The sequence below is a fragment of the Peromyscus californicus genome, unplaced genomic scaffold, assembly GCF_007827085.1.
Source record: "Peromyscus californicus insignis strain IS unplaced genomic scaffold, ASM782708v3 Scaffold_7__1_contigs__length_154581171, whole genome shotgun sequence".
NCBI lineage: Eukaryota > Metazoa > Chordata > Mammalia > Rodentia > Cricetidae > Peromyscus > Peromyscus californicus.
The window spans coordinates 98,154,298-99,307,730 of record NW_026294595.1 but is presented as its reverse complement, the minus strand read 5'-3'; the positions used below and the strand labels follow the sequence as shown (position 1 = coordinate 99,307,730).

Sequence of the window (1,153,433 nt, the reverse complement as noted above, 5' to 3'; positions counted from 1 at the left end):
CATCTTCACTTGACTAGGGTAATGCATTTAGCACACAGTCAGAAACTCTGATGATGTGGATGTTTGGGAAGCATGGTGTAGATGAATTTCTAAATGGTTTTATTAAATAAAAAAACACAAAGTCAAATATAGGGGTGAAAGCCTTAGATATCAGAGAAAAAGGGAAAGCCACCAGCCAACCTTACCTCACCAACTCTGCAGCTTCCAAATGCGAGTTACTTCCTGTCTACCCATGCACATATGCCTTGCTGTTCTGCCATCTGATTTGCTCTCTGTCCAACTACATCACTTCCTCTTCCTACACAGCTGTCACTTTCTGTCTGTCTGTACAAACCTCTAGACCTCCATAGTTAACTAGTGTTGGAATTAAGGCACGTGCCACCACACTTGGCTCTGTTTCCAGTGTGGCCTTGAACACACAGAGATCCTGCCTGCCAAGTGATAGGATTAAGGGTGTGTGCTACCGTTGCCTGACTTCTTTGTTTACTTGTAATGGCTGGCCTTTTTCTTCCGATCTCAAGGCAAGCTTTATTTATCAAAGCACAAATAAAATATCACCACATTTCAGCACAAATAAAATATCACCACACTATGTACATTAATTTTCTCTAAAATATCCAAGTAGCTAGTCCAAGAGAGCAGTGACTACCATGAGGACCTGGTTGGGTGGGTTAATGGGTGTTCAGACTAGAGAGACATGGGAGACCAAGATGGTAAGTACAGCTGTTTTCCAGAGTGGTCCTATCAACGTACATCCCTGCTAGCATGCCCGGGAGTTTGGATTGTTCTGCATTGGTCTACATTGGTTATTGCCAGAGTTCTACACTTAAGCCGATAAAGTAAGAACAAAACAGTTGAGATTTTAATTTGCATCCTACTTTTGATGATGTTGAACATTTTTTTTATTTATTGACTATAAGTATTTCTTCTTCCATGCAATGCCTGTGTACATATCTCCAATTTTAATGGGAATAATGCTTAATTTTAGATACTATTTATATGTATAATATATCAATCCTTTGCCAGTTATAATGAATGACAAATGTCTTCTATTAGCTGTGAGTCAAGTTTTAGTTTCTTCATAAGATTGTTACTATGACTATTTACTACATACATATACACGGAAAAAACAAATTCTGAGCTGTTTTATATCCTGGTACCTGGCACACAGCAGTGTTTATCCTCAGAGAGTTACAGTAGAATTAAACAGCTAAGGCCTTGTCCTCATTATTTACACCCTACACACTTAGTTGGTGCTGAGTGGTTGTTCAGAAAGAAGAAAATGGAGGCAAGCTGTGGCCATTTTCCATTTGCTATTAAAAGACCATTAGATCTCAACCCACTCTTTCTGCTTCCACTTTGAATGGGAACAGAAGTGCCCCTACAGACAGAGAAAGTAGAAGATGAGGGCCAACAGCTTCAAGGTTTGAAAAAATTGGGGTGACCACAGTTCCTGCACCCGCCCTCTCCACTGGCTTACCAGCTCCATCTTTTCATGTCGTCACTTCCAGTACATTCCTCACCATCTCGCTCTAACCTCTTCATTGCTTATTTACTAGGTTTCCCTGGCTCTTAGTACAGATTATAAATCTCCATGAGGCGTTAGTCTTTGGCTGATCATGGTGTCCTGGTGGTTCTCAGAATAAAACATCAGCAAACAAACAAAAAAAACCCACTCATTACATAAATGAGCCAGGCTGCATGTTTATTCATCCTACCCTTTCCTGCTCCCCATGACTGTTATCCCAGTTTGCTGTTTCAAGAGTGATATCTCTCTGTGTTCTTTCAGACAATCACCTCCACTTCTTCAACATAAAAGAAGATTTATCATCATTTATGGTTGAGATAAATATACTTTGATTTTCTGTCCTGCTCAACTTGTCTAAAAAAAAATCAATAGTTTGAACAATGCCATTGATATCAACTTGATCGAATACGCACCTGTGCGAGTCAGGGAGGGATGGAGTGAGTGGCTGAATCCATAGGTATAGAATCAAATAAACACTAACATATACCTTCTCAGTGGGGGACAAAAGAAGCAGCGATGCAGACTATAGAGGAAATGTCCATGTCAGTAGTGGACTGAACTATTTGGACACTCGGGGTTCATTGACTCTTCTTTGGTGAGAGCATCACAACTTTCCTTACCTTTGGGCTAACTTACAATTATGTAAATTGTAAATTAACCCATCACAGAGCAAAATAACTTTTTCTATCCTGTGGAAACTCAAGTGACACTGTTGATTGATGAGTTTTGAATCTATTTAAAGACTTCTTTGAATGAGTAGAAATATCTGCCTGGTTCTTTCACTAAATAATGAATTGAATAAAATCCTCACTACGTCTTCATGGCATGTTTAAATGACAATCATGGGTTTATCTCACTTGGAAAATTATTTTTTGACAAAATAGAGAGCAGGAAAACCTAAATAATGGCTCCTGTGGAAAACATTTATGGTCTTAGCGCTGTGTGAGCTACCAGTGGCTGTGAATGAGCACAGCTCTTCGGTTATTAAATACATCACTTGGAATGACTATTCTAAACCACTGGTCAACTGTTTTCAGTTGTGACCGAACAACTGGTTATTTCAATAGCTGTTGTTATAAATCATTTCAAAATCTGGTGGAGAAAACCATTATAATTTTCTTCCCTAACAGGATACTTCAATACTCCTGATGGCTTTTTATTCTGGAAAATGTGGGTTAGTTAGAGTCTATAAGATATTCATCTGGGATCTTAGTTCTGTAGAAAGTCTGCAAATATTTCCTCAGGAATTATTTTCCAAGTATACCTGGTCTTTCCAATAAGAAGCTTTTTCTCTGTCTCTCTGTCTGTCTGTCTGTCTGTCTGTCTGTCTCTCTCTGTGTGTGTGTGTGTGTGTGTGTGTATGTGTGTGTGTGTGTCTGTGTCTGTGTGATATGTTAAATACCATGACCAAAAGCAATTTGAGGAGAAAGGGCTTATTTCTGCTTACAGTTATAGTCCATTGTGAAGGGAAGTCAGGGTTTGAACTCAAGGTAAGGTCCTGGAGGCAGGAACTGAAGCAAAGGCCATAGAGGGATGCTGCTTACTGGCTCATTCAGCTTGCTTTTTTGTACAGCAAGGATGACCTGCCAAAAGGTGGCACCTTTCACATCAGACTAGGTCCTTCCACATCAATCCTCAAGCAGGAAAATATCCCCACAGACATTCCCACAGACCAGTTTGATGGAGGTATTTTCTCAATTGAGAATCCTTCTTCCCAGATGAACTTAGCTTATGTCAAGTTGACCAAAATCAAACCAAACCAATCAACCAAACAAACAAAAAACAGCACAATGTGTATGTGTGTGTGTGTGTGTGTGTGTGTGTGTGTGTGTGTGTGTGTATGTATATGTATGTGTGTGGCTGTAGCTGAATGTGTATGTATGTATGTATGTATGTATGCATAGCTGTAATTATTCCTGTCTCATATTTCTTCCATCAGAAATTTTAAATTTTATTTTAATAATTAGATCATTATGTCTTGAATTAAATAGTGCTGCATTTAATGACTTTAGTTTTAATAGGAACTTTTATTTTGGTACTTAGCTATTTATTATAAGTGTAAAAGAATAAAGTTGTTACATCTATTTTTCTCAAAATCAATATTTGGGTAAATTTATAATATTTTTAAATACACCATCTCTCTGTCATTTCAAAAGGGGAGAAAAGGACTAGGCATTCCTGCTTTGAAAATAGCCTCCACACATCTGAAAAATAAAAAAGACAAAGAAAAATTTAGATTCACCTTTTCTATCTTAAAATATAGCCTGAGTAAAGGATGCTTTTAGGCACGGTTATTTTGAGACAAGGCAGTTACAAATGCTGACTGAAATTATACATTTCTCTCAACCATACTTGACCAAAAGATAATTTAAGGTATTGCTTCAGTTCTGTCTCTGCCAGCATCTGGAGGCCAGGACCAGGAGTGACCGACCCAGGGTGCTTCCTGTGGAGGGAACAGAATGCAAAGGAGTAAAAATTTAAAAATAATGCTCAAAGATGAGGCACAATAGCCCCTTTCCTAGGCATGAGCATATTTTCTATTTTTTTTTTCAAAATTGTTCTTTCTTCTTCTTTTTGGGAGCTGTCATCTGTCTTTAATGATTCCATTCATTTGGTCATCCTTAGTAACATCTAGACTTGACCAATTTGACTTTAGAAATTAGGACACCTTCCAATCCCTCATCATCTCATTTGTAAAATAGTGTTACAAAGGGATTTGCTTGTCTCTTTGTATGGTTGCTTGATTTAGAGAAAATTCAAGCATGGTTAGTCAAAAGGACTTTTTCAATTAAATCCAATAAAATATGTCCTATCTCCTTTGTGGTTGTTGTGGTCCCATGTAGTTACAAAAGGATGTGTAGTTGAGCAGGTAAAGGTGCTTGTCTGATGACTTGAGTTCATTACCTGGGACCAATATGGTGGAAGGACAAAGCAGACTCTCCAAGCTGTCCTCTGACCTCCACATGAGTACCACAGTAAGCACACTCTCACACACTCACTCTAAATAAAAATGTGTAATTGAGAAATCCAAAGGATGTGAACACCAGTGGTGCAAATACAATCTCGATAAAAACAGGGCTCAAATGCTCATGTGCACATAATGCATCCAATGTCATGCTACTTTACAGATGCTGGTTCAAGAAGTCTAAGAGAATCAAACGTCATCAGGGTGCATTATGTGAAATTCCTAAATAATCAATAAAAACACTAAGTTGAAAAAAAAAGTCTAGGATAGAGCCCGTGGCTCTGCATTTCAACAGTTCTCAGTTGATACCCAGATCGGTGGCTGGGTCCCAAACTCTTGGTGGGTCAACAAGAGACAGAGTCTAGGAAAAACTAGATACCATTATATACTCAAACATATGGAACTATGTAAAGGTCAGTGTTAGCCAGAGCATAGGAAAAGGTTCATGGTCATAAGTGATGGGGGAGATTCACTTCTGATATCTGAACTCCAGATGAAGCTCGAGATTGTTTCCATTGTTGCTAAGGAGACAAAGCCCAGCACCACCCATGCCAGCCATATGTTGGAATAAGGATGTTCACCTGTGTAGGATTCCAAGTCAAGATGGTTGACATTGCTTCTGAACTAGTGTATGAAGCTGTTTAGGCAAAAAGAATGATGCTGATTTGCCACTTGGAGTCTATTTCACATGTGCACATACATGTTGGAAGCTCTATTTGCTAATGTGTCCTTGTATGCACATGCCTTCTTAGATGTGAATTCATCGACATAGCATTTTCTATTTTTCTCTGTAGACAAACCACATGCTTTATGTTTAAATAACATTAAAGCCAGTGTTTGGTTTTCATTAAGCATCAGTTAGGCTCCCAAGATAGTGAAAGCAATCTCTTCTTCCTACATGCTGACCAGCGTGTGCTAGAACGGCCATGTTGCTGGCTTCTCATCTTGTAAATTATCTGCAGCAAAGGCACAAAATTGGATAAGGCCATCTTTATAGTCCACTGGCTCGTTAGGTGTCCCCTCTCTTGGCAATCCAGACACCGCTCTTGTTCCTAGTGTCATGATAACCTTGTACCAGTTCCCATGTTCAAGCCCCATCCTACTCTCAAAAATGCCCCTTCCTTGTCTGGTCGATTTGAAGCCTACTGTAACCAGCTCCTCTCTAGAAGACTTCACTGTAACCCTGACGTCAGCTGCAGAATTTGTTCCTTGTTGCCTGGAAGGAGCTGCTGGCTCCTCTCTGAGTCTCACACTAAGTCTGTCCTAGTCTTACCCCGCCAGCTGCTTTCTTTCCTTCTGCCCCCTCTCCCTTTCCCAGTCTTCCCAGGAGTCAGCTGGATCCTGCCTATCTCGAGCCCAGCTCCATTTCTGTCTACTCTTTGCAAGCCTCCCCCAGTGCGAGCCCCTCTATAAACTGTTGTTTAAATACCCAAGGACAGGTCATGCTTTGCTGCCTTTTCTGTCGCTTGCTTTCAACCAATATGTCCCCCTTGCCACTCAGAGCTTATGTCCAGCTCTTTGAACATTGATATCTTGGCTCTCTGTGCAGAAGTTTTGGATCATGTATGTTTTTGATAACTAGAGTCTTAGACAAGAAGATGTTTATTAAAACAATGATGATAAACTAATCTCAGAACTTCCAGGATGAATGCAAGGGGCCATTCAGCTCAAATGTTAATTGGGGCTTCTACTAGTATCTCTGAGGAGAAAGATAATTTTAGAAATCTGGATGAAGCTAACAGAGTTCTTTCCAAACACATTCCAGAGCTGACCACTGTCTGGAGCCTGCCTATTTTCCTGGGTCATCCTGATGCCATGGTAACTGCGCCCTCACTTGCAGTTCAGCCTATGAGCTGACAAATAAGGCAGGATGGAGGGGAGGATGTTTCTCAGGACTCTTTATCTGGCCTCATTCCATCCCTGCTTCCCTCTGAGAGGGAAGAATGGTACCTTCTGAAGGAGCATGCAGACTGAAGCTGAGAAATGAAGTTCAGCTTAGGGAGGGCATGAGGAAATTACGTGTGTAATGCAGTCACTGGCCACCCCCACCCTATCCCCAGGGCTCTCAGTCTTGTGCAGGACATGATGTCTAGCTTCATCTTCCCCAATTCTTTGGCCACCCTCTAACGCTAGGCTAGAGGACAGCCCCAGCCAGCCTGCCTGGTTCTCTGACCCCTGGCCCCTGAGAAAGTAAGTCCATGCTACTCCTGTAGATAGACAGCACAGGCTTCCAGCCCTGGGAGCTAACCGAGCCTCTGTATCCTACCTCACGAATGTTCCCCAGCCAATAGCTTAGGACTTCACTTCACGGGGCCAGCACTGATTTCACAGCATTCTATTCCTTCCTTCTATCGAAACCCATCGAGGAACTCTAAACCTAGTTACATCACTAAGAAAGGCCATGCTTTAAATAGTCTCCTAATCATTAATATCTGACATACTTTAGCTTTGAGAAGTCCTAACTATAACCCAGGAAAGACGGTGGGCAGAATCCAGCCTTCCTTACCTGCTTTGTTCTCTGCTGGGAGCAGTAAGATCAGCAGCAGCCATGTTGCCCTAAGGAGGCAGAGCTGCCTGGGCTTCTGCCCCAGCAGCCCTGCTCTGCTGAGGCTTGTCATGTTTTTCTTCTGTCCAGTCCATCCTCTGAGGCCCAGAGGCTGTCCCTAGAGAGCTAACCACTCACAAATGGCACTCTGTTTTCTAGGTGATGGAAGAATGTGGTGGAAAAAAGTTAGAGGAACAAAGAAAACCTAAGAGGGTGAGGGGAGAAAATAAGCCAAGCCAAAAAGCAGTGGGCAGTCTTGACCCCCAGCACTCTGAACTGGCAGCTGGACACATCCGATTCTTAGCTTACTATGTAAGTGAATCTGTATTTTTTTTTCCTTTTCTATGGAGTTTTCTGATATGGAATCAGCTAAATATTTACCTATAGTCTTCCTTGCATTTTAAGCACTTTTTCTTTTAATATTAAAGTTTTACAATGGCCTGAATTTATTTTGGTTATGATGTTGGTCTAGGGCATCCCCGGGGGATCAGGGAAGACCATATTGGGGGAGCTGGAGGTACAAACAGAAGCGTATCTGCTTCTGGTGCTCATGGGCACTCTGCAGAATCACAGGTGTGACCCAGATCTTTGTCCCTCTGCAGGGTCCTGCTTTTGGATAACTCTCCCTGTGTTGCAAGAATAATATTGACAGAACTTAGTTTGAGTATTCTTGAAAAGAGGTGAGAGACGCTGGGAAATCCTTTCTCACCCCAACCCCTCCCAAAGGAAAAAACAAGACAAGAAAAGAGAGAGACTAATTCACTCGCTGCTTATCACAGAGCCTGAAACTTGTATATTAGAGTCTTTGGAGGTGGAAGGCATTTTGTGTAGTTTTAAAAAGGGAGAAATTACTCAGAAATTTTTGAAATTTGGAGAATAAAGAAAATGGAACCCTCCTTTTTCCAAAATAAATTAAGACCATTACAATACTTGAAAATCAAAAGAAAAAATACTTAAAACACAAGGAAGAATACGGGTAAATATTTAGTTAATTCCATTCCAGAAAAACTCTCTCCACAGCAATGGAGGAGAATATGGGGGAAAATATAGATTTGCTTATGTAGTAAGATAAGAATCCGACATGTTGAGCTGGATTAGAAATAGCATTAGACACTGTATATCAGATTGGGAGAACTTGCATTAAATAATGCAAATGTCTGAGGAGCTTTTCTCAAGCATTGTGGGAAACACTAAGACTTTCATTGACAAATCAGTTTTTTAAAAAAGGATGAAGAATCCATGTGTGAATAAATTTTCTGTCTCATGAGCAGTCAAAGAATTGCAAAATGAAATGATAAGAGACTACTCTTCATGGAAGTAAGTTCATGGAAACTTAGCCGAGTGGAACTCAGGTGATATAGTGTGATGAGATAGAAACTTCTACACTCTGGACAAACAGTTGGTCTGGTAGTTAATAGTTTAGAGTTAAGCGTCAAACCTTGAAATGTAAACACAACACAACACAACACACACACACACACACACACACACACACACACACACACATACACACACACACACCCCACATGCTGCACACCACATTCTAACTGCACATACAGATATCATATTTGAGACATAGCCAAGGTGAACACTGAACTCACTACATTGCCAAGGATGGTCTTGAACTTCTGATCCTCCTACCTCTATCTACCTCCTGAGTATTTGGGTTTCAGGAATGACCCATCATGCCTGATTTTGTGGGTTTATGTGGTACAGGGAATGAAACCTAGGGCTGCCAATATGTTAGGCAAGTACTCTACAAATCAAGCCCTATCTTTACCACCACCACCACCACCACCACCACCACCCTGCCCCTGTGTATGAGAGGGGGAAGGAAAAATGCAGTCAAATTATAAAAGTTGGAAATAGCTGAATAAATCATAAAAATCTGTGTACTGCACTAATAGAGAGCAATATAAAAATAAAACATATGAAATGAGAAAATACCACTGATATGTTTGTATTAAAAAATCAGAAAAATAGGTCAATTCTAACAGCATCTATGTATTAGCTTTCTACTGCTGCTGTAGTGATAAATCACCACAGACTTAATGGCTTAATACCATACAGTTGACTATTTTAATGTCCTGGCGTGCATCTCAAGACCTTGAACCAGCATCTGTGGAGCTGTATTTGCTTCCAAAGACTCCGTGGTAGAATCCTTTTTCCTGTTCACTCAGATTTGGTAGAGTGCATTGCCTGAGGTTGCTGGATTGAGAGCCTGGGTTGTTGCTCTCATCTTTAACTCAGAGCTCCACAGCTTTGAGAGGCCACGTCCTTTGGTCTATGGCCCTTCCTTCATTTTCAAAACTAGCAGTCTGTCAAGTTTCTTACCTACTTCAAGCATCGCCTCTTAAAAATCTTTCCTTGCTCTACTGGGCATGGTGGCGCACACCTTTAATGCCAGCACTCAGGAGACAGAAGCAGGTGAGTCTCTGCGTTCAAGGCTGGTGTGGTCTACATAGTGAGTTCCAGAACAGCTAGAGCTACTTACTGAGATCCCATTAAAAACAAACAAAAACTTACCTTGCTGAATAAGCAGGGGAAAGTCCCCTTTAAAGACTCATGCTGTTAAATTGGAAACTTAGAATGAAACCCCTTCTCCCATCTTAGGGTTCATAACCTTAACCATATCTACAAAAATCATAACCAGTCTCTTTTTGTCATGTGGGATCACATGTTAAAGATAAGGCATGGATCTTTTTGAAGAATGTTATCTTGTTACCACTTTATATTAAAGATGTTACAAAGATATGGGCATAAATCTAGCTGAAGGACCCAATGTACATCAGGAAAATGTTACGATTATTTAAGAGCTATAAAATTAAGACTGAATTTTATTTTTAAAAACTGCCAGGGAAGGAAAGATTCGAACATGAAACAGATGGTTTGGGGGAAATGAGGGGGTTCCAAAAGGCTTAATGAAAATCTTAGATCTCCCAACACAAGAAGGAGCTAATAAGAGGGACTAGTAGAACCTAAGTGACGTAAAATGAGGGAAGGATTATTATAGGAGTTAAAAGTTTAAGTGGGGATAGGAGGAGAGAAGAGGGTAAGGTGTAGGTTAGTCAAAGTCAAGGATATGCAAAGAAGGTTTCTGGAAACTCACTAGTTTGTAAGATAATAAAATATGTAATACATTTCAAAAGGGAGTTGAATATAAGTAGCTTGCATGAATGGACAATGCTGTCTCAAGAAGATATGTTATTAAATAAAATCTCATCGCCAGACATGGAATATCTCTTTATGAGTTATTCACTGGTCAAGGAGAACTCAGAGGAAGCTGAAACAACATCCACTATTGCCACTGTTCTTGTTGCCTACAATAACTAGAGAGGAAGATGCTACTGGTGAAGACCTCACTTGCTTTGGGAAAAGTGTGGCAAGATGTGGCCACTAGTGTAATGTGGCATGACAGTTATAGGAGCAACAAATCACTTTCTCATTGTACATGAGATCTGCTTCACAGGAGGGAATTTATGGCTATATCATAAACCTGATCAAAAGCCCGTGACAGACAAGATCAAGGGCCCTTAGGAGGGAAGCTACTATGATGGTTGTCATGTTAAATGATCATGCTTTCAAACTGCCTTCTACGTATTTATGTTTATACTCTGGTTTGTGTTGCTCTCAGCTTTGTTTAGAGAAGCTTCCTTTAGCAGTGAGTAGTGGTTAATGCAGAGACTCATCATTGGTCAAACTGTTGAGCACAAGGAAGTGTGACTGCTCAGCTATGGACGAAACATCTCTACCTCTACCATTCAAGGCTGAGGGAACATCATGGAGGAGAGGGCAGAACTAATGTAAGAGCTGGCTAATAGAGAGGAGAGCTGTGACGTGCTGACTCCCGGACATGACATGGCTGTGGCCCACATCGACTCATACAAATTGTAGTTATCCACACAAGATCAAGTCAGTCAAAATCCTCGTGGATGGGGGGAGGAGCCCCGAGGCCCATTCTTGGTAAAGGAGTTATTGTCAGTTTACAGCTACTGAGCGAAAAAGAGTCACTTCTTTGGGGGCTATGGCTTCTAGTAGGTTGCTCACACTACAGAAGATAGCCCCACACCCATTGCATAGGGACAAAACTAGTTGGACTCAGGGAGATTTTAATAACAACAATAGCAAGAAAAGGACATGAAATCAGGAGGGAGATAGGATGGTGGGCAATAGATGGTATTAGAAGGAGGTAGTGGTGGATAGATACAATTAAAATCATTGCATAAACGTATGAGATTCTCAGAAAATAAGTAAAATATTAAAAATTCAATACCATTCTTTTAATTTTCCTAAAGTCAGGAAAAATATTAACATGGTAATTCGGGCTGGGCTTAACAGTCTAATGGGGGAACAATTGACATATTGTTAGGGACTAGTCTGTGAGTTTCCTCTTCAAAGGGGACTTCCAATGGAGGAGAATCCCCCAAAGATAGTAGTAGCCTATGAAATTTGAATGCCTCTTTTACTTTCCAATGGATACTCAGGAACATTGTTCTTTTACCTTTCCCATAGCCTTAGACCTCTCTTGGAAGATACTGGTTCAGTGCATGGACTTTGTTCTGAAGGACAGTCAGTCATCAAATACTTGGAGATCTTTTACGTCTCACAGTTATGGATATTGATGGCACACAGTGGCCAAGTCAGAAGGCTGTGTATTGCTATGTGCAGGTAGGAGAGAAGGGGCATGATGGAAGGAGACTAAATTTTGCTGAGACCAGTGGATTATATAAATAAAGGAAGGATGAGATTCTCTGATCAACACTAATGAGATTCTGCTTGGTACCGAATTTATTGTTTATTTTCTGTTCCTTTGACTCTAGGTCCTTATTGGACCATGATGCTACCATGCCTTTTCTTTCTCTATATTTGAAGTGTATTATTAATACAACCCTCTTCTAATCATGGAAGGTCTTTTTCCACCTACCTAGCTCCCATAGACAGCACTGCCTATTCTACTCCTCCGGTTTGTCTATCAACACAGAACTCCCCATGCTCACCCCCTTTACTTCAGAAGCCTGCACTCCCAGCATGAGTGACTTACTGCAAAGCAGAATATGGATGGCTCCCTTTCCCAACAGAGCTTTCCCGACTGATGGATGGATGCTTTCTCCACCCCTTTGGTACCTCTGGTTCCTCCACTCTCTTGGATGGTTTTGTGTTGTTTTGGGGCTTTTGGTGACTTGAGTGGTGGAGAGAAAGAGGGCAAACCAGAGAGAAATCTAGAATGACAGCATTTTCCATCTCAGAGCTGTTCTTTGCTGAGAAGTCTCTCACACTTATTCCAGGCCAAGCAACTTGGTTCTCTCTGCCAACTTTAATAGACACTTCCAGGAGAGAGTGACTGCTCTTAGCTTAAGGGCCATTAACTCTAGCTTCAATAAATGCATGGGCATTGCTCCCTGGGCCCATAATCAGTCCATTAGCCCACACTTGGGTTCCTTGACTCCTTGCCTGGTGACTTCATTGTCCTCAGTACTACTGTAGAATCATGTCCCTTAGCTCTGTGTTCTCTCTATACCGTTCGTCTCAAGATCCCAGGGCAGAATTCTCACTTTCTCTGTCCTTTGCTTGCTGAGAAAAGACACAGGCCAAGATGGCTGTGCCACTGTGCATTCCTGTATTGTACAATATACATTTTTGATTTCCAGTTTGCTTCCCATCATGAGCAGTTCAAATATGTCAGGCTATCCACACGGGCCCGCCAATAACAATAATAGCAGCATTGTGATTGCTATGAGTTTATAGTTATTATATCGTGATTGCTAATTGTACAACATTATTGTTGCATGATAATACTATCAGCAAAATTTTCTATAGTATTTAAGTATGTTCCAAACTGTCCTAAGTGTTTAACAACAATTAAACTACTGACTCCTCCCACTAACCTTGGAAGATAGTGAGGTATTGTTAATCCTTCCATTTATGAAGTCACAAAGTGTTTAAGCAGTCCTTGGTGGTTGAGTGCTGGGACTTGATCCTGGGGGACAGTTCTATGCTCTGGACAGCTCTTCTCTATCACTTGAGTGTATGTATTCCCATTCTCTCAGCGGACAGTTTCTCTTCTGATGTCACTGAGAAAACCAAGGCCATATGAGCACGGGCTTTCTAACTTAGCTTCTTCTCCTGTATTGTATCTTTTGGTCTCTAAGACCATTCTCACTGCCTTTAGTCTCAGAAAACGGTATTTTGCTGCCCCATTAGGCAGCCCTGATGAGTTCTTGGACCACTCTCTCTAAGGAGCCACATTTGCACCAAACTGTTCATATTCATTCCTAGGATCTTCAGCTCTTCCTCCCCTGAGTCTTGCCTTGGCTCTATGTTGGTTCCCCTCATCCTAAAAATGTCTGCACCTTGCATATTGGGCCTGGAAGCCTTGAATATTGAGCCTGGAAGGATGTGGCTGTTCCTTTCTCCTTCCCAGGCCGTGTCCTTATCCAGGTGCCTGCTTTGAGTTCCAGGTCTTGCCTTGCCTTTCACAACTTTGGGCTCCTAATTGTGTTCAGGGAACGATTGTCCCAGTGGGTTGATTAGCTTGTCCCTGCCTTGTCTCCGAGAGGTGATTACATCCCCTTAGAAACAGAAATTGTGCGTGTCTCCATCAATTAATTAGCTAGCTAATGGTTTCATTAAAGCATTTTGTCAAATGCCTACTGTACATTAGAGACCCTGATAAGAATTAAAAACCCAAAATGAATGTGGCTGCCCTTGAATTTGGTTCTGGTAAAGGGTGGGTAGCTAGCTAGCTACTAGCTGAAGTAACACAATGATAAAAGTATTGGTGGAAAATCTGGACATGATAGACATCACGCAAAAGACATCCTTACATCATTTAAACTTTAGTAAAAGAGGCATCTCCACAGTTTAATGATAAGGCAACTAGCACATGCAAAATGCTTATGTGCAGCTCAATATAAGATCATGTACATGTGATATGTACAGGATGGATGACCTGAGAGCCTAGAGGACAGACATCTGGGGATGAGAGCCACTCCACAGAGTGTTCTCCAGCATCTAATTTGCATCTTGGAGGAGGAATAGGTTTTTGGTAGACTGGAGCATAATCCAGACAAAAGAGTCTCCCTGGCAGAAATACCAGGATATAGTGCTGTGAAGAAAATAGAATGGGAGTAAGGCACTCGAAGAACACTTCTGAATATGAAATTCAGGATATGAATAAGCCTAATTAGACTCCTTAGACAGTGGCTGTGTAAGAAAAAGTCTTACAGCATAAAAAAGTTAGGAATTTTTGTTGTTTTAATGTCTAGCAAAGGGATGCTACACATGGCTTGTTTAAACAATCTGTCCACACTGAAATGACAACTAAATGCTTCTCACAGGGTCGGAACCAGATCCTGTGGCATTCCAATGAGTCGGAACAGTTCAGTAATTTTTTTGACCCATTATTATGTAGCTTTCTATACCTCCCATCTTCTCTTGTAGTTTGTACCTTTTTCTCCTTGGCCATGGGGAAGATGAAGTGATTTAAGTCACTTCTTGGTCTGTTACGACAGAATCCAGAGACATCACAGTCTGAAAGCACTCTTTATTCTTGTCCATTCAGATGAGTGGTGGGCTGTGATTTATTTGGAATATTCAGTCCAAGCAGCTATGGTCCTGGTTGAGGAAAGGGCAACATCTAGGCAAGGGGCCTAATGCTTACATCTCTGCAGTGTAAGCCTGTATGAGGCCCATTACTATGAGGATATTACCCATGATCCTCACTAAAAGTGGGCTGACAGTTTTGGCAGGCCTAGGCTCAGGCTACAGAACCATTTCTGACTCCCTAGTCCAGGGATTTTGCTTGTCCTTTCCTAAAGTACTAACCAACACAATTCAGATCTCTGTCTGGCTTATGGCAGAAATAACTTGCTTTTCTGCTCCTTGACTTGGTCATGAGCCTGAGAATCAGGTAGATCTTCCCAACCTGTGTCCCTGGTGCCATCGATCCCATGGGAGAGTAATTAACCCAGGCTTAATATGGCAGGCCATATTGGACTGTTAAAAGTCATTAACTTACTAAGATAAATTCTTAAGCCTCCAAAAAATGTGGGATTTTTAAAACTGTGTTGATCTTAGAAGCATTCTCTTGCTGGGACAGTATTAGAGTACTAAGTGTTCTGTACAGTGGGTTTGGGGACATGCTGCGCAATGTCCTTATAGGCATGTACTAACACTCTTCTTATTGACTTAAGATGAATGACAATAATGCACATGGCATATCTAGGCCTTTTCCAGGTAACTAGAAAATTACATATGAACTGTGCAACTAGTCATTCTCAAATTGCTCTTTTTTGAATATCTTATGCTGTTCCTAGAATCTGTTGTATGTGTGGTGGGATAACAGTTTGAGATCCTTCTCTCTGTCTCTGTCTCTCTCCTCCGAGCAGTATTAGCTTTCATGAGCCCACTGTCTCAAAGAAAGGTAATAAAATAGAAAATAAAAGTAGCCTATGTGTGTCTATGGCATGGGTTCCGAAGGCCTAAGTCCTTGGAGAAAATCAGAGGATTTCGAGTTCCTTAAAAAAGAGGATCGCTGGTACAGAGACATGAAAGGGAAGGTCAGTTCTGTAGACCAGGAGCAAATGATCAAGGAAAATAGTGAAGAAGGGTCATAGGTGGAGGGAGTGGGGAGTGCACAAAGCTAAAGCCTGAGGTCGATGAACACAGTGAGGCTGGGAAGAAGACCACTGGGTGGTACATGAAGGACTGGAGCTAAGCATGGAAGTGAGAAAGCTCTTCATCTTCCGAGGTTAGGTGAGAAGCAGTAGCAAGCTTGGCTGGAGTTCAGCTCACCTGTAACCTGTGTGTGGGTGAGTGATCGAGGACTCAAGAAGCAGCATGCTCCTTGGCCCAGGGTTTAGATGCTCTCAAAGCATCCCGAGAGCCTTTGAGGGAACTGTGGAATGGACTGACGGCTGCTGTGAAGACTTGAATTTGAACTTTTAATCAACTGGATGGAGTATACTATTATAAAGGACTAGAAGAGTTTAAATTCTCACAACCTTTGCCTTTTCTACATTTGGGGCTGCCCGAGTCCAGGCCCCAAGTTGAGCCTCTACCTCCGTATCAATATTTCCAGCTCTGGAGATGTCTCCATTTTCATGCCTGCCTTTTATATAATTTGCCCATCATCAGCCCAACTTTCACCCCCTGATATTTATCGTAGTTAACACACAGCATTTCTCTACAAATCTGTTTCTCTAATGGCCAGGACATCAGTTAACTAAGCTCTATAGACTTAAGTATACAGGGAAAGGACACTGGTTCTAAGAACCAGTTTGTTTTCCTCATCTGCAAAATGAACCCGCTGTAAGAGAGCATCCCTGAGGTTGGTTTGGTGCTGGCATATCATGACCCCTCTGAATGGTGCAGGCAAGCTTTCCTGCACTGTTTTTGGAACACTTATTTTTCCCGTTCTCTTAATCAAGGCCTTATTCTCATGAGATGAAATAACGGCTTAGTTCGTGCCTTCTTGAAAAGTGACATTATCTAACTATTTGTTACTCAACTTATAATCCAACCATTCATTTACATATTATTGAGCATTTACCATATCACTGGGTTGCAAAAACTAATACATGATCACTCTCTAAGAAAGTTTAAGGGTAAAGGCATTGATTCTCAATCTTTCCTGCAGCCAGGAACCCCTGGTGGACACTGATAAAATCCTATTATATTAGAAGTCAATATTTATTGAGCACTTACTGCATGCCAGGTTCTATGCTTGTTTCAGATGGAATTTTTATTCCACATTTCTTTGTTGTACTTATCTCCAACCTACAAATGAAGGGATGGAAACTTCAGCCCAAGTCCACGTGGGTAATGAACTTTCTGAAGCACAGCTGGCTCTGAAGCAGCTCACTGGAGCCTACATTCTCTAGCCCTGAACAATGCACAGTGCTCCTGAAGCCCACAGCTGCAAGAGCCACACTGTGCAGTGGCAGGTTCTGAGATTCAGTGTCACGTGCTAGTCATCTGCTACAGTCATTGTCTCATTTAATACTAATGACAGCTCATAAATGGGTAGTTTCATGATCTACAGACTGCCGAGAAATTCTTTACTTAAAAGGCTTAAGTAACTCGCCCCAGGGTGCTCATCTAATATCAAAGGAAGGTGAGGTTCAAAGTGCATGATTGGATACAGCTTTAGGTCTCCAGACTCCTTGTCTTCTAACCAGGGGAACCAGACTCAAAAGAACTGTATTTATTTGCAGCAAGTGCAACGTAAAGTCTAAGAGAACAGTAGGAATTGGTCTGTGGACTGGGGGAAAGCTCACCTCTGAGCTGTGGTTTGAAAAGGAAGGAGGGACATAATTGAGAACCCAAGGGAGAAGGGCATCATGGGTAGAGAGAGCAAAACATGAAAAGTCAGGAGCAAGACAAGAATGTCAGGCCAAAAAGGTGAGAATTAGAACACCCAAGGCCTTGGAATTAAGCGAAGGATTTTGAATGTCCTTTGGAGTCAGCCTCAGGGAGAGCCAGTGGATTTCAGATATGGGGTGGCTTGCTAGGGTGTTCTGGTAGAGGGATGCTCTGGCAGAGAGTTCAGGAATGATCAGAGGTGTTTGGTGGAGGGGGTGGGAGGTCCTGCAGGATGGGGAGACCAGAAAGAAGACTTAGACTGTTGGAAGCAAGGCTCAGTGTGATGAGAAAAAGAAAGATATGGCTGCAGTCTAGGTAACCCCCAAACAAAGCCCGATAAGCAGGGCCAGTTGCCATCTGTCTGGGGACCCTCCTAAAGGCTGAGAAAGCATGAGTGATGCAGACAAAGTTGGATCCATACCTCAGAATCAAACATCCTTTTGAAACGAGATCATTGTAGATGTTCAGACAGAGTCATTCTGGATTAAGGTGACCTCTAACCTGTTAGGGCTGGTGTCCTTATGAGAGAAGCATTTCTTTCTCAGACACAGGCACAGGGACACCTTGTAGAGATGAAGGCAGAGATCTTGCTGATACAAAAAATGACAAAGATTTCCAGAAGCCACAAGAAAGACATAAAACAGAGCCCTTCTAAACCCCAGAAGGAGCCAACACTGAGAACATCTCACTGTGACACAGTGGATTTCTGTCACCCAAACACTAGTGGAACCCTGATCTGGCAGCCATGGCTAGCCAAAGCACCAAGTAACCACAGATGGCCCCTTCTCTGAGAAGATGTGTGAACCAACTGATTTTGGGATCAGGACTTTCCTGACATGGGATTTTTGGTGGCAAAAATCAGAGGAGTCATGGGGAAATTGATAGAGAAGGCTAGAAATGGAAAAAGTCTAGCAGGGAGATGGTATCTGCTGTGAGGTATGTTCAGCTTAATGTGGTAATGGTAAAACCAGGGCAGAACATTGGTCATAAGAGCCAGGTAGAAGCAGAAATATGACCCAAGGAAATATATCTGCAAAGCGGAAGAAGCTGAGAGAAGCTGCTGAGGTTTGAGAGGAAGAATGGATGGGACCTCCTACTCAGACCTGTTGTACACCATTGATTATGAAGGTAACTAGTGAGGGTGGAGGTAGGAGCTGAGGGCAGATGGCCACCTGGTCAGGCAGGAGGCAAGCAGGAGGCAGCCTGCTGTATCCAATAAGGTGGAAATGCTACACATATGGATTCATCTGTGTACATAAGGCAAACAGAAACGTTGTGTTGTCCTGCTGTGAATGACATTCATTCTCACTGCCTCCTTCAGCCGTGAAATTGCCCCCTGATCATAGTAAACGCCTACCTGGCTGTCCTCGAGTTTCAGGAAATGGTCTGTACCATGTGATGGCAGCATTGGGTTTGCAGACTCACCCTTTCCTTTATTTCATGGTCCAGGAGAGAGTTGGTTTGTTAACTGATTCAAGGAAGAATGAGTGACAAAAGCCGCTTTTCAGGATGGACTGAGTGTGAGGGGTAGTAGAGGCTTGTCTGTCACTTTTCCTGATCCTGTGTTTGCTCGCTTTTGATAGACATGAGCATGCATGCATCCTAACAGTGATAGCGTGACACCTTTCGTTCCTTGAGACCCTTGTTTTACCAAATGTGTTCACCTGAATTTACCGCATATGATCCTTGCAAACCACTGATGTGAATTTGGGCACGAATTTACACAATCCATCATGACTGTCGGCAAGAATTCATGTATTGACTTTGTAATAATTGTCATACATCCACTTTTCAGACCCAGTGGTGTAGCTAGAGTTTTCCTGCCTGGCCCACAGTCAGGACAAATCTCTCTCACCTGCCAGTCCCACAGCCACTCAGACCCGACCAAGTAAACACAGAGACTTATATTGCTTACAAACTGTATGGCCGTGGCAGGCTTCTTGCTAACTGTTCTTACAGCTTAAATTAATCCATTTCTATAAATCTATACCTTGCCACATGGCTCGTGGCTTACCGGCATCTTCATATGCTGTTTGTCATCCTGGCGGCTGGCAGTGTCTCTCTGACTCAGCCTTCCACTTCCAGGCTTTATTCTCCTCCTTGTCCCGCCTACACTTCCTGCCTAGCCAATGGCCAATCCGTGATTTATTTATTGACTAATCAGCAACACATTTGCCATACAGAACATCCCACAGCACAGTGGGGATTACATTCTCACACAGTAAGAAAATAAGATTTTCAATGAATTAAGAGATCTTTCCGTAGTTCATAAAATGATCAAAATGCTGGGCTGGGCACATTATGTAAAGGTTCAAGCAGATACCGGGCAGGGCCACTTAAAGAGCTTTGACTGAGGAGACAAAATGTACAAATGAGAAGTGATGACCCAGTAAGAGGCCTTTACCAGGCAAATGTGTGATGCGGACATGCTCTGAATGGCTTCGTGACTGCTTTGGAATGTTCCCAGAAGAGTTCATTGAGAAGGTGGGGCAGAAAGGAATTCACCCTGCTGGAGGGACCGGGAGGCTCCCAGCAGAGGGTGCTCTGCTCACCTCTCCACAGGACAACTTTGCTAAACTTTGATTTGCTTGTTGGAAAGTGCAGAAGGATGGCTGCTAGCAGGCCCAGGGTATCTGAGATTAGGAGTGGTGCTTTGGAGGCCCCCTACCCACCCCAGTTTAGACTTTAGACAGTACACGGGGGAGTGGCAAGGTAAAATATTGGGTAGAAAAGGTTTCCATACAGATGCCTAGAACTACCTTAAAAAATAACTTCACTTGGAAGGAAGAAGGGAAGACAGGAAGGAGGGAAGGAAGGAAGGAAGGAAGGAAGGAAGGAAGGAAGGAAGGAAGGAAGGAAGGAGGGAGGGAAGGAAAGAGGAGAAGTTACTCCAGCTTTTGTTCACTGGGTGATCTTGCTACTCAGAGTGATCCATGAACCAGCAGGATCAGAAATAACAGGAAATGTGGAAATGCACACTGCCTGACGTCACTGCAAGCCTACTGGACTTTGCTCTGTCCGAGGGCATCCCCAGTAGGCAAATTTAAGACATCAATCAGTAGGCACTCAGACCATATTTTTCCTTAAACACAGAAAGGTTATTTATTTAACCCATAATGGTCTGAGTCATCACAATGCAGGTCTAACCATCATTTTTTTTTTATTGTTAGGTCTGTACAATAATGTGCTGTAGGTGCAGGGGCAGCCTTGGGAATAACACTTCCACCCCCTCAGCACCTTCCATATGGAAGTAGGAGCATAGTTCTTTGCCTCAAGTTAGTTTGGGAGAAAGTATTCTCAATTCTGCTGAGCCAGTAGGGTGTTGGGTGCAGGGAGGAAAATCATGGACTTTGCTCTTGGATATGGCTTCAAATCTAATTTACCTCTCAGAGCCTGCATCCTTTATAAAATAAGGCCATAAAAAGTAGGATTTTATCTATCCTATAGGATTTTTTTTTTTAGCTTCTCTGTTACTGTATAGTTTCTAGAATCTAAGTACATCTAGACAACTACTGGCACACTGATGTTTTTTGTTTGTTTGTTTGTTTGTTTGTTTGTTTTCCAAAAATCAAAAGTCTCACTAATTCCTACCATCTCTTCTACAAGTAGCATGATGTCCAACTGAGTCAATCATCTATCCTCTTCAAGACCTGGCTTTCTCAAGTGCATCATAAGACTCAGCTGGTCCTTAAGATCCTTCCCTGGATGGGACTAGAGAATGCTTCTTGTGCATGTCAAGCACACACAGGGGTGTGTTCCTCACTCCATCTACCCCTGCTCCATTCTCACTTCTGGGGCCACCACTAAAAGTATAAGTCAGTGTCTCTGAAACTAAAGCTTGTCAGCTTAGGGTAATTCCCTCGGGGTACCAGTTCTTGTCCTGCAAATTGGCATTCTGGGTGAATTCCTCATGTTGAGAAGTACTAACCCAGCCCAGATGACTGATGTGTGGAGGTGGCTCCACTGAGCATCCTTGGCTGCAAATGTAGAGAGCATGGCTGGGCTGCACCCTGTTCCCGAGACATTATAATCCTATTTAGAGACAACGTAGAGATCCCAAGACTTAAAAGATGCCCAACAATGAGTCATTCTTCTTACCATGAACGTAAGGAAGCCTTGTAGTCATGGGCTCCGTCTTGGGGGGGGGGGGGGCGATGTCATAGTAACTTATCCATTATCAAATTAATTTCTGAAAAGCAGTTGTGAAATTTCAGCTCAACTTGGCAATGCTGGTTAGGCAATTTTGGCTTTGGTTGGGGGTTCTTGAGGCGAGAGGGTGTTTGCTTTGTGGTTGGGGCTGCTGAGGGGCACACAGCCAACATGGTTAATCTGGGTTTTCTCTTTTTTGCTGACATAAGGGTTTTACCTGAGTCACCGTATTTTTTTTCCTGGTTCTTCGTGAGGCACAAAGGCAAAACAAAAACAAAGCCCAAGCCCACTGCTTGTCTCTTGGAGGTTTAGTGGTGAGGAAGGGAAGAAGGCTTGCTAGTTCCTTTCCTGGGGCATGCTTGCTGCTTCTGAGACCTGTCTCTGATCTCTCTGATTCTTTTCTTTTCTACCCTAATTCACAACTGCACCCGTGCTGGCTGCAAGTCTTCACTTCTCTGGAGCCCTGCTCTCACCCACACTTCATGGCACCGTTGTGTCCGCCATCTTTGGGGGGCAGGCGAGTCCTTCTCTCAGAGGCAGCTGCTCCACAGCTAGGCGGGCCGCTCTTCCCACTCTCCCTTAAAGAAAATTTGATTTAAGTTTGTGGTTGCTCTATAATTTTGAAGAAATAAATGATCAATATGCCCATAAATATTTATCAAGTGCTTAGCTTCATCTGCCCTACCAGAGGTGTGGAAGAGCAAGGATCTCAACAAGACCGCGATCTTGGGTGGAGAAGTTCCCAGGCTCCAGGCTCCAGCAAGAGCCTGGATCAGTTCTAAGAGGAACAGCCAGGTGGGGATTGCAGCCTAAGAGGCTTGCTACAGAGTGCAAATTTCATCCAAGTTTTGACTTAGAAAATAGGGCGAGTTTGCCACCTCACTCTTTGAAACATTTACTTACTATCATGTGCAATTAACATGTCAATTATTCTCATGAAATAAAGCTGATGCTCCCCGTGGAAAATACTTCTTGGATGCTTTTCATCTCGCCAACAGTCAGTGTGGACTGCAGTAGTGTGCTGGTTCCAGTGTGAGGGTGGAGGCCACGAACTGAGAGAAGCTTGCACCCCTGCTTGCCAGACACGCACTTGTCCTTGTAGACATGTGTGACTCATATTTTCATTCAATAAGAACTCCATTGGATCTCAAAGAAATATTTGTGCTCTGCCTTCAACAAGTTCCTAATGCATAGAAACAAGACTACAATGTGTCAGATAACTAGTACTCTGATTCATTCACAGGAGGGGTCCCTGGTGACCAGTTTGGACGTTCGGAGCTGTTTCTGAGTGGGTGGTAGAATACAGGTGCTAGAGGAGGTTTGGGGAAAAGAAAGATCAATGCAGAGGGGAATGGGGGAGCGGGGACTAGAGTTGAACAGGTGGGAAGCTTCCTGTCAGTGCCAGGCCAAGTGCAGTTGTGGCGCCATCAGCAAAGACATCAATGGTGTGGTCAGCAAAGTCACCAAAGGTGTAAGGACAGGAGCTTCTTAGCCTTTCTGAGAGGCCTTGGCCCAGAGGAGAAAAGGCCTGCACCTCAAACAGGGATGCTGTGGGTAATGAGCTCCAGTTCTCCCTCATGGTTCACTCCACAGCAGAGGAAGGTTTTGCAGACAGTGTGGCTTTCATGCCATGTCACACCACCTCATCCTCATGTCACAAGAGCTCCTTTTCACACTGTAGCTTCTCTGTCTCCTCTCTTGGCCAACACCCCCTCAGGACTGAGTCCTGCTCAGTCAGCCTTCATTTGCTTTATGAGTCAGTTCTCTGAGGTACCTGTGACGCTTGGTACCAGTCATTCCCTCTAGAAGAAATAATAGACCCATCATTTTTGCTCCCAACTACAAAAGATTGGTGGTTGGACTCTCCCTTCTCTCTCATCTACTCCAGGAATGAAGTAAGAGCTGGCTGTTGTGGATTATCATAATCCAAGAATAAACAGGAAGACACAAAGACTGGCCTGGCCTGGCACAAAAAAATATGTCTGGAGTAATTTGGAAGAAAATACTGAGATTGTTGACTTCTGGTCTTCAGGTAGACCTGTGTCTAAGGAAAGTAATGAAACAGGTGACAATAGATAGTAGGGTCTTGTTCCATAACTTCTACCCACAGAATGTTTAAGAATGCCCTTTAACAGACGTGAAAGTCCCATGGGAAGAAGAGAAGGATAGCTCTTGTTCTCATATGTTCAGCCTGGCCATGAGTAGGAGGGAAAGAGTCCACTAGCTTCTTCCAGCCCTTCCCAGACTCCTTAATCATGTTTACTTGGACAGCACTGCAAAGGGATTGTTATTCTCCTTGTTCATGCCCTCTTTATAGCTACACACTCATACCATGTTTCAGGGACCAAGTAACAGGATGAGTCCAAGTTGGGTGGAGGTGGGAAAGGCATTTCACAGAATACAGAAGACTGGATGCTCAGGCACCTGATCCCTGCTCACTGCCCATAGCCCATTAGTGACGCTTTGTCCTATGCTGTGTAGTTGTGAGCCTTGAAGAAAAGCCCAAGTTAAGCATGTCTGGAGACTCAACTATTCTCTTCGATAAAATCTAGATTGCTGTGGTCACCTGCCGACCCCGAGAACCCGAGTACTTAAAAGACGGGGTTCAGGGATTCCTTCCAAACTCTCACTTGCACCAAGCAGCAAGGCTGTGGGCTGTAGTTTTGCTCTGTGTATTAATTTCCTCTTCCAGTGGTGTGGTTGCTTAGGGCAGGGACAATATGCTCCCTGTGTTACCCATAATGCTGAATGCTTTGTCTTGTACATAGAAAGAATCATGAATAATACCCATGAGCTGGATGGACAAATACATAGAGAACATTATTTAAGAGCCATTTTACAGTTGGGTCTAGTGGCACACCCACTTAATTCCAGCACTCATCTCTAGGAATTCCAGGCCAGCCTGGTCTATGTAGAGAGTTGCATGACAGCCAGAGCTGCATAGAACTACATGGTGAGACTTTGTCTCAAAAAAAGAAAAGAAAAGAAAAAGACACCAAAAGTTAAAGAAGAAGAAATAAAGAAAGAATCATTATACTTTTATGGAGAAAGATTTATAAAATATGCAAAGAGGCCCTAAGTGTTGCTCAGTGTTAAAGCATATATTTAACATGTGCAAGGATTTGAGTTTCTTACCCAGCATGAGAAAACAAAATTATCGGTGCAATTTACTAAGAAATAATAGGACTCCTGCATGAACCGGGAGCATACACCACTGAAGTTTGTGGGTGGGAAGTCTGCCTAGACTTGTGTGAAGTTTGTTCTGCTTTATGAGACACCGAGGATTTTCTGGAGAGAAGAAAAATACTCCCCAGGACTTTAGATCTTGTCAGTATGGAAAGCATTGACTCTGTAATGACATTGCCAGTGAGAGCATCACCATAGGTTAGTGTCCTAAGTGTTACTAACAATAAGCCAGGCCCCGTTCTGAAAAAGTGCTATGGACCAGAGGGAGGGAGAGCAGAGGGATGGAAAGAGCCCTCAACCACTCACAAGTCCAGAGTGCCTATGAAGTTAGGGACCACAATTCCTGACACATTCTCATGGGTCTAGTTAGCCCCTTGGCCTGGCTTGCTGCTTATTAAGGCTTGTAGGAAAGACACACACAGTGATAGAAACAGGGAACAGGGAAGGATTGGGATACGGAGAACACACGGGTACAAATGCAGTGGGCCCTTAATGAAACCTTGCTGAAGGGAATATGAGTTAGAACATGAAGTGGGAGCAGGCAGGACCTTGTCAGATAAGGCAGAATGTGAGGACACAGATGAGGGGGTCATGGAGGAGAAGTTTCAGGGGCAAAAGTGGGAAGCAGGAGGAGTTGGCAAGGAGCAGAGAATACACAGGAAGATTATGTGGGGCAAAGCCAGAGGCCCAGAAGAAAGGGCTGCTGCCTGCCGGGAGGTAGGGACCACTAAAATGTATAATAAAACCCTTGTTCTCAATAATGATGGTGTGGGTTTAACCAGTTCTGAGCAAAGTGAGGACACCAAGCTAAAGGCAAATTCTACTAAGAATTTCTGTGGTGTGTCCTCACCGTCAGAGACCATAGATAATGCAAACCAAAGACTTATCCAAAGGACACCTAAAAATAGCGCTTCAAATTTTTATCCCATAAATAAGTTTTCCCTATTCATTTTGGAAAAAGTCTTCACTTTTTATACAATTTATAACAATTTTTAATTAATTTATAAAATACATAATAATTTGTAATATTCTCAATTTACTCTTGTGAATAGTAAATGTATCTTTAAGCCTTAGAAAGCAAGTTACAATTTTAGTTTCTCACTCTGTCACTTTTTAGCGGGATAGCTTCAGGTAAATTGCTTAATATCTCCAAACTCCAGATTCCTTATCTGTAATGGGGGAACCATAAGATTCCCTTCTTTGGACTGGGGGCTGTCTGCTGAGCTGCTGCGAGAGTCTGGGACCGTGGCTGTAGAAGCATCAGGCTTAGTCCGCACCACTTTCCTTCCCCAGTCAGTGTCACTGCCGGGGGGGGGGGGGGGGAGTGTTGGTCCAGGCTGATAAACTAACTTTTTTATGAGACAATAGGAAGGAAAATACAAAATGATGTAGCTTCCAATTGACTTGGTTGCTGATTGTTGGCTAACTCTGGGCCCAACACTGCTCTTTAATGAATGGGAGTGTGAAATTTATTAAGATTAATGACTGTCACAGCTGGTAGCCAGATGTTTACATGATTCCCCCTGTTTCATTGCAAATATATCAGTGGAAAGAGTTGAAAGACAGAATTAGGCAAATAAAGTGCAATATTTTGAGAATAAATAAATGTTGTTTTGGAGGGTAGGAGTTTAAGAGCCTAATGTACCTTGATTAGACTAATATTAAAAATTAACCTTCATAAATCAGTAATCTAAATGAGGCAGTTTTCAACACAAGTGGCTTATGGAGGGGACTGCTACGGGCATGCAAGCTTACGGCGAGATGGCCAGAAATCAAATAGTCTTCACTTTGCGGAGCAGAGAGAGTTAAAAGTGACGTCACTGACCTCAAGTATCAAAGGGCAAATCATCGTGTTTAATCGAGGAAGGAGAAAATGACTTTGCTTTGCACATATACTTATGTTCTATTTTAGCATCATAATTATTTTTGCAGCTGTCAGAATTTTACAAAACGTAATAGATTTGACTCTAGAATAGCTCAAGACTTTGCAGAGAAGTTCAGTAAATAAAAACTCGGTGACTGACTGACCTTATTCATGTCGCTGCTCCTAAGTTCTAACCCTTGAGTGAATGGGGAAAAGGTTAATTAGTTGGAATAAATTCATGGGTTTTTTTTTAGAAGCAGTCTGAATGTAATTGAGGACAGCAACACAAATGGACACAGGGTAGAGCTGTGAGAAGACAGGTTTGGCAAGGAAGACCATCTTGACCGTGTGAGGAAGATGGGAAAGAGACTGCCCGTTCTGGTCTTGAATAGTCAAGGGGCAGAGTCACTGAGTCAGAAGTGACCCAGTTGTCCATGGGAGAGCGTGCAGGTGGCAGGGAGTAGAATTCAGAAGCTCTAGTAATTACATTTATTTTCCCAACTTAGGAAGTCAAATCACAAAAGTGCACGTTAACTCCTCACTTCCTCCCGCACTAACACGAAACAAGGAATTAGCCACAGGACATCTACAAACAGCATTTAAGACTCTGAACCCATAAACGCCCACTTAAAAAGTCCATTTTAGAAACATTCTGGTACTGTGCATGCCCCCAATGAACTGCTAACCCCAAACTGCAAAGAGGAGTTTGGACACAGGAACTGTGATGGGCAGAGTCCCTGTCCTCCCCAGAGGTATCTAAGCCAGAATCCTAGGGGCTTTGCATACACTTTTGCTCCCCAGCAAGGAAAGACTAGGAAGCAGAATCGTGGTCTCTTATCAGTCGACCTTAAAACAGGAAGATTTCCTTAAGTTTCCTAGGCGGGCTCAATCTAATAGATCACAATGCTATTTAAATGATGGAAGAGGAGGCAATGTTATAATGAAATGATGTGACATTCTGAGACAGGGTCTTGCACTAGGGAGCCACATTTCTGACTGAGCCATCTTCCAAGCCCCGATATTGATGTCTAAAAGGAAAGTTCATTGGCAACCTTCATTTGAGTTTCTTAAGATCCATGTATTCTGGGCTGGTGAGATGAATCCGTGAGTAAAGGTACTGGCCACCACGCCTGAGGCGACCTGAGGTCCAGGCCCCCCATGGTGGAAGAAGAGAATCAACTCCTCCAAGTTGTCCTTTGACCTCCACAACTTACAACCCCTCCACCGACCGGATACTACTCTAAGTACAAAGTCTTTTCTCTGGAATAGTCTAGCAAGCTTTGAGGGAAGCTGGGGTCACTTTCTGGACACTCCCACCTGGAAGCTTGATAGGGAGGCAACAGTGTCAATATGGGAAGTGACTTTTGCTAATGGAATCCCCCTGCGTTGAAATTTGTTCCTCCACCGCTCTCTCCAAACCTGAGCTCCAGAGCTTTCACGCCCACAGACATCCTAGAGGTGTGACGAGGGCATGATCTTCTGTTCTCATTTGTACCCTGCTGAACCCTCCCACTTGGCTTGCCCACAGGACCACCCACAGGTAGATAACAGCCCATTGGGAAATTCCTAGTACCCATCATGGCGGTGAAGGACTGCCAACACTGGTTGCTGATGGAATGCCATTCTTCTGTGCCCTTTCCATACACTTGCAGTGCTATTCCTGTGATCACTGCCAATCTGTAGAAAAATTACAAGATGGATTTTTGTGAAAGACCAAATTTGCATAGCTTTGTCTTCTGTTGTTTGTTGGGAATGGGGACGATGCTGCCTTTTACACACAATTTGTGTGGCTTTATTGGAGATTGCTGGGTTAGATTCACACTGCTCACTCACTGCCCTGGAACTGTTATGTGTGTGCTGTCTGCTGAGGCTTAGCATTGAAGCATCTTCTTTTAGACGGCCTTTTAAGATTTGCATTGCTGTTTCTGCCTGCAAATTATTTTACATAATACCTGCCCCCAATACACACTGAAGTCTGGGATTAGATGTATTTTATATCTGTTTTTCTATTGCTAAGTTCAGGACCCACTAATGACATCTGTCTTGAACTCAGGGCTGGGATAAATCCTCCTCACGTTGGTCGATCATTTTCACACAGTCTTTGTGTTCAGTTAAAGAAACAAATAGCTCAAGGAAGACATGGAGCCATGAGACCAACTGACTCCGTTTGTGCCTTTGGTCAAGTGGGTGCTGTGAGAGGCTTTTTCAAGTAAGTTTTTCAGCAGCATCCTCTGCCTCTATCCTCAAATCTGTAGCACCAGCACCTTCTCTAAGTTTCAACATTAAAAAAAATAGGTCTCCAGATACCGTCAAAAGTTCCCAAAGGGCAAAAAAAGTTCTGCAGCTGAGAACCAATGCATTAGACCAATGCTTCTCAACCCTCCTAATGCTGCCCCCTTTAATACAGTTCCTCATGTTGTGGGGACCCCCAGCCATAAAATTATTTCATTTATACTTCATACCTGTAATTTTGCTAATGTTATGAATTGTAATGTAAATATCTGAAATGCAGGGTATCTGATATAGGACCCCAAAAGGTTTGCGACCCACAGGTTGAGAACCACTGCATTGGAGGCCTCATAAATGCCCAGCTTCAATCAACTTGTTAAGGTAGCTTTGGGAATGATGAGCAGGCTCAGCTGTCACTCAGCCGTGTGAATCACCTGTGGTCAAGTACTTGACAAGAGTTACAAGGCTCGCATGTGTGGTCTTCGCTACAGGCAAAGTGTATGCGCTCAATAGGTGGCTGGGCTGGGGAGCTGGGTCTGCACACTCTGCTTAGCTCTGCTCTGCAGCAGCTGGAAGATGGCTTCTTTTGCTTTCTGGCCGAGAGTGATGACGGCTCAGACCAACAGTGTGACCCCAGTGTATCTGAATGTGTTAAATAGAAATGGCTATAACCACAATTTTTCTAAAATTATTCTTGCTCTTGTGTAAAAAGAGAAGGGTCTTGAAGTTGGGAAATGACATAATATTTTATTGACTTTCTCTTTAACAAGATATGGATCTGTCCTGACACAGGCAGTTATATGTCCTGATGGCATCCTAAATAGAACCTGAGTCCGAGTTCATTACCATTTGCCCCCAAATAGCATTTCAAAATGTCTCATATTCTGTTACCTAACCTTGAGACAAGAGATGCCTAATTATGTTTTCTTTCAGCCCTTCCAATATACAATAACCATATAATCTCTCAATGCACAATTAGTGCATTATCTTTCTTAAACCAAGTGTTGGGTTAGGCTCCATTAAAAATATAAAATAGGACCAGGTGGTGGTGGCGCATGCCTTTAATCCCAGCACTGGGGAGGCAGAGGCAGGCAGATCTCTGTGAGTTCAAGGCCAGCCTGGTCTACAAGGCGAGTTCCAGGAAAGGCACAAAGCTACACAGAGAAACCCTGTCTCGAAAAACCAATATATATAATAGTATAATAGTTCTCAATAACCCCAGGGTTCAAATTTTATATCTCAAAAATTAGGGGTCTGTATTCTATCCATTTAAAGTGTATTTTTCTCCTTCCTTCCTTCCTTCCTTCCTTCCTTCCTTCCTTCCTTCCTTCCTTCCTCCCTTCCTTCCTTATCTCCCTGATTTTCTCCTCTTTTTCTTTTTTCCTCTCACTGTTCCATTATCTTTTAATCCAGGGCTTCTCAAAGGGTGGCCCATGGTTCACCCACAGAAAAATCTACAAGGAAACTGGTTATAACCAGTTTTCTTCCTAACCTAAGAATTTCTGGGATTAAGATCTGATTATCTTTACAAATTAGCTGACCTAGGTGTGTTCAGCCTTTTTTGACATTGCAGCAGAACATTGCTGCTTGCAAAGTTCCTGCTTGAGAACTGAACAACACAGTTACATTATATTTTAACTAAACTAACAATTTTGTGCTAGACATGTGCACGGCTCTCCTATGGTACATGTGGCCTGTGGGTGGCAGGTTGGACTCACCCGTAAGCCCTGAGTTTTTTCCTCTGGGGTAAATACTGCATTCTAACTTAGGACAGCCAGAGGAGAGTGAAAGTGACCGATAGTGGGAAAGATGAGAGAAAGGTAGTGTCTACAATTCAAGTGCCAGAGAATGTGGCAGGCACTTTCCACTGGGCATTTCATGAAATATTTGTAACCCTGCCATGCACTTTATAGAAATGTAAACTGAGGCCTGGCAAGGCTCCTGTACTTGCCAGGGGACTTGCATTTTGTATGCAGGTGAAAATGTCATTGCAAATCCATGAAGTCAGTACTTAGCTATGACCTTGCACTTCACTGGTCTCTCAGTACAATTATATTACATATTTTATGGAGGAAACCCTTTGGGTATAAGATCTTGACAAAATGCCACAGTGGAATGAACATTGACCATAACATCAAACCAACATTTGCTTGAATTCTGGTTTGGGCATTTATTGGTACCTTCCAGAATGACCTAGGGCATGGCCCTGTGGCTAGAAAGAGACCAGGTGATGGGAAGGAGGAGGGTGAAGGTTAGACCTGCAAAGGACAAGCAGCCACTTTTCAGTAGGAAAGATACCTGGAAATTTCCACCTGACTGCTGTTTACATCCCGGAACGTAGTGCTACAGCTAACCAAGCTTGAAGGGAAGTCATATCATGTTTTCATTGCTGTTATTTGTTAATTTTGTGTGGCACTGAGTCCAACTAAAACTCAGGGGTGAATGCATATTGGGGGACTCTCTCTGATGTTCCAACATAGCGAACATCTGTTGTTTCTCCTTGCATATGCTACATCACTTTTGCCATAGAGACAAAATGCCTAAATAAACAGCTGGAGGGAGAAGGCTTTTGTCTCAGCTCTGTTTCAGAAGCCTCAATCCATGCCATGGTTGGCTTGTTCCATCACCAAGGGTCTGAAGAGTTGCAGAACATCTTGGCAGCAGGAAGGTGCATCAGAGAGGAGGTGCTTACCTCATACCTCACAGGAGACAGAAAGCAGAAAGATCAAGGGGAGACTAGGGATAAGATGTAGTTTTCAAAAGCAAGGCTTCATATCATGCAGGGTCTCAGACTGTGATTTTCCTCTGTGCATTAACCTTCTCCACCAAGCAGTGCTCTGGGTCCAGTGAGTCAGAGGCGGGTATACGATTTGTGCCAAGCCAAACACATTAAATAGAAACAAATCCCAAGACTTGCCTTTGTCCAGAGTATCCACCAAGAACTGCATAGACTGTGAAGAGCCAAACTGGAGGCCCTTGGAGATTAGAGCTGTCTCGGAAGGGCAGAGGCATGGCCAGGAAACAGGACAAGATGGGTTGTGGTGACACCACTGAGTTCCCAGACATTTTCCTGTTTGAAGCTAGGAACTATCCTAAGTTTTATCCTAGGAAGTTTTGTATATAAATGCCAATAATGTTCTTATTATTGGCATTTATACATTATTATCTCAAACTGATTTGAATAGGGTTTTAAGTTTCTTATGTTTTTTCTTAAAGAAATAGAATTCAATAAATGGTCAGAATTAAAATGCATATGGTAAGATAGTTTCAGTTCCCCCCATAACATATATCTTTGCATATTCTCCAGAACTGATGTCCAAAAGAGTGAAAGTAAGTAGGGAAAGGAAGGAAGGAAGGAAGACAGACTGACTCAGGCCAACCCTATCAGGCTCCAAGAATTTTGTTACTTTCTTTTGTTTTAAATGCCCTTTCTGGCCACATTCATATATAGAAGTCACAATTATGAAAACGATTCCAGAAGGCCTGAGATGTTTCTCAGAATTTGTCTAAAGACCTCTAGTTTCAGGAAGGCTGTGCCCACCTCTGAATGAGGAGCCACACCCAAATAGTTTAATAAGCATCTTTCATGACTTCCTGGTGACAGTATGCAGTGGGGACATTTCAATGATGCCAGTGGGCATCCTCATGTAGATGACTGTGCAGCCCTGTCGGAAGTGGGCAGAGAAAATAATTCTGCAACAACAGATCTTTTCAAGGGGCATGGGACATAGGAAGACAATTCAAGTCCTTATTATGTGATTCCACTTTGTTTTAGAACTGAGTGGACTTTCGATGAAAGGCATGTGTACCCAGAGAGAGAGGACCAAGCGCCACATAGTCACAGCCAATCACATTTATTAACTGCGAACCTTGGTTTTGTGGTGTGTTGTTTGGTTTTTTGACTTTTGCTTTAGAGACAGAGTATTCCCTTAGCCCTGACATCAGTTCTCCTGCCTCAGCGTCCCCAGTGCTAGGATTACAGGTGTGAATCACCACACCCGGGACAAGCTTTCCTAGTGACAGTGACACTTCCGGAACTTGGCCTTGCAGAGTTAAACAGCACTTAGCTATATCATTTCACCTAATTCTTGAAGCAGCTTCTTGAAGGTTGTTCCTATTATTAGAATTTATGATAAGGAAACTTAGAAAAGAGGGCAATTGATCAGCTCATGGAAGCCAGTAATGCATGCAACAGCTTATCTTTTATTTAAATCACCCAAGGGGTTACCAAATACTGGCCACATCACATATCCAATTCGCTTGATGGGTTCCAAGACCTTCGCAGCAACCTTATAGAGGGCCTCTGGGTTTAAGAGAGTCCCATTAAGTAGCTCTGGCAGGCCTGGAACTTTCTATACAGACCAAGCTGGTCTGTTCCATCTAGAGCAGAGTGTGGGGTGGGCAGAGATAAGGGCACTCACTTCAAACTGTTAGCTGGGGTTTCAACTGAATTCCGGCTCTTCCGCTGACTAACTGATGACCTTAGCTAATCGCTAGCATGTTCTAATAATTTGCTGGCAAATAGCTTAATGTCAGACAAACACTAGATTACTAACTGTTGATGTGTGAAGTCATTTCCCCCTCCCTTCCAATGTCCTTTGTGAACAGCATCATTTATCTTTCACTGTGATATTGCTGTTTTTGTAACTCAATAAGTAGGACAAAACTTTAAAACTTAACAGGACCATTTGGGGGCTTCAAACTGGATAGCAGACAAGCTGTGATAGGGTGTGAAGTAAAACCGTGGGACAGTGCCCATCAGTATACCTCACTGGCCTTGCCAATCTGCAGTGAGGCTCATCAGACACCAAAGTGGATTTGGAGGCAGGCTGGCTACTCTCTGTCCCCGAGCTTTGGAAATGAACTCTCTTGTTGTCATTGTTAAGTCCAGAAAGAACAAGCTCCCTATTTGAGTGTCCTCAGAGCAGAAAGAAAGAAAGAATGTGATTGTCATTCAGGAGGAGATGGGGAGCCAGCAAGTGACTGTGAAGGGACAGTATTGTCACAGAAATCATCCAGGGTACATCACCACTGACCTGAAAACACTATCACCTTAATTGTTCCATGTACAATGATGTACAGCATGATTAATTACTTAAGTTCAAGTAGTGTGTGTGTGTGTGTGTGTGTGTGTGTGTGTGTGTGTGTGTGCATGTGCACATATGAGTGTATACAGGTATACCTGTATATAGGTTAGATGATGCAACCCAGTAGGGATCAATCATATGCTTTTGGCTTACCCAGCTTCTGCAAACCATGGCTGTGAGCAGCCTGTGTTGTACCATTCTGAACTTTACTAACAAGGTCAAGGGCCAAGCAGGAGCAAGTGGCCTGAGACAGAGTTCCCTGCCCTGTCTAATTGGGATTTACATCTTAACCAGAGGTGATCCTACAGGTGGTCCCACACTCAAATTACTCCTTAACCTAAGTGTTTTCTCATGGGGAAAAGAACACAAAAACAATTAACGGAGAAAGCCACTGACCTGGCGCTTGTACTCAGGGGAGGAGGCAGTGCTCTGGTGCCCCCCTTTGTGGGAAGTGACTTAGTTGGGGTCAATGGGTCTTGGCTTCTGCTTTCTGCTTTCCTGCTTTCTCTTATCACTTTGCTCCCCTCCCCACTTTGTTCTTCAGCATTGTTTCATCTGTCTCTTTCTCTTGGTCTTCATTATCACATTCACTTTCTCTCCTTCTTGTAAACTATCCCGTGGTGGTACAGACTGTGCACCCAGGCCACGGTGGCCACTCCCCATCCTGCTCCAGCTGCTTCTATTACTTTCGCTTAACATATGTCATGCGGTGCCCCCTGAAGTGGGTCAGCATTCAATGTGATGAAACAAACCGTGGTGAGAGCAGTGTTATCATGTCTGATAATATACATGCAGGACTAGGAGAAAAACCAAAGAGGGCTTCTTTTTAGAAGCTTCATGGTTTCTAGACTCAACACATTACTACAGCCGATGGGCAGGACACTTGCTTCCCAGTCCCTCTAATTCAAATCATCTGAAGTTAAGTCTGTGTAGCAACAGAGGCATAGTAACTGTGAGGCAAAGGCAGACACGCCAAATCAAATAGTGCTTTTAAAAAAATTATTTATTTATTTATTTACTTATATTTTGCTTAATTGTAAAGGGTTGAAATGCAACTTGGCCTATAAGCATGTGGTCTTAATTCTAAAATTATAAAACAAGTAGAAAGAACGGGGTGACTGAACAGCTGAAATCACTCTCTGAAGACACTGAGGTCTCACCATCAGGTTGTGGAGAGTAACCAATAGCCTTGCCAATAGCCTGTGATGTTTGGCGGGTTCCTTGGGACCCCTTTGGCCAATGACCTCGGCACAGTGTAAACCATTGCCGGCAGTGGAGGTTTTACTTGGTAGCATGAGAGGTCTAGTTGGGGCATTCTCTCCCCTATTATTTGGTGATTCCGTTGAGAGCCCTTTCACGCATGTCTATATTTTAGGAAATTTCTATGGGAGAAGGTTTCCCGGAGCCCTTTAGTGTTAGTGGTCCCTCCCCCTATTCCCTCCTTTACCTTTCTATTCCATCTGCCTCCTATTTAATCCTCCCATTCCAGTTCCCCTTCATCCCTCCCGAACACTGCACTCTATGTCCCCTTCCTTGGGAAAACCCTCCCCTCCCTCTCGTCCCTTGCTCGGCACCTTACCTCTGTGGTTATTTGGATTATAGCACACATACCAAGGCTTAAATACTAACACGCACACACATAAGAGAAAACATACGGTATTTATCTTTTTGAATCTTGGTTACCTTACTTAGGACCATTCTTTTCTAGGTCCAGACTTTGGGACACTCAATTTTAAATGGTGTCTTCATCAAACTCCTCCCCTCAAGACTCAGGGATCTATCTGGGAGAGGAAGCAGCAAGACTGTAAGAGCCAGAGGTGGTGGATGATTCCAAGGAAATAGTGTCTTCTAGACATGATAGGAAAGATGCACACATGACCTCACAGAGACTATGGCAGTGTACATAAGACCTGCACAGGTTCGAGCCAGACGGGGTCCCAGCACTGAGAGAGGCAGACATGAGCTTTCACCCCTAATCAAGAAGCTATCTGCAACTGATATGCACTGGCAAGGGAAAAATAGTCTTTCTCAAGGGAGTTTAACTGAGTATATCTTTGGGTGGTGTGTGTGTGTGTGTGTGTTTCTTGTTTTTGTTTTGTTTTGTTTGTTTTCAAAAAGAAAGAACATAAGTTGGGTAGGTAGGGAGGTGGGGATGATCTGGGAGGAACTGGAGGAGAGAAGAAACATGATTGAAATGTATCATTTAAAAAAATTTAAAAAAAAGATACTCAGATCTCTTGGATTTCTATTCAGAAATGGAATGGTATAGTTTTATGAGTCAGAGGGAGTACTTTGCCTATGTCCCAGGGAGTGGTATGTTCCTCCCTCTAGTCACTCCATGGTGAAATACTGGGAAACCCTGAATAGCCTTCATGAAGGCTCAGGGAGGGCTTGGGGTGAAAGGCAAGGCCTCCACAGCATGGACTAGGCGACCCCTTTCAGTCCTCTCAGCTGCCAGATACAATTCCATTTCATTTTAAAAATAATATTTTGATCCCGGACTGTTTCTGGCTAAATGTTACCTTTGACAAGCTTTGCACACATTACCATTCACAGTCACACTCCCTTTGTGGCTGATTCTGTTTTTAGCAATGTCGAAGGGAAGGAGGGCTCTCAGAAGGATGTGTGTGCATTTGATATGCCTGTTCCTGCTCACTCTGAAGGTCAACTCGAGCATGCCTTCCTGGCAGGCTGACATTCCCCAGGCTCTTCAGACATCTCCCACTAGGCTCTGGAAGTTTCCTAGCCCTCCCCTCTTAGACCAAGAAGTAAATCTAGATGCTTCTCTTTAAGACTAGCTTTGAGCCTCACGGTGCCCCTCTGTGCTGAAGAAAGAGAAGGAAAGGCAAAATTCTGGTTGCCATCTCTCTGTATGTTTGAGGATCTGTGAGAGTGTGTGAGTGTGTTCCCAGGCACAGCTTTTTGGGAGATTATTTTGTTGAAAACAACAGATAGGGTGAATTCTAAGCTTGAGAAAGAAATGGGTTTGAACAACTGTCACAGCTTTTTTTACTTCATTTTTTTACCTTATTTTTAGTTTTGCATGTATCATGTAGATGAAAAATAATGAATGTAACATAAATACATACTTACACATACATCCTTGTGTCTATATGTATGCATATTTTATGATATATAGCATAAAGAAAAATAAAGTAGGCTCTCATGTACTAGAGCATGCTGCTTTAGAAAGATGAAAATATGCTCTAGGACCTGAGGCACAACCTGTGCCCTTCCCACCCCCACCCATCACTGCTCCAGTTGCCAGCAGAAGACTTCTGTGGGCAGGCTTCCCCACCAACACCCCCCATCAGACTCTGCAAACTGCAAGACCCACTCCCTGCCCCAAACCCATTCATCCCCCTGCAACCTCAGTGGGTCCCTGAGACACAGAATCCGCCAGCTCTGATTGGACCAAGATGTAGGTAGAGTTTTCCTGCCTGGCCCACAGTCAGGACAAATCTCTCTCACCTGCCAGTCCCACAGCCATTCAAACGACCAAGTAAACACAAAGACTTATTTTGCTTACAAACTGTATGGCCGTGGCAGGCTTCTTGCTAACTGTTCTTACAGCTTAAATTAACCCATTTCTATTAATCTATACCTTGCCACGTGGCTCGTGGCTTACTGGCATCTTCACATGCTGTTTCTCATCGTGGCAGCTGGCAGTGTCTCTCTGACTCAGCCTTCCACTTCCCAGCTTTATTCTCCTCCTTGTCCCGCCTATACTTCCTGCCTAGCCAATGGCCAATCAGTGTTTTATTTATTGACTAATTAGCAACACATTTGCCATACAGAACATCCCACAGTACTTCCCCCCGCTTTTTTTTTCAAAAAGGAAGGTTTTAACCTTAACAAAGTAAAATTACATATAATTTGGGAATTTGGGCGTAGCTTCTCTTACTACTTCCTGCTGGAGGGGGGCGCTGTATCTTATGGGGAAACAAAGAAAATTTTAGGATTATGGAATAGTCCATGAGGCTGTATCGTCTGAACCAGATGCCTTCAAACTGTTCTGGATGTTGGATCATCTGGGCCATGGTGTCATCAGAGACCTTTCAGGGGGTCTTGGCTGGTCAAACCTGATGTATCTTAATCTGGAACAAATCCATAGCCTCTGGCTTTCTGTGGAAACAAAAGAGACTCTTTTCCAAAGCAACATATCCTTATATCCAAATTTTGAAGTCAAGGTATCTTTAAAATATATATATTGGTTTAACTCAACAGCTTTTAAAATCAAATGTTTTTCTGCAATTAAAAATCCCAAAGACAACACAATCCAGATTCTCTGTGTAATATCCATTTTTACGTGGCTTATTTTTTATACTACCTTTACTGTCTCTTTAAAGACTTTATTTTTTAAAACTATGTATTTGTTTCTATAACTCTATATATCACCTTTTTTGTCTCTTTCAAGCCTACGTATCTTTTACACACATTGTAAACTATTACATCTGAATCTGTCTTATTGTGAATCTATTGCCTTAAACTGCAGCAGCTGTGGCTGCTGGCTCCGCCCACCTCAGCTTCCCAACATGGGGGTGGTTTACCGCCAGCTCTGGGAGCTATCGTGGGTCTATGCTTTTATCCAAGCAGCAAGTAGCCCAGAAACCCTTTTTTGTTTTGTACTAGCAAAGGCTAAATCCACCATGTAGCTTAATGTGCCACTTGCAGAGGCCTCATTCCTGCCATACTGCAGGTGAGCATGCACTCTAGGAACCCACCAGTAGCTCAAACTGGCAGCTGCCGCTCATTTGAGAGAGACAATTAGGAAGCTGTTTTTAGCTCCGTTTTAGAATCTTTTTTTCTCAGTTTTTAGGTGGAAACTCTTGCTCCACGTTGGGCGCCAAATGTAGATGTATCCAACCTTCTTATTAAATAAGAAACACAGAACCAATGCAAAGAAGAAAGCCAAGAGGTCAGAGCTAAGAGCTAAAACCTTACCCTTCCTCCTGCGGTGGTCCTACCTCTCCGAACCAGAGCTACCCCTGTGTTAAAGTCTTTATATAGAGTTCCTGTCCTGCCTTCTCATTGGTTGTAAACCCAACCACATGACCGCCTCCTCACGGCCTGTCTGTATAGGCCTCCAGGTTTTCCATGATTAGTATTAAGATTAAAGGCATGTGTATCCAATAATGGCTGTATCCCTGAACACACAGAGACTTACCCAGCTCTGCCTACTAAGTGCTGGAATTACAAGCATACGCTACCACTGCCCTGCTTTCCTATGGCTTGCTAATAGCTCTGACCCCCGGGCAACTTTATTTATTAACATACAAATAACATTTTAATACAAATAAAATATCACCATACCAAGAGGTGAGTGACTCTTTCCCTACCCAGAAAGCCCTGTCTCTAGGACCCAGGCCCTGAGGCACAATCTGTGCCCTCCTACCCTTACCCATTGCTGCTTCAGTTGTAGGCCAACAGTAAAGACTCCTGCAGGCAGACTTCCCTACCAATACTCCCATCACATCCTGCAATTTATAAGCCCTACTTCCTACCACAAATCCACCCATCCCCTTGCAATCTGAGTGGCTCCCTGAGACAAAGAATCCACCAGTGCTAATTGGACCAAGAGCAGCTCCCTAAGACACAGAATCCACATGCTCCAATGAGACTAAGAGCTACGATTGGACCAAGAGTGGCCCCCGAGACACAGACACATCAAGCACAGATTGGATCAAGAGTAGCTCCCTCAGACACAGACACATCTTGAACCTATTGGAGGAAGAGATGGGTAGACACTAGTGCAAAAATACACACAACAACATAAAGAGCAATGTGGAACCACCAGAACCTAGTGGTTCTATAACAGCAAGACCTGGACATCACAACATAGAAGAAAGCAACCTTAAAAATAACTTTATGAAGATGATAGAGACCTTTAAAGAAGAAATGAAGAATTCCCTTAAGGAAATTGAGGAAAAGACAAACAAAAAATTGGAAGAAGTCAATAAATCCCTTAAAGAAAGTCAAGAAAACCAAGAAAAAGCAATTAAACAGGTGAAGGAAACAGTTCAAGACCTGAAAATTGAAATAGAAACAATGAAGAAGACACAAACCAAGGGAATGCTGGCAAATGAAAATCTGAGTAAACAAACCGGAACTACAGATGCAAATATAACCAACAGAATACAAGAGATGAAAGAGAGGATCTCTGGTGTGGAGGATACAATAGAGGAAATAGAATCATCAGTCAAAGAAAACACTAAAACCAAAAAAGCCATAACACAAAATGTCCAGGAAATCTGGGACATCATGAAAAGGCAAAAATCTAAGAATAATAGGGATAGAAGAAGGAGAAGAATACCAATTTAAAGGCACAGAAAATATATTAAAAAAATCATAGAAGAAAACTTTGCCAACTTAAAAAAGGAAATATCTATGAAGATACAAGAAGTTTATGGAACACCAAATAGAACACTAGACCCCCATAAAACGTCCCCTTGCCATATAATAATCAAACTACTAAACATACAGAATAAAGAAAGAATATTAAGAGCAGCAAAGGAAAAAGGCCAAGTGACTTATTAAGGCTGACCCATCAGAATAACACCCGACTTCTCAACGGAGACTCTGAAAGCCAGAAGTTCCTGGACAGACGCAATGCAGACACTGAGAGACCACAGATGCCAGCAAAACTTTCAGTCTCCATAGATGGAATGCACAAGATATTCCAAGACAAAACCAGATTTAAACAATACCTATCCACAAATCCAGCACTACAGGAAACACTAGAAGGAAAATTCTAACCTAAGGAAGTTAGATGCACCCATGAAAACACAGGCAATAGACAACCACACAGCAGCCAGTCCCACAGAAGGGAAATACACACACCACCACCACCAAAAGATAACAAGAATTAACCATCATGGGTCATTAATGTCCCTTTCTACTTGTGGACTCAATTCGCCTATATAAAGACACAGGCTAACAGAATGGATATAAAAACAGGATCTATCCTTCTGCTGCAAACAAGAAACACACCTCAACTTCAAAGACAGACACTATCTCAGAGTAAAAGGCTGGGTAAAGTCTTTCCAATCAAATGGACTTAAGAAGCAAGCTCATGTGCCTAATATCTAACAAAATAGACTTCAAACTAAAATCAGTCAAAAGAGATCAGGAAGGACATTACATATTCATCACAGGAAAAATCCACCAAGATGAAATCTCAATTCTGAACATTTATGCCATAAATGCAAGGGCACCTACATATGTAAAAGAAACATTACTAAAGCTTAAATCTCACATCAAACCCCAGACACTAGCAGTGGGAGACTTTAACACCCCACTCTCACCAATGGACAGGTCTGCCAGACAGAAACTCAACAGAGAAATAAGGGATATAACAGATGTTATGACTCAAATGGACCTTATAGAGATCTACAGAACATTCCACCCAACACAAAAGAATATACCTTTTTCTCAGCACCCCATGGAACCTTCTCTAAAATCAAGCACATACTCGGTCACAAAGCAAATCTCAACAGATACAAGAAAATTGGAATAACCTCCTGTATTTTATGGAACCACCATGGCTTAAAGTTAGATTTCAACAACAACAAAAATTACAGAAAACCTACAATGTCATGGAAAATGAATAATGCTCAACTGAATCACCAATGGGTCAAGGAAGAAATAAAAAAGGAATTAAAGACTTACTAGAATTCAATGAAAATGAATGTACAACATACCCAAACTTATGGGACACTATGAAAGCAGTGCTAAGAGGAAAATTCATAGCACTAAATGCCCACATAAAGAAGATGGAGAAATCTCACACTAGAGACTTAAAAGCACAGCTGAAAGCTCTAGAACAAAAAGAAGCAAACTCACCGAAGAGGAATAGATACCAGGAAATAATCAAATTGAAGACAACAATCAATAAAATAGAAACAAAGAGAACAGTACAAAGAATTAATGATACAAAGAGTTGGTTCTTTGAGAAAATCAACAAGATAGACAAGCCCTTATCCAAACTAACCAAAAGGCAGAGAGAGAGCATGCAAATTAACAAAATCAGAAATGAAAAGGGAGACATAACAACAGACAACAAGGAAATCCATAGAGTCATCAGATTATGCTTCAAAAACCTGTACTTCACAAAATTGGAAAATATAAAAGAAATGGACAAATTTCTGAATAGGTACTACATATGAAAATTAAATCAAGACCAGATAAACAATTTAAATAGACCTATAACTCCTATGGAAATAGAAACAGTCATTAAAAGTCTTCCAACCGAAAAAAAAAAAAAAAAGAAACCAAGGACCAGATGGTTTTAGTGCAGAATTCTACCAGAGCTAGTATCAATACTCTTCAAATTGTTCCACATAATAGAAACAGAAGTAACATTACCAAACTCTGTTTATGATGCTACAGTTACCCTGATACCCAAACTACACAAAGATGCAATAAAGAAAGAATTACAGACTAATCTCCCTCATGAACATTGATGCAAAAATACTCAACAAAATACTGGCAAACCGAATCCAAGAAAACATCAAAAAAATTTTCCACCCTGACCAAGTAGGCTTCATCCCAGAGATGCAAGGATGGTTCAACACACAAAAATCTGTCAATGTAATACACTATATAAACAAACTGAAAGAAAAAAGCTACATGATCATCTCATTAGATGCCGAAAAAGCCTTTGACAAAACCCAACACCCCTTCATGATAAAGCTGTTGGAGAGATCAAGAATACAAGAAACATACCTAAACATAATAAAGGCAATTTACAGCAAGCCAATAGCCAACATCAAATTAAACAGAGAGAAACTCAAAGCGATACCACTAAAATCAGGAACAAGACAAATCTTTCTACTCTCCCCATATCTATTCAATATAGTACTTGGAGTCCTAGCTAGAGCAGTAAGACAGCGAAAGGAGATCAAGGGGATACAAATTGGAAAGGAAGAAGTCAAACTTTTGCTATTTGCAGACAATATGATAGTATACATAAGTGACTCCCAAAATTCTACCAGGGAACTCCTACAGCTGGTAAACTGCTTCAGTAATGTGGCGGGATACAAGATGAACTAAAAAAGTTAGTAGCCCTCCTATATACAAATGATAAACAGGACAAGAAAGATATCAGAGAAACATCACCCATTACAATAGCCACAGATAATATAAAATACCCTGGGGTAACTCTAACTAAGCAAGTGAAAGACATGTATGACAAGAACTTTAAGTCTCTGAAGAAAGAAACTGAAGAAGATATCAGAAAATGGAAAGATCTCCCATGCTCATAGGTAGGCAGGATTAACACAGTAAAAATGGCAATCTTACGAAAGCAATATACAGATTCAATGCAATCCCCATCAAAATCTCAACACAATTCTTTACAGACCTGGAAAGAACAATACTCAGCTTCATATGCAAAATGAAAAAACCCAGGACAACCAAAACAATCCAGTACAATAAAGCAACTTCTGGAGACATCACCATCCCTGACCTCAAGCTCTGTTATGCTGCGGGCCCACAGGAATATATCATAAGAACTCAACTGGTTATGGCAAAGTCACTACCTGGAGGGATCAAGGAATTCCTTCAGAGGAAGCCAAATTTAAAGGAGCTTTTGTTTTTATTTGGCTTGTTATATATCTTCTGTCTTCTGTTATGAAAATCATGTGTGCCTTCATAGTTTTCCCAATTAATTTTTCCCTAAGAAGGGCTAACAGTGTGGACTGATCACTCTCTGGACAAACAAATTCAAGGTATTTGGAGAACAGCCTCAGGAAAGGATTCCTCTGGAATCAGATATTTCCCTTAGCCACTTTCAAGGACTAACAGTAATAACAGTCCACATGCAAGTCTCCTGATTTAAGGTAAATTCCACAAGGAGACACTGCCTAGGTCAGGTGGACATTAAGTAGTAGCTTTACACAATTTAGCTTGGACCCTTCTTTCTTTTCTTCTTCTTCTTTTTTTTTTTTTTTGAGTAAAACCGAAATTTATTATAAGCCACAGTCGTCCTAGGGACCTCCATGCTATATATATAGCCTCCATGGTGCTGTGGGTTGTAGTCTGATTGATCTTTATTTTATATCTAGAATCCACTTATGAGTGAGTACATACCATGTTTGTCTTTCTGGGTTTGGGTTACCTCACTCAGGATGATTTTTTCTAGTTCCATCCATTTGCCTGCAAATTTCATGCTTTCATTGTTTTTCTCTGCTGAGTAGTACTCCATTGTGTATATGTACCACATTTTCTTCATCCATTCTTCAGTTGACGGGCATCTAGGTTGTTTCCAGGTTCTGGCTATTATAAATAGTGCTGCTATGAACATAGTTGAGCATGTATCTTTATGGTATGAATCAGTATTCCTTGGGTATATGCCCAAGAGTGGTATGGCTGGGTCTTGAGGTAGATTCCTAATTTTCTGAGAAACCGCCATACTGATTTCCACAGTGGTTGTACAAGCTTGCATTCCCACCAACAGTGGAGGAGTGTTCCCTTTGCTCCACATCCTCTCCAACATTGACTGTCATTGGTGTTTTTGATCGTAGCCATTCTGACAGGTGTAAGGTGGTATCTCAGAGTCGTTTTGATTTGCATTTCTCTGATGATTAAGGATGTTGGGCATTTCTTTAAATGTCTTTCAGCCATTTGTGATTCTTGTTTTGTGAATTCTCTGTTTAGCTCTTTAGCCCATTTTTTAATTGGATTGTTTAGTATTTTGATGTCTAGTTTCTTGAGTTCTTTATATACTGTGGAGATCAATCCTCTGTCAGATGTGGGGTTGGTGAAGATCTTTTCCCATTCTGTTGGCTGTCTTTTTGTCTTATTGACCATGTCTTTCACCCTGCAAAAGCTTCTCAATTTCGAGAGGTCCCATTTATTAATTGTTGTGCTCAGGGTCTGTGCTGTTGGTGTTATATTTAGGAAATGGTCTCCGGTTTCAATGCGTTCAAGAATACTTCCTACTTTCTTTTCTATTAAGTTTAGTGTAACTGGATTTATGTTGAGGTCCTTGATCCACTTGGACTTGAGTTTTGTGCATGGTGACAGATATGGATCTATTTGTAATCTTTTACATATTGACATCCAGTTATGCCAGCACCATTTGTTAAAGATACTTTCTTTTTTCCTTTGTATAGTTTTGGCTTCTTTGTCAAAAACCAGGTGTTTATATGTGCATGGATTAATGTCAGGGTCTTCAGTTCGATTCCATTGGTCTGTATGTTGGTTTTTATTCCAGTACCAAGCTGTTTTTATTACTATAGCTCTATAGTAGAGTTTGAGGTCAGGGATGGTGATGCCTCCAAAGGTTGCTTTATCGTATAGGATTCTTTTAGCTATCCTGGGTCTTTTGTTTTTCCATATGAAGTTGAGTATTTTTCTTTCCAAGTCTATGAATAATTTTGTTGGGATTTTGATGAGGATTGCGTTGAATCTGTAGATTGCTTTTGGTAAGATTGACATTTTTACTGTGTTAATCCTACCTATCCATGAGCTTGGGAGATCCTTCCATTTTCTGATATCTTCTTCAATTTCTTTCTTTAGAGATTTAAAGTTCTTATCAAAAAGGTCCTTCACTTGTTTAGTTAGTGTTATCCCAAGGTATTTTATATTATTTGTGGCTATTGTAAAGGGTGATATTTCTCTGACTTCTTTCTCAGCCCTTTTATCATTTGTGTATAGAAGGGCTACTGATTTTTTTGAGTTGATCTTGTATCTTGCCACTTTACTGAAGGAGTTTACCAGCTGTAGGAGTTCCCTGGTAGAGTTTTTGGGGTCACTTATATATACTATTATCATATCATCTGCAAATAGTGAAAGTTTGACTTCTTCCTTTCCAATTTGTATCCCTTTGATGTCCTTTTGTTGTCTTATTGCTCTAGCTAGAACTTCTAGTACTATATTGAATAAATATGGGGAGAATGGACAACCTTGTCTTGTTCCTGAATTTAGTGGTATCACTTTGAGTTTCTCTCCATTTAATTTGATGTTTGCTGTTGGCTTGCTTTAAATTGCCTTTATTATGTTTAGGAATGTTCCTTGTATTCCTGATCTTTCTAAGACCTTTATCATGAAGGGGTGTTGGATTTTGTCAAAGGCTTTTTCAGCATCTAATGAGATGATCATGTGGTTTTTTTCTTTCAGTTTGTTTATATGGTGTATTACATTGACAGATTTTCGTATGTTGAACCATCCTTGCATCCCTGGGATGAACCCTACTTGGTCGTGATGGATAATTTTTTTAATGTGTTCTTGGATTCGGTTTGCCAGTATTTTGTTGAGTATTTTTGCATCAATGTTCATGAGGGAGATTGGCCTGTGGTTATCTTTTTTTATTGCATCTTTGTGTAGTTTGGGTATCAGGGTAATTGTAGACTCATAAAAAGAGTATGGTAGTGTTCCTTCTGTTTCTATTGTGTGGAACAATTTGAAGAGTATCGGTATTAGTTCTTCTTTGAAAGTCAGGTAGAATTCTGTACTGAAACCATTTGGTCCTGGGCTTTTTTTGGTTGGGAGACTTTTGATAACTGTTTCTACTTCTTTAGGGGTTATTGGTCTATTTAGATGGTTTATCTGGTCTTGATTTAATTTTGGTATGTGGTATTTATCCAGAAAATTGTCCATTTCTACCAGATTTTCCATTTTTGTTGAGTACAGGTTTTTGAAGTATGACCTGATGATTCTCTGAATTTCCTCATTGTCTGTTGTTATGTCTACCTTTTCATTTCTGATTTTGTTAATTTGGGTGCTCTCTCTTTGCCTTTTGGTTAATTTGGCTGGGGGTTTGTCTATCTTGTTGATTTTTTCAAAGAACCAACTCTTTGTTTCATTGATTTTTTGTATTGTTCTCTTGTTTTCTATTTCATTGATTTCAGCCCTCAATTTGATCATTTCCTGGCATCTATTTCTCCTGGGTGAGTTTGTTTCTTTTTGTTCTAGAGCTTTCAGTTGTGCTGTTAATTCATTGGTATAGAACTGCTCCATCTTCTTTATGTGTGCATTTAGAGCTATGAATTTTCCTCTTAGCACTGCTTTCATAGTGTCCCATAAGTTTGGGTATGTTGTACTTTCATTTTCATTGAATTCTAGGAAATCTTTAATTTCTTTCTTTATTTCTTCCTTGACCCATTGATGTTTCAGGTGGGCATTATTCAGTTTTCATGAATTTGCAGGCTTTCTATAATTTTTGTTGTTGTTGAAGTCTAATTTTAAGGCATAGTTGGACCCTCCTTTCGTACAGCCTTACTAATTTATAGACCTCTAACTCCTTACCTAACCGCTTCTAGGAATATTTAGATAACCTTCTGCACTGACAGCTATGCTCAGCCCAAACCCCAGTTCAAGCCTCCCTGTAATTATCATCATTGGCAGCATCCAGTCAGGTCCATCCCCAGATGGAGGAAAGTTCCTTATCAGAGATACCTCTGTACTCTCTAAGAACAGAATTAAGCATCCAGGCTACCTGTTTGAGAAGGCCTGATGGATGTGCCAATTAAGCTTAACTTCCTCCTTTCCCAAATCTTACCTCCAGTTCCAGATCTCCCTTTAACTATCAGCAGAGGCATCTAGCTGTACACAGGTTGCCTAGTGACCAAGTACACTTTCTCCCACCCCGCAGAAAAACAGCAGATAGCTTGGACAGATAGGAGCCACAGGAAAAAAGAAGGCAGTTTTGTTTTCTCCCATTGACCTAGCAACTTATAGATTCTTAACATTTCCCACCAATCACGTTTAAGACTATAGTGGAGCACATAAGATCCCTCTTCTTAGATATTACCCGAATTTAGCCTTTAGTTAATTCATTTCCCCATTAGTCACTTCCCTTTTGAATTGCAAATGATAATTAACAGTTATTGCCCCTCTATGTGATTCTTATCACCCTTCCATTTGACCCTGGAAGCCTGGCTTTGCACTGCCAAGGGATTACTGCTTGCAAGTATATATATATATTTACTGGGACTTCCAGGGCACAAGGGGACGGAGAAGAGAAAAGAGAAAGGAAGAACTAGATGGGTAAGAAATTGAGAGGAACAAACTGAGATGGGGAAGAACTAGATTGAAGGGCTAAAAGAGAGTACTAGAGGAACGAGATGGAAGATGAGGAAGAGACAGATGGGGAAGAACAAGATGAGGAAGAACAGATGGGAGAGAAGGAGATGGGAGAGGAGCTGATATGAGAAAGAACCATATGGATGAGAACCTAGAAGGGGCAGAACTAGATGAAGGAATGAAGATAGAACCTAGAGGGGACAGCAGATAAATGTAAAGAGAAATTGGGCAAGAAAGGAGCTAGAAATGAGAGCAGAGTATAAGCTTGTAGAGAGAGAACCGACACAGAATAATAAAGTATATGGACTAAGGAGTTTTGTGTACACTATTATAGAGCTATCATAATAAAAACAGCTTTGTATTGGCATAAAAACTGACATGTGGACCAATGGAATCAAATTGAAGACCTTGACATTAATCTACACACCTATGAGCATCCAATTTTTGACAAAGAAGCCAAAACTGTACAAAGGAAAAAAGAAAGCATCTTCAACAAATGGTGCTGGCATAAGTGGATGTCAACATGTAGAAGACTACAAAAAGATTCATATCTATTGCCATGCACAAAACTCAAGTCCAAGTGATCAAAGACCTCAACATAAATCCAATTACACTGAACTTGATAGAAGAGAAAGTAGAAAGTAGCCTTGACCACATTGGCACAGGAGACTACTTCCTAAACATAACACCAGTAGCACAGACACTGAGAGCGACAATTAATAAATGGGACCTCCTGAAACTGAGAAGCTTTTGTAGGGCAAAGGACATGATAAATAAGATAAAACAACAGCCTACAGAATGGGAAAAGATCTTCACCAACCCCACATCTGACAGAGAGCTGATCTCCAAAATATATAAAGAACTCAAGAAACTAAACATCAAAATAACTAACAATCCAATTATAAATTGGGTTATAGAGCTATACAGAGAATCCTAAACAGAAGAAACTCAAATGACTGAAAGACATTTAAGGAATTGCTCAGCATCCTTAGTCATCAGGGAAACATAAATCAAAACGACTATGAGATACCATCTTACACTTCTCAGAATGACTATGATCAAAATTACTGATGACAGCTTACCTTGGAGAGGATGCAGAACAAAGGGAACACTCCCCCACTGTTGGTGGGAGTACAAACTTGTACAGCTACTTTGGAAATAAGTATGGCAGTTTCTGAGAAAACTGGGAATCAGTCTATCTCAAGACCCAATGATACCACTCTTGGGCATATACCCAAGGAATGCTCAATCATACCACAAGAATACTTGCTCAACTATGTTCATACCAGCATTATTCATAATAGTCAGAACCTGGAAACAACCTAGATGCCCCTCACCAGTAGAATGGATAAAGAATATGGTACATACACAATGGAGTACTGTTCAGCAGTAAAAAACAATGACATCATGAAATTTGCAGGCAAATGAATGGAACTAGAAAAAAATCATCCTAAGTGAGGTAACCCAGAATCAGAAGGACAAACATGGTATGTATTCACTCATAAGTGGATACTTGATGTAAAGCAAAGGATGACTAGACTACAACCTACAACTCCAGAGAAGCTAGCTAACAAGGAGGACCCTAAGAGGGACACATGGATTACTCTGGGAAAGGGAAATAGATGAGATCTCCGTGCGTAAACTAGGAGTGAGGGGGAAATAGAGGGTAGTGGGGGTGAGAACATAAGGGAACGGGATGGTCGAGCTGGAACAGGGACAGAGTGGGAGAGCAAGGAAAGAGATTCCATGATAGAGGGAGACATATGGGGATAGGTAGAAACTGGGTGTTAGGGAAGTTCCCAGGAATCCACCAGGATGACCCCAGCTAAGACTACTAGCAATAGTGGAGAGGGTGCCTGAGCTGGCTTACCCCAGTATTCAGATCAGTGAATACCCTAACTGTCATCATAGAGCCTTTATCTAGTAATTGATGGAAGCAGATGCAGAGATCCACGGCTGGGGACCAGGCCAGCTCCAGTAGTCCAGTTGAAGAGATGGAAGAGGGATTCTATAGGCAATGGGCATTAAGATTGTGATGGGGAAACCTACAGAGACAACCAAACCGAGCTAGTGGAAACTCATGAACTTTAGATCAACAGCTGTGGATCTTCCATGGGACTGGACTAGGCATGAGTGAGACAATTGTATAGCCCGATCTGCTTAAGGGCTCCCCTGGCAGTAGGATCAGGATCCACCCCTGGTGCATGAGCTGGCTTTTTGGGGCCCACTACCTATGGTGGGACACGTTACACAGCCTTGATGTAGGGGGAGAGGCTTGGACCTGCCTCAACTGAGTGTACCAGTCTCTGCTGACTCCCCATGGGAGGCCTCACCTTGTAACATGAGGGAATGGCGGGGGAGGGTTGGGAGGGAAGGCTGTGGGGAGGAGTGAAGGAAGCGAGGGAGATCTGTGATTGGTAGGTACAATGAATAAAAAATTTCTTAAGAAAAAGAGAAAGATGAAAACAGAGTACCAATAGCTTGTATCCACAGCTCCGTATCCATAACTGAAATCTCCTTCCTTCTCCTGCCTATTTCTTTTTACTATGTTATTTTTTTAATATGCAATCATCGGCGTATTTGCATGTTTTAAAATATTACACAACTAGACTAGTTTTTATGATCAAAGCTTACTTTTTCTTTCAATATGATTTGAGCTTTGTCTATACTAATATGCATATGTAGCCACAGTTCATTCATTTTCAGTGCTGCATAGCGTATACTATGAGTGCATCTCAAGTTACCATCTATTTTATTGGTTATGGACATTGGTAATATGGCCTGTGCTTCTGTGTGCACACTCTCACCTTATCTCTGGTGTCTATAAGCATTAGTGTCTCTAGGGCACAGATTATGTTTGAGAGAGCAGGGTCTCCAGAGAGATCCATCATCTATTTTACTGCCTTCGGCTAAATCACTTTCCAAAGTGGCTGTGGAGATGTACACTGCTAAGAGTCTTGTGTGAAGCCAGTGATATGTAAAACCCATGCCGGTGTTTCGTGTTGCCCAGAGTGTCTGCAGTGCGGGAGGGTACGTCTCTGAGCTGTTTGTATTTCTCTGCATACTGATAGGCCTTAACATCATCGCAGGCCTTTGTTTACCATTTGTCTTTGTTTGGGATTTGGATTTTTTTTTTTTGCTGTCTTCTGGAATTATTTTTTGTCCTTTACTTATCAATCGATAAAAATTTTAAAACTGTATTCAGATACTAACCCTTTCTAGCATTTCCTTGTGATTTTTTTAAACTTTGCTTATGATGCCTTAATATTTATTTTTTACAGTTCATTTACTTACTTATTTGTTTATTCATTTGAGACAGGGCTCACTAAGTTATTTGGGCTGGCCTGGAACTCAGTCAGTAACCCACACCAGCCTTGGACTTATGATCCTCCTGTCTCAGCCTTCTGAGTTCTGGAATTACAGGTGTACACTCCCACACTAAGTGTTTAATCTTAACACAGTTCAAATACCAATATTTTCTCTTGTGATTAAGTTTTCCATCATGTTTAAGGAATCATTTCTGACATCAAGATCTTTAAGCTATTTTTATGTTCTCCACTAAAAGTTTTCAACTTTTATTGGGGTGCTACTATCTGCAATGTTATAGCTGTTTTTATGTGAGGTGTGGGAAACCAAAGGTTTATTCATTTATTTATTTATTTATTTATTTATTTATTTATTTATTTATTTATTTGTCAAGTAGATAATCAAAAGAATGTGAATCTGCTGCAGCTGAGCAGAACACGATGCCACAGCCCAGACAGCTTAAACAACAGAAATGTTCGGAGGGCTGGGAAAGCAGCAGTGCTATTGAGCTGACTTCGAAGGGTGCCTCTCTTCCTGGATTGTAGTCAGCCCCTGGTGTTGGGAACTCTCTGATGTCACCTCCTCTTCTTACAAGGATTCAGGTTTTGTTCAGTCAACAGTCCTCCTTTGTGACCTCATTAACTTTTGTTACCTCCTTATAGGCTCGATTTCCAAATGAAGTCACAGGTGTGGATTGGAGCTGTGAGGTATGAATTTGGGGGAGGAGGTGAGCAAGACAATCTACAGCAAGTGTGTCACCAAATTACTGTTTCTTACATGAGCTGTGCCTCCACTCCGCTGTGCATCAGGCTTCTGCACATGTGGGTGCTCTCCTTCAACTCCATTCTGTGCTTTGTGTTCGAGTCAGTGGGTCTGTTTGCTACACCTCTATCAAGGCCAAGTGTGTCAGTGTTAAAATCTAGGATGAAATCATGACTTTTTCCAGTCTCTTCACCTTATTATTCCATCTTAGGAGCATGAGATTTAACATTCTGGTGATCTCTGTAAATTTTAGAAGCAACTTTGTCAATTTCTACTAACAATTTTCCAAGGCTTTATGTGAGAAATCATTGAATCTGTGAGTCATCTGGGGAAAATGGGTATGTTTATAGCACTGAATGTTTGAATCCTTGAACATATTCTCCTCTCTCTCCCTCTCCCTCCTTCCCACCCTTCCGCCCTCCTTCCATTTATTTTTTTTCTTCTCATAGGAAAATATTCTGATATGTTTGATGTAAGTTCTTTGTACATATCCTGGTTAGCTTTAACTGTCAACTTAATATTACAACCTAGAGCCATCTGAGCATCAACAAATGAACTGCCTGGATCAGATTGACCTGTGGGCATGTCTATAATGTGGAAAAAGCAGAGCGTGTAGGTGCGTGCAATTCTCGATTCTTAATTGATGTAGAAGAACACAGCCCACTGTCGGCAGTCCCATCCCTAAGCAAGAGTTCCTGAACTGTATGAGAAAGCTAGCTGAATCTAAACCTCCCTCAGAGCCAGCCAGCAAGAAGCATCCTCCATAGGTCCTGCTGTACTTCGGCTGTCCATTGAGTTCCTTGACCAGAGGTAACTTTGTGTGGAGTTGCAAGCTGGCCTGCCTTTAAAATCCTGCCCTAATTTCCTCTCAATAATGGACTGTACCCATAAACTGAAATAAACCTGTTCTTACCCGGCTGCTTTGGTCATGGTATTTTCATAGGAAACAATGAAACTAGAGCCATGTGTATCACTACAACATAAGCAGTAATTTTGAGTGTATGTGAATTTGCATGACTGGTGTAATATAATATACTCTTCTTCCTGGTGGTGTTTCTTAGCGGTATTTGCGTACTGTTCTGTGTATCTGGACTTACTGTGGCTACACCGAGACCAAAGCAGATACCCTTTGAAGTCTATCTACTTTCTCCTCAGTTACCATCGCAGAAATGGTCTCACTTCCCATTTCTTTCCAAGCTTGATAAGCTATGTATTTTTTAATCCAGAAATAGGTGTCTTTTATTTAAATTTCCGCTTCTTGGCATTACATGTTCTCAGTACTTTTTGACATAATCTGCTTTGCAACTGTAGGTATATCCCCTTTTACTCCCGATTTCTTGTGTGGTCATCCTTGAATATTTCCCTGGCTGATTTCCCCATAGGTCAGGTTTGTTGTTTATTGTTTTGGTTTCTGTCTTTTTTTTTTTTTTTCTCTTTTGAACCTTTTCCCCCAAACAGCCTTTTGGATCTGTTGATTCTCTGTTTCTGTTTTCCATTTTGTTTGCGATCCTCACTGTTATGGAAATTTAAAAATACCTCCAACATTATTGATTGGCACAGGCCAAGTACCCTCGCATGTATGACAGCACACCTTATATATGATCCTGTTTTCACCTCACGATAACTTTAAGAGGGAAATACTAGCATTCTGACTGTTGAACAAATTAGGGAATTCACCGGGCTATGAATACTATGATGAAAAGTGGAGATTCAAACCCAAGCCACACACACTCAGTTCCTCCTCTAGATTCACAAAGCAGAGCTGAAGGAGAGACAATGTGTAACTCCAGGGAATAAATTAGAGGTGCTAGGCATTCAGGTGTGTGGTGAAGTCACAGAAGTTCTGCTGAATTTGGACTTGAAGCTCCATCCAGTTCCTGGCTCCGCCTCTAGCAGCGCTTTGAAGCTAAGGGCGGTAGGCTGGGAGAACTCAATTACCGCATGAATCCCACATAGCCTTTTCATTTCCAGATATATCTGAGCCAAAAGATAATGGAATGCTTCCTGCAAATTATCAAATTGTCTTGCTATGAATTGCAATTTTTTTAAAAAAAAATTTCAATTTTTGAATTAGCTTGCAAACAGCTTTCAAGGCATTTTCAAAGCTGTTTCTAGTTCTTCCAGAGCCGACAACGTTAGCAGCTGTTAAGCAGACAGGCTGTTTATTATAAGCGGCCTGCAGATGAAAATATCAGAAGTTAAGTGATGCGCTCAAGGTCATAGATGTTGCAGGAAGCAGTATGGTCTAGAAAGCAGACTCTCTGACTCTCAGCCTGCTTACTGCTATTTTTTTATCCAGACTTTCACATCCACTGACTTTTAGGTCTCTTTGTAAGGCAGCGTTAGGTAAAACAGTGTATTAAAAAGTTGTATAAGTTGTAGACATAAGATAGTTGTGAAAATACTTAAATATTGTGAGACTTGGATACGGGATTAAGGGAAATTTTCTGTGTGTATCCCGTAAGTGTATGTAAGCCCAGGTGTGTTTGTAGGTGCATGTCTGTAAAATATTATGTGACATGTAGGTAGAGGATTATGGGAAGTGTGTGTGTGTGTGTAGGTGCATGTCTGTAAAATAGTATGTGAGCTGTAGGTAGAGAATTATGAGAAGTGCGTGTGTGTGTGTGTGTGTGTGTGTGTGTGTGTGTGTGTGTGTGTGTAGGTGCATGTCTGTAAAATAGTATGTGAGATTTAGGTAGAGGATTATGAGACGTGTGTGTGTGTGTGTGTGTGTGTAGGTATGAAGGTGGCTATATGTGTATGAATGGGTGTATGTGTGTGTTAGAATGCATGCAGATACCAAGGACAATCTTGGGTGTTATTCTTCAGGAGCCATCCACCTTGCTTCTAAGACAGGGTTTCTCGCTGAGCCTGAAGCTACCATTCAGTCTAGGCTGGCTGGCTGGCAAGCCCCAGGATCCACCTGTCTCTGCCTCCTGGGTGTGAGAGAATGATTGGCTTTTTATGTGTGGGGTTATTGAGATATCTCGCAAGTCCTGGATTATGGACAATTTAAAAGAGGTGTAAGATTAGCTTTTGAGTGGAAACATTAGGATTCTAACATTTTTCTACTACACTCAAAGTTAATCTTAAGAATTTAACAGCATTGAAAGCTTGGAGGATCACATATAAATTTCGCAACACAGTATGTTACATCTAATATACTAAACAAGTCAGAATACCAGAAATATTGTAGAAAAAATGAGTAAAGGACAGCTCAGCATACTGGAAGAACATTCTAAATTTCTATAGGATGTGATGAGCACTCTCGCTGTAGCACACTGCCTGTTGTCCTTCTAACCAACAAAAAAGCAGTAAATGGTCTCAGTCTTGTCCTTTGCTCTCTGTGGCTCCCCGCTTTGGGAAAATCTTCTTTATATGTAGTCACTTTTTAGAACATTGATCTCTTTATCTTACTCTACCCCGTGTCTCTTCTGCTCCCCTTGGTGCTCTCCTTATCACACATAGTGCCATACCATGGACTCAAGAAATGATGACTGATGCCCTTTTACTGTCCATCATGGCTCCTCCACCTCTTTTTTCTCAGATACCCTGAACATTGTGAAGCCTATAACTTAGAATAAGCTATTTTTTGCCCTTCTCTCTAGCAATCTTTTTCTGATCCTCCAATCATATGACTCACGGAAACTATATCACTATTGATCTATATCACTATTCTTAAAATCATTTTTGTTAACAGCAACTTGTATCTGGGCTACTGAATGACCTGTCCTTTCAAACGCTTGACTGACTTAGAACAATGTCTTCAATCCATCAGCTTCCAGCCACATACTCTCGTAGCTAAATTCTAGACTCCATCATTACCGTTGGCTTCATCATCTCCAAATTTCAAGTTCAAATATGGTAACAGGAGCTGGCTGTGAAGCTCAGTGGACACAATATTTGCCAAAGAATGTACTCCAAGACCGTGGGTTCAGTCTCTTGCACTACATAAAACTCAGTGTTGTGACACACGCCTATCGTCCTAGAATTCGGGAGATGGAGGTAAGAGAATCAGAAGCTGAATGTCATCCACAGCTACATACAGAGCTTGAGGCTAGCCTGGGCTACATGAGACCCTGTTTCAAAAAAACAAACAACAGCATGTTAGCATGTTTCTTCCAGTGTTTCCATAAGTTCCTAACCCATCAGGAACTCTAACTCACTTCTCATAGCTCATTTTACAGATAAGACACACATTTCATTTATGCCTTATTCACTAAATCCTACGGACTGGCCCTCCCTTGCATCAACCCAAATCTCCTCCCTTTTCTCTCTCTCCATTAAGCCTACTTGGCAAAACCACAGCCTTGGTTGCACGAGATCACCTACCTCCTCTACTCCTGCATCTGGGTAGGCTTTAGCCAGAAGGAAAAAAAAAAAAAGAAAAGAAAAAAGCAGTCACCTTGCTGCCCAGACTCACTTTAAATTTACAATCACAGACCTTACCTGGGCCTTCAACACTGCCTAGCCAATTTCTTCTTCTCTCTAGTCAATTTACTTTCTCACTCTTTGAGAAAATTATTTCACACCTTCTGTCCCTTCAGACCTATTTTTCTCTATTCACTCAAAGCTGATGATCTCATTTCCTACCTCACCTAGAAGCAGGAGCAATCAGAAGAGAGAAAGCACCTTCCCACACCGAATGGGTCACTCTGTCAGGGCCCCTATCTCCGGCCTCTGCTCCATGTAAATTCCTGCTGGCCACGGTGGCCTCCTGCTGACCACGGTGGTCTCCTGCTGACCACGGTGGCCTCCTCTCCACCAGCAACCACTCAGCATTGTTGGTTCCCTAGTCTCTGCTCAGGCAGACATGGAAGAGCACCCGTGCGGTGAGGGAGGACTTCCTCACCCTCTTCCAGGAGAGGGAGGAGCAGAGGAGTAATGTTGATTACATGACTTGAGCTTGGTTCTGCCTTCTGTTCCCATTCCTCTTTAGGCTCTACCCACCTGAAGAAAGGCCACTTCCACTTCCTTTCCTTCAAATCCTGAGGGGCAGACCCCTGGAGAAGAGTGTCTAACCGTCCAGCAGTATGGGAGATTCAGGAAGGAAGTGCCCCTACTACTCTGAAAAACATTATTAGTTGTATTTTAGTTGGTAGAAACAGACCCACCTATCAATAATTTAATAAGTAGCAAATCATATATTGATCTTTCACTGACTGTTTCCTATTTCTCGGAACTTAGCACTTGGGCATAGGCCAAAGGCTGTTTTTATTCAGTTTTTTCAAACTCTGACTTATCCTCTCTTTAAACATCTTCCCCCTTCTCTCAGTCTACCGTTAGAGATGGTCTGCCCGTTAAAGCCAAACAGAGAAATGCAATCTCACTCACTGTTGGCTTGCCCTCATCTTCCACCTGTTAGACTCAAACTGGCCTAAGGATGCCCCTGTACTTTCTCTCTATATAATAAACTGCAATATGATCTAGTAGTAGACTAATTAAAAAGGAAGCTAGGAGTACACTTTTGTAACAAGTAGTTGTGCCTCAGGCCTTCACAGCAGCAGGGCTCCAGTCACTTATGGGTGGCTGACTAATCAGGAGCACGTCCAAACCAGGCAAAGGCCTAGCCAACCAATCCAGCTGTTTCCATCCACCAATCCGACACAAAGCAGGGCTCTCCACACCTCTTTGGCTTCAGAAAGAAGCCCAATTTGAGAACCACTCTCTGCTCGATTAAATTCTGCTAAGTTTAATTTGTCTGAGGCTCTCAGTTGAAAGTGCCTCTTTCAGCTTTCAACATACCAGCGGAACTGTTCTGTCAGGACAAGGGGCATTTGCAGATGCCAAGTTCAATGGTCAGTTCTCCGCCCGTGAATCTCTCACTCTTTCCACTTCATTTGCCACTTCTGATTACCCCAGCTTCCTTAAGGTAAAACGCTTCCTACCCTCCCCCCACCCTCGCAGAATTCCAGGACTTTCTTGGACACTTGTGAGATTGATTCCCTTTTACTTCAGTGGTGAGCTCATGTCACGCCCTTCTCATTCTTTAGTTTCCTGTCCTGAGGTCCCCATTCAGTGCAGTGCGTTCTTAGCTTCCCTCCATCCCATTTCCTCACCAGAATGCAAGCTACCATAAGCACCCTTGTGTGGCCACGGCCTTTTAGTTTGTATTTTAAGGGACGCCTCTTCATTCTTACTGCTGTAAGGCAAGATGCCCTCCTTTGAAATTTGATTTTCTTCTTTTTTGAATTTAAATATTAAAAAAACCACAATTGCATTATTTTCTCCCTACGCTCTCCTCCCTCCAATCCTTTCCACTGTGTGTGTGTGTGTGTGTGTGTGTGTGTGTGTGTGTGTGTGTGTGTAATAGATAAGTATATAAATGTAACCTGCTCTGTCCATTTAGTATTATCTGGTTACTTGTACGTATATAATTTCAGGGCTGAGACTAATTTTTCCACTCAGCATCCCTTAGTTGCCTGTGGTTTTTTTTGTCTAGGGTTGGGGCCCAGTCAGATTCCCCCTTCCATGTCAGCATGTCCATTGGTGCTGTCCTTGTTCAGGTTTTGCTTCTCTGACGATGATGGTTCATCGCCTGCAGCTCTTTCCACACCCAGTGTACTTCAGGGTGGAGGAGGACCATTTAGCGCGATTTCACGCTGCCATGCCGTTTCCATCCTTACGGGTAATAACCTTTTCTTTTGAAACCCCTCCTTTTGACCCCGTTACTTTCATTATTTCCCATCATCCTCTAGGTCTGGCACCCCAGCTCACAGGTGCCAACCTCCATCCTTGGCTTCACTGCTGTTTTTTTCAGTGTGCCTACAGACATGCCTTTGCTCATCACACTGCCGCTTTTCCAGATGATTCTCCCCCAGAGTGTCCCGTGGTTCTCATGTCACTGTCATCCTCTCAGAGACACCTTCCTTGGTGGCTCCATTGTAAGTCACAAGAGCCTCTGGAATTAGCATCCCCTGTTGTTTTTCCCCAGGCTTTGTTCCCCGGAACTTTTCCAACACAGCACACATATTATCTTATTTACCTGCGTATTGTCTGTCTCCCCAGCTAGAATATAAAGAAGATCTGTAAGGACAGTGATTATGCCTGTTTGGTTTCTGAAAACAATGTCCAATCATGGTAAGCCTTCCTGTGTGTGTTGGACAACTCAATGGGAGCCTGACTGAATCTGAGCAGAAGTCACCTTTCCTGGAGTTGGCCCTGCTTTGCCGGATCTCTTGAACCTTGACTCTCAGCTTCCATCTTCTGCTGCCAGCGTGCTCCATCTCTGGTCCACGACCCGTATTCTCTCAGTTTTCTCTGCATCTTCAACTCCTTACCTCTCACCAAATGTAGCAACTTCTCACAGATCATTTCTACATGCATATATAACAATATTTTTAAAGTTTTAAATCCAAAGTCTTTGTATAGGAACATATTCTAAGGAATCATATATATAATATCTCATCTTTAATCAGAGTAGTAAAAAAGTTAGAAATCGTATAAATATTCATTACCTGGTGGGAACATGAACTGCACAGATAATCAACAAAGGATGATTAGATATGTATCTCAACATGGGGACATATTTATATGTGAAGAAAGGCAAAATATCAGGTTATAGCATAGTGTGGTGGTTTGAATAAGAATGGCCCCCATAGGCTCATATATTTGAATGTTTAGTTGCCAGGGATTAGCACTATTTAAGAAGGTTTAGGAGGTATGGCCTTGTTGCAGGAAGTGTATTACTGGGGGGGGGGGGGCGGTTGAGGTTTTAAAAGCCTGATCTGCCTAAGGATCAGAATGCAGCTCTCAGCTACTGCTCCAGCACTATGCCCACCTGCAGCCATGCTCCCCACCATGATGATAGTGGACTAAGTCTCTGAAACTGTCATCAAGCCCACAATGAAATGTTTTCTTTGGTAAGAGTTGCCTTGGTCATGGTGTCTTTTCACAACAATCGAACAGTGACAAAGACAGACAGGAAGTATCCCATTTTGTTGACTATGAAATGATTAATATATGTTACATTAGGCACAGAAGCAGAGTTTTATAACTATGTCTGTTCTTTAGACTAAAGGAAATAAGCAGGGATTCTGGATAAGACTTTGTAATTTAGAAATAAGAAAATGCACCAGAAAAGAAAAGGTTGATACAGGTTGACATAACTCCCCAAGTTCACATAGATAGAAAGTTCATATGTGTGTGAAGCTAGAGAATATTTTCAGTAAATATAACATGGTTATATCAATATATCATTCAAGTTGGTAAGCAAAGCAGCAAGCCTAAGGCATGCAATGGCCAGCAAATGGTGACGATTCAGAACTGGTGAAAGTCAGGAGTGAGCGTTCTTGATCACTGGGGCTCAAACATCAGCCAAAACCTCAGTGACTTCTTGTTTTTGTATTAAGAAAGGATGATACTGTGTAACTATTGATGCTCATGAGCATGCATGTGTGAGCAACAGAGTCTATGTGCATATGCATAGATATACCCTACCTCAATAGGCTGCAGCAGTCCCAACAGGGACAGAACCATTTCTGTGTGATAAATGTCTCTGTCGAGAACACCCAGCTCTGTGGCTGACAGAGTACTCCATGAGCCTCTGCTGTGTGCATACGCTGGCAAACTGTTGGGCAAACTGATGGGCATTCTAAAGGAACATTTTTCTACTATTACGTCTTTCCAGTTTACAAAGCCGTCTCACAATCATCCGCATTGTATGTGTTTGATTAAAGTTTTTAACACAAGGCAGTGCACATTATAGGTGTGATGGTACCCGTAATCCCAATACTAAGGGAAGCGAAGGCAGAAGAAAAATAATTTCTGGACAGTTTGAAGTTACACAGAGAGGAACTGTCTTTAAAAAAATAAAAACAGACATACTGACCCAGTCTTTTTTTTTAAAGTTTAATTATTCTGATGCTATTTCATTTGTAATACATTTCTGTCCTTTACCAATGTAATCTACTTACTTACATCATGTTTTAGTGCAACTTACAAGAAAAATAACATGCCAGAGAAAATTGCTTTGTAAATGTAAGAATGTAAATCAAATAAAATTCCATTGCAAGTCATTGGTGAGGCCATCTCTAACATTGATTACTGGGACAAAATACCATCAAAGCAGCCACTGCCTTATTATGCAGACTGTAAAATGAACTTTAAAAAAACTCCAAAAGGTCAATGTCTTTCTTTTTTTTTCTTTTTCCAATCAGGCTATGTAAAAACAGGGCATTAGAATGAAAAACTATTAAAATTATGCTCCTTACTCCAGAGCTGAAAACTGTTTACAACACATAATTCTAAAAGTGTGAGTCTGACTTCAGCTTTGACATTGGGATGATTTTATTGAATGTAGGATGGACATTCTGCAATTCGGTAATTAGGGGAGAGAGAAGCCGGAGGGTCTCAGAGCGAAAGGGTGGACTCCCAGGCACTATGGCCTAAGGAACCTACTGTTGCCAGGCCAACGAGCATCCACCTTTGAAATCTGAGGTGAAGTTCAGAGGTCAAGTGCTTCCCTAGTATGCCAGAGGTTCTGGGTTCAATCCCGAGAACTACAGGAAAAACAAACAAAACATATATGAAAAAGCAAACCCGAGGATGCACTCTCAAAGCCAACTGCCCATTGACCTCCCTCTTCTCCTAAGGAAAGCAGTACTTACCTGTCAACAGCATTCAGCAATACTGACTTTCCTGGCCGTGGGTTTGGAAAGCAGCTGACTAGTCCAAGGAAGGAAAACACTGGGGTCCACATTTCTTAACAGGGTCTTCAAAAGACCTCTCTATGCCTGTTTGGCTTCTTTCCAGCAACTCTCTGCCACACCACAGCCCAAAGTTCCAGTGTTTTTGCTTCCTTGGTTGGCTGTCTTCTTGGAGTGTCTTTATACCGTCCTTAGCCTGGTCCCTGGTTCTCATACACCCTTGACTGAAGTGGCGTCTCTTGAGAAGAATGACTTAGAGCCTTTATTCCTCAGACCAAGGCTCTGTGCTCTAATTTGCAAACCAGGCCCTCTGTCTAGACTTTCACCTTAGCGTTGACATCCTAGCACAGTTATTCACCTCCATGCAGCCCTCATTACAAGACTCTCAGATCCCAGATGGTATGGGCTGTAGCATTCAACTTCCTTTCTCTAGTGGCTGGATGAAATTTACATTACACCTCCCCTCAATTCATGTGCTGAAACTTAACATCCAGTATGATAGTAGTGGGTAGGCCTTGTAGGAACTGCCCAAGATGAGCCCTCAAGAATGAGACAGGCAACTGTTAAGACTGTTCTCCTCAAGACTGAAACAGTAGAGCCTGATTCCTCAGACAGAGACACCAGGCCCTCACTGGGCACTGAGTCTTCCAGCTCCTTGGTCTTGGGTTTTCTCGTTTCTCAACGAGAGAACTGTGAGCATTTCATTTCTGTTCTTCCTAAGTTATCTAGGTTTGAGTATTTTGTTATAGCAGCCTGAGCCCCTAAGATGGTGGTACACAACACCCCCTTGAGTGACAAGTGAAGGGGTAATTGTTAACTAGTTCCTGAGCAGGCAAGCCTATATGGGAGGCCTGGATGACACTAGCTTATGAGATCTAGGGACAGAAAGGAGAAATTGGAAGGTATCAATCATAAACTTGGTTTATTTAAAAACTTTGCTGTAGAATTTGTGGAAGAAACCAAATCTTCAGAAAAAAATAGCTGTAGAGAAACTTCAACCAGGCAGTCGCTCTTTCTGGACTCCAGGGGGGTTATCTCCACATCCTGTTTTCTTAGGAGGCCCCTCTTCTCGGTTGCCTTCTGATAGATAATACCAGGAAACCACAAATGGGATTCCTGGGGGCACTCTTTGTCTTTTCTCTGGGGTGAAGGCAGCGAACTTCTCCTGGGGTGAAACACCTATGGTTTCTCTTCACTCACGCTTGTCTTCTTCATTCTCAACACCTTATCCATTTGGCACCCTGTAGCTGCATGTCAGTAACAGATGCTGGGAATCACAGTCTTCAGTAAAAGCTTGGGCAACTTCTTCTCCACTCCCTGCAAAAGTAAATCTTTTTGCTTGGGTGGGAATTATTGAGAGACCTACTCAAAGCTCTAGATAGCCAGCTGGAGACACAGTGAAGGTAGACTCCTCTCTCCTTATGGCTCTGTTGGAGGAGAATCAGTAAGAGACTCTCAAACAGGACTCACTCAAGGCCTTAGAGAATTTTTTTTAAGCCTCTATCACAACCCAGAGAGTAACGTTTTGAGCTTTGTGTTTCCTTCAAAGATAGATTATTTTCAGATTATAGAGCAAGCCCTTTAAGTGGTCCAGGAAAGGCAGACTATTAAGCATGACAACATACCCAGCCTGCTCAAGGCTGTTCCCTGCCTGCTAACACACTGCAAGCTGCACGCAACCATTTAGGCAGCTTCTGGGCATCATCCTAGCTTCAGAGTGTTGGGTGTCAGAGTTCGAACAACTTTATAGCCATTTCTACCTTTCATCATGTGAAACTTACTGAACAAAGATGACCCACACTCAAGGAGACCCTAGGCACAATGACCACCAAAGGCTTCTGGGTAGTCACAAAGCTCTGCCTGTCCATTGACACTGTTGTTGATCAGAACCATCTAATGTAGGGCTGACCTAATAGGATACCCACCCCCATTTTTCCCCATCTTCTTTCCCTCATTATCTGTCTTTTCCTGCCTCTCCGCCCCCTCACAGGATCAGACAATTGAATTTTAGACTGGCCTTTTGGGGGATTATTTGTTCTTTTCTGTAGGGTTCCAAGACTAATTCTCAGCTCCAGGCCAAATCCTTGCTCTTAGCAACCACTGGGGGCCTGTTAACTGGCACCTCGGGCCTTGGATCACTTCCCAGGCTTCTGCACATGCCTTTCTCCCTAGACCCTGATCTCCCAAATCCCTTTCCAGTTCTTTCTATCCTCTTCTCTCTCTCTGGCCATGATTGAGCACCAGCTGCTAACTTCCCAGCCACCCACCAGAGCAGCTCATTTTCTAGGTTTATCTGTCCTTTTTTGATCCCCTTTCTTTCAATTGTTTCCCCAAGCCCCTCACATCCCTTCCAGGAACTTACTACCTTAGCGTGTGTGCTTGCTGTTTCTTCCTTCACTGTTTTGCTTCTCAGTCATTGATGACACCAGTGTGTATTAACACGTCAAACCTTTAATGTCAACGGTTTGCTCTACTAAAACAAAATCACTGATGTTTTTAATGGATACAGAACTAGAAAAAGTAGCAATTTTCATTGCAATCTTTTTTTCCCCCAAATACTTACCTTGGACTATTTTAACCGTTTCTGGGGTGACTTACCTTGGGTCAGTGGACTTAGAAGTTTAGGAATGGTAGTATTAAAAGTCTGTTTTCCATTATACAGAGAGAATTTGATTGATGATTAGGATCAGGGTTCCAGGTTTCCATATAATGTTTCCATTCTCGAGGAAACGGGAGAAAACCTACAGTGACGATTTTCATTTACATATACCCTTTTCCTGTATTTGATTTTCAGTCTACCTCCAGCTTTGAGTTTTTGGTTCACTGTCCTGCCCCCTCCTGGCCCTTTTGGCAGACATGAAGGTTGGGAGGCCATTGACTCACATATTTCCTATGGGGCAGAATGGACACCAGAAATGGAGGCGTATGTTTGAAACTTCACATTCTTTCAGTAGAAAAAGTGAAGTAGTGTCTGTAACATATAAAAAGGGAGACTGTTAGTAGTGCTATAATTCCTACTGAGAGTGCAGTTGGAAAAATAGTTGGGGCAGTTTTGCCCACATGAGCGGAAGAGAACAGGCAAGAAAAACATCCAACAAATTCTCAACAGGCTTTGCCATAGGCATCAACAAGATCGGTGATTTCTCTGTCACAGTTGTCTACCATAAGATGTACACCATGGAGAAGGCCATTTGTCTGGCTCAAGATTTCAAGGAGCCTTGCATCAGCTAATGTGAGTTCAGGAGTTGGGCACTGACTTTCTTCTACTATAAACTCAGGTCCCCATTAAGATACATGGTTCATGAGGAAAGTTCCTGGACATTAAGGTTAATGTAAGTTTTGTTTAATAAGGTAAGGCATAATTTTGTGTCTGGCTGGACTGTGTACTAGACACTTTTCACCAGAACCTTGTAGAGGCCTTTAAGTAGTGCCTTACCAACAAGAGATGCCTTCCCTGTGTACCAGCTGTTATGTCCAGTGGAAACAGACAGTACGGGCCAAACCTGAGTGAACCAAAAATGAAAATCTGTATTTTGAAGTCTCTCCTAGACATCAGCATCTGTAAAAATGACAGCAAGGTATCTGGCTGCCTCCTTTAATCAGGGAACATGATTGGTCAAGATACAGGATGTCCTATTACAGCTGTGAGAAATAGTCTTCTAGAAACAGTGTTGTCGGGAGGTACAAGAAGGGCTTGGATAGTGTGACCTTCAGGGAGGTTCTTTGGTGCTTTATACAGTCTGGCCCATTGTTTTATTGTGTGTGTAGGTCTCTGTCTCTTTCCATCTGTGGTGTGTGTGTGTGTGTGTGTGTGTGTGTGTGTGTGTGTGTGTGTGTACACATGTGTGTGCTTGGGAAGGCCAGAAGTCAATGTTGGATGCCTTCTCCAATTTCTTTCCACCTTATTTTCTGAGAGAGGATCTCACTGAACCCCCAGCTCACTAATTTGGCTAGACTGGCCAGCCAATGAGCCCTATGGAGCTGCGTTTCTACGCTTCCTCGGACCTGGGGTTACAGGTGTGCGCGTCACTCCACCTTACACCAGTGCTGGGATGCAAACCTAGTCCCTATTCTAACAGAGCAGGCCCTGCACCCACTGAGCCACCTCCCCAGGCTCACCTGTTTACAAGGAAGATCCTTTTAGAAGATGGTAAAGGTGGTGTTATAAAGATAAGGGGGGGGATTGAAAACCAAACATGCTTCAGTAGTGTCTGTCCTGGGGAAATTCAAGAGGTAAAGAGCTGGTACAAATATAAAGTGCATATTTTAATTAGGAAAGTAACACGTGTTGATTGCCAAAAATGATGACATCACACACACACACAGAGAGAGAGAGAGAGAGAGAGAGAGAGAGAGAGAGAGATGCACTTGCATCTGCATTACTCCAAAGAAAATAGAAATACCACTTTCATTTTATATTTTCCTATGTTTCCCTTCTAAATATTATTTTCCCAAGGACACATTTTTTTTGCCTAGTTCAAATAGTATTTCTAGACGGTATGTGCAACTTATTAATCTGTTTAAAAACACATATTATTAAATATTCCTTATATCTTTTTATAGCTATATAAAATTCTTCAATCAGATAACCATTTATTCATTTATTCCAGGATGGCAGTCTCTTGAACATGTAATTTATTTCCTGTGTTGGAAGATAAACTTCTTAATACATAAACCTTTATCCAAAATTCAAATGATTTTCCTTAGGCTGGATTCCTGAAAGCATACACACCGAGCCAAAGGATTGTGACACTTTTCAGCTCTTGATGCATTTTGACAAATTGCTTTTGCAAAGGGCGGTACCAATTTGCACTCCCGCCCGCAGAGGATTGACTAAGACAATTTTCAAAGTCTTTGCTAATTGGATAAGTTAGAAATAGCATTCAATTTTGGCTTTACTTTGTATTATTTTCTTTCCACTAAACTTGAAAGACTTCTCATCTTATCAGCTAGTTGGAAAACAAGATCTTTTAAGAAGAAAATCATGTGCAAATTGAGAATCTTGTTAGGGCATCCTACTATTTTGCAAAGGTTGATACTAGCGACAACATATGATGGAAGTTGTCGGAACAAAAATGCAAACTATTAAGTAAGCCCTACCAAGAGAACATATTAGCATATGTGTTCATAGTATCAAATGCCATCTGGAATAGAGCTGAGAGAATGTGCCCATGGATCCTACCAGCATGAGGCCTGGGGGAGGCATGAGAAAGCGATGTTTTGAGGAAGCATTTCTATGGGAAGATAGGAAGAGCTAGGGAAAGTGAGTCTGGAGATGCAGACAGGTGATGTAAGTGTGTGGCACCACATTTACTTTGGTCCTGCAGAATTGCTCTGGGGTCAGGCAGTGTGGTTCCCACCTCAGCAGAGGGTATTCACATGCTCAGTCATTGTTCAGGCCATGAGGAAGACAAAGTGGACATTTTCTCACTGTCCAGGCAAGCACATGGAAGGCTGGGTAGGAAGGGTGTGGGAAGGGAAAGAAATCTTTCACCCTGAGTCTGCTCAAAGCCTCTTACTAGCTGAGAAGCCAGGATTCCAGACAATTAACAGAATTCACTGTGAAGGTTGCCTACACACTAATTAGAGACACTAATCCTTTTAAAGTTTTTTAAAATTATTATTTTTAAATTTTGTATGTATGGGTATTTTGCTTGTGTGTGTGTGTGTGTGTGTGTGTGTGTGTGTGTGTGTGTGTGTGTGTGCACCACTTGTGTGCCTGGTGCTTGTAGAGGTCAGAAGAGAGTGTCAGGTCTCCTGGAACTGGAGTTACAGACAGGTGTGAGGTTGTCATGTGGGTGCTGGGAATCAAACCTGGGTCCTCTGGAAGAGCAGCCTGTGCTCAATAGCCCTTTGTTTCAAATGAGAACGTTAAAATAGCAATGAGCTGTGCTTAAGGCATAAGTTGCATGCCCTTGCTCCTTCCCAAGCTGTAAACCTGCACTTCTAGCAATCCCACCCCTCTCTTTCTAAAACCAAAACCAAAACACATCACACACACACACACACACACACACACACACACACACACACACACACCGCCAACTACACATTTCTTTGCTCCCTGTATAACCCTTGTGACCCATGTGACCTTATCAGACTGTAATTCTGTCTATGGTACCTTCAGAGCCACTCTATGATCTACTTACCAACAAGAGGGGAAAGGGGTGGGGGTGGGGCGTTCCCAAGAAACCGTCTGAAGGATGTAAATCGAAGTTCTATGTATGGATACAGTGGACGCACGTGAGAAGCCCAAATCCACACCTTCTGAGCGTCTGTCCTTCCCCAGAGCCTCTCTCTTAACTCTGTACTTAAATTTATGTTGAAATATCATCCTCACCCCAACTCTCCTTCACACTGGCTTTCCCTGAGGTTCTCTTCCGTGGAAAAGTCAAGAATCCCAGCTTCACTTGAACAGAGGTCTCAGAAGAGAATTCCTCTGACTGCTGCAGGCCACAGCACGACACTGGGTATCCAGCCTTCACACACTGCCACGAACACAAGCAATCTACCTACGGGTAGCCCTCTGTCAAAGCAGGTGATGCCTCCTGCGAGTGCACGCACCTCCTTGAGAGCAGCTGTGCAGATAAATAGCCGAGGCATCCTGGGTAGCAGGTGGAGCATCCATCTTTCCCTCGGAATCCTGTGATCCCCTTCACATCTGTGTGCACTAAACACAGCAGCTCGGTCTCTGGCTTTGACTTCCTGATGTACGAGTCACAGCTCAGGGTCTCTTTTCCTGGTTACAGGTATATCCAGAGGCTGCTACAGCTCTGCACAAAGCTTGACCAAAGCAGCAGCCTCGGCTTGCAACGTGCCAAGGCTTGGGGCATTCCCTTCCGTGGTTATACCAACCTCCCTTTGACTTAGGTGCATGCCTCCCTGACTAACATGCTTACAGCGTTGACTAGGCTTGGGATGTGCACGAAAATGTTATTATTTTACATAATCAAAAGAGCAGAGGCACTTCCTTCTTCTTTTATGTCCCACCCTTCCCTTTCCTCTCCTTCCTTCCTGGGATATCCCTATCCCTTCCTTTCCCGAACAATTCAGAAAGCCATGGGGGAGGGCAGCCTGCCCGAGGAGGAGGAGGAGGAGGAGGGAGGGAGGGTATGAGTCAGCAACAGGATGTGCGGTGCCTCCTGGGATCATGAGTAGACAAGGAAGCACTTTAAGATAATGGGAGTCAGGTTTCTCATTGTCAGAGAAGGGAAGTACGAATGTGAAAAGGGAGAAAATTAGGTGGGTAGATACATAGCTGGAGAGATAGCTGATAGATCTCATTAGACAGATCCCCCAGGGTGACAGGTGTGAGTCATGCATCCAGATCTTTTGGAAGAGACTCAGGTGGGCAGACACTCCCAGGATATTAGGGGATTTTGGAAAGACTCCTCCACTGGGAGGCAGAAGCACCAGGCGTGAGACCTTGAGTCTATCCCTGTTTCCCTCTGCCCCACACAGACTCCGGCTTGCATGGGGCCTCTCCACTCTGGGGCGTGGCTCCTTCTGTGTGAGAAGGACTGAGCTATAGGTCACACAGCCTCAAGGAAAAGAATAGAATGAACACAAAAGCCACCAAGGGTGAGACACTTCTGCCCCAAGAGCTATCCCCACATCAGGCCATGATGGGGCTCTGCCTCTCTGGCTTCAGTGTCCCCATACACTCCTGAAATGGATCTGTCTGTCTGTCTGTCATCTATCTACATACATACATATATCTGCTAGCTCTATACATAGACAGTTTGGGAACAGTAACACCCCAATAGCAAGACAGATATTCATATCTTGCTAACTATATGCTGCTATCATTCAAAACAAACCCCTAAGAAATCCCAGAGATGAGACAGAGAAAATATAGATAATTCTGAAAGAACTCCTCATGTCAGAAAGTAAAGATACATCCAGTAAACAAGGTACACAGTGGAGAACATAGCAAAAGACACAGAAATTAGCCCGAGGGGCTCCCACTGACTGACTCTTAGACAATAGAGAAAAAAAAAAAAAAAAAACCAGTTATGGTAACACATTAGAAGCCACTAACTAAAACAGGTGACCATAAGTCCATGGTGATATCAATACATAAATGAATAAATTAAAGGCTTGGAAGAAATGGAAAATTTATCAAATTTCAAAATACTTCCCTAAAACTACTTAAAAATTTCAAAAGAAATAAAGACAACCATGACAGAGAAGCTGGCAGTCACCAGGCTAATGAGCTGACGGATGTGAGCATCGGCACCAGTGGGGCAAAGTCGTGTGCTGCCTCGCAGAGTGCAAGGCGGAGCCTCAGCAGAACTTGAGTGGTCCTCCTGCCCATGGTGCACAGTCAGAGTACTATTGTGGCAAATTATCGGAGAACAGAGAAAGGACTCACTGTTCTTAACACGCCAAGTTAGGAACGGCTGGCAACAGTCTATAGCTAGATGGCATTTGTTTTTCAGATTGCGTTGTTTGGCTGAGTGACATCACTATGACAAAAGGTGAGTCCTAAATAAAAATGAGACGATGGTCATGTTTCAGTGATATTTTCCCCTTTGAAGGGCTGTGCTGGGCTGCCTGGAGGAAGGCTCTGGTATTCAGGAGTGACGGACAGAGTTTTTCCTTCACTCTTCAGTGGTTCAAAAAAACATTCCATTGTTCTTTTTAAAGTTTTTGTCAATATTTGTGACAGTTTCACATAAAACGTACACACTCCAAACAAATCCCAGTTTTGTGTTGCGCTACAATCTAAGCTCTTGAAACAAAGGTACTGAGCAGGGCATGGGGCAGGGGACCCATGAGGAGTTTCTTTGTCCCGTGGGTAGTAGCAGGGACATTGGCTAGAAGTCAATGGGTCTCTGGTCCTGTGGGGCTCCTGTGTGGCCACCAGGAAGGATATGCTGCATATAGGTGGACAATGGGGACAGGGTTGAGCTTGTGAGGGGTGGTGAGTCAGCCAGGATTCTGACTATGTGCTGTCATCACCCATCACGTTATCAGATGCAACTGAGAACACCTCCACCCTGACACCCTGGGCTGCCCTAGGAGCACCCAGGGTGATCCTAGAGTCCTGATGCATGCCAGATAATGCTGGGGCCTTACACTTGGTGAGCACAGCCCAGACCCCTTTCACTCTGCTTGTGACCTACCCTGTGGAGTGTCCACCTTGTTAAAGCCTTTTCCTTAGCCCCATTTTTCTCCACCCATGGCTGTAGGCCTCTAGAATAAGAAAAGGGGGACTTTAGTAATCCCGATTTGAGTTTTATACTACTTTTTTTGCTTCCAGAAATAGGCTGTGAGTTTCCATTTCTTTATGGATTTTTGTCCCAAGCAGTAAGTTTGTATCCCCCCCCCCCGTAATGTAAGACCCCTTCACCTCACTTAGAGTGTGTAGCTCTGTACTTACTATATTACAAAGAGCAGAGGAGGTTGAGGTGGCCCCTGGTACCTCAGACTACCAGCAATGCAGTCAGTTCCATGCAAGCAGACTGAGACAGAGACCCAATCCCTACCTGCTATAAAAAAAATGATGCTCAGACTCCATCAGACCAATAGAAAGGAAGAGAAGAAGGAAGAATTCCCTAGTGCAGCATCCTAAGCCCAAATAAGCTCCTTAGAGTCTCGTCTGCCAAGGGAGGGGGGCTTATCTACCTGAGAAGTCTGGAAACTTGCCAATACACCTCATTTTCATCTGGAGATGAACTGTTTTTCTGTCTTTAGTTCTTACCCACTAATCGGGTACCAAGTCCACTGCTTCCCGGTGGGAGTTGACTCTCGTCTCCGCCCTAATGTACTGCAGTCACAACTCAGATTCCCCACCAGTACTGAGCAAAGATCGGCCTTTCAGGGATTGTCTTTCTGGCCGCCGGGATGGCCTCTTCCTGCTGAGGGACAGGCAAGGTGATCCATGGCATCATACAGCCTGGTCCTGTCTTTTCCAAGTGGGGAGATGAGACAGAGGACTGTGGAGGCAGCCCTACAGGCTGGTGATGACAGAGCCAACTCAAACAGAGCCAAGACCCAAGCCCAAGCTTTCTTCTTCTCTTCCTGCAATGTGCCTGCTATGGGCAGTGTGAAAGTGGAGATGCTAGTGGTAGAATCCAAAAAAAAAAAAAAAAGTGGAAAATTTAGGAAGACGTAAGACAAGGAATTGGAGCCCCCAACTTACCCATTTTATCTGGAACAGAAAAAGCAGTTGCTAAAGAGAGGCCATGTATTTTAAGCAAATTATTTGGATATTGACCTAAAACAGTTTTTCTCAACAGCTGGGTTGAGTCAAATACTTTTTTTGTGATGGGGCCTGCCCTGTGCCTTGTAGTGCGCTCACCAGGTTCACGGGCTTCTAGCTACTGTGGGGTGCTGCACCTCCTGGTGTGGAGCAGTTTCCTCCTGAGAGAGTGAAGCATTCCACTCTGCAGGGAAGCTTCAGAGCAGGAAGGTGAACAAGTCAAAATAGCTTCAGGAAGTTCCTGAAACTAACCAGATTCACGAGGCCCCCTTCCTGCAAGAGTAAGCAATGACAGCTGAGAGTCCCTCTCAGATGGAAGGAAGCTGAACTGCAGAGAAGACTCCGTGACCAGACCAGATGCCTGGAAGGGACAGAAATCACCCAAGCTGCCTGGAAGGGATTTAGACCAAGTGAGGCACCCAAAGGACACTCTCCAGCCTATGGAGTTGCTTGCAGGCTATGCACTGTGCTCCAGGTTCCCATCTCTGTGAGCTGTCACCCATGCTGGGGTGGGCCTTGGTGACACAGCTGTCTTTGAGTCATTTCTGCTCCTGTAAGTAACCCCTCACCCATATTCCTGTAAGCAACCCCCATAGAACTCACTGGCTCACCAAGTTGGACTTGAGTGGCATCCGTGTTTTTGGTCTGTTGTGTCTTTCCTATCGGGGATGAGTAGATGTGTGTGTTGTCACACTGTACCTCCTGAGCCCAAAGTCACTCTTGGCTGAGAATATCTGTTCAATGACTTGACTGAGTCAAGCTGAATGCTTGGACATCTGGCAACAGGTTATGAGTGCTTGGATTGTGGCAGGCGGTGCAGCCTCAGTCTTTGTCTCAGGCTCTGGAGAGAGACTAGCTGTCTTAAGTGGTGACCTAGCCTCTGACGAGCTCCATGGCATTCCCTGGGCTGTTTAGTGCTGTACAATATTATCTGCAAAATGCTGCTAGGAGGGTTTGTCAAACCCACCTGTTTAATAGTAGAAGAGAGGGCAGGGGTGTAGCTCAGTGTCACAGTGCTTGCCTAGCACGCACGGGGTCTCGGGTTCGATGGTCAGGGAGATTGAGGAGGTTTCGATGAGTGTGTGCCAGAGGAGGTCACAGCATTCTAGATGGCTCATTACCTCTTGTGTTTGCTCAATTACAGTTTGGTAACTGATTGAGAAATTAGATTTGTCGTCACTTCAAGAGTTGATTCTGAAAAACAGAGCCGGATCAGTTTTGACTGAATGTCACCCTAAATGCAAGAGCCAAGGAAAGCAACTAAGTCAGGTGTCTCAGCTTTGCTTCCAATGTAAAAATAGACGAGGGATGTGTACGCGTTTATTTAAAGTGAGGAAAGAAATTACATCAAACGCTCAGCGCTCAGGAGCCTTTGTTCTATGCCGTCTTAAGGCAGTTTACCAGACACGCTTACACGGGAACGGTTTCCGAGTGCAGCCTGCCTTCACTTTAGCATCTAGAACAGTCTGTGCTGCCAGTATTATTTAGGGCCCATGCAGCCAGAAAGCAGAAACGCTTCAGTATCATTAAGCCATGCTAAATCCGCTATCAGTCGCAGGATGCAAATCCTGGGGGACACTGCACTAATGTTAGCAGAGCCCTCTGTGCCATTGTTCCTGGGCTTTCTGGAAACAGTTTGTGGGAATGAGAAATCCCCCTGTGTCAGCCACAGCATGGCTGAGCTCCCAGTGCCTGTAACCTCCACACGGTGTGCACGAAGACGCTCCAACCGTGGAGTTGGACTTGGCGGCTGTCTTCTGCTTTCCATGCTTGTGCTGTGTCTTCTGCCAGAGGTGTACATTTATTTTGTTTTTCCCAGCCTGGGAATGTGTGATCGCACTGACTTCTCTCCCTCTTGTGACCATCTTTCAAATAATGGTGCTGATAGCGTGCTGCATCCGGAACACTGCATTTTGCGGTGCAGCGTCACATGTGCTGATTTGCACGAACTATTGCTCCTGCCTCAGAAACGGCTCTCAGCTCAGTGGAGAATCTCCATTTCCCCCTCAAACCCATGTGATCATTTTGTAGTTTGCTGCTTCTTTTTTTTTTTTTCTAAACAAACAACAAAATAACCTTATACGCTTTTCAGTTCACAATGTTCAATCTTAATTAAGCCAAGTTCAAGATGCAAACGGAAATGACTAGCCGAGAGGGGCCGATTACTAACACTCATTGGCACATTCGTTCTAAATTTAGACGGTGCCCTTAGAGGCCTCCAGATTGAATCACAACCTTATAATTAATATTTCCTGTTCTTCCTCTCTGTGTGAAGTCGTCAGGCCCAGTGGCACTCGGTATATTTGCAGTTTTTATTCTTTACAGATTGTATGCCACGGTCTATGACCTGAAACCAGGAAACAAGATGACTGAAAAATACAATCTAAATGATAACCGCAGAATTTCAGCTGAATTGCTTGATCCAAAAAAACTGTCTCTTAAGAAAAAAAAATTATTTTGAGGTAGGGTATATACAATTCAATGGTTAGAGCATTTGCCCAGCATGGCTAAGGTTCAATCCCCAGTACAGCAGAAGGAATCTTATTTTCAAACTCAAATCTACCAATGTACACATATCAAATCAAATCCTATTATAGTGATGAGTATGTGAGCACTCATCGGTGCATAAATGAATAAAGATGGGTAAAGGATTTTTATAAGGTATTTATTGATTTATTTATTACCCTTTTCATTGAAAAAAAAACTTTTTAAGCAGTATATTCTGATCTTGGTTTCCCCCTCTCCCAATTTCCCCAGCCTCTACCCACCTCCCTACCAACTCAACTCCACACATTTTCTTTAAAAAACAAAAAAACTAATACACACACACACCGCACACATATACACACCACACACCACTCCCTCCACACCACAGACACATACCACATACACACACCACACACATACATACACACACACACACACCACACCACACACACACACCCACACACCACACACATACATACACATACACACACACACTACACACCACACACACACATACACACACACACATACACACCCTACTCCCTCCACACCACAGACACAGACACATACCACACACATACACACACACACATACCACATACACACACACACACACACACACACACACACACACACACACACACACCACATACCACACACACATACACACACCACAAGAATTCAATTTTGGAATTCTTTCACTTCATTGTGACATGCAGGAATTCCAAATTGTGTTGGGTGACAAGTATCTGAGGAACGTCGGGTCAGAGGGAGGCAAAGGGGTGGAGGAGAGGATCCAGAAAGTCAGTAACCACTTGTCTAACAACAGGCAATGCCATGTGACCATAGGAAAGGGATTTTAGAGCTGACTTCAGTGGGTTGCTGGAGGCCTCTGACACTCCACCTGAAATTGCAAGTTGAAATGTGTTGATTGGCTTTAATAATGATGTTGCAGAATAGTAACCAAGAGATTCAGAGTGCTGTGGGTTTTCTTTTCCTTCTTTTTTTTTTTCCTGTAAAAAAAAAAAATCACATCTTGTATGAAATAACAACAGCTGAACTAGGTCAAAAGCTGACTCAGTCCATTCACAGTTAAAGGAGTCTGTCTCAAAAGCGGTATGAGAAACCATAGCTAAATATCTGTTATACCTGTGCCTCACCCCTGGAGAAGTTTGTGGCCACTGGAGGGGAGAGAGGCAACTCTTTGCCTGGTATGTCTCCAACTAGCTGTGCACTGGACTCCAGACTACCCAGTGCTCTTACTCTCAGGGGATAGGGCTATATCTTAGAGAAACTTTTGAATATTTCTATCCCTTTTCCTAAGGGGTAAGCCCCTGCTGGTCAAGGTTCTTGATTGCCAGGGCTGGTGATGCTTGACTCCTGGGACCTTGGCTAGGGATGACAAGGGAATGAAGTAAGGACAGACATACAGACACATGGACAGAAGGTCTTGGGGTACACTCGCTCCGACGAAGTGACATCTACTACTGTCTGAAGCCCAGACCTCAGCGTGTTCATTTGGTCCAATGCAGGGAAAGGGCTTAGGTGGTGTCTGTAGTGGGTGTTTATGGGTCAGCCCCAGGCTGTAAACATCCAGGATGAGGAGGAGGAAGCTGCAGTGCTTGTTTTGTTCACACTCATCAATCAACCATAAACACTTGTACTTAGACCCCTGAGGAAAGCTTGGTCATTCCTCTGACCAGGCCTGTGTGGATAATGGCCAGTTTTCCAATTTCCCAACTTCCTATGGGTCTGAAGCCTTGGAGTGTGCACAACACACAGTCAGGCCTTCACTCATTCGGGGCCTCCTCCACTCTCTGCACTTGATGTCGCTAGGAACCAGTCAGAACGGGCATTTTAATGATATTCCAGGTTATTCAAAGGCTCCGTGATATTTGAATATCAAGTGCCTTGAGGCACTGCCTTGTGTGGTCTGTCACTTCTGAGTTCTATATTTTGTCTAAACGCGTCACGGCAAAGGCTCTGAAGTCCTTTCCCACCGCTCACCCACATCATTAACTTCCTCATGTAGCCGCCAAGTGCAGCTCCGCGGCATAATTTGGACGATACAGGGAGCACACTTGCAGGCTCCCAAAGGCTTCCTGTGACCTTCAGGGTTAAGTTTGGACTTGGCCCTCTCTGGCCTGAGCTCCAGCTGCATCCACAGTGCCACATGTGCTTATCATTTCCGTGCCGCAAGGAAGTGACTCAGTGATCATGGAAACTCTGAATTTGATGGTCTGGGAAGTTTCCGGAGGAGACTGCAGATGGCTGGGGTCCAGGGAGCCCAGAACTTGCCTTATTTTCTTTGCACATTTTGTTTCCTGCCCTGGGAAGAAAGGGGCCACCTTGCTCAGTTCTCTGCCTCGATGTTGTCACCGTTCTCCCAGGCTCCAGGACAATAGCGTCCCTTCTAGGACCATTTTCTCTTAGCAGTCTTGGTTGGCTCCAGGTTAGTTTCCCTGCACTGGATATGGGCTCCTGTGGGTCAGGCTGAAACGTTGTGTGTAGGGTTCCATCTTTGAAAGCAGGTAGGCTGAGATGAGGGGGCGAGATAGTCATTCGGGATCAACACCTTTGACCAGAAGACAGAGGAAGCAGGAGTGAGGAAAAGAACACCTCAGGCTTGTGACGAAGACCTGAAAAAGCTCCTGTGTTCGTCAGCTTCCTCTTGCTGTGACGAAATGCCTGGAAAAAAAATGAACTTGAAAAAGAGAAGGGTCCTTTGGGATCATGGCGTCAGTCTGTGGTTGCTTGGTTCTGAAGCAGGATGGAATAACATGGTTGGGAGCAAGTAGTCGTTTACCTCAAGTTTCCAGAAAGGAGAGAGAAGGAAGCAGGGAGGAGAGAGTGGGAGGTGGGAAAAGGAGGAGAAGGAGAGAGTGAGAAGGAGAGAGAGAGAGAGAGAGAGAGAGAGAGAGAGAGAGAGAGAGAGAGAGAGAGGAGAGCATGAGGGAGCATGAGGGAGCCTTGGGAACTCAGTATCCCCAGTGAGCTAAGTTCCTTCCACTAGGCAACACCTTACCAATGTTCCATCACCTTCCCACAGCATCAGCAGCTGGACCAAGCCTTCAAACATGGAGCTTTGCAGGACACCTAAGATCAAAACCATAATGAGCTATGTCAATACAGCAGGGTGTTCTGGAGAGAGTTCTGGCCACTTGGTATCTGGGACAAAGTGGCTGGGACTTTCTAGTTTTGCCTCACTTATCAGGTGCTGTACCCCAAGGAGGATGTTACCACTGTCCAGGCAGCTTTCTACAGCCGAGGCTAGCCACGGAAGGCCTGGTAGCAACAAACCTTTCCCTGATTCCCACATATTTGCCCCACATCACTGTTTTGTTTTACTCTGAGATTATGAACTTTGAACTCAAGGGGAGAAAACATATTTTCAAACATGAAACCCAAACTGTAGCATAGGTCACAGTATATAACAGGAATTCACTCTAGTGTTCCTAAATAGATAGCTTGCTTCCTGAGCTCTGTCTTTGTCCTTTCTCATTTGTACCATCTCACCCTTTAGTATGATGGCAGCATGGGGACTGTGCGTGTCTTTCCTAGACATCGGCACTATCCTCATCGTCTCCCATTTCCTTCCTCTTTGTCTTCGCTCCCTGGCAAAACTATTTGTTGATGATTGCCCGCTACTCAAACCAAGGGCAACCTGGCTATAGGAAGCAAGGTATGGCAGTTTCAATAAAAATGGCCCCCATAGGCCCACAGGGTGTAGCCTTGTTAGAGAAGGTGTGGTTTTGTTGAATGAAGTGTGTTGTTAGGAATAGGCTTTGAGGTTCCAGATGCTCAAGCCAGGCTAGTGTCTCACTCTCTTCCTGCTGCCTGCCGATTGGTCCAGATCTTATCTCTCAACTACCTCCCCAGTACCATGTCTGCCTGTGTGCCACCATGCTTCCCACCATGATGGTAATGGACTAAACCTCTGAACTGTAAGCCAGCTCCAATTAAATGTTTTCCTTTATAGGAGTTGCCATGGTCACGGTATCTCTTCACTGCAATAGAAACCCTGGCTAAGAAACATGGCTTGGCATTGGTGAACAGGCTGTTGATAACTTTATCTCACCATGTTAAATTAAGAAGAGTGAGTGTGGGAACTTCATAATGCAGATGAAGATGGTCCATGACGTTGACCTCTAAGCCCAGTCTAACCTCTTAAAAGCCCTGAGCCTTCCCCGCTTCATCGTAACTATTTGATGTCATACTGAACTCAGGTTCTAAATGAGTTAAACAGGTTCATGCCTGGGTATCTTGAATTAGGTCTTGGAGAAACTGAAGTAGAATAGTACTTTTCGCAGTATTTACAGGAGTGGCCACACCAGTGTTCTTCAACTTTCAAAGATCCTAATTTTCCAGACATAATAAAAACAAACCACAAATTCAAACTGAAAAAGTATGTACTAACTACAACACCTAAATTTATATTATTAACCACAATTGACATAACATCAGTTTGAATAAAAATAAGAACATAATTTAAAGAAAAAGGAAAACAATTTAATAAACATATGGACAGCATGCATTGAATACTCCAGCTAGAGACTCAGTTGACACTGAATATAGTTGTTCCACAGTCAAAGCTGAATCAAAAGTTAGCTTTAATAAACTCGCCACAGTCTACGCCTGTGTTGATAATACAATTGATACTTATTGATATTTAGAATTTTCAGTGTAATAAATGAGCTTCCATCTTGTTGACTGATAGATGGAAACTAGGTTGGCGTGATGAGAGCAGAATGCACATTTATGACACCGGCATGAACTTCTGTGCTTTGTCTGCAAACACAGTTACTGGAGAAAACAACTGTATAGACAAAGATGGATGGAAATGGAGGAAGCTCCTTCAGAGACATGCCCTGAGCTTCAGAATATCAACTTTTATCCAAAATAAAGGAATAATGTATTTTCCAAGCTCATCTTCAGCGTGATTCGGCAGCCAGTTTCAGAAACATAACCCCAAAGTTATAATTACATTTAAGCTTTCTTTTGGTGATCAAAATGAATCCTGAGTCTTATATGATTGGAGGTTACAGTAACAAATTAACCTTGAGCTGTCACCTGTCATCACACAGTCCTGTGACAAAGGATGCTCGTCATACTCAGCTCACCAACTGAGCTTAAGAGCCTCCACCTTTGTCTCTGTGCTACCGAACAAGGCAACACACACATGTGTGTTTTGGGGTGAGGTCAAATTGCTACGAATATCTCAATTCTTGGTTCTGTAGTAGGAAAAAGCTATAATGAGCTGAGAAGGGATATAGATTGAGAACCAAGCAAAATGCCAGCTGAAGATGTGGAGAAGCAAAGAAGATTCTCACTCTGCACAACTAAGGGCAGAGACAAAAATAACCCAATGGAATCTGTTAAGAGACACTGAATAGCCCCATGCCTTGCACCTTGTTAGTGTGTCTGTAGTTGAGGGTTTTGTCAGTGGAATTGCCTTCCTGCACCAACATCTTTGACTATATTTCAGTTCTGTGCAACAAAACGTTCTCTAGCCAAGATATTAGATGACATTAATGCACCGTGCTTAAGAAAACAAATTGGAGCAAATTCCTAATCCCCTTCTATCACAAACTGGTTATTCAGCTTCTGCTGCAAGTAATTCAGACAGATACTGCCTCCAGAACACAAGTCTAAATACTGTTTGCTCGGAAATTTGCTCACGATGTTATTTTATCTTTTCAATCAAAACTCTGCTGTTAAGATTGAGACATTCTGACCTCCATGTTTATTTGTGTATGGGACCATACTGACTCAGGCTACTTACAAAGAGAAGCCATAAACTGTAAGGAAGAAAAGAAGAAGAGAGGAACGGGCCAATTGTCATCTTCAAATGATGTTACAAGGCTCATTGTGCATGTTGTCTGTGGACTGTATGGGAAAGGGCTATCCCCGCCACCAGCTCAGGCTGAGCTTGATGCCACCGGTGACCAAGCACTATGAGTTGTTCCAGCAAAGATGATGATGGAGTTCCATGATGGAAGGACTTTTCTCAGGGAAGATTGGGATAATCCCACCAGCCTTTACTTTGAGCACAGAAGTTGGGCATTCCTCAGCGTTCTGGCCTACTTCTAAATCAATTCTGTAGACTTTTTGTTTTTGTCTTTTGTTCACTAGCAGAACTCTGTCTACTTTGCCTTGCTTGTGTGGGTGTTTGGTATACGCAATGAGGCTGGAGACGATGCTCATGTAGTCTGGATTTGCATAGATGTGCTTGGGGATTTAAAACAGAGATTTTATTTTTCCCTCCTAATGACTAGATACTTATTAACTATATTAACTAATACATCTGTATATTCCTAGTCACAAGTCTCTCCATTGTCAATGACTTAATCATTTTGTGGGAGACACTAGATTCCTTCGTTAGGATACCTCATTACTCTGCTGGAGAAGGACAACTCTAAACTACTCTCTTGGAAGCAGGCTAAATTAAAGCAAATACATAACAACAGTGTGGGGGACTTGTGAATCACAGGTTACACTTTGATATCCCTAATAAATCTCAGCACAGGTAAAGAAGATGCTCTGGAGAATTCAAAGCGCTCCTTTTTTTCAGTAATGGAACATGTCAATAAATCTATATTTTTTTTGGGGGGGGATGGTTGTGAAAAGAAAACAGAAACCATTAGCACCATAATTGTGGCCCCCAGCAAATGATAATCCAGCTGCCTTTAAATAACATATTTCACCTCATATTCTTGGTTTATTCCCATGGGAATTCATTATACAACAGACAAGGTAAAAACAAAATAAAACAAACAAACAAAAACTCGAATCTTTCACTAGGAGAGCAGAAGCCAGTATTGTTTCTGATCTTATGGACGGATGGTTGTCCACCTAGGCTGACAACGGTCTCTTAAAACCGTTGTGTGTTTCTTCCTGCCGTCACTTTTTTGAACCCCAAATGTTTACTCCTAGTTCTGCAGGTGGAGGGCAAATTGATCATACTGCAGAGTTTATCTAGCTCTTCTGAAAGTTATTCTCCACGCCCCCAGGTCCAGTTGTTGGAGGTGAGACTCAGGCACAGGCAGTTTGAGCACACACTACTTTTGAGAGGCAGCTTGCTGAAATGGGGGCTGCAAAGCACCTCACACTTGGCTGTTACAAGGAGGTAGATTTTGATGTGTCAGTTCCCGAAGCTCTCCGGAGGCTGCTGTCAATTTTCATTTCTTGTCACTGTGAAGCTGTTGGCTGTGCTTGGCATTGTCTTCCTTTTGTGGTGAGGGTGTCATCTTCACACAAGCCGTCACGATACATGTAGGCAAACTGTGTAAGCAATTTGGGGAATTAAACTTAAACATTTATGTTGTGTCTTGGATGCACCTCACGCAGGGCTCTGTTCCTCCTCCTCCCCACTTAGGCTTAGGCTGCAGCATTCCGATGATGATACAGGATTCAAGGAAAAGGCGATTTCTGCTCAAAGATGCTCAAAAATCCTCAAAGGCATTTTCCAGACTGCATTATGTAAATTATTACCTGAATACACCGATTGTTCTCTTGTTCAACAGAGCCTTGAGACATCAGACAGCCCTGCATAGATTCAGAATATTGACAAGACTTCTGTTATCCACCTACTCATTAACAAGTACTTGGGAGTTCTTACTATGCACCAGACACAGAAGGTCACTGCCCATAATCTCCTTATCAAGTTCCATAGCCTGGACCTGTGGATTGGGCTTATCTGAGGTACAATTTACCTCTTGTCTTGATCTGCCTTTTCAGGGTAGAATCCTGCTATTGCCAGGTCTCTGGGCACAGGGACTTATGCCTATTCCTTGATCTTGATTATAATTCTTCTTCTCTGGGATGAAGATTGTACCCCTGACCCAGTCAGTTGCTGGGATCTCACTTTAGAGTTGTTTGACGGTGTGTTTGCACAGGGCTCTGCTGCGTTTGGGTGGAGCATGGCGGAGAATGACAGTTCTTCCAACGTTTTCCAAAAGGGCTCAGCATTGTTCTTCACCAAGGTTTTGAAGGTTTTTTTTTTTTTTAACATTTCACATTTGTTTCCATCAAGTACACCCATTGTACATGCTACTGTGTTACATGGGGACCTTATACAAACATACAGTGTATTTCCAGCACATGCATTCCCTTATCCCTCCACCAACTGTGTCTTCCTCCTAGAGGGTTTTGCTCTTATTTTCGTCTCTCTCTCTCTTAAACACACACACACACACACACACACACACACACACACACACACACACACGAACTCAGTTTTACATATCTACATAAAATCTAAGAGCCACAGATGAGTGAAAAACATATGATATTTGTATTTCTGAGACGGGCTTAGTTCACTTAACATTATCTCCTGTTGCATCCATTTTCTTATAAACAACACAGCTTTACTCTTCACAACTGAAAAAAATCCAATGTGTATACGTACCACATTTCCTTATCCTCGCTCTGCTGTTGGACACCTAGATAGGGTCTATCGGTAGCCTCACTGCCAAAAACAAGGATGTGAAGTATCTCTGTGATAGCAGAGTCCTTTGGGCACATACTCAGGAGTTTCACTCAATCTTCATGGTCCATGGTCCAGGAAGAGGCTTCTATAAGGCCATCATTTTTTTGCCATTAATTCTGCTCTGGGTGGGTGATTGTCTTGTTTCTTGGAGAACTGTATCAGGAAATCCTATGTACAAATGGATCAGGCTAGTGAACAATTACCTGTGGTGTTAATACTTGATTTTGGGAGCAGAGGGTGTATCTTAGTGGTAGAACCTGTGCTTTTTATGCTCAGGACCAAAGGAAACTTCTTATTTTTTGTAAGTGATTAGTAGTGGAATTAATACTGCTATAATTCAGGACCTTACATACAGATACCTACTTGACTGCATAATATTCTAGGGGTTACTGCAGCTGTGATCTCCATTTAGAAAGATAATAAATAAGTCACAGAGTAATTGGCTTTCTCTAGATCAGAGCTAGCAGGCAGTATGGCTGAAATTCAAGTCCAACCTCTCTGACACACATGTATCACCTCATCCCACATTGCTGCTCTGAAGCTGGAGGATACTTTAGGTTCATATAATGAGCAGTAGAAAACTTTGGGCATAGTTTTAGGACTCTTTATATAAAATATCACTCTAAACATTGAAATACTGCTCATTGGCTAATTCATGTTTGCACTCCATCAACGCATACCCCCCCACACCCACACACCCACACCCACCCATACCCACACACCCCCACACACCCATACTCTCACACACCCAAACATGCCCACCCACACCAACCCATACCCACATTTATACCCTCCACACACATACTCACCCCCCCCACACCCACATATCCACACACACCCACATTTACATGTCATTATATAAATAATAAGTTTGGGCAAGAATATTGGGGTGAAATTCTATTACTATAAAATATTCAGAGGCCAGCATGCCCAATGATAAACATGTAACATTTTTACTCGTTTCTGATCTCACTGAGCACTCATCACATCAGCATTATGAGTTAGAAGCAGCTTTCCCACCCTGTTGTTGGATATACAGTGCCTCACTGTAGAAAGATCTGGGATACTGCACTTTGAATGTCACCTCCACCACCTTGGCCTTTGCTTTTGTAGTTCCCCTAAGATGTCTTTGTGCTGGCTAATTTTACATCAGTTTGCCACAGGCTGGAGTCATCTGCGAGGAAGAACGCCAACTGAGAAAATGCCTCCGTAAGACTGGGCTGTAGGCAAGGCTGTAGAGCAATATTCTTAGTGATTGATGGGGAGGGCCCAGCCCATCGTGGGTGGTGCTGCCCTGGGCTGGTGGGCCTAGATTCCATAAGAAAACAGACTGAGCAAGCCCGTAAGCAGCACCCCTCCATGGCCTCTGGCATCAACTCCTGCTTCTAGGTTCCTGCCCTGACTTTTGAGTTTGAGTTCCTGTCTTGAATCTCTTCAATGCTGAACAGTGAGGGGAAGAATAAGCCGAATCAATTCTTTCATACCCAAGTTGCTTTTGGTCGTGATGTTTCATCATAGTAACCCAAACGAAGATAGTCTTGCATGAAATTTTCCTCATCGATAAAATAGATGCTAAAATTTTGTCTCTTTCACAATTATGTTAGGAGGCAAAAAAATAATTCATAAATTAAAGTCCTGTGAAATGGACTATTTTAATGAAATGCTGGGAGAGCTCTTTAAAACCGGATTATATTTTAAACTATTACCTCCAGGCACTCCCTAGAAATAACACTATCTCCAAGTAGCTTTTATTAACAAGAAATAGCATATCTAATAAAGGTCATGAAATTCCTCTCAAGTACATGAGAAAGCTCGCTCTCTCTCTCTCTCTCTCTCTCTCTCTCTCTCTCTCTCTCTCTCCATCTTCTGTCTTTGTGTCCTATCTAACTGGGGCTGACTTTATGGCTGCCACTTGTGTGGTCGTACAGTGTCCCATTGTCAAAATGCCTTTTATTTCCTCTGCTGTCATTGGTTTGATGATTAATAACTTATGAACAAGGGGCCCCCATTTTCAATTTGCTCTGGAACCCACAGAGAGCACAAGGTCTCTATTTCCTAGCTCCCCTCCTCCCCCAGTCTAGTGGGATCTAGCTTGCCGTGCAGGGTTAGTTTACATGGGGAACAACTTCTCCAGGAGTCAGAGTAGAGGAAAATGAACACATTTCTGGTAAAGATGGTTTTTACTGTTGCCAGCTGAGTGATGAATCTGAGCAAAGTGACTTAATGAGCAACCAAGCAACCAGGGGATTCATCTAGGGACAGAACAACAGAAAACAAAGCTCTTGTCGGAAATTCCTTCCCCAGTCAAGGAAGAGGTGTTACCTAAGGAGTACCCACTTCTGGGATTTGACTGTTAAGAAGCATCTCAACATTCAGGGTCTGTGCTGGGTGATGGAAAGTGAGGGTCATAAGACAGCCCCCCCCCCCACCTGCCATACTGCTTGTTGGGGGCAGGAGCTGTGCATCCCCCTCCAGCAGACTCCCTTCTCAAACTCACACTGCTCTATTTCATTGCTAGCCACTTTCAAAAGCACATTTATTAGGACATAATTCACATACCACAAAATTACCTCTTTAAAACTATGCCACTGGGTGTCTTTTTAGTGTGTCTATGGAGTTGTACCATATCATGCGGCCATCACCACACTCCACTGTAGAGCACTTTCAGTGTCCTGAAAGAAGTGTCATGCACGTATGCAGTCCTTCTCCAATCCTCCTTCCCCATTCCATCCCAGTCCCCACCACTGGCAATCACGAACCCATGCTCTGTCCTTTAGTGTCTAGGTATCACACTCTCAGGCTCGTCCTTGTCATAGCCTGCATCAGTGCGTCACTCCTCATCATGGGCAAATAAATTCCATTCTGTGGACATACTATGCTGCTAATTGAGTGTGTCTCCCCAAAGTGATATGCTGGAAACTTTAGTCCTGATTCAACAGTGTTGGGAGATGAAGCCTTACGAGAGGCAATTCAGCCATGTGGCCTCTGCCTTCGTGAACAGATTTATGTCACTATCCTGAAGTGGGCTCAGTCAGGGATGTGTGTCTTGTGAAAGGATCTGCCCAGCTCCTTTCCATTCTCTTGCTCTTTTGGCTCTGATGCAGCTAGAAAACATCACTGATGCTGATATCTGGTCCTGAGCTTCCCATTTTCAGAACCATTTCTTTTCATTTTAAATCCTACAGCCTCACAGATCCTGAAGAGTAGCACACAGTGGGCTAAGACATAACATATTTTATTGATCTACTCATTTATTTTCAATGAATATTGAAATATTTTCATACGAAAGGCTGCATGCGGCCATGTGTGTTGTGGCTTGGATATGAAGTCTCCTATAAAATGTTCATGTGTTGAAGTCCTGTATCCCAGTGTGATAGTGTTCAGAGGTGTGGCCTTGGGGAAAGTGACTGCTGTGTGAGGGTTTTGATTTCATCAATGTCTTGCCTTTGATAAATTCATAGAAAGTAGAAGGCAGGGCCCAGCTGAAGGTTACTGAAGACATATCCTGGAGCTACAACACACCTTAGACTCTTCCTCCATGCTTCCTAGCTGCCTGGAGGTGAGAACTTTGAAAACACACGCTCCCACTACCAAGATCTCCTGCCTCTCCTGAGAACCAAAGCAATAGGTCAGCCCACCTTGGCTGAAATCTTTGAAACCATGAGCCAAAGTAACACTTCTTCTTTTAAACAATTTCTCTCAGATATATGTCACAGTGATGAAATCTGGTTAGCATAGTATATTAGTTCCTTTTCTGCTTCTGTGATAAAATACCATAACCCAAAGCAGCTTCAGGAAGAAAGTAATCATTTTGGCTTACTTCTAGATGTATTGAGTCCACTACAGCAGATGTCCTAGTTTGGTTTTCTATTACTGTAATAAAACACTGACCAAAAGCAACTTGCAAAGAAAGAATGTATTTCATCCTGAAAGGAAGTCAGGACAGGAACGCAAGGAAGAGACCATGGAGGAACACTGCTTACTGACCTGCTCCTCAGGGCTTGCTCAGCTTGCTTTCTTACACCATCCCAGGACTGCTTGCCTAGGGGTGGCGCTGCCCACAGAGGGCTGGACCCCATCAATCATCAGTTAAGAAAATACCCACAGTCGTGCCTAAAGGCCAATCTGATGGAGACATTTTTTTCAGTTGAGAGTTCCTCTTCCCAGATGACTCTAGCTTGTGTTAAGTTGATAAAAATCTAACCAGTGCAGCAGGCAGACATGGTAGCAGGAACAGGAAGCTGAGAGAGAGGGGGAAGAGGGAGAGAGAGAGAGAGAGAGAGAGAGAGAGAGAGAGAGAGAGAGAGAGAGAATTCATAGGACTGGGGCAAGACTATATACCCTCAAAGACTGCCCCCAGTAACATACATCCTCCAGCAAGCCTTTAACTCTGAATAGTTCCATAACCTCCCCGAAGAAAGCCACCAACTGGGGATCCAGTGTTCAAATACATGAGCCTCTGGGGGATGTTTCTCATGGAAACCACCACACATAGTATTCTTCTTCTCCCGGGCATATTCTAGGAGTGGAACTACCAGGTTAGATTGTAGGCTAAATACTTGTCTATACATCTGTGCAAAGAACCCTTCAGTGTCATTAGAAGGAAACTAGATAGGAGTATGATGCTTCCTACGGCTGCACATTAGTTAGGAGATCTTTCATATTTAGTTTCAGAACTTGGAATCAGACTCACTGGGATAGCCGTAGCATAAAATATTTTATAATTAAGTAAATAAAACTGAGAGTAAGTATCATCCTCTGCATCAGAGCCCTGCTAGAGAAGATAATCCAGGATTTCTTCTACTGCTGCCAAAAAATGCATTTGGCATCTGCTCAGAATTGTACTCTCTCCTGAGGCACTTTGGAAGGTTTGGCCTGAGTAATATTTGTAAGAAAACATGCTTGGAGTTACTGGGTCATTTTGTGTGCCTAGAAGCCAGGCTAGAGGGAGCAGCTGTGTGGGATGGGAGCAGCTGAAGCTGAGAGGACATCCGAAGAGTATGTGCAGTGCTAAGTGATGTTTTTAGACTTTAGAGTCCATGTATATGCTCAGTAGTGAGGAGCAGGCTGAGATCCTGATCTCCATCAAGGTCCTGGCTTCTATTACCATCAGTCCCAGGGCTGCAGACCCTCCAGACCTCACTGTAGCTCTTACTACTTTTTGAACCCTGAGCAGTTCAAGGACCCAAATTTGTCTCCTCTTAGCTTTTCTAGGTGAAATAATGCTTGTAAAAGCCAACAATCCCACACCCAGTGAACTGGGAAGAACAAGGAGAAGACACGCAGGCTCTGCGTCCCATTCTTCTCTTGCATAATCAGCAGATCTGGTCTTTCAATTCAATTAAGTTCCACAAGCTTAATTAACTGGCGCCTGTTTGAAAGTTGGGCCGCTTCATGGTAGAGTGGAAAGGCAGCTTCACCCCAGAAATCAAGAATAATTGAAAATAAAAAGTAAAGCCTACTGGATAGACTGTGTGCTTGACATGCACAAAGCCCTGGGTTCAATCCCCAGCACTGAACCACTCTCAAAACACATTAAAAGAGGAGCCAATTAGGAAGTTACGGGAAAGCGTCATAATGCTGCCTGGCCAGCCTTCCTCTAGGTCTCCTGCATACCACACAATGGCCTTCAAGACTGCCTTTGTTCTGGTGTTTCTCTCAGCTGTCTGGCCCATGGAGACTCCCCCACCCCTTTTCTTCCTCTGGGTAGGTTTTAATTGGGTAGACATTGCTTCTCAGACTTGAAAGTAGACAGGAGTCACCTGAGGTCTTGTTAAAACACAGATTCTGACTCAGCACATTGGGAGCAGCCAGAGAACCTGCCTGCTTTTGTAACAAGTGTGTAGGTGACACCAGTGTGTGCCATATGCTCTGGAGATGGGTGGATTATTTGATTATTTCAGTCTCTGCTTCTTAGTTCTTTCCATAGTAGACAGAGGCATCACCGGGTGCCTGCCCTGAAGCAAGCATGCCCAGGCTGAAGAAACTCCCTTTCCAAGGAAGGAGATAGACTGACTCCCCTTGTGCTTCCTCAAGGGAGAAGCCCACCAGGGCTCTGTGACACTGTCCCAATTCTCTAGTTTCTTCAGGGACACTGAGGAACAGTCTTCTTATATTACATAATAGAACACAAAAATCACGCGGGCATGGTCTAAACAGAGGAACTCTTAATAAGCTGGGCGCGCAGACATTACACATCCTACTCTGCCTAGCATTTTGTCATCTATCTTCTGGGAAAGAGGCTTAGAGAGCACGGTGTAAGTCACTCAGAACAACAGACAATTGTCACAGCCTGTTAATTCCATCTGCTTCTGACGGGAGGGGAAAATGGTTCCACAGTGAAGTCAGAGGGGCTGAGACACAGACAGGGATTTTCCTGAGGGTCCCACAGCGAGAGCTGATGTATAATTAGAGGAATGAAAGAAAGAAGAGAAGCAGTGCCAGGCAGCCTCTGGGTGATCGAGGCTTCTGTCTGCCAATCATGGTTTCTGACATTTGAGCCTTCTTCTCTTCAGTGTTAAAAGAAAAAAGAAAAGAAAAGAGATTGTCGCTGGGAGTCGCAGTGTAGATAAGTAGGAACGGAATGGAGTGGAAGCGGGGCATTTGCTCCAGTCACGGTGACATGTTGTGTCTACACGTAGACTAGAGCCTCTAACTGGGGTACCCACCAATTAATTATCAAGTGCTTTTGAAAACAGAAAGGTCACGGCCTAAATATCCCTCAGTTTCTTTTGCTTAGATTTTTTCTTTTTCTTTTTTTTAAATTGAAACTTTATTTTAAAAATAAAACAGTATGCACCCAAATTAATCAGACCCAAAGTCTATACATCTAAATGTATAGGCTTCCACACAGTTAGCACAGCCATTATGAAGCTGTAGAGAGTTACATTGGATTTATCAGGATCACTTAAAAATCACACTTACTGGACCATTTCCAGGAACACTGTTGTTGGGAGTCGGGATTTCCACCCTCTAACTTGGGGCTTTTGTCATCTTGGGTAAGCAGTTCAACCTTTTAGGTTTTCCTTATTGGTGAGCTGACAGAACAGTCTCTTGCTATTTTCCAGTGTATATCCTGTGGAATAAATTTTGGATAAAAATACTATATGCCAATCAAGTAGTTGTGGTTAATGCCGAGTTGGGATTCGTTTCTTTGTTTCAGGACTCCTCAGAGTATGCTAGGATTGGCTGTTAGAAACTGTCACATCACAGTTTGTCACAAAGGTCATCTCCTTTCCTTCATTGCCTGTCCTTCCACCCTCTGAGCAAAAGTCCTTCTCTCTCTCCCATTACCTGTCCTGTGCCCTTAGAGTCAGAAACCATCCCCTCTTTCTCATTCCTTGTCCCCTATGTCTGAGAGTCAGAGTCCTGCCCCTCTCTCCCATCCTTTTTTCCCTTTATCCTTTGAGTCAGAGACCATCCTCTCTCATCCCCTGTTTCCTACCCTCCAAGTTTTAGCAGCATGTCTTGTGACTTGAGGATTTGAATACAGCTGGGGAATGATCATTATATAATACCTGAATTCTAAATAATTTTACAGAGTGATTATTTTTATACAGTAGTAGCTCCTGTTTCTCACGTCCCCAACTTAGAGATTTTCCAGAGCCTTCCTGCAAGCCTTGAGAAGTCCCCTTCCGCTCCTCAGCCTTTTTGTTGACATATGAATTTGATGTCAATTATAAAAGCTTGAGTGAATTCAATACTTTCATACATTGCAAGGAAAAGTTGTGTGCATCTGAAACTAATTACTTAGGCTCTTGAGACTGCTCTTTAATTATTTGACCAGGGGAATGTTTATGTGATTTAAACATTAGCTTCAATATTCTTGATCAAATGTTTTAGGCTGTTATAAGAGCATATCAGACTGATTTTATGGCCAAACTAATGGTTGAAATCTTCTTTTGAAAGTGGTCCAGAAAAAGAAAATAGACTTCATAGAGGTTAATTCAAAGGAAGAGACATGTACAAGAAATGCTAAAGTTCATTATCAACTCCCATCTTGGTGGGATACAGAGTCCTCTAGGGGTAATTTTCAGGACAAGAAATTATGAGTTATCAATTTCCTTAGTACTTGAGAGTCTTCCTCAGGGGGTACCATTGTTGGTGCAGGAGACCCAGTAGCAAACAGGCTATTACAGTAACCCACGCGGTGATGACTAGCCATCTATTCATTTTAATTTCTTGGGTAATTGGTTTCATCTATTAGCAGTCAGCCACATATTTAAGCCACAAATGACTTTTCTCCATTAAAAAAAAAATCTTTCCTCTTGGGTGTGATGGTCAACTAAGCCAATAAGCCTGGTGGATTTTGCTAGCTTCTTATATCAGTGACTTCAGATACTCCTGGGATTGCTAAGTAAGATCTACCCAACGACTCCTACCAATTTTTTTTTCCCTTTCAACAAAAATGTCCCAGAAAGTTGCACATTCCACCATTAGTGTTCCTTCATTATAAAGCACAGACTTATAAAATTTACTTAGTGGAATTCGCGATATCCTCAGAGCACCGTAGATAGCAGTTTAATATGTCATTTTCGAAGGACTGGAGGAGCTGAATCGTTTTTTACAGTCTGCAGTAAAAGCGGTCCTTCCTAAGAGGCAGTACAGTGATTTTTATGTGTTTTTTGCATCTCAAACATGGATTTACTTGGACTACAAAATATTTACTCTTTTCACAACCAACAAGTTGTTGACTTTACAGAGGGAATGTAAAGAGACTCCCTGCTACATTCGCTGTCACACCTCCCAAATGCCTGCTTTTTTGGCTGCTATCACCACTGTCATTTAATAACTAAACCCGGGAAAAACAAGCCAGTGTGGCCTATTTGAAGCCGAAGCTGAAATGTACTGCCATGCTATTATGGGGAGAATGATGCCATTTGTATTATTTTTGAAAGGAAGACAGAAATCTGTTCCGAACAGACAAAAATCATCAGTTGTAGTTCTTCATTGCTGGAATTCTATGGCATTCATGGAGACGTGTGTGATTAATGCAAGGCTCACTTCCTGGGCACCAGCACTGATCTCCAGAGGCTTCCTCTCCAATTGTGAAACATAGTCAAAGGGAGGAAAGAGGAGGGGTTTATTACTCCTAAGGTTGAAGCAAGAAAAGACAATACTCTATCTTTGAAGATTCTTTCGGTTCAGTGAAGCTAGCTGGCTTACCAGAATTTTTCAGTGTTTAGCAATTTTATTATGAAAGCTTTCAAACTCAGAAGATAATGCTGTAATAGCTACATGAATGAAGAGTAAACAGATTTTGTGAGTGGTCTTCTAATCTCTCTCCTTGCTTCCTTCCTTCCTTCCTTCCTTCCTTCCTTCCTTCCTTCCTTCCTTCCTTCCTTCCTTTCTTCCTTCCTTTCTTACTTTGGTTTTTGAGACAGGGTCTTACTGTGTAATCCAGGATGGCCTGGAACTCTTTAGGTAGATTAGGATGGACTCAAACTCACACCTAACATTCTGCCTCTGCCTTCTGATATTAAGTCATGCCTAGCCTTTCCCTGATACAACTTTGTAAAATAAGTATTACGTCAAAGTTACACTCAAACATCTCTTGCTGTTCATACTCCATTTGCTTTATATGAATGCAATTTTCAAAGTAAGTTTCCAATGCATTGCTGCACGTGTACATGACGGTAGTACATGTATGTCTTGAGAAACATCTTAGATCCCACCCACATCATTTATAATCCATCTATTTACGGATCACTTAATGGTTTTCATTGTATGCAAAGATAATTGAAACCATTGCCATCTTTAATTCTATAGCTTCTTAATCACCTTAAAAGAAAATTGTGTGCCCTTTATTGATCCCCTTACATATTCTTTTATTATCCTTATCCTGGTCCTAAGCTACTGCTAATCTACTTTCTCTTCCTATGCATGAGTCTGGAAATTCCATACTCACAAAATTACAGTATGTGTGTGTGTTGTGCCTGGCTCCTTTCACTGAAAACAGTATTTTTTGGCTTTGCGTGTGTTATAACACTCCATCATCACGTGCCCATGCCGTAATCTGGTTGCCAGCTGATGACATACAGCTTTTTTCTGCCTTTTGACTCTTATGAATGATGTCACTGTCAACATTTACTTCTGTGTTGCTTCTTTTGGGTTGTACTAATGATCGAGTGCTGGGTTTTAACGCAGATAGTACAATTCACTGTAACTGCCACATGGGGCTTGGTTGTACTAGCAAGTCTAATGTGCCATCTTTTCCCTTGGTATTTGTTCGCTTTGTCTTTGGTCCTCAGTGATATCTTCATGTCTCTGTGTGCATGTTGGGTGTCTTCCTCCACAGAGATGACCACACAGCCAACCTCTCTAGTCTGCACATTTTCCATCAACATCTCCCTCTGCAAAGCAAACACATTTCACTCAAGACAGAAAGCATCTTCCTTCCCCACATTTCTCCAAACCCACGGTCTCTGTCAGTATTTTGGCCTACATGGCACTCATACTTGCTTTAATATCCCTCTCTCTGGACATAAGTGAAGTTGAGCACAGTCCCATAGGCTTATGGATCACACCCCCCTTCATCTACAGAATTTCATAGTTATTGAGTGCAGCTTCCTGTTGAATTATAGTATTTTTGTATCAATTTGTAATATTCTTTATAGATTATTTTATGTCTGTTAAAAGAGATTGCAAGTATCTTCTCCTGGCTTTATATATTTTCCTCAAATTTTCATTGTTATTTTGTGTGATATGTGTATGTGTACATGGAATGTGTGGATTGCGGGGGGGATGGTTCATGCATGCCATGGTGTGTGTGGAGGACAGAGGATAACCGTGTGGAGTCAGTTCTCTCCTTCTGCCTTCATGCGGGATCCAGAATCAAATCAAGGTCCATCAGGTTTATGCAGCAAGCATTTGGCCTGCTGAGCCATCTCACTGGCCCCTATTTTCCTCAACTTTTTTGTCTTGAGATAAAATCTCACTGAACAGCCCAGGTTGGCCTGAGCCTCCCAAGTGTTGGGATTGCAAGTGTGTACCACCATGCCTGGCTTCCATTTTTCTAAATTAAAAAAAAATACATCTTTTCTGGATAAGATAATATATATATATAATCTCCAAACTCTGGAGGCAGGAGGATAATGATTATGAGGCCAGCTTAGGTTACACAGTGAAGCTCTGTCAGATTAAATAATAAACAAGTAAATACATTGATTTTAATTTTTAATGCTAATTTGTCAATGTTTTCCTTTATGACACATACATTGTACATCCTACTTTAGAATTCCTTCCTGTGGGTTGAAGAGGTAGCTGAGTTGGTAAGGTGCTTGCTATAGAAGAATGAGAACCTCAGTTTGATCCCCAAAGTCTAAGTAACCCCCTGGGGATGATGGTGTGTGCTTCCAGTCCCGGTGCTGGGAAGGTGGAGGGAGAATTGGTGAGTCTTGAGTCCTAGCAAGAGACTGTCTAAAACACACCAAGGGTGAACTGTTCATGAACTATGCCCAAGGGTGTCATTGGCCCCCCTGTGCACAGACACACACATTAGCATATCTGCACACATATGTGCCCACACGTAGACATGTTCCCATACATTACACTCATACAGTCTTTCCAATGACAACGTTACTCTGTTTTGTTTCTCTGAAGTGCTTAGTTTGGGGATTTTTCATGCTAAACCATAAATTCATTTGGAATTCTATATGTGCGTTATTTTCATGGAGTTAATTAAAAATCTAATTTCACCTCTTAAAAATTAATTATCTATTTAGGCACCTAATTGTCCTAGCATTTGTATACGAACATCACTTCCCCCTTATCTTGAAGTGACACTTTTGTTATGCGTGTGTGTGTGTGTGTGTGTGTGTGTGTGTGTGTGTGTGTGTGTGTGTATTGGGGGGAGGGGGAAGAAAGAGGTGAGTACTTAAGTCTTGGCTCCGTCTTTTGTCTACCATAGTGTTGATGCCACATTATTATTTAACTTTATGGCTAATCTTGTACCTGAGAAGATAAATCCCTTTTCCCCTCCCTCCTCTTTTACTTTCATCTTCAAAATTATCTAAGCTATTTATTATTTTTTGCTACTCCATATATGTGTTAGACTGCATCAAAATTGTTACTATATATTTGTTAAGTTCCATGAAAAAGTCTTAGGCCTTTTTTATAGCAATGGCATAAAATTTATACCTTTAGTCTTTACTGAGATAAGTACACAATGTGAAGTAGCCTTTGTAATTTCCAAATGAGTTCATGGCCAGAAGGAAACAAGAAAACAATGTATTAAACTCTAGGGTCTTTACAACCATGACTGGACTTTTCACACAGTGTTATGTTTACTATTCTTTTAACACCTTCACTTTACAGAGCCTACAAATCATCTTTAGGATAATGATTTAGGAAAGAAATGTGGAATATTAGAAAGAAAATGGCCACAGAAGAAACAGAGTTAAATCTATTGGCAATTGTGATCCTTAGAAATGAAGTAAATTCATTAGTTTAAAGTTGGAGACTCTGGGCTTTGAATCCACCTGTTGCTTACAAATGATATATTCTACACAATAACAAAAAGTTGAAACTGAGGAAATGGTTTAAAAACCATGTTGGTTCAACACTATGCCTAACATGAATCCTGTGAGGGTTAATTTTAGCTGTCAAGCTGACTGGATGTGGCATCTAAGAGTTAAGCTGATAAGCACAGCTGTGAGAGACTTGACTGATCGCATGATGTGAACTATAAATGTGGGCAGTGGCAGCCTGATAAAGGAGGTCCAAAGGAAAAGCTTTGTTTCTCGCTTCATTGGCTTCTGCCTTAGGGTTTCTATTGCTGTGTAAAGACACCAAGACCAGAATCAACTTGGGGAGGAAGAGGTTTATTCCTACTTACACCTCTCAGGTCACAGCCATTAAATGAGGAAAGTCAAGGCAGGAACTTAAGCAGGGCGGTAACCTGGAGGCAGGAACTTATGCAGATATGTAGATAAATGTTGCTTACTAGCTTGTTCCCTATCTATGGCTTACTCAGCCTGCTACATAGGGATGGTGCCACCCACAGTGGGCAAGGCCTTCCACATTAATCATTAATCAAGACAATACTCACAGACTTGCCTACAGACCAATCCTATGGAGGCATTTTCTCAGTTAAGAGTCCCTCTTTCTGGATATGTCTAGGTTTGTGTCAAGCTGGCATCACCAACTAGTACACCTTCACATCTTGACTGTGAGTTCATGTGGCTGTTTTGTGTGTTTAACTGCCCCACTACTGCAGTCACTGCTATTGGATTCCTCTGCTGGTATCAGAACCCATGTTAGGCTTCCAACATGGACCAAAGACCCCAGTGGCTCTCCAGGAACCCTCCAGGTCTCCAGCACCAGGATGGATCTATTGAGGAATACAGTCTTGTGTACTGAGCAATTTCCGGAAGTCAGCCTTTCCAGTGTGAAGACAGCCATTGTTGGACTACGAAGATCATATCTGGTAAGCCAATCTAACAAACGCCCTTTTAAATGTATTCATTCCATTGCTTCTGTCCCTCCAGAGAACACTGACTAGTACAAGTGTGTATCTCTGGTATCTCTCACTGCAGAGAATAAGACCGAACAAGACCCTCAGCTGCAGTGCCCTGAATCTATATATTCTCCCATGGACTGCTCCTAGCAAGTGACCTCATGTGGCAGGGATCTTTCTGGATCCAGCAGTCTCTAACAGGTTCAGTATGGTGGTACATACTTGTACTCACGGTGTTCAAGAGGCAGAGGCAGGGGGACACACAGAATCCACATTTTCGTGTACCTTCCCCCTTGAAGGTATGGAATGCCCAGACTTGCGTACTGACTGTGTTTTTAAAGAAAAATTTAACTGAATGAAACTGCAGTGCATGAAGCATGTTTTAAAGAATAAATATTGGTAAAGGGAATATTTACCAGGCTTAAGTTTAGAAATTATTAATTTGTAATCTCAACATAGAATCAAAATTTACAAAAGTGGCTGGAAGAGATGACTTTGTGGTTAAAGGTGTCTGCTGCCACGTCTGACGAGCCCTGTTCCATTTTCATATCCCACATGGTCAAGAGAGAGAAGTTGACGTCCGGAAGCTCTCCCCTGATCTCCACATAAATACTATAGCAGGTGCGTGTCTGTGCCTCTGTCTAAGGAAGTAAATAAATAAACTTGAAATATTACAAATGAAAATGAATGATTATAAGAGAAAATAGCAAATACATAATCATGTTGGTGTCTTTTCAAAATTTCCTCACACTATTGTTTAATCCTCAGCTTCCCTCAGCATATATACACATGCACACCCTTTTAGTTTTCTCTTCTGGCTCCATGCTCTTCAGCCCATTTCTTCTCTTGTGGGCTCATCTTCAGCAGACACTCTGCCTACCCACCCTTTCCCCTATGGCTTGGGCTGCAAGACTAGGCTGGTTTGAATTAGCCTCTGCCAAGTATAAAGGGGCACCACCCACACCAAGCCCAAATCATGCAGCACGGGAGTCCCTGAGACAGGGTGGTGCTCACTGGGACTCCCAGACCACACCAGGTACAGACCACACCATGCAGCTTCTCTCTTTGACTAGAACCAAGCAGAGTCTCGGGATCTGACTTCTAGGCCTGGGCAACACATGCGTGGGCCTGCTTTTCATTTCACTTTCCTTCAGGGAAAAATCACATTGTCACCCAAATCTCAACTGGAAGCAGACAGACTTCTATATCATGCTGCTACCAAGTGATGTTTCCAAGTCCACCCTTCCACAGAGACACCATCATTTTCAGATGAGCCTGCCTCACCCCGAAGGCTGTTCCCAAAGCCTGGTGAAGTGGGTGTTCCCAGACCTGGCCCTCTCCCTCTGAGCACTGTGCCAGTCTCCCTCTGGCTTGGTGACCCTGCTTCATGCACTTCCAGTTCGTCTTACTGTTTGTTTTGTCATTGTTTTTCACATCTTGTTTTGATTCCGTTTTTCGTGTCCAGCTCCTGGGCTTTTCTTTCCCTTGTGAAAAGGCTGGGTGTCTAAGCAAGCTCTTGAGTTGGGACAGCGCTTTCTAACTCTGTAGCCAGAGGATCTTCATTCCCCTTTCTCTGCTGTCATCGTCGTCTTCAGAAAGACCCCCCTGCAGCTCAGAAAGACTCTCCCTGCAGCTAAGTTATTAGCAGCTTGCAGGCTCTGGAGCAAGAAGGCCTGGGAAATCCAGCAAGCCGCAAATTACTCAGGGTCACGAGGGCACAGGCTTGCCCAACAACAGACACCTTGATTTGCCATTTCTATCAATGACTTCTAAAACTGTGCTTGCTCGTCACTAGAAAAAATAACTAGTGTTTAGTGAAACACCTACAGGAAATTCTTTATGGCCTCTCTACTGAAGAGAAACCAAGGACACAGGTTGGCAGCAGATAGGTAAGCCCTGGCATGTGAGACCCGAGAGACTCAGTGGCCCCTTTTCCAAGAACAGGCTGAGGCTTGAGGTCCGGCTGGATCTGCACTTGTCTCCATCCCTGCAAGCTAGAGAACAACACACCATCTGTACCGTGCAGAGAAGAGAAACCCCTGCTAGTTTAGGATAACTGCCGGCTCCTAGCTGTTCTGGTCAACTAGTCAGCCAGCGAGGAAAAAGAGATCGTATTGCTAGGTTGATGTGCCAATATGACGTCTAAGAAACTGACAGTCTAAGGGTGAGGAAGGAGCAGCCTGCAGGAGCGTGTGGGGCTTCGGCTGGTGGTGGTGTTGGCTCTTCTCGCCATTCTGCTCTTGCACATCTTGGACTTGTGAAGAAGTAATCACGTTTTTGGAAAGAAAACCAAAGTCCTAGAGGATGTCATGGTATCTAGATTATTTGGCTTTTGAAGCTGGGGCATGTGTGTCCTCCACATCCCAGCTCTTTCCTCTGTCTCAGCAGCTTTCTACTTTCCTTCAGGTGGTCTAGTGGAGTCCTGACTCACCTGAGCCAATCCCGGCCATTCCGTTTTCCTTGTAGTATCCGAGCCAGATGGCAATCATGTGACCTACTGCATGAGGGTTCAGTGGGAGATCTGGTGGGAGTTTTCCGGAGGGCTCCTCCTTCTCAAAAGATATCAAAGAAGCTGGCTGTGACAGTCCAATAATCCAGTGCTCAGGAAATTGAGGCAAGACTATTGAGAGACAAACTTGGGCCACACAGTGAACCCCTGTTTCAAATGAACAAAAACCTACGAATAAATAACTGACCGTGAACAGTCCTCTTATCTGATTGGAAACTGTTGCTTGCCAGTGTTGTTTCTGGTTGTAGAGGTCCTCTGGTGAGTATGAGGGATACCCTCTCCAGATGAGGCCGGTGTGCGGACATTACACTGTGTGTTGGCATTTTCACATTGACTTGACATGAGCTAGACTCATTTGCTCCAGTTGAGGAAACCCCGTCAGATTGGCTTGTGGACAAGACTATGGTGCTTTTTCTTAGTGATTGATGTGAGAGGGCCCAGCCCACTGTGCTATCACTGGGCATTTGGTCCTGGGGTGTCTAAGAAAGCAGGCTGAGCAAGCCTTAAAGAATAAGTCAGGAAGCAGCACCCATTCGTGGCTTCTGCATCAGCTCCTGCCTCCAGGTTCCTGCCCAGAACTCCTGCCCTGACTCCCCTTCATGATGGACTGTGATCAGGACATGCAAGCTGAGTTGTTATTAATCACAGTAATAGAAACCCTAATTGAGACACAGTGGAAAGAGGGAACATCACCCCCTAACGTCCCTGGGGGTTTCTGTGGAGCTGCTTCGTAATATACAATCACACAAGTTTTTATGTTCAAGTCAGATGAGTGGAGACATTTTCTTACTCATAGTGCCAGGCTTCCTAACTGATGCGTAGAAAAATTTGAGGGTTTTGACTTAATCACCACCCCACTGGCCATTGTGAGAATTGACAGCACATCAGCTTCCCAGACTGCCTTATAGGGGGTGGGGTAGGAGAGATTGGGGGTGGGGGGCAGAGGTGAGGTGAGGAAGTTGCAGGGTCTGACACTAGGATTATTTCTAGGAGTTTATCTGAGGCACAGAACTCCACTACCAATTTCAACAGAACCTTCCAGACATGCTGGTGGTACCCTATGGCAAATGATCTGGTGTTCTAGCAATGGTGGTTTAACTAGTGATGGGACTCTTGCCTACATCAAAAGTACTGACCATGTTAGCTTTATTTTTTCTCTCTCTCAAGAAACAAACATCATCCAAGATACTTGTCTCTGTGGGGAGGAAGGAGAAATTTAGAAAATGTGTTCAGCACTTTAGCCCCGTAGCAATACGGAAGTCTACAAGCTTGAGCTGTTTGTTTACAGACTTAAAAGGGCAGCATATTCTACAACATTCCTAGGTGACCAGAACAGTTCTGAGCAGCAAACTGCCAAGTAAACAATCTAATCTTTCACCTTGGTGTATTTGTTGGTTCTTTTCTTGTTAAAACTGCTAGCTGGTGGTGGTCATACATCTCAGGCTTCCAACTGTGAACTGTCAGGGGCAGTATGATGCAGGTCTTTGGAGCTGTCCCAGTACAGCAGGGAAGATGTCTATGTGACCCTGAAGGATTTACTCTTTCCTAGGAATCCCGGGCTCTGACAGTTTGTGCCAAAGTGGAAAAACACCTCCAGGAAGAACAGACACCCAGCCTTGCTACCTACTCCTCTATCAACTAACCCAGTTACAAACACAGAGACAGAGGTCCACTGGGAGTTGGATTCTCCACCTTCATTCCCCATCCTCACCCTTATCCCAACTCTACGATATGGAGCTTTACAGACATGCTTTCATTTGGAGGTGAGAGAAGAATAAAACCAAGTGTGAAACTCTCAGGATTCCGGAAAGAATAAGGAGGCAACAGAGGACCCAATGTCTCATCGTCGATTATTTACCTCTTTTAGTAAATAGTGACTCAGTAGGTTATTTTTTGGCGGGGGGGGGGGGGGGGGGGGGGGGGGGGGGGGGAGTTACGGGGGCATTGAGGAGGTCTCAGTCAGTCTCTCCCCTTCCTGCTGCTTCTGTTTCCAGCATCACCTGCCTTGAGCTTCTGTCCCAGATAGCTGGAGTCTAACAACATACAGGGGATTTAGAGTTCAAACAAGAAAATAATCACCCAGAAATCAGATTCGAATCTGCAGTGACTAAAGTCACTTTGTTAGAGAAATAAAAGTGTTAAAAAGTCCTTTTCCTTCCCACAGACTTGCCCCTGGATCTGGGAAACCCACCTTGTGCATGGAAAGAGGCTGTTTTTACTTGGATTGAAAGCCCTTCCAAGTGCTTAGAAGATGGGGCAGCTCCTCACGGACGTGGAAGAATTGATGCTTATCTTGTTAATTGTCAAAGTTCAAAATGCTACAAACCCACCCTTGGTTAGATCCCAAATGCTGTCCCTACACCAGCGAAGTGAGAAGTCAGATATAAAGTGGCCCTAGTGCAGGCAAAAATTATGATGCTTGTCATGCTGTCATTGCACAAAGTGACTTTTTAAAATAAAATAAAGAAAGAAATAAACACAAAAGCCCACAGAGACACATCAATGCCTCAACCTGGAGCAATAAAGCTGTGTTAAAAACACTTGCCATTAGCGGCCATCTGCTGTCAGCAATTGGGGGTGATCTCTATGTCTTCTTGACAGTGCTGTCTCATGCCTTGGCCCCTTGGCTGACAATGAAACATTTGGGGATCCCCCCTTGGTGCTGTGCTTCTCTGAGCTCAGAGTCTGGTGACCGACATTTGTTTGCTGCTCAGTCTTTCTCACACTACATATTGAATCAGAGAAAATTTGCACCGTGTGTTTCCTTGCCACTTCTCACAATGGCCTGCCCCTGTCAGCATTTTTTGTGCAGATCACTGATAAGGAAGGCTGGCTGCCTTTGATAAATCTTGGCACTGAAGGGAATAGGAAACCAGCTTTCTAGCTCTGGTCCAAATGATGAGAAGAGCTAGTTGCCTGATCAGCCTTCCTCTACTGCTCTCAAGTTTTCTAACTTGTACTTTTAGACTATTAACAAATGCAGTCCTCATTCATACCAAAGGCAAAGTTGTTTTCTGCAGACTAAGGAATCTTAAAACACAGAAGCCAGACAAACGACAGATACGTTCACATATTTCCAGGCAACACAGTAAAGAACTCTTAATGCGGACAGAGGTGCAAAGCAAGGAAAAGACTTCTATTGATACTCGGAATACATAGAAAGCACTGGTTTTTATCCTTCAGATACAGTTTCTCACTGCATAGGAGGAATGTGGCCAGAGAAGGGAGTGTAGGTCGAGTCTGGATGACACCTGCTTGCTGTCCTTTATTCTTCTCTGATGGGTTTTGTTATAACTGAGCCAATGAAAAGCACTTAGAATTTTGTAGGACAGTCTTCCAGTGTTTAAACAATACAGTCTTCTTGGAGATCAAGTTTTCACCTGTCTTTCATGAAACTGCTTGAACCAGGAGGGAAAGTTCAGTAAGAAAGAATGGACCACTGTGAGTTACAATAACACCCAGTCTGGCAAGACATGTCCAGCAGTACAATAGTGGCAGAGATGTCTCAGGGGTAACCAACAGCTGTCTGGTTCACTTTAAGGCCCGTTCAATGGGAGGGAACTCATGCCAAGTACTGTAACTCTGGCCAACAGTCCAAGGCTTGAAAGACCATAGAGGCTAAGGGAGAACCTATCACTACCATTGTGTTGATAAATTGACTTTTATTCAAGTGCCTTCTAAATATGTGTTCTTATAACCATAGCTGAGTGTTATTCTCAACCTTGGTCAGAGAAGCTTCTTTTTGCATAGACTCACAACTGGTCAAAGTGCAGAGAATCAGTGACTGTGGAGTGCTCATTCCCAAATGGTCCATCTACGTTTCACCCTTGGTCCTTAAAGCTCAGGGAACATCACTGGAGAGGAGATAAAGAGATTGTAAGAGTCAGGAGACCAGGAGGACTACTGTGAATTATCTTCCAGATAGGACAGGGATATTGTTCCTGTGAACTCTCTAAAGCTGTGGCTGCCTTCACAATACCCGTAAAAGACCACCCTAGCCAACCTGAAAGCATGGATGAAGGGCAGGCTCCTGAGGCCCCTCTCTTAGTTGTGGAGTCACAGGTCGTTAATAGCTGCTTGGGAAAAGATAGCCAGTTTTCTTCAGGGACATAGTTCCTGGTCCAAAAGACAGGAGCTACTACATTCATGTGTATATGGGCAAAACTAATGCAAATCGGTGGGTTCTTTATGTTGTGAAGAAAAACTTCTGAAAGAAGCTGTGCTGCGGAGACTGACTGATTAGAGTTTCAGTGCTGTGGGGGGATTGGAATGTTGCATGCCCAAAGACTAATTACCCTATCTTGGGCTAATTCTAGCCCACTGGAACAGTCATTCCTTGCCCATCTCTGTGTTTGAACTAACATCTTATGACTAATGGAACCTTTTCAGAATCTATTCATGTAGCAGACCTTTAGATTCCATAAATCTGAGAGCTAAGAATGTCGTCAGGCAGCATCTTGGGCCTATAGAAAAGCTGCCCCATCTTCCTATAACTGTTTCTCTGGGGTACCCACCAGTGTATCTTAAACTTGCCATGATTTATGACTTTCTGTGTTCTGTAAAACTATAAAAGCTTCATGAAACTGCTTCCATGTTGGAACATAGACTTTTCAATAACCTAAATCTGGGTCATAGGGCCATGGCCATTCAAAATAGTTCCAGAATAAACTATTTCTTATTTCTTTTAAGATGAGAATTGTAAATTTTTGCATCAACAATACAAAATTATATGTAATATGTGCATATATATGTAATATTTTTAAAAATATAAAGAAAAGGACATGAAGTTGAGAGGGGGATGTGGGTGGGTGAATATGGTAAAAATGCACTATATTCATGTGTGAAATTCACAAAGGATTTTTCAAGAGTGGGCTAAGAGAGATCTCAGCAGTGCTCAATAGATCATGAGCATAATGTGACTGCATCCATAATCAACTTATGTAAAAAATACAAGCTACTGGGGACTCCTGTGAGGGGTTTTCTTCATCAGATTATTTGAAGCAGGAAGACCCACCCTAAATCTGGGAGGAGCCGTCTGGTGGCTACCCAGATAAAGGGACGTGGAAGAAGCTGCATTTTGACTGTGTGCCCTCCCTCTTTAAGGAGTTCATTTATCCCATCACTGCCGCTTCCCCCACTGAGATTAGAAGTGACTTCTCCAGGCTTCCAACAGAGACCAGCGGCTCTCCAGGAGTTCTTCAGGTCTTCAATGCCAGACTAGTACTGTTGAGACTTCCAGCCTCATGGACTGACAACTACCAGATTCCCAGCCTTTCCAGTGTGAGACAGCCACCATTGGACTTCCCAGACTGCAGCCTGTAACTCAGTGTGCTAAATCCCTGACTTCTATGCATGGCGCCTGCCTTCCCCAGCACATATACAGCCATGCACTACCCTTTACACAGCCATTGCTGGGCTCGGGGTTCAGGCCTCTCGGTCATTTGTGTCTTTCAAGTGTTAGTCTTGAAGTTTCTCTCTCACCCTACTCTGCAAAGCTTGTATTCCTTGGAATGCTGTGGGTCCAGGGACTACCTTATCTTCAGCTAGTTCTAGTCCTCTGGAGCCTCACAGGAAGGGTACTAAGAGTGACAGTGTCATTTTGAACCTGTCTGTAGCAATGCTCTTTTGGGAGAAACTGATGCTTTATATGTAGAAGACACAATTTCTTCCTTCCATTTTTTTCTCTGATTTCTTTGTTCTCCTTTTATTTTATCATTTTTCTTTTTATAGCTTAGAAGGGCCATGGACCTCACTCAAACCAAAATGCTGTGCTATGCTGGAAGGCAGGTGGTCTGTAGGACCCCCAGGATCAGTAGCCATTGTCCTAAAGTATGAGAACCACTGCCCTGGGGATTGTTATTTGGGTAGAAGTTTCTAGTAATAAGCATTTCGCTGTAGAGAGACATCTGTAGTCACAACTCTCCTCTGGTTCCTTTATGTTCATGTAGGCAGTGCAAAGGATACAAAAAACTTTGATAATGGTGTTCACTTCAACGCATGTAATGCATCCATTTCCATTTAAGGAGAATAAGAGATAGCTTGACATTGGTTTGAAAGCTTTCTTAGATTCAAAGACTATGTTATGTGTGCAAATCACTGCTCCTAATTGCCAAGGAGTCTTACTTAGACTTTACCATTCATTCATCATCAAATACCGCACCAGCTCAGACATCCTTCTTCTCATGAACCCATGACCAGAGTCCTGTTCTAAACATCCTATGCATGTAAATCCAACTTAATGGTATCAACAACTCCATGTGGGTCAATATTTTCAGTACTAGATAAGGAATTTGAGCAGAAAGTTTGGAATATTTACCCCAGATCATATATTGAATACTTGGGGGAGAGGACTACTGACTCCCCCTGCCCAGTGTCATTTATTGATAGCACACTTGCTTATTCGTGCTGGTCACAGCTTCGCTGAGATCCCTGTTCAGTCAGGCAGTTGCTTAAGATGGTAGAGTACAGAGAGGCCTAGAGACCCCTTACTGTACTACTTAAATACTTTTAATTACTGGATGGAGTGAAGGTTCTGGGATCTCCAGGGAAGGATGAAGACCATGAGACAAGACTTGGAGAATTTATTTTAATTCATAAGAAGAGAATATTTCAATATGTTAATGATGGGACATCCCCAGTGTAAGTGCATCCTTATGTGACTTGAATATTTACATGACTCAAGTACTATTTAATTTTCTTTAATTAAAAGCCCTCTTTCTCTTTAGCTGAGAATAAAAACACCAGTTACATAATTTCTCCAACACACACAATTTGGTGTTATTCATTTTTGGGAACAGTATCTACATGGACTACACCTTTGGACTTTTTATCTGAAATCAGTTTGGGTGTGATTAGTTCAAAAGCAATATTTACATGTCTAATTCATCTGGAAGGTAATCGTAGAATTAGTAAAGAAAGAATGCCCCAAGGATGAGAGAGCACCTCCGTTTGTATTTGTATCTTACAGGTCTGTCTGCCAGTGCGGTACAGTTTAGCTACCCTCTAAGGAGCCCAAATGGAATTATAAGAATCAGATCTAGAAATCATTCACAAAAACGTGTTCATTTAATGAGATTAGCTATCCTTGAAAGAATGAATAAGGAGTGTACAAATGTGAAGCTGAAATTACCAGCCAGCACTTTAAACACTTGCATTTATTTAAATATGTTACTGAATGCAAATAACCTACCCTAGGGGGAAAGTAAGAGCCTTAGCAGTAATATCTATTGAAAACAAAATGCATTCTCAAATCAAGTGCTGTAATCATTGTTTGCACACAGGTATGTATTATGAGTAGAGTGTTAAGAAAAACGGGGAAGAAGAGGCTCTTAGGTTAGGATGACTCCAGTGTTTTAAGATCTTCCACAAGCAAAACACAAATGGTGCAATGAAACCAGAGATGCAAGTTGGAAACTACCAGCTGACAGCTACCTAGAAGTCCTCACTCTTGCCCATCAAACATATTTCTGTTCTTGCACTCAGCCTGTAAATGCTGGCTGCCCATGCTGGGGGCAGTTCTGCAAATCTCCTCTGGGCCTGAGCACTGCTTGATTCATAAATGGCCCCTTGCACAATAAATTCTATCAAATTTATATTGTCTAAATGTTTTATTTTAAAAGATGAAATCGGCTTACTTCATCCAGGTGTAAGCTAGTAAGCATTCCGCCCCGCCAAATAACTAGTGGGCTATTGGAACTAGGATGCGGTAAATCAGTCGTCATGCACCTGGTAGCATTGTATTATCAGCTACCAGCAGGCCCTAAGGTGATGATCACATTTTAATAAAGAACAACAAGCCAGACCCTTAAAGCTACTAGGGAGCTTCCCCTCAGCCATCAGAAAGGATGCCTAGGTCCCAGGCCAGGCAGGAATCCTTCTGAGAAGCTCATCAGTGATTCTCCTGGAGACGGTTGCTAGTTCTGGGGAGGCAAATTCCATGAATGTGCTGTCACCCTCAAAACTGCTCACCTGAACGTTTTATTTTCTGTAATAAATGAGCTGATTGGGGAAACTTAAACTTGCCTTTGGGTTGGGGGAGGCTATGTCCAGTGTGATAAATGCAGCCTATCCTCTGGTGAGCATCTCTGAGTTCCATGGAATCTGGGAAGTTTAGATTTGTTTGTTGTTTGGCTGTTTTCCAGACCTCCCTGATCTGGTGACAAGCAGGAAAGAATTGAACCAGTTGACATCACAGCTTTTCTCTCATCCCAGGCCTGGACCTTTTTAATGCTGTGCTTGAATTATGTGTCCAGAAGGACTAACGTTCTTCCCTCTGATAGCCTGCTACCTTGCACCAGCTCTGAAGGGTAGAAGCATCGCAAAATTTACAGTGCTGGGAGCAGGCCCTCAGTATGGTTCAGTGCTGCACATACTCAGCCTGAGAGCATTTCCTTAGCCGGACTCTTGCCAGCCCTTCATAAACCGCTCCTCTAGAGGACAGGACTGTGGTCCGACCTGATACCATAATCCCAGTTACAAGCTGATGGGGCCACTCTATGATTACAGGGTTCCTGGGTTTCGGGTTAAGATTTACTTCCTTAGCTTTGAATGACAGAGGCCACTCTAGAGGGTCATTTTCTTTTCTCTTTTTATAACTCCTGTGTTTCAAGGGGGGTGAGGCAACACTGTGCAATGACCAACACTAGAGACAAAAATAAATCCACTCATAACTTACAAGCCTTTCACTACCATCCCACTGCAACTTGAAATCACTCTCATTGTAGGATGTGAGACACAACTGTTTGTCATAGCCTAGCCAATCACTAGGACTTCCTTTGACCACTCCCTCTTGTCCCCATCAAATATCCCAGTATGAGAAGAAGCCATGTTGGTGGGATATTTGTACTGTATTATATCTAATCATGTCAAACTTCCGTCTGTTGATTTGTGTTGATTCACGAATCTTCAAGGGGTTGTCCAGCTTTCACAGACTCAATCCACAGAAGGGATTTACCTAAGATCCAGTTCAATATGGTAGAAAATCACTGCCAGTGTTCATGTGAGGTCTGCATCCCCTGTGCACATGGTGAGGCTCATCACTTAACAAAAGCCAAGTTGTGGCAACTTCCAACCCACTGAATGGTTAAGTGATGTGACAGATGGATGTGAATGAAAGAGAAAGCTGAAGAACCGGGGTAAGGGATTCAATTTTAGACCGTCTTCCAAACGCCCATATATACTTTCAGTTTTATACACCAGGAACAATTTTACATTCGACAGGAGACAGACACAGACTGTACTTTCAAGTCAAAGCTAATTCAAGATAGATCATGATTAGAAATTTATTTGGAAGGGGATTGAAAACATATGCCCGAAGTTAGCAGGAAACCCATTATCTGCTTCAGGTGGCTGTGTCCCAGTCCTGTTCACAGTCCAGAATCCTCCAAGTTATGGTCAAAGAAATTGATCTGAATGAAATCAGAAGTCCAAGGTATTTTTCTGTGACAGTTCAGTAGATTATATTCCAATTTTCAAAATAATTAATTAGGTTTTATTTATCAGATTACCTACTAGAATAAAGAAATTGGATGTTTTAACTTTGAATTAAGATAGAAGATGCATAAAGATGAGTACATGTGTTTGGTGTGATGGATCATCACAAACTCAATATATTCATGTCAACAACACCCAGACAAAAATTGCACCTCACAACCTATGTGTGGCAGCTCCTAAAGTTGCTAATGCTACCTCAAAATCCAGACAACCACCTTCTCTCCTCGTAACTGTATGCATTAATATCTCTTGTTCTATACTTCTTAAAAATAAATAGGTGCTAAATATATTTGCTGGGGTGGAGGGGTTATAGGTTAATGATAATTTTTCATATTTTTGCATTAATTTGAAATCATTCATGCATTGTGTGACTAACTTATGATTTATTGAGCTATTCTATCATTGTTAAATATTTGAGCAATTAGCCTAAAGATTTTTCACTGTGTCGAGCCATTTGGAAAAACCGGCCTCTGGCTGGAGAGATGGCGCAGCTGGTAAAGGAGTTGCCATGCGAGCATGAAGACCTGCGTTCAAATCCATAGAGACCACCTTAAGCCAGCTGGGAGCTGGAATTGACACTCCTATGGCGGGGTATGGAAAGGGTAGGAGAATTCCTGAAAGTTCAGCAGCCAGTCAGCCTGACATATGCAAACGTCAACAGGAGACTGGGTCAAACAAGGTAGAAAGTGAACAACATGCACAGTTCTCCTCAGACCATCACACATGCTGAGGGGTGCATGTGCCAGCACTTACACATGAACCCATTCCCTCAAAAGGGAGTAAGACATTTTAGAGATGTGATATATTCTCCCAAGTGAACAATGCTAGCTCAGACTAGGGAATTTGGAAAGTCTTTGATGCCAAGGACTGACTATGTTTGTCTCTCTGTCTCCCCCTACTCCCATACCTCGTGTGTGTGTGTGTGTGTGTGTGTGTGTGTGTGTGTGTGTGTGTGTGTGTGTGTGAGAGAGAGAGAGAGAGAGAGAGAGAGAGAGAGAGAGAGAGAGAGAGAGAGAGTTTTTCCTCCCAGCAGTTTCCATCGAGCTCCTCAGTGGCTGCAACCTGAGCCTGGCAGTATGGAGCGCTAATGCTGCATGCTCCAGTCAGAATGAATGGCTGAATTATTGTGACATTAGTAAACCGATAATTCGTTTCCTGTGTCATTGTTCCTCACCTCAAGCTGGTTAGCCAAGCCTTTTCAAAAGCCTGACTTGCTCGACCTGCTACCAGTTACAGTCCATTTCCAGCTCTTCTGTATAAAATGCAGTCTTGTCAAAGGAAAGACACCTGCTCGCGGCAGGAGGGCTTCTCACCGGCTGCCAAATCCTGTGTTACAGTGTCTAGAAACAAAATGATCTTTCCATCTGGAATGTGTCCGCCATGACTGCCTGACTTGAGTTGACTGCCAACCTCTGGTGCCAGAACGAGGCAGAGAAACAAGGCAGGAAGGCTCTGGGAAATGAATTTTGATGAGTTCTTGACATTGTGGCTTTAAAGTTAGTTTTCTCTGAAGGAGGGCTGTTTGCTTCGTAGGTGACCTCAGCTAAATGTATGTAGCTTCTAATGGGTGGGGAGCTTTCTTCTACGGCCTAAATTCAAGTTTCTTTGTTACCTATTTTGAATTTTTACAAACCTTGTATTAATTTCCATTCTTCTTCATGAAGAATCCCTGCTCTTTGGGATCACAGCCTCCCTTTGAAGTAGGAGAGGCCAGAAGGTTTCTCTGTTTCCCCACTAGGAAAATAGTTGTTCTCATCTCTCCCTTTACATGCTAAGTTCATCATTCTGGCTCTAATTTTTAATAGTGTCAGTCAAGTCCATCTGATGGGGGTGGATGTATAGTATCCCTTTACCTTGTTGAGAAATTATCAGTCCCCATGGTTTCCAGCTGCCTGCTCTTTGGAGCCTTGGACAAGCAGAGGACATCCAAAACATTTTCATGACTATTCTCTATTAACAACTACTTAGCAGAACTTTGAGACTTCAGTGTATTTGCTATGGATGGGCCATACACAGGCACATCAGCTTGTAGGCCCACGTAGGTCAACATCTTGGTATTTTGAGATGGGGTAGTAGAAAGAAAAACTTAAACTGTCTCAAGGCACTCTGTAAATTATAAAACATAACACAACTGTTATTTTAGTTGAGTCCAGGAATTAAATGTTTGAAAAATGTCTAAATACTCTTTGCCTCCAAATTGAGTGTAATCCCCCCAAACACCTATCATCACACAGCAATGCAGAAACCTCTTCCCTCGTAGATGCCCCACACTAATCTCTTCCTCTAAATTCATTTTCTCCGCAGGTAGGTAACATCCCACGGGCTCCTTCCTTGCATCCTATTTAATTAAAACAACAGTAATCAGCAGCTCACCTAGCTCATTCTCAACCAATGATTGTATCCACACAAGTCGGTTTTATTTACGTGTTCCTTGTCCAGGAAGAGAAAAGGTAGGTATCGGCTTGGTGATGGATGTCAGGAAACTACAGTACCGAGGGAACAAACTCCATCCAGCCATAAAGCATTTCCTCCCCTGCAAGCCCAGAGAAGATTTCCAATTATTTGCAAACAGATAACATTGTGTGGTTTCCTACTTATTACAGACAAGACACCAGAAAACAACTGGTTTGACAAAACTGCCCAGCAGCCCATTAGCTGTGCAGCTCTGCTCGATATCCGTCATGTGTGGCCCCTGTGGAACCTGCTAAGGAAGCAGGAAGGAAGGAGTTTCCCATCAGGACTCGGAAAGTTAAGAAATCAGAATCAAGGTATGGCTCCTCCCACTGATGTATCAGCTGTGGAGTACTGAAGTGTATGTATGTGTGTAGGGGAGATGGGAGGAGGGAAAGAGAGAGGGAGAGGGGAGGAGGGAGGGAGAGAGAAACAGAGAGACAGACAGAAAGGGAGGGAGGGAGGGGGAGACAGACAGACAGACAGACAGAAAGGAAGAGAGAGAAAGAGAGACTGACAGAGGGACAGAGAGAGGGAGGGAGGGAGGGAGGGAGAGAGAGAGACAGAAAGACAGAGAGACAGAAAGAGAGAGACAGACAGACAGACAGACAGAGGGAGAGAGGGAGAGAACATGGATGGTACGTAACCGGCAAAAGTAAACAAATGTCCCAGGTCTTCTAACTGTGAACGGATGTTTTATTATGAGCTCTCCCTGGACAGCTTAATGATCACTAGCTCAGTTTTCAAGATTGAAAAGTTATTTTTTCCCCTCATCTCAATGTAGATAAATTCCTATTGTACTACGCTACATCCAGGAAGCAATTCAGCCACGCTAAGCCTGAGACGACGAGACAAGAAAAATGACTCTAGTTCAGTGGTGCGTATTTAAATCCTTCCAAGCAATGCTTTGAAAGTTGATCCTTTATTATTTTTGCCTTCCTAAGGTGTTCTCTTCTCAGATGCTGGGAGAATCCATATTGTGTCTGCGTGGGTACACTATAAACAGAAATAATAAATGCCAAGCTAAAAAAATTCCAAAAATTGATAGCGCTTAAGTATTTGCAATGATGATATTAGCACTTTGAATGTAGAAAATAACAATTTGCTACGATTGGCTATTCCAAGCGTTCTAGAATTAGAGGCACTGGTTTTAAAATGAAATTACTACTTATGAGTTTGACAATCTGGCAAAAGGGTGGAAGTTTAAAATGAGCCCCGAGAACCATCTTCTAATCCTGATGGCTCGTCTCTGTAATTGCATATATAAATAAAATAATAGAAGGCAAGGCCACAGTCTTCAGGGAGCCACTGCATGGGGACCCAGATCTCCGTCTGGTCATTCCGATGGGCCCTTAGCTTCTGCGTTTACACCAGCTCGCGATGTTGACCCAGCTCTGAGCATAGGAAGCGATTTGGGGAGACAGGTGGTTCTCATCAATGGTTCAAAGTCAAATCCATAGATTGGCACCTGATTCAGAATTATCTGGAATTGTTATTAAAAATCTGCATTTGTGGGGCCCATTTTACGTCTTCTGGATCAGTCATTTGGCTTGAGTCCCAGGGATTTGCATTTATTAATGGCCTATTCAAAATGTGATTGGTGTTGCTGGCCAGGAGTGCCACTGCCCTCACACAAATCACAGTGCCAGAGCTGTAGTCACATGGTTCACCTTTATCCCTAGAGTCACCCAAATCATTCTGGTGTTTGGGGGACCACCAGGGCCATTTTAAACTGTCAGTACTAAGGCCTTCTATATGTATGTATATATTTTTAAATTAGGCCTGGTCCTCTCTGTGACGATTCATAAGACACTCATGCTCTGAACTCAAGGTGCTGCCGCAGCTTCCTTCATGTGGGATCTTGGCACTCTCATGAAAAATAAGCATTTTTTTTCTTCTAAAAAATGTTCTTTGTACTATTCCTCATAAGACTCTGGCAAGTGTCTGCACATCGTCATTCCTGGCAGGAACTGACCCCAGGAAGAGGGTCACAGATGTGAAGTCCAAGGGACAACAGGGTAATAGGAAAGCAGAGTGACCCTGCTCAGCACTTTTGTACATTCTGCACAGTTTTTTGAGAAGTCACAGTTTGAAATTACCCTGAGGAGTGAGACAGAGTCTCAGAGATTCATAGCCAAAGGGAATATGATGCTGCCATCAGCCTGAACACACATCAACCTACCCCTTCCTCAACACACTAGTCAAGTACAGAAAGACCATCTTCATGATGGCTAAAATGCTTCATCCCTTCAAAGAAAGGGCCCAGACAGAGTCCAAAAGTAACAGAATTAGACTCGGTCTGGGCTATTTACAAGCAGATGAGCTCTTGAATGACAGTTGAGTCACATTATGCATACATCATGACCAGAAGGCAGAGTTCTCTAACCACAACCAGCTTTGACAACCTGAGTATGGAGATGCGCATCCTCACTTTGTAGACTTTTGTTTAAATAAGGGGGTAGAGTAAGAGGATCAATAAGAACAAGTATGAAAATGCCACAGTGACACCCATTGCATTTGTATGGTGTGCTGCTTAGCTTTTGTCAACTTTACTAGTGTCACCTAGAAAGAGAGAATCTCAGCTGAGGAACTGCTGCCATCACATCGGCCAAGTGGGCACATCTGTGGAGGCCTTTTCTTGGTTGCTGACTATGGGGATTTGAATGAGAATGGCTCCCATAGGCTTACATATCTGAATATTTGGTCTCCAGTTTGTGGAACTATTTGAGAAAGACTAGGAGAGTTGACCTTGGTTGGAAACGTGTCACTGGGAGCAGGTTTTGAGATTTCAAAAACTCATGCAGCTCCCAGTATTGCCTCTCTTTGCCTCCTGCTTGTAGATCAAGATGTAAGCTCTCAGCTATGTTTGCTGCCATGCCATCATGGGCTCTAACCCTCTGAAACCATGAGTACAATTCAACTTTATAATTTGTGTTGGTCATGGTGTTTTGTCACACCAACAGAAAAGAAGCTAACACGTTGGCTGATGTGGGGGAGTCCAGCCCACTGTGGGCAGTGCCTTTCCTTGGCAGGTGGACCTGGTTATGTAGGAAAGGCAATTGAGCAAGCCAAGATCTAGAAGCCAGTAATTGATGTTCTTCAATGGTGTCTGTTTCCGTTTCTGTTTTCAGCTCCTGCCCTGACTTTCATCAGGGATGAATTGTAACCTGAAAGATGAAATAAGCCCTTTTTTTTTCCCCAAGTACATTTTGTCAGTACTTTATCACAGCAACAGAAAACCAACTAGAACATAAATTGGTATCCAAAACATGGGATACTGCTTTGATGGACCTGACTAGGTTTTGTTGGTGTTGTTTGTTTGGTTGGTTGGTTTTGTAGTTAGTTTGTTTTGGTTAAGGATTGTGGAGGCATTTGGAACCTTGGGATGGAGTGCTCAAATCTTAATGAGCCTTTATTGTTGGAGCTTGGAAGATCAGAATACTGAGAGAACTCAGGATGATGAAGGCCTTGACTTACGGGATGTTTGAGGGAGACAGAAAGTCTATCTAGGCCATTTGTGTGATATATTCAGTTAAGAAGCTGTGGAAGTGGAACCTTTGCTTTTCTGGGACAATAGATCCTGGTTAGCTGGGCTGAAATACCAGCTGTGATGAATAAGAAACCAGCAGCATTGAGGTGAAATCTCTTGGGAAATATTTCCTCAGGGTGAACACACAGAAGCTGTGGTCCAGAGGGTGAGAAGGCTGTATCCCAAGCTGGCAGCTGAACTTGGCAATTCTGTGAGAGTCTCCTGCATGGTGGTGGTTTTAAATGCATGAGGTTGTCATGGAGAGCAGGTAAGTCTTGGCACTAAGTAATAGGATCATAATTTCCCTGAAGGGAGGCCGGGAGGCCATTTGTGAAGGCGCAACCTCAGTTATGGTGAGGACTCAAGAAGGTTGGAGATGCCAGGGCTGTGAGATGACCACCAAGGAAAGTGACAGCTGTGGGGTGGAGCTGGACTGAGCCCTCAAGACAGCCTATGTGTGCTGTGGACGGCACAAGTGGAGGTGCCTGAGCCCTCTGGAGACCAGAAGACAGTGAGTCACAGACGGCAGACACTGAGCTGTTTACACTGTTGGATTCTGGTTTTGCTTTGATCTTATTATAACTGTGACCTGGTTCTTACCTGTTGGGATGAGAAGCATTTAACTTGTTTCTGATTATACAGGATCACACAGTTAAGACAGTAGTATTTTAAAGAGACATTGAATTTTTAAGTGACAACATTTTTAAAAAGATTGTGGGCTTTTAAAATCTAGACCGTGTTTTACCCTGTGATGTTAACATGAAATCTTGGAGATAAATAAGAAAGGGAAGATTATCATTTCATAGTGATGTGTTTATCAAGTTGACAGGGAGTCATTGGTGCTGGTTTGTTTTTTTCTACTTGACACAAATTAGAGTCACTTAGGAAGAAGGAACCTCAACCGGGGAATTGCCTCTGCTAGACTGGTTGGTACACACATTTGTGGGGCATTTTTTTTATTAGTGGTTGATTGTGAGGACCCAGCCCATTGTTGGGGTATACTACCCCTGGGCAGGTGGCCCTAGGATGTATTAGAAAGGCAGCTGAGCAAGCCATGGAGAACAAGTCAGTAAGTAGCATTCCTCCATGGTCTCTGCTTCGGTTCCTTTCCCTAAGTACCTGCCTTGGGTTTGTGCTTTGGCTTCCCTTGAGGATGGATCAGAACCTGTAACCTAAATACCATGTGCCCCCCGCCCAACATGCACACACATTTCTTTCAGTTGGTGTTTTATCATAGCAACAGAAAGCAAACTAGGACATAAAGTATTTAAAAATAATAAAAATAAATCACATTCTTGAATGAGAAAAGCCGGTACTAAAGCATGGCACGCTTTAGCTATTACACTCTTGATTAGCAGCAATTGACATACCACTAGATGATGTTTTATATATATATATATATATATATATATATATATATATATATATATATATATATATGTATGTATGTATTGAAGGAAGAATTGTTTCTGTGTTGGTGCTCTTAGTGCATGAAAACAAAGCTTTCTTAACCTAGAAAAGTGAAACACTCTTGTGACACTTACAGATTCTTAGTTATGCCACACACTGTGAAGAAAGATTTGGGGAACTGATGAGATGTTCTTTATTCACCCGATTACTCACTTTCCCATTGAAACCCTTTAGCCCTGAGAGCTGCACCAACTCTACGTCTCAGAAGCCCATTGTGACTTGAGGGAAGCAAGAGTTCCTGAACATCCATCAAGTTCAAGTTTATAGCTGAAGAACAAATGTAAGCCAGTCATCTACAGACCAAGAGTATTTTTATGTTTCTGATATAATGGCGTAGCAGCATCTTTCACACTAAACCCTCCATCTTTGGAATCACCCAGGACTATAACCTGTTGGGACAGATTAGCAGTGGCCGCTTTAGAGGGGCCATGCTGCTTGTTTCCCACAGTTGCTTTTCATCCTTTATGCTATGGTCTTCTTGCCACCCTTCTCCTGGAAGCATTCTCTTACCTTCCCTGACATTAGCCCAGATGAAACACCTCCATGTGAAGATGTATGGTGTATCTATATTTACAGAGGTGGCCTAGAGCCAAAGACTCTACGTTCGTCTGACTTAACCAGTTGCTTGCCAGCTGCCAAGCAATTAGTTAGTGCTTGATGATCTGAGCTAGTTTCTAAGTTGACAAAAGCAGTCGGATCATATTTTGGTTTGGTATTTAAGGCTTGTTGGCTTTATGGAATACTAATAAAGCTTCAGTGTGAGATTAGTATAGATTTAACATTAACATTAACAACTCATTCTTCGTCTGAATTTCCTTGGGCTTGACACTTTTACAAAGCCTTTCTCCTTAATTATTTCTACAGATCCTCTCAGGGCTTAATAAATTGACACGGTTTGCTCTACCAGAGGCCTGTAGGGGCCTATCTCCTACTCTTTCCTTGACCTGCTTCAGGCTGGTCTCAGACCCTGCTGTGCTGGGACTCAGCTCTGGGAATGGCCTTCCGGCCTCCAGATGTGATGGGTAAGGATTTTTCAGGACTCTTTCATCTCTTGCCAGTCCCTCCTCTACTGACCAGCCCACTTTCTCCTTGAAGTTGAAACATTGCAGTCTTCTTAAATTCCTTCTAGCTATCTGGGTTCTCTGTGCAAATCATTTTCTTACATAATTACCTCTACCCAATCAGCATTAAAAATTTGCAAGACTGAGGCTTAATCTTTTTTTTTCTCACCCCATTCTATGTATTCCTGCAAACAAACAAACAAACAAACAAACAAACAAACACACCTTATTAATGTCTGCCCTCTACTTCAACTTTACTCCCACCAGAGTGATGTTGTCTGTCTGTCTATCAATAGCCCCTCTCTTCCTAGGGAGCTATGAACTCACCTGTGTCTTCTTTAGGATGGCTCAAGGACATTTCAACCTTAACTTATCCCCAGATACAGTCATACTCCCTCCCAAATTGATCCTCTTGTGAAGGTCTGAAGCTCAGTGAACAGCACAGCCACCCCCCTTCTCCTAGTTGCTTTTCCACTGATGGGACAGAATACATGGCCAGAGTCAGCTTAAGGGAGAGGAGGTCAGTTTCACAGTTTGAAACCATACAGTGCATTAGTGTGGGGAAGGCATGCTGGCAGGCGCCTCTGGGGCAGAGGGAGTTTGCTGCCACTGATGCTCACAGCTCAGTGAATAGGAGGTAAAGACTGCCCAAGATGCAAGGTGAGGCTATAAGACATCAAGAACTCCCCTGCTTCCCGCAGAGACCCACTTATTTTGTGGTCCATAGCCTTCCAAGACAGCACCACCAGCATGAGACCAAGTGCTCAAAGTCTTCAGCCTACAGAGAATATTTTACATTCATATAAAATATTCCACTCCAGCCTTATAGGCTCATGAGCAGCTCATAAGGCAAAACATATTGTGACTGACTTCAGAGGTTCCCGTAGACTTATAGTCCCAACCCCATTCAAAAGTACAAAGTTCAAAAGCCCACTTCTGAGGCTCCAGATAATCTCTTGTGTGGGGTCCTATTAAATTAAACATCAGTTATAAACCTTTAATGTACAATGGCACAGAGTAGCCATTCATATTCCAAAACAGAAAACTGGGAAGAGAGTAATGAAAACTTGAGCCAAAGGACCAAACCCCCGAGGCAAACACCAAGGCCTACCACTTGTGGTGGCTCCTATGGATCAGAGTATCCACTCCACCAACTCTGACCTGCAGCATGCATGATCTGCTGACTACTTATTGGTGCAAGCTAGGGTCAGGTGACAATAGGGAAACCCAACTGAGAGAATGCCCCCACCAGACTGGCCTGTAGTTAAGCCTACGTTGAATTGAATTTTCTTGTCTGATGATTGATGTGAGAGGGACCAACTCACAGTGGCAGTGCCACCCCTGGGCTGGTGGTTCTGGGTGCTGTAAGAAAACAAGCTGAGTAAACCAAGTAAGCCAGTAAGTAAGCAGCACTCCTCCGTGGCTTCTGCATCAGTTCCCGCGTCTGCCCTGTTTTGAGTTCCTGCCTTGAGTTCCCTCAGTGATGGACTGTGGTGTGTAATGGAAAGCTGAAACAAACCCTTTTCTTCCCCACTTGTCTTTGGCTATTGTCTTTATCACAGCAATATAAAACAACTAAGACAAGGTCTCTCTCTTACATTGTGTTTACTTGGTGCCTACAGCTTTCCTCTGCAAGCAGTCTTCGTTTCTGGTATCTCTGATATTCTGTAGCCTCTCTAATTCAGCTTAGACCTCTCTGTAGTTTCATGCACAGACTTCATAAGAACTCTGGGCAGAGAAGCCAATGCTGTCATATGTTTTCTAGTCTCAGTGGCTTTCTGGAACCTTAGCACAAGCCTCTGTGACTACCTCATTATTGCATCTTGCATGTCTTCAAAATAAGCACTCCAGGGATGATGCCAAGTTCTGCTGCCTTCTTGAGATACAGCCTAGTCCCCTTGGATTACAACTGCAATGGTCCCTGTGTGCCTTGGTGGCTAATCCTGGGAAAGGCATTTTCCTAAGCATTCATTTTCTCCAGGGTACCCTGAAGGCTCATCTTTTCAGACATTCTCCTTTAAAATTAATTTGCACTGTTATACCCTGGATCTCTAGCTGAGTGGAGTCATGCCCTCTGTGCATCCATCTTATTGTCTCCATGCAAAATTCATGGTTTCTCCTTAATGGAATTAGTCCCTAGCTGTGCATACCTGTCCTGTCTTCAACTTTAACTGCGCTCACACTCCTGTCCTTGCCAAACTGTTTGTTCATATTTTTCTGCTCTGCTTTCTAGTCTGTCTCACTGGAAATCTGGGTGAATGCAGTGAGCAGTAGCCATGCCACAACCTGGATGCTACATTGTCTTGACATTTCCTTCACCAAAGAGTTCAGACTATGACTTTAGAATTTAATCTCATTTAAATTTTCATAGTCAGGATGTGGGCATGTGCAGCCATATTATTTGCCTGAATATCATGCAAATGATCTGTAGCTTATTTCCTTGTAGAGTTCTTGTTCCCTTCTGAAGCTTCATGAGCTTGAGCACTATATTTAATGACTAGATACAGAACTCTACCATCGTGGCCCATCAAGTTCTTTTTCATGGCATTCTAAGGCTTCTCTTTCTTCATTACAGCTCCAACGATTTCAACATTCCTCCCATCAACCAGTTCTAAAGACCTATGAACCATACAAGTAAGTTTATCACAGCAGTGATTCCATTTCTTGGTACCAATATTCTCTGTTTTAGGTGTGTGTGTGTGTGTGTGTGTGTGTGTGTGTGTGTGTGTGTGAGAGAGAGAGAGAGAGAGAGAGAGAGAGAGAGAGAGAGAGAGAGAGTTTATTGGGGCTCACAGCTGAGGGGAGATTGTTCATCTTGGTGAGGAATGCATATCAGCAAAAGACAGTGAGAATGTGAGGAGGTGGTTTGATCACATTTCAGAAACAGGGAGCAGAAGTTGGACAGGAAGTAAGCCCTGATACAAACCCCAAGACTCATCGCCTCTGGGGAGACTCTATTTTAAGGGGACCACACTTTTCCTAAGCATCACCACCAGCTGGGAACCCCATATCTGAACACATGAACCCGGAGGGGACAATTTCACATTCAAACCTGAACATTGCTATGCAAATGAGAAAACAGGATAATTTACCTTGCATACCTCTCTACTTGATGATAATCCTTCGACAAGCCTAATATTCACATACCTTGAATCTGTCTACTTGCCTCCCTCTCTCTCATCCTATTCTGATCCAAGCTACCATTATCTATCACCTGGGTAACTTAGCTGGCTCAATAACTGGCCTCTTCCAGTTCATTTCTTGCATAAAGCCAGGGTAATCTAAATGCAAATGTGATCATGCTTAAAGAACCCCTTTAGTGGCCTTTCATTGCTCTTAGAATAAAGACCAGAATGCTTAAACAAGGTGTGTATGACTTGCCCTCTACCCGGTTTTTTTTCTGTAAGTCCCACTTACCAATCCTATCCCATTTTTCACCATGCACTGACTGCACTCGATGTCTCTGCATTTTCGAATGCTGTCTATTCTCCCGAACATACAGAGCCTTTGTTTACATGGTTTCTTACATCCACATTTGCACACTCTATTTATAAATCATGCCCCATTCAATTAAATACTTCCTTTTTTTCTTTAACTTTATTTTCAATAGCACTTTTCCAGAAAGCCCTTATTTTCTTTCTGTTTTAGTTAGCATCTTTGTTGCTGTGATAAAACACTGACGAGCAACAACATGGGAAGGAAAGGGTTTATTTCAGCTTACCGGGTGCAGTCCATTACCAAGGCAGTCAGCGCAAGAACTCAAGGCAGGAGCCTGGAGGCAGGAGCTGAGCAGAGACCATGGAGGAGTGTTGCTTCCTGGATTGCTTCATATGGCTTACTCATCTACCTTTTTTATACATCTTAGACTCACATGCCCAAGTACGGCACTGCCTGTAGTGGACTGGGACCCCCTACCTGATCATTAATCAGGAAAGTACCCCATAAATCTACCTACAGACCACCCTTATGGAGGCAGTTCCTCAACTGAGGTTTCCCTTTTCCTAGGCAAATTCAGTATGTGTATAGTTGAAAAAAAAAAAAAACTAACCAGCACAACTGACTCCTTATAAAGGACACATGAATGTCACTTATAAACCATAATCATCTTATTTATGATTTCTTTTCACAACAATAAAACCCCCTAACTAAGACACCCAGCAACTGATGGAAACAGATGCAGAGACCCACAGCCCAACATGAGGTGGAGCTTGGGGAATCCTGCAGAAGAGGGGGAGAGGAAGGATTGTAGGAGCCAGTGGGGTCAAGGGCATCGCAAGAAAACCCACAGAACCAACTAATGTGGGCTCATAGGAGCTCACCTAAGACAACCAGGGAGCCTGCATGGGACTGACCTAAGCCCTCTGCATCTATGTTACAGTTGTACAACTTTGTCTTCTTGTAAGACTCCTAACAGCGAGGGCAGGATGTTTCTGACTGTGTCTATTTAAATTGTTTATCTGATCTTGATTTAACTTTGGTAAGTGGTATCTATCAATAAAGTTGTTGGGACAGGCAATGGTGATGCACACCTTTAATCCCAGCGCTTGGGGGGGGAGATGAATCTTTGTGAGTTTGAGGTCAGCCTGGTCCACAAACTTCCAGGGCAGCCAGAGTTATTACACAGAGAAACTCTGTCAAAAAAAAAAAAAAGGAAAAGGAAAAGAAAGAAAAAAATTTTTTTTCATTTTCCAGTTCTGTGGAGTACATGTTTTTGAAGTATGAACTAATGATTCTTTGGATTTCCTCAGTGTCTGTTGTTACGTCCCCCTTTTTGTTTCTGACTTTGTTAATTTGGATATTCTCTCTCTGCCTTCTTGTTAGTTTGGATAAGGGTTTATCTATCTTGTTGATTCTCTCAAAGAACCAACTCTTTGTTTCATTGATTCTTTGTATTGTTCTCTGTGTTTCTATTGTACTGATTTCAGCCCCAGTTTGATTATTTTCTACCATTTACTCCTCCTGAGTATGTCTGCTTCTTTTTGTTCTAGAGCTTTCAGGTGTGCTGTTAAGTCTCTAGTTTGAGAATTCTTTAATTTCTTCATGCAGACACTTAGTGCTATGAACTTTCCTCTTAGCACTGCTTTCATTGTGTCCCATAAGTTTGGGTAGGTTGTGCATTCATTTTCATTGAATTCTAGGAAGTCTTTATTTTTTTCGTTATTTCTTCCTTCACCCAGTGCTAATTCAGTAGAGAGTTGCTCAGTTTCCATGAGTATGTAGGCTTTCTGTTGTTTCTGTTGTTGAAATCCAACTTTAATTCATGGTGGTCTGATAGGATACAGAGGATTATTTCAATTTTCTTGTATCTGTTGAGACTTGCTTTGTGGTCTAGTATATGGTCAGTTTGGGAGAAGGTTCCATGAGGTGCTGGAAAAAGGTATATTCTTTCGTGAACACTTGATTTTTGACAAAGAAGCCAAAATTTTACAATGGAAAAAGAAAGCATCTTCAACAAATGGTGCTGGTATAACTGGATGTCAACATGTAGAAGAATACAAATAGATCCTTGTAGTATGAATCTTAAAGGTACTTATTAATAAAATCAAACCTGAGGCCAATTATTGGGGTGAATGCTGGAAGATCAGAGAAGCAGAACAAGCCACAGCTTCCTTATCTCGGCAGTTCCTCAGCTGATCCTGTTTCCTCAGACTGGAAGCTTCTGAGTCCTCATCCAAATGGATCTCAGCTGAACTGCTGCTCAAAAGCCTAAAAGCTTAACCAGCTAAAAGCTTCTAGTTTCTGGTCTTCACGCCTTATATACTTTTCTGCTTTCTGCCATCACTCCCTGGGATTAAAGGCTCACTTCCTGGGATTAAAGGCCTGTGTCACCATGCCTGGCTGTTTCCAATGTGGCCTTGAACTCACAGAGATCCAGACAGATTTCTGCCTCTGGAATGCTAGAATTAAAGGTGTGAGTGCCACCACTTTCTAGCCTCTGTATCTAGTGGCTGTTCTGTTCTCTGACCCCAGATAAGTTTATTGGGGTGCACAATATTTTGGGGAACACAATACCACCACAGATCCTTATCTATCACCCTGCACAAAACTCAAGTCCAAGTGGATCAAAGACCTCAACATAAATCCAGATACACTGAACCTGATAAAAGAGAAAGTGGGGAACAGTCTTGAACACACTGGCACAGGAAACAACTTCCTGGACAGAACACCAATTGAGCAGGCACTAAGATAGACAATTAACAAATGGGACCTCATGAAACTGAAGCACTTCTGTAAGGCAAAGGACACCATCAATAGGATAAAAAGGAAGCCCATAGAATGGGAGAAGGTCTTCACCAACTCCACATTTGACAGAGGGCTGATCTCCAAAATACTTAAATAACTCAAACTAGACATCAACAAACCAAATAATCCAATTAAGAAGTGGGGTACAGATCTAAACAGAGAATTCTCAACAGAGGAATCTCAAATGGCCAAGAAACACTTATAGAAATGCTGATCATCTTTAACCATCAGGGAAATGCAACTCAAAATAACTCTGAGATTCCACCTTACACCTGTCAGAATTGCTAAGATCAAAACCACAAGTGACTGCTCATGCTGGAGAGGATGTGGACCAAGGTGAATACTCCTCCACTGCTGGTGGGAGTGCAAACTTGTACTGTCACTTTGGAAATCAATGTGGCGGTTTTTCAGAGAATCGGTAATCAATGTACCTCAAGACCCAGCTATACCACCCCTGGGCATATACCCAAAGGATATACCGCCATACCACAAGGACACTTGCACAACTATGTTCATAACAGCTTTATTTGTAATATCCAGAAGTAGGAAACAATCCTAGATGTTTCTCGACCAAAGAATGGAAAAGGAAAATGTGGTACATTTACAGAATGGAGTATTACTCACCTGTTAAAAACAATGACATCAGTAAATTTATTGGCAAATGGATGGAACTAGAAAAGATCATTCTGAATGAGGTAACCCAGACCCAGAAAGACAAGCATGGTATATACTCACTCATAAGTGGATGTTAGCCATAAAGTAAAAGATAACCATGCTACAATCCATGGACCCAGAGAAGCTAAGTAACAAGGAGGGCTCAAGGGAGGATGAATGAAGCTCACCGTGAAGGGGAAATAGAATGGACATTGCCAGTGGATGCAGAGTAAGACCTGGAATGGGGAATGGGAATGGGACAGGAGGGATCAGACGGGGGAGGGGGAGGATGGAGGGATGGAGTACCTGGAGAAACAACTGAGAACTGGGGGCATCTCTGGGATGAGATTGAAACCTTGAGCAATGGAAAATCCCAGGAATATATGAGGATGACCGTAACTAAGATTCTTAGCAATATGGGATATAGAGTTTGAACCAGCCATCTCCTGTAACCAGGCAAGATGTCCAGTGGAGGGTCTGGGACACCAAAGGAGCCACAAACCCTTCTACCTACTATTTGTCTTTCCTATAAGATGTCCTGGGGGTAAAGATGGCACAGAAATTGTAGGACTGACCAACTGATAACTGGCACAGCTGGAGCCCCGTACCCTGAGAGGAAGCTCACCCCTGAGGGCCAGGACCCAGAAGCAGGATACCCCAGAAACCCAGGGTAGAATGAAACATGAATGACAAAAAAAAAGAAAAAAAAAGAAAACAAAGTCAATGAAATGACTCCTAGTGATATTCTGCTCTTCTCACAGATTGGTGCCTAGCCCTGAGGCCAGTCAAGGCAGGAGCTCAAGGTGGGGGCCAGCAGACTGGCAGTGAACTAGAGATCCCAGGGAAGAGAGGGATACTGCTCCTTAGCATGCTTTCTCTGGCTTGTTCAGCTGCATCTTTTACATCTCAGGTCCACCTGTCCAGGTATGGATCACTGACAGTGGGCTAGGCCTTCCCAGCAATCAAGAGAATGCCCCACAGACTTGTCAACACACCAGTGTGATGGATGTAATCTCTCAATGGAGGTCCCTTCTTCCCCAGTGACTCTAGTTTGTGTCAAAACTAGCCAGTGCAATGTCTGGAGCATATGATCCTTCCAATGGCTTCAGCTACAAGTAGTAATTATAAACTCAGTTTTCAAGTCGATTCGTGTACCTCTCTCACACTGCTTTCTCTCCATTCCCTTAAATTTCTCCCCAGCACCTGTGTAATACAGAGCAGGAAACTTAAGTGTAGGGTAAAATTTCATTTGGTAATTCTGTTTATTAGAAACATCTGAGCCCAGCTTAGCCAAACACCCTGTTGGTTAAACTTCATCAAGCGCCTTCCCTCTTTACTATTACATCATATAAACCATCTATAGAGCAAAGTGCAGAGAAATTCTTTATGGAAAATGAAAATAGAGTTCTGTGTGCGAGGTTTGACATCATCTCTACCCACTCCCAAAATTTAAAATTCTTTTGTGGCTTCAGAAAACAAATGGTCAGATTTGGATAACTAATGGCAGAATATTTAAATTGCTTTAGTAAAGCCGTTACAGGGAAACTGGGAGAAATATTTTGATTGATTTGGCACAGCAAGCAAACTGCACAGATCAGTTTCTAAATGGCTATGATGATGATCTTCAGCAATTGCATAGTATAAATCATTCGTCAATCGAGCACTCAATACACCGTGGTGTGCTCCCACAAGGATGGGCTAGATATGATAATTAAGTGAGAAACTGATCATTATATATAAATGAAAAGAAGGCTTCTGTTGCGTGTGTGGTTATGTGTGACCATCCAGGTCTCTGTATGATATACTAATTATCACTCCATCTACAGCACAGAGACACTAATGAACTCCTGTTTAACTTCCTGTTATGACTTGAGTTTAGGTATTTTAAGAAGAATTCCATAGAACTATTCTTCAACTTCTAATCACTGTTTTGCTAATCGAGAAGTTCTTGCCTTAAAAGCCTGGGATGGGTAGAACTATTTTTTCAGGATTCTTTTTCAGGTAATAATGGGCAGACTTCAGGGGAAAACATTCATAGCTGAATAACAAGAGATTCATAGCAAATATTTAATAGCCAGAAGGAGTTGTGATCTCGGGGTTGTGGAATATTTCTATGGCAAACAAATGAAAATGCAAGTAGTGGAGTATCTTTTTCAGGGTTTTCTCTTTGGCCTCTGAAATGCCAGTTCTCAGTGGCGCAGACTCATCGGGATGCAGAGGGCAAAACTGTACGTGTAGCAACCTCAGCACTCTGCATCTGGATATTTCTCACATCTGAAATGGCCATTAGTGAACACAAAGGAGGACAGTCATTGCGTAAAGCAGGTTGGACATCAAGTCCTCCTCCCCACCAGGCACTCTGACCAGTTCATGTTTTGAGATCAACGCTGATCTGCTGAGGGACACTGAACAGGGCCTGTGCTGACCTGCAATTCTGAGTGCTGGGATCACCCAGGAATTGAATCCTCTCACACAATCGATGACACTCATTTATCTTCCTGAACCACATTTGACTAATCAGATTCTTTCCTTTTCCTCGTTGTGACTTTCATTCCTGCTTCCTTTTAGATAGAGGAGAAAACAGAGTTATCCTCCCAACTTTTCCATACAATTAACATCAAAGAGAAATAACGGACTCACAGTCACAGAGAAAAAAAAATTATCCAATTACATACTGAAACTGGGACAAATAATTATGTCAATAAAACTGATTGGCACAAAAAAGCCAGACCCATGGAACCAGGACATTTGGCAGAACAGAAGACTTTTACTGGCTGCAGAATCTCGTCTCCCATTCAGTCTGTCACCTGCTAACACAACTGGACACATAGACAGTGGCTAATGGAGCCAGAGATGTGACTATAAAAGTTGTGGCCAGAGCCAGAGAGGGCCAACTTAATCAGTAGGGCTGGATGCATCTGTGTTCTGGAGAGGACGGCACTTCCTTCCTCCCTGTGCAAACCTTCTCATAGCTGCCCTAACTTAGCAGCCTCTAGAGCTTTCCTAACATAACTCTTCCTTCTCACAAACAACTTGGAAAGGAAGTATTTTAGCTATTTGAATACACCAGTCTTAGAATACTGTTTTCTAGACATGAGGGAAGAAGGGTCTGATTCACAGCCATGCATCTTCGCAACAAAACAGAAAGCCTTCATCACACAGTCCTCTCTGACTGCTCAGCTGCTTGAGGCAGATCTGTCTGGATTGTGGAGACAGGCCATGTCGATCCAAAATTTTGTTGGCACTGGCTCCGCAGCCCTTGTTGAAACGATACATTTGTAATTTGGGTTATGAGTTTATAGATACGGAAGTATTCAATGCTCAAGTGTTCCTGAGTTGGTGCAATACTGTTAATGAACTAGAAATCCAGCTCCCATTGGTTACATGGAGCCTGGATAGGGTAGATAATAAGCTGTGTGAGTCTTGCTAGCATACATGTGTCTGCATTGTTACTCGGAGGAACTTAGGTGCTTGGGAGGTTAATTAACAAAGGCTACTTAGAATAACATTCATTATTGCTACAGTGAAGTAATTTTACCCTTGAAAAGGTACAGAGTAGTTCTCTCCGTGACAGCTAGAGAAATGCCATGTTGGCTTGGCCTCTGACATCATAACCATCTCCCTGTCATATCATTCTCCAATAGGAGTGACTCCTATATACTATGAATCTAGTTGTAGGACACGACAAGGGCCTAGGACTTAGCTAAGATGTGAAGGTAGACCCTTGCAGTTACAGTATTTTTTTTTTTGAAGTTCCAATATCTACAATAAATTTCTAATAGCCAGAAGCCAGTTTGGCTGTTGTATGTGAGAACATCACTGGGTCTTTTTCAAAGTGAGTTTGTCACTTCCCCTAAGGGACAGAATGGTATTGGCAATGAACGCCGGGATCTGTGTGACCAAGAGAAAAGTGGAAGCAGGATGGTCCCCTCGTGCCGTGCCCTTCCAGGCCAGATGAAATGTTTCTGCACACTGGCCAGAGAGCCAGCAGTGGAACAGGAGGATGGGGTGAGGAGCCAGGGTCAGCCAAGCTGCCAACTGGACATGAGGAAATGCGCCTGGCCATGCCCATGTGAAGGTCTAATGACTGGGGAGAGTGGCTGGTGCTGGGCTAGAATAGAAAGGGCTTTGAAATTATGATCTTCATGTTATGAAACAGATTCTTGGCTGCATTCATAAAGCAGCAAAGCAAAGACTCGCATTTTTCTCTTCTGAAAGACAAGGGGTCTCTATGCATGAATTGGAAAAGAAATTCTCAAGAACAACTAGAACTCCTCAGAGCTCTTTCTCAGCCTCCCTTGTGTCTCCCTGCCACTGACCTATGAGTGAAGCCATTCTGTAAGTGACCAAGTCTCCTGCCTCTGGGACATTTAGAGAACAAAGATGGTGTAAGAAAGGCGGGTCATCCTCTTCCCAAGGTGTATCCTGGGCTGACTTGCTGTACCACACGGAGCTCCAGTCAATCTTTTCTTCACTCCTGCTCTGACCTCTGATGGGATAAACGTGGTGACTAGTTGAAGCTCTCTACAGAACAACATTTAAGAAGTGTTGTCACAGGGAGCTGAGCCCAAGCTGTGTCCAGTGTGTATGGCCTGCAGAGAGGAAAGTTGGCCCCACAGGAGTGGCCAGGGCAAGGGTCCAAAGTGAAAATACCCACATCCGGAGCTTCTCAAGCATTTTCAGTGCCGGGGCACAGAGGGGTAGAGGGATGTGGAGAACAGTGTCTTCTACTCTTCTACATGAATGTTTAAAATAAGTCAGTAAGTATTATTTTTGAGTAGTTTGAAGTTTGCTGAAGAATGAGAAGGAAGTACAAAGTTCCCAAAGGGAGGTCTCACACTTCCCCTCCCCCTCCTCTTTACACCTTGCATGAGTGTGGTGTATTTCTTGCAAACTGACAAACCGATGGGTCATTAATTAGCATTCAGAGTTTGCATGAGGTCTCACTCCATGTTGCACATTCAATTGGTTTTGACAAATGCATTATGACAAGTATTCAGCACTCCACTGTCACACAGACCAGTGTCATTGTCCTAAAAGTACCCCTCGCTGGCTCCAGCTCTCCATCTCTTCTCTCCACTAGCTCCCACCTATGATTTGTCTTTTCCCTGTCTCTCCAGCATTACCATTTCCAGGATGTTATATAGTTAGAATCATATAGTATATAGCTTTTCAGATTGCACTACTTCATTTGGTAATATGTAATTATATTAGCTCATTTTTTTTTCAACACTAAATAATACTCCATCATGAGACCCTTCTGGTTCATTTATTCATTAACTACAAGGGGATATCTTGGCTGCTTCCAAGTCTGGGCAACTATGTTTAAAGATGCTGAAAACATTCACGAGCAGTTTTTGTACCAATTCGTGAACGCTCATAGGTCATGGGAAAAGATAAGTGTACAAAACACACATCCCAGACACAGTGCATTGCTCTGTGATGATAGTTGCCTCATCAGTATTGGCTAAGTGAGCAACTGAAGAAGCAACAAATCTTGTGCAGCGCAGAGTATCACGGACAGAATGTTGTTCTCTCAAATTCATATGCTGAAACTCCAGCTTTCAAAGTGGATGTATTGGGACTTACTGTATTTATAGTGTTTTTAAATGAGGTCATTGGGATGTGATTCTGATAGGTGTGTCCTTAAGGGAAAAGTCACCAGTGATCTCTCTCTTTCTCTATGCAAAGAAGTGAGGAGGTAACAATCCACAAGATGGGAAGATGCCTTGTACCTCAGTTTTAGATTTCTGGCCTTCGAAATTGTGAGAAAGTCCTTTCCGTCATTTTAAGCCCCCAAGCCTGTGGTACTTTTGTTATAGCAGCCTGAGCAGACAAATAACATGGAGTGTGTTTCCCACAGTGTTGCTGGTGATCGAAGGATCCAGGATGGAGGGGAGGCCATATATACTCTGTAATATCACTAGGGGTCTGCACAGCGAGTGTCCTGTCATCCCTGGCTCAGATGTAACCAGTGAACAGACAGTAGGTGTGCAAAAGGGCTCTAGTATGACATCCTAACCACTTCCTTGAAACACATTCTGGACAGGGAATTTCTCAGGTAGGCACCCAGGTCAAAGCAGATACTCAGCTTGTATGCAGCGCCATGCTGCTGGCTCTACCTGTCCATGTTTCCCCAGAAGTATTTAAGCACATTGACCTAGGCTGCTCCAATCACTATAGGACACAAATCTTGTCAACCTCATGAGCAGCACACATCTGACAGCCTTTTAAATTCCTATTTAGTTGGTGGTTATTGAGGGGGATGGTTTTTATTTCTTCTGTGACTTACCTGTTCAAATACTTCATTTCTCTTAACATATGCTCATATTTTTGATGCAAGTGTAAGGAACCTTTGTATACTAATGAGGCTAGTCCACCACCCACCCCCGTGGCACATTTCCACCGTAAACCTTAGGTAGGTTGGGTGTGGTGGTTGCTGGATTTTTATGTTACTACAATTAATTGATCTATTTGTTTGCATTTCTGCCTTGGATGCCATGTTCTGAAATTCTCACACTGAGGATTAACTCAACATTTCTCTTAGTTACATTCGTTGCTTTGTTTTGAATTTTGCAATTAAATCTTTAATTATCCTGGAAATTCCCTGTAAAAAGTAAACAGTGTGAATGTTCTGGCTGCGTTGAAAAAGCACAATAGCTGCTCTGAGAGCCATTTCTCCCATCCAAGTACTAACCAGGCCCAATCCTGCTCAGCTTCCAAGAACAGGATATCAGACGCCATCGGTGCAGTATGACATAGACTCTGAGCGCTATTTCTCCCTGTCATCTCGAAATATTTGTGCTGAATTTGAAGGTCTCTTGTTGACAACAGAGCTCAAGGGGAAAAAAAGGAGGTAGGAAGAGAGGGAGAAAATAAAATGGGACCTAAAAGGAAATTTCGTTTTATTTTAAAAGCCAAGTAGAAAACCCACTTGAGTTTTTTCCGTCTTCAAAATAAGCAGGCTGGACAGGACATTCTGTGGCACTTCAATCCAGCTCAGCCTTAGACATTTAAGAATGCTGAGGGCAAACAGCGCTTCTCATCTTCTCTCTCTGGAATAGCCCCGGTGCCCTGTCCCCAAACAGCTATGAGCCAAAATTATGTTTGAGCTCAGAGAACGCTGGAAGTGGCAAGGATCTTGGAGAACATTGGCCTTAGATCACTTTGTTGATAAGAACACTGAGTCCCAGAGTTTAATGGATCCACTGGGGTCCCCCCTCTGGCTAGCTGCAGAGTCAGCCTGGGACCAGGCCCTCAGGTCTCACTGTGGCTTCTCTTCCTTCCCAGCTCTTCAGCATCATCCCTTCATAGCCTTACCCCTTCCTTTCCCTGTGACTCCTTTCCTTCTGCTCAAAAGTCTTTTCATTGCAACCATGATTCCCTCCTGTCCCCCAAACACGATGCTGTGTGACAGTGAAGGCTGAGGAAGAAGGTGACTTGTAACCAGAAATGCATAATGGCTTGAATTTCTTCTTGGCAAATTTACCACTTAAGGCTGCCATGTGTTTTTAGCCCCCCTTGGGCACTTTAAAATATTGTTCCCCCAGGGGGACTAGAGATCTTTTCACTTTTCTTAGGAGAAAGTGATTACAGCCAAAGCAATAAAATCCTTCCTCTTTTGCCTAAAAGCAGTGAAATGATTACCTATATCCTTAATTTAAATTCCCACTGACAGCTCGGATACCACTGCAGCTGGAGGGGATGAGCCGACCTTCACATCTATTGTCAGCGCAGAGGCAGAAGGGAATTTTATTGACCAGGGAGGATAATGCGCATTAGGGAAGTCAAGCAGGTCTGCTCTGACCTATTGGAATATAGTGTGGGGTCAAAGGGCACGGGATCTGAGCTGGAAAGCATCGTTAGCTTAAATGCCAGTTGTGTCCCTTTGTGCAGGCTGCTGTGACACTTGCCTGGTCATCTGTACCTCTGGGGCTGGCAGGATTGTCGCTTTCAGCTGCTCTCTGCTTATCCATGGTTCTGAGAAGAGATTGCTGCCAACCCCCTTGGGGCTCCTGCTTGGAAAAAAGAACAACAGCTGATTGCTATATTGTCAATCCCAGAAATTCCATCTACATGTTTTCAGAGCCTTGGTACAGCAGGCCACTCCTTAGGGGGACGTTTTACAGTGTTTGCCTTTAAAAAGGAACCCTCAGAAACCACTCCAGGGAATGTCCAAGGAGCCATCCTTCTCTCATTACACCCCTCCCCCTCCCCGGCTAAGTGTCTCTCAAAAGTGCCTCTCTTGGGACATTTGTTCCCGGTAATATCAAGACCCAGTAATGCATGAGACTTCTTGTTTATTTTTTTCCCTCGTTTTCCACGCACAGGCGGACAGGGACTTGCTCTGAGGTCATTATAAGTTCATCGAATGTCCTGGGAACTGGCTTCAGGCTGCCTTCCCTATGCCTGCTGCAGCCTCTGTCTGCATACTTTATGTGCATTTCTCATTCGATAGGTATTGCTAGCGCCACTACTTGTCAAGGGAGGAAATGTGACCCAATGTCTTAGTTACTTCTCTTGCTATGCTAAGACACCATGACCAAGACAATTTATGAAGGAAAGCATTTAACTGGGGACTTACTTTCAGAAGGTTAGAATCCATGACCATCATGGTGGGAAACATGGCAGCAGCTATGGAATAAGAGCAGTAACAGAGAGCTTGCACCCTGAGACACAATCGCAAGGCAGACAGCGAGCTTACTCAAAATGGCACAAGGTTTTTTTTTTTTTTAAACCCCAAACCCACTATCAGTGACACACCTGTTCCAACAAGGCCACACCTCCTAATCCTTCCCAAAGAGTTCCACCAACTGTGCACCAGTATTCAGACATATGAGCTTATGGAGGCCATTCTCAGTCACAACCCCACCACTTAAAGTGGTAATAAGTACTGTCCCAGAAAAATACAGCCATTGAGAGAGGAGAAGTGATGTGAACCGTGGTTCATGCTCCTAACACTGCTATTTTCTCTGGGACTTTCTGACTCCCCCTGAAGAGGCTATCTTGATGTCCTGCCCAGAGTCACTGTTCACAGATAGCACTCCATTTCCTACAGAGTGACAGTGTTGAGTGGGGACAGTCTGTGGCGTTCTCATCTACCTGGGAAGTTACACGTCTCTTTATTCCAGGAGTTGTCCAAGCTACTAACTGATCAACTTGAAGTACAGTCTCTACTGTGGGGTTCTCTGTGGGGTCAGGCTAAAGCCGTGCCACCTGACACTCCGTGCTTGTTAAACTTAGTTCCTTGACCTGCTTTACTTTCCTAATCACCCAAGCACACTACTACTACCCCTACCCCTCTTTTAAAACCCTCTTCTTAAGGTTTCTAGGGGAATCAAACCCCAGGCACTTCCCAGAGTCTCCTCTATGTTTTTTTCCTGTTGGCTTCATATTAAGACTTGCTTTGTTTTCTATGTAGCATCAGCACGGGCTCACATGGCTCCTGCCATGCGACACAGAAACAGCTTCTTTTTCTCCTAGAACTTTAAGAGCTCTTTAAGATAGGTTGGGTCTCCTTGGTCAGTTTGAGCCACGTGGGGTTGATGAAATGGAGGCATGTGATTGACAAGACAAGAAGAAAATGGAAGCAGATGGGGGCTGAGGTGCCAGCGGGAGATGGTTCATGGTGCCGCGGAGACTGACAAAGTGATCTGAGATTGCTTACCCCTTGCCGACCTGTCATCACAGAATGAAAGAACCTGCAGTCGTACATCCTCCTGGGATGACTCCAGGAAAATGGCCATCATGGATTGATGGTGCAATTGTCTGTGAACATGAAGCCAGGGATCTCCGGGTGAGGAAGGAAGGGAAAATGGGACGGTTGGGGGAAGTAAGGGCAAGAAAGACTGCTGGAATCCACCCGCCTTTAACTCTGTCTAGGTAGAAGGACAAGTTGATGGAGATGGCGCCCAGCTTTGCATCCTTCTCGGCTCTGCAGGTGAGTTTGTGACCGGCTATGGCAGAGGGGCTTTCTTCCTGGTAAACAGGCGCTGCCCTAACTTTCCACCATAAGCATCAACTGTTCCAACAGTATTAGCTCCAAGTACAGATGAGAGGAGAGTGCTTCCCAAAATTGCACAGTGCTATGACTCTCGGCCAAGAGGATGACTTCCTGCCGCTGGCTCTCCATGAGTCAGCAGATGGTGCCTTTGTTTGTTGGGCAGAAGCAGAGGAGCTTATGGGCCAGAGGTGCCAGAGGAGACTTCAAGTCATAAGCAAAGAGTTTAGGGTCCAAGCTTCCTCCGTTTTCTTTCCCCGGGGAGCCAGTTTGGGATGTATCTGAGACTACAGATTGCAGATGGCTATTGAGTTGATTCATGGTTGTTGGCAATGTCATTACAATTTTAGCTAGGAGAGGTTTGACATGGAGCCAGAACGAGGGCTTAGCTGATTTCAGACAGAACAGATTGGGAGGCCAAGACCCTGAGCATACACACACTGGGGTACTCAGACAACTCAGGCAGGTGGGAAGGAGGTCTAGACAAGCAGGCTGTGCTCAGCAGGAGCAGGATGCAATCACACAGGTGTCCTGTGGAACTTGGGTGAGATAGGTTCTGATTGCTGCCACAGAGTGCGTGCAGCAAGTCCCTCCAGCCGAGAGGGGATATCAGAGGGAGCCACTAATCAGGTTACAACAAGTGGTCCAAGGTCTGGATCCAGAATTTTAATTCACCGGAGGTCAGGAAAAGACAACGCAGAGTTTTGCTTGCTGCACTGAAGCCTGGCCTTTTAACTTTGCTGCTGTGTGTCCTGACCAGTTCAGGGCACAGAGACACTTCGCTCCTGGGGTGGGGGTGTTGTTTCTAACTCCCTCAGTTAAGATTGCCCTAGTAAAATCTAAACATGTTATCACTTATGATTAAAACTTGGTGGCTCTGGCTCAGATATGGTGATACATGCCTGTTCCAGTGCTTCAAAGTTGGTATGTATGCATGTATGCACGTATGTGCACCACACATACACAGTGCCTGTGGAGGGCAGGAAAGGGCCTCAGATCCCCTGGAACTGGAGTTTCAGTCAGTTGCAAACTACCGTATGGGTTCTGGGAATCAAACCCAGGTCTTCCGGAAGGGCAGCCAGTGCTCACATCAGCTGAGCCAGCCCCAGCTTTCTGCTTTCCTAGATGACATCTTCTTGCTGTGTTTTCAGATGGTGAAAGAGCAAAGGAATGTTCCTAAAGCCTCTTCATAAGGGTGACAGTCCTACTGGTGATGGCTCTCCCCTCAGAACCTAATTATTTCCTAAAGGCCTGACCTCCCTGTGCTGATGGCAATTAGATTCCATCATGTGAATTTTGGAAGGACATGAGTCCTCAGCCAACAGAAGCTGCCTCCAACGGGTACGTGAGTGCGGGGTCAGGCTTACTCAGGCTAAGACTTGGATACTGACGAGATGAGTAGGTCTTATGTCTTCTGGGGGGAATTTTCCTTCCACTGTGTGGCTGTTAATTTTGGCTGTAAACAAAAGGATGAGGAAAACTCAGGATGATGGATCTAGTCTACCTGCCGAACATACAGACTAATGGAAGAATGATTCAAACGGATGCCATAGACCTCACTCATGGAGGGTACCAAGTAGGCATCAGAATGGTGGATGGGTGCCCAAATCCAGGCTTGAAAAGCCCTTAGCATGCTGCATTTGTGTGCCTGAATCTGCCTGAGAAACTTTATCATCATCTTTCCAAGACTTCTGCCCTTTCTCATGTCCACTTAGAGATGGCACCGTTCTGAGCAGGGCATAATTTGAATAGTTTTTGAAAGATAAGAACAGCAGATAGGAAAATCATAGGAAACAGGTCAAAGAATGCCACAGTGGAAGGCAGAAGACATTTAGGATCTAGGTCAATAATTTTTGACATTTGAAAAATGGTGTTGCCAGGTGGTGGTGGTGCATGCCTTTAATCCCAGCACTTGGGAGGCAAAGGCAGGCCTCTGTGAGTTCGAGGCCAGCCTAGTCTATAGAGTGAGATCCAAGACAGGCTCCAAAGCTACACATTGAAACCCTGTCTCGAAAAACAAAACAAAACAGAAGGTCTTATCATTTCTCAAAAAAACAAGATCAATGCCTAGTACTTAGATAAAAAGCACAAATGGTCTCATCAAAGCAGGAATGGGCGCCACATATCTCTCCACTCCACCACCTCCCTTGGTCAAGTATACACATCTCTATCATTTTTTAAATTATGACATTGGATTCTAAGAAATGAGTTGTCTTCCCCATGGCCATGCAGCTGGTATTAATGGAGCTCAAGATGGGAGTCCTGAGTCTGATTCTTGGACTAAAGATCCAGTTTTTCCATGTGTAAATGAACATTTTTCATTTGGATTTTATAAGTAGGATACTCTTGTGGACAGATTTTAATAAATAGGCATGGGTTAAAGTCTCCCATTATTAATGTGTGGGGTTTGTTGATATGTGATTTAAGCTTTAGTAATGTTTCTTTTACATATGTAGGTGCCCTTGTATTTGGGGCATAGATGTTTGGAATTGAGACATCATCTTGATGGATTTTTCCTGTGATGAATATGAAATTTCCTTCTCCATCTCTTTTGATTAATTTTTGAAGTCAATTTTGTTAGATATTAGGACAGCTAAACTGGCTTGCTTTTTATGTCCATTTGATTGGAAAATCTTTCCCAACCCTTTTCTCTGAGGTAATGTCTGTCTTTGGAGTTGAGGTGTGTTTCTTGTATGCAGGAGAAGGATGGATCCTGTTTTCATATCCATTCTGTTAGCCTGTGTCTTTTTATTGGCAAATTGAGTCCACTAATGTTAAGAGATGTTAATGACCAGTGATGTTAATTCCTGTTATTTTTTTGGTTTTGGTGGTGGTGGTGGTATTGTGTGTGTGTTTCCCTTCCTTGGGTTTTGCTGGTGTGAGATTATCTATTTCCTGCATTTTTGTGGATGTAGTTAGCTTCCTTGGATTGAAGTTTTCCTTCTAGTACTTTCTGTAGGGCTGGATTTGTGGATAGGTATTATTTAAATCTGGTTTCATCATGAAATATCTTGTTTTCTTTGTCTATAGTGATTGAAAGTTATGCTGGGTATAGTAGTCTGGGTTGGCATCCGTGGTCCATTAGTGTCTGTGTAACGTGTGTCAAGGGCCTTCTTTCTGGCTTTTAGAGTCTCCATTGAGAAGTTGGGTGTAATTTTGATATGTCTCTCTTTATATGTTACTTAGCCTTTTTCTTTTGCAGCTCTTAATATTCTTTCTTTATTCTGTATGTTTAGTGTTTTGATAATGTGATAATGGGACTTTTTTGTTGTTGTCCAGCCTATTTGGTGTTCTGTAAGCTTCTTGTACCTTTATAGGCATGTCCTTATTTAGGTTGGGAAAGTTTTCTTCTGTAATTTTGTTGAATATATTTTGTGCCTTTGAGCTGGGGAATCTTCTCCTTCTTCTATCCCTATTATTCTTAGGTTTTCATGGTGTCCCAGATTTTGTGTTAGGAATTTATTAGATTTAACATTTTCTTTGACTGATGAATCTATTTCCTCTATCATGCCTTCAATGCCTGAGATTCTGTCTTCCATCTCTTGTATTATGTTGGTGATGCTTGCATCTGTAGTTCTTGTTCCCTTACACAGATTTTCCATTTCCAGAATACTTCAGTTTGTGTTTTCTTTATTGTTTCTATTTCAATTTTTAAGACTTGAACTGTTTCCTTCACTTGTTTATTTTTTTCTTGGCTTTCCTTAAGGGATTTATTTTGTTTCAATTTTTTTGTTTGTTTATCTTTTCCTCGATTTCTTTAAGGGAATTTTTCATTTCCTCTTTAAGGGCTTCTATCATGTTCATGAAGTTATTTTTAAGGTTGTTTTGTTGTGTTTCAGCTGCATTGGAATGTTCAGGTCTTGCTGTTGTAGGATCACTAGGTTCTGGTGGTTCCATATCTCTCTTTTTGTTGTTGAATGTATTTTTACACTAGCATTTACTTATCAGTTTTTCCAAATGGTATGGGTCATGCCTGTGTCTATGTAGTCTGTTCTTCTCGCTGGTGTGGGTCATGCCTGTGTCTATGTAGTCTGTTCTTCCAGCTGGTGTCGGTTGTGCCTGTGCCTGTTCTTCCAGCTGGTATGGGTTGTGCCTGTGCCTGTTCTTCCAGCTGGTGTGGGTTGTTCCTGTGTCTATATGGTCTTCTGGGGTTGCTGGGGAGGGCTGGCCATGACAAGGATGTTTAGGTACGTGGAGTTGGGTGACAGAGTGAGTCTTGGAGGGAGAGAGTCCAGTGGGTGGTGGGGGTAGTGGTGCAATCTGGAGGCAGATCTCTCACTTGCTTAGGCAAGGGTTTAAAAACAAACAACCAAACCTACAAGTGACCACTAATCTGGCCAAGAAATAACCATTTTTTAAACATTGCAATGTATGCCATTCCAATAATTTACTTTTGTATATGTACATGTAGGAAGCTAACAAGCATTGTTTTATAACCCGATTCTTTCTCTTCATAATTTCATGTATTTCCCATGTCATTAATTTTTATGACATCATTCAATTATAAAAAGGTATCAAGGTATACTTGCTAGATCTCTTGTTAGATTTTTGTCTAGTTCTCATTTTCACAGCTATGAGCTGAATTGCAATCAACACCTTTGAAAAATGCATCTTTGTGCACATCTGGCTTAATCTGATTATAGTAAGTTCTCAGAAGTAAGTGAAAGTGAACACACAGTTATTAGGTTTTTAAAAATAATGTCTGCCAAATTGGCTGGAGTTCTTCCTCCATAGCACCAGGATACCTTTTCCTTCGAGGCCACTCTGCACTGTATGGTACAGAGGTTGACCCTTGGGAAGAACGATGTTCAAAGTTTTGAGTATTTTTCAGAAGATCAAACCATAGTAACATTGGGTTGGAGAGAACTTCAGAGGCTGGTGGCTCTATCCCTCTCTCTAGGCAAACCTGAAGGTGAGAAGTGGCAAGAAAGTCAACAGCAACAGAATGTCAAAATGCTGCCATTCCAGAGCCGTTCGTAAGCTTTGTCTGGGTGGCTGTGTCTCAAGACTGGTGGGGTATCCATGTCAGAACTGTCTTAACTAGGAGAAGGAACCAGATTTGGTGCAAGGATTTTGGAAGGGATGGAAGATTCTGGACACCACTGCTAAGTCCTAGGGTTGTGTGTTTCTTATTGCCACTGTAGCTAATTACCATAATTTTAGGAGCCCAAAGTGATAGACACTTATCTTCAGTTCCCAAACAAGTCTGTAGCGGGTCTAAGGTAAAAATCAAGATTGGGCAAGGCTGATTCTCCAGTGGGACGTCTACTCATTTTTTCCTGGCTTTGGAGCTGCTGGTGTGCTGGCTTCCATACCAATGTCTGCACCCCATGCTATTACATGACCTTCTCTTTTGTAGTCAAGCTGCTCTCTGTCTCCCTTTTATGAGGACACCAGTGATTCTATTGAGGCCAACCAAAGTAAGCTGTAACAGTCTCCCTTTGAATCCTTAATGTGACCCTACTGGGAGGTCTAGATACAGGCTTGGTTTGAAGGTCAAGGAAGCCATGACGAGAATGCCAAGGGAAATGCCCTGGTATACCACAACTGCTGTCCAGATGACAATAGGGAATTACAGCACCTTGGAGCAAAGCCAGAGAAGTACCACTCCTGGGACCCCCAATGCCATGAACAGTTCTGACTGAGGGCCACCACATAAGCATAAGGCTCAAATGCCAATGCTCGTGGCCTCAGAATCAACACTTTGTGAAACACTGGTAGAACTGTGTATGTTGACAGTGCTCACTTGGCTTAGTACCATCTACCTTAGTTGTTAAAGCAATCTGGAAGAGGAAAACGATGATTTCAGAAAGGAACCACAAGGAGTATTATTAAGAACCCATAGAGAATATGGACTTAGGAACCATCTGAGGATTTGAAGAGCTTACTCTGAATCAGCATGGTGAGGTCAAGACAGAATGCTGTTGGCTTTCCAGCCATTAGCCTTCTAGCTGCAAGCTGATGGACCTAGAACACTGTGGCTTGTACAAACATGCCTGGGCTGAGTGACAAGGAAAAGGCCATGTGGCATAAAAGAGTGTCCTTATCAGACGGCTGCAAGGATGACTGACAGGTGTGGCTACTCCTTTGTGGAAACTTGTGATCTTCCTTTCCTCAACCCCCATCTGATCAATCTACATTTTCTAAAAAGGGGTAAAATGACTTTTTTAAAAAATATGAAATGAAAGTATTCTGGTGTACCTTGCAGATCTCATCTCTAATTTCTCTTCTTCTTATTTATATTTATTTGTTTGTTTGTTTGTTTGTTTGTTTAATGTGCATTGGTGTTTGGCCTGCATGTATGTCTGTGTGAAGGTATTGGATCCCCTAGAACTGGAGTTTCAGACAGTTGTGATCTTTTTTTCTCTTCTCTAATCTGAAACACTAATGTGAACAGCATCACATAAGTCTATTTTAATGCAATTGACACAAAAGTCACTCCAAATATCTCTTGCAGAGAGAAACAGGCTCATGTCTCTGAATGATGGAGGAGAGTCTCTGCTTTGGGCTAGAAGCCAGCCTGGAGGCTTCATTTCTCCTTGCTTCTACAGCCCTGCCCCTCGGTTGGCTTTGTCCGTGTGTAGCTCTCCTCATTTGACCAGAAATGGTGGTCATGATCCCAAACTTCATATTTGGGAACAATTATCCAATGAAAATCTCCTAGTAGTTCTCTTTGAGGGTAAAAATCATTCTCAGTGGCTTCAACAAGTATCTATCAGTTTAGTCAATCATCGTGGATGACCTTCAGTTTCTGAATGAGCCTGTACTCCAGGAATGGACTATGGCTGGTTCTCCCAGAGAAGTGCATGTGGAACCTAACAGTTAAAGAAAGAGCCATCGAAGGAGCATAGTATCAGCACCAACCATGGCGAATCTCACGTATGCCTCGTGTCTACGCAATCGGAATCTCTTTTATACAGGACCCCAGATGATTCCTCAAGGTATAGAGGCACTAATTCACTTCTTTGAAAAAGGGGGAAGGAGTCAGGAAGAAGCAGCATGTACCTGCTGCACAAATCTTCCTGTGATGGTGTTAAATTGATTTTGACAGCATTTTTCATAGAGAGAACTGCAAAATGATTTGAACAGTTATCATCTATCAGTTTAAATGTTTTCAACGACAAATAAAGAACTCCCAACTCAACAAGTTTACAAGAATAAGGGAAAAATTATATTTTACAGTATAAAATATTACAAAGTAGCATAATTCCTGGGCTTGTTCACTCTTTTTAGACTCCCTTCCCTTTTGTCAAGACAAGGTTTTATTATATAGCTAGTGTGTTCAAGGCTGGCCTCAAACTCATAATCCTTCTGCCTTACCCTCCTGAATGCTGGGATTACAGGCATGGGACACTATGCCCAGATTAACTTTTCCTTAAAGATTCCCAATGGCCTCCCCTCATATTTCATTGACCAAGACTGGCATCTATATCCACCTCTAACCTGCTTCTACTAAGGCAAAGTATTATCACTACTTTGGCCATTCAGAATGTACCTGCAACCCTGAGAGGAAGAATGGGTATCAAAACCAAATGAGGTCCTCACCTTCAAGGAGGGAAAGCCATTGGCATTCAAGGGCCAGTCACAGCTGTATCTGTAGACCTTCCATTTTTTACTACTTACACTTCCTATTTGTCTCAGAATGGCTAAATTACTTTGAATCTGGTGGTTTATAGCTCGACCTGAAAATAGTTAATTTTCCTTGCTTATATGTTTGGTACTTTAAAATGAAGCTTGGAAATGTTTTAGGAGGAAGAAGAAAATAGACCAAGACCAGTAGGAGCGGATTTTCATAGTCAGAGTTCTGATTGAATGTGACAAAGGGCAGAATAAATAAAGAAGACACTTGACAGAATCCTCTAGATGAAAGGTCTTATTTGGTTTGTGTTTGGGCAGCAGAGCCTCCCTTTCCCAGGCCTGCAGCTGAGGACCAGGCTGTCTGTGTCTACCAGGATCAATACAGTTTTTGGCACCGTGCGCCGTTCGCCCCGGGGCACACATTTAAATTGTCATAGTTGGTCTCCCTCACAGTGACATTCTTCAGTGAGGAAAGCAAAAGAGTGTGTGGCTGGTGAGGACTATGGCCAAACACTAGCCTGCCACAAAGAAAGTCACAGGCCTTTTAGCACCTAGACTTGTTTTCCTCCATTAAGGCTAAATAATACCAAGTTCACTCTCGGTTTCCTTAGAACAAGGCCCAGCAGTGGGTGAATTCGAAGCCACTTAATTATGCCTCGTGCTGTGTCAATCCTCTGAGGACACTAGGGCTCGTTAGGGAAGGGTGGACAATCTGAGCCCCCTCTGGCTGCAGCCTGTGAATGGGATCTCCTTGGTCTCTGTCTAATAATAAAGCTGCTCTCCGGTGGCCCTTGGATGCCTGCCTTGTGACCCGCCAGGCTGTTGTGGTCAGGGCAGTGGGTGGCTTTGCAATGGCTTTATTTGGTTGTTGAATGGATGGTTTCCTCATGATTTCCCTTGTTCTCATTTTATTAGCAATCTCCCTGTGCAGAGGCATTTGTACAAGCATGGCCATTGCGAAGAGGAACAGTCCGGACTTCACAGAGCACAGAAGAGTCACTACAGCATTTCCTTCATCTCGGTAGGTTTCATTTCTTAAGCCCTTGGTGTTTTGAGCATTCTCGGATCTTTACAAGACTCAGATAATTTGTAATTTAGGGTCCTACAACTGCCAAATCCTTTATCAGGCCCCTGAAGTGGAGTAGTCAATTCAGTGTTTTTAACTACTATGCAATGGGCAGTATTATCTCTAGTCTGTGAGCAACTGGAACCTGAAGAGACTGTGACTTTCTCATGGCCACATAGCAAGTAGGTGGTATATGTGGAGGTAAAAACCAAGGTTTCATGTGCATCAAAGCGTGTGCTTTTTACTGCCCAGAGTGACAGAAAACTTGGCCCCACCCTCTTCTTTGATTTTATTCATGAAGGAAGGCAGGCGGTAAAGCATGGGCACAGCCCAAGTGCACATTACTCCTCAGAAAGCACAAATCACACCTTTTTATCCCTGGGGCAGCCCCCTCACTCTCCAAGATGAATACTTGTGTGTGTGTGTGTGTGTGTGTGTGTGTGTGTGTGTGTGTGTGTGTGTGTATGTGTAGGGGGATGTTCATGTCTGCATAATGAAGTTTAGTATGTAGTTTTGCCTCTTAGGTTTATGGAGGCTGAGAAGTCCTGTAATCTTCCTGCCATGTTGGGGCCTCAAGAGAACTGGTGGGACAGGTTCAGGCTAGATAGTTGGTGATAGAGCTGCCAGTTTGGTTCTAAAGCCCTAAGCATGAGGAGCAGCAGCAGCAGAAGATACATGTGCCGGCTAAGGCAGCCAGGCAGAGCAAGTCCAATGTGCCTTTGTTTCTGTACCATTCCGGCTCACCATGAATTGGATGATGACTATCCACTCAGGGAGGAGCATATGAGTTACTCACTCTAATTCCAAGGTTAATGTCAGTAACATCCTCAGATATACCCCACATAATATTTAACCAGATAGCTGGGCATCTCATAGTCCGATCAAGTTGACACACAAAATTTACTATGCCATGTACCTTTGACTGGATGAAGGTAGTGTCAGCAAAGGAATAGGTCCCACATCCTTCTTTTTAAAATATAACCCAAACGTATCATTTTTATCTTGTAACACACATTTTAAATGGTTGCTGTACATGTAACACTGGGCAAGTGACTCAATATCTCTGAGTGTTGAAGACAATGTCCACCATGCAGTATGCTGAGAGGGTTAAACAAAAGGCGACAGGCAATAGTGTAGAAACATGTTCATAAGTGGCAAACATGTCATCATTATCATAGTTGTTTGCCTCCATTGCAAAGAAGAGTACAGGTGGGTTTCTAATGTACTGAAGCTTTTAGGTACCCAGATTCTGTATGTCACAGCTCCCAAGAAAGGTCTTGGACTAGATCACTGCACTTTAGGGAATGGGCCCAGAATTCTGAGCACAGGGAGTGAGATGTGTATGGATTCCTACTTTCCACATCAGCTGCCTCTCTAACATCTCTGTTCCTTGGGCCACTGGCTTTCCCATTCCTGGCCTACTGTAGCCATCAACATCTCAAGAAACAAATAGAAGAATATTCCCCTTCCAGGTAGGTGAGCATAACTAGAATTTTCCCCAAATGAGTATTTTTAAACTAGAGATTTGTATGGCTCATTCAGAACCATTTTACCAGAAAAGGCAGCCTCAGGGAAAATGACTTAAAAGGACATGTGAAAGATGGACTCAGCCTGTCTTCGTGGTAACAGAAATATTGCTGTTATTAATATCATGCACTTAGAGAGCTCTGCCTTCCAAAGGAGCTCAAAGCATTGCTCATATATTATCTTATTGTCCCTTGCCATATGCAAGGAACGTAAAGAACAGGAATAGGAAATCTTCAGGAAAAAAAAGAAAAAGAAAAAGAAAAAAAGCACTGTTCATTGAAACTCTTTGGGTTGAACCGGATCCAGACCAAAGCATCACAGCCTGGTAGGGGGAGCTAATGAATCACTTTCCTAGAAATAACCAACTTCCCAGCACATGTCACTAAGTAGCAGATGTGTGAAAGTTGTCCTTGAAGGAAGACACCTGTATTCACACCTGGGGACAGAGATGATATGCTTTGCAACTCTAGATGTTGCAAGACCTTTTAGGACCCACAGCTGACCTTCCTGACTGATTCCAATGTCTCTTCCTTGGCATTTCAATGATGTCAGCATCTTGGTTGTTGACCTCATGTCTGAAGGGCATTGGCTCCATGTTGGGTCATGCAGTGGAGGATCCTATTGCCTAGTAATGGAGGATTCTACACGGTATTGCATACATAAGAAGCCATCTTCAAGTTATGACATTTATTTATGCTCCACATCTTCAGCCTTAGTCTAATCTAGACAATTCTAGTTCATATCCATATTCATTCTAACTGGTACTTGACCTAGTGTGAAGGTAGCAGCAAAGGGTGACAGGCCCACATGTGTATTAAAAACCTTGATCTCATGCAGACTGGCAGCACAGTGGAGCTCAACCCATCTTTGCACTAAGAGGAACACATGAGTTCCTGAGCTGGCTTCCCTTCATGATGGACTATAATCTATAAGATGAAACAGACCCTTCCTCCTCAAGTTGATTTTGGTCCCTGCTTTTCTCAAAGCAACAGGAAGCAAAACTAAATAAGTGGTTATTATAACAGACCCTTCCTCCTCAAGTTGATTTTGGTCCCTGCTTTTCTCAAAGCAACAGGAAGCAAAACTAAAATAATAACCACTTATTTTCACATTGACTATCAGAGAGAGAGGGGGGAGGAAGAAGGAGAGAGATCAAGGATTTTTATAAACTTCATGAGCTGAGATAAATGACTAAATAATGTAGACACTGTCAATGGAAAAGAACCCAATCTCTGCCCTCGAGGAGAGGTAGTTGCTGTATTTGTTCCACTTTTACACCTGAGTTGGTGATGTAAAAGCTCCAGGTAGGATTAGTAGTCTTGCTAAAAGCAGCAAGAGAAAACAACAAGCAAATCCTCCTGGGTTGAGGTAGCTCTGGGGCTCAACAATTTCAAACACAGCAATTACAGTTCTTTCTGTCAGGACTGACCTTTGAGGAGATTGGCTCACTTGTAGAAGGTCAACATCTCCTGGTCCTGGTACAAGAAAGTCCTGAGCATTGCAATAAAATGGAGCCAGATAACCCCATGGAGTCTTTTGCCTCTCCCATCCGGCAGTGATCTGAGGTTCTCAGATCCTTCCAGAACACACTGACTACACAGCTAGCTCTCGTATGTAAGGGGGTGGGGAGGGTGCTGGAAAAGCAGCCTTTACAAGGTAATCAAAGTTGGGTAGATTTCCTATTAGAGACTTAAAATGTGTTTTCATAGCAAGTCAGCCACTGTTCCCGAATGAGATGATTCCAAGGATCATGTACTTTCCCCAACTCCCAGTTAGGAGTGCTATGAGGGTCTCTCCTCCACTGCTGGTGGGAATGCAAGCTTGTACAACCACTTTGGAAATCAATATGGCGCTTTGTTAGAAAATTGGGAATCAATCTCCCCCAAGATCCAGCTATACCACTCTTGGGCATATACCCAAGAAATGCTCAACCACACCATAAGAGCACTTGTTCAGCTATGTTCATATCAGCATTGTTTCTAATAGCCAGAACATGGAAACAACCCAGATGCCCTTCAACTGAAGAATGGATAAACAAAATGTGGTACATATACACAATGGAATACTACTCAGCAGAAAAAAACAATGGCATCATGAGGTTTGCAGACAAATGGATGGATCTAGAAAAAATCATCCTGAGTGAGGTAACCCAGACTCAGAAAGACAAACATGGTATGTACTCACTCATAGCAGGATACTAGACATGAAACGAGGGTCTCGATTACAGAAGGACAGTGAGTTCATCCAGGGAGGGGAACAAGTGAGCAATCGTGTGTTCTCTCAAGTCTCCATTTTCCAACTTGTACTTTGAAATTTCTGTATCCAAACTCGAAGAAGAAAAATCAGTCTCCTTCAAGATCCTTGAACGAGAAGTGTTCTCTGCTGTGATACTCCATTTTGGTGGACAATTAGAACCCACATCTCCAACTCAAACAATAGAAGACATACTCATGGCTCTACTTTGGGCTTGGCTTCCTGCTTGTATGTTCTCTTCTACGACCCAAAACTGGCCTTGTGCCTATTCCTGTAGCTAGAGTTTTCCCCAGTCCTGCTTGGCCCACGGTCAGGACAAATCTCTCTCATCCGCCAGTCCTGCAGCTGCTCAAACCCAACCAAGTAAACACACAGAGACTTATATTTCTTATAAACTTTATGGCCATGGCAGGTTTCTTGCTAACTATTCTTATATCTTAAATCAACCCATTTCCATTAATCTATAAGTTGCCACGTGGCTTGTGGCTTACCGGTATCTTAACATCTTCTCATGGCGGTGGCTGGCAGTATCTCTCTGCCTCAGCCTTCCACTTCCCAGAATTCTCCTCTCTCCTTGTCCTGCCTATACTTCCTGCCTGGCTACTGGCCAATCAGTGTTTTAGTTATTAACCAATCAGAGCAACACATTTAACATTACAGAACATCCCACAGCATATTCCAGAGAGGTACTCCTGTGCTCCAAACCAGAAAAGTGTTATGTTCTCAGACCAGAGGCTTTAAATCAAGTTGGTAACCAACTGGAAATACCTTTTACACAGCTTAGAGTTCACTGTCAGGGAAGAGGGGAGGAGTTTCAACTCATTCTTTCCTTCTTTCCTTCTTTCCTTCCTTCCTTCCTTCCTTCCTTCCTTCCTTCCTTCCTTCCTTCCTTCCTCTCTCTCCTTCTTTCTTCTTTTTTTATTTTTAGAATGTTCAACTCTTACATTCTTAATGTTTGTTTTATGGTATGATGATAAATCTCAATGGTAGAGAAATTGCCTTGTATGTGCAGCCTTGGGTTTGATTCCCAGTACTTAAAAAGAAAGGAAGAAAAAAGGGAAGGAAGGAGGAAAGATGACAGATTTTGAGTTTAGTTCTGGTGTGTGTGTGTGTGTGTGTGTGTGTGTGTGTGTGTGTGTGTGTGTGTTGAAATATTACTAGTGGGTCTCTTTTTTTCTCAGAAAAAAAATGTTGGTGGCAGAACCCAAGATGGCATTCAGACGTTGCCTGTCACACTGTCTTCACATTTATACAGTGTGGCCCTCACAAAACTCAGGAAAGGCCTTCCCACTTCTTAGTCACAAGGCCTATGAATGGCTTGTACTCTCTAGAATTATGTGGACACATATTTAGATATATTATTTTTCTGGAAAGAAGATAAAGATATTCTTCCCAGTTGGCAAAGCAATCTGTGACCTAGATGATATTAAACCTCCATTTATCTCTGGTAGCCGGAAACTGAAGCAGAACAAAGGTCAGAGCAGGAGGGTCTGTCAGCAGCAAGGGGAGCTGATTCTCAGCCCAGTATGAGCAGTACACCACAGGACTGGAGCTGGCCTGGGGGAGTCCATCTGGGCTTCTGTGCCTGAGTTCTGCCTTCACAGTGGGAGTGATCCCATTTTCAGCAGTAGGTTTCTTATGACAAAGAAGTCCAGAGAAGCACCTCACCTTGATCACATGTTAACTGTAATTCTCATGCTTCTGATGACCAGCAGAAGAGGAGGCCTTCATGATTTGAAGTGTGCTGTATTCTGGGGAACTGAAGATTTACTTTCACAGTCTCAAGGGACCTAAACTCTTGTTACCCACTTACTTGTGTAAACAGTCTTGAACACAGAAAAGCAGAAACCAAAAGAGAACCAGAACCCAAATCACACAAGGAAAGGCCACAGAGAATAGTAAATGAGAGAAAAATATTTCAATCATCCCTAAATAATAAGCTCAGACAGATTAGAAAACCATATTTAGAAGACAGTGTTTCAGTGCTATACAACGAGACACTCAGCGAAAAGAACAAATAAAAGGGTTCTTCTGATTAAAACACAATCACCACACCAGATGCGGTAGCACACGCCTGTAATCCCACCAGTGAGAAACAGAAGAAATGGGGTTACCACCAGTTCAAGGGCAGCGTGGCCTACAAAATAAGACTCTGTTTGGGAAAGCAAAACCAAATAAAGCAACCACTATTGCCAAAAAAGTTAATCAGTATAAAAAGATTGAAGTCTGAACTATTTCTCAGAGAAAAGAAGAAAAAAGAAGATAGAAAAATGTAAGAAAAGATAATATATATAGGGAAAGGAAACAGCTGGGGAATGAGCATCAGATCAATAAGCTCTTTAGAAAGAAGAGAATTGGGGTGGGAGAGAAAGAAATAAGAAGAAAAGAAATTCTGGCAATTTCCAACGAAAAGGGTGTACAAGGACTGACTCCAAGGAACAGAGAGAGCCCTCCTCTGGACACAGTCTTGTGAGTCAGAGCACTAGGGATAAGGGATGACCTCCAAGCCTTCCAGATTTTTAAGCACTGGGGGTTGAACATGAGCCCTTGTGCATGTTGGGAAAATGCTCTAGCCCTGAGCTTCTCAACTCTGAAAAAAAAAAATGACCTTTTAAATACCCAAAAAGGACAATGAACAAATAGACACCAGTCTTCTCTAAAAGTAGCATTGGATGCCCTGAGATGGTGAAGCAAGAAACTTCCGAGTTCTAAGGGAGAATGAAGTTTCTGTCCATTCAAGGGGGAGGCAAGAAATCTTTTAGAAACACTTAAGAAATGCACGTCTTTACTAGCAATGTACAAGCATTAATCTATGAAACGGCCAAGTATTTGCAAAAAGTCAAGCTATGATGGGCTTCTGCCATACCCTGCTGGAAGTCTGTCCAGGCAGCTTGTCTCTCTGCAGCTGCTGGCACGGACACAGAACACCCTCATGCTGCTGTCTTGAAACCCATAGGCTCTCATTACACCAGCTGTTGCCACTGCCATCATCTAGAGAGAACTTTTTCTTCTCTTTTTTCTTTTTGGTTTTTCGAGACAGGGTTTCTCTGTATAGTTTTGGAGCCTGTCCTGGATCTCATTCTGAACTCATAGAGATCTGCCTGGCTCTGCCTCCTGAGTGCAAAACGAGTCGGAGCTTTGTGTTTCCTATCTAGAAGTTAATGGAGAAACTTCTAAAGCTGGCAAGATGTAGTGTTACAGACGGACTCTAGAGGTGCGGGAGTAACTCAGAACAAGTGAATTGACTGACCATGGTTGGGATAGCTGTGGGCAGTGAAAATGAAGAGGAGAAAAAGGAAGGAAGCCTATGTGTGTATATATGCACACCCTCTACTCCATCTGCGGTTTCTGCATCCATAGATTCAACCAACTACGGATCGGGAAATCAGTGAAAAAAAAAAAAAAAGTGTGTGTGGTGAGTAGATCTAGACTCGTTTTGTCACTAGTCCCAAACATTACAGCACAACTATGCATATAACATTTGCCTTGTATAACATATAAACACTCTGTAAAGACAAAAAGACGGTGTTTTCGTGGAAAAGAACCACAGTAATATTCTCTTTCCTTTGTTTCATAGAGAAAAGGAAAAACTAGATTTATGATCATTTGAAACAGATTAGAGGATTACTTTTAAAATAATTTATATATCTTATTCATAGTTTTGTTCTGCTCACAGTTAAAGAAAAATGACTTATCTTAGTTTTTACTGAAAATTACTCCTCAAACAGATTATTTTCAAACATTTAAATGTATAAAATACATGAACTCAGTATAAAAAAAGAAAAATGCTAAGTTTCCAGTCTCTTTTGGCAGGTCTAAATTGGTACAGAGTTGCCTTTTGTTGTTTTATTTTGTATTTTTGTGGTATTGCTGCCTGAATTTCAGTTTTTTTTCTTTTTTGTTTGTTTGTTTTGTTCTTAGTTTTTTTCGAGACACAGTTTCTCTGTGCAGCTTTGCGCCTTTCCTGGATCTTGCTTTGCAGACCAGGCTGGCCTCAAACTCACAAAGATCCACCTGCCTCTGCCTCCTGAGTGCTGGGATTAAAGGCGTGTGCTACCTCCGCCCTGCGAATTTCAGTTTTAAAAGGTGTTAGCAAAGACCTTACCAGAAAACTGTATTTTCCACTAGGCACCTTACTTTGACAGAAGCTGTTGAGTTCCACAATTAATTCTTCTCTCTAGATCACGGTGCTGCATAAAAGATGGATCCACACTGACAAGATGGAACAAATATCATCATTAGCAAAACTCTAACAATGTGGAATAACTTGCTGAATTTGGGTCAGTTTGTCTGCCTTATGACACTGTTCCTCTTTACTGCTTCATACTTGACTAATCTCCATTGTGTGCTTGACATGTTTTGTAACTGCTTGCAGGTAATTTTAAATCTTCGTTTTTGGAAAATTATATATTTATTTGAGAGATGTGGGCGTGCACAGGTACTGTCACTTACCCGAAGATTCAGCGCTGTGCAGGAAACAAAACAGCAGAGTTCATCTGAAATCTTTGGGTGACACCCATGGCTAGGAAGTGAGGGGTAGGTAGCAAAGTCTGCTAGAATAAGAGGCTGTTGAAAACCTGCCCCCAAGATCCACATCATGGATAAATTGAAGGAAGTGGAAAAGCAGAGAGAAACCAAAGCGGTACGCAAAGACTATGTCAGCTGTGATAGGCAGTGTAATGGGAGCTCAAGGGGATCTTCTTCCCAGCGTCTTTTTAAGTTGTGTGCAGTCTTCTGTGGGCTGCCATCTAGTTGGCTGCTCCTGTGTTTCTTTTACCCTATGGAGCATTTGTTGTCACTAAGAAAGGCAAAGCAGGTATAGATGCATTTGATTTCCGTGGGACTTGGTAGTCTTTCACTGAATCTCATTTACATCCAACAGTATTAGAGTTAGGAAGGGCTCCAGGTTGCTTGGGTGGGAATTTCCTTTGCTAGGAAGCACAAAATAACCCAGTTTACATAAGTTTCCTAGGAGATTCGCCTATGCTTCCTAGTGTTTAACTTTTACACAACGTGTACTGCTTAATATTGGGTTCACAATTCTTTCTCATCCTTGCAAACATTTGAGAAGAAGCATTAGACACAAAAAGAGGTGTTCTGGGTGGCGCCAGGTACCCTCAAGGTCAACTCTGTCTCACTTAGGTGAACACACACATCCTTAGTGTTTTGTTAGATAGTTCTACTGAAAACAAAATTCACCTACATAGTCTCTCCTGACCTCAGCTGTGGTCCTATGGACTCTCAGTGCTTTCTCTACTTCAACGTTTTACTGGGCAAACCTCCCTCTTTCCTACTGTTAATACAGTAGAGGGTTAGAAGTTTGCTCATTTTTCTCTGTGAGGAGGATCATGGCTAACACCGGCAACTTCCCACTAACCCTTGACTTTAACCTCATCCTGGTCCTAGTTTATCTTGCTAAGAAAAGAGTTCGTGAGCTTTCTACATGGGTTCTTGATCTTTCTCTCCACTGTTCCTCCATCTGTCTCCTAAGCAAGAAGAGCTCCATCTTCTTCGATGCTGAAGCCTGAATCCCCTGAGCAATGCTTGAGTTTTGTTGGTTAATCATTCAGTCTACGTGAGGTATTTCAAATTCTGTGCTTCACCGTCTAGCCCAGGTTCTATACATGTTAGGTCTATCCATTCTGCACATCTCTATTCCTATAGCATCAACCAGCTACATTCTTCACTTGAATGACACTTAGCCTCATTAGGTTTTCACTTCATTTATTGGATATTTACATCCCATTGTGCGTGTAGCTGCTCGACTAACCTTTAAAAACCGATGTCATTAGCTACCCATTTCAATGGACTGATAATATTCTTGAAGCCTAAATGCCATGGTGTGGTTTACAGGACTCTGATGTGGTTGTGGTCCATGACTGTGCCTCCAGTCTCATCATGGCCTATTTTTCTCCTAGTCCCAACATTTTTATACTGTGATGTCTGTCACTTAGTTGAACATGGCTAAGTTCTGTTTCAACTTGATGCGTTCATACACTTGAAGACTTCTTTCTCCCAGTCTTTTGTTGGAGGACCCCCTTCCTCCTTTCTAATCAGCCCCTCATTATCCTTACCTCCTTAAAGTTTTTCTCCGTGGCTTCTAGTATAAGCTAGAATCTCTGCTAATACAACTTGCATCATGGGATTCATCAGCACTTGAACTATGTTATGGTCTATGTTTATGAGCATGTGTTTGTCAGACACCTGCCTGCTACTCAAATATGAGTTCTATACTGGAGGGAAGTGCATCTCATTCATTTTTCTATTCTAGTACTTAGCACAGCACCTGATATGTAGCTGTATTCTGGTTCAAATTTGAAATATCCCTAGTAGACTCATAGTTTGGACACTCAGTCCTCACACCAGCCCTGGTGCCAGTTTGAAGGCCTGGGAGCCTTGTGGAGGTGGGCCTTGGCCAGCAGGAGCAGTTCATTAGCAGAGGACCTATGAAGGTTATATTTGATTCTATTTCTAGTTTGTTCTCTCATCTTCTTGGTCTCCACCTGGTCTCCATGGCAACAATCATCACCACAAAGTCCTATGTTCATGGAATGAGCCTTTTTGGCTACCATGCTTTTTCCACAATGATGGACAGAGAGTCGCCAAAACCATGAGTCAAAATAAATCCTTCTTCCTTTAAGCTGCTAATGAGAAAACAAAACAAATGTAGGTAGCTACAAAAAAAAGTCATTGACTATTTGAATGAATGGAGTATAGATAGCGAAGGCCAATTTATGTGTCATTAGAGTCTGTGAAAATGGGTTTCTGAGAATTATGACACAAAAAACTTAAAGTTTGTTGGCCGCTAGTGAGGACAGGCCAAACCATGTTGCAAGCGCACAGAATGGGAAGAATATGAGGCAATGAGATGAAAGAAAGTCGGGAATAGTCAGTCATAGCAGAAGAAAGACTACTCTTAGACATGTCGTGTCTGCACATAGCTTCTTGCCCAAGGGCACTGTGCCGTGAAAGTTTGTAAGTTGCATCGTTGTTTTATTGTTTTCTTTTTAAAAAGATTTATTTTTAATTTCTGAGTTTGCATGTGTATCTCTGTGTGTTGGGGGGCCGGAGCACATAAGTGCAGGTACCCCCAGAGACCAAGAGAGGACACTGGGAGCCCTGGAGCTGGAGTTACAGGCAGTATTGAGGAGGTGTTGGGGACCAAAGTCAAATCCTTTGCAAGAGCACAAGTGCTCCTAACCTCCAGCCACCACATGTATGTGATTTTAGATTGTCTACTAGCCACATTATAAAGCATAAAAGAAAATGTTGAAATTAATTTTGATACAGTATTTTTTATTTACCCAACATATCTAAAATATTACAACTTCAACATATAACCAATATAGAAAGTTAATGAGATGTTTTACACTATTTTTCAAAGAAATGTTCACAAGTTACTATGTTATACATGCACCAACTCTCAGTTCAGACCATTTACGTTTGAAGTATCCAGTAGTCACTAAGGCTGGCAAGGGACTGCTATTATTCGACAGCCTTACAGGTTTCTTGCTGTATTTGATTAATTGTTTATAACAATATGCCATGGACTAGGGTACCTAAACTACAGACAACTAGCACTCAAAACCAGAGGAGAAGTATGGCTGAACTTTTGGTAAGAGCTTTCTTCCTGGCTTGATGATAGCCACCTTCTAGCTTTGTCTTCAGAGGACAGAGAGGGAGAGAGAGGGAGGAAGAGAAGAAGAAAGGGACAGGAGGGGAGAAGAGCATTGGTCCCCCTTTCTTCACCTTATAAGGCCACTAATTTTATCCTTGAGTTCCTATCTTCATGATGTCATCTAAGCCTGATTGCTCTCTAGAGCTTGTCTTTAAATATCCAATGGAAGGGTAAGTTTCTTCTACATATGCATTTTTCAGACACTCAAGTCCTTTTCCGAAGCTTATCTGTGCCAACCATTAACTTGACCTGATTTTCTTATTCAAGGGTACTACGTCAGGTAGGATATAACTCCTTAGATGGCACACCCCTGGGGACTTGCTCACCTGGTATGTCGGGCTGACGCACAAGAGGGGAAGCATTTCTGTGCAGGACTCCAGAATACAGAACCAGAATGGAATTTCAAGGGGGCAGCTTGCTTTGAGAAGTTTAAACAATAAAGTGCCCTGTTCTGCAGATCTTTTTATGAAAAGAGCCAGGCAGAGGCTGATGCCCACTTGGGCCAGGATTCAATAATTCACTGGAAGCTGCTATCAGATGATCTTTCAAGTGGCTTTGAACCAGGAGATTCTATAATTGAATTAATCTTGCAACACTCTTCCAACAACCAGTATTTTGTCGCGGACTCTCATTTTGCATTGGAAAATGTTTTAGGTGGTGTTTTGTTTTCCCAGCAAAAAGGTTTTCGCTTTGTTTTGTTTTTGTTTTTAGTTTTTTTAACTGTAGCTACACATACTGAGAGAATGAAAACAAGTGGAGAGGGGGACTCTCTTTAACCCATTGTTGCCTGACTGATTTTACCCTCTACAGCGTATCAGGTACATCTATAATACTATTTGATTACACAGCACGTGTGACTGACAGTAGCTCATTTTTGTTTACATTTTTGTCAATGAAATGCTAGCAACAGGAAGCAATTGGTACTATTCCCCAGTAGAGAGACTTTTCTGGGTTATAAAACTCAGCAAGCCTAGCAAACGCCGACTTACCGTGGTGTCTACTCCCAGCTTCTTAGGTTCTTATAGGATGCATGATGCTTCTGCTCTCTGTTCGCCGTAGCCTTGGTGAAGGCCAGGCCTGATTGATGAACTCTTGTTTCCTGTGCAGAGAACATAGGTCAGCCCAGCCAGAAAGGAAAGGAAGCAAAATACGATCATTTTTTTTTAAGTTGAAGAACGCATAGAAATAAAGTTGATGATATGAACAGTACAATATTGTACTTTACAGCAACAGGCATCTCTTAGTTGCTTTGCTGAAGTAGTAAAATTAAAATTGTGTATTGGTTTATATGAAAAATGCCGCCTCCACCCCTCAGTCTCAGGCATTTGAACACTTGGTCCCCAGGTGATAGCACCGTTTGGGGATGTCTAGGTGGTGCAGCTTTGCTGGAGGAAGTCCGTCCCTGGGGATGGGCTTTGCAAACCACCTCCCATTCCCTCCCTCTGCATCATGCTTGTGTTAGAAGAGTGAGCTCTCAGCTTCCCGCCCCACCTCTTACACAGGCCACTTGCTGCCATGGCTCTCCACCAAGATGGGTACTCTCAACCCTCTAGAGCCATAATTCAAAATGCAAAATTCTTTCTTCTATGAGTTACCTTGGTCATGATATTTCGGCAACAGAAAAGTAACTAATGTAAGCTATTCCTAGAAATTCACAAGTTCACTCTTGGTATTTTAGATACGATTATTTTCAATGTTAAGTACTTTCTCCGTTTGTGGAGAGAGTATTCCTCTTTCAACTCAGAACCATTTTTCATGTGGTCTTCACGCTTCAGTCCTGGCCTGACTGACCCCCCTCTTTGTATACATTGTCTTCACAAACACCTGGCAATATAGGATCTTGTTGTATTACAGTAATGCCTTATTCTCCCTTTTCCCAGCCTAGGTAGCAGATACCATGGGTTCTCTTAGCTCTTCACAGGCTCTTCCTGTCCTAGCAGCTACCAGATAGGACACAGTCAAAGACTCAGCTCAGGCATTAGCTCTGTAGTGTAAGCCATAGGAAAAGCTGTAGGATGCTGAACAATATCCTACTAGAAGTAATTTTACTCAGGTGAACATACAGTCCCTTTTCTGTTTTAATCTTACTAATTCAGTCTTTTATTTGCTCAACTAATTCAGACTTTTGTTCATTTGTAAAATATTTCTGAACACCCACATTATGCCAGTCACAATACAGAGAGTAAAATTCATTTCATGTAAGCAGGGACACATTTAAAAAAAAAAAAAAAAAAAAAACAAAACACTACCCTCACTGTAAAATTGTAACTCACAGAGTGAACAATGTGTGGTGTCATGTGGTGGGCATGCTGGGGAGGGAAAGCTCACAGAGGAGGCGGGCTTTGAGCCAGGCTTTCAGGAATGCTGGGCACTTCTGTCAGTTGGCAGAGGGAGGGTGGGGGCAGCAATCCAGGCAGGCAGGATAACGCAGAAAGCACACGGTATGTAAGAGCAACAGGTGATAAGGTAACTGAGCTGTGGTGAGATAGCTCCAAAGCCACGTGCAGGCAGACTGGGAGAAAAATAAGGGCTGGGTATTTTTGCCCTAGGGACTTTTCTGTGTCTCCCTTAATCTCCAGAATTAAAAACAAAAGTCTGTCTAAAGATGGAGACTGTGAAACCTTCTGGAATATGAGAAAAAATTATGCCACATTTTGGTAGTGGTGGCAGCCATTGTGACCTCCTCCTTCCTCTCCTCCTCCCCTTTCTCCTCTGGTATAAAATATAAAGAATGCTTTTCGTTGTTATGATTTTGCAAACAACAGTGCATAGATTGTCTGAACATGGAGATATTGGGTGCCACTCTGTACTAGTTTCCTATTCAGAAACAAGACATAGTTATTTCATACATACCCAATGTTACTGAGTTGAGCTCTGTGTACTGTGAACCACACTGGGCAGGATCTGCTGTGAAGGGCTCTTGGCAGTGCTGGGTAGAATGTCTAAATTGAAGTAACCACCTCAAAGCCCTATTGTAATAAAATTGCTCTTAGCATGAATGCAGATGCTCACGTGCAGGCCTGTGGCCACGAAAAAGGAGAAACCCCGCCATCCGCAAAGGGCTATGCACTTTTCGGTAGCAGTATGGCTGTGGGCTTATCTCCTGAGTTGAATTTGTGGATCCAATGGGGGAAAAGGGAACTCCAAAGTGAGTACCTGTGCTCTGGACAACTTCAACATCCCAACGCCAACACGATGGAAAAATGGCTGATTGATTTCATTGACTCTAGAAAGGCAGTAACAGGAACTTAAGAGCTGGGACTGTGACAGCACTCCTGAAGGGTAGAATAATCGAGGGACCACACTGCATGGTACACACAGACACAACCTGGATCCTCACCACATACAGTTTCTTGGTCTGACTTTTGATAGTGTTGTTTGCTCATACACAGGATTAATTCTAAGTCTTTGCTATTGATCTAAATGCCATACTCTTCCATCCTCCAAAGAGTTTAATTCACAGGCTTCCAACTTTGCAAACTCACCACCATAAACACCTTTCTAAGCTCACATAAGCCATCCCAGAAACTCCAGCGTGCATTTCAGAAAGAGATGTAAGAGATCAGTGAACTGACTTTGGGCAAGTATAAGCTTCTTACACTTTAACCAGTTTCTCCAAACTTGGTCTCAACTTTTCTCAGTCACCTGTGACAATTCCTCATCCGTGAATGTAGCACCTGCTTCCTCCTCCTCAAGCTCTGTCACCCAAAAGTGTGTCACCTTCAGATTTGTCCATTCTGTCCTTTCCTACATCAGCCTCCTTTATCTAAATCCTTACCTCCCTAGCTCTTATTTCAAGACACAAGTATTTCCCCCCATTCCTTTGCATTTCAGTAGATACTTATCGGAAGACAAATACGCAAAGATGGCACTGAGAAATGCATGTCTAATCCACCCAAATTCCCTGTGTTTGGGAATCCTAAAAAACAGAGTGACACTGGAGAACTGGGAGAGACCACAAAATGGCTGCATTTGCACATAATATAAATGGCGTTTGATTTTCTACTGTTTTCCATACTTTCCGTACATTTCCATACTTGTATGAGGCATTTAATTACACATAGTGTAGCAGTCCATAAACCATATGATCCACTTTGTCAACTGTGGCAAGTCTGATGTTGTGAAGAGCGTAAGCTCCTCCAGCACAGGCCCCACCCTGACATGTCCTTACAGTCCTTGGCGGACAGCTCATGCTTGGTTCATCCACATACATCACATATATGTCATCGCAAATAGTATGAAGGGTTGATAGCTGCCCCAAGCAATCTGATGGTTAAGGCTGCCTGGCATCCTTAAAATAGGGTGTTTCAGGCTGGAAAGATGGCTCGGTGGGTAAGAGTGCTTGCTGTGGAAACAGGAGAGCCTGAGGTCAAATCCCTAGCATCCCATGAAAGCTGAGCATGGCAACATATGTCCATAACCTCAGTGCCGGGGGTGGAGACAGGTGGATGCCCAGAGCTCACTGACCAGCCAGTCTAGCTGAAACAGCAAGCTTCAGGTTCAGTGAGAGAGCTTTTCTCAAAAAAAAACTAATGTGTAGTGTGATAGAGGAGGCTATTCAGCATTTTCCCCAGGTCTCTGCATGTTCACGCACAGACACATGCACACAAACAGGCATGCACTCCCCACCACACACAAATAAAATAAAACAGGATGCTTTGTGCAAAATAATTACAGTCATTGTGATACATTTCAAAATATGACTATTCAGTCTCCCCACCATCTGCCTAGAGTCTCCAGAGATGCTCTGTGAAGACTTTAGAGATGCTGAGACATTGGGATCTAAATTTAAATCCAAAGTGATGTGTGGCCTCAGATCAACCTCTTCCAGAGTGTAGTTGTCTCATGGTCCAGGTAATGTGTAGTGGGTAGCCATTCCAGCTTTGATCTGGAAGTTCCAACCCCCATTGAGACTTCAGCAACTGTCACGCCTACAAGGCAGGGCCAAGGGAGGCGCCTGGAGACCCGAGATCTGGACGGGCCAGCGCTCTCTCTGTTCCGGGACCCTGGACGGTGGAGGTGGGCCAAGCAGAGCTCCAGAGAACACCGCTGGACTGTGATGCACCTTCCCCAGACCCCGCAACCTACCTATTCCTTCATTTGTAAATTACGCCATTAAATAAATCTCCTTTTAACTACATGGAGTGGCCTTAATAATTTCACCAATAGTAATCGTATCTTAACATCAAATGGACATGACCATTTTCTAGGAAAGGTGGGCATCTCATCTCATTTATACTGATTCCATGTTCTTTATGTTCAAATAATACTTGTTCTGTTGTGTCGGTGATGTTTGTGGCTTAAAGACATCTCAGAGCCTTAACTAATGGCCTTCCCTGGTAGTTGTTCTGGCCAATCTTCTTATTTGTTGGAGTCACTGAGCAGGTTGGGACTAACCACTCAGGAACCATTGCTGGCTGTGAATGCCTACTCAGAGGCTCTATGCTTGTGTCCCCTCCCCCAGCAAACCAGAACTTCCAGAAGCTCTGTGTATCAGACACCAATACATCCTGATTCTCCAGCTTCTCTCACACCCAAGGGGACAAGGTCTGACCACTCAAATTTCTCTGTGTCACATTGCAGTCAAGACTGCCGCTCTCATTGTCACCCAGTGGTGCCCTTTGGATCAGAAGAGTCCCAGTGTCTAAGGACGCAGTTTTCTGAACTGCTAGCTTGTGTCTAAGGACATTTCCCAAGCATGGCACTATATGGTTCTAGGAAATGCTGATACGACTGTAGCAATTTTCTCCAATTTGTTCCTGACAAAGAATTCTCTTCAAAATTGAGTTGGCTTCTTTTCTTTTGTTCAAAAATGCTGGTAAACACAATTAGCCTCATTAACCTCAGTTTCTATTTCATAACCGAAAATTAGCCTACAATCACTGGTTTGCTGGAAAGCACAGTTGTAATTAGTCTTTAACTGACTGATACAAAAAATCTGCCTCTTTAAAAATTTTCTTTGACATTTCAGTGCATATGAAAACAAGTCTGAACCTTCCTGCGTTAGCACTGGGGATGGAAGTAAAAATAAATCGAGGAGTTAAATCAAGGATCTCAAGCTGAGACATGAAAAGTGGTGTTCTTGGATGTGGAAACTGGAGAGGAGGCATTTGCTGGGGAGATGATGGTGTGAAGGTAGATGGTATGAAGCCAATTCTCTATGTGTCTCGTGCCCAAAGCAAGTTACTTATGACATTGATGAACATATCATCTCCAGGCAAAATTAAGTTATAATGAGAGAGGGAGGGAGGGAGGGAGGGAGGGAGAGAGAGAGAGAGAGAGAGAGAGAGAGAGAGAGAGAGAGAGAGGGATGGAGAAAGAGACAAGGGGAGGGAGAAAGAGAGACAGGCAGGCAGGCAGACAGACAGAGAGATTAGAGAAAAGGATTTGCTTCCTTGGCACAGTTGAAAATATCATTCTCAGCCCTTGAAATTCACACTGTTGACTAGCTTAGGTACCAACACCTTTTTGTGGGAGAGATTCGAAAGTCACATTGTGTGTGTGAGCAGTCTCCACATTTGGTCTTTTTCAGGCTACTACCTGAAGACAGGACTACCCATTGTCCTAACCCACAAGCTGAGTCAGGGATCCTATCAGAAAATTGTCTGGCCATTGTTGATAGAGTCCCCAAAGCAGAAGGATGAGATTGTTTCTTTTTTGTTCAATGGCTAATCTAGAAAAATAAAGAAAAAGAAGAGAGAAGAGGGATTAATTTGAGATAGTTCAGCTAGGACTTTGGAGGGTGTTAAATGCCTATGGCCAGAGGAATCAGACAACAGCAGGCATCCCTCAGATGGAACACATAAGTCTGATTACTCACTGGCTAACTTAGTCTGTTCTGGCTACACAGTAGACTGGATAACTTACAAATGGCAAGCATTTTTGAGAGTCACGTGGGTTAAGAAGTTTGTATCAAGGCAGATTCTGTGGTGGGAAACAGCTCAGTTCCTAATACATGGGCTGCCATCTTCTTGCCAAGCTTCCACATGGTAGAGAGGGCAAGGGACTCTGTGGGGGTCTCATTTATGAAGACACTAATATCACTTATGAGGGATGTTTCTTCATCACTTGATCACCCTCCAATCACCCTCTTGACCTCATCACACTGAGCAGAGATCTCAGTGTGGGTTTAGGTAGGGCATAAGCTCAGGTGAGGAACTAGGTACTGAGTGAGGCATGGGGTCCAGGGGTTGACCCTTTTTGGCTGTTAGATTTGTGGACAGCATTATAAAAAGAAATATTTCAGTGCTCAGAAACCTGAAACTAGTAGGAGTGTGTGTGTGTGTGTGTGTGTGTGTGTGTGTGTGTTTATAGGAAGCAAAGGAAAGTATACTGGTCAGTTATGGCCAAGTTGGTATGAACCACAGTCATTTTGAAAAAGGAAACTTTAACTGAGAAGACGTCTTCATTAGATTGCCTATCGGCAAGTTTCTGGGACATTTTCTTGATTAGAGATGGATGTGGGAGGCCCAGGTCATTGTGGGTGGTATAAAAAGCGAGCTGAGCAAGCCTGGGGGAGCAAGCCAGTGAACAGCATAACTCTCTGGCCTCTGCAGGCGTTCCTGCCCTCAGGTTCCTGCCTGAGTTCCAGCCCTGCATGAGCCTTGCCTTCCTTCAGTGACGGACTGTGATTGGGATAAATAAACCAAACACATCCTTCCCTCCCCAGAATGTTTTTGGTCATGGTCTTTTTCACAGCAATAAAAAGCAAACCAGACAAGCACCTTTGTGGCTCCTTAGGCTGAATCAGGGTAACTTCAGATAAGATCTTTGGGATAGCACCCTGCTGCGCTGGGGAGATGACAGATCTATGTGTGGAAAGCATCCCTTCTGCTGTTAACATCAGTTTAGGAGTCCCAAAACCTGCCTAGCTCCGAAACTCTCTGAGGAGATACTAAACAAGGCCCAAACAGACCACTGGTAAGTTCCTTAAAAGAGGCACGGTCCTGTCCGGACTCCTCCCTCACTCCCTGCTGCGCTACTCAGCAAATCCTTCATTTCCAAAGTCTAGACTTAGCTGATGCCCCTGGCACACACCTGTCCAGGACTCGGCACCATCTCTGTCTATGGAGACAGAGGCTGAAGGACGGCAAAAGGAGACCACAAGTCCTGTCTAGAGCCCAAATTGCAAATGAGGAGTCTTATCATTCAAAGGGAGGTTCCCTCGTGCAACCCCTGAACCTCTTCTCAAGCCCCGTAATAGTGAAAGGAAATAGTCACTGAGTCGGGAAACAATCCAGGACAGGAAAGGAGTTTTCATTAGGGGCCTGAGGCATCCGATGCAAATAAAGTAATGAGAAAGGAGATTAGTATTTTTTTCTCTGTGGCTGGTTGGAGAGAATGGGGTGTGACACTTGACTGTGTGGCAGTATTGCTGAAGCATCTTTCTTATTCATCTTCTTTTATGGAATAGCCAGCGGGAATGATTGCACTGCTGGAAAAGTGGATCTCATCATTAGAACTTCCTTGGTCAGAGTGTCTCACTTCGACTCGACTTAAGAATTCCCAGCAACGTACCCTACAAGGACTGCTGTCTTCCAAAGAACGACAGACAGCCTTTATTTTCTGAGACATGGTGTTGCCTGTTGTACACACACACACACACACACACACACACACACACACACACACACACACACACACACCGCCCCCAGCAGATTCTGCCTCCTCTGGCATCCTATATGGTTTTTTTTTTCCATTTTAATCTCCATTTGTTTCAAGCTAATATCACATATCCTCCAGAAAGAAGCAAGACCCTGGGGGTGGTTATTTTGACAAGCTATTCTGGATAGGAAGCTCTCGCTTTCCCTGACATTCATTTCTTGTTTCTTTTGGGTAATTAAACACAGAAAAGGTCACCTAGCATTCTGGCAATAACAGGAAGTGGGGAGGGGGGCGACGGCAAACAATACGAGGAAGGCAGCACTATTTTTATTTTTCTTCCCGTTTCTCTAGGAAGGATTAGTTATTTATCGATTATTCATAGGCCACCTCCTTCCTCTAAGACTCTCGAGGCTGTGCAATTTGAAAGCACCCCACAAACACCTGCGTGTTGCTAAGTTTAATTTCTTGGCAAAACACCATGGCCACACCAATACAAAAATTTGATTTGAGTGCTTCTAAGTTTCAGTGACATGGAAAATTTGTCTCAGCTACAGCATCTGTACTCTCTTATACCTGTTCTCTCTTCCACCATCCACGCCTGCTAGCTTCGGGGAAGCGTTTCCCATCTTGCCTTGCTAAGATGCCCAAGCTAAAACAGTGGTCTACATGATCCCACTCTCCTCTCAGCTCCACAAGGGGCGCAGACTGCATTTCCACATCCCAGAATTTCAAGGCCCTGGGTGATGATGAACTTCATTCCATGAAGCACCTTAGCTGTTTGATGACTGTCTCTCTAGGCCAGTTCAAAGCACATCAGCAGCTACAAATCTGGGCTGTTTTAGTCTTTGCCATGCTGGGAACATAGCTTATGCTTTCCCCGCTCCACAGCCATCACCATGCTACCCTTGAGGCCTAAAACTGTCCTTTTAAACTGGTCCCGTTCTTCATGGTGGTGCTGAAAGACTGCTGTCATAGGAAGCAGGGGTACTGGCTTCCGCTCTTCAGCATAGGCACTCAGTCAGCAACCAGCACCAACAGCACCCAGCAGCCCTGACTGACATACCTCCCCACACTGCTGTCCAGGGCGGCTGTGCGGCTCTGATGGCTTCACCTCCATTCACCCACCTATCAGCAGACAGCTATGTGCCCTTCTTGGCTGAGTTCTCTCACATGGAAGGGCCTTGGGGAGCTATGAGGTAGCCTAGGATGCCCTTCAATGAGAAACCTGGATTTCCTCCACGTGGTTTGTCATCTTCCAATGAGTGACTCAGGTTTGGTCTTAGAATCCCGTAAAGTTTGTGGAAGAGAGAAAGAAAAGGACCCTTCAACCTCAGCTCAGGGTTGGCACGTCAGTCCTTTGGCTACATCCTTTGGCTTGAGCAAGGCCACTACAGTTTCAAAGCTTGAGGAAATGGGTTGCACCCCTTGTTGGTAAACCGCTCAAAAATCACATCACCCTGGGAGAGGATGGGAGGAAAGAATAAGAAAACTGTGGGCTATCAATCTGCTACAAAGCTCTGGATTACCTGATTTGAAGAAGTTTTCAACGGTGGTTTATTTCTGCTGGTTTTGAAAGCTATTTTAAAATGGGTTTATTTACACATTTATTTTATCTCCATTTATGACTCCTTCACAGTCGGGAGCTCCATCTCATTTATTGTTTGGGCCTCGGGTTGCTCAGCATGCTAGACATATCTCAAAATAGAAGCATCCTAAAACGAAGGCAAGGCAGCAAAGAGACGCAGAAGACTTTCAGATGCAGACTGACCTCAAGAGATTATCTCTCTTGCCATTCAGGTTGGCAGGACCCTCTCTGAATGGAAGGACAGTGAGAACAGGCACCAGAGCACTGACAGCAGCCTCCTAGTCTAGACTCACTGCAGTTCTGAAAGGCTCAGGCTTTCAACTTCCCACTTCTCCTCAGAGGTCAGCCATCTTCCCAGTTCCTCTTTGCTTCCCTGCCTGCCTTTCCTCACTGAGTGGCAACTTCACACTTAGCTAGAAGCAGAGATGACTGTGTCTTTCCTAGTCATTGAGCCCAGGGGCACAGGAGACGGCTTCCACCTTAGAGTGAGCCTCTAATCAAGGGGTTTCTGGGAGAACTGACTCATAGTGTGGGGAATGCTGGCTCCCTGGTGCTCCCTGGAGCTCTTGCTGGTGCTCCGTTCATCAGTGCACCTAAGGCCTTTAGACACCTTGATCCCCTCCACTTTTCATGTCCCATTCCGTCTTTCTGATATAGCCTTGTTTGGGGACAACAAAGGCAGTCCAGTGAAGGGCAGACTGCACTCAGAAAGAGAAATGGGGAGACAGCCCTGCATGGATTTGCTGGTGGTGAGAGCTCTCCACTCTGCAGAGTGGAGTTCAGTTCACACTTCAGGTTTGGAATGAATCTTGCTCCCACCATGAATTTCCCCATTACTATTTGAGGCCTTGGTTTGCAGAACTCTGTAGTGAAGGCTTTTATTATTAGGACACATCCTTATGGTTCTCTTGATTTGGTTTAATTCTCTAGTCACAAAGCTGAGAAAGAACCTGGCTTTAGTTCCCTGGAAACCTCCTTTTAAAGAAAGTGCACATAGACCATTCTGGGCCCTCTGTAAATTTTGAATATTTTCTAGCTCAGTTAGCAGTATATTGCTTTTCAGATACACCCTGAGCCTCTGTCTATGAATCTGTCTCCCTTATCTTGATGTAGCCATGGCTTTGTGACTTTGGGATAATCTGATAGCTCATTCCTTCTGGCCATTCACTCTTCCCATCCATTGGGCTAACCTGACTGGGGTTCTGTGAAGCTGCCTACCCCTCATGGTGATTGTTTCCCCATAACCCTCAAGCATCCTTCTTCACTGAATTCCAGTCACCCTTGAAACTTGGCCTTCTCGTCAGAAAAGAGAAGGAGTTTTGTCTACCTTACTTCTAGAAGTAGGGAGATCCCTTACTCCAAAATCAGTTGTTTTATTTCTTCATAATCAAGATATATTTGAAAATTCATGAGTCCGTTCTCTCTTAAGACTGCCTAGAAATGGTTATTGGACCTGAGAATTTATAACATGCTTCAGGAAAAGAGAATGTGTTTCTCTAAATTCTTTTAGATCAAAGGGACAAAAACTCAACTGTACCTCGAGCAAAATGCAGAATGTATTGGTTCATATAAGCCGGGGAGAAATTGAATACAGGGACTTGGCTATATATTACACATAATTCACATATTATATATATACGTATACATATATAACATAGGTAGTGACGACAAGGAAGGAGGCTATTTTATTGTTTCCAATCACTCCCCTGCAAACCCACTCTTTTGTCTTTCCTCCCCAGAGATTTTGTAGTTATTTTCATATTTAAACACACACACGGGGCTGGAGAGATGGCTCAGAGGTTAAGAGCACTGACTGTTCTTCCAGAGGTCCTGAGTTCAATTCCCAGCAACCACATGGTGGCTCACAACCACCTGTAATGAGATCTGGTGCCCTCTTCTGGCCTGCAGTCATATATGCTGTATACATAATAAATAAATAAATCTTTAAAAAAAAAAACACACACACACACACACACACACACACACACACACACACACACACACACACACACACACAGACTTTGGGGAGAAGGTTTCATTGGCAAAGCATGAGGTCCCGAGTTTGGTCTCTATCATCCACATAGGAGCAGGGTGTAGCATCCCAGGTCTCTAATTCCAGTGCCCAGGAGCTGGAGACCATGATCCCTGAGTTGTAAGCTGATACGGTCTTGTGAAATCAGAGAGCTTCTGGTTCAACAAGAGACCCTGTCTCAAAAACTAAGCTGAGTAGTGATCGGCAAAGACAGCCAATGCAACCTCTGGCTTCCACACCCTGTGTGCATCAGAGAGAGAGAGAGAAAGAGAGAGAGAGAGAGAGAGAGAGAGAGAGAGAGAGAGAGAGAGAGAGAGAGAGAGAGAGAGAGAGAAAACAGCCAAAAACTTACACTTAAGAAAAATGCTAATTTCATCCTTCTAACAAAAGTGTCCGCCACAGGGGCAAGGACACAGAAGTTCTTTTCCCTTCTGGTCTTTCTGCCCCTTGATGGCCAGAACCTGAGAAGTTCCACTATAGCAGGGGAAAGTGTACGACTGACTTTGTGGGATCCCAAGGCAGGCATTTCCTAGGTGTGGCAAATGTGAATGGTCCGCTCCATGTGAGGGAGGAGTTTCCTTAGCTGTGTTTCCTAGAATGGGAAATCCTGTTTCCTCCTGAACATTCACAGCCCGCCGGCAACCCTCCATGTTTAGGAATCCATGTCTTACGCTCCGCTCTTGAACACAGGCAGTAGAGACTTAACTGCTCTCCTTCTTTGGGCAAGAAGATGGTGGAAATAGAACTGTGTGGCACATTGCCATACCTCTTTATGGCTGCTAAGTCATCCCCCTGGTACTTCCAGCCTCACGTTGCTACCCAAACACCACTGCTCACCTTCTGATGGCAGACTGATTCTGGAGTCCAGCCCCTACACCAAAAGGCAGCTATTCTTGGGTAAGGGATGCAGTTTGCGCACACACAGTTCAATTATCCGCAAGTATTCCTAAAACCTTTCTTACTGAAGGGTGGAGTCAGGGCAGCAGGGAAGGGAGTAACACCTATCTGAAGAGCTGGAGCCAGAAAGTTGGGTCTCCCCACACAGCACATTCAGGGGTAGCACTGAGGGGTGCCTGACAAATCTAAATTAGAACCTAGACATCGAAGTGTTTGTGAAAGCGTATTTGTGACGCTGAGGAGACAGAATGTAAGCCTCCTGAGTAAGTTAGTGCACTTCGACCCCGGCTAGTGGCACCATGCTTCAGGCAGCGGGTGTCGGTCAGTTGGGTTCCCTTACCTTTGCACAGGGTTATGGGGACAGCTCCAGTGAGACAGCCACTTCTGACTCCTCCGGTGCCCCGTTCTGCCTACAGGAGGAGCTCACTTTGCCCCCTCTGGAGAAGCAGGCTTTGACTACCCCCCCCCCCACTGCCACTGAGGCTGTCAGGGTCACTGCCTTTTGGTCCCCAATTTATCTAGGTGTGGACTGAGTGCCATCCTTCTCCCTCGAGCTCCAGAGCGCACAGGACAAACTTTCTGACTGATGATTTGACGCCCCTCACTTGGCTCAGGAGGAGAGGGATGTGCCTTCTAGCTTTACAGGGAGTTTAGGAGGGAGTACGCAGTTTGCTTACCCCACCCCCGCCCCATTCCAAAACCTATGCCATGAGCTGCAAGCATAAAATTTGATCCAATTGTCATCAACAAACACAGTCATCACTATAGTCATGATGATGCATGTCCATCATCCCCCAAATGTCCTCGTGCCCCTCTGTGACCAAGAGCCTCTGATCCGATTCCTTAGTTTGTATGTTCTAGATTTCTCCGTATATGGAGTAAGTCTGCTTTTTCAATTTTTGATGAGTTCTTTCAAAATAATTTTTAATTTTTAAATCAAAATATAATTGCATCATTTTCTGCTTTCCCTTTCCTCTCTCCCACCCCTCCTATGTACTTCTCTCCAACACACACACATACATTCATGGTCTCTGGCCTCTTTTATTTTTTGATTGTTGCTACACACACACACACACAAACATACATGCACACAATCTGCTCAGTCCCTATGTTACTTGAATGTATGTAATTTCAGGACTGGCCACTTGGTGTTAGACTAGGAGTCTCTTCCCTGGAGAAGACTGTTTCTCCAGCTCTGTCTGCATCCCTTAGTAACCTGTAGTTCCTTGTGCAGGGGGTGGGGCCTGTGAGATTTCCTCCTTCCACGTTAGCACATCTGTTAGTGTTGTCCTTGTTTAGATGTTGTTGAGGCAGCCATGTTGATAAGACTCCATGGATACAGCTTCCTGGCATTTCTAGGAGACACAGTCTCCCAGCAGACACCCCAGTCCTCTGGATCTTAGAATCCTTCCTGCTCCTCTCCTGCTGTGTTGTAGGAGCTTTAGGTAAAGAAGTGACATTGTAGATGGTTCCCCTGGGCCTGGTACCACATAATTACTTCTCTGCATTTTGATTGGCTGTGGTTTTCTGTAATGGTCTCTGTCTGTTGAATGGAGAAATTTCTTTGTTGAGGGTTGAGAGCTACACTTATCTGTGGGTATAAAGGTAAATATTTAGAGTGTAGTTAGGGATTATGGTGGTTTAGTAAAGTGGTGGTTGTAGGTTTTCCCTGAGATCTGTGACCTCACGAGGCCCAGAGAGTGGGCTAGATTTCCAGTACCAGGTGTGATTTCTCTCTTGTCGAACATGTCCTAAGTATTTTGAGATTCATCCAGGTTGTTTTTGAGGATTGAAAAGTTTGTCCTATTTAATTTCTTGGTCTCTCATTGTATGGCTATGTCATGGCCTACTCTCAAGTTAATGGAAAATTTAGTTGGTTTTGGTTCGCAGTTATTACATGCAAACGTATAATGCACATTTGAACAAGATTTTTTTGTGAGATTACATTTTCAGTTCTCTTAGTTAAATACCTAGAAATGGATGGTGGAGTGTATGATGGCATTACAAAACACTTTGTTCTGCAGTGTTTAAACTCCAGCAATGACACAGCCTGCCCTGTGCTTCGGTGTGTCATCCTCCTGAGGCACCGTCACTGTAAGAGCCTTCCATGTGTTAACCACCATCTCCCCTACGCAACTTAGCCGTGGATCACAAACTAGTATTCAACGTCAATACCATTAAATGAGGAAAGGATCCCTGGACACAGGTCTTTTTAGAATCTATGGGGGTTCTGTTTAAAGATGGAGAGGTAAAAGCCAGCATCCCCCACACCTCTAACATATCCTAGAAGGAACAGTTCAGTACACAGTTGTGGATGCGCAGGTCCATTGTCCCCGGCCAAGTCACAGCCAAACTGAAGCCCTGGTCTTCCCCAGAAATTGTTCCTATGTCTTTTCATTGTTGTTTTTGTTTTTTCTCTTGAGAATTTCATACAATATAATTTCAACCTCTCATCAGCAAGGGCTTTCACCCCCTCCATTCCTGGTCAAAAATTATTTAAAGTAGTACAGTAACTTCCCTCGTTGGGTCATAGGTCATATTCTTGCTAGTGGCTTCTGAGTTTCATTTCTCCCCAAAGAAGGTGCTGATGAAAGTTTGGATTCCCGAGTTTGCTCTGGAGTGTGGCCACAGGAAGCTCTGTGAGGGCGTGGGAGGTGTTGGGGGAGGGGCCATACACAAGGAATGGCTGTTGGCATCCTGGCTCAGTCACACTGTAGAGTGCAGTGCAAGCAGCACTTCAGTGTGGGAGGGGAGGGGTTGCTCCTCAGCTGTCACCTTCTGCCTTTCCTGGCTGAGAGTCCCTTCAGGGAGCTGGCTAAACACTTTCTGCAGCCCGCTGCTCCCTTTGGCCAGCAGCTCAAGGGGAGTGTCTTAGTTAGGTTTCCATTGCTGTGAAGAGACACCATGACTGCACCAACTCTTGTAAAGGAAACATTTAATTGTGGTGGCTCGCTTACAGTTTCACCATGGGGATGGGGGAAGCGTGGTGGCATGCAAGTGGACGTGGTGCTGGAGCTGAGAGTCCTACATCTTGACTCAGAGACAACAGGAAGTCCACTGACTGTCACACTGAGTGAAGCTTGAGAAAAAGACCTCAAAGCCCGCCCCCACAGTGACCTACTTCCAACAGAAGGTATGGCCTAAAGATGTGCCCTTCAGCTTCAAGGTCTGGATTAATGGTGTGTGCCATCCAGCCTCCTCCAACAAGACCACGCTTCCTCCACCAAAGCCACACCTCCCAATAGTGCCACTCCCTGTGAGCTTATGGGGGCCAAATACATTCCAACAGCCACAGGGAGCCAAAAGGGAAAACTTTCCTTAGGAGTCTGGGGATAGAGTTCGGTGTCATGGGAAGGCTAGAAGGAGAGTTGCAGCATTAGAACAATGGCATCATATGACATCTAACCTCCCCTAGGGCCACCTCTAGAGTAGGCCGAGGGGAAAGGGGTCAGGGGAATGCTTTTTTTTGTGGGTGACAGGGTAGAGATGGTGTTGATGGTGTTGGGTCTATCCCCTGGCACTTAGTGACAATTGCTGGTAGGACATTGCAAGCTTCAATCTATGTTTTCACCTCAAAAGACTTACAATGGAGTCCAAACTGTAGTCTCAATGTAACTTTTTACTCTAGCCCATAATTGCTCATTCCTGACACTTTCTCAAAGATGCCCAAGGAGTACCCACCTCTCCTTCTTTCTGTGTTCAATTTCATCCTTCGGGGCGAACTTTCAGTCTTCAATATTAAAAACCACATTTACTGAGAGCTGCATTATATACTGAGGATTCACAGACAACGCAGCAGGCTGTGAAAAGTGCAATTTGCACAGCTTCCTGCCTGTCAGGTCAAAAGCCTGCGTGTCCACATGGGAAAACAGGTTAGCTTCGGTTTCTCCTTTGCTCGCTTTGATTCTAGAACATACCTTGAGGGCTTAATCGTCATCTCCTGATATTAAATAGCTCCTCTCTTGGCCCACAGTGACAATTTTAGAAAGAGCTGCCTGTTTTGGCCCCAGCTCCTGATCCTCATCCAGACCTTACGTTTATCAGAGTCCAGGTGGGTCACCATCCTTAGGCCTCTCTCTCTGTACCCTCTTGGTTTTTGTTTGTTTTTTGTGGTGCTATGTCCAGTCCTGAGATCTGTATTTCCAATTCCCATCTGCCATACCTTCCCACAAATTCTCAGTTATAGAGAATTTATTTCAATTTTCCATAATTTCAATTTCTAAGGCCAATAACTCACCCACTCACATTCCTACTGGTCTTGGATTTCTTATCAACTTGACATGTTGGTTTACTTCTTGTCTTTGGGTTTGAAATCATGTTTTGCTTCATTTCTCTGACCTGGTCTCCTAGACGCAGTTTCTACCCTGAAAATGCTGGCTTCTCGGCCCCACAAAGCCTTTCTTTGTGGACAGGCCCCAACACAGTCTCCAGCCCTCTGCACATTGTCCTTCCTTCCTGCCTGTCTCCCCCACCAAGCCTGCTGGCTTCCACTGTAGAACTGTCCCCCTAATTAGTTGGTACATCATGCACCATGTGTAGAAGTGATGTGAACTTATATCCTCACCAGCTTCTACCCGCCAAGCGTAGCGCCATCCATAGTTCTTGCCTGGCTTTTGTGGTAATAGTTGAGAAAGGAGGATGTTTTCCAGCCATTCCTGCTAACCTGTGCGATTCATTTTCTGTAGGAAGGATTCCCTCCTGCCATGCAGACATCTGCTCAATCTATGATGCCTATGGAGACCGGCTCTGAGTTTCCTGTTTTATTCAATAGGTTGTAATCCATTTTTATATTGTTATTTAGAAGCTCAAGTTGCCAAATTTGGCCATTAGGAGATCCTACATTTGTGATTCCTGCTGTCCTCTTCGTCTTCAACTTGGTTTGTATCACGTGATAAGGTGCTCTGGATTTAGCTTTACTCAAGTCTTGTTTCTTCTGGACATTTGTGGATCTGTTATGTGTGTGGATATCTATATGTGCATATATATGTCTGTATATGCATGCATATGCGTGCAGTTATATGCATGGATACGTGTATATATGTGTATAAATATGTAGGCATGTTTGTGTGTATGTTTGTTTATATGCATATTTCTGTGTATATGTGTGCATCTGTGTGTATGTTTGTATGTGTGTATGTTTGTATGTGTGTATGTGTGTCTGTGTGTGTATGTGCTTGTGTGTCTGTGTCTGAATGTTTGTATGTGTATTTTTGTGCCCATGTGCATATGTGTATTTGTGTGCATGTGTATACATGTGTGTATATTTATGTGTGTGTATATGTATGTTTGTATGTGTATATGTGTATCTCTGTGTATATGTTAGTTTGTATGTGTCTCTGTGTATATGTTTGTTTGTATGTGTCTCTGTGTATATGTTTGTTTGTATGTGTATGTGTGTATAACTGTGCATGTGTGTATATGTGTGTATGTGTGTACAGCCTATATCTTGTCCACATTTGAAAACATTTACCAGCTGCCCTTGGAACTGTGACTTCTCCTTTCTTCTGGAAGCTGCGATGCAGTGTTGCAGGGTCTGTTTTGGCCATTGCCTCCTCACACTTTCGGTTCTCTTCTTTCAGATGGAGAAGCCCGGGTCCCAGTGATGCCTTCTCTGGACATAGCTGATTACCTGACTCTACCTGGACTTGTTGCTCAGACCACTTGCCTTAATGGCTTTATGATACAGACAGGAAGGGAGCCGGAAGGGAGCCGGCACACTTTTCATAGAAGTCAACAGTAACAAAAGAGCGGTGCTAAGACTTCCGCCAAACCACGTTTGTTATTTCCGCTGCTTTTGTACTTAGATAACTGCGTCTTCCCAACTTTTCAGTTATTCTGAGTGATGAAACTGACCCCGTCCTCTGCTCTCTGTGTCTGGGCTGTTTCTATGCAGCCAATGCTCTGTTGCTTTTGAGCATGGACAGAACAGCAGATTGCGCTGTGAAGAGAACAATTCCTGGTTTGGTCAAAACAGGTTCAGATTGGGCTTTACAAACAGGCACCCCCAGAACCCCAGAGCCCTGACCCAGGGCGCTGACTCCACTCCTGCTTTGTCTACACATCTCTGGGCAGCTTCTTGGCAACCCAGGCTGCGTTTCCGCCATCTCGGCGTTCTCATGAGGAGCATGGCCAAAGGAAGAGATTGCCACTGACTCTACCAGGAAGTAAATGGTGTCAGTCATGCTCACATTCCAATGAACAAATCCAGTCACATGACCACACCTCCGGGGAGGTGGAAAATGTATCCCTACTATGTGTCTTCAGGAAAACTGGAGAGGAGCCCGGAGGACTCCCAGGGATGACTGCCACAGCACTGTCCTGCAGCTCCCGCCCTCCTATTGGCTGATCTTGTGCTCTTCCTGTTGACCGACCCACAAATCAGGAAACCAAGCTCACGGCCTCATTCCAGAGGGAAGCAGCCGGAGTGTTTAAAATGTAAACTACTGCATAAAAGTGAGTGTGGTGTAACTCTCATTTCCAGTAACCACATCTGTCCTCATATGAACAAAATAAACTTCCTGGGACCCTGTGCACTGCCGCAGTGGATTCAACATCACCATTTCCCTATACAAAGCAATAAATGCCCAATTTGCTCGTGGGTGGTGTGTATGTGTGTGTGTGTGTGTGTGTGTGTGTGTGTGTGTGTGTGTGTGTGTGTGTGTGGTGTAGTATGTGTATGTGTGTGTGTGTGTGTGTGTGTGTGTGTGTGTGTGTGTAGTATGTGTATGTGTGTATGTGTGTGTGTGTGTGTGTGTGTGTGTGTGTGTGTGTGTGGTGTAGTATGTGTATGTGTACACACAAACCTATGACCTCCAAACAGCATAATTGAGTTGTCATATGCATACTGCCACTTGTCCTCTGCATAACAATTTTAGTTGCTGAAATTATGTGAAAGATTTTCTCTTTTTATTTACCTCAACTTTTCTCAAATAATTGATAACCCATTTAAACGTCATTTTGCAGCCTACATAGTATTTCCTAACTGATCATTGGCTGAATGTCTAGGTTGTTTTCGGTAAGTGACAGTTCTGACAAGGTCCTTTTCCATGTTGTGGCAGTACTTGGTCTCAGGGTCACTTGTCCAGCCTCTGCTCTGTTCCCTGTGACAAGTCATGGCGTCAATGGCTCTGCCTGAGTTCATCTGAGGAAGACACTCACAGAGTTGGCAGGGCAGGGTTGAAGAAGGACACCAGCTACATCCCACACCCACTCTTCCTTGAATGGTTTCTCTGGCAGAAGCTGAACACCATTCTTGGCGGCACCAGAAAAGCCTTAAGTGTGTCTAGATACCTCTACCGACTGCAACCTCTCCGTTTCCCCCTCCCTCTGTCTTGCCCAGATGTGAGCATGAGTTCCGTGTTTCCGATTCCTGGACTGCTCCTCTCCCCCTGCTTGTTCCTCAACTCTGCCATCGCTTGGCTTACTCATGCCCTGTACTGATTCCTCTCCATAGGAAAAGGCCTTTCTGGGTAGGTTTTCACTGTGCTCCATGGGGCCACTGTACTTACTTTGTATGGCTTCTTTATTGAGTATATATTGATAAAGAAACAAAATACTAGACCTACCTGGACTGAGTCTACCAGGTTGACCTCAGTCTGTGGGGAAGGCTTTGCCCTGGAGGAGATGGGAATGGGGGGGGGGGGGGCTTGGGGGGAAGGTGAGGGGGACGGGAGGGGGGAGAACAAGGGAATCCGTGGCTGATATGTAGAACTGAATTGTATTGCAAAATAAAAAAAAAAAAGAAACAAAATACTATCAGAGCCTGAAATGAAGAAAATTTCCCTCCACAAATAGAGAAAGTAGCATCATCCAGAAAGGGGCAGCAAGCACCACACTGGGGATGCTGATAATTAGATTTATTTTCCTTCAATATTCAAAATAAATTAAAAATGTGTATTTACACATATAATCTATTGAAGGAAAAGTAAAGTGACTTTATTATGTAGAGGCTAAATAATTTTAAATCTCAATGTATAACTGGTTAAAACAACTTTGATCAAGGCCAGCCTGGTCTACAGAGCGAGATCCAGGAAAAGGCGCAAAGCTACACAGAGAAACCCTGCTTCGAAAAACCAAAAAAAAAAAAAACCAGCTTTGAAAGGAAACAGGTTTTATCTTATTTATTTATTTTTTGTTTCTTTGTTTGTTTGCATGAGAGAGACACACACACAGACAGACAGAAACCACAAGGGCTGGGGACACTGGAATGCCATAGTATATATGTAGAGGTCAGAGGACCATCTTGCCTTCCACCCCACTGAGCAGGGTGTCCTGTTTCTGCTGCGATGCTTTGGACTCCCGGCTAGCTGTCCTGTGGGCTTCTTCTGTCTACACCCCCACCATGGAGTGCTGGGATTTCAGATGGGCTTCACCGTATCTGCCTTGTTGCTTGATTTCCAAGAGTTGAACTCTGGTGGTCAGGTTTGTGAGGCCAGCCATTTTTATCCACTGAACCAGGCCCCCAGAATGAAGATTTTCTCAACCAGTTCTCTGTGAACTGTTTTTTATCACTGTTCTCAGGGTTAGTCTACTCTGATTTGAGCACTCTCTGTAGACTGATCACTATGAAGTACCACTCTCCTTTCACAGGTATATATTGGAGATGAATATAAATGTTCTGCTTATTGATGAGAAGAAAGTAATCTATGAGACTCTTAAACCCTATATTCCACAGTGTCCTGTGTGTGTGTGTGTGTGTGTGTGTGTATACACAAAAGATTTCTATCACTGTGAAGAGACACCATGACCACAGCAACTCTTATAAAGGAAAATATTTAATTGAGGTAGCTTTACAGTTTCAGAGATTCAGTCCTTTATCATCATGGTGGGGAGCATGGTGGCCTGCAGGCAGACATGGTGTTGGAAAAGTAGTTGGGATTCCTACGTCTTGCAGGCAACAGGAAGTCAACTTAGACAATGGGCGGTATCTTTGAGGAAACCTCAAAGCCCTCCCCCACAGTGACACACTTCCTCTAACAAGGCCATACCCACTCCAACAAAGCCACATCTCCTAATAATGCCACTCCCTATGAGCTTATGGGGCCAATTACATTCAAACTACCACACAGGGTCTCTCACGAGGACCCAGAGCCCACAGAAATGCTTAGATTGGCTGGACAGAAAGCCCCAGGAATCCGTTTGTCTCTACCTCCCCTTTGCTGCGATTACAAGTGGGCACCACCACATTTGGCTCCTCATATGAGTTCTGGTGATGGGATTAAGGTCCCATATTTGTGTAGAAAGTCCTTTACAAACTGAGCCATTTCCCCAGCCCCTCCACAGTCCTTTCTTATTGTCATCACATTAACCACATAGCCAGGCCACAGTGGCTAAAAATGGCACATGTTCTCTTGTCTTTTCCTTGGGCTTTTGTGGTCTAATTCTTTCGTCAAATGAACTCACCAAGAGATGTGTGCGTGGGTCCTGGTACGTTCCAGGTGTCATTTCCTTAGTCTGCATTTGGCTCTGTTGGTCTATGATCTAACTACCCACCCTCCTACCTTACACTGTACTCCGACCTCCCACACTGTCTCCTTTTATGGTCTTCAACACATGTCCCCAGTGATTGGGTCAGTTCTCGGACTCTGTTTTTATACTAATTTACCAGGACAACGGGTGTCTCTTTTTAAGTGTTTACTATTCCAACACCAGCATTCTTTTTATCTAACCTTTTTGTCTATAATTCTGGGTATACTGACCACAGCTGGACATCAAACCAGGCTCTGGATTTGATTATGGCCACTGACACTCCATTTTTGGTGGCCAAATGTCTGTTATGACTTCTGGCCTGCATGGTGGCACAATCCCAGCTACCCAGGGAGTTTGAGGTGGAGAAGTGACAAGGTCAAGTTGGAAATTTAGCAAGATTCTGTCTCAAATTTTAAAGATCATTGTTTTAAGGAGTTTGAAGGTATATCTCAGGGGTGCAGCATGTGTCTCACATAGCTGAAGGCTTATTCAATTGCTGTGAATATCACTCTGTATAAATAAAATGCTGATTGGCCAGTAGCCAGGCAGGAAGTATAGGTGGGACAAGCAGAGAAGAGAAGTCTGGGAAGTGGAAGGCTGAGTCAGAGAGATGCTTCCAGCTGCCACCATGAGAAGATGTTAAGATACCGGTAAGCCACAAGCTACGTGGCAACTTATAGACTAATAGAAATGGGTTAATTTAAGATATAAGAACAGCTAGCTAGAAGCCTGAGCCATTAGGCCAAACAGTTTAAATAATATAAGCGTCTGTGTGTTTATTTTATAAGTGGGCTGCGGGACTGGGGGGGGGGGGTGGCGGACCCAGAGAGAAGCTCTCCAGCTACATTCAGTCTTTAGTACAGCACAAACGGTGTGGACTGGAAGGCTCACAATGCTAAAGAAAGCTGACTGTTCCAAGATTTAGAAGTTTTCTGAATTGGTGTTTAAACTACTGATAGCTTGAAATGCATTGTGCTTGTTTGAATAAAAATAGTCCCTGTAGGCCCATAGGGAGTTGCACTATTAGGTGTGGCCTTGCTGAAGTAGGTATTGCCTTGTTGGAGTAGCTGTGGCCTTGTTGGAGGAAGGTCTTACTGGGGGGTGGGCTTTGAGGATTTAAAAGCTCAAGCCAGGCCTAGTGGCTCACAGTCTCTTCCTGCTGCCTTCAGATCCAGTTGTAGAACTCTAAGCACTATGTCTGCCTGCACACTGCCATGCTTCCTGCCATGGCAGTAAAGGACTAAACCTCTGAAACTGTAAGCCAAACCCAATTAGATGTTTTCCTGTATAAGAGTTGCTGTAGTTATGGTGTTCCTTCATAGCAGTAGATATGGCAAGATATGTATCAAGAAAGTAGTTATCAGCATACCACTGTGTTTGGGTAATGAAAATAAGAATGTCAAAAAGAAAGAAAAGTTTTCCAACCATGACTAATCACACAAATTTTGTTGAGAATAGATTTTTAATTGAAAATCCTTTTTTAGGTGTTCTTTTGGAAATGATGTCAAAAAGCCATCTAAACAGGACGGCAAATTAAAGAAAAAAGTTGGTAAACTGGATTTCACTAAACTAAAAATTTCTTACCTGCTGTTTAAAAAAGAGTGAAAACATACACCATACACTAGAGAACACAGCCACAGAGTGACCAGGGAATTTATATGAAATATATAGACATGCCTTCAAGTCACCAACTAGTAAGACACTTCCATAATGAAGTGGGGAAAGGTTTACAAAGATACTCCTCAAAGGGAGATATGCAAGTGGCCAATAATCACATGGAAAATAGCTTGATAACATCGGGAAATGAAAATTCTACCCACAGTGAGGTAGGAGTCCACCACTCCCATAAAAGCTAAGTGGAAGACAGGGAGCGAGGGGCAGCCAGGGCTCTCACACACTGCTGGCAGAGTGTAAAATGTAGCTTCTTTGAAAAACCTTTGGCAGCTCCTGGTACGTTACACATACATCTCCCCTTTGATCTTGTAATTCTACTCCTACCCAAGAGAAATAAAACCTACCCACAAAAGATTTGCAAGACTTCATGAGAGCTTTGTTAGTTCCCAAAATTGCAGCAGCCTGCCTCTGCTGTAGAGACAATCACATGATCACCTGTAGGGACAATCACATGATCACCTGTAGAGCTAATCACATGGTCACCTGTTGCCCGGTGCCTTTCCACCGTCAGCTACAGGACACGTGCACCCCTTAATAGTGCCCACCAGGCACAGCTTGCTCTCTTGCCTCTTGGTCCTCTCTACCTCTCTTGCTTCTCTTGCCTCTCTTCTTCCTCTTGTCTCCTCCCTGTGCTCTCTGTCTGTATGTCTGTCTGCCTGCCTCTCTCATATCCCCACCCCAACATGGTCTTACACTCTTTCACTCTCCCCCTCCCCTCCCCCAGGAAACCTCTTGCACTAACACTGTGGTGTGTGTGCTTAGTGGCATACCTTGGCAGGCCCCAAAAGGTATCCACTTTGCCTTTCTTTTTTTTATCCTTTCAAGTTTTATTCACAATAACTTTAAATTGGAAGCAACCCAAAAGTCTGTCAGTAGCAGAGTGAATATAAACATTGTAGTACGTTTACATTAAGGAGTACAACTAAGCAATAAAAACCAACAAACCACTAATATGGATGTCAACATGAATATTAACATTTGTTTCACAAGAGAATCAGATACCAAAGTCTATATTGCTTCTATTTATACGGAATTCAGGAACAGACAGAACTACCTTTGACATCGAAGTAGTGGTTTCCTCACAGAGAGACAGACAAGGCATTTGGTACTAACTACAGAGATGCAGGGAAGTTTCTAGGGTGACAGGTGACTCTGCTTCCTGCTTGCTTAGGGTATAAACTCCAGTGCACATGTTCATCACAGCTCATGATCTATAGACAAACCCAAGTCTACGTAATAAACAAGAATAAAATTAAATCCTCCCCTCCAAAAAAAAACAACGTAAAGAACAATGCCAAAATGAAGCGATTTCTTGACATCTCAGGGCAAGGAGGAAGCAATGTTTTATCTGCTTTAGTGATAGAAAGTACAGACCATCAAATGAAACCACAGTGTCACACTGTAAAGCGAAAGAGGACACAGCAGAAAGCAACTTACCTTACAGTGTTGCCCATTTAGCACGGTGTTACCTTAACGCCCTCCACCAATCATTCCACTTCAGCTTAATGGTGCCCCAGGAAGAGTACTTTTATTCCTGGTTTGGCCTGTTTATTCATTGGTGGAAGCAATCGATTCAATAAATCCTTGCAAGCCTCTCCTGCTCTTTGTTGGTGAGGAGCTGATGACTGACAGGCTAGCCATGAGGCTCAGCAGGACCTGCATCCCCAGCTTTGCTGACTGCCATACAGCCAAGAAAATTTGAGATGATCAAAGGAGCAGTTAGCAAGCTGAAGTTCCCCCAGTCATTGTGGAAGATTGGAGACTCAGCTTGAGAGAGCAGTTCTCAAACTAGGTGTGCAGTCTCCTTGCAAACAGGCTACCGATGTGCTCCTAGGGCAAGATGGCTGTTGTGTTTTCCACTAACAGAGACCATTCATCACTCAACAGTGAGCCCCAAGTCGTGGACTTCTGTGTTAGTGCTGGCTGTAAAGCAAAAACGTTCCTTATTTACTGACTATGTCTCGGTTCTCTCCTGGATGTTCCTAAGAATTCCCGAACGGTCTCGCTGTGCCTTGGTATCACCCATCAGCACTCTCAGTCTCTTCTAGTCTGTGAGGTCCTAGGACCTGCAATGTGAGGTCAGCTCACCCAGAGTGGCTTTGCCACCAGGTGGATCTTAGATTTCATGGTTTGCCAAGCTCTGTTGAAGACACGGGGAGGCAGACATGGACTGTAACACTTTCTGGAACTGTACTAGAACCGGTTGCCTTAGTGTTAGCCACAGCAAGCATACCACAAGCTCGGTGCCGCTTCACATGGAAGCCACATCCTTTCTCATGACTGTCTGATTATGATCAATAACATGTTTTGTCTTAGTAACCATGTGCCTGGCCACAGCCTTGGTTCCCTAACCAAAACTCTTTTAAATAAAAGAATAGTACAGCCACTTCTCACATAGACACCCCTCCCCCATTTTGTTGAAAAGCTGAATTGAAAATAGAACATGTTCCATTTCTTTTAACAGATTTATTATCGTTTAGAATATGTGTCCCTGATACCTGTGACATTTAGACTAGATGTCTGTGGAAACATCTTAGCCTGGAACAGAGGGGTGGAAAGCAAAGGTCGCTGCTAACATTTGCTGTGTGCCATGCTTCTGACTGCCTCTTACTTCCTTGCATTGTGGGCACGGAGTGTCTGTTTCTGTTCCCTGAATGTCTTCCTCAAGGCCTGTGAGATCAGTGAGGTTCCTGAGTCTGAGCCAAATGGGAAGGCAGTTTGGTCACTAATGGGACTACGTTTGGAGCCAGCTCACAATGGACGCACACTTACGTTAAGTGCTTTACGGCCAGCCAGTTGTTTCACACCAGCTCTCCTCTCTGATCCTATGTGAGGGTGCCCGTGGCAGGATCTGACAAGTTCTCAGTCGGCTACGGTTAGCCTCATCTCATGTTTCCAGACCACAGTTTTCTGAACCCTAATCTCCCAGATTAACTTTAAAATAGGCATTGCCAACTTTTTCACGTCAAGCAAGGACACACCGAGACTTCTTGCTCTCCGCTGTAGCCTCCACTGTCCTTACTTTGCTGCTGAGGCCGCCTCCTTTTCCATGAGACTTCTGACCCATCGGTGATGCTAATTCACAGGAGCAGGGTCCCATATGGCTACGCTGGACTGGGAGCTCGCAGCCTGAGCCCAGGGGACAACAGACCCACATGAGTATTTTAAAGCACGTTTAATCAGAAGGATAGCCACTTGTCACAAGAAAACCCTGCTCTTCGGAGTTCTCTGGGGCTGTCTTTGGACAGTCTCTCTTGCCTTTGTCTTGCTGTCCTGTCTCCATATTACAGTATTTATGGAAAATTCCAGGAGTGATATAGAGCCTGGGAGGTTTTGAGTTTACTGCCTGGCTATGTTTCTTCCACTGTGAGGGATTAAGAAACTAGAGCTGAAAATGAAAATGTTCATCAGCAATTTCTCCATCAGTGCACCAGGGGAGACAGTCATGCTGCATCCTCCTCCTTCTTCTCCCCTTAAATAAATAGCACTGAGAAGTACAGAGGCACAGCTTGGGACAACTTTAAAAGCACACCCCTAGATCCCCACTAAGATTAGCAGCCTCCACATTAAGGGGCTCCACCGTCAGCTAAAAGGGATGTCTGGGGCCCACAGTAGGAAAGGAGGAGAGATGCTTTTACAAAAATAACATAATTTGGCTCCCGGAGGAAAGGGAGAGTAAAACACAGGCTGTGTTCCTCCCTGCCTCCCTTGCCTGCCTCCTCCGTGGAAACCCTAAGAAGCTTAGTGTTCATAGAGGAGAGGAAGAAAAACGCTGGACTGTGAGGGTGGGCTCCTCATGCCTTTCAGTGAAGATTTAGGGAAGAGTGGGGCCCCTTTCCATCTTCCTCCAGAAAAGCAGGAGAACTCAGCTAAGGCAGAAGGCAAGGCCAACAAAATGGAAAACATTCTGGTTTTCTTTGGGCAAATACTGAGTGCTTATTGTGTGCCCAGTACTGTGCCTGTTAGGAAAAAAACAATTTAAAGGCTCACCCACAGGGCTCATTTTGGTAAAAAAAAAAAAAAACAAAAAACAAAAAAAACAAGTCTTGGTGATTGAAATGACCTAAACGCTGGCCACAGTGGAAATTCCCCAGTTCTGGATGACTTCTGAGCCTCTATAAGCCAACCCACCGCTATCGTGCAAGACCTTTGCTGCTTTTCTACTTCCTACAACTCGATTGTGTGCAGCACATGACATCACTTATGTGAGTGAGACAGTAACCAGATTTCTTCCCCATGTTTGACCTCAGTTTCTCCATATGAGCTGCTGGAGAATCATCTGGCCCTGAGTCATTCAGAACCTTACAGCAGATGCTCTGCGCACTCAAAGCCATTATGTGCTTGTTTGCAGTCACGGTCCAGACATACCAGTCTGTCAGTCAGGACTCTGATTGGTATCCACAGATTGAATCTATAAAGTGCTTACTGAGAAATGATGGAACTGCTCACCAAGTGAGTTGTCTAGCTTTCAGTTGCCATGCGTCATTTTCTGTTTGGTGAATATGAAGATTGCCCAAATGTGCATCTTACGTTCAGGACAATGTACAGTCACAAAAGGAATCCTTCCATTTGAAAACGCAGCTGGCTAAGTGATGCTGCAAGGAGCTGAAGGTAGCTACATTAGTACTTTGTCTTTTTACAGCCCAGGAGGTGTGTGTGTGTGTGTGTGTGTGTGTGTGTGTGTGTGTGTGTGTGTGTGTGAATCTGTATGTGTGTATCTCTTTATGTGCATGTGATAGGACTGGAAAATTGGTGTGGAAATGAAACTAGGCATTTTTGCAGAAATTAAGCCATTGTAATTTATTGATAAGTGTCAATTATAAGTGACCCCTTAACAGCATCAAAAGAACATTACTTAGAAGCTGAAAAAAAAATCACCGCTGCAGTGAGCAAACAGGTACAGTAGTCTAGGTGACGCGTCTGAGAGTTCCCTCGTTTCTCCAGCTAGCCAAGATTGCAGAAGCCAAGACCTCATGTGCCCACCAGTCTGAGGAAAAACTCCGAGAGCTCCCTGGAGTGCCCATGTTTGGACAGCAAAGGAAATCACTTCCGGGGAAGACAATGGCTTGTTTACTTTTCATTGAATTGAAAACTGAAGGTATTTCATAATCAGCTGAAGATATCTTATCATAAGCTGAATATATTTCACAATAGGATCTGGAAATTCTTCCTGAATATTTCACTGAGTTATGCTCTTCTGGCAACTCTACAAGAAATAGTGCCGAGAAAGACTAATAAATCTAGGTGAGTATGAAGAGCTTGGGGACGATATTTATAAAAACTTGACCTGCCTTTCTCCCGGTGCTAGAATGAGAAAATCCTTAACTCTTTTGAAGCTTCTCAGAGAAGTTACTGTAAACTCTGGGTACCATTTCCTCTTTCTCTCCTTCTTTCTATTCGTCTTTGATAGTTTTTTAGACAGGGTCTCATGTAGCCCCAGCTAGCTTTGAACTCACTGTGAAGCTGAGGATCTCTTTGAACTTCTGATCCTCCTGCTTCTGCCTCCCAAGTGCTGGTATTGCAGGTGTGCACCCCCACACGCCTGGCAATTTGTCGTCCAGGTTTGCCTATACTTATTCTGAATCCCAGAAGAGAGAGGTAGACCTTCTAAATCACTTTGTAGTGGCGGTCAGACAAGTGCATCTTAATCACAGCTTCCTTCCTTCCTTCCTTCCTTCCTTCCTTCCTTCCTTCCTTCCTTCCTTCATTTACGATCTTTTGTTGTTTAGAGCAGGGATGGGTGTGGGGGCACAGTCCTGAGATGAGTTCAGATGGTAAGTCCGTTCCCAGCACCAAGCAGAATGGAGGACCTTTGGGTTCATTTTCCTTTTCCTCCCCTTCAGGTATTCTGAGAGTTTTGTAAAAGTACGTGGTAGTGAGCTGTGGCATTAGATGGAGATGCATTAGTGAGGACTTTAGTCTGGACTTGTGTACCACAGTGATGCTCTTCCTAGTTGTCTTAGTTATAAAATGTCGGCGACCAAATCATTACCTCAGAATTTCCGGCTCAAGATGTCAACTATATATAATAATTTCCATGGGTCAAGAATTGGAGTGCTTAGCTGAACAGCCTGGTTCTGGATCACTGACGTGATTGCCATCAAGATGTCTATAAGGGTGACGGACATGTGAAGGTCTGACTGTAAACAGAGGATTACATTCCAAGATGCACACTCATAGACGAGAACAGAAGGCCTCAGTTCTTTGTGGGGCATAGTCCTCTATATGTGTGGAAAGTCCTCAAGACGTGGCCGCTGGCTTCCCCAGAATGTGAGGACCTGAAGAGACTATGGGAGAAGCCACTGACTTCTATGACTTGGTATTGAAACTCGCAAACTGTTAAGCTTGCCTTATTCTGTTTATTAGAATCCAGTCACCAAGTCAGGCCCGTATTAAAGGGGTCAGAAATCAGCCCCCATCTCTTGAATGGGGAAATTATAGGTATATCTTCTAATCATCCCATTGGCCATAGAGAAGTTCTGGTTTGTGAAAAAAGAAAGGAAAGGGGAAACGCAATCTCTTAAGTCTGTTTAGGTCCCTCTTTATCATCGTGACTAACTTGCCTTCCAAGCCCCAGGCCCATCCCTGTTCTGTTTCAACACCACTCATAGCTTTAATTATCCTCTTCCTACACTGACTCACAGTTGTTGATCTTCCATTAATAAATCTCAGCACCACACTCAATCCATGAATAAAAAGAATTTAATACTGGTAGACTCAGATGCTCCTGAAACATGGAGTTGAAAGTTCCCGTCGCCCCCAAAACTCCATGAATTCAGAAGACAAAGGTGAAGTAGGCATGGAAAGAGGAGAAGAATTCCCTCTCCACTCATGCGATTCTCCTCTGATCTGCAGCATCCTTGAGTTCCAGGAACTGTTGCTAAGGCTTCCCAGAGGATTCCCCTGGCTCTTGGAGAGGGTGGGCAATTTATCAATGTGGGGCCAGCATGACACCTCACCCATCACACCTCTGCAGCTCCCCTGAGCTTAGTAGTAATCATGGCACCAAATCACTCCCAGCTCATTACTATCCAGACTCTGTCCACAGACAACACTCTAAGCCACCAGGAAGTCTGATGGGCCTTTCACTGACTCCCTTTCATGCTCACTAGCAGCTTCTGGGATTACCAGCTCACAGGGCACAGTCAGTCCTAATGGCCTTATCACTTGGCTACCTGCTTCTCCTTCCCAAAGGGAACACCCCTTAGTGTATCTGAGCCAGAAAGTCTGGCTGAACCATCCTATTACTGTTTTATATAAAGCACTTACAGAATTCCTAGAGGGGAGAGAAGTCTCCAAGGAGAACTTGTCTCATTAAGCTGCAGCCTGCTTTCCAAGCAGCCAGAGAGGCTCTGAGCAGAGAGCTAAGACCTTTTGGGGGCTTGGTGGTGCTAATGCACTGACCTCCGGGTCCAGGGGCACCGTAATGGGGGGATGCTCTCAAAGGAGTCTGAAGAAGCTGTGCTTTTGTCCTTTGCCCCACTTAATGGGGTTGACGAGACAGAGACATCTATAGAGTGGAAAAAATGTAGCCAACATCAAAGCTCCAGGGTTCCTACACCTAAAAACTCCCCAGGATACGTTCTTTCCTTCCTTCCTTTCTTTCTTTTAAAAAATTCTCCTCTCTCTGCTCTATAGGGCTCTCAACTTAGCCATAGATAGATAAAGAAAATGGCTTCTGAACATGTTGTCTTTTAAAAGCCTAGAGAAGAAAGACCAGACATTTCTTTAAAAGGCTTCTGGCCACGATGTCTTTCAACTCTGATTTATAGGAACTAGTCAAAGAAACTCCTGGGAAATTTTTTTCCCCCTTTGCTAAGAAAGCATCACAGAAAACAAGCCAACTCCCAGTTTGACAGGACGGTGTCTGCAGAGAACTTGGGGGTTGCGTTTTAGAAAGGTTTGCAGAGCAACCCAGTGAATCAGGATGCGATGCGCTCTGAATGCCGACTCATTGGGGAGCTCATTCCACTGCAGGTTCTGCAGAGAAACCAGCCTTCAGCACCTTGGCAGACAATGCCAGGGCTGCTGCTCTCTGAACATCACTTTAGTTGCCAGAATGGTCCTGGAAGGTTTCTCCCTCTTCCCCTCCAGGCTGCTCAGTGCAGAGAGGAGCATTTTAAGCAAGCATTTATGCCAGGTGCCTTGAGAAGGCAGCAAGAGCAAGGAAGGAAGCAAGAGAGAGGGAAGGATGGAGAGAGGGGGAGAGGGAAAGGGAGGGAGGGAGGGAGGGAGGGAGGGAGGGAGGGAGGGAGGGAGAAAGAGAGGTGGTGGTGGTGGTGGTGCTGTGACAGCACTACCAACCAATGTCCGAGGACCTCAGAGGAGTAATGTTGCATGTGGAAATGTCTTCTGCCAGGACTCAGTTTGATTCTTTGACAGTGAGGGCCATGATCATTGAAGCTAAAAGCAGGTCTCTTTCCTTAGCATCTTCAGCAGATAAACTTCCCATCACCTTTCAAATAAGTTGTTAAGGAATCTGAGTACCTGATTCTCAAGCTCAGTAAAAGTAGGTGGGGGGAAGTGGTATTTTTCTTCCTTGTGTGAGCGTTAAGAGCTACCATAAAATTCACACTTCTTACCAGCATGTGTGACTGGCGGTGGTCCAGATGATGTCTGCTTCCAGCTTAAGGGTGACTTAGAACAGTGTTTTGTTGCTCACCTTGGATGGGCATGCAGAGGAAGTGATGAGAAAGCTATTGCTGTTGTAAGATACTGGGGGAACCATCTACTTTGTTACTGCAGCAAAGTATATCCCGTTCAATGTGATGTACAGTCCTCCTCAGAAAAAGGGACTTACATTGTTATATCCTTTTCAGAAGCATGATTTATGCTTACATAAATGTATCTCTAGATGAGGGTTTGAAAATGCCTCATGACTGATCCAAGGGCCCATATATTATCTCTGCCACAAGAAAAAAAAAAGATTAAAAAAAATAGCTTTATATGAGTCTTCAGTGAAAGGATAAGGACTTAGCCAGTTTTTTCTTTCAATTTCACTATGAAAACTTACAATTAAATTAGTCTATCTTTCTACCAACGCTTATGTGTAATGTCTGTCTTCCACAAAATGTGTTTGTCATTTTCTCTCTTTGCCAGAATATAGATCCTCCTTTAAGCAAGATTTCAGAAGATGATCATGAACTACTCATGCCCTATAGGTGATGAAATCTAGCAATATTTTGTCTAGAGTATAATTATTTTTGTAATGAACTCCTCTTACACCTGCCGTCTATACAAAAGACTTAGAAACAGATCTGTTTCAGGAACCCTAGGAACAAGAGGTTATAAACAGCAAGATATTACCATTTTCCCATCATCCAGTGGGTCCAGCAGCTAGCTAAAATAGGAGGATCTCAAATTGCAGGCCAACCCAGACTACATAGCAAGACTCTGTTTAAAAGAAGAAAAACAAGAGATAAACCCAAATATTCAACTGGGCAATGAGAAGTGCTATATGAGAAATTGACAGACTAAGGCTCGTTGTTTATGAGTCATGATTTCCTCACTAATGAGTGAAACCCTTGAATATACATAGAATTATCAGCCAGATCCCAAGAACAGACCCAAAGTGGGGTTTAAATGCTAGTGTTTCACTGAGGTAGACCAGGGCATGTAAAGAGTGTCAAGAGATCTGGCAAATCAAGTGAAGGGCAGTGGCTTCTGAGCCAGCCACAGGTTCAAAAAACAAAAACAAAACAAAAACAAAAAACAGCTGGCTGCTTGCAGGGCTCTGTGGGTGCCAAGGGCACCTCCGCCCTGCAGAGCAACCTGTCAGGGAGAAGAGGGGCCAGTTTATCTGTTGATGTCTCTCTGTTTCCTTCTCTGCTCACTAGGTGTATCTCACTGGTGCTAATTCTCACATACCCTCATTGCCAGTCGTTGTAGCTCAGTCTTTATGGGTGTTTCATCTACTCCTTCGAATAAGGAGGACCATGGCCTTTGTGGATTCACAAAGATCTGAAGAGGGCACTTGAGCTGCTACCAGTAAAAACAGGCAATTTGATGTCCAAATTGGAGCAAAATCAAGTTCTAGGGCAGTGATCAGGCAAGGTGCATAGATTGATTCCAATATAAGCACTCAGTATTTAATGGTAAGAATTATAACATCTATGAGGAGATGATGGTTGGAGTTGGAATTTTGCTATATGTAGAGAACTACATGCATATCATTACAGATGGCTGGAGGGTTGTGGAGCTACTTAGGAGAAAGCAGAGTAATGTTTAAGACTGAGAACAGTCTGTGTCAAAAGCTGGTACCTTTAGTACCCAGACTGCTGGACATGACAAATCCCATTCAGCTTACGGGAAACTTTGCCAAGATAAGATTGGAGTGACTGCAAGTCCTTTGTGAATACATTTTTCAAAGCCAAAATGCCTAGAGATTACATGCACATGGCATTGCAGCCAAGCAGGGCTAACCAGTCCTCATGCGTGTCCACAGTCCAATCTGTAAACACAGCTATTAGAGCACCGATTTGCTGAAATAGTTGGACTAGTAGGCTCTGTCTATCTGGTACTAGAAATCATTCAATTAGCCAAACCATGATATCATAAATACCAATGAGCCTGACTATGGCAATACTTCTCAGGATGCAATGTGGTCTGGAAGTCATTGCTGTGGGGACAAGGATATTACATACACTGCCTTGACTAGAACACTTCAGGGACAAGGCTCCAAGGTACATTATTTTAAAAGAATTTTAAATTTATTTTTACTGGTGCATTTGTGTGTATATGTATAGGTATGTGTATATGTGTGCAGGTGCCCACAGAGACCAGAGATATCAGACTCCCTCGAACTGGAGTTACAGGTGTTTGGAGTTGCCTGACGAGGGTACTCAACTTGGGCCTTTTGCAAGACCACTAGGTCCTCTTCACTGCTGGGCCATTTTCTCTCCAGCTCCCAAGATGCCTTATTTTAAAGAACTCTACACAATCCAGTGTCTCCTGAAAGGTTTTCATCAGACACCATTCCTTTTTGTGTAACAATAATCCACCATCTGAGAAACTGGTAGCATAGAAAATATGCCACCTCTAGACTGTCTTGAAGTGACATGTAACAGTCTTGTATTCTGGCAGCTTAGAACTAAGTGAGCATTGTGCTCCAGGCCTGCTTGTGACATCAATTCTCTGTCACTTTAAAATCAAGTCACACACCCACACTCTGACTTAGTTTCTTCATTTTCCAAATAGAAAAAAAAAAATACTATCTTACAAGACCGTCAGGAAAAGCAGATCAAGGACTGGATGCAAAGACATTTTGAAGTTAAAAGGCAAGGCGAGTGAACTCCCCACTTCTCAAATGAACAATGTGGCTCACGATGGATTCAACAAGCGCTCTCCTTTTTACAAATGAGTTCTGCACTGATCTGAGCAGGTTTTGTCTTTCTCAGCAGACTCTCACATCATTTTATGAATGCAGAGAGCCAAGAAGAGCGGATGTTGAGTGGTTGCCAGAGTGAAATGAGCGAGCCCTGCTGCCAGCTTCCCACCAAAAAGTAGGTGCTTGGACCATTTTATTCAAAAGCGGTTCTTTGAATTCACTATGTGCTGAATAAATACCCCAAACGCGTGTGTGGCTTCTTTGCTGTGGAGACAGGGTGGGAGTCACTGAGTTTAAGTGCTCACATCTCTCCTGTGTGCTCCTCCTGAATCAAAAGGGAAAGAGCAGAAGAATAGGTCATAAAATCCTGGAATGATAAAATAGAAAAGGGGCTTTCAGGTTTTTCTGTCCCCTTTCCCTATTTTTCAGAGGTATAAACCGACTCTAGGTCTAAACTGACTTACTCCTGATAAAGTGACTTTTGGGAGAAGAGCTAACTCAGTCTCCTGTTAGTCAAAGCCCGTGCCCCGGTTTTAGCCACTACCTCACTTCCGCCTTTTGATCTGGAAGCTGTGGCAGGACAACCAGCCTTCAGCTATCACTCCACCACAGAAGAGCGTGCCAGGAGTGCACAAAACCCCTCCATAATTAGAATATGAAACTTCCCCCATATGTCTGAGTGCTTGGTCCTCTGCCTGGCAGTGGCATTTTGGAAGGCTCTAGAACTTTTAGGAGGTGGCACATGGCTGCAGAAAGTGGGTCACCTCATGGGGAGGGGGTGAGTTTGAGGTTTCACAGCCTGGTCCTACTTCCGATCTGCTCTCTGCTTCCTGACTGTAGGTGACCAGTGTGACCAGCTGTCTTACACCCCTGTTGTCCTGCCTTCTCCTCAGACGGTAAGCCACAAGAAATCCTCCTCCCTTACAAGGATTCTTGTCAGGAATCTGGGACCAGCAACCAGAAAATAAGTGATCTAATTCCCCAGGGAGGCTGTGCTGACTCTCAGCCTGCACTGTGGCTAAAATGGCTTTTCTACAAAGGTAATACAGAGAACGACAGAGAAGAGATGGGAGGAAGTAGGCTGTGTTTCTTGTTAGAGTCTGACTCGGGGTAGGCAGCGGAGGATGTGGCTGAGCTGTGTTTTGATTTATGGAAGGAATGTTCTAGAGCATGTGCCATACACAGTAGCTCTGCCTTCTAGGCAAGGAATTTGACTCTTATATCTCGTGTCTACCAGTCGCTGGCTACACATTCCCAGAGAGAATTATTTTTTTCCCATCAAGATGGTTCTTGTCCTCACAGGCAGTTGTCTGGAGAAAGGGGCAGCTGTGAGATGCTGTCAGACTCCCTTGCAGCATCCGGTGTGGTTAGGATCAGAGCTCGGTCAGGGGTCTGAGCCTGGCAGCCACAGAGTATAGCTCAGCAGCAGAGCACTGTTAGGGAGAAAGAAGAGGCAATGCCTAAGGTCACAGACTTGGAAATAGGTATTTCCCAGGATGCCCCAGGGCTGGGTAGGACAGGAGGTCTAGTGAACCACTTCCTGTGAGTCTTTGCCCTTCGTCACTTCACATTTCCTTTAGGGTCCCTCCTAGGTTTCAGCTGCAATAATTAACAAAGCATGGAATGAGGTGTGTGTGATGATGTCCCTAGGGCCTTGGTAATCAACCCTGAGCTCCAGGTTGTCCAGAAAATCCATCTGTAGCTGTCTCAGTCTGCAGAGGGAGTGGCCGGCTGGAATGGGTAATCCCAGAGTAAAAGTGGGGCATAGTGTTCCCACCTTGAAGCGCTGGGAAGCATTTCTTTCATCCCTTTCTCAGGTTGGTATGCAAACTCCTGTTCTTGGCCACATGAGTCAGAGAAGGGAACGTTCATTTATTTTGTACAAACATATGTCAACAGTGCTTGCAAAAACAACCCACTCTTCTTATCATACCATGAAGAAAATGTTAGCTCTTTTCTTGGGAGAGGTTAGGTCTTAACAATCTGCAGCATAGCTCACATAACAGTCTGTTGTTGGGAATGAACTTAGCACACTCCCATTGAAGGAAATAGAGGTTTGGAGAAGTTTGTGTGTCTTGACCAAGCCCCCCCCCCCCCACCTCATCATACTGGGGATTGAGCCTTATGCATACCAAGCAAGTATTTTACCATATAGCCATATCCCTAGACTTTTTCATGCAAAGTTTTAGCACAAAGTTTGACTGAAGTTCTCCAGGCTGTCCCTGAACTCACTGTAGCGTAGGTAGGCCTTGAAACTTGTGATCTTCCGGCCTCAGCCTCCCATTTAACTGGGTCCACAGTCCTGAGCCAATAGCCCCTGCTAAGTGTCACTACTGTGTGTATACACGCACATGTGTGCAGGTATGCACATGTGCCTAGAGGCCAGAGGCCAACATCTGGTGTTTTCTTCTATCTCTGTCTACTTCATTTCTTGAGACAGATGTTCAGTGAATCTAAAGCTCACTGGTTTTTCTAGATTGACTGGCCAGCAAGCTTTAGGGATACTCCTGCCTCTACCTCCCCAGCCTCTTGTTTATAGGTGTGTGGCTCTGTGCTTGAATATTTGCATAGGTGTTGAGTGTCCAAACTCAAGTTCTAATGATTTTGCAGCAAGTACTTTACCAATTGACCCATCTCCTTAGCCCAATGTGTGTCTCTTTTAAGGAAGTAAACAACTGAATGTCAAAATATCAAAGCTTTGTCTGAGAAACAAATATTCCCAGTTGCATCAAAGCCAGTGACTGCTCCTGGAGAAGGCACAGTGCACATGTGATCCATTTGAAGTCACACAGGGAATAGGGAAGGAGATACACAGTGAAAGGAACATGAGACTGGCCTGAGAGAATTTGGAGACTGTCTTCCCCAAACTTAGAGAATGGATCAGATTTTGAAATTCAGGGAAGTCAGAGAGGATGAGACAGGAAAGCACAGCTTGAAGGAACCAGAGCTGAGCACAAGAGGTGTGTTCAGGGGCATGGTAAGTCCGGCGGAAGTGCAGCGAACTGAGGTAGAGTCTGGAAAGGAAATGGGAGTGAGCTTTGATTTGGAAACCAGGCCAAGAGTGAGGAGGTCACAGAGAAGGGATGAAGGTAGAGCTCCCCAAGCCAGTTGGACTTGGGAGCAGTGATGTGGCAGGTCGTACCAGATGGGGTGACATGTATAAAATTCACTTTTAAAATGTATTCTTTTGGGGTGCTGAAGATGTGTCTGAAGTAGGCACTATTAAAATACAATGGCCCTACTGAGATCAGTGTGATCTGCTGGGTAATAATATGCCCAGGAAATGTGTTGAGAACTTAATGGCAGCTGGCTGAAAAGAAGAAAATGCCAGGAAGGAACACAGAGGAGGCTCCTAGGGCCACGAAGCTGGGTGCCAGGAGACAAAGGAGGATACTGAGAGAGGCAGTCTCACGATTTGAGTGAGGTTGATGTGCAGGGGCCAGATATGAGGGCAAAGGGAATTGTCTGGTGGGCGGTGGTGCAGGGAAGTCTTATATTTACTCTTTCCCTTCTGAAATTTCAATAAATGTAGTCTTTGAACTGAACTGACAGCACATAGACAAACAGGAAGAACTTACGGTGGTCAACATGCCTAAGTATGGGAGTCACAGAGGAAGTGTGAGACCCACAGGGAACAGGGAAGCTGGTCATTAGAGACAGATAAATGAAGGGACAGAGGTCAGGGCTGCTGGGGGTAGGGCATAGGCTAGGAGAGGAGGGGGGAAGGAGGTGGACAGTACAAGGGTTGTCTTGTGATGGAGTCAACTTCCCCAGGCGACAGCCAACTGTGGTCATCTCTAATAGGGCCAGGTGTCAGACCTCCACTCAGTCTCTTCTTCCTGTGGAAACAAAATCTTTGCTAAACTGAGAGGATGTGATCAGCAAAAACCCTGTCACTACTCTACAGATGTTTACATTTCCTCTTACAAAAGGACAGCTCTTCAGAGTTCTTGCGTCAGCTGAGATCTGAAGTTACAATAGCCAACTGGAAACATATCAAATAAATTTGTTTGAGGTAGCATATTCCAATCCCTCTTGGTGTCTAGACCCTCAGTCCTGAAAGGGAACACACAGTATCTCCGCTGGGAAGTATCACTTCACCTGGAGCCTTGGAGAGTAGAGGGTCCAGGTTCTACTCCTACCTTATCTGATTAGAAGGGGGAGGATGAGGAAACTGGCTTGCAGGAGACTTCCTTCTGCTTCTATGGGGGGAACAATGGATATTGACTTCAAACTGGAATAGGAGCCTGCTTTTACAGACAGCAGTTCCCATCCACTGGTGCAGATTTTACATTAAATCAGTTTGAATCATCTTGAAGATATGCTCTGTGTTTACCGACATACTTGGTTGATACTGCCTGCCTTTTCTTCTTTAAATTTTTAAAAATGTGTTTGTGTGAACGTATGCCACAAGGATGCAGGTACCCAAAGAGGCCAAAAGAGCTGAATCCCCTGGAGCTGGAGTTAAAGGTGGCAATGAGTCACCAGATCACCTTTTCTGATATTAAATCATGAGTATTATCTGCTACTAGTAGCCAGTGTTCTTTAAATTTAATTAATTTACTTTTTTATGTGTATGAGTATTTTGCTTGCATGTATGCCTATGTCTGTGTACCATGTGCATTCCTGGTGCCCAAGGAGGCCGAAAGTGGTCTTCAGAGCCCTGGAAATTATTGTTACAGACAGCTTTGACTGTCATGTCGGTGCTCAGAACTAAACTCAGGTCCTGTGCAAGGGTAACAAGCACTCTCAACCACTGAGCCATCTGTGTTGATGTTCTCTAGCTAGTTTTTAGGATGGCTGAATGAATGTTTGTGTCCTTGTTAGCATCCCAGCCTACTCGGAACAGAACTGGCAAGGGTCAAGAACACTGAACTGCAGAAATCATGGATTATGATTTCTGAACAGAGGGTTGTTTCCAGCTAGTGTTCTTAGCTCACTGGTTAGGGAAAGCCAGGTACCAGGTGATAGCCTATGAAAAAGCCATTGTGGTGAGGTCAAAGGCCTCCTGCCCTTTGGGAGAGACTTAACACATTGTCTTCAAATCTTTGTGAAATCAACAATTTTTTTTTATGTACCATTGTGACAGACCTTTAGGCCACTCCCAAATTCTTGAGTCAAGCCTCTGTGCTTGAGGGTCATGTGTTACACAGCAGCAGCCAGCCAATGCATGGTCTGATGTAGACATTCAGAATAGGGCATAAGGAAGCCCTGAAAGCAATGTGTGCTGTAGACCATGAGAAGGCATCTCTCTCTCTCTCTCTCTGAATGTGTCACAATCTCAGACTAGATGGGAACTGAGAATTGGGGGAGAATGCACCTATACAGAAGGATTGCTCTTAAGATAATAGGTACATGCAAAGGGAAAGTCGTTCAGATATGTTAAAATGGTTAGAGATACTCCTGGTGCACAGAGAGTCTGGAGACTTCAGTTGTTTCCCTGTGACTCACATTGACTTCTTGATTTCTCAGAAGGTGGCACTGTTGAAAACAGGGGTCGATTTACACCTTAAGAAGTACGGAGAATTTAGTGAGAGAGTAGACAGAAAATCTTAACGAAAACATGGACTTGGCCAGATCACTGCTCTTGACGCTCAGAGCAGTGATCTGGCCAGGCCTCGTTTAGGTGGCTTCATTCCGAGTTTGCTCTAAATTGTAAATAACCATTGTAGACATCATGCACTGGTTCTCAGGGAAGGAACATAAGCAAATACATATGGCCAACATCTTACATCACCTAGTAGGCAAGATCTTCTGAGGCAGCTGTCATGGTTTGAATGTGAAATGTCCCTGACAGGCTTGTGTGTTTGAGCTCATGGTCCCTAGCTTGAGTTGTTTTGGAAGGTTGTGGAACCTTTAGGGTAGGTGGCCTGGATGGTGGAGCTTGGTCACTGGAGGAGGGCCTCCTCTGCTGATCTCTCTGTTTCTTGGTGGCCACTGTGGTAGACTCAGCCATCTGACACAGCCATGAGCTACTTGCACCATGATGGACTAAGTAACAGGAAGTATGAACTAGAATAAAACTTCTTCTTCTAAGTTGTTCCCATCAGGTATTCTGTGACGACAAGAAAAGGAAGCAGTACAGCTTCAGTATTGGCTTTACTCTTTTTAAGGCCCTGGGAAAATAAGTTCATTTCATAAGTGAGAAAAAAGGGACATAAAGGAGTTTAGTAATTATCCAAGACCACTTAAAAATGACAGAGATGGGGTTTTAAACATGTTCTAGTGTTGATGTTCTAAATTGATATGCTTTGCAATTTCTCATATGCGATGTAAAACAAAGGGAGTCTTAGAATGTTCAACAAGACAACACAGGAAAAGCTTAATAAGGCCATGTTAGTAGTAACAATAAATCTGATGTGTGTGTATGTATGTATGTATGTATGTATGTATATATTGCATATTACTATAGCCAGAAAAAAATAAGTACAAAATTATCTTCATGACCAAAGCAATTCAGGATAAAAAAGAAGAGAGAGCCTTATGAGTTCTGAACAAATAATAAGGGTAAGAAAAAAGCAAGAGTAACTTCTGACTTCTTAGTGGCATTTGGTGGCAAACTACCATTGACCAGTCATGTAATAATCCATATGAAAAATAATTTTGATATGTTATCATTTTATCTACCTTAATTTAGATTTTTGATTTAAACATATTCATATATCATATAAGAAAACTATATCTTCAGGAATAGGGTCTTACCATCAGGTTATCTAGCAGACAAACAGATACAATGGAAAAATCCTGTATTGTTTGGGATCTCTGGGAAATCCCACAAAACTGAAGAGAAGATATCCTGCACCTGACACTGGATTGTTGTGTCTGACTTCTGGGAGGAGCATTATTCCCTTGTGTAGAATAACTCCAATTACTCTGTTTTTAAAAAAAATAAAATTTTTTAATGGGTATGGCTGTTTTGCCTACATGTAAGTCTTTGTACCACATGCATGTCTGGTGCCTACAGAGGCCAAAAGAGGATTTCACATGCCCTGAAGCTGGAGTTACAGTTGCAAGCTGCCACATGAGTACTTGGAATTGAATCCAGGTCCTCTGGAAGAGCAGCCAGGGCTGTAACTATTGAGCCATCTCTCCAGGCCCCAGTTAAACTATTTTATATGATGTATAATATACATATGAAGTTTACCAAGCAGGTTTCCATATGACTTTTAAAACACCCTTAGTGTTACTTCTCTTTCTTCCCCACCCCCTGCCGGCACTACCCTCTCACTCCTCTCCTCATTTAAAGCTCTTGCCCCATTATCCTCCCTTTCCCCTCCTTATTACTGTGCTCTACTACCCCTTAGGCTCTGTAAGATCTACCTTCCCCTTCCCATCAGCGGTCCCTTCCCAACTTCCTGCATCTGACAGATGCTTCAGGTTAAACATTCAAATCCAAAGATTCAATACAAGGCTCCACATACGAGTGAGAACATGGGGCCCTTGTCTTTGCTGGGTCTGGGTTCTTCACTCAGGATAATGTTGATGATTTTCATTCCATTTACCTGCAAATTTTATAATTTCATTTCTCTTTACAGCTGATAAAATTGAAGGCTCAGAGACTGTCATCACCAAAGCGAGGAGAGATGTAAGAGCTAGACCTTGGGGAGGACCAGAGCAAGACAGTGTCTTCTGGACCCAACGGAGCCATACCTGACAGTACTCATACCTCACAGCAGCTGTGGTTGCCTGCACAAGACCTGCGCATAATTAAGTCAGTCCATATGCTGGTATGGAGGTATGGAGTGGGGAGGCTCTGGTGAGCCCCAGCTGAGGAGCTGCTGGCAGTTGATGTCTTCTGAGGGGAGAGAACATCATTTTCTTTTAAGAATGTGATCATGGTTCAGAGGACCGCCTCAGACCCGTGTGTGTGTGTGTGTGTGTGTGTGTGTGTGTGTGTGTGTGTGTGTGTACACACACACATATGGGGTATTTCTAGATAAGGGGCTTTCACATCCTTTTTTTGACTTTCTTCTTTGTATTCCATAACACTTGCAAGTTTTCCATGGGTAGCTATTACTTTTACCAAAATAGAGAAGTGAATGTGTATATGGGTATTTATAGAAAACAGAAAAAAAAATATTAGTTTACCAGCAAATGATCATTGTTGGGCAATTTGCTTAATTGGGGTTCCTGACTCAGTGGCATCAGCCGGTGGCAGTCTGCTAGACTCCACCTGAGTTGATCTACCCCAGTCTGTGAATTGTATAGCACCATATGCTGCCCCGACTGAATTTTTTTACACAGTATGAAATAATTCCTGTTGACAGGCTAACCACAATTACAGCAGGTAGGCTAAACTAAGGGAAAACAATAATCAGATTAGGAAAACAGTAAGTAGACAATTACCTGTGCCCACCACCAAATGTTGCCACTAATCTGTTCAGAATGCTTGCAGAACATTTGGTTGGGAACAGCTTGAGGGCCACTTAGAATGATACTTGGGTGTGAGCATGGGCCCTCCTGAATACACTTGTTTTATGAGCTGCTTAGGACGTATTAGTGGCATTCAGTCTTAATTTTTAACCACAGTCTGAAACATGAAAATTTAGTCCATGCTTCAAACCCTGAAGGTAGAGACCTAGGACCAAGAATGTAGCTATAAACCGGCTTCTCTGCTTGGTGGGATGGCATGCACCTTAGATCCATAACTGATTTTTTTTTTAATTTGAGTTTCAAAAGTCAATGTCCTGATACTCTCTGCTCAGTGGCCCTCCTTTGCCATCAATGAACAAGACATCTCAGAGTGAAGTGTGAGTGTGGAGATACCCCCATAGAGCAGTGGTTCTCAACCTGTGGGACACGACCTGCTGGGGACTCAGTTGAGCCTTTCACAGGGGTTTTCTCCAAAAACCATCGGAAAACACAGACGTTTACATTATGATTCATAACAGTAGCAACACTACAGTTATGAAGTAGCAACGAAAATGGTTTTTGGGTTGGGGGTCACCACAACATGAGGAACTGTATTAAAGGGTCGCAGCACCAGGAAGGTTGAGCCCCACTGATACAGAGAGCCCTGCTGAAGCCAGCTGGCCACAGGCCCTCGTCAACTCTTCACTTTCAGTACCTCACCTTCTCTTCATCGGCATGAACCAACTGATGCCTCTGTGCCACCCCCACAAAAACGGCGGCTGCTGAGACTTCTCAACCTGTGCTCCTGGCCGGAGCTGGGCCCCCCAAACCTGTGGAGGTCAGTGTTTCATTGGACAGTGCCTCTGGGAGTGAGCAAAACTGCTTTTTTGGAAGGAGGTTGAAGGATGCCATAGACCTGAGAATGCTTTTACAAACATTGTTTTAGATTCATTTATTTTATTACTGTATGTGTATGCTGGTTATGCCTGCATGCATTTCTGTGCATCATGTGCCTGCCTGGTACCCTCAGAGGTCACAAGAGGGTGTCAGATTCTCTGGGTCTGGAGTTACAGATGGTTGTGAGCTGCCATGTGGGTGCTGGGAATGAACTCTAGTCCTAAACACAAGAGCAGTCATAGGAATGGACTCTAGTCCTAAACACAAGGGCAATCAGCGCTTTCACCACTGAGCTGACTCCCCAGCCCGGGAAGGCTTTTCAATGGCTCCTAAAGTTAGAAGAAAAATTCCTGAAGGGACACTAGCCCACTCTGGCAGGCCTCATCCATTCCCTCTACCTTGCTAAAAGCCATTAGATAACATTTCTAACGTGAGCCACCAAGATCCATTCCCTTATTTGGCCACTTCCTCCTCCTGAGGCTGACTACCAAGGTCCAGGAATCAAAAGTCCCCTTTGTCTGACCTAATTAACATGCCCAATTAAAATTAAACACCTCACCCTAACACAGGGTTTCCCCTTTATCTTTATAAACCGACATTTTCCCATGTGCCATGTCTGTCTCCTCTCTGTCCAGAGGCAGTCCTTTGTCCCTCTGGGGTAAACACCCCTGGCCCCTTTCCTGTCCCCTTCCCCTTCTCCCTCGTCCCCAATCTCCTTTACCACTGCAGCCTAGCCCCTCCTAACACAGACCTCCCCTTCTTCTCTGCTTAAAAATCACACCTGCAAGGTCACTTGCCACTGCTGTTTTCTGCCTGAGTCAGAAAGCAGCCACTTTAACTTTTCTTCCCCACTTAATAAAGGATCTCTCTGTGAAAACGGGTGTTTGGTTGTGGTTTGTGCCTAATTCGGGGTCTAGGAGGCAGCCCTGCTGTGTGTGTATGTGGAGGGGGGTTGTCTCCTTCAGTTCCTAGTGTAATTGTGTGGGACATTTTTCTGAGATCTAGATCTTTAAGAACAGTCCATTAAAATGTATCTGCTAGCGCCTTTTGCAAAACCAATTAGTATGTCACTTATTAAAAATGAAGAAGCCATAGTGTCTAACATGCATGTGGAAGAGCAGGGAAGTGTAGCAACGGAAGCTTAGGGGCAAGGTGGAAAAATCACACTGCACAGTTCTGATTTAAATGTACCACAAAGTTTGGGCGTCGGCACCTGCAGCGCATGACATTGGCCTAACCAAGTTTGCTTACTTTTAGTTTATGAGTTGCAGACGGCAGTTAGGCTTGATTTGGATTGTTTCATCTAAATTATGGGATGTAGCTTGGAAAGCAAAAAGTAGTTAAAGAAGATGCTTACAGCAGCTGGAGAGACTAAACGGTCCCCTGGTTTTCTTTGAAATAGACCACAAAAGAGAACCCTGCAGCATGGAGATATTTCTCACTAGGCTTCCCATTTAAAGTGGATTTCTCTATCTGAGACGCCTCCCCAGCTGGGTCCAAAAATGTATTTCTGTGCACCATGTACCTGCCTGGTGTGCTCAGAGGTCAGAAGAGAGTATCAGATTCCCCTGGGACTGGAGTTAACAGGTGGTTGTGAGCTGCCATGTGGGTCCTGGGAATTGAACCTAGGTCCTCTCTGCAAGAGCAACCAGTGCTTTTACCTGCTGAGCTAACTCTCCATCCCTGGGAAAGCTTTTAAATGACTGCTAACCACAACCCCACCTCCCCCGACACTGCTAATCACCGCCCGCCCCCCCCCCCCCCCCACACACACACCTATTCTTCTTCTGTCTTTGGCGCCAAAGTTTCTTGTCCCTAGAATGACATGAATTTCCTGAGACTACCTAATCATATTGTTTGAGTTGTGAGACTCTGGCTTAGAAACAAATAGCGTACCTTGCTCTGACATGACCAAGTGTCCTACAGTCGGGCTCACCTCAAAGGACAAGGGCAGTGTCACCAGGGAGAAATGCCGGCTCTGAACTCAGCTCATCTAATCAGAGGCCAGCCTTAACTAGCCCCCGGGGCTCTTCCATACATCTGTAGTTGCTAAGACTACATTAATTAATGGTATTAATACCATTACTGATGGTCTATAGACATACTTTGGTGCGATGTCTCCTCAACAGACACATACACAGAGAGACGGGGGAGGGGGAGAAGGGGAGCGAGAACCTTGTTGTTTGGGGATGTCTGCTTGTTTTTAAATGGCTTCTCTATTTTGATAACAAAGTATCTGTTTCTTTTTGGTACTTACAGACTCACTGCCTCTCCCTCTCCCTCTCCCTCTCCACCCTACCCATTTCCCAATGATCTGCCTGCCCTGGCACTGGCCATGTCACCTTTCCTATGCCAGCCACTCTGCTTTGCCTCCTGTTCCCACTCTTGACGTTTCCGTTGTGGACAGCTGAGCCCCCGTTGCCTAGATATCAATGCAGGCAGAAGAAAACCTGCTTTCTGATTGTTCCCTTGACCCCAGGTACAAAACGGAAAAGCAGCTAGAGGGACTGCAAGTCTTGTGTTCAAAGAGCGATTGAGCTCATCAACAGCCAAACTCTTAGTCACCCCATGTCCCCATCTATTCCTCTCCTGTGAAATTCCCACAGCTAGAAGTAAAGTTTCTCCACCCTGTGATTGTACAACCTGAAATTCCAGGTTGGAGTTACTGGGGTCTCTCTCCCTGTTCCTTGGGCCCCCAGGCAATCCATCAGTGAGAAGGCTCCTCCGGGAATCACTCTCTTGTCCTGTCTACTCCACTCACCTGCTCCATTATTCTAGGCTGCCATTTCCCAGACAGGTTTCCCTGCTACTAGCTTTAGCCCACACAGAGGTCAGATGTTCAAAATCATTTTCTGGAGTATAACTATAAACCTCCCCATTCAGACCATCAATTGGCCTTGAGAGAACATCGAAGCAGGATATTGTGGCCATTGACCTTTGCCTCCATCTCAGCCTCTCATCCTCTCTCCACCCTTCTAGGACATGGACTCACTTCCTCTGTATACATCCCTGCTGCCTCTTCTGGATGACTATCTGGAGCTCTGTGCTCCCACAGGAGCAGCATGATGACCTTTCTCTACTCAAGCCTAAACTCAAGGTTCTGTTTGCAGTGAGGTCAACCCCTGACACACTGTCTGAGGCCAGTTCTTATGCTAGCCCAATGCTCTCATACTTCTGTCCAGGCTTGTCACTCTAGAAAGCACCTTGCTGTCTTAGTGCCTTTCCTACTGCTATGATAAGACACCATGACCAAGGCAACTTATACAAGAGTTTCTTTGGGGATCATGGTTTCAGAGAGTTATAGTTCATGACCATCGGCATAGCAGCATGACAGCAGGCAGGCAGGCATGGTGCTGGAGCAGTAGCCGAGAGCTTACATCTGAGATGCAACCATGAGGTAGACAGAGCTAACTGGGAATGGCACCAGCTTTTGAAACCTCAAAGCCTACCCCAAGTAACACATTTCCTCCAATAAATCCACACCTCTGAACCTTCCAAGCAGTTCCACCAGGGGGGAATCAAGTATTTAAACATATGAGCCTATGGAGACCGTTCTCATTTAAACCAAACACTTACTGTGGTTTTGTTTTGTTTTCTGTTCCTGAGTGCATCACCATTGGACTATAAACTCTAGAGAGTAATTACTTTAAACTATTGATTCATTCTTTTCTTAAACTGTTACATGAGACCTGACAAACGCTAGCCTTATTTCTGTGTTCACACATCTCCAAGTTAATCACTCCTTGTGATAAAGAGAATGTCACAACTAGCTGTGTAGGTTGGGAATGCCAGATCAATGGACCCATACTTGAACCATGCTTGGAGCAAACGTAACTCGCTCTGTATGCCTGACACAAGTTGCTGTGAGGAAGACTGTACCCAGCACTGTGGTAGAATATTGTTTTAAGGTGTGTTACTTTTTTTATGCTCTGGGACATTTGTTTAATGATGCAAAGATGTGGTACATTTGATTGATTAAATAAAATTAACCTGCGGTCAGGAGACTGCGTCAGCAACTAGCTGACAGAAAGTGGTAGGGAGGAACCAGGTGGAGAAGGGCTTTTAAGTGGGGGCTGGGAGAAGGATGGGGGCTTTTTGGAGGGCGTGAGCAAAGGGAGGAGTTGAGCTACTTGCTGTTCAACCTCTCTGAGGAGCAGAATTCCACCTCAACCTTTGAATCTTGATTTCTTTAGAGGGACAGAGATTTAGATAAGTTCCCTTCATAGTTTTGAAAGGGTCAGTACCTGAGGGAACAGAATCTCCTCAGGCTGCGGGCATTGCAGCCGAATGGCTGCTGGTAGCCTGGGAGTTGCAGTTGCTGATTAGGACAGCCATGGCTTAAAAGGCAGCAACAGTTTTAAAGAAAGACAACATAGCCCTGCACAGTAGCCGGATGCACTCACCTCCTACTGAGCACAAGGCCACAGAGTCTTGTGAAAAAGAGGGAATGGGGTTGAATCAACAAATCTCTGACCCCCCCAAAGAGGGAAGCATTTTCTTCTTGGTTTCACCTTTCAGTGAAGTGTGTTTCAGCCATGACTAGACTAATGTCCTGATCTGGCAGATTGGTCTGTTCAGCATGGAGGCAGAGAGCACACAGGAAGTCTACACTCCTAACCTGGAGAACTTAATCCAAGACTGTAGCATGGGTTGTCTGAACACCGAAGCATGACAAAACAGAAAGACCGGCTGCTTCAAAATGCATAGACTTTGCCGCTTTGCGCAGTGTTTTCCTCTCATCTTCCCAAATCCCGTCTTTGCTTCTCTCTATCTGTCTTGCCACGGCATTCTTTCCCCCTCGCTTATCCTCATTACTATCTATGATTCTGAGGACATTTAAAATACTGGTCTCCCTGTCCTAGACAAAAATCTCTTTCCTGAGCTTCAGACATTTATGTCCATGTGCCACTCAGATATTAAAACTAATAGCTTTATTGAGGCAAAACAAGCATATGATGAGTTTCACATATTCGAAGAGTAAAATGTGTTACATGTGACAGATACATACAGCTGAAAAGCTGTCGCCAGAATCAAGGGACGTACTTCCCGGCAGAGGGTCCCCTGTGCTGTCCTTCTCATCCTTCATATTCCCAGGAGAACTGATCTGCTTCGACTGTACGAGATTTGTCATGTGCTGGAGTTCACCTAAAGGGAGCCATTCGGTATCTGTTCTCCAATGCCTGGCTTCTTTCGCTTAGCATCACTCTGGTAAGGCACATTCGAGTTGCGGATTCAGTGACTCATTTCATTTTATTGCCAAAGAACATTCTGTTGAATAGTTATACTACAGTTATTTATGCGGTCAATCACTGAAGTTCTTTATAGTTTATGGCTGTTATGAACAAAACTGCTAAGAAGTTGCTTCACTTCTTCTTATCCATAAATGCCAAGATGTGGAATTTCTATCTGAAAGAAAGAAAGAAAGAAAGAAAGAAAGAAAGAAAGAAAGAAAGAAAGAAAGAAAGAAAGAAAGGAAGGAAGGAAGGAAGGAAGGAAGGAAAGGAAGAAAGAAAAGAAGAGAAAACAGAATTGCTTCTAAAGTGTGTAGCTTTGCTTTGGGACCTTTTGGATAGGTCAAGTACAGAATGTGTGTGCCTATGTATGTGACTACCACTGTGAACAAGCTCCACCGTGCCTATATCTTTGCCAAACACAGTAAGGCCAGCTGTATTACCTTCAGCCATTACATTTAGGGAATTGTTACAGTTAACGTGAACAGTTCAGTCTCCTGCTCTCTGCTCTCCCCTTCAATATCTTGTCCCAGTGCCATTCTTTAAGACCCTAGTTGGGTCTCTGACATCTTCCCACATTTCTTTTTACCCAAAGAAACTAACGCCTCCTACAAACTTGGCCACTCCCTCCCTCCTTAGTACTGCATCCATGCCCTATACTGACGAACCTGGCAGGGACCTTGTCCTATTTCAAGAAAGGAAAATGGAAAGAATATAAAGAAACACCCACAGCATCACCGTGTACGCTGGAATTCACCACAAACATTAACAGCCCTTTCCCCGTCGTAAGGAACAGTTGAGTTACATCACAATCCAAGCTGAAGTTGAAAACAAGCTTCCCTTTCAAACAGCCTTCTCCTTCAGTGGGTCTCCCTTCAGACAGCACCAATCGCGGTGAAATACCGCATTCATATTTCTCAGAAATAAGCCAAAAGAGGGCACTCGCAAGAGACGGCTACAAATTTTCATTCCTTTCAAGTTTCATGCTTACAATTTAAAAACTTACAACCCAGGGGAGAGAGGAACTCTAAGGTTTCTCAGCCGTTTACAGTAAGAAGGGGGACTGTTTCGGAGATGCCCCTGGGACGGCTACAAATGCCTCCTAACTGGAGGACTGTGTGTTCCCACTCCCCTGTGGGGCTGAAAGGAGCCCAGGGAGGAGCGGAAGGAAGGAGACGGCTTACAGTGCTCCCCACTTGTGTTCGCCTTTCCCTTGCTAAACCACGCACCCGCAAAAGGCGATATTTTAACTCTTCTTCACCTCAGTAAATAAAATCGTAGCTGCTGAACATACTCGTTGCAGACTCCAGCCAGTGAGCGAGAATTTTAAATGGATTTATTGTACTTATTATTGTTACTATTATCACCATTGTGCGTGTGTGCATGTGTGTGTGTTAAGTGTGCACGGCACAGCATACATGCAAAAGTCAGAAGACAGCTTGAGGTAATCAGTTCTCTCTCTCGCTTTACCGTGTGGTTTCCAGGGACCCAACTGAAGTTGTCAGGCCTGGTGGCAAGAGCTTCTACCTGCCCAGCCATCTCATGAGCTCACAGAGAGACTTTTAATGCCCAATCTCCACGGCTTATATTTAGTTGAGCACCCCACTCCGCACCTCACAAGGTAATTGGCCTCACTCATATCTCTTTTGCCTTTCAGTCTTGTGCTCTATGTTTTATGGAGACCTTGCAAAGCCATCTGACGTTTCTAAGGAGAGGGGACTCTGATTTTAGGATGTGGACCTTCTCTGTGTGACTGGTGCCTGAATTCTGAATGAACTGAAAACCAGCTGTTCTCAGGGCCAATAAATCACGAAAGCTGTCTGGGCCTGTCTGCTAGAAGATCTAGCCTGTGACCACTCTTGCAAGTCGGAAGAGGAGGGTGGAGCCGGTGGTTGAGATGAAAGGCAGGATTTCCTGTGGAAACTCAGCTTGGGTCTGTGCAGTTAGTGATCCAGCTTTTCCTCCTCATATGCTAAGTGTGAGCCTGGGTCTGTAACCCGCTGGCTATCCACTTACCTCATTACAACACCAGGCAGGCACTGCCTTCACCTGAGCAAGAGCCAAAGCGCTGCTTCTGTCCTGCTTGTGGTAACATTGGAGAGGCAAGGAGGAAATGATTTCATTTCCAACTTCAAAAGGGGGATTCCCAAGTCCTGGTGCAGGGACAGTCCTTAAGATTTGAGAGGTCTTAACTCTGATGCATGCGCACTTACTCCCTTCTCCGTTGTTAGGGTACCTGGATGTGGGCAGACTGGAGATGGTGGTAAACTTGTCGGCAGGCTTGCCGTGAATATGGGCTGGCTGGTGAGTGAACCACTCGGTGTGGAAGTGGTCTCTGCCATGTTTGGGTCTGGCCTTCAGCAGAACTGGCTGTGTCATGTAAGAAGTCCAATACTCCCCAGCTAAGAGTGCAGGGAAGGGAAGTGGGCATTGCTGAGACCAGCCTTCTGGCCATCTCTGCTACTGTGGTTTAAAAGTGAAGTGTCATATGTTTTAACACTAGTCTCCAGGTAGTGATGCTAATTTGGAAGATCGTGGAGCCTTTTGAGCATGGGACTTACCTGGCAGAAATAGTGCCTACGTGGCAGAACTTCCGTGTTGGGGGCACTTCCCCTCTGGTTCAAGCTGTTTCCTGATTCACTGAGACAGTGGTTCTCAACCTCCCTAATGCTGTAACCCTTTAATACAGTTCCTCGTATGGTGACCCCCAACTATGACATTATTTTCATTGCCACTTCATAACTGTAACTTTGCTACTGTTATGAACCATAATATAAATATCTGTGTTTTCCAATGGTCTTAGATGACCTCTGTGAAAGGGTCATTCGACCCCCAAAGGGGTTGCGACCCACAGGGTTGAGAACCACTACACTAACATGTGAGCAAGCCACATCCCACTCCCATCATTGTGGGCATGTCTCTCCCGCTGCCCTGAGCAGCACCATGCTTTCCCATCATGACCCTGAGAGCCCAGATAAGTGCCTCCTTCATTAAGCTGCTGCTACTGGATACTTTGTCATGGGGAAATGAATGAATCTGCCAGGGCCCCAATTTTCTGTCACCTTCCGTCCAGCCCAGTCACCAGCTGAGTTACCACCAAGAGACCCCATTCAATCCACAGCCAGCTATTGACCCATAGAAAAGAAACCCAATTCTTGACCTATAGATAATGGTTGTTTCTGTTTGCCAAGTTTTAGGATGTTTCTTATAGAGGAGTCACCCCGGAACCCTGAAGAAGGACAATTCCTATAGGAGCCTCTGTATCTTACACTGCTTTTCAAAACCTCAGCCTATTCTTTTTTTATTTTTTCTATAAACTTTATTATTAAAAAAAAACTTGCAAATAAATAAAAACTAAAGCCATAATAACAACAATAAGTAATACATTAAAGATAAATAAAGCTAATTTTTTTTTAGTTTTAGCTCTGTCATGGGCCTTCTTGTTTGGGGTGGTGAATAAGTCCATAAAATATATTGGATGCTGAAAGCGTAAAAATTTAATGTGAACTTTCACAGCGTCTGTTCTGAATGCCAATTCTAATGTATAGAAGTTCACTACAATGTATAGACTTTGTGTCTGGTTAATTTGGGGGAGTGATTTGTTTTTTTACTTGTCAGTCCTGTTCTTTATCAGGACACTTCAGTTGGCATGTCCCTCAGATTCAGACATCAGGACCCTGGACCTGTGCTTCCCGTGGGAGCCGCTGGGCTGGCAGAGGAGTTTCAAGCTTCGCTCCAGCAGTCAGAACTATTTCATATGCAGCTGTCAACTCAAGATAATAGACCTGTCCTCTGCCCATCCAGGGTACACTGTTACACAAACTTTTCTGGTTGTCATGACTGTGATTTTTTTTTTTAATTTGTATTTTTATTTTGCAGATGACTGCGATTTTAAAGTTAAAACTGGGTAGGGAGATGAGGATTCTGCTGGAGAAAACAAGTAAATCTTTATGAAATTGTTCTTCCCAGACTTAGAAAGGAAGAGGAGCCCAAGGGCAGTAAGAATTCAAGTAACGATGCCACACTTTACCCACTTTAATCCTTCCCTGCTTTTTCTCTCAATCATTCTTCTTCTCTTCCCCAGGGCTCATGTCCTCAACACCATGCTGCCTTTCAGGATACAGATTCACAGTTCCCAATTATTAATCTCCCTTCGGGCCATTTTCTCCTTGTTTTCTCTTTCTTTTGCCCAGCTAAAATTAGCATCGCTAGGTGGGACCTGTAGTTAGACCCAGCACACAGCTCCAACTCTGAGTGGGATGCCAAGAACACCTTTTCAGCCTGGATCCCAGGGTGTGCATGGATGTTCTGTGCTGAGGGCATCAATATGGTGCTCAGCCATGCGTGGTTGTTTCTATTCTAAGGGATGCATTTGGCTGTTTATTAAGCAGCAAGAAACAGCATAATCTTTACCTGCTGACAAAATGAATGTGGGTAAGATGCTCCTAAATGCTTGGCATTGATGTTTGTGAGCAGTAATCAGCTAAGTTTCGGTGTGGGTTATGCAGGTGCTTGCTAGAGAAGCTGACATCCCCAAATGGCATTTTTATTTGATCCAGGCCCCCAAAGAACTTTACTTAGCTTGGCAAAAGCAAGATGCATTTACAAACGTGATGTGTCAAAGTTACCTCATCGCATCTATTAGGAGGTCTTATCTTTTCTGGTTCCTTCATTTCAAGTTGCAGGATATTTGCTAAAAGCTCAAGAAGAAATCGAGTTAGACCAAGGAAGAATTGAATGGGTTAGTCGGGATGTGTTTCAAGTTATAGGAAAATTAGGATGACTATATAATTGATTCTCATAAATGGGATAGTGAGTGGGAAATGAGGCACTTCCAATAATTATATCAAGATGACAGATGTTAACCTGGAGAGTCCTAGGAACAGGGGTGTTCAAAAACCTCCCAGGTCAAGGAGCTGGGGGACAGCTGTCAGCAATGTGCTTCCCCGTGCAAGTGTGATGGCCTGAGCTTGAACCCACCCCAGAGCCCCAGGGAAATGTAGTTGCAATGGTGCCTGCTTCCATTCCTGGTGCTTTGGAGGCAGAGGTAGGAGGATGCCAGAGGGTTGCTGGACAGCCAGCCTAGCCTAACTGGTGAGTACAAGAGTATATGCCAAGGTGAGTATGAGTGCATGCCTTGGCATATATGCCCCTGTACGTGTGTGTGTGTGTGTGTGTGTGTGTGCGCGCGCACGCACACACACACACACACACACACACACACACACACACACACACACACACACACACAAATGAATGGATAAACGATGTAATTTTAAGAAGGGGAAGGGTTGAATATGGAATGGGTGACCAGCAAAATGTCCACTCTATAGAAACAAACTTACATTCAATCAAGTGGCTCCTTAATGCTTTGACTGTAAATTGCAGCCTCTGGTGTCAGTTCCCAGAGTAAAACCAGATTTCATTCTCATGTGACCTTCGGCAAGGTCTTTAAACCAGACCTTATTTGTCCAATTCAGAAACAGGGAAATCACGGTAACTGCCTTGTACAGCTGTAGTGGGATTAAACAAAATACTGCCATACAGTGGGATTATAGCAGTGTCTGCTGAGTAAGGAGTGCTTAATGAAGGGCAGCGTCATTGAAATGGTCATTGGACGACTGTTTCAAAGGTATGTGACATCATATGTAGTGGAGGGGTAGGGTTCCTGGTGTAACCCCTATTCCCCGAGGCACACAATAGGACAGAGCTTCTCTTTCGCAAGGGAGGTCAACCAAATTCTAATCTTGCCTCCAGTCTGCCTCTGAACTGGCCACAAAGAAATTCTGTCACCTACCCTTGACAGATAGATCTTGTGACACTGGGCAGATCTTGTGACCCTAGGATTCCAGAAACTTTCTGTCCATACCCTGAGGGAAGGAATGCCGCTCAGAGAAGATAAGAAGACAGCTGGAGGCAAACAGGCTTTGCCCACTTTCCCAAGTCTCCTCGTCAGCAGCTGGTATGCGATAAAACCTCCATAAAATGCAGAAGGACAGGCTTTTCCAGCTCCGAGACAACTACTGAGTGTGTGGCTTTTACAGAAAGTCAGATGAGACTCCTCCACCACAGGGAGCTGGAGTTCCCTGAGGACATGGCTATAGTGCCTGTGCTCCGAACCCTATACTTCACCCCGGCTGCCTCATCATCTGCCAGTTTCATTGATACTCTTTACGGAAAGTTAAGAACCAGAAGCACAGTGTTTCCTTGAGTTCTGTGGGCCACTCCTGCAAATTCATCAAACTTGGGGCTACGGGTCCTTAATCTGTAGCTGATTGGCCAGCAGTTCCAGAGACCCAGACTTATGCCTAGGCCTGCGGTGTGGGCAGTTAGGGTCCTCAACCCCTCAGTCCAGACAGAATGCAGCAGAGGGACACCCCAGTTCTGCTGATGCAGAGTTGCTTGCTTTCTGGAAGGGAGGGATCCTCACACCTTTTGAGGCCACGGATGACTTTTGTGTTGATTGCGGTGTGTGAGTAAAAGAAAAAGGTCGTGGGTTTTTTTTTCCAGACAGAGATGCTATCAGCAGTACAGAAATTCATTTACTTGGTTGAGGGGAAATAAGAGAGGCAGAGGTAAGCTGAACGGGGATCCTGGTGAGAACCGAAGAGCAATTCAAAGGATAAGACCAACCCGCAGGCAAAGTCAGGGGTCCTGGGAGTTCGGATGTTTGCTGTTAAAGGTTGTATAATTACATCATTTCTCCCTCCCCTTTCCTCCTTCCAAACCCTCCCATACACCCCTGCCTACTCCCCTTCAAATTCATGACCCCATTTTTCACTAATTGTTACTGCATGGATACATGTACATGTATATACGGACATATTCCTAAATAGAACCCATTCAGTCCCTATAATATTACATGTATGTATGTTTTCAGGGCTGACCATTGGGCATTGTTGGTTTTTTGTTTGTTTGTTTGTTTGGTTTTCAAGACAGGGTTTCTCTGTGTAGTTTTGGTGCCTGCCCTGGATCTTGATCTGTAGACCAGGCTGGCCTCGAACTCACAGAGTTCTGCCTGGCTCTGCCTCCCCCGAGTGCTGGGCCATTTGGCATTCTTAAACTCACCACAGGGTAACTTAAAGGAGTTTCCCAGTGTTTTGTGGTCAAGAGATTCTCTCAGATTCTTGATAAATCCCCAGTTTATCACATCTGCCCATTGTATGTCTTCACATGGATAAAAGCATGGGGGAAGGATTTAGAGGCAGGAGCTGAGATGGCGTTTTAGAGATGCCACAGCAGAAAGGCGATGAAGCTTAGTGACATCCATTTCTCCCAGACAGGGGAAAGGGAGTGTCAGATGCAGGTCTGTGACAGCGAGGATGAAACTAGGGAGACAATGGTATCCCTGACAAAGAGAAGAAGGAGGAGGCTGGCCTCCTAGACACGGGGTTGGATTTGTAAGAACAAGACTGGCATGACCAGGGCTTTGAGAATAAAGTCAAAGTGATACCAGAATAGTGGGGAAGGCGTTTTCTCTTCCCCTCTGTCCTCCTCAGCACATGCAGGGAGCTAAAAAGCAAGCAGAGAGAAAAATGTCACATCAATAAAAACATTTACAAACTTGTACATATCCTGGCTAAGTTTACCACTAGTGATCTATCAAAGTTAGATGCTATTTAGTCCTGCTTTTGGATGTGAGCATGAAGGGAGGCAAAGTAGTGGTTTTCATCTTTGCTTCCTAGGGGCTTTTGTAACAAAAGCACTATTTTAATAGAAGGCAAGATACCTTATGAATTTGTGTTATAAATAGAGATTGAACCATTAGCAACAACCATGCACGTGCACAATTTAGCTTTTACTGTCCTGTGTTTCTCTGGGGATTTTTAGGGTTAGATGTGGATAGGTTCTTATAGTCAAAACACCACACACACACACACACACACACACACACACACACACACACACACACACACAAACACACGGCGTAGGAAAAATAAGCAAACTTCAATCTTCAATTGCTAGGCTTCATTTCACAAAACCCATCAAAAACATGGCAGACTGATAGACTCTGTTCTGTGCTTCTTTACAAGGGCCTGTCCTTATCATTACCTGGGAAAACTATCTTTTCCCATCATGCATCTGCCTCTATGGCACACTCAAAGGGTAGGTAAAAAGGAATGAACCTTACTGTGTGGAAGTCTGACCTATTCCTGGAATCTCTCACCCATTCTATCTATCTATCTCATGGATTATACTCTTCTCTGTCAAAGTTTGTCTATGAAGCCCAACACCCAACACTCCCTTGTGCTTTAAGAAGGACATTCACCCCTCACATCTATGCCTTTGCCCTGTAAAAAAAACTTCCTCCTGATTATTTGTTCTGCTTCCTTTATGTATTCTTTCTCTGATAGAGACGGAAAACCTGCATAAAATTTCACTTCTATCTGTGTTAGACTTACTCAGCCTTCACCCATTAGATAAGCAGTTACATAGAGAGACAGGCAGACAGATAGATGGATGGACGGACGGACGGACAGACAGACAGACAGATGCACAGACAGATGATAGATAGATAATAGATAGATAGATAGAGAGAGAGATAGATAGATAGATAGATAGATAAAATTTCTTCTTTTCTTACTATCAGTTTCTATAAAAGACAGATTGTCCAAATTCTCATTGTTTATTAATATAATGCCATTAAAGGAAATTTTTTAAAAAATATTTTCATTACAAAAGGTTACCTAAGATTTTTAAGCACTTAAAATTTTTCTTCCTGAACATGTAGAATCTGGCAGTCATTGAACTGAAGATATTAAAATATGCCACTGCCTCTGAAGTCTGTACTCTGATTTCAGAGATGCAGGTGTATAGTTGTACTACTGGTCTAAATTAGAATTCAAAAGAGGACTCTGTCCTGCCCAAGACTGAGTAAGGAATCTTATTTTTCTGTTTTTGCTCTGCAGGCATGCTTTAATTCTGAAACAAACTGTAGGGTTTTCTGGTATCACTAGCTCATCATCATCATCAAACTGTTGGTAAGCAGCATGTTTTGTCTGTGTGACTAGTAGTTGCTCAAGTGATGTTTACAAACAAATGAATCAATGAATCCATTGTCTTTGACAGAATCAATTCAGTGGCTCAAGCTCTTTCATGGGCAGTTTTGAATTATTCCTTGTAGCAATGTAAAGTTGTGGATAGAATGAAGTAATATTTCATATTTTAAATGTATCTTTCCCTAATTTATTAACTTGTTTAAGAATTTAATTTTTGCTTACCCACTTGACCTACTGCTGTCCACTCATCTCAATTATTTAAGAGCTTAAAGAGATACTTAATAAGTATGAAAATGGAAGCACCTTAACGAAAAGCAGGTTTCTTCTAAGTGTCAATTATATGCCTCAACATTCCCTTCAATTTGAATGTGTTAGTAAGACTCCAATTACACTGGTTTACAGCTGATGGAATTACGGAAGGAGAAGATCTCTCTCCTACATACTTATTAGACCTCGGTAAGTGTTCGTTTGCAATCTGTTGCTATTCAATTATCAAGTAATAACTGTCTTAATGAATCTAATTAAAATGCTTATTTCAGACTCCTATCACACCAAAAGAAGAGGCTTCACTTGGAGTCACTCTCCTGGATTGAGCCTGGTTTGTTACCCGGAAAGAAGTGGCTTCCTGGGGCAGACAGTCACACGCTGAAAGCTGACGAAGAATTTTAAGGGCATCTGTGTTTCTGTGATTTGTATGTCATGGAACTTAAGTCCTGACTTGACCTTGCTGCTCCAGGCTGCATGATCAAGAACACCACCACCCCACATACATTTTCCCATTCAATCTCTACAATGCCTCTCAAATGTTTATACATTATTTTCCAACTGAAAAGATTTAGAAACTAAGTATATATATTTTTTTGCAGGACAGAAAATTCAAATAGCTTATACATTAATAAATGGCAGGGATCATGATTCAACCATAGGGTGGTGTTTCTCTCCCTCTCTGAATCTACCACAGGATATAAGATCATCCACAAGGGCAAATGTAGTAGAATTTTATTTTAAGGTGTATTACTTTTGTTTATATTGCATTTGTTTAACTCGGTGAAACTGTGTTACTGTGCCTGTCTAAAACATCTAACTGGTCTAATAAAGAACTGAAGAGCCAATAGCAAAGCAGGAGAGAGAGATAGGTGGGGCTGGCAGGCAGAGAGAATAAATAGAAAGAGAAATCTGGGAAGGGGAATTGAAAAGGAGAAGGAGCCAGAGAAGGGAAGGACATCAGGGGCAAGCCACCCAGCTACACAACCAGCAAGCCACAGAGTAAGAGTATGATTTACGGAAAAGAGAACAGGAAAAGCCCAGAGGCAAAAGGTAGACGGATAATTTAAGAGAAGGAAAGCTGGCTAGAAACTAAGCCAAGCTAAGGGTGGGCATTAATAAGCAAGAATAAGCCTCCGTGAGTGAATTATTTGGGAGCTGGGTAGTGGGCCACCCAAAAGAGCAAAAAACCAACAACAGGCAAATATTTGAAATGAACATTAGTGTCTATCCGATGACATTTCTGGTTCCTCAGGAAGTCGAGGCTCAAACCTACACAACAAAGTGGGGCCTGATGCAAGTCTCTGAGGGCCAGGCCTGCAGTGCACTGTTGTGTTTTGTTTTGTCATGAGACAGCCTTGCTAGCCTCAAACTCATGTAGACCAGGTTAGCCTCAGACCCTGATCCTTCTACATCAGTCTCACCAAGAGACTGAGGCCAACTTGGTCTACATGAGGTTGGGATTAGGGAAATCAAGTGTACCTGTGGGTGTTGATCTAAGTGGGGCTACACTGTTTAAAAATAACAGTTATGAAACAAAACTGCTTAAGCTAAACATGCTGTACAGTGCTCACGAATTTGTAGCTGTTGTACAATCTCCTTGCCTTTTGTAACTTTGTCTGGATCTACAACTGCATCATCAAACTCCTTCACTGCCAAGTGTAGAGATCATTTAGTACATAAGAAGGTAGCTTCAAACATCTCACTGTGCCTATTTCCTCCCTCCTTTTATTAATAAGTTTGATCTCTTATAATTTCTTGCATGTGTGTAATGCATTCTGGTTATTTTCCCTGGTACCTTTTATTTCCTTCTCCCCTCTGCCAGCCCTGCTTCTCCCTCACAAACCTCTTTCCCATATCATTAGTTTTGTTTGGTTAGTGTCCCACACACTTTAAAAGGACGTACTGTATGATCCTGGATTTGGAACTAACCGTCAAAGCCTAGTGGTGCCGCAACCAAACGTGTGGACATACAACTAAATACTATGCCTTTCCTTCTCCCAGAATCTGTTATTTGTCAAAATATCAGCAGTGAAATATAGGGCCCAGGGAAGCCCTTCCTCATCCATAGCTGACAGTTAGTGAGCCTGGCTTACATGGGCCCACTGCCTGGAGACACAGCTGTTATGCATTACCCACCGCCATGACCTGTACTTAAAAGCTGGCATTTTGCAGCCTTCTCCCTACCTTTCAATTCTTATGTTCCTTCTGCCTCCTCTTCCAAATGTTCCTTGAGCTTTAAGGGGTTGGAGTCATCGTCTTTGTCAGGACGAACCCTCAGCTTTCCCTTATTCTCAGCAGCTTGTGCAGCCATGGGTCTCCGAATTCACCTCTGTTCAGGGATGCTTTTCTGATTAAAGCTGAAGGTATGGTTGTCTCTGGGTATAAACATAGGTACTTAGGAGCTGGAGAGACATTTCAGAAGTTTAGGAGCATTTACTGCTCTCCCAGGGGACCCAGGTTTGATTCCCAGTACCCACAGGGTAGCTCATAACTATCCGTAACTCCAGTTCCAGGAGCTCCAGAGCTTTCTTCTGTGCGCACAGGCATTCACATGCTATACTGACACACATGTAGGCCAAACATTCTTACACATACATTAAAAGGCAAACACATTTAGGAAGTGGTTTGTTGCTATGTCAATTCAGTTAAGCAGCAGTATTAGGTTCCCCTCTAGGGCCCAAGACCTTTCAGTTGTGGGGTTTGGGTGGGGTTATCCGTATTAAGCATGGATTACTTCTTACAGAGAAGGCCTCAAATCTAATCAATAAGAAGTTGTTGACTCCCACAGAGGTTATGCTGTTGTTGCACCAATGGACTCATCATATCTGGCAGGTTAGCATTGCAGTGCTAGAGTTCACAGCTGGGTAAGACCACACCACGGATGCTGCAGCCCCACCCCCACGGCAACCTGCATAGCACCCCTGATGCTTTGAATGGTAGCCAGCGGTGAGGAGCTTCCATCACAGTTCTAGCTAGATTCCACTGTAACATGCATCCAAGATGGGTGATGTCCTTGATAACAGGGTTTTACCATCCGGTCCTGGTGGATAACTAAGGGCAATGGCAGGAGGCTGAATTATTTTGGAGGCCCCTGATCCATACTTCCTGCGGAGGCATCTCTTCACTGGCACTGTAGTTTTGTTCAGTGACCTGTTACACCTGGTGCCAGCATTGTCTACCTTTGTGGGCTTTGTATGAGGTAATGACGTCTTTGTAAAATGAGTTTCACAGTATTAATTCCTGTTCTATTTTGTAGAATAATTTAAATACTATTGATGTGCTTTCTTCTTTGAAGACCTAGTAGAATTCTGCGGTGCATCTATCTACCTTGTCCTGGGTTGTTGTTTGTTGGTTTGTTTGTTGTTTTCTTTGGGGACTTTGTTTTGTTTTGGGTTAGGAGAGTTTTATTACTGCTTCAATCTCATTGATGGTTACAGGTCCGTTTAAATTATTTATGTCGTCTTGGTTCAATTTTAATAGGCCATATGCACCTATAAATCCAACTATTTCCTTACATTTTTCAACCTAATAGAATGTAGATTTTTACATTTCATCCATCAGCATCTGTTGTAATACCTTCCTTTTCACCTAATTGCATCAATGTGGGTGCTGGCTTACTTTCTTTTGGTTAAGTTATCCAAGTGTTTGCCCATCTTACTTACCTTTTCAAAGAACCACTCTTGGTTTGCACTGGTTCTATACATTTTTGCTGCTGTTGTTTCTTTCAATTCTGCCCTGATCTTGATGATCTCTCCTTGTCTATTACTTTTGAGTTTGGTTTGTTCTTGTTTTTCCAAGGAGTTAAGGTACACCCTTACATTGTCTGTTGGGGGTTTCTCATTTCTGTGTTTGTTTTGTTTTGTTTTTGATGTAGGTGTTTAGCATTACAAATTTCCTCTTATAACTGCCTTCATTGTGGTTGATAGATCTGAGTATTTTTATTTTCATTCAATTCTAGGAATTTTTTTTTTATTTCCTTCCTGCTGTCTTCAGTGACCTGTTTCCTATTCAGTAGTGTTTTGTTAGTCTGTGTACCTCTGTAGTTTCTATTGGGGCAGATATCCAACTTTACTCCATCTTGGTCAGATAGAATTCAGGATGTTACTTCAGTTTGCCTGCATTTGTTAAGGGTTTATTTGCATCCTAAAATATGGTCTAAAATAGAAGATTCCCTTTTTTTGTGTGTTTGGGTGAATGTTCTGTAGATATCTCTGCAGGATGAGATATAAGAATCCAGTTTTATTATTTCTACATGTTGATATACAGGTTATTGGATATCATTTGTTAAAGATGCTCTTTTTCTCCAGTGTATATATTATTTTTGCTTCTGTGTAAACAAACAGAAACAAAAACAAAAACAGATAGCTATCATTGTGCATACTTACATCTAGCTTCTCTATGCTATGTTAAATAATCCCTTTTGGTATCTTTTAGGATTCAGTTTTCAAGTGTTTTACTGAGAATCTATGCAACTAAATTTAATTGATTAATGAAGTCATATAATGTTTGCCTGTTCAATTTTTGTTTTGATGTTCTGGCTATTGGTGAAAGTGGAGTATGGAAGTCCCCCCAGTTACTGTGTTTGGGTTAATTTGTTGTATTATAGCTAGTAGTATTTGTTTTAAAAAATTGGATACACATGTGTTTGGTGTATATTTATTTAATATTATGATATTTTCTTGATGGGTTATTTCCTTAATGTATATGAAGTGGTGTTCTTTATCTCTTCTGACTAGTTATGGTTTGGAATCTATTTCATCAAATATTAGAATAACAATGCCCGCTGGTTTCCTGGTTCCATTTGCTTAGAATATCTTCTTCTGTCCTTGCGCTCTATGGCTGTGTCTGTCACTGATGATGAGGTGTGTTTCTTGGGGACAGCAAATGGAATCTGTTTTCTACTCCAATCTGTTAGTCTGTGTTTTCTAATTGGGGAACTGAGCTCATTCATATTCAGAGTTAATACTGAAAGTTGTGTATTAATTCTGGCTACTTTGATGAATGTGTGGTGTTCTCTTAGACTTCTTTTGATGAGCTATCCTGGTATTGCTTTTTTTCCCTGTTAACCTCTTTGGTATGTTTTCCTTCAGTCTGAAGTATTTCTCCAAGGGTCTTCTGTCTTTTGTAGAACTGGATTAAACGTCAGACATGCCTTTAATTTGTTTAAATGGTTTAAAAAAAGAAATTTCCCTTCATACATAAATGCATTTTATTCATATCAAATCCAGCCCTTACTCCACCTCCAATTCCTCTTGGGTTTCCCATGTCATGTCTTTCTCCCATCCTCATGTTCTCTCTCTGACCATACACATACACAAATATACACATATGAAAACATGTATGACATACTGAGTCCAGTTACAGTTACCCACACACACATGGGTAAAAGGCTGTTCACTGTAGCATGAACAACCCACCAAGTCCCCCAGCCTAGAAGAAAACTGACTTGCTCTCCCCTAGTTGCCACTAGCTGCCTTTAGCCTCTGAGGGAGAAATGGGGCTGTGTGAGCTCCACCATCCCTGCCAGAACACAGACTAGATGAATGCTCTGCAGGTCTTAGGCAGCATCCACAGCTGTGGAGAGTTCAGGAGTGCAACTGCCTGTGGTGTCCAGAACAAAGTATTGTGCAACTGTTCTTCCTGACCTCTGGCTCATAACAATCTTTCCACTTCCTCCTCCAGTGTTCCCTGAGCCCTGCCGGAAGAGGAAGTGATAAAAATGTTCTGTCAGGATGAGCACTCTGCAACTCATCCTCTGTGGTCTTCTGTATTGGTCTCTATTCACTGCCAAAGGAAGCTTCTTAATGAGGGGTGTGAGCTGGACTAATCTATGAGTCCAAGCATTTGAAAGACAGATATGATATCAATTTGGCAAAATGGTAATTGTAGGATCTCTTCTAAGGTCTATGGCCTCTCTAGCCACAGATTCTTGGCCTGGTTTATGAAACTGTTGAGCTAGTCTTAAATCCAACTGATCACTGTTGATTATGTCCCAAGACATTCATACCACTACTGTACAAATGGGCATGTCTTACCAGGCAGGTTGGTAATGTGGTTCACAGCTGAGAAACACTCATCTGTGCCTTATTTCTCCTGTCAGCATGCCTGACACCTCATGGAATGTGAACAATGACCATCAGGGAGGAGACTTCTAGTTCAGTACCAGCTTGATTTCTCCAAGTCCTGTGACCATACTGTGTGGTGTTTCAGTCAATAGAGTCTTACCATCAAGTACTTGTGGGCAACCGAGTAAAACGGCAATAGTTTTTATTATTTTCTAGGGTCTTTGGGGCCACCTAATCCTACCCACAGACAATAACTTAAAAGCAGATAGCCTGTGCCTGGGACTGGGCTTTTTGTTGACTGGTCTATGGTTCCTGAGATGAGCATTAAGCCCCCATACGGAGTAAATACAATTAAACACACACACACACACACACACACACACACACACACACACACATATACTAAATATATATTGTATATGAATATATGTAAGTGAACATATATATATATATATTCAGTATTCTCTGAGTGACTGGTTTAGTGGCTATGAATTCCTTTATTTTGTTTACAATATAGGACATTTTTCTTTCTATTTCTTTCTCCTTTAACTATAGCAGACAGTTATGCTGGATAAATAATTAGTCTGGGCTGGCATCTTTAGTCCTTTAAGACATAAGGCACATTACTCCAAGGTCTTCTGGCTTTTGAAGTTTTCATGGCCTATGTGTGACATTTGACTTCTCTCTTGAAGTTTGCAGCAGGCTTTGCTTTCTTTGTTCTGTATATTTAGTGGTTTAACTCTAACGTAATGTGGGGAATTTCTTTTTTGGTCCTAACTCTTTAGTGTTCTTTATAGTCCTTTTACCTGAATGGGCATCTCCTACCATAGTTTTGGAAAACTTTCTTCTTATATTCTACTGGAGATCTGGCCTATGCCTTTAACTAGGAATTCTTTTCCTTCTTCTCATTACTAATAGGTTTGGTCTTTTTATAGTGTCCCAAAGTTCCCTCCAATTCCATTCATGAGTTTTTAAAATTTTTCAGTTTCTTTGATTCAGTGATCCAATTGCTCAAGCCCTGATATTTTGTCTTATATGTGATCCACTCTATTGATAAAATTTCGACTGAGTTTTTGTTTATTTGGGGGGAGGGCGTTGAAATTTTCACTGCTGTCTTCTGTTCAGCTTGGATTTTCTTCAGTACTTCAAGTTCTTTGTTGAAATCATTTTTCATATCCTGAATTCTGTTCCTTGTTTCTTTCAGTCTTTTCTTTCTGTTTAATTAGACCTTCATCAGGAGTTTGTTAATGTCTCCATTAAATTCATTCAGGAGTTTATTCACTTCCTTGAACTCTTTGAATGTGTTTATAACTGCTCTTTTAGACTTTGTGTCTTGAGATTCATCTGGGCTGTTCTTGTTGAGGAACATTATTATAGGACTGATTATCTTGTGGAGGAACAGACTATCTTGATTTTTCATACTGCTTCTGTTTTTGTGTTGGGACCTGAACATCCAGATTTAGGCTGCTGGTTGTGTATTTTGCATGAGTTTCTAGTCCCATCTGGGTTTAGTGGAAGTTTGGTTCTATTTTTGTTGTTGTTTGTTTGTATTTCCTGCTATCCTATCTCAGTTGATTTTGTATCTGCTAGGAAATGCTTGAAGTTTAGTCTTTCAGACACTTGGTATGGACTTGTGAGTGGGGAGGTTGGGGTGATTCCAATCTGGTGGCTACCAGAGGATCACAACAGGGTCCATGATGTGTCATTTTTGTGTTGGTGGTGGTGGTGTTTTTGTTTTTATCATGGGATGGTTTATTTCCTCTTCACTTATGAAAGATAGCTTAGTGAGTAAAATACTCTTGTTGACAGCTGTACCTTTCAGAGTTTGGAATGCTTGGAAAATTTCTATCTAGTAGTCAGTCATTATTCTAATGGGCCTGCCTTCATCTCTCTTGCCGACTCCAGCATCCTTTCTCTGTTTTGTGGCTTTTGTCTTTTAACTCCATGCCATGAAGCATTTCTTTTCTGGTCCCGTCTATTTGATGTTCTAATGACCAAATCTCTTTCCTGAGATTTTGGGAGTTCTCTCTTATGATTTTATTGAAAACAACTTCTATGTCTTTGTCCTGGAATTCTTCTCCTGCTTTGTTTAAATTTGCATATTCCAGTTTCCCATGGAATCAAAAAGATCCTCTGTGTTCCACTTACGCATTTAAAAGTGATCACGTTCCTTGAGCATACAACCCAATTCCTCTGTCTCATCTTGTAGTCCTGATCCTCTGCCTTCCACATGGTCCATTCTGCTAGTGAAGCTACCCATTGAACGTCGCATTTGGCTAATTGAATTTTTCTTTTTCCAGCTTCAGTCAGTTTAGGCTTTCTTCAGTATTTCTTGTTCTTTATTGAATTCAATTTTCATGTGCTGAATTGACTTCCTTATTTCATTCAGCTGTTTGTTTTCTCTCAAGCTTCAATCAGTTTATTCCTGTTCTCTCTCAGCTCATTCAGGTATTTGTGAACTCTGAATACACTTGTCATTGCCCTTTGAAATCTGTGTCTTCTCTCTCATCTAAGGCATTCTGCTTGGGTTAGTGCCTCTTAGTGGGGATGGAGTAGCTTCGTTATTTTCCATGTTTCTTGCGTTCTTCCTATGGGATCTGGACACCTGGAGTTAGGTTCATGGCTGTGTCTTTTGCTGTGTGTTTTCAGCCCATCGAGCTGGTACTTTGAGGAGGGTGACAGACTGGACTGCCTGTGGAACAATGGTCAGGAGCAGGCTGGGCAGCATGTAGAGCTCAGCTGGAATGGTCTCTCATTTAGGGCAGGAATAGGGAGTAGGGAGAAAGGGACTGCCTCTCTCGATCTTCACTGGGCTAGGCTGGGCCACACATCTGGATTAATTCTCTTAAAGAAGAAATAGAAAACTTTATTGCCCCAACACAAAGGAAATTGATTCAAGGTCAGGTGAAATTTCTGTCATTTTAAGGTTTCTGAATATAGAGTTTACAAGGATTTTAGATACAAAGGAATGACCTAAGTGTAATAAAAAAAAACACTTGATACAGTTGATGGGTTGTGAAGAGTTACCTGGGGCTGGGCAGAGTTTGTTTCTGACCATTGTTTCATCTCAACACTGACTGTTTTGCTCTTCTGAATAGCCAAGGGTTGTCCCCAGGCCCGTTCTTGACTTTTGTGCTATCTGCGTCTCATTTCACTGTCATATCTGTGATCTTCCTATGTAAGTTCAAGGGCCTGAGAATTCTTGCTTATCCACCCAGTTCTTCAGGAGCAGTGAGACCTTGTTCTGCCCAATTAGCAGAGTGCAAAAAAAAAAAAAGAAAAGAAAAAGAAAGAAATGCAGAGCTAGTCCACAGCTGCCTTTCCGTTTAACAAAACCACATAATAGAGGCATTTACTCTTGTGAGGAAATCTCAAATTCACCCGACCTGTTCCTCCCAATAGTGTTTGGGATCCATGACTGTGCCAAGTGCCTTGCTAGGTTCTTTGCCTCAAGAAGTCATAGCTAAGGATGGGCAGCATGCCATTTTGTGGAGAACTCTCCGGAATGACCTCACCATGACGACCTCAGGAAGTGCAAATGGGGAAATAAAGAGCATACAGTGGAGAAACAGAGTTTAACTTCCCCCTGTCCTTTCTAAATATGAAATGCTCAGCATAAAGGTTCCTAGGATGATTTGGAAGGAAGGGTCCATCGGGGGCGGGGGAGCTGCTGAGTGCCACTGAGATGATTCAGCATGTAAAGGTGCTTGTTATGCAACAACTGGCTGAGTTCACAGCTACAGTAAAATGGAAAAAAACAGGCATGATCCTCGTGTGCAACTGTAAGCAGTGCCATGGGGTGGGGGGCAGAGACAAGAGGATCACTGAACTTCGCTAGCCACCAGCCTAGATCCTGGTTCAGTAAGAGACCCTATCTCCAGGCAAAAAAGGAGACAGTGGTAGAGCAGGACATCTGATGTCCTTCTCTGGCATATATACTACACACGCTCGCACGCGCGCACACACACACACACACACACACACACACACACACACACACACACGTACTTACTTGGATAAGATGATTACACAAATTTTTAAATTGAAATAATTTTGTATGTATATACCGCAGTCATAAGCAATAAGTTTAGACAAGTATATGGAATATTTTTTCTAAAAGGGAACAGTGCATTGTTTGGTTTTAAATGTTTACCAGGCACTTATTCATTGAATTATGACTATTTTTATTTTGTTGTTTCTCTAAAGCACGGTATGTGATTGATCTCTGAAGTGTTCACATTGCCTTGTGAGTTACCAAGAGACTCTAGTCTTAAACTCAAACCAGAGTTTACTCATTAGGCTTTGCCTGCTTATTTTTGGGCAGGCTCAGTTCCTTTACAGGGATTGCAAGTGGCTCTTCTTGCAGCTGTAATCCTGAGGAATCTCACTGTAATCACTCATCCATTCTGTTCCTCTTTCCCTTCATCTCTCCCTTCCTCTCTCTCCCTCCATCTCTTATCTGTCCTGGTCCTTCATTTTCTCCTTCTCCTTCTCAGAGGTCTCTCTACGGTCCCAGACTGTCCTCCGATTCACTGCTCTCCTCCTTTAACCCCCCAAGTGCTAAGAATGGCCAATGTTGACAACGCCTATGCTTGGCAAACAGCTGATCTAGGTTGAAATGAATCCACAGGCTAGGTTTAAGATCTTGACTTGGATGGAGAAGTAGCAAGTGGGCTATTGTGAAAGATGGCACAGTGTAAAGAAAGGCACGTGAGATGGAAGATAGAGGGCCTCTTGTTTATTCATCACATATTTCCTGATAATACAGAGTGCTCCAGAGGATAAAGCTGTAAACGGGACAGAGCCTTCCCACAAAGCACACACTGTGGTTACAGAAGGCAGGTGTATAATACACCAGCAGACAACAGTTAAGAGAATGTCTGTTGGAGATGAGTGTTAGGAAGTGACTGAGAGCACCGGAGTATAGCTCAATGGGAGAGAGCACTTGCCTAGCATGCAAGAGGTCCAAGGTTCAAACCTCAGCACTGAAAAAAAAAAGAAAAGAGGGAAGTGACTGAGATGGGACTGTAAGGTTTGGGTGTGAAATATCTTCTTTAGTGAGGACAGCCTCCTGTGAGGTGGTACCATTTGTACTGAAACTTTGCAATTTACACTTTAAATGAATCACTTTACTTTTAAAATTACCCAGATCTCAGGTTATTTTAAGGATAAAAGATAGGAAAACACAAAATACTGAAGATAGAGTTTTTATACCACCCCTGAGAATGTAACACGCAAAATCAAAATCACCATGATAAGTGAAATGAGCAAGTCTCAAAAAGACAGGATTGTATGTCTTCTATCATATATGGAATCTAGGGGCGAATAAAAGCACATGAATGTACAAAGGGGCTATTAAAGATGTGAAAGGTGAAAAGGGAAATGCTATATAAGAAAGAGTAATAGAGGGGTGTATATGATCAAAGCATATGTTCACAGGAACATGTCATAATGAAACCATTAGTTCGTACAGCTTATATATACTAATGCAATCTGTTTAGATATTACAGTTACTGACAAAACAATGTGTCAGTTGGGATAGGCACAAGAAACTGGGAGCACACTGTCATTGTGGAAGTCTAAGTCAATTATAACAGAGAATTTATAAATCCGTGTGCAAGGTGTAGAGAAACAAAGTGGGGCACTCCCCACTGCGGCCTGGCAAGAGCAGAGAGCAACGGCTACTTTAGACCCCCAAAGGAGAAGGACGTGGCTTCAGCATGGCACATGGTGGTGGAGGAAGCCAGGCAGAGGGAACAGCTCACTGAGCTGATGCCTCCAGCCTCAGACTCAGAATGGTGGGGGTCTACCAGCTTCAGGGCCAGCTTGGCACTGGAGGTGAAAACAGTGCTGGACCAGATGTGGGATCTGCCACCAACAGGCTTGCCATCTAGAATGGGAACTAGTAACTGCACCCAGGATTGGGTGAGCACACAGCAAACAGTAAGAATTCTAGGAAGCTATGAAGCATTCAGATAAAAACTAAAGAAATCTGCAGGGACTGTCAGATTGCTTCCAGTCAACTGTTGTGGGGAGTCAACTATCCTACCCAAAGGTATTTCTTTAGCATGTTTCAAATTCATTATACAGAGAGTGCTACTCTCTGGGCAGATATGGGTATAACTCTGAAAAGCTATCCTTTTTGCAAAAAAGTTTACTACTATCTGCATGAGGCAGATGAGTACCAGGGGCTGCAGAGACTCTCCCTGGAGTCACCACCTGCCTAGAGAAGCTCTACTCACAGGGAGGGAAGTTGGGGGTCTGCCATTTGGTCCAGCCAAAACGTGGTTTCTGCTCTTCCAGGTGATCTTGTGAGGGAGGCCTTTTGCATCCTAAGACTACCTTTGATCCTAAGCTGGTTCCCACCTGAACCTTCCTTGACTTTTGTCACCCTCCCTCGGCTCTGGAAGTCCCAAGCAACTATTGCTTTTGGTAACCAAGTTATTATATGAACCTGTCTCCTGTCTCTTTCTTTGAGTCTTATGATTTTTATGTGTCTGCCCATGTAGGTACAGATAACACATTCTGCTGTTAGTCTATAGCCAGTTCGTTTTATGGAATAAAATCATCAAAACAGAGGAAGAGAACATTGGAGTCTTCCCTTCATGATAGATGGAAGCAACTGCTACAGAAGGCTGCTGGCATTTGCCTCGGGCTTAAGAAGAAAGGGGCGGGGTGATGACTAGGGGAGAATATGCCAGTTGAGGGAACAAAAACGAGACAGACTGACAAGCAGACCTCTTGTGATGGGAAGGCCCTGCTGTATGTGCATGCCACAGCAAGTTCAGCCTGAAGCCTTGATGTCTGAAAGAGATCGAAACACTGTTCTTTCTGAGAATCTCCCCAGTATGCATCCATTGGCCAGCCTCCTACATCTATCCTATGCCTGTCTCTCCCTTTTTCTGTGACTCTCTCTTCCTTTCTTCATTGCTCACCTTGTGCTCTTTTAAGAGAACATTTGGGAGAAAGATCACATGACAAGGTTGGAGTACTGTAGAACACCGTGCTCAACCTACATTTCCCAGTCTCTCCCTCAGCCCTAGCCAGGGTTCATTTGACAGGTTGGGAAATAATTGGGGGAAAAATAATCTTGTAGCAAAACCCTTTATCCTATAACTCAGTTCTCCTGCTTCTTGTTCTCCTTTCCCAAAAACCAACAGCAGAAAGCATGACCTAGCAGAAGGCAGAGAGATTTGTTCTTTGTTATTTTTTTTTTTAATTTTTTTATTTTTGTTTGTTTTTTGAGACAGGGTTTCTCTGTGTAGCTTTGCGCCTTTCCTGGAACTCGCTTTGTAGTCCAGGCTGGCCTCGAACTCACAGAGATCCGCCTGCCTCTGCCTCCCGAGTGCTGAGATTAAAGGCGTGCGCCACCACCGCCCGGCTTTGTTCTTTGTTATTAACAGACCCGAGGATGAGTCTACCATTAACAGTGTGTGTGAAGAACCAACTCCTCTCCCAACTAGCGTGTACAGCTTGCTTGCACCTGAAGCAGGTGTCTTCTCATTGTCTATAGGATGCAGTACAGTCTAGATGCCGTGTAGTTAGTTACCCAGCCCAGAGGCCCTTCCTCTCTAAGAGGCAGAAATAGGCACTTAGAACCTGATTTTTCAAAAAAGCATGGACTCCTGACTTGGGCTCACAAGGTACCTAAAAGCAAACGGAAAACCCAACCTTTGCCACCTTCATTTCCTGTCTGTCTTCTTTTTTTCAGTTGAAGGCACAAAGATAAGCCATTGTCCTTGTCTTTTCTTCAGTCACCTTGGGACCCTGCAGAAGCAGGACCTTACAGGACAGACCTCCTCTGCTCCTACAAAAGCACTTATTATACATGATAACAAGACAGGTATGGAGACACCACACCTGGAGTAGAATCATTGTCTTCTGAGAACCAGGCTGATCCCCCTTAAGCTGTGACAATAATAAAGATTTCTTGAACCACCTCACAGAGCCAAAATGGACACAATGAGCAGGCAAAGAACACCCCTTGATTGGGATAGCTAAATTACAACCTCTTGCCCATACTCACCCCTAGTTTTTCCTATATTTAAACCTAAACCTCTTGATGTTTGGTTGTGAGTCTAACTGCTGTGAACTTGGTCTTACCGGACCCCTTATCTGTTTCTCTTCCCAACGTGGCCATGTTAAATAAGCCATCTTTCTATGTTCTTCACCATCGATGGTTTCCTTCATTGGTGCACTGGGGCAGAGTGGCTGAGCCTAGATTCTTAGAGGTTCCAGAGCCCATGCTTTTTTTTTTTTTTTTTTTTTTTTTTTTTTTTTTTTTTTGGTTTTTCGAGACAGGGTTTCTCTGTGTAGCTTTGCGCCTTTCCTGGAACTCGCTTTGGAGACCAGGCTGGCCTCGAACTCACAAAGATCCGCCTGGCTCTGCCTCCCGAGTGCTGGGATTAAAGGCGTGCGCCACCACCGCCCGGCTGAGAGCCCATGCTTTTGTCAAAAAGCTCCAATTATAGAATGACCCAGCTGAAGAAAAGCTACAAAATCTGACCTGGCTTTTGCTGCAAGTATTCATTGTTTGTTTGGTTTTTCTAGTTTGTTGGCTGGGATCCTGGCCTCACCCTTTAGGCAAGTGCTTTCCAGCGAGTTGCTCACCCAGCTGGGGGTTTGATTTTGGTTCTTTGCTCACCATGGAATCTCAGTTGAAGTGGATAACTTAAGCTCAGTGTGCTCTCACTGGCTTTGGTAGGTGTTCTCATAGGCTCAGCAGTAGATGCTCAACATAGGCCCATGTGATGAATGAATCACTTGGTTGGCAAGAGTGTCTGCATTAAATGGACTCCAGTTCCCAGGTATGTGTTTCTTCTCCCCCACAGGCCTAGCTCCACTACAAGGAGAAATAATACTTTGATCATTTTTCCCCAGGCCATGCTATATTTTTATTAATCATGTAAACAACCTTCATTAATATACTAGGACAAAGAGGAGGAGAACTTGGTTCTCAGATTGTAGCCCCTGAGAGAATGCTAGGCTGGTGCAGGGTACCCAGTTTACAGTGCCGCTGTGGATTATGTCCATGTGGTGAGAAGCTCTTTCTCTACGCCACAGCTAGGGGTACAGACATGACAATGTGTGATATGTGTGTCCTCTAGATGCTGAGGACACTTCCTGCCACTTTCTCTGATCATCTGTCTCTATGGTCAGATGGACACTCCTGCTTCTCCATTTCCTTCAACTAGGCCCTATCACATCTGGAGATTTTCTTCGTTTTCAACTTGCCTGCCATTTTCTTAAGATAATCTGTGCCATTGTGCTCTAAGCCCAGAGTCTAGATGCTCCCACTTGGACTCCTGGTGCTCCAACTTGGGCTCTTACTGTGAGAGACTTGTGTTAATCATCTTCGAATCCCCAGTTGCTAGTATACGATATATGGCCCATAAAAGGCCTCTGATATACCCTTGCTTGATGAAATGAAGGTTTTCATTAAATAAATGAGCCTGTCTTGTAAGCATGATTTAGACATATCTGAGATAAATTAGGTCTCTTTACTGAGGCCAGGGTGGGAAGGGCCTAGTCGCAGACCCAGTCTTTATGATTACTTAACTGGTTTTGCTGTGGAAAGAACTGAAAGTTTTGAAGCAATTGGGGGCGGGTGTGTGTGTGTGTGTGTGTGTGTGTGTGTGTGTGTGTGTGTGTGTGTGGTGATTTCGTGACCAAGGCTTTTTTAAGAAGACCATTTCGATGGTTGTATAGAAGGTAGATTGCTGCAGTAATATATTTGATGCATGTCTGAGCTTTTGTTGTTTCTTAAATTGACAATGGAAACTTTTACTGAATAAAAGGTTTTGGAACTCAAGTCCAGGCGCTGCTATCTTAATTCTACAGCTTACTAATGGGGATAAATATACTTTATCCACCCTCCATAGGCTAATGCAGGGTATAGTTTCAGAAGACAGCGTGTCCCCAGGAGACCAGTACACAGCAGCATGTTCTATTATTTATCATTTCAATAAAGAACAAAGTCACAAGAAACATCCAGATCCTTAATGGTAACCATGAAAGGGAGACACTCTGGTTTCTCTCTTTTAACATCTTTCTGGGAAACAGAATGCTCTTCAACGGTCTTCAAAGTGACATCAAAATTGTATGATTTTATAGCCGAGTAAGATTTGAAAAGTTCAACTTGAAGAAGATTGTGGGTTTGCATGCACTTTGTGAGTGGCTGGTAGTGATTTTCACACCTTCATGTACCCTTTGGCCAAAGCATTTAGAATTTTTTTTCCTTTAGAACTACTTGTTTCTCAGAATCTTGTGAAGAGCACTTGAAATTACTAATGTCTGGGTCCATAGTAGATATAATAATTTCTTTTATTTAATTGTTCTGGGATCTAGCCCAGACACTGAGATTTTTAAAAGCTCCCCAAGTGATTTTAATATCTAACCAGGTTTGAAAAATCACTAATATAATACAAATGACTATATAGGAAGATAGATAGCCACACAGCAGAGACGGGAGAGTTTCACCCTGTCTGTTCCCATTAGTTCATCCACTGTGAGCATTCTGTTACTTAGGGCACTCTGAGCTGGAAGAAAGGTTTTGATAAACGATGGAATAAGAGAGACATTATTCTTTTCATCCATAGAAACTCTATACGTGAGGGTCTTCCAAGTTAGTTTAGCAGTTGTATAAAGCTGACAAGGGCTAGAGGGCTTTGCATGGGATATACATAGATATATATATCTATATATAGATATATATATGGAGAAAGAGCACATGTGTATGTATGTATGCTAGGAAAAGATAACTTACTTGCAAAGATATTCATTAAAAGAGAACTTGTCTATTTTTTCCTTTTTGCTGCTAGTTTATATATATATATATATATATATATATATATATATATATATATATATATATATATAGAGAGAGAGAGAGAGAGAGAGAGAGAGAGAGAATGGCAGAGCTAGCCCCTAAAATTTTAATTCCTTGCTGGCTATATAAGTTAAGAATCTCAGAAATGTCTCTGAAGGAGGGAAAGAAGGGAGAGGAAGAGAAGGAGGAGGAGGAAGAAGAGGAAGAGGAGGAGGAAGAAGAAGATCTCTTCTTTCTAGGGAGGCCTTGCAAAGTGTAGGAAATTGCCTCTCTAAAAGTGGGGAGGGGGCGGGAAGCCTCAGGAAATTTGGCAAAGGGGCGTGGCTCTTCTGACATCCTCAACTGGCATGCTGAGAGGATTTAGCTGCTAATTACTTTGTATTTTCTCAAGTTCTCATTACCATAATCACCTCATTGTCTTCCAAGCTACCTGCTGTCTGTTCCTCAGCTGCCTTGAATCAGCGGAGAGAAGAAGACAAGGGGGAAGCCAGGCACTGCACTCGGTGCCCTTCCAGACAGGAAGATGGATAAAGCCTGCACAGCTTCTTCCTCCTTTGTGAAGACTTCTCAGCCCTCCTGGGGTCCCACAACACTTTATTTTTAGAGACAGTCTGGCTGGCCATCCTGGGACTTACTTTGTAGACAGGTGTTGAATTGCAGTCATCCTCCTGCCTCAGACTCCCCAGGGTTCGGATTACAGGTTACAGATGGGAGCCAGTGCCCAGCTCACAAAGGCCTTGTCTGCCTTTTGGCATCTTCACGTATTCAGAGTCCCTGCATCTTCAGGGGACAGAGATGCTCTGTTTAGACGCTTTAGCAATCAGATGGCATTGAACCTGAGCATCGCTCTGTCCTCTCCTTTGTTACCACATCCAATCTTTGGGCAGTTTGTTTCAGTGGACACAGAGTTCAACCTTTCTTGAGACCAATTAACTATGCAAAGTCAGATTTCTCCAGAATGTCTGTTTTCCTTTTATAAAGCAAACTTAGAATAAAAACTTACAGAAAATTAAAATTATATATATTTGAAGGAAGCCCTTTTTAAAAAGCATCTCCATTTTAATGATTATAACTAGTTTTAGTATTTTTGCATGTTTCTTTCTAGACAGATATAGACACACATACATATATATGACATATAAAATAAATTTGAATTCTATTGCATTCTTTGATTTTAGTATTTGCCCATTTTCATCCCTTTGTGATACATACTCATCTAAGTTCAGCAAACATTATGACCTCTTTGGAGGTGAGCTCTATAGGTAATCAGAAATAATCACTTACCAAATCTTGAAATCTGCTGGACTAATTCAAGAGTAGCCTTAAACTGTACAGCTGGAAGAAGCTGCTGTCAGTTCATTTGGCGTCTTAATTTTATGGCTCATCCCAGTAACGGACTGACCAACCGAAATCCAGGCTACTGGATCCAGTGAATGACAAGTCTTTCAACTTGGTATGTCATGGACCTCAGGACCTCGTTATATCCAAATGCTAAGTAATACTCAACAATTGTAAATTTACATGAATATTCCAGGAGCACCACATCCTCTTTCCAACTTCCTCAAGCCATCCTCAACATCTGTGGAAAGCTCCTTTGAGAGAGGCTGAAGAATACACTAATCCTCTTATTTGGGAAACTTTTTTGCAAATTCTAAGATGCTGTATGCTTTCGTCTTTCCTCTCCCACTCTGGGGCATATACTTCTACAATGTTTATTAGCATCAGAAGGTACAATTCTCTGACCAGGCCTTGCCACCTAAATGAGAGTGTGACTCTTGGACTGTCACCATATCTGGTTCCTGCCTCCCAGAAAGGCTAAGCAGTCCACATGATCAGAAAACAACCTTGTTCAACTACTAATATGCAACCTCAGCTCAGTATGGAAAACAAACAGACAAACACTTCCCAAATAAGAAATCAATGCCTCCCACCCTAGAGCCCCTCCATCAGTTCAAGGTGTAAATCTGGCAGGATGCCCAGAACCTTAGATGTGTGCAATTTCACATATTAAGTCAGCTTCTTGCAGCATCATGGTTTCCATTCTGTTTGGTTGTGTTCCACCTACTCGAAGTGAACTCGGTCCATGGATTTTCTTTTCTAGCAATTGATGTGAAATGTTTATTATGGTGGCTAAGCATGTAGCTGCGATCAGTGACTGTCTCATTTCTCAGTGGCAAGCTGGCATGTCATCCTGAACACAATGACCATTCTGCCTCTATGGCTTCTCCTCTCTGCAATGAGGTACTGGAGAAAGACCATCCTTCCAGACCCACAGCCCCTTTTCAACCTTAAACAGAAGAAGGTGTGAGTTTGTGGACTGGGCATGAGTATATGTGGATGGGACTTGATTTGTGAATTGACTATCCTTTATACCTCCATAGCTGTCAGAGCCCAACTGAATTTAATTCCTATACTTTGAAAATGAGAATGCTAAATCTTACTCCTAAAAAAAATGTTGAGGATTAACTGAATAGAGCCAGAAAGCCCCAGGAAATAGTGTATACATATGATGGCACTGTATTTTATGTTTCCCTTCACTATCCAAACCCAGAATAGAGAGTCTGAAAGTGTTCCAGAGATTAATCACTCCATAATCAATACCTAATTTCGAAAAGAATTATATCAAAAGACAGGGGCTAGAAATATGCCATTTTCCTTTGTATGTGAATTCTAGTTGACTCATGGCCTAAATGTCTAGGACATTACCTACCCCCTCCCTTCATCCCCTCCATGAATCCTCCACGAGTTAGATTTATATTACTATAGGTTCATTCCATGTTCTTTATGGCATTAAAACTATTTGATAAAGATTGAAACACTGACAGAGATTTAAGTGTTTATCGTATTCTATATGCGAAAGGAGTAAACTTCAAATAGAGATCCAAGTTAAATAGCATAAAGAGCATTGTTTATCATGCCTTACTTTATTGCTAATCTCACATATATTGCTCATCTAACAGGGAAAAGGCCTCACGAATCCATAAATGGCCTACAAACCAAGCTACTGAATGAGTAATATTTAAGCTCAGCATTCATAAAATAAGGAACAGAATTAGAGTTGACAGAGACCATAGAACTGTCAGAGAAATAAATGCCAAACCATCTCTGCTCAAAAATGAGATAGCTTAAGTTGAGAGAGGTGGAGTAGCCTAGTCACTCAAGCGGAAAGAGTCAGAGAGTCAGACCCATAGCTCTTCAGCCATGAAGGGAGGGCTGTCGGGAAATCGTGTTCTTTGCCACAGTCTGAGGAGAATTGGGGAGAGAATGCAGAAGGGGAGAATGGAAGGTCGGCCCCTCTCAGATGTCAGGAAGGCAAGTCCCTCAGGTGCAGAGCAGTATTTAGGCCACCATGTCACCGTCTGACTTGAGAGCTGCTCTCTCTCTCTCTCTCTCTCTCTCTCTCTCTCTCTCTCTCTCTCTCTCTCTCTCTCTTTCTCTCTCTCTCTCTCTCCTGAGCTGTGTCAGCATACAGTGTTCGGTCAGGGTCCAATGCTGCCACTCCTTAGAGCAATCCAAGTCAACGCACTGCTGGAACAGGAGCATGGGCGGTTTGTCATATTTGCACCTTTACTCTGTAGCTTAGCCATGCATTCTCTGAAAATCCCCAAATTCCCCTCCTGTCCTGCTCTCCAGTAGGAGCCGAGTATCCACCTCAAGGATTCATAGATGTGGTTTTTAGGGTACTACAAATCCCCTGAAGAGGGAAGCGAAGTTTACTTTTCAGTCCACAGCCTGTGCTAAACCACCAAGGATGCCCATGATGGACACAGCTAGGCATACCTATGAAAAGAGGAGAAAAAAGATGCACTTTCTGAAAGAAAGAAAACCGCAATGGACCTAGAAAAACGGCTGTCCATAACATAAGAAGTAGCAGTATCGTAGGAACGTGCAGTCAGAGGAAGTAATGCAATGCTAGGATTAGGCCAATGACACATTTCTCTCATGTCTCTCCATCAGTCTGCCCAAATGCAGCTACAAACTGACTCATGCTGGTCCTTTTTGGAAACACAGTGCCTTCCTGACTCACTCTCAGTGCTGGACAGGGGCTTTCAGAATGCCATGCGCAGCCACAGAGCTACCTACAAAAATGAATAAATATGCTTTTCACCAACTTATTTTAAAAGAATTCCTGAAAAAGAATAAACAAAACCACCCCCCCCCAAAAAAATGTTTTTTGTTCGTTTGTTTGTTTTTGTTTTTGGAGACTGTCTCACTTGCCTAGGCTAGACTTGACCTTAAGGATTGTCTTAAACCCTGATCATCCTGCTTAAACCTCCCAAGAACCAAAGTTGCTGGCGTGTAGCCAAACTTGGTTTATGCATTGCTGGGAATGGAAACTAAACCACCTGCATACTAAAAGCATTTGACTGACTGAGCTACAGCCTTAGCCACGATTTCCACGATTCCTCATCTCTCTGGACTGCTGCCTGTTATAAAGAGAGTGAAAAGGGGCTCAGACCACTGAACTGATGCTTGGATCCAGATGCCTCTAACCCCTGGTTAAAGGATACCATGAAAGGGGTGAGACCCTAGATGGGATATGACAGTGTCTGCTGCTCTAAGACGCTACTGAGGTCTTCTGACAAAGACCTCAGAAAAGCTGCAGGTAGGCTTTGGCTGGGAGAAAATGCTGAACCCAAATAGGCAGAGCGTGGGCACAATCTCACTGCATCAGAGATGGCTTTGGGCCCATCCATAAGGGCCAGTATCAGCTACTCCCAGCTAGTCACATGCTAAGGGAAATGCCACAGAATCCTACTTTTACTTCCCACTTTAGTATCTGGTCAATTCACCTATTGTACAATGTGTGGAGGACTTCCATGCACCCAAGTTATGATTCTGAACAAAAAGTATGTTTACATTTTCATGTGATAGTATAAATCATGAATTCTTTGTGTGATATTTCTCCATGTGTTGTATGTATGTATGTATGTATACATATTTGTGTGTAGATGCATGCATGCCATGGGTATAAGTGGTCTATCTTCCACCATGCCTGGGACAGGGTCTCTTGTTCACCCCAGCTTACACTAGACTAGCCGGCCTGTTTGGAGGGCTCTCCTGTCTCCGTCTCCCATCTGTTAGGAGCACTGGTCTTATGAAGTGCTGCTGTGCCAAGCTCAAAGGGCTGGGGGTTCAATCCCTGGTCCTCACGGTTACGCACCAAGCACTCTACCCATCTAGCCCACAGGGTATAAATTCTAAAATGCTCTTGGAGCTAGATCAAGGCACAAGATCAGCATTGGACTGTGGATGCAGGACCATCAGTCATGTGATTTTTCTGAACACTCGTCTAATTTCAGACTCTAGCCTTTAACGAGTCTTCCAAGGAGAAAGAAAATGGGAACATAATGTGACCAGGTAACAGATATTTCTGATAAGAAGAAGTTACTAGATTTTTGAAATAAATACAGCATGACTATCATAAAAAAAAAGATGCAGTATAAACCTCTTAAATGTCAAAAGGCAGGATGTAATGACTTGGATATTTTATTTTGACTTTACATGCGGTGTTAAAAACCCAAAGTACATATTATTTACACATCCACAATACAAGTTTACAAGATTTCTATACATGTTAAAGTACTCTATAAAACAGTATAGAGCCACTTCACTTTAGGGTTATTTTTTATGCCGTACCATTAAAAAAGATACAATCTGTGTTTACCTTTGCACAAATGGATAAAGCATTTAAAATTAAATTAACAGAATAGAGACTAGAATCCATGTTAGAAATTTCAACATAAATACTGATAGAACTCACAGTACACTCTAAGGCAGCACAATGTTACAAAATGTTATCAGGGTCACACAGAGTTACCACGCTGGGATTAATATCGGTAAGGTAAATGCAAACACGTTGTTGGTGGCAGACTGCGTAGTGCTTATTGTTGGTTGGTTTAATTGATTAAACTGTAATATTTTAGTTGCAAAGCTGAAGTAGTTTGAGGACAGGTGTTTCAGCTTTTGAGCTCCCAAGAAATCACAGGGAATCATTTTTCTCTAGAAAAGAATGTTCTTGAAGGAAAAGACCAACTCCATCAGTATTCGACATTCTGTATAAAAATGATCTGGTGTTCTGCACCCATTCCTCCCCCACAAGTAATGCATACCATCGTCACTGTCCCAAGATATTGGTTAACTTTACCTGGCTGGGTCAGGAGCCTTCCTCAGCTGCGGTCATTTCTAGATTAGGTTGGGTCAATGACTGGGCCATGTGCAATGAGTTAACCAAAGTCGTCAGTAGGGCTGCACATCGTCAGCCGTCAGTGGGCCCTGCCAAGCTACACAGAAATGACTTCAGACATGGTTTCCTCAGGTGCCACGTTCCCTGGGAACCCTCATCTGCCTTCACATTATCAGAAGAGCAGGGCTGGAATGTTTATCATGGCAAGGGGAGGGGGTGCTACTTCTGATTCTGGTGCGTGTGTGGGGGGGGGGGGGGTCAACGACAAATTGCTCTAGGTTGCCATATGACTTTGTACGAAGTCTTCAGGTGCTGGCTGACAAACATCTACAACCGGCACATGGGAAAGGATGCGCTATAGTGGAAACACTCAATATAGTGCAGAACTTCTACCACTCTCGTGAATAAGGCACAAAATGCACAGATCCAGGTAAACTCACATGTGGTATTTACAGTTGACTGTCATTGCCTGCATGACTCAGGAGAAGATCCTCAGAACGCAACACAGAGGACAGGATGGCACCACTGGTGGCTTTTCAGACCCTCCCTGGCAAGCCAACTGTCTGTCACTCCTTTTCTGTCTCTTTCTTTTGTCCTCTGTTTGGGTTCTCTCTTTTTGTCTCGGGGGAAGGGAAGAGTTAACAGAAGAAAATGTTTTGCTATACGGAAAATAAAACAACACAATCAAAATAAACACTTATGAGTGTGTCCGGGGTTAAGTAGCGTGCCTCAGGCTTTAATTCACAGTGGACAGGTAAATGTTACTACTGAATACTGGTAGATACATCAAGGATACCTCTTAATATCGCTAACTTCTTAAGCTGGCAAGGCTGGAATAGAAGTTTTGATGAATAGCAGCACAAAATTATTTAGAACTCTTAAATGTTCTGACATTGGGTACCACACAGGTTAAGTTAATCATCTGACAGTCAAAGGAGCCTCGACTTCCTTTCTCGGAGCTGAACACAATGGACTGGTGTGGGAGGAAGCTAGTTGTCTTCAATCATGCTCAGTGTAAACAACTCCATAGTACAAAAAGATGCCATGGGCACCTACATAAATCCTAATGGGTACAGAGCTGTCTCACTACACACACACACACACACACACACACACACACACACACACACACACACACACACCTCTCTAACACAATTTTGTTGGTGGCATCAAATGAAAAAACAGTGCCACACATGAAAAAAAAAATGTTACAGTTTGGGTCAAAGATTGAATTTTTTAGCAAACTGCTTGGTAAGCTACAAGCTCATTTTGTTTTTGAGACATTCCCATCTTTTCATTTTGACATTTGTGCAAGAGGCAAGGTGAATGCATACAATATTAAAATGTTCACATTTAATGGGAAGACCACACAGAATGGCAGTCTCAATTGAACCCATTTTCAAGTATTTGTTCAGTCTTCTGAGTACTGTATCAGCTCTTTATACTGGTGAAGGGAGCCCTTGCAGGCTACAAAGCCCCTGCAGCTCCAAACAAGAGAAATGGAATGACCAGTACCTCCCTTTGTTTCAGGCAAGTACACAGAAGCCTTGCTGCAGTAGCTACATGTGGCAAGTTCTGGTGTTACCAAAGTTACAGAGTTTCTTTGGCTACTTGTTTCTCTTAAAATACAAGCAGGTATCTTGTCTTAAGGTACCCTCACAGCGACCTCTCAACAACCGGGACAGGATAAAGCCACACAGGAATAGCACGTCGGAGGCCTAGTAAGTGTATTTGTTCAGTGGCCTGACAGACGTGGTTTGAGGAACAAAGGAAGGCTTTGGCGGCACATCAGGTTTTAAGGATGGTGTCCTCTTTAGTCCCGTCCTGGGGAGGGTGCCATTACTGGTGTAGCTGCTCTGTCTGGAGAGGGAAGGCTGCAGATGGACACTCACAGGTGTCCCCTGAATATAGTCCACCTTCGCCCCGGTGGGAGTGGGCATATATCCTCCACGGTTCATACTTGGCTGTCTGGATAACAAAACACCATTTGGTGAGTTTAAGTTTTTAGGCACAGCTGATATAGAGTGCCTCTGGGAGGAATTTTTATGATAACCCCTTTGTCTTTCCAGAGATGTCATTGGGACCCCAGGAGTGGTGGGGACATCTACTCTCTTGGTTGGGCTATTTCTGGGGAGTGTTGAGGGAGGGGAGTATAGAGATGCCTCCCGGTTAGGGACCTTGGGTGGGACCTCAGACATAGGTCCTACTGGGTCCAGCATGAGGGTTTGATGGGCCATATGGATTTCTCCCATGATGGCTTTGGGGTTACTGTTTGGGTCATTTAGATGCTTCAGGAGATCGTTAAGGGTGTTTCTGGAATCCACAGAACGCCGGTGCTCTCTCTTACTGGACGACTTTGTAAGAGGGTGGTCGATGTTCTGAAGTTTCTTTTCAGCTTTATGAGCATTAGAGTTTGAAAATGACGTATTGTAGTCGTGGGTGGCGTTTGGAAGAACAATGGCACTGGGGATATGCCCGTGACTTAATGGGGAGTGGGGTGGAGGACTAGAAGGAAAAAACTGGGGATGTTCTTTCCTTGAAGCACCATGGCCGTGGGCCTTGTCAGAGTGGCTCTTCATGGCCTGCAGGGTCTTCTGGTGGAGTACAGGTGTGGACTCTGGTGTGGGGAGAGCAGCCAGCTCTGGAGGCTGGCCTCGATGGTCCATAACCATGGATTTTGTATCCGTGTTCGGTGGCAGCTCCTTCCGACTGGTCAGCAGGTTGCTATAGAGTTTAGGAGAATCAATGTTCTGTTGGTATTCCTTGACGGGACTGTCAAAGAGACCGTTCAGCTTGGCAAAGCTCCCACTGGAGTCTGTGCACGACTGGGCTGATTCCGCATCTTTATGGATCTTTCTGTTCTTGCGAACAAACATGTCGCGGTAGCAGTATACAGCCACGCCTGCAATGAATGCGCCCAAGACGAAAGCCGCAAACACACAGGTGATGAGGACATTCATATGGACCATCTGGTTGGAGTCTCCAGATTGCACTTCCCACCGTACACCTGCAACAGACATGTGAAGACTTTGAAGGAGGTGCTTTAAAAAAAAAACCAAAACATTAAATACAAAAGAGCTTACGCTGAACCAATACCGCCTTCAAAGGCTCTGTATGCCTAGCTTATAGGATCAAGTAGATCACAACATTTCACATGTATTCCCACCCCCCTCCCCGAAATCACACTACAATCTCCAGAAACATACATGCTTGCTGCAAAAGTCAACATAACTCTCATCTTCCGTTAGCATGTTTCTCCTTCCTTTGCCCCAATCTCTTTTAAGCAGTTGTTAGGAATTTTAAAAGTTTCTATCTAAAGAGCGGAGTTAGAATATTTCAGGAAACATTTACCTTAGGATTCTCACCTAATTCCTAAATAAGGATTAAAGAGTTGCAGCTGGAGTTAAGGAAGTGTCTGAATTAGCAAACACACACATCACGCTAAAATAGCTATGCTAATACAGCTGTGTTAACTAGAACAAAAGCAGAACTGGTCACAAACTAAAAAGCAGCTACTTGGTCAGTGTTAAGTACAAATCTACACTTATGCATTTGTCTTCACATTCTGTTTCGAAATTTCATCTTGGGATGAAATATTCGTGAAGTACCTACTATGTAAGAAAACGGGACAGGGTAAGAAAATAATCTATATATTAGTTTAAGAATACCATTAAATTATCTGGAGGTATTTGAGGAATACTTAAATTAGACCTAGGGAGTGAAGAGTGAGTTAGTTTGTAATTATTGGAAGTTTTAATGCAGCCACAGACATCTAAGAAGCGATTAAGGAAACGTTAGATTGAGAGGTATTCAAGTCCATTATATGTTACTCATGCAGCTATCCCAGAGTGACTGAGTCAGAGCGACTGGGAGGGCTCTCCGGCATTAGGAGAGCAGTAAAGGCTGACTGTTAGTTGCTTTTAATCAGCTGTCAAAGTTATGGAATGTAATGGCACTGTGAAAGACCAGGAAAGAAAAGAACAAAGAAATGGTATTACTGAAGAAATCAAAACAGAAATAATGATTATAAAATTGTTTGCAATGAAAATACAGGAAACAAAAATCAAAAGAAGTAAATCATAAATGACAAGGCAATGCTGTAAGAACTGATTGGAAACCTGAGACCACAGCGTATACACAAAGGGACAGACTTTTTGGGTTTTCCTGAAGTATTAGATCTAATAAGCAAATTGATCAGGCAGCTTTTAAACTTCATCTATTATGTGCTGAAAGTAGTAATTACAGACGAGTACTATGTCATGCTTTACTGCTTGTGGCATCTGAGTGACTCGTCACCCCCACATATCCTTTCCACATTACGTTCGCAGTTGAAGCTAAGTAAGGGGTGGAGAGAGTCTCCTCGATAGAATTTTGGTAACAGGATATTTGTCGTCTGTGAGGTTGTTTTGTTTTTGTTTTTTGTTTTGATATTTTGAGGGTGACCCTCAAAGTTCTCTGATACACAGCAGGCTCTCAGTGTCTCCAGGCAGAAACCAACGCAGATTAGATTGTCTGAGTGGCTGTTTCAGGAGCGATGTCCTGGGCAGGAATGAACTCAGACTTAACCACAGGACAGCAAAGTCACTGTGGCCACAGGTGCCAGAGGAAGGCACCTGCCGTTAGGTCTACTGAGTTTTCCCTCTGAGAGCCATGCCAGGAGTCAGGTTTCCATGCAGTTGGAGATGAGGTGCCTGGCCAGGCCTTACCCTTTGGGATACCTGATAAAGTATCAGTAAAATCAGAAGTGTATGGGTCATCTTGAACTACAAATTTCCGGGAGCTCGTCAGTTTAGGTCTCCAGGTATCAACCACTTTAGATGTAATTTCTGGGCTACTTGCCACAGTGGCAACAGAAGATGAAGAGACCTCCATGTCTGTGGTGGCAAACAGATGTCCATTAACATGGCTAGAGTCAGAAGAGCTTTCTGATTGCTTTGTTGCATTTTAAAGTCAAGTAAATGTTCTGAGAAATCCTGTCCTAGAATTTTGTAAAAGCACACTAGACCAATTCCTTTCCTTGTAAGAGAAGCATGAAAACTAAAAGTTGACAATGAAGACATAGTATGCAGATTTTTAACAGTAAAAGATCCTCAAACATTCCTACTGAAGCCTCCTCGTGGAAATGTAACGTAAGTCCCAACTCAGGCTGCCTCTGCTTCTCTCTAGCTCTTGGGGGTCATTTAATTTATTTGTAATATGTATTGTACAGATAACTTTTGTGAATGGTTGGGGAGTCTTTATACCCTTCTCTTCACTGGTGAAGCTATAATGGAATTTCATTTAGAAAATACCTGGTCAAGTCCAAGTAAACAGTTGATTTTGGACCTGATAAACCAGTTCTGCCTAACAGGCCATTCTGCTTCTCCAGGGCCTCCTGTCCATTTGCAGATTTCTCACTGCACTGAGAACCTCCATCCACAGTGCAGCACAAACCTTGCTGTGTTCTCTGAAATGCCTGGGGAGTTTCTTCCAAAGAGTTAGCAGTAACTCATGCACAAGCAATGGCATTTACACACTGGATAAGGATGCTGGGATACATGAGATCAGCCATCCTTTTCTCCCCCCTGAGGGATGAAACTGATGTGAACCCTAGAAGCAGCATAGACCGAAGAGCAACTGAACCTTTCTGTATCTATTACCAGCGTTAACCTAGTAGATTCCCATGAATATATAAGCATATGCTTTTGGACACGGTATAGACTGATCCAACAGTTACAGGTAGAGACTTCTAAACAAACACAGGGAGATGTGCATGGAGACCCCACTGTACATCTTTGTACATCGAATTCCAGCTTCATTCAACTGAAGCTACTTTCACACCACTGAGAACACAACATTCAGAGATTCCTGGGATCACCACAAAACATTCAAAAAAGATCTTTAAAACTTAGAAATACACATTTTTAAAAAAATGTGTATTGTTCATTCCTTGGTCTTATGAAAGGTGGAGAGAGAAGGGGGAAATTATGCGATTCTGTCATCCATGGAGTACAGATGGCCAGAAGGAGCATTCACAATGCAAAGGGCTGAGAGAGAAGGAAGCTGGGCGGCCGGCGTGCAGTTGAAATGCGGTATATGTCAACCCATTGGACTGTTCTTACGGATGTGCCTCGGTCAATGATGAATCATTAACATGCTACACACGGGTGGAGGGTTGAATAAGAAAACATCTTTCAGGACCTTCAGAGGGTTATGAGTCAAAGCAGAAAAATGAAGGGGCTGCCAAACTGCGCAAAAGGAGGGGGAGAGGGGCTGAAAATGCCGAACTGAAGGAAAGAAAAGACTGTTAATTCAAAAAAATTAAAAAAAACTAACCAGATGTTGGACCGCCAAATATTTTGTAATCTGGTGTAGTTGAAGTAGGCAAACTTTCTAAAGGGATTAAAGGAACAAGTAATCAGTGGAAAGTAACTGAAAGAAAGCAAAAAGTTTATGAATTCCAAGTAATAGGAAAAAGTCAAAAGAAAAGACTACAAATTAAAAGTCTACTGGTTAGACTCCCTCTCTCGTTAGACTGTTTTCTTTTTTTTTTTTTTTTTTTTACAAAAGTTCCAATGGTGAAGGAAAAGAAAATTTCAGAATCTTTTCTAATGGACCCCCATGACCAAACAGCTCAGCTTTTGCGAAGTTTAAGTTAAATGCTAGGTGGTATGTGTCCCAAGTCGTTATAAAGACTGGTTGTAAAATCATGTGGGCGTGCAAACACAGTCAAAGGCAGCAGCCGGAGGGAAGGGAGGTGTCTGTCTTACCGTGGCAGTCCCCTAGGTGGGCCGTGTTGCCGTACTCTGTGTCTTGCTCAAATCCTCCAGCGCTGTGGTTATGGGAAGCAAACAAGTCTTCGGTTAACAGCCTTCATAGGGACACAAGGGACAACCAGGACAGAGCCGAGAACACAGACTGGTTAGTGACAGGAAGCAGAGAGAATACACTGACGACTCAACACACTTGCCAAAGGGACCACTTGTTAGTTCATCTAGGACGTCTGAGAGAGTGAAACAGTCTCTCTCCGGAATCTGTTGTCCTAAGGGCTGCTGTGTCTAAATCTCGTTTCCCTTTCAAATTTTAGATTTTCTTTTTTTTAAAACTTTCCCCACACCGGAAAAAGAAATGAAGGAAACGAAAGGCAGTGTATCTGGAAATTTAATTTTTTTTTTTTCAGGTGTTGTTGATGCTCTGAGAGAAGACAGTTAGGTGGCCCAGTGTACTTACAGCATCCCTAGGGTCACTCTCTCACAAACTCCCTGGCTTAACCAACCGCAGTACGGGTCACGCGACGCGATGCAAGACCTGTCGAAGACCAAACAAACTGTGATGTGGACTTTCTGATCAGCACGGGGTATGCCATCACAACAGCTGGAGCGGGGAAAGAAACCCAAGCTTACTTTTTACAGGATCCGTAGCGCTCACAGCGACTGAGGGGGATGCGGACGACGCAGCTAGAGAAGGCCACGTACAAAGCATGGTGATCTTTGTCCAACTGTAACGAGACGACCTTTCTGTCCTCCTCGCTCTCAGCGCTGCACCTATTTTGTGGGGACATTAAGAAGACATACATTGAAGCCAAACCGGCACCACCCATACCAGAGGTATGATCTGGCAGCCAAGCAAGCCAAGTGCCTAATTTGAGAAATAATCATCACAGGATACAGCTCTCTGCTTTTGTCTGTTACAAATCAAGCTGGATAAAGGGTCTTTAAAATTGCTGTCCTGGTTGAATGGAATTGCAGCTGTGCAGAGTGTGTAGGACGCTAGCAAATGAGAAGGATAATATTCTAAAGTGTTGGAATCCTCCCATGCTGGAGGCCTCTGGGTGTCTGTCTCCCGTGCTCTACTTCCCTCACTGATTTCTTACGTGTTTTAGTTGTCCGAACAATCTCAGTTCCCTGGTTAGAACAAAATGCTAAACTCTCTGTGCGCATGCTCACTACCAACTGTGCCACATGCAGCATCCCAAAATAGATCTGCAAGGTAAGATGGTGCTAAGATGTTCTCATTTTTCACAGGTGAGAAAGGAAGGCTGACGTATTTTTAAACTCTTCAGCTGTTCACCCTCCTTGCCCTAGTGGGCTTACGAAAACAAACAAGCCTAAAAGGCATCTCAGGGGGGAGATAAATAATAAAGGAAGACATAAAACCCAAACAGAACCGCTACAAAGCGCCACTAGTTCAGAAGTCTGAAAGATGGCCAGATGAGATACACACCAGACACTTCTGAGCAGAGCTGAAGAGGTTTCTCCTCAAACGTACTCACTTGGCTTGGTTGTAAGCTTCAATCTCCTCAAGCAATACACTGTCATTCAAAGAGAAAGGGCTGGTCTTTGCCAACACTTTCAGCACCACGCCAGCTTCAGAGCCGACAAAGATGACTGTGTAGTTTTGGTAGGGCCCCGCCGAACGGTCCACTTCGATGGCCGTCAACCTGTACCTGGCAGAGGAGAGAGGCAAGTCAGCCCAGGAGGCCAGTGGCGGGAGAACCGTGAGGTGGAAGCAGACTGCCTGGAGTCTCACCTGACCCGTGTCTTGGTGAACCAGGGCTCATCAGCAATGGGGGGAACAGCAGAGTCCATCAGGGGATGGGATTTGATGAAAGACAGGGTCTCATCTGGGAAGTCGATGGAGGTTTTGTAAGCTTCTGCAAGGCCATGCTTGGCACAGCAGCCAGGCCTGAAATGAAAACAGGGATCTTCAGTCAGTCTCGCTCACATAACTGAATTTAAGGAGTAAGCACATATTCTGTAGAAAAGAGGCCAAGAGAGGAAGAAGCGACAGAAAAGCCAGAGGAGTAGTATCATTTCCCAGAATTCCTCGGGCCCTTCACATCCACATGCACAGGGCGGTAACAGGACACCATTTATTGGCTTTGTGGGGGCTGCCACAGAGAGACACTCTGCTGGGGAGGGAGAACGGATTGAAAGATGGTGCCAATGTTCACAATGGTTTTCTTACCTTGGTTTTGGTACTTTGTCTTCGGGAACTGCCGTCCAAACAGAGTCTGGGGTTTTCTGTTCTTTGAATCGCCCTTTGAACACTTTCTCAATGTCGTCCATGCTAAAGGCACAGACTGCAGAACCAGGGATGCTGAAAGATGAGAAAACGGTGAGGAAGAGACTGACGCTGGGGGCTGTGCCAGGTCCCAACGAGGAGGAGCACAAAGCACCTCCGGGAGGACCAGGGTTCCGCTTGTTCCCACCTGTTGAGCTGCGTGGTGAAGACCCCAATCACGGTGGGGACGCCGTTGATTTGGATTATGTCTGTGATGGATTGCAGAACATCAAAGTAGAAAAAGGAATCTCCGGGGACAGAGCAGTTAAGCCGAGCCTTCAGGAAGGAAGTCCAGTGCTTCTCCAGAACCCGCTGTGAGCCACCCATGTCGTTTTTACAAATGCGAGCCACGCGGGAATACACAGCCTGCCGGGAGACAAAAGGCGAGGGATGGACGAGGTTATGAGCACGGAAGAGGAACACAGCAAAACGTTGCTGCTTAGGGGAGGGACAAAAAGAAAAACAAACAAAATAGATGTCTGGCTCAAAACAAGCTGCCCCTCACTGTGCTTCCGCAGTGAGAACGCAATGCAGAGTTTTTCCCACACTGCCAAACAGGCTCCCCGAGACACGAACCATCTATCTTCCTGGCTGAATGAACACCATGCCTGTACTTCTGCCTCTAACTTTTTCTATTGCTTCTCGTACTATTAATAAAACGTGCAGTCCTTAAACGCGCTCACAGAAGAAGTTGCAATACTTAAGGAACACAGGAATTTTTACAGTAACACTCTAAATTGAACAGGAGAGGTGCCTGTTCTCCATTCTGCCTTTGACATTGGAAACGATGAGATCATTGACGGCTTTCTAGAGAGTGAAAAAGAAGCCCCCACTTTCTATGGTGATAGAAATAAAAATATGAAAGCTTTTAAAAGCCCAAAGGAGGCAGCTGTTCCCACTCTGGGCATTGTGAGGTGTTTCCCAACCGTCAGCTGTACCATCAGCAACCCGGTTCCCTGACTTGGCCTCATAGGCACTGAAGGGAGTGCTCTGAAACAGGACAGGAGAGCACCCATCACTCTACCCAAGTGGGTGGGATTCGGTGCTGGTTATGTCCAGAGCACACATCAAGCATACACACTTGCCTTGCCTAAGTTATTATGTTCCACAGCGATTTCTCTGAAGAAGAAATAGACATAGTTTCCATATTCTATGGCATGAAGAAAGTGTGGTTCTGAAAGAAAATTGAAAACAAACCATTCTTAAAGGATAATTCAATTAGTGCAAGACCCCACCTGCCAGGCATGTTGCATAACTACCCTTGGAGCAATGATTTCAAGGAGTCCCAATATGGGTGTGTTCAAGCTTCAGGGAGCTTATGTCTTTAAAGTCAGCTAATGGACTGTGAAAAAGGGCCTACAGGGAACTGGTCTACAGCAAAGGTCTATGTTTCAACAGATTTATTCATTAACCTATTTAACTAGGGAAGAAAACCTCATATTGAGATTTTTAAAAAAAAAAAAAAAACCCGATTTTCAGAATCTAAAGAACAAAAGGTCTCTATAAATATTAACTCATCAGTTCTCATTATTAACGTTCCAAGATGGGTGGACAGGCATGGGAGGGTAGTATTGTGTGCATGTGGAGTTAGACAAATTGATCCGTGAAGACAAGGTCTCTCTTTAGTTGTTTGGTTTTGCTTTGGCTACTTGGCATAACTGCCTGGATAAACTTACTCCCTGACACGGCTACTTGTCTGATTATTCCCTGTCAATGCCCCGTTCATAAGCAAAACACCATGTGCTTATTCTAGACGAACAATTCAAAGTCATGCTCCGAACTTGGCTGCTGCTCCCGCTTAAGCCTTCTCACCGTCCCCAATAACCCAATGGTGTTGCTCCTCATAGGTACCTTTGATCCATTTGGAATCATATTTTATTGTTCTAAGGGCAGATCCGTCACCCATGCTTCTATAAATGACAGCATCACTGGCCAGGAAGTCGGCCACTGTGGCAGAATACAGTTTCCCATCTGAAACCAAAGTTATAATTTGGTAAAATAACCATAATTACCTACGGTATGTTAGCACGGCTACCTTCTGCAGGTTCCACCTGTCACCATAATCTATGCAATAAACTACACCTGTGCTCACCCTCAACCTCTGACTGGCTGTCATATGACATTACCTAATTTTACAGATGAGGGATCTCAGCACCAAAAATTAAGCAACGTATTCAGGGTCAGTGGCTTAGTTAATGGCAGAGCCACGTGTGAGAATACTTGTCCCAGTCACTGAGATCCTCATTTTTTTTTTCACGTATTATTCCTAACAATTTGTTCACTGGCTTTAGCCTTTGAAATGCTTATGTCAAAATCCGATCTTTTTTTCTCCCTTTAAATTCTTTTGTACCTTCAATGTCATTAATCATTGATATTCAATACACCACAGCTTCTTACCAGCGAAGAGGGCAACATTGGTTTGTCTGGCATCAAATGGGCATCGTGCCAGGCCGCTAATTTCTTCCCCATCATACTCTAAGGTATTCAACTGCAAGAGAGAAAAAAAAAAATAGCTGGTGTCACATCTGTTCAATGTACTTGTTTGAAGGCAATATTGCTTTATTTATATTGAAATTTTATTTGAGGGATTCTGTTTTGTATTCTCTTATAACATTAGAGATAAAACAAATCACTGGGTTATAGCAGAGAAGATTCATCTCTCACAGCAAACCAGTGAAGGAATACATAGTTGAAGGGGAAAAATATTCATCATATAAAACACACTTACCCTGTAGTATCTACACATCGGGTTGAAAGCATTGGTACCACAAACAAAAACCATCTCATCGTTTCTTGGAACAAATACTTTGATGAAGTTGTGGCACTCGTCCTAAAGGAAAAAGAATGACCTGACGATCAGACATCCCCTATGCTGACACTATGGCGGCGAGTCCACAAAGAGGGAAGGAGCAGGCACCCGTCCACTGTACTCACTTTATGCTTGCCTTTCATAGCACAGTTTTCTCGATCCTGTTGCCTGGACCTCCATGTCAGCTTCTGGATGGATCAAGTAAAATCAAAGTTCAGTCTTAAGAGGACGCACTTTTGGCGGGGGCATTACTGAAGCTCAGAGGGAGTGGGAACACATTTGCCCTCTGTAGCTGGTGGCTCACCTTGCTTGGTATGACCTCTGTTTTGGGAATTTCATTTAAGTTCACTGTATAGACTTGATCTCTGTTGGAAACAAGGCAGTAAGTCATATCACGTGAATGCATAAACGCTAAGCTGTCTCTTATTTCATCTTTACAGATCTGCCACTCTTGTTCTTTGAAGATCATCAGGCTTTTCCGTGACTTGCACAGAGTTAACAAGGAGTACTTTTTCATTAATGACATGGTTCCATGAATCACTGAAGTCAAGGAGCAAAGGAGGCACTTCCCTCCAGGCTTGGGGCACACTGACTGGGCACTAGCATGGGCATGTTTCTGATATCTGCTTGAATAATTCTAAGTTAGAAAAAAATGAAGAATGTTTTTTTTTTTCTCTCCTGTTCCTTTAAGACAAAAGTATGATGTGTGATTTCTGGATGTGTCACAGAGGTCTGTAGTTCTGTATTCTGTAACTGGTACCCAGCATGCTCTTCATGGAGAGTATTTTTGGCTACTTGCAATTCTTGATCACAATCACATATTAGTTTTTCATGAACTAGACACATTAATGCAAGCACCACAAGAGAAAAGAATTTTAATCTAATAAACCAACGAAAGGAAAATTACCTGCCAGCAATATAAAGTGTGTCTCGAATTTTCAGCATCAGCTGAAAGTCCAGTCTATGCTGCGATTCGTTGCCTGAAGGGCGTCCTCTAAAAACCGGATATTGCCTTGAATCTGCAAGTAAAAATGGGCTAAACCATCAGTCAGGATTACAGAGCTGAAGAATCAATAGCCAGCATTGATTAGCTGTATATAGTACTTGTAGGAAGGGTTTTAACTAAATTCCTCTTTTAAGGTCTTGAATATAAATTAGTAAAAGATGTAGAGTGTCAGCACACGGTCTTTTTCTTTTTTACTGAAAACCCATAATTTCTACGTATGGGCTGCTGCAGGGCAGCGCCCAACAGACCTGGCTCAGTCTCTGCACAGCCGAATAAAAGAACGCAGGTGATTTAATGGGCAAAACATCATACAGACATATTAAAATCTGTCTCTGGCGCTGAAAATGAATCTGCATAGAACGAGGCAAACATGAGGCTTCCTCTGAAAAGGACAACAGGGCTTTGGGTGACTTACAGTGATAATCAACAGTGTTAAGGGGCTCGTCGTCTTCTGGGAAGCTGACTGCCCGTAACCTGGAGACCAGAAGGAACAGCACGTGGAAGCAAAGCAGCAAGAACCTCATGGTTGGCCAAGAAGAAATCTGAGCGACCCCTCCTCAGAAGTCCCACCTAGCTACCTGGAAGACAAAAGCATTATGGGAAGACCTTTACGCTGTGGTGAAATTACCTTCTCACTCGTAGATGATCCTATTTTTTTTTTTGCCCACCTCTTTCCATAGCTTCCTATCAACCAAGACACCTGGCAGTGGCAGACAGGTATCTCCAAGAACAGACAGAAGGCAGCACCAAGCCAAGTCCTGCTGAAGCACCTGGTGAGCATATTGATGCTTTGGGTTCATTTGCCAGCATTTTGGAGGCAACTCTGTGTCATTGCAGCAAAATCACCAGAACCACAAACAGAAGTGTTGGCTGCTGACTTGGCAAGGAAGTAGGCAAAGTAGGAATCAGAATTTTAATTAAACTACAATCTGTATCCCTTCCCCCAGTCCTGAAACACATAGATACAACATGTCTCTTCCTCCCACGAAAAGCCCAAACTGCCTTGAAAAGCCAGAGCTGATGACCTTGCCCTCAGCCACGGGCTTTTTGCATAAGTGCTGCCGAGCATCCAGCATCTGGCATCGCAGGAGCCATGGTCCTACATTCTCAAACAGGTGTTTTGAAGACCAACTTGCAAAAAGGGATCAGTGACCTTGCATTAGGGTGAAAGGGACTGAAAAGAAATAAAGACGATTTCGTGAAAACTAATCGGTAAAGCAGAAGTGACAGAGTAGGCCAGCTGGTACCCTGCCTCTAGGGACACGGATGTTCTAACATAAAACCATTCAGACACAAACCACTGTCCTAAGTACACTGTCCTCTTCCCTTTACTGGGATTTGAGCTGTAGGGGGCCTTAGTCCTAACACCCTCCCTTTGTTAGATGGGAAAACTAAAGGCTGACAAAAAACCAAATTCACTCTGACTTTCATGGTGCCTCCAGGGCAAGGCTGGAGTCCAGAGCAGTCATCTGAGTCTCTGACCAGACTCTCCACTCCAAACTAGACTGAGGAAATAAATGGGTGTTTTTTCCTTCAAACAGATGGCATTACAAAGAGACTTTTGAGAGGAATGGCTATATTCATCATTTTTATTGAAGTTATGTTTCACAGATATTAAATCACACATTAAATATGTACAGTTACTGTTGATCAATACCCCAATAAAACCATGAAAACAGAACAGAATTAAAAGATCTGTAAATGTTAGCAAATCATTGATGAAATGAACTGGGTTTTCTGGGCCAATGGGAGAGGGACCTCTGTGAGATTCCAAGGGTGTTGCTTTTCAGTAATGCCATCTTTTCCCAACCAAAGCTGTCACTTTCAGTGACCAAAAAATGGCCTCCCTCTGTATAACTAATAACCATGGGACAAATTATAAGTAGCTATCTCAAATTCTGGAGTATACAACAATTCAGTAATTAAAAAATGTGAATATGTACAGCACAAACTATAATTTGAACAAAAGTGTAAGCCAAATACAAATGAGTAAAACTGTAATTTTTAAAACAGGCCTAGTTTTATATGGAGAGAGTGTTTTGATAAAATCTGTTAATAGACAATGCATCCAGCAGTGAGTTAATAAATAAAATGCTTCACAAAATATAAGGGCAAATGGAAATGATGACAACATCATTCTGTACTCAAGCCTGGGACTGGATGGAACTCTATCATTGCTGGCTAACTGACCCCGGAGAATGGACCCTCAATCTCTAGGAGAATTGGTCTCCTTATCTATAAAATATGGAAATAGCATCTCTTCATCATAAAAAGGAAGAAATGCCTATTGGACAGTAGAGTCTGAGCAGAGTTCGCACTGTGTATGGCCAGGTTCACCTCAAGAGTCTGAACAAGGTCTGATGAAAAGCTATGCTAAAAACTGATGATAATTCGTCCACTTTCTCTTACAAATAAAAGGCTACTTAATATAAAAGGCTATGTTTAGAATAAATTTTGCAGCTGATATCTACTTATGACGAAACCTTCTCTTGAGAATTTTACCAACCCAAACCCATGATGGTAGTAACTGTCCTCGTATTTCTGTCTCACATATTTTCAGTTGTAACAACATAACCTTATTCCCTTTGCCACATCTCCTGAAGCAGCCTGGCCTGGCTTGTTCTTAATGCTTTCTGTTTGTCAAGACTCCAGACGATTCCAGCAGCCTAAAAAGACTAATGATGCTCTGAGCACCAAGTTTGGCTGTGGCTCCAGTCCCAAACTGCATCTTCCGGATGGAAAGTCACTTGGCTCTTTCTGCCCAGAATCATGAAAAAGGATCTCAAACACTCACTGCTCCTAAAGAAATGTGGAAATACGTGTATGGAAACAGAAAGTTCTGGGAGGCTCTCTTCCATGCCTCACGTCAGCCAGGCAGCATCTGTGTTTCCCAGCACCGGAAGAGGCCCCCATCCACAAGAACTTAAGCCAGGTCATGCTGACTCATAGCTAGCCCCTAGTTATGGCTGAGCTGTTACATCCTTTAGTACCTCATCTGACACACAGAGCTCTTCTTCCCAAACCCTGCCCGCAGCCAACCTAATCCTTCAAAAAGCAAGTCCACCATCAATGGCTTTCTGCCCACGAAGAAAGCTTTATTTAAAAAAAAAAATACAATTTTACTGTTGATGCTATACATGGAAGTATCTGTTGTTATACATATAGCAAAGAATGGCGGTGGCAGCGGGGGGTGGCTGTGTGTGTGTGTGTGTGTGTGTGTGTGCGCGCGCGCGCGCGCGCATGCGCGCGCGCGGAAAGAATCTGGAAGTCCATTTGAGAAATGTACCAAATAGAGGACTGAGCTGCATAGAAATCCTCCAAGTTATTAAGGTTTTTGAGACACGGTGTCACTATGTATCCCAGGCTAGCTTTGAGCTCACTAGGTTGTCCAGGCTGGATAGCTTCACAGCTCAGCCTCCTAAGTGCTGGAATTAGAGATGTGCTCCACCACGTCTGGGATTCTAGGGCTCAAATCAAGACACTAGTTAGGTGATGCAGGCAAGTCCGGAGTCAGATAAACCACTGGAAAGGATGTAGACTGGAGGCTAGAAAAAGCTAAAATTTGCCTGTGACATTTACTCCGTGTGTCTGGATTTGACTCAGTTTATCAAATGTAACACAAGAGCAATTGTCTTTACCATTTCATTGGCCCTTCTGGGGATTAGATGAAATGATCCATAGAAGACATCTACCACTACCTGACTGACAGCAAAATTCTAGTAGCTTTTTAGTAAATATTATGATTTACTGTTTCATCTCATTAGGCAACAGAGATGTGAAGGAAATCCCCCTTCTTCCATCAGGTAGAACCACTTGCAAAAAACTTCCTGTGTTGCCATCACCACAAGGATGGGGTTTTTCCTGCAGGACAAGGTCCAGTCCACAAATGCAGACGCCTCCACTGAGGAGGAGGGACCACTTCCCCAGAGTAAGCTTATATAGAGAGCATCCTCGGTGGGGCTACTCTGTCAAGTCCAAGAGCGGTGACACAAGGATGAGCATATTTTGTCAAAAAACAAAGCAAGCTCTTAAAGGGAGCTCCAAGCTGCCAGGACACCCAGTGCCCAAGTGGCAGTATCCACATGAGGAGATAGGTTCCAGGACTGAGCTCCACAGTCACACCTCATTTTACCCTACAGGATAGCTAATTTTTAAGGTCTATACAAATGAGAACACAACTAGAAAGGAAAACAGTATTTTTGGCAGTCTGAAGGGTAATATATATCAAAGACTGCAACCAGTAACTATCAAAAAGCCATCATTTATAGCCCAGAAAAGCGGCATCATAAGAAAGGAGAGAAACGGGAGACCAACACTTCAGTCCATCCCACCCAGCCTTCAGCAACCTAACCTCCAGATTGACGGCTGTAGAGTTCTTCCATCCTACCTGTTTTCAAGAAAAGAGGTGATCCTGTGCTAGTCTCCTCCAAGATGAAACCATTCCACCCCGCCGCAGGGGAACTCCTTCAGCAGAGGGGTGAACAATAACAACTAAATAGCTTCCAGAAGTCCCTGAAACTGGCCAGATTCACTAGCCCGCTCCGGGCTGGCCAGAGGACGCAGAGTGCAAGCTGCAAGGAAGATTGAGAGGTGGGAAGTGGCACAGGAGGCGCTCTGACAGGAATGGCTGCCTGGACGAGATTTTGATCAACCCAGCTACCTGGGAAAGACCCTCTCCAACCAGTAAAGCTGCCTGCAGGCTGTGAGGTGTGCTCCAGGTTCCTGGCTTTCGGAGGCTGTTATCCACGCTGGGGTGGGCTCTGCTGATGCAGCCGTCTGAGTCATTTATGTTCCTGTAAGTAACCAACCCCCCATCCACATTCCTGGAGGTAAGCACAATACAATTCATTGGTTCACCAATTTGGACTTTGGCGGTAACCATACTCTGGTCTATTGGGGGTTCCCCATCTGGGGTGAGAAGAGAAATAAATATATTTCATCTCCCCAGGAAAAATTTTGTCACACAGCAGATAATATCACTCCTGAGAAAAGTAACATCACCCGGCCACCCAGAGATAACTTCTTACACAGTGTTCAGTATTAAACACCCATTACTGGACATTCCAATCCTTTATGGAGACAAAATAACAGAACTAGGTCTACAGATAAACTATACATTAGAGTTATCAAGCATATGTTCAAAAAACAATGGTGTATGTGGGTGTGGTGGTGCACCTCTTTAATCCCACCGCTTGAGAGGCAGAGACAGGTGGATCTCTATGATCTGAGGCTAGCCTGGTCTACTTAGAGAGTTACAAGCTAGCCAGAGAAACATGTGAGAGCCTGTCTCAAAAACAAACAAACAAATCAAACCTGCCCAGATTTTATCTAAAGGATAAAGATGACAAAGAGAATTTCACCAAAGAAACAGAATCCATAAGGCAGAATTAAGTGGAAATCTTACAGTAAAATCCACATGCACCTAAAACTTCTTAATAACTGTGGTCAGAAAAGGATTGGTTGTCACTAAAGAGAATATTAGTAAAGTGGAAGGTAAGTTTAAAAAGCTAACAGACAGAAACGTGGAGAGCGAAAACACTGGAAAAAACAAACCAGAAAAGTAAAGACAAAACCAAAAAACCCCATAAACCACACTATGTTTATTTAAAGAGAAAAATAACAGAAGGAATATTTAACAAAGTAATGTCAGTATTTTTTCCAAAATTGACAAAAGATTATAAATTACCCATTAATAGGAACTCTAAGAACTTCCAAATAGAAAAATCATACTTAGACATATTATACTGTAGATACTGAAAACAAAGAAAACTTAAAGAAACCATTAAAAGCTAAAAAAGATGTATTACCTTCAAAAGAACAAGAATGGTCGTGACAGAGGACTTATCAATAGAAATGATGGAAGGCAGTAGACCATAGAATGAGATTTTTAAAACTGTTGAAAGAAAATAAATTCCCAGCATAGAATTCTGTGAGAAGTAAGGGTAGTTTTTTTCTTTTTTTTTTTTTTGTTTTTCGAGACAGAGTTTCTCTGTGTAGCTTTGCGCCTTTTCCTGGGACTCACTTGGTAGCCCAGGCTGGCCTCGAACTCACAGAGATCCGCCTGGCTCTGCCTCCCGAGTGCTGGGATTAAAGGCGTGCGCCACCACCGCCCGGCTTTTTTTCCGTTTTTTAAAAAAACACACAAAAAAATGTTTTATACAAACAAAATCTTAAGAAATTTGCTGTTAGCAGACCCAAACTAAAAGGGAGGTTTTAGGCACAAGAGTTTACCCGGGAGTCAAAGCAATCCCTTTTTACATTTGTAGTGTGATGGTCAGATTTGAAATCTAAACTCTCAGATAAAGATGCTAGCACCTAGTCTCTGGCCTCTGAAAACCCTATGACATCCAAAACAGAAAGGAAGCAACAATCACCCAGGCCTTCCCCCCTGGTTTCCAGTACATTGCCTTCCTGTGTACCATAGCCGCCATGGCTCAGTGAGGTGCACTTCAGCACCTGGGAGTCTTCCCACCCAGGATCTAGAAGCTACACTGCTTTCTTCTGGCTTCCTAATGACTGTTCTGGCCCCTGAGCCTTGGCTTGCTTACCAAGGTTCACCTCCTCCTTCCATTTTGTCTGATAACACCTTAGTTTCTAGAGCTTTCCAAAGATTTTAGTGGTTCCCTCCCTCATGAGTCCACCCTGCGATTCCTCCTCAGAAACTATTAAGTCAAAAGTCAAGCTTGGTTCAGTGGGATCCTAATCCTCTGCCTTCCCAGCCTGCTTGCTCCCCTGATTTCATTCTCGCTGCTCATTCTTCTTATGGGAACCTTTAGCACACTAACTGCTCTTTCGTCTCCAATCTCAGCATTCCTCTCAGACACTATAATTAAAGGTCATGCATTTCTTGAATATGTCTATAGATGCTCCAGACTCCCCTGCCTGCAAGAACCTTCTTGCAAGGGCCCTATCCTGGACAAAATAGCCATTAATATCCATATCTACCCTACAGCATAGAACATTTGCTTTGATTCAGGCACAGTGAACAGAGTTCTTGACCACCAACTACAGATGGCAGTTTGAGACCCCAAGGAGATCCTGGTTTGTTTTCGAAACTTGACTATGCTCTAACAAATCCAAACTTTCTGATCTGCCTCAAGTAGGCGGCATGCTTTCTAGTAACAACTGACAGCCCACATGACCCTCCCTTCTACCTTCAGCAAAATAACCAAGCCTGACAAGGACGCATCTTCAGTACCTTGCCTTATACCAAGATACACTGACTCTTCCCTGTGTTCTTTAATCAGCTTCTGAAGTCTTTTCTTCACATGGTGTGTGTGTGTGTGTGTGTGTGTGTGTGTGTGTGTGTGTGTGTGTGTGTGTGCGCGTGCGCACGTGAGCGTGCACATGCACACATGGTATGTGTTCATCTGGGCATGTATGTATGAGTGGAGTGTGCCAATCTGCATGAGGCCAGAGGCTAGTATTATGTGTTTTCCTTGTTCTCCAGGGTCTCTTACTGAACCTGGAGCTCGTTTGCTGGTGATGATAAGCCTACAGTCCCCATCCCCACCCCACCCCCGGCCACCTTAGCACCACGGGGCTAGATATGTATGTTGTCACGCCCAGCTTTTACACAGGTGCTCGGGATCCTAACTCAAGTCTGTGCAGTAAGTAGTTCATTCACTGAGTTTTCTCCTCAGACCCTTCACCTACAGTCTTTTCCTAAACAGGAAGACCATAGTCTCCCACACCCTCACTCTCCCTGTTTCTCGTTAATGTGACTTTTCATCTGTAACTGACTGAATACGGTTGGGTGTTCATAGGTGTCTCAACCCTCATCTCATTAAAAGAACAGAAACTCCCATACTGCAGGTCCTGCACTGGCCTCCTCTTCTTCCCTTCACAGAGCTTCACGTTGTTGATTCTCACTGTCATCATTTCCACAGCTACTCCTCAGCAGTCCACATCCTGTGCTCCTACTCTTTCTAAATGAGGCCTCTCTGGGGAGACACTGAATACAACAGACATTTACAGCCCTGGCTCACACTCAGCCCAAGGTCCTTTAGTCACATCTGTCTGTTACAGAAGTCCCCACTCCAACCAAGACAAGGTCTAACACTCTGGCCCAGGTTGTTCTGGAAGTTCAAGTCCAGACTGGCCTTGGACTCTCCGTATCTTCTTGCGCGGCCTCCTCATGCTGTGACTCCAGACTTGAACCACCCCATTTGGCTCCCACGGCACATGAAAACCCTACCTCTCTGTGCGCTGTCTTCTGCCGCATTCTTCTGACATTTATCCACCCTCTCGTTTGTCTCCTTTTTAATCTTTTTCCTCTTCAGACAGAATCTCACAAGTTGCCTTCAAACTTGAGGGTCCCCCTGCTTCCTCCTCTGCAGCCCTAGGATTACAGGCATGTGCCACCATGCCTGGCTCTTCCATTCATTTTCTAGCTGCAACAAGAATCACCTTTCCAAGATATACACCTTGGCATGTGACTGCACAGGCCTCCAAAAACTTCCTATTAAAACCTCAGTGCTTTGAAAGTGGCCTTCTGGACTGTCCTCATCCTGAGTCCTCTCCTCTTCAGCTGCATGTTAAGAAGTCTCTATCCCTCCTAACTGGGGTTTCTGCCACCTTGGCATGGTGTTGGGCACTGGACTATGGTATAAGCCACTGGCACCAACAAGGAGAATTCTCCTACTTATCTTCTGTTGGGACCTTCTCCCTTCCTCTTTGTCCCATTCACCTTTTCCTCATCCTTTTTTTTTCTTTTTTAGAGAGAGTCTTGCTATGTATCCCAGGCTGGCCTCGAACCCACTATGTAGCCTATGCTAGGAACTTCCATCATCCCTCCTGCCTGTGCTTGCTGAGTGTTGGGATTACACACACACACACCACCATGACCAACTTGGATACAGGTTCTTTATTTCTGTTCTTGGCTTCCTCAATTGCAAGATTTTAGAGCTCCCCAAAAGCTTCTCCTGTCCTGGAGGGATTTCTGGCTAGGTTATCAGTGCTGGAGGCAAGTTCCAAGGAACTGTGGATAAAGGAGTAAACAAAGGGACTAATCAAGAGTCCTGAATTGCCACAGCCCTGCAGACTCTGGGCAATGGGAGCTTTTTGGACTCCGATTTAAGTTAGATTTATATCAAACTATTAAACAGTCATAGAAGGTAGCAGACTGCAAGAGGACAGGTATCTGGGGCTCCACTTTCAAGGAGCATTGACTTCACCGAGAATGCTGTGGATTAAAGTGGGGGAGGATGTGGAATTAAAGAATGCCATCCACTCTGGAGTGTGCAGTTGATAAGTGTGATGGCCCCCAGAGTTACAGAAATTATAGGTCTACTGCCTGACAGGCTTGCATGGCGGGACGGATAAGGAACAATGGGTTTGGGAAAACTGAAAGAAAGCAAAGAGAAGCAAGTTAATTGCTACTTCTTGGAGCCTAACACAATATGGGACAGAATCTGAAGGTCAGTTATGGGAGAGGGGTTTATTCCGCATTCACTTGTTTGGATTCTGTAGAGAAGTGTGTTCTACGGAGGACCTAGCACTTTCATCAGTAATTTACAATAGAATGTCATCAAAATGGTGGATGGCATGACTTTTGGTTCACAAGCAAGCAGTAAGCTCACCACTATGTGTGATGACATAGCAGGACCATAAGCCACCAATATATGTATGCAGATTCCAGAGAGACCCTTAAGTAGTGTTGGGGGAGGGTCATCTGGGTCCTACAGTGTGGATGTCTCTTCACATGCAGGCTCCCAAGGATTTTTGCCTACTGAAGTGTCTTGGGGAAGAGCTCCTCTTTCATTGAAGACATCTCTCTTATGAGCCTATTCAACACACAGGCTTTTTGACAGGTTCCAGGTAGGAATGAATGCATACTCTTATCTTATGACTAGAGAAGGAGAGAGCTGAAAGGCCTTGACTTTGAGACCCTTTATCCCTCTGGTGATGTAGACGGTTAGGAGGAAGAGGTGTCCAGCACGATTGTGCTATTGACAGCTATACTGAGGAAATGACAAGGCAGCTGTCTGATTCCACTTCCGTGCGGTGTAGCCCCGCAGATGCAGGAGAATCTGGGAGGAGATGCCTGCCCAGGACCATGAGGAAGACATCAGGAAGTCTCTTCCCAATGTCAGTGACATCAAGCGAAAACAGAGTCCGGGTCACTGCAGACCTGGGTCTACAAATTGCTGTGTGTCATATACAAGTTGTTCCACTCCTCTGGCCCAAGTTTCTTCATGTGTTATATCAAAATGATAGCACATGAACCTTTATTTCTTGGAGGATCCATGATCTTCTTCTGAGGGTCAGAGGTAAGGCTCTGAATTCCCTTTCAGCTACCATCTTGGATCAATATTAACCTGGTGCAACCTCAACACCCCCACTGGGCTCCTCTCCTTCATCATAAAAACATCCCAAGCAGGTCTGATCGTAAACAAGCTCTCCCTTACTCTGAGGCTGTTTGTAGCATCTCCCTCTTCCCAACCCCTTTCCCAGCCAGGCTTCTTTGATGAGCAACCTGAACCCATATCTGTCTCTACTTTATCACTTTTAACCTACTTCCGTCTAACTTAGCTCCTGCCCATCAATAATCAAGTCCAAGGCAATCCTCATTTTAAGGCCTGCTTTATCAGGGCACATAGTCACGCTGCACACAGTCTTGCTGGCCACTCCTGTGGTTCTCTGATGGGCTGATCCAGAACTCTCCGGCTGTTGCAGATCAGCATCCTCCCCCAGCTCATCTCAACACGCCAGTTCCTTTGATGGGGTTCTCCAGGTCTCAGCCAGCGTCTCTAGAGAGTCACTTATAGCTGCTGCTTCCTTCACTGTTGCTGGCTCCCCGAAACTTCAGATCTTCATGCTCAGCGCAGACCATGTTCCTACTCCAGATCCAGCTGCCCAGTTCTCTGCTACAAGCAACTCAGTTTTCTACAGGCCAAAACTGAACCCAAGATTGCTCAGTGGACTTCATCTTCTTCTGAACAACGCCTACAGGCACAGGCTCACTGCTCACGGTGCCTGGATTCAAATCCACTTAGCATTATTTTCTAGTCATGTGACTCCGGACATGACCCTTCATCATGACACCATGCAAACTCTTCTACAGAACTCATCACTGTACACGTCTCTATTAAATTTGGAAGATAACATTTCATTAGTAGATTATCTGCAACCAGTCTCTCCAAGAGAGATGGGATGGCTGAATGCCGTATCATTCTCTGTCACCCCAGCTTCAGACAGAGTCTAGCCTCAAGGGGGTTGCCTGTAAATACTTAATAGTTAAGGAAGAAATGAGTCCACAAGAAAGGTAGCACATGCCTGGCTTATGTGTTAGGATGAATGCTGACAGAGTGGATGCATGCTCTGTCATAGCTTGTGTATGCAATCTATGTGAGCCCTCAGGCCATGAGCCTCGGGCTGTGAAACCAAATGTCTACAAATGGCAACAGATGCTGATTTTCACACCTGCCCATCACAAGAAAACTAGTCCTTGGTACAAGAGGAACCCAGGACAAAGAACTAAGTGATTCCATTTCCCACTCATCCCCACCGTATATCCCATTTCTGCTCACTTTGTAGCTTTCCTGAAACAGAGGAGAGCAGAGTGGTTCTTGAGAGAGGCACTCTGGATGCACGAGTCTGTCAAAGAAGCCTGCTTGCTTTGATTCCATTACCCAGCAAATGTCATAGAAAATCATCCTGTCTCCCAGCTGGCTTAGGCCTGCGATTCAGCACTGGGAAGCTCTTTGCTATGGTAGGTGGCCATTTTCCTGTTCTTAAGTAAGTTGTGCTAAAGCACAATGTAGGTTAAATCAGCATGAACACACTCATATTTTCTTTTCTTAGGGCTAGATTCTGACAGAAGAGAAAAAGGAGGCAGTGGGTACCACACCAGGGAGAGAAGGCAGGGGCCGAGGCACACAGCCTGGTCCATTATTAATGGCTTGCTTTAAAAATCTATGTTTCCTAAAACTTGAGCCAATTCTGGTTATTTTCAGCTTATTTTATGTGCATGAGAAAAGCTGGCAAGCTCAAGAAGCTTTGTGAAGAGCAACAGGTTTTCATTATGTGTCCGGATGTCCTTAAATCAATGAACACGGCTATCGGAATCGGTAATGCTTCGGTAATTCTATTAATAATTCGAAGAGGAATTGAAGTGAAAACAAATTGAGCAAGAAGGGACAGAAAACAGGATCTAACCCGTCTTTGCCAAACTCTAAGTAAACCTGAATAGGGATTGCACAATGTGTCCTGTAATCAGAACCATTGCTCTGGGGCAGATAATTCCAGTCAAAACTTGCCTTCGAGTTTTGGCCTGTCAACCTCAACTCAGAGAGGATAACATTTTTTTTTTAAAGCTAAATTGTTCTAGCAACAATCGTCATTTAAGGTGAAAATAACACAAGCAACTGATGAGAAGATGAGGCCCGGATCTCAGCAGAGAGAATGTTCTATCAGGGCCAATGACAAATTATCTTAAGGGATCAAGATGAGGACCAGCTCTTTGAGAATATAAACAAGAAACTTTTGCAATCAAAAAAGAAAAATACATAGCAGGAGACTATACTGTGGCAGGAATGAACAACAGAGTCTTCCTTTTTTGTTGTGATTTTTTTTTACCCAGAGGATAGAATGGTTTCCAAGGCTAACTAGTTAGCAGAGACATTAACAACAAGGTCATCCATCATTATCTGTTCTCCACACCAGGTCCCAGACAGGCTGCTCCCTTTCTTTGGCCTCTAGAAAAACTGCTCTAGACAGAAGAAGGACCCAGGCTCCTGGGAAGACTCCATGCCAAAGGCCTCAGCTTGTCTTTGAAACACCAGCTTACTCCACCAGATGACCTGCTGTGGCTGCCATCTGGCCTGTGTGTGACATTCTGCTTGGGAGAATGGGGCCTGGGTGTGTGCCTGGTTCTGCCTACAGGGTTGGGATGATAGGAGTAACTGACATCTACTGACATGTCAGGTCAGACGCGACCACTCTGTAGCCTTAGCTTTTAATGTTATTCAAGGTGCCTTTTCAGAGAACATGCATAATACCCAGGCAAGGGGAGGCGAAGGAGGGCTACTGCTGTTATTTCTGTCTGGCAAGGGCAGAGAATAAGCCGAGAAATGAAGGGACTTAGGATCAAGACTGTAGGAGCTGGGGCACAGCAGCAGCGTTGCAACCAGAGTCCAGTGATCTCTGTTTATTACCGAGAGAGCAATGCCACTTCAGTGTGCTGTGAGGAGCTCCTGCCTTCAGGCACAGGGCTCAGCGAACCACTTACAGAGGTCTTCAGATGGTGTCCTGCTTTGAAACTGTTGACAGGTTTACAGAAGGGTTAAAATCCTAACCATCCAGAGAAAGAAAAGCAGTATTTAAGATCAAATGAAAGAGCATTTAAATCCAAGAACCATAACCTTCTCTCATCCAGTGTTCAGACACCTTGTATCTGCCTTCTGTATGTACACATGGAGACACGGATGTATGTGTAATAACAAGTTAATATGACAGAGAGGGACTTCTACCCTGACAGACCTAAATGGTCATTAGAATGCATCATCAGCTGTCCACAAGGTTCTGACTTGTTTGACAAGTAGAGGGATATGGGGCAGGACTCTACTACCGTTGCAACTTCCGGGGAGTTACAACTTGGCTTGTGTTTTTCCCCAAAGCAATTACTTTTTTGACAGATATATTTTTGTGGTGTGGATGGAAATTCCTAGAGAGTTAGGCCCAGCACACTAGTCTACTACCAAAAATGAAGCTGCCATCAAGGAAGAGGACCAGGTGGATTTCATGGCCAAGCAGAATTCCCAGGAGGGCCCACATAGGTATGGACCACAGTTCAACTGCAACATTCTGATGATGCACGTTGGAAAGCGTGGGAGCCACCGAGGTAGAACTGGAGTCTAGGTAAATCCGCACAAATGCTCAGGATCTCCGCCGCTAATTTTTACTAAGTAAACACAGGACAAAGGTGTCAGCGGAATTTGACTCTTGTACTGTCACCTACTTACCGCCCCCACGACTGAACAGTAGAACGTAGGCTAATGAATAGGGTTCTGGAGGGCTGAGGAGCAGTCTAGCTTTGCCAATTACCTAGCTATCTGACCTTGGACAAGCTAATTAACCCCTCTGTACTTCGGTTACCCTGTAAATGGGGAGTAGCTGCCTCACAGGATTACTACGAGGATGGGATCAGCCCTCTAAGGAGCTTATCCAGTTCCTGGCACAGGGGAGCACCCTAATTGTTATTATTCAGGGTGAGTATCAGGAAGCCTGTTCAAGGCTAAAGCTACAACCTTGAGGACGGGTATGGAGCTCCAAGACTGGAGATAATTGTGCTTCAAACACTTTACTGCACTTATCTACACTTATTCTTCCTCCTTTTTATGAACTACCCCCGCCCCGAGGGGGGGGGGTGTTAATCTTACCTTCATTGTCAAACACACCTGGAGGTAAGGGGAGGCTAGGGGAAAAAAAAATCTGGATTTCCTCTCAACTCCTTGAAGGCTTTTAAAAAGCACAGAGGCCACAGGAAAGCGAAGTCCCTCCTCCAGCTTCAGTTTCCTCGTCTATACAAGCAGTGCTGGAGCCAGAATACAGATGATACGGAGGAGGACTGCTTCTAACTCACCAGATTTTTATGTTTGTGAATTTGGTGCCTGGGTTGAAAAGGGCTCTTTAACCAAATGATTTCCAATTCATACTTCTAAATTTCTGCTGTAGCCTCAGCGTTGCCTAGGATACAAAGTGCATGGGCTTGCTCTCAACCCAGAGACAGCAGGGTTCTGCTCTGCAATCTCTGCCCATGATCTTCCAAGCCAAACCACAAATGGAATTTGCAGGGCAAATGAGTCTCCACTGGGACTCAAGAATGTAGACCAGACACTCTGATGGGGTCCCAGATGGACAGCAAAGGACACATTTGCTCCCCTACAACCAGGTGGCCATGGGACACACGGACTTTAGCTATATCCTGGCCCCAGGGGTGAGGAGCGGCAGGCCTCTCACAGGGCACTATTTTCTTTTGTAATTAAGGAAACTGCACGGTGGGAAACTCAGTTCACATACACTCAGGAGCTCCACGCAGGCTTTGATGCCCCCCACCCTGTACCCAACTTCACAACTGATAGAGCTGATAAACCATTTCTGGCCTGAAGGAGTAGGGCAGCAAGCCCAACTCTCCAGTGGTATCCAGCCCAGCCCAGAGAATAAGCAATGTGCTTTTTTTTTTTTTCACTTTCAGAGCGTCGTACACTTTTCAAAGGAAGTATTCCTTACCTAGTTCCCTCTTAGACTTGCTAGAGGTGTAGGCACACACAGCGTCTCTGGCGAACTTCGTGCCAGTGGCATGAGGAGAGAGGCCCTATCTGTGCTGTTCTCTGCTTTATCTTTAGAACCCACAATTGTGTCCGGTTCCTGGCATCTGTTTCCATGACTTCTTGCTGAACTAGGAATGAGTCTCCACAGTACAGCCAGGAGTTAAAGAATCACTTGAGGGTGTACAGCTTAGCTTCTAAGAGGCTTCTGGGCCATCATCTGTCCTCAGGCCCGCTGTTCTCCCTCTCACCTCAACAGCTAATCTCAGAGAGCTTCAGAATGGACTTGTGTAGACACAAATAAACAGTTTCCACAATGTCATCAACAAAGCCCTCACAATTATGGTGCCCAAGAAGGAACAGAGAGGAACAATGGAGGAGGCCTCTCTCAAAACCTTGTCTCTTGGAGAAGAGAAGACTCAATTCTGATAGCAAACATGACCTTCAACCTTTCTGCCCTTGTCTATGCCCTTCTCACCACCTGGAGCCCTGTCCTAAAAATGAAGACACCTACGCCATGCTTCTTTTCCTTTATCATGGTGCAGCATGGCTGTGAGTCATGCTGTGGGCTTTGTCCTTTGTGTCCATACACAAATTCCTGAAAGAACGCCTGGCACACGGGACTTAAGAGTTGGTTAAATGAACTGTGGCCAACCTCGCACCTTATCAAGAAAAGAAAAAGATGGAAAGCTTTCAAACAGCACTCTTCTCCTCATGACGGTGAGATAGTTAATCTTGGTTGTCAATTTGACTGGACCTGGACGCAAGTGAGAGAGAAGCTGTTCAGCATAGTTGTGAAGTGTTTTCTGGAGTGGGTGACGTGAAGTGGGAAAGCCCATGGAAAATGCCAGCACCACCTTCCACTGGTAGCTCAGACAAAAGGAGGTTCAAGGGAAATCTACCCTATTGTCTCTGCTGATACATCCCTTCATCAGGACTAGAATCCAGCTTTGTGGGCGCTTCTAGCAATGAACGAAGACCAGTGGCCTTCAGCAACTGCTCAGGTATCCGCTTCATAAATGGAAAAGCAACTGGGTTCCCAGTCTCTCCAGAATCAAGACAGCCATTAGTGGATTATCCAGATTGTGCCATGTATGCCAATCTATTACGTCCCCTTTCAATAGGTATTCACTCTAGCAGTTCTTTTCTCCTAGAGGTTAACATCACCGATAGTTACCAGCTCTGAACAGAAACACAACAACACATTAAATCATGTCCCATCACGTGAGAGCCATCCTTTCTTATGGTATGGGTCTGACCACAGTAAGGCTTGGGCTGCCCCTGCTTCTGCAATTCCTGGAAGAGACACAGATGCTTACTATGTTCCAGTGGCAGCCTCTGGCTAATTCCCTGTATACAGCTTAAAGCCTAAAGCTTCAAATTCTATCCCAGTCACTGGAAATGTCCCAGGGGGTGGGTGGGTGGTGGGGTGTGCTAGAATACAATGTGGCTATAGACGTGCAAAGAGCCCGAACAATAGTAAAATCATTGAGAGGAAATTAGCCTAATTACCTTAGTAGGGAAAAGTGGATTGCTTTCCTTTACACCTCCTACCCTCGCAGATTTACAGCTCTTTGATGAAAAGAAAGGATTACAAAGCCAGGGAGGCAAGAGTGTGGGACCCTTTATCTAAGAGTTCACAGGGACAAAGTGAAGTTGCATCAGGCACAAGCGTTCTAGCAGGACCTGGGATGGGGTGGGGAGACAAGAGGGCCTTAGGCTGGGGTGAGTGGCTTCCTGTGGCCTTGCCAAAATGGGTGAAAGGCAGGGCTGCTTTCTTTTATTGGTCATGCTGAAGGCCCCAGCCAGCCTCCAGGTGAGGGGGCACTAAAAGCACAGAGGCCATATGTAACACAGGTAGGGGTGCCCTCTGGGTATTCTAAGGGTAACTCTCACTCCCTCTGTGCCACCTCAGTGCATCTGTGACACCCTCTCAGTGTGTGGTGCCTTTCTACAGCATTCATGCTGCCCCAGAAAGAAACAGGGTGTCCCTGAACAGAGACAACCCCATGCAGTGAGGAACTTCCTGTCCAAGTTGGGCTTTGGGGGGGGGGGTACCCCAGCTCCCAGTCTTACCTTCTCTGAGGTGGCAAGAGGGTGTACCTCTACTGACTACCTCACTGAGACTTCAGAGGGACAAGTGAGAAAATAGGAGTAAAAATACTTTCTAAGTTGTGAAGGTGCTATCCAAATGGAGAAGAGGCTGTGGTATCACGGGGACTTTATTTCGCCACAGTCTGCACAGCCCGGGAAACTAGCATGGCTTCTGTCTGTGCTCAGGAAAAGCCCCTTTCCAAGGGAGCAAGTGCTTTGCAAGTCCCCAGCCCAGCTCCCAGCATTCTTCTCCATTCTTGGGAGCAGGTAAGTTCTTCTGCATCCCGGTCATCCCTTTAGACTCCCCCAAAAGCGTGGCAACATTTCCCTTTGATCTTCACAGAACTCTATGCATTTCTACAGTGCATCTGCTATGGCCAGGAGCATTCTCCGATAGCTACTTGCCTGACTTTCTCATTGGACTGTGAGTTTCCAGGATCTACCACATCGAAGAGAATCAAGTTCAGGGTGCAAGGCCTGGGGTGTTCCCTCTAGCTGCCCCGCTGAAAAAGGGGAGTTTCCCCAAGATGTTCTTGGTTCGCTCTATGTGGACACATCCTGGGATTCTGTATAACATGCAGATGCTGGCAATTGGGAAATAATGAATGATCACCGTAAGCCAGGGTTGACTTCGAACAAAGCTTTGGGCCCTGTGTTAAGCACTTACTTTTCAAATTTACCAATGAGGAACTGAAGAGGAAACTTGTCTTCAGTAACAATACAAGATAGCAGGCCTGAAGTCTGAGACTCCACTGTCTGAAGACTTGGTTCGTATACCAGAAAAAGTTAACACTGATTAAAGGAAAAAGACAGGGGAAAGGCATTTCAAGTTTTTAAAGAAATATTTTTCCTATTTTTAGCACGGTTTTATTATTTTAAGACAGGAACACTGCCCACACTTCTTCCTCTAGTCAGATGACTTGACAGGTAGCTACCAGAAAAGTAAATAAATCAAAGCTATGAAAAACTAAGGGAAGACTCCTGCTGGAATCCAGCCCCCACGCCACTGATGCCCCAGCTGTCAAAGCCTTGAGAGGGCCAGTCTCACCTGCTTCTCCTACCTCACCTTCGAAGCCAAGGGTCAGCCCTGGGCAGAGGACTCCACCTGGCCACCACCACCTGCCACCTATGCCTTTAGGTTGTTTCCAGGGTTAAGAAGGCTGGAGTCACCCGTCAGCTTGAGGGAGACAGTGTTCTGAACACTCCCTGCTCAGCTGCTCCAGCCTCCTTGGAGACAAATCGAGTGTCAAAAGATTAGCGCCCCCTCCTCCCTGGCCCTTCAAATGAAGAGGTTTCCTTAGCAACTTCTTTGAAACGCTTGGCTGATTTGGCAGAGGGGGCATCCTGGGAAGCACATAGTATGTCTTCGCTATTCTGCAAGGCCTGTCTAACTTCTGGGACTTTCTATTTCCCACAATAAAGCACAGTGAGACAGGCGTTCCCATCCCTATTCCTAGTCAGCAGAGTTTTACAAAGTGTCAACATGGAAGAACCTCCTGGATGATGGCCCAGCTTCTGCCACATCCAAGAAATAGCATTCTCATAAATCCCAGAGAAGAAACAGGCTTCACTTTTTAAATAATTTAGGGCTGACAATGTAGCTCAGTAGTAGTGTGTGTGTGTGTGTGTGTGTGTGTACAAGGCCGTGGGTTCTGTCCCCAGCACCACAAAAAAACAAAAACAACCAACTCACCAATAAATAAAATAAACCATTTTAGCTTTACCTCGTATTGTCTGTGACACCGAAAAACACCTTACATCTGACAGCGGTAACACCAGCTGGACCTACAATAAACAGTTGTTTCAAAGGGCACAGACTTTATACATGAACAACCTTTAAAGTAATGCAAATAAATGCCGGGAGTAGTGAGCAATGTCTGCAGCTGCTGCCGTCAGCAGCATGGCGCCTGATCTTTGTCCGTCTCCGGCCCTACACTACTCATGCGTTTCAGAAGGACATCCTGGTGACTTCACCACGGTCTTCCATGCTCCAGGCTCTCTCCCGGAGACGTTCTGTAAGATGGGAAACTGTAGCTCAAATAATTTCCTAACGGCAGTGTCTTTGTTAGGGTTTCTGTTACTGTGACAAAACATTATGACCACAAACAACTTGGGGAGGAAAGGGTTTATTTTGCTTATACTTCGTCACTGCTCCTCACGGAAGGAAGTCAGGACAGGGACTCAAGTAAGGCAGGAGCCTGGAGGCAGAGGCCATGGAGAAGCGCTGCTTACTGGCTTGCTCATCTTGCCGTCTTATAGAACCAAAGACCACCAGCCTGGGGTGACCCTACCGACAGTGGGCTGAGCCCTCCTCCATCCATCACTAAGTAAGAAAATGCTCCACAGGCTTGTCTCCAGCCCCATATTACGGAGGCATTTTCTCAATCGAGGTTCCCTCCTCTCAGACGACTCCAGCTTTTGTCAAGTGACATAAGACTAGCCAGTATAACTAGCAATAGAGACACTGAAATCGACCACTCAGCAGCTGGGTGAGGTTCTCTAAATGCAGCTGCTAGCACATTCAGAAGTTAAGAATCTTACCAGGTTAACAGCACCACATACACTGGAAGCCTTTATTCTTTTTGAGGTACATCACACACTTGGCCCCACCCCTTCAATATGACTTAACAGAGAAGGGCAATGGTATAGGTTACTAGAAGCCACACACCTGGTTTCTTATGGTGCGTTGCAGGTTGAATGGTAGAACTGGTAGAACCCTTCACAGGGCACCAAGCAGCTCAGGAGAGGCTGAGCTGGGTTCCTTGCAGTAGAGAAGGTCGTTTAGATGCACAGAAAACCTTCTCCTTGAGTCTCTAAGAAGCAGTGGTACAGAGGCGCGGACACAATCCCTCCTAGCCACAGGTGTTCCACTGCCCAGATTTGCAGCTTCTCAAAGGGCTAGAAACAATGTATGACAGTTCAGTCACATTATCCCCAAACGTATTCAAATTCTCCACCTTTGAAAGTGGGTGAGCCCGCTCTGTGAATCTGCTGACTGAGTAATAAAGTATGGCTGGAGGGATGCTAGTGCCAGCGCTGGTCCAAGACTTAATAACGGGGTAGCGTCCACTTCTTATGGTTGTTGTGGGAACCTAGCCACCGTAGTGAAAGGAAGCCCAAATTGCTGTGGAGCAGCCAGCATGGCCAGATTCACTGTAGAGAGAGACAGGCCGTGGCTCTCAGCTGTAAGGAAGCGCCTTGCTGATGGGCGCTACCCAGTCGTCATCATCTCAAAACTGGATTCTCCAGCCTCAGCTGTGCTACCTCAGAAACTAGTTGGAGCAAAACTGAGTCTCTCCTTAGCTCTGTCTAAACACGGAAAGTTGACAAGCATGAGAGTTCCAAACAGTAGGATTTGGAAAGGTCTCTCACGCAGTTAGGTCAGGGACACCCTCCACCCTGTGTTTGGTGTGTGTGTGTGTGTGTGTGTGTGTGTGTGTGTGTGTGTGTGTGTGTGTGTGTGTGTAAATCCTTTCCTAGACCGTCTCAGTATTATTCTGTCCTGAAATACCATTTCCTTTGTTCTCTTCTCCCAGTTCAGCAGAGTAGTGAAATTAGCTGTCAGAGCTGGGCACACTGCGAACGCAGTGACTTTGGTCAGAGCACAGATGATCTGACAATTGTCTGGCAGCAGCCTTCAGACTATTCTACATCTCACACACGATGGAGTTTGTCCTTAAAATGTCTTGTTTCGGTCTCTTTAAAAAAATCAGGCTCCTTGTTAGTGATCATAGAAGTAAATATTAGTTTAAGAAGTAGGATTTCACACAGGTCAAGCAGCTTTGTTTGGAGGAACAGCAGGTATGTGTGAACCTGTGTGTGCATGGGTGGATGCATTAGTACGTGCATATGTGGATGCCAGTTTTACACTGAGTGCTTTTACTACTCTCCACGTTATTTTTTGAGATGGGGTCTCTTATGGAAGTTGGAGTTCACTGACTTGCTGGACTGGATAGCTAGTGAACTCTCTGGATTCTCCCATTTCTGCCTCTCACTGCTGGAATTAGAGGTGCGTATTGGCCATGTCTGCATTTCTCTGGATGCTGGGGATACAAACTCAGGTCCTCAAGCTTGTGCATCAAGCATCTGACTCACTGAGACATGTACTCAAGACCCTACTAGTTATTATTTTTAAAGGATAATATGGACGAAATGAATACACTGCACATGGCAGGGTAATGCACAAACACTTTAGAAAATAATTTGTTGAGGTGTAACACAAACTGGAAAAAAACCCAGCATTTTCAACAAATGGTGCTGGTCAAACTGGATGACTGCATGTAGAAGAATGCAAATAGATCCATCCTTATCACCCTGCACAAAACTCAACTCCAAATGGATCAAAGACCTCAACGTGAACCAGATACACTTAACCTGAGAGAAGAGAAAGTGAGAAACAGTGTTGAACTAATTGGCACAGAAGATGGGTTTCTGTACAGAACTCCATTAGCATAGGCACTAAAAGCAACAATTAATAAACACACTCTCATGAAACTGAGAAGCTTTCTGCACGGCAAAGGACACGGTCACTCAGACAAAGCACAGCCTATGGAATCGGAAAAGATTTTTACCAACTACACATCTGATAGAGGGCTAATATCCAAAATATATAAAGAACTCAAGAAACCAGATATCAAGAAAACAAACAAACCAGCAAAAAGTGGGGTACAGATCTAAACAAAGAATTCTTAATAGAAGAAACTCAAATGGCTGAGAAACACTTAAAAAATGTTCAACAGCCACAGCCATCAGGAAAATGTTAATGGAAACTACTTTGAGATTTCACCTTACACCTGTCAGAATGACTAGGATCAATAAAATAAGTGACATGTTGGTGAGGATGTGGAGTAAGGGGAACATTCATCCATTGTTGGTGGGAGTGTAAACTTGTACATTTACTACAGAAATCAGTACAGTGATTCCTCAGGAAGATGGAAATCAATCTACCCCAAGATCTAGCTATACCACTCTTAGGCATATACCTGAAAGACATGTCATCCTACCACAGAAACATTTGCTCAACCATGTCCACTGCTGCTCTACTCATAATAGCCAGAAATGAAAAACAACTTATATGTAGATCAACAGAAAAATGGATAAAGAAAATGTGGTACCATTTCTACAACAGAGTATTACTCAGTTGATAAAAAAAAATCATAAAATTCACAGTTAAACGGATAGTTCAGAAAAAAAAAAAAACTCTGAGTGAGGTATCCCAGACCCAGAAAGACAAATATAGTATGTATTCACTTGTATGTGGATATTAGCTGTTAAGTCACTATTCAAGCTACAATCCATAGAACCACAAAGATTAGGAATAGAATAAAGGACCAGCAGTACAGATCTTGTTAGGAAAGGCAAATGGAATAGAGTTATGGATGGATGGATGGATGGATGGATGGATGGATGGATGGATGGATGAATGGGGGACTGGATGGATGGATGGATAGATGGGTGGATGGATTGATGAGGGGCTGGAACAGGAAGATCTAGTGGCGAGGGGACAAGGGGGGGAATATGGGTAGAGACAGTTAAAATTAAGGGCCATGTGAGGAACTGTATGGAAAGCTAATACAGTAGAAAATTCTTAAAACATATACATATATGAAGGTGATCTAAATGAAATTGCCAAAACCGGGGGAGACAGAGTCCCAACTGGCCATCTCGTCATCAGATGAAGCTTCCAGTCCTGAAACTGGGTTACATCTAATTTAGTTGCTGGCCAAAGGGGTCCCATGGGAACTCCCAAACAACTCAGGCTGTTGCCAAGACTACAGGTTGCTCTCCACAAACGGACCTCAAGGTCCCGTTGCTGTACAACTCACTGAACACAGATAGGTCAAGCTGGTGCCTACCTAGAACACCCCTATGCTCTAGTGTCTTTGGGACAGGAAGGTACTCTGTAGGCTACCAAAAGAGAAGCGTAAACACCAAACCAGCCACAAACCCTGTGATCTACAATAGTGTCCTACCTCTAAGATATGCTAGGGTAATGGTGGCACAATGAAAAGAAGAAGAAGAAGAGGAGGAGGAGGAGGAGGAGAAAAATCAAACAAAACAAAAAAGAAAAATAATTTGTTGAGGTGTAACATGCCCCCCCTATTCCCACATGCGTGCACATCAAAACTGCTAGTCTTTTGACTCAGTTGTACTTCTGACAATTTATCTCAGCAAATAATCTAAAGTGGAAAGTAAAAAAAAAAAATAAGAAGATACTCATTGACAACAAAAATAAAGAGATAATGGCCTATCTAAACATATAAAGTTTAGATAAAAGTCTATTTCATCAGACTCACAGAGTAAAAAATAATGACGATTAAAAATCCTCAATTTATGATGTAATGCTAAGTGAGAAAAAGATCAAAATATAAAATTATATGTTTACATATTCTGATCACAACTACGTAATAGAAGGAAATAGAAAACCATAAAACGTTATTTTTGAGTTATTTCCCCTTAAAATAATATTTTGTAATTTCTTAACATTAAAACGCAGAGAGAAGTCAGGTGTGGCGGTTCATGCTTGTAATCTTAGTATTCAAAGGCTGAGGCAGGAGGATTGCTGCAGGTGCAGACCAAATGTGGGCTACATAATAAGTTCCAGAAAAATCTGAGCTACAAAATGAGACCCTGTCTCCAAAGAACCAAAATAAATAAATATGAAAAATAAAAAAGGTGGAGAGGAAATGCACCACTAAGTAAATAAAGTTACTGTCCATTCACACAAGCTGAATATTTCTTCATGAAGACAGTTGTCAACTGCCTGTTGAATAACTCGAATCCTCTAGGATAGTTTTTCCTAGGATGTATAACTTATTTTAGACGGGACTGTGCTAGAGAACAATTCTTTCACTGTTTTCTGTGTCCTATTTACCCCAGAGGGGGTAGTAAGAAAATGGAGGTCCTTGGAGATTTCATCTGAGTTGGCATACTGTAATGTCATCTGTCGTCTCCCTACCTGCCTCTCCTTCTTACTGTCACTATTTTGTATTTCAAGACTCTACATATAAATATTTAAAGTAAAACTAGAAACAATACCACCCCTACACTTTTTTTGACAATGTTTCATGGCTCCTGCACCTTGACCTTTAGCTTTGGATGACCTAGAATCAATCTATCTATCTATCTATCTATCTATCTATCTATCTATCTATCTATCTATCTATCTATCTATCTATCTATTCATTTGTTTTTATGTGTATGAGTGTTTTGCCTGCATGCATATATGTACAAATATACATCCCGTGTCTTTGGGAGCCAGAAGAAGGTATCAGATTCCCTGGATCTGGAGTTACAGGCTGTTGTGAGCCCACATGGGTGCTGGAAAACAAACCTGGGTTCTCTTCATGGGCAGTAAGTGCTCTTCACTACTGAGGCATCTCTCCAGGCTGCAGTTCCCATTTTTAATATAAGCCTTAATCAGACTGTCATAAACATCCATGGCAATTTAAAAAATCATTGTTTTTCTGTTGGCATCAGGATTATAGGAACTTTTACATTAAAAATGAAGAATTATAGTCACATAGAAGAAAAGCTGTTATAGACACCTCAGTTGTCAGATCTATACCACTAAAATCAATTTAAAAACCCACTGCAACTAAGCACATGAATCGTGAAAACCAAAATCACTGGTAGAACAGTTGTTCAAATATTAAGATCTCCTTCCTGCCCTCTAAAATCACACAGGGAAAAGTAGCCAAGGAAAATCGGGCACTTCCAAATCCCAAGTCCTCTGGTGAAGTCCTGACTACGATGCCTGGACACAGGGATGTTCTGCCAGCTCCGTTCTCTTCACTGGAAGCTTCACCCCACATCACCCTACATTTTATTAGAATGTGTAGTAATCATTAACTGCCTGTTTTCAGAAACAAATTTATATGGCTGGATTGTTTCAGTTTGCTTTGAAGACGACGGCAGTTGGAACTCTGAGTCTACCGCAGAACCTGGTCACCTGAACCACTTTTCTCAGTCATAAGATAAATATTAGAGCAGAGGAGGCTGATCTGCGCTCCTGCCTTTATTTGTTAGCGCAACAAATCAGACTGCAGCCATCTCTGCAGGCCAGACGTATCCCTTAGACCACAACTCCTCAAAGTGTGGGTCCTGACCCCATTTGGGGTCATGTAAGTAGATGTAGTGGTGCCAATAAAAGGCTTCTGAATGTGCAATAATGAACTGAAAATCTAGCCTGCCATGAGTCTGAGGTATTTCTGGTAGCAGCTGCTATGTTGTGCCATGGGACCTCACCACAGCCTTTGTTCTTTACGCATCATACTGGCTCTTGCTGCTGTGCATGGCATCCGGACACCTAGCACTGCCTACAGCTGTCTGAAGTACACTGGTTCAGCTTTAGACTACTGTGTGCTATACATGTAGCTACAGTATGTTGTGACTGTACTTACATGGTTTCCTGCTCTTACAGAACTCTCAGAGTTTACAGGAAGTGGCAGCTTTTAGCATTTCCCTGCTATAATCCCTCAGCATTTAAATAACAAAGTAGCCTAACTTTAGACAGCATTGCTTGAGACTTTAAAAACATTTGACTTGAAAAACTGCTGTTCAAGTTGTTAACTTGAGTTTCATTTAAAGAAAATTAAATTCTTACATGAATTTTGGCTTGAGACGAGGAGAGAATTTGCAACAGTTTCTGAAATGGCCCTGAGCATAAGCCTCCCATTTTGGACTATATATTCATGCAAAGCGGTGTTCTCAGCATTAACTACTATAAAACCAAAGTATTAACTCTGAAAAATGTTGAGGCCATATACCCAAGGTGTAAACTCATACACCCAGGGGCCTGTGAAAGCTTCTCAGGAAAGAGAGGTTGTGAATGGAACCAAGTTTTTTAGAGCCCTGTCTCAGAAAAAACATTAATGGTTAAACTGAATGTGGTGGCTCACAGCTGTCATCCCAGAACTTGTAAGGCAGAGGCAAGAGGATCAGCGCAAGTTCGAGGCCAGCCTGATCTACAGAGTGAGTTTCCGGGCACCAGGGAAGGCTACACAGCGACAACACGTCTCAAAACACCAAACCAAGTAAAACAAAATGGTGCTGGGGAAATGGCTCATGGTTAAAACACTTGCCAGGCCAAGCATGAGGACTGGACTGAGGCCAGATATCAGATGCTTAGCACCCATGCAAGTGTCAGATGGGCATGAAAACTGGCCTGTAATTCTAGAACTTGGAAAGCAGCTGATAGGGACCCGACCTCCATGCCCCACAAGAGCAAGCTAGCCAGGTAGACTGGCCATATCAGTGAGCTTTGGGTTCAGTTGAAAAATCATGCTTTAATGAGTAAATAGAAAGTGATTGAAGAAGATTCTCAACTCAGCCTCAGGCCTGCATCTGCATTTGCTCACATGTGTAGGCATACTCACACACACACATTCAAACACGCAAACATATACACTCATACACCACACATACATACACAAGCAAAACGAAAAATAAAATAAACAGTAAATTAAAACCTCCCAAACCCAAAGTAAAAAGCAAACAAACAAAACCCAATCCGTGAAGGATTGATGAAATATCTTGGGAAAGGAGATGTAAATTTTCATTCTGTTCTAAGCCTTCCCAGCTAAGCACCTCCTTCCTGGACACCAAAATAGGCAGATGGCAAGACATTCCCTACTAATGTAAAATTAAATTAAGGATAGTTAAATTAAAAGCTAAACAAGCTGCACACCTGAGACTAAGGCAGGAAGACTGAGACCGCAGGTCAGCCTCAGCTATACATTGAAGACTGTCTAAAAAAATAAGGTTTACAAGGTCCAATGATATGGTGCAAAGTGGTCTGCTTCTGTCTCAATCTACATCTTTTAGTTGCTTAAAATAATCTACATTAAAACCTATGAATTGGTGTCAAAATAAAAACCACTTAACAAAAAAAACTAAGAGTCATTACTTTGCTATCAGGTTCCTGACACCATAACTTAAGTTGTCCCGGCTTCTACTATACACGGCAGAAGGCCGCCCATCCCTCTGTTGAAACAAGGCAGCCATCTGCTTGCTAAACAGAGAGGCAAGCTTTAGATGCCAGTGTTTATGTGGGTGACCAGAGATGCTCAGAATGTTGTATTCTTTTTCTGATCTAAAAATCCACTCAAGGGGCTGGAGACTCAGCTGTTAAGAGCACTGAAGGACCCAGGTTCGATTTCCAGCACCCATATCTGGCAGCTCACAACTGCCTATAACTCCAATGCTAGGGGATCTGATGTCCTCTTCTGGTGTCTGTAAGTTCCTGAACATTCTTGGAATACACTCACATACACACACCCATACAAATAAATAAAAATCTTAAAATAAAATAAAGTTTGCTCACGTTAAGGTGATTGTAGGTAGCACTGATGGTGTATTTAAAAGTGCTTTTGGAACCTCAGCTAAATTAGCAGGTTTTCTTTGGGCTTTTAGTCCTGAAGTTTTCTGGGAACCTCAACCTGATGAGAAGTCTGTGTCTATTAAACATCTATTGGTTTTTAACATGTAGAGGTACCCACAGAGCTCTTCCAGGATGAATGAGCCAGTCAGATCTAATATATCAGTGGTAGAACTTCTCTCTTGCATCTTAGACACAGATTCTGAAGAACTTGCTTGGCCCATGGGCTACACTCATACCTTTCCTGAAAATTAACATGAAGTTGTAAGACTACAGGGAACATACCCAGAACTGGCATTCCTGTGGTACTGCGTGATGAGCACAGTGCTGCTTCGATCTGTTAGCACTCATGGCAGAGTTCTGGCATGAAGCTAGACAATTCTGAAGGATGCCAATACTTATATGTGAGAGTTTTAAAGTCCTGGATATAGATTATTTTTTAAAGTATGGCCAAAGTAAAGTACAGGAGTGAGTTAAGTCTCCTTGGGGAAATTAGCATAAAATCTATAGAGAAGAAAGGACAGGTCCAAGGGAAATGTGTGGAGTGAGGCCAGTGCCCATCAATCTGACGGCATGTTTGTAAAGCCACCTGCAGCGTGGAGGCCTCTGCTAGAAATCAAAGGGGTCAGCTTACAGCTCAACTTTCTCAAGACAAGTCCTAATTTCAGTTATTCTTTTGGTCCCATAATGCCTATGCCCCAATTTCTAGTTCAGAAGGTATGGTATCGCTACAGACAAAACCCAAACTCTGGCCTGACAGCGTATCACTTACATCTTACTCTCCTAAGGTGTGAAGATTATGTCTTCGCTTACCAAATCCAAGGTCTGGGAGAATTAGGGGCCTTCCAGGATAGCTGACACAGTGGGACCTCAGACCCAGGGTTGGTGAGTCCTTCTAGCTTATGCCAACACTGAGCCTCATGGCCGGTCAGGCGATTGGCCGGGCCCAAGCACAATGGAAAAGGGGGTCTGTTAGAAATGTCAAGATGGTAACAACAGAGTATTCTTAGCCAGGAAGGACCAAGTGCCACGCACAGGTCACATGCCCACAGAGCTGACCCTGTTAGCGATTATTCCAGCAGAAGCTACACTTTGGTTCTTTTGAGGCAAAAGGAAGACAGGCTTTGAAGACAGAAAATGAATTTTTTTTTAAAAAAAATCACTGCATGGACAAATAAATAAATAAGCAAGAGTGCTAAGGGTCTTAGAAGCATCTAGAAAATCACTAAGACCCAAGGCTAGGTTGAGCTGATACTGTAACTCATTATAAGTACTTGGTCCAATAGTTGTGTCATAATCATAAAATATCGTACAGCATAGTAAATGTTTTGCATGGCCAGAACTGCATCCAACAGGTGAGTGACAATGTATGTGTGGTAGACTGGCCTTGAAGAGCTTCAGTGACGCCACGTTCTGATCAGACCTGGTCCTGTCCTTTCTCCTGCTCTATGAGTTTTTAAGCAGCCATCCAAATAAGGTTTGCTTGTAGCCAACCTATATACAAAGATCTAGAAGCCTTTGCTACATGAATATTCCATGTATTGCCCACCATTTCTGATTTGAAAACGACTAGTAGTTACTAGTAAAGCTACTACAACTTGTTGGATTCCATGCTAAGTGCTTTCCATCAGGTACACTGGGAACAGTTCATGGCATTCCCGTTAGGCAGAAATACTATTCTAATTTATCAGAGGCGAAGACGAGGCTTCCGAGAGGTTGAGCAGCAGTGTCCGACTCTGCACTTAAGAGCATTTGGGGTCAAGAGCTGGGAAAGGAACTGTGAAGGCTGTACAGACAAAGGAGCAGGGTCAGAGCCACAGTCTTCCTTTATGAAGCAGTACTTACTTGACAAAGTCTGAGTGATGCTTCACCTTGGTGGGCAAAAATGCAACTATAAAACACTGAAACTAGAAATCTCAGATATTGAAAATCTAGGCAGTTAATTTTTATAGCTCCATGCAAAGGCAGATCAGCTGTAGAAAGACAGGTAGAGGAGGGGCCTCCTCGCCCAGGTTTTATGGTGCCTTAGACCTGATTTATTGTTTAACTGAACCAGGAAAAAGGAGGCTAAAAATGAACAAAGGGTAAGCAAGCTCATTCAGGAGAACTGCATTCAGGATGGACTCCATTCTGCGACAAAGAAACTTAAGGGGCAGTAACTTTCCTGGTAGATACAGGACTTATCACAGGTACTAGAACACACAGTAAACTTGAACTCTGGGGCTTCAAGGGTTAATGGCTTTTTTTTTTCTTTAAATAGGAGCAAGAGAAAACTGTGAATTTATGATCATGAAATGCCTCAGCGTTTCAGAAAACCCAGTTAGCGTTTCCGACTCTCAACAGATGAAAGCGCCTTTATAATTATGACTATATTTACTGTGATGTTTCCAAGTTAATCTGGCAGGGGGTCCTTGTTTCTCATCTTAAACCAGCTTCAGGGAAAAGAGGGAAGGATGGAGAAAGCAAACGTATGCTTTATACTGAGCCCACATTTGGTAGCATTTTTCCTCCAATGTCAAATACCTTCTATATTTTTAACTAGCTAATCAAGTGTAATTTCTATTTCAGGTGTATAAAACTTTTAAATAATGGAGAAAAATATTCCTTGCCAACCATGAAACTTCTATAGTTTGGATGCAAATACACTGTTGTGACGTACACAGTAGAAACATGACATATAGATCTGACAAGGTAGAGCTATAAGTGCTCAGGAAACCAAATGCTGCTTTTATGTACACTGCCAGGAGTATGTCAACCTCTGCACCCTGGGACACTCACAACACTCCCATTCCCCTGTCTAAGACTGGTTTCCACTCCAGATTGGAGAGGCTGCACAATTCTATCCTATGAGACCCAGGAGAAGTCGGTGACTCGTTAAGGCATTCTAGCAAGCATTTGCTTAGCTAAAGAACAAACCTGCTCAAAGCCAGCACATCTTAGGACTCTCTATAACATGACATGAGGCCCTGATCATTTAAACATCTTTGAACTGGGATTTTTGTTTTCATCCCAAAGCATTCTCATCAGTCTGGAGCAGTCTGGAGCTCTCACAACGCAAAGGCTGGCTCCATGCTCATTGGTTTTACATCTCTTTAAGCACACTTTCTCCATTTTATAGAACGGGAAACCAAGATTCGGAGACACTAGTGATATATTCAATTTCTAATAGCCACTGCACACAGGCCAGGGTTTCAATCTCTGTCTCTCTTGACTTCCGAGGCTCCTATTCAGAAGCTCTGTGTGGAGTAGACTGTGAATGTGTGGTAGCACTGGATCACTTTATGACTCTAGATTGATGTACACTAGTGTAAAGGACGTCTCTATAATAGTGGAGTTACTTTTCATAATCTTGAGTTTGAAGAAATCATGAAGACAGTGAGAACAGGTGAGGGAAAAATGCAGCCAAGCCTCAAGTTCCAATGGTAGGAACTGAGCAGTGGTCATCGGAAAGCTTGTACCTGGGCTGGACTTCCTCAGCTTCCTTTCCGTGAGTGGGACAATTCAGGGGGCTGAAACTGCAGGCGACATCTGGATTAAATGCTAGCATGCTTTTTAAAGAGACACATATTTTTTAAGGAAATACAGCAAGCCTCTCTTATTTTGTGGTTTCAAGCACCTATGGCCAAGTGTGGTCTGAGAATATTAACCGGAAAATTCCAGGAACAAATGACCCACCAGTTTTATGTCAAGTACCCTTGAGTCATGTGAGGAAACCTCAGCTATCTCACTCAGTCTTGCCCTGTCTGTGATAACAATCTAGATGTGCTTGGGGAAGGAGCTTTATAAGGGACTGTCTGCATTAGGTTGGCCTTTGGGCACCTCTGTGGGAGATTATTTGATTGTGTTAATTGAGGCCGGAAATCCTGCCCATTGTTGGTGACATCATTTCCTGGAAATGGGATCCTGGATTGTGTAAGAGTGGAGAAATCAAGCTGAGCACTGGTACGCAAGCATCCCCTCACTGCTTTCAGCTCCTGACTCGGGAGAGAATGTGACTAGGTGCACTGAGTTCCTGCTGCCTTGACCTTCCCATAACCTGGAATTGGGACCCAAACAACCCCTTGTGTATCCCTTAACTTTCTTTTTTCAGGGTGTTTTATCACAGCAACAGGAAATGAAACCATCCCAGCTGGTACAGGAATCACTCCTCTATCCAGGGACACCGCACTCTATGTCTAAAGTCACCTGCTGATTGGCCACTGAGCAGCTGCCTTCATGATCAGCCGGAGGGCTGCTGGTATTAACAGTGCTGAGCCCAAGAAGCCCTATCTCTGACTCGGTAATGGCTTCAGAGTCTAGAAGCGATCTGGACAGCTGAGATGTGCCAGAGAGAAGCCACGAAGTTGCTACTTTTAAGGAAAAAGGAAACATACAGCAAGATGTTTTGAAAGATACCGCATCAACACAGCGTTTATTAGTGTGTGCTATGGCAATGCTTCCATTCTGTTGTTAGCAGCTGCTGTTAATCTCTTACTGTGCCTAATTTACACATTAGGCTTTATTACAGGTGTTTATTTCTATGGGGGGGAGGCATGGTATACACAGCGTTCAAGGCGCTGAGGTTTCAGGTACCCACTGGAGGAGGTTCTGGAATAAATTCCCCATGGATGATGGGGGCCACTGTACTCAATCAAAGACGACAAATTCGTTTTAGAGGGGCTACCACCCCTTTCTTTTTCATAAAAGGTTCTGCTAATCAATAAAGACATGCTCTCCCTGACTTTGGATGTCAGCCTACGATTTTCTGCAATACAATCTAAAATAGCCACCGCCCATAAGTCAGGTCCGGCTCTGTACTTTCTTCAAACTCTCTGCCTCTCCCTGCTACATGTTTAGGGGGGGGGATGGCTCTTCAGGGATGAGAGCGAAAATTACAGCCAGAGAAAGCGCGCTGCAGCATCGTATCAACTCCCGAGAGCTGAACGAGGTGCAGCTATTGCTAACTGAAAATATTATCTATGTATTTCTGAAAATGGAGTCTAAAAACTATATTAACAGCAATGAAGTATAAGTGATCCCCAAAGAAAAAGGCAGAGTGCTGTAAAATGTAAATGACAATAATAAATTTGAAAAGTCAAGCTATCTGTTGTCTGTCTCTGTACGCACACAACTGTATCGGACTCATATTGTGGACTCACAGTTTTTAAATCACCACTGCATTCGCTCTTACAACTGAGGAGGATACTATATGAAGACAAAGGCAGCATTTTAGGACCTTGAAGGTTCTAGGTGCCATTTTGCCCTCAAATTCACTTTGTTCTAAAAAGAAAATGATGGCCATTAGGCTGGGATCTGTCCCAGGTCTCAGGCTGGTGGCCAAGCAAGGATAGCTACCAGACTCCTAGCTCTGTGCTTTTAATCCATTTTCAAATATAGTTTTGACTTGAAAAATTATAACTGAATTCACACACAAGAGAGAAGAGAGGCTCTGACAACTTGTGACTGTTCAAAACACAGGCTCCTAATTGAATGGCTGGCCTTCGGGGACGTCAAGCTTCACAAGCCAGAGACAGTCGCGGTCATCAGGGATGGAGCGCAACAGTCTTGCTTGAGAAACTCCATCCAGTTGGCTAAGAGGCAGCGCCAAAACCAGCAAGGGACAAGACAGTTGCTCCGGTCACTTTCTCCATTTACCCTTGCTGAGTGGACAGTTCCTTTGAAATACTTTCCCACAGATTTCAAGGCTCAGAACGGTCCAGGTCCCCAAACTGCCCCTGCTTGATTCAGCCAGTGTCGTCAGAAAAGACAAGTGGACTCACGAACCCCTTCCATTCAGTTAGTAAATACCTACTCTCGGGAAAACAAACAAAAACACAAATGTGTCGCACACTTAGTACAGAGCAGGACATGAAGGTCAATATAGGTAACGTCTGGGTTGTTACCAACTGCCATGACTGTATTTAAAAGCTCCCAACTGATCATTCTAAGAGCAACATAGGTTTCTCGCCGCTCACGTCCCAGGGTTTTACTGTTTTCTCCACCAGTTACATTAAAGCGGCTTCTGGCAAGTGGTTGAGATCACGGGCTTCAAAGTCAGAACTGGGCAGAAGTTCCGAGTCTGCTCCTTCAAGGTCCTCACAGGGACTGAACTAGGCAGAATAATGTCCCCACCCTTGAGAAGTGGCGACACTTGAGTTCCCACAATCTGTAAATAACACTAACTTTCTTGGCAAGAGGGAGAGTAAGCTAAGGACCTTAAAACTGGGAACTAATCCTGAATCACCTACTGGGGCCAAAGAAATTGTGATGGTCCTTAAAAATGTGGGAGAGGGAGGCCGGCAGGTCAGAGCTGCAGTTCTGGGAGAAGACAGATGGTAAGTGTGAAACCGGAGGAACGGGCAACAAGCAAGGCCTAAACATGGCCTGGGAGGCCACAACACGCAAGGACAGAGGTTTGCTCCCGGCACCTACGTGCCTTGCTTTGAGCCCACTGACACACATCTCAGACTTCTGATTCCTCCTGACGATAAAGTTATAAATCCCAGCTGTCTTAGGTTACTGGTTTGTGGCCTTCTATGGCAGGGGACATTCCTGGAGATTTAGTATTGCTTTCTACAAAATGGGAATAAAACAAGTAGGTGTCCCAAAAGACTAACACAGACAGGTCCCCGAGAGAATGTACATAAAACCCTTCAGGGCTCCACATAGGTTAAGAACTCAATGTCAGAGCCGGGCGGTGGTGGCGCACGCCTTTAATCCCAGCACTCGGGAGGCAGAGCCAGGTGGATCTCTGTGAGTTCGAGGCCAGTCTAGTCTACAGAGTGAAATCTGGGATAGGCACCAAAACTACACAGAGATACCCTGTCTCGAAAAACCAAGAAAACCACCACCACAACAAAACAAACAACAACAAAAAAACCCCTCAATGTCAGTCATTATGCCCATGACAGCATTATTCCAGCATAAACATACAGACTGTTTTTTTAACAATGAACAGTGATGTCATTATGTGGGGATGGCACCTTCCATGTAAACAGCACCTTCATTTCCATGAATTATTTTATCTGACATTCACTAGAATTTCACGGGGCACTAGAGCACGATCAGATGAGGAAACTGGATTTGCTGAGCATGGATGGAGTGCAAGGCAACCTCTTCTAAGTGCAGGGTGCTCCTGACCTTGACTTGTGCCTTCTAGCCATCAATAGATGATGCACTGGGTACAGAGAATGAGGACAAGTGATAACGAGGAGGAAGCCAAACGGCGATTCGGCTGCGTGCTCCAGACACACTATTTCCCATGTAGGATCAGCCACAGGAGTTTTCAGTCAGGCCTCCCCCCCTTCCCCCCATGCTCCCAAGCGTGGCAGAAAAAAAAAACCCAAAAAAAACCCACACCAACAAACAAAAAACACACCTCTGTCTAATGTGTCTAGTCAATTGTGCAAAGCACTAGGGGGAAGAATTCCACCCTGACCACAGCAGGCAATCACCTGATGCCCTGAAGCATGAAGTTTGATTACCCTTATCTCAGTTTATCACTGAATCAAGAACTGTTGATAGCAATACTGGCCCAGAGCCCCTCTTATGAAATGATACAGGCCAGTTAGCAGAAATAAGGCAGGCCCTTTTTCTTTCCTGATTTCTGCTCACTGTGGAAATCTTTTACAAACTGGAGTTTGTTTTTTTTTTTTCTTTTTTTTAAATAAGCCTCTTTGAGCTTGGAGTGTATTTTATTGCTTTCTCTTCCCTTTCATGAGCTAACTGAGATGCCTTGGGCTGGCAGGAAGAAGTCACACCTACCTAGTGGCTTGTCCACACCAGCCTTGCTGTCCAGTAATAGGTTGACAAGGGAACCTTCATTTCCCGCCCCCATGCTAGGCAGGCACATGACTGTCAGGGATACTCTGGCTACACTGGAGGCTCTCTTCTCAAAGGGTGGTCAACAGACAGTAAGCATTAGTTACCTGGCCTGCCTGGAGGAGGGTAAGGATTCTGGGAATCTGCATCTTAACCTGTGTGATGCTGATCAATTTTAAAGTCTTAGGATTGCTGGTTACGGTCAGAGACCTGGATTCGCTCGGGAGTGTGCCAGAGTGTTTACGGCAAGTTTCACCAAGCCAGGAGCCACCAGCACAGACAACACACCAATCATCGGCATCTGTCCCTCCACAGCACCAGCCCTGGACTCCAGATTCTGACACCATGGCTGTCAAACAGTCGATACCTGGGTTGGAGATCGTCCACAGAGGTATGGAGGGGCTGAGGTCAGTCTCCACACTGCCTGCAGTGATCCTCTTCCTAGCCTAGCCTGGCTGAACGTGTGACTAGTGTATGGAGGGTGCTGTGGAGCTGAAGTCACAGACACTGGTCGAAGAGCAGTGACAGAGTCACACCTGTCAAGAAGCACAGGATGGAGGCTGAGAGCACCAGCTCTGGAGCCAGACTACATTTATTTTTACCTGACAGACAGTGGTATATTTAAAACGCTACTGCATGCCAAACACTATTATAAGTGCTCTTCAAATATTAATTCATTTGTGTCTCACAACACTCATCAGACACAGGTACTACCAGCAGAGTCTTCTTTTTAGAAGAGAGTAAGTAACGTGTTCAAGATCACATAGCTTATCAGTCCAATTACACCCCCTCTCACAGACCCTAACTCCCTACTTTCGCTATTGGGTTTAACTCTAGGACATACTTAATCTCCCATGCCTCAGTTTCTTCCCCTGTAACAATGAGTATTATTATTAATAGCAGCCATCTTAAAAAATGCTGACCAAGTGATTGAGCGTATTTACTTGGGCGTCAGGCACACGGTGAGGTCTCACATATGGCAGCCCCTTGCTCCCAGCCCTACGTTCTCGGGGGCGGCGGGAGGATTAAATGAGACAACATATTTAAAGCGCCAGGCACAATGCCATGGCACACGGCAAACACACAGCAAGTGCTGTTATTATTAGCCCAGCTGAGCCAGGCCAGCTTATTTTAGTCAGGTCTAGAGGCAACTGGGCTGGGCACAAGCGAGCAGCGTGCCCTTCACTTCAAGCTACTGTGCAGGCGGCAGATCAACCACTAGACTTAACAGGTTCTCTGTTTTAAATCACCGGAATATTCCTAAAAAGTTCCCCATGTTGGATTTGCTTGTGATTAGCCCTCTCCCTACTGATCTATCTTGTAGTTTCCGATCGATGGTTAATGGGCAGCAATTCTTCGCTGAGACTGTCATGTAAAGCATTAACTTGTGAGAGGCTTTAATATACCTTAAAAAACCAAACCCGGGGGTGGGCGCAAGGCTTGGCAAAGCGGCTGACTTGACCATTCCGAATGCACCTGATCCATCTCATCTCTCCTTCGTTGTGCATTCTAATAAGCATACTTACATTACAGAACTTCTGGTCTTTCCTCCCCCAAAGTATATTACATCCACCATTAAACTTAACTGTGTGTTGATACTAATTTATGTTAACCTATGGGTTAACAACGGCTGAGAAACACCCATGGTCCTACTTAGCTTGGAGGAAGGTTTGGGATGGGGTAGGGGGAGTGACAGTGTTGGGGAGGAAATAGCACAGGGAGCCACTGGTGGCAAAAGAGTTCGTTCGTCCTGGGAGCTCAGAACCACAAAAGAACGTTCACTTTCTATAGGATGTAGTCATAATTTCCCAGGTAATCTTCCTCTATAAGGAACAAGCTGACCCAGCCTCCAACCACTCCTTGCAATCCATCTGCCATGGAAGACTCTATCTGCTGTGTGATAAAACGCACTAATACATTTACTACAACATTTGCTGAGCATATGTGTCTCTTCCTCTGCTGACTTTAACCAGGCCACAGCCTCGGGGGGGGGGGGGGGGGGGGGGCTGCCATCTAAATGGGACTTACACTGCAGTCCATCTCATTATCAGGGGTTCAATGTTTTCATTCTCATTTCTACTTCTTCTCTCCCTCCAAAATGCTAATCTACACACGTGCAATTTTTTTTTAATGAAAGAGTCTATGTTTAAAGTCTTTTTGTGTTAAAAAGAAAAGATAAGGCAGACAAGTCAGCAACCTAGTTTGCATCTGCTCAATATCCCGTGAGGAGAGGTCTTGCTGGGTCCTCATGACTGAGTCTGTGTACACATGATCCACCTGCAGCTGACATGGGGTGTTTACTACTCATCATCGCAGAGCAATCTGAGTTGTCACAGATTGACCCCATGCATTCTGACGGCATACTCGGTGGGGCCAGCAGCCCAGAGACACTCACTACAGCTCTGTGAGTTGCATAGTTAACTGCCACTGTGTACCTAAAATACAGCTCTCCAGTAGGTAAGGACTCACATGTGGACAACTGACCTTGACCCCAATCCCACCTCACCCCAGGGCCTTTGCTTAAGCTGCACTCTATGCCTGGAATGCCTTCTCTTTCAACGTCTCCCCCACCGCCTCTCACTGTCCACCTGTCCAAATCCTACCTAGTTCAAGGACCAGCTCAAATGTCAGTGGCTCCACAAAACCCTCTCTGACCACCCTCGCCAGAAATAACCTCCCTCTTCTCAGCTTCCACAGGGCTGGGTGTATCTTCTCTGGCACTTGAAACACACCCCATTCTACTGTGGCTGTTTACCTAGAGTTCTGAAATCGTGCCATGCTCTTCTTTGAACGTATGTAGAGCAGACCCTTGGTCCAAGCTGAAGGAATGCGTCCTGGACAGCAATGACGAGAACAGAAAGTTCAGAACACGTCACTACTTCTGTGGCCGCTCTTTCTTTTGTCTGTTGCTTTCAAAACCATCTTTTCACGATCTGGCAATTTACCCAAGGGGTTTGGGATCTTCCGAACACTCCTGTGCTAACTAGTGAGGTGCTAGACAAGGTAGAGCGCCTAGCTTCCTGGTTGCTGATGGTCCACTGAGGAACAGAAGAAGTGTTTTCTGGGTGAGCTTCCTCGGCTCCAGTTCTTCTGTGCCAGGACAAACTCTTGTCTCTACTGCTAAATACAGACTCCAATAACAGGCTAAGTGTTGCAGATCCTCCTGAGGCCTTATTATACATGTACTGACACACTGAACTCTTACTCTTAAAGCCTGTATTTCCTTCCCTTAAATACATGCTGAAAACCTTAAATTTCAGCATCATGTGTAATGGCAATGCCTATCTGGTTTTATGTTTTTCCTCCCATAGGAATTCTGACCAAAAAAAAAAAAAAAAAAAGCACAACAACAAGGAAGTTACTGCATGGGAGACAACTTCTCAGCAGTGTGTTTGACCGCTCAGGTCAAAGAACTCCATGGAAGCACAATGAAGAACAGTGTGTGGTATGCTGGAATCTACAGTCAGACTTCAGATACCTTCAACCCTGAGATGTGGCCTATAAAGACCTCTTGGAAATGGGACAGTGGTACATAATAGATCGTCACCTGACAGGATCGGGAAACAGATGGCAAGTGTACCCAGACAGAATATCGCCATATGATCCTATTCAAGAAAACCCAACATGGAGAGCAGTGTTGGGTGAGGGGCTGTTCTGAGCCCACTGAAGACGTCCCGTTTATCTGACCACGTAATACATGTGGGAACAGAGTAATACATGTGGGGAAAGAGTAGGACCCTATGACTTAGGTTAGCAAGAAAGACATGACTCAAGAACATACCCACATGGGTAAGTCATTCAATAAAAATATTTTCCCCAAATGTAACTTCTTGATTAAGAAGAGTCAGAAATATCAAAGCAATCAAGTACTGGGACAAGAACATGTGGGCTGGGATGTTTAGAGGTTGGAATTCCCTACTGGGCACCTCAGTTTCCTTGATCATCAAATAGGGATAATGGAGCCTTACCTCCTGCAAGCGTTTGAGTCTTGCACACAATCAAGATAAAGATCTCATCAGAGTGTCTAGAATTTAATCACCACAATATGTTCATTGCTGGGCATTGTGATTTCTGTCCCCTCTTTTTCTCTCTTCCAACAACATCACCCCCCTTCTCCCTACTATTTTGTGGTAGAGCTCACTCACACCAAAGCACGAAATGACCTCACCCTTTCTGCACATCAAATTCCCAAAGAAGCATTCTCAATCAGAAAAATTCAAGTCAGCAAATGAAAAGCTTGACAACATCTCCTAAGAAATTCACCCACCTAACACATGTTATTCTTTCCCTAACAAGCAATAGCTACCCTTAGAGATACAAAGAGCGGGAAACAACAAAATGTGAACAAAAGTATGTGTACTATGTACCACAGGCCTGTGTTTAGGTCCATCGTATGTTTTGTGAAAAGGGATGAAGTCAGGGCGTGTGTAGGTCACTGAAGAGCTAGACGGGTCTTTTTCTGTCTCTAGTGGTTCTGGATCATAGGCTAAATGCTACTATAATTGCTTTCTTCACTTTTCAGATAGAGTAAGTTCTGAATGGGTAGGATGAGCAGGGTCTGAATGCAGCTTTCTCATTCTATATTTCTGTGGCTAAACTGTATCAGGCCTAAAGTGTCACTGCTTCCGCCACACGGCACTTAAGGCTGGAACAAGCTCCCTTGTACGTGAAGGACAAGCCAGCGAGCCTTAAGGCAGGTGGACTTCCAACACTGGATGAGGGGCCTGGCGCACGTTAGGAAACAATGGACACTTCCTGTTCTAGGTGTTAACTTTAGTTACCACAGCCAGACAATGCTGCCAGTGGTGTGGAAGAAAAAATGGCTGTAACCAGCTGTGCTATTCACAGTTGGATGGATTCTGTGTACCTCCAAATGGTGATAGAGCCAGCAGCCTGTTGTAGCCAAGGACAGGATGATGGATGGTCTACATACTGTGCCCAAGTGGAGAGAATGGCAGAAGTTCACTTCAGGGTTGTTAAAATGCTAATCTGGGTGAGTTAACAAAGCCTGATAGAGAAGAAAAGTTTGAGAAATACGAACACCTCATGTGGGTTCTGCACCCCACTGATCTAAAGGCCCTTAGTTGCACTCTGCTTGATGTTCTTTCTTTTAAGTAAGAAGTCTTAGTAGTTTTCCTGTTGGGGAGAAACGAAAACCACATCAGTGGTCAGCTACACTGCCCCTGTCATCAAGGTCTGGTAGGAAAACAGCCTGACAACAGCCACCGCAACCGAAAAGTGTCCTGGCATGCTTAATGGAGTCACAGGGGCTAGTGTTTCTATATGGCACAGGAATACATCAAAACACTTTTCCTCCCAACTGGAGTAGTCAGCTGTTCTCAACAGTATCCTAGGATGCTGGATTGGGTAGATTTTTGATGCTACATACATCTCTATTCATGTAAGTCTCAAAGAATGCCATCTCCCACTGCTGTGACAGACCCAGTACCCAAAGGACACTGACAGCCCATTCATTAATGCTCAGGACAGGAAAGACTGCATTTGGAACATTAGGTGCAGACTATCTTGTTTTAAAGTTTTGTGATAAAGCAATTTGCACAAAAAGGAGACATACTTCTATTTCTTGTCCACAGATCTGGTTTTCTAGTCAGCAGTGTTGCTTAAGGTGAATATAGAAAAAACGTATCTGGCCACAGGGTGTCGGCTCATGGTTATAGCTCCTTGCAAATGACAGATACTCAATGAACATAGATGGGTTGGCATACCTCAACTGCCTCTTGCTTCCTCTAGAAATAAATCAAGGCTATGCAGGCTTAAAGACCCTTAATAGAAATAAAAGAAAATAGTTTGTCCTGTAGTGTTAGAGTAGGAGTTTGCCTCTTATGGTTGCACTAATACTGGTCAGGCAATCAGCCAAGCTCTTAGCCCTGAATAAAACGCATCAGAAGAGTGAAAAATGACCCCATTTCAGATGCATTTTTCACTCTTTGTATCTTAGTGAAACTCACAGGCAAGAACAATGACTAAGCTAATTACCGTGGCTCATTACGATGGAGCAGCAAAGAGAGATCCCTCAGACTCAATAAATCCTCAACAATCATGGCTATCTTTCTGAATCAAAGTTCTGAATCCGAGCTACTTGCCTGTGGCCTTTCAAGGAACAGACACCACCAGACAGGATGCAAAGGCCCACTTACCCAAATCAGTTACTGGACAGTCTTCCTGTGCAGCAAGTCAGTGAACTGAAGTCCTCCAGATTTTTAAGTTGCCCTCACTCTAAGGACTAAGGCTGACGTCACAGCCGTCTTTCAAATCCATCAAACCAGGGGAGGCATGACCAGATGGTTCTGGTGCTATTAGAGGGCATCAAAATGGGGGAAGGGAGCGGCAAAATGCCCACAGATCTAAATCAAACTCAAGTTAACCAGATGTCTGGTGATGGAGACATCACAGTATTCCTGGCACATTCTCATGCATCACAGAAGGGCTCATCAGAAAGGGAACCTATGTAGCATCCTTAGGAGAAATGAGATGGGTACTTATTAAATTCTATAGGATTTAATAAGAAATGCTAGTGGGGTGTTGATCTTCCTAAGCGTGTCAGCAGAGAAAGCTTAGGATCTTGTGTTTAACTGTCTTCTGGGTGAACATCTCAGAGACCTAACAAAAGCACTGGCAGACTGAAAAGCAAGTCTCAGTTATGGGTGAGCTGTAGTTTATCTGTAGATGTTTAGGCTCCTGGCGATAAAGACCCAATCTCAGAGCTTATCTGTTATTTTTATGTGTCTAAGCCAGGGTAAACGTTTGTGTGTAATACGTGCGAGCTTGAGAGAATGAGCCTGTCACTCACTACATTAAATGCTACTAAAGACAAGTTAATTTCCTAGATACTTTAACATCATGAATAAACATAGCACCAGAATCTATTGTTTTATACCACCAAAAAGAGAGTAAAACACTTCCTCCAGCTGTCTAAGGTTTCACAATACAAGGAAGAAAAAAGCCTTGAAGATTTTCTCCAAACGGGAGTATTTCTCCTATTCAAGGAGCAGAGACTGAACCAATTGAATAAAAACGCGTTAACTCTTTCCCTGGGACCTCAGCATTGAAATAAACAAAAGAATCTACTTTATTGCATTAAGTATCAAGTAAAGGGAGAGGGAAAAGCACTCATCTTTTGGTACTGTAGACTTACAATTTGTATAGTAGCTAGAAGTTTTGAGAGGAAGAAGCCCTCGACATTTCCCTTAAGTAACCAGAAGCTGTTGATTTAAGGGAAAGAAGCCTGAGTGTCCGACGCGGGGTCCAGTTACTGTACACAAAGTCTGGGGGGGGGAGGGGGCTTGTATCTCTAATAACGATGTGCTGTCCCACTCGGAGGATACTGGAATTGGTTACTGACTGCTCCAATTCCTCTGGCGCTCTAACTCATACCATACTGCAATGCCACTCCACCTCCCACCACCACCACCACCCTGGCATTAAAAAAAAAAAACAACAACCAAGAACTAGATTTAAACAGTCCTCTGTCAATAATGGTCCTGCGAGCCGATTAATGAGAAAAATTCTAAACTCAGTTTGCATCCACACCTCCAAGTCCTTTCTGGCCTTTAATTTGGAACCTAAGAGTTAGACGTGCCACTGGGAGCTGAAAGCACTCCCAAATCTCCCAGGGCGGCTACTGCCTCAGTTTCTACAGATGGTCATTGCAGCCGGATCTGGAAGTTTCCCTACCTGGATGTTGAGCTCTCCTTCCCTGCCGCTGCTCCCGGCTACAGGACGCCTCTGGCCACGGAAGAAAGCGGCTCATACAAAATTGACTCTTCCTTATTTGTTTCCATCCATAATTGATGGGAAGCTGAGAGCATAACACGTCTCCGGGCCGAGCCCTAGCCGACTGGCTAAGACCCTGTCCAAGGCGCTTCGGCGAATCATTTCCAGCCAGTGAACAAAGCACGCAAAGTTGCGGGGGAGAGTGGCTGGGAGCCTGGCGGGTGGGTGCCCACGGTCCCCGCGTGGACAGCCAGTGGCTCCGCGCTCCCGGGCTGTCCCTGCGTCCTCGGGGCCGAGGCTGGCCGGGCGGCCTGGGTTGCGCTGCCGGTGGGCTGGAGGTTCCAAGCCCCGCAGTGAGGAAGGCAGGCTAACCCTGACGGTGTGCGGGGCAGCGATGAGCCGGCCCTGCCTGGAAGAAACTTTTCCTCGCGGCTGCGGGTGTCTTTCTTCCCTTAGGGGTGCGCCCGGGAGGAGGGGTGCGCCTAGGAGGAGGGCCGAGCCGCCCGCCCCGCCCCCTAGGCCGCCCACCGGCCAGCTGGGACCGGTCAACCAGACCCCCGCCCCAGGCGCCTCGTGCACCGCTGGAGACCGAGCGGCTTGGGAAAGCAATGAACTCCGGTGGAGATACGACACGACGCCCACGCAAACACACGCGCCCGCACACAGCTGCGCCGCGGGCTCGGGGTCCCACCCCCCCATCACGCACCCAGAGCGTCAGCCGAGCTTCGGAGACCGTCTTACCTCTCATGGGGAAGCCTGCTTTAAGAGACAGACAAATAAAGCTTGTCACGATCAAACGGAAAAGCCGATCGAGATAGTGTGCAGAAAGAGCAATCCCTCGGTCTCGGGTCTCGCCTTGCGATCTATCCCGAAACTCGCCAGCTCCAGCCCTGACGGCGGCCGCTGCGGCGGCGGCGGGACCCAGTGCGAGCAAAACAAACCGCTGCCCTGCAAATGGTGTAATTCGATCCATCTCCGAGTCGCTCCCCGAGAGCCCGGCTCCCTCGCCGCTCTGCAGCTCCCACCGCGGCCAGCGCCGCCCAGAGCCCCACGCGCGCCGCGGCCTCGACCCTGGTGGCCGCCGCGTCCCTGCTCGCGCTCGGCCGCGCGCCCAGGCTCTCCCACCTTAGCGGAGCCGCTCCTCCCGCGCCTCCTGGAGCCGGGTCGCCCAGCTGGCGCCGCCTCTGTAGCCTGCAAAGCCGCCTCTCCCTTCCCTCCCTCTCCCTTCCTCCAGGCGCCCTCACTACTCTCCCAGCCGCCCCCAGACGTCCCGAGGACAAATCGCTGCAGCCCAGTGTTGCCGTGGGCACAGTTGTACCCCGAACTTCAGTCTTAGTTTTCTAGTCTTAAGATTTATATTTGAGCTCATTCTTGCAAGCCCCCTCCCCCATTTATCTTTATAACCGCTAAGCAAAACAGCTGGGAAGAAGCAATCAAACATAGCTGTATCTTTAGAAAATACAGAAATTGCCTACTAAAAATCTTATTTCCACTTTGAATGAAAGCCATTCAGTACAGTATAATTTTGCAGGCTAATGAGCCGGTTTTACAGGCAAGTGTTTCGTTTAATACGTTGTAGGAGAAATGAAAATGTCCTTGAAGCGACACCATTTAAGATGGACTGTCATAAATGAAATAAAAGAATCATATATTCCCAAACAAGAGGATTTTAATTCAAAGTTTATTTCCAAGAACGGGCTATGTTTATTAGTTGGCAATCTAATCATGTATCACTTAAGAATTCTAACTGGCTGGAATCAACCGTGGTGCCCCCGCTTAAAGAGAGAGAGAGCATTTCCGCCAAACTTTTGGTTTTCGCTTGAGTGTAGTTAATTACCGTGGAAAGAGCGTCGGGCCACGCAGGAGGCATATTCTTGTCCGCAGTTCTCCCTGCTTCTCTCCTGCACACAGATATATGTTTACATTTAGGAAGAATGTGCCCTAGAGTTGAAAAGGAACTCCAAAAAGACACCCCGATTAACACTTGGTAGCCAAAAGCAAACCCAGAGAAAATGGGCAGCCTTTTAAAAATTCAAGCTTTCCCCGCTGTCCCTCCTATAACAAGAAAGGGGTAGGGGGCGAAAAGAGCAGCCTCTGAGACTCCTCGGTGGTGTTTCTGCTAAGTCTTTTGTTGCCTGGTTGGCTGGTGTTTTCTGGTTGTACTGGGCTCTGACATCACTGCGAGTTCCTTGGCAGTCAGGGCCCTCCCCTAGCCAACTTCTGACCCAGAAAACTGTGGCTGTTTCCTGGCCAGCGGTCATTTCTTTTTTTCTGCCCTGCAGGCAGAGGGTACTGGGCACTGCATGAAGATGAAAAGAGTGGGGGGCGGGGGGAGGTCTACTTGGTTGGTGAGCAAACCAGTCACCAGCCACCTCAAAACAGGTTTGTGAGTTGTCCCGTGTGTCCGCAGTAGCAGCAAAGGTTCATTGCTCCAGATTTCCTGATGAACTCTGCCCCCCCCAACCCCCACCCCCATCTCACTTTGTAGCTCAAGCTGGCCTGGAACTCACTTTCTGGACCAGGCTGGCCTCAAACTTGAGGCAATCGTCCTGCTTCCCCCTCTGGGAGTGTTGAGATTACTAAGGGTGAGTCACCTGGCTTAGATTGGGTTCCTAAACAGGTGAGCAGTTTTACAAGGACAAATACCAGAGTTGACAGTTTTACCCCAGACTGAGTCCTTAAATCCAGGAATAACAAGGAATAATGGTCTGCTGGGTGCTGGAGAATACTCTGATGGGCCCTTGGGAACCATGAATTACATGTTTTCACTCTAAATATCAGTCTGGATCTCGGGATCATCCTTATATTTGCTCTGCTGGAGGCAAAGAAGCCAGAGCATGGCATGGGAAGAAAGGTCAAGATCTACTCTTGGGTTTGTCTTGTTCCTGTTGGGGAACGAAGAGAGGAAAATGACACTCTTTATTTGGCCTTTAGTGGAAAGAGACCCAAGCAAACCACTCAGGCAATTGCGACTGCTGTGGTTCATCCCATTCCCGTCCTTACTGTTGACTTTAAACCATTCAACTCTTAACCCTGTTGACTTCTGCCGAGTCTCCATTCTCCCCACCCACCCTATGCCCCAGGCACTAACACTGGCTGGATGCACACAGAGCCCCACAGAGCACACTCTCCTGATGTTTCTGCTTTCTGTGGTACCCTATAACGTGGCTGCTAAGCCTCCTTCCTGGTTTCTTGATGGAGCAGCAATTGTTTAGGTGTCAGATTTCCCCAAACCTGCGAACACTTTGTATGTATCAGAGTGACTGTCTTCTGTGCTCCAAAATGTTCTTCCTGCTTGTTCTGTTTAGGATATCTCCCAACTGAACAAGCCTTAAGGGAGCAGGGTTCTTGCCTTCCTTACCTATACAGGCCTGGTGCCCCGCACAGGGAAACACACTCTGTAAATACTTGTTGAGCAGATATGACACTGGAACCTGCAACATTCTCATACTCTCTCTCTTCTGGGCCAGATAAGCGAGGATTGTCATTGCTGTATTATGGAACCCCCCGTAGTAACGGCTTCCTTACTCTGTGTCCCAAGATCTCACAGTGCCACTGAGAATATTTGTTAAATATTTGTCAATAAGAGAATACAGGCACTTGGCTCTTTTTACATCTGTGTCTCCCCCCCCACCAACTTTGAAGTCTAGATTCTACCTGGTTAGCAAATACACTTTAGTATTCTCTGCCTGGTTTTCCCCATCAGTGGTAAGTAATAACTCATTTCCAATTGAATTGTAAGTATGATAGCTATCTAGAATCTACAGAAAACTCCCTGTGTATGATCCTTAGTAAAATGTATCAATCACCAGAAAGTGCAGTTCCTTAACCATTACAGCTATTAAACAAATACCATGCTTAACATAGGCCAAGCTGTTCTAAGCACTTAAAAAATATTAGCGTGCAGCAATTCTATGAGGCAAGTACTGTTATTAACACCATTTTAAAGGTGAGGAAGCTGGAAAAGAGAAATTTCAGTGATTTGGTTAATGTGACACCTGTAACTAAGATCTGATGTTCCCTCATACTTAATGAGGTCTGAATAGCAAGTGTCAAGAATGAAGTTTTGGGAGTTTATACAGTTCACATTCAAATTCAAACACGGATCTGTGATTTGGATAACTTATTTAACCACAGCGGGCTTCACTCTCCTTATTTGCAAAACAAGGATGATAATGAAACTTTAAATGGCTTCTGTGGTAGATTGGACACTATGACATGCACGTGTGATGTGTTTAGCCTCTTGCCAGGAGTACAGCAGGCACAGAGTAGACACCAGGCAACGCTTTTCCAGATGCCATGAAGGCAGTGAAATCTTGGGAGGCCACAGGATTGGATGAAAAACTTCTTCCACACTTACAGCCAATGTGAGACTCAGGACTCAATGGGTATGTTATAAATTTTTGTTCACTTCTACTCCCACCCCTCTATCCATGTGATATGTCTTTTAATTCAGGTGTTCATACTATTATCCAATTGATAGGAACAACATTGTGCACGAATTTTCATGAATCACATAGTGTAGGATGTAGAATCCCAGGTTTCAAAATATAAAGAGGGAGGTACTGGAATTTCACAGAGAGAGACATTTTCTCTGAGGACTTCAGTTTGGAGTGCATATACCCTATTCCTTGCATTCACACATTATGGAATGTGCTTTTGTGGCAAGGAATTGCTTTCAGAACTAATCTAAGCTCGCCATGACATGATAAATCATTAATAATATAGACCCACATCTCTGCATCTGCATAGACACAGCTGGCCTCCTTGTGTCAAGAGTTTGCATATGAAAGTGACTCTGCCAAGATATTTCATTTTAATGAAAAATATTTATCATGCTAAATCTTAAGCTTCAAGATTTTACTGGCATAATTCATTTCTATTGCTGTGTTCTCCGCTAGCGGAGCACATAGCCATACCCATATTTGGAATAATAAAAATGTGCTTTTTAAACTTATTTTGATTCCTGCTCTACCTTAGCATGAATATTCTCTGCCATTCGCTCTGTGTAAAGAAAATGCACCATGTATTTTTGGAAATAATCATCAGTTATTTATCAGCTTCTATTAATGCCTTCTCAGGAGTCACTGTATGGACACTGGTGTGTTCAAGCCAAAGAAAAAGATGCAGGTTTTCCAAAAAACATTGTTTATCCGCCAGACACATGCACAGCCCTCAGCTTTTAATACTATTAGGTCCTCTGCGGACAGATGAAAGATGAGCATCATTATATCTGAACATTATGTGTATCCTATCATCCATACAACTGCTCTGAGCCATTTGTGAGCTATAAGGAAAAAGACTTATTTAAACCCATGCAAATCTATAATAAAATAAACCTCACCGTTTTTAAGATACAAGTGTCTGCATTAATGGTTAGGGTCACAGGATTGCGTTTCTCCAGAGCTCTTCAACATTGCCAAATTCTCTCTACATAGAAAAAAGTGGCTGGCCATTAGAGACACAAAAAGTGATTCGTTGCCAGAAGCCACGAGAGCCACCTACTGGCTAAAAGCACAAAACAAAACAAATAAACAAAACAGAATAGGATTCTGGGTAATTTATCTCTTTCCAAATAAAGGCTCTCCAAATGCATGCTTTGCTTTTTTTTGTTTTGCTTTTCAGTCAGGGCGTACAATAGATAGTTTACAAACATCAAATATATGGAGTTATTATAAATTACACTGCTAAAATGTGAGGGAGGCAAGGCATTCCATATGGGGGACAGGAAGAAATTGATACTCTGCTATAAAAATCAATAGTAAGCCTTATTAGTGTTCAGCGGTAATAATAGGCTTGTTCAAAATTCCCAAAGCCCAGTTAAATGCGGATGTAGAGGCACGGTCGATCAGCTCACTCGCTACCAGACATTTAAACCTGTGACTTGGATACTTGTGGCATTGAGCCCAAAGTGATGCAAATGAGGGCTGGCTGGCACTCTCTGCACTGGTCAGTTACAGGGATCTTCAGGCATGGCTGTAAAGAGTCTGTAGAAGAGACACAGTGTGCCTCTAATCTTGGATGCCATAAAGTAATTTGCCCACAGTTTCCTTGACCCTCCCTCCTCCCCACCCCCAGATACCTATGGCCTTTGAACCTACAGTTGGGTACTCGTCAACAAACAAAACCACAGCAGACCTGTAAATTTTTATGACACACTTTCTCACCAGGTTGATCCCAGCAGTCAATTTCCATTTAAACTTTGGTGATTCATTTCACTATTGTGTTGGCAAGGTCTGTGGCAGCTGTCTGAACTTCCATCTTTAAGAAAAAGCCTAAAAGGGGGACTTACAAAAAAATCCCCTTGGACATTCTGTTCTGTTACCAAACAAAACAAACAAGCTGGCTGAAAGGCTTTTGGAAAGTTCTTAACAGAATCCTACAAGCCCTGACTTTGACTGCTGACCTGTTATAACTACACCGGCAGTTCACTTTTCAAGTCTTATCTCATAAGGATGTGTCTCCAACAAGTGTGTGCACATTTGCGCATTTTCCTCTGTGTTCCCATTTAAAAGCTTTATGACTTCCTTTACTGTATTAAAATCTTTGGAATTATGCTTATAAACTACTCCAATATACTCTAAATTTCTGGGTCATAATTACAAAATAAACAGATTCATTTCTCATCACAAGTTTTAATTAAGGATTCTAGTTACATGATTATTTTCTAATGAATAATACCTACTTGGTACCTAGGCACACTAGTAAATAAGTTGACTCAAAAGCATATTTTCTAAAGACAGTTCCCATGGATCTATTTCTCATTTGTATGCCGTCAACCTTGGTGGCTGTCATATTAAAATAAAAGGCTAAGCCTTATTTTCTACATCAATATAGGTGGGAGAATCGAGAGGCAAGGGTAATTTATGATTGCTGGAAATAAATTAATTTGGCAGGAAGTGTTAATCAGCCATGATTTCAGCTTGTTGTGACTATCTGGCTGGTGAATTCTGTGTTTTAGCTTTGGCTAGACCATTTGCCTAGGCTATCCTTTCATTAAGTATCAGCTGGGCCTTTACTTATGCTTTACTTACTTACTCTGTGAAACTCTTTGAAAACATGGCTTCAGTCTGGGCTCCTGTTCCTTAAAGATATCTGCCTTCCAACCTAGTGAGGAAACAGTTTGGTTTTGATTTATTTGCCAGCTTTTATGCTGAAGAGTGAAAAATATAAATAAGAAAGTAATCTATTTTTGATAACAGGTAAATGTGCAGCCTGTGGAGGAAAGATGTGGTATCTTTAGAAACTACAGATAGACTTAACCCTTTCATATGAAACCACCAGGAACGCAAAAATGCCCAGAGTCAGAGAGTGCTAGGTAGTGTGTGACAAAACATTTCCTGGGGAGACACAACAGTCTTCTCACCCCAGATAGGGAGCCCACGATAGACCGAAGTGCTGATACAACCAAAGTCCAACTTGATGAACCAATGAGTTTTATTAGGGTTACGTACAGGAATGTGGGTGAGGAGTGACTTACAGGCGCAGAAATGACTCAAAGACAGCGGCACCACCAAGTCCACCCCAGCATGGGTAACAGTTCACAAAGCTGGGGGCCTGGGGTATACTGTATATCTTGCATGCAGCTCAACATGTTGGAGAGTGTCCTTTCCATGTGCCTCAGTTGGTCTAAATCTCTTCCAATCAGCTCAGTCCTGCTGGTTTCTGCTTCTTCCAGGCAGCTGGTCTGTTCTGAGAGTTTTTTTTTTTTTTTTTACAATTTTTATTGCTCACTCTGGAAGGGAGGGGCCTAGTGAATCTGGTCGGTTTCAGGGACCTCCGGAAGCTATTTTGAGTTGTTCACCTTTCTGTTTAAACTGTTACACAACACTAGGGGAACAGGGACCCTGGCAGAGGAAACCACAATCTTTGCAAAAATCTAAGGGCTCCAGAATGACTGGATAGAAAGAGAATCACTCATTCACTCCTGCATGCATTCATTTCACTGCTTGTTATTAATAGCAGCAGTCTGCTTTGTGTAAAGTGCTGTGCCGAGATAAATGAGAAATAGCTCACATTCAGACAGCAACTGAACATTTGAAAAGCAGTTTTATCATTCAGAATCCTGGCAGGGAACAGATGGCAGACTTGACTTGGGTAATTCGAGGAGCTGTTTGTGAAGGTGAGAGTGGGGTGCTGGGAGAACACAGGGGCCAGTTACCCTGGGGCTGTTCTATCCTCGGCGTCTAAGGAGCCAGAGAAGGAAGCAGTGAGCAGAACCTGCAGTCACAGAGACAAACAGGACCCCTACAAGAAGCACCGACCTTCAGCAAAAGGACTCTGCCAGCCTGAGGTAACCTGTGTTGTGGGGAAGAAAAGAAGTATCACAGGTCACCCTCTCTGGTCCCCCAGGGTGCTTTTCATTGGTTCAGCCTCACTGGAAGCCAGAAAGCAAGGAAGTCACTGATAGCTTCCTTAAACTCAATCTCCTTCTCCTGAGAAGCAAAGTCAAGGGAAAGAGATTGAGAGTGGATCTGGCGGAGCAAATGGAAAGCCGTTTTATTTTGGTCTTTGTAGAAAACTTTGCAAAGGAGAACACTTCAGCTGGGAGATTGCTTACTGTAAGCAGGTTACATAGCAGAGCCACATCTGGAAACTGGGACTGCTGAATGCAGTTCTGAGCTTATCAGGGTTCCTCGACTCTCTGCCCTTTGAACTTCCTTATTACACTTATATCACCACACAACCTTATTAACATATTTTATCACTGGCCTTTCGGGGAGAAGGAACAAGCCTTTTCGTTATTACTGTCTAGAATACTGGCTGGGACAGGGACTCTGGAACTTTTGATAGATGGGATAATAAGTGAGAGAGTAAGCACCCTAGCTGGGCAGGAAATGGACCACATGGGATGAGGCTATGAATAATCAACCCAATGGTAGAGGATAAATGCAGTGGATGTATACAAGGAGCAATGAATAATGGTGAAGGTTATAAAAGACTTCACCAGTGAAGTCTACTGGAGACAGACATCAGGGATGCAGTTCACAGCAAAGGAATCACTGTAGGGGACAATGCAGGCAGGGGAGAGTGAAAGGGCATGGCAGACTTGGGGCTTGGGCATGATCCTGGAGGTAAGTAGCGTGAGCTGGGATGGAGAAAACCAGAGCACACACGGAGTGCCTGAAGTGCCATGTGCTGGCCTTTGAACCTTTTCTTGGGTACTTAGAAGACAGACGTATTTTTGAGGGCACACATGGTCAGAATGTTCTTGGGATGTTAGAGCTTGAAGAAAGCATCACCCAAATGCTTCTCGCATAGAACTCAAGCCAAAGGGAAGCACTTTGAGAGGTCACAGTGCAGGAGGAAGGACGTGGGTTGTCCATTCGGGAATGGACAACACCTTCAGTGGAAGTGGAGTCTAAGAAACGTAGGAGTGTCAAATAGAAGCCACACCGAGTCATGGAATGCCGGGTTGAACATCAGGGAGGGAGGCACAGGAGCTTTCCCCAAGGTTCCTAGCTATGCCTGACCTAAGAAAAGTTGTATTATTATTATTATTATCAACATCATCATCATCATCATCATCATTATTTTGGTTTTTTGAGACAGAGTTTCTCTGTGTAGCTTTGGAGCCTGTCCTGGATCTCACTCTGTAGACCAGGCTGGCCTTGAACTCACAGAGATCCACCTGCCTCTGCCTCTCAAGTGCTGGGATCAAAGGTATGCGCTACCGCCGCCTGGCAAAAAGTTGTATTATTATGAGAGAAAGAGACACAGAAAGTGGAACATATTTGCAGAGGAGGGGAACCGAGTTTTGTCTGAAATAGCCCTTAAAGTGCTAGCATAACTGCTGTGAGCCAGCAAGACACTGGAAATAATGATGATGGTGATGACGACGATGATGTTGATAATAATACTGATAATAATAACAACTATATTATCATTATTATTACAACTAGTAGATCAGGGGAACGTCTACCTTCCAGGGGAATAATAAAATCTCAATAGGCCAAATACAGATAGAAAGTCCAGACATTGAGCTCTCATCTAATCATGAAGGTGAGACAATCTGAATTCTGTTTCTCAGTTGCTTAGGATGCTCAAAGGGCCTGGACAAACAGACAAACAGCTTGTCCTCTGCCACACACCTGGCCTCTGTCACCCACATGCAAGCCCTATGAGGAGAGCTATGGCCTCCTTCCCACTCTCACTCACAGCCTACACACAGGAAAAGCAGGCCGGCTGGCTCACTGCATTTTCTCTAATATTTTTTTTGAGCTGACAGTTCAGTGATGTGCTTTCAGCTTGACAGAGAGAATGCTGTTGGAAACTTCTAAAACTTTTTGTGAAACTGTCCAAATCCATTAGTCTAGAAAGGCTTCGGGGACTCTGGTCGCCTAATATGGTATAATTGAGGAAAATGTGGCTACAATTAATTTGCTTAACCATTATCACTCATGTAGAATTAAGAAACCTTAGGCCACAATCATTAGCACTTGCTTCAAAGACCTCAGGGAATTTGGAAAAAAATACAGCTCAGTGGCTTCTCTGACTTTTCGTGGGCAACATGCAGATCTCTGTTTTGCTTGATTGAAAGGTTAGGATGAAAGAGTAGAGAACGGCTCCCTTGAGGATGACAAATATCATGAGCACTGGGGTATTACTTACTGACCAGGGTGAGCTTGGAAGCAGTAGTCATTTAAGGCAACTTTTGATACAGTAGTTGAGAGAATCATAGGAATAGCCATGTAATTTATTTTTGCTTTTTGAGACAGGGTCATGTTATATAGTCTGGGCTTGTTCTTAGGTACTCTCCTGCCTCAGCGTTATGAGTGGCTGAGACTCCAGGTATGTCACCAGGCCTGACTTTCCTCTTCTTCTGTATCCTGTGGTCATTTCCAAATCGATTACATAGTGTTCCCCTTAGGTAGGGTGTGGGGGTAGAGAAGCAGAGTAGAAAGGATGGCAAATGAGAAAGGATGGCAAATTTCCTGGCAAGTTTCCAAGGGGCGGGGGAAGATAAGTCTTTAGCAACATCTGTAGTTTCAATTTCTGACTTGTAGATGCTGACATTGCCAGGAACCTATGTCCTCCCCTTCTTCCTTTACTATTTGGCATTAATGGGAGGAGAAATAAAATAGATATAAGTACTTGTTAATTTCGTAGAAACCACTTCAAATTACACAGAATGTCATAGAATGTATGCTTAATTATATAAGCAACCTTTGCGTTAGAAACCTCACTTTATTACCCTCCCATAAACATTTTATGAATCCGTTTAGTTTACGGTGGAATTAAGAGGAACTGAGAGGCAGGGATAAACTACGGAGATCTTCCCTTTTACTTTAAACTTATTCCATTAGAACTATAATTTAGTGCTATGTATAAGTGAGCGATTCAAAAGCAGAGACAGGACAAATCTATACTTTCATTATTTAGTCAAATGTTGGGAAAGCAGCGTTTGGCTTTTAATGAATATTTAATATGTCGGGGAGCTCTTAAGACTCACGATAGCAGTGAGATCTGGGTGATTGCAGCAGGGACTGAATTGGTATATGGCCTCCTGAGTACTTTCTCCACTTTTCTTCCTTTGATATTCCTTAAGCGGCAAAGAAACAGGCAGAACCCCACAGCAGCCTTAACTCAGAAAATCCCCCAGCCCCTACCCTTCGCCCCCTACCCCCTCACTCCACCCGCAGTACTCAGGAATTGAAGATTAGGGAGAGGACTCCCAGACCCCACTGATCCCCACTGTAGAGGAGCAGTGCCTTTGGTCTTCAACCTCAGAGTGTACGTGTTCTGCAATGGCTTCTGAGGCCCAGTGGCCCCCACAAGCTGCTGGGAGAACTGGGTAGAGAGCCATTTTTTGTAACAGCAGCATAGACTTTGCTCCTGACTCAAGTACCTCCTCACATCTCTCTTGGTCAGCTCAAGTCTTGTGGGAAGGAGTACTAGAACTTCCAGGCAGGCTGGTCCAAGGTCAGACTGCAGTGTAGAGGGAGACCAAACGGGAAGCTACTGTGATTAATAGGGCTGTCTGGTACATGGGGGGAATGGGAAGCATTAAGTAATACACTCAGGAAGATACGAATTTTAGACCCTGTCAAGTAAGTCATGATGTCTTAAAACAATCACCTGTATGTTATTTCATCGTTTTCTTATTAAGGTAAGTATCAAGAACATAGGATTTGAATATTCAGTTGTTGTGTCTTTGGGATCTAACAATGACATGTTTCAGTTTGTCAGGACTACTTCACTTGGTCATTGTGATTAGGAATGAGGTAAATAATGTTTGTGAAAACATCTAAGTTTCAAGAGAGAAAACTCTAGAACTCTATATAAAGCTGACAGATGAGTAAAGACCGATGTTCAATCTGTGGCCATGCCAGAGGTCTTGGGGTATTTTGTTAAACTGTATACACCCTGCTAGCTACCCTTCTTCCCCATATGCTAAGCACTCACAGCCCAGCCTTCTGTTGTGTTTCTGAACTACTACTTTGCTATCCTTTCTTATGTAGTTTCCCATAAGTTCCTCACAGTCTTCAGCAGTGAGTGCTGGTCAACACCGGCCTGGTTCTTACCACTGGGCCTCAGAACCTTGCCCACGTACCCTCCGACTGAGTTGTGGCTTGAGTGATAATGCAGATTACCAAGAATGTGAATGTACCTCTATTAACACGGTACCTTTAAATGCATCTTGGTTCTTTCTATGAAACAAAACTAGAGTAGGATACTTTGCCACATAGAACTTTTTCACCACAAAATTGAACAGAACAGCTCCTGTTAAATAGAAAACAAAACTATAGCTATTAGAAATCAGTTGCTACTATTATTTAATATGATTTTGAGGTGCTAGCTAATGTAATAAGAAAAGAAAGCAAAATATTATGAAAATTAGCAAACATTGTAATGATCTGAAAGGTGAAGTGGGTCTAGCATTGTTAGCAGTTCATAACATAATATGAAATCTGTTGTCTTTCCTTTAAATGTTTTATTTTTCATTACACGTATATGTTTGTGTCTCTCTCTGTGTGTACATGTGAGTGAGTACAGGTGCCCAAGGAAACCAGAAGAGGAGGTCAGATTCCCTGGAGTCAGAGTTATAGGGAGTGAGTTGCCTGATATGGGTACTGGGAACTGAACTCTGCAAGAGCAGTCCATGCTCTTAGTCACTGAGCCATCTCTCCAGCCCTGAAAACTGCTGTCTTTTCTACACATCTACTAAACCCACAAATATTGTAGTAACATATAATGGACAAAATAACCCCCTTTTAAGAGTAAATCAAATATAGGGTATGTGAGGATAAACTTGGAAAGAATTATGAGTATCTATATGACGACTATGGTGGTCTATATGAAGACTATGATGGTCTATATGAAGACTATGATGGTCTATATGATGACTATGACGATCTATAGGAAGACTATGACGATCTATATGAAGACTATGATGATCTATATGATGACTATGATGATGTCTATGAAGACTATGATGATCTACATGAAGACTATGATGGTCTATATGAAGACTATGATGGTCTTCAGAAGAACAAAAGGCAGAGTTGACTACATAGAGGCCCTGATTTTTTTGTATGTAAAGCATCAGTGCAATAAAACTTTTCATCACTTCCAGGTCTTTAAGTTCAGTGTCATTGTAATTACACTACAATGCACTTTTGTGAAGATATAAAAGGCTTCTTTGAAAAATTTCAGACTGCACTACAGCACTAGTTTGAAAAATTCTGGAGGAGAAAGTAATTCTTGGATCTTCATGTAATTATATACACTTTCAAGCTACCACAATTAACAGCACTACAGTGATGGTGGAGGTGCATTGAAAGCAGGCGACAGAATAGAATGCACAGATAGATACGTGTGTGCTATTAAATCACATAGGATATGAGTTAAAACTATGATAATGGTAGCATTTCAAGCAACAAAGAAAATTAATTATTGAATAGCCAGTTTGATAAATGGTTTATCAGCTTGGGTGTGTGTGTGGAAATGCTTATATCCTATTTCACACTTCATCATTCAAAAAAAAATTCTAACAACTCAACCAGCTAAAATTGAAAAAGATACTTTAAGAAAATGAAAGTGAATGTTTCCACAGGCCTAGAGTAGCAAAGTCTCTTCTAAATATGCCTTAAAACCAAATATCATAGTGAAAAAAGGTGAGCATTTTTTACTATAAAAAATATAAAAATTTAGTCAGGTATTGGTGGCACACAAATTTAGTCTTTAGGCTTTAGCACTTGAGAAGCAATTCAGGCAGATTTTTGAGTTCAGGGCCAGCCTGGTCTACAGAGGGAGTTTCAGGACAACCAGAACTACACAGACAAACCCTGTCTTGAACTGCTCCTCAATAATGTATGTACAGTACAAAACAAATGTTAACGTGGCAACTAGAAACCATTTGCAGTAAGAACTCAAGGTCCAATGCACTGTTTACAACAGTAGCTGTACTGAGCAACAATTCGCTTATCAAAAAGTTTGTGCTTTATTGTTTTCCAGTGCTGGGGATGAACTCAGGGCTTTACCCACTCAAGGCCAGTGTCCTGTCAAGGAACGCTACCTCCAGCCTCAAATTCACACTTTTAAACCGCACAAGTCAATGCTGTTTCGTATATTAAAGTTGGGTGTCTGTCATCACAACCTAACCTCAATAATGGTTTCATCGTCACAAATGGAAAGTCAGTGTGCATAGCCACCAGTTCTCGCTCGTCTTCCTCTTTGCTGCTTGAAACAACCAGTCTAATCTCTGTTTCATAGCTTTGTCTTGTTGGACTATTTCAAAGACATTAAACCATATAATATGTGGCCTCTCTATGACTGACTCTTTTCACTTAGCATAGTGTTTTCAAAGTATTGTAGCATGTGTCAGGACTTCATTTTCAATGTTTATTGAAATAAAATTGCTTTGAATGGACATACCATGTTTAATTCACATTACCATTCACAAAGTGTTGGGCATTTGGGTAATTTCTTTTTAATTTTTGTCCATTAGAATTAATGTTTCTATAAATGTTTGTATGCAAGTTTTTGCAAGGATAGATGTTTTTTACGTTTTCTTGGCTATATACTTATGAGTGGAGTGTGTGTGTGTGTGTGTGTGTGTGTGTGTGTGTGTGTGTGTGTGTGTAGGCCTGAGACTGTTGTAGGTCAGCTTCCTCTGTCTCTCTCCACCTTATTTTTTAAGACAAGGTTTCTCATGGAATTGGAACTTGATGTTTTGGTGAGGCTGGCTGAACAAACCCCCAGGATTGCCTGTCTCGCCCCGACCCCAGCACTGCAGTTACAGGTGTGTGCTTCCATGACTGGTTATTAATGTGCATGCTGGGATCCGAACTCAGGTCTTCATGCTTGGGAAGAAAGTACCTCTCCATCTCCCCAGGCCACATTAATGGAACCCTATGATAATATTTATGTTTAGGGTTTTTAAGAACTCTCAAATACATGAATACCCTAATTTTATCACAACCTCACCAACATTTTCTCTTGTGTGATTAGAACATCATATTGTGTGTAAAATGATATTGCAGTTTTCTTCTTTAAGTGCTTATTGATTTTTGGACATCTTTGAAAACATGCCTATTTTAGTACCTATTTTATGACTAGGGTATTTTGTTTTGTTGTTGAGTCTTTTGAGCTCTTTATATATTATGGATGCATGTTCCTCACCTTTGCAAGATTTGCAAAGGTCTTTTCCAATTATTTGGGTTTCTTTTCACCACTTCCCCCCTTTTCTTTCCTTCTCTGTTCCTTTACTCTATCTCTTTCTCCTTTTCTTCTTTCTTTCCTTTTCTTTTGAAGTATTTTCACTTTTCTTTATTCAGAAACCAAATATACAGAACATTTCATAACTCATGTTCATTGTTTTACATAATTAAGGGAGACAGAAAAATAAAAATATGTGTTTATATTTATTTGTAAAGGCATTAAGAGATGTTGGATGGACTAATTTGGGGGAGGCATGGCAGGAGATGGGAATCATATTTTTTAGTGTGTCTTTCTTTACAGTATCTTGAGTATTTGAACCATGTATCTATAATTATCTTTCAAAAATTATTAATAAATTAAAAGCTCTCTGTGTAATATGATTTTAAGTTTTAAATTTATATAAATGAAATGATTATTCTCTTATAAGTAAAACCAAACTGTTTACCTGCTCCATCTGTTCTGTCTGATTCTTCACAGCCATAGCAAGCCTTCACATCATTATTAGGAAAGGGCACAGACCTGCCCTGCAGCACAATGCCCGGGATGCGGGCAAGCCAGGATCTGAAGTCCATTCTCTATTTGATCTCCATCCAGATCTTTGTACAATGGAAGCAATTCTTTGTGTTTTCTTGATGATGCCTTTGAAGGTCCAAACCCTTGAACAACTCATTTGAAGTTGTTTATCTAGTTTGTAGGTTATTATCTACACTTTTTTTGTTACTGTACTTTTTAGACAGGATTTCATATACCCTAGGCTGGCTGCAGTCTTGCTATAATTCTGAGTTGCTTAAATTCCTGGCCCTCCTGCCTCCACCTCCCAAATGAGATTACAGGGTGCAGCCCCATCCCTGGCTCGATGGCAGTACTTCTGACGTCATATCTAAGAAGCCATCACCTGACACAATGTCATGAAACTTTTCTCCTATGTTTCCAATTAGAGCACATGGCTCTTACATGTTGGTCGGCAGTCCATTTCGAGTTAAGTGTTATATGAGGTAGTGGTTTGAGTTTATGTGAAAGGATTGATATTGTTAATATATTCAGAGCACTTCAATAAGAGAAGTACAGCATGCCAATAATAAAATGGACAAATGGTGTTGAAAAGGCAATTTCAACTAACTGACCTGTGAAGAGATATTAACTATAATAATAATCAAAATGCAAATTAAAATAATGAATTATCATTTACAGTCCATGAAGTTAGGAAAATTCACCACTTACAGTGATAACGCATATTTTTAGACTTTTAAAGTAGTGTTGTATGTTAATTTTGTGTGTATGGAAAAAATACACTCTATACTAAATAAAAATAAGCCATAGGGAGATGATATTGTTCTATACATAGTCATTTTTCAAAATCAATGTCAACTGAGAATGCATGTGTGTATATGTTGTGTTCATGTGTATGTGTGTATATGATGTGAGTGCATGTGTGCATGTATATGCATATGTGTGTATGATACATGCACCTGCATATGTATGTATATGATGTGTATGATGTGTGTGCATGTGTATGTATATCTGTGTATGGTGTGTGTGCATGTGTGTATGTGTATGCATATGTGTGTGTATGATGTGTGTACATGTGTATGCATGTGTGTATAATGTGTGTGTTTGTGCTTGTGTGTATATGATGTGTGTGTGTTAGATGTATATGTGTGCATGTGTATGCTTATGTGTGTGTGTGTGTGTATGATGTGTGTAAGGAGGTAAGTCTTTTCTCTGTGCTTCCTCATGAACTGTGATTTTTTTCTTTCATTGAGCAGCAATTAATTCTATTTTCAGGAAAATTTATGAAACTTTCTAAAGTTTCCTAAAATAATCCCCATATTTGATTCAAATGCACAGACACACATATATACTCACATGTATGTATATAATATGCATATGCACATACATAAAAACTTCCCATTTCTCCTTGCCTTGAAAAGATAAAGGAATAGATCATAATTTAGAATGTTATTTTAATCTCCACTACTGACTTGGGGTTGAGTGTGGTGTGCTTGTGTGTGCTTGTATGTGTCCCCATTCATCTGCGGGTTCTTCGGTAAGAATTATCTAGGTGATTCTATTGATTTGCTGATTTCCTCTATGTCAGAACAAATTCAAAGGGAAGAAACCATCTCTCACATGCACTATTTTTCTCTGCATGACTTTCTGGAAACTGTCACAAAATGGATTACTGTATAATGGTATCTTTTCTCATTTCCTACCAGAATACTGACATACACAGAAGTCCGTATATCTGACCAAAATGTGTTCTGTTACCAATATATGCTATACATAACAGTTATAGTCTGTCATAAAGTCAAATAAATAAATGTAATCTGTTGTATTTAAGTAGCAAAATTACATTTAGTGTCCTATAAATATTTTTATTGATTATACAGAGCACCTCCAAAGTATTATAAAATGAATGTATAGTCTATAAGGATTCAATTCTACCATGTCATAAATTGCAGTTATCTGGAAATAATGAGTTGACTACAGTAAACTTAAACACTGAATTAATAATTTGTCTTAGAATGTAGAAATGCCTGAGCTCAGGAGATGACTCAATTGGTAAGATCATTCTGCACGTGTGACAACCTGAGTTCAAATGCTCAGCATGCATGTAAACAGCCAGGCAAGGCCTCTTACACACTTGTTACCCAGAGCTATGGGGAGGCAGGAAAACAGGAGGATCAGTGGAGCTTGCTGGCCACTGATCTAGCTAGATTCAGGGGCAGTGAGAGATCCTGACTCAAAGGAATAAGGTGGAGAGTGATAGAACAGATAGTGGCCTCTGTGCACCCCTGGGTGCACACTCACACACAAGTTACAGCACACACACACCATCTACACACACTATGGCACACTCACACACACTCTACACTACACTAACACACACACACATACTACAGCACAGTCACATACTATGTCATATTCACACTATAGCACAAATACTACAACATACTCATACAGCCCATATTACACTCCACTACATATACAAATATTATAGCATAGCCACATATAACACATACACACATATATGTTCTACTCAGACATGCCACATACACACACATAGTACAGAACACTCACACACATTCACATTATAGCACACACACTATTATACACTCATATACACTAACACACAATCACACACACTCACACATGCATGCACATATAACTTCAAAATTCCCTTAGAGTACTTCAATAGGATGTATGTTTTTAAAACACATGAAAACTTGAAATAAGAATGTTTTTGCTTTCAATATTATTATTAATGATGACTTCATTGAAAATATAAGTTAAAATTGTTTAAATTTAAAAATGCCCTGTTCTTTGTAATAAATTAACTTGCACTGAAACCATGTTCAAACTCTCTCTGTTTATCCCATTCTTTAAACAGGCACATGATTGCATTCACACTGATGTGACAGAATATTATACAGAACAGTCTTAAAGCCCCAAATACCTCAATACTTCATGTAGTAATGTTACTCATTCTCCAACGGAGGCACTGAAAACCAGGGATTTTTCCCTCACTGTCTTCATAGTTTTTCCATTTACAAAATGATAATAGGTGGAATCATCAAGTGTGTGGCCTTTCAGGCTGGCTGTTTCGCTAATTTCATACATTAAGTTTCTTCCCATGTTTTTCCATTCACTTACTAGAGAACATTTTAGTTGGTTCCAAGTAATGGTAATTGGGGACAAAGTTGTAAAAAATTTCATGTCCAGTTTTTGTATATATGTGAGTTTTCACCTTTGGATGAATACCAAGGAGTTTAAGTGCCTGATGATATGGTAAGAACATGGTTAGTTTTCTAAAAACAGCACTAATGATTCATTTTTCTTGTTAACTTGATGACCTAGAGTCACCTGGGAAGAGGTCTAATAGGAAGAACACCAGACAGGCGTCCACAGGTGTGTCTATGTGACAAGACACAGGTATCCAGGCATCGGCAGGTGTGTCCATGTGACCAGACACAGGCGTCGGCGGGTGTATCCATGTGACCAGACACAGGCGTCAGCAGGTGTGTCCATGTGACATGCGTCTCTGTTTCATTTTGTGGACTTGCTACATCAACTAGAAAAGACTGCAGCAAAGCTAACAGTAATGGGCAATGTCCAGACAGAAATGGAGTCAACAAGGTAAATACTCAAACCCTGTCACAGATCCTGTCATAGCTGGTTGAGGAATTTCATTTGATGAGTTTTGATTTCTTCATGTATTGAACAGAGATGATACTAGGCTTTAAGATTGTTAAAGCCTTAAATGAGATGGCGTAAGCCAAACACTTGGCACAGTATTTGGCACATAGTAGAAATGCAATAACTATGAGTCTTTCCTCTAAATCCTATTATTTGAAGAGGGTTAGTTTCTGAGGTGAAATATTGGTGCTCGTTGAACAATGCTGAATGGAAGGAAAGGGTGAATAAAAATACTTTGAAAAGCCAATAAAGATATTTTCCTCTCATAGTCACTGGACCAGGCATACAGTGCTGAATAATTTGGACAGATAATTAGGACAACAAATGCAATTTAGTGATTGTTGTACTTCACGTTCTATCTCAACTATGCTAGGTCTCTTCTCTTATACCAGCTTTCCTCTCACAGCCATTTTGAATGAAAGTTTACTGACTGATACAGAAGACAATGTTACAGCTGCTACTTAGAGGGTGGTAATTAGTTTTGACATTGTCTAGAAAACCATATGTCTAGGGATCTGGTGTATCGCTAGTTCATGGGGGCCGAGTAAATATGTGTTGTGAAAACTCTGATAGTAGCTACGTGAGATGTTGCATTGACAGAATGGCCATGGCCACAGGAAGGCTTATGTGGGAAGAGCAGCATGCTTGGCTCTTTATGTCAGCCACAGGTACAGCAAGAGAGAGAGATACCTGTGTGCTCTGCCTTTCTATGTGAGTTAGCCATCCCAAAGGAAAATAAATGGAATAAAGGAAAAAGCAGCAGAGATTCAGACTGGAATGGGGTCCCAAGTTAACACAGGTTTATAATTTAGCAGACTCACATTTTTTTAAGACCCATTTATATAGGAAAACTTTTCGTTTCCCTCCCAAGAAGTTTCCCTGGTTGGGAGATTTTAGTAGCCATGCCTTGAAAAAGTCTTAAGGGAATTTTGTTTTTATTGCTAGAGGTTTTGCAGCAGTAGTAAAGAGCATCAATAAGATTTTGTTCCCATGTTGGAGAATTTGCTCACTTTGTCCCTTGCTAACGGCTAAGCTCACACCAGCTGCCTCTCATTTTCTGACCTCTTCCAGAGCAGAAGAATTTCTAAAACTGCTTACCTTCTGTGGTGATATATTGTATACCCCAATAAAACTTATCTGGGGAGCAGAGGACAGAGCCATCCACTAGATTAGACATAGAGGCCAGACAGTGATGGCACATACCCTTAGTCCTATCACTCAGGAGACAGAGATCCTTCTGGATCTCTGCGAGTTCAATGCCACACTGGGAACAGAGCCAGAAATGGTGGCATACACCTTTAATCCCAACATTTGAGATCTCATGCCTTTGCTTGGGAAGCACACACACCTTTAATTCCAGGAAGTAAGATGGCAGGCCAGAAAAGGGTATCTAAGGCGTGAGGAAACAGGAACTCACTCTCTTGAGGCTGAAGATTTTGTAGAAGTAAGAATGTGGCTGGCTTGTTCTATTTCTCTGATCTTTCAGCTTTCACCCCAATATCTGGCTCTGGGTTTTTTTATTATTATTAACAAGACCTCTTAAGATTCGTGTTACAACCTTCCACTATTTCTGACCATTCCCCCTTCATGAGGACAATTGCTCAAATAATAAGTTTTACAGAGAATAAAAATATAATCCTAACGGGATTTCAATACATCAAAATTTTATTAATGAAAAATAGTCATTTTGAGGAAAAAATGAAAACATGGATGGTTTCCAGTAAGCATGTGCCAAATACCCAATGATTTTTGAGAGAACAGACAATATTGAAGGAGTCTAAAGATCATCTACAAACAGATCTTCTGTTTTATTGATGTAACCACTGAGAGCCAGAGAGTTAATGATCCTCTGGGCTTAGTGAATTAGGTAAGCACTTGATGAGAATGGGATCTAAGACTTTGGGCATAAGAATATTCCCCAGAGAAAGCTGGTCCTCGGTTCAGAAGAATGGGAGAGCTGCCCCTGCCCCTCACCGGCTGCAGCACTCAAGGGAGTAGCCCTGCACCTTGCCTGGGTAGCACAATAGAGCCAACCTTGTTGATGGAGCACAGGTGATCTGGCCCTGTGAATGCGCCTGGGAGATCTGGCCCCAGCCCTCATCTGCCATATGGTGGAGTGGGTGAAGGAGAGATGCCCCACACCCCCTGCCCCTTTGCCGCCAGCGGTGGGTGGTAGGGGGTACAGGTGAGCCAGCCCTGAGGGAGCGAGGGCAGAAGAACTGACCCCCCTCTCATCTGCCATGTGGAGGCAATGGATGAGGGAAAGATGCCTCCCATACCCCTTGCCACCTGCAGCAGGCGGGAGAGTGGGGCCTCCACCTTGCCTGGACAGAACAATAGAGCTGGCCCTGGAGGTGTGAGTGCGGGTGAGCCAGCACGGAAGGCTTGAGAACAGGAGAACTGGCCCTGTTCCTTACTGCTTGCTGCAGTGGGTGAGCTAGCCAGGGCAATGCTGGAGAGCTTGCCCTGTTGGTGCCCATGAGGGAAAGCTGGCTATCACCCAAGCCCAGAACCAGGGCTATGAGTTGGCTCACCCCAACATCCACCTCATCAATGAACTACTGGAGCCAGTGAAGGGGCCAGACCTATAGATCCAAAGCTGCAGGATCTCCATGACACAAGGCAACAACAGGACATCTGAGAGGAGTCCTAGGGAGGGCCCACTATTAAGAGTGTAGCAGAAGCCAGAGATCTGGAACCAGACCAGTGACTCATTGCAACGAACACTTACAAGTAAAGATGTATGGACTGAAGGGTCTATACTGTGTGACTCACTTTGTCACATGGCACCTTCCAAAGTGAGACTTTTTTTTTTGTATGTTAGTTAGTTTGGTTGTCTTTGTCTTTTTTGTTTTTCTTTGGAATTTTGTTTGTTGCGGGGGGGGGGGGGGGGGGGGGGGGGCATTGCAAGGGCAGAGGGTAGAGATGAAGGGAATATTCCCCAGAAAATGTGACAGTATCTCAGCTAGGCCATAAATGGGATGATGTTTTATGCTTTGATGGGCAATCTCAATTGTCAACTTGATGAGGTAGGTCTGGTGTCACCTAGGTGACAAGCTTCTAGGCGTATTTCAAGGGGTTGCTCAGTGAAGCTAGCTTTTAGACAGACTTGTAAGGTGTAGTGATAGATTGTGTACCCTAATAAAATTTGCCTGAAGATCAGAGGACAGAGCCAGTCACTAGATTAAACATAGATGCCAGGCAGTGGTGACACACACACCTTTAATCCTAGCACTTGGGAGGCAGAGATCTGTCTTGATCTCTGTGAGTTCAAAGCCACCCTGAACTATATGAGCTTGATTCAGTCTAGGAGAGAAACAGAGCCAGGCAGTGATGGCACACACCTTTAATTCCGGTGCTTGGGAGTCACATGCCTTTAATCCCAGCACTAGGAAGGAAGTGATATGGCTGGGCGGAGAAAGGTATATAAGGCGTGAGGAGACAGGAACTAAAGCCTTTTGGCTGAGGAGCCTTTTCAGCTGGATCCCTTTTGGTTGAGTACTCAGAGGATTTCAGTCAGAGGATTCATGGAGTTCTAGAGGTGAGACTTGGTAGTGACTTGTTCCTTTGTCTCTCTGATCTTGCAACATTTACCCCAATATCTGGCTCCGGGACTTTTTATTGAAAGACCAATTAACAGTTTGTGTTAGTTTGGGATTATTATTATTATTATTATTATTATTATTATTATTATTATTATTATTATTTTGGTTTTTCAAGACAGGGTTTCTCTGTGTAGCTTTTTATCTTGATTAAATTAACTGAGGTAGGAAGACCTACCCATTGTGGATGGCACCATTCCCTGGGGGTGGGTGGGATCCTGGACCACATAAAAAGGAGGAAGCCAGAAGAGCAGTAGAATCCATTGCTTTCCTTTCCTGACTGTGGATGCTATGTGACCAGGTACTCCAAGCTCCCTGCCACTTAACTTCTCTGGAAGGATGGGCTGTGCGCGAAATTATATCTTTTTCTCTCTTAAATCGCTTTTGTTAGAGTATTTTATCACAGCAACAGAGAAGTAACTAAGACATGTGTTGAGCACACTGTAAGGTTCACCTAACTTAAAAAGGCGAGATTGAGATGAAACATTCCGAAGGTTTGATCAGTGAAGAATTTAGATTAATTAGACTTTACTTCAAATAACCAGAGTGTCTTTGTTATAGCAAGAGACAGTTTGAAAGAGATGAAAGGACAGCTGAAAAATCAAATAGTTGGGATTAAGGGGGTCCAGGGACATAAATTCTGTCAAATATAGCTCATTGGATTATTGCATGAAAATAAGAAGAGATAAACTAAAAGTAAGGTAAAGCATGGCATTCAATGAATAATGAATCAATGGGGAAAATATTTCCACAATCTTTCATAGTGGGAGAGTAAAATAAGTAGCAAGTGAGTAAAAGCCATGGCCACCGGTAGAGGGTTTCCAGGTGTCCCCAGAAGTTTCTGTGGGAGTTCAGAGAGAAATCAAGGCAAGGCTTGGGGGTTTTGGAAGAGTTGGATGATGACTGAGCACAGTGCATGTCAGAAACACTCTGGGAACAGAAGCGGCTCCCTTGTGGCTCTCTGCTCTCCTAAGAAGGAAAGAAACTCAGGTCCCTGTGTCCTGGTCCCTTGGTACTTGCAAGTTTAGAGATCTGTGTTGCTTTTGCACTTTCTGGACAAGAGAAATGCAGTTGACACATCTTATAATGGTCTTTAAAACCCGGCACCTGCCTAGAGGGACAGTAAGAGGGGCAGGAACTACATCATGTCCCTATTCAGTCATTCGATAAGAGCTTACTAAAAGGTGGCAAGGATCATGTGGGGAGGACATGCAAGATGATGGTGACACTTATGAAGATGAAAACAATGACTATGAATGTAGCCCCTTCCATGTATTATGCTCCCACTGATTCCAACCCTAAGTTCAGCACTTAATAATAAACCTCCGAGGCAGATGTTGTCACAAGCACTGCATCTGTGATATGCATCCAGTCCACAGAACAGAATCTCAAACACCAGCTCTGTCACTATCTATGTGACACAATGAGAGAAACCTGAACTCCAGCAGAGCAACCTCAGTTTCTTGTCTACAAAATGGGAATAATCCACAGGGCAGTGCTGTTGAAGAAGGGTCCCTCACAGTGCTTGGCTTCCAAGAAGCTCACACAGATTTTAGGTCCTCATCACCTCCTCAGTTTACCTGATACTTTTGCCAAGTAAAGATACCATGACAGAGAACTGTCCCCCTAATTGTCCTAATATTTATTTGCGAAAATGCTTGTGAGACCTGCAGCCATAGAGAGCAAATCCCACAGCATGATGCTCAGTTATATTATTCCCTGGGAAATCCCTGAGGTTTCACATCCTGGAAAGAGTGAGCAAGACATCCTGCTCAGGAGTCTTGCAGAGTTTTACCGAGGACAACTTTGGGATGCACAGAGGTTGCAGAACTTCATACCATTGCTTGCACTGAACAATGAGACTTTGTGTATTTGAAGCCTCAGATACTTAAAGAAAGGTAGGATTTAAAGCAAGTTTTGAAATCCCTAAATAAAATAAAACAAAACAAAATAATCAGGGAAAGAGGAGTTTGAAAACGTCCAGTCAAGGGCTACTAAGGTGAATAAGGAAACATCTTTTGTGCATATTCAGCAGTGTGAACAAACGGGCATGCTTGTAGATGTGTGTATGATCCCTTTGCAACAGCTGTTTGCAAACATCACCAGAACCTGTTCTTACTGGATACACTGATGGTATATTAGTTACAAATGTCAGCTTAGTTTATCATGGATCAATAACTCATTACATGTCCAGAATATACAAAAATCCAATATGAATCAGCTTGCTGTTACATCTAAGTATTCAAATCTCACACCAATATGGACTTTCAGTCATGTGACTCCTCATTTTTCTTTCCTAGACTAGCATTGGAGATTGAAATATATTTTGTATTTTTTTAAAATAGCTTTTTTGTTTTTATATCATTTGGAAATTTTGACAAAGGGAAAAGTATCAAATGATGATAGGTCTTGAGATTTTCACAAAACATACATATTTCTCTGTGTATGTACATGCGCATGCCTGTGTACAACACCCAACTCTTTTGTAGGTAAAAGTCATCAGAGGTTCTAGTAAAGTTGACACAGCATAGCTTAATCAAGAACAACAAACCTCTCCCAGCTGGTCACTCTTGGCACATTGTGAGGGATTTGAAGATGCCCAGACTCTTGCTACATTGTTCAGTCCTTAGCCTGTTAGAGCCTGAGACACAGCATGACTGAAAAGACTGTATATTTCTATTCTAGTAAGAATCATAAAGGCAAATAAAAACATACCACCCTTTCTTTTTCCCTGTGCATTTGAAAAATGCAAACTTCAGCCTGGGCATTGATATTCTACAGAACTTGGATCCACAGCGGACACAGCCAAGGAACGTCATTGAGGGTGCCCACCAAACAAACACTGACCTCCTAGTGCCTCGGCAGTCTGCCTGTCTGTGTTTCTTAGGTCTTAAGCCCAGGAGGCACATGCCAGATGTGAGGCTGTCAGTCAATGAATAAATCATCTTTATCAATATTCCCTTTAGTTTTGCTTAGAGCAATGTCTACCCAAAAGTCAGCTTGGTTTCGGGCTCAGGATTCTGACACTGGTATCAGCATACATCGCTTCTATCTCAATAAGGGCAAGAAGTATTCTGATTGACACAGATGTGTTTTAATTACAAATCTTCCCTGCCATGGCATCTCTCCTTTGTCACTTTCATATAAAGATGTTTCTGTTTTGAGAAAAGCTGTTGTGTTCTTCATGCACCCTACTGGAAGCAAAAAAAAAAAATCTTGCACTTACAGACACATGTTGATCTTTTCACAGCTGGTCTGTTTGTATTCATGTGAGTCTAGGAAAAATATTGCCATTTGTATCAGGTGGATGAGCACACAGTTCAGTCACAGGCCTGTAAACCGGATAGCTACAGGCAGGAGGTATGAGCCCCACCCAGGCTGTCTCGCAATGGCTAGACAGGCAGGCAGGAAGCATAGGGAAGTTTATTACATAGTTAAGGAGAGGTGAGAATTTTTTCTTTTCTTTCTTTCTTTCTTTCTTTCTTTCTTTTTTTTTTAAAAAAAATAAGGTTTGGGAATTTGAAGTTGGAATAGCAAAGGTTTCTTTTGTTTTTGCTTTGGGCTTTCTAGGTCTTGTTTCACTCTGCAGCCCTGGAGTCTGGAACTCACAATGTGTTCCAGGTTGGCCTCAGCCTCCCCAGTGTTAGGGTGACAGGAATGAGCCATCACACCTGGCTTTCAAGTTATTTTTAAAATTAAAAAAAGTATTTTTAGTGATGCATAAAACCCATGTTTATGGAGGTATTATATGATATTTGAATGTATACATATGTATATAAATATATACATATATGTACATACAGTATCATGTTCAGAAAAGTATAAACACATCTATATCTTTAAATATCTGCCATTTCTTTCTGGTGAAAACATTTACTATCCTTTCTTTCAGCATTGGAAACACACACGTCATTATCTGTTGCAGTCCAGAACTCTTACTCCTGTCTGCACGTAACTAGCAGTCTTTGATCAGCCTCTGCCCTCCCTCCCTCCACATGACTCTCCTAGCCTCTGAAAACCACCATTCTCTTCCATGAGACTGACTTTTCAATATTCTAGACAGGAGTGAGATCATGTGATACTTGTCTTTCAGTGCCTGACCTAGTTCACCAAGTGTAATGATCTCCTGGTCCAGCCACAATGCCATGGACGACAGGACTCCATCCCTTTTTATGCAGGTGGGGGCATTATTCTGTAGTGTATACGCTCCACATAGCCTTTATCTGTTCAGCTGGTGCACACGTTGGTGCTTCCATATCTTGGCCACTAGGAACAGTGCTGCAGTCATATGGCAGTGTAGATGTGTGTTCCACATACTGATTTCATCTCCTTTGGACACACACTCGGTAGAGAGATTGCCAGATCATATGGGAGCTTTATTTTTAACTTCCGTGGGATTTCCATGCTGCTTCCCACATTGTCTGGCATTCCTGCCAGCTGTGTGCTGGGCTCCTTTTTCTTCCCATCTCTGACAGCACCTCTTATCTTTTGTCTTTGAAATAGCCATTGCTAGGTACTTGAGTTTTCAGCTCCACTTCCCGGATGATTAGTGAAGCAGAGCATGTGTCTTTACTATTTGTGTTAGTCATTTGGACATCTTCTCTTGAGAAATGTCTACCCGAGTCTATCACCCATTTTATCTTGGTGGGGATTTTTTTGGTCTGTTTTTTGCTTCCGATTTATCTATTATTTTGCTATTGCGTGCCAAAGTTCTTTAGAACCATGGACCAGACAGACGTAGACTCTGAACTTTCTAGTGTTACATACACACTTTTGTAGAGGAATACTCTCTGGTGGAAAGGGATCAAAGCTTTCTTGCTTCTACTGAGGCCATCATGCATAAAACATCAGTGCCTTCCATGAACTTCTCTCAAATGTGGAACATATCACATACCTGTTTGGACATTAGTTCTTAGATTCCTGTTTAAGATTGTTTGATTAGGCAATTTTTTCATGGAGCCCAAGAATGTGACTTTCTAACAAGGTTCCAGGAGACTCCACCACAGCTAATCTTGGGGCCCTGAATCAAGGATCATGACAGTAAATGGTTGTAAGAGTTTCTAAACCCCTCTACACAGGAGAATTCTTTGGAAAGCTTTGGAAAATTCCATATCCCATGCCCATGTCTTTAATTATTTTTATTTTATTTTAATTCCAGGTGATTCTAAGGATGGATAAGCAGAATTGAGAACCATCACTTTAGAGGTTGCAGGGTTTTATGGTGAGGGTAAGGTAGGGAGGGGTTGAATTGGGGTAGGAGACTCCTTTCCCTTTTAACTGTTTGGATGGCAGATATTTCTGTCTATCTCAAGTCATACATGTTGTGTTTATTTGGTAGAATTGACATAGCAAAGAGTAGGTGTCTTATATATCAACAATTATGTCTCTCAATAACAGAGGCCAGCAGTCCAGGACCGAAATATCTGGAAGGTGGCTTCCTTCTGGTGCCTCTCAGGGAGGAGTCTACCTTCTTTCCCCTTGGCTTGTGGATGTTTCTCTCTCTCTCTTGCTCTCTCTCGCTCTCTTGCTCTCTCTCTCTCGCTCTCTCTCTCCCTCCCCTCCATTAGGTCTCCTCTGTATGGAGGTGTGGTCGTTTGAATATAATTGGACCTATAATCTCATAGGGAGTGGCACTATTAGGAGGTGTAGCTTTGTTGGAACAGGTGTGGCTTTGGAGGAATTGTGTCACTGTGGAGGTGGGCTTTGAGGTCTTTTGCTAAAGCTTCATTCAGTGTCATCTGCAAGATGTAGGACTCTCAGCCACTGCTCCAGCACCATGTCTGCCTGCATGCCACCATGCTTCCTGCCATGATGATAATGGACTGAAACTGTAAGCAAGCCACCCCAATTAAATGTTTCCTTATAATAGTTGCCATGGTCATGGTGTCTTTTTACAACAATAGAAACCCTAACTAAGATAGTTGGGGTGGAAGTTTCTGTGTTTAAATTTCTTTCTTTGGTACAACAACAGCCATATCAGATTGGAGCCTACTCTGATATTCTCAACTTAGCTTGATTATGTCATTTGTGTGTGTGTGTGTGTGTGTGTGTGTGTGTGTGTGTGTGTGTGTGTGTGCATGCGCGGGGACACAGGGGTGGGAGGGTGGACTTGGGAGGAATGTGAAGTGAGTGTGATGGGGTGCGTTGTACAAAATTCCCAAATAATTAATAAAAATATTATGTTGGGGAGAATTTTTATCTTCAAATAAAGTCATATTCCAAGGAATTGGAGACAAGACTTCAATAAGTGAATTTTGTTTTATTGTGGAAGGAGAGCAGAGGGATATCAATCTCCTACACAGATGTTCTTTATAAAATTGAGACTATCAAGGGTGGGGGAGGGGTAGGCCCTACTCTCTTCCCATTTCAAACCAAAGCTTATTCTAATCATAGACAATCAGTCCTTTGGAACAGTCCTTTTCAACCTATGGCACAGGCTCTCAACTTTCCACAGTGATTTTGAGGCAAAGGAGTGGCATGCCAGAATGAACGCTCATGTCATCACTGTCCAACCAGAAACGAGTCACGTGTTGCCAGGAGCCCATCATGGGACACCAGGAGTTACAGCTGCACACAGACCCCAAGAAAACCTGCACATCCTTTCCAGTCTAGATGACAAAGAACTTCCCAAGATGTTTACATGGATTCGTCATGCTCTGAGCACTGGAGAGCCAGGCCTAATGTGTTTTTGGTTTTTCTAAGTATAATGTATTTTAATGTAATGCGACAATATTTAAGCTGTGGGACACCAGGTTTTTAACAACTTAATTCTCTATGCTGAAGTAGCACTGTTAATCATATACTTGGGGATTGTTTTTAGGCAGAGAAAAAATTGTATAATCAGACCTTAGCATGATTTTTATTTCCTTGTCAGAACATAGCTGCTATAGTATCCTGACGTGTCCACAGTGGAGAAGGAAAACTGAAATAAATGTTTCCCTTTTATGAGGGGAATGAAGGTAAAGGCAGGTGTGTGTGTGTGTGTGTGTGTGTGTGTGTGTGTGTGTGTGTGTGTCTGTGTGTCTGTGTGTGTGTGTGTTTTCATTTGATATTGTTTGATTTCATTTGGTGTTTCATTTCGTATTGTTTCTTGGCTTTCCTTTCCTCTAGAACAGAGTTTCTATGAAAGAAGTAACTACATATTCAACACTTTGCACACGGTAAGCACTCAATTGAGACTTTTTAAATGAATGACTTATGAATACTAAAGAAGGGGGCACAAGAACACGCAGTTGACCAGTGTTACATTGAATAGACACATCTATTCCATCTCCTACCTGGGATGGTTGATATCCTTCCATTAAGCAAGTACTACCAGCTTAGTTCCACCTGAGAACCTTATATTTCCAATCTAAGATTGAAATCCATCTTCCAAGATAGACGCTATTAGCAGTGTTTGCTGAAGAGAAAGTTAATGACTTGTTCAAAACTAAAGACCTACAAGTCTTACCATTAGATTAATCACTTTTCTTCAAGTCACTGTATTTACGTGTGCCAATGACAGTGGCACAGAGGGCAGTGTTTGCACCGCCTATCCCTTTCTGTAAACATAGATCCAGGGGGGAAGGGGTACACTGTGGCCTCCCTTCTTTACAAGCAACCAGAAATGCACAGTGATCACTACACTGGAACTACCATGCTGGAATTGAGCCTCCACAAAGTCTGGTTCCAAAGGAAGGACCAGTAACAATAGACAGACCTGAATATAGCACTTAAGTGACCAAAGTTATCATAGTTAAGAACACGTACCAAGTATCTATCTCATGACTTGGTGCTCTGAGATGGCTCATATTGCATCTTTGGTACTTTGAACAAAAATACATAATGTCATTTAATTATGAGACAGAAGTGGCAAATTGAGGGATAGTCTAAAAAAAAATGAGACAGTAGTTTCCACGAGCATGATGGTCATGAGGAAGCGTCTGAGGTTAGAAGAAAGGATGGACCATGACAACCAAATGCAAGATGGATCTTCAATTAAGTCCTGAAACAATAAGACATGGGAGGCAACGAATACATTCAGATGAGGGGTGCAGACAAGTTTGTAGAGTGTATCACTGCTAGTTTTTAGGATTTTTATAATTGTTCTGTATTATTCCACAGTCACCTGAAACTTTAACGTGAGGGTGAAGCTGAATGGAATTTCATGAAGTTCTGTGTATCCTTTTATATCTTGATTTTTAAATTCTTACAAAATATAACAATAAAGAATAGCATGGTTTCTACAAAAATTATCCAATTTCTAAAAACTTAAACTCAAACAAAATCCTAGTTAGCTGAAGTCAGAGCAAAGTTTATGTGTAAGTTGATGACTGTAAATTTAGGTCCCCCACCGGGAGTCACTAGGTGATGCCTGAGGTTGTTAAGTAGATTCTGAATACACATGTGGAAATGTATTGCTATTATTAGTTGGTTCCTTAGAAGGAACCAAGGAAAAGCACTTCTGAGTTCTGTAGACTGTCTCTGCACACTGAAACAAGCTGTCGGGGTACCCTCACCCTCATTTCTAAATTCAGTCTTTGGAGAATGGAGAACTCTTTGTGGAGAAAGGTGAACAGACTCTGAATTCAAGACAGGAAGAGGTGCAGTAGGCTCTCTTTACCATTTTACGATCTGCTGGTTTTTTTTTTTTAGTGTTTCTTTTTATTTAAAAGTTTTTTTCTTTATTTTACATACCAACCAGAATTCCCCCTCCCTCCCCTCCTCCCGATTCTCCTCTCCCCCTACCCCACCCCTCAGAGAGGGTAAGGCTTCCCATGGGGAGTCAACAAGTCTGGCATATCAAGAATTTGAGGCAGGACCAAGCTCCTCCTGTATGGAGGCTGAGCAAGGTATTCCACCTTAGGGAAAGGGCTCCAAAAAGCCAGTTAATGCACCAGGGATAAATCCTGGCCCCACTGCCAGGGGCCCCACAAACTGCCCAAGGCACACAACTGTCACCCACATTCAGAGGCCCTAGTTCGGTCCTATGAAGGTTCCCCAGCTGTCAGTCCAGGGTCCATGAGCTCCCACTAGGTCGGGTCAGCTGTCTCTGTGGATTTCCCCATCCAGATCTTGACCTCCCTTTCTTATATAGTCCCTTCTCTCTCTCTTCGACTGGACTCCAGGAGCTCAGCCTAGTGCTTCGCTGTGAATTTCTGCATCACGATACCATGAAATTTGCAGACAAATGGATGGAACTAGAAAAAAATTATCCTGAGTGGGGTAACCCAGAAACACAGTATGTACTCACTAGTGAGTGGATATTAGATGCAAAGCGAAGGATAACCAGGCTGCAATCCATAACTCAGAGAAGCTAGGTAACAATGAGGAACCTAAGAGGGACATGCATGGATTGCCCTAGGAAGAGCAAAGAGGTAAGATCTCCTGGGTAAACTGGGGCAGGGGTGGGGGAGGGGGACACAGAGAGAGAACAAGGAAAGAGATATCTTGATAGAAGGAGTCATTATGGGGTTATGGAGAAACGTGATGCTAGGGAAATTCCCAGGAATCCACAACAATGACCCCAGCTAAGACTCTAAGCAATAGTGAAGAGGGTGCCTGAACTGGCCTTCCCCTGTAATCAGATTGATGACTACCCTAATTGTCATCATAGAACCTTCACCCAGTAACTGATGGAAGCAGAGGCAGAGATCCACAACTTTCTGCTGTGTTAGGTACTATGGTCAACAAGAATAGGGCTGAGTACAGTGCAGTCAAATCCAGAGAGAGAAAAAGGTCATAGTCATCTAATTTTTGCTGTGGTACTTTTAATTTTATTATTAATTATTGTCAATCTTTTATTGGACATAATTTATAAATTAAATTTTATCACAATATATATTGTGTTGGAGATAAAATGGCATATGTGAAGCTCAGCATTGCCCACAGTTTCACTGGTGGGAGCTCACTGGACCCCTGTGGAGAGAGGGAGCTGACTATACACTATACTGTCTGCCTGTTTCACTGTTTAGCTCTGAAGATTCATGGTTGCTTTTTCCTCTGTCCAAAAAAACTAATGTGTAGTATCCCTCCTTGTATTTATCATATTCCTGATATAGGCTATGAAAGTTTTTGAATAATTTGATTATGATCCAGCCTCTATCTAGATCAGTGGTTCTCAACCTTCCTAATGCTGTGACCCTTTAATAGTAATGTAATTTTGCTACAGTAATGAATTATAATGTACACATCTGATATGGAGCCCTCAAAGGGGTCGCAACCCACAGGTTGAGAATCATTGTACTAGATGTAAGGAAAATGGCCCCTTGGGGCACATGCTTGTAGTCCCAGACACTTGGGAGGTGGAGGCAGAAGACTCTCTTGAGTTCATGAGCTAAAGATCAACAACACAGTAGTGAAACCTGTCCAAAAAAAAGAGGAAGCTATAAGGGAGAAGCCCCCATATTTTGAGGCTCCTGAGCTTTCCTGTAGATATGTGAGATATGTTGTTTGATGTTTTCCTATTGCATCTGGCCTAGAACTTCATAAGTGGGTAGGGTGCCATGTCACTAGATGGGCAACATGAAGTGGGATGGACAGAGGGGCCAGAGCCTCAAACTGTGTTCATAAGGGAATGGAGGCATGTAGCCATGAAGGTGATTTGAAAAGAAGTCAGCCTGCCATAGAGTGTAGGGTGGGGAAGCATTCTGCTCTAAATCCCTGCTTCCCCAACCTCATAGTACATTTCCAGCTGCCCATGAAGCTTTTAAGGAGCAGAGACCAGGAAGATACAGTGATGATCACATTCATGCATACAGTGAAGACGCTGCCTTAGCAAAATCAGTGCCCAGAAAAGGCCTGAAAAGAAGGAGTAGTGATGGTGTAAGGGTACTGATCAGAAATAGACAGTTTATTACATTTATTAGTGAGCTGGCAGAGCAGCTGAGGGTGGGAGCAGGGCTAGAAGAAATTAATGTTTTATTTTTTAGTTATTGTATGTGTTAGGAATCTAACCTAGAGCTGTGTGCATGCTAAACATACCCTGTACTATTGAATTATTCTCTTATTTCCAAAAGTATACCCTAGACCCTTGCTTATACGTTAAGAACCTTCAGGTTGAGTTGGGCTCTTTATTAAAGCCTGGTGGAGGAGACTTTTCCCCCACTTACCTGGTGACCCAGGAAATCCCTTGCTCTGTGTAGCCTTAGGAGAAGTCGATAGAGAGAATGACCCAGGGGTCTGTTCATTTCCTGATGCTGACTACATTAGTGAGCTCTAGGCTCAGGCTCTTACCTAAAAAGACAGCCAACTGAACAAGTGTGGCCAAACTCCTCAGGACTCACCACCTGGTTGGCATAATTTTATCAGTACTCAATCACGAAAGGACCAAACCAATTAATGACAGAATTCAGTTACGTGATGGCCAAAAATACTTTTTTGCATCTAGGAGTTAAGCCTTCTCTGAACAAGTCACTAGAAAACAAGGTGACTCAAATTGTCCCTATGCAAATGAATTTCAAAGAAAGGAGCACAGCTAGAACCCATCTTAAAATTCCCAATACAAATGTATTGTTGAGCAAGATAGATGTGAGCAGATATCACTGACAAGTTCAGCCATGTCAAACCAACTTACTTTCTGTTTTGGGGCATGGGAAGGGCATTGTGTCCACGCCCCTTCTTCCTGGACTCTCCTTACCCCATGTGAGCATTTAAGGACTAGAAAGTCCATTATGCTCACAATGATTCAATATGGCTTATCCATGACTCAGAGTTGGATTGCCCTGTCTTTGCCAACATGCACAGCCAAGCAGGACTCATTTTCTTTGCTTTCCTTTGAAGCTCTCATGTCTTCTTTGAAAAGTCCTTTCAGCCCACCAAATATGCATGTGATACATTCACTGAGCTGGGGTATATGGGTAATTTGTGGTCAGAAATGCTACTCAAGAATACTTACTAAAGTGTATGGGCTATTAGCTTTAGGGACCTTAGCAAATACTGTGCCATTTCAATGAGGAAACTTGGTACAGTTGGGTGGGTTGCCAGCTACATCTTGAAAGGATACACTAAGAACTCAGAAGTGACATCTGCCAGGAAGTCCATGGAAGTAATTTTGCCTCCTTGATGTTTCTTACACGTGTCATCCTGAATCACAGGTCTAAGGTTGGAAAGTACCTTAAAGATTTGTGCCCTTTTCTGTCTGAACTTGTTGTTGTCTCTCCCAAATCTTCCCAAGTCTTCCTTAACCCCAATGAAACACCTGTGTGTGAGGAATGTACTGCTTCCGTGGCCTTAGAAATGCACGTTGACTATATAAGTACGTAGTAGTCGAAATTCAGTTTTATGTTAACGCTTTTCTAATATTTGAACACTTGTATTTGCTTCAACGTCTCTTAGATTCACCTTGGTCTTTGGGCTCTTCATTGCCTGGACTCCTTTGTGAAGCTGTTTCTGCAGTGTTGTCTAATAGATTGCATGATGTCATGCTTGGTCCTATCAGCTCTAAGGAGAGCAACTCAAGACATAACTGTTTTAGGACTAGGTATTTCACCTGGACACCATTGATACTACATTTTTTTCAATAGCAGCATTAAATTGTTGATTCTAATTAATTCACTATATTTTCAAACCTATTCTCCAGTCTCATTTACACTCATTGCGTGGACTACAACACTACACACACACACACACACACACACACACACACACATACACACACACACTTACATATCTATGCCACTCAGTGAGTTTAGATCTCACTCAAGTGCCCTCAAAATTCTCATGTCCAGTCTCATTTATTTGGTCACTTAAACTTGAACAAACCAGAGGAATATCAAATTCTGCACTGTTTAAATTTTCATCACTGTTTGCTTTCCTTAATCTTCTGTTCCCGAGTTTCTAGCTTTGCTCAGTGCCCGATTCCTCCTTTTTGGATGTTTTCATTCTCACTATCAGCACTATTTCAATTGGAAACCGCTCGCGTGCATATCACTTGTCTGGCTCACCAATGATTTTGGTAAGACTACCTTCTGGGTGTTCATGAAAGGAATGGACACAGATGTTGAGATGATGATAAGGTCATGTCCTGAAAGATATTTGAATGTGATTGGAGAACTGGAGACACTGGGAAAGTGGCGGATGGGAAGAGAGAAGTAAACCTGGGAACAGGCTCTGAGCCTCCTCAGATGCCTTAACAGTGAATTTGCATGATGTCTTTCGTTCACTCATGATGCTAGTGACTTAGGTAAATGCACTAACTTTGAATATGTCGTAAAGTGTGTGTGTGTGTGTGTGTGTGTGTGTGTGTGTGTGTGTGTGTGTGTACATGTAAGATAGCTTTTCCTGCAGGATTTCATACTGTGTAGTATGGCTTTTTCTTTTTCCTGAAGTATTTGAAGTTGGTCTAAGCACTATTAGATGCCTGGCGCTTCCCAACTAGGAAGGAAACTACCACTGAAGCGATTGCAAAACCTTTCAGAAGTTTTGAACATAATTAAGTGACCCTTCTAAAATATCTAAATACTTAATGTATTTTCTCTTTTTTGAATTCAATCACTGACATAATTTTACTTGTGAACTATTGCAAATAATTTTATAATATGACTCCTAGTGAGAGCAGGGTAGAATATAAATAATTGAATAAATGACCTAAAGTCCTCGTAATCACATATCTTACTACCCTGCAGGAATGCATATCCATTTTCCACGTGTATCATAGTTAAGAGTCAATGTCCATTATATTTTTATTTCTCATCTGTTCTGCAAATCCAGACCCATTGCCCTTCAATGGAACCACTTCAGTAGTCCAACTCACCCTCAGGGTATCCCAAATATGCTTCTCTGGTCTTGAGATCTCCCAGAGGTACTGAGTGGAGTCTATTTGAAGTGCAAAGCCTTTGGGGGATATGAAACATCTTACTGGGATTAGTTTTCCTGTTGGGTTTTATTAGATACTGTGGGTGGCTAGCCCCAGAGTGCTGTGGGATGTTCTGTACATTAAATGTGTTACTCTGATTGATTAATAAATAAAACACTGATTGGCCAGTAGCCAGGCAGAAAGTATAGGCGGGACAAGGAGAGAGGAGAATTCTGGGAAGTGGAAGGCTGAGGCAGAGAGACGCTGCCAGCCGCTGCCATGAAAAGCGAGATGTAAGGTGCCGGTAAGCCACGAGCCATGTGGCAACGTATAGACTAATAGATATGGGTTAATTTAAGATATAAGAACTCGATAACAAGAAGTCTGCTGTGGCCATACAGTTTGTGAGCAATATAAGTCTCTATGTGTTTTACTCGGTTGGGTCTGAGCAGCTGCGGGACTGGCAGGTGAGAGAGATTTGTCCTGACCGTGGGCCAGGCAGGACTAGAGAAAACTCTAGCTGCACCAGAACCTCTGAGAGGCACCTGTTTCCAAATCCCTTGATGGTGTTAAGGTCCTTCCACCACTGCAGACAGAAAGTCCTCCCCCTCCTTTTGGGTGATGTGGTTTGCTTTGTGGCTTCCACAATACCCACCTAGAATGTAGAAGAAGCATCTCTAGGTGGAGCAATCTTTGATAAGTGTGAAGGAAACCATCAGATAAATCCCCTCCCACCTCCCATTCACCCATTCAGTGGGCTATTCAGCAATGTAACCATCCCTATATGCCCTTTTAAAAGGCTTCCTGCTCAACTAGGCAATCAGTTCTGATGGCAAAGTCTAGCCTGACTCAGCAATACCTCTCATGTGTGCAGCCTTTCCTGACTGGCCCATTCTCCTTTGCTCTGCTCCATGCTCCTCTGGGTTTATACCACTCAATAATCTGTTAGCACGAGAGCATTTGCCTCAGATTCTGATTCCTACAAACTCTAGACAATTTCCACGAAGGTTACATAAAGCATCACTTCTCAAGAGTGCTGAATGCTTACAGTGGCCTCTTAGAGATGCACACGCTGAACCCATGAAGTAAAAAGCCAGTCTCCTCCATACTTAGGGACCCCTCAGTGGAAGTATAAAAATGGAAGCACGTGTTTCTCAGCACCACATTTATTCTTGAATGTCAGTCAGCATAGCAGGCTTTCTTTGTCCTCCTTCTCCTCTTTTGTGGAGGAGATGGATCTACAGTTTATCAGTAACATTCTTTGCTCAATTTTTGTCTTCCGACTCATGTCTCTGATATGTGGCATTGAGTCGAGACTGTAGAAGTCATATAGTGAATTAAATCAATTCATGAGTCAATAAATGAATGAATGGAGTACCTCTCATTTTTTCTATCAAAATTAATAGATTTTGAGTAATTAAAAGTGAGAATGGTTGTGATAAACCTGCCAAGTCACGCAAAGTTTTAAAGGGAATTTCCATTCTAAAATGTCTTACAATTTGCCAAATATTTAACTTTCAATTATTATTGTATAACTGCCAAAATAGAGAGCTTAGACAAGCAATGCTCGTTTATGCATCTAACAAACTATTGTTAAGCTCCTGGAATGTGACTGTAATCTTAGAGCCCTCACAGGAAATACTGCAGTGAACCGATTAGCCAAACCTTCCTGTGTTTGGGGGATTGCATTCTATGCCATGTCTCTCTGTTTCAATGCTAGCTGTTACCCAGGTTTTAGAACAAATGATTGCATATTATGATGGTTAAGCTCTACTGTCCACCAGATGAGATCTAAAATTACCTGGGAGAAGAACCTCTAGGCATGCCTGGGTGGGGGATTACCTTAATTTGGTGAAGTGAGGTGAGAAGATCTGCCCACTGTGGTTGACACCATTCCCTAGAGATTCTGAAGCTGAACACAAGTATTCATTGCGCTCTGTTCCTGCACTGTGGATGTATTGTGGCCAGCTGCTTCAGACTCAGGCATTGTGACTTCCTTGCCATGATGGATTGGAACCTCTTAACTATGAGCCAGAATAAATCTTTCCTCCTCTTAATTGCTTTTGTCAGGGTATTTTACCACAGAGACAGGACAAGTTACTAAGACAAATGTAATATCAAATAAACACCTACATGTAAAACTTCCATAGTTTTAAAGATAGTACCAAGTATGTAGTCTGTACTCAATAAATATTGGTAGTAATTACCATCATTATTGATTTTTAAATTATTGTTATCAATGGCAAAGCAGGCTGGGGAATACTACCTGAAAAAACATACTCCACATGAGGATAATGCAGGCCCGACCACATGACCACCCTTCCAATGCAGGCAGTACTTGCTGTGGTCTTAAGAGGCATCAGCATCATGTCATGGGTCATGCTGCTTTCCTTATTCCCAAACTGCTTAGGCATGAGGACCCTGGAGTCTGCTATCCTGATGTTGACTCTATATAAAAATGAAAACCAAACTCTACTTCCCTGTAGAGTACTGCCTCTTTGTTGCCTGTCCTTAGTAACTCTTGGGGTTTGCTATTACTAGGTATTGAACTTTGGAAGGTCAATAAGCACATGTTAATAGAAAGAAAAACGTTAGTTACAGATTACAAGGTCAGAACTGGGTAAAGACACAGTACATTTCCTTGGTACAGCCAATAGTTCACTCATCCATGGCCTCACCACCTGAACTCCCACAGAAGAAGGATCGTTAATGAGCCTATACAGCTACATAATTAAACAACTATTTCATGTCTATGATATAGGATGCCTGTTTATAAAAATAACCAATATCAATATATATTAAATAAACATGCAAAGCTGATTCTTTCTTTAAAGAATATCTATAAGATATAAAACTAAATTTTGATTTGCATTCATATAAAATAGTTGATTCAAAATATAAGCAATGCCATGTTTTCCATGTGTAGACATTATAATAGACACAAATCTAAAGATTATGATATTTTATGGACTATTATCTTTTCTGTCTCCATAGCCTGGAAATCACCACTTTTAGATGCCAATCTTGGGATAAAAATATGGACACAGACTAATCATCCCTCTTTTGGCCTGTTCTTTGCTTCTCAAGGCTGCCATGGAAATTAAGTCAGAGCATGCTCACTGCATTTAGGAGTCTGAGATCGGGTTGTACCCTGCCCTAAGTTACTTTCATATTACATAAAGTTTTTGTTTTTAGGCTATACTTTGTCTTCAGAGCCTCAATTTTCCAAATGGCATTTGACTCCACCCTGAGGACAGAGGATAACTCCCTCCCCTGAGCTGGATACATGAATAGCACCTTCTGTCCTGAAAGCTCATAGGAGACACAGACTGATAAGCAACTTATTCATAAGTACACAAGGTAAATTGGGACCATGTGAGTAAATGAGTGTATTATAATCACTAGATTAAAAAAAAGCAGGCCAGAGAGCTTGTCAATCAAGGAATGAGTATAATGCCTTCACCTGGACGCCATAGAAATGGACATCTAACAGTACCATGGCAAAGGCCCCGGGGAAATGCCATCCGACCACCCAGCTTCTGACTTCTGCCTCCCAGGAAGGCCTCTTTGGAACTCCTGGGACCTCTGAGTGTTAGTGTTAATAGGTAGGTTTGGAGTGAGAGAACCTGTATTTGCTTTGGTTGGCTCCCATAGGAAATTGGGACTACTTGGCACACCACTGCCCCAAAATCTGACATAGTTTATGAATTTGCAATTATTCAGTAAATTCTGACATTATGGAAAGACACACATGCATCTATTATGTTTCTGGCAGTGTGCTCATTACAGGGAAATTAGCAACATTCATCGAATTGCTCTTTACTAAAGAAAACCTATATTTCTCCTCATAAATAGTGTATGCATTGTGAAGGATTCATCGTTTTATCAGCAGTCTTGGGTGGGCAGAGTTCTATGTATTGCTCAGGTCAAATGAAAATTTGCTCAGGTCCCATAAAAAATGAGCAAGTATTTAGTTCAGCTAAGACATTCAACAGGGCCACATTGTTCTTGTAGCCTGATGGACTTATAGCCTGATTTCCGCCCTATTGTGCTACGGCAAAGCCATTGCGGGAAAGAACCATCCTGGACTTGCAATACTCAAGATGAGTAAACTACAGCTTGGAAACCTGGTCACTGAGGTGTTTAATTTTGTCTTTTGAAGTTGTGACTTAGACGGTTGGGTGCATGGCACATACAACTGACACAAAATGGTGCCAATGAGTCAGGATGTCTTTCTTGGCATGTCAAGTGGTTGAGAATGGACAAAACGGCCCGAGTTATGCTTTAGGGCTCTATATGTGTCCCACCCGTCATTCCTTCTTCAGTGGCATTCAGTAGGATAGATGCTTAGCTTTAGGAAAACGGACTATTATTTGAAATGGTGAGGCCTAGGAAGCTTTTATTTGAGAATATTTTTTGTTTTGTTTTGTTTTTTTAAGACAGGGTTTCTCTGTGTAGTTTTGGAACTGTCCTGGAACTCATTCTGTAGACCAGGCCTTGAATTCAAAGATCCACCTGCCTCTGCCTCCAGAGTGCTGGGATTAAAGGCGTGCACCACCACCGCCCAGCGAGAGTATTTTTTTATGATCAATTACTTTTGTTTCTGATTACATTTGAGAAAACTTATCATCAACTACATCATTATGATGCCATTGCCTTTAGATGGAGAAACATCAGCACAATTTATGGTAATAAGCTGCTTTTCATCTAATAATATTCACAATTAATTTTTAGCTTCTTTCCCTCAGACCTCATCACTGTACAGGATGGATTAGTATTTGAAGCCAGTGAGGACAATGTCACACAGTGCTGAGTGGTGTCTGTTGGTCTGAAGCAGATACCCACTTCTCCATTTATTTATTCAATTCATTCCTTTTCTTATTTTGTTTTAGCTACTTGTTCAGGAGATCTACCCTCTTCACACATTTAAAAAAGATTTTATTTGCCTTCATTTTATGCAGATGAGGGGTTTGCCTGCATATATGTCTGTCTACCACTTGTGTGTCTAGTGCCCATGGGGTCTAGAAGATGGCATTGAATTCCCTGGAACTGGAGTTGCAGACAGTTGTTAGTTGCCATGTAAGTGCTGGGAACCAAACCTGGGTCTTCTTCAAGAGGAGTAACTTAACTGATGAGCCGTATCTTCAACCTCTCAATACCTTTAAAATGTTTTTTTAATGTTCATAGATGTATATAATGTATTTGGATCAAATCCACCCCACTCACTCCGGTTCCTTCCTATATCACCCAATACTTTCCTCTCCTAATTCCATGTTCTTTCTCTCCCTCCCTCCCTCCTCCCTTCTTCGATATAATACTCACTGAGTCCATTTAGGGTTGCCTGTATGCATATGGATGTAGAAACATCTACTAGAGCATAGCTAGCCCCACAAGGCCTGCATCTCAGAAGAAAACTGACTCTTCTTCCCTCAGCAGCCATCAACTGCCTAGCTTCTTAGCCAGGAGTGGAACTTCATGCGCCCCTCCCCCTCCCCTGCTGGAGTTTTGGCTGACTTGATCTTGTTCAGGGCTTGAGCATGTGTGTAGCTATACTGTCAGGTCATGTCATATCCTGTCATGTCACTGCAGACATATACTCCCCCTTGGCTCTTACAATCTTTCTGCACCTTCTTCTCCGGTGATTCCTGACCTTGCTGTGGTATTGTGTTCCCTGAAATATTGTGCATGCTAATAGACTTATCTGGGGTCAGAGACAGAACAACCACAATATTAAACATAAAGGATAGGCAGTGGTAGCACACGCCTTTAATCCTAGCATTCCAGAGGCAGAAATTCATATGTTCAAGGATGGTGATTCATGCCTTTAATCCCAGAAAGTGAGCCTTTAATCCCAGGGAGTGATGGCAGAAAGCAGAAAGATGTATAAGGCGTGAGGACCAGAAACTAGAAGCATTTGACTGGTTAAGCTTTCAGGCTTCTAGCAGCAGTTCAGCTGAGACCCATTCTGGATGAGGACTCAGAGGCCTCCAGTCTGAGGAAACAAGACCAGCTGAGGATCTGGTGAAGTGAGGTGGTTCTGTCTCTCTGATCTTCCAGTGTTCACCCCAATAACTGGCTTCAGGTTTGATTTTATTAATAAGAACTTTTAAGATTCCTGCTACACCTTGCATCCCTGAGCTTGCAAATTTAATTTTTCTCTTTAATGCTTTTTTTTTTAAAGCATTTGCTTTTCCAGGACTCTTTCTTCTTGCATGACTGGAACTCTGTAGCCATTGATAGCAACTCCTCAATCATCCTCTCCCCAGCAACTGACATTCTACTTTCTGCTGCTATGAGTTTGATTTATTTGTTTGTTTACTCTTTCAAAACCAGTACCTTGCATACAGTGTGCAAGCACTCTACTACCATGCTACATTCCCAGCTCAGTTTGGCTACTTTAGATACCTTGTATAAGTGGGATCATAGTATTTATTCTGCTTTCATTTATCTTAGGGTTCATCCTCAGAGTTCCTCTCTGTAGTATATGACAGAATGACTTTTCTTAAGGCTGAAGAGTATTCCACTATATGCATATACATCCTCATCCATATACCTGTGGAAATGAGGACACTTCCGTCTCTTGGCTGTTGTGAGTCATGATATGATAAACGTGGGGATCAAGTATGTTTCTGGAATATTAACTTCAGTTCCTTGGGATGAAGGTCCATCCAACAGCAGCATTGCTCAGTTGCATGCCAATTCTGATTTTTGAGACACTGTTTACAGCAGTGGCTCCATTTCACATTCCCAATAGTGAAGGAGGGCCTCAGTTTGTCCAAGACATAAAAACACTTTCCATTTGCTGTTGTGATAATGGTAGTCCTCACAGGGGTGAGGTGAAGCCTCTGTGTATTTTACTTAGCATTTCTCTGAGGATTAGAAATGTCAATCATCTTTCATTTGTGTATGCTCTTTGAAGAAATGTCTATTCAAGTCCTTTGGCCCTTTCTAAATTAGGTAATTTCTATTTTTGCTTTTGAGTTGATATGAGTTCTTTTTAATGTTAATCCCTTTGTGAGTATTTTCAGTTTCTGTTATACCATGTGCTGTTTACATGTAGTCTTTCTGGGCAAGGCTCTGCCTTGCCAATAAATGTCAGACTCTCTGATACATTCAAGTCTCTGCATTTATGGCATGAGCCTCATGTCTTAGAGGACAATGCTATTTTAAGTATACATATTTTATCAGGAAAAGCCAAACATCAGCCACAAGGTACTCATGTTTTTGTTGATTCAATTCCTATCACTTTCTTTGGCTCAGAGCAAGAATTGAGTATGATGTGATACCAGACATGGGATCTAGTGGTCAGAGTGTTGCCAGGTGAGAGCATGAGGCATAGCTTCTGAGACAGGATTTATGTAGAAGTGCACCCCAGGGCCTCCCGAGTCATGCTAAATAGCGGGAAGAAGGAGATGAAGGAATGGGATGGAAAGTTTCCGTGTCTGGGGATGGAAAAGGCACCGGAGGTAAGATTCTGTCCATCTATTTAGGGAAAGCAGTTGAGCCCTGTAATCACGCCTGGGCAGCATAGATGCCTCTTTACAAGGTAGTGTGTGGAGATCAGATGCACATCCAGCTAATTCATGATGCAGCCACATCATCGGGGTCCAGGAGCAAGTGACTGCACTGTTTTGAGAAATGGAAATATATAGTGCTTCCCAAACTCTAGTCCTTGGCAAGAAAATACCAAGTTGGTTTCTGTGCTACTTTATGGCTCACTTTATCATTGAATGGCTTGGGGAAGGGGGAGGCAGTCTAGATAACCTTGCAAGCAAATCCTTTAAGCCTTGAACCCTGCCTTTTCCTTTATGAAAACCAAGATAACCACATGGACCAAAAGGCCAGGACTGGGACAATCATCCCCCGTCTGAGGAATGTTATGGACACGCTATCTGTAGTTATCCTAATTATTTTTCTTCTGCTATCTCAACATTGTGAAACTTCTCATGGGGAAACTTATTTCAAGTTTTACCATTTTAAAAGATACATGTTATGAAGTCCTTTGGACACAGACAAGGGAGTTGTGAAACTCAAACAGAGCGGCAGATGTTGCTTCTCTGCTGGGGCCAAGAATCAACAGGAGAAGAGGCCAAGGCTGCCAAGCAGCCCAAGGGGATCCTGGGAAACGAGGCCTTTTCTTCTTTTCTCCCAGGGACAATTGAGGGACTCCCATGAAGAAGAAAAGAAGCCAAGCCAAAGAAGATTTTTCCTAGCCAGACAATATGGATAGAAAATACTGTCGTATTTCTGCATTTCATAATTACGTTTATCCTTATTTAATTCAATCTCTATTCATATATACATAATGTATATAGGTACACACACACACACGCACGCACACACACACACACACACACACACACACACACACACACACACACACACGGAGTATTGCCCAGTTGCCCAAAGAAGACAATTATCCCAGTGCTGTGGGAGGTGGTGGGAACCAGAACTACAGGGCTTGCTGGCTGGCTGTGGGCTCAACAAGAGACCCCATCTCAGAGGAATAAGACAGGGTACTGGACATTATCCTCTGGCTTTCTATCAGCATACACACATGTGTGTATACCACACACACAAATACCACACTCATACCAAATAATGTAAATAAAGGGCCCAAACCCTGCAAAGAAAGGATGCGACGAATTTCAGTCCTTAGGAGACCAAGAATGAGGAAAGGTGGAGAGAAAAACACTTTGCCACTGATGTTTGTGACACTCCGTTGTTGACCCGTCATGCCATATTGGTCACACCTTTAACGCACAAGCCTTCTTTTTCCTCGGTGGTAGAATGTGAACAACCGGACTCAGGGAGCAGAGGGTCGGCGTGGAGAGTTCTCAGACACGTCGTAGTAAGAGAACAGTGAGAGAAGAGGAGGAAGGGAGAGAGGAGGAGCAGGGAGGAGAGGTGGAGAGAGGGAAAGAGGTAGCTAGGGACAGAAGAAGTAGAAGGAAGCAAGTACTGTTTACAGAGCCCTTTTGGAGAGTCAGGCCCTGGGAACCTCTGTGAGGCTGGGCTGAAAGTCGGGTCCTTCTTTCGCTAGCTGCCCCAGCTCACTCACTGGCTCATTGTTTGATATTGGGGAATCATTTAATCGGGGGATGACTGTCACTGTGGGTGTATACAGTCTGTACTCTTCTGTCCCTGGTCAGTGCTCTGGGTGAGACGACCTTGAGGTCCCCTTTGGCTCTAATTTTCTATGATAAAGTTATGTTCTCTGTGCTGGTGGTGCCTCTGGAATAAAAAGAAAAGAGCAAAGCCTTGGGCTCCAGAAGGCTTCACATGCTCGGAGATTTGCAATAGAAAGTTAATGTTCACGGGTTAGGCTTGCTAGGAAAGGCGACTCCCCGTTTTCATACTTCCTTTTCTGCAGAAGCTTTTAATTTAGTAGAATTACGTTGCTTTTTTGCTGCCCAACAGCTGTCAAACATGGGTGGACTTTTTGAAAATTCTTTAATCATCTATTTTCTTACATTCTCTGTCTAAAAGCGACCTTGTAAGAATTGCTAGAAATTTAAGCTTTTTCCTTTCATTTGATTTGGTTTTGGGGACCAATAGCTAGATAGATACAGATGTCGTTGTTCACAGTGAGCCAGACGCTGAGTACTTTCAGCAGGTGCGGGCTGTAAAAGCAATCTTGTTTAATTGTCTTGTGTAACAGTTGAAGATGCTTGGGCTCAGAGAGGGAATGTGTCTAAGGCAGGGTTACACAGGAATGGACAAAGACCCCTGTATTTTTCAAGCATATGTGTCTCTCACTTTCCATTTCTCTCTTGGGAGATGGAGCTAACTCCTCTACTCTTGAATCTGTCTGCCTCAGAGAGTAACACTGGAAAACACCAAGTCTAAGCTGTGAGGGACTGGAAGTTTCTGCTTGTGTGTCTTGAGGTGTTATCTTAGAGTTAGTCCCAATGCTGTATTGTATGCTGTGAGAAGCCCAAACTGCATGGGAAGGCTGCTGAGGAAGTAAGTCAAATGTCTCTAGCAAGCTTCTGTCTCCTAGCCAACACCTAGTCCTGGCCCACAGAGGGAGTTTCATGGCCATCCAGCTCAATTGCTCCTTCAGAAGACCCAAGCCCTGGTTATTACATAGGACCACACAACACCTCAGGAGAGAACTCACCTGGAGCCCAGTCACCCACAGAGCCATGAAAGGTACTGAATAGGTGTTTCAGGATACGCGTGCTGTGCTGGTTTAGCCTGCAGCAGTAGGTAGCTGGAACATCACCCTCCCCTTCTTGGGGTTTGAAGGGATAACTTAATTAGCATATGCATTTCAGTAATTGGGCAGATTTGAAAGTGACAACTATTCGTTTGAGTCTAACTGGAAGAAACAACTTAATGTCAGGATTTCTCAGATTGTAACTTTTCATTTTTCGCTTGTTCAGAAAATGTGTGTCTTTTGTTGATGGCTGCAATGTTTAAAAGTGGACCAATGAGTTATGCATAAGCAGAAATGTGTATGATTGTCCAAAAGATAGTCTGAAGTTGCAGAATTAGCCAAGATATAAAACCTTTGTACCCCACTTCATCTTCCAGAGTCGATCTGGATGTGATGGGGAGAGTCGCAGCCAGTAGCTTGGAAAATAAGGGGATATTGATGGCAGAAGTTGCAGCAAAGGGGATCTAACCAGGACAAAGGAAAACACGTTTTGTGCTTAGCAGTGATTGAACTTAAAGTGGGGAACTGGATACACAGACGCTGACATTGCTTGGGAAGTCAGACTCAATGACCGGAAAACTTAGAGGTCAGAACAGCTGGCAGCCATGACCAGTGCCAATGGAAAGAAGCAATGATGTCAATCCTTTCCCAAAGCCAGGTGGCTGTGCAGCTCTCAGGCTCCTTGTCTTGTACAGCTGCCAGCCTGTGAGAGCTGCTGAGACCTTCCACTAGCCAGGATTGCAGTCATCCACATGGATGATGGTGTCCAGCCTCTCTGTCACTCTCATCCCGCAGACCGAAGACTCCTTACTGCTATGGCGCTGGAGTAGCGGAGTGAGTATCCTGTTTAAGCCACTGTGCTGTTGCCCTAGGTACCTGGGTCTTACACGGTTTCAGTTTTCCTCTACCGGTTTCTCAACAAATAAACTCATGATGTAGTTCCACACTTGGTGCCTGGTTCTTTCGTCTTTGTGGAGGAGCAGGAGAATGCTGGATACTTCTGTCCAGCCATCTTGAAACCTCTGGTAACAATGTTTTTGACCTGGATCAAGTTTCTTGAAGACCATGCTTTATCCACACTGGGTTATGAGGGTTCGCATGACCCAAGAGACCTGTAATGATAAGGATGATGTATCCAAGGAAACTGATTCCCCCTCCCCCAAAGTCTATCCCATTCCTTCTGCCCTACCTTACCACCCATGCTTTGGTCACGAGTGAGAGCCTGGCTTTGCAATGGGGCAGAAATGTGAAAATCACCTCCAGGGCAATTTTTCCCCCAAAATAGAATCTTAGAAATGAACTTGCCATCAATAGCATCCTTTCTCATTTCACTTTATGTGAGTTCAGTCTGGTGGAGATCTGGGGCACTTGGCCCAGGATGGAGTTCCAGGGTCTGTTGCTGACTTTGTGTTGCAGTGGGGATGTCTCCTAGTTTGTATGGAATAAAGAGGGATCAAGAGTTTGTCCACAGATAACAGTAAATGAGGCGCCAAAAAACAAGATGCAAAGAACGAGCTAGACATGAAACATCGAGGTAAGAAGCAGAGGGGTGAAGACCGAAGCGCTGGCCTGAGGCAGCCACGGACCCAGCAGAGCAGTGCTGGACCAGAGGCTCTTTTGGGAATGGAAGTCCAACTTCACCCTTTTCATGGAGATCCTTATATGCACGCTTGCAAGGTTTCTGGTGAACAGAGGGTACTTCTGCAAGAATCCTGCCAATTGGGAAACACAACTCTGGCGTTTTTCATCTTTCTTCTAAATGACCTGCGGCTAATTCCTTCTCAACTCCCACCTCACATAACAGCTCTTTGCCTCTTTTTTCTCCCTCTTGATGCAGAACAGAGATGGTTTGCCTCCTAGTCTGGGCTGATTTTCAACTGATTTTGAGGTCAGTGTTCCCGGTACATCAAAACAAGCAAATGGCTTCCTGTGTCTCCCCTCCTCCTTAGAATGGGCCATCCTCCATGGAAAGCTTGCCAGGCCACTCCAGGTGTCCAGTGACAGGCATGTAGGCAGCATCCTCAACATGAAAGCTGGTAGACAGCCATTTGAAGGCAGGGGTTATGCTGGAGAGGGAAAGGGGAGGAGAAGCATGTTCTCAGCTCATGTTGATTTCTGTCAGACTTCAGCTGAGGTTTGTGAAGAGATAATTGTGTTATATTTTCTCATCCTTCACAGCCTGGTGGTTCCTGTATAATTATACACGCCCGAGCTTAATATTATTTCAGAAAGAGGAAAAGATACAGCAGATTTTTAGCCTCAGGGTTCTTATGATTGGGGACAGATTTTACTCTCACAAATTTCATTCTTTTTTCGCCCCCCTTGCAAAGAGTAATTGTAGGGATGTGGCTCACATGGGGAGCCAGCCATTGGGGCTATTTTTGGAGCATAGAGGAAGAGTTGCCAGGCTAAGGGAGCATATATCATTTAGGACCCGATGACACACAGAAGTGGCCCTCCTGTGTTTTAGATGGCAGCCTGGGAAATGATGAATCTCTCTGCCTCCTGCCTCTGGCACCAGAAGGTAACGGGGTTTAGCTTGTGATAAAAATCATATTTGAAAAAGTTCCCTGTCTTTCTGATAAGCAAGTTTTAAAAATTTAGGGGTATTTCTGAATGTCATTTAATTTTCTCCATTTACATTATTAATGTGTTTAAATATTATTCAGTTATATTTATTATGCTGTACTGAATTAGTATGTTCTTTATTGACACACTGCCTAGAGTGGAAAACAAAAAGCCAAACCTCAAACTAAGTGAAATTTTCATATTGATATTACATCATTATCCTTATTGAACCAGAAAAAAAGAAAACTGGAGCAATTAGGAAAAAAAACACAGTCAAAATGTTTTTATTAACATCCTTAGTACATGTATTCAGGAATGCCAATAAAAATTTCAATGCAACCTGGTGATAGAATAAATTACATGCATAATATAATTATTTCAAGTTAATTAAACTATTATTATGATATGCATTTCATGAGGCAGCACCCCATGCTCCTCACTGATTTCTCTACTTTCGGGCTTCAGACTCACTGTGAATGACTTCAGTAAACAGCATGGGTACGGCCTCCTTTTAGAAGTTTCTGTGGTCAGCTGTCGGTTAGAGCCTTAGATATCTCCACCAAAACGTCACTAAGAGTCAAAATCTGGTAGACGACAGTGAACTGCCCAGGAAGCCCACTATTCCATGGTGCTGGGCTCAACTGTGGCAAGACGGCCAGGCGTGTACCAAACTCACTAGTATAGGCGTGTACCAAACTCACTAGTATGGATGCTGGCTATGAGCTCACACTCTGAAGCCCGGCTCCCTGGTTTCAAACCATGGCTTCCTAGTAACTGTCAACAAGTTGTTTAACCTCTCTATGCACTGATTCCCGTGTGTGTGTGTGTGTGTGTGTGTGTGTGTGTGTGTGTGTGTGTGTGCAAGTGCCTGTGTGTGTGTGTGTGTGTGTGTGTGTGTGTGTGTGTGTGTGCATGTGTGTCCTGCAGGGTTGCTGGAAGACTTATATGTGATATCACAAGAGGGTGTTAGGCGTTGTCTCTGCATCCCCATTGGTACTGTTTTGAGCGATGTTTGGCATAGAGTCCTCATGATGCAGTTGCCTGCTAGTACCGCTATCTTCATGCTGTTTGGCACAGAGCACATTCTCAAGGAATAGTAGCAACTATGTTTACACTCCCTTGGGTGTCCACAAAGCAGAACGTCCTTACTTCCTAGTCTACTGAGGAGTGGGGATCTTATTCCTCTGCCATTTATGTTCACCCCGAGTCCTAGCCTTCTGTTCAGCCTGTTTGCAAGGCCAATAAATGCCTCTCTCACACCTCTTCTCTTCCAGGTTACTGCCTCCACAATTAGGTTTGGAAACTTAAAAACAGTGTGGCCTCGAAACTGCTATTCCCCTGCCTGGTGGTGGTGGGGCATACCACCCTGGAGGCAGAGACAGGAGGATCTCTGTGAGTTCCAGGCCAACACAGTCTACAAAGTGAGTTCCAAGTCAGCCAGGGCTACACAGTGAAACTCTGTCTTGAAAAACCAAAACCAACCAACCAACCAACCAACCAACCAACCAACCAAACCAAAACAACAGCAACAGCAACAAACCCGTTATTCCCCTGTGACCTCTCTCCTTGCTAACCCAATCGTGTGGTGTCCAAGGCCTGCTTATATTCTCTTGGACTCTACTTTCCTGGTTCCTTGCCTTGTCAACCCAAGCTTTCCACATGTGACCCCCAAGTATGTTGCATTTTCCAGTATTCCAGTCACTGCTTCATTCCCTGTGTTCCTTAAAAGCTGTGGCCATAGTCACTTTCATTTTTGCACCTCTCGCCCCCAGTTATTCAAATACTGCATGCCTTCCTTCCTGTTTCTGTTTATAGCTCTTGGACATTTCTAGTTATGCCTGTGGGTTCATGCACACTTTCTATATTTGGCACTGGGGACAAATACTGTAATGCATTATTGTATAATTTAATTTGTGTGTCTATGTTTTGTACACACCTTGGGGACCAAGGCCACTTTTGACAGTTCGGTTGAGTATGTCACACTGCCCTTTGTCATGGTGCATAGAGATATGTGAAGTAGATGGCACTTCAAAGATTCTTCCTATAACTCTCCTGTCTGGCTGGAATGACTGTTTCATTCTCAACTCGATCCAGCATCATTTTCTGGTTCTTATGCACTGTGTATAATGAGATTTGCTTTGAGTTATCAACACTGCAGGGGAATGTTTAAATTAGAAAGAGAAACCCCACCATCAGTTTCTTTGAAAATGGAATAAAAACACAAAGATATTTTCCCTATATTCTATTATCAAAATATAATCTAAATTCAAAGCTATCATACCAACAATGCCATTGTTTTCTCAAGATTGTGAACTTGGTTTGGAAAATGTATTTATCAAAAGTAATTAAATGGAAATAAAAATCTCTATACACTTCGGCATAATATTTCTTGCAACCATAAATAGCACTGGCTAATGCTGAGCAACTAACAGAATAGATGGAAAATGCAGATCTCTTTCACAGAATCTCTGGACTTGGGAATTGAACAGTAGCCCTTTAAAACTGGAGAGTGAGGTTCAATGGAGGAAGCAGGCTTTACTAATGAGAGTGTGCAAGAAGAAGGCCCAAGGTTCCCTTAGTTCTTCTATTCCTTAACCAGGAGTGGGAGGCCAACACATTATCATAGTCATTCAAAACTTGCTAAGCTTCATTTCAAGGAAGCCTAAGCTCGTAGGGAGAAAACAGGGAGCCATGTTTTCTTCCTTTCACATCTTCCCTTTTTCTGCTGTGCCCTGACTAGGAGTCCCAAGAGCCTTCACCTCAGTTCTGCCATTAGACACACCACTCACTAGGTAAGGATAGACACTCTACAACCATGAACTAGAACTCAAGATGTGTGTGTGTGTGTGTGTGTGTGTGTGTGTGTGTGTGTGTGTGTGTGTGGTTGTGTGTGTGTACCAAGGTGCATGCAGAGTCAGAAGATGAATATGACAGTTAGTTCTCTTCCTCTATCATACAGGCTCTGGGAATCACACTCGGGGTCATCAAGTTTGACAATAAGTACCCTCGTGCACCAAGTCATCTCACTGGCCCTCAAGACATGTTTTAAAGGGTAATTAATTATTTCTCAGAGCTTGTACCATGTTCTCAGTCATGAATCTACCCTGTGTGTGAGTAAGATTGAATGCAGAAAACATGGTTTTCAGGATGTGACGGATCCCATGTAGGAGTGCATAGTGTAATAGAACGGATATTTTAGAGTGTGACTTGTGGAAGGTTAAGGAGACATAAACAAGGGCCGAGTTTATTCTTTTCCTTCTCGAGGTGGTCAAAAGGGAAGGATTTCCAGGGGTGTTTCCCAGCCAGTGACCATGTGAGCAAGGTCTTGAAGGAGACACACAAATATCAGTAGCTGGGGAGTGACCTGGAGGTGACATGGCCAAAGGTAGAGAAAGACTGAAAGCATTTGAAATGCTCTGGGGACTGGACAAGAAAGGTGCTTAGGTAAACTGACTGGCTATCATACACCAGGAGCTGGTTCACAAAACTGATATAAAGCTTAGTTTCCTAAAACAATATATTCCCGGTCTTCTGCAAGGCATGGAGACTGGTAGCAGCTGGAAAGTCGTGTCCATCCAGGTCAGCCTCGAAGGAAGCTTGTTATAACAGACCAGTGTGCTGTGCAGCAGGGAACATGGGTATTTCCTTCTTGAGAAGAACTGAGAAGACAGGACAGATGCAGATGGGGATGAGAAGGAATCTGATGGAGGAATGTACCTATGTGTGTGAACAGACAGGTGTGATCATCCTGTGGAAGGAAAAGGGGGCGGGGCTGAGAGAGCAGGGTGCTTAGAGTCCTGAACAGAAGCCATGGAAGATGACCGTGGAGGTCTACTTATTGTCAAGGGAGACTTGGCAGCTGGCATGAGAAGTCTAGGTCAGGGATGAGAAACTAGGGAGGACTGTCCTCGCATTGTAACCACTCATCATGTGGATGAATGGCTTCCCAGCATGCGTCCTAGTGTGAACTACGCTAGGCACTGTGTCCAGCACTCCGGACCCAGAGAAAAACAGAAACAGTCTCCCTCCAGGAACTTGTGGCTGAATAAGATGGAAACTTGTGAACAGCTCCATGTGCGTAAGTGCTACAGCCAGGAAGACAAAGGAGTATGTGTGAGAAATGTTAGGGGCTCTGAAGAAGAGGTGAAGCTTTGCTGCGTGGAGGGTGAGAGTGCCAGGAAGATTTCCCAAAAGCGCTTCTGCAGAAGTGTCTGAGGTGAATGGCCAGGCACTGGGGGAGGGGCACAAAAGAGCAGCAAAACAGTAACAATTAGGGGAGCTCTGGAGGTACCCCAACACTTAGCAGCTTTTCTATGTTTGATTCTTTCTTTCTTTTTAAAGAAGAGTTACAGAGAAGGAAAGGAGAAGTGTAAGTGGAGAATCACACCACCATTTATTTCTGCTCCAGTGCGAGGTCTGAGCACGGTGTGTGGGTGGAAGAAAGGGAGGGGGACTGCTAGCCATGGTGGCGCAAAGAGCCACTAAAGTCAAAGCTCCACGAACAGGAACCAGAGCAGGGAGAGCCTGGGATGCGGTGGGGGTGCAGACAGACAAGGCCGGAACGAACGGGTAGGGAGAGGACCCATTCTGAAGATCAAAGAACTATGATAGTAAAGTGTGGGAAGAGACACTTTCCAACTGCCAGAGCATCTCCAGAGGGCTGAAGTGACCCCAGCCTCTTGGGCTGTAAGTAGAGCACAGAAAGAGCGGGGTGGCATGTGGCTTTTATCTCATTGATTTTGTAATTTCTGAGGTGTATGAAGCCAGAGCAGGCAGCACAGAACAGAAGAGAGCCCATATATTACCTAGCTCTTTATACTCTAGGTGTCGCAAGCCTGTGTACATTATAAACAGCCGAGTGGAAATTAGCTGGCAAGCGCAGGTTGGAATAGGTCAGACATTTGTGTGTCTTAACATTTTTCACTGGTTTATCTACTAGCTGTTCATAGTACAACAAAGTGCAAACTGACCAAAGTTATCTGAAAGCTGTTAGTGTCATGCAGTATTTTAGATTGTTGTTTTAACAGTTCACTCTAGCTACAAGATACACGAAAGGGGAACTAAAGTCAGTGGAGTTCAGTACTGAGCTAAAGAGATGCCCGGTGGCTGTACTACTGTAGTAATCATGTTTCAAAGCAATTGAAAAGACAATTTTACTGGTTTGAGAAAAACCTTACAGAATGGACTCTTTTTTTTTTTTTTTTAAAGTGGAAAAATCTCTGCACAGAGCAAGTGTCTGGGAAGAGAAGCAGCCTCCCTAGATGTTGCCTGGATGTAGCTCTGGGACCTTGGGAATTCCCTCCACGTACAACTTATAAAGCGCTCAGACTTTTACAGGAAGCTGCCCAAACACTACAGACTACATGATTTCATTCCTCCCATGTTGACTTGTTGAAGCCTAAAACACACAGGATGGAATTTGGAGGTGGGGACTTCAGAGGACATTGAGTCATGACAGTGGTACCTCCAGACAAAAGAGATTGGTGTTCCTATCGAAAGTCCCTAGAGATGCCCCTCAGACCTTTGGAGACACATCAGAACATGGCCATCTATGAGCCAGGAAGTGGTCCTTCACTAGTCACCCACAAGCCAACACCTGAACCCTGGACTTCCCACATTCCAGATCTGTGGGTATAACTTGACGTTGTTGTTAAGCCATCTTGTGTATGGGGTTTTGTTGTTGTAACCCAAGCAGGCTGAATGCTCTTTGTGCAGCGTTGTAGGGAATGTGAGGCCTGACATGCTGGATAATACAGCCCCACGCAGGTCTTCACCATCCTGTCCTTGAACACCATTTGCATGCTGCTCCATGTGACCGTTTACTGTCTCAGAAACTCAAGTCACAGGATTGTCACTGTTCCAACTGTCCTTGCTTTACAATCGACCAGCCTATAATTTGGTGGCTTTGTTTTTTTTTTTTGCTCACAGATTCTGTGAATTTGGAGTTTGAATAGGCCATGACAGGGGGAGTTTTTGTGGTCCATAATTTCAGTTGCTTCAGCTGGAAAGGCAGGAAGGCTGGAGGTGATAGGAATAATCTACCTGCCACTTTATGCCGACTCTAAGGCTAACTGGCCTCAGATAAGGCTGCTGACTGGATCTCCTGGAAACAACTCATTCATGTGGCTTAGGCTAGCTCCCAGGACAGCAGTGTAGACATCTCTCGGGGTAACTGAGCTTTTCTCTGCTGCCATCTGTTTAGGAATGTATAAAACCATAGAAGAGATATGAGGATGGTAACAAATTGAGAGGGTATTTTTCTCTTAAACACTTAAACTATATTAATATATAGGTGCTTCTCTTGCTGCTTATGTGATAGGCACAAACCCCGGATGTACAGAGTATGGAGGAAAAAGAAGAGGTGTAGGGAATCCTCACACTGGTCATGGAAGGAAGAAGCAGAATCTTAAGAGGAATTGAGCTTAATTCAGCACTATAGTCTGCAGACTTAGTGATGCACACATGTACTGTCATTGCTTATTCTTGCATCCCCTGCACAGTTCATTAGGGAGAGGGGCCAGGAGGCCAGGAAGTCTTGCCCTCATTCTGAAGTGTTCTGTGCTTTGCAACCCTCCCAGTTCTCCTAAATGGCAATGAAGGGAGAGGTGACTGAGCCAGGGTTATCCCTTCAAGGCCACAATGATTCTGTCCGTCAACCTGTTCCTAAATAGAATACCAGCGGATTCTTTCTCACAGGCTTTCACGGGATGCTGGCCTTGCCTCGGCACACAGACTTGTCTGGGCCCGACTTCCTGAGGCAGGAAGGTGGTTCTATTTTTTGTTTCCTCTCACAGCAGTGAGGAAGCAAACACTCTTAGGGCAGGAAGTCTGAGCAGGAATTTGTCGACAAAAGCTTTTTTGTAGGTTTGAGGAAAAGGTGTCTTACAAATTTCCTCTGACAGCTGGCTGACCATTTCCCTGGAAATACACAGGATGTCTGACTTCCAATGCCGTGGGAACATTCACTGTGGACAAGCACCCAATTTTAGAATAGCAATATTTGTGATCTAAGAATTGAGATGGGGGTGGGGTGTAAGGATAGAGAGAAATCTAGAACTCTGGGTTTGTTGTGAATATACTGGGCTGTACTGGTGAGCAACTGATCAGCTCTTCTACGCTAATGTGTTCAAGTTTCTTTTAAAAAGAAAAATTACCCTGGAGAGATGACTCAGTGGTTAAGAGTACTTGCTGCTCTTGCAGAGGACCTAAATTTGGTTTACCTATGTGGTGGTTTATAACCACCTATAACTCCAGCTTCAGGGAATCCAATGCCATCTTCTGACTTCCATGAACACCAGGCATGTATGTGGTACACATGCATACATATGCAAAGACACTTATACACATGAAATAAAAATGTCTTTAAGGAAAAAGAGACAAAACAAATTTCTCAGCCCAAGACTGCTCAATGGACTCTCTAGTTTTGTTCTTCTGTCTGACTGCAGTTTTGGCTTCCTAAAGAGTTCAAAGGAAATACAGAAAAGAAAACAAACACCCGACTAAGGAGAGGAAAGGGAAGAAATGAAAGGCTGGGAACACAAGGACTTTGAGCCCCTAAGAACTGAGGATATGCTCTAATGCTGCAAGAACAGACAACACTTCCCTTCCTGTTTTTTCTTGCGCCTACTCAAAGCAGCAATCTTGACTTTGAGGAAAAGAAAGTTATGTAATATGGCTCACCAAGTCAACAGGAGTATGCATGGCATTGCATCCGGTGTACAGGACAAAGAAAGACATTATTAGGAACTACAAAGCGTTTTGGAAAGATGTGATGGAAGGTCTTCCAAATAACACCAGCCTTTGAATGGCTGCTCTCCTCACCTCGGTCAAAGCCAAGAAGTAAATTCCTTTACGGCAATCATAGCAGGAGTTGTGTACACCCGTGCTTGCTGAGGTCACTTATGAAGTGTGCCCAGTCTTTCCATCTGTCCTTCCCATGAGTGGAACTATGGTGACCAACACATAGAATTGATAGACGGGTTCAACTTGAAAGATACTGCACAGAGAGAGCCTGGGAGCTCTGCAATAGGTTGCTTGGTTCAGTCCTGGGAAGTCATTAGTCACCTCAGACTGGTGTGGCTCAAGTGAGGAAGAGGGAAGCCTGTCTTAGGGAGTCAGGAAGCAGGACCAAGGGGCGTGGCAACCGTGGCAAATGGTTTAGTTCATCCACAGTACAGTTCTTTTTTTCACCTTTTTCAATTAAGAAATTCTACTGGGCTGGAGAGATGGCTCAGCAGTTAAGAGTACTTACTGCTCTTGTGGAAGACCCAAGTTCAGTTCCCAGGACCCCTGTCAGGCAGTTCACAGCCACCTGTAACTCCACCTTCAGGGGGATATGATGCCTCTGGTGTCTGTGGGTATCTGCTCTCAAATGCACATACCCACACACAGATACATGTACATACACATATTTAAAAATAACTTTAAAAGTCTTCAGAAAAAAAATCATCCTAGGAGAAAGAATTACTATCCTTACTGTTTCCTGACGCATGTAATTGGAGCCTACAAAATATCCTATAAACACAGGCATTACCCCTCCAGAGCCCAGTAGTTATTTAGTTAAGAGATCCTCTCAAATAACTCAGTACAACAGAATTTCCCTCTAGGTGTCATTGTGCATGCATGTGTTTCTGGGGGTGCAACCTGGGCCCCGAACAGGCTAGACAGGCACTCTACCACTGAACTACACACTTAGCCCCCACAAAATAGGTATAGTCCAGATTGGTCTTGAACTTGAGACCCTTCTGACTGAGCCTCTTTAGCATCTTCCTTTTGGAGGGCAGCAAAGCGGCTGGCTTGTCCCTGTGGATTTGAGCACATCATTGGTGCCTTACTACTTCAAAACAAGTTACCTCATTTTATGTGTGTGTGTATATCAACATGGAAAGTGAATAGGAATCACTGTAAGTACATGTTGCTTTGTATAATGACAAAATGTCAAGGGTAAGAACTGCTTCACTGTGAAGCTCTGTTAACATATCCAATGTCATTCATCTTTAGATTTTCTCTAACCCTCATTTCTGGATTTTTATTCATGAGAAAAATATAAGTAGTTAAGATAAAGAAATATGACTCAGTAAAACAAAAGCGGACTCATAGGTCAAAAGGCTTGGGTTCTGGTGCCTTGTGGTTTTCCTAACAGCCTGGGTGTCTATGGGCTACTCCCTTTTCATTTTACAACAAGAAAGATTGGTCAGATCAGTTTAAGGACTGTACCATTTGCCTGATTTTCTGAATGAGATAGGCATTTTCAAACTTTGTCTTCTCCCTTCCGGGCCCCTAGAATGTGCTGGCAATTCCCATGGTTGTTTTTCAACTGAATTCAACAACAAGCTGAAGTCTTTGGATTGATTTTGTTCCCAGAATGTTGGTGAAGAATTATAAGCACTATATTGTCCTATGCTCTGGGTCTTAATGATCCAGGAGCCTAAATTTCAGGGTTTTGTTTCTGGACACCATTAGGTCTGCTGTATGTTAATAAATAAACATCGTCAAATCTCCTAAGCATATTACCCTGCAAAAATGAAATATGGCAGAATCCTAAATCTGATACCTCGGAGATCTGTCTTAGACCTATACGGCATTGGTAAGTCAGTTCCAGTGACTCTGAATTGAGGCAGAATAAAGAGTTGCTGGCCAGGAGTCAGCCATCCCAAGCATCTCACTGTGCTCTAGTAAGTTTCTATTTCGGAACATGACCAACTGTTTGCACAGTGAGCCTCCCTTGTGAGAATTGGCTCTGTGTGACTTTTAGGGGCTCCTACTGCTCACTCAACTAAGGGAGCTGATGTTTGTTAGGTACCTACACTGTAGCAGACACTGTTGAATATCTTGTATGTGGTACCTCTTGGTTCACTAAAATTCCTTTAGAGTATTTGGATCTCCAGTGTCTTCTGGAGAATGTAGCCATGTGAATTTGAATCTACTTCTGATCATCACATAGCACAGGGTTGTCTCATCTCAATCATTCACTATGCCCGAATATATATCCTTGATTTCCCACTGGTAACTTTGATTGTTCCAAAGGATTCATTTATTCTGTAAGCAATAATTCTAATGCTGACCTTTCCTTAGTCTATTGCCTCAATCTGGGTGTAATGTAGCCAGCTTCATGGAGTCTTTTGAGATTTACTCCAAGTTTGTGTATCCTAGTACTCAAAACATACATATTGAATTTAACTCATGTCATTTGGTTAAAATATAGGGTTTAAAAGAAATTGGCATTTAAGAAGTGTGGTAAATATGTGTACTATGGAGAATTGTCTTATGTGAGGGTTGTTATAGCAATGCATTTGGACATATTTGGGACTCATTATAAAGAGAGAGGCAAGACATTCTAAGAAAGGTGCCCAAAGAGTGAACTAATAACAAAATATCCTGGCCTTTCTGATGTTACAACACTGTGATTGGTGGATGAAACAGATGAGTGCCATTCAATGAAGATCTGGCTAGTTTTAGGTTTTAGTGATGCATTAAAGATGGCTAATTTCAGAAACGGATGTGTTATTGGTAATCTTCTGTTACTAGTAATTCCTAAGGATGTCTGTACCAACATGACACCACTCTAAGTGTTGGGTGGCAGTGCCCCATCTCGCCTTTACATATACCAGGCTTACTGGAAAACTACGATCTGTTGCTCTTCACACGTGTTAGAAGCACGGTAGTCAAACATGGACACAGTCTAACATACATCCACGCTAGCTCTATTTCTGTTTCTAGTGAGGCACATCAGATATGTACCTGGGATTTACATGCCCTGTCTGAAGTTTGTAGTGATTGGCTCAGAAGGGCTCTCAATTCACTGCTGCTTTTAGGAATACCTGAAAACAACTGAGCAATTTGAACTGTGATCTGCATAAGATGTTCAGGTTAATTCTCCAAGTGGGACAAGAATAATAGAAAATTCTGTGTGAGTGCCTGTGAGAAGACATCACTACGTCTAAAGGGATATGGCTTCTAATTTGACTCTTGCCTGCCCTTTTGACATTTAGAGTGAAACCTCTCTGTGACCTGTCAGTGTGATTTGGCTTTGTATAAAGGGATCCAGCGTCACCTTCTGAGGACACAAACCAATCATTATTCTCCGTGGACCCCAAGCGTTATTACCTCCAGAGTGTCCATTTTCCCACAGCCAAAGCCCCTCTGCGTGCTTCCTGGAACGGGCTTTTCACTGGTACCGCCGGTTTCCATAGCTTCCCTCCTCACCCAGAAAATCCCCAGGACTGTAGAGTTAGCAGGGCAGTGCCCAAGTGTCAACGCCAAAAGAGATTTTCAAGAGTTTAGCTCAGCCTGCTAAGTACAGATTACATCATCAGGATTTTCATCATAATAAATTTTAATTTCCTTTTTCTTTCCAAGGAGAGAGAGAGAGAGAGAGAGAGAGAGAGAGAGAGAGAGAGAGAGAGAGACTTAAACATGTGAGAAGGAGACATTCACTCAGAAATAGAGTCAAGTCCAGTGTTTGTACATTGTGTATGAAGCAGTTTTCCCAAGGAAGGGCACATTAAAGATTTCTGAATGGAGAGGGAAGGAGGGCTGCCAGGCCCTTAAGGGATGTCCGAGGGTGAAAGCTGCATGTAAAGGTCATTGGGAAAGACCTGCATTCTCCTTAGTTTCTTGCAAACAAATTAGGTGTGGAAAGGGGCCTGTCCCTGTGCCTGAGTGCTCAGACCCAAACAGCTCCTTTGCTCAATGATAGTTCTTGGCGAGTGTGTTTCCTTATATTTCAAGATTAGCTTAAGTAATGAAAGCAGTTAACTTCATTTTTCAAATGACCTAAGTTTGTAATGAAGTTTAAAAAAATTGTCCAAATAAATATACAGAAATAGAGTGACACCCAATCTTCAGGATCCTTGGAGAGTTATGACTCTGGATATAGACAAACAGCACTTGCTGTGCCAAAACCAGCTTCCAAGTAAACTGAATGTTTTAACTGGTAAAGGAGATTCATATGGCAAGATTTTTATATACTATAAAAGACTGCCCACCAAAAAGAAAAATTTCCAAGACCTTCATAAAAGTCATCCAAACAGATCCTGTCATTAGTTTGCTGTCTGTCTGTCTAGAGAGAAGGAGAGGATCCTTCAGGTAAGAGGCTGTGTGTCAGCACACCCCACCCTTCTCTTTTCTAACCTTCAAATGACTTCTCTGCTTCTTTCTGCCTGTAACATTGCTTCGGTGCCAATAATTTATTTATTGGGCTTTCCCCTGTTTGTGCACATTTAAAGTTTTCCCAGGCATTTACTCTAACTTTCCAAGAAATATGTTCCTTTTAAGAATAACCATGGGCACATTATTTAACCTGTTTCTTTTCCCCTATTTGTTAACTGGAGACAGTAACCCTGTTTATCTGTGCCAAATGTTTTCTTTAAAAAAAAATGAGGTTTTTATTTATTCTTTGATAATTCCATGTAAATATATTTTGATTTTATTTTTCCTCTCCCCAAAGTCTTTCCAAACAATCCCTCACCTTCCTACCTACCCAAAAACATATTCCCTTTAAAAACAACAGTAACAAAAATATGAAAACGTGGAGTTCAGTTTATGTTGACCGACTACTCTCTGGCATGGCGCCTGCCCTGTGGCTGATGTACTCAGTGTCACTCGATTGGAGAAAACTGACTCTCCCTCACCCAGCAGTGGTCAAATGCCAATAGCTGTTTAGCTAAGAGTAGAACTTCCTTAGGGTGGGACTTTCTGCCTATCTCCCCAGCTCCAGTTTGGATTTTGTATGGCTTGAGCTTCTGCAGCTCTTGTGCTGTCTGTCAGAGTGTGCTGGCTTGTTTTATGTCAACCTGACACAGGCTAGAGTCATTTGAGAGAAGCAAATTTCAACTGAGAAAATGTCTCCATAAGATCAGGCTGTGGGCAGGTCCATAGGGCATTTCCTTAACCAGTGATTGATGGGGGAAAGCCCACTGTATTGTGGGTGGTACCACTCCTGGGTTGGTGTCTTGGTTTCTATAAGAACGTAGGCTGAGCAAGCCGTGAGGAACAGGCCAGGAAGCAGCACCCCCCCCCCCCACATGGCCTCTGCATCAGCTCCTGCCTCCATGTACATTCCTGCCCTGTTTGAGTTCCTGCCTTGGCTTCTCTCAATGAGCTGTGACATGCAAGCCAAATAAACTTTTTTCTCCACGAGTTGTTTTGGTCACAGTGTTTTATCATAGCAATAGAAACCCTAAGACACATAGTCTCTGTGAGTTTCTATGCACATCTGTCCCGTTGTATCTGGAAAATGCTGTCATTGAAGTTATCTACAACCTCTGGCTCTTCCATTCTTTCTGTTCCATCTTTTACCCAGATCTCTGAGCCTTGAGGGGAAAGGCACTATATAGACATTCCATTGAGGGATGAGCATTCTCAAGTATCTTATTCTCTGTTCGTTGACTAGTTGCAGTTTTCTTTTTCAATTGCCATCTAGGGCAAGAAGGAGCTTCTACGTTGAGAGTTTAGCAATGCACGAATCTATGGATATAGCAATGTGCCATTAGGAGTTACTTTTATTACTGTGTTCATTAAGCAGAATAATTGTAGTGGCTTTTCCATAGGGCCCATTATTTATCAAACCTCAGGTTCTAGACTTCATTGGAGTCAGGTATGGGTTCCACTTCATGGAGTGGGCCTTAAATCCAACCAAAAGGTTGTTGGCTACTCCCATAACATTCATGTCTCTATTGCACCAGTGGGCAGATATTTTGCCAGGCAGGTTGCTGTTCACACAGGATTCATATCTGGGTGAAATTGATGATTTTCTCTTCTGTTACTGAATTTAGCATTTTCTAGCACATTTTCTAGCTAGTAAGGATGAAGGTGAGTACCAGCTGAGTACCAGATTTCTCCATGTTCTATGGAGTCTATGGCATATGTATGTGGAGTCTTACCATCAAGTTGTGGAGGGTAACCAATGACATTGGCAATAGCCTGTAATGTTAGGGGCCTCATTGGCCCAAATCTCAAAACGTTGCCACCCATTCCTGGTACCAGGGTTTTATCTGCTATCATATGGTGTGTAGTTGGGATATTATTCCTCCATTATAGGGTAACTCCATATAAATTCCTTTTATCTATGGCAAACACTTTTAATTGACTGGCTAGTAACTCTGCACTTCTTTTAAGTTTTAGAGATTTATCTTTGACTTTGTGAACATATAACATGTTCAAATGGATTGAACCCCTGCCCTAATTGTTTAAGATTTTTAAAAAAGTTTGTGTTTTTGGTTTCTCACCAGTACTAAGTGTTAGGACACTATTGCTGATGATACCACATGCTTTGCTTTTTGGGCAGAGAAAAGACAAGCTGGAACTGCACTGGAAGCTTCCTTCAAGATATGTCCATTGATGCAATAGTAACAAGAATGTTACATGGGTAACCAACCCCTTTCCATGGGAGAGAATTCACGCCCTGGTACTGTAAACCTGGTCAAAATCCTGTGGCTGAGGAAGGCATTGGCTCTAGTACAGAAGATACTACTGTTGTTTTGGTAAATAGACATGCGTGCCTGTCAAGTTGCCTTCTAAGTGTTTCTGTTTTATTCCTGTGGATGAATCCTCCTGCCATCTTCTATGATCAGAGAAGCTTCTTTTTGCGGTGGGAGGCAGCGAATACAGACTCTTAAGTGGTCAAAGTGCTGAGAATAATTGACTGTTGAGTGCACAGCCATAAAGAGGACATGCACATCAACTAACTTCTCGAAGGTCCAGGAAACACGGTAACTTTTGATTTTTGTGATCATTTAAAAAAATCAGTAGGTTCTTGTAAGACCTCGTCTGCTCCATTTGTAAACAATAAAAATAAAACGGACACCATAAATACTTTGATTGTGTGTATTCTTCTCAACCTTTCAGGTTCTTAGAATATTTGATTCCCAGAGCGATCTGTAACATCCATAGCTTTAATATTTTGTAGATGACTGGCCCATCTTCCAGATATAACTTAACTGAACAATTTCTGTTTCTTCACTGATTTTAGCATAACATTTTCATGCACTAACTTTTCTAAATAGATTTGGCTGTTTTAGATTCTTTATCATATTTTATTAATTCATTTGTATAAAATATGATAATACTAAACTGTTTATTGTAAAAATACATTTTTATGATGATTGAGTCATCTGTTACTTTTTTTAGAACTTTCTTACTGTTCCATTGTGTTTATCTTCCCATTGCACCATTAGATTTTTTTTTCTCTAATTTAAAATATTCAATTGGCATTTAAAAAACAAAATGAGCCGGGCGGTGGTGGCGCACGCCTTTAATCCCAGCACTTGGGAGGCAGAGGCAGGCGGATCTTTGTGAGTTCGAGGCCAGCCTGGTCTAGATGAGCGAGATCCAGGAAAGGCGCAAAGCTGCACAGAGAAACCCTGTCTCGAAAAACCTAAAAAAAAAAACAAAAACAAAAACAAAATGATAAAATTATAAAATGAAAATAAAACTTGTTGGTAGGGACTGGGGGGATGGCTCAGCAGGTAAAACATCCCCTATGCAATCCTAGCAACCTAAACACCTAAATTAAATTTGATACCCAGAATCCACATTAACACGCACGCACGCATGTGCACATACACAGACACAGTAACAACAGCAATGCAGTGGTTTGCATCTGTAATGACAGAGTTCCAAAGGTGATTTGGGAAAAAGATACAGGAGAATTGGCTGGACGCTTGCAGACCAGCTACCTAGCCTGGACTATATGAGCACCTTGTTAGGGAGACAGAAAGAGGGGAGAGGGAGAGGGAGAGGGAGAGGGAGAGGGAGAGGGAGAGGGAGAGGGAGAGGGAGAGGGAGAGGGAGAGGGAGAGGGAGAGGGAGAGGGAGAGGGAGAGGGAGAGGGAGGGAGGGAGAGAGAGAGAGAGAGAGAGAGAGAGAGAGAGAGAGAGAGAGAGAGAGAGATCGATCTTGCCTTAAGAACAAGAAGCAAATCAGCTCCTGAAAGTTGTTCTCAGCTTCCACATGAGAACAGTTTGGTCACTCTCCACAGCCACCACTGCCCCAAATTTAAGAAAAGCATTGTTGGGAGATGGTCACAATCAATTTATTGGTAACCTCTTAATAATAATATTTTTTTGCTCTAGAATCAAAGGATTTCCCTTTTACCATATTCTTTAAGAGAACTTTATAGTTTTCTCTTTTAAAATTATGTGGATTAGGACCAGTGAGCTGACTCCCTGGGTAAAGGTGTTAAGACCTGAGTTTGATTCCTGGAACTCATGTAAAGATAGAAAGAAGGAATCTACTCCACAGAGCTGTCCTATGACTTCCATATGAATGCTGTGGCATGTGTGGCCACACATCATGTAACACACAGACAAATAATAATAGTAATAATGATAATAATAATAATAATAATAATAATAATAATTACATTTAGTGGATATATTACTGAACTTATACCTATGTTTTATCAATTAAAAGGGTGTCTTTTCTTCCACTGTATTTTCTAAACTTTTGTGTGTGTTTGTATCAAGAGATGTTGGATGTTTTCCTTCTTAAACAGAATTTGCTTAACTTGACAGATTGCTACTGCTTTATAGACTGAATCTAACCAATGCTGTAAACTGTGGTGGGAGACATCGTAACAGATGCTGGAAAAGGCTAGCACACACCTTCAGACATGTGTGTTGGGCATGGGGGACAGTGGCTATAATCCAACATGGAGGTGAGCAAAATGGCTTCCTTCAGAGTCATTCATGAAGACCATTGCTAAAATTAAAAACAAATGCTTGAAGTTGGGTGGTGGTGGAGCACGCCTCTAATCCCAGCACTCAGAGATAAAGGCAGGAGAATCTCTGTGAGTTCAAGGCCAGTCTGGTCTACAAAGTGACTTCTAGGACAGCCAGAGCTGTTGCACAGAGAAACCCTGTCTCAACAACCCCCCTGCACCGCAAAAAGCTTGAAGTTTAAGTTCTAGAGTGTTTTCTCTTATTCCTTTATTTCTAAGCTATGTACATTTTTTATGTTTTGAAGTTGAAAAGCATCTTATAGTTCATATATACATATTTTGTAGAAAGTTTTCTTTCTTGCTGAAATGTTATTTACCATTAAAAATTTACTGCATCTAAGAATAAAAATATATATGATGTAGATTCCCATGTTCTATCTGAGAAAGCAAGTGTACTTTAATATATTTATTAATAGTATCTAAAATTCATTGCTCAAAATACAATGCAGATGATGGGGTGATTAAAAAAGAGTGACATTTAACATCTTTGAATTTTCAAAAGCGTTTAATATATTAGGTAAAGAGTAGCATTCCATTTAAGTCATGTAAGTTTCTAAACTCAGCTACCAATGCCATTCTTACAATATGGCTTCAGATGGTACATTATAATGAAGAAACAAAGTTCTCTGCCACTACATAATTTCCTTTAAAATTTTAGTCTGAGTATGCTGGCTAGTTTTATATCAACTCGACACACACCAGAGTCATTTGCAAAGAGGGAACTTCAATTGAGAAAATGCAGTCAATTTATTGACTATTGATGTGGGAATACTTAGATAATTACTGTGGCTAGTGCCACCCCTGCCACCCTGGGCAAGTGGTTCTGTGAGCTATAAGAAAGCAGGCTGAGCAAGTCATGGTGAGCAAGTCAATAAGCAGCACCCCTCCATGGCCTCTGCATTAGCTCCTTCCTCCAGGTTCCTGTCCTGTTTGAGTTCCTGTCCTGACTTCCTTTGATGATGAACAGTAATGTGGAAGTGGAAGACAAATAAACCCTTTCCTCTCCAACTTGCTTTTGGTCATGTTGTTTCATCATAGCAACAGAAAGCCTAGCTCAGACACTAAGTTAACTTGGGTCAAATTACGGCGTCAGTGTTGAAAAGGAGCAGAACCGTCACTCATATTTTATACGTGTTCTCTTTGAGTTGAATTCTAAATGAACATAATAGGAAAATTAGAAGATGCAGAAATTAACTCACTCATATACTTGTAATCCCTAGTTCAAAATTAAAATGGGAAGAATTCTGTTCATGACAACACTAATAATATTTAACACCCTTGGAAAAAACTAAGAAAGGATGGAAATGAATTTAAGAAAATCATAAAAGTCTGCTAAAGTACATACAATTACAGACACATGGGGGATCTTATTGCTTCTTTCTACAGAAATCCTAATTACTAAGGCACTTAGAACAGAGAGAGATTTAACAGCTTCCCTTTTAAAATCTTCATATTAGGGTTTAAAAATCTGCTGCTCAGTTGGCTTGATGCTATTGTTTGTGCTCAGTTTTCTCTAGGAACGTTAGCATCATGTTTTAATTCTACTTTTGGCCTTTTACAACAGGAAGGAAAACGAAATTCTGCACTTTTCCCCTCTTTTGGACCATTGCAGAGATTTCCCGCATCTAACTGTGCATGGGAGCATATTTAGAATAGTACTGCCACTTCAGCATGGCAACTGTGGTGGTGTGAGTGAGAAATGTCCCCCATAGACTCAGGAATCGGAACACTTGGTTCCAAGTTGCTGGTGCTGATTTGGGGTTGAGGTTAGGAGGTCCAGGTAGCTTTGCTGGAGGAACAGTGTCACTGGAGGTGGGCTTTGAGATTCCAGTTTGCTCTCTCTGCCTTAGCTTATGGTAAAGTGTGTGAGCTATTGCTTCCTGCTCTGAAGTCATGCCTGCTGCCTACTGCCATATTTCTCTACCATGATGAACACTCTTATTCCTCTGCAACCATAATCCAAAATAAACTTGTTCTTCTAGAAGTTGCATTGGCCATGGCACATGATCACAGAAACTGAAGAGTAACTAATGGGTGTCACATGCAATGATTTGTAATCACATGGTTGTTGGTGCCAGACTGCCCCTTTACTGCTAAAGAGGTGCTAGCTATTTTTCTGCTATATAGAGAACTTCACAGGCTTTATGGAAACCTGGTCATTCCAGAGGGCTCAATTCTCAAGGAACTGTGCCCACAGATAAAGGAATAGTGAAAACTTTTATACAAATAGAATTGATGTTTCCAATGGTGTCTGAGCTTATTTCCAAAACAATGTGTAGTGGTTTAAATGAGAATGGCCCCCATGGCTTGTATATTTTCGTGCTTAGTCAGCAGTTGGTGAACTGCTTGGAAAGATTAGGAGGTGTGGCCTTGTTGAAGTGGGTGTGGCTTTGCTGGAGGAGGTGTGTCACTGGGGGTGGGCTTTGAGATTTCAAAAGCCCAAGGTAGGCCCAGTCTCTCTCTCTCTCTCTCTCTCTCTCTCTCTCTCTCTCTCTCTCTCTCTCTCTCTCTCTTTCTCTCTCTCTCTCTCGGATCAGAATGTAGCTCTGAGCTACTGCTCCAGCACCATGTGTACCACAATGCTCCCCACTGTGATGATAATGGACTAACCCTCTGAAATTGTAAACAAGTCCCCAATTAAAAGCATTCTTTTGTATAATTTGCCTTGGTCATGATGCCTCTTCATAACAACAGAACAGTGACTAAGACACAACGTTAAGGTGAAAATCCTAATGATGTACAAGGAGTATATCTTTTAGTAAGAATTGGGTGCCAGATAAGTAGGTTGCTCTATGTAGCTGACTCTCACTGCTCATGGTAGTTATGTTATATAAAGTCACCACAAAACCTGAGCTGGCAAACACTGAGCTACTACTTGTAGCGGAAACACAAGGCTGAGTTCTTGTGAGCCATTGGCCACATTTTGGTCAACATATCAATACTTAATCTTGTTTTATGTATGTTTTTCATTAAATACTTTTTACTTAATATGTATTTTTAATTATTTAAAATAATTGAGCTTACAAGGATCAACACTTCAAGTTATACCTAAATGAGTGAAGCTTATTGTAATCCTGTATTTTCTCCATAAGACATACCATATGCCTTGAGCTATTCAAAACAGTAAAACCACCAATAAAACGTGTGTTCACCATACAAGAGGAGAACATTGGTTTGCTTGTAATGAGGGCATGAGACAACTCCAACACTCTACCATTCTACAGATCCACAAATGACTGCTTGAATGTCAGGAGTATTGACTTTGATGTCACAAATTTTGCCAGGTAAGTAAATTTACAAATAAAGTGTGTGAATAATGAGGATCCACCGGCTTGAATTTTCAATTTAACATCCCATGTTGCACAGGAAAAGCTAAGGCATAGTGGAGTTTTAAATTGTAAGCTTCAAGAACACATGAATAATTTGCAGTTTGAGTCTAACCTTTGCCCTTCCCACAAGTGTCCTAAATATTAATAATGAATGTATAAGTTGTCTTCTTTAAAGGAACTGAATACAGATGCAATATTTAAAAGATGAGGCATGTTCATATTAAAGCAGTGTATTGATCCATGGAATCAATTTTCTTGGACTTTTTTCAGTCTTATTTAAGACATTTGTTAAGTATTTATGGCAACAACATGCATTCACATTTTATTTTCTCTCAGGTTCATGACTTTCTGTTAAAAAAGAATAATGCAATTACAGAGAGGTAAATTCCCTGTAGAGAGGGAATTCTTAACTCTGCCTCTCACATCAGAATAACCTCGCCAGTTAAAACAGAAAACAGAATGTCCAAACTCTCACTTAGGCTAACAAATCAGAAACTATGTGGTTAAGGCCAAGGCTTCTGTAATATACTTTGTCTAATCTCAGGTTATCTGATTGTACAGCAAGGTTGAAATCCATTGAGCTGCATATTGAGGAAGCCATCTATGACACATCATTCTGTTTTCTATAAAAAAATCAAGAAAACTATGATGAACATGGTAAAGACGATCAGGCATGTGCAAGCCTGGTTTGTGGGTCATGTAAATAATTGTCTAGAGCCCTGTAATTTAACTGAAATAGAAAAAAAGAGCCTTGCATTTTGGCATGGAAACTCATGACCACATTCTCTTTCTTCTTTCATCTTAAACCTGCAGATGTTAGAAGATTCGTAGTCACGTCAACATACTAGAGGAGAGTCCATATTATCTCAAATTCCCAAGGGCAAAGGTTGCTCTTATTTTGCCTTTATTTAAAAAAATATTATTTATCTTCACCCATCAATACCCAAGGCTTGTGGGAGAACTGGCCCTGAGGTCTTAAGAGCAGGAGAGCTGCCCCTGCCCCCTACCAGCTGCAACACTGTGGAAAACGGGCCCTGCACCTCACCTGGTGAGCACAACAGAGCTGCCTCTGTTAGCAGAGGTATAGGTGAGCCAGTCCCAAATTCGTGAGTGCAGGAGAGCTCTCCTCACTACTGTCTGTCATGCAGCAGCATAGGAGGGCAAGAGATGACTTGCTTATCCCCTCCCCTCATTGCCTGTGACAGACAAAGGAGCTGACCCTTCCCCATACCAGCTGCAGCACTCAGCAAAGTGAGCCTTCTTCCTCACCTGGGCATCACAGTAGACTGACCCTGATGGCACAGGCATGAGTGGGATAGCCATGAGGGTGTGAGAGTGGGATAGCAGGTCACACTCCCCTCATTGTCCATGTGGTGGTGAGAGTGAGGGAAAGGTGCCCTCCGCCCCTTGCCCCTTCCACCTGTAGTGGGCAATGGAGCTGATCCCCTTACCAGCTGCAGCACTCAGCAAAGTGGACCCTGCACCTCTCCTGGGCAGCACAGTAGAGCTGATCCTATTGGTTGAGGAGTAGGTGAGCCAGCCCCAAAATTGTGAGCAAGGGAGAGCTCTCCCCATTACTTGTCTGTCATGTGGTGGCATGGGCGGGGGAGAGATCGCCCCATACTTCAGGTGGGAGACCTGGCCTTGAGGTCATAAAAGTGGGAGAGCTGTTCCTGTCCCTCAGCAGCAGCAGCACTTGGGAGAGTGGCCCCTAAACCTTGCCCGGGCAACACAGTACAGCTGACTCTGAAGGAGTAGGTGTGGGAGAACCACCCCTGAGGATGTGAAAGCTGGAGAACTGCCCCCACCCCTTGCTCATCACTACAGGGGATGACCTAGCTTTCAGCACTGGTGGTGAGCACTGGAGAGCTGGTGGGCTAGCCAACTCAGCACCTACCCAGGCCCACAATCAGGGGTAAGTGTTGGTCCACCCCAACATCTACTCCATCTGTGATCTGCTGGAGCACAGGTGGGGGATGGTGGCGATTCTGCAGACCCAGGGCTACAGGATCTCCACAATACAGGACAACAACAGGATGTCCAGAAAGAGTCCAAGTGAGGGCCCAGTGTTGATAGTGTAGCAGAGGCCAGAGGCCTCGACCCAGACCAATGATTCTTTAAGATGAAAACTTGCATGTAAAGATATATGGATAAAGGGGTTTACGGCATGACTCACTGTGTCACACTGCAGCTTCTATGACAAGATTTTTCTCTTTCTTCCATTATTTTCTTTTTTATCTTAAATTTTATTTTGTTTTAGTTGGGAAGGGGTTACAGGGGCAGAAGGCAGATGCAAGGGGACAGGAGATAGGTAGGATCCAGATGCATGATGTGAAAGACACAAAGAATAAATAAAAAAAAGTTAAAAATTACTTATTTCTTGAGACTATAGTATTACATCATTTCCCCTTTTCTTTTCTCCCTCCAAATCTACCCATATAAATCTCCTTGCTCTAAAATTTATGGCCAATTGTTTCATTATTGTTACAGGCATGTAAATATACTCACAGATAAATATAGTCCTCATCCTTCGTCAAGGAGACTTCTCTTTGCAGTAGTTGGAGACCATTACAGAAAGGCACAACCAATCAAAGAGCAGGGTTCTAGAGCCCATCCCGATGGCTGCCTCTGCAAAACAACTCCTGAGCCTAAGGCTTGATGGTCATTGCAGAAGAGGAGGAGGAAAGACTGTAGAGCCAGAGGATCAGGGAGTTTACTGTGAGACTGAGCTTCCTAGTTTGCTTTGGAATGAATTGACAGAGCCCAGTTCAATGCCTGGAAGGGGCAGTTCATTAAATTGATGCTGGACATATTCAGGAGACATTGAAGTCATTCTGGAGTAGAGGATGATAGGGGCCATTTATCCTTCATTAATCCTGTATTGTTTGTGGATATGATAACATAATTTCTGCACATGTATGTCTTCTGGACAGGTGCTTACTATGTAGCATATGAGAGGAGCAGAAGACAGGAAGAGTCACAGATTCACAGTATTGTTGCATACACTGCATAAGAAATATTAGCAATGTGTACTAAATAATTACTGTAAAAGTGCCTCACTGAGTCACAAAGATAATAAAGGTTGCTTTTCGTTAAGTGTTTAGGCAAAGCTTTCAAAGGTGCTAAGTCCGTAAGTGGCTCCTGGAGAACCATTATGCTGTATCTAGGGAGAAAGGAGCATGTCAATCAAAGAAACATTCAACAGATGAAGGAAACTCTAGCAGCATAGGCTCTGTTCTCTACAGACCTGTCTATGCAAGCAAGGATGGGTATTTTCTCTAGGTTTGGGAAGAATGCATGGACACTAAGGAATGAACACCAGCAGTCAATTTTCTCTCCTGTTTTGTGATTTTTTTTTTAAATTTTTATCTAGTATTTGAAGAGTCTCCATTATTAAGAGACTCCCGTGGAGTCAAGTTTCTTTTAATGTGCAGATTTCATCGCCCATTAAGCATGCTTACATGGGAATAGCTTCAGGTTACAGTTCTATTTGAAGTTTTTCTATGTAAAGAGTGATTCTGCCTTGATTTAAGAAAATTTCTCATTATCAGGCATTTTCCCTGTAAACTGATCCTCCTCAATTATACTTTGCCAGGTGTGCAGGCATGTTTATCCGCTAAGAAGACAGAAGTATTTTTATCATGCCTTTTCCTAACTAAGGAGAACTGGATAATAACTATGCATAGAAAATATGTCTGTCAATGTTCTGAAGTTCATGGTACCACGGATGCTATGAAGGAGTATTTGGCTCTTGCATTCCTTAATATTTAAATTATCATGAATTATGTCATTAAACAATGATTTAATTTAAACCAAGCTTAATAGCAGTTAGACCAAGAACCTCTCAAAAATACTTCTACTCACTTATGGGGAGCAGCTTGGTCAACATATATCCGGCTATGATCCAAAGTAGATATGAAAAAGATGACTTACTTCAATAACTGATGTCTGGGGAGACAACTGCCGCACCAAGTCAACCTATGGCTCCCTGTTTGGTCCATGCTTTGCTTTTAGATGTGCTGTCCATAGGGATACAGGAAGTCTTTTGGGCTGATGAAACAGCAAGACTCACTAGTGAATGGTCTACACTTGAGGTAGAGCACAGAACGCTCAGTAAGGACCTCTGGTCATACACTATTCAAAAGTGCCCACCATCATCTACCTACATCATTCCACAGCTATATATTTAATTCTGGAGAGTAAGGAGTGGGTGCTACAGAAGAGGAGGAGGGGCACTGGGGAAATTCCCAGACTAGCACAGACTTCAAAGACCTCCTCGGCTAATCTTACAATGTCCTTGAACTCCTCCACAAACAGCTGCAGTGGCTGGTGCAGTCTAGCTTAACCCTTTGTGTGCTAGTTCCCAGCCAGCTCAGAAACTACATTAAAAACCAAACCACAAAACGACAAAACAGGTGGGACTGTCTCTTGAAAACAGCGAATTTCCCCCCGTTTGCCTTCTTATCTTTTTATGCCCTAGAAGCCCTCACTGAGTCTTAATCTCGAGTGAACCCTCTACATGAAAAGCACTGTGCAAAAAAAACAAGGACTTCAAATACTATGAGAAATACTCCCTAACCGTGTAGGAGTTGTAATTTCTCAGCGAGGCCATCACAGTGTGTTATGTGTAGCAAAAGTGGTTCAGAAAATGAAGTCCTGGATATTAATGATAGGGTTAGGTCAGCATCAACTTAGGAAATTGGAGGAGAGTATTCTTTGTCTGGGACGCCCATTTTTGAAGGGCACACATTTTTGAACTTTCCAAGGTACCCGCAGGAAGGGCAGAAGTAGGCAAAGCACAAGGGAGTGGCTAGTACAGCCAGGCTGGAGAGAGGTCCATGTGGGATGCAATAGTTTTTTTTTTTTTTTTTTTTTGGTTTTTCGAGACAGGGTTTCTCTGTGTAGCTTTGCGCCTTTCCTGGAACTCACTTGGTAGTCCAGGCTGGCCTCGAACTCACAGAGATCCGCCTGGCTCTGCCTCCCGAGTGCTGGGATTAAAGGCGTGCACCACCACCGCCCGGCCTTTTTTTTGTTTTTTTTGTTTTTTTTTTTTTTTTTTTGGTGTGGGATGCAATAGTTTCCAGTGCTGGAGCAGGGAGGTTGGGGGCCCGACAGCAGCAGGATGGAGAGATCCTCAGGAGGGAGTATCCGAAGGAGTTTGCAGGGATTGGCTGTCTTGTTGCTCTGGAGTGTTGTGTATAGACGGAAGCCTGGGTATGGAGTGCAGTTTAGGGACTAACAGTAATGGACCTTACATGATGTCAGAGTTTCGTTCTTTTGCAAAGCACCTTCGTGTTTGTCTCATTTAATACAGCAAGCAGGGAAACTGGGCCTCAAAGAACACCATGCTTTCTTGGTTAAACAGGAACCCAACCAGTATTCTTGCAACTCAACACCAATCTTCAGGGATTTGCCCCACTTCATTACAATCCCAAATGTTTTCTTAGAGGCTTGAGTGTGTACATGGAGATGGCGACCATGGGCAAAGGAAGGATGGAGTGGCCAGAAAGACACTGGACAGAAAGGCCTCTGGATCTTGGGGAGCGATCTGCAGGACATGGTGTGGGATAGAAGAATCTACACTAAGCATGTCTTGACTCTGGAGCTTTTGTTGAGCCTTCCCTTTACATCCTGGGACAGGCTGCTCAAAGAGCACCATCAGCCAGTATATTACTTACCAACATGTGTGCTATGTAATTCTGGAGTGATAGTCTTGTAATTTTAAGTCTGTGAGTGCTTGAAGATGAAGAACTGCTTGGCTTTTTCTCGTTACTTTGTTTACTGGGAATGTATAAATCAGGTTTTTAGATAATGCTGTGTCACGTGCCTAAGATACAACTTCTGTGGACATTAGTTCAGTATTACATGCACATCGTGAGCAAGGGGGAGCGCACAGAGTCACAATACTGATTAACATAGGTGGGTTGGGATACTGCAATTTTCAGGGTCTAAATGGATTGATGTTCGTTCTTTCCTAGAGGAAATGAGAGTGAAAATTATCGTTTTCTGTTGTAGAAGGCGTGTGTTGCAATCTACATTGGATTATAGTGATTTATTCATTCCATAATCTTTAATGGGTGATTTCTGAGAGACAGATACTGTCCTGTGTGCTAGCATGGAGACCTTTAAATGGTAATGAGCCAGCACTCTGGAACTCTAAAGCTTCATGGGGCAGAGTGCTGGGTTTCCAAGACCGGGTAGCAGAATGGGTGGTTCTGAGGTAGAACATCCTGGGAATGATACTCTCCACAGTGCATCAGTAAAAATAGACCAGATTCTGTGAAAATCAGTGTGAAGGGGCCAAGAAAACTAAAAGTTTAACTACCACATGATCCAGCCATCCCAGAAGGACTCTAAATCAGTGTGTCACAGAGATAACTATACAGCCATGTTTTACTACTAAACTATTCCCAATAGTCAAAACACAGATCCAGCCTAGACACCCATCAACAAAAGAATTGATTGGGAAAATGCAGTACATATACACAGTGGCAATTTAGTTAGTCATAAAGAAATAAAAAGGTTATGCTGTCCACAAGGAAATGAATGAAGTAAGAGACTGCTGTGTTGAACCAAATAAATTGGCCTTAGAAAGACAAACGCTACATATTTGCTCTTATATGTGAAATCTAGATAAAGAAAGAAAATTTGTGGAAGGAGAAGGAATTTATTTTAGAAGAAGGAGAAAATCAGGAGCAGGGAAGGGAACAAGGGAGTTAAGGAGAAGGCAAGAGTGACCAAAATATGTGCTGTTTATATACAGGAATGTCACAAACGTATTATGTACGAGGACTATGTGCTAACAATGGTTACTTTTTATAAGAAGATGCGTAAGACACAGAGGCCACTCAGTTCCTAGAATGATCAGCAGAACTGGCACCAAATCCAGCCAGGAGACAGAGTCAGGTGGGAAATCAGGAGAACTGGCTTGGATTAGGATTGGAAACTGATGAGGGAGATGGGCAAAAGAAGATCCTGGTGGTTTCCTTGCTTCAGAAGATGGCTTTTGTGTCGAGCTAGATTGATAAGGCAGGCAAGGGTCCCCTTTTTGGGGGGAGGGGGATTACTTAAGGTCTTCAACCAGATCAGACAAGAGTAGATTTGAATTAGATACATCACCAATACAGCCCCCACAGGATTTCTGTTGATTTTTTTGTGTCCCCACCATTTGGAGTGTAGTTACTTTTGAGAGGTTGTAGCTTACAGTGAAAGGAAGGGAAAAGGGATCTTTGTACCCTCATGTCATCCGGGTGAGCTGCCTGAAAATATGAACAAGACCAGACATAGGGACAGAGCATGAAGATAGTCACCAACGCACTGGTAGTCAAGAACCAGCACGGGCTGGAGTGATGGCTCAGAGGTTAAGAGCACTGACTGCTCTTCCAGAGGTCCTAAGTTCAATTCCCAGCAACCACATGGTAGCTCACAACCATCTGTAATGAGATCTGGCGCCCTCTTCTGGCCTGCAGACATACATGCAGGCAGAACATTGTACACATAATAAATAAATAAATCTTAAAAAAAAAAAAGAACCAGCAGATGCCAACATGGACCATCCTAGGGGACAGATGACACGTATGTGATCAGGATTTGTTTCCACATAATTATAATGTTCCTTCTTATGTCAGAAAATTTGAGTAATTTTCCTATCACCAGGAACAAACTCCAGATGCCTTAGAGTTAGAATTCCAAGTTAGGATTTTCACATCAGGTCCCTGTGGTACCATTGTGTTTCTGGAGGATCAAACAATCCTTTGTGCCTGGCTTTCCTAATTGGTGTAGGTACTAGGATATGCCTGCACAGGTGAGTCAGCCAAACACTAGAACTTTCTTTTGAGGATTTGGAAAGAGAAAATGGTCAGTGCATTGTTGGCATATCCAGGAGCTCTGTGAATGTTATGGGTGCTGGTGGTAGAAACACATACACACACACACACACACACACACACACACACACACACACACACACACTAAAAAAACAACCGCAAAACAAAACAAAACAAAATAAAAACCCATGTAGGACCAATAATTCTGTTCCCAAACTCTTTTTTGTCTCTGCCTACTAGGCAGATATATCCTCAAGAAATACCTTCTGAGTGGCCCGTGTTTCTCCCCACAATATTTCTTCTACCAAGACTGAGCTGGTCAGGGAAGTTTTAAAGCATAATATCAACTGTCGCTCTTTCCTCAAGGAAACTGCCTCCAAGAGCTGTTATGCAGCCATATCTTTGAAAGGCTGGAGGCATTTGGCTGTCCTATGAAAGGGAGATGCCATCTGTTGGCTCTGAGTGCCTTTGCGCAAGGAAGCCTTGGAGTCCTTTCTTTTGATGACTTGGGGCTGGTGATTTTTCTCGCTTCAATTTTGTGAGCTAGGAAAGCCCCTTTCCGCCCAGGCTGCAGAGTGGTGCTGTTCTGTCAGCTTAGGATGTTCCAATGGCTTTGCAGTTCAGTATTGAATGACTCACTGGCATCTGTGTCAGGCATTTATTTTTAGAACATTTTGCCCCACACATATGTCTCTGGGATGTGCTTCTCTTTTCTCTCTGGACCAATGTTTCTGTTTAAGTGACACGCAGAGTTGGTCCTGAACACTCTGTAGCTTTTGTCTTCCTCCCAATACTAGAACGGCCACAGGAAGCGACGGAAAAGATGGTTTCTCTCATTATTAGATGGATTCCTATAGTTCTGGCTTCAGTGTTATATATTAAGATGGGCCCATTGGACGCACACACACATACATTCAGATATACATACATGATTATACAGAAATATGTATGTGGGTGGTTACATATATGTTTTATGTTATCAATATTACATTAATATGTTCAAGTAGGCATCTGAAAGATATAGATTTATTTATAAACAAACATATAAGTGATCACATTAGAGGTAAAATTTCCAGATTTTATTTTTAATAGAATTATACAAGTTTCTATTTTCTTTTACTTTATAGTTCTATTTATCCTAGGTGTCCCGAATGTGAGTATATCTCCCAAAATGTTCATGTTACATGTGTAGAAAAGAATACTCTAGCCACCATCTTTCTGTACTCATCTGGTGAATGCTTCTGTTCTCGGCTGGGGGAGAGCTTGTTCTGTGTTGCTCTGTGTCACAGCAGTTGACTTCTTACAGTCTGTACAATAATTCAGCCTGTTTGGATCAGCCTCCCTAAAGGCTGGCAGTGAACTTCCATGCTTACTGTGAACTCTGAGCATGCTCACTGTGAGCTCAGATCAACTTCATTCGATAGAACTCTTACAATCCAAAAAACATTGGCATTTGGCTTCAGACTGATAAAGAGATAGCATCTCTCTCTCTCTCTCTCTCTCTCTCTCTCTCTCTCTCTCTCTCTCTCTCATCATGCATGCTTTGTCACTAAACTATCAATATGTCTTGTAAAGTGTGGGAATATATTTGACTCTACACATTTGCACATGCATACAAATATTCACCCACTTCCAAGTGTACCCCCAATGCTTACCAGGTCCTCCATCTGCCTGAAGAATGAGCAACTGCCATTCTGGAATGGTGTTAGTTCACAGTGAACTTCAGTAACACCTGGTCAGCCACAGGAAGCCTAGCCCACCACACCAAAAAACAAACAAACAACAAACAACAAACAACAAAAAAACCCACAGGGCTCTGTTTTCATGCACACACTGGTGCCTGTTGGCACGCTATTAAAATGTTTGGATAGGGACTCCTTGCAAGGGCATCTATATCCTGACAGTTAAAGCCAACTATGTGGTGAAGTACACTTTATAGTCAAACAGTGTTCTCCTGGGAGACTTGTAACCACAAGAGTTATGCATGCTGCTGCGTCTTATCTTTGGAAAACCCATGTCAAGGTAAAATTGTACCTGCTTTTGAGTCAGTGGTGATGACAGAGAAGAAAATCACCTGGGGATTTAGCCAGCTGTGGAGGGTGGAGGCTGCCTAACAACTAACCATGGCTTAGTTGATTATTGCTAGTCATAGCTGAAGACTGTAGGAAACCCTTACCAACTGCTTTGAATCTCTCGAAACTCCATTCTTATTTGGTAAAGTTGGTTTAATATAGTTTCTTATCAAAGAAGATGCTGGGTGGGTACACACTTTTCAGCTAGAGCCAAATGTGACCAAAGGGGACAAAGTGGCCGAGTGACTATGAATACACAGTCCCTACTCATGTAAGCATTTCTGCTCTTCTCTCTTCTGAAGTTTGAACTCAGGTTGCTTCTGTCATCCTGTCCTTAGAACATAAACATATGGTAACGTGAATTTGGCTCTGTGTAGACTCAGGCCTTGGACTATGAAAGAAACTGCGAATCCCTCCATAGCTGCATCCTCCATTTCCAAATACAATAATGTCAGAAAACGTTCTCTGTCTTCAAATGATTCTCCTAACTTGTCCTTCTCTAGAAGTGCCCTTCTCTTAGTTTAAAATGTAGATCTTCCTCAATGTGCTCAGTTGATACTCACATCTAGTAGGTCCTATGACTTCAAAGGATTCAGACGGGCTGACAGAGCGCGGATGTGGAACACTCACATTTGTCTGCATCTATTGCCTGCCTTATGAGTCCTAGCACTCTCAGCTCTTTGCAGTGAGGCTGTGCTTTTGTATGTGAATGAGATGACTGAGTGAGGAGTCCGTAGGTAGATACAGGGTGGAGCTGCCTATCAGAAAGATCAAGGCAGAATTAGAGTTTTAGACTCATCCCTACCTCCTGCGGTCTGAAGGTAAAGATGGGCACCCAGAACCAATGATGTAATTGATCATGCTTATATAATCAACCCTCTCTGAGTGGCCTGCTGGGTGTACACAGGGAGCTCCCTGCTGGGTGGTATGTTCAGAGGGGTGGGAGTCCCTTCTCCTTTGCCATGTACCATGTCCCGTGTATCACTTGCACCTGGCTTTTCACTGCTACCATTTATAAAATGCCTTATCATAAATAAGCAAACATATATAAGATGTTTCCCTGAGCTATTTGATCTGCCTTGGCGATTTTATTGAGCCTCAAAAGTAGGCTGTGGGGTCTTTACATTTATAGGCAACTGATCAGAGGCACTGAAGCAGCTAGAGGCTGAAATCAGCATCTGCAATGAGCGACGACAGTCTTGTGGGACTGAGTGATTTGCTTGTGGGATCTGACATTGTCAGAAGGTAGACCGTGGAATGGAATAGAGGCCACTGGGCTGATGTCCACTCGGGAATTGATTGGGTGTGGGATAAACTCCCATGCATACGCTGTCAGAAGTATTGTGCCCATAATTGTGAATTAAAATGTGTCTAAAAGAGCAGTAAAGTAGTCTATATAAGCAAAGAGGAGCCTAGGAGCAGAGGCTGGGGAATGTTAGACAAGCAGCCCCTGTAGAAGTGGCTACTGCTTCCTGGGTGCTTTGCAAAGCACACACTTTAATCTGTGCTTACGCTGGTACCTTCAGAGAGGAGAGGTGATCCTCTCAGTTGGGGAAGTTATGACAGCAGTTGACAGTTGATACAGTTATGGCAGCATCAGGAGGGTGATAAATGGGAGGAGGAAGAGAAAGGAACAGGGTTCTCCTTCTGCGCTGTACTGTTTTCTCAAGGACGTTTCCAGTACAGGGGTTGGAGCATCGCAGGATTTGGTCCCATTCTCTGTCCCTCTTCCTTGGATTCTCAAAGTTGCCTTCAGAGAACCAGGGCTTGGAACCCAACCAGTTTAGAGTGAATTTCATCCCCCTCATGCTTGCGACCCTGTAAACAGGCTCCTGACAACATCTCCAGAGGGAGATGCTCCTTTGTTGTCTTGGAAACAGTTGTGTTTGCCTTTTAGAGACAAGCAGATCAGCTGTGTGCCTGGGGAAAAAACAACTCCATTTCTCTAATTTTAGTCCCTGTACTAGAGGTCCTAAGCTTCATTTGGTCTTGTGAGACCCAGTTCTCCAAAGAAAATACCTATAGTTTGAATGGGAGCAGTCTTAAATCTCCTGCAGTTGTCCTTATGACCTGTTAGCACAAACTACTTGCTGTGGGAAAGCCCTTCCTGCTAATCAATTTTGTGATGCTATAACAGAACACCCAAGATGGGTAATTTACGAAGAACAGGACTTTGTTTTCCTGCAGTCCTGGAGGCTGAGGCTTTCAAGAACAAGATGCTGGCATTGGTGTGGGATGAGGGCCTTCTCCCTGCATCCTCACATGCAGGAGGAAAGCAGAAGGTGAGAGAGCGAGCTCCCATTTCTAGCAAGCTGCTTGATATTGACACCAAGTTCCACTAACACAGGAGAGTTCCTTCTGCCACCCTCACCCCTTAAAGACCTTGACTTTTGGTCCTGTCCCATTGGCAGAGCCTGGATTGCAGAGGGAACGTGGTCAAACCATCGCAGCATCTTCATGGCGAATGAGCAGAAAAGTAGAATTAATTCTGTCAGAATGTGCAGGTCAGGCAACCTGCTTTCATCATATTTCAATAGATTTACCTAATGAATAGGACATTATCTCTGACACATGCAGTGTGTGTACACTTAACATTCCCATGCTCCTTTCCCTCCTTTAACAACCACACATTTTGGGGCCCGTAAATTATTTTAAAAGTCTAGGAGATTTGAAGGAGTAAATATTAAGTATGAGAATAAGAATCCTGATCTTTGAATCTTTTTTTGTCTTATGATTTCACAGCATATAAAGCAGGAATACTGGGGGAAGACTTGACATAGAAGCTTTTTCAAAGCTCCCCAGGTGTAAGGGGATGCACGCCCTCGTCTAGACAAAAGAGGATTAATTGGCTGCCCTCAAAGCCAAGCTTCACGATCTTGCTTAGGGCTGTGTCAACATCCCTTCAAAGTATGTGATGATGCAGAACCTCAGGCTCCATGATAAACCAACTCAACCAGAGTCTGCATTTTAATAAGCTACTGGGATCTTTCTGAAGGGCATACACGGGAAGACCTGCTCTATCATGTAGCACTCTCCAGCTCGGTTCTGCATTTGAAGCCCAAAGCTAAGCCTCACCTGTCCTCTTTCAAACATGAGTCAGAAGCTTTGCCAGAGACACTGGGAGCCTGCTCAGTGGACACACACATTTCCCTCCATATGTCAGATATCTTCCAGAGCAGTGGAAACACGGGCCCTTGATGAGTTACATGACTGGAAGAACCAACTTCATAATAATTAGTTCAAAATATGTTCTCCATCAGAGAAGAGTAGTCAGATCTGCAAAGCAATGGGTGTGAGACTTTTCACACAATGTGTGTGGTTGGGCCACTTGTCAATGCAAGTGAGGTAACCACAGAAAGCAATCCTCCCACAGTTAGAGTCTGCTGTGACTCCAGTCTCCTTTCCTGGGGTGCATGGTGAATCCTTCCTGGCATTTGGATTAGGGAATAAACCTTGTCCCTGTCCTTATTTCTGCCTCTAGTTCTCCCTGAGTCCATTTCCTTTGTTTTTCTTCCAGTTGTTGCCCTGGCCTGTTCCATCATCCCCTTTTCCACTCCATCTCTCATTCTGTCTCTCTTGATACATCTAGAGACCTCCCCATTTTCCAAAATGGAAGTGCTTTACAACAAAAGGACAGGGTAACACCACATGCAGTCCCTGCGCCTCCTGCCTTTCCGCCCTGCTTTTTCTTTATCTGGAATGCAGTTTCTTCTAGGCCATCTTTTCATGCTCAGTCTCCCCACCCCGCCCCCGCCCCCGCTCCTGCACCCCTCCTCCCATGCCTTTTGCTCCATGGCGGCATTTCCTTTGAGGTGTTTTCTTTGGCCCTTGATTGGATCACTCCCTCCTAACCCTCCTTGGATTGTTGCATTACTTCCATGGAAGGGGTTTTACTTCTTTAGTAACCAGACAGAGAGGCCCTCGAGAGCGCGGCCTGCACCTAGCTACACACACAGCATGTATTCAGCAGTGATATGAGCGCACACATGCTTGTCTCTATTCCTTTTACATGGCAACAGAGTGAAGAAAGAGTACTGGACTCTGAATGACCATCAATACTGTACTTAAACTCTATGCCTCACGTTAGTCATCTGTTAAGAAAGGGTTAGTGGTAGGGATCCCTGTTTCTTTCTAGCCCAGAGGCTCTATTTCTGTTGAGTCTAGTGGTTAGTGCTTTTGGCAGCACCGAATGCTTCAGAATCCACTTTAATCAGGACATAGCATATCTTATACACAAACAATGATGGTCATCAGATTGTTTCTAAGTTACAGAATGAGCTGAGTGACATTATCAGTTAGATAGGTTAGCTCCACTAAGAAGATTGGGTAAAGAGATCACGACACATTCACAAAACATTTGCTAAGTAGCCACCTTGCTCCAGCCATGGTGCTGAACGTTGGTGATCAAGACAAGCAGGAGAAACTGATGAGAAACCAACCACTTCAGCACAGAATGTTTTGTTCTGTCACATAGCACACCCACAAGACTATCCAGCACAGGGGGTTGTCTAATCTAGTTTAGGGATTAATGGGGGGAGGGCGGGGTGAAGCTTCAGGCCGGTGGTCCACAGCAGAGAAAACAGCAGAGAGAAAGGGATGCAAACGAATACAGACAGGTGGTGGGCAGAGTGAGGGAAGGAGTCCTAAGACCTCACGTAGCAGCAACCAACTGCTATCCGGGCTTCACAGTTAGGTCCTCTGCCAACAAATCTCTTTCCACTCTCTCTCAGCCTTGCATCTTGAAGATTTTCTGGGAATTCTCAATGTCTGCCTAAGCCATGGTATTTCTGGAAGTGTTTTTTTCTCCCACTACCCCTGATGCTTTTCATGACCATTCATTATTTCTCCCAATTCCCTGCCAGCTGGTCCCGTGGGAAGGGTAAAGGGCGAGGAGTGGCTCCTGTGTTAATCCAGAGGGCCCCTCTTCCAACTCTGCTCCATGTAACTTGGCTTTGAAAGGTCGACTGCTGAGAACTGTCTTTTTTTTTTTTTTTTTATCACCAGTGGCTTCCTTTACCAAGAAATGTGAGCCCTGTAGATATGAAGAATAATTGGTGAATGGCTCTGAGGTTTCTTGATTATAAAGGAATGTGGAGGTGTATAATAAGGTTATTGCTTTCTGTTGCAGAAATAATCTCTGTAAAATGAAAGGTAAGTAATTTCCAGTCGTCTTCCCAGACTGCTTGTGGCCATATTTACCATGAATGTCACATTCCTTTGAATGCACATAGTTAGGATGTTTTGCGACTTGTTAGCTCTCACTTCAGTTTACTACGGAACCTCACTTTGCTCCAACACGAAGCAGTGACCAGTCAGAAAGCTCACTGATGTCCCTCAGTTCATAAGACAGGGAGAAAACCTCCAAAACACCAACTAAACCACATACGAGTAGAACTTTCATCTTGTTAATAAGCCCCGTCATGCTAGGAAACCTCTGAAATGCATCAGAAGCTCCATCAGGGCTGTTGGGCTTTACTGGTTTCACTAGCACACAGGACAACTTTTTGAGCTCTAGACAGACACTTTCACAGGTCTACTCCAAAGGAAGACAGACATGGTCTCAAGGGTATCCATAAGATACCAAGATGTTGAAGGTAACAGGACACTGTACTTACACATCTCCATCTATTGTCCCTTTAAGCTACCTGTGCCCAGCCTAAGTGTAGGGCTTTCCTTGCCAGGGGTGTGAGGAATCATACAAAGAGTCTTACCCCAGCTCCAGCTAGCTGACAGGCAATTACCTCTGGTGTCAAATATTTCTTAAAAGAAAAAAAAATGGGTATCAACAAAGCATGGCATATCAAGTTGCAGTAGAACTAAGCCCCTTTCTGATCAGAAACAGAGGAGGATTGGGGTCGGGGAGGGGGAACAATGGGAGGAGGGAATGGGAGGAGAGAAGGGAGGGGAAACTCTGGTCGGGATATAAAATAAATGAATAAATTAAAAAAATTAACACATTTTTCAGATATACACACACTAAAAAGAAAACTAATTGTGAGTTCTTTTACAAATACAGACTTTTGGGGAGCAATGTTCTACATGCAGGGCATTTTAGAAGACCATTACAAACACTTCCTACATACCCTGCACCTTCCCTTCCTATCAGTAACAACTTACAGCAGTACAGTGCATTCCCTACTGGTAATGCATGATTCTAAGATGTGGCTACCCGTCAATATCTGTAAAGGTCCACACCTTTTACCTCATCTTTCTCTGCTCTAAGATCTTGTCCTGGACACAAGGTCACATGCAGTGGTTTTATGTTCGAGTTCTAGCCTTTGCTATTCTCCTTTTCCTTATTTTGATGACCTTGCCAGTTTTTGAAGAATACTTATTCCAGAATTTTTTCATTTAAATGTATCTCTTGGGCTGATGAGATGACTCATTGGGTCAAGTTGCTTTCCCCCAAGCCTCAGGACGAGGGTTTGATCTCTAGGACTCATGGGGTGGAAAGAATGAACTGACTCCCACCAGTTGTCCTCTGGCCCCCACATAAGAACCATATGCAAGTGCATGCACAAGCATCACACACACACACACACGCACGCACACGCACACGCACACGCACACGCACACGCACACGCACACACACACACACACACACACACACACACACACACACACACGCACGCACACGCACACGCACACGCACACACACACACACACACACACTGAATAAATCCAGTAACTTTCTTAAAGGAAAAAGTCCCTCCTTTAAAATTTATATACTTTTATCATTATAAGACTAGGACTAAAAAAATAAAAAGTCAAGTTCATCAATATTTAATTTTGTTATTAGAATCTCTGTTCCTTTTTCTATTAAGGTCAGGAAAAAAAAAAGATGGCGACCATGAGCTTCTGGGAGAAAGACCAACCCCACATTCAAGGTACATTTGCATCATATCATGTCAGTTACTCAGCACTAACATGATGCACTACTGCTAACATTGGCCTTGATTGTCTGGCTGAGGAAGAGCTCAGCTGGTTTCTCCACCATTGTGTTACCTTTTTTCCCCACTTCCATACTGTGTTCTCTGAAAGGAAGCTACTGTGCTTGGCCATGGGAAGGAGTGGGGAGTTTCTGCCCACTCCCCAGGAGTGGTGAACATGCTCAAATCATTTCAAATATTCTGCATGGTTGTTTGGCTCTTATTTCCCATGTATTAGTGTCATCAATCATTTGTCTCTAGCATTGGATTACTTATTCCTCTATTTTCTTTCTTAAGTTGATCCAGTTTTGGCCATTGGGGTCTTCTCCAGTCATGTCTGGTGTTCCTTTGGCACACACAGCACTGTGCTTCTTTTGACTGTTCCCTCACTTTCTGGCTTTGGAAAGCACACCAAACTAATGCTGCAGATGGGTTTTCCGTGTGTGGAAAATGGTCACCAGTAGTTGTCTATTCAAAAGGATCTGCCCTCCACCCCTCAGTGAGCCTCGTCGTCTATACAGGTTAAAACTGAACACAAGATCACACTTCTTGTGAGCAGGGCCCATGGCTTCCCTGCTGGAACAGTGGCCGTGGTCCCAGGTGGCACTGTACATGACTATGAAGGAGCTGTCGAGGACAGACAGATGGCTGGACAGAAGAACAGCCAGAAGGGGTTGCAACCATGAGCCAGACGTCTTCTGCGACCAAATGCTGCGGCTTCAGTCTCAAGCACTGATCATTCACAGCTGATAGCAGCAGCCAGCTAGCCGGGTCCATCTGCTGATAGGACATCTGAGGCATCTGATTTTAGACACATTTAGGGGGCTTTTGGGTTAGAACAGAGTGAGAAGTCAGGTGGTGAGCAGAGAGGAATCATCTCTGTGGTGTCATGTGCCAACTGAAATTAACAACTAATGACAACAGATTGTATTTAGCAGATTTTTAATATAAATTAGGTTAATGGTGACACATTTGAAATAGTACACTGAAAAAAATCAGTGTGTAATAACAAGCTAACAGATGTTGGCATTTTTATTATTAATTATACATTTCATTATCATCTGATTATTGTCAAACATCGTTTGACAGAAAAAAAATTGTATAAATGATTCATACACATTTGTTGTGATGTTAAAAGGGACCTGTTTTATTAATGGAATGACTTTGAGTCTTCTGATACCATTCTAAAAACCTTAGGTTTAATCAGTGTACAAAACACTGTACAACAATCCTCAATCTACTCTCCATCAGGAGGCCTCGGTTTCATGTTGTGACTCATCTTACCCACTTTAGTACACAGCCTACAGAGGCTTCACAGGGACGCTGCTGTACAAATCAGAGCAGCCCAGCAGACACCACAAAGACATTTCTCTGAAGGGTCCCAGAGATACTGGGATGAACGTGTTACTTCAAAGTTTGGGAAACTGATTTTTTTTGTCTTATTCCAGCAAAAAGAAACTAGGAAATGGGCAGCATGGAGAGCCATCAAATGAAATTTAAGGTAAGATTTCCACCCCTATTCACATTCTGTCAAATCTGCTTTTCCAATGCATACTCAGTGGATAATCTGCTTGTGCTGGCAACATAGCCTTTCTGCTCAGACAGCATCCCAGTTAGTATTTGCTGAACACTGCACACTTCCTAGGTATTGTAAGAGAGCCCTGTGATTTGTGTACTCTCTGGGACTTTTGTTAGGCACTGGCTGGATTACTGGGCTGAAGTGTGTGTCACTGATGGAGACTGCCAAAAGTGATACTCCAGGCTAAGGGACCACGGAGGAAAAGGCAACAGAAGGCTCATGAGTAAGAGGACCAGGGAGGCTGCTGTGGGTTAGGCCTTCTAGCTATGACAGGGAAGCTATACCCATGAAAATCTCAACAACATGGCTGCCTCAGTAAAACCTGAGTAACTCTAGTAATAGCTGACATCCCAACATAGATGTGGAAATCTCATGGGGCCCCACCCCCCGATGAAGAGATATAGGAAATTAACAAGTGCAGGGAGGGAGAATTAATTAGCATTACCCATGGATGAGCTCCCTGATTGGCTATCCAATATTTAGTGCTTAGCCTTAGAAACATGCACAACACTGAGCAGACTCAACAGGTTGAATTTATATGTTGATTCATTTATATGGAGGAGCAGGGGATAAACAAGAAAAGGAGGTCAGACAAGGGAGAAGTAGTACAATTATATTTCACTAATATACTAAGTAATATATTACTTAGGGGAGAAATGGTATAATCATATTTTAATTAAATAAAATAAATCTCTCCTAAAAAAAAGTGATGCAGAGGCACCAGATGACCTTGAGAGAGTGGCAATGGAGTCAGAGACAGAAATTAGGCCACTCTTGCTTTTATTCACTTGCTTTGAAAGAGCCTAAGAGAAAAACTCTCTCGAAGTATCTACTCCCAAAGGCTTATTACAGCATTACCCCGGCTCACTGCCTGGCCTACAATTCCCAGGGTGAAAACTATTCCCATTGGAGAGCTGTAAGATGCTGGTGACTGACGAGATCGGGATGAAATCCTCCTGTTTCCCTGAACACCAAGGAGGGCTCCTACCATGCAATGCTCCAGGGGAAATGCTGTGTTCTGGATCAGCTAGGTGACTCATGGAAACATTAACCTGGCTTTGAGCCCATCGTCAGGTCAGTGGTTGGCCCAGCCATACACCTGTCCATGATTCTCAACCAAACGGGGTGGTGAGCAGGAGCAGAAAGCTGGAAGAGTCAGAGTCCTATACCTGCCAGACTGCTCTTGGGGCAGACACTGTTTGGAGTGGAAGGAATATTACAATATTCAACAAGAGTATGTGAGAAGCCCTGGGGGCACACTCTAGCAAGGTGACTGCAAGCCACTTGCCTTGGAAAGAATGTGTCAAACCAAGTCTCTGTGCCACAAGCTAAGTTGTTCAGAACTACAAATGAACTCTGAAGCCTGTATGCCCATCACTTACCTCCATCACCACTCATGGTTTTTCCAGTGCTCAATCACCATTTAATCACAGTCTGTCTACATAGCTCACAGCCCATCCTGGATATGGATGAGGTGAAAAAAAAAAAAACAATTGGTGACTTTGTTAACAAGGAAAGACCAGCTAGAAATGTTCATAGGAGATTTGTGCCTGTAATGCCTGGTGTGAAGGGGGTTGTGGGCCTTTCTATACTATAGGCTGCTGTGGGATGGTCTGTATGTCAAATCTGTTGCTCTGATTGGTCAAGAAATAAAATACTGATTGGCCAGTGGCCAGGCAGGAAGTATAGGCGGGACTAACAGAGAGGAGAATTGAGAGAACAGGAAGGCGGAAGGAGACACTGCCAGCCACCGCCGCCGTGACAAGCAGCATGTGAAGATGCCGGTAAGCCATGAGCCACGTGGCAAGGTATTGATTTATGGAAATGGATTAATTTAAGACATAAGAACTAGATAACAAGAAGCCTGCCACGGCCATACAGTTTGTAAGCAATATAAGTCTCTGTGTTTACTTTGTTGGGTCTGAGAGGCTGTGGGACTGGCAGGTGGTAGAGATTTGTCCTGACTGTGGGCCAGGCAGGAAAACTCAAGCTACAATAGGCACCATCAGCTGGCAGTGCCACAGTGGACAGAACCAAGTACACCAGGTTCTCCTCTGCGTCCCTGGTACAGAGTCGCTAGGTGAAATCACAAACCACAGTGGGGTAAAAGAATATCTCCTTTGACCATCAAGGTCAAAGAGAGATTCAGCTTTGACCGTGTGAAGTTCTTTAGGTTTTTTGTTTGTTTGTTTTCTTTTGTTTGTTTGTTTTTTTGAGACAGGATTTCTCTGTGTAGCCCTGGCTGTCCTGGAACCCACCCTGCAGACCAGGTTGGGCTCAAACTCAGAGATCCACCTGCCTTTGCCTCCCAAGTGCTGGGGTTAAAGGCATGTGCCTCCACACCCAGTCTTCATGAGATGTTCTTGATGTCCATACATGTGAAATCACAACAGAAAGTTTCAGTGAGGACTGCCATGTGGCTATGCCCAGGATGTTGGGTAATTGCAGGGGTGGGAGCCCGGACAGTGCTCTAGCCAAGGGAGACAGGGCCAACTTGCTGAGAAATTTGAGGTAAGAAAATTTAGGAAATGACCACAATCCCTGCTGGAAGGAGAAAATTTCACCAGGGACAGAGAGGCGCATTCCCAAACCCTTATGGTTTTATTTAGATCCGGATGTGATCAAAGTAATATTTTCAGGGTAGAATTAAAGTTTCCAAATCCCTCAGTCCACAGTGGAGCAGACTACCTGTGGTGCTTTGCCACTCAATTGTATTGAGATTCTTCACTTTTACTTCTTTAATTTTATTTTTACTCTTACAGTTTATGATGTTTTAGTAAAATTTAAAACTGTGCAACCATCATCACAGCCCAGTTTAAGAACACCCCTGTGTCTCAGTTCGGTGGCTGTTCAGTCAAACCTGTTTCTCATCTGCATTTGTCTCGGGAGCAAAGCAATATCCGCAGGAACCTGGGGTCTGCTATGCAAAAGCTCTCACACTGAGCTTCATCCAAGCCTTTTACAATACTCTTTGAAATAGGGTCTCACTAAGTTGCTTGTGCAGGCCTTAAATTTGTGATTCTTTTTTTTAATCTCGGCCCACTGAGTAGCTGGGATGACAGACAGGCCTGTATCACTATGGCTAGGCAAAAGTTTTAACCTTTGGTCAGATGCAATTCTTATTCACACTGGCAACCTGGACGGAATTTCCAACTCTTACTCAGCCTGTGGTTTAGTTAAAACATGCCTAACACTGCCACTGTACCTACTGACGTGGTTGACCTGAGTCTAAGGATAGGTACTTGACTTCGACCATGCCTTTTGATGTCCTGTTGTTGAGGGTTATCCAGTCCTAGCACAGATTCCCCGAGTTACAGGTTCAGTCCCCTTGCTGCCAACTTCAGATATCAGCCACAAGCTCTGCTCACGAGGTGCTTCTAACCAGCCAAGTATTATATATATTCATATGTCATGTGTCTTTTATGGCAATTGAGTACCTAATAAACCCTTTCTGGCTTGGGAGAGGTTACTCCTCCTAGGTCCAGTCAAGTCTTAGAGACTTTATAAGGCCCAGTCAGGAGCATGTCTTTGAGAGGCCAACTGTGATATCTTAAGACACATCCCCCACACATTGGTCCTCATGTTTAGGAGACACGACATTCTTCTGACTTAGCCATTTCAGGAGCAGGGACCAGGCGACTGGAAACCAACACTAAGGCCAATACCAAGCTGTTGATGCACCTTCTCTTTTCTTGGGGATCTGAAAAAAGCTGTGACCTCAGCATTGCCCCATTCATGCCCTTAGTTGCTCCATCCTCCTGGTGTTTTTCTAGAGTGGCCCGGACAGGGACTACAAAGAAGGCAGACAGCACAGGGACCTCAGGACTCAGGACGCACTAGGTGGCAAGTTCCCTATTTTTTCCTGTTTTCTACCACATTCTTCATAGTGAACTGCAGGAATCTCCAGCTGGGAACCGTTAGGTTTTCTAGAGATAATGAGGGATTAGTCACCAGGAAGATACAACGGTAAGTGTGGCCCCAGCAAGCAACCTGAACTCGGAACTGATAGAGCTGAACAGAAAAACAAATGCGTGGTTACAGCTGAAGACGTCAACGCCTCTTCTTGGTGACTGACAGGACACTGAGTGTCAGCCAAGTTCTGTAAAATCTGATGGACAGAGTCAACCTGCAGGATCCAAGAGGTGTAGAGTGAGCGCCCTGCTCCAGAATCCCAGGCTGCACTTTTGAAGTAGTACTGCTGGGACCCACCTCAACATAGACCTTTTCACTATAACCTAAGTTTCTACAAAAATGGAGGATGGTTTCTTTGACTACAGTGGGATGAAACCAGAAGGCAAATAAATGAAAGATGAGGGAAAAACCTCCAAATAATTGAAACTTAAACAACAGACCTCCAAATAATCCATGCTCAAATAGTAAGACTCAAAGGAAAAAGAACTGAAGACACAGAACTGAATAAAAACAAATAAATCATATCAAACTGTGTGGGATGTGGTGGGAGCCAGCAAGAAAAGGGGATGTTACAGAAACAAACATTCACAATATAAATGAAGAAATGCCTGAAACCAATTCTCTCTTTTACTATTTCAAGAACTAGGAAAACAGAAGCAAAATAAATCCCAAAACAAGCATAAAACACTCAAAAGAGAAATAAAAATCAATGAAATCGAAGGTAGAAAAGTGATATATAAAATTAAATAAGTAGCCGGGTGGTGGTGGCGCACGCCTTTAATTCCAGCACTCAGGAGGCAGAGCCAGGCGGATCTCTGTGAGTTCAAGGCCAGCCTGGTCTACAGAGTGAGATCCAGGACAGGCACCAAATCTACACAGGGAAACCCTGTCTCAAAAAACCAACCAACCAACCAACCAACCAACCAACCAACCAACTAAACAAATAAATAAATTTAAATAAGTAATAAACCACTTTCTACAAACATCAATGAGCTTAACAAGATGCTAGCAAGACTGACAAACACCCAGGAGGTAAGACACCGGTCATCAACACCACAAACACATCACTAAAATCCCACTGTCATTGCAGTGGATCCACACCAAACACATTCCAGTGAGGGTGTATTCATTTCCAAAGGCCACTGCTGCCAACTTACCATGAGTTCTGAGCACATATTAAAGCAGGACACAATTACTCTCTTACAGTTCTGGAGGCCAGACCTTAGATGGGTTCTCCACACTTCTCACTGGAGGGAAGGATACAGTCCCTTGCCATCTTCTGGTTTCTCTGCCTTCATTCCCTCCATTCCTTGTCTCACGGCCCTTTCTTCCATCGTGAAAGCTGAATATCTTACTTAAGTTATCACATTGTCTTCTTCTTGCCAAATTGTCTACATATTCCCTACTTTAAGGACTCCTGTGATTGCATGTACTACCCTCCAGGGTAACCTTTCCATTTCAAACACTTTAAATTCCCCACATCTGTAAGGCAGCTCATTGCATATAAGGTATTACCATTTACTGTTTCCTGAAATTAGGACATGGGTTACTCTGGGGCTCGTTACCTAGTCTACCATAGAAGAATCCAAAGCTTTGTATTCATAAATACTACAATTTAGAATGAATAGAGTTCAAAATTATAGGCTGCTGAACTTCATCAAAATGAAACACACAAACAAAATAGTCTCTCAAGCTTTAATGTAATAGAATGTTTAATCAAATGGCCTCTGATGGAGCCAGGAGCGAACTCTAAGGACTTCTACTGACCTTTAGAGAAGAGTTAACACCAGTTGTACAAAATCTCTCACAGACAGAGGTACAGAAGGACACATCACCACCAATTCATGAGACTGGCATTGTTATATTGTCACAAACAAAGATAGTACACAGCACAACAAAACAAAACTACAGACCAATATTTCTCATAAAGTGAAGATGCAAAAATCCACAAAAGTTTAGTAAATCAAAGCCTGAAATATACAAGCAAATTATGCACCATGACCATGTGGAATTTATTCTAAGTATGCAAATCTGGTTACATATTCAAAAATAAATCAGTATAATATACTATACCATAAGGCTAAAGAAAAAAAATCACACAATCCTATCAATAAATATAGAAAAAGCATTTGACAAAGTCTAGCACCAATTTATAGTCTCAAAAATCTTCAGTATAGTAGGAACAAAGGGAAACTTCCTTAGTTTGGTATGTATGTCTATAAAACTCCAACAGTGAACATACGTAACATAGAAAACTACTCCGGGGGTGGGATAATGCGCTGCTCTGAGCAGTCATAATCACGTAGAATGGGAGTTCCAGTCACTTCCACAAGGCAAGAAAAGGAAATGAAATGCATGCCAAGTGGTCAGGAAGAAATGAAATTGCCCCTGCTGGCAGAGGAGATGTCTGTCTACACAGACAATCTCCAAGGAGCTACAAAATTTCTAGAATAGTTAGTTAAGTCATATGATCATAATCAATACACAAAAGGCAATCTAATTTCTACATAATTAAAATCAAATATGTGAATACTACAAATAAAAAACTGTTACTTATAACTGAGAACTGAAATGGGTGAATTTAACAAAATCTACATAAAATCTATATGTCAAAAGTAAAAATAGAATATGAAGGAAACAGACAAAAACCTGAAGAAATCAAGAGATAACGCTATGTTCAGGAACTGAAAGATGGTGAAACGAGACTTTCAGCTAGGCTGGCCCACTGACTTAATATCGTCCCTTCCTGGTTTATACAGGAATTTTCTAGTATTCCTTACAGGTGTGTGGGAAGCCCAAACTAGCACAAAATAGAAAGTTGAACTACTTCAATGGAGATGAGAGGAGAGCTAGCACTTATTGAACACTTACTATATATTCAGCATTTGGCTAGATGTCAGAGCATATATTCTCAGATCATCTTGATGAGACTTGTAGTTATACATTGATTAATGATAGAAATATCTTAAGAAGTGTATCTGTATTAGCTACTTTTTTTTTTTTTTTTTTTTTTTTTTTTTTTTTTTTTTTTTTTTTTTGCTGCTGTGACAAAACACTATGACAAGGTAACATAGAAGAGGAAGGTTTTATTTGGGCTTCTGTTCCAGACAGGTAGAAATCCATCATGGCAGCACAGGAGATATGGTGACAGGAACAGAAGCTGAGAGCTCACATCTTGAACCATAAGCACAAAGCAGAGAGTGAACTAGATTTTAGCTCTGAAAGCCCACCCTAAGTGACGTACTTCCTCCAGCAAGGCCACACATCCTAAACATGCCCAAACAGCACCACCCATGGGAGACAAAGTATTCAGATGTGGGCAGCACCTTTAGGGGACATTCAGAATCAAACCTACTTCTCCCAAGGCTTTGATGAACCAAACAACGTATGATTAAAACAAGCAAAGGGAAAAGGATGCAATCAAGAAATGTTGTAAGCTGCTGTGGGTAGAACATGACATACTGTTTTACAGTAAAAGTAGAAGACACATGCATTGAAGGAGAATAATATAAAATAACTAGAAATACTATCATAAGTGCACAGACTAACATAGTAATGTAGCTACTATATTGACAGTTATATAAGTGGCAGCAAGTGGGTTTGGTTATACTGCAAACACTAAAAGCATTGCATTAAGATATTCCCTTGTCTAAGATATCCCTCAGCAACAGAATTTTTCAGCTTCATTATAATTCCACAGGTCCACTTATGTAATATATTATCAACCAAAATGTTATGAGCACATGACTGTCATGGGAAATAGCAACTGCTGAAATGAAAAATAAGTTGACTTAGAAAATTTACTGGATAGAAGCAGAGCTGGGCTTTTATCACCGATCAGACTAAAAAAATGCTGGAACACAGGTCAATGTGGTCAACTGGTTGACTAATTACTTCATGACACCAAAATGGTGTTAATTTACTGAGCAAACTTAAATACTCTAAGTGGCGTGCCTTTAAAACTAGACACTTTCTATGGCAGCATTTGTTAAAAGTGGATCTGAGAACGATCACGTCTAAGAGATGAACTGATTTTCATTTGATTATTCTTCCCCCTCCCCTAAACCCAATAACCATCACCAGAGTGACAGATGTCAACACTGACAAGTGAGTGTGTCAGTGCCACACCCTGTGGAATCTGTGCTGTTGGTTACTGACTTGTCTCCAACAAGGAAACCTATGAATGAAAAGCTATCAGCTTCTCAAAGACTTGGAGAAAAAAAAAACACTCGAGGCTATTCCCTAAACAAAGAATACACACACACACACACACACACACACACACACACACACACACACACACGCCTTCAGGCAAATATTCTGGCAGTCACTTTTAGTTAAAGGGCACTTTTTTTTTTTTTTTTTTTTGGTTTTTCGAGACAGGGTTTCTCTTGTGTAGCTTTGCGCCTTTCCTGGAACTCGCTTTGGAGACCAGGCTGGCCTTGAACTCATAGAGATCCGCCTGCCTCTGCCTCCCAAGTGCTGGGATTAAAGGCGTGCGCCACCACCGCCCGGCTAAAGGGCACTTCTGAGTCGGAGTATCAGTGGCATGTGCATTGAAGAGCAAGTGTACACTAGAGAAATTGCGTTCATTTATGTCACATGTCATGCAGCAACGGTCCGAGGAAGCTCCATGTCGTGTCTTTTCTTCTGCTCCCAGACCTCATTAGGGAATTTGCTTCACATAGAATCTTGACTTCGGATGAGCCATCTGGGTTACAAGATGCCCCCTCACACTCTTGATATGAGTCTCGATTTTATCTGCCTGAGTGGAGAGTTCACTGAGCCTCTGAACTCCATCTGCCCGGAAAGAGGATGAGTTGGGCATACGTTATAAACCTTAAAACATCCCAATGCCCAGATCTTTCTCTCAGTCCTTCCCATCACTTTATACTCTCTTACTTCTTCAAGCTCCAAGGAATCCTAGGAGATGTCTTATCTTAATTGGTGGTCTTCAATGGAAGGTATGGTCACTTTGACACCATGAAAACCTTTCTATTGGGATAGAGGGGAAAAAATCCTGAAATCATATTTGTCTAGACTTTGTGTATATTTTCAAATTACTTTTTGTAAATGTTGGATAACGTTTAACTGTATATAACATACATGCAATTTTAAATAAAGAAATGTTCCTATTTTGTGTATATTATCAATAGATATTTTACTGACAAGCATTTAAACATCAAAACTGCAGAGCTGATTCTTTTGTCTCTGCCCGGCAGAAGATTAACCATTTTCTTCTTAGGGAGAGATGTTTTACAACCTTAGCAATAACTCATCGAAACACTTTATCGCTGTCTGCATTTATATATCCATTCACCTCAGTCACTTCACTGTTATGGCGCATGACAATTAGGCCATACGCTTGGTCCTAGGCTTAGACCAGAATTATTTTTCTTCTCTATGAGTAAGAATTTCCCTAAAACAATCTTTGGGAGAAAAGCGATTTGTTAACTAGAATTTTAAGCTCTCTTTGGCCTTTTCCTAACATAAAAGAACAATTCTACCTTCTTGTTTTAAAAAAATCATATGAGAGCGATAATAATATTTAACCCGTAAGTTATAAAATCTGAATGAGACAGTGCTCATTAACACAGCAGTTGTTAATTGGAACACAGGTTAAAGTGTAATGTGACTGCCTAGTTTGGTCCCCACAGCCCTTTCCTATAGCCTGTGCTAGATTGTCTCATTTGCTCCAGTATTTTCCCTCAAACACATTTCATTAGCCCGTGACTGGGTGACAGAAAGTAGATGCTAAGGCCACAGCGAAGGTAAAATTCCCTTCCCGGCTGAGTACATCAGAGCTCATTTAATGCGTCTGGGAAACATGAATTTCCCTGTGATTTCTTTATGTAATGGTGCTTCATTGCTGACTCACATTTGTCTCCTGGTTAGTTCTGCATCTTAAGCATTTCCGCACCGCATTTCTGCTCAGCGTCCTGTTTTGGTACTAGACTGATGTTTTTTGGAGGATGACCTGGCATTTGCCATAATACATTTCAGCTTTAGGATGAAATCATTCCCAAATCTCTGAAAAGTGGACTCTATTTTCCTTCCACAGCTAGCGTTCTGGTAACCCCAGATGATTAACTATTACATACAAATTGGATGACTATATGCCTGTTTTTCTTCATAGTGTTGATAACAAATGACACGGTCTCTGCTGTAAAGAGTTTGCTACAGCTCCCCAGGCCAGTGTCATTAATAACTCCTTCTGTCTTGTTCCTTTAGGCTAAAACTATGCAAGGCAGCGAAATAAATGCAACAGCATGGGTAAATGCAGTCAGTCTTTCAGTTCCACAGATTCTGTATCTATGTGTTTAACCAACCATACACTGAAATATACTCTTTTAAAAAGACAGTGTCTGGTTTGAATATCTACAAACTTTTCTGCTGTTATTCCTAAGAAATATAGACTAACAACTATTTGCATAGCATTTATGTAATTTTAGATGCTGTAACTAATTTAGAGATGATTTAAAGTATAGGGAAGAAGGTACATAGATTGCATGCAAATATTTTACAGAGAAGGCTTGAAAGTCTGCAGATTTTGGTGTCTGTAGGGGAGTCCTGGAATCAAGCCCCTATGGAGACCAAGGAGTGACTGTACCTGGAGTTAGGGGAACATGCGTGTGTGACTCTTGACACGGTGTGAAGGATCACTACATTTTCCATAATACAGGGTATATGAAGTGAGGCATGAGGAGTAGGTGTGGTGAACTCATGTTCAGGTGACATAAAGGTGAGACAGAGCACATGAACATTCCAGAAGACAGGTAGAGATGGGTTGAAGGTATAGAGGCAGGGAACATTCCTTCCAGGCGCTTAAGCAGGTCTGCATGACAGGACAGGGACCAGGATCCTGATGACAGATGAGCTGGGAGAAAATGCAGGGGCAATTCCTCAGGGTCTCGGCATCCTCATCCACTTTGAGACCATTTTTGAGAAACTAAAAAATTTTCAGTGCAAGATACTGACATCCTCATGTTGTTCTGTAGAAAAGTTAAAAAGCATTCTCCCTTCCATGCAAAGAATGGGTTATAGAGGGAGCAAGATTTGAAGCGATGTATATCTATGTTATTTTGTCTGTCATCTATGTTTTTCCATTTTCTAGCATGAGCCCTTAAAAGTATTTTATTGCTATCTAGAGGAAGACTCATCACAACTGTGTCTATCCCTTTGTTGAAGACGGCTACTGTGGGGGTGAAATCAGACTGATCTGACTTTCTTCCTCCTTCCACACGACTGCTGGAACCATCACGCAGCTTCTGTTTCCTATGCTAATTACTTGTCTGATGACAGTTCATACTATATGCCAAGGAATGATGAGTCTGGCTGGCATAGCAGGGTATACTTGATTGGCAGAGGAAGACCAACCATTGTGTTGTATCTGTTGTCCTCTCTGTAAGATGCGAATGATAATTTTGACTGAATGATGAGCTTGTTGTGAGCACTAAATGAGCTAAACCAGGTAAAGTGCATAAACTAGTGCACAGATGGGCACTCAGGAGATTTTGGTTATTGTGTTGTGATAATGTGGACAACTAGCAAGAAGAGAAAAGACTCAGCGAGCTCACGGGGTTGAGACTGGGCTGCAAGGTCATGGATGGGCTCATGCGCATGATGTGGATCATGATGCATACGAGACAGAGAGTGGGTAAAACTACAGGTGAAGTTGCTGGTGAGCCTAGGCAGAAGGGAACATACAGCTCTCTATTTCACTCTGATATGTGGCTGTTCAATGAGGAAAGAGGAAAGATAGGATAGTTAAAAGCATGAATGTTGGCCTTGAAATGGCAGGAGACTTTTTGGAGCTTTGTCCAAATGCCATCTGACCCTGTATAATGACCACAGGTGCCTTTCCTCAATGTCTGCATTCTTTTACTTCTAAGGGCTATGCCCGAGCTTTCTCTGGAGGACTCTCTGAGGATGCCAGCTGCAGAATGCCCAGAGTCTTCCCAGAGCTTACAGAACGTCAGGAGGGCTCACCACTGCGAGTTCTGTCATACAGAATGCCCAGCGTCTGCATCCACAAGGGAACAGACTGGGAGGGATGATCCAGGCTCCAGAGTTCTCATGTGGGGTCAAGCTGGGGCCAGGCCTTTGTCTGAAGGTCAACCACAGGTTGCGTTTTCCTTTCCTTCCCCAAAGACCAACTCCACTGCTGTCTCCTAGGACTTCCTTAGGAAGTCGTGGACACCCAAATTCTTGTTTTGAGTCTGGTTCTAAACAGTTCCTAAGACAGGTGCTTGAGTTAAGAGATGGAGAGTGGGAGAATGCCATCAACAGGCCAATGGTACTAATGACAAATTGAACTCCAACAGTTTGAGGCCGACTTCCATGACTTCCATGCTGACTGATTTGGATGGGCTGCTCTACTCCTGCTTCATGTTCGGGACAGAGGCAGTTCCAGGGAGCTTCATGGAAATCAAACAGAACTTCAGCTTCCCTGGGAGACATAGAAGCTGATCTGTGGTTGCTCTCATTCCTTTCAGAGTCCCTGGGAATGAAGGTAGCTGTCAGCAATCTCACCAGATTTTCAATGCGTGAGGAGATTTTAGATCTTCGCTTACCAGCAACCTGCCCACACCATTGCTGGGTATTTGGTTCTACTGAATCAGGCTTCTCAGTGATGCCATTAAAAGCTTCCTCACTTCCCGAACCTTCTGGGTTACTACTCCTCCACCCAGGGGAGAGCAGCCTCCAGCTTTCACAGTCTGGAAATTAGGGGTAGAGATTGAAAATGACTAATGTCTTTGCTGTCCTGGGATTCTCCATAGATGTAAAGATATTGGTAAGTATCGCTGTAGAGGCTCTGGACTGTGAAGACTGTGTAGACTGAATCGAATCTACTCAACAGGTAAAAAAACGACACCAGAGAAGACAGAGCTGAGATCCCAGTGAGGATCTGCTGACTGTGCTTTGCATAGAATGGCAGGGCTTCTCAATTCTCTAGGGCACAGGGACATCCAGGAGCTTCGAAAACAGTGGGAGTGAGATGAGCTGTGGCTGGGAAATGTCACACTCCATGACTCCCAGAAATTGCCCATCATCCCAAAGTGTCTCCAGGAGGCAGAGGCGCTCTCTGCAGAGGTTCAGAGTTCCTTGCCAAGGCCGACTGCAAGTGAGTCATCTTTGCTGATTCACTGGGCTTAAGGATTTAGCTACTTCAGCTAAAACGTGAAAAAACATGTCCTGCAGGAAGAGTTTGGACAAGTAGAGCTTGTAGCGCCCACGTTTCCATTTCTGATCCTGATTGCGGTTTACGTTTTGGTAATCCTTTTGTTCTATTTGGCAAAAGTTGGAGCCACTATCTCAGATGCAGAGGAGCATGGTGGATTTAACTGGTGAGGTTCTCTCCTGCTGTTTTAGTTGGTAAATGAGCATACATGTTTGTGTGCTCCCCCAGTGGAAGTCTGAGACAAGCTAGGTTAGTTCTAGGATTTTTTTTTTAACGTTGGCTACAAAGTAACAAGGGTACAAAGACCATATCACCAGGAATTTTATCTGCCAGTTGTGTGAACCACATGGATGTTCCATCATATCATACATGAATATTCTTTCCTAGTCATACATGACCCAGGACTTCTCATGCTGTGGTTTGGATATGGTTTGAGTGTCTTCCCAAAGAGTTCATTAGTTAGAAGCTTGGCCTGTAGTGAGCTTATCTGAGAGAAGGTGGAAATACTAAGAGGCTGGCTTAATTGGAGTTCATCTGGTCCCTGGGTGGTGGGCAAGACCCTTAGAACAGATTAATGTCATTCTCACAGCACCCTGGTTAGTTCCCTTGAGAGTGGGTTATTATAAAGAATGGCCTGACCACTGAGTTTCATTGTTTTTCTGTCCTACCATGGTATCCCTTTTAAGTCTGTCTCACAGGTGTGTTGTGATCTCAAAGGAGCTTGTCATCAATGGCCAAACAGATGGGGCTACCTGACTTTGGACCATCACCCTCCAAAACTGTAGACTAAACAAACCTGTTGTCTTTATTTAGCACCCAGAACTAGATATTTTGTAATAGAAACAGGAAACGAACTAAGACATCAAACTGGGCAACTAATCATTTAGCCTGAAGTCATATAAGAATTTGACCTGCCTCAGTTTTCCCTTGCCATGCCACGGGTAGACAAAGCACATTCTTCAGAATTACCCGACTCCCAAGGTTAAACCAACAGACAAACATGCTTACTATGAATTAATTTTCAAAGAAATAAAAGATAACTAGAGGGGAAGGACATATCCACTCAAGTCACCTCTGATTTATTGCCTGGAGTGCCCATCGGACTACGGTGCACTGATAGGATGATAAAGTGTCAACACAACTGCCTGCTTTGCTTTTGAAAAATAACCCAGGACCAGATCAATAAGTAACTAGAGGCTGCGTGTTCATCTTCATTTTTAAACCTTAAATATTAGTTATTCTTTCCCCTCTACCCCACATCTACAAGAAGTCTCCATTGCCTTAATACTGAGAATAGAGCAAGCTGAGTGCAGAGGAGCTGATGAGAACATACCCATCCCTCTGCCCCCAGAGGTGTGAACACCCTGGTGCAGCCCCTTTACCAGGGGGTGTTTCTTACCAAGTATACTTGGGGGCTAGAAACAAAAGTATGCATTTACTAAAGCAATTCCAACAGATGTGCAGCACCTGTGCCAGGTGGATAGACACATGGCCTTGACCTTATGAGGTTGTTCTTCAGGGAGTTAGTACATGCAATGATGACGTTAGCGGAGACTTAGCATCTGGGTACAAGATGAGTGTCTTCACTCTTACTTGCTGGGACTGTGTCTCAAGTGCTGAGGTTGGTTGAGTGTTGTTTGGTGATTGGGTTATCACAGCAGCCCTGTGCTAAGATGCACACACACTCACAGCCTGTGCAGGTTAGCTGAGCTAACAGGAACAGAATTGGGAGACACAACATATGCAAATAATAAAACCTAAGCTTGGGAATATCTGCAAAGGAAAAATGTCCATGACCTTTGGATCCTCCAGGCCAATAATAAAGGACAGGTTCCTAAACTTTGTCATTTTTATTTTCAAATGAGAATGTTATAAATACTGTAGAGCCATTTAATTTCATCTTTTTTTTTTCTTTTCATTTTAAAGATCTACATTTAGACTAAAGAGCAGGTAAGCCTGTGTGTCTCAGACTTTGCAAGCAGTTAAATCACCAGAACAGTGGTGCTAGTAACAATGGACTCCTGTTCTTTACCCCAAGATACTGATTCACAGAGGGTAGAGGCCCTGAATCCTACCTCTAACACAGTGGTTCTCAACCTTCCTAATGCTGTGACCCTTTAATATAGTTCCTCATGTGTGGTGATCCCTAACTATAAAGTCATTTTGTTGCTACTTCACAACTATAATTTTGCTACTGTTATGAATCGTAATGTAAATATCTGATGCACAGGGTATTTGATATGGGACTCCTGTGAAGGGGGTTGAGACCCATAGGTTGAGAACCACCACTCTAACAACTTTCCCGGTGGTTCTAGAACCAGTCAGCAGACCATATTGAAAACACACTGTTGAAGAGAGGGAAAGCAAGTTAGTTAACACTCACTGTCTTGCCCAAGTTACACTCACTTTATTTTGGACCAGGCAACTCTTCCTCACATCTGGTCTCTGGTCGTTAAACCACTGGTCATCTGGTATACCATGATCCCTTTCACCGATTCCAATGCACATGTCATCTACGGACTGCACAATGCCACCCTGCAGCAGAGCTTCAAGCAAAGTTTGGAGGATGGATATAGCACTCTTCTACTGTCTCACAAATGGGGCAAGTTAACAGCCTATTTGCCCAGAAAGAGCAGAGAACTAACCAGTAGAGAAGGACCAGGACAAGAATAGAGTTGTCTAGCCTAACTGGTAACTAACATGTCTTTCCTTGGTGGCTTGGCTCTTCTGCCATGGTATCACTGTCTTGGAAACCACCTGGCCTGGGGAACTGCCTACCGCATCTCCCAAGTGTCAAGTGTCCATCATTATCACAAGGGCACACTCATGAAATGCAGCCTTTATCTCCCCCCAGGAAGGGGGTTCAGGCAGACAGCAGTTGGTTACTTACTTTATATCAGACTCTATTATGTCTTTTTGGTCTTCAAAGCAACCCTAAAATGAAGTACTTATTAGTTGCACTTTGTAGAGGAAGAAATTGATATTCATGTGCCACCAGCCTGCTCAGTGCTTTCCCAGAAGCAAGCCTGAACAGCAGCAATAGACCAGACACTTAGAGGTTATTCTCACTTTGCTAGGTTCCTCTTCTTGCCCTTTCTAACAGAGAGGTGGCGGAGGTCAAACGTGAAGCTAAATACAGACTGGAGATTAACTCGACTATTTCTATAATAGGAAAAACACACAAAATCCCTACAGCCACATCACAGAAGAGTGACCCAATTAATTCAGTGAGGAGATCAGCCACATTGATCGGCTCAAGTGTTGAGAGGACAATGCAGCTCATTGATTGAATGTTTTACTTTTCAGAGGCTTGTATAGACATAGCCACAGGCAAGTCTCTTCTGAAAGGGTTGCCATGACACCAGCCAATGGGTCTACTCCCCTTGGTTCCCCCAGCTTGCTAGGGCAGGCCTGGCAGAGCCCCCTTGGTCAGAGGTCTGCTTGCCTAGGTCACTATCTGAGCTTCCATTCTTGGATTTGATGGGTTTTCAAACAAATGGTTTGTCTTTCAGGACAGCCTTATTTCAATTACTAAGTACCTCTTGACTCTTTACATTTACAAATTACTATCTGTGCCCATTTTGTTAACAATCCAAGCACAGAAAGAGGCCCCATGGTAATATCCCCATTATAGAGAGGAGGGATAAAAGTCCAGGGAGGCTTAGGTCACCCAACGGGCTACACTGGGGCCAGAATTGTCTCCATGAGAATACATCAATGAAGATGCATTAACCTTAAGACTCAACTCAATTAAGGAAGAATAGACAGAAATTAGAAAAAAAACATGCTTCACAGGTACCAAACAGATGTGCAGTGAAATCTTGTGTGGCAGAAAAGAACTGAAGCAGAGGGGAGAGGTTGAGAACACCTAGCCACTCTTCAACATCCCTCACGCAGGGCAGTGTTCCAGCTGTTTACTAGATGAACTAGGTCAGTCTTGAGCTCAGCCTTCAGAGGAAAATATCATCCCATTTCACAGATGAAAAATCAAATCTTCCTAAGTTATAACAGATGGGTTAACCGACCTGGAATGTAACCCAAGGAAATGATCTCTGCAGGGTGCATTTAGGCAGTGTGTTAAATGATCCTCAGCTGAGGAAACACTTTACTTCTTTCTGCTCTTAAGTGGAAATACATACATACGCACAGACACACACACACACACATACACACACACACATGTGTGTATATACACATGCATACATATATATGTATATATACACATACATATATATGTATACACACACACACACACACACACACACACACACACACACACACACACACACATATATATATATATATATATATATATATATATATATATAGAGAGAGAGAGAGAGAGAGAGAGAGAGAGAGAGAGAAACCAGAGCAGAGCAAAAGGGAAAAATCTCCATTTCCCTCTGTCCTTCAAACTATCTGTATTACAGTGCTGCATTTAAAACACATAATAATTTGTCAAAGGCAGCTTTGTAAAGCACTAGAAGTTTCTACGGACTTCTAAAGAAGCAGTAAGTGTTTGAATTTCGCACAATACAGAACCAAACTTGGTCCCATTAGCACTGGCTTTCAGGAGCTATTGCATCTTACCATTTGTCACTGGCCCTTTACTAACTCAGCCAGTTGTGTCCAAGCAACAGACTGAAGCCTGAAAGATGGCAAGTTCTCCCTGATCCTTTGCCACCGACTCTAGAACTCTGGGAGGAGACCTGGAGAAAGAGTGTGCTCTGCATCTGAGGCTAAAGTCAGCTCACCTAGCCAAGAGATCAAGGTGGGTTATGGATGACATTGCCATGTGGTCACAGCAGGCAGCTGCTTACTCCTGCTGGCCCAGGAGCTCAGTTCCCTGCTGCTAGTCTCCTTTGCCTAGACTAACCTGGGACTAGAAATTCAGGTGCAGAAGCCAGCACATGCAGGCTGCTTCTCAGCAGTTCAACTGATGCAGCTGAGGGGATTGGAAATACTTCTTAGCACGCATACCACACACACCCAAAACTGTGTTGGGAGGGGAGTGTTGTGGACTTTGGCTACTGTGTATGGTGAAGGGGTCAGTTGGCTGATGCTGAGTGTGCAGTCTTATTTTTGATGGCTACTTTCCTACTGTAGAAGCTTCCAGAATGTAGAAAGCACACACAAACCCTCTCCTTGCAAAATCTTGCTTACATATCATCTAGCTACATAAATATATCCTCATAATTAAGTCCTTAACCATGCTTTCTTCCTTTTTGGAGGACAATGACATACAGTCAATACTTCTCAAACTTTTTTTTTGATGTTGTTTTAAAGCATCTACTATTGAAACACAGCCAAACAGAACAATGGAAATAGATTTTTCAGTCAAGGGCTAGATACTTGAGCAAATCACCATTGAAAGGAAGTGAGATTAAGTAAATAATTAACTTATAATAACTTAATTCCCTAATAGGTTGTGATTGGGATATCTTAGGATGTGGAGAAAAAGTACCTGTCTAATGTCTTGAACCAATACCAGTAAAATAATGGCCAAGTATTGACAAACACTGACCAGATCATAGGTGAAGTATTACATCACTCAATCATGAGATCAAGCCTATGAGATAGGTATTGCTAAGGTTCCAAGAGAGAATTGTGAAGCTCTCATGCCAAATGACAGATTGTATACAAGGACCTGGTTTCCTAGGCTGTGTATTTCAATGGACAGGCATTTAGACTGCGAGAGGCCAGGGATCTATAGGGAGTGCAGGGCACTTGTGTCGTATGGGGGTGATGTGTGAGTAACAATATCTAGGAAGACCAGAAGGGCCCAGGACAGGTGTTTAGAAAAGAGTGGGGAGGGAGGAGGCACCATCTGGATGACTGCTTCGATGTTGTGGGTTAAGTCAGAATCCGGGTCACTTAAGACAGGAAGCTCTATTCTCTTGGAGGGGAAAGGACACAGTGGTTAAGAATTAAATTCTGATTCTTGACTTAAGGAAGGAGCCTAACGTTTGGGACCATCAGCAGTGGCAGTGCTGACCTGACTGAGCTGTAGACAGAGTTCCTGTCCATCATGACTCAGCTGCTGCAAATGTGTGCACTGATTCTTGGTAGGCCAGGGAAGTAGGATCGGGCACACTTTGCCCCTATGTTATGAGGTTGGTGTGTGTCCGTTTCCCCTGAAGCCAGTCTACACTGACTTTAGATATTGTTTTATTTTGTTAGGATTTCTCTAAAGCCATCATTCAGATCTCTACAGCAATGAACTAGCCAGCATTGAAAAAAGAAATTAAAACTAGGTATGAAAAGGCTTAACTGGCACTTAGTGATGGTGCTAATTAGTACTAATTGCACTACTTAAATAGTCCCCGAATAATAATTTTCATTTTAAAGTCAGAGTTTTGGCTGGGTATGGTGGCACATCTCTTTAATCTCAATACTCAGGAGGTAGAAACAGGCAGGTCTCTGTTAGTTGGAAGCTAGCTTGGTCTACATAGTGAGTTCAAAGACAAACAAGGCTACATAGCAAGGCCCTGTTTCAAACCAAACCAAACCAAACCAAACCAAACCAAACCAAACACAGAGGTTGGGAGACTCCCAACATAAACGTCTTTATTTACAGCTTGACTTGTAAACTTCATGATGATAAGACCAAGTGTTGCTTATCTCTTTCCCAGCCCCAAATAGAGCACTGTTGGTGTTTCTGTGTAGTGAGGGTGGCTTTTGCTAACTTCCTTGAGGAGAATTACAAGCTCTCCAAACAAGGAGACCTTGACCATCTTGTCCCTGGTTGTATCCCAGGCGTCTAGGAAGAGCATCTGATGCATGAAACAGTGTAAGTCATATCTGATGGTAAATAAATCAAATATTAAGTAAAATGGTACTAGAAATGCAGCCAAAACTTCATTGATTTCCTGAAGAGCTAATAAGGGCTAAGCCTGCCCCTTCCCCATGAATTGAAGGAACGGAATAGATGACTTGAGGTGAAATCTGCTTAAACTGAAACAGTATATGGGGGAAGGGTGACCAGCGATTAATTGTATTTTGTTCAATCACATTTGTGTGTGTGTGTGTGTGTACTTGTGTGCACATATGCTATGTATAAATATATTCCTTGATCACCCGCCATCTTATCTCTTGAGACAAGGTTTTCTTCCTGACCCTGGAGCTCCTTGATTCTGTTCCAACAACTTGGCAGTTCTCAAATACCCAGCAACCACTTCCCAAATAATTGATTTGGAAGCTTAATATTATTTATAAATGCTTGGCAGGTAGCTGAGGCTTATTACTAACTAGCTCTTATGCTTAAATTAACCCATAATTCTTATCTATGTTTAGCCATGTGGCTTGGTACCTCTTCTCAGTACAGCATTCTCTCTTTGCTTCCTCTGCATCTTGCTCCTGACTCTTGACTCCGCCCTTCCTCTTCCCAGCATTCTCAGTTTGGCTTTCCCATCTGATTTCCTGCCCAGCTGCTGGCCTGTCAGGCTTTTATTAACCAATGAGGGTAATATACATTCATAATGTGGAAAAGGATTGTTCCACCAGCAGGCAGGCTGGCCTGCTAGTGATCTCTAGATATATCTCCACCCTCCCTCCCCTAGTACTAGAGTAACAGATTAATGTCTATGAACCCAGTTGGATCCTTGGGATCAGAACTCAAGTCCTCATGCTTGTGTGGCAGACATTTTAGTGACCGAGCCATTCCCAAACCTTCCACGTGTATTATTTTTTTTAAATAAAAATGTTAAAGGTGCCGGGCGGTGGTGGCGCACGCCTTTAATCCCAGCACTCGGGAGGCAGAGCCAGGCGGATCTCTGTGAGTTCGAGGCCAGCCTGGGCTACCAAGTGAGTTCCAGGAAAGGCGCAAAGCTACACAGAGAAACCCTGTCTCGAAAAACCAAAAAAAAAAAAAAAAAAAAAAAAAAAGACAAAACATTAAAAAAAAAAAAATGTTAAAGGTTAAACTTCTGAGACCTTAAAGTTCCCAGACGTTAGAATAATTAATGGTGTTCATTCTCTTAGAAATACTGGGAAAGTATTTGTAGTTCTAGGCTTCATATGATTTAATATTCACTTCCATGAAACTTATCTATGTGTTTTTTCATAAACACATTTACAATCACTCTAAAACATGTTTAATATTTTGAATTCTGTTGATCTAGATAGGCAGCTGTAAAAGCTGTGCTTGCACACTCTGTGCTTTTACACCCTGTGCTCACACACTCTGCTTTTACACCCTGTGCTTACACACCCAGTGCTTACACAATCTGTGCTTACACACCAAGTTGCCAAGAGAATAATGGTTTGCTATCAGTGCATTTATAAGAAGTAACTTATTTGTCAATCTTAGTAATACAAAATAAAACAAGGAGAAAAAGAAGAACAAGGTGGGTATCTTAGTCACAGTTCTATTGCTGTGAAGAGACACCATGGCAAAGGCACCTCTCATAAGAGAAATCATTTAATTAGGGGCTTGCTTACAGTTTCAGAGGTTTAGTCCATTATCATTATGATGGGAAGCATGGCAGCATGCAGGCAGGCACTGAGCAGTAGCTGAGAATTCTATGTCCTGATCCCCATAGGGAGAGGGAGAGAGAGAGAGAGAGAGAGAGAGAGAGAGAGAGAGAGAGAGAGAGAGAGAGAGAGAGAGAGAGTGCCTGGGCCTGGTGTGGGCTTTTAAAACCTCAAAGCCACTCCCCTATCCCACAGTGATATACTTCCTCCAACAAGGTCACACCTCCTAATCTTTCTAATCCTTTCAAACAGTTCCACTTCCTCGCGACTTATATTCAAATATATGTGCCTTTGAGGGTCGGGAGTGGGGGGGGGGGGGGATGGGGTGGGGGATGGGCATGAAGGTTGGGAGCATTCTTATTCAAATTACCACAGAGGCCATTCAGTTGTCTGCACAGTTTTATTAAGAGTTTGGGTTAAAAACCAATACCCTTCACTTACAAGAAAGTTCCTTGGACCATTGCTCTCTGACACAAGAATAACAAACACTTCCAAAGGCAGACACAATGCAAGCCATAGACAGAAGGCCTTGGAGTCAGCTGGACACGCCAGCAGAGATCCAGTGACTTAGAGAAAAGAAGTAATGTATATATACATACATACATTTGAAAAGGAACACAAGGCTGCCACAAGCTTGGTTCTCCCAGAACCATTTTGGATAAGGGCTGTCTACATCATGCCAGTTTTTAAGGGAACTATTATTCCTCAGTGCAAGAATTTATTGTGTTACCTTTGCCTTCAAAGGAGAAACTAGCAGATTTCTTCTGCTCAGTCAGGCAGGGGACCGGTGATCACAACACATACACACGGCATTATCAGAATTGCTTACTTTCTAACTGGAATATTCGGTCTTAATCTCATGGGCCCTGAGGTTTGGCCCCTATAACTTCAGGCTCATTTCTTTAGAGGAACCAATGTTGAATATGTATTCAAACGTACAAAGGGATGATCATGTGACCCCGGGAACAACATAAAGGGTAGCACTTCACTCTTAAGTTTGGAACACAGAATACTAGTCTCTCAAAAACACCCCAGTTTGAAGTCTGAGACTCGGCCTCAAGGCTCAGCTGAGGAACAAAGGAACCCCACTTCTGCTCTACGGAACTCAGGAAGGGCTCAGGCCTGGAGCTCTCCCCAAGTTCCTCTCACTTCTTGGCTCTCTCACTTTGCTTTAATCTTACATTTGATGTTCTCCAGGTTGCAGGGACCCCTCTCAAATGTCACCACTGTGCCCTAGCTTAATCAAACCTACAGTTTTTTTTTAAGACATTACTTCAAGGTATTGTTTTGTTAGTTTTCGCCCTAGAGACTCTTGGGATGAGTTTCCCTTTCCAGAAACCTCATTGCTTTTCTAGTTCTCCACCACAGCCCTGCAAACAATTAACGTGTCTTAATTACCTTAGTCATTATGAATCCCTTTCCTATATGACATCTCATTTTTCTTCATCAAATTAATATGCTGTTAGAGGAAATATGGACATTGTAGGACAATATTTTAAAATCTCTGTAATTACAACATTTTACATATGTAAACACACATTTTTTCCTATGTTGTGTATAGTCTTAGAATCTGGTTTTACCTTGCTGTTTTAAGCTGGAATGTTTTCTTTATTCCTAAAAATTTATGGAAGGACTGTTAATACATGATTATTTTTCATAAAAATATTCTTTTATCATCAAATGATTCCTTGATCATTAGAGATTTGTGGTGTAAAAGTTATCATGCAGCTAAAAGACTGATAATGACTTGTTATCTTATTAGTTCTGGAGCAAAGTTCTAGATCTCCTGTGTGTGTGTGTGTGTGAGTGTGTGTGTGTGTGTGTGTGTGTGTGTGTGTGTGTGTGTGTGTGAATATGAGTGTACAGTGTACATAAATATGTATGGTCATATGAGTATGTGAGTTTTGTATGTGTATGGGCATAGGTGTATATAGTGTATGAATGTATGTGGGTGTATGAGTGTGGATATATGAGTGTATATGTGTGTATGAGTATGTGTATGAATGTGTGTGTGTGTGTGTGTGTGTGTGTGTGTGTGTGTGTGTGTGTGTGTGAAGGTGAGGGTAAGGGAGAACAAGCTGATAATTATATATAATACTAACAACTGGACTCTTTACTGTTGCTCCCATTATGATGGGATTACAGATACTTTCATTAATGGCTACTGCACACTTTCAGAAAGCTGACAGGTCTTCCATCATCCATGTGTTATTTTCCATATTAAAAACTTATACTCTGAACAAATCTGTCTTGAACTTTTTGAATCGTCATTTGATATATAATCATTCACTAACTGACTCATTGGCCAAATTGAAACAACTTAAGAAGCAAAGATTTACTTCAGTTTATAATTCAGTTTATAATTTCGGAGGGCTTAGTTTGCTGCCACTTGGCCCTAAGAGTGTGTGTGTGTGTGTGTGTGTGTGTGTGTGTGTGTGTGTGTTTCGAGTGTGTGTGTGACATGGGAGGAAGACTATGCATATGGGTGTATGGAGCCCTTCCTGGCTTCACAGGAGAGGTTTTCCATTGCCAGGATATGCCATGTTTACATCAATGACAAGGGGACCCTGCAGCCACTGTGAGACCCCAACTACACTCAGACCAAGGCCAGGGAATACCTCTATTTACTACATATCAAACATTTTAGAAGAAAATGGTAACAAAAAAAATAAGATAAGGCATTTAGGGATGAAGTAGGATTTCTTCAGAAGAGTAAACAATTCTATGTGTATACATTTGTGGTCAGGGTTTTACATAAAACCTTGGTTTGTAACTCATTACCACCAAGGTTCGTACAGCTCTGTACATTTTTAGCACAGTCACAATAGAGATATAAAGAAACATTTATTCCTGTGAAACCTCATTTTTTTAGGAGTGGGTGTGGTTAAAAGTAAATTGACTGTGGGAATTCAAATAAAGTTGGACATAAGTGTGGAAATTGCACGGTGATAGCATGGGATATTATAACTGTGGTGGAGGGTAGGTAAATACTAAACACTCTCCCAGGAAGAATTTGTCCTAACAGGAAGATATTCCAGTGAGGTCATCTAGCTCATGTGGGCTGTTTAGTTGTTGTGAGGCATAGAGGATCAGCTTCCTGTAGGTTGGCTAGAACTAGGCGTTATGAGGACTAGGGGATTAATTAGACTATGAAGTGGTGACTAGGGCTTTACTCAGGTTAGGCCTTAGGTGCCCTGGAAACATGGCTAGGTCCCAGGGGAAGAAAACATTGGAAGAATAAATGTAAAAGAACCTTTATATCAAACTATGGAGCAAGAAACAAAGAAAGGTGCACAAAAATAGAGAAAGATAAAATCCCAGAGGCAAGACAGACAGGTTAATTTAAAGTTCAGAAAAGCAGGCAAGCAACAAGCCAAGTCAAAGCTGGACATTTATAATTAAGAATAAGCCTCCATGTGTGTTTTATTTGGGAGCTGGGTGGTGGGCCCCTCAAAGAGACAAAGAGTAAAAGAATAAAAATAGTACCAACAACAGGCATGTACCACCACCCCCAACCTCCACACCTCCTTTTGTTTAGTGTTGGGGCAGAACCCAGGCTTCATACATGCTAGGCAAGCATTCTGCCAACTAAACCTCATTCCCAGGCAAGATGTATTTCTTTATGATTCTTCTTCAGATCTCCATTATCTTTTTTCTATTACAGGCTACCAAAACTTCAATTTCTTCAAAGTAGCTGCTATGAGATAACATATGGATGATGTAAAATATGGACCCTACCTGGACTTAGTAGAATAGTTTATACAGTGTCTGGTAGGTGTGGCAAGGGGCTGTGAGGTTGGTACAGCAGTAGGGCATTGGGAAAGATTGCCACTCTTGAGAGCCTTGAGAAAAATTATGCTAGTGTTAGGAAAGTTGATCCTGAGCATATGACATCACCTGGGAATTTCCAGGAGGCACTGGAAGGGAGAAGCACTGGAAAACTGGGGTCCCTGCAGGAGCAGGGAGCAGGAAGCTGTTTGTCTTGTCTGCTACCTGCCTTAAAGAAAATGTCTGAGCCTGAGTAGTTTATAAAGAGCATGAACTTATTTTCTTAAGATCAAGGTACTAGCATTTGGCCCTTTAGCTACAAAAGTAGAAAGGAAAGCTCCCACTCGCTCTCACACCCCTGTCCTATAGACCTCTTCCAAGCACAAGGGAGCAGCCTGTGTCCTGGTCACCACTCACATTCCTACCTCCTAAGAGGGTGGTATAGCAATTGCTCTTCCTCAGGACTAGTCATGTTTCCAAGATAAGGAAGAAGCAGGGGGTGACTCTGGGTTAATTGGGTTACAGGTATTTACATTTCGAAAGCCCTAGAATTTGCATATCACATATATTTGCTGCTTTAGTGCAGAAAGACTTAAATTTTAAATAAATTTTAGAGGCAAGCAGTAAAGTTCAAAGAACTCCTTTGGTGTCAATTAAGACCTGCAGAACTTCTTTCAAATGTCTAAGAGGGATGCTCCATGGAGAGACAGCTTAAGCCAACAAAGTTGGAAGGAGCTGGGGAAATTCCTCTAAAGAGGTTCCGTTTTCTCTCTTTTAACTGATGAATTTGTGAATCAAATTTTTATTCCATGCTTAGTTTTGAATGCACAGGAACATGATGGCCACAGTCACTGGTGAACTCTGTCTTTTGCTTGTTTGTTTTGTGTTTTAAATGTGTGTGTGTGTGTGTGTGTGTGTGTGTGTGTGTGTGTGTGTGTGTGTGTGTGTGTACAGGGAGGTACTCATACCCATTTGTATGCCTCCAGATGCTGGAGGAGTGCTTGGGTTGCTTCCTCTGCTGCCTTTTGCCTTTGCTCCTTGAGGCAGGGTTTTTCACTGAATCTGAAGCCCACTGTTCCAGTTAGAATTACTGACCAATGAGAGAGATCTTCCCGCCTCTTCTCTGCCCCATTGCTGGGGTTACAAGTGCACTTGGCCAAACTTGGCTGTTGTGTGGACACAGGAGATTGGAGTTCAGCACAGATCCTCTTGCTTTCTCAGCAAGAGCTCTTACCCACAGAGTCATCTCTCCAGCCCCAAGGTATTTGTTTTTGTAGTGTTGAAGCATGGAGTATACTCATGGTGTAGGCCTATGGTGTAGGCTCATGGTGTAGGCCTATGGTATAGGCTTATGATGTAGGTTCATAGTATAGGCTCTTTGCATATGCTGGCTTCTCTCGTTATCAACCTTCTTGTTTTATTTTTCAAAACATTTCACTTTTTTTTTTAAGCTATAGGGGATGGACTATGAAGGTATGTGTAGACATACAGGTGTGATTACAAATCTTGTGGCTATTCCAATTTATGTGTTACATGATTCCATCTAGCATGATTTAAGCAACCATTTGGATATCCTATGCTTGACAGTCAACGAAAACTCACAGTATTATTTTAAAATACTGCATTGAGGGTTGATGTGAGCTTGAAGAATATATGAAGAACAGATGAAATCCTGAACTATCTGCCCTTTTTAAAAAAATAAAAGTATAAATCCAAATAAAATGTAAGTATGCAGACAAGCAAAATTATAGTGTCCCTTAGTGAGAGGAAGACCAAATGTGTTCTATAATGATTTTCATATGACACACAGTGTTCTCTTAGAGGAGATTCTTAGAGTATAGTGGATCTCCAGGGGAAAGGCTCAGACTCAGGGTGCACAGTTCATTCAGTAGTACCAGAAACACAAGGGTGCTGAGATGCCAGAAGGCAGGACATGGGCACTAAGTCTTCTTGAACATAGACACAGAGAGACTTTGTATTAAGGGACTTCTACTATTTGTGGGTAATATCCACTCACTGGAAATAATAACACGAGTTCATACCCAACAAGAGAGGTTTGTTTGATACTTGTGAATTCTTGAAAACCTGTTATTTTGAAATAAATGATGAAAGAAATAAAAGGGAAAGTAAAACATATCACACCATCCTCTTTCCTGGTAATAGTCAGTGGCATTGCAATCTGAATGGAAATCTCCTAAATCTGGTATTTGAGAACTCTTCCATGTTTGTCAGAGGAGATGCAGAGGAAATTCATTTTCTCACATTCATCTACAGATGGACATTCCTCTCTGCAGGGAAAACAAGCCCCAGCACAGGAAGGAGTCGAGTTCTTGTCTAAAGGGTCACCTATTATCTGGAAAGACAATGGCTAGTGGCCAAGCACGAGGAAGCCAGTTCATGGATCAGTAACTTGTGGACTACAGACTAAGTCATCTGAGTAAGATTACTGTAATGGTCCTTTAAGGAAATGGCAGAGAATCCAAGTCTTCTCCCACTTGGCACACAGACAGCCTTTCCAGGCTTTGTTTACATGTAAACTGGAGAAATTCTAAATAGTCTTGTGGGTAGAATATACTACATTCTCTGAGGCCAAATTGTAACATTGCAAGGAGCCCTGAAAAGAACTAAAACAGAGAAATCCCCCAGAAAAACAGCAGTCAGAGAAATGTTTGGCGGAAGCTCTGCATGTGCTTGGCATCTTCCTACTCTTCTGCCCGACTGTAGAATGATCACGTATTTTCCAGTTTCTCTCTTCAAACACCAGTGCCTTCCTTCCAGATCTTCATCAACCCTCAGCAGGTCAAAGAGTGTGATGTCAACGCACCCCTCTCCCTACATCCTGCATCTGCAAGAAAGCTGCTTGTAAGTACAGCGTTGTCTGCAAGACACACTGAATGGGAATGGCTTCCTATTAAGCATGTCTTCCTCAGTGAAAATATTTTCCTGAGAATCTTAGCGTCTTTCCTCTGAATCAGCAGGACTCTACTCCAAACAAACTACATGTTTGTTTGTTTTAAATAAAAGATAAGTAGATGTTTACTTATAACGACAAAGGAATATTGTGCCATCCTCACCATGGGGTGAGCAGGTAGAAAGGGACCATGATTTAAGTGTTTCACAATTCCAGTTGTTGCTGCCCCTAGCTGTACTTATAACCTTGGTACAGTCACTTGCCTTAAGAGGCCTTAGTTTATCTAAAATAAAGAGAGTAGAAATGTCTAAGATTGCTCATTCTCATTTGTTGCATGACCTTTGGTCTGCCCATATGGTCAGTTCTAAGGCACTGTGCACCAGAAACCATTATAGGTATCCATTAGAGTATGTGGTGATTAAGTGGGGGGATCAGGTATCATTTAACATCCAGTAGGATCCACTTGTCCTCAGAGGAAACATTCCAGGATCTCAGAGGCATGTGACATTAAAAATAGTACCAAACACTCTGTGCTATGTTCTTTGTCTATACATATAAACCTTTGACAAAGTTCAACTGATAAATTAGACACCATAAGAGATCAACAACAATATTTTAGATCTTAGATAATTCATCATACAATTGCTTTGGTTTCCTTATAAAATTGAGACTATTTCCCCTTCCTTTTTTTCCTTAAAAGAAGCATTTTCCAGGTTCTTCTGTTACCCGTGAATTCTCAGAAGCCCTTGCTCTTATGCTTTGGGGATATTATTAAGTAAATAAGAATTGCTTGAAGATAAGCACTGTAGTGAATTGACAGTTGATCTAAAAGCTGAGGGCTGCTGACTAATTGACGTGAGGGTAATACATATAAGGTGGATACACTGGACTGGACATACACTGGACAAAGAAGCAATTCATGTCCTGGTTGAATCTGAGCAAGATAGCAGAAGGGGTCATCACGCTACTTAAAACAGGGCAGTTTAATAATATGACCGACTCATTCCTGGAATTTTCAATTCAGTAATTTTAGACCTTGTCTGACTTTTGATATATGGAATTATGGGAAAATAGGATATGGCAGGGATCTATATGCCTTTTATCTCCATAAATAAACTTTTCTCAGTCTCTTGACCTCAATGGTAGCACAAGATATTTAGTGAGGTCTTCCATCTGTCTTCCTACCCCTCTCCCCGTCCCACCCCTCTCTTATATGTTGTGCACATTTTTGCCCATGTAGTTAATAAAACAAACAAACAAAACAAAACAAAACAGAGGATGACACTGGGGACAATCAGAGACACTGAGATGTCTTTCCTCAATCCTTTACTACTCCCTTTTTTTGAATCAGGACCTCTTACTGAAACTGAAACTTACTACTTGACTAGATTGGATGGCCAATGAGCCCCCAGTGTCTACCTGTCTCTGTTTCTCAGTACAGTACATAACAATGTACATGGCATTACAAGGAGGCTGGGGATATGAACTCAGGTCCTCATGCTTACATAGCATTTTACCATTTGAGGCATCTCCCCTTTGAAAGTATCAAGAACAAGACCTTTTAAAAGTATCACACAACTTTGTGCTTTCTTAGAATCATGTGTATCCCAGTGCCAGAAGGCATGGTACACATCATCTCTTTGTCTTGGATATTATGTGATGGGTGATATCGCTCTTTATGCTGTGAATGTGTTGCTCTGATTGGTTGATAAATAAAATGCTGATTGGCAGTAGACAGGCAGGAAGTATAGGCGGGATAAGAGACAAGGAGAATTCTGGGAAGAGGAAGGCTGAGTCAGGAGTTGCCAGCCAGACACAGAGGAAGCAGGCTGTGAAGGCAGAATTGGAAAAAGGTACCAAGTCACGTGGCTAAACACAAATAAGAACTATGGGTTATTTTAAGTGCAAGAGCTAGTCAGTAATAAGCTTAAGCTAATGGCTATGCAGTTTGTAAATAATATAAGCCTCTGTGTGTTTACTTGGGTCTGAGTGGCTGTGGGACCGGCAGGTGAAAAAGATTTGTCCTGACTGCAGACCAGGTGGGACACAGGAAAATTTCAGCTACAATTAGGTCCTGGCACAACTTGGCAAAAGCATACCAGAGGCCATGCCCACAGCTTGTGCTTAGTGATTTTCTCATCATTAGGGATGCCTTGAGAAGTTTGAGTGGGGCACAGTTAAGCCAGAGAATTCCAATGAAGGACCCTGAGTAAGCTTTTCTTTTCACAACTCACACACTCAAGGGGCACTTCAAGAGTACAGTAATGTAATTGGGTAGCATCTTATCATCTAACCAAAAATTCACATTTTTTTAAATTGTTTTTAAAGCTTCCTCAGGAGGATGCCAGATTTCCTTGGAACATCTGAAAACACAAGAAGAAAATTCCTGGTAGATGTACAGCCAGCTTTCAAGACTTCTATCCCTCCTATGTCATGCCAGACTTAGGTTTTGTGACCAATACAATATAGCAGAAATGATGTTGCATATGCCATAAAAGGTACTATGGCACTATAGAGTAAGAAGGGAGACTGGATTTTGTTCCAGGACCTAACAAAGATTCTTGGAAGCTCTTGGAAGCCTAGCTTCTCAGGGCAGCCAACTCTGGAAAAACCTCCTCTTCAATTCTCCTTTCCTTCACTTGGGTCATTATCTTCTCAGCCCATAGAGGGCATCTTGTCCTTGTCTCCCAGGTACCCTCTGCGGCTATAGTTAATTGCTTCCCTAAACAGACTGGGTCCTGAGGATTTACTCCATAAATGATATTTCCTCCAGAATAATGAGATGAGTTTTAGCCAGCCCCAGATAACCTCATGACAAGGATTGGCTGTCCACAAACAGACATTTGTCAAGAGCTTGGGACTTTTAGCCCCATTTTCACCCTTCAGGGAGAGTGAGCAGCTGGAGATTGAATTACTAACTGTTGATTGGTGACCTATTAAATTATACTGATGTACTAAAATGTCTAGTAAACCAAACCTGGGCAATAGGGCTCATGGGATTGCAGGTAGATGCACAATGGAGGCACTGGGGGCTAGCACACCTAGAAAGCACAGTCATGCTTCTTCCTTAGTCTTCAGTCCACCTCCCATCTCCTCCACTTGTTCCTAACAGTAAATAAAGCATGCCCTCTCTCTGTAATTTTAACAAATTGCTGAAGAGACAAGCTGGACTGAGGAGAGGGGTATGAGATTCTCAGAAGGCCAGTGCCTCATGTGTGGGTGGCTTCCGAAGCAGGACTAGTCATATAGGTGTGATTGCTCATCTGGGGTTTATGTTGACTTGGTGAGTTGGTACCAGAGTTGAAGTGATCTGTTAGATAGCTGGTTGGTGTCAGAGAACTGGGTGGTGGAACATAAAACTTTCTTAGTTGCTCATTTTCTCTTTTGTCTTCTCTTCCATGCAGATTGCCTACTGTGGGGAAGGTGGATGCCATGTTCTGAAGACACTTGAGTGGCCTATGTGCAGACTCATGCATTAGGAATTTGAGCTGTTGTCAACAGCCTTCATATGAGCAACTGACTGTGGCATGTCTTCCATCCAGTTCCATTGGGTACCAGGTTCCCAAGGACACATGGTTTGCCTCCTGAGGTTGCAGAGCACTGCAACTCTACTGCACTTCAGAAGCAGTGCATTTCTCTCCTGTTTACTTACTTACTCAACATTAGGGTAACTGTTATACAGTAGTAAAATATCTATCCATTGATGAGGACCAGCCATCACAGGGCCTTTTGCCAATGCTAGGCAAATAGTCAAACTATTCTTATAGCCAACATTGTCTTACAGCATGTTAAAGGCCCTATCGTCAAATCTGTCTAGTTCTTTCTAAAATTTAGATTTTTAGAAAAGAAGTAAAGACCACACCCTCTGAACTGGAGATAAACCAAACACATTTCAAGTGTATGTTGCATATTAACAGAATTCCAAATATTCAATAGTGCATTCAGTCTCATCCTGTTCCAAGTGCCAGTGTCTCCTGGGCAACTGTCTTCCTTTCTTTTTACTGGAGATATTACCATATCTCTGCTGAGTTCTCTTTAAGGAATAGAAGACAGGTCCCACTTCTGCTCTAAGAAGTAGCTGCAGACTTTCCAGGCTCTGTTTTGCATAGGGTCATCTTCCAGACTTCTTTTAGGAATTACATTCTGCAGCAGCAACTGCAGCAAAACTTCTGCATGTGAAGTCATAAATACAGAGGTATAGGAGATGCCCCCTCCCTCATTAAAGGAAGTTAACTTGCTCTCTGATCTTTATCCTATTAGACAGATAAGAAAGTTGATCTCCGTTTTCATTGAGGGTTGTCTCTGCCCCCTTTAACGTAGCTTTCACTGAGTTCTTTTCCTCCCCTCACTTCTAGGGTCAGGGCCATAGTCCCAGAAACTACCGAAGTATCAGGACACAGATTGTCTTTGGGAAAGCAGAGCTAGAGATTAGCTAATTGGTAGAGTACATGCATAGTCAGGAAAGGGCTGGAAAGATGGTTCCATGGATAACAGTGACCACTGCTCTTGAGGGGCTAGGAGATGGATTACTAGCACCCTCATCAGGTGACTAACAACCACCTGTAACTCCGTCTCCAGGTGATTCAACACCCTCTTCTGGCCTACTTGGGCATCCACAGTCACATGCACACACACACACACACACACACACACACACACACACACACGGATAAAAAATAAGTCTTTTGTAAAAAGTTAGAAGAAACAGAAAGCGTAAAAGCAACATGGCTATGATGGTTAACTTCAGCTGTCAACTTGATGAGACTGAGACACAGCGAGGAGATCCTTGAAAGCACAATTCAGTGCAAAAACGACAGGGCTTTCCTGGAGGACTGACTAAGGGGACATCATCCCATAGGCTGAGAGCCCAGGTGGAATGTGGGAAAAGGAGACAGTGGCTGTCTCCACCCCCACATCTCTCTCTCCTCATCCCCTCTCTCTCTTGGGCACCTGAATGTGAGCTGTCATGCTCTGATGATCTAAAAGCCCAGACTGAAATGACCCTTTCTTCTCTTAAGTTGTCTCTCTTGGGTATTTGCCACAGCACCAGAGGCTCTAACAACACAGTGGAGTAGCCTTCAGGAGTCCTAGGCACTCTGCAGAAGCACGCAGAGAAACAGGGATTATAATGCAGAGAATAAAAGGCACTTGAAGAAACACCACTGAAGCTGCATGGGAAATCAGCAGAAGGGAGACCAGAGCGAGGGTGCTCAACAGCAGACACGCTCACTGTTTAAAAAACGAGAGGTTGACTATCAGATGCAAAACGTAAAAGTCTGCAGTTATTTGCAATTATCTCTTCCCACTCGCTTACTTTCTCAATATTATCTATTTTCATGAGCAACAGTATTTCAAAACATGAAAATTCTTAAAATCCACACTCATACCCTTATCTCAAATCCTGGATTTAGTCAGAAAGCTAAGGCTGCTTCTGGCTCCCTAGAGCTGGTTACCCTGTTTAATTGGATTGATGGTGAAGGCTGTAATTACCTTCAGTGAGATTGTGTGTCATGTGATGGTGTTTCCTGCATCAGTGTGAGCTGGACTTGTGGGATACATACAGAAGCAGCCTCCAGTTACTGAGGGGCACCATAGCTTCCCAAGTTGTGTTTGCTGCTGAGGAAGATTTTAAAATGTCTGTAGGAAGCAAAGGTCATGTGACCACCAAGCAGCCCTGGTTAGATCTCAGGACAGGGAAGTGGTTGCATTCTAGGCCTCCATTATTATTTAAATGAAAATATTTTTTTTTTTTTATAGGAAGCCTACCATTTTCTTCCTGTTTTATTGCTATAGACTCTGACTACTTCTAAAAGACTTTTTACTATTTATCTGTATCTTTGGTTAGGCCTTGCTGTGTAGCCCAGGCTGTCCTTGAATCTCCCATGACCTCCTGAGTGCAGTGGATAAAAAGGTCTAGCTTCCAGGTTCTGGGATCTATGCAAAAGATGGGGTAGAAACAGCCAGAGATGATAGAAGATTTTAAAGACACAATATTTTCTAGACAGAATAGGGCTGATACACGTGAACTCAGAGAGACTGTGACAGCATGCACATGACCTGTACAAGTTCAAGCCAGGCAAAATCCCAGCATGGAGGAGGGGATGTGGGAACAAAGTCCCACCCTTACCTGAGAAGCTATTCACAAACAATAGCTGCTGGGAAAAGAAAACCAGTTTTCTTCAGTGGAGTGACTCTGGATATACCCACCCCACTCTAAGGCAGGCCTCCCGTTCAAGAGCAGTTGGCCAGCTCAGATTTGGCCAGCTCAAATTTGACATTTCAATTGTTTTCTTGTTGTTGTTGTTTTGGGATGTGTGTGTGTGTGTGTGTGTGTGTGTGTGTGTGTGTGTGTGTGTGTGCACACGTGTGTGTGTGTGTGTGTGTGTGTGTGTGTGTGTTTGTGTGTGTGTGTTGTGGCTTTTTTCATTCTTCCTTTTTTAAATCTTGTTTTTAAAGGGAGAGAAAAAACATGAAGTTGAGTGGGTAGGGAGAGTTTGAGAGGAGTTGGGGGACAAGAAAGGATAAAATGAAACATATTGTATGAAAATTTCAAAGGATACAAGAGTAGTTAAAATAAAAAGAAAAAAGAATTGTGAGTACAAGCAGGTGCTACCACACCTAACACAAAAGATATTTTTAAAAAGCACCCAATACCTAGTAGAGTTTAGCTTCCTTTGTTCCCCTGTGATCTGTAAACTTAATACTTTCTAAAAGTAACTTGGTGAATACGAGAAGACATTAAAAATAGTAGTTTCTATGTGTAGACGGAGCCATAATTAATACCTAGGAAGCCAGATGCTCTACAGCAAAGATGCCTCTATTTTCCAATTAACACATGGAGAGCTTTAAATTTTTCAATTGGAAGCCCAGCCTCCACCTAAGACAAGGCAGCCAAATGTACTGCAAATACACGGAGCTTCAGAGAAACGTTGAGCACTGGAAACACACCCCATCTTATTAGCTTCAGCTCCGATCTCATTATAAACAGAGTTGCTTATGCTTCCTCCTTCTGACGAGCATTAAACAGAACTTGGATGTGTGCCCTTTTGAAAAACCAACTCCTGCCTTCGCAAACCAGATGGTACACATCCTCTCCACCCAATTCTATAACGGAATCAAAAGGGGTTCCTATTGTCTTCCATAATATGATTAGTACATCCGCAATAGCATGTTCTTAGGAAGACTTTTGGAAGTTAAACAACTTGGCTAATGTGGTCCTGCAGAGTTGGACAGGAGACCTCATGCAGCTAAGGAGTCAGGGCTATGTGGAGGGGCTTCTGCTTTTTCATTTTTCCAAAATAGGCTTCAGTGGAGGTGTGGGGCCCTGCCTCTTTGGCTCACAAAGAAGCTGTCTTCTGTCTTTGAATATCAGAGACAAAAAGTCTGCTATCTAATAAAAGAGCTAATCAAGCAAGAAAGCCTCCCTCCCTCCCTTCCTCTGCCCCTTCTCCCTTCTGGTCTGATCCAGCCATCTTAAATTTGTAGGATGGTCTAATCACCATCACCAACAACAGAAGCCAGACCCTCTTCTGGCTACCATCTGAGTATCACACTCACCACAAACAGAAAAAATGCCTCCAAAGGCAACTCTACCATTCCAAATTTAGCCAACAAATTGGGGAATGGTATATACTGTCTCATACCTTGGAGATGATTCTGTCTCGGCAAAACCTAAAAAGAAAAAAGACAAATGCGTTAGTGTTTTAGTACTTCTGGCCTTTGAAACCATGAAACTGATCAAACAAATATAGTTTTTCTAATAACTAGCAAAACAGCTAATTTTTCTACTTAATCCAACTATTAGTTAGGGATACATTTGGGGTGAGAGAGAATCATTGGGGGTGAGAGGGAACCATTCACCAAGAGACTGAGTAAATCCTATGCCAGTCTAGGCTTTGGAGTTGTGAAACAGCATTTTGAGGCAAAACAACAACAACAACAACAACAAAGGAAAAACAAAAAACAAAAACCAAAACAAACCCAAAACCTTTGACAACTTGAAGATTGCCTGTCAACTGTATCTTATGTATCCTATCACTCTTCACAGGTCTGAGAACAAAAATTCCTTTGTGCTAAGACCTTGCTCATGAGATGTAACACCACATCTCATTTTCTCTAAAGCTGTCTAGGTTAGCAGTTAGGCTAGGTGGGTCACGTGGTAGCAGAATGGACCCAGACAGGTCATATCCTGTGACCTGCACCATTCTGTAGGCCTAAGTCTGAAAACACACACACACACACACACACACACACACCCCAAAACAAAACAAAACAAACCCCCAAACCCAAAAAAACAAAAACCACCACCAACAAAAACCAAAACCAAAATCAAAAGGAGATTTGGAATAGTTCAGGGCCAAGGCTTCTGCCCAGTTCGATGTTCAACTCAGCCAAACATCATCTCTTCTCCCAAGTTTGCTTTTTGGAAGCATTTCTTTTACATCCTAAATATGTGTGTGTTTCAATGTGGGCTAGAAAGATTTAATTAAACATAATTCCATCACCACCAAAGGAGGCTGTGCTTGATCAATAGTTCCAGATCAATTTTCCCCGAATGCTGCACAGTTCTTCCCCGAATGCTGCACAGTTCTCAGGGGCCTGACCACTTTCCCTTTCCTAAAATGTAAGATTGTTTCTCTCTTTTGGTATTGTGCCAATTAGAAAAAAAAATGTGTTGAGCAAACAGCTAAGAAATCCATCAGAAGGTTAGAGTTCTTTTCATTTGAGCGCTCTCTCCTAATGGGTGGAAATTGATTGATTAGCTCACCTAGAACAGGGTTAGCCTCGGGCGGAAACAGCTTTGTAGAACTTAGTGGACTGGATTTTAAAAACAAAAAAGTAGAAAATCAACATTAAGAATTCAATGGACTTCAAAAGCAGAGGAAAATAGGGAAAATACAGTCTGAAAGTACATTAAAATCCTTTCATTTATTTCCAATCAAATGGCCTCGTAATAAATTTAGTGTTATCCCGTCTACTGACTCTGTCTTAGCTGGAAATGTGCTCAGGCTATGATCTCTAAATTCAGTTTACACTGAACTTTTCCAAACTTCATACACTAGTTAATTTAAAAGTCTTTATGGCAAATGTATCCCCTTATAGACAGCTCCCCTCCCTGTGTCCCCAATGCTCTGCCAACATTACACACACTGGCTTTGAAACAACTTTCAGAAAGAAATTTGTCTAAGTAGAAAGTCTGCCTTTCAGAAAAGACAAGGAGTAAAAGAAAGCATCAGCTAATCCCCTGCCTCTGGCTGGAATCAAGGGAAAAAAATTTCTTGAAGGTCAACTGCTACACTGATCTTGTCTCTCACCCTCTTTACCACTCAGTGTTTGGTATCTATAAGTACTTTGTGCTCCTAGCACAAAGAGGAAGGTTCTAGAGAAAGTAACATGTAAATTTCAATGTGTGTGAACATCTGCTGGAGTGCTTGTGAAAATATAGATCCCTGGGCCTAGCCCAGCTGCACTAAACCAGGCATGGGCATTTTCAGTGTGTTCTAGGGAACTGGAGTCTGGGGAACACAATTTGAGAAGCCCGAACTGCTGGGTATGAATTGTTCTATCAGGCCACATCAGCTGAGGGTCAAGCTCTGAGTAGGAAGGGCTTCAAGTAGATGTTCTGGGAGGGTGCAGTGATGCATGCCTATGACTCCAGTGCATAGGAGGCTGAGGAAGCAGGATTGCTAATCTGAAGCCGGTCTGACTACATAGCAAGTTGTAGGTCATCTTGGGCTACATAATGAGATCCTGTCTCAGTAAGTGCACCTGCTATCCCAGGGAAGAGCATGTACTCAGTAAATATACTTGAAGGAAGCGGTAATCAGTAAATACAGTCTCTTTACTACTTACAGATCCCTGGACCCCACATTTGTGATTTCCAAACAGATAGCTGACCTATGTAAGCATTATCTTGCTTAATCTACAAATATATAAGTCACTGAGAAAGGGAGAGAGTTTAGGTGATGCAGCCTAATTAACATGGTACCCATTTATAGTTTAAGTCTATGTAAGTTATAGAATTCTTGAAATTTATGGCTGGAAGGACTTAGAAAAAAAAGTAGTCTACTCTTTTTGAAGATACTTTTGAATAAAGAAGTGAAAAACAGGGGAGGTGGATCTGAAGGATTAATGAAAAATTTTAGCCACAAGCTTGAATAATTCCCAGGTGTCTGCTTACACCTTTTCCCTTCTGGTTTAGATGGAAATATCTACAGAGAGCTATTAAGTAAATATAATTAATCATAATCAATCATGCACTGTCTGAATTTGCCTAGAACCAAAATTCTGAAGTGGACACATGCTACCCTTCTGCTGGCTCTAATTCTCCACCAGTTCACAAAATATTGTGTTGCTTGGTTCACACAAGCCTTCCAACCTCCAATTATAAGTGATATTGTAAAAACAAAAAAAATCGCTAAAATGTCCAAATACCTGCCACCAATCCTTGCATATGAAACATTCTTTTCTAACACACATACAGTTTGCACAAATGATAATGAACACATCATTATTTTCTATATACCAGCCTCAGGGGCTCCCTTTCCTTATTTGTAAATGCTAACTTTGGACTTACCATCTAAGTATTTACTAGAAGATCATGATTAAGCTAAAATAAGGGGGCTGTACACTGATGCCAACTTTTAATGGAACTCATACATAAAAATACATGAAAAATTACCATGTTCTTGCCACCATTATTTTACTGAAATGGGAAGATTTAATGATAAGACATAGGAAGGAACTAATTCAGATGAGGCACTGTCCCCCAGTTTTCTGTATTGTTGTGGGGTCCAAGTTATTCGGTCCCTGTGTTAACTACTTCTCTGTTGCTGCGACTAAGTGTGGTAAGCCACCTAAGGAAGCAAAGGTTTGTTTGGCTGTTTCAGAGGTCTCATTGCACTGTGGTGAGTTAAGTCCCTTAGGCAGTGAGGGCAAGAGCCTTGGTGGATCATCAGGTAGTCATGGAGCACACATCGCCTTTCCCCTGAACGGATGAGTAGCTCTCCAATTGGGCCAAGGGAGCGTGTGGAATGGCTGGACTGCTCACTAGCTCCACCTGAGAGGAGCTCAAACAGGCCCATCCACTTTCCCCCCTGAGATAAATGAGAACCCATCGGCAGGGTGTGGCAGAGGTTTGCCTGCCTTAGAGCCTCTCCTTCACTTGGCAGTCCCTTTCCACGTTTCCCTGATAAATGCATTTGCTCCGGCACTCATTGTCTGCATTCTCTTATTCATCCTCTGTTTCCCTTCCCACCTGTCCTGTCCGGTCCCACTCCTCTTGTACATGCATGTGCACATGGGGCAGTGAATTGGGAAGTCACTGACTGGCAGGGGTGGACTGCTTTGGTGGCTGTTGTTTGTCCGAGCCCTAGTCAGCAAAGGAGGGAACATTCTCGAACGACCAAGCATCTGTGGTGGCTAGGGTATGGCAGCCTGGCTCACACACATCCTGATGGGCAGTGAACAGAGCGGGGCAGCTAATGAAGGTGGACCAGGGCAAGTTAAAGCACTGCCCCCCAGCATGTACTTCAGCCACTCACTTCTTCCATCAGGGCCTATCTTGCCATTCTAGAACCTCTCTATAGTCTGTCTATTCAGGATGAGGTCAGAGGTCTCCAGATCTTACTGTCTTTAGACACGTCCTTACAGCTCACTGAGAGATCTGCTTTCCTAATCTAGCCCTTTCCCAGTCCAATCAAACTGACAGATTACCCGTCTCAGGCCCTGAGTACCATTCTTGTCTACACTAATCTTTGGGACACTGCTGTAGCTTTCTTCTGAGTTCTCTTTTCTCAGGAGACATTTTCCAGGGTGGACTTGGTCTTCAGCAGGGAGCCCTTGCCACCCAGCTGCTCCAGAGCAAACGATACCATCTATTTCCTCTCTCTACCTTATCTGCTAGCACCTAGCAACTGCTGTTCTCAGGTGTTTCTCAGGTGCTTTCAACCGGACATCCTCTGGATCCCAGCCACAGTGCACAGTTCCCAGAACCACTGGTCTCCAGGCCGTTGCCCAGGCCTTCACCTTGCTTGTGATGCTTGTATCCCTTACATGCAAGCTGACACACGACCTCGGGTATATTTCTTTCTGTCCATTTTTCAGTTCATAAACACCCCTTCATTCTTTAAAACCTCATGCCACACCATTTCTGTAGGTCTTTTCTCAATTTCCTCCTACACGGTGATTTCCTTATGTGTTCGTCAATGTTGGCTCTTCCTACCCTTCCCAGAACACTCATCAACTGTATTAGCATGAGCCGTGTTTAAACCTGCCTCCCCATCTAGACAAGGGGCTTCTTGGAAGCAAGCCTTCTTACTTATGTAATGAATATCAAATGTCTACCTTGTGCTGTGGAATTTTATATCCTGAAATGCTGGATGGTGAATAAGGTGGCAAATAAGGGGAATATTTGTTGGGTACCCATAAATTCCATGTCAGGGCAACAGTGAATGAGTACCTTCTGTGATTCTCTAAAGGATGTCCCAGTTGTCATTAACTACCTACTTACTGTTCAACTGCGGGGAATATCAGGTATTTAGTTGCTAGCATGTTGGGTCTGTTAATTTCAGGAAAGGGGAATAATTTCCAGAACAAGTACAGGCCTTTATGGACAGTGGAGAACACTGGAGGGGGATCCTGGGGACCAAAGCAAAAGATGTAAGCTCATGTTCTCAAAGCTGGAACATATTTCTATCTAGTAAAGCCAGGCAAAACAAGTCCTACAATAGCGTGTGGCTTTAAAGACAAATGAATGACATCCTCCAGAGTTTGTAAGCCTCAGTGACACCCTTGCTGCTAAATGGGCTGTGGGAATTATGTTGTCTCTGCTGATGAATGAAGTTCCCTCAGGCATAGTCAACCGTGGTGCTGTTTCACCCTGAGCTTTTCGCCTTTGATTTTTTTTCTTTTCTTCAAGAAGAGCGATCTTGAGGTTTAGAGCTTTTCTTCTGGTTATTTAAAAAAAAAATTAAAGTCTTTCTAGGCAATTGTCCAAATCTAAGAACTTAAGCTAAAAATCCTCATTTTAGAAAATTTCATGCAATTCTCTATTTGGATTGAGGGGACAGCTCTTCTCTTGACTAATCGTTGAATGAAGAATAATGAATACTTTCGACAATTCAGACAGAATTAGAAGTCAGGACACTTCTCAGAGGCTAGAGGAAGTTCTGGGGCTCGAGGAGAAGCAGAGAGGCAAGGCCGTCGTTATAGTCCATGCTTCACCAGTAGCAGCTCTGCCCATCCCCTCAGTAAACACATTCTGGGGCTTTGTGATCACTTCCCACTAATCAGAAGAAAAACAATGATTGCCAATGTTGTTTTTCATAATGAGACACACACACACACACACACACACACACACACACACACACACACACACGTGCAGTTATGAGAAAAATATTTTGGAAAGAATGCATTATGGACATAGTTTCAATTGGTTTGACAATTGTAGAGCTACTGTGTAATGCAAACAAAAAATTATACAATCTTTATGATTTTTGAGAAGGGCCCTTCTAGATGCAAATTTTTATTTATGTAATTTTCACAGGCTATAATTTGACATAGACTCTGTCTCCTAACCAAGGGGTTTGTTGTAAACACTATTTAGTTTGTAATTACCATATAGTTAAATGTCTAATCACAGAGATTCACTCCATGATCATTGACAAAAATGGGCACACTTAACACAGATGAAATTAACACTAAGGAAAATGGGGCTGCCTCCAACCCATGCCCAGCCAATCAACCAGAGCAAAACGACCAGGCCACAGCTACAATGAGGGGTGACAGACAACTAATCTGTGCTGTCTGAATCAGAGAAAATGTGAGCCTTAGACCTGTTTTCTTGCTCCAAGTTGAGTTGGATGCCATGAACGGGAATGTGGGAGGACCAACAGAGAAAAAGAGAGGCATTCCTAAGAATGTTTGGAAGAACCAGGTGAATGTATCTTCCACATTTTCCTTTCTATCAAGCTCCTCTCTGTGGAATATCCATTTTGCAGGTATTCATTGTTAATGTATGCTTAGAAAACATAGGTTATTCCTTCCACCCTACAGAGTCTATTCCCTTAATTGATGCCTAGTTTGGTGACTGCTGGAGACTAGAGCCTGACTGTGAAGCAGAAAATGTCAGCCAGAATGCCTCTGACAGCAAGAAGCAATGGCTTGTCCTGAATTCCACTCCCATCCTTCCCTGAGGCCAACATTTAGTACCTACAGATGCTGGAGTCTTGAACGTATGTTGCTATAATCAGCTCCTTTTGCCACTCTCCATTATTATCCCCCACAAGCCTCACCTGGCACATTCCTTACCAGTGTGATCAGATAAACTGTAGACACAGAGACATGATCCCTGTAACATCATCAAACTTCTGTATCCATCTGTGCATGCCATACTCTAGCCACACATTTGTGGCATCTCTACCCCATCTTTATTTTTTTCTCTCTTGACTTTTTTTCTCTGCCTATACTCTTCGTCCCATCTTGGTAGCTTTCAATTGCTTTTTTTTTTTTTTTTTTTTGGTTTTTCGAGACAGGGTTTCTCTGTGTAGCTTTGCGCCTTTCCTGGGACTCACGTGGTAGCCCAGGCTGGCCTCGAACTCACAGAGATCCGCCTGGCTCTGCCTCCCGAGTGCTGGGATTAAAGGCGTGGGCCACCACCGCCCGGCGCTTTTTTTTTTTTTTTAATATAACTTCAGGAAACAAAAAAAAATCTGTTTCTACTTGGTTTTCATAGCCACCATAAGCCAGTCCAACACACTGACCTAAATGCTTAGTCAGGCCCAGATGTCCTTGCCATCCTAGAGCAGGTACCTGCTTCTTGAAGACACTCTTCTGCACCCACAGTCCCATGGAGTCTCTTGTAGTTATACATTGTGAAGCTGGACTTTTGCGTCCCTTTGACACGCACACTGAGACTCAATCCCCAGTGTGCTGGTGTAGTGGTATTGAGATGAGGCTCTAGGAGGTGACTGTGTCCTGAGGTCTTGAAGCATGTGAACGGGGTTTGTGCCTTTGTAACAGGATTTGAGGGCATCTGTCAATTCTTTTGACCCTTCTTTCCCTTCTACCGAGTGGGGCTGTGGCAAGAAGATGCCACCTCCGAAGCAAAACCAAAGCTCTAAGTCAGTGCTTTTCAACTTTCCTAATGCTGCACCCCTTTAATACAGTTCCTCGTGTTGTGGTGACCCCAACCATAAAATTACCTCATTGCTACTTTCTAACTGCTATTTTGCTGCTGTCATGAATCATAGTGCAAATATCTTATTTGTGGGCTATCTGATATGCGACCCCTGTGGAAAGGGTCATCTGACCCCCCCACAGGGGTCATGACCCACAGGTTAAGAGCGGCTGCTCTAACCAGACATCTTCATCTTAGAATCAAGCGCTGTGGGAGAGATATTTCTATCATTTATGGTTTACTTAGTTATTTGTTACAACACCAGGAACAGACTAAGACAGACTCTAGCCTCCAGCCCCAGATCTGACTGCAGATGCCCAAGAGATCTTGCATGTACTTCTTAGGGCTGCTGTACAAAATACTACAAATGGGTTGGCTTGTAAAAGCAGAAATTTATTCTCTCACAATTCCAGAAGCAAAACTCCAGGTGCCTTCAAGGCTGTGCTCCTGTTGGGACTGTGGGTTGGGCCTTCATTGTCCTATTCAGTGGCCGTCCTCAGTCTTGGCATTCTCAGGCTGTTACAGTACCCCTGTTTCCACACCTGTGTTTTCCCCATGTGCTGTCTTCTTCACACAATCAGATTGGATTAACATCCACCCTGTACCAGTATGACTTCATGTTAGCTCTCAACATCTGCAGAGATTCTCCATCTGAATACAGCTGAATTCTGAGGTAGTTGGAGTTTGGACTTGGTAGTTTTAGTGCTGAGGGTTGAACACAGTGCCCTGTATCAAGCAAGTTCCGTAGCATAATTCAGCCCCCAAGAGACCCCAACCTAGAACCACCCAGGTGAACTAAATTAAGTCACAAATCTACACCACCTAATAATTAGTAGTGTTTTCTAAAGTCACCGTGTGGAAGTTGGTTGCCCCATAGCAACAGATAAGCAAAATGCTTGTCTTTGCTCAGGTCTTCACAGCTCCTGTATTCTGGCTTCTGCCAGCATAGTCTAGACATTTTCTTCTTGCAAGATTACTTGGGCCTTCTTGGTATTTTCCTTTTTTTTTTTTTTTAAGACAAAGTCTTGTTATGTAGTCCTGTCTTATCAGAAACCCAGAAGATAGACCAGGGTGGCCTCAGACTTGGATCCATCATTCCGCCTGTGTCTCACAAGTGTTAGGATTATAGGCTGATGCCGTCATACTCAGACATGCTTGGTATTTAGTCCAGTGGACACAGTCTCTGTTTGGGAAGGTGCCTTAGGCCAGATGTCCACTTCTGTCCCCCCGGTCTACATTGAAATGACCAAAGAAGAAATTCATCAAATGTATGCAATATAAAGAAAAGGGTGCCGAGCGGCGGTGGCGCACGCCTTTAATTCCAGCACTTGGGGAGGCAGAGCCAGGTGAATCTGTGTGAGTTCGAGGCCAGCCTGGGCTACCAAGTGAGTTCCAGGAAAGGTGCAAAGCTACATAGAGAAACCCTGTCTCGAAAAACCAAAAAAAAAAAAAAAGAAAAGAAAAGAAAAGAAAAGGGCAAGGGGTACGAGCAGACCAGAAACCGAAGAATGTATTAAAGGTGCAAAGGAGGTAGAATTTATTATATTATATAAGTTTTATTAGAAGACAAAGTCAAAACTCAATGAAGGAACTGCTAAGAAGCCAACAGGGAAACAGTGCTTGGCCTGCCCTCTGAACAGAGCCCGGGCAGGGCCCACATCAGGGTGTCAGCAGCAGCTCCTGCCCTTCCCAATGCCCTTGACAGCACCTCATGGAGAGGTGCACTCTCACCTGCCTTTGTGAGGAAAATGCTACAGTATGAGGGCAGAAGCCACAGAGCACTTGCCACACTCTTGCACTTTCCTGTCACCACAACCCAGGTCCACTTCGTGGAGAGTGGTCTTCACTGCTGTTCAACAACACACTCCATTGGAGGGAGCCAGCCCACTAAGCACTCTAGTGTGACTTGCCCGGCCTGTCCATCCATGACTTAACTACTCATAGTGAGAGAAACTGCTGAACAAGGGCACCATTAATTAGCGTCTTGGCCTCAGCACTGTTGACAGTTAAAGTCAAGAGCTTCTTTGTTGAGGGGACATAACCTGTGCACTGGGTGGTGTTTAACAAGATCCTTAGCCTCTCTCTACCTGTTAGATGTTTCCTTAGTTATGACACCCAAAAGTGCCTCTGAACATTGTTAGATGTCCCCTAGGGAAGAAGCTGCCCCTAGGTAAGGTGTGTGTGTGTGTATGTGTGTATACATGTGTGTGGGAATATCTACACATGTGGTGGCCAGAGGACAACCTCGGGTGGTAGTCCTCCTCAGGAGCCATCTATCTTGCTATTTCAGGCAGTTGTTTCACCGATTAGGCTAGCCTGGTTGGTCAGCAAGTCCCAGGGATCTGTCTTCATCTCCTAGCCACTGTGCCTGGCTTTTTATATGGGCACTGAGAATGGAACTCAGTCTGATCTTATGGAGGCATTCTTTCAATTGAGGGTCCCTCCTCCCAGGTGACTATAGTTTATGTAAATTGACATAAAACTAGCCATCACAATCCCCTACCTGTGAGATGGAAAGAGACCCTGGGAATTGAAAAGTGGACTCCAGGCACACCTGCTGGCAAACGTAGGAAAGAGGACTTCACAGACAATGTGGACAAACTTCGTGGGGTAGATTGGGAAGTGAGATGTCAAGGCTGGAGACCTGTGAGGGGTCCTCCCGGCAGACTAACTCCCACGATAGGGATCCAGAATGAATGAGATGGAGTCAGCTGGTCTTCACCAGGGCCAGGCTTTCTTACAGTTTAGGATGCATACAAGCAACCTCCATCTGCTCTTTTCAGAGGATTTACCACGGCAAACCAATATCACCAACCTAATTGGAGTCCAGCCACATTGGCAAGATCACCTGTCAAGTAACAGGAGATTCCAGTGTTTTTTAAGTTACAAAGATAGAACCTTGTTTTTGTTGCTTCTGAGACAAGCTCTCACTATAGCCCTGGCTGGTCTGGAACTAATTATGTAGACCAGGTTGGCCTAGAACTCAAAGAGATCTATCTGCCTCTGCTCCCGAGTGCTGGAATTAAAATTGGGCACCACTAAGTATGGCAGTACCTCACTTTTTCCAAAGCAATATTTATTGCTCCAGCAGTAGTCTGTAAAATTTGCCCCATTTGATTTTGATTTTGTAAATAAAGTTTTATTGAAACACAGCCATACTCACATTGTGAAGGGTACTTTATAAGGACCAGAGTAGAATAGTCCTGACAGACTAGATGACCACAACAGCTGAAAAATTATTTGACCTTCATAAAAGGTTTTCAACTCCATATCCCAGAGCACAGAAGACAGCCTTCTTTCACACAGTTGTTTTCTTCTTTGAGATATAGCCTTGCATACCTAGACAGAATGCAAACCTTTCAGTCGAAGACTGACAGCTTCTATGCAATGTGTGTTTAGGTCTGGATTCCTTCCTTCCTTTGTTTCTTTGTTTGTTTGTTTCTTTTTTTTCTTTTTCTTTGGTTTTCTCTGTGTAGTTTTGGAGCCTGTCCTGGATCTCACTCTGTAGACCAGGCTGGCCTTTAACTCACCGAGATCTGCCTGGTTCTGCATCCCGAGTGCTGGGATTAAAGGTGTGCACCACCACCACCCAGCAAGGTTTGGGTTTCTTTGAGTTTTTAACAAATGACACTGTTTAGAGAGATTGGAACTTTTGTCAGCAAGGACTCACTTGGTGCTTCCGTCAGGCAGGGACTAAAGACAGAGAGCAGTGGAGGTGGGATATTTGGTTGAGAAAAGTGGAGGTACATTTTCTCCAGGCTATGTACTCATAGCTGAAGATTTGGAGCTGGGGGCCTCCAAGAAGGGAGCACGTGTGACATTTGCCTTTCTGGGTCTAGGTTTCCTTAGTCAATATGATATAAACGGAACCACTGTCAGGATAGGGCATTTGGGAGGCAACAGGGAGGGGACAGCATCTGGTCTAGTGATCTGATCAGGGAAGTGGTAAAGGGGGGTGGGACTCGATAGAGAAGGGTGAAAGGGTAAATACAGAAGGAGGAGGGAGAAGTGTAAAATAGGAATGAGGGTGTCTAAAAAAGCCACGAGGAATCATACTATTAATCATTTACCTAAAAAAAGAGAGAAAACTATAACACATGTAATTCTGTGTATAAATATACATATATAGGTTTATTGAACTTTTCTCGTCTGTACTAACAAGGCTCCCTTTAAGAGCCAAAGACCACCTTAAACAACAACAACAACTAATACCAGGCATGAGAAACCTTCTTTGACTTGTTGTCCAGGGCTCTCCAAGAGACTCCCGAGACACACAGCCTGTTGCTACTGCCCTCGGTTGCCTCCGGAGGTAAAAGGTAAGCCTCTGTTGCTGAAGACACCATACACTTCAGAAGCAGAGCCCAGAGTCCCTGAGCTAGGACTGACCGAACGCCCTTCCCCAAGGACTAGCTATCATGGTACCAAAAGGTGCTATTCAAACTTCCAAAGGAGGAAGGCAATCAACAGTCCTACCCAGCTGAGATGCCTATAAACCCCAATGATGCCCAGCACAGCAGGATAACTCTAAGGATACTGTAGTGGCACAAATACTTTGGTGGTAATCAACAATGCTCTAATTGGACTCAAGACCTGATCCACAAGAGGGAAATCATGCTTGGTACTGGAAACCTAGCCAGCTGCTCAGTGCTGGTGAAGTCATGGATCTTGGCAGAAAACCTACAATCACTTTACTAAACCAGCATAATTCCTAACTACACTCTAAATATTTCTCCTTATACTCACAGGTAAATGTAGTCCTCACCTTCATCAAGGAAACTTCTCTTGGCGACAGACAGAGACCACTACAGAAAACTACAACCAGTCAAAACGCAGAGTTGTGGAGTCCAGTTTCAAAGGGTACAAGTACAAAATACTCCCATACCTAAGGCTCAGGAAATATTCCAAAGAGGGGATGGGAAGATTGAAAAGTCAAGGGAACAGGGAACTTTCTGTGAGACTGTGTCTCCTAGAAATGTCAGAAGTTACATCCATAAAGTCTCACCGACATGACTGCCCAATGGAAGTTGAACAAAGACCACAGCAATAGAAATGTCAAAGTGGATGGGGAAAGCTCAAGAGGCCTCAACCCTGCACAAAGAACGACAGGCAACTAAGAAATGCTGAGAGTGGGAGAAACGGTCTTCCCCAGGGAAGAGCACAGCAACTGGTTATCCAGTACCAATGGTCAGCCCTGAAAACCTGCATACAGGTAACACTACACAGACCCAACAGGTTATATTTAGGAATATATATGTATATACATATATGCATCATGTAAACAATTAACAAAAAAAGAGACCATGGATTTGAAAGAGGGATGTATGGGAAGGTCTGGAGTCAGGAAAGAGAAGGGTACATAGCATTGTAATTATATTATATTATCTAATAAAGTAAAATATATAAAAGAAGTGGGGGTGAGGTGAAGGAGCTGCATTGAAATTCCAATGAGACAGGACAGAGCACAGAGAATCTGCCTCCTGGCCTTCCCCACTGGCAACCTTCTTTCCTATCTTCTTTCAGCTCCTTTCTGTTCCCTGAGTCTCCTCCAGCCTCAGAAAGCCCCTTCCTCCTTAGAGGTGCACACACCACCCAGAAATGCCCAAGCCTCCCTTCCCTTTCTACTTGAACCAAGATCCCCCGCCCCCCATGTTCCACAGCTTCTAGGCTGCCCCACTGCCAGCTCTCTGGCCACTGGAAACACCCTGGGGAGAAGGGAATGAATACAAACACACAGGTATTTGGGCAAGGGGGAGAAGAAGAAAGAAACAAAAACTGTCAATTTTCATTTGAAAAGTCTCTTCCAGCATAGAAATACATCTCTAGCTTAAAACACACAGCAAAACAGAGTTTTCCCTAGGGCTCCACAGCCCCAGGGCTGGGGGCTTGCAAAACTGGCATCTGTTCTGCAGGAATAGTGTTTTGTTTTTGAAGTAAGTTCATTGAATTATTTGGAGTACTGTTACTCTGTGCCAGCGGCTGGCACTCTGAAGCTAGGTTCCCATAACTCAGTTTTTGAAATAGCGTTGACTTGAAAGTGGTTCCACCATCCCAAAGTAAAATCTTGTGGACACATTTGGGTAATACGGCCACTTTTATATATGCTTTCACATCAGACAAAGCAGTTTGCCAGGGATGACCATATTTCATCTTCCCAGTCAATCTGTGAGGTAGGTCAAAGGTCACTTCTTCCGGGGGAAAAAATCAGTAAATTAAGGCTCAAGCAGATTAACCTCCTTGTCTGACTGTAGCAGGAACTTAAAAAGTTCTTATTAATAAGATCAAACCTGAGCCAGGTATTGGGGTGAACCCTGGAAGCCTCTGTGTCTTCATCCCAATGGATCTCAGCTGAACTGTGCTGCTCGAAAGCCTGAAAGCTTAACCAGTCAAATGCTTAACCAGCCAAATGCCTCTAGTTTCTGGTCCTCACGCCTTATATACCTTTCTGCTTTCTACCATCACTCGCTGGGGTTAAAGGTTCACTCCCTGGGATTAAAGGCGTGTGTCACCATGCCTGGCTCTTTCCAATGTGGCCTTGAACTCACAGAGATCCCAGATGGATTTCTGCCTCTGGAATGCTAGGATTAAAGGCATGTGCTACCACTGCCTATCCTCATGTTTAATATTATGGCTGTTCTGTCTCTGACCCCAGATAAGTTTATTAGGGTGCACAATATTTTGGGGAATATAATACCACCACATCTGACCACAGCCACCCCAGGGTATGAATAAGCTAGGAGCCTAGGCTCTGTTCTCTAAAGCTCTATGATTCCTCTAGTATCCTTGCTGTGTCTGGTAAATTAATGAGAAGATTCTTGTCCCATAACAAGCAATCCCCTGAGTTCCTATGCCTTCTAAGCCTGCCTCTCTGATAAATAAGGGATGTGTCACAAAATATTTAAATATGACAAATGGCATAGAACCTTTTAAAAAGGCACTTATGCCATTTTTGTAATTAAGGAATATTAATAGCTACTGTCTGCTGTTAGTATGTTTATTTTAGGAAGGGCTACTCATGGTAAACCATGAAAAAGAGAATACTGATGAGATTGGTGAAGGGGAGATTACAGGACTTGGGGAAGCCATTAGCGGTTTTGGTTTGGGGTAGATAGAATCCTGACCCAAATCATCCTGCCTCTCCTTTAAAAGCCCAGCCAAGCTCCATTCAGAGCCCCTAAGTGCCCAGCAGTCAGAGCAACAGTCAGGCAGAGCCCCAGTGAATGTCTCTTTATTTTCCAAGTTGAAATTCTGCTTTTATAAAGTCCTTTGCCTCATGCAGTTGCTTCTGAGATTAAATATATCAAAACACATATTTTTAAAAAATAGCTTGTTTACTTATTATATAATATGTATAATATGTAATTTTATACACTTATATATGTTGTGTGTGTGTGTGTGTGTGTGTGTGTGTGTGTGTGTGTGTGTGTGTGTAGGTCTCTTGTCTGCACATATGTCTGTGTACCACATGTGTTACCACAGAGGCCAGAAAAGGGTGTTGGATTCCCTGGAATTGAAGTTACAGGCAGTTTGTGAGGGGCTATGTGGGTGCTTGGAATCAAAACTTCCTGATGAGCAAAGAATGTTCTTAGCAACTGAGCCATCTCTCCAGTCTGGATAAAAAAATACTTAGGCCAGGGCATAGCACATAGTTATTGGTGGATTTTTCTCGTCACAGTTATCAATAGTATTATTGGCATATTATGTATTTTTGACTTCTTCCTGACCTCAGATTGTGCTCTCTCTGGTGCTGGGTGTGTGAAGAAGCCTGGTACAGGGGAGGTGGCCTTCCATTTATTTCTTGCAGGGTAGTATTTTTACCCCTATGAAGCCCTCCCAAGCCTCAGGTAATGCTATCTTTTCCAGAAGAAGACAGGCTCCCACATAGGGGCTGTCAGAGAGAATTTGGGGTGTGTGAACAAATTACATGAATCAGCCCTGACAAATCCGATTTACAGATTAAAATACTGTTGTGATATTTACCGAAAGTATATACAGCAAGTTAAGACACCTCCGACAGGCAGACACTCAATGCCTGTGTTAATCAACTGGTGCAATTTAGCTACCACCAGAAGCAGAATGCTTAGGAAAAGATAAACCCGGTCATAAAGAATTCCAATTCGGATGCACTTTGAAATCAACGGAGACTGTTGTTCAGGTTTGCTGCAAGGTGACACCTCTGCTGTGTTCCGTGAGGTCACATCGGGTCTCATCTGAGTGTTGGGAGAAGATCTAACTTGACATAAACAGATGACAAAAGATTAAGGCAATTGCATCAGGTGCTGGTACATGAGGAGAGACAGGGAGAGAGGGAGATCAACGTCTGCATCTTATATTTCCTTAATTTCTGATGCTTTCAGGGCAATGTCAATAGTCCTTCATCAATATCCCTGAAATCTGTGGGCAGAATCCAGAATGTGTTGCCTTCAGAGACCTGGAGAAGGGCTCTGTCTAGAAACCCTGAAGCAAGGTGACTGCTTAAGGAAAACATGTTCTGCCTTTCAAACCTTATTTGTTGAATGAATAAATGAATGAAAAATCCTCTTTCCCTCCCATTCCCAGAAGGCTGCTTTGCCCTCGGGGTATGAAAGGGGCTGCAGAGTCTGGAAAGGCCCCGGGGGTTTAAAGCCTTATCCAGTCACTCATTTATTATTTATACGCTGCCTACTTCTAAAAAAGATTTGAGACAGCTTACAACAAAAGATACCAACACTAAAGGGCCTTCTCCTCAGCCGTTCCTTGCAGGGTTTCATTATCTGTTCCATGACCATCAAACATGAGTATTAAATGGCTATTTGCATGGGATGCTTTGCCAGGGGCTGAATAAATCAGGCAGAGCCAGGCTCTGACCTCCATAAATTTCCATCTGTTCAGTTTGCGTTCATTCATTCTTTTGACAAATATTTATTTGCACATTCCATGCAAGGCTCTTAGGAAGTGCGTGGAGGTAGCAAAAATGAGTTGTATGCAAACCTTGCCTTATCCTCAAGAGGTTTACAGATTATTGTGGGGGAGGCATGGGGCAGGGGAAGGACAGCACACACAATATAGTGCTGTGATGTGGATTAGGAATACATATTAATCCTCTGATGCCAGGTGGAAAGGATCCGTGTAGTGAGTCTGTCACATAGGATAAGCAATAGGGGACAAAGGCAATTGCATTTGCTCATTATGTGGCCTTAAGAGAAGCCAGCTAAAGCAGATGTTGTATAACAAAACTTCTCCTGGGGAGACGCAACACACATGTCTACTCACCCCAGATAGGGAACCCACAGCAGAACAAAGTATGGATGCCACTGAAGTCCAACTTGGTGAACCAATGAGTTTTATTGGGTTTACTTATAGGATTATGGGTGAGGGGTTACTTACAAGGGCAGAAATGATGCAGACAGCTGCATCACCAAAGCCCACCTCAGCATGGATGGGAAAGCTGGTAACCTGGAGCACACTGTACAGCCTGCAGGCCCCTTAACAGGCTGGAGAGTGTCCTTTCCAGGTGCCTCAGTTAGTCTAAACCTCTTCCAGGCAGTTCAGCTGATTCTGCTTTTTCCAGGCAGCTGGTCTAAGAGTGTTCTTTGCAGGTTGGCTCAGCTCTTCTGAGAGAAATGATCAGCTTTTATGGCTTTTTTTTTTTTTTCTGGCGGGGAGGGACCTAGTGAATCTGGTCAGTTTCAGGGACTTCCTGAAGCTCTGAGTTGTCCACCTTCCTGCTTAAGGAGCTTTCCTGCAGGAGGGAATGTTCCGATGTGGGAGACGACGTACAGAACAGCAAATCAGGCTGCAGGCAAGGCTGTAAGGAGAAGCCCTCCTCCTTGCTCTCCTGCTTCTCTATTTTTCCTCATCCTTCCATTTGCTACTGGATACCCTGGGCACTAATGCTGGTAGAGCTGCCTAGCTTCGTGTTACCCTGAAGACCAGGACGCCATCTAAGCCATGTGTCCTGGGGTGTGCACACTCTCTTCTGTTGGGAACTCTTCTTGATTGTTACCTTTTCCACTGAGGTAGAAATGAAGGTTAACCTTGCCAAACCATGACTAGGAGCAAGTTATTTCAAGAGGACTCTGCCTCTGAACAACTGTGGTATAATTTGTTGCTCCAATCCCAGAACTAAATAGCCCCCAGCCCTGTCTACCCACAGGGCAGATTTCCCAAGAATGCCCTTCAAGGCCTCAGCCACAGGGCAAGGGCAGCTTCTAGTTCTTTCCATGAGCTGTAGCTCCTCATTGGCTGGAACAGCAACACTCTTAATTATTTGTTTTGTTTGGTTGAGACATAGTTTCCCTATGTAGTTTAGTCTAAGTGACTCTTACCTCTTATCCTGCCTCAGCTCCCTGAGTGCTGGGATTACAATTGTGTGCTACCATATATATCATTAAATTTTAGCTTTTTATAAAGGTCACCTGGAAACCCTGGAAAAATGAAAGATTCCGGGATCTATGCTAGAAATTGTCTTTAGAAGTCTGGAGTTCATTTTCTCGATGGGCATTCCAGCTGTTTCAAGTGTATCTTAGTGACACTCCCAGGTATGCCAAGGGATGTATATCCTGGAGGGTGTGCAGAAGAGTGGAACATGTCTGTCTTGATCATGGATGACTCCTAGTGCTTTGAACAGCACACAGCTCCAATTAGTGATTCAGCAAACATGTGCTGATTTCATGGGATGAACAGCATTTTGCCAATCTTTTAAATCCACATAAGCCTTGAGGGTCGGGCAATATTTTCTGACAAATGACAGAGATTTTTTAAAGGCAGAAAGGTACATTAGTGTCCACATAGGCATGGGGAGGGATGATAGAGAACCAGTATGTAGTTGAGGAAGGACATACAAGTTTGCTTTTGTGCTGATGTTGAAGGGATGAGTGGGAGAGCTGGGGGATGGGGGTGGTGGGAGAGCTGGAAAGAAACACTTTCACCTTGGTCTCAACTGCATCATTACTCAACACTACCCCAGGACCCGCCCCTCTTCTTCCCAGACTTCAGAGAAGCTACTGAAAAGGAGAAGTTCAGCTGAAGGCATAAGGATCCAGCACTGAGGAATAGGCAGTAAGGGAACCATGGCTGCAGGGTAGGACACATAGCAGCTACCTGCTCTAGAGTCACACAGCACTGAGCACTCCCCACATCACCCGAGAGGCGGCTGCCTCTTCTGCTTAGTGGAGAGCAGGACTCCAAACAGGCTGTTTGTTGCCAGGCATTTACCCAGTGGCATTTAGCCCATTGTCAGTTTAAATTTATTCTTTCGTCTTCTGACTGGCTTTGATAAAAAACAAGTGTCAGTCTATCTAAAAAGAGAAATCCCACTACAGTTTTCAGTGGTTCTTTGCTAGGCCTTGTAATCCACTGTCAAAAAATCTCTCATGCCTTGTGTCTCATGTCAGTTAGCATGGAAGCACAGAGGAATGTCGACATTCATTGACTCCATCATTAGACTTCTACAGAGCCCTACTCAGGGGCCGGCAGTTGCTCTAAGCATGACTGGCTGCTTATAAACTTGCCAGCATCTTTGATGGCTTACTCGGCACTTGGTCCGCTCTCCTTTGCTTTTGCCTGTGGGATGCAGCAGTACAGTAGACACAGGCCAATTAAACCAGACGGGCCCACCACCATCATGCTTGAGGAAGCAATGGATGGATCTAACATTTGCTTGGTGCCAATCAAGGGAACAATATTCCTAACAATATCCTCTTCCCCAGAGTTAGACGAAAGGTCCCTCAAGGGACTGCTGCCTTCTATACATACTCCCATATATGGAGACCAGCTGAATTTCCACATAAGAAAGGTGAACTCCTCAAGATGTGACCAGTACTGAAAAAAATTCTTCTGACAGCTTCTGTTCACACTTAATACAAAATTCTAACTACTTTCATTGTCTGTTTCTGTCTCCATGTACATCTGTTATTGGTGTCTAGCTACTGTGCCCACTTCTCTATTCCCTGTTCATACCAAACTTACTTCCACTTTGACCCTCCCTCTCCTTCAGGATGCTCTGTTAAAGATTTCTACATGTTGTACTCCAGAGTCAATTTAGTTCATATGGACTTTCTCAGAGATATTTCAGTGGCCACTCAACACAAAGGAGAAATGTTCTATTTCATGTAAGCTTTCTCAACCGCATTCCATGATTCAGCTTTTCAAAATATTTATCATTACCCAAAATTATATATATATAATGTATATGTATATATACACACATGTATGTATATACATATGTGTGTATGTTTTGCTAGAATATGACATATGTATTTCTCCCTCTCTTAACTTCAGACATATGTATTCCTAAACATCACTGTGTTGCATGAAATTGTACAGTGTAAATGGCAGGACAAGACTAAAGAAGATTTTATACCCACCCAGGTCCCTCCCTTTGCTTGTCTTGGGAAATATAAGCTGCAGATGTGGGCAGGACCTAGGAACCCCAGAACCCCACAGAGGCCAGCATTTTAAGAACTCATCCCATTAGATGGGAGCAGGCTGGTCTGTATGGGCATCTAGCTCCTGTCCCTCCTCTCCACATAATTATGTCTCAGACCTAAAATGTAATCACTCTACGAAGTCAGATAACAGAATTAGAAATGGCTTTGAAAGGTCATCCTGGACAGGTGGATTATGCCACATTCCTAAAGGGTTTGAAAACTGTTTAAATTTGGGGGAAATTTCCTAGCAGTGCTAAGTAAAAGGTCAAATCTGAAAGCCCCCAAAGAGCTAAGGATCACTTTTCCCCTTAAAATTCCTCGGATTTAAATTTTCATCCTAAGAAAGTGTCTGCAACTACAAATATTGTCGTTGAACTGCTCCAGCTTATGAGTGAGATAGAGAATATTTTGTTAGGATTCTTTATGTCCTCAGTAACTGCTTGTCTTATGGAGAGTTGAGTGGAGTGGCAAAGTAATTACATGGTGAGTACCATATATTTACGACTATTTATGTTTTCTAGATTGGAGTACAGGGTAATTATTTTTGGTCTTATTAAGTGCAAATTACCAAGTCATCTTCAGGAACATGCAATTACCATGTGGTGTAGTCACATGCCACTTCCCAAGCAAAATGAAAATTTTACTGAACACAAATGATAAGATGCCTTTGGTTTTTATGAACACAGCACAGGGCCTATCTTCTACACTTTGGATATGCAACAGAGGCCATTTTTTCTCATCACCCCTCATTTCCTTATTTGACTACATCAACTATTCTCAAAGGCTGGTGCTACTCAAGAATGAGTATTTATGGATTCCCCCAACCTAACCCAAACTTGTCCATGTGAAGTCTTGTTCTCAATGTTTGAATGAGTGTACTCATATCATACCCTGGTGACCATGTCCTCCTCAGTATCATAAAACATTCTTTGCAGAGGGCTTTCCTCAAAGCCTAAGAGATACATTATTTTTGAAAGAAAAGCTTGAGTTCCTAGACAGGATAACATGTTTTTGTTTGTAACTGGAGAGTCTGTTATTTTTTCCAGACTGCACTTTGAGAAGTAGCCTTACCCCCACCACCCCTGCTTCTGAAAACAGAAGTATTGTAAAGACATTGAAGTGTAATTATCTGTTGACTGTTTCCTATGAGCTTTCAGTGACACTCATGCCGTCGACACTCAACTTTTCTACATGCTACAAATTATAGCAGATATATGCATGCACTCAGAAACACATAGACTCATACCTGAAGGGATGGCAATAGGGGGTGAATCAGTGGTTAAATAGTTATGTAACCCTTGGTGAGAACAAAGGTGAACCTTTTAAGTAGTTATTCCCCAAGTGTGCACACAGGCAGCACAGTTTGACTTGTCCATATCCACTCTTTAGAAAGTCTAGTTGATGTCAGACTCAGTCCCTTAATTGGCATAGCTGGTTGAGATGGCCAGTGTCTCAGGATCCGAAGCCAGAGGACCTTTGTGTCTCACTATTCATTAGTTAGGAAATCAGGGTAGTGTTCTGTGGCCCATTTCCTTCATCTGTAAGTCAGGAATACCAGTAAATCCTCTCTCTGAGGGCTATTTGGAGGAGGAAATAATATCACAGGTGCAAACTGCTGGTAGCACTACTGTTGTGTATAAAAGTCTCCACAAATGCAGCTATTACTGATGTATTAAATACCAGATACCACGTATATATTTTTGGCTCTTGCATTTTCTTCTCTACACTCATGCTGAAAAACAAAAATTAATGGGACAAGTTTTGTAGATTTCTTCCCTTTCCCATTAAAAAAAATTCTGACTAGGCAAGAGTAGAACATGCTTGTCCTTGCTGAGGCAGAGAAAAGGTTAACTTCCGACTTAAAGCAGAGCCAGCTGGAGCTGCAGGCTGTCGGCTTGTGGCAAGGGAGGGGAAGAAAAGCTAATTTTAGCTGTCACTCCTCTGTCGCTGTCCAGTTCCTATACACTCCTCCATGTTCATCCCCTTCCTCCCCAGACTGTGAGGCCTAAGACTCTTTCCCCAGGAAACCTTCAATCCCAGGATGGAGTGAAATAATTCTGAACCAACCCTCGAATTAAAGATGCTGATGTCTTAGCTTCAACATATCCTACCCCTGCCCCCAGAAAATACCAGCCTTCCATCCCTTGCAAATTGTCTCGTCCTTTTCTCTTGAAAACACTCAAAAGCCCTGTGACTCCTGCCATCTTTTTCCGAAAGAGACTTTTTAGAACTGGGAAACGTGGCTGTAGAAAATGGTGAGAAAGTCCAGACACACGTCAACGTCAACTTGGTCTTTTAGTAAACGGGAACAAGGAACGCCAAGATTAATGATGATTGCTAGGATGAACCCATAAGCTTGCATAACTTTTTTCACCCTTACTGCTGAAGCCAGACTAGGGGAAAAGGAAGGAAAATTATGCAAGCAAATATTATATTTTATGAGCATGAGTTTTCTGCTATAAAAATTGTGAAACAGAACATGCATTTGAAAAATGCAAATATTTTTGCTTACTAATATTTATAATTATGGCACAGATTCTTACTCAAACAAAAACTCTAGCTTGGGGAATAGAAGCATAAGCAGAAACACAATTAATACTTTTGCTGACAGCAGGTTTCTTCTGTAGGTGAGAGCAAGCCTCCGTGTGTGCACAAATACCAAGATATATATGTGTAGGTACAGCAACCCACATGCATAGAAAACACACAGGTAGTGAGAACTCCGGAACAAAAGGGAACAGTTAACTGCTCAGGCCTGAGAACCCCACGGGGCTTATTTTGTTCTGGATTGATATGCGATGGAGAAAAGACTTAGGTGACGTGGTCTGGATGTGAAGTGTTAAAGAGGATTAGCCAAGCCAGAGAAAACTCTGCCTGAAAGTATTCCATAGTGCCTAGTCCAGGTCCAAGGAGTATTGGAATCAAAGCAATCTTAGAATTACAGGGCTGTACGAGGCCTTAATAATCTCCCAACTCAATCCTAGATTCACCAGCAGAATAAACACAGCAGTGACTGACTGCTTGCCAGGGACTCTGGTGACTCTTAACTGATGAGCTGCTTCTCCTGGGCTAGGCTCTGAGGAGAGAAGTGCTTGCCTGGGCATGGGCTGGATGTCAAAGAGCCGAATTTGAGGAATGAATTTGTCACTGGTGGGGAACTAGTGGGACTAATCATCCTACTTTCTCCCTGGTCATAGACATGATCGCCAAGACTCTGAAGTGACTCCTGGGGCCAGGCAGGCACCTGGTCCTGCATTAGCCTCAGCTCAGGAATGTGTCTCACCACTGCCCTGGCATGTGACAGGCAGATGTGCTGAGGCCAGATGTCCATTTTTCCTTATTTCAACTTAAGGCTGATAGCTGTATTTGTAAGAGGTAAATTCCAGATTGTATACATTATCAGAGTGGATTTTGGTAAGACAATCAGTATGCGCAAGGAAACATTCCTGAAAAGAAAGTTTAGTAGATCCATTATGGTTACATGATAAAGCTATCAGGAGCTTATCATTTAAAGACTACCACCATGAAGCATTTGGTCACAGGGGGAAAATGTCATGTAAATATTTCACACAAATATACATAGAATCCTCTCTATCACAGCTCCTTATCGAACCAGGCTGGGAAGAACCGGGAATGCCTGGTATGCTCTCTGTTGTCAACTCTGACAGCTGTGTGTCCCTCCTCCAGCTTCTACAGTCATACAGGTGAGATACTACGACGCTTCACTGATTTCTTTACAAGAAGTTCTGGATGCTACCCCAAAGTCCATCCCGATAGAGCATCGCTTCTCCTAGACTGCCTCCACTTAGGCTGCCCGCTTCGCTATCTTCTGCCTCTGGGCCCCAGCAAGCCCCCGACTTAGAGCTTCATTGTTAAATTCCCTGAGATAGCATTGGATATCGTGTTGACCTGGCTTCCACCTTCGCCCTGCCCAGCAGCTTTGTATTATTCTTTGTTTTCGACAGGCTACATGGTGAAAGGGATCCACGCACACCCTGATCCTCTTTCAGCGTCCTCCAAAGCCTCCAGAGTGGACAGATTACTACATAATTGATGTGATTAATTTGTTTCAATGAGTGAAATGACAATTGTTTCCAGCAACTCACTGATCAGAACACCAGGCCTGGTTTCACTCCCTAGGTAACTATAGCCTTGCAAACACCAGTCCAAAGTCTTCTCATTCTGTAAATATTGCAGCATCTTATTCTTCATGTCAGATTTTGAAAAAAAAAAAAAAAAAGCTGAGCATTCTTATGACTTTACAACTTCAACCAAAATCAATACTGTTCTTTATTCTTTAGCAGCACCTTCCAGTGGTCATGTAAAGAAGCTGGGACTGACCTGAACAGGGTACCTCTCTGTCCAAAGGAACTGAGGTCTAGTCAACAGCCAGTTCATTTAAATTTGCCATGATTTTGAGATGGGAAGGAACATAGCATCCATCTGGGTGGGAGAAAAGTTACGATAAATAATTTCAATTGATATGTATTGGGATTTTGTTTCAGGGTTCCAAATTGTTTTCAGTCACATGAGAGAAATGATTGCTAGCCTGATATCAATGGGATGGATGCACTGGAGCTGTCATCTGAGGGTCCTTTTCAGTTTTGGAAGAGCTAGGTCCTAAGTGAATGGGGAGTCTCAACCTGCAGTCTCAATCTTTCCACAAGAGTCACAGGTTCAACCTGCTGTGTGTCAACAGCTACATAGAGCTTGCTGATTCCTAGCCAGCCAGCTGCATAGGTACTATTACTCTTCTCATGTTTATGTATAACAACTTTTTGGGGTCACAAAATAAATCATTAAAGACACAGAACCCAAAACCAGTTTGCAAGCACCCAGAACTCAAGTCCTAGGCTTCTAGAACTCCGAGAGCCACGAAAGGACAACAGTACACACTGTGGAAAAATTAAAACTGAGCGAAAAGGAGAACCCAGTGCAGCCAGGCTTTATCAGGTAAGACTTCAGGGGCGTGTGCTGGGCCAGCGCAGTGAGAGCAGCTGGCAGTAGCGATGGTGATGGGGGCAGGGAAATCAGAAGCACGAGGAAAGGAGACAGAATAGAGTGACCTGGAAGCCACTCACATGCGAAACTTCGAGGTTGAGAGTTCTAGCTGGGGGACTGCAAAACAAACACACAACAACACCACAATCCCAACAGTTTGTCAGGGAGAGACCATTCCTGAAGAAACCTGAAGTCTGACTATATCCATAGTTGATGGTTACCTAGGGAGCAGCTGACGACCAGCAGACATGTTTCCACTGTCACAGTTTAACAAGTGTCAGGGCTGTGCTGGCTGTGAGGGGCAGAAAGAGCAGCGGTGACACACCACAGGCACCTCAGTGACCCTCAGATGGGTGGCAGCAGGGACGGGGAACAAGACAGAGTGAGTGGGTAAGATCCTGAAGGGAGAGACGACAGAGCTTAACTGAGCGGTGTGAGGGCCGTTTATAGAAACAGCTAGTATTTGGTTCAACAAAGACTGTCACGTTAAGTAATTCCCCTCTTCTGGAGCTCCGGAGTAATGCTGCATTTCTTGAGAAACTTTTGTCTGTCTGATAAAGCTTCCTTTTGCTGTCTTAGCTTGTTTTCAAATTGTATAATAAATATGTGGTGAAATGTCTTCAAAAAAAGGTTTATTTTCTTTTTAATGGCTACTATTTCATTTTCTATTAAGTATTTGTTCAGATTCCCCTGTTGACATGTTTTTTTATATTAAAACCTTTTCAGGGGCTATTTTCCAGTCCTCGCTATTTTGCTCTGGTTGCTTCTTTCTGGGTTTTTGTACCCTATACCTTGAGCTTAGAAATTCTTTGATCACTCACAATTGATGCCTCCCAAGCTGTTGAGCAAGTGGAATACTGCTTACTTGATGCTTTTGGGGATTTTAAAAAGCGTAAGGTTTTATGTTTTTTGGAGTCAAGCAAGGCTGGTTTGTTTTTAGGATGTAATTCCATAAGGACAGAGTCTGCCATATGGGATATGGCTTCTCTCATAAAACTGAGCAGTGTCTGGTAAAGGTTCAGAAGACATGAACTAAGCCATGATTTGATTTACTTGGATCAATATTGTGTTTTTAAAATTAGTGTCACTACTGTTTTTGTGTGTTCGGATTTCCTAGAAAAGCCACAGCACATTTTTTTGTTTGTATTTTTTTTTAATGTTGGAAAGCCCATGTAATCTCTCTCTCTCTCTCTCTCTCTCTCTCTCTCTCTCTCTCTCTCTCTCTCTCTCCTCTCTCTCCCTCTCCCGTGTGTGGTGTGTGTGTGTGTGTGTGTGTGTGTGTGTGTGTGTGTGTGGTGTGAAGTTGGGTTCTTAGGGCTACATTAGACACAGGCCTGTTCCTGAAAGCTGATCTCACCTAGCCAGCAAAACAGACAAAAAAGCAGCAGGTGCTCTTCTGTATGTGTATTATGTCACAAACTTTAAAAATAATACAGTAGTGCACACATTATTTTTAAAAATAGCTCATAGAATTAAAAATTATCTGTAAGTCTTATTGAAGACACTTTTGGTCATAAGGAACCAGTCACTCTAAAAATAATTGTGTAGTCACTCCCCAGAGGTGGCACCCAGTGCTACCATGGCTGAACTAATCCAATGTGCCTTGTATTCAAAAATAGACAGCACCTCATGACAATTTCACCCCCTTACAGAGCCAACAGTAATGCTGGCCTGACTGACAACAGTGTGTGATTTGGCTTCTGATTAATTCTGCTTCTGTTATTTAGCTAAGTGTCAGAAAGATGACCCAATCCAATAAGGAAAGAGATAGGGTTTGTTTATCAAGGTCTCTTTGCCAAAACAAAACATTGTTTGCTTTGTTAGTTTCAGGTAAAGATCAGGGAATGGATATGTCGAACACATGCACACATACTAACATACACACACAGGTACACACATTTGTTTAACATCTGACACCCAATTATGAGACTTGATACTTCATAATTTAACCAACATTACAATTTCCTATTCCTTACCAAACAATGCTGTTATAAAACTTCAGTATTTGTGGTTGTTACAATCATTACCAGTGAGGCTCATGGAAGTCTCAGTATGCCTAAACCTCAGCGGCTAAGACAAACTGGGCTTCGATGGTTTTTCAAGAATCCTTCTCAGCCACAAAATAGTTTCAAGCATCTGATGCTCAGCTCTCTTACATCCACACTAGACTGGCAATGACTCTGGGCTGTTTTGAAGTCACTCCGTAATTGTAAATGGTTAATCAAATTCACTGTGGAATTCGGAGTCCTGTCCTTTGACTTAATGTACTGTTCAGAACTCAAGAATTCTCTAATCAGTGAGCAGAGAATCAGAAATTGGCACTCTTGAGGTCAATGGCCGTGGTGGCCACTTGAATATATTCCAGGAACATTTGCCTCTGAAAATATTCTTTGTCTTGTTTTCAAATGCTTTCTTCTAAAGTGGCCCCCAGGACTTTCCCACCCAGTTAGAGCGAACACAGCTTTGCTGAGCTTAGATGTGGCCTCAAATGTACTTCCAGTCAGTAGGGTGAAGCGAGATTTCCCACCAGAAATGCTCTCATGACCCTTGTCAATTTGAAACAGTCAGAGCGAGCGTGCAAGATCAGATGGAGCCAAGGCTTGCAGGCGAGCGGGCAGGAGCGCGAGGGAGGGGCCTCAGATCAAGTTTGCTGTTTTGTGCCATTCCAGACTTTACACACACTAACATTTATGTCAGCGATGGATCTGCTTCTAAGAGTCCAACACTTTCTAACTCGACAATGAATATTTGGCCAAGCATAAAACTGTCTGCACCTTAATGACTCTCTTTAGATTGGGTAGACCCTTTCTCACAGTGTTGGACCACGCTATCACAACTTCCCTGCCTCTTCCAATTGGCTGCATCATTAGTTTGGGCCATGCTGTGTGTTTTGGCTACAACTTAATCACTTGGGACAGCACATTCTGGGAACTGCTGTAAAGCACCTATTCTGTCTTTCATCAAGGGTCACTGTCTTGGGCACCGAAGCGGTTGTGACTTTGGAGTGGAGGGACTGGAGGAAGCTGGGCCTGCAGGCTGATCAGCAGAGCTGAGAGCAGAAGCAGAGTTAGAACAGGAGCTCCAGTTTCATCTGGTGCAGACTGGGTGACCAAAAAGTCGAGCAGCATCGCCTCCTGTCAGTCGAAGATACAGTCAAAACGGTGAAAAGCCCAAAGGGAGTTTCACCAAGCATGGCATTGTTAAATATTTACATTTAAACAAAACAAAACACAGGCAACATACCCCAAATCTGTATAATTGTTCTGTTCACAAGGTAATTACAGGATTTGCTGCAAGCAGAGTACCGTGTGGCTCAGTCTAAGCAGCATGAGCTGGTAACAGGTTACAATTAACGTTGAAGCCTGAACTACTTTTTCAAATGTCACTGGTGTACCCCCACATTGTGTGTATCCCTTCACTTGAAGATGACATCAAAGGCCTGATCCAGGTGAGTCATGGCTCAGTGGGTCCACCTGCTTAGGGTCAAGGCACATAGAGTGAGCATGAGGGAGACATAAATGCTTGTGTTTCTCGTTTCTCTAAGCAGTAACGCAACGGGGGTCCGACAGGGGCATAAGATTAGGATGAGACCACCCAGGACACTGGAGGTTTGATGCTTAACAGAAATAGCTTCAGAAAGAACCAAGGAGGTTTCTTTAGTCAGCATTTTTAATGTCTGTGCTGAGAGATCTACAGAAAGAAAATTTATTAAACTATTAAAGCATGTGTGGGTGTGGCCAGTTTCTGTGCTCCTTTAAGGACAGATGCAGGCAATCCCGAGGGAGTGACTCTCCGGCACTAGAATGGGAATGTGTTTAGGATCCCTGAGAATTAGGTCCCTGTGTTCAGCATCTAGCAGGTGTCCTGGACTGGTGTCTAGTTTCTTATGAGTTCCTTCTATGTAGTCCCTTGTGATAGCTAGACACGAGCATCCTGTGTCAAGTGGCTCCCAACCCACAGAACCAATGCCGAACTCAAATCTACTCCAGTGAAAAGTACATCAGCAATGACAGGGCTCTATAGGCTGGAGGGCTCTTCAGCAGTCTTCTAGTCTGCAGAGCTCCCTCGGAGAGGCATGTGATATGAGCAGAAGGCTACAGATCACTAAAGGACAGTCAGGGATGTTAGCTGCTGGCTTTCTCACCAGCAAGGTGGGACACAGAAGCAAAACCAGCATTCAACTTTACCTGGTTTTAGAAACAGTCACATGGATTTCTCACATTTTTTAAAATAAACCCTATTGGAAAGACCAACGTGAAACAGATACAGTCTGTAGCCTTTCATACAGAAAAAGGCTCTGAGCTTGGAAATCGTTCCTATCTTTTAGTTTTCCCAAAGAGTGCCCCAGAGGCCTCACATAGGCCTTAGAGCCCATGAAGGTCCCTTAAATTCCACAGAGCAACGTTTTCAGACTGTTGGTCTACTTAGCACTCATTAGTGCAGAAATGATGATGGCCATAAAAATAGCATTAATAATGAGACCAGTATATCACCTTATAGCATAAGAAAAGTTTTCATGTGTGCTCTTTCATTTGGAATCTAGTCACTGAATTGGGTGAAGCCAATACCCCATTTCCTTACAAGAAGCCTCTTGTCTGAGCACAGTTCCAGAAGCCAGGAGCATGGTGCCTATGACTTCTATTTTATTTTACTTTAGTTTAGTTTGAGGAAATGGAATATCAAACAGTATGGAGGATGCACAAGCACTTATGTTCTTATCATCTGAAATGGATATATATGTATATGCTTGAAATAATATATATATATATATATATATATATATATATATATATATATATATATGCTTGAAATGTAACTATTAAGGAAATGTAAATTCTTGGATAAACATTTCCCCTATGGTTTCCTCCCAGGTCTATCACAGTTTTCTCCTCCAGCCATGTCCTGCCTTTTGATATTGTGACACAAACCATACACTCACGTTTCAAAAAAAAAATCACATATACAAAAAATTTCATAGCATTTTAAATAAGTTTATGATTTGATGTGGGGCTCATCACAGCTATCCTTGGCCTCATGCAGCCTGGTAAGCATGGGTTTGACATACTTGCCAGAGTAACCTACGTAATTAATGCAATGTGGCATGGATATTTATTTATTCACATATGACACAAAAATTGCTCTGTAAGTTTTATTTTTGAGTGATATATTTCATGGCAAACTTGCAGCTCAGCATTAAGTTGGTTATGACATAGGAGTACTGCAGCAGGTAAAACGAATCTTGCTTTTTCTACCAGTGGGCATTTGGGTATTTCTGACCACCCACAGTTTAAACACCGTTACAGAGGTGAGTGTGGATGTAGGTTGTTACAGAGGTGAGTGTGGACATAGGTTGTTACAGTGGTGAGTGAGGATGTAGGTTGTTATAGAGGTGAGTGTGGACATAGGTTGTTACAGAGGTGAGTGTGGACACAGGTTGTTACAGAGGTGAGTGTGGATGTAGGTTGTTACAGAGGTGAGTGTGGACGTAGGTTGTTACAGAGGTGAGTGTGGATGTAGGTTGTTACAGAGGTAAGTGTGGACATAGGTTGTTACAGAGGTGAGTATGGATGTAGGTTGTTACAGAGGTGAGTGTGGACGTAGGTTGTTACAGAGGTGAGTGTGGACATAGGTTGTTACAGAGGTGAGTGTGGACATAGGTTGTTACAGAGGTGAGTGTGCACATAGGTTGTTACAGAGGTGAGTGTGGACATAGGTTGTTACAGAGGTGAGTGTGGATGTAGGTTGTTACAGAGGTAAGTGTGGACATAGGTTGTTACAGAGGTGAGTGTGGATGTAGGTTGTTACAGAGGTGAGTGTGGACGTAGGTTGTTACAGAGGTGAGTGTGGACATAGGTTGTTACAGAGGTGAGTATGGATGTAGGTTGTTACAGAGGTGAGTGTGGACATAGGTGAAATGCCTCCAAGGGACACCGAGTCTACATCAAGGTTAGTCTCTTTAGCTGGCAATATTCATATTCGAGTCACCAACTTTCACTTTACTGACAGTGTATGAGTATTTTGATATGTCTATGTTTATCTAAAAATTCCAATCAAACAACTTTTAATTTTAAAATTTATTGGGAATTAAGTTATATTACCTTGTTCCAACAGATTTTTCTGTTACTACTGAAATTGATTATTTTTCATGTTTCTTAGTCATATGGATTTCCTCATCTATGGACCAAGTAAGTCCATTTCTTTCAGATTTCTTGGGTTTGATTGTTGGTGTGTGTGTGTGTGTGTGTGTGTGTGTGTGTGTGTGTGTGTGTGTGTGTGTATACATGTTTACATGTGTCTGGGCACATATGCATGTGTGTGCCTGTTCATGTGGAGACCTGAAGTTGACACTGAGTGCCTTCTTTGATCATTCTTTATTTTGTTTACTGAGAGATTCCCTCCCTGAACCCAGACTCACTATTTCTCATTAGTCTAGGTAGCCAGCTAACCCAAGAATCCGTGACTCTGCCTGCCAAGCACAGAGACCACAGGTGGCTGCCACCCCGCTCAGCCTTTACATGCATCCTAGGGACCAGAACTTCAACTAGGACTGTACAGCAAGTCTCTTATCCATGGAGCCATCTCCCCAGCCCTCGTTCATTTGTTATTTAACTCATCAATTTGTTCATTTATCTGTTCATAATATCTTACTGAGGACATACTCCTGCCAGGCCCAGTTCAAGGAGCCTGGTGAATCCCAGACTTTATGGACTTGCGTTCTAAGGAGGACCAACCAAAGTAAGCCTATGGAGTAATGCCAGATAGCAAGGCCAGCTAGGAAGAAAGACGAGTAAAATGAAAAATCAGAATAAGGAGAAAGTGTGTGCCTAGCATAGGGGAGTGGCAGTCAGAATTTCGCTCTCAAAGAGGACACATTTTAGCAAAAGCCTATGTGAAGAGAGGCAGATGTTTGCATTTTAGAGGAAGAGAATTTTAGGATCATGAACTCAGAGTAGCAATCAGAAAGGGCTGAGGTCAGAGGACCTTTAACTGGTACAACTTTTTTTAAAAAATTGTTTACAGCACCCTTTACCACTACTACTTTAAAGTTTATTTTTATTTATTTAGTTTTAATTCAGGGAACTAGTGAATTTTTTTATATTGCTGCATTAATCACTTGTCTTGCTGCTGTGAAAACGTATGTTGACCAAAGGCAACTTAAGAGGCTAAGTAAGGGTTGATTTTGGCTCACAGTTCAAGGTATGGTCCACCACAAGGACGTCATGGCATCCGGAGCTTGAAGTGGCTGTTACATTGCATCCGTAGTCATGGAGCAGAAAATGATTGGTGCTCAGCTGCTTGCTTCTTTGATATGCACTCAGGTCCCAGGCCCATGGAATGGTACCCACGTTCAGCCAGTCTTCCCACCTCAGCTAAGCAAATCCAGACTGTCCACCACAAGCATGCTTAGAGGCTAACCTAGGCTCTAGATCATCCCTTGTAGGAGAGTCCAGAGGCTTGTCTTCTCTATGATTTTAAATCTTATGAAGTTGCCAATGGAGATTAACCATCACAATTGCTTACCCTATAACACCTAATGTAGGGGCCTGAGTTTGAAGTGGGAGTTTCTAGTGCAAGTCCTTACATGCTTTTTTTGTTTAATCATGCTCCTTTACTCAAAAAACAATACAAGATTCAGAAAATAAAATTATGTAGAAAATTATAACTAAAGTAGACACTTATGCAGGGACTATACTGTAGTGGGATTTCTCTGAACAACTTCTGTGCCCTTCCTGTCAGCCGTATATTCTGCCAAGCCACTCCATGTACTGGTGGGAGAATCACTCCAAACATTTCTTTCAGCTTCCAACCATGACCTCATCATTAAGAGCACAGAAGCTGTTTCTCTTCACTTGTCTAAAAGAGAAAAAAGGGGAGGGGGTGTGAACCCTCTTTTCTCAGCCACACCTTGCTTCCTTCCTTTAGAACTCTTCAGAGTTGTGTCTCGACTAAATAGCTGGTCTCTACTGAGGATAGTCACATGACAGACATTTGACACAGTTCTCTCCAGGCAGAGCAGCTTGTAATTTTCACAGCAATCTCAGGGAACCACTGGTCTTGGCCACCTTTTGCCCATCTGGGAACCCAGAATAGCACACCTCTGGGACACATTCACTCACAGTTCTGTTTGTAATCGGTTTCTCATCTCAAAGGGACCACCCCCTTCACAAAGCAAAATTCATTACAAAAATAGTGCCCAAGAAATCCTCTGCATTGTCTTTCATGTTGGGAAACCCAGGGCCACCCTTTTTGTTCTGACTCATGTGGGAGCTTGGCTTGCACTCTTAATCTTTAATACATATATATTTTATATTTCAATGACATATAGTTGGTTCATGTTTCAATTCATGTGAACACGTTTTGGACTTCCTGCCTCTTTGCCGCTCTGCCCCAGACCCTTTCAGTTCTCAGGGAGGTGAACTTCCCTGTACTTAACCAAAGTGGGCCTCTTGTGCAGAGCAGAGTGGGTCACGGCCCAAGCACTGTGATCCAGACTTTGAGAATGTCCTCAGACCTTTGAAGACTCAGAAACATACAGATTATAAAGCTGGAAGTGACCTCAAGAGATGACCTCACCCAGCCATCTGCCTTTGTCAGCTGTCAGACATTATCTCAATTTTGAGGATGAGGTAACTGGGGCTTTGCGAGGTGATGTGACCAACCCAAGGTCATGTGCGAGGGAAGTGACCATGGTGGCCTATAGCCAGGAAAATAAACTGCTTCTTTCATTAATAATTAGTCTTCTTTTTGTGATATTAAAAAAGTCCATAATTTTTAGATTCAGTTATAAACAAAGGGTAAGTGGTACGATGTTAGGGCTGAGAGCTAAGAGGGCACCCTGAGCTAAGGGGGGCTCTCAAGAGAAAGTGTTAGGGCTGAGAGCCAAGAGGGCACCCTAAGCTAAGGGGGACTCTCAAGAGGAAGCAGAAGGACAAAGATGGAAAATTCTGCAGACTTTGCACAGAACAAGCTGTAAAAGACAATATTGTACATTTTGAGTGCTACTTTTCTGGCATTTTATAATGATGAATATGAGGAAAAAGAAGAAAGTAATGCATTATATGTTTACTATTTCACTTAATTCCCTTTCTAAGAAACCTAACAAGTAGGATCAGTTTCACAACTGCTTCCCCCAAGTTTTGTGTGGTTTAGATATCAGAAAACCAGTAAAGTCTGTATCATAAATTAGAAAATACCCCATAGCTTCCTGCAGTCAAATACATCTGTGGTTTTTTTTAATCCCAAAATATGCATTTTTCTCATTAAAGGAATTAGATAAAGACTCTAAGAAGTGTACATCAGTTCAAGCAAGGGCCTTGCAGACATCCAAGTTCAGAGCAGGTCAGGTTTTGACATCAAATGAGTTATTTAAAAGGATTCTGTTTTTGAGAGATTTCTGGAATTTGAAATTGCTGATAAGGGATTGGGGATCCAAATTAATATCCTGGATTCTTATCATATCAAGAATGAAGAAACAGGCTTAGAGTATAACTAATTATCTAAGTTCCCACAGTCTAGGGACAGCAAGGGAACCCACAGCGAAAGCCTCGGCCCCATCCACTGCCCTTGTGGTTACCTCTGGGGACAGCTTTTTCCTCCCAAAGAGACCAGAGTACACTGTGGGCAGTGTGACTGTCACTCTTTGATGTATATACATGCAAACAGACTAAAGCCCCAAGAGTGGATACATTATAAGTGAACATGAAGGGGATTGTTTGTGGATGCCATGGAGGTAGTGTAAGATTGAACTGAACTGATAATAAAATAGTGTCCAGAAACCTCTGAAAGGAGGTACATCAAATGAGATGTTGACCACAGATTTAGACTTGCCAAAAGGAAATGATTCTGCCTGTTAGCTCCAGCCTGCATGAGAGGGTGAAGGACAGTGTAAGGTGTTTCATTACTTTCTGCCACAGGACATCAGGCAGAGTTTTTTGGAGGAACCTGCTGGTTGTATGGACTGTTGCTATAAGGAATAACTTATGTAATGTTGTAAGTGTTAGTTAGCACCTACATGGCAGCTATGGTACTTGAAGACACTGTGAACACAAAAGTGAGTGAGGCTGATTGCCTGCTCTAGTGATGCCCTCAGGAGGAACAGACCGAAGGAGAGCAAAAAGACCCAAAGACACACAGTAGATAAAGGCAGAAGAAATCTATAAATTAAATGTAGAGGGAAGCTAAAGTATGACCATTTAGCCAGAAAGTTCTGGAATGGCTTTGGAGATGATTTGTGAAGACAGGGTGTGGATAGACGTGAGTGAAAGCAGGCATTCCTTATAGCAGAGACATAACAAATGAGGGCTAATTGGCATTTGGCATCTAAAAATATCCTGATTACAGGGCTGCAGAGATGGCTCAGTATTAACAGGAAAAGCTGTTCTTCTAAAGAACCAGGTTTGATTTCCAGAACATATATGGTGGCTTACAACTGTCTGTAACTCCAGTTCCAGAGGATCTGACAAACAGGTAAACAAGACATCCATACACACAACTTAACTAACTAACTAACTAACTAACTAACTAACTAACTATCTTGTTTAGAAGAGTGACATACCATGCCACAGATTATTTCCTAAGTCCAAATAATTTTCTTTTTTAAACATTTATCATGGATTTCAAGACCTCTTCTGCTCTGCAATTCAATGATTTTAGTATACTTCTGAAGCTGGACAGCTCACATCAGCTGACGAGATTTTGATCTAACCTCTGAGCTTCTAATCTTTGGCTACTGTGAATAAAGCTATAATATTCTCAATCCTGTCATTGTTTGGGCATATGTTTTAATTTCTCTTATAGGTTAGAAAGTTTGTATAGTTTTATGAAACCTTCAAGTTGTAGAGAAATTAAATTATTGTTTGCAAAACAGCTGTACACACCCTATGATCTCCAGGTTCAAACACTTGGCATTGTCGGTGATTTCTACCAGAACCACTGTTTTGTGTGTGTGTGTGTGTCTTAGTGACTTCACTTTCTGTTTCCCTGATTACTAATGATACAAAGCACATTCTCATTTGCTTACTGGTCATATGCACATCTCTTTTTTTCACTTAACTGTTTATTCAATACATAGCAGATGTATCAATTAGGGTGTCTATTTCTGTGATAAAACACCATGACTAGCCAGGCAGTGGTGGGGTGCACCTTTAATCCCAGCACTTGGGAAGACAAGGTAGGCAGATCTCTGTGAGTGGGGGCCAGCCTGGTCCACAAAGTGAGTTGCAGGACAACCAGGACTGTTTAACAGAAAAATCCTGTCTTGAAAAACCAACCAACCAACCAACCAACCACCCACCCACCCACCCACCCACCCACCCAAACAAACAAACAAACAAACAAACAGAAAAACCCAGAAAACCATTATGATGAAAAGCAACTTGGGGAGGAAAGGGTTTGTTTTGCTTACACTTCCAGGTAATAGTACAACATGGAGAAAAATGAGAGCAGAACTCAAAAAGTGCAGACACCCGAGGAAGGAGCTCATGCAGAGGCCATGGAGGAGTACTGATTACTGGCTTGTTCCTCACGGCTTTATCAGACTATTATAGCTCCCAGGACCACCAGCCCAGGGGTGAAAACAGTGGATGGGGCTCTTTCATATCAATCATCAATCAAGAAAACACACCACGGACTTACCCATAGGGCAATATGGTAGGGCTATTTTCTCTGTTGAAGTTCTGTCTTCCTAAACAACCCTGGCTTGCATCAAGTTGACATAAAACTAGCCAGCATAACAGATATGAGATTTTAATATCTTTCTGTAGTCCCTAGCTGAGCTTTTCACTCTCCTTTAAAGGTATTTTGAAAATACAGTTATTTAAATGCATCTTTGTGTGTGTGTGTGTGTGTGTGTGTGTGTGTGTGTGTGTGTGTGTGTGTGTGTGCTGTGTTGTAGTATGTAATGTATGTATGTGAGTGTGCTGTTGTGTGTGCCCGTGTGCAATCATGGGGAGACCAGAGCAGTATGTTGGATGTCTTTTCTTAATTGCTCTCTGCTTTTTTGCCTTGTGACAGGCTATCTCACTGAGCTGGAAGCTCACTGTTTTGTCTAGCTTGGATGGCTAGGGATCTTTTTTTATCTACCCATCTCTGTCCACTAGTACTGGAGTTATAGGCAATTGCTAGCATACCTAGATATTTAAAAAAACAAAACAAAAACAAAAACATGGGTGTGGGGATTCAAACTCAGGCCTTTGAGCTTGAAGAAGTGTTCTTACCCAATGAGCTACATTCCCAGTCATAAATGCACATCAATTTTAATAAATCTCATTTGTCACTTTTTTCTTTTATGGCTTTTGTTTGCAGTGTGGATTGCAGAATTCATTGATTGACCACAGCTTATGAAAACTTTCTTCTAGGTGTTTTATTGTTCTTATATTTCAGATCTATTGTGCCTTTCATTTGGTTCGTATCTTTACAAAAGTGTATCTAGTTGTTCCAGGCTATGGAACAGACTGCTGAACTTTCTTCTCAGTCTTGCTGCGAGCCAGTTTTCAGGTGTATGTCAGTTTCTGGACTCTCCACTCTTGCTCACTGTTTGTCTATCTCTGTGTCAATTCCAACTTAATTACTGTGGTTTTTGACATCCTCACACTAGGAAGAGTCAATTATCCAATTCTGTTCTTTGTTTTGTTAAGTATTCTATTACATTTGGGGTAAGTTTTTCAATTTCTATTTTTCAAATTATTCTAATGACATCTGACAAGTTGCACTGAATGTATAGATCAATTTGGTGATAAATGGCATCATAAAAGTATTGATTCTTCAGATCTATAAAATGTCGAATTCTGTTGTGAGTCTCTGCATTAACCATCATCCACCGCACAATCCTCTGATGAGGTCGGAGAGCTGCACTAATCTATTGGTAGAGAGACAGGAATTTAGAGAGCAGTTTGATGCTATGTACTCCAGCTGAATAATACCAGTAGGTTTATTCCTGGGACCTGTGAGCTCCCCAACCATTGGTTCCTGGCAAGATTTATAGTATTTGTCATATATTTGCTACTGTGGAGTAGGCCTTGGATCCAAGCAGAAAGCAGTTGGTTACCCCATAACATCCACACCACTGTGGCACCCATGAGTAAATCTTGCCACACCAGTTATTATTGTAGTTTGCACACCGAAGTAAAGACTATCAATGACTTCTGTTCACTAGCAGCCTGCATAGCACCTCAAAGTGTTATGATAGCTAGCCAGCAGGCAAGGAAGCCTCCAAGTTAGTCTAGCTTGATTTCTCTAAGCCTTCTGACTACACTATGTGGTCTCTTCAGCAATAGGCTCTGACCATCAAGTTCTGGCATACAATCAAGAGCAATGGCTATTGCCTGGATTGTTTTGAGGGTCTCTGCCACACCCCAACCAAAAACTGGAGGGAAGGTGTCCTGCACCTGGCACTGGACTTCTTATTTGGCAACCTAAGGTTTCTGGGAGGAGCATCATCGCCTGTGTAGGATAACCCCTATTAAACCCCTGTATAAATACACACATGCACACACACATATACATATAAATACTTAAGTATTTCTGGGTCTGTATTACCTCACTCAGAACAATATTTTCTAGTTTCAGCCATTTACTTGCAAATTTTAGTTTTCCTTATAGCTGACTAAAATTCCATTGTCCATAGGTAACATAGGATAACATCTTAGTTATCCATTCATCAGTTGATAGATATCTAGACTGAATTCATGTACTAGCTATTGAGAATGCAGCAGTTATGAACATGAATGAGCATGTGCTCATTCTGTAGTAGAAAATAGAGTCCTTTGAGTCCATATGAGTGGGCGATATGATAAATCTATTTCTAGTTTTTTGAGTAACTGCCACACTGATTTCCATAGTGTCTGCACCAGTTTGCATTCCCACTAATAGTGTATGAGGGTTCCTGTTCCCCACATCCTCACCAGCATTTGCTACCTTTTGTTTTCTTAATCTTAACCAGTCTGACTGGGGTAAAATGAAATCTCAAAGCAGATTTAATTTGTATTTTCCCAATGGCTAAGCATCCTGAACACCTTTTAAGTATTTCTTATCCATTTGTACTTTTTTCTGAGAACTCTTTGTTCGAAGTACAGAGAATAAGTATCAGTAGAATGCTCAGGCACAAATGGGACACTATGTCACCCCCAACCCTAAGCCCAAGGGACCACTGAGTGTGAGGGAGCATAAACATTTTAAGAGTCGGAAGTCATGGGGGACTAGAGCAAAAGAATATCCTCTGGGCATGACAGGATCACGGTGCTCCAACTTAGAGCATCTGTGCTTGCCTGTAGAAGACCTGGCCAAGATCAAGCCATTCAACACTCCAAACATGAAGTGGGGAGGAGAACAAGAGCCCCCAATGCTAAGTGAGAAGTGGTTCATAGTTCCTGGAAGAGGGAGAATCCATTTCCTCTAAGGGTGTGTCCCCTGGTAGGTCAACCATGTTCCCGTGGATGGCTCCATACCCATGAGTATATGGGGCAGCAAACATTGGATTTTGGTGAGTTATTACAGAGAGGAGGGGGGAGAACCAAAATGAAGTTGGGAGGGAGTGGGATGGGATGGATCTGGGTGAAGTTAGAAGAGAGTAGGAGGTGAACATGATCAAAATACATTGTATGAAACTCTCAAAAAAATCAATAAAATAAAATTTTAATGAAAAAATTCTCTTTTTGACCATAGCTTTCAAATGTTTGCTAACAAGTTTGTAGTTTTTATTTAATAAATCTTGTACTTATTTTTATTTAATTTGGTTTTTAAAGCAGATTTAATTATGAAACCCATACTTGACTCAAAATTATCACCATCCCACCTTAATTTTTGAGTCCTGGCATTACAGGCATGCATGACCAAGGGTTTGATCCTCAGTACTGTATAAACGGCTGTGAGGTGGGAAGCAGGAGGATCAGGAGTTCAAGGCCATCTTGGGCTACATCGAAGTCTGAGGCTATCATGGGTTAAATGATAGTCTATGTTAAAAAAAAAGTTATTTCTTTAATTTTTCTTTTTCTTCTCCCCTATATTCGTTTCCTGGTTCACTGTAACAGCATGGCATACACTGAGTAGCATCAACAACATAAACCTGTATCTCACAGTGCTAAAGCATAGATTAGTGAAACTGAGTTCCTGACAGTGTTAACACATTCTAAGGGATGTGAGGAGAATCTGCTCAGGCTTTCCCTCTCCTTCACCTTGCCTAGGTGTCCCCTGTCCTCTGGATCCTATTGCCTTTGCTCTCCACATGCTTTTCCCTGTGTCCCAAGTCCCCCCCAAGAAAAGCACCAGTCACACGGACATGGGCTAACAGTCCCCTCTTAACTTGCCACCGAAGATGCTGGTTTTGAATGAAATCCCATTCACAGGTGCAGAGGATTTTTAACATACTGTTGATGTTCGTGGTCCAGTCCATGTCCCTTTCATTTTCTCCCCTCCTACAGAACTCCTGTGGCTCTATGCTTGATGTTGTTCCATGGTGCTTTGGGACTGTTCAGTTTTCCTCAATCTTTTACTCCATCTTCTCCAGACTGGGGGCCTCTGTGGGTTTGTCTAGCCATCATCATTTCCCTTCTGCCTCAAATCTGCTCTTTGTCTCTTTTTTAAACGCTTTAACTTCAGATATTGTGTTTTAAACTCTAGATTTCCTCATTCTTTTCTAGTAATTTCTACTTCTTAGGATTATTTGTTGAATAATTGTCACCAAGATTTCTTTTTTTTATTTAATTTTTTTTCATTTTACATATCAACCACAGTTCCCCCTCCCTCCCCTCCTCCAGCTCACCCCGTCCTTCCCCCCCACCCCATCCACTCCTCAGAGAGGGTAAAGCCTCCCTTGGGGAGTCAACAAAGTCTGGCATACCAAATTAAGGCAGGACAAGCCCTGCCCCTTGCATCAAGGCTGAGCAAGGTGTCCTACCATAGGGATTGGGCTCGAAAAAGCCAGTTCATGTACCAGGGATAAATTCTGGTTCCAAGGCCAGGGGCCTCACAAACAGATCAAGCCACATAACTGTCAGCCACATTCAGAGGGCCGAGTTCATTCCCATGCATGTTCCCTAGCTGTCAGTCCAGAGTCCATGAGCTCCCACTATATTTAAAGAAAATTTAAAGAACTTTATTTCCTTCATCAGATTTATTTTTATTTTTAATTTAATTTAATTGTGTATATGGGTGTTTCGCCTGAATGTATGTGTATGTACCATGTGAATACAGTGCCTGTGGAGTCCACAAGAGGGTGTTTGATATCCTAGCCCAGGAGTTACAAACAGTTGTAAACCTACGTGTGAGGTATGGGACTTGAACCCAGGTCCTCTGGGAGAGCAGCCAATGCGCATAGTCATTGAGCAGTGCCCATAGCGCCATCAAATTTATCTTTAAAAGTAGTATTTGCTGTGGGATGTTCTGTATGGCAAATGTGTTGCTAATTAGTCAATAAATAAAACACTGATTGGCCATTGGCTAGGCAGGAAGTGTAGGCAGGACAAGGAGGAGAATAAAGCTGGGAAGTGGAAGGCTGAGTCAGAGAGACATTGCCAGCCGCCATGATGACAAACAGCATGTGAAGATGCCGGTAAGCCACGAGCCATGTGGCAAGGTATAGATTAATGGAAATGGATTAATTTAAGCTGTAAGAACAGTTAGCAAGAAGCCTGCCATGGCCATACAGTTTGTAAGCAATATAAGTCTCTGTGTTTACTTGTTCGGGTCTGAGAGGCTGTGGGACTGGCAGGTGAGAGAGATTTGTCCTGACTGTGGGCCAGGCAGGAAAACTCTAGCTACAAGTATTGACTTCCTTTTCTGCTGAATCCAAAAATCTAGTGACAATCAGAAACCCTCTTTCTGAACGATGTTTTCTCCTCTGACTATGGACACAGTCTCCTACAGTTAAATTTTGAGGTGTTTGGGCAAATGCACCTTGGGGAAGGCACTGGGGAAACTTGGGGTTCTGATTCATGCTTAAAAATTGATATGTTGTTCTTGTTTTGTTTGCCTAGTAATTTAAATAAATTGTATATCTAAAGTATCTGTTCTTTGTAGGCTAAAGCTACCAGTGTCCCTACTCAGTGTTACCGACATTTGGTGCTTTCCCGGTAACTCCCTTGCTCCCTAGGAATCATCCCTGTATTTGTTTATGTTAGAGTTCAGGAAAAGGTTAGTCAAAAGTTATTCTGAAATCCCTGGAGCCTACAAGGCTTACTTCCACTTTGCTAGTGGACCTGGGTACAGACTTGGAAACATGTTCAAATTTTAGTCTATTTTTAAGTTGATTCTAGCTTTTGCTTTTCTTCTGGGCTGTCTTCTGTTTCTTATGAGAATGTGGGAGTGTGAGAGTGTTCAGTTGACTAGGCATTTCCGAGTGAGTTGATTTCCTCCTGTAGGTCCTTCCTGTACATTGGAACTACTTTCCTGTTAATTTTGTGCATATGTAGAACACACAATGATCTCCCTGTGCTTACTTCACCTCCCACATATCTATTTATATTTATTTTTAATCTCTCTGTAGTGTAATTCATGGCTTCTTTCAATCAGAACTTTAGCATTAGGACAACATGGCCTCAGAGCTGCTCAGGTTGCTAAGCTGATTATATTAGCTGTCAATGTTCTAATAGGTATCCTTCTCCAGCACGGACGGAAAGCTGCTGTGCCTGAACCACTGCGTCTGAGGATTTTTCAGTTTTATTGTTGTTTGGTGGAGGGAGACTGCGTATGTCTCTATTCCGTTACCCTGGAAGAGAATGCTTTCGTTTCAACTCTTCCTAAATCTTATCTTTGATTTCCTCAGCACTGTGTATTGGTTGTATGGTGTCCTTAAGACAATGCTTATTTTTTTCTTTTTTCCAGAAACTCTTGACTCCAGCAACTTGGCAGAGAGGCTAGATTAATTCTGGAGATGCCTTAGCCAAACGAAATGGATAGAAACTTTCAGTATCAAACTATTAACGTAGTCACAGAAAGCAATACTTTTTCTGGATGTCACAACTTCCCCTCTGCAAATCATTTGCTACTTTAGACTTTTCAAGATCATTTTTTTGTTTTTGTTTTTCTGTGTTGTTTAGGTGCCTGTCCTGGATCTCACTCTGTAGACCAGGCTATCCTCAAACTCACAGAGATCCCCCTGGCTCTGCCTCCCGAATGCTGGGATTAAAGTCATGTACCACCACTGCCTGGCGATCATTGTTTTTTTTTTTTTTTTTTTATAAAGTCTTCCTAATTACTCACACCACTCTGGTTTCCTCTCTTTCGTTCTTGGGTTCTAACATATGCCATTACTTTTGAGGATTATGTTGATTATATTATGTTCATCTCATAACTATTCTTTTGTACATTATTCTGTCTTATGCCCACAGGGAGATGATGCTTATTGAAGGCAGAAACGAAAGTGATATTTGCCATGTCCCACAGATTTTATTGAAATATATATGTATATTTAATAACACACACACACACACACACACACACACACACACACACACACACAGAGCCAGTGCACTATTTAGATTTAGTAGGTTGAATTGAAGAGTTTCAAGTGAATATTTGTCTGACAGGTAATAGTGTCCTATGCTTTTAGAACAGCTGGTAACATAAAAAGGTATTTTTTTACTTTTCTCTTCACCTCATACACTTTTGTCTAGTTCACCTTACTTTTCAAGTCTGTGTTAACAAATTTCTTCAAGGATCCTTTCCTCAATTCCTCCTTGAACATGAGCAAATGATACCCACCGCCTATGTTATTTGCATTTTCTGTCCTGCATTACAAGTTCTTATGTATATTGCTTTTCTTATTTGATATGATTATCAACATTGGGAAGGGATTTATCTCTGAAACCCCATTCTCAGGGGCTGGATGTAATGGTATAGCAGATTTGGTACTCATAGAATGAATTAATGAATGCTTGAGCTCATTCTTGGCATCATACATTTGACTTAGTTTATAAAATGCAGTGGTTGGAATGGAGAAAACGCCATATACATTCGGAGTCAGTGCTGGAAGGAAGCTCATACTTGTCCTTTTTCACACCAGTTTCCTGAGGTCTGTGGGTGAGGAGAGGGGTTTCTGGATGTCAAGCCAGGGAGGCATCCTGGTCTTGCCACCCCTCCCTTCAAGGATGCACAGTGAAACTGACTTCAAACAGTTTCAGCAACTCTGAGGTTCCTTAGAATTCCAAGTTTCCTTGAGGACTTTTCTTCAGATGGGGGATTTTGCATTGGCACCCTTTCCAGACCAACAGAACAGCTGACCTTGCATCCACTGGTGAGTGACAAATGAACGGGGCTGCTCTCATGCAGAGTTACCAGGTCTAACAAACCAAGCTCTTTCTTTGATGAAAAGATGTTACCAGACTCCAATGTATTGACTGGCCTTAACAAGGGAGTAAATTTAAAACCAACAATAAAATGCAAACCTGATGTGATTTCCCTGACACAAACAGGGAACAAATGAACCCCATTCTCTGTGAAGTGTGTAGCTACTAAACTTTAATGATAGTATCAGTTCTGCTTGATGAGGGCAGTAGTGAGTCCTCGGTTCATCTATTATAGAGATTGCAATTCAAGCTGACTTCACTGCACTTGGCAGGTGGCCGAGCATTAACCAGTTAATGCAGGCCATATTCAAGCCGTACTTAATGAAGGCAGTGCCCAAGACATCAACTTCAAGCAAAGGCTTATCTACATTTTTGCCTTTGGACTTAATGGCAGGGCTCTGTGTTTGCAAGGGTTGTTGATGTTTCAAAGCATGTTAGCCTCAAATTAAAAAAAAAAGGAAAGTAAAATCAGAATTATAGGGTGTCCAAATTAAGTAGCAGACTATCAAATCTGAATTTTTATCTTAAGGGGGGGAGGGTCTTTTGCAAAATAAAGCTAACAAAGTACCTGCTGCCAGGAGGACGTTGACAGAGATGGACACAACTCATCTTTATAGTGCATAGAAAACACTATAGAATTCCTCGTGGGCATCTTGCCCTTCACCCATTCTCCCCTCTGAGCTCTGCTGACTCCTCAAGTGTTAGGAATACTGCAACTTTCAGTTGTTGAGAGAGCATTACGTGGTTGCCTCTTCCAAATGCTCCTCATGTCTCCTGTAATCATGATAGTCCTTTATAAGCTAAGCATAGCTGTATGCATTTTAGTGATGAGGTCCTCAAGACTGAACGACTAAATGACACACAAGTCACATAGCTGGTAGTAGGTCAAGGTAGGTTTTTGGCACTTGATAGCCTCTGCACTTAACCTCCTGAGCTAATGCTTTCAATCTTGATTTTGACTTTGGATGCACTGAAGACAGTCCTCTCACTAGCATTTTCTACCTTCTCTCTTCAGATCATAAGGAGAGTAAACATGAAGCCCTCACTCTGTAACAGTCCCTCTGCTGAAAAGGAAAGCTACATAGCACAGCTTAGCAGTCTGAGAAGGGATTGTCTTAATTAGGATTACTATTACTGTGATGAAGCATCATGACCAAAAACAACGTCAGGAGGAAAGGGTTTATTTATCATACATATCCTGAATCACACTCCCCTGAGGGAAGTCAAGGCACGAACTCAAATTGGGCAAGAACCTGGAGGCAGGAGCTGATGCAGAGGCCATAGAGGAGTGATGCTCACTGGCTTGCTCTTCATGACTTGCTCAGCCTGTTTTCTTATAGAACCCAGGACCACCAGCTCAGGGTGGGCCCTCCAACATTAATCACTGATTAAGAAAATGCCCTGTGGGCCTGCCTACAGTCACATCTTAAGAAGCATTTTCTCACTGAGGTTCCCTCCTCTCAGATGACTATAGCTGTGTCAAGTTGACATAAAAACTAGATAGCACAGGGACTTTGCCTAACTCTTCTCATTTAGTTCTGGGTGGTCATATTATCTTTAGGAACTTATCCATGATGAACACGTCTCTAACACGGCCTACAGACAATGACCAAAACAGTAGGAAAGACAAGAAAGATCTTTAATCCACATTACATAAGTAGTGCACACTGGGTATCTCACATGCAAATAAGCAACACAAACAAATGTGCATTTGGATATGAAATTCTCACAAAATTCATTTCCTAGACTAGCTCATGTGATTATCTTTGCTATTCATTATACACTGTTATAACGCTAAGGAGAAAAAACAGAGAATACAATTTTATCCATGCTATGATTACAAGCAGGAAGAATTATGTCCACATATGGAGAATATTTCGAAGAGAGTGCAAATGTAGAAATGGAAATTTGTTGGTGTGGTGGGATTCTGCGATAATTTTCCTTTCCCCTTTGGATTCCTATGAAAGATATTATTGTGTTGTTTGTGCAATAAATAAATTTTAAAAGAATAGCAGTGAATACCAATTAAAAATAAAACATGGGAGGTATGTGCCAACACCAACGGAAATCATAAGCGTAGCATTTCCCTTTCTGCAGGAAGTCTGTCTCCTAATGAGGTCCTCATTCTCCCTGACACAATACACAGTCAGTCTGTATTGTAGGAAGGATGTGTTGATGAGGGTCATCCTGACATGGGAGAGATAAGAGGCCAGAGGCTACCATCAGCTATTGAACTGGAATTTTTCCTGTTATTTTTGGGTTTGGGGAGCTGATTGAAGTAAATAACTGGTAATGTCTACGATGAAAGAATCTGTACAGCTCCCAAAGAAGAACTTCACCCGAATTATAGCCTTCACCCACCATGATCAATAGTGCTCCAAGATCTAAACTGGCGGCTTGCTATGTGGGAACCCGCAAGTAAAAAATCTTGGGATTTTTTTAGAAATACACAGACTCTGGCCCCTCAGATTTTCTGAATCAGAAACTCAGCAACCTGAGTCTTAGTAACTTTTCCACATAACTCTAATGTTTAGTGGATTTTGAGAGCCACCCCAGATAGTCATTTTTCACTGTTAAGGTGATGGACTAGGAAACACCTATTGTATTAACAGCATCGCATTTGGCTATGCCTGTAGGGGTGCTTCCAGAGAGGTTTAACTAATTGGGGAGGACCAATCTGAGTGGGTATAACATCTTGGGGCCAGCCATCCCAGGCTGAATGAATAGGGGGAGGCGCAATGCATCTTGCATTAGAATGTACCTTTCTCTGCCTCCTGGCTGCAGATCCAGTGTGACCAGCCACCACCATGCCTTCCTGTCACTATGTACCCTCAAACCAAGGGCTGAAATAAGGCCTTCCTTCATTTGGTTGTTTTGATCTGGTATTTTGACACAGCAATAAGAAAGTAACTCATACTGTCCCTACTATAAAATTCTTGTATTTTCAAGAAGTGGTTGTGTAGTTCATATAACTCATTTTACTATTTCAGGTTAAAACAATGAGAGGTATCAAAATATAATGTGTTACTCAGAAGCAGTCATCTAAAGAGATTGTTATTAGCATATTAGCTGAAGAAAATGCCCTGGTTTGTCCTGGACAATTGGTGTCACTGAGGTTTGGAAGTGGGAATTCAGCAGAGACTGAGAGCAGATTTGGGGGGATGAAGCAGGGTTCTGGGAGGCAGAGGCTGTTACTCAGCTGTGAGCTTCAGACGAGTCTTCATAACAGTCTTGAGGCAGGTAAGGTAGGGTCCAGCAAACCTTACAGTTCATAGACTACATAATCAGGCTCTCACTCATCAACACCTGCTCAGCATCCTGCTGGGGAAGTGGCTCACAGCTACCTCCACCTGCTGTATGTAAACATTGGTGCATCCATTCTCTACACATAGATTAGGGGTTGGTGTTTAAAATAGGCCTGTCAGGGCACCAGATTTCATATGCCAAGAAAAAAAAAAGAAATGCTGCTGTTTTCAATCAGAGCAAACGTAATGTGCCATTCTAATCTTCATTAGCAATTACGAATCATTTGTCCTGGATGGAGCCCCACTGGGCATGGTTTCACCCTAGACTCACCATAACCTCTCTGAGTACAAGAGACCTGTGCTGTAGCTCCTTCTCACTGATGGCTTATGAGAGAAAACACACAGAAGTGCCACAACCCAAATAGAACTTCCCTGTGATCTGTCATCGATGCCACCCACAGCAGTATACAGTGGAGGACGTAAAGGTCTGGTGCTTCTCCTGAGTCATGTCACTGTTCATTATCTGAGTGTCACTTTAGGTTTGGCTATGCAGCCTCAAGTCCTAGTCAAGATTAGTTGGAGTTGACAAGACGATGAAAACTAAGCTTTCTTGGGAAAGGAAAACCGAATGTTGAAACCATTGGTTCGTAATTTTGCTCTACATAGGCAGGATCAACACTAGACCAATCTATGCTGCCTGGACTTGGTTCTGTCTGCCCTATCCCTATCCCCTCACACACAGAACACCCTTCTGAGAGTGCCAGCCATCCTGTCTCCCGCCTACAGTAGTTAATTGCCCCCCTTGTCTAACCTGCATCCACATCCTCCCCCTTTCCTCCCACCAAGGAAGCACACACACACACTTCCTGCCTCTGGTCTGGTAAGTAGGCAGATGAGTTCAGAAGATGGACTCAAGTTGGAGGAGTATCGGAGTTCAGACACCACCTCCACCATACCCTTGTTGGTCAGCTTTTCCAGTCACAGGAGCACATGAGATGAAAAGGAGAAGGAGCCAGACAGCAAGCACTCAGGGCTGCTGTTGTGTGGATGAACTTAGGTAGGATTTGACTCCCTTTCCTACACGGCTCTGTACTTGGCCTCATTCCATCTTTCTCTTCTGCTCACTCTCTATGCTACCTCTGTTTTTCTAAAGTAGGCTGCTAAAATGCACAGTGCACTTGTAGTGCCCTATCCTGAGGCAGTTTCCTCTGTTGGGGCTTGTATGTCTCCACTAACTACATGCTTAAAGGTAACCCATTTTTTTATAACAGGGTTCAGAAAAGACCCCCAGGACAATCTGTTTGTTCACAAATATTTTGCCATTTTCCTTGTTCTTAAGAAACAAGATGGAATTCACAAACATTTTATTTTTTTTTCATTTTCATCAAACAAGATGGAAATAAAATAGGAAAAGAAATGCTTTGACCTTGCACTAAATGAAGCCAGACCTCTACACCAACCACAATTTCAGCTTCATTTCTAATCATGATGTTAATGCCCTTTTACCTGCCTTGGTGTTTCAAGTTCAATATTCACTGGTCCAATACATCAGTGGTTTTAAAGGGCTCTTCCAGGAGGAAATGTGAGCTGTTTGCAGGGCTATCCCATACCAGCAGGAAGGAAAAGGGTGATAGGCTGATGGGCGTGGGTGTGGACGGAAGGTGTTTTATGCAGCCCATTGGGAAATCATCACTTGAGAAAACCATTTTACAGCTGTATAGTTAAATTAACTGGGTAGTTAGAGGCAATTATGTGATAAAGTAAAAATATTTATGCTCTTTAGAGCTCCAAAACTGTCATTTGAAGTGTGATAAATTTTTAAGCAATTTCACCTGCAACTTTTGAAAGCATCTGTGACTCAGGGCATAAAATTGAAACAGGTTGCCAGTGTGAAAGAAAACCAAGTCAGTCTCCATGTTGTGATTCTGCTCGAATTTTGTGCACATAAAATGTCTTCTAGTTATATTTCCTAAGCTCAGAAGGTTTGTTTTCTAAACAACCTAATTTTGAAAATTCAAGCATGTTATCACCTCTGATAAATGTGTGTGTGTATATACGTTCAGTCCAACCCTATAGCCTACTAACACACAACCAGCCATGGCACCTTGTATGGGTCAAGACACTGGAATGAAGATACGCAAGGGAGATAAGTGCCATCCCAATGGCCAGACAATAAGCTCCCACCAATACAGTTCAAGAGCTGTGGCTATATAATCATGAGCGAATGGGTCAGAACCAGAAACTCATTTCACACAGGTCATTCAGGAGCTCAAGAGAGAAATAAGTTTAAATCAATGCAATCAAAAGGTGAAAACCTCCTTATCGCTGGAGGTGCCAGGTCTGAGGCTTTTCAAGGTCCCACTTGGGCTAGCTCTCACAAACACCTCCAGATTTTAGCATGTTATATATGACGGCTCTACTCGAATCTTCCTTGTGATCTTACAGAGAATTTATGATTATTTCATAGGGAACGTAGACTTTTAGAAGGGATAATGACATATTTTTCTATTTTCTTCCATGTAGAATTTGGTGTTTACTTTGGTTGTTTCTACTTGTGGTGAGTGTCAGTTCCTTTTGGGTTATAACATAGTGGTTTCAAAAAAGGCTTGAGAAAACAATACAGGCACAGTGTACCTATGAAAACTTCTTGGAAACGAGCTGGGAGGCTTCCATGAAACAGCCTCCTGACTCAGGGAGGTATGATGGTCCATTGCATTAGAATTGAGCCCAGGAGAGCAAATGAATGGGGCTTCCACAGCACAGCTGACGGGCCATGAGAATGGACATGGTCCTGCAGGTCCTCTCGAGCACAGGATCAGATTTATTGGCAACAGTTGTGTTCTGACATTAAGGAACACATTTCACACCCTAGAGAAAAGGTGCTGCTTCCTGTCAAGGCTGTGTCCTGAAACTAACCACAGGCAGCAGCGGTAGCACCATGTTATTTGCTGTTTGCTGGATGGTCCTGGGAGAACAGCTATCAAGACAGCTCCCATCCCCCTCTTCTTCTTTAGTTCTTCTTCCCTCTCACCTCCCTCCGTTAGAAAAGGATGATGTTTGCTTGATTCCACATCATTTACACTAAAACAAAAGGACCCAGAGAAGATACGTTTATTCTCACTTGGTATAAATTATGTGAACATCAGTACACGAAAGGAGCCAGGCACAGGAGTGCACACCTGTTATCCCTGGCACTTGGAAGGCAGAGGCAGGAGACTGGAGAGTTTGAAGCTGGTCTAGGCTACATAGTGAGACCTTGTCTCCAAAATCAAAACCCAACCACCACAAAGCAAAACACAAAGCGCCTTGGGAAAAAAAAAAAGAGAACCTAGCTCTGGATTTTATTTTGCTCTGTTACTTCTGCTCATTCTCCTTCAATTTTAGCTTCTCATACTATAATCAAAGTGAAATGTCTTAAATGTTATGAAGCACCATAAAACCTCCCATATTCTACCAAGCGAGTCAGCAGTCAGTGTTGGGCAAAGAGACTGCTCCTCCCTGTCTATAACGAGAACTTAAAACATCTACAGATCACCTTTAGGATGAAAGGAGCTGGGAGAGGGATTTTCTATGACATTATCACTATGTTCTGTGCAACTGTCCTGGGTTCACAGTGAAAGAAACCGAGTCTCCCCACTTCTAGAGCTTCATTTATTTTCAAAAAAGTTAAAGAATTTGGACAAGAGGAGAAAGGGTTAGTAAAATCAATACCCAAAGGTTTACAAGTCTAAAAGCCAGTTTACTACTTGCACGTGGTTAGGCCATCTTGATGGGCTGTGTTCTTTGGTAGCACACAAATGAGTTCAGTTAGCTATGCACAAATAAACCCCACAATGAGAAATCTGCTGGCATCCTCGCTTTTCTCCTCCCAGGTCCTACTGAAAACATTGATTTCATCTAAGATGGAGTTGAGAGGACCCTTTCCCCAAACCTCCATGCTGTGAAATGGATTGTAGAAGGTGTGCAATGCTTTCGTGCCCTGATACAGTTTTCAGGCAGGGAAGCAGGAAGCACTGGAGAAAAATAAGGACCCTGGAGGTAGCGAGAGCAACCACAGTCCTCTCTGTAACCACTCTGTGAAAACAGGTGCTTTTAGGACCCTCGGGAGTCACGCCTTCACTTCTGGCTTCTGTCAGAAGGCGGGAAAGTCACTCATGCACACAGCTGACAAATGTCTCAGGTTTCTTCAAGCCAGAAAACTCAGAGCCCCTGAGACCCACGCCACCTGTAGGGTTCCTTGCTATGTTTTCTCCATCATGTGTTGTGGGGGAAAGTACATGGCTAGCTCTACAGGGGCTGCATGATCCTTTGGAAAGCACATGGCTGAGTGTGTTTTCAGCCCACAGATCTGGGTGAATGGATTCAGACAAAAGCAGAGAAGCCTTCAGCAGCATGTTCGTATGACTCCATGGCCACCCTTGTTAATTCTGATGGTAATGCAGACATTAGAATAAATAACAATAGTTATAGACGGTACAGCCTTCTAGGAAAGTCCATTATAATATCATGAGCTTATACAGTATACATATTTTTAGATTCAAAATTGTGCACATATGCATACATGAGTGTGTGTGCACGTGTGTGTGTGGTGTGTGTGTGTGTGTGTGTGTGTGTGTGTGTGTGTGTGTGTGTGTGTGAATGTCCCATAATCCAAATTGTTAGTTTCTTGGGGCATACTGAGAATGCTTTCAGTCTGTCAACCACATTTTGGGAGGACTATGTGCTGTCCTCAGAGCATTCAGGCTGTTCTGAAGAATGTCCAAATGGCAACTGGGGTGACTCAGGAGACTCCTGTGAAAGCCGCACTGAAAGGGACTGAGGCTCGCTCCATATTTTCAAACATGTGTGAATTCCCTTGCCTACACTTTGTGTACTTTCCCATTTCTGTTTGCTTCTAGAGAAGAGAGGGCCAAGAAAGAACTGAACTTGGTCCAAAGGGAGGTGTTTCTGGCAGGTGTGCGGGTTTTAAGACAATAAAAGCATGTAGCAACCAGCAGTCCCCTCAGCCGAGTACCAGCTGCCTGTCAAGGCTGCCTGCTAAAGCCTGCTTGGGAAGCATTCTTGGCTTCGGGAACTATAGGGACCCACGTCTGTGTTTCCAGCCATTTGATCTTGTTACCACTTACCCATCACTGGGGATTCCCAACTACTAAATCGGGAAAGTTAGAAAGCTCTTCATTTCACACTGGTCCCTTTCTAGGGTGGCAGGCAGCACACGCTGCCTCAACTGAAGCACATCGTTTTCCTCAAATAGCCAAGGTGAATAAATGGCACATAGATAAAGTGGAATCCGGGGCTAAATGGATCTGCAGTTATATATCTGGGGAGGAAAAAACCTTCTACTTCAGAGGTGGGGAATTCTGGATCCTTCCATCTAAACTCAGAACAAATGTAGGTGAGAAAGTCGAGTCATTTCATCTTCTTCATCTGGGTTATGCCTCGGGAGCTGTAGTGAGCCGAAACTTGGCTTCATTTTCATTGAGTCTTTGTAGGCAGGCTGTGGACATTAATAAATGTTTCCGATGCACATTTTACAAGGGTTTTTGAGGCCTTAGGCTACTGTAGTTGGATTTCTGAGATTTCCTTTATGCTGCACGCACATTTTTGAGTTTTAGAGTTAGATTCTATGAGCTTGGTATGTTCAAGTGTAAGTAACTACATGATTGAAGCAAATCTCTATTAAAGAAGAATAAAGATGGATGAGTGCATTTCCTTCCACTTTATTGGAACTCAGCAAGTACTGATTTTTTTTTTAAAGTAGCCAGAAGCCAATATAACTCCAGGAACAGGGGCAATGCTAGAATAACTGTTTCAAACGAAAACATAAGCAAAATCATACTCAAGATACATAAAAAAGTTACTAGCAGAATTGGAGAGCCAGAGATTTTTGTCTGTACTAGTTTTTTCCCCAGCTTTGAACATCATCACAGTAGGCAGCAACCCCACAGTGGTTATTCTATGGTTAGTGCTGCTTATGTTGCCAATGGTCTTGGAATGACCTTGGGGTATAGCAGATTCAGAATTGGGAAGTGCAATTCATCACTTTCCTCTTGAATTTTAGAATTGGGTTAATGTTCCAAGCATATGAGCAAAGTTGCCTTGAAAGTAATAACATTGCTAATAAGTATGTACATTTCCACAACTTAATTTAATATAGTTGTCTTTATAAAAATAAGTTCATGTAAAGTAAGAAGTACCAGTGTAGGTATATTTCTACAGTTGTGATTCTATCATTGGTTCCTCTGGAGCAGGCTGAGCTGGAAAGAGAATATTTCCATCAGCTTGCATCTTCCTCTTGATGTGCAAATTCTAGACAGGACTACGTTGAAGTTATGTGATAGAGCCAAGGTTATTGCCTGGACATATGTGAGTCACAGAGGGCACAGAGCGCCCCTTCTGCTGACTGGACGCTACATATGCTGTTCTCTAGGGAAATACGAATGTCCATGGCTCACTATGACCAGTTATCTTCACAGAGATACACAAGAGGACATCCTCCTTCACAATGCACTTTACCTTCATAGCCCAAAGTGATGACTTTATATGTCCTAAAAATAAATGGCTGAAAGAAGAAATGCAAGGAGGGTATCTTTTGATCCCATGGTTTTATTTTCTAGACTATTCTTATTAGAATTCATTCGTTTGTTTATTTATGTATTTATTTATTTATTATTTGTGTGTGGATGTGGATGAGGGCATGTGCTTGCTGCAGGATGTATGTGGCAGACAACTTTGGGTGTTAGTTCTTGACTTCCATTTTGTCTGGGACAGAGTTTCTTAACTGTTTAACACTTTTTTTTATTTTATGCCAGGATACAAGGCCCATGCACTTCAGGGGATGGTCTTGACTTTACCTCACATCTTGTCATAGGAACACTGGGATCACAGACCCTTTCTATTTTTCCCAGCTTTTTATGCCTTCAACATGGTCCTCATGTTTAAACAGCAAGTGCTTTGCCCACTGAGCAATCTCGAGCCCACACTGGGATTTAAAAAAGGAGATTAGATTATAATCTGCAAACTTGTTCTGTACCAAGGGAGAATTTTCTTTCAAAAAAATTACTTTGAGGTGTGATCAACTAGTCACCTCTATCTGTCTAGTGTAGGCTAACTGGATAGATTTTAGTCAAGTAGACAAAATAGTTCAATAAAAAAGAAACTAAAGTTGGACTCATGCATACTTATACTACATTTCAATGCCTTGCTGGCTTCCACTTGTGTTGCCTTGCAGAAGGTAAATGATTTATCAAGCCTTTTTTAAAAAAAATATAAAATGAGATGTGCTTGATAGTGTTTTTCAATGTGGCTTCAGCAGAAATGCGAATTTCTCTTTTTTCTCATCCTTATTAGGCTCTTTTCATTCTTACCATTTTTTACTTTTATGTTTCATCAAATGAAAATGGCCCAGGACCACTAATAGCTTTGTAGAATTCCTCCCACTCTGAGAAGACCCATCTCCAACCTCCCATCCTGACTTTTATGTAAACGGTACTGCAGCAGTTAGGGATGATGTGGTCGATATATTGTGCACCCCAATAAACTTATCTGGGGTCAGAGAACAGAACAGCTGCTAGATAGACACAGAGGCCAGAAAATGGTGGCACACACACCTTTAATCCTAACATTCCAAAGGCAGAGATCCATCTGGATCTCTGAGTTCAAAGCCACACTGGAAACAGCCAGGCATGGTGACACACACACCTTTAATCCCAGGAAGTGATGGCAGGAAGCAGAAAGGTATATAAAGCATGAGGACCAAGAACTAGAGCCTGGTTAAGCTTTTAGGCTTCTTAGCAGCAGTTCAGCTGAGACCCATTCAGATGAGGACACAGGTTTCCAGTCTGAGGAAAGAGGATCAGCTGAGGAATTGGCAAGGTGAGGTAGCTGTGGCTTGTTCTGCTTCTCTGATCTTCCAGCATTCATCCCAATGACTGGCACTGGGTTTGTTTTTATTAATTAGACCTTCTAACAATTCGTGCTACAGGATGAGGGCATTAGTAGTGTTTCACTCAAGTCTTACACTTTTTGACCTCGAGTTTTGTGAAGCCCTTTGCTTTCTATCCAGAGCAAGGCTTTCATGTGATCTGGACCTGTTTCCTCACGGGGGACAGGGAAGCTTGGAAAGGAGAGAGAGGCACGAGGGAAACTTGCTGTTACAAACCACTGACAAGACACAGCCTGAACTGTCAAAAGACAGGCTGTCTTCTGAAGCTCACTCCAGGGCTCCTCCCATTCATTCTGCCCTTTGAATAGCAAGGGCCATTATTTTTCATCTCTTAGCTCTTTCATAAAGTACATGACAGATACCATGAGCCCAAATTAAAAACTGATCGTGTTTACTGAAGCCTCAGAAGCTGGATGTGCAGTCATCCATTCATGGGAATGCAAAGTAAAAGAAAACTATACAGCTTTGTTCAGAAGCGGGCAAATTGGAAATGCACCTTGACATTCTGAGTTAACAGCTATTTATATAAAAAAGTATGATATTCTAACTATTGTTCTCTGGTAAGGGTGATAAAGCATATGGCAAATCTACCGTGATTAAGTATGATAGCTTAAGGAATATGCCTTTCAGGACAAACCACTAACAGCCTTAGTTACTATTGATCATCTGATCCAGAATAGGTATTGATAGAATGTAAGTCAATATGTGTCCACTATTTCTCAGTGATGGATAACTTAGAAGCCTATTTTAATTTACCTTAATTTGCAATTCAATTGGTCATATAGTTTTCCCCAAAGTGTTAATCAATTTTCAATCAAAGAAGGTTGAAGTGCTACCCGGAGTCCCTTCAGAATCTTAAAGCATTATTTATTCTCAAAATAAAACTGAACTCACCATATGTCTGCATTTTCTTGGCAAGTTCCACACTATGGATTTGTTAGTTACTGACCCACTTGTGTCGTTGAAAGTCTACCTCCTCTCCCCTCACCTGTGTCATCTTGCGAAGACACCAATGAGTGCACAATGACTTGTTAAGGCAACTACAAACAAATCTTGTATTTTAATGTCAACTTGCCCTTCTCTGTTTTGTATACGTGTATATAAGAAAGACCAGTCCACTTACTGATCATCACAGCCATCCAGGATACTTAATAGAATGCAGATCTAAGTTCTTCGAAAGATTTGCTTTAGACTATTTCTATATTGAAGGCTATCAAGAGGAATATAGGTTGTCCTTCCTGCATGTACTCCTTATCTTTGATCCTTTTGATTCCTATAGAGCTATGGTTGCCATTTCCAGTGACAGAGATGGGGACAAATGACTCTGTTTTGTATTCTAAAGCCCTCCATGTTATAGAAGGCTTTCTTGCTCCGCCATGGTGTATCTACCATGGATTCCACTTCACTGGAACCCTTTAGGACAAGCACTAATCTGAATTGTTTGGTCTTAGAATTCAATAAGCTATAGTGACCTGAGGTTAATAAAGCTTAACACACTAGCTCTATGAGAGAATGAATCATGGTATTTTTCAAAACTTTCTTTTGAGATCTGAGTTCCCAGCATAGTGTCTGACAAACAGTAAATATTTAATTTTGAATCAGTCATACCTACTCAATAGTTAGATGTGCATGATAACAGAGTGTGAGTGTTCACCCAAAGGCTTTCATGATAATATTAAACTTCATAGCATGTAATAATGGAACACTGGAGGTCTGGGATACTTCCAAGGCCTGATTAATGCTTTGTATTATTGGCTGTTTGATCCATCACAGGTAAGGCTAACAAATTAATTTCACAGAAATGAAATTTAAATAATGCTGGCATTTATCCACTCATTCATCTAATAAGATATTAGAATATTTAAACTTGAGTTTACTACCTTTGGCTTGTTCTGGTGATCAACAAAATATCCTTACCTCCCATTTCTAGCTGAGAAAGGCGGTTGCTTTAGTCAGAGACTTTCACACCTTCTCAGGTGAACTACTCCATAGACTAGGAATTGATCTGAGAATATCACATCTTTTGTCTTTCCCTTTTTGATCTCTCACATCCGTCTGTGTAGTTTTATTCTCACTTGTTTGGGAGGCAGTGTGTGCTCTCCTTTGGCACTGTTGAAGGCACTCACACACACACTTGATCTTACCCAAAGGACAAGAAGTGACACATGAAGGTTCCAGGGCCAGTTTCCATTGGATGCCATCTTTTTGTTGTATAATCGTAGGACTGAAACAGCCATTGGCTAGTCACAAAGTCATAGAGATAGAAGGAAACACCGTGTGCAGACTACCTACCTAGTCCATACCTTTTAAGGGGAAACACTATATTTTTTAAAATAATGACCTCTGCTTTGCTCTGCTCAGCGCTTATTTCACAGAGATAAGCATTTAACTTGGAGCGCATGCCTCCACCATGTCCTACCAGTGCTCTTGTGACATCACAGTCATAGACACTATTCAGCTTAAAGGATGACTATAAATGAAAAATAATCATCTTAGGAAAAAAAGAAATATAACACTTCTTTAAGTAAATAATTTTCATTTTTTGACAAGTGATGGGAAAAATAAAATATCAATATCTCTAGCTTAGGAAGACATAAAAGCAAAATAAATATAGCTTTCACAATGGTGTCTCTACCTGTGACTTGCACACAAGTTTGATCAGCCACCACAATATGCAGATATAGCCAGCCTTTCACAGGGCAACTTCAGGACTAGGGTGCAGTTTTATGCCCTGCCCAAGTGGAGGGGTAGCTGACCACAAAGGGGAGCCCAAGCGTTGGAACATATTGCCATACTTAGAAAGTCATGCAAGTTCTCCAGGGCTTATATTTCAGAATACCACAAGCTCGGCTTTTGTTCTAATCAGTTCTCCATACAAGATATTCTTTCAGGCCGCTGGGTTATTTTGCTTTGGAGAGAAACATTTCTTGAATATTATATGGGAAGTCAAGGGAAATAGACTATAATATCATAGGAATTTATTATTGGCTGATCATTATATCAAACCCATCAGTCTAGGAGCACCTGCAGCTCAGGTCTATGATTAGTCTTCCCAAGGATTTCACTGACTGTCAATGTCTTTATTTTTGTGTAACGGCAGCCTCACTCTGTATCTATGCATATATAACAGTTCTTTGAGGGAATGAGAAAGTGTTTCGAAGGGTCTTTTCACAAATCAAATAAGCAGCTGCAAATGGAGAAATAACCATTCTGACTCTGTTTGGGAAACAGCTCTGATCACTCAGGGTATTGAGAAAGTGCACAGGGAGCTTATTTAGAATAGCTCTGAGTATACCATGAACACCAGCCCTGAGCTAATTCAGCTCATTGTACTCCTGGCAGCTCTTTTTGGATTGCTAACACTTTGCAGCTGTAAAAATAAAACAAAAACACCCTTGAAATAAGTTAGGTCCATATATGTAAAGCACAGCTGCAGTGTTCCCTTAAGTCAGCCGTCGATGCGGGGTGGTATTTTTCAACGGTATTTTGTAAAGGGAAAAGACCTTGTCTATCTGTGGCGATAAGACAGAATTGGAAAGAGGACTCCTACACACACACACACACACACACACACACACACACACACACACACACACATACACAAAGAGAAAGAGAAAGAGAGAGAGAGAGAGAGAGAGAGAGAGAGAGAGAGAGAGAGAGAGAGAGAGAGAGAGCGCTCTGCCTCCATACTTTGGCGTCATTTCACCAAGTTCCATAGAAACTGCTGTTAGAAACTCTAGTTTTGTTCAAGTCCGCATAAGACCACATGGAAAGCAAACAGCCTTTTTGGAGGCTCAAAATATCAGGGAATCTAGATGCTTCTGAGCATGAAAGAATTTTCATTTTTTTAAATATTTTACTACAGAGTATGTTTTGCCATTATTTTCTATCCTCACATGGGTTTTGTAGCAACACTTAATTGTTACAGGAATCAAATTATAAGACTGACTTTTTTGTGTATTCCTGAAAATATTTCAGCCCATCTCCAGCTCACCCAAAATACTCTCAGAACCAAACACTGGGTTGTTTTTATTCATGATTTTTCTTTACTAGGTTGCATGAAAATGCTTGTCATGTCAGAAAACTCTAGAAACTTCTGAAAGGTTGGTGTCTACTTCTTATACACACAACATCCTTTCACAGTGCTTACAAAAAATTTGATCACGGCATTAAAATTCTTCCATGGTTCCTCTTTTGATCACCGTAATTGACCTTAGTTAAGACTGCTCTGTACTTCCTATTCCATCTTTCATGCTGCTTTTATTCCAGCTACCTTCTACACTGACAATAAATGTTTTGTTCTTAGGGCATTTGGACTGTGTTCACACTTCTCCACTGTGATTCTGGAGGATGCTCTACGCACTGCCTCCAGGATGCATGGGATGCTCTGTCTGTGTCTATTTTTCCTTCCTGATGATTGTGATCTTCCTTTTGAAGCATTATTCAGCTTTGTCAAGGTAGCCTCAGCAGTACATTTTCCAGATCTTCCCAAAGATGGTGTGAATCACTCTAGTGTAAGATGGATCATACCGTCTTCCAAGGAGATAGAGTTTTCCCAGGGTCTGGAGTCTTGTCTTTTCCTTCTTTTTTTCAGAAGTGATAAATAGACAATGACTACTTATATTAGCAACTACATATATGTCTAGTTCTTCTGTCTTGTTTATAGTGACTGAGTACAGTCTACTTACACCACTCTCCATACCCTTACTCACCCTTTGCTAAACACATGAGAGGGCCAGTTGACAGAAGAAGGAACAAGGAAGTTCACAGCAGGTTCTCAGTCTGAGTTCATAGATTAACAAGGTTTCTTCTCTTGATGGCAAGGGATGCCTCTCTAGCTTTGATAGAATTATCTCACACTGAGAGGTTACTCACCATAAAAACTTGGAAATAAAGCCTTGACATTTTGTTCAGATCCTGTTAAACTTGATCTTCCTAAGCTACAGGGGAGGCTCATTGCTATGTGGGTGGATTCTCTGAATTATGATTTATTCACAAAACCATGTTTTAAAGTTCTTATTAAGAATTAGCACCTACTCTAAATTAATTAAGTGTTCACAGTATGGCTTTCATTACAGGGTTTGAAGTGTTTTGAATTCCCAGAACAGCAGACACATCCATATTCAAATGTGGAAGTGCAAAAATAAGAGAAACTACACACATTACAGAGCTAAATATAAAGGCCTTTCAGATCATGGCCTTAGTCACCCTGAATGAGTAGAGACCTTTACAGCATCCAACATGGCTTCACATGTATAAGTGAGAATGGGGAGACTGGGGCAGACCCATATCACAGAGAAGACAAACATTGGAAGAGCAGAGATTTCTCTACAACTCTGCTAGGACAGAGGGTCAAACCCACACCTCCTGAACCAGATGGGGACCCAGACTCTCTGTCCTTTGTCCCTTTGTCTCCTTGTTTCAACCACATCTGCTTCCAAGAGCACTAAAGCATCCACCACCGAGAGATGTATTTCCTTCCTTTACTACTTGTCGTGAATCTCTTTGCACCTATGAGATTGAGTGGTAATATGTCTATATGGCAAGTTTCTATCTTACATCAGAGACACTTCAAATGGCATGATTTTAACATTATAAATCTTTGTTATGAGCCCATTTCTCTTGAGAATAAATTTACAATGTTTTAATTGTCACTAGGGTATGTGGTAGCTGGTGACAAAGTTGTAAGTAGATGCGAGAGGGATTTCAGTGACAGCACCAGGTGATGACAAACACGTCACAATATACCTTAGGACAAAAATGTTTGTGCTTAAATTGCCTGGGTCCATCATAGAACCTGGCAAAGCAGAATCCTTCTTGCAACAGACTTTCTAACACTTTGTCCAGGAAATGTGTGGTGATCAATTTCCCCGAAGCATAAGCCACAGCCTGATAACTGTGAGTAAGAGGATATCTTAAGGTTCTTAGCTTAATGTCCCTTGTCTTATCCTGTGGGCTCTAGGTGGACATTCTGGATAACAGGAGGGAATTATTTCTTTCCTTTCTCTTCTTTGGGTTTATAACCTCTGCATGGTTTTGCTGAACGTCTGCATTTTCCTTCTTATATAATTATTTTTTTCTGAACTTCATTTTTTCTCTTCCCCCTGATCAATGTGCTGACACACAAAATAATAATTTTATGAAGATCGTGTGACAATTAGGAAACTGTGCTATTCAGCTCAATTAAGGAAAATACACACATTGGGTTGTTAGCATTGAGGTGACATTGCTGTTTCCAGTGGCACTCTTCTTCTGGGTATGTCATGAGTGAACACAGACAGCCACTGTGTTTTCCCTCATACCACCCCATGGACGACCAGTGTGTTCTGGCATTCAAAAGACATCTGACTTTATAAAATCCCTTTTGTCATCATGGTTTGGGTCTTAAATGCTCCCCAGAGGCTAAGCACTAAAGGGTCTTCCAGTATGGTGCTGGTGGCAGGTGGCTTTAGAAGGTAGGTAGGGTCTAGTTGGAGGAAATGGGTTGGAGGTGGACTCTGCTCTCTTTGCTTTCTAGCTGTCATGGACTGTTTTGTTGCAATGGACTGCCTCACTCCAGGCCTACAGGCAATGGAGGCCGATAACCACAGAAGGGAACTGCGGACTGGAACCAGGATCAAGCACAAACCCTTCTCCATTTTGGTTGCTGTTCTTAGGTATTTCATCATTGGCAGAAAATGGACAAGCCATAGTTGCTAAGATTTTGCCTTTCTTTTCTGAAGTTGGTATTTTCCAATTTTTCTATTGGGCTTGATTTGAATTTTAACCCAAATATCTTTAAATTATGTGAGGCTCTTCTAGGCCTCAGTCTGCTGTATGTGGTGCTTGAGAAATGGATGAGGGCCAGGCAAGGCCTATAACTTCTCCAAGTTCTTCAAACTGGTTTTTGAAGCTTATTTGTTTATTTATTTATTGGTCAAACTTAGTGACATGCACAGACTCAATGTCAGCCCTGTCACAGAGTAAACCCTTTATTGAAAGTCTGGTTTAGATACAGATATATTTGTCAAATTTATTTCATATTATTTGTATGATGGAAGTAATGTTTTTTTTCTCTCTCTCTCTTTCTGAATATAAAAGCATTTCATTGTGGTTTTCTAAATTATGCTTGGCCTCCAGACAGTGTGGCAGTCTTGTTACCTGGTTCTACCTGCTCTGCCCTTCTGAATACTCTATATCATCATGGTCCTGTCTGATCTACACATCTCAATCCTACATGCATTCTACTGCTATTTCCTTAATTACATGCTGCCTTATGTTGCTCTAAATGTGTCATGAAGTCTCCCCAAAGCAAGTAGCATGCAGTAATCTATGTAAAGAAGTCCCTCACTCTGTAAAAACCCTACAGTGGCTTAGTTGGACTTGAAAGTATTTTGTTTTCTCCATCTCTCCAGGTTTGTCTATGACTTCTCTTTCTTAGACCATCATTATCATCGAAAATCTTGAATTCCTGTGTTAATTGACTTAAATATGTCCTGACTGGTCATATCTTAGTGGGCATGAAATAGCTGATTTCACATTTTGATCTTGGCTACATTTGTTTTCTCCATATTCATAATCAACACTTACCTTGGAAAAGGCACCTTAGAACCACCAATGAAATATGCTCTCTGTGTGGAAACATGGACAGCCTTATTTATTTATAGGCATTTCATCTTTTGGTAATGAAATTCATTTGGTCTAAGTCTGGAAACCAATTTGTAATCTAAGGACTAAGGTTGAACTTTCTTTGGCTAAGAAAGAAGGTGAGCTCCTTAACAAGCCATCATAGAACAGACAACCCTTCTCTCTAGTCCTTTATACAACTTTCTACCCCCACCCAACACTTACAGCACCTGGATGGACCTCATAGAAGTCAAGGGTAATAATTAATTTATATATTCCCCTAACTACCACAAGAACATGTTTCTGGGAAGTTCTAGATTGTTGTATTGAATCTAGATTGCTATATTGAACTGGAATGAACAGCTATATCCACTTTGTAGAAGAGAACTTAAAGAAACCATGCTATTTTGAATCATGGCTCAATCTTTCAAAAGTCCAGTTCAGAATATTTTCATAATTGCCAACCAAATTAAATCCAGATATTCAGATATGGCCTTCAAAGCACCTGATGACCTCAAACCTAACAGTTTTCCCTGCCTCATGGCCAGCTGCTCCTCAGGAAGCCAATATAAGCTCACAAACTATTTGTTGTCCATGCCCAAAATGAATGGACCTCATAGCATGTTGTTTTCCTTCTCTGAATATTCATTTCACATTTTACGTGTCAATATAACTCACCTTTCTGCTGTGGGATGGTCTGTATGTCAAATGTGTTGCTGATTGGTCAATGAATAAATCACTGATTGGTCAGTGGCCAGGCAGGAAGTATAGGCGGGACTAACAGAGAGGAGAATTGAGAGAACAGGAAGCTGGGTGAGAGAGACACTGCCAGCCGCCATCAGGACAAGGAAGATGTAAAGTACCAGTAAGCCACAAGCCACGTGGCAAGGTATAGATTAATAGAAATGGATTAATTTAAGCTGTAAGAACAGTTAGCAAGAAGCCTGCCACGGCCATACAGTTTGTAACCAATATAAGTCTCTGTGTTTATTTGGTTGGGTCTGAATGGCTGTGGGACTGGCGGGTGTCAGAGATTTGTCCTGACTGTGGGCCAGGCAGGAAAACTCTAGCTACACCTTTCAGTGCTTCCTTCATGAGGCTTTCCTTTACACTCTCTCTTGCTACCACCTTCTTGATTCTCTGTTCACTGGAGATGAACTGGTCTCTTCTCCCCATTTACATCACAGTCTGTGGAGTATGCTGGTGTTGGCCGTTGTCTGGGATCTTTTTAGGGCTTGCTTCACTCTTCTCAGCAATCAAGCCATCATGAACAGTAAGTGTATCAAAACTATGCAACAAACTGCCAGGAGAACTGTTTGCCAGGATCAATATCTAGAGATACTGTATTATCTTACGGATAAGGTCTATACTCCTAGCAAGGACTTTGTATCAAACAGATGCCATTCACATTCTGTCTTTGCCTCTTATGCATTGGCTTTGTAAGTTACTTCGCATCTGTTTACCTCCACCTTCCTACCTGTGGAATGTAATAATCTACCTGGAAAAGTTTAGAGTTTAAAGAGCACCACATATAAAGCAGTAGTACTTAGCATATAGAAAGCATGATAAAAACAGTTTCCTCCTTTCTTTTGGTGCTTTCTAGAAGGTCTTTTCCTGTCATCTTACTGGTCTTTGTCACATTCTCTCTCCTCATCCTTGATCCTGAATTATCTGATATTGAATGGCTTTCTCCCAAAGCTGCTCTACCTCCTGCAAAGTCTTTTTCTACTTTTACTGAGATTAAAATTATAAATAACTGCACTTGCATTTCCCATGGACTGGGTGGGTGAAGCTGTCATACATAGAACAAAGTTTCAGAAATGTAGTAAGCAAACGATGAATGGGTGTTCTATTAGTGAGGCAGAGGGATGAGAAAGATGTACTAATATGTTAGAAATAGGAAAGGGATTTACATGTGCAGGGAAACTAGAACAAGAAAATGCAAAATTTTGTGTTGGGAAAAAACTGGATCGTTTCATATGGGAAACTTCTTCCATAATCACAAACATCCTGAAAGCGTAAAATGGCCTTTTGACAGTGGAGTAGTGGGAGCTAGATGTAGCTCACTAGCAGAACACTTGCTCAGCACTTGTAAGAGCCTAGGTTCAATATCTACCATGGCAAAAACGAGGCTGTTCCCAGCTGAAATAACCTACTCATAGAAGAATTGGTTTGTGAAAGTCAACACATTAGCCCAATGCTTAATATTGTATCAACACCACCAGAAACTCTCGTACTTATTTTTAGTAAAAATTGTGTTGCTAAGGACTTTAACATCTACCTTTAGGGAATAGTTACTTTTAGCTGAAACACACTTTTGTATCTATGGATAAAAATAAATATTTCCAAATTTTCCTAGTTGGTTTTTCCATTCCAAATAATTGGCACTTCAGCAACATGACAAGTAGGGCCTGATTTTCTATATGGCAGTATTAAATACAGGCCTGTGTGTCTTTTTACTTTATTTAACGTAAAAGTGAATTTTTTTCTGCTAAAATTTTTTGAAGAGCTTACTTTAATTGCAAATGGGACAAAGTCCTGCCATTTTGGATTTTGAGACTTTCATTCAATTGGAGCAGTGATGCATACTCAGTCTGAATAGCAGAGGCTTGTGTGAACCAGTCTTAGGTTCTCTAAGTCTAAGCTTAGTGAAGGAACCTGTTCATCCCATACCCGTCTAAGGAGTCAAAAATCTTCTCTCTGTTTATTCCTTCCCCAATTATCCTTTACCTTCCCACAAATAGAAGATAATGGCCCAGTGTTGGCTAAAGTCAAGAGGTGAAGCATGCCAGGTGTAATCCCTGTCAGTCCCCAGCAGCCATCCACTCCTGAGAGCCCATCCCAACTCAGCAACTACGAGTCTGCTTCCTTTACTCTCTCTCCATCCTGAGACGAAGTCAATGTACAGCATCATCTTTTTTTTTTTTTAATTTTTAAAAGCAGTCTCATGTAGCACAGGCTAGCTTCACGTTTTACATTCTCTACTTAGCTAAGGATGACCTTGAATTCTTGATCCTCTTGTCTGTGCTTCTTAAGTGATGGAATTACAGGCATGCACTACCATCCCAGGCTTTACATCTAGATTTAAGTTCTGCTTTTGAATATTTCTAGGCAACTCATCACTTCAATTTCTTATTACCTACAGACTCACAAGCAGGTAAGAAAGGAAACATATTATTTCAAGAATAAAAATTTTATAGACCAAGAACATCTCACTTTATTATAGTCATTATATGGGTTACCTTCAGTAGCACTTAAAATATTAATAGCATATGAAGACAGTTTTTTTTCTATTTTACTTACAAATGTGACCTCTAAGCCCAGTTGATCTGTAGATGAACTGTTCTCATCAATATCCTCATTGTTCATATCATTATCGTTGAAGATTGTTAGCACATGATGAAATCTGGATGCAATTGCATAAGCAATGTACCATTCTCACAGCATCTATGCTGACCCAATGGACAATGACAACATCGAAGTGTATATATGGTGACTTTAATGGTGTCTGTCAGTATACAAAGACTAACAAAATACAGCCTAACAAAAGATTTCAGTGACACTGATGTAGTCAATTTATCAACTTTTCTTCTCACTTCATCTATCATTGACAGTAGCCTTGAAGCACACGGCTATGCAGGGTTACTACCAGGTACTGTGGATTGATTCAGGAGGAGAGATAAGAGACCCAGCAAGAATCAATCCACATACTCATCAGCCAATTAAATAGACTCTTAATATTTGAACTGAGAGACCTGTTAAGACAAAGCAAGGCTTGACTCTGACATTTGATTATGGTTTAAGGCCAATATAAGGACCATAATATTGTTAGAGATCCATATAAGTAAAGGCGATGATGACCTGGGACCAACTTGAATGAAAACTCAGGGTGTAGCAAGAATAGAGCACATTATAACAGAGATGAACGATGGTAAAAACCTAGAAGAAAAGGGAGGGGAGACAGAGAATTTCCAGGAACATCAGTGATACTTCAGAAAATTGGATTTCTTAGATTTTAATTAACATTCATTGAGGGTGGATTTTTTCTTGTTTTTATAGTGATTATGGTTGGGGAAAATTCTTCAAAACTAAACTATCATTTAAAGAGACAATAGTCAATTACAACGAACTAATCTTTGGAAGATTAAAGATCTGCCTGTATAGACAGCATACTTCCTGTGCTGTGATTTGCTCTCACACTGGTGGTTAAGAATGTCCCTTAGATGCTTTGAGTCCTTTCCATGGCTAAAAGTGTTGAATATTATAAAGAGAGAGATAGAGGAGATTAAGTTCTGATACTTATAGTATGGAGAGAAGAGCATGGTATCTTAATACCACAAGGACTGTAAAACCACTGGTTACTCTAGGATACAGTCCCTTCCACACATAGATCAATGTGCAGCAACTTGACTTCCAGTTGGTGGTTTGTGAGGAAGTAAATAAAAAAATGACTGTGAGAAAGTTCTGAAGGCAGGGAGGGCAGGGTGAAACTAGGGCATTTTTCTCTTTTTTATCCAGCACATAACCATGTGCTGACATTGACCGGATATTGGGGGTGATTCTGGGTAGAGGGTAGGGTGTACCCCATTCCTCACTGTTCACCATTTTTATGAACAACTACAGAGGAAGCAGTGGCTGTGTAGTCAGGTTCATTTATCAGTGAGGCACTAACTACAAATGCATTTGCATTTGCCTGAAAATATCTGCAAGAATCCAAAGTTCTACTTAAAATAGCATCTGCCAAATGTGCAGTTCCTTTCTAATACCTGGCAATTTTGGTTAAAATTATGTTACAGAATCCAGTGTGTGTGGCCGTGTAATGAAAAACCAAACATGATTTATCTGTGCATCTTGAGGCCAAAGGGCAGAAGTGAGGTTTATGGTGAAGATTTCCTGTTTGGATCTTAGTTTTCTCACAGTTTTAATGCCAGGCTGATATCCTGCACATGTAATTTTGAAGTATCTATTTTTTTTTTTTACATGTTCATTTATAGCAAAGTGACAATATAGTTTCTTTTCCAGGAGTCTAATTTGATAGGCAATTTTCTCGCATATATGATAATACACATCTTTGGCATCTTTTTTTTAAAATTTTCACTTAGGCATTGCTATGGTTGTATAAAGGCAAGTTGGATAGCCTGCCACAATTTATGATTCCTTATTTTTCCTTTTTGTGCAAATATGTTATTCTTTATAAAACCAAAGGGTAAAGTAATTAGTTCATTAGCAACGAACAACTGTTGAATTCTTAATGCTGGTGAGATAGTATGGGTCAGTATAGTGAATGCATTTTCCAGCATCCCTTGCAACTTAATATGGCCTAGTTCTAGCCAATAAGACATGAGAGGAAGTGATATGCCAAATGCCTGGGTAGCAACCAAAAAGCAAGGCTCTTTCCTTCCTCCATGCCATGGCATGGTAATCTATGTTTTGGGACCATGTATATAAGGACAACATCAAGTAAATTTTTTTCTTTTAATCTCACATTTACAGATGAAGATTAAAATCTAGTCTTTCCTGAGTGTTAGCCAACTGAGATACAGAGAAATGAAACAATAAAAGTCAGCAGTAGATTTAGTGGCTCAAATATCAACTTGCCAATTGTCTTAGCTTGGGTTTTGATTGCTGTGAAGAGACACCATGACTCTTATAAAAGAAAACATTTAATTGGGTGGCTTACAGTTCAGAGGTTCAGTGCATTATCATTGTGGTGGAACATGGTGGTGTGCAGACAGACAAGGTAGTGGAGAAGGAGCTGAGAATTCTACATCTTTGATTCATAGGCAACAGGAAGTGGTCTGAGACACTGGGTGTGACTTGAGCATATATGAGAACTCAAAGTTTGCCCCCACGATGACACACTTCCTCTAACAAGGCCATATCTGCTCCAACAAAGCCACACTTCTCAATAGTGCTATTCTCTACGAGCTTATGGGAGTCAATTACATTCAAACTACCACACTAATTTTTCAACTTCTTCATACTGAATCTCGTTCACTAAAATCATCTTCCCAGAATTATTAGACAATGCACCCTGAAAAGACATGGAAATTGAAAACAATCTAGACAGAGGAGGCTGCCTCCTGGGAATTCTCTCCTTATGCACAAGCCGTTGGCATGTCCCTGAACATAGGTTCAGGTGAAAATGAATGTAGTATACACCTTAGCTTAAAGTAGACGGATCCTCAGGCACATACTGTGCAGGTGCCTTATGCTTGAGGTTTTTCTGGTACAGTCTGGTATGAGGACCTGAGGTGGCAATCATAGACCCCACGTCTGGCAGGCAATAAAATAATGCTGTCTTCTGCCAGCCATGAAATGGTTACTAATACAGTACAGAAACTTTTATCGTTGAAGTAATACTGGGAACCTGGCTTTAAAATAATAATAACAAAGAATTCTGCTCTACTTCTCTGACATGCAATATCTCGCAGTCTGCAGGGGATTTCCCTACCTGCTGGGGGTTATAGACTGTGGAAAAACAGCTGTTAGCAGTTTCAATAGTGGATTATTTTACAAAATTTTCATGAAAAAAAAAATCACATGGCTTTCCAGTATTTATTTGTTTTTCTTTTCTTCAGGAGACATCTAAGAAGGAATATAAATTTAGTTTTCCTTCCCCCCGCCACATCCTACTGCTCAAAATGGCCCAAAGGGAACAGATGCAGTGGGAAAATAAAGTAAAAGGCTATGAGTTTTCTAAGATTGGCATACACAATCGCTTTCCATATTCTGGGCTGCGAATCCCATCAAACACCTTTTTTTTTTTCCTTCAAGAAAAGAAACCTAAACACAGTAGCCTACATCTCAACAAGAGTATCTTTCATCAATTGTTTTCATAGAAAACTCTCTGGGATGCTGGCGTTTTGTTCTCCTTTGGAATTAGATCTGTAGCAAGCTCCTACAGTCTATCAACCTGTGGTAACACAAGAGTTTGCTCTTTGGTTTTTGGTATTTATATACAAATTTCGATCAGAGCATCAGTTTTCCAAAACAAAACATCCAAGCTATCCACACACTTGAAAAACACTTGTGTGACACAAGCAAGACATTGTTCCCAAGTGACTTCTTAGCAAACGTGCAGGTTCATTGTGTACACGGAGTCAGAGGGAAGATTTTTTGGGGGGAGAGGATATTCCATCTGGATTTTCATTCTTATGAGAAAAGCACAGTCATTATGGGCTCAGGCCCACTTCACACCCACTCAGCCAAAAATGTTTGTCAAACATTCTTTCCTTGGGGCAATTCCTGTCAGGGGCCAGTGGGTGAATAAAGCCTGAGACAATGAAAAAATAAAGGACAACCCACTTAGGAATTACTGGTTCCATTTGCTGCCTACTACCACCACTACCACCACCAGAAACCAAAACTAGCAAGGGGAAAGAAATCATTCCCCATTCCCGGCAGGGCAGGGCAGTGGGCTGCCCACCACCACAATGACTGCACTTATCTGCCAGTCTGGTTACAGATCAAAAGTACGGATCTACCACATTCTCAGAGGCATGAGTGACCCTTGTTCACGCCCTGACCTCTGACTAGACAAACAGGCCTGCTAAGCCATCTCCCTTTGGGAGAACTGGCGATAACATTCAGGCCCCAGTAAGGCATCTCAAGTCACTGCTTACATCACAAGCAGCTTTTCCAGTAGATAGTTACTCTTAGGAATGTCTCTAGAGACTACTTGTGTTGGTTAGAGGAGTGTTCCTGGAAAAAAACACCAGATAAGTTATTTGGTCTAAAGATGCATTTGGCCTTAGTTCACAGTTGGCTGGCCCTGTTGCTTTGGGACCTGTAGCAACCCATGATGGCCAGAAACATGTGAAGGAGTGCCTCGTCTCACCTCACGCCTAGAAAGGAAAAAAGAGAAAGACAGAAAGTCCAGAGTCCCACAATGCCCTTTGTAGATACTCTCCCCTTAATGTACAACTTTCTACTAGGCCTCACCCTTCCAGGTGTCTGCCACTTCTCCATGTCAACACCTAGGGACAAAGTCTTTAACACAGAGACCCTTAGAGGACATTTCAAGTCCAAACTATAGCACTCTGCTGGACCTCCAGCCCTCACAAAGCCCCCTCCCCCCTCTCTTTACAGCTTTAACTCTTTGGGTCCTTTCCTTTGTAAAGTTCTAAACAGCACAACTATGACTTTAGTAAGAGGGAAGGAAACACACATGACAGGTGAGGAAACACCTTCCTGGAACAGGCACTAGGAAGTAACCAGAACGGGGATGAAAAATGGGAAGACATGTGTTAGACATGCAAAAGCAAAGACTTGGTTCAGCAGGACCCAGCTTCCAGTTTAGGAGCTAAGAGTATCTTCTTCTGCCCCGCCCACTGGCATCCCATACCACCGAAAGAGACCTGTCATCTAAAATGGCTTATCCCCCAGCAGATGCAGACTGCATCCATCCCCACCAAATTTCTTCTTTTCATTTAGTTGTGTTTTTCCCCCTGCCCTCTGAGCCTCATCATGGGGGAGCTGCCAGTATGTGACTTCCCATCCCCCAAGGGCTCCCAGACTCCTGCTACCCTCAGTGGGAACTGACACTGCATGATTAGTTTCTGGAACTTACAGTGGAGTCAGACTCCCAAGGGAACTTCATACCACGTTCCCACTAATTTGGAAGAATTTCCTTAACCTTCTCTAGCAGCAATTATTTAAGACAGGTTGCCTGTCAAAATGATCAGCTTGGATTTCAACCTGCAACCCTTCATTGTGGGTGGGTTCAAAAAATCCAACCCCCAAAGCAGGATTAGGTGAAAAGTCCGAGACAGTGAGAAAGTCGGGCAAAAGAGGCTGCCTGTCCTGGATGGAAGAACACCTGAGGTGCACAGAGGAAGTTCCCAAGGCTTGCTTTATCCAACCAAATGTGCAGTGTGGCTCCTCTTCCCACCTGACCAGGCAACTCTGGTGCACCCTCTAAGTTTGCCAAAAAGGAAGGGCCACAGTGAGGTGTGCAGAAGAGTCCATGATCTTAACTCATAAAGGATTAGGAATCTCTGACTTGTGCTATTCTGGGGCAATCATTTTTCATCTTCCCCGCTTGTTTAAATCAAACAGAAAGAAGAGAGTAAAGAGGAGGAAAGGGGGACAGGGAGGGGGAGGGGGAGGGAGAGAAGGAGAGGGAGGGAGAGGGGGAGGGGGAAGGAGAGGGAGAAGGTATGCATTGTCAGAAGGATGGCAACTGAGGCCCTCAAGTGGACTGGAAGAAGAGACACTGAATGACCAAAGAGAACAGAAGCAGAGAGGGAGCCCATTCTTACCCACACAGCCCTTCTTTAGGGAAAGAGCAGCCAGTGGGAACACTCAGAAAGCCAAGGATCTTCTGAAATTTCATCAATTAACAATGTATTTGGGAACAAATCCTTTGTCGCCTCATTAATATGCCTTCCCTGCTTCACTGGGTAACAAGACAGTAAGACCTCTTGTGACTGCTGGTCTCAGGAAAGGCCCTAATATTTAGCGCCTTGGAGTAGTCCTAGAAAGCAATTATTAAGCAATATATTTCAAAAGCCTGAGCCCAATTCATCTACCAGGGGAGGTAAATTTCCTTATTTGCTGCAAGACACTATGAGTCGGAAGAGCAAAGACTTCTCTGCATTAATGAAAATCTTGAGACTACAGAACTTCCTCCTTCTGACTAATGAGGTTTCAGAATGATCACACCCCTGAATCTTTGGGGGTCTGACTTGGTATTAAGTCTTTCATAATTAGGCATAAACTACAGCAAGCTTTCTATTTGTCTATGATTTATCCGTGGTATCAGGCATCTTTAGGAAAGTAAGCTCTTTATAGTCCTTTTATCAGCAGAAACCTCATTAATTTGTTGCAATTTTTTTTCCCCGATAAGGCTCAAATTATTGCCGAGGTAATCTCAGCATAAGTTGCAATCAGCAGCCTCACACGGGCATGGTAGGCAGGCAAGTGGAAACACAGGCCCAGACACCTGCTTGAAAATCCCCTGCTCATCCTTCTGCACAATTTGCTGTCCCCTGGGAGAGAGGAACATTAGGTGGGGCCTGTTAATTCAGGACGGAACAAAATGGCTTAAATCCTGAGGCACTTCCACCCGTACCCAGATGCAGCAGCTTTCTCACTGCTGTGTCAGAGACGTAACACACAAAACTGTCACTAAATTACACACTAAAGCCAGTTTCTATCAACGGCAATAGATCCTGCTCTGAAGCAGGGGCCATGATTTATATCTATCCCACGTCCCTCGCCTCTCCTTGACAAACATCAGGAGGAAGGCCTGTTTATACTCAGCTGTCCTCTGCCCAGGGTGGTTAACATGCTTATAGGCCAAAGGAGGCTGCTTTGCTTGTTGTCTCATGGCTTCCAGAAACCCGAAGCTCTGACAATGTGCCACTGGCATTCTGAGTTACCCTGTAATGATGTCATGGTTTGGGGAGTACAGAGAAGCCACAGACGTCCAAACGAATTGACACAATTTCCTGCAGAGGAGGCAATCTGAAAATAATAGGCAGAGATCCTGGCTCCTTTTACACTTAGGAGAGATGACAGTCATCATGGAGGGGTGTCTGAGAGTGTGCTCTGTTCCACCCGTGAGGGATGATGCTCACAAAACTCAGCTTTGCTGGATGTATGGGGGACTCGCCATGCTTGCTTGCTTTATCTACCGTCTAAGAGTAAAGTGGGGGGCAGGCTTTGTGGAGTAAAAACCAGACACATCAGGCCTTCCTGTTGAAGTCTGAGCATCACTTCAAGAGTCTCACAAAATGAGGAGACTGAGACAGAAGAAGGTCACCTTGGGCTACATAGAAATTTCCAGGTTATCTGGAGCTACATGTCAAGTTGCAAGTTACCCTGGGTTACAAGACGAGACTCCTACAAACAGAATAAAACAAAACAATAACAAAAATCCAAAGAAAATGAGTTCTTTTTTACTAGATTAATTTGTTTTTTAAATTTTCATATATATGTACTATATTTACACTCTCTTCCTCCCTTCAGCCTCTCTCTTATGTCTCCTGCTCCCTTTCAACCTCATGGCCTCTTTCTTTAATTGTACAGTTAAACACACACACGCACATACACACAGACACACACACACACTGACACAGACACAGACAGACAGACAGACAGACAGACACACACACACGCACACACACACACACACACGGTATGCAATCATCTTGGGAGGGATACTTATTTATTCAATCAACTCTTATTAGATGCTGGCTATGTGTGAGCTTAGGCACAGTCATAGAGAGGCAGGGGTGGGTCCAGGCAGAGTGGGCTTTGTGGAGTGTACACTGCAGTTGATGAGGCTGCCCTGAACTTCAAAGCAGGAGAAGAGGCAGTCCTCTTCTCGGAAAAGCAATTCCCTGATAGTTGAGTAATGTTAGATGGGGAGAGGGTTATGGAAGCTCGAAGCGGTCCTAGCACCGACAGTCCTCTCCAGACTGCCACTCTCTTCCTAAGGATGCCGTTGAAGACGATGACTATGAAGGAAGGTACAGGAGAAGGGGCCCAAGTGGAGCCATGAATCTGGAAGACTGAATCATGAGTAGTGGTGCAAAATTGACCTTGCATCTGGGCACTTTGAACCTAAGTCACTAGAAGAAGTGGTTCCACTCTTGCTATAGTAACACACACACACACACACACACACACACACACACACACACACACACACACACTTATCCCAACCCATTTTTACCTTATTTTTTCCTGTTTGAAGCACAATAATTGCATAACACAAAATCCAACCTTTCTCTTGAGTGCTTAGATCCTTTGCCTCTAAAGCATGGGTAACACAGGCATCTAGCAGGCACCCTGCACTCCCACAATACCCTTTGGTTCCCTGATGATGCATGTGTCTGGTGCCATCTGCCACTGTTTGACCTTAAACCCCTCAACTCTAACTTACATTGTATACTATTCCAGCAAGATTTGCCGTCTGTGGCTGGAATACAGATGTTCATGGGATATCTCTTGGAAATAACTAGCTTCCCAAGTGGCAGTACCTCCAAACCTGGTTTACCCTGTCCCATGCCCACATAGATACTGTATTCCAATAAGTAGAATTACAGTGGAAAGTTTAGATTCAGCTTTCTGGTGGCTCAGTTACCTCACTGCAGGTCATGCCCTAACTGTGAAGTAAAGATGTTAAAGCATCCGCTGTCTATAGTACGTCTGCTAAGTGAGAATGTGCTATGGTGAGAAGAAAATGGACACAATTTTGTGTCACAAGAGGCACATTCTTCCTCCTCACCCCAGAGCTGAGGATCCAGGAGCTCAGCTTCCTTAGGTCTTGATTTCCTCACAGTCCTCTTTTTTCCTTATGACTTATTAAGTGTGAAATCAACCCCCAGGATAGAGTTCTTTACAGCAAGTTTTAAGCTGTATTTTAAAACCAAAGAGAGATTGACTGTGTATCACTCACTGGTCCCTGCCACACTGACAGGTGAAAATAGCACTTGTATCTTGGGGACAGAGTCACACATGAACAGGCCTATGAAGACACAGGTTCAGCAAAGGTCTTGCTTAAAGGAGAAACTTTCCCCCCCTTTCTCCCAAGTTCATGTCCAGAAGAACTTGGAAGGTCAGCAAACATGAGGAAGGATTAATACAGATGGAAACAACAGAGGGTCTGTCTCAGCAGGAAGCCCGGCATGTGGGGGTGTGTGAGCACTCTACGATGGTGATGGAGGTGGTACCATGAAGCTCAAAGAATTGCCTGGGACCCATCAATCATCCTTGCCAATTGCTCACTAAGAAGTGAGTGGGCATTAATATCTAAATGGTGCTAGCAGAATGAGACCTCACATTCTACTGGAGCCTTATAATTGTGGGTTGCCCCTTGGAAGCAAACATCCGCTACAGTGCCACTCAGGGAGGGGACAAGACTCAGTTTCAGGCCAGAAGCTGCATCTCCTTGGAGACGTTAGGAGTCACACAGGTTTTTGTTAGTTTGTTTGTTCTTGTTTTATATATATATAAAGGGTGCTTTGGAAAACCCTCTCTCACTGATTAAAGCCTATCTGGTCTCATATTTTACAAATGATTATTGCTGTCTTCGTGTTTATTGGAGAAAACCTGGTTTCCACAAACTAGTGATTTTTGGGTTTCCTCTCACCCCTATGCTTGTCCTCTGCATAGATAATTGCTTGCATCACTGTCCCAGTTTTTGTGCTTTCATTCTTCTTATCTGAAAGGGAACCAACCGAAGAGCTTCTTCTCCTGCTTGTGTGTTACAGTGTAAATAATGTGCAGGACAAAGCCCTCCCCTTCCTTTGGTTCTCAGATTCCTTTCAGTTTTTCTTTTTGCCAAAAAAGCCCTTCTCACATTCTTCCTCCCTTCTCCTTCTGCCTCCTCACATTCTTCTACCCCTTCCCCTTGTCACTTTATCACTAAAACTTAAACTCCTGTCCCATGCCCTCCATCACACCCTGCCAACTGAATTCTGCGATTCAAGTTCAAAAATCAAAAACAGAATGGCCTTATCCCTGGCAGCTGGGATCATCTTCATCTCAATTCTGTCACTGGCATTCGATGGGTTCTGGAGACATTCTGAACATCGGAACTGGTCATAGAGAGATAAAGTACCATAATCCTGTGCTGCTTGACATGAGCTCTTGTGGCCCATCTGAGAAGAAAGGAACAACAGTGAGTGGCAGGGCGTGGCTAAGAGAGTCATGTGGGGACAAATACTTTCCTGCGGAGTATGTGGCCTCAGGCATTTCTGAAATACTGAGGATGCCCTCACATGCCAATGCTGTATAACGTAGCTTTGTTAGTTGCTGAGGGGAAGAGGTCACTATATATAGGGCTCGGAAAGTTACAGGTGAAGACCCAGAAGCATGAGGTGTATGTGTAGGTTGCTGTTCTTTAAAAATGAAAGCAGTGTGAAGGAAACATGCCAGCTAAGGGTCATTCCAAGGTCAAAGAAAGAGACTCCTCCCAAGCGATAATCCCCTGCATGGGGAAGAAGGAAAGGGAAAAGAATAAACAAGAGCAAGAGGAACAAACCCCCAAAGCTTCCGTCTTACGTGGATTTGGGGGGTGGAGTGAGATATATTTTGCTCCAGTCTGGGTTACTTGAGGTATGACCAAAAAAGAAAAAGGAAAATTTGAAATAGAAGTCCTTGGACCACAACATAGGTGTGTAATGAATGTCTGGAAGAGCACAAATAGGCTTTTCCTATAAAAAGCCACACTCAGCTGTCACGCCAGGGTCCTTGGAGTAGGTGGATTTCAGAGTCGGGGCTGTCTGACCGACAGACATCTGCCTTCCAGTCTCAGAGTCCATGATCCAATTTCCAACACACCCACTTCTGGCTGTGTGGTAGCAATGAGAAAACCAGGAAGCTGCAGGTTCAGGGACAGCCATGGACAGGACTGCACGGGGAGTCTCTTTTTTTCTGGACAGTAAGGATAGCAGGTGGTGGTTCATCCCTCTTGGGTTGCCCAGCTGCACACCTGCAAACTCTACCATGCATGGCATTGCTCTTCCAAGAAGTGCAGCCAGAAGTTGGAGAGGCAGAGTGCAGTCTTGGATTCTCAGGGAGGCAGAAATCTGCATGGAGCCCAACATAGCCCTCAACAGCCTTCATCCTTCTTAACACGGAGATAAGAAAAATGCATTATTCAAACAGTGGCCTCTGAGTGTGGGTTCCTTGACACGGCAGACATTACTTTTGACCAAGTGGGAGACTATTTTGGCGCTTGGTAATTATTTTGCATGAGCAAGTCTGAGGCCATATAATCCATCAATACTCATCACTTTAATGATGTCTTCTCTGAACTAACTGCTGTTTTCATGTGAAACAGCCTTCCTTATTATCTGGTGGCCAAGGGCAGAGTTCTACAGCACATGCTGACTCACGATTTCCCCACCAGCTCTATGGACTTTACTTCTCCTAGCTGTATATCCATAAGCACAAGTGTGGAGCAGGGCTCCAAGCAACTGGTATTCTAGGATTCTTCCTGTGTTCTCAGAAATTATACCAAGGTTGAGATGATGGAAAATGAGGCTTTTGTTAAGTCTACTCAGCTTGACTGTAAAGGTTAAGTTCATGATCTAGATCGGAGGATGTGGGCACTCTGATGTGTCAGTGATGCTGTGGGGCAGTTGGGCAGAACTGCAAGGTGCATACTGTTTAATTGTAGAACAGTCTTTCATTGCTGCATTTGTGTGACTTGTAAGGCCCAGGTACTCAGGTCGTAGAACTGAACTGAAGTACCCGATGGCTCTGTATGCTAATGAGCTAAGTAAAGGTGGAGTAACTAGTCATTTCCTAAGAAAGGATTCTAGAAATCAGGGTCTATAGAGTTCCTGTAAACCACAGTGTTGTTCCTACTGAGAAACTCATCCATTCACACAGGATTTTGTGGGGGTGACTGTGTGGGTGGAATCAAACGGCTTACTTGCCTAGGGCTCAGTTCTTTAGCCAATAGTGTTTTAGTGTGTGGTTCTGTTTTCCAAAAACGGCTTTCTATCTCTATCTTCCCTTTCAGATCCACCCAAATTACAGTTCTGGCTGTGAAAAAGATTCAGAAGAATGACTGCATAGTGGAAAAAGGTATTTTTTGGAAAGGTAATTGCCTTGTTTGCTGGTTCTGCTCCAAGTTTGGCCCACAAAGTCAAAACATATAAAAATGACACAAGGCAGTCTTATTGTAAAGTTGTAGTATGCATGCTCAAGTCTTTCACAAGCTGGAGACACATGACCCCAGATGCGCGGTCAGGATCCTCATTCAGGGAGATGCCAGCTGGTTTGAACTCCTTGGGGGAGGGGAAGGGAAGGTTTCTCAGACAGCCAACTCAGCTGAGGGTTGATGAGAACCATCTAGTTCCTTGGACTCTGTACTATAGTCTCTCATGATTGGAGCAGAGTAAGGAAACTGGACCATGAGGCACATAACCCTTTATGGGATATTTATAAAGCACTGGCCCCTCCCACATTTGTATGTAGTGCTTTCAGGCATGTTCTCTTCATTAAATTAAGCCCAAGTAGGCAAAGGCTTGCTGTCTTTCTCAGACAGCTGTCTTATGTCTTGTGTTAATATTGATACTCTAATTTCAAATCCTTTCCCAGAATCAGAGAATTGACAGTGTCTGTCCAAGCCACTCATCTTTAGGTCTCTAGGCCTCCAATCCTACATTTCTGTGCTGAACCCTCCCATCAGGACCACACTGATATTTGGCATTTGACCCCCAGGCTTCATCACCTAAAAGATCTACTTGCTCTTGCTGGCTTAGCTGTGTGGATACTGTGAGTGATTCTTAGATGGTATCATTAGCTTATTGCTCTGCAGGTCATACACCCTCAATGGAATAAGCTGACATACACTCTAGAGGGAAGGCACAGCATATCACAGCATGAATTGCAGCCCATGGACTCATGTGGGTAACAACCCTGGTATCCTGACCACGCCACGAAAAGACTGCATGAAGATACGTAAGTGACTAGCAGGCTACGCAACAGCATCAGTGGTTCACTCTACCAGTGTCCAGATGTGATCTGAAGCTTAGTGATCTCCACAGTGTAAAACTAAGCTCAGATTCAAAGGGGGGTGTGTCAGGCTCTGGATCTGAAGCTTAGTGATCTCCACAGTGTAAAACTAAGCTCAGATTCAAAGGGGGGTGTGTCAGGCTCTGTGCCTACATTGGTAATGCTAAAGAACTTTAATAATTTAACAGACAAAAATCTTGCTTCACTATAGTTAAAAACAATTTATTGTATATTCTAAAATAGCTACAAAAACTTTGAATCTTAGAACAAGTAAATGATAAATGTTTGAGATGAAAGATATGCTAATTTCCCTGATTTCATTACCACCTATTGTATACATGTATCAAAATATCATATTGTACCCATAAATATGTATGATTATGTCAGCTAGAGAAAAAAATGTTTTTTTTTTCAACAGAAACAAACACAAGGCCAGGCAGAATGCTTCTCCAGGACAGGCAGCATAGTAGTCAATAATACAGGAAACTGTACCAAATGGTACTCATAGCACACGGGTGTGGCATGAAATTGGCCAAAGTCATTCTTGTCTTCAGTGGAGACTGAAGACAGATTTCTCCCCATTAAAACCAAGCTTTAAGGTTAGTATTCAACTTTCTTATTTTCTTTTCTCCATCTGTCCCCACTGTGTATGCCTCTTTGGTAAATTGATATTACTGAAGGGCTATTGCAGGCCAGGCCAGATGTGTGGCGAGAAGAAAGCAGAGTGATAGAAGGTTATCAGACTCAGGGCTCTAATACACTTGACAGGTGGTGGTAGAAACCAGTATGAGAGCCTGGCAGTGTAGGATCCAGGAGAGGCAACCACTGCCCACTGGTAGTCCTGGCTGAAATGCTGCAGCTTGCAATGTCTGCCTTTCAACATTCTGAAGGAATTTTGAAGACATTTCCTACTTCCACAACTGCAAACTGTACCTGGAAAGCATTTTCTGGATGGAGTGCTACCACGGCGATCTTAGGTCACCCTGAAAGCTAGTGACCTCTACACCAAAGGATTCCGCAGTAAGGGTGAAGAAGTATGCCCAACTGCCCCTGCTGCCTCCATGGTTCTTCCCAGGGCAGCTCTGAAGGCAGGAGAGGGCTAAGTTGCAAATCAGTAGCTCAAAAAACAGCAAGCATGATTTAAAAACCAGTTTCATGGGCATCAATTAAAACATAAGGAAATTGGAAGCTTTACATATTAACATTCATTTAGAAGGTGGTGCCTATGGATATCTATTATATACTCAGATTTTCTTCTCATAAATTAGATTATAATGTACTTGGTTAATTCTAACAAGGTATTAATGCCAAATTAATCTGAGTCATAAAATAAAGTATATTATGGGTTTTATTCAGTCCTCCAAGAGTTGAGTGCCATATGGCTGGTGATACTGGAGAAGGAGTGAGGTCTGTTGAATGAGTCTCTCTGCTCCCATTCAAGGAGGCACATCTTCATTCTTCTGGTCCATGGGAGCCTCTGCTTTCCAGCCTTAGTTCAAGTCCATCTCTCTAAGAGCAGTCTAGAAACCTGCCTGTAGTCCTGGCTCCTCTTGATGTCTCAGGACAGTCACTGTGCCTCCTGCTGTCCTTCTCTGCTTTTGCTGATCATTTCCTACTCACGTGACTTGGCATTTCATCTGGATGGGAAACCCCATCAGACTAGGTGTCAACAAGCATTTCTTGTTCATATATGCAAGGCCCTGTACTCAAGGCTGGTGCTTATTTATAACTCAACAAAGGTGTGAACAGACTCATGTGCCTCCCCCACAGGCAAGGTTGAAAGTTACAAAACATACATCTTATAGAATCTCTGTCTTCAAAGCCAAAAGGGAAAGAGAAGAGGACAAGGATCACCACATGATGAAGGCACAAATAAATAACAAAGCATTTTGTAGTCAAAGAAAAGAATAATACATTTTAAACGACAGTCAAAGGTTTTGATCCTCAAACCAGCTTGCATTAGAATCACTAGGAGGACCCTTTTCATAGGGCCCCACCTCTATAATTTCTTATTTAATTTGTAGATGGCTTAGATCTTTTTATTTCTCACTCATTTGCAGGTAATGCTGATGCCACAAGTTTAGGGACAGTTTTTGGGAATCTGTAGATGAACAGACAAATAAGTCTAAGATAATGAACAGCATCTTAAATGCTACTTTTACCTTCTTATCTTTGAAAAGTAGGGGGACATTGCTGGGCAAAGAGACTGATCAAAGGTATAAAGACAGGGGGCATCCACAAGCTTGGGCATAGAGAGATGAGGCTGCCAGAATTCAGGGCCATTATTCTGGAGGCCTTCAGCACTGTGCCAGGGAACCTAGGTTACTTATTAGGCAACAGAGAACATGGTGGAATGTTGTGCACATATTCCAAGAAGAGGCTGACAACAGAAAGCAAGGGCACAATGGATAAGGGCTGGATAATGAAGCCCCTCATCCAAGTCCAAGCTGCTCTATTAAGGGAAACCAAAATAGAGCTGAGACATGTTCTTCCAACAGCCTCTCCATGCTCCTGGGCAGGCAGGACAAAGGCAGCTGTACTGGACCTGGGAGTCTCCTTTTATTCTCTCTCTCTCTCTCTCTCTCTCTCTCTCTCTCTCTCTCTCTCTCTCTCTCTCATAGAGACATAGGTACACAGCAGAATTTAGCACTTGCCTCCACATACACCCACTTGAAAGAATGTGTAGCACTGAAGATTATATTTAGTCCAGTGCTAAGTGCCTGAGGGTGGAGGTGTAACCACATGCAGAATGGAAACTCCATCTACCACATAGAACCAAAGAGATCAAAAATGGAATCATATCCAGCAATGGAGGCTGCTTGAAGGAAGAAAATCATTACATTTTGGCTCTGGCTCCCCAAATAAAAATCACAACAGATATACAGTGACAGGCACTACTGTCCACATGACAAATTATGTAATCCTGTAAAGGCATGGTTGAGCCAGGACACAGAGAAGTCAAGAAATAACACAAAACCACACAGCTAGTAACAGCAGAGTGGGATACAAACTTAGAAAAGCCGAGGATCAGCCTTTATGTGTTTGACCACTAGATAAGGTTTGCACTCTCAGGAAGACATATGAGAGTTATACACATATTTGAAAAATAAAGTCTTGATTTGTGCATGCTGCATTCCCTCATTATCTTCATCTTCTCTCTCCCATCTTTTCAAAATTATTGAATTTCTCTTATGTGTCAAGCACTAGGCACATAGGTAGGAGTTGCCTTAAAAAAACCTTTAAGGAAAGAGGCTGTTCTAAGCAGGGAAGTAATGCTAGCTATGGAATTATATATGTGAGCAGTCCATAAAGTCTACAGAGGGATCAAACCACTCCATGAGCTATTTCCTTGAAGGGCAGTTTTGGCAGTCCTTGCAACTTAATAAAGTTCCAGAATCTATGCCCAACTTCATTCAGCTGCCTATCACACACTACACTGAACCTGTTCCTGATGCCAAGTGGAATCCAAAGTTCCCAGAAGAAGAGTAGAAAGTGGTCTTAACACGGCTGTAGGGAAGGCCTGAAAGCAACTCATCTGAGGTCCTCCCATGGAATGCTAACCTTTATTGGCAGTTTGTGACATTCATGTCAAAAGCTTGCCTGAATCCTGAGGTTCAAGCCAGAGAGACTCTGACCTGGTCCTCTGGCAGGTTCCTTTGTAGCGTCTAATCTCTGATTGTAAAGTCCCAGGCATTTAGGAGAGGCGTCTCACATTCCTCACAGACAACCTTCTGTCATTTCATGGGCAGGAGTACAAGGTTGTGATATTAACCACTGATGCTGAAGTCTCTACACATGGCTTCAATGCCACCACCAACCTATTTGAAGGTACAGGGCTCCAAGAGCAGGCAAGACCACTTGCCATCTGTAGCCGGAAGGTACTAGAATCAACTCAAATCTATTCAAGATACAAAAGACACTTTAGCATATGCAGATGCCCCAAATGGCTTTATAGACTCAAATCCTTCTAATAAGCTTGAGACAGGCCTGAATTTATTTAAATGTTTAATTCTGAATGTATGTACGCCTGATAGTAATGTTCACCATCTGTCTGACACTGCCTGTTGAGGTAATTGTCAAGCTACAGTATGACATATGGTGCACATATTTGGACCTTAAATATAACCGCCTTGGCATGAAACAATTGGAAATGAAGATTTAATCTTTGGTATCATTCAAGTTGGAGTTGAACAAACAGACAGTTCTGGGCTATTACTGTTTTCTTATTTTGTGATAAATACGCCTCCACAGGCAGGCCTTCAAGCAGCACTGGAATAGCAAGCCTGGCTTCAGTGTACCACATCTTTCCCTCCCTGCTGCATCCCTGAAGAACTCAGTCAGGAGGGTAGTGCTGCAGTGGATACCAGCAGCCAGTCTCGGGCCTGGGCAGCATCTGGCCTTAGCTGAAGAGTATCAAAGGATCCCACGTAAGGGCACAGCTGGGCTGTTGCCTTGAAGCGCTTCTCAGATGATCAGTAACCAGCAACTGCTCCTGTCTCAACTCATCCTTCTGTTTTCCTAGCTTTTCTTTTCATCCTTGTCTTGTTTTATTTCCCTAATGAATTCTTCATCACAACAAATACGGTGGTATTGGTGTAAAGAAGGAAGACAGGGCAGAACAAGACAGTTCCCCAGCCCCACTAGTGCCCCAGGATATGCACATGGCTCCAAGAGAGAACAACACTCTTTTCAAGTTATTTTGGTTAAATGATTGTGACCTTGGAGTGACAAATATCCCAGGCATTGCTCTCTTCTTGCTTTAAATACTAGCAGCTCTGTAGCATTGGGCACAGCTGTGAAGATGCCTCAAGTCTGACTTGAAAGACCTACTTTCTGTTGGATTAGAGGATGAGCGTAGCTATTGTGGTTGCAGCCGCTCATTGGATCTACGACAATGTAAATATGGTAACAGGGGTAATGTGACTCCTGCAGAGATGGGGCTGAGAATGTGGTCCTTGCCTCATGTCAATGGGCACAGCCTGTCCTTCATTACACACAGCACTTCATACAATAACGGCTTCCTGTGTAGAGTCAACATAGATTCTTTCTCAACCCTGCTCTTCCCTTACTCATGCTCACTGCCTTTTCATTTAGCAAGGGAGACAGCAGGTGATTCTGGAAGGAAAGTAGGCTTGTCAACAATGTGCATGCATGTACACACATTAGGAGACCTGGTAGGTCAGTCACCAGGGTAATAATCTAGCCTTGGTTTTTCTTCCAGTTTAAATGACGACTTGATTCCACATCTTGGAATCCTGCCAAGGCATGTGCTTAAGCCTCAAGCTTTACATGTCCTCTGTTCCTAATTAGCAACAAGGCTAAATTTAGCCAAGGTCTCTCTGGTGCCACTACAGTCACAGAAGGGTTCTAAAATCTAACAAGAAGGCATGTGATTTGGTGTATCTAGGAAAAGGCAAAACAAACCTGATTGTCTGAGATGCTGAGCGATTTTGAGGCAGAATGATAATGCTAGCCATTGCAGATACTTAAATTCTGATGTGGGTCTCCCTTGAGATCCAGAGTGCACAGTGTAGTGGTCTAGGGTCACGTTCTCAGAGATGCCTGGCCCAGGGGATAAAATGAAGAAAGCAAGATTCTTTCTCATGCTTCCTGCTCACTTCTATTCCCACTGTTTTGTGGTTCTGCCTCTTTTTCTCTGGTACAGGGTCCAAAGGTCCACATCCGCAGGGCATCTCCATCCTGCCTCCCGAGTCCCGAGGGAAGCAAAGTTGGCCTGTGATGATTTCCCACTTATCAACTGTGCCTGTTGGTCAGTCCCACTGCCTGTCTATTGTTTTTTCCCTTCTCCACAGGTTTTATTTATTAGACTTTCTAAACCACAAAAGTGCTTCAAGAAAATAGAATGAATAATGTGAAGATGTAGAACTTTGACCTCCAGCCATAGATGATTAGCAACTTGCTATGTGTACTTATTTTCTTCTTATATGTGCATGCATGTATATGCATGATCTCTGTCATGATTTTGGGCTGGTTGCTAAGATTCCTGAGACTAAGTTAGATACCCTGAATCCTCCTTTGATCGTTTGTATGCTTGTGCTGGGAACACTAATGTTGCTTAGATAACAAATGGACCATTATCATAGATGCGGGCGTGGATGCCAAAGGACTGGGTACAGTACTGTGGGACTGGCTGTCCTGCAGTGCCTTTTGTTGGTTTTGTATGCAGGACGCCGATGTGTATGGAAGATCCCATCAACTATTTTGTAGGGTGGGCTCATTGCTTCAGACCTTGGCTTGGCTCCGGGGCTAGTTTGCGCTGACTCCTGTCTCACACGCTGTGGTGTGGTGTGGTGTGGTGTGGTGTGGTGTGGTGTGGTGTGGTGTGGTGTGGCTGTGGTGCAGGCTTGAGAACCTGTCCCCACGTCACACCCAGTGAAGATGCCGAGCACCTGTAGTCAGGACACACAGCTCATTGCCTGCAATGCATCCATCCTGACACTGGGTCCGGGACCCCTAGAGGTCCTCTCCTTCCCTGTGTCGTAGGCCTCTCACACCCGCAAGTACAACTGCCCAGCCAGGCTCTCTTTCTCTCTCCTGGCTTATTGGTCATTTTCCTTGCCTCCAGCACCTGGGCCACTGTAGTTGTGCCTTCCGTCTGTGCTTCTGCCTGGTGACCTAGGTGTGTCCAGGCCGAGGCAACAGTAATGAAATACATTCTCCCACTAAGGACAAAGCTTCCCCCTCCGTGCCTACCCTGGCTCACAGAATGAAGGGAATTTCCAGTCCTCTCCTCAAAGGAAAAACAAAACAGAGCGAATGAACCAACAAATGACAACAATAACAACAAGGACAGAAGGGCAGCTCCTGCAAACACTCCCTGGTAAAGCAGCTGGTAAAATTGAGGATGGATCTGAGCATGCCCAAGTTAGCCTTGCCTCTTTTCTTTCATACTGCGGAGGCTTGACTGGGGAGATGGTGACATAGACATCATCCCTCATGTTGTAGGAACTGGCAGGGGCTGTGTTAAGGTAACTATTTGGACTATTTGGTGGTACATCAAGGCTACATGACATTCTCTAATTAGCTTCATCAAAATAAACAGCCATTTGAACGCTCGTCTGTCTGCTGTCTACAGGGGCCTGCTGCTTCTCTCTCAGGAGGACGAGACTTCTACTTACTGGATTTCTGAAGACCTCCCCCTCCCCTCGAATTTTCCAGCAGAGTCTCAACCAAAATAGAGAAATTCAGGCTTCCTTCCACCCTCTTTGCTGGCTCTGCCATTCTCCCACTGGAGGAGGGGGACAGAGAGGAGGAGTCAGTTGCCTAGGCTGTGAGACAATGGGGACAACTCAGAGTTATTCAGGCAGGGTGGGGACAGCGAGGATAGAGGCAGCCCTCCAGCTTCTGCCCTGCGCTGTCCTGACCAGTCAGCCTGCCTGGAGACTCCATGAGGAATTCAGAAGGCGGGAAGGCCCATGACTCTTGAATTCAGGTGCAAAGACGGTGGCTGAAGGCCCCTTTGGAGCTCTTTAGAGAAAGGGAAAACCTGCCTTTCTTTTTCTGCTGGGTCGCACACTAGCGGTGTCTCTGATCTCCCAGTGAGTCTTCCTGCACTGCTGCTGGAGAGAGGGAGGGCTTCTGCTTGCCAAGGGCTCCTGCATTTGCCATGGAAACTGGGCCCTACAGGGCCTCTGGAGATGCTCACCAGCAGGCACCAGAGATCTGTTTTCTACAACAAAGCCCCTTCCTCAGATATGAAGAAAAATTGGCCTGTGTTTAGGAGGGACTGAGTAGCGGGCTAAAGGTCAAGCAGTAGTGAACAGGAGGACTGGAATCTCCTGGCCTTTTGCTTACAACATAAAGGTTTTAAATGATCTCAAGTGATGTTTGGTTTCTTTCCAAATGAAGAGTAAAATGAAAAGAAGTTTATCTGAGAGAAAAAGTGAGGCCTGGATCTCTCAAGTGTGATGTAATGTGATATGTGCACTGTGTGTGTGTGTGTGTGTGTGTGTGTGTGTGTGTGTGTGTGTGTGTGCAAGCATGTATGCAGACATGAGCAGAGACACTGATGCTATCTCCCAAGGAGAGCAGGCAGGTAGCATTCATGGCATCTTTCCAGGTCCTTGGACAGCCTGGAAACGGCAGCTTTACCTCCACACATAGACAGTCTGAACAAAATGGCCTTGCTCCACTCCCTCAACACCACTGCAGTCACCACCAGCTTTGGCGTCTGGGCAGGACTGAATGTATGGCTTGACCTCTTGTTTCATCCTGAGAGCTGTAACCATGGGATTTATCACAGTCCATGGTACAATGGAAGTGTTTAATAAGAGGGTCAGCCATGTATGTCCTTTGCTCTGAGTGTGAAGCAGCAGCAGGTGGGGGTTAACAGCCTGAGGGTAAGACACAGTTCTGTCGCTTATTAATTTGATGACTGGCTAGGTTACTGGACTTCCCCGAGTCTTTTTCTTCTTGCCTATAAAGCAGAGATAACAACAAGGGCCATTTTGTGCTGTTGGTGGAGAATAACACAGTATGACCAAAGCATAAAGTGGCAGACTCAGTTTGGGTCAGTGCTGAAGTTAGTGTTTATCAACAGACTGGGTGTTCAAATCCTCTGTGTAATTAGCAGGGACAGAACAGGTTCTCGGTGGACCAGTGGACATCATTTCAGATGTGTATACATAGTCATGCTGAGAACAGGAGTGACTTTCACAGTCTTCAGAGGAGGCTCCTGAAGCTCTGACAGCTCGGCAAGTTTTTCAGAAATCATTTCTCATTTTATGCAGTGTCTACATTAGTTCAGAGTTAGAAATCTTCCTGCGCTGAACCTATAAAAATCTCAGTGCTAGAAAGAACATAATTTGATGCACGAACATTTGACAGATATCCTTGTAAAGCCTCATATTACCAATAAAACCTAAACATTATCCTCTTACACTGTACATGGAATATTCTGCATTATACAGATGGTCCAAACCCTTGCATTTCTCCATGGTCCTGAGAATAGCAGGACAAAGCCTTGGAGAGGCCAAAACACTGAGATTCAGGAGAGTGGGGCTCTGGGTGGGGCTCCTTAGAAGCTAATCCCTGACTGTGGGCAGATCATCCCATCTCTCTTGGTCCATTATTGCCCCCCTATGATGCTGGTTCAAGACATTTATAAAATGTGGGAAGAGTAACAGAATTCCTAGGGTGCTCATGCATCTTCAGGAGCATGGCTCATGCCAAAGGCCTGAGTCACACTATCAAGTGCTAGTCTAGCTCAGGTGACTGCTACAGAAGTTCCTTCTTCAAGACAGCTGCTCTGCAGAAGGGCTGTCTTTCCAATCCTATTCTGTGCATGCTTCTTTTCTCTTCTTTTTAATGAAGAATTATTTTGTTCATTGTACATACCAATCACAGATCTCCCTCTCTTCCCTCCTTCTGCCCCCCAGCCTTTCCCCCACCTACTCCCCATTCCCTCCTCCAAAAAGGTAAGGCCTCCCATGGGGAGTCAGCAAAGTCTGGTACATTTAGTAGAGGCAGGTCCAAGCCCCTTCCCCTGCATCAAGGCTGTGCAAGGTGTCCCACCATAGGTAGTGGGCTCCAAACAGCCAGTTCCTGCACCAGGGGTGGATCCTGATCCTACTGCCAGGGGAGCCCTTAAGCAGAGCAAGCTACATAACTGTCTCACTTATGCAGAGGGTCTAGTCCAGTCCCATGGGGGTTCCACAACTGTTGGTTTTCTGTGCACACTTTAAAAAGAGGTGTTTCTAATGTGAACATTAGGACCTAAAAAGGCACAGCTTCCCATATGTGGGCACATGTCACCGGTTTCTAACTTCCAGAACTTGGTCTGAGTACATGATCAGACTGTCAGGTTCTGCATTCTTTGAGCCTTGCTTGGTACCCTGGCTTTGGCATACGGTACCATATGGACAGTAAGCAAGTCTTATACTCTAGCCTTCATCCATAAACTATTAGCTATGCTCACTAAGCATTTTCTAAGGGGCAAACTTTGAATAAGGCAAGTTTATCTTCATGGAAATTCCTTATTGGTTATAATAATTCCCATATTAAAGATCTAGAGACCGCAACTTGGCCATTCACGGTGCTCTAGCTAGTGAACCATGGAGCTGCTGGCTAAAATGAGCCCCTTCTCCCCTGAGCTTACCACGTAGGTGACCTTGGCCTCTCTCCATGAGCAGCAGATGTTCATGAAGTGGATTTCAAACCACTTTCTTTCTTTTTTTTTGGTTTTTTAGAGACAGGGTTTCTCTGTGTAGTTTTGCGCCTTTCCTGGGACTCACTTGGTAGCCCAGGCTGGCCTCGAACTCACAGAGATCTGCCTGGGTCTCCCACTTTCTTTTTTCTTCCTGACAAAGCACAACTTATATTTGGAATTAAAAGTCAGCATGATAGTGACCAATGAGCTTGTTTACTTCAAGGGAGAATCAACATAGAGAAAAGCATTTCCCTCATAATAGATGTAATAGCACAGAATATTAGAATTCCATTTTCATTTGTTATAAAAGACATGTTTCCTGAAGACATCCAAAATATAATTCGAGTTTTTAAAACTCTGGCTGATGCAGATTTTTGTACTATATTACACTAAGTATATAGTCGAGTCCATTAAAATGGATACTACTCAAGGGAGGGAAATGTATTGACATTTTATGTCTATCAAACACAAATAAATATAATTACTGATGCTTTGCTTTGAGTGTCATATTAAAGTGTGAAGTGCTCTAGGCTTTTTTAAAAAAAGATGAAACTGAGTGGATGAAGGAGACCACAGCATCTCAGTCTTTCCCATTCTTGTAAGTTCGTATGAGGAAATCACAGTGAGATTGATTTCAGTCTGAGGAAATATTTCTTATGCTCAGGCAGGATATTTCTTGGATCTAATAGTTTGGGTCAGAAGACGCAAGGATGGGAGCAGGCAGAACAATGTTGATACATGATGTCAGCGTCAAGATACATTTCACGTCCCAATGGACATTTGTATGACAAGAAATAGTCTGAGAATTTGTTTTCATTTATTAAAGTAGAAGAGAACAGCCTTTCAAAGATGTGACATGCTCCTGTCACGGTCACATGGTTTGGGTCACAGGTCTTACCAATTACTGCATGGCTTTTCCTATTTTTTTTGTTCCATGCCATTCTTTTCATTCCTACTTCAGGCCAGAGGTGAGAGGGCAGCATCTTTCTCGGTAGCCTTACCTCTGGAAGCTCCTTTCCTGGTGGTCAGACTGAAACAAAGTCCCAGAGAACCTGCATCTGAATTCTAGATTTCCAGAGAGGCCCTCTTGTCACAGAGTACTTTGAAAGTGCTAAGTTTATTTCTATGCTCACTCTCTCTCCTGCCTGTGGTCAATGACATAGATCAAAGGTGTTTAATCAAACACTGCAGAGAGATGGGTCCCATCACTATACAATGTGATTATCTAATTTGTCTCTTGTCAAAAAATGTATTTTGGGGATGGTGCAGAATATGGTATAAGTGTGATTCTTTTTATAGTCACTGCTAAAATATGTGCATGGGACAGACATGCTAGGCTCATTATTTCATCTGTCTTTGGCTAAATATTGAAATTGTTTTTAGTGTGGATGTAAACACTGAAGAAACCCAGGGAGATGTTTTCTTAATTTTTACTCTGGGTTTAGCTAGCTAAAGCCAAAATTACCTTCTGGTTTCTGAACGAACCAGAATAACTTAGAATCAAGAAGGCAATGAAATAATGAGCAGGTCTACAGGCCAAAGGCCTAATTGCTGTTGGAGAAATAAGGATGTAGATGACACTTGTGGCAAGGCAATGGTAAGAGGCTCCAACCAGTAGGTGGTCCCAACATTTTTGATGTTTGGCAATCTGGGCTTTAGGGACAGCTTGCTGATTGCTCTGTCAACTAACGTAAGTGATTGTTTCTTAACAAACTCAGGTTGGGCTCCTTGACCCTGGATGACCAGCACATCTGTTAATATCGATAATTTCCCAGCATCCTCTTCTGACTTGCCCATCTTCCATACAGGTGAAGGGAGGTGTTTGATGGCATGTATTAGCCAAGTGCTGGCACATATCTGGCTTCTGAACTAGACTCTATGTGTCCTACTTAAACACGGAGATGTCTCTTCCCCAGCAGACCAAATGGGAAGGGAAAAATCCCTCTTCACAAACAAGTCTCATAGGTGAGAAGTCTCTCAGTGGCTGCTGCTCAGTCCCAAGTCCAGAATCCTACATCAAGGACTGTTGAGATTGTCTGACTGGAGGAAGAGAATCCCCTCCTGCCACTGGGACTCTGTTTTCCCAGGTGCAAACCTTACTTGAATGGTCTGCGTTGCCTTGTCTACTAATCCTTAGAGCAGGGTGATTCATACTGCTGTGGGGAATTCTACATCCCGAGTGAATCACAGTTATTCATATAAAGTGGTTTCATGAGAGAAGGAGCTGAGACATCAGAGCTGCTTTAAAGTGATGAGGGACATTTAGCAATGGTCCAGACTCTCAGCTCTGTAGGTAGGATATGTCAGCATTCACCTTTCTAAGTGTAAACCCGAACTCCCTGACTCCAGGAAAGAATTATCTTTGTGTTAGACTTGGCAAAAGGAAACTTTCGAAGTGGGTCTAGGGGAAGAGCAGAAGTGACAAGTGACCAGGGTTTGTGGGTTCATGTCACAATGATCAGGTGTAGTGATATTGTGTTCCCCAAAATATTGTGCACCCTAATAAACTTATCTGGGGGTCAGAGAACAGAACAGCCACTAGATACAGAGGCCAGAAAATGGTGGCACACATGCTTTTAATCCTAGCATTCCTAAGGCAGAGATCCATCTGGATCTCTGTGAGTTTAAAGCCACACTGCAAACAGCCAGGCATGGTGACTCACGCCTTTAATCCCCGGAAGTAAGCCTTTAATCCCAGGAAGTGATGGCAGAAAGCAGAAAGGTATATACGGCGTGAAAACCAGGAACTAGAGTCTGGTTAAGCTTTTAGGCTTTTGAGCAGCACAGTTCAGCTGAGAGGCATCCAGTCTGAGGAAATAGGATCACCTGAGGAACTGGCGAGGTGAGGTGGCTGTGGCTTGTTCTGCTTCTCTGATCTTCCAGCATTCACCCCAATACCAGGCCCTGGGTTTGATTTTATTAATCAGACCTGTTAAGATTCATGCTACAATCAGGTTAGAACTCTGCTCACTAAAGCCTGGATGCCAGCATGGACCACACTTCAGTAGTTTTTTTATTCACAGAATATTAAGAGCATCTGAAAGAAGTGGAAAAGCGACTAGGATGCTGTCAATTTTAATAAATGTGCATAAAATAGTTCCAATTTCATTACTGATATAAATATGGAATAAACTCATACACATTTATTACATTGTGGTCTAAATTATTTTAAATTATATAAATACATGCAATAAAGTCTCAATTACTGGACACAGAAACATGCAATTTTGGAATTGCTGGCAGATGTTGGTATCTTTATATTTCCCCGTTTATTATTTAGCTGCCTAGTTACATTTGGTGGTAGTTGCTGAATAGCTACCGACAGAATGTCACTGCCATGCATGTAATCAGTCTTTGTTTGATCCACCTAGTACCAAGTATGTGCTAAGCAAAGAGAACTCTTGCAAGAGCAGAGTGGCTTCTAAACAGACAAAGCTTCCATGTTCATCAGAAGGTCATTCTGCAAAGGCCTCCTCTGACTTCCTTTGAATCTGGCTATGAAAATGATTTCCCAACAACCTGGAAGTTCAGCACTGTTGTACGTGGAAGGGATTTCACAGGGGAAGGGAGATCTGTGATTATCATTGATTGGTTACTATCTTCAAATTGTCCTGCTGACCTGAGGAACTTCTGCGGGCAGGACTGTTCATACTGCCTGGATTCACTGGAGATTGGAACAAAATACAGATATAATCACTTGCATATTGGCATCTGTGGGCCTGATGCTATAAAACAGGATTTATCAAAACAAAAAAACCCAAATAAACAAAACCAAAAACAAACAAACAAAAAACAGCTCTAACACATTAGAACTATAACATGTATCTTCTGGACATGGCTCCAACTTTTATTTAAACAGGTATGTCCATCCATCAAAGGTGCTGTAAGCAATTTATAGATTTAGATGAACACCAAATTCCACAGGTGTGCAATCCTGAGAAATATATTACTTAATACAGTGCAAATGAAAATATTAAAATAATTTTAATCCAGGACTGATATTGTCCTCTCACCTCCACTCACAAGCCATGGTACATAAACATACACACACACACACACACACACACACACACAGAGTGAATAAATGCAAAATTATCTTAATCCATTTTTATGAGGTTAGTAATTAAAATAAAACTTATTATAATATCAATAAACCTTTTCAATGTTTTTGCTATGAATTATAGTTTGGTATAATAATCGGCTAGTTAATTTTTAAAAGAAAACATTTCTTTTTATTTAAATTTAATGCTAAGAGCTAATGTATCAATTTTATGTCCATTCCAATATATACATTAACCCTTATTTATATAGATCAGAGAAAAATAAGAATCAGCTTAGAGACTGACATCTTTAGAAAGCCAAAGGCAGAAGGTCAGAGGGAGAAAGCCATGTGTGGGTTTAACTACTATAAATAGCACACTGAGAATTTTTGATGTAAATGATATTGATGTTTCATTTTATAACTGATTTCGGCCTGCCTTTGCAGAGATGTGGAGAAAACCATGAATCTGGAAGAGGGAGCCAGTGGCTGGGCAGATGGGCCTACTTTCATCATCTGCTAGTTGTTCAATCTTGATGAAGTCTCACAATCTTCATAACCTCACATCTTATTTGAAAGTACCAATCACACATAAAATCTCTTGAAATTATTTTAGTGCCTAAATTTAAAATCACATGAGGAGAGCGATAAACAAAATGCACTGTGTATGCAGAAAGTAACCACAATGATAATTCACCTAATTATTCATATCCTCAGTGGCAGAGTGACTACAAATTTACCTGGAGTTTCCGGCTCGGTCTCGAGGCCACTTTCTTCTCTGTCCTTATCTTGCCTCTCCTGATTTAGTCACGAAAGCCTCTTGCATTTCAGGAAACTCTCAAAGAGCATAATATCTACCTTTTCGTAGTAAACTCTGGAGTCCCTGAAGTAAATATTTTCCACAATTTATAACATACACTTTGAGTTAACCTTTGATAAATACATCTTTCAAAATTTGTGAAAATTGCTTTGTTTTCACAATTTGTGGTAACGGAGGTCGAGACAGTCTTATTGGCATTAACTGACAGAATTATCTTCTAAATAATTCTGGGTAACCATGAAGTCAGTGGGAGTTGGACTCCTGAAATATTTTCTTCCAATATTTTCCTGGGAGATTCTTCCCTTCTCACTGCCAGATACCCTTCCATGCAGTGATTTTGTGATCTGATGTACTTATAAATATTGGCAAGAGATGGAAAGGGCATGTGAAGTGTAAATGTCTGCCTGTCTATTTTGCAGCTTGACTCTAGACTGGCCCCTTATATTTCCACAGTAGATAGGACAGATACATTTCTTATTTCAGGAGGCATAGGCTACATGTCCTATCTTTTCCATGGCTAAGTATTAAGATCCTGGAGAAAACTTTAAATGATCAATAGATCATTCATTTTGTTTCTTATAACACGCTCTTACTATGGAATTGTTGGAAGTTAGGTTGTTAAAACATGATGGACCAATAGACCAAAGCACAGAGACAATATTTGCCATGATTTTGCATTGGAGTTGAGTTTGAATCACTGATGGTTTGAATTGTATTGAAGCTGTGCTCTAGAACACAAACTGATATATACAGCATGACAGAAAGTCAGGGGGAGATTTATTCTAAGGTAGTTACTATGAGATACCTTGCAGTCTTGATGTATCATTTGCATTACAAGGGTGAAGACAAAATCTGTAGGAAAAAGACCTAATGGGAATTAACTGGAAGATAAAGAGGACCAAAGCATGAACTATGAGAAGAGTGATAATAGATTAGGAAGATTCCAAGACCTCAGTAACAGTTACCTGAGAGTATGGTATTTCAGTTAACAGAATTAAAAAAGCACAGCTAGAATGGAAGATGGGTTTGCCTTTAGACTCATTGGCGGGCTTGCAGGAAAGACCAAGCAGGTGGGATTACAGAGTGACAGTAAGAAATTGTTGTCTTGATTAGGATGTTGAATGCTCTTGACAGGGGTCCAGAATGAGAGTGGGACACAACAGAGTAGAAAGGTGAAATGGGTGAAGAGTAGAAGGTGCTATTGGAGTGAATTAGGAGAAAGTGGTGGGTCTTCAGGATGATAAAGAAGACATTAGTGGCATAAGAAGGGCATACGTGTCAAAAATATAATTTCCATCTGTCAGATCAGTGGTTGGATGCCCCCACTTCCATAGAACCAGTACTATACAGCACCAAAGACGGCACAAGACTAATCATGGGAATCAGAAAAACCACTGGACTGCTTAGTTTTTGCCCAGCTAGAGAACACATTGAATCTGCAAGCATAATAAATCACTCCCAGTGTTCCATTAGGCTGCATTAGCATCAGTAATCAGAAATTTGAAAACGAAGCTTAATGGAGAAATGGAGGTGAGTCCCTTGTGCTTTTATTATGCTCCATTTCCTAGTAAGTACTGTTTCTCTCTCCCTCAGAGAATTTCCTTTTGCAGCCCAAGTGAAAAATGGGTCTATAAAAGAAATATTGATTAGTTTAACTATCTCATTAAATTTGATTAACCTTTTAAGAGTATTAGGTGGAGCTTTAAGCTATACAAAACTGAATACCTGTATGCCCTGTGGAGGCCACTTTTTAAATAGTTGAGAAATTGATGAGAATTGGGCACTTAGGAAAGTGAAAGTTACAATCTGGAATTTTCAGTTGCTTATCATTTTTTTTTCTGTACCTTTTTTTCTTCATTTGCTCAGAGTTTAAAAATAACTTGATAATTGTTTCATTTATAACATTTATGAAGAGAATTATAAACCAAACTAGGTTTTGAGAGAGGCCAATAGAATATAGGGAGATTTAAAAGTGTTCTACCCCACACACATGTACCCACCTGCCTACACCTTCAAAAGGAAGGCCCTTAGAACGAACCTTTGTTCTTGACTTGACTTTCCAAAACTCTGCAGCAGTCACTTAGGATTTATGGACTTATGGACAAGCCCTGAGACCCAAGAAGAAGAGTCCTGATGGGTGGGAATTGAGCTACTGGAATAGAGAACTGAATGTTATCTCTGAAATGTAAGAGCTGCCCAGCCCCTCATCAAGGGAAGTGGGCTGTTCTTTAGCAGCAGGGGCAAAGCCGCCGCCGACCTCAGAAACCCTCATCCACCCAGGGTACATCATGAGCTTCAAGGCAAGATAGAACATAATCAATAGTAGAAAATTGGTGGCTTAAAAATACCAAAGAAAGTATAGTGAGGAAATCTCTATTTTCCTGAACGGATACACTGCAAAAATAGCTATTATTTGTAAAAATTCCTTTAATCATGCTCAGCCATGAGAATGGTTTCAGCATTCCCTTTTCCCACTTGGAACAGATTTTTAAAATAAAATGGTAAGACATCAGAAATAGTCCCTTACGTAGTTGACCTTTTTAAAATTCAGTTTTTTTATTGATTGTCCACAGTATTTTCTTTCCTTGAGATATTGGTATGGTAATCAAAGTTTGGGAATAGTCAAACATGATTACAAAACCCCAACACCAAGTGCTTTTTCCACAAGCGAGTTCATCACCCTCCCAACAACTATGTTTATGATTAAATATAAATGTAAGTGCTAGCAGTGGGAACAATGGTCTGTGACTTTTGTACTGAATGAATCATGAATGAGTGTGTGAATCCATTTGAATATAAATAAATATATATGTACACACACATCTATACACATAAAATCTACCAAGTGAGTTCCAGGAAAAGGCGCAAAGCTACAAAGAGAAACCCTGTCTTGAAAAACAAAAAAAAAAAAAAAAAAAAATCTCCATATACTTTATGTGCAAGACAGTGATAAAACATACAAGAATTCATGTATTTTGAATTACAGTATATACTGCCTGATCCTTTAACAGCTGTCATGTTAGGTAAATTATAGTAGCTAAGTCTTCACTAGTTTTACATGTATTGCTAATTTTTTAAATTATATATTGACAAATGATGCTTAAATTACCTAAAAAAATAACAAAACCTTTGAAGATTGATTTGCAGCAGCTAAGTGTTTTTTTTGACACATTCCTCATTGAGGCTTCAACGCTACTTAGAAACATTTTTAGAGCATTTGCAGCTCCTTCCGAGAGTCTTCTTCAGCTGGTTTATAGACAGTAGTGATCTCTATAATGCATAGTCTCACTTTCTGCATGGTTGGAGGAGTTCATGCTCCATATCCAATTTCAAGGTAGAGTGTAAGATTGCATTTGAAGAATATAGACAGTGAGCCATCAAAACTGCACCACTGTTGTTTATATAATTCCTGCTATTTACTCTTTGATGGACATCTGTGAATAATGGGATGGTCCTGAACAGACAGTGAAGCTACTGTGACAACGGGTAGTATATGCTCTGATAAATGTGGGGAAGCCTAGCCCCAGCAAGCACGTGGGCACTTGACGCACTTTGAAGTGAGTAACATCCTTGGTTTGACTTTGAAATTTATGCTATGGAAATAGATGAGCGATCACCCCAGCTGACTTCCTTAGTCTTGATACTGATGTTTTATTGTAATAGGAATATTTTTTTTTTCAAGACAGGGTTTCTCTGTGTAGCTTTGCGCCTTTCCTGGAACTCACTTTGTAGACCAGTCTGGCCTCGAACTCACAGAGATCCGCCTGCCTCTGCCTCCTGAGTGCTGGGATTAAAGGTGTGTGCCACCACCGTCCGGCTGTAACAGGAATCTTACATGGTCTTATTAATAAATAAATCTGGAGCCAGATATTCAGCCAGGGTGATAGCTGAAAGATCAGAGAAGCGGAACAAGCTACAGCCAACCTCACCTCACCAACTCCTCAGCTGATCCCGTTTCCTCAGACTGGAAGCCTCTGAGTCCTCACCCAAAAGTGTCTCCATTGAACTGCTGCTGAAAAAAACTCTAGTCCCTGGTCCTCACGCCTTATATACCTTTCTGCTTCCTGCCATCATTTCCTGGAATTAAAGGAATGTGTCCTTCCCAAGCAAAGACACAAGATCTCAAGTGCTGGGATTTAAGGCATGTGCCACCATGCCTGGCTTTGTTCCCAGTGTGGCCTTGAACTCACAGAGATCCAGATGGATCTCTGCCTCCTGAATGCTAGGATTAAAGGTGTGTGCTATCATTGCCTGACTTCTATGTTTACTATAGTGGCTGGCTTTTTCCTCTGATCCTCAAATAAACTTTATTGGGATGCACACATAAAATATCACTGCACTTTATGTTGCATGAGTTGAAGACTTGAAATTTTCACTGTAGGCTTTTATTCAACTGGAGATTTACAAAGGACCCTTCATTTCTGATATTGTATCTATGGATGTTACAGATTTCCCCATGAAAGTACACTCTGTTACCCACAGATTTCCTTTGTCTACCACTGAAGTGTATGGCATTCCTGTTGAGAGTGGCAGGTGTGTGTGTGTGTGTGTGTGTGTGTGTGTGTGTGTGTGTGTGTGTGTGTGTGAGAGAGAGAGAGAGAGAGAGAGAGAGAGAGAGAGAGAGAGAGAGAAAGAGAGAGGATTGACTCTTCAATGTGAAGTGGGGCTTGTAGGTTTTAGTGAGAATGTACTTATTAATTTTTTAAATTTGTGATTACCTTTAAATTCTTAATTTTTTTTTTACAATTTCACAAATGTATATACCAAATTTTGGGCACTTCTTTTTCCATCACCCTTCCTCCTAAACTCCTCTCTCTCCTGCTGAAACCATTCTTCCTAATAAGTGCCCTCCTACTCTGCTGCATCCTCCCCCCCCACACACTGGATTTATTTAGGATTGTTAGCATGGACAAGAATAGCGGGTTATTACTAGAATATAGACAACATACCAGGGCTACACCACTGAAGAATGGCATTCCTTCCCCAGCACTCCTGAGCTGCCCACAGTCCCTCAGTGAGAGATGAGGCTCAGGAGCCCCTGCCTGTGCTTCCTGTGACACTGATTCCAATAGCTTCACTCTTGTTCTGCAGCCAACTTTATTGATCTGAAATTCAAATGTGTTTGGTTCCAGCTCAGAGTTGGCAATATCTAAACCAAGGTTAAGGCTAAAACAAATGTCAAAAAAATATATACAAAATGCTGGCCCTTTCTCTTTTGTGCTGTTTTGCCGTGTTTGTTGAAATATGAATTTACGTGCTGTGAAATTATAACTGTGAGGAATGATCCTTCCAAATACAGTGATGTAGCCACCATTGCAAACAAGATATCACCTGCAGCCCCTCATGCCCCTTTGCTATCAATGGTCAGCTTTCTGTCTCCAGGGATACATCTAATCATTAAATGATCTGTCTTGGGAAAGTGTGGACGTATAGAAAGTAACCCCAAATCCAGTTCTAAAAGTGAAATACTTTCTCAGTAGTAAGCACATGATACAAAACATGTAATCCAAAGCATGAAACTTTATAGAACATTTGTCAATTGGGGCCACATAGTTACAACATTGTCTTTAGATAAAAAATAGTTTGTAAGAGTCCTTTGCTCTAAAATGGACCTTTAACTAAATTTTGGTCACCTTTTTTGGGCATATGAGACAAGATTAAAGATATTTTATGTTTTGGGACTGGAGAGTTGGCTCAGTAGTTAAGAGCACTGACTACTCTTCCAGAGGACCCGGGTTCAATTCCCAGCATCCATATGATAGTTCACAACAATCTGTAACTCCAGTTTTAGCAAATCCAGTGCCCTCTTCTGGCCCCCACAGACACTGTACACACGTGGTACACAGACATACATGCAGACATGTAAAATAAAAATAATACATTTTTAATGAAAAAGATTTTTTTTGTGTTAATACTGTGGCATGTTACAGGCTAGGCTTGGCTCATAGAAATTTAGATAATGAAACTGAATTCCTCAGGCACAAAACAGCATCAAGACTTTGGGCTTCTTTATCTGTTTCATGGTGAGAGCAGGGGTAAACTCTGAGGCAGTCCCAGTTGTATCTATAGGACCCTTTCTTTTAAATGGTTCTTTGTGTGCTTATTGTGTAGCAGGCTGCTAATGCCATTTCAGGACCAATCCTTAAATTACAACAGCGCTTCTGCAACAGCGCCCCTAGTGGGCAGGCTTTGTAATACCTCAAAACAGACCTGTGGACATGGAGTGTGGCACTCAAATTTGGTCTTCTGAGGACGGGTTTGAAAGATGGTGAAAATGTTTCTAGAGTTTGAAAGTGCTTAAAAGAAACATACACACACACACACACACACACACACACACACACACACTCACACACACACACATCTTTTCATATTGGTTTGATAGGTATAAAAACTCAGGCAGGGGTGTGTAATACAATTGTACATTTTAAGCTCTTGGCTAAAGATCAAATGCTCAGAGACCTGGGACATACCATTTGTATGTTTGCCTCAGAATGTGTATTTCCTTCCCTCACTGTACTGGAAGCTGGAGAGAACTCTTGAAGTGTTAATTGAGTTTTAAATTTTTATCCCCTTAGCCAGTAATTGGAGAGAAAATTCTGTTCAATAATGTGGCTTCTGTGGTAACTTACGGAAAACATCTGGGTTTCCCTCCATCTTAATTTCAGTCTAATTTAGACTAGTCTGATTTTCTTTTCAGTGTCATTTGGAGGCATCTCCACTATGACTAGCATCCTTTAAAAAGATTTATATTTATTGTATGCATATGTTTGTTTTGCCTACATGTATGTCTGTGTACCATATATATGCCTAGTGCCAGTGGAGGCCAGAAGAGGACATTGGATTTCCTGGGACTGGAGTTACAGATGACTATGAGCCACAATGAGGGTACTGGGGATTGAATCTAGGTCCTCTGCAAGATCAGACTCTGCTCCTAATGGCTGAACCATGTCTCTGGCCCTGTTTTTTAATGAGGACCCTGCCACTCTTCTCAAGCTTTTCCTTCCTGAAGATGCTATGCTTTCTGCAACCATACATGCTAAAGGGGATGTCAACATGTTCTTGGCTTTCTATATCTCACAATTTCTACAATTCTGCAGTCTCATCCCAGTTCTTATGGTTGAGACTCATCATTATACAAAGCTCACAAAGAGCACAAAGAAGTGAAAAATCCAAGTGCACCAGGCTGTGATTAACCAGGGCTCTTTCTTCAACTGCTCTTAGGCTTAAGGGAAGACAAACCACAGTTATACAAACAGAGCAATTCCAGCCTTCGCCAAAGATAAGAATCACATACCATGGCATCACTTCTTCAGAATTTAGTCTAAGTGCACATATATCTATAAGTACAAATTTATATCCATATAAATAAAACTGAAACAGACTGAATTTGATCAACCCCAGCCTTCACAATCAGCTATCATTCATTATCTATGTGTGGCCCTCCTTTATCTTATTCTAGTTCAAAAATAACAAACCACCAGGAACCCACTACTTGGTTTTCCTTATTAGCGAAATATGTGAAGGGTTCATTCTCAGTCTCTCAGCACTGGTTTCATTCCACACTGTATTTATAAGGGCATCTGTGCTGTAACACAAGTGTATTTGTAGCCATGCTCTATTAGACTCTAGCATAGAATAAGTCAAGAGAGGTTTATCCAGTTTCCCATCAATCAACACCTTTGCTATTTCTCAGCGTAGGGTTATTTGGGGGAATCAGCAGGATAATAGAAAGATTAAAATATTTTGTTACTGTACTGCTAAAAATATTGTCCATGCATCCTGATGGTATATAAGTGTAACTGTTTCTCCCTCTATATTAGCAGGCATCATTGGTAGGGCAGGGAGACTGTGATGCTCAAGACTATGAGATAACGTCAAATCATTCCAAAGAATTGCTTCAGAATGCATCTCCATTTGCAATTTCAGAGAGACCTCACTGAACTGCATTTTCTCTAGAACTTGATTTTATTAGATTTCTCAGATTTTTTTTTCCTAGCTGAAAGGTTATAAAATGGCACTACAAATATAGGTGGATAAAACACCATTTTATGTGCCATTTGAGCAAATACATTTAATTTTCCTCCACTGTCTACTGAGCAATCAATGTTTATTGTGACATTTGCATTTTTTATTTGCTTGAATATTTGATATATTCAGAATTTTAATCCTTTGTTAGACGGGTGTTCTACAAATCACACTTCACCAGCTTATCGATAGCCCTTTTATTCTCCAAGGGTGTCTTATAGAAAATGAAAGTTTTTTTTAAGACACATAAACGTGTACATACATACCACAAAATTCTATGAAGTTGTTTAAAGGAATGAGTGACAAGATTCTATGCATTGACTTGAAAAGATCTCTAGGGGTGTTACAAAACAAATCAAGTTGAAAATCACATGTGTATTACCACTCCATCTATATTAATAAAAGACCCGAACCACACATGTTATAAAGCCTCATGTATATATGGAAACACATGAAAGTGAAACTAGAATAACATCTTCCAATTGCTGACAGTTGGGAGAAAGGCAGGGGAAGTAATGAGGGGAAGAAAGGGTCTTTCATGTTTCCTCTGGATATTTCTCTACTTGTTCAACCATGTGCAAAGAAAACATTGTCTGTTGCTTGTGCAACAGAAATAGTGATGATAGAAATAAAAGGGAAGCAAAGGCAGTTATGACTGACACAGGGATGTACAAACAGACCCAGCAGAATGGAAAGCAAGGCTAGACACAAGTATACGTATATCAGAAATTCAGCATTTGATAGAAACAACCTTTTTCAAAAGCCAGGAAAGGGAGACTCGTCAATAGATGGCATTGAAGCAAGTGACTGGCGGTTTTGTGGTAGGAGCTGAGAGAAAGCAAAGACACAGCCTTGCATCAAACCACACACCATGTCCAGCTGAAGAAATGAGCTCAATATCAGAAGGAAAATTAGGAAAGATATTAGGAGACCATGGAAGGTAATCTTATAACACAGGATTGAAGTGATCTTCATCAGCAACATGGATAGATCACTATTGTTAGACAACACCAGAGAAATAATTACTGGGCACACAAGAGGTCTGTGTAAGGGTACTCACTGAAGAATTGTAAGCTAACATCCAAACCAAATTAAGATCCCTATGATCTCCCTGCAGTTGATGGCTACTGAGGGAGGCAGAATCACCTTTCTTTGGGGAAGTGGCTTTTGGAAGGTTGCCCAGGCCCCAATGGGTGGTGACCCTTAGTGTACTCCATTAGACTGCATGCATTTGTGTTTTCACAACCACAGGAAGGCAGTTCCTGCACAAATGCCACACTTCGATGATGTTCCTTAGTGTTGTTTTGTTACACTAGACTTGAAGGACGAAAGCTATGTTAAAAAGAGAGCATGAGAACATCCACAAATACGAGAAAACATGTGATATTTGTCTTTCTAGGTCTGGGTTATCTCACTCATCATGATGGTTTCCATCTCTACCCATTTACCTGTGAAATTCATAATTTCATTTTTCTTAACATCCAAATAATATTCTTTGGTATAAATGTACCACATTTTCATTATGTATTCATCAGTTGATGGACATCTAAGCTGTTTTCATTTCCTGGTTACTGTGACTGGACCAACAATGAACATGGATGATCAGGTATCTCTGTAGTAGAATACAGAGTCCTTTGGGTATATGCCCAGAGTGCAGAGTGATACTGCTGGGTCATGAGGTAGATCTTCATCTTCAGCTACCTGTGCTCCATTTGGAATACCACAGAGGTTAGCAAATCAATGAGGAACTACAGGGGTATTTTCAAGGGAGGAGAGAAAGAATGCAGTGCTATAAAAGGGTAAAGGAATGATGGAACATGAAGAGTTAAATGGGGTGGAGGGTGAGAGGGCAGGGCAGAGGTGAGAATAGGGGAGGATGATTAATACTTAACCAAGGCAAAGACATTTCCAAAAATGTATAGGGAGACATACTACTATTGAAGATCTCTAAAACATGCACACACACATATATACAAAGTTTAAATAGGATTCCTTAGAAATGGGCAGCAATGCAATAAGAGCCACCACAGGCCAACAAATAAAAGCTCCAGTACAAGGAATGGGTTGCCTCTATGGGAGCTATTGCTTACTGGGGTTTCATGTAGTCGCAAACATTACAGGTTACTGACAATAATCTCGGTTACTCTCCAGAACCTCTATTGCTGAGGACAACCACATGCTTGAGTCAAAGAACATGTAGACACCAAGCCTGTGTTGACCTGGAAGCTTCATCCTTACTGGTTAGCTTTCATGTGCAAGGCACATGACCGGAGGAGACAAGCAATCAATTGTACCCAGCTGTGGACATTGCTAGTTACAACAGCATCTAACTCTAGTCAGCAACAAGAATTTGTAGCTTGACAGGTCATCACCAGGGGAGGATGGACTACTCTTATTCTGCTAGCTGGATGTAATATTAAACCAATTCCCAGTGACTCCTGATGCTATTTTCATTGCTTAATGGGTCTCTCAACCCTCGTCAGAGAAACTTCCTTTTAGTAGATAGCAATTAACACAGAGACCCACAAGCAGTCAAGATGTAGAGAAAAATATACTATGGACTATGGACTGCTCAGCCTGAAGTGGGACATTTATATCACACCCCCTTCTCTCAAGACTCAGGGACTTTTTCAGATGAGGGGGTAGAAAGATTTTAAGAGTTAGAGGGAGTGGATGGCTACAAGGAAACAATGTTTTCTGCACACAACAGCGAAGCTTCGACAGCTTATGTGAGACCTGTGGAGACTGAAACCAGATCAAATCCAAGCCTGGAGAGGGGGTCTGAGCACCAAGTCCCACTCCTAGCTGAGGAGCTACTGTTGAGGGATAACTGCCTAGAGAGGGACAGTCGGTTCTATTTAAGGCTATGGCTCCTGGTAGGGGGAGCATGAGGCAGCAGATGGCCACATAAATTGGCCTTGATGTGTCAAAAGAAAATGAAAAGGAACATACAAAAGTTGTGTAGGAAAGAAGAGCAGTGTTGTTCCCTGAGGAGTTGGGGGAGGGGCTGATTTTGATCAAAACACATGCTTTGAAATTCTCAGAGAACTAATAAAAAAAGTATTTAAAAAATAAGGTCTGTGCTTGATGCAAAGTGCTTGCTCCATAAATGCTTACTTAGAAGCAGTAGGGTGTTAAATTCTCTACGTGCCTTCTTTGTGGGGCTCTTAGGGAACTACAGGGCATGTGGGGAAACCATGAAGGACTTTTTAAAACCATGCCAAAGATTTGCTGTCAACTGTAGGATAGATGTAGCATCCATACCATGAGCTAATTTGCTAGGCCACACTTTCCTGCCCTGTAAAAGTATACATGCTCAGTTGTGGAGCCTTTGCAAAGGTCAAAGTTTCACTCAAATATAGCTGCCCTCTTTCCTTTCTCTGTCCAGATGAAGAATCTAGTTTGGTCAGGGAGCATATGAGGCTGAGATGACAGATGAGATTCTCTGAGAGGCCCCTTTCCTTTATTTTCATGCGTATTTGTCTGGCAATCTTGCACTTGAGCTCATGATGAGGAGAGGATGTATAGAGTTGTCCTAGAGCCACCAGACAGTGCTCAAAGAATGCTGTAAGGGGACTATCAGAGAGACAACAAAGACAGGCCTACAGTATCCCCTCCTACCAACAGAACCAACATCAAAAGTTCCATCGTCATCGAGTCTGTTAAGCCCTCTCACTGTCCCCTCCTGCCTGTGGGACACATCTGTTTATTATCTTGACATTAGTTACACATTACAAATTCACTCGGTACATGGATAGAAAGAATTAGAGGGAACACTGAGTGCAGCTGCGAAACTCTGCCTTGTGTACTTTTTCATGCGTTAACTAAAAGCAAGTCCTTATGCCTGGTCACAAAGTATAAACAATTTCATTTTCTGAGTAGCCTTGACATTGGACATCTGCAGACTTAGGCTTTATTAACTACTTTGGGTGTTTCTTCTAGCCATACCCTCTTACCCAGTCAGGTTTCCCTCATTAACTTCACTCCGAAGAAGCTTTCTGGTTTTCTTATCCTTTCGTTATCTATAAAACACAACCCAGTAACATGGACTTGCAATAAGCAATGGTTTGGGCCCTGTGAACAGAATCTCCCTAGTGCCTTTGGGGAAGTAATGTTGCCCTCTACTATTACGTTAACTATAGATGATGAAATGGCCCCCATAGCTGCTGTTCTGTGAGGAGCTGAACCACATGCCTTGGCTTTATGAAATGTGGCATCTTCCAGGGTGGCACTGTTCATCTGTGTCTGTCTCTTCCTCCCATGGAGGAGATACAGGCTCAGTTACTTAGGACTTTCTGATTTTACTATTCAGAATGTGTCATCAATTCTGAATGAACTAATACAATTTATTGACATCATTCTGGAAAACTGGATATGTATCATAGTTGAGCCTGAAATTATTCTGTTTGGGTTATATTTTCTCTGACTCTTTCTGGTATAGATTTCAATGCTATTAAGTCACATTATTTTACTTTCTACAAAATATTTGATTATATACCTACTTTTGTTACCTTTATTTTGTGTGTCAGGAAGAAACTTGGAGCTCTACTTAATTATCACCAAATTGTTTTTATTCATTATTCCAAAAAAATAGCTACTTAAAAAAAAAAAAAAAACCAACAGACCATGTTTAGAATCCTAAAAGCATGGAAGTGGTCAAAAATATATCAGATAGTTTCATTCAGTGTGACATACTAGTTCAACATGGACATGGACTTATTGCTCTCACTTATGGTGGTACAAATATGTCATACATAGCATTAAAAAATTGAAAAATCTATGTTTTCTGTAGCATGATATCTACAGCCACTGTGGGGTGGCAGTGGTACATACTTTTAATCCCTGCATTCTGGAGGCAGAGGTGGGTGAATCTCTGTGAGTTTGAGGGCAGCCTGGTCTACAGAGCTATTTCCATCATAGTGAAATACATTGAAATATTATACAGTGAAACTCTGTCTCAAAAAACCAAAATAAATAAATAGGAAAGACAAATATATTGACAAGAATATACTGAACTTGGAACACTTACATTAAAAAAAAACAAAACAAAACAGCCACATAAATTTCAATAGGAGTGTTTTCTAAAATGAATATTCATAAGCATTTGAAAATTATTGTCTTTTCCTAAGATGCATTTATCACGCATGATATATATGCTATAGCCACCCAACTTTTAATGAATAAATGAAGAAAGCTTAACAAATAACCTTGTAAGTTAGTCAACTACAAATGGAATCTATTGCACCAGATATCACATGACATTCAGTCTCTTCTCCCTTCCTCACAATTCTGCAATTTTATTATTTTTTTTTTGCATTTTTCACTTATTGAAAGTAGATTTTTTAATACAATGTATTCTGATTGCAGTTTCCTCCCCATCAACTCCTCCCAGATCCTCCCCATCCTCTCCGATCTGAATTCCTACCCTTTCTCTTGTTAGCAAACAAGCAGTCACCTAAGGAATAATAACAAAGTAAAAGATAAAACAAGTGCAAACAAACTGGCATAGGGTGAAGCAAATAAACAAACAAGAAAAGGAGGCAAAGAAAAAGCACAAGAAACACCAGCACACACACACACACACACACACACACACACACACACACACACACACACACACACAGCCCTGACAAAGCTTTACTTCCTCTACTTTCCTCACAGTTCTACATTTTTTTTTTTTTTGGTTTTTCGAGACAGGGTTTCTCTGTGTAGCTTTGCGCCTTTCCTGGAACTCACTTGGTAGCCCAGGCTGGCCTCGAACTCACAGAGATCCGCCTGGCTCTGCCTCCCGAGTGCTGGGATTAAAGGCGTGCGCCACCACCGCCCGGCCCAGTTCTACATTTTTAAGTTGCCCTTTGGATTCAACATCTTCCTGACACTGAGAGAGTCTAGGCTGTGATTTTATTGTTTTAAAACCTGTTGAAGAATGAAAACACAGAAGATACAATAAATATTTTGCTTCCTTTATAAATTATTGTTGTTGTGTGTGTGCATATTTGTACATGATGTATGTGGGGTATGCATGCTATAGGAAGCATGCGAAAGTCAGAAGACAGCTTTGGGAAGTTGGTTCTCTCACGTTTCCTTGGGTTGTCAGCCTTGCGCAGCAAGCGTTGACCCACTGAGCTTTCTGACAGGCCCTGGCTTTCTTTCTGGATAGAATTAAGTTTAGAGATTATTGGAGGTTTTAAACAAGAATGGATTCTGTCATTTTCATGCCTAGGTCTTTATGGTTCAAGTGAATCAAATAAGGGAATGGAATATTAAATTCATCAGCTAATTGGAGGTAATGTTTTAGATGCTTTTGAAGACTCCCCACAGTACCGGAAATAAAATACCTAAGATCCAAAGTTGCTTTGTGGTCTTTTCAATTAAATATTTCATCAAAGCATTCCCGTATTCCTCCTGATAAAGGATCTCCGATGATGTGGCAAGGGAAGCATTCCCAAAGAAGACAGAATTACTCTCCTGTTGTCACTGTTGGTGCAGGAATTTTAATAGTGCTACACAGGAAGTATCCTTGAATGCCTGTTGGAGGAGCAGGGATGTTTTATAGCGCTACACAGGAAGTATCTCTGTGCTATTACAGCTGAGATAATGCCAAAGAACTGCACAATGGGGAATGTTTTCAGGTTGGTGCCAGGCAGAAGATAACTCTACTGCCAAGAAGGGACTGAAAAAGCTCCTTCTGTTGCCAGAGTGTGCTTAGGATGCTTTGAAATGCAGACAAAGTGCGGATGGCACCAAAAGAGTGGACATAGAGGGCTCCTGTGTGAAAAGAGGGGTGGGGCCAACCCATTTCTGAGGCTAACTAGGAAAGCAGGAAGCCGGAAGACTGGCGAACTAAATAAAACTTGCTGCATGGGTCCAATGTGAAATGGACTTTAAGCTTTTGCACACAGGGAGCCCAAGAAAGTATGAGTAATGGCCCTGACATCAGGAACAGAAAGCTCGATGGGAAGGGCATTTTCATCAGCCCAAACAAGTCCCCAAACACAATGACAAACAGCTGAGCAGCCAGTGCCCATTCTTCTGCACGAGTACAAAGACAATCTCCCAAACTCTTACCGAGAAGGGCAGTACAATGGGAAGGTGAACACTCAGGGATATTTGTGGACCTTCTGCGGTGAATGTAGTCCACTTGCCACTAATAACAAACACGTACTGTCATTCTCTGTCCTCTGAAAGACAAACTCTGAACTCAGAGTAAGTGCACTGCCTCAAAAACCTCTTCTATTGTCTTCAAAAAGTTCTGAGTCAAAATATCTCATTTAAGTATTGGCAGAAATTTGACTACACTGAATACTTAATTATTACAGTTAACACTCCTGATGGTTACACTTCACACTTGATTTTAAGTGGACAAATCCAAGTGTACTGCCTTCTCCATGTTATGGAAAAGACACAGAAAACAATGGTTCAGATGTTCCATCCTATGCAAATCCTGGAGGGTGACTGGACTTTTCTTCCCTTTCCTGAAGGTGACAAAATCAGTTAAGTGTCAAGATGATCCATCATTGGTCTCGTAGTACATCTCTGCATACACCTCATCAGCCGGAGGGGCTTATCTCCAGCAGTCAATACTGACCAAGTGCAAGAATTTTCCTTCCAAGAATTCTGACAATTGGCCCAATGGTGAGGATTCATAAATGAATGAATTCAAATGTTCTTCAAGCCCCGATTCTGTAACATTTCTCCTTTTACTACAGATTTTCTTTTCCTTTTCTGTACTTTTCACCTAATAAACTATGTGATGAGCATATCTACTGTTGGTTTTCTCTCATGTAGAGAATTTATACTTACACTAAGGTGAATAACTACATTTACTTTATTGATTGATATATCCCGAACACCCAATAAAAATGCACTATAAAAATAACTTCTCTATATATACTTATAGAAGATTTTGAATAGTCGTGAATCACAACATTTTACACCATCTCTAAGTCATGTTTATCAATTAACTGCATTCTTATTGACTAAATACTAGCTTTAATTTTCCATTCTTTATTTCTTTATTACATTCTTGTAAACACTCTACAAACTTAGCTTTCTATGTTTTCAGTCATTTTCTATTACCACTCTTTTTCAATCCCCCGCATTATGTAATCCTATTAGCCTATCCCATGTATAACCCTACATAATAGCTTCTTTTTTTTTTTTTTCAGAGCTGAGGACCGAACCCAGGGCCTCGCGCTTGCTAGGTAAGCGCTCTACCACTGAGCTAAATCCCCAACCCCAACATAATAGCTTCTTTGTTATCTATGCATACTACAATGTACTCTACACCAGAGATAGCATTTAGGCATCATCTATCTTGTGAGTTTAAGTTATTAGTGGAGGTTTCCAAATACTCTGCTTATAAGGGTTCTGGTGCCATTCTGAAGTCATTTATTTGATAGAAATGGCTGTCGTGGACAGCTAGTGATGTCATGCTGTTCCTGGTATATCCCTTAACCTTCAGAAGCTCATACAGTTAATATATGGCACTTCTTTAATATCTTTGTTATAAAAGCTTTCTACTAATCCCCCTTAAAATTTTTTTGTCATGCTTTTCTCTGTCCACTCAGTAACTCAAGGCTACTTCTTATTATATTATAATTATACAAACTTACTCTAAATTCTATACCAATCACTTACTAGAACTCATAGTTTCAGCAACTTAAACATTAATGCATCCATTACCCAGAACCCAAACTCTAGTTCATGGATCTGCTTGTTTTTCTTTCATGCCTTGCTCTGCTCTGTCCAAGACGCCTTACATGTGTTGCAGTCTCTATTGGAAAGGTCTTTTCTCCTTTTCCTTGCCAAATGTTTCTCTAATCTTTCTGAAAATAGAAAAAGCTTTCAACAATGAAGTAGACTGGAGAGATCACACTTCTACTCTTTCCTTTCCTAGGCTCATGAGTTCAGTCTTTTATTACATGTTCACAAGTCTATATCACAAATACAGAGCTGGATCATACTAGTTTGGCACTGGTTAACACATAACATGTATCTAATATTCTTTTCTTCCCACCAGCAGAATCTGGGTTTAGTATATAAAATAACAACAGTCCACACCAAAGACAGACTGAGAAAGGATGTTTTGAGCAGTGTCAATAAACTCCATAACGGAGCTCAGTACCTCAGTGAGTTGTATGTGACAGGGCTGGCAATGGTCCAACTTCAGGGTAGATGCCTGGAAGCTGGGATGATTATGAGGTAAAACAAGCTTGTATCTATCAATGTGCTGTTTTTGGAAACTCAGTGAAGACCGATTTGGGAAGAATCATGGAAAATATCCCACTGCAAATAATTGGAGCTCAGGTGTCTAAAAAGCTTAAGCGTTTGAAACATTTGCCACTTTCTCAGATCCCACCCAAACTCTTTTCAAATCTGCCAATGGTACTTATACTCCCCATGCACTTAAGCACTGTGCTGCCTTGTAGCTGTGAATGGGGGCAGCTGTGGAGTTCAAAGAGACAAAGACCAGGCTGACCATAATTTCAGAATCTGAGAACTGGAAGTGTTTTGTGACTGCTCCCTTTAAATGGGGCTCTCTAAATCTTTTCTGAACTGTCTTCATCTACTGTAGACACTCTTCCCAAACCTATCAAAATAGTCGTTACAGATCTGAGTCCTTCAGGAGTCATTCAAGATGTTCAGATCACCTGAAATAGTGCAGCTATGATTCAGGGTCAGGGGATTGATAGTAGAGAGTTTTCCCAAGAGATGCTGGATTTAACAATGGACAAAGCCCCATTCTTAGATAATTTCATATCATTGATATAGATACAACAGGATAGTATGAATGAAGCATGATGTAAAGAGCACAAAGGTGCAGCCTGGAGGACTTAAGAGGGACTTTCTGGTAATGTTGATATTGAAACTGAATCTTCACATTTAAGTAGGAGTTGACTGGATGAAGGACAATGGCAGGATGAAGGCAAATGTATGTATGAAATTATTTTTCCTTGGAAAGAGACAGGGAGACCCAAGGCAAAGCATTTCTTTCTGAATCTTAGCATTACTGTCGAGATGAGGTCTACCTAGGAATAAGTAAATTGGGTGAAAATGATTCTGATTAAACCTTAGTTGTTCAGAGGAAGAAGCAGGCAGTAGAAATTAGACAAGGATGTCACTATTGTTATGACAAGAAAATCTTGAAACAAAGGAAGAAACTAGTTGTGGAAAAAATGTGCAGGATAATATGAAACCAGGAATGGAATTGAGAAAACTCAAAGCACTGTTGAAACTGAACTGTGGGGGACTGGAAGGGGAACTCAGTCTTTGTCAAGAGCTTGCTTTGTGAGCAGGACAACTGGAATTCAAACCTTAGTACCATCATGTAAAGAGCCAAATATGGTGGTTCATATTTGTAATCCCAGTGCTGAGGTGACAGAGACAGTTATATCCTGGGGATTCATTGGCCACTTGGCCTAGCCTAATAAGCCAGCTCTAAGCCAATGGGAAACCTTGTCTCAAAGTCAAGGCAGATGACTTCTAAGGAAAGTCATTAGAGGTTGACCTGTGGCATCTATACACACACATAACCACTCCCCAGATACAAATAAAATAAATTTAAATAAAGAGATTGAAACATTAGATATTCATAGAATCACAGAAAATATATTCATTGGGTGACTGGTCAGTAAGTATGAATGTCTGAAAAGGGGGATTGGACTTTCTCATGCAAACATTCATCCATTTGTTTTTGAATGGGATGGCACTGGGGACATTGCTGGGAATTATTTCTTGCATTTGGTAAGAATAACAAAGAGCATACATAGTTGCATAGGAAAATCCTGAATATAAGGCATGTCCTAATGTATTCATATCTGGATTGCAGAGAGCTCATATTTGTCTTTAGAGACATGTTAATTTGAGGGGAAGGCCTTGTCTTATTACTTTAGCTGGCCCTTCATCTACCATACTGTGAAGATTCAGTTACCAATAAGAGAAGGTTCAATGTGCTCTTGTATGCCTGAGTCATACACACTCATATACTCATTAGTGCTATTCTTTGGATATGGCTGAAGCATGGTCTGCTTCTGAAAGCCCACGTGCTTGGAGCATGGTCTCCAGTGGAACCGATAGGAGATGATGCCTCATGGAAACTGACCAGGCCATGGAAGTGCCGTGATGCAAGAACAGATTAATACTGGTTTCTTGAGCTGTTCTCACAGAATACTTGTAATACATTGAGGCCACTTCATATATTCAGCCCCCTTTCTGCTTGTCTACCATGTTGTAACACAGATATATGGTATGTGTCTGTGTGTGCACATTGTGGGGCGGGGGTCTCCTATAAGGTTACCAGCTCTATTAGCCTGAACATCTAGAGCACTGGTTCTCAACCTGTGGGTTGTGACCTCCATGGGGAGTCACATATCAGATATCTTACATATTAAATACTTACAATTCATAACAGTAGCAAAATTATAGTTATGAAGTGGCAATGAAATAATTTTATGACTGGGGTCACCACAACATGAGGAACTGTATTAAAGGGTCACAGTGTCAGGTGGGGAAAGGAACATAAGCCATCAGGTTGTGGGGGACATAGAAGAACAAAGTGCCGAAGGGGACTGCAGGAGCATTTGGGGGTCAGGTGGAAGCCTGGCACAGGGGAATCTTCCAGGAGTCTATGGAGAGGACCCCAGCATAGACTCCTAGCAATAGCTGGTAAGCAGCCTGAACTGGCCGTCTCCTGTGACCAGATTGGTGCCTGGCCCAACTGTCACCAGAGAGGTGCCATCCAGCACCTGATGGAGGCAGATGCAGAGACCCAGAGCCAAACATTAAGTGGAGTTCGGGAATCCTGAGGAGGAGGAGAAAGGAGTGTAGGAGCCAGAGGGGTCAAGGACACCACGGGAAGGCTCACACAGTCAACTACCCCGGAATCATAGGGGATCACAGAGACTGAACTGACAACCGGGGACCCTGCATGGGACTGACCTAGGCCCTCTGCATATATGTTACAGCTGTGTAGCTTGGTCCTCTTGTGGGACTCCTAACAGCTGTCGCCAATTTTTTTTCTAGCTCTTGGGACCCTACTCCTCAAACTGGATCACCTTGCCCAGCTTTACTATAAGGTGAGGTGCTTAGTCTTACTGCAACTTGATATGCCATGTTTTGCTGATACTCATAGGAGAGCTGTCCTTTGCTGGATGGAGATGGAAGAGGAGGAGACGGGGAGGAGAGGGGAGTGGATGGAGGGGGGATGGGTGGTGGAAGGCTGTGCCTGGGATAAAAAGTAAATAGATGAATTAAAAAAGTGTGTGTGTATGGGGGGGTGTGTGTCACAGTGTTAGCAAGATTGGGAATCACTGCTCTAGAGTCTAGAGTCTATAAGCTTAATAACTCTATAACCCTCGATTTTTATATAACACCTAGTCTCAGGTATTTTGTTATGGTAAATGAAACCTAATACTATCATTTATGGAACACTTGCGTGTTACTCCATAGAGCACTTAATGTTGGTAACTGAAGTAATTATCAGTACAAAGCAGTCTACCTGCCTGTCAGACTGGGGACCAAGGGTCTAACTGGCTTGGCAAACCTGTGAAAGATACTAATAACTTTTGAGCAATTCCAACCAGGACTAATTCATGCTTTGAAATATGCAGAATGGGTGAAGAAAAGTGGATATATCCACCATCCTCTTTATCATTTGTTATTCTATTCTTTGCTACATTGTTTGAATGCTGGTTATGGTCTCACCCCCTTTCTGTTCCCCCATGCTACCAACAAGGTGCTCATGGCTCTTGGCTTTTGCCTTGTACATTCCACAGTTGCTTCACAAAAGCCTAACACCAACTCCCATTCTGGAAGCATCACCTTTCTTAATATTTCTGGGACATAAAAATGAACTGCATGTCTAAGAACTTTAAACTCTGTTCGTGCCCTTTTCTTGACACTTCCAAGAAGTTAATTGTCTGTTTGCCTTCCTGTAATTACTTTAATTACATGCCATTAGTGGCTACTAATAAATGCAAGTGTGTTTGATTATCATAAGCCTTGTGTTCCTAACCCATCTGCAGGGCCCTGTCAAGGCCTTCACATGTGGTCAGAATGGAAAGTGAGGCAAACAAGCATCTTCCCATTTAACCTTTAGGGCTAAAGGGAGAAGGGAAGATAATTCATGAATGGGGTAATGTTTCCCTGCCTCTGCTGCTGACGGTTTTCCCTCTTCAGCAGCTACATGTATATGCTATGCGCTCATTTATACGACAGCAAGAGTTAAAAGGGGTTGAGGACTAAAAGCTGCCTAATTGCTGTTATTATCGCAGCTCAAAGAGAGAATTGCTGGGTGATATGATGAGGATCGAAAAACCATTGAAAATTTTATTGATGGAACACTTTTGCTCTAACTTCGAGCCACAGAAAATGAAGGTCATAATTTCAGTTTTTATGGGCACATGACTGGGCATTTACCTGGAAAGAGCTGAAGTATGAGGAGGAGAAGCCATATCCCCCTGTCATAGTTTCTTAGATCATATTGAAATATCTGGTATAGGACAGTTTATCCACTATTGTCTTTTGATAAGCTTTACTACCAATGAAATCACCTGTAAGCTGGAGAAAATGAAATATATGATAATGGTTTGTCACTATGTCATTCAAACAAAGCCACAACAGAAAAAAAAAAAAACAAACTTTAAAGAAGCAGTGGCAAACCACAAGTTCTATCTGCTGAACCTTTGGGTCCCTTGAATGTAATATTCTTATTTATTAAAATATTATTAAATAAAGAGATTCAGCCCCTGGTATGCTATCAATGCTCAGTGGATGGCCTTACACCCATACACATATGAACAGTACAAATTTAACTCATTGGATAAACAATACTGAAGATATAAATCTGGGAAGGGGATGTGATGGTAGGGTGTCTGAGAGGGGATGTGGGGAATATAATCAAAATACATTGTATACAGGTATGGAGTTCTTAAAGAGTAAATAAAAATGTATTTCCAAATCATCAAATATATGTTAAGTTTGTTTCTAACTAGAGAAAATGCTTTCCTCTAAATAAGCAATGATGACTTAATGCCTAATACCTGGAATCTTCCCCTTGAGATGAACCTGGGTTATTCTAGTTCATTCTAAACCTCCCTTTACTGTACATTTATTGCACCACTCAACAGGCAGTTGGCCAGGCTTAGGCATGCAGATTCTGTGTCATTATGGAAGAGTGTTTGTTTTAAGGTCTCTAGAATGAATGGCCCATCCAGGGGCCACAGCTGAGAACCTGGCATCAGCAGTGCTGGGTTCTTCCATGCATGTTCTATGCATGTTATCACTGTGGAACTAATATCATAATTTACATGCAGCTTCTGGTGTGAATTCAGGGGGCATTTGAAAACATAATTTCCAGAGGAAAAACAAAACCAAATCCTATCTAATTTTACCTAAGAAGGATGTAATTTTCTGAAAATTTGGAGTTTGTGAATTTAGCCAGAAGTTTTTGGCTAAATAAATAAATGTTTATGCCACAATATGAGGTATCACCGTTCCTCAGCGCTGTTCCCGTACAGTTAACTTTTAACCATACTATGTGGTCCATTTTCAAGACTAAGTCTTAGTCACCCTTTCTTTTCAAGTATCAACATATTCTTGGATGAAAGATAAATGTGTAGTTACAGATAGGAACTGCACCAAGCCCTTCAAGAATAGGAAGGTTAAGAAAGTGATGGATCTGAGTCAGGAAACGCTAAGAACCAGAACAGGAGTCTAAGGCCAGGGCATGTGGGAGGAGGAAAATGTCTGAAGCAGCCCTCACAGCATGTTTTGGGTCTAAGAGCTCCCTTTTAAACCAGGCTTCCTTCACCCCATTACTAGTGTTTGTTTCTAAAACAATGTCAGGGTTTTATTAGTGGAGACAGAAACTCGAGGAAGGTTGTAAACTGGGGCACACTGAGGTGAAAGAATCCTCAACTCCCAGCTGTTGCTAAGTTCCAATGCTGACTGTGTCTGTCTGAACCTGGAAACAACAAATATTAAATTCAAACACAGTAAGGACATCTATCTCTTTCACTCAAGTCAAGGCTTGCGTTCCAAGACTCTGAAGCCATTTGGATTTATCCTTAAGTGAGACCTAGAAATTAATAAGACAAAGCCATCCCTGACCAGATATTAACTTTTGCTGTTTATTTCTCTGCTAACCTTTCCCATAAAACCTATGCTTCAACTAATCACCAGCACTAGGAGTAGGGCTAATAAACAAAGGGATGCATTCACAAACCAAGTGCCAGCATGTCCAGCATGGTCACCTGCTGACCCCCTGCCTCTCTTCAGAGTGTCCCACTCCCTTCTCAGAGGGACCCAAGTTTCCTCCAAGGTCTGGGAGAGGTCACCTTGTGTGAGACCCATCTTTCCCCAACATGCCATTCTGTTCTCAGTGCATTCTGTTCAAACCCTCAACAATAGCAATTGTGTGGCCACAAACAACTTGCGGGGAGTGTTCCTAAGAAGGGCTCCGTCTTAAATCCTGGCAAGAATATTTCATAAATAAGCAATGAATCAAAGAATGGGGGGCATAGTGCTATGGTGAAGTTACAATGAATTAGGGGTATCAGTATCACGTGTAGAAGGGAGGAAACGAAGGATAAGCAACCTGATACGTAATCCCAAACTCCAATGGTAGAAATACTTTTCTAATTCATTGATAAAAACTGATTTAATAACATGATCCGACAGCGTAACCTCAGATGCTTTCAACATCACTGTTTTCCAGCCCCCGACCCCTGACCCCGGCACTGAACCCTATCTACCCTGCATTCCTTCTTACCAGGAATCATAAGCTTTCCTACAGTAATTTAATTCATGAGAACTTGCTGAATTCAGGAATAAGGACTAAGCTCTGGGGACTCTGGCTGGCGTTGAGGTTGCCTACCTAAACATACAACCTGCCAGCAAAGGAAGTGGTTAGGGGATCCAGGACAGACAGACACAGGTCAGGTAAGCTAATAGGGCTGTGTTCAGAACACTGGTATTTGAATAGTCTTCAGGGTGCTCTATGCCAGGCTTAGATGCTCGAGGCTTTATCTTACTTTACTCAAAGTGGGAGAAGAATACTTCCTAGGGCTGTTATATAATGTACCTATCGTTATTGGGTTAGTTACTTACTTAGCCCTGCACACAAACAGAGCTCAAATATGTTGGGTATGATTAAAATTATGAATTTAGCACATTGAAGTTAAGATAAAAGAATTTTCTTATTTATTCAGCAAACATTAATTGCATGTACACTACCTGCTTGATGCTTGCATTAATACGCTCTGTTAACCAAGTCACAAATTGACCCCCAAACCCCAGTAACTGAATATCACAGAAGATGATTTCTTGCTTTTGCTTCACATCCAACAAAAAAGATTCTGATCCACACAGATCCATATCGATGGGGATTGCCCCATCCTGGAGCTGTGTCACCCAGAACATATGCCTGCTAGACACATGCCAGGAAACTGTAATAGAAAGGAAGGGACCCATGCATCACTTCCATTCAAAGATCATTGCCCATAATTCATCACTGTGCCCTGTGTAATTACAAAGGGGCCCAGCAACAGAGAGGACAGATGGACCACTTGTGAGTATCATTTTCTTGGCCTCTGCATTTTATTAAGCACTAAGAAAACAAAAATGATTAAGATTTATTATCTCTTCACATGTAGCAATATGCACATGTATTAAATATTTTTATAAAGCCAGGATCTACTACAGAGAACCCGTGTAAGTGAGATTCATTTGGGGTGTGTGTGTGTGTGTGTGTGTGTGTGTGTGTGTGTGTGTGTGTGTGTGGTGATGAATGTATATAGAATTTGAACTAAGTGCCCATGTGTGCACAGATGGATGCTAGGGAAGGACACCAGATGTCTTTTTCTATTGCTCTGTGCCTTAATGCTTTGAGACAGGGTCTCTCACTGAACCGGAAGCTAGCCATGTTTGGCTAGGCTGCCTGATCAGCAAGCTTCCAGGATCTGCTTGTTTCTACTCTCAAATACTGGGGTTACAGCCTGGAAAGCCATGCCGAGCTGGTTATATGGGTGCTGGGTGTTCAAAATGAGGTCTTTAGGCTTGTTCAACATGTGATCTTACATACTGAGTTCCTTCCCAGATTTATATTTTGAGATGACTTTTGGAGTCATGTAACATTTGCTATATGTATGTACATGTGAATGGATGTATTTATGTATGTATGAATAAATGTTTGTATATGCTAAGTTTAGGACTTAACGGCACCTGGCTTTTGTTCAATAAAGTTTGCATTGTTCAGAAATGAATGTGTTTATAATAATTACATAGGAAAACTCCAAAAGATTTCAACAGCACTGGGAAAGCACTCTAATTAATCGGTCATTTGCTGACTTTTCTGAATTGAAAGAGGAGAGGTTCTGGCTAAGAGGTTCTAAGTGCAGTAGTAACCTGGAAGCTCTGTCTATCTCATGTCAGCCTAAGCTTGTCCCAGGCAGCCACAGCCTCTTCTGGATACTGGATACTGTGCACTCCATAAGTACATCAGCAAAATGACAAGCTAACAAGAACTAACTAAGAACTAACAGAATGCTTGGCTTTTAAATTCTGCTCCATGAGGCAAAGAGAAAGGAGGCCACCAACTTCCTGGGTCCAGCCATCCAGGAGTTAAGCTTCTCCATCCCCTTTGTCCTTGCCAGACAGTCTGTGGCTGGCCTTTCAGGCTTCTGGCTTTCTTGGGCAGCTGGGAAAAGCCTGCTTCTCAGACCCTGTGGGCTTTCCAGCAAGTCGGTTTCCCCTAGAGACATGGCAGGATTGGGAGGTTGAGAAGCCACTCTCATAACCTGGCATTAATAGATGTTTAAGAGACTAAGAGGCAGGGAGTTTCTGGGTCAAAGAGAAGGAAAACCATGGTAAATTATTAACAGCATAGGCATTTTTTTCTTTCATAATTTACTGATGATCAGACAAACCTTTTCCTTTCAGGGGACTCCAGGAAGCCTGGAAGACATGGTTATGAAATCCATTCAGAGGCATATTTCAATAGTTTTATTTCATAAGATGCTTTTTTAGAGCATTAATCCCAATTCTCTAATGCATGAAATATTCAAGTTGATGCTTAATAAAGAGGCATGGTTTTACATATAGATCACCCAGGGAACTATGAGAAGGCAGTTAGAGATGCCCTTCCCCTCAGACTGCTTATGGACACCAGGGATGAAGATCCTTTCATGTTTGGGGTGGCTTTGGTGATTCTTGGCCCACAGACTTCCCTGGTCAAACTTCAGACTCAAGTGATATTGACTTCAGTTTCGCCTGGTACTACCGAAGGTCCCCTGGAAAATGCCCCCTTTATCCAGCACTGTTTTGGACTGAAACCAAAGCCTTGTCTAAACAGCTAAGAAGAGAGAACCAGTGAGAACAGGTCTTGTGAGTTGTGAGACGGGGGGGGGGGGGGGGGGGGGGGCACTGCTCTTTCTTAGGACTGTCTACCCCTTCTTCCACTTTGTCTTCATTCTTTTTTTTTTTTTTTTTGGTTTTTCAAGACAGGGTTTCTCTGTGTAGCTTTGCACCTTTCCTGGAACTCACTTGGTAGCCCAGGCTGGCCTCGAACTCACAGAGATCAGACTGGCTCTGCCTCCCGAGTGCTGGGATTAAAGGCATGCGCCACCACCACCCAGCTTTGTCTTCATTCTTAAGGATAAACGAAGTATTTAATTTTCTCTTGGGCTGGGGCTGACTCCAGTCTGTCTGAGGCTGTCACTTTCTGTGAGCTCCCATGACTCTGAGGACCAGAGGACCCCTTACCTTCATCCACACTCACCTTCAAATGCCAGACATCTGCCAGACAAAACAAAGATGCACTTGGAAACTCTTTCTCCAGAAAAAAATAGGCTTGTGTTTTCTTTATATCTACAGATGCATATGCATCCAGGCAAGTTAATCTTGAGGGATGAAAGCAACACGAAGCTGTCACTTCGGTCATCCCTCCAACTTCTCTCACTTCTTAACAATGTTAATATTCAGTTTTCCACCCAGCTCCTTTCTCTCCAGATGTCCCATTTAATGCTCAACTCCCTTTATTACATTCTGCTATTGATATTCTTTTAGGTGAAAAATCTGAAAGTAATAAGACATCAAGACACAGACAACAAGATCGGTGTCACACAGATTCTCAAGGACGGGTAAAAGTTGACCACACATCTCTGGCTACAAAGTACTGGTTCCTGCCACTGTGTCATGGCATACCACTCCTTCAGGGCTATCCCAGGACATGAAGCTAATCAAAGACAATAGCACAGGTAGGCAGCAAGGGAGGGTCTATTGTGCTCATTCCTCCAGGTTCACTTTACCTTTTTTGCATAATTGATTTTCATAAAAGCATTTCTTTAAGAAAAGAGAAGTTAAGATACAGCACACATCTGGCCTCCCAGTGCAGATGCCCTACTTTGGAAGTAATAAGAGCTGAGAGCACAATGCACAACTGCCGAGGTGCCTTCTTGGGATAAAGTTACTCAGTGCTCCTGTGATACTTGTCATGGTTATCATATTAACTTAGAGCTAGTCAGAGATGATACACCATGCTCTCCTGTGGCACAGATTTTGTCTCAATGTCCAAAATATTAATTGGGAAATATGAGAATAAATGGATTTCAGATTGTTAAAATATGTTTTCCATTTTGGAAAGAATATCAAATTTCCTCCACTCTTCTGATTTATTGGAAAGGAGGGTCTGACTGATAATATGGCACATGAACTTGTTTCTATTCCTAATAATGCCAACAATTAGCTAAAGGATCATTGGAAATGTATGCCTTGTTGCATTGGCTTCACTTAAACACATCCTGATCTCTCCACGTAATGTGGCTTGTAGTGGGTAGCCATTCCAGCTTTGATCTGTAAGTTCCAACCCCCATTGAGACTTCGGCAACTGTCACGTCTACAAGGCGGGGCGAAAGGAGGCGCCTGGGGACCCGAGATCTGGATCGGCTGGCGCTCTCTCTGTTGCGGGACCCTGGACTAGAGAGGTGTACCAAGCAGAGCTCCAGAGAACACCGCTGGACTGCGATACACCTTCCCCAGACTCCGCGACCTACCTATCCCTTAATTTGTAAGTTACGCCATTAAATAAATCTCCTTTTATCTACGTGGAGTGGCCTTAATAATTTCACCAATATCTGGCGCTCACGTGGGGCAAATTCCAAAGGCCTGGGTGGCTCCCACCCTCAGCCTCTTCCCCGGCTAGCGGGTACCTGAACCCGCCTGCAAAGTTCCATATAACCAGGGAACGCCTACAGGGTTCCATTCCCTAAAGAGGGAGCAGCTAGTCCGGTCTCAGTTCCCTAGCTTAGCCCCGAGACCAGCGAAAGAGGCACTCCCCGGCTTCCCGAGTGCCGGCGCCGGCTCCGGCTCCCGCCATCTTGACTCCAGCGAGCTGCAGTCAGCCACGATCACCAGCAGGCCCTGCTTTGGAGCTGTACCAACGCCACCTGCTGGCTGAAAAGTGCTACTACACCCCCCAAAAACCACGAAAGGTAAGCAAAGGCACCTGATAATTTTACACCTTAAAATTGACTAACAAATTTTGAGTAATTCTTGTAATATGGCTGACAACATTACCTCACAAGAATTCGAAAACCTTTTTGCTTGTATGATGAATGACATCTTACTGGAAATATACGACCTTCCTAAGGCATATCTGGCCTGTACCATTTTGGCATTCATTGTAATAATCCACACAGTGTTCAAACACTGGTTTAATAACAAGAACAAAGATGAGTCATTATTGGGACTGATACAGGCTTTAAGCGAGAGCAATGAAGGCTTACAGAAAAAGATTCTATCTCTGGAATCTGCTTTAAGGGATAGCAATGAGACCTTAGAGAGAAAGATTCTTTCTCTGGAATCTGCTGATCAGGATTTACAAAACAGGCTTGTACCAAAAATTGATCTTATTGATAATAAATGTGAATATTTAATGGACAGAACACTAACTCTCCAGACACTATATAAGGAAGAAAGATTATCATTAATTGATAAGATAAGGTCCATGGAATCATGTGTTTCTGAGGAACATAAAAACTTCTATGATTCCATGAGGAATCTGGAGTCCCTTGCCAGAGAGGAGGCTCACTCCATAGAACAGACCCTAGGTGCTCGTTTGCAGGCCTTAGAAGAAACTCTCAGTAAACATGACAAGGGACCTAATAAGCAGAAGGGCAAGACCATAGAGGTTGTAACATCTCCAAATGGCTCTCACACAATGGCTTATCCTGTTATCATCCATGAGAAGCCAGCGGATGACACACACCCCGAGCCATATACTACATATACATTACAACCAATTTCCACAAGGGACTTTAAAAATATAAAGGAAGCAGTAGTTACATATGGGATACACTCCACGTACGTAAAACAGATGTTAAATTCGTGGTCTACCTCACATAGAATCATCCCAGATGACTGGCATCAGTTAATTTCAGCTGTTCTAGAATATAGCCAGCAGCTACAGTGGAAAAGCTGGTTGAGAGAAGAGGCAAAAATTTTAGAACAACAAGGTAAACTCAGAGGTTTCGTGATCTCCCAAGATCAAATACTTGGTGAGGGATGTTTTGCTGACAGGAATGTACAAGCCATTTATGATGAGCATACAATATCCCTATGCCGTACAGCAGCTCTAAATGCTTGGGAAAAAATTCCAGAACCTGGAAAACCAACTGAGGTATACACAAAGATATTTCAGGGACCACACGAACCCTTCACTGATTTTTTACAAAGACTGAACACAGCTATAACAAGAGCTGTATCAGATAAAGAATTAAGAAAAGTATTAACTGAGTCCTTGGCATTCGACAATGCTAATGCAGAATGCAGAAGAATACTTACACCATTAAAGATCAGATCAGCTCCTTTGGAAGAATGGATTCAGTATACTAATGGTGTTGAGTCTCGTAACTACAGTAATGAGGCTTGGATAGGAGAGACAAATCCCAGAGGTGAAAGAAGGCCCCGTGTTACCAAATGTTTTACATGTGGTACACCAGGTCATATAAGTAAAAACTGTACGTGGGGTACTCCTAGGAGTAATATTCCTTTTAGGAATAGCCTAAACAGGAGACCCCAACCACCTCCCGGATTATGTAGAAGGTGTGGCAAAGGCCGACATTGGACCAGTGAGTGCAGATCAAAAATAGATATACGAGGTAACCCTTTACTGGCGGGAAACGCCTCAGGGGGCCTCTTGCAGGCCCCCAAATCCAATGTAGTACGAACATTCCCAGCCACTGTGGAAGAAATTCCTCTCCAAGACAACTGAATAAACCAATGCTTAATGTAAAAACCGATACTGCAATGGATGATAAAACAGCTCTGATGGATGGATCACAGTTTACAAAGAACACTATAAAACAAATATTTTGGCAGACTTCCATAAATGATCAAAGACCAAAGCTTAGAATTCGAATTAATGGCCTGGTTATGGAGGGACTGGTAGACACAGGTGCAGATGTGACTATAATTACACCAAAATCATGGCATCCAAATTGGCCTCTTCAAGAGGTAGATGTCCAACTTTTAGGGATTGGCACCCTATCTCAGATAAAACAGAGTTCGAGATGGGTTGAATGCATAGGGCCAGAAGGACAGAGAGGAAGGCTGAAGCCATATGTAGCAAATGTAGCAGTAAATCTTTGGGGCCGAGATCTGTTACAACAGTGGAATACCCAGATTAAAATTCCTACACTTTCAGAAAAAGAATACAGACAAATGCATGTTTCTAGGAATAATATCATCACATGCTATAAAAATCAGGCACCAACCGTTCAGGCTGTTCACAAACAGAGCACAACTGCTATTGAACCCTCAGAAGTACCAACTGCCTTACCTTTAAAATGGCTAACTAATAAACCTGTCTGGGTTGGACAATGGCCTTTGACAAAAGACAAGCTACAAGCTTTAGAACAGCTGGTTCAAGAGCAGTTAAATGCTCAACACATTGAAGAATCTACCAGCCCTTGGAATTCTCCTGTATTTGTTATTAAAAAAAAGTCTGGTAATTGGAGAATGCTGACAGATCTGAGAGCTATTAATAAAGTAATTCAGCCAATGGGCTCCCTACAGACTGGGATGCCCTTGCCCTCTCTGCTACCTAAAGAATGGCCTATAATAGTCATTGACTTAAAAGACTGTTTCTTTACCATACCCTTACAAGAAAATGATAGAGAAAAATTTGCCTTCACAGTACCTAATTATAACAATTCTCAGCCAGTCAAGAGATATCAATGGAAGGTCCTCCCACAGGGAATGTTAAACAGCCCTACCTTGTGCCAATACTTTGTGCAGAAACCATTGGAGATAATTCGTGTAAAGTTTCCACAATCCATAATTTATCACTATATGGATGATATCCTATTAGCTGATCCAAAGTTAGATACATTAGAAAGCATGTTTGAAGAAGTAAAAAAAGTTTTGCCTCGCTGGGGACTGCAAATTGCTCCTGAAAAAATACAAAGAGGAGATTCTATTAACTACTTAGGATATAAGATAGAGCTACAAAAAATTAGACCCCAAAAGGTACAGCTAAGGAGAGATCGGTTGAAGACTCTTAATGATTTTCAAAAGTTATTAGGAAGCATTTCCAACTTACTGGGCATCATGGGAATACCCAAAGATGGACTACAAAATTTGGCTAATACCCTAGAAGGGGACAAAGAATTAAATAGTCCAAGAGAATTATCAGCCGAAGCTGAGAAGGAATTGGCTCTAGTAGAAAAGACAATTCGAGAAGCACATGTGGATCGTGTGGATCCAGAACTTAAATGCATTCTTGTCATATTCCCCTCCAGACATTCCCCAACAGGTATTTTGATGCAGAGGGAAGATATTATATTGGAATGGATATTCCTACCACGTAAACCAAATAAGAAATTAAAGACTTATATAGAAAAGATCTCTGATTTGATTCAAAAAGGTAAACTAAGACTTCGCCAGTTGACAGGAATGGACCCAGCAGAAATTGTAGTACCTTTAACTAATGAAGAAATTTCATCACTATGGAAAGATAATGAATACTGGCAGAGAGCCTGCAGTAACTTTTTGGGAGAGATTAACAACCACTATCCCAAAAGCAAGAGAATAGAATTCATAAAGAAGACTGAATGGGTCCTTCCTCACATTGTACGACAAAAGCCAATTTCTGGAGTCCTCACATTCTATACTGATGCAAATAAATCAGGGAAAGCAGGATATAAATCAGGAGACTTAAGTAAAGTGGAACAAAGTCCATACAGCTCTGTACAAAAGGCAGAACTGTATGCCATTCTTATGGTACTGATGGACTTCACAGAACCCCTCAATATAGTCACTGACTCTCAATATGCAGAGAGAGTTGTTTTACATATTGAAACTGCTGAATTTATTCCTGATAATACAGAATTAACTTCATTATTCATACAATTGCAGGAAATCATCAGAAAAAGGGAACATCCTATATATATAACACATATCAGATCCCATACAGGTCTGCCAGGACCTCTAGCACAAGGTAATGATGAGATTGATCAGTTACTAATAGGTAATGTGCTAGAAGCTTCAGAATTTCATAAGAAATGCCATGTAAATAGCAAAGGTTTGAAGAAGGATTTCTCCATCACTTGGCAACAGGCTAAGGATATTGTGAAAAAATGTCCTACTTGTTCCATCTATAACCAACTTCCATTACCTGCAGGGAGCAATCCAAAAGGTATACAAAGAAATGAAATTTGGCAGATGGATGTGTTTCATTTTGCAGAATTTGGAAGATTAAAGTATGTACATCATACCATTGACACCTATTCAGGATTTCAGTGGGCAACTCCTATGAGTTCTGAAAAGGCTGATTCTGTGATTACACACCTATTAGAAGTTATGGCCATCATGGGAATACCTGTACAAATTAAGACAGACAATGCCCCAGCATATGTCTCCAATAAAATGAGACAATTCTTTGCCTATTACAATATAAAGCATGTTACAGGTATACCACACAATCCCACAGGCCAAGCAGTCATAGAAAGATCCAATCGAACTTTAAAAGATATGCTAAATAAACAGCAACGGGTAACAATGACTCCTAGAAATAGATTGCATAGTGCTTTATTAACCTTGAATTTTCTCAATGCTGATGAGAAAGGAACAACAGCTGTGGAGCGACATTGGATGACAGACCAAACTCCTGAGCTAAACCAACCAGTTTATTTCAAGGATGTGCTGACCTCAGAATGGAAACCTGGATATGTTCTACGTTGGGGAAGGGGTTTTGCCTTTGTTTCTGCAGGAGAAGAAAAGCTATGGATACCAACAAAATTAATAAAAATTCGATTCGAACAGGAAAAACCCCTTGATGTGGAGAAGTAAAAGATCATCCACCAATGTGACATCTCTACAAGTTGTAAGAAAAATTTAACAATCAAAGGTTGGGGTAGGGTTCTGTTTTTGTCTTTCCAGGATGATGGAAATACCCATCTTACAGAAGTCATAAGGCCTTGGATATCCGGATGTTTACAGCAGAAAGAAAGAATCTATTGGTACCAATCTACACACGGTAAAATCTCACTGTCTAATATCTATCTCTCTATCAATCTAGAAAAGTTGTGGTTCCAATTCAATTATAAGCCAAGCTGGCTTTGGAGATGGAATTGGCTCACTCCTTCTCTAAACCCAAGCATATTGCTAAAAGGAAGTTTGAGAGATTCTTCAGTCCCATATCTGAAGAGCCCTCTGGTGTGGGACAGAAGGAAACCAATAAAAAAGGACCATTGTCTTCTAGAGTCTAACTCTCTCCATGCTTACTCTTGATTTCTCAGAATCCTTTCTTACATGCTATGTCCTCTTTAAATCCAAACCTTCCATTTTGATAACAAATAAGTTTTTCTAATAGCAATCTCAGAAGTCTCCAGAAGGAAGACGGGGCCCCAACAACAACTCTACCCAATCCAGAATGATGCCATGGTAATCATCATCATACGACACTTCTTACCAGAATTTCAGACAATCTTACCCATTACTCTAAGACTTGCTGCAGAACCTACAGTTAGTCTAACTGAGATTTAACTATCTGAGCTTTCTCACAGTACCCAACAGAGATAACATCACCCCCTAAACAGCAGGAACTAATTCTAAGAAAACGACGCCCCTTCTCCCTTAGGTTTCATAATTCTCAGGGTTATGGATGATGGTTATAGGGTTGGGGGTGGAAGGAAATATTAAACTCAGTATTCTAAAAAAAAAAAAAAAAAAAAAATGAAAAGAAGAAATGGAATGGATAGGTATAAGGTATTATGGTAGATTATTATGTATACTAGTAAACAAATTTAGTAAAATAGCAGCCTTAAATAATTTGCACTGTAATTTGCACTGTTATGGATTCTTATATGTTGATACAAATGTAAACTATTTTTATATTCCTGTCTAAGATAATTTGTATATTGATACAAATACAGAACTATATTTGTTATAATGTACATATATTTCTACTCTTATTTGAAATACTTGTATATTGATACAAATGTAAATTTATATCTGTCATACTTTATGTAGGTTCTACTTCTGTTTAGGATATTCGGTATATTGATATGTATTTAAGATTATTGTCATATTGCATATCACACTACATACTCCTACCTCTGTTATAAATATCGATATATATTTAAGATTATTGTCATATTGCATATTGCACTGTATACTCCTACCTCTGTTATAACATCTTGTGTATTGTCACAATTTTGAAGTCATCGTTCTTTACCATACACTTGCTTATAGACTGTTTACCTTGTTTACGTGAAGCCTTAGTCCTTAGGTTATTTCGGTAGATAAGACTTATAGATTTATAGTCACCTATGCTTGTCATCTCTATAGTTACGTTAGTTAGGTTATCCAGATTTACAGATACATAGGTCAGATGGACAGGTAATCTTCAAACACTTCATAGACCTAGAGAATATGGCATTTAAATAACTTAGAATTCTGTTGATGTGAGACATAATTGCTCCTGGCTGCACCAATTTGATCCCGAGAGAATGTTGGGCTTCTAAGACATTTCCATTTGGAAGTTTGTCTTCTTGGCACAAAATGGCCTACTGGGCAAAGAACTGCCCTTGCCTCGACGGCTGACAGTACTAATGCAATGCTATCCTTTCTGGACAAGCGGGACACAAGGAAAGCGACCACTGTACTCTGCCAAGACAGGGTAAGATGGTCTTTCAGAATTCCTGCTTCTGAAAATGGTCTGTCAGATACTTTAGGCCTGTAGCCAATTTGAATGCACCAACAATGCTGAGAAACATTAGGTGACTGTCCAGGCTGCCAGCTGTCTCCGTCTACTCTCGCAAGATTCCCGAAAGTTGCTTGCATCCATCTACCATTTCTCAGGTACCATTATATTCCTTCTCAGGTCTTTGATGGGATTGAAGACTAGCAGTTATAGTTACAACCTAGTAGATAGAACACATTAAGTATTAGATTCAGGTTCTTTAGGATAGGACACCTTTTGGAATGATCTTTGTAACATGCCATTTACCTATGCTCTATACTTCTCTGGATAATAGTATGTGTTTCTTGCTTGATATTGTTTGCATTGGTTGTAGTTCCATCTTATCTAGGTCATTATCCCTCATTATTCCTGGACTATATTTGATAACCATTCCTTTGTATATAGTCTTGTATTAGGTTAGAACTTTCTTATTTAGACAAAAAGGGGGAGATGTAGTGGGTAGCCATTCCAGCTTTGATCTGTAAGTTCCAACCCCCATTGAGACTTCGGCAACTGTCACGCCTACAAGGCGGGGCGAAAGGAGGCGCCTGGGGACCCGAGATCTGGATCGGCTGGCGCTCTCTCTGTTGCGGGACCCTGGACTAGAGAGGTGTACCAAGCAGAGCTCCAGAGAACACCGCTGGACTGCGATACACCTTCCCCAGACTCCGCGACCTACCTATCCCTTAATTTGTAAGTTACGCCATTAAATAAATCTCCTTTTATCTACGTGGAGTGGCCTTAATAATTTCACCAATAGTGGCTGTGAGAGCCCACTCCTGTTCCAGTGGTATTTTGGTTTCTTTAAAGTTGGAGGAGGCACAGGCAAGGAACCGTGGTCTCAAAGCTCTGCTGTCTTGAAAAGTCCTCCCATCCTTCAAGTCACCTTCTGGTTGCCTGAAACCTTCCCCTTCCTGCTGCAGGCCAGGCTGCTCTCTGCTGCCCTCTCCTGCTAAGCCAGCTCTTCCTGAGGGCAGGAGTAGGTGCTAGAGCTGGGGACTTTTCAATAGGACATGAAAGCCAAGGAGAAATTGTCCAGTAAGCTGTAACTTCAAATAAGCTACCAGAGTTGACACCAAGGGATAACAGGAAAAATATGCAATGCAAAAATGAGTCCTGAATCAGAAAGCTCCATCTTTTGGAGAAGTAGCATTTTTAAATACTAGAACCTTGGAGACAAGTTTGTATGAACTAACATGCCCCCTAGGCGGTCAGCAAAGCACCCCAGACTGGTCCTAACCAGCATCACCAGGGTCAGGAGAGAACGCAGCACACTGTTTTCATCCAGCGGTCATGTGACTCACACCAGTTACTACAACTTTTCTTTCTTTGGCTTTCTTCTCTTGTAATTTAGTCAAAATCAGCATCATTTCCCTCTGTAGATGCCACAGAACTGTCCTGCTGTGAGGACAGCTGGCTGGACATAGCCATTATGCTAGATTTACGCAGCTATTGAAAGAATACATTTTATACACAACTAAACGTGGCATCACCCTATTAGAAACTCAGTACAAGGCACAAAACAAGCTTGCCTAGGTGGCGTGTAGTGTGCTTTAATCAGCGTTCTGATTATTCGTTTTTATTTCTCACTACTGTGCTTCTCCAAACTGACCAAGTGCTCAAAGCTTAAATAGTGATCTACGCTTAATGAAGAATCTAATTCAGCAGAGATATTTCTTTAAGGGATTCTCATGCCAGTCAGACACAAAAATCCAGATTAGATTAAGAAACTTCCAAAGGAAAGGAATCCATGTGCAAACACCAATGGAGTACTAGCATGGCTGTATGAGGAAGACACACACTAGCGGAACCCATGCCTTACTGTGAGGAGCCCAGGCTCCAGGGAGGAGTCCAGGCCCCAGTGAGGAACCCAGGCCTTACTGTGAAGAGCCCAGGCTCCAGGGAGGAACCCAGGCCTTACTGTGTGGTACCCAGGCCCCAGTGAGGAACCCAGGCCTTACTGTGGGAAATCCAGGCCCCAGTGAGGAGCCCATATCCCAGAGAGGAGCCCAGGCCCACTGAGGGAACCCAGGCCCACTGAGGAACCCAGACTTAGTGAGGAGCCCAGTCTGCAGTGAGGAGTCCATGCCCCAGTGAGGAGCCCAGGATCCAGCCTTTTAGGCTACTGATAGGTGACCACCAGGTCTGGGACTATACATTCTATAGCAAATGGTAAAAAATGAAATAAAAGATTCTGGATATCTACATATGCAATGAAAATATGCTGCCTGCAGATTACTAAAGAAAGAAAATACATTGGAATGAAGTTTCTAACTCCAGTTTATCAAAGCAATTTCAGGCCTTCAACCAAAAAATTTCTCCATGCAAAGCCAGTTTGCAAGCTGACAGCTCCAAGGAGGGCTTGACAGAGCATGGAGCATGCTTACACTAATTCATGAGGCTGTGGCAGGTAGAATGGAGACATACAGAAAAACTGTTTCTTTTCAGGGGTTCTGATTAGTTTATGAACAGCCCTATGATTGTCAGTGTGTCTCCATGTACAAATGTATCATCTGATAACAAGATTCACCTCAAATGCATTCATTCAGGCTGATTTCCATCCCAGTTACATGTATGTGGCTTACGACCCCATATCACAAGAGTTTTCATTTATCTACTCATCATAGAAAGTATTTTCCTATAAATAATTTTAAATATAATAATAAATTGAAAGAGAATTTTAAGTATACACCAAATCTTGGGATAATTGTTATATCAACATAGAGAAACTTATATAGCAATTATAAGTGATTGAGTTTGGGACATATAATTTATATAAACAAGAGGGACACAGATGGGAGACTGGAAGTCACACGAAGCTTAGCTTATCTCTAACATCTAGCACAGTGCACAGAGTATAGGAGTTCATAAGTATCTTTGGCATAATGAATATGAAGGATCTGCCTGTGGGGAAGCTAAATGCTTAGATATATGAACTGTGTTTGGGCATGGAACGGGATCTGTCACCGTGATCCTAATTTACAGCAGGATTTGTCAAATGTATACCTGAGCAAGCTTTTATGTCATGACTTAACAAAATTCCGCACAAAGAAACACCAAAACCTAAAGAACATTTTGCTGCCCCACCCCCTACCCCAACCTCCTCAAAATAGCTCAGAACAATTGTTCCAGAAGTCTGGGTTCAGACAGTGGCAATTTAAATTGCCTGATGTTTAACTAAGAGGGGGCACACCACTTGTGTGGACAATTCCAATAATAATAAGTCTAACTAAATGTTTTTAAGTCTGCTTCTTTTCCCCACTAAGCACAGAGTTCCCAGGCCTTTTTGGGCTGAGGTCCTCCTCTCTGCCAGCAGGTAGCTCCCACTGCATGCTATTTGGTAAGACACTTTGTTTTTAAAAGGTAGATGATTTCTCTAAGCTGGGTAAAAAATTATGTTCACAAGGAACTGGACACTTTCTGTGCCCAGCAATTACAAGAGTTTATGGCAAAGAAAATCTAGGACTTTCTACTTTGAAAGTTCCAAGGGGCTCTTATCAAGGAACAATAAGAGACTGCCATGTATATCACCCTGAATGTCCTTCCTGTTAGATGGTGAGGGCTAGTTGTAGTCTTAGGGGAACTGATTCCTCCAGCTATGGGCAGTTTTATCTGGACTGTTCAAGTGTAGATATTGGATATTGGGAATCTGCCCCTGCTTTCTTGCTATCTTTGCTGTAGAAGATAAGCGAAGAGAAATTCCCCTTTAATTATTGCAGGCCATCAACAACAGATGATACGGAAAAAGGGTCATGACTACAGGTGGTCCTCATCCTCCTCCCAGCTTTGAACATGCTTCCTCTGCTCACTTCATGTCTAATTTGCCATTTTCCAGGGTTTATATCTTGGCTACCTGGGGCTTGCTGACCTGTCTCCATTCTCAGATTCCAACACTCATCCATTTAAGGGGAGTCTATGAATCTGACCATTCTCAATTCTTACCTCTTGCTGCCTGCTAGACTGGGATCAAGGTGCAAGTGACCATGTATCTATAACCATCTTCTCTGTTTGATTTTAACAGTTGAAGCAAGTGATAGAGCACTCTTTGTTTTGTTTCTGATAACGTTGTTAACTCGAGGATAATTCTGCGATAGAAAAAATCTTAATGATGGAAATCACTTTTGGATGTACCCACTCTTTGTATAAGGAATCATAGATATTTATACTCACACAATTTTGCATATGACTTAAATCAAACAGAATTCTGAATTGAGGCTCTTGACTGTTCTGTATTTCTAGTGAGGCAAACAGGTCTAGAATAGCAAGTGAGGAATAGTGGAGCAAGCTTGTTATCCCAGTTTGCTTTCTGTTACTGTTATAAGCACAGTGGCCAAAACTAACTTGTGCAATGAAGGGATTATCTGGCTCACACATACCTATTATAGTCTATCATTGAGGCAAGTCAAGGCAGGAACTCAAGGCAGGAACCTGGAGGCAGAAAATGAAGCAGAGGCCATGGAAGAATGTTGGTTACTGGCTTGATCTCCATAGCTTGTTCAGCCTGCTTTCTTACAGTGTCTAGGACCACTTGCTCAGGTATGTTACCATTCAGAGTAGGCTGGGTCCTCCCACATCAATTATTAATCAAGAAAACCCCTCACAACAAACTTGCTCATGGGCCAGTCTGATGGAGGAAGCTCTGCCTTACTCTCACCTGACCATAACTTGTGTGAAGTTGACAAAGAAATAATAATCACACCTTTTATTAGCAAACATGTGTCCAAGCCTATGCTTCAACAAGCACTATTACACAGATCATCTATCTGAAATCACAGCAAGACTATCAGTATTATTGCATTGATGTTATACATGAGGAAAATCACCAAGGCCCAGTGAAGCAAAGGAAAGTGCCCCAGACCTCAGAGCTACCAGGGAAGGGGCCCAATCTTGTCTTTCTTCTGTTTCCTAGTATAACAGATACTCCTACTAAATGGTCTTACAGAAGCACACAGTGGAAATTCTACCAGTTGCTGTAATTGAGAAAAGAAAGGCCTAACATGCTAATCTGAAACAGAATGCTATGATGTATATGATGGAGGGACAGAGAAGCCAGTGCTTCCAGTGCCCCCATGTCCATCAATTTCTGCTAGTTTATACTAATGCAGTGGCAGTTGCATTTCCCATCCCCTTCCTTTGCATTTAAACTCATCCTTTATTTAGTAGTTTCCCATTCTTTCTCCCACAAATTACCCAACCTTCTTGATTTTCAACCTTCAAGTGTTTCATGAGAGCACACAGGGTATTCAGCACTATGTCAGCTCACTTCTTGAGGTTGCATTTTCTAGTAGATGTTAGCATAAATACCAACATATTTTCATTATAATTACTTTAATTTGCTTGGCCCCAATCAGATCTGGAGCGTGTCAATCTATGATGATTTCAGGAGTTGGAGATGTCTACTGGTCCGTGGAACATAAATTACTGTAAATGCTAAGACACTTTGGTGTACTGCCTTTGAAACAATCTCAGCTTTGCATTAGGGAGGGCAAGGGCTTTTATATTCATGTGGGCAAGTCACGATTTTCTAGGTCTGCAGGTTCTCATTTCTAAAACAGCAACAAAAACATTTATCACCGTGAAGAAATGGGAGTAGAATTGGTAAGGCTACAAATTAGTGTAGCCATAGCCATTAGGAAAACACAGCTTAGAAAACCTGAAACCCTTAAAAAAAATACTGAAAACAGAACTACCATAGTATGACACAGAAACAATGGGAGTGTCTTCTGATTTCTGAACTAAGGCACTAAGATCAAGTTTATAGTAGAAGATGATTCAGCCTTAAAAGAAAGAAATCTTAGCACCGTGACAAGCTGGGGGCAACCTTGAGGATACTATGCCTAGGGAAATAAGCCAGCCATGGAACAGCACATTCTGCATGTTCTCGCTTATGTGAACAAGCCAAACAAGTTAAACTCAAAACCTGAAGGGAGGAAGATGATGCCCAGGGTCCAGAGAGGAGAAATGGGGAGACTTGGGCTAAGGGTATAAACTTTCAGTTACAAGATGAATGTGTCCTAGATTTCCACATGGTAACTATAGTTCACGACAGCATATTACATATACACAATTCCCTAACAGTCACTCTAAGCTCTCTAACCTGACAGAAAAAAAGGTAACCACGTGAGGTGATGGATATGATAATGTGGCTGGAGCAATAATTTCAAAACATGTATGCTGATCAGAATACCACTCTGTATAATATATTATATAATATAATATGTATTATATGTATATATAATTTTTATTGCTTATTTTTTTCCTTCTCAAATTTGGAAAGAGTTAAAATAAATTCTTACATTATTTTTTTCCACCAGAAGTTAAGCTATGAACATTTTAACATTCCATTCATTGGTTTCTCACACTAGTAAACATTACTGCAGAATTAGGAGAAGATTTTTCCTAGGTTTAGAAGATAAAGTCCCGGCCTTCCCCTTCATAGAATTTTGAAAGAGTTTAACATAACTGGAAATCCTGCAAAGCAAGTGTCTAGGCAGTCAAGTTGGAGCAGACATGTGGATGGCTATCTGCATGCAGATGAATTCACAAGAGTCTATATTTAGAGGCTTATACTTAATGGCCAATTAACAGTAGGAGAGCTTAGCTTTAGAGGCCAAGTTTGAATGATTATAATCTTATGGGCAATATTACCATTTTTCTCTTGTAATAAATATTCATGTATTCATTGGTTAAAGAGTATTTACTGGCAACCTACACCGTGCAAGTCCTATGATTATTGAGTAACTACTGTATAGTCTAGGTGACATACAAGGGACATTCACATGTTTGTGAGGGCAAGGTGAAGTATGTAAGAGGAGTGGGGGATTCTAGCTTGAGGCTTAGGTTTACTCATTACAGGGATTCACGCCTCACTAATTCATATATGACCTCATGTATTCATCACAGGACTGCATCTTTGATTTGTGATTATACCTAATTTTAGATAGAGCCTTAAATCTCATACTTGTTACTTGTTAATGAAGAGAGCACGTCTTTGTATCTTGTCAAGAGTCCATGGCTGTTCGTGCTCACGGAGGGAAGAAGCACACTGTGGCACTTCAGCACCTCCATCTAGGGCAGTGGTGACACAGGGTCTATGGGGCAGCAGCCAGCAGCTCTTCCAACTGACAGTCTTGGTAGAGAAGGGGACAGTAGATCTAGTTATGGAATGCAGTGCGGACTGCTCCAGGAACACCACCAGGAAGGATCCAGGCTCACACAGCCCTGCCTTAGTATGAAGCAAAGGCCACAAGCAAGGGCACTTGGGTAGGATGTGGGGGTGTCCCATTTCACATGATAGCCAGTGTATTTTTGAGCACATAGGAGAGACCTCTAGGGGACAAAGTGCTGTGGGGGCTGAATTTATTACAATAGCAATGTAAACCATGTTTATGAACTTGCAAAGCATTTGAATGGGAGATGTATTTTACGTTTCCTTTCCAAATTTCACAAAATAAAAAAAAATTGTCATTGTCATCTTAGAGATGAGCCTCTCCAGTTCCAACAGGTTGAAAACTGCATGCATTAAACGGTGGCCTGTCATCCAAGATATATCCAGATTAAATGCCCATAATCTGTGAAACTGGGCAAAAATTAGGCCTCAGTTCTGGGAGAGGCTAGGAGAACATAGAGGGTGAGGGTGGGGGAAGCTAGTTCTGCAACACACTGCTGAGTTCTAAACTCAATTACAAACTTCTTCCTAAGAGTCAAAGGAGTTTCGATGCACCCTGGGAAAACACAGGAGAAGAGGAGGCAATGTGACCCCACAGGCGAAGAGGGGAGTGATGCAGGACGAGTCAGGGGGAGACTGAAGACTCTGGAAACAAGACAAGGCAAGAAACAGGTTCTCCCTAAGGCCTCCAGGAACCAGAGCTCTGCCCACACTTTGAATTCAGATTTCTGGTCCTTAGAACTGAGAGACACTCAGTTCCAAACACCAACATTGTGATAATTCATTACAGCACCAATGAAAAACCATTGTAGTGGACACACATGTCTCAAGAAAGGGCAGCCTCTTTCAGACAGAGGCTCATACATCTTTAAAGCCTATTCTGTTGAACACCCATCATATCATTACTCCGAGTTCGGTACTAGCGACAGCCAAGGCCATTTTCAGGCTTGACGCCATGCTAACCCACCCTGGTAAGCAGTCACCACATCTTGTCTGGAAATGTACTGAACAGAGCTGAGGACTTTAGGCTCTTCAGATTGTTTTTCTCTGTAAATTAAAAACTACAGCAATATATCAAGAGGTAAATGAGACTGCTATGCCGCCAGGATGAAGGGAGCTAGGTCTAGAAGTAGTGTTATGGGTTAAAGTGATCTGAAGAGTGATTATTGAGAAAGGATTAGAATTATGAAGAAGAAATGTGCTCATATTTGGAAAATTGGGAGGACTGGGTAGAACATTTTAGGGTCTCTGAAGATTTGGACAGCATTTCACGCTGGAAATTACAAGCCTCGTGCAGAGTAAATTGTGTGACCCACCCGGCAATCAAAATCTTGTGCTGAAATACATAATGAATTTAGGGTCTGTTTGTTCTGTCATTGCTGCTATGGATTCCAACTATTCCCTCTGCCCTCTGTTTAATTACTGTGGATCCTTTCCTTAACTAAAAGTCCTTCCCTTACTGTGGATCCTTTCCTTAACTAAAAGTCCTTCCCTCAGCCAAGTTCACTGCTGACTTGGTTGTGTTACCACCATTTGTCATCAGGCATTTCTGTCTGTATGCAAGCCTCTTAGATGCCATCTGTTTCACAGAGGGCTTTAGTGAATTACAAGCCAGGCTCTGTTCTTAAAGATTCTTACAGCAGGTTTTAGTTACACCTTAGCCTTCCCCCTCTCATTCAGGGTGAGCTAAATGATCATTACAAAAGAAAAAGTTCCCTGCATTCTTGCCTAACCCTGATAATGAGAAAGAGAAAGACTTTTTTATCTATTCACTGTGAACAGAATTATCACAATTTGCAATGGCTCCTGAGCAGGACATAATAAATAAACACAGACCAGAACAGCTAATGCAGTTCGCATTTTATCTGAGAACCCAGAATTGGTGCTTCTAATTCTAGTTCATTAGAGTCAACAATTGACTCCCAGGTGCCAGAGAGGCACGAAATTTATTTATGATCAGGGTAGCGATGGCACTGCTCCAGATCAACACTCACAAGGACAGCAAGCAAGAGGCTCAGCTTCCCAAGCATCTGTGTGCATGGGACTGCATTGGGGCCCTGCTGTGTGGAATGTATCCTCCAGAATGGCTCATCCAGACTGCTAGCCTGCCATGTAAGGTGCAATGCTTGGGTCCTGGGATAAAGAGGCATCATTGTTGGCCTTAAAACTCCAGCTGGCAAGCTGAAACAAAGCATCAATTCAGTTTTTAGTTAACATCCCTAAACAATGAAAACACAAGGAATCCCAAGTAAGTATATCAAAACAATAGAAATAGCATAAAGTGGGATGCATCTCTCTGGTGATGTATTGTGTCCCCCAATATATTGTGCACCCTAATAAACTTATCTGGGGATCAGAGACAGCCAGCCACTAGATTAGACATGGAGGCCAGACAGTGTTGGCACATACCTTTCTTTAATCCTATCACTCGGGAGGCAGGGAGGCAGAGATCCATCTGGAGTTCAAGACCACACTGGGAACAGAGCCAGGTGTGGTGGAACACACCTTTAATCCCAATACTTGGGATCTCATGTCTTTGCTTGGGAAGGACACACACCTTTAATCCCAGGAAGTGATGGCAGGAAGCAGAAAGGTATATAATGCATGAGGACCAGGAACTAGAGGCTTTTGAGCAGCAGTTCAGCTGAGATCCATTCCTGTGAGGACTCAGAGGCTTCCAGTTGAGGAGTTGGCGAGGTGAGGTTGGCTATGGCTTATTCTGTCTCTTTGATCTTTCAGAATTTACGCCAATGTCTGGCACTGGGTTTTTTTTTTTTTTTTTTAATAAATAAGACTTTTTAAGATTCGTCTTACATATCTCATTATTATCAGTCATTGTCCCAGAATATCAGAGAAGTGGAGACAGTGCATCACACCAAGTGGTGGGGTGCTGGGCACCTCTATGGCACTAAGAAGACTTGATGCAGATCACACTAGATGGGGTAAAAGGGGGAAATCCTATTTAGACTCAACAGACAGCATTGGAATCATCCAGTGAGTCCTGCTGGAGCACAAGGCCTTGCTCCTATGGCAGAATCAGGTCACTGACTTGAAAAATATGTGTCTTTGCCATTCTTCTTTCTTCCTAACAGATGAACACAAAAGTGGGCATAGGAGCAAACTCAATCTCCCACTTTATCAGTGTAACCTTCAAGTACAAGTTCAAATCTTAGGAATTTATTCCTTTGGGATTGTTTGAGTGTTTGAATTGGTCTTAGCTCATCCCCCTTACATTAGGATTCCCAATGGAGTGACTCATACAAGGATAGAAAGCAATTTAGCACACCCAAAAAGTTTTGTGCCAAAGATCCTGTACTCCACATCAGCAAAGAGCTTAGGAATGAGCATTGCCATGCTAGTATTGCTGATTTCAGGCCCAGAGGTTCTGACCTCACATTCCTTGTTTCTTTATAGTCTTTTGCTAAACTTCTTTGATCATTTGGATTATAATTTTTATCGAATTTCTACCCGTTTTCTTCTGAGAGTTTTGTCTAATCTCTTTTCCTTTCCACAGATGATTAAGGATGCTGAGCACTTCTAAAAATATTTATTGCCCATTTTTGTTTCTTCTTTTGAACCACTGACTATATTTTTCCCCAAGGATTTGTTTTTTATAATTTTGTAAAGATTTTCCTTGGCTGAATGTTATTTCTGGGTCTTCTATTCTGTTTTGTTGGTTTACATTAACTGTTTTTGTACTCATACCATGTAGTCTGTGTCACTATGGCTCTATAGTACAATTTGAAGTCTGCTATTGTGATGTCTCTGGCATCATTCCTTTCTGCTTAGGATTGCTTTGACTATTTGGGGTCATTCGTGTTTCCATGAGAATTTTAGGATTGCTTTTTCTATTTATGTGAGGAATGCCATTGAAATGTTGATAATGGCTGCATTGAGTTTACAGGTTACTTTTGGCGCTACGACAATTTTCATGGTATCAGTTCTGTCAACCCAGGAACATGAGAGTTCTTTCCTTTTTCAAGTACCTTCTTCAATCTCTTTTTCTTTTCAATGGCTTATAGCTTCCATTACAGAGGTCTTTCAATTCCTTATTCCTAGGTGATTTTTTGAAGATAAAACGAATGGGAGATTTTTCCTAATTTCTTTCTCAGCATGTTTGTTATTGGTGTATGGAAAAGGTACTTACTTCTGTATGTTGATTTTGTATCTTGCTATTTTGCCAAAACTATTTACCTAAGAGTTTTCTGGTAGAATCAGTAGGCTTGTCTAGAATGATATCATCTGTTTTTTTATTCATGTCCTGTTTATTTCTTTCTAATCTGATTTCTGTATAACTTTGAATACTATGTTGCATTCCAATTTTAGAAAAAATATTTTTAGTTATTTTCTCATTTATGAAAATGTAGATTATAGGGTACTAGTATATAAGCTCTCTTCTTCCTCTCTCCTCCCTCTTTCTTACATGTGAGGCAGAGTCTTACTCTGTAGTCCTTGCTGGCCCATAACTTGCCATGTAGACTGGTTGGCTTCAGACTCATGGAGATCTGCTTGCCTCTGCCTTCTGAGTTCTAGGATTAAAAACACATGCTACCATTCCTAGCTTACAAAGGCTTTATTGTATTGAAATATATTTCATCTATATTGACCGTTTCCCAAAAAATGGTTGTATTTTCATGCTACTTTACATACATGGATAATCTTTATTACACGCTTAATATTTGAAATTCACATATTGAGGATATTTGTATACTTTTTATTATGTTTAAGCTATGTTCTTAAATAGAAATAAATTATTAGGTGAGGTTTTCAAGGTTTGCTGTATGCTTTTGGGGGAGACTGGAGCAGTCTTTAACACTCATTTTTGTCTGTTTTCTAGACAGTCTAGTTAGAAGTTCTTTATTCAGTGCCTCCTGTTTTACAAAGATTTTTCCATCTTGGCCTAAAACAACAAATCACCAGCAGTCCTCTGTGAACTCTGGTGATGGTTTCTCTGTTGTCTGGCCCTTTTCCAAGATGTGGGCCATTTCTTTGCATCTCTGTGTTGATGAGGCTACTTGGAATACCAAATGCTCACTCCCTCTCTTCTCCCTTCTCTTCCTCTCTTCCCCTTCTGTTCTTTGCTTTGCCAATTCTAGCCATTTGGGTATCCTTGACTTCTCAGATCCATTTGCTAAGTGCCAGAAAATGCTGTGAACATGTGAGAATCTACTGCCTGTCTGAGACAATCACAGGCTTATCACATCTGTTTCTCCTTTCCATTCTTGAAGCTTGGTTTGTCTTGCACTGTCTTTGTCTAATATTTTAAATTATTTTGTGTATGCTTTCTGATGTTTGTTGATTGTATGAAAGGAGTGGAGATACAGGACCTCTGCTCCTTCTTCTGTGAAGTGGAAGTCAGCAGCATCTTTTTGTTGCGCCTTCCTTGGTCATTATGGCAGTTTGGGAAACTCAATAGACTCTTCTCAGAATATTGCTATTAAATCCACATAATGAAACATAGGCTAAAAATGGATATGGATTACACTGAGAAAAGCTAACCAAAACATTTAAAAATTATCACATTACTATAATATGTGTTTCTTTTCTCAAATGCTAAAAGTTCTCATGGCACTGTTATAATTATCAAGGTTTAGAGCAATGCTGAGCATAAATTACATTTCCAGGTATTTGCCAACAACTGTATGTGATATGAAAATATTTGCAACTTCTCTTGGTGACAAAAATCACAAGAGTTACCAATCTTACTGAGATTAGAATCTTATATTCACAGTTGAAAGAATATTAAATTCCAGTTAGAATTTATGAGAGTAAAGATGCATTTATTTGTTTTCTAGCGAAGCTCCCAACTCCTGAGTCTGTGGAGGACCATCGAGCAGGCAGGTGGACCCCAAGATAAGAGACATTATTCCCGAGGATCTCTGTCCTCATTTGCAGATTAAGTCAAATTCACAGGATTTGCTGCTTCATCACACCTTATTTCATGGTACTGGCTACCATCTGCAATGGCCATTGTTAGTGACTCCCTAAAGAACATTAGGAACAAGCAGAGCAACAGAGAAAGCACTCACTACTGTGCACAGCTTCCGTCAGTATCCAAAACATGTCAATGGCATTAGCTACTAACCATCATCAGCATCATCAGAATGAGGCAGGAAAGTCATTTGGGTTACTCACGTCTCACATAACATGAAGGTCCTCTCTTTGAAAAATTTCATGAAAACTCTTGTCTTGGAATATCCATTAGCAGGCTGTCTACCTGGGCCTTAAAAGTCACCTGAGCAAGTGAGAATGATTCAGTTTTAAGCTAAATTAACCCAATCAAGCTGCTTTCCATGGATGTCATTCTCTTTCTCATCTTCCTCATTCTTATCAGTTATCCACGTCAAAGCACCATGGAGGAAACAGTGTAACAAACGCAGAAGGGTTCTGAAGCTGAAGGGAACTGCTGCTGTCTCTGGCCTTGGTCTTCAGAGCCCCCAGGTGAGGGTCCAGCTTCTGCAGGAACTACCCTGTGTTCCCAGCATCAGGCATTCGTGTGAACCAGTGATGGAGAGTCATTCACTGTGAGCAGAAGAGGCCCTGCCTGGGCTGCTACTTTTCCCTCATCACCCAGTTGATAGAACAGGACTGTGAACACTCCGTGCAAGTACATTAGAACAACATACAAATGCAGCTTTATTCCCAAGAATCTTTTGAGTGTACAGGTTAGTTTTAAAGGACTATCCAAAGTGTATGTGAATGAATCTAGGAATTGCTACAAAGTTTTAAGTTTTAAGTGCCGAAACAAACATTTTCTCATTCTAGGGTTATGTAACAGGGCTTGGGATGAGAAGGGAAAGAGAAGGCTGTTTAGTTGTCCTTTCCTGACTGCTGTAACCACTCCCGGCACCCTTCCCTACGCCCTGCTTACCTGCCCTACTTCTACTCTTTGATTCTGACTATGTCCTTCCAACAAAGGGGTTCAGGAGGGTCGCTTTTAATATCTGCACCTGTCAGGCTCAGGATACTGTTGGACTAATAGTTTTTTTTTTTTAACCAACCCCAAAGTGGTTTCAACCTTTATCTTACAGAATGGGAAAAGGATGCTCACAGAAACTGGGTAGTATGTCCCGTGTCATAGAGCTAACAACTTCTGGACACAAGAGTCAAACCTTGACAGAAGTTCTGACTCCTGAGGTGAGACTCAGTACCACTCAGTCTCACACTACCCCATACTGGACAAATAAAAAGCAAGGGTGATTCAAAGAAGTGCTACATTATGACAGACTTTCCAGGACCTAAGGAAAGTCCAGCAAGAGTCTGTCCTATTAGTGTCTGAGAGAAATGAAAATTCTATCCTATAGAAATTGATACACCTTATGACCAAATAACAGAGAAAGGTGTGTGTGTGTGTGTGTGTGTGTGTGTGTGCATGTGTGTGTGCCTGTGTGTGTGCATGTGTGTGAGTGTGTATGTGTGTATAGTGTGCGTGTGCTGTATGTGAGTATATGTGCATGTGTATGTATGCATGTGCGTAAGTGTGTGTGCCTGTGTGTGTGTGTGTGTATATGTGTGTGTAGTGTGTGTGTGCCTGTGTGTGAGTGTGTGTGTATGTGAGTGTTGTGTGTGTGCACATGTGTGAGTGTGTGTGTGTGTGTGTGTGTGTGTGTGTGTGTGTGTGTGTGCATTGAGGCATCCTTCAGGCTGGTCCAGTTGCATCAGTGCTTCTACCTCAAGATCCCATCTCAAGGTAGATCACCCCTTCTTGCTACCAAGATGGTACCATGTCAGGCCTTCTTCATAAGTCCTCAAGGACAGCAATCTATCATCCCAGAAATGTCCTCAGCAAAAGCATTTGAATACATATTTATAGAATAACAACAGATTCTTTTATCAGAGGAATAAAACCAGACAATATCAAAACAAGCTTTGACATTACCTTGGAAATTAAAGCACTACTTGAGAGATGAGGGAAACTGCTTTTAAGGGTCAGGAATGGCTAGGAATTCAAACCAAAATGAAACCATTAATTTAGGTACACAGCAAACTCTAAGGACTCTGATTCATATTTAGATCTCACTAGCATCAAGCCTGGTGCATGCATGCCAGTTTTCCAGGAGTGCTCAATGAGCACCTATCAAAGCATGCTACCTTGAACCAGCCTTTTAGTGACTACATCTCATCTTAGAACATGCTGGTGATAGTAGCATGCTTCTGCTAACCCATTCTTTAGCACTGTGAAGGTATGCAGCTGTAATTATTGGGAGGTCCGATCTGATGGCTGGCGAGGGGCATTAGAGGCTGAGCCTTATCAGTCACATGGCTCCCATCTGAGAAGGGCCTTTGTGTGTAAGGCATTTGCTTGGCATCGTTCTGCCTTGGTACCTCATCTGCAATCGTTTCAAGCCCATCGCTGGCATCTCAGAGATGTCAGCTGCATGATGAGAGTTGCAGGAACTCTTGTCTCCCCCTCTCTGTCATCGTTTTCAAAAGAACTGTTAGAAGTGGTTCACAGTGGAAAAGGAAGGTGTTTGGAAATGGATCAAACCAGTGACATTTGATTCTGCATCTTGGGGGACTGGGCTTCTCTGTTTTAGTTCACGAACAAAAACTTGGAACTTGTATTGTTGCTTAAGATTGAACTCTTCCCTGAACATGAATCACAGATGGATCCCAGGTGCCATTCCCAGCTCTTTCCTCTCAGGAGGAAATAGAGCTTTGTGGACATAAGAAACCCAGACATTTAATAGCTGATTTGTACCTTTGAGGCCACCGTCGTCATAACTCCTACAGACTCACTGTGGATAACTACATGACACTTAGCCTTCTTGATTTACTTTTTTCATATCTGTTCCTTACGTGAAAGAAATTGTCACTTTCATTTAAAAGACATTCCTTTTCTTTTTTGAAAGGGCACTTAAGTCATTTTTATTTAAAATAAATTAATTAAATTTATCTCTCTCATTTGCCACTACATGACCTTTTGAGAACTTGGAAATTAAATTTTCTCCTAATATTTTGCTTTCCAGCTTGGCAAACATTGATGCTATTTTAGATTCTGAACAAAGGTGAAAAAGCAGAGACATCTTTTCAAAACCACATCAGCCACAAAACAAGAAAGGATAATATTTCTGGAAATTTTCTGCTGTGCTCTGAACTTTGCTTTTCATTTTTAAATTTAAAAAAAAATCGTGAGTGTGTGTGTGTGTGTGTGTGTGTGTGTGTGTGTGTGTGTGAACAAGCGAGCCTTCTATGTATTAGTAGAAAACAACATTGGGAATTAGATTTCACCTTCTTCTACAGATTCTGGAGATTGAACTCAGGTCATCAGGATTGGCAACACGCACCTCTATCTACAGAGACATCTTACCAGTCCTTCTTTCTCCTTTGGAGTGAGTTACAAAACAAGAAGTGGGGATGACCTTAAAAACTAATGAGACCATTAAGAGTCAGCTAAAACAAGCTAACAAAAAGTGCTCCTGGGGATAATTGCAACTGTAAAAACACTGACTAATTTAATAATGGTTTATGTTGCTGCTTAATAAATGCATTACTTGTTGTTGACAATCGTAAGTGAGCAGAGACTAAAATAAATGTTCTAGAGTGGACTGGATTAAAACTTTTATTATCAGTAAACACACAAGGTAAATATCTCTAAAATATACCACAGAGAGAAAAACAACAAAACAGATGTTAGTGCAGTCAAGGCAAAGTCAACTCAGGGATGTCTTCAAGTTTGCAGTTAGTAGAATTCCAGGTGGCAATTCCCAACAAAATGTTAGCTAAAGAAGGAAATATGAACCAGGTCTGGGAGGAAGGAAAGCATCTACTGCCTCTTGCACACCCCTGCCCTTTTCCCTAGTCATTTTCTGGGCATCCGTTCCCCACTCCTCACTTCCAAGGGGCCCATCCACTTCTTACGTGTGTAGGATGAACACGGCATATCCATCCTCTGCTCATGAGAAACCAGATTCTCGACCAGACTCCACCCACTGTCCTGGCTGCCCACAACTTTTAGCCAAGATTCTACTAAAGTTGTTCATAATTTTAAAATTATTTGTGACCCTCCAGAAGCAGTACATACATCAGCACATAACTGTGCATCCAATGCAAGGTGCCACAGAGAACCCTGGAAGCTGTTCCATGGATCCCTAGGCAGTCCCTGGTATTAAGGGTAAAACTCTTGGCATAATTTGTGCATTTTTTCTGTGTCTGTCTTGCGCTTTACAAACAAGGCAGGGAGAGCACCCACCACGTGACTCAGGAAGCCTTTACTAACTGCCTTTAGCCCTACATTAGCCCTCTCACCACAGAGCACTTCTTGGTCCCTTTTTAACACATTGTCCTTTCCTTGGTTGGAGGCTGAGGGTTTTTTTTTGGGGGGGGGGGGGGTCTTTGTTTTTGTTTTATCCTACCATTTTGCAAAAGGATATAGGTTCTGAGGAAATTTTGTAGAGGAATAAGTGGTATTTTTGAAGCAGTGCTGGAGAGGGTAGAGAAGAGGCAAATTGGCCAGGGACCTCCTGAATCTTACTCTTCCCTGTCAGCCACAGCCATAATCTAGAGGAAGTCACAGCCTCTCTGGTTATTTCCAATATGTTTATTTTAAAAAGGAGAAGATTCTAAGATCCTCTGTCTTACACTACTCAGTTTCTCTTATAACTAAAATTCATCATGCTGCACACTTGAAGTCACCCTATGAAATACCTAGGATACATACCTGGAATTTTCCATATGTAAAATGAGAAGTGACCCAAAATATAAGTGGCCAGAAGGAGCTACTTTCTGAAGAGGGACACTACTTCCTTCAAGAACCCCCTTACAGTCTAGTCTACTCTCCAGGAGGCTCAAGAGACAGCTCTGTGCATTAGTGACCACACCAGCAAATACTGCCACCAGTTTGCTAAGGCTGCAGAAGCATTGTCAAGCATGGTGATGCCAGGACCACATGGAGTACCATTATGCTGAAAAACACTGTACCCAATATAGTTTAATGTAAGCCAGTAAGCAAAATAAACATGTCTTGAACCAATACAGGGACAGAAATATTTTCTCTTACATTATCTGGGCACAGAGAGGAGCATAGGAATGAATGAATTGGGTATTTTGGATTATTTTAGCTGGGATTATCTGGTTTATCATCATGCTTTCAAAGCGAGAGCATCTCTGCCCATGCAATGAGCAATCAGCTCATTCTATTTGCTCATTTCTAATCCTTTTTTTAAGGGATAATTTAAAAGATGCTAAATCATTCCCAGTATGCGAAAGGTCAGCTGCTTCTCAAAATAATTCTCACTGGTTTCATAGTTGTGAAGACTGTGATGTGTCTCAGAATTTTTCTAATTCTTAGTAACATTTCAAAATAAGTACCACAGGATAGCTAAGCCCAGAACTTGTCCTCTAAATATGCATTTAGAGACTTCTAATACATACTATAAATATGTATTTAGGGATTTTCTTATACTAAATAAAGAGTTTTATAATAACTCCTTTGAAAAGAGCATCCCCTGTTACATTGCATGTGTTCAGTCTACTAAAAAATTCATGCTATTTTCCTGGTAGTCCGGGGTGTCTGATAAGAGATGGTAATAAGACACTGTCGCTAGAGAAGCTTAGATTCCACATAGGATGCAAGCCTTCATTCTTTATACACACAAGGTGTGTGGGAGGCAGCGTGGGATACTTTGTTTATTCTCATAAATAATGCAGTACAGTTGCTCACATGTCAGCCCATAAATGGCAAACATAATCACCCAAACTGGGTCAGCCAGGTTCAAAGCAATCTGTGAAAAGAAACCTTCCCACAGTCCCAAGCAGAACACGGGCCTTGATTTTAAATGTAAGTTGCTGAATGCAGTTAGTTGCTACACCAGCTCCCACAATCCCTTCCTGGCCATATCGTTGTGTCTCAGAGCTTGTGTACAGCATTCATTTGTTTTTTTTTAAGGTAAAGCTTTGTTATATTGCCCATGCTAGCCTGGAACTCACTCTTCTTGCCTCACTTTCTCAAGTGCTAGGTTTACAAGTGTTGCCACCATGCCCAGCAACACCAAAATTTGTTTTTTATAGATTCCACCAAGAGTAAGTCATCTCCATCATTTTATATGCACTTTTCAACTGTTAAGTGACATATGCTGAGAATAGTGGCACAATTTGACCCATGCTTAATTTTAAATATGACATGGCTACTGGTGTTAATACTTTCCCTGTATCTCTGTAAATCAGCATATTTCTGGATCTGAAGAAGCAAGCCAAGTTAGAGAAGTACACGCACCTCCTAGGTCTTGCCCAGGATACTTTTTATTCCACCAAATTCTTTTAAAATGTGAACAGAGAGCATCAAAGCCTGTCGCTATAGTAGTGCATGTTGGGAATTCTCTTTGATAATGACACAGTGGCTGTGAACGGGTGACAGAGTAAGTTCTTTTGTCATTTGTTAGAATAAGATTCTGGATGGAACAATGAACCATGACCCCCAGGGAAGGATGAAGCTGTTTCTATACCCTTTTGTGTGATACACTGATAGGAGATCTGTTTGCTCCAGAGTAAAGCAAACAGTCCGGATGGTTTTTATGGAAAGATGGTACTCAGTTTGGAATGTTTCTACAGACCAGACAGAGCCCTTCTAAGCAAGGATACTCATGTGAATGGCAACCTCTAAGGCAGGTTGCTTCCCTTAGCCCTATCTGCTTCTCTTTGTGTCTTCTCCTCTCTTTACTAGACTCAGTCTCCAGGGTCTTCAGTTCATTCTCCCCCCAACAATCAGGCCTAAGTCCAGGAAGACCTCTTTGCAAAATCATCCATTTCTCCAGTTACTTGGCAAATAGTACTCTCTTCCTGCCAGACTGGGAAACAAGACATTGATCAAGCATTCCTCCTCTGAGAGCTACCTGCTCAAAGACTTGCCCATCTACAATGCTCAAGAGTGAATGATCAGTTCCCCAATCACTAGTGAGGCTGTGCTGAGGGTCTCATAGCATATTCACTGTTTGTGGCCTGGCCAAGATCAGCTGAGACTGATCATACAGAGGTTAAGACTGCCACACTGGCATGAGCCAAGGTCAGGGTTGGTAATATGGTGAGTGAGGGCCTTGGTTGGGTGTATTAAAAAGAAGTACAAGATGGACAGCGGTGGTACATGCCTTTAATCCCAGCACTCGGGAGGCAGAGCCAGGCGGATCTCTATGAGTTCAAGGCCAGCCTAGTCTACAGAGTGAGATCCAGGACAGGCACCAAAACTACACAGAGAAACCCTGTCTCGAAAAACAAACAAACAAACAAACAAATAAACCAAAGAACAAAGAAGTACGGAACAAACAAAAGGGAGACACAGTGAAGGCAAGGCAACCTGGTAACTGAGCGGGAGGATTGCTTGATTTTTTTTTGGAAGTGCTTGGTTGATAATGCCGCCCTCACTCTGACAAGACAACATTGGGTATTTTACTTTGGAAGAGGAAGTATTCTGCATAGCCTGAAAAAGATGGGTGTGAGGTCATCCACTTAGCTAAGTCGTCAGGTCACAAACTCATCAACTGAACAAGCAGAGCTTTTTCTAAGACCATGAATCACTTCAGCAGCCAATGAAGAATAGGTGCTACCCACAAGTATTTCACAGTCATTTACAGGCACTGGAAGTTTCAATACAGGATAACAGAAAAGTGTAATTGTCGATGTAAGCCATGCTTAGTAGTGGAAAGGGATGTGTAAAGAGTCAATTACGGTTGATGGCTCCTATGCACACTACAGGGTGCTGCTTATAATACGGTGGTGAAGGAGGGGTGACATTGTGCGTTAGTTGGCTCTCTGGTACCGTCTTTCTGAAGGAAGCATGTGTGATTTCAAGCAAAGGAAGGCAGACTTGTTATAAAAATGACATTGAGGAGAAAGGCAAAGGGCAGTGAACTTACAGATAATTGCCCCGTGTGACCTAATGCCGACTCCCCATGGACTTGGGGCCTGGCAGATGTTGAGTGACCACTGTTTGTATCACTCACCTTTTGACTTAAAAGTTGGAATGTGTGTATACTCTGTCAACTTAACAAAGCAATGACAGAACAGAATATGTACACTATGACAAGTGTTTGGGGGTTGTTGGAAGCTCCTGTGGGCAGGCTGGCACCCCAAAGGCTAGTGGCCCTTTCCCCCAGGGTCAAAGATGAGTCACTTCCTTTCTGGGAAGTGACCAATGCTCCCCTTTCTACACACTGACAGAGGAGCTATGGACAGGTAGCTGGTGGGAAGCAGACCCACAGGACTAGCCCTCCAAGAGCAGACAGACAATAGGAGGACAGAAAGAAATGTGTAGGCAAGCTCCGCTCCCCTCCACAGTTGTCTCTCCTCTCCTACACAGGATTGTGCATTTCCCTAGTAGGGAGGGAGATGGTCACTGTGCCATGATTGTTTTTGTAAATCTGGGGTACAGTAAGTTTAGCCCACCTCCCCCATGCCTATTCTGTGTTGCAGCATGGGGTTGATTTAGCTGTCAGAGGCTAGTCATCTCACCCTGTGAATACGACCTTTGAAAGTGGTGATATTTGTCACATATATGGAGCTTAAATGGAGCACATGAACATACGATGAGGGGGAGGAGGGCATGCCTTGACTTCTGAAATGCCATCTGGCTTTTCTTTTGTAAGTTGAAAAATCAAACCAGAGCAGTAAAAATTAAAAAGCAAAAAAGAGTGCCTCACACCAAACTGAAGAGAGTAGAGACCTCCAACAAAAGAAGGGCTCCTTAAAAGGCAACAAATAAAATAATTCAACACAGCAGCTAAAATTAGGAATAATGAAATTCTACACCAAATGAGTAAGTGTAGAGTATGGACTCATGTGCACTCTGGTCACCACATGAATGCACAGGACCCGGGTGCACCCTGGTCACCATGTGAGCACACAGGACCCATGTGCACCCTGGTCATCATGTGATCACATAGGACCCATGTGCACCCTGGTCACCATGTGAGCACACAGGACCCGGGTGCACCCTGGTCACCATGTGAGCACACAGGACCCGGGTGCACCATGGTTACCATGTGAGCACACAGGACCCGGGTGCACCCTGGTCATCATGTGAGCACACAGGACCCGGGTGCACCCTGGTCACCATGTGATGCACAGGACCTGGCTAAGACCTGCATAGGCAGGGTTTGACATAAGCAGCTCTTATGTTTCTAAGGTGCAAACATCCAGGTTCTGCTTGTTTACTTCATAATTCCCCACCAGGCATCTTACTGAAGCCACCTTAACACGATGACAATATCACAACAACGTAAGAATTCAGATGACGTTTTTAAAGTCTAAGACAAGAATTGGAATTTAATCTGACCTTTTGGTAACTTGGGACTTTTCTCTAAATAAATGAATTAGTCCAGGCCATTCAGGAGGCATTTCTCTCATCAGGTATGAAACGATGAGTGACCATACTCAATATGATGTTCATATTCAAAGGATTGAGGATGCAGCCAGGCTTCCATCCTTGGATGCTTGTCCTGGAGTCAAAAGCATTACCTAGGCCTACTTGAAGAAAACCATGGACCCCAAACTCTGAGACTCTTTTCTTATTCAGTGCTTTGCTGAAGGTGCATGGTATCCTTGTCCTCCTAAGACCCCAGCAGAGCTCTTGGTGCTCTGTTAGTAGTCACCATCTCCCTGGAGCATTTGAACTGTGTGTTCATTGCCACCCTGTGAAGGAAGCTCTGTCATGCTTCTCATGAGTGAATGGCTCCTCACCCAGACATCCCATATATAGTGCACAGAACCAGGAAAAAGGCCTGTGATGTGGTTGCTGTCGAGACAGACAATGGCACAGTCATACTTCAGCTGGGTGCAGCTCACAACATGGGCTGTGGCTGAAGGCAACAGGCAGGTGAGCAGAAGGGATGCTCATATTCATATCCCATAAGTCATATCTCATATCCTTGGACCCAAGGACAGCCCAGCTGTCCTCTAAGTCAGCCATTTGTCTGATACCCTTATTTGTTACCCTTGCTTCTACTTTTGCTGAACAGTAGTGAGATATGAGTAAAAGAAGACAATTTCCCATGGCAAGCGGTCATAATTGAGCAATTTCCAAAAAAAAAAACAAACAAAAAAAAAACCCACAAAAACCTCTCAGTCATGAAAATACCACCCCTTATTGCTGGAAAGCTGAAGAACTTACAAAGTGGCTCATGTCTCGGGTCATGTCTCAATGGAACCTCTTTCTGAATGCATTATCTGAATTTATGTGGATACTTTTTAGTATAGGTCAGTTAGCCGCAACTACATAAAAAGTCGCACCTAAACTCGGTACTTATATATAATCCTTTGATTATCTGTCTGCTGTCTGAGAGCCAGAGATCCAAGAACAGCTCAGCAGGTGGCCCTGGCTGCAGCCAGGTGGTGACAGCATATGCTTACAGCTACGACAGCAGGCTGGGGGACTTGGGCATTGCATTCTGGATCTGCAGTCTTGGTGCTTCTATCTGTTCACTCCACCTTTGCTGCGTTGGACTTCCTTGCGGCGTGGTGGCTTCAGAGCAGTCACACTATTCAAGTGGTAGCCAAAGAGTTCACAAAATGAATTCTCAACAGGCAAGTAGACATTATACTCTTTTTTAAAACCTAGCCTCAAAAGTCATTTCAGTATCCTCTGTTGGCTAACCGTCACAACGACACACCACATTCAAAGGGAGGGACATGGGGCCGAGAGTGCAGAAGAGGAGTGTCAGAATGGGAGATGCTGTTGCTGCTATCTTTGGAAAATACCATCTGTCATAAGGTGGCATATCTATCATCACATTCCACATGATCAGCAATCACTTTCACTTGCTGAATTAAAACTGTTACCTGCCATCTCTGCTGATGAATTTTCTAGTCAGTGTTCTTTCTTGTAATGATCTGAGTCTACTCCTGGTTGAAGAAGGATTTGCATGCCTTTTTCTCTTCTGGAAAAATGCTATTTGGTACACACACCTACAGCTTAGAGGGATGGGAACAATAAATAATAACTCTAGTCTGTTTGGATTCACAGAGCTTTGAGGGGTTTAGAGTGCAGCAGCAGGATTTCCTCTATTTCATAGCAAAGCCTTTTCTGTGCAGACAATCAAAACCAAGAAATAGTGACTGTCATGGTACAGCTGAAAAGGAGGTTACCCCAGAATGCTGGCAGGAAGTCACTTCTCTTCCTGACATTTCTAACCTGGCTGATCATGATGATGAGACGTGTAAATATCTTCATAGTTAGGAAGGTGGCTAGAAGCCCAAACTATGTCTACATAACACTTCAAATTTTAACCCGGGAGGAGCACTTCCACAGCTGCTGCCTTTTAAAGTTACAGCGATGGAGGGCAAGCGTGTCCTCGGTTGACATGTGGATAGTGACACTCATAACCACTCTTTATACATACCAGAATCTGAGTAAAAGGGAAGATGCATAGAAACTACATGACATGGGTCATATGGCCAGGTGGAGACAGAAAGCAGGGGTCAGGACCCAGGATCTCCAGCCACAGGCTACAGCTCCTTCCTCCCAAGCAGAGGAACTAGGGGTAAAGTCTTCTGGGCTTGTAGACAAAGGAGGCAGTTTGTGACCATGCCACACATGGGAACTTATTCTCCCAATGTGGCATGATAGCCCAGGCTCTCTCCTAGGAAGGAAGCATATTGTGTAGCTATTTCCTTTGAATTTGAAGCATCCTTCCTCAAGAGAAGGCAGGGACTTGGAAAATAGAATTTACAAGGATCAGGAAGTTCCTGAAACATACAAGATTTGTCAAATCCCCCCACACCCAGGGTTATACAAATGGTAATAACCTCCTACCAGCCGAGCTGCTTCAATCTGGGCATAGCACTTTAGAAATGGAGTCTTTGTGTGTCATGACCTAGGTTGAGGTCAGCTTTTCAGTGACTCAGGTGCTCTGAGTCACCTGTATTCTTGTTTGTAATTCCTTACCACGCTCCTAAAATAACCCCAGTGAACTCACTGCTTCATTAAGCTAGCTTGGCTCAGCCATCTCTCTGAGATGAATAGATGTTCGTACATGTTTCCCCAGGAAAAGCTATGCAGCAGACTGGTAAAGAAGAAGTCTTAGGCTTGAAATGTCTCCAAGATTGCCATGTGGGTCATGACCCCGGAAACAATTATTTAGAGAAGTTAATGTGTATAATTTGAACAATAGATTTAAGAGTCTGAAGGGAAATACCGTCAGTGTATAAAGACGTGGTCTAGTAGTCACTCAGAAACTTCTGCAAAATCTACTGTAATTACAAAATACTAAGTAAAATTAGAATGGCTTTTAGTTGCTTTTATAATTCAAGAAAGTGTGCATGTGTCAGGGGAAAGTACCCATAATTTGTGAGTTAAAAACCTGGATAATTATCTGAGTTGTAATAATATCAATAATACACTTAGGAATGTTGGGTCACAAGTGATCTCCTAGTGTGGAGCTAGAAGCCATGCCCATCCTGCATCCATCCCAACCTAAAGAACCATGTGGGGATCAGTGTTGGAAAGGCTACAAGTGCTTTCTCCACTTTACTTTTTAGATTCAAATGTTTCCTATGAACAGATATTCAAATATATTGTGGCTTGGAAAGTACTCAAATAAACCTCATTAAAAAGTAAAACCTACTGGCTCTGATTTCATAAAACACTTAGGTATACAGAATCTTCTAAGGCCAGGTTTTTTTCTGAGTCAGCTGGGATATGCTATTGCCAAAAATCGTGCAATATCTATAGTTGAAAAGACAGCTATGTGCTTTGAAACTTTTGCCCATAAACATTTAAAAGACAAATAGTGAATTGGGCTATTATATAAATTACATTGTGTCTACAATCTTCTACAGCAGTAAACACATCATTTGTATTGTTTGTTGTGACAGGAACATTTCATTTGGTCACTTCCCAATGCACCTTGTTTTTACCCTCACAGCTTATACTACACACTTCTTGCTTCTAATTTTTACCCATTTTGGTTTCTTCTCAACAATATTTGTTCTTCTGTCTCTTGCTTTTCCAGATGATTCTTTCATTAAAAGCCAGTCGAAAGATGAAAACTATTATGTGTGTGGGTTAAAAATGACTTCTTAGGACCTAGACACATTTATCTGGAAGGACATGTGATCTACATAGACGATACGATTCACATATAAGTAAGAAGAACTGAGGCTCATAAAGGGATAAAAATAATATTATGCACAGTAGGTGCCTGAAAGGACAGTGTTTAAGATTAATAATCCAGGGCTGCCAGGAAAAGTTACGTGACAAGCAGAGTGTCAGAGGGGTGGTGGCATCTCAAAGTCAAAGAGAAGGAGAAAATTACACTCAAGCAATGACAAGCAGTTCAGTTCAGTTGGAGTGCTTGGTCCTAAAGGTCAGGAAGGAATTAGAAATATGAATACCATCAGTGGAGTCCTCTGGCGGGCTCCTTGAAAAGTGCTGACAATTCTAATTTTATTCTCTTGTCGTCTTTTCATGAGGTAAAACATCTGAATTCATATACTCTAATTGTCCTGATGTGCCTACCTCTTGTGTTTAGCATTCAGAAGACCTAACTGCATGTCTTATTGATCAAACATCATTCAACACTATCTCCTGGGCTGCTGTCTTCAGAACCAATGTACCCTTCCTCTCTTGTCTGATGTCAGCTGAAGTCACTCTTGAAAAGTGGCCATTCCTCAGACATAAGAGGTAATTCTCTTCCAAAGGTCAAAGGGTAGTTTTCCTCAGAGCTCTTTCTTTGCAGCCAACTCTTGAGATCCCACTCAATACATACTTGGATCTGACTCTCAACACAATCCTCAGGTCAATGTTTCTCACTAACTCTAGCTTGCTGTCTCACCAATTTCCTGCCAATAGTAAATGAAATACAACCACCACCAAGAGCATTACCAACTCCCAATATCCTAGTTGCTACGAACATCCACTTTCCTGTCATTTTATTTGGCTTTACTGCTGGTGAGGATAATCTGCAGCCTCTTTTAGTCTTGACTCCTAGGAGACAATACTTAAGTTCTTTTGTTTCTTTATTCTGCCAAGTTATTACATTCCTCTTTTGTATGTCTTCTGCACATTCCTTTCTCTGTTTCTGAAGCCACCACCTTCCTCCAATCTTTAATGAACATACAACTCTCCTAACGTGTTCTCTGCCTTCTTGCTTTCCATATCCCTCGGTTCTTCCAAGTTCCATCCCCCTGTGTGAGCCATTTGCCTTTTTGCACCCCCCAGATGCATCATAAAGACTTGCTCTATGTATGCTGGCAACTGACATTTCCTGTTACTTGAGGCTATATTTTGGATGTCTTGTATTTTCCCCTCTTGTTTTATTACTCCCTGAAATCCTTTCTCAAATGAAACAACTATCTCCTTTGTATTCAAATTTCTCTTGGCAATTGTGATTGTCTGGCAAGAATTTTGGAAGTATTCAGTTGAGAGATTTGTTGGCTTAAATTAATCTAGCCTTAAACCTACCCTTGATTTTTATTGTCTGCTTAACTTGGTCTCTAACCTGATAGGGAATAAATTAGGTATAAAGAACCAGATCCCTAGATTAGTATCACAGTGGGAATGCTTCGTCAGTGCTACATTGCCTACTGGTCTCTATCTTGACAAAAGGAGTGAAGAATCCCACAAAGAACGCCAGTAATGCAGACACATCATGGCCAAGAGGACATTGTACAGATCACATCAACACCAAGGATTCATGATATATTCTCTCTGTAAAGGAGAGTTCACACATCTACATTACGGTGGTGGAGCAGCTTAGTCAGAACTGTAGCCATTGTTTCCAGTAGTTATACAAACAGACCCCGAAATATTTGAGTAGCTTGTCATTAAAAACTTCAAGGGACCTGATCTGTAGTACAGAGAACCTAAACATTATTTTTGTATAGCTCTAAAATATAGTAAGCGTGTTCTAGTTCATAAACATTTAATACATATGAGATCTCCTCACTCTTAAATTCATAGCTACTGTTTGATTACAAATTAAAACATCATCAATGCAGTAATTTTGTGAATATTTACCCACAAGACTTTAATTATATCATGTAGAGAATAAAAGATTTTTGCCACATAGAAGTTAAAAATTCACTCAAGCTTGAGTCCCCAGATCAAAGTTTGGTTTTTTTCTTTAATTTGGTATCCAAGGAATTTCATTTTTCTTTCAGTTCTTCAGTGAAATGTCACCCTGGCATTCCATTTATCTTTTGCAAGGTATTTTTTGGACTACTTTCTCAAAAACTATCTTATGATGTATCTATTGTTTAACAGATATGGTTCTGAACATTTGAGATGTAACAGTGTGCCAGATTAGTAAGAATCTTCTCCTGCATGGAGTTCACACTCCAGAAGGTTAAGCAAAGAGTAAATGAATTGACTGGATAAGCAGAATTAGGGACATCTGGGTGTGTGTGTATGTGTCAAGGGCAAAATGTAATGGCAGACCGGCAGAAGGTAGTTTTTGAATACATTTGAAGGAAGTGAGGGAAATAGGTGTCTGTGTTGCAGGACAGCCTGCTGAACTGCAAATGCAAAGGACTTGGTACAGGTGCATTTTGGGTAGGCGAGAAACAGCAAGGAAGTCAGTATAAATGCACAAGGAAGTGGGTGGGAGGCTTTAGGAGGGAAGGAGGCAGCTTTCAATACTGTAATCTCTTAAGGTACAGTAGGAATGCATGGCACAGTGTGGGCCGAGCCCTTGTTACCAGGATTGGGACATTTACTGTGTGAGACGAAGATCTAGTGTTGAAGTTTTGGAGACGCTTCATGATCTGGTTTAGATTTTAGATCACTGTGGCTTCTGAGTAGAGAGACTCTAGAGGCTCATGGAGGACACAGATGATCTAGGCTTGTGTGGCAGTCGTTTAAAAAAAGGCATGAAGGGAAGGATAGTTGGGATTCAGGATACATTCTTTTTGTATTAAAAAGAGAATATTTTTCATACAATATATTCTGATTATGGTTCCCCTCCCCCAACTCCTCCCAGATCCTCCCTTCCTCCACTCCCACCCAAATCTATATTCTTTCTGATGCTCTCTTTTAATACAGAGAGGACCAGGTTTTCCCAACAGATGAGATGTAAGATGTGAAGGAGGAAAGAAGTCAGGAGAATTCAAGGGTTTATGTCTGAGCATGTGGAAGACCACTTTGAGTAAGTGAAGCCAAGGGATTCATTTCACATAGTCAGGTTTAACTGCAGTTCTATACAGGAGTCCTGGAAGAAGAATGCTCTTAGAGGCACCTGCCCATACCATTTATCCAAGATGCAGACAGCAGTGTAAGTACAGTGAGGTCACCAAGGAGGAGCCTTTCTGCAATAGGCCAGGGGACTCAACATTTCTAGACAGTTGTCTACGGTGTTTCAGATGACAGGTAGAAAGAAGGGAGGGACAGATGGGGCTGTTTCAGAGAAGAAAAACTAAGATCGCTGTTTGAATTCCATCTCACTTCTAAGAAAAAGAAGTTTGTAACTATAGGAAATTAGCAGAGTCATCTTGCCCAGACTCTGACTCAGCCAATGCTGGTTGTGAAGAACCCTTGAAGTAGGGTCTCCTTAAGTCAGAGGAAATGACCGTGCTTGACCTGACCTCCTTATCCACAGGGAGCAAGGAGCAAGTGCTCACTTCTCTTTTCACGTTGAAGGAGGCAGACAGTGCTTAGTCACTTCTTAACTTCAGGTTGCTGTGGGTGGAGACTCAGGATGAAGAAAAGGGATTGGCGGTGTTCCAGCAAGTGTTAGGAGAGCAATTCACATGCTGTACATCAAGTCACACTGGGGCCAAGAGCTTAGCAAAGGTGCCGACACACTTGCAGACTACTAGTAAATACAGATGTGCATCAGCATGGACCATTGTCATGGCCTGCTATGTCATCAGCTGGGACTCTCGCCATGATGTCACTGAGAATTTCCTGCAAGTTCCTTCTACAGACTGAAGGAACACGTGACACAGCTCGGGCTGGGCTCAAACACACAAGTGGCTCCTCGGGTGTTTCCTGAAGCAAACACTGGGAGCTCCTTTTTCAGGATGAGCAATGGGTTCTTTTTGTTAGTGCTAGTGTGGGGACACAAAACCAAGCTATCCATTTTTAGTGTGGGGACCAGGTGATTAGTTTTTTCTACAGCCATCTTTCAAATCATAATATTCAAAGTGATTCATTTCCAGTTTAGATAAGCATTTAAAATATACATTAGTCACTTACAGCCCATTAAAGTTTTGCAAATGACATCTGTATTAGTCATATAAGGCTAACAATGACATAGTAGCCAGCTACAAAGTTCCACATCAGTCAAGGTTTTCATTCCTTTTATCTTTCACATGGTGAAGAGAGAAGTCTCGAGCATTGAGTCACTTGGTATGTCCACAATGCTGGACACTCTGAGATGACAGACAGTACAAGGATGTGTGACTTACTTTCTCAGTCTCCAAGTGGCTCATGCCATTTTTTTCCCTTATAACATAGAGGGCATAACTTACCCTATTACCCATATAATGATGCAAAGATAATGGGAAGTTAAGGTATGTATCATGAGCATGTGTCTTTCTCAGTTTTTTTTTTTTTTTTTGGTTATTTTTAATTTTTTTTTGTATTTTTCTGTTTATTTTTTCTATGTGTTGGGGATGGAGGTACCAATAGAAGCCAGAAGATGGAGTTAGAATGTGTTACTTTTCTTTTACTGGAATAAAACACCAAGACCAAAGCAATTTATAGGAGGGTTTATTTGGGCTTATGGCTTCTGATGGATAAGAATCCATAATGAGAAGGAAGCATGGTAGCGGGCAGCCTGGCAGGAACTGAATGCTGAGAATTCACATCTTGAAACATAAGCACAAAGCAGAGAAAGAGAGAGAGAGAGGAAGAGGAGGAGAGGAGAAGAGAGGAGAGATGGCAGGAGTTTCAAATCTCCAAAGCCCACTTCCAGTGACATACATACTAAAACAAGGCCGCATATTCTAAACCTCCCCAAACAGCACTACCAACAGGGGACTAAGGGATTGAATACAGGAGCTTATGAGGGACATTCTCATTCAAACCACTCTGAGTGGTAACGGGAGTTACATTGTGATCCACCTGATCAGATGCTAGAACTTAAACTAGAGCCCCTCTGGAAGAGCAGCAAGCACTCCCCACTGCTGAGCCATCTTTCCAGCTCTTGCTATTTTTTTAAAAAAAAATGAAATTGCAGTCAGACAAAAAAGAAATAGGGCCTTAGTGATGTAAAACATGACTTTTCATTAAAATGCACACAGAAGTCCATTGAACACTTCTTTAAAACCTTCTCCCAATTACCAATGAATGTCAGATCAACTTGGTCCATTCAGTAGTGCCTCTGCTCCAACAGAGATAAATCCTGCATCTCTCAAATGGCAGATTACAATAAATCCCAATAGAGTCAGTATTCTGAGCTTCCAGCAGGTAGATAATGTATCCTTTTCTTAGCTAAAACTCAGACTGAAATGAACCCAGCCCTGACGGTCAGGGACTATGTGGTCAGCCTGCCACATGCAGCTCAGAGCTTCTCCTGGGGACAGTCAAAAGTGTACAGAACAGGACACAGGGGAAGGATGGTACCTGCTGCTCTGGGAAGCCACCATCATCATGGGGATGGTGAAGAGAGCCGACGGCATACTCAGCTGTTAACAGTTGAAGGATGGAGGAATGAGGATGAGGATGGAGGATCCACAGATTGACAGCCTCCTACAGTAGTCACCTTGGAGAAACTGTGGACTGTTATTTACAGTGTTTCTCCCTCTTTCAGGAAAATGGGCTTCCAAGAAAGGCCCAACTTTCCCACCACCAACCACTAACCAGGAAGTCTAACAAATAAGTCAAAATATAAAAAGGGACTAAAACCTGTGTGATGCTCCCAATCATGTTATGTTTCAAGTCTGGCTGTTTCCCATGAATTTGCAATTCAGTGGTTTTAACATTTATTATCTTCCTTTAGAACCAAGATAAAAGTGAGTGTGTGAGTGAGTGTGTGTGTGTGTGTGTGTGTGTGTGTGTGTGTGTGTGTGTGTGTGTGTAGTTTTTGATGACCAGCTGTGTTTAGTCCCTCTGAAAGGTCAGAGGAAGTCGCCTTCTTCCCATCTGGTCTGTTTCTTACAAAGAGCACACTGACATAAACACACATCCCTCTTGTGCATGAGGTCTCATCTGTGGACTGGTTCTGGCAGAGTCAATGGGCCCTCACATACAATTCCGAGGGAGCTGTGCCTTGTGGGGCTACACATCATCCATTTATGGAGCGGCTTCTCTATTCCAGACATTATTTACGTGGTGTGTAGGGTACAGAGTTGGATCAAACACAGACTTGACTCAAGAAGTTGCTCTAGTCCAACAGCCTGTCATCTGCCTGCAGTACATCTTTCTGAAGATGGAGAAGAAAAAAAAATGTCTTGTTTATGTATGTAACATCAACTGGGATAGAACAAGAAAAATAGAGGGAAATGGCCAGGATGGCACACAGCAAGAAGAAAGAGAAGGATGCAGGAGGAAGGAGAAAAGCGCTTTCTTTGAATCCCATGGATTATTCTTTTAGATCAAGCTCCGGAGACCTCTTCAGTCCTGCTTCACCAGGAGCCTATGGGGTATTCCAAGCTATATGGTCCAGGATGGGCCTTTTGTTGGTGAGAGGATCTTCCGAGACTGAAGGCCTGGCCCCAGACTGCTTCAAACTTTCTTCAGTACCTTTCCCCATATTTTTCACCATGTTTGAAAACAGTGTTATCTTGTTCTTTTTCTCCTGGCCCCAAGCCCCTAATCATTCTGCCCAATGTTATTTTCAAGTTTTCCTTTTCTTTCTTTCTCCTTTTCTTTCTTTTTCTTTCTTTCTTTCTTTCTTTCTTTCTTTCTTTCTTTCTTTCTTTCTTTCTTTCTTTCTTTCTTTCTTTCTTTCTTTCCTTCCTTCCTTCCCTCTCCTTCCTTCCCTCTCCTTCCTTCCCTCTCCTTCCTTCCTTCCTTCCCCTTCCTTCCTTCCTTCCTTCCTTCCCCTTCCTTCCTTCCTTCCTTCCTTCCTTCCTTCCTTCCTTCCTTCCTTCCTTCTTTCCTCCCTCCCTCCCTTCTTTCCTTCCTTCCTTTCTGCCTTCTTCCCTTCCTCCCTCCCTCCTTTCCTTTCTTATTTCAATTAATACCCCATCTTGATTGAGAACTTACTGTTTTATGTCTGTATTATTGTCATATCTCAACAAGGTCTTTACTGTGCCACCTCTATTGCCTCATTGATTTCCGCTGATTCTGATGGGACTTGGAATGGAGTGACATGAACAGTAACTTTTCTAATAATCTTAGCATTCAACACAGCACTCAGAGTAATAAGGACTATTTTTTCTTTATCTCTCCCACATCCTATAATTAAACTGATTCTGAACACACAGCCGTGCTCTGTGTTTACCCCAGTATGCTTCAGGAAGCTACAATGAAGTATGCAGACATTTCAGGATTTGATGATGTGCTTCCAAGTCTGTAAACAAGGCACTTCTCATATTCTATAGTTTTAATGAGATTACCTTTCTAATTCATCATTAATTTTAACTAAAATCCTGCCAACAATGTGTCATCTATAAAATAATGAACTGTAATGTCAGACAGATAAATATGTCTATAAAACAAAGCAAATGATACTATTTATAAATTAAAGTCTAAGAAAATCAATTGTGAGAACAACTGCATTGTGGCTACTTTTTATTAAAAAGCTAAAGTCTAATTTTTTTTACAGAAAACAAATTCACAGTTTATTTTAGCTTAGAGATGTTTACTGGTTAATAAACAGTTGATAAAGGGCCAGGGTCATGGCTCAGTGGCAGGTGCCATACAGGCAGAAAGAAAAATTACCGGAACCCACATCAAAGCTGGGGACTAGTGTGAGTGTCTGCAATCCCAGCATGCTTCTGGGCAGATTGGAGTCAGAGGCATCTCTGGAAGCCCAGAAACCTGGTGTATGTAGAGGAAGAAGGAGAGACCTAGCCTCAAAGTGGATGGTGAGAACTGACAGTTGAGGTTGCCCTCTGGCCTGCACATGTCCACTGTAGCATGACAGCCCCCACACAGGATAGACTGCTAATAGAAAAGACCAGAAAACATGTCTAACAGTCCATGACAGATAAAAGCAACACCAACAAGTTACTAAAGTATCCCTCATGAATTTAAATGATCTATGTTGATTATATGTGTTCTATAAAGGCACACGTGTAATGGATGATTTCTGGGACAGTCATCGCATACAATAGACGGAGAAAGCCTGCTTATCAATATGCCAGTGGTATGAGCCACAGTGGCTGGACTGCAGCTCAGGTTTGCACCATCCATCAAGGAAGCTTAGCAAAAGCGATTGAGTGTAATTAAGAAGGAAGTGTCAGTATCTGCAAAAAAAATGAGTAGCATTTATCATATTGTTAATTATAGCTGCAGCTTATTCATGGCTTATAAATGGCAATATACTACTGTTCCTCAGCACTTTGTGCAGTGTGTGGTACAAACCATAATTTTTGTATAATGAGTCTATTTTTTGTGTGTTTTACAATCATTGGAAGAATCCTCTCACAAACAATAGGTGACTCATTTTACTCACTCAAAATATGCAAATACATGAAGTTATGCTGAATTACTGGTGGCTTAGTTTATTTCTTTATTTTAAAAGTACATTTTGACAATTTCTACTTTTCACTAAAACAGATGCCTTACTTATGATTGGTCATTCAGATTTTCAGCTTTTCTGAGCTCTATTGTTTTAATTTGGGAAATACAGTAATTCCTTTAAGAATGGCCAAACCAAGGCACAATTTGGAGTGGTTGGTGTTAGAAATGCTTGTTCGCCTCATGTGGTTACACAACTCTGCAATGTGTTGACACTTGACACTTCCTCACAGATGTGTTAAGTAAGGTACTTCATCCCCACTTTTTTCTTTTTGGAAATTTACTCGCTAATTGCGTGTTAGTATATAGAAGCACAAGGCGTGTATGTGTGGAGGGAGAGGAGAGGCAGGAGTCAGGAGAAGAGGAGGCAAGAGAAAGGATCCCAAACAAAGACATTGAACCAGAATACTGCTAATGTTTAATAAGAAAATATACCTTTCCAGTATTTCCTTGTCTAGACCTAATTTGCTCTTCATTTATTTCTATTGATCTACATTTATAAGACATATTTATTGAGGAAAAAGTCCCTTCTTTTTTTTCCTCCTCTTTGTGTTGGAAAGGAAAAGACTTACGGGTATCAGCCCCATGTAGTCCAAGAGGCCAATGCTGGCTCTCTTGCCAGATATTTATAACAATAATATTAATGGGTCTGAAATTGCTCCTGGCTCTTTCGTGTTCATGAATGATTTTGCGAATTTGAAGCCTTCTTCTTGAAGGAGAAAACAGCTTCACACACTGCTGGGTGAGTGGATTACTGCAGGTGGCTGAGCTGGATATTTAGGTAGGCAAAAATGAACCAGTGAGACTTCACATACACTGAGGGAGTCCTGAAATGTGGTTAAAGTCTGTGCATATATAAAAGACAAGCAAATAAGGGGCTTGTTTCTAATTACTAGTCTAGTTTCAACAGAAACACTAGGAAGTGTTTTGTCACTTGCAGCCTGGCTTGAATGTCAGTGGTGTCTTCAGTCGAACTGCATCTATACATAAATTGTGTGCTTCTCTCATGCAGGAGAATAAACAGAAGATTCAAACCGTATCACACAGAAACCATATTTTTGTGGGAAGCTTTGGGAATGGGGATCAGCATGATTTGCTCCCACACACATGCTGGACCTTACAGGGCAATCACAGCATCATGTTTCTAGTACCACAGTAACAGGGCTGCCTATCAACCCTACTTCTACCCCACAATTCCATTCTTGCCAGCTAGAAAAAGGTGGTTAAGGGCAGTCTGGGATCACTGTGGGAAGATTTAGGTTTGCTGAATGTTGGAAAGAACTGCAGCTAGAAGATTGTGCTCTATCCAAGGGGTAGAACCTTGATTTGAAAACCATTTAGGGTGTGATGAATGTTTGAAAGGAAGCAGGCTGCTGCAGTATGATGCTCAAGTTTCATACTTAGAAATGTCCATTTGAAAGGTATCCTTTGAAATATATTGTGTGTATCTTACTGTGCTAATTATTTTATTGAGCTTGAGCTAATACATGAAATATAATTATAAAACTCAACAGTATGGCAAAAATCTGACTAAACAATCGAAGATTTTAATGAAGAACCTTAAGGATTGCGGTACAGGGCTGATGAGATGGCCCAAACTGGCAGAGATTCCTGCCTCCATGCCTGATGATTTGAGTTCAATACCCTGGACCCACACAGCAGAAAGAACAAACACACACACACACACACACACACACACACACACACACACACACACACCATGACAAAAATGTAACAAAAAAGTTATACTGTAATATACTCAGACATAGTCAAGTCTCAAATTAGAGGCCATAAAAACAACAGGTGTCATTATGTTCTATATAAGAAATAAAGTAAAAATATACTTCAGCCAAGGTGATGGAAAAGTCAAATTGCGAGTTCCAAAGAGAGTTTAATCAATCTAAAGTCATTGGTTCTTTAATGTCTGTAGAAGTTGCCACCATAGGAGATTGATTAGCCGTAGTGGACTCAGTTGCTGGGCTCCTGTCCAGTAGAGTTTTGCTGGCCTGAATCATTGGCTTCTCAAGAAAAACTGAGTACTCCTATAAGGTAGCACAGCACCCTCACTGTCTCAGAGCCCTCACGGATGATGTGATGACAGGGGTGGAGGTGGGGAGGTGGTGGTGGGGAGGTTGAAGGGGAGGGAGCATTTGAGCGCATCTTGGCAAGCTCTGTGAAATTCACTACTTTTCCGTGCTTTAGTTTCCATACTGATACACTTTGACAGGCATCAACCAAGTAGAGCATACGTAACTTTCTAGTCCTCTGCAGCTGTTTTCATATCTTACCCTTTGTTTATTCAGCTTTGAGATAGTTCCAAGGGCCTGCAAGGGTTGGATAGTAACAGGGACAAGAGAACCCCTTATGATGTTGAGAAGATACATATGTGCTTTCTCTTTTCACATGCTACCTTTCCCAGCTCTATACTCTGTCTTAGCATTTTCAGACACTGAAGCCCAGTCATTTGGCCTTGCAAAGCAGAAATTAACTCAGAGTAGCCTTTTAGTGTCTCTATGCTTCTACCTTACATCTACTTAATTAAAAAAAAATACATGTTTAATTGTGGAATGACACCATTTCTTTTTCCTAGACAAGACCTAGCCTAATGAGATGCCAAAAGGAACCCTATTTGTAGATGATTACAGACAACAAGCAAACACACACCAAAGAAGTATGAGGGTTGGCAGTTACCATGCAAGTAAAGACGGCCATCCAGGCAGCAAGTGAGTTTCCTCCCCTTTGCTAATAAAAATTAATTTTGTTTCCTTCCTTTTGTCCGAGTAAATTGTATGGCCTACTGAGGATGCTGTTCTTTGGAGAATGGAGTGAAATGGGAAGGAAGGAAGAAAGGGTAAATACTTAATGTCTAAATGTAAGAGTAGCTAGTACTTTCCCTCTCTCACTCTGAGACATGTCAGGACCTCAGGAAATGTAAGAGAATAGCTTGGATTATAACACACACAGGAACCTCTTACTTTTAGATACACACTCTATGGGCTCATTCCAGATCAACATGGAAGATGCTCTGTCTATGTCATGCCACTTAATATGCAAAAAGTAGAGAAATAGCATAGTTAGCCAATCACCTACCCCTGAGTCCCCAAACTGTACTTTTCTAGTCAGTGGGGAAGGATGATAGAATAGTTAACAAATTCTGAAAGCTTCTAAACCCCTACAGACAAAAATAAACATCATTTTGTAAAAATCTTAAAAAAAAAACAATGTTGAACTAGTTTGGGTATAAATGGAAGTTGTCAGGACAGGCCTAGTGCCTTGGCCACACAGGACACTAGAAGTCAGTTCAGCAGAAAATCCATTTTGTTCTGTGCCAGTGTTGTGTCCCAGACAGCTGCTTCCTGAACAGCCATGTGCTTATGGCCAATGCACAACTTTATTAGTATTCTATTGCCTTACCAGGAGATATGCAGTAGATTCATAATACCATATGCTCAAGATGTTTCAAATGAAGTCAAATAGAAACTCTGTTAACAATTCATAACATACTTTTGAAGTATTGGCTAGATTGCATATTCATTTTATAATATCTTGGAGTTCCATTTCACTTCCATGTGCAATAACGGCACTATTTCAATATCTAACGTTTTACTAATTTCCAAAACTTTGACTTTCATAAGCATGTTAAGAAGAGAACCTATCACCATATAAGACAACTTAGAAAATTCATCCATAGCGACAGGATGCAGCAGACCCAGCAACTAGCTAGCATGACTTCTGGTGATGATACTGGGACTCGGTGAACTTTATCATTACTACCTATAGTCTACTCAGTTTCAGAGGTCATACAGAGTGCTGACTAGTTTTATCTAAACTTGGAACAAACTAGATTCATTTGGGAAGAAATAATGTTAATTTAGAAAATGTCTCTATAGGATTGGTCTGTAGGCAGGTCTCTAGGGTGTTTTCTTGATTGATGATTGGTGTGGGAGTGGCCAGCTCTTGTGATCCTAGATTCTATAAGAAAGCAACTGAAAAAGCCATGAGGAGCAAGCCAGTAAGTAGCATTCCTCCATGACTTCTGCATCAGTTCTTAACTTTATGTTCTTGCCTTGAGTTCCCTGGAGAATGAATGTGGTTGTTTGAATGAAAGATGGTCTCCATAGACTCATAGAGAGTGCCACTATTAGGAGGCGTGATTTTGTTGAAGTGGGTGTGACTTTGTTGGAGGAAGTGTGTCACTGAGGGGTTGGGTTTGAGGTTTCAGATGATCAAGTCCCACCCAGTGTCTCACTCTCTTCCTGTTGTCTGCAAATTTGGATGTAGAACTCTCAACTGCCTCTCCAGCACCATGTCAGTCTGCACGACACCATGCTTCCTGTAATGATGATAATATACTTAACCTCTGAACTGTAAGCCAGCCCCAATTAAATGTTTACTTATAAGAGTTATCATGGTCATGGTGGCTCTTCATAGCAATAGAAAGCCTAAGACAATGAACTAGAAGCTGTGAGATTAAATAATTCCTTTCTTCCCCAAATTACATTATGGTCATGGTGTTTAATCATAGCAATAGAAACCAAAAGAAAGAAGTGTCCTAGGATCACACATTTTCTATAGGAAGCTTCACTTCCAGTACTTTCTTTATTCTTAGCGGGGAGAATGCCTTGTTTACTGGAAATATCCTCTTTCTCTCCCATTGTCTTGTCTATTCACACATTAAAGTGAAAACACCTGAGTACTTACAGTACACAATATACATAGATAAAACCAAGTCTAGTGAACTTCGGGTGAATATGATGATGGACAACACACCAAGTCTTACAAAAATCCAAGGGGATAAAAACACCAGGGGAGGTTGAAAAATAACTATAAGAAGAGGTGGTGATTGCCAAAAATATCCAGTTTAGTAGGAAAGTAAAATAGGAAACTTTATAAAACAGAGCAAGAAAAAAGTACAGAGTCCATCCTGGTTTGTGTGACCTCTATGTCTCAGGCTCCTAAGACCTGGGACACTTTTAGATTATCTTATTATATTTCTTTACTTCTCTATTTTCTTCCAGTATCTAGCCCAAACTGACTCATCTCTCTCATCCGGTCCCATAGTTTCCTCCTTCTCTTGCTATTTTCTCTTTACTTTTTCCTCTATCAGTCCAATTCTAAGCTCTAGTTTTACTCTGCTGATTTTCTTCCCACTCATACCCACACAACTAATAAATTAATACACACAGTGCTATTAGCTTTTATTTGTTTCCTACAATGATGAGTATTGAAGGGGTGAAGGGTTTCTATTTGACTGTTATTGTAGCTTCACAGCAGGCCTGGGCTTTAATAGTGGACATTGTGCAGACATTGTTTCACTCTTAGCAGGGTAATAGAGATTGGGCTGGGTGTCCTGAACACTAGCAGAGTAAAACAACACCTGAACCCTACTGTTTTGAACAATGCAAACACTTCCACTAAGAAAAAAAAAGTGATCTAAAAAAAAAATCCAACCAATGACCTAACTAGAGATGCACAAGTCCCAACATAAAAACTAAGAAAACATGACTTTCTAAAAATGATTAATCCCACAATAACAGCCTCAAGTAAGAATGAATTGGATGAAATATTAGATGAAGAATTCCAAGGAATGAATATAAGTATGTGAGGCGAGCGTGATAACCACTACACTACAGAAACGTGCCTTTGAATATAAGTATGTTCAAACAAATCAAAGACGACACAAACTCTGGGATGAATGAAAAGGAATCACAAAATGCTAAATGTAAAAAGGAGAACAAGCCGGGCAGTGGTGGCGCACGCCTTTAATCCCAGCACTCGGGAGGCAGAGGCAGGCGGATCTCTGTGAGTTCGAGGCCAGCCTGGGCTACCAAGTGAGTTCCAGGAAAGGCGCAAAGCTACACAGAGAAACCCTGTCTCGAAAAACCAAAAAAAAAAAAAAAAAAAAAGGAGAACAAAACAAGATCTAAAAGTATAATGTACTGAAAAAATATCCATATTGAAAAATACACCAAAATACTAGAAATTAATATTTTAGTGAATCAAATAAAAATACTTCCTTGAATGACTCACAAACAGAGTAGATGAGAAGGAAGACAGAATATCAAGGTTTGAGGACAAGGTAGAGGAACGGCAATATTCAGACAAGGATAAGGAAACATTTACAGGAATGTATGAATGGAGTATTTAAGATCTATGTGACACCACAAAAGATTAAAGCTAGGTATCATGGGCATAGACGAATAATTTTACACTGAAGCCATAGAAAATTGTCAGTAAAACCATAGCAGGAAATGATCCAAGTCTAGAAAAAGAGATGCCCATCCAAGTATAGGAGGTTTTCAAAGCACCAAAAGACAAGACAAGACAAGAACCTTCCATGTCACAGTACAGTTAAAACATTAACTAAGCCGAAGAAAGTATATTGAGTGCTGTAAGAGAAACACCGAGTCACATATAAAGACAGCTCCATAAGAATAACAGCATATTCTAATAGAAACTTTAAATTGCAGAGGGCTTGGAATGATGTATCACAAATTCTGAAGGACAAATACAACCTATAATACTATACTCAACGAAACTATCTGCCATGATTAAAGAGAAAAATAAACCTTTTTGTGATTAAAAACAGGCTAAAGGAATTCATAAGCACAAAGTTGTACCTATAGAGCACACTTGAGTGATTCTGTTGGACTGAAGAGAAAAATAAATATGTCTATGAGGCTATAGACAATAATAAACTATGTTACAAGAGAAGCTAAACAAATGAGACATAGGAGAATGCCAAACACTACAAAGTCAATACAATAACAGGGATTTATATACTATTTCTATAGTAAACTGAGTATTAATGTTTTCAGTTTCCTAATCAGAAGATACATAGTAGCAGATTGGATTATGAAACAAGTTTGGATTATGAAACAAGAAATACAACACCATCAACTACAGAGGTAACCTTAGGGTTAAGTGATAGAAAAAAGATAAGTAAATGGAAAGAGAAAGTAGGAAGGCATCACTATTGTAATATATGACAAATACTTCAAACCAAATTAGTCAGAAGACACAAAGGTCATTTCATACTGATTAAGGATACAGTTGGCCAAGAGGACATTGCAGTATTTAACATATGTGCACTGAATGTGATTGCATCCACTTTCATAAAATAAATACAAATATACAGATTAACCCCATGGCAATAATAGCATGAAACTTAGTATTCTACTTTCACCAATAATTGTACAACCTTGGCCAACCAACCAACAAACAGAAAAAAAAAAGACAGAGAAATATCAAAGTAACACTATAGACCAAATGGACCTAAGAGATAGCTAAAGAACCCACCCAAACAACAAGAATAAATATTCTCCTTAGCTCATGATATATTTTTCTAAAATAGATCATATAATAATACACAAAGAAAGTATTGGTGAGGAGAGGAAGTGAACTGATCGCGTCCATTCTCTCTGATCACAGTGGAATAAGACCAGGGATCATCAATAGCAAGAGACACTAAAGAGCACACACAAACTCAGCGGGATTAAGTAGCACACTATTGGGTGATTAACAGCATCTAAGACATCAATAAAATAATTTAAAAAATCATGGAGTCTAATGAAAATGAAAAAAAAAAAAAAAAAAAACAAGGCACAAGACCATGGGGCTTCAATGAGACCAGTCCTAAGAGGAAAGTTTCCAGCTGTGATTGCTTACACTGAAAAGTCAGAGACATCTGTAATAAATAATGACGCCTGGTAAGGCTTTCTAAAAGCAAGAACAAGCAAACTCAAAATAAATAGAAGAAAATAAACAGTTAAATCAGTACAAAACTAAAGAAATGGGAGTGAAAATAGGATCAAACAAAGAATGAATGGAACAGAGTTGATTCTTTGAAAAGATAAAGTCAGCAAATCCTCAGATAATCAAATCTAAAGAAGAGAGAAGACACTATTAATAAAATTAGAGACGAAATTGAAACATAATAATATATACCAATGAAATTGAGAAAATCATTAGAGCCTATCTTAACATTTAACATTGGTACATTAGAACATCCCACTAAACTGGAAAATCTCAAAGAAATGGATGAATTTCTAGGTACATATGTCTCAACCAAAATTAAACCAGGATGAGATAAACAATTTAAATAGCTCTCTAACAAGCAGTGAGATTAGGTGGTATTTAAAGAAAAATCTCCCATTTTTAAAAAGTCTAGACCCAGATGGGTTCACAGCAGATCTTTTAAGTAGAACAGACATTGGTGCTTCTGAAACTCTTCCATAAACAGAGAAGAAAGGGACTCCACTGTGTTGATTAGGAGACATTTTTGTGGACTTGAAACATCCATCGTCAGCTGGGAAGACTTCAACTGAAAAAATGTCTCCATCAGATTGGCCTGTGGGCAAATCTGTTCAACACTTTACTGATTAATGATTGATGTGGGCAGTGCCATTCCTGGGCAGGTGCTCATGGTTTGTATAGGAAGGGAGCTGATGCGAGCCTGGGGAACAAACCATTGAGCAGCACTACTCCAGTCTTTGCTTCAGTTCTGCCTCTGGGTCCTTGCCCTACACCTTGAGTTCCTGGCTTGTCTTTCTTCAGTAATGAATGCCAAAGAAACCTTTTCCTTTCCAGTTGCTTTTGGTCATGATCTTTACCATAATAGCAGAAAGCAAACTAACACAACTACATGACTTAAAAAAAAGTATTACCCTGATATCAAAACCAGATAAAAACGTGAAAATCACAGAAAAATCTCTCTTGATAAACATAGATGCAAGAATTCTCATTAAAATAGGTATAAAATGAATTAACAATGCATCAAAAAGACTACATACCATCATTAAGTTGGCTTCATTCCAAAGATGTAGGAGTGGTTCAACACATAAAAATCAATATATGCAATACATCACATAAATGTTCATCTCAGCACATGCTGAAAAGGGTATTGACAAAATCCAATAACAGTTCATGACAAATTCCCTGAAGAGACTAGAAGTATAGAGACTTTATCTCAACATAACATGGGATACATGTGACAAATCTATAGCCACCAACCTATATTATGGGGAAAATTCAAAGCATTCCCAATAAAGATATGACAGGTATCCATTTTCTTCACTCATTCAATACAGTGCTTTAATAGAGACACTTAAAGCGACTACGACAAGAGAGGGAAATACAAAGGAAACAGATAGGGAGGGAAGAAGTTACCTTATCTTCAAATATGATTACATACATGAGACCCAAATGATTTAGAAAGGGTTCTAGGCAGTAAGTAGAAATTTCCTCACTGTTCTGGGTCACACCTCTAGAGTTAGTAATAATGATAATGATACATATTATGAATGAAAGTACTTTGTGGTATGCAACAGGCTTATAAAGCACTAAATCTTCCAGAATTTGGTTTCAGTAACCATCTCTAAATTAGGGAAGGTAACAGTATTCCTACCTTATAACCAGCTTACGTAGTTATCTCCACGACCACGTGTTTAGCAGAGCTCAGGTGGAACTGAGCAGAGGTCCTCACGTCACATCCTCTGTCCTTTCCCATACGTCTTTCTCTTCTTCCTTGAGATACATTTATTCATAACATGAAGTTCCTTGTTTTCTGAAGTGTTTTTCATGATCATATTTCCATGGGATATTATAGAACACAATAGGAAAGAGTATAAGAAGCCTGAGAAATGTTAGGCCAGAGAAGGTCAATACACCATCTCCCATACTGTTGTTTTACAAGAGTAGAGAGATCTCCAGGCTTCTTAGACTACATGGTGCACACTACACATGGATATGTAGTGTATTTCTCAAACAAGAGTTCATTATATCAACCAATACCCTCTGAGAGTTGGGCTCTAAAACACAAATATTGAACAACACTGCTCTCCGTAGCTGCCTCTTTTCTCCCTAAATCAGTGCTTCAGTGAACAATGCTGTCATTGAAAAATGAATCATCTCTCGAAACTATCACAAAGAAAATGCAAATAGGTATTATTACACCCTGCTGGTATTTGAAATTGTGTTTGATACCTGACTTATTAATTCCTTCTTACAATAGTTTAACACATAAAAAGTAGTGTGATTTCTACCATTTATGTACTATCATAAAAATGATGATTATGCCTTTTAACAGAAAATATTCTCTTCACATTTATAGCTTGAAAGTGACATGGAGGAACTACATGAGCTTTAGAGTTTTTGCCACAAAGATGAGGAAAAGCAGAATCATTGTGGTTCTTAAGACATTCAAGGCCATATCCAGAGCTAGTCCTTGCCAGCAGTGGGACCCACTTGGGGAAAAGAGTTGACATTATGTTTGTGTGTGAAAGACAGAGTTTGAGTTTATGTTCTACTTGGGAAGTACACATCAGGGATGTGCTTTTATATAACAAAGAAAATGCTAGTAAAATCAAAGTCTACCTCCAAATATTTTCTTCTGTTTCTATGGTTTTAACTAGCAACACTTGGGAAGAAAAATGATTACCACCAATGGTCTTAATGTCTTGTCCCTCCCTATTTAAATGTTATTCAGTATCTTCACATAACCCACAACTTTTGGTTTAGTTCATCCAAATACCTTCATGCAGGGCACTGATTATCAGCCCTGACCCCATTGTGTTTTTCTTTGTATCAGGAACCTGGTGGGTTCTGATCAAATGGATAGTGTTTTATAGCAATATGCCACAAAATGAAGCAAAATAATTATTAAAACTCTTGCATCCAGGGATCACAGCCCCTGGTGATGCAAAAGAACAAAACAAAATCTGCTTTCTGGAAAACCTAAAAAAAAAAATGTAAAGAAGGCTTTCAGGAGATTGGGCAAATGGACAAAGCATGAATTTATTAGCATATATGGTGACTCTAAGAAGTCTCTCATAGGCTCCCTCCACCCAGTTACTATAAAACACCTGCTAATACCTGATAAACACAAAGGAAGGAAGGATTAGAAGTAAGAACAGGTGCTTATTGGGCTAGAAGTAGAAAACAGACCAGATTATGCATGGAAGAAAGAGAATCTTTCCCAAACCTAAACTGTCCTCATATTCTGTGAAAACTTGCAAGGAAAAGTCCCTTCTAGTCAAGTGACCATCTGAATTCCAGAACAAGACAAAGAAGAAAGATGAAATCACATTAGAGCCATGAAGGAGTAAGATGCTAAATCACTATACAGAACCAACTCTTTCACAGGAGGCCTGATGAGTCCATTAGCTTCCTAGCCGAACAGTGATGCTAAAGACTGGATTCATACTTCCTGTTCAGGCATATCGGTGTCTTCCCCTGCCAGTAGGTTCTAGGGCTGATTTTCCCTTTAGGCTTCTCTAGCTCTACTATACCACATGATATGCACTGAGAAGTGCTCACACACCATCCAATAAGAATAGACGAATAAACTAGTCAAAACATAGATCAGTGGGATGATGTCTGGACATTTATTCTCAATGTATTTTTCAACAAATCACCAATTGCATATACTGTAATTTAACCACGGTCTATGAGAGATCAAAATCTATTTAATTAAAATCTATTGCATCTTGATCTGTAGATTTGTAGAAGCAATAGAATTCATTCTGTGCTTCATTTTTTTTCTTTTTCAGAATAAGCTTTCTTTTTTAACTTAAAATGTATAGACTATTTAGTATCTTTGTTTATATTCCAAATTCTTGATTTTTACAAATCTGAGGTAGATACTGTTTTTTAATTTGCAGCAGAAGTGAGAGGCATAGGTAAAGGGTCACTGAATATTTTTCTATACATGAGATGTTTTGAGTGGACTCTGCTAGTTAGCCACATGGCCAAGCAAATACACCGAGCAAACAAATAATTTACTAATTGTGTATCTCCTGTGTGCCACTTCTTGCCTCAGGTGTTTCCTCTCTAGCCCTTCACTGCTTTCTTGCTCAAAATTTTGCAAAGTTGCAAAATTCCCTGACACATAAAATCGTGTTTGGGGATTGTTCAATCTATTAGAAACAGAGAATTGTGTTGTATATTAATTAAGGACAAATAGTGTTTGCATGGTCCCAAAGGTTCCTGTTGTTTGTAAGATGTTGTAGCTTTACTTGGTGCTCATAGCAAGAACACTCGGAAACAGTAACAGCAAACTCTGAGAGTTTTTAGACACTGTCCTGGAAAAACAAGACTGTGAAAGAAGAAAATTAAAGTTTGCTTACTGGGCCCCTTAAGTCTGAAGAAAAATCCATACTTTAATTTGTTACTGCAATGGTGAATATTTCCTACACATCAAGACAGACCATAAGATATCTAAAACACGAAGTACAATTTTTCACTTGAGGAAAAAAATTGATTCTTTTATTCTGTAAATTTGTGGTTGCTGTTTTTCTTTAGGATGTCATCGAAAGGTCTAATTGCAATATATGTTTCTTTGATGAGGACTTGGGATTTCATTAGACAAGGTCCCAGGTGGGCTGTCAAGTACATTACTAACTATGCTTTGACTAAGGAAGCAAGGGGGGCAGATAGAGAACAAATGTAAGCATTCACAGAGTTCTAACAAGAAAAACTATTTACTAGCAGCCCTTTTCCTGGTTAAGAATGCCTGACAGGAAGCATTTATCAATGAAGAAAGTCTGAGTTCGAAGTTTTAAAGCCATAAAATGGTTATAAAGTAGACACCTGCACCTGTGAGCACCTCCATTTGAGTCTGTAAAAGAGGCGATGCTAAGGAGGCTCTCTATCCTCACAGTGCTCTGTCACTGAACTTGATTTGAAATGTTCCTTAAGGAGAAGAGGGACCCACCAGCATCTTACAAAGTGCGAAGAAGTGCTGCACATATACTTCCCTTGACCTGGAGTCAACCCTAAGCCCTGCATACACACTGTTCTGGACTCAGAGTCTATCTCAAACAGTGTACACACACTGCCCCTGACTCAGTGTCAATTCTAAACACTGTATATACACAGCCCTTGACTCAGAGTCAACCCTAAACGGTGTACACACACTTATCTTTACTCAGAATCAACCCTAGACCCTGTGTATACATTACTTATGACTCAGATAACTCCAAAGTCTGCACACATACTACCTTTGACTTAGAGTCAAGCCCAAATACTGCACATACATTGCCCATGGCACAGAGTCAACCCTAGGCACTCCAAACATATTGTCCAAGCGTGAATCCCTAACACTACACACACATTGCATGTGGGAGCCCGTTTTCAGGTTCCTCGTGGCTTTACCCAGCAGGTCCACATAGAGAGGATGATTAGGACCACAGGCCTGAGTGCAGGTGTCTGAGATGGTCTGCACTTGGCTGTGCTGAGGGGAAGTCTTTTGCTCCACCCCTTGGTGTCTCTATAAATACCCCGAGGCAGAGACAGTCAGGGCCTGTTGGAATAGGTTCCAGGCCCTCTTGAGGCTATCCTTTATTTTCTATCTATTTATCGCCGCAATATAAATCCTTCTATCTAATATTTACTGCTGCTCGCACTCAAGAAAACTCTGGGGAGCTGTGGGGTTGGTGGGTAAACACCCCACAATTGCCCATAATTCAAGTCAACATGAAGCACTGCATCCACATTGACCATGACTGTACATCAGCTCCAAGCACTGCATACACATTACTCATGACTCAAGTCAATCTTAAGCACTGTGAAAACATGACCATGACTGAATGCAACCCAAACACTGTACTCTCATTACCCTGACTTAGTATTAGCTCTCATACACTGCACACGCATATTACCTATGACTTAGCATCAACTCAGGGCTTAGAGTCAAGAGAAGGCACATGAACTATGCTCGCTTCACTTATTTTTCTAGAAGGCCACTCCCCATCTTTTGCTTATAAAGCTTCTTAGCCTAGTGGTCTTTCCCTCTTATTCCTACCAATTTCCTTTGAGGATTGGCCTTCTGTCTCACTTCAGTTATTTTGATGATAATGTCTCCTTTAAGATGATTATTTGTTTAAAGTTCAAGCTAATAAAAATAACTTATCCCATTAAAAATATTTCAGAGAGAAGAACAACATTTCAGGATGTTAATTGCTCATGTTACCAGCCATCCATGAAACATATGCCAAAAATGCTCTGAGAGGTTCCAGAATGTCTCTCGCAGCTATAAATCTTTTGCAGGTACAATTATGTGAAAACAGAAATGCAAAAAGTGCATCCAACAGCTGGAGTCAGATGGTATACTCGAGCAAAAGTATGAAATTATATTTAAATGAACTTAATTAAAAGGAGGAGGGGCACCCAATTTAATATGGACATTCATCACATCCTCATTCAAATTTCTTCTAGCTCCAGAAAAATAATCTTGCCTGAGCACCAAAGTTGGATGAGGCCTCTAATGAAGTGTGAAAGGATGACCACACAGACACAGCCAAGCAGTGTGTGTTCTCTTTTCTCTCTGCTTCTTTAATGACACAGAATACACGGTTGTTTTAGAAAGACAGAGCCAGTCAGGAAACTGAGCTTGGAAACTTATCTGTTTTAATTGTCTCCACCACTTGGCATTTAATTGTACACATTTCATCACTTAAAGGTGGAGATTATTAATGTAATGATTTTTAATGTAGTGATAGCCGAGACAAACAGCAATACACAATGTGAGGAGGGAGAAAGGGGGAGGGAGAGGGAGAGATAGGAGTGGGGGATGGGAGAGGGACAGAGAAAGAAGGAAAGTATTCATTTCAAATTACTTGTCTTTTGGTTTTCAGCCTCAAGGGAAATAAGCAAAAATGAACAAACAAACAAACAAATAAATAAGGGCCCTTTTAGCCTTACTGTTCATCAGCCATGTTCTTTTCTTTCCCAATTCTTAATTTTCTTAAACTGCTTCTGCCTCTGTGCTACGGAGGGCAGATTAATAAAATCACACAGCAAGAAATGACATGTTTATAATTATAAGAAAACTAAAGAATTTCATTTTATTAAGTTTTGGAAGACTGACAGATTCTGCAATGCACAGAAAATTGGGCGCTTACTTTGTCCTTTGACAGTCTTATTTAGCGGGACATTGGTAAACATTTGACCTATGAACGCTTCATGCTACCAGCTACACAGATTCCCACCATCTCATCTTTCACAATAACTCCATTTGTTTAGACTTCTCATCCATGTCATTGTCACTTTTCCTTCAAATCCTCCACATCCAAGAAACGCACCTACCACCTCCCCATCCCAGCCAGGAAGGTAACATAGTGCACTCTGAGTGTTGAAGACAATTAAGGCAGCAGATATGTCAATAAAAGGACGGTGAAAGCAGTCAAGGTGGCCAGAACGGAAGAAACAAAAGATGTGAAAAGTCATGCAATTCACTGAAGCAAAAATGTCAAGGAGTAGATAATGAGAAGTACTCTACTGCATTTGCTGAATGCTCACAGTTCCCAGAGTTTAGCATCCCCATGTTAGGGCAGTACACCACAGCTACCATCTAGGAAACAGAGTTATGCAACACTCTGTATCTTGCATAGCACTGTGTAGATGATAGGCAAAGAAGTCAGAATTAAAATATCAGTCCTTAGATGCCACATCCACACTCTTACCTCTACAGCACACCATCTTTGGCGTAGCAGGGGTGGGAATCCCGACTAAGGGACATTCAGAACTGTAAAAGATTGAATCCCGCCTTGGCATGGGGTCAGAAAATAAATCAGTAGTGTGGGAGAGAATGAATAGTGAGTAAATTCCTCTGTTAGGTCATTTACCTTGTTTATTTCCATAATGACTGTAGAAGTACTACACTTCAAGATCTTTGCAGTGTCTCTGTATTGTAAGAGAAGAGGGCAGACAGCTATCTTAGGATTCGTGCCAACTAACCCCAATGGCCAATGTCACTAATTACGATACTGATTCTTTTTTTTGCAAACTTCAGAGCACTCAATAGTTGCCTTAAGGGCAAAAGAGAAATAGCTTTACTTTCCATATTCAGTGAGCTTGAGACTATATATTGAATTAAAACTCATATTTCAGTCCCATAAACTGACTGGCTTATAGTGTCCCCAACACCTATGCAGAATGACTATCTCTTCTAAAGCAATGTTTTCTTTTTTTTTTTTTCTTGTCTCAAGTGGAGTGCAGAACATGTAAGAATTATTTATGATGAGGCTGTGGTTCTCGGGTCAGGTATGCACACACAATCGGTCAGAGAGAAGAGCCTTCACAGAAGCTGCCAAGCTCATCCCTCGCTTGTGTCGGAACCCACACCAAAGATGAGCAAAGCTTTGGAGTCGTTCGAATAGGGTGATGCATAGAAGGAGCCAGAGCACCACTTCAAGAGAGAAGTGAAGAAGGTGGTCTGGGCACAGTTAGCTACTCTCCACAGCAAGGAATGAAATGGGTAGGGGAGAAAAATAAGGGGAAATACGTTATCATAAATGAGTTGGTGGGATGCGGTTGGAGCAAAGGTCAGGAGAGAAGGTCATGAAGTGCAGCAATAAGTTCCCCAGTTGAGTGTGTTCGTCGTGGCCCAGATACGACCATTGTGACAGTGTTTATGCTGCTACGGGAAGCTAAGGGGGCCTGTGTTGAAGAAGGAATAGCTGGTCTCTGTAACGATGCATGCAGTAGAAGGCAGCTTGCTCAGTGTGAGATGACAGAGCAAAAGGCCACCGTTGGCCTTGAGTTGAGAGAAAGTATCTGCATATTCAGGACAAACCCCTTCTCAGAAGGACAAGGGTCTCCTCAACAAGCAAGTGCTCAAAGTTCCTCGTGTTCTTAAAAACTTTGGTCTCACTGCTCCTGAGTGGAGTACATAACTCCCATATTTCTCCTCTGTACCTACAGTCCACCACGACCATCCGCCTTGGGTTGGACATCTATCATTGGCTTCTGTGGGTAGGTCACCATACTAGCATAGGCCTTCCCTCTTCTCTGTTCCCCACATCACAACTTCATTCACTCTTGGTTCTGATCTTGCCCTCAGGTCTAGCACTCTCTGGAGTTCAGAGAAGTCAACACCAAATCTGTACACTCTCACTCCTTCTGGAAACTTCCCTTTGACCTTTCTGTACTAGCTGAAACTTGAGTTTTACATGCAGGACTGATTCCACTGAAGCTCTCACAAGAGAAAACATTAACTCCCCTGGACCTCTTTTACCAAGGAGCCTAAATTCATGCTACATTTCCTCTTGGTCAGTTATGACTGGGCTCAGACATTTTCTCTTCTTCCACAATAAAACACCAGCAGTCACTCTCCTAAGGTCAGGCTACACTACCCCATAGGTTTCTTGGCACCTCTTCTAGTATCCTCCTCCTCACTCAGTGAAAACTTTAGTTCAGGCTCATGAGCATTCTCTGTGATGCCATTTCTCTTCAAATCTTGGCCATTTTCATGCCAATGTACATTCCTTATGATGTTCTGGCCTCTCAATTTCTGGACTTCTTTTTGTGTTTCGTGGTCCATCTTTCTTGAGCCACTCACTTTCATAGTCATATTTGCATTTTATCGCTGTCAACCACTGAGGCCATGAAAAACATCCCAACTTTAAAAACTCTATACTACAATCAAGAGTCCTTTCGTTCTGATCACAAGATCCTAAGCCCTTTAAACATAGAACTCCTTAAGGATCTAGAATCCATCATTTCTGTGTCGCTACCACATAATCCTCCCAGGACAGTCTCTCTTACTCACTCTGATGTCACTGTAGCTCCTTTACCAATTAGCTGTACTTTCCGGGTGAAACCTTGACCCCCATTAGGTCGTACAGGTGGCCACCTTGTGACTGGGCTGGCAAAGTCTAATGTGTCAGATACGTGACAGCTCATCACAACAGAACTTGTGCTATCATTACCTCAAGTGCTCACCGACCCTCCCCTTCCCTGTTTCTAAAGATAAGTCCTTCCCTATCTTTTTCAAGGTCAGGTTCTCTACATAGACACAGATCCCTACCCTCTGCTTTCTTACCAAAGCTCCAGAAGCAGCCCTTGTGGTGGTGGTATACCCAACTATTGCCATCCCTGACTAAACCACGCTTGCTCCACTAAAGTCTGAATATTTTGTGTCTGCTCCTCCAGTTCATGTGTTGACAGCCCAACCCCCAAGGTGAGGGCTTTGGCAGGTGAGTCATTTGGGGTGACTAAATCATTTCTGACAATTTTTCCCTCTTGCATTTATCTAACCTGAGTTGCCTCCTCCTCCTCCTCCTTCTCCTTTATATATATGGTGGTCAGCTCAGTTCCTCATAGCCTTTGCACTTTCTGTTCTCTGTGCCAGCTACAGTCTTTGCTGGACGTCTGCCTGGTTTGGGCCTTCATGCCCTCCAAGTCTTTTCCTCCATCTTTTAGGAGATATCTATACAGACAGGCTTTACTAGTTCCCTCTGTGCAAAAGTCAACCCCCTTCCCATGACATCTCCACCTCCTTTTCCAGCCTTTGTCCTTCCCACTTATTCATACACATATATCTGACACATTAGTAAATCACAAGGATATATTCTGTATATTTTAGGCATATTTATTTTGTCCATTATCCACTTTCTTCACTAGAGGACAACCTTCAGGGAGACAGAGACTTCTATCTGTATGGTTAATTTCAGTATCTCCAGTGTATAAAACAATACCTTGCAAAGTCTAATTGGTGACCAACAAACACTTATTCAGTGGAAAGACAATGAAAAATAGATCTATGAAAGACAGTGGGAGGATAAAACAGATAGTTAAACACGCCTTTCACATGGAGTAAGGTAGCATTTTACTCTGGGTTCATCTTTTGGTAAAATCGGGATTTGAGTGGACTCCAAAGATATGATGGTTTCCCTGGTAACTTCTTGACAATGTGGCAACATAGCTCACTGAGCAACAGAACAGCACAAAAAGTTAAAACAAACCTGTAACAACACTAAAGTTGCTGCGTTGTCTTAGCAGAAGTTACCCATTGGGTAGATCTTGCCCTTTTGGTTATCTCTCAAAGTATCATGTTCAATATGTCCTTTTTATTTCTTTCTTAAACATATTCTCTTGTCCTTTTCCATTTTCATATATACACACAAACGGTTAGAGTCTAAAAGTACAGTCCATACCATCTTACAAGAGGTCCAAGCATGTCCTCCTGGATGGCATTAGGGTATATTACAATACATTTAAATAATGTGTATGTCTCAGCTTGCCTTGCCCATTGTATTTCCAAACAAACACATGTTATACCATAAAGCTCATAGAAAATGCTTCCAGTAACATATTTTTATGAAGCAGCTTTAGATATTTAATTAGAAACTTTTCAGATGGCTGATAAGCAAGAGATATTAAAAAGCCTTTTCCCCATTTCCTCTCAATTCAGTAGCACACTTCAGTCAGATAGAGATTGCTGTTTATTAGAGGCTCTCAATCTGAAGAATTTCCCATCGGTCACCTTGCTTTTATATCATTTTGTCAGATGCAAAACTTGAGGGGGAAAAGAAAAAGAAGAAGTTCACTTTTGAATTTATTCCACCAGAAAAAGAATCCGAGTGATAGCGGGGGGGGGGGGGGGGGGGGGTGTCTTTGGAGACACAGCAACTTCCTGGTTCTTGCTTAGCCAGGTAAGTTCAGCTGCAGAGTAACTGCAGAGTAACTGTGGGTGACCGGAAGAGAAAATCTTACTGTGTGCTGGATTTGCTTTGACATGTCCATGGAAATGGCTGAGGCTTTAGAGAGCAGCTAGTGTTTGCACTGACTTCTCTTCCTTCATGCTCCTGCTCTTGGGAAGGGTACCAAAGAGCTTCCCACCTCCTCCCCAATTATCTCTCACCTCTACGTTGACTTTGTAGAGAAGAAACACTAATATTGCAAAGAAAAAAAAGTTTGTTGAGTTGGAAACACTATAAATAAAAAGTATCAGATCAGCCAAATTCCAAGCAAATTGACTCACTGAGTTCTTAGTAGTGTGATTGACCATGATGATGATAATCACAGCATTGATTTTTCTGGCTAATTGGGTTAATTACAGTTGCATGGAAATTTAGGTGCAGCACCTCAGGACATCATTTCCTCACACTTCCTTCTTCTAATTCTCATTGGTTGTTCCTATAGATTAGCTTCAGAGCTATGTGACCCAAAGTAGGGTTAAAGTAGGTGCTACAATGGGTATAATGGGCTAGCCAGAATTTAAGAGATTAGGAAATTTTTTTGAGAAGAAATTCATATAAATGCTGATATGTTTGAATAGTTATGAAAGCAAAATGTGTTTTAGGGGTAATGGCACCATTCTGGAGGCTGGTGATATGCATAGGTAAGCATATTTACAATGGAGACCCCAGGAAAATGTGCAAGTTTTATCCCTACAAATGGGAATGAATGACATTACTGGTTGGTATTTCCTATGTCAGCCAATTTCTCTGACCCATATCCATTACGTTAACGTGCTTTTCTAGCACACTGGATTAAAATCTGGACCACTTGTGCTTAACTTCATCCATTATTCATAAACCTTGATTGCTTCTGACATTAGTATATGAACGAGGAGGTCTAGAAGATATTCCATGCCTTGTGTAATTATTGAAATTTCCTGTTTATCTTTTAGGTACATTTTCTAACAATTGCAGCTTTATTGCTTAAGGATATATGCTCAACAATTCTTTGTAGAGACAAACAGTCTAGTGTGCTCAGGCAAATTGTGTTTTTTGACACCAGCCCCCCAATTCATATTGATTATCTTCAGCATCTGTAATGAAATGGAGTCCAAGAGTAAACTTGGGGCTTGGTGGGGGTGCTGTTTGTCTTACAGAGCAAACACTTGAAGCAGGATTTATGGAAGCAGAGGACTGTGGGTCAATAGCTTAAAAAAAAAACAACCCTCAAATGTAAACAGGCAGAGTACTTTCTGAGCTCTGAAGGAGACAAGGAGACCGGTGGGGTGGGGAGGCTGAGGAGCAGGAAAACAACTGAAGACTAGTTTTGTAAAATAGTCCACATCTGAAAGGAATTAAGAGAGAAGTGAGCCTGAGAAAGGCCAAGGCTCCTCAAACTTCAACCCTGGAGACCCCCTTCTCCCCGTTTCCTGACAGGGATTGCACAGTAAACATTTCTCTCAAAGTCTCCCATGTTCTCTTCTTAGCAGTAATTCTAGAACACTGAAACTGCAATCAGTGTGTTAAACACCAGGGACAGTTCACAAATAATTCAAGGGCAGATATAGTGATTAGCTTTGGATGCTATCATAATTCAGTGAGGAGAGTCCAGAGTATTTGAGCTCAGGGCAACTGCAAGCATTTGTTCAATGCAAAGCCACACCCAGCCTGAAGAAGATGCAATTCTGTCCCAGGCCAGTCCCACCAAGTGTCTTTAATGAGGATCAAAGGTTCTAGGGCTAAGTCCTGTGTGGTAATTTTAATCTCCTCCAAGTGTTCCTTGTTTATTTTTCTCCAGGTAGTTCTTAAAAAAAAAGTAAAATTAATATTAAACATAGTAAAGGGACTAGAAGTCTGCACAAGATACCCCAAGACCAAAGGGGATTTATTTGCCTCAGGGGGGCAAAGGGCAGGGAATAAGAGACAAAGACCAGAGATAGAGAATGAGGGAGAAGGGGGAGGGAACAAGGGAAGGGTATTTGTCCCAGAGGGGCAAAGGATCGCCTCTGAATAAAGAGGAGACAGGCTGGGCCCATAGACAAATGACAGTTTATACAGGAAAAGGGGAAACCCTGTGGTAGGATGAGGTGTTTAATTTTGATTGGACATGTTTATTAGAGCAGCCAAAGGGGGATTATGATTGCTGGACTTCAATACTTTGATAGCTGGACCTTGGTGGTCAGCCTCTGGAAGAGGAAGTGGACAAATAAGGAAGTAGACCTTGGTGGCTAGCTTTAGGAATGCAGTCTAATGGTTTTCAGCGAGGCAGAGGGAATGGGGGAGAAGGGCAAGGCTTGCCAGAGTCATGTTTGCCAGACCCAGGCTAGCTAGAGTCCCTTCACATAGTTTTGTAGACTAAAATCTAAATCTCAATATTTAAGGGATATTTAAAATCTAGAAGCAAAGAAGTAAAGTATCTCTTCAGCTAAGTCAGACAAGGTTTCAGGATTTGGGTGGAGGCCTGAGAATTCCAAAGTCAGGTTCCTCCTCCCTGATCTCAACTTCAAGACAGTCTTTCTCAAACAAGCAGGCCTTGTCAGTAGTGGCCTCCTATCACATGGGGAATAGGAAGGTGCTGTCCTTGGTTCTCTAGCCAGACAAAAAACGCTAGGGTACATTCAGGGAAACCTCCCCATGTCTTGATGCAAATCCTCAGCATCATATTTGGAACGTCTCTGATAGGTTCTCTTTCTTCATAACAACAACAACAATAACAACAACAACAACAAAAAACAGAGCTCAGGTGACTGTGTGCTTCTCGGGTCAGTTATGGATCATTTTCATAGGGGTTTAGGATTCATTAAGGTCAGTAACGCTCTCACTCTCGCTCTCTGGCTCCTGCCTGCCCTCCCTCATTATATTACTTGCCCTTTCTTGTCCTTTCAGATTCCAGAAGGCCTGTTCAGCTTAACTTCTGGCTCTTCTGTTATCTGAGATATTGTTTGTTTGTGTATATGTGTGTTTTATTAAAACTTTATTATAAAGAACATGTGAACACAAAACATCATGCACCCAAATCAACCAGACCCAAAGGCCGTCTATCTCAAGTGAATTTCTATTCCGTTAGAACAGCCATTCTGAAGCTGTGAAGCTTCATGTGAGACTTTACATTTAACATGGAGGTATTTCTGACGGTACATGAATATACTAAGTAGTATCTGCAGTTCAATGATACTCCAATTAAGATGTTTACTTAAATTTTACATCTAGATAAGGAAACCATGACTCATGTGTGGAAGAAACAAGCTTGGTGTTACCTCCTAGGAAGTGCTAAGTTACTAAATGAAATACGAAAGGCAATTGTTTTTTAATTTTCAAGAGGACCATGACATTCAGATATAAGACACGATAATGGAAGTAGGCAAGGCAGCGCAGGGGTAAAGATACTTGCTATCAATCCTGACGCCCCTTGAGTTCTACCGCTGGTGCCTATATGACGAAAGGAAAGAACTGACTCGAATAAGTTCTTCACTACCCTATCTCATACACACACAGAGACAAAATGGAACAAATGAATGAATAAATAAATAAATGGGAAAAATAGATGAAGTTTTGTGACACCATGCTGCCAGTTCTGGTATTGTATCAGTTTAAACAATGCATTTGCTAGCTCCCAACATGTTCACCCTCATTCTTTCATTGTTCACAAGCAGTTTTTAAGAACGCAAGCATTAAAGCCAAAATTAATGTAGTAATATAAGTGAATAAAGTAGTGGGCAATTTGAGAGGAACATATTTAAAAGCTAAATATGAATACTGATTGCCAAGTTCATCATTTTCAGATTCACAGATACAAAGTTATGTCTGCTGTACAAGGATATCCAATGAGATGGCAGAGAGTCATTGTCTGGCCAACGTACCATGGACATGATACTTAGGCCTCCTGAAAATGGACTCAGAAGAATACATGAACTATTTCAAGACAGTATTCTTCAGACAACCAGATGTGCTGAGGATAGTATCACACTATGGAGATCAGTCTCAGCTTGAAGTGGAGAAGAATGGGCATTTGTTCCAAATTTAACCTATTAACTTTAAGAACTCGAATTCCCAGGAATTCACTAATGTCTAGGATGATGTGTTGATACTTGAAGTGGGTGACCACTCCCTGGTGCAATGCCTATTTTATATTAGAATGTATACAGACACTGTGGTTTCTTCTGTGAAAGATGTAAATATTTACTTGCTGATGCTTTCAGCATTTATTCCTTGGCATCAGATTTAAGAGTATATATGTATATGTGTGTGCACATACATGTAAACATACACACAGAGGGGTGGAAGGCTTCTATTTTTAAAACCATCTTTCAATAACATGATTTGAACTCATCTGTTGGTATCTTCAACATTATAACTTTGTTTTGAAGTCGTGGCACACAGATGTGCCTCTATTGGCAGCAAGTGTCCAGTGTGGAGGCCACGCCACGAGCGCCAGACATTCTTCTTGTTATGTAATCACTTAATTAACTACAGATTTCATCCCCTCACAACCCAATCTCAAGGCTCATGCTAAGGCTGTGACCGCCCCCTACAGAACTTAAAACAGCCCTTTCCTCTTTTCTTCCACTGACACACATTTTGTGTTCTGACAACTAATATCTCATTTCAGTAGAGACAGCTCACCAGCCTCAGATGTGAAAACCATGACCCCCTCTTGGTCCAACTGTACAGCATAAGGAAATATAGGTATTACTTAGTTTCTCTATTTTTATCCAGTCCAATAATGGTATGTCAATGTTTAAGCATTAATTATGGATTTCTCTTACGTTTTCTTTGGTTTTGCTAAGATAATTAGCAGAAAAAGGTATAGATAGAGGCATATTTATCTAGATGATTTCATTTTGCATCTATATAAAACGTCAGAACCCAGTAACATTTTCTCTTTGTTATTATATCTTTAAATCTTACCACTGCAAGCAAATGTGAAAATCCTTAAATTGCTCTCCTCAGAGTTCCCATGTCAACTGGCATCTGCTCAGGTTGGAGATCCTGCCAAAAGTCAAAGGAAAACATTTATGAGACAGAGCCTGATGGCTGATTATTTAATCCTCTGTGTCCAGCACTGCCAGCAAGCATGGGTCGTGAATGCCTGCTGCTGCTTTAATAATAAGCCCTCTTACACACAGCTGAATGCAGTGTACCAATGGATGCTTCCCCCTGCTCTAATAAGAGACCGATTATCGATCTTCACCTAGATGTTCCCATTGAGACCAGGCATTCATGAATACAAACAGAAAAGAAAAATGGCACACTGCATAATTAGCTTTAATAAATAGAGGCATAATTTCTATGGAGAAAATGGTGGTCAATCTAATTTTAATGAGGACAAACAGGCTTTTGCTTAATAGTGCAAAAGAGGTATAAGGTCCCAAATACATTCAACAGCCAAACTAAACAGCAGCCTCCAAGTTCCGTTTCTTCCTTTGGGCTGAAACTTTAGAGGCTGAGGTGGACTGCCTTTCTCTGACCACACTCCTAGGATAGAAAAATAGGGACCCAGAAGTGGACACACAGAAACAAAAGGAAGATGAGTCTATGGGCAAATCTGAAAGTGCAAAAGATAGGATGGTGAGAAGTAACTGAATTAATGTTCAATCAGCTCTTGGGGAATAGTTAAAAGACCAGAGATGCCTTAGATTAAAAAAAACGAAAAAGATGACTCAAAGTCCGGAGAGATAGGTCAGTTAGTAAGGTGCCCTCCACAGAAGTATGAGGACATGTGTTTGATTCCCAGTTCCCACAGAAAGCCTGGGCATGATACATGTCTGTAACCCCAGTGCTGAAGGAAGGTACAGGGACAGCCTAACTAACCCAACATCCTAGCCAATCTGTGAGAACTAGGTCCAGCAAGGAGACCTTGTTTCAGAAACAATGTGAAGAGAAATAGAGAATGACATCCCATATAGAACTATGGCCTACACACCACATACACACACACACACACACACACACACACACACACACACACACACACACACGCGCGCGCGCGCACACACACACACATACACAATTATATACACATGCCTACACTATGAGCACACACAAGGACATGTCCCCACAATGCCCCACTACACAAAATCACATGCATGTGCACATGCCCTTCCCATGAGCACATACATGTGAACATATCTCCATACACCACACACATATGCACACACACATACACATTTACCCCTTGAGCACACACACATTAGCATGTCCCCATACACTACACTACACTACACTACACACACACACACACACACACACACACACACACACACACACACACACACACGGACCATTCATTGAGAGACTCTGGAATCTCTCAGTTCCACTCTGAAGTTTCAAGTCATTATCTAATTGAAAGGTACACAGGAACTGGATTTCCTATGCATCTGAATTATCTACTTGTTTGCTCTGAGATGACAGATAACCTGCACCTTTATTTGAACCAGATGAAATATGCACGTATATACATACATACATGTACTATGTGAGATGTTTTAGAATTAGAGCATATCACATGTAGCCCCTCTGATATAGCCTGTATTTTAGAAGCACATGACTGCATGTTAGCTTTCTAACAGGAAGACAAGACAAGCTTTATATCTAACATCTGATGGTATATTTTTAACGAACAATATACTTGATATTTTATTTTTTTAAGATAAAACTTGGGCCATTACTAAGGATGATAGTTTTCATTTGTGAGTTTGGCAGCATTTATAAAACTGTAGGTTCTTGAAGCTTTTCTTCCTAAAGATTCTGAATCAGGGTTCTGGAATGGTTCCAAAATCAGGCCATTGTGTTGCATCTCACCCAAAGAGTCAGCTAAAGACTAAGCAGTACAGGACGTGTTGAGATCCAGTTAGAAAAAAGGCCCTTTCTGTGTTGGCCAGCACCTTGTTGTGTTCACTGCGTCTACCAACCAGCAGAAGTGTTTGTTAGAGGAGCAATGACTGTGGTATTTAAAAAGAAAAGTGGCTTTTGAGACTCAGAAACTGCCATCAACAAATTAAATAGGATTTGTGTAGATGGCGGGGATCACCTCACACGTTTCCATTGTGTTTTGAATAAATGATATTATTAAACCCAGGAAGCCAGACACACATTCTCTACTACATACACATACTGCCATTATTTGCCCTAAATACTTGAGTAACAATGCTTTACATAACGTGGTTGAACCTTCTCCCTAGACAGTTCTCAAAGGGCATGTATTCATTTGTATGACACCTTTGCCTCCCATCTTATCACCCACACCAGAAGACTCAACTTCTCATCAGACTTTTAAGTGGACTCTTCTCCATCAAGGGCTAGCAGTCTTTGGCTGATGACCTCAGGGAACTGGCTTCAGTCTTGTTTTTGCTTCTAACTGAGGTCTCAGCCTTGGACAAATGATATCACTCTATAAGTACACCCCACTTTTCCTTTCTATGAAATCAGAACACTAAGCTAGGAAATTTTGAGTGTTCTTTCAGATCCAGCATCCTAGGAAATGCTGAGACAATGGGGGTGTGGCACTGGACAGTATCTGTACTTTGACACGTGCTTTTGGCTAATGTTGTGGGGAAGGAAGTGAAGTCCAGAAAGCCATGACACTGTAGTTATTGCAAGATCAGCAAGATCAAAGGCTGAACCCAGAATTTCAACTCATATATCAATGCATGCTTCATTCTAACCCACAATGAGTTCTCACAGCTCTATTCCCAGAGCACACTTGCTCACTGACCAAGGAGTGTTCCTGGCAAGATTTTCCCTCCTTGGCTGAGAGAGGAATACAGTGAGTCCTTTGGGGTTCTCTCCCAGATTTTCTCAGGGAGAGAACATATGCCCAGGTCCCAGGAGGATTGTGCTCCCACACTCACAGCTGTATAACACATGAGGAGAAGCTATACGCAAGCTGAAAACATATTCAGTGTTTACAAAAATTCTCTGGGGCAATTTCAGATGTGTTCCAGAGACATTTCTATTATCAAAATATTGCTAGGTTATCTTCTGGATCTTTCCCTGGACTCAGACATTAATATTTTAAATTCATCACAGATCCTCATTTAGTTGTCTAAAGTTCAACACTTGGCTAGCACACCTTGCAAGAACAGCAGCCATCCCTTGCTTTCCTGTAGAGTGCTGTCTTATGGGAATCTGGGAGTGTGTACTGGGAGTGAATGAGGGGCACAAACTCAAGGGACAGGCCCATGCTCCCTGAGTTGTCCTCTTCGGAATTTGCAAGCAGGTCAGGAGTCTATTTGTTCTCATGGCATAAATGAGTTTATCCAAATCTGTGTCTGTCCTGATTTTTTGACACTTCTTTGCTTATCAAAACCTCACTTGCCAACTAACTTGCAAATCACACTCATCATTTTTACTCTCCAAATAACTGTTTTTATCCCACTCACCCCAAGGATGCACAGAGCAAACCTTTTGTTTACGTCACACTATTGAAAGTAGAAGAATTTTACATGTCTACTGATGCCTGGTAGTACAAATCAATTAGCTTAACTTTATTTTATAACTTTCTTTTTAGAAGCTGAGAGTAGCTGGTCAAAAAAAAGTTGCAAATCAAAGGGAGGCTAGAGTGGATATACTCTTTAGATTTGTTGACTCTTCCATTCTTTGCAAGACACTGATTTAAAAACACATGTATACATACATATACAATAATATACTATATTATTACATTCAATTCTCAGAAAATCCTACTCAGTAGATAAATTATTGTTTCCAATTTACAGACACGGTAAGCAATCCTCAGAGATGGTAAGTAACTAATAAGGTCAAACAGCTACTACTGGTGATTGGCAGAGGTCATGTTCAGCCCCAGGACTCCTGCAGATGCCAGACTGCAACCAAGGGTTTTTTACCCACCCCACCCCCCTCCATTTTGTCTCTGGGTAGCAGATACAGAAAAAGAGTGGGTTGAATTTTACTGAGAAGGGGGATCTAGGCCATACTATTGATGGGCAGCAGACCCATGACAACTTGGTCAAGATCCCATCCACTGCCCTACTTCCAGGATCCCTCCTTCCTTCTAAGTGCAGGGTGATGGGATGAAGGAATGAGGAAGCCATTTTTGTGGTATGAAAGCACTGGAGACTGGACAAATCTTTCAGCATCTGAGCTGGCGACCTGACAGGGGGACTTTGCTAAGGATGTTAGATCTTTTAGGCTCCAGCAATGATTGTAACTCAGTGGTTGGGAAATGTGAAAGTCTAGTTTGCCACAGTAGGTACCCCACTTTTCCAGAGAAAAGACCAACCCCCAATCTTAGGCACCTTACATGAGGTATATGGCATCTTCTCCCATCAAGAAGGTGGACAGGAATGGGGATAATGAATGAACAAACTTGCCCTCTCTGTAACAGAAACAATTCTGTACCCACAAGTGAACTTTTTCCAAATAGTCTCATAACAATGACAATCTAAGTCTATCTTAAATATCAATAATCACCATACTCTATGCTGATTCGATTATTTTTTTTTTAACCTTAAAAGGTATCTTCACATGTACTATTGTCAGGTGCCATTTTTAAAAAAACTAAATGGGACAGCACAATCTTCATTTTAAAATGACAGTTATGTTTAATTTAATTTAACTTTTGGAAGTTTTTATTTTGTCTTGTTTTTTGCAATGTCCAACAGAAGTGAGCTCATGTACAGAGTGGACAGTGTAACCTCCTGATACAGACAGGAAGTGTTTACTGTGGATTGAGTGCAGAAGCACCTACAGACACCTCACTCTGCGGATTTCAGGTCTCTTAGATTTGAGCACAGCTTATATGTATACAACCTCCTGTATATTGTAAACCATGGATAGGTTACTTATAACACATAAAACCATGTGAATGTGGTATAAACATTCATTCAAATGTATTGTTTAGGGAATAAATACAATAGTTTACATGTTCAGTAGGGAAGCATTTTCCCCCATATTTTCAATTGGTTGGTTGAGCTTAGAACTCATGGATATAGAGAGCCAATTGTACATAGTGAACAGTTAGCAGAGCAATGATAATCAATATATCCATCTCCTCACAGAGAGTTATCTTCTGTCTGCATTTGGGAGTGAAAACATTGATATCTCTTCTCAGCAAATGCCAACCATATAATGCATGATTATCAACTACTTTGTCTATGTAGTATATAAGGTGCCCAGCATTTCTTCCCCTTGATTAACATTGCTCCCTCTCTCATCTTCCAGACCCAATAACAACTGTCCTGCTCTCCATAGATAAATATCTAGATTGCTCATGTAAATGCAATCATGCAGTATTTTTTTTTACTATTTCTGACTCATTCCACTTGACATATATCAAGGTTCATTCATGTGGTTACAAATAGCAAAATTTCCTTAGTTTATGGCTAAATAATATTTATATGTTAAGTGTGAAAATAACATACACATACATAGCAAACATATTCATCATCAGGAGAGCTCAGATGAAATTATCTATCCCACAGTAATCTGGCTGTCTGATTTTGTTTCCACCCTTGTTTACATATAGGCTGTTTTCTTTCCTTGGTTCCTCTATAGTTGATGAGGGTCATTTGCCTATAGATGTGAAATCTTGCATGTAACACATCAATAACATGTGCAGTCACTCAAACCTTTTCCTAATTCTACCCATAAAGTCATAAAACATGAAATTAAGGACTGCAAAGAGAAGAGAGGAAGGAGCGAATGTCACAGTACTTTCTTTTCAAAGAGCAGCTCTCAAGGCTCCTTGCACAGGCTGTGAGGGAGCCGCACTTCTGAATCGGTTGCTGCAGGGCATGCGTCTCTGCATACATATGCATAATGTCCTTTTTACACTTTGGAGCTAGCAGATGCTGCTTCTGCTTGGGAGGTGTTTGGTAATCCACTTGAAATTGTGAGGACTCATAACTCATTTATGCAAGTGGCAGACCCCTCTAGATGATATCTCTTGCTCTAAAGAATGATTGAGAGAACCATGGAATGGGGCCAAAAAATGACATTGAATTTCTAGCAAGACAGCAGTTTGCAGGAGGCCTCCAGTTAGATGAGGGGATTACTCTAGTCAAAAGAAGAGCAAGCTCAGGCAACATAAAAAGCAAAACCCAAGAGCTGCCTGGTATCAAGGATCAATTGTGTTACTATAAAGAAGACCCTAGGCATTGACTCACTTTACAGGTAGGTAGGTATATAGCCCAACCCTGGACTTCCCATGCTAGTGAATGCTAGGCCGAAATACAGCTACCCCTCTTCACATTTGACCTCTAAAATTACTTAAACCTTAAAGGCAGTAGAATAGGAGATATATACAGACAGGGACAAGGTGACTGAAGATCTGGTCCTTGCTCTTCCAAGGTAGTGCTTTGTACCAGGTTCTGATTATGTTCCCGTGACCATGATCCTCCAATTAAATCCTTTACAACTGATTCTCAAATTTTTGGTTTTGTAACACCAAGCTTATGGCACCTCTCTTTCCTCCCCTGAGGTGGCCTTACTCCTCCTAAGATGTGAGACGCAATGCCTGCTTCTTAGAAAGCAGTCCAGCTCTTCCTAATCATCCTGTCCCTTTTAGCTCTGGTCACAGGGGCTCCTTCACCTCTAGAGCATTTTGTTTTCATCGTGTTTTTGGTCTTGTTTTTTCCTAGACCACCAAGGTTTTCCACATGCCCTTGTAGAAACTGCTGCTGCTTCACCAGCAGGGCCAAGGCATTCTCATGATACCTGTATCTGTCCCTACCTGACCACTTAATACCCTTCCTTGGAATTTTGTTTTACTGTTCAACTCACACAAAATACAAATTTCTAGAGAGTAACAGCAATGCCTATAAAAATACCTTTTAATCCAGAACATTGATCACAGTGTCTGACTTATACTGGCTTCATAAATACGTAGAAATTGAAAGAAAGAGTATACAATTCACTCATTTCCTTTCCATAGCATTTTAGCAAAGTGGCTGAGGGCCATCGTCATTCTTTGATGATACTAGGGAAGCCTCCCTAGAAGGTAGCAGATCAGGGTACTGGTTTGCCATCTTTATCCAAAAACCTTTCATCATCTCTGACAATTTTGTTTTTACTATTAATTGTGGGAGCCCGTTCTCGGGTTCCTCGTGGGTTTACCCAGCAGGTCCGCATAGAGGATGATTGGACCACGGGCCTAGGTGCAGGTGTCTGGGATGGTCTGCACTTGACTGTGCTGGGGGAGGAGGTCTTTTGCTCCACCCCTTGGCATCTCTATAAAAACCCTGGGGCAGAGACAGTCGGGGCCCATTGGAATAGGTTCCAGGCCCTCTCGAGGCTATCCTTTATTTTCTATCTGTTTCTCTCCGCGATATTCTCCGCAATAAATCCTTCTATCTAATATTTCCTGCTGCTCGCACTCAAGAAAACTCTGGGGAACTGTGGGGGTGGTGGGTAAACGCCCCACAATTAATGAGGCTCTTTTGGATTGCTCAAGATCCCATAGGTCCCTGTGTTCAGTAAAGGGTCTCTGATTTCTGATCAGACTGTCCTGGACTGAAATTTGGAGTAGTCATCTGTCATAACCACAATTGGCAAAGGCTCAGAATCTAGATGATATTTAGTGTGGGAGGCCAGCTCCCACCTTTTCAAGGGTTCCTATGAGGAGGAGAGATGAATAAGAAAATATTATGTAGAAAGAGACCTAGATGACGAGAGAAAAGACAGAAACACAGGATAGCTTTGGGGGGACCTGGGTCAATACCCAATGGACCTTTCCGTTTATTCAAAAGAGCTTTTTATAACAATGTCAAGGGGAGAATCAAAAGACCTCCCCTTTGCTAGATCAAAGCATACCGCACCGCCAAGTGTAGACTCTTCCAAACACCTACTAACCACTCCCGTGGTCAAATCATCCCATTATGCAGCCCTGCTGGGTAAAATAAGCTCAAATTCTCTGACCCTGAGTAATTGGGGCCTCCACACTTTAGGTCTGTCCTCGGCAAAAGGAACATGCATGCGTACCCAACAAACATGTCTCAAAGAACAAGCTGATTGTGGCTGCCTAGATCATTCAGGGTTCTCAGGAAGTACAATGTTAAATTTTGTACTTTGCCTTCAACACTCCCCCTTCCCCCATTCTAGGCCTTCAGAATAGGGATCACCCACACTGGCTAGGGTTCATCTATCAGCATCATCTAGGGGAGACCTTCCACATCCTCCTGAAGAAGTGTTTCTTTTGTGAACCCTCACTGTTATTGGTGGAAGTTTATTTTCTTTCTCAAGAGTTATGGGCACAAAGGAGCTATGGTGTTTGTATGAGAATAGACCCCATAGACTTATATACTTGAATGTTGGGTTCCCAGTTGGTTGAACTATTTAGGAAGGGTTAGAAGGTATGGCTTTGTTGGAGGAGGTGTGATACTGGGGGTGGTCTCAGAAGCACACTCCAGGCCCAGTCTCACTCTCTTTCTGCTTCCAAATAAGACATGAGCTCTCAGCTCTAGCCCCAGCACCATGCCTCCCTGCCTGCTGTCATGTTTCCCACCATGATGATCATGGACTAACCATCTGAAACTGTAAGCAAGCCTTTTCAGGTAAGTGCGTTCTTTTATGAGCTGCTTTGGTCATGGTGTCTCTTCCCAGGAATAGAGCAGTAACTAGACAGCAACTGAGAGCCACCTCTGGGAAATGTGGTAAAAATGTTGCTTTTGTTTTCCCAGCCACAATTCTAATGAAGGCCTTAAATTTCTAAGCCTGAAATTGTTACAACAACCTTCCTAGATGGCCTTCCTAGTTAGTGGATTTCTTCTCATACCTTGTGCCTTCCTCTATGCTTTTAACTGTGGGGGTGTATGTATGTAGGGGTCCTTTCGCCCCTCTCCCACTCTCTCCAACCCATGTAGATGAATTTGCATATGTTCTCCAAGACATACTCAACTCCTTACTCTTCCACGCACCACCAGGGTGCCACACTTACCTCCATAATTAAATTCATCACACTTTGTCACAAGTTGTTAGTTTATGCGTCTTACTGATGTATTCGATTGCGAATTTTCTAAAGATAACATTTCATCCGAATTTGTGTTTCTCCCCACAAGGTAGATATTGACCTTTTTTTTTTTCTGAGTTGAATTAGATTAAACAGACATGAGCTCCCATTCACATTCCATGTTATTACCTCACCCTTGCCAATGCAAGATGTGCACAGGCTGAGTATGTGTAGTAACTGTGTTGTTTACACTTCTTCTCTGGCTCCTTTATACATAGGCATTCTATAACAATGGGTTTACACACTTATAGGTCATGTTAGTCAGACGCTATAGAGGCTGGATAAGCTCACCAGCCAACACTGGGATTGTGGAAACAAGACTTTTCTTAAAATACCTTTTTTCTTTCTATTCATGAAATCTAAACTTCCTTAAGTGAGTTACAGGAAAGTAATGTCCACTTCACTGAAACTATCTGGTCTACCAGCGTGGACTAGCCCATGGTGTATAACTGTTTCTTGTGATGTCCTAATAATCATATGACTTTGCACTTGTGTGCATATGTTCATGCATGTGCGTGTGTGTGTGTGCGTGTGTGTGTGTGTGTGTGTGTGTGTGTGTGTGTGTGTGTGTGTGTAGAACGTTGGGGGGTGGGTAAGTGCAGATAAGGGGTGAATCGATATTATTTTCCACTTGCTAGCTGTGTACAGAACCAGAAAGTGCCTCAACACAGACATCTCGCTAAGGTTGCTAACATTCCCCCAAGAATTCACAAATGTTCTTTGATAAGACTGTGATCCCTATCACAAACAATCCGTATCATGGTTAAGTGAGTGGGGCTCAAGAGCATGGATCTCCCTTCTGAAGTACCACTGTCCTAATGGGAATGCACTGTGGTCTCCCAGTCATATCGAACATAACCAACTCTCTGACATGGACCTTATTAAGATGGTGTGTAACCGTAAAGGGAATATGGTGAAGCACATTCTAGAAGAGCCCCAGAAAGAACAATGCTACTCTGCCCTGTACAATTAACTACCAGGTCTGTATGGCTGTTTGGATTCAAATTACTCCAGGCTAAATGCAGTGGACAATCCATTCTTGATAACATCAGTCACATTCATAACTATCAATGTATGAGCAGGTAGCTACTATGCATTACTGTGATAAGACCCAAAGGATGCTGCTCCAGATAATGATCAGAATTTATACTCATCAATTTTTTTATTATTACTAATTTGTGAGTTTTTTTTATATTCTGGGACCAGAGAGACAAGGACAAGAAAAAAATTATCTATGTTGAAGGGCCTTTAGTCGACAGACATTTGGAAATAGAAAAGAGGAACCACTAAGCTGTGGAATTTCAGTAAACAGATACAAAATATCTAACTTTGCCTAAAAAGTAATAGATAACCAGAAAGAAAAAAATCATTTGAGGTGATTCCTATAGGATGAGTGGTGTTTCTCTTTCTTCCTTTCTGATAAAGATTTATTTATTGTAATTTATGTGCATGGGTGTTTGCCTGCATATATGTATATGTATTATGTGCATACTGCATCCTGGTGGCCAGAACACAGTGTTGGATTCCCTGGAACTGAAGTTACAGATAGTTATGAGTCACCATGTGGGTGCTGGGAACTGAACCCAGATATTTTGCAGAACAGCATGTGCTCTTAACCACTAAACCATCCCTCCAGCCCCAGAGTAGTAGCAACTTTCTTGATTCTTGAAGTGGAAAGGGCATTGGACATGAAGAGAATGATTTATAAAGTGTCACAGAGCATGGAAGATCTTAGTGCACACAGGGAACCACAAGGAATTTAGTTTTACTGGAATGAGATATAAAATTTTAGAATTTGATTATGATGGTAAATCTTTACTGTAAACTTGATGTGATTTAGAATTACCATGGAAACAAATGTCAGGGCATGTCTGTGAGGGATCATCTAGATTAGATTGAGGTGGAAAACCCCACCCTAAACTCAGGTAGCACCATTCCTGTGGTCTGGGGTCCTGGACAGAATAGAAAGGAGAACACAGCTGAATACTAGCATCTATTGCTCTCGGGTTCTTGACTGTGGATGCAGTGTGACCAGCAGCCTCCCACTTTTCCTATAATGCCCTCCCAGGCATTCCAGACCCCATCCTCCAGAATGGCGGGCTGTAACAAACCCTTGCTTCTGTAATTGCTTTTGTTAGTTGTTAGGATGCAGCAAGGAGAAAAGTGACTAATGCATGGTGTGAAGACAGTTACAGGGTGGATGACTCGTGTGCCTCTGGGAGTGGAATGAGAAGACGGAGGAAGAAATGCAGCTTGGGAACCACAACACAGAAATTGGGTTTCCCTCGATGGCTTCATTATCCTTCCCAGATCGTTAAATCACCAATATGTAAATATTAACGATATTGTCAACCCTTTATGATTTTTGTCTGGATTAAATGAAACCGCATACTTGATGTAATGCATGGCAGGTGTCAATCACTCAAAAATGAGGTTTACAATCATTGACTCTACAAGGAATGTAGGGTGATAATGGACTTGGACATCAAAATAAAATCAGTTTATTATAGAGACACAAGATAATTAACAATGCCAACCACAGTAACAAGAACTGCTAATACTGACAATTTAGAGCATATTAGACATGATTCCAAGAGCTTTAAGTAAGCCTATTCATTTAATCTGTTCACCAATCCTGTGAAGTAGGCTGCCAATGCTATCTCCCTTCTACAGATGAGAAAGGCGTAAGTTAAATAATCTAACACACAAGTCACATGTGACAGAATTAGGGTTTGAATCCAGGTGCCTGGCTCCTGAATCCATGTGTACCCTTAGCTCCAAATATTCTTTATCAGATAGGAACTCTTTGACAAAAGCCTGCCTTGTCCTTTCCAACACAGCATGGCTCCGGGATAATTTTAAGCACAACCCTCCAAATCAACACCATCATGTCATGTGTATGTGCTAGAAACAGTCTGCAGAAGGCTATTTAGATAGAAATGGTCACAATGCTGATAAAATGTATGCCAGTAGAAAGCATGGTTCTAGAACACTATCAACAATTGGCAAGCCTTTGTTAGCCTCTTGCTTTGTAGTGTCTCCTTCAAAGCAGCTTTCTCATGGAAATGTCCCAGTGCCTTTTTTTTTTTTTTTTTTTTTTTTTTTTAAGAGTTGCATGAAATGTTAGGGAAGGATCAGAAAGGCTGTCACAAAGTCCTGCACACCAATGTTCACAGAAAAGGCATCATTGCTAGTGTTTTAAACAGTGGTTCTCAACCTATGGGTCACGACCCCTTTGGGGTTGAATGACACTTTCACAGGGCTCACCTTAGACTATTGGAAAACGTAGATATTTAGATTATGATGCACAGCAGTAGCAAAATTACAGTGACGAAGTAGCAACTAAAATGGTTTTATGATTTGGGTCACTCCAACATGAGGAACTGTATTAAAGGGTCACAGCATTAGGAAGGTTGAGAACCACTGATCTAGAACGAGGTCTCTCAAGTCCTGAAACCATCCAGAAGACTCACTGGAACTCTCTTAGATGGCATAGGAAGGGGGAGAAGGGTGTCATAGTGACGCTTCAAATTAAAAAAACCAAAACAAAATAACCCAAATCGATGGCCTAAACAAATGCCCATTCCCCCATTTAAAACCTCTGAGTCCTTTCCCTCACACACCCTCTGATGTACCTGTGTTTACATGGCACTTTCATCACCTGACTCACAGGCAGTCTCCTCTCCCAGGCTCTTCCAAACACCCTGCTCCTGACAGCTTGTCTTTTCCTTCCCCTTTGCTGAGTAAATCAATTACATTTTTCTGAAAATTTGTCCCAGGCCTTCAGAGCCCAGCCTCTCCTCAAAGGTCCTGCATTCCCAGGGTAGGACACTAGCCTGGTTCAGCACTGGTAACAGGAGCGTGGCTTTTTGTTTTTGTTTTAATTAATTAGTTAGTTAATTAATTAATTACTGTTTTTGCTAACAGTGGGAATAATTGCAGGAGGGCACAAGCTCAGCCATCAAGGGCAAGCATTTCTTGCTAGTCTCACATATTTGATAGGCTCCAAAGCAGATCAAGAGCACCGGCCAGCCAACAAGCAGGTCTAGGGGTCCGGATTAAGAAAGGCAAGGGTTCAGGTGGCTTCTGTACAGTTCCCAAGCCTTGAGTTTGGGCAGGGTGACAGCTGCCTGATTGAAAGCAGATCATTAGAATGGAGTAGTCCTGGGATGCTTCTTAACCTAGAAAGTTCACTGAGGGGCTAAGGAGCAAGACGGCCTCTATGACCTTCAGCAAATCACTTCATCTCTTTTATTCGCTGTTGCTATTTTCACCAAGAAAATGTAGCTAATCGATGAAAGTAATAAAGACTAAAAAAAAAAAAAACCTCCTTTAACTGACAAGATACAGTGTAGTTTATATTTTTAAACTGTGTCTGAGTTTATAAATTATTCTTATAGGATTAATTTCTGATAGGAAGTGACTTATAGTGTTCTGGTGGGGACTTTGGATCACAAAGAGCCTAATAGCACTGGACAGGGTGTTACTGCTGTGACGTTCACCTGGGCAGTCTGGTTCCAGAGCTAATGGCTGCCCCACCCCATCACAGCACCTTTCCTTAACCCACAGCAACTTATCTCAGCCATATGCAATGGCATCAGGTTGGTCACTAAGAGGTTGCTGACAGCTACTCAGAACTACCCCTCCATACCAGAACCAAAGGAGGCATCACGGTAACTTCTAGTACTCCCTTCCTGTTTCTGCCTTGGAATCCTCATATATGCCTTTCCTTATATCCATGCTCCTAATGTCTGATCTTTTTTACTAACCCACACATCTCAATTTCATTATAATTCTTAGAATCTTAGAGGTTCAGGGAAGAGGAAATGGGATTTGTGTATGTGTGTGTGTGTGTGTGTGGGGGGGTTTGCATGTCAAGGATATTAGGAGAAAAGAACAAATAAATAAAACCCAAAACCCTTCATTCATTTTATTAGCTGAGACATAGACTCTAGGTCCCCAGGTCCTATGCTGAAGATTCATAGACCAAGATGAACAGAAATCCAGGGACTGGCAGCATCCAGAGTGGCCTTATGACTTCAGATGGTCTGAAAGGGCATCTCACTCAACAGCAGCCAGTAAAGCAGGAGCCAGTGCCGGATCAGATAAAGAGAAAGAACATCTCTGGAAAGAATTAAAAAGGCTATTTCGGGATATGTCAAACGGAGGAAAGCTAGATTGGAAATGACCGCAAAGGTGATTAAACAGTGCACAAAGAACGCTTCCTGAGTTCTGACTAAGAAGGGAAAATTTCTTAATCATTCTTTAATTGTACTTCATAATTAGCCAAATCACAAATGTCACAGCTGGGATTAGAAGATCTTTCAAAAGACAGGATCTTTCATGAGTTCCCCTTAGGGAAGTGTTTGGGGGGATGGATGTTGTGCTGACATCCTTTTAATTTATAAAATGATGTAAGGACTCAGATTTCATGACCCTACGCATTCATAAAGCACATTTTTGAAAGATACTGTTCCTTTTTTCTTTCTATTTTTTTTGTATCTATTTTTGCATTTTTTCTCCACTTAAAGGAAGTGAAAAAAAAAAACCAGCAAGGGAAACATTTTCAGGGTAACAAAATCTCAACAGACAGACACTGGGAATTGCTTATGAAGCTGCTAGAGATAATGAATACATGGTCTCACAGTGACGGGGCACACATTTCAATGACAAATGGCAGAGGATGAGGACAGATGGAAGTTTCAGAAGTAAGTTATTCCACTAAATATTCTTAATCAGTACCGCAGAAGGCATAGAAAGCAGGCAAATTATTAATACAAAATAAACATAAATAAAATCACCTCTAACGGCTGTGTATGTGGAGTGCCAGTGTGCAAACAGTGCAGGGAAAGCAGAAAAACAAACTTTTTTCTAACTGGAAGGATTTTTGGTAAAGTGCAAAAGAAAAGCACCAATTTGGAATAACTTATGCTCATATTTTTATCCTTTCTTTAATAATGCCTTGGCCCTTGTAATGTGTCAGACTCCCTGTTCATTGATAGGATTGCCAAACAAATGGGAGGAGGAGGGGACCCCAACCTAAAGGATAAAGCCTTTGCTTTTTCCTTATGTTTTGTTTATACACACACACACACACACACACACACACACACACACACACACACACACATATATATATATACACACACACACACATAATAATACATATATTTGGTTGAGAGCTTTGAGTAAAAAATGCATGTAGAACAATGCCTCATTACTGTCTCTCGTCTAATCTATGAGCATAAGACCCAGATACCAGCTGGGCTTCAAGAATCTCCTGGGTTGTCTTCACAGAGATTTAGGACACCTGTCTAAATGGGGGTGTGTCCAAACTGGAGTTGGCTTTTGTGCCCACCCTCTCCACTGCTTTCTTTTGCAATCCTCACCAACCTCTACTTTAGTTGGAAGCCATGAGTGCAAAGAGCTGATGTTGCAGAGGCGTGGATGGTAGGTGTGGACAGGCTTGAAAGATTTTGTACTCGGCTTAATGTTCTGCTCTTAATGTCTGAACTCTTAACTTTGTCTCTACACTTGTGTCCTATGTGAGAAGTCTAATGGAACAGCAGAGCATATGTGTGACAAAATATTCACATATGAAAGGACAGCATGAATATTTAGTACTGTCGGTAGCATCTTTTTCTTTTGAACAAGAGGCCCGGTCTTAGTCTGTCTTTTGATTCTATAACAGAACATGGTAGACTGGATGATTTATAATGAAAAGAAATTGATTTCTTATAATCGTGGAGGGTAGAAAGTCTAAGAATACCACACCAGCATCTGACCAGGGAGTTCCTGCTTCCTCACCCCTTACAGCCTGCTCCTGCAGGGACCAACCCACTCAAGATAACACTATTAATCCATTCACAAAGGCAGGCCTTCCATGATATAATCACTTCTTAGAAGCCCTACTTCTTGGCCAGGGAGATGGCTCAGCAGATAAAGGCAAATGCTGACAAACTGAGAATCCGAATTTAATCCTTTGGGACCTACATGGTAGAAGCTAAGAACTGACCCCTACAAGTTGTCCTCTTCCACACATGTACACACTCCTACACGTATGTGTACACACACACACACATACACACACACACACACACACACACACACACACACACACACACACGGAATGTAATTAAAATGGTCCCACTCCTGATGTGTTCACAGAGGCAAATTTCGACACCAGTGTTGGTGGAAGCATTCACACTGTGACACACTCCATAGTTCCACTTTGCACTCGGTCCTTAGCTTTGTCATGGTGAGAGAGTCACAGTGTGAAAAACTTGAGGCAGTCACATTCCTGGTCAACAGCAGCATGAGTGTGGGAGCAGGCACGCTTATGCTCAGCTCACCTCGTTCGTTTGCATGTAGTCTTGGAGTCAAGCTCAAGGAATGGTACCACCAACTCTTAGGCTGGGTCTCTCTCCATCAGTGAACATAATCAAGACAAACCCCTCAGACACACCTGCAGGCCAGTGTGATCTAGACAATTCCTCATTGGCCCTCTCTTACCAAGTGATTCTAGATCATGTCCAATTGACAATTAAACCTAAGCACATGTCTACTGTTGCTGATGTCCTTTCTCAGCTCATGCTTAAGCAGTCATGTTGGTGGGACTTTATGGATGTTGCTTCTGACATCACTAGGAGATATGGTTTCACAGCAAACTCCCTGACCCTCTGGCTCTTACAATATTTCCACTCCTTCTTCAGCAACAATAGACATGCTGAAGTGGCTGAGGAAAGACTATGAAGCCACAATGCTCTACAAAGAACTACAGGCAACTAAGGAACAATGAGTGGGAGAAATACTCTTTCCCATGGAAGAGCATACTGGTTTGTTATCCAATACCAAATGGTCAGCTCTGAGACAAATACATCCAAGTAATATTATACATGCTAAGCAGGTTACATTTAGGAGTACATATGCATATTTATAGATGTATATGTACATAATAACAATTAATGGAAAAAGAGATTAGGAATTTGAAAGAGATCAAGGAGGGTTTGGAGGGAGGAGAGGGAGGGGGAATCATGTAATTATATTACAATCTCAAAAATAAAAGAAATAATAAAAACAAACTAAGCACCAGTTTAAAATAAAATACTACAGATCAGGTACGCCAACAACAGAAATGACCTTGCCATAGTTTTGTAGGTTGAAGGCTGAGGACACGAGGCAACAATGTTGAGGTTTGGTAGGGTTTCCCCCCAGGTGTCCAGAAAGCTCTCGTGTCTGGATTATTTTTACTTATTTTTTGTATAAAGGCTTAGAAGGAACAGATAAGCACTAAGGGAACCTAGAATGGTAATCACGAAGGGTTGTTTTTTCAAGGGAAGGAATGCAATACCTGTTCTCCACCCAGAAGCCTGGGATCAGACATGCATATCAGCCTGGTGACCTTTGCACTATCTGTGTGCTAGAAACTTTTCCAGCACCTGGTCCTCTCCCAGGTCCTTATCATAACTTTTTTCCCAGTCAATCTGTAGATACTATGTTTATGGACTTTACGAAGTGTTTCAGTGTAGTCATGTCTGATCTGTATTTAGCTTACGTTCTTCCTAGAGGAAATTCATATGCGCTTTGTTGTAAATACAGAATTGAGTTTATTATCACCAGAATAGTTTTCACCAAATTGTGCTGTGCTTCAATATACCTAAAGTAAACTACTTGGAGTCAAACTCCAGAAGTTTGAACCAACACTGCCTACTGGATTGAGCCAAGTTGTGTTCTTGCCTCCCAGGAAGTCATAGAGACCCCCTGCATAAAGAAACTAATCCCCAGATGGGACTTTAATCCTAACTACCATATCTCAATCTCATTAGCTCTCCAAGTTTCCACCTATTATCATCACAAAGGATTGATTGTGTGGTTCCTGGGGTTACACCAACATCCAAACCATCACAGCCCCACAGAGTAGCTAATCTTACATATCAGCATTTTGCAAAAAAGATTGACGCAATGTGGACCATAACCCATATTTGCACTGTACCCTACAGTATGCTAGACTGCACCCCATTTCTTTTCCTAATGTTCTTCTGCATTCCTAGTTGATAAAACCATACATTTGGTCTTCCTCATCAAGTTCTCTTGTACAGCTTGCCTAGACTTGGAGGCATCCATTGTATCCATGCATCTTCTACAAGATAGCCTTTGAGGGCTGTACAGACCTTTGCTGACTCGCCTAGATTCTCTAGAATGTATGCTTTCAAAATATTCGTTTTTCTTTAGACTACTCAATAATTAATGAATAATTAATGGAGCATCATTTTCTTTTTTAAAAAGATCTATTTTTACTTTATGTATATATATATATGAGTATGTATATATGTGTGTGTATATATATTATATATTATATATATATTATATATATATATATGAGTCTGTGTATACACATGTGGCTATGGATGCTCACAGAGGTTAGCTGTGGTGATATATCGTGTACCCTAATAAAATTTGCGTGAAGATCAGAGAACAGAACAAGCCACTAGATTAAACATAGATGCGAGGCAGTGGTGGCACATACATTTAATCCTAGCATTTGGGGAGGCAGAGATCCATCTGGATGTCTGTGAGTTCAAAACCACCCTGGACTCCATGAGATTGATTCAGAATAGCAGAACAACAGAGCCAGGAAGTGGTGGCACACACCTTTAATCCCAGTATTTGGGAATCACACACCTTTAATCCCAGCAAGAAAGGTATATAAGGTGTGAGGAGGTAGGAACTAAAGGCTTTTTTGGCTGGAGCCTTTTGGGTGAGGACTCAGAGGATTTCAGTCAGAGGATTCATGGAGTTGGTGAGGTGAGACATGGCAGTGGTTTGTTCCTTTGTCTTTCTGATCTTTCAGCATTTACCCCAGTATCTGGATCCAGATTTTTTATTAATAAGACCATTTAGAATTTGTTACAGTCAGCCGCCAGACATGGATACTGAGAACCAAATTCAGGTCCTCTTCAAAAGCAGCAAGCGCTTTCAAGCACTGAGCCTCATCTCCAGCCCTCCCTCCCTTTGTGATACCAGAGATCAAGTCCAGGCTTTCTCAGGCTAAGCTGAAGGAGCTAGGTTTCATCGTCTCTATAGAGACAGTTTAAGGGATGATTCATGACAAAGTTCTGCTGTGAAGGATGTGACTGCTTCATTTAATTTCTACATCGACAAAGACACTGAAGATAACTTTTCAATGACATTTTCGAGCTCACTCCCCAGGAGCAGAAATATTTTTGAAATCCCAGGAGTCCTCTTTGAAGAAAATCTCTTCCCCCTCACAGTGCTTAGAGGAACAATGATGTATATTTTCTAAGGTACAACTAATTGAAGCATTTCATCTTTCTTGTTTCCTGCGTTTCAAAGTACCTATTATATATGTAATTTTACAAATCAGATACACTGCAATACCACACCTTTCTGTACTTGGGTATGTCATTATTTCTCGAGTTTTTTTAAAAATGCCAAGAAATGCAATACAGATTTGGAGATATAGCATCTCAGAAAAGGGTTCTTGAAAAACCACAGTGATCATAAATGAAGTTTAGTATAAAATGCAATGAGGAAGACATGAAGGATTATCCTTTTCTTCACTTAAAAAAACAGACTTCCTAGGTTGCCACTTCACACTGATGTCTTAATATTCTCTCATTTAATTATGTAAATCGTCAAAGAAGGCTGCTGTTTATGGTAATTTGCTCTTGTGGAGGTCTCCTTCCCAAGGTAGGCTAATTTAAATCAAATTATAACTAAGGGAGATTTACCACTTGTTGATCCAGACAGACAGTCATTTATAACTCCACCAACAGGCTAGTAAAGACCTCAGGGTTTCACATGTGAGGTGAAACTGTAGTGATCCCACCGTGGAAGGCCTCAGCTGGGATGCTATGGGGGGGATTTGGGATTTCTATTGATGTCAGCAGTAACTGAAGCAGCCTCCTTTGTGGGGAAGTGATTAGTGACCACCCTCGACCCCTACTACCTCCACATCCAGCCTTTCCTTGCAACTAGACTTGGAGTGCCTCTCCCCAACTCATTCATGCCCTTTTTGATGTACATCCAGCACTATTCAGAATCTGCCCACATTTTTGCTTTATAGCCGTACCAAATGTTGAATGTAACTAAGAAATGACCATTGTAAACCACTGAAAGGTTCATGCGTCCCAAGTCCCTTCTCCTCTTTCTTTCAATTAAAGGAAGAAAAAAAAAACATTAATGATGGTCTGTTTCAGTTTGAGAAACTAGGCATAGCCAAATCTATTCTTTGTTTTATGGGCACATTTGTCACACCACAAATTCCCTCTTTTGCTAATGAACCTGACCCTGTAGACTTAAATAGACCATGAGAAGTATACTAGAACTGAGGGTGCCTAGTCCTGTTCGCTGCAGGCATGACAAGGGCCACAATCTAGCTTTGCCAACAAGGAGAATGTGAGCATAGCAAGGACATTCAGAAGCTACGCTTAAGAATCCGACACAGGTAGAGCCAAGCACCTGTCTTGCCTCTTACTTGGTACAAGACATTAGGGAACTGGGTCAATCTCTGTGTCTCAGTGTCCTTTATGAGGACAGCATCACCAATACCTTCCCCCATAAGGGTCATGTTGTAACCGAACCATTTAGGGCCTCCAAAGCATGAAGTTCACATAAATGTTCATTTTCAAGAGTAGCAATTATGGATGACAACAAGAATGGGATAATCCAATGTTTTCCACAAGGTCTAGACTTAATGTAATCTTTTCCTTTGTGTGTGTACCATTGACCTGCACTTAGCTTTCCAAACGGATAAACATGTTAAAGGTAGTAACATTGGCTATTGCTAATTGATACTGTGTATGGTAAGATGTGACCAAAGTGTGTTTGGCTGTGTACAGCTGGTATTCCAGCACTCAGGAGTTTGAGGCAGGTTGACTGGCTAGCTAGCAAGACTCTGTCTCAAATAACAACAACAAACAAGAAGAACATACCCTGTATCTGAACTGGGAGGCACAGAGATGGAGTATAAAGATCTGGTCAGTCACCTTGGTCTTCTCTGCTCAGGCTGTGGAAATTATAACTGGTTTGACCTTCATGGGCACTCTGGAAACTATGCTCAGGCTGTTTTTACCATATGAGGATTTGGCACTTAGAGGTACAAGCCTCTTAAAACCCTAACCTTTTGATCTCCTCCTGCCTCTGGTTTGCACCACTCAGAATTTGATAAGTCTCTCACAAAAGAGAAACACTTGGGCCTGTAAAGCTGGCAAAGTGTTTCTAAATGAATATTAAGCTGAATATCTTCTATGGCAATCTTGTGGGTCTGAATATTTAGTTGAACCCAAGAAAACTTTTGGGCACTGGATGAAGCCCCGAGTGAATGTGTATTATTAACATGATCCAAATGTCTCAAACCTTTCCCAGGGCAGGCTCTGAGGAATAGTAAAGCCTTGCCTGGGTCTGGATATGAATGTGGAGGGAAGGTTAACCTTTAGCTAAAACCAGTGTATACAGAAGCTATCGACTGCAGCTCGCCCCCGCCCCCGTGACTTCAGGCTGAAACCGTTCACCTACAGAGATCCCCTAAGAGATTACCTAGGCTGTGCCCCCTGCCACCCACCACCTTTGTGCCAAATATAAACAGTATCATGTTTCTGGGAGGTTGTTCTTGCGTTTCTATCAAAGCTCATCACCCATTCAATCCCAGATTTTCTGTACGTGTTTCTATCATTTTTTCCTTCACCATTGTCCTAGTTAGGTCAATCCTAAACTGTACAGGTTATGGATGTATCTATCTATCTATCTATCTATCTATCTATCTATCTATCTATCTATCTATCTATCTACCTACCTATACATATACATATATATATATGTGTGTGTATGTATGTGTATTTATGTATGTATGTGTCACACACACACACACACACACACACACACACACACATATATATATATATATACATACATACATATATATATATATATATATATATATATATATATATATATATATATATACTTATCTTCCTAATCATAAACATACAAGCTTAAGAATATGGTGTCATTGGAACAAAATGGGTTCTGGATTTCATTACATACAGTGTCCCAGTTTTCCAGTGGCTTTGTATGTGTTTCTGCTTCCTGGAGTGTATTTTCTGCATGACTCTAAGGACTGCTGAAGTCACTTGTAGGAGCCAAGGACTTCTTGATTAGTATCTATTTATAAATGCAGGTTTCTCAGAGTGCCATATGCTAGTGACCAAACAGGATTATACCTCTTCTCCTCAGGAGGGAAGTCTCTGCAGAGATACATTCTGTGGCTGTCAGAGTGACTGATGGCCCCAAGAATGACCCTCACTTGCCAGGATGTCTTTGGTTTCCTGGCCAGCGTCTTCTTTAACTGGGGCTGCTATATACCATCTGTATTAATTGTCTATTGTTGCTGAAACCCACCAGCACGGAGGTGGTGACTGAGAAGGAGATCATTTTGTTTTTGTATTGTCAAATCTATGGAAGTAAGAAGAGGATTAGCCTCAAAATTTCACCAGGAAAACTCAAGTGGGATTGGGACTGTATGACTTTTGGGGTCTTTCATGAGGAAGACCCATTTTCTTGTCAGGGTTTGAGATGCTCCCTTCCTCTTCTGGCCATGGTCATCTTTCTAATTTCTCCATCTTTAGAACGTGTAGAAAGCCTACTCACATCAGTCTCTACCTCTCACCTCTCACCTCATTGTTTGCACTCAGGGACCTTCGTACTTAGGTTGAACCTACCAAGGTCCTTTAGAGCAGGGCTTCTTGAATGTTTTTATTTGAGAATCCCTTTCAAAAGACCTAAGAATTTTTTATATGAACCCCCAAATACATGCATATAAAATACATATGTAAATCAAGCATTTAGTGACAACGAATCATAAATTTATTTTAAATAATTCTTTGATATACACATTTACACTTATAAAGATGAAAGTAAGTTTGCATACCAATGTGATGGAAGTGCTTGATTGATATTTAATACTATAGGACATAGAGTACCTTAAATGTTTTTCAGAACCAATCAATATTTTGATTTTATAATTCTTTATAGTGATTTGTTTAAATATATAGTTCAAATCACAGGATTAGGTTTAGGGCCATTTCAGAAATTGTTGGAAATAAGAAATAACAACAACTAATGTCTTAATACCAAGCCAATGCATATTTAATATTTTTTTAGTAAAATTCAAGTCAGCAACTCAATTATTTTTAATTAAGACATTTTTTATCCATTTTACATACCAACCAGAGATTCCCCCTCTCTTCCCTCCTCCTGTCCCCAGCCTTCCCCTGAGCCCATTCCCAATTCCCTCCTCAGACAAGGTAAGACCTTGCGGAGTCAGCAGAGCTTAATTCATTCAGTTGAGGCAGATCTAAGCCCTTCCCCTGCATCAAGGCTTCAACTCAATTTTTAAAACTCAAACATTCTAACACAGTACAATCTAACAACATCCTAATTAGATACTTATATGCTCAATGACAATAACAGGAACTTAGTAAAAATCTTTATTTCCTGCCTACTCTGACCCAGGAATCCCCCTAAAGGTGCCTGGTACACGTGATATCAAGCACTCAATATAAGACCCAGCCTGTCCTGCTTTGTCCTGCCCAGTCTAACAAAGGAACTTTGCTCCAAGTACCCAGCCATGTGCCCAGCCCATGATGCCCAGATAATGATAGAGATGCTATTTCCTCTGAACCAACCATGACCTCTCAGCTCTGCTACTTTGGGACTTTTCCAAAAATTACCAATTCCTTTACCCTGACTTGGGACTCTGTGCCTACAGAGCTCTGGTAGGAGATGATGAGACTCATCCAAATCACCAAGTCCACTGTGGATTTATGGTACCAGGCATTGATTCTTTCCTTTGGAGTATGTCTTAATCCAATCAGAGAGCAGTTTACCCTACAGCGGTTGTGCCACTATCGTACAAGTGGGCCCATCTTGCCTAGCAGGTTGGTATCATAGACTGTGGGGTTCACAGCTGAGTAAGACTAAGGATGACTTTTTTTTTATTATTTTAATTTATTTTGCAATACAATTCAGTTCTACATATCAGCCACGGATTCCCTTGTTCTCCCCCCTCCCGTCCCCCTCACCTTCCCCCCAACCTCCCCCCTATTCCCATCTCCTCCAGGGCAAAGCCTTCCCCACAGACTGAGGTCAACCTGGTAGATTCAGTCCAGGTAGGTCTAGTCCCCTCCTCCCAGGCTGAGCCAAACAATCCTGCATAGGCCCCAGGTTTCAAACAGCCAACTCATGCAATGAGCACAAGATCTGGTCCCACTGCCTGGATGCCTCCCAAACAGATCAAGCCAATCAACTGTCTCACCCATTCGGAGGGCCTGATCCAGTGGGGACCCCTCAGCCATTGGTTCATAGTTCATGTGTTTCCATTCATTTGGCTATTTGTCCCTGTGCTTTATCCAACCTTGGTCTCAACAATTCTCGCTCATATAAACCCTCCTCATTCTCGCTAATTGGACTCCCAGAGATCCACCCGGGGCCTAGTCATGGATCTCTGCATCCAGATCCCTCAGTACTTGGATGAGGTTTCTAGCACAACAATTAGGGTGTTTGGCCATCCCATCACCAGAGTAGGTCAGATCGGGCTGTCTCTCGACCATTGCCAGCAGTCTGTTGTGTGGGTATCTTTGTGGATTTCTGTGGGCCTCTCTAGCACTTTGCTTCTTCCTATTCTCATGTGGTCTTCATTTACCATGGTCTCCTATTCCTTGTTCTCCCTCTCTGTTGTTGATCCAGCTGGGATCTCCCACTCCCCCAAGCTCTCTTTCCCTCAACCCTCGCCTTTCATTACCCCCACTCATGTCCAGGCTGTTCATGTAGATCTCATTCCATTTCTCTGTCATTGGGCGATCCCTGTGTCTTTCTTGGGGTCCTGTTTTCCAGGTAGCCTCCCTGGTGATGTGAGTAGCAGACAAGTCATTCTTGTTTCATGTCTAGTATCCTGCTATGAGTGAGTACATACCATGTTTGTCTTTCTGAGTCTGGGTTACCTCACTCAGGATGATTTTTTCTAGATCCATCCATTTGTCTGCAAACCTCATGATGTCATTGTTTTTCTCTGCTGAGTAGTATTCCATTGTGTATATGTACCACATTTTGTTTATCCATTCTTCAGTTGAAGGGCATCTAGGTTGTTTCCATGTTCTGGCTATTACAAACAATGCTGATATGAACATAGCTGAACAAGTGCTCTTATGGTGTGGTTGAGCATTCCTTGGGTATATGCCCAAGAGTGGTATAGCTGGATCTTGGGGGAAATGGATTCCCAATTTTCTAAGAAAGCGCCATATTGATTTCCAAAGTGGTTGTACAAGCTTTCATTCCCACCAGCAGTGGAGGAGAGTTCCCCTAGCTCCACATCCTCTCCAGCATAAGGTGTCTTCAGTGTTTTTGATCTTAGCCATTCTGACAGGCGTAAGGTGGTATCTCAGAGTTGTTTTGATTTGCATTTCCCTGATGATTAGTGATGTTGAGCAATTCCTTAAATGTCTTTCAGCCATTTGAGTTTCCTCTGTTGAGAATTCTCTGTTTAGTTCTATAGCCCATTTCTTAATTGGATAAGGATGACTTTTTATGCCCCAGAAATTGCTTGACAAAATTTATATTGTAAGAATGACCATTCTCCTAAAATCAATTTACAGATTCAGTATAACCCCAGTCAAAAACCTGGTCAAAAGCTTATGGCAGGGGAAGCCATAGGACTTGGAGGGGAGTTTTATTCTGCTGTTTAGCTAAATTGATATAGTTCTGAACTACCTTCTATGTACACTTATACCCATAGACACTTACTGCTCTCAGCCTTAATCATAGAAGCTTCTCTTTTCAGTGAATTGAAGTGAATACAGAGACTTATGGCTGGCTAGACAAGACATTGAGAGTAAGTTACACTAAGTACTCAGTCCCAAACAAATAATTTATACTATCTCCTCTAAGACTTGAGGAACATTGCAGAAGGGTTAGAAAGAATGAAAGAGCTGGAAGATATGGAGAAGTCTGGGAAATGCCATTCCATTTGTAGGCACTACACAGTTATTGTAGTCTTCAACTCTCACCAACTGTGGATGGCTACTCTGGGTTTACACAAGAACAGGCCCATCAACAGTTAGGCATGGATGGTGGAGAGGATCAGAGGGCTCTACCCCTCCCATGGCTGAACTATTTCCTACTGGTGATCCAGGGTAAGGGGGAGTCATTGCCTTCAATTGTGTACACACTGGTGACCCCACCAGACTCTGATGGATAGTTCCATTGAAATGGTCACACAGACAGTTCTGGTTAAACTAAATGGGTCACAAAATCAAGCTAACGATCATGAATCTGGGAAAGGGATAGACAGAGAAAAGAGGCAGGAATAGGAGGGAGATAAAAGCAGCGAGGGTAGAAAGCAACCAGATTCATCACACACACACACACACACACACACACACACACACACACACACACGTTTGTACATGTAATTGGCAAAATAATTAATTTAATAAAAAGTCTTTGCTTTCTATAGTTAAAGCATTATGTTTCTACAAGACAGAACACTTTGTTTGTGTAATAAAGTACACAGCATACACACAACATACAATGTTCTCTAATCCAAGCTGAGATACAACAGCAGCAGTTGCTGGTGTGTGGTATGGCAGCACAGGCAGTGCAAAGCATACGTACTGTGTGGTCAGAACAGACTCAAGACAGTGGTAAAGTTGTGTACATCATGGGTCAGAGCTCTCTGAAACACCTTAGATTCATCTTTCACCTGATTCTGAATCTTGTGTTAGTAGTTTCATGATCAGAATCCTTTGTAGGAGATTCTGTCTCATGTCAGAAGAGCCAACTGGTGTGAGACAGAAGACAACCAATAATTTAGGGACCAATGTCATCTAGACTATTTCTTTCTATGCTTTTCCTCGCCTTTGAAGAATCCAGTATAAATCCAAACTTTCCATCTTGAAATTGAAAATTTTCAAGTCTCTTTTCCAATAGTAATCTCTGAAGTCTCTGGAAGGAAGGTGGGGCCCCACAACAATGACTCTACCCAGTACAGAATGATGCCACGGTATTCATAAACATTACTCAGTGATCAACATTGGACTGAAAACTCTCCAAGATGGTTCCATGATAAGATGGTCCATCATACTACACCTCTATCCAGAATCTCAGACAATCTTACCCATTACTCTGAGACTGGCTGCAGAGTCTACAGTTAGTCCAACTGAGACCTAACTATCTGAGCTTTCTTACAGGACCCCACAGAGATACCGTTGCCCCCTAAACAGCAGGAAGCAATTCTAGGAAAATGACGCCCTTTTCCTCAAAGGTTTCATGTTTCTCAGGGTTATAGGGTTGGGAGTGGAAGAAAATATTGGACTTGGTATTCTCCTTAAGAAAAGAAAAAGGGAAATGGATAGGTATAGGATATTAAGGTAAATTATTGTATATACTGGTAAACTAGTAAAATATCAGCCTTAGATAATTGCACTGTTGTGGATTCTTGTATATTGATACAAATGTAAACTATTTTTATATCCCTATTTAAGATAATTTGTTTATTGATACAAATACAAAACTATATTTGTTGTAATGTACATATATTCCTACTCTTATTTGAAATATTTTATATATTGATACAAATATAAAATTATATTTGTCATATTGTAATGTATGTTCTACTTCTGTTTAGGATATTTTATATATTGGTACACATTTAGGATTGTTGTCATATTGCATATTGCACTATACGTCCCTACTTCTGTTTAAGCTATTTTGTGTATTGTTACAATTTTGAGGTCATTGTCCTTCTACCATACATTTGTTTACAGACTGTTTAGCTTGTTTACATGAAGCCTTAGCACTTAGATTATTTAGATAGATACGACTTAGAGATTTATAGTCACCTATGCTTGTTATCTCTATATTTATGTTAGTTAGGTTGTCTAGATTTACAGATATATAGGTCAGATGGACATGTAATCTTCAAACACTTCATAGACCTAGATAATATGGCATTTAAATAACTTGGAATTCTGTTGATGTGAGACATGATTGCTCCTAGCAGCACAGATTTAATTCTGAAAGAATGTTGGGGTTCTAAGACATTTCTGTTAGGAAATTTGTCTTCTTCTTGGCACAAAATGGCCTACTGGACAAAGAATTGCCCTTGCCTCAACTGCTGACAGTATGAATGCTATCCCTTCTGGATGAGCAGGACACAATGAAAAGTGACTACTGAACTCTGCCAAGATAAGGTAAGATCTGAAAATGGTCTATCAGATACTCTAGGCCTGTAGCCAATTTGAATGCACCAAGGATGCTGAGAAACTTTGACTGTTCAGGCTTCTGGCTGTCTCTGTCTACTCTCGAAAGACTCCCAAAAGTTGCTTGCATCTATCTCCCATTTCTCAGTTATTATTATATTCCTTCTCAAGTCTTTGATGGGATTGAAAACTAACAGTTACAATCTTCTTGTATCTTAGCTAGAACATATTATATATTAGATTCAGGTTCTTCAAGATAGCACACCATTTGGAATGATCTCTGTAAGGTGCTATTTACCTATGCTCTAGACTTCTCTGGATTTTAGTATGTGTCTCTTGTTTGATGTTGCTCTTGTTGGTTGTAGTTCCATTTTTTTATTTCGTTACCCTTTATTTCTCCTTGATGATTATTCCTACTGCATATAGTTTTGTGTAAAGTTAGAACTTTCTTCTTTAGACAAAAGGGGGAGATGTAGGGGTGGTTGTCTGTGCTTTACCCCTGAAGCACCGCCCCTAGTAGGCAGCTGATAACTGCTAGGGGACGTGGCCAAGGGGGGACCCCTTAAGACCTGGGATGCATATGTGCTCACTTTCTTGGCTACCTCGTGGTCTTGGATGCTGGATGTTGGTGCTGTGGATCAAGGCAGAGTTCTCCAGAGAGCTGTGTTGGACTGTGCCTCACCCCTCCTGGATCCCACGACCAACTCCTTTATGCTTGTTGTGAGTTAACCCAGAAAAAAATCCCTTTGATTATCAGATAGACTCCATGGAATTTCCTCATTAAACCTTTGCTTCTCGCTGAGCAGGAATTGGACATCTGGGAGGTGGTAGGGTATTAGCCTCACAACCTGTTCTGTAACATATTTACTTCTCTCTGGTACAACTAGGGTAGCACTAGTTACATATTATCTTTAGGGGGATTGAGGAAAGTGGCATTCAAATTGTTTCTATGGCCTGCAGATGAGGAACTTTAGTTGTGAAAGGACAGTTAGAATAGGCAATGAGAGTCTTGCAATTAAAAAAATAAATCCTTAGAGAAGACGGCACAGGAGGTGGGATTGAAAATTAATTGTAAACTCAAAGGATTATAGGCTCCATTTGGAGGTTAAACATAGATAGAAAAGGGGAATAGAGAAAGACTAATGGTGGAGAGAGAATGAATGTAAATAGCTAGTGCTCGCAAATTCCACTTTTTTTTCTAGAACTGCACCAACTATCAAAGTTGTCTCTCTTTCTTCTTAAGAATCTAGGCTTTATTCTAATGATACCTGCATACTACATTGGGTACTCCTATAAGAATATTCAGAAGGTGAAAAAGTGTTTGTGTAGAAACCACACAGTAACTATTTTGCTCCTCTTACCAAAAAAAAAAAAAAAAAAAAAAAAAAAATCAATAGTTGTTACTGTCCCCAGATTTCATCTTGGGCCTCTTTTGAAAATGTGCCCTTCTATTTAGAGTTGATAGATCACTCTAGTCTGTGCCAGTTTACCACAATTCAATGTTAATTTCCAGCCAACTGGAAGCTCCAAGTACAAGCAGACAGGGTCACCACTCACCAGCCTGTTTGACCTGGCCTTTTAAGAAGTATTGGGGCTACTGTCTGATGGAGTGATCCTGACGATCACAGCATCCTTCGGTAGGAGGATGTGAGATACCTGCCAGTCATCGCTTATCTGGAGCAGAGTAAAGCTCTGCCACAGACTTCAGCTACCTGATGTAGCACATGGAATGCTCTCTGCCTCAACTTCTGCCACGGCAGATGGGAAGCCTGGCTTTTCTCTTTAGACTTCTGCTGTCTGGTGCATTTATGACCAAAGAATGGGTTCAGAGCAGAGGAGAGCAGACTGGCTGAGTGGGTTCCTGAGAGCTCGTTTGGGGAAGCTTTTCTCAGTAAAACTGTGGAGAACAGATTCACGATATGAGAAAGCACAGTAAAGAGGTTAACTGGTGGGAGTGTGGTTCACTGAGGGTTCAGATTCAAGGGGAAAAGGCTCCACTGGCTGACAGGAATCCTTTTGAGAAGAAAAAGAAGGAGAGTGCAGTGGAAGCTGACCCGGGGGTCGATGTCTGAAGTCCTATATTCTGTTTCTGCATTGTGTCCTCCTGCTTCTTGATTATCAAGTGTGAAGGGAAGACGGTAGTTCAGACAATGTATGAAACGGAGGAAGAAACTTCAGCCTAGGTGGGGGAGAAGGACTCCCAAGCCAGCAAAAACACAGGGAACGAAGATTACAAGTTGATTCGAATGATACCCCTAAGTAGGCTAAGAGAATCGCAGGCTCCTTTCTAGGAATGTCTTCACAAAAGATGTTCCTGAGGAATTGCTATTCAAGCTAAAATGAGGAACTACAGTCTTGCAGAGGCTGGAAGCTTGAAAGAGTTACATGTGTAAATGTCTTCATGCAAGAATAGAGGTTGTCTGATTTAGAAACCAAAAAAGAGATGACCATTGAGAGAAAGTCAGATGTGCATATGAGGTGAATCCCATTGAGATAAACACTCCCTCTACCCTCTCATTCATTCACTGTTTGCTATATTTGGTCACATGACTAGCTTTGGCTACATGGTTGTGTGATTTTCTAACACATAACTCTGGGTTTAGCATTGCCACTGAAATCAAGGAGTCTTCAGTGGCCAGGGTACAAGAAGAAGTTTAAGAGAGACGACATTTGGATGTCCTATTGCTTTCCTAACTCTGGATGGTCCATTGTCAAGAGGAGGATGGGGTGTATCTCTGACATGGATACACATAAACTCACCATACAGCTTGAAGACCCATCTAGGTCCAGTTAACTGGCAGGTTCTTAAGATGAAACAGTAGTGGTGTTGGGCCAGAGTTTATGGGGTGATTGGTTTTCTGCCTTATCATGGGATGCCCTGGTTATCACCTCAGACACTGTCTGAAAAATAAGTGAAGAGTTGTAAGCATCAAGTGAGGCATGAATTAGGTTTGTAGATGCACACTGTCAGATGTTGGAGGCCAGCAAAGCCAGAAGAGTACATCTGGAGGGGCTGACAGGATCAAGTGAAGGAGAGGTGAATATATTTGGCATACATAGTGGAGGCAGAAATCATACTTGCTATAGAATTACATAGAGAGAGGGAGAGAGGAAGGCAAAGAACCAAAAGGCAACTCCCAGGTTTCCAGCATGAACATCTGGGTGAGAACTAAAATACTGGTTTTTTTCCATGTCATTATTGCTTCCCACATTTTGCTACTGTTATTGGGTGGGCATGAACCACCATGTAAGAAAAATGTACATACATGTAGAGCGATTTCCTTTATCATTACTTAATGCTGTGTGCTGGTTTGTTTTACGCTTTATTCTTTTTGTCAAAAGTTCAGCAGTTAACCTCTAGGTACATTTAGTTTTTGAATAATTTAAATTTGGGAGGATGTAGAATCCCTAGACCAGGAATGACTGGGTCAAAACTTTCCTGTGATAGTTCCCTTTTCTGTGCTGAGTTGTCGTCCCTCCAGAGGCATGATGCAGACTATGAAAGGAACTCATTCACAAAGAGCAGTGCATGGCACTCTAGTGAAAAGCCATAGCCTCTCCAAAGTGCCTAATAACCTCAGGGGCCAACCCATGGACCAACTCTGTCAGACACTGCTCCAGGGCCTTCTGTGTGCACGCTGTGTACATCCTCACAGCAGCTCATCAGAGCAGACACTGACTGATATTACTCCCATATTACAGCTTTGGGGTCTGAGGGAGAGTTGCTAAATTACTTGCCTTCAAACACACAAGGAACCATTCTGTAGACTTCTCTAGTCTGTGGGAGGATGCTGCTGCTGGAGGTAGTTGGCTTTCAGTACCACATTTGGATCTAGAGAATAATGATTCCTTTCCTTCACATTAAATAATTCTGTGCTTATTCGAAGGAAATAAGTCTGTTACTTCCTTCTCCCAAGCAATAGAAAAGTAAGCTTCTTCCAAGCAAATGGCAGATTTTTGTTAGACAGATATTGTATACGATTAGTTCTCACCACCAGAAAATCTGGAGCCAAATGTCTAACTCTGCAGCAAGTGTCTAACTCTTTCTACTGTACATTTTCCCCTCACTCCCAAATCCTCAGCATCCTCTTCCACATCTTCTTTTCTCCTTTGTGTTTAGTTTTAATTTATAGTGAAGAATTTTATATATCCTTTAAAGCTTTCCTAAATCTTTTCTAAAACAACTAGAGTTATAAGTAAGTCAGTAAACAGTCTCAGGCAAGCTTTAAAAGAAAGAACAAGGATGTAAAAATAGCTGAATGCATATCTGAAGCTCCCATATGCTAAATCCCATTGATGCATATTCATTGCTCTGTTTTTAATTTTTGGTTTTAATGCTACTTGTGTGTGTGGTGGACATATGTATATTCATGTTTATGTGTGTCCAGGTGCACACATGTGTGGAGGCCAGATGTCCAGATGTGGAGGTCAGATGTTATTATTCTTCATCTTATTGTTTTTGAGACAGGGTCTCTCACAGAATCTGGAGCTCATGATTTTTCTAGACTGGCTGGCTAGAAAACTCCAGGGATCTACCTGTCTCTGCCCTTCCTATCCTGCCTGGGTTATAGTTGGAGTGACAGATGCATTGCACTATATCTGACTTCTCATGGGTGATGGGGTTTGAACTTGGGTTCTCACATATGTGCGGCAGGTACTTTACATACTGAGCCGTCTCCTCAGCCTTTACTGTTGCTATTTTTAACTTGAACATAATTGGGTCTCAAAGGTTATATCTTAATAATCCAAGGTTACAAAACTAATTTGGAGCAAAATGAGTCGTGCCAAGTTAATGTTCTGTTTTGCTTTGATTTTTTTCCACTAGTAGAATATACACCAACTTTAAGAGAATTATTATGGCTCAGAAAGTAAAGGCACCTGCTAACCTGAGTTTGATCCAGATTCACATGGTGGAAGGAGAAAAACAACTCCTGAAAGTTGGTCTTTGACCTCCACTTCCATGCCATGGCATGTACACACACACACACACACACACACACACACACACACACACACACACACACACGAAAAAGATAATAGCAACTCTAATGCCCTCCAAAGTCACCCCTGGTGCAATGAAACAGGATTTGCATTAAAGGTCTGTGACTAAGTGGTGACTAAGGACTGGATGAGACCGTACAAAACAACCAGAAATCAGGGGATGGAGAGATGCCTCGGTGGTTAAAATCACCAAGACACCACATGGCAACTAACAACCATCTGTAACTCCAGATCACGGAGACCCAATGCCTCTTCTGACCTCTATGGACTCTTGCACACATGTGGTGTATGGACATACACTCAGGTACACACACATTCACATATAACATAAGTAAGTAAGTAAGTAAACAAGTAAATAAGTAAGCAAGTAAATAAATAAATAAATAGGTCCAGAAATGATACTTTGGTTATTAAGTCCCATTTTACTTCCTGGCTTACTGTTACTGTTGCTATCATCTGCTGTGTATGTGTATCCTAGTTGTTTCTATTGCTGTGCTGTGACAAACACCATGACCAAAAAAAAAAAAAAAAACAAAACAAAAACAAACAAACAAAAAAAAAAAACCGGCAGAGAAAGTGTTTGTTTGGCTTGCATGTCCCAGGTAACTGTCCATCACTGAAGGATGTCAGATTAGGAACCCAAGACAGGAACCTGGAAGCAGGAACTGAAGCAGAGACCATGGAGGAATGTTGCCCACTGGCTTGTTCTCCAGTCTCATGTTCAGCTACCTTTTTTTCTACCTCCTAGTACCTCCTAGCATCTCCCATTGTGGTGGACTGGGCCCTCCCACATCCATCATCAATTAAGAGAATTGATAAGACAATATGGTTAGCAGGACCATGGGCAACATGGGAACAGACTACCTGGAAGTGGGTGACATTAAAGATGGCAGGTTTCCAGGCACCTGCTTCTCTAAAGGCTAGACCTGGAAGTGGGTGCCATGGCCCTACTTCTCTAGTAACCAGTTGCCTGGAAGTGAGTAGTACTCATAATGACGTGTCCCAGGGTGATTCCATCACCACCACGCCGCTAGTGGCCACCACGGTCATCTTGCTGCCTTATTTGCAGTTGTAAGCAGAAAAATGTTCTTACTTCTGAACCCAAGTCCAGTTGGTCCATTGGATGGACCCTTCCTTGTGACTAAAATAGCACATGATTTGAGCATCTGTGCATCTTCTTATAAGGTGACAATAAGGTGTCACCTGGCTGACCTGGAAGTGTTACTGATCAAAGGCTCCCAGCTATTGCATTCCAAACTCAGTTCCTCCCAGATGTCTTGTTTCTTCAAGCAATAGCTACCCAATGGCTGAACAGGCAAGGACACTAGGAGATGCGTGCCTGAGAGACATGGACTTGCCTGAAGTATCAGTGCAGGGAATTTCTCCCAGAGTTTCTAATCCCGCATTATACTACAATGTGCTCTAGGATGGAGCATCCTTCCTGTTCTCCTTCACTGAGGATAGACTTGCTTGAGTTGTGATATTTCTGTCATTCTTACTTCTTTCTCCTATATCTTGTTGTCAGGGACTTCCTCTAATAAAGCTTCCTCATTTAATCTCACATTGATGTTTACACCTTGAAGCACCTGGACTAAGACACTTGTGATGTTTCTCTCTGCTGAGTTCAGTTCCTCTTAACGCTACCCCTCAGTCCTTTCCCATGGAGAGATGATTGGCCCCCTCAAGCCCTGTCCTCGATCAGAAGGCTTTTGCCTTCTCTCTCTCTCAACTTTCTTTTTAGAATACATAAGCTATTGAATCTTAAATTACGGCTATCCATGTAGATGTTTGAACTCCTCTACCAGATGCTGAGCCCCTTGAAGTCAATGGCTTCAAAACTTACTCATACATTATATCACCATCTGCCAGGCCTTGTGCTACAGGGCTTCACATATGCTTTGCATCCATTTAACCCTCACACACAGTCACTGAGGTATACACCATCACATCCATTTTCCAGGGAAGAAAATCTGAAGCCCAGAAAAATTAAATGACTGGCCTGATGCTACCCACATGACTCACTTGTAGTACACCTTAATTTGAACATAAGCTTGTAGATTGAATTCTGTGCTCAAATATTTCCTCCTTGACCAAAAACTTTGCTCATGCTGAGAGTGCTATATAGTTTACCTGTTTCGTACCTCAACTCCCATAAAGGGGGGGCTCTATTCTCTGCCCAGTAGAAGCATAGTCATTGCCTGGGTTCAGCTGCTCTCCATCCCACCTAGACCTGCTCTCTCATGGTCTAGGTCTCTATTTTTTCCTCTTTGGTTCTTGTTGATGAAGTTCTAACATATGTGAGTCTTTTTGCAGGCACAAACAGCAATGACCTCTGGGCTTGCAAGCTTGATGTCAGATGAAGATAAATGCAAGATACATTTTTCTGTCAGAGTCAATTCAGACCGTAAGAAATTATCTCAGGAAAGTAGAAGCCAGGTACTGCTTTCCTTTTCCTGTTGAAACAAAAAGAAATGAATTTCTACAAATTCACATAGCAATTTGGTTATGGAAATCAGAATGGAATTCTCTATTCCCAGTTCCCAGAGGAAAGACCACCATTGCCTTCACAACAGAATGGCTCAGCATAACACCTAGTGGGAGTTGCCAACATGTGTATTCCTATGTCTTGAGGTGTTATAATCAGAAGCCAGGTCCATGGAGCCCTGGCTGACTTAATGGCACTTCCTTACTCTTGAATTCTTTATCACAATGCTCTGTTTGTAGTACAAATTGCTTTATTAAGTATTGATGAAAATCCCTAAAAATATCCCTCTATCTATCCAAAAGCTGGATGTAGCATTTACATGAGTTATGAAAACCGTTGTATATAATGAGTCGGAACACTGCCTCGTGAATTCTGCAGTAAAAAATTACAGTCCAGCTCCATGAATGTAATTATTCAGGCACCCAGTCTGATTTATCATCTTGATGAGAAACTAAGCCATGAAATATCCCCTGTTAGAAATCAGCCTTCGCTCATTTTGCAAATACACCCGAGAGAAGCAGGAGGGGTGAGGAGGAAAAAAAAAACCCAAAACACAAAAGCAACAAATGATCTGTCAAGAAGAGAGGAAACATAGTTCTTTTTCTTTACTTACAAAAGACTGGTAATTTATAGTTAATTTTGAGATAGACAAATGGGAAAATTACACACTCCTGTGTGTGTTTTGGGCAACAAAAGCCTGACTCAGGGCTGGAGAGGTCTGCTTTCACACCACTTACTCAAAAGCAAAACCTCAGGTGGGAAAGAGAAGGAGGAACTTCTGGGCTTGAGGCTTGGAGCTGTCCACGCAGACATCCTCACCGGCCACAGCTGGTTGCTGATTAGTCCTTTGCAGGCAGCAGGGTCTCCACTGGCCCCGGCTCACTGCTCATTGCCCAAATTAGTGAAAATGAGTCACAGCATGGGCAAGCAAGTGGGGTTGATGGAACCCACTGAGGTCAGCTTGCCGAGAAAGCCCTTCAAAGGAACGCAGGAACTTCTGACAGATGGAAAGAGCTGGAAGCTGATAAAGATGTTTCAGAGGGAAAAGGGGGAGGGTGGTGGAGAAAAGAACCAAGGCTTCAGGCTGAAAAACAAGTGTCCACTTAGTGACTATGAGCTAAAAAAGACAGCACAGATTGTGAATTACTCCCCTTCCTAATCTGAGTAAGGGTATAATAAAAATGCTTTGCTAAATGTGTGTGCGGTGTTCAGGGTTTCTCTTTCTTTAATACAACTTCTCTCACCCAGGAGCACCTCCTGTGAAAGCTAGCTATTGTCTATTTGAATATGTGAGAAAAAAACAAAACATAAATCTTGCCAGTCTTTGTAAAGGGTGAAGGGCCTCTGGCATTATTGACATTTTAAAAGATCTAACCAAAAATGAAGTTTGGCACCAGCAATATTTGAACCTACTGTAAGTGAGAAAGTAGAAATGGACTTTATGGGACCAGCTGTGATGCCAATGAGTGTGGGTGTACTCTGAGGAAGCTTGAAGCTGGATCTTGAGGGGCCTAGAGATGCTCCTGAGAACAGAGGTAACATGTTAGGGGAACTGATAGCTAAATTTATATAGTATACTGAAGACTATTCAGTACAGCCTGGTGGTTCAGACCTCTGCTTTTGGAATCAGAAAGTTTGGGTAGATCTCTAGATACATAAACCTAGGCTATTAGGTAACCTTCTTGGGCTTCAATTTTCATTATTTTACCAGAGGGGCATAGTTTCGCTACTTAAACCATCATGGTTTTGGTACATAATGCTGGAAGAGGATTTATCTCATTGAACCACAACAAGGAGTAGATAAACAGTCATAGACATTATTATTTATTATTATTGTGCGGTGAGGACCAGCACCTGTGAACCACTGAAGGGTATGCTCCTCAAGGACCACCACTGCCTCCAACCTGGGACGTCTGCTGGTGGCCAGAGGACAAGAGGAGACTGGGAAAAGTGTCCGTTTCCACTTTGCCCAGGTAGCATTATTCTGTCACCTCCTGCCATTGTTTCCAAATGTCCCACCTGAGCTAATGAATCACTAAGGGGAATCTGACACTTGCAGGAAGACTATGCCTGTCAACTCCCTGAAAAAATGAGCACAGCAGAGTGGGGGATAAGATCTTTGCCCCTGATCCTAAGGAATCATGATCCACATCTTCCCTAAACAGCAGATCTAAACAGGACCGACCACTCAGTTGTACCGGAACTGTAATCATCGAAGCTCTATGACGAAAGCCATTGCTTCCTTCAGGACAGACAGAGGAGAGATCACCCCCGTGTGAATATTAGGACCCGTCGACACCGCTTGTCTTCACTGACTAGTTCTTGGGGCGGGAGTTAGTCCAGTCATGTTTCCCTCTGGTTTGTGCTTTCCCTCACCCCACTTCTGTGAACTGCAAGAAGACAGAAGTCATGTCTTAGCCCTGTCACAAATCCTGTCTGAGCCTTCCCACAGCACACACTGGTCTCGGACAGCTCTGAAAATGCTTGGTGACCTGTAGCACTTTTATAGAAATCCATCTCAGCAAAGTTGCCTCAGGGGTCCCTGGTCCTTGGACAGCTTCTTTTACCATGTGTTTATTTGCAAAAGAGTTCATCTTACTCTGTCCCAGTTTCTCTGCCATGTTGATGTAGTGCTGTTCTGCTGAAAGCCAGAGGCAGGCATCCCTCAAGTTGTCCTCCTTTATTTCCCTTACCAACTAGGAGGGTCGTGTGAACTACCTTCAGGTCGTTTACGAGGCTCCACTAACCCAAAGCAGACGGTGGCCCAGAGTCGCCAATGAATGCACCTTCATGGAGTGAACAGAAGAAGGGAAAGAGGTCATATGTGGTCCTGCTGAAGAGTTAGTGCTCACCATCCTGCTGTCTCATCCATCACTTCTCAGAAGGCTTGTTCACAGTGGCTACAGGTCCCCTGTGAAATGCTAGAGTTGTAACAGTTTCCTCCAAACTTTACATCAACATGATATTCCATTGCATTTACATACGGTTAGCTGCTTTTTCTTTTAAAGTGTGGACACAATGTCACTTTGTCTTTCCTCTACTAATTTTTTTCCACCTAAACACCAAAATACTTCTTTGATAGGTCACCTTAAAATCTTTTTAAAAGACTTGAAAGCCACTCCTTACAGAAAGCCTGCCTTTCCAGTGGTGTTAGTTGGGGGTATCCCAGAGATACTCGAATGACTAGTTAATCATGAATTACATTGGTTTAAGGGCCAATCTCATAGGCATCTCTGTAGAGATTTAAGAAAATTAGAAGGGCCCCATAGAATAAGGTCTCTGTGATTTTCTTTTGCTGAAAAATTGAAATAATACCTAATGGTCTTTCTAGCAACAGACACAAATATGATACCGCTAACTGAATTGCTCAAGTTTCTAATGGAGCCATGGATGACCTGAAATGGATCTCCTGGAAGCTAAGCATCTATTGCAATCTACATTACCACCTTGACCATGTAGACACAGTCAATTTTCTCGGCTGCATCAATGTTGAACCGGTTGTCCAACTGTACCATCTACCAAAACAAACAAACAGACAAACAAACAAACAATATCAAACAAATGGCCCCTGTCCCTGAGCATATTAGGCTAGTCGTTTCAGCCTTACTTAACTTGTAATTTTAAACTTCTGTTGTGTGTATTGGGCACAGCAATGTTTCTTTTAATTACGCCTTGTTTAATTCTCTGGCTTCAACGTTTGAATTGTTATTGTTAGGGACTGAAGATGTGAGTGGCTTGTGATGACCTCCAGCTCTCCTGACTGGAAATGGTTTTCCATTGACTCCGCTGCCTGACAACATCCTTGAGCTGCCTTCTTAATATTACAATGGCTATTGTGATGGAATGTTGAATGTTTACTGATCCTTACTTACTGTCTTAACACATCACTCATCTCTAAATTACACAAAGCCAGACCTTCTACAAAATGAACTCTCTGCTTGTGCTGATTTTCATCTATAAGCCACAGACTTCTGCTCTCAAAACACAAGGTGTCTTTATGTTTCTTAATCCATTTATGGGGTCCTTCTTATTATGGAATTTATAAATTTTAGTTCAAATGAAGTAATCAAGTAATATGAATAGGAAACATGAGGAAAATTTGTGTTACTATGTACAGTGGTTAATCTTTACTTCAACTTGGTGGGATTGAAATCACCTTGGAAACAAACCTCTGGACATGCTTGTAAGGGATTATCTAGATTAGCTTAATTGAGGTGAGAAGCTCCATCTAAAGTGTGGTTAGTTATATGTCCCATGGGCTTTAGTCCAAGATAGAAAAAAAAAAGAGGAAAGCCTGCTGAGCACAGGCATTCAACATTGTTATCTGACTGATGCAATGTGACAAGCCATCTCAAGATCCTGCCGTCTCGATTTCCCCACCAACGTGGTCTGCACCCTTGAACTGTGATCCCAAAAAAATCTTTGGTTCTATAAATTGCTTTTGTTGGATATTTTACCACAGCAATGGAAAAGTAATTAATACACTAGGAAAATTTTGTTGATGTAAAAATCTTTTTCTAAAGGTCAATTTTTTTATAGGTAACATAGCTATAAACAGTTCAGGGGGGAAATAGGATCAGACTGGATACAACGCATTGCTCTGCAAGCATCTCCAATTTCAAGTCCAAGGAAGTGACCTGGATGTTAAGACTGATACAAAATTCATTAGCAAGAAGACAGACTCCCCCTGAAAGAAAGCACTGGGCAACTGCATTCAAAATTTGTAATCGAGCAAACTTACATGCCTTTGAGTTAAAACAAAATGCTTCCCCCATGCTTCATATGGTTTTATTCCCTTCTTTAATATTCACTTTTGGTTGCCCAACACATCAAATGTGTATTTGATGGATCTCTGTCTGTATTTACTCACTAAGTGACTCTCTCTGTGGAAACTTTTCCATTTCATGTCTCTGGTTGTGAGAGCTGCTAAATCTTAAATATTCTCTGTACCAGCTTTTTTTTCAAAAATCGTATTCAAAATCTGTGTTGTCTAGGATAGCTTCCTCGATTGATTTCACATGTATTTTAATTGCCTTTGCCTTCAGCACCATCAGCACAAGGGCTCAGTCTCCCCTCTCAAGCGGGGTTCTTCTTACATTGCCCAGTGTGTGCTTTTTCAATGTAGTTGTTCTTTGTAAGTATAATATGATTTTTTTTCTAGGCAAAGGCTGACACTTCTGTTTCTAGGCTTCCTCCAGGGCTGATGGCAGTACTCTCTACACTGAGATTAGCCCAGGTATCTTAACTGACCTAGCATTTTAGACAGTAAACTGAATGGGTTAAATAAACACATTCTTATTCACAGATACATATATGTTTTTATTTTTTTTTCCGAGTTGCAGTTTGGATATATACGGAAGACATTTTCCTACATACAATAGTCCTACAGTTAAAACTATAAAAGTTTGGTCAGAGAAATGCAAAAGATTACACACCTAATTAATAGTATAAAAATGTCCTAGTTCCTCTTCATGGTTAGCTGGGTCATTTAAGGCTTTATAAATTCAAAGGTCTGAAAGTGATCTAGACATTATAGTCTTGATTACAGTTATCAAAAAAGACTCTCCCAAGTCAGTTGTGCTCTTTCTATATTTAAAAAAACAAAGTCTCTTGGGCTAGTGAGATGGCTCTGTGAATAAAGGCTCTGGCAGCCAAGCCTGGTGACCAGCATTTGGCCAATCAATGCTCAGAATCCTCGTGTGACAGGAGATACTTAATTCCCCAAGTTGTCGTCTGATCTCCACACATTCACTATGGCACCACACACACACATACACACACACACACACACACACACACACACACACACACACACACACACCCCAAAGAAAATATTAAACAGTAAAGCAGAAATAGTTATAAGAAAAAAATGAATGTTTTTCTAATAGCATTCCTACTAAGCAACTACCCACTTACCTTGACAGCCACTGTTATTATGGCTTCTTTAAAGACAAGTACACTAGGAAGTAGGACAGACCTTTTGGCTGGGTCATGAGTAGGTCATTAAATTCTATGATGCCAAAGCAGAGTTTCCTGCTGCCAGTATTTTCCGTTATTCACATAACTGCATGATATAGAATATAAAACTTAATCTTGTCTAGATGCGTTGAACAGATGTTATCTTTCCAAATCATATTCCTTTGAAGAGTAAATGGTGGCAGCTGATGGAGGATCTAATATTTAATCATTTATGTAGTACATAGTCTCACTTGAAATGATCAAGACAGTCAGCAGTCTCTATAGGGAGCAGGTTCCAGCTCTGAGGTACTGGAATTCCTCAGAAGCTGTTGAGATGACCATACAATTCCTCAGACTGAGAAGAAAAACTGAGTTCACCACAGTTTTGAATGCTGTTGCAGAGCACAGTACTCAAGGATAATACACCAGACAGACAGATGCAGGCAGTCAGGCAGACAGACAGACAGACAGATGTGTTCAGGAAGTTCCTCTTGTCTCTGACACTGAGAACAAGGGTCTGGTGTTTGAAAAGATGATGGAAGGAAAAACAGCATTTGGTTTAAGTGGTTCCTTGAGCAGCGATCCTTACTGGAGACACTGATTCTATAAAGGAGAGGGTAGTAGTTTTTCTTTCCCTCCACTGACTGAGCAAGGCTTCCCCATTTTGGGAGGGGGGATTGTCTACCCCTCCCACTTGCCCTCACCAATCCTTCCCAGCTCTGACCCTGAAGTCCCCAGGTATTGCCTCACCCCCAACACAGTCCTCTGCTCTATCGTTGGACCAGGGACACTCAGCAGTGTGATGGCCATCACTTATTATTTCCATCCTGTCGCATTGCTGGGAATTATTGAATTTCCCCCATGAGGCCACTTGGACCCATTTCCTGATGGCTCCAATATGACAGCCAACCCCTGAAATCATTTCATGTTATTAAGAAATAAATTTATTATCACTGAATAAGTTATATATTTTATTCAAAGTTCAGGCTAAATGGAAAATTAGATTATTACTATCTCCCTGCAAAGATTTTATTATTAATTTGTTCATTTGAAATTTAATAATTCTAGGCAAGTCAAATAAATTATTTACGATTGTATTTTGCCCCAAGATACAAATCCCACATATCTTCAGGCTTTCAATTTCTCTTCATATATTGATACTTTAGAAGCTGAAATGCTGAAAGGGAAAAGAACTATAGAGGAAAATAAGGTCACCGATCATCAGAAATCAGGAACTGATTACTATTTTAAGCCTGAGTGTTTGCTTAAATTATCATTATAATAGAGAAACAATAGACCGCTGCATAGCCAAACCACGCCTCCGATTCCATCATGGGAAAAATCAGAGGCTGATTAATTTCTAAATAACATCCACAGAGAGTCAAGGGAGGCATCTGTGGATACTGCTGTTATTTAACATCTTTTACCTCACAGGAAGACAGGCACCTTTTAAGTACACATTTCTGCCCATCTCCACAGCAACACATAACCTAATAAAGAGCCACTGTCCCCAGCTTCCATTGTCTGCGGAGGGTTGTTTATCTTTCTTTAGCAAGCTCTGCAGAAAGAGGAGCAGTTTTCCAAAACTTAGATGAACAATCTGGGCTTACAAAGTAGCATTTTGGTTTTCTCACAGTAGCAATTTTAGGCGACACCAGTGCTTGGCCAAAAAGGCAAATGTGAGTTATAAACAACCACTCACATAACCACTGGGTGGACGTTGTGATGGAGCCAACTTTTATGTGCAACATCTCCATTGTGAAACCAGTCAGGCATTTGGTTTGTAAAAGGAGAAGGCAGTTTGCGTGTGTACGTTTTCCGGGGGAAGGAATGCGGAGGAGTGGGGGTGCTGATGTGGACTTCTGGCAGTGATCAGGGCAGCAGCCAATAATCACCAGGTAGCAGGCTGAATTACCTATATTCAAATGCAGGTCAGGATAATCAAAAGCAATTAGGAGGAGTTCCTAGACAGGCAGCTGTCCAGGGAAGGGCAGAAGAGGTCTGAAGGCAGGAACTGAGGAGAGTGCACAAATCTAGGAATGCAACAGCCATGCATTCCATTGTCTGCTAAACACGATGTCCCTGAAAAGAAACTGCTCAGGGCTTATCAATGGTTTGCTGCTGAAAAGACTAGCACATTTCAGAAGTTCATATTAGTGGTGTGTTCTGTTTGAAGACACGGCGTAAGCCCATTTTAAAGAAGAGGACATCTTTATGGGGCCTACATCCTGCGGTTATTTATATTAACAGTGGAGAACTAACTGCATGGCTGGAAGAGGCAATCTGAATGATTCAGCCTCATTGTGGAATGCATTGGGCTCTCTCTCTTACACACACACACACACAGACATACCTCACCACAAGCAGCATTTGCCTTCTCCATTTTACACCTATTAATATAATAGTACATAAATATGTAATGACTATTGTCTTTTAAATTATTTTCAATGCATTATAAATTCTCATCCACACAACTTATTAGCAGAATAAAATTATATTTGCCATGCATCCATGGTCATTTAATTTTCAACAGACTTAAGCAACTAAATCCACATCCTTTTCTTTGTCTTTTATAAATTAGGTCTGTAACTAGGTCAATAGACCAGTTCTTTTCTGAAATGTAGAGAAACTGAATTGGACTCTTTTTAAAATCTTCCATGGTCTGTGTATGAGGTCATCGTCTTGGCTCACCCGCAAGATAAAGTGACTAAAATGTGCAATATATATACCAACGTTGTAATTCAGCAGGCACACTAAAAAGAAGAAATAAAACAAGCAACTGCCCTTGGAGAAAATAAGGATAGAGGAATAGATTCAAGAGGAGAAAACGGACTTTGGGAAGAAAACAGAAAGACAGAGCTGAAGGAAGAATGTGAAGAAGGGAGAGGAGCAGGTGTGGGGAGTGAGCATGAGGTTCCACGGCCAAAGGATGTGCACTTGGTAGCCCTCCACCTAAGAGCAGTTCTGCACTGACACTTCCGCCTCCCCAAGTCTCCGGGACTCCCGTCCACACTCATACTACTCCAGACTCTCTACCTTGAAGCCTTTATAGGGAGCCCAGTCAGTTTGGGCTTTCAGAGAATTGGAACCACTTGAAGACCTAAATCTTTTAAGTGTTAAACTCCTACTGTGGTCCATCTGCTTTTTATCTCACAGGGGCAATAGCAACGAAGTGTAGTTTAAAAATAAGAAAGAGGGCACAGAATACAAGCAGTGAGCACAGAGGTGAAAAGTTATGAACTTCTCTATGGCAAAGAAGAAAGTAGAAGCCAGGCAGTGTTCAGGTGTCTTTGTTTTTTTTTAACTTTTCTCATGCAACTTCAAGTACCAGGTTTGGAAAATATGCTCATATCTAGGCACCTGGAGGTTCTGATGGCAAGATGAATACAATACGATGTTTAACCTCAAAATGGAGACCTTGCTCTTCCTCCTCTTCCTTGAGCCAACAATCTGGGGTCTGAGGATAGAGGCTGAGTGTCTCATTAACTGTGTTGAAGTTCTAATATTTAAGACAGTGTGAGTCCTTTGCAATGTAGGCAGGTGAAGCAAGCTTTAACACCCAGTAGCGGCTTGTCTCTGTAAGAAACTCTGAGACTGAGAAAAAGGGAAACTGAGGATGGAAGAGGAGAGGAGTGTGAGTCTATAGGTTTAAGGAGTTAGCCTTCAGCGGAACGGAGAGGATTCAGCCTCCACCCTAACTCTTGCTTTTCGTCCATGTTCAGGTCTTAAGGAAAGGTCACCAGAGGGTAAAGGACCCGCTTTATGTCCATGCCACCTTGACAGAATTTCTTTTCCTCTCCCACCTCCTTATCACATCCCTCATTTCTCAGCTAATGTTCTAACACCCTAGGTTAATTCCATCTGGTACAGCCTCATACCAGGGCACTAGGTACATGTTTTTACTATCAACAGTGAGTAAATTTGGAGCCACTATGAAGGGTTTTATGTCTGTTTCTTTTCTTAGCATTTAGTAGTCTTTGTGGCAGGGTAGCCAAAATAGGAGTGATTTCCTCAGGCTATTCTAAATATCTGTTGTGGGTCAGCCATCAGTATTAGTCAGTAGAATATACACACACGTGAGTCATGCCTTGACCTCTATTCATGGCCATGCTTAAAAACAAGAAGCCTTTTTCTTTTTTGTTTTGTTTGTTTTGTTCCAGAACAACAGGAAGGTGAGTTCTTCCATGCAAACCATTTTTTCAAAAGCTAGTGAAACATTTACAAGAGATGAAACACAGGTTTGGAAGAGCTTTTCAGTTAAAGCAAGATGGTGCTGTTTAACCCATCTCTCACCTTCCCATCCCATCTTCTGTTGGCTCATCTTCCACCCAGGTCTCCATCATCTAACACCATTGCCTTCTTCCCTCTGAGGGAACTAAGAGCCAGGCACGGAGGCACAAGATTGTAATTCCACTGTTAGGGAGGCTGATGCAAGTTCACAGCCACCTGGGTGAATTGGTGGCCCCTCTGGGCTATTATTGGCAAGACCCTGTCTCAGAACAACCAAAAAGAAAAGAGAAAACACTCAATGAAAAGATGATACTGATAGTTATGAATGATCCTAATGTCTACCACTGTGCTGTATCAAATAAGTGGTATATCACAATTTTCAGCTATCTGTAATTTTCATTCATATTTTAAAAAGATCACATTAAGAGTTGAAAACAGATTTCAAGAGGAGCCTTCCTGGCCCATTGGTATCCCACTACCCATATGACAACTGCTGCAGATATGAGTGGGTATCCTATCAATGTCACTTGAGATGGTGTCTGAGGGCCACCCTGTGGGCACTGTCAAGTCATTCCTTACTGCTTTATGTCTCTCACCTTGTCATATACAAACAAGTGCTTAACAATAAGGTTAGGGGTATCAAGCAATCCTTTGAGAGTAAGGCTGGGAAATAAAAGCTGAGATAGACTTTATGCCTGTGTGTTCCTTGTAGAATTACTGTGATCTAAGTTTGGCATTTGGTGACCTTGTCATCAAGGGACTGGAAGTTAGGAATTAAAGTTATGTTTCTTGTGACACACAATCTGGATTCTATTTCTCTCCCGAAGCCCGAAAATGACCCTGTCTAGCCCTATGATTATCGACTGGAATTAGCAATGCAGGATGGTCCAGTGGAAGGGAAGCCTGGGTGGCGGGAGGATAACATTTATAAATATCCTGGAGGGAGTTGCTCGAGTTTTAGGTGCAAAGTTTAATGTGGCTGTTTCTTTGCCTTTTGGAACCAGAGGCCCCCAAACAAACAATATTGTGGTTTTATTAAAACGCTAAGTACATGGTGATCTTCCAATGACATTTACCTACGCATGGAAAAGAGTGTACCAGAGGGGCTCTGAGGGTCCCTGTGGATTGGTGCTGTGTAAGCTATAACTTCAGCAAACAGTTTCTACGGAAGCAGAGAGGTGAGCGAGATAGGGAGCTCTCAGGTCGTGTGTATTTCGAGGCTAAATAAATACAGAGCTCACTTCTGCTTTGCATTTATTTCTTTAGCCCCACTCTGTACATTTCTATGCTGCCCTTACTGGAGGATCAGGGGAGTCTTGGGGTCTGTCCCAGGCTTGATTTTGAGTAGGCGGTATGGTTACCAGAGACAACCGTGAACACAATTGATACCAGGGCCTGAGTGCCAACTGAGCAATGGTTTTAAGGTCAAAAACCACTGAAGCTCAAGTCGGGTCTAGGAGATGGGGGAAGTGCTTAGAGATGAAAGAAACAAACAAAGGCTGGGTTGCCACAAGCGAGTCACTGCCCCAGAGAGGTCGTCAGAGCCAGGGTGGGAACTGGGACACTGTGGGCTTCAGTGTGTTTTCTAACACTTCATAAGCTGTGCCCCTGAGCTGCTGAACCATCAGCACACTTTCAGTTCCCTGTCTACAGATGAAGGAAAGCATAGCTACTAGTTAATTCACAATCGTGGCTGTGACCACTGGGGAGAGTTTGGGAGGCACCCACATAGTACCTGACAAACAGATACTCCATAAACAGATATAGACAAACTCCATAAAACTCGCCATCAAACACAAAATAGGGTAAGAAACCATAAAAGTGAGCTTGATGCAAGATCCTCCAAACACCACTTGATATGTATCCCAGATGTCTGAGGATTTTAATATGTTCCATGGAGATGCGCTCATTCTAAAATCAATGGCACAGGTGAGCCTGTGAGTTGTTCTTTACCACAGGAGCAGGGAAAGTGACATGGCATCTCTGGTAGTCATGTACCTGAAGGCTCCTGCATAGGCCTCGTGTTCTCTCTGCCCTCCTGGAGAGTTTGGCATTTATGTCACTTTAGAAGAGTGTTATTAATAAAGTATGGGAGTCTATTAATTGGGAGTAGTATTCTGGTAGCAGGGAGAAAGTGGCTAATACATTTTAGAGTTTCCATGAGTGATGACTCGCAGGTACATTGGCTTGATTCATGTGCCTCATTGGTCTACCACATAGCAGTTTATTAAGACACAGGTGGGAGGTAAGTGTGTTTCACTGCCTGGCAGAAAGCCGGACTTCAAGGGCACAGTTGTAATTGAGAGGACATTAGATGGATTGAAACGGGTCTCCAGAATTTCATCCCAGGCTCAGAACTCTTTGTAAAGAAAGAGTTGGATCTAGGCTTTTCAAGAACTATGACCCTAAAGGAGAAGTAAATGAAATCCCACGTTGGTTCAGCGAACTCTGGGCCCTCATGATATGTGAGTCAGTTTCATGGGCACTGGAATCATTGAACAAATCCTTCACAGGGTCTAGCCTTGACTTAATGCAAGCTATGACAAAGCCTGGGCTTCCACATCCAAGTGCTTTGCAAAGCAACCCTGAGTCACAACACACCTTCAATCCCTGTCTGCGTTCAACCCCCCAACTCTTTCCTTTCCATCAGATGGATACAGTGCAACCTTTCTATACTCATGATTACACTTAATTGAGCCCCCCCCCCCAATTTTTCTTATCTCACTTGCCATGTCCTCATTGTTATTTTCACATTGATGTTCTTCATAAGAACATTTAAGCACTGGAGCATAAGAGATGAAACCCTGAGAATGAGCAGATCGCCAGGTGGTGGTGGTGGTGGCTGCATCGTCATTGTCATCATCGTCATCGTCGTCACACGCCTTTAATCCCAGCACTTGGGAGGCAGAGCCAGGTGGATCTCTGTGAGTTTGAGGTCATCCTGGTCTGCAGAGCGAGTTCTAGGACAGCTAAGGCTGTTATACAGAGAAACTCTGTCTTGAAGAGCAAGAGAGAGAGAGAGAGAGAGAGAGAGAGAGAGAGAGAGAGAGAGAGAGAGAAAGAGAGAGAGAGAGAGAGAGATCTGCTAGAAAACAGGTCCAAGCAGCAGGATCCTGCCCCAACATGACTTCTTACTGGCTGCATAATCCATTTGTTTGTGATTTTTGTCTTATAACAATTTAGAAAAATGTCTTTCATATCTCTCCACTATTGCTTATATTTATTCTTTGCTAAAGCTTAATGTGAACATTGAATCTCAGTCTGGTACCCAGGATTCCAATCGTCCCAATGAAATTCTAAAGTAACAATTCTTCTTTTGCTCTCAATTTTAAAATACCAATTATAAGAAACACGGTTTGTGTTTTGACTTTACTGATCACTGCAGCCATTACTGGTGCATTTTGCTGTATGCATATGTATGCCTACAACCAGTGTATTAGAGTTCTGTTGAATTACTGACCCCCCATTATGTATATAGTATTGCCATGAGAATAAAGGGAATTTCTATACATGGAGGAAGTCTTCTAAGAGTGAGGTCCACCTGATTCTCACTTACCTACATAAAAGCATTAAGCAGTCCTCTCTTTTCTGGAGGTGTTTGCTACAAAGTCAGTATGAAAACACCCTGGACTGTAGCTAGAGTTTTCCTGCCTGGCCCACAGTCAGGACAAATCTCTCTCACCTGCCAGTCCCACAGCTACTCAGACCCAACCAAGTAAACACAGAGACTTATATTGGTTATAAACTGTATGGCTGTGGCAGGCTTCTTGCTAACTGTTCTTACAGCTTAAATTAATCCATTTCCATTAATCTATACCTTGCCACATGGCTCGTGGCTTACTGGCATCTTCACATGCTGTTTGTCATCCTGGCGGCTGGCAGTGTCTCTCTGACTCAGCCTTCCACTTCCCAGCTTTATTCTCCACCTTGTCCTGCCTATACTTCCTGCCTAGCCAATGGCCAATCAGTGTTTTATTTATTGATCAATCAGAGCAACACATTTGCCATAGAGAACATACCACAGCACTGGACAAACTGAGCACTTTCCACACCAGACACAATGCAACGCACGTTTCATTGACTCAGTGCTGTGAGAGAGATGCTCTCTCCCTGATTTCCAGTGAAGACACTAAAGCACACCATGAAACAAAAGAAGAACCCTGTCATTTTTTCCTCCCTGGAAATGTCAATACATTGTGTCAGGCAATTCAAAGAAGATGCAACTTTCAGTGTCTTCTCTAATTCTGCGATTTCTCTGATTGTCTAATGATACAGCGAATTACATAGGTCATAGCCACACCAGTGGGACACTCCTCTGTCATCAGGTCCACACCAAGAGGAGTACCTCAGGATCTCCTTGGATTTACTTTCATTTTCTACTCTCTGCAAAGAATCAAGGACTACCTTGATTTCTGACATCAGCAGCTTCTTGGTCTATTATTGGAGTTAATCACCTGGCTTCTGTTATTCCATAGTGTTTATAACAGTTGCCCTCCAAATCACTCACAGATTAAAGCAACAGTGTTTTTCCCAGCTAAGTGCTGACAGGTTAAATGGGATGTTTACTGGGACCCTCAGGGTCAAAGGAGCGTCTGTAAGAAATGCTAAATACAGAGATTCAAAAGAGGATGAAATACTTTTTAACTAACTAGATGAGTCTGGTCTCCAGCTCTTGCTATTGCTAGCTTGTTTTGTCCTCTGCTAAACTACAAATGATACCCAAAGAGTGCCCAGGAATGACAAATGGGTATGTGAGGGTGCAATAAAGGGAATCCAGGTGAGGCTACGGTTGTCATTTGCGCTGTTGGAGATTGAGGCTTACAGCATGATTTTTATGTCTGAGAGAGTCACCAGGTGACAGAGCTGCCTGTTTCTCTTTGTTTCTTTGTACCAGAATCACTGCGCATGGGCTGATCAGGGCAGCTGTTTGGGGCTTGAAGCTGGGAGCTTGGCACAGCACTACTGACGACTCATCATAGAGGTGATTCTTGCTGTGGCTTTGGGTCAAAAATGCTAGTATCTAAGCAGAAAGATGAAATGCTGCATGAATCTTTGGTAATAGATCAGTAAGGCTGTTAAAATGCTTATCCTTATCCTATTTATAATGAATAGTAAAACATTAGGTTCAAGTCACATACCAAATGTACTTCGGAGCATAAAAAGGAAAGGCTGCTCTACAGGGGCCTTGGACTCTTGAAGTGCCCTCATTTTGTCAGACTTTTGACGATGAGCCAAGGCTCACCATTAGAAAGGCAAAGGCCTGCTCCAAGGCTATTTAATTAGAATGTTAAAGAGATGCTCATGTCAGCTTAAACCTGGGGATTGCGGTATTATTTAATGAAGAAGTCGGTAGCCTCCATTTCCCCCTCCCTATCTCTCTCTGTGTTTCCACATATAAAAGAAAGGGATAAATAGTTACAATGACAAAACTCCAGATCAATACTCTCCCTTTCCAGCAATTCTTTAAAAACTGTTTATGCTCACTTTTTGTTACAGTCTAGGAAAAAATTAAATTACAGTAAAAAGTAGTAAGCCAGAATCAGTTCCTTTGCCCCAAAGTTGAATATTCCAGGAAATAGAATGCTTTAAATGTTATTGTTTGGCATGAGAAGACAAAAACCAAGCCTATGCCTGGTTTGTTTTCTGTTTTCAGAGCTGCTGCTGCCAAGTAGATCTCTAGACATGTGGGGTGTGCTAGTGTACCAAGCAATCTGGCCAGCATAGGGCTGAGGGGAAAAATCAGGACCATAGACAGGCATTGTGACATTTACAGTCAAAGTAAAAATTGGAAGATGAGGATAATAGGAGAGCACCATGAAGGAAGAGATGCAGCTGAAACCTAAGACTATCCACCAATGGAACGTTACTGTGGAGTTGCCGGGTATCAGTCACTCAGGCAAGTGAATTACGGCATAGGTATCTCATGGCAAACTGACAAAGCCCTTGAACACAGTGCTATTGTAAATCCTCCTTAAGCACCGATGAAAATGAAGTGCTCAGAGGTTACATGACCATGAGGGACTATTATTATTCTGCTCTCCCTACATGCAAGACAGCACCTTGCTAGCTGTTGTTTTTCGTCGGAGAACTTAGTCACTTAAGTAGTTAGTATTGTATTGATCCTTAGCAACATTTAATTTGAGCTTGCTAAAGAGTTAAACACGGGTCCCTTATGATGGTGGTACCATCTTCCTAGCTTGCCTTTCTTCATACCCTTTCTTGCCTATTCCACCATTATTAATTTCTAAATAATCATAATTAATTTCAAATGCAATCTATAGTGTGTCTCTATAGCATAGTCTAATAGTATGCCTCTACTCTATCAGCAGTTCTTTTCTTAACCTTTCCATTTGACACAGGGACACCTCTTTCTGAAAGTTGTCATTAGATTTATTTTATGGGTATGTGCCTGCATACATGTCTGTGCACCACATACAGGCAGGACCCACAGTGTTCAGAAGATGGCATCAGATCCCCTGGCATTACAGATGGTTGTAAGCCACCATGCTGGTGCTGGGAATTGAGCCCAGGTCCTCTGGAAGAACAGACAGTGTTCAGATCCATTCCTATTCCTCACAATTTTTACCCACTCTTTAATATCCACTCATCCCTCAAGACCAAGGCCCAGTGACCTCTCCAAAGTCTCTCCTTCTTCTTCTAAGTGTAGTTAACGCTTCTCTTATTTCCCAACAGAATCCTGTGCATGCCACATATGTAGCCTTACGGCATTCAGGATAAGTTTGCTGCCTGCACTAGTCTGCCTTTGTCACAGAGATTTTGATAGACAAGAGCCAACCTATCCTTTTGAAATGTCTATCATAAGGCAACTCGGAACTGTCATACCTGGTGACGGAGGTTTACAGTGCACAACAGCAGAGGGTGCCATCCATAAATATCACAACATGAATGGCTGCCCAGAAGATGTACAGTGACATCCCTGTGCCATAAAACACCATTGCCTGGTCTCAGTAACAAGATATTTAAAATAGGAATGCACATGGAACAAAGAGACCAAGACTGTGGCACAATGCACATGTGTAAGTAACACATGGCATGCTTGTAAGTAACAGAATGACAAGGTTTTGACCTTCAGCCTAAAATTCTTTATCGTTTGGGATCCCTTCTATCTCAGTTTGAGCAAAACTTTAATGCTATAAAGAGAAACACCAGGCCCTAAGTGACCTAGATCATAATCTAACATCTCCTAAATGCATTCCAAAAAAGGTTGGTAGGTTCTCTTTCTAATTCTATATTTACCATTACTCCAGCATTGGCAAACGAATGTCATCAAAAATATAAATAAATATTTGACTCAGTCAAGCAACTGGATGCTGATTTAGGAACAAATTGCTGTCAGAGTAAGAGAGATGCATTGCTTTTAAGTCAGCATGAAGGTCTTTGGGCTTCGCGGGTTGCCCACCTGCAGGAGTCTGAGGGCATAGTTACAAGACAAGGAAATAAAGATTATTCACACTTCACCAGGCAGAACTTCAAACCCCCAGGAACAGGCAAGTGTGCATAAGCTAAGCCAGGGAAGAAACAACCAACCTGCCTGCAAAGTGGAAGTGAAGCTGCTTCCCGGTTTTAGCCTTGCCTGCAAGACTGTCATCATAAGGCCTGATGATCAGCAGGTTATCTATTATGCTCAGGTCCATTCCTAATGAAGGTTCCGACTGTGGGGTACCCTCTCAGAGCCTTTCAGGCCCTACCTGGACTGCTGAAGGGCAAATGATTGGAGGTTGCTTTTAATTTTCTCCTGGCCTCTTCTTTTGTTATCTTACTGCCTGCCATCTCTCAGATGCTTATGGTTGATGGCTTCTGTGGAGATAAAGATAAGGGTAATTTCTTGCCTAGGATGTTTTTCTTTTGATCTTTTGTGGTTTTATTTTTGCACTTTGGAGTGTGGTCCTCCTACTGTGCAGACAGATGTGCCTGGATCCTATTGAGATGCAGCCCAGAGCACACAGACCAGAGCCATACTGTTCTGAGATGGCTGCAATCTTTTATATCCTGGGCCCAGGGAAAAGAGCAGAGGAGGATAGTAGAGACTTAAGTGTGTGTGTGTGTGGGGGGGTGAGGTGGGGGGGTATACAGGACATAGATGTGTGGCTTAATGCAGAGGAAGCATTTGGGGAGTACTCATGGAATCAAGTCCTGGCAAGGAGAGATGACTTCCTGCCTACCTTGTTTGGCAACATTTTAGGGCACTGGCATACATCATATGTTGGTTACATGGAAAACAAATCCAGTTACCATATAAAAAATCTCACATTTGTAGGACATCATGATAAAGAATGGGGACTGCACTGCTCCATCCTTGGCATTTTGAGCAAGCACATTATTTCTTCCTTTTCTGCTCTCAGGCGTCTTCCCAGTGGTGGATATAAGACCAACAGTTCTGTGTGCTATGTTCATTTTGAAACTGTGATCCTAGACTACAGCAGAACTCCACCTACTCATAGAACTGGTCATAGCTGGTTCTGACCTGAAGCTTCAACCCTCTGAGGACAGTCCCATGCCCACTGACCAAGATTTCTTAAGAAATTTTTGTTGGAGACCAAGTGTAATCAAGAGCTATCCAGAGCAACACGATAAACACCATCCTAAGACACACCATGCAAAGAGTTGGCCCAGCTCAATCTGGTCCCAGACCCAAAGACACATCTTAGTTTTGTCAGCATCCTCTCCGTGGTGGGTGTGCACCTCCCTTCTGTCTGTGCAATATCTTTCTCACAGTTACCCCTTACAAGACACTTTAGTTCAACTTTATTTTTATAAATGTTCTGCTACTGCCTTTGGTGCCAGGCTTTGTTTTGATTTCTGGGCAGTGAGGACATGGCCTCATTTATGGGCTTATTCCCAGTGCTCAGAAGAGACCATGGCTTATTTCATGCCCCATGGTTTAACAGAAAAATCTTTGTAATTTTTTTTTTTAAAAAAGCATCCCATATGTAATTATTTACCTAGTCCTCAATGTGGGTGATGTAGAAGGTGAGCTTACATTCATAGATCCCCTGTCCTAGTCAGCTTTAACTGTCAATTTGACAAAGCCTAGAGTCATCTGAGAAGAGAGCCTCAGTTGAAGAATTACCTAGAAGAGATTGGCCTGTGGACATGTCTGTGGGAGATTTCCTTGATTGCTAATTGATATTGGAGGACATAGCCCACTAGGGGCGGTACCATTCCTAGGCAGTTAGTCCTTCACTATATAAGAAATATAGCCTATGAGCCAGCTAGCAAAAAGCATCCTCCATGGTTTCTATGGTAACTGTCTGGCTATGAAGTGAGTTATTTGGTCAAATGTAATGATGTATGGTATAGCAAGCAGCCTGCCTTTAAGTTCCTGCTTTGACTTCCCTCAATGATTCACTGTGATCTAAAATTGTAGGAATAAACCTTTGCCTCCCTTATGATGACTTTGGTCAAGAAATTTTGTCACAGCAACAGAATTAAAACTAGGACATTCTCCGAACCTTGCCTCTCCCTCGAAGGCTACCTTTTGCTAGTTTTTAGGGTCATGAGCGTTCAACTGTAAGAGAGTGACTTTCTAAGTGGTACCTTAATTTTCTTTTTGTTGCTGTGATAAAACACTGACCAAACCAACTTGGGGGAGGAAAGGGTTTATTTTAGCTTAATGGTTAGAGTCTATAGTTAAGGAAAGCCAATACAGGGACTCAAGGCAACAGCTTGAAGCATAAACCACACCAAATACTCCTTACTGGCTTGCTTTCCACAGCTTTCTCAGCCTGCTGTATCATACAACCCAGGACCATAGGGGTAACTCTGTCTCAGCAGACTGGGCCCTCCCACATCAATTATTCATCAAGAAAATTCCCCATGTTATGCCCACAAGCCAGTCTGATGGAGACAATTCCTCAGTTGAGGCTCTTTCTTCCAGGTTACTCTAGTTTGTGTCAAGTGAACAAAACTAGTTAAAATGGCTCAGAGTCTAGATTCTGAAATCAAATCACATGGCTTCAAAGTTAAAAATTCAACATTATCTGGTTCTATGACCTTGGATCAGTCATGTCTGTACCTTGTTTTTTCTTTTCTGTGAAAAGAATGATAATATCATGTATCTCCTAAAGGTTTTGTGAGGAAAAAACTAGTTCCCACATATAAAGTTCAGAGACAGTTTTGGTGTATTTGCTGTTTTGAGTATTAAATTAATTTTGATGGTAACAAAATATTTTATAATATTAAAGGGGTACCTGCATGGTAGGGTGCAACAGTACACCAGAAAGTCTTGCATGTAGCTGTATCTTAGTGCCCATTAATGGGCCTCTCCCCACCATTTCCCTAAACTCCCTCTGATCTTTCTGATCTTTGGTAACAACTACTCTACTCTCAGCATTAAAATGGTATTTAAAACTATTCCACATTAGTGAAATGGTGTGCTTCTTACCATTCTGTGTTTGCTCTCTTTTCACGTAATGTGGTGGCCTCTACTTGCAGGATTTAATTCTTTCCTGTGCTGTACATCATCTCTCATCCCTCCTTCATCCTTTCATCAGCTGATGGGTCCTCAGGATGTTTCCATCCCAGCTACTGTGAACTGAGCTGTAATGAACATGGAAGTGTAGATGTCCCTTGAACATACTGATTTTATTTTCTTTGCCTATGTCTCTACCAGTGGGAATGCTAGAGCATATTCTGTTTCTATTTTTTATTTTGGAGACACTTCCACAATGTTTTATATAATGGCTGCACTAAATAATATCCCCACCTCCTCACTGGTGCTTGCTATCTCTAGTCCTTGTGATGGATAGCCATTGTTCTTTTTGGTTTGCATTTCCCTGATAATCAGTGACATGGGGCTTTTTCTAAAATTTTCACATACCTACTAACAATTCACATATCTTTTTGTGAGAAATGTCTGTTTAGGTCTCTTATCCACTTCTAAAACTGAGCTGTTTGTTTTTGTGCTGTTGAGTAATTTCAGGTCCTTTTACATTCCAAACTTCAACTCTTCATCACATTTAGTCTTTGCAAGTATTTACTCCATTTTGTATACAGTCTCTTCATTCTATCCTTCCCATTCCAAAGCAAAAGCTTTTTTAGTTCTATGGAATCCCATTTCCCATTTGCCTATTTATGCTTTGTTTCCTATTATTTGGGGTCTTGTCCAAATAATTTGCCCATTTTTATGTTCTAAAATACCCCTTTTATGTTTTCTTCAAAAATTTTCATAGTTTCAAGTATCTCCTTTAGATATTTAATCCACTCTGCATCCACTTAGTAGTGGGTTACACAGAGTGGTCTTGTTTTTGTTGTCTGCATGTAGCTACCTCTTTAGTGAAAATAGCATTTTTTCTTAATGAATACTCCCAACATCTTTCTCAAAAACCAGTTGGCTGTAAATGTGCAGATTCTGTCTTGACTTTCTCCTGCTCCGTTGGTCTATGTGTATGTTTTATGCTAACCCCATGCTGTTTTGATTATTACAGTCTTGTAGTATACTCTGACATCAGGTTGTTATAATGTCTCACAGTTCGTTGTTGAAGTTAGCTTGGCTACTGAGAATTTTTTTTCTTTTTGTATTTGTATGGTGTCATAAAAATTCTATGCTTGCTTTTGGTAGTTTTGTGAAGAATGTCACTGGCATTTCGAGATGATTATGTTGAACCTGCAGGTCACTCACTCTGGGAAAGTGGCCACTGTGACAGCACTAACTCTTGTGACCTGTGAATGCTGGGTGACTTCCCACACTTCAGTTTACTTCATTCATGTCTTACAAGTTTCATTACATAGATTTACATTTTTATGGTTAAATTCATTCCTAGGTGCCATTTCTGTGGCTAGCCATTGTTATTTTTGTTACTATCACTGGGAGACCTTTTCTAGTGAACACAATCTGGGCAGATGAGAGCCACAGCATTCAGAAAGTATGCTAAAGAACTCGGAAGTTCAGGAGGTTTGCCAGAAAAGTCAGGCTGCTCCAGTAGGTGTTGGGATTTGCTTTGAGGTTGGACAGGGCCTAGTCTCTCCCAAGAGTAAATGAACAGCATGAAGAAGTTGCATTTAGAAGCTCTGCTGGTCCTGACTCAAGGAACTTAGCCCAAGTCAACTAGTCCTTTAGGAAGAAGAACATGACCAAGGTGTGGCAAACAGCTGAGCTGTGCAGCTGCCTGCTAGCCTGTCTCCCTCTGACCATCAGCTGTGGCAACATTGGGACTGGTTATCACCGCAGCTCAACTCTCAAAACTCATGGTGAGGAGGCTTCAAGGTGCATTCTTCTTTCTCCCACTTACTGCTGTGACTTCCAAGAAGCCCAGAGTCTAGCGCAGATTCCTTTGGGGTGCTTAATCCAAGCAAGAGTCTGGGAGCAAGGTCAGCATGCATTCTTAACTGTCTAACGGGGATCCTAAGAGACTGGAGGATAAAGGAGCAATGGATCCCCTTGCCTAGAAATAAGAATTGCCATGCCTGCTGTATAATCCTGGAGTTCTTTTTATTCAGAATTACAATGTTATTGGAATCTTGGTTTATGTTTATTCATTCCACTTAGCAGAGGAGAGTGTCACTCCTGTCCCAGGCGAGGCCGGCTATTGTCAGAGCTGCACCAAGGCAGGAACATGTGTTCCCTGTGATGTTCTCCACTGACTCTCCCAGCTGGGTTCTGCCCTTCCTTGCTCTCCATGCAGCCTCCCACACCAAATTCTATAGCTGTTGGCTGATGACATTTCTGCTTGCCAATTAAGGCAGTCCACCCAGCTTTCAATTATTTAGAGGAGGTGACCACAGAAATCAATGTTTTATAATAAAATGGGAACACATTGATGAAGCCTAATTTACTCTAACAAGCTCATTTTTGTTTTAATGTTTTTAAATCTTGGCAGTTCTACTAAATTGGAAGTCTTGAAGGGAAGTGTTGCAAGGATAATTACATGGTACGGTTTGTTTTCCAGATCCAGCTTCACAGAGAAATCAGGAATGGGAGAACAGGCCAGTGGAGCTGCCCAAATTCTAAAGGGAAAAGGAGCCAGAAGACTGATAACGACATAAAGGGAGCTCCAGAGAGAGGTGCAGAGTGAGAGCAGCGGTGGAGGCCTAGAGCCAGCATCCAAGCACAGGCAAGGTGGCCAAGCTGGTCTCCACAAGCCCCCTGGGAACTGACCAAATGACAAACACTGAACTGGGACACCAGGGGATACTGCAGGGACACTGTCTCAGGCCCATTCTTCTTAGGCCCATTCTTCTTAGCCCCACCATGCTGACAGGAATTCCAACTTGTCCTTAAGCTTCCACAGTGGGTTCTCATGGCAATCCTGCCAGGGGGTGTTTTACCCACTTTTGCTTATGGGGCTACTGTCAGCCAACAGATAAAGTTGGACCAAGTCCATTTTGGGTTATTTTAGATAGATGAGTAGATAGATAGATAAATAGGCAGTAAGAATTTCAAGTAGCCACCATGCTTCCAACAAAATCCCCAAGTAGTATGGCTTCTATGACTTCATGCTTTATTCTAGCTACATTTTATTTTATTTTGTGTTTATATTTTAAATACTATCTAAACATCATGAAGCTTCCATAAATACTTTAAAAAAAATTAAGCAAAATAGAAGAAGAAGGTAAGTAGAAATGTTTTGGGTTGTCATATGAAGAGAAAAATACTCTCCTAAATTATCCATTCTGTAGACCTGTGTTTTCATAGGTTGAGTTTTTTTTTCAAGGCAGGACACAATGCTCTCTGATGGACAACTTTTCTCACCTCAAACCTGTGGCCACACTACTGTCTTTCAAATAATGGTGGTGTGGTGCTTATCTTGGTTGTAAGCTTGGCTACATCTGGAATTAACTAAAAATTAAGCAATTGGGTACATCTGTAAGGAATTTCTCTTAATTAAATCATTTGAAGTGAGAAGATCTTTGGAGATGGGAAAATCTACTTCTAATCTGGGCCACATCTTCTGCTGCAAGCCTATATAAGGACATGGAAGAAGGAAACTTTTGCTCTTTGCCTGCTTGCCCTCACTCTCACTGGCTAGTTCAACCCTTCATCACCATTAGAGCCTACTTTTTGGCATTTCAGCATATACTGAGGGCCAGCTGAGACATCTATCCTTATGGTCTGAACAACTACTAGATTCTTGGACTTTCTGTTGGTAGACAGCCATTGTTGGACTAACTGGATCACAGTCTGTAAGCCACTCTAATAAATCTCATATATATTCATTTATTCATATATATTCATATATAATATGAATATATATGTATATATATATTCTGTCCTGTTCCTCTAGAAAACTCTCACTAATACAGGTAGGTTCCAATCTGTTGAGTACCATCTAATTGAGTGCCCACTGATCACTTATGGCTTCAGAACACATGAACTGAGTGATTGAGAACTAAATTTTTAAAATTTCAGAGTTTTAATTAACTTATACATAATTCTTTTACTGGCTGATGACTAGAACATTATATACCTCAGGTGTGAAAAGACCTGACCAAAAAAGTTTCTCAGACCAGCCTACACATATCTGCTGAGCAGGCCCCATGTAAGCAAAGGGAAGCTGAAGAATGCCAGCATTATGATGTGAAGACACAAATATCAGAAGCAGTCTGGGATAATAGTGCCAGTAGCATCCAGACATCATTAGCGGACTGAAAGAGTCATTAAGTGTTAGAATCTCTTTGCTGATGAGTAGGATGTGTGTCTGGTTTAGCTATGTTACATTATTACACAGGCAGGAAGAACATTCTGGAAAATTTATGTCCTTGTTTAGATGGTTAGAAAAAGAGAAGAAAATAAGCCTCTCAACATGAAGAATCATATCAAACACACAGCACTTTGGGATCACTGTGGCCAGACACAACAAGTACTTTCTGTGGGGAGGCAGACCCTCTGTTGCCTTTTAGTAAAGCGCATTTGAATGTTCCTTAGAGGTTCTCCCCTCCTGCTCAAACTATTTAACTCCTCCAAATGATGCTGTTTCATAGACTATCTGTCAACTTCATTGTAAGACTAAGTCTGATGCAGTCTCTGAGAGAAAAGAGAGCAGAACACCACTGAAATGTCACTACCATTTCCCCTTACTCTTTGGGGGAAAAAAAGGTATCAATAAAATTAATAGTTACTAATCCCTGGTGAGATTATTTCAGTTGATATGAAGTAAATTTTGATGTAAGTAACTGCCAGTGACTTAAATGCAATCAATGCTCGACTCCTGGGGAGCAGAGGAAGGAAGTGGGTGTTCTTCTACTAACTCTCCAAACCTTGACATTCCAGGTGACCATCAAGTGTCTACCATGTACCAGGCTCTCCTTTCAGAGTCTTCCATGTGCAAAGCTACGTAGCCTTCTGAAACATCACAGACTAGGAAACTGACAGAGGAACTGGGTGACTTAATGAATCCCCATCAGATGGTGCTGACATGTGTGTGTAATTCAAGATATTTCCATCCCAGGAAGGGGAGCAGACCTACATCTGGACTAACCAGACAGAAAGTGATGGCATGGCAGACGCTGTAAAAGAGCCCACACAGATCCTGTGCAGCCAGTACCCAGATGAAATGCCTTCTCTCTCTTTCTGTGCCCAGACTCCCTGATGCTGCTCACTTCATGATAGTGGACACCAAAGGTTTCAGACTTGCTCCACAGAGATGGATACCCTAAATTTAAGTTTAGTAAATGAAAATATTTGAATGCCCTATACTGTGGCTGCAATGCCTAAATCAGAGACTGATGAGTTCCAGAGTCTCCTGTGTGGGTGCTGAAAGAGCTCCATTAGCACATTGCCACTGTGGCCCTCATAAAACACATGGTAGGCAGGTGGTTTCTCAGTCCAGAAGCCAGTAAAATACAAATGGAACACATAGAGATGATCCCCTCACCAGATGACCCAGGCAGTTTGTGCAGGCTAAAGGGACAGGAGTCTGGTTTCCCGTCACCTCATCCTCTTCCTTTACCATGTCTCCTACAGTGCATGAGAAGCACATGTGTTTAGAACAGGTCATCACTAGAAAGGAGGCAATTAGAACTGAAACTCAGTTTATACCTGGTCATGATATGATTCTTAAAGAGAATATCTATAAATAAATTTGGAGAGCAGGCACTAAAATTGCTGTGAAGAAGACAACTTGTAAACACAAAAGATCAAGAGATAAATGGTGGCCATGAAAGGGTCAATGGTTGATCTTCCATGGGTCATGAAGATCATTTGACCATTGCAAAGTGACCACTTAATCATCTAGGGCTCCAACAACATTTTATCCAAACTCCTTGGCGTCTTCCATTCACAGATAGTAGCCACACACTCTCTGAGTGGACAATGGGAATGTTAGAGAATATCATCCACTACCTTCAGGGAAAGCTCAGAGCCTTGACCTGGAATCAACTGGCTCTGTGAAAAAGACTCTCTAAAACTTTGTGAAGGTTTTGGAAATATGCAAATGTATCTCACCTGATTTTGAATATATTCAATACATTTGTAATACACTAATGACCTTTGATATTTCTTTTAAGGGTGTGAACTATTCTCCCCACCAAAACCATCTTGCCTGCTGGATGATGAGCTGATGGCATCTTGATGGGCAGGGATATTCAGCTGCTTCTAGTTCTGTGGAAAACAGTAGGTTGCCATGTTCATATTCAAGTCAAGCATGTCTCAGCCTACTCTAGAAACGGTGTTCACTGGACAGTTTTCTTGAATGTATTGTGGTTTATTATGGACTGTTCTACCAAAATACACACAATCCCATTTTATGTTAACATTGATGGCTGTTCATGATCTGATTGAAAGGTTATCTGCTCACTCATGATAGTCAATATTTTTGATTCCCTTAAGACTATAAACAATTAAAATTTGGTCCTATTCTTATTAATGCATAACAATAAATTGCCTTGGGATGATTTAAAAATGAGCCCTTTCCCGAGAACATTGTCAGTTCCCCACTAACACAATCTGAGAGCATTTAGAGAGTTGGATAAGAGGGTGGATGTACAGTGAGAGGGTAGACGATGGAGATGGAATATGAGGCAGGACAGTAAAGCTGAGAGTGAGGTCAAAACAAGACTATGAAAAAGGAAAACAACAGAGAGAATGACTAGCAAACCTTCCTCATCAGAGCTTCATGCAACAGATGGAAGAAGATGCACACAAAACCTTTCCTCCACATGACGGACCTAGAAAGGTCTGCTGAGCCGAGGCATCACTGAGCTGAACTTCCCCCTAGATCTGGTTGCTTCCTCCTTTGGAAGTGTCTTTCTCGACAAACTTCCTGTTTCTGCTGCTATTCATGAGTCTGTTCGATTTTTGTTTCAACACAAGGACTTGAGAGTCCTGCTAGACACCCACCAGACTCCACTGTCTGATGGTGACAGATAGATACACCAGACAGAAGAACGTCCTGGAACATGGACACCTAATCAATGCAGATGTAATTGAATTTATTTTATTACTATTTTTGATACAGAATCTTAGCCTAGCCTGGCCTTGAACTTAAGATCTTCTGCCTCAGCCTCCTAGCTGCTGGGTTTATAGGTCTGTGCCACCATACCAGACATGTGCCTGAATTTAGATAGGAAATGCTTTGGTTTGGAGTGAAATAAAATGAAGGTTCAGTTCTTACAGCTTATGATATACATTTTTCAATTAAAATGGAAAACAACAATCCATTTCCCCTTCTCCATCCATATAGCTGAGTTTTGTTTTCCTCTTCCTCTGCTTCCTTCTCCATCTTCCCACAGCACACAGCCTGCTGAATAAGGTCCTTCAGGTTCAAGGTCAGAGCCCTTCTGATCGTTTGCAGCATGATCTGCTGCCTCCTTTGTGCTCCTGCGGCTTCCTGATAGCACTTTAAAATGATCATGCTATGATTCCCATTGTCTTCAAGGCCAGGCAGTTCTGCTTTTCCCTAGGGAAACGTCAGGCCTTGTCCTATTTACTCAGAACCGAGGTGGAAGCCTAGCAGGTACTTCCTGACTTCTGAAGTACCCTCTGATTTAAAGATGATCCATCCCTTATCTTCTCCCCTTCTTAACGTCTCCCCATTCTTTGCTCATCTCTCCTGAATGCACACTTCTAAAGGGATAGTGGGGAAAGAAGAAGAGAAAGTATGCAGTGAGATAGAAAGACCGGATGAGGGAGGACTGTAGGAGATGGACAACTCGGACGCAGGCAGCTCAGAATGTTCCCATGACCGGCCCGCTCCGACACCTGCATTCTACGGTTGCTTCACTTTCCCTGTAGCTGGTGTCAAATGCAGCACTGAAAAACACTGTAAACAGATTCAGAAGAGCAATTTTAAACAGCAAAATGCCCCTGAAATTGTTTTTGTAATTACAGCCTCTGCATCTAGAAAACAGGGCCTTCTAATTTACAGGCCCTCCTACTGCCAGGGTCTGAGGCAATCCAATCTGTGATGTAAATCACAGGAACACTTTCTAGATAGCCAGAGAAGTCACATTCTAATGACAGCCAAGTGTATTGGGTTCTTTCTGTCTCTCTCAAAGGTGACTGGAAAGCTGTTTCTGCAGGTGCATAGTTCTGAGAGGAACTGCAAATGGACAGGAGGTTTGTGGGATGGAGAGGGAGTAGGGGGTCGGAGCAGAAGACAGTTTCTGTAGAATCTCGGTGATGGTGAACCTCCCTCAAAGCTGTTGAGCACATGTTCGCAGTCTTTATTCTGCCAGTTATTGCATCTGAATTATTCTCCCCACCTTCTCTCCTTGGTTCCTGAGAGCTTTCTTAGGCAACATCATTTGTACATAACGTGAAGCTTACTCTTTGTGTAAACCAAAGGAAAATGTGTCTGTCATCAAACATGTGAGAGGAGGGAGGAGTCATCAACTTCTGCTCTGTTTTTTTTCCCTTTTGATCCAGAATTTCAGACCTTAGTTTTCCTATCTGTGTTTGACTGACAGGCATCTCAGGTTTTAGAATGCTTTGTTTTATATGTGATTTGCTCCCACCTCCCTTCTGGTTCCCCAGCTCTCACTCTTTCCTTGTACCTTGACTGAGTTAGACCCCTCAAGAGAATAAAGTCTAAGAACATGAAACTTGGGTTTGGAAGAATAAGACTTGGTGGTCCAGATTTAAATACCAAAGGCTTGCCATCTTGAACTGCATAATCAACTATTATTTTCTGACTTCTGCAATCTTTTCCAAAGCTCCCTTCAAACGATCAGCAAACTAATTCATAAACCCACTGGTACTGTCCTCAAGTCCTTGGGACGGTTTGCCCCCTAAGGATGGACACTCACCGCTAGGGAGCTGAAAGCTGTTCATTGCACTGAGTTTGCCACATCTTTCTATTCTCATACTTGTGCTACAACAACCAAGGACGACATGATGCTGACCGCAAGGCCTTTTGTTCACCCTCGCTGAAGGGGGGATGTACGCGGATGGGAGCACTCAAGACAAGGGTGAATTCTGCTTCAATGTCAAATTCCATGCAGCCTTTCTTCTCTCAAACAACAGACAAATCCTCTAACCTCCAATTTCAACCTCGAAATAATCAGAGAGGGGTAAAGAAGTGGAGATCTACTCCATCCTTGGAAATCATTAGTCGGGACTTGTAAAATTTGACATAAAGTAAGAAATTTTAAAACAATGGCATTAAATTTTATCCTCCCCCCCAATCACACAAAGAACTAGAGAAATGGAAAATGCTTATTCTGTGGAAAATAAGAATAAGGAGGAAAAAAGAAGGAGGAGAAAGAAGAAGAGGAGGAGGAGGAAGAAGAAGAGGACCACTTTAAGGTGTGGAGACACAGAAATCTAGTTTCCTTGAATTAGCTGTGACACCACAATGGGAGAGAAGAAACAGGGATGATACATACAGCCCTGAAAGGGAGAACCAGAATCAGCAGGTTCCTGAATCTCGAGAATATTAAGAATATTAGAGAGCTACTTGTAAAAGTCAGAATTTCACAGTAATGGAACCAGCCATTCCAGTGGAGTTCAAACCTGTATGCTCACTCAGCATGCATTGAATGAGCACCCGCGAACCAATTACTGAAGCATCCTCTTCCTTAAGCAGACCCAAAGGTAACCAGAGGAACAACAGACTTAGAAATTTGGAGTCTTGTTTTGCTTTCTAGTTATTATATGACATTAAGAAAATCAATTAGCCTGCTTGAACGTCATGCACATGCAGACAAAATATTTATACACATAAAAAACTGAGAGACATGGTAAGTTTATCTTTAATAGTCTGCATTCTCATAAGGTATTATTTCTTTACATTTTATCTATTAGTTGTTCATGAATGGATGAGATATTAAGATGTTCTACAGATACAATTCAGACATAGTATTTGGATATACATTTCTCAAATTTGATTCTCTTGATAGAGTGCCATAAAACACCAACATGCTTTGAAGTAAAAATGACTCTTCTAACCACATGTGATGGATGGACTGTTTTTGTTGACAGTTTTCCCGAAACTGGTACAGATAAATCTACACAAGGAGATGTAAGAAATACGAGGGAAGAAACAATGTTTTAGAGACAGCTAAGACCAGAGTCAACTGGTTTTACTGATGACATATTCTACTGTGTATTGTTCAAAACAACATAGAGACCTATGAAAAAGATTCAGGGTATTCTAGGCGTTTACTGGATGTAAGTAAAGGATTCAGTGAAGCATGGTAGTACATTTCCCCCCAAGTCTAAGAAATCACAAGATGGGATACTGGCAAGTGCTCTGCCATGACAATAAAATCTCAATTATTGTTCTACACCCTCTCCTGAACTCTCACAAACCCTGTAATTTTTGTAGCACTTACCTATGCTCCTAACCTCACACCCGCACCTGATCATGTAGAGAAGATTTCACTGGGTGCCGTTATGGCAGTAGTACAAAGATGAATAAGCCGGTGTGGTTAAATTTACAGAAAGTGTGTGTGGCCCTATAATCTACTAGGGGGGAGTGGAGATTGAAGTCACTGCCATTGTGATTATGCCACCTGTTTACTGAAAGCAATGTGGCATTTCAAAGGGGAGGCAACTGTTTAGAGCTTCTTCCAGTCTTAACCCACCAAAAGGTGCAGCCCTCAAATAGCTACTGAGGAAAGTGCCAGCCTACCAAGGATGCCAGATAGCAAATGTCACATTAAACAGTAAGTATATGGGAGAGAACTGAGGCAGACAACATGCTTATCTATGGAGATGGAGCTAAACATTTTGAAACCTAATTTCTAGTAAAAATATATTTTTCAATTAAAATTGTGAAGTTCTCTCAGCCACTGATCTCAACACATATGATTCATCATTGGCTGTGTATTTTATCTCTAAGTTAATGCCTTCAACAAAATAAAGGGAAAATTCTGTGAGCAACAGTCCTGATAATCTTACCCAATGTTTACACAAAACAAATGGTACACACAGCTTTGCTGAATTTCAGGAATGGACAATTCAACCACTGTGTATTCTTAGCCATAGTCAGAGTTTTCTCTGGGAGCTGCACTGAATTCCAAGATAAGGTATGGTCTCAGCCTTAACCAATTTACCCTAAAGCTGGGAAGACCAGATGTGTAACAAAATTAAAAATAATTTGATAAAGGATTTAAAAAAGAAAGACAGTATAGTATTGACATTTGGAAGATGTAGAAATCAATTCTGCTGGACCACATCAGGGAAATATCATAGAGAAGGTAAGTTATGACTCAGTCTGACACATTCCTAATCAGAACAGTGTGTGGAGGCCTGAAAGTAGAATGACCTGATATACACCTTCTTGATGTTCGAATGAGTAGAAGGAAAAGTCAGGATCTACTGTGAATGTAGAGAAAAAAATTTGATGTTCATTTTGTTGGCTCTAGGAAACACTTGAACTCCCTAATTAGAGTTAGGAGACTCTTAAATGAGGCCCAGGTCTATAGAAATCTAAAGCACCCCTTACAAGGTAGGACACATAACTCTTAGGAAATGTCAGAGTAATTCACCAATTTAAAACTTGGTGTCTTTTGTAGGGCCCTTGGGGTAGCTTGTAAAGGTTAATCATGAAGATCTCATTATGAGCAGAACTTGAATGAAAGTGGTACTATTATGGTTTTAATACAAAATATTCCCCCCCCAAAGCTCATGTGTTAAAGTCTTGGTCCCCAGCTGGTGCATCCAAATCACAGAGATGACTGAATTATGAAGGAGAAAATCTTGTCAATTAATCTACCAAGGTGGTCATACTCAATGAGCTCTTCCTAGATGGAACCGTCAGTGGTATAAGTCATTTAGGATCCATATTTGAAAGTCATAACTTGTCTATGTCTATCTGCTGTCTTTCCTCTTTGTCTGCTGGTCACTGCCAAGTGACCAGCCTCTGCCACATGCTTCTCACTATGCTCTGGAGCCACACAACAGGCTCAGGAACATGGAATCATCTGAGCATGAGCCAGGACTTGTGAAAGCAGCATTCAGCATAAACCTCTCATCCTTTAAGTTGTTTTACAAAAGTATTTTGTCAGAGCAAACACATGTACACACACGCATGCATGCACACACAACCCACACACCAGTCAGAAAAGCAGCAAATGAAGGTATTAAAAGTACTTATCATGACTTCTATGTTAAGTAAATATTTATATAGTAGATCACTAACTAGAGATTCCATTGTACCAGTATCCAAGTAAATCACAACCAACAATCAGTATGGAATTCTATCAGGATGGTTGTATCTATTTGATGCTAATTACATATATGTTTAAAGTAAGAACAATAAATCCTCTTGGATGACTGAGCATTGGACAGTCTTTGCAATACTGGGAATATACTTAGTGATAAGGAGGCTTTGAGGGGAGAAATATTCAAATGGAACTGAGAGAACAGGATCAAAAACCATCAATCAACTAAACTGTTTATCTCATCTGTTGTACTCCATGTCAGAAGAAGTTTTAATTCCTTTTAGTATCCAAGGTACATATAGGGATAGAACAAGAGTGATTAATATAAATTATCCAGAACAAAAGTTCCCTCCATTTTATAGATGAGCTTCTCCCAGGTCAATCTACTTCGTGTATGTACCACAGTCCATTCTTCTGAAAGGGCATATCCTTCTCAGTTCACTTCGAGACACGAAGGTGGAAAGTGCAGGGTATGCTCAAAGCTGTCACTCTGGTGGTTTCTAAGGCAGAGTGGTGAAGATAAGGCAGCTTGTTAAAGATAAAGAGGGTCATTAGTCTCCTGATAAGACATCTTATCCTCAGCACCTTTTCTTTAATAATGAGGCTCCTTCAATCCAAAGCTGAGAATGTTGATGGAAATCAAGCAGTTATGCACCTGCCTGGTGTATTATAAATGTAAACAAAGGGAATATAAATAAAAAGAAAGTGCACTTTTTATATAAATTATTAAAATACTATTAGCGTAGATCATCACATCATTCATACTATTTTTAAGTTCAAGACGATATACTTATTAGGAAATGGACTTCCAGCCTCCAGTTTTGTATATACTACATAACAATTGTGGAAGTTCAAAAGGATTTGCTCTTTCAGTCAAAAGAAAGTCAATACTTATTTTTAGATGCACAGGATAACAGATTCTAAAGTGTTGTTTCAATTTTATTCTTTGAGTATATCGTTTCTTTTGGTCAATGGTGTATTTTCCATTTTACCTGGATAACAGTTAAACATGGTCCTTTCTTGTCTTCAGAAATCTTCCACATCAGGGCTATAATGTAGTGGGTAGCCATTCCAGGTTTGACCTAGAAGTTCCAACCCCCATTGAGGCTTCGATAATGGTCACGCCTACAAGGCGGGGCTGAGAGAGGACACTGAAGACCGGAGATCCGGATGCACTGGCTCTCTTGGTTCCTGGACCCTGGACGCTGGAACTAAATAAATGGAGCGAGTTCTCCAGAGAATACTGCCGACTGCACCACACCTTTCCCAGACCCTGTAGCCTATCTCTTCACTTGGAAGTTACCCCACAAAATAAACCTCCCTTTTAACTACATGGAGTGGTCTTAATAATTTCACCAAGACTGTAAGTGGGGTGTTTTATCGAAACCTATTCTCAAGGCTCAGGGATCTATGAGAAAGAGAAGATAGAAAGATTCTAAGAGCCAGAGGTGGTGGATAACTCCAATGAAACAGCATCTCCCAGACACAACAAGACTGATGCACCTATGAACTCACAGAGACTGTGACAGCATGCATAAGACCTGCCCAAGTTCAAACCAGACACAATCTCGGCACTGAGAAGGGAAGTAGACACAGAGTCCCACTCCTAACCAAGAAGCTCTCTGTAATTGATGCTTACTGGGAAAGGGAAAACCAGTTTTCTCCAGTGGAATGTCACTGAGCATATCAACCACACTCCAGGGCAGGCTGCATGCCCAGGAACAGTTGGCCAACAAAAACAGACTCCATGGTGTGTGTGTGTGTGTGTGTGTGTGTGTGTGTGTGTGTGTGTGTGTGTGTGTACTTTTTGTATTGTTTATTTTTTGTCTTCTTTCTTTTTTTTAAAGTTTGTCTATTTTTATTTTTGAAGTTGTTTTCCCTGATATTTTGGAGGGGACAGGGAGAGCATAAAATGGGTAGGGAGGAGTTACAGAGGGAAAGAATATGATTAAAGTATACTGTATGAAACAAATTAAATTAGAAAATTTAAAGAAGAATATGTGAAAGTATCTAATTGTTTCAGTCTTTCAACATGCAGTTTTAGAACACCCTTATTGTGTAAGAGGTCTTCAGATAGGTCCAAAAAGGAACAAGTATAAAATTTAGCTTCAAGAAGCATCAAATACAGTAATTCAGGTCTTTGGTAATTACACAATGAAGTACAAAGTGGTAAGTGACACAGAAAAGCAATTGTGACTCTGAGGGACTCTCTGTTTTACTGGATAAGGAAAGGTCTAAAACCAGCTGCTGGCCTTAGATGATTGTTATGCCCTTTGGAAAGACAGTTTTGTAGGTGTGTTAGAAAGAAAAATGTCACCTGCTTTATGAGTTGTTTAGTATACTAAGTGAGATCATGCACATGAAGAACATTTCATAGAATAGAGACATAACTATGTCAGCAAAGAAGAGAAAGCATCAAAAATGGGGTTCTGAACTGGAGTGCTCCCCATACTCAAATTGGAGCACAGTGGGGTGTAATCACTAGACATCGTAACACCTGTCTATAGATAAATGGAGAAAATATTCTTGCCATACTGAGAGAGCCAAGAGTTCAGCTGAGAGACTGGATATTCAGATTGAACCTTCAATGACAGATGAGATATAATCACCTGACAGTGGGTAGAGAGAATGCTTCCATCAGAAGGAAGGGGTACAGGAGGAGAAAGAAGCAAGATGCTGTCAGGTGTGATATGGACATGGAGCTGCTGAGTCTGTTTGCAGGGCAGGGCATGTGAAAAGGACACAGACCACTAGTACACACGGCCAAGGAAAATGTACAGCCTCAGCTCTGCTGCATTTGTAGAGTACTGGAGGAGTGGGGAGGGTGGTTTGGAGCAAACCCGTGTTATCTGCCCATGTCTACCCCAGTGCTGCTGCAGTTCAGGCCACCACAGCACGTTTTACAATAAAGGACTCTTTACGATTAAAAGGCAGCTAATCTCCAGATATTTCTTTGGCTCTTGACCCGTAAGACTGCATGCTTTTTTTTTTTTAAATTAGAAAAATGTCATGTTTAAGGGACACATTTGGGTTACCATGAAAACACACTGTGTGCACATATTTCAGAGATATGACTGGGTTGTAAGGAGGGTACACACATGTGTATGCACATGCCTGCGCACACATAGATACACAGTAATTTTCCTTGGGATATTGGAAAATTAGGTTTGTGTTACGTAGACCTCTGAGATTGATAAGCCTCTAGGAGTTACTCTCCAAAAACAGAGTGTTTTAATTTGTTGTGCTGTTGCTCCTATTGTTGGGTCCTAGATAGTAATGCCATGATGCTTCAAAGGCTATTTCATCTTCCATGGATGAGGAGATAACATGTAGCAATAACCAAGATTAAGCCAGTATGTTTTTTCTTGAATATAGTCAGCAACATTAGCACTGAGACCAAAATTCAATTTACTCCAGGCAGTTACCAAAATCTGTTTTTATATTAGGCCTTATCTCCAGATTCATATTTTTTTATAATGATTTCAATTCCACTTTCTTTCCTTCATCTTTTGGTAGCAGCAATGCCTGCTTAAATGCAGCTAGAATTCATTGTAACATGTTTTTTTTTTTATACTATAGTCTCGCACAATATTGTCTATAAAAATAGCATTCCCATTTAAAAACACTCAGACAAAGGCCTTTCAAAGAGCGGAACCCCTGGATAATATTCCCCTATCTTTATATTCAAAACATCTTGGCACGCTGCTGATATGGTGGTAGGCCTGATTCGGAGAGCGCCTCTTCTCTGGGCTTCACCAGATGTGCCAACAGGCCCCACAGAGTCGTGAAGGGTGAACAAACAAAACAGAAGTGCCCATGCCTCACAGAGATGGGAGCCTGCACCTGCAAATGTGCAAACAGCACTCTGACAGTGAAATCAAATGAAACCCACAGAAGCGCCTTCAGCTTTCAGAAGAACGCTGCTCTCAATATGCCTGGCCGCTCTGCTCCCCATGAACATGATCCCATCTGTGCAGGGGAAGCAGGCTCAGATAAATGGCTCTGGATGAGTCCCCCCTGTACTGATAACCACAGACACATGCTTCATGGATATTTGCTCTGGCAGAAATAGGGAGAAAAGAGCTCAGTGTGACCTGCCATTACAAAGTCTAGCCCTTTTTCATAGCCCTCCCCTAAAGGCCAGGTCTGGAAGGCGGAAGAAGAGGTGACACCTGGCTATCCCAAAGCAAGGCTGGCACTCAGGATTTGCTTTGTGAAATCCTCTTGTTTCTTCCAGCACTGCTGTCTCCTGTCCTCCATTGGCTACCTCTCCCTCTTCCTTCAAGACAGAGCATGGACATTGTCTCCTTGTAAAGGTTTGCCCTACATCTTCCCATATATTAAAGAACAGTACAGCAGACATTGGAGGAGAAAGAAAGCAGCGTGCATGTGTGTGTGTGTGTGTGTGTGTGTGTGTGTGTGTGTGTGTGTGTGTATGCTAAGTCAAGCAGGCCAGGCTTTGAATACTTTGCATAGCTATTACCATTATTTTAAAAGCCCCGAGTTCTGGTCTCTTTTTGATATATTACAGTAATTTTGAGTAACAATGAAACACAGATGATATCTGAAAAAAATACAACAGGTTCTTGCACACCAGTGATAGTAAGGTTTTACTAGCCAGGACAGATCCTTTTGGCTTCCTAATCCAAGGACTGTGTGACCACCTGTTTTCCAAGGACAGACTGAGTAAAGAGCAAAGGGAACTGTAATGGGTGTGGTGAGAGCTGGCTTGCATTCATCATTTCAGGAGGAAGAACAGAGTCCACTAGATTTACAGAAGAACACATAAAGGAAAGCATTGTTACTGTGGACACCATCCTAACCCATGGATTTGTAAGTATGGCCAAGCCAGTTCCAGCTACTGGGAGCTGGCCCAGTGATTACAGATGCGCAGCAGGTCATGGAGACGAGTGCCATGGTTTGAAAAGCCCAGAGAGTCAGATCGATACTTTCAACAGTTGTTTGGAGGGACAGGGCCACATTGTATTACAAGAGAGAACTTTACTTAATTTTCACCACTGGCAGCAAATAGGCTTCCTTTATTGGGAGGAATGTATCAGGTTTGTTGGGTTTGGATTTTAATTTAAGCTTTAATTTTTACCAGTTGCTCTGAAGCTGTTCTTGACATTGTGAGGCAAATTGGCTCTGTGCTAAGAAATAGATTTCAGCAGAATCACAAACGCTGCGGAGGGATTGCAGGTTGTCATCAGTTCTGTGTGCGTCACCTCTGCCAGACATGGGGGAGGGGTCTGAAAGCATTGACTTCTTTTTAAGGCATTTTAAGGGGGAAAAAAAAAGAGTGAAAATTCACTTAAGGCAGAAACCTGGCCCTGCACCTAGATGGGAAGCCGACGCTGTGCTTTTTAAAATCGCACAGTTTAAAATGGAAGACAAGCTCAGCAAACCCTGGATTCAGCCCTCCCGGTGTCACCATAGAATATCACTGTAATTATTCTGTTTCTAAATTTGAATCGGCTTTATCTGACTTTTATTCAAACCTATATGGCTCTTCTCTCATTGCCTGTGCTAGTGTCTGGTGGTTGAGTTCTCCTCACCTCCACCCTCTTCAATCACACTATCACCTGAACAAGGAGAAAGAAAGAAGTTTAGAGATTAAATAAAATTCCTTATCTTCCACGTGTTACCCCCGAGACAATGTTTAAGTGACTCTCTTAGACACGGAAGAAATGGAAGCAAAAATCATGTCCAGCTAAGGAAAAAAACGCTGGCTTGGTGCTCATGTTCCATTACCTTACCAATCTCCCATTTTCCCCTTTCAAGGGAAGATCTTTGCACAAAATAAAAATCCGGTGTCTGAGAATACTCAAACTTCACAGGAAAGACAGGTAGGCCTGCAACTCAAACTCAGTGAGGTCATGTGCTTGGCAGGACTGGAAGGACCAACAAAGCCTTTGCCTGATCCTCTAGGAGCCTTGGATTCTGCAGTCATCAGCAGCAAGGTTTCCTCATGGTATCGTACTGGGTGACGCTTAAGCAGTACTTTCTTATAACTATACATGAATGTTTCAATCATTGTTCTGTCATATAATGGACAATATGTCACATTTTAAATATACAGCTTAATGACTCCAGTCCTATGTGTCTATTGATTTAAAAGTACCATAGTCAGTATAAAGACCCCCTAACATATCACTCCCAAAGTGTCCTTATACATTCTTACTCTCCTTCAGCCTATCCATTATCAAGCATGACTGATCTGCTTTCTGTTACAGAAAAGAACTTTACATTCCCTTAGAACTTTTGACAAATACATATCATACCACATGATATTTGTTAATCTTGGCATCTTTCATTCCATTTAATGATCCTTCTATGTAGTTGCTGATTTTAAATTAATTTAAAACTTTATTTTTGAGTCTATGTAGGCCAGGCCTTGAACCCACAATCCTCTTGTAGTCTCTTGTGGATAGGGGTCACAGACACGTGGTGTAGCCACAGGCTAAAGGCTTGTTTTGAAGTTGCCAAGTAGTAATCCATTGTGTAGTCAGATAACAGCTTGTTTTGACATTTCATTTGTTGATGAGCATTTGAGTTATTTCTAGTTTGAAATTATAACAAAGAGAACTCTTTGGAGAATTATTTCATATTAATGTATGCTGTGTTTATCTTGGGTGGATATCTATTAATGCGATGGCTGTTCTTTTAACTTTCCTTAAAATAATGAATTGTTTTCCCAAGTGGTGTACTATTTTGTAACCCCACCCCCCACCCTCACTCCAGTAGAGTCTGGAGATTTTAGTTCTCCAAATACATACAATTTATGTATTTCCACATACATTTTAGATTCTGCTTGTCAGTTTCTCCAAAAAGCCCCAACTGGATACACTTTGGAATTTTTTTTTTTAAATAAGCCCTTCTACTCTTTTTTTTTAAAGATCTATTTATTTTTATTTTATGTACATTGGTGTTCTGCCTGCATGTGTGTCTGTGAAGGTGCCAGATCCCCTGGAACTGGAGTTACAAGACAGTTGTGAGCTGCCATGTGGGTATTGAACCCACGTCCTCTGGAAGAGCAGTCAGTTCTCTTACCCTCTGAGCCATCTCTCCAGCCCCTTGGAATTGTTTTTAAGTGTGCATCAATATGGAGAGTGGCACCTTCTTAATATCAAGTCATGCAACTGACAGATGCTGTATATTTTTCTATAAACTTTTGTCTTTTTAAAGTTTCCTTTAATTCTGCCATGCAGGTTTTATTAAGTCAGGCCCATCCTTTCGGTTCAAAGAACAGTTTAGTTCTCTGTCATGCTTTCTGGAATAAGAAATGCCACCATCGACTGTGTCTAAGACTCTCTAGAGGGAGACTTTCAGTCCTGCAGAGCTACTTAATTATCCAAGTTACTTGTTTACACTTGGCATGGCCATTCTTGGGATTTTAGACATCCTCCCAGATGTCATAGCATCTCACAATTTTCATTGATGTCTCTCCAGTGACTAATGATATCAAGCATTTTTGTGTCCCTATGTGTCACCTTATGTAGCTTGTTTGATGAATTGTCTGTTCAAATGCTTTGCGATGGCTTTCATTGGTTATTTTCTCATTATTCCTCAGTTCCGGATATATGTTGTTGACAGATATGAGCTTCATTTGTGTCTTGACCTTGCATTCTCATCACAGCGCCTTTTGAAGCAAAGTTTTGAGTTAACATTCTCATAGGGTATGAGACATGAGTAAAAGCATCCTTGAAAAGCTCTACCTTTCCCTCAAGGAGCGTGTCTATCATGACGGGCACGTGGTACTCACTCACCTGTGGCTCTGTTTCTGAGCTGAGGCACTTACACATCCTTACTGCAGTAGCACACTGTCCTCATCACACAACCTTTTGAGGTTTCCAGCCTGGAAGTGCTGTAAGTTCATTTCTTCAGAGTTGTCTTGGTAGTTTATGCCATTTGTATTTCCACCTAAATTTCAGATTCTTCTTGTCAGTTTCTCCAAAAAGGCCCAACTGAATACACTTTGGAATTGTTTTTAAGTGTGCATCAATATGGGAAGTGGAACCCTCTTACTGTCAAGTCATCCAATTCACAGATTCAGTATATTTTTTCATAAACTTTTTAAAAAAATTTCTTTAATGTTGCTTTGTAGGTTTTGGTAAGTCATACCTATCCTTTCATATTTATCATTCATTTTTGAATATTAGTGATTTTTAAAAAAATTCAAACCATGCTCAGAAGATTATGCAAAAGTGAGTGATCATAAGCCATTTTATTAACAATAAACATTTGTTAAGCTGTCATGCTCAGGGAGAAAATACTTAGAGATTTGCAGAATGTATTCTCCATCATCAACTTAACAGTGTTTCTGAAAATTGCAGAAGAGTGAGTTGTGTTGTTTATTACTTTTGAGATGATTATTATGGGGAGTTAAAAGAAAAAAGTTTAGAAAATGAATTTAATAATGTATTTGGGCAAATAATTCCTAACCCTGGCTGCTCCTATAATTAGAATTGTGCGTGGCAATGTACATGAAGAAGAACAGAGAAAATGTGCCCTGGTTGGATGAGGTAGGAGAAATCCAGGGTCAGTCAATGGTTTCTGATTGGTGAAGTCTCTAGTTTCCTGTTCTGTCCACACTCGTCTTCAATACACTTACACCAAAACTAAGTCTTAGGTTTGAAAAAAGGTGATATGTTGTATTAGTGATGCTATAAAGCAAATGCATTGCACTTCAAGGCCCATGGTTGGGCTAGTTCAGAGTTTGGAACCTCACAGAGCTGCATATGGAAGGAATGGAGAAGCAGAGCAAGCAGGAGCTCGCCATGACAGACGCTCAGCTCCCCACACTCCACGGAGAATAGCATGAGCCTAAAGACTGAGCTACCTGAATCCTACAGTTAGAGATTGGATTCCTATCACGTTTTCTGGAATAAGAAATGCCACCGTCGACTGTGTCTAAGACTGTCTCTAGAGGGAGACTTCCAATCCTGCAGAGCTGCTTAATTATGCAAGTTACTTGTTTATAACTTTTACAGGTATTAAAGCACTTGATAGCACCTTAACTCAACTTTAGTACTCAGAGATTAGGTGAGCACTTGACTGGTTCCCTTAATGTAGCTGCTTGATGTTTTTATTTGTGAGCTCATTACAATCAAGTGATTTTCATTTTAAAAATTAAAGGGAGTTGTAGCTATATTACGGAATGTCTGGGGAGAATATATTTTGCCTCAAATCATTTGATAAGCAATAAAACTTAGAAACAAAACCAGACTTTTCTCTCATAGGTGCTGTTTCCCACTCTCTGAAATAAGCTGTCTCATTCTTCTATTGAAAAATAGATTTTATTTATTTTATGTGTGTTTTGCCTACAGACGTGAATGTGTACCATGTGTGTGCCTGGTGCCCACGGAGATCTGAAGAGAGCATCAGATTACCTGAAACTGGAGTTAAGGTGGGTTGTGAGCCACCACGTAGGTGACGGGAACTAAACCTGGGTCTTCTCAACAGCAGCACATGCTTTGACTTCTGAGCCACCACCCACCCCAGCCCCTCCTTCAACTGTTTGATCTACAGTGGAAAACCACGGGCAGTGTCTAAGTCTACTACAGTTGGTGTGTATGTATGTGTGTGTGTGTGTGTGTGTGTGTGTGTGTGTGTGTGTGTGTGTGTGTGTGTATTGCTTTTTCTGAGTGAAAGGATCATAGTGTTAAGATCCAGAATGGGCTTAAAGGTTCTGACTGCTCTGGAGAGTTTTGCTCTGGTGGCTTAGGCTAGAGTGTGTATGGCTGAGCTCCTGATGCAGCCCACAGTTCCTCTCATTCTAATGGCAGTACAGGGTGTTGGGGACTCTATCAGCAGACATTAGGGACCCATGGGAGGCCAGAAAACTGTTTCTATTCCTACTCAAACCTGTGTTTTCCTGTTGTTTCACTTCTCTCTGGCCAAGGACGGTCATTTTTGCCTAGGGCTGTGGCCCTGACAACAGGATTCAGGTATCCATTCCCCATCATACCATGCTTTCACCAGCCAGCTGCAAACAACAGCAGGACTCAGCTGCCAGCTGCCGTGTATGACCTCTGAAAGGGGTATTTTCCAGAAAAATTGTTTTCACAAGAAATGTGAAATAGTGTGTGTGTGTGTGTGTGTGTGTATGTATGTGTGTGTGTGTGATTTTATCTTGATAATGGGTTTGTCACTTTTCTGAAAATAGAAACAGAGAGCAGATAAGACTCCTGAACTAAGTGAAAAGATTGTTGTCCCTTAAGAAGAGGTAGTACAACACAATCCTCACCCAGCTGTGCATGCTTCCATGGCATCACCTTTTGACTTGTAAATTATATTCATTTTGTCTGCGGGTGTGAGGGATTACTGTTGTGTGTGTGTTCATGGTGTTCATTTGTGTGTGTATGTGTATGTACATCCATGTAGAGGGCAGAGGTAGACATCAGATGTCTTCCTTAGTCATTCTTTTACCCTATCTATCTATCTATCTATCTATCTATCTATCTATCTATCTACCTATCTATCTTATGTATCTATATTTATCTATCATCTATATCTATCTATCTGTATGTATCTATATATATCTATCATCTATAGCTATCTATCAATCAATCTATCTATACATATACATACACATACACACACTCACACACACACTCACACACACACACACACACACACACACACACATATATATATATATATATATATATATATGGAGAGAGAGAGAGAGAGAGAGAGAGAGAGAGAGAGAGAGAGAGAGAGAGAAATCTTCTCACTGAAGTGGGAGCTCACCAGTTCAGCAAGACTAGCTGGCTTGGGATTTCCAGAAATCCTCTTGTCTCTGCCCCTCCAGAGCTAGGACATACCACTGTGTCTGGCCTTTTAAAGAGGGGGCTGGGACTCAAACACTGATCTTCAGGCTTTCTGGCAAGCACTTTACCAATGGAATCACCTCTACAGCCCATTTTGATGTTTTAGAACTTTGACATGACAAAGATGGTTCTAGGAAACGCCTTAGCCCACTCTCTTCCTTTCCACTCAAACTCCAGATAATTCCAGCTGCAAAAGTACCCTGTACCTCATCTTGTTCCCACCCCACTCTGTGATCACATATTCTTCCATTATTTTCTCACCAGATCTGCTCTGCTCAATCCATATGCCCACCTTCTTTTTCAAAGTTCCCAAGCATGTTTCCTCTGCAGGGCCTGGGCACCTGTGTCTCTTCTGCCTAAGATGCATATAGCTGCCATCTTTGCTTCAATGTCACTTGATTAGATAGGACTGCAGAAAACAGGTACCTCTGCCTGCCCAGTGTTCTCTACCCTTCTCCCATTTCATGCCACTTTTGACAGCGGGGCATCACACAGTTACATGTTCGCTTAATTATTTTTGTCTTCTCTGTCCTAAATTGGAATAAAAAACCCACGACAGCAAGGTTGTACGTTTTTTCCTGAGGATTTCCCATCACTACAACAGTGTCTGACTGGGGTGAGAACGGTGCTCAGTCATCTCAGCTGGCTGAGCACGTGATACGTCATCAAGCTGATTTTCTACAACTGTCATGACTGCAGGTGGTTCTTACATGCCCAAAACTAGTGAGACCACTGATGTCCAGATTCATGGAAAAGCTGCTATGGAATGAACCGTAGGCCTTGACTTGGCCTTTTGATCTAGGCTACCATGTGTTGTCTCTCTCTCACTTTCTTCCATTTTCTTTCTTTATGTGTATAAATGTTTTTGCCTGCATGTGTATGTGCACTAAGTGTACGCCAGGTCAGAAGTTGGTGTTGAGTCCTCTAGGAGTGAGGATATGGGTGGTTGTGAGTTACTATGTAGGTGCTGAGAAGTGAACTGCCCCCCACAAAGAACAACAGGTACTCTAAACCATTGAGCCATTGATTCAGCTCTATGACACATGGTTCTCTCGAAGGAAGCTACAGTACATACCTCCGCTTCATTATGGTTTATAATGCTAGTTTAGTTTTAGAATACTGGTGACGAAACCTAGAGTCCTACACATGTCAGGCAAGTGTCCCAGCACATTTTGTATTATTTCATTTTAAGATATGCTTTCACTGAGGGACCCAGGCAGCTCAAATTCTGATTCTCTTTCCTCTGGCCCCTATTGTAGCTGGGATTATAGGCCTGCACTACCAGACCAGCTTATACCTTTTTTTTTTTTTTTTTAAGTATTCTCACATCTGGAGAGAAGTCCCAGTGGACAAGCAGGAGGACCTGAGTTCAGTTCTGAGCACTGAGTAAGACCTCAGGGATGGCTGTACATGCATCTGGTACCCCAGCACTGTGGATCACTGTGGATCCCAGAAGCATCACTGAGGCTTGCTGGCAGCAAACCTTTCTCCAGCCTCAGCTAGAAGTGCTATCTCATAGGAACAGGGTGACTAGTGATAGATCAGGATACTTGTTGTCCTCCTGTGGCCTCCAAAGCCTCCCTCTCCCCACACACTCTTGTCAGTCTCTCTGTGGGTTTAATGGATCATATTACTTCTTATTATGATATGCATTTCACAAATACATACTCATTAAGTCCTATTTAATTGATTATAACTTACTTAGTTAGAGTAAGTGCAGTTGGCTTGGATAGCACTCATGTCAAAAGAACTCTTAGAAGTTCTGGAGTAATGAAAGGTTAACAAACCCAGAGCTTCCCCCAAAATAATAGTCAGTAGCCACAACATGGCAGCTTCTATGTACCAAGCTCTTACCTTACTACTACCAAATTATCTTAGCTTATCATTAGTATTTAACTGATTTTGTGGAGCCTTGATTCTAACTGCTCTGGTGACATAGCTATGTGGAGGACACGGAGTGCTGGAACGGCACCCACTGTGTACGAGATGGGTTAGTATATACATATGGCTGAGCATTATCTATGCTCGGGCCACAGTGTTGGGTGCTATGCACACCAGCAGACCTCTTTTGTGTTTCAGGGACTATTTCTCTTAATCTAACTTCACAGTACTTTATCCATATGATGATTTTGGTGACTCCATTGCAACTTAACCTGGCAGACCAAGGCTTTTAAAATTGTGGCCAGGCAGCTCCCTCACCTATATCATTCTTTAAGAAGGAAGGGCCCTAGGCACAGCTAGGCTCTAGAGGGAGAGTGTAGTTCTTGATTTAAAGCTTAAGTGGACTTAGAAAATCATTTATAGCTGCGTTCCAGGGAGAGGCAAGCAGGCTGGGTAGTAAGCAGAAAGCTGCCATGCCCTCGTGCCTGGCCGCCCAAGGGCATGCTCCCAAGTTCCTTCGGGTTATATTTAACCACAACAGCCACATCAACAACAGACAATTAGAGGAAAGCCCTGGGCTTAAAGATAAGCTGTCAGGGACAAGACCAATTTCCTTCATGGACTCTCTATTCAAACTCAGTTATTTCAGCAGCCTTCTTTCAGGGACACATGGTAGGATGGGGACACGTGAGTCTTCTTCAACCTTGCAAACATTTTTTTTCCAAATCTCCACTCTTGTCCCGTAAACATGGACAAAACCAATTAAAGCTCTCTGTATTATGCAAATCAGGGGGCCTTGTCTGTTGCTCCTGCAGCATGTAGTGCTGCTGGGGAAATGGGGTTGAGGGTTGTAATTCCAAGGATGGGTTGTAATGTGCTAATACCATTTACACTCAGATCATAAGCCAATTAGGGGCAGACTTAGAACTTACTTTAAACTCCAGCCACTGGGAGAACGGTAAGGGGTAAAGAAAGGGACTTTTATGCCAGAGTTGAGTTGAGCAAAGCTGTTTTGAACTTTTCCTTTGGAAACATGTGACTGACTCTGTCTTCACTACCTCAGGCTGCTGCTGTGCATTCTGAGTACTGTAATTGCACTAAGTGACTGAAAGCATGGGTTATTACCATCTGGCTATCTCCCCCCCCCCCCCCCCCCCCCCCCCCCCCCCCCCCCCGGTCTCCTCTCATAATGGCTGGGGACAGAGACATCTATCACACATCTATTTTTGGTTTCTGTTTTCATTTCCTGGTCAGTCTTTGTCTCATTTCTGTACAATATTTCTATTAGATTATCTTTTGACATTGTAAAAACATATAGATGGGATAGCAAAAGTAATAAAGATAGGAGTGTCATTTTTGTTTTGTTGCATTTCCCTGTGTTATTTGGGCTCTAAACTCAATCTTAAAAGTGTGTTCATTCATTTCATGCTGTTCCTAACGGAAGAGTTAAGACTGTTTAGCCTTTTTTAGCCTATTTTTACAATGTATACAGGTAATATTTTTCCATATAATGAAAATTAGAAATATCATTAACTATTGGAACATACTCTACCATAGAATTGCATAATATTCACATTACTAAATTGTTTGGAATTTATTTCTAATTTCTCAGAATTATAAATGGCACACTGAACATCTTTCTGTATATCTACATATATATACACATATCAGTTCAAGAAAATTATGAAAACATATGGGACTGTTATCAGAAGCATCCATCCAGATTTTCCTGTGCTGAATCTTTTTCACTGTGGCCTGACATGTGGTAGAATATGTTATAAAGTGAAAGGAAAGTAGTTTTTTTCCCCCCAAGGAATTTTGGGATAGAACCATGGCCTGGACCATTATGACTTGAAGCTGTTGCTGAAGCTGAGAACTGTAATGGGCTTCAGAGGCAAGAAGATAGGTCAGTCATGTGGCATGGCATACCACCTTCACATCTGTGGTGGATGGTACCTTTAAGGCACGCTTTGCCTCTGCATCATGCCCACATCCCAAGTCTGATAGTTAGAATCGTTCTCCCTTTCTCTCTTATCCACCTGGGGTTTTAGAGTATGCCCACTGAAGCTAAGCATGGAAATCATTTCCTCCTAGAAGCTTTTCCTGATATCTCCTCAAAAGTCCCCAAACCTTTGATCTGAGAAATCGTTATTTGTCAGTGTGTGCAGGTTACCCTTGAAGAATATGTCTGGAGAACAGAGATTGTGTCCTTATCTATGTAGGCCCGGAGTTCATAGGGAATCATAAATGTTGGTTGGATCAATAAATAGTCACCGGGACTGATATCAGGAGTTTGGCTCACTCACCTATACACCATGATGGGCTACTCCATCATTTTTTAACTGAGATTGCCAGCTTACTGCCTGACTTCTGAGTCATAACAGCCCACCCATCCATCAGTAACTCTGGTCAACCTCATAAAAGTATGACCTACCTCTCCTTCATAAGATAGTATCTCCCAAGAATGCTTTACTCTAGGTGAAAAAAAAAGGGTGTTCTATTATTCGTGACCTCTGAGTCAGCCACATTCTGCACACACACACACACACACACACACACACACACACACACACACACACACACACACACTCCTATGCTGACACATATGCAGAGGTGCCACTCACGTCTGCATTCGCATACAAACACACAAACAAAATCCATGGCAAGATTGGAATGGAGAAGAAGGAAAGGAGTGAAGTGAGAAGAACAGAGCATACAGTAAGACACACAACAAGAGATCATGTTTTGTGTAGAGGAGATGACTCCTGGGTGAGAGAGAGGGGGGCAAGTGCATGGTCAGGGGTGGAGCCCCCAGACGGTGACTGACTGGAAAGGAAGGCAGCAGGCATGAGCAGCCTGGTACCATGTTAATGCCAGCTTACAAGTTGCATGTGGGAGTCAGGAGGCCAATCACAAAAGCAGTGGCAGCCAGCATCCTTCTGGACTATTTCAGGCAAGGATGACGATGGATGGTGACACTATGGTGGAAGGCCATTACTACAAATCACTGCTGCCCACATTTTAGTGATCAGGAGAGGTGTCTTAGTATACCATTAAAAGTGCAGATTATGCAAATCCTAAATATAGTTTGGCTCTGTTAAGTGTGTGGTAGAGGCCAAGATTATAGATTTTGAGTGCGCACGCACGCACACACACACACACACACACACACACACACACACACACACACACACACACACAGATTCTGAGAGCCTTTCTTAAAAGAAACACTGATCAAAAGGAAGTGAAAGGAGATACCCAGGCAGGGAAGAGTCAATGAATTGAAATATATAAATATGTCCAAATAATATACACTTTGGTAAACTACACTTATTGCAGTAAATCATAGTGATTTTTTATTTAGCTAAAATCATTAACATTATTTTGTTGGGTTGAGAGAATGAGCCCAGAAGTTGATAAATCTGTCAGCTTGCACATGTACCTACATCTACATCTATTGATCAATCACAATCTGGATAGATGGTCACCACAAGAACCATGATGCCTTCCTCATAAATTCATGGTATGAGACGGATGGTACATTAGTGAAGCAGTTAAGACTGTGAGGGAAAGTAGACTTCTAACTCATTTTCAATACATCTTCCACAGAGCTTCCCTGCCCCCATCACGTGGTGCCCGTGAAGGTCCAGCAGTTTTCCTCAGTGTCTTGCAACGTGAAGTTAGTTCTCACTGTTCGCTCACCACTATTGAACGTCCATGAGGATAGAGTCCGTCTGCCTTGTTCAATAGAGGGAATAGCATCAAAAACAGTGCTTGGCATACTTTAGGTTTTCAAACATCTGTGCTGAAAGAACGGGCAAACTTTGTCTTCATTGGTGAAAATATGCTCCAAGGCAGTTGGTAAAGGGATAATGCTGACTTGAGGGTAAACTGTATTGTCAGAATGAAGAGTTTCAGCTTGATCGATGATACCTGCTCCAAGTATCATCTGCAGAGAGAATAACTAAATGATAAACTGAAAAAGATGAAGATGATACAATATATATATGACTGCTTTTCCCAATCCAGAATCCACCATTATCTTCTTTGGAAATCCTTTCCCAGCAGTGTGCTGACGAGAGCGGCAAGCGCTTCCCAGGTGCTGGAGTGCACCAGAATACAAGATGGCAGGAGCAGAGGCTAGTCAACAGAGCCAAGGTTGGCTCTCTCACAGAAGATTTGAGCTGGAGTCCAGGCCACAGTGTGCAGGACATGGTGTAAGCCCCAAGGAGACAGTGTGGTGATGGACTAATGTTGCCCTGTATCCATGGCATTTATTACAAACTCCACCATGCTCTCCCTCAGTCTCCACTGATGGAAGCATTATTGTCTCGGTGGTCATTTGAGTAGGACAATGCAGATTTTCAGGATCAGAGTCCAAGCCTAAGTATTCTAGAAATCTTCCCCATGTGTTTTGTGTTCTTGACTAGGAGGTTAGACTTGTTTTTAGATTGGGATCCAAGAAAAGTCCTCTTGCCCCAACACACACCACATGGTTGTATAGTTCTCTCAAGAAACCTCGTCTCTTCCTGCCTTTTGCCTGATCTCTGACCCCCACTGTGGATTTTTTTCCTTGTCTCTGTTTGTCTTTGGGCATCTGTTAAAATTTACAGCTTGCCTGCCTTGGGAGTTTTCTTTTAAGCACTAATTTATGTCCTCAAGCTTCCACTTTTGTCTATCCTTAAATTGTTTTATTAATAAGACTAAGAACATCAAGAGGGGATCCCAACTTCATCTCTTTCGTCTGCTGACTAGAAGGAGCCCCCAAATCCCAGTAAGAGTATTTGGATCAAGATTCAGAATTGGAGCTGGGCAGCACTGGCCCACACCTTTAATCCCAGCACTTGGGAGGCAGAGCCAGGTGGATCTCTGAGAGTTTGAGGTCAGCCTGGTCTACAGTGTGAGATCCAGGACAGGCACCAAAACTACACAGAGAAACCCTGTCTCAAAAAAACAAAACAAAACAACCAACAAACAAACAAACAAAAAATACAAAATAAACAAGATTCAGAACTTTTGTCTTTTTGCCTTCATATCCATGAACCAAAACTTTGACTCTCAACACTAATAGACCTAAAAGTTAACATACCTGAATTCAAATGTTAGTACTGATATTTATACACATAAATAAATGAGTGAGCCCATTTTCCGTATTTGTGAAATGTAGAGTAATGGCCTCAAGAATAGCAGGTATGATGCAAAGGCAATTAAATGATTCAATGATGAAAGGCATCTTGAGCCTGGTGTTTAGTATATATTTAATAAATATTGTTTTCTTCCTCCCATCTGTTTCTTAACAAATGGATTGGCTTCTCAACAGAGCCTTTGACCACCCTCTCACAGGCAGAGGTAAACTTTCCACTCTAACATCTCATGGTCTCCTTCCTGCCCAGGAAAAACAGGGTTCCCAGCTAAGTGAGAAGGGATCATTGCATACTAATATTTACCTTTAAGTCATATTTTCTATTTCTACATTAGAAGCTGAGGAACAAAACGTAGTATTTTAAAGGCATATATGTAAATACAAAGAGAAATTTTCTAGTAACATATCCTTTTTAAAGATATCTTTAAAAAAAATCTTTAAACATAGGAATGCATTTTACCACAATCATCAGTTGAAACAATTTGTGTCTGTTCATAATTAAGTATGACTAGTGGAACAGTCATTTATAAATTTTAACAAGTTAAAAAATATGAAATTAATGAAGTGAGAACAACCATCATTTGTATATTATCATATATCTGATGCTGGAAAACATGGACAGAGGTTAATAGACAGTGTCTGATTTAATCACAATAAACCTATTCATTAGACATAGTTATTAATATTTTACCAATGAGGAAACTTCAGAAGAAGAGGAAGAAGAAGAAGAAGTAGAAGAAGAAGAAGGAGAAGGAGGAGGAGGAGGAGAAGACGAAGAAGACGAAGAAGACGAAGAAGAAGAAGAAGAAGAAGAAGAAGAAGAAGAAGAAGAAGAAGAAGAAGAAGAAGAAGAAGAAGAAGAAGAAGAAAAAACAACACGTGCAAGGTCACTTGTCCAGTAAGTGGGAAACCACAATGCTGGCACAGTGAATACTGAGACAAATATACAGAGTAGGCACACAGCATCTGCCTCCCACAGACTGACTATACCAACTGCTTGTCCAAGAGGCAGGACTCAGGGCTGAGGGCTGATGTCTATCAGGGAAGGAGTGTGCACAGAACTCTGGTGGGTGAGCCTGTCCCCTTGGAATGATCCTTCTGAGCATCTGGAATAGAGGTTTGGACACTGGGGCAGGTGTTTGAACACATTCCTGGGGCATTGGTGGTTTTTACACTGTAGCAATGTGAACAAGCAATCTTGGGTTACTTTGGTGGGAGAGGAGCAGAGAGACTGAAAAAGCGTGGCATCAAGGAAGATCTCTGTCGTTTGACAAATGACCAACTTCAATTACATAAGCACACACGTTCCTAAGGAAGTCACCTATGCTACTTCGATAATAGTGCTTCACAAGACCATGTTTCAAGCCTCATTCCCACATTCCCGGTTTCAGCTGGGCACTTTCCAACTGCCCTGTCAGATCTATTTTCAAGGTTCATATGGCAACATCACTTGTAAACAATTCAGCCCCTACTAACAAAAATGCAAACTAGGCTGCAGCTTGATGGAAGCTAGGAAGCTAATTCTGAGCAGGTGGGCAGAAAAAGATGGACTTCCTATTTGACCTGTTTGCAATTCTGCTCTTCACACAGTGAGTGAATACATTAGAAAAGCAACACCTTTGAACAAGAATGTGCATAGCAAATGCTTTTAGCAGGGCAGGCCAGATGGAATGAAACAATCCCGTTTCTTTCTGATAGGGATTAGTATGGGTGTTGTACTGGTTAAAAGCTCAGCCATTACTGCTACAAGTCAAATGAAGTAACGTTTATTACTACAATTTCTAAGTCCCTTACAATTGCTCTGATTTGAGATTTGAGGCATGATTGTGAAAGAACTCAGTTCTTCTTATTTCATGCCCAGCAGCAAAGGAATTAGTGGAAACTGCATTAGAGAGGCTGATTCCATAATGGTCTCCATGCGGTTACTCTCCAGTGCAGTATGGCTTGGGCAGATTTTCCCGCAGCAAGAGTGGACAGAAGACTTGGTTTGGACCCCTAGTGTTCAGGGTAATTTAATCGCAGCCACTTTTCTGGGCAGCCTTCTGAATCTCCTACAAACCAAATCCAATTACCTGTGGAGTCTCTAATAACTGACGATGAGTATTTTTCTTTCTTTTTTTTTCTTTTTCTTTTTTCTCTGGTTTCTGAGCAACTGATTGAGGCAGCAAATTCATTTTTTTTTATGAGCAAATTTTGGGTATTATTTTGAAGAAACCCTAAAGAAATAATCATTTGCAGATGAAACATCGATATGTAAATCAGTCCTTTCACTAATGACTTGGCAACCCTAGGCATGAAGGAGACACAGGAAAAAAAAATTAGCATGGAATACAGCTTCTGAATGGTTAGGGGCTCCAGGAACAGAGAAGGGAGCAGCATAGGCGTGATTTAAATGGCGAAGAGGCCTTAGGAATGCTTTTACCTTTGGCATCAAGGCCCAGCTTGGTACCTGGTTTTAGTAGACAACTGTCACAGTTAGAATATGTGAGGGGAGGTAACACTGACAGATCCTGAATCCAAAGTCCTAAGACCTTCACATCTGAGAGTTAAGGGAGATGGATAATTGAGTCTTGCCTGTTCTAAGTAAAAACAATTGACGATGGATGATGTGGGGAGGGCTGCACTGTTAAGCATCACGTTCTCCTCTGGGTGAGAGGGGTTATGACACAGATGGATTTAAGATGTAAACAATGTCATTGTGTGGTGAGTAGAGAAAAGAGAGACAGAAACAGGAAAAACATTCAAACTTACCAGGAAAGAGAAACTAAGAAGAGATTCAAAAGAGCAGTGGTAGCCAGTGTGAGGGGAAGGCATGGTGCATCTGGCATGCACATATGCTGCTGGCAAGGGAAGAAATTAGTAGCAACCTTAGGACAGAAAATCTGCATAAAAATGAATGCATCCTTCGCTCAAGAGCTACATAAAGATACATAAAGATTGTGTGCAATCACAAATGCAAAGACTAAAATAAAACGCCAATGAAGAGTATTAAATAAATTAACGACGCTCATTACAATGGAGTGATGCCAGCCTTTAAGAATGAGATGAAGCATATTCTCCTGTGTGGAAGGATGCTTATAATATATTTCTAAACAAATAAAAATAGATTCCATAATGGCATATCATATATGCGCTATGCCTGTATCTTATACCCATGAGCATATATGCTAAGATATTTTCTATTTAATATACAGATTTACATGTAAACTTATGTAACCATACGACACAAGTAGATGTTAGCAAAATCTATATATAGTATAAAACAGTTTACATATAAACACACACCTCTAAATACATTTGTACATGTCATATACTAGTGAAATTTCTTGTGTTTGGCTCAGTCATTAAATACTATTAAATACAATTTTGCTCCTTTTCATCTTATAGCTTATTAAATGACATTTTCCATACAGAGAGAATAATTGTGACCCGAGGACAATACAAAAAAAAAAAATCACTGTTAGGTAAATGCCACCAATGCAGGCAACATGCACTACTGGGCTTTAAAAATCACTCTGCAAATGTTAGATGAGAACTAGGGTATAAGATTAACTCCAAATAGCTGTCTCAAGATACAACAATCTGAATGGGAAGAATAGGCCCAGATAGCCTCTTAACCAAACACTGGACGTTAATATTCCCAGTGGTGAGCACTCATGCCCCCTAATATGATTCCCACAGAACAGTAGAATTATTTCTCTGCTATCCTTCACAAACCTGCCTCCTCAACCTTCTTACAGGGATACATCTGAAAAACTTAAACTAAATGATATTTTGCATAACGAATGTGTAAGACTCATTAAAAGTTGCCCAAATCAGAAAAGATAAGGGAAAAATGAGAAATTGTCTCAAACCGGAATAAACTAAAGGGATATGAAAATAAACACAATCTGAGATTTTGGATGGGATCCTAGAACAGGAAAAAAAAATACCCGGAGGAAGAGGAAAACACTGGTAAATTTTAATAAGATGTGAAACTTACCTAATAGTATTTTGCAAATGCTAACTTCCTAGAATTAGGGAGAGGTGTGTTAAGGGTATAATTAGGAACCACTCTGTGGTATTTTTGCAACTTTTCAGTAGTAGTAAAATCATTTTAAAATGTGTTTTTTTTTTTTCTTTTCCAATTAAGGGGAAGTGTCCTCTGCCTCCCTTCTGGCTTTGTTTGGTCTTATTTCACAGATGTCAATGGAGCTCTGAAGATTTACATGCAGTTTCTATTGTTCATAATCACAGGGCTACCCCTTGCCTTAGCAGTGTGACTGGAAGATACTTTTCACAACCAGTGGTGTTATATTGATGAATTAGCATGGCCCACTGTTTTAGGAATGCTTTCAAACAGGAAGGGGCTTTTCTGCTCTTTGGAGAATAGCAGAACAGGAAAGAGATTGTTTACACATTTCAGAAATAGTCCCCTAGAATAAGTTTTGGGGTCTAGTCACCCTCTGTAACTCTCAAGAACGATCTAAATAGCTGGCACCTAAACAAGTTCTGGGCACACAAGTGGGTTTATTGATATATAAAGAACATGAAACAATTCTCTGCTTTTAGCTTCTTATACTCAGAGGAAAAACTCTTTTCTTCATGAAGAATTTACATTTCTCCAAGTGTGTTTCTATAATAGAGCAGAGTATTTCCTGTATAGAATATTCCTATTCTTACATCATAAAAATCATGATAGCAAAACAGTACGCAGCAGTTTTTATCCATGGTAAAAATACTCCTAATATACATATACCTTTTCATTTTTACTCAGAGACTGTGCTTAATGGCCATATTTTTCCCTCAGTGGGTGCTTAACCAATACTGTTAAATGATAACTGTTGAAATAATATATTCCATCTCTAACTCTAGTCCCTTGAGTTAGTCTCTGCATCCCTTTCTGGGTCAAGTCCGGCATCCTTAGTTCGGAAAGTAGTCACTTCTACTGTATTTGATCTAGTGAATTCAGGAGCACACACACATGGGAATCCCGCATGCTGCAGGCTCTTCACTAGGGCAAATGGCTTGTAGGGCTGGGCCTTGCAGACAGGATCTGATTGATACATAGACATTTCAAACTAATTTACCAGCCAAATCTGTGCGACTCTTAAGAATGAAACCCTGATGCCAAGTAACTTAAAATTCAGCATACAGAAGAAAATGATACTTATGGAGTCATCCCAAAGTTCATGAGAATCAAGCCAGGTAGTTAGGTCAGCATGCCACTCCACAGCACAATGAATCTCACCTCTGTCCACACTGAAATAGCGTTTACTACTAGTGATGTAAAGAAGACATGTTTTCCCTGTTCACAAGAAATTCTCAGGCCTAAGAAAGGAGTGAAAAGAAGACAAGTAGAAACCAAAAACAAGGAACAACACAGTAGTGCATTCTTGCAACAAGACAGAAGCACTCAGGTGCCTCTCATGTGCAACAGGGGAGAGTGGAGAAGACCAGAGACTAATGGATGAGGCAGAAGTTCAGAGGAGCTCAGTGGGTGAAAGGGCATTTGCAGGCATGAGGAACAGCAGATGTGTACTTAGGAAATCCCGAAAGCAGTGAGGACTGAGAGGGTACCCACCAGGTAACTCAGGAGGACATGTCAAAAAGAGAAAGAGGAAGAAGTCATGACGGTACTGGCAGGTGGGACCAGGACATGAGGGATTTTATTACACAGGGGTTGGGGTGGCTCAAGATTGGTGAGATAGCTCGTGAACACTTCCCATTCAGGGAAACCTGGTGACAACATTTTTATTGATGCAAAGATAAAAAAAATACAAAGGACAATAGGGGAAGAAACTTAGGATACATTATTAGCAGTTTCTTGAATTTGAAGTAGAAGGATTTTAAAACTGGCTTCAAGGCCAGGGCTTCAGAATAGACAACCCTCAGAGACGAATGCAGAAGGCAAGTTCACAAAGACCTCTTAGACGTAACAGGCTAAGAAAACTAAAGAGGTAATCCTTCAGGAGTGTCTCCAGAGAAAGGCAGAGGGATAACACTTAAATGTATGAACAGTTAGGGTTGTGGTTTCCCTATATGGAGCGTGAAGATGCCACTTCACTCTAACAGCAAAAAAGGAAAGACTTTAGTTTGGAAAATAGTCACTTCTACTGTATTTGATCTAGTGAACCCAGGAGCACACATAGATGGGAAAACAGACTTATAGAGAACAGACTTATAGAGAAGGTGTAGGGTGAACCGCTGCTGCCAAGGGGAAACAGGTGGGGAAATAAAACAGAGAATCAGGGTATACAGAACAGAGGACCACAAAGGGACATGACCGTGGAAGCAGCAATTCTGTGGGAAACCTGAGCTAGATTAGATGAACTATTGAAGATCCAATGCATATAAATATGGATGTTTAAAATTCCAGGAGCAAGCATAAGAATGGGCTTTCACAATTCTGTGTAACACACATCTGAAAGTTCAATCAGATGCCACAGTAAGTGCAAGGGAAAAGTACTCCATGTTTCCAACAGAAAAAGCAGAAAAGGAACCATTTTAGAAATTCAGAACTTTCTCTTTTTCTTAACGAAGTCTTTCCAAAGGAGAAACTAGTTAACCAGAGAGTCATCTGCTGGCATATTATGTCCTAACGGATGCCTCAAGTCCACTCAGTTCAGCATCCTACTTAAGAGAAAAGAAATGCACACCTCAGCCCCTTTCAAGCCATCCTGTCTTGAATAAGGAGTCAAAAGGCCATCCACAATGTCTGTGAAGTTCTGTTTAAGGACCTATGCTTAAGAAGAGACAGACAACAGGAATGGACAATGCTTGTCTTTCCCCTACATCATGTACAGAGTATCCAGTTACCGCCATGTAAAGAGACAGATCAAGGCTGTTCAGATTATGAGACTGGAAATTTAAATCTATGCAAATTATGTTATAATCTAGACCAAGAAAGAACTTATGGACAACACATGCAGAGATGATGACAAGCCTGCAACAGAACCAAAAAAGGATGCCTTTGATGGCTCATGGGAGAAACGTGTTTCCAGTCTGTCAAAACCAGTTGTCACTGCAGAGGCGCAGCACAGGGAGGAAAAGGGTCCATTCCATCTTGCACTTCTAGGTAACAGTCCATCATGGAAGGAAGTGGGGCAGAAACTCTAATGCAGAAGCCATGGAGGGACGATTCTTACTGATTTGCACCCCATAGCTTGGGAGACTGCTTTCTTATACAACTCAGGATCACCTGCCCCAAGAGAGCACCACCCACAGTGGACCGGGTCTGCCTGCCCACATCAATCATTCATCAAGAAAATGCTCATAGATTTGCCAGTAGGCCAAATTATAAAGGCATTTCCTGGATGGAGAGTGCCTCTTCCCAAATGACTCTAGTGTGTGTGAAGTTGACATGACTGACACACCCAGCCATGTATATCACTCCAAATGGTAGGAAATCAAATATAAAGGCCAACTCTCAAAGAAGCCAGAGGGATCCTATCTATAGGATAAAGTATTACATCAACCTTGCCTCAGGTGGAAATCATGAAAGCAAGGATGGAGGAATGCATTTAAAAACTTAAAATTCTATACCATACATTGTTTTCAAGACAGAAAAAGAATTAAAACTTTCCCAAACAGATATTGACCATCTTGAAAAGGAGACAGAAAATTGTAGAGGTTCAAACCTGACTTCACGGAAGGAACGGAACATGCCAGAGAAGGAATAACTGAAGGTGAAATATAATCTTTCATTCTTCCTGTCCTTAATTGATCTAACAGATCAGAGACTCAAAACAGAAGCTAGATCTTTGAAAAGATCAATAATATTGATAAAGTTCTAGCCAGATGAATTAAGGGCGGGAGGACATGCTGCTACTATTTTAAAAAAATGAAATATGGAGCAAATTTGGAGTCCATGAACATATAAAGTGCAAAAAATGAATGCTGTGCACAAATGTGCACTCACAGATTTGGCAACCTAGATGAAATGGACCGATTCCTCCAAAAGACAACCTGCCAAAAACTACTATGAAGAAACAGATAATTTTAACAGCCTGATAGCTATTAAAGAAATCAGATCAACAAATAATAACCTCTGGAAAGCACCAGATCCAAATGGATTTGTTGGCTGGTGAACAATTATACCAAGTGTTTAAGGAAGAAATTATACTACTTCTTCACCCATGTCAGCAAAGAAAGCATAGAAACCTCGTCCTGCCACATTATGATACTTGCATATTCTACCACCAAACCAAACACAGATTGTCACAGGAAAAGAGACTAGGATCATGCACAGGCATAAACACAAAAGGTCCTCAGTGGCAAATTATCAAATCAAGTGCAGCAGTGTAGAAAAAGTATTATTTACAACAAACAAGTGGGATGTATTCTGAGTATGCAAGGCTGCTTCGGCATTTGAAAATTAGTCAATTCATTCCCTATATCAACAGGCTAAAAAGTAAAAACTACATGACCATATCAGTAGATGCAGAAAGTATACTTGACAAAAGTGTAATGACAAAAGCCATTCATGAATTAAAAAATAAAAAGTTCCGAGTAAATTGGGAAAACAAGGGACCTTCTGCAGCTTAATAATTATCTACCAAAACCTTACAACATGATTTATGATTAGAAACTATTAACTTCTCTACTAAGACCAGAAACAAGACGAGGACGTCTTCTTACTACTATCTTTTAATGTGTACTAACTCATGCAATGATCAAAGTGGTACAATGGTTTGCAAGAAGAGAATAAAGGCACCACTATTTACAGATGACACGTTTGTCTATGTAAAGATGCTAAAAGAACTGACAGCAAATAAAACCATTTGAACCAAATAAGTGATTGTAGTTAGGTTATAGGATTCAAGGTTAATAAAATCAAAGTCAATGACTCTCCTATGCATTAGCAATGAGCAAAACTATGTTTTATTTTTGCTCCAATGAGGTATTGAATTTATGTAAAAGTCTAAGAAAATATTAGTAAGATGTTTTATGAGAAATACTACAAAACTCTAATGAACATCAAAGAACTAAACCAGTGGAGAGAGAGAATTTATATTCATAGATAGAAAAATAGTATTGTCAAAATATAATTTCTAATAAACTTCATCTGTGGGTTTAATACATGGTATCTATTGAAAGTTGATTAAGACAGTCTGTGAATAATGACAAGTTGATTGTAAAGTGTCTATGGAGAGGGAAAAGGTCCAGGACAAATAGCACAATATAGACAATGAGTACAAATGTGAGGACTTATATACTCTTCACGGTCAAAACAATAGATACATTCAGTAATCAACACCACATGGTGCCAGTGAAAGGATAGACAATTCAGTGAGTGGATCAGAATAGAAAGTTCAGAAGCAGATCCATGTAACACTAGTCAACTGAACACTGATAAGGAGCACAACCTTTTCAATAAATGGCCCTGGAATGAATATAGAACTGCACACAAAATAAATGAATCTAGGCAGATGCCCCACACTTTCCATACAACTAACTCAAAATGGATCACAGCACAAAATATGGAATACAAAACTATGAAACTCCTACAAAACAATGTTAGAGAAAACCTGGATGGCATTGGGTTGACAATAGATTCTACAACATCAAAGGTAGAGTCAGGGAAGGAAATAACCACTACTTTCAACTCCATTCAAATGAAAACATCTGCTGTGAAAAGCACAATGTCAGCAATGTCCATGAATAGAAGGCAAGCCATAAACTAAAGAAAGTATTCACAAAGTCATATCTGATGAATGATTGCTACTGAAAACACAGAAAGCATTTGTAAAATCCAATGCAAAAGTAGGTCACACAATTCAGAAATGGATCAACAATTCTAATAGAGCTCATAAAAAGAATACATAGTTGGATGTGAAAAAGATTCTCTTCACCACATATCAAGGATGTGGGCATTAAACAATGAAATATCAGTTCACACCTATTTGTATGACCAAATAGACAATGACGAGAAGACAAAACACCATCAAGAATGTGAGCGACAGACATTCTCATTCATCACTGGAAGGGATGAAAAATGGTAATGCCACTTTGAAAAGCAGTTTCACATTCAAACATAAACATACCCTTGTCATACAAGCCACCAATAGTGCTCTTTGGTATCTGGCTTAACAAAACTTGTATCTATAAAATCTTGTGCGTGGATATTTTTATTGACTTTATTTGTATTTACCAAAACTTGGAAGTAATCAGTTTCTTTTTTCAATAGGTGAATGAATAAGTAAAATTGTGATACATGCAGACAAGGGAATATTAGTCAGTCCTGAGAAGAAATGAGCTATCAAGATACATAAAGATTGGAAGAAGTTTAAATGCACATTACTAGGTGAGAGTAGAAAACCCAAAAGCTTTCTATTGTATAACTCTAGCTGTGTAATATTTTGGCAAAAATAAAATTATGGAGACAGTAAAAATGTTTTTTTTTTAACTGGGTGTTGAAATCCAGGAGCAAGATAACTAGATATGGCACAAAGGCTTTATTTTTCGTGTGTGTGTGTGTGTGTGTGTGTGTGTGTGTGTGTGTGTGTGTGTGTGCTCATGTATGTACACTCATGCATACCAGAAGTGCAGGTCAGAAGACAACACTCAGGAGTCAGTTCTTTCTCTTTGTCATGTAGGTCCTGGGAACAAGTCAGGCCATCAGATTTACTGGCAAGCATCTTTACATGCTGAGCCATCTCACCACTCAATACAGGCATTTCAGAGCAGTGGATACATTCTGCACGGTACTCTAATGGCAGATACATGTGTGGTGATACTTAATTTGTGCTGAAATGTGATATTTTATTTGTATGTTAATAAGGTTTGTCTGGAGATCAGAGGTCAGCAAGCCATAAACAGAAGTCAGGCGGTGGTAGCACACACCCGTAATCCGATCACATGGCAGGCAGAGTCTCTGTGTGGTCAAGGACACAGCCAAGCAAGGTGACATGACCCTTTAATCCCAGTACCAACCATAAAGACCTGAAGGTCTGTATAGACAGGTAGTGATGAGGAAGTCATGTGGCTGGGCTTAGAGCCAATGAGAAGGCAAAACAGGAAGGCAATAAAAGCACAGGTCAGATGGTAAGAAGCTCTCTCTGCGAAAGCTACTGCTGGTGGTAAGCTAAGGCTAGTTGTGGCTATTCGCTCTGGTCTCTTTGGCTATTACCTCTGTATTTGGCTCTGTGTTTCTTATTTAATAAGACTGTTTAGAAATTCATTTACATTCATGCCATCATGTATTCATTAAAACCAAATGAATAAATAACATCAAAGTGAATCCCAATGGAAATTGGGTGATTATGACATGCCAATGCAGAGTCTATATTCTTATGGAGATGATGAATATAGGGGAGGTGGTGCCTATGTGGAGGCAAGAGTGATATGAGAAAATAGTCTTTTAAAATAGAACTAAGTATTTAGTATTATAAATAACTAAGTATTATGACCCAAAGTCGTCTAGAGATGTGTTATCAATGGGGCAGCCATAGATCCTGTGTGGCAACCAGTCACCTTAGATGTGACTACTCTGAATTGATATGTGCTGTGGCGAGACACTCCACTCCAATGCCTCATTGAGAAGGAAAGCAATCTATACCACTCATAATTATGTTAATTAGATGATGCAAAAAATGTTAATATAGGCTAAATTAAAATGTTGTTATTTTCTCACCTTTAAAAATATCACAAAAGTTACAGCTGTGCAAGCACACCTGGGTCTTGTGTGATCACTCTTTCTAACACTGCTGTCTCTATGCTCTATCCTCAGCACTGTGGTAGGGTTTAGGTTGCAGAAGAAAGCAAGTGCTGTCCAGGTATGCGTTTATGGATAGAGGATTCCGGAGAGATAGACAGGAAACAGAGCAAGTAGAGGCACTACACTACGAGTGATTATTCTTTCGCAAGCCCTGGTGAGAAAAACAGCCTGACCAGAGCAATAGTGCACACACAAGGGTAAAAGGCAGAGAACTGGGCACGTAGAACAATTATGTCCTGCAGTCACTTAGGCAGGAGACGCTGGAGGCCAACTGGCAAGGGTCCGGCCATAGTGAGAACATTATGTAAGGAGGAACTGTAGCCATTTTCTCACATCAAAAAGTAGAAACAGGTCTGGGGAAATGGTTCAGTCTGCAAAACTTGAGGACCTGGGTTTGGTAGGCAGAACCCAACTATAAAACCTGGGTGTCATGTCCTGTTGCCTGCTTATAACCCCAAACTGGAAGGCAGACATAGGTGGGTCCCTGAGGCTGCTGACTAGTAAGAGGCCCTCTCTCAAAAACAAGTGATCAACGTCTGAGGAACAACACCCGAAGTTGATCTTTGGCCTACACTGTGTGTGCGCACACACACACACACACACACACACACACACACACACACAACTAAAGACAAAGAGTCACAAGGACCAAAGCTGTTGTTTACCTGTGAAATGATGCAATCTTTGTGTGAGTGCAGTGGTGCTGGGGAATGGAAAACCTAAGGAAGGTGCCGTAGCAACCATCAGTTCTGTCAGTTGCATTTACAGTAGAACCTTAGCCCAACACTGCAAGGTCAGGAGAGCATCATTCTTAGAGCTGAGAAACTGCAGAAGGGAGGTGGTACCTTGCCTCCTGATTTGCAGCCCCCAGGAAGGTGCCTTCTTGGATAAAAGCCTGCACAGGGTGGCAAAGTGGACCATCTCCTCACAGAGAGCTCTAGGAAATGGCAGAATCATTGAAGGTAGCTCCATAATTAAGGGCCATTGCCAGGAGCCACCTCCTGTGGTTTCTGCTGCTAGAGGCATTTGGTTCGCTTCATGCAGACAGAGGATAAAACTTATGGAAGAGATCTCCCATTGGCAAGGGAGAAATGTGAACAGCCTGGGGTACTTCCTGGCTTTTGTTAACTGCTGTGTGAAGGAAAAGGCTATATATAGATTTTTTTTCATTCCTCTTCCTGTAATTTTAATGAGACCCAAAGTCAAAGTATAGAGATTTAAATTTTCAAATCCCAAAAAATAACATTTAATTTGTAAAGAAATGGAAATGCATTTTTTTTTCACTTCAGGGTAAATATCACTATGCTGATTTGCAAAATGATGTGATTCTGGAGGTAAGTAAATCAAAATATATGCAAAAATCCACCAGTCCCTCCTGGCAGATTTGCATTCAGTGTTCTCCCATGATCCCCTGTTGGCTCCAAGTGAATGATATTTGAGAATCAAGAGGTAAAAACACCGATGGGGTGAGGGTATTAAAATGCTGGGTGTCTTGGGCAGTAGTTGAATGAGTAACTTCTCTTGAGTCCTTAAAAACATGATACAGGCTCTCACACAGGCTGTCAGATTCAGTGCAGGAATACCTAACTCTTACTACCTATATGAATTCTTAGTATAGAAGAAAACACATTGTACATTCTTGAAACAGCTCAAAATAAGAGGGCAGATCATAGCATGACCAGGAAAAAAGTTAGAAGATGCAATGCAAGTCAGGTTCCATAGGCCATCTCTTCCCATGCTATGCTGTTAGGAACCTTGACTAGGCTGTGGCAGGAGTAGGGGCTTTCTAATGCGTGGGCAAGCGAGCACCCCTGACATTCTAATCAAAGGACTGGGCCCCTCGGAAGATTTACAAGTTCGAACTGTGTTATTACTATTCTCAGTTTCGACCAAGGAGTTAGGAAGTGTGTGATATGTACAACACTGATCAAGCAAAAAGACACATGGCCAACACGTGGTGCCTGCAGCCACCAGGAAAGACACTTCTGTGATATTCTTAAAGGAAAGGTGACAACAGAGAAATTAGTAGTTATGTGTTTGCTTTCAGGTTCTGCAGATTAAATACAGATAGATGTCTCTGTCCTTATTTTGAACACAATGCTCCATAGATAGTGATGTTGTTTATTAGGATGTCTGCAAGCTTTTGGTTCCTCATAGGTAATATTTGGTAATATTGCTCCCTGAAAGACTAGGGTGAGGCATAAGTGAGACCAAACTTTTTAGTACATAATAGGTCTTCATAAGAATTCCTATCATGGCCGGGCAGTAGTGGCACATGCCTTTAATCCCAGCACTTAGGAGGCAAAGGCAGGTGGATCTCTGTGACTTTGAGGCCAGCCTGGTCTATAAAGTGAGTTCCATAACAGCCAGGACTGTTACACAGACAAACCTTGTCTTGAAAAAACCAAATAATCCAAAAAAAAAAAAGAAAAAGAAAAAAAAAGAATTACTTTCATGATTGGGACTATGGAGATGGCTGCTTGGTGTCTTCCTTCTGCAAGTGTGAGTACCTCAGTTCAAGCTCCAGTACCAATGACGCAAAAGCCAGGTGGACCTGTTGTCTTGGCCTAGGGAATCCAGAGACAGGAGGATCGCTAGGGTTGTTGGCCAGCCAATCTAACTAGATCAACTCCAGATCCTTCTCAAAAATTATGGTGGAGAAGGAAAGATCCTGATGTCAATATCTGGTCTCCTCATGCTCCCAAATGAACACACACACACACACACACACACACACACACACACACACACACACACACATACACACACACACACACACACACACACACACACACACACACACACACACACACACACACACATACCACATATGAACAATCACTATCACAATCTGAAGCGTCCATACTTTTATGTTACAAATCACTAGTAACACGTAGATAAATTAGAACATTATTTTTGCCTTCAACACAATTCCTTTAGGACTTCCTTCCTCTGTAACCTCTTTCAAAATAATCTATGAGTAACCATGGAGACAAGATAGGAAAGACCTATTGACCCATTTCAAATAAATAATGACTATATTAAAATGAGTCAAACCTATTCGACCAAGCACAGATTTAATAAAAATCTAGACCAGGAACTTAACATCTTTCCCATCATGAGCCTCCACAGCACTATCCCTTTCCCAACCCAACTTAGTAAACATTCCCATACATCACTGCTCCATTCCTCCACATGCCTCAACATACCTCTCTGTCTCCACATTCTCCACCACAGCACCATCTCTCCCCATACTTCATCATAGCTTTGTCCCTCCTCATACCCCATCACCATTCAATACCATAGTACATCCCCCATACCACATAACAGCCCCATTGCTCTAAAAAACTCATCATACCTTCATACTCCCTACTACAGCCCCACCTCTCCCTATATCTCATCACAGCCTTGTCCTGCCCCATCTCTCTATAATTGACATCGTTTCCGCTATCTGCAAAGTTCATAGTCAACATGATGTGTATTTTGAAAAGTAAATCAAGCTTGCAACACTGTCATCACTAAGTCATGGTACATGAATTTGTTGAGTAACTTTGTCATCTTATAATTACATCTCTGGAAGCAAATGCCATGCTGAAGTCATGTTGGGGGCAACATAAGTTATATGCTTGAAAGATGCTGGAGGATCTGGCAGCAGTGTGTTTTAACTTCAGCCACTCCATACAATGCTAGTCAACAAAGGACAGCAAAGAACAGAAAGATGTTTCGATGTGTTTGGTAGTAAGACTCTTTTAAGTGATAAGAGAAAATGAAATTGCATGATTTCAGTTCCTATCCAGCATAGTTCCATGTAAGAAAACATCTCCATGAGTACTCTTCCTACAGGGAGTAATGACAGACAGAATTCCCACTTTCTGTAGGTAAACACTGCTGTCTTTTGTAGCCATCCATGAGGAGTTCAAGCAACCATGTTGCCAGGACATGACCAATCTTGTCTATAAGAGTCATCTGTCCGGATTTGCTCTAAGAGAGGACTGAGGAACTCACAGCCAGGAACCTCAGGACCTCTGTGTCTCAGGGTGGGTTTGTTGATTTTTTTTTCAAGAGGTTTTTTTTTTTTTTGTCTAGAGTTGCTTATGAAAATGAGTTTGTTCAAATCTTTGCTTATTTTGGAAATTATAGGCAAAGGATATTAATTTAATACTCTTCACGTGAGGAAGAGCAATATCTTAATGGAGATTATCTACCTTACATCAGAAATTATGCCAGCTGTGTAAACAGTATTCCCACTCAGCCTCAAAATGGCACATTCCAATTTGATATGTGAGGTAGCTGGGGCCTAGAAAGAATGGTAATTTATTCAATAGCCTATTGGAACCATATGATAGACTTGGCCTTGAGCAGAGGACCTTTGTACAACAGGGAGAAAAGAGTAGAAAAAGGGCAGTGCTTGGCTTCTTACTTGGTTACAAGGGCTCCCTGAACTGTATGTATTATGGAAAGATATAAACTTCATTATCTTTTTAAAAACAAGCAGATCAGACTGACACATCTTTGCAGATAGCAAACATGCCAAAAGACTAAGGAACTTTCCTCCATACCATAAGATTCTTGGTTAATTTGGTAAATAAAATGTGCTTCCATTATACCAGTATGTCTTTACAAGCAGAACACCTCATGCATCCTTCTAAACCATCTTAGAAAAGGCAGCTTTAAATGGTGACACATAGTTTATACAATTTCTATTTTGCAAGTAACAATGCATCTTATAATCTTCCTTGGGAGAAAGAGAGAAGATACTTTGGAGATGAAAGCTAGGTTCTGACACAACCAATTAATATACCTCCATACTTCTTAAGTATTCTTTTTGCCTCTCTTTATCTTAAGGGCAACAGCTGGCCTCCAGTAAACACTGCTCATGGCCACTAAATTCCTTCATTGTAGTTTGAATTATCATTCACCTTTCTTTCACAGATGTGTATACCTATCAATTTTCTGCACAAATTAAGAAAACATCTTCTTGTGATTGGACTGAGGAATTTTCTAGCAATTTTCTTAGTCCTGGGTTTAAGGAGACCTTTCCAGGAAAAATCCCAAAGAAAATGTTGATAGTTCCACCAGTGTCTACTTCTTTGTTTGCAAGTCCCTTTGTTTTTTTACACAATGGGCACTAGCTTCTACTAATAAATAGACTAATTCTTTGCCAAAATGATATCATATATTTGTAGTTAATAAGTTCATTTAATCTCAAATGTACAATAACATAATTAGTTAATAGCAAGTTAGTGTTTTTGACTTTTCTTTATGCATACACCACCATCTCAAGGTTAACATATAATCATCTCATTGTTGTAATAGGTCAATAAGATATATACTAGAGATGCCTTATTATAAAGAGGAGGAAATGGACACACAACAGATACATGTTAATACGCATGTAAAAATCATACCCAAGCAGTTTAGTTTAAGCCCCTATGTTCATAAAGACAACAATACACTGTCACCAACAGAGTGGAATTTGCTCATATATAAATCATTTTGTCAAAAGACACATCTGCTGATGAAAGCAAAGCCCTGTCTCCTTGTAGTCAGTTGAAGAGCTTAATTTGTTGAAAAAAGGAGATGTCAGTGATGCCTCTTAATGTTGGGATTATAATTAATTTCTATTTTTATGTGTTCATATTATATATGTTAAGTATATTTTCTCTTTCTTCACAATGAATATGTCACTTGTATAATTAAAACAGTAAAATAGAAAAGAATTACTGGCAGAGCCCTCTGATAGCAGAGCCAGCTAGAAGATGTTAACATGAAACCATGACACTTTGCTAAATGAACTAGCATCCACTTGTTTCATTTGCATAGCATCTGTAAACCGAATCAACATGCTTTCTTCAATCTGTGTTCAGTTAATTTATTATTTAATGTAACACCAGAAAGAGAGGAAATCTGATAGCAAGTGCTCTCCAAGTGGACGTTAGACACTAACATACTGAACAGACTATGTTGTCTCTATAGGGAAGACTCCTTGCTGTCTGAGGTACTCATCTCATTGCCTTCATGGAGGCTCCTGCTGGTCTACAGTCTAGAGTTGTCATATACAAAGATGTGTCTCCCAGCTGCTGCCTGAGAGCTTAAGCTACCTGAACACCATGAGCTAAGCTGCACACAGTTTAAGGTTTTGTTCATGCAGACAGAAAAGATTATAGATACTCAGTAAAGCAGGTTCAGATGGAAAAAAATCTAAACAGGTTACAGTGTGTTTACCAATGTGCGTAGGCTTAAGGGAAAAAAAGAGTATAGACAGTCATAATAAAATAGTTTAAAATAATAAAATAAAGACTTTAAAGAGAGAAGTAAAATAATAATAATAATAGTAATAATAATAATAATAATAATAATAATAATAATAATAATAAAAGAATAAGCCACATAGAGAGGGGAAATACACAGGAAGTCTGGAACTTGTAGTATTGTATTGACTAAATTTTTTTATTACTGATAAACAAACAATAGCTGCTGAGAGACACTGGATAATAAAAACCACTAAAGTAAACCAAACTATATATTTTAAAAGCATCTTAACTTCAAAATGGAAGTTAAAAAATAAGTTATATTGGGGAAGAGGTTGTGCTTTTGTTTCCTCAGAAAAGGAAAGGTTGAGGATTCATTCAAGGTTGATAGTGATCAGATTTGATTTGGGAATAACCTCCCTGAAAATCCTAGCTACAGACATAAATAAAACTAAAAAAACTACAAAACAGGTGATGTATACTTTACTGCTCAAACAGAAAACAAAAAAACATCTTTAACTGACTTGTGCACAGTGCACATTCTATACTTGTATTAATGCAGATATGTATGTTACCTTTGAAAGTTTATGTGTTTATAGAAAAAGGGGACCAGATATCAATGAAAATGGGTGGCCCAGGTGATCCAACCTCTCAGAGTGCTTCTGTTGTAGTTTCCTCAGAGTTCTACACACAGAACACCTTCAAGGCTGCTGTTTGAGATGATCCAGCCTCACAGATTATTTTAGCCAAGATTTGACTATTATCCTAATTTTCTCAGGTTCCTCCAAAGATACCAGTGTCCTCAGACAACAGGAAGTAGTTTAAAGAACACAACACCCACATTCCCAAGAAATGGGGTCAGTGGTTTTGGTCATTCAGTGGGTTGTACATATTTGTTATCTGTTAGGGGGATTGGTTACAAGTTGATATTGGCCATGGTCAAAAAAAAAAACTTAACAAAGGAGATTAGATACAAGGATCTCTTTTTTAAGAGAAAAAGGGGGACATATAATATAGAAAAGATGAGATAAAAGAGTGGATTGTTGAATCTACTTTTCAACAACTACTAGTCACAAATATTTTACATTGATATAAAATGTTGCTTATTTAAGGTTATTTCTAATGTGCTGTATTATATGTTTCTATTCTTGTTTAAGGTATTGTACCTATGCAGATCATTTTAAAATGTAATGTAAAGTTTTAGTCCTTTAAAGCTATTTAAGATAATAAATACAGGTTAATAGTCATCTATAATAATCAAACTTATAGTCATGTTAGGTATGTTTTCAAGGTCATACAAAGTTATATTTTAGATAGATAAGTGATATGCAAACACTTCAAAGACCTACAGAATACTGCATTTAAAATGTTTTGTTAACACTTTTCATGACAATGAGACATGTTTGCTCCTGACAGCACCAATTTACTTCAGAGAAAATGATGGATATCAAAGAAACTCCATATGGAATTTGCTTTCTTTGTGACAAAGCTAGCCATTTGAGCAAGAAACTCTTCTTACTTTGACTGCTGATAGTATGCTATACAAACTAGACAAGCAGGACACAAAGGAAAAAGACTGCCAAACTTTGCCAAAACAAGGCAGGAGAGTCCTTCAAAATTCTTGTTTCATAGAAAAGTCTGCCAGATACTCTGCAGAATACAAAAGAAAGTAACTGCTGAACTTTGCCAAAACAAAGCCAGATAGTCCTTCAAAATTCCTGCTTCACAGAAAAGCCTGCCAGATGTTCTAGGCCTGTAGGCTGAAGATGGATGCCCCATCATTGCAGAGAATTTTCAGTAGCTGTCTAGGCACCCAGATGTCTATGTCTGTTCTATAGGTTTGGAAATGGCTTGCACTGCTCTTCTTGTTTACTTGGGTAATATTATATCCTTCTGGGGTCTTTGTAGGAGTGGAAGACTAGATAATTACAGTAATAGTTTTCCTTAGTTATGATACAAAGTAAATTAGGTACAAAACTTTGTACTCTCCAATATAGGATTAATAATGAAGTATTTTCTCTGAATTTGCCAAATTCAAATGGACTGGATATTGTGAATGTAATTCTTACTGATAATTTTTTATTGCATATAGTTCCATTTGTAATAGTTAATACCTTTCCATTCCTATTTAGACAATACCTGATAATTGTTATTATTGTATATAGTTTTACTACATTAGGGTTAAAACCTTTCCTTTTTATTTGGACAAAAAGGGGGAAATGTTGTGGAATAATCTTTTTGTAAACTGTGAAGATGTGTCTCTCAGATTGGTTTAATAAAAAGTAGAATGGTCTAGGCATGATTTTGGGGGCACAGAGGATGCTAGGAAGAAGAAGGATGGAGTTGTGAGGAGACACAAAGGAAGCATGACATGTAGGAGCCACATAGCAGCACTTGATTAATAGAAATGGATTAATTTAAGTTATAAGACCTAGCTAAAAATAACCCTAAGCTATCAGCCAAGCTTTCATAATTAATAATAAGTTCCATGTCATTATATGTGAACTGGCAGTCTCAATGAAAAAATCCAACTACACTGGTGCTATAATAAAGAAACACAGCACATACTTTTGTTTTGCTACAAATTATCATCCAAATGTGAATAGATACTATCAGGGTCTTATAGCCTTGATTCATTGATAATTCAGCAGGACTGAATATCAATGTTAAATACATTTGAGTGATTGCTCAATGGCAGGACTTATAGATAATTTTTCTGCCGCATTTCACATTACCAGGTCAACCTGAGCCATTGATGCTCCAAATACTGCACATATACTCAGGAGTGAGTGATGAGTGTATGATGATTGTTCAGCTAAGGGTCCTGCTCACACTGTCTACTTAAATACAACTAAGAAAATGAAATGTACACTCATCCTCAGACCAAGAGAATGCACAGAAATCTAAGGATCACACATAATGGGTGAGTAGGAAATACTGAATAGTGTAGAAATAGTTGAATGGGAAATTTAAAACTTGGTGAGAAAGTCTGGACAAGACTTAGGATACTTTTGCCCAAATCAGTGTGTTAGTGAGCTTATTGTCTTGATTGTTTGTTGCAACTGTTTTTGTTTATGTTTGTGTGTGTGTGTGTGTGTGTGTGTAATTTTTATGAATGAACATGTTTCTTTACACTAGGCAGAACAATCTTGATATGACATGATCAAGTATAAGATGAGGATAAACACCAAGCAGCTCATAGATTCTAACAGAAAATTATATTCTCAAAAATGCCCATGGGCATACCTTGGATTGTGGTTAAGACGATAGGCAAACTTCCTTCTGAAGAAGGACTGTGATTTATTCACAATGGGTCAAATCAGTAACTAGTCTGACTCCTTCCAACACTGTATTTCAATTCAATCCTCTCCACACTCAGTTGACCTTGCATCCCATGCAGCTATCCATGTATGCTGACTGGGCAAAGAGTGATGCAAGTGTGTAAAGTTGATGCTGGTGGCTGGCAAAGCAATTTTGACATTAAGGAAGTACACAAACCTAATGTGAGTCCTCAAGAGCAAGAGGTTCAGGGTATCATGACTGGTCCTTCCTGGAATCCAAGAAACGATGTCATCAGTACTGAGTCTAAGTTTCTATTGTGACTGACAACACTCATGGGGTAGAGGGCAGAGGAGGAACTTACACAGAGCCAGCACACTCTCAAAGTTTAATAATTACCTGTTCACTCAATAAAGATTGAATGTGTATCCTAGGTAATTAAATTCAACATGAAAGTTCTACCCTTATGTGGTATAGAATTTAAAGGGAGAAGAGAAAATATTCAAAAGAATTAACACAAGAGAAGAGCAAAGCAATAAACAGGTGGCATGTGGGACATAATTTAAGATGAATTGGTCTAGAAGAGCATCAAGGAAAAGGTGTGGAGTTTAGGCAATACTGAAGAAAGAAGCAAACCATGTGACCATCATGAGGAAGAACTTTCTAGAATAGCAAGTAAAAAGGGACCCCGAGGGTACTAGAAAATACAGCAACTAAATGAGTGGCTGAATCTCTAAATATCTGCCTTGAAAAAAGAACCATCGAGAAAAATGTTTCCCTTACATTTGCAGTTGCCTTGGACCTCTGCAGAACAAGACTGTGCTCAAGCTTTTTGAGGGACAACTTTGAGACTTGCTTTTGTTTTGTCCTGCCTGCTTCTTCAAGGAAATAAAATTTTTGTGCCTGAAGAAATAAGCTGAACGACACCATTTTTCGGTCTATATTTATAGAACAGCTTAGACAAAGAACCAGCTTAATTTGTGGAGTAGGTGCCACACATCCTCACCATGAATGCTTCTGGTAAACTGCAACTCATTATGCCATGGTTTTCTATGGCTGGGTGACAAGATACCAGGTATTTGGTAGCTCCCAATGGCACAAGTGTTTCATATTGTTCTGTAGGTCATAAGTCTGGGGTGTCTCCATTCTAAACTCACACTCCATCAGAAGGGCTGGATTCCGTTCTGTGTGCTCTGGGCATAGTGTTTTTGCTTTTTCCTGTGTCTGGAGGGCAGCCACTGTTCCTTCTTCAGTGGCCCTTGCCTCCATCTCCATAGCTAGCAGAGGCTGAGCTGAGTCTTTCTCACACCCCAGCCGCCAGACCTTGCTCTGTATTCACATCTCTAGCTCTTGACTCTCATTTCTGTCTCTCTTTTTGTCTTTTAAGGCCCTTTCTGATTACATTGTACCCAACCTCTAATCCTTTATGTCCCAATTTAATCTCAGTTGGCATGTCACCCTTGCCATGAAGACAATGTGCTTACAGTTTCTGGAGATTAAGATATGGATGTCTTGGGGCATTACTACAATGGGTATGCTTTTTGCCCTCTCCCATTTCTCCATTTTTAGGATATGATCAAAATTTTATAAGAAAAGCTTGCTTTAGTCATGTAAAGCCAGCAAGGAGCACAAAGGCTTTTTATATATGGGGAATACTGAAACAGAAGCTATTTTCTCGGCCAACATTACCCTAAAAGGGCAACATAAAATTACAGGATAATAAAAGCAATACAAATAATGAAGAAGCCAAGGTAGCGTAGCCTCCTTGGTGTATTTTAATAATGTATAAATTATGACAAATGAATTATTCACTCTGAGACTTGGTTTCTCCACATTCATCTTTCAAGGTTATGTGAGAAGTTAGGAAGACAGTATCACACGCTCACACTAAACATCTGTTACCACCACTGGAAACTGGGTTCTTGTGACATCACCGATAATCTTCTCTTCATTTGTTTCCTACTCTTCTAATTTAGTACCTGAATAAAAGCCTAGATTTAAAAAAATCTCTTCTGTATGAAGCAGCCTTAGCTATAGCGGCTTTCTCTCCTTGAGAATCTGGGGGACTGTTGAACTCTTTGTGCTAATTAAATCCACCCAGAGACCAAGTCAGTAAGTTATGGACAAACCCTGCAGCTCTCTTTGAGAGAAATGCTCTGGGGTGCCTGCTACTGCCCTTGCTTCCCAACAGCTGCTACGGAGAGGCAGGAGCACCTGGTACAGAGTGGCAGTGAGGAGCACAAATCAGGTGAGCAGGCTTATTTAAGATTAGACGGCTCTCAGGGCAATGGGCCATCTGCTTGCTTACCTTTAGAGCCATCTGCCTCTGTGGAGAAGGCCTGGGTGGCAAGAACAATAGCTACCTGCTAGTCTCCTGTTCTGTTTCTGTTAAGTCCTGAGTGGGTCCTTTATGCCCAAGCTAAGCCCCTTGATACCCCACATTAGATAACTAGTTTCTTTAATATCTGACATCTAGATAGTTTCGATGCCATGGATGCAGCAGCCTCTGCCCCCTCTGGACCTACGTCTAGATTCATGTTAGCATTCAGGTTAGAGGAAGTCTGGCTGTCCCTGATTACATCAGTTTGCTCTGCTGGTGGAAGTTGCTGAAGGCTGTGTCCCTAGGTGGTCACTGAGTGCATGCAGGTGAAGGCCTAGAAAGGAAGGATGATTTGTCCCCAGACAACAAGGAGAGTTTTGTTTTTGTGGATTCCAAATTTACTTCTCTTTGACCCAAAGCCTAGGCTCCTCCTCCCTGCATCTCAAAATAGATCTGTATCTTGAGAAAGTTGAAGTTCTCCTCCAACTCTGTAGAAGAAATTTAAGAGTCAACACAATATGGTAGCCCTCCATGGGTGGATTAAGACAATGGCCAGGGCAGTCAGACAATCCTGTGTTTAATATGCAGCATCATGGACTGAGCCTATACCTACATTATGTAACAAGCTATGTTAGCCTAAGTCTGGTCTTAAAGGACTTCACAGAGGCAGATAGGTGGCAGAGGAAATATTGGTGACTGGGGTTGAGGGATAGGTAAACTTACCCTTTGCCCTTTGAGCCTTGCTAGCAATGGATCAACAATGTCTCTCATCCCAAAACAAACTTACAGGTGCCAGAATGAGAGCCTCAAAGGAAATGATTTGCCATGTAGAATCTGCCTGTGCTGTGAAAATGCCACTTGGCTGTAGAAGGAGAGGAAGAACAGTTGTAGGGGCCAAAATCCATGTGTGGTTCACTTGCCTGGTCATGCTCTGGTTTTGTTGTTTGTTGCTGTTCCTAGATATCACCATTCCCTTCTGCACAGGCCCCAGGGCTGACCACTATGCAGCACACATGGCCAACACTCTGAATGTTTTAACTTGAATACATTCTTCTGCGTTCACCTAAAATGAGCCAACCTCTCAGTTTTCCTTTCTCCTGATTTTTCAAGTGCACCAGGTTCACTTGGCACTCCGCACAAGAGCGATTAGTCAGAATGAAATGCCCTAAAGACTAGAAAGCAGGCATCAGAATCCCTTGCTGGGGAGCAACCTCTGAATTAGCACAGGCTAGCACTGCCTCTGTGCCACCAAGTGGCTGGGGCTTGGATGGGAGAGAGCCAAGGTGTATCGCTTGTTGATCCCATTAGTCTCCAAGTTTGCTTAATTAGAATTTCCAAATCTTCTGAGGTGCCCTAACACCCATCTAATAGCTACATCAAAAACAAATACATGTTAATCTGTCCATGACACATCGCCGCCATTAGCCGAGGAAGTTGGTTCCTCTGTAGGACTGCTATGAGCTGCTTCAAAGAGAAGTGACAGGAATTTCCTTTAATAATTCTCCATGCTCAGTCTGAATTTTTTGTAGCACTTACACATATGCGCCTGTAATTTTCTATCAAGAATCTACAGTTTTATTCCTGTGAGCTGGCTTCTGGTAGACAGTTGCTGCAAAGGGACAGTTTGGATGGATGCAATTTGCTCAAGTGTGTTTAACAGACCCCATCCAGGGTAGTTTGTCATCAGTGACAACAATACAAATATTTTGATTTATATTGATCTCATTAATTATTTCCTCACCAGTTCCTAATTTGGAGAAACTCCATGTGTGCTAAATTTATTTATTTTTTTTAAATTTTCCATCTTCATGAGACTAAAAACCCTCTTGGAGTTCTTACTGGACCAACTGTTGTTTACTGCCCAATGTGGATAGGTTTACTCCCCCTTGCCAAAGGTAAATTCCCAAAGGGGTCCAAAAATACACTGAATGAAAACTTGGATGAGCACCATTAGTGCTTTAATTTGAGTAAAAACAGTCTTCAAAGGTTGTGTGCTGTGAGGGAGACTGGGCTTATTAAGTAGGCTGGAAGCTGGCAAATAATTGAAGTTCTTCCAAGCTGCTCGCGTTATATCCCAACCTGGTTATTTGAAGCAGACCTGCATGGGGAAACAGAACAATCAGCTGGAACACACCATGGTGTGTCCAGCTAGTGGATTTCATAAGGACCAGCTGATTCGCTTAGGTGCTAAGTGTCACTGCAGCTAGTTTGATCCCCCGGTTCACCTGACACTCTAGCCTCTACCCACATCATCTTCCTCATCCCTTTGGTTCCTTTCTTTGGCTCTATTATTGTTTCTGCTGGTCATACATGGCTTTGAGCAGGCTGGCATCTAGCTGGTACTTGTAATGCTAAGCGAGGAGTGACAACTCAGGACACCTCCTCTGCCACTCTGAGGTGCAAATGAGGTAATGTAGGAAATGAAGCACAGTGTCTGGAGCACAGAAAACAATAATAATCGATGTTGGTGTTGCCCTTGTTATTGTTGTCTTCACAAGGAGGAGGAGGAGGAGAGACGATAGGACAGTCAGAGAGGAGGAGACAGAGTGGGGGCGGGAGAGCTGGTTTAGAGGAAGGCACTAAAACAACCCTGAGGCAGACCGAACACAGGGAGTACCCTCTAACTCTCACCAGACCTTCAGCCTGCCAGCGAGCCATGTGAAAGCAAAGCTGATAAAGCAGTCCTCTGCCATCACCAGCTGTTTACCACTGTGCCCAGAGCAACACAACCACCGTGAGGGGAGGCTGGATGTTGCACCCAGTGGCTCCAAGTCAGTTCTTTAGTGGCACCAGTGGGAACTCCATAACCCCTTCTAATTCTGTATCAAACAGTTCCTTCCTGCAGGTAGATTCATGCAGTCATGCAGCAAGCTGTCCTAAATGCTTCTGGTATTTTTAACTTCCCCTTTATTGATGTTTAGAATAAAAGTATACATTCCCAGTGAGAAGAAAAACCAAACAAAAAACTCTTTGCCCCTCCTTCATACATTAAGCTAAGCTTTAAAAGTCATAAATAGCTTGTTGGAAAGCATGCCAGAGGACCCTAGGAGGCTAGGAGTTAGGACAGGCTCTGAAGGCTTCTCTCCATGGTCCTACCCCCTGGAAGGCCCGACTCATCTCCTGGTTCCCATTGCTCCCAACACTGATTTACATGTTAACTGTTCATTTTAAAAAGTGATTTTTGTTAGACTGTAAATCGGATCATGTCACCTCACCCACACAGAACCATTATACTTCAACAGAAAACCCAAAGTTCTCCTCACCCAATCCAACACACTTTGACATTTCTTTACAAAACGCAGTACATTCATCCTCGATGCATTCACTTCCCTTCAGCCCCTCTAGCCATTTACCTCCTGTTCCAGAAGCATGCGGCCTCCTGTACTTCATATTTGTACCGGGTTTCTTCTCAGTGTAGAATTTCACTTCCTCCCTAAGTCCTTGCGGTGATTGCAAACATCACCCCACAGACACTTCCCCCACAGCTCCAGGGAAAGGAGGCTTGTCTACCAGCCTTAGTGTCCTGTCTCACCAACGTTTAAACCTTTTGAGCATTTATTGCAATGGCTGTTCACATCCTTTCACTTGTTTAGAAATAGCCACAGTTTCTTGTGAGGAGGGACCTATGAATCGCTGCTAAATCCTCAGCACCCAAGCCAATGCCTCAAATAAAGTAGACGTGGATCCAGTATTTAATGACTAAATAGATTTAAATCTTCAAGACTTTTCCATTTTATCCAGAACAGCATGACATTTTGTAAGTGTATGTTGATCCCTTTAGAAATATGTTTGGGGGACATGAATTAGATGTCAGAGGCCACACTGAAGGGGAATAAAGGAACATATTATATAAAAAAGATGGAGTCATTGATTTGATCTGTATCATTCATTCATCTGGGGACAGTGGCATAAAAGAGAGCTTCTAGAATGATATGCAGGAAATAAACTGAGGAGTAAGTTGGGCTTTATAAAACAACTGAGGAAGGACAAACACATATTGTATCTTTAGGGTCTAAATATTCCCAACACAAACATACAATTTTAAATATACTATTTGTTCCTTTTGGAGCAGCTGACTTGGCATTCTCCTGTCCATTGCCAGGAGTAATCTATTCAGCAAACTGGCTGCAACAGGAAGTCCCTGAGTTTTGTGTGCCCTTGAAAAAGAAAATACCTTCACTCTGATGATTCATTTTAAAAGTGGAAAGAAACTCTCAAAATGGGCCTGAGAAATGTTTGGGGAAAGGAGGGAAGGGCTGTGTTGTAATTGCAGCCATTTTCTTTTCATAGACAAAAATGTAAAGATGACTCTCAGAATTCCACTTGCCTCTCTCCTTTCTCACCCGGCCACGTGCCTGCCAATTCTCCTTTCTGAACAGTGAGCCTTAAAGGGATGCAGGTGTTACAGCATATTCATATGGAAAACACTTCTCTACCACAGCCCTGAATTGTGTGGATATTTATGGCAGAGCTAGCTCATCCTCACAGGAAATCGTGTTTTTCCACTGCAAGTCTCCTACCTGATAGCACTCCTGTGTTACTGTTACATCTCCAAAGGAACCTGTTAGAACAATAGACTTGCTTCTTTCCTTTTACACCTGTATAAAATATATTCAGGCACATACATTGTTTACCAGTGAGCATCCCTTCTTGCTTTATTTTCTGTCTCACCCATACAGATTCCAGTGAATAATAAAATGCATAAAGGCAAAGTGGTCCTCTGGACAGGATCTTCTGCATTCATAGCCACAGGTTTTTGTGATGAATTTTCAGTGTGCTAGGCTGCCATAAAGCAAGCATCGATTAAAAGGGGGCGATAGGATAGCAATGCTATATGTAAGAGTAGTCATGCTGTAACAAGGTCAGTGTAACTGCTGGATGAGCATGTGTGCAGCTCTGAATTGCCTGTAGCTGTTGTGGAATCCTTCACTGGGCTTTAGGTAAACAATCCAGTAAGGAAGAAGGGGTGGATGGGGAGGTGCAGGACTGAGGTTGAATCAGAAACCTGAGTTCTTAATTAAACTGAAACCCAGATGTGTGATTTTTCACCTCTAACAGATTAGCACTAGTAGTTGATTAAATCAGGAAATTGACATCTGGATGTTTCAACAGATTTATCCTACAGAAAGCATGACTAAATTCTGCCTCCTTTGAACCAGTAGGAAGCACTGGGCTCTTGTGGAGGAGTATTAGGCATTTTGATTGGTAAATCTTTTCACTAACAGTGAAGCAGACCTGAGTGCCTGAAAGCCTGAGAGAGCTACGTTAACTAAATTCAGGAAACAAAAAAAAGCTTCATATGTAAGCACAAACAAACAAACAACAACAAAAACAGGATAGCTAAAACAATCTTGAATAATAAAAGAACTGCTAAACCCACCATTCCCAATTTTAAGTTGTACTACAGAGCTATAGCAGTAAACACAGCACAGTACTGGCGCAGAGACAGACTTCTTATCAACTGAGTTAAATTGAAGACCCAGTCATAAATCCTCATACCCATGGACACCTGATTTTTGATAAAGAAGCATCTTCAACTTCAAATGGTGCTGATTAAACTGGATGGCTGCATGTAGAAGAATGCAAATAGATTCATCCTTATCACCCTGCACAAAACTCAACTCCAGATGGACCAAAGACCACAACATAAAACCAGATACACTGAACCTGATAGAAAAGAAACTGGGAAATAGCCTTGAACTCATTAGCACAGGAAAAGACTTTCTGAACAGAACACCATTAGCACGGTCTCTAAGGTGGACAATTAGTAAATGTGACTTCACAAATCTGAAAAGCTTCTGCACAACAAAGGACACCACCAACAGGACAAAGGGGCAGCCTGCTGAATGGGAAAAGAGTTTTGCCAACTTCACATCCATTTAAGGGCTAATATCCCAAATACATAAAGAACTATATACCAAGGAAACAAATAACCCTATTTTGAAAATGGGGTACAGATTTAAAGGGAGAATTCTCAAGAGAGGAAACTCAAATGGCTGAGAAACAAAGAACTGTTCAACTTCCTTAGCCACTAGGGAAGTGCAAATCAAAACTAGTTTGAGATTCCATCTTACACCTGTCAGAATGGCTAAGATAAAAAACACAAGTGATAGCTTAGCTCATGCTAGAGAGGATATGGAGTAAGGAGAACACTCCTCCATTGCTAGTGGGAGTGCAAACTCATACATCCACTATGGCTGGTAATCAGTATGGTGATTCCTTAGGAAGATAAGAATCAATCTACCTCAAGATCTAGCTAAGCTCCTCTTTAGTATTTACCCAAAGGATGCTTCATTCTATGACACCAACACTTGCTCAAACATGTTCATTGCTGCTCTCTTCAAATTAGCCAGAAATTGGAAACAACCTAGGTGTCCCTCAATAGATGAATTAGATAAAGAAAATGTAGTACATTTGCACAATGTACTTACTCAGCTGTCGAAAAAATTGAAATCACGAAATTCCCAGGCAAATGGATGGAACTAGAAAAAAAAAAATCATCCAGAGTGTGTGGTGATATTGTGTTCCCCAAAATATTGTGCACCCTAATAAATTTATCTGGGGTCAGAGAACAGTACAGCCACTAAACATAGAGGCCAGAAAATGGTGGCACACACACACCTTTAATCCTAGCATTCTGGAGGCAGAGGTCCATCTGGATCTCTGTCAGTTCAAAGCCACACTGGAAACAGCCAGGCATGGTGACACACACCTTTAATTCCAGGAAGTGATGGCAGGAAGCAGAAAGGTATATAAGGCATGAGGACCAGGAACTAGAGCCTGGTTAACGCTTTCAGCTTTTGAGCGGCAGTTCAGCTGAGATCCATGTGGATGAGGACTCAGAGGCTTCCAGTCTGAGGAAACAGAATCAGCTGAGGAACTGGAACCGCCAGACAACCCAGGCTGTTCCTAAGACTACAGTTTCCTCTCCACAGATTGATGGCAAGGCCCTATTGCTGAAGACAATACCTACACAACTCATTGATCATGGAGAAGATGAGCTGCTGCCTACATAGTCTTCACCCCTTCACTATCTTCTCCAGTACAGAAAGGTACTCTCATACCGCCAAAGGAAAAACGTAAAAACCAAGCCTGTCGTTTTAGGTAAATATGGTGTCTTGCCTACAAGACATGCTAGTATAATGGAAGCACAAATGTGGTGATAACCAATCAACATCTGCTTTGACTTCAGACTCACTTCAAAGGTTGGGACCCCTACCCAGCATTGCTTGGGTGACAAAGAACATGAGACTAGATAGCCTAGGAACCTAGGGTAAAGCTGCATATTTTCTCTTTTAAGCAGTAATAATAACGACATTCTGCTATACTCATAGATCAGTGCCTCGCTCAGCTGTCCTTCAGGAAAGCCATCCCATCTTTCTCCTAAAGCAGATGGGAACAAAAATAAAGACATACAGCCAGACAATATGCAGACAGCGAGAGACCTTGGAACACTCAGAACTAAATGGAATGTCTCCATCAAATCCCTCCCCTCAGAGCTGCAGAAGAGAAGGCAGAAAGAATGTACGAGCCAGAGTGCATAAAGGACACCAAGAAAACAAGGGCCTCTAAATCACCAGGATGGATGCACATATGAACTCACAGAGATGGAAGCAGCATGCACAAGGCTTGCACAGGTCTGCAACAGATGGGGTCCTAGAGCTGACAGAAGTGGAGTCCTGCCCCCATCCCTAGCCCAGGAGCAATCTCCAACTGGTAACCACTTGTAAGTGAAAATTTAGTTTGCTCCAAGGGAGTCTCATTAGGGAAACAGATTACTCTAAAGGGTAGGCTGCATGCCCAGCAGTAGACGGCCAACAGAAAATGAACTCAGTGGCTGCTTTGGATATTTCTTGTCTCATAATGCCCTGTCAGTGTTGTCACTTTTTCTTTCTTTTTAAAAAAATATTTATCACATGATTTCTTATTTTTCATTTATTTTATTTATGTATGTTTTTTCTTCTCTTTTACTCTATAGGTCCTTCATATATCTATATTATGCCTTCCAATGTAGTGTTTTCATGGGATTCCTAAGTATGGCAACAAGTGGGTCTGTTTCTTGTGCCTTCTCCTAGACTCTTTTCTTTCTATTTGTTTTTTTTCCCTATTCTGATGTGTTTGTTTTTGTCTTATTTGATTATATAATATTTTATTTCATTATGATCCTTAGGAGCCTACTTGTTTCTGAGTGAGAGACAGGAAGTGAGTGGATCCAGACGGGAAAGGAGGTAGGAAGGAAGCAGAAGGAGTAGAGGGAGAGAAATTGTAACCTGGACAAAATCTATTTTCAATGAAAGGGGAAAATATAGCCCCTAGGAGTTGGTCTGGACATGAACTAGATGTCAGTATGTATGGGACAGGGTCACAGGGATGTCAAATCCAATTTTACCTTTAACTCTGATGGGATTTACCTGATTTTAACTCTGTGCCTCATTCTAACAGTACACTTCTCACATAATTTTCTAGGCCCTAACAAGCTTTCTGTGGCCACTTGAGTGCAGTCCCTGGGACCTGCGCCCTCTACAAAGATACCTCTTCCTAACAGCCGAGTTGGCCCTGTGCAGATGGTCTTCTTGCTTGGAAACAGCAGCAGTTTGATGCAGTACACCAATAACTATTGGGATTTTTGCCTTGAAAAGAATGGTGCTGCTCAGGTCAACACACTGTCCATTTAGCAGGGGGAAGACACAGGACAGAGAGTCAGTGTCCCTGTTCTTCCAACCTTGGCACCATGGCTCCCATTAAAGTTGACATAAAATAACGTTTTCAAAATAATGTCTTATATACATGTTCTTACACACACTTACGCACATGTTCACTTAATCCTCATAAGCATGTAAAAATTTAAAAGACTTTAAAAACAAAACACCTTGACTATAAAATAAAGCACTACACATCTTTACCCTCATTGGCGTTCACAGAAAGCTTAGAACAGGCCTTTCTGCAAGTGAGTGGCTGGGACCTCACAGCCAGGGCTGTTCATGTCAGTCCCTTGCCCCCTCCATTCTCCTGGCTTTCTTAGATGCCCAAGGCTAAGCTAAGGCTGAAAGAGTCTTAATGGCCTGTAATGGCCTCTTTCAAAGACGACAAGATGAATGAAATATTGCACGAGAGAATTAAAGAGCTCAGGCTTCAGTCCACAATGCCCAGAGAGTAGGAGCTAATCATTCTCAAATACTGAGGTCCTGCGCTGGTCACCTCCCATCTCCATCTTGCTCAGCTGTTGATAATAACTGGGAAGAAAGGAATAAAAATATCTACACTACCCACAGTCCACCTTCTGTGCAGCCTTTCAGCTAGAGGCCAGGAGAAAGAAGGTTTCTCAAAGTGCAGAGGGGGAAATCCTGCTGGAAAAGACCCTGGGGCATTCTGCCAAGAGTGCCTGGGGCTTTCTTTTCTTTTTATTTTTTAATGCAAGAAAGAATCATTTCATTATTTATAATAGCTGTCCTTTTCCATCTCAGGAGAAAGCCAGAGAGAGGAACACAGACACACTCTTTTTATAATCTTTGAAATTTTATGTCTTGGTCTTGAGAGGGAATTTTTTTTAAGTGAGTGACTAGCATCATCACAACGTAGCAGGAGGAGGAGATTCCCACAGTCCTTTCTCACTCTCTCCAGAACTCTGCAGCTATTAACTTCTCCAGGACACGGCTCTGAAAAGTACTTGCACAGTATAGTTCCGACGTTTCCTTTCAGGCGTTTCTTAAGAAGATTGGAACGTGAACAACAAAACAAGTGTCTCAAACCCCAGCCCTGCCTCTGGGGCTGGCCTGACAGCTCTACTGACATGGCAGAATAAATAGCAGTAACACCATAAGCAATGGGAGAAAAAGAAAAGAAAGATTTTTCAGACCAACTATAGGCTGGATCGAAAAGACTTAAGTGAGTTCATTTCTTCACATTCCACAGAGAAATGGCAGAATGGCCATTAGGCAAAACCTATGAATTGAAAATACTAGATACTTTAATTACAGAAAATTGGGCATTTCTGCAGTAATTCTGTATAATAACTGCACATATTGCTACATTAAGCCAGTTCTAGGCTGACTAGACAAAAGACATGTGTGGATTTCCTATTACCCATTGCCAGCATCAACACAACTGTTAGTAATTAATAAGCCATCCAGGTAGACAGTAAATGTGCATATCACTCTTTGCAAAGGTCCCATAGCAAGCACTGCTTCATACAATGAGACTGCCATGGAATCTCCTATGCAAAGATGCAGAAGTCTGCCAGCAGCTCTGCCCTTGAACCCAGGAATCCAGCTGCTGTTAATCCAAGTTGAGGCCAAAACTACCTGCCATCACCAGTGAAGGGTGGTAACTGGCCAATCTGATTCTAAACACCAAGGTTCATGCTTCTAAGGGTAGACAGTCTAGTAAAGGGGTGCTGGGGTGCATAGAGAATAAGAACAGGAGACCCAGTGAAGATTAGGAAACCAAGAAATTACAGCAAAAAGCTACATGGGCATGGGATGCTTCCTAGAGCTGAGATGAGTGGCCCTTGAGTATCAGCAAATGAAGGCTGGAGAAAACTAGAAGCTCCATGAGGAAAGGATCCAGGTGGGCCACAAGGCATCTCCTGTGCTCTGCAAACTGACCTTCTGGCAGCCGTTTTGATCCTATGACTACCCCACTCTGAAATTAGACATTTTTTTCCCCAAGAATTGAGTCATTCTACTAGGAGATTGGATTCAGTAATTTCAGAAAGAAATGCAAGAAAATCAATCTCCTGATAAAGAAAAAAAATCTCATCAAGAGCACTCTGGAGACAGGCTGCACAGACAGATGAATGAGTGTGAGGAAAGGGAATGAAGACTGCCCAGAACATGAAAGGAATAGCAAATATTTGAATTGGTATACCCTCTCACTCAGGAAACAGATTCTATGAAAAGGCCATTAAAACTGTGTTCTCTATCTAAGTCATTGCTCACCTGTCCAGAGGAAGTAGGTCAGGGTTTGATTCTGGAGATGAACTGTGCTTTGCCCCTTGGAGCATGCAAGCTTGCCTGTCCACATGCCAGGCTGTCTGTTACCCCTCTGTGGAAACCCAGATATGCTGGGCTCTGCAGTGTGTGCACCAGGTAAGCTCACAGTCTGGATCTTGGGATCCAGCCCATCAAATGCAGAATTAACAAGCCCTCTTGAAGATTCTAAATGCAACCATTTTAAAAATGTTTTAAAAACTCACCTGCTTAAGATAAAAGGAAAACATTGCTAAGAATTTCTTAAAAGGAAAAAAAATCATTTGAGTTTTTTCACCTTAGCCCAACAGCTCCCACGTAAATGTTTTAGGCTTTTGTTTTATGAGGAATCATGACATATGTCTAAAGAGGTTTTACATAGCCACTGGGCACCAATCAGACATGCAGTTCCAGGCTGTTTTCCCCTCCTGCTCCCCACACCCTGAAAGAGGAAGACACTACTCCTTTTTAAATATCGCGTTATTTTTTGCCATGCTTCTCTGAATGTTGTGGCCTTTCAACCAATGTTCAATGTTCCATCAAGAGTTCAAAGAACAGAACAGTTCAACATTCTTGTTTGTATTTCTCCTTTTTTAAGGTAGCATGGCCTATTTTAATGAGTGCATCCTATATTTGAGAAAAAAAAATTTTCCAAGAAGCAAGTGTAGAAATTCTCTAGGAAGCTTGCTTATACTTGAAATATCTTTCCAACAGGTCAGCAGGTTGACTCAATTTTACAGGAAACCAAAGTCCAAAAGCCTGCTTACCTCTGGGAGTTTGTGCTGCCCTAGAAAGAAGAAAGCAGAGAAAGGACAGCTGAAGATGGCTATGACTTAGAGAAGAATGAACAAAGGCCTACCAGAACGGAAAGACATCATCAAGTACTGATAATGACAACAATAATGGGGTAATGATACGGAATGGATGGATGCTGGAAGAAGGTAGAGACTGAAAATTACCCAGTTACAGAGAGCAGAGAAACAGCAGAGGGCCATATGTAGTTACACCAAATTGTGAAATATTTACAGTGAAGGTAGCATCCCTTTAAAAGGAAGATCTTCCTTCTCTAGTTTGGAGGTGAAAGGAAGAGGCAGGCAGGGCTCAGTGAGGGCTTCGGTCAGTCTTCGGTCCCATCCTAGATGCTGTAGATATGGAGAGTCCAGAGCAGAGTGCTACACTTGTTCTTCTAGGGCCACAGTTTACAGAAGTGGTTTAGGGATCATGATGTAAGAAGTTGAGGCTATACCTAGCAGAACTCCTCCCTTGGACACAGGCTTCTTCTCTGAGCAGAGGTAGCACTTGTTCTACGGTCTTCTATACACAAGGAGATCCTTCTGTCCTGGGGCTTTCGGGAACTCCAGTAGGATAATCCTGTTTCCATCTTAGATCCACGGTCTTCTTCATTTCTCTGCTAGCTGTTATGTACTTAGGTTGAATACAATGATAGTCATGTGGTGGTCCTTTCTTCCTGCAGAATTGGAGCTACTGGAGAATTGAGAGAGCCTGAGTAGACATCACTAAGTATCACATTTACTAAAACATATGAACATCCTGCTCTAAGAGCTGGACAAACATGTAAGCCATATGGTATGGTCAGAAGACTAATACAAAGTATTAATTTTTGAAGTCGCAGCCATTTTTACTGCATTAATTCAATGTCCAAGTTGTGAAAATAGGTTATATGACACTTGTCTGTTTAAAAAGTATTTATATCTGAACATACAAGTATGTGTACAAATAAATTGATCTATGTGATATAATATATTAACTAAATAAGTTATTTCTAGCCAAATAAATACAGAGGCTTTAAATTTATACATTCAGACTTTATAATATTTCAATTATTATTTAAGGAAAAATGTACTTTCGTCTATATTCAGTCACATCATTCTATCTATACAGAAGGTCAATTCTCTGCCTCCTAGTTTCTCAATATTTCTTTTCTTCTTCTACTCCAGCTAAGTTCCCATAGACAGAGTGGGAGTCATCACCCTTTGAGAACATAGGGCTGAGAGCTAAATGAAACATTCTCATTTCATTTATATGAAAAAGAATGCATTGTTTTCAAATCTGGGGTGCTACTTGGCATGCCACGGGTGACACAAGTGACCCTGGTGGGCTTGGGCATTCCAGCTCTCCTTGAAAGCTTTGCAGCCATTCCTGTGATTTCTGTTATGCGTTGGCTTTTACTAGAGAGATGAATGCAGCCTTGTGTTTCTTAGATGAAAAAAATCTCTCTGTCAAATGGGCAGTGTGTTGCCAGAGGCTCTTAGGAGATGTTTCCTCCCTAGGATCACCTAGTGAGTCTTTGCTTACAGAATGCCCAACTGCTCTTCCCTCTTTACAGTCAGCCAGCATACCTGATGGGAGCCTGCCTTTCCTAGGCAATGGCTTCAGCTTTCCCAGGATGAAGTTATAGCAATGTGTTCCCTCCCCTTACAAGCAGGAGTCTGCCACCAAACCACTTCCAGGACCAACATGGGAGACAGAATCTAGGAGGCATGGGGCATGCAGACTCCTATCTTGTTACCCCCATTTTCAATGCCACTCTAAAACACCCTAAGTTTTATTGTCCTGGTGTTCTTTTTAGTCCCTCTACCTCCTGCAGCTTTGCGCTTCTGAAGTTTCTGCAGGATTGAGTACACTCAGTTTCCAATTCACTTCTCTAGAAGCAGCAGTAGTCCCAGAGGAAAGTTGGCCTCTCTCAAATGCTCTTGCTTTCCTGAAGACACAACATGTTTTCCCTTTCACTGGACATCTAATCCCTGGATTCTTTGTTATCACACTGTTTCAAAAGAAAAAAATTACATTACTCTAAGAACATAAATCCTGAAAAACAAATGCTCAGATCTGAATTTAGTCCACCTTTTTCATCTTTATTTTGGCATGATCTGTTGGTGCCCTAAAAACAAATCATCCGGCGTATGATTTTCACCTTATCACTATGTTGGTTCCAGCTACTGGGTCTCCATCTTTCTTTACTCTCCCTCCCTTTCAACTCTGGGTTGCCCAGCAACTTCAAACAGCTGGTCGCCCAAACAGGAAAAGTAAATGGGATTAACTCTGGAGGAAACTAATTGAAGGAAGCATTAGTACACTATGCTGCCAATCAGAATTCTTCCAATACTCACTGATTACCTTGCACTCTGCTGTCTTAAGTGAGATCGTGGACTGTGCAGTGTATAGGTGGAAAGATTGCCACAGACTTGAAATATTAGCAGTGGTGGTGACAGCAGCTACCATATTCACACCAGTGCCAGCTCTCTGCTGGAGAAAGGGCACAAAGTCAGGTCACGTGCCTTCCATGTCCCAATCTTCTGCACGAGTCCCTGTGTGCATTCCCTGACTGACTCTCATATCCGTTCAGTAATTACTCATCCTACCACCACAGGCCATTACAAAAATTCTGTGGGCTCAATTGTGAATCAGCCCTTGGTTTCAGCCTTAGCTCCACTCTTCTCAAGCTCCCGGATACTGACCCAAGTTTCTTAAACTGTCTATGTCTTAATTTCGACATCAGCAAAATCAGCTTATGAGTGCCTGCATCAGAGAGACACTGGGACAATTATGACAGAACATAGAAACAGCTCCTTGCAATGGTTACTACCCCGATTAGATCTACTAATTCACCTCTCCTTCTACTCACAGCCCTGCATGTGAAAGAAAAGCTGGACTTGGCTAGCTTGGAGCTTATGGCTGTTACTTCAAGCATAAAGCCACAACATGTGAGTGGGACTTCATCATGATTTTGAGAGACATGGATAGACATTAGAGCCATTTTAAAGAAGAAATTAATAGATTAGGGTGAGTGATGAATCAGGAGGAACTATTAATAGTGTCTGTGGTTTTTTAATTAATCGTTTGATCGTTTGACAGTTCCATAGATTTAGATAATGACTTCCCATCCTCCATGTCCTCCTCCTGCTGGAACCCTTCTTCACAAGTTGCCTTCCTACTCTGACATCACTTTCAAGTGTGACTCACTGAGTTTGATTAGTTTCTTGCCTGGGTATGGATGAGAGGTTGTTTATTGGAACATGAGCAGTTTATCTGTGGCCACACAGCTAAAGAAACGCCCCCCCCCCAACTATTAATTGTTAATAGTCTCTCAGGGAGGAGTGGGGCTAATGGACTATTTTCCTTCCCCATGCATGATGGAAATTTCAAGGGCCCAGTCTTGGGTGGGTCTTGTGCAGATGGCCACAGTGAGCCCCAGAATTTGTGAGTGCAACAATCATGAGGAGTCCAGAACACATCTTGCTGAACATCACTATCATCTAACAGCTACATTCCTTCTGTCCCTTCTGTCACTGCCATGTTCTCTGAGATCCAAACCTAACAGTACGTCTCTGGTTTTTCGTTTGTTTAAGATTAACTTATTTCATTTTATGTGTATGGGTGCATTGCCTACATGTCTGTCTGTGCACCAAACACATACATGAGTGGTGCCAGTAGAGGACAGAAGAAGGCACAGGATTCCCTGAAACTGGAGTTACAGATGGTTGTGAACCACCACGTGGGTTCTGGAAACTCAGCCCGGGCCCTCTGCAACCGTTACAAGATCTTTATACTGCTGAACCAACTCTCGAGCTCTACCTCTGATGTTCTGAGCCTAATTCATGTCAGAGAATGCTGTTGCCACTGAAGAATTATTGATAAAAGGGAAATAAGTATATATTTATTTATATGTACAGCAAGTAAGTATATACAGATATTTTTAATACTATGTTTCAAAGAGTTAGTTTTTATTTCTTCAGTTGTAATGTCTAAAATATTATTATCAGTACTTGTAAACAGTCCAAAGATAATATAAAAGTGTAATATGACAAAACATTTAGGAATCACTTTCTAGACCAACTAACATACACTATCTAGCCCTTGGACTGTCTGTCCCTAAGTCAAGCTCAATCTAGCTGTAGGGAACCAGATCTCTGCTCTGAGAGACAAACTTAGGATTGTGATCCTTATAGTCTTCATAGGTCAGACCAGTGGACTGAAGAACTGAGAAGACAAGTACCAAGAAATCTAAATGGTCCTGCTCAGAATTCTGGGGACAGTACATGTCTGCTGAGAGTTCACATTTTGTCAGTCTATGAGATGGAACCAGTTCCCTGGGGATATGACCTTGGCTGCCCTTTGTTCATCATGACTCATGACAACGACTGTTAAGCTTCTGCTTTATGTTTGAGATGGTCCCCCAAAGTGTTTGTAAGAGGCAAAGAAGCTGCTTCGGAAGAGGGCAACTGGAGGAGGAAAACAGAGATGAAAGAAAGAAAGGGAGGAATGGACCCAATGACTTTGCTGTTGTAATGTAGCATGCTTGGAGGACGTTAAAGCATGGGGAGCCTTAGCAAGGCAGCCGACAATGTATTCCTCAGCATGACTGGGGTTTTCTGAACTGCTTTTCATTCACACCATAACTGTCTTCTTCATTTCGTCCCTCTTCCATCTAAATGATGATTGTGTCACATGTGCAGTAGGAAAAGAGAATAGGGGGCTGGCAAGATGCTGGGTGGGGGTGTTCGCCTCCAAGCCTGCAGACCTGAGCTGGGGCCACGGAAAACACATGGCGGAAGGAGAGAACTGATTCCCACAAGTGATCTTCCACACATGCTCTCTCTCCCTCTCTGTGTAGACCAGAAAAGAAATAGGAGATAGAAATAACCAACACTGTATCTAGAATAGGTTTCAGGAGGTCTGCAGGTTTTGGGGTCTGCCCTGTGTGACAAACTGCTCCTGCCTTTTTTAGTTCATTCAGTTTACAAACAGCTGTTTTCTCCCGACCAGTTTTTAAATAGAAAGAACAACCTATGAACTCTCTAATCCAATAAAAAAAATTTTCTTAGCTACTTTTTTTTTGTTTTCTTCCACCAAAGACAGAGTCCATCTTTGTAATCCAGCCTTGCTGGAGATAAAATATTTCCTCTGCTTAAAGTCAGACGGCTTTGACAAAAAGCAATCGGAGGAGAAGCAGACAATAGGCATACCTAAACTACACAGAATAAATACATAATTCAGTTATATTAACCTCTCAGCTACCTGGGAAGGAGTCTTTGTAGCTCAAACAGTGAGCCAGCCAGTGAGAGACACCGTGTTTATCATTTATTTAATACACAGGCCTGCAGCCTAAAGAAGAAAAGTTTAAAAGTAATGTCAACAGCCAAAGGATCACACTCGGAGTCATCCAGCTCACCTTGCGCTTCTCCCCCAGGCAGAGCTGACATGAATTCATTCAGGGCCATTCTATTATTCATGCAAGGAACTGTCCATCACAAATGCAATATGAAAAGGAAGCACACCAAGCAAGGTGTGGTGTATCAGCTCTAATGACTGGCGGTTTAATTTCACGATTTCAGGACTGTTCATTTAAAAGTACCCGAAGCCAAGTTCTAAAGCTCAGGATGATAAAGGGAACATCGTTACACTTTTAAGGAACCATGTCCTAGTTTTGCTGGGAAGTACAAGGAATTGAGTTTAAAGGGGGGTGGTGACAAACAACTCAAGCCTGACAATAGGGGAAGTAGGGGGCTGTACCCCCCAAGTCTCTCGGGTCTAATCCCCAGAAGTCACTCATCTTTGTGATAGCTTTGGGGAATTTCTCTCACTGTTTCTAATGCTAGATCAATGGGAAAGAGAACACAGAAAACCTCCCGTAGTATCTCATTTGCAGGAGATCTAGAGCTGGGGGCCATGGCTGTTGCAGGTAGATGCACACCCCTGTTGACATCTAGAATGGACCAAGGGAATAAGGGATTATAACAAACATGAGACCAGGCAAGAAGCTGGGACCGGGTGCAGACACAAGACCAACAGTGTCCACTCAGAATTGAGCAGGGGTCACTCTACTGAGACCCATGACATTTCCAAGCTACTTTTCCAAAACAGTGTGTTAATGGTTCTATGTGTTCAAATGTCACCATATAGATAGGTCAAGGTACACCATTTGGCAGATGCATAACCCCCTCCATGTCTCTCTGGCAGATGCCTCACATTTTTGCCTTAAATGAAGACCTTTGTATAAACCCCTGAGCTGGAAACTTGAGGAGAAAGGTGGGCATTTTGGTCACAAATGACTAGGGTCTAGCCAGAGGACACAAGGACAGTCAAGGAAGCCAAGGCTCACTAGACCAAGGGAGGGACTTAAAACAGGAAGTCAAATAGAAACAGGTGCCATGGCCCAAGATTTCCTCCCCTAGGAAGCCAAGAACAAAAGCCATAGCAGATGTTTTGAGGACCCTGTATGGGCCAATAGCTTTCAGGACTTGCTGCCCGCAAATGGCTCACATTTGCTAGCTGCGGAAGGGTAAGGAGGCAGGCTGAGTCTGAGTAAATGAGGGGTGGGGAAAGGCCCACACACATGCAAAGTGTTTTAATGTTGTACTTCTGGTTGAGCTCTAAATTTTCTACAGATGGGAACTTCTAGCATTGTGGGAAGCAGACTTAACAACTGGAGTTGAGCCCATCTTCTGTTGATGAGGCGTGGAGCTCTTCTTGGGGCCACACAGACCCAAGGACTCCTCTGGCCACTTCCAGTAGAGTATGAAAGTCATCAAAGAACAGCACTATAGCCAAAGAAAATGAGAGTAGTGTAGGAGCATGAAGAGACAGATGTGAGCAGCTGCACCAGAGGGCCAGAGAGCAATGCCAGCAGTCAAGCACTCTCTAAAGTTTGCAGCATCTGCCAGTGTCCTCATGGGGCAGGCTCCACAGACATTTAAATGTGGTGGCTCAGGATAAGATTCACACACACACACACACACACACACACACACACACACACTATACACACACCATATATACATACATACACACACACTATATATATATATACACACACACTATACACACACCATACACACACACACACACACACACACACACACACACACACACACACACACATATATATATATACCCATACACATACACAGGAACACATATGCTTTTCCTTCCCCTCAGTGTGTCTGCTCAGTGTGTCTGCCAAAACTTCGTACTCCAATCCTGCCCCTGGGGTTTCTTGGAAGGTGGAGATGAGGTAGGATTTGGGGCTACCATGAAGGGGTTTGTAGCAGCTGGAGTCTAGATCTGGTTACACTCAGCACCAGTGGGTTCCAGTGAACAAACAGAGCAAGCTGTAGAGTGAGAACACAAAAGCACCAAACACAGAGAACAAGGAAGTTAGAGAAATAGTTAGGAGTCGATTTGGGAGAGACCAGGTTGCCCTACAGTCTGCTGCACACCAGTGCTCACCAGGACTCCCACTGGAGTCCATCACAAGATGGGGAAAGGCAGGGTCTGAATATTGGGGTGAATTTAGAGAACAATGGTGCAGAAAGGGTTTGGACTTTTTACACAGTGTCATCTTCTTCATTACTTGCCAGGAAAGAAGCCACAAAATGTTTCCTAAGACAGATGCTCATAGCACACCTTTCACTCCTTTCCCCTGCCACATCTGTTAATCACGATGAGCTAGATCACATGTTCACAGAACATTTAAAGATATTTAAAAACTGAATCTATGCCTGCTTTATGACCATCTATCAGAAATACGTCTATTCATTTATCAAAATACAGATGTATATTGCTAGAGTGTATGTAGCAACACTACACACAATAAACAGAATGTGAAAACTATTAATATGTCCATTATAAATAGAATAGTTGAATAAATTGTAATAAAACATAATAATTGACTTTTTCATTATTGTACAATATTCTGTTAAGTAAAAAGGATATATCTCACTATTATAATGTCAAGCAGATAAAGCTAGATACAAAAATATATAAATTTCTATATATACATGTAAATTCACTTACCTATCTATGTGTATATGTATATATATATAAATCTATACATGCATGCACACGCGCGCGCACACGCACACACACACACACACACACACACACACACACACAGTTTAAAAATGGGTAAAAATGCTGGGGATGGTGTATGCCCATACACTTATTACTTATAAGAGAGACAGGAGGATTGCAAGTTTGGGGCGGCCTCAAACTGCACAGTTTTAGGGAATGAGCTGACGAGTGTTATGAGGGAATTTAGAAAGGACAGAGGCACAGGTACCTGAACAGAAAAGCTGGAATTGGGTAGGTTGTGGGAACTCTGGTGGAGGTGCACCAGCAAAAACCTCAGTGCAACTGTTTTATGTACCTGAATAGAGGAGATGGGTTTATTACATACATCTGAATGAGGAGGTAGGGTTATTAATATGCAGTTGAGCCAGGGGGCATGATTAGCTAATCTTAATATTGATAGCAGGATTCTGTAGTGGGGCAGTCTCAGGCGGTAAACATCTGGAAGGTGAAAACTCCATTAACATTCTGCACACACAGTGGACATTGGCACATGAACCAGGCTTTCCAATGGGTCTTACGCACTGGAGTCCTTAACATGGCTATACTTATGTCAATACACATTCACTAAGGACTCCCTCTGCTCCCCACATGGGACCAAACTGAACAACACAGAGAAATACTGTGGGAAATAACAAACAAACAAACAAACAAAACAGGCAAGAAGCATCCCTGCTATAAGACGTTGGTAAAGCTATTACTCAAGGTGTGGGGGTAGTGGGGTGCTCATGACATTCTGAACAACAGTTGTGTCAATATTAGTCAGTGTTCTGTTTTCAGTGAGTGCATGCTTGCATATGCACATCTATTCTTTGTGTTTAAAGAGGAGGACACCAAACACATTTATTACCACTTAATTTATGGCGTAAAGACAGACAGGGCTTCCCTGGCTGGCAGTGCAGCAATACAGCAGAGAGAGGAGCCTGCAACCAGGGCAAACATTCATTCTTTGTACAACTGGGATGGATAAAAATACCTGTGTCACAGAGTACCCCAGGGTTTCAATGACAAGCAGTAAGCACTGACAGTACCTGTGGGAAGCCTCAGCTACGCGGACCCACATTTTCTCTCCTGTCTCCGGGGTGTGATAACTGCACTGTCCAAGGCTGATGAGCCTCCTGGCCTTCAGAGAATGTAGTAATGTGTGAAGCCCTGTGTACTACCTGTCTCCACAACCCCAGGTACATTAGCGTTTCTCTCATGAGACAGCCTGCCCAGGCTGGGTTTTATTAAAACTGGATGTCTGGAAGTTTTAGGATGGCTTCCTTTGTCTGACTCACAGGCTGCCAACTGTATCTCTCATGGGCAGCCTTCTTCACCCTCATTCATCCCAGAGAGCCATATTTCCTCCCCAGTTGGTTCAACTTGCAAGGCATCCCAGGTCTATTTGTACGGCTACTATCTGCTAGGAATGAGTGCAGCAAAGAACGATGTCATCTTCCTAGACAAATCCACCTGCGTCTTCAGAGTGCAGCATCTTTGGTCTTAGCAACCGTCATAATTGATCCAGAGGAAACCGATGACAATCCCATTGGCACTGTTAAGGAACTGGGAAGGCCCAGGAACTGAGGCCAGTGGAGGAAGAGTGACCCTATTTCCCTCTTTCCAAAGTTTTAGATAGGGCTTCTGAAACCTCAGCCCACTCACTCCTAGTACCCTTTGCTTTTTCCCACATAGTCTCTTTGTCCTGACTAACTTCCCAGTTCCTTTTCTACTCCTAAGCTTTGTGTTGCTATTTCTCGATCAATTTAGATTTGTTATTATGTATTCATTGAGCTCATAAATAGAACTGTGCCCTGGAGGAACAGCCTGAGAAATTAAACACATTGTATTCAATTTATTTTGAAATTAACACTATGGCAAGTGAACCAAAATTTCATTTCTTTATACACTGGTTAACAAACACACATTTTGGCAGATGTGAAAGCCCCTTTCCCAGCCTCCCTTCTTCCTTTAAAGGCTCTACAGGATGGAAGTCCGATTCTACAGACCTTCCCCCTTTTCTCCAATATCAAGCTTCCCTTCTTTTGTTGACCATCTTAAACAAGCAGGCGGATGTTTCCTTCCTTTCTTTCTAATTGCTCGTGTGGATGTGTGAGGCAACGTTCTCAATGAGATGCAAGCCTCGCTGCCCACACAGCAATAAAAGGGGCTTTGTGGGCCTCCCAGCATGGGCTGCATCTCAACCTTGGGGTCCATGGACCCTTTTGCAAAGGGCTCAGTGACCTTCAGCTTCTCCCTTCCATACCAAAGAGATGCTCTGACTGTGAGAAAAACAGCAGGTAGAATAGCCACCATAAAGAGCCTGTCCCACAGCGTGTCTATCCTCTTTCATTCTGACAGTCAATTATTATGGCTTAAGTAATAGTTGTACTTTGTGAGGATGTGATGATACGGGCACCAGAGCTGACTGAAGCTATTTCGCCTTAAGATTTTTGCTTTTCAGCTAGCTTTCCTGTTAATACACTGATAGCAACAGTGATTAGGAAAAATACTATTCATTAATTTATACCTGAATGACATAGAAAAGGTTGCTAAGTGCTTCAGAATAGAACAGGCTTACATTCTGATGCAAGAAAGAGCAACATATTTTCTGGTTAAGAACAGAATTATGGCTAAAGCCCACAGTAAATGAACAAACAGAAATTACCTGTGTTGATTCAGCATCGTTCTCAAGATGGATTGCTCACTTAAGGAAGGACTTTCACCTTGCATATACTCGTTAGTACTTCAACAGGGCCAGCAAGACTATTGATTTTTTATCCTTCCTTGGGTTCTCGTAACATAAGTTAGATGTAGCCAGACCCAGGTAGTTCTGATTACCGTAATGCTGAAGGGAGCAGACATTGCCCTCTGCGTGACAGGCCTGGACTTCTGCAGCATGACATTTTTAAGGCACAATGACAAAGTATTCTGAAGAGTTCAGAATGGTTAGGTCATTCTTAAGGCACTAACACTAGAAATGAAGGGTAAAACGAACACTATCTATCCGTCTAAAATTCAGTGCACAGTTAGTTGGTTCCATTGCTTGGTGCCTGTGGCACCACCATACAATATGGCAGAGAGTACAGTTATTTACCTCATGGTGGCTGAGAAGCAAGGAGGACCAAGTGCAAGAAAGGAATTCACATCTCCTTTATGGACATACCTACAATGACGTCATTTCCTCCCTAGGTCCTACCATATAATAGTTCTACCATCTTTGTCTAGTACCAACAGGCTGGGGACCAAACCTTCAATGGATGTGTCACTGGGCGACAATAGAAGTTCCAAAATGTGACAGGGAGTAAGGAAGACCGGTGATACAAGGCCAAGAGTCCTAAGGTGGTATGGAGATGTTGGGAAGGGAGAAATTCCCCCAACCTTGCAGATATCACAGGTGAAGTCAGACCTGGCTGCCTATCCTTAAGGACTTTTAGAAAGCTAACCTAAGTTCCTCATAAAGGTCCCCCTGTCCCCCCGCCCCCCCCCCCCAACAGCACTTAGGAAAGTATTCTTGACAAATGCCACCCCAATGCACTAGTTACAGACTTAAGCCCAACCAAACAGGATGAGTCGTTGTTGGATCAAAATAGCTTTCCTTTGAGATTATTTTTGATCAAAGCAAGGTGACTGCAGAGATAAATGTTCAGAGGGGAACTGTTATTTCCTTCGGAGAGCTTTACATTCCTTCCTTTCTTCTTGTCGGGGACCCTCTTTTGAAATGCCTCCTCTCTGGGACTCTAAGGCAGTTCACCTTTGCCAGCGCCTCTCAGATGATTGCAGGAAAGCAGTACTGGCACGAACCTTGGGCGCCCTGTTTCTTCTCTGCTTTGTCCCGCTCCAGTGTTTATCCTCTCCCCTGCGTTGGACAGGAACCAATGCCATTCTTTTTCTACACAAGGGGAAACTGTCAGCCTTATTCTTTCCCTGGGCTTGTGCTCCCAACTCATAGCAAAGGCTCAGCACCCCGCCCCCACTTTTCCCTACTTGGAAATAGCAAAGTCCATGACCTGCCCTTGTACATGGCTAGGTTGCAAATGTCTGTCCTTTCTGTGACCTCATAAGGCTAGAGGATAATTCCCAAGCTTACCTCCTGCAGGAAAATCGGAGGACCACTCCTTTTTTTTTTAAACACTCATCAGCTCCCACTTTTCCTATTGTACTAGCCTAACTAAAACTATTTCTATCCTCATCCTGTTTGATTTATCATTTACAACATGGTTTGGGTTATGCTGGAGTAAGCATTTGTTAAAAAAAATATCAATCATGAGATGCTATGGTTTAGGTCTATGTATTTCATTAAAACAACAGGACTACATATGATGAATGGTGTTTAATATCTGTACTTAAATAGTTGAAACTTTTTTTTGAGAGAATCAACTATCTTTTAAATGCATAAGTGGCTATATTGTGTTCTCAAATTCCCAAATGGGAAGACACGATGACACCATGATGTCTACTCTCCTGAGTTAACTGATAGATTCAACCACATTTCAGGTGACTTCATACTTAAGGGAGTTTAACTAAAGCAACAAACACATTTAACTGCCTACATAAGGTGTTGATATTGAGAATCTCAGGAGAATTTTAAAGATAACGAAGCTGGATTTTCTTGAACAGCGATTTCTCTAATGTCTTGACATGGCCAGATTTCATTAAAGCAAAATGAGCTAGGACAGTGGAAAGGACCCTGGCTGAACCTGGGACTGGGGCTTCATTCTCATCACTGTCACAGATCTTAGACATAATGTGAACTTAATTTACTAGAGTCTTAGTTGTTTGATTTTTCTATAAACCCCAAAAGCTTAATGAGAACTGAAGATGAGTCAGATGAAAAAATATTACATTTATTATATAATCAAAGATAAGATTAAAGATAAAGAAAATAAGTTAATCAATTCACAAGTAAGTTAGTTATTTAACTTATTGCATGGCAACAAACTTATTAATCAAACAAGTTAAGTGATTTGCTTTGCTTTTAAAATGTCTAAAGGAAGATGGGCTCTTTTACATTCAGTTTATGTCAGCTTTCCCCTGAAATGTTTTTGTCAGTAACTTAGTTTTGTTGTGACTTAGTTCTACATCAGACTGATTAACTCTTTATTAGATTTGATCTGACACTCTGGCCATAGCATTAATGTGAACAGTTCTAAATGTGTAGAATGGGTACTCTGAAAGATTATTTCTGCATAAGCATAATATATACATAGACATATATTTATAAAATTAAGAAATAGTCCCACATTACTTAAATGGATGGATTTTAATAAAATTAAAGCATAGATAGTAAAGGCATAATACAGTTTCGGTATCTCTGATCTAGAAGTCTGAATTCAAATATGCTCTAAATTTGAGACTTTATGAGCATTGACTGGATGGCCCAGTGGAAGATTCCATCTCTGCCTTCCTGTGATGGTCACAGTTCACATTAGCTATATTGAGAATACTGTATAAAAACTTCTTTGTACTGTGTATATAAGGTAAACATGTAATCAAAGCTGGTGTTTAGATCCAAGTAAGTCCAAGATATCTCACTATGTAGCTGCAAACATTCTGAAAGTTTTATACACACACACACACACACACACACACACACACACACACACAAAATCTGTAACAAATGTTCCTGGTCTTATGTATGTAGGGTAAGATATACTCAGGGCCTGTAAAGAAGTACTAAATAGGAAATATAAAATGACTAAGATATAAAGAAATTCTGGCTGAAGCCTACTGTTTACAAAAGTATGCTTCAAATACCAAGTGTGTTCATTAAACATATAATACAGATTCAGTTTGTATGAATTACCATGCAGCATCTAAATTAATGACAAAAAGAAGCTGAGCCCATGCCACCAAATAAAAGGGGGAAATGGAAAGAGAGAAAATTTTAAGAGCAGTTAAAAGGTTTGACCATATACAGCTTTGACATAGTAATTCTTTAAAATGTAGCAGAGAAATTCCCTCCTAAACCACAAACACTGCCAAGAAAAAAAAATGAAAGTTGGGGGGACTCCAAGAATCATTTGCTGACATCCTTAAGTGCAGATCAGCAAGTCCTGACAATGTGTGGGGTCCTGGGAGAAGTGCAGAGAATCTTTAAGAGCGAAAGTTCTCATAATCTAGTAGAATGGTCTCCAGAGTGTGTCATTCTCAAGCATGCCTCGCAGGAATGGCAGTGTAGCCAATATTATCCAAGCGCCAGGTTGCAAGTGGACACCCTTGACTGTGAACTCTCTGAGGATGTCTATAACCGCTGTTTGACACAAATATTTTTCAGTGACGTCAGAGTCATGAAGCCAAACGAGGAAGTCAGCACTGGAGAAAGCTATGTTAAAATGATCGGACGTGGGGATACACCTCTGTGTAGAGTACTTGCCTAGCACTCCTGAAATCCCAGGTACGGTCCTGGTCCCCAGCACTGAAGGAACAACAACAACAATAAAATGACTACAGCTGTTTCTATGCTGGGCAAGACACACAGAGCTCAGTGACCCTGCTTCCCAGTGAAGTAGAAAAATGGGAACACATTTGCTTAGAATGTCAGCTAGATAGTAAGAACAGCAGGAAACTGTGGTGTCCAGTCAGAATGGATTCTTTTGCCCTGCCCCTCCCCCAGCTCATTATGGCAGAGCTACTGACTGGGTACAGCTAACTTCACAGGTCCCTCTTTCTGCAGCTCCTAGCTACAGGATGGCATTAGGATTCTTATCGTGTGCCAGTATGGGCCAGGACACCTTTCTTCTGCTCAGCCCCATGGGTACAATGGTAACTCTATCTTCAGAATGGTGCTAGGGAGACAGTAGAGTCCCAGAATCCCTCCCTATGCAGTTCCTAAGACAGTGGTTTTATGCCAGGTGAAGCAAGCCGAAAACCTTATAACTTGGACCAGTCCAATAAGTGTGCAACTTTAGATGCTAGTTGTCAAGTCACTTGGAAAGACAGACAAAAGGGTCTTGACCAGTAGCTCTGGGGCTGAGACTCTGGGATTTTGCTTTGAAAGAAAGAAAAGCAGCCCTCAAAATGACAGTTCCTAGTCTCTTTCCAGAAGAACTGATACAGTTTTTAACAGACTGTGGAGAGATAGTCAGGCCCGTGGCGGTGGGGGAGGGGAGTGGCTGGAGGGCTATTAAGAGAGTCATTTGACATGGAGGAAAAACTGTGGGCCAGGCCAATTGTCTGCTGGAGAAAACAGAAGGAAAAGATGGCTGGGTGAAATCCTCACGGTGTCAGAACCAATCTCTGAAACTGACTTCAGGATTTGCTTATGAAGATCAAATTCTATTGAATCAGTCTGTAGAGAATCCATGTCCTGGGGCCTTGCTAAAAACAACAGCAAGACCGGTCTGCCAGGAGTGGCCCCACACTTCTTCCACTTGGTGGGTGATAGTGAACACTGCAGAACAGCTGTCATCCAAGAGTCACTATCCTTAGATCCGGTGGTTGCATCCGAAAGGAACAAGGAGCAAGGAAAGAAGGAAAATAAACTAGGTATTCACTAAGTAAGTCAGGCAGCAAGCACAACCAGGAAGAAGTCTCACACTGGGGTGTTTGTAGCCACAGAGGCTTCAAGATTTGACATAAAACACTCAGTTTTCAGCAAAACAATAGAAACAGCAATATACAATGCCCAGACCAAAAAGGAAAAAGTGGGAAGAGAAAGTGGACAAACGGAAAGAGCCTGTGGCAGTAGCCATGCATTAGACTCAGCAAAGGCTTGACAGTTACCTTCATAACTGGATTGGAAGAACTAAAGGAGCAGTGATGAAGGAAAGGAGCATATGAGAACAATGCCACACCAAATGAAGAATATTAATAAATGCAAATAAATAATCAAACAGAAAGTATAAAATTTTAAATATTTATTTATTCATACATATAGTTATTTATTCTTGTGAGTATGTGTGTGTACGTGTGTGTGTGTGTGTGTGTGTGTGTGTGTGTGTGTGTGTGTGTGGTGTCTTTGTTTGTGTCTGTGTGTCTTTGTGTCTCTGTGTGTGCATATATGTGTGGGCCTTGGTGCTCATATGGAGGTCAGATGCAACTTGTGGGAGTCAGTTCTCTCTTTTCATTATGAGGCTACCTGGATGGAACTCAGGTTCTCAGTCCCGGTGACAAGCATCTTTACCTACTACCGAGCCACCACACTGGCCCAGAACTCACTTGTGAAATCCCCTGGGTACACATAAACTACAATGTACAATAATAAAGATGAAAACTTCCTTAGAGGGTCTCGATAGTGGAGTTGAACTGGCTGAGTCAGTAAACTTGGAGAGAGAGCAATAAATTTTATACAGTGGGAGAGGTTGAGAAAATCAAAACCCTCACAGGAATGTGTGGACATCAACACAAATGCAATGAAAATTCAAGAGAAAAAGAGTAAAATAATGGAACGGTAACCTACACATCCAAGTGACTCAGAGAACTCCAGGTGTGACAAATACAAAATACTGGCAGGTATTGCACTGAAAGCTAACCCAGGAATACCAGGAAAAAAAAAGAACTGGCAAGCGTAGCACACTGGAACACTAACTACTGCAAGAGTGGAGTGCAGTGATGAGAGAAGCCTGGGTTGACATGTGCAATGACCACTACAAAGGTCAAGTGTGGCCACATTGCAACATACAGGATTATTCTATTAAAGTTGCATTTCTACATACTGTCTTAAAATTTATGTTTTATTTATTTATTTTGGTTTTTGATTTTTGGATTTTCAAGACAGGGTTTCTCTGTGTGGAGCCCTGGCTAACCTTGAACTCACAAAGACCCACCTGTCTTTGCCTCCTCAGTGCTGTGATTAAAGGTGTACACTACTATAGTCCATAACATTTCTGTATACTTATGATAAATACTCATAAAATGGAAGTGGATAACTTTCCATTTCCCACAGAACCAAAATGATGAATAAAATACTTAGGAAAAATGAAGAGACCTGCAAAACTCATGTTAGGCTTTTGCTTTTGCAGGTCAGGGAGATGAGCCCAGGATTGGGTGCAGGGAAACCCTTCACTATTGCTGAATTTCCTTAGCCTATGAGACACTGCTGGACAATATCAGAAAAGATTTAAATTCATGAAAATAAAAATGAATCTCATTTTCACTGACTGAATTAGTGAGTGTTGTCCACTTTGTGAAACTTGGTGAAATGATCTACAGACTCAACACAGTCCTTAATAGATCCACAACTGGCATTTTTGGGTTAGGTATTGATGAGTATATTCTACTATTTATATAGAATTGCAAGAGCTTTAGTCAAAGCCTGGAGGACTAAATACTTCTGCCCTGTTGAAACTGACTGTGACACTATAGTAAGGGAGGCAGAATGTCACTTTAAAGAGCAGACAAAGGTCAATGAACTAGAACTGAAAACATAGAGCTAAAACCACTTTTCTGTGATCAGCTGATGATATTTCAACAAAAGGTACTGGGCCTATTTAATGGGGGAAGACAACATTTTCAATAAATGTTTATGGAGAAAGAGAATATCTATATTCAAAAAAGAGAGTTGCATATACCTCGTTGTACCATCTAAAACATTAATTTAAAAATGTATACTCAATACTGGGAGAATGTCCAGATTATAAAGTGATTGCTGTGAGCACAAAGACTTGAGTTATGTCTCCCAGAAGTCACACAAAGAAGCCCAACATGGTGGTATGTGCTTGTAAACCCTAAACTGGGGAAGTAGCTAGACAGCCATCCTAGTCTAATCAACAAGTTTCAGGCCAGGGAAACACTTTGCCTCAGAAAAGATGGTAGACAAGTCTCTGAGACCAGACCTCAAAGAGCTGGTCTTTGGCCTCCACTTTCACACAAACAATGTGCACACAGCTATGAGAGTAAAAGCTATACAGTCCTTAGAAGACATGTAGAAATATCTTTAAGAGTTTGGATTTGACAAAGCTCTGACATTAGAAGGACAAGAGGCAAAGGTGAAGCAGATCAATATGACCCCGGCAAAGGAAATATTCTGTGCTTCACAGGTTAGTTCAACTAAGAGAAAGGATAACCCATAAAACACTATAAATATTATGGGGTATTATTCAGCGGTAAAAATGAATGAAGTGTTGATGCACGCTATAGAATGGATTTGCCTCATAATTTTTGTGCTAGGTAAAATCTATGCAGAAAACACTATTATATTATAAATAAATTTCATAAATTGACAATCCATAGAAAAAGAAATCAGACTGCTATTTTTGACTAGTTGGGAAGGAGAGGGTAGGCAGGGTCAGGTAATAATGAAAGCAGTCTATTGTTGATTGTAGTGATGGCTTCACATATTTGCTAGCATGCTAAAAGCTTAATGCCACATGTTAAATGGGTAACCTATATCTATATAAAGCTTTAAAAAATAAAGTGAAGTGGAGTCAACAATATGAGTAAATACTAAAAAAATTTACAAGGTTAGGAATTTATAGAAAACAGCACAAGATAACTCAATAGAACGTAAGAAGAAGCAGAAATTACCCTTCATCTGTCAGTTAGGATTGTAATTTTACCAACACAATATTAACACATGTTTTCTCAGTAGTGGGCATTTAGTAACATACTTATTTAAATTTCTGACCCTAAAGTCCTGAGAATACAAAGGTCACATCCAAGGGCATGAAAAGATGGGTGTCACATATCACACAGATAAAGCAAATGCATACTTTTATCATTCCTTATATTTCTGCTCTATTTGGGCCCTCAACAGACTGAATAATGTCTACCTACTCTAGAGAGGATTTCTTTAATTTTACTTGATCTAATATTTCACAAAAAAAAATATCTTGCAGGAACATCCTCAGACACAAGTGAAAATCATCTAAGTATCTTTAATCCAGTCATATTGACACTTAAATTTAACCATCACAACATGCTAGAACTGTTTGGGTTTGTTGTTATGAATTATAGTTTCACTCTGCGTCATAGGCTAACCTCTTGTATTAGCATCCCCAAATGCTGGGATTACAGGAAAATACTACCATATCCACCAAACTAACATGTGAATAACTACTATGAATATATGATCTAAATGTACCAATGAAAAGAAAGAGACTGTCATATGGATCTAGAAAGTGTCACCCAACTACATGCTGCCAACAAGAAACTCTCTGAAGTTCAAACTCTAACATGGAGTAAGTATCCCCATGAAACATCATTCATGGATTTAGAGGAATTGAAACCACATACAGTGTTCTCTCCCTTACAATAAATTAAGAAAAACAATAGGGGAAAAACCTCATAACATTGCTCTTTCACATATTCCACTAATCAAACAAGAGCTCTATTAAGAATACAAAGAAAAAAGAAAAGGAAAATCTGTCCATCAAACATATAGTGGCATCTTATACAGTGCTGATTAGGAAAATCACAGCATTGAATGTTTATATTTGCTCTAAGAAAAGACCTCAAGTGAATAATCTAAGTTCCTACGTGAAGAAACTAGATAAAAAGGCAGAATAGACATAAGTCATAAATACAGAAAAAAGGAAGAAGTAAAAATGAGATAAATCAGTATTATTGGAAATATAAAAAGAATAGAGATAAGTCCATGAAACCCAAGCCTGCTTCAAAAAATGTTAATAAACGTATAATAAGCCTGACAAAAAGAGAAGACACAGATTACCAATCTCCACAATGAAACACCGATTCTATATAAGTCCTCTAGTTTCCACGAGGAAACACAACTTTACAGACATCTCAAGCATTATTAAAAGTGACATAAAAATTGTATTCTTATAAATTTAACAACTTAAAAGAAGACTATTTCCTAAAAAGTATAAACTACTAAAACTTAACTAAGAGGAAATAAATAACCCAGTGTGGCATTCACTTCCTACTGCCTGCCTATTCAGTTGTAAAACTCTCAGCTCCTTCTCCAGCACCATGTCTGCCTGCGCATCACCAAGCTTCCCTCCATGACGATAATGGATGAAACCTCTGAAACCTTTGAAACCGTAAGCCACAATTGAATGTTTCTTTTATAAGAGTTTCTGTGGTCATGGTGTCTCTTCACAGCAACAGAAACCCAAACTAAAACAGTGGCTCGTGAATCCAATGCAATTTCTATCAGAGTCTTGCTTTAAATATATATATGTAATGTTTAATTATATGTATATTACTTTATCACTGTCAGACACAAGCCCTAAAATAGTTGAAATAATATTGGCAAAGATAATAGATGACTCTGCTGTTAATGGCTGCAACAATAGCACTCAGGACTCTGGTATTAGCTGAAGAATAGATATAGAACAGAATACAGAAATCAGAAACAGACTCAAAAATGTTCAGGTGACCTGTGGAGAGGGGATAGTAGAAAGTCTATGGAGGAAAGAGTTTTTGCACTAAGTGATCTATGAAGACACCAATAAAATGTACCTCAACTTAAACATTAATTTTACATAAATTGTCTCAAAATGGATCACAGATTTAAACATAAAACACAAAACTCAAGTCTTAGAAGCACAAAATAAGTTTTAAAACTTGACGCTTTTTTAGAGTAACCCCCCTCCAAAAAAAAGTAAAATAGAAAACTTACTAATAAATATAAAAAAATGTTTGTTGAGAGACAGGCAGAGATGCTACAGAGGTGAAGCAAGGGCTTCTCTTCCAGAGCATCCAAGTTCAGTTCCCAGCATCCATCCTGGGCAGCTGCCAACTGTCTGTAACTCTAGCTCCAAGGGATCTGACATCCTTTTCTGGTTTCTGTGTGTACCACATGCATGTGCACAGACCCATAAAAACATGCATAGATAAATAACAAAATAAATCTGTAAAACATTTCTCAGTTGGGAGGTGGTGGCACACACTAATCCTAGAACTCTAGAGGCAGAGACAGGTGGATCCCTGTGAGTTCAAGGCCACCTTGGCGTACAAAGTGAATTTCAGTATAGCCAGAGCTGTTACACAGAGAAACCCTGTCTCAAAAAGCCAAACAAACAAACAAACAAGTAAAGTTTTCTCCATGAAAGGACAGTTGAAGAGGACAAAAGGACAAACTTTTTCTGAGAGAACACTGTGAAGTTTCAAGCCCAGACAAGCAGCCAAGGTGCCTATTTAACATATCAAAACAGACCTGGCTGCCAGGTTCTCCTGCCCTTCAGTCTTCATCTGTCACAGGGTGTGACTCTCATACCCTGCCTTCTACCCTTAACTGTCCAGCCCAGGAGCTGGACTGCCCTTCCCCCAGAGGCTCTTCTCTATATAATCCAGACATTTTGATTAACTGCCCCTTCCCTTTTGGACCTCTGGCCTTCTGGCTGCTGCACCTGGCTCCCTGTTCTCCCTTCTCCTTCCCCCTCCCCCATCCTGCATGACCCAGCTCAGTCCTGCCATGTCCACTCTGGACTCATCCTGATATCCTGGCCTGTGACTATGCACTCCCACATAGCTATAATGAACTTTCTCCTCCACCATACCTAGGAACAGTCATGTCCTTTTCTTTCCTTTATATTTCTTTTATTCATTCAAATACAATGCTCAGTTGCACATACAGAAAAGGTCTAATATTTAAAATATACAAAGAAATCCCAAACCTGATAGTAAAACATTTGAAAACATAATTAGTAAATTATCAAAATACATGGAAAGATGCTTTATTAAAAATGACATATAGATGACTAATAAATACGCAGAGATGTTCACCACAGCCCCCAGGAAATGTGAATTTAAACCCAAAGTAAGATTTGGTTATATACTTTGAGTAGCTATAATACAAATAGAGAAGAAAACGTTACTCAGACAGACTGTGCACAGTCATTATCTTCTTACTATCAATTTGTATTGCTAAAACTTTTTTGAGATATTACTTAAAAGATCGTGGTTAATAATTTGAAAAGAGAATGAAATGTGGGATTCTTCTCTACTAATCCAGGTCGATTGAACCTTTATTCCCTTATACAGAGTTGAGGAAGGAAACTAAACTGGTCATACATCATTAAAAGAGCAAGCCTGGTAAGCTTGAGGAAATCTGAACTATCACAATTTGGAGAGTAGGATCCCAGTCATCTTTAAACTTTGTGGGTACTGAGAAGGGAGAGCAGATAACACATATTATGATCTAAAAATAAGAACTAGAGGTAGAATGTACAGGGTTACAGATCTTCCGATAACAAGTCTTCTTCACAAAGTACAAGGTGAGTTCTGGCACTCCGGCATGTTGCTGGAATCTGGATCATTAACGTTGAACTGACTGAACTCTGCTTGTAATAAAGAAAGGGCCTCTGGCTGATTTTAATTGCAAGTCTTCTTATAATGGGTATTACCTGCACCTTCTGATACATCCCTTTATATCCGCTACCTGTGAGGGTGAAAGATTTGGGGTAGTTTTGATCTGATGCTTCTAGATGGAAAACATCAAGTAAATGTGGAACAGGTGCCTTCATCACTGACAGGCTTCAGTGATGAAGCCTTCCCAGCTAGAGAGGCACAGACAGAAATCTCCCCATGAAACCTTTTAATGTATTTCTTATTGAAAGATACTGAAGGCAAAATCATGGTACCTACTTATACTGGTGTTCTCACAATGCTGTCAAGAGTGCACTGGGCAAGTGACAAAAGAGAGTCATAAGCAGTGGCCCTGGGAAGCTTAGTCCACTTTATTTGGCAAAAACCTTCAGGAAACAGTGGGAACTGCTTATTCCTCTCACTGCTTGAAGGTACCATTCTGTCAAACAGAGGGCTGGTGACAAACGTTATTTCAAGGAACTGCCACTCATTCTATACAACTTCCAGTATTCAAGTTTTTAAACAAATACATATAAGGGAAACCATCTTTCTACAGATGTATTGAAAGTGTTTTCCTTCAGCATTTCTATTGTTAAAAATTGGTTTTGAGCATTTTGGAGCATTGGGAATTCCATGCTGTCTTCAGTCCATCTTCTCCCTTCTGTGCTTGACATACACATGTACCATCTATACTGCAAAGTCCTGAGAGACAGGGCCTCACTCACTTGTAGTGGATATGGCCATGCTTGGCCATCCAGGAACATGAACTAGGACCTTATGCTTCAGATGAAAATTAAATCCTGTCAAAATCCTCACTTGGAGTCTCACCCTCTTGCTTTATTCCTGTATGACTTCACAGTTGCAGGGTATTTGGGGACGGCCTGCACTTTTGTTCCTATGAGTTTGTTCCTGAGATTTTTACTAATGAAATTTAGGTGTTCCCACAAGAGGCTGGTAAGGACCTTTCTGCTTATAGCACCTCTTTCCCCTTCACTTAGTGGGCACAGACTTTCAAACACCACATTTCTCAAGCTTCACAGATCTCCTATGCAGCCTCTTCCCATTTACCTTCTGTGGCCCTTCTAACTTTGGGACACAGATTTCAAGGTGCTCCTCAGCTTCTAGTCCATAGCCCAGGCAAGTATCTTCCTGAACCTGTATTTTCTAAAATTCAGGTCTTTGATCTCTTTCCTAGGCCCTAGGATGACTATGCCTCCCTCATACTCAAGAAGGGAGGAAGTTTAAGGAAATATTTCATGACAAACTCACAGAAAAATAGAACCACATTTTTCTTTTCATGTGATCCCATCATTCAGTTCATTTTTATACCCCTGTGAGTAACACAGACCCTCACAGAGAAGGGATACTCATGAATATTTAATCAGGATACAAATAAGGCACGGGCCACGCAGGTGAAGGCTCATGAGGCATGTCAACCATGAGGGCTTAGAGCATAGCTAGCCTGCTTCAGGCTCAATTACCAGGATTTGGTGATTGTTGCTAAGTAGCCATGTGACAGACCTTGGCCGGGTGATGGAGAGTTGGAGGTTTTAAAGGCAAGGTTATCCAGGATTCCCCATTCAAGATGGCAGGACTTGCAGAATGGGAAGCCATGGTGATCTCACACTCAACTCTACATACACACACACCTCAGGGAGTTGAGCAGATGACTATTAAATTTGACATTCCATATTGTAAATCAGTGGAACAATGAGAAGAGCATCGGACATCCAAGAGCTTAATTTCCACACCAACTCCTCAAATCCCCCATCACCATTAAAGTTTTAATCATTTTGAATGAGTATCCGTCTACAATACATTAAGCATATCTCTATTGTCTTGGGCAAATCACAGCAAATATAACTTAATTTCTTGTGATGAACGTAGTCACCACAAACATTCACTGTTCCAGCCCATTTAAACACTGGTGCCTTCTAGGCACTTGGGTTTAAATTGGGCTTTTTTTTTATACAACAGGAAACAACCTCAACCTCTGACCCTCCTAAACTCACAAGCTTCTGTCTTTGATTATTTTTGAGCATCTTTTTTTGCAAGCATTTCTCCCACTTGTTGCTTGACAATAGGATATGCCACTTTGTTGGACACTAGCTCTGTTTTCCTTCACAAATTTTAACTCTTTTGTCTTCTCAGGTGTCATGAGTACATGGAAAATTGAACTTCTTTTTCAGTTAGGACTAAATAAGAAAAAATAGATCTGATTTTCATTGGGCTGATATTGTGACACCTGTTTTGTGCTTTAAAAATATTCTTTAGGCTCATGGTTATTTTAAGTCCACAATAGCAAAGCAGCTGACTTATCATTTACAGGATGCTTCACATTTTTTCAGAACAATGCCATAACTTGGGACCATTTGCTTTTGATGCTAATTCTATCATTTAATGCACTTATGAAGTATAAAAGGCCCATGTCTCTGTGATTGGTTAAGAGTAAGCACTAATGCTCCATCTCCCACTGCTTGGTCCCCAGCCTGATGTAATTCCTGGCATACCATGTGAATACTCTGGGTAATTAAAAACCGATTTACCCCACAGCAGATTCTGATGATGTCGCTGACGATGAAATGATTGATAGAATCTTTAGAGTTGGGCTATTAGGCTCACATATTTGGAGTCACGGCTAGCAATGAATAGAGATTTTCATATGTACACTGGCTAGAAGTTTCATAACAGAGAATTAAGCAACATCAGATGAAACCAGGAAGAAAGCAAGTACCAGGCAGAGAGACAGCAGACAGGAAGTAGGGGCATTAACCAGTATGATTCTGTCTCTACTTCAGCTGAAGTAAATATGAAGTTTTCATTCCTAAATGACTAACCAAACAGAACACCTAAGTTCACTATACATTTTATGGATACAATGATGATTTAAGGTGTTTCAATGAAAAATGTCCCATATAGGATCAGATATTTGAACACTTAGTCCTTGGTTGATTTTACTGTTTGGAGAGGTTGTGGGGAGGTGCTGCCTTATTGGAGAAAGTATATCATTGGGGGCGGGCTTTGAGAGTTTATAGTCTTACATCATTTCCTGCTCACTATCATCTGAAAATATAATCTCCCACTTCCTGTTCCTGCTACCATGCTAGCCACTTGCTGTCATGATGGATTCTAATCCTTCTGGAATCAAACGTGCAAACAAACTCTCCTATGTTACCAAGGTCAAGTTGTTTATCATAGCAACAGAAACATTACTAACGTAGTAGATTTTACTTTACCATTATTATCCTGAAGAAAGAATATGCAGAAGTTCCTTATTTTCATTCCAGCAGGGTTTGATTTCCTTTTCTGTCTTGCAATGTGCTTTGTGAGGAAGGTCCCTACAAGGAGTCTACAGAAGCAGACAGAATGACAAGATGCCAGACCTCTGATTTTTTGCAATATGTAATTATATCACCGTATGCCAAAAGCAACTTTCCAGATGTGCCACTGGAATCAAGAGGTTATCTAGATTTTCTGGATGAGACCTATCCCATATTACAAGCAGAAGACCTATGCTAGCTATGGTCAGAGAAAGAGATGTGATCACAGAGGCAGGAACAGAGTCAGGACATGGAAATATAACCCATCCTGCTGAGCTGCTGACTGAAGTTGGAGGAATGTGTCAATGGATCATGGTGTCTAGAATATGGACAAGAAAGGACACTGGTTCTATCCTATAAGTTTATAGAAAGGTGTGACCAAGGAAACCTTGGCTTTAGCCCATGGAGAGCTCTGTTGAGTTTCTGATCTATCCTACTTAAACGTACTGTGTGCTACACCTCTGACTCCCACTAGCTCTTCTCCCACGTATTTAACTTCCATGGGTTCCGATAGTAACCTCTTCACTTTCAGAAACAGTGATGCCTTCCCAATGGCATCTGTGCTTAGTTTATTCATACTGTCCTTACCTGTTTCCTCCTAGGATGTAGAAGTGCAGTCTTGTTCCCTTAGCACGAAATAAAAGGGTGTCCAAGGTCCTTTATACTTGGGAGATGAGCAATAGCAAGGAGACTGGGAAAGGCCATGACAAATCATCTGAATCCTGTAGGAAGCTTCAGTGTCTCACAACTTTCCTTTTCTCATGAGGTGTGTCTGTAATGTCCCTTGCAGTCTCCTTATTGCCCGCTGTGTTGGCTACTTTTTTGTTACTGTGATACCATTTCATGACTGAGATAGAAGATAGAGTTTCATAGGGATTATTGTCCCAAAAGGATGGGAGGCCATCATGGGAAGGAAACATGGCAGCAAGTGTCAGGCATGGTGGTAGGAGGAAGAGCTGAGAAATAACATCTTTTAGCACAACCATGAAGGAGAGAAAGAACAAACTAGATGCCGTTTGAGAGGTTAAAGTCTCAAAGGCTAACCCCCATTGAGGTTCTTTCTCCAGCAAGGGTAAACCTCACCCCAACCTCACAATGACTGAGCCTATGGGGACATTGTCATTGAAACCACCACAGCCTCCCTACCTCTGCCACATACAGAGATATCATTCCTTAACAGATATTTCCTCTCTTATGGTTGCAATTTCTTGTACTTATAATCTCCTTTTACTTTTTCTATTTAATGTCCATGACATGAATAGAACTCTGAAAACATTATTTCATATTAGCATGTGCAAAACTGGCATGCTCCTGAGAGAAAGATGGTTTGTAGCAAGAGAGGCCCTCACGTCAGAGCAGGCAATGCCACCTTCCTTAGAAGCCCCAACATTAGGAACCTCTGCTGCACTCAGAGCTGGCATCCCAAACAGATGGACTATGCCTTCTGGCTGCTCTGTCCTAACTGCTCAGACCAGGTCCATTTCCTCACAGTGTGCACTGATCACAGGACATAGGAACCGGGTGGTGTGAAGGGTTACCTGTCCCAGCTCCTTCCAAAATGAAGACAGGGAATCCTTCAAATACTGTGGTGGGACCAAGCAGTGTTTAGGGTTAGTTCATGAAGTTAGGCTTTTTGGGAATTTGAAGTGTAACTCTGTGACTGAACTGTGGAAACAGAAGCAAATTACCTTCCTCTTCTGTCCCAAACTTGGGCATCTGGATAATGAGGGAAGTAATGGTGTCTATTAGAAAGTTGTTGGGATGATTATAGAAGACAAAACCTGAAACTTTCTTACTACAAATGCTACTGAGATGAAAATAAACTCTTCATATTTTTGGAACACAGTTAATTTTTGGAACCTAAAGAAAAGATATTCTTAACTGCCGATGGTGAATAAAGGTGCAAAGAACATGGGCAAAAGCCACCAGTTCTTGCTCAGTGAGGCTACTGTTGAGTTTTCCTCCCTCTTCCTCTCAAATGTAAACTAGCACAGCCACATACCCTCAACACTTCTTTTGGCTTATTATTTTCTTTACACAACCTAGCACTGCAAGCCATCATAAAATATAGTTATTTCCATATTTTTCAGGTTCCCTTCTGAAGTTGTAATCTATCTGGCAAGTGTTGATTATTATTAGTTCTGCCCACTATTGTATCAACAGTGTGGAGAATAGAGGCCTACAATTACACGATAGATGTTCGAAACATTTTAATAAAAAAAAACTGAAGCAAGAGTAGATCAATGATTGACAAGATGAATGAAATTCCTTCTCTCTTCAATAAGATCTTCTAGTACATCTGCTGCTCTCATTCCTAGGCTTAGTCATAGCCACTTACTGAAGGAGAGCATGGAACCCCACACCAGAACTCCCTCCTCTTCTTATACTTTGCCACATGAATCCATCTTCTATTTTAAGTCATCTTGCACGAAGCAGTAATAACACACCCTGCCCCTCTGATTACGCTCAATCCTGCCTTAGAAAGTTTCTGCACTTGGCATTCACCAGCAGGTCTCTAACACAACCTGCTCATGGGCTTTCCTAGACCTTTGCAAGCCTTCCCATATTGTTTTAAAGCTAACTCTTCTCACTACCTGGTATGTTTCAAATGCTAATTATCATTGTCTGTTTTAGACTGAATGGAACTACACTGACTTGAATCAGCTCCACAAAGCTCCCCATTCCTTCCTCTCACATAACTTCTCCTTAAAGACTTGGGCCTGGCAAAACCATCATTTTTTTTTCTGCATGGTTCTATGAAAAAGAAAACTCTGGGCTCTTAAAATTCAACATGAATCATGACAGTATAAGGAATTAGTTAAAATAGAATACAAATAACACACAAATACCCAGTTCACAGGCAGATGCCTTTAGAGGTGGATGATTTAGAACAGAGAAAAGCCGATCTGTCCACCAGCCTGGATGTGGAATAGTATAACATCCTGGTCTGCATTTTACTCTTTGGCATTTCATATACTTTGAATCATCTTCTACCTATTACATTAAAATTGCATTTCTCACTAGCTGGTTTCCCAAATTCCAAACACCACTTCAGCCTGACAATTCCAATTTCTCAAGCAACTCATAAAGCTTTGTGTGCTAAGTGCGTGTCTGTGTTTCCATGATGTTAAAAGTTCATATTGTAAGCTTTTGAGAATATCGCATGTATCTAGCAATCCTGAAACCATCTAAGCTCAAAATCGTTAGTTAAGACCACATCCATTATATAATGTTTTAAACTCAATTCTCTAAAAATATTTATAAGGATACATTTATACTATACATAATATATTGATACAGAAGATCCAAAATGCTTCTTAGTAAAAATTTTCACTTATTTCTGAATGTTCCAAGTATTTTTTTATAATGAATGGAGATTGCTTCTATACTGAGTAGCCACATTATTTAAAATGAGATATATTTTGAACCTGGCATATAGTTAGACATAAGAATGCCCAAAACCCTTTCTCCTTCAGGCCCCAGAGAAAACTGTTATTAGACTGTAATTTAACTCCATATCTGTTATTTTTGCAGATTTAACAAAACTTCAAACTTGACCCCCCCAAGTCTGTATACATATGCATATGCCCCATGACCCCTTCTTCCTTGCATATCAACCACAAGTCGTTAGTATGAAGCCTTACTTGATTGAGCCTGACCCTGGTCTATGGCATTATGCAAAAAACAAAGGCACACTGGGAAGAGAATTCTGCTTGAACAGCTCAGCACTGACGGTCTGCGAGCTGTTCACAACCTTGGTAAAAGAGCTAGAGGAACAATCATGGCCAACCAGGCAAAAATGGACTGGCGCCTCAATTGATCCAAGTCTGGACTCTTTGAAAATAGGGCTACAAATAATAATTCCTTGTGGCTACAGGCACCTAATCTTCCTGTGCCACCTCCCATCTTGCTGCTATATAGATTAATTTTATCACAACAGGACTACAGAGAAAGAACTGGTTTTGACATTTGAAAGGTTTAAGTGTCATCAGTGATCTGCCCAAATCCACATGAGTAGCAAATAAGAAAATTGGAAATTATACCCCTACAAACCTAACTTTAGACCCCAGCTACTTTTGGGGGAGGGGGTCTTTTGGTCAATAATGAGTGGTCTGAACCTCTAGGAACTCAAAGACCAGAGTCAGGAACATAAAAAGGGAACAATAATGTGTCATAGAATTTTCTGAAAAACCTGTACTGTATCCATTAAAGTAAATTGTTCAGGATGATGACTGTAATGAGAAAGTGTGTGACCAAGCACACTGAGAATGTCCTCTGCAGGCAGAGAAACATGTGCCTAGTAGACAGTGCTTGGTCTCCAGTGCTCATTTTTAATAGTTCTTTTTTTCCTCCGGGATTGTCTTTTTTCCTTCTCCTCTTCCTCCTCCTCTTCCTCTCCTTCCTTATTCTCTCTTCCTCTTTCTCTAAATCCTCACCTCACCCTCTCCTTCCTTTTCTCAGCCTCTTTCCCCCACTGCTTTTCTGATTCTATAACTCAAATCAAGTTCCATTGAGTATATATGCAGTATTTCCTGTCCATTGCTTTAAAATTTATTTGGTAGCAAAATATATAAAAATCAGCTAGGATGGAGAGAGAAGGGGAAAGTAGGTGGGAGAGAGAAACAGGGGCTCATTCTATTGTAGTTGCAAGAAGACGAAAACAAGCTTCGAGAATTAAGACAAACAAACATGAATTCTCATTGGGTTCACTTCAACTCTGTAAATATGTAAATGGCGATGGCCTGCACATAGCCTCGTGGCAATGGTGGCCACACATACCTCCAGGTGGACGCTGTGCCTTTCCCTCCTTTGATTCCAGATCTTTCCTTTGTTGATGTCTTGGGATGACCTCTGGTTTCCAAGGTCCTTTTTATTCCTGATGGTCTGCCGTCCTTACAGCACCTACCAGAATTAGATAGAAATGGGATGCTGAATAATAACAAAACAAATACACTCCAGCAGGACCATTTAACTCCAGCAATGTTTTCTAAACACACATTTTGGCTGGCACACTGTTCTGTGTAAGTCTACAGAACATTGCCATTTGCATTCTAATCCAGGCTGTATCCCTGCCTTGCTGAGAGATAGATGAACCTCTCATTCTTTTGGTGTTTTAATTTCCTCAGTGGCTAAACCCGAAATCATATATCCAATCTACCTTTCAGAACTTCTGAATGGATTATAGCGAAACCTTTCATAATGCGTTGGCTTAAAAGATTTCTCTCTGAACCATATTGATGTTTTCAATATTCTATTTTCCCCAAACAGTCATCAATAGGACTCACAAAGGAAATATAGCCATATAATTGGATTAATTTCTATAAATCCTTGGATGATCTCAAAATGTTTGGCCATGACTAATCAATGAATTTGAATTTTTGGCAAATGGTAATCATGTGCACATTTCAAGTATCTGCCTTTTTCTGCATAAAACAATCTGCTCTAACTAATTTCAAGAATATAAATGTTAATATGTGGCAGTATTAGAATACTGTTTCATTGGACTAAATTCTCTGATGGCATGAAAAATCAAGATGCAAAAACAGCCACATGGATGCCAAAGCAGGAAGTAGTCCAGACTCTCTAATGTCAGATTGTGACAAGGCTAAGGTTGGAAATAATTTCTAAAAGGGAATCTAGTGGAGGGGATTGATTTGACAGGTGAAGTGGGAGGGAAATAGATCTTCCTATGCAACTAGAGGTTCTGTGCACAGTGTCCTATTGCATCTGAGTATTCAACCCTCATCTCAACTCCACCACAGCTCCATGTGCTCCCCAAGACTAACCTGAAAACCAGGGAGGAGACAGAATGTGTCTATACTCAGTGGACTGACCATAATCAAACACTAGGTACTATATTAGAGTCCTTGTTTAGCTATTGAGTTAAAAATCTACAAGTCTACTTCAGTAGAGAATACCAACCAACAAGCTGACTAGCATGTGTTGCTTTGTGGGAGAACCAATTCCTGGTAGAAATCCTGCATTGTAGCAGTCAGGAAATGAGAGGGCCATGTGTGTCCCCTCCTTTGGGAAAACAAAACACTATATGAGACACCAGGCTCAGGCCAACCACAAAACATGTAACTGAGGTCAAGATTTCAAATAACCCCCACATAAAAATCACAGTACTGATTGATTGAGTATTTGTGATGGGGAGAGGACTTCAAAAGAATCATCCCAAAGCTTCATGTAACCTGCAAAGGTTCCTGTTACAACTCCATGGAAGAGATGAAGCAGCTGAAGCTTAGATGGGAAATAATGATCATAGAAGCACTAGTACAGGATTTACAATGAGCCAGGTACTAAGTCTTTGCCTACACATTACTTACATATCATATATATATATATATATATATATATATATATTACATAGTCCTCAAAAAATCCCTATGAGGTGGGTATTAGTGTCATATACATTTTACCTTATGGGAAGCTGATGCATGAGATATTAGGGAAGTACAAGGTCACATGACTCCCAGATAATTAATTCAGGTTTCAAATATAGGGAGATAGGCTCTAACAAGGGGGCTCATAAGCACTGTTTGATATTATACAGAGTAAGTGGACAAAGAGAGATCTAAGGCTAAGACCTGCTTTCTGCAAACAGCACACTCCTCATGTCTAACTCTAGCTGTTCTTAAGAATAAAGCAGGGAGTATTTGGGGTAGGAATTCTGTTGAAAGATATGATAATTTTACCATGTTGAAAATCCAAAGTTCTCAGTTGAGTTTCTTCTTACTCATTTCTAATTATTAAGGAATCCTAAATAATATGCCTAGCACATTCACTGTTGCTTAGTGATAATTCTTCTCTTGCCTCCTCAGTTGACTTTGGGTAGGCTCCAAGGCAGGGTCTGGGCCCATCATCAATGACCCCAATTTAGCAAAGATGACAGCATACCATGTGTGGCTTCTGCAGGAATGCACACTAATTGACATTAAGATGCAGTTGTTGCCTGTGCTTTCTTTTACATTTCACCTTGACAAACACACTGAACTCTAAGCATGGGGAAGTACCATTATGAGCACTTTGGCAACACAGGTTCCTTTTCTTCAAGGGAAGCAAAATCTACTGAGGAACAAACACTAAGATATTGGCAGCTAGGAGTAATTCATATTAGACTGGTAAAGAGCACTTTTGGCTCTTCATCCAAGATAAAGTTTCTACCATGTGTGAGAAAGTTAGAACATGCTCAGGTATACTCTAGGGCTCAAATCAAGGCACATAAAGGTGAGCTATGGGGCTTTGCAATATGCTTAACCATCATAAATGAGTCCAGGCAACTCTGCATGCTTCTAATGTGCCCTGGAGAACCTGGCATATCATTGTTATCATCGTTACTATTTTATCCTCCAACCACAAGCTAACAGCATCTTCTCTTCAGTGGGCTGTGTCCCTGAGAGCAAAATAAACTCAACAATTTCTTCCTGCAACATCTCATGAATATTAATGCCTTCTTTATTTATTGTTTGGCAAAATATGACAAAAATAAAAATGCACTACAGCGAAAAAGAACATGAATACACCAAAAATATCTAGCTACTGTCGGAATGCTTGTGTCATCATCATTATCAATAAACACACACTTGACAAGCACGCGGCATGCACTACTTGGCCCCAGAATCCTTTCTTACCACTGAGTTCTCTGAAAAGGTGTGGGCGATTCTTTGGTTGCTCCTCACGGATTCATGTTAATTTTGGAATTGCACAGACTTGCTGTACATAACATTGGCACAAAAAGATATGCAAGAGCAGCCTTCCGGAAACAGATTCTCAAGGCCAAGGGATCTTTCCTCAGAAAGCTTGTGCTAGAATCTCAAGTGTATAAGACAAGGAGAATTTAAGCAGTTTTGATTGAAAGGAGTAGACGTACTGCCTCCATCCAGTCCTTGTCTCACATCCCAGCACAGCCTAAAGCAACCGTAGGAAGCCTTTGAGTTTGCACAGCACACTTGCAAAGTCCCTGATCCTGTTTGCAGAGGAAGGACCAGAATACCAAGCTAATTAAAGCAGCAGAGGCCACAGAACCAGACACAGAGTTCAGACTAACATCTCTACCCCTCAACCCTCATCCAGTGATCTTGATAAACTGCTTCCCGCCTCCTTACAGAGCACTATGTAAGGGTCAAGTGAAGAGAAATGTTTATCTGGACAGCTTGCTCACCAGCTCTGGCAACTAACCTCTGAGGTTGATCATGTGTTCCTGGAGCCACACTGTGATAAGCAGGCAGAGGACTTGCAATAGGACAGATGATCTAAAGAGCAGAGTATTACAGTGTCTGCTTTGTGTTTATAGGCCTGGTATAGGACATATGAAACCCTGAACATGAAATTCCTTGAGCTCTGGCAGAGAAAAGTGAGTCTGGCCATACCCAGAACTTGACCAGTATTCCAAAAAGTACATCTGTCAATCTCCCGTGGTTAACTTTATCCCTAAGAGAGGTCCTGAATTCAAGGCAGTGCTGTTGAGTCACAGGCAGAATTCTTTTTTTTTTTTTTTTTTTTTTTTTTTTTTTTTTTTGAGACAGGGTTTCTCTGTGTAGCTTTGCGCCTTTTCCTGGAACTCACTTGGTAGTCCAGGCTGGCCTCAAACCTCACAGAGATCCGCCTAGCTCTGCCTCCCGAGTGCTGGGGTTAAAGGCATGCGTCACCACCGCCCGGCACAGGCAGAATTCTTATCAAGGACAAAAGCATTGTAATAGTTGTATGTATCGTTATGTATGTGTTGTTCAATTAAAGAACTGTAATTAGACATCCCATGTAACTCCCCTCTGTGCTAAGTCTCAACATGCCAGTGGGCATGTCCAATATATTCTCCAGCAATGATGACATCCAGTCCCACTGTCACTGGCTTGCGAATAAATCCCTTCAGTAGCTGTATAATAAACTGAGTTTGAGAGAGCATCAGATTCTATGTTGTGATTCTGGGACTGTCGTGAGTGGAATCTTGCCTCTCATACTGTACTCTGTGTCCAGAATACTCCATAATCTATATTCTTCTTTCTCATACAGGAGATGTTTTCTAATATCCAAAATAGATACTCTATCTGCACATTCTTACTCTCTTTCATAGTGGAACTGGCTTTGGCCTGCCACACATCCTGTATGACCTTCTCATACAAAATGTACTTGAGGGGCTAGAGAAAGGTCTCAGCAGCTAAGCACACTAGCTGCTTTTCCAGAAGTGCCTCATAGCAGTTCAGGGAATGAAACAACCTCTTCTGTCCTCCAAGTGCACCCAGCATTATGCACTGACATACATGTAGCCAAAACATCCCTGCACACACACACACACACACACACACACACACACACACACACACACACGTACTTGAGCAATTGTTCCTCCCAATAACCTTCAGCTGCTAGAATTATTTACTCATTGTTTTCCTATATGTTAGAAAGTTAAAAATACCCCTTTACAGAGTAGAAAAACACACTAGCAAATATAATGAAAAAAGTTACATTTAAAAGTGTATACAGCTGTGATTTTTGTTATTAACTGTACTGTGATTATTGAGAACTCTATGATGTATAATGTGCTGAATCATGACATCAAATATTTAAAATGCCAATGTGTTCAACATTGGAAAAGCATGGTTCAACATTGGAAAAGCATGATTCAACATTGGAAAAGCATGACTCAACATTGGAAAAGCACAGAGACAAAGAATTAAGAACCCTATGTGACCCCCTCTGTGGTCACACTGTACATGTCAGTAGGTATGACCCCGTGTGACCCCGCCCCCCCTGTGGTTACACTGTACATATCAGCAGGTATGACCCTGTGTGAACCCCTCTGTGGTCACACAGTACATGTCAGCAGGTATGACCCTCTGTGAACCCCTCTGTGGTCACACTGTACATGTCAGCAGATGTGATCCCATCTTTGGTAGCACTGAATGTGTCAGTGGGTGTGACCCCCATGTGACCCCCTCTGTGGTCACACTGTACATGTCAATGGGTGTGACCCCCATGAGACCCCCTCTGTGGTCACACTGTACATGTCAATGGGTGTGACCCCATGAGATCTTCCTCTGTGGTCACACTGTACATGTCAGCAGGTTTGACCCCATGTGAACCCCTCTGTGGTCACACTGTACGTGGCAGTGGGTGTGACCCATTTCTCCAGCCACACAGAAAGAGGCTGATCTCCTATTTCCTTCTCCAGCTCTGAGTTTTAGATGTACAAGTTGGCAGATTAAGGAAACCCAAACATGCCCCTCCATAAAAGTCACTTTTAAAAACCTATTGAGAACTATGAGACTCTACAATTTCAGAATTCTGGAAATAACCAAGAAGCCACAGCACTTTAAAAAACGTTTTTTTTAAACTGACCAGAAAGTCCAAATTTGTGCATTTGTCTTCATCTTATCCCCTGCGAGACACCTTGGCAGGAGCCCTGAAAATAACAACAGGCTGCATTGTAGAAGGCGACCCTGGATAGAACTGGGAGGAGCAAACTGGCCAGGAACTCCTTGATTGAGGATGTCTGGGGAGCCTGCTCCAATAGCCAGTCTTAGGAACTTACCTGTGTTATTTACCACCACAGGACATTGTCAAAAACACCAGCAGGCCAACGTGTTCCTCTCTGTTTTAAATGGTCTGCTTTCATAGAGCCGGGAAAGTGGCCAGAGGTTACTGCTCTAGCTTTCTTAGGCATGTCCTAGGCCTGCACATGATCTTTCAGGTCTGCAGAAATATGTTAGAGCATGTCCCTTGTTTCCAAAACACCTCCCTCCTAGCCTTTCTTCTCAGGTGTCTTACTTAGAATATTGTTTGCACAGGTGTCATCTATTCATTTCAGGCCTAGAACAGGACTAGAAGCTTCCCCCTCAAGGTCAGGAGTCAAGCAAGAGTGTCAGTTCTCATCAATCCACTCAGCATCATACTGGAACTCACAGTTAAGAGGAGTCATTGAGAGGTGCACAACCGGAAAGCAAGAAGCAACAGTAGCAGTGTATGCAGATGACTTAGTCTTATCTGTGGAAAACCCCAAGATTTCATGAAATGATTGAAATCACTAAATGAATCCTGTAAGTTGAAAAGTACACAGTCAAAATACAAAAATCATATGTATGTGTGTGTATATATGTTTATCAACAGTAAACTATTTGAAAAAGAAATTAGTACTGAAAGGAATAAAATACTTAGGAAGAAACTGAGCTAATGAGGCAAAGACATATAGGAAAAACAGCTAATTATCATTGGAAAACTTAAATACTTTACAAAATGGAAAGACCAGCCATGTTTACAAAGTGGAAGAGTCAAAAGCATTGCACTGCATCCCCTGTGTTGATCTCCAGACAGAAAGTAATTGCTATCAAAATGTGTCAGTCCTCTATGGGCAAGGTGACCCTAAAATTGACATGGAAATTGAAAATATTATACTAGACAAGCAATATTGAAAGTGAAAAACAAGCTTAGAGGGCTTAAAATGTCCTGATTTAAGATCTTACAGTGTGGCACAGGGATAAAGCCACATGTGGAATTGATGAGCAGGGTCCAGAAACAATTAGACCATAGCCTATGATGAGCTGATTTTTAATGAAGTGTGTGAATGTCATTCAACTGGGAGCAAACTGGCATTTCAACAAAAGGTGTTGTAACCATTCAATATCCACAAGGACAATGACGAGTTTGGGTTCTTGACTCCAACCACTTACACACACACACACACACACACACACACACACACACACACACACACCATTTTAACAAAAGGTGTTATAACCATTCAATATCCACAAGGACAATGACGAGTTTGGGTTCTTGACTCCAACCACTTACACACACACACACACACACACACACACACACACACACATACACACACCACTTAGGTTAAATATTGAAATATAAAAGTGAAAAGCACAATCTTGGAGGGAAACACAGGTACAAATTATTGTGGCTACAAGCAATAGTCTCAAAAACAAGACACCAAAAGCATAAGCAATAAGTAAAATCTTCCAACAAATGTGACCTCATTATTATAAATTTGTGTGAGTGAGTCCCAGAACACTGCTGAAGGCAACACAACAGATAAAATGGAAGAAAACTTTTATACCTTAAGTACGGATAAGGACAAGTTTCTAGATTTTGTAAAGGGCTCTGAGCTAAGATTCCTTCCATGGGGAGGAGTAAACAATGTTTATACCCTCTTCTAAAGTCTCATTCCACCAAAGTTCATTAAGGGAACCATTGAGTGCATTAGGCTTATTTATAGTGGATGAGGAGTGGGCAGGAGCATAGGAAACCTTAAAGCAGCCACACTGGAGTGTCTTCACCTAGCAGTGATGACGGATTCCCCAGGGCTGCATAGATGGAGTCCTTTCTCCTCATCCTCTCTTACTTATATCCCCAGTCCCTCCCCCAAGAACCCAAGGTCTCATGCTAAAATTAAGGCAGAATTGCAAACAACTGATTGGGAAGGAAGTCTGGATACCCAGATGAGAGTTCCATATTCCCTCTCCTCTCCATTCTAGGAGGTAAGGTAAGTGTTGTCTTGGTTATGTTTCTATTGCTGTGATAAAGCACCATGACCAAGGCAACTTATAGAAGAAAGTATTTAATTGGGCTTATGCTTCCAGAGGGTTAGAATTCACAACGGCAGAGCAAAGACATCATAGAGGGAACAGCTGAGAACTCCCATCTTGAACCACAAACAAGAGGCAAAAAATACACTATGAATGACCTGAGTCTTTGTAAGCCTCAGATCCTGCCCTAAGTAGCATAATTCCTCCAGCAAGGCCCTGCCTCCCAGTCCTTCCCAAACAGCCACAAACTAGGGCCCAAGTATTTAAATTCAGGGACTTTGGGGGAACATCTTATACAAAGCACTGTGAGAGTCAACAAGCCCAGCTATGGTGAGCTCTTGTGAGCAGGTCTGGCGGAATTCCTGAAGATGGTGTCAGTTTAGCCTTGAGGAGAGTCCTTTAGAATTCATACATCCCAATGATAAAAACACCAACACCCCAACTTAAAGATGTGGGAAGAATTTAAAGTCATTTCTCCAAGCAAGATACAAAGAAATGAAAATAAGCATGTTCAAAGATGCTTAAAGTCCTCGTTCATTAGAGAAATGAATCTCCAACACATTAGGTAAGACACATGGCATCATGTCCACTAGGTTGTATTTAATAAGACATACAAAACCCATAAACTACCTGGTGTTAAAGAACATATGGAAAACCAGAGCTTTTATTTGCTGATGAGAATGTAAACCAGAGGAGCTCCTGAGGAAACCAGCTTGAGCATTTTTCAAGATGTTCAGTATCATCTGCCAGTTCCTTGCCTAGGTGTTGGACCAAGAGACATGTCCACACAAACTTCACCATAAATGCCACCACAACACTACTTTCCATTAGAGTTAAGTGACAGGAATTTCATAGATGAGGGCTGGGAGATGGCTCACTGAGTAAAGGAACTTACCATGAGGACCTGAGTTTGAATCCCCAGAACCCATGTAAAATGCCAGTGTGGACACCTTTAATTCCAGTCCTCCATTGAGGAAGTAGAAACAAAGACCGGAATAGACAGGCTCTAAAGCTTGAGCCATCTACTCTGGTGTACACCATGGAAAAACAACAGAGAGACCCTGTCTCATATAAGGGGAAGTTTGTCTTCTGACTTCATTGTGCATGCCATGGCACACATGTGCTGCATACAAACACACACACAGACACAGACACACACACACACACACACACACACACACACACACACATACACACACACGTGCACGCAGATTACAAGAAAAGTACCTAAATTCTTTAGGTATTAATGTATTTTATACTTTAAGTATAAAAGCACCTAAATACTTTAGCTAAATCATAGTGGATGAACACAGTCTATCTTCTACAGTTAAGTACTATACAACTACACAGATGTGAAAAATCTCTGAAGTCCTCACACATACTGCATGGCACTTTGGATGAACTTTCAAAGTTTCAGGTTCTACCTAGGGCCACAGACTGTAGGATTCCATTTAAGTAGGCTCTCCAGAATGCTGAGTATGTAGAGACAATGAACAGAGCAGTGGTTTCCAGAGTTTTCCAGGGGTTGGTGAGAGAAAGAAACTTGGACTATGCTGTGGGATGGTCTGTATGTCAAATGTGTTGCTGATTGGTCAATGAATAAATCACTTATTGGCAGTGGCCAGGCAGGAAGTATAGGCGGGACTAACAGAGAGGAGAATTGAGAGAACAGGAAGCTGGGTGGGGGAGACACTGCCAGCCGCCATCAGGACAAGGAAGATGTAAAGTACTGGTAAGCCACAAGCCACGTGGCAAGGTATAGATTAATAGAAATGGATTAATTTAAGCTGTAAGAACAGTTAGCAAGAAGCCTGCCATGGCCATACAGTTTGTAACCATGTGTTTACTTGGTCGGGTCTGAGAGGCTGCGGGACTGGTAGGTGACAGAGATTTGTCCTGACTGTGGGCCAGGCAGGAAAACTCAAGCTACAAATGGTGTCCAACGTGGTGGCAAGAGTTTCCACCTAAAAACTGAGAAAAGATTCTAAAATGGAGCTAAAAACTGTTTCTAATTGTCTCTCTCAAATTAGCGGCAGCTGCCGGTTTGAGCTACTGGCGGGTTCCTAGCTGTGAGTGCTCGACCTGCAGTATGGCAGGAATGAGGCCTCTGCAAGTGGCACATTAAGCTGCATGGTGGATTTAGACTTTGCTAGCACAAAACAAAAAAAAAAAAAAGAGAGAGAGGTTTCTGGGCTACACGCTGCTTGGCTAAAAGCATAGACCCACGATAGCTCCCAGAGCTGGCGGTAAATCACCACCATGTTGGGAAGCTGAGGTGGGCGGAGCCAGCAGCCACAGCTGCTGCAGTTTAAGGCAATAGATTCACAATAAGACAGATTCAGATGTAATAGTTTAGAATGTGTGTAAAATATACGTAGGCTTAAAAGAGACAAAAAAAGGTGATATATACAGTTATATAAACAAATACATAGTTTTAAAAAATAAAGTCTTTAAAGAGACAGTAAAATTAATATAGAAAATAAGCCACGTAAAGATGAATATTACACAGAGAATCTGGATTGTGCTGTCTTTGGGATTCTTAACTGTAGAGAGATATCTGATTGTAAAGGAAACTGAGTTAAACCAATATGCATATTTTAAAGATATCTTGACTTCAAAATTTGGATATAAGGATATGTTGCTTTGGAAAGGAGATTCTGCTTTTGTTTCCACAGAAAGCCAGAGGCTATGGATTTGTTCCAGATTAAGACACATCAGGTTTGATCAGCCACGACCCCCTGAAAGGTCTCCGATGACACCATGGCCCAGATGATCCAACATCCAGAATGGTTTCAAGACAACTGGCTCAGACAATACAGCCTCATGGACTACTCCATGATCCTAAAATTTTCTTTGTTTCCCCAGAAGATACAGTGCCCCCCTCCAGCAGGAAGTAGTAAGAGAAGCTACGCCCAAATTCCCAAATATACCAAGCTGACTTTGGAGATGTGTAAAGGTTAAAACCTTCCTTTTTAAGAAAAGAAAAGGGGAAGTGCTGTGGGATGGTCTGTATGTCAAATGTGTTGCTGATTGGTCAATGAATAAATCACTGATTGGCAGTGGCCAGGCAGGAAGTATAGGTGGGACTAACAGAGAGGAGAATTGAGAGAACAGGAAGCTGGGTGGGGGAGACACTGCCAGCCGCCATCAGGACAAGGAAGATGTAAAGTACCAGTAAGCCACAAGCCACGTGGCAAGGTATAGATTAATAGTAATGGATTAATTTAAGCTGTAAGCCTACCACGGCCATACAGTTTGTAAGCAATATAAGTCTCTGTGTTTACTTGGTTGGGTCTGAGAGACTGCGGGACTGGCAGGTGACAGAGATTTGTCCTGACTGTGGGCCAGGCAGGAAAACTCAAGCTACAGGACTAGCTACCAACAAATGTATGGTGGTTTCTTTTTAGGGTCATAAGAATATTCTAGAATTAAAGGGTGCTGATTTTTGCACATTATTGTAAATATAATAAAAAATATGGAGTTTTAGTCTTTAACTTTGATGATTTTTCTTCTTAGAATTTTTTTTTGTCCAATATCAATGCCAAAGATAGATTCTTCTAGTTCATTTCTAGCCTATTGTTTAGAATTTTAGAAACAACAAATGCAGGATAGGTATTACAAACATTTCTTGTTGTAATTGACGTCTCCTGAAGGGATAAACTGCTGGGACACAGTTCCATGTAATGAAAATAGAAGAATTATACTATATATGAAGAAAGCAAAAGTAATTATGAATTAGATATATACAATCTTTGCAAACGGCCAATTTTGGAGTGTATATGAGCCAAATTTCATTCCCTGGAGTATCTATGTCTTTCAAAGTATTTAAAAGCAACCCTGCCCAGAAAGCAGGAGTTGTGATGGGACAGTGATAATGTGTGGAGGGCCCGCTCTTGGTAGTGGGAATCACTGGGATGGGTGGTGATGTGTGTATGTGTGTGTGTGTGGGGGGGGGGGGGCCTGGTAGGAGTGAGAGTCATTGTGATGGGATGGTGATATGTGTGTATGGAGGGCATGTTGTTGGGTAGTCAGAGTCATTGTGATGGGTGGTGATAAGTGTGTATGGAGGGCCTGCTGTTGGGTGGTGGGAGTCATTGTGATGGGTGGTGATGTGTGTGTGTGTGTGTGTGTGTGTGTGTGTGTGTAAGTCCTGGTAGGAGTGGGAGTCATTGTGATGGGTGGTGATGTGTGTATATGGAGGGCCTGCCATTGGGCAGTGGGGCTAGAGTCCTGGGAATAAGAAGAGGTCAGGAAGACTCAGTGCTCTGATCAAGTGAGGAGTGTTTGAAGCAGGAAGGCTGGGGAAGTGGATATGCAAATCAGGTTAACAGTAGCATCTTAGGGAATTGAGAGGTTTCAAATTCAGAAGATGCTATCCAGGGTCATTCTGGGGCATGACAGATGAATACGGAAAAAGTGCCTTCTCAAGGATCTCAATGGCTTTACTGGGCAAGCAGAGGGAAAAATAGAGGATGAGACTGATGGAGACCATGGGGGTAAAGGGTGGGTAGTGAATAATCAGACCTTTTCCTTTGCACATTCCTACTAAGTTAAAGTGAAGAAACAAGTCCTTAGCTTCATAGGAAGAAGATGACAGGAGAGGAGAAACACAAAGAAAAACAGAGAGAATGCCTGTTAAAATCTGACTGCTGGTGTAGATTTATTTGCAAGTACATTTAAGCATTATGCTAATTACTCATGCATCAATCATCTGTATTTCATAGAGAGAAGCTCGGGGAGCTATTGTCTTTCCTGATGGTTATTGAGTCAGCATCGGAGCCAGCTGGAGTGCTGATTAAAACCTAGATTGCTGGCCCCACCCTGGGGTTTTTCAGTGGCAGGACTGGATGGGGCCTAAGAATGTGCATGAATGACAAGTTCCTAGGGATGGCTGACAGTTGCTCATTTAGGGACCAAGGACACCTTGAGAACCACTGACTTCACATGGCTGAGTTCCAAGGAAAAAATCCTGGTAATTCCAATGCCTGTGGAAGGATGAATGAAAGCAGAGGGGTTAGAGCATGTGCCACTTCTGCTAGGTCCTGAACGTAGAGCAGAAGAGGGTGAAGCAGGCCAACCAACCTTTGCACGTTCACAGCGGACTACAAGTGGACATTTGTGTTTTTATACCAATTAGCAGTGCTGTTTGAATTCACAGGATAATGGTTCTTGAATGTAGCCGTGGAAATTCAGGGTTCTTAAACATTACATATATAAATCTTATTAGTGGGCACAGTGAAAAGTGCATAAGCAGGAGCTGAACTAAGTGAATGAAAAATAGCTTGTAGATCTGTGATCCCTTTTCTGTCTTAGTTAGGGTTTTTATTGCTGTGAAGAGACACCATGACCACAGCAACTCTTATAAACAAAACATTTAATTGGGTGGCTCTCTAACAGTTTCAGAGGGTCAGTCCATTATCATCATGACAGGGGGCATGGCAATGTGCAGGTAGATGTGGTGCTGGAGCTGAGAGTGCTACATCTTGACTCAGAAGCAATAGGAAGTCAACTGACTGTCACACTGAGGGAAGCTTGAGCAAAAGAGACCTCAAAGTGACACACTTCCTCTAACAAGGCCATACCTCTTAATAGTGACACTCCCTTTGGGGGCCATTTTTTTTTTCAAAACACCACACAAGGGTTACCAAATAAAACTTCAGGTGATTGTTCAATACAATTCTTTTTCCTCCCCAGAGCTGAGGACTGAACCCAGGCACTTGTACTTTCCTAGTAAGTACTATACAATTGAGCTAAATCCCCAATCCTCTCAGAACAATTCGTAAAGAAAAATAGCTTTAATAGAGGCCTAAAGTAAAAACATATCTGATAATTGCCCGAATTTTTAACCAAATGAAAACAGAATGTAAATTCAAGTTTCTGATGATAAACATTGTTTCATTTTTAATATAAGATGGTTTTGTGTGCTATTTGGGACTGACACTAAAACACTCACATTTTTTCATTAGGTATTTAAATTTCAAACTTACCTAGTGCTTTAGGGTTTCTATTGCTGTGACGAAACACCATGACCAAAAAGCAAGTTGGGGAGGAAAGGGTTTATTTGGCTTACACTTTGGCATTGCTATTCATGGCTGAAGGAAGTCACAACAGGAACTCAAACAGGGCAGGAACCTGGAGGCAGGAGCTGATGACACAGAGGCCATGGAGGGGAGCTGCTTCCTGGCTTGTTTCCCCTGACTTGCCCAGCCTGCTTTCCTACCTAACCCAGGACTACCAGCCAAGGGATGACACTATCCGCCATGGGCTAAGCTCTCCCCCATTGATCAGTAATTGACAAAATATCTTACAGCTGTATGTCATAGAGGTATTTCCTCAACTGAGCCTCCTTCCTCTCTGATGACTCCAGCTTGTGTAAAGTTGACACACAAAACCAGCCAGTACAACTTGGCAGCTGATATTTTAGCTGGCAAACGTAATCCAGACATTTATTAAAAGGAGGATTTAATATGCTGACACTTTTCTAAGAGAGAGAAAAAAAACAAGCATATATTAAGCCCCACATGTAACACAATGAGAAACAAAAGGATGCAGATACTGCAGAGGTTTGAAGGATACAGTGGACTGGGGGACCAGTGTGGTTGTGATAACTGAGAGAGGGAGCACTAACATTGAGTAGACAGGACTACAGCTGGCCCTGACAGCTGCAGAATTTGAGTACCTAAAAGCTCGTGCAGAGGTCTAGCAGAAGTCTGAACAGCATGGGTGTGGAAAGCAGGCAAGTGGGTGGGATATGAGAGGTGCTGCTGCGGATACAGTCTGCTCTTGCACATGGGCCACACCCCACAACTTGTATAGCATAAGCACATGTACTGATCCTCATCAATATTTAACATGGATCCATGATCCATGTCCTGAGGACTGCACACAAAGAACTTAAATTACATAATACCAGAAGAAGCGTAGATACTGAGCCTGTGGGGCAGGAGACTGCCCCTGATGCTTGTAGTATTTTCAATTAGAAAATAAATAAATCTTTGGTACTAAAAGCCAAGAAAATATAGCAAGGAATTTTTGCTCATGGAGAGAGAAAAAGGCAGCACTGGGGGGAATCAGCGTTCTCTGATTGGGGTTTGAAGCAGAGGCTCTGCCTTCTGCCTACCCAGGGCTGTAACAGAAAGCCTCTTCCGGGAGTCAGCCAACCTGGGTGCTGGCCTTTGGAAGTGCTCTCCAGAGACAGGGCTTGCTTGGGCTTCAGCTTCCCAGCTGCAAAGCAACAGTTTGGGATTATATTCTCCGGGGTGCTTCCCATTTAACATTCAGTAATTAATTGAATAAATCACCCATTCATTAAACACTTATTGTGAGCCTACCATATGCAAGGCAATTTTCTAGGAAGCATGATGGATTCAAAGAGACTTGTTTATTCATCACTGGGTCAAATGATGAAGCAAGTAGTCTATCCCTTCTCCTGTTGAAGGACCCACCTGGGTACTTTAGATGGCTGTCCTCTGGTTGGGGAACTCAAGCAGCAGGACTTTTCAATCTCCTCCTTCTCTATCCCCTTGGAGTTACCACTTGCCTAAATTTTTTCAAGAAACCCCACTTGTCTGCACCCTGTTCCCTGGGGTTCTTGCTCTCAGCCTTTCAGTAACCCATCTGATGATCTCATGTGTGCTAAACCCCTCAAAAAGGAAGTGTGGGACTCCATCTGAGAAGCTACCCACATAATGGCTGGCATACTTCAACCTTTCTTTTCTTTTTACATACTAGTTACTCCAAGCAGGAACTGATTCACACTAAATAAAAGACAGAGAAATAAAGTCATCATTTGTCAGGGCTGTTTGGTGTTAAACTAGGGGCTATTATCTCATTACACCTTCACAAATAACCATGACAACTGTTTATTATCCTCTTAGATGAACCTGGACAGGAAACAGGCAATGAAACCTGCCACCAGTCAGAAGCACCAGAGGGGGAGTAATTGCCTTTCCTACAGGCGTGGTCTCATTGGGCTGGAGACCACTAATTAGGTTAGACTGGCTGGCCAGTGAGCCCCAGGGATCCTCTTGTGTGTTTGTCTCTATCTCCTCAGCCATACGTTTGCAAACCTGTGCCACTACACTTAGCTTTTGCATAAATTCTTGGGATTGAACTAAACTCTTAGTGCTTACAAGGCAAACACTTTGCCAAGTTAGCCCATCTCCCCAGTCCTCACAGGAGTATTTATCACAGAAATATTTATTCACATTGTCACAAGTCATTCATACCGCGGCAAACAAAGACTGCAAGACACTGAATGACCACTAGGTTAATATGGGAGTCACCCATGCAGGTGAGCATTCATGCAACACTGCATCTTGTATATAGATATCTTTCTTTATAGTTTATACAGAAACTGCTGACTGTGTGCCTTTAGTAGACTCAGTTACTGTTTAGATAGTCATGTGTGACTTTGAAAGTGTAGATTCTCCATAAGCTCTGTGTAACACAGTGCTCACCACTGTCTCCACAGCTGTAAGAGGTGGCCCACAGCCACGTAAGATCCCTGCCCACTCAATACAATTTTACTGGGAAGTGAAGGGCTGCCAGGTACATAAGTTCTATTTCCCTGGTGTGGCTATGTGCAAGGACTTAAGTAACAAAATATATGAAACTTAAGAATGAATTTGTCTGCTGATTGTGGTGGTGCACACCTGTAAATTCCTATGCTCTAGAGACTGGGGCAGGGGGTCAAGGAGTTTGGGGAAACACAGAAAGGCAAGGCTGGACTACAAAGTGAGACAGGGTCTTCAAGGGTCTTCAAAAGAACAAACCCAAACAAAGAATAGGTTTTGTCTAGTCTTTTTCTCTTTGTGTGTAGCTAGATGGTGCTTATTTCTCTACTAATGTATTGTGCCTGGATCTGTTACTGTTTCTTTCAGCCTTAGTCCTGCACACAGTGAAATATTCAGAGTTGATTTTTTCTTAGCTCCATTAATTGTCCCCTGCCTATGAAATCTCTACCCCATTTTTCAAGAACAAAAACATGATGCTTTCATTCTACCAACATTTACTTTAGTATTATGCATTACTCTGGGGCTATATAGAATTCTATTCTATAACTCACTCTATCAATTAGCAATTGCTGAATAACAAATTGCCCTAAAACGTAATGGCTGAAAATAATATCCATTTATTCAGCTCATGATTGTGTAGATCCAAAATATTCTGGTCTTGGCTGGACTTCATGATGGATTTGTGGTTGGTCTGAGGTCTTCTGTACATCAACTGTAGCAAACTTGGTTGTGCTTCCATTTGTCTAGGACCTTGACTAGGACAAATGATCTGGCTTGGCTCTGATCCACAGAGTGTCTCATCTTCCAATGGGTCAGCTTGGGCTTGTTCATCACTGTGAGGCAATACCCCCATGACATACAGCAAGCAGAGGCAGGCAAAGTGTCATTGCCCATGTTTCAAACTTGCACACTGCCTCAGACTGTTTCTGTTGTTGTTTAGAGACAGGGTCTCAAGTAGCCCAGGCTGAACTCAAACATGCTATGCAGCTAAAGATAACCTCAAACTCTTGATCTTCCTTCCCCTACTTCCTAAACTCTGGGCTTGTTGGCTGGAGAGATGACTCAGGGGTTGAGAGCACTTACTGCTCTTGCAGAGGACTAGAGTTCGGTTTCTGAAATTCACTGGTCAGCTCATAGCCATGTATAACTCCAGACCCAGGTAATCTGATGCCCCTGCACACAAGCGCAAAAGTGCACAAGCGCACAAGCACACAAGCATACACGCGCGCGCGCGCGCGCACACACACACACACATGCACACATACATGTACTCACACACTCACACAGTCACTCAGGCATGCACACAGACATTCACGCACAAGCACACAAATTAAAATTGTTTTTTGTATTGTCTAAGTGCTAGGTTTACAGAATGGCACTGCCACACCCAGCTTCCCAGTACATTATGTCAGTCAATTTACAAGGCCACATAGGCACAAGAATGGGGCTTTAAAACCAAATTCCTTATTACCCAGTGGAACCAGAAGTGGAAACTCACAGTTTATTCTACAAGCAATCATCCAACTTTGTTCTGTTTCTTCTTCTTTTACTTTTAATTTTTTCTTTTGTGCATGAGTGTATGTTTGGGTCAGAGACAACATTGGAGAGTTGGTTCTCACCTTCTACTATATGGGTCCAAGGAATGGAACTAAGGTAGCAGGCTTGATAGCCAGGACCTTTACCCACTGAACCATCTTGTTGATGCCCCAAACTTCCTTCTCTATTGGTGTCTTCTCTTTCTCACCAAAACAGCTAATTAATTTGCTAATATACTGGTGGATAGTGGTGTAATGAGCTAAGAGACTGGAGTGAAAGCCCTGCTCTGGGTTCCCTGGAGACAAACCCCAGCTCCAGAGGAAGTGACCCTGTGCTGAGTTGGTCTATCAAGAGACACTGGAAGAAGGTAAAGGGAAGGAGGAGGATGAATTTTCGTTGCATCCTTTTGGCTGCATTGAGAGTAGTTCTCTAACAAAGGCTGGCTAGTTTGTAGCTATGCCTTGTAGGGCAGGCTCTCACCATTTTTCCAGATCCCCCTGGACACAGTTCACCCACAGCTCTCAGCGGCCACTGTATTCAGGGCTTCCTTGCTGTTTCACCCAGGGACTTTGGCGTTCTTTGATGATTTTACTATAACACCGATTCCTCTCCTGAAGCAAGGCTTCCTACAAAGTCTATTCCTATAGGTTCTTCCAGAGTCCTTGGACGCCTGTGAAATCTATAGGTAGAAAGGCTGCTAACCTCAGACAGGAAAAAAAACCCAATAAACTTGAACAGTAAAGAAATAACCTATTTCTATTAACCTCTAAAAGAAATTTAGCATTTTCTTAGTTATGAATTAGGTAAAGGCAGCAATATTTCCTCTGATTTTGTCATCCCCCAACTAAGACAAATGTTTTCACATCTCATTACAGGTGTTCAGGTGTCATGCGATGCTGTTGATCATTATCACAGAAACTGCCAGATATGAGACCCCCCCCACTTATTTAAATACAGATTAATAAAGACAAGTATTTATTCTTATGCAAAAGTGCTTTCTTGGTTGAATTCCAGTTTACTTAGTATCCTTTTGTATCTTTATGCATTTTATATGCTTTGTGAAAACGTTCATTGCACCCTTAGTTCTCTCTCTCTCTCTCTCTCTCTCTCTCTCTCTCACACACACACACACACACACACACACACACACACACACACACACACACACTTCAGAACTCCTGAACCATAGGAATGAATTATATTTCCTTCCAGGCTATGACTGACACATGCTATTTAGCCAGGGGACCTGCTGCAGATGTTGAATTGGTATTTAATGGAACTAGTCTTCTACAAAGCACATTTAGGAACAGATGTCCTACAGGAATGACCTATGACGTGAAGCCTTCAGAAACAATAGCAGTCCATGGAGACATCTGTTCAGAAAAGGAGTGTTGTCCTCACCTCCGTGGGGTCCAGGACTCATGCCTCCCACCTCCCTGTCTCTCTGTCACTCAACTGCCTCGCACAGGCTTCCTTCCAGGGATTGCACATTTTCCAGTTGGTTCCATGCTCTTGCTGATGAACCCACCCTCCCCTCTGTTCCTGACAGAAACTCTCCTGGTAGCCTGAGCTTAGTCTCTGAGCCTTCTGTTTTTGCACCCATGGTGAGAACACGTAGGGGACACCAGCAGCTACAGCCACACAAAGAACAAAGTGATCCCAGAGCACCGAGAACGCTTACTGCTTATCTCCAGCTTGAGCCAGACCTCTGAGCACCACTGGAGTTCATTTTCAGCGCAGTTAAAGTGGTCTCCCTATTTTTTAAAACATACCCCTGGTTGAGTACTAATTAATAAAGACTCAGAGGTGCCCACCATTGTGGCATTCACTGATCATTGAGAGCGGCGTTTCCCTTCTTACTCTTTTGGTATTCTCACGTCTTAATACCTGGAGCTCAGTTATGCATATTGAGTGAATAAATGAGATGCAGATTTAAGCTGGGGCAAGGAAGGTTTGCTTTATCAACAGATTTAGTCACTGAAAAACCTTACTAAAAATTTTATGGACAACCTTCATATTTTATTCATCATCAGGGCACTAAGGACCATGTGTATAATGCTGGCTGTTACCTACTGCTCCATTCCCCTTAGATTTTACCCTTTATTACTGAAAGGCAGAGCTAGAGGCAACACATTTACCCACAATCCTCAGTAGTGACCAATCCCCTTGAAAATTTTACCATTTTTAGTTGTATAAAAAAATAGTTACAAAGACTATGTGCATCTTCTTTGATTTTTTTCCATCCCATCAATGTTTAAACGTGTCAAAACTAATCTTCAAAATAATTATTGTCTGGCACTCCCTTCAAGAAATATATTTTTAGCCGGGCGGTGGTGGCGCACGCCTTTAATCCCAGCACTCGGGAGGCAGAGCCAGGCGGATCTCTGTGAGTTCGAGGCCAGCCTGGGCTACCAAGTGAGTTCCAGGAGAGGCGCAAAGCTACACAGAGAAACGCTGTCTCGAAAAACCAAAAAAAAAAAAAATATATATATATATATATATATTTTTAAAAATCTATTTGACTATGTTCAATTTCTTTTGTGTAGTATCTAATACTCTATACAAAACTACATTATATAAGAACATCCAAAGTCTTAAGGTATTTTTCCTTTCCTAGTGAACCATCCTGCCCCACTTCCTCTCAGCCTTTCTAGTCTAACTTTTCACTTAAAATAGGAAAGATTCTGTTTTCAAAATTATCCAGAAAGCATATTTTAATTTGTAAACTAGTCTTATCTTTAAAAGAGATTACACCCAGGGAAGCATTTTTTCATCATTCTGTCACATTTAAGCTCATACATTTTTCTTCCAAAGAGAATTACCCTATTTCCCCCTGGAGCATCTCATGGGTTAGACTGAAATGGGAGTCCTTTCCACGTTCTTCCTTTGACTTTCATTTCCCATCACCCATGGCAGTGCCCTGGAAAGCTCTTATATTGAAGTTGGTGTTTTGAACTGTGCTACACATGGCCAGTTTTCCAACATCAAGCTCGCATGTTGTCATCGCCTGTCAGGAGGCTCCATGTTACCCTTCAGCTTTGAAGGGGAGGCTTAAAGCTTAGCTTCCCCTGTGGACATTTTATCAGCTGATAAATAAAGTAGATCATTCTGTCTGGTAAGTCAAAGTGTAGACAGCATGGAGAGGATATTGTCCTGTAAAATGTAATTCCTGGATTTACAGGTATAACATGCTTATTTGGTTTTTTTTTGGGGGGGGGGGCCTCTGCAGTTACCTTCCCTCATTCTCGCTGTTCCCTTGCCATCCTGTGTATGTTGGTGCCTTCTTCTGTCAGTGTTCATACGGAAAGTCTGCCTTGGATTTTCTAGGAAGACTTGATGCAACTGTAAATTTAAAAGAACTACCCTTACTCTGAATGAGGGCCTGTAAATAAGTGCTCCAGTGCCAGTCTGTGATCTTTGTGACAGCCACTGCTGCCACTTAGAGATTTTCCTTGAGCACTAGGACTTTCTTCTATATGTTTTTGAGGGTTATACAGCTAAGTCTTCACAGAAAATTGTTTTCATTTCCTATGTCTGACAACAAAGTACTATGGGTTGAGAGACGTGACAGAGATTCCTGGTCACCCATTTCTGGATGCCAGGCTTCTGAGATCAAGGTGGTTCCTTCTGAAGGCTCAATGAAAAAAAAATTTGCACCAGGATGTTTCCCTGGTGTCTGATAATTAGAAAATGTTCTTTGGTATTGTGAAACTTGTGGATGCATCACTTCAATCTCTATGTTCATCATTGCATGACATTCTCCTTGCATGCATCCAACTTTCCCCTTTGTATGAATCATGGATAAGCGTCTGGATTGGATCATCTACAAAGACCTTTTTTCCAAACCAGCTCCTGTACACGGTTCTGAGAAATTAGAGTCTTATCCTTTTTGGAAAAGACACAAATCAACTTATACAGGGTCAGAGACCATGAAGGATGCTAAGAGCTTGTAAAGAAGATACAGGATACACAAGTTGAGCAGGGTCTGGTCTATGAACCACAGATTTCCCCTGGGACTTTCCCTATCTCAAAGGGTCTGGAACCTACTTCAGAAACAGATTCTTAATTCATTAATTCACTTTGTATCTTTCCTTTGGTTCATGTTGAGTATTAAGGTGGTTCATTGTCTGGTTCCATTTTGTCTTAACACCTTTCATGGTTCAAGCATGCCCCCCAGTGTTAATTTCAACTGGTTAACTATTGGTTCAATATGTGCCTTGTCCACAAACAGCTTCTTTCCCAGGTCTTCTGTAGCCATTCAAGAGTAATGAGTCTTAATGTTTCAAGTCTGTGAAGAGTTCATTGGTACACAGGCAAACATCAATGAGCACATGACAATGTCCAGAGGTGTGGTTCTGTTGAACAAAAGGCCATGGGATTTTCACAGTGACTCTGAGTTATGAAAACACTACAAAAACAGCTACACATATAATCATATGGCTCAGAAAAGCTTCTATCTTCATTGTCTAAATGACTAAACACTTAGATGATTTGAAGTTAGAGAAGTTGTCTCCTTACAGTTATTGCAGAGATGACTCTTTTCCTTTGTTAATAAAAATAATTGGCTACAACCTTATTTCCAAGCAAAAGTGCACATTCAAGGGATGAGTGTGGGATTCTTTGGACAGTCAGCATGCATCTCTCTGGGTTTCTGTCTTGCATTCTTTTCTTCTCTCTCACTTCATTCCTCTCTTCCCATCCTTATTCTCTGGCCCTGTCTGTCTCTGTCATGTGTGTATATCCATAAGATGTTCTTGTATAAGATACACATTAAAAAGTCAGTTGACCACAGTGTGTCATGATGGCTGCTAGGTTTTTGCACTGGCTGCCTTTTGACAATAGCAGTGACACAAAGGGCTCCTAGTTCCCCATTTTTATTGAGAATCCTACTCCTTAAGAGCTGTGGCTGTTCATCTATGGTGGCACCTCAGATAGATGGCAAAGCTTTCCTCTAGTCTGATTGTAAATGGTGACAGTATGTGCAGAAAATGCCAACCATAACTTTCTCCCTCAGATATTTAAGGCCTGAATACCATTTCCCTACAGAGACTGTTCCTAGCAAGATCAACTAAACCTGCCTCTTTCATCAGCTCTATATAATAGCCCTGCCTCCATGTTAATATGTATGTAATAACCCCACCTCCACGTTCAACTGTATATAATAAATACTCTGAGCTTCCCAGGAGCTGAGATTACCCATCAGACGGAACCAGTCCACTGATACCAGGTTTTCTGTGTGTCAGTATCATTCTCTTTTTTTCATTCCCTCAATATCCCAGTCAGCTCAAGTCCTGTAGCCCTGCAGCATGTAGCAGGGTAAAACAGTCAGACATGTGGGCACCCCACAGACTTGGATTTGAACTCTGATTCTTTCATGATGAGGAAACAGCCTTGCCAGTGTTGCCTAACATCTCTGCATCTAGTTCCTGGTTTATGAGATGCAGGGAATAATATTGTTTCACTGAGTTAATCTGAAGATCATATAGGATAACAGAGAATTGGGGCAGTGTCCAGCATGTAACAGGAATCAATGCATTCACACTTTCTGCTTCCGACATTTAACACAAAGCAAAATCTCCAGGAATCCATTGCTTTGCCCATCACAGTGTTTAAACCGAATGGAGTTTGTCAAATGCTCCATCGGTCTCTGAAAGCAGCAGAAGCATCAGTGACATAATATAACAAGCAAAATGAAGAAAGGATGTATCTTCATTTGATGTTCTTCCTAACACTCCAGGCAGCCTCCAACTACAGCAGATTGTGTTCCAAAGTTTAGTTTGTGAGTCACTTTCTGGAAACAATTTTCTAGAGGGTGGGTAGATCCTCAAGCAGTGTCAGAAGAGTATATTTGACACATATTATGGCTAACTGAGATACTTTCTCTCTTTAAGGGGCAAAACTTCACAGTCAAACAGAAAGAGGTCATAGTCTATCTCACAGGACTATCACATATGCTTAAACACACACACACAGACACATACATACACACACACACACACACACACACACACACACACACACACACACACACACTTCATAGTCTACCTAATAGTATCTCTAGTAGCTCTCTCTTACTTATTTATTTATATTTATTTATTTAGTCTAGTCTTTTTAGACCTGTTTTCTCTACATAGCCTAATGAAGACTTTAAACCTACTATATGCCCAGACTGGCTCCTAACATGGGATCCTTCTGCTTCAAACTCTTTATTGCTGGGATTATAGAGGGAAAATATTTGTTCAATACATTAACACAATTTTCTTATGGCCCCATTGTGGTGGTTTTCCTTTTTTCTAATGACTTTTTTTTACAAGGTACTTTTCCTTCATGCATCTTCTTGGGCAAATTTATTATTAGTGTGACTCTCAGAAGGTAAAGTCGTGCTGTCAAATATGATATGGATTAATTAAACTAAAAAATAAAGAATTTTAGCAGTGACGAATTTCCTTTTGAAATATTGCGGTAACTTAGTGCTCCAACCATACTCTCTGAGATGGCTTAGTTTGGCGGGGTACTATAACAAAATATCACAGATTGCTGCCTTCTCTACAGCACGAATCCACAGTCAAGGAACCAGCAATGTAATGCTTGGTGGGCTCACTTCTTTACAGATCCTGTCCAGTGTCTTCTGGGTTCCACATGGTAACAGAGAGCAAAGTTTTGTGACATTCATGCTCAATGCCACTGAAGGAAGGTGGCCACAGGAGACAGAGAGGTTCACGAGATTGAAAGACATTTCATGGAGATAAGACATACTTTATTCATTCCAGGGGAGGACTGCTAGACAGGCTGCCATGGGCACAGACACACACAGAGACCATCACACAGGCCTCATGGGAGTGGGCACACAGACTTATGAACAGATACACACAGGCAGGATGGCAAAGGGCTTGAGCAGAAAGGGCTCAAGCTTCTGGCCTCAAAGCCACATTTATACAGAATCACACTAAAATGGTACTCTGCCAAAAATTGTTAGATACATGATGACGTCACTGTTTACTCTGCTCCCCAGACATCCATCTGACTCATAACCCCACAGTGTCCAGTTGCAGTCACTGTAGCAGATTCATGCTGGATATCATGATGCTCATCAGTGCCATGTTGTCTAAATGTAAACTGCCCTCACTGTCGTCTGTCCCCAACAAGTTGTCGCTTGCACTTCTTTTATAGAAAGGTAACCCATTTGTGAAAACTACTCTCATGACCCAATCACACCCCAAGTCTCCACTTTCTGTCATCGTTACAACCTTAGGGTGAGGGGTTTCAACATAGGAATTTGGGGTGAGGTACACTGACTTCTTTCAGGGATGGACTGAGACCCAGAAGTGTATGCCAAGTAACTCCTTTTCTTCCCACATTGCTTTTGTTCATAATGTTTTATTATAGAAAAGAAATCAAGTTGGAACACCTACCAATTCAAAGACTTGGTATCTTTGTACATGTTCATGTAAATCTACTGCATATTTTTAATAATTTTATGCTGATGTACACTAAAAGATTCTCTAATGATAAGATGTATCATTTTAGTGTTCTTTTAAAAACAAAATGGCTATTCAATAGTAACAGTTGTAAATTAAATAAACATCAGAACAATTTCAGACAGTGCATTATGTCATAAGGATTCTTGTCTTTTTATAAATTTAGCCTGAATACTTTGGGGAAAATGGTAGGTTTATAAGCCAATAATCTTAAAACATAACATTTCTAAGTGGAATATATGTCTTTGACAACAACTTTGTAGTGGTCCTTGGGCATCAACTCTCAGCCCTTCTGTCAATCACCGTGCCTTATAAGCATTTGTCAAGCATTGGATGACATGCACAAGCAACTCCTCGTAATCCTTAAAATCATGGTTTTCTGTAGCTAAATGAGACTTGTTTAGGAAAAAAGGCAAAACACACAAAAGCTAAGCTACAGTTAATTAATTTCAATCAGCTATAAAGTCTTGAGAACTAATTATAGACAAATGTATCCACCTTCTCATAGAGAAATTTTGAGCATTATTTATTTATATTTAATACAGGTAAAGTAAACATATAGAGAGAATTTAAATGTGTTTATGCAGATACGTATACTAAATTCTATGTAAGAAAATATCTGATAAAGGTATAAGGAGAGTTTATGTGTGTCAGTCATTGAAAATACATTTATAGCCGGGCGGTGGTGGCGTGCACGCCTTTAATCCCAGCACTCGGGAGGCAGAGCCAGGCAGATCTCTGTGAGTTCGAGGCCAGCCTGGTCTACAGAGCGAGATCCAGGATAGGCACCAAAACTACACTGAGAAACCCTGTCTCGAAAAACAAAAACAAAAACAAAAACAAAAAAAAGAAAAATACATTTATTGTTTAAAAAATTCTCAACCATTTCAACAGCCCCCTTTGTAGTAAACTGTATTTGTGCTAGTTTGCACAACCCCCTTTCATATGCGTGTGGACCAGAAAGAGCATCTTTAATGTTCAAGGACAACTACATGCTGGTTCCAATAACAAGGTTTCAGAGAATGCTCCTTTTTCCTTTAAAACACTTCAGAGAACAAAGATGCTATAGCCACAGATCTTGAATAGCTTCTGTCTAAATTCAGGTAGATTGCACAATATAAAATATAAACAGCAGATGTTAATTTGAATGTAAATGCAATTGAATTGTCCGTCAAAAAGAATATGGTTCCGATTTATAATTAGCTTCTAAATAAGTGAAATCCTATTCTGTCTAAAATGAAACTTAATCTGTTTATCAAGCAGTCATCAGCTCATGTGTTTGCACTGCTCACAGACAGAACTCACACTTCTCTAATGGGCTTTTAAATCCATGTAACTGTCAGCAAAGTAAGAACAAACTAAACGGGTAGATGATGCTACATTAACCAAACCTCCCTTTGCTCCAGTAGTCAGATCCGATGGGGTCCTTGTGCTTGTGTGCAATTTTCGAAAATGAATTCACTCAGAAGACTGTCCTGAGAGAACTAGAAAGTTTATGTCTTCTGGTGCAGTTTGCCTGTACAAGCTGGACCATAGGAGACTGCAGCTTTTTGCGGGATGAACCTTCATGTAAACGGTGGCCACTTATATCAGAGATGACAGACAGTAGTATCCCAGTGAGAGTTGATAGTGTGTCATCTTTCTGTAACAATTCTGTTCCATAAGTGAAGGAGCCAGACAAGAACAGATGCCAAATTTCCTCATTATGTGTATTCCAAACACATTGCCTTTAAAAAACAGCCTGATCACATTTGGGGCACTCAGTTAAACAATCATTCTGCATGCTGCCAGCAATATTGCATGGTGTTCTGACCTTCAGATGTGCCCCAGGTGACCTTTTCTTCTTCTCCATTGAAGGTTCTGCTTCTGAACCATCAAAGATTGCTTTCTACTTTGTCCTAATCCCCTAACACCCACCCACTATACCATCTTACCCTTCTCAACATAAGAGATCCTGCATCTAGTCCACCTTGAAATCATATTCACTTTGGCCAACTTTTTACATTTATACATCTCCCCCCCCTCCATAAAAAAGATTCAGATAGTGAAAGGAACAGTGACCAGACTCCAGGAATAGCCACCAACAAAACAGCCTGACATCACATTGCTCATGATGCTTTTCACAATTTTCTCCATGGTAACACACTCAGGTGATAGTCCAATCAGTGATCCAGTCTCAGAAGCAAGCCCAGGTCTAGGAGCAGCCACCAGCAAGCTAGGCACTAAGCCCTTAGCATCCATTTCCTACTTGGGAGAACAAGACAGAATACAAAGAATAGACATGCTACAATCCCAAGAACGGAGACCATTTTAATTTCTTAAAATAAAAGAACCATTGCTTGCAATTGCTGACAGTTCATCAATAGCAACAAATTACCTGCCGAGTACCTTAGAGATGATCACAGAACATCAGTGTGCATGTCTCTGTGGCAAAGACCTCCTGCCACAGCCTGTCATTTTCTTATAAACTGTCCCCAAACCTTGTCATTCACTGAACAATGCTAGGCATGCCACAAAAAGTCCTTTATTGATTTTGCAGCTAGGCTTAAAAATAAATGATGTTAGCCAAGTCTAATGGGACATATGCATTTTCAAATTAAAAAAAGTGATGAAGACAACTGACAGTATAGGAATGTCGCAGGTGAGCTGATTTAAACCTAGATGGAGTGGAGGAAAGGACTGAAACCACACTACCAACACTGGAGTTCCACAGACCATCTGCCTTCCCCTGGAATCTCTGGTACCACATGGAATCAAACACTGCCAATTAGGATCTGCCAGACTATTGAAGAATGTGTAATACTAGGATTGTGTTGTATTCTGTGGGAGCCCTCAGCCACCTCAACATTCATATTTAAGTTAACATTGAACAGACTTGCGATGCCATACCTTTGTACTATTTATTCTACATGTGTGTCACATGCCATGGTCTCGTCAGCACTTGAAATATGACTATTGCAACTGAGCAAATGAAATTTTAATTATTTAAGTCACAATACCCTAAGTGAAGAACATTTTCCTCACAGCAGGGTTCTATTGGATGCTACATTTCTATAACTCCAGTTATAGATTTTAAGCTAGGAAGCCAAAAGGAGGGAAGCAAACTATTGGGGGTGGATGGTTCTGGAGAGGAGGAATTGTGCTTTCTGAATGTATGACATCAGTCAGGTAGCTTGTAACATACTTTTTATATATATGAACAGGAATGGCTAAGCCCCCAACAGCAGGAGCACAGGGAAGACCTGACTCTGTAACTTCATGGAATCTCTTGCCACGCTCTATCATCCCTTGGCACCTGAATCCTTTTGAATGGATTCGTAAGGTTATTACAGAGTCATCAGAAACAAATAGATATTTTTAAAAATGTCATGTCATATCATCGAGTATGTAAAAAGGAATGTTGAAAGGCATGTATAAAAGACATGTTATTTTATGCATTTGGCAGCAGGCATGTGAAATGTGCTGCTTTTAGAGATGGCATAGGTTTACAGGGAGACAGAAATAAAGAAAAAGATTGATACTTTTCTTATTAAGAAAAGCTATGAATGCTTGAATGGTCAACACTGAAATGGCATTATCAGTGATCATCATAGCAGTCACTATCATTTATGGAATCCTTCGTGCTCTTAAAGGCCCCTGATTAGAATCAGCCACCCTTTGAATTTCAGGTGAGAATGTCACTGTCAGAGATAAACGAGTAGGCTGGAAAGCAGGGAGGTTTCAATGGTTAACCTCTTTCTTATCTTCCTAAGTGAAATTTCCCAAAGGCTCTCACAGGTGCACTCAGCAGAGTGAGGCCCAGCAGACAGCAACCAGTATCAATAAAAAAATAAATGCATGTCATCGCTTCAGGACCACGTCCAAATCAGTGTGCTTATTTCTTAATAGCCATGAAGACATCCTACTCTTCCTAGCTTTGTGTCTGGTATTCACAATTATTGTACATTAAAATTTGCTAGGTTTATGTTTGGCATGAATAACTTTTTTCCAGATACATTTAAAACATTTATGCTTTGTTAGGACCTATGCGGTTTAAAAGACATCAACCCATCTCTCTCTCCCTAACTTTATCACCTTTCTCTCCAGTTGGGTCTGGAATATAGGCATAGAATTGCTGCAGATGAGTGTACCTTTAAGGAGATAATAAAAACCTTGGCTGTCTGCAACATCTATCTCATGGTGCCTGGAAATAACTTCAGGAGTTAATTATTAAATAATCAATAACAATAACCCTTTAGCAAGACTTAATGTGCCAACATCTAACTCAGTCCTTGGCACAGAAAACCCACTCATAATTGCTTCTTTTCCCTTTCCTAGACTTACCTCCTTGAGAATCAGATTATAATATTAAACCCCAGTTACACATAAATTTATCTAAATGTTTTCCACTCTCATTCCAAGTCACAATAGAAAGTAAAAACTCTATTCCAAATCTTGTATAGCTGTGGCTTTGCAGTGATTGCCAATTCCATCTTTCAGACAGTTTCCTGTTATTTACAATAAAAGACCCACAGCTGTAAGTTTATCATATTAGAGTCAGGTATCTAAAGGAAATATTTACCTGCATATGTGCATTTTAATAAAAAAGGGATATACTCTTAGAAAATTATAATTTGTCTTATCAATGGACTAAAGCAAGTTTGGAAAAATACATTATTATTTTGTGCTTGGAGTAGCTTTAGAAATTGGCCTCACTGATTGAGTAATTTGTGTGCTAGATTTTATAGCAGATACTATGTAGTCATAAAGAAGAACAGGTAAGTCCATAAGTATGCACAAAGACACAGATACAAAATATAGACTTACCTGAAAATAGCCAGGTGCATACTCATATGCAGGTTAAGGTTTTTAAAGCAAATTGTTTTTATTTGAATAATTTTCAAATATATATATATATATATATATATATATATATATATATATATATGAATTAATGAAAAAAGTAAAAGGGACAGGAACATGACTTCTCCTAGGTTTGGTGGAGGAGAACATTTATTATAGATACATGGGAAAGCATAGCCAGAGGCAGGGACATCTGGGAGTATCCAAAGTGGACATGACCAGAATGAGCTGAACCATGTGGGGTGAGGGGGAGGGGAAGACAGAGGGGGAAGAGGGGGACCAGGTGTAGCAGCCAAGAGGACAAAGGTACAAAAAGGCCATGTAACCAAAATGGTTGGCTTCTATAAAGAAGAGCAGTCCAGGCTGGAGAGTTCAGGGGTAGAGGTGCAGTATGCAAACCAGGAGGACCCTGTAACAGGTAAGCACTGAGAGAAGCAAGGACAACGTGGTATGTCTGCATTGATATGTTAAATAAGCACCTCAGCCATTTGTCCCAGGTTTAAAACCTAATAGTGCACAAGAAATATAAAGCAGTTGGTGCTTTGACGTAAATTTAAATCAATTAATATCTCCACCATCAGGCATCTCACACATACACACAAAGCAATTAATACCTGTTACTTCTTAAAGGGTGGCGACAAGTCATTTATGATTTGTTTTATGTTTATCCTTTAATTTACATTTTTCTAATTATATACATACATTATTTTCTAAAAAAAAATTACCCGTCATTGGGCGATCATTAACATTGTGAGCATTTCTGTTTCTAGTATTCTATGCTAGTAAACCAAAATAGGTTATTTTATAGATATTTTTACTTTATTGATAAAAGGCTCAAGTAGGCTATTACTTTCTTTGCCAAATTCTCAGTGCCAAATGACTGGACTTTTAAATAGATGCCTTTGAGGAAAATAAATGGGTCAACACTGGTTTGGGGACTTAACAGCATGGTCAGACAAATACCAAGTAGGCAAGCTCATCTTCCCTCTATCCCCTCAAAATCACAGCTTGTCTCTTCAGAGAAGCAGATCCCATGATAACTTCCGTTTACTTCTTATGACTTCAGGAAACTCCAGATCTGCTATGTATTCCTCTGGATTCAAACTCAAAATAGAAATGTGCAGAACCCATGAAACCCTGGCTGGAATGGATTATTCTTGAGCCGCACTCAGAGTTCCACTAAAGTCTGCATACTGCCACGGCCACTGAAACCTCCTTTCATTTCAAAAGCACGACACAGAGTATAATATGTTAAATATGTTTTAAAAATTGACGTTTAAACCTACGGGTATATCATGAGGCATAAGCCTAGGATCTTTCTAGAAATAGGACATCTGTCATAAGAGACCCTGGCTCCTTATCCTCTCACCCTGCTTCCCTGAAGAGAGTCTGTAGTACCATTCTTTCACAGGGGAAAAACCCTGACAGCCACGCTGGCATAAGAACTGCCAGTCATTCAACTTTAATGGCTTGATAGGCCCTTGGCAATTGCTCCTTTGGCCCAGTGAAACAGGCATGAGTATGAATTTCAATTTTTTCCTCTTCATACATAAAGACCAAGTCAGGATTGACAAGCTTTGATAAACGGGATGTCAGACAGTTAAGACTTGTCTGGCATGCAAACATTCATGAGACTTAGCACAGGAGACCTGGCCAGGCCACGAGGACCAGGAAACGCTCTCAGTTTCAGAGTTTTCCTCACATTCTTAAATACAAAGTTCAAGAAATTACGTTGGTTCTGAGAATCTTGAATTGAGTTTGATAGGGTGTAATACCAGACACACACATTTTTTCTAAGCGTTGTTTTCAATGACTGCGTCTTAAGAAAAATTACTCTCCTTATTGGACTGCATGGAGAAAATGTGCTTGCCCTGTGGCTGACACCTGTTATGCACCAAATCTTGTAATTGGAAAACTACTATACTGGAAAGGCAGATTCTGTGGAGTACTGATCCCATGAACTATTTCCTGAAAGTTAGGTATCCATGACGTAAGTATTTTGTAGAATTTTGTACTCTTTGCTCCTAGTGGTAATCCAGTGTCAGTCTACTTAAAAGGGTAGTGTTTTAGAAGAAAAATAAGCAGTTTAAATTTTACATAATCTGTATATTAATTTTACCATGGAAAACCATCCTGATATTTCACAAGCATGAACTGTTGGCCAACATTAGGTAACAGGGCATGCTGGAAATAACAATAGCCCTGGGCCACAGAAGACTGTCAACATCTCAGAGATCACCAAGGAGACAGCCACAAACTCAGCATGTGCTGACCAATCAGCATCCTGAAGTCTGATGGGTTAGACCTATTCTGAGTAGCAATCCTTCCTTATTGTGACTCAAATCCAGATGAGAGGCAAAGGAAATGAAAACAGAGGGAGTAGGTAGAGGAGGTCTCTAGATGTCCAAGAAGTCAGCCCATCCTTGTTTAGAAATAAAAACACCAAGGCCATAGGAAGGATCCACCATGCTCCATCCTGTCATGGTCGTCAGCAGGATCTAGTGGAGACTAGGGCCTTGGAATGTGATGCCACAGTACCTCGAGTGACACAGTACTCTGAGGGCCACAGTACCCCAAGCTCACAGAGGCTTCTGTCCATTGAGAAGCAGCTAGATGACTGATTGAGTCAAATATCACTGAACATTAATACAACTTCTGAGTCCATAATGTAAAACAGTGAGTTGAAGAATGCTAAAATTGTTTAAAAATTATGTAACGTAACGAAACGTGTTTAATGTTTGTTTCTTTACAAGATATACTTCCTTTGGTTCCTGAGATATGAAGAAAAGGAAAGCCATAAACTGTATTACGTACAATATACTGATGGGCTGGGTATGCTTGTTCGCTACAGTCCATTGTCATGGTTGGCTTTCTATTACTGGGATAAAGGCACAATGACCGAAAGTAACTTGGGAAATAAATGGTTTATTTGGCTTGCATGTCCCAGTCAAAAGCCATTACTGAGGGGAGCTAGGACAGGAACTAAAGCAGGGCAGGAACCTGGAGGCAAGAACTGAAGCCAAAGCCATGGAAGAATGCTCCTTACTGCCTTGTTCTCTATGGTTTGCTTAGCCTGTTTTCTAATACAGTCCAGGACCACCAGCCCAGAGGTGGCACTACCCTTAGTGGGTTAGGCCTTCCTCCATCAATCATCAATCAAGAAAATGTCCCAAAGACGTGCATACTGACAATCAGGTAGGGACACTTTCTCAACTGATATTCTTCTTCCCAGATGACTCTACTTTGTATCATGTTGACAAGGAATTAACTAGGACTCCCCTCTATTGATCACAGAAATTACAAAACAGCCAACAGTCATCTGAGGAAAACACAAGTCAAAAGTCCCTCATGTATACAGGGTCTCACACATCAACAGAATGCTTACCTTATTTACTGTAGGGAATTAAGAACAAGTCCATATATCTCACCTGCATTTTCATGTTTCTTTATAATAATAATGGCAATAACAGAGTGTAATACTATTTGTGTGTTTTCTGTGTTTCTGACACCATTGTCAATGTTTTAAATATTTTAACTTACTTGATCAGTATAATTATCCCATAAGGTAGGGATATGGTAATTTTATTTTTAAAACTATATGTGAGTATGTTGGTTATGTGTGAGTACAGTCACCCATGGATATAAAAGGCATAGATGCCCCTGGAACTAGAGTTGCACGGGTTGTGAGATGCCTGATAGAAGTATTGGGAACTGAACCCAGATCCTCTGCAAGAGCAGTACCTGCCTTTAACCACTACTGAGCCATCACTTGAGCTGATTTTATTATTTTTAAAACACGGAAACTAAAGATCAGATAATTTTATGATTTTCCCCAGATTTCATAGCTCTGGGTGGTACAGACAGAATTTAAACCCAGGCATTCTGAGTCCACAGCTGGAATGCCTTAGCTATTACAGTGCAATGCCTCCATGGGTGTCTATGGTGGCTCTTCACAGTATCAATTTTCAAAGTCACCCTTTCTTGTCTGTTATTGATCTTTCATTGTTGATTTCCAGCCCAGGGGAAGAAGCAGAGTTACCTAAAGTGTGTACTTAGAGAAGGTAACCTAGCACTACAAGTTACTCTGATCTAATACTGAGTTTAGTTTAACAAAGCATCACACAGTGAGCAGCTGGACTCACAGCTCAGCCAATAGCGTGTTTGCCTACCATGCTGGACCCTGGGTTCAATTATTATCTCTCCATAAGGTATCACACCTTTAATCTCAGCACTCAGGATATCAGCCTGGGCTATATGAGACTCTTTGTCAAAAAACAAACAAAAATCCAGAAATTCTTATGGGGTGCTGCATCAAGGATTCGTGATTGGGAGCCCTTAGTTACAGCTCTTCTGTATTTGAGGACAGCCTCATTCATTACAGAAGCTACCTTGGAAAACAGGGATCATGGAAGGAAGAAGATGCAAAAGGGAGGTAGACGGGTGACTCTGAGCCTTTGTCCAACAAAAGCGCTGCATCCCCTCTCACACAGTGAAGTCTCCAAGGACAATCACCAAGTACGACAACTCTGATTCGGACTTTCCACGGCAGGTAGAGTGCTTCCTAAAGCATAGTAAGTGCTCAGCTAAACTGACTCTTTTTTTTTTTTTTTTTTTTTTTTTTTGATTTAGTAATTTTTAAGGCAACAAGTTTTCTGACTAACAGTTTTCTACTGGTCTGATGATGATGGGGTCACCGTGTTACCACCCCACTGTAACTGGAAGATCTGAAGTCACCTCATTAACTACACTGACATACAGGAAGGAGGGTCAGGGACTAACAGAAAAATCAAGTGAACATTTTGCCTGGCTGGCAAAACTACACATCAGGGAAGAGATCAAGTACGATCCTCTATATGCATTTCTACAGATTCATTCCATCAATGGGTGTGTTTTTGAACAATTCTTTCGGGCTGGCTCCATGGGGCCCTCAATCGAATCTACCCACTTTTCTCGGCCTAATTGGCCCATAACAGGCTATTGGGCAAATAGTTTCAGCAGCCATGTTTTAAAGTCTTCTCCTAGAATCCCATTTAAGAAGGATGGTAGGTAGATTTTTCCCCTTGCAGGTTATTTTTAATTTTCTTATTGATTTGCTTTTTGAAGCATATTTGGAGAGGCTTCTTTGCTGTTTGTTTCTGAAACAAACCCGGAACACCAATTTGCTATTGTTGATGAATGGACACTACCCTCGTAGGAACTGCTCTCAGTGACAAGGGTTTCTGCCGGGAGGGGAGGGCAGGAGAACCGCAGGAAGGCTGTTGAGCAGATAGGAATGTTAATATAGGAATGTTAATATCTGGGTGAAAACATTAATGCAGGAGGCCTGTATCTGAGGACTCAACTACCCTTTTCAAATGTTTCTGCATGAAAACTGCACAGACTTTCTCAATCTTTGTCACCATCCTCTAAACATTCTACCACAATGGTTATTTACATAGCATGTGTGCCATGTTAAGTGCTCTACACAATACAATGAGGATTTCCGGTGTATGGGAGGGTTGTGTAGGTTACTGCAAACACTCCACTGTTTCCTCCTAGGGACTTGTGTCCCCCCATTTGGGGGGTGGCTACAGGGAATTGTCTTCAGGTGCTAATGGATGGGATGGCTGTATTCTAAAACTGAGGAAACAGAACCCATGATTTCAAGAAATGAACGGAAGAGGACATGGAGACGAGACTACTCACAAGCCTGCAAGTCAGTATGTAATGCACACAAGCCAGCAATTGCTTTCTAGGATGGGAACTCCTGTATTCTGTAGATGTGGGAACGTTTTACAGATGTGGCACTCACTGTAGACAAAGCTGAAGGAAGCAGACAGTTCATTTCAGGATGATGAGGAAAGCATTTGGAATGATGGACGTATGGAAGTCTTCTGAACTTAGAACATGTAAGTTTTATCCCTACCTGCCATTAACTGACACTGCTCCATTCAAACCACTTTACCCACCTCCCCTCTGGACCAGGTCCAACCCCCTAGCCTAACGTCCCTTGCCATTATCATGCACAGACCCCACATTGGGAAAGAGAAAAAACTGTGCAGGAAAATGAATGAGATGCAGTTTGCTGTTCTCACCACAAGAGCCATGAAACACCGCACTGCATTTTAGTTCTCGGAAAATGCTGTGCGCAGGAGTGAAGAGTGAAAGACAGGCCCAGCTAAGCTCTTAGGCTTCAAGAAACCAGGACATAAAGAGGAGCTGTGCCATGAAGCTCCCCACAAGGCCAGAAGGCCTCTTGCTAACAGCAGGTTGGTAGATATGACCGAGAATTAACCCCTGGGTCAATCTATAGGATGGTCAGATCCGGAATTATTCTCTTTGTTTTTATTTCTAGAAAAGTTCTTTCTATTAATGGATGCTAAAGTTTTGTGGATTGGTTTTTAAAAATGTTCAAGGTACATGACTTGAGAACACTATAATGCATATTTACTTCTGTAATTCATATATCCTAAAATTTCAGTATCCCAGGAAATACTGAAACTGTTATTCTCAAGCCCTGTGAAACATTAGACTACCAAAGAAAGATGCAATTGTTTTTATCTTATCCATTTATGATATGAAAGTGGAATAATTTTAGAAGTGGATCAAAAGATAATATAAAATGAATAAGTGTTGTACATAAAAATCAATTTCCTGATGTGAATTTTAAATTTATCATAGCCCTTTTATACAATATAAATAAATATTGGATTTATTTTATGCTATATTTATTTATATTGATGAACTATTTTATACATAATATTTTGTGCATATTTATGTGAGTTTGTGTAGGTACATATATGTAGAGGTGTGTATGTTCATGAGTGCTCAGCATGTGGAAACCACAGGCCACTCTTGTTGTAGAATTTTAGTTTAAGATGTGTTACATTTGTTTATGCTGCAGAATATTTGTTTAATGATGCAAAGATGCACTGCATTCTTTTATGTTGCATTTGTTTAAGTCTGTGAAGCTATGTTACTTTGCCTATCTAAAACATCTGATTGGTCTAGTAAAGAGCTGAGTGGCCAATAGGTAGGCCGGATAAAGGATAGACGGGGCTGGCAGGAGGAGAGAATAAATAGGAGGGGAAATCTGGGAAGAGAAGATCAGGAACAAAAGGAGGAGAGGAGGGCTCCAGGGCCCAGCCACCCAGCTACAGAGCAAGCCATGGAGTAAGAAGTAAAGAAAGGTATTTAGAAAGGTAAAAGCCCAGAAGCAAAAGACAGACAGGATAATTTAAGAAAACCTGACTAGAAATATGCCAAGCTAAGGCCAGACATTCTTAAGAAAGAATAAGTCTCCATGTGTGTGATTATTTGGGACCTGGGTGGTGTCCCCCAAAGAGCAAAGAATAAAAAACAACAACTACACACTCTCATGTGTCATCTTCAGGAACAGAGTCCTACTCCTTTGAGACAGGATTTCTCACTGGCTTGAAACCCACCAAGTAGACTAGAATAGCTAGCCCTCCAGCTCCAGAGATCCTGTGATCTCTGCCTCCTGGTACTAAGATTGCACTTAGGCACCACCATGCCCAGTATTTTTATGTGGGTTCTAGCAGTTGAATTAAAATCCTTCTGCTCATGAAGTAAGCATTTTACTGACTCAGCTATATCCTCAATTCATGTATTAGAGTTTATATTTCACTATTTTCAATTATACTGTCTCATAAACATAACTTATTTTTTCTATGTAAAATTTGAATGGCTCACATATTAAGATATATTGATATTCAATAATCTATAAAATCATTACCTTGTTAGATTTTTAATTTGTTTCTAGCTTCTGTTAATGTTGGCTGCAATAAAATGTATGTCTTTATCTTGTTTTAGTTTCCATAAACAAAGAGTTAAAGTCAGTGGATTGGATACAAAAAGGCTGTCGCTTTTGCTATAGATAGCCATCTTACTTTTGAACAGGCTTGTACTTATAATGCTCCCACCAAAGCATACATATATCACCCTTAAAAAATGCATTATTTTTGTTACGTGGTATTTATTTTTAATCATTGCAGAACTTTGTGGGGCGGCACAGATATGCTTAATAAATGATCCTCAACAATTATGCTTTTGAGCCTACTCATAACACTTCTGGGTTTGCTCTTAAGATTCATTAGTACATTGTTTTACTCCTTCTTATTCGTTGTGAACATTTCATCAAGTATAACTCTGCACTGATGAATGATTAGGCAGCATCTGTACATAGATTACCTTTTTCTCCAGGGGGTAACTGTTTCAAAGAGAAACAATCATACAAGTATACACATGAATGTAGCATGGCCCAACATGCCTGTGGATACAGGAGAGACATTGAGGCATGCACTATGTTTCCTTAAAAGCATACTTTCAACAAAATATAGTGGGTATCTATAGTTATCAGAACTGCTTTTTATAAAAATAAACCCTGATATATTGGTATGCATTTGTTTTGTCTGGTTTGGTTTCTGAGAGCAGGGTCTATGTTGGCCAGTCCAGCCTCGAACTGGTGACCATCCTACAAAACTGGTATGTAATCAAAGCTATGAATAGGGGAACAATGGCTGTATTAGTTACTTTCCTATTACTATGACAAAACATCAAGACCAATGACATTTATAGAAAAAGGAGTTTACTTAAGCTTATAGTTTCAGAAGGAGAAGAGTCTATTATGGAGGGGAAGTGGCAGGCATGGCAGCAGGCACATGGCTGGAATAACAAGCCGGAAGTTCAAATCTTGAACTACAGCAGGAAGCAGAGAGAGCACTGAGAATGGTGTAAGGCCTTTAAATTTTCAAAGCCCACCCCCAGAGACATATTTCCTCCAGCGAGGCCACATCTCCTAAATCTTCCCAAAGAGTACTACTAACTAGGCTCAGATTCAGAGATCTGAACCTTTGGGGTCATGCTCACCCAAGCCACCACAAGTTGTAAGGTTGCAACTCAGATGTAAAAGTTTTTCAAAATTGAGGAGGGGGGTAGATATAAAAATTGTGATCAGGTAGATGTTGCTTTTGATGTTTTTTTTAACCAACTTTCTAATCTGTGGCTTTCCCATCTTTCGAGGGCATCTCTTGGCATTCACGGAGAGTGCTTTGTCAATTGGTGATGTCTTGCGCCCCTTTTACCTTCACTTCAGCCCTGTACAGAGCACTCTCTGCTTTTAAATGCTTTCCACTGAAAACATATAAACCCATTCTTCAAAAGCATAGCTGTGTTTCAAAAGTCTCTGTCTCAAAACAATGGCAAGCATGCTCACTGGAAGGTTTTAAATACAGCAAACTCTGTAGTAGATGATTTGTGTATCATTTAATTTCACTCTTCCATGACTTACTTTTAATCTCATTTTTTCCAGAGAATTTAAATAAGATAAACAAGGTCCCTAAGCTGGTAGGTTACAGTTGGGAATTACATCTGGGTGTCCTTTAAATATCCCTTGATTTTATATTGTATTACATGTTGTTTTCAACTCTGGAGAAAGGGCCCAGGACTACACTGTGTCATATAGTGCCACCTGTGAATTTTATTGGATATCTTTCAGAGAAAACATTCAGGCAGGTGTATTAGGCAGACTTTCCTCTGGCAAAATACATACATACATACAAATATGTTGACTCAGTCCAGACCAGAACTTACAGGTGATTCAGAATTGTCATTGTTAAACAGTTACCATTTCTAAAGTAGTTGACAGTGGAGTTGTTAAAATGATACACACTCAATTTTGCTGTGAATGATAACCTCTGGCCATACATTTTTACTGTGGCTAATCAGTGGTCCTTTGCATAAGCCAAAACAGCCTCTAGCGAGAGAAAATAGCAATGCTTTGGAAAGACAGTTCCCAGAGAATTATATCATTTTGCACTTTACGGCTCAAAGATATCTCAAGACCATCACATATTGATAGTCAGAGTTGAACAGCATTGAGATCTGAAGCAAAGGTTCCTCACAAATGACCTCAAAAGATATAAACATGGAATCTTACCTTTTGTGACAAGTCACCCCTTTGCTTCCCGAGGTCTTTTCAAATGCCATCTCCCCCAGGGCACATTTACTGTGGACAGATCACAGCTCTAACTAGTCTCTAGTTCTAGATAGTTTATGTCTCATCTATTCCATGACTGTTTTCTTTTTAAGACAGATTTTTTTTTTTTTTGCAAAATTACTGACACACAACACTGATTAGCATCAACTTCAGTCTTTTACATTAATAGAGTAGAAATCTGTGGCTTCTCAGTGTCCATAAACAATTAGATTTATCCAATAACTCTTAAAATGTACCAAGTATTTTAATTTGAACAGTAAATGGTAAGTCAAATGGAAAAATAAGGACTATGGCAGTAAAGAAATGGGGACTAGATTATTTTTTGGAAATAAAAGCACTTTAAAAATCACTTATGAACTTAATTGCATAAGCACTGATCACTTTGTACTTTCATTCAAATGAAATGGAGAATCTTGTTTGGGGAAAAATATCACTGAAACATATTTTGCACCATTGTGGATACAGACTGTAGCATAGACACTTTGATTTCATAAGTTCCTTGGCTCCATTTTTCTTCTAGTAGAAGTAAAATGACTGGGGAAGTTCACCCACTCTCTAAACTATCACCTTCAGTAACTGATATCGCCAAACCCCTGTTAATATTGAATAATGTGTGCATCATCATCGAAATCCTTTTGAAGTGATTCTTATCTTTGTAGATAATTCTGTAGAAAACACAAAACCTGGGGTCAACAGACAGATCATTAATTTGTCTTATATTTACTATGGTCCTATTTATTATTGTCTTAAAAGCATTATCCTTCTATTTCTTAGACAAATTAAAAGTGTATAAATTTTGTAAATGAGCCTGGTCTAACAATCCTACTCTGACATATGGTAGAGAGTTCAGTAATTCATACCATTCATCCTTAATGGTTTATATTTGGAAAGTCTCTTTGTAGAGTGCAATGTTCATTCATTTTACTTCATAAAACACTTGTATAAGTATTGTTCTCCCCAGACAAAGCAGCATAATGTGGAGACAAATTATTTGGAAGTAAATTAAAAAGACTGAATATTCCGAAACGCAAACCACTCAAGTGTTCTACTGAATAGACAAACAAGACAAGGCAAGCATGGCTCCCCTCAGCCCTGCAAAGACACAGCCCACTTTGAGTACAGCTCACATGTCTCACCCACAGCTTTCTCCTTCCAAATCTCCCCTCAAGCACATTCAGGAAACCACATATCTCTAGAGAAGCAAGAATTGTGAAGTCCTCTTAATGTGTTGGAAAACTTTTTCAGAATGATGTTATTATGTCGGGACTTTTGAGGTGGCATCCCAAGTTAACAGGAGAAAATAGTTTTCTCTTTATACGTATGTGTTGTAGTGAATACTGTGTTCCAATAACGCTTACAGAGCATTAAAATCTGCTGTGTATTTTAAACTCAGTCTCCAAATGTCAGCATGAGTGAGATGGCATGGGTAAAGGTGTGTGTAGCAGGCTAAAACGTCATATGACTTTACTCCAGAAACGGAAGCTGGCTGGAATGTGAAATTAATTAATGTTCTTAAATCTTTAGATTAAAAAAAGCAAACAATAGTGAACACTGGCTGAAACACGAAGATATAAATTTAGAATAGTACTTTGAATTACTCCAGGTATATTTTCTGATTTTAGTAAATGTGTTGCTTCTATAGATATCTGAGTTTTATAAAAGGCATTATTCCAACCACAGAAAAGATTACAGAAAGGATTACAAGTCCTCCTTATGTAAGAATCACTTAAATTGGTACAATGGGTTGATGACACCTCTTTCTAGGCCTTTTATAGTCTCAACATGCTTTTTACAGATGTAACTGTCATTCCAACGATGCAATAAGATTACTCTAGCAGATACTCATTCATGGATTGATGGGGACCCAGAGCAAAATTCAGCACTCTGACTCACTTTCCCACATCCCCCATCAACTTAAAGACATATATAGCATCTTTTGTCTTCTTTCCTTGAGGAATCTTAACTTCAGAGTGCCTGAATGATTCACTCTCTTTCAGGGGTACAGCATAACCATGTGATGAAGACCATGGACCATGAGGGTAACTGCAGTTCCTCACCAAACAGTTGCAAGCTGAACATACCACTGACCTCTCAAAGCATGTGCCTCCATCTGTCAAATGCAATTGATAATAAATTCACAGAACTAACCAGCTATATATTATATATAACTAGTTCTCTCTCTCTGTATATATATAATATATATATATATATATATATATATATATATAATATATATATGCTACACACACACACATCATAATATAACTAGCTATCCTCATAAAGGGCATACAGTATGAATTGAATGTGAACTAATTTTATTATTAGATATTCAAGCTTATACTATGCCTCTCAATACAAATATGCTCTGTAACAAGCCTTACACACTGATTCTAATAAGACATGAGAAAATCTACCTTAGTTCAGTGCATTTGGATGGGAAAGACATGTTTGAGGCTTGTTTTCTCAGGTAGAGCTGAATATGGATGAAGATAGGGAAGTAAATTTATTTCTAACTTTTTCATAGGTTTTTACACGGGGTCTATATTTTAGTTTTTAATGTGGTAAATATCGATATTTAGTCAACTGATACTTATGGAGAACATGTTCCATTCCAGGTACTGTAGTCAGCGCTGAGGATTCTGCAGCATCTGAAGCATCCATGGCTTCAGAAATTCAACCCTGCATTTCCAAACCTCCCAATTCTTACAGCTAAACATATACTCTTTAGTGCATGTTTAACTAATTTGAAATAGAGTTTCTCTATTCTGTCTTACTGTGCCAGGGCTGCCATCATGAAAACATGGAGCAGCTGAATTTCAGATTCTGCTCAGCTCTGGGAGTAGCCATTCAAGACCAAGGTGCTGGTGCTCAATTCATCCTGACGTCTCTCCACTCAGTTTGTAATAGCTGTGTTCTCACTCTGTCTCTGGGCATGCTCTTTCCTCTGTGTGTATACATGTCTGATGTACCTGCCTGTCTGTCTTTCCAATATATCTCCTTTTAGGTAACAGTTAAGTTTCCCTTTAAGTGAATTGCTTCCTCAAAGGCCCTGTTTTCAAATATCACCACATTCCAAGTATTGGATTAGAGTTTCAGCATGTGCATACATGGGGAAGGAGTCTATACACATACATACATACCACACATGCACACACACACACACACACACACACACACACACACACACACACGCCCTTCACCCCCAGACACACACACACTTCCTAAGGCACGGTTGTGAGTTGCTAACAGTTTTTCTTATCTACACAAGCCTATTCTTCCTGACAGTGTCTAGCAAGCACCTTGGTAGAATGGCACCATTGGTTCCCAGAGCTGCTTAGCTCCCAGGTGGTGCTGTCCATGGTTGGTAATGAGAGCAACTAACACCGTCTGTTTTCATAACGCTCTTCTCCACCCTATAAGTCCTCTCCATTAGCCAGTAGGTCCATTCACCTATCCCAACAGATTTGCCAACTCAAATACTTTGTGGAAGGATTTCAAATAAGGGACAAGAAACAAAACACAAACAAACAACTGGACCCACAGATGGCCACTTCTGGAGACCATGTGTGAGGATTACCTCCAGTGGGGCTCCTGCTCATGGACAGAACCAGCAGTGGAAACACCACAGAGGCCTTGTGTGTGTCTGTCTTTTATGTTTCCCTCCTCAGAGTGATGCTTTTAAAGAAAGTCCTCTCCCCAAAAGTCATTGAAATGTCTTCCTGTAGGCTCCGTAGAGAAGCACAGGAGCAGATCCACACAGCTGCCCTCCCTGCTGTCCCAAACTGTGTTTGTATACCATCTGTAACCAACAGGTACCTGTGCCAATGGACTGGGATCAAAATTTAGGACCCGGGATATAAAAGAAACTGGGTTTGAAAGATCCTAGCATAACAACTTATTAATTTGTTTCACCCTCACCATAACCATAGAAACAAACCTCAACAAAAGCATTGCACTCTATTGTCGGTACGCATCCTGGTCCCTGCTTGAACATCATCAGTGATGTTCTTCAAGGAAGAGTCAGCAAGGCAGGCCAGCCAGTATTGCTGCCCCCAGCAACTGTTTGAACATTAGGGAAGAACAAGATCAGGGACAAGATAGGAGCTGTACTTCATTATTTTTAATTTAATTTTAAATGGATAAATACAAATGTTTATATTTACCACAGGCAACATGACATTTTGAATATGCAGCACATATAGAGAGTTTACTCCTCTTCCCCTTACTTAGACATGCTACCTTATTTTTTTCTAGTTTGAGCAGTCTCCATCAATTAAATATTGTCTATATTGAAAGTTAGGCCCTTATCAAGACTGTTTATAGAGCCATTTCCTGGAGGAAATCTTTTTAGGGTGCATGCACAGTCTTACATCCTTTCCTTTCTTCTCCAAGGTAATTCCCGGCTTATGGCAGTGGATGGAAGGCAGCCCCAATCCATGGTGTTGAACTTGGACTGCTCCCAGTTTCCTCACAGAAGAAGAGGACAAACTTGTTCCCACCCAATGAATAAATTAGAGTAAAATTCAAAATATTTAGCAATGGGTGTGGTGCACCATGAACCAAGCAGAATGCATGTCAGTCTGATAGATATCAGAATGGGGACAAACAAAATGATGTAGTTATGCCATTGCAAGCCAGCTAGACCTAAGTCCTGAGGGTAACTACCTTAGTGTGGATGTCTCATCAATAGTTTTGGAAGGACCTGCAGGTACCTTTCACTGGTGTCAATAGTCGCAACTACTTTTCTGAATCCTTAAAGCTCCCTCCAGTAGCAGCTAACTGCTTTATTCAGATCTTAGATACTCCCAAATTGGCACATGACTTCTGGATCCCTCTTTGGAGGTTTATTGATTGATGAGTTAGGCTATTGCTGACATTCTACTCTTACTTATGTCATACTGCAGCTTCTCCTAAAACTCTTCAGTTTCCGTGCAGATAATCCAGAAAGCATGGTCCTTAGTACTCATCCTTACCCTCTATCTACTCAAGTTTCTGATCTTGAGCTCAAGGACAGGGAAACCTCCCAGCTCCCTAACACCAAGCTTGCTATTTTCTACCACAATTTATTAATTTGTTTCACCCTCACCATAACCATAGAAACAAAACTCAACAAAAGCATTGCACCCTGGTGTCGGAATGAATCCAGGTCCATAAGGTGTCTTAAGGCTCCTGGGGGGAAGATGGCTTCCCATGTTCTCTGTCCTATCATGTTCACGCTACACACTGGAAAGCATGACCACCCTCCAGTCTACCCCCCAGTCTTATTTTGTTATTTTCTGCTCAAGTTTAATAGATTTAGAATTTTATTTTTCTCAATAATATCCGACTTTCAAGATCATGATGACAATAATAAAAAAGAGTCAAACGACAGGGCTCTGAAGTGCAGTGTCACTCAGTGACTCTCTCTCTCAGACAGCCGGCTCCATCATTCTTAGGACAACAAGCCTTGTGGATCTGCAGAAAATATTCAGATATGTCTAAAAATAATTCCTTTATGTGATGATTTTGATATGAATAACAACGAGATGTAACCTATTTTGAAAACATCGCAATAAGATATACAAGTACTAACACTTGGAGCAACACTTGTGTTTTATGTAGTAAACAGTGTATCAAGTGTGAAAACTTAAATCTCTCTATCAAGAGATCAATTATTTTCTGATAAATTGGCTTTTGGAGCCAAAAAAAGAAAAAGAAAAAGAAAGAGAGAGAGAGAGAGAGAGAGAGAGAGAGAGAGAGAGAGAGAGAGGAAGGAAGGAAGGAAGGAAGGAAGGAAGGAAGAAAGAAAGAAAGAAAGAAAGAAAGAAAGAAAGAAAGAAAGAAAGAAAGAAAGAAACGGGTTGTCTGGCAAAGACCTTCTAGGAAGCTATGGATCATCAAAGAAGACTTTTTTTTTTTTTTTGGCCTGTTGGGAGTTGGTTTTCCCTTGCTGATGTTGTTATGGTCGTTAAATCACAGACTATAACTAACCAATCCTGGGCTTATTTCAGTTAATTGCTTTCCTCCTCCCTCACTCACACCCTACCCCAAGACTTTACAAAATGACGAGACTGATATTCCAATCTTTGAAATAAAGATTCAAAAGGAAGCAAGATAGATGGACTGTCTGCACAACAGTGCAACCTAACCTGAAAAAAGAATTGGAGAGGCCTCTCCCTGCCATTTTCCTATAACAGTTCACTACATCCTCAGCTTTCCGAGCACAAATTCACTGCTAATACGTCAACATTTTAGCACATGGTGCACCAGGAAAGCTGGGTACTTTGCACATCTATAACTTAAGGTTCTGGATAGAGTACAAGCTCACACCCTCACAGACTGCCTTAAGAGAATGTTCTCTGACAGCGAATTGAATCTCACAGGTGTAGGGCTTCTCAAGTTCTCCAGAAGAGCCCACTGAAGATGCTACAAGCCACGGCCCAAAGCCAACTGCAGGCGACAAGTAACTCCAAACCACTGCAAATCAAAGCACAGATTTGGCCACACTGACAGAGAAAAGCTTTCGAAACTGGTAAGTGATTTTTTTCCCCCAACGGTGCTAAGATCCTATTCATGCATCGTTTTCCAGCGTTTAGAATCTGGCGCTTTTCCCAGTTACTAAAAATTCTCATGAAAAGAAGCAGTCACACAAATGCAACCCGACAAGCCTAAGATCCTTTGTTGGTTTTCTTCTATAATTGATATTACACGTATATTTAGAATAAACGGACAGTGCAGCCTTGTGCCAGCCGCCCATCCTAACGTGTTTCAAATTCTCTTGAATTGTGTGCAACTTCAGCAGTTTCTAATCATCTTACTTTTAAATACCTCTGCTCACAATATGAAAAGGCTTACAGCTTCATTTAAATTAAGACATTCCACATAACTCTGCCTGCATTCTTTCAAAATACTCAGTCAATTAACATAAGCTACCTTCTAGAGGATTTGCTGTAAGTCAGGTGGAAAGAAATTATTTCAGAACCAAAGAAGAACAAAGCCATGAAATAGACAGCAAATCAAATAACTGAGTGAATATTAAGCTTGTTTAATTTCCCCATATTTTAGAAGAGAGTATATGTTCCCTTTTACAGTGTTCTGTCATTGATTGTTTCTGGGCATGCACAATCTGCCAGAACAGCTCTAAAGGGACAAAATACTCAAAATATTGCAGCCCTCTTCTATCAGATGGCAGCCTAGAAAGCCTCTGCAGATTCCAAAATACTGCAGGCTCAATCACCTTAGGGTGCAGTGAGGTAGAGCCCGATTCATCATCCCCAGGGCATTAAATGCGCCAAGAAACAGTCCTGAGTCTGGCAACCAGCTATGGGACTGGCAACCAAAGTTCTGGATGGCCAAACACAGAGCATGTCTGACAGTGGGGCCAGGCTGCCACCTGCAGGACAGCAGGAAACACAGCTCCACAGATGCCAACAGTCAGTTCCCAACAGCCAGAAATGAGGCTGCTGCTAACCTAAACCGTTCCCACTCATTCTGTTCTCCTCCCTGACAAAATAGCTGAGTCTTTCTCCTCCATGGTTCATAGGTTTGTTGAACATGTGGAAGCAGTGGCAGTGGGTGAAGCCAGGTGCCCCATAGCCCTTGCCTTCCTTCTTGCCTTCGTCACAGACTCAAAGGTGTGGAAGCTCACCTTTAAGCATACCTTTTCTCTTATTCACCCATTTTGTTGTTAAGGGTCTTATGTGCTATTCTAGAAGCAAAGATATCAGGTCACTTTAAACTATCTAGACTCTGAATGAAGCATTACACACACACACACACACACAGAGAGAGAGAGAGAGAGAGAGAGAGAGAGAGAGAGAGAGAGAGAGAGAGAGAGCGCCACACTTTTGTGATGTATTGTTCACATACAGTGAGTACTGGGTGCCTTGTGAGACTCTGAGAACAGAAATCTAATTCAGTCAGGATAACAGTGGGAAAAAGACTCTAAGAGTATCTCCTGTGTTGTGTGTGTGTGTGTGTGTGGGGGTGCTGTTGAGAGGCTGTTAAAATCTGATGGGTCTAATCCCCAATCACCACAAAAGCATGCTGCCTATCTTTCCAATTTCCATCATTCTTACCTGGGAAAACACAGTACTAATACCCACTTTATCGTATTATGGAGGAGACTGAAATTATACTCATCAAAAAGTGAAGACAGGATATTAGTGTAATTCCCATACAAGTTTTTTGAAAAATAGACTTATCCAAGTAGAGAACACAGAAAAGAGGCAGGACACCGATAGCAACTGCCAAGGGAGGCAGGTGAGAAAGCACCGCGTCAGGAGACCCTCCAGGGCAGGCTTCCATCCCCCTTTCATAATCTGTACCCACTCATCTTCCTTTCCTTCACTCCTTGCTCTTTCTTTTCACAACCCCCAATCATTACTCAAGAAAGTGCAGCACTCACTTCCAAAATAGTAAAACAATCTTTTGAGTTTCAGCTAATTCACAACCTAATAACATTTTATTTTTGAAAGAAATGGGATTCTAGAAGTAATTTTATTGTCCTGATGTGTTTCCTCCAGATAATTTAGCAGCGAGAACGTTGGGCAGAGCTGATACTCTGAGATGATACAGGTGGGTGCCAACTGGTCCCTACAGGATGTGCTGTGAGTCTGAGAGAACTGTAGTGACACCTCCTGGCAAGACCAAAAGAGCATTGCCTGTCATAAAACTTGCCATGCTGTCACAACTGTATGATCAGAAACAATGAAGAAAACATATTTCTCCATGTGTACTGTTCCTTGATACAAAAATAGTCCATCTGTAGAGAGAGACAGTCACAACACTTGTATCCATGTTTCTGTGACTTCCATTTTAAAAACCAGCTGAGTCCAAGGGAGAAAATGGTCACGTTTTTATTTTTTATGACATCCAATAACTAAAGCTGATTTTATCTACTTATCTAGGCATTCTATATATAAAGTTCATCCAACACTATTTAGTGCTAAGCAGGAAAATTCTATAGAAATGATTTTTTTTGAAGTGTCTTTATGTAGTATTTCTATCTGGGATATTTGTAAACTGTTGGTCTGAATGCCTGGACAGTCAACCTCTTCACACTTCCACTTCATCCCCAGCTCCCTCCCTATCCCCAGCACTGCAGTATCTACATAGGTCTGCCCTAACTTGAAGCATTTTAAATCAAGAATCTCCTTATTCACTGGATATCTCTCCCCAAATTCTCTACCTCTTTCAAAATGCACCTGTGTTTTAAGAAACAGTTTAATGACCTGCATACCAGAGCTGAAGTAGAAACAAATATTAATATCAAGTATCTACCTCTTCTCAGACCCTGTGAATGTGAAGACAGTTCTAGAAATATAGTCTACATTCTCCCTCCTTCCCTCTTCCCACTCATACCTATAGTCATTACCATATGCTTTGGGCTTTATGTTAGGTATAGGAACACGAGAAAAACCACATGGCAGATATTAACTTTGCTTCACAAGATTTGAATTCTAGTCATCAAGTAAAGAGGAAAGGAGTCAACAGCACAAATGGCAATAGGTTCTATGAGGAAAGAAATGATAAAAAGAATGACAGGAGTCTGTGGAAGAGTGGAACTCAAGGAAAGACTTGAAAAAAAGCATTAGCAAGGAAGGGGTCTGTGGCAGGACCCCTTGGTTTCTGTGGAAATACTGAAGAAGATTCGAGTAGCCAGAGTCAAAGTTGATGAATATGATTGTATTCAATCATATTGAGTGAATCACTTTGAACATGACCCTCAAAGTGCAATAAGAAGCTTGCAAATGATCTTAAAGGGACAGGTCTTGACAAATAGCTGTGACATAATAGAGCTTATATTATTTCTGATTATCGCTTGATCCTTTTGACAACTTCAGAAGCTAGCTATTGACAACCTCATTTTTACTGATGGAAACACAGAAGAGAAGCAACTCCCCCAATCCCTAGTCTTATAGTTTAGCTTGGAAATGGCAATGCTGAGAATCAGCAGAGACCCAGGGTCCATGCATCAGATGATACAATTACCACCTCTCAGGTGATTGTTTTGGCAAAAGCAAGAGTCGGGAAGAAAGCCTGTAGGAAAGCTAGGCAGTGTTTATCCCAGAAGTGATAGCCAAAAGGACAGTGGAGAAGATGGAGAATTAAGTGGGTCTATGACGTGTCTGTGTTGAAATCCCACAAGGGCCTGTTGGTAGAATGAATATCATGGGCCTGAGGAATGCCTGGTGGGGATCCAGCTTTCAGGGATAGCCGAATCACACTACAAAGGTGGCTTCCCACGAGAACCACCTACCAGTTTTTCTCTAAACTGGGCATATTTACAAAGGATTTGCTATATGCTCCTTTAAGTGTTCCATGGGCCAGCCTTCTAACAGCATTCATTCTTCTGTTGTTCATACTCAACATGTTATTCTCCATTAGTGAAGCTTTGAATTCTGTATCACATCTACTTTCATTTTGTTAAGAGCTTGCTGTAGCATGAATCCTAAAGGGTCTTATTACTAAAAACAAACCTGGAGCCAGGTATTGGGGTGAATGCTGGAAGATCAGAGAAGCAGAACAAGCAGAACAAGCCACAGCCACCTCACCTTGCCAATTCTTCAGCTGATTCTGTTTCCTCAGACTGGATGCCTCTCAGCTGAACTGTGCTACTCAAAAGCCTAAAAGCTTAACCAGGCTAAAAGCTTAACCAGCCTCTAGTTCCTGGTCCTCACGCCTTATATACTTTTCTGCTTTCTGCCATTACTTCCTGGGATTAAAGGAATAAGTCACCATGCCTGGCTGTTTCCAGTGTGGCCTTGAACTCACAATCAAGGCAGATCTCTGTCTCTGGAATGCTAGGATTAAAGGCGTGTGTGCCACCATTTTCTGGCTTCTATATCTAGTGGCTGTTCTGTTCTCTGACCCCAGATAAGTTTATTAGGGTGCACAATATATTGGGGAACACAATATCACCACAGCTGGCCTTTGGAAAACTGCTTATAAACATCACTGAACATTCTTCTAGGGGCTGGCTATATGAAGCTCAGTAGAATAGTACTCGTCTAGCATGGACAAGACAATGGGTTCAATCCCCAGCACCGCAAAAAGTTCTGTCATAAGAACACATGATAATTTCTTCTTCTTGTTGTTACTCTTCCCCCACCCTCCGCTCCATCTTTGGTTAGGCACTGTTTCTAATTTTTCACTTGTCTTACTAATTCCATTCATATAAATATTTTTATTGAAATCCTGGTTGTTTCCTAAGGCTAAGAAAATAAACATGAAATTTATAAGTCATTCATTAATAAATTAGTTACTTGTTTTGCATCACATTTCACTACTATTGAACATTTGCCACTGTTCTATGAGAGAACCTGCAAGAATGCAGATTAGCCAAGAGCTGGGCGTGGATGGAGAGATGTAGTAGTAGGTGTCCACGAAGGCCATTTTCTGATGCCTTCAATATTAACAGTGGCAAGAAGACAGACCTTCATCTGAGAGTGAGGCATAGCCAGAAGAGTGTTCTAGAAGAGAAGACAAATTGTCCTGCAGTTTTCCAGTACAATGAATGGAGCCAAGTATATAGTCAGATTACCTGAAACCAGTAACCACTAACAGCAATGAATGTGAGGTCACAGCATGGCTTGACCCTTTCCTCTGGCATGTTCAGTGACTCAGGTTTTAGAAGAAGTCAGCCTTCATCAGGACCAAACTTGAAAAATCTTTGTCTGCATGCTGATGGCCACTATACTGTGGTACTTCCTGGTGAACTTCATATTTTTCATATTTCTCAGAATTTCTGCCTTCATCCCGGTAGCTCTGGGCTGTAATCAGGCCACTGCTTTCCTCTTCTACGCTTACATTTGCCCGTTTACCTTCCCACTTCTCACCCACCCAAACTGAGAAGCACATCCTTCCTCAGGCTCACAAGCCCTGAGCGGTTGGGCATGTCTCCTTTGCTCATTCACCTGCAGTACCCACCTTATTCTCACTCTTTAAGGCAGCAGACTTTTCTTTTTGTTAATACTCAGTCCTGTTTTTCAATATCTGGACCAGGGTAAGTTCTATTTCAAGTTAATGAAAGTTAAGCCTTTTTTTTTTCTATTTACAAGATACTTTTCCTTTTAAACCTTCAGCTGTGGAAAGATCAAAGTTGCCTTGATCATACACACAGGACAGCCTTATTACTCCTGAAGCCACTTGTCAGTAAACACTAACAAGCTGCAGAACAATTTAAGTTAGTGAGAAGTCTGAAAATGAGGTATGTTTTCACTTCCATGCCTTGCTTGTTTGCAACAGTTAGATTGTCTACTTAGTTTTACAATGACCACAATAACTAAGACAAATGCCATGTTTGTATGGTCTTTTTAGAGTATCTATACATTTCTAGTTTCAGCATGACTAAAATCTCTCTCTCTCTCTCTCTTTCTCTCTCTCTCTCTCTCACACACACACACACACACACACGCACACATGCACGCACGCACGCACGCATGCACGCACGCGCGCACACACACACACACACACACATTCTCATTAAGTTCAATCCAACTATCATGATTACTTCACATAGAAATAACCATTTTAGTTTAGTTTATTGACACATGTTTAAATCTTTTACTGTCGTTTGACCAATCCAGCAGGCAAAGTTGGACATTCTAGGTTGCTTACAATAATAATAATAAAAAAATTAAATTAGTAAATGGTGAAGTTCTCTCAGAAGTTGCATTTTTAAAGTAGATATTACCACATAAATATGACAACCTCATGAGGTCAGGCCCAGATGCACACCGAATAAGAACAAACAGCAAACTTTCAATGGATACATATATGGAATAAAGAAAGCCCACAGTGAAACCAATAATCTAGTATGAGCAATGGAGATGCATAATAATTTTTCCTGTAATTCTCATACACAATGTATAACTTGACCTCAAGTGCCATTAGAAAATAAAAATAGAATTTCCACTTACATCTTTAGAAGCAGCTACTCTTCAAAATTAACTCACTTAATAAACGTTCAACTTCTCCACTAACTTTCCTCTTGTGAACTTTATTTTGCATGCTCAGGATAAAAATGGGTATTTCCAAACCCTTGAGTTTAAATCCATTACCCCCAAAGTTTCTCATGCCAGGACAAGCTGATGAGGAATAGTTAGCTAATTTCCACTTCCTTTAAGGACAATTAGAAGACAAATTCTTTGCCCAAATGGAATGAAAGCCTAAATATCAACCTGAACACACCTGCGCGGCAAGAGTTCATGCCTGCACTGTGTGGCAGTGGGGTCTATAAATAATCCTCTCAGGTTTCTTACCAATTAGGACTTATCACGTGGCACATACCTTAGATGTCAGCAGTTAATTTGCATGTCAATGAAACAATAATTTGATGAAATTTTAAAGCTTTATGCACTATTTATACCATAATTGGAAGCACAGTGAGTGTACTCATATGCAGATTTTTATTGTGTTCCATGATCTCTTTAAAGGTTTCATTTAAATGATCAGTGTTCATCATAACCGGAGTTTCAGTTCGGGACAACAGATCTGCATTTTAGACATTAAATTCCTTTAACATTAATTCTAATTGAGATGTCTGAAGAAAAAGACAGTCATGTCCACCAGGCAGCAGAGAGGCAGCCACTTAGATCTGGGACTTTAATCCCTTTGTGGCCTTAGCTGCAAACATGTCACCCTGGGTCAATGACTTTTTTTTTTTTTCAAGTTTATTTTTTTTTTTTGCTTCCTTTTCCCGCCTCCTACCCAGATTTTCTGTAGTTAAAAGGAACACTTTTGTGGGTGGTCTCTTCCAAAAGCTGAAACTGGTTGTTGATTCTAGTACAAAGGGAAACAAGCAGTGAGCACTTAAACTTAACTACTGTTCTTAAGGGCAATACGTAGAACAAATACTGTATTTACATGGACAGAAATGTCCAAAGCTGCCAGCCTGGTGGGGGAAGCTTGCTGTTGCAATGGCCACACCTCCCAATCAGTGCCAGGCAAGCAGCAAGTGGAAAAACCAAGGAGTGAAGGAAGGGAGGGGGTGGGAGGAGGGAGGGAGGGGGGATAGGAGGAGGGAAGAAGAAAAATGGGAGGAGAGAAGAGAAAGCCTGAAGAGAAGTAGGGAGAAGTCTGAAGAGCTGGAGAGATGGCTCAGGGATTAAGAGAGCTAGTTGTTCTTCCAGAGAGAGAATCAGGTTCAATTCCCAGCAACCACTTGGAGGCCAACAACTCTCTTTAAGCCTAGTCCCAGGATCTGGCCCCCTAAGGCACTACCCACTTGTAGTGAGCAAACATTCAGGCAGGTAAATCACTCATACACATAAAATAAATTTTTTTTTGTTAAAAAAAAAAGAAAGAAGTGTCTGAGTTTCCAGTCCCATGGCATCACAGTAGTCCCCCAACATTCCTTTGCAGCCTCACCTATAAAGAATGCTTGAGTTTTATGTACTCCAAGGGGAATTCCTTCTAATGGAAAATGTGGTTGCTTTGTTGAACTGCTTAAGACTTGCTATGAGAGTGCTCCACTAGAAAGTGTGGAAAGTGTGTGCTCAATGCCATTAAGAACAGGGTTTGGGTTTTCATTTTAATGCTACAGAAGTAAGCAGAAATTGACTCAATTGTTAGTTATTTATCACAGCTTCATCCTGACAAGATATAGCTTCCATGAATCCAGAGTAGCTTGGGATCAGAGTTTATCTCTTGGTTTGCTTACTCTCCTATCACCATTAATCCTCCTTTTAGACCTATTTAGATTCTGTCCTAAGTACTCCCTTCTATCTACTTTGATGAGTCCTCTCATTCTACAATGGAAAACAAAATTATGTATCTTGACAGAGAAAATGAGTAGATAAACAGAGTAAGATAAGGAAAAGGAGAAAAAGAGCAGCATTGTAGATCAGATCATTTGTCTCAGCCACTTAAGAAACCTACATTATTTCCCTGAAAACACATTTTAATGTATACATGAATTATTAAATTGACTGTCTTAGTCTTTATCTCATAAATGCTTTTCCTTATTGTTAATTAAGTTGATCTTCATCTTAAAAGAAATAGAAATCATTGTTGATTTTTAAATTCAACACTTAACTCAATAATATTTTCTTCAATTAGTTTACATCAAAGGAAACTAAAAGGACTATTTTAAAGAACTTAGTTTAGTCATTTGACCAACATTTCCGGTTTTGTCTACTCAAGCAAATTGAACTTCAAACATTTCTTGTTTAATAAACATTCAGTGAGTAGTCATGGAAGAAAACCAAAAAGTTTTTGCTAAAATATTCTGGAAGCACACATTGACATACTTCATTCTCCCATAAATGGAACAGCACTCCTCCCTACAGCAGTATGAGAAAACAGAGAACCTTTGATACCTATGGAAAGCCAAAGCCAGCATTCAAATGTAGCCAGTAAAGGCAGGGCTTCTGCTTAGGAAAGTGGAGTCTGGGGAAGCCAAATACATGACATGGGCTTGGACTTATGGGCCCAGCAGAATTCCTGAGTGCATTCCACTCAGGAAAAGCTGATCCTTCCTGCCTGTTAAGTTCTGACTTGAGTTTTAATGGAAGTTACTCTCTTCTCTTTTCACCCCTTCCCTCATCAATCACCACTCCCCAACAAGTATTTCACATTATGTCCCTTCACCAGCCTATGTGGAACATATTTACCATACATTTATGACACAGAGGGAAAATATCAAATGACTCAGGTTTTACAGGTATTGGTCTAAAAGACTATTTATTTTGGAGAAACATGGACCAGCATAGACTCAGTAAAGACTTGAATGACAGTGTACAGTACAAATAATTCTCTATTTGGGGGTCCTGAGAAATTACAGCAAGTGATTGTAGAGTAATGAATGTTTGTAATTCATTAGCTGCTATTTTAAAATGCAAAGCACACCAAGACATCAATGATGTTCTTTTAAATCTCAACGGACAGACTATTACAATGAATGCACTTGGAAAAAGACGGTGCACTCCAATAGATATTTGATGAAATTTCAATGTTTCCATAATGGTGATTCAGTAGCACTTCATAATTTATAGAATGATGAAAATACCCCCAGACTGGCTTAAAAGTACAGATTTTATTTCTAGAACCTTCTCATGAAATTTTAGTAATAACAATTATATACTGAAAACTTCTTAATGGCCCTTAATATGGTTTTAGTATGTCTTTAAAAAGTCAAATAGTATTTGTTTAAACCACATTTTCTCCCTAGGAAAAAGCAAATAACATTTATAACTGCTTCTTCTCTTTTCTCACTTTCTATCTTCCTTCAGCTCCTAGACAACAAAACAATGGCTCTTTCTTTCTGTGGACGAGAAAACTCAATAAATACAAATGGCTACAGGGCCTCAAAGCAGTGAAATTATGGCTTTCTAAGGACTAGGTTTTTCCTTCATGAAGAAACACATTTAAAAAAGACCTTTCCCAACCCACTTTAAAGTCAGGCATATTTCAACGAAATAATTATTTTGGCAATGCTAAACATTGCTGACTGATAAATGAGACCCAAATAATTAAGTTCTGTTCTTTTACAATCAAGATTTAATGTAGTCATCAATCTGAGTAAGAATGTAGAGTCTGGAGACTTTGGAAGATGAACAAGCTACTAACTGAAATTGGTCATGTGGGAAGGTGGTTAAATGAGTGCTCGGTTTAAACATAGCTGTGGATAACTTTCATGTCTTAATCTTCATTAGAACTCGGCTGATTCATTGCTCGTTTGTTCCTGTGCTAACTTGGACACCGTGTGCAAACAAACAAAAGAAAAACTGTACAGATAATTCAGCACGTCCAGTGAATGTCACAGTGTCAAAAGTGAGATATAACAATAGGCTATAGGGAAAGTTCTTTTTAATATGAAAATCACCAGTAAAGCAAAGCTGTCTAAAAAAATACATTTAGGATATAAACATTAAAAGTGATAGGGTCGAGAGAAGGAAAACACATTATACGTTGTGTGTGTGTGTCTGTGGAACTGAGATGCCTGCCCAGGTTTCCACTGCTGTTTATCATCTACCTAATTCACACTTCTAGTCTTAGAATCAACCATACAGCTTTTCGTACTGTAATCAGCACCCACACTTCTCCATCAGTTCCTCTTCCCTCCAAGAACAAAAAAAGCTATGGTCAGAGAGATGTTAACATGAGGTCTTTCTCCTGGGGGCTGAACTCCAGGATTTAGTAGACAATGCACTTAGCAGGTCGTGGGCACAGCAACATCAAATCCACGGAGAAGGGCAGTGGTGTTTATTAGCTACTACTGATATTCAAGACCGACTACAGATGCATAAAGCATATGCATAAACATGTGTGCATGCAGTACCTACATGAAATGATATTTAAATATCTCTTGCTAAGAGTTGTGCACATAAGGAAAAGTGGGAACAAATGCATCCTTAATTCAGGGACTAAGACACTGACACCATGAACAGGTGATATCATTGTTATTTAAATAATGGAGAAAAGCCAAATAAGGATGTACATGCTGTGATGGAAGAAAAGGGTTTGCTTAAGGTGTCCTGGGGCTCCCCAAGGAGGAGAGGAGGGAGATGAGGCAACCTCTGCCTCTGCCTCTGGCTCCACTTTCATCCATAAATGTTAATATCACTGCTAGGGTGGGGAGCCATGGACTCCAAACCACTGTATGGTCATGTGGACAGAAGAAATTACACTTTGTTTATTAAAAGGGACTCCTCTCCCAGAACCATGCAATCTTACTACTTGAAGGTACAAAAAGAATGAACGCAAATCCACAAAGAGGGGGAAAGGGCTGGAAAAAGAATAAACCCCGCCCGAGAACCTTTAAGGGAAACAGGTGCCAGCAAGAGAAAACAGCAGTTGTCCCAAACGCTTAAAACTCCACCTTCATTATTCTGAAAACAATTTCAGTGCAGGAGGGGGATATCATTTCTGCTTCCGAAGCTCCATTCGCTAGGCTGTCCGTCTAAATCAGTCAGATCTAAGTTTTGCACTCAGGGACGGTTTCCCTTGACTACTCTTGCTGTCTTTCCAAAATGAAAGGTAAATCGGCTCCGACCCTCACTCCTCCAAGTCACCACTTTTATTAACCCTGTGAGCTGTGTGTGTCTGTGTTGCCCAGCCCGGCCCCAAGAACAGTCACTGCGAACAATGAGCCAGACAAGGGACCCACCCAGTGAGCACCTGCTAGCCGGCGCGCAAGCCTGGGCGCGGGACGCTCGGGCCTCGGGTTCTGGTTCCCCACCCTGCCCCTCTAGACCCCAAGAAAACCCTGGAAGCAAGTGGTTCCCTGCCACGGACTCGGAGCTCCCGAGTCAACCCTGCCTCCCAACACCCACCAGTTAGAGCTGCTGTACCTAAAAACAACGCAAGACCAGCGGTGCTGCGGGGTGGTCCAACCACCACCTACCAGCCGCCCCGCGGGTTCTGGCAGGCACCGGCGCCTGGTGGTCCATACTGAAATCCCCAGGGCTGTGGGGTGGAGAGAGGTGGAGCCGGGAGCCTTAAAGTGGTTTCCTCTGGCCCGCCCCTGGCCTGGCAGGGCTCTGGGATCCCGTAAGACACAAAAGATGGGCAACATCCGAGCCTGCCACTGTGCCCTCGCCGGGGTGAGCGGCGGGGCCTCGGGCGGGTCCCAGTCCCCTCTCTCCACTGTCCATTCCCGCTCCCTGGTCCACAATCCCGCTTCCTGGTCCCAATCCCAGTTCTCTAGTTCCAATTCCTGCTCCTTGGTTCTGATCTCTTTTTGGTCCCCATCCCGGCTCCCGGCTCCCGGGTCCTTATCGGTGGTCTCCGCCCGCGGCGGGAGCATCCCTGGATGCCGCCGAGCCCCGCGCGCTTTCCGAGAGCTCCAGTGGGCAGCGAAGGGCGCGGACGGCGGAGACAAGAGACACTTACTTACCGGGAAGGCTGAGCGCCAGTCGCTCCTCACTCGCAGGTGTCCGGCCCCGCGGCCCGCGAGGGCGCTGGAACAGCTTGGAGCTGGGCACTTGGCGAGCCCGGGACACCCTCGCCTCCGCTCAGCTGCGCGCTGTCACCGCACCCGGCAAGCCGCGGCACCATCCGCAGCCCCAGGCCTCTGCCCCGCTCTCCCGCGTCGCCCGCTCCAGGCAGACCACACCCTGTCACCCCCGCAGCCCTCCACTCCTGCCTCTTTGACACTTCACCGGTTACTCCGCCGCCGCCCGGCGTCTTCCCACCCCCTCAGCCCACGTGCTTCAGCGCTCGCTCTAGGCTCCAACTTCCCCCGTTGGTCCCCTCCCGCCTGGGAACCTCTGGACTCAGGCTGGAAGGTGCCCGGTCCTTCCACAAGCCCAGCCTTAGCACCTAGGTCCTCGCGTTGATGGTGTCGCTGCGATGCAATACAGCCTGTATGCCATGTGTCATGTGTGAAGATGTATTTTGTTGTTGTTGAGCCATGCATTACTTTTAATATAGTAACATAATTTAATAAAATTATAGAGATGTGTTTATTCCCAGGAATCAATCACTGATTAGTCACTGGCCTTGAGGGATAGGCTGTCAGCCCAGCTGTTTCCACTTGCAAAAACCTTCCTAAAGTTCCTTGCATCATTTTAGCCAAATCAACCTACCATTATTTCCTAGTCTATTTATTTATTTATTTATTTATTTATTTATTTATTTATTATTTATTCTCTCTCTCTCTCTCTCTCTCTCTCTCTCTCTCTCTCTCTGTGTGTGTGTGTGTGTGTGTGTGTGTGTGTGTGTTTGTAGGAATATTTTATTATTTAGGGTTTTTTCTTTCTTTCAGCAAAGTTTGACTTTCCTTTCTGAGGGCTGCCTCTTCATTGGTTCAGTCACAAAGACACTAGGAAACTTTCCATGTTTCCCTGTTATCACTTTGTCAGCAGCCTCTAGTGTAATCCTCAAGACATAGTATAAATTCACGAATGCTCAAAAACGCCCTTAACTTATGAAGACAAACTCTGGTCATTTTTTAATCACATTGAAATGAGGAGTTTAATTGTATGCTTGGCTGTATCCCAAATACTAGGTCCTGTAGAAACCCAGGGACATTTTACATTTGCTTGAGTGATTTCTCATACAATGGCGAGGCTTGGCAGGGTTAATAACTTGGTTATCAGTAAATGTGACACTTCTAAGCTTTTTGTAGAGCCTGGACTCCAAGTCTCACACATGCACAAGCTTGAGTTGTTGGGCCTATCTTAACACTACACTTACCACTATTCTATATGCCCACCTGCCCAGCCACAAACCACTTTAAGGACCACTACCACAGAAAACCACCCAGACACTTTTCTTTTTAAAATGATCTTATTGTTCACTTTACCTCTTCTTATTTTAGTCTTACTCTCTTAAGAATTTTAAATAAAATAAAGGTCAGATCTCTTGTTGCACCCTGTGTCTTAACTCTTACCTACAATAAAAATTACATGCACATATCTTGCCCCCAGCCATTCACCCAGATAACCTCATCACTTTAGTTTCTCCCTGGAAACAAACAGCAGCTCATGCTTACTAACTCAAAAGGACCATCCACCAGCCAGCACTGCTCTAAGAGCTCTGCTCCTTAGACGCTTTATAGATGACACCGGGAGCAGAGGGGAATCAAAAGGCTATATGAATCACCGCAGCAAAGACTGGATGCCCAGCACAAGACCCATCTTACCACAATGTCTTATACCTATTAAGTTACAAATACTTTAAAATAACTCATATGGATTCATCCACGTTTAACTGCATTGCCAGAAACTGAGCAGAAGTCTAGTGGACTATTGGGACAGTTAGACACAGATATTTGTCCCCAGATCAAGAACTCTTGGTGAGGTCATGGCCACTATAGCCTTCATTTAAAACATAGGATGGACATGATCCATCTCAGCACTTCAGGTTGTCTGTGTGGAATAACTCAGCCTTCAAATTTGGATTCAGGTCTGTACTGGCTGGTTTTGTGTGTCCACTGGACATAAGAGTCATCAGAGATGAAGGAGCCTCAATTGAGTAAATGGCTCTGTGAGATCCAGCTGTAAGGCATTTTCTCAATTAGTGGTCACTGGCGGAGGACTCAGCCCACAGTGGGTGTTGTCATCCCTGGGCTGGTGGTCCTGGGTTCTATAAGAAGACAGGCTGAGAAAGCCATGGGAAGCAAGCCAATAAGCAGTACCCCTGCATGGCCTCTGTGTCATCAGCTCCTACCTCCAGGATCTTGTCCTGTTTGAGTTCCTGTTCTAACTTCCTCCAATGATGGACTATGATTTAGAAGTGTAAGCCAAATAAACCCTTTCCTCCCCACCTTGCTTTTTGGTCATGGTGTTTCCTCATAGTAACAGAAATCCTAACCAAGACAAGGCCCTTCATGATCTGTGGAAGACACCTCAGCTAAACTGCCTGTGACGGAGCACACTGCCAGGCTAATTTTTGACTTCCAGAAACATGGCTCCATGTGCAAGATGACCTTCAAGCTGTGAGGAGACCAGTGGACACCAAGGATAGCCAAGTCCCAGTTCTGAATGTTGCCTATGGTGATGGATGACTTTGGAGATGTAGTTAAATATCTTCAGGTGGAGAGTTTACCTTGACTCATGAGGACTCTAAATGAGATCACATGGCTTCATGGGAGGGAGACAAAGGGAGAGTTGGCATAGAGAAGAACAAAACGTACTTGAAGGCAAAGATTACAGCAATGTAACCACCAGTTAGCCAGTGGCAGAGGACACAGGAGCCAGAGAAGCATTGAAGAGTCTCCTCCACAGATTCTCTGAAAGGAACAGAGCTTCGATTTCAGATTGGTTTTTATCCAGTGAATGTAATTTTAGAAATATGACTTCTAGGGCTGTTTTATAACAGTCTTTTCCCAGATTAAAAACTTCCATCCTCTAGGAGAACTCCTTAAGCAAGAAATAAACATCACACCCCCCAAAAAAAATTACTTCAAGAACTCCCCGAAACTGACCAGATTCTCTAGGCCTTTCCCTGCCAGAGTAAGCAGGGCCAAGGTGCAAAGAAGGCCCTCAGACATGAAGAGCTGCCTGGAAGAGGTTTAGGCTGACTGAGGTGACTGGAAAGTGCACTCTCAACCTGGTGAGCTTTCTGCAGGCTGTGCGGTGTCCTCCAGGTTCCCATCTCTGTGAGCTGTCACCCATGCTGGGGTGGGCTTTGGTGGTGCAGCTGTCTTTGAGTCATTTCTGCTCCTGTAAGTAACCCTTCACCCATATTCCTGTAAGTAACCCCCATAGAACTCATTGGTTCACCAAGTTGGACTTTGGTGATATCCATATTTTGGTCTGTTGTGGGAACCTTATTTTAGGTGAGTAGACAAATGTGTTTCGTCTCACCAGGAAATGTCTTGTCACACAGCAAGGGCTAACCAACACCAAGTTTATGGTAACTTATTGTAGCATCTTAAGGTAACAAATTCCTGAATATGTAAGGAGTCTTTCCATGTCTGTGGGTCAAAGAATCAGAAGACATCCCAAACAATTGGTCATTGTTCTTTTCCATGACTGGAGGAACCAGTTAGTTAGGAAGAAGGACTGACTCCCAATGAGAAGTAACATAAACCCCTCTGATTTAAATGTTGCCATTTCATTTTTTAGAAGTACATGTAATAGCTAGGAGATACAAGAATTACAATAGATTTGATACTTGAAATTTGTTATCAGCTATCCAAGAATACATCTAAAGTCTACAGAAATTAAATTTTTTTTTCAGTTTACAGTATGTAGGATTTTAGTGCCAATGTTTAGAAATGCAAAATTTACCTATTGTCAGATAAGAATAGTCCCCAGTCAGGAGAAATAAAGGTCTCTTTGAGTGAGGAGCCAGCCCTAGAGACTGGTTCCCCAACACCAGACCTACATCAGCTGTTGTGTATTGAACACTTTAAACTTAAGAGTAGACCTTATTTAAGTATTCTAAAATAAAAATTAAAATGAGATATAGCTGCGTTTTAAGGACACATGCTAGAACTACGTAGTGGGTAGCAAAATTATGCACGCCTTAATTTAAAAGCAAGAGTTTTTAAAATAATAAACCATTTATAGGCTCTTCCTCAATGTATTTCAGATTCTCTTGGTCTCTGAAAGATCCTTGTACTTTATATTAAAGCATAGTAGATTTAGTTTGATTATCTTTTGAACTACGTAAAACAGAACACTTCCAGTTAAACTATAGATGGCCGTTTAACAAATTTTAATATGACTCAATACTCCGTGTAACGTTTGGGGCACTAAATTGTCTTTGTTTCACATCATGCTACTAACCACATAGTAGCTGGAACTTCTGAACCTAAATTAAAAGTTATTCATTGATTCTTCTCTGCTCTGGGGATGTCGCCTTGCTTTAGAAAGAGAGAATGAGTTGATTCCTGTAAAGTTTAGTCTCAGAGTCCCCAAATACTCAACCACTGGACGATTTCTCATTGGCTTGTACAGTATTCCCCATGGTACAGTTCAACAGATCAAGAATTAAATTCCACTGTGGCTTTTTTTTTCCACTTATAACTACTCCACCCCCATTCATGGCTTCTTGAATTCAGTACAGTATTTCTAGATACCAGTAGTTGAATTATTCCTCCCCTTTTGCAATCTGTCCTCTAGGATTTCTGGCATCAAGATATATGCAAGCTGTCCAAAAAGACAAAGGCAGAGAGGATGCTAGTGTATGTGGCAAATCAGTAAATCAGTTGTAATGTAACTTCATTTCCTGTTCCACAGAAACAGAGTACAAACCATGTCCCTACCCACTTCACAACTGTAATCTCTTAAATTTATCTCTTGGGGTTGGAGAAAATAGTTCTGCAGGTAAAAGCACCAGCTGCACAGGGACTGGAGTTGGGATCCCAGGTGGGCAGGGTGACCCAAGTGTAACCCTATGTAGCACATGGAAGGTGGATACAAGGAGAATCCAGCAAACAGGCTGGCTAGACTAGGGAGTTGGGAACTCTGGGTGCCAATGAAATGCCTTAATATGTAAAGGGAAGAGTCCTTGAGAAATGCCCAACAATCAACTTCTGGCCTCTATAAACATGTGCACACACAAGCATGCTCACCCACACCCACATGCCATTCACATACATGTGAACACACATGAATACCACATACACATAAACGCCAAAAATAATTATATAAGCTTGTCATTTTTATATCTTCTTTAGACCCCTAGAAGTCTTCACGTTGGACTAAAGTTATTTGGAGGCAAGAGTTGAACAATCCCTAACTTAGAGTACTTGTTAGTTGAGTGAAACAACTAGTTTCTAATCAATTTGCTGTTTAGATACCTCACTCTCAAAAAAGGAATAACCATAGCCATTTCATAATGTTAATTCTTGAGGAAGTACCTGCATGTCCAAAATAAGGCCTCATACAGAGTACTTGGTCAATATGTCTTGATGCATTTTTGGCCTTGCCTGACATAATTCCATGCTATGCTGTATCTTCCAGCCATTCTTGTTGCAAGAATTTGCACATACTAAGTTCTTAAAATCTATTAATCATATAAGGGAATAGATGGATGAGAGGCAACTTTGCTAAAAGTGTTGTGAAATTGACAAAGTGCTGTGGAATTCTAAGAGGCAAGTGGTAATACTAATAATTAATAAGTAATAATGGGTGATACCACCAAATCTTTGATTCTGGCTGAGCCTTGGAGAATTGCTCTGCAAGAAATGTTTGATGCTTTGCCTTTTTCATCTAAAAATTCAATTGGGAGCCCCAGAACAGCAACATCTATTGATCAATGGAAGCTGTTTCATTCATTCTGCTTTGCTCTGTAGGAATTCCCATTCATCCTAAGTACCTTTTACTTTTCCTGTATTTTGACTTACCTATGTGAATTCACTTAGTGATTGCTGCATTTCACAGCAAAGGTGGCTTCTGTCTCCTTTATCAGGAGGGTGAAGCCCAACTGGCTGCAAGGAGTGTGATTTTGTAGTCACCAGGATGAAGCTCCTGGCATCGTTCCTGGGCCACCTTGAGCCTTTGACGTCTGTGGAAACACCATCACTGCTGTACAAGTTGGAGACAGAAAAGGGGACAAAGGGAAAATGGTTGTTAAAAATGTCTTCCGATGTTAAAAATACCTTCCCAGTTAAAACCTACTTCTTCTTCATGGGATTTTCTCAAGCCAAACTATGATTGTTAATGTCATAGATTAATATTTCACCTTAAATAATTGTGATTATACTTTTATTAGCACAGAGTCCTATCACTTTTATGTGATACTTCTGCCTTTTTATTTATTTTTAATTAAGCTACAGAGTATGAAGTTTCATATAGCATTATCAAACTCCACTTGTATTTGTAGATTTTCCTTCCCTCTTTTGGCTCCTTTTCCCTGTTGCCCACAATTGAACCCTTCTACTTCCAATAGCCTCATTTCTTCTTTTATATTCTGTACTTTCTAGTACCTCCCGCTTCTTCAGAACATTTTTCCCTCTTGCGGTCCCATTTTTAGTTTCATGGACCACACACACATACACACACATGCACGCATGCTCACATGCATGCACACACACACACACACACACACACACACACACACACACACACACACACACTGAATTCAGGATACAAATATGAGAGAGATATGTGGTTCTGAGTCTGGGTTACCTGATTTTACATAGTAGTTTTCAGAACCACCCATTTGCCTGAAACTTTTATGTCATTTTTCTTTATAGCTGAATAAAATCCCATTCTATATATGGACCACATTGCAGACAAATTTCTAAACAGTCTTATTAAATAAGAAACACAGAGCCAAATATAGAGGTAATAGCCAAAGAGATCAGAGAACTAGTGAAGAGCCACGACTACCTTATCTTACCACCTCGCCGGCTGTCGCTTCCCTAGAGAAAGCTTCTTCCCATCTAACCTGTGTTTTTATAGCCTTTCTGGTCTGCCTTCTCATTGGCTCTAAGCCCAGCCACATGACTTCCTTGTCACTGCCTGTCTGTACAGACCTCCAAGTCTCTATAGTTGGTACTGGGATTAAAGACACTTGGCTGTGTCCTTGACCACACAGAGACTCTGACTGCCATGTGATCACATTAAGGGCATGGACTATCACCACCTGACTTCTGTTTATGGCTCTCTGTGTGACCTCACTATGTGACCTTTGATCTCCAAACAAACTTTATTTACATACAAATAAAATCACATTTCAGCACATTTAAAATATCACCACACCACATTTTCATTATCCATTCATCTGTTGATGGACATCTAGGCTGGTTCTACTTCCTCGCTAGGAAGTAAAGCAGCCATAAACATGGATGTGCAAGTATGTTTACAGTATGGTAGAGCTGTTTGGGTCTATGCCCAGAGGTAGAACAGCTGGATCTGTTTTGAACTTTTTGGCAAACTGCCAAACTACTTTTGACAGTGACTGTTCCAGTTTATAGTCCCACCAGCAATATTTTCTTTCCCCATATCCTCACCAGTACTTGTCACCACTTGTTTTCTTGGTGACAGCCATACTACTGCATTTCTCTGTATGCTACTGTTCTTAGACAGTTTAAAAGATGATTGTCCTCCTTCCTTCCTTCCTTCCTTCCAAACTGTCTTTTCATTTATTAATCCATTTATTAGTTGACAATTATAGTATTTTGGTGTTTAATATTTATAGTTTTTCATAAAGCCTCCCCATAACCCTGTCTGAATGTAGATGTCAGTGATTTCCTTTCATTCTGTATCTACCTGTTCACTCTGCTTGTCATTTCCTTTGTTGTGTGGGGGCCTCTTGATTGGTTGGTTCTTGGAGCTATTTCCTGTGCTGTCCAAGTCCTATTTAGAAATTTCTTGCCCTTGTCTAGGTCTAAAGATGTTTGACCTGCTTTCCTAGGGGATTTTATCATTTTGGGTTCTGAATGAAGGGTTTGTATCCCTTTTGAATTGAGTTTTGTGCAGAGTGAAGATGTGGATCTAATTTTAGCCTTCTGTAGGTGGATGTTCAACACCTTTTGTTGAATAGGTTTTTTTCTAAGTATATATTTTTGGTGTCTTTGCTAAATATTAGATGGCAATAGTCATTTTGGTTTATTTTTTTAAACCTGTATTATATCTCTTTTCTTCACCCTGCCTCCCTTCATTCCTCCCTGCCTCCCTCCCTCCCCCACTCCCTTCTCCTTTCTATTTTCTGGTATAATACTGTCTGTCACTCTGGCTTGGTAGTATAATTTGAAATCAGGTTCCAGCAATGCTATTTCTCTTTTTGATTACTTTGTCTAGCCATGATCTTTTGTGTTTCCTTATGAATTCCAGTATATTTTTCTAGTTCTGTGAAGAATAGCTTTAGAATTTTGATAGAGATTGCATTGAAACTATAGGTTAAGTAGGGAATACACCCATTTTCACATTAATTCTGCCAATCATGAGTATAAAAATCTTTTTTGATCACCTAATGTTTTCACTCACTACTTTTTAGTTACTGAAGGTTTTCATTTAAATTTTTTTTTATTTCCTTGATTAGATTTATTCCTAAGTACTTTATTTTGATAAGCTATTTTTTTTTTTTTTGGTTTTTTGAGACAGGGTTTCTCTGTGTAGCTTTGCGCCTTTCCTGGAACTCACTTGGTAGCCCAGGTTGGCCTCGGACTCACAGAGATCCTCCTGCCTCTGCCTCCCGAGTGCTGGGATTAAAGGCGTGCGCCACCACCGCCTGGCTTGATAAGCTATTATAAATGGGATATTTACCTAATTTTGTTTTCATTAAGTTAATTATTGCTATATAGAAAAACTACTGAGTTATAACCTTCAACTTTATTGAAAATGTTGGCATAGAGTATTTTAAGTATAGCATGTGATTTGCAAACAGAGATGATTTAAGTTTTTTCCCATTTGTATCTACTTTATATCTTTCTCTTGTCTTATTGATGTACCTAAGACTTTAAACACTATTTTGGAAAATAGTAAAGACAGAATACATGCTGGGTTTTTTTCTTCCAGATTTTAGAAAAAATTTACTTTCCTTTTTTTTTTTTTTTTTTACCCATTTAATATGATGTTGGCTAGAGGTTTGTCATAAGCAGCTTTTATTGTTTTGAGGAATGTCCCATCTTTTACTAATTTTTCAGGAACTAATCATATTCAGATTTGACAAATGCTTTTTCTGCATCTATTGAGATGATCATGTAATTTCTACCCTTAAGACTATTTATGAGGTGTATTGCATTTATTGATTTGCATATGTCGACCCAACCCTGCATGCCTAGGATGAAACTGACTTGATTGTGTTGTATGATCCCCTTAATATATCTCTTAAATAAAATTTTACTTAGCATGAGCAATATTTGGTTCCATATGGTATTTCCAGACAAATTTTTGTTGATTCTCCTTTATCTTCTTCTCCTGGATACACTTGAGCCTCCTTATGTCCTTCCACACCAGCCTATAACCGCCTATCAGATTTCAGATTACTTGTGTCGGATTATCCCTCCACCTTCTTCAACACCCCTTTTTCTCTTGTCATAATTTCTTTCCAATATTTTATTTAATATTTTGTTATTCACTTTACATACCAATCACAGATCCCCCTCTCATCCCTCCTTCCACTCTCCCCCTTTTAGATGCCCCCCTCATTCCCTCCTCCAAAGGGTAAGTTCTCCCATGGGGGGGGCAGCAAAACCTGGTACATTCAGTTGAGGCAGGACCAAGCCCCTCCCCACTGCCTCAAGGGTGAGCAAGGTGTCCAACCCTAAGAGGGACGTGTGGATCACCTTCGAAGGGAAAACAGAGATCTCTATGAGTAAACTGGGGGTGAGGAGGGGCAATAGAGGGGAAAGGAGAGGGAATGAGAACATGAGGGAATGGGATGGTCAAGTTGGGGGAGAGACAGAGTGGGAGACCACTGAAAGAGATGTCTTGAGAGAAGGAGATATTATGGGGTAAGGGAGAAACCTGATGCTAGGGAAATTCCCAGGAATCCACAAGGATGACCCAAGATTAGATTACTAACAATAGGGGTGAAGTTGCCTGAACTGGCCTACCCTGGTAATCAGATTGGTGAATACCCTGTCATCATAGAGCCTTTGTCCAGTAACTGGTGGAAACAGATGCAGAGATCTATAACCAAGCACCAGACCAAGCTCTAGAAGTCCAGTTGAAGAGAGGGAAGATGAGTATATGAGCAAGGAGGGTCAAGATTATGATGGGGAAACCTACAGAGACAACTGAACCAAGCTTATAGGAACTCACAAAATTTAGACCGACAGCTGTGGAACCTGCACGGGACCAGACTAGACCCTCTGCATATGGGAGACAGTTGTGTAGCTTGGCTGGCCTGTTTGAGGGGCCCTTGGCAGTAGGATCAGTATCTATTCCTGATGCATGAGCTGGCTTTCTTTCCAATTTTCATAGCCCACATTCACTCACTCTTACCCCATTTATATACAGATGTACAATCCTTATAGTCTAGATTTTGCATATGAGAGTGAATAAATAAATTTTGTCTTTGTGGGGCTGCATTATCTTGCTCAATGTAATATTTTGTAGATCCATCAATTTTCCTGCAGTTTTTTTTATAATTTCATTTTCTACAGCTAATTAAAATTTCTTTGTGTATATATACTACATCTTAGTTATATCCATGTATGCACTGGTGCATATATAGACTGGTTCCATTTTCTTTGTTTCTGAATAAATACAGCTACAAATATGGACACATAAGTATCTCTGTGGTAGGCTGTGAACTATGTTGAGTATGTGCTCTTGTGTGGTACAACTGTATCATATGATAGTTCATTTTTTATTTTTTTGATCAACCAACGTGCTGATAAGTAATGGTTATACTTGGTTTTACTCCTAATAGGAGTTCCACATTTGTTTACTGGATGATCATTATTCTGACTTAGTTAAGATGAAATCTCCAAGGGACTTTTATTTGATTTCCCTGAACTCCTTTTTAAGTATTTCTTGAACGTTTGTGTTTCCTCTTTTGAGAACTCTTTTCATATCATTGGGATATTTGTTGACTGGCCATTGTAAGATTTTATTTTTGTTTTTGATGTTTAACTTTTGCATGTCTTCAGATATTGACCCCATCTGAAGTGTTATTGGCATGGATTTCCTCCCAATCTGTAGACCATCTGTTTGGTGGCCTGATAGTTTTCTTTGCAGAAACTGTGTGATTCTATATAGTCTTATTTGTCAATTCACTAGGCTCTTTTCTATACTTTTAGAGTCATGTATAGAAAGTGTTTCCCTGTATCTCTAGCTTAAAATGATTTCTGATGCTTATCTCTAGTAGGTACTTTGTTTCAGGTTCAAAATTAATTAAGGTCTTTGATTCACTCTGAATTTATTTTTTTTTTTTTATTTTGTCATGGTGAAAGATAGGGATCTGTTTTCATTCTTCTGCATGTGGAATTAATGTGTTCCTCAATTCACTTTGAAAGTATTTTTGTCAGGAACTTTTGCATCTGTATTCATTAGGGAACGTGCTCTACAGTTTTCTTTTTGTTATGAGTTCAGGAAGTGTTCTTCTGGAACAGTTTGAGAATTATTGGTGTTGGATCCTCCTTAGAAGTTTGACAGAATTCAACTGTGAACCCATTTAGTCCTGGCTTTTCTTGGTAAGGAGATTTTAATTCTTGTTGTGGTTCTGTTTAATCTTAGTTTTGGTGAGTCATACTGGTTAGGAAGTTTTCAGTTTCTTCTAGGTTTTATTCCACATTGAATATAAGTTTCAAAGTGATCTTATGCATTTCATTTGTAAATTATTATTTTATTAATTGTGTTTTCTTCTTTTTTGTTAGTTTATATAATGGTTTTTCAATCTTTGTTATGTTTTCACAGAACCAACTCTCTGATTGATTTCATAAACCATTCTTTATATTGATTTCATTAATTTCTTCCCTAATCATTATGCTGAATTTGGGTTAGGATTCTTCTTCTTCTTCTTCTTCTTCTTCTTCTTCTTCTTCTTCTTCTTCTTCTTCTTCTTCTTCTTCTCATTCTCCTCCTCCTCCTCCTTCTTTTTTCTCCTTCTCCTGCTCTTCCTCTTTCTCCTTCTCCTCCTCCTCTTCCGTCTTTTTCTGGAGTATTGAGGTGAATTATTAGGTCATTTATTTTGACAACTCTTTCTCTTTTTTAATGTGAGAATTTGTAGCTTCTAACTATTCTCTTTTACTGCCTTGACTTTGTCCCATAGGTTCTAATAGATTTTGTTATAGTTCTTATTTTAACTATAAGAATTACATTTTTCCTTTCTGATTTCTTTAATGAAATTCAAAACATGAGTCTCTGAATATTTGTGTTATTTTTGAGGTTTCTCTTTCTGTGATTTCTAAATTATACCCCTCTGTTCTGGTATGTTATAAAAAATTCTTTCTTTTTTGGTGTTTGTTAAGGATTGATTTTTGTTCTACAATTTGATCAACTTAGAGAGGGTTCTGTATGACACTGAGAAGAACATACATTTCCTATCTGTTTGATGGAACGCTTTCAGATAGGCAACTGTAACTATTAAATCCAGTTGATCTGTACTATGAGGTCTGATGAGTTAGATAAATCCAAAGTTGGAGTATTGAAAGTCTCCTTTCTCTGCACCTTTGTGACAAAAGCTTTTTAGTTTTATGAAATTGTGAGTCCAAATATTCAGTATTATCATATTTATTAATAATGGAAGTGTTCTTTATTGTTTCTTGGCTTATTTCAGTCGAAGCCTACTTCATCAGATATAAGAATCATTACACCAGCTGTCTATGGTGTAGCGTTCCTAGATAGATTGACTTTTAGATTGACTTTTAGGTTTTTGAAGTCTTTCCTGGATAACTGAGTTTCTGGGAGATTACAAATAGTTGGATCTTGTTTTTTAATCCAATTAGTTAGTCTGCATTCTTTTTTGATCAGTTGTACCCTTTTGCATTTAAAGTTATTATTGAGAAGGGGTTTGCTATTTTTTATGCTTTTATCCTGGATCCTGGATTATAGGAAATGGAGAAATGAAACTGAGCCATATGGATTCATCATTCTTTGCTTCCCTGCCATAACAGACCATTATCTGGAATGTGAGTCAAAATAAATACTTGCTTTGGTAAGTATCTTAGTCATTGTTCTATTGATATAAAGAGACACCATGACCATGGCAGCTGTTATAAAGGAAAGCATTTAATTGAGACTTGCTTACAGTTTCAGAAGTTTAATCTATTGTCAACATGACAGAGAGCATGGCGGCATGCAGGTAGACATGGTGCTGGAGAAGTAGCTGAGAGTTCTACTTTGAATCCATAGGCATCAGGAAGAGAGAGCCAGTGGGACTGGCTTGGGCTTTTGAAACTCCAAAGCCCACCACCAGTGGCATATTTCCTCCAACATGGCCACATCTACTCTAACAAAGCCATTAATCTCTCTCAAGTAGTGCCTCTCCCTGATGACCAAGCATTCAAATATATGAGCCTATGGGGGCCATTCTTATTCAAAACACCACAAGAATATTTATCATAGCAACAGGACTAGACACTAAGTGGTTGATATTATAGTTGTTTGGGCTCTTGGTGTTTGATTTCTTCTTTCCCTTTAGTGTTCAGTGTTTGCTTGTCTCCTGTGTTGGACTTTATTCTTTCCAAGCTCTTATTTATCAGTTCCTCTCATTGGATACATTTTTTTTTTTTTTGCTGTGCCCTCGTGGATGATATTTTATGCTTCCCCAATTGTAATATTCCTTAAGGAATTTTCTACAGTGCTCTCTGGATTGCCCTAATCTGTATTTATCTCGAAATGTCCTTCTTTTCCAATAATTTTTGACACAGCTTTTCTGGTATGTCAATCTTGACTGATGGTTGTTCCTTCTGGTTATTCCCCAATTTTCTGTCTTGTAGGGTTGGTGATGTAAGTCCCAAAGTTGTTGTGATATATTTGGTTTTTTACTTGAGTTAGATTTCCCTTATACATTTCAGTATTAATAACACTGGTCAGCTATAGCAGTGGTGGATATGGCCCACTTGTGGGAGAAGTTTTCTGGAGCATATAGAAAACACTGGGCTTTGACTCTAGGTGACAGTGAGAGCAGCTGGGCCTGATGACACAGCAGAATCAGTTCTCCTTCCTTAAGTAAGTTCATCCATCTTCTCAGACATGGCTTCTATGCCATCATTTTAGGAGGAATCACAAACCAAATCACATTAATGAACTGTTCCAAAACCATATGCAAGGCATTTTTCCTACTGAGTTTGCAAGGAGAAATTAGGTAGTGTATTTCAGCAGGACACAGTGTTGCCTACATATAGTTGAGGTTGATTAATCAAAAGAAAGAGGGAAGAGGAATTAGGTTAACTAATGTCACATTCTCATTTTGATATTATACTTTTAATTTTCATCTTCTAAATGCTATTTATTACCCATTTGAAAATTGAATGTATTTTAAATAATTTTCTCCTTCCTTCATTTCTTTCTCTTCTTTCCTTTCTTTTTCTCAGATTTATTGTCTCCTCTTTTATCCAATTGTAATATACTCATGGCTGTTCGCACATTGTCTTGCCTCTATTCTTTCCAAATCTTGTTGTTTGAATCCAAGATCAATGACTTCATGTTTTCCCACATTCAGTATAAATGCTTTCAGATTCTTTGATTCTTTGTGATCTAAACTAACTTAGGTTGTGATATGTCTGGAGTTTGTGTCCAAATCCCTTGATATTTGGAGAAGTATAAAGTTAGTGTTGACCAATGAAACAACACAGGCTATGAGCCTAAAAGCTCAATAATGTGTATGTGGAAGTTCATGACATTATTATTTCTGATCTGGTACATTTTGGTTTGAATTTGGTTTTCAGTTTGATGGAGTCTAAAGTTTTCTCTGATTTTAAATCTGTTGAAAAGTGTGAGTGGCTTTTGATTTCTCAGTCACTTCTGCTCCTGGTATCTTCCTTCCTAACTGCTGCTTTCTGTCATATATTTCTACACATGGCTTGCAGTCTTTCTAACAAATTACATACTTATGGAAACACAAAGGTATTTGAGTAATCTGACATGTGCCACATTCTTATTCCATATTTTGTATAGCTATCATTTATCTCCATTACTTATATCTGTTCATGGATTTTGATTCAGTTTTCTTAATGATACATCAAAAGAAGGTTTTTACACTCTTTACTCAACAATACATCTTCTTTTCTTTTGGCTGACTAGAGCACAGGACTGGATTTCAGAGCATGCTTGGCTATCATGAGACCGTGTCTTTAAATGTACAATAACAAGACAGAAGTAGTCTCCAACTCTAGACTGTCTTTCTTTATTCTGTTATGAACACAAGGGAATAACATTTAATTCATTTAAGAGACTCTTATTGTGCTCTGTATATTACCGTATTTGGCTAACCTTAATCTGATATGATCAACTAACTGAGCAATTTTCTTTTCTCTAGACAAATGTAATTCTAAGAGATTTTGAGAAATTATATTTTTCCTTCATCTCATCATTTCTATTCTTATATTCATCCCTAGGTTCAGCCATATATTTCTCTTCTTATCTAGACTTGTTATTTTCCAAATAAACTTCACAAAATCCTATTTTAGAGGCCCAAATTTCAGTGGCACATGACTACATTAAGATAATTTGTTGGTAGTTTGTTTCAGTTGTGAATTTTTACTAACAATTTATTTTCCATACACAACTGAAAATAGCAATAATTTGTTATTTTTCAACCTTCTGGGTGCCTGCTAGGGTAATCTGGGTTGTTCTCTTCCACTCAGTATTCCTATGCAACTGCAAAGAGTGACATGGCTAGAATGTCCAGGATGGCCTCTCACTCTCTGTAGCCTCCTTTCATTTAGCCTTTTATTATTCTCTTGCCTAGCTCAAGCATCTTTATAGTATGCTGGTTAGCTTCCATGAGAAGGTATTTTAAGAAAACAAGGCCTAATTGCAAACACCTTTAAGCCTTTCATTGAATTGCCCTTGCTGAATTTTAATTGAGCACTAACTTAGGCAATGAAAGTCACGTGGTGAATAAGTTAGTGTTGTGCAAGTGAAATACAATAAGCTATATGATAAAATTATAGAGATTGGGTAATAGATTAGTGGGGCTTTGTATTTATTTCTGACATTGTGAATGTAGGAAGGAAATGCATAAGTTCATGATTATCAAGAAGTTCTTCTCATATGTTCTGTCTCATCTGTGAACTCTAGCTTTGTTTTCTAGATTTGTGTGTTTAATTTGAAGCATCTCTAGAGGTAAAGCAGCTAGAAAGGCCTCATAATAGGGGTAAAAGAAGAGGCCTTGAGATGAGAGGAGAACACTTGTGACATTAAAGTTGGGGGGAGTACACGGGTCCAAAGGTTTAAGCAAGGATGGGGACAGACGGATGAAGGAGAGACAAGGCTAAATTATGAGTTAACCCAAACTAAGGATGTATGAAGAATGACTTATGGGAACCACTACATTGTAAGCTAACTAAAACATGTAATTTTTTTATTAAGAAAATTTTTTTCATTCATTTTATACACCAATCAAAGATCCCCCCTTCCTTTCTCCCGCTCCCCTAGCCTTCCCCCCCATAAGAAGGCAAGGCCTCCCATGGGGAGGCTCATCCAGAAGAGGCAAGTCCAAGCCCTTCCCCCTGCCTCAAGGCTGCATGAGGTGTCCCATCAGAGGTAGTGGGCTCCAAAAAGCCTGCTCATATACTAGGGATAGATTTTGATCTTACTGCCAGGGGCCCCCCAAGCAGATCAAGCTACACAACTGTCTTGCCATGCAGAGGGCCTACTCCAGTCCCATACAGGCTCCACAGCTGTTGATTCAACTTTCATGAGTTTCCACTAGTTTGGTGCATCAAGATCATGATGGGAAAACATGCAATTTTAAGGGGTTTGAGTGGAGGTACCACAAAGGGATGGACAATGCTTCTCACAGAAGTCATTGGTTGCTAAATGAAAGTCTTAGTACCAGGCATGGGATACCTTGCTATGAATAATTTGGTACTAGAAACCTGGTGACAGCCCATGCTATGGAGGTCATAGGCCTGAGGCAGAAACTTACTACTGCTGTGTGGTTAAATGGACATTTTGTCAACCTGCCTTTAAATATTTATCTTTATACTGATGTGTTAGTGTTGCTTTCAATGCTAGCCAGGCCAGTTTCTTCTTACAGTGGGCATCAATAAATACAAAGACGCATAATTAGTCATGATGTTGAAAATAGGTGTTTATTGACTGATCAGCCCTAAATGTGTGTGTGTGTGTGTATATATATATATATATATATATATATATATATATATATATATATATTATTATTATTATTATTTATATATGTTATAGACTAAGTAAATATTCATGTCCCCTTCAATTTTTAATTGTCCCCAATTACATTACATCTGTAATTCCAATGTAATGATGTTTGTAAATAGAATGCTTGAAACATAAATCGGTTTAGATGAGTTCATAAGATGATGGGTGTCTTAGGGCTTCTATTGCTGTGAAGAGACACCATGATCATGACAACTCTTATAAAGGAAAACATTTAATTAGGCGGCTTACAGTTTCAGAGGTTTAGTTCATTATCATCATGAGGGGATATGGCAGCATGTAGGCAGATATGGTGCTGGTAAAGGAGCTGACAGTTAATACATCTTGGTCAGTGGTCAACAGGAAGTGAACTGACATACTGTGCTTGGCTTGAGCATATATGAGACCTTAAAGCCCCGCTCCACAGTGCCACTCTTCTTCCACAGTGACACACTTCATCCACCAAGGCCATATCTACTCCAATAAAGCTGCACCTCCCAATAGTGCTATTCCCTATGAGCTTATGGGATCAATTACATTCAAGCTCTCACAATGGCTTCGCATTGTTATAAGACTAAGCACAATCAAGGGAAGTAACAATGCCCTGATGTATACATAGGAGAGGATAAGAATATATAGCAGAGGAGTGGGGGCTATCAACAATCTACAAAGAGGACCCCCTCCTGGAAGCTAATCTGCCAACAGTTTGACTTAGAACTTCCAGGCTTCTAGAACTGAGGGACAAGTACCTGTTGTTTAAGCTGTCCAGGCTATGGCAAACTATATCTGAATAACATTTAGCTGTCTATTTTTGATGTCATCCCACATCAACAATGAATAAAGAAATAATTTCATTTAGTTTATAAGAATTCTCTCAAACAGGGAATGGGACATAAAGATGGAATGGTTTTCTTTCTTTTTAACATTTTTATCTTTTTAAAATTCTCTAATATTAAATCCTAACCACAGTTTCCCCTCCCTCTATTCCTCCCAGTCCTTCTCCCACCTCCTCTCTCTCCCAGATCCACTTCTCTTCTGTTTTCCCTTCAGAAAAGATCAGGCCTCCCAGGGATATCAACTGAATACAGTTTGGCAAGTTACAATAAGACTAGGCACAAACCTTCATATTAAGGCTGGATAAGGCAACCCAATAGGAGGAAAAGGGTCTCAAGAGTAGGCAAAAGAGTCAGAGACAACTCCACTCCAACTTTTAGGAGTCCCACAAGAACACCAAGCTGCACAATTATAACATATATGCAGAGAATCTAGATCAAATCCATGCAGGTTAAATGACTGCATCTGCTCCCATCAATTGCTGGCTGAAGCCTCTCTGATGATGATTCAACTAGGCACTGATCTATGAGTACAGCAGAATATCATTAGCAATCATTTCATTGACTTTGGTTTTTGTGTGTGTGCCAGTCATGTTTGGTTCTATCCTAGGTCTTTTGGCTATCCACCTTCTGGTTTCTAGTCATCTAGGTAGTGTGGGCATAGGCTCCCTCTCATGGTGTGGGCCACCCCCACAAGTTCTACACTACCATTTCCCCAGCACATCTTGCATGCATGGAAAAATTGTATGTCAAAGGTTTTGTGGCTAGGTTGGTGTCCCAGTCCCACTGCTGGAAACCTTGCCTTGTTACAGAAGATGGCCTACTCAGGCTTGGTATTCCCCTATCACTAAGAGTCTTTGCTAGGATCACTCTTGTAGATTCTAAGGAGTTTCTACTGCACTAGTTTTCCACATTGCCTCCCAAATGCATCCTAATTCCAGTCATCTCTCCCAGTACAGTACTCTCTCTCTCCTTCTTCCCTTAACTCTGCCACTTGATCCCTCCTGTTCCCATCTCCACCTACTCCCAGGCAACCTGCAAAATCTATTTCCCATGACTAGGAAAATTAATGTGTCGCCCCTTAGGCCCTCCTTGTTACTTAGCCTGTCTGTGTCTGCAGATTATAGAATGATTATCCTTTACTTAACAGCTAATATCCACTTATAAATGAGTATATTCCTCTTTTTATTTCATCTTAGGTTTTGCTTTGATGCTAGCTAGTACATGCTCATAGTTGGGTTATGTGACAATATTACTCTGAAGGGGAAAATATGTATCAGATTTACTGTTGCTAGAAGAAATAAAATTCATGCAAGATGAACCTCCCCACTTCCTCACAGAGGTAGGAGCTAGGAATGGTTAGTCAATAATATTAATATTAGTTGTAACATTTATTGTCTGACATCATGGCAGAAGAATTATGTCATTCATCTCAGTTATCCTCTATATCAAGAAAAGGTATACTTTTTTTTTTATCCAAATGAGTAGATGACTAAATCAAGGCACAAGACATCTCAGTAATTTAAGTCATAGATTTGTTAAGTAGCAGAGACAGGACTTAAAACTAGGTTAACATTACTGTGGAAATGATATCAAAAAGGCTGTTGAGTACGGAACCTGGTTGTATGCACTTTACAAATTTAAGCTTTGTCTCCACAGTTAGAAAAAAAATTAAGGTTATATTTTGTGTAGAGATGCTGGATAAAACCTGACATTTGTTTTGAAATGTATAATTATAATTTTAATTGTACAAATTATAAATGTGGAAAACTATCTTGTCTTTGTGTATGGTCCACAGTTCTAGACACAAAGAGTCTTTCTGCCAAAGAATTTACACACTCTGAGTAAATGCTGTATCTACTGGAGCTGGCCTGGGGTGAGCTGCCACTGGAGAGAGGTGGGGCAGGTGTCTGGGTCCTTCTCATGTCAGTCAGAGTTGTACCTAAGAGTTGAGCACCACTCTTCCTGTGATGAACTGAGACACTTGGGTTACTAGTTGAGTCTTCACAAATTTATCCTCTTATGCAGCAGCACAGGAGAACACCTTTGGCATCTAAATAATATCCATTACAGTTCACAGCATTATTCCAAGAAGGCAATAGACTCAAACCAATTGTTGTAGGTAGTAAATGGAGCCCCAAATGGTCTGTAATAGAGTTTATTTTGTAGAACTATCACAAAATGCTTCACAGATAATTATGTTTGATGTAGAAAAATACAAACTCTGAATATGAAAATTTATTATGCAGAGTTGCATGTAGAAAAGCAATGGGCAGGATTCAGGGAGTTTGCAAAGATTGAGGAAAGAGAAATTTCAAAACTAAGACCCAACTACTTTTTAAATTGAGTTTGAAAAGCTGAAGGGCTTAAAAGTGGCAGGGTTTTCTTATAGAGAATTAGGTTTCTACTACCCTTTGCTCTAAAATTCACTAGAAGTCATAATTAAATTAAATATATTATTATATTAACATATCTACTGCCTACCTAACTCCTTTCCTGTGCATCATTTTCAATTATTTGTATAAAGTGCCATGCCATAAACTATCTGCCCTTCTCCTTTGCTGTCTCTACTCATTACTGTCTTTTCTGTTTTCTCTGTGCCAGCAACAGGGAGTTTTGCTGCTCTTTAGACTGGACCACTCCTGGTTTAACATCTTGCTGTTTGTAATACCTGGAACATCTTCCCTTGGGAACGATGCAGCACTAACTCACTCTCTTACCTCTTTTACATCCTTGTTAAATGTCATCTTCTCCCTAAGGCCCTATGTAAATATTCACAGTGCCAACATTCCCAGAAACCCAAGATCCTTCATCTGCTCTGCTATTTTTATAGTAAAAACCACATTCTTATCTATAACATAAACTACTGTCATTTTTATTGTTTATCTTCATTTTTGGCATCTCTAAGCAAAACTCTCACAATGACCCGAAATCTGTTTTAAGAATGTTCACTCTAACTGCATTTCCTGAACACAGGAGAGCTCCAATAGAATGCAATTACTATTCTTGACTTGTCCTTCCATGAAACCCCTGATTTTCAGTTTTTGTATAGCATGTGAATTATAAGACAACAAAGTATCAAAAAGCACAACTGTAAATTAAGAGAAAAAAAGGAAAGTAAGGAGAAGAGGGGGGAGAACACAAAGAATACTATCACAAGTCACAGATTAGGTAAGTGTGCCTATTTATGATTTCTATACAGTTATACCATAGATAAATACAATTATTTTGTAAAGTGCCTGGGGAATGTTTATAAAATTAATTGGGTCCAAAATCATGCCAATGCTGTTGACTTTTAAAAACTGGACAATAGGTTACATACTTTTCTCAAGAACAAACAAAACTAAAATTTAATTAAGATTCCATTTAAAAACAATTTAGCTAAAGAGGGAATAAGAATGCAATTAAAATATCTTTAGGACATAATTAAACCAAGAAAGCATGCATCAAGATTTCTGGAAATTTCTCAAATACATTTCAAAGGTACATTTGTATCTTTAGGGGCTATCATTTAAGAAATTAAAAGAAATGATGAATGAAATGCACTTTATTTAAGAAATTAGAACTCTGTAAGAGAGGTAGCTCCACAGAAGGCAGTGGAGGAAAAATGATGGGTTAGGACAAAAGGAAAGCAAATAGACTGAAGTTCATAAAGATTTCTAAAAATAGCTATCTCTGGAAAATACATTTATTTCTGGGAAATACAGTTATTTCAAATCAGTATATTAAAAGAAAAGCATTGAAAGATGTACAGAAGAGATTTTTAATTTTGCATAAAAGTTTCATGCATAGTTAAATATGAATATATAGGAGAATTCTAATTTTGTGCAAGAAATGGTAATTAGGGCACAAAAACCTGAAATCTTGTCATGTGTGTAGTTCCAAAATCATCTTGGTTAAGAAAGTTTTATAGGCAAGTTTTTCTAAGTTTACAAAAAGCTATAGTCACCATGTTATAGGAAATATCCAGGAACTTAGAAAATAGCACTATACCCATAGAACTGTCTCAGGCAGGCAAGATGATTCTGTGCCAAGGTATTTGGCCGAGGCTTAGGATCTGGATTCTTTTCCTAGGACCCACATAGCTGAAGAACAAAGCTGCTTCTACAGGTTGCCCCAAACTTCAACATGAGTGCCATGCATGTGTGTGAGCACACACACACACACACACACACACACACACACACACACCACACAAATTATAATGAAGATTTTTCTAAAGAACAATCTCACTAATGAAAGAGGTACACACTTCAATACCACACATAAGCAATATTCAGTACACTTGATGAACTTGCCCCTTTATTACGTAGAATAATGTCCAGTGAAGGAAGCACAGTGCAGTATTTTAAATGTGTAATAGCAATAGCTTTTCACTAAAATACATTAAGAGATTAAGTGGCTGCAAGATCTGTAAACAAGTTTCAAGCCATTTCAAAGTATATTCATCTTGAAGGAATTCACAGGTATACTACTGTTGGCAACAGGAAATAATGATTCTACAGGTTTCTATAGAAATATATCACCAAAAAATAGAAAAATATCACCAAAGACATTTGTGGCATATAATTTTTTTATAATATATTTTAGAATGAAACAATTATAAGGTATTTTTTGAGTATCATGGTGATCTTGTAAATAATGCAAAATTCGATTTATCTCAATGAAATAGAACAGAGAACAATGAAACAGATGCTAATGTAGTAAGATCTTCGTGTGTGTAAGGGAGTTCTCACAGAGCATGCAAAGTAGGCTCTGCTCATTTCAAATGCTTACTTGTATAACCAATGGGAAGAAAGTGAGTGTCAGCAGCAGGCTTTATGTGCTGGGTCTACCCAAGTTAGAAGCAATCGGTAGCGCATAGCAGAAGATCTTTCTCAATTCCCCAGTCATTTAAAAACATTTGTATAGAAAACGACTAAACATCTTAAAAAGCCATGTGGGAAAATGACTTGTAACCGATTTGACAAAGTTCAATACTCTTAATTTGCAGGTAAATGTTATAAATCATTAAGAACAGCAGTAATGACTCTTTGAAAAATCCCAAAGAATGTTTGAAAATATGTAAAGTGATTATAAATGTGAAATGAAAGTTTAGGTAACAAAGCCATTAGTCAGTATGAAAGCTCATCTCCCTTTTCAGCTTGACACACTTGGGAAGAAGGAACCTCAGTTGAGGAATTGCCTCCACCAGATTGGCCTATAGGCAAGTGTGTGGGGTATTTTCTAAATTGCTTATTGGTGTAGGTGGGCCCAGCCTGCAGAAGGAAAGTGACATACTGAGATGGGTGGGCCTGGGCTATGTAAGACAGGTGCCTGATCAAACCGTGGGGAGCAAGCTGGTAAGCAGTAAATATCACTTCATGCTTTCTGCTCTAGTTCATGCTTGAGCTTTTGCCTCGACTTCCCTAAGTTATGGATCACATCCTTGAGTTGTAAGAGGAGAATTGCTTTTGGTCATGGTATTTATCATGCTGCAGAAAAGCAAGCTACAGTAATCACGACTCAAATTCACAGAGCCTTTAAAAATTAGTGTCCAGAGCAATGAAGACACATAAGGAGATATATATTTTACATTATATACAAAAGCAAATAAGTCATGAAAGTAAGGTAGGCCAGGTTACCCAATTTTCTGTAAACAGTGAACATCTATGAAAATGCAGAACAAGTCTTAGACAGCAGGGTATAGTGGTACATGTCCATAATACCAGCGTTTGGGTGGGGGAGGCAGAAAAACCAGGGGTCAGGCATCAGACTGGATTGCATAATGAGGCCCTGTCTAAAGTTAAAAAATCAAGAATTGAATGAAAGTCAATAATAGAATAGTGCACAGTAAAATTCATCTTTTGGCTATGAGAACATATACCATTTTATTGTTGTCTTTATACTTAAAATTAATTTTATAAATACATAATTATGAATTGGTATTAAAAAGAAGCATAAGAAAATGTTTTAGGACTTTAGATGTGTAAATATGGCAGTCAATTTCTTACCCAACTAACAAGATACACCTGAAAGGAAGAAAGGTGGCTTTGGTTTCATGCTCTCAGAGGTTACAAGAACACACCGACTCTCTCTGATATTTCTGAGCTGGAAGTGAGGCAATAGTGCCTGGTAGAGGAAAACTTCTTGGCTCATTACAGCCAAGAAACAAAGGAATACAGGAAGGCCCAAGGTAAAATACTGTCCCCAACTCATGCCTCCTGTTAACTACTTGGTTCAGCTATACAAAGCCTCTCAAAGTTTCCAGCACTTCCAAAAATGGTGCCACCAGCTGAGGACCTAGACTTCACCACAGGAACCTGAGGGGACATTTCCTATCCAAACCACAGCAATAAATACGGTTACCTTAAAATGTCAGAAAGTGCCATTGGGAATATTTTTAAAAATTCTTTTAACTTTTATTGATTCTTTGTGGATTTTCATATCACGCATTCCGATCCCACTTACCTTCCCATCCCCTCGCATGCGTCCTCTGCCCTTGCAACCTCCCCACAACAAAACAAAATTTAAAAGAAAAACCAAAAACCAACCAAACAAACAAAAAAAAAACGAAAAGTAAAGAAGAATGTCATTGTGGAAGCTGTCGTGTGGCCTGCTGAGGCACACAGTTTACCCTTTAGTCCACTCATCTTTACTTGCAAGTGTTCATTGCCATGAGTCATTGGTTTGGCTCAAGGCCTCTGGCTTCTGCTACACCACTGATAATGGGCTCTCTCTGGGCCTCATCTTGGATGTCTTGTTGTCCTGTGTCATGGAGGTCCTGCAGTTTTGAATCTGTAGGTCCGTCCCTTCACATGCTCCAACAGTTCATAAATTCAGTGGGTGCTGGGGTAGTCTAACTCATAGCTCTGGTTCTGGGCCTGGGTAGTAGCTGGATTGGTCAGCCCTCCAGATTTCCTTAATCATTGCTGTCTGGGACATCACTACCCATTGTCACTACCCTGCACTGCTTCAGCTGCCTCACCCAATGCCAGCAAGGAGTGGGCCAGCTTTCCTGTTCTCATGTTCTCACATCCAGCTCACCCACACTCACACCAACAGAGTCAGCTCTACTGTGCAGCCCAGGGGAGGAACATGCCTTCTCCTGCTGCAGTGTCCTGCCAGGGGCAGGCCAGCTATCCCAGGGCCAGTGAAGAGCAGGGCTGGCTCAGCATAGCATGGTTCCAATGACCCCTGTGCTAACAAGGGTCATGGACATCATCATAGACCCTGGCTGCAGCAGGACCATGGACCCAGACATGGCCCTCGACAGCAGTTTGGGCCTGGACATCACCATGGTCCTGGTGGCAGTACAGCCCACCCAGATCAGTGCCATTGGGAATTTTAACCATGATTTCTTCTGGTTCTTTTGATGAGCAGTAAAACTTTTTTCCCTCTTTTCTACCTTTGTGTACTGGGCTTTTTATGAGCATAGGTTACCTTCATAGAAAAAGAAAATTCAAACTTTAAGTATCGATAAATTATAATAATATGATTTATAAATTTTGGGTTGGCATTTTGTATAGTTTGAGATATGTCTATTTCTAGTAATTTTTTTTCTGTTGAGTGAATGAAAAACAGAAAGCACTAACAAGAACTGTTCTTTTCTTTTGCTTTTACTATTTTACTTTATGTGCACATGCCTGAATGCAAGTATGTGCTGCTGATGCATGCAGTGCCCAAGGGGGCCAGAAGAGGGCACAAGATCCCCTGAAACTGGGGTTGCAGGCAGTTGTGGGACACCATATGAATGCTGGAACCCAAACACTCCGCAAGAGTAGTCAGTGCTCTTAAATGCTCAGCCATCTCTCCAGCCTGGGATCTCCTTTTTTTAGAATTACACAGGCATCTATGCATTTAAGAGACATGATTTAATAGATATCATTTACCTGTATAATAAAAGAGCAATTAAATTATTATGTCCTGATTAAATTTAATGTTCAAATAAAATAAAACAATCTATTTGTGCGTGTATTTTTTATTTCCTCATCTAATAGGGTAATTGCGTTCTGACAGTCTTCTCAGTTAGGTAAATGTGAAATTCCCATCCTAGTCTGTTTGGGTTGGATATGAGGTTCACTCTCTCCTCAGTGCAGCCCTGGGTAAATTCCAGGGAAGGCAGGGGCAGCCGGAGCTCTGTAGTCAGCATTTATATGACTGTGATGCTGTAAAGATAATGAGAGCTGTAATGGGATGTGTATGTCAGGAGAATGGATCATTAAGATATTATTACCTTTATTTGCAGGTTCTGTGTGTTCACTGTAGTAGACTGCTGTGTGTTTCACTGAGTTGATGGCAGCGACTATAGTTCAGATGAAATGCTGTGGCTCTGATTACGGTGGAAGCAGTTAAAAGGAGGGGTGCTAGGAATGTATTCATTCATGTGCCTGATGATCCGTATTTGAGGGAGAATGTTGGCCAGTGTGTGTCTGTGTGTGTGTGTGTGTGTGTGTGTGTGTGTGTGTGTGTGAAAACTTCCTTGGATGTCAATCCTTGCCTTCCATCTTGTTTGAGATGAGATATCTTGCTTGCTGCTGCATAAGCCAGGCTAGCTGGCCATCCAGTTTCTAAGATTTCCTTGTCTGGACCCCATCTAGCTCTAGTGCACTGGGATTACACAAACTGGCTGCTGTATCCAGCTTTACATGAATCCCCCAGATTCAAACTCAGGTCTGCACGCTTACATAGCAACCACTTACCTACCGAGCTATCGTCCCAGCCCATTGGTCAGCTTTGCAATGATCAGTTTGTTTAGGAATACTTATCTGAGTTGATTACTGGTCATATGCACATCACACATATTTTCTTCCAGTCAATGGCCCGTCGGGCTTTCCAACCATACATTTCAAGGCATTAATCTGGGTAAAGATCATTAGTCCTATCCTCCTACAGTCTGTGCATCTTCCTCCTCCTAAGTATCTTCTTGGCTTTTCCCTTTGACTGCTCTGAGTTTCAGCTTGTTACATTTATCTCTGTTTCATTTCAAATGATGTGTTGGGGACATTAAGCTGAAGTCACCGATCCAGAAAACGACATCCAGGTGCCTTGGTATATTTGCTAAGGAGGGGATTTTGGCCCTCATCAGTTGGCTTGGTAACTTTGTGACAAGTACTTTTACCATATGCACCTGGCCACATTTGGGGACCTAGCTACCCTGTTCCCTTGATCCATGGGAGTTTCCTTCTTACACAGTAGCATCACAAGCACTAAAATATTCTAGAACAACGTAAAGTCGGGCAGTGTACCTGTTCTAAAATGTGCAAGTGTAATTTTCACCAATTTTGACTTAAAGCTTCCTGCTGAGCCCTTTGTTGATTTGTATTGACTGCAATGATTTGGTTAGTTAGAACGAGGATTTTAATAGGGTTGAGTCTTCCAGTCCTGGAGACCTGACCCCGCAATGGATTCAAGTGTCCCCTAAAGCCCTTCAGCAGTGTTGTTTGTTTTAAACACAGTGATCTTAAGCATGTTTTATTTATTTATTTTCCTAAATGTTTAATCTTTTGATAGGAACATAAATCACTTTCCTTTAATTTCATTTTCTGATTGTTTGTTTCAAATGTATAGAAATGTAAGCATGTATTTTATTTGAAAAGTCTTACTTCTTGTCCTGCACACTTGCAGAATTCATTTTTCTTTTCTTCATTTTCTTTTTTAGTTATTGAAAATATATTTTTTCATACAATATACTCTGATTATGGTTTCCCCTCCCTGTTCCTCCCCACCTCCTCTCCCATCCTGATCCACATCTTTTCTGTTTCTCCTTAGGAAACAAACAGGTATCTAAGGAATAACAATAAAATAAAATAAGGAAAAACAAGAACAAACAAGTTGGAACATGACCAAACAAGCAAACAGAAAGAAAATGAGCCAAAGAAAACACATAGGGACTCAGAAGCACAGATGTTTCCATACATAGGAATCCCATCAAAACATCAAAACACAGGCTCTGATTCACAATGTACACACAAAGGACCTATGAGGTTAAAAAAATTATTTGACACATTATGAGACAAAGAACTTTCTCCAAGGGAGTCTCACTAGAGAAACAATCCACTCTTACAGGGGAATCACATGCACAGCAATTGGTGGCCAACACAATATCAACTCAACAGGATCTTCGAAGGTTCTTTGTTTCATTTATTTTTCTAACAAGTATTTCAATTGTTATAATAATCTACTTTATTATTTACCATGCAGTCAATCATTATTTATAGATAAAAATTTATATGTACATTGGAAATTTTTTCTTTTCTCTTATATTGTTTTGGGGAATTACTTTGATATAATGTTGACTAGAATTTTGGAGAGTAGATATGCTTGTCTTTATTCCTCTAGGCTTAAAGGACAACTGTCTACTGTTTGTCATTAATATGTTAGTTCTAAATAGTGAATGTATAAGCATATATATTTTGTGTGAAAATATGGATAGTTGGTCAATAAGAGAATTTAAAATCTCTTATAAATAATAAATAAATATTTTTTAATTTTATTTATTTTATATCCCAACTTCAGTTGCAGTTTCTCCTCCCTCCTATCCTCCCATTTCCCCCCTCCACCATCTGCCCCCTACCCCAATCCACTTCTCTGTTTCTGTTTAGAAAGGGTCAACCCTCCCATAGGTATCAACAAAGCATGGCATATCAAGTTGCAGTAAGACTAAGCACCTCCCCTCATATTCAGGCTGGGCAAGGCTGTCCAGTATGAAGAACGGGTTCCCAAGAGCCAGCCAAAGCATTAGGGACAGCCCTTGCTCCCATTGTTATGAGTCCTACAAACAGACCAAGCCACACAGTTATCACATATATGTAGAGGTCTTAGGTTGGTCTTCCTACCCCACCATGAAAACTATCAAGTAATATGCTCAGTTCTCAAGATGTAATATCAGTGCCTTCTCTCCTCTATGAAGACTTTCCTAAACTATTATTAAGAGTTCCCTTATCCTTTTGTACCTACTTGATTAGCACATTTACAGCACGATAGCTTGCCTAGTGTTTTGTTCAGGTGCATTATCTGGACTAAACAGGGCCTGTAGACAAATTTTTAAACAGTTTTATTAAGTAAGAAACACAGAGCCATATACAGAGGTAATAGCCAAAGAGATCAGAGAACTAGCAAAGAGCCTTATCTTACCACCTTGTCGCTGTTGCTTCCCCAGAGAGAGCTTCTTCCTGTGTAACCTGTGGTTTTATTGCCTTTCTGTTCTGTTTTTTTTTCTTTCATTGACTCTAAGCCCAGCCACATGACTTTCTCATCACTGCCTATCTGTACAGACCTCCAGGTCTCTATGGTTGGTAATGGGATTAAAGGCTCATGTCTCCACACTTGGCTGTGTCCTTGACCACACAGAGACTCTGCCTGCCATGTGATCGGATTAAGGGTGTGTGCTACCACCGCCTGACTTCTGTTTTTGGCTCGCTGATCTCTGATCCCCATGAAACTTTATTTATTAACATACAAGTAAAATCACATTTCGCACAATTAAAGTATCACCACAAGGGACATGTATAATTTGTCTTTATATTCCAAGTGCTGACAATGTATATACACTTAAGAATTGCTGATTGAGTAGCTCAATATATAATTTTTAATTTTTTAAATTTTGCTTTCTTAAATGTCTTTTTTTCCTCTAAGCACTATTTCAAAAATATTTAGCACCTTGAAACTTATTGCTAATTGTCCTTATTCATCGAATTTATTGCCCATGTTCTCCCATGAAGACACTGCCCATATTTAATATATATTAAGAATTATTTAAGTGATGGATAAAACAAGTTATGTTACATATTTTTTCACTTTCTTTTCATGTGTTTTATTTTTGACCTTTAGAAAAGTGGGCTGAATTTATATATCATTGCCATTTCTAGTTTCTCAGTGAATATTACACCTTTTTCTGAAAATTTTCATTACCCAAATTGGATTCTTTGTGATAAGGCTCTGAAGTCTGTTAAATATTTAAGTACTAGCTAAACATTTATCAATATTTATCAGCCTTAACAAGCTAATGCAAATAGGTTTATCAGATGGTCCAGGTTAAAAAAAATACAAACAAAAACAAGGTGAGAGACATGCGTTCCTTCGTTTAGCAGATACTTGTCTGCCACTACATCACTACATACTTCCTGTTGTTTGGTGTAGATTTGGGGTGGTCACCACACACACAGAACTTTCATCTGCTCCTGACATCTCCAAGCACCTGGAACTTACAACATACTTAGAAAGCTATGATTTTTGTTGGACTGAAAAACTTTCAAATGACCATGCTACAGCCATTGTGCTAGTATACACCTATTGATTATGATTATATCAGAATTCATCACAACATGTTTTTTGTTTCTGTAAACGTTTATTGTATGGCCTGAGCTCTGCTATGTCATCAAGAGTCTAAGTTTCTGTGTGACCCAGGCAATGTTGTCCTGATCTCCGTTTTGCCTTCATGTTTCTATGCTCTGTTCTTGTTCTGCTCTTCTCTATAACTCTCACAGACCGTTCAACAAGGTGTTCTGTCTTTCATGAGTTGACAGGAGAGAATTTTATTTACAAGCATGAACTCTACACTTCAATATAAATTTGGGTACACAGACTGAAATTTCATGGACTGAGTGATATGCAAGTGATGTAGGCCACTGTCCTTTGAGCATAACAGTCATTATCATCATCAGAGCAGCTGTGACTACTCACCAGAGACACCCAAGGTCCAGCCTGTTGACATTCACTCATAGAAGAAATACGTGAGGAGGGCTGCCAGACCCTCATCTGACATTTCAGCCACTCCTTAATGCACCTGTCTGTCAGCTGTATATAATTCTGCTCTAATTGCATATGACCTCATGGTCTCAGGAGATGCTAGAGTATTTGCAGGATGGAAGGAAGGTTAACTGAATGGGAGATTCCATCTTGCAGCTACAAAGACATCATTACCCATGTTTCAGCTGTTTTGGGGTCTTCCTCCTCCACTCTCTGTAAATAAGCCCCAAAGCTCTGGTTGCCAAGTTTCACTTTGGTAGGACTGTACTATGATCTGTTGGTGGAAGTGGGCATTTGTTCATGTCTCCTCATGAAGAGTTTATACAGCATCTCATTAACTAAGGGAATGTGTGAATTAAAAACACAGAAGGATGTGCAGCAGGATGGCAGAGGATGTAAGGATTTTCTAGCCAGGGGCCCCATGGAAGTTCTGAGAATGGGCAGTCTCCAAAGGAAGAAGGGAGGTGGGACTATCAAAGAGAGACATTCATTTCTATTTAGAAAATGAATGTAGGCGAGCACAAGTTCATGGCCTTAATAATATTGTAATGATAATTTTCCCTCAAGCCTTACAGCCTTAGCCTGGTGTGATGTTCAGTGACCACTGTCATGTTCTATTCCCCTAGGTATAAACATTCCCATATAGTAATCTAGAATGGCGTAGTCTTCATCAAGCATTCTTCATAAAGCAGATGTCCATGCTCATGAAAATAAGCTTTCACTTCTTCCTTCAGACTCTTTCTCGGACCTCCCACTCACCTCTCAACTCTCTTGGTTGCTGAGAGTATATCTCTTGGCAGCCAAGTTCCATTTCCCTCTGATTACAGCAACACTCTTTAATCCTCCCAGTATCTACTCTTTGATTTTGATTAAGACATTTTTTGTGGTATCACATTTATTGTAAAGTCAGAGTGTAATGCACTGCCATTGATCACATGTTTGGGGTGATGGTAGTGTAAACAAGCTGTGGCAGTTTGAATGTAATTGGCCTCCATAATCTCACAGGGAATGGCACTATTAGAAGGTGTGGCTTTGTTAAAGGGAGTCTGGCCTCGTTGGAGGAAGTGTGTAACTTTGGGGTCAGGCCTTGAGGGTTCCTATGTTCAGGAAATCACCCAGTGATTCAAATGACTTCCTGTTGCCTGCAAAATGTAGGCATCTCAGTTATTCCTCCAACTCCACATCTGTCTGCATGCCACTGTGCTTCCCACCATGATGAAAATGGATTGAACCTCTGAAATTGTAAGTAAGCCCCCTCAGTTAAATGTTTTCCTTATAAGGGTTGCCGTGGTCATGGTGTCTCTTCACAGCAACAGAACCCCTAACTAAGACCCAAGCTTATCTTCCTCTCGGTGCTATGTAAGAATACCACACACAGCCATGTGAAATAATAAGAATTGGTAATAGCAATTAAGTGCTGTCTTTGCTTTGTGTATTACTAAATTGTACCTATTGTTAGAATGTAGTATTACTTATAGAAGAGCAGCTTCAGGCAAACCTTTCAGGAAGTGTTACAGAAGAAGGCAATATCATCATCATTCCAGGTGACAGTTCCAAGTGTGGGGAAGGAGGACTGAGATGCTGATGTGCTTGACTCTGTGAGGACATAGCCTATTGGAATGTGTGTGTTCATGCCATGTGACCTAAAGAAACAATTAAAAATAAAAGTAACATTAAAACCTAGCAGAACAACCATCATGGACTGAGCAGGGCAACGAGACCCACCTGTGCCTTGCAGCATCAGGCAGTCAGACACTAATTATGGTGAGCAAATGTATGGTGTGGTACGTGGGGGTGGGGGGGGGGTGGGGGGGTGGGGGTGGAGGAGAGAGAGAGAGAGAATGAGAGAGAGAGAGAGAATGAGAGAGAGAGAGAATGAGAGAGAGAGAGAGAAAGAGAGAGAGAGAGAGAGAGAGAGAGAGAGAGAGAGAGAGAGAGAGAGAGAGAGAGAGCCTGACAGAATGGTTCCGTCCTGTGGACAGAGGCATATCTGAAGAGGGGAAAGTAGTGAGGAGTGGGTTCCTTGCTTGCCACCCAGGGCCATGATGATGTCTGGACCTAGGCTACTTCCAGGGCCCATGTCTGGGTTTATGACTCTCTTGCCGCTGCAGTCTGCATTGATGTCTGTGGCTCCTGATACCGCTGAAGACCTAGAGGATAGGGCTGTACAGAGTTGGCTCCACCCCTCACTGACTGCAACACTCGGAAGAACTGGTCCTGCCCCTCCCTTGCTACAACACCCCAGAGAGCAGGTCCTACACCTCACCTGGGCAGCACAATAGAGCTGAACCTGTTCACGGGGACATGGGTGAGCTGGCCCTGAGGGCATGAGAATGGGAGAGCGGGTCCTGCCCCTCTCTTCTGCCATGTGGTGGTATGGGTGAGGGAGAGATGTCCTCCCCGCTTCACCCCTCACCGCCCGCGGCGGGCAGCAGAGCTGAGCCAACCCCTCACTAGCTGCAGCATTCCAGAGAATGGGCTGTGCACCTTGCCTGAGAAGCATAGTAGAGCTGGCCATGTAGACAGGGGCATGGGTGAGCCAGCCCTGATAGTGTAAGAGTGGGATAGCTGGCCATGCCCTCTCATCTGCCCTGTGGTGGTGAGGGCAAGGAAGCTGACCATCCCCCTTACCAGCTGTAGCACTTGGGAAAGCGGGCCCTGTACCTCACCTGGACAGCACAGTAGACAGCACCCCGTTACTGGGACACAGGTGAACAGGCTCCAAAATCGTGAGTTTGGGAGATCTGGTCCTGGTAAGGAAGAGAAGTCCCCCCACGACACACACCACCAGCACCATTTGTGGCAGTTGGGAGAGCTGGCCCTGAGGTCATAGAGTGAGAAAACTGTCCCTGGCGCTCACCAGCTGCAGCACTCAGGGGAGTAGACCTTGTACCTTGCCTGGACAACACAGTAGAGCTGGTCCTAATAGTGGAGGTGTGGATGAGCCAACCCTGAGGGCATGAGAGCAAAAGAACAAGCCCCACCTCTTGATCATTGCTGCAAGGGGTGAACTAGCCTGGGCAATGCCAGAGAGCTTAACCCTGGTGGTGAGGACAGAGGAGAGTTGGCGGGCTGACCAATCCTGCAAACTACCCAGGCCCAGAACTAGGGTTATGAGTTGACCCACCTCAACATCAACCTTGTCTATGTTCTGCTGGAGAAAGTAAAGGGGCACATCCTACAGATCCAAGGCTGCAGGATCTCCAGGACACAGGGCAACAACGGGATATTCAAGAGGAGTCCCAGTGAGGGCTTAGTATCAATAGTGTAGCAGAAACTAGAGGCCTCCAACCAGACCAATGACTCTGCAATGAACACTTGCAAGTAAAGATGTATGGACAAAGGGTTTACTGTGTGACTCACTGTGTCACACTGCAGCTTCCATGATGAGATTTTTCTTTTTTCTTTCAAATTTCTTTCTTTGTTCTATTTTCCCTTAAATTTTATTTTATTTTATTTTGGGAGAGAGATTGCAAGGCCAGAGGGCAGATGCAAAGGGATGGAGAAATGAACGGGACTGAGATACATGATATGAAATCCACAAGGGATAAATAAAAAGAAAGCTTAAAAAAATCCAAATTCAAATATTAAAAAATGCAAAAAAAAACCCCCACCTATCAGAACATAGTACTAGCTTAGGTATTCAGTAGGCTGTGCAACCCTAGTATCTGTAAGTGAACTCTGTGACATTCACATGATGAAATGACCTTGAAATGCATCTGGGAAGACGTAAGATCATAAGTGAGGTGGCACGACATGGCCAGCATGATCACACTTATTAGGAGACCATATGTGATCATCTGGAAAGAGAAGGAAAGACGATTACTAACTCCAAGTGATTGAATCTGTGAGTTACCTGAGAGGCAGATAGATGGAGAGCACTGAAAAGCTCAGGAAGGCTTCAAAGTGTCAGTCACTACTCATTTCTACAGCCAGGATGCTGATTTTGTGATGAATCCTAAAATGTTCAGTGTGTTATGAATACAATTCATGTACATTGACTAATTAGTCCATTTAAAGAATACTATAATAAAAAGCACCTAGGAAATATTACATTGCACTACTACTTAGTATAATGGCTATACTAAAATTTCAGATATGAGCAACTGACCCTCAAGAAATTAACAGCTTTGGCAACTAGATTTCCTGCAAATGACACATGGCTTTCTTGCTTCATGTTATACTAAGAACACAGAACTAAAAGATCAACAAGAGATTCATAAATGTGTAAACTCACGTAATTGTACAATTTGCTTAAGAGTTCTTAAGTCAGTGTATATACTCATAGGTCATTGTGTGTGTGTGTGTGTGGCATGCCTGCCTGCTTTCTCTGTTAAGATTCACTGAGATAAGGAAATCACAAGGGATAAGGGAACCAGACCCTCCTTGGTTTCCATCTTTCTTCATTGGTGTCCTAGAGAGCCTTTGAAACTTCCCCTCTCCACACTTAGAGGCTCTACCCTGGCTCAGACTCTCACAGTCTTGCTTTTACTGTATTAATGGCTTTAGAAGTGACTTTCCAGCCTTGACTCCTTCCCCTGCCAAGTCAGTTTTCACAGAATTTGTAGCCATCACCGTCTCTCCATAACTTAAATTTCTGTGTCAATACATCCCAATGTTACCTAACTTCCTACAGATTTGAACCTGAACTCCTGAGAAGGACAGGCATCTTTTTGGAACCACCAGATCCTGCCTATTTTTACCCACTGTTTTGCACAAGTCAGGGTTCAGTGCCTTGTTTTTCTTCTTCCTTTGGTGTGCATGTACTTTGCTGCAAGGAGATCTTTGCATATTCTCTGTGATCTTGGCAAATAATTCACCTTTATACTCACTTAAGACGAGCTAGTCTTGTTCCTTTGATCCTCATCCTTTCTGCTGTTGTCCTAGTTCCTGGCACATGGGAGGAACTGACTCTTCTGTACTTCCTTGAGTTAGGGAGCATATCTCTATAACAGAAATTTCCACAGTATAATGGTATTGTTATTTCATTGTGTTCAGCTTCCTCCAGATTCTATGTGTTTTGAAACTGGATGTGTGGCTTCTGTCTCTTTTTTTTGTGTGTGTGGGGGGAGGGTTGAAACTTCATGTGTGAAGTAGTTTTATTGAATAAATATGAGCTAATATGAGAATTGAGTTGATGAAACTGCTGCAAAAGATAGAGATGCAGAATTGGGGTCTGAAGGAGGTAGAGGATGACTTTCCAACTAGACCAGAGGACAAAAATCACAAGGCAAGCGTTATTCACTGAATGTGAAACATTCCTCACCCAACAACACTGGCCTTAATCAAAGAACTACATCTAAAGATCATTCACAGTGGCAGCAAATCTGGACAGTGTGTGGTTAGAACCCCAAACAAAACAGAGAAAGAAAATGAAAAAAAAAAAAAAAGAGAGAGAGATTTCATATCCCCAACCTGTGCCATGAAAGTGACAAGCAAATATTTTGGGAAGGAGAAAGGAGGTGCACAGAGCTACGGAAGAGCCTTCATGGGCAAACACAGGCTGTGTGATGAAATGTTTGATCAAATGTTTGTTTGAAATGCTGCCGCTCTTCTCCACTGATGAAAGGCTTCTATCCCAACATTTGCTTTTTGTCATTGTGAGAGCCAGTTCAGTGAATCCAATTAACCGAGCCGAAAGAGAGGACCTGCGGCCAGCTGTACTTTCTTATGCCTTCCCATGGGGTCGTCACTCTGTTGTTTAAATGTACATGGCCATTGAGGCACTTAGCTGAGCTTCTAGGAAGTCAACTGCACCATGTGTATTTTTAGAGAAAGGAAAAGAGGGTTGGGGAGGCAGTCTTGGCCTGTGGGGATCTGTGCAAACAGCACAGGGGCCGGGGCTGTGGCCTCTTCCCTGACAGCATCATTTAACATAAGGTGCCACACAACAACTGGATCCAGCTTCAAAGATAGATTTCCATGAAGATGCTCAAGCTCCAAGGCCATTCATTCACATTGCCATATTGTTGTGATCCTTATCACTCCAGGATCCTCAGTTCTTTATATGTCTCATTTAGCTCAGTTATTTAAGAACCAGAATTCTAACCCAAACATGCTCTTTCCCATGTTCTTTATACATTCTTTATCAAAACCATGTAGAACTAGACTTTTTTTTTTGGTCTAAAATGGGCTCAGTTCCTGTTTAAATAATGAATAAACAATGAATTGAGAGAAGAAAGATCTAAGAAAACTGATTAGGAACTCTGTGCTCTCAAACTCACTATTGTGTATTTGATTTTCTACCTTGTAATACAAGTCATAACTTTCTAAACCTTTTCTACCTATGTATACGTATGTTTGAGGTGTGTACATATGCACGTTTGCATGTAATTCACATAGACTGTGCTTGTGTGTGAGCACACATATGTGCGCCTATGGAGGCTTGAAGTCAATGTCAGATACTTTTTTCTTCCATTTTATTTGTTGAGGCGGAGTCTCTTGCTAAACTCCCAGCTCTCAGATTCCTGCTGGTTTAGCCAGGCATCATGCCTCAAGGATACTCTGTGTCTGCTTCCTGAGTGCAGAGATTACAGGTAGTCTTTGTGCCTGTGCAGCATTTATGTACATTATAGAGATCTGAACTCCAGTTCTCACGCTTCAACTAGTGCTTTATCCACTGAGCTGTCTCACCAGCCCTGGACATTTTTCTTTTAATTGTGTGAGTGTGTAGTGTATGGATGTATGCACGTAGGTATGTACCTAATGCTTGTGGAGGTTAGAGGTCATTGTTGAATGTCTTCTCAAGTGGATCTCCAAGCATTATTATTATTATTTTATATTTATTTTATAGATTGTGTTTGAGTGTTTTACAGGCATGTGTGTGGTGGCTGAAGTTTTCTCCAGTCCTGCCCAGCCCCACAGATCCCGTAGCCACTTATAAAATAATCACTCAGAAGCTTATATTAATTAAAACTGTTCAGCCATTAGCTCAGGCCTACCACTGACTAGCTCTTACATTTAAACTCAGCCCATTTCTGTTCATCTATATGTCGCCACGTGTTCTGTGACTTTACCCGTGTGCCATTACATGCTGCTCCTTGGACGGCAGGCTGGCATCTGCTGACTCAGCTTTCCACTTCCCAGAATTCTCCATCTCTGCTTATCCCACCTATACTTCCTGCCTGGCTACCAGTCAATCAGCATTTTATTTATCAACCAATCAGAGTAATACATTCACAGCATACAAAGCAACATCACCCACCAGTGTGTATGTGTTCCATGTGCATTCCTGTACTTCTGGAGGCCAGAAGATGGCATCTGATGCCCTACAACTGGAGTTATGAACAGTTATGAGTCTCTGTGTGAGTGCTGAGAACCACGCCCGAGTCCTCTAAAAGAGAATCATGGGTTTTTAACTGCTGAGCCACTTCTCTATCCCTTCAATTGTTATTTTTAAGACAGCTTCTCTCACTGAACACAGAGCTCACTGCTTTCCTTGACTGGCTGACCAGTGACTTCGGAGAATTCTCCCCCTCCCCTCTCTAGTCCCTTCCCTGCATTGGAATTACAGCCATGCACAACCGCTCTAGACTTTTACATGGGTGGGTGGGGCCACAAATCACACCCATTGACCCAGCCCCATGAACTTTTATTCTGATTGTGCCAGTACTTTATTTAGCAAAGGAACACTGGTTACCAGGGGCAAGGATGAGGAACAGGGTTCTTCTTCATCCTTCAGGCTTATTGGGATTAAAGAAGTTCCAGAGTTAGTCCTGCCAAGGTTATTATATAAGCAGAACATTCTGGGATGACTTTCTTATAACTTCGCCTGCTTCTACTGTCTTGCAAGGAGGTTGTCCCAGCTGTTTTTTAACTTATTAGGCTGTTCTGAGGCCTTATCTCCTACCTGGTTTTCCTTAACTAATTGAATGCTTGGGATAAGGCTTCATCTAAAATGTACTCTGGGCATATTTCTCACCCAGTTAATTACTTTCATGCTCATTAGTATAATTGCATGTTTTACCTGCCCTAGAGAAAGGACACCAGAGTCAATAGTGAGGAGATTGGAGAGATAGGAAGAGAGGCTGGGCATAGCGTGTTTGACCTTACTGAAATCAGCACCCATGTGGCCATCGCAGAAGGGAAACTCTACACAGAGGACCCCAAAGCAGCTCAAGATCCCCTCCCACGAGGTAGATTCCCAACACTGTAACTTGATTTTATGGTAAAATGCTCATCTGTAAGGACAGGCAGGCTACAAAAATAGGGTTGGAACTTAATTCAATGCTATATTTTCTTCTATACAAAGCTGTTGTCAGAATCCTGTCATTTTGCTTTTTATATCTATCTACTTTTATTTTTGATATTAGAAGATAACTATACATAATAGAATACTAGGAGGATATAGGAAAGCACAAATAAAATAAAATTCAGCTTTATTCTTAGCTACTAATATGTTATGCCTGTGAATCTTCCAATATTTTCACACACACACACACACACACACACACACACACATATGCAGGGTTTTTTTTTTGAAAATGATTGAAAGAATATAATTTATAGGGCTGAGTAAAGTCGTAGGTATCCTGTGCACAATGTCTGATAAGATCAACAAAGTACACAGAACCTTTGCACAGAGACAGACTATAAGCCAGCCCCTTCATTGGTATCTCATTGTTACATTATTCTACTCAGATTTCTAATGCTTTATTATGCACATGGACCTGTCAATTCAAGCTAATGTTAAGTTCCAGTAGTATGTATTTGTTTGCCCCATAGCATAGTGTTCAGGATTGTAGCTAGAGTTTTCCTGCCTTGCCCACAGTCAGGACAAATCTTTGTCACCCGCCAGTCCCACAGCTGCTCAGACCCAACCAAGTAAGCACAGAGACTTATATTGCTTACAAACTGTATGGCCGTGGCAGGCTTCTTGCTAACTGTTCTTACAGCTTAAATTAATCCATTTCTATAAATCTGCACCTTGCCACATGGCTCGTGGCTTACCAGCATCTTCACATGCTGTTTCTCATCATGGCGGCTGGCAGTGTCTCTCTGACTCAGCCTTCCACTTCCCCGAATTCTCTTCTCTGCTTGTCCCGCCTATCCTTTCTGCCTGGCTACTGGCCAATCAGTGTTTTTTGTTGTTGTTGTTGTCGCTTTTTCCAGACAGGGTTTCTCTGTGTAGCTTTGCGCCTTTCCTGGGACTCACTTGGTAGCCCAGGCTGGCCTCGAACTCACAGAAATCCGCCTGGCTCTGCCTCCCGAGTGCTGGGATTAAAGGCGTGCGCCACCACCACCCGGCCAATCAGTGTTTTATTTACTAACCAATCAGAGCAACATATTTGACATACAGAACATTCCACAGCACAGGATAACAACACATTGCCCAGTCTATAAACAACTGTCTCCCACATTAAAAGTACAACCAGAACCACATAAATGTGGTATTTACTGTTTCCTAACTAAAACTGTTATTTAGAAGACATTGCTAGTACACTCAAAAAATAAAAGAGTAATGACTGAATTTATAATTGCCCAAGCCCATTGCCTAAAATATACTGTAAGTGGACTTTTAATCTAGTTATACAGTTTTATTAAAAAAAAACCATTGTGTTAGAGTAACATCATTTCTTACTACATTCTAAATCTTATACACACAGATAAATGTAGCTACCCTCTCTGATCAAAGAATCCCCTCTTCACAACAATTGGAGACCATTGCAGAAAATCATACCTGGGTACAAAGCAGAGATCAATGGATTTTTGGGAGCCCAGCCCCAGCAGATACACCCATATGACAACCCCTCTGCCCATGGCTCAAGAAGATGGGGCGGAAAGATTGTGAGAGAAGACTAGTAGGAAGTCTGCTGTAAAACAGTCTAGAAATGGCCACATAAACAAGACTAGAACAATAGTAATGTCCATGGACATGTTAATGTAGAAAGAGGAAAATTCCACAAAGTCCCTCTGTAGATGAAGAACTACAGGCAACTATTGACTATTGGGAGGAGAGTTAGCCTCTCACAGGGATGAGCCCCCTTATTGTTGTCTAATGGAGAGTGATCAGCCTTGAAACCATAAACACACAAACAACAAAAACAGAATCTGTTTTTGTTTGTATATACACATAACTTTTTATATATGCATGTGTATATGTAACACATAAATGTGTGTGTATGTATATATATATATATATATATATATATATATATATATATATATATATATATTAAAACAATAATAACCACAGAAAAAGAAACTATCAACTTGAGACTGGGGAGGTACTGGAAGGGTTAGAAGGAGGTTAACTGAGAGGAGCTGGAGAGACGGAAAGAGGAGGAAGTGATAAAACTCTATTTCAGTTAGAAACAGAAAATAAGGGGCCACAATTAGAGCTTAGAAGCTGGCGATTCATTGATAAAGTCTGCATAACAAACTCAAGTATCTATTTTGGCTTGAGAGCCTTTAAATTCATATAAAATTGCAAGCAATACATTTTTTATATGTCCTCAATGACAGAACGCCAAAAATTATTTATTCATGTTTGATACCAGTGAGAGTTGCACAAAGGCACAGAATCTTTTTTCTTGCAAAATTGATGAAAAGTAGAGACAAGGCAATATGGCTTCGACCATTATTGTTTTCATAAAGAGAATATACATATTCGATGCATGATTAGTTTTTGCCATACTATTTTCAAAAACTGTTTATTCATTGCCTATGTACAGTAAAGAAATTGACTTGCATATTGACCTCATATTTCCAAAGTCCTGCTGTAATTACTTATTGGTACCTGGAGGGATTTTTTTTGTCATTTCTTTCTGATTTTCTGTGCATAGTGAACAGTCATGTTATGTGCAAAGATAGTTTTATTCTTTTGTTTTTCTCGGTGTCCTTATTTTTATTACCGTTGTTGTCTTACTGGCTTATCTAGGATTTCTTATATGCTAATCCCAGCAAGAATGTGTTATCTTGATCTTAACAGGAAGTCTGAGTTCTCACATTTAAGAATAAGGTGAGTTGATTCTTTGACCATATTGTCGAATTGGTTTTCTGTTAATTGCTGAGGAATTTTTACCTATGTTCATCAAGAATATTGGACTATAATATCCTTTTTCTGTGATACCTTTCTATAGCCTTTCTTTAAAAAATAACTATATTCTAAGCATTTGTCCTTGTACTCACAGATAAGCATAGTCCTCACCCCTCATCAAGAAAACTTCTCTTTGTAACACATGGAAACAATTATCGAAAAATCAGAACAAATCAAAATGCAGTCATGGAGCTCAGTCCCAGTGGATACATCTACAATTCTATTCCAGCACCTAAGGCTCAGGGACCATTGTTGAAAAGGGGGTGGAAAGATTGTAGGAACCAGAGGGTCAGAAAGTTTGCTGTGAGATTGTGTCTCTTAGTAATGTTAGAAGATGCAGCCATAAAAGTCTCACCAACTTGACTGCCTAAACATGAGCTGAGCAAGACAAGAACAGGCAAGCTAAAGTGGACAGGGGAACGTGCACAGAGCTTTAACCCTACAAAGAACGACAGGCAACTAAGGAGCGCTGAGAGTGGGAGAAACGGTCTTCCCGGGGAAGAGCACAGCAACTGGCTATCCATACCAAACGGTCAGCCCTGCAAACATACACGCAAGTAACAGTATACAGACGGAACATGTTATATTTAGGAATATATATATATATAATGTATTTATGTATGTAACAAAATTAATTTTTAAAAAGGCCATGAATTTGGAAGAGAGAAAGAAAGGGTATAGGAAAAGGTTTTTTTTGTTTTTTTGTTTTTTTTTGTTTTTCGAGACAGGGTTTCTCTGTGTAGCTTTGCGCCTTTCCTGGAACTCACTTGGTAGCCCAGGCTGGCCTCGGACTCACAGAGATCCGCCTGCCTCTACCTCCCGAGTGCTGGGATTAAAGGCGTGCGCCACCACCGCCCGGCAGGAAAAGGTTTTTATGGAGGAAAGCAGAGAGAGAAATGATGTAATTATATTATAATAACAAAAATAAAAGAAAAATTAAATATAATATTATTAATTATTTGAAATTTTCATACATGCAAAGTGTTTTGGTCTTAGTTAAACCTCCAATACTCTCCTAACTCCTTCCTGATGTAATACCTCATTTTCCACTCCCGACTTGTGATCACTTTCTATTTTTATTTTTATAACCCACTAGTCCAACATGTGCTGCTTATGTACTCATTCACGTGAGGTTGTTCACTACAGCTTGGGCAACATTCTGATAGACACACCCTTAAAGAAAACTGGTGCTCCCTCCTCTAGAAGCTATCAACTGTCAACAGGTCCTCAGCCAAAGGCTCATGAACCATTCCCCTGCCTTTCCTGGAATGATGACTGTCTTGATCTGATGCAGACAACCATGGCTACTGCTATGAGTGCATGGATACAGTGTCTTGTCATATTCTAAAGGCAGCCTTTTGCTTCTGTACTGTCTGGCCTCTGGCTCCTACATCTTGTATTTTCTTTGTACAGCTTTGGTATCTGGGTAGCACTGGCTCCTTAAACTTAGTATTTGTATTAGTTACTTTACTGTTGCTATGATATAATACCATGACCAGAAGCAACTTAGAGGCAAAAAGGGTTTGTTTTGTCTTACTGTTCCAGAATGAATACAGTCCATCAAGGCAGGAAGGCATAGCAGCCAGGAGGAAGCAGGTGAGAGAGAGAGAGAGAGAGTGAGAGAGAGAGAGAGAGAGAGAGAGAGAGAGAGAGAGAGAGAGAGAGAGGGAGAGGGAGAGGGAGAGGGAGAGGGAGAGGGAGAGGGAGAGGGAGAGGGAGAGGGAGAGGGAGAGGGAGAGGGAGGTAATATATTGTGTATTAAATAAAGCTTGCTTGAGGATCAGAGGACAGAGCCAGTGGTGCCATACACCTTCAATCCTAGCACTCGAGAAGCAGAGATCCATCTGGATCTCTGTGCGTTCAAAGCCACCCTGGACAACATGAGATTGATTCAGTCTAGGAGATAAACAGAGCCAGGCAGTGGTGGCACACACCTTTAATCCTAGTACTTGGGAGTCACACTCCTTTAATCCCAGCACTTGAGATTTCAAGCCTTTGCTCCCAGTATTTGGGAAGCACACATGCCATAAATTCCAGCACTAAGAAGGAAGTGAAATGGCTGGGTGGAGAAAGGCATACAAGGCATGCAGAGACAGGAACAAGGCTCCTACAGCTGAGGAGTCAAAGGACTCATGAAGATAGGATCTCGCCTTCCATTTGGCCTGAGGATTTGGTATTGGTGAGAAGTTTCTTTAGTTGTTTGTTCCTTTGTCTCTCTGATACTTTAGCATTTACCCCAATATCTGGTTTTGGGTTTTTTTTTATTATAAGACCATTTAGGATTTGTGTTACAACAGAGAGAGAGAGAGAGAGAGAGAGAGAGAGAGAGAGAGAGAGAGAGAGAGAGAGGTGAGGTCAATCTTTAAAACCTCAAAGCCTGCCTTCAGTGTCATGCTTTTTCCAGAAAGCTTCCATCTCTGAAAGGTTACATAACTTTTCCAAATAGAGTCACAACTCAGGGACCAAGTGCTCAACTGCATGAGCCCATAACCTTCTTAAACAGAGCTACAACTGGGAACTCAGTGCTCAAATATATGAGCCAATGAAATTCCCACACAGAGCCACTAATTGTAGATCCAATGCTCAGCTGCATGAGCCTACAGTGATATTTCTCATTCAAACTACCACAGTGTTATTTTAAAATTTCATTCTCATTATATTTTGGGGAGATTTGGGAAAGATTTGTATTAGTTCCTTTTATATTGAAAATAGATTCTTCTCTTATACAATATGCCCCAACAACAGTTTCCCCTTGCTCCACTCCACCCAGATCCTCCCCACCTTCCATCTCCCCCAGATCTACTCCAGCTTGTTGTATTTAATTGCTGAAGCCATCAGCTCCTGTGTTTTTTTTAAACAGCATTTTTTTAAAAAAATTATTTATTTATTATGTATACAGAAGAGGGTGCCAGATCTCATTACAGATGGTTGTGAGCTACCATGTGGGTGCTGGGAATTGAACTCAGGACCTCTGGAAGAGCAGTTGGTGCTCTAAACCTCTGAGCCATCTCTCCAGCCCTAGCTCCTGTGTTTTTTAAAATAAAGATTTTTTCTATTAGCTATTTAACTTCCATAATCAATATTAGTCTGTTCAGATTTTCTACTTTTTCATGATTCATTTTGGTGGGTTGTAATTGTCTAACAATTTAGTTGTTTTGCCTAAAAAACTTATCTCTTGCCATGTAAGTATTCATACAGCATATTAAAATTCTGTGCACTTGAGTGCTGTCAGTTTTAATATTTCCTCTTTTGGTTTTTGGTTTTGAGTATTCTTTCCTTAGTCTAGCTAAAATAGGCTAGGCTTTTCAAAAGTCTAGCTGTCAGCTATGTTGACCCCTCATGCTGTTCATCTAGTATTTATTTATTTTTTATTTATTTATAGACAGGGTCTCATCGTAGCCCTTTTTAACCCAGGCTGGCTTTGAACCCAAGATTCTTCTCCCTCAGTTTGCTGGGTGTTAGGATTCTGGGCATGTAGCTGGAGAATTTTTCTCCAGCTCCCACCGCCAAGTCCTGCCAGTCCCGGAGCACACTTATAAAATAAACACACAGACTCTTACATTATTTAAACTGCTTGGCCATTAGCTCAGGCCTATTATTGTCTAGCTCTCACTCTTTTTTTTTTTTTTAATTTATTTTAATTTATTTTGTAATACAATTCAGTTCTACATATCGGTCACGGATTCCCTTGTTCTCCCCCCTCCCGTCCCCCTCACCTTCCCCCCAACGCCGCCCCCCCCCATTCCCATCTCCTCCAGGGCAAAGCCTTCCCCACAGACTGAGGTCAACCTGGTAGACTCAGTCCAGGTAGGTCTAGTCCCCTCCTCCCAGGCCGAGCCAAACAATCCTGCATAGGCCCCAGGTTTCAAACAGCCAACTCATGCAATGAGCACAAGATCTGGTCCCACTGCCTGGATGCCTCCCAAACAGATCAAGCCAATCAACTGTCTCACCCATTCGGAGGGCCTGATCCAGTGTGGACCCCTCAGCCATTGGTTCATAGTTCATGTGTTTCCATTCATTTGTCTATTTGTCCCTGTGCTTTATCCAACCTTGGTCTCAACAATTCTCGCTCATATAAACCCTCCTCATTCTCGTTAATTGGACTCCCAGAGATCCACCCAGGGCCTAGTCATGGATCTCTGCATCCAGATCCCTCAGTAGTTGGATGAGGTTTCTAGCACAACAATTAGGGTGTTTGGCCATCCCATCACCAGAGTAGGTCAGTTCGGGCTGTCTCTCGACCATTGCCGGCAGTCTGTTGTGTGGGTATCTTTGTGGATTTCTGTGGGCCTCTCTAGCACTTTGCTTCTTCCTGTTCTCATGTGGTCTTCATTTACCATGGTCTCCTATTCCTTGTTCTCCCTCTCTGTTGTTGATCCAGCTGGGATCTCCCGCTCCCCCCAAGCTCTCTTTCCCTCGACCCTCGCCTTTCATTACCCCCACTCATGTCCAGGCTGTTCATGTAGATCTCATTCCATTTCTCTGTCATTGGGCGATCCCTGTGTCTTTCTTGGGGTCCTGTTTTCCGGGTAGCCTCCCTGGTGATGTGAGTAGCAGACAATTCATCCTTGTTTCATGTCTAGTATCCTGCTATGAGTGAGTACATACCATGTTTGTCTTTCTGAGTCTGGGTTACCTCACTTAGGATGATTTTTTCTAGATCCATCCATTTGTCTGCAAACCTCATGATGCCATTGTTTTTTTCTGCTGAGTAGTATTCCATTGTGTATATGTACCACATTTTGTTTATCCATTCTTCAGTTGAAGGGCATCTGGGTTGTTTCCATGTTCTGGCTATTACAAACAATGCTGATATGAACATCTAGCTCTCACTCTTATATTCAGCCCATTTCTATTAATCTTTACTTTGCCACGTGGCTCGTGGCTTACCGGTACTTTACATCTTCCTTGTCTTGGCGGTGGCTCCAGCCGGGGGTCTCTCCTCCTTCCTCCTTCCTCAATTCTCCTCTCTCCTTGTCCCGCCTATACTTCCTGCCTGGTCACTGGCCAATCAGTGCTTTATTTATATAGAGCGATATCCACAGCACTTCCCCTTTTTTTCTTTTTCAAAAAGGAAGGTTTTAACTTTAACATAGTAATATTACATATAACAAAATAATTATTGAGTAAGAATTATAGTTACAGTATAAAAGAAGATATATATCTTATATTTGTGAGTTTAAGGTTTTATATCTAACTTATCTTTTATCATAACTAAGGAAAATTGTAAGTATCTAGTCTTTAACCACATTAAAGACCTCAGAAGGATATAATACTACCTGAGAAATGGGAGAAGGATGCAAGCAACTTTCGGGAGTCTTGTGGGGTAAACAGAGACAGCTGACAGCCTGGACAGTCATTCAAAGTTCTCTTGTAAAGTTGGGGCATCAGTCTTTAGCCCACAGGCCTAGAGTAAAACCTTCCTTTTTAAGAAAAGAAAAAGGGAAGTGCTGTGGGATGGTCTGTATGTCAAATGTGTTGCTGATTGGTCAATGAATAAATCACTGTTTGGTCAGTGGCCAGGCAGGAAGTATAGGCGGGACTAACAGAGAGGAGAATTGAGAGAACAGGAAGCTGGGTGAGGGAGACACTGCCAGCCGTCACCATGATAAACAGCATGTGAAGATGCCGGTAAGCCACGAGCCATGTGGCAAGGTATAGATTTATAGAAATGGATTAATTTAAGCTGTAAGAACAGTTAGCAAGAAGCCTGCCATGGCCATATAGTTTGTAACCAATATAAGTCTCTGTGTTTACTTGGTTGGGTCTGAGTGACTGTGGGACTGGAGGGTAAGAGAGATTTGTCCTGACTGTGGGCCAGGCAGGAAAACTCTAGTTACATGGGCATGTATCCCAGTTGTGGTAGTTTGAACACTATTGGGCCCCATAAGCTCTTAGAGTGTGGCACTATTAGGAGGTGTGGCCTTGTTGAAGTAGGTGTGGCCTTGTTGAAGGAAGTGTGCCATGGTGGGAACAGACTTTGAGATCTTTTTTGCTTAAGCTTTGCTCAGTGTTACAGTCTAATTCCTGTTGCCTTCTGATAAGGATGTAGCCAGTACCATGTCTGCCTGCATGCTGTCATGCTCCCCACCATGAATATAATGGACTGAACCTCTGAAACTGTAAGTGAGCCACCCTAATTAAATGTTTTCCTTTATAAAAGTTTCCATGATCATGGTGTCTCTTCATAGTAAAAGAAACCCTAACTATGACACCAGTCCTGCTTTGAGATTTTACTATCTCTATGCAGCCCCACATGCTTCTTAGGGATGATGCTTTCCGATCAATTTTCTTAACGATCTGTTGATGAGTATCCTATCCCCTTGTTACCATTTCACTGTTCTCTTATTTCATAACTTTTAATATTTGGCTTTACACAGCTAGGTGAATTGATATTAGGTTTATATATGTTATAATTATTACAATCACTCAATGAATTCATCCTGTTTTATCATTGTTTAACATTCTTCTTTGCCCAGTTTTAAATATAGTTTTAACATAAATCTATCTTCTGTCTATGTTTGCTAGCCCTCTGCATCCTTATTTTCCATTTGTATGGGGGTATATTCTATTTCTTTATTTTCAATGTTTTTAAATTTGAGATGACTCCCTTATACAAATGTGGTGGTATTTTACTTGTACTGAAATGTGATTTTAATTGTATGTTAATAAATAAAGTTGCCTGGGGGTCAGAGCTATTAGAGCCATAGCAAGTGCGTGGCGGTGGTGGCGCATGCCTTTAAGGACCTGGAGGGCGGTACATTCGGGCAGTGACGAGGCAGTCACGTGTTTCGGTTTACAACCAATGAGAAGGCAGAACAGCTAGACTATTTAAAGACATACACACAGGAAGTAGGTCCCTTTCGGAGAGCTCTCTTGACTGAAGAGGATCACTGAAGCGGGAAGGGTAAGTCTCTTAGCTCTAACCTCTTGGCTTTCTTCTCTGAATCGGCTCTGTGTTTCTTATTTAATAAGACAGTTGGTTACATCTACATACATAGTACGTATTTTTTTTCCGATACATGATCTCACTATGTAACTAGTTTCCTTGTCTCGGGCTTCCTAGTGTTAGGATTAGAAGTGTGAATTATTACACATTGTTATGTTTTAAATTCTTAAAATTTTTTTCAGTTATTCTTGTGTTTTCATTTAATCCCTGTGGATTCAAGGAAATATAGGTAGGTAAGGAAGGTTACTGGAATTTTTTAATTGTTATTATTTTATAGATTCTTCCTTTCTCCCTTTTCTCTTTTTCCTCCTGTTTCTTTGTTTGAGATATAAGAGGCTTTTCTGAAATGATATATGTCTTAGCTTGCTTTTGTTGTTGTGATACACACTAAGACCAAAAGCAACTTTGTGAGAAAAGGCTTTATGTGGCTTATACTTCACAGTCCATTGTTGATGGAAGCAAAAACAAGAACTAGAGGCAGGAACAGAAGCAGAAGCTGTGAAGGAACACTGCTTAAACTCCATGGCTTTTTCAACTTTCTTTCTTATACAATCCAGCACCACCTGTCTGGAGCTTGCACCACCCACAATGAACTGGACTCTCCCACCTTAGTCACTAATCAAGAAAATGACCTAAAGACCAATATGATGAAGGCAGCTCCTCAATCAGGCTCCCTCTTCAGAAGTGCCTCTAGTTTGTGTCAAACTGTATTTGAACGACTGATAATCTGATAAAAATTTAACTTTGATGACATAGAATGTTTAAGTGTGTGTGTGTTATTGGAGATTACAACCAAGGGCCTTAAGTGTGCTAGGCAAGTGACCAAACACTAAGCTCTATCTCCAGCCGAACTTGGATGACATAAACCTGAACTATTTTCTCCTTCTGACTATAATATTTCAATGACAGAAATGACATTATTTTTAATATTTGTTTCTTGTCAATTTACTTTAACAGTAACTGCTATTCATAGTTTTATCTTTGAGACCTCGACATCAGGGTTAAGTTCCCAGTGCTTGCCATTGCAGGCATAATGCATGGGTGTTCTCTGCTCTTTACACCGTTGATACTTGTATTCTTGTGATTTGATGTGATAAATTATTGGACTTTTATCTGTGCTTAATGCATCCCCATAGCAACTCCTACAAAGGCATGCCACATGGTGATGAACATGTTCAGCTTTTGTCTGCCCAGACACAGCTCTGCTGGGAAACATGGTCTTGCTTGGCAGGCTTGCTTGCCTTCTACGCTTTGACTGTATCGTCTTATTCTCTCTGGGCCTCCAGAATTTCCAAGGAGAAATCTGCTGCTGGTTGTGTTGACACATTTTTGTATGTGATGTGTTTATCTTTTACTTCCCTCAGGAAGTTTCTGTTGGTTTTGAAGTTTGACAGCACACTGTTGCATGTCTTGGTAACTTTTTTGGATTGGATTAGATTGGAGTGCTCTGCGATTCCCATGCCTGAATATTGATATGTTAACTCAGATTGGAGGAAGTTTGAGCCCTTATTTATTTTTAGCCTTGTTTTTCTTGGCCCATTTTTCTTTCATTTACCTCCGAATCTTCTGCTATGAGAAGGATCTGACTCTCAGTGGGACCACCCCTTTCTTACAAGCTTTCCTCTTATTTTTAAATTCCTTTGCGTTTTCCAGTTGGATAAAATTCAAGTTTTTGTGTCCCTGCTCATCTATTCTTCCCTGATTGGTTGGCTCCTTTGTAAGAGCTACCTCTAGTTTTTGTTGCTTCAGCTGCCATATTTATTTCTGAACTTTCTACTGCTTTTTATTATTTTTTCATGTCAGAATTTGTTGTTATATTGCTTTCCCATCACATTTCCTTATGTACATTCTCATAACACACTGAACTTCCATACTAAAACCACTTTCAGCATTTTATCAGTCATTTCAAACATCTATTTATTTGGGTTCTGTTTTTTGTGTACGTCTCCTTTTAACTTACATTGTTGTCTGTGCATTTGAGAGAAGAGTCTCTACTCTGGTATTCTTTGAGAAGATTATCATCTCAGTGTTGATTCTGTCTACCAATCTGCATTGGTCACCTTGTGATGTCCCCAGGCAGACAGTTTGTTGTATTCTCTAGTTGGCTGCTCCAAGGCTTGTTCCCTGATGTTGGGTGGGCTTAGATTTCTGACTGAGCTTCTCTGTGAACAAAACACAAATGCAATGCTTACCTGTGTGCTTTGATGAGCTCTGTTTAGACCAGTCCCAGGTTATAGTTCCTGCCTGGGCAGTTCCAACCTCAGGAATGTACAAAGTTATAGGCTGAGCTCTGAAGTTGGCAGGGTTATTCCGGAGACTGAGCAGAACCAGAGAGTATGCACCTCAGATATATATGGTTGTCTCTGTTGTAATCAAGTCATGAGCTGCAGTGTGTAGCTCCTTCTCTTCCTGTGTTAAGTAAATATAACTTGCACTCTTCTCTAAAATACTTGGAGTTGGGGATCTACCTGTTGATGCAGGATCTGTTGACATGGTTTATTGTGAAGTGATCAACTGTGTGAGTTACTGAATCAGACTTGTATAGGCTTGTTACCTCCCTCCCACACACATACACAATGGGGACAAGACTAACATCACTGTACCTGGGCAAGGTTATTTGGTTGGATTCTGAAGCTAGGTTTGAGATGAGCCATCAAGAGGCCTAAATTGGTACAAACTTTCTAGCTTGTTCCTGTTGGCGATGAAATCCCTTCTGCCAAGGGGTGTGGGGTTTGTTGACATCTGTAATCATGTGTACAGCTGGCTGGCTGCAGCACAGAGACCTCAGAATCTTCAGGCTGCTTTTAATGTTGTTTTCTCCTTTCTGTTCTATCTGACTCTAGGTAATCTAGTTGGGCTCTATTCTATTCTGTTTCCTGTGAGGTGATCTGAATAAGCTCCCTCAAGAGCCTTCAGCATGCTTGGGAAGTTTCATGCTTGCCTCGTTCTCTTTGCCACTGGTGAAGTCGTGGGCCATGAGGATCCTTTCTGTGTGCCACTGTGCTGATGTGAAGAGGGGTGGCATGATGTGATCAAGGTGAGCTGTGAAACCTTTTGACTTATATATTAATTCATTTTTATGGCCCACACAAAGTTCTTGGGTATATTATCAATCTGTAGTGTTTCACAGAGTGGGGTCCTTTGTGGCTAACAGCTAATCAAATGTCATGTGGGAGACAGAGGAGCCTCAGCACCAAACCTGCTACCTGGTTTGGTTACACCACTCACCTTGGAGTTTACGAGTCTCCCAGTTACCCACACCAAGCCTCCAGAATTTACTCTTTTATACTTCATCTTTTCTCTTGTTGCTATGGGTTCCCATGTGGATTTCCAGTCTGATAAGTTGGGATTTGGGGTATCTGTCTACATCCCTCTGTAATATTTAAGTCTTTGTCCTATTACCTCATAGATGAATCTAAGCATCATGATTCACTTTTCAGTTTACTCTGCATTTTACTTGTTATTAGTGGGGATGGCCACTTCTAAGCTCCTTTCAGGTTAAAAACTGAAAGTCTCAAGATTATCTTAAAGTAATTGTTTTATCAATTGCCCTGCAGGTATAGGCTTCAGCTAATCTTATTCCCAGTTAATGGCATATTACTTTTTTCTTTCAGCTTTCAAAGATATTAAGGATGTATTATGCCTCACTGAAACTGTTTCTGGGGGGAATGGTAGCTTTCTGATGATGTAATTTAATAGAGGTCTAAAGAGCAATGTAAGATAAAACCTTTCATAGATAAAATTAGACGTATTTCTTACCTCAGTGGTCTTCATGCTGGGATGGCTTTCCCCTGGGGCTGCATTCAGACTTCCAACCAGGCACTCTGGCAGGAAAGGTTTTAAAGAAACCCATTCCAAGGTGTGGACTGCCATTTTTGTAGCTGCAGAGAACTGATTAGGCTGGATCTCCTGGTTTGTTCTCATTTACTAATTTCCCTTTCATAATTGCTTCTCCCACTTTACAAAGGAAAGCTACATATTTTACAAAACGGAAAACCTTCAACAGTGGGTAGATGCTTGTGGGTAAGGTGCCAATCTTAGGGACAAAAAGTGAAAGCAACTGCCTAGACGTTCATTTCTCTCGTCGGTCACATGCATTCTAGTTAACTTTCTACAAAACTGAATGAAGAGCTAATCTTATAGTCAGATTATGTGCATATGCACATATGTGTTAACATGAGCATACAAAGTATTATGTTTGCATATGGCATTTTCAAGGAGAATTTGTTTTGTTAATTCTCCTCCTTCAATCTTCGTTCACCCCCTGCCCTCCTAATCATCTGTATTTCCTGCTGCCTACTGGCTTTAGAAAGGCATCTTGTTTTCCTAGTGCCTTGAGATTCTTCATTGGGTTATTTGAAAAAGATCTCTGATCTTTTAATGAGGGCACTTACAGCTATGAAATGTCCCCTCAGGACAGGTTTAACTGTGTCTTGGAGGATCTGGTAGGTTTTTCTTTTCTTTTCATTTCTTTCTAGGAATTTCTACTTTTCCTCCCTGCTTTCTTCAAGAATCTATTGCTAATCCAAATATTTACTGTTCAGTCTTCAAATATCTGGGTGATTTCTGGAGGTTCTCGTGCTATTAATTTCTAGTTTCATTTCACTGTGGCCTGGGAGTATCTAAGGTGTTATCTCAATTTGCTATATTAGATAAAGTTTGCTTAGGGGCCTATGATGTCACCAGTTTTGGAGAAAGGCCCATTTGCTACTGCGAAAAATGTTTATTACATATCTGTTGCATGGGATGTTCTGTAGATATCCATTAAATCCTTTCAATCTTTGGTATAATTTACTCTGAAGTTTATGTGATGATTTTTCAGTATGGAAGACTAGATAAAACTGAGAATGTGATACTGAAGTTTCCTGCTATTGTTTTGTTAGGACTTATATACCCTTTATGTCTTTTAATGTTTGTTTTATGAAATGTAAGGCTCAATATATGCTGTATAAATGCTTATGTTATTGTTCCTTGATGCACTGTGTACTAGTAGGTAACAGCCCTCTTCATCTCTTTGGACTGGTTTTGGTTTGAAGTTTGCTTTACAGATAAATGAACAAATATGCCTGCTTGTTTACCACTTTGGTTCCTTGGTGAGTAGATTTTTCATGCACTGACACTCAGTTTTGTTTTCATTGTCTTTTTAAATCTTTTTGTTAGCTGTGTTTTTCTCAGAGAGAATAGTTGTTATTTTTAATTCAAACAGTTGTCTGTTTTTTTTTAAATTGGTGAACTGAAGCCATTTACATTTCAAATCATTATTTAAAGGGATTTGGTATTTCTCATGATCTTGGTAGATGACAATCTGATTGCTAGGTTATTGATATTTCCTTCTCTGGTCTGATAGTTTGGGGAGTTTGATCTTTTGTTGTATTAGACATAGCTGACTGCCTGATTTCTTTTTGTGTTTATCTCTTGCTTTCATGATGTTCTTCTTTCACTTGTTCTTACGGAGGAGACTGCTTTTCTTCTTTCTCCCTGCATGGTAGTCACTTAAGAGTTTCTTCAATGTTGTCACAAATTGCCTTAAGTTGAGTTTGTCTTGAAATGTCCTCATTTCCCCATCAGTTTTGAAAGACAGCTTCGCTACTGGTATCTTGGTTAGGAGTTATTTCCTTCAGGAGCTAACAATACACTGTTCTCTGTTTTTTCTTGCTTTTAGGGATGCTGATGAAAGGCCTAGAGTTACACTAACCTCCCTATCTTTGTGTATGCGTTGACATTTTTCCATTACAGCTTCTTTGCTCTGTACTTTTGACATCTTGATTATAGCATGTGGTGGAGAGAGTCTTCTCTGGCCACACATGTTTGCAATACTAAATGTATTTTATGTTAGATGTCAAATTATTTTTCTAGGTTGGGGTATTTTCCCACTATATTTCATTAAATATTTTGTCTATTCCTTTTCATTTATTCTAATATCTTTCTTCCAGCCCATTGATTCTCAGGCATGGTCTTTTGAATATATCCAAAATTACTTGGAAGTCTAGGATGCATTTCCTAATTTCTTCTCTGCATATGCACTATCTCATCTTGCCCTCCATTTCTGAAATTCATTTGTCTCCATGGTCTCGTCTCTTGGTGATGCCTTCATGTGTGTGTGTGTGTGTGTGTGTGTGTGTGTGTGTGTGTGTGTGTGTGTGTTTTATTTAATTGATTGTTTATTAATTATTTTTAGAATTTTTGATTGTGTCCTTTTCAGAATGTCAATTTCCTTGCTAAATTATCTTACACATTTTGGACTCCTCCAATTTGCTTGTTGTTTCATTCACTTTGTAGACAGGATTATCAAGGTCTTAAATTTCTTTAGTTTCTACATCTAATTATATGAATAATCTGTGTTAATTTTTCATTGTGTTCAACAGCAGAAATCTGAATTTTTCCTTAGCTATTCCAGCTACCTCAGGAGTTTTGACCTATATTATGGAGGAGTCAAGCAATTGGGATCATCATTTTGGGTTGCTGTCACATATATTTTATTGTAGAAGTACTTTTTCATCAGGACTGCCAGACCACAAATATTGACATGGAGACATTATTAATTATGAAAGGTTGGCCATTAGCTTAGGCTTGTCCTACTAGCTCTTATAACTTAAATTAACCTGCTTTTATTAATTTACATTCTTCCATGCAGTCAGAAGTTTTCTCTGGTCCTGCCAAGACCCTGCAGTCCCATGGCCTGCTTATAAAATATTTATTCAGAGGCTTAATATTATTTATAACTGCTCGGCCATTAGCTCAAGCTTATTACTCACTGGCTCTTACACTTAAATTAAGCCATAATTCTTACCTATGTTTAGACATGAGGCTTGGTGCCTTTTCTCAGTTCTTCCTTGTCATCTTGCCTTCTCTGTGTCTGGCTGGTGACTCCAGACTCAGCCCTTCCTCTTCCCAGAATTCTCCTTGTCTGATCGCCCTGCCTATACTTCCTGCCTGGCTACTGGCCAATCAGCATTTTATTTATCAACCAATCAGAGCAACAAATATTCACAGAATACAGAAAGATATCCCACAGCACTTCCACTTGGCTCTGTATGTCTGACCTCTTAAGTGTCTCCCCTGCATTTCACTGACATAATCTGCATACCTAGATTTCCTCCTCTTCTTCTTTTCTTTCCTTGGAAATCTTGCCTATCCTCTCTTGCCTAGCTATTGGCCATTCAGTCTTTATTGCACTAATCATAGCTGTACATCTTCACACAGTGTATAAACATCCCACAACACTTTGTTATGTTGTGCACATTCATTTTGAATGGATTTCTCTTCCAATTTTAATTTCCCCCATTTCCAATATATTTGGCTGGTTGTTTAGTTTAATGTGAGTCCTTTTAGAGAGATGTCTTCAATAGTAATTGCATTTCCTGCATCTATTTAAGGCAATGATACATTAATACATCACTTATTTCTGAAGAGTTCTTGTTTTACCTAACTATAGGACCCTTTTGCATTACACCATTGTCCTTGTTCTGTTTCATGGCTATTGATATGGGGCTACTGGTCGGAGGAAGTGTGGTCCATTACTGTTTAATTAGGCTCAGTCAATTCTTAGGACATGGCAGAATGCAGTCAGATTTTTTGCCAAAACACCATAGGAATAGCTTCTAGCCCTGTTGTTAATAGAGACTTTGTTCCTTCTATGAGCAGGTCCCCACAGTTGGCATTACTTTGGGCAGTAATTGTTAGCATTTAGGTATCTGTACTGGCCTGCCCTTAGGTCCTGACAGGATAGACCTCAGCTGCAGTCACTAAGAGAACCTCCTGTGCACATTCACTATGTTTCCTTATAAAACGCAGGCCTTGTAGCCCTCCCATCTCTCTCTCTCTCTCTCTCTCTCTCTCTCTCTCTCTCTCTCTCTCTCTCTCTTCCTTCACTCTCATCCCCAGAGACCAGTCTCTGCCCCCTTTTCTGCCCCTTCTCTCCCCTGCCCTCAGTAAACCTCCTACATGGGCCCTGTTGTATGGTGTGACTCCTTCCTTCCATTTTTAAAATACAACAGTAATGTTTTCTATGTTTGTACTGAATGCCCTATTCCACTCAACTTACAGTATTCAACTAATTTGCTAAGTCGTCTGCATTTCTCCAAAGAAAAAAACAATATAAATGTGGGGGTCCCAAAACAACTTGTCCACACAGCTGCTGTGACAGGCTTAGAGGTCCAGACACAGATTCTGTGACAGGTTTACTGGCAGGCAACACCCACATCCAGGGAAAGCCATAAGCTGACCCACCCAGGGAAGGCCTGCATCTAAGGGGAAATACTTGACATTCTAAATATTCCCAGTACACACCTATACAAATGTCAGCCAATCAGGGTCCTGAACCCTAGAAATCCCCTCACCTCAACCTGTGCTATGATAAAAAGCCCACCCTGCCCAGGCTCAGGGCTCTCTGCTCTCAGCAGTGCATCAGACAGACAGGGAGATCAAGCTTTAAGCTTGAAATAAAGGCTCTTTGCTTTTACATAGGGGATTTGGTCTCTGTGGTGTTATTTTGAGTCCCATGATCTGGACATAACAATAAACATGGTCAGGTTCTTCCCAGAACAATGCTTCTTTTCTGGCACCGACTCCCATAATAGCTATGTATCTGCTGTGATAGAGTCCTGTGATCACAGGCAACTTAAAGAAGAGTTTAGTTTGGCTTAGATTTACAGAGGACTAGAGCCCGTAATGGCTGGGAAATTATGGTGAGAGGCCACAGTAGCATCATGGTGGACTTCTCCCAGCCCTAGCTTCTACTAAGCCTTGAGTTTCAGTTAGGTTTCAGATACTGTTTAAGTTTCAGTTTCTGTTTAGGTCTCAGTGTCTGTTTCAGTTTCTGCTTCTGATTAGGCAGGTGAGGGAGGTGAGGGAGAGATTCCATACCAGGTATAATTCAGCACTTGCAACAGGCCCAGCCAATCTGAAATGTGTTAGTGTGGCTGCTGCTCGCTTGGCCAATCATGTTTACAATGACCCAATCCCTTCCTGGTTGTCTACGAAAGGAGCCTGTGAGCTTCTCTGGGGGTTGCAGCCATTTTGTTGTGTGGCTAACCCCTGCATGCAGGAATTCTTCTCTCGAGAAATAAATGCTCTTGCTTTTGCATAGGTGAGTAGTGGTCTTTTGTGGGGTAATCTGCAGATGCTAATAATATTGGCATGCTTATAGAAGTAGGAAGTTGGCTGCTTTTATTGTCATCTACACAAAGGGGAGAGAGAGTGGGGGAGGGAGGTGTTTAATATTCAAAGCCCACCACTACTAATTTCCTTCCTCCAGCAAGACTGTACCTTCTTAATGTCCTATAACCTCCCCAAACACCAAGTGGGGATCAAGTGTTCAAATACATGAGCCTCTATGTATATATCTGTAGTTACATATAAAAATAATTAAAGCACTAAAATGTTAGAGAAAAAGATAAAAGAAAGCCAAATATGCAACAGAGATAAAGATATAGAATAAAATCACATACTAGCTGACCAGCCAAGACACAAACCAACTAACCAAACAAACAAAACAAAAACTAAACAAAATAGTGCAACTTTGTTTCTATCCTAACTCAGCCTTTGTTTATTATTTAGTAGTCTGAAATTTCTGGTTTTGGATATATATGAAGTTCTGACATGGATGTTGGAGACAATTGATGTTGGTTCCTGGGTTGTGTAGATGAAGTTATCTGGCCCTGGCTGGGTAACAGACAGTAGGACAACTGGCAGGACCAAACCTGTGGTGGGGGTACCTACCTCTGGAACGATAAGTGGGAAACCAAATGCTCTGAAGTTTGGACACTGACTTCTGTATTATCAGCTGAGCCAAAACCTTGGAATTCCAAGTTGACCTCTGGGACCATGAGCAGAAGTCAAAATCTCAGTGGCTTACTGAATAACCTCCAAGGTGATCTACATGCTGACCTTTAGAATTACAGGCAATGTCAAATCTTCAGCTGTGCTTACAATAAATTCCAGGGTGTTTGACAGGGTTTAAAGCCTTGTTGGTATGCACTGGCCTCTGGGTCAGTAGTCAGGGGCCAAATAGTACCTGCTCATTTATAGGAATTTGACATAATTTTTTTGTACTGATTGAACTGGGAAATATAACTGAAATCTAAAGATATTAAGGACTTGTCCAAAAGCACATGCTTGAAGGCAATGCTCAAACTCAATTACAGTTTTCCAGTTCCACTGTCTGTTTGAACAACTTTGCCATTAGAGAACAAGCCAGGGAATGGAGTGTGAATTAATTATGTGGCTTATAGCTGTAACAAAAGCCATGACAAAAGGAACTTTAGGAAGAAAGGGATTGTGTTCACTCCAGTTCTATAGAATATAGTCAGTCATGGCAGGGAAGACATGACAGCCAGAGCTAGTGTCTGGTTACATTATATCCACATTCAGGAAGCAGAGAACAAGAAATGTCTATGCTCAATTGGATTTTTTTTTTTGAGTTGGTCCAGGACCCCAGTCCATGAAATGGTGGCTCCCATAGCTAGAGTGAATTCTGCCCATTGATTAAGTAAATCACATAATCCCTCACAGACTCACCTAGAGACACACCTCTTTGGTCTTCTAAATCCCATCAAATTGAGTATGTCATCCATCATAAAGCCATTCCTTTTCAAGTCCACACATCAAGAACAAGATAGAGGTGATATTTTAAATACCTACCAAAGGGAGGTGATGACTCCAGGATTAGTCTAATTCTTACAAAGGGCCTGGACACTCCATAATGTGTGTGTGTGTGTGTGTGTGTGTGTGTGTGTGTGTGTGTGTGTGATGTGTAAGAGGTATGTGTTAAGGGATCTGTGTGTATCTTGTATGTCTGATGTGGGGGAGATTTATAGATTTATATTGTGTATGTATGTGTGTATATCTATATCTGGTGTGGAGCAGGTTTGTGTGTTGGTGTTTCTATGTATGTATGTATGTATGTATGTAAATGTTTATCTGATGTGTGTGTGGTATGTATGTGGTAGTGTATATATGTGTGTGTATGTGGTATGTGTGTAAGGGGGTTATATATTTGTATATTATAAGTATGTGTGTGTGATGTATATGTATTGTGGTGTGTGTGTGTGTGTGCGCGCACGCATGTGTGTGGTATGTGTGTTTACCTGGCATGTGTGTGTTTTGTGTATGTGGTTCAAATAACATTGTTGAGTTACAGCTGACATTCAGGAGCAAAATACTAATAAACATTTTAAGGCCCTAGATTTATTCTCTAGTACCATATTTAAAAAGAAAAGTTAAATGGACATTAAAGAAGCCAAGCCTATAATACTCTTCTTACATGGAAATATATCAAAACCAAACAAAACAGGAGAAAGCCAAGCAAAAACCAGAGGTGTGAAAATTGAGTAACTATGGCAAAGAAATTTATGCTTTTGTTTTTGTTGTTGCACACAGATTTTAATTAAGATCCCTTCCACTGATCCTAGTAAATCATTTCACATACAGAATCATGAGGGAGTGCTAAAACTCCCGTCCACCTCACCAGACTAGTGTCATATTCCCGTAAATCAATCCTGTGATGTGTGTTTTGGTCAGAATATGTGCTGATCAGGTGAATTTTATGGAAAGAGAATTTTATGCAATCAGCAGTTATTTGTGACCTTATTTCAAGCAGCAGTAAATGAAATGTCTCAAATAACCTATTGGAGAATGCTTGATGAACAAAACCAAGTTTGAAAAAGATGTGACCATTGATTTCCTCCTTTAGAGTCAGTCGCTGCATTTCACACTGTTCTAATCTAGAAAGATGCCTTTTTGAAGAAGTGATATGTTCATTTTAATGGCACATGTTGAGTTAATGACTGAAATGCCCTATCTTCAAATGCAAATGCTCCTTACCCTGGGGATACTGATTGGTAATATCATGAGAAAACTGGATTATGCCTACAAATTAAAGACTGAGAGTAACTTTTAGAACTCATATGCAAGTAATGTTCCTTGGCAAAGATTAATGTCTTCTAGCATCAGTCCTAATAATTAGGGTTAGAGTTCTTTGGGTGGTTGATCCTAGTGATATGTGAGTAGTAGTTGGTATCTACCCTAGCTTTTGAGAGATAGACATTTGTTGTGGTTTGAATGAGAATGGCCCCCATAAGTCATATGTTCCAATGTTTGGTCCTCACCTAGTGGAACTGTTTGGGAAGGATTAGGAGGTATGGCCTGATTAGAGGAGGTGTGTCACTGGGTTGGACTTTGAGTTTTCAAAAGTCCACACCAGGCCTAGTTTCTCTCTCTCTCTCTCTCTCTCTCTCTCTCTCTCTCTCTCTCTCTCTCCTATGAGAGCTCACCTACTGGTTCAGTGTCATGCTTGTCTGCCTTCTGCTGTGCTCCCTGTCATCATATTCATGGACTCACCCTCTGAAACTGTAAGAAGCAAGTCCCTGATTAAATTCTTCATTTTGTAAGGTTATGATGTTTCATCACAGCAGTAGAACAGTGACTAAGACAATTTTTCTCTTTTAAGATTTATTTACTGTAATGTACATATATGAAACTTGCCTGCATGCATGTATGTGTACCAAGTGTAAGCCTGATGCACATGGAGGTCAAAAAAGAACACCAGATCTCCTGGGGCTGGAGTTACACATAATTGTGTACCCCCATGTGTGTGCTGGGAAATGAATCTTGATCTTCTACAAGAGCAACAAGTGCTCCTAACCACTGAGCCATCTCTCCAGCCCCTGAGAGCTGAATAGTCCTGTGAATTAAATGTAATTATTTTATCTTCACAAATTTATCAATTATGACTTCATAGTTGAATTTTACAGTTTATTCAAATGGTAACATTAAAAATGTTTAGAATCCTTGCATGCTGCCAGAGTGTTCGTCCAGAGTTAAAGAAGCTGTCAAGAATAAGCTAAGATTAATTTGCAAAATGTACTTTAAAAAAAAGAAGCCAACTCTCATTACATGTTTTGAATCTTGGTGTCATCTATGTTAAAACCACCCAGCAAGATTTGTAAGGCATACATCCTATCCTGGGCTTGCTTTGAATTGAGCCTTTTTTTGTGTGTGTGTTCAGAAGCGGAATGAATTATAAGTGATTATAGCATTTAAATTTTGGGTTTATTTTCAAGTGTAGTTGATTTGACTTAAATGGGGATTCTGTAGCTATTTAGTAATTAGGAGTGATAGTTCTCTGCAATTCATAATTGGACCCCAAACAGGTGTTTTCTTTATTTCCCTTTTTTTGAAAAATTAGAAGTATTTTCATCCCCGACAGAAAAATAAATTTGCAATGACTACATGATAGTGTAAAATTAAGCTAAGTGTAGATAGATGCTTTGTTACACTTTTAGAGAGTATTTTTTTATTGCACCCATCAAAGACAACTTCACTCATAAGTTAAATGTGCACCATTTGAGGTTTATTGAACAGTTAACTAAAGATAATGTCATTCACAGGCATTAGAAGAAAGGAAAGAGTAAAAAACAAAATAAATTAGTGCATGTTAATACTTCAGATAGAATCTGCAAATACATAAACCTGAATGCAAACCAAATTATTCCCTTGTTGAACTAAATATTTACACGTGTGTGTGTGTGTGTGTGTGTGTGTGTAGGTACTTATATACATATGTAAACTTGTGTGGCCAGATATTGGTATTGGGTTTATCCTTCATTTGCTGTCTACATTATTTTTTGAGCTAGGGTCTCTGTGAACCTGCTCATTGATTCAGCTAGACCATCTGGCCAGCAAGCCCGAGGATCCTTCTCTTTCTGCTTTCTTCCTTCAAGGAATATAGGCTCGTGCTCCTGGGCCTTGCTCTCTTACAAGGCTTTTGGCAATTGGCCTGGGCTCCCCATGCTTCTGCATCAAGCACTCTACCAACTGAGCTGTCTCTCTATTGCCTCCACACTCACAATTTATGTCTATTTCACCATAGGAATCAAAAGGTTGACTGGAATTTTTGCTAGTCTATGGTTCTTGTGGGAAGCATTGTCAACCCTGGTGGCTTAACTTCCTTCAAGCTATAATTACAGTGTGTGTGTGTGTGTGTGTGTGTGTGTGTGTGTGTGTGTGTGTGTGTGTGTGTTTCTGTATGCATTTTTCTTTTTTCATGTGTATACATACACACATATGCCTATACATATATGTATTTGTGTAGTTTTAGATAAATATGAAAATAATATTATTCTTTGAGGCTTTATCAAGCAATTGGTGTTGCTTGTCCCTCCCTCCTTCTTCTGTAGTGACCCTCCTCCCCCCTTCCTAGTTGAAGCCACTTTCTGGTTTTCCTGTCACCCTCATCCTGCCACTGCATTCCCTCCACCCAGGATCCTTTTATATTTTCCTGGTTTCTGTGGTAACCCCATGTTGTATATTCACGTCTGAAGACATAGAGCTAGGAACCACAGGTGAATGAGAGCATATGGTGTTAGTATTTCTTAAGTCCAGGTTATTTTACTCAACAGAAACTTCCATAGATTTCTCCATGTATCTGAAAATTTCATGATGTCACCTTTCTTTATAGGCGAGTAGCATTCTATTGTGTATTTGTATCACATTTTTCATTCTTTTCACCTATATTTAGATCGTTTCTGTTTCCTGGGTATTGTGAACAGGGTAGCAATGGACATTGCTGAGCAAGAATCTGTGGAGTAGGGTGGTTAGTCTTTGGGCATATGCCAAGGAGTGGTACAACTGGGTCACATGGTAGACTTACTTTTAGGTTTTGAGGATTCTCTATACTGATTTCTAGGGCTGCATTTCTACCAATGATAGTGAGAGTCTTCACAATCGCACTAGCAATTTTGTCAACTGTTTTGTTGATCTTAGCCATTCTGACTGGGATGTGATGAAATTTCAAATTTCTTTCAATGCTTTCCACAAGAAACACAGGCTAACAAAAAAAAAAACAAAACCCAAAAACAGTAGCAGACATAAGAACTATTCAGTGACACCCAAAACAATATAGACTATTGATACAGTCCATAGTTGCCTCTCAGATTGAGGATGGACCCTGTTGCTGTAGACACTGCACACTTAGGACAGGAGGTTTGCATAAGTCAGGCTAGACTTTACCTGAATGCCTCCCTCCTGTGGTCTGTCTTCCATGGCACCAGAAAACACTATGCAAGCTGGCAAGGGAGAAATGCAGTTAACCGTTCTATCCAGCTACAACACCTTTGGACTACAACAATGATGACCAACATGGGAAGTTATCTCAAAAGATGAATAAGTGGCACTTGAGTATTGGTAGTAACCAACTGTTTAGTTGTACTTAAAGCCCACTCAACAGGAAAGAGGACATAACTGGTATTGGAAATCTAGCTGACATCCTGGGGCTAGTGAGAGCATGGTCCTTAGGAAAGAACCTACTACCACCAGTTTGCTAGACCACCATAATTCCTTATTACATTCTTTTTTTTTTTTGTTTTTTTGTTTTTTTGTTTTTTTAATGGAAGTTTCTTTTTTTTTTTTTATTAATTTATTTTGCAATACAATTCAGTTCTACATATCAGCCACGGATTCCCTTGTTCTCCCCCCTCCCGTCCCCCTCACCTACCCCCCAACCCCCCCCCCCATTCCCATCTCCTCCAGGGCAAAGCCTTCCCCACAGACTGAGGTCAACCTGGTAGACTCAGTCCAGGTAGGTCTAGTCCCCTCCTCCCAGGCCGAGCCAAACAATCCTGCATAGGCCCCAGGTTTCAAACAGCCAACTCATGCAATGAGCACAAGATCTGGTCCCACTGCCTGGGTGCCTCCCAAACAGATCAAGCCAATCAACTGTCTCATCCGTTCAGAGGGCCTGATCCAGTGGGGACCCCTCAGCCATTGGTTCATAGTTCATGTGTTTCCATTCATTTGGCTATTTGTCCCTGTGCTTTATCCAACCTTGGTCTCAACAATTCTCGCTCATATAAACCCTCCTCATTCTCGCTAATTGGACTCCCAGAGATCCACCCGGGGCCTAGTCATGGATCTCTGCATCCAGATTCCTCAGTAGTTGGATGAGGTTTCTAGCACAACAATTAGGGTGTTTGGCCATCCCATCACCAGAGTAGGTCAGTTCGGGCTGTCTCTCGACCACTGCTAACATAGTAAAAATGGCAATCTTACCAAAAGCAATCTACAGATTCAATGCAATCCCCATCAAAATACCAACACAATTCTTCACAGACCTGGAAAAAATAATACTCAACTTCATATGGAAAAACAAAAAACCCAGGATAGCCAAAGGAATCCTGTACAATAACACAACTTCTGGAGGCATCACGATCCCTGACTTCAAGCTCTACTATAGAGCTACAGTAATAAAAACAGCTTGGTACTGGCATAAAAACCGACATGTGGACCAATGGAATCGAATTGAAGACCCTGACATTAATCCGCACACCTATGAACATATAATTTTTGACAAAGAAGCCAAAAGTGCACAATGGAAAAAAGAAAGCATCTTCAACAAATGGTGCTGGCAAAACTGGATATCAACATGTAGAAGGCTGCAAATAGATCCATATCTATCACCGTGCACAAAACTTAAGTCCAAGTGGATCAAGGACCTCAACATAAATCCAGCTACTCTGAACCTGCTAGAAGAGAAAGTAGGAAGTAGTCTTGAACGCATTGGCATAGGAGACTACTTCCTAAATAGAACACCAGTAGCACAGACTCTGAGACAAACAATCAATCAATGGGACCTCTTGAAACTGAGAAGCTTTTGTAGAGCAAAGGATACGGTCAACAAGGCAAAGCGACAGCCTACAGAATGGGAAAAGATCTTCACCAACCCCACATCTGACAGAGGACTGATATCCAGAATATATAAGGAATTCAAGAAATTAGACATCAAAATGCCCAACAGTCCAATTAAGAAATGGGCTATAGAACTAAACAGAGAATTCTCAACAGAGGAAACTCCTTATTACATTCTAAATCTTACACTTGCATCAACAAATAAGTGTAGCTACCACCCCTCATCAAATACATTTCTCTTTATAACAAATGGAGACCATCACAGAAAACTACAACTGTATACAAGGGAGAGATTGATGGATCGTAGGGAGCTCGACCCAGACAAATCCATCTATGGCTCAGGGAACATTGTGCCAGAAAGTTTATGAGATAGAACACCAGGAAGTCTGCTGTAAAACAGTCTCTCCTAGTAATGGCTACATAAACAAGATTGGGAAAATAGTAATATCAGTGGTCATGCTAACAAGAAAGCAGAAATTTCATGGGATCCCTGCCTAAACAAAAAGTATAGACAATGAATGACTGCTGAAAAATGGAGAATTAGTCCCCTTATTGTTTATCCTATGCAGTGTCATCAGTCCTTAAACTATGTACACACAAGCTACAAAAATCAGACTCAATAGATTGCATTTATGTATTTGTGAATATATTTATATATATATACATAATAATATATAATGATAATAAACAAAAAAGAGGCTGTAGATTTGTGAACCAGGAGGCATGGGTTGGAGGGAGGATGCCTGAGAGGGGCTGTAAGGAGAATAGAGAGGAGAGAAAGTGATGAAATTCTATTAATATTAAAGTGTACTTAAAACAACCATGTCTGAGTATAATTTATTTCATGCCATTAGTGGTCACACTAACAGCTGTGTAATCTTGGTATGATAGAGGTTATTATGTGGCCCACACAATGTCTCAATCTACATGTCAAATTAGAAATGGCTTGGATAGAATAGTTCCTATTACAATTACAAAGTAGCATAAGCTCAAAATGTTCTACAAAATGGTATTAACAGGAAGATCCTCACGAGCTAGACCAACAAAGAAGATTGTACCATCTCTTCAGAGTGCATCAAGCCATGTGGAGCTGAGCCCCAAAGTGGTCAGTAAAGTGAAACAGTCAGCAGGAAGCAGTGTGGAACTGAGGCCTAGAGATCCTCATTAAGTTGAAGGAATATGAAGTAGAAGGCTTTGACTTCATGGGATAACAAATTAGGAAGCGGTGACCTATGCTAGAGATGTTTACTGGAAGAAAGCCGCAATTACTCAAATGGTAGGCCATTGCTCTTCCTGTTTGGCCTCCATATGTTACAGAAAATGTATAATGTCTTCCTAAATTGCCCTTTGATTAGCAACTTTTTCAGTTTCATGTCTTCATTAATCTAAAAATTTTCTAAGTAAGAAACACTTAATTTAAAAGTTTTCTTTAACTTTTCGTCTTTTAAAAAGCACAGGGACAAAGAGCCAAACAAATGGAAACACATGAACTATGAACCAATAGCTGAGGAGCCCCCAACAGGATCAGGCCCTCTGGATAAGTGAGACAGTTGATTAGCTTGATCTGTTTGGGAGGCATCCAGGCAGTGGGACCGGGACCTTTCCTCAGTGCATGTGCTAGCTGTTTGGAACCTGGGGCTTATACAGGGACACTTAGCTTAGCCTGGGAGGAGGGGACTGGACCTGCCTGGACTGAATCTACCAAGTTGAACTCACTCCTCAGGGGAGTCTTTGCCATGGAGGAGATAGGAATGGGGGGTGGGCTGGGGGGAAGGTGAGGAGGGGTGGGAGGGGGGAGAACAAGGGAATCCATGGCTGATATGTAAAATTAAATTAGATTATAAAATTAAAACAAATTAAGAAAAATAAAAAAAACTAAAATAAATAAATGAATAAAGTTCATTCTTTAAAATAAGAAAAAAGTATGTAATTTCACTAAAATATTCTGAAAATGAAGTAAATGTAGATCAAAGAAGACCAAGTGTTCATCTTTGCCGTGGGTTCTGTAGTGAGCCTGTTTGGCTGGGGGTTCTGCAAGCTCATCCTGGGGTTGGAATACCTCTGAGAAACTCGTATATGATTAATACCCACATAATCACAAATGCCATTAACTGTAAATCCACATGTCTGCAGTGATGGCCACAAGACTGAAGGAAGGTACAAGTGATGTAAGTTTTGGAGTTTGGAGGCTGTGTGAGGTAGATCCTGTGGGTAATCTGCTTCCAGCATCTGAATTCATAAGATACAGGGACACACGACATAGGCTAGAAGCATTTCTGTGCCTGCTGAAACCCAAGCACATTGCCCTTCTAATCAATAATACTTTGCATTTGAGAATAATCCTTATCTTGAATCAAGTCACCTACTTGACTCAGAATCTAGCTGTCCAAGTGAGGTCTCCGAGTCCTTGAGAGAGCGCTCCTGTCTGTATTAAGGTTAGTAAACAAAATATAGAAAATTCCAAAGGAAATCATGAATCGACAATATCAAGCTTCAAAGATCACACAGCCCAGCTCTCAATCTGACCAAACATTATTACAGTCCTGTTACATAAACATGTACCATTAACCAGGACTATCTTCTTCCTTCAGTTGCCTCCTTCCTAAAAGCACACATCTCTAGCACTTCAGCTGACACTAAACATAGCTTCCAGGTAGGCTTCACTCCAGACCTCTAAACTGCTGGTTCTTCTTGAATGACACCAGATGTAAATAGCATGCTATTGGACATAAATCCTTATGGGGAAGAAATCATCATGATTAAAATTCCATGTCACTGTACACTAGTTTGTTCATATTGAGCATATATACGAGTACACCTTGGTCATTGTTAACATTGAGTTTGAAGCCTGCTACCGAGACAATGAAAACTTAAGTAGGTTTCCGGTGATACTTTCCATGTTAAGACTTAAGAAGGAAGTGAGTAAAGGACACCTTGATGACATACTTGACTGAGTTACTTGGTGGATCTCGCAATGTTGAATTTCTATGTATTTCTATCATAGACAAAAGTATTTCCCCGCAGTTTGTTCTGGAAAACAGCTCCATCTTATTTCATCACTGAATCTATGAGTCAGGTCATTTGCTCATTGCTTCAGTGGGTTTGGCTCTTGCCATTTCCTTCTTCGGTGCATCCAGATTTTCCTGTGTGTGTGTGTGTGTGTGTGTGTGTGTGTGTGTGTGTGTGTGTGTGTGTGTGTGTCCTTTTAACAGCCATGGCATCTGGCAATCAGATATCTGATTTCTCTTTCTTCAGATGATCTGATTTCAGACTACTTATTCTCATGTCAGGCAATTTTTATGTAAAATACTAGTATCAACTCTAATGGATCTGATGACAGTTGTAAAACCTTTCTAAGTTAATGGCCTTTCCATTGCATTTAAGTACTGTGCCTCCCAAGTGCTGTGATAAGTGTGACACTGCCATTATGAGGTCTTAAGTAACCACTCTGAGTGGGACACTATGCATTCCTCAAAACCATAATTGCCTAATGCAATATATCATCACCATTTATGACTTCTATGGGACAAAAATACCACTTTAACTTCCTGAGCATTTAGTGATAAATGTGTGATTAGATTGTTACTTTGTAAGTGGAATAAATTCAGAGAAAAATAGACCAATTGTAGATTGTCACTAGAGTTTTATATTTTGTTATCTACATAAAATTTCCAAAATCCACTTGGAGACAGAGTAAGGAGCAGGTGATATAGGAGTTATTAGTGTGTTGTTAAATATGCTGACATGGATTCAACAAGAACTTCATTGAGTTATAATTATCACAACATATATTACTAACATTTAAATTATACAGTGGGATCAGTTTTGACCTCTATAAACCCATGAAACCCTCACCACAGTAAGGAGGAGGTCAGAGGTCATATCCATTCATCCCCAAAGTTTATACTCCCATTTTGAGCCTCCACTCCATGTTTTTTTTTCCTACAGCCCTATCTCCTGGAGATATCTTCTTGCTTTCTGTCACTCTTTTTTTTTTTTTTTTTTTTTTTTTTTTGGGTTTTTGAGACAGGGTTTCTCTGTGTAGCTTTGCGCCTTTCCTGGGACTCACTTGGTAGCCCAGGCTAGCCTCGAACTCACAGAGATCCACCTGGCTCTGCCTCCTGAGTGCTGGGATTAAAGGCGTGCACCACCACCGCCCGGCCTCTTTCTGTCACTCTTAATTATCTCATACTTTACTATATTTTCAGATAAATGAGATCACAAAATTGTGTTCCTATTTAGACTGGTTGCTGTAGTTAACAAGTTTATTTTGACATTTGGATAATTTGTATATATTGAGTTCATTCTTTACATTTGCTATTCTATCACATGACTATATCAACTATTTTTTCTGTGTTCAACTGTTCATGGACATTGACATTATTTCAAAAAATTATTACAAATAAATCTTGCTAGTACTATAAAATATTAGTAAACAAAACATCTCTTTTAAAGTACCACTCCAACCAAAAAGGTAAAATTTATGCCTATCATGTGGTATGAGAGATATATTATTTGTGTATTTGGAAACTAATTATTAATGCTTCAGTTTGGTCTTGCTCTAGGCACACACTGTGTCTTTTCATCATGACCAGGTATGGCCACAGAAGTGCAGGCAGCTGGGTGAGCACTTCCTATTGCTTTAACCCAGTCCCAGTGAAAATATAGCCAGAAAATATGTGAAATATAGCTATTAATAAGGTGACCCTTAAATTTATATGGGAATCAAATGAACTAGGATAAGCAAATGGTTGAGAAAAATAAATACAAAATTGGAGGGCGGAAACTATCCAATCTCAAGACTGACTGTAAGATACAATAACTAAGAAATTATGGGACTTGTGAAAGGCTACATAATACAATGAAACAGGTAAGAGACCAGAATTAGACCCAAACAAATGTGTTAGGCTTACTTTTTGAACAACTTCAGAAACCATCCCACAGAAAAAACAATGTTCCTCACAAATAGTCTAGACCCATGGATGACTATTTCTAAAAGGAATACTGATATAGCTCACATTTTTGATAAACCCTGTGGTATCTATCTCTATACAAGGGAGTTATCTTTTGCTTAAAGTTTTTGGGTAGTCTTTATTATAAATAGATATTTTATAAAAGTTCCCTTTCTATTTATGTTGACATAATCATGTTTTTATTCTTTAAGCTTATCTAAAAAATTATATGTGCTGATTTTTAGTTGTTAGAACAGCCTTATCAATTTGGAACTAACCACATTTGATGATAACACATTGTTCTTGTCAATGGTGCATTACTGTTCTAGATACATCTATATTTTATATTTCTCTGTCTTACAATGTCTCTGCCTGGATTTGGAATTATAATATTGCTAGCCTCACAAAATGAGTGCTGATCTGTTCCTATTTTTTCTATTTTGTGGAAGAGATTTTTAGAAGAATTATTTCTTACTTGTAAGTCCAGAAGAATTTTCTGTGTGTGAAATTTTTCATTTTGGTAGTTTGAACTATCAATTCAATGTCTATAGATGATGGATACTTTCCAGAGGGTTGCTTCATTTTCTCTAATTTGCTGGCACACTCTTGTTTGTAGTATCTCTTTATTTTCAAGTCCATGTTAATGAAAGCTGTAGGATGCTCCTACAAGTATTCCTGATCTTAACTATCCTTTTTCCTCCTCCAACAATCAATTTATCTGGTATTTTTTATATCTAGAGACAGGTTTATTGATTTTATTCATTTCTCTGGGGCCTTATTTTGTTTTGATTAAACTTCCATGTTATTATTTTGTTTAAATATCCACCTTAGCATTTCTTTTTCATTTTTGATATTATTTGTCAAGTTTTTCAACTGTTCTAGAGTATAAAGTTAAGTGAATGATCTTAAATTCCCATGTATACCTTCAGTAGCAGCCACTATTTTATGTTTTGTATTTTTATCTAAATTTTTCAAAATGTTTATACACTTCCTTAGAGACATATTTATTAACCCATGGGTTATTTATCTTCATTTTTTTCCAATATCAGGAGAATTTCCAAATACTATGTTTATTATGTTAATTTTAAAACTTTATGATTACAAACACACTTTATATGACTTGAGTCCTGTCAGATTTGTTTAGCCTTTTTTGTTTCCCAGAATAATGTCTAATACAATAAATACTCCCTATGTATTTGAAAATCATGCATTCTAAAGACATTGACTACAATATTTTTGAAATGTGAATTGGGCTAAGTTTGTTAATAACTTTATTCAAGTGCATTCAGTTTTTCACTTATTTTTCTTTAAAAAGAAATGGGAAGAAAGATGGAAAAAGAAAAATAGAAAAGACTGTATTCAGACCAATTAAACAGCAAAGGAATCATGGCCAGGAATAAATAATGCTACAGAGTTTTGGAAGATTCCAAGGTTAACTGGAACTGTTCCTTTAACAAGCAAGTCATCCCACTTCTAATGCTCTCTGCAGACACCACTGACCCTCCTTTTACACTATATAGTCACAGAGGCCTGAAATTCCAGGGCAAGTAAACGTGTTGCATTTGTTTAATGATTGCAATTGTACCTCCTGCCATCAGCCAATAATTATGAATGCTATCACTTTCCAAAATATGTACAATGCCAGGAGACTAGGTTTATGAATAAACTGGGTTGCAAATTTACACAGTTTTCAAACAAAGACCATGATGTTTTTTTCCTGCCGTTAATTATGTATTATAATTGGCTCAAGTATCCATCTCATTTCCCTAGTAGAGACAAACTCTGAACTAGAGGTGTTCAAGGTCTTAATAGTTTATTCCCTTGCTGGTGTTATTAGGGATGCCTCAGAGAAGTGCATGAAAGGGCATTTTGACTGAGATATGAAATTATCTTACCCACTTTGTAAGTGTAAGAATTATCTTGAAAAAAGAAGGTGGCAAGACTTTGCAAATTAAGTGGGCCTGAACCATGTGACATTTTCAATTTTCTTCCAAAAGATAATTGGTGCTTTTCTTCATGACACATTAGAATAGAATTTTGCAAACAAAGAATGGCTTTAAATAATTTCTTTGAGTAACAATTTGGCAATACTATTTAAAGTTGAGAATAAGCATACTTTGAGATTTATTAAATTCCCTATGGAGAGTTCCTACTCTAGATAAATGTTTTACCATTCCTAGTAGTAGGATATTGTTTAAAGCTCAGTTCTAATAGGCTTTTAAAAAAAAAACTTCACTTTTCCTAAAGATAAGGTGTATTTAAATATGTAAATATTGCATTGAAATTCAAATGTCTGGTACAAACACAATTGTGGATAAAACTCACCAAGTAAGTGCTAAGTAATTTTTTTTTCAAAAACCAGATATGTCATTTATATTATTTAAAGATAATAATATAAATTAATATATTTATTAAATATATTAATATTAGGTATTAATATATTAATCTGAGGTAGCCTCTGCCATGTGTGCATATTCTTATTGCTTTAGAGGAGGAAAGACCAACATAAAGCAAAGAGGATCTCAGCATAGTCCTGTCAGTTGTTACCCAATGAGGCACACTATACTTTCAAAGCATATATGTTGCCAGAAGTTTTCTGATGTCCCGCCCGGCCCACAGTCTGGACAAATTTTTCCTTCCCATAGTCTCAAATGAAGGTGGAGTGAGGGGAGATGCTGGGAACTGCTGGGAAGCAAGATGTAATGGAACACAGATAAAGCCACAAGACAAGTGGCAATATATAGATTAATAGAAATAGGTTAATTTTAGATGTAAGAGCTAGCCAGTAATAAGCCTGAGCCATAGACAAATAGTTTATAATTAATAATAAGCCTCCAAGTGATTATTTTATAAAAACAGCTGCTGCCCAGGCAGACTGAGAAACTTCAGTCTACACATATGCAGTCTAGAAGGCATACAAGTTTACTTGCAAGACCTATTCTGAGTTTCCAGATATTTTGGTAGTCTAGATATCATGAAAATATAACTCTCAGGGGCCGGAAAATATATCCTTCCCCCCAATTTTATTGTGGTAAAATAGACATAAAAACATTCACTATTGAACCCATTTTAAATGCAGAGTTCCTTGGTATGGAGTACATTAATATTCTTGTGTGATCACCACAAGGATCCATCTCCAAAATTCTTTCATCTTGAAAAGTTAAAATTCCTTACCAATTCAACATGTCTGCCTTCACACCTGTCTCCAGGCCCTGGCATTAACCACTCTTTCTCTGCGATTTTCAATATTCTATGACCCTCATCAGGAGTTCATACACTATTTATATTTTTATGACTGGAATGTTTCACTAAGCATAATATTTTAAAATTTCATCCATGTCTTAGCATGTGTATGAATTTCCTTCCTTTCTACACTGATTAATATTCACATATATTGATTGTGCATGCGTTATGTAGCTTTGGTCTGGCTAGAAACATTTGCTCTTTTGGCAAAGAGTGGGGCTATGAAGACCCAGAAGGTAAACAAAATTCATAAAGGCCAGGAAGTCCCAGAAATTTACAAGATCCTTCCCCATACTATAAAAAAAGAGTGAACAATTGCTACAGAGAGGAGACTATCTAATGAGCTGAGTGGCTTTCAATGTATACAATGAGCTGTGGAGATGCAGATTTCATGAGACATCACCCATACTGGGGTGGACATTTTGTTAATGCTGCTGCCTTTGAGTCACCCATACTCCTGTATGTCAACCTTCAGTCATGTTCCTGTAAGCAGCCCCTTGAAGTTTACTGGCTCAATAAGCTAAACTTGCTTGAAACAGCTTTGACGGTCTATTTGCAGTGTCCTCTCTGAGGTAAATAGATGTGTATCCTTATAGCCCCAGAAAATTCAACCCCAGCATATATTTCTTTTTCTTTTCCCTTCATCAGTTGATGTGCATGCTTGAATGTTTTCACATTTTAGCTAGTATGGCTGATACCCCTTTGAAGGTAGAGGGACAAACATATCTTCAAGCCAGTCTTCCCAGAGTAAAACTTTTAGGGGTGTGTGTGTGGTTGTGTGTGTGTGTGTGTGTGTGTGTGTGTGTGTGTATGCATATGTATATGTATGCACATATTTATGGGCCCAACGTCAACATTGGGTGTCTTCTGTGATTGCTCTCCACTTTATATGTTGAAGCAAGGTCGCTTGCTAAACCTGGAGCTCAATAATTTAGCTTGCCAGCTTGCCATGAGAATGCCCTGTTCTGACATCAGTTCTGACAGAGTTCTGATATAATAGGGAGCCCCTGCACCCACATAGCTTTTATATGTATTATGCAGATCCAAACTTCTGCCCTTAGTTTTGCACAGCAATGCCCTTTTCACTGAGCCATTTTCCACCCTACTCCTAGTGTTTGGAGAAGTTTCATCCTTGTTTTCCACAGCAGAAGACAGAGTTAGGAGAGGCCCTGCATGTTGTCTAACCTGCAACCAGGAATGAAGGAAATGGCTCAGTGTGACAAGCCCCAGGCACAATTGAAGCTGGCTAGATACCCAGCATCAGGAACTGAGGTTTAGAGTTGGCCCTGATAGCAGCCAGATAGGTCCACACAGAGATCCTCCTCAGAGCAGCTCTGGGTGCAAGCACACTGTTGGAAAAGAATTGACTGTCAGTTGGTAGATTGGTTGGGAAGATCTTCGAAAGGGAACCTTGGAAGGGAAATAGATGGCATCACTTTGGAAAGGTGAGAGAAGCATATGTTTTTGCTTCTTGTAGCCTCTGTGTGCCACCATAGTCCTTCTCAACAAAACACAGGGACTCTGACAGGGCAAGTAACATGGCTATTGGTATGAATTCTCAGGAGTCAGGCTGGTTGAGGTAAACTCAGTTCATCTCTTCCTATGCTTGATACTTGTTTTGTTGGTCTTGCTTTGCTTTAGGGTTTTGTTGGTTTGTTTGTTTGTTTTGTGGAAATGTCCTGGTTGTGAGGAGCTGAGTTGGGGTTCTGAAGCAAATAAAGGCTTCTGGAAATGGTGACACCTCAGCACTAATGGAAAGCCTCTTGAGTGACCCTCATTAGGGTGTTGGTGGAGATCGCAGTCTGGCATCTTGAATATGTTCCATCTTCCCTAAAGGGAACTTGACCAAAAACTTTTATGGCTTTCATTGTTTCGGTACTCTCCCTTCCGGTTTCTCATGTTAGATTGAATGGGGCCATTTTCCATGAATGTGATAGATTGGAGGAAAGTTGATTATAGGGCTCTTGATTTTGAAGCATAAAAACTAGGCAGACAAAAAATTAGGGCAGGGCATATGACCCAGAAAATATGGAGAAACTTTGCTTAGGTATATGGGCCTCAAAAGCAGTTACATCTGGACCTAGGGGAGAATAAACAGAAATAAATGAGTATAGATTTTTTTTTTGGCAAGAGATGATTAGAGATCTTGTGATGTAGATGGGAATGGTGAGATGGAAGATGTGTGTGGTAAAGGTGGCTGGAAGTCTCAGCCATGGCTATTGTAGCATCTCTTTACAGGGGCACTCTTGGTAGCATAGAAGTGATAGAAGGAAGAAAGATAAGAGGAACATGATGTGCTGGACTGAGTTTATAGTTTGGGGATTCATTTTAATGGTAAAGGAATAGAGAGGATAATAGCACTCATGTGAAAGACTAAAGTGAAAGAAAACCATTAAGTAGAAGATAATGCCAAGGCTATGGGGTACTTTTAAGCAAGAAATGGTTTATGTATGCTAAAAGTTTGTCCTAAGAAATAATGCTTAGATATTTCCACAATGGAAAGGAAGGCTATGAACAAACCTTGAAAGGAATATGTCACGGAAAGTTGGAGTAAATTGCGTCAGATTTGAGAGTATAGAACTTAGAGATTGTATATGGGGTTAGAATTGTCCTAGGGGAGTTGATGGTAAGAGAAAAAGACAAGAGACACAACAGCTGGGAGAAAACCTTTGAACTTGGGAGGTCAGTGTGCTGCAGAAAGCACTGAAAAGGGTGTGGTCAGACGCAGGGCATCAACACATCCCAGGAGACAATACGAAAAGGATGATGTTAAGAGAGGAGAGATGGTATAAGTCAGTCTAATTACATCTTTTTCTTGCTATGTCTGATGAACCACAAATTGGCAGAGGATTAGAGAAGTTCAAGTTGAACAAAGTAAGAGCAAATATTCCTGTTGCTTTGATCCTCCTCAATCATGAGTGCCTGCTGCCATGCACCATAACCTTAGGAGTTTGAATAAAAGTGAAAAAGAGACAAGACCAAAGGGACACCCTTTTCTTCTTTACTTTTCTCCCATTTGGGTAAGTAACCCTCTTCAACATGTAATCTTGAGGCACCCTGAGATACTGGCACTTCTTTTATTCTCAGACGTTGAGGGAAAATGTCTAGTATATTCCTATACCACAGCTCAGTCTGATTATAAGCCAGCAAAGGAGGAAACCTGGCCTTGTGAGACGAGAGATCAGGTCTCCCTCTCTTCAGATACCACTTACGCTTCATGCTATTGATACACATAAGTTTGAGCCAAACACTCTCCAAACGTTTGGTAAAGATGAAGTAAAGATGACTCAATTTATTTTACAACATGGGTCGTCATGTTATGCCATAGGGAAACCTGATTCCTTAATAGTAATCTAACTTCTAACATCACCCTGCAACTAAATCTGTTCTTCAGATGGACAGGCAAATGGGGATGCATTCGCTTTGCCCAGTTTTAACTCTTAAAGTACAATTGCAATTTTAGGAATGCTACAAAGTGGATCCCAATTCAGATGATTTATTTCTGCATACTAGCTGTTTTCAGTTATTGCATAACTTGTTAAAATTCTGTGGGGAATAAAGTTAAGCATGACCTGGTTTTTTTGAACACAAATTGCCGGTAGGCAATTTGAAATGCTAGGATGTCTAAGGAAGGCCCTTCCAAGCCAAGCATTCCCTTGGTAGCTTTCTGTTGTTTCTAGATAATCACTCTGAGGCAAGAAGAAACTGTTTTCTGACTCTTCATGATGCTCCCACTCCCCTCCTTCCCAACTCACACCACAGTGGACAATGGGAGTTCAGCTGGGCAAATCTTTGCATGCCATTAGAAGGACAAGTATTCTGGTCTACCCTGCTGTCATTGGACTCGGTAACACATTTATCCAGGCTGCATCACCAGACTCTTTCTCTTTTTGTTATCTCCCCAGTTCTTCATGGGGACAGATACCTTCATATCCCAAACTTCAACTGCAGGGTTAATGTATGAAGATTTATAGCTCTGTGAGTATTTCATGTTCTTACTTGCAAAATAGTTTTCTGTCCAAGGTTATTAGGAGCTGCCATCTCACATGGCCCTTGCTGGAATGTAATGCTGTTCAGTTCTCAGACTTTAGTGAAGAAGTTAAAGTAGGTAAAAGAGCCTTTAAAGAAATCCAGATGTTAGTGAAGTCCACCAAGCATTTGCAACAGACAAGAACCTTATTGCTTAATTATATATCAACAAGTAATCTTAAATTTGTTGTGTTGCAAACGTAATTTAGATTCAACTAAGCTATCAGACTTTTAAGTACTGGAGGATATTTCTCTTAACAAAAATCTGAATTGATTTCATTTTGCTTTTGATTGAGTTTTATCCAATGTTACTCAAAAGCTAAAACCTGAAGACAGTGAAACTGCCCTTTAGGGTGCTGCAGTCAGGATCTGTGAGACAATAGGAACCCTGAAAAAGAGCTCTATTATTTTGGTAGCTCATTTGTTCCCTTCATCAGAGAGGCCATGGTATTTGAGAGATTGTACCATGAACAGTACACAATTCCATAGAAGAGTCAATGGAGAGAGCAAAGAAAGCCACAGTTAGCAAAATCCTCAACATCCCACATAAGACACAGCTAGGACAGGAGCCATGGAACCTATTCCAGGTCCTTTAATGTGAATCCTGGGGAGTTTTAACTGCACAGTTTAATTATTAGACACTTATATGGTCTTGAACAGGACAAGTATTGAACACACAGTGAACAGAATGACTGGTAGTAATATATAAAGTAAAAACTCAAAAATTATGTAAAGGACATTTAGGCCTGTGACCTCTGTGAGCATCACCCTGGAAGGATTGTTCTAACATACTCTCTAGCTCTCTCTCTCTCTCTCTCTCTCTCTCTCTCTCTCTCTCTCTCTTCCTCTCCACTTATTCTCTCTTCCCTTTTCCCTCTATCCTCTGTCTTTCCTTCCCTCTCACTGGCTCTCTTTCTCTTTCTCCATAGGTAGTTTACTAATATCTGCTTTTGACAATCTTAACTTGGATCCAGGGTTCTTATAAATATCAAGAGAAACTACATGCATTGGGAAAGCAAATTCTTAAATTAATCTAAATTACAAATGACAGAGCAGAGCTGAGGGAAGCTCTACTTAGACCTTTCTGTGTCCTTATTCAGAAGATGGGCAATTGATATTAAAGGAACAAGCTTTACAACTGCAATATTATTTTTTTACAATAAAATCACTTTATTGTTAAAAAAAAAACTTGCAAATTAAAAACACCATGCAGGTAAATTAAAAGTAATTCAAACAAGCACTTGCCCAGACCTGAAGTCTATGCATCTCAATGAACATTTCTACAGTGGGGAATAGCCATTCAGAAGCCCTGGAGCTTCAGAGTGGATTTTAAAGCCCTCACTATCAATCACATGCTTATGTACTTATCTACTACAAAAAAGAGAAAAATTAATGACAGTTAAAATAGAAAAACAACGAACTTTGTTCCTGCATTTTGAATAGCTCTGAAACACTCAAGCCAGAGGCCTGCCCAGTGTCCCATAGACTCTATGGCATGCAGTGTTTACTTGGTTGGTAATCAAAGGATGGCCAGCTTGCCCAAGAGTGGTAGCTGTGAACCTGTAATGCACAATTTAGCTTGGAAGAACAATGTTGGTAGATCTAACCATGTGTTTACCATCAGGGACAACTTCTGACTTGACACATTGGGAATTTTATGTGAAGCTCATTCTTACCAATCCCTTATGCCTGACTGGATGAACTTACACAATTATTTTCTTTTTTTAGTCCCCAAATTAGATAACTCCAGTAACCAACCCTTGATTACTCCTTTGATGTAAATTGTTTATGTATGTCTACTACACTATTACATTGGTCTGTATTTGATTAAACATTTATCTTTGTTAGTAACATATTTTTAATGTATTTTTTTCTAATGAGCAGCTTCCTTTTTTTTAAAGACCCAACTGTGGTTAGGTCTTCTTGAAGGCCTAATGTTGATGAAGTATTTGATTCGTTTATTTTGGGAAGTTTTTGTTCCATCTTCACTAAAGGATAGTATTAATAGGTCCCCCCAAGTGTATAGCATTCTTGACCATCAGGTTTGCCCCTTTTTCTTTCAGATCTTTGAATATACCATCCTAGCTTATAAGGTTTATTGCTGAAAAATCCACTCATAACTGCATCCAAGTTTGCCAATTCATGATAGATTGCTTTTCTGTGGTAGTTTCCATGCCTTTTACTTGACTTTTATGTGGTCTCTTGTTTAGGTACAACCATTTCATAGTCTGTTTAGGGTCATTTGTATTATGACATGCACCTGGATGCTCCTTGGGCCAGAATTGGAAGCATTTTCATTATCAATATCTCCTGGAATAAGTTTTATCTTTTTACCTTTTCTTCTTAAGCTTGTACAACAAGGCACCCTCTTACTTTCAGTTACACAGAATTTCTCCCCCCAATCTTATTTCCTTCTCATTCTTCTAACTGAATCATTTCTAATAACACATCTCTGAGTTTCAAAGTCTTTTGATTTGATGTGATAGCGGCTGCCCCTGAAGCTCTATTGAAGTTTCTGCTTTGACAGTGATTCATCAGGTTCCAGATTTGGTTCATTCTTAGAACCTCTCATCATGATCGGTGAAGTTTATTCTCCTCATTTTGTTATCTCTTATGTCCTCCTAAGCTAGAGGAACTTTTTCAGGATCATTATTGGAGATCATTTGCCACATACTCAGATTGCCATTCTCTGGGTCAATCACTTGGTCTTTGTTTGATTTCTTTGGTGGTATGCTTCTGAATTTTTTAATGTCTTTTGGGGCAGTCAATTTTCCCACCTTGTGAACTGGCTTTGACAGATAAAGGCTGGTGGCTGTCAAACTAGCTAGAGACTCTGACATTCTCAGTCCTTGTCTGTAGCTACACCCACCTCACTTCTTTTACCTCCTCGGTGGAAGCAGTGTTAGATTTAGGGTAATTGTGCAATGCCAGAGTCATGTCTTGCACTGAGAGCATCCATTGTCTTTTCCAGGAGAGTGTACTCCAAAATAGGATTCATGTTTATCAACCACATAGTCTACTCTTCCTTATCTACCAGAGTTCAAGTCTGGCCATCTGCCACAATTCCCTCCCCAGATGTCACTCTTACTCTAATTAAAGAGGATTTAGTCTGTATACTTTGTTATTTCTTGGCTCATATCAGATTACTGTTTCTGTCTACTAGAATCCAGATTTCATGTGGCCAGGAGATCTTTGGTTTGCTCACTACTGTATTCCTAGTGCCTAATCCATGAGTAAGTGTTTATAGCGGATAAGAGATATGAATTCTCAAGTGAGCGACCAGCTAGAGTAGTGTCTTTCTACCGTGTTCCTCCTTGTTTGGGGGTACTGTTGCAAATACTAAGCATGCACTTCCTATCATTAGTGAAGGAAGAACAAAGCTGACAGTCTTTCCGGGGAGGGCTGTGAACGAAGAAAGGATGCTTTGCCATTTGTTCACCAGGTCCTGCTGGATAACAACTCAGTATAAAGACTGCTTCCACGGTTCCTGTCTTTGAAGGCTCCAGCACCTGATACCTGGTGCTACACAGGAAACAACCTAGGGCATGCTGCGTGCTTAATCATTTTTGATATTTCATGAGAAAATAAGATGGAGAAACATAGATGTCAGATATCACATCTGTTTCATGCTTTGGGGAAGTCTTGAGAAGTTAGCTTAAAAATCATATGTAGATAAACTACATGATTGACAGGAAAACAAAGAAGTGATAAACAGAGGGTAACCTATGTATAGATTTAAACTACTTTTAACAGTAAATATGTGTTTTCTTAATTTTGAACTATTTTGATAAAGAGCTTGCTCACCATTAGTTACCCACTTATTACCTGCACTGTGGAGTAGTATGAGCTGAGATGAGAGTAAAGGATGCTGTGGAGCGATAGGTTTTGGTGATCACACAGGGACCCTGCAGAGGTAGTGGAAGTCTGCAAGGACAGTCAGGAAATAACAACATGGATACTTTGTAGATGATCTGACATTATATGGAGAAGGGAGATTACATTTAAATTTTATTAGAAATAGAAGAAAATGGTTATAAAAATTAATAGGTTAGAAAAAAACCCTTTGAAAAATTCCGAGGAAAGGGGTTTGAGAGTATTAATACTAAGATTATAGTCCAGAGAGACAATGAACTATAGAAAACTTTACTTGTGTCTTTAAAAAGGAAACAAAATAAATTTCAGTGAGCTATAATGAAGATAAAGTAGACATTTTAAAAGTAGAAACGAGATCTGGAGAGATAGCTTAGTGTGGTTAAGAGTGTGTACTGCTCTTCCATAGGGTCCAAGTTAAGTTCACAGCACCCACGTTAGGTAGCTCACAGCCTCCTGTAACTCCAACTCCAGGGTGTTCCATTATCCTTGGCTTCCATTGACACCTTACCCAAATGCACATAACCACACACAGATGTGCATGCAAATATGTAACAAAAGGAAATAAATATAGGAAAATAAAAATAGAAATAATTCTTATGACAAAAGTTGTGAAAGCGGGCGAAATCCCATATCTTTCATAAAGCTACTACTAAGTTGATGATAGCTGCAGTAGTAAGGGAAGCCAAAGACTGTCTTCCAGAGTAGCTTGTAGAGAAGCCTTGATGAATTATCTGCCTAATGCACCTTTACTATCTGGAACATCAAGAGAAACAACTGAAAAAGAAAGTGGCAATGGCCTTAATTAATACATTAACAATACCAATTTAAATTTTGTAAATTACTTCACACTAATAAAATTACTACTACTGATAAGATTGGGAGAAAAACAATAATTGGCATGTTGACATATTTTTGGAATTGCTAGTAAGTACAGAAATGTGTCACATAGAATCCTAACTATACAGAGATGTTTTTATTATTCATGAGTATTAAAAAATAAGTTTAAAGTCATCACAAACCATGATTTATTATTATGAGTTTTTAAAATGCATCTTAAAATAATACTAAGGGCAAGAGAGTTATCAGCAAAAATGTTTTTATTAACAAAATTTGGAAATTCCTAAATGATTAGCTACCTGGTAACAGTGTGTGATTAGAAGGTTGATCCATAGACTGATGTTAAATGAGGCTCCTGAGGCATTTGTATCACTCAGTGTCTGCCTGTGAGTTGGTGTTGGGTTTCTGTGGTCAATAGAATCTTAGCTCATTTTTATTCTTATAACTAATTTGGAATTTGCACATTTATTGCCATGAGATTATAAGAATACATTATATTTATAATTAGAAAACATAAAGTGAGTGCTACATAAACAAATATATCAAATTCTGTTTAAAATTCAGTCCCCCCACCAGAAACTTTTCCCTGATTAATCCCAGTGGTATTGATCATTATTCCACAGCACACCCCACACTTATGCATTCAGTTTGTACCATACTCATTTGCATGTTTAAAAAAACAATTTGTGAACATAATTACAGTGTTTCTACATTTATATAGTATGATCTCCAAACTGAATTATAAGCTTGAGGTTACAAGAAAACACAAATGCATTTCCAATGGATTTCTAGAATAATTCATGTGGCACTTTTCACACAGTGACTTGTTAGCATACTGAGAATCTGAAAACACCTTGGTCTGGACTTGTCTGGCAAGAGGAGTAGGCAAAAGATATAATCCAGCATTGCTACAGTTCTCATTGTCACTCCATCTGAGTTGCTGAATTAACATAGAAGTACATAAAACATGTATTCTTACTCTTCTAGATGTTTATTTTATTTCATACTCACCCAACAATGCCTTTCACATAACAATTTGCTATTCTCATTTTCTGTACATACACTAAACTTCTTTCCAGTTTCTATCCGAATTTGGCCATTTTCTATAAATTTTTGATGGCAAAGGGACAACAGGTAACTGCCTCTTGTAGATAGAAGCCATAATCACTCACTAGCTTGCTTGATAAACACTGCTTCCAGATGTGCGGGCATATGGGAATGAAAAAGTCAATGAGTTGAAAATCCTCGCTTCCATTATTCTGGTAGCAAACAGTCTGTAAAGATCATTGATGATTGCTTTATCCTTGATACAGGGCTGTAGTTGTGACTTTCTGGTGTCACTTAGCAGACCCTGACCCTCTCCATCACTCTCTGTCTGCTGGGACTTCTTGTTCTTAATCACAGATGAATTAAGAAATACACATGCATGTGTCCCACATGTATTTATTAGCAAAGCAACACTGTAAGTGTTTCTTGTCAATGTCAGAAGATGAAATGTGACACCTTAACTGTAATAATGAATGAATACTTTTATTCATTGCAGGGAACTGGGTTTTAATCAACAACTGTGAGGAACTCTTAAAAAAGGAAACTGGAATAAACAAAGTTAAAAACTAAAAACAGAGGACATTCAGAAATATGGAAGGGAAATGAGGTAGGTAAATATGGTCACAAAGCTTAGTAAATGATATTATTAAGATAGATAGATATGGGTATGATACCTATTAAATTGTATTATTAAGGTAGGTGTATATGGTGTCATAGTTTTTGTCAACATTGTACAAACTCAAACGTAACTTGGAAAAGGGAGTCTTGACTGAGGAACTGCCTCCACACATTGCCCTGTGAACATGTCTGTGGGGACATTTGCTTGATTGCTGACTGATGTAGAAGTGCCCAGGTCATTGTAGGTGGCCCTGTCCTTGGGCAGGTAGGCCTGGGATAAATAAGAAAGCAGGCTAGACCAGTCATAGAGAACAAGCCAGTAAGCAGTGTTCTTCAATGGCTTCTGCTTCAGTTACTGCCTCCAGTTCCCATCTTGAGTCTTTGCCTTTGTGTCCCTGGATGATGAACTGTCACCTGTAAAACAAATAAACCCTTTCCTCCCCGAGTTGTGTTTGGTCAGTATTTTATCACAGCAATAGGAAACCAAACTAGACTATATGGTTATAATGCATATTAAAAAGTATTAAGGCCGGTGGATATGGCTATAATACCTTAAAGATACTGTTAGCAGCTAGCTAAGTCCAACTTGGCTTTAAAAAAAAAGTGTTTCAGACACCTCATTTAACCTTTGGATGACAAAATAAATGTAAATACTAGAAAAGAACAGACAGACAAAAGCAGTGAGAACAGAAAATGAACTCACCACTGAGTGGGCCTTGCGTGTCAAAGGCTTTAGACTGTAATTCTGCCAGTAGATTCTAGGTACAATATGTGACATTATACAGATACAACTGGAACATAATGATTCAGGGCTGGGGAAGTGACTCAATGGTCAAAGTACTTGCTATGCTTGAGGACCAGAATTTGGATCCCAGAACCCATATAAATGCTAGTTGGGTGTGGTGGCTTGCCTGTAATTCTAGCCTATGGAAGGCTGAGATGGGATCCTCAGAGCAGGATGGAGCGGGGCTAGCTATATCCATGAGCTCTGAGTAGGACTGAGAGACTCTGTCTCAGTGAAAAGTAAGGAGGAGGGATGGGGGTTGGTTCCTGACATCATTCCTTGACCTTCACATGTGCATGCCTGCTAACTCCTACCAAACCCTCTACTTCCCTACTCATTCAATTCCATGTTCTCTCTCACTCTTAAAAGCAAAGCAAAACAAACTCACAAAGTCAATTTTATGTTGGCCAACTATACCTGATCATGGGGCCTGCCCTGTAGGGTGTTTGATATGCCCAGTGTTACTCTATTGAAGAAAATTAACTTTCACTTTCCTCACAGCTATCCACTGCTAGTAGCTCCTTGGTTAGGGGTGGGATTCCACTCCACCCCAACCCTTTGTTGCTGGGATTTTGTCTGGTGTGAACTTGGGCAGGTCTTTTTCATGCTTCCAGTCTCTGTGAGTTTCTATGTGCTTCTACTCTACTATATCTGGAAACTGCTGTTTCCTAGAAGTCATCCACCACCTCTGGCTCATACATTTTTTTCTGTTCCCTCTTCACATAGATCACTGAATCTTGGGGGGGGGGGGTATGACATAGGTGTTGCATTTAGGGCTGAGCATCCCATAGTCTCTTAGTTGTTAAATGCTGACCAGTTGTGGTTTTCTATGTTAATTGCTGTCTACTACAAACACATTGGGGATTAAATCCAGGTCATGGCACAAACCAAAGGTTAAACTTTAGGTACCTATCAAAACATGTTCAATGAACAAAATCCTGGTATTATTTTAGCAGAGACAAATTCTAACAACAAAACGAAAAGTAATACAAGCTGATGAGAAAGAAACATCAAATCTCAGCATTGAGGAAAAATTTTGGATGAGTTCTGCTCAGTTGCATAATAGATCAATAAATATATTGTATTTTTTCCAAATGAGATTAAAATCACGTTGGATTTTTATCAGATTTGGCTGTTTTACCAAGACAAAGATTAATACCCAGAAGGGCTTATGATAAATTAAAGGATTTTTTATGTTCTGTTTATGCACACCATACACTGTTTCCATTATTAATATTTTCACAAGATGAACGTGTCTTATATAAAAGCCTTGGCTCCTAATTTTGACACAATTGTTACTAATATAATCTTTGGCAGAAAAAAATTACCTTCTGCTATACAAATGAGTGCAGAAACACATATAGAGTTTGTATGAAGTAAGGAACTTTTCAACTGAACTTAATGAAAATTATTAAACATGTTCTGGTCATTGGTGAAGGGACTGATGATATCAACAAATAACAGAAACAGACTTGCCTTTGGGAGGCCACCCTACTATACAAGGTATCCCTACAGTATGTGTAAGGTTGTCTGAAATGCAAGGAAGAGGCCATATGGAATGTGACCTTCCACAACCAAATAGTCCTCCACGTCCACCCTGAGTAGTCACTCACAGGGCATCCTGTCTGTACCATCCCCACCCACAGACAATGGACCAGTACTTAGTTCAGTTGCTATAACTGAATCCCATCCAGTGGGGGACTTAAAGACAAAGCATTTACTTCACCGGAATCTGAAAGTCTGAGATGTGCTTCCGCAGCTGAGCTCTTCATCCTTGTTTGCAATCCTTTGTCTTCCTCTTTTCCTGTCCTTATTCTTTATTCTTCATTATGTGAGTGTGTGTGTTTGTGTGTGGGGGGGGAGTATCTTGCTATGTAGCCCTCACTGAACTAGAACTCATTATGTAGACCAGGCTGATCTTGCATTTGTGGTGACCTCCTGACAGGGTCCCAAGTACTAGGATTACCTGCCTGGCTGAACCCTTGCCTTGTTTTATGGCCTCAAGTAGCCAAGAAACAACCTTCTCCCTGTTGTTCATTACTTATAAACATATTTCAGGAATCTGCCCTCATCAAGCAATTACCCACTGAAAGCCCATCTGGGAAACTAGCACCTTGAGAGCTGGGATTTCTACATAAGGCAGGGACCGGATCCAATCGTTCAGTCCACACAATTAGCAATGCCACTTCAGTCTAGCTGGAATTTATTTACTTTGAGGGGTGGATCAAAAGTGAGCTGAGTTTTGTCCTCCATCAGTGAGGGCTAAGGCTGCCTTTTCCATTTTTTGTTTCCAGCAGTTCCAGAGAGTTTAGTTTCCTCAAGGTTAATTTTCTTCAGCTATCACCACTAAAAACTCAGTAATGCACATCTTAGCTTCCCCTCTGAGTATATTTTTCATTATGAACACATGTAAAGCATTGCTCCCATTCTGGAAATTTTGACTGTGTTTTTGTCACAAAAATGAAGTGGAAACTTGAGGTTCATTCTGCAGAGAAAGTAGGTAACACCATGCTCTGACTTATTCATAAAATCACTGAATCCAGAGGCAATCAGTAAACAGAATGCATTACTCAACAACACAAGGGAGATTTTCCTCAGTCTCTCACATGACGTGAAATGTGGTGCAATTCCCTTCCTGCTACACACACACTTCTCTTTTAGTGGAAAGCACTCAGTAGAATTGCTAGATAAATAAGATGATTATTTTCCCTCTTTCACTCTAAAAACAATTCTATGACTATTTCCTAAAAGAAATATTTCACTTCTCACCTCTCAGGTGTCATTTTCTGCTGGATTCCAGGTATTCCAATGGAATGAATCTGCTTCAGAGGTCAAATACTGCTTCCCTGGAGCAGAATTGCCAGATAACTATGGACACTTTTCTCATTTTAATTTTTGGTTCCTGGGGTCTCTTGGTTTATGGTATTGTGCAGCTGCTTGGTCTTTTTTTTTTTTTTTTTTTTTTTTTTTTTTTTTTTGCCTCTGTGGAATTCTTTGAAAAATCAGGAGAAAATCTGTTATGTTTCTTCTCATTTAAAATTGTGGTATGTGACAAATACATTCAATTAGGTTACCCCTTGTTCATGAGGGCCAGAAAAGGAACTATCAGCTACTGAAAATTCAGAAGAGAGGGTGACATCATGTCAAATTTGAGAAGAGTAGTGATGGATTCTTAAAACAACAATTAGAAGAAAAAATGCTTCCAATTTTGTCATGAAGAAGAGGAAGAGGAGGAAAAGGAGGAGAAGGAGGAAGAACAAGAGAAGGAGGAGGGGAAAGGAGGAAGGAGGAAAGAGGAGGAGGAGGAGGAGGAAGAGGAGGAGGAGGAGGAGGAGGAGGAGGAGGAGGAGGAGGAGGAGGAAAAACAGGCCTCAAACAAATAGGAAACCTGGTACAATCTCCTTTCTGCTGCATAAGGAAACCCAAGGACCATTAGAGAACAGCCTCGCAGGCTACCTTTCTATTCTGCTGTGTGTGCTGACACAGAAGGGGACTTCAAGCTTCCCCAGCTCTGTCCACCTTGTTTTGCTACAGCCTTAGTCAGAATGTTTGAAGTTTCCCTGCTGGCAGAAAAGTACACTATAATGGACTGCTGACTTCTGCCTGGGTGCAGGTGTAGAGATGCCACAGAGTGCAGGGATCCTACAGACCTGAGCAATGGATGCAGAAGCAGGGGGAGTGCTCCCAGAGAAACCTATGAAGAGAGGAATCTCAGCCTGAGCAAGATCCTTGCCTTTACCAAGGTTTCTCTCACAGAGAATGCTGCAGCACACCCTGCTGCTCCCTGCTCTCTTAACTTTGGCCTCTGCACCCTTTTCCTCAAAGCAGGCACTCAGGAAGTAACTGCTGAACAAACTTTTGTTTGCCATTAAATTACAAAAAAATTAAAATTTCCTGTGAGGGAAAATATTTTTAATCATTGATGATGGCTGTTGCAGCTCCAACTTGTTACTTAGGAAAGAGACTAGAGAATCAAGATCAATCATTTATCTATTTATCATCCTTACCTTCTTTAATTGTATTTTAGCCCTGTTTTACTATATTTGGGGAAAACCCAACATGCATTTGAGATAAAATGTTGTTTTAGAAATTTCATTTGTTTATATATAAAGAAAAAATGAGAGAATTTTCTATTTTTTATGATACCTAGTAATAGCAAATTTAGGACAAGTTTTCCATTGGAATCTAAAAGCACTAGGTGAAAGGTTGATGGGTGTTCTACTCTGGGGACTCATGGGTGATACTAGATGATTGTATTTTGAAACTTAAGTGAGGTTCGTTGTTGTAGTCATTTTATTTTCCCTTTCTTACCTTACTTATATAAAAGGAGCTGATAACTGGTTGCTTGTATGTACCTGGTGAGAACTGCATAACTTCTACCCATCAGAAGAAATTTTACCTTAGGCCTTCTGTGGTGCCTGCATTTCAGTTTGGAGTTCTCTCTTCACCTTGTGTTTCACCACAGCCTTGTTCACAGGATTTGAAAGAGACTCGGTGTTACTAGTCAGTGAGCTTATTTAGAATTATAAAAGCAAGGCCTGTCCAGTCCTCTCTTCCCAGGCTGAGCTAAGTGTCCCTGCATAAGCCCCAGGTTCCAAACAGCCAGCTCATGCACTGAGAACAGGACCCGGTCCCACTGCCTGGATGCCTCCCAAACAGTTCAAGCTAATCAATTGTCTCACTTATCCAGAGGGCCTGATCCAGTTGGGGGCTCCTCAGCTATTGGTTCATAGTTCATGTGTATGTAAAATTAAATTAAATTATAAAATAAAAAAATACAACATAAAAAAAAGCAAGGCCTGGAGAGATGGCTCAGTGGTTAAGAGTACTGACTGCTCTTCCAGAGGACCCGGGTTCAATTCCCAGCACCCACATGACAGCTCACAGCTGTCTGTAATTCCAGTTTCAGGAGAAGCAACACCCATGGCAAAGCACCAATGCACGTAAAATAAAAATAAATAAATTAAAAAACCCAAAATTTAAACAAAAGGAATACAAAACCATTCTAGAGTGATATAAGTTGCCTTTTGCTTTAGATCTCTGGTGTATAATTTTTGAAAAATAAAATATGAACAATTTACTTGATCCTTAAACATGTATGATTAATAAGCTTTCAAAATAGGCAAGCATTCTTGGAACATTTATAGAATGAATTAGTGCCCACTGGAGGTGGAGTAAGCATTCAGTTCAGCAATCTTCCTCATTTTTATACTTATATCCTCACTGCACACAGTGTGGAATCTGCTTCTTGCTCTAGTTGGCATCTACTAGCCCAAGGAATAGGTAAGAAAAGATCATTTGTAAAAAATGATTTTATGACAGCTACCATTATCACCTGGCTTTCTTCCTTTTTCTTTGATTTTAACTGAAGTAAAATGTCACAAATTATAATATGATAATATAACATTTCATAGTGCTTGATTATGAAATCAGTATGAATAGATCAAATGTGATCAATTATGAAATAGATCAAATGTGAACTGAAGTGGCCCATTGTCTGTGCCCCGACTTCCTTCTGTTCCTGGTGATATTTTAAATTACAACCTGAACACTTCAATTCATAAACACATGTATGTATACTTTTTAAACATAAATGGGGTATACCAGTTATGGAATATGTTGACTTAATGTTTCATTCAAAAATTGAGGCCAGGAACAATGACTCAGTGGGTAAAAGGTTTGGAGCCAAGTCTAATGGCCCAAATTCAATTCCTGGAACCATATGGTCAAAGGCAAGATTCCTGTAAGTTACCATCTGACGTGTGTACACGTATGTGCACACACACACACACACACACACACACACACACAATAAATGTGATAAAAATGTTAAAACACTTTGAAAATTGGGGTTGGAGAGATAGCCATACAGAGCACTTCTTTCTCTTGCAGAGGACCCAGGTTTGGTTGCCAGCACCAATGTGGTGGTTCACAACCATCATGACTCCAATCCAGGAGATCCAACATCCTTTCTTGTCCTCCATGGGCCCCAGGCATGCATATCTGCAGGCAAAATAGTCACACACATAAAGTAAAAGAAAATAAATTAATCTAATTTTTAAAAGTACATTGAAAATCTTACTATTGTTTTAAAATGGCTATAAAAATGATCAGAATTGAAATAAATCACAGTGTATTTTCAGTGCTGGGGATCGAGTTCAGGGCCTTGCCAGGCTGGGTAGTTGTTCTAATCTTGAGCAACATCCATAGTGCTCTTTTTAACTTTTTTTTATAAATAAATAAATAAATAAATAACTCAGCCAATGAAGAACTTTGTGAATGTTAGCATATTTTAAGATATCTTTTTCTTTTATTGAAAATAGCCTTTTTTCATATCATTTATTCTGACTATAGATTCCCTTTCCCCTACTCCCTCCCACATTCCCCTCTCATCTGGATCACACATTTCTCTCTCTCCTTAGAAAACCAACAGGAATCTAAGGAATAATAAAATAAAATGAAACACAGTAAGACAAAACAAAAAACCAACAGATCAGAATAGGACAGACCTTTCAAACAGAAGAAAAAGAGTCAAAGCAAAAGCATGTGGATGCAGAGACACACATGTTCCCACACACAGGAATCCCATAAAACACAAAACAGGCAGAACATAATATATACACAGATGACTTGTTTAAAAATTAATACCTTAACTCAACATTAAGAGACAAAGGACCGCCGGGTGGTGGTGGCGCACGCCTTTAATCCCAACACTCGGGAGGCAGAGCCAGGCGGATCTCTGTGAGTTCGAGGCCAGCCTGGGCTACCAAGTGAGTTCCAGGAAAGGCGCAAAGCTACACAGAGAAACCCTGTCTCGAAAAACCAAAAAAAAAAAAAAAAAAAGAAAAAAAAGAGACAAAGGACCCCCAAAGACGCCATTGAGTTTGTTGTCTGTTGGCCATCTACTGCTGGGCATGGGGCCTACAAGTAAGAGTGGTTTGTTTCCCCAGTGAGACTCCCTTGGAGAAAATGAATTTTTTTATTCAGAGGTGGCTATCAATTGAAGATTGCTTCTGGGTTAGGGATGAGGGGCAGCACTGCTCCAAACAGAGAAGGATTACTTAGTTTTAAGGCCTAGCTATAGCCCTTAGTAAAGTGTGGTAGCCTGAAGGAGTTCACAATCCACCTTAAGAAAATTGGCACTATATGTATATTTTGCAATAAATATGTGATACTTCCACCATTTTCAAAATAATATACTGCCATTTAAAGCATTCAACCATTTCCCATTCCAATAGCTATATATTTTTTCAAATAATTCAAAGAGGAATTTTTTGAATAGATGATGAAAAGCAGACATTTAATGCAATAAGTCAAATGAACACTTGGATAATTTATAAATTTGTAAAGAAAGCTATCTGTATTTTGGCCAATATATTTGAGAATAGATATGAAGGTTTTTTTTAAAGAAATTTAAACTATAAAATAAACAAAAAGTATCATTTTATTATTCCAACAAAAGGAAAAAATAACACCAAGCCATGTCACTCCTAAAAGTTAGAGGCCTGATGATACTACAGGCAGATCCTAGTAAACTCTCAAGAAAAGCTAGTCTGTGTTTTTGGATAGTTCTAGATAGCAAGAGGAAGGAGGATCTGACTCTGCCTTTAATTTCATTATTAACATAATTTGCAAAATGTAGATAAATGAGAAAGAAAAAACTCCAACAACTTACCTAAAGGTGACCGACCTGAAGAATTCTAAACCATATTCTGAAGTAGGACTGCAAGTGTGTGGATGCCTGAGCATGTGTAGCATACTATATAGCAGTACTTTGTGCCTTTCTAAAACTCTAAAAGGATGATAAGAAGTATATTAACTAATATAAAGAGAGAAGCCACATTTTTGAAATTAGGAAGTACACAGATGACTGGTGTCTTAAGGTTTTTATTGTTGTGAAGAAACACTGTGACTACAACAGCTATTATAAAGAAAAACATTTAATTGGTACTGGCTTACAATTTAGAAGTTTAGTATATTATCATCACCTCTAAAAACATGGTGGTATGCAGTCAGATATGGTGCTAGAGAGGTAGCTGAGAATTCTGCATCTGGATATCAGGCAGCAAGAAGAGACAGTGAACCACTAGGCCTGGCTTAAGCTTCTGAAACCTCAAAGCCCACCCACCAGTGACATACTTCCTCCAGGGCCACACTTACTCCAACAAGGCTGAACCTCCTAATAGTGCTACTCCCTATGTGCCTATGGGGCCATTTTTATTCAAACTGCCACAGCTGATATTTACCTGACCAAAGAGATAAAAATTCTGTCAGTAAGGGAAGGAAGGTCGGGGCAGGATTATACAAGGCATACTTTACCAACAACACTAGCACTGCTTCTGGGTCCTATGATCATAAAAGTAAGTGTTTTTTTCTTGCAGAGACGTAAAACACAATATCTCAGAACAAGCCACATCAACTTAACTGGCAACATATAGAATAGAGGTTGAAAGCAAAGAGCAAGTGCCTGGAGGCTAAGATCTCCCTGATCTTCATCTTTCATCAATCAATCAATGTCTGGTGCCTGTGTCTCCAAGACAGGGAATGGGAAACTTTACTCTGAAGAAAATGGTCAGTGTAAAGGAATATAGTAAGGAATGTGTCATGTGGTATGTTCTCCATGTGATGACCCACACTAGAAAATTGTTACTGATGAATTAAAGTTCATGAAAAGTTTGTGCATGATCCTGATTGCAATAGAGGAAGGAAGAATGAGAATGTAGATGGCTTTAAGAAATGTGGAAAAAATAAAATAATAATTATAACCAAACAACCTATGGAGGAATTGAAATGCTATGTAGCTCACATCTGAGAAAGATGAGAGGGGAGGGTGCTACAACAGGCCTAAGGCATATCATAAGTAAATACATGAAAGTAATAGCAGAAGAATCTAAAACTTTGTTGCAAAAGTATTTAATAAGAAATCTGAAAGATAAAGTTAATAGCATCTCCTCCAAAAGGGAATGGAAATAAGGGAAAGTAGAGCACGAAACTTGAGTGAGTGTCAACAGTGAAGAACACACATTTAAAAGAGATCAGTAGAGTAAGGGGTAATATACATAAATAATGTTTTTGAAATGGTAAGCAAGTAAAACTACACATTTAAGGCCAATGGCCTCTGATGTGCAATGGAACAGCAGCTGAAACAGTTATTCTTGAAGAGTAACTAAGCTCATGCCTCTCAATAGTAGACTGGCATTTGATAGAGGGATGTGGAGAAGAACGAGATGCTGAGATGAAGCCATATATACACAGCCAAGAAGAATGGACAGCTGAATTAAAAAACCATCAACAATTTCCAGAATTTAAAATCCTGAATCATGACATGACACTAGTGGAATTCAGGTGTTTCTGGTACATGGACTGCTCTCACCCAATGTGAGGTTGAACTATTGACCTTGTGTACATCCTACTTCACAAATGAGTCTGTCAAACACGCTAAGCCTATAGGCCGAAGATGATGCCCCAACACTGTGGAGGAACCTCAGATGATTGTCCAGGCAGCTGGCTGTTTCTGTCAACTCACAATTTTTTGGAAGTTGCTTGCATATACTTCCCGTTTTTATTTTTTTGTTAGCTAATATTATTTCCTTCTTGGGTCTCTGAGGGAGCTGAAGATTAGTTAGTTATAGTTAAAGATTAATTAGGATAGAAAGTGAATTAGATACAATAGAATAGATAATGGAATTATTTTCTCTGAATTTGTCAAATACAAATGAACTTATATTGTATATAGTTATTGTACTTTTGTTTATAGTTTTTCTTATGTTAGTTATAAGCTTTTTCTTTTTTTCTTTTTATTAAAATAGAAAAGGGGAAAAAAAACTACACATTTAAGATGGCATATATCTATCAGAGATCACATCAGTGGATGAAATTATCGTTTTATTAATAGAACATAATCAACACACTCAGAAAAAGTAAGTTAACCCAAACTTCCAGAGAGGCAAAGGAGGTCACTAAGAGACACCAAAGCAGTTGTGGAAGACACCTCATACTTATGTCATCAAACATGGAGAAATTGATCTGGTGCCTAACTAGAAGCTTCACTCCTACTAACTAGTGTTCATGGTGCTGGAAGGTAGTACATGCTACTGGAGGAGAAAAGTAATCATTAATTTCACACAAATATGGCAACTGTGAACTATAATAGTGACCTGATGGCAAAATATACCCACTAGTGCAATAGTGCCAATGATGTTATAGGAACAACTAACTACTTTTTTTTATTAAGGCCTATTCCATGAGATAGAACCCATATCCAATGCTGTTAAATGAGGCTAAGAACCCAAGACCAGATAGATTATGGGTCCCAGGGGAAAACCTACTACTGTTATTCTGTTAAAGAATATGAAAATACATTGACTTCCATTGACATATTGCTATAACCACAGATTAATGCATCACTAAACCCACATCAGGGAAGTTTTTCCTTGCAGCAGATGGTAATTAACATAGACACCCACAATTGGTCAATGTGCTTAGAGTAAGAGACTTTGGAGCACGCAGTCTTAAATGGGATGTTTCTATCACAGCCTTATCCCCAAGGCTCAGGGACCTCTGTGGAAGACCTAGAAAAAATGCTAGAGGCAGAGGTGATGGATGACCCCCAAGAAACTGTGTTTTCCTGCTCGGTAGAGCTGATACACATATGAACTCACAGAGACAGTGGAAGCATGCTTAAGACCTGCACAGACTCAAGCCAGACAAAAGCCCACCACAAAGGAGGACTGTGGTAGTTTGAAAGAAAATAGCCCCCAAAGGGAGTGGCGCTATTAGGAGGTGTGGCCTTGTTGGAGGAAGTATGTTACTGTGGGGGTGGCTTTTGAGGTCTTTTTCTCAAGCTTCACTCAGTGACAGTCAATTTGACTTCCTGCTGCCTGCCTATCAAGATGTAAGAACACTCAGCTCTAGCACTACATCTGCCTGCCTGCTGCCATGCTCCCCACCATGTTGATAATGGATTGAACCTCTGAAACTGTAAGCAAGACACCCCAATTAAATTTTTTCTTTATTATGAGTTGCCATGTTCATAGTGTCTCTTCACAGTAATAAAAACCCTAACTAAGACAAGGGGGAATAGACACACTCCTAGCCAAGATGCTATTTACAGTGAAAGCTGATAAAAGAGGTAATAGCTAGTTTCTTCAATGGAGAGATATATCAACCATAATCCAGATCAGATTCCATGCTCAGGAGTAATTGGCCAACACAAAACAGTCTCTATGGCTTGGGGAGTGCATACATGTGTACATGTGTGTGTGTTCTTTTTGTGGTTGTTTTTGTTTTATAAGAGTAAGGAAGAACATGAAATTGTATGGGTATGGAAAGGGAGATCTGGGAAGAGTTGGAGGGAGAAGAAAGAATATGATCAAAATATATGGTGTGAAAAACTTAAATAAAAAGGCTTTAAAAATGAAACAAAGGTTTAAAACCTACAAGAGAAAATTCAGTATTTCCTGATTTAAAAAACGTGTGTTTTATATATATATATATATATATATATATATATATATATATATATATATATATAGAGAGAGAGAGAGAGAGAGAGAGAGAGAGAGAGAGAGAGAGAGAGAAAGAGAGAGAGAGAAAGAGAGAGAGAGAGAGAGAGAGAGAGAGAGAGAGAGAGAGAGAGATGTACATGCATGCTCATCTGTGTGAATGCAGGTATATGCTTGACATAGTGCACATGGAGTTCAGAGGGCAACTGCAGGCATCATCTTCCATCTTGTTTGAGGGAGAGCCTCTCATTGATGCTGCACACACTAAGCTATCCTATGAGCACTCAAGGATTCTCCTGTCTCCATCCCTATTTTGTCAGAAGAGAGCTAGGATTACAGAGAAGTCCTACTTCCTGTGACTTTACATGGGTTCTGGGGATTAGAACACGCACAGCAGCCTTTAGCCACCATGTCACCTTCCCACCCGTGTTGTTTTTAACATAGAATATCATCAGTCTATGAAGCTAAACTGTCAATTAAGTATGAGAAAATAATAAAGAGCATTACAACATGCAAAGCTCTGAAACTGTGTTTCTTATACACTTTTTATACTTCAAAAAAATAGATAAGCCACCAGTTAGACAACTGTGATACAATTTTATTTGTTTTTAATGCATTTGCATAAAGTCAAATAAGAAAAATTAAGGAAATTGTCAAGTCAAGAAATTCAAGTGTGTAAGAAAGAATGCAGTCATGTTTGCTTCTAGAGTCAACTGTGGAAAGACTAAACTGGTTATACCTAGTTAGAACAGTGTTGACCCAAATAGTGATACACAGAGGCTGAGAAAGAGAGCTCCATCTGCAGACATCTCAGCACATCAGTAGAGCAAGTTCAGTGATGAACCATGAGGTTTGTTTTCTTCCTTTAATACCTTTGTGATGCCAGGTAACTATTAGACATTAAATATTTACCATATGCAAGTACAATAGAAAGAAATTCCAAATTAATTGAAAGTAGATCTTCTGAAGATGGGGTGAATGAAATAGGGAGTTTGGGATGGTGACATTTGACCTGACAAGTCTTGAAGAATTGTTTGTTTCTCACATCTCTGTCCACGTATGAAACTTTAAAATTAGAAATGAACAAAAAAGAGAGAAAGGATTTGTGAATTTTGATTATGGAGTGTAAGTGTCATGAAGGAACCATGACTGACAGCTCTTACAGAAATTACCAGTGGACATTTCAAGGCATTTTTCATCTGACTCTTGGATATCAAAAGACTATTTACAGAAAGTTTTAGATTTTAAATTAAAAATCTCATTCTCTTGTTTGTATATCTCACATTTAAAATAATTCTAAGGAGGACTTAGATTAATGTTTGCCTCCATTTACAACTTAGTTAATTAAACTCCCTTAAAGATTTTGAACTTCATTTATAAATTGAATATGTTCAATTATCTTTGTGAACACTTTAATTATCTGACAAACAAAACATTTCAGAATACTAAAGCAATTCATATAAAACTAACAAGTTAAACTTATAAAACCATGAATCTCTAGTTTCCTTCAATGGTAAATTATGGCTGGCAACTTAGCAAAACTTGAGACTTTTCAGTTCAAAAATAGATGCCTGAAATATTCACCTATGCATTTAAAATAGGAATTAAAATGTTAATCCATAAATACTTCCTTGTTGTCTTTAGTATGTATTAGATGTAGCAGCTCTAAAATGTGGACACTATGCTTTTATAGACTTTATCACCTTTAGTCTATTTTCCCCAAATTTATTCAGTTAAGAAAAAGATGCCTTAAAATACCAGACAAACACGTAATGTAATTAAAAATAAAACAGACATTATTGCCTGGCGGTGGTGAGCACACCTTTAATCCCAGCACTTGGGAGGCAGAGGCAGGTGGATCTCTGTGAGTTTGAGGCCAGCCTGGACTACAGAGTGAGTTCCAGGAAAGGCACAAAACTACACAGAGAAACCTTGTCTCAAAAAACAAAACAATACAAAAAAAACCTGACATTATTATTTTAAGTAAGTAGATTTTTGACTAAGTGAAATGTGGCTATTTTTTCAGGTAGCTTCTGACTAGAGATGTTGAGTGGAAAAATGATATCTGGAGTTGAAAATATAGTAATTTTTCTGTTAACATCACAGACAGGCTGAGTTCTTGTAGTTAGTCTAACAGAATCCACATCTGTGAACTGAGAATGAGGTAGGACGAAATCCATGTTCTTCATATCTTCAGACTGATTTTGATATCTAACCACCCTCATTGGGCTAATATTTATTTATTCTATGTATGTAAAATATGTATTTATTCTATCAGTCTCCTTTTCCTGATCTCTTTGGTGAGGGGTCATAACATCTCTGAACATTTAGGTGATGTACATGTGGATCCTTCACGTCATGAATTCTTCACCTTATCTCCTATCTTTACTCACACTGTGGCCACGGTGCTCAAGGCAGAATACTGGCTATAGTCAGTCAGTCAGACCAGTGCTGTGCTAAGATATTGGGACACACTATTGAGTAATGGAGGAACTATTTTAAAAACATCCTGAAGCTGGGCTGTGGTGGTGCATGCCTTTAATCCCAGCACTCGGGGAGGCAGAGGCAGGTGGATCTCTGTGAGTTCGAGGCCAGCCTGGTCTATAGAGTGAGATCCAGGACAGGTGCAAAGCTACACAGAGAAACCCTGTCTTGAAAAACAAAACAAAACAAAATCCTGAGTTAATGAATTAACTGTCGTTGGTTTGCATAACTCACTCTGCTGATGTTCTATTTGGTATTTTAACAAATACCTCAGACAAAAATGAGCCTCAATCAGAAATAATAAAATAATATCCTCTATGCCTATGTAGAACATACTTCTTGATCAATAGTGAAAAACAAGGGCAATATGACAAGAAAAGATAGGATAGAGTACATATTACATCAATTAGCCTTGAGTTACAAAGGTAAAGATGCTTGAAAAAGCAGTGTTCCATTAAATCAAAGAGGACTCTTCTGGCATAAGTGATACAGGAAGAGATAGTGGGGCTTAGCATGAGTATCAGGTAAGTACAGTGGATGAAAAGTGAGTTCATCATAGATAAGAAAGAATATAAATACATCAAACATATCACACTAGAAATATCACAATGAAGAATGGATCCCTAGTGAAAGAAATAAAACATAAGCAAGAAACTGCAAGTAAAACTAAATAGAAAATGATAAATGACTGTAGACGTAACCAACCTTCTTATTAAATAAGAAACAGAACCAATGCAAAGAAGAAAGCCAAGAGGTCAGAGCTAAGAGATAAAACCTTATCCTTCCTCCTGCGGTGGTCCTACCTCTCCGAACCAGAGCTACTTTCTGTGTTAAAGTCCTTATATAGAATTTCTGTTCTGCCTTCTTATTGGTTGTAAACCCAACCACATGACTGCCTCGTCACGGCCTGTCTGTATAGACCTCCAGGTTTTCCATGATTGGTATTGAGATTAAAGGCATGTGTATCTAATAATGGCTGTATCCCTGAACACACAGAGACTTACCCAGCTCTGCCTACCAAGTGCTGGGATTACAAGCGTACGCCACCACTGCCCTGCTTTCCTATGGCTTGCTAATAGCTCTGACCCTGGGCAACTTTATTTATTAACATACAAATAACATTTTAATACAAATAAAATATCACCATGAATGACAGGAACAGAAATATTCAGAATTCTTTGAAGATGGATGAAGTTGACCAACTTCTGTGGTCATGTGCTGTTTTATTCAGGCTTGTAGTCTTATATCTACATCTTGATGGTTAGTTAGTCAACACTTACTTTACCATGTGTGCAAATACATTTTTCCAAACTCATAGTCTTATTTCTAATACTATTAGAATAGTATAATTTGCTCTTTTATTATTGTCTGAGTTTATAAAATATTATACACTGTGATGCATTAAATTTAAAAATCATTAATGAAATATTTTAGGAGAATAACAAATGTTTTAAAAAATTGAAAAGGACTCTAATCTTAAGAAAGCAAAAATTAATCCAAGAACTGGTTCTTTGAGACAAGTTGAAACAATTTATAAAAATAAAATGACTTACAACATTCCCAGCCAATATAAGAAAGAATATCAAGTCTTAAAATTGGCTGCTGGTGGAACAGTACATATGATAAGCTAATTAAATATTTTCATAAGATTTTTTCTTAATTTTGTGTAAATACATTGTAAACTTTGGCTAGAAATGTATATAATCTATTAGTATCTTAGCTTAGTATGACACCCTCTTGCTAAAGTGCGACACAAGTCCTGACCTTCTCCCATTGCACAGAAATCAGTAGCCATGGAGATTTTCAGGGAAAATTTATTAGGAATTAAATAATTGATAGCCCATTGTTTGATGTCTCCTGCTTCTTTTTCTAGCTATGGCAAAGTAATCAGTATCAAGTGCTTTTGTCTCAAAAACAGCTTTGAAAGCAGGATAAGAATAATGAAGAGAGAGTGTCTATTTAACTTATGGACTAGGGATAGCTCAAGAATCCAGGTTCTCAGAGGGAAGAGAAAGATGCTGTATCAAGTCCAACATTCTCCACAGCATTTTTCTTGATATATTTGTGAGTAGGTGGTCGAGAAGAAAGCAGAGGCTCAGATCTCTGGGGATTCAGAGGTTTTGCTTCCTTTTCTTTTACTTGTTAACTTTGCTTATTCAGTTTCCTCTATTAGGCAATTGTTTTTTTAAATCACCTTTATATTTTCTCTTCCCAATATTCTTCTATATTCTGCTTGCTTTATTTTTATTTATTTATTTTTGTTTAAGTTAGATTTCTCCCTTCTTCCACTGCCATCTTTCTTTACTTTTCATTATTTCCATTTTAACTCTCATTAATTCTCAGCTGCATAGATTAAATTGTTTTTGCTGTTTTTTTTTTTTCAAAAACATCATTGGTTGTATAGTATGTGGCTTTAATTGATTTAAATTTTTTTTTTTCGAGACAGGGTTTCTCTGTGTGTGTAGCTTTGTGCCTTTCCTGGAACTCACTTGGCAGCCCAGGCTGACCTCGAACTCACAGAGATCCGCCTGGCTCTGCCTCCCGAGTGCTGGGATTAAAGGCATGCGCCACCACCAAATTTTATTTCTATGACTGGTTTGGTTCAATGTTGTTGCTGCTGCAGCTACATACTTTGTTTCAATATTTAAATGACACTACATTCCCTGGGACCTCCTGAGACCTGATAAACTTTCAACAAAGTAAGGAAATGAAATCAACATCTAAAAAGCAGCATCTTTTCTACATATCAGCAATGAGCATCTGAGAAACCAATGTGATACAGGAACATTTACAATAATTTCAAAATAAAATAAAATACTTAGAAGTAAACCCAAGTGTATGTAAGCCCTCTACAAGGGAAATTTATTGATCCAGATGGGGGGAAATGAAGACATTAGAAAATAGAAAGGTCTCACCTGCACATTTATTTACAGAATAAGTGTTACAAAAATAGCTATACTACTGAAAGTGAACTGCAAAATGAATATAATCTCAATTAAAATTCCAATGACAAATAGAAGTAGGCAAAACAATACTGAAATGCACTGGGAAGTACTAAAGACCCAAAATTGCAAGTCCTAAGCAGAAAAGGTAAATCTGGAGATGGATTACTCTATCTGAGTTATACTGCACAGTTCTAGTTTTTAAAAATTGTATAGTATTGGCTCCACATGAACATTTAGAATAACAAAAGACTAAAATAACGCATAAGAAGCCCACAACATGCAGTAACCTAATTTTTGACAGAGGTGTCCAAAACATACATTTTTGAAGACAACTTAAAAATTGCAAGCATAGAAACCTGAATGTTCACATGTAGAAGAAAGCAGAAATCCATCTCTCATCCAGCACAAGAATCAATCAAAATTGACCAAAGTCCTTCATAGAAAATCAGAAACTTTTGAGAGTTCTAGAGGACAATACAGGAAAAACACTTCATGCCATAGGTGAAGATGAAGGCTTTCCAAGGTGCCGAGGAAATGATCTCATGGGTTGACAGATGGGATTTAATGAAATTTAAAAGCTTCTCTACAGCAATGGAAATAATCATCAGAGTGAAGACAGCTTGCAAAATAGAAGGTAAAAATGTACGTATTTTTACCTATGTATCTGTCCAGAGATTAAGCTCAAGAATCTGGAAAGAAACCCCTAAATTAAATGACAAAAAGAATCATCCAATCAGTGAATAGACAAATGGATTGAACAGAGAGTTCAGTTCTTGAAGGAAGAAATGTACGTGGCCAGTGAACACATGAAAAAGTGTTCAATATGCTTAGCCCCAAGGGAAACGCTATTATAACTTCATGGAGATTTCATTCGGCAACAGTCCAAATGCTGTCATCACGGAAAAACAAAAACGACAGCGAATGCCGAGGAGCGGGCAGGGAGAGGAACCCTACAACGTTGATGGGAATTTAAAACGGTGCAGCCACTGTGGAAATCAGATCTACCATCCAGAGTTTGCTCGCAAGGAGCTGGAGGCCAGCGCATCACCGGGTTACTTGCTCAGCTATGTTATTGTTGCACTGTGTATGAGAGCCAAAGCATGTGACCAGCCCACAGGGCCATCAACAGAAAAACAAAACATCTATTTTAGACCCAATGCATTTTTCTTCAGCAACAAAAAGAAGGAAATCAGGACATTTTCAGGAAAACTGATAGAGCTGGATTCTTAGAAGCTAGGTTCTCAGAAGCGAATACCCCATTTTTGCTCATTGGCAGAATCTAGATTTAAATGTGTATAACTCGAAGCAGAGGTGAGACTATTTGAGGTGAGGAATGGGACCAATGCGAGGACAGAGAAGGAGTGGCAGAGGCAATAAGCGGAGAATTTGAGAAAGTTGCAGTAATACATTTGAAAAGGTCATAATGAAACCCATTACTATGTAGTTTAAATAAAACTATTTGAAAAGAGGTAATTCCTGAGAGAAATGGAGCTCCAGGGAGAAGACAGAATGAAGTAATGCCATCTGCATTACTGTTATGAGCAGAACTGAGGCTCCCTAAATTTTGTATGCTGAAGTCCTGATTCCCAACCTGATGGTGATTTAATCTGGAACCTCTGGGAGTTAATGAGGTTTAGATAAGTTCCTCAGGGTTGGGCTCCCATCAAAGATTACTTCCTTTTGAAGACCTCCATCAGTATTTCTGCATGAAAGCATAGTGCATGCTTTCACAGCCATGGGAAGACCCTGACTCTCTGTAGGAATTCCCCACCAGAAACCACATCCTGCCACAGCCAGATCTTTGGCTTTCTGGCTATAGTGCAATGGGAAAACACATCTTTCTTGTTTAAATTACCCATTGTCTGGTAGTGGCAGGATAAACTGGTAAAACAACGACATAAAATCTAATCTGCATAGTCCACCAAAATCCAGATAAAATGAAAGAACAAAACACCCTGAAAGAAAGTTAAAACATAAAAATTAGAAAACAATATAAATAAAAAATCAAGATATAACTAAAGGCAATTAAAGAAATACAGTCGGAGGAAAATATGAGAGATATGTTTTAAAATGTTTGTTAACAATTGCATCATCATTAGTGACAATAATTCTGGCTATATTGATTTTTGGTATATCCATATCATTAAGATAATGTAATAATTTAAAACATTTATGAAGCACTTTTAGTATATCAGGAAAAAGTTTAATGTGTCAAATAGAAAATTCTGGATACTAAATAATTTATAAGGCATAATATTAAGAGTGTTTAGAATTTACATAGCAAAATTCCAAAATAATGAAACTCTCAGTTCTAGAATTTTCTTTCTGAGAACTGTAATAATACAAATCCATTGTGTACTACTTATTTTCATTCAGGGATTCTTAATAGAAGCAAATTTGATATTTCTGTCTTAAATTATTGATTTTCAACTAGGAATTATGATTTGGATACTGTTACCTTCAAGGAGATATAGGCAGGGTGAATATAGGTTTATGAACATTGTCCAGGCATAATTGCTGATACTGAATCATTCATTTTCGCAAGTTTCTTAGTTTAAAGAATATATTAATTATATTATATATTATATGTAATTATAGTTAATAAAGTCATGAAGCCCTGCTTTTTCCACTGTGACATAGCCAACTCTAGGCAAATCCCCTGTCCATAGAAAACTTTGATCTATTGTAATGTAGAAGGAACATCTCCTGAATGCAAGATGTCTGGCTCCTCAGAGAACATATCACTATTATCACATTTTTGTACTAGCTTGTTGAGTAGAAGTCAGGGGAAATCAAGGTTTTATAATGCTTGGCGGTAAGATCAAATAAATCTTGTATACCCTGGCAGTCCATATTCCACAAATGCCCCAGAGTTCATAGTCAAGTGGACCCCAAATTCTCAAATGTTCAAATTATAAGACACATAGGCTACATTTTGAGTCTATATGGGTAGTTCAATTAAGAGTTATAAGTAAGTGCATTGGGCTTTCCTCTGTGGGTGAAAACATTGTGTTCCATCAAATACTAAACACATGGAAGCTTCGGAACCTGGACAAAGACATCCATTAAGCTTGAGAGCAGTGCTTCTGATCTAGACAGCACTTTGTAACCTTGTACTACAAATCAAACCTATTATTTTAGAGGCCAACAAAGTTCTTCCAAAACTCAAGAGAAAGGGCACATTTTCACAAAATACTTCCTGTACCTTATATAAATTAGGTATCTTAGCATGGTACAAAAAGAAATTCCTTAAAATATTGCAAATAAAAACCAATAAATCAGGCCAGTTCCCAGGGAACAAGAACTGGATGAAAGGGAACAAGGAGCGAGGTGGAAGTACTAACAATGATTCCCATATATGGTGGAGCATCTTTAATTAAAACAGCAAGGGAACCCCTGGAAAGTCCTGTACTACTGGTTCCTTTGGTCTACCTCAAAACAGAATCTTTTTTCTTATAATGGCATCACACTTGACATGTAGAAGTAAATGCCACTGCCTTATTCTCACACTGGAAATACATTGCAGACCACAGCATTGTTTCTTCCCACTTGTCATGCTATTGTTCTGCATATCTAAAGCTCACATTTGACCTTACATATCCAACTTCATGAACAAATCATCTTGCTTCTAATTTTTCATCAATATAATATTTTTCCTTTGAAGTATGCAAGAGGAAAAGAAAGTAAATTTAATTATTTCTTTTTTGGTCTAAATGAGATAGTCATTTCTTGGAGAGTTTGTATGCAAAGGCGAACTAGTTATTTAGCATTTTGTTAGTCACAAAAGACAAAGAAGATGTTAAATGCTAATTTTATTCCATGTTAAGTGGGACATAGATGTAAGGTAATAATTTTAGCCCCAAAGGAGTAAAAAATTTTGTTATTAATCTTGATGAATATTTACATCTTAAAGTTATTTTTGTACTTCAGTGATATGGTCTAGGTGAGCAGAAGTATCTCCATATTTAGACAGATTTTTGAATCATAATGATCTAGAATTTGAAAAAAAAACAGGAATATTATACAATGAGGAGATAAATTGAACTTGAGAGAGAATACCCTGATTATAAGATCAGTCTTTTTATGCTATTATTTTAATAGTTTTTGGCTTGCATTTATTTATTGTGTTCTTTCTTTAGGCTTTTTCTTACACTGCTTGCAAACTTTAATAACAAACCATTTTAAGGACTATGAAGGAAATGTCTATGTACTATTTCATGTATCATTCCTAAACTTGATATAAATAAGATGTAAAATCTAAGTTCATTTGGTTTCTGTATTTCCCTTGTAAGTTTGCATTTCTTGCTGTGGCTGAATTGAAAGTGTGTTGTTTGCCCAGGTAGCAGTGGTTGGAATGTTTTGTAAATACAAACTGATTATAAACTTTTCATGATATGACCATTCTGCTTCCTGATTGCTCACTTTTGTGTGCATTTTATACCACCAGCTTTATGAAGTCATGTGCCAAACCACATCAGACTCGTTCATCTCTGAACTGCTTTCCTTTATGATAACTCCGGTTCAGGGTCTGACCGGGAGAATTCTGTCACAATTCTGTGTGGTTTGCTTTGATATTCACTGTGCCTCTGCTTTAGGTGGTGTCATTTATGGAAGATGCTGACAGCAAGACACCTCTGGCAGAACCTTCTTGTGTTCTGTGTACAGTAGCTACAGTTTGCAACACCGCTCCCCCAGTGTGTGTGTGTGTGTGTGTGTGTGTGTGTGTGTGTGTGTGTGTGTGTTTGTGTGTGTGTGTGTGTATGTTGATTGAGGGTTTCCTTAAGGAAGAAGAATAAGGAAAAAGGGCAAGATTGACAAGGCACAAAAGCTCACATGTGCTAGTTTTACATTGAGTCGTTTGTAGTGTACCTTCTTGAAATGTCAATGTACCCATCGGATTCAGTTATAGTGTAATTTGGAGAAAAATGAGTGACACTAGAACATACAGATTGCTGCCGCACTTGGACATCAGTAAACCAGGACACCATATCATAGAATAGCATCTGTGAGCTGTGCCAAAACACATACATTTCATGTATGAAATAGCTATAAAATTGTATTTTATATGCCTCACCTCAAGTAATGGTGGTAATTAAAAAAAAAAACAAACTAATGTAATACAAACAGAATAATGGATAATATAAGTACCAAATAAGAGCTATGAAACAGCTGTTTTTTGTTATTTTTATTATTATAATATCTGCATGGGGTTCATTTAACTAATTTTATAGCAATGGTTTTCCTTCTTTTTATAAAAAATACTATATGCTGAATATATTAAAAATTGAGCAATATTGAATGTGTAAAGAAAAAACAAACAAATCACCAAAATTTGCTGAAAAGAGCCATTAGCAATGGTCGATAAAGCCACTTTGACAGATATTTTGTTTTTTCTTTATGATTTTTATATTATTCAACTTAAAATTAATAAATAGTTATTATAAAATCTATAAAACAGCTATATGTATACAATTCGTACTACAAAACCTTTTATATACATATGGAGAGGAAAGGTGGATACACACACACCCACCCCACCCCCACCCACACACACAGAGTAAGAAGAACAATGAGATAGAAAGAGGAGAAACTAGCCTAGGTGTGAAAGGTTTTCTAAAGAGAACACTACATCTACTTTAAGTGGAATACCCAGATTTACTAAGATATTTCTACAAAGATTGTATACTTCAATCAAGAATAGTAACCACATGAAAAACATTACCTGATAGACTCATTGTAACTTCTCAAATTTTTGTTAGAGATGTATACTGCACAAGTGCAAAGCATCAAAACTGTATACAGTTTAAGCAATTATCACATCACTATAGCCCAACAAGTACCACTCAGGAAAAAATGTCTTTTACAAAACACTTCAGTCCCTTCAGTTGTTACCTTAGAGAGAGCTTTGTTTGTTCACTTTCCTCATGATTGAAAATTTATATTCCCATTCTCTGGTGGGCTGCTAATGCTTCCACTAACAGTGCTCATTTGTAAATTTGTAGATCCTAGAAATGTTACTTTATTTGAAAGAGTGATTGAAGATGTATGTGAGTTGAAATCTGTGGGATAAGATTATCCTGTATTATCTGAGTGAGCTCTAAATGTTATCATCAGTGTCCTTATCACAGAGGCAGGGGAAGAGGTAGCATGCACACAGGAAGTGAATGACACCAGGAGCAAAGAGACAACAATGTTACACACTAGTCTTGGAATAAGGATCTAAAAGTCAAGGCAGAGGCATGAGCGGGTTATTATTTGAACCCTCTGTGTAGAGTGTAAAGGTCAAAGTAGCTGTGCTGTGCTTTGGGCTTCTCAGAGTGCCATAGTAAACAGTTCTGTTGATCTAAAGCAGTGGTTCTCAACCCCTTTGGCAAACATCTATCTCCAAAAATTTTTATATTACAATTCATAACAGTAGCAAAATTACAGTTATGAAGTAGCAATGAAAATATTTTATGGCTGGAGGTCACCACAACAGGAAGAACTGTATTAAAGGGTCACAGCATTAGGAAGGTTGAGAACCACTGTAAACCATGGTATCTATGGTGAATTATGAAAGGTGTGTGCTACCATGATCTGCTTTCTTATCGTTTTTTAATGCAAAATCTTTAGGATTTCTTTTCTCTCCATTAATTATTATTATATAATTTCTTACAAAGAATGATCCAGCACTATCTCCAGGATTTTCTACTAAGTCAATCAGGGAGACTTTAGTGCTGCTTTACCAGAATGTGTCCACAGGAGGTTTCAGACAAGCAACAGATAATGAATACCTTGGTTGAAAATTAGTCAGGGAGCCGGGCGGTGGTGGTGGTGGTGGTGGTGGTGGTGGTGGTGCACGCCTTTAATCCCAGCACTCGGGAGGCAGAGCCAGGCGGATCTCTGTGAGTTCGAGGCCAGCCTGGGCTACCAAGTGAGTTCCAGGAAAAGGCGCAAAGCTACACAGAGAAACCCTGTCTCGAAAAACCAAAAAAAAAAAAAAAAAAAAGAAAAAAAAAGAAAAGAAAATTAGTCAGGGTTTGTGGATTTGCAGTTCAAGTTACCTCCACAAACAATAGCAACTCTGAAAACCCTGCTGCCTTATTGCCAGAGATTCAAGATAAGGATTGTCTGTAAGTCACTTTCTAACATCAAATACATTAAAATGTGGGGAAATGCGCCTTGGACTTATCCTTAATATTATTTGAATTAAAATGCACATCTCCTTTGGCTTGTTATTTCCCTTATTACTTCTAGCAGACAACTTCCCAACAGTAACAGCACCTTTGCCAAGCTGTAAAGGGCCAAAGACAAAGGGAAAATAGCAATTCTTTCTTTGTGGTGTTAGTATGGTGCTCACCATGGAGTTATGGTATTGATTTTGATTTTATGAATGATTATGTGATTATTCACCCCAATTGCTGAACTTATTTACCTCCCTCTTGAATTTCCTCACTTGCCACAGTGGCATCACCTTGCTCATCCTGGCTCAGAAACTGAGTGCACTATGGGATTAGATCCTCTCTGACCGGCTGCCATGCCAGAGAGCCAGATGGTGTGACAAAAATGACCAACAAGTTCTAGGATCCCCCTTAAAGAACTCTGGAGGAGTTGTTATAACCATTGATCAGCTCTCTTCTCTACAAAATGGGGATAAATTTTTCTTCTTTTTAAAATTGAAAATAGTTCTTTTCCAACAATATATTCTGATTATGTGTTCCCCTTCTCCACATACTCTCCCACTTCCCCACCTACTCAAATCCATGCTCTCAGATAGGCCTTGGACCTAAGGGAAAAGCAAACACTTGGGACTGCTAAGGAACAAAGCTTTAAAATGAGCGACATTCTGCTGCACCCCTCAGTGCCTCACTCAGCCGTCATCAGAGAAGCTTCCTCCTGCAGTAGATGGAAACTAACACAGAGACCCACAGCTCGACAATGTTTAGAGAGCGAGAAACCTTAAAATACTCAATCCTAAACGGGCTATCTCCATGAAATTGCTCCCCTCAGGGCTTAGGGAACTCTGAGGAAGAGGAGGGAGAAAAATTGTAAATTGGGGACAATTTTTATGCATAAGTTTCTTGTAAGCTTGTCATTTCCCTCTTCCACATGAACTCAAGAAACAGTTTGTTTTGTCTAGTCTTCTGCTTACCATCCCTCAATTTCATCTCATCTCATTTGGGCTTAGATGGATATTAAGAACTGAAAGATTTTCTGCAATGCTTCCACACATGGCTCTTATTGCCATAATCCCACATATGTCATAAGACCTCATGAATGTATTCACTCAGAATTGGATAAATTATGTTGAAAAATAGTCAGATACTTTAAACATAGCAAATAGAAGGAAACTTTTGGCTTCTACTGATGAGAGGAGGAAATTAAATAGGATTAATAAATTACTAGAAACATTCTGATTTCTGCCCCGTCTCTCAGTAGAGTGAAATTGTCACAATAATGCATTCAGTTTCAGAAACTCATTTCATTTTTAAACTGTATAGGTAGTTTTTAGTTTTGAAAATGAAAGTTGAGATGAAAGAAAACATTATTGTGCTTTGTTATATATAGATTGTTTTAAATATTTGACTTGAATTTTAAAAAGTAATAATGGTAGAGTTTTTATAGCTTCTGTGTAGCGGACTTATTTGCACTACACTATGAATATTCTTGTGTGGGCAGACAAATCAGACCCAAATATCTAATAATTCTTTTCTATGTATTCTGTTTCAATTACAATGCATTCTAAATCAGTCTAGAGCAAACACATTTAATTAAAGCCAATAAATTTAGGTGCCCTCCCACAATTGTTATCCCTTTTATTCCTGTAAGAGTAGCCAAGCTTATTCACTGGAGTGTGTTATAATCATGGATTTTGAAGGGAAGATGCTTTCCTTTAATGCCCCCAAAGGCAAATTTTTATCATTAAAGAGCTTTAAAAATTCTTCATGAGGTTAGTGTCTCTTTAGCAACCCAGGGATCATCTGCCCCAGTTGGTAGACATGTCCTCTTTACTGAGTGCTTTTGGGATCTGATTGGGATAAACACACACACGTACATTCACATACACATACCCCCGACACACACTCTTACACATGCACTGGGACACATGCTTTCATACACATACGCCTATACTCATTCTATAGCTTTTACTCCTGTAGAGCATCCTGAAGATGAGAATACAAAAGATCCACTGTAAACTGATGTGATGATCACCAGGAGGGTAGGCAATGGAATGAATGGAATGAAGAGAATCTGGGGGTAGCAGTCACTAACACCAATTTCTCAAACAAAATGAGACTGAAAGTCCTTAAAACTGTACATAGAGATTGGGGAGTTCTTTCCAAATAAAATACTTACATTTTCCACATTACTACAGAAATTAAAAAGGAGAATTTTGATTTTGTAAAGACCATTTATGCAAGTAAATGAAGTTAGAATGCCAAGCATAGATACAAACAGGATTGTTCTAAAAAACTTGTGTAATGAGAGAGTATTTTTCATATCACCAAGATGAGCTCTGGGAAACCAGGCACGAAAGGGGTGGTCCAGCAGAAGAGTGTTGCAGAATCTGACACAAATTAAGTTTAGATGTAGAAGATGTTATCCATAGTGTTCCCCAGATCTTTTGTGCTTTCATGAGATTTATGAGATGTTTTCCACCCTCCCTGAAAGCCAAAGTCCCTTCATATTTCATTATGATTCTGAAATACTGCATTAATTTTCTATTGGCACCATAACAAATTACAACAGCCTTAACAGCCTAAGCAACATAGATTGTTACCTCACAGACCTGTAGGATGGAAGGCTGCCTGGCAGCTGGTTCTGCTGTGCCTGCTCTCAGGAGTCCCAAATCAAGGGGACTGCTGGGAATTGCTGGGAACTGCTGGGAACTACTGCGATGACTCACAGAGACTATTGCAAGTTCATCAAGGTTGTTAGCATACGATACTGCTTGCAGCTGAAAGCACCATTTCTGGAATCTTGCAAAGGGCTTGGGGGGTACTGGCTTATTGGTGTCAGGCAGCACCTACCACTGGTGCCAGGCAGATGCTGCCAGTCTCACTACGTGAGTTTCACACTAGAAAGTTAGCAGGGCATCCTCCAGGCCTCTGCACTGTGAATAGTCTCACTCTCCTCCAGCAGGAGAAAGTTCTCTTTTTCTGACTGTTCATATTACTATATTGGATCCACCTGGATAACCAGTGCAACCTCTCTGACTTAACATATATATGCTCAACAGTAGCCCCCACATCCCCTTTCTTATGTCTTGAGAGTCTTTGTTACGTTATGGACATCCTTGGAAAAATAATGTTTGCATCACAAATACTAAACCAGTGGTAATTTGTGTATTGCCTGCTCTTCACTGAATTTCATATAAGTATTTTGTTAAAAATTCTCTCTAGGCTGAGGAGTAATAACACAGGAAACCTAGATAATTGAAAGTTAAAAGTTACACTAATAGATAATAGGAATACCAGAAAGAATGGCTTTTGTAACATATGTACAAAGTTTTGCTAGTTATTATTTACCTTTGTTTAAATTATAATATTCTTCAGACTGTGTGTGTGAGAGAGAGCATACTGTGGCATGTGTTTAGAGCTCAGAGGTCAATCTTTCACTTCCTTTGTGACATGGTTTCTTTGCTCTTCACTGCTGTGTATACTACTAACCAGTCCTTGAGCTTTTGGGCTTCTCTAGCCTCCCATTTCACCATAGCAGCTTTGAGATTATAGGTGTGTGTTATTATGTCTGGCTTCATATTTGCTTGGGGGATTCAAACTTTGTTCCTCATGCTAGTACAGCAAGCCTTTTATCCTCTGAGTAACTTCACCAGCCCATTTCATGACTTTCAATAAAGTACATGTATAACGCATACCCCAACTAAATAGAGAACAGAAATGTCTCAGTGCACACTCTAAACACTCCCCACCACCCTTCCTTCCTCTTCTAATTTCTGTTTAGATAGATTATTTCTTCACATTATAAAACTTCAAGAGAATATGATCATACAAGGTACAACTTGAGTGTGCTACCATTTTGGTCAGTGTAAGTCAGAGATTCTTGCTGCTGTGTGTGTTCACAGTGACTACTCTTCATTGCTCAGTACTCATAAGTACCTTGGAGGTTTTAAACGTCATTATAGCTTTTGCATTATGTTTTGTAACATTTGACTTCTTTTTACTTTTCAGTTATTAAGATAAAGGCATGGCTGGGCGGTGGTGGTATATGACTTTAATCTCAGCACCCAGGAGGCAGAGGCAGGTGGATCTCTATTAGTCTGAGGTCGGTCTGGTCTACAGAGTGAGTTCCAGAACAGCTAGGGCTACACAGAGAAACCCTGTCTCAAAAAACCAAAACCCAAACCACAAAAATAAATGAATAAATACATGCATTGTTGTCCTCATGGCTACCAAGCTAGATAATATTTATAATCACTTATACTATAAATTATACAGCATATATTAAATCATCCACTTACCCATGATGATTTAGAGGTAAAAAAATGTTTAAAGTTCCCTGACCCCAGAACTATAAGCACTGATTTAACCTGCTTTTAATTTTAGGGAGTACATGCACATATACAGACAGCTGTTCAGATATGTGAAAAACACAGTAAAAATGTGGCTAGATATTTTAAGGGAATTCTGACTTCCTTATAAAATATATTTAGATAAGTAGTTCAGAAACAATGGCATTGCTATATGAAATGCTAGAGAATGATCTTTACATGAGATTTACTGAGCTAAAATTTTGACCTTGGTACACTATTTTTCCAAGATTTTCTAGATTAAATAAAATTTTTGAATATTTATTTTATTATTATTATTATTATTATTATTATTTTGGTTTTTTGAGACAGGGTTTCTCGGTGTAGTTTTGGTGCCTGTCCTAGATCTTGCTCTGTAGCCCAGGCTGGCATCAAACTCACAGAGATCCGCTTGGCTCTGCCTTCCTGGTGCTGGGATTAAAGGCATGTGCCACCACCACCTGGCTCTTTCTTTAAATTTTTGTAGCATTTAAAATATTTTGTTATTTAATGGTATGGGTGTGTATGTGAGTCTATGTGCCACGTGTGTGCAGTGTCTGCAGGGGCCTTAAGAGGGCATCCCATCCCATGGAACAGTTGTGAGCTACCATGTGAGTCCTGGGAATCAAAACCCTGTCTTCTATAAGAACCTCGAGTATTCTTAACTGATAAGCCATCTCTCCAACATCTTATATAGTATTTTTATTTTATCCACATTTTTTATTTAAAATTGTTTTGAGAATTCCATGCTGCTGTTTTTTTGTTTTGTTTACTTTTTTCTCCCTCCCTTCCATCCTCCAATTCCTCTCAAATTCCCTTGAGCCATTTCTTCTCAAATTCATGATCTTGTCTTTAGTTCTAGCTACGTATCGTGGTATGTTTTACACACACACACACACACACACACACATATAGTTCCTACTGAGTATATTCAGTGTTGTTTGTATATATATATATGTATATATATACACATATATATATATATGTATATTCAGTGTTTTATATATATACCTTTATTAGGGGCCACTTATTTCCTGTAGCTCTTCATCTTGGTATAAGACTCTGTGTCATTCATGCATGGCTTGTTTAGGCAACTATATTGTTGAGATTTCATGGATGTAATTGCTTTGTCATACCTAGAAGACAACATTTATCAGTAGATGTTCTGGTCCTCTGGCTTTAAATATCCATCTTCCATAATTTTCCGTGAATCTTAGGAGGAGGGACTGTGTTGCAGATGTACCAAGTGGGACTCAGCACCATGGAGCCATTTATTTTCTGTCTTTTGACCAATTGTGGTTCTCTGAAATAGCCTCCATCTGTTGCAAAAGGAAGCTTCTTTGGGACCTGTTTTTGTTTTTGTTCTTTCCCCCATTCTTTTTTTCGAGACAAGGTTTCTCTGTGTAGCTTTGGAGCCTGTCCTGGAACTCACTCTACATACCAGGCTGGCCTTGAACTCACAGAGATCTGCCTGCCTCTGCCTCCTGTGTGCTAGGATTAAAGGTGTTTACCACCACTGTCCAGCCCTGGGACCTGGTTTCTTAACAAATATATAGAATATTTAATAATAAGCCCACACTTAAAAAATATTTGACTCTTCTTTTTCACCATTCCATGGTATTCTCAGGGCTTAAATACCACTGAAGGAGAAAAGTAAGAACTGCAGAACATGGTGTGCTTTCTAAATATTAAGGATCCAAGCTCCTTTCTCTTAGCCATGGTGGTTAATATATTCAGAAGGCAACTCTGGATATTCTCAGTTCCTTGAAAAGTGTCTCCGGATATGACAATTGGTATGATAACCTAAAACTATCAGGCAAGGATACCAATGTGTATTTTCCCATTGAAAAATTTCATTCTCTTCTTTTCTATTACACTTTGTTTAAGAAAACTGCCTGCCATTGACTTACAATACAAATGAGAGACAGGCTACTCACGAACAGATGACGCATTGTGCTTCTTCTTTGATGTTCTAGTCAGTTAGCAATTGGCATCTCATTGATTGTATATTTCATAAGTTTTAGCAAACTCATTATTTATATTATGTTAAAGGCACCTTGATGGCAATTCAGTTGAGGCTGTCTGAAAAGATTTCTCTTCCCTTCTCTGTTTCTGTAAGAAATTTTGTAAATTATAGTGACAGTCTAGAATTTCCTACTAATTTAAGATTACATATAAGGTTTTCAACGTTTGTTTACTGCTTTTGAGGCGATGGGGCTGGAGAGAATGGAGCTGATAAATGAGGCAGCCCAAACTCTCATGCAATTGCCAACTTTATCCAGAGCATCAGACAGTTTATACTGTGAGAGCTATGAGGAATCACATGAGTGAAGTATACAATCACAAGGGCAAGCCACATTGGTGGGCAAGCTACATGTGGCAGACAACCCACACATGGCAAAAACATGGTTTTTCCAAAGAGGCATATAACCAAATAACAATAGCCAGTTGTGATGAATAGTCTGAAGTAAACTCATTCCTATCTGCCACACCTTGGAGGGGCACAAAAGCATAATTTAAGAACAGTGCTGTATTTTTGAAGAAATGAAGTCACAAGACTCTTGCCTTTGTTTCTTGGAGTTTTCTCACAAGCACTCAGAAATCTCCTCATACAACTCCATTTATTATTGGACTGTGTTCCAACAAACATTAATTTAAAAAATCCCCTCTCAGTCCAAGACAGCATGAAGCAGACTTACATACATCATTGAGCACAGGAGCACTGTGAATGGTTACAGAGCAAGCAGTGGCTTCCACACAGGATGGAGACACCTGGTCTAGCAGGATCCACTACTGGAAACACCGAGTATCCTCAAGCATCCCTGTGTTCTGAAACTTAATATTCTGAAAACCTGCCGAAGTGCCTGGCTTTTGACAGGATGTCTAGAACCTTTGTTATGATATGATGATTACTCCTTTGTTAGTGCCACAAGTATCATCATTGCCATGATAGGCACAGACCCTGATGCCTTTGAAAAGACAGGTCACACATTCACACGTGAGATTTTGTGGCACATTGATTTCCATGCATTCCTTATCATTTGTCATTACAACAAGCATGTATTTTACTTGTACATATGTATATACTCGCAGTTTATTATTATCTTTCTAAATATATTTATGTATGCTGTGTGGCGTGTGTACACATGTGTGTAGAAGACATGCATGTGTGCTCCTGCATGTGAAGGCCAGAAGTTGATTGCAGATGTCTCCTTCGCTTGCATTATGGATGGAGTTCACCAACTCAGTTAGGCTGACTGGTCAGTGAGCTTCAGAGATACACCTGTCTGCCTCCCTTGCAGGGTTATGGTCAATCTGCATGCCCAACTTTTAATGTGAGTGCTAATGATCAGACCTGAAATTTTCATGCTTGCATGGCAAGTACCTTATTGAGTAAGCCCTCATCCCAGCCTTCCATGTGGTTATTTTCAACATAAAATTTGACACAAAAATATTTTATTTACCCATATTGATCTCATTTCTAGCAATCATTATGTTTGCTAAATTTAGGTTAAAATTTGGGCCATTAATATCTTTAGTAGGTAATTTTAATATTGTATATATCAGCATTCTGTTGGTTACCAATTCATTTATTTTCAAACTTCACTTTGTTTTCAATAAATGCATTTCTTAGTTATACTATCTAGCATATGATTGTTTCAATGAGAAGTCAGCCATGGTCCTTATCATTCCCATTCACATTAGAAGTTTTTCCTCTTGGTGTAATCAAGGTTTTTAATTTTTATTTCTCTGCTGACTTTCAGGATAGTCCCCTTCACTTTCTTTGAGCTTTAAAACGTGAGGGTACTTTAATATCTAGTGTGGGATGCTTTTTCTCCTAGTAGCATCCTGGTTATCTAAAGATCTGTTTCTACTATTCGTTGTGTTTGTTTACTGTCTTCTGATTTGTTGTGGGATTTTTAACAACTGCTTTCGTTTTACGCTCGATAGTTTCCACACTGTATTTCTTAGAGTCCATAAGACTGATTCATGCCTATGTTGAATTTTTCTCTTATTGGGCTGCTAATTTATTGTAAAGTCTGGTTGATCTAGCTGCTACATAGTTTTAAGCTTTTAAAGGTGGATGTTAGAGTATTTCTTCTAACAGGTCTAGAGTAATTCTGTTTTGAAAACATTGCCTTCCCAGGTTCTCAATTAAACACCTGACATTGCTTGTTGGATCTCTCAAGTGCCTGCAGCTCTGTTGATTTAGTAGATGTCTTTCCAGCTCATTGGCCCACAGTAACTGTTCTGGTAGACCTTGAGAAATCTTAACAGCATGAACAGAAGAGTCTAAGAAATGACATGTGCATATTTGGAGTTTTCTTCTTTGGGAAGCTTTTCCCACTGTGATCTCCCCTTAAATTCTGACCTCCTCTGCTTCATCTTCCATCCTTGGCGCTTTGCTTTAAGTATGGAAGTACTCACTTAAGGAATTTCAGCTTTGAAATGGAATTCACTACAAGACTGGTAGCTCAAAGCTGTTTGCAGCACAGTACTTCAAATTTTTGCATCATATACTGTATCTAGTTTTATGTTGTTGTTGCCTTTTTTTCTTATGTAAGAATAAGTTTAAAGTCTCTTGTTCTTATGGAATAAGAACCAGAAGTCAAATAATCTGTTTTGTTTTGTTTGTTGCCTTTCAAAGCTGAGTTTCTAGCATCGCTCACCATTCTAAACCTATTCAATGGTACAACCCAGTCACCTTTTATTACTTACTGTCTATCAGATAGGGCTTATGCTTTAATTTTATTTTTCCCCCTGGGAGAGTACTTACTTTTGTTCCCTCCCCCTCCCAGTACCATCCATACTTTTTCTGGTAAAGTGCCAGTATACCATCTAAATCCTGATTTTTCTTGTGAGATTCATGGTATCTTCCTTAATTGTTTATTATTATTATTATTATTATTATTATTACTTTTTTCCTCTTTTTTGTAATTTGTCTCCCAAACCAACCAACCTTTCCCAATTTTGTTTACAAAGTACTTTTAAGTTTGTCTGGTTGCAGCATTTTCTATACTGAATTACATCTTTCTTTTTATAAGTCATAAAAACCTGGGAAGGTTTTAGGGCACAACATTCTCTTCTCTATCTTAAAAGTCTCAATTTGTAACTCTGACTTGCATGTTAGGTCATCTTAAAGGGCTTTTGGTATTAGGTGTGTGGTCCTTGATTTAATCCAGATTACAACATTACCAGGTATCTAGAATAATTACCAGTATTTTGAACATAGAACTGAGTCTCAGATAATTTAGTTTCAAACTTCTGTGTTACTAGGTAAAGTGATAAAACTGAAACTCAAGCCAGCTCTTCCCAGCTCCGAAGTTGTGGTAACAGTCATCACTGCAGCACATTTGTTGTGTATTTCCCTCACCCTGTCTCAAGCACTGTTTAGTTGCAATGATAAAATTCTCTGACAAAAGCCACTTAAGGGAGAAAGGATTTATTCTAACTAACAGCTCAATGGTACATTATGGCTCAGGGAAGGGAGCCCTGTCACAGCAGCAGGAGCTCACAGCTGGTCACTTTGCTTCTACACTCAAGGAGAAGCATAATGACTACCCCTGCTTAGCTCACTTTCTCCTTTTAATAGTCCACTGTTGTTGGATGAGTCTTCTCATGTCAAAGAACCCAATCAGCATCATCCCTCACAGGCATGCCCAGAGCTGCTTCTCCCAGATGATTCTAGATTTCATCACATCAACATTTTAGATTAGCTATCACAACTCCTATTAGCCCAACTGACATGACAATAAGAGAGACTGTCATCATCCTTAAATACTAGTTAAATATTAGTACAACTTCATACAATGGCCAGCTACCAGATTGAAAGGGTCCCTAAAAAGTAATCTATGTAACATTTTCCGTTATCACCACTATGACAACATACCTGAACGAAATGATTTCAGTAAGAAAGGAGTTTTTTAGGCTCTTTGTTTAGGAGGATGTTGTCCATAGAGGTAGAGAAATAATGACATAGTTCATGTCAGTGGAGTCTGGAGTGAAGATCCTTCACATCTCAGTGGACCAGGAGCACAGAGAGCTGGGGCCAGAGCAGGGTATGTCTGTAGCCCTAAAGGTCTAACCTCAATGGCTCACTTCCTCCAGCTAGATCCAATATCTTAAAGGTTCCACAATCCTTCAAAACTTCATCACCACATAGAAATCAAGTGTTCAAATACAGGAGTCTGTAGAAAATATTTCACCTCCTAAGTGTAACAGTGTAACTAACTATGCAATACTTGGGTTTCTTATATAATATGTCTCAAATGAGAGCATGTTGGATCTCTTCTGTTTATATCCTTTAATCCCTTAGGGTAATCCATACTTGATAGTTTTCATTTATTAATTATAGATGGTCTAATAGGCAACCCAAAACCTTGTAAACAACTTTCTTTCCTTCACCTGTATAAAATATGTCATCCTGACCATGACTGACAAGCTTCCAGATATTTGAAGACAGCTTTGATGTGGTTACTTTAATCTTCATTGTTTCATGCTAAACATCTTTAGATGCATTCTTTGCTTTTAATTCTCATCTAGTTCTATGATTGACATAAAATACTCTCTGGTCATGGCCCTGTATTTTAAAGACTGTAAAACTGTAAAGCCTTATCCTGTGCGATCGCCCAGACTTTTTCAAGGCTAATATCCGATACATCAGTGCAAAGCTTTTACTTTTATTTTCCAAGATGAAAAACATAATAACATAAATAAAGGAAGATTTCCCTCTGGTCACTGGAAGAGTTAAAGTAGTTATGAGTTACAGATGGACACCTAGGGGCAGAGTCTTCCTATAGGAAATTAGTCTGTTTTCAATATAACATTTTCTCCAATCTGTTCCCATTCTTCAATAATGTTGCTTCTAATGCTCCCTAGAATATAGACTGAATGGAAGAAGGGAAGCACACCCCACCTTTCTTTGACACTGGTCCACATGAAAAAAATGAAATACAAATGTGAATATAGATGGTGTGTGCCGGTATGACTAGTTAGCACATATCTTCAGTAATTAATGCTACAGTACTGAAAATAGCTTTCACTCTAAATCAACAGCTGATGGATAGTAGTTGGAATATAATGGAGAAAATGTGGACTGCAAAAGAATATAAAGACATATCATAGAAGACTCATGTTTTAATTGGGTAAATGAAGTAAACTCTAGTCTAGATTGAACAGCTGATTGTGGTATTTTCTTAAGTTCCAGATATAGTCAACTCTTGATTTTAAAATTCAAAAAAAGAGAAAAATACCCACTTCCTACCCCATAAAGGAAATCAATACTGCAATCACATTAGCCATCTGCTGTAATTTTAATGTTTTACTCAGTCTGTCATAGGAAATGAACTTTCAGTAATACATCACCCAATCCTTTGATGCATAAACATCAAAGATATTCATAAGCTTCCTCTGAGAAAGAGAATTAGCCCTAGAGCCAACATATGTGGTAACATGTAAGGGAAGATTCCGTTCTCTCTGCCTCTATGGGCCTGTGCCTCTGAGCAGTTTATCTCTGCCATTACTTTTCCAGGACTCCAGAAAGCATGTAAATTATGCAAGCATCCACCTACTGTCTTGCACCACACTCACATTAAGAATGCATCAATGGGGGAGGCAAAAAAGAATGCATCGATACAGTACATCAGTCTCTTTCTTTGAACCACATATCCATTTACTTTCAGTCCATTTTAAACTTTGTTTTGTTGACATATATTTCTACATAATTGGGGGTATGGTATTTTAGAACTTATATAAATTATATAATGATGAACCTGGGTTCTTAGCATTTCCATCTATGTAAAAATTAATTTTTATGTTTTGGTACCTTATGATTTTTCTAGGTATTTTAGAATATATCGTGATTTTTATGGAATTCTTGGTTACACTACTAAGGTGTAAATTCTAGAAAAAAATCTTCTTGTTTTTCTCCTTCTTCCTCTTTCCCTGTAACTTTCCTTGTCTTGAGTGACCACTATTCCATTATTTTCTTCTATGATTTTTTTTTGTAGATTCCATAAGTGAGAGAAAATATGACATTTATCTTTATGAGTGTGAGTTATTTCATTTAAAATGATGTCTTTGAGTCTGTCCGTGTAAATCCCAAATTACGTCATTTCATTTTTATGTATGGAGAATATTTTAGTGTGTCTCTGTACTGTATTTTACTTGTTCACTCATCAGTTGATGGCCACCAGGCTGATTGTAAATAATACTGAAATAAATATGGGGTAAGGTGTCTTTTCATCAGACTGACTTCATTTCCTTTGGAGTCAGTAAGAGTTGATCGGAAAAAGTGTTGGTTCACATTAAAGGTTATCTAACATAGGTGTGGCCTGGGGACTACTGGATGGGTACGCCTAGATATACCCAGTGATGGGATTGCTTGATTGCATGGAAGTTCTACTTTAGTTTTCCTATGCATTTCCATACCAGTATTCCATAATGTCTTCCCTAATTTGCATTTTCACCAAGATCATAAACTTTCTCTGCGTTCTTGCTAGTATGCTATCAGTGTTAGTGGGGTTTTTTTAAAATGGTGATAATTCTTACTGGGGTAATGTGGTGTCTCATTGTGGGTTTGTTTTACATTTTTCTGATGACTAGTGATATTGAACACTATTTCCTTTATTTCTCTCTCTACACACACACACACACACACACACACACACACACACACACGTGCACACGCACACGCACGTGAGCGCAACTATTCAGAACATTTTCCTATTTTAAAATTAGGCTATTTGGGTTTTCTGGCTTCACTTTTTTTTGTTTTCTTTTTTCTGTTGAACTGCTTTGAGTTTCTTATAAACACATAAACATACAGAATACCCTGGTGTAAAATTAACAGAAATACATGAACACACAGGGATATATTCTAGAAAAATGTAAAGGACAGAAGGCATTCACAGCAGAAATCATTAAATAAGAAGACAAATTTCACTGGAATTCTGTGTGAATGAATTGAAATTAATAGAGAAAAGGCATTTAGACAAGACAAATTATTTTGGTGATGCCATTTGTTTTCCTCAAATCTCTTTTCTAGCCTTCAGTGCTCTGAGGTGAACTGCTACATTTGAATTTTTTGATTCCCTCCTAACCACCTTCTAGTTGAAGGGGATCAGCACAAAACAACACTGCAGGGAGCTAGAGGGAAGGGAGGAAGACAGGTCCTGGCATGTCTTCCATATTTCTTCCCAGGCTTCTGATGAGAGCACTTTCTACCAGGTGATCTCTAACAGCATAGACTCATCCTGGACTCGGTGCAATTTATCTCCTTGTCCTTTTAAGCTTGGGAATAGTAATAGTGATTGGATTTCTGGTCTCTGGTATGCTGGCATCCTTTGTGAGGTTTCTAAGTCCTGCTCGCACAGTCAAATTATTCCTCCAGAAAGCCTCTGTGGTTGAACTGCCAATCAGTTTTCTCTTTCTGTTAAGTATCTCCATTGGTCACAATAGCTATTACACACTGGGACACAAAGGAAAATGGCTTTTACAGAGAATGACAAGCATCTGCAGTGTGTGCTGCCCACTTTGCAGACAGAACAGAGGGGCACCCCTTTTGACTTTTGGAACCTACGTTACTGGGTCTGTGTGAATTCTACTGTGCTCACAGGCTAATTCACAGGAGACCAGGACCAAAAAGGCCTCTTCAGTGGGCTTAGTCTGTGCCCTAAGCTCCCCTACTACTTGGACAGTGTGATTCACTCATTCTAATGGCAAACAAGTATCTGAGGCTGACAGAGATACTGTCAAATCTTGTAGTTAGCTCTCAGGAGATAACCATGCTTCACATATCTAATGATTTTGAAGAAAAATTGTATCTCCTTCTTCAAAATAGTCCTTTCTCTCCAAGCAGCCTTGCTTGCCGCTGTGTCTGTCTATGATGTTCTGGACAATGGAACACTAGGTAGCTATGTGCTTTGAAGAAGTCATTCCTAACTGGATGCTACCCAAATTATCATATCTTTAAGTTGAATATTGTGGTGGTTTGAATAGGGATGACTACCTAGACTCATGTGTTGAATACTTGGTCCATAGGGAGTTGTACTATTAAGAGGTATGGCCTTGTTGGAATAGGTATGACTTTGTTGGAGGAAGTGTTCACTAGGGGGTGGGCTTTGAGGTCTCAGAAGTTCAAGTCAGTTCACTTCTTGCTGCCTGAGGATCCAGATGTAGAACTCAGCTCCTTCTCCAGCACCATGTGTGCCTGCAAATGGCCATGTTACCACCATGATGATAATGGATTAAACCTTTGAATTGTAAGCCAGCCCCCAATTAAATGTTTTCCTTTATAATAGTTGTCATGTTCATGGTATCTCTTCACAGCAATAAAACCCTAAGGCACATATGTGGATTAGCAGGTCATTATAAAATGGGAGGCTCCTGAGCTCCTGATAAGGGATTGTTTTCTGGGGACACCAGCCTGTTACCTGGTAGATGAGTGACTGTATATTAAATCCTCAAGTAGAATGTGGTGGTTTACACTTCAATCTCATCACTTAAAATGCTAACCCAGGGGAATTACAGGAGTTTCAGGCCAGCACAGGCTACATAGCAAGTTTCAGGTCAACATGGACTACAGAATGACCCCCAACACACACTCCAAAGCAAATGGTATTAATATGTGTCTACAAAGAAAGAGATACATATAGAGTTATGGTTTTAGCTTGGTGGTAGAGACCACTTGGCTAGCCAAGAGCCAGGCCCTATTGTTTTCCAGTTCCAAGTACAGGAAAACAATACAAAACAAATCTTCCCACAAACCCCAGACACACATTAAAGAAAGTTGTTTGTGGCCTCAGTACTTCTCTATGTGTCACCCTAGCAAATACAGCCTTCATTGCTGTAGTACATCTCATAGTACATTGTCATTGACCAGGGACTCATTTTGAAGCTGAAGAACAATTGCCATAGATTCATGATTCTTAAATACATATGTCCCATTACCAGTCAGTGACTGCTCTGAATGATGGAATGGCTTCCCATATATACAACTTCTAGTATCGTATTGGATACACTACTGTTTAAAATGATGGTACTGGCAAAATATTATCCATTGGCCAATAGCCATAATGCCATATTCCTCAAAGCTCAAAAGCACAGAAGAGAGAAGTGAAATTTAGAAGGACCTATCTCATTATTTTACCTAATTGGCTTTATTTACTTATTGGCTTTGTTGGGTCTGGTTTCCAAGGCAGGAAAATGTCTGCCAAAAAATTATGTGTCTATTAAATTGGGTTATGGACCTGTTCCCTCACTATCTTTAGCTACTGATCTCACTGACCTATCTGGCAACAAATAATTTTATTATACTGGCTGGGGTGATTAATTTTGAATAACAAGACAAAATTGGGCAAGAAAAACTGGTCAGAATCCAGGAGATTCCCTTTGGAGCTTTTTAACATTTACATGCCCCATAAAAATAGTCATCAAGGACCTGTAGCTAGCAAATTCAGGATAGATGGGAGAGGAGGTTCTATTTGAGAGTTTGGGATTATCTTGAGACAAAAATGCCTCTCGTTTAAAAACTTGGGAAAGTATGGTTTGATTGTGGAATAGCTGATGGAGAATTGGGAAATATGATAATCAAATTTGGCCTCAAAAGCAGAAACAGTAGTAACCAAATAACACATTAATGAGTATTTATTTCCTCACACCCTTCTTGTATGAAAAGTATTGCTCTTAAGTAATATTAAATCTAGATGCCTGCAGGAAGTATTATGAATTGCTGACACTTTGCCAGGGTTTAGATGACTAGTCCAGTGGTCTTTTTCCCCCTGTGGATGTAGCTTTTTTAATCTGGGCAAAAGATAGGAATGGATGTTGATCAGAATGCCCTATTCTGGTAACTTTTTGTTTGCTTTCCTAGATTCATTTTCTTCTTTTGTTGAAACTGCTTTGTGCTCATAGATGCAGAACCACGATTCTGACATCACCCAGATCACTGGGTAGACTGTATTCTAACGTGGTGTACTCAATGGGAGGTTTCTATGGGGATTTCTTTCCTGTCTCCCCCATGGCCTGGTGCTGTGCTTGTACTGGGGCTACATTACTCTTAACTGAGGCTTTTGCAGGGAGACCTGTCCAGTCTCTGGAACCATTTGCTCTACTCTGTCACTTCATGGCTTCCTGTGATTGCCTCCCACTTGCTCGCTCTCACTTTTAAATTGTTTCTCTAATTCCTTTATTCCTCATTACATCTCTGTAAATAGTGTTGGATCTCTGAGAGGAATTGTTACTAATTCCTTAGTAACAAGGTCAGTGATTTATTGTTTGTAAGATATAGATCTAATAGGAATAAACTCAAATGTTTGAAAATGAAGCTTTGGGCAAAAGTGTAGCCCATAAAACTAAAACATGGATGGAGATCTGGATCAGCCATGAAGAGAGTGCTATTCATGACCAAGTCCAGATCCCAGCACCTATGTCGGGCAGGACATAACCACCTGTAACTCCTAATCCTGGGAATCTGATGCCCTCTTCTGCCCTCCACAAATACCACACCCATGTACAGACTCACACACAAAAACATGTAGGTACTTTATTCAAATTAAAATGAAGATTTAAACGATATAATTAAGTAGCACACACCAAATAAATAATGTTACCAATAGTAGTGGAACAATAAGAGATGCTTTATGCTATGTATTACAATAATATGCAAATATTTGTTAACTATCATGCCTGAGCAGTTTTTTTAAAAAATCATTTTATTTTTATTTTATAGTACAGATGTTTTGCCTGCATGCATGTTTGTGTACTGCATGTACTCAATGCCTGCAGAGACTGGAAGAGTTGACTGGATCTCTCGGAACTAGAGTTACAGATGGTTGTGAGCTTCCATGCAGGTGCTAAGAATTCAACCTGGGAACTCCAAAAGAGCAGTCAGTGATCTTAGCCACTGAGCCATCTATCCGGTCACATGCCTGAGCAGTTTTAAATGAAATAACAGTACGTAAACAGAGGGTTTTTTTTTTTTTTCAAAAGGAAATTCATGATGCTTTCTTGTTAGCTAAGAGAACCTCAGGCAGGAAAAACATAAGTGAAATTAAGGAAGACAGGAGTAAATGAGAGGTAAGCTAGGCTATGCATAATCACTCTGTTACTCAGAGTAATAGCAAAAGTGGATACAACATTAGGCCTTGAAGAAGTCTGCTGAGTATTCAACTACAAATGGAATTCCCGTGTCACACAGAAAACAAGCATTTCACACACAGCAGCTAATGTGAGCCTTCCTTCCCCTGTGGTTTTCACAGTTGCATCCCAAATGCTCTGTAGGAAATACCAGTTGTTCCAAATCCGCACTTTCAACATTCTTTTTTTTAAATGAGATGTTTTCGTGGTGGGTCTCATTGCCATTTACTCGGTGACTAACTGCAGGCACTGAATAGTTTTCATCTCTGCTCAGTGGTCTTATAACCTGTTTTGTGAACTACTTGTCCATAACCCTTCCGCTAGATGCTTGATTTACACCTGGACTTTTTACCGTCAAGGGAATTGCACAGCTTAGCGCAGTTTAAGTTGTGGCTTTTGTAACCTGATTGAGAAATCTTTGCATGCTGGGGATATTCTTGTTCTGTATCTTCTAAAATTCTTACTCTACTTTGCCATTTAGAGTAATACAAATGAAATGGTTTGTTTTGTTTCATTTTATTTTATTTTATTTTATTTTTTTAATTTATTTATTTATTTTTTTTTGGTTTTTCGAGACAGGGTTTCTCTGTGTAGCTTTGCGCCTTTCCTGGTACTCGCTTTGGAGACCAGGCTGGCCTCGAACTCACAGAGATCCGCCTGTCTCTGCCTCCCGAGTGCTGGGATTAAAGGCGTGCGCCACCACCGCCCGGCTTGTTTCATTTTATTTTTATCTTAATTTTATTTAGTTGCTGAGCCCCATTTACAGCCATCATGAGGCTACCACAATGGTACCTGGTTGGTACAGGCCAGGCCCTTCTTTCTGTAATTCTTTCCTATGAGTCTGTCTACATGTGGCTTGAATGTGAAACATTTGTCATAGGCTTACAAGTTTGAACACCCGGCCTCCATCTGGTGGCACTGTTAGGGAAGGTTGTGGATTCTGGTGGCACTGTTAGAGAAGGTTGTGGACTCTGGTGGCACTGTTAGGGAAGGTTGTGGACTCTGGTGGCACTGTTAGGGAAGGTTGTGGACTCTGGTGGCACTGTTAGGGAAGGTTGTGGACTCTGGTGGCACTGTTAGGGAAGGTTGTGGACTCTGGTGGCACTGTTAGGGAAGGTTGTGGACTCTGGTGGCACTGTTAGGGAAGGTTGTGGACTCTGGTGGCACTGTTAGGGAAGGTTATAGCAGCTAGACTCTTATTGGAGGAAATGAGTTACAGAGGCTGAGCTTTCCAATTTATAGTCAGCCCACATTTCCTTTTCTCTGCTGCTTTTTAAATCAGATGTCATGTGACCAGCTATCTTCCCACTCCTGCTACCACGCCTTTTCTACCGTGATAGACCGCCCCCCCCCACCCCCGCAAGGAACTGTAAGCCAAATCAGTGCTTTCTCCCTTAAGTTGCTTTTGTCCATGCATTTCTTCACAGCAATAGGAAAGGAAATTAAGACAGAAAATTGATAATGAGAAATGGGCCAATGCTGGGATGCATCTCACCATGTGGGTCTTGGGCATTTGTAACCACTTTGCAAGAAAACATGGAAGAGTTTAGAACCTTGGGATTGAGAAGAACTTGGATCATATAAACAGATATTGGGGAGCCAGTCTGTGGGATCTTGGAAGACCAGAAGGCAGAGAACAATGGTCTGTGTAAGCCCAGCTCCTGGAGTTTCAGAGGGAAACTGGGCTATGGGTTATTCATGTTGTGGTCTAGCAAAGTACCTGGTTGCAGTCTGCCTGTGTCTCAAGAACTTGAGTGAGGCTGGTTCAAAGCTGATGTCCTCATTTGTTGGGTGGAGGGAATTTTAAGGCAGCACAATATTGTGGCTGTATCACAGCTATTGCTCTCTGCTCTTATTCTTGTCTGCAGAGTGAGAGAGCAACAAGTGGGACAAAAGAGGTTTAAAAATATGTAACTTGGTGAAGAAAGGTGTGTGAGCAAGCTTGAGTTGTGACCAAGGTGAGTCCATGTGATAAAGCACCTGCAGCTATCAAAGAGAACCCTCCTGATGTGCACTAGGACAATAGTGCAACTGGACAAATGTGCCCTGACCATCAAAGACTCAGATTGAGAGAGTTCAAGGAGTCTTGCACTGGAGTTTCAGAGAGCAGCTGTGCTTGGTCAATGTGTGGCAGGGTGACAGTCCCTACAAAGAGGACTTGAGAGGTCACTCTATGAATTTGTGAAGATAAAGCCTAAGTTGCCTTGGAGAACTCAGAACGTTTGAGATGCCAGAGCCCTGGGACAGATGCTAAGGAAAGCTAGAGGCATGGGGTGGAGCTGGCCCAAGAGAGAGTCTATGTGTGCTGCAGGCTGCAGGGCTGGGTGGGGCAGGGCTACCTAAGGCCTTTGGAAATAGAATGATTCCATCATTCCCAGATACTGGACATGGGTTTGATGTTTCTTCCTGCTGAGTTCCTCTCTCTCTCTCTCTCTCTCTCTCTCTCTCTCTCTCTCTCTCTCTCTCTCCCCTCTCTCCTACTCCCCACTTTTGAAACCAGAATGTGTACTCTAATCCTTTGTATGGAGGTGTGTGTAATTTGTACTTGATTTCATTAGAGTTCACAATTAAGAGATTTTAGATTTTTTAAGTCTTGGAACTGTTAACTATGTTGGCTTTAAAGTTGGATTGGATGCCTCTGGGAATTTCATTATAACATGGTCATGATCCTATTCGGAAAGAGGTAGAAGGTCGGGGATACATGTGACATGTTTGGACGTCAAGTGGACAAGAGTTGCAAGGCCTGACAGCTTGTGTTAACTATCAACTTGATAGACTATAGGATCACATGGGAGACGGGCTTCTGGGCATGCCTATGGGAGATCATCTTGATTACATTAACTGAAGTGGGAAGCTCCATCTCACTGGGGTCAGGACCATTCCCTAGTCTGGGATTGAGGACTGTGCACAATGAGGAGAGTGAGCTGAGCACCAGCATTCCTTCTTCTCTTCTTTTGACTGTGGACATAATGGAACTTAAGCTTCTTCTACCTCGACTTTGGAACCATGACCATGGCTAGCCGAAACAAACTTTTCCCTTATTAAGCTGCTTTCCTCGGGGGATTTTATCACAGCAACATTGCAGAGATGAGACATTACCCTCACAAGAATATTTCATTGTCTTTACTGCCGTGATTTGTATAATAGGCTCTTAAGACTGATAACGTAAGTATTTTTTTTTCCCAAGGTTTTCAAGCCTTTTGAATCTCCATCTAAATTTTAGATTCTATTTCGGTTTTTTTTAAAGGATTAAAGCCCCTTGAAATTGATTGGTATTACAATCAATGGTGCAGTTTGAAAGAATAGACACCTTTCAATCCATGAATCTGTCTACACATATCTACATTTATACACGCTTTATATAATGCAGCACAGTTCTATGTAGACTTTTCATGCATTTGATTAGAGGTATGCAAAAGTATTCGATGTTATTCTAAGTGATATCATTTTGTACTTTGATCTCCCGTGTGTTATATAAAGAAATGAAAGTTTTACATTGCTTTTATACCTGAAGCTACATTAAATTGTGTTATCAGTTCTAATAATTAAATAGAGAGGTTTTCTTCTGGACTTTGCATGACCACAATTATGTGTATAGCCTGAAAATGGAAATGGCATTTGCCCTTCAGAGTCTCTCTGCTTCATTACATGGCTATTAATAGAATTGAATGAAATGGGATGGGAGTGATGGGAATAAGTAATTTACCCATATTTTCTCTCTCTCTCTCTCTCTCTCTCTCTCTCTCTCTCTCTCTCTCTCTCTCTCTGTGCGTGTGTGTGTGTGTGTGTGTGTGTGTGTGGTGTGCTATAGTAATTTTTGTTAACAATTCATAATTAAGAAGCTTTTGTTTTTACTGGAAACCTTTTTCTCATTTTATGTGTATGGTATGTGGTACATGTGTGCCCTTGTGTATGCATATGGAAGCCAGTGGTTGGCATTAGGTATCTTCTTCTATAACTTTCTACATTATTTTATATTAGCTACTTAAGAGTTTTGAAAATATTTTTTTTGAAATTTTTCAAATTTGAAGAAAAATTCAAAACATGCTTTGAAAAAATTCGCCCCTTACAATTCTTCCTACACCCCCACTTTCCTATCATGCAACTTTGTGTCTTTTTTTTTTTTTTTAAACCTTCAAGACAAATTTGTGCTGTTCAAATATTTTTGAACATGTGGTCTTACACTAAAACATGGTCAACTTCCCAGGACCTAAGCTCTAAGAAAACTCTGTGTTTTCTTCCCTCCCCAGTGTTATGTCTCAACCTGGGACAAAGAGTTAATGTGCCTATTTAACACATCAAAGCAGACCTGGCTGTCAGGTCCTCACTGCATCCCCCAGTCCCAATTTGTTACAGGACCATCCTGGCTGGCATATCCAGCCCCCTACCCCAAACTTCTCCAGCCCAGGGAGCTGGGCTACTCTTCCTATATCATCCAACCATTTGGGTTACCTGCCCCTTTTGTACATTTGGGCCTCCTGGATGCTGCATTTGGTCCCCTCTTTCCCCTCTTCCTTCTCGCGCTCCCCCTCCTTACATGGCACAGGTCAGTCTGGTCATGTCCACTATGGATTCTCCCAGATGTCCCTGTCCTTGCCTCTGGCTATGCTTTCCCATGTATCTACAGTAAACTTTCTCTTCCTCCATACCCAGGAGCAGTCATATGTCCTTTCCTTTCTTTTTCTTTTTTATTTCTTTGGTGCCAGAACCGCAGGAATGGCATAACTGAGCTCCCTTCTGGGGAACTGCCATTCTGAACCAGGCTGCTGATTTGACTGTCCTAAGGTATGTATGATCATCTGTTTATGCTGACTTCAGCCACTCAGAAATTTGGTTCCGAATTCAGGATTACGATCTTCAGCTGCTGCTTCCCTCTACCTGCTTTCTATTAGCTTTCTCTTACCTTTCTAGGCTCTGGCCTGCCCTCCTCCTTCTCTACTGGATGAGTGTCACCCTGATCTACCTGGTTTGTTTACTGATACTACAAAAGCCACACCCGTGTGCCAAGATGCTCCTCTCGCCCCTACTGAGCTCCAATCACAAGAACAACGGACGCCTTTCCTCTGTGATTTGGGATATTTTTCTCTCTGACAAGTTTCCCATTCTGCTTAGGGACACCTTGGATGGAAATTCTTGTTACTACATCACTATGACACTTTATTCACCTCAGCTACTCATATCTCTTGGCTCTGGCCGGCTACATCCACCTGGACCTCTTTATCCCCACTCCGCCAGCTTTCTCTAGCCTTCCCCTGGGATCTACAGCCTGCCCGCCTTTCCACTAAGGTATCTCTCAGCTCCCAGTCCTGCATCTTGCTTCCCCTCACCTCCTTCTTGGAGCTTATAGGACCCTCCCCTAGAGATGTCCTGCTTTGTGACTCTCTCTTTTCCTCCATGGGCTCATATTTTAATACCACAGCTTGGTCTCAATACAAACCAGTGGCCCCAAACTGGCACACTTGATTTCCAAACTCTTGCAAAATGTAGCAATTTCTTCACAAACAAATGATCCCCAAGTCTCTTACCTCAAAGGTTCTACTTTCCACTCTCAAAACTTTTATTTTTATGATTTCTTTGCACTCTGCTTTCAAAATAAATAACCAATCTCTTAAGAGTATGCTGTAAAATCTTCTCTCAGTATTTGTAAGTTGATCATTAGGTCTGGTTAAGGAATCTAGTCCTGGTTTGAAGCCTAACTTAACCCTGCAGCTAACAATTGTCAACAGTTCTGTGGCTAGGGGAAAGACTTGTACCCAGCTCCCCTCTCCATGTGAGGATTTGGTCTGAATTGCGCTTGCTCTGATCTTATGCATGCTACGGCAACTCTTCAAGTTCATAAGTGCAGCTGCTCTGCTGTGTCCAGAAGATGATCTCCTGTAGCCATCCCACTGCCACTGGCTCTTTCACTCTTTTTGACAGTCAGTCACCCCTGAAACCTTGGAAGGAGGGGGTGAGGTATAGTTGACCCTTTTAGGGCTGAGCCTTCTTCAGTCTCTTGTTCTTCACACCTTGGCCACTTGTGGATCTCTGTAAATGACCCTCTACTGCAAACAGAAGCTGCTCCGGTGAGGGCTGAGATATGTATTGATCTATGGGGGAAACAACCGATCCTTAGGTTGTTTAGGTAGGTCAGTTTAACGCTATGCCAAATTAGCAGTATAGTAATAGTCTGATCCTCCCTTAGGACCTATGACTGGTCTAGCCACAGGTTCTTAGTCCTATAAAGGTACCGGGCATGGATTTCATCTTGGGTAGTAAGATTTAAACTCAATTAGAAAGTGTTGGAGTACACCCAGGGTTTTCATTCCCTTATTGTACCAGTACCCATGCATTGCCAGGCCAGTTGTTAGTGGAGCTCCCAAAGTTCACAGCTGGGTGTGACTAATAATTTTCTCTTTGAGTACAAGGTCTCTCACTGAAACCAGGAGCTCAGAGTCTTGACTGGACTATCTGGACAGCAAGCTCTGGAAGTTCCTCCATCCCACACACTGTGCCCCCAGAGATGATATACTGAAACACACCACCACACCCAGATATTATGTGAGTGTAAGGGGTCTGAACTCCCATCTTCAGCCTGTTCACTAAGTGCTCTTGCCCACTGAGCCATGGCCACAGCTCTTCTTTCTTCTGTCAAAGATGATGTTTATTTAACTCAAAAACAAAACAAAAAAGCAGGCCAGGTTCAATTTGCTGGAATTCCTATAAAATTACTTTAGAATTCTACTATGTATCACTGCCCGTAGGTTTTTTGAAAATCAACTGGTTTGGGTTTCATTCAGGAGTGTATTATTCTAATAAGTTCTTAGTGTTTATTTATTTATATTTGACACAGTTGTGTAATGGGTGGCTGTTTGAGCCATGCCCTGAAGCACCGTCCTCAGTGAGGTACCAGGTAACTGTTACACCTGCCTATGACCTTGAGGTACATACCCCTGTGGTGTGGCCACTCAGGGACCCTTAAGACCTGGGTGCATGTACACGGTTCTCTCTTTGCTACCTTGTGGTTTTGGTTGCTGGGATAGACCAGGGCAGAGCTCACCAGAGAACAGCATTGGACCATACCTCACCCTTCCAGGATCCTATGACAAATTCCTTTATTCTATCTTATGAGTTAACCTCCAAATAAATTCCTTTGATCATTAAGCAGATTCCATACATTGCTAGTGATATAATCCCATTATCTAGCACCCAACATGGTGCTTGAATCCATGACCCTGGGATTAAGAGTCCCATGCTCTACCTATGTTCTAGACATCTCTGGATTTTAGTATTTGTCTCTTGTTTGATATTGTTCTTGTTGGTTGTAGTTCCATTTTGCTTGGGTCATTATCTGTATTTCTCTTGGACAATACTTAATAATCATTCCTATTGTATATAGTTTTCTGTTAGGTTAGAACTTTCTTATTTAGACAAAAGGGGGAGATATAGTGGGTAGCTGTTTGAGTCATGCCATGAAGCACCGTCCCTAGTGAGGTAGCAGGTAACTGTTATACCTGCCTGTGACCTTGAGGTATATGCCCATGAGGTGCGACTGTTCTGGGACCCTTAAGACCTGGGATACAGATGTATGGCTCTCTCTTCACTACCCCATGGTTTTGGATGCTGGGATGGACCACCAGGGCAGAACTTGCCAGAGAAAAAGATCCTGCAACAAATTCCTTTATTCTGCTTTGTGAGTTAACCCCCAAATAAATTCCTTTGATCATTAAGCAAACTCCATGGATTGCTAGCGATATAATCCCATTACAGTTGGGCAAGAGGGAAAACACCATCTGCAGCAGGAGACTACCAAGAGTTACATTCTATTCTTCCCAAGGTTTTCAGATGTGATCACATGTGGGCTGAGCTGCTTAGAACTTCTCCCTCTCTTATTCAAAATCACATCAGAACAATTTGCCAAACTTTTCCCCATATCCCTGAATGAATCAAGTCAACTCCCTTTAACCACACACATCTTCCTACAAACAAAGTAAAATTGTTAAAATCAAATTTGACTCTTTGAAATTCTTGGGTCTTAAATTCTCTTTATAGTTCTGGTATAAAAAGGAATCCACTAGTCTATATTGAAATAAAAAAAAACCTTAAAATAGTTTACTTAATTTATCTGGAAAACATTTACTTAAACTTTTTACCTTAAATTTTTATAGTCTCTGAATTTTGCTTTTCTTTCATGTGATACCATATTGAATTTTCATATCAAGATTGTAACATGAATTGCTAAATGGTCTTATTAAAAAAACCCAAAAACAACCCAGAGCCAGATATTGGGGTGAAAAACTGAAAGATCAGAGGAATAGAACAAGCCAAGCCACAAGTTCTTACCGATAGGAAATCCTGAGTCCAAGAGAGAACTACTTCCTGTATACTCACGCCTATATTCCTTTCTGTGCCCTGCTATCTTACTTCCTCTCTTGTTCCAGCTACATCACTTCCTCTTTCTGCCCAGTTCTATCACTTCCTGTCTCTCTGTACAGACCTCCAGACCTCTATGGTTAACTAGTTCTGGGATTAAAGGTATGTACCACCACACCTGGTCCTGTTCCCAGTGTGGACTTGAACATACAGAAATCCAATGAATCGCTGCCTCCCGACTGCTAGGATTAAAGGCGTGTGCTTCTACTGCCTGACCTCTATGTTTAATATAGTGGCTGACTTTTTCCTTTGATCCCCAGGCAAGCTTTATTTGTTAGAGCACAAATAAAGTATCACCACACATGATGGTGTTTGATTTAGAAAATGGGGTAAAAGCTTACTGAGCTTTTTATCCTCAGTGTTTCTAAAACTATTATTATATTATCATTCTTTTTGCTTTGGAGAACTGTCTTGTATCTAAATTTTTGTGTATTCTTCATTGTTTGATATTTTCATATGTGAATATAATGTGTTTTAATCAAACCCACCCCCATCCCTTCCTTTGCAAGTCTTCCCTTATCTTCACTGCTGATTTTCCCTCCTAAGAGCATATTCATTCTCTCTCTCTCTCTCTCTCTCTCTCTCTCTCTCTCTCTCTCTCTCTCTCTCTCTCTCTCTCTCATTTTAAACTTACTGAGTCCACCTAGGGCTGCCTGCATGTGCAGGAGTATAGGACCATCTGCTGGAGCATGTCCTCTTGATGGCTGTGTCCCTGAAGTAAAGTGACTCTTCCTTCCCCAGCAGCCTGAGTTATGAATAGCTCGTCAGTAGGGTGTGGCTCTGTGAGCCACTCCTACCCCCCTGCTGAGATGTTAGTTGACTTGATTGTGTACAGATCTGGTGTATTCAGTCACGGTCATTTTGAGTCCATGTGTACAATGCCAGTTGTGGTGGCTTATACCAGTAGAATATGCTGAGGAGGCAGCAGGATGTTCATATATTCATTTCATTATATTTATAAATTATTGGAAGAAACCATAGGAAAATTCCAAACTTAAGTATCCTATATGTTTAAATAAGTGAAGACATATTAGATTACTCATATTTTCTTCTGTTCCTCTCGAAAATGGTCCTTTTCTTAAATTCTTCCCATAAAATTATTCACAATATCCAAAACTAATAGTTCAAATCACATGTATTAATGTACAACTTTAATTTGTAATTGATCACTCTATCTGGATGTGTAATAGATGTACACTGGTAGTCATGGACATGGCACTGTGACCTAGGCACCATGCACCTCCCACCCCATTTTCTTCGTTAGTCATTGTCCTGAGAGTCGGCCACTTGGTGTTATTTGGCCAGTGCTGGTCTGCCTTGTCTCTGTAGTTTGGTCTTGGTCAGAATAACACATAAATGGAATGAGAACGTCTGCAGCCTTTAATCATTTATGAATTTAAAGTAGGTTCTTCTTCTGACTTGAAAATTTCTTCTGTGAAAATTGGTCTTGTCAACAAATACAATACATATCTACCAAATGTTTTATTTGATGGGTTATAACAGAATGGTGTACATCTGACTTACTTTCAGATGCAAGTGCCGTGAAAGCAATGCTATACATTTTTGCAAACCCACCTTTCTCTGAACTTTTGTTCCGCTCATTTTTCAAAGTAAAATTGCCAGAAAGGAATTGTTGGCTTGGATGTAAGAAAGCCTTCACAATAACACAAAATAGCTCAAGTGTTCCCATAGTGACTTCAGAATTTGGGTTCATGTTACAAAGCATGGATGTCATGTTACATCATATATCTGTTAGCATACTATACTTGCAGTTTTCTTTTAAATTTTTGTATCTTGCTAGTTTAATACATACATACATACATATTTACATACACACATCTATATATACGTGTGTGTGTGTGTGTGTGTGTGTGTGTGTGTGTGTGTGTGTGTGCCCTATGTAGTAAGGCCTATCTGAAAACAAAATAATGTATATGTATGTGTGTTTGTAAATATATATTCTTCTATAAAGTGATGCTGGCCACCTTTTCATGTGCCTATTAGCTATTTTTTTGTATATTTTTCTCACAACATACCATTTTTTCCTTATTTTAAACTTTTAAATAAAAAATGTAAGTTTTTAATCTTCTCCTAGTGCTTTGCATCTTAAGCAGAAGACACAGAAAGGATTGATTAAAATACGTCAACCTGGACTGGAGTACCCTGGCAGCATGTATGAGAGCAATGACTGTGGCAGAACTATTGATCTGGAGGTTTGAGAGTGAATTGGGACTGCTGGGTCTTTAAGGAATGTATCATTTTGTGGACCAGGTTCACAAAGCCAAAACTGATGTATAGCTATAGATGTTGGTCATATGTTAAAATATCAACTTCAGGAGGCAATTCAGGTTATCCCGAGGATGTACTTGTTTCTAAAGTTTCTTTGATATTCCACATTCCTTTCATCCTCTCATGCACCTGTTTTCAGCAGTCACTGGCTGTCTCTGCTCTAAAGCCAGGATCTCAGGTGCCTTTCTTTCTCCATTTTTTTTTTTTTTGAACTCATAACATCTGTGATACTTAAGTGAAATAACAAACACAAAATCAGCAAAAAATTTAACTTTTTAAAACTTAGATGAGCTGGGAACTTCATCACAGATGATTTTAGACCATCACATTACTAGTGTGCTTCTCTAGCTCTCATGAAAGCACAGTCTATGATCTCACAGAATAGAGAGGCCCAGAACACTTGTTAAGTTTGTTGTATGTTAAAATTGGCGATGTTCCTGATGAGAAACCATCCAATGACTTTTAGATCCTCATACCAAGAGGGCTGACCCCTATTCGTGAAAGATGTTCAACAGATGACAGTTTTAAAAAAGGCAAAAAATGCACAGGCCCTTTGTATTGCATTAAGTCCTCTGAGCTCCACTGTAATCCAGAGTAATGGAAACTGATCTTCCAGAAAACCTCAAGCCCTCTTGCTGTACTATGGCCCCCAGTGGGTTGTACCAGTGATAAGAGTATCTTCCTTTTCTGGACTTAACTATTTGATTTGAAATGTAACTGTTTTATTAATAAATCGGATGCTTAAATCAGCAAACTAATAATTCTCTCTATGTGCTTAGACTCTGATGATAATCCCCTGCTCAGAGTGCAGTAATTACTTTGAGAAATCAGCGATTCCAAGGTAACTGGGCAGTTAAAATATTTTATCAGGTAAATTACTAGTCACCATCAACATTCATCAAGGACTCATTTGGATTTTATTAAAGGCTGACATTTACTTATTTGACCAATTTTTAAAATTATAACTGTTACACAATTGCCTTGGGTTGCAACTATAGAAAATTAGCACACTAATCACATCAATTATCATAAATAAAAGGTTATCAAAGAGCTGTTAGTAATAGCAATATAAATGCTTTAAAAGCAACTTAAAATGTTCTTAATCGTACCTTAAGTCATATACAGCACTACAATTTCAAGAGCTTTTAACTATCTATGGTTCAAATCTTTGCTACTTCTGCCTATAGGTGCCATTCTTTTTACTATTTTAGAAATGAAAAAAAAAGTTAAACATTTAGAGTCAAGACACATCTACATTCTAGGACCTTAACCTTCAGTCTGTTTCCACATTTCCCGATCAAAACTAGATTATCCTTGGCCTTCTGTGTTCTAGTCTGCCACCACATCTACAAGCCTAAATTCTAAACTGCATCGTGCCTCACAGTACCAATCTGGTCTTTTTATTTACAACAATTTTCCTCATAAGAGTACAGGCAATGTATTCTGAATGACTTTCAGAATATGAACAAGATCATGTTGTTTTATTTTTTTGCTTAAAATAATCTGAGGATTTCCAAATGCTCTACAAAAACTATCAAAATGATTCTGTCATAGGACCCATGCCATCTGATCCATATCTACAGTGACATCTCCTGCCTTTCTCTCTTTATTACTCCCCACGCAATTTTTGGATTGTTGAACATTTTGCAAAATGGACCTTACCTCAGCCTGTTTGTAATGTTCAATTTCCAGATTTTTTGCAGAACTCCAGTCTTCTTCAGGGAGATGTCACCCAGTGACTGAGCCTACCCCTTCTTTTCTCTAGCACAGCCTGTCCTGATGTCATCATGCTCTGTGCCATTTCTATGGCATCTTCCTCTGCTCCTAGAATTGGTTACCAGCATACTTGCTTACCTGCTTGTGGAGCACCAACTCTTCTGTGTCATAATAGCCACTATAGCACAAATCTAGTATCTTCCTACTACTTGTGTTAGATGCTGAGCTTTCTCCCCTCTTTGCAGCTTCAGTTGAATGTCCCTATATTCACTACAGATGACTTGACCCAAACACCTCATCATCTAAAAACTTTTCTGTGCCTTCATCTTAGTTCACAATAAGTGTCAGTCAGTTAATGGCAAAGCAAATCAATCCAGAGAACAAATCAGGAAATGACTAAGTGAAATACTGTACACAGCTTTTAAATTCCTCACTGGGATAATTATAAGACAAGTGCTGTATCTTTCCATTTCTGGTATGATCAAGCCCATGGTACATGCAGTAGAAACTAGTCTATTTAATATATAAAATTTGTTAATATGTAGTTCTCCAAATATTTTATATTTCTTAAATAAAATCAATAAAGATATCTAAAAAAATCCCATGTATTTTCATGTCCTTAGTACTTGACTGGTTCCAGGAGCTCAATTATATGAGCCTTTTCTGAACTGTTTGCTTTGTATCTTTTAATTCTTGTCTTGTCTTTACTGAGTTTCCATCTGTAATTTCTTCTCTGGTTCTCCCTGCCTCCGGGTCTTTGTCTTAATTTTCTAGGTTGACTCTGAGGTGGAGGCTAAAAATCCTGATGCTGTACTACCAGTCCACACAGGGCATTCCTTGTATATGTACTTTCTTTTCTATTCAAAAGGCAGATCAGTTCTTTGGAGTTACAGTAAAGGGTTGCTGCTGCTGTGGAGTTGACCTCAATAGCTCAACTGAGCTGTCCTTAATACTCATGCTTCCCCCTTTATAGTGGAGTTTATTATCAAATGAAATAAAGACTATATTTTCTGGGGTTTGTTGCAGAACATTTCATTATGTTCAGAGGATTTAAGTCATTTTTTTTTTTTTTTTGGTTTTTCGAGACAGGGTTTCTCTGTGTAGCTTTGCGCCTTTTCCTGGAACTCACTTGGTAGCCCAGGCTGGCCTCGAACTCACAGAGATCCGCCTGGCTCTGCCTCCCGAGTGCTGGGATTAAAGGCGTGCGCCACCACCGCCCGGCGGATTTAAGTCATTTTGCATTCATACTTGTATAAGGAAAAAAACATGCATTTCTCATCTTGTCTCTTCCTGACTGTGATGAGGAGCTGATGGTACAACCCAAGCAAGGGGAACTTATGCAGCCTGGACACACATCAGTATCTGCTTTCTGATGCTCCACAAGCCAGGCTGTTGTATCAGCATGTACTCAACATGAAGGAGATGTCTTCTTTAAACTAAGTTAATTTTTATTTTTTCCCTTTATTCTTGGGTGATTCTAATGGCTAGAGCTGCCTAGCAGGTTGGCCCACCATGCACACAATATGCATTTGAAAATATATTTACTTCTACAATAAAGTAACATGATCAAGCTCATGGTACATGCAGTAGAAACTAGTCTATTTAATATATAAAATTTGTTAATATGTAGTTCTCCAAATATTTTATATTTCTTAAATAAAATGAGTTTGCAGACAAATGGATGGATCTAGAAAAAATCATCCTGAGTGAGGTAACCCAGACTCAGAAAGACAAACATGGCATGTACTCACTCATAGGAGGATACTAGATGTGGAACAAGGATGACTGGACTGCTACTCACATCACCAGGGAGGCTACCTGGAAAACAGGACTCCAAGAAAGACACAGGGATCGCCCAATGACAGAGAAATGGAATGAGATCTACATGAACAGCCTGGACATGAGTGGGGGTAGTGAAGGGCGAGGGTCGAGGGAAAAAGAACTTGGGGGAGCGGGAGATCCCAGCTGGATCAGCAACAGAGAGGGAGAACAAGGAATAGGAGACCATGGTAAATGAGACCACATGAGAATAGGAAGAAGCAAAGTACTAGAGAGGCCCACAGAAATCCACAAAGATACCCTCACAACAGACTGCTGGCAATGGTTGAGATACAGCCCGAACTGACCTACTCTGGTGATGGGATGGCCAAACACCCTAATTGTCGTGCTAGAAACCCCATCCAACTACTGAGGGATCTGGATGCAGAGATCCATGGCTAGGCCCCGGGTGGATCTCTGGGAGTCCAATTAGCGAGAATGAGGAGGGTTTATATGAGCGAGAATTGTTGAGACCAAGGTTGGATAAAGCACAGGGACAAATAGCCAAACAAATGGAAACACATGAACTATGAACCAATGGCTGAGGGGTCCACACTGGATCAGGCCCTCCGAATGGGTGAGACAGTTGATTGGCTTGATCTGTTTGGGAGGCATCCAGGCAGTGGGACCGGGTCCTGTGCTCATTGCATGAGTTGGCTGTTTGAAACCTGGGGCCTATGCAGGATCGCTTGGCTCAGCCTGGGAGGAGGGGACTGGACCTACCTGGACTGAGTCTACCAGGTTGATCTCAGTCTGCGGGGAAGGCTTTGCCCTGGAGGAGGTGGGAATGGGGGGTGTGCTGGGGGGAAGGTGAGGGGGGCGGGAGGGGGGAGAACAAGGGAATCCATGGCTGATATGTAGAACTGAATTGTATTGCAAAATAAAAATAAAAAAAATTAAATAAAAAAAGTAACATGATGCTTTAAAAATTAATGTGATGGAGCTGGAACATGCTATTTTAAAATACCATGCCATATTTACTTTTAAGATTTTTTATTAGTTATTTGAGAACTCAATATCATGTGTTTTGCTCATATTCTCTTCCTCCTCAAATTCCTCCCAGATCAGAGCAACTTCTTGCCGTAGATGGGAATGAATATAGACCTTCCTTCTCTACCACCCACCTTTGTTCTCTCTCTCTTTCGCTCTTGCGCTCTGCACTAATTAAGTCCAGTTTTTGCTGCCCATATCTTCTTGGATGTGTTACCTTTCACTGGAGCATGGCCAACCTACTAGGAGCTACACCCGTAAAGAAAACTTTCAAAAAAGAAAAAGAAAAAAGAAGAAAGAAAAGAAAACTGTCAGAAAGGAAGGAAGGAAGGAAGAAAAGTAGAAAAGGAAGAGAGAAAGAAAGAAAGAAAAAGAGAGAGAGAGAGAAAGAAAACAGAAAGGAAGGGAGGAACCACACTTTCATCTTTCCTAATACTGTTAAGAACACCCAGGTAAGGCAGATCAGAAGCTTGGAAGCACTTCTCCAAAGCTGTGTGATCCTCTAACTCACATCAAAAGAGGCATTCTGCATCGCTGAAAACCATTTCAGAAGCTCTGCCTTTTCAACATCTAATGTTTATACGTAATATTGTATTTTACAAAGAGTACTAAATATATTTACCCACAGATTCTCTCTTTCTCTACCTTTCTTTCTCTCTCTATGAAAATTAAAAGTATTAGACCTTCAATATTCTAAGGAGGCTGTGACACGATTTCCTTTAAATTTTATCTTAAACATTTTCTGTTTTTTTCCAAAACTATTATTTTAATGATGCTAATATAAAGCAAGTATTAATCCATTTCTTCTGGGAAAGTAATACACTAGTTTAGAATATTTTTAATAAAACAAATACATGCTAATAGATACATAAAACCAAATAGGCACATAACTATTATCAAGGAAAACAGAACTACAGTATCTATCATCCCGTAAAAGATTGTTAGAGCCAGAAGTACAGGAAATCTGCTGTGAGACTGTGTCTCATAGATAAGCCAGGGAAGCAACACCCATGAAGTCTCACCAACATGACTACCTAAACAAGACCAGAACAATGATGACACCAACATGCTAATGTAAAAGGGAAACATCTCATGGGGCCTCATCCCTAGATGAAGAGCTAAAGAATGCTGAGAGCATGGCAAATAGTCTTCCTGGGGAAGAGCCTACAAATTGGTTATCCAATGCCAAATGGTCATCTCAGAAATAACATAGATTTATTAATAGGGTTCTTTTTATTGGGGAAAATGGATTTTTAGGGTTGAGACTTCCTGTTCTCCTCTTCTTCTAAGTTCTGGGACTTTGTCTGATTTGACCTTGTGCAGGACTTGTTCATGCTGTCACAGTTTCTGTGAGTGTATGTGTATCTGCTCTGTTGTCTCTAGAAGACACTGTTTCCTTGGAGTCATCTACTACCTCTGACTCTTAAAGTCTTTCTATATCCTTTTCTACATAGATCCCTGAACCCCGAGTGGAGGAATTTGATAAAGACATACCACCTAGGAATGAGTGATTCAAAGTCTCTCACTTTCTTCACATTCTTTAAACCTACATTATTCAGGGTACCTATGTTAATTCACATCTACTACAAGAAGTTTCTCTAATAAGGGTTGGGCAAGGCAATATTTTGTTAGGAGTCATTTTATTGTTATGTTCATTGAGCAGAATAATACAGTAGTTTTTCTCTCTGGGACTCATAACTTATCTAATCTCAGGTTCTTGGCTACTTTAGCAGTGTCATATATGAGTTCCACTCCATCATGGAGTGGGCTTTAAGTGGTTGATTACTCCCATAACATTTTTGTCTTATTGCACCAGTGAGTACTGAAGGCATGTCATTGTTGTAAGTTACAGGGTTTGCAACAGGGTTGGTGGTTATGGTTCCCATCTGGTGGTAAGTAGAGTGCCTTCCAACACTGTGAATGCTAGTTAATAGGTGTCAGTAGGTCTAAAGCTTCTAGTTAAGCACCAGCTCAATTTCTTCATGTTTGATGATGTCCTAAGTAAATTGTGTTTTCAGTAACCAGGTCTTACCGTCAGGTTGTGGAGTGCAACCAATAGATTTGGCAACAGCTTATGGTATTTGGGGGGGGGGGTGATTTGTGGGACTCCTTTGTCTAGTGACTCAATAAAATATAATCTAGTCACTATCATTTTGTATACATTTCTACAGTAGCAGGTTTACACATGACTTTTCAACACCTTTAGTGTTAGTTGACCTTCCCCAATTCCCTCATTTTCTCTTCTTTCCCAGCCTCCTCCCAATTTAATCATCTTATTCATGTTTCCTATTTATCTCTCCATAGCACTATATTCTACTTCTCCTTCCTTGAAAGATCACCTGCAACACCCTGTGGCAATCAGAATTTAACATACATATTGAAAGCTTAAAAGCTAATATTCACATACGAGAGAAATGATGCAATATTTATTTTTCGGAGTTACCTCACTGAGGGTAGTTGTTTCTAACTTCATACATTTCATTGCAAATTTTACAATTTCATTTCTCTTAACAGCTAAATAATATTCCATTGTGTAAATGTACCACAGTTTTGTTGTTCATCTATCAGTTGGTAGACATTGAGGCTGTTTCCATTTTCTTACTTTTATGACTACAGAAAATGAACATGTTTAAGCAAGTACCTCTGGAGTAGGTTCTTTGAGTATATGCTCAGGAATATAATAGCTGGGTTTTGTGATAGATCAATTTTCAGCTTTTTAAAGGAGCTTTCACACTGATTTCCATAGTGGCTGAACAAGTTTGGACTCCCACAAACAGTGGATGAGTATTTTCCTTTCCCCCAATCCTCACTAGTATATGCTGTTGATTGTTTTACTGACCTTGGCCATTCTGGCTGGTGTGAGATGAAATCTCAAAGTAATTTTGATTTGCATCTGTTGTTGAGATTATTTTTTCAAGTGTTTTTCAGACATTTATGTTTCATCTTTTGAGAATTCTCTCATACTTTCATTTAAAAAAATTAAAAGATATTTTTAAAAGGAGGAGATGTTTCTGAGCAACAGAAAACAAATGTGGACCAGTTGGTAGATGGCCTGGGGAAATGCTCTTATCAGGAAACTGTTTTCTTCTGGACTTTCCTCACCTATCTGGTAAGCTTGTTCTATGAAGAAAATGTCTTTATGAACATATAGCTAAATGTTTACATTATATGTATATTTTTCCTGTGCCAGCATGTCAGCCAACTATATTTTGAAAACTCTCAATCCATAATAAAAAACAAAATTTTGAAAAGGTGGAAGTCCAAGGTTAATGGGGGAGAGAACAGTTTTCACGGAGATAAACACCGCCTCAGTTATATGATCAAAAGTCATCTTTACAGTCATTTCAGTACAGAGACCTGCTGTGATTCCATGTAATCTGATGAATTTCACAACACTGAACTGAATGAGAAGTGTGGAGCATTTTAGAAACAGAGGCTGAGGAGTTAAATGTGTCTTCAGGTAAATATTCATCAAAATAGTGATTGGTCTTGCCCAATAAAGCTTTGCTTTAAATGTTTTAATTGAAAATTTTAATCCAAATCATGTCTGAGTGTTGGTAAATGTTACTTTTTTGCATCACTTTTGGTTTTCTTAATATTCCTTTTTGTGCTATGTATTGTTACATTGTCTGGCTCATTATACTGAAAAGAAAGATGAAGTAAGCTATTACCATCCTCAACGGCCGATGAGATGTTACAATATGGAATGTCATTCATTTTTATGAGTTGGCTGTCAGTCTGGGCTGCAATAAACTTGTAATTCCTCCTGGGCTTGATGCCATGCCGAGTGCCATGGTAAAATCCTTATGAAAATTTCAATTATTATACATTAAAGCCAAATAAACAGAGCTTTTATGAAATGCCCCTGAAAATTCAAGTGGCAGTGAGCAGGGCTTGCTTTACAACATGGTCGTTGTTTGCTGTGTAGCCCCATCTCATCACAATGCCACTGCTGGAGTCTTTCCAGATGAATGAACTCAAGTTACCCAGTGAGTTGCTCTGCAGAGCTGGGCTCATCAATACCCTAAGAAGGTAAGAAACAGCATTAATCCTTCACCACAGTTACCAACATCATTGCATTATGTAATCTGTCAAAAACTCCCAAAAGTTGTCATTTGAACAGAAAAAAAGTCTAGTTAAGCATTTCAAAGAGTGGGACATACAGAGCTTTCCACATCAACTCCCATTCTTAATAAATGAATGCTAATGCACGCTTCAGCATTTCCTCACACAACGTAGAAAACAGCCCCAAGGAACAATCTCCTGGGACAGATAATGCTGCATTACTTAAGTATATGTAACCCAAATATGCAAACTGTCATTCAAAACTAAGGAGGGTATCCTCAGTGTTCTCTGGAGCATTCCTTGTTTAGCTAGCTATGAAATAGGAAGTTTCAAAGACAGGAAGTATTGTAACTGAAATTGATAATCAAGTTCATGATGACGAACGAGACTAGCAGACAACAGAGTGGAGAATGATATTCCATGGCAGTCAATGTCATCACTGTTCTATTCTGAGACTGCAGTGTCATGAGGATACGAACATGGTGCCCTTTAAGCTCTGTTTAACTTTCTTTTGTGCCAGTAAGATGCAATACATAATCAGAAGAAGTCTGATAAAGTGTGGAGAGGCCCATGCAACATGATGTAAGCAGTATACAGAAAACCCAGAGAGAGTCTCATCCACTGAGAGATTTTAGGACATTTGATATGGCTTCTTGGGTTTTGCTCATCAGTTCTCTTTTCTAATACCATGGTGCTATATTTTTCTTATCTTACACTGAACATATAGCAGTGGCTTGTGGTATTTTCTATTAGACCCCACAATATTCATGCTTTCTGATCACCATAATTGCCATTCTCTGGCTTTCACTAGTTGAACCTTGTTGAGTCTGGTTTTGGTAACTGAGAAAGTTAAAAATATTATGATCCCACCTCCTCCAAGGCAAGGCCTCCCATGGGGAGTCAGTAGAACCTGGTACATTCAGTTGAAGCAGATCCAAGCCCCTCCCCGTGAACCAAGGCTGTGTAAGGTGTCCCACCATAGGCACTAGGCTCCAAAAAGCCTGCTCATGAACCAGGGATGGATCCTGATCCCACTGCCAGGGGGCACTTAAACAGATCTCTCTTTCCTACATAGAGGACCTAGTCCAGTCCCATGGATGCTCCACAACTATTGGTCCACAGTTCATGAGTTCCCACTAGTTTGGCTTGGTTGTCTCTGTAGATTTCCCCATCATGATCTTGATGCCCCTTGCTCATAAAATCTCTCCTTTCTCTCTTCGACTGGATTTATGGGAGTGGGTTGGGGGGAAGGCTGGGGAGCGGGAGGAGGGAGGAAAGGGGGATCTGTGGTTTGTATGTGAAATGAATAGAAAATTTCTTAATAATGAAATAAAGAAGAAAATCATTAAAATATTATGATCCAGAAAGATATGCATTATCCTATAAATTCCATTGAAATTAATAAACTAGATGCTTCTCTAAGTACAATCCAAATTTCCTGTTTATCAGAATCATCTGGAATGACTATTCAGATTTTGGTGTCAGGATCCTATCTCATATCTACCATGACAGAATCCGTGTAACCATTCTAATAGTACATTCTTAAAAGAATTTTAGGATCAGATCAAAATTTAGTGGGAGGTACACATGTTTTCATACACTGCTTAGTCTCATATACACAGCCTTTTTCCTGAACAACATACTATGCCAAATGGTATACTTTTCACATGCAGACACATCATTATTATCCAAAGTCCACAGCTTACATGAAAATACACACCTGGCGTCACATATTCTGAGTTGGGACAAAGGTATGTTGATATAGTTCCACCATTATGATTCCATGCTAATTTCACTTTGGAATCCTCTGTGCTCTGCTTATTTACCTCTTTTTCCACTATAACCAAGAACTTCTATTGTATCATATTTTTGTATTTTTAAAGTTGGCTTCATTAACCTGGTTACCAGCATTTACATTTCCTCCATTTGTTTGCATGGCTCCATTGCTTATTTCTGTTCTTTGCTTTCTTTTCTAAAGAGGTATTTTCTGTTTACTCTCTCTCTCTCTCTCTCTCTCTCTCTCTCTCTCTCTCTCTCTCTCTCTCTCTCTGTGTGTGTGTATGTAAGTGTGTGTGCTGATGTGTGTGTGTGTGTATCTCTGTGTGTGAGTGAAAACACTTGCAGAGGCCAGAGGTATCATATTCTCCTGGATCTGTACTTAGTGGTAGTTGTGAGCCTCTCAATGTGGTTGTTGGGAACCTAACAAGGATCCCTTGCAAGCACAATGCACACGTTTAACTGTTGAGCCCTCTTTCCAGCATCTCAATTATTTTCAGCTTTGAATAGTATTTCATTGTCTAGAGGTACCACTGGCTGGTTCAGGTAGCAACTGTAGGCTGGTTTGGATGCCTCCAGTTATGAATAAAGCTGCTATAGACACTCACCTGTGTGTTTTGCATGGATATAAGTTTTCAAGTCCTTTGGTAAATGCCAGGGAACGTAGGAAGGACATGTCTTGGTTTATAAGAAAGAACTGACATGCTATTTCTGGTGGCTCTGGTTCTCACTCTCCTGATGCTCTGTTGTCCTTGGCCTTCACTATTGTTTTGGTTTGTAAGAGCCATGTGGTGATCTGCCGTTGTTTCAATCTGCATTTCCCTAATAACACACAGAGTAGGAGATATTTTCCTATGCTTACTTGCTATCTACATATTTTACTTGGCACGTTATTTTTTGGGGTTTTGGTGACTTTTTTGCTGAGTTATTGATTTCGTCCTATTAAGTGTTCTTTGTATATTTTCGGCATGGAACCAACCATATAGATCAATGCAACACAGCAAATATCTGACAAATGAATTAATATATTTACAATCAATTAATTTTCAGCAAAGATGTCAAGAATATGCAATGGGAAAAAGACAGACCCCCTTCACATTGGTGCTACGGAAGCTAGACACCCACGAGCATGATGGGAAATAACTCTCTTAAATGGACTCAGTGAACTGTAGCTTTATACGTTGTCTGCAAGTCTCCAGTCTTAGAATAGGTATGTTGTTTGTGCCCAGCACTTTGCCTCCCACATGGAAACAGAACATATCTTAAGTTGCTTTACTTTCATCTCCAGTTACATTGAACTAAAGTTTGCGCAGCTTAACAGGGAGAACAAAGAAATTAAACTAACATCTTAAAATAGAAACACATGTTTCTGAATACATGTCCATTTTATTTCACCATCTACTTGGGTATGACTTGATGTGTATCCAATCACTTATTAATTCACTTAACAATATTCAGACTATATATGAAAATGTATATAATTTATAGATTATGTAATTGTCTTTCTGGGAAATTGCAAAAGTCTAAGAAGAAAATTTAGTCATTTGGCTAGTGACTATATTAACACATTAAGATTATTTTCATATTAAAATTGGTTTCACACATCAGAAATATTTAAATGATATGCAGGAAAAATCTCATTCTCAGGAACAACACTACACTATTTATGAGTAATTGTAATGGCAAATATAAATAAACTACATGAAATAAAGAAAATTTTTTGACAGGCATTAAGTGAGTCTCAAGTAACTGAAGGCCACAACTATGCTCCAAATGGGAAAGATTGAAGTTTGAAAAGATTTTTTTTACTCTTCCAAAACGTATTTATAAATTAATAGCATTGTCTGTAAAGTCATGGAGCTGTTTTTACAGCAATATGATAAATAACCTATCATGCGATCAAGGAAACAATATATTAAAGTCAATTAATCAGCTAGCCTTCAAGGTGGCTAAGACTAAGACTTTCTATATAAATTATATGAATTAAAACAAACATACAAACTTGAATGGGTGAATAATTAAGACTATTAATGAGATGACATAAAAGTTAATGGCAAAAGTGTGAATTCATTGAAAGATAGTATCTGTGTAACTATTTGCTAAATTTAGGATTATATCTTTACTTCCCACTTTATGAAGAAATAATTTCACAAGGAATGGGAAGTTTAAACCTGTAAACAGAGAAAAGTTTAGAGGAACAGCTTCTGAATTCTGTGAGTACTTATGTAATCTGTGAATAAAGGATTCTAAAGGCCTGACATTAAGCATAGAAGTTATACAATAAAAGGCTCAACACATTAGGAATAAGAGCAATAAAAAAATTATGCATGACTATATGAAACATTAAAGAATTCATAAGTTAGATGATGACCAACCAAGTAAGAAATCTATAAAGAGTATAAATGAATAATTTATGGAGGAAGAAATGAAATTGACAGATAACATATTTAATTTTAATTTTTATTGTTACTTTATGTGTGTGGATGTTTTGTCTGCATGAATGTCTGTGTACCAAATATGTGCAGTGCCCATGAAGGCCATAAGAGAGTGTTGTATCCTTTGAACTGGACTTACAGAGTGTTGTGAGCCACCAAGTAGGTTCTAGAAATCAAACTTAGTTCGTCTGTAAGAGCAACTAGTTCTTTAACCACTGGGATATCTATGCAGCCCCAGGAAATGTATTTTAAAATCTTATTTGTAATAAAGGCAGTGTCAATGAAAATATATATTTATATCTTTTTGCATTTTATTTTTTTATGTTATATGTATGGGTATTTTGCCTGCATGTATGTCTGTGTACCATGTGTGTGCCTAGTATCTATGGAGGCCAGAAAAGGGCATCTGACTCCCTGGAATTTGGAGATACAGATGTTTGTGAGTCACTTTATAGCTGCTAAGAATGGAACTCATATTCTCTAGAAGAGCAGCCAGTGATCTTAACTGTTGAGCTATCTCTCTACCCTGATTTATATCTTTATAATAATCATCCTACTATAGTATTTGGAAACAAACCCCTTGCTTAGATTTAGGAGAAAATGCACTTTACCATACCGATGATAATAGTACTCTGGTATGACATGACAATATCTATGTGAAGTGTATATAACATAGAAGACCCTCTTGTGTTGCCAGAAATTCAAAATAATTCTAACAATTGTAATAATCAGCACCAAAAATGTTCCTGCCTTTTCTCTGTTCATCTGGAGCCAACCAACTTTGTGCTTTCACCACGTTGTCTCCATTCAAAGAAAAGAATAGAGACAGGCATGTAGACAAATTTCTAAATGGTCTTATTAATTAAAAAACACAGAGTCAAATACAGGGGTGAAAGCCTTAGAGAGATCAGGGAAATAGGGAAAGCCACCAGCCAACCTCTGCAGCTTCCAAATGCAAGCTACTTCCTGTCTTACCCATGCCTTTGTTGCCTTGCTGTTCTGCCCTCTCATTGGCTATCTTAGCCCAGCTACCTTACTTCCTTGTCACTGTCTTACTGTATAGACCTCCAGATCTCTATGGTTGGTACCAGGATTAAAGGCGTGTGTCACCATGCCCGTGCTTGTCTCTGTTCCGGAGTATGGCCTTGAACACACACACACACACACACACACACACACACACACACACACAAACAGACCCTGCCTGATAAGTGATCAGATTAAGGGTGTGTGCTGCCTGACTTATTGTTTACTTAAAATGGTTGGCCTTTTCCCCTGATCTCCAGGCAAACTTTATTAAAGCACAAATAAAATATCACCACACAGGCACCAGATCACCAACTACCCAGCTTGGAACCCTGCAGAGTCTTGGGTGCTGCTTTTCCACAGGTTCTAGCCATCACTCCTAGTGCTGGCATCAGTGTCTGAAGTCAAAGGAAGCAGAGGTGTACAGGATGGACTCATGTTGTTTGTCATGTGACACATCACCATCAACAGTCTTGTCTTCATTATAATAATTACTCTTCCTGACTCACTGTGTACTCTACTAAGGTCTTAGTTTTAAAAACCTTATTTACTCCTTTCAATAGCTATTTTCGCTGTTGATGTGAGAGAACATCTGAAAATAGCAATTTGACATAGGAAAGATTCATTTTGGCTCATGGTCTAAGGGGAACTAGTCCATCATAGTGTTAGGAGTAGGTTGTGGGGAAGCAGATTGCTCACATCTTGGCAGAGGAGATATAAAAATGGGACAATAATTGGAGCAGGTTAAAGACCCACCCTGAGACACTGATTTCACTCAGGGCCCACATCTTTAAAGTTTCTCAATTTTCCTTAACAATGCCACCAGCTGGGGATAGAAGTGTCCAAATACATGAGCCTGTGTGGGACATTTCACATTGATACTATAACTCATCTTACAGTCCACTTGGGAGAAAAAAGGATAGAATCTGAAGAATTAGGTCGAGCAATGAAGGCCATTGGCAGTGGCTCACAGTGGACTCCTTAATGCTTGCAGGTATCAACTAAAGAGAGTTCATTTTCATTTGTCTTCTAGCAGGTTCAGAGTAGCTGGATTTATGTTGAGGTCCTTGATCCACTTGGACTTAAGTTTTGTGCACGGTGATAGATATGGATCTATTTGCAGCCTTCTACATGTTGATATCCAGTTTTGCCAGCACCATTTGTTGAAGATGCTTTCTTTTTTCCATTGTGCACTTTTGGCTTCTTTGTCAAAAATTATATGTTCATAGGTGTGCGGATTAATGTCAGGGTCTTCAATTCGATTCCATTGGTCCACATGTCGGTTTCTATGCCAGTACCAAGCTGTTTTTATTACTGTAGCTCTATAGTAGAGCTTGAAGTCAGGGATCGTGATGCCTCCAGAAGTTGTGTTATTGTACAGGATTCCTTTGGCTATCCTGGGTTTTTTGTTTTTCCATATGAATTTGAGTATTATTCTTTCCAGGTCTGTGAAGAATTGTGTTGGTATTTTGATGGGGATTGCATTGAATCTGTAGATTGCTTTTGGTAAGATTGCCATTTTTACTATGTTAGTCCTGCCTATCCATGAGCATGGGAGATCTTTCCATTTTCTGACATCTTCTTCAATTTCTTTTTTCAGGGACTTAAAGTTCTTGTCATATAGGTCCTTCACTTGCTTGGTTAGTGTTACCCCAAGGTATTTTATGTCATTTGTGGCTATAGTAAAGGGTGATGTATCTCTGATTTCCTTCTCCACTTCTTTGTCCATTGTATAAAGGAGGGCTACTGATTTTTTTCATTTGTCTTGATGGTGTTTCTAATTTTCTATTTACTTTGCTTTAAATCTATGGCTGTTCAAGAGTATGTTGTTTGATTTCCATGTATTTATAAGTGATTTTGTTTCTTTTGATTTCTTTTCTTTTCTTTTACAATACAATTCGGTTCTACATATCAGCCATGGATTCCCTTGTTTTCCCCCCTCCTGCCCCTCTCCCCTTCCCCCCAGCTCACCCCCCATTTCCACCTCCTCCAGGGCAAAGCCTCCCCCGCGGACTGAGATCAACCTGGTAGACTCAGTCCAGGTAGGTCCAGTCCCCTCCTCCCAGGCTGAGCCAAGTGACCCTGCATAAGACCCAGGTTTCAAACAGCCAACTCATGCAATGAGCACAGGACCCGGTCCCACTGTTCTTGTTGAATTCTATTATAGTTGGAAACCATACTTGGAGTGATCCCAGCTTTCTATAATCAGTTAAAATGTATTTTATTACTCAGGACATCATCCTGGAGCGCAACCAGTGTGTGCTTGAGATGAAGGTATACTCTTCTGATATTTTACATATATCTTTTTGGTCCATTTGTTATACAGTGTAGCTTAAGCTGTCTTTGTACTGATTTCCTGTCTGAACAATGTGTCAATTATCTTACATGGGTATTGCTGCCTCCTCCTATTACTGTTTGTTATTTGTTTCTCCTGTAGCGCTGTCAGTGTTTACTTTGTATGTACAGTTGTTTTGGTATTGACTGACGTATTGATCATTATATCCTTTTGTTGAAGGTCCTGTTTTACTGGGATGTAATTATCTTCCTTGTGCCTTGTGATAGTTTCTGACCTGCGTGGGTTATGTCTGATTGAAGCCCAGCTTCTCCCTCTTGCTGTTGACCACTGCTTTTTAGATTTCTTCCTACCATTTACATTCAGTCTGTGCATACTAGAAAAGAAGCAGTCGGGGTATTTCTTTACTGCTCAGCCTTTCCCTCTATGTCTCTGGTGGTTGAATTTCATCCTTTGCCTTTTGAAGAAACTATTCTCAGGTAAAGTCTACTTTGCCATTTCCAGAACTGCTTTCTCTTTTAAATTCTTTTGTTCCTGTCTGCTACTCTTGTGTCATCCTTTCAGATCTGCTTTTATTGTTTTCTTTGTCTTTTTGTACCTACAAGAGGTTCTTCCTTGTGCTGGACTCTAGGATGCCACAAAACCTCTCAGTGACTGGTTCACTTGTTGAGATGACAATTTAATTCTACATGTATACAATAATTGTACACTTTACCCTCACCCCAACTTTATGTTATAGTTATCGAGTTCACATCTTGTTATATTCTGTATCGATCAACTAATTTTTGTGGTTAGTTTTCTTTAATATTTTTGTCTATTAATGTTTATTCCTTGGTTAAAAGTGATTTGCATACAACCTTTTCAATATTCTATTGTGCTCTTCTTGTCTATGCATTTACGTCTACTACACTTATGTCTGGGATCCTTTCATGTTGCTGTTTACTGCCCTTGGTTTTGACTTGAAAACTTTCCGTTAATATTTCTTCTGAGGCAGGTCTAGTTGAAAGAAGAAAAATGAAAAGCTCCCTTAGTTTTTGTCTAGGAAAATAATTGTCTCTTTGATTTTTTAAAGCACATTTCTTTCTTGCCAAGAACAGTGTTCTTGGTTGGCATTTTATTTTTCTATTTGACTTTGAAGATATCCTTCTACTTTGTCCTGGTCAGCAAGGTCTTTGCTGAAATTCTAGTGCAAGCAATGGAAGTGGAATGACTTGCTTTAATTCCACTTTCACAGTCCTGTCCTTGACATTTGACCATTAATTAGTCCCCGATTTAGACAGCTATAGGTTCCATCTACAAGGAATCATCTAGTCTTCCTAATGGTGAATAACTCATTTCTTCCTTGGAGTTGGGAGGTTTGGGGGCAGGGTTTGGCTAGCTAATCCTCTGCTGCCTTTTCTTTATCTGATCCTCCTGGGTCTTCTGAAACATGTATATCTATTCAGTTAATAGCATGTCACCTGTCCCAGGATTTTATTGTACCCTTTGTTATTCTGTCTTTGCTGTTTTTCTGCTCGTCTTGATGCTTCTCCATCACTGATTCAGCTGTGGAGCTCTGTTGTGGTCTTCTCCTTTTGTGTTGTGTTCCTCAGCTCTGAAACCCTTGGCTGATGTTCATAGTTCTATTCCTGTAGTTCTTTCTCATGCATGTGCTGTTACCCTGATTTATGTCTATATGTTTTTCTATATTTTAAGAAGCTTCTTTAATTTTTCTTGAATAATCAGTTCATTTTTAGACCTCTATTATTATTTTTTATGTATGTGAGTGTGTCTATGTGTGTGAAAACACAGTTGCCACAGCATGTGTGTGAACATCAGATGACCACTAATGGGAATCAGTACTTTCAAACTCAGATTTTCAGGTTTGGAGGCTAATGCCTTTGCCCACTGAGCCAAGTTTCTACTCCTAGACTTTGGCTGCTTCTTTTTTTTTTTTTTTTTTTTTTTCGTTTGTTTGTTTGTTTTTGAGACAGAGTTTCTCTGTGTAGCTTTGTGCCTTTCCTGGAACTCACTTTGGAGACCAGGGTGGCCTTGAACTCACAGAGATCCGCCTGCCTGGGTGGCAGAGCAAGTGCTGGGATTAAAGGCGTGTGCCACCACTGCTTCTTAATGAATAGCCAACTCTCATTTATTTTGCCCCTTTGATGGCACCACATGTTTGATGCCTATAATTTTGCCATAGTATACATACATACAAAGGAGTAATTTCTTCTTGCATTTGAAGATCACCTTCAATAATAAAGCTTGCCTAGAGATTCTGAGTAGGCTGGTCTTGAGCACCAAGCAGGCTTCTGCAGACCAAGTTTCAGGTGCTTTAAACAATAGGCTACTACCTGTAGCTAGAGTTTTCCTGCCTGGCCCACAGTCAGGACAAATCTCTGTCACCCGCCAGTCCCACAGCCGCTCAGATCCAACCAAGTAAACACCACAGAGACTTATATTGCTTACAAACTGTATGGCCATGACAGGCTTCTTGCTAACTGTTCCTATATCTTAAATTAATCCATTTCTATAAATCTATACCTTGCCACGTAGCTCGTGTCTTACCGGCATCTTCACATGCTGCTTGTCATGGTGGCGGCTGGCAGTGTCTCTCTCCACCTTCCTGTTCTCTCAATTCTCCTCTCTGTTAGTCCCACCTATACTTCCTGCCTGGCCACTGGCCAATCAGTGTTTTATTTATTGACCAATCAGAGCACACATTTGACATACAGACCATCCCACAGCAACTACCCATCTGTCCAGACAGGAGGACTGCCACCAAAACACCCTAAGCAGATTGGTGCCAATAGACTTGATACCAGTTTAGACCCCATGAATCCAGGAGTCAGGCTTGTGAGCCATATGCCATGGCAATAGGCTTTAGTATGAACTTTACCTCCAAGATAATTCAGATTTATTTCCATTTTAAAAGGCCTTATTGAGAAATAATTTATATGTTATGCAATTCACTCATGAAAATTTGTTGTTTTCTTTTGTTGTTCCTTCACCCTGAACAGTCATTGCTACAGTCAATTTATAGATATTTTTTGTCACTTCAGAAATCACTTACATCCTTAATCCTCTGATCATTGACTATCTCCCTTGTCTATTTCATACCAACATGGACTCACCTATTCTAGTTGTTTCTTGCAGGTGGAATTGTATACTGTATTTTCACTTGACACACTGTTACATGCATTATTGATTTAGTTAGTTTTGTGGCCAAATATATCTTTTTGAAAAGGACAATTTAAAAATGTATTAGCTGGTAAACATTTACATTATTTCTAGAATTTGACTATAATGACTCATGTGGTAGACCAGTTTTCATGTGGATGTATCTTCACTTATCTTGAGTTATATCTGGTAGTAGAATCAGCAGTGAATGTTGAAGTTTCTGATTTCCTCACACCCTTACATTCTTTTATCATGTGACTCATTATTCTAGTTATCCCCGTTAGTAGACAGTGAAATCTCATGCTGGATTTGATTTTCAGTCTCCTGATGATTAGTAATGTCATATGTCTTTTTAAACACTTGATGGTTGCCCAGCTGTTTTCCTTGGAGAGATATCTATCTAGATCCTCTGCCCACTTTTAAAATCAGGTTGTTTGCTTTTATTATCAATTGACGAGAGTTATTTATTTGTTCTAGGCATAGGTCCCTTGTAAAATTTGTAAATGATTTCATCAATTATACATGTTGTCCTTTCTGGGTTTTGATGGTGGTCACAGAACTATGAACATTTTAAGTGCTGACAGAGTCAAGCTTGTCTTTCTTTTCTCCTTACATGATTATGCTTTTGATAGTCTATTTAAGAATATATTCCCAAAGATAGAGTCATAGGGATTTACCCATAAGTTTCCTCTAAGGGTTTTTTATACTTTCATCTCAGTCTTTGATCTATTTTGTGTGAAGTTTTACATAAGTTAAGAGATAGGTGTTCAATGTCACCTGTGTAAATGTCACTTTGCTGTTGTCTCAGAATCTATTGCTGAAAAGATTATGCTTTTCCCAGAACATCCTTGGGACTCCTTTCAAGTGTCAGTGGAACATAGACACATGGCTTTCTTTATGAACCCTGGGCACATGTCTCCAGATATTTTCATGTGATTCTTGTTTTTATAGCTTTTAGTCTCTTTATTGACATTCTATATTTAATATGACATTGTCATGTTATCTTACTTTATTTTTAATCATGTTCTTCTTTGACCATATTTTAATGCATTCTTCCATGGCTTTGTTTATTAATCTGACATCCAGTTTTTTCCTAGGTATAAGATGAATCTTAAAAAGTCTTATTAATAAAAACAAACCCAGAGCCAGGAATTGGGGTGAATGCTGAAAGATCAGAGAAACAGAACAAGCTACATCCAACCTCACCTTGCCAATACCTCAGATGATCTTGTTTCCTCAGACTGAAAGCCCAGATCTGAGTCCTTATCCAAATGGATCTCAGCTGGACTGCTGCTAAAAGCTAAAAGCTTAAAAAGGCCTTAGTTCCTGGTCTTCACGCCTTATATTCCTTTCTGCTTCCTGCCATCACTTCCTGGGATTAAAGGTGTGTGTCATCATGCCTGGCTGTTTCCAGTGTGGCTTTGAACTCACAGAGATCTGGATGGATCTCAGCCTCCAGAATGCTAGGATTAAAGGTGTGTGTGCCTCCATTTTCGGTCCCCTATGTCTATCTAGTGACTGTTCTGTTCTCTGGCCCCAGATAAGTTTATTAGGGTGCACAATATATTGGGGGATACAATATCACCACACCTAGGTAGCTATTTGTCTGTTCTTGGCTTGATGTGTGAAGAACACACTTTGGCTTCTTGTGTGTGTCAACTGCCATCTCTCGTGCTCAATACTTGTCATTAATATTTCTTTTTAGTCTATTTGAGTCATAGCTGGCTGGATAGTTTTAGCCAGTTCTATATTCCACAATGCTGTGGAATAGAAAAGTGTGATGGCTCTGATGATATAGTTCACGAGTGTTTCCTTAACTATGCCCTAAAGAGCTTTGGATGGAACTGACTTGCCCAGGGCTCTCTTTACTGTCTCTTTATGTGAAAATACTTAGCAGCTTTACTAATTGACACTCAGTTGCTCTGATGTTTTCAACTATATCATGAAGCATACATTGTTCCACATAGTAAACCAATAACTTTGGATCTGATAAGAATGCTTTCTGAGGAACCAGTGAATAGAATCAGTAGGTAAAGGAAGTATTTGCCTTATAAATATCATTGCCTAAGTTTGATCCTTGAAACCTACAGTGAAGGGAGAGAACCAACTCTGAAAGTTGTCCTCTGACCTCTACACACATGGCATGGAATGTATATTCCTACACTCACCAACCACAACAACATACACACACACTTCAAAACAAACCAAATCAGAAATAACTATCTGAAGAGTAATATCAAATCTCAAAGTGCTTGGAAAATAGTGCAAAACTTAGTCATTTTGGGGTCAAATAAACATACGACACATCAATCTTTGTGAGCCCAAGCCGGGGATGAGCTGAGAGGGGCTTTCAACTGCCTATGCACACCTTAGAAAAGAGAGAGAGGCTCAATCCAGTAATCTCAGTTCCTACCTCAAGGTCATAGAAATTAAATGCAAATTACCCCTAGTGCTACTAGAAGGAAGGCAATAATGATAACCCGAAACAGGTATAGTTGAAAACATAAACAAAATAGAGAAAAGTCAATCAAATAGAATACTGACAAATCTCCAGTAAGAGTGACAAGTTATTAAAGAAAGAAGATAAACATTGGCAATATGAGGAATGATGAGGGAGCTTCCCCTCCAGACTGTGCAAACACAAAATATGTAACCGGGAAATTCTATGAACAACTCAATACCTAAAACACTGACAGCTTAGATGATGCCTTTTAAAAATTCTATCATGAATCATCATTACACAGTAGATCACTCTTGTTGCCTTATATCTGTAAAAGAATTTGAATTTGAAATTTAACAACTACCAAAAAAAGAAATTTCTAGTCCCAGATGGTTCCACTAGAGAAATATTCTAAATGTTTAAAATGAACTAAAACAAACTCAACATGTTTGTCAGAATATAGTAAAGGAGATCTCCCATCATTTTTAGAACCAAGTATGACTGTGATGCTCAAATCAGAAAAAGACACAGATGAAAAGGAAAAGGACTAAGATAGTCACAAATGTGCCTGCAAGGATCTTTAAAATATGTTAGCAAGAGAGTGTGAAGATATATAAACACATATGAATGGGAATGAAGACCATAGTTGTGCTGGATTTATTCCAGGGATGAAAGGCTGGCTTTATTCTGGAAAATCATTTGAAATTATCTCCTAAAACTAAACATGCAATTATTATATGACCCAGCAGTTGTAACTCCAAACATTAATACCACAAGGAAAACACTTATGTTCACACACAGAAAAACAACTGTACAAAAATTTTTAAACAGTTTTAAATGTTTTTAACATAATTGCCCAAGCTGAAAAAAATCCAGATGTTTCTCAATTTGTGAATAGTTATAGAAACTGTAGCACATCCATATGTTAAAACATCATTCTGCAGAAAAGAGGTAGAGACTATTGATTAGACAACAGCTTGTGTGAATTCCAGAGCATCACATCATACATATGGAATCCAGTCACTTTCCATCTGCTAAGTTTAGGGTGTTTTCCTAAGGCCTTTAGGCGTATCATTAAGTTATTTATTTTGGTTCTCTTTGCTTTTTTATTTTAAAAATTATTTTAAAATTTAACTATGTATGTAATCGTGTCTCTGTGTGGTATGTACATGTGAGGGCAGGTGCCTGTAGAGGCTAGCAGAGAGTTCAGACCCCTGGACCTAGAGTTACAGGTAGTAGTTGTGACACCTTATGTGAATGTTGGAAACTGCACTTGGTCTGCTATAAGAATAGCATCATTCTCAGCTACTGATCCATTTATGAAGCCCTTTCTCTGATACGTTAATGTGGCTTCTTTCATTCTAGGAGATAAATTTCCTCCTTAAATTTTTCAGTGACTGCTTATTGATCTCTAAAGATTGTACTGATCAACTACAATGTTTGAGTACTTTCTGGAGGTTCTTTTGGCTAATGATTTCTACCTTTATCCCATTACATTCTGATAAGAAATGGTGAATTATTCTTTTTAAAATACCCTCTGATACTGGCTTTATGGCATAAAACATGATCTTTTTGGAGGAAATTTCCATGTGCTCCTGAGAAGAATATGCATCTTGCAGTTGTAAGTTGTCAATTTCTGCAACTGTCTGTGAAATCCATGGGATTCATGGTGCAGTTTCTCTTTGGTTTGGTTTTAGGTCTGAGTGGCCTCTTAATTTCATGACCAGAGTTATTGAGCCCACTCATAATTATTATATCCACATTTGTCTGTCCTCATGTCTTTTGTGAAATTGGATATATTGAGTGCTATGTATATATATATTTTTTCAGTAGTATTTTCTTCTTGATGAATTTGTTCCTTTTACTAATGTGAAGTGGCCTCTGTATTTGTTACAGTTTTAGGTAGATATCTACATTTTCAGATACGGGTATCACTGCTTATATTTAACTTCAAAAAGAGCACACTGGAAATTGATGAACTAGAATCAGGAAGAAGCAGAACAACAATAACAACAGCTCAGTTGTTTTTCCAAAGAGAAAACAATATTGACAAATGATTAGCGAAACTAACTAAAATGATGAGATAAAAGATAAATTAATAAAATTTTAGATGAAAAATTAGACATCATAACAAACAGCAGTGAATTTCAAAGAATGATTAGGGAATAATTGGATACTATATTTTCTTAAAGCACTGTCCTAATTAGTCTTATTCAATAAAAAAAAAAAAAATCCAGAGTCAGATATCAGGGGTGAAAGCTGAAAGATCAGAGAAGCAGAACAGCCAGTCACTAGAGACTTCTTACCTCTGTAAAATCTCAAACAAATGGTGGTGCTCCTGTCTCTATGAATCCTCGGACAGAATGGGGGCTGAGATCCTGTCTCCACCTGCCTTATATTCCAGTCTTCATCTCCCTAGTGCTGGGATCAAAGTCTTGTGACTCTCATGTGCTGGGATCAAAGGCTTGAACCTCCCATGTACATTAAAGGTGTGAGCCTCCACCTCCAGCTCTGTTCCTCTTTTAGACTGGTTCAATCTTGTATAGCCCAGGGTGGCCTTGAATTCCTGATCTTCCTGCTTCCTCCCTCCAAGTGCTGGGATTAAAGGTGTGTGCCACCACTGCCTGGCCTCTATGGTTAACTAGTGGCTAGCTCGGCCCTCTGATCTCCAGGCAAGCTTTATTTGTCAGAACACAAACAAAATCTCATACAACTGTAGCTGTCCATGTCAGATCCTCATAAGATTAAACCTGTTAACATTTACTCACAGAGACATAAGGGCGTATAGGGTACACATGGTAACACACAAATGGTTCATGAACTGCTCACTGGCCAATGCAATAACAGTGTGTAATATGAGTGCATAAGAAAAAATGAGGTCGTGTCCCTCCTTTGAATATGTACAAGTGACTTGTGATTGCTGGGACAAAAGACTCTTCTTTGATGGTATGTCTGGCAATAAATTGTCCTTGCTTTGTAAGTATTCCTGTACCCACCTATGTTCAAATAAGTATTTTCATATATATTCCTTGGTATATACCAAGCTAGATCTGGGTAGAGTCACTTATTTGGCCTGCCTTTAGGGTCCTATCTGGGATAGATATTTGTTCATGTCTTCCCAGAAAAAGTCACACACTGGATGCTCAAACAGGGATGCAATAGAACCAACAATGGTAAAAACAGTTATATTTTCTTGATTATAGGTCATGAGATATGCAGTGGATGCTGCTCTATCTGAGGATGGGGAGGCTTCAATGGCTATCACAATATGGTTGTAATTCCCCAACTGTAGAGAATAACATTTTTCTTTGTAAACAGTTACATTGTGTCTGTTATGAGTAATACAATACGCAATTAAGGCTACTCTGTCTGAACAAGGAATACCTGTGCTGGGAAGCCCAAGGTGGCCACCTTCCATTGTGTGGTATAGAATAGGATGGTGGAATGTTACCTTGATGAATGGAGTATACCATATGAACAGGGTGGTTCCTCCAATAGTTAGTGGACTAGGGAATATGTTGCACTCCCTAGAAGTAGCCTGTCCTCATGCAAACTTTGTATTAGGTAAAAATGCATGTAACTTATGCTTAGCTGTTATCTAAGAAAGAACCTGCCCACATAATGGAAGACTTACAAAGGTGAAAACACCTGGCATGTTAGTCTCTATAGTAATATCTGAATTTGTAGGGAGAAAATGAGATGGCAGTGTTACCTTGATATTTCTTACAGCTGACTAAAGGAGAATAGGAGGAAGAGAGTAAAAAGGAGATCTGTGCCCCTGTTGAATCCAAAGATTTGGAAAGAATAGGACAGTGAGGAGGGAGAGAATAGGGATAAGTGACAGAAATAGTCAGGTGTGGGGCCTCATACCCAGATTCCCAGCACTCTTGGAGGCTGAGACTGAAAGATCACTACAGATTTTATGCCAACTTGAGTAATTATGAGGAAACAATGCTTCAAAAGTAAGGCAGACGTGAATATGATTGGAATGCAACATATGAAAGTCTCAAAGGATTAACACAAATACTATTTTAAAAATTATAGAGATCCATTCCTTACTGTACAACCTTTAATGCTAGAGAAGAGAACAATCATAGTCGAGCAAGAGCATAGACAGAGACCTTAACAATGACTCAGTATAGTTGAGTGTGATAATTAGGGAATATTTTGCCTCTGAAATGTTTGAATTAGGAAAGACTTTTAAACAAGAAATTAAAGAGCCTCTCATGGCTGTTTTATGACACTATAGGATGAAGTGGGTGAGATCAGTCTAAGTCTAAGCTTAGAAACTGAAACAAAACAAATACCCATCTCTCCTTGAGACAAAAACTGAATAATCTGAGGGCAATATATAGGAAATCATCAGTGATCAATTGGCTCATCTGGACCACAAGGGGCAATTGGTTATCTCCTGTAGAATATCAGAGGCTAGAAGCCAACAGGACAATGACAGGCCTTCCTGGAGAGTGGGCATGAGAGAGATGTGCCCAGTTCACTAAGGAACAATGGAATCTGCTCACTGGAGAGATAAGAAAGTGGATAATTTAATAGGACTTTGAGACTTTGATGGAGTTCAAGTGTTTTGTTGAGCCCCATGGAAAGACACAATTTTTACAAGGTATGAGGCTCTGACTGATCTCAGTGACTTAGATTGGCTTATAAACTGGGTTCATGGATTGGACTGCTCTTAAAGCAATGAAAAGATGAATGAAAGACAAATAGATAAATGGGGATGTTCAGGTCATTTGATAGTAAATGTGGCAGTAGTGGTGTCCTGTTGGAGTCTTAGGGAGAGAACGAAAAGAAAGCTAAATTTCATGCACTCTGAACCTTTGGAAAAATGGAAAACCCAAGCACCAGTTCAACTAAGGGATGAATGTTCATATATGTGTACACATGTATAGGTCATGAAGAGAGAAAAGGTAACATGGAAAGAGAAAAAGAAGTTTTGCGAAGAGAGTCATCCCAGAATATATGTGACATGAGAGGATGAGAGGCTCCTCTAGGGTGGCTGGGTAAAGCAGAGAGAAGAGAAAAAGGGGATGACCAACAAGAGCAAATATATGAAAATGCCAGGATGAAACCTATCACTTTGTATGTAAATTAAACATAAACAAACGCACAAAAATCTCCTCAATCTGAATTCTAGGGGGTGGAATATGTGGAGAAAGGTGCAGTGAGGGGGCAATGACACAAGAAGCCGAGTGGGGGTCAAATATGATCAGAGGACATTTATGCATGTGTGAAGCTTCCATAAGGAAATTGATTATTTTGAAGAAATAACATGCTGATAAGATGATTTAAAAGCCAATTAGACATTAAGTGGTAAAATTTGAGAGGCAACTTATGAATAATTCCCAGGAGTCAGTGCAGGGTCTGTATGGGGTGAAATTTCTGTGTCTGCTCCAAGGTTGGGGGGATTCCTGGTTGTCAGTGTGCTGGCTCTGCTAGTGCACTGAGGCTTCTCAAGCTTGTTTTGAGTGGGCAGAAGTGCTGGCCTGAAGTATAGATGACCTCTCGCTACATGATTTTCAGAGGTGCATGTGCTGGCCAGGCATGGAGTTACATATTTTAATCCCAGACCTTGGGAGACAGAGGTAAGGGGATTGCTTCCTGTTTGAATCAGCTTGGGCTACATAGCAATTTCCAGGCCAGCCAGGTCTACTTAACAAGGCCTAGTCTCAAAAATATAGAAAAGTATATGTATCTATAATTATCATATAAGAAAAAAGGATTATGTTGTAGTCAAGTCTGTTTTGTATTTTTAATTTAAAAAGTTAAATTAAGGCAATTGCCATCTTGTAAGTGGAGAATATGTAGAGCCTGAACGATTACAGAGGATACACTTTGGTTTAATACTAAATTAGATGAGTGGGTCTCCTAACTACTTGTGACTACAAAAGATAAAATTTGGTATTTAGGCCGGGCGGTGGTGGCGCACGCCTTTAATCCCAGCACTCGGGAGGCAGAGCCAGGCGGATCTCTGTGAGTTCGAGGCCAGCCTGGACTACCAAGTGAGTTCCAGGAAAGGCGCAAAGCTACACAGAGAAACCCTGTCTCGAAAAAACCAAAAAAAAAAAAAAAAAAAAAAATTGGTATTTAGGATTTCTGATGTTACAACATATACAAACTGCTCATGTACTTATATGTTCTAGACAGCATAAAGCATTTTCTAAGACCCCTCAGGCTCTGTCAATGATAGCAACAGTAAAATATTATATTTCTTTCTTTCTTTACTTGACATAGTTCTACAAATATATCTGTGAGGTGATTCCCACATTTTCTCATGCAATAATGTGCACAAGACAAGCATATAGACAATCCCACATAAGATAATACTTTAAAATAAGGTTCTTCATTATAAACTGATACATAAAGAAGTAACCCACAGGTTTTCAAAGCATGTACAAATTTCTTTTATACTTCTAGAGAAAGAGCTGTTTTTCTTTTAAATGTTGGACTGTGCTTTTAAATTAAAAATAACTTCCATCTGTGTTTCAGCATTTCAGAATGCGGAGGGACTTCTGTGTGAATGTCTGGAATAGATTTACTACATCATTTGCTCTGGCAGCACTGAAGAGAGGAGGTAGTAAAAAAATCTATCTGCACAGAAGTTCCAGAAAATCTGGTTGTGGGGCTGTCCTATTTTTTTTTTTTTTTTTTTTTTTTTTTTTTTTTTTTTTTTTGTCAACTTGACATGTTAGAGTCATCTAGGAAGTGGAACCTCAATTGATAAAATGCTTCCATCAGATTGTCTATAGGGAAGTCTGTAAGGTATTTTTGATTAATTATTGATATGGGAGGGCCAAGTTCACTGGAGGTTATGCTACCCCTTGGCCTTTGGTCTCAGATGGTGTAAGGAAGCCATTGGGAGCAAGAAAGCTGAGAAAGATTCGGGGCGGAAGCCAGTAAGCAGTCTTCCTCCATGGCTTCTGCTTTAGTTTCCAGCTCCTGTTTCCTGCCCTGACTTCCCACAGTGATGGAGTGTGACCTGAAAGTTGTAAGATGAACTATTTCATCCCAAGTTACTTTTGGTAGTAGTGTTTTATCATAGTCACAGAAAAGTAACTAAGACACCCAGCTAGAAGAACCTGGCATGCCACAACTTGGACTTCAGGTGAAATAAAGACAAAAATCAAAAATCAAACAAGCAACCTAGTATAGAGAAATCACTAAATTATACTAAAGCTGTGGCAGGGTCATACACAACATGGTTAGATGCATATCCACACTGAGAATTCATGTTGAGCTGTTCCAAATGATTTTGAAGATCACAAGAACAAGTTTGTTTGTCTGTTGTTAGGATTTCCATAAACTTACATTATAAAGGTCCAGACCACGAAATAAGAACTCTGCCAATGCCTTTGACATTCATCCTGGTGAGGAAGCAATGTTACATTATTCCACTAAAGGAAAATGCTTCCCTGTTATCTATTAAAACCCCGATGTGTCAGTGCATCAAAATATTGTTAAAGCTACAAAACCAAACCAATGCAATAGAAAACAGTAACACGAACATCAAGATAACCTTGACTATTGGGTGGTTTTCAAATTTTTTGTGTTCTCTATTTTAATTTCTCAAAGGTCTCATGACTTTCCAAATTCAAGTTAATAATTAGAGATACATCCATTAAATACTTTAAAGTCATAATGTCCATAGCATTATATACAAATAGTATTAAACCAATGGTTTGCCACAGTGTTTAGGTCCTTCTCATGGCATGCCAGTAGGTTGTAGTCCTAGGCTTGGTCAGTACTGGCTTTGGACTGACATTTGAGATCAGGACTGTCCACATGTCTCCTGGCATCCATCTTTGTTACTTCTCTGCTGTGCTTGCTATTGCCTTGGTATAATATTGAGTGGGAGGATAGTAGTGAAATCGACCTGTCTTGGTCTCATTCTCAGATGGATAAAATCCCACATTTGCCATTAGGACAGCTTCTTTGATAGAAGCACTTTCTGAGGATGAGAAATTTTCCTCTTTCAGTTTGCTGAGCTTCTGTAGTAGATGCTGAATTTGATGAGAGGCTTTATGGTTTGTTCTAAAAGGATTTCTTTCTTTTGCTTTTCTTTTCCTGGCCATATGATGAACTGAACTTAATTATTGAATTTTGAACAGAACTAGCCTACATGGTCAGTGACATTGCTCATAATTTGTATGAATTACATGGTGTTATTTGAGTTTGAGCTTGTGTTAATAATGACATATTAGTCTTAGTTCTGCTTCTTTTTGTGTTCTTATTGGCTTTTGCACTCATTTGTGGAAATGAGCTACAGTGTTTCTGTATCTTTCTTAGTCTCCCCTCCTGTCCCCCCTCCCTCCCTCCCTCCCTCCCTCCCTCCCTCTCTCTTTCTAGCCTGAAGTTTTACGTGACTTTTATTTCACTTTTAAACTAGAAAGATTTGAAAAGATATCCATCTGGACAATGTGCTTTATTTGCAGTGCTTTTTAAAGTATAATTTAACTTTTTAAAGTAAAATACACAATTCAGATTTTCTATTTTTTGTGTGCCTGTTTTGGGGATTTGGTATTATGAGGGAAGTTTGTTAAATGCCTTGGCTAAGTTTCTTCAGGTATTAACCTTGTCTTTTTATGCTGTTAGAATCCAAGAATTTCTTATTTTGTGTTTTTTCCATTTTCCTCCTTGTTATTCAGAATCTGCATTTTGTTTTCTTCATTAGCCTTGTTAGATGATTATATCTTACACTGGACTTCTTAAAGTAATATAACTCTCATTGTTTCTTTAAAATTTTTTATTTTATGTATAAATGTGTTTTGCCTGCTTATATGTAAGTGTACTGATTGCATACCTAGCTGTCTAATGTCTGTGGAAGCCAGAAGGGGGTGCTGGAATCCCAAGAACCCCAGGAACTGGAGTTATGGATGGTTGCAAGCCACCAAGTGGGTGCTGGAAACCCAACCCAGGACCTTTTTAAGAGTAGCCATTGTTCATAATCACTAAGCCATCTCTCCAACCTTTTTTTTTTTTTAAATTATATAATTGGTTTCTCTTTGGTAGTTAGTTACTGTTAATTTCTTATTTCCATCTGCTGTGGGATGGTCTGTATGTCAAGTGTGTTGCTGATTGGTCAATAAATAAATCACTGATTGGCCAGTGGCCAGGCAGGAAGTATGGGTGGGATAAGGAGGAGAATAAAGCTGGGAAGTGGAAGGCTGAGTGAGAGACACTGCCAGTCGCCACAATGACAAACAGCATGTGAAGATGCTGGTAAGCCACGAGCCACATGGCAAGGTATAGATTTATAGAAATGGATTAATTTAAGCTGTAAGAACAGTTAGCAAGAAGCCTGCCACGGCCATGCAGTTTGTAACCAATATAAGTCTCTGTGTTTACTTGGTCGGGTCTGAGCGGTTGTGGGACTGGCAAGTGAGAGAGATTTGTCCTGACTGTGGGCCAGGCAGGAAAACTCTAGCTACATCCATCTATAAATTTTCCCCAACATTGATGTTATTCTATTCTCTAATTTTTCTGATATGGATATTGACATCAGTTTGCACTCCTTATTTCCTACATCTTAACTTCTACATTTCTTTCCAAGCAGTAATCCAGCTATATTGCTCAAGGTTTAATTTGATGTTACATTTTAATTATCATTCAGTGAAAGTACTTTTTAATGCTTTACATATTGTTTACTTTAGCTCTTGCATTATTTAAAAGTATACAGTATAATGTACAAACATCTGAACATCTCCTAGATAGGATTTTATTAACAAATTTCCTGCTCCATTTTTTCTTTGGTTGGAGAGCAATAATACTAAGCTATTTGTTGTTCTTGGCAATGAGGTCCTGCTATATGCCTGACACGCAACTTACTACATAGTGCAGGATTGGTCTTGCGGTCCTGTTTCAGCCCCCTACATGCAGCTGTGTCAGGCATTTGCTACTGTGTCTGGCTAATACTGAGGGCATTTCTTTCATGTTTAATTCATGTTTTAAAGTTTCATATTAGTGATGCTAGAGTCCTCTTAGTCAAGAGTACTCTGCCTGACAAGGCTGTCTGATAGAAATACAGAAGACACAAAGATATTCCCAAACACATGCTGAAAGAAGATGAAGCTCCTTCAGAGCGCTGCTGAGATGTTAAGAGAAGCTCTTCAACTTGAAAGGGAGATGTGTTGATAAGTAAGGAAAAATATCTTCAGGTACAAACTCTACTGATAAAAGTTACTCTATGGACAAAATCAGAATGCCCTGACACCATAAGCATAGTACATGCACTGTTAGGGTATTCAGAGTAAAGACTAAAAGTCAAAATAATTTAAAAAAATAACTGCATAAATATGTTGAGGTAACAATGCAGAAAACATAAAATTGGACATTAAATATTAAAGAATATGAGAAGAATGTAGAGATTTTATTACTATATTTATCTGTTGTTTCTTATCTTTATAATAATGTTAAATTACCATCATTTCAAAATATCATTGTAATAATATAACGCTATAATAATGTTATTATGTGTATTATACACAATGTGAAATGACAATAAAAAGGTATTTTCATAGTCTATATATGGTAACAGGCCAAACTCTTTAATAAGCAAATAAATATAATAAGCAAAGAATCAAAACAGCTACCGAATTTAATCACTTAAGAAGAAAAAGAATACCGTAAGAGGAGGAGAAGAAAGAAAGGAACCTCAATAAATTTAGAAAATGAATAGCAAAGTGCCTGGACTAAGACCTTATCCATCCTATCTATTATCTTGAATGTAATAGGTTAAATTGTCCAGCTAAAAGACAGAGTGATTGAATGGGCTTAAGAAACAGGATCTGCTCTAGGCTGCTTACTGGAAATTCTTTATCTCAAAGGACACTCACAGGCTGAAAGCAATGGTTTGAAAAAGATATTTCATGTAAATTAAATCCAGATGAAAGCAGGAGTAGCCAAAGTTTGTTAAATAAATGACTTCTAATCCAAAGCAGTGATAAGCAGCAAGGAAGGCTGCTAGGTAAAGATGGAGGGGTCAGTTTGGCGAGGTGAAGTTAAAAGGCGAAAAAGAAAGGAACCAATATCAAAGCCCAGACATGTAAAGAAAATAATACTTAAAGATATAGATGCTAACACAGTAAGAGTTGGAAATTTTAACAATCAAAATTCAGAAATAGACATACTTGTCAGACAGAAAGCTAATCAAATCACGCAGTCAAATCACACCAAAGACCAAATGTACCTAACAGATATCCACAGAACATTCCATTGACCAGCAACAGAATACATATGCTCCTCATCAGTGTGAGAGGTAACTTTCTCCAGAGCAGAGCATAGGGGAAGCAAGACACCAGTCGCAATAAATTGTTTAAAAATGGAAACCGTCTGGTAGTGCAGTTAGTCTGTTACAGGATAACTTCCTTTCAAATCTCCTTATATATGTGCATGTGTATATCTTAGGAAAGTATACAGTATTAGGCTTCCATATTGCTTTTTTGAGAGGTCTTTTGTGTTGTTTATTCCTTTCCATACTCTCCACACTACTTTGCCCTTCCTTCTTCACCCCAGTTTAACCTTTACTGTCTCATTATTCTTCCTTTAACCATTTATACCATTGTATTCCATCTCTCTTTCCTTGAAAGCCCCCCTTATTGCATGACCCCTTGTTAATTTTATGACCTCAGTACCTTTTCAAAATGAAGTGCATATATATGAAGACTCAAAGCTAACAATGACAAATGAGAGAAAATGTGACATTTGTCTTTCTGGGTCTAGGTTACCTTTCTCAGGTTGATTGTTTTCAGTTCCATATATTTATCTGTGAATTTTAACTTTTGTTTTCATCAATGTCTAAGTAATATTCCATTACATAAATATATTATACTTTCATTATCAATTTGTCAGTAGAAGGATATCTAGGCTGTTTCCAGTTCCTGGATATTATGAATAAAGCAGCAGTAAACATGGATAAAGAGGTATCTCTTGAATAGGATAAAGAGTCCTTTGGGTGTTGCCCAAGAGTGGTACAGATGCATCATGTGGTAGCTCTATTTCTAGTTTTTTGAGCAACCTCCATAATGATTTCTCTAATTGCTGTACCAGTTCATACTCCCACCAGCAGTGAATAAGTGTTCTCCTTTAAAGACATCCAAGCCAGCATTTGTCCTCACTTTTTGTTTTTAACTTAGCTATTCTCACTGGGATAAGATTAAACCTTCATGTACTTTTACCTTGCATTTTTTCCTGACAGCTAAGCTTGTTGATCATTTTTAAAAACTCATTTTTAGAAAGCTCTCTGTTTACTTGCATGTCTCATTTTTATTGGGTTGTTTGTTTTCTCAATGTTTAGTTGTCTTGCTTTTTAATATTCTAAATCCTAAAAACAGGCTAAAAAAATTAAAAGCTAAGTTCAAGAAATGGATTACTTTTTTTGAATTGTTGGCCAGTGAGGTCCCATAGATCTCCAAACACTACAGGATATTGCCAATACCCTTGGTTGTCCTCCAGAGCTTGATAGTAAGACATTGTTGAAGATACTACATAACTGAGGCATAAAACATGAGGAAATCAAGCTGGTACTCATCGGGGAGCTTCATCTCTCCTGGCTAGCTTTTGAAGTGCTGGAAAGTACTTTGCAAAATGCTGGAGGAGAAAAGTAATCATTACTCTTACCCAGCTGTGAACCCTGCAAACTAGAAATGAGCGGTCTGGCAAAACAATCCCACTGGTGCAGTAGTGGCATGGACATCATTGGACTTACCTCTACGGGATGTGCCTCCCCATGGAGGTCTTGCCTTCTTGTTGGGGGGGGGGGGAATGGGGTAGGTTGTGGGGGAGACTGGGGGTTGGGAGGAGGGAAGAGGGGGATCTTTGGTTGGTGTGTAAAATGAATGAAAAATTTTCTTAATAAAAGAAAGTAACAATAATTTTTTGTTTTGTTTTTTCCTTTCATTTTTCTTTATTAAGAAATTTTCTACACACTCTACATACCACCCACAGATCCCTCCTCCTCCCTCCTCCCACCCCTCAGCCCTCCCTCCCAAGCCACCTCACATCCCCACTAATTTAAGAATGGATTTGAGCCCCACTCCACAAGATGAAAACCTTACCTCACACCATTATTGGGTGAACCACCTATGTCTAGATACATCACCGGACATTGAGGAGAACCTATTACTTTTCTGTCAAATGGACAAAGTATTAAAATGACTGCTTATAACTTATCCTTATAGATTAATGCATCTCTCAACCCTCATCAGAGAAACTTATATTTATCATAGATGATGTTTAACACAGAAGCTCACCATTGGCCAAAGTGCTGAGAATAAGAGACTGTGTAATGCTCAGCCCTAAATGGACATCTGTATCATACCCTTCCTCCCAGGGCTTTACCAAAAATGTACCATGAATAAATTGAAAACAGCATTCAATAAGAATGAATTAGCAATAAAAGTTCTCCAATCAGGAAACTTCACTGCTAAATTTTATAAAATATTGATGGGATTAATTCACTAGTTCTTAATTATCCCATCAATGATGAAGGAAGAATTCTTCCAAAAACTTTCTGTGTGACAGGCACCATTGTGATGCTGAAAGCAGAAAGAATATAATATGAGAAAAGAGAAGTTAGATTCCAACATCTTGATGAGCACAGATGAAGAAATCTTCAATAAAATATAAGAAAATGGTATCTATATTGCACATTATAAAAGTTATTTTCAATGGTTGTGTGGGATTCATTACAGGGATGCTAGGGTGATGAACACACACAAATTAATGCATGAAACTGTGTGAATGGAATGGAGGAAATGCACACAATCGTCTCACTGGGGAAAAGGCACTGCAGAAAATTCAATATCCCTTCAGTATAAAATGTTTAAATAGATGAGGTATAGAGTGAACACAGCTCAACAAAATAAAAATCATACACAGTGAAGAAAAGCAAGCACCCTGAATAGGGAAAGGCTGAGAGCTTCTCTCTAGACTCCAGCACAAGCCAAGGATACTCAGTTCCGTCACTTTTACTTTACTTTTACTTTTCACAGTACTAGAAGTCATAGTCAGAATAAGCAAGCAAGACAAAGAAATAAAAGGCATTCATACTGGAAAAGAAGAAGTCAGATTTCTACTGTTAATTCCTTATCATTATCTTACATATAAAAAAATCACAAAGAATTTACCATAAATATGAGCAAAAATAAGTGAATTCAACAAAGTTACAAGGGGTAAATTCAACATACAAGGATCAATACCATTACTGTGTAACCAAATCATTTGAAACAGAATTGAAGGAAGCAAGCATACATACAATAGATGCACCTTATAAAGGTTATTTTCAACCATCATGTGGGATTTGTTGCAGGGATGCAACAAAACTAAACAACTAGTAATACACTTAACCAAAATGGAGAAGGATACATAGAAACTAAAAACTAAGATAAACAAAGACGATCAAAACTGGAGATGTTGATGGGCTAGAAGAACTGATAACATTTAATTGTCTCAGTGATCAATACAATCCCTAACAAAATCCTAATGATGCTCTTCACAGAACAGGAAAAGAAGCACCTAAAAATTTCATGAGATTGCAAACAAACAAAAAATAACCTCCAAAGAGACAGAGTAAGCCTGAGGAAACTCCCTGGCAGTACACCAGAGGGATGGAATAGCTGAAAAGTAAATTCATGAACCAGCAGCTGCATCAATTTGGAAAAGGTACTGGGAACAGACAAGAAAAAAAAAAAAGGATGTTTTTAATTAGTGGTGCTGGGAAACTTGCATATTCTTGTGCATTGGGTTGGGGATTTAGCTCAGTGGTAGAGAGCTTGCCTAGCAAGCACAAGGCCCTGGGTTCAGTCTTCAGCTCCAGAAAAAAAGAAAATGAAAGTGGACCATTGCCTCCTAGAAGTTAGAAAAATCAACTCAAAATTAGTTATGGAGCTAAATGTAAGACTTGAAACTCTAAAACTACTAGAAGAAAATCAGAGAAATACATCAGGATGTTGGACTTATGTTTTTGCAGATGATTCCAAAATTGTAAGAAAGCAAAGCCAAAATAGACTTTGTAGTATTACATCAAAATTCAAACCTCCTGCACAGTGAAGGGAATAATCTATAAATAAAAAGAAAAACAGCAGAATGAGAAAAATACCTGGAAGCTACACCATCAAGGGTTAACATTTAAAATATATAAAGTAATCTTTAATTACAAATATATTTAAGAAGTCTGATTACAGAATGTATAAATGTAACAAAACACCCTGTGGTTTATATTGCCATGGTATCCACTAAAATTTTAAATTAAAGAGAACCAGGTATGATGGTTGTAGTCATATATTGTATCCCCCAAAATATTGTGCACCATAATAAAGCTTATCTGAGGATCAGATGAAAAAGCCGCCACTATATTAAACACAGAAGTCAGGCAATGGTAGCACAAGCCTTTAATCCTAGCATTTGGAAGGCAGAGATCCATCTGGATCTCTGTGAGTTGAAGGCCACACTGGGAACAGGGCCAGGTATTGTGGCCTTGAATGCCAACACTAGTTAACCATAGAGGTCTGGAGGTCTGTACAGACAGACAGAAGGTGATAGAGCTGGGCAGAAAGAGGAAGTGCTATAGCTGGGCAGAGAGAGGAAGTGATATGGCAGGATACCGAAAGGTATATAAGGCGAGAGGAAACAGGAACTCACACTCTTGAGACTGAGGACTTCAGTTGGAGGATTTGTGGAGTTGATAAGGTGGCTGGTGGCTGTGGCTTGTTCTGTTTCTCTGATCTTTCAGTATTTACCCCAATATCTGGCTTCAGGTTTTTTTATCAATAAGACCGTTTAGCAATTCGTGTTACAGGTGGTCACACCTGTAATCTCAGTGTTTAGATGGCTGAGACAGTAGGATCACCAGTTTGAAGCCTATCTGGGGTGTATAATGAAATTCTGTCTTATGAAAAGCAAAATTCAGTTCCTAAGAGGCAGCTCAGTTGGTAGGGTGCTCGACTTGATGCACAAAGTTCTGGGTTTAACCCCCAGTACGTATAGTCCAGGTGTGGTTTTATTTATAACTCCTGTAATTCCACTCCTGTAACTGTATTTGGGAAGTGGAGGAAGAAAGATCAAAAGTTCAAGGTCACTCTTGGCTACAGAGGGAGTGCAAGGCCAACCAGAGATACATAAGACTCAGTCTCAAAACAACAACAGAAACAAATACAAAAAACAACACCCCCCCCAAAACAAAAACAAGCACAATTTCCTACATCTATAGAAATCTTAGGCTACATTGGCTCCTCATCTGTAGAGCATTGTAGATACATAAGCAGCAGTTGTTTTAACTATAATTTAACACTTACATCACCACAGTAGTGCCAGTGTTTAACTGTGGAAGTGTATTTTGATTGCATGTGTGTAACCTGTGTGTTCTGCAGTGTTTCAGCCTCCATTGGGCATGATGTGTCTCCTGCCAGAAGAATCCACTCTGAACCTTTGAGAAGTCTTGGAGGAAGACACAGCAAGTGGTGGATTATGTAGGGATCCTTTCCTAATGTCATCTTTCCGCCATCACTTTTGAAGAATATTCTCACTACACATAATTTTCTATTTTGTGTGCTCTTTTCTTTTAGTACCTTAAATACATAATTTCTTCTTGGCTGGTTTCCATGATATTTTTATTGGGGGGCTTCACCTTAGATCTTGTATTTTATTTTATTTTTTGCTTATTTGAAGTGGTGGCTGTGGTCTTCATTGGCTGCACAGGAGATTTTGTTCTGTATGTAGCTCTCAGCCCTTTGGCTCTGTTGTGACTAAATAGGATTTTATTTGTGGTTTTCTTTCTTGTAACTCATTAAGTTACTTAAAAATCCGGTGGTGGATGATTTCTCTTCAAGTTTTGATACTTCTTGGCCAGCATCATTCCCTCCCTTAGTCTGACACTTTGACAAATGTCTCTGGGTTTGAAGGCCCAGCCACAGCTCCTTCAGTTCCCAGTGTGGCTCACAGGCTGTCTTTCCTTCATTGGGAGCACCTGTCTGAGGCTCTGCTGCATGATGCCCAGTGTTTCTTCATCCCACTCTCCCAGCAACGAGGACGGCAATATTTCATTATGTGAAAGAACTTATAGTGGGCTCTGACTTTTTTTCTTGTTTGCTGTATGCTTTGGTAGATACTCCTTATCCATCTATGCAAAACTCATTCTACTATTAGTTTATTGATATTCTTGAATTCTAAAATTACTGAATTTTATCAAATAATGTTGAGATAATTTACATTGTTTTTGCTTCCATCTTCAATGAGTCACATTAATATATTTTATATTTTATTTAGTTTTGAATGCAGACTATAAAATTCAACTTTTTAAATAAAGCAATTGGGCATTTTTATGTATGTATCAGGAGACACAACCATTGTCACCAGTCAATTTGAGAACACTTATATCTGATTTAAAAAGCTCAAAACCCATTATCCATCTCTTCTGGATATTGCTTCTAAATTCTCAGCCCACTATTATGATGTCTATCCCTAAGCAGTCATTTGGCAATTCTAGGAATTTGATGCAAATAAAACCACATTGTTGTGATCTTTTGTAACTAGCTTTCTTAATTTAATATAATACTTTTAAGAGCCATCCATATTGTTTAAAGTATTAATAGTTCATTACTGTTAATTGCTGAATAACAGTCCAGATTATGACTATGACGTATTGTATCTGTATTTGGATCAATTGAAGAGCAATCTGAGTTATTTTATAACATATATAAAATATTATAATTATTTCTCTTAGGAACATTCATTCGCACATTTTTGTATATGAATATATTTTCAAATTTTCTGGGTTATATATCAAGGACCATAATTGAAAGTCATATGATACCTTTAGTTTTTAGTTTTTAACTCCTTATATTCTACTGAGCTGTTAACAGTATGCTACATCATTGTGTTGCATCCTCATCAGAGATGTGAGAGAGCATTCTCACAGTCTCATCAACAACTGCCTTTGCTTGACTTTGATTATTGCCCTTCTAGTGGGTATGAAGTACTATCTCACTGTGGTTTTGATTTGCATTTCCCTGATGACTAAAGCTGTTAAGTTTTTCATGTGTTTATTAGTGATTTATCTTCTTTGCAGAAATGCCATTTCAAATCCTTTGAACATTTTTAATCGGGTTATTTGTGATTTATGATTGCATTGATGAATCCTTTCTATGTTCTGGATATCAGTCCTCAATCAGATCTGTGATTCCCACATACTTTCTCTCATCCTGTAGGTTACTTTTGCAATTTCTTAACAGTGTCCTTTGAAGCATAAATGGTTTTAATGTTGAGGAAATCCAATTTATTTCTTTACTACTTTGATTACTTGTACTTTAATGTTCTATCTAAGGAATAATTGCTCAAGCCAAATCCACCAGTACTTAATATTATGTTTCAAACTTGTAACTCTTACATAAATATAATCTTGAAAGATTTTCTTCCAAATGGATACTTTTCTGTCCAATCTGAGGCAATTCTTTTGCATGTGTATTTCCATGTTATTATTAACAACTTTTCAAAAGGTGCTTGTTTCCCCATGGATGGTTTTAGGACCTTAGTTAAAAAATAACTGTGAAGTCTCTGATGTTTTCTGAACTCTTAATTCTATCCTCTTGGAAGTCACATTAATCCTCTGAACATTACTACAGTCTTGATTGCTGCAGCTTTCAGTGGCTGGAAATAAGAAGTATGGCTTCTCCTACTACCCCTCATTTTCAAATGTATTCCTTCTGTTGTAAGACACGTGTGACTCCCATTCAACTCTAGACTTCCAGGAGGACATGAGTCCAGAGTAGAGTGATGATTTGGTACCTTTTGATTTATTTAGGTCTTCCATTTATTTAAGTGCTGTTGTATAAAAATCTAATACAAATTTACAAAAAGAATCCTGAATATTTCATTATTTTGATCATATTATAAATGAGGTTTTCTTTAATTTCATTTTCAGAGTATCATTCATATATACATGATGTAATTAATTTTTCATATTAATCTTGCCTCCTATAATTTTTCTGAACTATTTTAGCTATAATGACTTTTCGGGAAATTCCATGCATGAGATTATGGCATCCTTTTGAATCTGGGTGCTTTTGAATTTGTTTTCTTACTTAATTGTCCTACGAAGGACCTCCAGGACATGGCTTAATAGAAGCGTCAAGTGGAGATGCCTTTGTCTGCTTTGTATGGAAGAAACTAACTTCATCCTTTCACCATAGAATAATTTAGCTGTGGAATTTTTCAGATCTATCTACTGGATTCCTAGATTCCATAGTATTCTCACAAAGAAGTGTTTGGTTCATTAGATAACTTCTCTGGTATAGAATTGCAGAGCTCTCAATTGGTGGTCTGTCTGTGCTTATTTGGGGAGCACTTATACAAAGCTGTGTTAGCTACTTGGTGATTGTTGTGATAAACACCATAACCAAGTCAACTTACAGAAGGAGTTTGCTTATGGTTCCAACAGGCTAAGAGACCATGATGGCAGGGACTCCTGCCAGCACTCAGCAAGCATGGTAGCAGGAACAGCTGAGAGCTCACTTCTTGAACCTCAAGCAGAAAGCAGGGAGTATAAGCTGGGAATGGCAAGTGGCTTTTAAAGCCTCAGAGCCTCTCCCCAGCGATGTTTTCCCTCCAGCAAATCCACACCTCCTAAGCTTATCCAAACAGCACCAGCAGCTGGGGAATCATATTTTCAAACATCCGAGCCTATGGGGGACACTCTCACCCAAACCACCACAGAAGCCCAGAGTGATGTCTCAAATGTCATCCTCCTGCATCAGTTCCTGCCTGCTGCTGAGTTCTTAGATGACATGCATGAGATACTTGCCAACTGCTCAGCTTTATGGTGCCTACTGATACCCCTCTGACAGCATGCATTTGGAGTCTCCCCTGTTTGGGTCACTTGTCACCTTTCAACAGCTTTTGTGCCCCTCTTCTGTCGGTACTTTCAGGATTTCCACTTGGTGAATCTAAAGCATTGGTTACAAGAACTTCAGGTTTGGGTTTCTTCGCATTATTTCCCGCACTTGAAAATCACTGTGCTGTGGCCCACAGAATCAGCTAAGCAGGGCTCATAGAGGGTCATGCAGAGAGAAGTGACAGTAATGGACCCCGTATGGGTCTGAGCTAGGTCCTCTGCATACAAGATATGGTTTTGTAGCTGGGTGTTCTTGTGGGTCTCCTAACAGTGGGACTGGGCCCTCTTCCTCCTTCTGGGTTGCCTCGTCCAGCCTTGATCTGTGCGTATGTGCCCAGTCTTATTGTAACTTATTATTGCCATGCTTGGTAGATATCCCTGGGAAGACTGTTCTCTTTTTTAAGGGAAATGGAGGAGTATATCTTGGGGAGAGCAGATAGAAGTGGGGGGAGACTGGGAGGATTGGAGGGAGGGGAAACTGTAGTGAAGATGTAATGTATGAGAGAAGAATAAAATAAAATAAAAATTACATAATTTTAGTGATTTTTTTTAAAAAAATAAAACCACTGTGCTCTTTGAAGATGTAAATTAATATTTTCATTGAATTCTGGACATTTTAAGTGACTATTTTCAAATAATTTTTTTCTATTTTCTTTTCTGAGAACCCCTACTATTTAGACAGAATGCTTGTGCTTTTTGATGGGCCATGGCCTCTGAGGCTCTGTTCTTCCTTTTTTTTTTAATAGACTTAATTCACTTTATTTTTCTTGTATAAAAACCCTTATGTAGTGGCCACAGCTGGAGCCTGGGTCCTCTGAACAGAGACTCTGATGTGGGTTTTCACAAGATGGTCAGTGCATTTCTGATATGGAGACTTGGTGGGCACAGTCTCTTTCCAGAGGTCGGGGGTCAGTTAGCTGTAGGTCTTGGAGATGGCATCAAAGGTAGCCTTGGCAAAGGTGCTCAGGGTGGCAGTGCAGCCCCTGGCTGATGTGTAGCAGTCATCGATAACAGCCATCATCAGTAGCTTCTTGGGCGCAGGAGCAGAGACGATGCCAGTGCCTCTGGAGGACAGGGGTGAGACGCCCAACACAGAGCCACAGCGGCCAGTCACTTTGCACAGAACAGTGTGGGGCTTACCAATCTTTTTCTCCCAGTAGCCTCTCCACACAGGGACAATGGAAAGTTTGGCCAAGATGACGGCCCCTTGGATGGCAGTGGCTACCTCCTTGGAGCACTTAACACCAAGACCAATATGACCATTGTAGTCCCCAATAGCGACAGAAGCCTTGAACCTGGTCTGCTGGCCAGCCGGAGCTGCTGCACTGGCATGATCTATAGAACCTCATCCTTTAGGGATGCTTCCAGGGAAAAATCTCAGATTCTTTAATGGGAAGGGAGAATAGGTAGATCTCCTCCAGGGACTTGATACTTATATCCTTGACAAGGCCACCCAACTTGGTGATGGGATCCACTCCTTATCTTCAGCTCTACCTTCATAAACCCGGTGGTGGCCTCGGCCATGGCCTCGATCATGACCTGTAAGACCGCTGCTGAATCTTCTGCTGAAGCTGCCATGGCCTCTTAATCCTGGGTCCAAGATCTTCCCCGACCTTTCCGCTGTACGTGCGTCATCTGCCATTTGGTGTTTTCCTGAAGAAGCAGCTTCTTCGTTGTTCTTAACTTTATTTCATTTTGTTCCTTTGGATGATAATCACTTAATTTACCTTCCAAAGACTGTGTTTTTTCTTTTTTCTGCTAGAATATGACGAGTCCGTCTAGGGAACTATTTTTTTGTGATGGTCCGCTTCAGCTCCAGCGTTTCTGAGTGTTTTTGCTTTATGAATTTCCACTTCCAATATCTTTTATTTGGTGAAACACAATTCTCACATGTTTCTTTAGTTTTTATTTGGTGTCTTTCTGCTCAATGGCATATCTGGTTCCTTAGTGTGGTAGCCAGCCAGTGATTGTGCTGTGATGGCTTGTATATGTACAACTTGTCTTCTTCAGTCCAAAAGACTCAACTGTTTTGATTAAATAAATGTTCCTAGGTTTACTAGAAGCTTTGCTTAATGTGCAGGGTTTTGAAAAACATATTCTGATGTTTTTCCTAATGAAGATACATCTAAAGAATTCTCTCTGCTCTGTTTTGTTGCCAACCTGGGCAATGCCAGGGTAGAGTCTGCAAACTGCTTCATTTCACTTGTGTTTTTTTAAAATCATTTTTGAATGTTGTCCTTACTTGACACGGCACCATCATTTTCTGTCCGATTGGGAAAAATAATAATTAATAGTTTAAAATTCGAGTTATCTTGCATCAGTATATGTAGAGCTTAATTACAAACCTACAGTTCCAGGGGATTGAAATGGATATAATTCTGTATAATCATCATTTCATAAGTACTTTCATTAAATACAAATTGTTAGTGTTGTGAAACATTCTTATTAGATACTTGTTGAAATGTTTTCCCACTAATTTATCACAAAATGTCTTTCTTTACTTAATACTTGAGTCTTCTATAACTTATTAACTTTGCCTGTAGAAAACTCCCCAGTCCTCAGGCAAGCTATTGGCAATAATTAGAAGGATATTTGCTAGTCTGTAACCTTGGGTTCAACCACATTTAGATTGAAACACAGGAGGAAGTTTGTGTCTGGACTGGGTATAGGTACATTTTTCAGGCTTATAATGTTTCCTGAAATAAGAATAAAAACAATTTACAGAGCATTTACTTTCTCTTAGGTATTGTAGAAATGACCTAAAGCCATGGGAGAGTAAGCATTGGTTCCAGGCAGACACTGCACCATTTGTATGAGGGATGTGATCATCTGTGGATTTTGTGCATTTGGTGGGAGGTGGGTGGCTAACACTAATTATACACAGATATCAGGAGCTGTATGCAGTGTCTAGATTTGAATGCACCAAATTTCAGCTTTAACTTTTTAAGTTACCACAAGATCCCCTTGATAAACCTTTAAAATATTTCTTAATAAGGTATACCTAATAAAATCACTTTATCTTAATAATTTCATGCCATATAATTTGAAGTTTTGCCTAGAATTACATTAGTAAAATCAAATTAGTAACATTCTCAGTGCTTACAACCTACCCTTTTGAAAATGCATTCATGTTTTTGGCCTCTTCTTTTAACAGAGCACTGACTATTGACTTCACTCAGTGTTGTCAGTGTGAGTTGATAATGTAAATGTGGATAAAACACCCCTTCTCTGCAAGAAATCTATGGACTATAAAGAAGCAAGATACATAATTTTTTATTACCTTGAAGTAAGGGCAGCATGTTGGATCACCACTTAAGTTGTTTTACAAAGGAAAGACTTAGATTATATGTGTTGTTCCAAACAATCAGTGAAATTGTCCAACAGACCAAATACAAATAATAAAGTATTAGACTTGTCTATGTATTGAACTTTCATGAAAACAAGTGTTCATCTGAACTTGGGCTGCCATTTCTTAGGTATTCTCCTGTTTATGTCTTTGCACTTACTTGGGTTTCTGCTTTTGTTTCAACTTGGGCAGAGCTGACTCTATAATTTCTTATCACCTTATTGTCTTCCGACTCCTTATTCTCTTTCCAAAGGTCTGAGATTCATCAAAGTCAAGATTTAATCACAGGAACTCAGGCCAGACATTCTGTGAGAATAGGGTTCATTTGTTACCTGGCTTTGCCAACACATACAAATCCATACTGGCTGAAGTTCGCAGGTGTCTCTGATGGGGATACTTGGTTCACATTCGTACCTCAGTTCCTGTAAAAACCCTGAAACTCTGAAGATCTCATTCTTTATATTCATGGGAAGTGTAATATAGTTAATTAAATGTATTACTTTCTCACTGTGTCTTTCAATTTTTAATTCAGAGAAAATAAAAAAATCTTAAATTAATTTTTTTCAATAACAGAAATAATCAAATTTTCAGATGCTGTTAAGTTGTAGAAGCAAATGAGAATTTTAAAGCAACATCTAGCACTCATTTGTAGAGTGAAGAAACAGGATCACAGTACTCTTAGGGGCTGGAAAGCTATACACAGTATACTTGAGATGTTTACATTGATGCTTTAGAATAGGTCTTGGATTGAGACTTACTCTCACCCACTTTGTTAATTTTTATTAATTTAAATTGTACATATTTACTGTCTGGAAAAGAAAGACATACATGGTATTAAATCAAAGAGATGGTGATGGGAACAGGAGGGTCAGGTAGGGGAGATGGATAGAGACAACTAGATTTGCGGGCATTTCAGGGCAAAGTAGGAACCAAGTACAATGGAAACTTCCAGGAACCTATGAGGGTGACCCTAGCAAAGACTTCTAGTAATGGGGGATGCAGAGACTGAACCAACCATTTTCTGTAACCAGGCAAGGCTTCCAAAGGAGGGATTGGGACACCAAGCCAGTCACAAAGCCTCCGACCCACAATTTGTCCTGCATACAAGATGTGCTGAGGTAAAGGTGGCACAGAAATTGTGGGAGTGAACAATCAATGGCTGGTTCAACTTGAGATTCATACCATGAGAAGGAACCTACCCCTTGATAGACCCCAGACCCAGGGTACTACCTTCTCAAGGGGGCGCCCCAAGAACCCAGACTCCGATCCAGTTGATGCAACAGCAAGAGGTGTTTATTAATGCGGCTGTACAGTCAGGCAAACTTTGCTTCAAAGTGCAAGAGTCGCATCTTACTGTAGTCACATGGGTGCTTTTAAAGGAAAAACCCACAAAAGCCATAAGATTACAATTCCCATACAATTTCATTTCACAAGATCATGGTCTGATCACAGAGTGAGTACAGTCACGTCCGCATATACATTCTTCCTGAAACCTCAAGAGGGGTATCAGGGCGGGAGTGGAGTTTACACAAAGGTCACAGTGGTCCTTCCTGGAACACTAGCAACTATCCCAGTCACAGCTGAGCACATTTCTTAACAGAAATCTTTTTACATTGTTACAATTTTACAGGGGTAGTTGAATAATGATTGAGTCAGCTTGCCCTTGGAACTAGATTTTTAGTTTCTCATTTCCTGGGACTTGGGGGTGTAAGCCTGAAGGGGTAGGGTCTTTCACCCTGACACTTCATGAAGGTCCAGAAACCAGAGGCTGAGTAGCCTAGAGACCTAGGATAGAACCAAACACAACTGGCAAAATAAGAAAGAAAGAAAGAAAAACTCAACAAAATGATTCATAATGATACTCTGCTATATTTCTGGTCTGGAGCCTGGCATAATTATCATCAGAGAGGCTCCATCCAGCAACTAATGGGAGCAGATGCAGAGATCCACAGCTAAACATTAGGCAGAGCTCAGGGCATGGAAGGATTATAGAGGGGTAAAGGACACCACAAAAAACAGCCCACAGAATCAACTAACCAAGGCTTATAGGGGCTCACAGAGGCTGAAGTGGCAATCACAGAGTGCATGAGTCAGACCTAGGTCCTCTGCGTATATGTTACGGTTGTGTAGCTTGGTATTCTTAAGGGACACTGAACAGTGGGAACGGAAGTGACTTTGGCTCTTCTGCTGGCTTTTGGGATCCTTTCCCTTCTACTAGGTTGCCTAGTCCAGCCTTTATATGAGAAGATGTGCTTAATCTTACTGCATCTTGATATGCCATGTTTGGTTGATAACTTTTGGAAGCCTGCCCTTTTCTGCAAGGAAAGGGAGGAGGAGTGGATCTGGGAGAGAAGGGAAAAGGGGAAAGAGAAGGACTGGGAGGAGAGGAGGGAGCAAAAACTGTGGTTGGGGTGTAATATATGAGAAAAGAATAAAACAAAACAAAACAAAACAAAACAAAAAACAAACCTTGCAATTTGCCTCTAACCTCAACAAAGCAGTTCTTACTACTAAAAACAACCAATGATTTCTGTCTCTTACGTATTTACCAAACAATATTTTATACATATATAATCTACAACTACAATTCTGTGTGTCACTACATTCTTATAAAGGTGACTTGTTTCCTTTCTTGGAAATCATTCCCTGTCTTCAAAGAAAATTTTTTGTCTCTCCTTTTAAGGCCAAACAGATTTTAGAGTGAAGGTAGACCTACTCATCTTGTCTGTCCCCTATCAGTAAGTGATTAGATTATCTCTATATAGTGCTGGTCTACAGGATGGGTATGTATTCATAAGTTAGCTCTTTTGAGCAGTATTTGAGAATGTGCAAAATATTTAAACATCATTTATCAACTTTTCTTCTGATACCTTCTAGGTATTATTTTTATCTCCTTTGAGACAGTGTTTGGAGCTGAGGCTAGTACTTAGTATGGATCCTTCTGCCTCAGTTTTATGAGTAAGCTTCTGAAATTGAACTGTATTTCAGAAGACCCTCCCACTTGAAATTCAAGTAGTAATTTTATTATCATTTGTTGACATATTGTTAATAATTTTTCATTTACTAATTCACACATTATTCACATGTAATGCATGCTTCATTTGGAACTTAATTTGAGGAATCAAATAATTATGCATACACTTTTAACACAGTTATTTAAATAATCCAACTTTCCCTTTCAATTTAGATGTCTATCCTACCACATAGAAGACTTCTGTCTGTATTGGAATATATTTTTACACTGTTTGAACCCATTCCATTTTATCTTTATTTTTACCTGGACAAAAATCTTTTTACTTTATTGCTTTCGTGTTTTGTAATTGTAAAGGTCTATTTATTTCTTAATTTTCCTCTTTTCTTATATTTTTGCTTGTTTATTTTTTTCATATGACCTTGCACAAAGCTTTAGATATTTTTTAATGATGCTAAATTTAAGTATTATATAAAAATTTTAAGGCTGGGCGGTGGTGGCACACGCCTTTAATCCCAGCACTCGGGAGGCAGAGCCAGGTGGATCTCTGTGAGTTCAAGGCCAGCCTGGGCTACAGAGTGAGTTCCAGGAAATGCATAAAGCTACACAGAGAAACCCTGTCTCGAAAAAAAAAAAATTTTACTTATGTGATAATCTTACTCTTTTGTTGTTGAAAATGTCTGTTTAAAAGCAGCTTTTATGAACTTCAGTTGCCCTTACTTTGATGATGAAAAATTTCAAATTTTATCCACATGGAGTTTACTTTAGATCATATTTCTTAGAATGTTTATTTTTGTAGAAATAATTTTGCTGTTGGAAATCAACATTCATTATCTGAAACTGTTGCCATTTAGGTGAATATTAGGAATTTCTGTGTGTCAAGGGCTAACCAATTCTCCTTGAAGAATTCTTCTACTTATTGATCTGGCAGTTGTAGTATTTTCTTTATGATACAAAATACTATTGTCTTAAAGTAGTGATGATTTCATTTTATAGCTACAATGACAAAACCCCTAAGAAAGGTGCTAAACAACAGTAGCAATAAGGTTAATGATGGAGCATTTATCATATCACCCTGCATCATGAAAGCATCCTCATCTATTAGGATCCTTAAATGTCAAGCGTAGTAAATACTACCATCATTGTTCACCTATTGATCCTTGAGTAAGAGATATATGATTTCAGTGTTCTTTTCCTATGAATATAGTACACACACATACACACACACACACACACACACACACACACACACAAATATGCACACACACACACACACACACACACACACACACACACACACACACACACACATGCAGAATTATTTTTCCTCTTATAGTAAAACATGGGGTCAGTGAGATGGCTTAGTGGTAAAGCCCTTGCTGCCAAGCTTAATGATCTGAGTTTGGTTTTCAGGACTTGCATGGTAGAAAGAGAATCAATTTCTGCAAGTTCTCCAGCCTCTATGCATATATATGTTGACATGTCTGTACACATACACATACATACAATAAGAGAATAATTAAGTAAATAAATAAATTAATGTAATAAAATTTTAATTAAAATGTTTAATGATAGAGTTCTTTTTGAAAAATATTTTTCCCATCTGTTCATATCCAGAAAATAGGCCCATTTGGCATTGTCAGGACCATTTTATTATGCTGCAATGTGTGTTGGTAATATTTTATTAACAATATGTCATTAGTTGTGTGATTAAACACAATGTTTATAGCAATAATTCTTGGTATTGCTCATTTTAAATAGTTTATCCCATTTCACATATGGTCTGATTTTTTTTTTCTTTTTGTGCTTTTGAAAAAAATGAATAGCTTTAACTGTATGGTTAACCATAGACATCTCAAATTTAAGCTGCTGGAGCATGCTGCCTTCTAGGTGTGGATCATTGATCACTTTCTTTCTTCTCTTGTCATCTCTTGTGATTTTCTGATCCTTTACAATAAATTTTGATGAATAGAATACTTCTCTAGGGTGGTGGATTTCTCTGAGTTACTATTCTGTCCAGTGTTTAAGGGTAAAAACATTACTGATAATCCAACCTGGAAGTAGGGATTTGCAGGACTATAACATGGTTCTTCCAATTGTGTCATGTGTGTCTTTAGGTGCTTTAAATTCCACATGTTCTGTCATAAAATGACAGAATGAGTCAGTGACAGCCTTCTGCTAATTGACTTTGGCTGTGTGATCACATGTTTCAACTCCTGCCATCTTCACTCTCATTCTAGGTCCTACTCTACTTGATATCCATGTCTATTACATTTTCATTTTAAAGTTCACCCTACACGAGAGTGGCTGTGTATTTGTTCCTTCCATTCCCTTACTCTATACCTACCCTCTGTGGTTCCATGACTTGTAGCTTGTTTATCATTGACTTAAGAGCTAATATCCACATATAAGTGAATATATTTATCTTTCTGGGTCTGGGATATCTCACTCAGTATGATATTTTCCCTAGTTCTATCCATTTGCCTGCAAATTATGTCATTTCTTTTTAAATGGCTGATTAAAACTCCATTGCATAAATATAACATATTTTCTTTATCCATTCTTCTGTGAAGGGACATATAGGTTGTTGTATTCATTGTTGAGTGTATTCATTCCACCAATACCTTTCTAGTAATAGTATTAGATCATGGCCTCTTGGTAGGTTATGTAACTGCTTAAAATCTGAGGCAGGGGTGTACTCTTGCTCTCTTGGGATGATCGGAGACCAGACGACTAGATCCATTCATTCCCGGGCAGAATGGAGGACAAGGGCAGTTGTTTATTTTGGTTCTATACCCATGAGTGTATTTCCCCCCATTTTATATCTTAATAAATCCTTGATACCCATTAAACAGAGTCTTGTGGGTTTCAGATAACAAGTGGTGCCCAATGTGGGGCACGGACCCAGGCCCTTGAAATTAAGAGTCTCATGCTCTCCCGATTGAGCTGGGGTGTGCGTGTGCATAACAGTTCGTTGTTTCCAATTTCTATCTATTACGAATAGAGCAGTAATGAACATGGTTGAGCAAGTTGTCTTGTGGTAGAATAAAGTATCCTTTGGGTATATCATTTGCCTGTTTTCTGATGTCTAGTTTTTGATTTACTTATTTTGATATAGAATCTAGTTGTTAACTATGGTATCATTAAATTCCTTCATTGGTCTACTTCAGTTTATTTTAATTGTCACAAAAATTGGTTCCATTTTCTCATCTACCCTTCTGTTTTTCTGCCTCACCGGTTTGATCCTGGTCTCTTTGCGATGACCTGCGTATATCCCTTTGCCTTCTAGCTGAAGTCAGATTCAGCCAACGGTGAATTTAGGAAAGAAATAAACTGTATGTGTGTGTATCAACAGATTTCAGCACTGGGGCTTTCCTTGTCTTTCCACCTAGGGTTGATACCATGGTTTCAGCTCTTCTGACTCTTCTAACCCCAAAGAAGCCTACCTCCAATTTCCCTGACTTGATGATGTCTTCTTTCCTGCTGAGTCTCTAACTGATATGTCCATTTAAAGCAATGATAAAATCAGTATAAGCTCCATTCTTTCTGTTACAACAACAACAGGTTTTGCTTCTGATTGTTTTAACGTCTATGCCATACTGTTGCATATGATTGGGTCTCTACTATTTTAGCAATCAGCTTTAACTTTAAAAGTCTTATTTTTAAGTATTAACAGGAAGATTTCTTCACATTTCCTCAGCCATTCATGTTTCAGACCACCCAACCTCATAATACCTGTTAGTAATGGGCTTCTACAGCATCACACAGATGCTTGCATCCTATATTGATAAAGTAGTTGCATATCTGCCTTAGCTTGTCATCCTATTAAGTGATCTCACTGCTTACTGCCAGATGTTTTACTCCAGGCTTTAATTATCTTTCAGTTGACTAGCATTGTGCCTCTAGTAGATTTCTTAAGCCCTGCTTAGATGGATTGCCAGATAAAAGATGCCTAGTTAAAATTTGAGCTTAAGATAAACAAGTAATTTTTAGCACACATATCTCCTAAGTATTATACAGGGATTTTTGACTTACTGAATCTGGAATCCTGTCTGGCATATGGCCTCAGTCCATGCTAGTTCCTTGTATGATTTGGAGTCTATGAAAATGATAAGCCTGTGTTTTCATGGTGTTGACTTAGCTTTTCCTGAAACATGGGCTATCTTTTCAATTGTATTCAAGTTTTCTTTTACTTTTCTCAGTATTTTTTTAAATTATTTTCTGATTTTGTAGTAAATTAAAGTTGACCCAAATTGTTTAGTGTGTTGGTTTGGTTTTTTTTTGCCACGTTTTACCAAAATTGAGTGGTGGGGAGTATTACCCTCCCCTTTGAAACTCTACTACTTCTCTTTTGAACCAATATAAACAGGGAAGTGAGGCAATGAAATATTTCTTCCTTTCTTTCTTCCTCCCTCCCTCTCTCACTCTCTTTCTCTTTCCTCCCTCCTGTCTTTCCTTCCTTCCTCCTTCCCTCTCTCCCTTTCTTCTCACTTCTCCACACATTTTATGTCTCTCTCTTCCATTCTCTCTCTCCCTGCTACTTTCCTTGCCTTCTCTTTCCTTTCTCTCTTTCATTTTCTCTTTCTCTCTCCCCTCCTTTATTTCTTCCTCCTTCCCTCTACTTTGTTTTTTGAGACATTGTCTTGTTATATAGCCCAGGCTGATCTTAAATTCTGAATCCTCTTGCTTGGGCCTCCTGAGTGCTGGCAATACAGCTGTGTACCACCACCTTGCTTGGCTTAAGGCTGTGCAATTTCTGATGCTTGGCTCACGGGCTTTATCGCACCTACTTTTGCACCTTGCAATGTGACCTCTGGGATGTCACCTGCAAAGGGTGGTTAGATGGTCACACTATTCCACAATGAAGCCAAATCCAAACAAGGAAAATAATGATGAGGTTTGGCCAAGAGTTTCAGCTTCTGAGCTTCATATATTTTCCTTACAGTACAATTCTGTAGATTTTGTTTCTGTTTTTGACTAATGGTTTAAAGGCCAGATATCCCCATTTCCTTGTCTGTTTGGAGAGTGGCTTGTTGAAATTTCTTTATTTCCTAGTATTTGAAGTATGAGATAGTACAGCTTTTCCTCCTTGTCACCTACTGACAGTGTAGAAATGCTCCCAAGATATTTCTCAGTGCAATGGCTTCCTTCTCCTTTCTCGCTCTGGCAATCTCCTAAAAGGAGTTTGGATTTGTCCCTTGTGCTCCTCTAATGCTATGTCCATCAGGAATTTATCAGATCTCAGCACAAATGAGATTTCAGGGTACAGGGATGAGGGTATGCCCTTCACCTGTGAAAAGAGCTAACATGCATCTCACAAAACATTTCATCTCTCTCTGTCTCTGTCTCCGTCTCTCTCTCTCCTCATTATCATCCCAAGGGCAAACATACTTAGACTCCGCTACACGTGGCACTACTTCCTCTTTTATCAGAAGTGAGAATTTTTCATCTATGTCCCTGCTACAGAGTTAAGGGAATGTGTTATTGCTGAAACGCCCTTCTGTCTCTTTCAGGTAACCTCAAAAATTAGAGAGTTAGTAATGTTGCAATAGTTATCTTCCTCTGGGAATTTCCCTGGCCACTTTTAAAGTTTTCATGTTCACAAGTTTGATTTTATTTAATGGCATATCAAAATATTTTAAGTGAGCATAAAATATAATGTAGATTAAGAATTACGATATAACAGTAAAGACAGATGTGGTGTTGGATGCCAATAACCCTGTGCTTGAGAGGCTAAGGCAGAAAGTTCTCCAAGCTGTATAATGAATTCCTGGTTGTTCTGGAATACAGGGCAAGACTCTGTTTCAAAGCAAAAACAAAAGCAAGTAAGCAAGAAAACAAAAGGATAATAAAGTAAGCACCTACTGGCCAGTTGTCAGCAAAGAAAGGCAGGAAATAGCTCGGTAGATGTGCCCAGGCTCTGCCCTGCTCCTCCACTGCTCTCCTCATTTAATTTCCAGGCAGTGGATTTGCTGCTTTGTCTGCCTTTTCACTGTGTATAAACTGATGCTGTTGGACACACTGTTTTCTGACTTGAATTTTTCTGTTCTTTATACCACTGAGAACCATCCATGACAGGGATTTTGCGGACCCTTCTCCCTCCTTCATGTACTGTGTCATGCCGTGTCCTTGTACAGGTTTCTGTCTAGACCCTGGGCATCTGCATGGCCCCTGGCAGCAACATGGGCCAGGGACATCAACACAGACCCTGGCTGTGGCAGGATCACTGATCTAGACATGGTCCACACCAGCAGCCTAGGCCAAGATGCTACCGTGGTCCAGGATGGCTGTGTAGGCTACCCAGATTGACATGGCCCCCAGTGACAACAGGAGCCACAGACATCAGCACAGGCCCCCATGGCTGCTCCAGGGGCCCAGACCAAGACCTAGCCCTTGGTCATAGCCCAGGCCCAGACATCACCCAGTATTATGGTCACCAGCTAGCCATTCTCCCAGCACCAGAGGCACGGGGAGGCTGCTAATTGATTGTGAACCCCAACACCAAAAGTATGGGAGGGTACCATCTGTGTCCTCTACTGACTCAGGTCTAGTTAATAGATATTTTAAAATTATTTTCTGAAGAGATATTTATTTGTATCACTATTGCTAGTGAATGGCAGTTCACTTTGTTCTACAAAGGATCAATCCAGTCTCAACACCTTGGCTTTGGACAATTCATTGGGTGTGCCTGTGATTTCTATTCACACTCGCCCTTAGTACCAGCCTCATTTCACTCATATTTTCTGTTTAGCCTTGATATGAGAGTTTGTGCCTAGTCTTGTTATAACATGTTATGTTGTATTTGGTTGATATCCCTGGGAGGCCTCCTCATTTCTGAAGGGAAACAGAAGAGGAGGGGACCTGGGGGAGAGGTTAAGTGGAGGGAGGAGAAACTTTGGTTGGGAAGTAATGTATGAGAGAATAATAAATAAATAAATCATTTTTATTTTATATATGATTCTTATATTCTTATTATTCAATTATTAACTGTAATTAAATTTACATAAAACTTCTCCCAGTTTGTCTTTTTTTCCCCCTTTACATTCACTCTGGTTTATTTAAGCTGAAAAGCATATGTACTTTTCATGGTTAAATTTTAGTAGTATTTTTCATTCTGTAATCTTAAAAAAAAATTCTTTCCTACCTGAAGGCCTTTAAGATATGCTACAATATTCTACCAAAACTGTCTCCTTTTCCATCATAATGTGAGTGGGGTAAGTCCTGTTGCTCAGTTTGCAGAAGCATTTTGCTCATTTCATCTCTTGCAGGGTCACTAGCTTCCCTGTGGAAGAGTCAATTATTTCCAAACAGTCAGAAGTAATTATTCTCTTCTTTATAAAATTCTCTTAACTATGTGTGTCTCTTTCTAGAATCTCTTACATTTACTCTTACATTTACAATTTGACTTTTACAACTTAGGGTAATGCTGATTCAAAAATCTACTGTTAGGGCAAGACTTACACTTTTTCATTTTAAAATACATATTACTATAATCAGTCTCTAATGTTAGAAAATTTAAAATTCTGTATTTGCTTAGTTTAACACTACTGATGTTGTATCTACTTTATAGCTAAACAAGAAAATTTGATATTTTATCATAAGAACTGTGTTTTTCTTTGAAATTGGCATATAACCCTACCCATTGATCTTTTCTTCAAGAGCTTCCAAAAAGTCTTATAATCCCTGCAATATATTTTATGTCTTCTTATATATTAATTTCATAAATTAAAGTATTTTTAAAAAACTGGGATGCCCTCTATATAAGATTTCAATCAAGAGTGGAAATATTACCACTAAGCAATGTATTCGCATTCTCATCCATGAATTTAAATGTCTTGACTTCAACCACCATACTTAATTCTACCCATTCCAGAACTTATTTTAAGAGAATCTACATTGTATATTCTCTTATGCTATGCTTCCCCTGCTCAATAGATTGTGTGTCCTAGGAGTTCATGTTGCTTCACGTGGCTAGAGATTGTGTGCATAGTGTTATACTGTATGAATTCAACAGACCTTATAAATTACCTTGTATTTATGAGACTTACATAGATTAAAATTGGAGATTTTGTGCAAATTTTGCTGTGCATAATCCAGTCCATGGTTATGGTAAGCAATGCTACAAATTTATGTCCTGTATATATCTATTTGGTATATAGGTACCATGCTGGGTCTGAGGGCATGCAGGGTGTCTTCCAACCAAAATTGTTTGGAAATTATTCTGGGGCTTTGAGAGAGAGACAGAGACAGAGAGACAGGCAGAGACAGAGAGAGAGGATCAGAGTAAAAACACAAATGTGAAGTATCTGTATATTGTCAAAATTTGTATCCACAGAATTCAGTGCAATCTTAGTGTGTTTTTTGTTTTGTTTTGTTTTGTTTTTTGGACAGAGGAATAAAGAGATACAGGATCATAGCATGTCTCTCATTAATGTGTATTGTTCCAAAATCTGATTGGAAGAGGCAAATAATGAACTATTGACAAACACAGGCTTAATTTCAAGCAAGAAATTGTGGCTAAAATGTATGTTAAATGGTTTGGATAAATTATAATCCCTATGATCACTGAATCTGCTGAGACCAGCTAACCATAAATACGTCAAGTGTCTCAATGTGTAGTATAAAAGTAGGCAATATAAGGAATGGATAACTGGAAAGATAAATTTATACAGCTTTCTTCAAGGAACAAGAAAAGGAAAGAGAATTGAAAGTTTGTGCCTTGACTAGAAAGGAAGTGATGTAGATGAGAATTAATTCAGTGCATTGCAAGTTTTAGTTTAAAATAGTCTCTCAAGTGAGGAAGTACCAAGGGCCTCAAAGCAGAAGGACAACTCAGGGAGCAAAGACTTCAATGAGCAATGGAGAAAGAGGAAACGGCATCCAGTGCACAGGGAGGGTTGATGTCAGAGACCAGGAAGGTGTAAGGCAGGCAAGCATTGTGAGCACAAGCAAAAGTGAGGTTGAAATGTACTCGGGAATCTGAGGTTGTTTTCTGTGGCTGGTTTTGTAGTTTATATAAGTTGATAAAGTCATCAGTGCACAGCAAGGAGAAAAGATAATTTTGCATATGTTTGAGAGAAACAGCAAAGAGTGAAGGAGTGAGGAAATACAACATTACAAAGGCAATCTTTGATGAAAGATCACTGTTTCAAAATATAGGCTGCTGTCCAATTCTGTAGACAAAAGAGATGGTCTTGTGCATAAAAAATGAGGCTGGAAAGATACAAATGGTTGTAGAAGTGAGAAGAGTGTGACTAAAATTGTCAAGTAACCTGGGTTCATAAGTTCACCCACTTTGACTTTGATAATTGCAAATAATTAATTGCACTAGACCAAGAAAAAAAATTTCTTTCAATTTCGGAAGAGTGGATTTGAGACACTAGCATTACTAGTGTCTGAGATAAATGAAGGAATTGAAGAGATTTTTACATTTTATTTGGAGCCATTGGTTGGCATATATTTCTAGTTGTTTTCACTTTTTATTACTGGTTTACGGTAAACAAAATTTCTTAGCTCAGATTGGAAACCAGTATTAACATGAGGAACCTTGACAAAACAAGAGAGAGTTAACTACGATGAAAGAGCAACTTCCTGTAGAGGTCAGTGGAAACAGAGACACCTCTACACTATGTTATAAACATAGTTATAAACACTGTGTTACAGACATAGTGAAATCAAGAGAGGAAGAACCAAGAATGGCAAGTAGAAGTATGTGCAATGTACAATTACTAGTGTTAGAACAACTGTGTCAAGATGAACTTGGAAGTGGTTTATAATGTCCTCTAACTTGAATTAAATATGATCAGGGAAGGCAAATCAGAGAAGAGGATGATTCCAAGGTTGGAAGACAGGACATTATGTTGTTACTGGAGCAGAGGTTACACAATGATAGCTTGAGACTAAATACAGCTCTTTGATAAAGTGGCTTATTTTGAATAGTATATCATTTGATTTAATTTGGACCATCCAAAATTTTTGAGTTTTTAGATTATAATTAGTATTTTGAATCCTTAATGAATGGAGATATAAAAGTTTATGTGCTGTAATTTCTTCATAAAAATAATAGGCTGAAATTAAGCTGATATCATGCCAATAGTACACCATGCTGCCTCCAGTTTCCCAAAGTTCCCACCCAGTGAAGTTCTCTTATGTATGGAGTCTTTTGTTTTAGTTTATATAAATACATGGGTATAGGAAGCATTAGTGGATGTTTGGAGGGTACAACATTGATTGTCACGTGGATGCTTCCAAATGAGTAATCTTGCCAAAGGGTAGAAACAAAAGCAAAGTGTCCTCACCTCACTTTTTTCTTATAAAACTCAATGCAGGGTCTAGGGAGATGATGTCTCAGTTGGTAAACTGATTGCTTGGCAAGCATGAGAACCTGAGTTCAGATCACCAACAGCCAAATGAAAAACCAAGCATAGCAGTGTGTGTCTGTCCTCTCAGTGCTGCCAAGAAAGAGGGATCCCATGATGTTCTTGGTAGCCAGCTGACCTGACTAAATGGATGAACTCCAGGTTCACTGAGAGACACTGTCTCATAAATAATGTAGAGAGTGACTGAGGAAGATTCCTGATTTTGGCTTCTGGCCTATACACACACACACACACACACACACACACACACACACACACACACACAGGCATGTGCACTCACACACACTTGTGTGTACATGTATAAACACACATATCACACAAAAAAATTTACTGAAGATATGAAGATAAATAAATCATAATTTATGACTTTGGGCTTGGTGTAAATGGTACAGTGACAGTTTCCTCCACTGAAGTCTGCTTCCTGTACATTGTCACTAAAATCATCCTGAGTCTGGAGCAAAAGGGTATGAAAAGATGATAGAAAGACACAGAAATAATGCTTTCTCTCATACTCCTGTGACATAAAACTGATGGCCAGACAGTAATGCTATCGATTCATGAAGATGTTATTATGAAGAAAAGCTGCGTGTGTGGCAGATAACCATCTGTTTTGAGCATAGCTGCAGGGTGGAATGCTATTACTCTTTGGTTCTGCTCTACGTTGGTCTCCTAACAAGATTCTTTTTTTTTTTTTTTTTTTTTTTTTTGGTTTTTCGAGACAGGTTTTCTCTGTGTAGCTTTGTGCCTTTCCTGGAACTTGCTTTGGAGACCAGGCTGGCCTCGAACTCACAAAGATCCGCCTGCCTCTGCCTCCTGAGTGCTGGGATTAAAGGCGTGCGCCACCACCGCCCGGCTAAGATTCTTTTTAATAGAACAGCAATGGGTGTGGAACTACACATCTGATGTTCAGCACAACCTCAAGTAGTGGAGTTGTTAAGTCTAACTACAGCAAGGAAATCTTTAGATGGCAACCTTTCCCACCATTCCACCCATGGTGAAGCAGCAGTTTATGAGATATGGGTGGAAGTGCTGTATGGTGGCTCTTCACAGTTGTCACTATTGGTGGCTATGGATACTACCAAACCAATGACACTGACATCTCCTGACAATTCTTGCTGTGTGACTCACCTAAGTCATCTGATCTCTGGCTGTCTCAGTCTCTTTATCTACAAATGAGTGATAATAATTTCTTTAAGTAGCGAATAAATCTGCTATTAAAATCCAAGATCATATTAAGGTTTATAAAAACCTAAACAACATAAAATACTCTATAAATGCAACTGATAGCTTGTGCTTAAAATTTTATATTATGAATAAACTATTCTATGTGTGAATAAGATAGTAAAAAGGACATCCTGTATAATATATTTCTTAAATGTTTGGTCACATCAGTAAAGTGTTCAGATTTTAAGTTGGATGAGCCTTAATACTTTTTACATATTCATTTAATCAACTCATTAATCAAGGTAAAGATTATTTCGATGGTTCTACTTATTTTTTGTTGGGACTCACAAATTCCATTCCCACTTATATACTTGAGAGGAATTAAATATTTTATTACAGTATCTGTGCAATTATATCTTATAACCTGTTTCCATAATTGTTATAACTAGAAGAAATCAGATGTCTTTTAGTCAAATTATGGCATATTCATATTATAAAACACTATTCAGTAGTCAAAAGAAGATAAATATCAATACATGTGACAACACAAATGAATTCCTGAAACATAGAAAGAAGGTAAACATAATAAAATTATTCCACATGGGTAACTCTGAACCTTTTAAGTATCAATTAGCAATGACACAAGACTTTGTAGTAACAAGATTAACACCTAGAAACAAGTGTTCTGACCTAACAGAAAGAGAAGGGGCATGTGAGCATACCCCATTCTATTTATTCTCTAATTTCAACATAAGGTTATTTTTCTTCATATTAATTTCTACTTAGCTCTGTGACTTATGGTGTATTTTTTCTAATAAAAATTATTACAGTTTTTGAGATGTGAAATAATGTCTTGAAAGCAAAGATAATCTGCCTCCTGACAAAATGAATGATTCTACTTATATCCTCTCTTCATTCTAAAAATGAAACAATTACACAACAAAGAACATATTATTGAGTGGTTGCTACATGAATTTCAAATAAAAATAACTATATGCTTTTTTTTACTGTGTGATATTCACTACAGACATATCAACAAAGGTCTCTAAGGAATACTCATTACAAATATATCTACAAAGTTCTCTGAGGAACATTCACTACAAATATACCATCAAACCTCTTTAAGGAATGGCCCTACCATTGTCACAGCAAATAAGGGTTTTGGAATTTTCTTAAAAACTTCATCTGGAACTTATTGGTAATTTATTATTGACTACAATATTTATGAGCTAAATTATCCCTGCTTATTATTTGCTTGCCAGGTTAGCTAGTCCTCTGTATCTTGCATGTTCCATTTGCATATCATGGAGAGTTTAACAAAAATGTTAATTCTCAGATATCATTGAGTGTTATAAAAGTGACTTTGTTGTCTTCCCCTTGGTACAGACACTGTGAGAATACTTTTAGAGGTCAGTGATACTGTGCACTTCACACACAGTTGTACCACTCCTCGCATACAATTTGTCTAAGCCATCTGAACTCTCTCTCACCCAACAAAGATCATAAAATCATCTCACATGGAGCTATGAAGTGTTATTTAATAATCCTTTGGGGGGGAACACATTTCATTTTACAATTGCTTCTCAAGACATAACCCATCACTTTTTTGGCTTGACACACTTTTCAGGTTTAATTTTTATCCTATTTTTGTTTTGTCTCATGAGGCTATGCAGAGAAAAAGTTAAATGCTGTTGAAATCACCCCTTTTTATGCTATGGACCCTTCAAAAACAGAAGCCATGTTACAATTACAGACAAAATTCCATTTGCCATAGACCTAACTATCTTCAAAATAGTAGCCAATTATGCACAACTGGTTCCGTAAGGAACTATGTGTTCATTGGCCCTTCATAAAGAACACACTTTTTTCCTTAAGATACAGCCAATCATTTTAGAAATGCTTATCTAATTCTCCTTCAGAGATGAGCCTTCTTAAGAGAGGCTATAAATCTGATTATAAATGCATAAAATCATATTTCTCTTCCCAGGTTTTCTCTAAGCCCTAAATGCATTTCCTGAAATGTCTAGTATTTCATGGCCAATACAACATAAACAAACTATCTTCAAGGTGAGGTCATGATAACCTGGTCCATGGGACCATACGCTGCAGTTGGTAAAGTGGGATGGCATCACTTAGATCTTATATTATCTAAAATCTAAAGTGTTTTCTGCAATTGTATATGAGGAGAAAAACATTAAGGCATAAAACAATAAATAAAGTAAAGTAATAATTTATACATGTATTGGAGATGAAAATTTTCACCTAAGCACATTGGTAGAACTACATCTGCAGCTTTGCCAAATCCATTAGAGCAGTGGTTCTCAGCTTTCCAAATGCTGAAATCTTTTAATACAGTTCCTCATGTTGTGGTGACTCACAACCATAAAATTGTTTCATTGCTACTTAATAACTATAATTTGCTACTGTTATGCATCATAATGTAAATATATGATATGCAGGATATCTGATATATGACCCCTGTGAAAGGGTCATTCAATCTCTAAAGGGGTCAGGACCCACAAGTTGAGATCTACTGCATTAGTTTTCTCATCATATCTGCCCCATGGTGTCTGAGTTCTTGATTGTCTCACAATGTCTACACATTGTTGTAGATCTCATTGGTTGTGACTAGTGGGCAAAGGCATCCCTTAATCCAAAGAGTATTCCTTGTGTCTATTATATAGCATCTGTACAATGGCTTACAAAAATAATGACTCATCATCCTGTCTTAATGCATGTTCCCTTCCCACCGTTGAGCAGAAAGTGAAATGGCAAATGCAGAAACACCTCAATCTTGTCAACCCTGATGCATTTTCTATTAAGCTTCAAGATGTCTACATGCATTTAGCTCAAGGTCATAGAGGTAGGAAATTCTGACTCTTCCACTGGGTTAGTTAGTATAACAGAAAGAAAAGAAAATGGCCCAACCTTCCTCTTCCTACACTTGGATGAATAAATGTAGTCAGAAGTTAATAGAGGATAGATAATAGATTTGTTTTCTTTAATTTTGCCAAATACTAATAGACTAGATATGATAACTGTAATTCTTGCTTGATAACTGTTCTATTATATGTAATTTTACTATGTTAAAGTCAAACCCTTCCTTTTTGATTAGAAAGAAAATGGGAAATGCGGTGGGATAATGCTTTTGTATACTGGTTTAATAAAATGCTGATTGGCCAGTAGCCAGGCAGGAAGTATAGGTGGGGTAAGCAGACAAGGAGAATTCTGGAAGAGGAAGGGCAGAATCAGGAGTCACCAGCCAGACACAGAGGAAGCAAGATGATAAGGCAGAACTGAGAAAAGATACCAAGCCACATGGCTAAACATAGATAAGAATTATGGATTACTTTAAGTGTAAGAGCTAGTCATTAATAAGCCTGAGCTAATGGCCAAGATAATTAATATAAGCCTCTATGTGTTTACTTGGGGGACGAATGGGAGAGATTTGTCCTGACCACCAGCTGGCCAGAGCACAGGAAAACTTCCAACTACACATAAAAGTGTATTTTGGCTCCAATTTTAAAATATATAGTGTATCTTAGAGCACAGCAACCCAGAGTCTTAGGATTTTCTGTCAGCTTTTGTCACAGATCCATCTTCAACAGTCCTTTTCTTTTTGTGTCAACCTGAAGTTCTGAGCATATTTTAAGACTAAAGAATTCTGTGGGCCTGAGTCCATTGCTCCCTTCTCGCCTTTAAAGCCCACATGTCAGCTAGTAGCTCTTTAGCCCCAGAGTCAAAGCAAAGCCAAAATTATCTCTATTCTTATATCCAGTTCCCAACATCACATGAGCTGTGCTAGTTGTCCAAAGAAGTATCCTAAGTTGCCACTTTAATGAACAATGACTGCAGCCTGTGAGACTAGCCAAGACACGTGACAATAGCGACCTTTCCTTCAGTCTCTCTACAGCTGAAACAATTTAGCCCAAGAACATTAAAACAAAACTCATGAAAACAAGAATTCTCTCTTTTGAACAGAAAGATTAATGAGGAAAATTGGATTGTGCATCTATTTCCATGTGGGAATCACACCCAAAAGTGCTCTCCACCGACCTTAAGATCTTAGAAGTTCAGTTCTTCTTACTTTTGTCCCTTGAGTCTGGGAGACCTTAGGGATAGTGAAGCAGATACTGGCAGAAAAGACCATCATGGATGAGAGAAGCTCCTTTCACATTGAAATCATCTGAATGACCCACATTAACTTCTAGAGATGTCCCTTTGTGGATAATAATCATCAAAAGTGAAAGATGGCAAATAATTTTCTCAACATAAGTTGCAGTGTCTTGCATAGGCATCAAACAGAGAAATTGAACCTGTATCCACTCATGACATGCATGAAATGAGAAGAGTCGTCCTCAAACGTGTAACAGGGTTTGTGGTGGTGAGGAGTCATGCACTTAGTTCCATGGGTAATGCATTCATCATAGGAACAAAACACAGTGTACTTATACATGGTGGATACAATGTTAGTCACAAATTATGTTTCAATTTCAGATAAGTATTCTTATATAAAATATACACACATATGTATGTACATGTTATTTTGAGATAGTCTTATAAATGTTATCTGAAATTAATTTGTTAGACACAAATTACATTTTAATTTCAAATAAATATATTTATATAAATATACAGATAAATATAAGTATGCACAAGTTATTTAGAGATATTTGTAAATGTTATTTGAAATTCATATTTTGGCTAGGTCTCTTTAGTTTTAAATTGTGAAATTAACAGGCTTATGTTATTTTCTACAAATTTCTCCTAGTAAAAGTCTTTTTATGCTTAACCAAGCCCCAGGGATTTTATCGTTCTGATTAGGGTACTAAGTACAAGTTCTACAATTACTTAGAAACAATCAATTAACTTTGAGTAGGAAGATTGGCACACCCTCCCTGATAACAGAAGAGATCCAGGCAGTGGGGACTGGAGAAATATGGGTTAAAGGTAGATTGCTTTAGAAAGACAAGGCTTTGGTGGAAATGAAAGGCAGTTCATGGAGTAGCTGATGTTTTGTGAGGGGATTTTATTAAAAAGTGAGGTAAGGTGATTTTTATAAGGTTTGCTCTGTGTTATAAAGCTTGACTTCTCCTTTGGTGGTTCATCAAGGCTTCTTTTGGTGGGAGTGTTACGAGATGTTCAAATTGGTTTCACTATCTTTTGAGATCTAGTTAGGACTGACCACTGATGGTTTTGTTTAGTTTAGCTTACATCAAAGTGTAGTGTGCAGCAGTCATGTTCATAGCCTTAGGAATGTCTTGTCAAAGGCCAAAAATGCTTCCACGTACTATCAACAAGATTAGAAAACAACAGCTTAACATTCTCTGAGGAGTGGTCTGTAAAGTTAAAACATGTCTCATTGTAAATATTATTCATAAAATAGAGAAGTGTCAGTTTCTAAATATAGGGAGTTATTTCACTGAAGGATCCTTGTTTGGGGTGTGTTACATCTAGTTCTGCTTCAGGGAGTCCCATTAAGTTCCTGACATACAGGCCCATGTCTCACTGCCCCTAATTATAACTGGAAAATGAGCTGTAGCTAACAATGCCAGTTAGCTCTCCATTAGCATTTATATCATTGCAGTCAAGTTTTGAATTCGTGCTTCAGTGAGGATCCTTCAAGTTTCAATGTAGGTTACAAATTAAGAAATGGATAATAGCAGGGCTATTTTTCAAGCTAATAGTATAAATCAACTCACATCTGTGCCTCTATCAAATGTATGATTATTAAGAATAACATACATGGCCCCAGTTTAAAGATGGAAGAAGGAACATTTGTGGGGTGGAATGGAGGGATTTGGAGTAGGGAAAGGGGGATAAGTAGCATAAAGTTTCATTTTATACATGAACAAAATTCTCAAGAATGAAGTAATTTTCTCTTAAAATATAATATAAAGAGCCTAATACAAGCAATGTCCATCTGTCCATCGTCTTGACTGTCATCTTGATGAGATTTAAAATCACCATAGAAATAGACCTCTGGGTATGTTTATGAGGAGTTTACTATAGAAGGTTAATTGAAGTTGAAAGACTTTCCTTAATGTAGACAATGACAGTCCATGGGATAGGATCCCAGACTGGATTTAAGGGAGAAAGCAAGTTTAAAACTGACATTCAATTCTCTTGACCTCCTGACTCTAGAAGCAATGTGACCAGCCACCTCAAACTCTTGTTTCCCTGACTTCCCTGCACAGCAGACTGTACTTCCAAACTATGAAGCAGAATGAACCCTTACTTCCTTAAGTGTTTTTAGTTAAATATTTTGTTCCAGCAATTGTTAAAGCAAATAACAGAAAATTGCTATTGAGATACGGGGCAGTTGCCATAATAAACCCTACTATGAGGTTCTTAAGTCTTTGAAACTGGTCAATGAGAGGAATGTAGAAGAGTCTGGAATGTTGGGCTATAAAATCTCTAGACTGCTATAAGAAGAGGTTAACAGGCCATTCTGGTAGCTTAGAAGACCAGCGGTCTGAGAGAGACAAGATGTGGTGGCCTGATGTATGAGGTTGCAGAAAAAAAAAACAAAAAACAAAAAACAAGGACCTGATAGGGAGCTTCCAGTCCAGTGGCCATTTATGTGTTATTCTTGCAGAGAATCCAGCTGCATTCTGCAGGTGTTTGATAAACTAGGTTGAGACTTAATTCGAACATCAATAGACGAGGTTCCAAGATAGGGCATCACTGGGGATGTAGGATGGTCACCACTTACTTCTATCATCCAGGTCTATTGTGATCAAAGAGTGGAGCATAAAAACAAAATAATAATAAAAACAGTTTGTTGAGGAAAAGAGTATGAGCAAATTTAAATACAGAAAATGGATAAAACTTAGAAACTGTACGTCCTATCAAGTAAATATGAGATAGAAGTAAACCTCAAATAAATTATTTCCAGCACCTTGTGGTTGACACTATCTTTTCCCATTAATTCACATTTATATTGGTGTCAAGGTGCTCATATTTACCTAATCATGTGATCATGGATGTATTTTTGAATTCTTTCATATGCCATTCTCCTATTCTTCTCTTTATATGTTATTGGTGTGATCATTGTAGCTTATTTCATAACTTAAAATTGGTCTTATAGATTGAGCATGTTTTCTTTTTTTCTAATTTAAAACAAGTAGTTTATCTCTTTCAGCTCTTTGAATTTTTATTCAAGTTTTTATACATAAAACATTGTTATTATTTTAGGTGTTTGTAATGAATATAAGAGAAATTGGAAGAAAATTGACACCTTAGCAATTATAAATAAGATATAGCTCTATAGTAATTTAGTATTTATTTTTCCAGTAATACTTTATACTTATCATATAACTTATTTATAGTAATATTTATTACCATGTATTTTATAATTTTGTGTAGTTTTAAATTTCTTTTGATAATCATTTATCAGTGTATCGGGATCAAATTAATTTATATCTAATAATGTTGTATCCAAATGTTCTATGATATATTTAATTCTAGTTAGATGGAAAGAATTGCCATGCTCATAAATTTGTAGAAATAATATTGTGAAAATGATCATCCCACCAAAGGCAACTTACATATTCAGCACAATCTCAATCAAAATTCTCATGATATTCTTCACTGAAATACAAAATTTTTCTAAAATTCATATGGAACTACAAAAGATCTTGGATAGCCAATGTGATTCTGCAGAAAAAGAACAATGCTAGAGCATTTACCATCCCAGATTTCAGGATACAACGCATAGCAATAATAATAAAAACAGCCAGGGAGAAGAATGGAACACAATGCAAGACACAAACATGAGTGTATGTGAATACAGCTTTATGTGATAAAGATGCCAAAAAATACACCCTGAAGAGAAAAAAATACATGAATAACTCGTGTTGTGAAGCTTGGATGTACACATGTAGAAAAATGAAATTAATCTGGTATTTATCACCCCACACAAAAACTGACACTAAGTGGACCAGCAGACCTGAACAAGAAACCTGAAACTGGTAGAAGAAAGCAAAATATTTGTGGTGTTGTTTCATTACCATTTTTGTAGGCTTACTATCTCCACAAAGTGTTAATGTATTGGAATACATTGATGTATTTAATGTACTCTTATACCCTGCACATTGTTCCCCTATTTCACTGACATATCAATTTCACACCTCAGATTCTGTCCACTGTCTTGGGTCCTTTTGTCTTTTATTTATAGACACTTTGATGCCACCACTTTGACACCATCATCTCTTCCATGCTCTTTTGTCTCCAGCTAAGCCTCAAGTGTTTCTCATTTATAGTGAGCCAATACTGAGGTCTAGACATCTCTTCTGGTTCCTTCTCATATCTTATTGCTTTACTGATTATGCTACTAATTCCTCAACATACTTATAACTTTTTAATGAACTTGACAATTCAATCATTCTGACAACCTTTAGTTTGTTTCTATTGACTGATCTTTCTTCTTCACATGGATTTTTTTGAGGTTTCTTGGCAAGTCTAATAATGATAATTAGGTATTTCTCATTTAAAATATGGCTTCTTGTCTTTTTTGAGAGCTGGATGGGAAGTGGGTATTCATTATGCATATGTGGATCCACTTGAGGATTAGTTTCAAATTTTATCACTGCAAGTTTCCATTGTTTTTTACAAAGTGTCTAATTTTGTATTTCTCTTAAGCCACATTCCTTTTGGGTTACCCTATGAAGCTTTCGAATTTTTCCATAAGGTTTCTCCACTTCGCCTGGTTAAAAGTTTACTATAAGGCCCAAACAGTGTGAGCTCCAGCCATGGTACAGCCAAGGATCCTGACCATCACACAATGTGAGCTCCAGTCATGGTTCAGCAGTGGATTCTGACCTTCACACAGTGTGAGCTCTAGCCATGGAACAGCCATGGATCCTGACCATCACACTATGTGAGCCCCAGCCACAGTTCAGCTGTGGATACTGACCATCACACAGTGAGAGCTCCAGCCGTGGCTCAGCTGTGGATTCTGAGCAGGTGTACTTGTTATCCAGGGACTCAAGGGGCTTATCTCCAGGGCTCCCGACTGCTGTTCCCCCTCTATCTTATGCTTTGCCCCATAACTCCCAGCAACTTCCATTCCCTTTCTCTACTGTGATTTCTGACTCTTCAGACAAGTGTGACATTTTTTCCTTGACTTTTCTTCTTTCTTTTGACAGACTAGGACTAGAAGTGACCAGCCACAAGGACTGACGGGATGATCTTTGAACTCACCTCTTCTGTGCATCACGAAGCTGCACATAAGTCAGAACAGACTTCCTATAGAAGTCTGGCTTCAACAGAGCTGTTTTGTTTTTGCTTTAGTTGACTTATGTTTTGATTTGCTAATTCCATGTGGAATGAAGGCAAACTTGGTGCTATTTACTCTATCACAAGTAATAATTATTGGAATTTAGATGTCTATAAAAGGCATAGGAATTACAGGCTTTGCCCTCAGCCCAGGTGCTCATCAAAGGCTATGAAACTTTAGGGGGAGGGGCCTAATGAAAGAAAGTTAGGTCCCTGGGGGCATGACTTTGAAGAGCGACTGTTATGAATGCCTGCTTCCTCTCTCATTTTACTTTCTAGCTGCCATGAAGTGAGTAGTTCCTTTTTCCTTGTCCCTAATACAGGCTCAAAGCAAGCAGAATTAAGTTACTGTGCAATGAAACCTGGATCCAAAGTAAACATTTTCTCACTTTAAGTTGATTTCTCACACATACATTTGTCATGGAAAAGGTTGTATGTAATCTAGGCAATATTTATTTTCAATAAAGCATTAAAATACAAAAGAAGGAAAGACACAATGCCAGGATTTGGTTAATGATATATATATTTATTGAAATGGTATTCTTGACAACTATATAAATATAATTAAAATTATCTGAATATCAGTTTTCTTGTAGAAAAATGGCAGATAACAATATTACCTGATAGGATTTGCATATATTAAATAAGAAATAAAGTGGTTTATATAGTACTTAGGATTTAAGATGAACTCAGTGAAACTTTAACAATTGATTGATATTTAAGGAAGCTAAGTATGAAAACCTAGTATAAACAAGATTGAGATTATAAATTTACATTTGCACCAGCTTGAATTACTACAGTAGTGATTGTAAAATATTCAGGCATAGTTCTGAGGCCCATAAAAGTATCTGTAAGATGATTATGTAAAGCAAGGAGGAGGAAAACATTCTAAGTTCACAAATGCTACTAATGTCACACAGGAGAAGCAATTGTCAAAGACAATGAAAACCAGGCTGTGAGAATGAGACACAAGTGTTTACATATGCAGACTATTCAGCTGGAATGCTCTATCAATGGTTTTCAGTTTCTGTTCTTGGAAACCTATATTCTAATTACAACCATTGTCCCCTTCAATAAAGACCAGTAATAAAATTATACCAGCTCCTGTCAATGTCATACAGAAATATTGGTTCACTTTCAAAGACAGATGACAGAGAGTTTTGGCTGTTTCTTGCTGGCAACTGTCCTGCTGGTAATCTTTAGTGTTGAAAGGGTAAGGGTATAGTCACATGGCATTGGTGTTACTTCAAAGAAAGGAAATCTGAATTTGTTGCAAGTTTCTAATTGATGAAAAAGACGAGACATGTGAAGGTTGTAGTGACTTTTGTAGGACTCAATGGAACACTGATTTAGTAGATGTAAAACAGCAGCATTCATAGGTGTGATTAAATTAGAAAGTATCTGCTTTATCCTTTTTTTGTGTGTGTGTGCTGATCACAGGTGGAGTATTATTGTAATCATGTTATACATGGTGATTCATTTGTTCCAACAACTCATTTAGAAGTAATTACTATTATTCCTTCTCATTTTACACATAGGTAAACAGAAAAGAACGAAATTAATTTTATAAATTCATGTAGAAATATAGATTCATCCATCCATTGTGACATTTTGACACGATGTCTTAAGTACCACCTGCTGGTCTTAAGTTAAGCCCAGGATAACCATGAACTCTTGATCTTTCTGCCTGCCCCTACTGAGTGCTGGCATCACAATGCCAAGGTTACACAGAAAATTCACAACGTAATCACTTGCCTCCAGGCCTGATGGTAACACTCTATTCTATACAATCAGAGACTTAAATAAAACCTATAGGAGATATAATATAGTATTTGTCATTTTTAACAATCAATCATTTTTCACTGAACAAGCAGGAAACTGCCCAATTTCATGAAATATTATGGCTCAACAAGGATACAATTAAACAAACAAACAAAAAACTCATAGAAAATAACCATGCAAGACTCTCAAAATTTAATCCCCATAACAATGTAAATGAATAGATATAAATTCTTTCTTTTCCAACTTTAAGTTCATTAAGTATAGTAAGATTAGAATAATGGTAGAAACAATGATTATGAAAGTAAAATATCTAAGACACTGAGAACAAAGATTGACATATAGTGGGAGCGCAGTAAAAGTTTAATGAAGTAAAGATTAATAATTGAAGACTTATGAGTTAGAGTAAGATCTTATAAAGATCTTATAAGCAGTTTCATATTATTTTTGTCATTAAACAAATGAAAAAATTAGGTACTAGAGTTTGAAGTCTGATTTGCTTAAATCAGTCAGTTTTAAAGAAAGAAAACCAATGTTTAAAGACTCTCAAAGCTTTGTTTTTCTGAACGTCCTGCTAAGAGGATGAAGTTCTACCTATACCATCTATTTTGTAGGTTGGGAATATAAATTATAGTAAGTACACAAAATTATTATTTTTTTATGTTTGTGTGTATTTTTTTAAATTTATTTTAATTTATTTTGCAATACAATTCAGTTCTACATATCAGCCACGGATTCCCTTGTTCTCCCCCCTCCCGTCCCCCCAACCCTCCCCCCCATTCCCATCTCCTCCAGGGCAAAGCCTTCCCCACAGACTGAGGTCAACCTGGTAGACTCAGTCCAGGTAGGTCTAGTCCCCTCCTCCCAGGCCGAGCCAAACAATCCTGCATAGGCCCCAGGTTTCAAACAGCCAACTCATGCAATGAGCACAAGATCTGGTCCCACTGCCTGGATGCCTCCCAAACAGATCAAGCCAATCAACTGTCTCACCCATTCGGAGGGCCTGATCCAGTGAGGACTGATATCCAGAATATATAAGGAATTCAAGAAATTAGACATCAAAATGCAAAATTATTTTTAAGAATATTTGTGCTATAATCTTTAGGAAATATTTGTAAGCATTCTATCAGTCAAGTTGTGCTACAAAATTCATGCTCTTTGACAGCTTAGTTCTTCCATGTGATAGACTGAGGTGAGTTACCACCTGTCCTATTGAAGGTGAGAAAAATGATATTGAGAAGGATTTGGAGCTCTGTTCAAGCTCAAAGACTAGTAAGCTGTGGAGACAGCATCAATCAAGTCATTTGATTTCAGGCACTTGGTGTTTCCTCTGTATTCCTGGGATGTGTTATGTTAGACTAATGGCAGGCATGATGAGCCCTTCTACTCACAACAAAACTACCTTAAGGTTCCCCAAGAATCAGATCTTTGGTGAAACTTGAGTATGTGTAGTTTCTTTGAAAGAAGCAGAAGTTAGGAATGGGGACACACCTAAGAGGAAGAAGTAATCATTCCTTACTCAACATCAGGAATGGGGTCAGCCAATAGCCCCAGATTCATCCTGCTGGGACTTGTTCAATTGCAAAGACAGCCTAGGCTGAGATTGCACCACTGTCTTAGGGGCAGCTCTACAGACTGGCATTGTCAGATAATAGAAATATTGTCCATAGTCAAGCCAGGGAAACCGGGAAGGGCTCTCCTAGCTCTAGAGAACCATGCAGTGTGGCACGTACTCTGTTCAATCCTGCTTATGGCACACTCCCCGAGCAACTGTGAGATTCCAAGATTAGCTAATCTTTAAAAGAAAAGGGTAACAGTTAAACAGATATAACCATCCACAATGCACAGCAGTTTTAAAACAATATTGACTCCATAAAAAAATGTGAGGCTGAAAAATGAAATAGAACAGAGAAAAAAACCCCACTTATTTAGATAAAGATGAGACAGGAGTCATATCTGCATTTATCCCTTCAAATTGTACACATGAATGTTCATATTTAAAAGATGAATTTAAGAAAATGTGGTGGGCTATTATTTATATAAATACTTAATATGTTTGGAAGAATGTTTTGGTATTTGTTTTCTCCCTCAGAAAATGTTTCCGTCTAATAGAATGTGTTTTGATGAATGAGGTAATATGCTTTGTGACTTGGACTTCTCTGAAGAAGGCACCATCAATCTCTGGGAATGTTTTGCTAAATTACATTTACTTGGCATTCATTTTGAACGGCTGTGATCTCCTTAGACAAGTGTAGTCAGTTATAGGAAAAAAAAATAAAAAAAACCAAAACCTCAGTGTCCCCAAGTTTAGGATAGGCGCCTTCTATCTTAGCAAACGACCCCAATGTCTTAGAGGACAAGATGGGTACAATACTGTGCTTTCTATACTCACACCTTATTTGTTCATTCTGGTAAAATGACACACTCATCTGTGTCCTGGTAACCTGGAGGAAAAGGACTCTTCCATCCCAGTGCTACATTATCAGCCCTGAGGACCTGGGTGGGACAGGCTTTTCCAACTTTCTGCTTAAATCTTTGCAGAGGTTCTTACAAGCATGCTTAATCAGGCTCCAATTTTGCAGTTTTAGCCCTTCTGGGAAGTACAAAGGTCCTTATGCGACTTCACAATCAAAGAACACATCTCCCAGCAATTAGCGATTTCATTACCTAAAATTAGCAAAATCATTTTTATGCACTCTAAATTTCTCTCCACTTTTGTGCTGGTCATGGATGTGTTCAAATAGCACATTGTAAGAAAATAATGGAACAAATCATTGACCCCCTAGACTTCCCTGAAAATATTTTTAGACCGATGATAATTTTTGATGTTTTAAATGTTCATTGGTTCATTGTTTTTCCCATGTTATTAGTTCTTTGATAATTTTGTACAGCATAGTTTGATTATTATCACCCCCTCCTTCCAATCCTCCTAGGTCCACCCCACCTTCTCTACTCACCCAACTTTGTGTCCACGTTTTCAAAAAAAAAACATTAAAAAACCATCAAATTCAGTTTCTGCTGTCCATATGCTCTTGGTTGTGTAGCATTCACTGGAGCCTTGTCAACACAGCAAGGGCCACGTCCTTGAAGAAAACTGACTACCCCTTTCCCAGCAGCTCTCAGTTGTCAATAGCTCCGTAGCTAGAGGTAAGATTTCATACTGACCTCTCTTTTCCATGCTGCCATTTTATCTAGCTTAAGCTTTCCCAGGTCTTGCGCACGATGTCACAAGCTCTGTGAGTTCATATGTTCCTTGACTGAAGTTCACAGCTCTGGTCACAACCCAATAGGAAGAACTTCGCTTGGACAGCACACGGTATCTGATTTCTGCTTTCTACTTTATGGTTCTTTTCTTCAGTATAACTATGAACTCTATGAGTGGTGACTGACTGGGTGTAGCTCTCTACTGATATGTGTGTACTAAAATATGATTGTTTCACTGCACACACTGAAATTTGCTCCAGTACCAGGACCACGCATTAAATAGCTTCCTAATTTTTTCCTAACCAGATTTATATTCTCATATATTTTATTTTTAGTCCCTAAAGTTTGATAGGAAGGTGTTTTGGGAGTGCCTTGTTCTGTGACCAATGTTCAATAATTAGTATTGTAATTGAACCCATACAGTATTTAGAAGATGAAGATGTGTTCTAGAGTCATTTTATTATTGCTTGAAAAACTAGAACTTTTTTTCCCCTGAAATTGCTAAACATCTACTCCTAGGATTAATGCTGAATTTAAAAGTTACTATGCACTTTTAATTTCAGGAATGGGGACAGCCAATAGCCCCAGATTAATCCTGCTGGGACTTGTTCAGCACAAGGCCTGCACAGTCATTCTCAGTGGTGGCTCAATTAAAAAAAAGATAGCTCTGTTCTTTGGTTTTCTTTTCCTTTCTGGTTCTCAGTCTATGTATCAGATATGAATAAAAGATATTATACATTTCTATTTATGAATTAATAAGTTCCACAGACTCCACTACCCTAAAGAGAGTCTTGATTAGCCCTTTAGAGCTCAAATGTCAACTTAACACAGGTTTCCTACTATCTGAAATGATTCACTCATAATTGTTATCTGGAGATTTGTTTCCCTTGTGGAAGTTCAAATGAAGCAATGAAACAAAAATCAGTTTGAGCAGAAAGTCATCTGAAAAATAAATTGACCAGCTAGACAACAATAGGACTGTCTAAGAAACCTGATCATCTCTGTGCTTCAGCACTCCTTATACAAAGAAGGCAAAAGGCTTTCAGGTGCCCATTACCTACTGGCAGACATTGGAGAACAACCAATGCTGGGATGACATTGGGCTCTCTGATCCATGATATGAAGGAATGCAACATATGAGCTCCAAATTTATCCCAGAGCTGTCTTTCAAGGGTATTTTTTAGAACAGACTCATGCAGGGAAAGAACTGGCAGAACTAGCTGGCTGAGAAGACAAGTCAAGTTTGTTAGAATGTCAAGGCACAAATCCTGGACAGGAGGACAATGGAGGCTATGTCTTCAGTTGGGTATGTATAGAACAAACTGACAACTTCAGCATAACAAAACTTAGAGACTAGGAAGTTTAGTTTTCTGGAACCCCTCCCTTCCTATTTTGGCCTGGTGAACTATTCTTTTGTGGCCATATTCAAAGGAATCATTGTTCAACTAAAAGCTGAACAAGGATTTTAGCACCCATGCTACTCCACAGAGATGGAGTTTGAATCCAAGCATCTCAAAGGTGAGAGGGGTGAGAGACAGACCTTCCTCAACATCAGAAAAGTTGAATCTAAAGAGGAAGGGTCCATGAAATGAAACATGTTGTATTCTGAAAGGGAGTGAAACCCTGAAGACCAGTGTTAAGGAATTGTGGATCTGGATTCAGAGGATCATAAGGTACTTCCAAGAAATTCTTGACATGTTAGAAAAAGTCATCTATGCAAGGTGGTAACTTTACTGGGAGCCTTTATTATTTTTCCAGGTTTAAGAAGATGTAGTTAACAAATATAATTTTTACCATTATTATGTAACTCATGGTATATAATGTGATGGTTTTTATTTAGTTCTGTATTTTGAAACATTACTGCAGCTAAACAACTTGACTTATCAATCACCACATTTAATATATGTGTGTATTGAACATATTTAAGATTTATCATCTTAGAAAATTTCAAATATATATATGTGTATATATATATATATATATATATATATCCATTCTGCATATTAAATAAATATCAGACAGTTATTCATCCTATTTAAGTGACTTCCAGGACCATATTATTATAAATACTATAATATGTCATCACATCTAACCAATTTCTTCTCCAACTTCTTATTCAGGCAGTAATTTGACACATAAATTATCATCTTTCACAAGAGGTTCACTGGGAGAAGTTTGTGTTCTCCAACTAGAAAGGGACCAAAACCCACTACATACATCCAGAGTTACAACAGCTAGAAAGAAGACATAGGTTATGGAGGGGCTCATCTCAGCTCTAAGACTAAGGAAACAAAATTATATCCACTAGTGTCCATGTTAGTAGAGACTGGAGACATTCAGAATCCTAAGGAAGAATTCTATAAGGTGGCCCCTATGAATCCACCCATTACCCTTATTGTCACTCTCTTTGAGATGCTCTTTGGTGTAATCAGGTCAGTAGTTCTCCATTTCTCCTCTTCTGTTCTAACAAACTTCCTCTTGGGTTCATCTTCAATCATTAGTTTAACCTGAGAGCCTAAGGAAAGTGCACATCATGTTTTACTGTAACACTCTCTTGCCTTAATACAAACTGGAGGACAGAGGAGATATGGTCCCAGAATGGCAGCCTTATCTCCAACACCTTTCAATAAAGTATTCTTTTTACAAAAGACAAAGAAAATTGTCTGAGATCCCAAATGTGAAGGCATTCATGGCCCTCTCCGTTTTCCAAGGATTAGGGAAGCCAGTAAAGAAAGGAAATCCAACCCTGTCCCTGACTGCATGGATGATCTGCTCCTGACAGTTCCAAATGTCTCTTATGGAAAAATACATTACCATCAACCTTCTGATAGTTCATCTAGCTCAAAGCTAAGAATATCACACACAGTAGCTGAGGCCACAGTGGTGGTTTCTCTGCTTTGTTCTAACCCATCTGCCTCATTTTCCACCCATGTATTTAAAGTGTGCCTTGATTTATTACTTTCTTTATTCTGATCCTAATATTAATGACTTCATAAAGTTGTTATTTCATGGAGACATGGAATTTGAAGAACCCCATCTTCCCTTTGAGATTAGAATAATGCTATTGAATCAGAAGTTTTTAATATTTAAATGTGGGGAAACAAGAAAAGAGACAATGTTTGAAGAATTGCTATTTGGTTTTACTGCTGATCTTATGGCTAATAGTTACGTTATTTTAACTTACTAATTTTTAAAACAGAAATTCTCACTAAAGTATCTTAACTCATATTTTTTCATGCTAAGCAATATGCTAACCAATACAATTACAGAATCAGATAACAACACAACAAAAATCTGTGGCTACTTTCTAAAATTATTATTACATGAATAATTATCCAAAATGTATGTGTGAGAGAGAAACAGAGAGAGACAGAGACAGAGAGATGGAGACAGAGATAGAATGAGAAAGTAAACACATTTCTATTTATCATCTATCTATCTATCTATCTTTCTATCTAGTTATAGATATTAACATTCTGGATTCTGGGATGACTTTTGACTACTTTTTACTTTGAAAAACAGGTTCTTCAGGGTAATTATTTTGACCAAACCTCGGCAAAATAGAACTTTTTTTTTTTCTTTCTTTTTTTTTTTTAATTTATTTTAATTTATTTTGCAATACAATTCAGTTCTACATATCGGTCACGGATTCCCTTGTTCTCCCCCCTCCCGTCCCCCTCACCTTCCCCCCAACGCCCCCCCCCCCCATTCCCATCTCCTCCAGGGCAAAGCCTTCCCCACAGACTGAGGTCAACCTGGTAGACTCAGTCCAGGTAGGTCTAGTCCCCTCCTCCCAGGCCGAGCCAAACAATCCTGCATAGGCCCCAGGTTTCAAACAGCCAACTCATGCAATGAGCACAAGATCTGGTCCCACTGCCTGGATGCCTCCCAAACAGATCAAGCCAATCAACTGTCTCACCCATTCGGAGGGCCTGATCCAGTGTGGACCCCTCAGCCATTGGTTCATAGTTCATGTGTTTCCATTCATTTGGCTATTTGTCCCTGTGCTTTATCCAACCTTGGTCTCAACAATTCTCGCTCATATAAACCCTCCTCATTCTCGTTCGCTTCTCGGCCTTTTGGCTAAGATCAAGTGTAGAACTTTGATGATCTAAAACTAAGAGAAAATTGCCATTTTGAAATCTGCTTAGCTCATTTAAAGGCATACAAAGGCCTATTGTATTTCGTTTCATCATAATTACCTTTTCTGTTTTACAATATATTTGGGACTCATCTCTGTGCATTTCTTGCTTAAAATAAAAGGTCAAGTATGCTATAAAAGTTACAAGGATTAAAACTTCAAGAAATAAATATGACATTGGTATGATTTAGTTAATTATAATCAAAAGTTATTATAATTTCTAAGGTAAAAATCCAAAACTCTGAGGTAAAAATTAAGATTTCCTGTTTGATGAATGGAAACACATGAACTATGAACCAATAGCTGAGGAGCCCCCAACTGGATCAGGCCCTCTGGATAATTGAGACAGTTGATTAGCTTGATCTGTATGGGAGGCATCCAGGCAGTGGGACCGGGTCCTGTCCTCAGTGAATGAGCTGGCTGTTTGGAACCTGGGGCTTATACAGGGACACTTGGCTCAGCCTGGGAGGAGGAAACTGGACCTGCCTGGACTGAATCTACCAGGTTGAACTCAATCCCCAGGGGAGTCTTTGCCCTGGAGGAGATGGGAATGGGGGGGTGGGGTGGGGGGAAGGCGGTGGGAGGGCAGAGCGGGGAGAACAAGGGAATCCGTGGCTGATAGGTAAAATTAAATTAAATTATAAATATAAAATAAAGGAAAAAAAATTTCCTGTTTGAAATAATAATATTTTCTTAATTATTAATCTAGTCTTAATAAGATTGTTACCAACTGATTCAAAGGAAAATAATTTTATGTTTTATCATTTCACTGGATAAATCATCTAAAACTTGGTGATTGGATTTTATACAAATGTTATTTATATGTTTCTCATTGAGATAAAACTTTTAATTACCAAATAACCACTACTATAACAACAGTAACATTGTTACTGCAAAGAATTCCTTTGTAAATATTTTTCCCTCTTCTGGTTATTCATGCTAGGTAACAAATATTTGAATCTATTTGTGCAATCTTCTGATTTATCAATGATTGGTAATCCTCTCTATTGATGGAAAAATAAAAAAAATGCCATTAATTTTCAAAACCGACCAAGACTTTCAGTTACCACACCGTAAGAGACTCCAATTAGTTTTTCTAAACCAAGCATTTATCCATTTTGAAAAGCATCTGTTACTTACAAAAATAAACCTCCTACAGACATTACGTAGGAACTTTATGAGAGATCTCTATTAATGAAAGACCTAGTATTATAAGGGATTTAAAGAAAACAACTAAAGATTTTTAATTGATCTCATGATATTTCCACAGTGAACACCAAAGAAAGGAAAACCTAAAGGAATAAAATGCAAATGTGGAAGCTTCTCTAACCAGGGTTGTGAGGTGCATTTCTCTGTGTGAAGTAAAAACCATGTCATTAAGAGACAGTTTAATGTTGTGCCCTTTAATAGAATAACAGTGATAGGTTCTACACTAAGGCCTATGACCTGTATAGTCACAGATTTTTGACCTCAATAACAGTGCTAAGTATAGGTTTCAACTTGTAGGGTAGGCTTTAAATCCACACAGAAAATGGTGGTTGCTCCCATGACATTCCTTTCACTATTATACCAGTGGCCATATTTTTCCAGGGCAGTTATTACTCTAGCTCACAGGGTTCACGTGTGAGTAAGATTAGTGATTAATTTTCTCCTCCAGTAGCATGCATAGCACCTTCTAGCACCATTAAAGGCAGCCAGTAGGGATGATGCATCTCAGTGAGTGTCAGATTGATTTCACATGCTCTCTGACTCATGTATGTAGTGTATTCAGCAATTGAGTCTTATTGTCAAGATCTGGAGGTAACCAAGAGAATTGGCAATTGCCTGTAATGTCTGGTCATCTAGGGACCCCACTTTTTAACAACCCTAAAAAAGAAAACCCATTTCTGGCACTGATTTTAATTTGTTAGCTTATGGTACCTAACTGGAGTGTTGTCACCTAGTTATACAGTTATATCTGCACATTCTCTTCAAACTTATTTCCCATAAATACTGGTTTGATAGTAAAAGGACCAATACAGTCCAAAATAGGTTTGAGTGTCTGTGCAGCAAAGCAAAAAGTGGGCCCTCAACTAAACTTTTAGGGAGAATTCCCTATTTACCACCCTATGCCTATTCATAATTTAACATACACATGAGTAAAAATCAGATACATTATGGCAAGGGACATGTGCAATCAAAAATAATTATATGACCTAATCTATCAGTCAGAACAAAGAACTAGCCTTGCTGCACCCCAAGTAACCACACTCCTTCTTCTCTTGAACCCCGGAAAAGGAAATCCCCCACTCATGGAACCCACTGTCAGTCTTGATAGGCTATCCCTCTATAATCTGCACCATTGCATGCATTTGAATAAAGTATCTTGATACATTTGGGAATCTGAATGAGTTCATTTCAATCTTTTGGATACAAGTCTAATAACCTGGAAGTGCATAGCCATGTCCCTGATCACCAGTAACATTGCCCTGGAAGCTGAAGCCATAGGTCTGAATTGGGGAACATGTTTTTGCTCCATCCCTGTTTATAGGAACTAACTTGTCTCATGTAACATTGGCCAGGCATTAGTGAACTCAAAATGCCACTATGTGCCTAGCTTTGTGCTTTCCTTCAGAACTCTTTAGGCTGCTCCCCAGTCACTGCCACACATCACATGTTCCCTTAGCTGGGTGTTTTCTTAACCCTCTTGTGTCTTGGCACCATGCAAATATAGTAATTTTATTTACTTTCCCTGATTTACAGGATGGCAAATCCTCTGATTAGCTATCACAAGCATTGGCAAGCCTCTCTGCGTCTCCTGATTAGACTGAAGCAAACATTTGAGTAAGTCTCTCATTTTGTATATGCATCTTTTCCAGTCCCCTCTTCATGACCTGACTGCCCTACATCCCATACATATTCTTAAAGTAATTTCTTTCCCTGCTGCCTCCAGATTATATAGGTCAGCATTGAAAAATCCTATGTTGTAATCCAAAACCACCCCTGTGACTCTTGGTACCAATTTTATGCTATGAAAATGCTGTTTTTGTTGGCTGTGTTCAGAGTACCCCTTGGTACCCATCCGTATTTACATACTTGGATTTATCCAAGTCTTCTCTTTGCTCTTTTGAACAGAAATGATTTCTCACCATATAAATACCCCCATAAGGGTTCCTTTAATATTCTGTATGCTGTCTTGTGACATCTCATGAACACACAGCTATGTGTCCATACACTTATAAATATATGTATGCACATATGATCACACACACACAGGGGTGGGGGAGAGAGAGAGAGAGAGAGAGAGAGAGAGAGAGAGAGAGAGAGAGAGAAAGAGAGAGAGAGAATACAAACAATAAAGGTGATAATATGCAATGCTGGAAAAAAAATCATGCCAATGTTCCCCTTAACTAAAGTTTTAAATTTATGAAAAAGTGTAAAATGATTTTGGACTAAGATTAATTCTTTTTTAAAGCATCAATGTGTACTTCTTAGATCATTTATATCACAAACCATATTGGTTGACTGTAATTCGTGAAAATTAGGTAGCTTCCTGGTGAAGGCCTAAGTGAGGTTTTAACTCACGGTTTGACAGAGGCATTTGTGAAAGGAGTTTAAAGTCCCATAGCTTAGGATAGCAGAGTGCACAGAGACTCATCATCACTAGCTACTGTGAGGGGTCAGGCTGTGAAGGAGAAGAGGGGTGGATGTGAATGTGTTCCACTTTGAAGGAATATGCTTGCATTCAATTCTGTTTTGAGCCATCAATAAAATTAAATCATAGTGATTTAAAACCTACCAAAAGTAAGTCATCTCTCCTATCTGGCTTTTTAAAATAAGATAATGGAAAATGGTTTTAGATTTGGAAATAACAGCAGTCTTTGGATTTTTTTTCTTTTTTTCTTTTTGGTTTTTCGAGACAGGGTTTCTCTGTAGCTTTGTGCCTTTCCTGGAACTCACTTGGTAGGCCAGGCTGGCCTTGAACTCACAGAGATCCGCCTGGCTCTGCCTCTTGAGTGCTGAAATTAAAGGCGTGTACCACCACCACCTGGGTTGGGGATTTAGATTTAGTCTTTGGATTTTTATGTATAGTTTTGCAATGGGGTCCACAGTGTTTTAGGTAAATGAGATAAGGAAGGGCCCAAATGAGGTAAAATGTTGTTTGGAAGGTTAGTGGCTGTAAAATTGAACTCTCGCTTTCTCTTTTCTTGACCTCTAAAAGTGACCTTGTTCCTGCTTTACCCACTTTGCATGTGATCCTTTCGTTGACTACAGGGACACCCTGCCACTTCCAGTGCTTCCCATCGCACCGTGCATGTGCAAATAAGTCCCTCCCACGCAATCAGACGTGCCTTTAGTCTGAGCATTGCAGCAAGCCTAGGCTAGCACATATATTATGCAGGATTCATTTAATTTTTGACTGTCTTCATGTTACTACATTAACTATTGTACATGAAAGTCATTTTGTAGGGAGAAATGGTTCTTCACTGTGGGAGCAACTTAGGCTAAGAACTTATAAATCAGTGTCACAAAGATATGGCTCTCAGGTTTGTCTTGGTCACATTAGCCATTTAGCTGTGGGAAAGTTGCTTTTAACTTTTAAACTCTGATAACTTAGCCTATGGAAATAATGAAGAAGTACATACCTGCTACATTTGTTGTGTTGATTAAATCTGATGGTGTAATGTGACATATTGGATGTTTGGCTAGCTGTCAATCTTGTTTTTACTGTTTTTAAATATAAATTGATACCAAGTACTTTCTCTCCAAATTGCCCTTTCAAATCCCTATGGATAACACTCCCTGTAAATCATCAGTGTCTACATAAAAATTAATATTATCAATATGCTAGGAAATGTCCAAACATACTAGTAGATCAACACACTTGCTATTTTTTTATTTAAAATTTTATTTCTTTTGGCCTATATTCTTGTTTAAGGTGGTTGAAGGGAAACCTGAATTGTGAGAGCCATATGCATATGATGACATATTGCACTGCTGTATGCTATCTGAGGGGTAGTGTGCTCTGTGTGGCTCAATACTATAATATATTGCCGAGGAATGAAGTCTAAGGGACAATCCTCAGCTTCCTTTATGTTATGGACTAAATTACTGCCACCACTCATTTGGGATGTCGGTTCTTGTTAGTAGCATACTCTTTAATACTGAAAAAAATAGGCTTTTCAAAGACAAGGCCTAGAAAGTCTTACCTTTATTTTCATTTCTGTTTTCCAAGGCAAGCCAAAATTTCGCTGGCTAGGAAAAGTTTTAAATGCTATTATTGATTCTCTCCATCCACTGTAATATAAATCGAGTTTATTCCAGTGCAACAGACATCTTCCCCCAGTAGCTGTGCATAGCTATAATGAGAACCGTCTAGTTGCTGCTCTCCTCTGCCATCTCTAAGCATTGACTTTGTACTCAGACTCCTTAATATGCTTTCTACCCAGGGGAAGTCCTGAGCTTGCTATGTGTCAGAAGACAACTCTTCAGCGTTCCTGCTAAGGGAGAGCCTTATGTACACACAGGAGCCAGCCATCACTGGAGTCAAGAAGACCATCACTGGAAAAGTTTCTCCTACACTCTTCCTACCAATCAGCTGTTTGGGTTCATCATGTTCACATGATAATTGTGAATAAATAAGAAGTCAGCTCTTCAGGGGATAGACTAATAGGCTCAGAGAATATGGCTGTGGATTTTGAGACTTAGAAGCTTTTAAGGTCTTCCTTGTGCTTCATGTTATAGCCCTTGAGCACAAGTACCCAACATCTAAACGTAGGGGTAGAATATTGGCCATCACCTGCTGCTGACCCCTAGCCACTGATAGTTGCTGGAAGCCATTGACTAGTAGTTGTTGACCACAGGATCATGGACAATCAAAGTCCAAAAAAATTAGTCTTAGATGGAGCTGTGAGCTATCTTTCTCACCCCTAGAGCCATATTCCCTGGACCTGTTAGTTCAACTTCTGAAACTGTCTTAGTTAAGGTTTCTAATCCTTTGATAAAATGCCATGGCTGTAGCAACTTGAGAAGGAAAGAGTTTATTTCATCTTGAAGCTTATAACACAACACTGAAGGAAGTCAGAGCAGGAATTTGGGCAGTGCAGAAACCCAGAGGCAGAAACTGAAGCAGGGGTCATAGAGGAGCGCTGTTTAATGACTTGCTTCTCATGGGTTATTTAGCTTACTTTAAAAAAATTAAATTCGCCGGGCGGTGGTGGCGCACGCCTTTAATCCCAGCACTCGGGAGGCAGAGCCAGGCGGATCTCTGTGAGTTCAAGGCCAGCCTGGGCTACCAAGTGAGTTCCAGGAAAAGGCGCAAAGCTACACAGAGAAACCCTGTCTTGAAAAACAACAACAAAAAAAAAATTAAATTCATTTTTTTAATTTACATGATGACTGGTTTCCCCTCCTCTTCTCCCATTCCCTCTCCATCTCACCCTCCCCCAATCCACTCCTCTGTTTCTGTTCAGAAAGGGGCAGTCCTCATGGGTATCAACAAAACATGGCATATCAAGTTGCTCTAAGACTAAGTACCTCCCTTCCTGTTAAGGCTAGGCAAGGCAACCCAGTATAAGAAATAGGTTACCAAAAGGCAACCAAAGCTTTAGAGATAGTCCTGCTCCCACTGTTAGGATTTCCACAAGTTAAACAAGCTACACAACTGTATATATATAAATATATATATATGGCATAGGTTGGTCCCATGCAGGCTCCCTGGTTGTTGGTTCAAACTCTGTGAGCTCCTACAAGCCAAGATTAGTAGTTTCTGTGGATTTTCTTGTGATGTCTTTGACCCCTCCAGCTCCTGTAATCTTTCGTCCCTCTGTTCAACAGTATTTTCTGAGGTTGGGCTAATGTTTGACTGTGGGTCTCTGCATCTGTTTCCATCAATTACTGGATGAAGACTTTCTGATGACAATTGGGATAGTCATTAATCTATAAGTACAGCAGAATATCATTAGGAATCATTACATTGACATTTTATTTTCTCCAGTTGTGTTTGGTTCTATCCAAGGTTTCTGGGCCATCTAGCCTCTGGGACCTGGCACTCCAGGCTCAGGGGTGGGCTCACTCTCATGGCATGGGTCTCAGACTGGACAGGTCATTGGATGGCCATTCTCACAATTTCTGTGCCAACCTTACCCCAGCAAATCCCATAGGTAGGGCAGACTGTAAGTCAAAGGTTATGTGGCTGGGTTGGTGTCCAAATCCTTCCACTGAAAGTCTTGCCTGGTCACAGGAGATGGCCATTTCAGGCTATGCATCCATTATTGCTAGGAGTCCTAGCTAGGGTCATCCTTATAGATTCCTGGAGTTTCCCATGCAGCAGGTTTCTACCAGATCCTGAAATGCTCCCTCTTCCAGTCATCTCTTTCAGTACTCTCTCTCCCTCCACCTCCCAACCTGATTCCTCATGTTGCCATCCCCACTTGTCCCCAGTCCACCTAAAATATCTCTTCTATTTCCTCTTCCTAGGGAGATCTATGTGTCACCCCTTGAGCCCTCCTTGCTACCTAGCCTCTCTGAGTCTATGGATTGTAGCATGATTATCCTTTACTTTATAGAACCCAGAACCAACAGACTAGGGGTGGCCTCATCAGTTAAGATGTACACATCCACATGTATCATCAGTTAAGAAAATACTCCACAGACTTCCTGCAAGTCAATCTGGTGGGTCATTCTCTCAACTGAGGTTTCTTCTTCCAAAATGACTTTAGCTTGAGTCAAGTTGACACAATACTAGCTAGAGCAGGGACCTTGGTGCTCAATGGCTCAGAGCCACAAATACCAAAGAAGCTGCCTTTTGCCAGTTTATAACTAGCTTCTTCATATTTGAGAAGAACACAAGCAACTTACTAGTAAGATGACCATTGTTATACTATCTAAAATTCCCTTGAAAAGAAACTAGTTGCAGACTCTGTATCAGGATCCATATTGCTAAATTTCAAATTTCCAGCCATAGGTGACAGCAAGATCTGTTGGGTCTCTGATGAAAAACCAAAGACACACAGTCTGCTGAGAAATGAATCTGAGCATCCTCAGCTGGACTCACTGCATGTATGTATTTTACCATGATCCTGCTGCATGCACACAGATGTCTGTCTCTGTTTTGTCTATAAACAGGTCATCCTAAGCTAGAGAAGAAGGGAAGGGTACATGCCTACTTAATTACTTCAATGCTGCTTTATATCAGGATCCAGTAACTTTAAGTGGCAGTATGAACCCAGAGCATAGTGTATATTTTAAACATAGCTCTTCTGCTCTCTGATTTAAAATATTCCAGAATCAATTTTAACTTTCATTCACTTTAATAAACAGTGAGCAAGCCATATCAGGAGTAGAGACCTGTGACAAGACTGTGAAGGACAAAGTTGAAGAAGATACGTCCTTGCTTCCTAAGAGCTTAAAAAATCATGTGAGACCAAATACAGAAATGCAAAATTCTATAAAGTTATATAAAAATAACTTTTGATCCATCAACAAATCTCATATTAAAGCTTAATGGATGCCTAAAATTGGCAATTACCTAATGGAGCCCTGACTTAAGATACATTCCAGACATTTGACCCTGTAGTCACCACTGTCTACTGATTAAGGGATTGTGGGAAATCCAGTGTTCTTGTTTGGGGCAGAAGCTGGTGAATTGAGGCCAGTTTTCATGATGGTCAACTGTGGAATAATACCTGCATATTGTCTCATAAAGTAAACTATGAACTCTACTCAGGTCATTAGCCTCCTGGAATGACCTTTCCATCAATTTCTTAAGTGACATACTGGCCTGGAGACTCTGGAGGCAAGTACATAAATACAAATTCATCCCCTAAAGGAAATTTGGATGACAATTTATCATTTGTTAAGATATCATATGATTAAATAAAATGTAAGCAAAGAGACAGACAGGATCTCTTGACTCAGAAATGTGGCTAAATCACAAACTTCCCTTAAAAGATGTGTTTCTCGGAATAAATGAGAGGAAGAAGCAAAGTTTTCAAGGACGTTCATTAAAGTTCATCTCATGAATCAACTGAGGACATTCTAAAAAGTACTTCACCACTTAGATTTTTAAATTGAAAATAGACCACCGAGAATTGAGATGATTATACTTTTAATAGTTTCTGGGGGAAATTCATGTGGAAAATATGAACCACACCAAGCTGGTGAGAATGCACCAAATTTGCGTAGATGGTTTGTGTATGGGGAGGTCAGCATCACCTGGGTCCTCCCAATTGCTGGCCCCTTCTCCATACTCACTGTAGGAGTTCACTGAATTCCATTTTGGCCAACCTCCCTTAGAATTAAATACATATTTGCCAACAAACAAATAAAATTAGGAGTGTTTTGTAAGGAATTCTACAGAACAGCCATTTCATGACACAACTTGAAGGTATTTCTGAAAAAAAAAAAAACAACCATTCAGTGCACGTTAAAGGCCTGCTACAGCGGTTAAATGGTGAGCAGTCATCTGCTTTCTTGTGCAATTTTTGTTTCATCTCCTGAATGTCCCAGTGGCACCTCATATTCGATGAACAATGAAGTCTTGTGGGGTCAGAATCTCTGTAACCGAGACAACCTCCAGAACACTCAAAACACTCTACTATATAGCCCTAAGTAGGTTATGCGGTCAGGTCACACAGGAGACATCAGTCTACAATTTCATGTAAAAGTAGCTAATCCTTACATCTGCCCACTCAACCATTGGGAAGGATTCAAAATAATAATGTCTGTGAAGTCCTTCACCCCATACTTGACATACAAAATACACAATAGCAAGTGTTACATATATATGTCAAATTTATACTTGACTTTCTTATCTCCTTGTAAAAACAAAGTTTCCCCTGACACCACTGTTTGGTGAATTAAGACCAGCACCCTTCTAAGTACTGAGCCTCAAAACTTTAAACATCATGGATGCCTTATTTGTCACTGAAACTGTCCATCTCTTTCAGCTTCTTCTCCACACCATCTTCAAATATTTACTTGCAAATTTCTGCTACTTTCTTCATCCATTAGTCTCTCAAATATGCCTCCATAACTATCTGTTTGCATAGTTCTGCATAAACTTATGTAGGTTAATACAAAGTCCTGGGTCTTGACAAAGCTGATCTCTCCTCCATTAATCCTTAAATCCCTCCCATAGAGTGACCAGATTAGTCTTCCTAAAATGTTCTGGCAGTGATGGGCACTGATAATAATATACTAGATATGATCATCATCAATGCATGCATCAAACAAATCTTGATTGACTTAATGGTATACTCCTGGCACTTTTCTGGTCACTAAAGATATAGCAATAAATAAAGCAGACATTTTCTGCACTCCAGAATCCTAAATCCTCACAAGCATGATAATAATAATGTTTAAAACACAGTTGAATAAAATAAAGTTTAGCATGAATGCTTATCATTATTATGTATCATTTCTGTTGTAGACCTAAATATTGTCAAATGTAAAGGATAGTTCATATGCATTGCATATAATCTTTAGGCAACCTTTCAAGTTAGGCATGATTCCCATTTCACTGAGGTAAACTTGGTTAAGGAAGATTTGGTAACTTGCTTGAAATCATGCCCAGTAAGGATCAGTTTTTAGCAAAGGCTATGAACACTCACTCTTCCACCTTACATCCATTATATGTTCCCATGTCTACTCAACAATATTTCCCAGGAAGTATTTGTCACATCATACAATCTCTGCAAATGCTTGATAAATGACTAAATAGCTTGATAAACCTCAACTTAAAATACAACCAGCCCCCATGAAATCCTTTGTTGCTAACATTATTATCTGTTCTGATCTTATAACTTATCTGCAAGTCATAAGGGGCCACTTACTCTTTCATAGACCACATTTCACTCTATTTCCTCTGTACAATGTCACTTTAAAGTCTAGAATTCTTCCTGTGTGTATGTGTTTCTCTCTGTGTCTTTTTTCTTTCATCTCATTCAAGATCTATGAAAGCAACAGGATCTCTCCCCACACACACAACTGAGTTATCTTTATATGGTCGTGGAGGTTATATATCTCAATATGACATTTAGCTTAATCTATGTTAATTAATGTAATTTATACCTTGATATAATTTGCTTATATCCCATTAATTGAATTACTCTTTGACTCTTATATGACTTTATTATAATACATTGATCAAGATGCCTTATGTATTTTATAAATTCATACTACTGAATCTAATTTGGGGACAGAAACAAATATCTCTTAATTTGCACAAATAAGTGTCCTTAAACTCTTCTATCCTCATCCATTAGAGCCTTTTCGGTGAAACTTTTGAAAGCTATAAAGGATTAATAGCAATTATGGCAGTAGTAAATAAAGAGATCAATTTGACTTGTTTGTAGGAAAAGGACAGGAAAAAAGTGATGTGTGATTGTGTGAGCTGTCAAACTGACATGTCAGATTGTGGCATGCATCCAGCTTTTTCCCCTTTTCATCAGTATCTTCTCCTAGGCTTGATTATTATGGAATTCTCAGTGCCTTCCTTGGCAGCAACTACCGTTCTCAGGACTCGCTTTTGGATGCCCCCATGGATTATTCCAGAAATCATGGGGAATATTTGTATTAAAAAGACAGTAAAGTAAATGAGACTTTTCACAACTGTGTTCTCTAGGTTGGTATGCTGTAGTACAGTGGAGATTTCCGAAGGCCGGCAAGTCTCAGGTCTGAAATGTTGGCTTTATAAAAAGTGCCTTCTGGAGGACCCACTGTGTTGTGTTATCTGAAGGCCTTCTACCTCCTTCTTCTCCTTCTCCTTTTCCAGCTCTGGTGCTTGTCAGGGTCCTGTCAATCTATTTCTGGCATTTTACTTCGCTAAGAATGTCTTGGAGTGACAGGATGGTGATTCCTAATGCATAAGGCTTCTGAGAAGCCTTCTTACTTTAAGCTACAGGGTAAGTGAGTCAGCCTCTTGCTTTCTCCCAGGAACTACTTACCTTCAATCTTTCAATTAAAGGTCAGAAGGTGAACGAAGACACTCTGGTGGTCTACTATAGTGTTTTGTTCCCATCGTCAGTGAATCTGTTCTTTACATACGTGCTTCTCAACATATTCAAGGTCTATGTTCCCCCACATTGTGTTTCTGATTTAAAAAGTGAGAATTTTCACAAGGATTCTGGAAATCTTTCAGCGTTACCACTCACCTCCCCCAAAAGGAGAGAACTGTAGAATTGCAATTACTTACAAAATGAAAATGGAGTACTTTTCACAGCTAGAACCACGTTTAAAACCTTTACCAAAATGTATTTATTAAAGGTAAAATTTTATGGAAGCCAAACTAAAATACCTCTTAGAAAGTTAAAATCATGTCTGTCCCTTCCCTGCTCTGTTTTCATAGCTAAGTAAAAAAGAATGGGTAAGCCATGCCATTAAAAGGCAGCAATTATGTGCTTACAGTATGCTGAGCTTGATGAGAATTAATGTATGCAGTCCTTATTAAAACCTGAAGTGATATCTCTGTTAACACTCAGGCCTCTACAGACAACTGTGAAAATTGCCAGAGGTTAGAGAAGTGGGAACGGAGTGCCTGGACTATTGCAGAGCGTCTGATTTTAATGTGCATGCTCTTTCTCACCTAGTCAAGCCATTCTATGGTGTAGGAAATGGATAGGAAAATTGAGATACCTCGCATTGAGTGGGCTGGAGTCTGAAACACGTTAGCAACTGTCAAATCTTCATTTGTTCTATGTATGCTTATGTAAGCTACTTTTACTAACACGTTGATCTTAGTCTTTCAGAAGTGATCCAGTTACAATCTAATACATATTTTATTTCAAAATCAATGTATACATATTGGATATCTCATGACACACAGTGAAGATGAAAGTGTTAAAGAGCTATTTATTTGACTAACATCTAATTTGCACCCCCCCCCCCCCCCCCCCCCCCCCCCCCCCCCCCCTCCCCCCCGTTTAAGACTCTATACTGGGAGCTGCAACAGACATCATCTTACAGAAGCTCCATGATTTTCATTATTTTGTTTAAACTAGAGTATATCACCCACTCTGTACAGATATTGAGGCAAATGACACCTAGCAGATTCAATGAATGACTTCAGGCCACCAGGTTAAAATGGACAGAACTGACATCTCGAATTCTGATAACACTCCAGTCCCAAATGTTTATCACTCACCAGGTCACATAAAGCATTTGATAGTTTTATCTTCAGGGTATTTATGCCATATATCACTGGAAATCTAATTAGATGAAATGGACCAAATTTTACAGGTGAAATTCCCCGATGTGTGATTGGCTTGCCAAAGAAATAAATATGACTTCTCAGCAAACCCAACTGATGAAGCTCGCTGACATCCTTATGGCTATTTCATCAGTACTGCAGGGCACTGAGATCAACTCTGAACATTTCATCCAGAAGCTTCTATCTGAAAGCGATCATTTGATCTGATGAATTGTAAGGAAGAAGATATTTTTTCTAGTTGTGAATTAGTAGATTTGAACTTAGTGAGCTTGACCATCTGCAGAAGATGGTAACCTTATAAGATGGTTAGTTCATGAATAGCTATTTATGAAGATAGACACTTGTCTGGATATATTTCAAATCTAACCAATGGTTCTATAGTGAAAACATCAGTAGAGGATCATAACCTAGACAAAGGGTATCAATGACCTTTTCAATTCTTTACATGCCTCCAACTTTATCCAGGTGTTGGAATTGGCTTGGAATTGGTTCCATATTTATACTTACAGGCAGTTTAATGTTGTTACACATGACCAACCTTTTCCTCATTGTTTTAACTTCACATATTGAAGTAGTACTTAGACAACCCATCCATTCAGTGCAATTCCATTTGCATGTAGTGAAAATGGTGCCTCTGTAGGTGCACAATTCTGAAACCCCCATTTGTATATTTGGCAGGGTGACCAAAAAGATTGGACTAAGAAGAGAGAGAGAGAGAGAGAATATGAAGATGAAAATGCCTAGCACAGTGGTACATGCCTAAAATCTCATTGCTAGGGAAGCAAAATGGGGCAATACCTGGGGCTTGCTGGACAGCCAAGGGAGTAGAATCGGCAATCTCCAGATTCAGTGAGAGACTTGTCTCAAAAAAATAAAGTGAAGAATGATAGAGGAAGACAACTGAAGTTGACCTCTGTGTGTGTGCACATATGTAAATATAGAAAAGCTAAAAATAGGTAACTGTGGAGGGTAGTTTTCTTACTGTGGCAAAATACATCCTTCCTAAATTTCTAACAGTGCTTTACAACTTTGCACACACTTATGGGCCATTTGTACATTATCTCAGAAGAGAGATGCATCAAATATTCTACCAAGTTGAAAAACTGGGGATCTATTACTATTATTACTTATATGGTGTTCATAATAAGAGTTCAAGACATGTTCTGGTTATGAGTTCTATATCAAATATATAATTTACAGATATTTCCTTCTGGTACAAATTAAATCGTAAAAGTTTTAGTGCTTGTGAAACCCTGATAATTGATCTTTTATATTTTATATTTTGGTGTCACTTACAAGAATCCACTGCCTAAGCAAAACAAAGATTTGCATTTGTTTTGACAAATGATATAATACCTTTCTTCCCTTCTATTTGTGTATAGATCCATTTAAGCTAGCAGCTGAATGCAGTTTGAGGTAGGGATTTCACCGTTTTCTTTATTTATTTAGATATGCATCATTTAAAAATATTTTTCTTTCCCTATCAAATTGTCTTGCTTGTCCAAAACCAACGAATCATGAACATACAGGTTTCATTTCATCCTTTGTGTTGTGCTCCAATCACCTTTTGTACATCTGTCCTCTTGCAACTATAGGCTAATATTGAGTATTTAGGGTACAGAGTAAGCTTTTAAATGTGGAAACATAAACATCTCAGTTTATCTTTTGTTTCAACACTGTCTCTAAGAGACTTGTATTTCCATACAAAATTTATGATCCATCCAGCTGAGCTTGTGATAGAGGTAGCCTCAGTTATCACGTAATTTGGGGGATAACTGCTCTCCTATGAGTAGTAAGTCTTCCGACTCATGAACATGGGATGATACTATAGCTATGGAGAATCATTGTGATGCTTTCATCACATTTCATAGTTTTAACTCTAACCATCTGACGCCTCTTTTGAGAAAAATTTCCTGGGTATTTTGTTCCTTTTGACATTAATGAATTTGAAGTTATTTTTAATCTTTTATATTATTTATTACTAGTACATAGAAGTTAATTTTCACTGTGTATTCAGATTGTATACTCTGAAGCTCATTAAAGTTACTAATTCCAGAAGGATTGTTTTTTGAAGTTTGGGTTCTTAGGTTTTTTTACACACAAAAATCATGTGATACTTGAACAGATACACTTTAACTTTCATCTTTGAATTTGGATGCCTCCTTCTTTTACTCAGTCTCTCCTCTGCTATCATATCATATTATACATACATATATATATAGTGGTATATATGCATGATTTTATATATGTACATAAAACCTAGGAGCCACTAATGAGAAAAACTCTGTAATATTTGTCTTTCTGAATTTGATTTATTTTAAAATGATAATTTCTAATTAGATCAATTTCCCTAAAGATGGCATAATTTAATTTTTGTTGATAAACTCCATTGTGTATATACACCATTTTTTTTATTTATTGGCTGATAGATGCCTAGGGTGATCCTATAATTTGGTATTGTGAGTACTGCTACAGTAAGTGTAGATGTGCAACAGCATTTATGGTATACTTAGAGTCCCTCAGGTATACCATATACACACGATTCATGAAGCTAAATCACATAGCAGTTTCATGTTTAAGTTTTTGTGGAACCTCTAGACTGGCTTCTGCAGTAACTGGACCACTTCACAACTTTGCAGCAGCCAAAGTATGAGGGTTCCTATTTCCTAGGATGCTTTCCATATTTTATTGTTCACTTACTTGATGACTGTCACTCTTACTAGCATGAGATGGTGTCTCAGTACAGTTTTAATGTACATTTCTCTGCTGACCAATGACGTTGACTGTATTTTCTACATATTTATTGGTCAATTACACTTCAGCATTTAAGAACTGTCAGTTCACTTCATTAATTCCATTTGCTATTTGAGTCATTTAGTTATTTATATAGGATGTTAATCTTCTATCTTCTATCAGATCTATAGCTAGGACAATTGTCTCCAATACAGAAAGCCGTGTCTTCTCAAGTATCCTAGTGCTGTGCGGAAAGCTTTTAATCTCATGCAATCCTTTGACCAGTTCAACATATTACTTCCTGAGCTATCATGGTCTGTCTCTTTCAGAAATCTTTAGGGAACAAGGACAGAATGTTATGATCTAAAATGACAAGTTTGGGTATCTATTTGACATTATGTGTGTCGTGATTATTTATTAGTAATGAGAGTTGACTCAACCAGAGAGGCTGAGAATCTGGTAGTTTCTTGGTCCTTGAGATGGGACACTTCAGTATTCCCAATAGAGTGTCAAAAATCTAGAAGATTCTGAGAGCCCCTGGGTCCTTTGTTAACAATGTGAATCTGGAAGCACTGGTTCTGATATCAGTGAAGTTATCTGTAGCAGTAACAACAGAGTAAGTCTACCCAGGGGGAGGTGAAAAGACCAAAGAACAAAAGGTGAATAGTCTTCTTTCTATCATATGTTTACTAGGAGCTCCCAGAAAGTGCCTGCGCTCAGGGAGGGTAGTCTCACATCAACTGAGACAATCAGGTCAATTCTTCATTTAATAACTCTATATTCAGGGGATTCTAGTGTACGTTAAGTTGAAATTAACCAACCATCACACAGCATCATCCACACAACACCAGTTTTGTAGGCATGAGTGACTCAAGCATGAGGGGAATCAAGGGACCTTGTCCCAAGATTCCATAAGACTTATGGTGCCAGGTATTATGTATCATGAATAGTTTATCTGGAAAATTAACTTGAGAAGCCACTGAATAAAGGGATGTGGATAAATCCCAAGCTGCGTTAGAAGCCTCAGTCTGTTCAGATGCCAAGATCATGAGAAATCCACTAATGAAAACTACAGACATAGGATGCAGCTATCCCAAGAGAGAGGCTATGTGTGTCTCGGGTGTCAGAATTGGAGGTTTAGGAATGATAAAGGCCATTGGATCTCATATGATTCTTCCTTAAGCCCTAGATGTTGCACATGAAGTTGGAAGGTTTGGAGTTTGCAGGACTGGGTTTGTTCTTGTTTTGGACTGTTTTTTTTTTCTTTGCTATGTCTACATTTATTCCTTGTAGAATAAAAAGGATTACTCTGAACCATTGTGTACTGGAAGCATGTTGCTTGCAATTTTGTATTTCACAGTCATGTTGAATCTCAAAAGATGCTTGGGACTTTGCACATTCGAAAAGTATTGGGATATTCTCAGAGCATGATCAAACGAAACTAGATTATCTTCCATAAAAATCTCACAATGATTTTATCCCAGTTCCTGGTGATTTTTGTTCCCCTGTGAAACTTCATAAGCACAGTCTGAACTTTCTCTCTCAACATTCTGCTCTTCCAAACTCGCATCAGAATGGTGTATTGGATAACTAATTGGGGTGTTCTTCTCTGAGGAAGATTGTTTCTACCATTTTTAGCATTTCTTTGTTGCCTGTAGTTGTTTTGGGTTGGGTTGAGACCTTGGGATCTTTGCCTCATGCATGCACTTTGGCCTTTTAATCTAACTATAGAATATAATAGACTTTGTAAAGAAATAGTCATAACACATGCAAGGTAAATAAAAATAAAAATAATGTTAACTTGGAGATTTACTGGTGCTATTTCCCCATAAGAATACCAAGATGAAGTTCATGAGAGCTGAGAAGAGGTCAGAATAACATGAAAGCCTTCCCAGTGGTAATAATGTCATCAAAGTATTTGAGGAAATTATTCCAGATGTGGGAAGGAACACAGGATGTGAAAACTGCAGTCAAGGCACATCTGAGTCACAGCTTGAGCCCAGGACAAGAGCCTTCAAATTATTGGGTTTTAAACATTATCAATGAATGCCTAAGAAAGACTTCACTTACTTGATCTGAATTGTACCAAGAACTCCTGTGAGACCTTCCCTAAAGTATGTCACACAACCTCTCAGTGCCAGTGAGAGGGTACACTGCCCTCAATATCTGCAGTTTGTAATAGGTGGCTTTTAAGGGCCACCTCTCAAGAAAGGTCTGAAGACTATATAGACTTTTGCGTGTAAAGTGATGTAAGAACTGCAAAAATACCAAAAATATTAGCCTTGTTATCAAAGAAGAGACCCCAAGGAAATATATGGATAGCAGGATAATTATACATTTAGAAAATCAATGTCCTTGATATGCTTTAAAAGATCTTCCCCATAGGTTCATCTCATATGACAATTTTAGTAAAGTGTTTTCATAGTAGAATATGGGAATTGGAAGAAATTGCATCAAATATTATTAAAATGCAGAGTCACTTACTTGGAAGTTTATGGGCTGTACAAAGTAAAGGATCAAGTAAATTTACCTTGTGTTTCCTGTGCTTAATGTTAGACTATATCTACACACTCCCTTGCATCTGAGTGTGTCATGTGATTGGATTTTGAGGAGAAAACTAAAGGGAGAAATTATGGTTTTTATTTTCATTTCGATACCTGACCATTTTCCTTTCCCTCTCTCTCTCTTAAACACAGTGACCCTGTAATTCCGGGGCTTGTAGTTTTGAAATTGGCAATTGAAGTTGGTATCAGTATATAACTGATTGACAGTAGGCATTCACATAACACTAAAGTATTAATTTATAAGTAAAATTGAAATAACATCCTCAAATCCCAGTGGCTCCTTAACAATAGAAACTATTTATTTTTAGCCCAATGGTCTCCTAGCTAGCTCACTGTTTCTTAAAACCAGTTGAGACTATGAAGCAGGGCGGAAGCATTCATTAACATTAGGTAGGATGACACCTGGTATTCTGACTGCATTGTTGTTAGTTCTGAATCCCAATTCATAGCTTAGCATGATACAGTGGCAAAAGGCTGAGGAAAGGGACAGTTGTAAGTCAGAGATAGTTAATAGACCAAGCTGTTGATAAAAGAGCCAAAGAGCCCAAGTACTCTCTTGTGTTAGCATTAAACAAGTCAACTAAATAAAGACAAGTGCATAGTGATTCTGGGTTTTAAATCTATTTTTATATTAAAATGTTTAAATTTATTTTATATACCAACCACAGATCCCCTCTCTTCCCTCCTCCTGTCCCCCTCAGCCTACCCCACCCACCTACCCACCTTCCATCCCCTCCTCCAAAAATGTGAGGCCTCCCATGGGGAGTCAGCAAAGCCTGGTACATTCAGTTGAGGCAGAGCCAAGCCCCTCCCTGCTTTATCAGGGGTGAGCAAGGTGTCCAACCCTAGGTAATGGGATCCAGAAAGCTGGCTCATGCACCAGGGATAGACCCTGATCACATTGCCAGGGGCCCCTCAAACAGACCTAGCTACACAACTGTCTCCTGTATGTAGAGGGTCTAGTCTGGTCCCATGCATGTTCCACAGCTGTCGGTCTAAAGTTCGTGAGCTCCTACAAGCTTGGTTCAGTTGTCTCCATAGGTTTCCTCATCATGATCTTGACTCCCCTTGCTCATAGAATCCCTCTGTCCTCTCATTGACTGAACTTCCGGAGTTCAGCCTGGCGCTTGTTAAATCTTTAACATTATTAAAAATCAAGTTTTCATCTTACTCAAGAGTTTTTATTTTGAAAGGAATTGATACTCATATACATATTATTTTCTCTTTTTAAATGTTCTGGGGAGACAGATGAGTTTTACACTATCAATCTCCATATTTCAAGAGCAAAATTAAATATTTTAAGAATAAATTTATAATGCTAAGTGAACTCCACAACAATCTAGTTTCTGAAGACTTCCATTTCCCCAGATGGTTCTTTCTGCTTGTGTGAGGCTGCTTCATGTTTCCACCATGGGTTCTTGACAAGCTCTGTCCCAGCATCCTTGCCTCATACAGAACTGTGATATAAGGGGAATCTCACATTGTCTTCACCTTAGCCCTCATGGAGCAATGTTCTTAAAGTCCGTCAGTCTGTAGCACTCAGCACCACGTTGCTCCTTTGCACTGATGAATCATTCACTTTTGGAAGAGTGTAACACTCTGATAGCCTGTCTCCAGGTACTGCACATTTGAATCATTTCCAGAATTTTACATTTTTACCTTTATAAATTTTCTGTGAATATTTTTACAGTTTTTGTGTATACATATGTTTACACTTTTCTTGGGTTGGTCCATGTATATAAGGGTCCCAAGAACTTCTGTAACAAAAATATTTTGCTTGTATGCACATGAAAAATCTTTTGGTTTACTTGAATATTCTACTATTACGATAGTCAGTATATATATATATATATATATATATATATATATATATAATTTGTTGTCCTAACATTAAAGAAAGTCTGCTGAGTGTTATTGCATTTTTCGGTATTTCATTGGTAGTATTTTGAAAGGCTATTGATTTTTCTATTTACAATGCTATTGCATTCATTAGTTTGAACAAGATTTTATGTGTATACATGTTGATGTGTTAAGAAGTAAGGGAATGAAGAATGCCATGTCTTCACAGTCTAGAATTTCTTGTATTTTGTATTCTGTTTACAACAGTGGTGATGATAAATTGTTGAACAAAGGTACCAACAGTATGGCTCAGGAGATGTCTCAGTGGTTAAAGTGTTTTTGTGCAAGTGTGAAGACTAGAGTTCGGATCCACAGAAACCATGTGAAGACTGTGTTGGTATGCCAACCAACCAGAATCTCTGCAGATAGGAGGAGAAGACAGGGAAACTCTGGAGCAAGCTGGCTAGCCAGACCAACCAAAATGGTGAGCTCTTATTCAGCAAGAGAGCCTGCCTACCCTCAATAGGTGAGGTGGAGAATAATTGAGGAAGATGCCTACTGTCAGCTTCTAGGCTCTACATGAACAGAGAGAGAGAGAGAGAGAGAGAGAGAGAGAGAGAGAGAGAGAGAGAGAGAGAGAGAGAAGGGAGGGAGGCAGGGAGGGACAGAGAGAGAGGGACAGAGAGGTGACAAATAGATATGCTTGGTTATTTGCATATTGTGAGAAGAAAGATTAACATTGTGTCAGTTGTTTAGTTTCTAAGGACAAACTTTTGTATTCATAGGTTACACAACAATCCTTATATAATACTTCCTGTGTCTGTCTAGTGTAGCCTTAGCTGGCTATTCATAAGTCAGTTTCTTAGCATGAAGCGTAGTGTTTGGACATAGCATCTTCCATCTTTGTACTAACGGATGAGTGCCCTTGATTCCTTCAATTGCCATCCCAGAACTGTCTTTTATTTTGTTCTTCCCTAATTTTTTTTTCAGTTCCCATGTGGTCTCTTCTTTTACTCATGGATCATTTAAAAATGTTTTATTCAGTATCTGAATATTTGGAGATTATCCATATTCTTTATTATTCCTTACTTTATTGCAGTATAAAATCCCACTCTGTTTATATTTACTGAGTTTTGCTTTATGACTTAGTTTATAATCCACCATTGAATGTAATGTTATTTGTGGAGGTTGTTTGTACAAATGTAGGTCAAAGCTGTTCAAATTCTCCATGTAGCCAATGATTTTTCTATCTACATGTCCTATCAATTATTGGCAGTGAGATATTTCATTATTATCTTGCACCCTTTAAAATCTTTCTCTTTCTATTATATAACATTCCCTTAAGTATTGGGCATAATGCTTTTCTGTGTGTGTATATTCACAGTTTTGATGACTTTTTTGGCAAGGTCCTCATTTTTCTCATGAAATGTATATCTCTAGTTAATATTTACTGTTTTGAAGTTCTTCTTGTTTTTATCATAGACTAATGCAGCATTATGGTTACTCTATCTTTTACCAATTATTTGTTTATCCTTTATTTCTACAACAATTTGATGTCTACAAACCCACAATGAAACTCTTCTTAAAAAAGAAAAAGGAATCACTGGCCTTTAAAATAAATGCAATCTTCCAACCTTTGGCTTATGTTTGTTTTATATTTGTGTAATTTTAATTAAAATAATTTTCTTTCAATGAGTATATTTCAATCATATTTTCAGCTACCCATACTTTTCCCAGATCCTTCTTATCTTCCTACCTGTTAAACCCCAACTTCATGTTCTCTCTCTCTCAAACAAAACCAAACAAACAACAAGCAAACCAAACAATCCCATCCCTCCCTAGCTCAGAAGCTATATCTAACTGATAGCCACTTGTAAATGAAAAAATAGTTTTCTCCAAGGGAGAAAAAACTACTCTTATGGGTAGACTGCATGAACAGCAGTAGATGGCCAACACAAAACAAACTCCAAAGCATCTTTGGAGATTCTTTTTCTCATTATGCTGTCAGGGCATTATTCTTTCAGCCTCACAGGTCCGTGGTGTATTATTATGGCTTCTGGTTTGGTGTTTTTATGAAATCTGTGTGTATGGAAACATGCATGTCTCTCTGTCTATACGGGTTCCTTGTGCCTTTTCTTTAGCTCTTTTTCTTGCTTGGTTGTTTTGTCCTATTCCAATTGGTTTGATTTTTATTTATCTTTTTTATTTTATTATTATGTCTTAGGTGCCTGTTAGTTTTTTAACAACAGAAAGAAAGAGTGTGGATCTGGATGAGGGTTAGTAGGGAAGAACTGGGAGGGATAGGCAGAGGGGAAACTATAATTAGAATATATTGGATGACAAAGACCTATTTTCAATAAAAGAAAAAAAACAGGAAGAAAACAAATAACAACAATAAAAAATCCCACAGAAAAACAAAAGTCAAAACAAACAAAGACAAAAATATGTTAAAACAAATAGTATACACACACACACACACACACACTCACACTCACACATGCACACACACACATGTGCATGGAAAAATCATGGTTTATGTTGGCCAATTGGAGTGTGGCTGATATACCCAGTGTCACTCCATTGGAAAAAACTGATATTCCCTTTGCCAGTGGGCATCAATTTCAAATAGCTTCTTGACTAAGGGTAGAACATTGTATCCACTACCTCTCTAATTACTAGGACTCATCTGCTTAAACCTGTGCAGGTCTTGACATGCTGCCACAGTCTCTGTGAGTTCGTACGAGCATCAGTCTTGTATCTGGAAGACACGGTTCCTCACATTCATATTTAAATCCAGTGATTTTATTATACTTTTATATATTTCTCATGTCTCTTTTTTCATTTTATTGTCTTCTTTTATATTCAATAAATACTTAATTCCATCTTTTGACTTTTCCTAGCATGGTTTTAAATTTATTTCTGTGGGTGTTGCTCCAGAAACTGTGCCACTTGTCTTCTGTTACCACAGCGGTGCAGAACAGCATGGGCCTTGCACAGTTCACTGCGGCAGCTGGCTGCGTGCATCTGCTTCCTCTCTTCTTTGTGTTGTCATCTATGTGACACCCAAATGTAACATGAATCTTAAAAGGTCTTATTAATAAAAATAAACCTGAGGCCAGTTATTGGGGTGAATGCTGGAAGATTAGAGAAGCAGAACAAACCACAGCTTCCTCACCTCATCAATTCCTCAGCTGATTCTGTTTCCTCAGACTGGAAGCTCCTGTGTCCTCATCCAAATAGATCTCAGCTGAACTGCTGCTCAAAAGCCTAAAAGCTTAACCAGCTCTAGTTCCTGGTTTTCAATCCTTATATACCTTTCTGCTTTCTGCCATCACTTCCTGGGATTAAAGGCATGAGTCACCATGCCTGGCTGTTTCCAATGTGGCTTTGAACTCACAGAGATCTGGATGGATCTCTGCCTCCCAAGTGATAGGATTAAAGGCATGTGTTCCACCATTTTCTGGCCTCTATGTCTATCTAGTGACTGTTCTGTTCTCTGACCCCAGATAAGTTTATTAGAGTGCACGATATTTTGGGGAACACAATATCACCACACCCAAACATGATACAAACCAATATGCATATTAGAACCCCAGCTTCTTGAGTGCTTAAAGAGGTCAATGGAAAAAGTGAACAATTTTATTTGCATATTGTATTGACATCAAATTTTTCAGCCTTGTATACCCCTGTTTGGTATTTCATGTGGGCTTGCCTTCTAATGATGACCCCTCTAGTCCTATGTTTAGTCCTATGTATGGTATTTTCATAGTTTTAAGAACTGAAAGCCTTCCAGGTGTAAGTTTCGTATTTAAGTGCTCTCTTTGAGTGATCTGACTGGGACATTTTACCGCTTTCTACTCTGCTGCCTTTAATGTGATGTTGACTTCTGATGATAATTTCTCGGTGTGCGAATCACTCGCTTTACGCATTCTCTCTTGGTTTGGGGTTTCTAGAAGTTTGATTATTGTGGTTTTGGCATTATTCTGAATTGAATTTCCTTGAGATTCTTGGAGCTGTAAATTAAAGGTTGCTTTGAAATAAAATTGTAAGACTTTACAGCTTATATAATATGGAGAGAGAGAGAGAGAGAAAGAGAGAGAGAGAGCTGAAAACTAAGGCCAGCTTAAAATTAGAGCTTGTGCTATTTTTGAAAAGCAACCAAATCATTAAAAGATGAGCTCCTAGAAAACCCTGTTATTTTTAAAGAAAATCAGTAGAATGAGGTGATTAAGTCAATCTAACGCACACCTAAAGGTGAATTTGGTGAGTGACAGGAAACAGTGAAATATAGAATTCATAAATTCAGTACCATCACAGCTCCTGAGAAAACAAAAATGGAAGTGAAATTACCTAAATCATGTCAAAATAAAATTTTTCATATACAGAAACAAAATTCTTCTCTTTCTTAAGGCCCTTGAAGTGTTTAGCATAGTAATGGGAAAGATGTCTATACCAACTTGAGTTTTCATGAAATTTCAGAACCCTCAAGAGTTATAAAAAAAAAAATAAAGCTTCTAAAGATAAAAAAAATGCATCTCAGGCAGTGTGGATTTTAGATGATAGCAGAACAAGGCCGTCAAAAATAATAGAAAAATAATTTCACCTAGATTTCTATGTCCCTGTATCTTGATAACTCTGAGGCAAGTGTCAAGATAACTTGAAGTTTGTCATCTGGGTGAACATTGATATCACTGGTTTTCTATATGCGCTGTCTCCAGAAACTCCTAGAGGCTGTAACTCAGTAATCTGTGGCCATGAATTAAGAGAGATTCACACAGTCTGAAAGACCTGGGGTGTCAAAGAACTGCTTCAAGGGGAGTCACAGCAAAGCACCCGCGTGTGCAGTAAGGAGCGTTCAAGCAGGACACCTGCGTGTGGCACTAAGAAGAAGCAGTCCTCCTGAAACCCACGGATCCTCATGAGATTTGACAGGTTACACCAGCTTTAGTGGCTGGGCTAGAGTATAATTGATAGGAAGAAATTAATGCAAGGGGTTTGGGAAGAAAATAAAAGACAAATTGTTAGGAATTCAGTAAAGGGAAAAGAAAATTATTATATTACTTAAAATGTAAATGAAAGGAAAAACAACACAGACAAGAAGAAATAAAAATTTCCAAGTAAAAAACTATCATTAACTCCTATTTATTCAGTCAGAATCTTAGCTGCAGCTCATTGTAAGGGGTGGGGAAATGTGCAGTGTGTATGGGGTGCTACAAAGTCCGGAAGAAGTGAAACCAGATTAGTAAGTCAGCAGTCAAAAGTAGAAACACATCATTCACACATGTGAAAAAATTAGGCAAGTTTCAAAAGTGTCTTATCCCTGGAAACTGCTGGGTCAGGGTGAGTTGTGAAGTAAACCATCATACAATGTTCATTTCATAGTACATTATCTACATGTACTATTTGTATGTATTTGACAAAAATAAAATCACCTTGAGAAAGTATTTCATTCATATAATGCAATCTGTTTATGAAACAAAGAAGTATATAAAAGTGTCTGGTTTTAGTTTGATGCTCACACCATCAGTTAAAAGGCACCCAGATGGCAACTTCAGCAAATAATATGTTTTTGATCTAGGGTTTATATATTTTGGTGTGGATGCCTTCACTGGGGAATTCTTCACACTATCCTGTGGACCTCACTGCCCATTGTGCTGCACGATATTGGCATCTCTGTCATAGGCACCTTCAGTTAGTTGGCCTCCAATGCTGTTACCACTTTAGGAACCCAACACTGCGCCCTCGTGGCCTAAAAGAGTAAATGCCCCTTTAGTGATTACCAAAGGCCATTTCTCTGGAACTCTGATTTTCAAAGGACTTAGTGGTACTAACAGAGCAGTATCCATCTTTTCTTGTTTTAAGAATTGAACAATTTTACTCTGTCTAGATTTTGTGTTTTAATAAATTACAACGGTGTGTAGCTACTAATTTTGAGTGAGCAGTGCAGGAAAAGATTACTCCTGATTAGATCCCGTGAGTTTCAGACAGGCTCTGCAGAAACCTGATTTTCTACATCCTTGTATACATGTTGAGATGCTTCTAAACACCAGTCCCAAACTTTATCTATTTTTCCCTTACTCCTTCTGTCCTCGGAAATGGTATTGGTCTAACAGCCAGCACAATGAACCTGCTTCAGAATCTCTCTTGATCAAAATGTTATATGACATGGAGACCAAAACATCTTTGCAATACTTCCATTATAATGTCTAAAACAAAAAAAGAATACTGCACCCCCCAAAATATTAGTATTGACTTTTTATTCAAATCTAATTTTCATAAGTAAACTTCATAATCTTTAGGCATACTTTTGTGAATTCTAATAAATCTGTCTGTTATAGAAGCACCATTATATTCAAGATACTGAATGGCCCCCAGGCATTTCCTTTCATGTGGGCTAGCCTACCTTCTGCTATCTAGCTTATGGCAACCAATTATCTGAATGCTTTTATCATGGTTTCCTTGTCTAGGGTTCCACATATACAGAAACAAATTTGTGCAGGGGTGTGTGTGTGTGTGTGTGTGTGTGTGTGTGTGTGTGTGTGTGTGTGGTGTATAGAGGGGAGGGGTTTCACTTATTTTACCATAATACCTCTGAATCTGTTTTTTTTTTTTCTATGACAGTAACCTTTGTTATTTATCGCTGGATAGAATTGTACTGTATGAATGTGTTATCTAGTAAAGTGTTTGCCAGCTGATAGACAGTTCTATTTCCCTCTTTTGGTGATAATGAACAAATTTTCGGTTGTAATTCAAATTACAATTTTTTGTTGTTGTTGTTGAGATATGTGAGTTTGCTTCTGACTTCAGGGCAAGCCAAGTAAATTTAACTTTAAAGATATTGCTAGATTTCTTTCCAAGCAGTCCATGATATTTTGAATTGTACCAGCAATTTTAAAAACTCTGGTTCCACTTTGTCTTTGCCAGCTTTTCACACAACTGTTTCTTTCTTATAAACGCCAGCCCTTCCAAAAGTTACTTAGTGACATTTTCTTGTAGTTACACAGGCACCAGAGGGTTGACAGCCTGGTTCCATGTGATTCTTCAACTGCATTGATCTTCAGTGTAGTGTCCATTAAACTCTTCTGCTTAAATTGTACGGGAATGTTTTTATTATCTTGATGTTTTTGGAGTTCATTTAATACTATTTTGGAGTATTTTGTCTTAGTCTCGGACTTGTTTCTTCATTTTCTAAATAGTTTCTCTTCAAGATGCACTGCTGTTTTATGAGGTCCAATCTGCAAAACTAGAATAGTTTGAGCACTTCGCATCACAAGCAAGAATCCTCCACCACGTTAAGGTCATGTGTTTGTTCCTTCATACACATTTATATTTGTGTGTGTTCAGGTATGAGTACACACGTGTGAGTGTGTGAGCATGTAGAGGCTAACAGACAATCTCATGTGATGTCCTACAAGTATCACTTTTTAAAATTAATTTTTAATACATGGGAGTATCAGTGATCCACAATCATTTCTTAAGCACATTGTTTTTCCTTTTTTGAATAACCCTGCAACTTTTGTGTAATGTAATTGACCACGCATGTTTGGGTATATTTTTGGACTCTGATTTCAACTATTAACATTTCAACTATTCAAATATTCAAATATTTCAACTATTAACATTTGAAATAAAAATAAATATATATGTAATTTTACTGAATATCACATATTTTTATGTGTCACTCTACTATGCATGCTATATTTAATTTCATTAGCTATCTTTTCAAAACATGGTTTTTGTTATTAAGTATATTCTCACAGTAAAGATCCACATTGCAGATGTAACAACAAGCAGGATGGGATGGTGAGAAGGGAGCTGATTTGTAACTTAAGTGTACTTTGTCGTCTTAAACAAGATGAGCGCTAACAAATCAAGGATTAAACGCCCCTTCAGAATGGGCTCTGAGAGTAACAGCAGTGCCAGTGGCAATAGTGACCGGCAGCTGGGGGGGGGGGGCACAAAACAAATACATTTGTGACTTGTCATAGGACAATAGTGTTGCTTGATTATCAGAAAGGGAAGGACAGGCCTCATCAGCAACAATGCAATAGTAATCCCAGAGTAAATGCCAGGCTTTTAGCCTGTCTCTAGCAATAAAAGGCTCCCAAGAGCGTGTCAGCTTCCAGGATTGCTCCTGCCTGCTATTGAGAGGGACAGTAGCTGTCCAGCTAGTCAGTCTGCCCAGGGTACGAAAATACGGCATGGCGAAGTCTGAGCTACAAATAAAAAATAAAAAATAAATAAAAACAAAAACCTGCCTTCTGGATACATCGAGCTATCAGAACACATCTCACTCAGCCTTGCCTGATTCGCTTGTTGGAAATTGTCGGTGGATCCCCTCATGGGCGCGCTTCCGCTGGCAGCGCTGTTCTTGCTGAACAAAAGAATCAAACAGAAACACCATTGTGGAGTGACTCCTTGTCCTAACCGCGCATGCCAGTCCACTTTGATCACAAGCTGCCTGCATTAGCATTCCGTCCCGAAGCAAAAGCAGGGCTATTCACACTGCTCAAGAGAAAACTTCCCGAGAGTCCAATGAATTACTGTGTTTGTTCAACAGTTGTCAGGTGTCCGAATGGTCCTAGCGATAGTACAGTGCTGTGTGTTTTATGAGTGGCAGTTCGGCCTCTGCACAAAGAAGATCTGTCCTTGTGGGTATGCTCTGCCCATCTTGGAAATCTGAACGCATCTGTAAATCACTCTTCCAATGAACTTGGTGCAGCCTGATTTAAAATCACTCACTTTGATTCTCCCGGCTTCTTAGAAATTTTTGCCTAAAGTGCCACAATAGTTAAGACGTTGAATGCAGATGCAGAACAAATGGTAAAGACACCTACAAAGAGAACGGAGTTCATGGAAGGTCAAGGCAGAACTGAATTCACTCAATTACCATTTTCTTTATTTTAACTTGAGGAAGCTTGGATAATTACCAAAGCTGATGGAGGGAGGCAAAGCTAAGTTGAGTGAGTTGTTGGGAGCTTGAGGAGTAACAAAGGCAGCAGCGAGAGGAGTTTGCACTGTGGCCAAGCATCCCTAAAATCAAATTATGGAGGAGTACAAACTCTCCCTATATGAACCAAGTGTATCCATGCACTACACTTAGAGTTTGTCTTCTTCCTAAAGACCCCGTTCAGTAATTGCATCGGAAATGCTTTCATTTGTGCCTATCTGTGCATTGGCATGGGTGGCAGTAGCTCTCTGTTTTCTTTATGTTTAAAGGACAACCTCTTCTGGAAGGCGCTACAGATGAAAACGTCTAGGTTTCACTTGAACACACAGTGGGACGATGTCATCCCACATATGTAAAAAAAAAAGGAAATCTGGACAAATTCCATATTTACAATTTTTCCTAAACTATAGAAGGAAAACTAACAATGACAAATTGTCCTAATTGCCATAGAGATCACTGAGGCCACCAGGCTGACTAGGCCAGCGGGAGTATAACTCTCTTTGTGAACCAGTAATTTGACTACACATGGTAACACTAAAGACAAGAGTTGTACCAAACCCTATACTCCGCCCAGTATATGTTTCTGCTTTGGAAGAGGAGCAGAGCAATTGGGCAGCAGCAGAGGACATCAAACAACCCTCCAATGGAGGGTGCCTACTCCATAACACCCCAGCCACTCTGTGTGTTTGCTCTGAACAGCACAAGGACTGGGGTTGGCCACCCTTGGTGAGAGGTCCCTTTAAGGAAGCAGTATCAGTGGCCATCCAGGAGGAGAAGGCTATAGTTGTTAGATTTTGCACACGCTGTTCAAATGTGTGAGCAGACCAGAGAAGTGTTTGGCCAGTTCCCAGAGCCTGAGTCAGGGAGAGCTTTGCTGTTCCCATGGGCCTGAGGCATTGGGGTCCTTGACATGTATGTGCCCATATTAATCACACATGCATTCAGAATTTCACCCACTCCCTACACCTCCCATTTCTTATTTCTCAAATGCTCCCATGCAGCTTGACTTCTAATCCTGTGGCAGCTCTGCATAGCCTTAAGTAGACACTTGACGTCAACAGACTTCTAATACTTTGAAATAGATTTAGAAATCTTAATACTTTTTTTTTTGCCACTGATAAAGTAGATGTCATCATTTGTGCTTGGCTAAAAGTATTCAGAATTCCTTTAAAAAATCCTCCCCCCACCCCAAATTCCTTCTTAGTCCATCTGAAGAGATACATTATATATTCTCTATTTTTTTAATGTAGTGTACTGTGGCTGTGGTTGTGTGCATATATGTGTGCATTCATGTGAAGGCATGAAAGAGGCTTTAGGTGTTTTTCTCAGTTGATTTCCACTTTACTGAGGCACAATCTGTTGCTGAACCCAGGCCTTGCCAGTTCTCATTGATCTAGATAATCATCTTCTTGGCATCCTTCATCTCTGCCTCCTGAGGGCTGGGATTAAAAGTGACTACCACAACTGCCCAACTTTCAGGTAGATGCTGGGGCTCTGAACTCTCTCCCTCAGTTCTGACCTAGGATTTGAAAGGACCATGGTCTAGTCTGACTACCTTGAAATACTATGCCTATGCCACAAGGAAGTTAAATCTGATCATGTATAGAAACCATGTTGCCTGTTTGGCTCCAGTTGTATCAATCCAGGTTCCAGTCAGAAGTAGGACCTGGTTCTAATCCTCACAAAGACAGCATACAACAGAAGATGTTGTATTTACTTATTATTTTAAATTTCCCTATTAATTTTCATATTCCTCTTCTTTGAACACTTTCTGGTATATATCTATATATCATTTATCATACATATGATACACATATATGCATATACACACACACACACACATTATATATATATATATATATATATATATATATATATATATATATATATACTTAAATTTTAGTATTCTCACTTTTAAAAGTAACTCTTTATTCTTCATTTCTGGGGTGTATTATGTTTCTTTATCTTGTATTTGAAAGTAAGTCTCACCTTGGAGATCATTAGTTTCATTCTTAACTTTGAATATGGTTTTGTTCTATTCTGCTGTGACTTGTGTTATATGTCGTCTACTCAGCTTGTGAATGATGTGCAAAGGAAGGGGGTAAGTGGATTCCAGCAGCTGCCAACTTCATTTAATTAGGATAACTTGTCATGTTAGTCCATCAAACATTGTGTTACTTATATCCTGAGAATGTGTTTATTCTTAAACTTTATCCTATGAAAATGGACCAATATCACCTGGCTGAAAAAGTTGAGTTATCTATGTCTCAACTTCATATTTCTTTACTTTGAAATTCATTTTTCTCCTTTAACATGTAGAATGAGGTTGGCTGGTGATGGATGAGTACTTCTCCCATTCCCCCTGTTTTGTATTTTTTAACACTATTTTTCCAGTTAGGACTTTCTCTATAGTCTTGTACAGAGGAGAGTGTCAAGCATTCTGTTGGTATTTTTCTCCCTTCCCCACCTCATTTATCCAGAAAGTGAATTAATCTAAGTGCATAGAAGTCTCATGCATGCTTTTTAGGGAAACACATGATGTGAAGCTCTGAAACATTCTGTTGAGCTTTAGACTTTGAAAAGACATAGATTTTATCCAAGTAGCATACAATTTGTCAGGCATTTTTGAGGTTTGTAGAAAATTTAGTCCTACTGTTGACATAATTTTTTACTTTTCCCCCACTAATTCTTTACTTAGGCAGAAAAATTAAATACACATCATATTATTCCATCACAATGGGAAATTTTCCTCTGAGTTAAGCTATCCCTCATTATACGACTCTTCTAAGAAGAGAATGAAGAATTCCCAGGACAGTTTTATTTTATTTTATTTTTTATTACATAAGAGGACTGACCCTAACATCTCACACGTACTAACAAGCCCTCTGCCCCTGCGCTATGGCACCAATCTGATTTGACTCTTACTTCCAAAGATATGAGAAATGTTTCTTCATCTAACAAATATCATTCTAATGCATTTTAAAATTAATTTAATGTTTGTTGAAATGTTTGAATATGCATCACCATTTAATCCATTATTTCATAAGCTATATTTAAGTGTTGTTCCCCCTAAATGCTCAGTTTGATGTTTTTATTTGATGTGAACATACTAAAATATTTTTACATTTTTTATGGACTCAATGATAGTGGTGTCTGCCAAGGAGTCTTACAGATTCATTGAGCTACTTTTTGTCCGACATTATCCATATTGTGAGCTGTGAATTAATGTACGTCTTGACCATTTTCAGTTATGGGAATATTAACTCTTTCATTAGAAGCTGGAGTTTAGTGCCTTTGAATGGCTCTTTCATCCTCACATATTAAAAGATTGCCCCTCACACAACAGATCTATGCTTTGACAAGAAGGAAGCATTTGCAGCTCAACTTCACATCCAGGTCCTGTGAAAACGATTCTTTGGGTTCAGCATGAGGAATGGTTTGTACCTTTCCTGAGATGACCACATGGCTTCTCCAAGTTCATGTCAGGACATGATTATATGTTCAGAGATGCAGCTGAAACCAGCCTCTTAGCTTGCTGCTTATCTTTGGAAATCCAAAGAGTTCCTAATGTAGTGAAGTGAAGTACATTTTATTGAAACCATGACTTAATCTGTTTCATTTCCTGCCTTTCTTGATGCTGTTTGGCCTTATGTGAGACCTTATGCAAATGAGGATGACTGCAGGGAACTTCCTGTGATGCATTCAGTAATTTATCCATTCATTCATTTACTACTTGAACAAGCATTTATTGAAAATCTGCTTTCTGCAAAACGCTTGGCTTGGTCCTCAGAAATAACAGGACCATATGCAATATTACAAGCATACAGTATTACTGCCCTTAAGTATACAAACTTCATAAAGCCAATAATGAATATTCTGGGGAAATAATGAATGCCCTGGGTAGCTGATTTGTGGTGCTACCTACCTGTGGCAAATGCTTTGTCTACGGGAAAACAAGTAAATTTCCAAGCAAATAGTTACTTTGTCTTGGGGGTAGTGTTAAAGGAAGATTGACTTTAACTGATTAACTTAACTCAGTTTTTAGAGGAATGAGGTTATTAGCTGGGATCTGAATATCAGGATCAAAGAAAAACAGAGTCTGTCTGTAGCAAGTCTCTTACCCATCCTGATTAGATGTTCCATAAAATCATCAGTGTGTAGATAACCTGAGGTGCTTAATAACAGCATATTTCTTTTACAAATTGAAGCATCAAAGACTTATAATAAAGCTGAATTAGTGTAGAAAAATAATAAAAACAGCAGTTCTCAATTATCACTTAATAAGTTTCATTTGTATTTTGATTTGTCTAATTGTTTACTCATTCACTGAGTGTGACTACTTCTGACATGTTATTTACTTCTTTGTTCACACTGAACAATACCAAAATCTGAAGCTTAAAGTTTAAAATTGGGTCATCCTAAACCTCATTGGTACTAAGCGATGAAATTTCTATCCAGAATGAGTTTGAGCAAAGTCCAGGCTCAAATTCTACACTCTAGAAGAGAATTCTGAGTTTGGAAGCCGTAACTGTGATACTAAGAATTGTTGTTGCTTTGTGGACCTGGCTTTAAAACTTTGTTCTAGCTTGTATACTCACATGGCTACTGAAAGAAGTGTGACAGAGTGTGAAGAAGCCCTGTCATTAACATGTACTCACAGGAAATACTTAACCTTTCCTCTTGTTTTTCTATAATAGGAGAAGTAACCAGGCAAGTGTGTTGCTACTTTGTGGCAATGAGTAGAGACATTTGTGGTGGGCTGAAATGATTATGTATTTATGTTTATGTAGAGAGACATGTTGGGTCATTTGGAAATGATGGGATCACACCAATGGATCATTTGATTTTTCTAGAGGAGCGAGAGATACAAGTTGGGAAGTGAGATATTGTAATTCAGAGGAGTGGAATACAAGGCATGCCTGAATCCTGAGCCCTGCATTCAAACCCCAGCTCTGGCTTACAAGGCTGTGTTCTTCCTGTTAATTGCTCCAAGTCTCAAAGAATGGAGTTTAGACATCAAGCTGCGTTAAAGCATGTGAAGGATGCAATGTGACTTGGCAACCTGTGAGATGGGCAGTTTCAGAGAACTGCCTACCTTGCAATGTTTAGTAAGGAGCAAGTGAAGCAAAGTCAGATAAGGCCTAAGTAGCAAACATTTAATAAAGATTGGTTATTTATATTTGTTTAGTTAATATCAACTAAGTACTAAATCATAACTAAGTACTAAATCATAACTAAGATCATAAATAATGTAGACAAAAATATTCACCGTGTTAAAAATCATTTATATTTCTACCACTCTCTACATAATATATATATTGATATATCAGGTGAATGATAGCCTCAATACTTAGGACACTAGCTTCTCATAAGGATGACACATGTATTTATAGAGCATGTTTTTCCTGAAGTATGTTTTGCTGGGAAAATAGACTTCTTAAACAAAAGAATGCAGCTTTAACTAATGCAATGCTGTCTTTTAGAGGATGATAAATGAAATTAGATGGTGAAAATAGATGGCGGAAGAGGACCCCAGTAAGATCATCCACAGTGGTCCAGTTTGCATATTAACTGCTTAGGTCTCAGGGAGGCTGTGATTGTGTGTGTGGTTCCTGCTAATTTGTTGGCCCACCTATCTTTGGATTTATACCTAAGTTTTATGAAATCAAGGTTTTTATAAGCCAAAAGTACTGAAAACTTGGTAAAATATCAGTTTAATCTAGAGTGATCAGGTTCACTCTACAATGATATGGAACAAGTCAGTCAGACCGCCCAGTTTTGCAAAAAACCAAAACCAAAACCAAATAACAACAACAACAACAACAAAAAAAACATCATGGAGGTTTAGTGTCATGGTGGTGCTAATAGTTTGGTAGAAGAAGAGTATAGTGTTCTAACATCTGGTGGATGAGGAAACATGTAAAGGTGACTAACAAGAGATGGTAGGGACTTGGCTGACACAATGGTACCCAGAGGATGCCAAGCAACTCGGCATGTGAGCATAGTGTAAGAGAATCTGTTTCCTCACACACATAACACTCCAGAGTCACTCAGAAGTGATGGGAAGAGCTTTGAAGTGTGGAATGAATCTTTTCTAACTGGGATAACAATGATGCTGGTACTAGAAATGCAAAAAGACAATTGAGGAAAACAAAATCCCAAGGGTTTAGCGAACAGATGCATCACCAAACACTGAGGAAGATAAACAAGGCTTAGGGAAGGAGGCACCTCTGTGGTTAAGAGGACTTGAAAATGTGGAAATGTCTACAATGAGCAAATAAAAACTATGACAAAGAATGAGATGATTTTGAAAAGATTTTATTATTTCTTTTCTATGTATTATAGTTTGTGTGTGTGTGTGTGTGTGTGTGTGTGTGTGTGTGTGTGTGTGTGTGTGTGTGTGTTGCTTTATCCATCTTTAGGTCCAGATGGACATTACTTAATTTGACGTCTATCCTGACCACTTCAAATATTTGCATCATGGAATCTATGTAAAGACCATGCATTCTGTTCCTAAAGCTAAAACAGTAGATTCCATAAAGTTTTGTATTTTCTAAGAAAATTTTAAGAAGCTTATTCTACAAAGACGGCTTATTTTTATTGTTTCTCTCAACAGTGATTTCTCTTGTGTCTTTCTCCAGTTGTGCAGAGCTGTGGTCCAGCATAATCCCTCTTCGGTACACTTTTTCTATCACGGGGCTCCCATTGTCGCAGCTAACCGCTTCTGTACTTGGACCGGCTTTCCACGCCGCAAAGAAGCCAGAACTAGCTAAGTGTTAAATTACAGATAATTGTTTGTTTTACACATTGGCTTCCACCTGCCCTTGTTCCCTTCAGCAATTGTTCTCTCTGGCAGTTTCTCAAAGTGTGGATTCAGAACACCTGCATCACAGCCACTCAGCCTGTCATTTCAAACGCAGCTTCCTGAACTGCTGCATAGCTCATGGATAAAGTTCTCTCTGGATTTGCCCAATAAAGTTAGGGAATGACTGCCATTGGCTTGACTTGGAACTCTCTGCTTTTTGTTTCTATTTTGTTGTTTGTTTGTTTGTTTTATGTTTTCTTTAATTCTTCCCTTTTGAGCATTTGCCACTTTAATAAACAAATACATCTTGACTCCCAAGGATCCAATGCTGGAATTTTTAAAAATTGTACAAAGCAGTGATTAAATTTGGAAATGCAATGATGGTAGAAATACAAAGTCAAAGATAACAAGAAAATGTAAATAATAATAATAATGCAGCAAAATAAAGGAAGATCAGGAATAACAATAATACAATTCTGCAAAGATTCAGCAAAGAGACCTGTCAGTGTCCAGTGGAGGAGACTAGCCAAGGGCGGCTTGCTATAAGGCTATATGGACCCCATACACAGAGCAGTAGAACAACAGAGCAGACATGGAAAGATAAAGAGGAACACAAAGGCACCTTCTAATACTGCTCAGGGGAAGTGTAATATGCACCCAAGAAACTGGCAAGGGACTGGTGGAGGTAGACTGAAGGAAGGTACAGTTTGGATAACACTGTGAACAGCCTTGAGAGCCATACTCACAGTTCATGTTGTCATCTGTTGAATGTCTGTGGCATTCAGATTGGCTATAAATTTAGGATAGTAACTCCCACACTTAATTGGGTCATATGGAGTCAGGCCATGCAGGTAGGGTTTATTCAAAGAACCGTGTGTGCTAAGGAAGAAGAACACGATAAATACTACACCTTTTACTCTTAGGGAGCCAATTTGAATGGATACATTAAGGAATGGAAATCAGAAAGACACTAAAGAGCAGAAATATGTTTAATATAGAAAGGGACTGGGAGGTTTCCCAGCAACTGGGTCTGGAAGCAAATGGAGACCAAATTGTTAGTATGTTTTGTGGATGCTCAGAGGTAAATACTTTTCTTGGGTCTGTACATATTCATGAAAAGGTGTGGTAGTTTGCTGTAGTGACATTTAGCTGAACTGGAGCTATCTCCCCCAGATTCTTCTTGCCTGTGCCTGGGATTCAGATAGGCCTGAAGAGAAATTCATGCAAGTGTGAACTGCAGAAATGAAATGACAGTCACTGTAATCTTCCCAAGTCAATCACTGGAAATTAAGGCTATAAATCAAAGGCTCACTTGTTACTATGGGTTAGGACAGACTTGTAACTTCTCCATCCTGTATCAGATCTGTGTCATATTCTCCAAGTCCTAAACTAGAATGTATGCAGATCTATGCCAATCCTCCATGCCTAGCTAAATACAACAAAACAACAAACACTTGGCAGGTTACTTATGGTGTCAGACTTGAAAAGGATAACAAACGATGTGCATTCCAGTTCTTCCAGGCTTGTGTTTGCCTCATTCCCCCTACAGTTGTCCTACCCAACTTCCAGTGCTTCTAATAGACACTGACTACCATTCACCACGTGCTGAGTAAGTAACAACCTTCCATACACTTCTTCACCAACGTCCATAATAGTAGAAGGTTTAATACATATTTAAAGAAGTCTTTCACTTCTTATCACTTACAGTTCTGGTTTCCAGAATAAGCCATAACTAATACCAAAGTAATTTATCACAGAAATAATGAGATTAAATCTGTATATTAGCATAATACTTGTAGCATGGGAAATGGATTAGATGTAGAATAGTGATTTAGACACACTAAATAGCAAAAAAAAATCACAACCATTTTCTTTACAAGTAAAACCTTATTTTAAACCCCACAAAGAAGGAAGGGTGTTCACTTGCAAGAAACAGTGGTTGAGTATCCAGGGAGCTGATTGTCTCACCTCTGCCTGCCCTCCATCAGCAATCCAGCCAAGGTTCTGAGCACACAGCTAATCAACTTATTCATTGGAGAGGTCTCTAGAGTCATTCCACTGAAAGGTATACTGGTGTTGAAGGATAGAGTTGAATGTGAGCAGGGAGCAGGGACAAGAAGTATTTAGGGATTAAAGCTAACACTACTTTAGCTATGAGTGTCATGGAGGGGGTGAGGCAGAAATCTGGGGTATTTTTTAAGGTCAGCAGACTAATGGGTGACAGTGTTTCATGAGACAGCACTACAAATAGTCATGTTAACTTGTGCCATTCACAGGTGTTTGTCTACTCACATCAGCATGTGCAGTAACATGCTAACTAGAGTTCAAGACAGAGGTCTTGAATAGAGTCACTACTTCAAACTATACAAAGATGAGATAATTTTAATTTAGGGGGAATTAGAAAAAGAGGAGCTAGAGCACACACACAGACTATGAAACTTCAGCATTAGCCTGGTCATAAAAGCAAGGCACACTTGACCTGCATACATGGGAAAATTAGGAAAGACAAGTCCATGCTGTCAAAAGGAGACTTTCGGGAAGGAGGAATAACAGTGTAAAATGCCCAGAATGCAAGAGTCAAGTATCATCCTTCCAATTCAGGAATGACATCACAGAGTAACATGTGAGATGTGAGGAGGTAGGCAATGTGAGCTGTTTTAATGAATGAATGAAAGATAAACTCAAAAGAGGCAGTGTTTTGAGGGACAAGAATAAATGAATGATGACTAAAAGAAATGTTGGGTCAAGGGTACAATTTATTATTTTTAATTATTTTTATTATTTACTATGAAGTTGGTAACTTGAGACAAGAAATAATTTGAGTGATTTACTGCTGATTGAGTTGGTCAAGGTTTTCACCGAATTTCAGCTATCAGTTCCATCTGTAAATATCTTCCTCCAGGAACAAGTGTTCCAAGCTCTCTACTACCTTCAAACTTTTAACAGATTTAGAATTAAGTGTTTTTTTTTCCTTCTCTGGCTCTTATGTGAATCTTTCCCCTCTGTTTTATCACCCAGTAAAAAACCCAAACTGACTCTGGAATGTTCACTGCTCACAATGACAATCTTGACTTCCAAGTTATCTATTCATGCATCTCTGAAACTGTATTCTTTTCTGTTGTGTGACTTTTCCTGGGAAGACGTGCACACATGTCTTTCCCCCTCAGTTAGGGCACTCATGACAGAGCAGAAAAATAAAAATATGAGAAAGGGGCAGAGAATTTCCCTCAACACTAGCGTAGTGAACCAATAAGTTTATTAGGACTTCTTGCAGAAGCATGGATGACTCAAAGGAGAATGGATGACTAAGGCAGCCAGCTCACTCACTGAAAAGCTGACCACAGCACATGGTGAGGACTCACAAATGCTTGGTCCTTGAATTCCCTGCACAGCTTCGGGCTGCTTTGTTGACTGAGAGCTTCTTCTCTCCCTACAGTGGCTACTTTCTTATACAATCACAACCATGGTAAAGTCTCACTTCCCAAGTCTTAAGAATCTCTTAGGAGTAGTGTTTCCATTGGGGGATATAGGTGTATTCATGATGTTATTTAATGCTCAGAAATCCATGAGAGATCTTTTCATAGATAGTAAGACTCACCCAAATTAGTTCTTCAAATATGCAAGACAAATAAACACCGGGTCATTTTGAACATTTTAAGTAACTAAAATGTGTGCAGAATGTATGCCCAGAGGCTGGCACACAGAAATCACTGGCATGGTGTTTTAGTGCTAATGCCGTTTCACATAGTTAGAATCTGAATCCAGTATGGTTCTATTATTTCTCCTATTTTCACAAAATTTGATTTAAAAATAATAACAAAGAACCACCCGAATGACTTCATCCTTTCCTTTGGCTAATAATCTGCAATCACACAGAGAGGTCTCAGAAAGAGCATCTGTCAGAGACAAAGCGATTAATTGGTGGCGGACCCTCTTTTCATCCCACAAATACAAAGACACATGGAGAGGTCAGTGGTGTTTACTATGAAAGTAGAACTTCTGGTGTTTGGTGGATTCACAGTGATAGAATTTTGTCATAAGGTAACTAAGAAAGAAAGATGCACTGTTTTGAAATTTTGTAAAAATCATTTTCCAGATGGGAGAAATCTGGATTGATTTCTGTTTTGTTTGTGTGTGGAAGAGAAACACTACAAGAATAGAATAAATGAAAAGACAAAAGAACAAGAATCACATCATTCCATTACATGAAGTCAGCCTAGGATGGGTTCTGTTAATAAACCACAGAAATGAAGGAGAATTGGGGCTAGAAAGACACTTCAGGTTTTAAAGATGTTTTGACAGGTACATATGAAAAACAGCATTGGTCAGTTCTGATAGGAAATGTAACATTATTTAAGTCCATTACAAAGAAAATGCTAAAAGAGATAATGGCTTTAAGATTGCTTGCCTGTTAATAAAAATGCAAATCTCCGTGATTGGAACCTCCGGTCATCTGACTGAAATCTGGGCTCTGAACCAATGCACTCCACTGAATCCTTAGTCCTTCAGTAATCAATTCTCAGACACTGTAATCACCTTCTGGCTCCCTATTAATTATCATCTTAGCAGCCACAGACAGGAGCAGCAAGCCTTCACAATTTCACAGCATGCAGGCTGTAGGGATGCTTTTTAACCCAAGCAGTTCTTTATACTGCAGAAGATTTCTTCCTTGAATTCTTAGCTGAATAGCTTCAGAATCCCCAGCTTAAGAGCTGGCCATGGCATTTCCAAGAATCAGTAATTAAGATATCTATCCCAGCTGCCAGAAGTTTGATGTTACCCTGGAAGGGCATAGTACTGTCCAAAGCCTGGTGGTAATAAGAACAGAGTGGCCAAGACCACTTGATATTTATCCATCCATCCACACATCCACCCATCCATCCCTCCATCTATCCATATCTATCTATCTACATAGATGTATATGTATGTGTATGAGAGAGAGTTGAAATAAAACTCTATGGTTCATATTTTAAAAGAAAAAGGACAGCCAAGTCCCTCTGGTTGGTTTATCACACACTTAAAACATTGGCTTATCCTGAGTTTCACCATGCTTATTTTCATCAGTCTCATTAAGAACATGGCATTTTCTACAAGCTGCATTGCCTATGAATAATTTTCAGGCCTTTTTGTGTCTATACACAATAAACAACTGTGATGATATTTTATTTGTGCATCCCAATAAAGCTTATCTGAAGATCAGAGGAAAAAGCCAGTCACTATAATAAAAATAGAAGTCAGGTAGTGGTAGCACACGCCTTTCATCCTGGCATTTGGGAAGCAAAGATTCATCAGGATCTCTGTGAGTTCAAGGCCATACAGGGAACAGAGCCAGGCGTGGTAGCACACGCCTTAAATCCCAGTGCTAGTTAATCATTGAGGTCTGGAGGTCTGTACAGACAGATAGGAAATGATAGAGCTGGGCAGAAAGAGGAAGTGATGTAGCTGGGTGGAGATAGGAAGTGAGATGGCAGGGCACAGAAAGGATATAGGCGTGAGTATACAGGAAGTAGGTCTCTCTTTGGCTGAGGATTTCTCGGGGTGAGAATGTGGCTGGCTTCTTTCTGCTTCCCTGATTTCTCAGTTTTTACCCCAATATCTGGCTCTAGGTTTTTTATTAATAAGACCATTTAGTAATTTGTCTTACAAACAACTCTTCTGTGTATCTGCCCTCAGTGCTCTATGGTAGAACTTATAATGGACATATTGTGAACTCTACTACAGGACTGCAGTTGATTTACAGATTATATCTGACCTAGGGAGGGTTTGGTTCATGTAATTCGAAATTAACGATGTAGATTTTGCAGTTTTTATCACTGTTGTTTATGTTTATGCATTTTGAGATGGAGTATATTTTAAACTAAAATTACTCTGTGTATGTCATAGAAGTAAAGTTTCAGGGATGAGATTTTTGTCTAATACATCACCATGGATGAGATCTCAGAGCTTTTGACTCCAAGTCTGCTGCTGTAGATGTTCATGATTGGACATTTATGTATCCATCCATCCATTCATCCATCCATTCACTAGCACTCAGCTTATCACTAATTGTGTCTTGTTATTATTTCTCCAATATATACTAAATAATCTGTATACAGGAAGTCTTAAATAATATATGCTGAATAAATTAGTTCATTGATCAGATATTATTGATGCATGGCACAGTCTCAGATATAGAATCCCATATCTGATCTCTTCATTTGATTTGAAAGCTCTCATCATTTAATCAATCTAGAATTCATCTTGTATTTACAATATGCAATTGACTTTAACACATAGCCAACATGTGATCATGGAAGACAAAAAATAGTTATAATGGACCTGTGAGCAAATGATGGCAACAATTTAATTAGAGGTGCAAAGTGATCCCAATAGAAAACCAACCACAAATCTAAATATGTTGATGACTTTTTAAAAATGAAGAGTTTCCTACAAGCCCTTTAAAATAAGTGAACTATCTAGATCAAAGAAAGATATGTGGAGACAAGGAAGGAAATAATGTCAGAGTACTCACACATGGATATGATGCAAGTGGAGAGGTATGGTTGCCAGAAGGAAGTATGGAACAAACATCAACAAGTCTTAAAGCCTCTAACCCCAAAATACAAACGAGCTTCATTTTCTTGCCTACAATAACTGAACTATAGTCTCTGATTTTCTTTTCTTTCTTTTTTGCATGTATTTGTGTATGTATGTTTGTGTGGGGGCAGAGGATGGTTTAGGTGTTTGTGTGGGGGCAGAGGGTGGTCTAGGTGTTTTTGGGGGGCAAAACATGCCTTAGATGTTTGTGTGGGGGCAGAGGATGGCTTAGGTGATTGTGTGAAGGCAAAAGATGGCTTAGTTGTTATAGCAGAATGCTGGTTACACATCAGCTGGTTCAGGAAAGGAGCTGACATGACATGAAATTATCCTCCAGAATGAGCTTTACTAAAAGAAAAAGAAAGTAACCATGAGGGAGAGAGCATGATAGAGCCTTCAGGATGGAGAGCATTAGGAGAGGCGTAAGATCATATTGGCAGTACCATGATGGAGACTTAAGCTGGGAGAGGAGTTTCATCAGCAGAGACCACTTGAAGTGTGAGAGCAGGAGACACAACCTCTGCACACAGAATAATGAGGTCCTCAGAGGAAACTTTTTCAGTTCCCAGGATAAATGGGATTTCTCAACCCCAGATAAGCAGTATCAAATGTCTCAGTAAAGCAAAGTTTTCACTTTAGTGGTGTTGACCTCTTATTAACCACAGCTAATTCTTCAGCTTCAGATGACAAGAACTACAGATTCTTAATTCAAATTATCACACAAATGATCACACAAGAGTCTTCACTTCCCTCTGAATCTTCATTGGCCAGGTGTGATCATCTCCATCTCTTTCAATATCCCTGTCTTCCAAGCTTCCACAATAGTTAATTACATTCTTAGTACTCAGTGACTTTTCCAGCCCAAAGCTCTAAATTCCTTCCACAGTCATCCCCAAAACACCATGGTCAGTTCTATCAACACAATAGTCCATGAACCTGGTACCAATTTCTGTATTAGTTTGGTTTCTGTTGCTATGATTAAAAAAAAAAAAAAAAAAACATAACCAAAAGCAACTTGGGGAAGAAAGGGTTTATTTCAGCTTACAATTTTAGTTCATCGTGAAATGAAGTCAGGACATGAACACAAGGTAGGAAGCTGGATGCAGAAACTGAATCAATGACCATGAAGTATTGTTCCCTATTGGCTTGCTCACCATGGCTTCTCAATATGTTTTTGTATTTCACCAGGACAACCTGTCCAGGGGTAGCACTGACCACAGTGGGCTGTGCCTGCCCATATCAGTTATTAATCAAAAAGCACCCCACAGGGATGCCTACAGGTCAATCAGATGTGGCATTTTCTGTACTGGGGTTCTCTCCTTCTAGAACAGCAGTTCCCAACCTGTGGGTTGCCACCCCTTTGAGGGTTAATTACCCTTTTGCAGTGGTTGCCTAACACAATTGGAAAACACAGGAATTTAAATTATGATTCATAACACTACCAACATCACAGCTATGAAGCAGAAAGGAAAATAATTTTATAGCTGGGAGTCACCACAATATGAGGAACAGTATTAAAGGGTCACAGCATTAGGAAGGTAGAGAATCACTGTCCTGGATGATTCTTCAGCTTGTGTCAAGTTGACAAAAAATCTAACCAGCACAGATGTTAAAGGCAGAGTTTCAAATCTGAAGTTAGTAGAGACACCTTTATTAAATGTCACTACGTAGAAAACACAACTTATAAATGTTGTCACAGCATCTCAAAGGAATTTGATGTTCAATTTTTATATGTTCAACATTTTTTTTCTTCTGGAAAGAGAAACTTTTCCAAACCAAACATCAATTTCTATTTTCATTTTCTTTGATGAAATGACCACATACCAATCTAAGTTATTCAAAGTAAATATTAATTACATAGCTGAAGTTTTTACTTTGGCCTACAGAATCTGAAAAAAAAAAAAAGCCGAGGAATCCACACACTATAAACCAAAAATGTCAATCCAATGTTTGGAAATACATTTTCTCTTAGAAAATGATTAGAGTGAAATACCTGGGGCGCTTTCATCTGTTTTAACACCAGCTGGGGACGTAGGGTGCTAAGAACAATACGCTCCAAGAATCAATGTGAAAATGTAAAAGAACTTTCCTACATTCACTACTTTCTGTTAACATTTTATTCCATGTTGATTCAAAGCTTCTTTGTTGCTTCAAGGATAAAAGTCAATTACAGGATTTGCCAAGGGAAGCTCTTAGGTAAGATTATTCCAGAAACACAAGAGAGACTGCTTGAGGAAACAGAGAAGAAAACCATCTGAAAATCAGCATTCAAAGGGATTTCCTCACAGACGTTGCCCACCCCCATTCATAATTGCTGATACCACTGCTTCTGTTTACTGGAAGCTAAAATACTTTTTTTCCCAGGCCTGTAAGAAAGGTACCTGACTTTTGCCTGTATTTTGCTGACTAAACAATATCCTTTATGGAAATTTTCTGTTCTAAAGGTTTGCTTTCTCCCCTGCAAACATGGCAACACTTTCATTAGACACTATACCTCAATCTTCCTCTACAAAGACTTTCTGGAACTTTCTCTGGTGTTTGGTAAAGCCACTGATACCACTTAGGCTTCTGAAATATTCCATATCCACCTCTACTGCCGCTCATTCATCTTGTGGTATACACGATGGTCTGCCCTGTACTGTGAAGCCTTGAAGGGTAAAGCCCACTAGAACAGTTGGCTGAAGCAAGTAAGATGTCAATCCATCATCTGACTCATGGGTAAACTGCATATATGTACTTCCCTCCCATTGAAGTCAGATTTTCTCTCCAAAGGCCCTGCTTCATATGTTATGAATGGTTTATCACACATGTCAAGAGATTAGGAACATTAAGCAGGTGACAAAATCAACAATGAACAGGGGATTTATTGTAATCAACCAGTATGCTCAGCCTTGTAATTGCTCAGAGCTTTTTGCTCCATAATTATATTGTTGCTTCCGTATAGCCATTCAATGGTGTTATAATTAGTGGGTAATTAACTGGAGGATTTGTGAGATACTGTGGAGTGTGAAACATGTGTGCAGGTTGACCATGAGGAAGGATAAACTACATCGTCAACAGTTTCCAGATGCCATTTAGCAGATCCATTTCAAACCTGAGCAGGTACTACCATTGTTTTTGGCTTGTTGACTCTACCTTTCTCTGAGGATGTACATGTGTTTTGGGAGCTATCCCATGCCTGGAGAGAGGCCACCCAAGTCCTTACATCATTCCTTTCCCATTCTATAATGCCATGCATACCCTTTCCTCTCATCCTACACACTAATTATCATTACAGTTCTCAGTTCACTAAGGATTCTATATTTGGAAACACATTTATATGTAAGGTTGAATCTGAAGACAATTAGCTCAGACACAGAGATAGAGAAAAGCTTAGAATAGTTAAAGTATTTGTTTTAATTTAAATAGCGATTGGTCAGACTGTTTCAAACAAGCGATTCTGATAGCTGAAATGAGTGCTCTTTACAATGTACCTCTGGTAAACCAAGGTATGTCAAACGGCTGAGAAGTGGGAAGGGTGGAAAGAGGAGAGGGTGAGAATGAAGGTATAAGAGACTGTAGAAGCAGAGTTAGTTCTGAGCCAAGGTAACTGGAAGTAAGTATTGTTGACACATAAGAAATAAGAAATCTCATAGCCATACCTGCTATGTTCAATAGTTTTCTTTTTGCTATGAGTAAATATCTGATAGAAATAACTTAAGAGAAAAATGATTTTTTTTAACTCACAATTTCAGAGCGTTCAGTCCATGGTCCCTTGGAGGCATGAGACTGGGCAGAACATCATGTTAGCAGTAGCAGAGGTGAGCATCTATTTTACTTCATGGTAGACAACAAACCCAAGAGCAAAATAGGAAGCAGCCAGAATAATAAATACCCAAGGACTTTCCTCAATTTGTCCATTTCTTCCAACGAGGTCCCACTTCCTAAAGTCTACAGCCTCCCCAAACAGCACTGTCATCTGGGGACCAGGTATTTCAGATGAACCTACTTCTCTCCTCTCTCCCTGCCTGCCCCCAAGATTAGTCTGAAAATCTGTATAAAACTAGGCATGGACCTTCCTGCTACACCTCACAAGCTCTCTAGCAGTGTGGATTCCTCCACACCTGGTTAAATCCTAGTCTTTATGTGCTATGGTTCCTAGGAATTTTGTAAAGCCAAAACACTAAAATAAAAGTTATTTTACTCATACCAAAATAAAAAAGCACTGCATTGAGGACAAAATAAAAGGTATGTGTGTGTGTGTGTGTGTGTGTGTGTGTGTGTGTGTGTGTGTGTGTGTAAGTGTGTGTAAATCTTTTTTTTTTCCATGTGTAAGTATTCTTCTTTTTTTAATTTTTTTTTAAAATTTTTATTTTGCAATACAATTCAGTTCTACATATCAGCCACGGATTCCCTTGTTCTTCCCCTCCCGCCCCCCTCACCTTCCCCCCCAGCCCACCCCCCATTCCCACCTCCTCCAGGGCAAAGACTCCCCCGCTGACTGAGATCAATCTGGTAGACTCAATCCAGGTAGGTTCAGTCCCCTCCTCCCAGGCCGAGCCAAGCAATCCTGTATAGGCCCCAGGTTTCAAACAACCAACTCATGCAATGAGCACAGGACCGGGTCCCACTGCCTGGATGCCTCCCAAACAGATCAAGCCAATCAACTGTCTCACCCATTCAGAGGGCCTGATCCAGTTGGTGACCCCTCAGCCATTGGATCATAGTTCATGTGTTTCCATTCATTTGGCTATTTGTCCCTGTGCTTTATCCAACCTTGGTCTCAACAATTTTCACTCATATAAACCCTCCTCATTCTCGATAATTGGACTCCCAGAGATCCACCCAGGGCCTAGCCATGGATCTCTGCATCCAGATCCCTCAGTAGTTGGATGAAGTTTCTAGCACGACAGTTAGGGTGTTTGGCCATCCCATCACCAGAGTAGGTCAGTTCAGGCTGTATCTCGACCATTGCCAGCAGTCTGTTGTGGGGGTATCTTTGTGGATTTCTGTGGGCCTCTCTAGCACTTTGCTTCTTCCTATTCTCATGTGGTCTTCATTTACCATGGTCTCCTATTCCTTGTTCTCCCTCTCTGTTGTTGATCCAGCTGGGATCTCCCACTCCCCCAAGCTCTCTTTCCCTTGACCCTCGCCCTTCACTACCCCCACTCATGTCCAGGCTGTTCATATAGATCTCATTATATTTTTCTGTCATTGGGCAATCCCCGTGTCTTTCTTGGGGTCCTGTTTTCCAGGTAGCCTCCCTGGTGATGTGAGTAGCAGTCCAGTCATCCTTGTTCCACATCTAGTATCCTCCTATGAGTGAGTACATACCATGTTTGTCTTTCTGAGTCTGGGTTACCTCAGGATGATTTTTTTCTAGATCCATCCATTTGTCTGCAAACCTCATGATGTCATTGTTTTTCTCTGCTGAGTAGTATTCCATTGTGTATATGTACCACATTTTGTTTATCCATTCTTCAGTTGAAGGGCATCTAGGTTGTTTCCATGTTCTGGCTATTACAAACAATGCTGATATGAACATAGCTGAACAAGTGCTCTTGTGGTGTGGTTGAGCATTCCTTGGGTATATGCCCAAGAGTGGTATAGCTGGATCTTGGGGGAGATGGATTCCCAATTTTCTAAGAAAGCGCCATATTGATTTCCAAAGTGGTTGTACAAGCTTGCATTCCCACCAGCAGTGGAGGAGAGTTCCCCTAGCTCCACATCCTCTCCAGCATAAGGTGTCTTCAGTGTTTTTGATCTTAGCCATTCTGACAGGTGTAAGGTAATATCTCAGAGTTGTTTTGATTTGCATTTCCCTGATGATTAGGGATGTTGAGCAATTCCTTAAATGTTTTTCAGCCATTTGAGTTTCCTCTGTTGAGAATTCTCTGTTTAGTTCTATAGCCCATTTCTTAATTGGACTGTTGGGCATTTTGATGTCTAATTTCTTGAGTTCCTTATATATTCTGGATATCAGTCCTCTGTCAGATGTGGGGTTGGTGAAGATCTTTTCCCATTCTGTAGGCTGTCGCTTTGCCTTGTTGACCGTATCCTTTGCTCTACAAAACCTTCTCAGTTTCAAGAGGTCCCATTGATTGATTGTTTCTCTCAGTGTCTGTGCTACTGGTGTTCTATTTAGGAAGTGATCTCCTATGCCAATGCGTTCAAGACTACTTCCTACTTTCTCTTCTAGCAGGTTCAGGGTAGCTGGATTTATGTTGAGGTCCTTGATCCACTTGGACTTAAGTTTTGTGCACGGTGATAGATATGGATCTATTTGCAGCCTTCTACATGTTGATATCCAGTTATGCCAGCACTATTTGTTGAAGATGCTTTCTTTTTTCCATTGTGCACTTTTGGCTTCTTTGTCAAAAATTTTATGTTCATAGGTGTGCGGATTAATGTCAGGGTCTTCAATTCGATTCCATTGGTCCACATGTCGGTTTTTATGCCAGTACCAAGCTGTTTTTATTACTGTAGCTCTATAGTAGAGCTTGAAGTCAGGGATCGTGATGCCTCCAGAGGTTGTGTTATTGTAGAGGATTCTTTTGGCTATCCTGGGTTTTTTGTTTTTCCATATGAAGTTGAGTATTATTCTTTCCAGTTTTGTGAAGAATTGTGTTGGTATTTTGATGGGGATTGCATTGAATCTGTAGATTGCTTTTGGTAAGATTGCCATTTTTACTATGTTAGTCCTGCCTATCCATGAGCATGGGAGATCTTTCCACTTTCTGACATCTTCTTCAATTTCTTTTTTCAGGGACTTAAAGTTCTTGTCATAAAGGTTCTTCACTTGCTTGGTTAGTGTTACACCAAGGCATTTTATGTCATTTGTGGCTATAGTAAAGGTGATGTATCTCTGATTTCCTTCTCTGCTTCTTTGTCCATTGTATATAGGAGGGCTACTGATTTTTTTGAGTTGATCTTGTATCCTGCTATGTTGCTGAAGGTGTTTATAAGCTGTATCAGTTCCTTGGTGGAATCTTTGGGGTCGCTCAAGTATACTATCATGTCATCTGCAAATAGGGAAAGCTTGACTTCTTCCTTTCCAATTTGTATCTCCTTAATCTCCTTATGTTGTCTTATTGCTCTGGCTAGAACTTCAAGTACTATATTGAATAAGTATGGGGAGAGCAGACAGCCTTGCCTCGTTCCTGATTTTAGTGGAATTGCTTTGAGTTTCTCTCCATTTAATTTGATGTTGGCTGTTGGCTTGCTGTAAATTGTCTTTATTATGTTTAGGTATGTTCCCTATATTCCTGATCGCTCCAAGACCTTTATCATGAAGAGGTGTTGGATTTTTTCAAATGCCTTTTCTGTGTCTAGTGAGATGATCATGTGGTTTTTTTTCTTTGAGTTTGTTTATATGGTGTATTACATTGATGGACTTTTGTATGTTGAACCACCCTTGCATCCCTGGAATGAAGCCTACTTGATCATGGTGGATAATTGTTTTGATGTGTTCTTGGAGTGTGCTTGCCAGTATTTTATTGAGTATTTTTGTATCAATGTTCATGAGGGAGATTGGTCTGTAGTTCTCTTTCTTTGTTGTATCCTTGTTTGGTTTAGGAATCAGGGTAATTGTAGCCTCATAGAAGGAGTCTGGTAATGTTCCTTCTGTTTCTATTGTGTGGAACAATTTAGAGAGTATTGGTATTAACTCTTCTTTGAAGATCTGGTAGAATTCTGCGCTGAAACCATCTGGTCCTGGGCTTTTTTTGGTTGGGAGACTTTTAATGACTGTTTCTATTTCATTAGGAGTTATTGGACTATTTAAATAGTTTATCTGGTCTTGATTTAACTTAGGTATGTGGTACCTATCCAGAAAATTATCCATTTCTTTTAGGTTTTCCAGTTTTTTGGAATAGAGGTTTTTGAAGTATGACCTGATGATTCTCTGGATTTCCTCAATGTCTGTTGTTATGTCCCCCTTTTCATTTCTGATTTTGTTGATTTGGATGCTCTCTCTCTGTCTTTTGGTTAGTTTGGATAAGGGCTTGTCTATCTTGTTGATTTTCTCAAAGAACCAACTCTTTGTTTCATTAATTTTTTGTATTGTTCTCTTTCTTTCTATTTTATTGATTTCAGCTCTCACTTTGATAATTTCCTGGCGTCTATTTTTCCTGGGAGACTTTGCTTCTTCTTGTTCTAGAGCTTTCAGGTGTGCTGTTAAGTCACTAGTGTGAGATTTCTCCAACTTATTTTTGTGGGCATTTAGTGCTATGAATTTCCCTCTTAGTACTGCTTTCATAGTGTCCCATAGGTTTGGATATGTGGTGTCTTCATTTTCGTTGATCTCTAGGAAGTCTTTAATCTCTTTCTTTATTTCTTCCTTAACCCATTGGTGATTCAGTTGGGTATTATTCAGTTTCCATGAGATTGTAGGTTTTCTGTAGTTTTTGTTGTTGTTGAAATCCAACTTTAGACCATGGTGGTCTGATAGAACACAGGAGGTTATTCCAATTGTTTTGTATCTGTTTAGATTTGTTTTGTGGCCAAGTATATGGTCGATTTTAGAGAAGGTTCCATGGGGTGCTGAGAAGAAGGTGTATTCTTTTTTGTTAGGATGGAATGTTCTGTTAGATATCGATTAAGTCCATTTGAGTCATGACATCAGTTAAGTCCTTTATTTCTCTGTTAAGTTTCAATTTGGGAGATCTGTCCAGTGGTGAAAGTGGGGTGTTCAGGTCTCCCACTATTAATGTGTGGGGTTTTATATGTGATTTAAGCTTTAGTAATGTTTCTTTTACATATGTGGGTGCCCTCGTGTTTGGGGCATAAATGTTCAGAATTGAGACTTCATCTTGGTGGATCTTTCCTGTGATGAGTATGTAATGCCCTTCTTGATCTCTTTTGATTGATTTTAGTTTGAAGTCTATTTTGCTGGATATCAGGATGGCTACACCCGCTTGTTTCTTAAGACCGTTTGATTGGAAAGTCTTTTCTCAGCCTTTTATTTTTAGGTAATGTCTATCTTTGAATTTGAGATGTGTTTCTTGTATGCAGCAGAAAGATGAGTCCTGCTTTCGTATCCATTCTGTAAGCCTATGACTTTTTATAGGTGAATTAAGTCCATTGATATTGAGGGATATTAATGACCAGTGATTGTTCATTCCTGTTATTTTTTGGTGGTGATGTGTGTGTACTTCTCTTCGTAGGGGTTTATTGCTGTGGCTTTATCTATTGCCTGTGTTTTCGAGGGTGTATCTGACTTCCTTAGGTTGGAATTTTCCTTCTAGTGCTTTCTGTAGGGCTGGGTTTGTGGATAAGTATTGTTTAAATCTGGCTTTGTCATGGAATGCCTTGTTCACTCCATCTATGATGGAGTATATTAGTCTAGGCTGGCATCCATGGTCTCTTAGTGTCTGCATTACATCTGTCCAGGTCCTTCTGGCTTTCAAAGTCTCCATTGAGAAATCGGGTGTTATTCTGATGGGTTTGTCTTTATACGTCACTTGGCCTTTTTTCTTTGCTGCTCTTAATATTCTTTCTTTATTCTGTACGTTTAGTTGTTTAATTATTATGTGGCGAGGGGACTTTTTGGGGGGGTCTAGTCTGTTTGGTGTTCTATAGACTTCTTGTATCTTCATAGGCATTTCCTTCTTTAAGTTGGGAAAGTTTTCTTCTATGATCTTGTTGAATATATTTTCTGTGCCCTTGAGTTGGTATTCTTCTCCTTCTTCTACCCCTATTATTCGTAGGTTTGGTCTTTTCATGGTGTCCCAAATTTCTTGGACATTTTGGTTCATGACTTTGTTGGCTTTAGTGTTTTCTTTGACTGATGAATCTATTTCTTCTACTGTATCTTCAACGCCAGAGATCCTCTCTTCCATCTCTTGCATTCTGCTGATTATACTTGCATCTGAAGTTCCCAATCATTTACTCATATTTTCTATTTCCAGCATTCCCTCTGTTTGTGTCTTCTTCATATTTTCTATTTCCCTTTTCAGGTCTTGGACTTTTTCCTTCATTTGTTTCATTGATTTTTCTTGATTTTCTTTCAGTACTTTATTGTTTTCTTCCAGGACTTTATTGGTTTCTTCTAATTTGTTTGCCCTTTCCTCTAGTTGTTTACAGCGTTCTTCCCATTTTTTTTGTCTTTTCCTCTACACAAGCCTCTAGCTTCTTCATGATGTTATTCATAAGGCTGTTTTCTTCTGCTTCTTCCAATTTCTGATGTTCAGGTCTAGGTTTTGGAGGAGGGCTAGGTCCTGGTGATGCTGTATTGCTATTCATTTTGTTGTATGTGTTTCTGCCTTGACGTCTGCCCATCTCCTTGTGGTTCATTCTTGGCCTTATTCGCACACTTGGTTCAGACAGAGCTGACAGATTCAGGAAGTCTCTCTTTCTTGTCCAGATGGGAGCTCTCTTGTCCAAATTGGAAGTCCAGACCAAGATGGGAGCTCTTGTCCAGAAGGGAAGTCCGGGGCAGGATGGGAGCTCTTCTCTCTCTCTCTCTCTCTCTCTCTCTCTCTCTCTCTCTCTCTCTCTCTCTCTCTCCTCCAGAAGTTAAGTCCAGGGCAGGATAGGAGCTGGGGGCCGGCCTCTAAGTCTCAGGAAGTGGCTGGGGGCTCAGATTGCAGGGTCTGCCTGGGGTCTTGGAGAAGGGGATCCTTCCCGGTGGGGCTAGAAGGGAACCTGCCCGGTGGCCAGAATCTGGGGCCAAGTTGGGCAGGCCTTCCAGGGAGTGGCTGGTGCCCAGGGATGGGGTCCCGGCTGAGCTAGGGCACTCACCTGTGCTCCAGAAGGGAAGTCCGGGCCAGAATTGTGTGTGTAAATCTTATAAGGACTGAAAGACATTTACCAATACCAGCTGAAATGCTTGGTGATTGTTCATAACAAAATATGAAGTTAAGTTATTGGTAATAACTTTATGTTTCAATTTGTTTCCCTATTTCCTGTATATAATAAATATATAAACAAGGAGTAAATGACAAGTAAAAGCAATCATATCTTCTTTCTAAGATTTTCAAGGCTAGAGAGAAATGGTGTTTGCTTCTAGACTAGAAAAATGTCATGTTAGGTCACCATTAAAAAATAATAAAAAAGAAATGGAAACTTCACCAACTAATCCTAAGATGCCCTTCTAGATCCTGATTCCTTTTTCTAGTTGTTAACTTCTCACACAACAATGAAAGGTTTTGCACATGTAAGAAATTATTTGTAGAACACTAAGGTGAGATTACATGCTTTACATAGATTTTTTTTTCAGTTTAAATACCAACCTTTTTTGTCTTCCAAGATTCAATCAAGGAAACCATACACTTCATTTAGGCATTGTTTATTCCCGTAGGTTATCTACTGAATCCCTAATGTCCAGTATAATTTAAGAAATGGGGTCTTTGGGAGGTAGTGAGGTTATGTCCATTTGTAGTTAGCATATTCAGAGAAAATAATGCATTATCTATCCTATCTTAGTTAATCCAAAGGTTTAAACCTAACTTACTTTCATAACAACGAAAAATTGCAACTATAACTATTTAGCTTTCAACTCCATCAAAGACCCAGAAGGATATAATATTATCTAACAACAGACATTTGGCTGCCTAGACAGTCACCCAGAGTTCCTCTGCAATGTTGGGGCATCCAACTTCAGCCTATAGGCCTAGAGTATCCGGCAGATTTTTCTACGAAGCAGGAGTTTTGGACTGTCCTGCCTTGTGGCAATGTTCATGCCTTGTGGCAATGTTCATCAGTAGCTTTCCTTCATGTCCTGCAGAATATCTGGCAGATTCTTTTGTAAAGCAGGAATTTTGAAGGACTATTATGCCTTCTTCTGGCAAAGTTCAACAGTCTTTTCTTCCTGTGTCCTACATGTTCATTCTGCTGCACAGCACACTGAGCAGTCAAAGGCAAGAACAGTTTCTTTGCCCAGTAGCTAATTTTGCTACAATGAAAGCAAACTCCATTAGGAGTTTCTTCAATGCCCATCATCTTCTCTGAAGTAAATTGTTGCTGCCAGGAGCAGCTGTGTCTCATTGTCATGAAAAGCCCTAAGTTTTCAAAACATTTTAAATGCCATATTCTTTAGGTCTTTGAAAGGTTTGAAGACCATCTATCTATCTAAAATATACCTATTTAACCTAGAAAATATGCCTAATATATCTATAAATTTGATTGTTATGAATGACTAACTACTGACCTATGTTTCTTGATTATCCTATATAGTTTATAATAATAGCTTTCAAAAACTAGGACTTTACCTTATATTTTTAAAATAAACTGCATAGGTACAATACCTTAACCAAGATTAGAAACACATATACAATATATGGTAACAAAAACAACTTTAAATTTGCATCAATATACAAAACCCTTTAGACAAGAGTAGAAACATATACAGTGTAACAAAAATAACTTTAAATTTTTACCATATTCTATATTCCCTTAAATGACAACAAACATCCATAACCCCAAAATAAACAAAAAACACCCACACACCCCAACTCTTGGGAATGTGCGACTAGGTTTCTCCATACTTCTTCCTGCTGTCTGTGGAATAAGTATCTTTAGGGTCCCAGAGAGAAATTTTTGAGATAATGATCAAGTCCTGGGAAGACCAGCAGTAACCTTTGCTGATAGATATCACCTGTCAAATCTCAGAAGGTCTCACCTGATCAAACCTGACCCATATTAACCCTGAAAGAATCCATAGCCTCTCATCTCCTGTGGGAACAAAACTCCATAGCATTTTTGATTTCCATTTGACAAGTATATTTTTTGACTTCTTTAAAGTTAAGGCATTTCTAAAATACCTAGATTGGTTCAATATAGCAGTCCAGTTCACAATCTCATGTGTCCTGAGAAGCTGTCTTTTGATTCTCAACAGTCAAACAATTCAAAATCAACACATACAGGATCCAAACTGCCTGTGTATTTCCCGTGTTATATGGCTGTTTTTTCTTTTACTCCCTCTTTAAAAACTATTTTATAAGCTATTCTTTTTTTTTCTGTGACTATACTCTTTCTCTTTGTTTCTTAAGCCTATGCATATTGTTAAACACATTGTAACCTGCTTAGAGGTTTTTCCATCTGGACCTCTTTTACTGCATATCTCTAGTCTTTTTTGACCATATGAGTAAACTTTTAAACTGATAAGGTACACCTGGTTTTTCCACATAAGCGGCTTTCAGCTGGCTCAGCTGTCTTCTCCAGTCTGGAAAACCAAGCGTGAAACTCCCAGCCCTTTGTAGGTTTGTCTGACCAGGAACTGCATTCAACTGTCGTAAAGCTCTAGAATGCCAATGCTTGCACTGTGGCAGGCATTTTTTTACTTAGTTTTTTTGTTCCTAGTTCATATACTGGCTGCTCAGGTACTCAGTTCCCTGGCAGAAATGGTCTGGCTGAAACCCTTAAAGGAACTGTATTCCCCCCAACTTTTTTTTTCCACAAAAAAACCCTCAGCTTTCTTAAGCCCTGCACAGAAATAAGGCCCCACATTAGGTGCCATTATGTTGTTGGTTGTTTTATTACTCTTTTTTTGGGGGGGGACTGCCACCCAGCTCCCAAATAAATCACACACAGAGGCTTATTATTACTTATGAATGCCCAGCTTTAGCTTGGCTTAGTTTCTAACCAGCTTTCCTTATCTTAAATTATCCCATCTACCATTTGCCTCTGGGCCTTTCTCACTCTCTAACTTCTATAAATCTTACTCTGTGGTTTGCTGTGTAGCTAGGTGAATGGCCCCTAGAGTCCTCCTCCTTCTCTGGCTCCTAGATCTTAGATCTCTCCTCCCAGTTTTCTCCTATATATACTCCCTGCCTGCAAGCCCTGCCTATCCTTTATTCTACCTTGCTATTGACCAGTTCTTTATTAGACCATTAGGTGTTTTACACAGGCACAGTGACATAGGTTCACAGAGTTAAACAAATGAGACATAAAACAAAAGTAACACACCTTAAAATAATATTCTACTACAATATTCACCCCTTATCTCCATCTCCTCCCAAATCTACCCCCCTCCTCCATACCCACCCAACTTTGTATCTTCATTTATAAAAACATCACATCAATTTGTACTCTTAAGTGTGTGGCCATCCATTGGAGCATGGTCCACCTTCAAGAGGCCACATTCTTATAGAAGACCAACTACTCTCCCAATCCCTGGTAGCGTTCAATGACCAATAGCTCCTCAGCTAGGGAGGGACTTCTTATCTACCTCCCTTCTCTGTGTAGGGATTTGTCTGTCTTGAGGTTGCTCAGGTCTTGTGCATGCTGTCAGAATTGCTGTGGTTTCATATGTGGAACTATCCTGGTGTGTACTGAAAACATTTTCCCTTGTTATATACCCTCTCTAGCTCTCGCAATCCTTCTTCTTTTTATTACTAATTTATTTAGAATTACAAGTAATTCTTTCTGAAGTGTGTTGCAGAATTCATCAGTGAAGCCATTGTGTCTGGAGTTTTCTTAAGTAGAAATTCAATTATATTCATATATATTTATATTCTGTTCTAACACATGGACTGGCATTCCAATGACTTCTGCACTGTCTGTTGATTTTGACATCTGTCAGTCCTGGGGTATGGTTCATACCCTATTTCTGATTATAGAATTTACATCACTCCCTTTGTGTAACAGAAGCTTTGAAGTGGCTGTGAGAGAGTGGCTTGGTTAGTGCCTGGTATCTGCTAGTCCCTGACAGTTCATGAGCTTTGTGTTGCTGTGCAGTTTCTTGGAAAGACTTTGTTCTTGCAAGTTTGTGTACATTATTTTAAAAAGAAAGATGGAAGCAATTCTTGTTCTAGAGAAAGCATCTTCGATACTATGTTCTGTAGATTCTAGTCTCTTTTCTTCCCCAAATCCCAGCACCACATCATTGTGGTAGGTAATGTGCTGAGTTCCCTCCCAGTTCCCACCTCTGAACTACAACCTGCAAACATTTTCAATAATGAATCTGATGGTGCAGCTGACTTTGTTTGCTTTCTGTGACTTACAGAATGTTTCCCTGATGTCTAACCTTCCTTTCTTAGTGCACCTAGTTTCATAAGCCAAAGTCCTTAAATAAAATCCACCTCTTCATTTGCATTCTGATATTTTCTATTGTTTCATTCTTTCCTAGAACTTTATTGCTTAACAATTTTCCTTTTATTTGCCATTGCTTTCCACTACTTTAATTCATTTCTATTTATTATTTCCTGAATGGTATACTTTGGCTTAGAAATTTGTAGTTGTTCCTACACTAACTTTTTCGTAAGTCTTTGTATATTGTGTTTTAAATTTGTACAATAGCAAATACTTTCTGATTTCTGTTATGACTATTCTTCTTTAATTAGTGACTTGTGAGCATTGTTTATTGATTTCAAGATATGAGAGTTAATTAGAGTTTGTTGTTTGAATCTAATTTAAATATTTTTTTGTATAAAACAGTGTGCTGGGTTGAAATTCTTGAGGCATAATTGAGGTTTTCTTTGTTCTCTAGCCATGTTCTACATTGCTTGATGCTTGATAAACATTTAGTTGGTCTTAATTATTTGATTGTAAATCATCATTTATGAGTCCTGAGCATCGTGTCTGTTACATTACTTTGGCTGAGTTTTCTGCAACCTTAAGAAATACTGGGTAACCGTATAAGAAAAAAATGATCAAACAGAAGTAGATATGAAGCATTTATCTAATTATCCCTTATCAATAAAAACTCAAGAGTCAGATATTGGGGTAAAAGCCTAATTGATCAGAGAAATGGTCCAGATGCAGCCAGTGACCTCCTCTCCTCTTCCTTGATCCAAAGGGTGCCAAGCCTTTCTCTCAGCCCATCCCTACTACTTCCTGTGTCTCCCTATCTGTCCTCAGTATTCTAAAACCACCATGGATAATTTTGGCCAGCTAGTATCTAGCTCTGCCCTCTGATTAAAGTAAACTTTATTGTCAGAGTGTGATCAAAATTTTCCACATTTCCCCATTTTTGTCTAAATGAAAAGGGAAGGTTTTAATTCTAACACAGTAAAACTAATGCAATAAGAACAATTATCAAGAAAGGATTAAATTCACAATGTCCAGTCCACTTGAATTTGACAAATTTAGAAAAAATACTCTGTTATCTATCCTATTTTGGTGAATCCAAAGTTTTGTACCTAATTCACTTTCTATTCTAACTTGTATTACCAACTCAAAACTATCTTTTTTAGACCTCAAAACATTTTCTGAGACAAACAATTTAAGCTTTTATGTCTCTCAACCTTATACACTTTAAATCTCTTATATAATTTTGTTTTCTGAATTTGGTAACAAGGAAACCCGTAAAATAATAACTGTCTATTCTTCAACCCTATCAGAGACCCAGGAAGTATATAATGTTACCTGAATAAATAGGAAGGGCAGAGCAAGCAATTTCCAAAACTGTAGAAATAACAGAGACAACTAGCTACCTAGACAGTCACCCAAAGTACTTCTGCAATGTTGGGGCATCCATCTTCAGTCTACAGGCCTAGAATATCTTACAGACTTTTCTGTGATGCAAAAATTTGAAGGATTGTCCTACCTTGTCTTGGCAAATTTGTTAGTCACTTTCTTTTGTGACCTGCTTGTCCAGTTCGGACAGCATACTGTCAGCAGTTGAGGCAAGGGCTGTTTCTTGCTCAGTGGCCAACATTGCCACAATGAAAGAAAATTCCATATGGAGATTCTTTGATGCACATCACCCTTTTTGAAGTAGATTTGTGCTGCCAAGCTGACATATCTCACTGTCATGAAAAGCCTTATGTTATTAAAACATCTTAAATGCCATATTCTGTACATCTCTGAAGTGTTTGAAGACCATCTATCTATCTAAAATATATCTCTGTATGAGCTTAAAAACATATCTAACATGGCCACAGATTTTATTGTTAGATGACTAAGTACTAACCTGTACTTCTTAATTATCCTAAATAGTTTGTAATAATAACTTTCAAGGACTAGAAATTTACATTACATTGTTAAATGAACTGCATAGGTGCAATACCTTAAACAAGAGTAGAAACATATATACAGTATAACAAAACTTTAACAAACTTTAAATTTGTATCAATATACAAAAATACCTAAAACAAGAGTAGAAACACATATCCATTATAACAAAAACAACCTTAAATTTGTAGCAATATACAAAAATCCATACCAATGTAAAATATTTAAGACTATTAGTTGTTCTTTTAGGTTAAAAGTACATTCAATAACCCACCATTTTATTGTGTGATTCCTATATCACCCTTTTTCTTTTCAGAGTGAGATCCCTGAATCTCTGAATCCAGTCTCCCTTGCTTAGTTTCCTCCCTTACCATGACCAGTAACAATTTGTAACCAACCCCACTAAGTGATGACAAACATCCATAACCCACCAAACAAAAACTACCCACTACACCTTTTGGGAATGTGGATATTGTGTCCTTAAAATTACTTCCTGCTGTCTGTGGGCAAATGTATCTTTAGGGGACCCTGAGAAAATTAAGATCATTGTCAAGTCCAGGAAGAGTTAGCTGTATCATTTGTTGCCAGGCTCTGTGTAATGGAAAAGTGCAGGGCTTATCTGAAGTCTTGCCTAGTCTATGAGGCTGGATCATCTTGGCTAACTGACATGAAATTATCCTGAGCAGTTTATAGTCCAAAACTGATCTTTGCATGGTGTTTGTCAGCTTAGTGGCATTACCACAATCTAGGTGGAAGCATCATTGTGGGGCCCCACTGTCCTTTTAGAGATTTCAAAGTCACTGTTAGGAATGGTCATGGTTCACTGCAAAAAACTTAAACACTTTGGATGTCATAAGAAGCAGATCTCAGAGAGCTTAAGGAACCACAATTTGTTAAGTTTATCTGGGGTACACAAACTTAATTCCTAGTTACTGCCTCAGACTCAAGCCTGAAATCATATACAGGAAGCTAGATGGAGCCTATTTCTAGAATTAGTTGGTGCTCTATATAACCATTAATATCACAACAGAAAGTTTATATATATATATAATTTTGAGATAATATTTATACCTTGAAAAAAGTTTTAAAGAGTTGAAATAAAACCAAAGGATTATGAAATTAGTAGAAGTAAAATAGTCCTTTAATTTTGTTTTTTCTTCTGTTCTATACCAGGTGGCTCCTCTGACATGAGAGATTTTGGTTTTTCCTTTAACAAGCATGCTTGGGTTTATAGAAAGAGTGAGCCATGCTCCAACTCCAAAGCAAGCTTTAATTTTTAATAGAATTGGGACTACAAAAGACCATTTGCCTTATATGTCTGTAGAGAACATCAGAAACAAACATTTGGGAAGATCTATGAAATTTTATTCTGTTGGAAAGGTCTTATACCATTAGGCTAATTTACTCTTTTTCTTGGAACATTTCCTGTGGATGATTTATCATTTCTTCACATGTCTCATTTGTCCAGTGGTCTTCAGATTCCTTATTTAGATGCTTTTATTCTCTTGGAAAGACAAAAACAGAAGTCTGCCTGTAGCCAGTAGTTTTCCTGTGTGCTGCCTGGTCTACAGCTGCTCAGACCCAAGTAAATACACAGAGGCTTATATTAATTAAAACTGCTTAGCCATTATCTCAGGCCTACCACTGACTAGCTTCTACACTCTAACTCAGCCCATTTCTGTTCATCTATATGTTGCCACATTTTTCATGGCTTTACCTGTGTGCCATTACATGTTGCTCCCTGGATGGTGGGTTGGCATCACCTGACTCAACCTTCCTCTTCCCAGAATTCTCTTTGTCTCTTATCCTGCCTATACTTCCTGCCTGGCTACTGGCAATCAGTATTTTATTAAACCAGTGTACAAAAGCATTATCCCACAGCACCTGCCCTAACCCTAACTTTGGGGAGATCCCCTTTTTGGCAGATTATATAGGATTAAATGAAAGGCATTGTTAGTCTCACAAGTTAGTTTAAATTGAATGGCCACACTTTTGATGAACTATATCACTTCTCCTGATCAAGAGATCTCTCCTGTTCAAATCTAATCTTTATGAATTTGGATAGCATCCATAGCTTTTCTTCTTCTGTGGATACAAAAGCAAAAACCCTTCTCCAATATAACACAAATCCTGGTTTACATTCTAAGTTCAATACATCTTTAAGATATACAGGCTGACTGGGTGGTGGTGGCATATGCTTTTAATCCCAGCACTCGGGTGGCAGACGCAGGTGGATCTCTGTGAGTTAGAGGCCAGCCTGGTCTACAGAGTGAGATCCAGGAAAGGTGCAAAGCTACACAGAGAAACCCTGTCTCAAAAAACCAAAAAAAAAAATACTGATTTAATTCAGCAGTTGTAGCATGAATCTTAAAAAGTTCTTATTAATAAAATCAAACCTAAGCCAGTTATTAGGGTGAATGCTCGAAGATCAGAGAAGCAGAACAAACCACATCTACCTCTCCTCACCAGTTCCTTAGGTGATCCTGTTTCCTCAGACTGGAAGCCTCTCAGTCCTCATCCAGAATGAAACTCAGCTGAACTTCTGCTCCAAAGCCTGAAAGCTTAACCAGCCAAATGCTTCTAGTTTCTGGTCCTCATGCCTTATATACCTTTCTGCTTTCAGCCATCACTCCCTGGGATTAAAGGCTCATTTTCTGGGATTAAAAGCATGGGTCACCATGCTTGGCTGTATCCTTGAATAGATGGATTTCTGCCTCTGGAATGCTAGGATTAAAGGTGTGTGCTACCACTGCCTATCCTAAGTATCTAGTGGCTTTTCTGTCTCTGACCCCAGATAAGTTTATTAGGGTGCACAATATTTTGGGGAACACAATACCACCACAAGCAGTTCTTTCTATTATTCAATGTGTCTCTGTAGCTGTTGTTCCTTTCTTATTAGCATTTAAAAAAATTAAAGTTAAGAAAGTATTGTGAAATATATCTCTGGGCATCTTTGTTACCATTTCTGTTTATTAGGTGTATCTATTAAAGTGCAATTAGATCTTTCTATAGCAACTTGCCCTGTAGGATTGTGTGGTATACCTGTAATATGTTTTATATTGTAATATACAAAATATTGTTTAATTTTACTATAGACATATGCTGGAACGTTGTCAGTCTTAATTGTTCAGGTATCCCAATGATGGCCAAAACTTCTAATAAATGTGTGTAATTATAGAATCAGACTTTCCAGAACTCAAAGCAGTTGGAATCCTGAATATGTATCTATAGTATGGTGCACATACTTTAGCTTTCCATACTTTGCAAAATGAAACACATCCATTTGCCAAATTTCATTTCATTGATTACCCTTTGGTTTACTTCCTGCAAGTAGTGGAGTTTGGTTGTACAAAAAACAAGTAGAGTATCTCCTTATAATTTCCTTGGCTTATTGTCAAATGATAGAAAATTTTTTCTTCAAACCTTTGCTATTAACAAGTTGTTTCTTATGAAATTCTGAGGCCTCTAACACGTTTTATACTAATAGCTAATCAATTTCATCATTACCTTGTGCTAGAGGGCCTGATAGACCCATATGGGATCTGATATGTGTCGTATAAAAGGGATGATTTTTATTTCTGATTACTTGTAGTTGAATAAATAACAAAGTTAATTCTGAAACATCTGGAATAAGTTCAGAGGTCCCAATATGTGAAACAACTCTTTCTGCATATGGAGAGTCAGTAACTATATTAAGAGGTTCTGGAAAATCTAGTATTACTATTGCTGCCTGGGGAACTAGTCTCCAGACAGTGCAGGGCTCAAAAGGAACCCACAGTATCTGCATATACTAAGACTTCTCTATCTGAGTGGGTTAGGGAAAAAGACGTGCATACACTCTCTTGATGATTTCCTTTAGACCTTTTCTTTATTCTTTTTTTGCATTCTCTATTCTTTATTTCCCTGGTTATTTGCTTCTCTCATTCTTGATGTTTTCTTTCTAACTCTTTCTTTATTCTTGATGTTTCCCTTCTAGTTCCTTCTAACTCTTTCATTCTTCATGTTTTCCCTCTAACTCTCTCATTTCTGATGCTTTTCTTCTAACTCATTTTAACTCTCTCATTGTTGATGTTTTCCTTCTAACTCTCAGTCTTGATATTTTCCTTCCAGCCCATTTTAACTCTCTCTAACCCTCTATATTCTTTCTCTTATAGCTTATATATCACAGCAAAATATTTCTGGCAATATAAAATTACAATGTGGTTACACTGTGTTTTTCAAGTGAATGAATACAAGTAAAAAACATCATATTTTCCATATTCCTTACATGATTAAACATTTTACATATTACATGTGAAAAACAAATTATCCCAAGAACCCATGTATATTCACACCCAGGCAAATTGTCATAAATTAACCATGTAGACAAGCAAGGTATTCTTCTCAATCAGGTGTTTAATTGACCAGCTGAAGTTTTGCAGTTACAAAGAAAGGGCCAATTTTTTTATTACTTATAATGAAAGGCAGTCTCTTAAGAAATCTTAAAGAAATCACCAACCTAAACTATTTTATATGAAAAATAATCAGTCAGCTCTAATTTAAATCTTTAGGGTACCTACCTGTGGTGGTATTGTGTTCCCTGAAATATTGTGCACCCTAATAAACTTATCTGGGGTCAGAGACAGAAAAGCCAAAATATTAAACATAGAGGATAGGCAGTGGTAGCACATGCCTTTAATCATAGCATTCCAGAGGCAGAAAGCCATGTGTTCAAGGATACAGCCAAGCATGGTGACTCATGCCTTTAATCCCAGAAAGCGAGGCTTTAGTTCCAGGGAGTGATGGTAGAAAGCAGAAAGGTATATAAGGCATGAGGACCAGAAACTAGAAGCTTTTGGCTGGTTAATCTTTTAAGCTTTTAGCAGCAGTCAGCTGAGATTCATTCTGGATGAGGACTCAGAGGCATCCAGTCTGAGGAAACAGGATCAGCTGAGGAATTGGCAAGGTGAGGTAGCTGTGGCTTGTTCTGCTTCTCTGATCTTCCAGCATTCACCCCAATAACTGGCCTCAGGTTCATTCTTAATAATAAGACCTTCTGAGATTCCTGCTACACCTACCCACTCATCAATAGTTTCTTATATCAGAATATTGAGGGCAGAAATGGGTATACAGAAATAATTATCACCTTTGATCACCAACCAATCCTAACAAGAAAAGTGTATCAGCTAGTAATAATTGGGCTGCTTTGTTCTTGTTCCCTGACATTAAAGAGTTCTGTATTCAACTATGTGACTTTCTAAAACTTTAGATTATCTTCTTGAGTTTTTCACCTCAAAGCTATTTGACAAAACATCTTAGACTAACTTTAAGGTATTTTCAAAGCTTTGTTTCAGCTGTGATGCACTCTGAAATCTGTGAACACATCTCCTAACAATAAGGTTAAAAGAATTTAACCTAGCTGGGCTAACTGGGACTCAATTATTTTTCTTAATCATTAACCTAAGCCACAGTCTATAAAGCTTCTCAATAGAAACTCATGTGCTGTAGCAGTGTGACACTTCTTCATTTGTATTTTTTAATCATCAAAACTTGATTTAAACTAACATTATTATTATCATTTAGACAGTATAGCTTAGGAAGAAATCATCTCCATAAAAGTCCTCAGGTAAAATTACCCAGTACAACAGAATGTTTCCATGAGATAAACACACTACATAACAGGCAGTAGGGATCTCCCCACACCCATTCACACTATGTTAGATACCAGGGAAAGATAGCCACAGCAAACAGAAGCACAGCAGAAGCAAAAGACATTCTGGGCTCTGTGGTCTCAGGGCCTTGCCTAGCCAAGAATCACCCATCAGGGAGTTTCTTCCTGGTAGGCTGAACCTTGAATTTCAATTGCCACCTTCTGCTCCTTTGACATGGCCACTGGCATAATACTATGAGCATAGCATATAATTCTGAACTTTGAACAGACTCCTCAGGGCTTTGAGCCACTTTACTTAATTTTCTGATTTACAACCTGTCTTCCTGATTTATTTGAATGAATATAGAATGTTAGGGCTCCAGAAATTGGTATTCCCTATAAAATGTGAGGAAGGATCCAATTAATTCTCTTTATAAACTGAAGTATCTTGCTTTGGGGATATTTGTTGCTAATCTCTCTCAAGAAATTACCATTAACTCTCTGCCAATATTGGTTTTCTGTCCATAATGAAGCAATTTCAGCATAAGTAGAAATTACCACAATTTCTGCTGGATATATTACTCTACTAATCGAGGAAGTCTTAATTTTCCTTTCAGAATCAATTCATAAGTCTTTCCTACATAAGACTTTAATTTTTTGCTCTTTTTGTGTGGTAAAAAAATTCATTCTAAAACATTATCTTCTCTCTGCATAAGAATTCTTGTAAGAAAATATGTAGAGGTCATATTAGTATGACCAGGTTGCAATCAAGCTCTGGATCCAAGTGATCCACAAGTCCATCCTGTAATTTCTTTTCTACCAAAGCCAATTCTCTCTCAGCCTCAGCTAAAAATATTCTTGGACAACTTAAGTCCTTATCACCTTGTAAAGTTTGAAATAAATTACTTAGTTCTTGAGTTGCCAATCTAATTGTGGGCAGTAGCCAGTTAATATCTCCCAGCAAGCTGTGAAAATCATTAAGAGTTCATAATTGATCTCTCTTGATTTGTAATTTCTGTGGTTGAATTTTTTGTAAACCTAGCCTATATCCTAGATAACTAGTAGAATCTTCTCTTCATATTTTTTCAGGAGCAGTTTATAATCCCAAGCAAAGCAAAATTTTCTTTAATTCTTAAAGATTTTTTTTTAAAGTATCTGAGTCTGAATCAGCTAGGAATATGCCTTCCATGTGATGGTATATTATAGACTGGGGAAACTGTTTATGAATTATTTCCAATGGTTGTTGCATAAAACATTGACACAAGGAGGAGCTGTTAACATCCCTTCTGGCAGAACTTACCACTGACATCTTTTAACAGGCTGTGAATTATAAATAGGCACTGTGAAGGAAAAACTTTTTCTATCTTGTAAAGGTATAGTTAAAAAACAAAACAAAAAATGGTCTTTTAAATCAATTCCAATAATAGACTATGTTTTAGGTAATAAGGAAGGCAAGGGAATTCTAGACTTTAAAGAGCCTATTCACTTATTAACCTTATCTATGGCTCTTAAATCTGTTAACATTCTCCATTTTTCAGATTTCTTCTTAATGACAAATATAGGAGAATTCCAAGGACTGGTCAATTCTTCAATATGTTGGGAATTTAGCTGCTCCTATACCAACTGCTTTAATGCCTGTACTTTTTCTGAGGTTAAAGGCCATTGTTACATCCATACAGGTTTGTCAGTTAAGCTTTTTAAAGGTAGGGCTTTTAGTACCTTTGAAAGGTCAGCAGCTGATATATCCTGCTTATGTACAACCTGAATGGTCAGTTACTATTCTTGATAATACCTTTTAATATTTCTCTCAGAAGCATTCTTTGCTTTATGGTTTGTTTCTGAGATTGAAGAAATGTTAATCTGTGTTTTCCATTGCTGGAACAAATCACATCCCCATAAGTTCATTGTTATGTTAGCCACATATGGTTTTACTCTCTGTCCTTCTGGCCCTATACACTTGACCCCTCTTGCATTTTGTTTTACCTGAGATAAAGTTCCAATCCATAGAAGCTGAACATTTACCACCTGAAAAGGCCATTCTGGATGCAAAGATTTTATTGAAAGTATCATTATATCTGCATCTGTGTCTATCAAATTCTCAATTTCAATGCCATTCATTTGGACTTTTAGCTTTGGTCTCTGATCATTTATAGCATTTTTCCAAAATACTTGTTTTATGGTCTCTCCTGAAAATTTTATTTTATCTAATGAAGCTGTTTTGTCATCTAGAGCAGTATGGCGTTTAACAACATGTATTAAGTCTTTTAATTACTCTGTGAGGGGTTTTCCCATTGCTTATAGGAAATGATTGAACCACATTTAACATGGGGTCCTGAGAGAGCTCTCCTGAGGCATTGCCTGATGCCAAAGGGTTACCTTGCCTGTTCAATGTTGATCTGCATTCATTAGTCGAATGCCAGCCTTTGCCACACCTTCTACATATTTCAGAAGGCTGGGGCCTTCTTTTTGGATTATCTCTAGAAAAAAAACATTGTGTCTAGGAATGCCTTGTCTACATTCCCTTTTAAAACAAGCTGGTTTATCACAATTAAAACATCTAACATTTTGAATTTTAAAAAAAAATAAGATACCACTTCTCCTATCCAAGTATCATAAGTGTGAGATCTAATATCAACTATATTTCTAATCCATTGATCTGTTTGTGCTGATTTTGCTTTCAAAGAAGTAATCACCCTTTTGCATTCTGAATTAGCATCTCTAAAAGCCAAAGATTCAATTAATAGTTGTCTATCTTCTGGATCTGATATCATTTGATTTATAGCTGAAGTCAATATTTATAAAATATCAGTGAAGGCTTCTTTTGGGCATTGTATAATTTTAGTAAATGACTTAGTCTTCTTTCCTGATTCTTCAAAACTGTCCCAAGCATTCAAAGTTGCTATAGGGCATAGAGCCAAGATATGATCATCAAATGTAATCTGTCTTTTCAAATAAGCATACTGGCCTTCACTGAGGAGCTGTTCTTGGGGAATTTCACTTTCTCTAACCCCATTTCATTGTTCTGTTACCATAGCTTCCTTTCCCCACCATTTTTCCATTGTAACTAAGGACCAGCTTCCAATATTGCTGTACTTAAATCTTTCCAGCCTTATGGAATAATTCTGTTCTGAGTGGCCCATGAATTTAACATGTGCTTCAAATCGAGCATTACTACAGGATGCCAGTTAACTTCTGAATAGCTTTTGGGAGAGATACCATGTGTCATTGTTCTTAAATGGTGACTGGATAAATTAAGGTCACTTTTCTAATTACCTTGGGCCAGTCTTCTTCAGTTTCACAATGCAATTGTGAAGTAGGGTATGCTGTAAACTTTGTCTCTGTGTGAATATTTTTCTTAGTTTCATAAGTAGGTCTTTCTAAGGATTGTATCTTACCAATAAAATCTTCATATTTGGCACAGATATCAAGGCACTTTTAAAAGGATAAAACATGGATTACCAAACTGATAATGATTATAATCAACACTATATTAATCCCAGATAAGTTGATTATCCCTTCATTTAATTTTTCTATTTTCAAGCCATCCATTGTGGAACCATAAGGAGACCTAACTCCCTGCATTGTAATACTGTTCTCCATTCTTAATATTGGGAAAAACTTAAAAACAACAACTAATACCCCCTTGAAGAATTCCCAAGTGTCTCAGCAGATGATGATGACAGTGAAGTGTGAGGCTGGCTGTAGCTGTGCAGCATGGCTGGGCAGAGAATGCAGGCAGGGCATTCCCTGACTGAGGGCAGCTGCAGCTGCTTGTGTGTAGCTGGAGGCTGAGAGTGTGTGGCAGTGGCAGCAGCAGTAAAAGCCTGACTGTGTCTCAAGGCAGCCCACCTGGCATGGCAGTGGCCTGAGCAGGGGCTTCAGGGGAAGCTTATAACCTATGGGGAGAGGGAGCCAGCCACCTGAAAAGTGGGTATAGAGGGACATCCATAAGAAGGCCACATAGCAGGAAGCAAGGACACAGAGCTGCCTGAATGACAGAACCAACCGGTTGTGGGCAGCTAACTCTGGTGGTATTTGGGGCCCAACCACATATGGCATTTGGGGCTGAGGATGGCAGCAGCTGTAGAGAGGCTGCAATGGAGAAACTTCTGACTCCCTGTGTAGGGCCTGGGGGAAGGGAGGGAAAGCCAGCCATGGCAGTGGCTCAGGCGGGTGCAAAGCCATGGGCAAGTGGCTGTCACGTGATCTTGTACCCTCGGTTGGATGCCAGATGTGACATTTATCTAATTATTCTTTATCAATAAAAACTCGGGAGTCAGATACTGAGGTAAGAACTAAATTGGTTGAAGAAACAGCAGAGAAGCGACAAGTGACTTCCCCTCTCTCTCTTTCACAATCCAGAAGGGGAAGAGCCTTTTTCTTAGACCCTCTCTACTATTTCTTGTGTCCCTCTATATATCCTCAGTTCAAAACCTCTATGGCTAATTTTGGTCAGATAGTAGCAACCTCCACCCTATGATTCAAAGTCAACTTTATTGTCAGTCTTGGGAGAATCAGAATGTAATCAAAATACCCCACAGCATTAGATGTAATAATTCTAGTAACAGAACATTTTACTTGTTTCATTGAGATTTTGAATCTATTTTACTTTTGATTGCAACAATAGCTAGTTTTTCAGCATATGAAAATAATCAGAATACAACTTCAAATACTATAATACAATGATATAAATTCTTATTATATGTTCAAGTTACTTTAAGATTTCTTTTATAGGGCACAAAGAAAGTGAACAACTGAAATGACATTTAAACTATATCAGATTAATGATTTATGTTGCAGTTCCTGTTTACTTTCGATTTCTCTAAAAGTCTTTTTTTTCTTATTATTGCAAAGGCTTGAAGAACTTGAATGAATTTTATTTAGAGTTGTGAATTCCTCTAATACTGGAAAAATATTGCCATTTGGGAGACTAAAAATTTACAAAGAACCAAAAGAATCAAACCCAGTCTTTCTAAATGAGGTCTATTAAAAGAGATGCACGTAGTGAATGGTACATTATTAATCTGTCACATAATGACAAAGGTAAAAGACTGTTTCCCGTGAAAGATACATTTCACTACATGACCTTATATTATGGCCTTTTGCTGCTTAATTTGAATTTTAATATCTATCTATCATCTATCTATCTATCTATCTATCTATCTATCTATCTATCTATCTATCTATCCATCTATATCTCCTCCTTTTCTTGCTGTCTTCACTTTGAGAAACAGCCAACACCACACACACACACACACACACACACACACACACACACACACACACACACTCTCACACACACACACAGATATAGGCTCTAGCTCCTAAGCTACCAGGTAATTAGCCTACATTCAATACAATGGTTTTAGAGTGGACAAAGAAGTTGGGATTGTGAATTAATATTTTGAAAATAACATCAGATAATTAAATCAACCTTTATATTAATATAATATCTATATTTAACTTTGACTAGGGGGCTAAAAGTAAGGTGCCCAGTAACAAATAATTCATTGAACATAAAAATGATGTATGTTTAAATTACCCTGGCATTGAGATAAAAATGGATAATGTATTTTAGTCCTCAACAATGAGTCTGAGATTGTTAGATCTGCTAGTCGTTTAGATATATTTCCATATTTCTTAGTATCTTCTAGGTTACATGTTATCTATATGAGCATGGGTTGTACTCAGTGGCAGAAGGTGTGGCTAATGTGCCACATATACAAGGCCTTGTGTTCACTTCTCAGCAGGCCTCCACCAGAAGATACTCTCACCCAGTAATTGCTTGCTTGTCTTTAGGTCTCTGCTGTCCCTGAAACAGCCATAGACACAAAAAAGGTAGCAGGATGTAAGCCCTAAATTAAGTTACTAGCAGCCACTTGCTGCTAATCACTATCCTGAAAGTTTGCTCTTGCCACTCAGATATGCTGCTCCTGGCAACTACTTTGGAATGAATTATGATCATATGTCAAAGTAAATTTTCAAACTTTTCAAAATGGGAGAATCTCCTTTAAAAAAGACTAATCAAAGTTTTCTCCCCTATAAGATATTTTTATATAGAAAATACATTAGATTATTAATATAAGATTCAAAAGTATGCAACTATTGGTGTATTTTATGATTTTGACAATGGATGGGTGAGACACCTTAGTGTTCCAGAACTTCTTAATCCATTTTGCTCTATCAGAAACTCACTCCATGTCTTATCAGAAATTATATATCTTTCATAAATGATGGTTATGAATTATGCCAGGAGAAAATGTTTCATTCCAGCCAGAACTTAGAAAACATTCTCCTCTCATTAATTTTCTTGTAAGTGGAATAGAAGAAAATAGAGTGAATCAGTTTTGAATTTCCTGATCTAAAATAATTTTGCTATGACTTGGGTGGTGATTGACTCTTCTCCACTGACTCTTTCAAAGAAAGTAGGCTGCTGTCTTCAGGGGTGGAAAAATGAGACATGAAAAGATGAAAGCCATGTAGCAACTCTCAAGCTAAAAAGGCAGAGAAATGGGAAAGTAGCCCTCAGACCAATAACATGCAACCAGAGCCAGTATCTGACTTAGCTGTCAATACCAAGGAGAGTTTGCCAACTTCTGCTTCTGGCTTTGGGAAATCTGTCTTATCCTGGACTCAGAATTCAACATTAAGGCATTAGTCTGTATGAGAAAAACCACCACCAAGTAATGGCAGGTCTAACATTAAAGGGATAGATGTGGCTCATGCAGTCAGTTCTTTGAACTCTTTTTTATATAAAGCATATTGGATTCCTATAGTAACTTCATTAACCTTGTCATATTGCTCGCCCAGAAAGAATGCAATTTAATTTTCAACTTGGATTTTGACATCATTGGTGGATGATGAATTATTGTAAATGATATAAATCATTCAAAACATATTAAATATTTATGAGAGACTGGAGACCAAAATGGGTGCTGAGGTTTGGGAAAAACAAAAACAAAAACAAAACAGTAAGTTAGAGGCTATGGTCTGAAGGAATTTCCAAGTACCCTAGTCATTCCACATTCAGCACTGTCTTGAGCTAGGAGGGGCTTCTGGGCACAGTGGAGAGGAGAGCATTCTTCACCGTGGTTCTTCTTTTTGTAGCTTATCTCCTAACTGAAGTATTCAATGTCTCAAGGAAGCACAGATAGCAAATATGTCAAATATTTAGTCTTCAAATTAAAAAGACATAGCCTAAGTACAGCGAGAAAGAGATTACATTTTAAATTAACTTTCATTTTATTTTATTTTTGCAGTCTAATCTTGGTCTGTAGTACTTGTGGGTGTGGGGCTCACCTTGTAGCCTGGGCTGGTCTTAAACACAGTGATTCTCTTGTCTTAGTCTTTGATATTCTGTGATTACAGACTGAGAATGTTAGATTTGAATAGCTTGTAAATTAATTCCTATCATGATACAAGTATTAAACTGGTAACTCAAATAGGATTTCTTTGTATAGACTGTGATCATAATTTATGCAACCAAATTCTTGCTATGCATTTAGATTGATTCTAGTTTTTTTTTTTCCCTAGACTGAGACTCACTGTATATCTCAAGCTGGCCTTAAATTCCGTAAATAGCTTAGGTCAGCCTCTAGTCTATAATCTTCATGCTTCAGCCTTTATAGTGCTGGGATTTCAGGTGTGCAATGCCACACCTGATTTTTTTAAAAAAAACAAAACATTGTTTATATGGAATTTCAATGTTCTCTCTCTCTCTCTCTCTCTCTCTCTCTCTCTCTCTCTCTCTCTCTCTCTTTGTGTGTGTGTGTGTGTGTGTGTGTGTGTGTGAGTGTATTTAATTTTTGTAGTTCTTAATGTAGTCTAGATATTAATTCACTGTCTGAAGTATAGCTAACAAATATTTTTCTTTCATTCTGTATGTTGACTTGTTGATAATTTCCTTTGCTGAGAAGAAGCTTTTTAAATTCACGTAATACCTCTTGACACTTCTTGGATTTACTTTCTGTACTACTGAACTATTCAAAATGTTCTTGCCTATGCTTATATCTTGAAATACTTTTTGTTTACTCCCAGAATTTAGGGCTGATTTAGTGAAAGGTGAGAGATATGAATGTAAATGTCTTCTTTTAATTGTGGGCATATTGGGTCATTTTAGAAAGTATACCATTTATAAGTATACATTTCAATTTTATATGAAATGTTACTGATTAATTTATTCATGAATGCACATATTACCAAACACAAATGTGTCTATTATAATTATTAACCTTATAAGCAGACATACATTGCAAGGATCTCTGCACCCACCAGGACAGCAGAGTGTTGATTTAATGAGATAAGACGGCATTTTAAATTGACTCAGGAACCAGTGTTGCTTCAAAGGTCAAGAGTCTAGCACTTGGTAGTTTATTTTAGGCATATTTAAGTACAGCACAATGGGAAAAAGTTTCCTGGTGACGATTACCTCAATCACATGTGCACAACAAAGCTTAAGACATGACTACATCTAAGCTCAAGCTGACATATTCTTATTGAATGTAACTTCTACAATAGACACAAGTAAACAATGACTTTTAAATCAAACATGAAGACTGGATATCAACATGGATGGGACAATGGGAAAAATGAGTTAGAAAAACTACAAAGCCTTGAAGGAACAGGTGATAATAAAGTTACATCATTATCATCACTTAATGTGTATGTGAGGTCTAATAAAGAACAATCTAATCTATCACATTGATTTTCCTCTTGTAAATACGCATTTCCTCTGTGGGTAAGGCACCTCATCCTTGAGTTTTATATAGTTTCACTACATGTTTCTCTGTATGCATTTTTGTTATTGTTATTTTTTCTCACTGACCCTTGCTGAATTTCCCAAATCTAAGTATTGGTACATCTTCAATTTTACATTGTATCTGTTCATATGTTTCTCTTGATTATTTTTTCTATTACATTTTTTTTGTACTTAATATATCAAATCGCCATTTGCTTAATTCTCCCTATTTCACTTTTTTTTTTATCTTCTTATGTTTCTGGGCTGCATTCTTACTCCTTGACTCTGGACATTAAGATATCTAACTCATTTCTTCAATTGTGTCAAATGTGGTGGCTCACAGAGTTCCTTTGCAATTATTTTCCAGATCTATTCAGTGGAGATGATAGTACTTTGAAACCTTCAGCATTCCCATAATTCCTTTTCTATCTCTTGAAAAAGCATTGAAACAATGCCTTCATGCTCTGATTATGAAGATTTAGCATCATCAGTATTATGAGGTCTTACCATATTTTTTCCTCAGTGATGCTTTTTATACTGTATCTTTATTTTAAATTCACATCTGAATTTGCTGTAATTATATCTGGTCTGACAGATTTGTCTTTACTTCTTCCATAAGCCTAGAATAAAATCCCACCTAGGAAGCTTTTCTTGTTGTGTGTATGTGGAGTCTTGGAGTTGACCTTGAGTATCTTCCTAGATCACTATTTATTGAGACAAGGTCTCTCATTGGACCTGGAAATACCAATTCCCACAAGTCCAGCTTTGTCAGGAGATCATCCATTTCTTCCTCCACATTGTGAGCATTACAAGGCTCTGCCATGCCTGCCAGATTTATAGGTGAGTTCTGGAGATTAAGACTTTGGTCCTCACACTTGAAAGGACAAGCACTTCATTTGCTGAGTCATCTCCTCAGTCTCCCTTAGGACTAACTCAAATTACCAGATTGAATTTTTAAAAAAGTGATAAATAGGTTTGTGAATTCATTCCTTAAGTCTGTGCATTGATGAGGTTGTGTTCAGAACGTTCTGAGGAGATTCTCATATAACCCCACTCAAAGTAAAGTGAGCATGGGATCTTGTCTCAATTTACACCCTCCAGGGAGGCTTTCACTGGCTGAGGTGCTGCTGTTCAGAGCCCTGCTGCATACAGAGGGTTCTGTCTGACTGATTTCTTTACAGCTAAGACTTTGTCTCCTCTCTACTCTAGTAGCCATGGAAACTGATGCTGGAGACCACCAGAGAAGACAGATGGACCTAGTGTTCTGCCCCATTTGGGGTTTGAATCCTTTAGCATTTCTGAAGACTTTTTCTCATTATTACTGACACAATAATGTTAGGGCACACCAATGCATATTCCATCTTACTTTGTCCACAATTACATTGAGGAAGTTTCTCTGAGCAACCCTTCAACATTCTTTCCTGAAAATAGAGAGTCTATTGAAATGAATTTTAGCCTTGAGTTATACCCTGGGAGAACTATTTTTTTTCCTTTTTAGCACTAACCCTATTCCATAACAGTCATCAGATGCTAGATGATGTGGTAAGTGTATTACTGAAGGACCAGATGAATAAAGGAAGACATTTCCCCCTGAGCCCAGTGTGAACTTTCAGGTTAAATTCTGAAGAAAAATTTCATGAAAGCATTTAAAGTTCATAACATACTTTGTATTCTTATTTGATGATGAGCATCTCTGATACATTGTACATTCACAAGTTTGAACTGCCTATTTTTCAGAAAGTGGTACTATGTCTAGTCAAGCCTACCAACCCAGGAGGAAACCTAAATGTACTTGTTAATATTTTATGTATGGAAATAAACAAAAAGATTCAAAGATCAGAAATGATTAATGACTCTCTAAACATGAATTTCATATTTTATATAAGATATAGAACAAAAGCAGTCACAAGTAAATGAATCAATTTTAGAATTTTTTGTTACATAAACAGTTGTACATTTATTGGTTTTCCAATATAATATGAATATACTCTCTCTCTCTCTCTCTGAGATTTAATACTTCTGATGGATAAGATCTTTTTAACAATTTATTTTGTAAGTTTATGTATAAAAAGTTTATGCTGCATTTCACTTTTAAATTATATTATGATGTAGTGACTGTTTACTTCTGGTTTTTGTTGTTCGTGCAACCTTGGACTCTTATAAAATAGATGGAGCTAAAACACCCTTTAAAATATTTTTTTGGCAGGCCATACAAACTAGAAGAACAGATGAGTAACTTGCCTCACAACTGACATGGCCCACTCCATAGACTGGGTTCCCAAGGACCCATCCAATCCCAAACACCCATCTCTCCTCCCAACTCATAGCTGAACCCTACCACCAAGGCCAGCAGACTTCCACTGCTCAGATGCAGGCCACACTAGTCAGAAGAACACCCCTGTGGGGGAACAACTGCCACCATTATTTACCCCAGGGACTCTGGAAGAATGAGGAATAACAGTCTTAGTAGAAATAGCAGGGAGAGAAAACACAGGATAGACTCAGGTCAGCCTAGATACTTATCCACCAGCCCAGAACTTTATTCCAAAGGGCTATTTATAACAATCCTAAGGGGTGGAGCAAAAGACCTCCTCCTTGTTAGTTACAGTCAAGTGTAGACCCTTACAAACACCTGGTACCCAGGCCCACAGTCCAATCAACCTCTTATGCAGTCCTGCTGGGTACAGCCACTAGTAAACCTAGTGGGCCACAACAACCCCCCCTTCTTACTGTACCCAAGGTCTACTAGCCACCAGAAAACCAGCCCCAAAATTGGACAAAGACTTCCTAGTGGATCAGCGGTCATGCTAGCCACCAGAGTTCCAGGCCAAGAGGACCAGAAGACCAAAGAGGAAACAGAAACCAGGGAACTACTCTACCCAGCAAAACTTTTAATCAACATAGATGGAGAAAACTAAATGTTTCATGTCAAGACAAATTTAAACAATATCTATCCACAAAATCCAACCACACAGAAGGTACTTAAAGGAAAACCCCAATCCAAGGAAGTTATCTACGTCCATGAAAACAAAAGTAATAAATAATTTCATAGAAACAAAAACCAAAGAAGACATACACACACACACACACACACACACACACACACACACACACACACACACACTACCACTACAACCACTATCAACAAAATAGCAGAAAACAGGAATTAGAAAATCATTGGTTATTAATATCTCTCAATATCAGTAGGCCCAATTCCTCAATTAAAAACACATAGACTAACAGAAAGAATAAGAAATCAAGATCCATCATTCTGATGCATGCAAGAAACACACTCAAAACCAAAGATAGATATTACCTCAGAGTAAAGGGTTGGAAAAGGATTTTCCAAGCAAATGGACACAAGAAACAATCTTCTGTAGCCATTATAATATCTAAAAAAATAGAATTCAAACAAAAAACTACTAAAAAGAGATGGAGAAGGACATTTCATACTCATCAAAGGAAAAATCCACCAAGATGACATTTTAATTCTTAATATCTATTTCCCAAATGCAAGGGTACTCACATTTGTAAAATGTGGTGATATATTGTTTGTAACCTAGGATAAAGTTTGTCTGAAGATCAGAGGACAGAGCTAGCCACAGAGTTATACATAGAGATCAGGCAGTGGTGGCACACACCTTTAATCCTAGCACTTGGGAGGCAGAGATCTGTCTGGATTTCTGTGAATTCAAGGCTACATTGGGCTACACAAGATCAATCCAATCTAAAAGAGAAACAGAGCCAGGCAGTGGTGGCACACACCTTTAATTACAGCACTAGGAAAGTTGAGACAGGAAGTGATATGGCTGGGCAGAGAAAGGAATATAAGGCAGGAGGAGACAGGAACTCAGTTCTTTCAGGCTGAGGACTTGGTGAGGTAAGAGCTGGTGGCTATGGCTTGTTCTGCTTCTCTGATCTTTCAGCTTTCACCATGATGTCTGGCTCTGGGTTTTTATTATAAGACCATTTAGGATTCATGCAACAGTAAAAGAAACATTACTAAAGCCCAAATCAAACATCAAACCTCATCATTAATAGTGGGAGACTTCAATACCCCATTCTGGCCAAGGACGTGGCATCCAGACAAAAACTAAACAGAGAAATAAAGGAGCTAACAGACATTATGAATCAAACAGACCTAATAGGTCTCTACAGAACATTTCACCCCAACAAAAAAGAATATATCTTCTTCTCAGCACTTCACAGGACATTCTCCAAAATTTACCATGTTCTTGGTCACAAATCAAGTCACAACAGATACAAGAAAATTAAAATAACCCATTGAATCCTATCAGATCACCATGGATTAAAGCTGAATATCAACAGAAATAGAAACAACAGAAAACCTACAAACTTGTGGAAACTGAACAACTTCATACTAAACAACTACTATCTCAAGGCAGAAATAAAGCAAGAAATTAAAGACTTCCTAGAATTCAATCAAAATGAATACATAACATACCCAGACTTAATGGGACACCATGAAAGAAGTGCTAGAAGGAAAGGTCGTATCACTAAGTGCCTCCATAAAGAAATGGCAGAGATCGCCTACTAGCAACTTAACAGCACACCTGAAAGCTCTAGAACAAAAAGAAGCAAACACACCCAACAGGGGGAGATGGGTGGAAATAGTCAAATTGAGGGCCGAATTCAATAAAATAGAAACAAGAAGAACAATACAAAGTATCAATGAAACAAAGAGTTGGTTCTTTGAGAAAAATCAACAAGATAGATAAACCCTTATCCAAATTAACTAAAAGACACAGAAAGAATATCCAAATTAACAAAATCAGAAATGAAAAGGAAGACATAACAATAGAAACCAAGGAAATCCAAAAAATCATTAGGTTATATATCAAAAACCTTCACAAAATTGGAAAATCTAAAAGAAGTGGACAACTTTCTTGATATATATCACTTATCAATGTTAAATCAAGATTAGATAAATAATCAAAATAGACCTGTAACCATTAAGGAAATAGAAGCAGTCATTAATAGTCTCCCAACCATAAAAAAATACAGGGCTAGATAGTTTTTGAGCAGAATTCTACTACACTTTCAAAGAAGACCTAACACAATACTCCTCAAATTATTCCACAAAATAAAAACAGAAGGAACATTGCCAAATTCATTTTATGAGGTCACAGTCATCCTGATACACAAACCACACAAAGATTCAATAAAGAAAGCGAATTATAGATGAATTTTCATCATAAACATTGATGCAAAAATACTCAATAAAATACTTGCAAGCTAAATCTAAGAACACATTCAAAAGATCATCTACCACGATCAAGTTGGTTTAATCCCTAGAGATGCAGGGATGGTTCAGCATGCAAAAATCTGTCAATATAACCCACCATATAAACAAACTGAAAGAAAAAAAAACTCCACATGATCAGCTCATTAGATGCTGAAAAAAACCTTTGACAAAATCCAATACCCTGTGGGAGCCCATTTTCAGGTTTCCTAGTGGCTTTATCCAGGAGGTCTGCATAGAGAGAATGATTGGACCACAGGCCTGAGTGCAGGTGTCTGAGATGGTCTGCACTTGGCTGTGCTGGAGGGAGGTCTTTGACTCCATCCCTTGGCATTCCTATAAATACCCTAGGGCAGAGACAATTGGGGCACATTGGAATAGGTTCCAGGCCCACTCGAGGCTATCCTGTATTTTCTTTCTTTATCTCCCCCTTCTAAATCTTTCTATCTAATATTTCCTGCTGCTTCTACTTAAGAGCACTCTGGGGAAATGTGGGGGTGGTGGATAGTGCTCCCCCAGAATGGCACCCAAACAAGGACTGAAGACAAAGGAATAATAATAATAATATTTAGATTTATTTCAGAGTGCTTGGTGAAAGTGGGAGTGGGCCTGGCCAGTGGAAGGGAGTTGTGTTGTAGTGAATAAAAAAGAAAGGTTAAATAGGGCAGGGGTTTTATCCTTGAGAGAAAAGGGGAAAAAAAAAACCAGACTGGAAGGATGTCCAATGCTGCAGTGCAAAAATCTTCTCTATCAAGATTTCTATCTTTCTATCTCTTTCTCAATTGCTATCTAAGATAAGTAAGTAAGGTTTCTGTAAGTTTAAATAAGAAATGTAAAGACTTGAGTAGGACTTAGAGTAGTCCTACAGAATGTAAGTTTGTTATGTAGGCTTGAATGAGACTTGGCTAAGATTTATAAAGTAGTCCTATAGAATGTAGGTTTAAATACATAGATTTAGTCAGAAAAAATGTAGGTTTAGAGTATATAGGCTTTAGGTATAAGGATATGAAGAGTAGATTTTCTCAACCTGCGAAAACATTATCCATACAGACTTGGCAGTTCCAGAAACCATCAGTAAAACAAGCAACTCCAGAGACTACCAGCTTCAGAAAATAGCAGCCAGGTGTCCATGGCCGAGACCCATAAAGCGTCATAGCTTCTCAAGCAGCAGACACCAAGAGCCAGTGCAAGCACCAGCAGCCAGAGGGTCTTGGAAGCTGAGACCCTCAATGTATCAATGCAGTGCAGGTGGCAGATACACGAGGGTCTACAAGCTTCTACTGAAAGGAAGCCATGGTGAGAAGTGGACACGCTAAGCTATGAGAGAGACTAATGCAAACAGCATTTTGGAAAGCCCAGCAGAGATGCCATGCTGTGGGAAAGGTGAACAGCAAGATTTCTGCAGCCTTTGAGATGCTACACCGTGAGAAAGGCGAACAGCAGAGAGAGCCCAGCGGTTTGCATCACCTTAGGAAAGATGAACAGAGAACAATGGAAACTTTGGAGACCAGACAGCTTCTGGAGGCTGAGAGCGGAAAGGTGTCAGTGCTGGACAAGCAACTGAGACATGCGAGAACTGCTGAGTGCTCCAGGCTGAACAGCCAAACCAGGGTTCTGCGGCTGGGACCCGGTTTGCTGAGCACTTGGACCATCAGCAATGCAGGTAATGGGTTTTCCTCCCAAAACCAGGATTACTGTGGAAAAGCCACCGTTCAGCTCATGACAGTTGAAGGAGCACTGAGCCCATGTGGCTGTAAGGTGAAGGTCTCTAGCCTGGTCCAGGAGCGGCCCAGTTGCAGAGGGCTTCAGACTGCAGAGCGCAGTGGTGGCTGGGAGCGGAGGTTTAAGAGAGACTTGCTTGAACTGAAAAGTATTGGTTGTGGGACTTCTCGTATTTGGAGCTGTTTGCTTCAGAGTCATTATGACTCTGACAGCTATAAACAGACTTAAGGGCAGCTGACAAGCCAGGCCCTGATTATGAGCACTCAGGGAAACTTTTAGGAATGGTACCAGAACTCTTTTGAACTTTGGAACTTAAGAAATGAGATGGATAGTAATGATTTCATTGTAATGGGACAGCTTGAATTTACTTATGCCTATAGACTCTATCAACGGTGATGACTTATGGACTGTTTATGTAAAAATGGAACTGCTTAAAAATGAAACTGTTTAAATGAAGAAATTTAGGGTTTTTTTTTTAACTAGGCTTGAGATTTAATTTAAAATACAAAGAAAAGGGACAGTTAATATTCCTCAGTATATTTATTTTAAAAAATATTTTCGTGTAACTTGAATGAATTAATGTTACATTTTGTACAGTTCTATTAAGAAACTGTGTTTGGCCGGGCGGTGGTGGCACACGCGTTTAATCCCAGCACTCGGGAGGCAGAGCCAGGCGGATCTCTGTGAGTTCGAGGCCAGCCTGGGCTACCAAGTGAGTTCCAGGAAAACGCGCAAAGCTACACAGAGAAACCCTGTCTCGAAAAACCAAAAAAAAAAAACAAAACAAAACAAAAAAAAAACAACTGTGTTTGAATGTAGGTTTGTAGATTGAAAGTAGGTTTGTAGGGTAAGAGTAGGACTGTAGAAATTATAAGTGTAAGGTTGAGAGTAGGTTTGTAGGAATTATGATTGTGTAACCTATTGATATTGATGCACCATGGTTTGGTGAAGTTCAGGAAGAATTTAAGTTTAAGACATATATATCAGAAGTTTTTCCATTCTGTTAAGAGTTTGCTTTAAGATGCAAGATTGAGAAAATTGTAACTATGTATAGCAATATTTATGTTAACCTATTAATGTTAGTGATGAAGCTAAGGGAGTCTTTAGGTTTGCAATTGCATTAAGAGTTTATGGTTTAGAAAGGGCTTGATGCATTTAAGACTGATGTAGTCACCTTAGACACATTCAAAAAAAGAAATGCCATCTTTATCATCCTCTACTCCCATACTAGGAGGTGTGACAGCTATTGGAGATTGTTATAAGCTATTAATGGGGAGTTATTTTTTATATATTAAGAAAGGGGGTCCTGTGGGAGACCATTTTCAGGTTTCCTAGTGGCTTCACCCAGCAGGTCTGCATAGAGAGAATGATTGGACCACAGGCCTGAGTGCAGGTGTCTGAGATGGTCTGCACTTGGCTGTTCTGGGTGGAGGTCTTTGGCTCCATCCCTTGGCATTCCTATAAATACCCTGGGGCAGAGACAATTGGGGCGCATTGGAATAGGTTCCAGGCCCACTCGAGGCTATCCTGTATTTTCTTTCTTTATCTCCCCCTTCTAAATCTTTCTATCTAATATTTCCTGCTGCTCCTACTCAAGAGTACTCTGGGGAATGTGGGGGTGGTGGGTAGCCTCCCCACAACACACCTTCATGATAAAAATCTTGGAGATATCATGGATACTAGGAGCATACCTAAACATAATAAAAGCAATATACAGCAAGCCTATAGCCAACCTAAAATTAAATGGAGAGAAACTTAAAGAAATTTTACTAATATCAGGAACAATACAAGACTTCACTCTCTTCATATCTGTTCAATATAGTACTGGAAGTTTTAGCTAGAGCAATCAGAGAACTAGAGGAGATCAAGGGGGTATAAATTGGATAGAAAGAAATCAAAGCATCGCTCTTTGCCGATGATATGATAGTATAAATAAAAAACCTCAAAATTCTACCAGCGAACTTCTACAGCTGAAAAACACCTTCAGCAAGGTGGTTATATACAAGATTTACTAAAAAAAATCAGTAGCCATCCTAGAAACAAATGACAAATGGACTTTAAAAGAAACCAGGAAAACAACACCTTTCACAACAACCATAAATAATATAAAATATCTTGAGGTACATCTAATGCATGTAAAAGACCTGTATGAAACGAACATCAAGTCTTTGAAGAAAGAAATTGAAGAAGATAACAGAAGATGGAAAAATCTCCCATGCTCATGGATCAGTGGATTAACAATAAAAATGTGCATCCTACCAAAAGCAATCTACAGATTCAGTGTAATTTCATTCAAAATTCCAACACAATTCTTTACAGACCTTGAAAGAACAATACTCAACTTCATATGAAAAAAAAAAAAAGGCAGGAGGGCTAAAACAATCCTGATCAAGAAAAGAACTACTAGAAGTATCACCATTCCTGATTTCAAGCTGCACTGTAGAGCTGTAGTAATAAAAACTACATGATATTGGCATAAAAGACAGGTGGACCAACGGAATGAAATTGAAGACCCAGACGTAAATCCACATATGTACACCTAATTTTCAATTAAGAAGTCAAAATTATACCATGGAAAAAAGAAAGCATCTTCAACAAATGGTACTGGTATAACTGGATATTGCATGTAGAAGAATGCAAATAGATCCATATCTATCACCCTGCACAAAACTTAAGTCTAAGTGGATCAAAGACCTCAACATAAAATCAATTACACTGAACCTGACTGAAGAGAAAGTGGGGGAATAGCCTTGAACACATTGGCAAGGAGAAAACTGTGGTGATATTGTGTTCCCCAAAATATTGTGCACCCTAATAAACTTCTCTGGGATCAGAGAACAGAACAGCCACTAGATAGACACAGAGGCCAGAAAACGGCGAGTTCAATATCACACTGGAAACAGCCAGGCATGGTGACACACACTTTTAATCCCAGGAAGTGATGGCAGAAATGAGAAAGGTATATAAGGTGTGAAAACCAGGAACTATGGTCGGTTAAGCTTTTAAGCTTTTGAGCAGCAGTTCAGCTGAGATCCATTTGGATGAGGATTCAGAAGCTTCCAGTCTGAGGAAACAGGATCAGCTGAGGAACTGGCAAGGTGAGGTTAGCTGTGGCTTGTTCTGCTTCTCTGATCTTCCAGCATTCACACCAATACCCAGCTACAGGTTTGTTTTTATTAATAAGACCTTTTAAGATTCACACTACAGACAACTTCCTGAACAAAACACCAATAGTGCAGACACTAAGATCAACAATTGATAAATGGGATCTCATGAAACTGAAAAGCTTCTGTAAGGCAAAGGACCCAGTCAATAGGACAAGACCCACAGAATGGGAAAATATTTTCACCAACCCCACATCTTACAGATAGCTAATATCCAAAATATGTAAAGAACTCAAGAAACTAGACATTAACAAACTTAATAATCCAGTTATAAAATAAGGTATAGATCTAAACAGAATTCTCAACAGAAGAAACCGAAATGGCTGAGAAACACTTAAATGTTCAACACCCTTAGCCATCAGCGAAATGCAAATCAAAATAACTTTGAGATTCCGTCTTACACCTGTCAGAATGGCTAAGATCAAAAGCACAGTGGCAACTCATGCTGTAGAGGATGTGGAAGAAGGGAAACACTCCTGCATTGCTGGTGTGACTGAAAACTTGTACAGCCACTTTGGAAATCAACAAGGTTGTTTTTTCAAAAAACTAGAACTCGGTCTACCTCAAGACCCAGCTATACCATGCTTGGGCATGTACCCAAAGAATGCCCCATCATATCACAAGGGCACTTGCTCAACTATATTCATGGAAGTCTAATTCATAATAGTCAAGAATTGGAAACAACCTAGATGCCCCTCAACCAAAGAGGGGACAAAGAAAATGTGGTACATTTACACAATATTACTCAGCTGTTAAAAACAAAGACATCATGAAATTTGCAGGCAAATGGATGGAGCTTGAAAAAAAGCTAAGTAAGGTAATCCAGACCCAGAAAGACAAACACGTTTTGCACTTGCTTATAAGTGGATATTAGTTGTAAAGTAAAAGATAATTATGCTATGGTCGACAGAGTTGTAAAGGCTAAGTAACAAGGAGGGCTTAAAGCAGGATGCAATGATCTCCCTAGGAAGGGGAAGCAGAACAGATTTCCTGGATGGAGTCAGGGTGGGTGGGGTTGGAAACAGGAGGGATCAAGTGGGGTGGGGGGCAGAAAATACTAGGAGAAATGACTGGAATTTGGGGGATGAGTTTGAAACCTAATGTAATGGAAACTCCTTGGAATCTACAAGAGTAACCCTAGAAACAACTCTTAGTAACAGTGGACATAGAGTCTGAACCGGTCATATTATGTAAGCAGGCAAGGCCTCAAGTGGAGTGATTGGGACACCAACCCAGCCAAAAAAAACCACTTGACCTACAGTTTGTTGTGCCTGTAGAGTGTTCTAGGACAGGATCCTAGCAGAATTGTCCTCAAAGAGACTGAAGAGACTTCATCCATCAGCTGATGGGAGCAAATTCACAGTCCCACAGCCAAACATTATGCAGAGCTCAGGGAGTCCCACTGAAGAGGAGCAGGAAGGATTGGAGGAACCAGATGGGTCAGGCACACCACAAGAACATGGCCCACAGAATCAACTGACTAGGACTGACTGGGGCTCTCTGAGATCAGGGAGCCTACAGGGGTCTGACCTAGGTTCTCTACAAATTAAGTTATGGCCAAAAAGCTTGGTGTTCTTGTGGGATTCACAACACCAGAGGCAGGAGCTGTCTCTGACTCTTTTGCCTGCTTATGGGATCCTTTTCCTCCTGCTGGGTGGCCATGCCCAGCCTCGGTGTGAGAGTATGTGCCTGGTCTTATTGTAGCATATTATGCTGTGTTTGGTTGATGTCCCTGGGTGGGCCTGCTATTCTTGAGGGGAGATAAATTGGGGAGGATCTAGAGGAGAGCAGAGGTGAGGGAGGGGAGAGACTGAGGAAGGGGAGAAAGAAGGAAAAAGGCAGCCAGAATGTAATATATGTGAGAAGAATAAAAAAATGTATTTTTATGGATGTACACATCCGTATGTCATGTATATCACATGTGTGCCAAACTCACAGAGACCAGATGAGGGTATCAGATCCCCCTCAGCTGTTGTAACAGTTGTTTGTGAACCACCTGAGGTGAGTGTTAGAAGATAATTTTGAGTCCTCTGGAAGAGCAGTATTCACTCTTAACTGCTGATCCATCTCTCCAGCCTTCTAAATATTCTTAAATTAAATGTAAATCCTAAATCTGCCAGTAACATCTGCATATAAATCTAAGCCTTCTCAAAGTTGTGAATTTTTAGAGCATATTACATAGCCTGTCATGGGAGGTCTGTAAGAACTGGAAAGACTTTGAAAAGAGAGTCCTGTGGGCACATGTATGTGTCACTTCCTCCATATCTCAGGGTAGGAGGCACCATCACGACAAGAATAGTTTCTAGGAATAGGAGAGATGCTATCTAGAGTCTTGCTCTAAGACTGCCTTTAAAGGTCTAACTCACAATGGTGAAGAGTGTGTGATAGGAACATGGGGCTAGTTAGCACTGTGAGTGCTTCAGCAGGCTACCACACTGGAGCTTGTGGACTCCGGTTGGGTACCACACACACCTGCACTGAAGTTCTGATCTCTTTAATTTCTCAGCTACATAAGCATGGCAACTTACCATCTCCAACCCTTGATTACTCTTTCTTCCATGGCATGAGCATGATTTTAGGCCTTCTTACAAACTGATCATGAGAAACAGGTGAAAATTGAGCTGAGAGTGCTCACTGAGACCCTTACACACACAAAGTGCACAGCTTTAGAGGTGCTCTGAGGAGCATGTGCACAAGGCAGGTGACAATGTCTTGAAAACACTCAGAACTATATAAAAATGTCAATACAATAATCTTAGTTCAACTGTTCAGAGGGAGAAAAAAGGTTTAGCTTTGTCCATGAACTCATGATGAACCAAGAAGATATTCTTTTTCTTTAAATAAATACTGAAATAGTAATTATCATTCTAGACATCAATGTCAATTAATTTTTAAAGAAAATTCTATGTGTTTACCTTCACAGTGTGGATTTAAATCATAAAACATATCTGAGAAACATCATTTAACTGAGAAAATGAATATGGAAGTTGAAAAACATCCTACAAACTAGACCATGCACTGTAGAGAGAGAATAAAAAAAAAAACTCAAGGAAAAGCATAAAACATTTCAACACAGGCCATACAGAAAGGCTTTAAGAAACTGCTGACTTCCAACCAAGTCTTGCAGTAAAATTATCATGTCACCCTGCATGGGAAAATGGGCACAAGCCAGGCTATGTCTCAGCCTGAGCAATGACATGTAGATTTGAACGCATCATGCTTGGCAGAAACCAGACACCTGCTGGGACTGGAGATTAGTGTATGAAAGATGGAGCTGGCATAAGAAGGTCTGGCCATCACCATGTTTGAGCCCGACACTCTTCCTTGGACTTAGATTCTGAGAATTAATGTCACCCTCCCAAAGCATTTCTGGAATCAGCTTTCACTGTTTGCATGGTGTTTCAGTATTACACTCCAATCTACACAAATTCTTCTTGGAATCCAATCATAAGCAGGTCTGCTTTATATGAATGAAAATAAGATTGAGAGTAGAGTGTGGGTATTCAGCTCTGTAGTCTTTCTACTTTCTAACAGCAGCAGTCTCAGTTTACTGCTTCCTGGTATTGCATATCCATGCAGTCTTCATGCAGTGTGGTAGGCAGGCATGTTTGGACACTTCTGAAGTCAAAAGCAGATGTAGGATTCCGGGGAAAGAGCCAATAGCATTTATTAGCTTGAAACACAGATAATCGTGGAGAAGGCAGGTAATTTTAAAATTGTCTGGATCAGAGTTGGGCCCTGACATTATTATTACCATGATTTTTCTCCAAAGAGACCAGAATAATTCAACCAGTAGTTAAATTTCATTTTGATATACACTGTCAAAACACATGGCACCTTTGGGTTGGATCTCCATAATAACAATAGAGATTGCAATGTACATTCAGTATACACTAAGCCATTCTCCAGTGGTACTTATCATTGACTTGGAGTCATATTTTGCAGAATCTATAAACACTGGGACACTTTTTTCAGAGTGTCACAGAGAATATCCATGTACAGATCATATATTTAGTTATACAATCTTTAAAGTCTTTAGAGCTCTTGGTTTAGATGCTTATCTCATCATTGTCCCTCAGAGAACAATATTTTATATTCGGGTTAATAAATAATAAAAGTGCCAAATTTGAATGACACCAAGTTATCCATTAAACAAGGAAAATTCATTTCCCCAAATAACATGCCATCACTAAACGACCATCATGGACATGATGTAGGAACACAAGCAAATGTTCCTGATAAGATGTCAGACATCTATTGATATCTGTTCTGTAATTACCAATGTAAAAGCAGAAAGAAACATTAAAGGATGAACAGAGAAATAAAAATGAATTTTTGGGTAGGAGATGGCACACTTCTTTATTTTAATTTTTATTTTATAATCCTATATACGTAATCAACATTCACAAATCAACCCTCATTTCAGATGCTGATTTCCCAGCTTGATGTGGAGTTCTGAAATGCTGTATAATCTTCCTAATCAGATGAGAAGCCTCCACCTTCACTTGGAATTCTGCACACTTTCACCTGAGAATAAATTCCCTACACATTTGCAATGCAATAAAATTACAGGAGAGTTGGGAAAAATGCTATAGTGCATGCTGGGTCAGGGTACGGGCCTCTCAGAGGAGAAATTTGACCCTACAGCCTACACATTCAGAGTTGACATAAAAGATAGTAGTCTTGATATTTAAATATTTCAGGGAAATCTGGAAATTAAAAATTGTGCATAGCATGAAAGATTTCTGAAAAGCAGGTAACTATACATTCATTGCACACTGAGGCAGTCAGATCAAGAGCTCAAAAGGAAGTAGGAAGTGCACAGAGAATACTAGAGGAGACATGACTCTAACAGGCACAGCAGAGAAACGGCTGGGAAGACACTGTGCTGGCATAAAACATGGAAAAATAAGAAGAGTCTAAAGATGGATGACTGATAATTTGTGATTCCCAATGAGAAAATACACCCATAGGGCACTGTAAGAGGTTGGGACACATAGGAATTCTGAGGGCATCCTAACTCTTTGGACAGAGCTGTGAGTATCTGTGAAGACATTCCTGAAAAGCAGTGATTCTGCGTAACACTGTGTCAGGTGTTCACAGGTGTGAGTTCACTGACTCCACTCCTGCTGTCATCCTAGAAGAGAAAGGGGTCTTCAATATTGTTCAACAACAGGAGTATGATCACCTTAACACTTGAAGATAAAAGAAAAAACACAATGATTTATATTCTCACCAATAATATAAGATTTATTTCTTCAGCCATCACCACCATTTACTGTTTTTTTTTTTTTTTGTTGTTGTTTTTGATGATAGTCATTCTGGCTGCCATGCGATGGAATCTGCATGCAGCTTTTATTTGCCTTTCCTTGTTGGCTGTAGTTGTTGAATCTGTCTTGAGGTATTTATTGACTGTTTTATACTTCTTTTGAAAGACATTCATCAAATTTTTGTGCCAGATCATTGATGGGAGCATTTTGTGATGTGTAGAGTCTAAAGAAAAGTAACTGGAGATTACGTGCAAGTGGGAGTGGGTTATTAGGGAAGAGGAAGGATGTTACAGGGATGGAGGTGAGGGAGGATTAACAGAGGGAGGACATATTTGATTAAAGTATGTAATATGTATAAGTGAAATTAGTACAGTGAAATGCATCATTTTGTGTAATTTATAAGTGCTAATATTTTAAAGAATAAAATAATTATTTTTCCAATGTATTTTAGTTCTATAGTTGATATAAACTGACATAGAAAACAATTGATTCACAGAGGATCAAAAATCCTATCCTCTTACCATGGCTTTTTAAACACTGTTGAAAACAACTCAAAGTCCTGTGCTGGGTGAAGGGCAGTTAAGGATACATTGAACATAGTTGCTTGGCTGCAGATGCTCACAATTTAGCTTCTAGAATGATGTTGTAAACTGTTGGAAGCAAACCCAAGAGCTTTGGATCTGCTGTTGCTGCCACTTTCCTGTGCTGTGGATTGAACTTGAATTTGCAGCTGTGAGATGTGTGTGCCAATTGCACATCACAGTTCCTCCTCCATGTCTTCTCCAGGCTGTTCCTTGTGTTTGATAATAGGGTTGCTAGCTGTTTTCTTCCTCAAAGGGCCACCTATGAGACAGCTCTTACAAGGTATGGTAGGTGATTTGGGCATCCCTGCCAAATGCATTTGGTGTACCTGACATCAGCACAGCTGAAGTTGACAGCTCCTTTGAGCTTCAAGTTTCCCTCAAACAAGCCTTCTTCAGGGTTTCTGTCTCCATCCATTCTCTGCTATTGACTGTTAGTAACACCAAGCAGGATGTCACCGCTCCATGTCAACTCCAAGTCACCTTGCAATGACTAGTGCATCTTTGCATCAGATATTTCCAAGTCACATTAAAGTGACAAAATCTTCAAAGGGTAAAAGGTAATTTATTTATTTATTTATTTATTTATTTGTTTATTTATTTATTTATTTTTGGTTTTTCAAGACAGGATTTCTCTGTGTAGCTTTGGAGCCTGTCCTGGAACTCACTCTGTAGTCCAGGCTGTCCTTGAACTCACAGAGATCCACCTGCCTCTGTCTCTCGAGTGCTGGGATTAAAGGCGTGCGCCACCACAGCCCGGCTTGTAATTCAGTTTTGAAGCAGTGAATAACGACACCTGACCATAAAGTGTGCATCATGGGACAAAAAACTTCCACCAAATAACTTCAATTTTGTCTTAAATATAATGCAAAAAAACTAAAAAAAAAGTTATTGCTCATTAAAACAAGCAAATTTTCAATACAAAGTCAAAAAATACGCATAACTAAAGAAGCCAATTTCCATAAACAATTGATTAAAAAAATAACTGGAATACCGAAATAGTTGAAATAATGTTCAGAGCTATCGGAAGAATAAAAAACAAAAGTCAGGCAGACTTACGACATTTGGAAGAAATCGTTAGAATTTAAAAATTTTAGAAAATGCTCTAGTAGAGATTCTATATTGAAGTCAGAAAAGAGAAAGACGGATGCAAAAGAAAACATTGACAGAGAACGAGCTGTGGGAAGCTGCCCTTGGGAAATGTGTTAGGTGTGACAAACAAGAACTCCCAATGGCTGTGGTTATGTGTACAGGATCAAGCCTATAAACTTCCAGCACAGAGGTGGGATGAGGGAACTTGTATTCCCCTCTAATAACTCTGAAACAAAAACCAGTCATGTTTTCTAAGGCATTAAAAATAGACTTCTGTGTGACATGGTAGATTAGAAACTATGTCTGAGTGAATGGAAGAATACAAATGAAGGAGTGAGAGAATCACTCAACCCTCATCAGAGAAAATCAGGATTTGGATTGCAATAGCACTGGATAGCCATTTCCACTGGCTCCTCACCTGCCAAGCAACATTTACTCTGCACACTAGCAAATATCTTCCAGAAAGAGAACTGAGGAGTAACCAAGGCTGCTTTAGCCATCTCAGCCTCAGCACGGAAAAGCCTTGTCACAGGAGTGGAACTAGAAGTTTCAGAGAGAAGAGATCTGGGCTTTTGCCAGCAAATATGGTGGACAGGGTGGGATATGAGGATGTTAGTGAACAAACCAAGCAGGCAAGTCAACAAAGAAAATAAAACAAAAGCACCTTATTGCTGAAGACATCACTTACTTGTGTCACTGGATATGGAGAAAACTGAGATAGTAACCAACCAGAAGCTTTATCCCTGCTGGCTAGCATTCATTGCGCTACCATAGAGCAAAAGTAAACATCACCCTTGCCCACCTCGGATCCATCGAGACCTGCCTGAACAATATACCCACTAGTACAGTGGTGACATAAAAGTTATGTGAGTAGCCGATCACTTTGATTGGCCCGAAGGCCAAGTCAGTGGATGGAGCTCACACCTGACACTGTTCTTGAGGCCAAGAGCCTGAGACTAGATGAGTCATGGAACTATTGCTTTTATTCTGCTAAATGAACATGGAATAAAATGGCACGTAATGGCATATTGTTATAAATAGTAATCAGTGCACTACTCAGGGCTCATAGAGAAGCTTCTTGTAATAGATGGTAATTAACATATAAACTCAGTAAATATTGATAGTATTAGCCTTTTAAAAATGCTATAAATTATACATTCTACCATCAGTATCCCAGTGCTGCTGACTCTTAACCTTAGCATGAACACAACTGGACAAATGTCTCCTGCCGAAAGGCAAAACAGAGGCTTACCAGGAGAGGTAAAACCATTAGAGTTCGCTATAGCCAAGTCCCTCTAAGTGGGAACAGATTATGTAATTGTAATGAAGACAATACTCTGAGAAGAAATAAATAAAGCAAAATTAACAGAGTGGGAAAAAGGAAAAGTTAAAAATGGAAGACACAGTTATCCCAACACGTGTAAAGCACAACAATAAAACACAAAGAAGAGGAAACAACAACACAGGATGGCCCATCTCAAACCCAATAACTCCTGACTAATGGGAACCAAAGACCTTTAAATGTCAGAAGCAATTCAGATACTATTTAAAATACTATTTAAAAGAATCAATAAGCAGACAAAGGTTTCAAATAAGCATAAGCAGATGAGTGAAGTAAGGAAATCAATTCAAGGCCCAAACGAGAAACTTACTGAAGAGAAAAATAATTAGACACTGATAGAATTATTTTTAAAAGTTAGCAAGGAAATTAAAACAGAAAAATAGTCAAACAGAAATTCTGAAAATGAAAGAATCACTTAATGAAAGGCACATTAGAAAGGATCATCAACATATAAGACCAAGCAGAGGAATGAATTTTAAGGATGGAGAATTACATCAAAACAATAATGCTCATTAGGGGTAAAAAGAACATTAATCATATATTCAGAAAATCTGGGTTACAATCAAAATGCTATATCTCAAAAGCCAAGGTATAGCAGAAAAAGTTGTGATTAAATATAAAGTCACAGACAATTTTGTTAAATGAAATTATATCACAAACCAAGAGCAAGACATGAAATCCAAATACAGGAAACATTTAGAATTCCAAATAGGCATGGCCAGAAAAAAACCTCTTCAAGGCAAATCATAGTGAGCTATCAAAAGCACAAAGTAAAGAAATAATATTAAATGCTATAAGAAAAAATTCCAATTCTCATAAAAAGGCAGAGATATCAGAATAACAGCAGAACTTTTATTAAGAACTCCAAATATCAGAGAAGTATAGAATGATACATTTCAACTACTGAAAGTGAAATTTGTCAACCAAAATAACTATACCAAGTAGTTATATCTTGAGCTTGATGGAGAAATAACATTTTAAACAAGCTCAAATTTGGGCAATTTATGATAACTAGCAGTGCAGAAAATTATGATAGAATACTCTACATGGAAGAAGAAGATAGTTTCATCCATGGGAACACAGGAAAGAATGCAATTCTAGGAAAGAAATGCGTGATTAAGAATACCAGGAAGAAATAAACCATGACGGGGAAGTGCTGTGGGATGGTCTGTATGTCAAATGTGTTGCTCTGATTGGTCAATAAATAAATCACTGATTGGCCAGTGGCTAGGCAGAAAGTTTAGGCAGGACAAGGAGGAGAATAAAGCTGGGAAGTGGAAGGCTGAGTCAGAGAGACACTGCCAGCCACCATGATGAGAAACAGCATGTAAAGATGCCGGTAAGCCATGAGCCATGTGGCAAGGTATAGATTAATGGAAATGGATTAATTTAAGCTGTAAGAACAGTTAGCAAGAAGCCTGCCACGGCCATACAGTTTGTAACCAATATAAGTCTCTGTGTTTACTTGATCGGGTTTGAGCGGCTTGGGACTGGCGGGTGAGAGATTTGTCCTGACTGTGGGCCAGTCAGGAAAACTCAAACTACACATGACCAACACCTCAAACATGCAAATGCTTAGTACTAACAGTGGAGAGGGATGATAACTACCAATAACCTAAATTGCTTGAAAATTAAATGACAAACATACCTCTCTCCATAATAATCTTATCAAATCACCAATAAAAAGGTACAGACAAAGAACTAGAGAAATGACTCAGCAGATGAAGGCACTGGCTGCTCTTTCAGAGGACCTGGGTTCAATTCCCAGTACACGCATGGTGGCTAGCAACAGTCCCCAATGCCAGTTCATGGGAAACACCCATCTTTTTCTGGCCTCTGCAGCACCTGGCATCCACAGGGTGCAACAACACACACAAACCATGCATATAAAATAAAAAGTTAAAAAGATGCAGACTAGTTAATTGGGTTAAAAAATAAGATCCAATTCCCTTTTGACCACAAGAAATGCACTGAGATAGCAAAGACATGAAAAAACTGTGAGTTGAATAGTGGAAACCAACCAATCAACTGAACAGAAGCCATAAAACGATGACATATTATTTCTAATATCTGATAAACTAGATTTCAAGCAAAAATGTGTAGGAAGTGATAAAAGACACACTGCATATTAATAAAATGAACATTTCATCATGAAGAAATAACAAATATAAGCATTTATATACTGATTAAGCCTCTCAGTTTCAACACAGAAATCATGACCCAATAATACTGGGAGACTTCAACTTCCCACTCTCATGTTTATATAGGTTGCACAAACCAAAAATCAATAAAGCTAAATTTTATTATAGCTAACAACTGGAATTAACAAATATCTAGTACTATTCCATCCAGTAAGTGGGGAATGCACATTCATCTCAGCAACACATGGAATCTCCCTATAATTTATGTTATAGGCCACAAAGCAATCATTTACAAACAAAAATATTGATATAATTCCTTTCATTTTATTAGAACACAGTGGAATGCAATCAGAAATCAGTAGGAAGAAAATCTCAGGCTACAAATACTGAAGACTAAGCAGTATACTTTCAAATTAACAGTGGAACACTGACAGACTCAAAGAGGAAATTAAAATTTTCATAGGCTCAAACAAAATAGCAATACTACACAACAAACCCTCTACTGCACAGTCAAAGAAGCCCCAAGTAAAAAGTTTATAGCTGTAACTACTCACATTAATGAATGAAAGACATCTGCAATAAATACCATAATGATGCAACTCAAGACTTTCAAACAGGAAGAAGTAATAAAACCCTAACTGAGCAAGACACAGTAAATCTAAAGTCAAAATTAATGAGATGGAGACTAAAAGTGGAAAAAATAGAATCGATCAAAGTGGTGTTTCTTTGAAAAAAATAAGAAAATTAATTAACAAGCCCCTGACCAAACTAACAACAAAAAACAAATATAAGACTTAAAATAATAAAGCCAAAGTTTGAAAGAGAGTTGATCCTGTACATCCTAATTAAATTTTGAGAATCATTAGGAATTAATAGCTTGAAATTTTTTCTTCCAAAAGCTGGAAAATCTATAGGAAATGTATACATTTCTAAATTTATGTGGTCTATCTAAATTAAATCCCCAAACACAAGTAATTTAAATAGATCCGTAACATACAATGAGATCGAATCAGAAATGACTAGTCTGCACATGCACATGCACACACACACACACACACACACACACACACACACACAAAATTGCCTGGACTGGATTGATTCTGAGCTATATTCTACCAGTTAGGGAACATTTAATAGCAATGGTTGTAAACTTTTTCATAAAACAAAATGGAAAGGAGCATTACAAAGTATGAACTCAGGGTTGCCCTCATATCAAAACAGAATAAAAATATAACAAAACATAAAAATTATAGACTAATTTCTCTGGTGAAAATAGATGCAAAACCTCTCAGCAAAATACTTAGAAGTCAAATTTAAGAACACATTCAAAAGATAATATTCAACAACCAAGCTTGGTTTCTTCTCAAATATGCAAATTAATAAATGAAAGACATACATCAATATTTGTAATCTAATATTGTGCAAATTTTGAAGTCTCCCCCAGCAGAGACTCAGGAAAAACCTGGAACATTTATCCTCTTTCCCCTTCCTTCCTTCCTTATTCCCTCCCTTCTTCTCTTCCTCCCTTCCTTCCATCTTTCCGTCAGCCCTCCCTCCTTCCTCCCTCCCTTCCTCCTTTCCTCCCTTGCTTGCTTTCTTCCTTCCTTGCCTTCTCTCCTTCCCTCCATTCCCATCCCTCCCTTCTTTCCTTTCACATCTTTTCTTTCTTTTTTATTTGATTAAGTTTATTGTACTGAGTGAAGGGTTTCCTAGAAACATTTTCCTTCAAGTAGATGTCATGTTCTCTGACTGTATTGACATATTTCCCTACACTCCCAAAACCCCTTCATTTCCTTCTTTCACTCAGATAATCTAGCTTCTCCTGTATACATTCACAAATGAGAGAAACCAATGCTGATAGGAACATAGCTGAACAAGTGCCCTTGTGGTATGATTGAGCATTCCTTGGGTATATGCCCAAGAGTGGTATAGCTGGGTCTTATGGGAAAATTGATCCCCAATTTTCTAAGAAAGCACCATGTTGATTTCCAAAGTGGTTATACAAGCTTGCATTCCCACCAGCAGTGGAGGAGAGTTCGTATCAGCATTGTTTGTTATAGCCAGAACCTGGAAACAACCTAGATGCCCTTCAACTGAAGAATGGATAAATAAAATGTGGTACATATACACAATGGAATACTACTCAGCAGAGAAAAACAATGACATCATGAGGTTTGCAGGCAAATGGATGGATCTAGAAAAAATCATCCTGAGTGAGGTAACCCAGACTCAGAAAGACAAACATGGTATGTACTCACTCATAGGAGGATACTAGATGTAAAACAAAGATGACTAGACCACTACTCACAACTCCTGGGAGGCTACCTAGAAAACATGACCCCAAGAAAGACACAGGGATCTCCCAATGACAGAGAAATGGATGAGATCTACATGAACAACCTGGATGTGAGTGGGGGTAATGAAGGGCAAGGGTTGAGGGAAAGAGAGCTTGGGGGAGAGGGAGATCCCAGCTGGATCAACAACAGAGAGGGAGAACAAGGATTAAGAGACCATGGTAAATGAAGACCACATGAGAATAGGAAGAAGCAAAGTGCTAGAGAGGTCCCCAGAAATCCACAAAGATACCTCCACAATAGACTACTGGCAATGGTCGAGAGACAGCCCGAACTGACCTACTCTGGTGATAGGATGGCCAAACACCCTAATTGTCTACTAGAAACCTCATCCAATGACTGAGGGAACCTGATGCAGAGATCCATGGCCAGGGCCCAGGTGGAGCTCCAGGAGTCCAATTGACGAGAAAGAGAAGGGATTGTATGAGCGAGAATTGTTGAGACCAAGATTGGAAAAACCACAGGGACAAATAGCCAAACGAATGGAAACACATGAACTATGAACCAATAGCTGAGGAGCCCCCAACTGGATCAGGCCCTCTGGATAAGTGAGACAGTTGATTGGCTTGATCTGTTTGGGAGGCATCCAGGCACTGGGACCGGGACCTGTTCTCAGTGCATGAGCTGGTTTTTTGGAACCTGGGGCTTATACAGGCACACTTGGCTCAGCCTGGGAGGAGGGAACTGGACCTGCCTGGACTGAATCTACCAGGTTGAACTCAATCCCCAGAGGAATCTTTGCCCTGGAGGAGATGGAAATGGGGGGTGGGTTGGGGGGAAGGTGGAGGTGAGGGGAGAACAAGAGAATCTGTGGCTGATATGTAAAATTAAATATTAAAATTTAAAAAAACAAATGAGAGAAACCATGCTGTATTTGTCTTCCTGAATCACTTACTTGAATTATTAAGATGATAACTGTTGTTCTTTGTAAAAAGAAAAAAAAAATTGTCTTAATTTCAAGATATCATGACTCCTATGTCTAATGTTCTAGAGATTTTAGGATGAAAAATTACTAGAATTAATGAATATATTTAACAAAACTAAGTGATTTATGGCATACAAATTAATTCTTTTATTATAAAGCAAACAATAGAAAACTCAAAGTATAAAATTAGAAGATAATATAAAAATCTGAACTATTATAAATGTTCTTATAAAAATTATAGATATGCACATAAATGATGGAACTTTGTTGACTGAAATGAGAGAAGACCTTAATAATGAAGTGTTATGCTATTTCAGTTGAGAAGAAATTTTAGCACATTGCAGATGCCAACTTTCTCCAGGATGATCTCTAGATTTAGTAGAGTGCCAATCAAACTCCCCAGGGTAATTTTTGAAGAAATAAGTTGATTATTTTTTTTGAGAAAATTAAAAATGCCTAGAATAGCTAACATAATTTTGAATATGACAATAAAAATTTTGATTTCAAAATTTTTTAGAGTTCAAATAGTCAACAAATACATTACTAAAGTAAAGAAAAATGAATAAATGCCGTACAGTTATTCAGAGTTTACATCCAGAATTTTCAGTGTTTCCTAACTTTTCATGATCTGGACCATTGGGGGTTATAGTTGTGGTGTGGTATTTTAGAGTGAAAGTAAATAAAGCAAGAAATGTTCACTGAAGGAAAGCAGGGCAACGTCCGTGAAATCTAGACTCAAGCTTCTAGGAGTCCTCTGTCCTCACAGTCAACCAAGATGTGCTCAGCTCTTCAAGCATTCCATAGAATGTTCTCCACTGTAGATTTACATAATACTTCCTCTTAGGTACGCCAAGGGTTTAACGCAGATGAAGTTCCTTCTCATTATACCTACCAGGGTGGATAATAAGGGCATTAATTTATATTTAATTAATTAATTAATTTAGTTTGTGTGCACATGTCATGGTACATATAGGGGATGTGGGGATGTCAGAGGACAAGTTTGGGCACTCAATTCTTTCCTCTCTTCCTTTCTTCCTTCTTTCCTTTCTTCCTTCCTTTCTCTTATGGATCCCAGTATTTTCACTCAAGACATCAGGCTTGGTAGAATGTACATGTATCTATTGAACCTTCTCACCATCCCTGGGTAAATATGTTTTTAGATTCTTTTAGAAGATTCTATTAAGCAGTTTAAATCACACTAATATTTTATAACCCTAAATAACATTTGGTGTGATTAAAATTTAAAATTTGATGTACTTAACAAATGTTTTCATAAATTAATTCCTGGATAATTTTTAGTTCAGTACTTTCTCATATTATTTTATCTGCTAATAGATCATCATATAAATGAAAAATACCAATCCTGAGCATTTATATTGAATACAGCTATTTTTTTGGGTTATCTTACAATTTTCAGTGTTTTTTAATTGCTATCTTTGGTATTCTGACAAAATATAGAAAATAAAGATGAACAGATGATGGCATTGCTACAAGAGAAAACATTATAATGTCTTTGGAACAATTCGAATACCAATTTAATCCATGAGAACACATTATATATTAAGTAAACAAAAATAGAAAATTATGGTCTTCGTCTAAATTGACTTGGGACCATTTACTTAAAATATAGGCTGCTGGTCTCACCATCTGAAACTACTGAACCAGTGACTCAGGGGATAAGCCCAGGAACATGCATTGTTAATGAGTACCCCAGTGGCTGATATGTGCAGACAACTTATGATAAAAGTTGATTATGAATGACATGAATATAAGAAAAAATAAAAAATTATTATGCTTTTGGATAAGAAGTGAACTCACTAATAATTTTCAATAAATTCATTTATTCTGATCATTGTATTAATTTTCAATTTACAAGAAGTTCTCAAGGGCTCCAATCATGAAGCAAGAACCTATCAATTTTTTTTCACTTCAGCAATAATGGGGATTTAAGAAATCTTCTGACTCTAATAACTTTGAGGAGCTCCATGAGTTTGTCACTTTGGGGAATATTTCTTCTTATAGAAGTTGTTCTGTTGATGTGAGGAAGAGACAGAGGGGCCCTGTGAAAGAGGAGTTGTGTTGATGGAGTAGTGTAGATAACTTTAATTTGCCTAATAACAGGATCAGCTAAATGATTTATGCAATGAGAAGCAAAACAAAAATGCAGTGCTCTTTGCTCAGAGGATATAAAGGATGCTGAAGCAGTAATATCTGGTATTAAAGCACACCTGGGGGCCTTCCAAGCAGAAGATTCTCTGTAACTCTAGGTTGCAGGCTCTCAAATCTAGCCCAGGACTTCATACGCGAAAGAAATCACCATTTAAAATTAATTGTAGCCTCAGCTTTTCATGTGCACACTATCACCCTTTTGGAACCATTATACATAGAGCTCGTAACAAGATTGCAAATAGCAAAACTTTTTAAAGGATGTTCATTTTTCAAACATTCTTTCCTCGGGTGACCTAATTATTACTTTTCCAAACCTAAAGCATTTCTTGCATAGTGATTTAAATTCCTCCCATGGAAACTGCTTTGCTTCTCCATGTAATCTTCTAAAATATGCTAATGTTTCTATGTAGTAAAATCTTTGCAAAAAATAAAGAAACACACAAGAGGGTAATTCCAAACATAGATTTTAGGATGTTAACCAGCTACAAATCCTCAGTTGTTCTGGGAATCAAGGACTTCTTTTGTGAATCTCTCAGAGTTATTCATCTTAAGAGGTTCAAAGGTTTGGAACTTGGGATAATTTTGACTTTGTCAAGTTCCTTTCATTGTAGGACTCCTTTCCGCAGAAGGAAAAATGTGGAATTTTCTCATTTGAACACCATTGCCCCTAGCAGAATACCCTGCTATTTTTTCAGTAATGAGGAAAGGGACTTTATTTTAAAAATGTTAGAGACCAAGACCTTGTATAATTCTCTGGAACACTGGATCTTTAAAAACAGTTAGATGAGGCTCCCAAATAACAGGCACTCTCTCAGCCCCATATCTGTGTAAGTTTAGGATGGAGTCACAGTATGGTCTGGATTTCAATTCTGTTGGATACTACTGTGTCCCTGAGCATCCCACAGGAGTCCTAAACTGTCACTCAAGTTACCTAAGTAGCTTAAGTCATTAAATTCTCACTGATAACAAAACCCCTGTGTTCTTAATTTAGAGCATGAGAGCCCATTCCTAAATTTCCTAAAGAGTAAAGTCTCCAGTAGGACTAGTCTTTGGGATTAATTAGTGTTTCTGTTTTTGTTTGTCCATCAATTGTAGCAATGAGTAGAGTGAAGTCATTTTATTAGATATTATGCCTGAATACCATTGGAACATTCTTCCAGTCAACCTATGAAACAAATGTCATCCCTTTGATTCTGAAGAGTTCAAGCCCATCTTGCTCCACATAGTGAATTCCATACCAGCAAGGACTACATTGTAAAACTCCCTAATTAAAAATACCGACTAATAAATAAAAAAAAAGATGGAAAAAAAACTGACAAGAGATCAAAACTACTACCTCTTGCCTCTTTACACATATTGAATATGAACCCACATGTACATGTGTATGTGAACACAACCACATGCATATCACACATGTACACAATAAATAAATAAATAATAAATTTTAAATGACAGGATACTCTTAAGGAATATCACTATTTTACTTCTGTATAACTCATGTTTTCAGTAAAAATCTTTGTGTAAGGAATCAGCTACCAATATGGCAAAGCAATAGTTCTGATAATGGCCAAGGAATCTATAGTTCATGATACTTTCACTAGAATGATTAAGGATATAGCCACTGAAATATTTTACATCATTCAAAATTCCTAAGCACTAAAGTTGGTTTTCCTCGTGTCTGAGGTCCCCATAGCCTTGAACCCCTCACCTTGGTGAAAACAGTTTGACTGCTTCTTGAATCGTTTCATGTTAATCGCATCCTACTTGAGCAGAAGCCGAGAGTGAGGCTGAGAGTGGCGAAGAGTGCTGATGTCCCAGAGTCAGTGAGATTCAAGCACAGCATCCCAAGAAGGGCTTCAGAAGGTGTCTCCCTGCACGCCTGTCTCATGTGTTGATATTATTCTTTTACCTCTAAAGTGTTTATTCATTAGGTTTTAATAAAATTATTTTCATTACATGGTATAGCCATAAATTTAATTTTTGAAGGCTTATTTCTTACTTGTATACATGGTTCTTAAAACTGGGTTGTTTCCCACATCTCTAAGTGAGTAATCTTTGAACTTAATTTCTTTCAGAGAACATAGTAAAAGCACAAAGCAAGTGGTTATAATGCTGCTTCCATTATTTCTTAGAAAAATTAGAAGCTACATAATCATTAGTGGCAATGGAAGATTATGGCTTCTAAAGCAAATACATTTTAAAATACTGCAAGATGATGGCAGAAAGGAAGGAGTCCCAGATAGCTGAACCCTAAACTGTTCAACAACAGAAGGAAGATACTTGCAATTGCTGTGGATATCGCTCTATACAAATAAAGCACTGATTGGCCAGTGACCAGGCAGGAAGTATAGGCGGGACAAGGAGAGAGGAGAATTGAGGAAGGAGGAAGGAAAGAGGAGACTGCCTGGAGCCGCTGCCAGGACAAGGAAGATGTAAAGTACCGGTAAGCCACGAGCCACGTGGCAAAGTAAAGATTAATAGAAATGGGCTGAATATAAGAGTGAGAGCTAGACAATGATAGGCCTGAGCTAATGGCCAAGCAGTTTAAATAATGTAAGAGTCTGTGTGTTTATTTTATAAGTGGGCTCCGGGATTGGCGGGACTTGGCGGTGGGAGCTGGAGAGAAATTCTCCAGCTACATGCAATGATTCATCTCAAGTAGGTTTAGAATCTTGATCTGCAAATTTGAATAAGTGCTGAGGTTATCCTAGGAATATGTCACTGGGCTTCACCTTCCTACAGTGACTGCCAGTCATATAAGTCGGTGTGAGTCCAAGTCATGGAGAGTTGAATGTGATAATATATTGTGTACCCTAATAAAATCTGCCTGAAGATGACAGAACAGGACAAGCCACTAGATTAAACATCGATTCCAGGCAATGGTGGCACACATCTTTAATCCTCGCACTCAGGAGGCAGAGATCTGTCTGCATCTCTGTGAGTTCTGAGTTCAAAGCCACCCTAGACTACATGAGATTGACTCAGTCTAGGAGAGAAAACATAGCCAGGCAGTGGTGGTACACACCTTTAATCCCAGTACTGGGAAGCACACAGGCCTTTAATCCCAGGAAGTGATGACTTGGTGGAGAAAGGTATATCAGGTGTGAGGAGACAGGAACTAGAAGCCTTTGTGGCTGAGGAAGCCCATTTGGCTAGAGGCCTTTTGGCTAGAGAGGCTTTTTTTAGGCTGAGGAGTCCTAGAGGTAAGACATGGCTTGTCCCCTTGTCTCTCTGATCTTTCAGCATTTACCCCAATATCTGGCACTAGGTTTTTTTTTTACTAAAAGACCTTTTAACATTCGAGTTACAGTTGAATTGTATTATGATTTTTCAAGAGCAATACTTTTCCAAAGATATGCAGATGTGAAAGCTTGCAACCTGTGAATGTAATACCCTATATAATAGACTACTGCCATCCCAAAAGTTAATACAAACCATGCCTTGATGGGCTAACTCAATCCATGTGGTTTTGATTTAGAGGATAATTATAGACAAAAAACTTGATTTGGACTTTGAATGAGGTAAGAATATTTAATATGCATCACTTCCATTAGGGCAAAGATAATCAAGGTAGGCTAGCCAAACCCTCTTTAGATAGAAAATGGATGTCCTTGAGTAGTTGTGGTGATATTAGCAAGACATGGGGAGATGTGGGTATTGAAGTAGAGGAGAGAATGACATACGATGAAGTAAAGCAATCATGCATTTATAGCATGAACTTCTATGGACTGTGAGAGTAATTACAGTATTAGGAGGCTAAAGAATAAATCAAAGAAAAATATTCCCTCTTTTCCTCCTGCCTCTGCCTCCCAGGAGCTAGAGTTAAAGGTGTGTACTATCAGGCCTAGATCCACCTTAATCTTGTCACTGAAACCAGAGCTCATGGATTGTGTAGACCAGTTATCTAGCAAGTGCAGGGATCCTATCTCTGGTTCCAAGCACTGGGCTTACAGACCTGTGTCACCTTGCCTGGCTTTTTATACAGGTGCTATGGGTCTGAACACAGGTCCTCATTCTTGTGCAGCAAGGCTTTACCCATTGAGCAATCTTCCCAGCCGCTATGCTGTCATTTTTACCTCTGACATTCCCTTTTGTAATCACAATCTTGCCTTTCAATATCCTAAGTAGGAACCGATGATTTTACTTATTTCTGTATTGTAAAGCTCTTGAAATTAAATATTTTTACCCAAGCATCTCAATCCCCTATAGTCATCTCTTGTTATGCAGGTCTTTTGCTGACTCAATAAATGACTGCCTAGACAATTAGCTTTACAAAAGCTAGATTTTTGGAAAATAATCATTTGTCCAAATATTCTTTCTTTACAAATGTCAATTTTATTAGCATATCGAATAAGCATGAAACTATCATAATCGTTATGATTTCTTAAGATAAAAGGCAATCGGGCACCTTTCTAGCCTCCATTGTTTTAGATATATCTTGCATTCTAATAGTCATTCATTGAGAGAAACCATAAGAGAAAGTTTCTGGCAAAAACTGAGAACATTCATTTGCTGGGGTACATTACTGTACATCAGATAAAATCCATGTACCAGAGACTGATTATATTACTAAGAGATTATAGCTGATATTACAAAGATGAGGAAGATAGGCAAAGCTAATATGCCCTTCCTTGCCTCTGAAGATATTTGTGCAGGTACTTAGTAAAAATGAATCTCCTTTCTAGCAGAAAAATAATTAACACAATCAATCTTGTTCTCTTTATAGCCTTTGGATACAAATTTCTGGTTAAGCCCGTGATTACTAAAAATGTCTTCAAAATTTTTAATATAAAATACTCTCCTAATATTAAGGAGAAATGGAAAAAAATAAAACTATTGTTTAAGATTCTTTCAACTGTATATTCATAGGATTATTAGCTACCATGATATGAAATATTATAAAAGTATAATAGAAACAATGTAAAAATTTTTGGCATGAAGTGAAAAGCAAAATTTTTAATTTCTCATTTATAATTATTTATTTACTTTATCGGGGTGGGGGGCACATAATTTCTAGAGTTCACTCTTTCCTTCCACTGTATGAATTGGAACTAAATTCGGGTGATGAAGTTTGTCAGGAAATGTTTTTCCCGACCAAGCCATCTCACCATCCCAGCAACATATCTTTTGTAACATGATGTAAAGGCAACAATTTGAAGTTCAACGCCGAAGATAAAGTTAAAAGTCTATGTTCAAGAAAACATAGGATAATTCCTAAAGTGATTTACCTTTGCGTCATATGTTAAGGCAACAGTTAATCTTATAGAAACATACATCAGCTAAGTAGACTTAACTCTTGAAACACATGAATGTGTTTACAATTAATTAGAGACTTCCTGAATGTTTTCTGTGACATAAAAGGTAATTGCTAATACCATCTACAGGGAACAAGAGAGATAATATTTTCATTGAAAGAAAAATTAATAATGGGAGCAAATGTGGCATTACTTTGTATCAGGAATCTTAACAGTTCTTATTAATAAAATCAAACCTGAGGCCAGTTATTGGAGTGAATACTGGAAGATCAGAGAGATAGAACAAGCCACAGCTAACCTCACCTGGCCAACTTCTCAGCTAATCTTGTTTCCTCAGACTGGAAGCCTCTGTGTCCTCATATCTGATGGCTCTCAACTGAACTGTGCTGCTCAAAACCTAAAAGCTTAACCAGCCAAATGCTTCTAGTTTCTGGTCCTCACGCCTTATATACCTTTCTGCTTTCTACCATCACTCCCTGGGATTAAAGGCTCGCTTTCTGGGATTAAAGGCATGAGTCACCATGCTTGGCTGTATCCTTAAACAGATGAATTTCTGCCTCTGGAATGCTAGGATTAAAGGCATGTGCTACCACTGCCTATCCTAACTATCTAGTGGCTTTTCTGTTCTCTGACCCCAGATAAATTTATTAGGGTACACAATATTTTGGGGAACACAATACCACCACATTACTTACATCATAAAAAGTATGGGGGTTTTCTTCTGTCCACTTACAGGTTTTCTTTCCATTTGACTTCACACAGCTCAGCATTGGGCTGTGAGGGCAGTATACATATGTTCCTTTGTGCTCTGGCTTCACTTCACTGGAGCTTGGTTAAGATAAGTCTGCAGCTTAGTTCTTTTGGCATATTTCTTAGTCTCATACTCTTCTTCTAGCACCCTTTCTCCATCTGTCATCTCAACATAACGTCGCCTAACCCTCCAAGTCTAAAAGATTTTATTCCCAGGATTATAGTCCGGACCATATTGTTTTCCTTCAGTTCAACTCCCCACCATTCATCTTCAATAGATCATGTATTTCCTCCAAATATGCTTGTATTACTCGCCTCTTGGTTACAAAAAAACTGACAAAAGAAAATTCCAGACGGAAATGCATATTTTGTCTCACAGTTTGAGTGTACAATTCTTCATGATGAGGAAGGAACGGAGGCAGGAGCATGAGAATTGTGAAGCAGCTGGTCATTTTGTACTCACAGTTAGGGAGCACAGAGGAATGAATGCTGGTGTAGTTTGCCTTGTCCTTTTTATTCAGACCAGATTCCCAGCTCATAAAATGGCACCACCCACAATTAACATAGGTCTTCCCACTCTAATAACATAATCTAGAAAATTCATCACTGACATGAACAAAGGTGTGTCTCTGTGGTAATTTAAAATCCTGTCAAGTTGACAATTAAGGCAAACCATCACAATATCCAGTACATCAAAAACATGACCAGGCAGCCTTTGATTCCCAGAGAGGTAAGTGATTGATGGTAACTATCTTTGAGTCATGGGGTTGAAAATTTCCATGAATATCATTGGTATCATGGAAGGAAAACATTCTAATTTTTAAAATATACTTTAATACTAACTATGTACTTGGATATAGTATAGCTTATTTTAAAATATACCAAAATCACTCGTAATAATATAGACTTAACTAAATATGAAACTTAGTTATTGCATTATCCCTGAAGAGAAGGGATAAAGTGTTATGTGGATGTTGAGACTGACAATGTCACATGCGTACACACACACACACACACACACACACACACACACACACACACACACACTCATCAGGTGGATTAAATGTTTATTACTCATGTAACTTATTTTATAGGGAAAGATTACTATTTTCAAATACTTTGACATGTTGATTTAAGTAAGATACATGCTGGCAAAACTTGATGGTGGGGCTAGATGTTTAGAAATAGTGTGATGGTCTCTCTCTCTTGAGATCCTTCCTTCACATCAGCTTCCAAGTCCTAGTGTCCCACTGGTTATAAAGGTAATAAAACTAAACCATTAATTTTCTAACTAATTTATGTGTTTGTCATACTGTGTTTGCATTTTGTACTACAAGATAAGGGCGTTGTATAGAGCAAGAGCAAGGTAAAAGGAAAAGAAAAGCAAGAGGGAGAGGAAGGGGGAATAAAAGAAAGAAAGAGAGAGAAAGGAGGGAGAGAAAGTGCACCCATTTATTCTGACCTTTAATGTCTCTAGTTTTCTATTATTTAAATCAAAAAGCTTGATTTCTCCTGAAGCTCTTTCTGACTATATATGATAAGTTCCATGTCACTATGAATTCACATTAAGAGACAGTGCTTTCTGTCACTAACAGTCACAGAAAAAGTCAGGAAAAACTACATATGAATTAAGAGGAGCTGCACTAGGTAAATGGAAGCTAGGTGCTCACAGCTGTTCTAGAAACAATATACTCGGCAATTTGCCTTCAGGCAAAGATTTGAAAAAAGAAAGCAATCCTGTGTATTAGACAGTTTTTTCTTTGTCTGTCTGTCTATCTATCTATCTATCTATCTATCTATCTATCTATCTATCTATCTATCTATCTACCTATCTATCCATCAGTATGTTTCAGCCCCAGAAATCTCACTCCCTAATTGTGTCAACTACTATTTTTTTTCCTTTTTTGACCATGATTCTTTTTTATTTCAGAAAATTTCAAACATACAAAGCAGTACAGGACTAGGGATGCAGATCTGTTGGTAGAGGGCTTTCATAGCATTAACAAGGCCCAAGGTTGTCTCAAGAATCACAAAAACCTGGGTGTGGTGTTCCATGCTTATAACCCTATTATTGTAGAGGAATGAGAATCCAAGTTCTGGACCAGTATGTAGTTAAAACCAAATTCAAAATCACCCTGAACTAAATGAAACCCTATCATAAATAAGTTAATAAGTAAATACATAAATAGATAGATAAATAAAAACAAGCACAATAGTACAGTGCACATCATGTAACCATCACTAGGTTTCAACTACTAACATTTTCCCTGTCTTCCTTTTGTTCTCTGTGCTTTTTGTAAAAATTTTATTTATCATTGTTGTGTATAGGTATGATGGGGGATTCAATCTTGTCACGGTGCACATGTGGAGAACAGAGGAGAACTTTGTGATGGAGTTGTTCTTTTGTTTGACACCTTTACATGGGATCTGGGGGTTCTACTTGGGTCATCACACCATCTTAGCAAGTCTTGTATCATCCACTGAATCATTTCACAGGCTCTTGTGCATGATTTTTAAAGGATGTCCCAGAACTGATTTCCTTTCATCCATAATACATAACCACTTTGTTTTACTTATTTTCACAAACAACTAAACAAAAGCCACCATAACACTTTAATCTTCCGGTTCAGATTCCAACTTTCCCCAATCTTACCACAGATATCATTGGGCATGCGGGTCGTCTTCTGAAATAGGGCTGTAGCATCTACATTGTAGACCGGCCTGATATACTTTATCTTTCACCAAATATTTCTGAAGATATGAATTTTTGGGGGAATGGCTTTCTGAGAGAGGGCTTCATGTAGCCCGGGTTGGTATAATTCAACTTTCTGCAACCCCTATTGTGTTGTTGAGGTCCTGTCTCACTGTCACTTCAAGCTGGCCTTGAACTATGTTCCTCCTCCTGCCTCACCCTCCCTAGTCCATGGTCCCCTTTTCATTGTGTTTTCATATATGAATTCCCTGGAAGACCTGGAGCTTGTCCCCAGAGGGCAGCATATATTTTGAGTGACAATTGTGGTCTTTGTCTGAATTGATAATTAAACTCATCTGGATCAGGCTCAGATTCCTTCTTTTCTTGACAGTAATATTTCCTGAGTCACCCCCTTGGTGATTACGTTTGCTCAGTGGTCTCAGGTTGTTTGCTTAAATTTTATGTTCCCAACAACTGTTCATACCACTGGTTTTATCATCATTTTATTATCATTGTCTGGGCACACCATTTCTTTAGTTTGAAAAGCTCTGCCTTTCTAACTTTATTTCTCATTCACTTATTGGTTTGACTTCTATAGAAGGTAACTTCTAAACAATCTACTATTTAGTTATCTGAGATACAAAACATAAAAAAAGGAATATGTTCTCCCCCTCTTCTTCTTCCTCTACTTCCTATTTCTCCTCCACCTCCTTGTCTTCCTCTTCCTTGTCTGCTGCTGCTGCTTCTGCTTCTTCTCTCCCCTCCCCTTCCTTTTTCCTTTCCCTTCTCATTTTTTCCACCCAACACAATATTTTTATGAATTATTTGGGAATTTCGTACAATGCACCCTGACTACACTCACTTCCCATTCCTCCCATGTCCACCTTCCCACCCTTACACCACCACCCCCTCAAAAAAAGGTCTAATTTGTGTTGCCCACATACTCACTGGAACATGGTCAAACTCCCAGTGGCCAGTTCTTTAAAGAAACCCAAGTCCTTCCCCACTCCCTGCTGGGAGCCACCAACTGTGAAAAGCTACAATTCAGCTTCTTTTTTTTTTTTTAATGCAAGCATGTATTTTTTTTTTTACTTGTACATAATGTTTTTATTTATTATTTGGGCATTTCACATAATGAGCCCCGATCATGCCCACTTCCTAGTCCTCCCAGGTCCTCCCCTCCACTCTGGTGCACTTGAGCATCTTTATCACAGTTTTTTTAAGAACTCTCGTCAATGACTTCCTGCCTAGACTCTTTCTTTTTTTCTGGTTTGTGGGGTGGGGTGTTGGGGGAGGGGTTGTCCCAGAAACCTTCAGTATCTCTCATTTTCAGTTATAATGTCTGAAGTCATAGACACTACTGCAAAAGAAGCTTTCCTGCCCTTTGCAGCTGGTGGCAGCGTGGATCATTGTAACATGAATCTTAAAAGGTCTTATTAATAAAATCAAACCTGAAGCCAGGTATTGGGATGAATGCTGGAAGATCAGAGAAGCAGAACAAGCCACAGCCACCTCACCACGCCAGTTCCTCAGCTGATCCTGTTTCCTCAGACTGGAAGCCTCTGAGTCCTCATCCAGAATGAATCTCAGCTGAACTGTTTGTTGCTCAAAAGCCTAAAAGCTTAACCAGCTCTAGTTCCTAGTTTTCATGCCTTATATACCTTTCTGCTTTCTGCCATCACTTCCTGGGATTAAAGGCGTGAGTCACCATGCCTGGCTGTTTCCAGTATGGCTTTGAACTCACAGAGATCCAGATGGATCTCTGCCTCCCAAGTGATAGGATTAAAGGTGTGAGTGCCACCATTTTCTGGCCTCTATGTCTATCTAGTGGCTGTTCTGTTCTCTGGCCCCAGAGGAGTTTATTAGGGTGCACAATATTTTGAGGAACACAATATTACCACAGATTATGAACACAAATATGACCCGAAGTAGCAACGTGGATCATAGACATCATTGTGGCTTCCTGCAGAAGCATGGACCACATACATCAGCACAGCCTCCCTGGCAACATACATCTTGGATGTCTTCTGAGAAAACTTAATCTAGAAAATGAACCATTCTTCATTTCAGATATCTTCTTGTTGCTCAGATTCAGGGTGATTGTATAGTTGGGTAAAGTGTCCAGGGGCAGGACCTTCGGGCTCCAGGCTGCTGAAAACCAGCCTGCCCTCAGCACTGGCTACAGTGCCAGAACCCCAGACTCAACTAATGTTTATGGCAACATGGAAGGGCAACATGGTAGAGCAAGAGATCACCAAGGCAACGCAAGATGGCAGAGACGGAATCTATGTCAGTCTTCTTTTGTAACTTGCTTTGGTGAGAACAAGCTCAAGGGTCCACAGAAGCTATGCTCATCCTTCAAAAGAGAACACCCGTCACCTTCAGTGACTTCCCACTGTGCTCCCATCTTTGAGGTCCCACTACTTGCTAGCATTTCTGAACTGGAGACTAAGTTTCTGATGTAGGAACCCTACCGAGGTCAAGTGTGTCTGGAGCACACAACCCTGGAATGTACAGCTGCAGGGCTATCATTTCTAGAAAGTTTAAGAATACAAGAAAAGTCCAGAGGTATTTAGAAAATAAGAAAAAAGTTATATCACACATATATACTTTCTTTTATATTTTAATAATCATGCTACACAGAATTGTACTGATGAAAGTATAGATATAAATATGAACCTATTTTTTTTAACTATATAACAATTTCTCCAAGTGATTTGATCTAAGGCTGCATGAGGTTTTTTTTTTCTCTCATAAAGAAACTATATGTGGGTAAATATGTCCTTATTTATGCCATTAAAAATTTAGTTTTATTCCTCCAAAAGGCACGTGGAAGACCTCATCCTTAAAAGATAAGGTCTTGTTTGTACATGATTTTATGACAGATGTAATTGGGTAAGTTGTGGTCATTCTGGAACACTCAGGGTCCTTAATACAATTAGTTACATTCTTAAAAGATAATATTAGAATAGAAACATAGGCATGAGGAGCAAACATCAGGTGAATTGAGAGGCTGCAGTGATACATTATCAAGGCAACATCAAGGGGTACCACTGATTCCAGGAAGACAAGAAGAGAGAACACCTCTGCTCAGTCCCAGAGGGAGCACACCCTGTTGATATATTATGTTTGTCCTTCTAAACTCAAGAAATGGAAGAAAGTATTCTTCTATTTCAAACTATGTTGCCTGTATTACATTGTTACAGTGACTCTAGGGCACTAATACATATAATATTAAAAAACTAATATATATGAAGATTACTTTAATTCCAGGAGAAGAAAAGAGCTTAAAAATTCACACAGAATACGTGTTTGTCTGACCCAAAGTAAAGCACACAGGCACAGGGGATTCCCCAACTCACAGTGGAAGCTGAGACCAAGGGAGGAGACCATAGCTAGCTCAAGGTAAAGCACATGGGTGGAGGCAGTTCTACAAGTACGGGTTGAAGCTATGGATGCAGGGAGGAGACTGGAACTAAGCCTGCATAAGGCACATGGGGTGAGGGTCCCATAACGTGTGGCAGAAGCTAAGGAAGCAGAGAGGAAGTCATATGTGACCAAGAGTGGGGCACTAAGTTTTTTTTTTTGGGGGGGGGTTTTTGAGACAGGGTTTCTCTGTGTAGCTTTGCGCCTTTCCTGGGACTCACTTGGTAGCCCAGGCTGGCCTCGAACTCACAGAGATCCGCCTGGCTCTGCCTCCCGAGTGCTGGGATTAAAGGCGTGCGCCACCACCGCCCGGCTGGGGCACTAAGTTTTAGAGAACACCATCAGCTGGTAGCCATGGTTGGAACAGTTTGACCTTGGATAGTGACTGATAATAGATGACTCAGAGGGTGATTAGTGATAGAGCCTGTGGCCTAGAATATCAAATCTCAAGGAAGCAAATGATACCTCAAACCTGTTACAACTTAGTCCCATCCTGAACACCGAATGGCTCCACTGGAAGAAGAAGAATGTGCATGCGAGTGTGTGTGTGTGTGTGTGTGTGTGTGTGTGTGTGTGTGTGTGTGTGTGTGTGTGACAGAGAGAGAGAGACAGAGAGAGAGATAGAAAGAGAGAGACAGAGACAAAGACAGAGACAGCAGAGACACACACACAGAGACCTATGTAACAGACTAACTCCACACAAACAACAAATTAAACCAAGACATGGATTCACCAAAATCACTAAATCCATAGAAACAACCTTAGTGGGAAAGGTCTGGAAGAACTTTCTGACAAAGGACTCTAGAGTTATTATAATTTTGTTCAAACAAATGAAAACAAGGCATGAATCCACTCTAAAGGAATAAAAGCACATAGCTGAATGAAATTAGGAACCCAATTCTCGATATAAAAGTAGAATTGATTAAAAGACAGAAATGATGGAAAATACCAGAACTGAAATGTTCTAGAAATGAAAAAAAATCAGCCAGACAAATAAAAACCTCAGAGGAAAGTCTCATCAATCGTATGGAGCATTTAGAAGACTGAATGTCGGGAGCTGAAGTCAAGGTAGAGGGATTGGACCATGTAGTAAAGATTTGTAATACAATTTAGAAACTTATCATAATTGAAGGGAAAATAAACACCCCCCTATGATAAGAATAGAAGAAATAAAGAAATGATGACCACCAAGCCCACTCTCTAGAGGTTATTTCAAGGAGCACTAGAAACTGAAGTGGGAATAAGAACTCCCAAGAAGTCATAGGGGATAAACAGACAGTTAATGTTAAGAGGTCTAAGAAAGCACCACAGAGTGGCATGAATTAATACACTCTTTTACGATAATAACTCAGAATGCTAATTGTCTAAATTCTCCAATCAAAAGATACAGAGTAGCAGGTGAAATTAAAAAAAAATACAGGCTCCATCATTGTAGTATCTCCAGGAAACACACTTCATCATTAAAGACAAACATCCCCTTTAGGTAACAGCATAGGGAAAAAGATATCCAAGTAAAAGGAACTCAGAAAGAAGCAGGAATAGCCATTCCAATAACAGACAAAGTCTTGAAATGGAACCTTGTCAGGAGAGATGAACATCCCTTCATACTAATTCAGGGGACAATCCATCAAGAGGATTTTAGAATTCTAAGTACATATGCACCAAACATAGGTGCATCCAACTTCAAAAAACAAAGTGACTAAATGTGAAATCACAGATTAAACACCACATAGTGATAGTGGAGGACTTGAACACTCTGTGATCATCTACAGATAAATCATTTATAAAGAAAAAGACAGACCAAAAAAAACCATGGTGGCACATGCCTTTAATCCCAGCACTCCGGAGGTCAAGCCAGGCGGATCTCTGTGAGTTTGAGGCCAGATTGGGCTGCAGAGTTAGTTCCAGGAAAGGCACAAAGCTACACAGAGAAACCCTGTCTCAAAAAAAAAAAAAAAAAAAAAAAAGACTGAACAGGAAAACACTGGAGTTAAATGACACCAAACAAATAGAACTATCAGACACCCACAAATCTTTCAACCAAATATTAAAGAATACATATTTTTCTCAAGAGTATATGGACTTTCTCCAAAATTGATCACACATTAGGAAACAAAATAAGTCTTAAGAAATACAGAAAAACTGAAATAACGTCCTGTATTCTGTATGACCATAGTGGAACATCAACACTACAATACACATCAACATCAAAGGAGGGAAGGTATGCAAGTTCCTGAAGACTAATGTACTACTAAATGATAACTGGCTTATTGAATAAATCAAGAAGGAAATATTAAAAAAATCCTAGAATTGAATAAAAAGAAATACATATACAACAAAATCTATGAGACACAATTAAAGCAGTCCTCACACAAAAGTTTATGATAGTAAGTGCCTACGTTACAAAAAGAGAGAACTCAAATGAATGTTAATTATTAAGTTTAGAAAACCAAGAAAAATCCCAAAACAATAGAAAGAAATAGACAAACTTTGAGCAAAAATTAATGAAAATGAAGAAACAAAGAACCAAAGAGTTGATTCTTTGAAAAGTAAAACAATATTAACAAAAATATTAGGCAAATTAACAAAAAAAGAGAGAGATTACATAAGTTAATAAGATGAGAAATGGAAATGGAGACATTACTACAGATACCTCTCTATGAGTTATTGGTCAGCAGGAACACACAAGTCTCTAAAACAAAACAAGCTAATGGTATTGTTCTTTGTTCCCCATCCAACTGTATGGTAAGACTTTATTGGTGAAGACCCCACACACTTAGTTTCAGGACATGCAGATAGCAATCTCGAATTGGCAGAAATTTCCTCTTTCCTGGCTAGTTTCCCCAGTGCTGGGAAGTAGAATGTAGGCCACTAGGGGAGAAAATGCATCAATGGTCTTAATCAGAGTTGGATCTACATCAACTTACAAGTCAAGGTGTGCCCAATGATACAATAGTGGCATGCTGTTATGGGTATAATCAATTACTTTCTGATTTTATTTGATGTTTGCTCATAGAAGATAATTCATGTCTAGTAGCATGGACCTTGCCAAATGCATGGTTGTGGAGGTCATAGGCCATTGGAGAAAGCTTACTTTTTTTTTGCCTAATGGTCATTCTCTGTCTCTCTGTCTCTCTGTCTCTCTCTCTCTCATATCAATAGATTTATGTCACTCTTTCTGTATGTCTTGTATAGTTATATTATATAATTTATAATATATAGATATAATATAAATTAAACCACAGATTTGTATACATGTGTATATAATATTTTTTGTTTTAAACCACAGATTTGTGCTGCTCTCAACCTTGGTCAGAAAATACTCTTTTGTCAGAGGACAGCAGTCAGTGCAGATACTCATAACTGGTCAAAGCTATTTTAGTAAGTGTCTATGGAACACCCAGCCCCAAATGGTGCATCTATATCAGCCCTTCTCCAACCCTATCTTCTATGCATAGCATAGACTCTGAAATATATACTTTATCGAAGCTAATATAGGAGAATTGAGTGAGAAATTAAATAAAGTGGAAAAGGTATTCAAGAAAAGGGGAAAATAATAAATAGTGCAATTAAAGTTTAATCAATACCATAGAAAAGACAAAAAATGAATGAAAAAATGTGTAAAATAATATGAGATAGCTTCCTAACTGATTAAAGTACTAATGCTTAAAAAACACAGCAAAGTCAGAGTATTGTTAATTCATAAATGACATTACTAATGCTGAAGAGAAAACTAAGCCTGAAATAACAGTAAGCAATGTTGCTCATTCATAAATGTAAATGTGGAAATGTAAGAAGAGAGACTACAGTTTATACCCTAAAAGAAAGAATTAATGGGACAATAATTTGTGATTCAGCAAACATTTTGCTATAATGGGGTTTTGAAAAGATGAGTTTCTAACTGGTCTTCAAACTCATTTGGGCATCTCTGTTGGCTGTGAGGGGTCAAGTCAGCCATTCAGGTACATTTCAGAAGTGGGAAGAATACGTGTGTGGATTGTTTTCTGTGACTGGCCATGGTCTAGAATAAATGTCACCAGGTGTTTTTTCTGCCTGGTAATCCTCATGTGGCAGGTGATTGTCACAGCAGAGCAATCACAGAATTCCTACAGAAATCTGGAGTTTACTTAACAATGATACATCAATACCAGTTTCTTGGTTTGGACAAAACACTATGTTGATAAAAGATGTTAGGAACAGGGGAACCCAGACAGACTTCCTATAAAAATTTATGAAGTAAAGCTATTCCACAATGAAAGGCTTTTTCAATAAGGGCAAAAGAGTAGTAGTTCATTGTCCCCAGCTCCCTTTTTCTTATTTTATAAAATATGATTTTTTGGAGTAAAGAATGTGAGAGACAACATGCAACAGACAACCAAGAGGCTGAGACAGGTAAACAAGTACAAAGCAGAGAGAAGGCTTCGAGACTTCTCTGAATGGTAGAGGCAAGCTTTGATTCTGGATATGAGAGTGGAGAACCAAATAGCCCTTTGGACTAAATGCTTCTCAGAATAGGGCAGGGCTGAGTAACCTCTCACCATAGCTTCCTTCTGGGAGCACAGAGTGAAAGAAGGGGTGCCAGCGCTGGCAAGTTGCATGCTAATGTTAGTGACTGTGTTTGTTCCCCAGAAAACCATCACTTTCCCAGTCCCCACGACTGGATAGAGAGATTGAAACAGGAAGGAGTTTGCTCTGGAATCTTTGAGACCCTCAGAGAAGACTGATAAGGGAACTCCATATGGAACGCTCTGAGGGAACAGAACTGCAAACCACACCTGTTGAGAAGTCAGGCCATTGGGTTGGACAAGAATCTAAGGCAATCACACAGCCTCTCACTCCAGCCTGCAAGGCAAATAGAATTTCCAGTCCAAATTCTATTGGGCACTTCCTCCCCCAAAGAGGAAGGTTTCTATTTGGGCACTATTTGATTCTAATGAGCAGAAAATTGTGAGGAATGAAAACGAAAGAGACAGAAAGAAAATAGAAAGCTAAATGGTTTGGAGCTGGAAGGGATTTCACTAAGTGTTTTAAAATGTTTGGAGCCTGAGGGAATTCAAAGACAAGGGTAGGTATGCTCTGACCATATGTTAAAGAAGCTATGTATTAAATCCCCCCACCCCGTAACTTTTAAACACATGAATAAGCACTGAACTTCAACTATTTCTGATTTTTGGTCAATTTTTTCTTGCAATCAATGTTCTGAGGCTCAATTACATGAGATTTGATTTGTTTGTTTGTTTGTTTCATTTTCTTTATTAAGAAATTTTCTACTCACTCCACATATCACCCACAGATCCCACCTCCTCCCTCCTCTCACCGCTCCCCCCCAGCCCTCTCTCTCAAGCCACTCCACATCCCCACATCCCCTAAATCAAGGTCTCCCATGGGGAGTCAGCAGAGCCTGGCACACTGAGCCTAGGCAGGTCCAAGCCTCTTCCCACCGCAACAAGGCTGCACAAGGCGTCACACCACAGGCACCGGATACCTGGTGCACACCCATGCACCAGGGACGGATCCCGAGCCCCTGCCCAGGTGCCCCCAAACAGTTCGAGTCAAACAACCGTCTTCCGTATCCAGAGGGCCTAGTACAGTCCCATGGGGGCTCCACAGTCACCAGTCCACAGTTCATGGGCTTCCACTAGTGTGGCTGATCATCTCTGCACGTCCTCCCATCATGAGCTTGATGTCTCCCGCCTGCAGAATCCCTCCTCTCTCTCATCAATTGGATTCCCTGATCTCTGCATCTGCCTCAGTCAGTCACTGGACAAAGGCTCTATGATGACAGCTAGGTTATTCACTAGACCGTTCACCAGAGTAGACCAGTCCAGGAACCCTCTGGACCACTGCCAGCAGACCAAGGTGGGGTCATCCTTATGGATTCCTGAGAGATTTGATTTGTTTTTTAATGTTTAGTGTTTTAAAATTTTTATTTAATGGATATGAGTGCTTTGCCTACACATATGCCTGCCTGTGCATCACACGTGCCTGGAAGCCAGAAAAGGGTATGGATCCCCTAACACGGTAGTTACAGATTGTTGTGAGTTACCCTGTGGGTGCTGGGAATTGAACCTGGGTCCTCTGGAAGAATAACCAGGTGTTAATGACTACTAAACAATCTCTCTAGCCCCATAATGCATGATTTCTTGAGTCACAGAAGAAACTAACTGTATTGGCAATGCTGCCAGGTAGGACTTTGGTCAGTAAGGCTCAGTATTGACTGCTCACTAGAATTACCTGAGAATCCTCAAAATGCAGGCAGGTGTTTTCCACATCAGAGACTGACTACATTTGTCTTACCATGGTCCAGAACTAGGTGTTTTTTTTTTTTTTTTTTTTTTTTTAATTCCGAGGCAATTGTAATGTACAGCCTAGATCAAGACCCACTGAGTTGTAGGTGGGTAGTAAGTAGGCAGTAATGAGGAACACATTATTGCCTACAGATTGTTGACTGATTGTCTTGTCTGAGGTTAGGAACAGTCATCTGACATCTCTATGAATGTGTGTGAAGCAGATGCTCCCAGCTCATGTCTTTCAGGTAGCCTTTCCTCTTTCTCTGGGCCAGTCTGTCCATTCTTAGACTCATCAAATTTTACCACCAACAGGGTTTTGATGAATAACACAAATAAAAAAAGATGTATGAATAGTAGACAGTTTGGGATTTGGTAAAGTGTGGATTCCCCTAATAAAGCTTTGTTTTTATACAGCTGTACAAATAAACATTTTATAGATGATATTTCAAGACAGTAGTGAAAATGTAAAACAAGATGCAATCATACATCATAATTTTATCATACAAATTTTATTAATGTGTGAAACAGGATCGAAGCATATATCATAATTACATCATACACATTTCATTCCTTTAATATAGACTGAAAATATCTGACAGCATTTTATGTGATGTTTTTTACACTGTTTAAAGGGGAGCTATGAAACAGATGATGTCCTGCTGACAACTGCCCAGGAGACCAGCTTCTGAGAGGCATGTGGGAAGCTGAGAGCAGTTTCAAAGTGATGAGGGGGAGCCAGCAGCAGAAACCCTATTAACAAATAATGGGTTTTGCACATCCCAGGCCTCTCCAAAGAGGAACTCGCCTGCATGCCTCCTCTTACTATTTGTTTTCACTTAAAATACTATTAAAGGCTCTTCTACACTTGGAGCAGAGCACATCTTCTCATTGTGCCCATTATCAGCCACAATAAATAGATTTGTGCTCAGAGATCCGGGCACTTTAATTGCCACTGTGCACTTTCCTCAGATAGTAAAAAGAAAATATCAACTTTTATGTGTCCCCTTTGATATGGTCTTTATACAGTACCAGCTCTTTATTCCACTCTCTGGAAAAGAAAAAAATGATCTGATGGTTCAATTTGCCTTAAAAAAATCAATAGTTAGACTTAAAAAGTGATGCCAGTTGAAGCAAAGCAGAGAAGCTTCTTCAGCACATTGAATAGGTGGACATGGGCAGCACTTTGTGACTTTGGATTTTAAATGACCTACAAAGGAGACATAATGAGAACAGCCCATTAAGAGTTAGGAGATTTGAGCAGACATCTACTAAGCCACAGACTGACTTTACCGTGGAGTGGAGTGAGCTCATCTGTCAAGAAGAACCATAGATGCTTGGGGTTTGACTCCAGCATTTACAAGTTGGGCAACTGTGTACCACAGTCAGGAGCACAGAATAAAAACATATATATGCAAAGTGCAACGTGCATATAAATATATCATATATCATTGCTAGGTTAATAAATGACCCTTTGTGGTATCCAAGCTAACATACTAAATAGGCACTCAGCACCCAACAGGTGCATTTCTCTCATCACCAATTTTGTCCTCATCATGTAATACAGTCAGTGAAGAAGACTGTGGGGTCTTTTTACATCATCAAAGAACTGTTCCTGATTATTTTTGTGAGCTGTGACCTTATTTGAAAGTGGTCTAAACACCTGACCACCGTCTACTTTATATGCATGTTGCATTTTGCACACAAGGCAGTTAAAAGCCTTTGCCACAGGACAGCACTTCGGCCTGACGAGTCCCACAGTAACTTTTTCTTCAGAAAATACCCTGGGACCTATTCTTAGAGAAGCTGATGAAGACAATATCAATTGCTGTGATTTCCATTCACATTGACGCACTCAATAAAGTCCTCTTGATTCAAAAGGAACGAATAATCTAATGACTTTTCTAGGACACAGTATTGGGGATGTGATTTGTTGTCCTGCATGGCAGAATTTGAAAGTTTGAAATTACAAGAATGACAGAAACATCACTTGAGTTTCCAGCCTTAAGAGTGTGATCATTATGCTGGGAATGTGTTACTCTCAGGTGAGCAGTGTCTTTTTGGCACTGCAGGCAATTTTTTTTGAAGGGTAATGCTGTGGCTGAAGGCTTTATTTTTCTGTAGTCACATCCATTTACCAGAAGTTCATATTAATAAACTTAAAAGCAATGAAATTATTTGGGCTATCATAGACAGGCACGATTAATCAACATCTCTCTCTGTATATAGTGAAGAAAAAAATTAGAAATTGAACCAGTAAATGAGATCCATAATAATAAATGCAAAATATAGTAATTTTGATTGCCATTATTTGGGAAAATATATTTGTTATTTCATTATTTGCTCTGCCAGAAAGGCAGAGGCTAGACCATGCAATGACATGTATGGATTGAACTGATTTCTAACTTGCATCCTGCATTTAGTTAGTAACTTTTCATTACTATTGTAGCAGGTTGTATCTGGATGTTCCCCTAAAGATACATATGTTGAAGGTGTGGCCCTCAGCTAGTGTCACTATTGAGTGGAAGTCTTAAGAGGTGGGTCCTTTCTGGAGTATGTAAGTCACCTGTTGGAGTATGAGTTGCACCTGTATGAGCAAAATGGAACCTGTCTCATTCATTTATCTGCTTTCATTTTGCTTCCTGGGCACCATGATGTGTGGAGCTTCCTGTGCTAGCAGCTACCACAGCCATGACATTCTTTCCTTCTAAGGCCTAAAGCTGTGGATCAAGTCAATCATGGGCTGAAAACTCTGAAACCAGGAGCCCAAATGAATCTCTCCACATTTGATTCAGTTTTGCAGGTATCTTCACACAGTGAAAAAAAATAGCTGACAGATACAAGCACATTTAGCCCTATTAAGTAGTGTGTGAGGAGGCTAAAAAAAAAAAATTCTAACTTGTATCCTGTTACTTAAAGTGTACCTTGTGTATATGCTTGCTTAGCCTCCCATCTTGCTAGTCTCATGGCATCTGTGAAATGACACCAGGGGCTACTTATTTTTATAGGGTGACTGTGAGGTTCTGATAGAAAGGGCAGGTTAAAATACTTCTATTTCATCTCACAACCAATTATGATCATATTACCCTCTTCCTTCCGTTAACACAGTTTTCAATAAGATGTCATTCTTATTGATTCACTCCTTAGTCTTGGAGAAGACAGGAGTTGAAGTAAATAGAAAAAGAGTTACCCTGTTTGCTTTGAAGAAGTCCTCAGTCCTCGTGCAAAAGGTAGAAATGCATGCGTGTAATTACAACACACATCGTTTAGTCTGTGCGATCTTCTCTGGAGATGTTATTTGGGGTTTTCCTTATTCTCATAGTCTGCGTTCTGAAGTCTTACTTCTCTCAAGTCAAGATCATATTTTATAGCCCAAGTACGTATCCATTCCAGCTGCTTCCAAACTGTCATATTGGAGCGCTGATCATGCAGCACTCAGCACAAGTG

General features: G+C 41.1%; 1 protein-coding gene, 3 long non-coding RNA genes and 2 pseudogenes across 19 annotated transcripts; 4 read left to right on the top strand and 2 right to left on the bottom strand.

Annotated features, from left to right (window-relative positions):
• The first annotated feature begins 200,436 nt into the window (after positions 1–200,436).
• On the top strand, positions 200,437–214,887 carry LOC128101822 (uncharacterized). Of its 2 annotated transcripts, XR_008215198.1 has the most exons (5): positions 200,437–203,847; positions 205,355–205,491; positions 206,102–212,851; positions 213,272–213,325; positions 213,409–214,887. It is a non-coding gene; the product is annotated as an uncharacterized LOC128101822 (long non-coding RNA). The 2 variants fall into 2 exon arrangements; XR_008215197.1 differs by having other exon boundaries at positions 205,355–212,851.
• Positions 214,888–235,503: 20,616 nt separating this feature from the next.
• Sema6d (semaphorin 6D) lies at positions 235,504–816,852 on the bottom strand. 15 transcript variants are annotated; one of them, XM_052725619.1, is made up of 23 exons: positions 816,594–816,852; positions 757,648–757,770; positions 605,545–605,625; positions 590,583–590,701; positions 416,657–416,684; positions 249,489–249,651; positions 248,975–249,086; positions 248,372–248,432; positions 248,193–248,255; positions 247,987–248,088; positions 247,656–247,746; positions 247,110–247,229; positions 246,344–246,432; positions 245,407–245,624; positions 245,163–245,294; positions 244,725–244,880; positions 244,468–244,641; positions 243,599–243,739; positions 243,426–243,503; positions 242,966–243,066; positions 242,532–242,588; positions 240,923–241,090; positions 235,504–239,223 (listed from the first exon to the last, which is right to left on the bottom strand). In XM_052725619.1, exons 6-23 carry the CDS (start codon positions 249,595–249,597, stop codon positions 237,935–237,937), a joined length of 3,261 nt encoding a protein of 1,086 aa, XP_052581579.1. In that variant the 5' UTR covers positions 249,598–249,651; positions 416,657–416,684; positions 590,583–590,701; positions 605,545–605,625; positions 757,648–757,770; positions 816,594–816,852; the 3' UTR covers positions 235,504–237,934. The 15 variants fall into 15 exon arrangements, with proteins under 15 accessions (XP_052581579.1, XP_052581577.1, XP_052581583.1 ...); XM_052725617.1 differs by lacking the exon at positions 590,583–590,701; XM_052725623.1 differs by lacking the exon at positions 590,583–590,701 and having other exon boundaries at positions 240,935–241,090.
• Positions 319,945–324,380, top strand: LOC128102104 (uncharacterized). The gene is made up of 4 exons (XR_008215319.1): positions 319,945–320,860; positions 320,969–322,769; positions 322,921–322,970; positions 323,914–324,380. It is a non-coding gene; the product is annotated as an uncharacterized LOC128102104 (long non-coding RNA).
• On the top strand, positions 324,545–357,143 carry LOC128102105 (uncharacterized). Its single transcript, XR_008215320.1, has 3 exons — positions 324,545–343,735; positions 345,274–347,000; positions 347,523–357,143. It is a non-coding gene; the product is annotated as an uncharacterized LOC128102105 (long non-coding RNA).
• Positions 816,853–996,177: 179,325 nt separating the features above from the next.
• On the bottom strand, positions 996,178–997,038 carry LOC128100974 (40S ribosomal protein S2-like; annotated as a pseudogene).
• Positions 997,039–1,031,581: 34,543 nt separating this feature from the next.
• Positions 1,031,582–1,031,731, top strand: LOC128102793 (uncharacterized; annotated as a pseudogene).
• The last annotated feature ends 121,702 nt before the right edge of the window (positions 1,031,732–1,153,433 follow it).

What these genes read in the sequence shown, in the direction of transcription:
- Sema6d (XM_052725619.1), bottom strand. Translation starts at nt 249,597, where the DNA reads ATGAGGTTCTTGCTGCTTTGCTTCCACGTGCTGTTCCTTCTGGTCTCC. An exon ending in CGCTACGGATCCTGTAAAAA is followed by an intron (nt 243,504 to 243,598) that starts GTAAGCTTGGGT and finishes GGTCTTCGACAG; the next exon opens with GTCTTGCATCGCGTCGCGTG. An exon ending in CCACCTAGGGGACTGCCACG is followed by an intron (nt 242,589 to 242,965) that starts GTAAGACAGACA and finishes TAATCCCTTTAG; the next exon opens with AAAGTTTGCCTACTTCAACT.